The sequence below is a fragment of the Lepisma saccharinum genome, chromosome 14 (genome assembly GCF_977018435.1).
Source record: "Lepisma saccharinum chromosome 14, izLepSacc3.1, whole genome shotgun sequence".
Lineage (NCBI taxonomy): Eukaryota > Metazoa > Arthropoda > Insecta > Zygentoma > Lepismatidae > Lepisma > Lepisma saccharinum.
Genome location: NC_139242.1, coordinates 39055228 through 40208660, shown reverse-complemented (window position 1 = coordinate 40208660; position 1153433 = coordinate 39055228). Strand labels below are relative to the sequence as shown.

The window sequence follows — 1153433 nt, the reverse complement described above, 5'->3', positions numbered from 1 at the left end:
CGATTGAACTGGTAAATTTTTCAAAAAAGTGTGCGTTCATTGCTTGGAACTAAAGAAGCCTTTCGAAATTTTATGATTAAAGGCAATTGAACCGACAGTTCAGTATGTGAAGACAATCAGATGTCGATGTGGCATTTTCTATTTTAGTAAACTAAATATTCATCTCAACTGTAAACAAAAGTGCAAAAAAATTGTCTTGATTCTCTTACATGTTTATTTTAATTCGTCTGTTATTCAGTTGTTATAAAGCCTTTTTAGAAAATCTATGGCTTGGCGCTGACTACCAGAGAGCAATGAGCGTTATAGTATTTGGCCGGAGCGGCAAGTGCGTTCCTTTCATGTGTCTCACCACGGCATCTATTGATATTATTGAATGCTAGGCCCGCTCATTAACATTGAATACGTAAAATTTTGTTCTGTACGTGAAGTGCATAATATTATATTTGATTTGTAAGCATTGCTTACCATTGTATTGTAAAATGTATTTCACGGCCGCATAGTTTCCTTGACAAGGATGCTCATTTTATTTAAACTGTATAAGAGACCTAGAATGGTATATGGAGGTGAGTGATGGTCGACAAAGAAAAAGGATGCCAAGATCGTGACATCACTGATAAGGATAACGTGATTGGTCTGTTTGGGAAACTTCTGCATTGTAAGATTATCATGAGTGAACTCAGGGGAAAGGATGAAAGGAAAACCCGAAGCGCGATAGGATGGTGATTCTTATTCACTTGCGCCAAAGCTATGGTCGACATAGAGAGAGAGACAGAAAAGAGAACGAGACAAAGATAAGGCGAGAGAGACAGAAGAATAGAAAACGAAAAAGGACAGAGAGAAAATAAAAGAGAGAAAAAGAAAAACAGTAAAAAACTAGAAAAGGCAAAAAAGAGAAAGGGAGGGGAAGTAAAAAAGCGAAGAAACGTAGAGAGAGAGGGGAAGGGCGGGCGAAAGAAGAAAGGGAGTGAAAAATATAAACGGCGGAGAAGAGAGAGAGGGAGAAAATATAAAAAGTTAAAAAATAGAATGAGCGTAGGGGGGTTGTTAAGGCATAACTTGTACTACGTTTTGAAATATAATGCGGGTTTTGAAGGAAGGTAGAAGAACAAAGGGTCAAGCCATAATTTTATCACCACAGTAACTGCCGTAAATTTAGAGCCAATTAGAAAAAAATATTTTTGAAGTTAAATACCCTCAAGGACCCAAAATATATTGCTTGAGCGTAATCAAACCACAGGTTTCATAATGAAGGACGAAAACCAGATTTTCAATTTCTTGCAAGAGCTTAACATTGTTCTCACATTTGTCTACATTTGCATATATTTAGAAATAAGGATATCAGCTGTTGTATAATTTCACTCTAGCTATAATTTTTTTAAATAAAACCTTTGTAATATAAAAAAAGTATTTAGGACGGGTGTTGAAATGATGGTGGATTACCAATATTGTGACCACGAAAACTAGAAAATGTAGATGTCTTGAAACTGAAATTCATACAGCCACTAGATATCTTGGATGAATCATCTGGTGTTGCATTTTAGCGAAATCAGTAAAAGATAGCTGAGCGATATCGGCATATTTCATATTTCCATCCGACAGCATTTTCGGTGTTCAAGAAACGAAACTTCAGTAACTGTAGAGCATCGTTTTCGCAGTAAAACTTTGATATAGCGTGTGGTTGGAGATTGTCTGTGAAAAGGTGCAGGCGACCAAAGTTTAGTAGACCACACCGCCCGCACAAAATTAGTTTTATTGAAGTGAAATTTTCATAACTGCAAGATATTTTAGGGCACTAGACCTAATGTTGTACATCAACGAATACAGTTAAGGCGTTTCAATATTTCGGCCTTTAAACCTGTTATGACCGCTGGCGTCGTAGCGTGCCGTGCTAACAACTCCACGACGGAGGTTGGCTCAAGAAAGGTTCACGGAGGTAGAAGTCTCAATAATTTATACCACTGAGCACAATTAAACTGCAGAATATATTTTAGAAGGTATTTATAATGGAAATTGTCGAGGAATTTCTGGTGAATCCGGTAAAAAAATCAAACAATTTAAATAGTTCCTATAATTTCATTAAAATTTAAAATAATTGGGAATATGGTAATAAAGTGATCCTTCAACTATAATTTCCAGTAACTAATAATTTGTTAAGTTCTCTTATTTTTTGCCCGTAGCATTTATACCTCAACGCTGCATGACCCTATTCACCCTTATGAGTTTGGATCACATCTTAGGGTGAAACGGGTCAGTTACCTAACATTGAATTATACATTATCAGTCTTTAATTTCAAATACAGACCTTATGATTAGACAATAGGACCTTATCTTTTGCTCGCACATCTTCCACAAATAAACTTTATTCTCCCTTGTGAAGTCACACATTTCCCGTGATAACCATCTTTAGATTTTCTTGCCGCTGTACCCAATCAACCAATTTCACAGAAACAGGGGTCGTGGTATTAGTACTTCACATTTCAAAACCCGCAAACAGTATTGTTTCCTTCATCACTAACGTTTTACGACCCTGAACATGATGATGATGATGAAAGCGTTTGAGCGAATTGACGAATTCGAACGCAACCTTTCTCACATCGCTGGGGTCGAAGCAAAATCCACACGAACATAATTTTAGTAACTGCCATACCAGTTTATCCTTCTGCTCCACGGTCAAAGTAGCTTACCCCCTTTTTTCCTCCGTGATTTGTCCTGGCTACTCTGTATTGTTCTTTGGAGATACGAATAAGTAGGGACATTGAATTTTCGCGATGCGCGAAATCGCGAAATGTGAAAAAGATGCAATTTTGAACATTCTGCACGTAACTACACCCCCAATGATGAAATATGCATGAGTTTTATTCGCGAAGTAATGCGAAATGTGTGCTTTTCCACGAAATGGATGCTTTTTGGCGAAATAAATATCATCAAATTAAGTAGAAAACACGCAAAAACCGGCAATCGAGGTTGTGCGCGCAAACTGTCGATTTGTAACGAAACGTTTGCCTAAAGTTTCCTACCACTTTCAGCTGAAGAACGTTTTATCTTCGATCACATCAGGAAGACGCTGCAAATTGGGATTTTCCATGCACATAATCTCAGTTCGAAAACTTCGCTCCCTGTCAAGCTGCATTCCTTTCTTCCCCCGAATGTCTACTCAACTTCCAGTTTCATTGAACTTGCTAGCTGTAGCAGCGATAAGATTGGTCTGTTCCCGCACATCAAGGGAAACAATGGTGTCGTTTGTGTTCAGTCATGAATGAATTTTCTTTATCATCATGTGATTTTCAACATGTGTTTGTGTATGTACAGTAGTGATTATTTTATTTGTTAGACAGCAAGGATATCCTTTAAATACATACAATGAATAAATCACTTGAGATATGCAATTTAGAAATGAAGTGATTTTGTGTTGATGTTTTCTTCTTGGTTTTACAGCTAAGTACTTGTGTATGTGTACAGTATATAAAAATGAAGTAGTTTATCAATTTATAGCTCTTTTGTATGTTGTTTCCTCTCATAATGAAAAAGTGTGTGTCAATTTTTTTTCCACCGCTGGTATATACCGCTGATCTAACATTTTATTTACCGCTCTCCTCAGTTTTTATTTACCATAAATTTGTGTCCCTACGAATAAGGAACACCCGACAGTTCTGCGGCATGTCGTTGGTTCCTACCTTCCCTAAATGCATTGATCGCTTTCTGCATGCCCTCCTCATTCCACGAAGTTGACGATTTCTTTGTATATTCCCCATCTGTAAGAGACAAATTAATTTAGAAGCCTCTTTCAGGGCAAATCGGCATAACATGTGTTGACCCCATTCACCCGATTTTCGTGAACCGATTCCCCCAAAATTGCAACATGACTCTGTTCATCAGTTGGATACAGTGTAGCAACGACAAAGATGGCGGTAAATGTTATAATCTCTTCTACGACAACTAAATATCATGTTACGCACAAATATGGCATGTAGTACAGTAGAACACTAATAAATACACATTGTCAATTTCAAAACACAATTGTTTTCGCCTACTTACATGTAACACGAGTATTATTTGTAGTTTTCGGCAGCTCCAAATGCACTACTTCTTGGTAGCTTCTACGTTCAACAGATAACAAGTTCCAAACTTCACTTCCATATCGAAACATTTCCTTCAGTTCGTTTAGTTTTGTGTAGGAAGAGAGAATTTCAAAAGTGACCCTATTCACCCTGTGACCCGATTCACACTAAGTCATTCCATGAGATATGCTGCAAAATTCGGAAGGTTTTTGAAACCTAAGTACATTGAATGGACCAGTGGTATCTTACTATTATACCAAGAATACAACTTTTATAAGTCCTGTAATAATCATTTAACTACTTTCTTCATATTGATTAAAGTTCAATCCTTATACATTTTGGGATAATACAGTTATCGTTAATTTCTATGTTAGGATGCTACAATGAAACAGTCTATTACTTTTCTCATGGCGCACAAGCAGAACATAGGCAGAACATTTACAGTTTTATAGCCTGACAAAATTCCCAGGTTTTGTGTAAACATCCACTTTGTTCCATAAATGTTTGTTTCATGTCGAAGGAATCCGTGATGCATGTTTGTGGCTTTTTATTTACATTGTGTGTAGCAGATTTATTTATTTTCAATTTAGTTCTTTCGTAATTATATTAGCAGGCGTACATACGTGCTTATAAATAACAAAAGTTTTGGTAAGTCTGTTTTATGCTTTCTGAGACCGGTTGCATGGTGTAAAGTGGGATTGAAACTATTCTCCATCCATTGTGAGATCGAAGTTAATGTAAACGACACCACGTGACCTCTGAGAAGCCGTTCCTATCATATGTGTTGGATCTGTTGTGTTGCACTTGAATATTTTCGTCTAAGATCCCGCAATTTCAATATTAGAAGCTACGTTCAGTGGCATGGGCCTTATCATATGCCATATATTCCTACTTGTAAGATGGTTGATTAATTTGATTTATTTTACTTCACTTTTCTGCTACTTTTGGCTATTCACGAAGATTAGGATGAGTGATGAAGGGACACTCACAATGAACATTCATACCGGGATTCAAACCTGGAACCTTGGGCGTCGTAACGCGACGTGATACCCTCTCCGCCACGAAGATCGGTTTGTAAGATGGGCGTTATGTGTGTTTCGTGTAATCATAACTCATGAACAGGGAACGGATTTATATGTAAATATTAAATATTATGTATGAAGCAGAAATCAATTATATTTTATATTATCAATGCGTAACATGGCATATAGACTCGAAAAATTCAGTTTTTATTTTCCACATTTGTATCTACATATATTAGGTTTTGGCTCATATTTAACATATTCTAGTTATTTTTACATATTATTTCCAAATTTCAGAACATTTCTCAACATATACTCCATATTTCGCGCAATAACTACATGACCCCGTGTGACCGAAAGAGTTAGGTGAATTTCTTGCGAATACCTGACAAATTTGAAATACACTCCCATTACTTCTTGCGATACTGAACACAGTTTTAGCCAATATGAATCCATCTTAAGAGACAACAGAAGGACATTCACGTTCGAACACTTACAACAAAATTTTGTTATTCATTGTTTTGGGAACAGAAAATGAAAACACATTTTGTGTTGTTTTACAATTAATGTCAATGTAAGCGCACTGTATTTTATGTAGCTCGTGTAGTGTCTGATATTATTAAAAAGATAAATTTTAAGTCTATATTTTGGTGTAAATAACTAAATATGTATTTCCATATTCAGCACATTTTTACCACATTTAAATCCGTTTCCTGCTCATGACCTTCGTCGCGATTAGCCGAAAGTTGCAGAAATGAAAAAAAAAACTAACAAACATACTTCTATAATACCAACCACGGTAATATAATAACTTATGTGGGTTCTATTTCATATAAAATAACAATTTAATCCATAACTCAAAATGCTTGACAACCAATCAAGAAAATAATTGAATATCTACATACAAAAATATTATACATCGTAGATGTATCACAATCTATCTACTGCAAATAGAAATATGAAATGATTTTAAAGAGCACATTAGGAACAAAAAATTATTGCATGTTCTCAGCTCCCACTAGCGACATTTTATATATTATCCTGTAAACTTTGCAGTCATCCATTTATTTTAGCATTAGTTTTCCTCCTAGGGAAGTTGGTTTGTAATTAGTGGTTTTAAGTAGAAAATGTAAGATGTATGAATAAATTATGTTATTATATTATATTTACGTTACATCTTATGTTGTTTCACCATATCTCTCTCTCTCTCTCTCTCTCTCTCTCTGTATGTGTGTGTGTGTGTCATCTTGTACATAATTGTAATAATTAGGGAACGGGTGCAGCACCTTTCCTTTTTAAAAATTGGAGAGAAAAATAAATGATTATCACTTTCCTTGAGCAGCTACATGAAATCCTATAGACTCATTTTGTAGAGAAGAATGAGAGCTATAAATTGGTATAATATAATCATTGCAGCCCCAATGGTTCCCAAGAGAATGTAGCAAAACCCGCGAGAGAAAACACAAACTTCACAACAGCCTATTCGACAGAACCACAGTTCTCTATGCGGTCCGCGCGCATTATACAGTACAGAAGGAGCAGAAAAGATAGCATTTTATTAGCGCCTTTTTTGCACCTTCTTGAAAACATTTTCAGAACTTTTTTCCCTGTCCATACCTAAAATCCTTTCTCTAATAATAATAATAATAATAGGTGATTAATATCAGTTTCATCCTCTTTGCCTATCTAATGCTACCCTTCCAGCAAAAACACGTGTAAGTCCACACACACACACACAAACGAACATAACAGAAATGAGAACGGCTTGAGAACATTTACATTTGGCAACATCGCCTCATTTTTTTGTGTGCAATCCTGTACATTGTGACAGCTTGTTAACGGCTTATCAGATACCACTGATAAAACCGGAAAAGTGTGCGCAATCCGGCTGTAGCTGAAATTTTTGAAGGAACACGAACATAGAACATCCCTGTCCAGGCTGGGATTGGAACCCGGGACTTCCTGGCGTTGTAACGCTCTGTGCTAACCACTCTGCCATGGAGGTAGGCGAAAGACTTGAACAAGGTGTAGATAGGTAATAGATAAATTATTATATACCGAACATCTTAGAATATGTTACTGAATTAAGCATTACTTGTTTAAGCTATTTTACATATGAATTTTAAATCGACAACATAATTAATTTGTAGATTCACTTACTTCTGGACTTCTCCGATAGCATTGCGGTAATGCCGTCGCGTTGTAATCAAAGGGATCCCGATTTGATGTTCGGTGGTAGCACATAGTGCTCTCATCTCACTTTAACTAAAGGTCCAGTCGCGATTAGCCCATCTGTGCTTAAGGTTAACTTAATACTCTGACTTAATTGTATATACACGTATCAAACTATTACCTATGTGAGTGTGTTATGAAGCGATTCATTTTCGTCGCATTTAGACATGAACAACATTGTAAATTTAAACTGTTATTATTGTATATGTTACACACACACACACACACACATATCAAAAGAAGGTCTATAAGTACTCATCCTGCAACACATTTCTTAATACATGACTTAATTTGTGGTTTTGCTGTTCAGTTTTACTCGCATAACCAAGCCATATCAATATCATTTTCCGACATCTTACGGCTAATCCGCTCTTGAAGTATAACCCACACTGGAAGACTGGGTGAAGGCGTGAAGAAGTGCTATTTGAAATTAAACTGATGTGTATATTGCCTTGAAAGCTGCATGTGTCAAGAAGTCGAATGTTAGCTAATTCGCTACATATATGAGCCGCAACATGCCACATGTAATTCCAGCATTTCTCTACATGCAGCATTGAAAATGACGTGGCCAAATGGCGAATGGCGCGGAAGCAATTTGTACATTTTGAAATGTAAATCGCTTCCGAAGAACAACAATGGCAACATCAATTGTAATCTAATGCGCTTACTAACTATCCACAGGATTCCAAATACCTTGTTGAAGTACCGCATTATCTTAATAGCAGCTGTCACAGATAACATTAGTAATTCCCGTAATGTTCCTATAATGGCGAAAGAATTTAGTAACGAATTCGAGATGAAACTTGACACTCTTGTGAAAATGCAGACATTTGACTTTTGTCATTGGCCAGATGCTGTCATTTCACTATGATTGCATCGCGTGAAAGCTGTAACAATCCCATGTAATAGCTAGACGACAAAAATGTTGCATGTTCGTCCAAAAACATTGTTGTCATTACATGCCACACTGTGCAATTGACTTTACCTACTACAGCAGAACGAGAATTGGCGTTTTCCGATTGCTTCGACTCTTCCTTGGTTTCATCTGGGTAGCTAATGGAGGAGGAAATTCTGCAATAGCTTCAGTTCGTAGACAGACGGGTTAAAAGACGCAGTGGCTCCTTCTTCTTCTTGAGGTCTATACAGACGCTAGCTCAGACTTGAAATATGCAGATCAGCAATGGGTTTATGTTAAAATGCAGCAAACTTGTATTAATTAATTAAAATTGTTGGGTGCGTCGGCACATGTGGTCATCTTTCATCCCTCAATATATACGGCGAACTGTCCCCTTATCTAAGATTCTAACTTAAAATGTTAAAACAAGGAGTGAGAAAAATTAGAAGTGCAAGGTTGTAAAAGGACCTGCACAAGACAAACGCTACATATTACAAAGTAAGAATGAACTAAAAGCTTCCTCACAGACAGTGGAAGAGACCAGCTCTTCTCAAAAAGCTAAAACATTTGATAAATCGCTGTTGTGATCACCCAACATGGATAACAAACAGCTGGGAAGATTAAAAAGTATGCCGGAGGGAAGCAAAATCGGCACATTCAACAAGAATATGGCGAATACTTAAAACGACATTACAAACAAGAAGGTACAGCCCTTGCAGCAAGTGAGCATGGGTGATACGGATGTGTCAAACGCAGTCGGGTAAGAACTTCCTTTCAACGAGAGGGACGGGACGAGGAACGCCATGCACCTATAGTGGGCTTAATAGCGTGAAGCTTGTTGTGCAACTTTACATGCAGAAATCTAATAGAGAACAGAAAACTCCTACTCGTACAGTCGGCTTCCAATCGTATTTACAACTCTTCCAACATGCACTCATTTCAATGTTGATCTTCCTTTTCTTCCAGTCTGGTACAGCTTTTCTTTTGATATTCTTTTGTCAATCCGATTGTATGCGAAATGCATAATGTCCTAACTATTGCATTCTTTGTACCGCACTTTTATGTACGAAATATTCCACCTTTGAATGATTTTTACAAGTTCCATATTAGGCTATGCCTTATCCTTTCATAATCTCTAGGAAATGTGAAAAGTATGTACTAAAATTGGAAAACGTTTGGCAGCGTTTGAAAATTATCTTACACATGCTTACATAAACAGTCAAGTTTCGTCTACGCATACTAGTTCTTTTCACCATACGGCAAAATAAATGGAAGGCTAATTGTCCATAACCATTTTCATTCGGTCTGTTTTCAGTAATGTGATGGTAATGAGTTGGTAATGAGTTGAAACAAGAATGTCAATAAGTAGAAGACAACACTGGCTTCGTAGCAGCAGAATTCCGTTCCTTAAAACAGCACAGAATGTAAAATAAGAAAGAATTAAAATAGCGATGGACAATTTGCTTACTATTATCTTTGCCGTTTGCTGTACTTGTAGGAGAGTCTCTTTGTAAACTTCGGATGATTATGAGATTTGCGAATTTCTACGCTGTGATTAGTTCAGTTTATGCTGTATGTTCAATTAGTGTCAGATGAACTGGAGCAATGTTGCCCGAGTCCTCATAGCTACAAAAATAAGTACCTGGATATTAATAAAACATTAAAATGCTGACCAAGACAAACATTTATAGTATAAAAATATACATAAAAACGTAACGTTTCCACTCTCTAACAGGGTCTTCATCAGACGAATATTCACAATAAGAAAGCAAAATAGAAAGCATCAATTTATTGTGAATATTCGTCTGAAGAAGACCCTGTTAGAGGGTGGAAACGTTACGTTTTTATGTATATTTTTATACTATAAATGTTTGCCTTGGTTAGCATTTTATTGTTTTATTAACATGGAAAGAAGGCTTAACAGTGTTACCACAGGATATTAAAATTGCAATAATTCTATTTCTCTCTGGGTAAATCTTGAGAAAAAGATTACAAAAATTATAAAATTTACTTGCAGTTGTCTATGCACTTACAAGCACATATTATGAAATAAAAATGGATATGTAGGCTCTTGTTACCACAATCGGAATTTGTAAATTGGTTGCGAGCTCATATTTAAATTTAGAAAAAAGGCATTTTTTGCTAAAGACTTTGGACCCTAATCACTTTCTCTAACTGACCTATACAAACCTTAACTTTTTATTTACTTTTAGAGCATTCTTGTCCGATTCTGTCAAATATAATTTTCATATATTTCATTGCACACTAAAAATCAGTTTTATAATATTAGGTTAGTCAAAAAGTAAATGCAATGTTTCTCTTTTCTTACGTATGTTGGCTGTACAGCTTTCTGCGCTCGCAAGCCGATAGATAGTATCGTTGTCTTCGCCTGTGGCAGGTTACAGCGTTATCACTTCAGTTCGCCCTGCAGTGTTGCCAAGTAAACATGGCTGCGCCACTGCCCGTGTGCACCACAGAAGAACAGCGTCTGTTTTGTGGTCTGAAGGTGTACCAGGAGCTGAAATCCATAGAAGACTTTCAGCACAATACGGTGACAATGTTTTACCGCTGCGAAGTGTTTACCAGTGGATTGAAATGTTCAAAAGCGGTCGAACAAGTTCGGAAAAAAAGTCAAGCATCAACATTCTGCAGGAAAGGTAATGCGCACACTTTTTTGGGACTCAGAAGGGGTAATTATGGAACATTTTGTGAAAAGGGAGACAACAATAAACAGTGAACGATACAGTGATATGCTTTCGAACAAGTTGAAGCCTGCAATTCGAAGCAAACGACGAGGTCGATTGTTGGAAGGCATTCTTTTGTTGCATGACAACGAGCGTCCTCATACCGCCGCCAACACCGCTCAAACTCTTCGGAATCTGGGCTTCGAGGTGTTAGAGCATCCTGCATACAGTCCCGATCTAGCTCCGTCGGATTACCATATGTTCGGTCCACTTAAAGATGCTTTAAGAGGCCGGCGATTCAACAGGTGAAGGAAGCGGTGCATACGTGGCTTGCTGCTCAACCGAAAACCTTTTTTTCTCAGGGTATCGGAAAGCTTGTGGAACGTTTGACCAAGTGTATTGAAGTTCAGGGGGACTATGTTGGAAAATGATATCATTGTAAGTTTTCTATTGTTGCTGTGAAAAATTTTAAAAAATGATTGCATTTACTTTTTGACTGACCTAATAATAATAATCGTCTTTACTGATGCAGGCAAGTATCGTGCTGTTGGGCGTTCTCACCATCAACCTCTATCAACGAAAGAGAAAGAGAGAGAGAGAGAGAGTGAATGATTTTGAATGATGATTGTGAATGATTTGGTTGATTTTACTTCGCTTTTCTGGTTCTTTTTGGGTATTCGTGAAAATGAGAATGAGTGATGAAATTGTGAAATTGATGAAGTGACACTCACAAATTACACCCATTACCCAGGCTAGGATTCGAACACGGGACCCTTGGCATCGTAGAGTGCTGTGCAAACTACTCCACCACGGAGGTCGGCGAGAGAGAGAGAAGGAGAAAAGTGAGTACATGGTTAATGAACATTAACAAATAAATAGTGGACAATAAGTTACATAAAATACTATTGATGTTGCATTTTTATAATAGCCTAAAGAAAGAACAATATGAGTCAATAATGTATGCGATAACTAATGGCGACAATTAGGGGACGTGGGGGCAGTTATCCCATTCCCCAGATTTGCCACTTTCGCTCCCGTACTATGGTCTCTTAATTCCAAGCCTTGTCTACCACGAGAAAGTAAACTGTCCTTGCCCCCACTTTTGGCATCCAATCGCCGCTTAACGCATTAAATATACAACACATAGAAATCTGGATTCCGTGACAATACTTGGATTCCCTTTCTTGACACCACATAAAAATCGGAATTGCGTGACAATACTTGGGTTCCCTTTCTTGACACCACATAGAAATCGGAATTGCGCGTCAATACTTGGGTTCCCTTTCTTGACACCACATAGAAATCGGAATTGCGCGTCAATAATTGGGTTCCCTTTCTTGACACCACATAGAAATCGGAATTGCGTGACAATACTTGGTTTCCCTTTCTTGACACCACATAGAAATCGGAATTGCGTGACAATATTTGTATTCCGTTTCTTGACACCACATAGAAATCTGGATTCCGCGACAATACTTGGATTCCCATTCTTGACACCACATAGAAATCGGAATTGCGTGACAATACTTGGATTCCCTTTCTTTCCACCACATAGACATCGGAATTGCGCGACAATACTTGAATTCCCTTTCTTGACACCAAATAGAAATCGGAATTGCGTGACAATACTTGTATTCCGTTTCTTGACACCACATAGAAATCGAAATTGCGCGACAATACTTGGATTTCCTTTCTTGATACCACATAGAAATCGGAATTACGTGACAATACTTGGATTCCGTTTCTTGACACCACATAGAAATCGAAATTGCGCGACAATACTTGGATTCCCTTTCTTGACACCAAATAGAAATCGGAATTTCGCGACAGACAATACTTGGATTCCCTTTCTTGACGCCACATAGAAATCGGAATTGCGTGACAATACTTATATTCCGTTTCTAGACACCACATAGAAATCGGAATTGCGCGACAACACTTGGATTCCCTTTCTTGACACCACATAGAAATCGGAATTGCGTGACAATACTTGTATTCCGTTTCTTGACACCACATAGAAATCGAAATTGTGCGACAATACTTTTATTCCCTTTCTTGACACCACATAGAAATCGGAATTGCGTGACAATACTTGGATTTCCTTTCTTGACACCACATAGAAATCGAAATTGCGCGACAATACTTATATTCCCTTTCTTTACACCACATAGAAATCGGAATTGCGTGACAATACTTGGATTCAATTTCTTTACACCACATAGAAATCGGAATTGCGCGACAATACTTTTATTCCCTTTCTTTACACCACATAGAAATCGGAATTGCGTGACAATACTTGGATTCCCTTTCTTGACACCACATAGAAATCGGAATTGCCCAACAATCCTTGGATTCCCTCTTGTTACGCTCCGACGTCAGGGCATGGGTGTTCTTTTTGAGTATCCCTTCATCCATGCCATTACTCTTTCTAATCTTCGCGATTAGCAAATGAGTCAGAAAAGCAAAGTAAAATGAAGCATATAAATCAGCTCTATCTTGTTAATCTGCTTATGATTCATTTATAATATATATCGTGGTTGTGAGTTAAATTTTATCTAGAATAATGTTTTTTTTTTTGTTTGTTTGTTTAATATCCGTCCCACCCCCTTCCTTGATAACTACTCCTCGATGGAAACAAATCTCCCCCAATAACTAAGATGATTTGGCAAATTACATTGAAGTTAACACACTAACGCTGTACGAGGACTGTTAGAAACTCCCCCCCTCCCCTCTCTAACAATGGCAACATCAACCATTCTCGTTGGTTCTGCAGTTAAATGAGCGATGTACTCGTTGGTTGACAGCACCGGGCTGTCCGCACATAATTACAACAAAATATCTCCAGGAAAACAATTCCTGCGTCCCGGAAAAATCGTCTCGCGAGCCACGGTTAGGGAAACACAACCCGGGGACATCCAAATTGAGCCTAAGCGTGCGCCAGAGTGCCGAAACGTGCAGAAATGCTTTCGATCTGCAGCTAATAGTTTTGCTAGTGATAGACACATATTGGCTTATGCTTGACACGCCGTGTACAACGATTCTCTAAATGCCCGTCTTCAATCGGACAATAGGGTGCGCGTCTCTTTCCTGTCAACACTAAACAGGAATACACTCATTGGGCGCTCACTCCGCGTTGTTGACAATGTGAAACTAATACTTTCAATCGGATCTCATTGTCCGCATTGTGATTCGTTAATTTATGTACACATATTACAATCAGTGCATGCCGACTGTTACGCGCAATTGCTTCTGCATTTAACTTCAAACTCACCAAAGAATATTCACACCTCATCCCGGTCGGTATGCTGAGGAGCTTATCTGTTCATGTTTTTCATCAGAGGTAAATGAGATACAGTTTCTCTTCGGTTTTATATATATATATATATATATATATATATATATATATATATGTATAATAATAATAATTTTATGCTTTACTTTTACAATTAATTTCTGTTCGAAATTTTTTAGCAAATAAACTACACGCATCAATCATTAATTGTAATGAAATAAATATATTATTTATGTTTCTGATGCACAATATAAGCCGGCTCCCGTAGCGCTACAGCGCGCTACGACGTCAGGGGTCCTGGGTTGGAATCCCGGCCTGGGCATGTATGTTTGTGTGTCTATTCATCAATTTCATCATGTCATCACTCTTCCCTTTGTTCGCAAATTAGCCAAAAGTGGTACAAAAAGCTAAGTAAAATAAAGCAAATAAATAAATAAATACACAATATAAGTCTTCGTCCTCCAATCCATGCAATAGATATGTATAACATAAATCCCACCAGTCACTGACATAAATGTTCTCCATGAAGGGAGCCCCGGAGGAAAAAAAACAAATAAAAACACACCATTACGACCCCCTACATAATTGTCTCAATTCAGCGAGAAATTATAAAAAAATCACTCACCCCTTTTTTAAGGGTGAAAATGCCCTCTTTTGACGTCCCTGGCAACATTAGTTTCCAGGCTAAAAATCTGACATGTTCTCCTCATACATCATTATTATTAATTTGAAGTAGGGTTACACTTAAGCTTACAGAATTCTTACACAGATTATCTTACTAATCAAACAGCTATTTGCACTACATGAATTAATTTGTTAAGCTATACAATTCTGCTAAATGTTTATAAATGTATAAAATATAGAAAATTCCTATTTGTTTGTTTGAATTGGTGTTTTAAGTCCACTTTATGCACAGTAAGGCTAATTGGGACTGGACCTATAGTTTAAAGTGGGATCCGAACCACTATGTGCCTCCACTAGGTATCGAACCCGGGACCCCTTGATTACAAGGCGAAGTGTACCTACATAATTGAAACGTTATGCTCGAGATCATCTACAAATCAGATGATTCAATTCCTAGTTAGAAAACGGGCATCAAACAAGAGTGACATCTACATAAGGTGATTCATTCCAAAGATTACATAAACAGTTAAACACAACCTAGTACTCAAAACACGAAAATAGCTACATAATGGCTGTTGAATGAAAAGTTTAGTGATGTAACAATACTTTCGCGTTTGCAAAGTTTGTTGTTGACCATGGGAACGTACGTTGGTAGGGAAGATGTAGAAAGGTTATTTTCGTCCCGAAAACCACGGTGAATGTAAAACAATTATGTATATTTTATATGCATATTGTAATGGACAAAGAACGGCACAAAAGTTGTTAGTTCCAAAATAAAGGAATGAATGAATGAGACTACGGTGATTGAGAGTGATACTTGTATTTTCGCATGGGGGCTTTTGAATTCGTTTAGGCTACATAAAACATGTAACTAACTATTGTGAAACCAACATTACTTACTTAGTTGATTATTAAGATATAGACGTTAATATTTTGAGTATTTGTACAATATATGAGTACGTACACACAGAACATTCAGTTCTAAAAATTTCAAGAAAGCGAACGTACTCACTGCCCCTTCCTTCACTCCTACATGCCGACATTTACAAAGTCATTATGAGCATTGAGGAACCGCATTTCTAACATGCGAGCGCACAAGACGTGGCCGTCATGTCGAATGTGTGCGAGTATACTTATATTATTACAACAAACCAAAAAGCCCGACCCTGTGGCCGAGTGGTTAGCACATCGCGCTGCGACGCCAAGGGTCCCGGGTTCGAATCCCGGTCGGGCTTGGTTGTTTGTGAATGTCCATTCATCAATTTCATCACTCATCCCCATCTTCGCAAATTAGCCAAGAGGCACAAAACGCGAAGTAAAATAAACTAAATCAATCAATCAATCAAATCAACAAATCAAAAAGCCACAGAACATGGAGTCAACTTTTCTTGAAAGATTTTAATTTTAAAAAATCATCCATTCGCCAACCACGGTTCTTTGCATGCGGTCTCATCAATTCCACTTGCATCTGTATCTTTCTCTTCCATCCTCTTCTCAACAATATCCATTCTTCAACAATGAATTCTTTCTAGCACGAGTACAAATGAATGCAGCCTTCCACCAAAAATACATACGTTTTCGCATGGAGATAGAAATTACGACTTGCAATAGACCGTAGATTTATTTCAGACAAACAAAAATATTCGACTGTCCATGCAGAATTTCTAACAGAGCTTATACTATCTGTAAGTGTATTTAGAGAATTGCATATATATTGTAATAAATGGCTATGTGAGGAAAAACCTGGACAGTGAAGGACACCGGAGCGTGATTCTGATCACATCACCTCTCCATAATCGGCCAAGATTGTGAATGTCGGGGAGGATGGGCAACCTCCACATTCCCCATATCACTTTGCTTTAAACAAAAATTAAAATATAAAATCTATTAATAACAATAAATTTGTTCTTTACGATTTTCATGAAGGATAGGGTAAAATGCCCGAAATCCGTCCCCTGCCCTAAATTCGTCCCCCTCTTTAACTTCCATGGAAAGTGTTGCCATTTTGCGAGAGCAACAGGAAAATCTTCAGAACCATTCGGTTGCGTACTGGCAGTGACGTAGTTGTTTTTTTCTGTTCTTTCACGCTTTAATTTTTCAAAAATAGTTTGTGTGAAAGCTTGCTACAGTGTGAAATAAACTTGAAACAGTTATATTGACGCCTCGCGGTAAGTTTTTCATCATTTAGTGATTGATAATTATAGATTAGTACTTGAATATTGCGTTCCAGTTGTCACAGCCATGTAGCTGTAGTCGTTTGGTCAGGAGTAGTCGCTATTGTTGCTATATTGATACCCACATTATGTATCTATCTTGTGATATATATATATATATTTTTTTTTTCTGACCACTTAGACTAATTTCGATTGATGTGTGATCACTTGTCGACGTTTTTATAATATGTTTAACACTTCTATGCCTTATTTTTGAAAAGAAAATTAATGCTAGTTAATAAAAAGTATATATTAAACTTAAAGTTCTATGAAGAAGGTGGCGCCAGCGGAGGGTCCGAGGGGGCACGTGCCTTCCTCCTCACTCAACAGACAAGCTACAACCTTTGGATGTAGTATTCATGTTTCCTCTGAAAACTCTATACGCAAAGGCCATAGAGCAATGGTTGGCCTCTAACCCAAACAGAATTGTGAGGAAACTACAAGTATCCAGTTTGTTCTGTAAAGCGTACCTTCGTGCTGCTACTCTTGAAACTGCCGTCAATGGATTTAGGAAAACTGGAATTCATCCGTTTGATCCCGATGTCTATCAAGAGCATGACTTCATAGCCAGACAACTTGAAGAGCCAGAGGTGCCTGACAATAGAGGGAATGATGACAACCAGAATGCTCCACCTCACGTGGTCAGTCCAAAGACATCCAGGAAGTTCCAGTAATCCAGCCTTCCACTTTCTAGAGCCGGGACCTTATTCTTGGTAACAGGAAGTCCACATAAGATGTCTCTAAAAGCCTCTATGGAAAATAAACAAATGGCGGAAGAGCGTCAGAAGAAACAATCCCAATCGAAGGCCAAGAAACGTCTCATCATTGAAGATAAAGATCAGCTTGGAACATCATCGACAAAACCTCCCAAAAAGCAAACAAAGAAATATGACTCAAGTTCAAGCGACTCTGAGGATGAAACACAAGTTCCACTGGTGTCAACCGATGACGAGGATAGTTCAGGTGATGAAGATATGTTATGTCCTATTTGTGGAAAGCGTTTTTCCCAAGACAAGCGAGGAGAGAAATGGGCAAAGTTTTCGAAATACTTCCAGTGGTGCCACGAGATGTGTTCATCTTCAACAAAAGTCAAAACCTTTGTTTGCGATTTTTGCCTGGATGGGTAAAAAGTTGTAACTTAAGTATAAAAATATATAAACATGTTTCCATCTCAATAAATTTATTACAAGAGATTTTAACATTGTTTTAATCAAATTTCCCATAAAATAAATGAGTAGATAAGAACTGGAAAGGGGGGGACGGAATTAGGACACCTTTTTTGAAAAATCAAAATTTGCGTTCCTTTGATTATTTACTCTTTTTGGTTAAGAAAAAATGATTTATTAGAATCACACCAGCAGCACTAGTAGGTATGGAGTTGAGTTGCTTCAATCAGTTGTTGAATTATTTTTAACTTTAAACAAATTTTCAGACTTGAAGATTTGGCTTAGGGGGACGGTATTTGGGCACTTTACCTTATTTCGTTTTTGATATATTATCCTTCCAATATTTTCGACAAGGGATCCACTTGCAAATTGGTCTGTAGTTTCACACTAAATCAGCCTCCTCACGATTAGGTATTGTGGAGCTAATAACAGTCTTATATTAGTTACCAGGTATTTTGTTTATGTCTATTGAACCAAAAATTTTCAGTAACAATTCATGACGCTTCTTGTGAAAAAAACGAGATTACCATAACTTCTGAAAAGTTTTTCAATTGGTGGAATTCAGTAGTAAACATACTAGGATTGCACAAGAAACGTCAATGAAAAGTCAAGATAAGATTAAGAACAAGTCAGCATAACGCGTTACAAATCCAGAGAGGTTCCAGGTTTGAGCCCTGGTCCTATCACCTGTCACCAGTTCATCATTCATCCTCACCGTCACAATTAACCTAGGCCCGTAGAGAGAGGTAGCCTAGGGCGCCATGCACAGAGGGCGCCATTCAAAGCTATTTTTAAAAGAATAGAAAATACAACAAAGTGAAAATGTATGACGGAGAAATTTACACTTGTCAGTGGTATATTCGAGTAACATACTGCTTGTATTTTCTGTTTCCTAAAATAGTAGTAATAGTTCATTTTTAAAGATGTTCTTCAGGCACTTGAAATGTTCTTAAATATGCTAACCTTTTTTTAATGTGAGAAATGCAAACTTCTAATCTTTAAATATAACCTATATTATTTTAATGAGTTTTTCTTGTTTCCTCATTTCAAAATTTGTAGGCTGTAAATATCACAAACCATGGCATAAGAAGAAAATAAGTAATATAGATGAACACATATAAAATGTCGGTGCTTGGTAGTGCGCGGAGGGCACCAAACTACAATCCTGTCTAAGGCGCCAAAATATCTAGTTACGAGGCTGATCCTAGATATACCTAGGTAGAAAAATGGACGTAGTATAGTGACCAAAATAGAAGGTAAATTTGTACTTTAGCTTCGCTTTTCTGCCACTTTTGGCTAATCGGGTCGCCGAGAGTGAGTGATGGACCCTTGGCCTTCCTACAGTTCTCTTTCTTACCATCAGGTCTCCCAACAAGAATCCTGTAAACTCTTCTTTCCTCTTCCATTCGTGCCACATGGCCTTCCCATCCAAGTTTTCTTGATTTAATTATTTTAATAATATCTGGACATGAATACGAGTATAAGTGTAACACCATTAAGCCTTGTTTCCATGATATGAAAAACTCAATATGCTGACCAAGGCATAAATTTATTTTATTATAAAACATAAACTAAACGTAACGTTTCAACCTTCTAGCAAGGTCTTCTTCAGACTCTGCACCAAGTACAAATGTAACAAGGTACAAAACAGGACGATATATATACACAAAAATACTCCACAATACTAGTGAGAAAATGGAAGGAGGCCAAGGAAATAGAGAAGAAAGGTGAAGAAGACACAATGAACTGGAATGGGGGACTGAAGATAAACAAAGAATGGAAGAAGGTGTTAGAAAGAGTGGAGAGGGCAACAGAGAAAGAGGAGAGATGAAGGAAGAAGAATGAAGGAAAAAGAGCGTGAGATAAAGAGTCCAACCACATTCTATATGGAAGAAAATATGTTTAGCCTTTTAGGTGAAAGTACAGTTGACAAGGGATGCTAGAATGTTCCAGAACAACTTTCTAATAGTCTGGAGGGGAGTAATGTTTGTGTATATATATCGTCCTGTTTTGTACCTTGTTGCATTTGTACTTGGTGCAGAGTCTGAAGAAGACCTTGCTAGAAGGTTGAAACGTTACGTTTAGTTTATGTTTTATAATAAAATAAATTTCTGCCTTGGTCAGCATATTAAGTATAAGTGATGATTAGATGAAATTGATGAAAGGACACTCACAGTATAAACACCCATGCCCAGAGCGGGACTCGAACCGGAAATCTACGACCTAACGCGCTCGGACACCGAACAGGTCATGAGAGGTGAAGTAAAAAAAACAAAAAAATACAACTTTACGAGTTCGCAAAAGGGAGAAAGAAACAGAAATGCTCTTTCAGTGAATAACTAATCATACTACCTTTATGTATATTTCATGAACTGATTGGGTGGAAAAAATCTTCCCAATTTCACAATCATGAGCAGTCCCTGGTTCGAATATCGATCCCCGTTTATCGTATTAACGATCACGATTGGTAATTACATACAAATTCGAGCATGTTTGCGATTCCCGCAGTACGTTTAATGAGGAACCATTACATTTTAAATGCACTTCGATGATTACAAAATTAAAGTGAATTTACACTCGCGTTACGTCAAATATTTAAAAAGGACGGTCTGATTATTGCAAAAGTAACCTTCTAGATTGGCCATACGCTGGACACGACACGGTTTCGGTCTATGTTAAAAATCAAATTTCGTAAGTTCCGTATATTTAGAAATCATCGGTAGTAGGGAATGAAAAATATCCGTGTAAGGTGAAGAGTTGAGTATATGATGTTGAAAGTATCATTCGGTCGGCCTCCGTAGCGGAGTGGTTACAGTTCTGAAGTATGAAGCCAGAGGCCCAGGTTCGAACCCTGATTAATTCATGGCCACGTCTTTATCATCGCCATCACGATTAATCCAAGGGGTAAAAAGCGACGTGCAATAGTCGAAACAATAAAAACATAACGTTCAGTTTTCGATAGCAAATATAGAAGTTCTACCAAATGGCATAATCGGAATAAAATTCCTACGGGATATCGAATAATTGTTAATTTCAGAAATCTAGATGTGGGATATTTGATGGGTTCAAAGCACAAGTGGCGTAACTCCAATATTCGTGGAAATGGAGTTACATGTATAACTTAAAAACTTTGACGTGTCAGCATCTCAGTGCTAGAAGTAAAGTTCTCGTAAGTTTCAAATTCTTGCTAATAGAGGCAACACTATGTTTGTGCCAACGGCTAAACATACCACGAAGCTACCTAAATGTGCCTTTTTCTCAAAACTGTCTTGAATGGAGTTACGCCACTTGTGTCCTGAACCCTTCATTTACCCATTCGCTACTTGGCAAACACTTGCTTGGAATACGTATATCATTATTTTTTCAGAGGATTTGTCGTCCACCAAAATAAAATTTACAAGTCTGTCCTCCAAAAAGAGGAGATGGTAAAAATACGTAATGCGCTTTGAAAGTTTTTAAGCTGAAAATTTTATAATATTTGATAAGCATTACCATTAAGATGAGAATAGCGTGAAACCTTTACATGTTCATCTAATATTTATTTCAATGTTCCTCTCGGAACCCATCTAACGCAACTTATTTTTAAAGCTTTAAGCGCATCTCCGTGGCGGAGTGGTTAGCACAGCGCACTACGACGCCGGGGGTTCTGGTTTGGAATCCCGGCCTGAGCACGAGTGTTAATTGTGAGCGTCCCTTCATCAACTTCATTATATCTTCACTCATCCTCATCGTCGCGATTAGCCAAAAAATGGAAGAAATCTGACGGAAAGCAACAAGAATTTTTTTAAAATTTTATCTTTAAATAATATGTTTTGGAAAATTAACCCTTCCAGATATTTTTGCACCTCAAATTTAAATTATTGTAAATATTTTAACTTCCGCTGTCAAGCGGACTTCTTCCTAAGGGTCAAGAGTATTGAATTCCTGGTCCTACGTTTGGGCAATTGCGAGAATTTCGATGAACACTGATTAGGGAGACCCACAAACGCGCACCAACGGCAACGACAGGTCTTAAACCTGGAATCTTTGGTGGAAATATTGGGTATGCTTTCCATATTAGACCAGTTTTTGCATAATATTTATAGAAAAAAGACCTTGGAATATTAATTTACCAGCTGGTGTTCCAGACAAAATGAACGCAAGAGCCTTCCATGTGTCCGCATGCTGGTTAAGATTTATTCAATCTTGACCATTCACTCCAGCTTCCTTCAGATCAATATTCTATTAACCTTCCTAAGAGTTTCTTACATGTAGATTTCCCTACAATCCTGTACTTTTTCCTTTACCCTCATTTTTACTTTTTACTTCTGGCCCACAGTGGCTCTGTAAATTAATGGAATCCAGTATGTTAAAATGTTCATAAAACCACTGTCTCGGTTTGGAGTTGAATTTCACATGCAAGATGGGTGTATAAGAGTTACTACTGTGTACAGTGACGTGAGGAAGGATATTAATACTTCACATATTTCATGAGCTTTCCGACAATTTTATTGTGTTTCATCATCGAACCTTTATTTAACACTCCCCTGAAATGTACAGAAATAATTATATTTTTCAATATTTCTGAAACACAAAGTTCGAAAATGAGCCTTCGAACAAAGTAAGTTTGATAATTCTTTCAAGAAACAAAATAATTCTTAACGTTTGTTCACTTTTCTCAACGTGCTATATTTTACGAACTAAATGTAAGCAAAACAAATGCATCAAAACACACTCAACTGCTTCATAAATACTAACAATTTATTATAAATAAAATATAAAACCGTTTCAAATTACATGAATGTAATTGCTTAAATTATCAATACGTGGTTAGCAATAATTGGAAGTTCCAAAAAAAAGTAAAAAGTAAAGTGTTCTCCTGTGCATAGCACCACGCCATGAAGGCGTATAGGAGGTGTGGGGGTAACGCCCCACACTTTCTTGATCCGGTCGTGAGTGGGGGTGATGTGATTGGAAGTTCCAAAGTTTTTAATTTGATCATTTGCTTTCTTGATTCATTAAATCCATTCTTTTTATTTTTACAGTGCATAGAATCGCAATTAATATAATTAAGGCAATAATATGCTAGTAAAAACATATCTACGGTCATGAATAATTATTGTTTCAATTAATTAGCAAATAAAATCCAATATTTGAGCGCATCGAATTTTTAACATAATATTATCATCTGGTTAAAATGAAGTATGTTTTTCGTGTTTGTTACTGGAAAATGAAAATGTTAGCAAGTCATACATGGCAAATCTGTTGCAGGAATATGCCTCATGTATTTTTCATTGTGAATTGATCAGATCTGTACAGTAATTTGATGTGGTAGTCGTAGGCACCCATAGACAATTTTATAATTCGGGTTGAAAATGTAAACCTTGTGTTCTGCAGTGTAATATATATTTGAAAAACAAGTGCTATTATGTTTAAGGAACATCGCAATGTACAAATGGTTTATGAGAGGCAGAGACGAAAAAAGAGGGTAATAAAATAAGGACGGAGTGATAAAAAGAAACAAATAAAAGAGATTGAATGAGAGAGATATAATAGAGAGAAAAGAAGAAATTTGTGATCAATAAAGAAAATAGAAAATAGAGAAATGAAGCTCGAAAATAAAGAGAAAGGAAGAAAGAAAAGAAACTGTGGAGAAAGAGAAGGAGAGAGACAAGAGAAGACAAAATGAGACAAAAAACGGAAAAGAAAAGCTAGTAAAGGGGGTACTGTAGAGAAAACAAAGTTATTCAAAATGATGCTGCGATCCCGAACAATCGAGATATTCCAAAGGATCGTATTTAAAAGTGGTTAATTATTGATATATTTTGCACCATAAGTGTCTTCAATTTCTTGAAATCGGCAATTTTTATTCCGCATGTGCAGAAACAATCACTTGATGGGGAAGTTGTGTGTAGAATTCGAGATTTTCACTGTGTCTGGAAATTTCGAATATTCGATTTCTTTTTTCAGTCCCGAACGACAGGATTATTTTTAAAAAAATCCTTTCCCAATCCCGACCCAACCAAAATCTTTGTCCCGTACACCCCTAGTTCCGGCTATCACCATGATTCTAATATCTCAGGTAAAAATATTATTTCGGTATTTTGTTGGACACGGCAGCTTAATTGCTACTAACTAACAGCCTGAAAATCACAGAAAACAATATTTTTTGTAATAAAATACCATCATCATTTCACCACTCGAATTACATGACCATTTCCCAGATATCTCAGTGGGGCAAGGGCCTCCTCTGTCCTCCCTTTGCGGTGGCTCAAATTACAAATATAACGATTGTGTGCTAAATGTAGTCCTTCTGGATTTTTCCTAGGCCCTGAATAATGATCAGAGTATCTAAAAAGATGTTATCGTATACGAGTATTTCAGGACGGGTCCAAACCAAGTGTCTAAGGAATAATATAAATATTTACAATTATGTCTATTCGTAATAATAATTATTAAAACATGTAAAATAATTAATATTGTTATTGTTTTCATGAAATGAATAGGTAAAAAGAGGTATAAGGATCCAGATATAACAGTACGTATTCGTTATCTGCCTTACGCGTAGTTAACATCGGCATAATTTGTAGAAGCTGTCCTGACAAGAAAATTAATGTAAAAAAGTTTGTAAAAATTGAATATTTTTGAATAACAAAAAAATATATTATGTCCAGTCAGTGGCGGTGATTAGGGGCAGTTGCCCCCCCTCCACTTATTGCAACTTTTGCTTCTGGGCTATGTTAAACCTTATCTACCTAGGGAAAGTAAACTGTCTTTACCCCCAAGTTTAGGCACCTTGCCCCCATCGCTCTCGTTTTTGAACCCAATCGCCGCCACTGTGTCCAGTTGACGAAAAGTAAAGTTCCTGATTAATGTTTTATGCATATTATTATAAGTAGTAATATGCATAAATCTTATGTACTGTCAATTCAATGCCTTATGAACCCAAACTAATCCTTGCCTTCGTGTACGTATCTCGATAGAAGCAATGCCAGAAAAGTATATATTGATCATTTAAATTTAGTACTTGGTACATATTTCGGGCGGTTTGTACCTCTGGACCCCCCTCTGAATTCGATCTTGGGTCCAGGGTTCCACTCCCGTTGTAACAGGGCAGGACTGGTCCACTGGGACACCGGACAAAATACCGGTGTATCCTCTCAATGCCTTTCCGAAAATACACATTTTTACCCCCAACTACTCACAGTCGGCGACATGTTGAGGAAAATTGCCACCAGCCCTGCGGTAGAAGCAGGTTGGCCTATTCAAGCATAAGTGAATATCGAACAAGCTTTGTCTCGTGAAAATGATCAGAGATCTATTCCAGAAGTTCAATATTCACTTTTTAAAAATACAGTAACATAGCTATCATTGTCACTTTTTGTAAGTGTATTGAGATAGGCATAGAAGATATTCTGAAAGCTGTACGCGAGTATATGCATAGTGTGAACGCATACGCTGATTAATAAACATAAAAGTATAACTTTGTGTGTGGATGTGAATATTCTTTCACATCGTAGAGCAACCGTATGCCTCACAAATCATCTGGATGTAAAGAATAGCATACCATTCACATAACGCTAGCTAAAAGAATAAAAGTACTCCCTCTGTCCCATAAGTATTGTCCGGTACACCTTTGTTTGTTGTCTCATAATAATTGCCCGATATTCAAACTGTGACATTGGTGTATACAGAAGAAGAACATGAAACAAGGGAATGAGTCATACAACTTTACTACTCAAGGATCAGTACAAATTGTGCTTTCCATCTGCCTCTTCATCTGTCATTTCTGTACTACCATTTTGGCATACCGGACTATAATTATGGGACAGAGGGAGTACATGCCTTTCAAATACGATTAATATTTCACCTCAGATTGGGAAAATCACGCCATCCTAACTAATACCGCCGACGAATCCCCTATTATTCTTCCACAATGAGGGCCTCCCCCATGGCGCAGTGGTAGCGTCATTGCCTTGTAATCAAGGGGTCCCGTGTTCGATACCCGGTGGAGGCACAAATGGTTCGGATTCCACTTTAAACTGTAGGTCCAGTCCCAATTAGCCTTACTGTGCATATAGTGGACTTAAAACACCAAGTCAAACCAAACTCTTCCACAATGAATACAAAAACAATGTTATACAAATATACATAGACGCACGCACACACAACGTATTAGTGGGCCAAAGAGAAACATTTTTTAATCCCGCTTCAATAAGTGCACCAAAAGTATAAACCACTGAATCTATTTTCATACACGCAGCGTTGCTTTGCTACACGCTTCCTGTTGCTTGCCTGGCATCTTGTTGTTTCGTCCAAATTTTCCATGCTGCCCTGCGCTGCTGACAACTTGAATTACAATCCGTTTGACACTGTCTGGACATGTTGAAAAGCAATGTGAAATATCTTTAAAAATATAACACGGTGCGCCTCGTTGTTTTGGTTGGCGATAAAGGTAGTGTTCTTTCATCTGTGTTATGGCTGCAAAGGTCAAGAAACAGACACCTGTTCACGCGAGTTCAGAGGGTGATCTATTGGCCTAGATGATTCATGTTGTGTTGTGCTTGCTTGCTGTTCGAACATCCTTGTGTAGGGCTAAAGTCTTCATTTGTTTTTTCTGTGTAGTGAGGTAGTATGTGCTGGACTCATGTTTTCCTTCAACGTTTTCTTCAGGAAGTGTGGAATTTTAAACTAATTATCAGGTAATGTACTTCCATTGTATTTTATATTTGCATTCTTATATTTTGTGTTTGTGTATTTGTCACTTTACGTCTTTTTTGCTGGTTAACTCGTTCTTAACCGTGTTCGTCCAGCACTGATGGGGCTTCGAGGTATGCTAGTGTAACGTATTGGTTGATTTGCTTTATTTTACTTCGCCTCTTGTGCCACTTTTGGATAATTTACGAACATGGGGATGAGTGATGATGTGATGAAATTGATGAATGGACACGCACAAACATCCATGCCCAGGCCGGGATTCGAAACCGGGACCTCTGGTGTCGTAGCGGGATGTGCAAACTACAGAAAACATTAGCCTCATCTAGTTGGCTGCACTTTTTGACTCGCTTTGACTCTCTTTGCAGCGAAGCGTCTAGTTGGTTGCACGGTGCAACACCGAGTCGTCTAGTTCGTTGACTTAGTGTATTTGGTGTCTGCACTCTCTGAACCTTTCAGACCGGTGTATGTTTGGTGTATGGTCACGTGGTGCGTGCTAACCAATCAAATGACCGTTTAAAGTAGCAGACAAGCATTTGTTGAATCTTCTGAACTCGAACACCACTTTCCGTCTAGTTGGTTGAACGTAATTTCCTTGCACCACTCTGACACTGGATACATCTGCACTGCACCGAGTGTTAAAAAGTGCAGCCAACTAGACGGGGCTAAAATACATATTTTTAGGATAATGTTTATCCGGTAAGATACTTCCGGGTATTAATAGTCAATATTTCATTTCGTGCAGTGGTGAATCTACGAGTAACTTCATACAATGAAAAATTTATCGATCCAGCTGTTTGTACATGGCAGTCGAAAATCAACAAGCTTTTATTATTTCTTGGGAACCAAGGAATAAAGTTTAATAAAACTTCTGATATTTCGTACCGTTTTGTGTGTGATATAAGAAAACTACAATTGTCATGTCATGTTGAATTTACTCGAACTTTAATACGAAAAAAAAGCACGATTACCTAAAATCTATAACAGATACTAGGGTAATGATTCGGTACCTTAATCCTCTGTAATCGCCCCCCCCCCAAGAAAGTGAAACTTTTACATGGTATATTAATATTATGTTGTATAGAACATAAACATGTGATGATGAGGTGTGCCATTTTGTAGTAAAATACGTCTGTTCCGAAGCCATCGCGCAATCGAATATAACACCCGCCACGACAATCCACAACAGCAATAGGACGTTTCTTACTGTTTCATAAATGTATTATAAAGTAAAGTAAATCGAACACGAAGGAGTGAAAACTTACGAAATCAAAATGGCAGTGAAATTATCGAGATTCTTCCGTTACGAGTGTTAGTTTTATTGGTGTTTATAATTGTATGTAGTTAGGAGTTTTATGTTTGGAGTTGACAGCAATGTTCGACGTCTTTGTGAAGTTATAATTGCTAAGTTTGATGGTGTTATCTTTTGCAAAAAAAAGTAAAGTGTTCCCCTGTGCATAGCACCACGCCATGAAGGCGTATAGGGTGTGTGGGGGTAACGCCCCACACTTTCTTGATCCGGTCGTGAGTGGGGGTGATGTGATCAGCATCACGCCCCTGACCGCCTTTACCCCCCAGGGTTTCCCCCAGGTACCCATGTTATTCGACGCTGGGTGGGCGCCGGGGCCGCTTCCACCGTTAGAAAAGTTCCCGGATTTGAACCGGCCGGGGATCGAACCCGGGACCTTTAGCATGGTAGTCAGACGCGTTACCGACTGAGCCACCGCGGTTATCTTTTGCATTCTTTCGCTATTTGGGTGTGCATACAACCCGTTTTTACTAATAAAAAGCGGCGAAAGTACTCCGGTATGGCAGATTTTACTTACGCGGGCCATACTTCGGGATCAAATATTTTCATAATTTTAAACCAATTTTATATTACGTAAAACATCGAAATCTGTCGATTAAAAAATTCATCGTAATTCTCCAGAGAGTACAGTAGGTCAACGACTCCTATTCTGTTTGATATATATACTGTACGTGCATGCATGTCACAAGGATTTCCGCGTAAACTGCCAATGTCAGGAACTTCTGACTTAGAAATATGAGATTTCGTTGATTGGAAAACCTACTAAGTATACATACGATCGGTTTCGTCTTCAGTCAAAGAATTTGTCACGTGAATTATCGGCATTTCACATTTCTGCTTGCGCACTGCAAAGCCGTCTAATTGGATACATCTTCGCTTTAGACTCCAGGGGCGTTTAAAACGGGGGAGTTCTGAAGCAGCGTCAAGAAGGGTATGTCAGTGGTGGTGGTCAAACCCTGTGAGCTGCTCATTGTATTCAATTCAATTCAATTCAATTCAAATTTTCTTTATTAAAGGGCGAGGTTCAGCCTGTGGCTGTTCTCCCACCTAACCCCGTTTCACATTTACCTAGTGTACATAAACAAAATCATAAAAAAGAGAAGAAAATACAATAAAAAATGGTTACAAGGAAAGAACAAAGATGAGATTAAAAAAATCAAAAAAATCAAGACAACACGTAAAAAAGAAAGAGAGAAAAAAAACACATTCACGCACACACACACACATTAAAACACACATACTAAACATTTCTGAGCAGGACATTCACGCACGGATGTTGAGATTGATGTACATGATTATGGTAGTTTTGTGAGATACGATAGAACAACGCATACGTAAATATTACAATATAGTTGTAGATTTGTCAAGCATTGGATTGGATTGGCGAGGCTCGTATGTAATCTAAACTGTATTGTGTAGTGTTACTCGTGGGAGCTTGAACAGAGATATTGTTCATCTAACAGAAAATTCTTTAGGTTATTCTTAAATTTGTTAGGACTGGGGAGGGAGGTAATGGAGGGCGGAAGTTCATTCCATGTTTTTGCCGCTGAAAGTGTAAAAGACGATTTGAAAATTTCCAGTGAGTGTTTGAAGAGTTCAAGTTTTGCTGTTCCTCTTGTTTTGTAGTTGTGTATTTCCCTTCTGGTTTTTAGTTTCTCGAATAAATTTTCGGGAATTTTTTTATGCAAAAGATTCTGTATAAAGCAACAGAAATGAAGTCTGCGACGTCTGTTCATGTTTAGCATTTTGTTCTCGTTCAGGGTTGGAAGAATATGATCGAATTTTTTAATGCTATATACGAAGCGTAAACACGAATTTTGAACTTTTTGAATTTTGACCTTATTTCGAACAGACAAGTTTGCACCGTATACTATATCACAGTAGTCTAGAAGAGGGAGAATCAGTGTTTGCACAAGTTTCATTTTAGTATTTGTATTTAAGTATTCATTAAATTTATAGAGGGATCTTAGTGCTGCGTAGGCTTTCTTAGTTTGCTCTTGAACGTGAAGGTCCCAGTTCAAGTGTTCGTCTAACATAACTCCTAAATTCTTTATACTTTTTGAATGTGGAATTTCGGATGTCTCTATTTTGACGCGTGGATTATTCGGGTTCATCATTGCGAGGCTATTCTTGGAACCCATGACGGTGAAAACAGACTTTTGAGGATTTATTTTCAGACCATTTGCATTGCACCAGGTATTTATGGCTGCCAAATCTTTGTTAAGTAATGCTATTGCATAATCTGGTGATTTTGGTGGAAATGGAATTTGAATTTGGGTGTCATCTGCATAAAAGTGTACGGTACTATGCTCTATGTTGGTTTCTAAATCTGCTGTGAAGATTGTATATAGGAGAGGAGCTAGAATGTATGAAACTTCACAACAAGGAGGGGCACTTGATTTTCTTTTATTTATTCGATTCTTGTATATTTCTATTTTTCGACCTTATTCTCTGTTTTCTGTCACATTTTTCTTCAATCTCTCTCTCTCTCTCTCTCTCTCTCTCTCTCTGTGTGTGTGTGTGTGTCGCCCCCCTTTCCTTTCGCTTCTTTTTCTTTCTTGCTCTACTTCTATCTTTTCTTTTAATCTTTCCCGTCTTTTATTCACTACAACTCCTTTCACTCCTCATGATAAAGCGAAGAGTTAGAAATTACTAAGATTGCTTGTGGTACTTGTCTGATATTAAACACGGCGGATGAAATGCTGCGTGCACTCTACTGTGTTCGATATTTTGTAAAATTCAGTCTAGATTATATTTTATGGACTTAAGAAACTAAATTTGCACAAATTTTAGATAATCACTTGTTCTACAAAAAAGTTTGATATATAATAAGTGATTTATGCAAGAAGGCCGTCGTTAAGTAGCCAGTCGGCACAATTTTATCCATGCCAACTGTTGTACATAGCATATAGATACCTCGGAATACATCCAAGGTGCTTGTGTCGCGGGAGAGACATTTGATATTTTCAAAATTCTGTCCAAACCACAGTTTTCATGCTCTCGAGAATTGTAGTACAATTTGGCTACAATTTAGTAATAGAATCTTAAAATGTAGTGAGTGGTTTAGGAGGGGGTGGAAGATGTATGAAAGAAGATCGGTAATTAATTTTATGGGCATGCTAACTTCCGAAAATTTTATGTGAAATTTTTACAGCAACAATTGTACCTTAAACTTCTGGTCTGAGGCATTTGTATGAAATTTGTCTTTGTGTTTTCAAGATGGCGTATTTTCCCTACGTTGATCTCGTTCTAAACTTTGCAAATTGATATATATCGAGCGAAATCGGTTTGAGGCGTTCCAATAATTTAGATATATAAAGTTTCATGGATATGTGTACTGTGGTAACGCGCCCCGGAGATATGGTTCATTCGGTTTTCGGTGGAAATTGTGTGGCATAGACGGGGTTAATAATTTTTTGAACACTGGTCTAGAGTATCAGGGAAGATTCGCTATTGGCGTAGGGAGGCTTATCTATTCCCATCTGTTTGACACGTCTTCCCTAGAACCCCCTTGTGGTCGCGCCTACGATTGTGAGCAAATTTTCTTTCCCATTATGCGAACTTGTGAAATGTGTAAAAATGGAATAAGTTTGCCCTTATGTGGGGAATCTTCGTGTTTGTGCCGTGTTTTGGTGTCACTGTAAGTTTTATTTTGATCTACAGGGCCTATTATTTGCCTAATTTTGCCCTTGTACGTTCATGTACGTTTTGATTTTTCAAGTTGAATTTTATAATCGAACTAAAGAAATACGTTTCTGAATCTAAATTGAAATAAGTTCCGAGTTTTGTTTGACTGCAAATCTGAACAGTACATTCTCGCGCTCTGAGAGTTGTCATTTGAAGGGCTCTGGTGTAAAACATGGTAAGTGACATTTTGGTCATTTTTGAGTTACAAAGTAAAATGTGCCATCCTTAAATTTTCAAGTGAAATTGCCATGTCATACAATTTGCATTGGACTCAGTAAAGCCTTCTGAAATTGGTAAACACAACACGAAAACAATTTATGTATATACAGTATAGCTTCTAATATTTTTCTAAATGAACTCAGAAATGACCGAAATGTCACTTACCATGTTTCACACGCGAGCCCTCCATTTGTATGCCGATGTAGTCTTTCGTGCTATGTACTGATATTATGGCTACTATTGCACCTCTTCATATTTTATGTATCGTGTTTTTGCGTAAAAAAGTGGGACAATGTGGCGTTATGTGTCACTTTTTTCTAGAACTTATTTATATCATACGAATCGTATCACATTAAATGCATCTAAATAGCTTTGGAAAACTACAAGTTTGATTCATACACGACAGAATTCTGAATTTAATGTAGGACCCTGTTCACTGAGATATTTTTCCACCGCAAATATTGTCACGTACACAAACTGCGTTGCTTTTCTTTGAAATAAAGGACCATAGATGGCAGCATGCAAGAGGAACAACGGTTATAAAAGATGCTGCATAAATAAGTTTGGAAAGTGGGTAAGAGATGGCACCGCCCAGGAGAACTTATACGATTGTAAATAGAGACAACGGAAAGAGCAGATGTGATGAAATAACGATTGTATATATTAATACTAATTATAAGGAAATAAATAAATAAGTTTAAAATAATAACAGGATATAAATAAGGAGAAAAGGGGAATTATCATTCAGTAATGACATAAGCGATTAATATACAAAAGTAAAGAAGTCGAATTGCAATTTCGATTTTGTGTCTATTACAGTTCCCACGAACTGAGAGTTTCGTGCGGCTTTTGGGTTGTTTTCCCAAGGTGTAGCGCCATTTATCGGCAGCACCCAAGCACATTTGGAGGCGCATACATTGTAGCTCCAAGTTAAGGTTATCGCCGGCCAGGCGGCGATCTTTAACTAACCCCTTTCTCTTTGTTTGTTTGGGAGGTCGGTTTTATTAATATTTCCATCAATTTGAAGAGATCGATAAAGAAAAGAAAGAAGAAAAAGTACACAATATGTATTAATTACAAGAAGAAGCAGCCGTAGCAAATATATAGAAGAAGGAATATTAGTGATTATAAGAAGAAGAAGCCTTATTAATTGCAAGGAGAAGGCAATTTAATTATTAAATACAAGGAAAAGATTCATTAATCATAAGAAGAAGATGCCATATTAATTATAAGAAGAAGATGACATATTGATTATAAGAAGAAGAGGCTATAAGAAGAAGACGCCATATTAATTATAAGAAGAAGATGCCATACTGATTATAAGAAGAAGAGGCCATAAGAAGAAGATGCCATATTGATTATAAGAAGAAGCCCGAAGAAGATTGGTTAGAATTAATAAAAAATAAAAATAGAAGAAAATTACTGTATGAAAAGACTTCAAAAGTTATTTAATATTTGTACATAATTAATCAAGAATATAGTACGAATTGTACCCTCAGTAGTGGGTTAAATCTGTTGTTTCTTTCCATATATTTGTAGCGTTAGTAACCCTGATCTGTGCCCAGAGGTATCTCATTGTCTCTCCCCTGTGCTAAGCTGGTAGGTGTTTACGCGAGGGACGTGGCAATATTAATAATTTTGACGTTAGTAGAAAGGTTGTATTTCTTGTATGTCTGGCGTTCTTTGTTACATAAGTATTTGGCCGAAGGTTCTGGCAACTTCATAATTGTGGCTTGAATAGTTTGGAATATTTTGGAACATTAAAGAATTATTCGATTTTTCCCCAAGCATAGACGAGTAGGTCAGTGGAAATTGGTAATGTTTTACTAGTATTTGCTATCACTCCAATTTTATAATTTTTTATCATTACTTTTTCTATTTTCGTATATATCGGCAGCTGACTTCAGATATATTGTTGTCACGCACGGCCTAAAGGGAAGGGCAAATCGGGTTGATTCTATGGTGTTGAACGACGATTTGTTACGTCTGTGAGTGTACTGAAAGTTGTCTGTCGCGCTGGTACTTTCCGGTATACTAAGAACTGACACGTCGCACACGGATACATTTTCAGACTTGCTCATTAGCATCCTATCATGCATTTCCACGGATATTCGAGGTTATCTTACTGAATTTTAAGCATGATTTTAGTTCGTTCTGGTTGTACGTATGGAAATATTGCACCATAAAACTGATATTGTGTCTAAAATCTAGAGTCTCATATGCGGCATGCATGATCTGTCAATAATAATAGTTGTTAATGGGTTTGGCCGATTACATGGAAGTCAGTGATATAAATATCAATGTTAAAACTGTTTCCTCTCTTAGTTAAAGTATTTCGAAAATATTGCCGACAAAGAAAAAGCTTGTGAGAAACCTGTTACAATGCGACAGCAAGAAACTAAATCGGAATTAGTGGTCGCAAGCCAATAAATTATCTGTATTTTTTTTTATGTATGTAGTTCGAATTGAAAATCCTTTATAATAAAGAGCACACTTGAAAGTTTGGAAATGTGCTTGAACTAGGATTTTTGCGACTTAAAAATCCCCAAAATATGCAAAATAAAAAATGCACTCATGAGTTAAAACATATAAATATGCCATAAAATATAAAATTATAATTAATAAATTGTTTTCTCATATACCTTAGTTCGAATAGTGAACTATTTTATGTAAGAATAAGAACAGAAAAAAGAGTAAAAATACCGTGAGATATTTTACATGTGAATACTTCTTGCTAGTTCACTTTATGAGCCTTGAGTGGCAATGTGCACGCCTACTTTGTGCATATTTCAAAATGTAAATGACAGCCTTCGTCAGTCACAAAAGCCTCGAACCCAGAAAAGCTTCTTTCTTCTTCGACTTACAGAGGAGCCGAAAATATAATCCACTGTGTGTAAAAGGATATTTTTTTAAAAATTGAAAAAGCGAGAATAGGCTGAACATAAATTGTTAAAGTGTGCTCTCACGTAGAGATGGCCAAACATGCATACATGTGACCTAATGAAGCATCATAATTAAATTAGTTTCATCGTAAATAAATTTATGAATATTTCAGGAATTGAACGCAACAGGTATATTACCCAGTTATTGCGTTCATTATACAATAGTTGAGATAACATTTTTTGATTAATTGCACAGATCAATGAAATATAATATAATATATAGACAGAAAACACATTTAACAAACATGCAGGTCTTATCGTAATTTATGTAATTTTAATATTTTCCTTTTCAATATTGGGGTTGGGGAAAATAGGTCCACACTGTTTTCACTTTTAATGATATCGTTAAATGTTTTGCACATGTTCCAAATTGGGGATTGCCAGTGCGTTGGTTCTACTTCGTTGCTTTCTTGGTCGTAACTTGGTTGAGGGGACGTAGAAATCGAGCTGTGACAGGGTGAAGGGAGCTTCAATGTGATTATTTAGGATTTTGTGGAGGAAAATGAGCTGGTGTATGATGCGTCTGTTTCAAGAGTTGTTAGGTTAAAATATCTGAGAAGGCTCTCACGGGATTCCATTTGAGGGTAAATACCATCGAGTTTGTACTTTACGTTGTCTTAAGAATTTAATTTGAATTTGTTCTATTTTGTTTGCCTTGCTGGGTTTGAGGGTGCCATACTATGCTTGCGTATTCAATTTCCGCTCTAACATTATAGAGCATCATTAAGCTTCCGACACGTTTGAACTCCTTGCATGTACGCACTATAAATCCCAGAAGTCTGTAAGCCTCATTTGTTAAGAAGTTCACGTGCGCGTGAAATGTAAGTTTAGAATGAAAGAGAACTCCTAGATATTTGATTGTTTTTTATGCAATGTTCGTATTTTATTGGTATAGTGTTTCGAGTGTATGACATTTGATAACATTTTTGGCTATTTAAGATTAGTTTGTTGCTTTCGCACCATTCCACAAGACTATCACCCTTGCCAAGAAATAAAAAAAATAAAGCAATGTCATGAAAATGTTAACTCCTAGTTATGATTATTGTTATTGCAATTTGTTCTTCTAAATTATTAGTAACATATAGAATATACTTTGGATTAACCAATATTGACTTCCTGAAGCAATTTATCCCGTTATTTGTGACACTTGTTTATACTTTATGATCCCATAGTAGAACAATCTATCTATGAGGTTTATTTTGTAGTGTACTAACTATTTACCAACGTAACTGGTACGAGTGTCTGTTGCGAGGAAATGTTATTTTACCATCCACAGAGAGTAAGTTGTTACTTGCACCTTATCTACCACAGCACGTCGTATACTTTGAGTTTCCTTCCTCGTGCGCTGTTAGAAAATACCACAAAATTCAAAATATTCTACCGTTTAAATTTAACGATTTACCTGTTGATTTTTGGACACGCTTTATAATAAGTGCTACAACATACTTATGTGAGAATGTATAAATGTCATACCTTTAGTTATAGCTGTTATGGCAAATGGTTACAACTTCTAATATTTTTGTGACCGTTTTCAGAGCTGCTCATTCTAGTTGGAGGTCTGGAATGAAGCCCCCATCCATCCGTAAATCCAGTAAATAATATTTATTTTTCTTTGTTATTCAAAGATATGTTCTTCAGAGTTTTAAACTTAGACGCCCTGGTGCGATTCTTAAATATCAGTTCGGTTTATAAACGCTGTTCCAAATTATAAAATATATGAAATGGCTACAAACAATTGGAGGGAGGTCATAACTCAGAAAGTACAGTTTGGATGTAATCAACGAAAACTAGACTCCTATCTGTATCTATTGCTGCAATAGGGCAATACTCATGTACAGGGAACGGATTTATATGTAGTAAAAATGTGCTCCAAAATATGGAGTTAAATATGGACTTAAAATTGAAAAAAATTATATTTCCGATAATATAAGACACTACACGAGCTACATAAAATACAGTGCGCTTGCATTTACATTAATTGTAAAACAACACAAAATGTGTTTTCATTTTCTGTTCCCAAAACAATGAATAACAAAATTTTGTTGTAAGTGTTCGAGCATGAATTTCCTTCTGTTGTTTCTTAAGATGGATTTATATTGACTAAAACAGTGTTCAATATCGCAAGAAATAATGGGAGTGTATTTCAAATTTGTAAGTTATTCGCAAGAAATTCACTTAACTCTTTCGGTCACACGGGGACATGTAGTTATTGCGCCAAATATGGAGTATATGTTGAGAAATATTCTGAAATTTGGAAATAATATGTAAAGATAACAAAAATATGTAAAATATGAGCCAAAACCTAATAATGTACCAATATGGGAAATAAAAGCTGAATTTTTCGAGTCTACATGCCATGATGTGCAAAGATAATACAAAATGTAACTTACTTCAGCTTCATACATATGTACGTATTTAGATATAAATCCGTTCCCTGCTCATGTATATTTGCCTACAATATACACGAATATTATAATTCTCATCACTTTTAGTTGTCTCCAAACTATGTTGTCTAAGTTGAGCTCTTCTTCCAGCTAATCCTTCAATTATGGTTGGATGCCTTTGTATTTCGTAGGAAGGCAATTCGTAGGTTGGATTTTATTTATTTGCCGACACTTGCCGATACTTTTCATCGTTCGCCGAGTCGTCAAAAATCCCGCGCGACCTTTCAAGAAGTCTAATTGTCCTGGAAACAGTAGCGTACGCAGGATTTCATCAAGGGGGGGGGTTATATCTAAAACTTTTTCCAAATTCACATTACCATTGTTTTATTATACTTTAATTAATTAATAATATTCATAATTAATTAATAATACTGATAATTAATTAATTAGTTTAATTACTACTAATAATACTACTAATGCAGCTGCTGTTACTACTAATATCACTATTATTATTAAGTAGTAGAGATCTACATAAATATATTTATGAAAGCAATAGGACAAAATTATTTTCTAGTCATTCGATTGTTAACAAATTCTTGGAGTTTTTTTGTTTTCTTTGTTACGAAATAATTGTCTAGTCAATGGTTATTTATTTATGATAGTCCATAAAAACAATCAAATATATTAAATTAATTGAAATAATCAAAATATGAAACTCAGCCAAGGAGCCGCAGCATGGAGCCGCGCTAGTCTAGTCTGACAACCTCGCGGGAGATCCCAGGAATTGGTTGGAAAGCCTTGTCCCCGCACCCAGCATCATATCAATGGGTACCTGAGAGCAACCCTGGGGGGATAAATGCTGCCGGAGCATGGTGCTGATCACATCACCCGCAAGATGGCCGAGATTGAGAATGTGTGGAGCCCCACCACACCACTACACGTGCTTTCATGACACGGTGCTATATGCATGGGGGAATTTACATTACCTTTACCTATGGGAACTCACCCAGGATGATGATAAGGCAGGATAATACATGTTGCTAAATTCCACTCCACTGAGTGTATGTTTTTGTTCAAAAGTAAGTTTATAGACATTCCAACACATTTATCAGTTCTAGGTGATTCACAAAGCACTTCTTCAACATTATTGAACTTTGCGGCCGCTTATATTGTTTAGACATATCGACGGATCCCAAACTACACTGTAAAGATTTATGAGAAACACGCCAATACCGCTCTCAAAATCTACTATGCACGGGCACGATAATTCACACCTGGTTGTCCCGTTGTTCTTACCAACAATAGTTAAGCTTATTGTAGTTCGAATTCAGAAATTCAAATGTACCGCGCAAACAATGGGAAGGTGGACTGGTGATCGTGTGTTCTTGTAGGTTTTGCATTTGTCTACATTAGCAGCTTACAACGAACCAAGAACTTTATTTAGTTAAAGCTCATTGCTCACAGAAAAAAATGCATGTTCTTTGAACATTGTTGCAGCTGATGTACAAAACAACTTTTTTCTTTTAAATCATAGTTGCCCTCATATTTAATTTTCAAGAATTTGTGTTTATTTTCAAGGCATTCACTATTAAAGATGCGTTTGTTTGAAATGTTGTGCTTTTCTCCATGCTGCATGATAATAATTGAAATTATTATTATTAGTATTGTTATTATTATTATTATTATTATTACTATTTTTATTTTTATTACTGTTGCAGATCTTTGACTGTGATAAATTAGCCATTTTAATTTTTTTTCTACAGCATTTTCCATAATATTTCAAAAGCTCAAGGGGGGGTTAAACCCGGTAACCCCCCTTGCGTACGCCACTGCCTGGAAATTACACAAAATTCGAGACTTCATTAATTTTGCACCAATATTATGCGGAAAAATGTATTTTGTGATTACATAACAGGTATTTTAATATTCTGATGTAATTTTTGTATATTTGAAAACAAAACTATGATAAATGGATGATTATAATTGGAGTAGAATACTCACCCACTAAAATGTATCAATACTTTGACCAATTTAATTAATTGTTACAATTTTCAAGCATCGGTATCTGTGAAACCGGGAAGGCTTGATTCACATCTACGCTCAAGCAACACTCAGGTCACTGTCCCCTAACGCTCCGCTCACGGTCAGGGGGTATCCACACTAGCGGTCAAGCTTCTCTCCCGTCAAGGTAAATCTGGTGTTGGTTTCTTCACAGTACACCATTTTTTCTGTATAAAAAGCCTGCCGATTGTGCTAACTGCAATGTTTAAGCGATTTTCAACTACGGACTTGCCAATTCCAGCACTGGCATTAATTACAAGAAAATTAAGAAGAAAGAGAATTACGAAAACGGAGATTGATTGATATGGTTGATTTACTTCGCTTTTCTGCCAGTTTTGGCTAATTGCGAGGATGAGGATGCGTTGTGATATGACAAAATGGATGAAGGGACATCACAAGGAACATCCATGCCCAGGCCTGGGTTCGAACCCGGGACCACTCGGCCACGGAGGTCGGCTATTAAAATAAAATACTGTTTATTGATATACTTTTGGTTTGAAATCGGCAAACGTTTATTTGCAGCTACAATGTGCAAAACTGTAAATATTAACAGTGGTGAACACTACTTTGTCGGTCTAGGTTTGGCATGAACATTTTGGGGCTCATTGTTTCCTATCGACATTGTTGACCATTTCTTTTACCAAAATTTCCGACACAACACGCGACAGATAAACATCAGGTTCTAAGCCTAGTTTCAAGGACTGGATTGTTACGTACATCGTGGGAAAAGTCGTCTTCCTCGGCTAAAAAAATAAAAAAATAATTTTGTTTAATATTCCGTAAACGAAGAACAAGTTCGTCTATATATCAAGAATGATTTTTTGCCTTGGCAGAGGGTTGACCAACACCTCCTTTCCCTTTTCACACACACACAAATGACACTTTTGTTGTCCGGAAAAATATGGCCGTCAACAGGTTAACTTTTTGATTTATGGATTTTAATTCATGCAAAAAAGGTCATTACAACTAGAGCTTATGGATCATATTTGTGGTTATTGAATTTTTTTAATTGGTTATAATTGTAATTTGGTTGTTTCGGCCAGTTTTTTGTTAAATTTATTTTACTCGGGTTTTTGAAAACGCATATTTTGACTGATGTTTTACAAACAGAATTGTTTTATCTGTAATCGCCTTTCTCTGTGTTTCAATAGGTCTTTGACTTCAGCCCGCTCATCTTCAGCACACAAAACCGAGTTACGTATCCTCTGCAACGGGCTGAAGACTGCTACTGACCCTGGGTGAGCGATGCAGACATTCACATCAACGATCAAGCTCCGGCAAAGTCAAGCTCCACCCCCCTCACGCAGCAGTCAAATATTATTTTCACCTGATCGTGACCGAAATGCGAGCTAAGCGTGATCGAAGCGAACCTTGACCGGACCGCTAGATGTGAATGCTTCTATTTAAAAACCATTCAACAATATTTGACCACACCGTGAGGGGAGGGTGATCTGAGCGTTACTTGAGCGTAGATGTAAATCAAGCTTAAGGGTATCTATTCAACCATAGTATTTCAATTGCTCGACGTTGTTCACGTGTTTCGTTTAGCCGATTGTTTTCTGTAACTCTGCAAAATATACATATCCAACCAATATTCGTAGGAATGGATCCCACCTTAAACTGTAGGTCCAGTCACGATTAGCCTCACTGTGCATATAGTTAACTTCAAAACACCAACTCAATCAATCAATCAATATTCGTAGGAACGTTTCAAGTTCTGAATCCATTCCCTCCTGCTTAATTCTCACTGGTCGAATTCTTTCACGCAGATTCTCTCTAACGTCGTACAATTAGAGACTACGGGATTCTCTCTCTAATGCAGTTGAATTATAATATTGTAGCAAAATTGTTAAGCTTTTGGTTTTGGGTGGAAATACTGCGAGTTCTTCAAATATAATACTTCATTTTTTTTTCATCCAAAGTTTTGTTCATTTGCTAAGCAAATAAACGTTCTGCCTGTCTCAACAACATTATCCAAAAATTGTTCTCGTGCAAAATATTATAATCTAAAAAAATCTAGTTTTCTCTCGTTTTCCTTGTAGATTAACTTTGTGTGAAACGCATTCGCTGTTGCATAGATATTTCCAGGGTAGTAGTCGAGGATATTCGGCGATATACGTCGTATACCCTCTGGATAACCTTATTCATTAGCGTATACCTTCTGCCAGACCCGTACACAGGATTTTTTTGAGGAAGGAGCCAGATCCGAAATTGTGTTGGTATGTGTATATAATGATAATTCTGTGTTTAAAAAATATATAGGCCTATATACAGATTAGAGATAAATGTTAGCAGTGATTATTAAAATAAAGAACATGTCTAAATGTGAGTTTTAAAGAAACGAGACATATTCGTATCACAACTGCAGTTCGAAAAAAAAAAAGAAAAAAAAAAAAGGTCTGGACAGGACAGGGATCAACCCAACTCTCCCGACTAAATCGGGACGTTCTGTATCCTTATGTACATCAAAGGTAAAAAATCTAAAATCACCAAATATTGCACACTGCAGACTTCTGGATAAAAATGTAGAGTACAAATAGACATCTTAGTATCTATGTCCGACTTCTGAAGTCTTCCTCTTTTCAGTCATTTATTTTATTTATTTTATTGAAGCTATGTAAGAATTTATTCTATGCCTAACCAGCAGTAAATATGGGAAGATTTTTAAAATCTTCAAAATTGTCATTTCGAATCCTAATGTTAATTGGAGCAAAATGGTGCTACACCATACACACTAAAATCATACTACTGAATTGCCAGCAAATGCGGTGCAACTTAGTAGTCACCACAATTGGTGTAACGTAACACCTAATTGAGTGTTAAAGTCCTCTATATTTAGTGTTGTCAGCCACATTAACAACAAAATAAATGTTCCGTTGCACCAAGTCTGAATATGTGTATGCTTGGTGTTACTTTGCACCGGGTGTATCTTCCAGCTAAACCTTACATTTTGGATAAAAAAGAAAGAAGACCGTACCCAGGTTTTTTTTTTGGGGGGGGGGGGTGGATGCCATATCCGAAAATTTGGAGCAAAAGAAGATCGGAAATGGTTGAGAGTATTAGATGTAACCGCCGACGTTATGGTAGTATTGCAGCTAGACGTACAATTATAGAGTTGCAAGATTGTTGTCCAAAGTAACGTAGAAACTCAACTCGCCGATGGATCCCACGATCTGACATTCACTTACCTGATAAAGGCTGGCACAAGGAGTACAGTCACGGACACTTCTGGGTTGTATCGATTCTATTGAAAGTAAACGGAATCATTACAACACAGAACTGTCCATGACTGTACAACTTGGTGTTTATTGTTTACACTAAATTCTCAGAAGTATTCGAATAATGATAGGCCTCCCCGATGGCGCAGTGGTAGCGTCGTTGCCTTGCAATCAAGGGGTCCCGGGTTCGATACCCGGTGGAGAGACACAGTTGTTCGGATTCCACTCTAAACTATAGGTCCAGTTCCGATTAGCCTTACTGTGCATAAAGTGGACTTAAAACAGCAAATCAATTAAATCAATCGAATAATGCTCAATTTTACCAGTACCACTGAACAGCCTCGACAATTCTGTGTTCAGAAAATATATTTAAAAATTAAATAATACGTAATAGCAATGACTCTCATTATGAAGAACATATCTGAATGTGAGTTAACGCCCTTCCCTCCGAAAGGGAATTTTTCGTATCAGTTCGAAAATGGTGGAGACATGGATTAAAAAGAATGGGCTGTTCCGTCTAGATTGGGATGTCTGGTAGTCTTGCATCAGTGGTTATAAAATTAGAATTACTTGCAAACTGCAGACTTTTAGAGCATGCCTCTGTTCACACACAGATCATTAATTCATGCAAGGATAAAATCAAAATTTCTGTAAAGTATCGTCAATGTTACTTTCGCAGGTTTCTATAGGTTCACATTAAAGCAATAAATAGTTCAAGGGGGCGTCATCACCCTCTTTCCCCATACCCCTTGGGAAAGGGCCTGTTTGGAGGCCATGTGTAGAAAGAAAGTGAAAGCTGTGAAGATCATGAAAATAAGGTAATCTTGCAATAAAATTAGTTGCTGGCTTAAACTATAATTCAATTCTTAAGAAAGACATCCGGCCAATATTGGAAAATAAAGAACAGTTTCATGGAGATTATTTGTAATTCCAATGTGCAGATTGCTTCTCTGGTACTTCGAAGTTTAATACTACTATCATTTACTAGAAGTAAGCCATTGTAAGATCGTTCTTAGCAAAATTACGATCCTCATTATAACCTTGAGCATTGTAGTTCATTTCCATGCCATACATTGTCATGGCTGAATCCTACAACCGATTTGGGCACAGCATATTGTTCCGTTATTGTTGGAATATGTGCTACATTTAGCCACAGATCTGTATCAGGTGATTCTAACTGAATTTGTGTTTCGTCACAAGTCTTTTTATGACCTATTGTGATCCCGGTGTCCATCACAGAGGAGCCATATTGTGATTTCTGAACCAAGAACCGTGGCGATATTAAACACTTTGTTACGTGTTTGCGAATGATTTTACACGCCTCTCGTAAGATAATGGCGGGAACCGTTTTAAGTGTAGCAGCAAACAAAGGAGTAATGAAAAGAGCTGAGTGTATGTTCAGAAGTTATTGTTTCAAGCTTCGTTCGGTACGGTCATGCCCAATTGAGACGGCGCACGGCCATTTTGTGCGCTGCAAAAGACGACATGGCGGACGGAAAAGGGACAAGAAAACGGCTTCCTACTTTATTGTAATGAGGGACAAGCAAAGCTATACGCGCGTTTGATTAAAGACAAAGGATGATTATCCGTGTAACCCTTCCTATTTTTCCCTGTCCTTGATGCTGCTTAACAAGGCTAAGGTAAAAAAATCTGCACAGACTGAGCTATGGAAGTAACCTGAAGGATTCTCTTGCAGGTTGCATTAAATATTTTAAAGGTATTTAACCACGGCCGGATTTGGGAAACTCATGTGGACTAAACTGTGTTTTTGGGGTGTGTTTTGCATTAGTAGTTATCAGTGGCGGCGATTAGGGGGCAGTTGCCCCCACTTTTGTCCCTGCCTTATGCTAAATCTTATGTACAAAGGGAAATATACTATCTTTGCCCCCCGTTTTGACACCTTGTCCCCCCGGTTTTGGAACCCAATCGTCGGCACTGGTAGTTATGGTTACTACAATTCTTTATCCTCTGCCCCTTCCTCATTATCTTTGTTTTCTCTGCTTATTTCTTTCTCTGTTTGTCTCCCTTTCCTCTTTCTTCAAATGTTTTTCTCCCTTGTATTTTCCCCATCTATTTCTTACTGTTTCTCAAGGGAACGTCACCAAGGTAACATAGGCGTGCGCAGACCCTCTGATTTGGGGGGCAAAAGCCTTGATGATATTTCAGGCGGGAAAGAAAAATGTAATTTCATCTCACTTGTTTAAATTTTATTGCATTGATGGGTGTGTTTATATATACACCCTCCCCCCCATACACATATATATATATATATACATAGCAACAGTAAAAATCATATAAATTGTCTGTCAAATGTGCGCGTTCCTTTTTCCTTCAAACAATTGTTCATGGACTTAAGAGAAAACCTTTTAGCAGCAGTACTTCTCTCCTCGGTAATTTAAAACGCATTACAGAAAACAAATTGGGAGCGAAGGGAGCAATAAATTTTCAGATCCAAAATTTTGGCAAAATGAAAACAATATCGATTTAATATGGCGAAAAAAATTCCATGGAGCGCCATATTATTATCTTTTACAATTTTTTTCGTTTAAATCGTTCGGCGTCCAGGGTTAACTCCCGCCGACCCCTAGCTACGGATCTGAACTTGACAAGACTGAAAGAGAAGCAGACATTGCGAGCGAAGCGATCAAGAAAATTTTACAAAATGTATTTATATTTCTATAAAATTTGAAATCAAGGGGGCAATTGGAGCTCTGTCCCCCCGCAGGTGCTCTTGGCGGTCTGGAAGAAATAAGGCAAGAAGGACTTGTATCTTGAGTATCCTTTTGTCTTGCTACTCTTAGATTCTGTTAGTGTTGCTTTCCTTTAGTTCCATGTTTGCCCCCTAAAATTGATTTCCGTTCAAGGTTGGGGGGGCTGTGGTTGCGCCACTGCACCCCCTTCCCCCGTAGTTGCTTTGAACTTTCATCGGCTTGAAAATACTTCATTTTCTTTAAGAGTATAATGTCGTTTAATAACGGCGATAAGATTCATCTATCCTAAATCTCTAGGTGAAATATAATAATATAGGGGCATAGCTGTCTGGAAAGGGGCATGGATTGCCATACCTTCCCCTTAGAAAACGAATGTCAACCAAAAAGTACGTTTTTTCAAATGTATAATTTGATTTCAGTCATAATAATTTACATTAATTATTATAATGAGGATGCAGGAATGCGATAATTTCAAATTCAAGAGGTGTCTTTTAAGGGGGCAACACTATTATCGGGGTAATATGCCCCATGGAAAAATACCTTGCTTGTGTCTTAGAAGAAAAAATCTGCCCCCCACCCCCTTCCTGTGCGCACGGCTATGCAAGGTAATGTAGACAACTTTCGTGACAGAAGAAACGTGAACACAATTATATAATTGGGGGAAAATTTTCCATTCCGGGGACTAGTTTTGCACGACACTCAACCAACCCTAATATCATCACATTTTCAATAGAACATTTGAATTTGTAATTTTTAAAAAACTACAATACTTATAAGTCTTCTTCCTGCTTTTATAATACATCTTTGTTTGGATCATGTACGAGTAAGAGAAACATTAATAAAAATATATATTTTGTCTTTGAAGATTTGGTTTCGCCCAAATCTCAGAAAGTCATCCAGAATATTTCTACCTCTTTCTTGCTTTGATTCTTCCTCTTAATCTGCATTTTTTTTCTATATTTCTTTCTTCCTGTTTCTTTCGCTCTTTCTTCTTCATCTCTCTTTCTGTTTTTGCCTCTATCTTTTGGTTTCTCTCGACTTTCTCTGTTTCTCTGCCTCTTGTTATTATTATCTTCTATCAATTTTTGGGTTTCATTTTTTCTATCAACCTGCTCAGTGGCGAGCGAGTTAAGTGGTCGACTTTCGATCTAGCCACCGAAGTCCCCAGGGCATGGGTGTTCTTTGCGAGTTCATAAATTGCATCTAGTCATCACTCATCCCCATCGTCGCGATTAGTAAAAGTAGAAGAAAACATCGTAAAATAACAAAAATACAAATAGGCTAATTTTCTCTCTCTCTATCAATTTGTGGGTGTCTGTCATTCTTTCTACACTCCTCAAAGACTCTAAAGATTTCTCATGTGAGAAGAGTATTTCACTCTCAAGCACTTTAGCTTGGAGGCCACAGTCCACGGTCTCCATGGAAACAAAATGCTTTTAAAGGCACCACACAATAATATGCATATTTATTTTAATATGGCAAAAATGTAACAAACTATCTTACGTAACTTAGGCTAATAGTTATCCAACATATATATAGATAGACACTCACTGACATCCATGCTCTCCATGAAGGAAGCCCCGAAGGCAAAAAAAGAAAAAGCTCCATTGCAACCCCCTCCCACGAAATTGTCTCAACACAACGAGAAAATTAAATAATCATTCAATTATCCCCCATTTTAAAGGTGAAAATGTTATTTCTTGACGAACCTAGCAACGTCCGTTTTCAGGGGCTAAAAATCCGACATTTTTTCTCATACTTTATCATCGAGATCAACAATAACGCAGATGATTCAATTCCTAGTTAGAAAAGTGCTTCAAACAAGAGTGCGACATCTACATAAGAAGATTCAGTCGAGAGATTACCTAAACATTTATGTACAATTCAGCACTCATTACGAAAATAGCAATATCATGGCTGTTTTAATGATATGTTTAGAGATATAACAATACTTTCGTGTTTGCCGTGTTTGTTGTTGTCCATGGAAACGGACGTTACTAGGGAACTGAAAGAGAGGTTATCTTCACCCCGAAAATTACGGTAAGTAAACGATACTTGAATTTTAGTATTTCAAAATATGGACCGCATGGAATTCGTTTATAAGTTTGAAACAGACAGTAGGCCTACTTAAATAGTTAATTATTAAGAAATAGACCATAATATTTTGAGTATTTATACAATATTAGAGAACGTACACAACGTTGCGTTCTAAACTCTTCAAAGAAACGAACGTACTCACTCCTTTCAATTCTTTTATTATTATTACCTGCTGACATTTCCAAAGTCATTACGAGCGTTAGGGAGTCCCATCTCTAAGATGTGAGCGCACAACAGGTGGCCGAAGGTCATGTCTAAAATGCGCGAGTACACATGTATGAATCCAAGGCAAAGTACAGAACAATAAAATCAAGAATTGTGCTACACATTGTGTAAATGAAAGACTTAAATTTACTTGCTCGATCTGCTGAATCAGATTACAGTGGTAAGTGGCTACAAGCTAAAAGGATTGAATTAATTTAATATATGAAAAATGAATTTCAGATTTTGATTTCCAAAATTACTGTACGTGCTGTATTTCTATATTCGTCCATCATCACATTTTTTCATTTGGACATCTGAAATAATGCTGTGGAATCAAACTTCTTCAAGTGTTCCCAAAGACCATTGGTTATAAAATTGGTAAATTAATCTCGGGTATTACACAAAGGGATTGAGGTGCAAGCGGAGAGGTGACACCGCGGGTGCAAAAAGTTGAGGAGCAATTGCCCCCACGCCCCCCTAATCATCGCCCATGACTAACAGTAATGATCTTAATGAAGAACAACGAATGAACCTAATTGGCGCTGACGTGAAAAAGAGTGTCAGCTTACCTCATGAGAAATTGTCGTTAGTCCGCCACCGCAGTGACTTTTTTCAAAATATTTCTCCTGGGATTGTTTTTTACAAATTTATCTTTTATTTTGAAAAAAATATTTTTATGAATATGAATGTGTTGATTTTTTCAAAATTATGCAGGGACAATATCATATCCCCTTCAGAGGCATCTCCAAGGAAAATTAGCTCACATCTTTTCATGGTGCTTATACCAGAATCACATACGTCACCGTCTGCTTGGTTGGTAGAGCCTAGGTTTAACGGCTCTGAAGCGTTCTTGAAATTTTGTTGAACTCAAGAACTCAACGGGTAATGTCTGATGTATGCTAAATTTTATTTAAGAAACAGATGCGTGATACGTTTACTTGAATTCATTAATCAGTATTTGTTTGTGTTTGAAACTAACGAGTTTGTTTGAGTTTGTTTCTGAGTTCACTTTATACGAAGTTTTTGTTTGAGTTTGTTTCTGAGTTCACTTTATACGAAGTTTTTGTTTGAGTTTGTTTCTGAGTTCACTTTATACGAGGTTTTTGTTTGAGTTTGTTTCTGAGTTCACTTTATACGAAGTTTTTGTTTGAATTTGTTTCTGAGTTCACTTTATACGAAGTTTTTGTTTGAATTTAGGTATTCTTTAAAATGATTGACTGTCACTTTTTCAGGTAGTTAGTAACAAACTCTATCTAGTCTTCTTAAACCCGAAGGTTTATGGCTGCAGCAACACAAGCCTTCCATCTGTCCCTATCGTGGGCGAGATCAATCCAATCTTTTCCATCCTTACAGATTTTCTTTAGGTCCATCTCAATGTTACAATAACGTTATAACTCAAAGATAATAGTCACATTCGCATTTACTCGTTTTTGCTTCATCAGCAGTGAATTGTTTATTAAAAAATAGGAATCGAATGTTCATACATACATTTATTGCGAGAAAATGTTTTGCTTCTTGTAACTTTTGATATTTAATGATTTACTTTGAATGTATATTCCTCTATATTTTTATATTTAAAAAGATACGGTATGTTGTATAATTTAATGAAAATTAGTGTAAATTTTAGATGGTTCTCAGTGAGGAAAAAAGGAAAAACCTTGTTTCAGTTCATACATTTAACACGTAATTATAAACAATCCAGAATGAAGTAACTGCAATTATGCTACATTTCAAAAACAGTAACTGTAACAGAGTTACTTTCTTAATAACATAATTGTTACGCTTAACAAAAAAATTCCATGACAGACATTAGTATTTGTAATCAAAAGAATGAGTGAATTTCCGTGTAAGTGAAACTACTTACATAAAGAGTTTCACCCATCATGCTGAATAATTCCGAGAAACTACATACTTGTCTTACATGGCGAATGACATCGCCATATAAAAAGAGTGGAACTGTTTTCCGTTTTAAGTCCATTTTATGAACATGTAGGGTATTCGGAACTGGACCTACAGTTTGAAGTGGGATCCGAACCACTATATGTGCCTCCACATATCTAACCCGCAACCGCTTGATTACAAGACGACGAAGTCCTGCCATTGGGGAGACAAAAGTCGAATGGCAAGGGTTAGATTTATTTTCAGGGTGTCGTTCACATTACAATGAATATCTACGATTCCATTTCATTTAATTGCATATTTTTTCATGTTTATAAACGGGAGGATAGTTGACCAGGGTGCGGCCATCCTCTGCGGAATATTTACCGCTTACGTACGTTACCGCAGTCTTATTTATTTTTCCACTAATGGCTCTGCATATTTCCAGTATGTGCCAAATTAGCTCGTGCTATGCAACTAGCTCATAAAAATGATAAAGAATGTACTGCACATTTGCATGATGTCTTTGAATAGCCAAGATATATTTTACAATATTTAAAAATATCTGAACCCCCTCGTGGCTGTGAATTATATTGTACGCATTTGTTTGTATATATCAAGTAGAATTTGCAGGTAAAGTGTTGGATATACTGTATACGAGAGAAATGGTCCCACCACGTTTATATTAAGGTCTCATTTCAACTTATGTGTCTGGAATACTATACAAAATACCAGGTCCGATTTAACAAACCATTCATCGAAGTCCATTTTTTTTCCAAATGCACAAAATAATAGCCCTTCCTGATCTGTTTCGTTTACGTCCGTAACTTTTTTCCGATCCGTCCAGGTCCGTAATATTCCTACAATCCGTCGAAGTCCGATTTTTTTCCCCTGCAACCCGTCTAGGTCCATAATCCTTTTCCTCCGATCCATGTAGGTCCGAAATTTTCCGCTCCGGTCCGTTTAGGTCTGTAATTTTCTCCTCCAATCCGTCTAGGTTCTTAATGCTTTTCTTCCGATCCGTCTAAGTTCGTAATTTTCCTCCGATCCGTCTAAGCACAGATAACGATATATATATCTTTATCTGTGGTCTAAGTCCGTAATATTTTTCTTCCAATCCAATCTAGATTCATATTTTTCTACTCCGATTCGTCTAGGTTCGTAATCTTTTTCCTCTGATCAATCTAGATCCATAATTTTCTCATCCGATCCGTCTAGATCCGTAATGTTTTTCCTCCAATCAATATAGGTTCATAATTTTTCACCTTTGATCTGTCTAGGTACGTAATTTTCTCCCCTTCGATCAATCTAGGTCCGTAATTTTTTCCTTCGATCCATGTAGATCCGTATTTTTTTTTCTTCGATCAATCTAGGTCCGTATTTTTTTTTCCTTCGATCCATGTACGTAGCTCCGTAATTTTCCCTTTCCGATCCATGTAGCTCCGTAATTTTGTTTTCCTCTCCGATCAATCTACGTTCGTAATTTCTTTCCTCCGATCCGTCTAGGTCCGTAATTTTTTCCTTCGGTCCATGTAGGTACCGTAATTTTCCCCTCCGATCCGTTTAGGTCCGTAATTATCCACACCGATCCATCTATATCCTTAATATTTTTCCTCCGGTCCGTCTAAGACCGTAATCCTTCTACTCCGATCTTCTCAGGACGATATTTTCCCCTTCAATCTACACAGGTCCGTATTTTTCCCTTTCGATTCTTTCAAGTCTGTAACTTTTCCTCAGATTCTCTCAGGCTCGTAATTTTCCACCTCTAATTCAGTTGGATGAGTGTTGCAAATTCATTTCCATGGAAATGCAATGTTCTTTTACAGATGGAAAGAAACAAATGCTCAACTTAATTGAATTTACAACTAGTTCCATTACGAAACCTCCCATCTTCTAAATTAGGCCTAATTGTTGTTTTCATAGTCATTTGCATCGTATTTTGAGAAATTAATTGAAATCACATTATGTAAGAGTATAACAAACACAAATGTTTGTTTCCATTATTTCATTAAACATTTGGACCTCGACTAAAATATTTGAATAATAATCAACTTCCTCTTAAAAATGTCTAAATACACATTACAACAAATAACCCAAGAAGGCGCTTGTAATGACTTTCTGAACGTACTTCATAGCATGATCGTCACTGCCTTTTATTTCAGTCCAAAATTGGGTTTGTAACCTTTCTTCGCGTAATCGTCCCACCGACGTCTCAGATAACGAGATCAATGATAGCGGCGCAAAGTATTCGGACGCAGAAGAATAAATTTTGTTAGTGGGTACTTCCCAACACTGTAGTAAATTTTCCAAAGTGTAAAATTTCGACTAAATGCACAAAGCAGTATATTTTTTTTTTGACTGAAAAATATTCGCTAAATTATCAGGAAGAAATTCGTCGATTTGGACTATTAAATTTTAACGTATACTCACGAGTATCCTAATTTTGCACCAAAGAGAGTAATAAATTATTTTTAAGTAATATCGGCACAATTGTTTTTTTTTAAAAAAAAAGCTTCACATAATGGTCGCGTCCCACTTTTTAGCTAAAAAGAAAATGGCATAAAATCTGCTACGATTATGCGGTGAAATACTATAATTTCAAACAAGTAGACTGTTCTCTACATATGAACTATAAACAGTGTCGAATTTATAACTGCAGCTACCCTAGACAGTTGTCTAAAGGCACAAACATTCCCTGTGTTTCTGTCATTTGTTCATTCCTAGCTTTTCTTATTCTGAAGGGGCGAACTTTTTCATGTATCGAGTTGTTTTCGGGAGTAATTTTCTGGTTCCACGAACGGCATTCGTCGAAATTATGAGCAGCAATAAATATACTTATAAATGCAGAAAATTAATAAGTGTAGTATGGTCTAATGTACTTTGCCACTGGACGAACAGTGATGCCTCCAAGGTACTATGATATCTGCCCCTTTCAATTCGCCATCTGTTTTACTTTGTAATCTATGTTCTTCTGGGAGGATTCGAAATCCATTGTCAAGTTATTTTACAGTGTCTGATTATGATTTTGTGATGATGTTATACAAGAAAGTGATTTTTTAGCTGGTTCAAGTGACATTTTAAACAAATGTAAAAATTACAATGAACTGTTTAGTGTTGTAGGGGCAAGTCTGAAATCATCAGAATCTTTGTCTTGGAATCTAGCATTGCTGAAGCTCGATATCCTGTCAAGATAAGACTCCCGCCGAGATCAGTTAATACGAGCGGAATTAATTGTATATGGTGGATGTACACTAATATTTCAAATGCATATAATCATTTGTTTAATAGGGAATAAAAAAGAAATTCCTTGCAGGTGGAAATAATCTATTATTTTTAGTGTTTTTTTTTAACCGATAAAACTACAGTAACTATCCTTTCAGAAAGTACATACGAGATCAATGAGAAAAGTATCTGCACGCATTTCCTAAATGAAATTGTTTTCGAAATGCGTCGTCGGTGGAGGCAAATAATGGCAATGAAGAATAAGTCAAGCCTGCAGCTTGTGTCGCAAGTAGAAACGAACCATTGTACAAAGAAACTATCCATGAATTGCGCCAGCCTCCATGACGGAGTGGTTAGCACATCGCGCTACGACGGCAAGGAAACCGGGTTCGAATCCTGGCCTGAGCATGGGTGTTCTTTGAGAGAGTCCCTTCATTAATTTCATCACTCATCAACATCATATTCGAGATTAGCCAAAAAGTGGCAAAAAAGCGAAGTAAATTAAAACCAAATAAATAAATCAGTCAAACCATTCATTGCAACGGAGGGTCAGGGCATAACGTCACATCCCATAAACTTGTTGTATCATTCTTTTTGAGGTATAAGGGGTTACCCTTACGAAAGGCATATACATCACCTCTCTTCCACATGCAGAATACCCTGGACTGCATTCTTGCAGACTATCGACGCCCTGGCGATCGGACTAGTATTCAGTATAATCCTCTGTGAGACTGTTCGTTTCACGTGTAATTAACCTTTCATCAATTTCGTCTTACCACCATTCATCCTCATCTTCCCGATTAGTCAAAAGTAGCAGAAAAGCGAAGCAAAATAATTCAAATCATCCTTCTTTTAGCCATTTCGTAGCAGTGAGTTCTTTCTATGCGACATTGTTACTTTCTGCTTCTGACACGTGGCTGCAACCCTTACTACCTTTATCATCGCCATGACAAGCTTTTGCCCATAACAGTTTACCATGACAGTAGCCCCGAAAACTTCTTTTATTTCTTTTTCAAATGTGTAAAAGGAACTTTAGTTGTTCTTGTATCTGATATTCTCATTCTAAAAAAAACATCCACATAAATGTACTTTCATTTTAGGTATTAAGGAGGAAGGGGTTAATCACTTGCGTGTGTTGGTTTGCCTATACATTACGTAGATTCTCGGTTTCATCGCGTTTGAAGACAGTCTCTGTGATTAGTTTGTGGCTTCTTCAGAAATAGATTTTGAAACAGGAGCACTTGCATATTGATAACTGCAGTGTTAATAGTATTAAAAATAGATATCCATATGAATGTTAAAGCAGACCATTCTTTGTGGAGGAACATCATTCTTTAATTTTACATATAACCATTTTAACCTTTATTTCTTGCCCTGCCTATAGCCTTTTAAACTTTATTAGGTATCCTTTGGAAGGTTAATACAGGCCATGCCACTGTAGAAACGTCACATTCTAATATTCATCTTTTATATGTAGTACCAGGCCCGTACCCAAGCGGGGATCTAAGGGGGGCCATGAAAAATTTCAATTTGAACGTATAAAAACCTACAACAATTACGTTGATGGTTTTTCAAATTATGCATGAATTTCAATTTTTAGCCTTTCACAAATGAATAGGTTGTTTCTGGACAGAGGCAGGCTCTAGAAGTCTGCAGTCTGCAATATTGGGCTATTTTAGTTCTATAACCATTGATGCAAAGAGCTATCAGACGTTCCGATTTTGTTGGGACAGTCCATTCCTTTTAATCCATGTCCCGAACTATTCGCCTCGGCTCGGTCACAAATGTTTGCACATAATTAGAATAGAGGAGAATTTTCTAAGCTCTTTTCATTATGGAAGAAAGGTTCCTCAATGACTGCAATACAAAACCAACCATATAAGTGACATTAAGCTTTCCACCCGCACCGCAATGTCTGTGATCCCTTTTCGCCACCACTGAACAGAAGGGGAAAAAAAACTTTCTTTCTCCGACATCAGGGTTTTTCTGCAACTGATGTCCATTCTGCCACTCAATGGCTTAGGGTTATTTAATATTATGTAAATAGGAGAATCCACTTCACAGCAGAATCGTTGCTAAATTTTTGGGGCAAAAAATACCTGAAGTACTTTTAACATATATTGTTATTTGTCCAAAACACTCAAGAAATTAAGTACGTTATTATTTACGAAATTCTGTCAATCGGAATTTGTTTTACTGCAACTTTTCTTCTTTTCTGTACTTGTTATTGTGTTGAACATAAATACACCGTTCAACAGACAACTTTCACAGTCTGCAGAAGACATTAAGTACAAAAAATTCGATGCTATGAGCCGTTGATAAATGCATTTTCTATCCCACATGTATGCAACCCCATTTAATAGCTTCTTGGTTGCCACTGGCATTTATTTTTACTGTCGACTAAGATTCTAAAAACGAAAATACACCATAGAACAATATTACGCCAACAGACACACTGCCAGGTGAAGTCACTTATCCGTTCCCTTCAGATAATTTATTTACAGGGTTCGCACCGACTACAAAGTCCTGGACAACTATAGGAGTCAAGAAAACAAGGCTAGGACTGAAGTCATTGCAAACAAATGATTTTTTTTAAAAAAAACTTTGAAAACCTGGAAAAGTCAGGGAATTAGAATATTTTTGCTTGGCAGAATTTGTAACCAGAAACACGTTGCGTTTTATCTTCCCAACAATCTTCCTTTTTGGATAATATTTTTTATAAAAAGGTTCTTTCATTTATTTTCAAAAATGTTCAACAAACGTGATTCACTTGAATAGCTTACAAAGTTGAAGTGCAACTCTTATCTTTTAGCATGTTAAATTATTACACAGTTATGTAAAATACCTGGAAAATTCAGGGACTTTGCAAAGTGGGTGTGAACCCTCATCATCAACCCCACACACACATATGTTGCTTTTCGTAGGCTATTTGAATTGTTTGCATTATGCACACATGTAGTCTACCCCTATCATACAATTTTTTTCGCTCTCTGACAGAAACAAATGTCAGTGTCAACTGCAAATATTAGTCACGTGGTTGCTGTTCTTCAACATTTCGTAACAAAATAAGCAAATTTCTCTACCCACCCTCTCCTATACCCCTCCCCTCCACACACACATGTGTGTGTATGTTTTATACTGTATAATATGAGAGTAAATTTATTTAAAATTCGCCTGTGGGTCTGCCCCCCCCCCACCTCTCAAAAAATCCTGGGTACGGGCCTGTGTAGTACTACAATTATTTTAACCTTAAACAGGTGTCCGTGGGAAGGTTAAAACAGGCCACAAGTCTTCAGGAACAATACTTGTAACCTTCATTATTTTACATGTAGTACTGCAAGTATTTCAACATTCATCTTTTACACGTAGTACTACAATCACTTTTAATTTCCTGCGGACGTCTATTTTTAATAACTTTTAAAATGGAACTCCTGTTTTTATCGTGCGAACTCCTGTATGTTAGTGCTCCTGTTTCATATTCTATTCCTGACGAAGACCATCGAACTTGGTAAAATATAGGATTACAGCTTTACCACGTACCTAATCGACATTTTATTGTGCCTAAAGTTGCTTATTTCGACTATTAGTGTTTCAATTATTGGTGTCTGAAGGTGCATAAATTATTTTTAAGAAGAACAAAATTATCTTTTAAGTGTATTTTGACGTGTTGAGGTTTTTCCAGGTCACATTGACAGGATAAGGAATGGTAATCTGTGGACTCTTGAAGGCTAGATAACTTGCAATAAGCATTCAATTAACCTAAGAATAATGGGTGATTTACCTCCTTGATGTCATCTTCAATGAAACCCGCGCCTCGAGAGAAAGCTTGTCCGGTCCGTCTCTGTTACTGTTATTTCATTCGGTTAGGACTTTCAGGTTAAAATACAAAAATAGTTTGTTAACGGAATTGGTGTATTTATTATCTTTCGGAGAACACCCACTACTAGCCCATTGAAAGTCATGTATTTATTACAAGCCGGCAGCGTCCGTAACTGTACATTGAGTTCTAACGTGTGGGGTGGGAGGATATGTTTTTGTTCCCTGATTAGTCTCCCTGCATTTTAGACACAATGCAATAAACTTAGCACTTTCATAAATTGCTATATTGGAATATGCTTCAATAGGTTCTTGTGCATTTGAAAGCACTTTCCCAAGTAAAGCATAAGTAAACCTGCTGGACTCATTCTACGAAGATATATTGTTTGTTTCTTTGCGTTTTAAGCCCATTTTGAATCACATATAGGCTAATTGAGACTGGACCTACAGCTTAAAGTAGGATCCGAACCACTATGTACTTCCTGGGGAAATATTTGAATGAGCGAGTTGTTCGAAAAACAGTTCATGTAAATGTATTTACTATTTCAGAGTAAGGATAATAATTGTTATCGCAAATTAAACACAGTTATGTCCTGATCAGTTACAAGTAAATTTATGCGTTTTAATGTAATACAACATTTATTTACATGTTCCTAAAGAAGAGTGTATTCAACTAGTGAGGGGCCTCCCCGATGGCGCAGTGGTTGCGTCGTCGCCTTGTAATCAAGGGGTCTCGGGTTCGATACCCGATGGAGGCACATAGTGGTTCGGATCCCACTTTAAACTGTAGGTCCAGTCCAGATTAGCCTTACTGTACATAAAGTGGACTTAAAGCACCAAATCAACCAATCAACTAATGAGAAGCATGACATTTAAGAATTTGTGAATGGTAATATGAATTACAGGGATGCTGCACTTGTAATTACTAATTAGGTCCTTTATTTAACACGAAAAAGTGTTGAAAGTTATTTATATGTCCGTATTATTGCTCATACGCTGTCTAAAATTGTGTAGTTCAAAGTTCAGGTCTTAAACATCTTATTTACTTTCTAGCCCAGTAGAGGATATTCACTTACTTCTTCAAGCTATGTTCCGGTTTACAAGAATTATGACCTTAATGATAAACATCACGTGAAAGAAATATAATATACATCAATGGAATTTCACGACTTTGTTAAATTTTAAAAACCTATTTCACAAATACATTGTGAATATTTTTGTACCTTTGTACTCAGTAATGGATGTTCCCTTTTTCGATTATTTCTGTCACAAACAAAAAGATATTTATGATTATTGCGATGTAGTTAGCGAACTATGTAAAAAGGTGTACTTGTGTTACAAACATTTAAGGTAATTGGAAATGTAGATCGAAAATATGTAGACAAGTTGCTAAAGTGAAAATTTACTAGTATAGAAAATTTACTAGTGTGCTAAGTTAGTCATTGTGATTTCATGTAACCTATTTGCTTTATTTAAATTATTCTCTGTGTAAGAATAGGAAAGCGATATTTTATCTCAACCTGTTATGAATATCACAAGTACAAGGGGTAAATATAATTATCAACTTATATATCAGCGAATTTTGCATGGTACGATTTCAATACATGACCAGATACAGTTAACAAGTAAATTGTCGTTGTTAGGAATGGATGAAACACATGCTAATATTCCTAAAACTTATGCTGTATCCTGAAAATCAACTTGTCTCTTGATTTTTACCATATCTAGCTTGTCTACCGAAAAGGGATACAATAACGATTTTAGAATTCGAAATTATTCCAACAATATTCTTCTGATATAAGATGAGGTTTATTGTGTTTTCTTGCTTTTTGCTTTGGACTTCTTATTTAAAGTAAGTTGCTTGCATTAATATTCTTATTTCCCGTGTGATCGTAAATCCCTTTTCATAGGCTTGACTTATCGTTGAGTCGTTTAAGGTTAGAGTTCTTAGCATGTAGGTATTTCGAATCGAATAGGTTAGGGTAGTAAGTTTGTTGCATTAGTGTGTGTAAAATTTTTCTCTTTGCTTGATGTAAAATTTCTAATACGCAAAATAATTTTCAAAAATTGTAACCTACAACCAAACCAGTCAAACTTGTGCAGCCAAATATTTATCAGATTTCAAGAAAATTAAAAATTAATTCAAATTACACACGAAAATTGAGTTTCCAAAGATGAAAAGTTTATTCAATAAGAAATTCCATTCTTACAAGCTCTTTCCTCAATCTTCTGTATGTAAACTTTTACAAAATTATCTTGCATGCATAACTTGAATCGTAAATGTTTATTCCACAGCAATTCAATAGCAATTATATACTAACGATGATAATTCTGTACGAATTTAGAGTAAGTTTCAAATGTGGGATATCGTCTATTTTCCCTTGGTATTTTGAAAGATAATGGTACGTTAAGCAGAACGGTAAAGGTTGGATTTTGCTTATTTGCGTATTTTCTAATGCCGTATAACATTTGAAATATTGTTGAGGTGAAAGCAACGTTCTGAACGAATAAAAAAGGGCGATTCAGTCAGAGAAATAAATATTATACACTTTGTTAAACGTTGTAAATGGACTATACTTGACAAATCCTGTAACGTCACTGTAGCTGGTGTGGGCCCGTATATAAATGTATCTCGGAGGCCCCGATTTACATCCACATCCACATCAAATTCAATATTTTTTCTTCTGCTTTAACACTACATCCACGTCGACATAAATACACTCTGGCAAAGAAATATGATCTAAAAATCTTGCTGCATGCTTCGCTCCAAATGAAACCCTTGCTGTAGAAGTTATATTGATTGATTGATGACTTGCTTTATTTTACTTCGCTTTTTGTGCCACTTTTGGCTAATTTGCGAAGATAGGGATGAGTGATGATATGGTGAAATTGATGAATGGACACTCACAAACATACATGCTCAGGCCAGGATTCGAACCCGGGTATTGCTTAAATATTTATAGTATTGCTTAAATATAGTTATTTCATGCGATTTGTCCATGATGCGATATACAGGGTGACCTGTAATTAGATGTATTCCCTGAAAGGAGTTAAAGTAGAGGCAATTTGCAATAAATTTGACCATATGATACCCCCGTCCGAAAATTAGTAGTTTTCGAGATAATCGAATTTCTATTGTTTTTTTAAATGACAATTTCCCACATAAAAATGCGAATTGAGAAAAAACAGCTCATTGTATGGCACATATTTCAGCGTAACAAATAAGTGGTTGGTTGGAAAAAGGTTTCACCCAAATAACAATCGCATGTAAGTAACGGGTGCGTCTAAACTTACAAGTGATGATAAAAAAAATGCACTCTTAGTTTACTTGGCAACGTATTAATAACAAAAATGATATGACACGAAGCGTACAAATTACTTAAATTACTTCCTTGTGTCATCAGCTATCCAACAAGGTACAAATGTTGCTAATATTCACATTTGTGTACAAGAAATAATACGTCATTCATCTTCATGTGAATGGAATCAATGAACAATACAATTAAAGAACATTATACGTCTTGCTCAAAGTGGGCACCTCCGTTACGAATGCAGGCACGCAGGTTTTTACGGACATTTGTTCTCTTAACTCGTGATGTGATGGTGTCCTTGATGTGTTGACCAGCTGTTAAGATCCTCTCCCTGAGCTCTTCTTGCGAGTTTACCGGTGTCTTGTAAAATGGAGCAACATGAAAGACTTAGTTATTTGGGACAAACTTTTTTCAACGAACCACTTATTTGTTATCTATCAGAAAACGCTGAAATATGTGCCATACAATGAGCTGTTTTTTCTCAATTCGTATTTTTATGTGGAAAATTGTCATTAAAAAAACAATAGAAATTCGATTATCTCGAAAACTACTAATTTTCGTATGGGGTATCACATGGTTAAATTTATTGCAATTGCTCTACTTTAACCCCTTTCAGGTAATACATCTAATTACAGGTCACTCTGTATACAAAGTACTGTACCTAGAAACGACTAACGTGCAAGGGTCTTTTGAAAATCGGAGAGGGCAAAATAAATACTATATTACGTTTTGACGAAGTTATTGTGAAGCATATAGCTGTATTAGAAGGCATGAAGATATTATTAGTTTTGAATAATAAGAAAATAATATTTGATGTTATATATTAAAGCATATGCATCACTTTTATAATGTTCTATTAGAAATACCATTAACAATTCTCTGTATGCTATAATAAAACTAGATCTGTAAAGGGATAACTTATAAATTACCCATAAAATAATGCCAAATATTAATTTCGAACTTTTGGCGCAGGACAATTTTGTCTTAGTAGGTGAACTGTATGCTGATCTCACTTTGTATTGTCGCAATTTGTTTCTTCATACATTTTTGCTCAACGTTCAGTTCAATCGACATTATTCCATAATGTGTAAGTAAAATTTTGTATTACTTCGTGTAATTAGATTTTAATTATTCTTAGTGAATATTTTCTGATTAATTTTTACAAAAGATTAAGTGCGGTAAAATTGTGCTGTATAAATTACACAGTTCTACTAAATTCGTTGACTGTACTACAGATAGATGGACAATGAATTTTCTTGTAGAGGTTCTATTGCAGTTGATATAAAATTGATATTTTTGCTGCCGATTTCTTCCGAATTGGATCGATGTGGTTTGCGGACGGATGTTAAAAATGGGTGTATAAGAGGAGAATATTTGTCCAAACCAGGACAGTGGGAGCAGAATTTGGTGCGGTGGGTGCCCCGTGGATAAAAATCTCTAGCTAGTGCTTCTAACACAGAAGCTGATGTCACTTAGACATTAACTCTACTTAAATTTATTCATTCCATTCACAATTTTCGAATTTTTTTAATATTGGATTTAAAAGAAAACAATGTCTATTACTTTCCCAAAATAAGAATGTGAGATTTTCAATATTATTCTTTTCGATATACCTATATCAAACACTTTAGTTCGCGTTACGTGCTTCAAGGTTGCGTTAACAATTCACGTGAAGATGGTGTTTAAACCATTAACATGAAGTTTCAAAATTTTCTGTTAAACTATTAAGAGTCTAGATATTTTTAACAATTTAGAATTTCATATATTTATGTTTGCATTTACGTGAAATCATCTAGATTATTCCATCAACTTCGTGAAAGCGAAGAACATCCTATTCTTCATGATACATTGTCTTCAGCAATATTGCAATCAGTGGCGTAGCATGGACATTTCCGAAGGAAGGGTCGGCCCTTTCTTGCTTAATGATTTACTTATGGTATTAGTCGCCACAGGTATTGGTTATTTGACTGAAGTCAGCTGGGTTTTCAATAAAACATCATCCATGCATGTTTTAGCTAGAAAACTAGATGCCTCACTATGCCGCAAATGTTTTGAACTCTGGTGTTTTATACTTTTTTTTATATCTTTCTGCATGGCGCAAGTCATTAAAAACCTACCTGAATCATAAGCGCCTCTGCACAACAGTAGACGTCATTGTTGTGGATTATCCAACTACTGATTGATTTGGTTTATTTTATTTCGCTTTTCTACCACTTTTGGTTAATTGCGAATATGAATATGAGTGATGATATTGATGGAGGGACACTGACAAAGAACACCCGTGCTCACGCCGGGATTCGAACCAGGGACCTCTGTCGTCTTGGCGCACTGTGCAAAGCACTCTGACACGGAGGTGGGTGGATGATCTAAATATCGTACACTCTACTGACGTAACTGTGCCGATTAGTAATTCAGACCACTGTTTATTACATCTTGAGAATGCTGATAAACATTTTAAAATAATTTTGTCCAGAGACAATTCGATGTTAAGAGTTTTCAAATGAATGCTAAACATTTCCATTGACACAATATTAAGCAGTTAAAAAATCATAACACTAAAAAAGTAATAGTTTTGCGGGTTAAGTGGTAGAGCAGCCACAGGCTGAATTTCTACCACGAGGACTTCACCAACTTATTTCACAAAAACTGTGTTGATCTTTTAGTTTCAAATGCACATCGCTGTTCGTGCGATAAATTATACAATGCAGTGATCATTAAGAAGCGGTATATTTGAGATTGGTAAAGTTCCGTCAGTCAATATTGCGTATTGTAGCATCACATAACACGAGTTGCATGAGCGCGAAGAACCAGGTAAGAATTCTACCGCTGTCGTCTGCTTCAGAAGGCAGGAAGGGTCACATGAACCAATCACGGTAGACCTCTGCTGCAGCTCCGTACGCTGGCGTACGAAAGAGCATTTACGCGCGTGTTGTAGACATCGAAGCTTTCCCTTCAGAAAGGCAGCAAGGAATATAGAGTCTTTTACGCCGAACCTGCTCGGCGTCCGGCCGGGAAAGGCATTGAAAAAAGATGCTAGAACGAGTGTTGAGAGTGGAGCGTTGCAAGCGGATCGCGAAAAATAGCTATTATAATGCCGTAAAGGTCAAACATATATGGAATTTGTCAATTTTAACTTTATATTCACAGCATTTACGCATTTTTGAAATTTTAAATCTGGGAACGCCGGGCGTACGGGCGTACTATAACGCTACGCCACTGATTGCAATCACCACATATCATGTCAAGAATGATGTCTAACGTAACGACAATATAATTTAATATTCTACTTATAATAAGGTACTCATTGCAATTTTGAAATGGTTCTTGCTTGTGAAGAATGGGTTTATCTCGTTGGAAGTATATTAATTGTTAATTTTGTTAGAAACAAAATTGTAAAGCATAACTTATATTTATATTTTATGTTATTTTAATGTTCATCCTAATGAGATTTTCCATATGTTGAATCAGTTTCCCTAAAGAAAATTTAAATGGCCTTCTATTATCAATTTTATCTGTTAATTTCGTTTCATCCCCACGATTTAGCTAGGAAGATAGAAAAACGACTTAATATAAGCCAAATACATGCCAGGTTCGTTGTTCGGACGCAACAGCATCGGACTACTTTCTGCGATGTATCGAAAGCATGCATTGTTAAGCTCTTGCTGGACATTAACACTTATTTGACTTCCAGCTCCGGACATGTCCATTACTTCCAATAAGGTTCACACCAATTGTTGATGGCGTACAGTGAGCCATTGTCTTCCTTCTGTGAATATTTCCAACAATGGACAGATTTATATTTTGACAGGTGCCATTGTTGTACGAGGACAAAATTAGGATTGGATCTTGCACCGTGGTGTTCCTTGTTGTGGGTCCATGGAGTATTTGGTACAATCTTTCGTTATTCGTGACTCACTGAATGGCTATTCCGCGCTGGCTGTGAAGTTGGACAGATAAAAAAATAACTTCTTTGGTCATTGTTGTTAATAATGTTCTAATATAACTTTAAACATTCTCAAAATTTTGTTTGTTTATAATCGTGGAGCTTCCTCTTCCTCTCAGTGCATTGTGTAAACTAAGAAACATATTCATGCTAACGAAGCTCTGGAACGTGTTAAAGTGCTCACAAGAAACTTGTAGGTGGGTTAGAACATGGCAATAGAAATGTCAATTTTTCGATGTTACTATTTCGATAGCTCTTATACTATGAGTTTGGGTTTTCTTTAGGGTGTACGTGATCCCAAAAAAGCCGATACTGGTATCTGAAAAAAATTCTCGTCCCGATCTCGACTTCGAGAAATGATTTTCTGACTTTTCGGGATCCAGAACAGCCAGGAAATTCAAATTGGTCATATTTAAAAGTGGTAAATTGTCGATATTTTCTGCATTGTAAGTGTCTCACGCTTTTCGGAAATTGATACTTTATATTCCAGAGAAAAGAACAATCACTTAAGGGGAAATTACGTGTAGCATTCGAGATTCCCACAGTGTCGAGAATTTTTTAACAATTCCCGCCCCGAAAATTTCAGACTTATTCGGGAAATTGCTAATATTTCCCGTCCCGAACGTCGGGATTAAAAGAAATAATTCCCGTTACGATCCCGTCCCGACAAAAACATTTCTGTGTCGCACACCCTATAACTATAGTTTTCTTGGAATGTAAATATACAAAGTGTTTCTAAATTACGTGTAAATCCAAACCACCGAACATTTATTTCGATTTTTAAAACTCCTCAACACATACTATTACATTACTTGGTATATTTTGTATCATCTCACCATTAAAAATCATCATACAATAACAATTTTTTAAATCGTAAGTAGCTTATCAATAAACTTGATGTGACTTCATAAGTGTTGTGTTGTCAGTGAACCGAATAAAACGATGCAGCGTCGTTGCCTTGTAACCAAGGGGTCCCGGGTTCGATACCCGGTGGAGGCACATAGTGGTTCGGATCCCACTTTAAACTGTAGGTCCAGTCTCGATTAGCCTTTCTGTCCAATCCGAATAAGAAAAGATTTACTAAATATGTTTCTCTCCAAGACGACAATATTAATATAACAGGGGCCCGTGATGTTTATTTTTTTCCAACTTTCTCTCTTTTTTCTGGTTTGGTGCCCCCTTTGAATCAGCGCCAGGGGTGACATCCCTCCATAGCTACGGTTCTGCATGAAACTGAAAATAAGGGAGAGTGGTATTCATCATCGCTATACGATATAAATAAAAAAGGCTTCGAATGTGTATTTTCGAGAGGGCGCAGCGGGAATTTGCCCCTTGGGTAAGTCAGGCTCTCCCAAATTGCTGTGCATACTTATGAGAATACTAATACTTCATTTGAGAATACTAAATCCACATGCTGAAAAAGTATGTCCTGCATGCGCTTATTGCATTCTTCCGTCTGTTATAGCTTCGGTTTTTCAGAAACTACTTGAACACAAAGTGAACAAATCGATCTACAAAATAATAACACAGTGAAACGTAAAATATATTCACAGGTCTGTTGTGTTCTCGTGCCAATATACAATATCACGTGACCTCTTGCCCTTGCTAGCTTTACTAATGACAATTCATATTTAAAATTTGCGAAGTTTGAAACAAGTCATAAACGTTTTGATTGGTCAGCCCTTGTGCCTATAGGATTCAAGCAATAGAATACGTATGTTCGGGATTACTGACAGTGCTCCCAGAAACCTACAAACTACTAACTATAATGTAAGTATTTTCTATTAACTCGTTTATTTGTATGTTTCAGTAGAAAATTAATCCACTCGCGTTTCTCGGAAACTATTAAACATACGAGAACCATCAAATACTACTTAATATACAAGTCAGTATATGAGTTGGAAAGGCACTGAAGTCGACAGCCAAGTTCTGATTAGTATTCATGGAAAATGACGCTAATGCGCAGTAAAAACAGCTCCAACTTATTACAAATTACTCCTTAACCTTCACTTAAATTATTTAGTGGTTAGGCGATGCATTCTGTTATGTAAGGAACTGTTGCTTGCGTTGGGACAGATCGTAAGATATGATGCAATGGCTTGGGCATGGGTGTTCTGTGTGTCTCTTCATTAATTTCATCATATCATCCTCATCTTCGCGATTAGCCAAAAATGACAGAGGTAAAATAAACCAAATCAAGCAAGCACACAATCATCGCAATGCCTGCCTGTAGTTTTAAAGTAAATTTAACAAGGCTATTATTTAACTTCGATTTCTTTGTCCAAGAAGGTACACAAAAGTTTCTACCAAATGTTTCAACTATGCTTATGTCTCTTCTCTCTCTCTCTCTCTCTCTCTCTCTCTCTCTCTCTCTCTCTCTCTCTCTCTCTTGTGTGTGTGTGCATGTGTCATATCTACATACGCAGGGTAATACCATAAGACACAAACCACAAACAAACACAGTGCATATAGGACGATCATTTTACATAAACAATATTTTAACTCGTCGAAGCTTCGTTTCGACGCTGCAAGCCTTTAAAAATCGGTATTTTTCTTTCATGCATTTATGCGACCACGAGGTATAGAATCATGTGTATCATTTATATAAATTTTTATTTGTTGCAAAAGGAAACTTTTCTTCCTAGGATATTATGGGCAGATCGTTTCTAATCTAATCAAAGACCGTTCTCCTTACTAAATTTCCCGCGAGCGTACATTCTGCTTACACAGGGAAACAATCAGAATATAGTTCTCAGCGTATGATAGTAAATGCATTCTGCTTACACATGGAAACAATCAGAATATAGCTCTCAGCGTATGATAGTAGATGCATTCTGCTTACACATGGAAACAATCAGAATATAGCTCTCAGCGTATGATACTTGATGCATTCTGCTTACACATGGAAACAATCAGAATATAGCTCTCAGCGTATGATAGTAGATGCATTCTGCTTACACATGGAAACAATCAGAATATAGCTCTCAGCGTATGATAGTAGATGCATTCTGCTTACACATGGAAACAATCAGAATATAGCTCTCAGCGTATGATAGTTGATGCATTCTGCTTACACATGGAAACAATCAGAATATAGCTCTCAGCGTATGATAGTAGATGCATTCTGCTTACACATGGAAACAATCAGAATATAGCTCTCAGCGTATGATAGTAGATGCATTCTGCTTACACATGGAAATGATCAGAATATAGCTCTCAGCGTATGATAGTAGATGCATTCTGCTTACACATGGAAACAATCAGAATTTAGCTCTCAGCGTATGATAGTAGATGCATTCTGCTTACACATGGAAACAATCAGAATATATCTTTCAGCATATGATAGTAGATGCATTCTACTTACACATGGAAACAATCAGAATTTAGCTCTCAGCGTATGATAGTAGATGCATTCTGCTTACACATGGAAACAATCAGAATATAGCTCTCAGCGTATGATACTTGATGCATTCTGCTTACACGTGGAAACAATCAGAATATAGCTCTCAGCGTATGATAGTAGATGCATTCTGCTTACACATGGAAACAATCAGAATATAGCTCTCAGCGTATGATAGTAGATGCATTCTGCTTACACATGGAAACAATCAGAATATAGCTCTCAGCGTATGATAGTAGATGCATTCTGCTTACACATGGAAACAATCAGAATATATCTTTCAGCGTGTGATAGTAGATGCATTCTGCTTACACATGGAAACAATCAGAATATAGCTCTCAGTGTATGCCTGAAAGACGCACGTGTTAAAGGAACTATGTCGCCAGTTGTGGAAAATTTTGACAAGAATGTGTCTTCTAAACTTCGTGGCGCAACAGCCCTTGTATGGACTTACCAAGCGGCTGTTCAGTGGCGGGTCAGCATATTGAAGCCCATCGCCGCTGTTTCCTTGATTTCGAGACCAGAGTCTAATGCTCTTGTTTTCAAGTTGCTCCACATTTATCCTCACGAAACTTGGTCAACTCTTGCAAAATAAGGTCAACGGACTAATTGAGCAGTGCTGGAAAGCTATATGTATTTGCGACCGCATAATATGGGATGTTGTGTTAAAATGCGAGCTCTACTATGATCACGGTTGGGTTTTGAAGCTTAAAAAAAAGGTTTTTTACTTGACTTCTAAAATATGCGTAAAACAAGTGTAAAATACTTTAAAAAGCATACAAATTCACCAGGCATGTATCAGAAAATATATTTTGGGAAGGGTTCTCGAAAGCAAAAAAGCGAAATGATAATACTAAACGGTTTTAATTGAATTAGGTATATTATTACTACTTATAAATGTAATTAATAAGAATAAGGCTGTTAACAATTATTATTATGAATTCATGATTAGGTTAAATGAGGATGAGAGAATTGAAAATTAACAGTATCTTATTTGTAGTTAAGATTTTTCTACTACAGAAACTAATGTCAAAATAAGTTGAAAATGGAAATTTTATGGAATAACGAACATATTGTTAGTTTCAGCTGATGAATACTGAAGTTCTTGATTATAATTTTTTTGTTTGTATTCTTTACAAGGTAGGTGGTTCAAAATTATTTTAATAAACATTCATGCACCAACGGAAGATAAAGATGATAATACTAATGATGATTTTTATTCAGAGTTAGAACAGGTCTTTGATAAATTTTCCCAGTCTGATATGAAAATTCTATTAGGTTACTGTAATGCACAGATTGGCAAAGAAGAGGTATTTAAACTTACTATTGGTAAAGAAAGTCTTCATGAATTAAGAAATGATAATAATACTCTTGCAACCTCAAAGAAATGTGAAAAGTACCATTTTTAAACATAAAGATATATATATAAATATACATGATCATCTCCAGATAGTGAAACTCATAAACATATACATCATATTACATCATTGATAAAAGGAGGCATACTAATATAATTGACGTTCGTTCACATAGAGGTGCTGACTGTGCCAGTGACCATTATTTAGTAATTGCTAAATTAAGAGAAAGACTCTCGGTGATAAATGATAAGCGACAAAATCTAAAAACCTCAAAAATGTAATACAGGAAAATTTGCTGATGATAGAATTAAGAAAGATTACCATATTAAACTGTCAAATAGATTCGATATTTTGCAGTATTTGAATGATGAAAATATAACTGAAACAGACGTAAATAAGAATTGGGAGCACATACGTAATAGAATCAGCCGCTGAAGAAAGTATAGGATACCATAAACCAAGAAAAAGTAAACCGTGGTTTGATAAGGAATGTCATAACCTAATAGAAATAAGAACTCAGGCTAGACTTATGTGGTAAAATAACTCTGATGATAAAACTCTAAGCAATTATAATAGAATAAAGCGAGAAGTTAACTGCACGTTTAGAAGTAAAAAAGATTACTTGAAAAGTAAAATTAACGAAATTGAAACAAACAGCAAAACCAAAAATATCAATGATTTATATGAAGGTGTAAATGAATTTAGAAAAGGGTGGCAACCTAAAGTAAACTTCATAAAAGATAAAGACGGTGATTTTTTGGCTGACCCAAGCGATATTCTAAATAGATGGAAGAACTACTTTCATGACCTTTAAAATGTTCATGTAGGAGATAAATCAGAAGTGAATGAAGTACACACAGCAGAACCTTTAGTTCCAGAACCTAATTTGACTGAAGTTAAAGATGCTTTGAAAAGCTAAAAATAACAAAGCACCTGGCATTGATTTAATACCAGCTGAGTTAATTAAATATGGTGGGAATTCGTTAATATGTGAAATTCATAAATTAATTTGTTTAATAGGGAATAAAGAAGAAATCCCTCAACACTGGAAAAAATCCATAATTGTTCCTGTGTTTAAAAAAGGTGATAAAATGATCTGCAATAATTACCGTGGAATTTCTCTACTCTCAACAACCTATAAAATATTATCTAACATTCTTTTAACAAGACTAACCCCATATGCTAATGGAATTATATGTGATTATCAATGTGGATTTAAACGTAACAGATCAACTACAGATCAATTTTTTCACATTAGACAGACACTTGAAAAAAGTGGGAAAATAATCAAAATGTCCATCAGTTATTCATTGATTTCAAAAAAGCATATGATTCGGTCAAAAGAGATCAATTAAATAATATATTAGTCGAGTTTGCAATACCTAAGAAGCTTGTTAATATGATAAAAAATATGCACCAGTGATACAGAAAATAAAATTCGCGTGGATATTAATATGTCTGATAAATTTACAATTCATAATGGGTAAAAACAAGAAGATGCATTATCTCCATTGCTTTTTAATTTTGCCTTAGAATATGCTGTTAGGAAGGTAAAAGAAACTAACGAAGGACTAAAATTAAACGGCGTGACTCATCTGTTAGCATATGCAGATAATGTAGACTTACTGGGGTATGATATAAATACAATTAAGAATGCTAAAATATTTTTCAAAGCAGCTAAAGAGTTAAAAAAGAGAAAGCTAAATATATGCTTACAGGCCGAAACCAAGTGTTAGGTAATAATCAAAATCTAATTATTGATAACAACTCGTTTGAACCAGTTTCCAAATTCAAGTACTTAGGAGTAATACTAACAAATGAAAATTATATTAAAGAAAAAATAAAAAAAACAGGCTTAATTCTGGAAATGCATGTTACTTTTCTCTTCATAAACTTTTGTCTTCTCATTTAATATCTAAGAAACTAAAAGTTAAAATATACAAAACAGTAACATTGCCTGTACGACAGAGCATTCGCTACGAGACCCTGACATTCGCTGCGAGACTCGGCAGCAAGCTGCCCGGCATCAGGGCTTGCCTTTCCCGGTGATCGGGTCAGCGACAGTCGCTAGAGTCGGCTATTAAAATTACAGTTTTCATATTGTGTACTAACCTTGACTACAGAAGGTGTTGAAAATGATGTCCCTCCCTTCGGAGATGCCAGGAATGTGTTGCAGCAGTAAAGTAAAGTGTAAAGTGTTCCCCTATACGCCTTCATGGCGTGGTGCTATGCACAGGGGAACACTTTACACTTTACTTTACTGCTGCAACACATTCCTGGCATCTCCGAAGGAAATTGGCATTTACACGTGCAAGTTCGTCTACTGTAATTCTCCCAATTTTTTGTACAATACTCTATTTTAACTCACGGATGGTGTGCGGATTGTCTTTGTATACTTTATTTCCCCATTTTTCTTTCCACTTTTATTCACAACTGACCCTGTTACTCTAAACTTTTTTTTACGAGGTTTAACATTAAGCGACTGTCGCGGACCCGTTCACCGGGAAAGACAAGCTCTGATCGGGCCGCTTGCCGCCGGGTCTCGTAGCGAATGTCAGGGAATGCTCTGTATTATATGGATGCGAAACTTGGTCCCTTACATTGAAAGAGGAACATAAATTGAGAGTATTTGAAAATAAGATCCGTATTGAAATATTTGGACCTAAAAGGGATGAGGAGACAGGTGAGTGAGAATACATAATGTAGAACTGCATTATTTGTATTCATGTCCAGACATTATTAGAATGATTAAATCAAGAAGACTTAAGACTTAGGTGGGCAGGTCATGTGGCACGAATGGTAGAGGAAAGAAGTGTTTACAGGATTGATTCTTGTTGGGAAACCTGATGGTAAGAGACCAGTAGGAAGACGAAGATGGAGGGATAATGTTGAGATGGACCTAAAGGAAATCGGTAGGGATGGAAAAGAGCATATAGATCTTGCTCAGGATAGGGACAGATGGACGGCCTGTGTTACTGCAGCCATGAACCTTGGGGTTTAAGAAAGCTAGAGAGTTAGTTAGTTTTAGTATGTTTGAATGCTGCATTATTTTTTTCACACACTGTCAGTGTCAAAACAAAACTAATTCATCCTACCCGGATTTTTACTTTTAGTATTAAGTTAGGCGGAAAATATGTATGTATTTGCTTCTTTAATTTTAGCAATAGCAACTTTGTCAAACACCTTCGATCCCATGTAAACACGTCCTTGGAATTCACAAATTTTAGGTTGCTGCCTCCAAACACTGTAACATTCTTTACAATCTATTGTTCTATTTATGTACTCCTTAACTACCTGCCATTAAAGAAAGAAAGTTTGCAGATTATGTTCAAAATTCTCCTCTGCACGTTGTCGACACCTTTCGGTTTTTGTCACTTGTTTAGGTTAGAAGTTTTCCCTAAACTAATTAACATTGCAATCTATTTAAATTATCCTTGTTGTGTTCATTTGGTAAGTTTCCTGTATGCAAGGCAACAATTGTATTGTGGTGGCTTATGTATGATGATGTTATTTCGGGATAGGCTAACTATTTTTCGGCTGTGTTGAAGTGTGTTTGTTTGTCGTCCTTACCTTAGAAATGTTGATCTTAAATAACAAGAGCAGTGCATGCGGATGTAGGAATTGCCAAGTTCTAAAAATATTACATTCAACAAGTAATAACCCGTATTTTTGGGCGGAGTTTCGGTCTCCTGTACTTTACAGATTGGAATATTGGATTCGCAATAAGGTGTCTGATAATACCCTGAAAAATAAGAATTTGTTACACATTTCACAGTTTCCTCCTCTTTAAAGTACCTCCATCTCTCCAACAATCCTTGCTTACAACCCAGACCAGCTTTTTCTGGACAGATAATGAATATCCTTACCGAATTTGAAATCTCATTAGTTGAATTTCGTTTTTCTGTTTTAGTGTATATGGATTCACACTCCGCGCGCCCCTTATTCCATAGTCTAGCGCATCAGTTTAACAACATCTGAAACCAAATATATATATTTAGATCCTATTATCACGAACCTACAAAATATTGTACATAAATAAATATATTGTGAAAGTGAGCTTTGTTTAATCTTGGTACTGTTTTGTTTTTTGACACTATTATTTCTTTCCGATTTAAAATTACTCCTGCTGTGTTAGAAATTTAATTAAATAAACATAGACATGTCTAAATATAATATTTTGGGTGTCCAAAATATTCGTCACTTGATATAGGATTGAAATATTTAAGTATGCATTAGTCATGGTACTGAACCCGCGTTCACATTCAGCTGTAGATATTGGTACAATTTCAATTGAATTCACGCAATCTTTGAGGGAGGTGGAAATGTGCTTTGGGTTTTGTTTGTACCTAGGTAAATGTGAAAATCTTCAACTAGTGACGCACACACGCTTTCTCTTACATTAAAGTTCACCTGAAATGTCACCATAAAACTATACTGCTGGACAAAAAAAACCGGACACTTGCATTTTTTGTGATAACGCAATGGGTCGATAAAAGCTCTGGTACAAGGGCTAACTAAATGTTGCAGAAACTGAATTAAGTACGAATGCATAAACAAAGTCCGAGCCTATGAATGGTGCATATGGTACTACATGATCTGCCGAACATTCTGTAATATACCTGCGAGCTGTTATTGCAATTCAGATGTCAAATATTAAAGTGTCCGGTTTTCATTGTCCAGCAGTATATTAAATCACACGTCCTTAATCGTCTAAATGCCATGTGTGCGTACATTTAATAGGACTACATGCGAAAAGAAGAAAGCCTTCAAACTGGCTATTTATATTGCCAACCAAAGATTGAAAAGAATTGTTTTCGAACGTATGGATTTCCTCTAACTCCTGAACTACCGTCCTCTTCCATGGGGAATAATCAATCGTTTTCAATGTTTCAAGAGAAGCAATGTGAATTTTTGCTTTGCTCTAAGAACCTAAGAATTTCGGTTTTGCATCCACAATGACAGTACTTTCAATATTTGTAGAGAGTCTTAAAATACTTGTATAGCAAATTCCATCATAAATAACTACTTTGCCAAATGTTTTACCAATCCTTCAAACCTGAACCTCCCGCGAGTCCATCGGGGAACATCTCGACTTATTTTTTTAAGACGACAAAACACTGCAGATCTCAACAAGCGCTCGAACAGGATTAAACGACGAAGCGACCCAACGTACGTCACAGTTTTAGTATTCGATACAAAAGTACTTATGAAACACCTCGTATGAAGTCTGAAAAAATGCCGAAAATATGGCACCTAAATGAGAGACAGCCAGTGGCGCCAACTTTTCAAGAACATTGGGTGGGCTCAAACACTTGAATTTATTTATTTATTTATGCTTTGCACTTCTACAGAGGATTGAACTTATAAATACAGAAGGCGTAGACTGAGTTTAGTTATTACAGTACACATTACATGGAATATACAAACACATTGAGTAACTTAGGGTGAATCGGGTCACAGGGTAAATAGGGTCACTTTTGAAATTTTCTCTCCCTACACAAAACCAAACGAACTGAAGGAAATGTTTCGATCTGGCAGTGAAGTTGGGAACTTGTAGTATCTGTTGAACGTAGAAGCTATGAAGTAGAAGTGTATTTGGAGCCACCAAAAATTACAGATCATACTCATATTAAATGTAAGTAGACGAGGAAAACTGTATTTTAAAAAAGGCTATGTGTATTTATTAGTGTTGTTCTGTACAATATGTGATATATTTAAGATATTTTGTATGTAATATGGAATTTAGTTGACGTAGAAGACGTTACAAGATTTCCTGCCATTTTTGTCGTTGGTACAGTGTATCCAACTGATGAACAGAAAAAAGTTGCACTTTTGGGCGAATTGGGTCATGAAAATCGTGTGAATAGGGTCAACACATGATATGCTCATATGCTCATTTGCCCAGAAAGAGGCTTCTAAATTAATTTGTCCCCTACAGATGGGGAAATATACAAAGAAATCGTAAACTTCGTGGAATGAGGAGGACATGCTAAAAGCGATCAATGCATTTAGGGAAGGTAGGAACTAATACAACGGCCCTGTTTCTGTGAAATTGATTGATTGGGTACAGTGGCAAGAAAATCTAAAGATGGTTATTACAACAAAAGTGTGATTGCACAAGGGAGAATAAAGTTTATTTGTGGAAGATGTGCAAGCAAAAGATAAGATCCTATTGTCTAATCATAAGGTCTGTATTTGAAATTAATGACTGATAATGCATAATTCAATGTTAGGTAACTGACCCGTTTCACCCTAAGATGTAATCCAAACTCTTAGAGTGAATAGGGTCATGCAGCGTTGAGGTCTAAATGCTACGGGCAAAAAGTGAGAGAACTTAATAAATAATTAGTTACTGGAAATTATAGTTGAAGGATCACTTTATTACCACATGCCCGATAATTTAAATTTGAATAAAATTACAGGAAATATTTGCATTGTTTGATTTTTTGACCCAATTTACCCTAAGATACCCTATTCTTTCACGCACAACACATATTACAGCCTATACATAAACAACATACATACATATGTCTACATACATTTAGGCAAGAAGTAATTCATAAGTATTGCACACTATAAATGGTAACATTTATATTTAACAATCTATATTATTTCAGAATTTCATTTTCTATACTACTGAGTTTATTATTCTTTTATATCTGTCAAATGGAAGTGAAAATGCAACACCAAACATTTATTTCCGATTTTTAAAACTCCTCAACACGTACTATGCCATTACTTGGTATATGTTGTATCATATCACCATTAAAATCATCATACAATAACCATTTTCTAAATCATATGTAGCTTATCAGAAAACTTCATGTGACTTCATAAGTGTTGTGTTGTCAGTGAACCGAATAAAAAGGATATTGTAACTGTGACACATTCTATTTATTGGTAAGTTTTTATATTTCTGAGTTTTGAATTTTTAGAAGTCAGAATATTTCTATTGCGCAGATTATTTTTTATTACATTGAATTGTATTTGACCGAGAAAGTAACTGTTGTTTAAGATACCATTTTTTTTTATAGAACTACACTGTTCTGATATTTTTCTCCTATTACTCAGACTCTTAAACCGAAATATGACTTTGCAGATTATTATAATTCATGTTATTTTGTCGTGGAGACATATCATATATTTTTTGTAAAACAGATACCTTAGAAACCTGTTCTGAATTCTTTCTATGCTGTTTTCGTATGATCTATACATTGGAGACCAAATAATGGATGCGTATTCTTACTATTCTGTTATGTAGAATTATAATACATTGTATATTCTTAAAATCTCTAGAATTCCTTATAACAAAACGTAATGATCTGTAGGCCTTATTTATCATATATAATATGTGTTCTTTGAAGGTCAAAGTAGAATCAATGAAAACGCCGAGATCTTTGATTAGATTTACCTCTGGAAGTAATTTACCACAAATTGAATATGCACACCTCAAATTATTTCTTTTATTCGTTAATTGCATAAAGTAGCATTTATTTGTATTAAATGTGAGATCATTTAAGCAGCTCCATTCATATAGTTTATCTATATCTTCTTTGAGATCTATTGTATCGTCTACGCCATTAATTACTTTGTACAATTTGATATCATCAGCATACAAAAGGATTTGCGAGTTCTTAACTCAAGTTGGTAGATCATTTTTAAAAAAGTAAAATGCTTTGCACCACGTCATGAAGGCGTATAGGGGGTGTGGAGTTAGGGCCCCACACTTTCTCGATCTCGGCCGAAGCTGGGAATGATGTGATCACACCAGGCCCCTGGCCGCCTTTACCCCCCAGAGTTTCCTCCAGGTACCCACCCACCTTATACGACGCTGGGTGGGCGCTGGAGCCGCTTGAACAGGTGGAAAAAATCCCGGTTCTCCCACGCCGGGGATCATTTACAAAAACAAAACAAACAAAAAAGAGAAGTGCTAGATTAGATCCTTGTGGGAAACCGGAGTTTACAGTATATTGACATGATTTTGACTCTTTGTAAGATACATATTGTCTCCTACCTTGAAGATATGATTTCAGTAAATTCAACATATCATTTGTCAAACCAAAGCCTGATAGTTTATGCAGAAAAACATAATGGTTAATTTTATCAAAAGCTTTTGCACAGTCAATATAGATTATGTGTACAGCAGATCTACAATAGAATGCATTATATACATCTTGCACAAAATTATTATTAGTTCACAAAAAATGACATTAATTATTGGGTGAGCTCGGGCCCCACAGGTGCGTATAAACTGGCGCCACTGTACACAATCACCATACATTGCATAACGAAATTTTTGTATGTAGCTATGGTGTATTGAACCGGAACAAAATAAGTACGATATAGTTTACAAGTGGGTTGGAAATACAACCGGAACAAAATAAGTAAGATATAGTTTACAAGTGGGTTGGAAATAATTATCCCTGGTTGAGATGTGTCATTTAGAGATTTGCTGGTTCAAAACAGAGAATCCTTCCTATCGTCCCTTCAAATCGCGCCCTGCATTAAAATGAATAGATGCATGTTTGTTCGATAATTTCAAATGACAAACTTCTGATTTTCCGTTCCATCACATTTCAAATGAACCAAAAACGAGGTGTAAAGATTTATATCTTTCGGAGTTGTCTGTTTTTAAAATAACCCTAAATTCTAAAAAAATAAAGAAATGTATTTAATTTAAAGACAGGAAATCCGTGTTTCCTCTTCTAAAATGGAATTTTTCATGCCCTAACATTAATATTATCAAATAAATATGGACGAATTTTGTACCATCCAGATAAAAAATGTTCCTGCGCCACTAAAAGCAACATCAAAGTTCACTAGTTCACCCACTCCCTCCGAACCTCCGAAAAAAATCCTGCGTACGCCAGTGTTTATGAATATTCAACTAGCGATGATTTAATTTACATTTGTTCTCTAAAAACAGATTTCATTTTGTTGAACAAGAAAATTACTAATACACGTGTTATAAAATACAATAAAACGTGAAGGTGCCCCTGACCGTACACAAATGCCATGAAACCATATGGGGTGATATGGAGGTAATAGAGCTTAGGTGCGAAAAATAAAATTCATTAGAGACCAGGTCAAATAGTGGACGCAGGGGTTGAATGATTCGTTATGTACTTTGTACTGTTATAATATTTATTATAGGTATTGTTACTACTTCTACTAATTTATCTCGCGCCGAAAAAAAAAGAATAGAAAAAAAAAAAAAAAAAAAAGAATAGATTCACCATTTCATCACTCATCCCCATCTTCGCAAATTAGCCAAGAGGCACAAAACGCGAAGTAAAATAAACTAAATCAATAAACAACAATAAATAAAAAGAATAGATTGTGTTGTAAATATATGGATTCCCTATTTTAAATCTGAATCTAACTATAGATGGCATTTCCCCAAAAGCAAAAGGTTTAATTCCCACACTGCATACAAAAACTATTAACTGTATCTCCAGTTCTTGTATTTGTCAATATTTTGGCTAGGCCAGAATCGGGCCAGAGAAACGAAGAAGATTTTTTTTTAAATTTTGGAGTACACACACTGAAAATATCAAGCGCTTTGTTACAAACTCGAAGCAAATTTAGTGGAAAAAAAATTCGATACCATTTGTTAAGATTATTTCAATAATGTTGAAGATAATTTGGACAGGCCACTCCCCAATCAAGGCCCCATTTTTATTATCATCAAATGTGACAGGGAAGTTATACATCAATGGTGATGCATACATATGGGAGAGCAATGGCAATTTTCAAATGGAGGTGTTACGTATACTTCTTTTTAGTCGGCCATAATTTTGCCATGTTTACCTGCATTTGACTCGTTTTTTATTAACTCTGGGCCAAATGGGTTGGGTTATAACCCCCACCAACCCCCTTTGGGCACGACACTGTGGGGAAAGTTGCCTAAATCGCACCAGTTTAAGAGAATAAACATAAATGAAAATAAGTGACATAATGTGTTTTGTGTTCTAAATTGTATGAGAACATTTTATTCCAATTGGAATTCCAAACCCATGCAAGCGTGATTTCAGCAACGCACCACAGGTATCCCAAAATGCACCATTATTCAAATATTAGGAAATAATGTGTTACATCGACTAAGGAATGACAGTGTGCCAAGTTTTATAGAGAAATATATATTTATTTATAGCTATGTTCATCGATTGATTGATTGATTTAGTTTATTTTACTTCGCGTTTTGTGCCTCTTGGCTAATTTGCGAAGATGGGGATGAGTGATGAAATGATGAAATTGATGAATGGACATTCACAAACAACCAAGCCCGACCAGGATTCGAACCCGGGACCCTTGGCGTCGCAGCGGCCACAGGGTCGGGCTAGAGCTATGTTCATAGCACACATGATTAATATAAGAGAAACAAAGATACTTGTCTTTAATATGAAGAACAAAATATAATATCTTTTGCACTTTCAGTCTTGAGTCTTAACCTGTCACAAAATTAATTGTAGGCTTAATGGAGCATTAATTTATTTTGCTTAGTAGGCTTCAGATCTGGAAATAGACATAGATGCAGGATGCATTTTTTTTTCTAGTTCCGTAGTCTGGCCCTTCTTTTATTCATGAAGCAAATTCCATGTTTCAGAGCTCCATTGCACTTGAATCTTGAAGAAAATTGTTTTAAAAAGATAGAAAACTATCTAACACAGATCGCACAGGTACGTGGTTTTATTTAGGAGCATCCGATATTTTGAAAGAAATGTTTTACCCAACCTAACTGGGGGCCTGGTCCCTCAAATCAGTGGAGTAGGCTAGAAAAGGGGCCCATCATATTAAATGAAAATACTACATTTATTTTTCTGTTCCGAAGTTTTTAAGAACTACCACAATTTCATTTTGTCAAATTTATTTTATTCTTTGAATTTCATATCCTAAAAGATCACTGTCATTGATTTTTATTGATTTAGTTATTTTACGTTATTTTTTGCCACTTATGACTAATCGCAACGAAGAGGATGAGTGATGAAATTGATGAAGAGACACTAGCAAGTAACACCCATGCCCGAGATATACGTGTAGGCAGGTATATGTGCTACTATTTGTAGAATAATGATAGTATTAGGGTTTATGGTACACCCAACAGCAAAAGAAAAGCCCATCACCATCTTCAGTTGGTCAATAAATAAGAATGAAAATAGTGATGGACAATTTGCCTACTATTATCTTTGCCGTTGGCTGTACAGTGGGATCCATGAGTATTACCGTGCAAATTGTCCATCACCATGTTCGTGCACTTTATTTGACCCAATAAGATCAAGGTTTAAAAGAAACTCAAAATAAGCCGTTAACAACTTCTGCACTAGCATACATAAATATGCATCGCTTAAAAACACACAGGATGTAAGAGAAAAATTAATGAAAATATTCATGGACAATTTGCACGGTAATACTCATGGATCTCACTGTACTACTGCATATGTCTCCAGTTCATGATTTCTGCATGATCTTACAAACTCGCCCCATATTTCAGATAGATACACCGGCATCTATTTCTCTGAAATTTTCCCAGTTACAATGTAATTTATCTTTCATTTCTTTCTGTTCCTTCACCGCTTTCTCAATTTTTTCTCCAGGTAGGCCTCCCGATGAAGTAGTAGTAACACTTTTGCCTTGTATTCAAGGCGTCTCGGTCCCGGATGTGGTCCCACTGAGCCTAAAAGGCTCTTAAAATAAAATTTTCCAAGCAACTATCAATCTTCGTTCCTTTCAGTCCGTATCGTTTGCCACAGCCCGGTAGCTAGATATTTTGGCGGCCTAGGTAGGATTGTGATTTGAGCGTCGATATTTTCTTCTTATGGAATGGATTGTGATATTTTGAAATGAGGAAACAAAGTTTTATTAAACATTAGAATTGCGACGATAGAGGTCACTAGGATGGGCATATTTAAGGGGAGGGGGGTTCCCTTTGGTTCAGTAAAATTACCAGACTTGTTCGTAAACATTTCTTCAGACATATTTTGTTCTCATAAATTACAAGCGTATAGAACGGGATACGGATGGGAAAGAAATTAAATCCACTCACCAGATGGGACTGCAAAGCAAATGTCTGCACTAACGTCCTTCACTGTAGAAGTTTTCAGTTTTTCTATCACGCCACACTAAAAGCTTAGATTTTCAAGCAGGAACCCTAAATCGTTTTGTAAACATCCATATTTCAATAGATCTTGAAGCATCGCAATAGACGACGCGTTAGTTTTTCAAAGTGTTTCACAACACAGTCAAAAGCTTCAAATTTATTTGTTGTGGAGTCCCGAATAGGGTAGTAATTTACTAATTTACCGTGCGTTTCATCTATTTTATGCATTAACTTAAAAATATGCGTTTACACAAAGAATTCGGAAACTTAATTTTGTCTGGAATGTCTAAAATACGTAAATTTTATGTTCTTTCCCTAGAAATATGTGTTTTATGTGCTAAGGGTAAAAATATGCTTTTTTTTTAGACTTCGCAGATTACATTCCAACCATATGGTCGACACTCTACCGTTTGGCCGACTTCGGAAGCAACAGGAAAAAAATATGTTTTTACCTCTTCCTAGTAATGAGAGTAAGTAGCATTAATGCAATCGCTGACTTCATTGCTACATTTTAAGGATAAAATGGCACATATATATAAAATCTCTAACTTCGTATCAGACTCATAAATCGGAAAAAGATCTATGATAGAGATATTTTCGTGAAGTGCTCAAACAGGGAACGTCGTGGACCGAGTTAAATGGTGACATTTATTTTCATGTTGTGACCTCTTAAAGGAAGTATCTATGGCAGGGTTCTTAAAAGGTTCAGTAGCCCATACATTCTAATGGGTTCTATTGGTTTCCACAACAGGATCGAAAACTTTTTCGTCGCACAATTTAAATTCGATCCAAGTTGCGTATTGTTACATTTCAATAGGAACCGGATTTAAATTGATCCAGAGAAATGGGTTCCTGGTGGACCGCATTTAAATTCATCCGTAAAAAAAGTTCCTAGACCGTATTTACATCATCCGGAAATAACGTTTCTGAATCGAATTGAAATACTTTACAGATTAAAAAGTTATTTTCGGTCCAGAACCAATTTACGCTTAATAATTTTCTCTCCTGGACCGGAATTGAATTTATTTAAAATTACTAGACCTTTAACAACCCCGATCTAGGGGTCAGTTCATCACTTGAAAATGTTAAATGGGAACAAGGGTCGAGTAACACCTTGTATGCTTTAGTTCTTCCCTTACCTCTGACAAGTATAAATTTCTCAGTGGCATATTCTGACTTTGTTGCCATTTTTCTTTTAAGAAAAAGCTTTTTTGAATAGCGCTGCCTAGGCTTCATCCCCTCTAAGCTACCCTCGCCATGGACCCGGTTTGCTACATAGTATCCCCTCCACCAATTTTGTAGAGTTGGAGTTCTCAGACACATCTTTACCTATCCTTATCTTCCTATTGTTATTTCGATTCATAGCATTGCACATGGACAAGAATGTAAAGTGGACTCCTTTTAATTCGAACTTGAATAATTCACCTGCTAATTCGGGCAGAAGTTTATTCCCTTTGAAATCATCTTTAATGACACATGTTTTGGTCAATTCGAATTTTGTATAATTCGATTTTTTTTTGTTCGAATTAGAAAGAGTCCACTGTATAAGCCAAATCAACGTCATTTGACATTACTTCATTACACACTATTTGAAAGTAGCTTGTTCAGAATATTATTGAAGGAGTGTTATGATAAGGTGATCAGATTTTTAAAACAACAAAACGGGACATTTTTCATAATTTCCTGAAGGAGAAACTGGACAAAACAGGACGGCAAAATGTACAAATTTTAATATAAATATGGTTTTGTCGTAAATATTTCTCTTTGAAAACTAATTATATAAATGAATACTGCGTAAATAACTTACATAATGTGGTGATATGAAATGCACTCCAATAAGCAGTCCTTTAGAATTGAAAGTCATTCACTTAAAGTTCAGTTTCAAAGTTTGTACTGGAAGAGCGTTTATCACTTGTCCACAAACTTTTTCATGTACGAAAACACTCGTTCAGTGGGGGAATTAGTTCCAGATAAACAGAGAAGAAACTCCAATCTGCCATCTGTTTCTTCTTAACCAGCGCAACATGTTCCAAAATTCTGATGGAGATTTGCACCTTTGCAGAATAAAATGTTATTTTCCAACATTGAAAAAAGTCCCTACGTTTTCCCTCATTTGGGAAAATCTGTCCCTACGCGGGCAAAATATAGTGAATTGCAGCTTTTGAGGGGGGAGGGGGTAATTTTAGCCACCACTTTTAACATTGCAACCCTTCGGTGTTGTCAACGCAAATTTTTCTTACTCTGGTAGGGGTGTACTAGTATAAGTTTTCAATGCCCATAGACAATTATTTTGACTTTACTACGACGAAACTATTATTTATTATTGTGTTATTCTTGCATTGTTTACAAAGAAGGATAATATCGATAAAACAGTTTAACTGAAGCTGTATTGCCTAATTATTTGTCTCGTCTCCTCTGTCATCAGGTTCAAAACTGGTTCTGGTAACTGGAGAAAAAAATCATGTCTGCTGTGTATATTATTCTGGAATACGTAATCTGTCTTCTTTCTGCTTCTGGTTATTTTATTTCTCTTTTCTAACTCTTGGGTTAGTAACTACCAAGATTAGCCTGTATCCCAGCCTTTTTCATATTCTGCATTAATTCTGCTATCCGTCACCCACGAAAGGATGAGTACCTTTCTGACAGTTAATTATTGACTGTTACCGTGATGATTGTGTTCTTGGAAGTGAGTAACAATAACCTAAACTGCTGTAATATCGGGCTGGGGTAGACTATACCACATGTCCAAGGTTACGTCATTGTTTCTGTGTTTCGTTTTCTATGCACGGCCGGGCATTTCACTTGCTAATTCATAGGTATTTTATTTGACAACTCATCCACACCAGTAAAAAACATGACGTCACGAGTATTTGGTGAAATATGTAAAGTGTTTTAGATGTCATCGTGACAATGACAAGAAAACTAAACAGAGATGCGTTGTATGCATCCTGTATGTGATGATTGTAGAAATTACGTTTGCCACAACTGCTTAAATTCAATCTAAACATTTGGTACATTTCTAGTAACAATTATGTTAATACGTATATACATTATTGTTTACATTTCAGTGTTCCGATGTTAATTATTCATTATTTTCTGATTTGTTTTTCTTTTGTGTTTATTAACATAGTCAAAACAGTGTTCAGTAATTCCCTAAAGTAGAAATATGTTGGCAGTACAGCTTTCCTTTCCACAAAATTAAATAAATTATATTTTATGCTTACTATCACATGTGCTTCCAAAATTAATTTGATTCTTATGTTCCACATAGACTGGAAAACTGTATCTATATTTTAGAATAGGATAGAAAATACCCCACATCCAAGATAGCACGACAAAAAAGATAAAATATATGTCCTAAGTTACGGGTTAACTGGTGAAATGGATTATACAAACACAATGATATACATCTATACCTTACATGCAAGTCTGATTGTTTCTTTTAAAATAGGCATATGTACTATTGTACAATTTGTTTCGTTGTTTATTGCGAAATGTTGCTAAAATCCTTATGTAAATAAATATATATTTCAGAAGTGTTAGATTGAAAGAGAACTACGATTAGATAGAAGTAATATTGATGTTCAAACATAGCAACTATAGAATCAAGGTTTGAAAAGCACTAAAATCGATTAAAAACAAATGGTTTTAATTGTCCACTCTACGCTTCGTACGCGATAATTGAAGACCGGTGATCTATCATAAAGTGTGAACAAATGTTAGTTCACAATTCAATCTCTTCTGTATAATTTCTGTTTCCAAAAAATAACTTTGTAATTTTAGGAAAGCTGCTTCACATCATTGATTTTTCTTTCAGGTGTAACAATATAGTAGTATGTCTTAACCCTAACATCATCGTGCACATTTACAAATACGTAAATGTTTCCACGTGGATTATGCTTACCTTTTGGATGTTTCATTCTGCTGTGCGATCGTGATTCACGGTTGCCATTGAGAGTTATATTTTCTGTCGGAAAACTGTGGACAAAAACTTATGAATCCTGCTTGAATGCAAGGACATAAAAGAGCACATGCAACGTGTGTATAGATGCCGATACATACATGAGTGTCAGAACGAGAGGTTAAACCTATCAACTTTAGAATGGATGAGTCTCTGCTGGCATGATACTGTATTCGTAGGATATTGTCGCTTTTTAAGGAAAATAAATGGCAATGGAAACCTTGAAATTGCATCGCATGGCTGCATACATATAGGATAGATGATTTTTACTGATTCTCTTCGCGAGGAAACGGTGTTAACAAACGTTTGTCCGTGCTGTAGAGCAACACCCTGTATACATTTTAGTAAATTTTCAAAAGAAAACACACAATTGATGAGACCCTCATGGCAGAAACTGGGCCCAAGGGTCATATAGGTGTGGAACACAAATATGCATTCCATACTAAGTATTCTCATAGTGTCGCCACGTTTTTCACCCTTTTAATACATGGCCGCCATATTGTAAAATCGAAATTGAGATTTATTGCAGTTATTCTGGATAAGCTGAAGATTCGTTTAATTCGAATTACATTGCATACATAACATTCTGTTTTGTTACTTGGTAGAAAAGGTAGAACAACATTAATTTACACGCTTTAGGGTTCCCATTGCAATTACTGTTTCTAGGTGCTTTGTATTTCAAGTATCTCGGTATTAAATATGTATCAAATGTATTTGAAAAGTAAACATTAATGCAATGAACTTTGTTGCAGTTATTCTCTGTAATGCTATACCGGAAAGCACTCAAAGGTCAACCTCTCTTCCACGTGGTACACTCTGGACTGCATTTTGCAGGCTAGCGAGGTTCTGGTGTGTGTCTGGACTCACAGTCAGTATAATCCCTCTGTGGGGCTTGTGTTGTTTCATCCATGTGTGATTGTGATCGTCCCTTCATACATCTCATCACTATTCATCCGCAACGTTGCGGTTAGCCAAAAGTGGCAGAAAAGCGCCGTTGAATTAACTAATTCAGTCGATGCTCTCCCATTGTAGAATTTGACACTAAGCTAGTTGCCTTAGATTTGTATCTTCATAAGACATGCGTGTTTATTTGCATGTGTGTTTAACTCTCATTCATACTTTCGTCGTCAATGTTAGATGAAAGTAAAGAAATAGGACACGTAAGGTGACCAAAACAGAAAAGAAAGTGTTTTCTAACCAAATTCCTAAAAGCGAAATAATAATAATAAATCGATTTTTAAAATGGGAATTTTTCATTCTAATACTGCGAACACAGGGTATGAAATGCAAAACATACGCCATTAGCCAGAAGAGCCAGAATTTTCAGAGGAAGAGAGGGTGGGCAGGGAGGGTACATTAAAATTGTAAGAAATTATTCAGTAACATTTATTGATTTTTATTTACATGTCCGTGTATCCATTATTTAACTCTATTACAAAAGTGTAAAGGTGACTTGAGAAGACACTCAAAGTCAGCCTCCCTACCATGTAACTAAAATCTTGCAGGTTAACGAGGCTCTGTCGTCTGCACCCACAGGCAGTAAAATCTCCTGTTGGGCCGTGTGTTGACGTTACTTGTTCTGAATGTCCGTTTCCACCCTGTGTTTTAATTACAGTATGAAGATTTTTATCATCGGACACAAGGCCGGATTAAGACGAAATTGGGCCTGATGCTTGAAACACAACGACGTTATAGTTACGTCACAGCGCAAACAATAATAGTAACTGTATAATAAGTAACGCTGTGTCAAGGCGTCCGAAATTGGGGCTCCAAATTTCATTCTAAGATTTATTTTCAGGTTAATATAGCAAAAGAAAACTGTTCAGCTTTCGGAAAATTCTCGTCTGTTTTCATCTGGGCCTATTTCAGGAATGGGCCTAATGCTGCAGCATCAATAGCACCCACCTTAATCCGGTCCTGATCGAACACAGTATAGTTTTAGTTATTTAATAATAAAAAATCAATTACAGTATTAGCTTTAGAACTTGAGTCAGAGATTATTTAACTGACATATTTTATTTTCAGGATCCTACCCTCGATTTTGTTTTAGTTAAGAGGCTATAAATATTGGATTGCTAATATTATTTTTGTTGTTGCACACATGCACTGTACGCAACTGTACGCCGTAGCGGCACCTTTTTATAGGTAAGCGGAAAATTAATACTGTTTTATTTTGACGAAAGTAATGTGTGTGGATAACAACAAGCACTATCTTTATGAACATGCTACAACATTTTGAGTAGTTCTTATGATGAACATTATAACAAACCAACTTGAAAAGTATCGAATCCTTTCTTCCCAGGAAAAAAAACATTGCATACGTGTAATATGTATAACATGCCATAGCCTTCTATAATTGGGTAGCGTTTCTATGTTGAAGATAATAAATAAATATGCTCGTATTGTGAGACAGGCACAAATAGCCTATATGGTAACGTGCCCATAACTTAAAAATCAAACAATCCAGTGTCAAGTTTTGGAACTCAAATAACTAAACCTAACACCGTGATTCGTACGCTTTCGTCATGTGATTTTTTTCTGCATGTGCATTTTTTTTCAAGCAGCATATTAACCAACTACTTTTCTGCTGCCTTCATTTAATAATTTTAAAACTCAATGGCGTTTTGCACTACTTTCTTTTGCGCATGTATAATATGATTAATGTAACCAGTTCAACTTGAAAAACACAATGCAATAAACAAAGGATTATCAACTCCCATGCAACATGTAAACATGGCGTAGCGTCAGGAAAATCAATAACCTTTTATATTATCCTTCGGTGCGGTTTATATTGTGTTAAAACACAGGGCTACTGACGCTGCTAGTAATTGTGTAGGCGGATTCGGAAGTGCTCGAAATTACATGCTGCATCACCAATAGACATGTTTCATTATTTATCCACTGAGCTCTATTAGCATACTTTAGAACACATCCTTAACTTTGGGGAACTGATCTTATGTAAGATTGTTAAGTTCGCCACTTTTTGCACTGAACTGACACAACACAATTGAAACACGCTAACAGGAAAGTTATTATATCGTAGACGATTTTGCAATTCTTGCTAAGATAAATTTTACATGTATTTTCATGTATATTTGATTTTGTTTATTTTACTTCGCTTTTCTGCCAATTTTGGCTAATCGAAGAGAGTGATGATATGATAAAATTGATGAAGGGACACTCACAAATAATACCCATGTCCAGGCCGGGATTGGAACCGGGGACCCCTGGCGTCGTAGCGCTCTGTGATAACCACTTATTTTCTTATACAGATAGTGAAATCAGTATGATTCGTAATTGATTCAAATTGCCATTAATTTTTACAAATCTATATATCTTTCCAGCATTTGGTACATAAAATGAAAATGACAAATATTCCTTTGGCTTTCAAAGCAATATTCATTATTGATGGCGGTCGTGAAAAAGATTGGGTTCTTTACAAGCACTTACCAAGTTAATAAGTTATTTCAATCTTTTAAGATTGTTGTCTGTAAAAGTACTATGCATGCTGTAGTTGAATTGCATTGAAACGTTTTCCTAGGTGGTATATTTTTATTTTGTAAATGTGTGTGTGTGTGTGTGTATACATGATATAATAAAACACACATGGTCGATGATTTAGAACTTTGAGTGGAGGCTAATAAGGATGGAAAAGTTGAAATACAATAATCTAACGGATCAACATTCGTGGATTAATCATGCTTGTAACCATATAAAACACTGGAATAAAGGATGGTACATTCACAGTCGGACAACACCTTGCCGGCGCCTACGGTGCAGTGGTCAACATTTTTGGCTTAGAAGTAAAGTGTCTTGGATTCGAATTCTGACTAAGACATAGATTTTCTTTGGATGTGGTTCTCTCCTATATTACAATTTGTCATTGTTGTTATTATCCTACATAAGTAGATAAGCGACGTAAAATAACTAAAAATACAAAGGAAGTAATCCCTAGACACTGATGCAATATCTAAAAAGGAAGTTGCTTTTAAACAGAGTTTACCCTTTCAGCACGGTTTATAGAAGCTCACGCTCAGAAGCAATCTTGAATAATATGTGAAAATATATATTTAAATGTAATGGCCACTTAAAACAATTTTGTTACTGTTGACTTCTTTCTTCCTGTATCCTACAATCTTCTTGGACACTGCCTTTTCTTACATTTAAATGCATTTGTAGCGCTGTCCCCTGATAGTTATTAATATTATTTTATACTCGTATTTTCAGTGAAGCCGTAGTCATCTCACAGGAGGATTTGAGTTGTGGTTTAACTGCAGGATCTGGATGCAAGGTAAGTTACTCAAATTATTGTTTCTCTATGAATCTTTGTTTTGATTAGCGTACAGTTTGTTTCATGAATCTATTTTAATGGGCATATTTAAAACAATTCTGCAATATTTTTCTTTGTGTGTAGTTCTATTAATGAAAATGTACCTTTTCCAGAATTTAAATTTTATATTCGTGAAACAGAATTCCAATGTCATCCGTATTTAAACTATGTTCGGAGTTTATCGAAGCTGAACCTAATTCGGATTAATTTCAGTTATACAGCAAGGTAATTTTGAAATCTGGGATGCAATTGAAATAAGTTAAAATAAACGCGCAAAGACGTTAGAGAAAATTAAAGTACCTTCTTAAAACGACATCCTTTGCTTGTATATTTTTATATATATCTTAGTAGGCTATTTATTGTTATTATATTTAAATTAGTGCCTTTTAAACTTCAACTAACGTCAGAATCTGCCATGTTCAATATTATGACAATTACATTGGTAGAGATGTATGATAAATGTATTCTAATCTCATATTGCATTCAAAGTTCATGTACATTATTTTGTATCTGAGCATGGTGCATTGAACTCTGAATCGAAAAAGTTCGACAAAAATATTTTTTGCTCTTCGATCATAATTGCAGCACGAACATATTGTAGTGGAATGTTTTTGAATCTTGTTTATATAGTAAAAAATAAACACGGAACAAATTATGAACAAATATATAAAGAGCATGATTATCAACTTGATTAGCTTTTCTCCTGCAAAGTAATCTTAGATGCATTACGTTGTTATGAACTATTAGAATTTCAAAAGCCCCAGTACTAAAAATCTGGTTGAATAAAATAGTTATTTCGTTATCACTTATGTGCAGGGAACGAAGATATATGTTAATGCTGCTGTTCTTATTATGCTAAAACCAATATCATTTTGTATTATCTTTGCGAATTGTGGCATGCAAGCTCGAAAAATGTTATTTTCCATATTTTACGTATATCAGCTTTTAGTACATATTTTAATTATTTCTGTGTATATTTTCCAAAATTTCAAACATTCTCCGACATGTATTCCATATTTATGCTATTATTAATTTTCCCCTTCTTACGTTAAATGCCAAAGGTTTTGCTTTCATCTGTATATGTGCGGATAGTTTTGTTCCATTCCATTCCATTTCATTCCTTGTTTTGACCCTGTCAACAATGGACTGTCTATATCCTCTGTTTATTTTAAATCTAGACAGTAGACAATGCATCTGTTATTCTAACATTCTTGTCAACAGAGAATACAAGCTCAAGCTTTCGTGGTAAAATACATTGCACATTTTAAATATATTCCCATTACTTCATGCGATATTGAACGCAGTTTTCGTCAATATAAATCCGAGGGAGATTCATGTTTAGGAGATTCCCTTTTCAGAACTTAGAAGAATGTTTGAATCCATTGTTTTGGTAACAAAAAATAAAGCACAAATTTATGTTTGAATTTCGATTATAATTAATGTCATGTCATTAATGCATTTCATTCATCTAGGCGAGGCGCTTGCTTAATGAAAATTGCCATTTTTCACTATAGTAAGTCTGTATTTAATTCCATATTTTGATTTAAATAAAATATTTAAACAGTTTTCATTACATATAAATCCGTTCCTGCTTGAATAATATTTGTGTTCTTTCCATTGATCGTTTTCGAGCAATTAATACCCAAAATATATTGAATGACTTACGTTAGTTGTCAAGAACAGGAAAGTGTATGGAGATATTTGGTTTCAAAATGTTCTAGATAATTGTTACTAATACAAATTGTTTTTCTTGCCTTTCATGCCTGCGTGTCTGCACGTAAGTTCACACATTTTTTCTTTAGCTGAAACAATCGATTTTACGTTTGGTGTATGCGTATACGCGTAATAACATTTTATGTGCATATAATATGGATATCTGGACTTTATTGTCTTTACTGACATTTCAGCAATAATGTATGACGTTTTAGTACGCAATTTTACATCTCAGTAAACATGTTATTTTTGCCCACGGTAAAGATTCCATTTTGAAAACCTCAAATTTGTCGAACGATTATAGATTTAATGAAATAAAATTCTTCATAGAACTGATAAACAACTGTTGTCTTCTTTTTACCGGTTAGGTATTTATCATTTTTTACTTTTCTTCAGAACGATCTACTCATAATATTATAAAATATTAGAACATGTTAAAACAATATACCGGTAATTTGTTCAATTTAGCCATGAAGAAACTATTAGGTTTACTTAATTGTAGGAATTGGAGCATAATTATATTCTGAAATTATAAAATTGCTCTTGAAATCTTTTTCGAGCCAGTTGTTTTAAAAAAAATCCACGAGATAATTGCAGTGTGCAGAAATGTTTTCTTAAGTCTTTGAGATTTGAACGTTTCAATGTAAAAATTTAAGCAAAAAATGCAGGCTCGACCAGGGATCAAACCCGAGTACCTGGTATGCATGCCATTACCAGACCTAGGTTAGAGTCCTAGTCGTCCCTGCTTTTTTTGCTAAAATTATACATTGTACATGTCTTGTAGGTGTAAAAATAAAAGGTTATAATAATTAATATTATTAACTGCATATAACGTACATTCTTTTATATATTTGAAGAATAGCATGTGGAATTTTGTAAGCTTGATTATCCAAGGATAAAATTGTCGATTGTAGCATTCTAGGTGTGAATGATTCTGCTTTTTCATTTTGTCTGCCTTAATTCAACGTTTATCAGAATATTATTTTAATACTTTAAAAGTTTGTTTTACAAAAAACATACCGCCTTTCTCGGTATGATATTGCATCTTCATTTTTCATCAATATTATTTAACAGGATGAATGTTGTCCTGTTATAAGACAATAATTTTGAATATAAATATTAAATAGACTGTATTGTTTTAGCTTTTAACTGTTATACCATTACACATTTCTATACAAATTATGGTAAGTAAATAATAGGCACCTGAATGTAGAAGTATGTCGCATTCTACTGCCAGTTATTTTGTGAAACTGATATTAATATGGAAATATAAACGTGGATTGGAATTACTAACAACGCGAGTTCTAATCTGGTGATACTTAAATTATTGCATTAACATAAAATATGTGATATTGCATCTTGTTTTCCTGAAAATCAAACATGTATCAGACTCAATTCTGTTGTTTTCTTTTAAAATGTTTGTCCTAGCTCTAATTAAAGACTCCTGGTAAAATTAATTTAGACTTCAGTTTCAAAGCAGGGTGTTGTGATATTTTTTCAGTTCTTGCCAGATGAATAAATGACTAGTAGTAAAGTTCAATCGGCGTAAAAAAAAATAATACAGAATATATCGGATTCAATACGATGCAAGGTTATAATTTCCTATTGGTAGAACAACAATGAGAAAAGTAATTTTGATTTATATTTTCAATTATTAAATTCAAACAACTTTGTATATTGTATATTTATATAAATGTTCTGCTTTACAGAAAAAAACCTCATACTGCAGCAGAACAACGGGTATATCCCGAACACCATAATAAATAAAAGTATCGTATGGTTACATTCCTTCTGTTTATTGCTAAACATTTTTTTTAATGTTTTCAAGCTTAATATGTAACATATTCTGGTATTACTAAAGTTGCATCTTAAATACTAGATGTTAAAAGTAACAGAAAATGATGTTACTTGAGTAAGTGAATAAACAAAGGATTACGACAGTTTCGAATATTCACATAGATAAGAAAGACAAAAATAGAATAGCATCGTTATATTCTATTTTGTTTACTTTGCTTCGCCTTTGTACCGCCCTAAGGTATCTAGGACGATGAGGATGAATGGTGAAATGATGCAATAAATAACGGAGCGACCTTAATAATACGATGATGACTTACCCAAGGCCTATTTCTTCATAGCACCGTACGCTAATAACTCCGCCTTGGGTTAAGAAATATTGTAATTTTGTTTACACTACAAAAGATTAAAATTATTTCGTTTCGATGTAGTTTGCCTTAATATTCTTATATCTCGTAGGCTACATAAATATACGCAGGTTTTACTACGCCACAATAATATTCCACCCACAACCTTTCCCTTGAAAGTCCTTTTCTTATCTAAAAAAATCTTATATATCTCGTATTTTTCGTCATAATTTCTGCTTATACTCATTAATGATCTTCTCTAATGATCGTAGAAAAATAAATACATACATGATTATTAAAAGTAAAGCTTATCCGTAAAATAAATTTCTAGTAGAACGAATTTGAAATTTGGAAATTTGACATGTGAAGGCAGTGTATTATTTAATTTTGCATGTCATAGAAAATTGACTCTAGGAAACATGGACGATAATTAACAAAAATTAAATTTAATCTATCAAAGAACATTGTATGATCAGTAGAAAAACGACGTTGTTAGGAAATCATTAAAACACTGCCTAAAATATAATTTATACTCCTTTTTCCACACAAGCCAAATAATAGTAAAACTCAAGATGCAATACAAAATGTAAGGTTATTTCTCGAGATAAGATGTAAATTGTATGGATTTAGGTGTTCTAAAGAAGTCGCCAACAACTGTAATTTTCTCAAACAAACAGAAAGAAAGAAGTTGGATTCTATGGCACGCTGGTAAAAACTAAGTTTGAACTTAGTGAAGTCTGGATGTTTATTTCTTATAATATTTCCGTCATCGTTCATCCACAAAGTTGCAAGTTATCTAAAGAGACATAAGTATGATAAATAATCAAACATGCCCAACCAAATCGAAAAAAATATATGGTAGTTCCTACGAATATTTTGAAGCAAAGTTTTGTTTGTGGTAATTTATTTGATTTTACGTGCACTAATTGAACCATAGTCGTATTTTTTCAGGAAAAAAATAGCAAGTTGTCACTATTGTCAGAAATTATCTGTATTATTGCCCTCATATTGAATATTGATGACACATTTAAATTAGTAACGTTTATAGAAGTAGTAAAATAATTATTTCGTCCCTTGTCGTAAATCTGCCCCGGCCATTAGCGCTCTAATTTATAATAATCACTGTGCATTTTCATAGTCGCGTTTTATCTAAAAAGTTCGAAAAGAAATTGAAATACAAGTATTTAGGTAGTATCATTTGCACCAATAATTGTAAATAGAAACTGCCACCTCGGTGGGTGAAAGTGCCTAGTGCTCGACTTATCCATCTCACCTTTCAAGCATCTAGTAAAAACTACTAGGGTCGAGTACGGGCTTGTGTTCCTTGGTGCTTTCCCTTTATCATTTTCATATAATTGTAATTTATCCTCGTAACTTTATTAACTTAACAAGTTAAAACTATGTAAGAAACAAGGAACATAAAATCGAAATCACAACTTCCAAAGAAACTTATCCAATTTGTTTTATTCTTACGCAGTATTTAATGATTATGTAACTTTGTGCGTGTTTTACATTATTTTTTCAACACTTTGTATTGTGCGAGCTTCAACTATGCACTAATTCATGCGTTATAATGTTAGTATACGTCTTCTTAATGAAAAGTACACGTTTTGATATATATGTGTGTGTTTACGTATAAATAAGTAAATTAATTCAATTTTATAAAAAAAAGTTGTCAATGGTATATTCTTGCTTTTACCGGCATTCGCCCCTTTAATCCTTTTAAATAAATGCTCTTTTGCATGTAAGTTAATATAAATAAATGGATAAGTAATTTCTAACACACCCGCTTACAAACTCAATACCAATCAATGAAGTTCTTCACATGAAATAATTGTATGTTTGACAATCACTCCAATAATAAATGAAGTACATAATAAACAAGAAGTAACAAACACTACGATAATAGACCAAGTAATAAAGTGTTCGTCCAATACTGTATCCAGGATCTTAATTTCTCTAGTAATTAAATCAAGTGTCATAGCCGCTGACACATTCAATGTTTTGAATATAATACACGTTGAATTATTGCGTATGAGGAAGTGAGAAAACTAGCAACGGCAACTTTACACCTTCGGCAAAATTTTTAAACCACTTTAAAAACAGTAGCATCTAAATACAATATAATTTTAATTAGTATAAAATTGTTCGAGTCATAATTAGGAATGAACAAGTTACCTTTAGTGTAAGCAGATTTTTTTAAAGTTTATATATATATATATTTATCTTGATAAAAATATTAAATTTATCACTTTTTTGCGCATCAAATTTAAGAAAAATTCAGAAAGTAGTGTATCGCTTTACTAGAACATCAATCAACACTAAATTTAAAATTTATTATTCCCATAGTAGGTCTCCATTGGATGTACTATTTTTTGGCTGATGAAATAGCAAAATTTTCAATGTATATTTTTGCATAAATATAGTAACTCGCAATAAATCTTATTTTAATAATACTAATTATTGCATTAATGAAATAGGTTTAATTTTCTAATTGAATGTATAAAAAGGACCCCTCATAATATATTTTTTAAATATTCCTAGAAAATACAATATATAAAGAGGTGTGCTTAGCACCACGCCATGAAGGCGTATAGGGGTGTGGGGGTAACGCCCCACACTTTCTTGATCCGGTCATGAGTGGGGGTGATGTGATCAGCATCACGCCCCTGACCGCCTTTACCCCCCAGGTACCCATGTTATTCGACGCTGGGTGGGAGCCGGGGCCGCTTACAACATTAGAAAAGTTCCCGGATTTAAACCGGCCGGGGATCGAACCCGGGACCTTGAGCATGGTAGTCAGACGCGTTACCGACTGAGCCACCACGGCCAAAATATAATATATTCTTATGTTTTTAATGTATAAAATCAAACTATTATTCATTGTATATAAAATATAAATTATTAACTTTCATAATACACTAATTCCATTTACTTATTTCTATACAAGGGAACTTGTTTTGCTATTATCTCATATAGGCTGTTTCTGAAGATGGCGAGCCCCTACCAAACGTAAACGCGGTTGCAGAAGAATTTGCGAAACACTTTCAGTCTGTGTACACAGGCAACGGGTCCACGTATAATATTGAAATTATGACAGAGCATTCACAAAATAGAGTGCTAGACATACTGAATATTCAAGAAATCAGTATAAATGAAATCAAAAATGCTATCAAAAAGTTAAAACCAAAGAAGTCCTCTGGACCTGATAAAATCCCACCATACATTTTCAAAGGTTACGCTGATGTTTTAAAGGTTCCTCTGTCTATCATCTTCAACTCTGTCCTATCATCTATCCAGTTTCCTGATAGATGGAAAGTGACTGCTATATGTCCAATTCAAAAGTCGGGTGAAAACAATACGATACAAGACTACCGTCCTATTTCTATTTTATCCACTCCTGCAAAAATACTAGAACAAATACTATACATGCATATTTTTAACCATGTGAAAAATTCCATATCCGAATTTCAACATGGATTCCAACCTAACAGCTCAATTGAAACAAATCTTGCAGAGAAATTGCATTATACAAGTACAGTATTAGACGAAGGGGGCCAAGTAGATGTGATATATACTGATTTCTCAAAAGCTTTCGACACAGTAGACCATGACGTACTACTGAGTAAACTAGGTAGCTTTAATTTGTCACACTCCCTAAGAAAACTCATGGCGTCGTACCTAATGAACAGGCGACAGTATGTCACCTACAAAGGGTGATGAGTTTTTGGTGAGCTCGGGCGTCCCTCAGGGATCAAATATAGGGCCTCTTCTATTTTTGTTGTTAATTAATGATTTACCAGAAGATCTGATTGATTCTCGCAAACTCTTGTTTGCTGACGATTTAAAGTTCTACAAAGAATAACAAGTGCAGACGATTGTGCCTCCTTACAACGCGACATAAATAGGTTGAGTGCGTGGTGTTCATATAACAAACTTTCCCTAAATGTTAAAAAATGCTTCTGTTACATACACCAAGCAAAAGACGCCTATAGATTATCAGTATAAAATAAACAATGTTAACCTTAAGAAAGCGGAAAAGGCAAGAATACTTTTTGATTCTAAATTAACGTTCGCCTATCATCTGGACAAAGTAATAAGCGAAGCGTACAAGCTTGTTGGATTTATTATTCGCACGGGCAGGGGCTTCAGAAGTAAACAAACACTAAAAATATTTTATTATTCTCTAGTGCGTACAAAACTCGAATTTGGCTCTGTCATATGGAACACAGAAGTTCAAAAACATACCGCAAATTTAGAACGTGTACAGTCAAAATTATTGCGATACATGAAATTCAAATTGGAAGGCTAATACCCCAGGTTCGAATCATATACTAACTTAATAGAGCAATTTCATATGGACAGACTTGACCACAGAAGGACAACCCGAGACCTTATTCTACTTTGAAAATTTTCTAACGGCAAACTTCGATCTCCTCATGTGGCTTTCACAATTCAAAGTACGCATTCCGAACATAAAAACGCGACCCAAGCATGGAACCTTCTATTCGAGCAAAGAGCGAACAAATATCATGAAAAGGTCACCTATTTGGAGAATGAGTACGGTCTATAATGGTATGTAGAAAGAGAATAAAAGCGTCGATTTGTTCACAATGTCATATTCACAATTCAAGAAAACAGTTATGAATACATTGGCTAGAAAAATAGATGGAAAAATGTTATGAAACTCTACAGTATTGTTATTCTATGTATTGTATAAGAAATTGTATTATTACAATATGAACTCTGTAAATTGGTGTAAACCTGTTGAGTTCAATAATAATAAATAAATAAATAAATAATACGTTAGTGAAATATTTTAAACAAATTCACATCTCAAATTGAAATTATTTTAATTTAATTTATACGAATATCTATTTTAATACTGTTCAATCGGAATGTCATTTACTATGATTGCAAAAGTTCTCACTATATTTAAGACTCTTTAGCTTAAGTGAATTTAATAGTAGAAGCAAATCGCAATTGTTTAACATTCGTATATTTATGATTTCAAATCTGTTTTTTTACAAACAGCAGTTCTTAATTAATACACGTTGAATTATTCCGTTTTCTAAATTTATCAGAAAAATATGACAATTTTACCTTAAGACTTAATTTTATTGCAAACATGTAACGAGAGACATGTAATTTTTAAATTGAATGACTAGAATGGACGTTCATCCTAATGTTAGAAATCAAACTCATTTTAAAGTGAGGCATATATATATATATATATATATAAATATATATATATATAATATATATATACATATACTTGTAAATACATATATATAACTTTTATACTAATATAATGTTATTCTACCTAAGGTGTATTATCTACAGATAACTGTAAATAATAAACTCGAAAATTAGAAAACAGTGAGTAAGAGCTATGAATCGAGGCGTGCTATATTATTGCAATCCTAAAATAAGAAACAGAAACTTAATTATAATTCATTAAAATTCGTGGTTCTAAGAGTTGTGAACTTTTAATATTGATATCACAAAATATCACACATATGCCCACGCATCACCCACATCGAAAATTGAAACACACTGAAAATATTCCGTAAGTTGAAATTGTTATTCTAATTGTATTATGTATAAATTTGCACTCTTATTACAAACATTTTCACACAAAATAGATTTAACTTCGAAATTACGCGTATCACTTAAACTAAGTTATATAGAAATTAATTTGTTGATGTTTTTCCACACGATATTTCTCCACACATAGGCTATGCAAAACAATTTATTTTAGGAAATGGTTTTATTTAACATTGCTTAGTTTGAAGCAAAATTAATTGTTTGTTGAAAATGCCTTATCACAGAAATTAAAGATTATTTTTGTTATAGAGTATATAATTTTTTTTAAAAAAAACTGTACAAACTGTGTGGAACATTAAAATATAACAAATTTCAAAATCTTTATTTGTGGATAGGAATGAATGGTTTTACTACAATTTTCTATAGTAATTTGCATTTTATGTAATTTTCAAGAAATTATTTATTATATAATATTCTGGAAGTAAATTAATTAAAAAAAACACTTCTAGCTTGAGACAAAACAAATCTATAAGACTTCATATATGCTATAAATTATTTTATATTTATTAGCAATGTACGATAATATTAATATCATTCTAATTCCAACTGAAAACTAATTTGTACTTAGATTTTAACATACAACTATTAAACTCTGTTAAAGTAATTCAATGTCAGATATTGTTGCAAAATTAAAATTTGTTATGTTTTGATTAATCTAGTTTCCTAATCATATTAAATTTTTAAACGTTAATGGATAAGCAACAGCTGGTTAGTTTATAAGAACGTAGTTAAAAGCATGATTATGTCAAAATACACATATTTTATAGATAAAAGATCAGATATAATAAAATTGTATATTGTATTTGAATAACTTACCATGAGAGTTTTGTCTTGGTAGATTTCTTCCGTATGAAATATGAAGCTTGGTTGGTTTGTACGAGCAATTGTGGATGCCGCTCAAGGTGTATGTATTTGCTCCTCTGAATTCACACATCAAGAACCTGATTTCCGAAAGATAGGCGCTGTGCACACAGAACCAAACTAAACGGAACTTCTTTTCATCCCAACAGAACGATTGATAACTCCGTGAAAAAATCTTGAATTTTTCTTCATATGATGCACTCGAAACGGCATTGCAATTTCGAATCAATACCTGAATGTATTTTTTTCTTAGCTTCCCTCCCCTGTGCGGCGACTTGACGAACCAGTTGAAGCTCTTGCAGCCTTGGCTTGGAGTCTTGGCTTCGATTTCCGGTGGGGCCGGTTGCCATTAGCGTCGCTGGCTCCAGCGGCCAACAATACAATCGGCAAGAGCTCTGGAAGGAGGCGTTGAGGTACAGGAAGCGTTCTCTCCGTGGAGAAAAATGCTCGCAGCTTGAAGCCTGCTTGTTTGCTATTCTGGGACTGTAGCAGGACGAAGAAACAAACCTTGAAATCTTTCGCGAGGTTTTCTCATTGGTCTTGTACAGTCACTCGCAAAAATACGTGTTAAAAATACAAATAGAGATGGAGAAACATTCTTATATCTATATTGTAACGAATATTTCAAGTTCTAGCGTTCTATCAGTTGAATTGGTAACATTGAGCATGCTACTGTAACAGTTATATTTTCCAAAGTATGGTGATACGAGCACCGTCTTTAGAAAGTTACATTTTTAATCAACTGAGATACAGTTACGCTTTTTAAAAATGTAACTTTGTTACAGTTACAATTATTTTAAATGTAACTCGGTTGCAGCTACTTTTATTTTAAACGTAACTCTATTACAGTCAATCTTATTTTAAATGTAACATGGTTACGGTTACTCTTTTTTAAATATAACTCGTTTACAGTTGCTCTTATTTTAAATGTAACATGGTTACGGTTACACTTTTTAAAAGTAACTCGTTTACAGTTGCTCTTATTTTAAATGTAATATGTTTACAATTGCTCTTATTTTAAATGTAACATGGTTACGGTTACTTTTTTAAAATGTAACTCGTTCACAGTTGTTCTTATTTTAAATTTTACATGGTTATTGTAATTCTTTTTTCAGTGTAACTCGTTTACAGTTGCTCTTATTTTAAATGTAACATGGTTACGGTTACTCTATTTTAAATGTAACTCGTTTACAGTTGCTCTTATTTTAAATGTAACGTGGTTACGGTTACTCTTTTTTAAATGTAACTCGTTTACAGTTGCTCTTATTTTAAATGTAACATGGTTACGGTTACACTTTTTAAAAGTAACTCGTTTACAGTTGCTCTTATTTTAAATGTAACATGTTTACAATTGCTCTTATTTTAAATGTAACATGGTTACGGTTACTCTTTTTTAAATGTAACTCGTTTACAGTTGCTCTTATTTTAAATGTAACATGGTTACGGTTACTCTTTTTTAAATGTAACTCGTTTACAGTTGCTCTTATTTTAAATATAACTCAGTTACAGTTACTCTTGTTTTAAATGTAACGCGGTTACAGTTACTCTTGTTTTAAATGTAACTCGTTACAGTTGCTCTTATTTTTAAATGTAACCCGGTTAAAGTTGCTCTTTATTTCAAATGTAACCCGGTTACAGTTGCTCTTATTTTAAATGTAATGCGGTTAAAGTTACTCCTTTTTAAATGTAACTCGTTTACTTTTGCTCTTATTTTAAATGTAACATGGTTACAGTTACTCCTTTTTACATGTAACTCATTTACAGTTGCTCTCATTTTAAATGTAACATGGTTCCGTTACTTTTTTTAAAAATGTAACTAGTTTAAAGTTGTTCTTATTTTAAATGTAACATGGTTACGGTTACCCTTTTTAAAAGTAACTCGTTTACAGTTGCTCTTATTTTAAATGTAACATGGTTACGGTTACTCTTTTTTAAATGTAACTCGTTTACAGTTGCTCTCATTTTAAATGTAACATGGTTCCGTTACTTTTTTTTAAATGTAACTAGTTTAAAGTTGTTCTTATTTTAAATGTTACATGGTTACGGTTACTCTTTTTTAAGTGTAACTCGTTTACAGTTGCTCTCATTTTAAATGTAACATGGTTACGGTTACTCCTTTTTACATGTAACTCGTTTACAGTTGCTCTCATTTTAAATGTAACATGGTTCCGTTACTTTTTTTAAAATTTAACTAGTTTAAAGTTGCTCTTAATTTAAATGTTAGATGGTTACGGTTACTCTTTTTTAAGTGTAACTCGTTTACAGTTGCTCTTATTTTAAATGTAACATGGTTACGGTTACTCTTTTTTAAATGTAACTCGTTTACAGTTGCTCTTATTTTAAATATAACTCAGTTACAGTTACTCTTGTTTTAAATGTAACGCGGTTACAGTTACTCTTGTTTTAAATGTAACTCGGTTACAGTTGCTCTTATTTTTAAATGTAACCCGGTTAAAGTTGCTCTTTATTTTAAATGTAACCCGGTTAGAGTTGCTCTTATTTTAAATGTAATGCGGTTAAAGTTACTCCTTTTTAAATGTAACTCGTTTACTTTTGCTCTTATTTTAAATGTAACATGGTTACAGTTACTCCTTTTTACATGTAACTCATTTACAGTTGCTCTCATTTTAAATGTAACATGGTTCCGTTACTTTTTTTAAAAATGTAACTAGTTTAAAGTTGTTCTTATTTTAAATGTAACATGGTTACGGTTACCCTTTTTAAAAGTAACTCGTTTACAGTTGCTCTTATTTTAAATGTAACATGGTTACGGTTACTCTTTTTTAAATGTAACTCGTTTACAGTTGCTCTCATTTTAAATGTAACATGGTTCCGTTACTTTTTTTTAAATGTAACTAGTTTAAAGTTGTTCTTATTTTAAATGTTACATGGTTACGGTTACTCTTTTTTAAGTGTAACTCGTTTACAGTTGCTCTCATTTTAAATGTAACATGGTTACGGTTACTCCTTTTTACATGTAACTCGTTTACAGTTGCTCTCATTTTAAATGTAACATGGTTCCGTTACTTTTTTTAAAATTTAACTAGTTTAAAGTTGCTCTTAATTTAAATGTTACATGGTTACGGTTACTCTTTTTTAAGTGTAACTCGTTTACAGTTGCTCTTATTTTAAATGTAACATGGTTACGGTTACTCTTTTTTAAATGTAACTCGTTTACAGTTGCTCTTATTTTAAATATAACTCAGTTACAGTTACTCTTGTTTTAAATGTAACGCGGTTACAGTTACTCTTGTTTTAAATGTAACTCGGTTACAGTTGCTCTTATTTTTAAATGTAACCCGGTTAAAGTTGCTCTTTATTTTAAATGTAACCCGGTTAGAGTTGCTCTTATTTTAAATGTAATGCGGTTAAAGTTACTCCTTTTTAAATGTAACTCGTTTACTTTTGCTCTTATTTTAAATGTAACATGGTTACGGTTACTCCTTTTTACATGTAACTCGTTTACAGTTGCTCTCATGTAACATGGTTCCGTTACTTTTTTTAAAATGTAACTAGTTTAAAGTTGTTCTTATTTTAAATGTAACATGGTTACGGTTACCCTTTTTAAAAGTAACTCGTTTACAGTTGCTCTTATTTTAAATGTAACATGGTTACGGTTACTCTTTTTTAAATGAACTCGTTTACAGTTGCTTTTATTTTAAATGTAACGCGGTTACAGTTACAATTATTTTAAATGTAACATGGTTCCGTTACTTTTTTTAAATGTAACTAGTTTAAAGTTGTTCTTATTTTAAATGTTACATGGTTACGGTTACTCTTTTTTAAATGTAACTCGTTTACAGTTGTTCTTATTTTAAATGTAACAAGGTTCCGTTACTTTTTTTAAAATGTAACTAGTTTAGAGTTGTTCTTATTTTAAATGTTACATGGTTACGGTTACTCTTTTTCAAATGTAACTCGTTTACAGTTGCTCTTATTTTAAATGTAACATGGTTACGGTTACCCTTTTTAAAAGTAACTCGTTTACAGTTGCTCTTATTTTAAATGTAACATGGTTACGGTTACTCTTTTCTAAATGAACTCGTTTACAATTGCTTTTATTTTAAATGTAACGCGGTTACAGTTACAATTATTTTAAATGTAACGCGGTTAAAGTTACAATTATTTTAAATGTAACATGGTTCAGTTACTTTTTTTAAATGTAACTAGTTAAAAGTTGTTCTTATTTTAAATGTAACATGGTTACGGTTACCCTTTTTAAAAGTAACTCGTTTACAGTTGCTCTCATTTTAAATGTAACATGGTTACGGTTACCCTTTTTAAAAGTAACTCGTTTACAGTTGCTCTTATTTTAAATGTATCATGGTTACGGTTACTCTTTTTTTAAATAAACTGGTTTACAGTTGCTCTTATTTTAAATGTAACTCAGTTAGACTTACTCTTGTTTTAAATGTAACTCGTTTACAGTTGCTCTCATTTTAAATGTAACTCAGTTAGACTTACTCTTGTTTTAAATGTAACTCGTTTACAGTTGCTCTCATTTTAAATGTAACATGGTTTCGTTACTTTTTTTTAAAATGTAACTAGTTTAAAGTTGTTCTTATTTTAAATGTTACATGGTTATGGTTAGTCTTTTTAAATGTAACCCGTTTAAAGTTGCTCTAATTTTAAATGTAACATGGTTCCGTTACTTTTTTTAAAATGTAACTAGTTTAAAGTTGTTCTTATTTTAAATGTTACATGGTTACGGTTAGTCTTTTTTAAATGTAACTCGTTTACAGTTGCTCTTATTTTAAATGTAACTCAGTTATTAGAGTTACTCTTGTTTTAAATGTAACCCGCTTACAGTTGCTTTTATTTTAAATGTAACCCGGATTATTTTAAATGTAACATGGTTCCGTTACTTTTTTTAAAATGTAACTAGTTTAAATGTTACATGGTTACGGTTAGTCTTTTTTAAATGTAACTCGTTTACAGTTGCTCTTATTTTAAATGGAACATGGTTACGGTTACCCTTTTTAAAAGTAACTCGTTTAAAGTTGCTCTTATTTTAAATGTAACATGGTTACGGTTACTCTTTTTTAAATGTAACTCGTTTACAGTTGCTCTCATTTTAAATGTAACTCAGTTAGAGTTACTCTTGTTTTAAATGTAACCCGGTTACAGTTGCTTTTATTTTAAATGTAACCCGGATTATTTTAAATGTAACATGGTTCCGTTACTTTTTTTAAAATGTAACTAGTTTAAAGTTGTTCTTATTTTAAATGTAACATGGTTACGGTTACCCTTTTTAAAAGTAACTCTAAATGTAACATGGTTACGGTTACCCTTTTTAAAAGTAACTCGTTTAAAGTTGCTCTTATTTTAAATGTAACATGGTTACGGTTACTCTTTTTGAAATGTAACTCGTTTACAGTTGCTCTTATTTTAAAAGTAACTCAGTTATTAGAGTTACTCTTGTTTTAAATGTAACCCGGTTACAGTTGCTTTTATTTTAAATGTAACCCGGATTATTTTAAATGTAACATGGTTCCGTTACTTTTTTAAAATTTAACTAGTTTAAAGTTGTTCTTATTTTAAATGTAACATGGTTACGGTTACCCTTTTTAAAAGTAACTCGTTTAAAGTTGCTCTTATTTTAAATGTAACATGGTTACGGTTACTCTTTTTTAAATGTAACTCGTTTACAGTTGCTGTTATTTTAAATGTATCTCAGTTACAGTTACTCTTGTTTTAAATGTAACTCGTTTACTGTTACTCTTGTTTTAAATGTAACTCTGTTACAGTTACTCTTGTTTTAAATGTTACCCGGTTACAGTTGCTCTTATTTTAAATGTAACTCTGTTATTACTGCTAATCCTTTCCGGCTTCTGAAAGTTCTTAGTAATTTTTAGAACGAAAAGGACCACTGTGCTTAGTTTTTAATGTGCAGGCTAAATACGCAAACACTGTAAATACTTAAAATTTTATTTCTGTACAATGTATTGGTACAATGTTATATTTACGTAACTTCAGAAGTAACAATGATACAGATGTATAATTAGAACAGATTTGAATAAATATTATCAGTTTTCTAGCAACGTTAAATGACTTAGAACTGAAGTGACTTAAAGACTAAATATCTGATATATCTGTCCATAATGTCCATTACCGTAGCTCTCCGACCTCTGTGATGCAGTGATGTCCCTTCATCAATTTCATCATATCATCGCTAATCCTCATGTTCGCGATTAGCCAAAAGTGGCAGTAAAGCGAAGTAAAGTAAACCAAATCAATCAGTAGTGCCGTAGCTCCAAAACTTTCAATTTGTTTATGTACCAGTATTACTTAATCAACATTTTCCTTGTTCACTATGCTCTCAAGTAAATCCTGCACTTTCTCAGTTCTTAACATGAGAAACTTAATCGCTGTGGTCTGTTGTGATATTGAACAACACTAAAACAGATAGTGAGTCGGTTATTGTGTGCTTGTCTTGACCTGTTTCCACTCTTTTATCCTCAAACACTGAAAATGAATTTATTTTTAGATTCCCATAATTTTCGTTCTTTCAACTTAATTAATCAGGTTTCACAATCATGTACCAATACGGGATTTTTTGTTATTTACTTGCACTAGGACCGCTTTTCGTGGAATGTCCAAATGTAAAACACAAAAAATTAACTAAATATATTGTAATGCAAAATCTGCTTTAAAGAATTTCAACGCAGATATGAAATTCAAATTCATAACAACTGTTTTTGTTGTCCTTATCATCAAGCGAATCTCCTTTATAATGTACATTTTTCTCGTATAAGATTATATGTTTTGGCAGAATGAAATAAGTGGTTATTTTTAACTGTGTTTTGGATTAAATGGATAGATCTAAATATATTAGAACTGAATAATACTGTGACGATATGTTCCAAACAGTTTTTCAACTGTTATTTGACATGTAAGTAAGTGAAATTTATTCTTAATTGAAATGTGTTACTGAGCTCAATTTGATGTTTATTCGTGCCAAAATTTCATGACAAGATTGCACTCTAGTTAGAAAACTGAAGAATGGAAACGCATGGTTAATGCGATGTACATGTATGAACACTTAATATAAATGTTTACTGGTACGTAGCGAAACAACATGTATTGCAATATGGTGGGCAAAATGTCAAAAGTAGTGTGAATAGTGGTGGCAACAGACCATTTTTTAAAAAAGCATAAGTTATGAACCTGGTGTGATGAAACTAACAGAACTTGAAATTCAATTTGATGTTGTGCCTCTTAATTTTCTTCATGCATGCAGTGACGCAATGATAATTTCTGGTGAAGTGCTGATTACTTTATTCACATGTGCGTGGTAACCACTGTACTGAATGTGCTTACGAAGCAGACCACGGACCTCACCCCAATATACATCAAGTAATGTCAAGTTAAATCTCTCTTGCAAGTTTTCGCACTCCTAAACGAGTAATTTCGTTTTCTAGCACAAATTTAGTGAAAGTAATGATTAGGTCGGTTCCGGTGTATATTTCATTGTCGAAAGTTGTGTTAAAATGCTTCGCTCATGGCCGAAAGCCTACCGCATTGCGGGCAGATATGCTTAACTTCAGCCACGCGTTGCCACAGGTAATTTTGCGTGTGTTATTCAGATAGATACAACCACATTGTCTCCGACTCGATAGTGGGCTTCCGCGATTAACTAACTAACTAACTAACTCTCTAGCCTTCTTAAACCCGAAGGTTCATGGCTGCAGCAACACAGGCCTTCCATCTGTCCCTATCTTGAGCAAGATCTATATACTCTTTTCCATCCCTACCGATTTCCCTTAGGTCCATCTCGACGTTGTCCCTCCATCTTCGTCTTGGCCTTCCTACAGGTCTCTTACCATCAGGTTTCCCAACAAGAATCCTGTAAACTCCTCTTTCCTCTCCCATTCGTGCCACATGGCCTGCCCACCTAAGTCTTCTTGATTTAATTATTCTAATAATGTCTGGACATGAATACAAATTATGTAGTTCTAAATTATGTAACCTTCTCCACTCACCTGTCTCCTCATCCCTTTTAGGTCCAAATATTTTCCTAAGGATCCTATTTTCAAATACTCTCAATTTATGTTCCTCTTTCAATGTAAGGGACCAAGTTTCACACCCATATAATACTACAGGCAAAATTACGGTTTTGTATATTTTAACTTTTAGTTTCTTAGATATTAAACGAGAAGACAAAAGTTTATGAAGAGAGAAGTAACATGCATTTCTTGAATTAATCCTACTTTTTATTTCCTCATTAATATAATTTTCATTTGTTAATATTACTCCTAAGTATTTGAATTTGGAAACTGGTTCAAACGAGTTGTTATCAATAATTAAATTTTGATTATTACCTAACACTTGTTTTCGGCCTGTAAGCATATATTTAGTTTTCTCTTTGTTAACTTCCAAACCTATCTCTTTAGCAGTTTTGAAAAATATTTCAGCATTATTCTTAATTGTATTCACATCATCCCCCAGTAAGTCTACATCATCTGCATATGCTAACAACTGATTCACACCATTTAATTTTAGTCCTTCTTTAGTTTCGTTTACCTTCCTAACAGCATATTCTAAGGCAAAATTAAAGAGCAATGGAGATAATGCATCTCCTTGTTTTAACCCATCATGAATTGTAAATTTATCAGACACATTAATAGTTACCCACACGAATTTTACTTTCTGTTTCACTGGTGCATATTTTTATCATACTAACAAGCTTCTTAGGTATTCCAAACTCTACTAATATATTATATAATTTATCTCTTTTGACCGAATCATATGCTTTTTTGAAATCAATGAATAGCTGATGGACATTTTGATTATATTCCCACTTTTTTTCAAGTGTCTGTCTGATGTGAAAAATTTGATCTGTAGTTGATCTGTTGCGTTTAAATCCACATTGATAATCACCTATAATTTCATTAGCATATGGGGTTAGTCTTGTTAAAAGAATGTTAGATAATATTTTATATGTTGTTGAGAGTAGAGAAATTCCACGGTAATTATTGCAGTTCATTTTATCACCTTTTTTAAACACAGGAACAATTATGGATTCTTTCCACTGTTGAGGGATTTCTTCTTTATTCCATATTAAACAAATTAATTTATGAATTTGACATATTAATGAATTTCCACCATATTTAATTAACTCAGCTGGTATTAAATCAATGCCAGGTGCTTTGTTATTCTTTAGCCTTTTAATAGCATCTTTAACTTCAGTCAAGTTAGGTTCTGGAACTAAAGGTTCTGCTGTGTGCACTTCATTTACTTCTGATTTATCTCCTACATGAACATTTAAAAGGTAATTAAAGTAGTTCTTCCATCTATTTAGAATATCGCTTGGGTCAGCTAGAAAATCACCATCTTTATCTTTTATCAAGTTTACTTTAGGTTGCCACCCCTTTCTAAACTCATTTACACCTTTATATAAATCTCGGATATTTTTATTTTTGCTGTTTGTTTCAATTTCGTTAATTTTGCTTTTCAAGTAATCTCTTTTTTTACTTCTAAACGTGCGGTTAACTTCTCGCTTTATTCTATTATAATTGTTTAGATTTGTATAATCAGAGTTATTTAACCACCTAAGTCTAGCCTGATTTCTTATTTCTATTAGATTATGACATTCATTATCAAACCATGGCTTACTTTTTCTCGGTTTATGGTATCCTATACTTTCTTTAGCTGCTGATTCTATTGCATTACGTATGTGCTCCCAATTCTTATTTACGTCTGTTTCATTTATATTTTCATCATCATTTAAATCCTGCAAAATATCAAATCTATTTGACAGTTTAATTTGGTAATCTTTCTTAATTCTTTCATCAGTAAACTTTCCTGTATCAAATTTTAGAACTTTTAGATTTTGTTGCTTATGATTTATCACTGAGAGTCTTTCTCTTAATTTAGCAATTACTAAATAATGGTCACTGGCACAGTCAGCACCTCTATGTGTACGAATGTCAATTATACTAGTATGCCTTCTCTTATCAATGAGAATATGATCTATCTGATTATGAGTTTTACCATCTGGAGAAGACCAGGTATATTTATGGATATCTTTATGTTTAAAAGTGGTACTTTTCACAATTAAATTCTTTGAGGTTGCAAAAGTAATCAATCTTATACCATTATCATTACTTAATGCATGAAGACTTTCTTTACTAATGGTGGGTTTAAATGTCTCTTCTTTGCCAATCTGTGCATTACAATCACCTAACAGAATTTTCATATCATACTGAGAAAATTTATCAAAGACCTGTTCTAACTCTGTATAAAAATCATCTTTAGTATTATCATCTTTATCTTCCGTTGGTGCATGTATGTTTATTAAAATAATTTTACACCACCTACCCTGTAAAACTGCATATGATATCCTATCATTAATAAATTCTACTGTTTTAAGAGCCGAGATAATTCTATTATTTATGAAAAAGTCTGTTCCAAAATTATGATTTTCAGTACCACCATAGAAAAAAGTATAATTTTTAGTTTTACAATTCCCTTCTCCTGGCCACCTAACTTCCTGGACAACTACTACATCTAATTTATACTTGACTATCTCATTAACTGTACACTGAAATGCCCCAGGCCGGTAAAGGCTCAGAACATTCCAGGTGCCTAATTTAATATCCTTATTCCTAACGTAGATCTTATCCTTAGTCCAGGGACCTCCCAAAGTAGTCCCCACCCGGAGATCCGAACGGGGGACTATTTTACCTCCGGAATATTTTACCTTGGGAACATCCGTGGCCTTATATTGCTGTTTCTTGAGATTTTTTTTTACAGTGCAGAGTTGTCAGCTCTACGCCTAACCCCCAATATGAATGGAGGAACTACTACACAAGACAAACACAAACACATTAGACAGCACAACTACTACACAAGACACACACAAACACAACACAACTATAACACAATATAAACACAAACACACCACAACTACTACACAAGACAAACACAAACAAATTAGACAGCACAACTACTACCCAAAACAAACATACTAGACAGCACAACTACTACACAAACATACTAGACAGCACAACTACAACACAAGACACATACATACACACCACCGATACTACACAAGACAAATAGAAACACATTAGACAGCATAACTACTACACAAGATAAACACAACCACACTAGACAGCACAGCTATTACACAAGACAAACCCACATACAAGCACATCACAACTACTACATAAGATAAACACAAACACATTAGACACCACAACTACTACACAAGACAAACTCAAACACACTACACAGCACAACTACTGCACAATACACCCAAACATATAACAACCTCTACACAAGAAAAAACATAAACGCACATCTACTACTACATTTTAGTGCTAAGCAAATCGAATTGTCTGATCGATCATTTTTTGTTTACTCAGGAATAACCCCCACAGGTAAGTACGAATGTGAAAAATAACAAAATAAACGAATTTGAGATTTTTAAAGCATCACACATTTTCGTTAATGATGAATTCAGGTTATGTCACCACACTCAATTTTTTTAAAAAAATTGTTAGCAGACACCACAAAGTACTTCATTATCAAAGTGAGCCGAAACCAACAAAAATTGGTCGTTCGAGGAGTGCTGCCAATCAAATTATTGCTCGTTTCTTCGGTTATACCGGACATGTGGCAACAATATCTTTAGAAGATCGAAGGACTGTAAATGCTGAGTGGCATACAACAATTTGTTTGACACAGGTCATCAATGAATTGCGTAAAACAAACTCAAATCGGGCTTCCGCGATATTTATGCTTCCGCGATATTTATAAAAAATATTTATTTTTGCTGAGATATTACGCAAATGTGATAGAGCGATATATCCCTAATCTATTTCCTCCCAGTAATATTTACACATAATTTTTTTTAATCCTCTTATCTGGAACACCAATTGTACGTACATAATCTTCTAGAGTTTCCCCACGTTTGTGTATCACTAAATTTAATGATTTAGTTGTTCTGATCATTGAAGTTTATTCACTGTTAAGTTGTCCAGTTTTTATCACTGTGATAGTTCTTTTCGCGGATAATGAGACGTTACCAGCCTACTCCATGGGCATCTCAGACGTGGGATATCCCTTAAGACATTGGATGAAATATCGTAAGCATTCACACTACCTGTCAGTCATCACTAAATGCAACTTCAAAAGTGTTAGTTCCATGTAATTTTCACTTACAAAGAAAATGCGGAATCGGCAAGTAACACTCGATAACTATTCTTCAATTTTCAACTTTTCTTAACTTTTCCTTCAGAAACCATAAATTTGAGTTCATTCATTCATTCCTTTCTTTTGAACCTAACAGCTTTTATGCCCTTTTCTTGTCCTTTTACATTAAAATAATTATGTACATTTTATATAAATTTGAATCACCTTACATCGTCATCTCTACAAACAACTAACAGGAAAGAAACTTACAGGTTAGTCAATAATCAACCATTCGATAGAATTACATAATTACATCATAACAGAATTCACGTGATAATATGAAAAAAAAAGTATTGCTTTTAAATTGAACATTTTTAAACGTCGCATTACTGAATTAGAACGGGCGCAAAAACACCGTCTCCACATTGAGTTATTTTAACGTAATCAACCACACCAGCCAAAATTTGCTACTTTCATTACTTTTTTAAGCTTCATATCTCAGTTTTATGCAGTGGTATAAAATGAACATAAGAGTGCGTGTTGATACCCTGTAGTGGGATTTAAATCTATATAGTGTAAATATGTTTGGGAGAGAATATATAAATAACTTCTTGTCTAAATTATCGTAAATTACACTTTTGTTCAACATTTTTTAGGATAGAAGCAATATTTTTTTTTACTGGATCATATAAATAAGTCACTGCCATTTGTGAATCAGCGGCTTTAATTATCGAATCATCATCAGTTCATCACCTCTTAAACATCCTTTCTGTAGTAAAGAAATAAAATTATATATATATATATATATATATTTGAACCATCCCTGAAACGAGAGAAAAATATTTTTGGACGACTGAAGCAGGTACGGTACAAGGTCCTTTAACCGTAACTTGTCTGGAAGGTGTAAGTGGCAACTTTCTCTCGTTTTGAAGCTTTCAGCACGGTGTATACGGCCAGACAGCATGCGCCTGAAAAGATCTCAAGTCAGATAAGGAGGTGCCGCGCATATTCATTAAATATGTAATTAGAACTGAAGTTATTAATTAATTTGGATCACATTTATACGTCCTTTTTTCCGTTTTTTAGGTCCTTTTTTGATATTTTTAGGTCTTTTTATAGGTCTGTTTTTGGCAATTTATAGGTTTTCAACTTCCTAGCCCTAATTATGATCTTCGAAAATCTGTAAACAGTAGAAGTAGTAGGGCCTTGCCGATGGAGTAGTGGTAACGCCGTCAACTTTCAATGAAGAGGTCCCGGGTTCGATACTCTATGGAGTCACGTAGTGGTTCGGATCCCAGATTAAACTGTAGGTCCAGTCCCGATTAGCGTATCTGTTCATAAAGTAAACTTAAAATAAAAATCCAAACAAAATAGCATTTGCAAATACAGATTAATTTCAGTGTAGCGAATGCTCTTATGACAGGAAGCTCATAGTTTTATTTTGCAGTGATTACACTCAGTTGTTGCGTCAGTTAGGCAGTTTACTTTGAACATTTTACTTACTTGAAAATCGTAAGTTAAAAATTTTGAGTCAACAAAACTTTCAGATTTTTTTTTTCAATTAGGGGAGAACAGTTTATAAATTCTCTTCGTAATTTACTGGATTTGGTGCGTGGTTGTTACATGCACATATTTTCTCACTTGAACATGAATTATTATTTTGAAACCCTTTCATGTTGTTTTAAGTGTAAATTGATGCTTGTTCTGTCTTTATAAAGCAATAACAGGGTCTCCCCGATGACTTAGTGATAACTAGACCTTGGATTTTTGGTTTCTAACCTATTTTTTTTTCCTTTACAGGTATGCAAGAAATAATAAGTTATGTCAGCGTTTCGTTAAAATACGTAACAACTGATGAAGTTTTATAGTGCCTAAAAAAAACGATTTTTCCTTGTTAGAACCTATTTTAGGTTTATGCGCCTAAATCGAGCCTTTTTTAGGTTTTTATATATTTTTAAATGTTTTACAGCATTTTTATGTCACACAGAGGCATTTGATTTTTTTGGTCACGAAAAGATTCAATGACGAACGTGTTTGAAACATACTCTTTGTTGATTTCCCTTCCTCCAAGTCCATGGTGATTTTTCAAAGCTGTAAACAAAGGAAAATGTCTGGTGCCACTGTTACCTGTACAATCCAAAGTGGTCTCATCTGTGTGGTCTTGCTCACTTTTTGTGCATAGGCGGAGTTCAGGGGGGGGGGGCCTGGCTTCCCCAACTTAAAAAAGACTAAAAAATAACACATGATTAAGTTCAGTTACTACATTTTTGTTATGAAGCCATACCGCAAATCTTGACGTTTGGCATGATGACATGTGCGGTAATTGCGCCGCAATAGCGGGTAGTTCTATCATTAGGGAAAGTAATCCTTATGCAATGTACGTTCATTGCTTGGCTCATAAAGTCAATTTAGTGATTGTTGCAGCGTGCAAGAACAATAATTTAAGCTGCAACTTTTTTAATGTCATTCAGTGTTTTTACCAATACTTTAGCTATTCTGACACCCATGCTGAATTCAAAGAAGTACAAAAAGAGCTAAATATAATTAGCCCTGGACCTCATGAACTCCATAAGTTGAGCGACACTTTCTGGTCTCGTAGAGCTATTTAAGTTTTAAGTGTCAAGAGAAATTATCCTGCGCTTGCTGTTGTACTCACTGCGACAGCGTCTGATTTAAGACATTCTAAAAACCCTGAAGCCAAAGGCCTGCTTTCAGCTATAAAATCGTTGGATTTCGTTGGGTTTTTATCAGTATTTTCTGAATATCTCTCCCTCATAAATGTTTTAACCCAGTCCCTTCAGAAAGCTGATACCTCAATAGCTCAAAGTTCCAGAGTAGCCAACGGAGTGATTAAGGAGCTTGAGTCTCAGGGAAACGAAAACACTTGGGACAGAAAATGGATTGGAATAAAATAAAGGGTGTTGACATAGAATTAGGTCTAAACATTTTTGATGGTGGAGGTGAGATGAAAGAAGGTACAAATCCAAACGGCCTAGACTGATATAAAACAAATTAGATGCCTATCTGGTTTTTTCTTCAGTTGGCCCAAGAACCAGAGAAGGAAGAGACATCTGCCGAAACACTTTCTACATTTCAAAGTGAAGAAAACTAGAAGAAAAAATAAAAGTGTGATTTTCTTTATCCATTGCTGGATATTTTGATTGGCGAACTGAAAAAAAGATTTAGTGGTGAAACTTTGGAAGTTGCTGAAGCCAGTGAAAGATATTCGTCTGGATGAAGAAGGAGCTGCACGTTTCATTGAGATTTACTCCATTCCTGGTATTGACACAATAATGTTGAAGGCAGAAATGACCATTTTAAGAAATGTAATGGAAAGTTCAGGTTTTAGTTTGATAAGTGCGCCTTCGAAGAATGTTGTTCCAAAGATAGTGGTCACAGTGTTGAGCAAACATATAGAAACATACAAATTTTTTTAGCATTCTTCTGAAAATTGATCTTACCCTGCCATCAAATAGTGCCACTTGTGAGAGGACATTTTCTGCTATGAGGCGAATTCACAACTGGTTGCATTGCACAATGGGTTAACAGAGATTGAACAATTTAATGATCTTATACTCTGAAACAGATGTTGTTACAAAAATTAACTTAGGCGATTTGATTGATGTGTACAGTTTGATGAAAGAAAAACGTAAAATGACTTTGTGTTGAGTCAACAGTTACTGTTGAGGTATGAAAAGAACTTTTCAATTTAATTTTTCTATAATTTCTGAAGCTTACTATTGTACCGTAACTTTTTTAAAGTAATACGAGTATTGTATCAATAAAAAATAATGAAACGCAAAATGCAATAATCGTACTGTTTTGCTTCTTTTAAAACTGACAACCAATATACTAATTAATATTTAAAAACACTTAGTGTTTTTAATATGGATGCAAGGCTTAATTATATTATCATTAATATTTGTTTACTTAAGCGAGGAAATTTAACATTTTCAAATCTAAAATGCCTAAAACTCAGTGTTTTTAAGTTGCTGTTTTTTTAATTTCCAGGGGAAGGCCTCCGGACCCCTTATAAACTAGGGGATATTCAATAACCCTCAGATACATCATATGCTTCTCCCAAAGTCTGCCCCTAAAAGCACACTTTTTAGAATCTAAAGATCCGAGGTCTAGTAATAACGCTATCGCCTTGTAATGAAGGTATCCCGATTACGATTTCAAGGTGTTGTCGCATTGCACAATGTTTCGGATCACACTTTTAACTGTAGGTTCAGTCTCGATTAGCCTCTCTGAGCACAAAGTGAACTTAAACAAACTTTGTCTAATTTAAACTTTAACTTCAGCATCCAATAGCCTATCTGACCGTAAAAGTTGCCTTAAAGCAAAAAAGCACAAAATCTTTACTGTCCGTTTGTTATTCCACATATCCAGTATGGTCAAAATCTGCAAATATGGTTTGGTTCATTACACAGTCATAATTGACAGAGTGAATACTGCTTTAGAATAATAGCTATTGCAATGTGGATCATTGTTTTCTATTTTTTTTTCTAGATTAAATTATCGCACAGATCAGAATTTCAATGCTTGTTCTGAAAGTAGTACTAAGAACCCAGTTGGATAACCTTGCAAAAAATATTCAAAATGATTCAATCAAACAGGGGCTTTATGTTCAAAATAAGAACATGCATTCCATCAATTTATCATCCATGCTTGTAGATACTATTAATCTATCATCTGATCACAATTGTGAAGGAATTTAAACCCTTAAAGGAGCAACATATGTTCCAGTTCCAAAAAAAATATGACACTTTACAATCAGACTACTTAATACTCAAGTATGACAGAAAAGTATATAAAATTTGTAAATTCCTGTTGCAACGTTGCCAATTTTCTTGTATCCTGAGAGATATAAAGTTCCTTTGTGGAAAAGTTTGACAACATAGAACAATGTAGGCTATTTTTTAGGATACAAAAACAGAATGTATATATGTGTTTTTATTTATTCACAAAATGAAACTTAGGACATTGTTGTATTATTATATGCTATTGTAATGAATAATATTGCCACGGTAGCTCAATCTGTAGGGCGTCTGACTACCATGCAAGAGGTCCGGGTTCGATCCCAGCGGGGGGAAACCGGGATTTTTTCCACCTGTTCAATCGGCTCCGGCGCTCACCCAGCGTGCTTCTCCTTTGGGGCAGTTTATACATCTTTCCTTAGTGCCCCATTTTGTCCTTTGGGACACTATCTGAATCTATCCTTCGTGCCCATTTTTTCCCATGATCTAGATATCATCCTATCGGATATGACCCTGTGAGCCAGTGGCCTCACAACAAAGGTGGTCATGGTTCATATTCTAGTTTTGGGGGTGATGGAACATCTTCAGGAGATGGGTGGACACTTTTCTTCCTGTGATCAATTTAATCGAAACATCTTTAGCGGTTCATGGCAACCTACTTCCAAATATGAAACAAGGGGACAACTAATTATAGCACCACAGTAATTTGCAGTATCTTCACCTTCACTTGAAGAACTTCCCAAGTCAGAATGTCAGGTGGAATGATACTCATATTTTTTCCTGATTTCTAAGAGTCTCGTAAAACATGCAAAGTTGAATTTTCAAAAATAAAATATAATAAATAATCAGAATTTGAAAAGTATTTTTGTATGCCTGTATGGTAATATAAAATCTGCCATTTCTGTAAACATGTCCATTGAGGGGTCAACTCACTATCTTGCCATTAAAGGTTCTGGATTCGAATCCCAGTCAGACACACATGGTCCTTTGATCGTTCTTTTCATTAATTTCATCAAATCATGAATCACATTCAGCGCCATAATTAGCCAACATTGTTTTATATTCCTTACCTTTTCCAACAAGTAAAAAGAGATTGAAGTATGAAATAATATAATTTTCTAATGTTTTTAGTAATATAGAAAAGCTTATAAATGTTATAACATAATCGAAATTATGTATAGAAAATAGTCCCGGACCATAAAATAGAATTTTGAATTAACTATTATTGAAATATAGTGAAAATAAATATTATATGTGAACAGTATTACATATATGCATTACAATCTAGTCCCAAAATCTAATTATGCTAAAGTGGGCAATGTATCTTCTCGGATACGTTCAATATTCATTCCCTAAATTTAGCCAAATAGGTATAATTGATTCTGCCATATATCTTTCTTTAAGTTTTACAGCACATTTCTGTTAAATATTCAACAAAGAAAGTACATGAAAATAGCAAATGGAAATTACAAATGAAATAAACCTGCATGCATGCTGCAGCAAATAGTATTCCATACTTCCTTGTATGTTCTACAAAAACTCAAAAGATGGCACTAATCACCAGTATGAAACTTTACATATATTTTGTAAGACCCATTGCCTCTCCTGCGAAAAGTCTCAATATGCTAGTCGTATAGAGACTTCTATATTTTATGCATCTTGAGAGATACATTTTCCCTTATCTGGTCATCTGTAACTTTCTTTGAGAGCATGAAACTTACATATGATTTACAATACTTGGTTCTAATGAACGAACCCTTGTAGAAAATTATCAAAGAACTAGAATATTTTTGTTTACTTGATGGTCATTATTTTGCAGTTCATCGTTCAACAAAATCCACGTGTACTTACTGAAGAAAAACTCGATGAGATAGGACAAAGGTTAGAACAGTCTCCTCGGAAATCTATACGCCGCCTCTCACAAGAAACGGGTGTTTCAAAAACCACAGCATTTAGAGCCGCTAAAATTAGTAAATCTAAAAAATAAAGTATACAAAGACAATCCGCACACAATCCGTGAGTTAAAAGAGAGTATTGTACGAGAAATCGGGAGAATTATAGTAGACGAACTTGCACGTGTAAATTCCAATTTCCTTCGGAGGTGTCAGGAATGTGTTGCAGCAGAGGGACATCATTTTCAACACCTTCTGTAGTCAAGGTTAGTACTAACTAACTAACTAACTCTCTAGCCTTCTTAAACCCGAAGGTTCATGGCTGCAGCAACACAGGCCTTCCATCTGTCCCTATCTTGAGCAACATCTATATACTCTTTTCCATCCCTACCGATTTCCCTTAGGTCCATCTCGACGTTGTCCCTCCATCTTCGTCTTGGCCTTCCTACTGGTCTCTTACCATCAGGTTTCCCAACAAGAATCCTGTAAACTCCTCTTTCCTCTCCCATTCGTGCCACATGGCCTGCCCACCTAAGTCTTCTTGATTTAATTATTCTAATAATGTCTGGACATGAATACAAATTATGTAGTTCTAAATTATGTAACCTTCTCCACTCACCTGTCTCCTCATCCCTTTTAGGTCCAAAGATTTTCCTAAGGATCCTATTTTCAAATACTCTCAATTTATGTTCCTCATTCAATGTAAGGGACCAAGTTTCACACCCATATAATACTACAGGCAAAATTACGGTTTTGTATATTTTAACTTTTAGTTTCTTAGATATTAAACGAGAAGACAAAAGTTTATGAAGAGAGAAGTAACATGCATTTCCTGAATTAAGCCTACTTTTTATTTCCTCTTTAATATAATTTTCATTTGTTAATATTACTCCTAAGTATTTGAATTTGGAAACTGTTTCAAACGAGTTGTTATCAATAATTAGATTTTGATTATTACCTAACACTTGGTTTCGGCCTGTAAGCATATATTTAGTTTTCTCTTTGTTAACTTCCAAACCTATCTCTTTAGCAGTTTTGAAAAATATTTTAGCATTATTCTTAATTGTATTCACATCATCCCCCAGTAAGTCTACATCATCTGCATATGCTAACAACTGAGTCACACCATTTAATTTTAGTCCTCCTTTAGTTTCGTTTACCTTCCTAACAGCATATTCTAAGGCAAAATTAAAGAGCAATGGAGATAATGCATCTCCTTGTTTTAACCCATCATGAATTGTAAATTTGTCAGACACATTAATACCCACACGAATTTTACTTTCTGTTTCACTGGTGCATATTTTTATCATACTAACAAGCTTCTTAGGTATTCCAAACTCTACTAATATATTATATAATTTATCTCTTTTGACCGAATCATATGCTTTTTTGAAATCAATGAATAGCTGATGGACATTTTGATTATATTCCCACTTTTTTTCAAGTGTCTGTCTGATGTGAAAAATTTGATCTGTAGTTGATCTGTTGCGTTTAAATCCACATTGATAATCACCTATAATTTCATTAGCATATGGGGTTAGTCTTGTTAAAAGAATGTTAGATAATATTTTATATGTTGTTGAGAGTAGAGAAATTCCACGGTAATTATTGCAGTTCATTTTATCACCTTTTTTAAACACAGGAACAATTATGGATTCTTTCCACTGTTGAGGGATTTCTTCTTTATTCCATATTAAACAAATTATTTTATGAATTTGACATATTAATGAATTTCCACCATATTTAATTAACTCAGCTGGTATTAAATCAATGCCAGGTGCTTTGTTATTCTTTAGCCTTTTAATAGCATCTTTAACTTCAGTCAAGTTAGGTTCTGGAACTAAAGGTTCTGCTGTGTGTACTTCATTCACTTCTGATTTATCTCCTACATGGACATTTAAAAGGTCATTAAAGTAGTTCTTCCATCTATTTAGAATATCGCTTGGGTCAGCTAGAAAATCACCATCTTTATCTTTTATCAAGTTTACTTTAGGTTGCCACCCCTTTCTAAACTCATTTACACCTTTATATAAATCTCTGATATTTTTATTTTTGCTGTTTGTTTCAATTTCGTTAATTTTGCTTTTCAAGTAATCTCTTTTTTTACTTCTAAACGTGCGGTTAACTTCTCGCTTTATTCTATTATAATTGTTTAGATTTGTATAATCAGAGTTATTTAACCACCTAAGTCTAGCCTGATTTCTTATTTCTATTAGATTATGACATTCATTATCAAACCATGGCTTACTTTTTCTCGGTTTATGGTATCCTATACTTTCTTTAGCTGCTGATTCTATTGCATTACGTATGTGCTCCCATTTCTTATTTACGTCTGTTTCATTTATATTTTCATCATCATTTAAATCCTGCAAAACATCAAATCTATTTGACAGTTTAATTTGGTAATCTTTCTTAATTCTTTCATCAGTAAACTTTCCTGTATCAAATTTTAGAACTTTTAGATTTTGTTGCTTATGATTTATCACTGAGAGTCTTTCTCTTAATTTAGCAATTACTAAATAATGGTCACTGGCACAGTCAGCACCTCTATGTGTACGAATGTCAATTATACTAGTATGCCTTCTCTTATCAATGAGAATATGATCTATCTGATTATGAGTTTTACCATCTGGAGAAGACCAGGTATATTTATGGATATCTTTATGTTTAAAAGTGGTACTTTTCACAATTAAATTCTTTGAGGTTGCAAAAGTAATCAATCTTATACCATTATCATTACTTAATTCATGAAGACTTTCTTTACCAATTGTGGGTTTAAATGTCTCTTCTTTGCCAATCTGTGCATTACAGTCACCTAACAGAATTTTCATATCATACTGAGAAAATTTATCAAAGACCTGTTCTAACTCTGTATAAAAATCATCTTTAGTATTATCATCTTTATCTTCCGTTGGTGCATGTATGTTTATTAAAATAATTTTACACCACCTACCCTGTAAAACTGCATATGATATCCTATCATTAATAAATTCTACTGTTTTAAGAGCTGAGATAATTCTATTATTTATGAAAAAGCCTGTTCCAAAATTATGATTTTCAGTACCACCATAGAAAAAAGTATAATTTTTAGTTTTACAATTCCCTTCTCCTGGCCACCTAACTTCCTGGACAGCTACTACATCTAATTTATACTTGACTATCTCATTAACTGTACACTGAAATGCCCCAGGCCGGTAAAGGCTCAGAACATTCCAGGTGCCTAATTTAATATCCTTATTCCTAACGTAGATCTTATCCTTAGTCCAGGGACCTCCCAAAGTAGTCCCCACCCGGAGATCCGAACGGGGGACTATTTTACCTCCGGAATATTTTACCTTGGGAACATCCAATACACAATATGAAAACTGTAATTTTAATAGCCGACTCTACCGACTGTCGCGGACCCCGTTCACCGGGAAAGACAAGCTCTGATGCCGGGCAGCTTGCCGCCATCTCTCGTATAATAGTACCTGAACTAAGTAACTTTGGCTAGAAATCGCAAAAATACGCGGTGTGAGCCAACAAAATAAAGAAGAAGAAGAATTAAAACAATTCTTCCCACCTTCCTCAAATTTTGTTGTCAAACGTGGAAAGTTTTCCTCCTCCTAAGAATATACGAATATGTTCTATGATATTTATAATTCATCAAACATTAAAGCGAATTGTAATTTAGAAGACTTAGGTGGTAAGGTCGTGTGGCATAGGAAAGAAGAGTTTGCATGATTCTTGTTGGGAAACCTAATGGCAAGAGACCTGTAGGAAGCCAAGACGAAGATGGAGGGATAACGTTGAGATGGACTTTAAGATGGATGGAAAAGATTGGATTGATCTTGCCCAGGATATGGACAGATGGAAGGCTTAAGTTGCTGCAGCCATAAGCATTCTCCTTTAGAGAGTTAGTTGGTTAGTGCAGTTTTACATGTTAGATATTTGTAACGAAAGTAAAAAACCGAAAACAGTAACCTTAACAAGATAGTAATGCTTTTTTTTAAAAAGTTAAACAGGAGAAATTCCTTGTCAATATCCTTTACAGGAAGTCCTTTTGCCCACAAAGAAACGCACAACAACACGTTGCTCTTCTAACGTGCCCTCCTCCAGTCAGGTCGCCATTTTTTAAACTGAGCTGCCCATGATTTCGTCTGCTATCTTGCGACTACCAACTAAATATCATTAAGCTGGAATATGCTTCTCATTACTATTTTCAGCTATCCCAAATCAGTTTGCGATCTATTTACTGACTTCTTCCCGTGCTATGAAAAAATAATATAAAGTAGGGGGTCGGCGCCCCCTACCGTTCCCTCATTTCCAACACCTGTCGTAATCCGGGGCGCCAAAACACTTACGTACTTCTAAAAGTCAGTGAGCATTGTTTGAGATTTTTTTAAAATTCAATCAAATGCACTGGATGAATACAAACTATACTACCACCGAAGTAAAAACTATGAACACGAAAAGAGATATCGAAATCACGAAGTTATCAGTTCGATATTTTAAGCAACTTAACCTACATAATCAAAACTTGTTCCAAAATTTTTTATCATGCAAGAGTGTAAGCAGGGCCGGACTGAGAGAACTAATTTCATTGACAGAGGGTGCCTTGAGTAAAACACGTAACTCCTACAAAAAAACAACCGAATCAACAAGGCTTAGTATGGCAATGTAGATTCCATGGACATGGAAAGTGAAAATAAGTAGTTTTTTTACAATTTGTTATTAACCCTGACTCACTGTAGGAAATAAGCTTTTTGCTTTGGGGAAAATGGTCACTCTGTGACGTATTTGTGACTTCATTTTGGGAGGGGGGGTATGCAAAGTTTAAGTTTTCTTAAAGTCCATTAGGACTTTTTGGGGTATTCAAATTTGTATATGTGTTACCAGTCAGTAAATTAACTATTGCCTTGCGGTTCTAAGTATACAAACCTTAGAGCATTGTTTTTAACCTAGGTCGCTAAATCTTGTGATAACATTTACACGTAATTTGGAATTTACATTCTAAGAAAACCTAAACTCGTACCTAAACGGAGCTATCGAACTTATGACACCGAAAATTTTACCAAATTTATATTGCCAAGTTCAAACTTGAAGTGCATCTACAAGTTTCTTGTGAACATTTTAATGCACTTAAAAGATCAACACTTTGCCATGAAAACTTTCTAAAGGCAATTGGTAAGGATGTAAAAGAAAACCTTGATCTTGCCCAGGATAGGGACAGATGGAAGACTTGTGTTGCTGCAGTCATATACCTTCGGGTTCAAGAAGGCTAGAGAATGAATTAGTTATGCCATTAAAACTTAAGTCTCGGTGAGGTTGATCATTTGCAGAATGGTGTCCTCCTGTAATCCTCAAGGCCACAGTTTTAGGCAAGGAAAAGTCATCTTTGATGAACACGAATTATTTTTCAATTGTGTTTGTTATATAGGGTGGGGCAAAAAAAGGTAAACAAAACATGGAAATGAGATATAACTTCGGTTACCTCTTTTTTGCCCCACCCTGTACTATATTATTTCAGTTCAATTTTCTTTGAGGGAGATAAAAACATCCCTCGCAGGGATGAAAAGAATGTTATTTTGCCGGGGATAATATTTGTGGGGGGGATCCCCAGCATCCCCTCTTTAATTTACACACTGACTTAACTCCTCACATATTAGTACAGGGTCAACGAATTTAGTAATACGTTGTGTTTTGCGCAGTGTAGATACTTTTTAACTCTTTGCACAATCGGCTAGAATCTTTTTCATATTTGTGAATTAGAATAAATATTATGTTACAGGAGGGTGCAATCCAATTACGTAAGTTGATTTGTATCTTTTAAAAATACGCTACATAAAGAAACCAATGCCAGAGTACGAATAAGAATGTAAAATCGAAAAACAGCCTGATTACCAATTTTAAGCTTTTACAACTTTCCTTATGAATTTATGGGGATAATGTTCAGTCAGGAAAGTTGAATTTAAACTTGAAGTATCATTTTACCAAATTACAATCATGCAATGTATTTTCCAAATTATTGTAGGGTTTAATTTCAGTCAATAAAGCGATTTAAAATGGTATTGAACTTTCTAGTTGTACATGTTGTGTAAACTACAAAGATTAATGATTTTAAGCTGCCATCTATGAATAAAAATATAAACTTAATATTTTAGATTAATGGCTTCGAAAATTTTAGCTATATGTAAGTTGGAAATAAAGAAAATAAGTTTGGGTCCATGACAGTACACCATTTTCAGACTCCCGATGGCGTGGTTGTAACATCGTCGCCTTGCAATCAAGGAGTGCCCGGTTGGGGACATAGTGATTCTGATCCTACTTTGAACCGTAGGTTCAGTCCCGATTAGCCAATCTGTGCATAAAATGGACTTAAATTATACAGGAAACAACATGGCAACAATTTTACTCGTCTCGAATTCTCAAAGTACTGAATTTCTTAAAATTTCGTATGTAGGTTTTGCGATATTTGAAAGATATTTTCAGTTATTATAATCTACTACTACTATGTATAATGTTACTTTTTTTAGTAGAATGTTAATGAGCATTGTGCTGATTTTATTTATGTCAACATTTCAAGGTTACAAGGGGCGGCACTTTGATTGACGCAGAACGCGACCTTGTTGCAAAGTGCAACAATAGGAACCTAACGAGACGCTTTAACAACTGGATCACCGCCAGGATAATCGTCTCTCGTCTTTTATCCTTTCTAATTTCACCGTTCGCGAGATAACTGAGTGATACCACCGTACCAGAGTGCAGGCAAAATGTCCATTACTGGAAATGTAGGCCATTTTTGTGCTAAAATCCTTTTGCTCATTTTATATGATACTTGATTCAACTTTTGTCTTATTAAGTTTTCACACATACCCTACTTCAATGTTATGCACATTAGAAAATAAATCTATATATGCGCCCCTTTATTTTAGAATAGCGCTATTTGTCTGGGTATTCCTCGTCATAAGGTAAGCTGCTTAATTCTTAGGTTCCTTGCTAGTAGAAAATGCTAGAAGCTCCTTCTCTTTAATTTAAGTATTTTACGATGTCCTATTTACATAACCGGTATTTGGTTTTACTAACGGGCAACAATAAGAGCGTGGTTTTGCTAAACATTGAGCTAACTGAATGCTGACTAGTGTGACTCTATAAACTTCGTGCCTACAGTTTGTGCTTGATGTCTGATGGATTTACTACTAATAAAGAAATATGATTTCAATACATAAGATAATTCCCGACAATCTCGCTATCTGTACTCACATGATCATGAAACAAGTCGAAAATAAGAACTTGAGCTTCTAAAGGACACAGCAGTGATTTTCGAAACATATTTTATACCTATTTGGCTGCAAGAGCGTGGAATGAACCTCCTCGACCCATATCGTCCCTCACTAATCGCAACAACTTCAAAGGTAAATTCATACATGTATTGTTAAATGGCCAATATCTGCCTTTAAGCGTTCCCGAATAGTGGTTATCAATTTACCAAGATTTTTTTATTAAAATATTCAAAAATCAGCAAGCAAAATCGGGATCTGAACCGTAAAGAGCCTATTTATCTGTAAAGTATTTCAGTTCGGTCCCGGGAACATATTTCCTGGATCAATTTAAATACTGTCCAGTTTGGTATTGAAATGAAACATTATGCAACTTGGACCGAATTAAAATTGTTCTAGAGAAAAGGTCCTGTTACAGAATCCATTACAATTTATGGTTTCCTGAATCTTTAACAACCCTAAACCTTACTTTAGTACGAGACCAAGAATACCCAGAGCCATGGAAGTGTTCCAAAATACAATAAAAAGGGGAATATATATTTTTTTTTCAATACGTAGCTACAACAATGGAGCAGTGTATATGTGAAAGCTTAACAATAAAACAAATGTTTAGTAAATCGACTATTTTCGCTTCGGATTGACGTGTTTCTTTGCGTGTTACTTTAATTTGTAAACTGGAACTTCTGAAAGTGACATTTTTATTCAGCCGTTTGTGTCTGTCTCCTCACTGGCGGTTGTGAAGCTGAACTCACTCTCTATTCTCAGGTGACTACTGTAAACTTGTAGTTAATCGTAGAAATAGGCATTTATGATCAGTAGAGTACCAAGAAATTTTGTTAAAAGTGGGTGGTACATAATCGTCAAGAAGTAGTAATGGCAGTTTTCTTCATCTTCTCCACGTATAGGCTGTTTTTTCTCCTAATAGAAAAGCTTAACCCAAGGTGAGGGCTATAACCGTCACCAATACCCTATTGCTCATGGCATTTTGAAATACACATCTTTCTGGGCAGAAGGCTTTTTTGAACGAAGATCTCTGCAAGTTGCCACGGTAATCTTAGCAGCTTCATAATCATAAAATCGATTGTATTGAATTGTTGTTTTAAGTCCACTTTATGCACAGAAAGGCTAATCGGGACTGGATCTACAGTTTAAAGTGGGATCCCAACCACTGTGTCCTGTACCCCCACCGGGTATTGAACCTGGGATCCCTTGATTGCAACGTGACAACGTTACCATTACTCCATCGGGGAGGCCCGTAATCGTTGCAGACTACAGAAACCGCCAAATTTATTTCAAACCTTTTATATAATTATATCTTTACTGGTATTACGTTAAATCTGAGCCAGGTCGCCCATTATTAAAAGCTCTTCGGTGAATTGATTACAATTCTGCCACTGCCATATTGAAATTCGTCAGTAGCTTGTCTCCCCACTGATTTTTCGAATCTGTCTAGTCCCGAAGAACCCCTCACGATGATGTGATTGTCGATTGCATTCTTTGTTGTCTATATATTGTAATATAAATTTGACTTAAGCTATCATTGTTGCAGAATTTATATAATGGGTGAATGTAGTTCCCGTAATTTTTCAAAGACAATCCAACTCTAATCTAGGAAAATAGTGCATTTTCAATTAAATCTGATCCCTCTTTTGGGATAGATATGAGTCCACGTGTTATTAACAGTAATTAGAATTGTAACAAGTCTTTATATATATAACACATTGTGGTTAGAAAAAAAAGAGTCATTTGCTGCTAACAGTGCCGAGCGAGACTCCGCTAGATGGCCGAAGATAGGAAGTTAATCTAACTGATATAAGATTGTGTTAATTATTAGCTAAGTTGACATGTAAGATGAGCTAGTAATGTGTCCTTAAAAGAGAGATAAAACAAAAATGAAATATTAATATAAGGTTCGTAATGAATTTTGCATTTCCTCACAAGAAATAACTTTCCCGGGCATTCACTGTCACACTGCTGGCTGGACGGCTTATTATTTTAACGTTTGCAGCTGGATTTCTACTTCTACAACAAATTTAATGGAAAACTAATATTTAAAATATATTAATACTTGTTGGATATTCATATACAAGCTTCCAAAAAATCATTTAATGAGATTTAACGTTACAAGTCTTGCAACGTTGTGGACTATTTCGTGGTCCATTCTTATTCCATTAAACGTGCTAATGTTACCTTTAGGTATTTAGCACTGGGTACACATCGGTTTCACATTGGTCAGATGTATTGTCAACAATTGCACCAATGGCGTTTGAAAGCACGAAATGATACTTGCCTGAGAACAAGTTTATAGTTGACATTTAATGGAAATGTTTGTGTTGCAGATGCGACATATAAATTGGAATGGTAGGGATTAAAACCTCCAGGCAAGGATGAAATTTCCTCTTTGTTGTTAAGGATACTTGGACCTTGTTAGGATGAATCATAGAGATTCTTCTATTAATTTGAACCCTACCCTTAACAAAGAGTTTAACGTTCGAGCGAGGTGGCAGTCCAAAAACGTTCAGAAATTCTTTCACTTTGCCTTAGTCGCTCAAGAGTAGGAATTATTTACTGGAAAAAGATTATATGCAACTCTTATATTAGAATTGTTGACCTCCGAGGTGGAGGGGTTCGCATAGCTACAACGCCAGGGGGGCCGGGTTCAAATTCCTAATTGTCACTCATCCTCATCGTCACGATCAGTCAAAAGTAGCAGAAAGCGAGGTTAAATAACAAAAATCAAATATTTTATTAGATTTCCTCTTCTTGCACACCTCTGAACGTTTGACACTAGCAGCAAGAGTTCCTCTCTTTTCTAAACACCCCTATGACACCAAATTCTGAAAACTTAATCTGTTTAGAATTCCTTCTAAACGCAGAAAAGTAAATGCATAAGTTGAAACAAAAAATGCATCAGTTGAAACAAAAATGCATAAAGTCTGTAGCTCAGAACAAATGTTTTAAGTGTATTATCGAGAATGATGCAGGAAGGTGCACAAATGCATCAACTGATGCATTAAAGAGCATCTCGACATAGAAAACAATACTCACTTGTATCATACGATGCACCTTGGTGTTACCTTTACAAACGATATGCACAAATGCATCAAACTGTAAACCTGAGTCTTGGCAAAGGGCAAAAAAGCACTTTAATGGATCGAACTATGCGTTTCTATTGCATCAAATAGATTTGATGTATTTAGATTTCTGTGTACGAGTCTATTGAAGAAATACGTGTGTGTGTGTGTATGTGTCTTAGAGTAGTAACTGTTCTATTAGATTGCCTATTAAGACAGCTCTGGACCTTTGACAGTGTCAGCAAAAAGTTTTTCGTAAATTCCTCTCCTTTCGAAACACCGCTACGACACCAAATTCTGAAAAAAAATCTACGCTTAACACTTTAACTGCCAAGTCGAATTTTGCACGGCCTGTGTAACACATTTTCTTAAATTTCTTCTTCCCTTGGCTGCGTGTGTATCACAATTATGCACACCCTGTAATAACAAAGTAGTTTCATATACTCGCTTGTTTTGAAAGGGGCTGTGTATGAGAACTATACACACTGCCTGAACGTTGTGTATCAATATGATACGCATAGCAGCAGTAGCGGCGATTGGGTACTAAAACTGGGGGTCGGCAAGGACAGTTGACTTTATCTGGGTAGAAAAGGCTTAGCCAAGGCCATAGTGCGGGGGCAAAAAAGTGGCAAACTCAAACCCTCCGTAATTGCCGCCACTGCATAGCAGTCAAAGTGTTAAAATTCCTTTCAGACCATTCAAATGAATCTTTCTTTAACTATCACGATCAATGGCATACGCAAGGGGGAGCTGATGGGGCTACAGCCCTTCACGAATATTTAAGAAAAATCAAAATTTTCAAATAATCCCTCCAAAAACGAAAAGTGCAAATCCCCATTCACAGATTAACATTTCTGTATTTAATTACAATTTTAATAGAGTGGAAATTCCAAATATACGAAATATTTTGTGTATCGCACCACCTAGATCGAAGCTATGTATCCGCGTTTACAATTCCAGCCCCCCTACGTACGCCAGTGATCACGATAGAAAATAGGCTTGCGGATCCACAATACTATTATATGTTAAGAAAACAATGAAAGCAAACCATATGATGTATTTTAGACATATATAATTATTTTGGAGTTCGGAACATAACTTTTTTTTTCGGAAGAAAATGAATTTGCAATAACATCTTTAATGGCACAGGGCAAGCAAGCGTTAAGCAGGGACACCTTAAAGCTAATGTATGCAGTTCGCCTTGCAATTTGACCGACGATTACATTTAGAAAAGTTGCGTGCGAAGGTAGTGTTAAAAACGAACACATTGCGTGACGGAAGGAGTACGCCGTGCTACGCCTCCGCAATAGTACGTCAGGTTTGGTGATGTAGATGGTGAGTATCCAGTCCCTAAGATCGATCTTCGGCTAAAAACAGAACATTTGCAGAACCCAGAAAGGAACCTAACAGAACTGCTGGTCTTGAATATTCTCAGTATCTCAAAATATTATTTTTTTTCCATTTCAGTTCCCATCATCCATGTTCTTTGTCCCGTTTAACAATGCATTGTTTTTTATAGTTTTGATTTCCTTTATAAATTACTGTTTTTCAAAGTTAGAAAATAAATTAATAACAAGGATGGACCCTGATGTATCTACAGATTCTTATCGTTCCACTACCACACTCAATTGTTTCTCAACACGCCCTAAAATTTAGAGCTTTTTGAACCGATGCCCTTACCGATTCCCACCGATACCGAAGCTTGAAAATTGTAACAATTAAAAGTTGTTGAAAACATAGATCTATATTAGTGTATTCTACCCCAACTATATACAAGTACATCAATTTACCAAGATTTTAGCTTTAAAATATCAAAGAACTACATCAGAATATGAAAATTACAATTTATGTAATCCCAAAATCCAGTTCTTCACTCAAAATAAAAATGAAGTTCGAATTTTGGAAAGTGTGAAAATGCCGCGCAGTATTTTTGGGAACCCCATGAAAAAACAAAATGCCGCAAAAGTATCGGCTGGTATCGGTAAATAAATTACAACCGATACTTTCCGATACCACTTATATCGGCCGATACCGATACATCGGCTAAGTCGTATACTAAAATTTGTTAAAGGATGAATTTATTTGCGTCCCTGTAAAAACTCCCTTCCATACCATTTAGTTAGAAATTCTTGGAAAAATTACAGACAACGAAATACTATCACATTTCTCACAAATTTCACTGCGTCAGGTTCACTTTCATAGATGTCTTACAACCAAGGTCGTATTTGGGGAGGGGCCTATGGAATACGTATCCCCCAATCCACGAAACTCATTCCAAGTACTAAAACTACATAATTAAAATATACTTGTTTAGTATTTGTTGTTTAATCGAGGTTTATTTATTTTCGCCGAGATTAGATTGGGATATTGCGGCTATGAATGACTATGCACACTACTACTTATATGCATAAAATTTCAATCAATAACTTTTCCTTTCGTCAACTGGATCTTACATTCTTTCTTGTTATTCAATAAACATTCAATTCTTTATCTTTTTGACATTCATTACCTTGCCAGGACAGTTGTTTTTATACAAATTTTGGCTATCGTAACGACACGTGAAGTAGATAACGAATGAATGGTATTATATTTCTAACCTTTTACCTATTCATGTAATACTAATAATACAATATTAATTAATTAACGTTATAACCTATACATTTAAAATTTTATATTATTATTTATTATGAGACACTTGGTTAGAACCCCCCAATATTTTTTCTAGGTACGTGCCTGCTTGCAGCAATTTAAAGCTTTAATAGTGTTCTTTTACAGTAAAAAAATAATTATATTTGTAAGCAAACACAACGCTAACTTTGGCTGGCCGATATAATATTTCGCAAAACTCATTTTTCCATTTCGGAATAGAATACGTTGGAGTGAAACTTGCATGGAGGTGAAAGTTAGAACAAGACTACAGGCATCTGAGGTAGCAGGAAAGCTGAGACTCAGGCCCGTAGCTAGAGGGGGGGCAGGGGGGGCACCTGCCCCCCCTGAGATATTGATATTGGTTACTTAGCGTTGCTTTTCTGCCACTTCTAGCTAATCGCAACAATGAGTGACGACGTGAAATTGATGAAGAGAGACTCATTAACAGTGCCGCAACCACATGCGGACATGGGGCATTTATCTCCCCCCGACATTGGACAGAATTCCATTCTAGGGGAAGCAAGCATTGAAGTAAAAAGGCAAGACTAGGAGAATCTAAGAATAGAAGGACAATTGGATACTCATGATGGAATTAGTTTTTACGTGTTCCTTGCATTTTTCATCCAGACGGCGAAGGGCACTTGTAAAGGGCACAGAGGGGCATGCCCCCCTCGATTTCAAATTTTATACAAATAAATATATATTTCGTAAAATTTTCTTGTTCGCTTCGCTCGCAATTTCTGCTGTTCTTATAGTCCAAGTTCAGAGGCATAGCTATGGGGTGGCGGGAGTCAGCCCTGGGAGCAAAACGATATAGATATGAAAATAAAATGTCAAAGAGAATGACATGGTGCCCCGTAAAATTATTTGCGCCCTATTAAAACAATTTCTTTCTATAAAATTTAATAATAATTGAGGACTAAAAGTGGTAAACGTTGTAAGTGCCAAAAGCGAAAGTGTTGGGAAATCGCATCGTTCCGCACATCAGCCCGTAAAAACGTGCACACTAGTGACCTCTTTATACGCCCTTTGAACTACTTAGAAGGCTACCAGCCACTTTCCACGTTTACCACATTATTAAGCATGGCACATTTCACAGTTTAACGTGGAAAACGGTGTTTGAATTATTTTGGCACTTACAGCGTTTACCAATTTTTAGTCTTCAAATATTAATGATGACACTGCAATCCAAGAAGTCATTGATCAATCAAGGGATTCCTATTTGTTTGTCAGGTGTCCAAACATGTATTTGAACTATAATATAATACAATTCACACAATATTTGCAAAATTGTTAACTTAACCAGTAGGCAAGCATTGCCTGTAGTGATGCAAGAGTCTCCCCTTTGAAGGAAATAGAGTCCGTGGTGAACTAAGAGACCCTTGTTTTAATGTTTTAGCAAGTACAAGAAAATGCATTGCAAATTTTTTCACAATTCATCAAAGTGTAGATAATATGTAACCATTATTATTTAATTAATTCGATTTTTCTTGCATAAGAAAACACAATGGTGTTGTTGGATTCTCGTTAATATTCCTTTGTGCGTAAAAATCTTGCATACTGGAAACTAGTGGGAAACATTATGAAGCACGATTTATAAAGGACTTCCTTAATCAGTTCTGCAGAGAAGCCCAAAGCTGTTGGTACATATTAATCGTCTTTTAACATTATCGACCTGTAAATATCAAGTACATAGTTACGGTCCCTACGTATTAGCCTAGTTATGTTAAATTTTATATTCTTTAGCAATCTGGCAAGGTCATTATCGAAATATTTCTATTTGATGTTGCTCAAAGTGTTTTTTGTTCGTTCCAGTTTCAAGATATCATCCCTTTTCTGTTACTTATCTCTTTTGGGGGAGGGGGCAAGTGCCTCTGTTTACCCTGCTATATCTGCCAATGCGACACAATATATAAAAAAAATTGCCCCCTCTAGGATTGACTTCGCCCCCCCTACAAAGAATTCCTGGCTACGGGCCTGCTGAGACTGTAGATCACTGGCCATCTTGGTCCGGGCCCAGCGTAGAAGACACTTTTCTCTGATCCCTAGACCCTATTTTTAACCTTAATAATTTTTAACTAATTTATTATATTTCTCTTATATATGCATATCAATGTATGGTATTCGTATAAAATGTTTACATGCATTGTCAGTTATGAACAAATATTTACTTCGCCTTAATTGAGTGATATTCCATCTTTCATGTTTGCATTCTAAATCTAATCACACTAATCTGTCACGTGAGTTTGTCACGATACTAAATTGAACTGCTACACTATGTGGTGAATGAATAACCACAGTTTTTTTAAAAAAATTGTTGTGTATCCAAAACACATGGTTAATTTATTCGAGATATACCGTGCGTCTATTTCGATCTTCAGCCGAGAGATCGGGAGAAGCGTGGCGGGCGGCGCTGACGGAGATGCCGACATTTGCGGCCTGTAATGCCCGCTTATTTTTATGGACATATGCATACATTCATATAAATATTGCAAAACGAGCACTAACCTGTGTTATAAGAGTACGGTTTTAATTTTAGTAGCTTAGTGGCTGTGTGTGCTGATGATTTTGACACGTCCATATCACGGCGTAGAGGTTTGTTTGGAGAACGTTCTAACGCTGCACCAATATCATCGAGTTTTGCTTCTGTTAGAATCCGTCGTTTTTGCTTAGGTGTTTTAAAATTTAACGATCCAGTTTCTCGTAATTTAAGGACAAGATGTCTAACCGTATCTCTATGTGGAGGTGAAACGCCTAGGAATTTCTGTACAAATTGCCTACACACGTCTCGACAAGAGTCTGTTTTCACGTAAGTTTCATACATAAGAATTATTTGTTCTAACGTGAACCTTACGGCTGGCATTCCAATCGTCTCACTGACACAACACACACATACACACTGCAATAACACAAACAAGTAACGGCAAGTAACCAAGAATATCACTCTTGCGCACAGTACGAAATTAACACGTTCTTGGTTTACATCTGCTCGCCACTATATTCACAGCTCTGTCTTCATCTAGTCACGAAGGAAGAAAAACTCGAGCTCGGAGATTTCAGATTGCAAGGAAGCTCACGAAAACCATTGACTTTTAACGGTTTCGTCTGCAGCGTAATCTTGATACAGTGTTGCACATTCGAAACCTCCAAACGATCGACACAAAACTCTTTCGAGGATATAAACTTAAGCAGGACGATTTGTGGCTCTTAACATCGTTTCTAAAGCGTATTTTTTGTGTATATAAGGGCAGAACTTGGATGAATTACAGATGATGAATTATAACAGAGGTTAGCGCTCGTTTTGCAATATTTATATGAATGTATGCATATGTCCATAAAAATAAGCGGGCATTACAGGACGCAAATGTCGGCATCTCCGTCAGCGCCGCCCGCCACGCTTCTCCCGATCTCTCGGCTGAAGATCGAAAGGGACGCACGGTACATAGAGATTACTTCAAAGTGAAGACAAAACACTATCAGTTTACTACAAACAGCTATCCATCTTCTAAGTTATTACATAGTGTACATCGTAGCGCCACACACGGCAAGTATTAATCACTATGGTTTCTTTTGATTCTAGAGAAAGTGCAAACATTTTGATATTTCACATTCCAAATGTTCGATTTAGTATTGTTTGTTCAGTGTCAAAACGTTCCTTCATTACTTGCGTGAGAACATCCTGTGTCGGAATTAATTTGTAAAAGGCAGAATCAAATTTTAAAAAGGTGTCGGATATTTTAAAAATTGCATCAAAATGTTCATTCATAAATTAGAACCCGACACAATTTATTATGCAGGACAAAATAAAACACACTTAGGTTTCTTCCAATTTGGATCAGTTAAATTTGGAGTTGGTGTTTCCGTCTTTGAAGAAAAGATGCAATACAATAGAATGTTTTCTCCAATACAATTATAACTACTGCAAATATTTAAGAAACTTTGTTCTCAACGTCTTTAAGAAGAAATGTGTCTAAATGGAAAGAATTTCCTCGCTCTAATTTCCGTTGCAAAAATCACAAATTTGTTCACCTTGATTTTCTCCTGAGTGTTCACGTAAAGAATAAACGAACAGGTTCACACCACATTTTGGTCAGGGTTAACTTCAGTGGTGTTAAAATAACACAGATAAATTGTTGTAATCAACACCATTTTACCACAATTGAGGTTAAACATTGACTAAAATGTGGTATGGAGCTTCTCGGACCACTGTGTGACAAGGGCGCCCGTAAGGGGGCAGAGGGGGCACTTGCCCTCCCTGAGATATCTGGAAAATGTCCGTGTATTTCGAATGGTGAAATTGTAACGATATTTCATTACAAATAATATTTTTATGTGATTTACAGGCTGCAAGTTACAGCAAATAACTGTCATGTCCAACAAAATAAAGAGAGAATATTTTTACCAGACATTAGAATCATGTTGAATGCCATAACTAGGGGATGTGAACGAAGTGATTGAGAAGGGAAATTTCATAATCCCGACGTTCTGGACTAAAGAAAATCGTCATTTGCCGACACTGTGAAAATCTCGAATTCTACACATTATCCCCCCTTCCCCCTCAAGTGATTGTTTTTGTACTTCTGGATTTAAAAAAACTTAATTTCAAGAAATTTTAGATATTTATACTGCAGAAAATAGCAAGAATTAACCACTTATAAGCACAATCCTTTGGAATGTCTCGACTGGTCGGGATCTACCAGGACAAATCACGCTCCGTCGTTTTTTTTTATATATATATAGTATTCCTTCGGTGCGTTACAACATGGATCAGATACCATCAAAGAGACGAGATTAAATGGTCCTGATTTAGAACAAATAACTATTCATTATCAATTTGTAGACGCTTATGGAAAGTAAGAAAGACGAATCTAGTTTCTATTGAAAGTGACAAGTCTGAACTTGCCAACAATGCCAAAGCAGTTTTAATTCAATTTCAATTGCATGATATGTAATATAAAAATAATAATAACATATAATATTAAGTGAAATATAAGTTTGTATGACTTAAGGGAAAGGTGTGAACCCCTACTCTGCCCCCCACCCCCGAGAAAAATCCTGCGGGCGCCCTTGCTGTGTGTGTTCCTTTAACACCTTTAACACCAGTGTATCTTCAGTACATAGCTATATAAAAGAGCCAAATACAAGGATGACACTAATGTTCTCTTTGAATCAACTACTACATTTGGCCATTTTTTTTAAAAAAAAAAATGGTTTGTTCTTTTGGCGCACACTGTGCTCAGAGAAGCTGATCAAGATTGCATCTTTAATTTAGAGTGGAATGCGAAGAGCAATGTCTGCGGCAATCGAACCTGGGACCATTTTTTTTATTAAGCAACAACAATTCTTCAGTATGTGTATGATCAGTGATTTCAAAAATAAATAAATATCCTCGAAAATTCAAATTTGACTGTCGAGCATACTTACACTTTTTCTCCACCAATTTAAATTTGGGTACAATCACTTTCACTATGTTATTGAGGGCCTAACCAATGCCGTATAGTACTAACGTTGTATATATATATATATATATATATATATGTTAACAAGAAGTCCCGGATTCTATTTCTTGTTTTAGCACATTTCAATGTCCAGTAGAACCGTTTTCGCCATTAAACTGTTGTGCTCTGTTATTTCTGATATTTTTGGTTCGTTGGGCCATAACGATATTGTAGAAGACTGAATATTGATCATCGAGAATGTTGTTATGTCTGTAAGTCGATGTTGATGGATGATATTCAGAAAACAACATTACCCACAATTATTTGTGCGAATGCACGCTCCGCTGCCATATTTCGGGCAAATAGATGAGATCCTGCGTTCAAGAAACGGTGGATAAGTATTGTGCATATGATTTTTGACGAAGTGATTCAAGGTATGGTTAACATGATCATATGAGGAATCTGTTCATACAAAATATCGCAACTTTCTCGTTTTAAGAAGACTTCTCATACGCTTTCCTCAATCTGATATCGGATATATTTGCACCGCAACATCATGTAAACAAACGACAAGGCTGGAAAGCTATGGTGGAACGTAAACTCTTTTATACAGCGTTCTTGGAGCGCAGAATCGATAAGCGAAAATGAGTGTGTGTGTGTAGAGTGTTCCAAACCTGTTCCTCGACATGACATAGCCTCCAAAATACAGTGCAACGATTGTTTTACTTGGCATCACGTAAAATGTGTTCAATTAAAGGAAGCGGACGTGGAATTTATGAAATCTTCAAATCAACTCTGGCGATGTACAAGTTGCCAGAAAACGAGACGACACAGTTTACACACTGAAAAAGTTTCAGACACCTTGGAATCTGAATCTGTAGTCCCGACCCTCATGGGTGTTTACAAACTGTTGCTTGGGTTGAAGAAAGAAGTTGCCGAGATAAGGAAGAGTAACGAGGAAATCGAACGTGAGTTAGGAAAATCCTTAGACTTAGCCCATCAGAAATTAGATGAAAATGTAGAATTAATCAAAAAACAATCGGAAAGTATTGCCGCTTGTGTCGGGAAGGCTGAACAATTGAAGGAAGAAAATCTGCTGTTAAAAAAGCAACTAGCAGATACGCAGTTACAATTAGATGACTTAGAACAATATGTAAGGCGTAACACGTTGGAAATATATGGTGTACCCGAAACCCCCAATGAAAATACTCATGATGTTGTAAAAAATGTGGGAGTGGCCTTGAATGTGAATGTAGATAACAATATGATTGATGTTTGTCACAGATTGAAAAAACTCCCTCATCAAAAATCAGGTGGAATAATTGTAAAATTTGTTAGGCGTACTGATAAGGAAAACTTTTTGGCAAAACTCAAGGTAAAAAGAAACTTGAATTGTACTCATTTAGGATACACGAATAATGAAATTATCTATATTAATCAAAGCCTTACACCTTATCGAAAGATTGTGTATGGGAAAGCCAGAAAAATTAATCATGAAAGAAATTATGCCTATTTGTGGGTAGATAGTTCAGGGAATATAAGATTAAGGGAAAAAGAGGACGATAGGGATGTACATGTACTAAAGACGATTGAAGATGTAAATAACCTATAATATTATAAATGACTACTTCAGATGAGATGACAATTTACTATCAAAATGTAAGAGGCTTGTGTACAAAAACCCAAGAATTCTATATAAATGTTATCTCAAAAGGTACGACATTATACTTATTACAGAAACATGGTTACATCAGGGTATACATGACGGGGAACTGTTTAATGGGAAATATAAAGTTTATCGGCATGATAAACCGGTTAATAATAGGGGAGGAGGAGTTGCCATTGCAGTTAGGGAAGATATTATTTCTAAGCACATAAAGTTAAATGACAACCTTGATTTATGTTGTGTAAAAGTAACCATATGTAACATAATATATATTATTATAGTTGTATACCCCCACACCCCCTATACGCCTTCATGGCGTGGTGCTATGCACAGGGGAACACTTTACCTTTTTTACCTTTTCTAATGTAGACAAATATGCAGCTTTTTATAGGTCATTTGAAGACCATGAAGAAATCCAAAACAATAATCTTATTATTATTGGTGACTTCAACCTTCGATTAATTATTGATTCAAATTATAGGTTACAAAATAGAGGAAGTTGTTATAGAGTTTTCTTAACTTACAATCGATTAATAATATTAAAAATAGTAATAATAGAACACTGGACTTGATCTTAACTAACACTAAAAATAACATTTCAGTTTGTAGAGAAGAATCACCACTTGTTAAAGAGGACAAGCATCACCCTGCTTTAATAATTAATATGAGCATAAGGAAACTAAGAAATGCTTTAAAAAATGATAAAATTTTAGTGTACAATTTTCGAAAAGCAAATTTTCTGAAAATCTGTGAGTTATTTCGGATCACTGACTGAACCTTCTTGAGTAGTCTCAGAAACGTAGAGGAAGCAGTAAACCAATTTTATGATGTAATAAATACGGTATTCGAAGCATCAATTCCAAAAAAGAAAGCTTATGTAAATAATAAATACCCTTGCTGGTTTACGAAAGAAATTGTTGAAATATTGAAGTTAAAAGAGTATCACAGAAAACGTATGAAACATGCAGAGGACAGTAAATTATTGTATGGGAGAACCAGGAAAAAGTCAAAATCGTTGATAAATAAAGCTTATTTTAATTACACTAAGGAAATGGAGGAGAATATCAAACATGATACACGCTCTTTTTGGAAATTTGTTCAAAACAAAAAGATAAAAATAGACACAGTAATAATGCTATGGTTTTCAATGGGAAAGTTTTCGATACTAGTCAGGATATTGCAGATACCTTTGCACACTACCGGGTGTCCGAGAAGTCTTTGTATGAAAACAAAAATTAACTGTATCCGCTATATGCAACATAGACATGAAAAAATAGTACCAAAATGTTCGGAAACTATTCAAGTTTTTTTTGTTTCAGATTTCTGTACCGTTGCAGTAGTGTAGCAGTGCCAGTGTCCAGCAAACCGGAAATGTACACAAATCAGAAAAAGGCTGAGTGTGTCCTGTGGTTTCACGAGAGCAGGTCACAAAAAACAGTGCAGAGACAGTTTCAAACATCGTGCGTATCTGGGGTAAAGAGCCCCCTCATGAGGTGAGGAAGTCGACCATGGGCAACCCGAAGGTGAACGTTTGGTGCGCGCTGCTGCATGACAGAATAATCGAACCATTATTTTTCTGTGAGGACACCGTAACATCTGGAGTGTATCTCGACATGTTGCAATTGTTTGCTGTTCCTCAATTGCTAGAATACCACCCAGATGTTATCTTTCAACAAGACGGTGCACCGCCACATTGGAGTCTGGAGGTTCGTTCCTACCTTGAACAGACATTTCCTGGAAAATGGATTGGTCGAGATGGACCGACGGCGTGGCCTGAACGATCTCCAGACATAACCCCTTTAGATTTTTTCTATGGAGTTATGTGAAAGACAGTGTCTACAGAACTCCTGCATCCGATCTTGCAACTCTGCAACAACGGATAACCCAAGTCATCACATCAATCCCTCCTTTGATGTTTGCTAATGCATGGCGAAAAGTTGAATTTCGACTAGATGTACTCCGTGCTACCAAGGGTGCTCACGTGGAGATTTATTGATTTCTTTCCTATTGCCAATAAAACTTGAATAGTTCCAGAACATTTTGGTACCATTTTTTCATGTCTATGTTGCATATAGCGGATACAGTTAATTTTTGTTTTCATACAAAGACTTCTCGGACACCGGTACTTTAAATCTGTTTATGCGGATTCCCCTAGTTCATATAGAGTATCAGGAAATGATGAGTTACGAGTTCCACATTCATTATGTGTTGAAAAAATTACTGAATGCGAGTTTAATAATGTTATCAAGAAATTGAAACCTAAAAAAGCAGCTGGTCCATATTGCATACCGCCTTACGTATTAAAGGGATGTGCCGAGGTCTTGAAAAAACCTTTACTGTTGATATTTAATATTGGAATTACATACCTTTCCAAATATGTGGAAATTAACACGAGTGTGCCAAATTCTGAAATCTGGAGATAGTAGTAACATGGAAAATTATAGACCAGTTGCAATCCTCAGTGCTCCAGTCAAAGTACTAGAACAAATCCAATATACTAGAATTTTTAATCATGTAAAAAGTTACATAAATAGTAACCAACATGGATTCTTTCCTCATAGATCCACTGTAACAAATTTAGTAAATTTCATTCAAGATGTTTATAATGCAATTCATAATCGGTCAAGTGTTCACACTATTTACATGGATTTCTCCAAAGCTTTTGATAAATTAAATCACGATGTAATACTATGTAAACTTGCAAACTTTGGTTTTACGAGTGACATGTTATCTCTCATTATTTCGTATCTTCACAATAGGAAACAATATGTGACTTACAAACAATCAGATTCACATCAATACGTTGTAAATTCTGGAGTCCCTCAAGGTTCGAACCTTGGTCCACTTCTGTTTATTATATTTATAAACGATTTGCCACATAAACTTCAGAACTCCAAACTTCTCATGTACGCAGACGATGTTAAACTGTATATCGAAATTAATTGTCCTCAAGATATGTTAGATCTTCAGAATGATATAAATTTACTCTATGATTGGAGTATGGATAACGATCTAAGGTTTAATATTAAAAAATGTAGCTTTATGGTATTTTCGATGAATAAACACCCATATGAGTATTCATACAGAACTAGTAATGAAAAGCTGGAAAAAGTGTACTCTTTCAAAGATCTTGGTGTTGTTGTTGATTGTAATTTATCCTTTGAAGAACATATCTCGAATATTGTTAAGGATGCATATAGACGACTAGGATTTCTCATAAGAAGCTCAAAGAGCCTAAATAATTTAAATGTTGTTATGCTATTGTATAACAGTATGATAAGAAGTAAACTCGAATATGCGTCGGTTGTTTGGTCTCCTGGGTTTATATCTTATAAAAATAGAATAGAGAAAATTCAAAAAGATTTCTACGGTACTTATACTACAAGAAGAATCAAGTTACGAGATGAAATTATCTTATAAGTATTTATTGAAAGAGTTTTGTTATGTAAGTCTCAGTAGTAGGAGAGAATTAGCACATTTACAAAACAGTAAATGGAATTCTGGATAATATTAACTTTCTTCTTCAGTTTGAAAATCTAATCTTCGGATGCGAAACCTTTTCCTCTGTGATATCCCGAGAACAGAAAAATACAAATCATCACCTATAATCAGACTTTGTTCTGCATATAATAATATGATACACTTTCCTTGTATCTAAAAACACTAAAACCAATTTTTGAAAAAGACTAGATATACAGCTGTGAATCCATTCTACTGTGCATTTTTCCATTGTTCTGAAATTATTTTACCTTCTATGCTATTTTTATTATTATTATTATTATTATTATTATTATTATTGCCGTTCAATACTATGTAAAGGCTATGTTCTAAACAATGAATATTTATGTATATGGTTGGGTGTATATGTTTCTTTCCTGTAGTACTTCACTTATTATCTTGTGTGTATAAATGCGTTTGTGTGTGTGTTTATATGTAATCTACACTCTTATATGTTTATTATTTGAATTATGTAAGCTTTCCTGTAATTGGAGATTCTATCTGCAGGAAGCAAACGAATAAATAAATAAATAAATAAATAAATCTGTTTACCCGACTTCATGCTGTTTCTTCCCAAGGTTTCTTCCCATAGCCTCCATTGGTTTGTTGAATCGTTGTCAAGTATGGAGTAATGTAAAGATTGATGATTCAGAGTCATGGATTAAATTATTGTTTTATATTAAATCGAACATGCGTACTTTATTATAATACCGTGGTTGGTAATATAACAGTTGGTATAACTGTTTATATCACTCTTGGGAGTGGTAAGTTAGTTGTGTCCCCAGCAAAGTCCGCTAAATTCACCACTCTCACCACATGTTCCCCCGAATCCTGACAGTATCACAATAGAGGATATTTTTCGTTATACCTTAATGTTGATATAACATAGTGTTGTAATGTGACAACCATGAATGTTCAAGTTGTAAGTAATATTATGCCGAATTCCAAAAGATGATAATCTATTTATTTTTTCGTCCAAATATACAGAGCATTCCCTGACATTCGCTACGAGACTCGGAGGCAAGCGGTTCGGCGTCAGCGCTTGTCTTTCCCGGTGAACGGAGTCCGCGACAGTCGCACGCTACAGGCTGTTTTTTTCGCTCTCCCTGCCTTCGCTCTCTTTCCTTTTCTGTTGACGTTGCAGACTAACGCCAGTATAATCCTCCCTCGGATGTTGTGTTGTGTCGTGTCCGTATTGTTCGCCACAAAATTTAAAATACAACAAAGGATTTATCTTGTCGAGTATTACTTCGGAAAGAGCAATTGTGGAGAAGTGTAACGAAGTTTTGCAACGAAATTTCCTGGTGTTTCCGTTCCACATAGAACTACTATATTAAACCTCGTAAAAACGTTTAGAGTAACAGGGTCAGTTCTGAATAAAAGTGGAAAGAAAAACCCACGTGTACTTACTGAGGAAAAACTCGATGAGATAGGACAAAGGTTGGAACAGTCTCCACGGAAATCTATACGCCGCCTCTCACAAGAAACGGGTGTTTAAAAAACCACAGCATTTAGAGCCGATAAAATTCATAAATTTAAGCCCTACAGAGTGACAATAGTGCATGAATTACAGCCTAGAGATAATGCACACGATCCGTGAGTTAAAAGAGAGTATTGTACGAGAAATCGGGAGAATTACAGTAGACGAACTTGCACGTGTAAATTCCAATTTCCTTCGGAGGTGCCAGGAATGTGTTGCAGCAGAGGGACATCATTTTCAACACCTTCTGTAGTCAAGGTTAGTACACAATATGAAAACTGTAATTTTAATAGCAGACTCTAGCGACTGTCGCAGACCCCGTTCACCGGGAAAGACAAGCTCTGATGCCGGGCCGCTTGCCGCCGAGTTTCGTAGCGAATGTCAGGGAATGCTCTGTATATTTAACAGATATATTTTGACACAATTCCTATTTTTAGTTACTTCCGATTTTTATTTGTTTGGTGGTAACGGCACCCTCTTACTACAGTAATTTAATAAATGTTATTAAGTTAACTGTTATACATTATTCAAGCATGCGGCCATGCGTTCAAGCAGCCATAATTTCAATCGTATATTTGTTGTTGTCAAGATTACTTTCCTCTGATGATTTTATGTATGCTAAGAATTTTAAATATAAAAATGCATGAAGTCATGCATTTGCTTTACATTATAAAAACTTGTGTATACAACACAATCGAAAGAAAGCTACCACATTAACCACCCACCGTTGCTTTGAGCTGTACATACAAAAATTCACATTGTGTTCGCCTTAGCATGATATTTTAAATCTATGTTCTAAAAATTTGTAGCAAACACAAGAGAAACAAGAGAGAGTAAAACTTGCCTAAGCTTTTAGTATGTATTGTTTAGAAATCAGTGTGTATTGTAGCCAGCTTCTCTGATAGAGTGGTTATCATGACGGGATTCGAAGCCAAGAGTTCCAGGTGCGAATCCTGTATTGCCAAGGTTGTATTGATTGTTTGATCAGCTCCTTTTAACATTTCACCATTCATCCTCATCGCTGCGATTACCCAGAAGTTGTACACTGACTTAACCAAAAAATACCATATTGTTAACTGGCACAATTACTTTGTCGACCTCGTAGATAATTTAATCCGTCTGTGTTAACCAGCGGCATTAATGTGTAATGAAAATTGCCTAAAGGAAGTTATTTTACTAAAATACTAATATCAAGGTATATGATATAAATTGAAACTTAAACCACGGTTTATAAATGTTTTTATTGGGGCATTTTGATACATCAGATAAAAATACATTAATAATAAAATCGAAGCCATTGTAAGCACGGATTTCTTAATTTCATAATTATAAGCACATTTTTCCCATATAATTATACTTGATGCTGTGTTTCAAATTGTAATTGAGGAAACTGGGGAAAAACCAAGTGTTAAAATGTGAGCTATTACGTTTAATGACGTAATTAAGTTTTTAAAGTTAATTAACTTTTATCTAGCAGTACTTCGATCTGAAAAATTGATGCCATTACGTTTATCTCATTATGCTCCAAAAATGTAGTTTCTCATCGTGTACAAAACAGCAAAGCAAAAATCAGATTTCAAATTAGGATTCCCATTTACTGACGGTATGAACAACGTATTACAGTTGAACAGGGCTTGTAGCTATATTTTTGTAATTACATATTTTAAAGAATATTCGTGAAGCAAACTTGTAAAATGTATGTCAAGTTTACAAACCAATCTTTTATATTTTAAAAAATAAGTTTTTAAATATTTCGGTGCAATTCCGGTGATATTTGCTCATGGTTAGATCTACGGTAAGAGAGGAGTTGGGTCTACGGGAAAGATCAAATTTGTTACATGCTAAGAGAGATCAAGTTTACACTTTTCGTTTCTTCCAATATTACTGTGTTAGTTAACCAAATACTTGCTTTAAATTAACAACACTTATTGATTATTTTGTATTATATATTTTGATTAGATGCAGAATTTTTGTTGATAAGAATATTGTTTATTTTGACATTAATAAAAATCACTCTTCTGTGTACGAACAAAGGGACCCTTTTAGCCAGTTTTTTTCCTCCCTTTTTTAAACTTTCGGTCATCGATAACTGAATTTTGTAAGTAGATACAACTTAATTGGCTTACTCTAATATTTGTGTCCATTTTGAAAAGAAAATCCTTTAAAAATTATATTCCACAATTTCGTGGACTTCCTGCTTGGCCCTATGTAGGAAGTCTGCGCAAATTACTGTGATGAATAATTTGTAATTCTAAAGAACTGCTCTGTTGGTGTACAGTGCATATTTAGATGTTAGTTATTTACACAGTATCACATATTTATTTAGTTATCAAAGATAAGTATTTGTGACGAAACAGTTTTACATTAAAATGTGTATATTTTGCTGTCCCGTTTTTCCTTCAGGGAAATATGAAAAGTGTCCCGTTTTGTTGCTTTAAACATAGTTCATCTTACGATTAATTCATTTGAAAATGTTTTGGGCGGAAATATTGGGAATTCGGAATAAGTCAATTGAGGAATTTATAAAATCCCTATTCAATCTGTACTTCTTTATTTTATAACAAATTTTAATTATTGGAAACATATAAAATCCATAAAAGTACTATAAAACAATAAATTCACTTAAGTTAGCTATATATCAAAATAACTAGTTGCAATACAATGATTAAATTAAATCTTTGAAAGCAATAATATTCACTTGATGTAATTTCAAAGTGAAAATTATGTGTACGAACAGAAGCTGCTTTCAAAACTGGTTGTTCCGAAAATGATCAGTAGTTAGTTTCCTGTATTGAGTTTCTATTATTTCAGGAGCTTATTCCAACAACGTTAGGAATCTATATTTTTAGGCTGGTTCTGGAAAATTATTTTGAAATGAATATCCTCCGTTCTCTGGAACAAAGTTGCATAAATTTCAATTACATTTTTTTTAAAAAAAAATTATTGAATAATATTGTTGTAAAAGCCATACGTTTGTTGCATTTTTTCTATGTGGAAGAACCATCTTGAAGTGATGTGAAATGGCAGACTGCTACTACTATGCCTTCATTAGTAAGGAACACAGAGACGCTGTACGTTCATCTAGACCTGAAAATAGAAGAGAAACTATGAAAATAGTAATTTCTACCTTATTTCATTATCAAATGGTACATTTCTGTTAAACTTAAAATCAATTGAAGTTCAGAAAGTGCTTTCCAAACACAAGAAAATAATTTTATTCGTAAATTTATTTAGCAGAGTTAAAAAATGAAAATAATGTAGACAGAAATGTCTTCTTTTAACCATATTTCCAATATATTATCGACCTAAAAATCGTCAAATCCAATTTTTAAAACTAAAATCGAAAAATATTAAACCGTAAAACTTTTGGACAGAAATGGCCTCCTTCCCAAAGGATATTTTCTACAAGGTTAATACATTAAAACTATGGCTGCTTTAAATATTATGAAGATGCTTGTTATTTCAGGTGGGCCTCCCCGACGTCGCAGGGGTAGCGTCGTCGCCTTGTAATCAAGGGGTCACGGGTTCGATACCCGGTGGAGGCACAAGTGGTTCGGATCCCACTTTAAACTGTAGGTCCAGTCCCGATTAGCCTTACTGTACATAAAGTGGACTTAAAGCAACATATCAAACAATGAAACTATCAAATGTTATTTCAGGCCTATACAAAAGTTATTTTAGGTCTAATCAAAAGCAGATGGACTCAAAAATTGAATTACTGTTCTTTGTATTAATATAAATTTGTGCTAAGTACATTTGTCAAGAAAGATGAATAAAATAATGGGTGGGTACAAGTGCGCCAACAGGATTTTTCTCGGGAGGGGGTGGCAGAGTAAGATTTCATATCTTGCCCTGCAGTCAAGTAAACTTTTTTTATTATTATTACTTTGCAAATCATGAAATTCAATTGAATTGAAAATACTTTGGCGCTGTATACAAGTTCAGATTTCAGTCTGCTATTTGGATAGAAACTTGATTCGCCTTGCTTCCTTTCCATAAACATCTATCATTTTGTTCATGAATAGTTTTTTGTCTTACTTACTTACTTAATCTACTCTCCTTCCAAGAGTACCAAAGGGTACTGTAAAAGAATGTAATAATTGATAATGACGGGGTGTGAATTATCAAGGTCAGATCCCGTCTTCGTGAAATTATTTCCCGACTTTTAGTAAACCCGAACAGCCCAGAAATTCCAAAGGAACTTATTTAAAACAGGTCAATCCTTTATATTTTCTGTAATATCAGTATCTGAAATTTCTTACAGTTTTTATTCCAGATTTGAAAAAATAATGATTTGAAGGGAGAATAGTGTGTACAGTATTTATATGCATATATACAGTGTATGATAGCGCGTAGGGGAACACGTATTAGAATGACGTCAGCTCGGTCTGCCAAACACCTTCAACCCGTGATTTTAAAAGAATACAATGTGTGTGAACATAGTTACTAGATACTTATATGCAGGGGTAGAAAAATACAGGTCGCCATGGCGTTTGAAAATTTTCTCCTGGTGACTGAATTTTTAAATTCATTCATATATATTTCGAGCTCGCTTGCGGAAATTTCCATTATTTTTTAATGTAGTTTCTCATCGTGTACAAAACAGCAAAGCAAAAATCAGATTTCAAATTAGGATTCCCATTTACTGACGGTATGAACGAGTACGGTATGTGTTTTTAATGCGTATGTGTTTTCTGTATCACGTGTATCATTAAATCGGAACAATAAACATGCCATTATAAATTTTGCACTGTTTCCTAATTGAATTTTAAAATTTGCAGAGATATGGTAGAAACGGCCATGTAAATATATTATTCTAATATTAGAATTAGTTATTCATGCTGTTACTAATTGAGCCTTCTATAGGAAGGTCACTTCAGCGCAAGAATTAATCGCTAAGATAATAAAGTCAGAATATGATACGGAGAAATTTACACTTCGCAGAGCTAAGGGGGAGGACAGCATAGAATATGTTACTCTACATTTCTTTCTTCTTTTACTTGTAGACTTTTATTCTGGTAACACTCTGCTGAAATTTTCTGTTTCCCAAAGTAGTACTAATAGTTTATAAAGATGTTCTTCAGACACTAAGGCATAACTGAAATATTCTTAAACATGCTAAACATTTTTTTTTTTAAATCATAAATGAAAACTACGGATCTTTAAAATTAACTATATTATGTTCAATTTTAACGGAAGAATATTGTATATTCTATGTTAATTTCCAATGGTGTAGATAGCTCATAAATCCAGTGGGGTCTTCAGGAACTTTCCCCGTATCTAGAAATGGAGTAAATTGCCTCCGTGCTGACGTATCCAGACCAACCAACCTCCAAGGTGTCGAGTAACAACCTGACGTCATTCTAGTTTGTACAATTGCCTGTTGAACAGCAAGGAGTATGATGTGGCGAAAGTGTTCATAAAATATAGTCTGCCACATATAACCCACATATAATAAGCAGGGAAGAATGGATCAAATGCTGGGGCATATGAAACCAGGACGACGGAGCCGAGCAACTGGATGATGTTTGAACTGCATTTGGCAGCTTCACACCACAAATGTTACGAGAAATGAAAAATTGCATTTGGCGAAGCATCCGGTGATGTGAGTCAGTCAGTAAACAATGATATTTTACTACTACGTGTAGATTGTGTAATACACACAGTGCAATGTGTGTAGACAACATGACTGCAAGAGTGGCCTGACAATATTGTCCGTTGAGGAAATGAAATAGAGTTATCCTTGGTTTCAGTTGTTAAAGTGAGAGGAGGTTTTATACACACACACACTTCATTAAAATTACAAATCATTTTCTGTTAAGTATCATGCAAAATCTTGGAAATAATCTCGTGATTGATATGTTTGCCCCACACACCTGAAAATCATGGAAATGTCAGAAAATATGAAAAAATAGAAATTTCGTGGAAATGTCAGGGACATTCATCTAATTGATCCCAATGAGTCCCAATGAAGTGCATCTGAAGGGTTAGAATATGATGTACCAGTATCTATTTGACGTGTTATTTTGTGCTCTGTAATACAATTTCAAAAAAATGTTCATTTAAAATAGAAAAACCTGTACTTGTAGTCATGCAGAGATATTATTTTCTTTTTGAATTAGTTTTGTTATTGATATCAGAATGTGAACTGATATGAAATTTTTGCCGATAGTGATAAACGACTGATGCAAAATTTATGATATCGATAACCAGTATTCTACTGATTCAACATAAAATTACAAATATTTCTTCAAGAACATGTTAGTTCATTCGCCTGCTTAATACATAGCCTAAGTGATTGCAATGAGATTTGCCTTTGAAAAAACCCAACTGTACAAAACCATGCCATATGAATTATATGTTTTTATTCCTAAAATTAATAACAAACTGGCGGAATATTGCACTAAATTACAGGCTATTTATAAATATATTTAATTGGTAAATTTACCAATAATATTACTGATACACTGATATGCTACATCGGTCAAAACCCCTAGAGTAGCATACTAATTAACCTGCCCCATCTGCAATAATAATATAGAAGGTGAGGAAGGTATGGCTATGAGGGGAAATGGAGGAAGCCATTGTAAAGTAATTTAAAATAATAATGCAGTGTGTATGGAGTACTCTGGAAAAAAAATTGAGAATTCTGGAAAACTCATGGAAATCGCAAGAAAATACATGTAGAGTTCATGTGGGAACCCAGGATTAGCACTTTAAAAAATATATAATAATTCTTTGAATGTTAGAGACAAAGGTTGTGGACTAGCTGGATAGAACACCGAATAACAAGAAATCCTTTACCAAAAGACAGGAGAAGAGATTATGTCTGGAAACGTAGTGTAAGAACAGGTGTGTGTAGTAGAGGCATTAGACAATGTATAATCTTCAATACTGCGCACGTGTATTTTTGTACATTCTGCCTTTTCAAAAGCCTGGTGCTTGAGACAGATCGAGATACTTTTTTTTGTTCAAAATAAGATTGCTTACAGCTCGATACAAACCAATATGAGTTTAAAATGAACGTCGCCAGAAATATTTGTGTCGGAGATAGGGTCAGGCCATTGACAATTTGAATAATAGGACAATGATTATATAACCACTATGATTGTTATTATACAGTAAGTACTATTGTTATCTAATTAAAATTATTAATAAATTTTATGCTCAATTTATTACTATTATTATATCTCCTCGATACACCATATCTAGCACAACTCTTATTCATGATTTTTTTACATTTCATTCAGTTAGTGTAGATACTCAAATGTATATAGTTATTCTATTTTGTTATTAACTCTTACACCTTGTTCCAGAGAAGCATTAAAAGTTATGAGAAACTTTTAGCAGCAACGCTTGTTGTGTGGCCTCCCGCATAAAACCCTATTCTTTGTAATTTTTAAAATTGTGTAATCATTTATTTTATCTTGGATTAAATTGTAGAATATGATAACATAAATTGGTTCAATTTTTTCCATCTAACACTATTTTACTTTTGTTATTCTGTTTGAACACTAACTGAACTTTATTACTAACAATATAAATCACAAGATTTCTGCTTTCTTTTTTGTAATTTGAGATGAAGGATGCCAATTTCCAGAGAAGGGAATGGGGATTGATGCCCCTCACACTCATCGATTAATTTCATTGAGCAATCCATTTTGAAAGTGTTATATTGAAAGAAACAATTTCTTTACCATTGTCATTACTAGTTGCATTCAATTTAACTATTTCCAGCTTATTACCTAGTGGTAAATGGACTTTTGGGACAGACTGTACAGTGGTATGCATTAGTATTGCTAACCAAATTGTTCATGCAATTTGTCTTACAAAATGAGAGCTTCAAGAATTTAAACAAAACACCAAACAAGCTGTTGACAACTTCTGCAACAGCATAATTGTAACTGTATGGATGCAAAACAAAAAATATGAGAAAATAGTCAGGGATAATTTGCCGAGCAATACCTGTGCATCCCACTGTACATGATATTAGATACGATCTATGACTTTCCCTTAGCTACAACCTTGTTCGTGGTTTTATTTTTCTCCATACATGTCAGCATTATTCAATCAGCAGTTATGCAACACCAAAAATGCAGTTGGAAACAAAATGCCAAAGGGTTCTGCGATTTTCTAATTTTTGACTTGGCAACAAAGGCATCTTTTTTCAGGGGAAAAAATGGACTTGAAAAAATCCCTTTGTGATTTTATCGTTTCCTGTGTTTGACTTTTCCTAATATAAATCCATCGTCGGCATCGTAAAAGACATTGCAACGCTTCATTTCATTGCCACGAGGAAATTATTTATTTAGTCTTGAACTATCACACGCGTCAAATAAATATTTCCGTGGCACTGAGCGCAAGCACATAAACTTTTCAACTTATTCCAATTCGCGAAACGAAACCAGAAACATAAAACCGGAGATTACTTTTACACTGTTGCACTTTATTGCAGCAGATACTTGCACTTTCTCCAGGAACAAAGCTCCATTGTCACCCAGTGGTCGTCAGCAGTGATTCTTTTAGAAAAGATTTCTAGTTTTGAATTAAGGAAACTTTTATTTATCTTTTCTGCTAGACACTAACCTACCTGTAATAAAATCTTATCAATGACGCAATGTTTCGCGTTTAAAACCAAGAATCGAAAGCAGATATACACACATTGTGGAGATCCTATTGATCATGCGAAATAGAGGGAATCGTGAATTTATCCATTGAAGTACACAATTTTCTGTTCATTTAAGTGATTTTTTTTTTTCAACTTTTTTCCATGAACATTTCAGAAACAGTTCTTCGACGGATTTGAAATTTTGATCCTACGAATGTCTAAGATTTATTTTATTCATATGTCTTTAGTGCAAATTTGGTCAACACAGTGGCGGTGATTAGGGGGGTGAGGGGGGCAGTTGCCCCCAAGTTTTCGCCACTTTTGCTCCTGCACTATGGTAAATCTTATCTACGAAGGGAAATGTACTGTCTTTGCCCCCCAGTTTTGGCATCTTGCCTCCATACCCGATTTTTAGACCCAATCGCCGCCACTGAATACAAAACCACTTAACTGCGTGTGGGTGGGTTAGTAATGAGACAAAACATAATTTTTGAAGACAATAATCATATTCAAACAAAATAAATCGTTTTGCAAATAAGTTATCTAACAATGTCCGCATTGTTCACTCCTTCCTTGCAAAATAAATCGTCTGCCTTCTGTGGTATTCTAATGTATTGAACATCTTATAAATCTGGAAGTATAATCTCATTGAAATTATCTGCTAAACAAATATGTGTTTTACAAGTAGATATAGAAAAATTGCTAACTTTTTAGCTACATGCTTACATATACATATAAAATAATTTTTCAAAACTAAGACGGATATAGGGACACAAAAGGGAACTCTACCCCACTCGGGGTATATTTTTGTGGGAGGGCCCTACCCCCACAGTCGGCGCCAATGTATATCACTATTTTTACCCTTAATTCTAATTTAAGTTAGTCTATATCCAGTACAGAGAATTAAGCAAGTCATAAGACTTAGAAATAGCCTTATTCTACTAACAGTTAAAAACCTTATTTTGTCCCATTTGGGGACGTAGGTCTATGAAAGAATTTAACCCTCTGTACAGCCAACGGTAAACATAACAGTAGGCAAATTGTCCATTACTATTTTCATTCATTTTTATTCTACATCCTGTTTTGTTTTAAGGAATGGAATTCTGTTGATGATGTCCTCTGTTTACGGACCTTTTTATGACAATTCATGACCATCACATTGTGGAAAACAGACTGAATGAAAATACTCGTGGACAATTCGCCTACTATTGTTAGCATTTTAGTACAATCAAGACCAAAAGTGAATTTGAAAATAATCCAAAAATTGAGTATTGCTGTTGTTTTATTTTTTATTTTATTATTTGTTTATCATTTAGAATATTTTAAACAATCTATATAAATGCTGCCGTTATATAAATTTTTAACAGGGAAATCAAGAGAACTTTGAAAAAAGAGCCTTCTTGTGATTCAGTTTTGACTGTTTCAAAATCGCACTTAAAAGCTGCACTTTTTGTACGTCTTGCATTTCAGTTCTAAAATTATCCCCTGTAACATTCTGTTTACTATTTGTTCTTGCAATGTCTCTATTTGTTCATCTTTGATATTCTCAGGTTTATATCAAGTCTACGATCCTTTATCATCATAACTGTTGCTTTCATATTTGAATTTTGACTACCTTCCCTTTCATCGTTGAGATTCGTAAACAAATATATGAGTATTTTGTATTCGATATATTTTAATGTTAAAGTTTATTAAAATGTTACCATTTCGGTTACTTTTCCTATGAAGTAATAAAAAATTGATTTGATTGAATGAATAATCATGAGCCTGCATTCGAAAATCTGTTAGAGAATTTTAAAGTTGCCAAGCATCATTCAATATACGCGTTTGTTTTGAATTTCTTAATAATTCGTCTTCATCGTCACATGATTGAATTCAAAAAATACAAATGTGAAAGTCTTGCAAGTGAACATCAAATGAATGAATTAGATATTTAAGGTTTACACTCTTCGATTTGAATTTTTATGTGATAGAAACTTACAGACTATTAAATAAAAGCATAATGATTGCTGCGTTGTGTTGTAATCAAATATTGATGACCCATTTAACCTTGGTACCGTGTAGATAACAAAAAAAATATTGTTCCCTAAACTCGTACTTAGTTTGATGTAGTTACTTAAACTTTCGTTAGTGCTCATTGATTGCACAAGTCTGAAATCGAGGTTATTCGTTATACCCTTACTTTAATTAGTATTTATTGCGCAGTCTTACTTATAGTAATTAATTGCACTTTCTTTTAGTTACGAAAATTTAGCAAACATATTTGTTGTAAATCACTGTATTGTCTGTCGAATTGCACATTTTTATTGCCTGGTGTGTCGCATTTATATTTATCCTACAGAGATTTAAACGCAACGAACAACTTTCAATTTTCGAAAAGCATGTGAAAGTTCTACTGAGGAAAGGAGACTAAAAATTCAAAAATTGAAAAAACTATGAAGGAGAAAGTACTGGTAAAAGTAATATCATGAAAATCAAGAACAGATTGAATTATTGCGTAGTTTAAAAGCATGAAATCTATTGATAATATTTTTTATGTGGCTTTCTAAATCAAGTTCCTTGACACCTCAAATTTTCAAGCACGTTTGAAAACTTCTGCAATACTTATCATATCCAAACATGTCATACATAATTGAAATCTGTAAAACAGCATGTAAACATGTCTATATGTTAGTAACAAGTGTTCTATCAATTTCTTTGCAAATATTGCAAAGAGTTTTAAAATAATAATACACAAAACCTACTCTGTCTCCTTTCAACTAAACCATGATCAGCTTGTCGAAGTATGTGTAATTTTTGTGAGAACAATGATTGTTCCTTATCCCCTGTCCCATTTTTCATTATTTTAAACAGCACATGTTTTACTCAAAATAATATACCACAGGGTAACCAATAGTCGTAATACATAGGAAAATAATAATGTATACATCGCATCACTAAAGCTATTGCACACATATCTCCAGATGTGCTAATTCATGTTCATCAAGCACAGTGGTAGCGTCGCCGCCTTGTAATCAAGAGGTCCCGGGTTCGATACCCGGTGGAGACACAAATGGTTCGGATCCCACTTTAAACTGTAGGTCCAGTCCCGATTAACCTTACTGTGCATAAAGTGGACTTAAAACACCAAATCAACCAACCAACCAATCATGTTCATCAAGAGTGGAATAAACGTATTGAAACGTGTGTTCAACCAATGGTAACCACATAGAGCATATTATATGAATACATTGTTTCTTATCACACCATATTTATTTTTTCTGTGAATAGCGACTTATGGTCCACCGTGTGCATAATTTAAAATTAATGTTCACTGTCATCTTTGGGAAACTATGTTATCGGATAATTAAAAATTTTCAACAACTTTTGAAATAATCCTGTTAGAAATCTCTCGATAGATAGTTCACTATATACATCACATATAATAATTATACTAAACCATATATAACGAATATTATATATGGACGAGTTAAAGTTACAGTGGTATAAGTAACTTTAAAATAAAAAGTCTGACACAGCACTTTGCTGATGAACACAATAGCTGTTTCCTTTATCACTAGAACTTCATCTGTCATCTGTTGGCAGTTGAATGAATCTCTGATTTACTTCACGTTTTCTGTTAACAGATTGACTTATCTCGATCTGGTTTCTGTGTCTAAGTCTTTTTTTAAAAAAAGTGACTTACACCACTGTAACGTTAACCCGTCCATATATGTATAGTCAGTCAATGTATATGTAGCTAGAATTTCCCTTCTTTATAGCAAGCATAATTCAACCTTTATTACAATGTTGAGTTAAAATAGTAGAGCAGACCGGGGTTCGTTGTGACAAAAATAGGATGTATTTTTTGTTTTGCTTAACAAATTTTTTATTTTTACAATTTTTTCGTCTTAAGTGCAAGTGTATACATTTAGCTATTACCATGATTTTTTATATTTGTTCAAGTTGCAGCATAAGGACAGTATTTACGAAAAAAAGAAGGAGAATTGTTTTGTCACAACATGCCCCGGTGTGAGGCTGGTTGTGACAAGCCGGGGGCAAGTTGTGATAGTACATAGCACTTCTGAATTACATAGTACAGACAAATTGTGTATCATCACTGTGCAGTAAAAATAATTTAAAATGGTTAGATGCATCATTAATTAATTAATGCCCCGCCATATGATTTTCTCATTAATTATTAAACAAGTGATATCTCTAAAACCACGTGAGGAAAAATATGGTGTCTAATATAAAAATGTAATAATCGTTAACAACGTGATAATACAGAGTGTCCGAAAAGTCACGCAACCCGGTGTTTACGACCGTATAACGGAATAGTGAAACGGAATGAGAAGAAACGCTTTCTGCCAAGAGAATGCCCTGTATATTGGGAAAATTTAGAGAGACAAACATATGTAAGAACATGCATGTTTTAATAACAAATAAGCAAAGTGTTGCCAAAGGCGGAAAAAAAATATTTGCATATCGTGTATATTGATGCACAGAAGTCACTGAGGTAAATTATTGCAACATTTCACAATACCAACGAACAATTTGGATGGCCATCTATTGAATTTGACAGAAAAAGAACTTTGACGAAGTTTCAAAAACATTGCAGAAGGGAATAAATGGGCTGTTCCAAAAATCGATGTTTTCACAATATTACGAGGGACACTGGCAACACTGTTGCTGTCACCTGTCACTAACAGATGTGTTTCACCTCAGGCTATCACACTAAGGCACTTTTAACGACAAAGGAGAAAGTTGGTTATTCTCGAACATATGCAATAAATTACATACACCTTGCAACCCTGAAATGTGGGTACAGAAGAACGTGTATCAATTGTTATGTTTTCTGTGCCTTAGGTGGTTGCAGTTTGCCGCGAACGGCATTCCAGATTGTGTCTACTTATGCTGACGTCGTGTGTGTGTTTTTAAAATGCCATATTCTACACAGGAAAGAGTGTTTATTGTTGAAGAATATATCCGAACATCGTCATATTCGTGCGTAAGAGAAGCATTTAGGGATACCCACATTTCAGGGTTGCAAGGTGTATGTAATTTATTGCATATGTTCGAGAATAACCAACTTTCTCCTTTGTCGTTAAAAGTGCCTTAGTGTGATAGCCTGAGGTGAAACACATCTGTTAGTGACAGGTGACAGCAACAGTGTTGCCAGTGTCCCTCGTAATATTGTGAAAACATCGATTTTTGGAACAGCCCATTTATTCCCTTCTGCAATGTTTTTGAAACTTCGTCAAAGTTCTTTTTCTGTCAAATTCAATAGATGGCCATCCAAATTGTTCGTTGGTATTGTGAAATGTTGCAATAATTTACCTCAGTGACTTCTGTGCATCAATATACACGATATGCAAATATTTTTTTTCCGCCTTTGGCAACACTTTGCTTATTTGTTATTAAAACATGCATGTTCTTACATATGTTTGTCTCTCTAAATTTTCCCAATATACAGGGCATTCTCTTGGCAGAAAGCGTTTCTTCTCATTCCGTTTCGCTATTCCGTTATACGGTCGTAAACACCGGGTTGCGTGACTTTTCGGACACTCTGTACAATGATATAATGAATTGTGAAATTCAACATGTTTTATGTATCATAATTCGAGTCAAAATTTTTACGGATATAAACAGGTGTTCCGTCACAACAAGCATCATGTATCCACTGTTTACACTAAAGGCACTGGACCCACTTCTCTCGAGACTTAGAATTGGAAAATGGTTTCGTACAAACAAGTCAAAAACAATCATCATCATTATCTGAAGTTTGCTCATTTTCAGTACTTTTGTCACAACTAGCCGCATATGCACTTTTTCACTTCTAACCCTTCAATCTCAACTTGAAGTATAAATTTACTTGAATCAAAACCTCTGACATACTGACAATAAATAATAGAATTCTCAGGATATATTACTGCTGTTTGAGGATATATTGAAAAGTATAGAAAATAAATAATATTTACCACTGAAATTAGGTTAAAAAAAACCACAAAAAGAAAATACACAACTAACTCTTCTCTTGGGAGTATCACACAACTAGCAAAGAATGGATAAGAAAGGCGCGTACCAATGAGCCACCACTGTCAACAACAAACGAATATCACTAATAGTTTCCACGGAAGAGTGCTTGTCACAATCAGCCCCCGTCACAACCAACCTCGGTCTCCTCTAGTTAAAAATGTTTTGGGTATTGTCTTTATATTGTTTAGTTGTGATGATAAAATTACAATTTTTGTGAATTAACTACATAGTACCATCTAATTGGTTTACGTAACTAAATTGCCACTATACCTGATTAATTGCGTGAAGAAAAACTACTGTCGGATTAAAAATTATAGATACTTGAGTTTGGACTCAAATTTTTAAATAACCAGTAGACCTACATAAAAACGTGTTGCATCAAAATTTAGCATATTCAATTATGTGTTAATCTATGCTCACCATTTTTTTTTCAAGTATCGCTTCTATTTTTTTATCGTCATGAGAACAAAAAAGTGCCTGTATTTTTGTGTTTTGCAAACGATTGCTCTCTTTGAAATTTAAAAATCAAAAACGAGTGGTCCGATTGTGATGACATTTTAGTATGGTGCAGGCAGAAAGGTTTTAAACACAGTTCTCAATTTTCATATTTTTAAAATTTGTCAATAAACCGATATCATTAATTTTGCAAAAAAACTTTTTTTTAGTATTGGGTAGTCCTATATAGGCTATACAATACCTGTATTGGTCATGTTTAGAAGCTCTTTTCATCTGTTTTATTCAATGGAGTAAAGACATATGTGGAACGTGACAGCCAGCAGTTTCCACGGTTCAACGGACATCGCTGCGTGCGGTGTTGCCTTGTTCCACGTATGTATTTGCTTCGTTGAATAAAAATCTGTATAAAATCGGTTTCGCAATGTGGATTGACAATGATAATGAATTTTGAAAACAGATGAAAAGAGCTTCAAAACAAGACCAATAATGTATTTGTAGGACTACCCAATACCAAGAAAAAGTTGTTTCGCAAAATTAATGATAATGGTTTTTTGACAAATTGTAAAAATATGGAAATTGAGAAATGTGATTAAAACCTTTCTGCCTGCACCATAATAAAATTTCATCACAATCGGACAATTTATAGAATTTTTAAGAGAGCGATCGCTTGCAGAACTCGAAAAAATCTGCACTTCTTTTGTTCTCACTACGATCAAAAATAGAAGGCATACTCGAAAAAAAATGGTTAGCATATTAACGCAGAATTCAATAAGCTAAATTTTGATGTAACCCGTTTTTATGTCTAAGTCTATTGGTTAATTTATAATTCGAGTCCAAACTCGAGTATCTATAAATTTTAATCCGAGAGTAGATCGGATATTTATTATTAAGAAATTAATATTGCAATATTCACTTCATATTGATTGATTTGGATAAATTATATCACTTTATAAAAGATAGAAACCCACCAAATATTAATATTAGCGCAACGCACCATAAATTAAGTTGATTTGTCGTTCTGATTTACAGTGAGAAACAATCAAAGGGTTTTGTTATCATAAATGGTATAAAACTTTTCAAAAATTGAGTTCTAACAAATGTTTGTTTAATGCGGCGCGAATTATTTTGTTGACCCGTCGTTTATTTGTAGGGTCTTGAGACGCCCGAAACTCAAAAATCTGTGTGTTATTAACATTGCATTCATTGCCTCCATAACCGTACGAGCTATAAACATAAAATTTGGTAACCTAAGAGACATGTGAAATGATACTATATTTATATTCTCGTGTGGCCTTACCATTCCTATAATCTGTCAGCAACCGAAACCAAATGATGCATACCGAATTTCTTATAAAATACCAAACTGTAGCATAAAATGTACAATCTTAGATATATCACCAGTGAATAAAGCTTCTAGTATTTTGCAAGATACTTGAACATGGATCTCTTGTCGAATAGGTTGTTCAAGCCAAGAATCGAACCATTCCATTATCTGTTGATTGCTGGAAAAGTACTATACATATACAAAAATAAAATTCCATGGGAAGAAATATAGGTTTCTAATACATATAATGCGTTATTTAATATTTCAATCTGTCCCTGCCATGAAGTTGAAGTATTGAAGTAACAGTCAACATTAATGACCTATCATTAACAAGTAAATATAAAGATATGAAATTTTATGGAGCGAAATGCCGATAAAAAAATATTTTGATTTGGCTATTCAGAAAATTACAAGCAGTATAAATAGGTATAAAAAGTTGTGTAATGAAATGTTAATTCAGTTCCTGTTAATAGTGCGATTTGCTTGTTAAAACCACTAACATTTTTATTTGAATACAAATAAAACAATATTATGTAGCAACGTTATTAAAACAACGTATTTTTTTTATTCTCACGAATATATGTAAATATTTGAGTTTTTCGTTTGGAAAAATAGCACATACAAGTTGTTTAAATAAAAGCACATCAACCTGATGAGGGCAAATCGGTCTCGTAGCAATCGCATTGCCACTTTCCTGCGTACATAAGCCTAGTTCTTTGTTTATTCGGAAATTTCTTGTGATGTAGGTTAGACGTTATAACAAATTCTAACGAAGTCTTCTCTTTTCAATGAAGATTCTGTGTACAAGGATAATTCAACGTTAGATTTACTCATATTTGAGTATTTTTAATGAAATAATTAAGTCTTAATTGTAGCATATGGATATCCTAGGTTGTTCTTAGATTCCACGGATTCACATTACTTACATTGTTCTCTTCGTGCCGGACTTCGTGGTGGAGTGTCTAGCACAGCGCGCTATCACGCCGAGTGTCCCGATTTCGAATCCCGGCCTGGACATGGGTTTCTTTGTGAGTATCCCTTCATCAGTTTCACCACATCATCACTCATTCTTATCTTCACAATTACCCAAAAAGTGTCAGAAATGTGAGGTAAAATAAACCAAATCAATAAATTTTATTTTCGTCTTTTTGTTTATATTTTCTTCGACATAAAGTTCCTTCTCGTAGGGTAGTAGTTAATTTTGAAATATAGCCTCAGTAGCTGCATGCTGTTAATTTGCTGTTAACATCTATTTACATTTAAACTATAAATACGAAATATAAATATATTATGCATAAAAAAGTGTTTATATACCTGCTTAATTTAAGATGTATTAAGTTAGCACAGGAGATTCTATAACAGTGAAAAATTGTACAATTCATTGGCGAAGTTCTTTAGAACGTTGTCTCTTAAGGTCCAACCCGACATTTGGCAGCCGTAACGGCGAATTTCTTCAAATTCTCAATAGTTTCCCAATATCTAGATAACAGTGAAAGCAAACTACACGAAAATCCACGTGAATGCTCTAGAAGAAATTCTAAGCGTATGTAATTTTTCATATTTTGGAATATCATAGAGATTTTTCGAATGGAAAGGAAATTTTGAAAAAAAATCGCCCTTACGGCTGCCAAATGTCCAGTTGAGCCTTAATCAATAAGTTTGGTCCCACTGAAAACTATTAGCTTGTCTGAGCATAAAATGGACATGAAATAAATTTTGGTAAATGAGATTTTGTTAGGGTCGGTTTTATTTTACAATAATACGATAGTCTAATATCCAAACCTCCCATTTTGGACTATTTTAAAGCTAATTTTAAAAATACATTTATGCCTTCAATTCATTTCTCTGTTCATATGTATAGTTCGTGATTTTCCAACCATTTCGATAATATCTACTCCGTGGTACATTCGTTGCTATGTATATTGTAGTTTGTAAATTTGGAGCCAATCTTAATCATGTGGGCTTTTAGATGCAGGATTATATTGTGCAGCTTTATTTTTCTATTTCTTGAAACTTAGACCTATTCCATAAGGGCATTTTCATGCATGGGGAAGGAAGTTTGTTAATCTACCGTTGCTAAATTTTGGGATACATTTTTAACATAGAATAATTAGAATAACAGAATAATTAGTTTCAATAAGTTCTACGTATAATACGTGAATCTACAAACTACTAAAATATCTTAACCGGGTTTCTTAGCTACTTTTAATATATCTACAGTAAACAGGAGAAACACATTTTTCCAGAATTTCGTTCAATGTAGCCTTCTGGGTATCAAATTCTCTTTTTGCTAAATTTAGTAGTTTATGAACTGGAAGTTTTCCAGTGGCAGCCTCTGGTGACTATAGTCTATTAATCCAAAATGTGTCCTGAAGTGGCTCAGTTATTCAGATTGTAGGTCATGGTGATTCCGAAACTGTAGGTGCAGTCCCAGTTAGCCTATCTGTGGATAAAGTAGACTTCAAAACCAACTTCAACCAATCAATCAGACTGTTGGTACATGAAAATATTAGGTGCATTCCCGACTAGCCATTATGAATTAGATTAACTTGCCGCTTAAAGAACTAGAAGCCGCACCTTGAAACACGAACAAGTATTTTTTTGGCAAATGCCCCTTCCTATGAATCTGGGAGGGGCATATCCAAGAACCACAACAAATGCAACACCAAGAAACATACGTGTACAGCATAGTTCGTGCAGTAGTTACCCTTATGGACTTGCATTTTTCTGTTCGTTGCAGTTTAACTAACATAATTACAAGGTAGTGAAAATTTTTAAGACAACTTCTTGAAACATTTCTTGCAGTCAGTAAAGGAAGCCGACCTGGTAGACGGAAGCGGGTTTATTGTACATCGTCTTACAAATATGGCAAGTCTTAATAACATTGTTGCAATAAATTGTCACGACTTGGCCCGTGATAACTTGGATGGTAAGCTATATACGATGTGCAACAATGTTTTAAAAAAACTCATCTTCATCTCCTGCAAGAGCAAAAAAGTTGAAACTTGCAATGTGCAGCGTAGCAACGCACTTTTCTTTCTAGTTCAATTGATGTTCGTTTCGCTTGTGGCGAAGGTTGTAAAACTGAGACCTGTTGAGATGGATGTATTCCTAGGCAATTATTAGGTTCAAGTTGACGTCACTGCTAATTTTGACCCCTGTGCAAATAAATGCTTTGATGTCATGATTCAGAAAATGAAATCATGCCAAGGATTCAAGTGTTGGAACATGTGAAGAACGCAAAGGAATGTAAACACACTATTTAACATGAAGGAATGCAGAGAGGTTGTGTCAAATGGTTGTAATCACAGTGCATTTAAAAGCTATTATTTAAGATTTTTTTAAAGTCTGATGTCATTTTTTCTTTAAATAAATTCCTCCGTTCACATTTACGAGCAAAATGTTTCTCTTTCACAGTGAGACTTAGAAAACAACTATATTATTACATATAAGTCTAGGGTATTCGGGAAAAGGCACATAAGGGATAGTTACCTAAATCGCACCGCTTTCCAAATGACACCACTGGTCTAAAAACCAATGCACTGAACATTGGTAAAATCTATCGGCTGTATATGGAACCTCAGACATGCCCAAGAATACCGCCTGTCAGTTGTAGCTGTTGGCAAAGTGATAGGGGTTGTATGCGCATTGGAAGAATACACCTGCCTTCATGCTATTTTTTGCATCTTTTCATAAGGATATGGGAGACGAATGAGTTATATTTTTCCATTAGTTGTTACATTTGTCAATTCTGTTAGATTAATTTTAACCACTTTCTCATTATGATATGTTTACGCAGTGAAGCAGGGAATTTTTTTGTTTCAAAATAGCTGGAGCTTCTAAATGACACCACGTCGCGCCTGCCCAAATCGCACAACATTTCGCTAATAAATCTACGAAGATTCGCGTTTGTAGATAGACAGGGTCCTTCATCCTCATCGCAGGCAAGGAGCCACACAATGAAACAGTTGAAAGGACTCGCAAACAACAACCAACATCTCCATCTATAGATATTACAAGATCCCAACACCTCCAAGGGAGAGAACAATAGTTAACTATCAGAAGAGAAAAATCCTATGAGGCCTACAATTAGATCTAAGAAACTGAAATGTTGTGACCAAGGTTAAACCCAAGCTGAAAACGACACATAATAGTATTGCTTCCTATGCTGAGAAACTGTGGAAGAAAACATGGTGCAAGGCATCGAGTGCAAGAAATGGGTACACGATTCGTGTTCTGGCCTCTAAAACGAGGAACTGCATTTCTACATTTGTGATGTTTGTAAATAAAGTACAGTCCAATATTGTGTTTACTTTTTCCAGCTTCAAAATTAATGTCGAGAATACGTTTACTTGTTTATCATTTTCCATTTTTTATTTCTTACACTGAAGAACTGATTTATCACATATGTTTGACATGATTTTAGCTCTAAATGAACATAATGTCAATAGAAAACTTGTCACTGTATTGTGCAGTCTTTGAGTCTTTGAAACATATTATCTCTCAATCTTTTAAATATCGGTGCGATTTGGGCTTCCTGGGGTGCGATTTAGGAGACCAGTTGCCAAAATCACAACCATTTGCAAGGGTGTGGAATTTCATATTTTTCTGGTACTTCCAATTGGAATAAAATGTTCCAAAGACATATGAAGAGAGATAGAAGTTTCCTTTATGAGCTGGTATATCAAAAACTTACGTCATGTCACTTGTTCTGCAGCTACGACCATTTATTTGAAATCTGGTGTGATTTGAGCAACTTTTCCCTAAGTCATAAACTGCAATTTTCTGTTGCATTCATTAAGTCACACTGTATCAATTAAAGAAAATATTACATATTTTTATATTAGGCATGTGTAAAGATTCTGGACAGTGATGAGAATACATGTACTCGTACATACAACTCGTATATCATGTTTGTAATGTTAGCTATCAGCGGCGGCGCCAGGATCAACCTTCTAACGGTGCTGAGGGGGTGCGGAATGAAATTTACGGGGTGCGATGTTGAACATAAGGAAAATAATTAAATGCCCTACCCTGTGGCCGAGTGGTTAGCACATCGCGCTGCGACGCCAAGGGTCCCGGGTTCGAATCCCGGTCGGGCTTGGTTGTTTGTGAATGTCCATTCATCAATTTCATAATTTCATCACTCATCCCCATCTTCGCAAATTAGCCAAGAGGCACAAAACGCGAAGTAAAATAAAATAAATCAATCAATCAATCAAAATAATTAAACGTGCATGTGTGCTTTACCCATTGCATCAAATACCAAAGAACTTTTGGTAGGCTTCTGAAAATATGCCAGTGAACCTGAAAATTTCTAGTGACTTGATTAGTTTTTCTTGCTTGTTTTGACTACAACAAGAACTTGCACAGAGAAGTAAATACGGCTTCCCTTTCAAGTTAATAACAATGGCGTACTGTAGTATATAATGACACTATGAAGGTTATAAGTGCTTTCGGGTGAATTAACAAAACTCGTTTGGTTAAGTGTTTTGGTAAGCAAATATACACGATTACTAAAGAACATTTAGTACTGATGAATAACCATGTATTTTGTATATTGCCTGTTTAAACAAATGTTTAGTTCCTAGAAACTATTTCTTTGTTATTCTACGCTTTTTGTCTGTGAAGAGTAATAACAGTATTTTCGGGCGAAAATAGGTTTTGGATACGGGGTGCTGAAGGGGGTACGGAAGAAAATTAAGGGGTACGCAGGCACCCCTTCGCACCCCCAGTTGTGAATAACAAAAAAGGAACAAATTCAGACAAATAGTATTAGGAGAAAAGATAGATTTCTTGCGTAATTTGACACATCTGAAATATTTTAATACATTAGTTACAAAACGAAGCTACGTAATTAATAACTTATATTAACTCATTAAGTAGCAGCGTCTTATAAATATAATTTTTTTCTATTTTTTATTAACGTTATTTTTTTAAAAACTTCCTGTTAACTCTGTTTTCATATTAAAGCAATAATAAGATGCATTGTGCACTTTTTGAACGCTGCTGCTTTGAGTTAATAATACGAATCTATTTTAATATTGTCAATGTTCCAAATATTTCCCCTAGAACCTAATCTCACTCGTTTGAGCTTACAGTTCAATGAACAAGTGCATAACTAATATTGCTGTCAGCACCAGAATTAAATCCTACGTAATAAAATAGTTTCTGTTAAAGGTAATTTGTATGATGTCTTCAAGTCTCAAAATCGTGCTTGTCTTACTTCATAATTTCTGCAGCAACAGACATGAGCATTCAAAGTACAAAAAAATATTAAACGGATGGTTTTCCCAGTAACTTTTTCTTTAGAAGAGTAGTACCGAACTTAATTACCTTGTTCTATAAACATAATGCAATGCAGGAAAGTATGTACTAAATCATAGCACGAGCAATCAGCTGTCAGTATGCTCCCTCTTGGATGAGCGTGTGTTGCTGCATAATTTTAACTTTATTACCCCTAACCTTTATTCTTCATTGCGGGAAATGAGTATAAGCATTTAGTGCTTCGTCCGTTGTATTGAATATTTCTTGCCTTAGTATTCAATGGACGGTAAGAACTCTTTCAAACATTAAAGGTGGGCATAGAAAAATATTTTACGCTGACGAGTAGGAAGCAATTATACATTGTAGTAATATGTACTTGTTTCATGAAATAAATTATTTTACTATGGTTACAACATGTACATTGTAATGCAAATGACACATTTTTAATTTATGTAAAGAATGTTGGCGTTTCGTATTTTGTTCAGGTCATATTGAAATTCCAGTGTGTGCGAGAAAAGACACATACGTCAGAAACTGCGATTATCTGTTGTTTTCATTAACGTCACACTGACTAAAGATAATAATTTATAAGTATAATTTTATATTGGGCATGTGTAAAGGTTCTAAACAGTGATCATCCAACATATACATAATGCCTGTAATGTTTGCTCTTAAAAGAATAAAGATAAATAATGTCTGCTTAATTGCTTTTTCCCGAACAACCTAGGATTGCCAAATTATTAAGTAATGAAACAAAATTACTTGGTTCATTAGAATTATTTGCTTCCTCAAGAAAAAATTAATATTGCATGACATTGTGTAATATATTTTGTCTCTTTCAACTTTTCTGTGGAAATCGTAATGTTTTTATTTGAATTTCTTAATCCTTTTCAAAATGTCTAAAATCTATGATAGAGTATTTTCCGCTTTTCAGAAGCATTGGCTTTTTCCAAAATATACACAAATGGTATTCAAACGGATCTTTACGGAAAACATGACAAACAGTTCTGGAAATTAAAGTTCGCAAGTCTCGGAACGCAGTCATAACAAGAGTCTGGACATTTTCTTAAGTTTCAATTTCAAAATATGCACAAGAATATGTAGCAAGTGAGGTGAAATATGTAAAAATGGCTCAATATGCAACTTCCAAAACTAACTAACTAACTCTCTAGCCTTCTTAAACCCGAAGGTTCATGGCTGCAGCAACACAGGCCTTCCATCTGTCCCTATCTTGTGCAAGATCTATATACTCTTTTCCATCCCTACCGATTTCCCTTAGGTCCATCTCGACGTTGTCCCTCCATCTTCGTCTTGGCCTTCCTACTGGTCTCTTACCATCAGGTTTCCCAACAAGAATCCTGTAAACTCCTCTTTCCTCTCCCATTCGTGTCACATGGCCTGTCCACCTAAGTCTTCTTGATTTAATTATTCTAATAATGTCTGGACATGAATACAAATTATGTAGTTCTAAATTATGTAACCTTCTCCACTCACCTGTCTCCTCATCCCTTTTAGGTCCAAATATTTTCCTAAGGATCCTATTTTCAAATACTCTCAATTTATGTTCCTCTTTCAATGTAAGGGACCAAGTTTCACACCCATATAATACTACAGGCAAAATTACTGTTTTGTATATTTTAACTTTTAGTTTCTTAGATATTAAACGAGAAGACAAAAGTTTATGAAGAGAGAAGTAACATGCATTTCCTGAATTAAGCCTACTTTTTATTTCCAAATAAGCAACTTCCAAAATGGATAATATTTGTTGCAAGTTCCTACTCACGATCTATTTGCATTTTTTAACAACAAATGGTACTTACCAAACAATAAATGAATACCGTCAAGTAGCGATTAAAATATTTAGTATCTAACAAATATTATCAACTTTTGACGACGAAATGACTTTAAATTTCTCCTTTTCATGAACATTAATAAAGTTCAATATTATTATTTTTTTATATAAGTTGTAATCACTGACAAGTGGAAAATTGTTTGTCTTTAATACATACTTTTCTTCTTTAACCGGGTTATGATTTGGCAACTATTGCATTTGGAGCCAAAAGGCGTCTAAATGTCAGAGTTCAATATCGAACCCTGATATCAAATATTTTATAATCTTGTAATAAAGAGAAGTAGTTCTCGAATAGTTATTTTATAAAATAAATAAGTGTTTTAACAATTTGCTTCAATCTAGATTTACAAATTAGCAGAATCTAATTAGACTAAAGCTTGTTGCGAACATGGAAAATGCCAAAGAAAGTGGAGTGCATTGTACGCCAGCAATGCGTCTATTGATGAAATTTGCATCTTCATTTTAAGTGTTCCTTAAAAAGAAAATACGATGCATGACACATTGATATAATACTAACGAATAGTATAATGAACTCGTAGGGGATGTTGCCGATGTTCAGAAATATTCACAGAACACACCGAAATTCATGAATTAAAAAATACGCATACCTATTTTGTTGAAGTGAGATGTAAATTGAAAATAATCCAAATGTTGCTGTTAAGGCAACACTGAGTGACCTCATCGCACCTTAAATTAAAATATGCTCTTATCAGGTAAAAGTATAGATGAACAGAAGTAATATTTTATTTATTGAATAATCAATTGTGTGCTATGTATGCATAAAACACCTCGGAAAAGTATAGATGAAAATGTAAGTAACATTAAAACAATAGGATGAAATAGGAAATATAATAAAGTTCCTATCAGAGTATGAAGTTATTAGAGTATATTAGAATTAGACACACGCGTTGTTAGAAAAAGCAAATAACGCGTTGTCAGAAAAAGCAAATACAAATATACCGTACCACATTGAGATAAAAGTTTCAAATCATCTAACAATAATGGCTAATGTCTAAATTATGTTAGATCACAAATGAACATGTCTGCTAGATGTTCTTCGTGAGTGTCCCTTATCAATTTCATATAACTATTACTCATTGGCATTGTCGCGATTAGATGAAAAGCGGCTGAAAAGTGACATAAGCAAATAAAATACAAACACAATAAAATAAACATTTTAATTATTTTTTAGAAATTCCAGCACATTTTTCACGAGTAAAGATTTTCCATCAGATCATTAAGTCCATTATATTTTCTCCACATATGAAGTCGAGACAATAACTTTATATTTTTTTAAGATTATTTCATAAATTTGCGATTACTTTTCATTTATGCTTTGTCCTTTCGTTTTTTTGATGGGATATTGTTAGTTTCTGGCTATGAACATATTTTATTTACCTCCTTTCGGCTTTTCTGAGGGATCCGATCATAAAATATGAATTAATTCATACGGGAGAGATTTGGATGCGATTTGCAAACTGAGGCATTTGTGGAAGGATGTTTAGTGCTACGTACTTCAATATTGGAGACTGCTCTAGATAAAGGGTTACATTTTGCATTACAAATGTAATAATTAATATAACTAACTAAGTAACTCTCTAGCCTTCTTAAACCCGAAGGTTCATGGCTGCAGCAACACAGGCCTTCCATCTGTCCTATCCTGAGCAAGATCTGTATACTCTTTTCCATCCCTACCGATTTCCTTTACGTTCATCTCAACGTTACTCCTCCATCCTCGTCTTGGCCTTCCTACAGATCTGTTACCATCAGGTTTCCCAACAAGAATCCTGTAAACTCTTCTTTCCTCTCCCATTCGTGCCACATGACCTGCCCACCTAAGTTGTCTCGATTTAATCATTCTGATAATATCTGGAAATGAATACAAATTATGTAGTTCTAAATTATGTAACCTTCTCCACTGACCTGTCTCCTCATCCCTTTTAGGCCCAAATATTTTCCTAAGGATCTTATTTTCAAATACTCTCAATTTATCTTCCTCTTTCAATGTAAGGTACCAAGTTTCGCATCTATATAATAATACAGGCAAAATTACTGTTTTGTATATTTTAACTTTTAGTTTCTTAGATATTAAACGATAAGACAAAAGTTTATAAAGAGAGAAGTAACATGCATTTCCTGAATTAAGCCTGTTTTTTATTTCATCTTTAATATAATTTTCATTTGTTACTATTACTCCTAAGTACTTGAATTTGGAAACTGGTTCAAACAAGTTGTTATCAATAATTAGATTTTGATTATTACCTAACACTTGGTTTCGGCCTGTAAGCATATATTTAGTTTTCTCTTTGATAACTTCCAAACCTATCTCTTTAGCAGTTTTGAAAAATATTTTAGCATTATTCTTAATTGTATTTATATCATCCCCTAATAAGTCTACATCATCTGCATATGCTAACAACTGAGTCACACCGTTTAATTTTAGTCCTTCGTTAGTTTCTTTTACCTTCCTAACAGCATATTGTAAGGCAAAATTAAAGAGCAATAGAGATGATGCATCTCCTTGTTTTAACTCATCATGAATTGTAAATTTGTCAGACACATTAATAGTTACCCACACGAATTTTACTTTCTGTTTCACTGGTGCATACTTTTATCATTTTAACAAGCTTCTTAGGTATTGCAAACTCGACTAATACATTATATAATTTATCTCTTTTTGACTGAATCATATGCTTTTTTGAAATCAATGAATAGCTGATGGACACTTTGATTATATTCCCACTTTTTCTCAAGTGTCTGTCTGATGAGAAAAAATTGATCTGTAGTTGATCTGTTATGTTTAAATCCACATTGATAATCACTTATAATTTTATTAGCATATGGGGTTAGTCTTGTTAAAAGAATGTTAGATAATATTTTATATGTTGTTGAGAGTAGTGAAATTCCACGGTAATTATTGCAGTTCATTTTATCACCTTTTTTAAACACAGGAACAATTATGGATCCTCTCCACTGTTGAGGGATTTATTCTTTATTCCATATTAAACAAATTAATTTATGAATTTGTCATATTAACGAATTTCCACCATATTTAATTAACTCAGCTGGTATTAAATCAATGCCAGGTGCTTTGTTATTCTTTAGCCTTTTAATAGCATCTTTAACTTCAGTCAAGTTAGGTTCTGGAACTAAAAGTTCTGCTGTGTGTACTTCATTTACTTCTGATTTATCTCCTACATGAACATTTAACAGGTCATTAAAGTAGTTCTTCCATCTATTTAAAATATCGCTTGGATCGCCCAAAAAAATCACCGTTTTGATCTTTTATCAAGTTCATTTTTTTATGGTTGCCACCCCGTTCTAAATTCATTTACACCTTTATATAAATCTCTGATATTTATGTTTTTGCTGTTTGTTTCAATTTCGTTAATTTTACTTTTCAAGTAATCTTTTTTTTTTTTACTTATAAACGTGCGGTCAACTTCTCGCTTTATTCTATTATAATTGCTTACATTTGTATCATCAGAGTTATTTAACCACCTAAATCTAGCCTGATTTCTTATTTGTATTAGATTATGACATTCGTTATCAAACCATGGCTTACTTTTTCTTGGTTTATGGTATCCTATACTTTCTTTAGCTGCTGATTCTATTGCATTACGTATGTGCTCCCAATTCTTATTTACGTCGGTTTCATTTATATTTTCATCATTTAATTCCTGCAAAACATCGAATTTATTTGACTGTTTTAATTTGGTAATCTTACTTAATTCTTTCATCAGGAAATTTTCCTGTATTAAATTTTAGAACTTTTAGATTTTGTTGCTTATGATTTATCACTGCGAGTCATTTTCTTAATTTAGCAATTACTAAATAATGGTCACTGGCACAGTCAGCACCTCTATGTAAACGAACGTCAATTATACTAGTATGCCTTCTCTTATCAATGAGAATATGATCTATCTGATTATGAGTTTTACCATCTGGAGAAGACATGGGAAAAGTAAAATTAACGAAATTGAAACAAACAGCAAAAACAAAAATATCAGAGATTTATATAAAGGTGTATATGAATTTTGAAAGGGGTGGCAACCTAAAGTAAACTTGATAAAAGACAAAAACGGTGATTTTTTGGGCGATCCAAGCTATATTTTAAATAGATGGAAGAACTACTTTAATAATTAATATTGTGCAGTAATTGAGTTAGTTAATCAGGTTTTCCACTCACCTGCAAATTCATGAAATAACAGCAAAAGCATTCTACGAGTTTAAAAATCAAGAGAATGTCGAACAATTTTGTTGGCACAAATGTTGGAAAGTTGAGAAATTAGTGAGAGTCCTGTTAATGATAAAGCATAAAATTGTAATTGTCAAGAAGCTACTGTGCCAAGTGTTAAATATTTAGTAAATTATGTCAGCATTTGCAGTGTAATTAATATTTTTGACTATTTGAAATATAAAAATTTCCTTAAGTTAAGAAGTCAGTTCAGCTTCATGAAAAAGAAATACCCACTCGAATGACTTACTATATTATCTTGTTAATTGTGTATGAGAAGAATTTGAAATTGACTACATTTTGTCTTAAATACCGTTTGTAAAAGAAATTAACAAGAATTTCTGTTAAAAATGTTGAGGAGTGGTTCATGTATGTAAAAACTCGTAGATTTATTCTCGGCAAACGAATGTATGTGTGTAGTTGTTGATCAGTAACGAATAATGAAAACATTGATGATGATACTAGTAATATCCGCAAAGTTGGAAAATTTTCAGAATAAATATGAATACAGCTAGGTAAACTCGATCCGCATGAACAAAAATAAATTTGACTTCTGCAAGGTAATGCATTACTGAAAGATCACCCTAATGTCTAAGAAAATGTTGATAATAGATAACGATGATTTGATATGAAAATTGTTCGGAAATTTATTAGACACATGCTTAGCGTTTCTCAATATTTTCATCTTTCAATGACATTTTCACATTTTGAGAAAAATCGTAAGGTCTCGTATCTCTTTTTGAAAACATAACTTTTCGATATGTAAGTGAAAAAGAATATTATATCCGTAAAAATGGATGCTTCTATATATTCAAAATCGAAATTGTACTAAAGCCGCGAATGTGATTCAAGGAATTGGTTTGTTTTACTCACAATTTTCTTTTTAAAGAAGGTTCTATGTTTGTGGAATACCTTCAGAAATGATAAAATATTATTTCTGATGTTTTAATTTTATATTTACATATGTATCAATATCAAATCACCGTTGTTCTTATTTTAGAAAGAAAGACATGTGTGTTTGTGAGACACGCACCTACTTATATGACAAAGTTTCTCATCATATTTTCATATCTAGAGATGATTCATTCACTGCAATGCCAAGGATACTCAGCAGTTTTTTTTAAGTACACACACACACACACATACTATATAGCCTATGTACGTGTATAACTCTATAGGGGAATTAAAGCAAGTGTAAAGACTTATTTTTTGACGGTGAATTTTGAGGTTAAAATGTAGAATAAAGAGACTACAGTGGTACGACATGAAGAATACAAGTTTATAGTTTCAAAGTGATGGCACACTTCTAAAATTACGAAGCACAAATTTTTGTCAGTAGGAATATTTCCATCCTATGAAAAAATCACCTTTTCCCCGACGGATAAGATAGTGTAAACGGTGCACGGGCCAGAAAAGAATGCACAAAAAAACATTAGACATTCATTGAAATACAGTACAATGTAAAGCAAATGGAGGAATTAGTCCAAACATTGTATTTGGGGGCTTACATTTCAAAGGAAATTTAATACGTGATAATTTACTGTAAAAGAAGTAATTTGAATGTAACTTGTAGTGACTAAATTAAAAAAGTCTTCATAATCTACTTGAAATTGTAAACGCAAATGCTTGTAAAAATTAAACGCAAATAAACAATCGAACGCAGAAATATTACTTGCACCGCATACATAGAGGCTGTGAAGGATCAAAGTCTGAACAGTGCTCGTGAGGCCACTGACGGGAAATTGCACAACAAACTCACATTTCACCTTCTGGAGGTACAGTAAATAATTCACCACAGAACCTGTAAGATGTATTAATGTTTTTAGAGATTGTTTCATTCACTTGCAAAGAAGACGTTTCAATCGTTTGCATGACTCTTCTGGCTTCAATGATGACTTTCTATTGGTTCGCCTGACACATGTGTTTCTTGCTCTTTGCACAAGCATATTTTTATGTAGTAATGCAGTACGAACAGTTCATTTCCTCCCGTCGAGTATGGAACTGCTGTAAGAGAGGAAGTGGAGGAATAACTAAGATACTTTGTGCTGGAGTCGATAGAACTGGACCATTGACTTCATATTTTACCACCTTGTCATTTGGTCTTCTGTGATACCTTCTTCTCGAGAACTTGCCTTAGTCTAACCATCTTCCGCGACAGAACTGCCTGGAACATTGTGATGGAGTTGCATTTCGCGCTGTCACAGGCTGGAGGTCACGTAGTCTTTCTCTTGTAGTTTCGCACCATTTTTGCAAATTCCTGAAAGAAAGTGCAATAAATGAAAATTCGAACAATGAATTGTTCTCTAATAAACACAAATCAGTTTTCGACGGGCTTTCAAAAGTGCTTATTAAATAAGTTTATCGAGATTACATCTTCGGAGTGCACGTTCCTTATCCCGTGCTCTCTTGGCCCGGTATTACATTCTTAGAAATCCGTGACTGCCAACCCCACCTAGAAACTTGTTTTTCAATACCAAGGCAACATAACTCTTATGAATGGTGTCGTCCTAATTGCAAACACCCAAATTCCGAACAGTCCTAATTGCGAACACTTGCTGCATAAACAGGAATAACCTGGCAGGGTTGTGTCCTAATTGCGAACACACTTTTCGGCCTTGGGACCTACAACTTCTAACACTTCCTGTGTCCTTTTAACAATTTTTAAAAGTGACTCAGTTCCACACTTGAGACTGGTCACTGACTTATGAGTTACAGTTGGAACGTAGGAAATTCGACATGATTAAGTAGTCATTGAAGTGTACTTAATTTAATAATAAAAGTATGCATTTTTGTACGACTATATACTACACAATTATTAACTGAAAATAGCTTTGTCAATTAATAATTAATTTATTTATTCTGTTAATAATATATTTAGTAACTTTTACCTAAACTTCAAATTCAAATTTCAAAACTTATAACACTGTTCTCATAAATTTAGGAATATCACCATTCTTCCTCATCCTTTCGTCCAATAAAACATAATTCTTCTTCCGCTCTACGCCTTCCAGGTTCATTTTCATCCTAATAATCATGTCATTAGACTTTTCTGCTCAGCATTTAAGCTTTTTATAAGGTCTTCTACCCTTGCATGTGGTCTACAGCTCATTGTTGTTTTGTTGTTCCATCCCTCCACTGCATTATTTGTCCGGAGCCTTGTGTTGAAGCAGTTTCACATCTCTCTTGGTTTTCAAGATTATGATTATGCTGACAGACTGAAAAAGGGGGGGGGGGGTGAAATGACCTTGGAGAGATTTACAGAGTAGAAGACCATGATAAGTCAGCTGTCTCTCTGGCTCACTACCCTTATTTGTTTTTGAAAACAGGTTTATCATCTCCATGTGTTCGCAATTAGAACGATTTAGGCGTTGTTCGCATTCAGGACTGTTCGCAATTGGGACACAACCCATATGAATAAATCCTTTCAGTCAAAAATTTACAACCTTCAGTTTATGATATAAATTACGATACAAACTGTAACACATACCTGCAAAAACATTTCTCAGCTGCCAGTTTTCAACAATACACGCTTCTTGTATTTACAGTTCACGCTGAACGTCCTGTTGCTTTTAAAATTCGGCATTTTTTGATGGACTTTAAGGTTTTCAATATTCACTTATTTAATGGTGTCAACTTTACGAAAATTACATTCTTACTCTTGCCCTGATTTTTCATAGGATCCAGCAGATAAACACGACTGTGTGAAATTTAATTAAATTTAATTAAATTTCAAATGATACAGTTTTTAAAATGACGTACCATACGACACAGTATCTCAAATTTTCTAACGGATTACATACAGAAATCATTGTTGAATATTGTGTCTGTGAGCAGAGGTGCCAGCTTATGATAAATTTTGGGAAGGTAAGGTAAATTTTTGGTGGGCAAGGTTGGCATAAACAATATTTTAAGTGTAAATTTATATAAAATGTGTCCCCCTACGTGAATTGTTGGGGGGCCAAAAGTGCCTTGCCCTCCCAAAGTCTGTATCTGTGAGGCAATATCCATTTTCGAGACATTCATATAATCGTCCCTTAAAATTTCACACGACTCGCTAATATTTCGTGGTTGTAGGGATGGGGGTGCAACCACTTCATTCCCGACATTCTGCTGCATCATCCTTCGTCGTTTCCCATACACCTTTCTCTTCTCATAGGCATTGAGGTCGGGTGATCATGCAGTCTATAAAATCATCCCCTTTCAGGAAATGACTCGGTCTGGGAACATCCGATTGAGGACTTGCATTGAATTGATACATTCTCTCACCCTATATCTTTTTCTGTAATATGAGACGTTTTTTACGGTCAGAATTCTTGGGGCATCGACATGTAAATTTACGTGACAATGGACGAGGACACTTGACAGAAATGCAGAGCAGGCTTTCGACGTTTTCAGCAGTTTTCACACTCACGATTTTCTGGAGGCTTGCTCTTCAAGCAGTCGCGTATTACGGAAAGGAACACTGTCGTCATGCTTAATGCTAAAGTGCCGTCGAAATAGACGCAACGGATTCACTGTCATTCAGAAAAATGTGTCCGTCACAAAAGCTTGATGCTATGCATTGTTACTGAATGGCTTTCCGTTTAATTGCAAGCGACCAAAGCGAACGATTTCAGCCACAGGAAGTGAAACAGGATATCAGGAATGAAGTGGCAGCAATTGCCAAACGTTGGCGAGAGTTATGCGAAATTGTGAGGAACGACTGCAAGAACGAGTCTGCAACAATGGACCCGTGTCAGCAACAATGGACCCAAACACAATATTCAAAATATGTCTTGTGTATGTCGTCCTTTAAAATACTTTGAGATACAGTGCAGTGTATAAACAGTCATTTCGCAAAATTATGCTATTTGCATTTTAAAAAAATGAAACCCCGCAGGTTTATACGCCGCACCCTGTATAATCGGAAAATATATGACTGTTTGCACATAAATTATATTTTCCATTGGTAGACCTTGAAAATCCACTCTCTGATTTGGAGCCATAATGTTTTATATTGCGAATATATTTGTTCCTTAATTTTTCTCGTACATGCAATAAGCGAGAGAGTACACCTATGCCAAAAGTTGTATCTGCTCCTTTAATGTTGTATTTATATGTTGATATTCTTGGCCTCTGTAATCGAATCATTTATTGTCGCTACGTGAAATTATGGTCAACGTTGCCTACATCGCACCGTACCATTGCTGTTTTACTTACTTGTCATTTACGTCCCAAATAACTAGCTTAATATTTAACGAATTTAACGTCTCTCATTAAGCGTCCGCAATTTTGGTGATGATTCCTGCAGGGGTTTGTGTAATAAATGCATTAAAAAAAGTAATTCATGTTGAGGAGGGACAGATTTCTAACACCAGGCTATGGTCATATATGTTCTTTAATTGTTAAAAGTCAGTCTCAAAAAAAGGTGTAGAAACCTTGTCCGACAATCATAAAAATGTTTTAAAAGTATTTACATGTTTTTTTTTCATTAGGAGTTGTTAGTTTCAAGACTCATCAACTTTATTTCTTCCAGAAATACTTTTTCTTTTTTTTTCAGAATTTTGCACAGAGCATGTAGATTTTCCACTCCGTGGACTGTCCGCATTAAAATTTATGGATGTAGATTATTTTAATATCTTATCCTTTAGACAAGTTAAGTTTTAATGCATTATGACTAATGAAGTAATCGCCTTAGAACCACTCATGGACATCAAAGAAACATTTTTTAAAAATCTTAGTTGAATAAGATATCAGAATATAATGTACCAGGTGGAATTGTCTAGTCCGTGGACACTCGTAAAAAGTTCCTATAAAAATGCAGAGTACGACACTGTCCACTCCACATCAGGAAATTGGAGGGAATGGAAGCCATTGTGATTTCAAGGGACAGTTGGAGGTGCTTGTCTGGCTTTTGCATGAGATTTTGGGATTAAGTTCTGATATCCGAACTTTGTTGATATCATATGTCCACTCCGTGGACAAGCTTCTCAAGGTGAGATATTTTGGAAATCGTTAATTATTATGACTTGAGTGATACACATTATGTACAGAACTCATCTGAAAATTTATGATTGCCCAACTTGTATTTCCATGGAGTAATACAATAAAAGAAAACATTTTGTCCCCTCCGTGGACACAGATAGGGCTTCCACGATGGCGCAGTGGTAGCGTCGTCGCCTTGTAATTAAGGGGTCCTGGGTTCAATACCCGGTGGAGGCACATAGTGGTTCGGATCCCACTTTAAACAGTAGGTGCAGTCCCGATTAGCCTTATTGTGCATAAAGTGGACTTAAAACACCAAATCAACCAATCAACCAACCGTGGACACAGATGCTCACGAAGAGGAAAATGTCATGTTCTTATCAGTTGTTCAATCCGAATCAATAAAACTATTTGTAATTTTAGACACAGTTATCTTTTTAAAGTGAGTTCTTGTAGATTCGAAAACATTTATTTATTTTCTTGTTCACCAAATGAATAAGCTAAGTTATTGATAGAGAATTCATTTTTTTAATAAAACCTGCCAAATTTATGGTAGTTTAAAATATTTCAATAATATTTTTGAAACTGGCTACTCTCTTAAATTTTCTTAATTCTTAGTAAGAAACTAAAATTAATTCAATGGTAAAGGAAAAAGACAGGTAAGTCAAATTTCTGTCGTAAGCTAAGTAGTGGTGTAATTTCCTGCCCCCCTCCTCCTTATTATACAATTCACACTTCCATTCGTCAAAACATATGTTTTTGTACTTTTTCATTTACATGTCCAGTAACGTTTTGCAATTAAAATTTAATTTTTCTGGAGTTTGACGAGGGTTGACTTACCTGTTTTGTTTTTTTCCTCTGCGCCTTCAATTAACAAGCAACGTAACATGAAAAGTCATTGGACGATTTGTTTCTCTAGTCTTAAATGAAGTTCAAGTGTACTTTCCACCAAGGAAGAAGTTATGTACAGAAAACGTTTAGTTGCTTAATAAGTAAATAACACAGAAATTCATTCCACGGACTTCAAAATCCACTCTATGGAGATGAAAGTCCCCTCCGTGGACAAGCCAAATTTACAATTTTTAATTTTCTAATTAACTAGGAGCAAATTATCTTGGCCAAGGTTAGCATTTGATTAGGTTCTTTAAGAACAGAATATTCCATTATTTTTACAAATTTTCAACAATTTAATTTTTTTGTGAAAACATCTCTTCGTCTCTACCCCTTTTTTGATAATAACCCTTAAAATCATGAAAGTTCGTTTCAAAGTTTATAAAAATTGAAAACATACAGTCCTGTTTACAAGAACGGTACAATGTAGTGGGATGCCTGTAGCCTAAAATGCTGATCGCAACGGTTTCAATTTATGTTTAAAAAACATTATTTCACCTGCATCAAATGAATGAAGAAAATTAGAAGTTGACGAAACGTCAATTTTTTTTACAATGTTTGTATTCGCTGATTCATGAATCCTAGGTTCTTTAGCCATTTTCTGAAAAGTATTGCAATATAGGCAACTTTCCTCTAATTTATACCAAATCTCAGGAACAGGAGTTAATAAGGGTTGTGATAAATAAAAAAAACTCAGATGCGGTAGAGAAACTATTTGATTTAGCGCACAACTTATTGAACATCTAGAACTTCGTTTTCGGAAAGTATATTTTCTTTTACAAATAAATAAACGCCTGAATTGACTGCATAGTAAGTAAATCATGTTTACAATTTTATGCTCTCATATTTAAATACAAATATACAGCGTTTTTTTTTTTATTTTAAAAGCAGCTATTAAGAATTTTCAAAATTCTAAACTTCCATGCATAATTGAAAATGAACAATGTTGTCAGCACATTTGAGCGCAAGAAGAACTTGCTTACAATAATGAATCTAGCGACTTTAAAAAGTGTATTTCCGTTGTACCTGCAAGGATTACTACTGTCGTATACTTGTTACCCTCCGATGTGCCGTGTTTGTAATGTTTTAAGTATTCGGCATATTCTTGTTGAATGTGCCGACGTTGCTTCCCTCCGGCAGACTTTTAATTTGTCCAGGTGTTTGTCATCCCTGTTGGGCGATGACACCAGTGTTTTATCAAATCTTTTTAGCTTTTTGAGAAGAGCTGATCTCTTCCACTGTCTGTGAAAAAGCTCTCAGTTCATTCTTACTTTTTAATGTGTTGTGTTTGTCTTGTGCAGGTCCTTTTACAACCTTGCACTTTTAATTTTTCCCAAGGGGCATTTGTTTTCAATTTTTAAGTAAGAATTTTAGATAAATGGATATTTCCCCGTATACATCGATGGGTGCAAGATGGCGTGCCGACGCACCCAACAAATTTAATTCAATCAGTCAATCAATCATTATACACAAGACCTCGGATATGTAATCGTCAGGCTAACGTAAAACTTATTTGCCATGTGTTTTGTGTTTAATTCGTATGATGTATAATTTATGTGTTATTTACAAATCATGTTTTCACGTTCTTTCTTTTCTTTCTTGTGTAATAAGATGTAACAAGCCAATACTTTCCGTGTATGCCATATGTATATTGCAACTTGAATTATATCACATATTCAATGCAAAGTTCGGGAATGAAAATTTGAACGCATCGCCAACTGTATTTTAACATACCAAAAATGTAAAATGCAAATGTCCTAGTCTGGCGTCGCATTCATTAATGAAATAAGGTATTACTATAGACAAACCGTTACATTTACACAAGTTTAAATTGTGATTTGGACACACAAATCAGTGGCTTCCTTGAATTTTCAATTGCGTTTACTGTTCAAGTGGTACATACATTACAACACATGCGAGTCTTGCCTGAAATGGTGTAGTTACAAGTTATATGTTATTTTCTGTTATGACAAATATCAAATGAATTGTTTTAAATGTAAATATTTATGCACTGGAAAAGAAAATATATCTATCAGCATACGCACATCTTTCTCTATGATCATATGTAATGGAGGTGATTTGAAACAACAAGCTGTCGCTAATTGAAACATTTTAAATTATGTATAACTTTATGTTGTAAAAGTCTTTTCTATCTATGAAATTAATTGTTTAATGACAAATAATATGTTTTACATCATTTTGAGGTTTTGGTAATTTGTATTGTAGAATTATTAAAATAATTTGAAATTAAAACAAACTACTGTATAGCTAAGAATAAAAATTTTGTACAATTAAATTGATTTATTGTAATTGACATGTAATCTGTTAGGATGTATCGTATTAACATAGTCGCCGTGATTTTTTGTGGGTACTTTTTTTCAACAGAATATTAGTTTCTTCTCCTGTGTTTACACTTTTCATCAAAGTTGTATTAGAATTTTTGCCTGATTGTCTGATATTTCCAGACACTACTAATCCGTGCCCCAGTCTCAAGCATTGATTTCATCCCCTACGCTTTATAATTGCGCATGTGAGTCGCAGAATCATAGTCAATTGCATAACTGGTGATTTAAAATAATATGTGGAATACATTGGCGGTAACCGAATACAATGACGGTATCAACAAACTGGTATAACGCTGTAATAACTGCTTGAATGGGTATGGCGAATATGTGGAAAAGTAGAGTAAGGTATGTAGTTTCTGTACCATAAATTTTTGCACACATCATTAGTCGTTTGTGTTTTACACCAAAACGTTCCTTTTTTTCTGGATGACCCTCGTACAGTAGCTATATTCCCTTGAAGAAGATTTCTTAGTTCCCAGTGCGGCAGTCCCACTTTAGCTTGATTTCCATCATTTTCGGTTCTCCAGAATTTCCTGTGTAAAAAATACTAATTGATATGTGATTTGCAGAATGGGCAGATGTCATAATGCATTTGAATAAGTATCTGTAAAATAACAACCTATTCAAAACTCCTTTTTAAGAAACAAAATATGAAGAATAGAGGCTTTGCCGTAGTTCCAAAGTTTTTGCAAATAGCTGACAGTATTCGTAAACAAGCGACGAACAGTGCTCATCTTTATTTGACTTTTAACAACAATATGTTTATCCAAGTTTATAGGGTGGGCCAAAAATCACAATCGGATATTGATACAATATTATTATTGCGAAATAAATTGCGGTAATTGTACTGTATTGAACTGAACAATATGCATTAAAGAGTGAAATAGGACAAGTATACCTGTTAGTTCAGCTCTCAATGGCCGAACTTCTCGGTATGTTGACCACCATTTTTCGGTGCACAGCTGAATTCGCTGCTATGTCCGTTGGCTTGCCCACCTCAGCATTTCGGCAGTGATCATTTTGAAGACTTGAGTAATTTCTCCTATCAAATCTTCAACTGATAAATACTGTATAAACACAGTATTGGGACTGACTGACCTTTATCGTAAAACAGAGGAATTGTTACCAAACAACGTATGTGAAGAGGATAAACATTCCTCTCAACCTACGACAACTTTTACGTTAATTTCGCCTGCAAATAATACGCTCTTCCATTATTTATTATATGTGATGATGACATATGTACCACGGTATATATTGTTAACATTGTCGACAAAGCTTACCTTCATGATATTATATCAAGATTGTTGAAATTAATTTCTTACCTAACTAACTAACTTCCTAGCATTCTTAAAAGCGAAGGTTTATGGACGCAACAACACAAGCCATCCATCTGTCCCTCCGAGCATAATCAATCCAGTCTTTTCCATCTTACCAATTTGCTTTAGGTCCATCTCAACGTCATCCCTTCATCTTCGTCTTGGCCTTCCTAGTTATCATCAGGTTTCCCAGCAGGAATCCTGTATACTGTTCTCTCCTCTCCCATTCGTGCCACATGGCCTGCCCACCTAAGTCTTCTCTTGATTTAATCATTCTAATAATATCTGGACATGAATACAAATTATGCAGTTCTAAATTATGTAACATTCTTCACCCACTGTCTCCTCGTCCCTTTTAGGTCCAAATATTTTTCTAAGCATTTTATTTTCAAATACTCTTAATTTATGTTCCTTTTTTAATATAAGGGACCAAGTTTCACATCGATATAATACTACAGGCAAAATTACTGTTTTGTATATTTTAAGTTTTAGTTTCTTAGATATTACACTAATTTCTTACCTAGTATATATTTATTAAGCACCTGTCAGCAATGTTCTTCACTCCGATGAATATTGCCTTCGAAACATCATTCCTCGACAGAATAGCAGTGATCAGCAATGCTACTAACTATTCAAAAATACCACTGTCCTATCTTGGAAGCTGCGCGAACTTAGCTGCCTTTACCATCTTTGTTGAAGCCCATTTTAGTAAAGCGTAAATGCATATTTCTGGAATTTGGTCAGGCAAATGCAAAAGCTGAGAGATTTTTTGGTTGCCCAACCTAGACCTACCTAGCACCGTCCCTGGCAAAGTGTAATTTCAGTACTGAAAAACTGTTACAGTATCGGAAACTCTTAAACTGATCTTCGTCTGGTATCGAGTCCAAGGAAATATCAAACTGTTAAACTTACAGTGTGATCACAGGTCAGTCTACTTTTCAAGAGACTATCCATTGCGTTGTTAGTGTTGTCATTGGAAGCCCGTGTAGCACAATTGTCTCTCATATGACATTAGGAATATAACATTAATGTGTGTTGGAAAATTGTAAACTATGTCACCAGTAAGTATCACAGTTTATTATATTCTTGAATGGTTTGATAATGTGTATCCTAAATTATTCTCCTCCTTCATTGATGCAAAGATACCAACACCTACGCTCAAAAAAGTAATTGGACCAAACAATGAGTTTCTGAAATTAAGGACAAAGATATTTTTATGTAAAAGAAAAAGAAACTATTACTTCTCTTAATAAAGTGAATGTGGTTATGCCGCCTTGTCTACTCACGGCTTCTCTGTTGAATGGTCTGGGTTTGAAACACAAAAAAGTTTTTGGCCTCCCTGACCGAAATTGAATAGTGGTGACGTTGTCGCCTTGGGTCCCGGGTTCGATACCTGCTGGAGGCACAAGGTGGTTCGGTCACGCTTTAATCTGAAATGTCAGTCCCGATTGTCCTATCTGTGCATAAAGTTGACTTAGAACAAACTGTGAAACATAGCTTTGTCTTTTCATCTATTTTATATAATCGCCTTCCATTCTAAAACATTGAGGCACGCACATAACGTTAAGTATCCAATATATAGCCGAATCTCCACTAACGTGGTCTCTATTGTGTTAAAATTTGATTGCGTCTACAGTACTACATTGTTAGAACTACTAAGTCATAACCTTGTGATAATATTTCGCCTACCTATATCTCCAAAGTATTTTTGTGAATATTCCTGGTTGTTGAAAAACTTCCATCAACAAGTGCATGACTTTATTGTCTGATAAATTATATTAACATAAATTAATACAATTATGTCCTAGTCTTTCAGTAATTTTGAACAAGACTGAAGTTGAAAGTTGAAATCTAAAAGTACTTACATGTTACTTTCTTCATTTCCCTACCATTAAGAGGATTCCACAAGGAATGCAGAAGTAGTTGGTTTGTATAGTAAAGATTCTATCGAAAGTCAACGCGAAAAAGTGCCAGTAACTATGTTCAGGTAACATTTGTCGTTATAGAATCCTGAACGTAACGAATCAACTACAATGTTTACACTTAACTGGAAGACAGCATTACATGGAATATTACCTAATTGATTTCCACCAAGATTTGGGTTGTCTGCTGGTAATAGCTTTAAGTCATACAACTTTTATATTCAATGATTTCATAACACACATAAATACTAACATCCTGGAAACTACATTCTTGCAGCAAAACGAGGTTCTGGCGCCTCGACTCACGGTCAGTGCAATCTTCTGGGCGATTGTGTTTTGTCCTGTGTTCTATGCAGGCCTTACTGCACATATGACAGTATATTTTGTTAACACTGTTAAGCCTTGTTTCCATGTTAATAAAATATTAAAATGCTGATCAAGGCAAAATTTATTGTATATAAATATATATACACAGCATTTTAATGTTTTATATTTTGTTGGTCATGATATATTCGATTTTGGTATTAGTGTTAAAGAGTGGGTGAAGTTCAAAAGAACATACTACTCTGTGATACTACTTTCTTGTTAGAACCCATAATTTTAAAAATCAATCAATCAATCATATAAAACGTAAATTTCTCTGTCTGTGTAAGATTATATTCGTAAGATTCTCCCACACAATGTTAAGCAAACAGAATCCCTTTGGTGTATATATACTGCTGGACAAAAAAAAACCGGACACTTGCATTTTTTGTGATAACGCATAAATTCTGATTCGAAGGCTAACTAAATGTTGCAGAAATTATTGGAAATAAAAAAACCTGAATATATTCAACAGAAAGCAAATTAAAATTTATTGTTAATAAGTTAAATTAGAACATAAACGAAAGTTACAGAAAACTACCAAAAAAAATTAGAAAATTTTTTTTAGCAATATTTTGTTTTAATATTGTTAAGTGCTACTGGTGGGGTATATAAGCTGTCTAGTAGCGGGTGTTACCTCCCCTGCCATCAATTACAGCTTGTAACCGTCGTGGCATACTTCGAATAAGGTTGACAATCACTTATTAGTCCAATTGCTCCCATTCTTCTTGAATAGCAAGTCTTAGCTCTTCAATTGTTCCTGGAACTATTGCACGGTTTCTGATATGTCGTTTCAGTTGATCCCAGACATGCTCTATCAGATTTAGGTCCAGACTTTGTGGTGGCCATTCTCATCGCGTAATCCCAACTTTGTCCAGGTACTCCGTGACAATATTTGCAATGTGAGGACGCGCATTGTCATGCATAAAAACAAAATCTGGGCCTATGAATGGTGCATATGGTACTACATGATCTGCAAAACATTCTGTAATATACCTGCGAGCTGTCATTGCCCCATTCTCTACAAGAACCAACTCTGTACGTCCTTGTAAAAAAATACCTCCCCAGACCATTACACCACCGCCTCGAAAGGGTGTTATTTCAACGAAACAACATTGTGCATAACGCTCACTAGGTCTTCTGTACACTTGTTCACACCCGTCTGATGAACGTAGGTTGAATTTTGACTCATCGGAGAATAAAACCTTTTCTCACTGCTCCACATTCCAATGTAAGTGTTGTGTAGCAAATTCCAGTCTTCGCTTCCGGTGACGTGCTAACAACCTGGGACGTGTAGCCGGCCTCCGAGATGATAAACCACTTTCATTCAGTCTTCTACGAACTGTTCGTGAAGAAACCACAGCTCTATGAACATTTCTCAAACGCCGTGCCACAATATTTGAAGTCGTACGATGGTTCCGTTAAGACTATGATACACATGAAACGATCTTCCCGTGCTGTTGTGCATCGTTTCCGACCAGAACCCGGTCTTCTACAATAGGAACAAGTTACATCATACCGTCTGAGAGCTTCATTGATAGTACTTTGTGCTATATTTAGCACCCTAGCAATATACGACCATCATCACGAAGAGCTACTGCTTTTATTACCTCTTCACGCCTCATTTTCAAGCTAGCAAACTTACAATACACTTGCAAGATAAACACCAGAAATGACAATATCAATAATATCTGTTACTATGGTTACTATGAACCAAAATTCATGCCTCTCTAGACATTAAACAAAATAACATCAACAGGAATTGAAAATCAATAAATTAAAACAAAATTGCATGAAATTAATTTTGAGCCTACTAGGTGTCCCAAATAAGTAAATACGAGTAAATAAATAAATAAATAGTAAATGGAAAACTATGCAAAATGTTCAATAATGAATGTTCAATTGTTCAAAACTTAACTGAGAGCGTAATTCATAAGTAATTGCAATTCAGATGTCAAATATTAAGGTGTCCGGTTTTTTTTGTCCAGCAGTATATTATAATTTAAATTAATAAAATTCACCTTATGTAATAAATTGTACCTCTCTTTTTAATTTAAATATTGAGAAATATATTTGAAATTGGATTTGATTGTAATTTTGTTTTAGAAAAAATATTTTGATTTTTGGCTCTGGGGCATGCACACATACAACAAATGTAACGGTGGAAAATTCTGTAGATTTTTTCCTTTATCGGTTGAGAATTCGAACCATAAAAATATATGGGTAGGTTATAGTTTTCACTTATTCCAGTCAAAAATAATGGGACGAGTAGTATTTGATATTATGTCTCCTTATGTGAAAAACAATTCCAATACTAAAAATAAGTATTGTAAAATAAAATGTTTCAGAAAACGTGTGGGCCATGGTAAAAGCTAAGAAACGAGGGTCTGGAGAAAAAAATTATGTGTGACATATTAGTCACATATAAACCGGACTTGATAAAGTGTGTACATAAGAAAGAAGTGAGTTCACAGAATCATTAGATAACAATGATAAATTTACCGACGGTAGTAATGATGCAGAGATTTGTAAAAATCGTGAACTAAGTGAAACGTGTTTAGAAACCAACATGTAAAAAAACTTCATTGAGTGGAAATAATGTCTAGTTGTTATACAATTTGGAGCTGAGGGCGTGAAGTTAGTAATTCCCGGGGTGGGTGATCTCAGGTGGCAAATTCTTCTATCTTGTCCATGCATAACGTTGCACCAATGTTCACTCGGGGAGAGGAGTGTGGTGCTGATAACATCACCTCCACAGTGGCGGAGATAGTGAATGTTTTGAGTTCCTTCCTTCACATACCTCCCCCCCCCCCCAGTGCCTTCCCGACATGGTATAGGCTAACCTACCTTTACTTTTTTTTTTGCTTTATTACATAATTATTACAAGAAAATATTAATGTGCATTTTGTATTAATTCACACTTGGTATTCTGTGTGGAATTCTTACTAGTGAAATTTTCAAATCAGAATAACATAGTTCCGGTATGCCTGTTATATTTAATTTAAAGCTATAAATATTGTGCTCCAATTCATTTGTTTACTGCGTGCATAATAATAAATATGTCGTGTCGATGCACTACACAGCAAGCTAGAATACTAAGTAAGGTATAGGCCTACACACATGTTCGTACATACTCATACACTGTGTCTTTGCACAATTTCTTTACATATTCAAAATGGATTCAGGATACCCGGTCAAATTCCCATTACTACAGAGATAACGAGTGTCTCACAAAAGGGTTTACACTATTTGAATGTTAATAACAGAGAAAGTATTACAGATAACCTGATGGAACTTGTTGTATCTGGATCTGTCATGATTAGTGCGTGTTGCCATTCATTTGTTTTTCTTTAATTTCTGTTCAGTTGCCAGCAGTGACAAGTAATTGACAAGATGGCTAGGAACCTTTCCGTTGAGCAATGGAAGTGGATTTTAAAGTTGTTTTTTTTTTTTTTTTGGAAATGTGAGAACACGAAAGAAGTGCAGAGACGATGGCGGGTATAATTTGATGCATGGACTTCTTGGGGGATGTTGTGAAAGTTTGTACCACTGCTTCCATCCCTCTTTCGTCCGATACTGATTTCTTCCTGCCACACCGCCCCAGATCACACACACTTCCTTCCCTCTCAAACTTGTCGCGTAATTTCGTAATTGTTACATGTGACGGTGGCGCAGTATCAAATTCAGCCCGCCATCTTGTCAATTACTTGTCACTACTGGCAACTGAACTGAAATTAAAGAAAAACAAATGAATGGCAACAAGCACTAATCATGACAGATCCAGATACAACAAGTTCCATCAGGTTATCTGTAATACTTTCTGTTATTAACATTCAAATAGTGTAAATCCCTTTGTGGGACACTGTATAAACAATTCATTTTTCTTTGTTCTGCGTAAAGAAAATTATCATCCCATAACTCATAAAAATTAGTAATTTCATTCTCTGCTATCCACACTCCTACTTGAAAACCTAAATATGTTTACTACCACTTTTCTCTCAAACTTATATTTTCGTATTAACAAAAATGTATATATTTTAAACTTTAGTTAAACTTGTTAATCTTTAATCATTATAACAGCATTTCTTATACGTAATTCCATATTTATTAGAGACGAGCAATTTTGATTGCTCTTTTTATACGCAAAGTTGTGGATTATTTTACCTAACTTCTTTTCCATATACAAAAAAATAATTCTTGTGTTTTTTATCCTTATAAAAGGGGAAAAAATGTTTTTTTTTAACTTTTGTTCACATTTCAGAACAGAGGGGGTATCAGATCTTATTGAAATGCATACTAGTTGTTAAAAATTAACCGAGGAAAATTTGACAAGAACCTTGTTAATAATTTCAACAATTTTTGAATTTATAGTTTATTTGCCAAAGATAGATACAACAATATTTTACTGCTTCTTATGTTCGTTAAGTGAATGAATAGCTATATCTTTCAGATCCTTTAAACATGTTTGTTTAATATGGAATTCGTTTATTGTCAGCAACTCGTAGATCACGTTGTCACTGACGTTATCGATAAGAATTGTTTTAGAATCGTTCTTTTCAAACAGTCTCTGATGGCCTTTCTCATCTTTCCTTGTGTCTTTCGTCATGCGTTCTTCAAACACAGTAATTACTATTAGTTCTCATGAATTTAGTAGTCTATTGTTGGTACAAATTTTAATTAAGGGCTTGTCCAAGGGCGTAAATAACAGCCCCGCAACCCCCACCGCACGAGGTTCGAGGACGCAGTAACAATGATAAATTAAGAAAGATCGGTAGTTAACAAAAGTTTTCCTTTCGGCGTTAAAATATATTTTCAACCAAACATATTTTATTTTTAACATTGCAAACAGAAAATGTTAATCACTAGAAAGGTAGAAAGTGAAATACCAGATTAGAAGAGAACCTTCATTAGATGAATAATTCAAGTCATTGATTACGTCACCGAAAGATACTCGACAGGCAAGAAAATTGCGCTTTTCTACCCTGCTTTATATATTCTAGTGAATCACGTAAACAATAAATTTCAGAGTATGAAACAAATCAAAGAAAGCTTCACCTTTTCAAGCCCTAACGGGAAAATAAAATGACAAACAGTGGAATCCGCTACTAATTTCTGGGATAAACGTGAAGAAAATGTGTCTTGCACTGTAGTTACAGAAAGATTTTGTTTTCGGGATGTAGTGTCAACTGAAATCAAAAGATGAAACATTTCGTACATCAGCAAAGTTGCAGAATTCCTCTTGATAGAAAACAATATTCTGGCTGTAGCATTCCTGACGTATGCACTGCTTATATGCTGTATTTGGTCCTACCTGTGATGTCTTCATCAGCTGAGAGGTAGTTTTCTAAGCTAAAATTGATCAAAAATTACCCGAGAAGCGCAAGGACAAGAGTGAGAGGGGGCGAAAGCGATCGGGCTCGAAAACTGGACTTGACCAAACTAGAACAAGAATTTGCTTCCATCAAGAAAAGCAGAGGACTGGTAATGGACATTTAAAAATATCATAATTTTTGTAGTAACAGTGTATTTTCATTTATATAGTTATGAAAAAGTTAAATGTGAAAACTGGGCTAGGTGGAAGAACAGCCACGGGCTGAACCTTGCCCTTCAATGAAGAAAATGTGAATTTGAATATATACTTTTTTTACAGTTTCTCTGTTGTCTAAACCTTTCGCACCGGTTTTTACATTGATTCAAATTACATGAATGTATTTTCATATTTGTATATACCTAATATAAATGTAGGCGTGAATTAATACTTTATAAACGAGTAGGGGCGTACAGCTGAAAGTTGCGAGGGGAGAGATTGTCCCAGTAAAATTACTTTTATATTGAAGTCAATGTTATTTATATTACTTTGTATTCCTGAAAGGGACTTGCACCTCCCCTCTCTTTTGTATAAATATAGAGTAACCTACCTGTTAATAGTTTCTTATGATTGAGGAGTGTACATAAATAGATCTACTTATTTATGTAGTAAAGGCAGTGTTAGAATAAAGTAGAAATGTTTGTCCATATTTAGATTTTTTTAAAGTATTATGCCTTATGTAATAGAATTCAGCTCAACTTGTACCATTATCATAACAATAGCATCCAATTGTACTGTGTAAGATATGTTTATTAAATAGTGCAAAATATTTTTGATAAAAATTATTTTTGTAACTTGCAGTTCTACAAAGATCTATTGAGTTCATTGACTTTCTGCCACTTTCGGTTAATTGTTAAGATAAGGATGATGTGTTTTTTTATAAAGGGACATTCACAAAGAGCACCAATGCGCAGGCTGGGAATCGAATCCGAATCCCTGGATCCGCCACTGTTCCCCAAGCATAAAATATGCCAGTCTTAAAATGTTTAGTCCTTAATGTAGTTATAATGCTCAAAATTATCGATGAATTAAAAAAAAAGTACTATGATAGTGCATATAACCAAAGGGGGGCATCCAGTTGAGGGGTCCATGCCCCCCTCTTAAATTCGAAAGGCTAAAGGCTTCTGTCCTGCATATATTCTTTATTTCGACTTCTTAGTATACATAAAAATGTTAAAATAATATTAATGGAAACATAGAATGTATAAGTTTTTAGGGGGGCATTGTGTAGGTACGAACGGTAGAAAATACAGAACTGGGAGTCGGGTGCGTGCGTCGGTTAACAACTCGTGGGAGTCATGCAGCGGCCGCAAAGTGACGATAAATAAATAGCTGAATCGGCATCCTTTCTGCCGTGTGTGTGTATGTGTGTGTGTGTGTGTGAGGCTCATAATTATTGGCAGTATTGATTAATCGACACAGACGACAGTGTTCGGTCCTGGAAGACCTGGATGGAATGTGCACAGCCGATTTTCCTATGGGCAGAATCAACCACCGTACTCGCTATAAAATGCAGAGGTGGCGACACTTTTTTTTTTTTCATCTGGGAAAAATATACTTCTGCTCATACTGTCGTTTACACTGCGGTTATCTTGCACGAAATCATTCTCCAAGTTTCATCCTTCTTCGTAGTACAGTTTTTGGAGATATTTTGCTCTGAAGTATAGAATAACTTGAAAAGGGGTTTCTGGATGAGGAGGTAGCTATCATCAGTGCGCTAGACAAATTTGTAATCCTTTTCTTACGGGCCTTCCTGATGGCGTAGTGGTAACGTCATCGCCTTGTAATCAAGGGATCTCGGGTTCGATACCTGGTGGAGGCACTTGTTTGGATCCCACTTTAAACTGTAGGTCCAGTCCTGATTAGCCTTCTGAGCATAAAATGGACTTAAAACAAAAACTCGAAAACTACTTTTCTTACGAATTATATTGCTTTTAATCACGACTAAAAGTTTTACAAAGTTTTTAAGTCTGCATTATGTTCAGAGAGGATAATCGGGACTAGACCTACAGTTTATTGCTTGAGTTTGTTTTAAGTCTACTTTATGCACAGGAAGGCTCATCGGGACTGGACCTACAGTTTAAAGGGGATCCGAACCACTACGTGCCTCCACCGGGCATCGAACCAGGGACGCCTTGATCACAAAGCGATGATGTTAGACCACTACGATATCGAGGAGGTCCACTTACATTATAACTTGTCATCCATACCACAAATTGTACGCGGGGCGCATTTATTGCAAGGCTACAGCGTTAATCACTAGACTATCGGAGGTCTTGCCGACTTGTAATAAAGGGTTCCAGGGTCCCGATTAGCCTGTATGTGCATAAAGTGGACTTAAAACACAAGCTCGCTCACTCACTAGGCTATCGTGGAGACATGTAAACATGAGATTCAGTAGTTGACACTAGTGGCGTATCACATTGACGCTGCAACAATAGTTTTTAATTTTACTTTCGCCGGAAAATACCCACTTTTATCCGCACAGGTTAACCGGGATTGGATAATCAACTGAAGATGGCTTCCTTAGTGAGGCAGTCTGCGTGACGCGCCTACGAAGCCATTGGTCTCGGGTTTGCACCAAAAGTAAGGCGTTAGTGTATCATTGCCTTTGTCCCATCAGTTCATACTGTTCGTCGCGATTAATCCAAGATATACAAAAGCGACGTAAAAGTAACACAATTAGAATGTGCAGCCGAAACTGTAATGTGACGTGATATGATCTTTCTTTGCGGGGATTCGCTAACGCGACCTCATGATTTACAGGTGCTGTATAAACTACAGTACTATCTAGAAAAACCCAATGTTATTTATTTATTTATTTATTGCGTCTTGTTTATCATGGCGAAGTTAAGGCTTTGTAGCATTTTCTACCACTTAACCATGTTTACAACAACATTTAAACCATTACATAGAAAGGTAAATTTTAAAAAAATAAAAAGAGAAATATAAAATTACAAAGAAAAAAATTACAGAAAAAAATTATAAGAAAAAAAATACATACGGGAATAAAATCCTAACCTATACACACGAACATACAACAAAACACACACATACACACACACACACAATCAGATATTCATGACAGTAGTCAGGGATTTGAAATATTAAGGTGAATAAGGAATTTCAGTGTTGTTCTGCGCTTAACTGTATGCAATTTATCACTAAAATATAATGTGCTAACAATTTGTGCCCAATAAAAAATGTTTTAATTGTGTCTTAAAGACATATGCTGAAGATGAGTTCCGGATTTCGAGGGGTAGTGAGTTCCAAAGACGAGAAGTAGAAACGGTGAAAGATTTTGAATAAAAATTTGAGTTATGATGGGGGGATGAGTAGTTGAGTTCTCCCTCGGGATCTGGTGTCAAGGCTGTGTGATTCGGAAAGCATTGAGAATCTGCTCGAGAGATAAGCCGGTTCCTTTGAACTGATTGCCCTATAGAGAAGGGTGAGGTTGTGTACCTTTCGCCGATCAATTAATTTGAGCCAATTTAGCTTTGTAAAGAAAACGGATAAATGGTCCCTATATTTCAGATCGAAGATAAAGCGGACGCAGGTGTTTTGTACTCGTTGAAGACGTTGAGCGAGATCATCTGGTAATTCGGAATAGACAGAATCGCAGTAATCGAAGTGTGGAAAAACAAGTGCTTGCACCAGTTTGATTTTAATGCTAACTGGTAGAAAATGTTTAAGCCGAACAAGAGCGTGTAATGCAGCGAAGGCTCTCTTACTAGTTAAATTTACGTGATCTGACCATGATAGATGCTTATTAAACATTCCGCCCAGATTTTTTGCTGTTTTACTTAATTTAATAGCTTTCCCTAAGACTATTATGGGCGGGAGGGAAGAAATTTCAAATGCGGAAAGCATTTTTTGTGAACCTATAATAATAGTTTGGGTTTTCGAAGGATTAATTAGTAGCCCATGATTAGCTGACCAAGTACTGATTTTGTTCAGATCATAATTTATATCGCGAATTGAATTTTCAATATTCTTTGGAGGAAAGGAAAAATACAGCTGAACATCATCTGCATGATGAAGAAATGGTAAGAAAAGTATCTTCTGCGTACAAGTGGAGAAACAAGGTTTCAAATAAATTGCCGACCTCTGTGACGGAGTGTTTAGCATGCGCATAGCTGGTACTTTGGCATGTGGACTCATTGCGAAACGAAATGAAACTTTCACGTGGTACTGGTGGTAAGTTTTCGGTCGATTTGCTTCGTTGTCACTGACATCTCATTCTTGTGGGAATTGGCCATGTAGAGTTGGTGTTTTAAGTCCACTTTGTGCACAGTAAGGCTAGTCGGGACGGGATCTACAGTTTAAAGTGTAATCCGAACCACTAGTACCTCCACCAGGTATCGAACCCGGAACCCCTTGAGTGCAAGGCGAAGACGCTAGCACTGCGCCTTCAGGCCATGTAGAAAATTATTTGCGTGCGACGATTTGATGAAGAGACACTTGCGAAAATGTCCAAACGAGAACTCGAACCCGGAACCATCAGTGGTGAATTCCCGAGTTCAGCACTCGGCACGCTCGGCCAATAGAGGTGACTGTTGTGCGAAATATAATGCCTCACTCACTAAAACACTAATAACCATTTAAAGAGTCGTCTTTTGCATATCATCGAGCCGACATCCGGGTTCGAATCCAGACCTGTGCATGGGTGTTCTTTGTGAGTGTCCCTTCATCAATTTCGCCATCACTCATCCTCATCTTCGCGATTAGCCAAAAGTGGCAGAAAAGCGAAGTAAAATGCAGCCTACTAAGTTGATCCCTGCTGAAAAACACTTCAACTCAGAACCATAATTAATTATTCATTTTTTTTGTATGCGATCTTATTTGTTTGAAAATGCAAAGAGAAGCATGAATAATTGTTCTGATGCTGGTAGTTTGAGTTCTCTCTCGTCGCCAAAAAATCAAATATTTGCCTTATTTGTGACAATTTAATCGAATAATATGCAACTAACATTATACTGCATACATTGCCATGTTGTTGTTTTTTTAATTATGAACGTATGAGCGTCAACGCACATGAAGACGTCATGAGAATTTTGGAACTGAGACACATTTAGAACTTAATAATTTGGCGGTTTTTAAAGGCTTCAGCACATGCGATTTTTTTCTATTGCAAGATACCTCCTTTTACATAATACCTTTTTCCCTGTAGGGAAAGTGTAGTAAAATGACAAAAAATACTTGTTGAAATCACTATTTCCAGTTGTAGTTTGGAAGTCGTGTTCGTGTGTCTGTGTGTGTGTGTGTGTATGATGTATTGTTAGTTTCGTGATCAGTGAAATTATTTTAACTTTCCTCCTTGTCTTAACAAGTTCACTCATAAATTGAGAAGAGTGAGTTTCTCACAACTGTTGTGTGTGTGGCATGTATGAGGTTTTCAAATTACTTTTCTCAGGTCGTAGTGGATGTTGATTTGATATATTTTTTAAAATCCTTTTTTCTAAGTTGGGTCCCCCCCCCCCCCCCGAAGCGATCCAAATTCACAACATATGGCCTTTTGGAGAATATTTTGACATAGACTGTTGTGTGTGTTTGTAAGTGAATATTCGGAGGTACAGAAACGTAGACCTATTTGCGATTTTTACAACTGAAATCGTTTTAGTTATTAATAGCGTTGAGAATGAAATTTCTTAAATATAGCTAATCCACTACTCAAAAATATAAATAAGTTAGTCTGTTGCAAATTTACTCTACAATAAAGTATATTTGGATATCCGAATTTGAAGATGAAAAGGGGGGGCCTAATTTGATTCACTTTTTAACATTTTAACATCATTTCTGAAATTTCTTGCTAAATTCGTTTGTATTACTTTTGAGGCTATTCGGGACAAGACCCAAAGTGTGCCTCCTTCGGAGTATCGAACCAGGCACCCTTGATAACAAGGCGACGACTTAACCACTTTGCCATCAGGGAGTCTTTTGTCTTTTGTAACTGGCACAAGAGGTATTGCACAAGTTGTGAAAAAACATTACGGCACTAAAAAATTGATACCAACTTCAAAATTAAGAAAGTTATGGAGCATAAACGAATTACAGTTCAGACTTTGGTACACTTCCCCGTTGCACGTTTCCAGTGTTTTAGGTGTACTTTGCACCACAATGCGCAGATGAAATTGAACTGTGGGATGCGTATACCATAATATGTATAGCACTCCACATCCTCTCGATTGCAGTCAGTTCCACTCGAAGTGGTGCCCAAGAGGTGGGCATGTAAATGTTGACAATATATTTACGAATATACATTTGAAACCGCACGATAAATTCCCTGATCTCTATAGTCGATTACTCTGTTGTAAGCGTTTAGTAAAATGTTCCAAAGTGGTACTAGACGTCAGCATGTTGATGGCGCAGAAGTCGACAATAAGGTTTTAAACACTTCTTTATTGCATGCGTGGTGTGTAAATTGTATATTAGGAGCTCAAGTGTTGGTCGATATGATTTAAGCATGTAGTATGCCTATTGTGTACTGATATACGTTTCATACTGATGGTAAGTAAATGCTCTTTATACATTCTTCTAACCTACATGATTACATCAAATGTATATTGTACGGTTCAGTTATGAAGGCCAGGAACAATTACCCAATACACAATTAATAGGCGTGATCAGGCGATATTTGATATGCTGAATAAAATTCGTAAATAAAAACAAACGAAGTGGAATCCTGGATTTCATTCTTTTATGTTACTAGTGTCGAATGTGTTATTATTTGTATCGTTCGAGTCAAATAACTACATGGCACCTTCTTTCGTTCGTACACAAAATCAAATTTATTCTACTATTGGCAATAAGTTTGCGCGACTTGTGTCGTTATGGGTGCAATAAACGTGAGTGAAAAGAATTAAAATTTTCCTCAATGAGAAACCGCCCCTTCACCTTACGTGAAACATTATGGACGAGTACTCTCCAGCTTTTTTTTTCAATTTTTCAAACAAAATTGGACCTTTAAAAATAAGAAATACAAAAAATTTGTAACAGTGCTACTAAATTCTATGTTCCCTAATTGTTAAAGTTACCGTAAAATTCTACAGTAAAAATGTACTGGACGCAACCGTTTTTTTATTTGTTAGAATATTTTATCACGCATAAAAATACATAATGATTATAAATTGCAGTTTAGTTAAATATATATATATATATATATATATATATATATAATTTAATCTTTAAAATTATATTAATTAGGCTGACTTTGTGATGCTTGTTAATACTTTTAAAACGGTTATTGTCAATATTTTTACGATAGTTGGACGGCAGAGTAAATGACGGTTTTAGACCGTTATTTCTCCAACCCAATTTTTACAGTTCATCAAGCAGATAGAGGACACTTCCTCCACTCCTTGGGCCAATATTTCTATAACGTTTACTTTCGAAACTAAGCAGCAAACTATAGTACAAGGTGTAAAATGGATCAAATATGTAACTTCCAAAAAAGTATAACATTTGTTAGAAATCCCACTGACTTTCTATTTAGTTTTATACAACAAATTGTACTTGCCAAACAATGAATGAAAACGATTAATAGCGATTGAATTATTTTTTTTTAACAAATATCTATTTTTTACAATGAATTGGCTTGCACTGTTCAATTTTAGAAACATCAAAAGAGGGGAATGTGAGACTGGTTGCTAACTAGTAGGGGTTCTGTACAAATGCTATTTGTTTTATTTCTCATAATTTTAATTCATTTCTCTTTCATTTCTCTTTCATATATTGCTATTTTTCTTTCGTAATTGAGGAATAGTTTGTCGACTGAGTTTTATTCCTTTGGTTCCAAATGGATCCTAAGTGTTAAGATTCAATTCCGAACACTGGTCAGGGTCTCTCCGATGGCGCAGTGGTAGCTTCGTTGCCTTGTAATCAAGGGGTCCCAGGTTCGATACCCGGTGGAGGCACATAGTGGTTCGGATCCCACTTTAAACTGTAGGTCCAGTTCCGATTAGCCTTACTGTGCACAAAGTGGACTTAAAACACAAAAACAAACCAGGTTAGGTTAGGTCGTGGGAACCAAAATTCTACTAGATGTGCTGAAAAGTTGGAATTTTCCACGAGAAGAAATTGTTAAGTGGTGCGTAAAACCATGCATATCTCGTTGCTAGATGACATCGTTTATTTTCCCCTGTGTTTGTTATATGGTAGAAAAATTATGCACATAACAAAATCATCAAAGTAATTAAAAAAAAAACTTGTTCAACACGAAGTACCGCATAGCTTTCACAAAACTATGAAAGCTAATATAAAATTCCATATCATTGGGTGCAGAGAAAACTATCCTGGGTACTATTTCAAACCAGGAGCATTCATAGGTACATTGTATCATACCTCACTTCAGAAGTCGTAAGAGAATATAGCTGAACTCCATCCTGAACTACTGTGTGAGAAAGGTATCTTACACACCGAAGTACTAACTTCTGTAAGAGCTATTTACTCCTTGGAAAAGCAATTCGTTGTAGATTTCATTTTTAAAATACGCGCATACAAATGAAAGCACTCCACTCACGCAACGTGACCTCAGCATAGCTTCTATTTCAATACGTGAGCTCCCAAATCCTGATTTTATTGTGTTTTACACTACGCCACCACATTGGCTACAATGAGAGTGCTTATTTTGATGCAGGGACATTCGCATAAGGAATGCCAAAGGAAAGACTTGAGCCTGGAGACTCAACGCGCTCGCCTGCCGAGGTGGCGACTGGTGCTCTTGTTCACAAGGTGTGATTCCGAAAATTTGCGTATTCTTCAATGTTTCGATTGTACAAGCTCATGTTAAGACCACTTTATGCTCATATAGGCTGATCGGGACTGGACATTTAAAATTGGTGTCCGAAGCTCTGTGAAATGTTCCTCCAGCGGCGATCGAACATGGAACCTCTTGATTACAAGCCTCAGAGTTACCGTTACCACTGCACCGTCAAGGGATCTCTGGCTCCAGGTGGCAGATAGGCTAATCGGAACTCGATATACAGTTTGAATCGGATCCTAACCCTAGACCACTTGGTTACAAAGCGACAGCGGGGAGGTGCATGAAGATATTATCAACGAACGCTTCAGAACAGTTGAAATTTGTATCTGTGGCTAAGTGAATATATAATTTCATGAATTTACACAAGTTTAAGTTCACTTTATGCAGCCACAGGCTAATCAGAACTGAAATTGAAGTTTAAAGTGAAAACCGAACAACTAGGCACCTCCACCGGGTATCAAACACGGCACCCCTTGATTACTACTCAATCTCTGAGGTTTTATTTACAGAACAAGCGTGACAAGTGACAAAATTACTTTCAAAAATGTGGTAAAGGAACATTACTAAAATTAGACCTACCTGTTGTAAGGAATCCATAAAAGTGCCACCCTAACGTCTACGTCAGGTCAAGAAACTATCAGCGGTACATGTGCGAACCTCACTGGCCTACATTTCCACCCAAGGCAGAATCACGCTTGCTAAACCTACCCTTGACTCCAAAGGGGAGAGGGAAGGTGTATTAGAAAAAAAAAAGTACACAATCTCCATGAGCACGTGCTTGCAAACCAGCCACGGTCCTTTGTGTACAATGGCTCTTTCTGCACCCAGTTTCTTTCCAGGAAGCATTCCACCTCTGCAGGTCTGCTGGTGCAAGTTCTGCAGGAAGGCTCCTGCTACGAGGATGCGGAACTGGTCTGCAAAGGGAAGCCTGTTCGATGTGTACATTCATTCCTCTCCCCCTTCTCTTCTTCATTCTTCTTCCCTTTCGATTTCTTTTACACCTCGTTCAGGTCGGTGGAACTGTGAAAGAGTTTGCTGCATGTGTATTTTTTTGAAAAAGCACATTGACCTCTTTTTTTCGACGGTTGTCGATGCTGAAATCTGTTTCTTTTTTTAACGATTAGGTATAGTGTGTATCGAACTTAGAAAATGATACCACATTTTCGGCTAGAAAATTATCGTTACTTCCCTCCGTACGATTTTCAACTTGCACATTTACCATTGTGCAAAATGTTCGACATATTCTCCTCCAGGGACCTCAAGATGAAATTTTCCACCCGGGCGTGGTGGATTTTTGGCCCCCTACTTTTTACCATGCCAACCCCCCAACTTCCTGCCCTGGTTTCATTACTTTAGACCTTTTTCCAATAAAAAGGTAACCACATCATATATTTATGTTTAAATAACGAAAAGAAATAGCCTTAGTTTTAAATATTTTAAGTGTTACTTTTTTTAAGAAATACATTTATTACATATACATATTTATCTAATACCTACAGCCAACCTCCTTGGCTGTAAGTATTAGACGAGGGTGAGTGATGAAAGTTTCCTTTCATGACTCACCCTCATCTTTACGATTAGCCAAAATTGACACAAAAGCGAATTCAAATAATCAATATCAATCAATCAATTAAATTTAATACCTATATAATGAGATGACACGTTCTTTCAGTCAATAGAACATGATTATATAAGTACAATTTTAAAATCTGAAAATTAAGATTTATGTTTAGAACCTTTCTGCCTGCAACATACTTAAATTTCATCACGATCGGACAAACCGTTTTTGATTTATAGAATTTTAAAAAGAGCGGTTGTTTGCAAAACTAAAAAAAAAAAAGGCCCTGTTTGTTCTCACGACGATAAAAAAATAAGGCTTAATCAGAAAAAATGGTTAGCTTAGATTAACGCAGAATTGAATAAGATAAATTTTGATGTAACTCGTATTTTTGTAGGTCTATTGGTTAATTTTTAATTGTAGTCCAAAATCGAGTATCCAATAGTAGGTATATTCGGCTTCTGAGAGCTGAACATAGGGCAATAACAACATACATGACAAACAAGGAAGTAATGTAATCAAGAGGCCGAAGCTTAGATTTCCAGTGAAGGTAAATGGCACAGTGGATTGGACCCCACTTTAACTGTAGGCTCAGTTTCTTTACCTGGACGCAAAATGAACTTTGCGAAACATTTTTCACAAACAAATTACGATATAGCGTAACTTGCTTACATTTAATATGTAGAAAATGCTACAAACTGTATTCCAAATTACATCCTATCCTACAATATGCGTATTCTGGGTTACGCATCTTCTATCCCTCCCAAAGAAACTATTCTTCACCCTCCTGTACAGATTACTGTCCATAAATTCATCGACAAAAAATAACTTTTTTTCTTTTTTCTGGAGGAAAAGTTCTGATTCCTATTGCAAATTTGGCACTGCTTTCAAATCTGTATTTAGATTTTCTCTGTCAGGAATAGTTTACTAGTAATCGTGATTCTAATATTTTCTAATATTCTTGCAATTTTAAGGTGAATACTTAGTGAACTCGTGGAATAATTTAATCATGCTTTCTCTAAACCTAGTATATTATATTTAAAAGTTATATATGTGATATGTGACACAATATTTGCACACGGAATTGTTATATAATACCTATTTTCCAAAAAAAAAAATCCAATTTATATTGCATATAACATTATATCCATGATCTTTTTTCTTTCTCTGTTAGACAAGCCTCAAGCTCTGGATTTGCTGAAGTTCTCTAATTTGAGGTTCAACAAAATACCTTCCTTTCCCTTTCCTGGTGAAAGACTAGGCAATTTGTTTGAAATAGACTTAAATCCTCTTCCAGTTGTGTCTCTACAAATTGTTTCGTAAGGCCTAGCTTGGTGTGAAGAGGAGGAAAAGGAACATCACACACTGTACTTTTTTCTCCCACTTGTCAATTTCATTGAGGCCAATTTCTTTTTGTGGGGTGGTTCTTCTGCCACGGGTATATCGCTTGCAGAGGAAGCAGGTATACTTTGTTTAGCCATGCTGCATTCCCAATATCATTGCAACTATCTTGGAAGTCGCCAAATATCTTCCACCTATGATCATTATATTCCATGGATGTCTTCTAATATTTGTGGGCCTTAAGGAAATCGGTAAGGATGGAAAATATTGGATTGATCTTGCCTAGGATAGGGACAGATGGAAGATTTGTGTTGCTTCAGCCATAAACCTTTGGGCTTAAGAAGCTAGAGAGTTAGTTAGTTAGCTTCTAATATCTCGCAGGTTTCTTTGTGACGTTAGAAGAACGTATGAACGTTCATTAAACCACTCGTTGCGGTTAGTTTGAAAATAGGCAATTAAAACATTAAACGTTTCCCTAAATTTAGTAACGTTTGTGCTGGGGTGGAGATTATATTCATGTAACCTAAATCCCAGCAGTTCTGTCTTTTGTTTAATTAAGACTACGTCATGGGATAAATCATGTAGATTATCTTGAGTTAAAAAGTATTAGATTTGTGTACTTGTTGTCTGATACAAAGGGTTATTTTATGTGGAGATGACAGCTCCTCTTTGCTACTTTCTTCACTTTCATTGAAATCTCATTTGTTCGTATCTTACATACTGAAAGACTTTCAGATTGTGGTACCATTGGTCTTATTGCAGAAGGTAGATTAAACTATGCGCCTCTCAGATTTCCTGTTTGTAAATCCTTGTGTATTTGTGAAACAAAAATAACAATCGGTAACAAGGTGTTTTCGTTCTCTCCATTACAGCAAACAACATTGCATTTTTACCTTTCCATCAATTAATCAAAACACTCTGCTTACTCCTTATCCTGGTCTCCAATGTCCATTCCAAGGTAATGTTTGTAGTACATCTTCATGATAGATCAAATCCTCTTCTTCTGCCTTGCAAGGGCCAACTCTCCACTCCACAGATGTAGCAGAAGCTGGCTGGTTGATTTCTACAGGCAAAGTATATCAACTTAATCAAAAGATGCAAACACAATGCTTAGTATTTTGACAATAACTTGCAGGTACGTAATGTAGCTTAGTAACAGAACTGTCAACATCTGAAACAGAAGCTCAGAAGCAAATGTTGCCAACACCTCGTCTGACAATTCTCTGCATTTATCACGAACGGTGAATCAGACTAAAATGAGACTTTATTGCCTTATAACTAAAAAACACTGTCCCTGGCAGCGAAATTCTAATTACAGATTTGAATTTGCCATACCAAATTCCTTCAGAAAAACTTAATTTCACATAAGAGAAAAAACCTTTGTAGAACAGTGAATTGAAGTATTCATTAATACAGTGCGTCCATTTCGATCTGCAGCCGAGAGATCGGGAGAAGCGTGGCGGGCGGCACTGACGGAGATGCCGACATTTGCGGCCTGAAATGCCCGCTTATTTTTATGGACATATGCAGACATTTATATAAATATTGCAAAACGAGCACTAACCTGTGTTATAATTTATCATCTGTAATTCATCCAAGTTCTGCCCTTATATACACAAAAAAATACGCTTTAGAAACGATGTTAAGAGCAACAGAAATAAACATTTTAATCATAGTTTTGACCAGTAACGTCCTGCTTAAGTTTATATCCTTGAAAGAGTTTTGTGTTGATGGGGATCGTTTGGAGGTTTCGAATGTGCAACACTGTATCAAGATTACGCTGTAGACGAAACCGTTAAAAGTCAATGGTGTTCGTGAGCTTCCTTGCAATCCGTGCTCGAGTTTTTTGTTCCTTCGCGACAGAGCTGTGAATAACCAAGAGCGTGTTAATTTCGTACTGTGCGCAAGAGTGTTATTATTGGTTACTTGCCGTTACTTGTTTGTGTTATTGCAGTGTGTATGTGTGTTGTGTCAGTGATAGGATTGGAATGCCAGCCGCAAGGTTAACGTTACGAGGGGGGCGGATAAGTTCTCGGCCCGACCCAGAAGGACTTTAGCTACAGGCACAAAAATGTCAGGCTATTCAACGTATTCTCCCCGAATGTCTACACACTTGGCACTTGGTGGATATCAGTTTGAACAACTCTTATAACACAGGTTAGTGCTCGTTTTGCAATATTTATATAAATGTCTGCATATGTCCATAAAAATAAGCGGGCATTACAGGCCGCAAATGTCGGCATCTCCGTCAGCGCCGGCCGCCACGCTTCTCCCGATCTCTCGGCTGCAGATCGAAATGGACGCACGGTATTTCCTAGCGTCCGCAGTGCGAAGAAATCCTGCACTTATTGCAACATTATACGAAACAGAATTCGTGAGCAACATTCAACTGGTAACTGTCGTGTCGACATCCAAAATATATCTGCTGTAAGTTTATTTTTCTGACTATATTACTATTAAAAATTCATTATAGTTGACAAATTTGTTTCTTGTTGGTCGTGAATAAAATTGGAACATTTGTTTGCAGTTTTGTAATTCTATCAGACTATAGTACGAGGAATTCACCGATTGATTGAAGGTTGAATCAGCATTTTTCCAGCTTTTTAGTGATCACAAATTTACAACATGTGATTCTAATTGGTTGAACTGTTCAGATTCTCTCCAATTAGTAGTAATCTACCTATTCAGAAACGTTTGTACGGAATATTTTGAACTATGTTATCTGATTATGTCCTAGAGAAATTCCCTCTTTTGCGACCTGTCATTCCGTTTCATGTGTCATTGGATGAATATATTGCCGATATATTGGTAATCTGTTGGAAATAAACAAGATTAGAACATTTTTGGTAAGTTGGTAATTCTGGAACTGCATGTGATATTTTTCTTAAGAAATTTTCGATTCCTGGTTGCTGTTTACCGGTTTCGTTGATGATAAATTCCTGGTACTTCGAACATGACGACTTATATTCCAAGCAGGGACGGCGACAGTGGTGGGCACGGGTGGGCAAGTGCCCACCCAAAAATTATTTTGCCCACCGAATCAAATTAGATAAATATATACAATTAGGGAAATGTAAATGGTTCTGTAAGTATAGGCTGGTCCTCACTCCATGTATATTTTACTTGTGAATATTGTAGATACTAGAAAGTTCACAAGTTTCATCCCATAACGAGCTTTGCTGACATTTTGCAAATTGTCTAATAAGTAAGTTTAGAAAAATTAGAGCAAATATCTTGTTGAATGAAATTAATTTAAGCTTTTCTTTCCACTTCCTTAATTTTGTCATTGGAAAGCTAAAGGCACTATCAGAACTCTTTTTTAAAATGTAATCTAATGAACACTGCTATGATTAGAAGCAATCAACAGGCTTAGTAAGTTTTATTAGATATTGACAATTATGAGGTATGTGTATATGATCAAGAGTTCATCAGGATGTAGGAGGATTTGAAGGGTTGCAGCTCCCAGCCTTCAATGGAGAAAAATTACTTTCAAATCAGCCATATATTGAAATAAAAAAATATTAGGAATGTGGAAGTATAAAAAGTATAACTAACCATCTTGCATGACTTGGGCTAAAGGTTATAGACAAACTGAAACTGTGCATAGATGGAGCGAGTTCTTGATGTTGTCAGCATTCGTCTTCAACATAAATCTCGGCCTGGGTATGATCAAAGTAATAAATAATAAGTAATAAAAACATCTTCTTTACCTTAATCGCAATGATGAGTATGCATGATGGTGATGAAAGCGATGAAGGGACACTCACAAAAACACCCATGCTCAGACCGGGATCCGAACCGGACCCCTGGGTCATAACGCACTGCGATAAATATCCTATATTGTCTAAATTCAATTCACTCTGCGGGTAATTTGATGTGTCACTTTCTATATTCTATCAGGTTTTTTTTACATAACTGTAATCTTCAAATAATGCAATGTTCCTAAAATTACAATTTCTAATTTGTTCTAATAATTAATAACGAGTAATCACAATCGCTACCATACCGAGGTGACCAAATTTTAATGTAACAGTTTTGTAGGTTTGGAAGAAATCTATAGAGTTACTGAACTGATATTATTAGTGGCTAGCACTACTTGCAAGTTCTCTTCCAATATATATATTTTCACCATCAGTTATGCAGTTCTTATGATTAACTTGCATGCATTTCAAAGAAGATGAAGGAAGGAGTGGAGAGAAACCTCTTCGAGGGTGTCAGAGACCTGTAATGAGGCAGCCAAATTAAATAACAAAATAAATAATCAGGATAATAATCCAGGAGTGATTTTTTTTAAAGCTCCACATGCTGAAATAGGCTAATTGTCTCTAGATCTTCATTTTAAGCTGTAGTCCTAACGAGTGTGCATTGGGCTTCCACTGGGGATTGAACCCAGGACCCCTTAATTATAAAACGAGAGCGTTATTCGATAGGAGAAACGATATACAGAAATAACTCCGTCAACCGTATCATTTTATCATAACATAAGATGGGTCCATTTAAGAGGTGGATTACACTATTATTATGATTGTCCCATCGACGTCCGCAGAATTTTTTCCAGGGAGGGTCAAGCATGATAATTTGTTGAAGGGGAAATTTCAAAATAAAACCCACCGATTCAGATTTCAATTAAACTTGGTGTATTTTTTTAATACTACCAAGGTTTGAACACACGCATTTTTTTCTTCTGTGGACCTCATAGTTACTGAGAAGCAGGAGGCTCAAGTTTCCAGAATTTTGCACGGATGGGTCATTGCCGAGGTCATGGTGGTGCCTGCTGTGCTTAACAGGAAAAAGTTATATCTCTGAGTCAAATCAACATATCAGTTTGAATTTGTTTTCTAAAGTTCATAGATATATGTATATTCCATTCAAAAAGTTGTTACCAAGATTCCCTTGCACTGAGAGTCATAAAAAATTATTGTACTGTAAATAATGTTCATTTTTTTGGGTCAACGTTACGTTACTAAAATTGCATTATCACCAAAAGTCTCTGCAGTTATCATGCTAATTTTTTTTTTTAAAATTAAAGCTTAAAGTATGTTCCAAAAAGCTATAAAATAAAAATAGTGGCTTTTTCAACTGCTTCTATTAATAAATCTTCAATTTCAATATTTTCATATAAATAATTATATTTTTATGAAAACTATGCTCTCTTTGCTTCAAAACAAGCCCAAGGTGAAAGTTATATCATAATTGGAAGCAAAGTTATGAATTGTTTTATTTGACCTTGTAAGCATACAACTAGGTAAATTTTACATTTGTTATAATGTTGGCAACTCTGCTGTATGAATACCGTGTATCACTGAAGGATAAAATTTTACATATGTAAGTTACTTTATGTCTTCTACCATCCTACCAATTTTCATGAAAATCTGAATTGGTCGGGTTGAAAAAAAAATATTTTTTTTGTGATTATTTGGCATGGAATGACCCATATGCATGTACGTAAAATTTCTTTTAATGAAGATGTATTAATAGACGCAGTGAAAAAGCCACTAATATAATTTTATAACCTTTTAGAATATACTTTAAGCTTCAATTTTTTATAAAATGGCATGATAACTTTTCACTAAACAGCTTATACCCTGTGAAATTTTTGGGACTACAGCACTGCCTATCTCGGTCTTTATCTGCGACCAGGTTCCAAGAAAACTTACATTTGAACCAAATCAAGAGATTTATTTCCCGTTGTAGAATTTTGGGAGAAGCAAATACGACTAAAATGCACTCATGTCAGTGAAGGAGTACAATGCATAGGAAAACCTAGAAAGTGATAAAACTGTCATAAAAACCTGCCTGGTATCATAGTATATCTCGTTATTCGTAGAATATCAAATGATCTTTGTATTTAAGAAATTGCAAGCCTTCCAGACGAATTGTTTATTCAACTAGTTACATGAGTGAAAAGTATCCAGCGGTTGGAACAAATTAAATGCCTGTTCTTGCGAAGGGCACGCCCCTATGGAAATTTATAGCTGCCATAGTGTCCATTTATATCCATTCTTTCTCACTGGATTAGCGGTTCTTAATCTGTCCTTCTTAAACATCACGATATCAACCACTTTAATTTACGCCTTCCTTTAGCTGCACACATGAAAGTAAAAGCATGAATTATATCTAAGTGCAAATGCACTGTTGCTTCGTGTAACTGCATAAAGTGTTCAGAAACGTTTGTACGGAATATTTTGAAGTATGTTGTCTGATTATGTCCTAGAGATAGTCCCTCTTTTGCGACCTGTCATTCCGTTTCATGTCATTGGATGAATATAGTTGTCGTATGCTGATTGAACTCGAACGCCAGACCTGATTATTAAATGTTGTTGGTGTTTAGTCTGTGCGTTCTTCCTGTCAAACATGTCCAATATGATATAGCCGTCCTGTGCGACGCAACTTTGTATCTTCATATCACAATGTAAGTTATTGTGCTGATTATGTTACTGTGTTCCTGAATTATACGTTTTCGTTCGTGTTGCTAATACTGTTTTATTCCTGACTCCATTTCTTGTGTAATTGAAGAACTGAAAGAACCCAAAACTCAACAATGGCGACGAGGATCTTGGAACATACTTACTTCTCGTAATTCTACACATTTCTCGTTATTGTTCTTCAAGTTGTCTGTTGGAGGTAAGAATCTCTATATACAATGCAGAGGTTGTCTCAATTTTCCGAATTCTGCAGGGAGCAGGAAAGTATTAAGCAATATTTTGATAGATTTGAGCATTTCTGCAAAGGTTCAGACATTCCAGATGAAAAGGCTAAGCATATTCTATTAGCAGCAATAGGGCACAGAACGTATGCTGATTTATATAATCTCATACAACCAAAATCTATATCAGAACTCAGTCTTGCCCAAATTCAACAAATGTTGATCCGCCATTATGAGCCCAAGAAAAATCTCGTGCTTGAAAGGCATAAGTTCTTTCTTATTAAACAGAAAGAAAATCAGAACATTCCGGATTTCATTGTGCAAATCAAAGAACAAGCTTCAAAATGTGATTTTGGTGATCTCATCGACTCAATGTGTCGCGACGTATTTATTCTTGGTATGAGAAGTGTGCGCGTTAGAAACAGACTGTTATCAGATCCTGATTTGACCTTGAAAAAAGCAATAGATACGGCCATGTATCTCGATGAGCTAGAATTAAATGAGGGAATTATTAATCAAAGTCACTCAAAGAATGCTGTGGAATATTCTGAAACTCCAACTGAAGTCACTTCGCAAATACAAAACAGGTACAAGGACAAATTCCGAATGAACATCAGACAAAATAGAACTGATTCAAGGGATATTGGTAACAAATCAAACAATGATTCTGGTAAACCGTGTGGTAATTGTAATTCTTTTCATCCTAACGGGAAATGCCCAGCTTTTGGGGCTACTTGCAGATATTGTAAAAAAGAAAAATCATTTCTTGACTGCCTGCAAGAAGAGAGAATTTAACAATTCTAGTAAAAGCAAATTGGTTTCTGGCACTAACATTGTGCTTAACACGGGTATCAATGAAAGATCTATTGATATGCAAGATAATTCGAAACCTTCCATTGTACCTAACAATCACAGCAATTTCAAACATATGGTCCGAGAATCATCCATTGATTTTTCAGATTTTAATGTGCCGTGCATTCCCATACATCACAAATTTGCAGATGATCAAGAAGAAAAATCTAAGAGCGAATTTGTTGATTACAGCGCCGCTAGTGTCCAATGTAATGCTCCGTGTCCAAAAATTTTCACTACCTTCATCACTAAAGAGAGTGAATCTGTTTGGCAAACACAGGGATCGTTGTTTGTCGACTTACAAGTCAACAATTCTAAGATTCCATTCCTAGTGGATACAGGTTCTGTTTATACTTTAATTGATAGCAGACAATTTGAGTCTTCATTGCGAGGTTGCATTATATGCAATTTTCCTATCGTCTTGAAAGCAGCAAATGGCAACAATCTTGGTGTATTAGGAAAAGTTAATGTTGAAGTTATATTTCGAGGAATGAAACATAACTTAGATATGATTGTTGTTAAGACAAAATTGAATCGTTCGATTATGGGTTTGTCTTGGATTGATGTTTTCATGCCTGAATGGCGAAACATCTTTGTTTCACATACTCTTCAGACGGTTTCAAATACTCTTGAATCGTCATCAATAAAGGAACTGGTTGCGAATCTAAAGAAAGATTTCCCTATACCTTTTGATGGTGACATGTCCAAGTCGATCAAGCATTTTGAGATAGATTTGCCATTAAAGGACGATGCTACACCAGTATTCAAGAGATATTATGACGTCCCGTACTCGCTAAAGGAACCAGTCAAAGATGAATTACAGAAGTTGGTTAGCGATGGAGTCATTGAATCGATCAAATCATCATCGTGGGCTTCTCCTCTTGTTGTTGTTCGTAAGAAAAACGGTGAATTAAGATTATGTGTATCCTACAAGAACACTGTTAATCCGCAACTCAGGAAGATGGGACATCCGTTACCTAGAATAGAGGATCTTTTCAACAAGATGGTTGGTTGCTGTTGGTTCGTTTCATTTGACCTTCGAAAGGCTTACCTTCAGTTACGCCTATCTCTTCAGGCTCAGAAGGTTCTTGTCTTCAACACGGAATTCGGGTTATTCAGACAGTTGAAGCTTCCCTTCGGAGTAAACTCTGCCAGTGCAATTTTTCAAGCCACGATGGAGCAGATATTGATGGGTGTAGACAAGGTTTCCATTTTCCAAGACGACATTTTAGTGGGAGGAGTTACTCTTGAGGAGTGCTATGATAACGCACGAAAGGTGCTAAATCTTTTCTCCGATTATGGCGTCCGCATAAATGAACAAAAGTCTGTGTTCTTTGTACAAAATGTGAAGTATCTGGGACATTCTCTTTCACAGGAGGGAATTCGTCCTCTGAAAGAAAACATTGATAAAATAATTCAATGTAAGCCACCCACTAATGTCGGCGAATTGAAGTCATTTCTCGGTATGGTCACGTATTACGCTTCGTACCTGCCAAACCTAGCTGACTGTGTTGCCAGTTTATATGATTTGTTGAAGAATGGGGTGCGCTGGTCATGGACAGATGTTCATCAGAAGGAATTCCAGGATGTCAAGGATCTGCTATCTAAGGACTTAGTACGCACAGTATATGATCCTGATAAAGACTTATACCTCATGTCGGATGCATCTCCTACCGCTACGGGAGCAGCCATAATGCACAAGATAAACGGAGTCCTAAAGCCTATCATGTGTATGGCCGGTACTTTATCCGCTGCGGAAAGGAACTACACTCAATTGGAAAGGGAATCACTTGCATTAGTCCGTGGAGTCAAATACTTTCACAAGTATCTTATTGGACGACGTTTTGTCGCGTTCACCGACTCGAAACCTTTATCTCACCTGTTGGATCCTAGAAGTAACTTGCCTGCTTTAGCCATCAGCAGAATCAACAGATGGAAGTTAGTATTGGAAGAATATGACTTCAGAACTGTTTACAATCCGCATGTTGAGTTGGCTGATGCTCGATCTAGAATTTGTGTTGCAGATGATCCAGTTCATGATTATCATGATGATTTCGCATGTCAGTTGACAGCTGAGCCAGTTGTCCTTAATCTTATTGAATCTTCGGTGTTGACGCGCATTTCGCTGGAATCACAACGTGATCCTGAGCTTTCTAAAGTCTTCGAATATGTTCAAAGGAGATGGCCACAATCCATAGGGAGAACAAAAAGTCATCCTATCAGGAAAATATTCGACAGGCGATATGATGTCCACATACAGAAGGGATGTATTTTCGTGGGCGAAAGACTAGTTGTACCTGAATCTTGTATACAAAGTGTCCTGTCTCTGTTACACAAATTCCACCAGGGAACATGCAAAATGAAGGAAATAGCTCGTTCATCGTTCTTCTGGAACACGATGAATGAAGATATTGAAAGGGTTACATCTTCGTGTGACACATGTTTGCGATACAATAACAGGCCCAATGTACCAGGTACCGCATTCGAAACGTGGCCTATTGCATCGCAGCCTTTTGAGCGTGTTCATCTTGATTTCTTCCATTTCTCAGACATGGATTTTGTAATGATTGAAAATTTTTTGGCAAATCTTTTTTAATATTTAATAGCCCTCGTATAAATTCATTTGGAGTTTTAATCTTTTGAATGTACATTTTTATCTTTTATCTTTGTTAACATTGTAACGCAGTTTCGGCCCAACGAGAAAGAACGCAAAGCAAGTAGAAGCTTGCGTTGTTTTTCTTCCTTAACAACAATGAGTTCTTTTCGTTCGGCGCTGCGTGGGTTTGTAAATAAGTTTAGCTTGCATTGTGTTTCTGGATATGTCTTTTGGAAAGGGTAATTGTTAGATGCTAAAAAAGAAAAGGAAAATGGAAAATCAGGATTGGACGGAGAATGACCTGGAGGAAACTTATAAGAGTCTTTGCAGATACGAAATTTTGGGAAGAAGAAACGGAAGTACTTCAGACAATTAAGCAAGTACAACGAGATGTGGGAACTCTAGTAGAAAGATTGACTGTGTTTGCGCCTTCTAAGAGCGCAGAAAGGCCAGTTCCGAATTTTGCAAAACGTCACGGCTAAACTATTAAAAATAAGGCACGCCGAAGACGAACAAAGGAGGGAGTTAGTGTCGGTCGCAATACAAACTGATCCTGTGACGCCCCTCAAACAGGATGAATGTGTTCACGAACATAGTGCAGTGAGTCCCGGTGAAGAGTACAGTGAACGAGAAAACAGCGACAATGGATCGCCAATCAATGAAGACCTCAAACAGGATGAATGTGTCCACGAACATAGTGCAGTGAGTTCCGGTGAAGAGTACAGTGAACGAGAAAACAGCGACAATGGATCGCCAATCAATGAAGACCTCAAACAGGATGAATGTGTCCACGAACATAGTGCAGTGAGTTCCGGTGAAGAGTACAGTGAACGAGAAAACAGCGACAATGGATCGCCAATCAATGAAGACCTCAAACAGGATGAATGTGTCCACGAACATAGTGCAGTGAGTTCCGGTGAAGAGTACAGTGAACGAGAAAACAGCGACAATGGATCGCCAATCAATGAAGAAGCGGGAGATAATTTGGATGGTTGGAGTTTCTCGTCACGTGAAAGAGAGGATGAGGAAGTGATACAGGTGTACCGCGACCTACTTGAAGATGGAAAAATGTCAGTTGGAAAATTAATGAAAGAACTTGAGCGCCGAGGGATAACAAATACCACTTGTGCGAACTTTTTTTCGGTTAAAAAGAAAAGCCATCGTGGTAAAAAAGGGCATGGCTTTTCTTAAAGTCTGAGGTATTTGTTTGAGTGTATATATATATATATGTATGTAAATTAGTATTGTCATAGCGTGTAGGTTAGTAAGTAAGTTAAAGGCAATCGTTAGCTAATTGAATTTTCATTTGAGAATTTTTCTCCAAAAGGAAGGAATTTAATTTTTTTTTCTTTTGAGAAAAATTCTCCAAAAAAAAGAAAGGGGCATATTGTAACGATTGAAAAATTTTTGGCAAATCTTTTTTAATATTTAATAGCCCTCGTATAAATTCATTTGGAGTTTTAATCTTTTGAATGTACATTTTTATCTTTTATCTTTGTTAACATTGTAACGCAGTTTCGGCCCAACGAGAAAGAACGCAAAGCAAGTAAGCTGCTCGTCAAGTCAACCTTGCAGCAGGTTTTATGTATCAATCCGCGCGAGAACTGAGCTCAGAATCTTCCGTGCCAGTCTTTCCTCAACCGCCGAGCTGCTTACATCGCAGACACTGAGAAAATCCACAGTATTGCCAACCGCACAACACATCAAAACCCGCATGCATGTCAAGTGGAATGTATTTTTGCTTCTCTTTGTCTCCTGAAACATAAAATTTTAAAAGTACTTTCTGCGCATAGATTATTTAATAAATGTGTCATTACTTAATATAAATGCGAAATATCTTCGAAACATGAGAGCGTGTGTGTATATTTCGAGCACGCAAAAATAAAAATGAACAAAGATAAAAGTAAACAACGATAGGCCCTCTTGAATTTAACGACATTTTTTTTTTTTTTTTGGTTTAGAAAGAAATACATTTATGAAAAACGTGGTTGCTTCGTCCGCAATACATCCGTTCCTGTAAGACACACGCAATTCAAGTTATACCACCAAAAAAACATGATTTGTTATTGGTGATATATACAATCAGGTGCATTGTCTGTCGCTATTACTCTGGTTTCAATTTATGAATCACTTCACTAAACCAGGATTCAAATCTTGGTCTGTCCATTTCTTGGGGATAATCACCCTTCCCTTTCTTTGCGCGGAACAGTAAATATGCACCTTCAACAAAGCTTTCATTGCCGCCAGTGGGTGAAACAATAAGCCTCCCCCTTCCCCTCATCGTTGGTTTCTTCAGCCCTGGCGTGGTTTTGCATGCTGGTATCCTTCCATGTTTTATTCCCCCTTCCCCCACCCACCGAGTTGAAGGACGTCTCGTCCAAATAATAAACATGTTTCTTCTCACTGCGATATCTTTTAATACCGCGGAGATTCTTTTGTCGTCAAAAAACAAACAATCGTTTCCTCTTGCTAAACTCAAACAGCAAATCATTCAACACCCGTGATACAATTCGTGCGCACATTGACGGCAAATCACCTCACGCCCTGTTTTACTTTGATCTTGTTGCCGCAAGGAGGATTATGCATTCAAAACAACTTGCTTGTCTTTGAAGAAAATTTCCCTTCGGACGAAGTCCAAAATAACATTCGGGTAAAACCGCGCGCTGAACAGTAGATTCAGCCATTCTCGCCGCTCTACAATAAACATAGGGTTAAAAGAGTGGGATGTGCAACACTGGTATCGCCGATTCCACGCGTTCTGCAACGCATTCAGTCTCGCTCGACTCGCTCTAAAGTTTCAGTGTCTCTTCAACGCACTACACATTGCAGTTGGCGAATCTACGGTTCTAAGTTCGTCTGCACAGTGATTGCAACCAATTAAGTCCATGCCTGCTAATGGATGTACTATTTTGTCTGTATATTACAAATTAAATAACTGTTTTCTTGCAAGTATGCAGTTGTGTCGGAATAGAACCCGTCTCAGTGGAACTATGTTCTTGCGCGCACGTTTGGAACTACATATGCGAAAACCTGCTGCAAGGTTGACTTGACGAGCAGCTTAGAAGCTTGCGTTGTTTTTCTTCCTTAACAATGAGTTCTTTTCGTTCGGCGCTGCGTGGGTTTGTAAATAAGTTTAGCTTGCATTGTGTTTCTGGATATGTCTTTTGGAAAGGGTAATTGTTAGATGCTAAAAATAACTTTTCAGTTTGTCGAAATCTTTTGTTGAGAAATAGGATTGCGCAATCTCGCAAGTATAAATATCAGCGTTCTCGCTGGCAAATTAATTCAGTATAGCAGTAGATTCCGGAATCGTTAGGTGATTGAATCGCTTGTCGAGGTCCAGGGCTGGGAGAACACAGGCATTGTGAGGGGAGTGGCTGGTCAGCTCTCCCTTCTACAATGTCCTGAGTTTTCCGTAAGCCACCTTTCTGGATTTGTGCTGGTCAGCATGATCCTTAAAGGGGATTTTGGCAGGCTTGTAAATAATTTGATTTATACATAATTAATCTTAATAATTTAAAATTTTGTTTCATAAATTCTATCGAAGTTGGCACTGGTCAGTGTGACTCCGATATAAATTCAAGATATACTTCCTTCTCGTCGAGTTATTTGTTTTTAATTCTTAAATCATTTTGAATTCTCCTGGTCAGGAGGTTCATTTAAATAAATTTGTTTCTTTGATACTTAAATCCGAGAGCATACCTCTGGTCAGAGGATGTCTCTTAAATCTAATAACTTATATAGTTTTACGTCCGTTTCTAAAGTCTGAGTATCCGGAACGTTTAATGGGTTTTCTTATTTTGGTTTTATGTTAGATATAATTTTGAAACAGTTATAATAGGTGACCGGTCGAGTAAATGTTTTTATAGAAATTCGTTTTATGTAAAAGTCTATTGTTTTGCTTTTGCAATGTAAGTAGCCAAAGAGGGTAGACAGTGTCCCCTGTTATGTTATGGAATTCCTAGCGAACATTTGTAGTTTGTGGCCGAGAGATGGCTTTCGTAATTGGGTAGAGACAGGCTCCCCTTATCTTTAGTTATGAATGTTATTGGAGGTTGGCCCCGAAGAGGGTAGTATACCTCGAGAGTTCTAAAGAACATAATACTGAAGTGAAAATATGACAGAAGCACAAATAGATATTTACGGAAAGAAGTTTATGTAATTTTCTTTTGGTTTTGGTTAATGGAAATTGTCGATCATTAGTTAATTTGTCACCTGTTTATTGAAACCAAGTTAAGCTGGGATATGGACGATATATATATATATATATAAGAGGGAGCTCTCTGGATTGTATTTTATGAGAAAGCAAGTTTCAGTCTATGTTTTTCGGAAGTTATTTGAACAGAAATTAAATTTTCGCATTGTAAATTTTTCTCGATCTGAAGATTGTATACTTTCTTTTATCCTAGCATATATATGGATTAGTAAATAAATTTATAATCGTTATTTGGTATTTCTTTGAAGTAAGTTTGCCTAATAAGTATAAATTAACTGACTTCCTTTTGGTTGGAGAGGTGTCCCGCCGTTACTGGTCAGTGAGGCGGAGGCCTTATCAATCCAAAGGACGCCAGAATTGATTATGCTGATTTCAATCGCGAATCGTATGCGTATCCTCACTGGTCAGTGGGATGCGGGTGCGATTGCGGTGGAGTTCAAGCATGAGAAAGGGCTAATATAATTTGAAGTCTTGGTTATGTAAGTGTAAATTTAACTTTTGATTATATTATTATCTTGAAACAGACCCTTACCCGAACTTTGGGATGCGGGGTCCCATGCCCCGCAGGAACTGAGCGTAGTCGTGGCATATATATATTAATAACAGAAAGATATTTGGTAGGCAGTGACGCCCGGTCTTTGTCTGTCGAGGGGACCGAGCCGGTGTGTCGTGTGTCTTGGCAACGGGCTATCCGCCTACTTGTTGCAATTTCTTGTTGCTAGTTGACGCTTACTCTCATTGGATATCTGTGTGGAGAGTGAAGAATATGCGATTTGACACCATGATTGGTTACTTAGAGGAATTTTCCTCATGCTTTGGATATCCGAAAACATATGTTACAGACAATGGACAACCATTTGCATCTTCAGACTTTAATTCTTATTGCTCAAAGAAGAACATCAAGCTTCTTCACTCAGCTCCGTACACCCCTCAATCAAATGGTCTAGCTGAAAGGAATGTCGGGGTGGTGAAGAATTTACTACTAAAGAACTTTTCGAATCGTTCATACATCACGTTGAGAGAGATGGACAAGTTCGTTCTTGAGCTTTTAGGCAGATTAAGGAATACTCCAGTGCACGGATGTAGTCCAGCAGAACGTTTGCTCAAGTTTCGGCCAAGAACGGACATTTCCGCTTTGGACGCACCAAATGGTTTCAACAATCAGCCTGTTAGTCCCGTTCCGTTTATGCCGGGGGAAAAGGTGCTTGTTGAACGCAAGAAACAATTCAGCCATGGATCCAAATACAAAATCGGAGAAATTGTTAAATTGATGGGCCGGAAGATGGCGAAGGTGATTGTGGACAATGACACGATTGTTGTTCATCTCTCGAAGATCAAGAAGTATCCCGACAAGGTCGGAAAAGACATCCTTGTCCGAAAAAACCCAGTGCTTGTTGGAGAGGAAGATTATCTCCCAGTGCCTGCTTATCAGGATCCAGTGGTACCTCCGAATGCGGCCTGCGACAATCAACCGGTTAGGAGATCACAAAGACCAAGACGACCGCCTGACCGATATGGGCAAACTACATGAAACGGGAGTCTCTTCAACCTAAGGGGGGGGGGGGGGAGAGTGTCGTATGCTGATTGAACTCGAACGCCAGACCTGATTATTAAATGTTGTTGGTGTTTAGTCTGTGCGTTCTTCCTGTCAAACATGTCCAATATGATATAGCCGTCCTGTGCGACGCAACTTTGTATCTTCATATCACAATGTAAGTTATTGTGCTGATTATGTTACTGTGTTCCTGAATTATACATTTTCGTTCGTGTTGCTAATACTGTTTTATTCCTGACTCCATTTCTTGTGTAATTGAAGAACTGAAAGAACCCGAAACTCAACAATAGTGCCGATATATTCAAAATCTTTTGGAAATAAACAAGTACACTTAGTACTCTGGGAATCTGTTTCATTATACAGCATATTTGCAGTTGATACAATTAAACATACAAGTGTATCAATATACGCTGAAACATACCTTATTATTAACTTCGTTGTCCGTACCAATGTTATTCGTACTTAGTGAAACAAATGCATCGACCGCTTTAGGTTTTCTTCTAATTGAATTGCTTTTGCTGCTTACATGTATATTATCTATGCTAAAAGTATAAGATTCTCATGTGTTCGGTGTAGCATACAATGCTAAATAAGTGTAAATTGTTTATATCAGCTGATGTGGGGTGAAAGAGGTGACTATTTCCGAAGACACTCGAGTGCCAACCTTCTTCTGTGAAGGACACCATGGAAGCTGCATTCGTGCAGGCTGATAAGGATCTGGCGCCTTAACTTACAGCCATCACTGTTAATTGTCTTTAGTTGTTTTTTATTAGTGGCCCTCACCAGTCCCAAGTTTTGCTAAGATATGAACTTCGAAAGCACATACTTTATTTTAGTGTAAGTATCCTGTACACCATTTTGCTTTTGTTAACGGGCTGATGTTCTCGTATTCTACGACTTCCACGTAGTTTATACTGGACTGCATTTTACAGACTAAGGAAGATGGCGTCTGGACCCATGGCCAGTATAATCCTCTATATTGTCACTTCATCTATTTCATCTATCACCATTCATCCTCATCTTTGCAATTAGCAAAGTGGCCAAAACGTAAAGTGAAATAAATAAAATCATTCATTCGTTCGTTCGTATTGTATGATGTGTGCGCTTCCAAATTTAAACATCAATCAAGCATTGATTGGAGTATTTAAATGCATGAAATATACTTTTCTACAGACTATGTGTAGTATCACATCATTTCAAAATCTCCTACGTATTCTTTACTACAGCAAAACTACGAGTCTCACACTTCGAATTCCTGAGTAAATGATCGCTAGAGTCCTCTGAATTTTCGTAGAGGCGAAAGTTTTCCTAAAGACCTTCCAGTACAATTTGAAGAACATGCAGCACACTTATTTCCGAAACGTCAGATTCTCTGCTTCAGTCCCAAGTACTAGATATAAAATTACCGTATCATGTTGGTAACATTGATACACATATGGGTAGTTGTTTGTTAGCTAAATGTTGGAATTGTTGATACCATTCCTTTTAAAGTGCCTGGCAGTTGTTCCCTGTGAGTTGGGGCTTTCAGTTTATCATCCAGTACTCTTGGCACTTCTATAAAATAGGCTAATGTGAATTAGGTTAGTGCTTCAACAACTTGCAGGTGGTGAAAACCCTCTCCTTCTATGTATGATCCTGAGACATTAGCAGTATTAGTGTTCGGTGATTAGTTATATCGTCTTCTTGACTCCAGATATTTAGATTATAGTCCCGCCGCCTCTTGTCACATGTTCAGTCTCAGCGTTTAATGGACAGATAGACAGAACGGTTTTCAGGTTTTAATGAAATAACTAAATTTCTTCATGTAGACAACCATTTACAAGCTTGTAGTTTAGAAATTATGCAATTACGGTTATAATTTCTGTCGTTAAATATTTTTATTTTGCTTCTAGATTGAAAGTAACATGAAATTTTGTTGATAGTATATGAGCCATCAGTTAAGCTGGAAAATTTTGCAAATGATACTTTTTACCATATAAACTTACTATACACATATTTATTTGACACTATCAAATGGAAGTTTGTGATACGAGATGACACATATGTTAATGTTTGCCTAAGCAGGTTTCATGCTGGTACTCGATTTAGAGCATGCAGAGAAAAATGGGATGTTCACATTGGGTGCCGAATCCTATGCTACTTCAGCGTGAACCCTTCCATTTCATTCTGGGAATTGTTGTGCCTAATTGATTAATTGTTACGGCATCAAACTTCAATTTGAAATACCATTTTTTGATAATTTATATAATTTACCTTGCTACATCTATCTCCATTATCAGCATTTTGAAACTTAATTATTTTACCGGAGAAAAAAAAAATGCATCATTTGTCAGCTCATATACTTTGGGTTTTTTGTACTCTTGTATAAGCTTTCTCAACAACTGTAAAACATTAAATTTTAACACACTGATATTTTCTTACTGCCGCTGTTACCATAAGCAGATATAGTAGGTAAAAGTTGTCATTGTTAGGAAACGTTTAAAACGACTCTGATATTGCTTTAATTGGTTTTTGGCAGACCCTCGAGATAATGGTAAAAATCAAGATGCAATATACGATGCAAGGCTGTTGTTCATGATGTTGTAAGAATTAAACATGTTTGTCAATAAGTTACCATCCACAGCAACTTTCTCCTGACTGCCAGTATATGAATTCTTTAATATATTTACCCCACTGGATTACAAAACCTTGTCATCAAATACACGAATGGATAAAATGGGATAAAGAATTTACTTCAGGATATTTCTATTAAACTTTATTTATTCCATTAATAGTCCTACACACAGAACAGCTGGTTCACAAGATGAAATATGAAAGGTCCACATCTTACAACTTCAGTCCGTTCTTTCACACATTAATAAAACCACTGAATGCGCCACTTTTCTATATTTTTAAGTGGCATTTTTTGTATTACTATTCAGGAACAAGTTCACCGGCTTCAAAAACAACTAGTGCTCGAATTATGCAAAATTGTAAACATCATTTATTTTACATTTTCCTAGGAATAGAAGACACTGAAATCAGGCTGAAATTGTAAGATGATTTTCCTTTATTTTTTTCCTTTGAGGGGTTAATCAGAAGGGGGCTCCCAACAATGAACCCCCTTTTTCTACTAGGAGGCGAGATACATTTTTCATATACTTTTTTTTACCTTAAATAAAATGTAACACAACACGAATGCCGTCATATTTTTTTCTTCTGTCACTTGAACCCCTTTTTACATATCCAATTTGTTCCAAAACCTGTATCTTGTTAAATATACAATGCGTGTTTCATTTTTTTCTCTCCCTTAAATGATAACAGTTACTTTTAAACTACATCTATTGCATGCAAAGTATATGTGGTTTTTTACATGGATAGTGTTTATGTACTATATCTGGTACTTCGTTACGGAATTACTGCATATTACAAATAAACAAACAAAAAAAACTGAATCTTACAAAAATAACTGGGAATGTGCCAACAGCTGTACAAGGCAAAATAAAAGACATGACATGGTTCGTGAAAAAAAAAGATGAACTTGGTCATCTACGTGCGTTACGCATAATAAACCTGTGGAACAATGAGACAGTTTTTTCGCGGCGTGAGCGGGGACATATTGTATGCATATTCTTTTTCTGTCTGCCCCGATATTGAGTACTTTAAAAAAATAAGACGCGCAACGTCAAGTTCCCCCTTTTAAAACAGAAATTATAACGAACAAACTCAGTGGGTAAACATGGCAGTAATTGTACTTCATACACAATAAAGCTCTTTGTTTGTTTATATTTTTTGTGTAAAACCTCGCTGTTTATGTTGGCGACTGGTCTGGCGTTTCAGAGATACTAGCATTAAGGGACATATGGTGGCGCTAACTATGAAGAAATGCCAATCAAGATTCTGCCCCCTTGGGGGTATAGAAAAACAATTATTGCACGTTTTAGAGATGAAGTAGTTGAGCAAAGTTTCTTTTTTTAAAAAAAAATTCAACTGGCGGCAATCCACTCAATAACGCACCCTATATATAATATTGTACTCCTTCCATATTGCCAAGACGCACAAGCTCACTGAGTCGTATGGGACACCAAAACAAAAGAAGGTCGACACCAAGGCTCACGGACAGAACAGGAAAAACCGCGATTAACATTAAAAACTATACTGGTGGATGAAAATTACACAAACAAGAAGCCTACAACATTCAACAAGAAATCGGAAGGGTAGGTTAAACAGAGAAAGATTTTTGGGGGGAAAGGGTGGTGTGGCGGCCATTTTGTACATCAGTCGCTTCGAAAAAGTTTTCCCCGTCAAATTGCTTTTACTGTACAGGTTTCTCTCAGTGCCTGGGTCCTCGATGATGACACGCATAAAACACGCACGCACACATTTACAAACATTCGCATACATTCTGCCATATCTATTAACAGAAAAGAGCCGCTATGCCGATTTATTTTTTGCATAACCAACATACGTTAACGATGAACATGGACTATTGTGCTTGGGAAAACAACTGTGGATGCTCCTGTAATGTGAGCTGCTTTATGAACTTATTTTTCCTCAACTGCATTAATATTTCAATTATTCTGTGGAAATTTAGCCATTTTGTTCCTAACCGGAAGTTACTCCACCTGCAATCAGCTAAAATTGACACTGCATATAATTTGTAACCGGCCAAGTTTATACAATAACTTAGAAACGTAACAACAGAAATAATTTGAAAATCAAAAAAATTCAAAATTAGGATCATCTGAAATTAGAATAACATCTTACTACATAAAATAGACTTCTTGTTAGAATCATACGATTACGAATCTCTCTCTAAAAACAACATTATTAATACTTCGCAATAACATAATTTTTTAAAAATATATTTCCTTTACATTTATACTGAAATTAAGAGATCGAGGAATCTGCAAAACTAAGTACAAAATTCACTGACAGGAATTAAATCAGGAGACTATAAAAATTGAAATAATAATATAACAGTCTTTTACAATATAAGATAAAGAAGTATCATTTTTACATTTAAGAAACACACTATTTCAAACGAATCTAAACACAGAAGTAAATGTACATGAAAATGAAAAAAACTTAAAGCTATTTGTACGAAATCAGTCGCTACATCACGTAGGTGACAAAACTGCCCTTTTTTGTTTTAAAGGAAACTATATACTTCTTGCTTTTTAGTAGAAACATACTACAAAAATTTCCTTATCACAATTTCTTTCGCTACCCATGTCTCAAACAGCAGGTCAAATATATATATCAGGATCACAACATTGGAATTGTTCGATCTTGTTGCCTACAACGTTGTTTCGAACAAAATTACCCTTCTAGCCAACTTTGCTCTCAATGAAATATTGATGGCGTACATGAAGTACCAACAATTTTAATTAAGCACTAATGTTATCCTTACTCCATGCGCATAGTACTTGAAAAATAGTTATTTGTTTTACGTTGCTATGAGAATTTAAGATACGTACATGAAATAGGCAATCTCTCTCTCACTGGGAAAAAAATGGCATTGGGAAATTTTTGATCCCTTGACATAAAAACTCTACTAATTATTTTTTACACTTTACACATGTGTACATTATATAGATACATTTTTCTTTTCAACACATTCACATGTTCTTTGTAGACTGTGACCTTGCCGTTGTACTTATGCTTACAAAGATATTTGAGATAATATATATATATATTTGTATTTATATATATACGAAGCAATCACAAAATACACAAAAGTTCTTTTTTTCTACAGTCGAAAGTTACAAAACATCCAACTTTACACTCTACAGCTTATAATTAAGGCAATTATTTTTCTCTCTTCCTTGGTATTAGTACACTCCAGTACCTTCTTTATAATGACTCGACTAGAATATTTTTCAGAGAACAACAATGGATAAGTCAATCTTATCAAACACTTTCCACCGAAATGTACCTCACGTAGTCTGTCCCTTTTGCAAATAAAATTCCTGGGTCCTCTATAACGCGGTACAATCACTAAATGTTTCATGAAAAAGGGTAGTGTGTTTCTAACTTAAGTTACATCTGGTTTACGCCTTTATCTTTTTACGGGTGAAACAGAAATATGTGTGAATGAATATTTTGCATGTTTTGTATGTACTATTGGAAAGCCTTCTGTACGCCACTCTTTAAGTACCATGGAAATATCAAATGTCATGTGTTTCCAGTATATGCACGAATGAAAACAGTAGTAAGGGATTACAATTTATCATAAGCTAGAATATAAGCGCATTGCACATTCTCCCGAAACTAAAACAAATTGGAAGACTCGCATATGAACTTTCAAAAGCGTACAACAATGTAGCTTAATTAGAAATGTAATTAAAAACTCAACTAATCCATGTCAGGAATGGCTTAGGAAGAAGGAAAGAGATAATGAAATAATACAGGTACACCAATTGACTTCAAATTGGGGAACTTCGTAAACGTTTAAAGCATATGCATATATCTAAAACGATGAAATGTCCATATATTCTTCGCCATTGTATATTCACACGGAAAATCAGCTTGTAATAAACGTTGCTCCTTTCATTGAAGTTGTGCAAATAAATATAACATTCCCATAGATGATGTTTTTGTGTTGGGCATAACTATTGTATTTCTATGACATTCTGTTGTCCGTCCCCGTATTTTTATGTAAAGTTTTCACACACAATTTGGAAAAAAAAAGCTGATCACGGAAAATGCATTAACATGAGATCAGTTATGTTTTCCGTATCACAAGGCTACAAAAAGCGAGGTTTTAACAAAATAACATACATTCTCTCTCACACACACACATGCACACATATACATACAGCTGTAACCTTCAAGAGTTGTACTTGGTTCACAAAAGAAGTGTTTCTGTAGTAGAACATCAATCTCCCACTAGATCAGTGCAGAAACAGTCTTATTTTTTTTTTCCAAGCGTTGGTAGAAAATTTATTTTGAGTTGAAATATTCATGCACATTACTAGTCATGGGGAAACAACGCTAACATAGGATTTTGCAATGAAGTTGATTATAGTGTATCTATAATTGTAAAGAAGAAAGTTCAGTAAACCAAACATGGAAACTGCAATATTCTTGGCAATGTAATAAGGAAAAAAACTCAACACTACATCTTCGACAACGAACAAGCAATATGATGACAATATTAACGGCTTGTAATATACATAAACTGAGATGTGTTACACGGAGGACACTATTGCAATAGCAGCTTCCAGAGAATCATGGCGAAACAAATAATCTATTGATTGCATTTTAGCTCATTATCAGTATTTGACAAGTTTTCTATTGTGTACAGAGGTTATAGAATATACTCTACAGTATAGTTGTAATGTTCATACGCTACTTATGTCACTGAAAACTGATTAACAACTTGTAAGATACCTGCTATTGTACTACCCTGCATGTCAATTCATACTTAACCAGAACAATAATTCTTGCAATGCAAGTGGTGTAGGTATTTCTTAAACTATGCTTTAGATTTTTGTATTCAGAGTTTCCGGATGTGAACTCATGTCATGTTCTACCTTACAGTATCGTCTGCAGACATCGTAAAACACAAAAAATATGGTAACTATAAACGTACACACAAAACACAACGTATTGTAACAAAGAACAGTTGAAACATTAACTACAGAGTGATTCAGAATTGTTATTTATGCACAGTTACCAAGACCATGGAATAAAACTAAACAGGAAGTTGCTGTGGTGTTGGGTTCTCCTTACAACGTTGTGCTGAAATAAACCTCATGGCCATAGCGACATACTGTAAGGTGGGACATGACAGATTTGTTTTTTTTTCTTTTTAATCTATAACAAAAAAAAAAAAAATGTAGATCAATTTTCCGTTACCCTCAATGTTGTTATAACAGAACTCAAAGATGAGAAGTTACGTTTTGGCAGGTTATAAGGGAAGCTCTGAAATACTTTTAATCTATTGTATGTTTCAATGTACACTATTATATTAACAGTTTCAGTTGAGCAATGTCTCCCAGTAACAGCGTGGGAAAGGACCGTTAGCTCAGTCAAACAAATGTAAGAGAACCTACAGTCTTCTGGATTTCAACATACTATGTAACAATTCAAAATGGATAACTGGTTTGTATGTAATCCTGCAATGGCTATTGTTAATATACCTGTTAACGAAGTATGGGATCTGTTCGTAGAAAAACAAATCCACAGTTTGCTGTAAAACAGAAAAAGAAACGGTGCATACTACGTACACACACGTTTGTTACCTTTTTCGAACAGATATATTATTGTGAATGCAAACAGAAACATTATTTTTACATAAGTTTCATATATGAATGCACTAAGTATATGTGTGTAAAGGTACTGGCAAAACACTAATTCATCTATTCTAATCTGTTATCTACAATTATTATTAGAGTGTACTGTAACATGAAACAACGGAATGATTTCTGAACAATATTGGATTCATCTGTTAGTTACATATTATATATAGTAGTAGTAGTAGTAGTATGTCTATTGTATTGAATGTGGATTACAACAATTTACAAAACCATGAAACAAACATGGAAGTATGTGAGTGATTCGCGGTGCGCAGCGAAATCACAAAGACCTGTTCTATTACTGTTGCTGTTTTGTGTTACGTGCATTTGGAGAATGAAAAAATTCTGTTGTGAACTGTTGGGCTGCAGCATGATGATAACAAAACTAATGTATTTTCTTACGGATCCAACTTATTTGTACGTAGATGAGCATTGAAAATGACCAACCATGCCATCTGCAAGTTAGGAAGCCGTTTTTAGTTATAAACTACCATTAGAAAATTAATACTGCTCCATGCATTATTGTACATGCACAAACAGAATGTGGTTCTGAAAATTCCAAAATGAACACTGACAAGTATGATGTAGTATCAGGTTCAATGAGCTGCTTGAAATAAACCTGATAATACTTTAGCTGTAACAGTTAATATACTCTAGTAATTTTAGCATGAGCAGACAAGTGAGGTTGGTCATGGAAGTGACTGGAAATAAATTATCACGTTAAGCCGGATTTTTGTACTCACTCAAATTACTGACGGATATTAAATATGAAGTCCTGCCTATAACAACGTAAGAATTTGGTTTCACCAGTAGATGCGATGAGGAATCCTAACCTGTTCAACACTGTATCAGCTTCCTGTGCAAATTAAAAGGTACAAAATGAAAACAACTTAAAAAGATATATGTAGTACATGTGCTAACAAGGGGGCATTTACATGACGTTTGCATAAACACTGCAACAAGCTAGCCATTTTAAATCCTGATGTATGAACAGTTGAAACATTTCTTCTGGTCCCACGCGTCACCCACAAAACATGTGTTTCTGACTAAAACAATGAATAGCTCATGTAATATAACACGGTAAAAATAACAATGTATTTGATGAGTTATAAGATGGCTGAGTTTCATTTCACTGACCGAAGAACACATTTGTGAATTTGTATGTGTTTGTCTGCTGCAAGTATACAGCATGGAAAGTGCTCTTTGGCACCATCAAAACAGCCCGACATGAAACAAACAACCTGTTTCTATACATACTGTTTGTCTTAACTGTACCTGTTCACAAAAAGCATTGGCTCTGTTCTGCACTGTGAAATAAAGAATGTATATAGATATTTGAAATTGTCCGTGAAACCATTTTTTACCATTTTTCTTATAAGAAGCAACGCTCGAAAAAACACTGCCTGATTTTCAATGTAATTCATAAAATATAACACCAAGCGAATCTCGCTGCATATAAGGGACTAATTATGTATAAAAACGTACGAAAATTCAAATCATTTCCATTTGAGTACAATTTTTTTTTGTTCATAATGCGTTTCTCTTTTTCATCATCTCCTAAGAACTAAAAGCCTAATAGACAATAAATATCAAGCTATAAAGTAAACAAAAGGAACTAATTGTAGCAGATCAAATTATCAACATCCCAAATTATGGGAGTCTGTGTATCACAGCTAGTGCTTTCTCCAATCGACCTTACAAACCTGGGTTTCACTGCCTGGCGATAACTGTGTAAGGAAATGAGGAACATCTGTAATTACAAAAGTTATAACGGTCATAACCATACGGAACAACAACAATAATGATGATAACGAGTGTTTGTGATTACAATACATAAGGTAAAGCCACTGGACTACTAGTTTCAATTCTGATTTTCTTTACGAGTAGTCATTGTCCAAAACCATCCTAGGAAACTGTACAGGACAGCACACGTGATAGGATGAGATACGAAAACTCAGGCAATAAAACCCAAAATATTGTTCTCCCTTAACTATTCTAGCTCATTACCATACTTTCCGACCATCTCAGAGTTCTCATTCCGATTCTCCCATCTTTTTTTTTCAATCAAACACATTACAAAGTCTATCTTCATTAAGGGTTGTTTTGCTGGGACGTACTGGGAATTGAGAAACCCAGCGCCCTAGGATCACCGTGGAGCCGAAGTGCTTGCTCAAGTCGCTGCTCTTGAAGTCTCAATGCCTCACTGATGTCGGACTGTGTGGATCCACTTCCCATTCGTGATTCATTGGCCGCTTGGCTGACCGCTAACCGAATAGCTGCCTCAGCCTGCGTTCTTATTAGCTCTTGCATCCTCATGGCTTCCGAATGACTCATGGAGTCCTGACCTAGAGATCTCATAGCGGACTCCTGACTCAATGATCTCATATCTTGACTCAGGCTCCTCATGGATTCTTGGGTCAAAGACCTCATTGCAGCAGTCTCCTGACTCAGGGATCTCATTGCAGCAGTCTCCTGACTCAGGGATCTCATTGCAGATTCCTGACTGAGGGACCTCATTGCCGATTCTTGACTCAGGGATCTCATAGAGTTTTCTTGTCCTAAGGATCTCATAGCAGATTCTTGATTCAGAGATCGAATGGCCGATTCCTGGCTGTGGGACCTCATGGGGGACTCTTGGCTAAGTGACCTCATAGCAGATTCTTGGCCAAGGGATCTCATGGTGGATTCTTGACTAAGGGACCTCATGGATTCCTGACTAAGCGACCTCATGGATTCTTGACTAAGAGATCTCATGGATTCTTGGCTAAGAGATCTCATGGATTCTTGACTAAGGGATCGCATGGTATCTTGCGTCAGGGATCGCATGGATTCTTGCGTCAGGGATCTCATGGCGGATTCTTGACTAAGGGATCTCATGGCAGATTCTTGACTAAGTGAACGCATAGCAGATTCTTGACTAACTGATCTTATGGCAGACTCTTGACTTAAGGATCTCATAGCGGAGTCCTGGCCTAGAGATCTCATTGTGGCATCTTGTCCTAAAGACCTCATCACGCTTTCTTGACTGAGGGACCTCATAGTTGCTGCGACTGCTGACTCTGACTGATTGCTTCCGGTATTGCCTCCTCCTCCTCCACCTGACCCACCGATACCTCCCATCCTCATTGCAGCGACGGCGGCAGCAGGACTTAAGTCGGTCACCTGCGGTCCTCCCATTCTGCTCATGGCGACGGCTGCCGCGGCAGCAGCCGCGCTGGAAACTGGAATACAATTCTCTCCGTGACCCACGTTGGAACTGGAAGAAGTGGGTGGACTGTTCATCCGAATGTTGCTGTTCTCCATCTTTATTCCGTCCATCTTTAAGCTGTCCGATGGCGTGCTCATGCGTCCAGAGCTGTCCGAATGCGCGGACGGACTTGCAGACATTGAAGATCCGGTGCCTGCAGAAGGTCCTGCAGCTTGGGCTGCAGCTGCAGCGGCGGCTAAAAGGCTCTCTCTTTCGCGACGTTCCGCTGCTGCTCGGCTCAGCACGTACTGCGCTGCGAACTGATGTTTCGGGTCCATTCTCATGTGTTCCATGTGATTCAGAAGACCTGAAAAGATAAATATGAGGGACATGCATTTTGAGGAGTTCCATCAACTTACATATAAACACGGCAATCACTGTAATATACATAGGTATGGAGTACAATGTTGGACAGAATGTCTATGAGAAAATAGATCACCAGGACATTCTACAGAAATTAAATGTCACATTCAGTAAAATTCACCGAAATTTCAGCAGCATACACTTTAGCATTATGTGGGAGTTTTGTTGTCACGATTACATTGGTACCTAATTCATAACTGCTACCATGTGATTGTTTGAATAGTGAACAACGCATTCATATACAGGGGATGGACAAAAATATGGAAACACCACATTAAAAATGGTGAAATCGACGCAATTTTTCCACTTGAAATTGGATCCGGTGCGATATTCGTTTGTTTTGCACCGTGAGATAGGACCCTGTCGGACCGGCAGGAGTCGACAGTTGTAGACAGCATGCAGTGCAGTTGATACTGAATCATGTCCGAGCTGACAGTGTTTCAAAGAGGTCAAATTGTTGGTGCCCACCTTGCAGGCGCCTATGTTACCAAATTAGCCATGTTATTTGGCGTATCGAGAGGGACTGTATCCAAGGTCATGATGGCATATAAGTGTGTCCGAATAAAAAACATCATCAGGTAAACACCTGCGCGGTGAGTGACAGAGACAGAAGGACACTGAGGAGGATTGTGTCCAGGTTTTGCATGAAGAATGGTTTAAGTTCCCATTATCCACCATCCGGGACTTGTATTTGTCCATTTCTCGGAGACTGCAGGCCGTTTTAGATGCTAAAGTTGGTTCTACACCTTATTAGTTGTTTCCACATTTTTGTCCTTCCCCTGTATATGTCCCAGTGGAATAATTGCGAAGAATACAACGCTCTTTTGAGAGGACATTTTACAATTCTATCGAATCTCTTAAACCCACAGGAATAAATGTCATTGCAAGTACTTGTTGCGAATACAGCCTCCCCGATATAGTACTGGTAACTTTGTAATCAAGGAGTCAAGGCTTCGATCCCCGACGAAGGCACATTGGAGAGTGCTCGGGTTCAACTTTAAACTAAACGACACGTTCCGATTACCCTGTCGAAGCATAAAATTTACTTTTAAAACAAACGCTCACAGAGTTCTGAAATTGAACAATTTTACTTTGATTCTGTTGGTATCTCAAGATGTGTCACACCACGGCTAGGTTGTGCGAGATTTTTATTGTTTCTCAACTATTACTAAAATTAAAATTGTCAACGCTGTCAGGTATTAAGTGGAGTAGTTGAACGCCTCATGAAAATTTCACGTTTTTGAACACACTAGTATGAATTTGAGCATCACATTTTAAAACTAGCAAAATATATAAATCGTATCGTTAGTCTTACGTCATTATTATCTAGTTGTGGTTTAATCTAAATTTCGTTCCATTAGGGTAAAAACAGGTTGTATTTGTGCACCTAGTCATATAGACAAACATACATTAAGTGTAATGAGGTCGAAGTGAGTTAATTGTAACGTTTAGTACTTCGTCCAGTTTGGGATCCGTGATTTCCGAAAAATCACTGCATTAAAGCACAGAGAAGAAACATATCCTAGAGTGCAATCCGTACCATGAATGGAACACGCACAGCTTCAAGTTTAAATAATGTGATCACACTACACATGTTGGTTTCTCTTTTTAAAAGAGCACATTAAGGGTATGACGGGTGGACATTTATCCACTAGAAAATAATAACCCCGAATTATACAGCAAATCATGTAGTACGTGCATGGACCATTAACAGGACTTCAAAATTCCTCAGTGGTAGTGGCGTAATGTTTGCTTTTCGACGACGAGTTCGACGTAAATTCACACCATTTTAGTTCATTGTATTCTGTGACTAAATTCGACCTCAGTAAAGATATTTCGAGCCTTGCACTTGGTAGCTTTTATTTAAGTACATAATTAATAGAAAAAAAGTTCATTTCCTGAAGGAATTATTCATATTTCATACAATTATAACGTAATAACATTTATTACGGATATTATTCACATCATTATCTCGGGTAACCAATGAAAAATTTAATTTTAGCGAGGACTTCAGCTGGTCCAAAGATCAGAACCTCACCACATCTCTGTCCCTGTTGCTGGGTATCTAATCCCCATCTGGCAGATGAAGAATTCTGAATCTGACGAGGTATGTCATTGAATGCAGTGGAAGATATCGCACGGGACGGTTGCGTGCTTCGCGTGCTACGAGGCCAGAGGTCACATTGAGTTTGTCCCATCCTATCGTGGCGATTGACTCAAGTGACATAAAATTAACAAAATAAGCTGCAGGGTTGTCGCCTATTTGTCAGTCTTATATTCGCCGTACTTAAAAGGGCATTCGCATCATTTTATTTTTTGTTTGTTCACTCATGCACACCATCTGAAAGAAATGGTGTAGGAATGTGAGAGACTGCGAGAAAAATACACAGCCACGTGTATTAGGTACAACAGCGACAGAAACAAATATCCATGTTTATTTGGTTCAGTACAGGCTGCACAGAAACCTTAAACTAAAGGCAAATACTTGTTTTCAATTAGCGATAATACCCCCATACAGATGACTAAAATCACACAGTGCAACACATTTGCCTACCTTCATTGAACATGTTGAGAAGATATTTTCTAAACCTGCTAAACGCAGACCAAACAGACATATCTACTGTAGTATACTGTACATTGTATACCACTGACTTTCACGACTCTTTTTAAGATAATGGATGTACCTTGTGTTCCTGCTCGTTTGGCCAAATCATAAAATTAATTACATTCCCTACACTGCAAGCAGTTCAATTAAAATTTACAACATTGTACCATTAACATTTTACAGTCTGTCTGTTAAATTATGAAAACGAGACGCAACTGGGTTTTTTTTATTTTTAAATTCAAATGTTTTGCCTTGGAAAATGATAGAGAATGATTATAAATTAGTTTATTGCCCCATAAATATATTCAATATATATTCTAGAGAACCTGAATTCTTAAAATTACATTAATCGTAAGTATGCAATGGTAGTTTATACAGCAAAAACGGTCATGGTAGATTTTTACGTTAGTTGGATCGTCGTTTCTCCAGATCTTTTTTACAGTGAATAACCATGAATAAAAATTCAGGATAATAACAGAATAATCGCGTTGAGTGATCGACTTATTCGAAAGTAGTTCCGGGTTCGAGTCCTGTCCTGGCCTCACTGTGAATGTTTCTTTATCCATTCGCCAATTTCATCTCTAATCATCGTCGCGGATATCTACAAGGGCCAGAAAAGCGACTCTAAAACGTCTTCTTGTACTCTGTGGTACAATATAAAAAGTACGTAGTAGATGGTATCTTTATCGGTATATTCGAGCGAAATCATTTCTTTAATGTTGTGCTCCACCAGCACCCACACAACAATTGTGCAATATGTACCCTGGTTCCTGTAGGCATAAACCAGGCGTCAGGTCCGTACTATTTTGACGAAATGCTTTGCTTAAACTACCGAATCAACAGTACGAAGTATTTTCCTAGTTCTTGGCTTTGAATTACGCTAATGCACTCGGCTAATGTCTGCCTGTCCATCCCAAAACTAGGATCATATAATTCTGGACAATCTTAAATGTTGTTAATTCTTGTAAGGACACCTACGTGGACATGTGCACATCCACTACTATAATGGATCTCTGTCCATTGAGACGAATGCATGTGCATTCTTAGTGATAACCAACCAAGTAACCACAAGATTCAAACTACTGTCGGATTAAAAATTATAGATTACACCGTAAGCACCGATTCGCAGTGCCAGCCAGCAGTTTCCACGGTTCAACGGACATCGCTGTGTGGCGGGTTGCCACGTTCCACGCACATCGTTACTCCGTTGAAAGAAAAATTTGTATAAAATCGGTTTCGCAACGTGCATTGACAATAATAATGGATTTTAAAAACACATGCAAAGAGCTTCAAAACAAGACCAATATCGTATTTGTAAGAGTACCCAATACTAAGAAAATGTTGTTTCGCAAAATTGATGATAACAGTTTTTGGACAAATTTTGAAAATCTGAAAATTATGGTGTTTAAAACCTTTCTGCCTGCACTATACTAAAATGTCATCACGATCGGATAACCCGTTTTCAGTTTATAGAATTTCAAAGAGAGCGATCGTTTCAAAACCTCCAAAAAACCGGCTCCTTTTTTGTTCTCATAACGATGACATACTCGAAAGAAAATTTGGTGAACATAGATTAAGGCAGAATTGAATAAGCTAAATGTAACTCGTCTTTATGTAGGTCTACTGGTCAATTTTTAATTGCAATCTAAACTCTAGTATCTATAATTTTTAATTCGATAGTACCCACACGTTTCAACAGATACAAATACGTTGATTCCAGTAACACACTAAAGTGCATCAAAATCTACAAAGAAATGCATGAAAGGGCATTTTTCTCAGTTACTATTCCGTGTGATGCACTAAAATGCATTGAACTCTGCATCAAAAGTGCATCAACCATGATTTAATGCATTTCAAGTTCTGTGTGCAGAAATCTGAACATTCCGGTGGTGGCGACAGACATTGTGGTGTACGTAGGCCGCCGGATAGCTGTCAAATATTTAGGTGAGAAAATGTATATTCTTCATTATTTATACCCTGTAATGAAAATTTTATCGCGAAATTTGCCGAATATATTTGGTTTGGGGCCCACCCTTGGCACTTCCCCTGATTTCTGTTTCTGCTCCTACCGTTACTACTTCACCCTTGTGGCTTAATTTTTAACCAATTTTTCCACTGCTTAACCCGTAAAGCAAAAATAAAATGTGATTAAAAGCATTTTTGTTAATAAGTCTGCTTTTAGATGGAATTTTAAAGGTTTACTTGATTTTTTGTAAAATTATGTACTCGGTGCTAGTTAGTTTAATGCTCTGAGAACCCAGAAATTACGGGTTCAAATCCTATATATGTTCTTCCTTTCCTGATCCATCATTCCCACCGTCTCGGTTAAACTACACGTAACAAAATTGTCCTCAAACGCGAGAACTTAAACAACGATTTGCTGCTGTGTTCTCTTTACAATAAATGACGAAACATGAGCGTTCATAAATTTTTGCGATTTATTTATGATTTAATATTATGTCAATACCTTTATACATTGCAAAAATTAATTTAAACTGAGTGATGGAAAGATCATTCTAAATTTTATATTTTTAAATTGACATCTGTTCATTCTCTCTTTCAATAATGTGTTGTTAAAGCTTGGTTTGTCACGACAAATATCTCGAAGTGGAAGTTATAGGTTATTGGTGGTGTAGTCATCATCATAGGTTGTATTAAAATGTGGTTGTGCAAAGGGGAAGGTTATTTGTATTGCCTTTCGTTTGAGGTAATGTTCTTTTATAGAACAAGAAAATACTTTTTAAGCAGCAGTTACTTTCAAGTGAAATTTTAATTTATAAAATAGATATCCGGTAAAAGTTATTTAATATTATTTTAGCTTTCTTTACATGGAAGTTTCATGCATTATTCTGTCAATTTTTAGGCACAAGATTTGCACCAATTAAATGAATAGTTGAGTAAACAGTCTTTATCATTGATAGCCATTTTCCAATGGAACGTTAAAGTACTCTATGCAATGCATTTCTTGTGAATGTTGTATTTCTCTTGCTTTATGCTTACTCACGCCAGTTTTATGCCAATTAAGTGTAATTAACACGATGAACTACCATAAAAAAGTATATATACGTATATATATAATATAAAAGTATAATATGCACAAGCATAGAGGAGACTGCTAATATCTCTGGGAACGTCGCCGTTTTGTGGACAATGACAAACACGTTTTTAATGTGTTCATGTATTTTTTTATAACGTTTACCTTTTCATACGTGTCGAAATTAGATGTTGTGGAGCACTAAAAGCTTAGAGATCAGTCCTGAGTGGAAAGTCTTAGCCGATAATATCATGTTGCAACGTTTGAGACAGCTGATATTTTGACGCTTGCTTTTGTGTACTGTATATGTCATTCGCTGACCACGGTTTGTCCCGTAGCAGCCTTGCAGAAAAACTGCGAGGACTCTGACGCCAATGCTGTGTACGTCCTCGAGAATGTAAAAATACAGTGCTGGAATTTGCGTCACATTCGACATGGACTTCTCGTTTCCCTTTGCCTTGTTGGAACAGCAACATCAACCCTATTGTGAGCCTGGACAACCAGAATTAGGGTTGCCCCGCACAATAACCGGCTTTGGTACTAAACCTCAAGCAGCTACCGAGAGAAGAAAATAGCCTTTGAAGACTCGTAAGTCGACTGTTCCTCACTCTGGTCAAGTTATTGCCAGTCCTTCCTTGGCGCGTGGCTAGCTCCTCTCTCAATGTTATTGCCCCACACGATCCAAACTTCATAAAGACAATCTTGGAACGCGGTCATATCGAACTGCCTCGTAATAGCAGATCTGCCACACTGATGCCATGCAGGAAAAACGGCTCCATAACATTATTTATTTGCCTTCGTCCAGCACCATTCTCTCCTAAACTTCATGAACTGCTGATCTAAGTCACCAGAGAATATTATCCACTCACTTGTCGTGTTGTCCACGTGTGTAGTTATGTGTGCTACTCATCGCACATGGCCAGCGCTACCAGCCACATGTACAGTGGGATTCATGAGTATTACCGTGCAAATTGTCCATCTCCATGTTCGTGCACTTTATTTGACCCAACGAGAGCTTCAAGAATTAAAAGAAAACTCAAAACAAGCTGTTGACAACTTCTGCACAAGCATACATAAAAATCCAGCGCTTAAAAACACATAGGATGTAAGAGAAAATTTAATGAAAATAGTCATGGACAATTTGCACGGTAATACTCATGGATCCCACTGTACAGTCTACAACAAAAGTCACAACAGGCGAATTGTCCAGCGCTATTTTCCTTGTTTTTTTCATTCTATGCCATATGTTATTTTAAAGATTGGAATTGTTCTCATGCTGAAATAGATGTTGTCATTGTCATTTTGTATCAATACGGAAACCTCATGTTTCAGAAACAAAGAGAATCAAAACGATGATGGACAATTCGCCCACTATTGCATTTACCGTTGGCTGTACAGACAACAGCAAAGACAATTGTAGGGAAACTGCCCATCGCTATTTACATTCTTTTCTGTTCTACATCCTGTGTTGTTTTAAATAATGGAATTCTGTTGATGCGATCATTTGGGGGGGGGGGAGCAGAAATTACCAACTTAATTTCAGCCATCCCATATTTAGGAACTACTTAGGTACAATGAATCTGAGGGCAGATGTTGTCATTGGCTTATTGACGTTTTTATTTCAATTCATGTTCATCATATGATGAACAATTCGCATACCATTTTCTTTGCCGTTGAGTGTACCAATGCACAACCATGTTGATAGAAATCTTGAGAGAACTGATGACTATTCCTAAGTGCTAACTCGACAGTAACTCGTCCCTGTCACGGGTTCCACTAAGGTAAAAGCTATTTTAACTTAACGATACGAGGAGGAAAAGCAAATTATAGAATCTCGGAGAGTTTGCACCGAAATGGCAAGTAAAACGTCACACATCATATAGCTTAAGAATGAACTAATCAATCTAAGCGTTTCACACGTTCGATTGTTAAGTCTTAGAGCTACACATGTCCCTTGTTACTTCGGTGTAAAGTGATCCGAATTTAGCGAGATTTAATGTCACCCTCAACTTCAGGACAACAGGAGGTGAGATAAAAGCAAGCTGGCCGGCAACCATAAAGAGCTTTCATTATTAAACATATGAAAAGTTTGAATTGTGGAAATCAAGGAGTGTCAGGTGACAGAATCGGCGTATCCCAACACTAGATAGGAGATCACTGATTATTTCCAACTACTTCTCCTTGTATACTTACAATTCTTTCAGCACCGAAAATGTATATCACCAACGAGGTTGTATTCCAGACACGCTAACGCTAAATATAGGAATATTTACAACTAGTCTACAAGGAGAAATAACAACATTAATGACAGAATTTAGCATTGATTATAGTGGAACCACGAGCAAAACAACCTGCGCAGACCCGCAACTCCTGTGCACCGTACAGGAAGGGGGAGAGTTGACCATGCTTCCTTATGGCCCGAGGTGGAGGAAAGAAGGGAAAGCTGCGCGGGGACTTTTCGTCCCAAGGTTTTTTTTTTTCCTTGTGGTCGATCTATAACAATTGATTTACGGATAGCCTTCTCAAATATAATTTTCCTCAAAGTAAGACGAGCCGATGTTTACACGGAAAACAAATTTATCATAAATATGCCTATAGTATTTAGTTCATATTTAGAGTGATGTAAGGGTTAATTTAGAGCGAAATTTTTGGGGTGTTAGCGAGTGCTGGGGGCGTGCGGATAAATCCCTACCGAAGATTTTGTTGGATTAAAGCATCAACCTGTGCAATTGTATGTGGTGTTACGACATGACTTTGCCCAGGTCTCGGGCCATATGTGAAGATGACACGTCCTTCCTTGACACCATCGTTTCACAGTGGCCATCGAAATTCAATGCCATTATTTCATATTGTGAAACACATTCAGCAGTTAGAAATCAAACCACGCCATGGTGTTCCTCTAGTAGAACGTCCATTAGCAAGAACAAAACTAATTGGAGTCAGTTTACACTAGATATGAACTTCTTATCAAGAATGAAGGAAACCATGTAAGAACTAAAAACGCATCGCCTTTGGTAAAGGCCGATGCTACAAATGGGCATTCAGTACATATACACCTAGGTAGACAAGCCCCCACAGAGAATTATTCTGACTGTTCTGTTGGTTGAGGCACCAGAGTCTCTATAGCCGGCACATATGGAAAGAAGTTTGTAAATGAGTATCTTTCTACCTTTCGAAACATGTGTTCACTCTGTTGCAAGTCGGGAATTTTTTGTAGGGTAATATGGACGTAGAGATATGCCTTCTGTTTTAATACCAAGCGTTCCTTTTTACCATAAAGCTGGTGTTTTTTTTTTAAGGGCATCTGATCGAATGGGTGCAGATATAATCCATCACGTCAATTACACAACTTGTCATTTTTAATCGTTCTGCATTTTTAAAATAATGTAAACAATCTTTTTGGATATAATTTCATGAGAAAATATTAAACAATCTGCAAAACTCAAAGAGAATATATACAAGAATGTTGTTTGTTTTGGGAGTTTGAAGCCTACAGCGGACCTAAGCGTCAATCTACTGTGTTGAACCCTAACGTCCCAACTTTCAGGGAAAACAAACGTCACTGCTGCGTGCAAATCATTTTAATTGCTTCCGTCAGAGGTCTCCTGTGATTTACCTTCAAATGCAATTGCTGAAAAGCAAATCGCAAGAGCAAACAAGACGACTTTTTTTTATTTCACCTGCATGAACTCCTTGTGGGAATTGGCACACGTCTTTTTTCCTTGTCATTGGAAATTCTCTGCAACAGTGAAATCCAACAATGCCTTTCTTTTTCGGCGATAAGTATTATCGTCCTCCCTTCCCAAACAGATCGAAAAGTGGCGGTTGTGTCATGTCTGACCAATGAGGGTGCGCCATTCGATCCCGTATCGTGGGGACAGAAAGGTAGCAGCTGCATTATACGAGTTTCCCAAAGACACCAAGAGTGACGGGGAGGATGGGGGGCTGCATGGAGCAAAATGATTGACAGCTGCAGATCGGAGTGGGGGAGACTGGGCGTGGTCACTGTCCCCTTGGTTGTCTTCATCAATGCGACCGGGACCTCTCGTTGGCGGATCCCAAACGATGCCACGCCCATGTGGGACTCCTCATTAAAAGCCATGTGTATGTGCATCAGCTACACATGGAGTATCACGAGCAGACAACCATTACACTGGAAAATGATTATATATTCTGCCTGCTGACCAGCTTTTTCAGCTCAAATGGGGGGGGGGGGGGAGTATCATTTATGTTAATACGCCTGCATTGTTATTCCACAATACGACTGCAACGACAAAAAGAGTTCCCCGTATTATCAGGTATAATCGTGACCTGTAAATTGTCATTAATTGAAAAAACAAACAAAATATCAACGAAAATGGCAATTATGATATTAATGATGCAATCTACTCTGAAAAAAGTTAACTAAGTTAATATTATTTTACACAGATGAAAAATCTGCATCGTGACATTATAGTATAGCTATACAATACAAAAAAAAAGTGCATTGTAGAGAACATTTTATCATGTTCGTTTTACACAAAGATACGGATATGGATAAAAACATTAATAACAACAATGAAAGAGGTCGTGAGAAAAGAGGGGCAGCAAAGATATGTACGTATTGATGCAGATGCAAAATTTAAATGCATTCATATTCGCTTTTAATTGACTTTTAATTACTTAAGGGTGATTATCATATATTTTTTCTAAATTTGCAAGAATTCCGTGGCATTCTATTCTTGGTATTGTACTGCAACACACGGCAATTTAATGCTTTCCGTAAGAAGGGTATAATTACACTGATATCTCTACATGTGTTATTAATTTTTTATGTATATATATATATATATATATATATACATATATATTATAGGTATTTGCTATCATCATTCTTTGTGTTCTCTTTGTAGGAAGAATAATACGTTATATTGTGATTGATTTTCCTGCGTAACAAAAATTAATACAGAATTTCCAACCAGAATATTTTCTGTGCTAGGATACAAAATAATCAGCGGCAACGTTTGTTGAGTTAAACTTTTTCAACATGCAGAAAGGTGACTTAAGTAGCAAAATTGTTATTTTCGGTCATTTTACGTTGCTTTTCTTTCCTCGTGTTGTTATCGCGACGATGAAATGGATGATGGGACACAGATCAGATGATACAACAGCAATTTCCATAAGCGAGGTTCAGACCTTGAACCTCTGGCAGCGTAGCTCGTGACGCTGACCACTTTGCCATGGCAGCCGAATGGTGTTATCTTGTACAAATAACCAAGGCGAATGTGTAATAAGCAGTGACGTGCCTACAGAGGAGGAGGCTGGTGGATAACGTAACACTCACTTTTGGCCCAGCTTTGTTAAATAACGGAATGTCAAATACCAGGTTAAGATGGCAAAATACTGTAATGAGTAAAAAAAACAAAACTAGGCATAAACCCTGATTACAAATTCTTGGATCCGCCAATAATGACTAACTGGATTGGGAAAAAAATCGGCTATAAACATTTATGACTAATATGTATGAGTTCTGTCTGTCAAGTTTCTGAGGAATAAAGTTGATTTTTTTTTTTTTTTTTTTTTACTTCGCTTTCTTGCCGCTATTGGCTAATCGCAGAAATCAGGATGAATGTTGATAAGATGAAACTGATCAAAGGAAAATCACCAACAAACATACTGGCTGTGGGTCCACACGCCAGAGCCTCGTCAGTCTACAAAACGCAGTCCAGGGTGTCTAACGTAGACGACATTGGCATTTGGGTACCTCCAGAAAAAGGTTACCTCCCTTTCCATCCCATGAGGAATTCCTTTATAAAATATTTCATATCATAACTAGGCGTTGTTGGAAGTGAAATCCGTATTGTGGTTCTGCATAAAAGCACTTTTCAATGACTCTCTGCAGTCACGAAATTCTACACATGTTTTCATGAAAGAAAAAAAACTGCGTGATTCTAACAACCTTCCTCGAAATTCCACGTAATACCGCATGACAGCCAATGTCATTTTAATGATCCTCTATCAACACATTCTTGGCCACGGATTTAATTATAAATTTATAAATTCACTTGTTAAAATGGTTACTTTTCTCCATGACAAATAACTTCCTTTCGTACCTGTCGTCTTGTTGAACTTTTCAGTTGATATTTTTTGATTTTCAAAAATTTTCTTCCTCATGAATCTCTTTTTGAGAAATTTCAAAAATGCTTATATGAACAAGGCACGATACTTTGCTGACACCCTGTAGTTAATGGGTAAACAGTTATGCTGCTCCAGTTTGTTCGATTTTTTTAAAAAAAAACAAAACCGGAAAGGAGTTTAGTTTACTCTTCTAGCCAGTAGATCAACAAGGAAATCACATGAAAGCTGCAGTAGAAATTTACATATCCAAACAACATTTCTACATCCTATTCATCATTTAACCAATAGCCATGCCAAAAGTATAGAATGGGGGATGGCAGAATGGCAAATATAACATCCGCAAAAATTTTCAGAAGTTTGAAAAGTAATACAGCATATTCAACATGGGAAAATATGCCATATATGGGAGGAACGGGTAGCAGTGGCCCACTATAACCTTCTCCTCCTTCACCATGTTTCATGTTACAGTTTTTCCAAGCAGAAAATTCGAAGAGAGAGAGATTATGTTTTCGACAAAAAACAATATGTGGTTTCCTGGAATGACCTCAATGTCCATAACATTGCTGCTAAGAATGACATCAGAATGCATAGGTGCAATAAGAGGTGCTACCCACTTACGGTTCCCTTGTGGGGAAAAATCAAATTACGGTTAACATTAAAACTTCAGTATATTGTCCGATGGAGTTTAAATTGAAGAGCATTACTTCACATCAGACCGACTTTTCAACAGTTGCTATTTGTACAGTCATGGACACGTCTGGATTGTAATGATCCCGTTCAGAGTCCGTGGGTTTGTTACAACTCAGAAGTGTCCATGACTATTGAAAATGCTTTGGTGTAAGAGTTAGGCTATCAAAAAAACAATGACAGTCACCTTCATGTGAAGGACTGAACACCAGCTCAGGCTTCATCGTGAAGACATGTTGACATGATAGTCAAGACACTGGACACGTGAAACTCCAGTTTGCATCTGCAAGCCATTAAATCAAAGCTCGCAGGACAATCTCCAATCAAGTTAGTCGCTGGCCATTGAAGTCTTGAAGGCATTCACCCAGCAAATTATGAGCAGCCTCGCAATTCGGCAATCTGTCGCACGAACATCCCCTCAAAGCACTTACGAGAATCTACAATTCTACCACCTTGTTAGCTACTACAGCTAAAAGATACATAAAGTGGAATAACAAGCCATGGCACTATTGCGAGATGTTCGGGCTAAGTTGTTGTGGAAGACTTTCACAACAAAAGAATAGTACTAATGAAATTCATTAATGTGATTTTTTTCCTGTACGAAGGATTATAAGCACATAAACCGCCATGACCAACAAAGTCATATCAGTTTACCCTTCATGGGTATACCTGTGTGCTTTCTTGGAGTAAGAGTAAACACGTAGGCCGGGATTCGAACCCAGGACCCCTGGCGTCGTAGCGGGATGTGCTAACAACCCGACATCCGTGACCTGCGCTCTTTGTCTCTTCACCATATCATGAACTCATACGACTTCGCGATTAGCCAAAAGTGGCAGAAAAGCGAAGTAAAATAAAATCAGACGAATCCGTATGCTAACAATTAAAAACGTACCGTATTGATAATACTACATCATCGTCAATGTTCAGTTGCATTTTAGAACCGTTCTAGCGTATTGCATGATTTGCTCTGAAGCCTATACCATTCCAAATTTATTCGATAGTCAATTGGTTACTGATGTAAAGCTATATATGAAGAGACAGGAATATCTTCATCTATTGTAAAATATCATTGATCCAGCGTTTCCACTTTCTGGAGCAGCCAAATAACCGTAGCTCCCATGAACTACAAGCAATGAAAAATCATTCTTATAATTGTTAACTATGTCTCTCAGACAGCTTAAGTAAAACCTATACCTACTTCTCTCTGGTGCTATTTTCAAATTGTCTGCCCCAAGCGAGAGAAGGAGATGAGTGATGTAATCAGCTGCTTGCCATGTAATTCCGCCCCTGTGTTGAAAAAAAATGTGCGGCGTTCTTCGACACATCATCATCTTTATTCAGTGCCAGGTACTTGTGTGGTCAGGAAAACCAAAGCAGAGACATTAATATTTCTCGTTGCTTGGCAACGCAGCAAGGGAGGAAAGTTGGCTATAAATATGGCGATAGCAAGAAACTCGGGAGGAAGCGAAGTGCGATGATTGTGGGAGAAGTAAACAAATGACTGTTCACTTTAGTGGCCGCAGTCTTTCTTCTCATGATACGACACTTACATACGCAACTGCTAGTTTTAGACACACCATTTCAACTTTCAAATCCTCTCCACCCTACACTTGTAGAAACGAGATAACCAGAAATATGTTATCTCCTTTCTAGAGTTTGTATTCTGTAGTAAGGCCGGCCTGACCTCCAGCGCGGGCACATTTCAAAGATATGCTTGTCTGACTGGCTGTTTCATCCACCTGCTGTGACGTACAGGAAACGTGCACCGGCAAGGGCCAATCAAAATGCAATAGCGTAGCCGCTGGCGACCTAAACTGGATGGTAGAGCACGCGCTGGAAACTACGGTGGCAATAGTACACAATCTTTTGATAACCATTTCCAGATTTTCATCATTTTTTTATTATTTTCCTTCCTGGCAGGAAAATTCTGGGCTGTTATTAAAGAAATAGCAACTCAATGCACCGCTTCAGTCTTTGCAGTTAAAGAGTGTCGCTAGCTCTGGAAAGTTTGTCTCGCTGGTGGATTCAGGTTATTTTCCGAAGATCTTCAGATGGCCAGACGGGTTGAGCCAACGATTCTTCCAACAATTAGCGATAGGTGCTGAGTTCAGATGAAGTCAGCGGCTCCCTTGTTGGAGTTATGACTAGCTCCAAACTTGTACATGGAAAACAGCACAACAGCTACAACTTATAATTGAACTTGTACGGATAGTTGCTAAAAGAATGGCCGGGGAAAAGGCTCAACGCTAAATGATTTAACCGATGTGTGGACGGCCTTTCTCACTGTTGGATCATTGTAGAGACGCTTGAGTGCGATCAGGTGGGCTAGAATTTGGCGATTTTTGTACACAGAGCGGACTCTCGCGTAGCCAAGTGGTTAGTACTCTCGCCTTTAATGCAAGTAGGCCCGAGTTCGATTCCCAGTAGGAGCCCCCAAAATTTCGAGGTTCACCCAGCGTCGTGAGGACAGTTGGTAAGATACTTGAAAAGAAGAAGTAGCTGTTCCGGACACGAAAGCCAGAAAACGGTGGCGATGGGATCCGATGCGCCGCCCAGGCGTCACCCAATGAAAAACTGCTCTGGCAGGCACAGGCCCTTCGAGGGCTGTTACGCCACGGTAGTTAGTTTAGTTTGTACATAAAGACCATGAAATTTCCATCGCAGTAATTCTAGTCGCAACCAGGAAAGAAAGTGCACTCTAATCTTCCAATGAAGCAGGAGCGTATGTTTTAGGCTAGCTAAGCTACCTGCGAAGCTTGAAGTCTAGAGCATAAAATACAGGAGAACAATTTCTAAGAAATTGTAAATAAAATTATTCATATCAGTGAGATGATGGCGGTGATTCTGGAGTTGGCAACCTGATTTCTTGTGAGTTGGCAACCTGATTTGCTATGAGTTGGCAACCTGATTTGCTATGAGTTGGCAACCTGATTTCTTATGTGTTGGCAACCTGATTTCTTATGAGTTGGCAACCTGATTTCCTAGGAGTTGGCAACCTGATTTCTTAGGAGTTGGTAAATATATTTCTATTCATAGCCTAGGACCACGTGACATAGTGAGATAGCCCAGATATTGGACTCAGTATACGCAATCTACCATCTCTTCGTTCATAGATTTGTTTGTGACGATCCTAGAAATTGTTCATGGTTCGCGATAACCAAAATTTCAGTTGGTAATTTTTTACTAACAGAAAACACCAAAAATTAAACTAAAGATGGTAACAAACTATTCTTGCTGAATAGATTCAGAAAAGAAAACGAGTTATTCGAAAGATTCGTGTACTCTGCATGTGAGCCTTAAAGCCGGAAACGTAGAACTGGATGTGACCCTGGCGGGACTCTAATCCTAATTTCCTTATACTATGATACAACCAACTTCTGATCTTGGCACCGAAGATCCAGAGTTTGAGTCTCGGCCTGGGTTGGTTATGCTTTGCGAGTGCTCCTTCATGCATTTCTTCTAATCGTCACTGATCGTTGTGATTTCCAAAGAGACCAAATGCAAATAGATGGAGTTGATCCCTCCACACACAGAAAACTACATGCATCATATCGATTGATGCACCAGACTGCATCGATTGATGCACTAAAATGTGTTTTATGGCTTCTTCAAACAATCAGATTCACATTTGATGCACTTTGGTGCATTTTTGTATGTCGTGAAAGAAACACCAAAGTGCATCATTTGATTCAAGTGAGGATTTATTTCAGTCGAGATGTACTTAAATGCATGAGTTTTGATGCATTTTGATGCACCTTCCTGCATCTTTTTCGATGATGCACTTAAACGTTTCGTCTGAGCTACATAAACTCTGTAGCTCAGACCAAACGTTTAAGTGCATTATCCAAAGAGATGCAGGAAGGTACATGAAGGAACATCAACTGATGCACTTTGGTGTTGCTTTCACGACATACAAAAATGCACCCAAATGCATCAAATGTGAATCTGATTCTTTGAAGAAGCCATAAAACACACTTTAGTGCATCAATCGATGCATTCTGGTACATCAATCGATATGATGCATTTAGTTCTCTGAGTGCAAAGTCAGTACTCGACACTAAAAGTAGAAGCTAACAGAATGCGAATCAACTATGGATCTTTAACTAGAACAGGGTGATGTGTAACAACGATATCAACAGTGTCATTTCCATCAGCTACAAACTCGTTCCATATATCCAAAATGATACGCAATAGTATGAATCAATATATTCTCGTGATGCATTAATTTGACCATGGAGAGTACACATCATCAAGTAAGTTTGGCTGTTACTGAGTAAAGCGCTATTTTAGAAACATTTAGCTGCAAAAACGCCTAATTGAATAACTGCACGACCTGTAAATGACGTCTTTCTCGAGAACAAAGAAGGCAACAGCTTTTGCCCTTTTGTCAACTGCGCTAAACATTCACGATAGGTGTGTAAATGAATACCGTGGTAATTAGATAAGGACTCGCTAAGGTAATAAACACAATCAAAGACGTTTGTCGGTTCTTTGTTAATATCTGCATGTCAAAGGCAACGGTCAGATATGCCACGGTGATAAACATGCGAGCAAGGTGCCGTATCTGTCCTCTGCATTGCACCGGTGCTTTGAGTTTCCTCAAGTTAGGAAGTGTTGAGAGGCATGGAACATGAAACTCTTAGTAATTAGCACCGCAGACCGCTGTACCCTTGTATACTGGAAGGTAGAATCTTCCAAAAATCGTGTGTTCGAAACCTGTACTCGTAATCGACATGTGTACACAAACTGCCAGTATCATCAACAAGTATGTCGTAGTAGGAACATTGGAGAAGGCTCATTGTACAATGGTTCTTGTACATAAAGTCCCGACTAACCTATCTAGGTCTAATGTGGACTTCAATTTTAACAAACGTGTTGACCATCATCAAGGTTATTCCGTACCAAAAAGATTTGTGACGAACATGGGCTCAACTCTTCAATTTCGAACCATATGAATGTTCGTATATGGTTCACAAATTAACCTTTCAGTAAAATAAATATTTACGGTGGTAACAGATGAACGGCTTTCTTTCGTGAGTGTCGGATGACTGTCTAGCTGTCACCCACTAGGTCCACTGAATGTTTACTGTTATTATGAGACTTAGCCACCTGGGACGATTGTTTATTTTTAGTTGTCAAATAGAGGCGATCGTGAATGCCTTTTTTTAGATGTCATTCTTGCTAGCCAATATTAAATGTTGATTTTCTTCTTTGATTTATTTCTCTCCGTGGCGGAGTGGTTAGCAAAGCGCTCTACAACGCCAGAGCTTCCGGATTCGAATCCCGACTTGGACATGGCTGTTCTTTGTGAGTGTCTCTTCATCAATTTCATCATATCACTCATTCTCACCTTCGCGATTAGTCAAAAGTGGCCAAATAATTCAATCAAGATTTATTTTTCTAAGTGGATGACTTCTTAGTTTTGGATTCCAATGGATCAACGAATATCATTGTTCAGCTTTTGGGGAAGGGGCTCGTTTAAATTCTCGCCCAAGTTCTTAATCCGTCCAAGATGCAAGGACTCCAGAAATATTCTCATTTACCATTTTAATTTTGTCAAACTGGGAATCGCAGGTGTTTTGAGACCAACGTGTACTTTCAATTGACATTGTGTTTTCGTGGCTGCTCAGTTTTCATGCCATAGGAAATGGAGATGAAACTCTCATAAAGGGATACAATCTTCATCAAACCTAATATCTATGGGAGCTTGGTAAGTCCATACAGACCTGTCGCGTTGCTTTCGAAAAACGCATCACTTTCAACGTCTCGCATCCATCACCTACACACTTAGCAGGTTCAATTCCGATGTCACACACTATTCGCATTCGAGTTTCACGCAGTCCTACGGTTGTAATTGGATTACCGTCAAGATGGCACAATTTAAAAAAATATATTATTCAGCATAATATCCCAAATGAAAAAAAAATATCGAAAGCTTCAATTTCCTAAGAGTTGCGTCCGAACTGAGTGAGTGCAATTTACAGAAATCAAATATTTGACTATTTCCGAAGAAGTTAGAACAGAACATGTAAATGATCAAAAACCCTTTTCTTTTCTTTTAGAACAAGAATTCATTTTCGCTTAGCAGTCCTTCCTTATACGAGTCCTAGTTACGAACAATACTCCAAATTATGAAAAACACATGAACTATTCAGTGATATACCCGAAAAAAGTCACAACATTTGGTTTGTATTTACTGTGCCGTTCACAACACCGTATAACGTGCACCATCCAGGTGTTGTAGAATGAAAAACAATTACTTGTGTCCATGTAGATTTTTTTTCTACTCACGTTCCATGTTCTTCTGTACATTCAGGACTGCAGGAACCACCAAGCTACTGAAATGTTGCTTTTAGCATCTGCAAAATAGTGACGTTGTTGTACAAGCACCAACCTGTCGATTTACATTTGTTAAACTCTAAATTAGCTGTTTCAGTTGTCCGAGTCGCAAAATGTTAAGTTTACTATGGAAGCAGAGATAACGTATTAGCCATTTTTCCACATGCGATCTTAACGTCAAATAACATGTTTGTAGAGAATCATCGTTATTTGCATAGCTAATTGCATTTTGTGATAAACTGTATAATGCGTTCATTATCTCAGCTGTCATTGTGTTATTCAATTATGATGTTCTTGATAAAATGGTCATCTCTCTCGATGGTTTGTTGTAAAAATATGCTTTTCTGGTATCACTGTATTTTTTAAATGAGACGCTAAGTAAAATTCCTAACAGTTTTGCTTCCTTTACTAATTTTGCTAATTTAGTTTTCCGGTGTCGACAATGATTTCTGTTTAGAGTCAGCATAATGCGATTGACAAAGTCAGAAAAGGCAGTGATGTGAGCTCCTAACAGTCAATGATAGATCCGTCTGGTAACCCTTGAACCTCAAAAAGGTTGTTTCACCACCAATTTCGTCCGTTCATATTAAACATGGGAGATATGATCATTGCAAAAATATAAGAATTGGAAAAATAAATTGCAAAAAGGATTAAGCCTGGTTTATCAAATCCACCCAAATCTTAACACCCGTACAACTGTAGTCAATTTGGAACTAATGATCACAGATTATATATATATATATATATATATATATATATATATATATATATATATATATATATATAGAGAGAGAGAGAGAGAGAGAGAGAGAGAGAGAGAGAGAGAGAGAGAGAGAGAGAGAGAGAGAGAGAGTATCAGCAGTATGTTCTTCCTCATATATAATCTTCACCACATTGTCCAAACTCGAGCATGAACAAACCTCTACTTTATCTTTTAGTTTTATGTAAATATATTCCTTTTTTTAAAAAAAAAATCACAGCTGGAAGAAAACAATTTGAGCAAGCCAGATCCACTGAAAACTTAAAAATTGAAAAATGGGATTTTTTTCTTTTTGAAACAAAATAGTCAATGGTTTAAAGTGAGTAGGAAGGGAGAGGATACTTCACCCTGAGATACTTATCTCACAGATTGTGAGACCACTCCCGGGCAACGGGTATCTTTAGTGGATCGGTGAGATTAAACCCACAGATTCCCGTTGGAAACAATTATGAATCATAATATACGATCGTCAAAGCTCAGAGCATATGTTCATAAATAGATATATATATGTTCCTTTACATTTGATTTAAAGAAACAAAAAAGAATGTACCATATTTAACATCCAACATCTCTGTTGATCTTCGAGCTTGGACTGCCGTATACTCAACTACCCATGGGCAGAGAGAGAGAGAAAGAGAGAGAGCAACGGATGGTTAGCAACAAACCCGCTTGTGACCATATAGTGATTTTCTACATGTACAAGAAATGTATTTACCGAATACATAGATATAAGGAAACAAATATACTGCACGGGTTTGTGAAATTTATTTATTCCGACACTTTTGTCGAAAATATTTTTCCTGTGTTTGCATATGATCTATGAGCTGGTACCCTCAGGTTGGATTACTGGAGAGGTTTTGTACATTTTCTGGATTGCATGTGACTCTGGCGTAACCAAGATGGTTACAAGATTGAAGATAAAAAAAATGATGCTCATGTCTTAAGCACATTTCAATAGCTTTGTATACTGGTTTGTTTTTCAAGCACTGAAAGTCAAATGCGAACAACAGTTAACAGTTAGTTGTTCAACGTCTTGCTAAGTTCGCGTCAATGTCTTCAACAATATATATAGAAGTAGTGAGGGTCTAGATTTCAAGGTTTGATACGTTGAACTTCTGTTGTGTGCTGGCGAAAACAATTTGACTCGCGAAACTATATTCTCAATTGTTCTCACGGCACATGTTCTACTAGAACAAAACTAGTTTATGTTGGTAAAACAAGCTCTCTCTGCGCATGGTAGTTGAGAAATGATCTAAACTACTTGAGTGGACTCACTAACCTGATTCATGGGTGAAGACCGCTTGGCACACACTGCAAGGCCACATCCTTAGCGAAGAGCTGAGCTGTGATGTTTCCGGGTGGCAAGCCAGATGCTTCCGTAGGCTCCCTTCGTTCACGTAGTGCTTGCCACACACCGGACAGGGGTGGTTGGCGGTCCGTCGCTTGGCTAAATACGGATCGGAAGGGGATAAGCAAAGCCAGGTCAATGCCATCTGCCGCTATTACTGAATAAGGTCCTGCACCCAGCACACACACAATAATAATAATAAAAAAAGATATCCACTACATCGATACATTCTACAAAGCGTGTTCATAAAGCTAATCAATCAGTGATTGGTAACTTCACACATTGAAACTAAAGATCAATTGAGATTACATTTTCTGACGATTCAAATCATTTACTTTTTTAAAAAAAAGCTGCTGCATTTCCTGGTACTTTATGAACACGCCTTGTAATGTGATTCTAATCTAAAATAATGTTAGATCAATGGGAAGGATTGTGCATTCTAGAATACTACTCGTAATTCACGTTGTTAAACCCAATCCGTTAAACAGTTGTTAATGTAAGCATTTTTATATTTTATTGAGATATCAGATTAGCCATAATATGGAAAATTAAAACTGAAATGTGTTTTGACGATATTTCTTTGGAAAAAATTAAAATCGTGTGTTCTGTCAATTGGGATTTCTCATTACTTCACTTTAGCAATGTCAACAACATACACACACGTCATAAACAGAGATTTGTCTTCAATCTGATTATTTTAGTACTTTGAACAAAGGCGATTTCAATAATAAGATAATGGGTCATTAATTTTTAATTGTCTTTATAAAGGTTCAACGAAAAAATCATAATTTAATTTTCTAATGTCATTTCTGAAAACATAATCTGTGTTTCTAGCTTGATATTTGTAGTTATATACAGTTAAAGCAATTATTCCACTATCCTTCGCATTGCCCAACTTGTCTATTTACTTATTATCTTAAACTGGGTGCAGGGACATGTGGTATGTACATCAACAACAAAAAAGAGAACTACTAACATTATACGAGAGTATAAGTATACAAGATATTTTCTATTATTTTCTCTGAAGTTACCCACACGAAGAAGACAAATCATGCAATATGAAGTACAAAGCCTAATTATACAGCATAAACAATGATCGGCACAGGAAGCATATATTACATTTCGCAGCTTAAGATAAAGTAGAGGTTTGAGCATATTGCATTTTCAATTATTACAAAGTTTCTCTTATAAAAAAAACTGTTCAGAAAATGGTATACATTTGATAATGTAAGAAATTTCCATCGACTTCCCATGTCAAAAAAGGGGAGAAATAATGCAAAACGAACGAGTCAGTATATCTTGTTATTTTCCAAATTTTCAACACCTGAAGGCATGTAAGAAGTGTAATGGTTCTGATTTTTTCCTTTAAATGCATAAAATGTTTTTATAACTTTGACGCCGATATCTCTCATAATCTGCAAGGTTTTTCCCTTAAGTCAATGTTTGTGAAACGTTTTGGGTTACAAAGCTCTATTTTTCCACTGTTTAATGTACACTTCATAAAAGTTTTTAAATATGTTACGAGCTGAACCTTTTGTTGTCTTTCGACTTGCATTAACGATTTTAAAAACTCTTGTTTATCATACATTTCAAGCAAAACTTGTCATTGCCGTGATGAAAAGTCCTTTAGATGTTGAAATGTTAAGGAATAGTACAAATCGCGCCAAATAGTTTCAACATTATACCGAAGATAGGAAACACTTGTGTGTACTCTACAAAATATACAATTTATAACCTCTATATTTTTATTTTGAAGTCATTGTCTTTGACTCGTTGAAAATTATGTAATTGTGGTCTACGGACAATGATACGCCATACGGAGCTTCACGTATGAAGGTGACAAACTGAACCACGAGAGTAAAGTCAGCAACTTATTTGCTGCAAAGTCTACAGTTGCAGTGAAAGACTAGATGAATTTCAGAACCAATAATAAACGATGTTGTGTGGATATTGTTTCAAGTTGTTAATCATTAACAAGGTCTTTCGTATTGCTTTTCTTCCATGTTTTCGGAAGATGATCCGTGTTTGCGATCGACAATACGCTTCTGAATATTTGTCGTCTGTGGCACTCCTAGAAACTTACCACAGCATAAAATGCGTTCGTAAAACAAATTATCCAATATACTCTCAAAGTAGCTAATAATATCCTAAATTCGGCCATTATCAGCCAGCTCATAAAACATCTTAATATCCGGATACGATAACGCTCCCCTGCAGCTTCTAACACCAAGGTTCAATACAATCTTATGACGATCACTTCTTCGGCCGAAAACGCTGTTCCTATAAGTATAAAAACAGGTTGACGTTTTCCCTTCATAAAATCTCACCCTAAAGGACATTTCCATTAAGAAGCATTTGCACGTACGCATGCTTTATTTAGGCACGCGCCAAGTGCTTTTCACCATCAGAACACGCAACCTCGTGTCACTAAACATGTAATGTCATGGGGTCAAGCTTTGATAAAAAGTGGAATCCTCGCCACCAAGTGGAAACTAGATAGAAGGCAACTCCTGTTTGATGTTTTACCACTTTTTGCGCGACCTCGGAATAAAGGGGCGATCTTCCAAAGCTGTACGCACTATGTGGAGCACGCGTCTTCACGCACAAGGTTCTTTTCCCCAAACTTGATTCTTTATGTGTGTCGTTTGGACATTCAGGTCCCGTCCACCCTGCCTTGCGTTAGGGTCCCATTCTTCGCAGCGTGCGTGTACACATTGTCCAAAAAAAGAGGGGGGGAATGAAGAGCAAGTGCATTCTTGCTTTTGTGCAGGGGCATGCGTGCGTCTTATTTTCAGCAAGGAACCGGATTCGACGCACAGGTGACGGCATGCGTATGTGAAAATACACACGCATACAAAGTGCATCGCTGGTGACCCTTTCACGGGAATACTGTCAAGCTGGGGATGTTACCAGAACGTGTGGTAGACTCGGACCTGTTCGCATATTGTTTCGCCATAGTGTTGGAACCTTCTATCTAAAGATATTAAATATAAGTTTAGAATGTGAATTACTCTGCCTGTTCTTGCTAACTATACTAACCCATGTAGGAAACAATATTCGAAAGAATCTAGGGGGAAAGGGATAATTATGCGTAGATGCGTGATCTCATCATGTTACAGCAAATTCTACTTTTCAAGAAAACAATTATTTTGTTTTGATATATTTTCTTAAAAGAGCTCGTTGGTGGTTCAATCTATAGATACCAGCAGCGTGACGAGCAATATACTTGTATCTTGTCAGAATTGCGTAGAGTAACACGGTGTTGCGGGACAACACGTGGTGTGATGTTCCCCCTTGCAATGTGCGTCCAGAAATTTCCAAGAAGATGATGATCCTAAATAATGTTATGACCTCTTTCTCTAGTAGACATTGCTATATTTTACCACCTCTTCATCAACCTTCTCCTTCTCGAGTACTCCAGATGGAACAGTGGTGCGATTCACATATTCCTATGTAATTTAAATTTCGGAAATGTCCTACTTTATATCCACCTGAATTTTGTAATATTTGCTTCTTAATAGCTGCATTTGAAATGATAATAGATCATCTTTCTCTATACAGTTGTCTGGAGTCGGGTATGTCGTACACATCTCCTCTCCAGACTTATTCGTTCAGCTCTTTAACACATCCTAAAATTCAATTGTAGTTTTCACGTTTTTTTCTCTCTTTGGTTTGCTCTAATATTTGTTCGCGAATTTGTCCCTTATTTTATGGAGGGATCAGGCATATGTCAAGAACAAACTTGTACTTTTGTAGTATGTATTTGGAATCGTGGTTCTGCACGAAACACAAAATGATCATACTTTTAAGTTTCGAACGAACAAGTTCTTGGGCATGGTGGGACACACAATAGTGTACGATCCACCAGCCTCGCGATTAATGTAGGGTTTATTTTTCAATCAAAATTAGATGTTGGGGTTTTGAATGGTACTTAAAAACTCGATATCATTTATTTGGCTTTTTCTTCAAGGATAATGAGACTTCTAAAGAATTTTTTTTTGGATAGCAATCCAGGAAACTTTGAGAACCAAGTAGATCAGGATTTCTGGTTTTTAAAAATAATAAAGCTATTTATGATTTACGTTATCTCATAACTATGGTTATGGATAAACTCAGACTTTAATGATTCCATTTCTTTATTTCCTCATCATTCCATGACGAAGTATTGGTCAAGTTAGACACACGGTAAAATCAGGTCATGTGAAGTCAAAGCATTAACTTGCTCTACTCTGATTTATTTTTTGGACTATTAACAGAAATTTGTTGTATGTAATGTACTTAGACTTGCACAAAGCTTTCGACAAAAGTGGTTATAATGTACAGAACTGTATATCAAGTACGAATTAAACGTTTGCACCAAAACAGCTACCTACGAAAGGAAATTGCTGGAACTAACTAAGAAAATATATTTTAAGAACCTGATTAAGAAGATATATTGAATCTAATTCAAACGTAAGGATCGCATGGAAGACTTTTAACAACGAGATGAACCAGCGACATAATCGTACATAGAACACTTGAATCAGACTTCCAATAGTTGAGTCTTTTCTCAAGTTTCAAAACCAACATTAACCTCGTCACTTCCTCGAACAACGTAGGAAATTTTACTCCTAAAAACATCTTCAACCGTAATCTACCTTCTTGTTACCAGACTTGTGGGATATTCAATGCGGATACTATGTAGTGAGTTACGATTGTAATTCTGTTTTTCCTCGTTAAAGATACACTGAGAGTGTGCTGCAATTGGTTGTACTCGACTGTTCAAACCTGTCTATTTTTGTGTTTTCCACTTTGATAATGACGGATTCGTTTAACACAAAGTGAACATTTGAAAGATTATATTTCCATTCTGTGTTGGTCCTTACCTAGTTCCAATGTTCACATATTCTTAGCCACATGCGGTAGGTATTACCTCACACAATTTGTTAACTTTCGACGTCTACAAAGATGGCACACGATATGTGTTTCGTGCCTCCTAGTACATTTCATGGACTTACTGTATGCATAATAGCAAGTTCAAATCCGTGTGGTATAAGTGTGTGCGCTTTCTGCCATATTCAATATTAAATTTAGTATGGGCCAATTAGAGGACATCCAATCATTCCGCCGAACGTGCCTGCCAATAATATAGAGGGAAGCGCACACACTTATGCCTGTCGTGTAAACAACATGACCTGAAACAAAGACTACATCAACATAACTCTGAACATACTTAACATAAACATGCAGACAAACACGAGAATGCTAATGTACAGGTAGACGCAGACAACAAAAGGGACAGAACACAGAGAAGGTAGGAGTTGAAACTTACTTGCAACCCCCGAGGCGTTGGGGTCTTTGTGGGTATGCTTCATGTGTTCCATGAGAGCCTCACCCCCGAGGAACATCTTGTGACAGACGGGGCAACTAGTTGCATTGGGACCCCCAATGAGGGCCGCATGTTGCTGGAAGACAGGAAGACGGAGTTGTATCTCCTGTTGCAGGCACCGGGAGGAAGGAAGGAAAGATGAGAATCGTCAGTCTATCTGTTCAGGAGAAAAAAGTCACCACCAAACAACAATTGTTTTTTCGGGCAACGGAGACTTGGGGATGCTCTTCCTCGACGGTATCTGAAGATCGAATTTTGAAGATATATCCGTTCGTTAGTTCTTTTGCTGGATATCATGGTTGTTAACGTCGACGAATTTCGCATCGTGTCCCTAACGGTAAATTGTCAACCAGCTGTATTCTTATATTTTGCTCTGTAACCGTTTTTTCTATTTTGAACTTGAAAGACGTTCTAATGTCGTCGGTCAAACACAAGAAACCATACGGAAGGAAGAGTTCTTGTGTCTTAACCGACTGACACTTGACACCAAATAGACCATACAACATTATTACAACATTGTCATCATTTCTACCAGTTTGTCTCTCAGCAACCATACACAATTGAATATACTTAAATTAAGTACATGAATTATACAATATATTACGTTGCACATAGTAAAATACTCCTGTAATTTGGAATCAAATTACCCTTGTCTGATAAAGCATACCCGCCTCTAGTATTTGTAGACCACGCCATTTAAATATCTTATGAGGATTTGCATACAAATCTAAAGCAGTAATAGGAATGTACATTTGACACAATGTTTCCTTGATGTAGACTATACGAAGTCATTGAGACCTACACACACACACCATGATCTCAAGTCTGAACACTTTTATTTCCATTAACATTTTTACAAAAAGTGATTTGCAAACTAGCAAATAATGTTGCATCTTTATATAGTGCATCCAACTCATAAAGGTGTGCACACTGACTGGTATGTCCGAAAGTTAATATAATCAAAAACGTACAATGTCGTTATACGCACCGTGAATGAACATTGTTTATGCTAAATTCAATTTCTTTCTTTTTTTGGGCATAGTACGAGTATATTGAAATTATGACGTAATTGTATAGTGATTCTATCTCATTTGACTGATTGCCTGCTTGACTTCAGAGTATTTCTGAGTCTTGAACAATCTAAACATAGAACTCCTCAGATTGCAACATGCGTGTCCTGTTCAGTGCATTAGTTTATTTCATGGCTGTGAAATTGTCCAGTTTCCGTCAGTATGTGTGTTTCATAAAGCTCTGTGGGCGACTTTCATAATGACAAAAATAATATCAGCTGTATGTTGGTTTCTCTTACGCAATCAGAAATTCTTACTCTTAACGAGTTTGCAATACACACACACAATCAACAAAGCTTCAATGGTGTTAATAGCCCCGTCTAGTTGGCTGCACTTTGTGACACTTGGTGCAGTGCAGGTGTATCCAGTGTCAGGAGTGGTGCAAGGAAATTACGTTCAACCAAGTAGAAGGAAAGCGGTGTTCAAGTTCAGAAGATTCAACAAATGCCTGTATGCTGCTTGAAACGGTCATTTGATTAGTTAGCACGCACCAGGTGACCATACACCGGTCCCAAAGGTAGTGCAGACACCAAATACACTACTTGACTCGAAATCAACGAACTAGTCGACTCGGTGTTGCACCGTGCAACCAACTAAACGCTCTGTGCAAAGAGAGTCAAATCTAGTCCAAAAGTGAAGCCAACTAGACGAGACTAATTTCGACTACCTAGTGCCGCATTCTTGATCAGAAACAGTTTGAGTTACAACAGACTCAATACGACATTTTACTGCATTGAGGAGTCCTCTGAACAGGATTATAGCAATCGGATAACAGAAGCTGGAATTGTCCTGCAACGTTTGATCGATGTTTAATAGAATGATGAATGTATTCGAAATTATGCGGAGAAATAAAATTATTCTAGATTGTATTAAATGATTTGTTTCTATTCTATTATTATAGTCACTTTTCCTTTCTTTCACAGTTAGTTTTGTATTCTTGGATACAACCGATAGGTATATAGTTAGAGCTGCGTAATTCACTTTATTTGTAATCTATAATTTGGATTATCCATGTAGCCTGTAACGGCTCAAAGATTCAGATTGCATGCCTGTATATATTTGTGCGCAGAGTGTAGAAGACTGCTACCCAACTGATGTAATAAATATCTCCCGGGAGAATACTGTAACTACATGGTGTAGCGTCCTTGTGTAAGGGCATTCGCAACGCTTCAACATGCACGCATATGAATCAGGATAAATGTTTTGTGAATCGATCAAGTTTTCCACGTCGACGGATACCACCCCTTAATGAATGAAAAATTCAATTCATGCAAATTATTGATTTTTTATTACTCTTTGCCATAGACAGATTTGTTTAAACGAGTTGAAAGCATGATTTGTTAGTTCAGCCTCGTGTTTCTAAATAAATCTCTTTAATAATTGCGTGATTAAATACGTAACATTTTACAATCTGCAATGTTCCCCACTTCATTTCTCTTGGAAACCTTAATAACAGTTTAGTTTTCTTAAAATTATTTCGTTCTGCTGATTAAGGCGCAGATTTTATCTGTTCGTTCTTCCTTGTAATTTCGTTTTCTAGCTGTGCTTTTATTACGATAAAATTATGATTGCTGTAATGGAGGGTGTAAAGGATCCTTTATCAAGACACCCAAATATCAATCCCTCTTCCACGTAGTATATCCTGGACTGCATTTGCAGACTAACGAGGCTCTGGCGTTTGGACTCTCAGGCAGTATAATTTCCTCTGTGGGGCTTATGATGTGTGCTGTCCATATTTGTTTGCCATTGTCCTCTCATCTATTTCATCATATCACCATTAATCCTATCTTCGTCATTAGTCAAAAGTGACAGAAAAACGAAGTAAAATCAAACAACCAATCAATGATGTAATAATAATACGAAATGGTTTCGAATATACAAATTGTCTTATCGAGATCCAATCAACTACTTAGTTCCATCCCAAATGATTTCTTCTAGATCATGGTATTACGACATTAGTAGCTTGTTTTGAAGCATATTTGCACCGAACTTTCAAATCAAATCAGATGAAGTATAACATTTCTTCAATTTCCAAACCGCACTCTTGGAAATATTGTTTTCTTGCAAGTTAGTGTTGAATCACAGAATCTCAGATGCGACAAAAACGGTTAGGTTGTGTTTAGACAATTCACAATGACACATGTATAATTTATCAACAAATATTTCATTTATGGATTTAGTTATACACGATGATTGTTATGGTTCAGGAACGTTTGTTTTGACATAAGTACTTTATATAGTCTACCTAGTTGATAAACGGAAGAGGGTAATGTGATTGTGTGTAAAAATTTGGAATATGCTGTACCATGAAAAACAGTTTTGCTCCCTTGGGTACAATAATGTTGAAGTATTTTTCTTTTTTCAAATATTGGCTCGTCATTTGTCTTCTCAATGTTGAATTTCTTGACGTGTGGGTGCTAAACAGCTGAAGTCAAGACTGAGTGACCGCATCAAAGTGCCGCAAAGGACGATACAAGGGAAACCCAGCAGCCCAGAATTATAATACGAAAATATGTGTAGCAATAGGCTGCAAGAACCGACAGTTTAGTTTAGATCTATCTGTTAGTTTGAAATAATCAGTCTTGAACGTAAAAAATACGTGAGAATACGAGGTAGACATAATTTTATTGAATATGTTAAGACGAAGGTAATTCTAGCACACTCAAGGGTCTCAATAAATAAGCTATCGATTATCACCAAATTACTTAAATGAACATCCATAAACATTGTAGTTCTTTCCTAGAAACAGCAATTTCATTCTCGGAAGCTTGGCTATGGGCTGCTGTGAATTTGCCAGATCCTGTGTCTGTTAATGAACATGCCGTATTGGTTTCGAGAAAATTTGGAACATCACGCAGAGAATCAACCTAATTTGAATGGTAGGGTATTCACTACATATGAAGCCCCGGTCGTGAGGGATTAATTAATATTCTACTATTCGCTATTACCTACGGTTTCTTTCTTGCCACCAGAACTATGTTAAGTTATTTGTAAGTTACTCATTTTTTCTGAAATTTTATGTGTAAGATGGTTGAAATTCTCCTTACAAAACCAATTATTGATTCCCTCGAGGCTTTGAGGTGCTACATACTGTGACAATAAAAGAAACATTTTTGTTGCCAAATTGGATCCGAATCCAGTATTGTTTGGGTAGCCTTGAAGGTGTACGAGGAGTGACGGAATTGTGGGAAATGACGTATTTGCCATCATTCCAGAGTACTTTGCTCTCTGCTATGTCCACACTATACGTCTTCTAGGTGAAAAACGAAGAGTGGTAGAGCATAAATGTTCTGACAAAGATAATAATAGGGTATATTAAGATATTCCTTGATTATAATATTGCGGAAATTTTGTTAAGATCATCGTTTCAGCCACAATTAAGTAGTGAAACACAATTTCATCTAGCTCCCCAATAGCATGGGAAACATTGATCATGATCACTCGTTGTTTTCAAGATGTTTCCGGGGTAAAGTATTGGTGTTAGTTGAGAATTATCGCAAGGGTGCAGGTTCTTCAAACGTACTGGATGTCGATTTGAATACAGAGAGAAAAAGTTAGTGCTGGCCATGTGCATTAGCATAACAGATTGAGGTACGGTCCGTGTTCAACCGTCGAGCAGATACATCCAGTTTTATAATTTCCAGGATCAGTCGCGATATTTATAGGCCTCGATGATAATGGAACATGCAGTGTTAAAGCAAGAGTTGCCACTGATTCGTAATCGGTATGCTGCACGGAGAATGAAGCAAGTCAGATGGAGTCAGCTCATTTCGTATGGATCACCCGTACTCTTCATATTTATACCTTTAAGATGAACCTACTGGATGTTAAGAAAAATTCCGATCTCGTCAAAACAATATTTTGGCTGCCATACACCTGGTGCGTTTGGAGAAGTAATGGATAACGGCTATCTTTATCGCAATTTCCCGATATATACGATAAAATAACTTTGTCGAAGCCAATTAGTTAGTGCTGTTGCATTGGTGCGATTGGTCAAGATTTCGATTCCTGGTGGTAGCTCCAGAATTTCAGTGTTGATCATGCATCGTAAGGCATCAACCCATTCATTGATCGTTCAAAAATATCCATAAAACATCGGCGATGGGACTCGATGGCTGACAGCAGTTTGAAAAGCCGCTTGGTTAGGCTTAACCCACAGAAAGTAGTTGCTAATGGAATAGGAGTAAGCTAGCGACCAGTGGTGGTGACCAAGGGAGCGAGGAAAGCAGTTGCCCTCCCCTACTTTTTGCCAATTTTTCCTCCTCCACTACAGCATCTTAATGCTAAGCCTTGTCCATGAAGAGAAAGTAAACTGTCCTTGTCCCTTCCCCTCCCCCAGTTTTGGCACCCAATCGCAGCCACTGGTTTCGACTAATAATTTAATTACTGAAATTAATTTCAAAAGTAATAAAATTTAACCAAGAAATAACGCTCGACATAACTATGCCTTTCGTAAGAACACAGTTAACATATAAGAGAATATGTGTGTTCACTTTGTTAATATTGGTTTAACTATGGACGATTGTGTGGAATGTAGAAACTCATACCTATGAAAGTATAAATTAAACTCGTAATAAGAAGGAAGCTTCAAAACTTGTTCCTTCCTTTTCAATCTACAGTTGAATCTCAGTCAACTTGTTAGACTAGCTTCCCAATGGCATACATGGTGTAAACAAAACTCTACAGATTATGCCGCATTATTTCGATAGGATTCAAAACACCACACAATGAATCCAACTATCGCTTCTAAGATTGCGCAGTTACATTTCATATATTCGTCTATTGATTTTCTTTGGATTATATTCAGGAAGAATTGATCGCGGTGACATAAAAATGTCAATATCTTGACGGGTATCGAACCCAGCTCATCAACTTCCAAACGTGATACATTAACGGCTACACCGCATAGTACGATACGGTCTACACGGGCAAATCTATTCAAGTCTCAGCACGTAATGAACAAAGTGTCGGCCAGTTTAGTGCAGTACTTTAGTAGTTCTTAAATTAAAAGTACTGTGGCGTCAGTAAGACTCAAGATGTACAATGTTTCTGACGCCGGTGCATGAAAATAAATTAAGTGTTGCGTATTGAACAGAAAGGTGTTAAAGTTACAAAATAGGATGTTAATATTTCGCAGTCTACACACTAGGCAGGTGCTTGAGGTTTACCAGCTCGCATTGGAAAGGACTATGCAAATAACATTATCAAAAAAATTCAACTGATGTAAGAATTAAGAGTAGTAGGGCCTTTGTAGAAAATGTTTAGAAAATGCAGTTGGAACCATTGAGTATTGGAACCATCTTGACTATTGTGCTGGATTCGTGACCATTGTATGTACCTAGGTAAAAAGCTGACAATGCTATAGTCATCATTGTCCTCACTGTTTATGAATTCCTTTGTATTCAAGCATTCCTACCAGGAAAATATGTCTACTATTTGGTGCTACATATCCAAGGATTTTCCTAGTTCTCTGTCTAGAATCCATCCTCATCATTTGACGGTAAGGTCCGACACCGTTTAATTAAGTTGCCAATGCATCTTTTCTGTACAGTTGTAGCTGCACATATTCACGTTGTAATCTTCTCCAAATTAAGGGTACTATGGAAGTAAGTTAGGTGTTACTATTAAGTACTTGATTCCTAATGAATTACAGAATTTTAACGTTTTACTGTCAACATATAGTATTAAATTTTAAAATTAAGACACGTATTGCTGTTTTATACTTATCCACGCAGAGCTGTTGCCTGCACACAGAGTCCAAAATGCGTCAATTGACACGAATGTTTTTGACTCCAGTAACAAGTTGCAGTGTTTAAACTGCTGATGATGCCGCATTTCAGTTGTTCTGTGTGATGCACTAAAATGCATCAATGCAACAAATCATTCATTTGTAAGAAACCGAAACTACACGTTGAACCTCACCAAAATGCATCAACCGTGAAAGCAGTAAATTCCATATTAACGTCAAAATGTGTACGAACGATATTTCCACCGTATGCGTTTATTATATTAAAATTAATTTTGTATTGAAATTCAGAATATTTTTGCGAATAGAGATGGAGTCTAGCAAAGTCGGAATTCCATTCTCAACATCTAATGGAATGTAGTACTCGTATTAATAAGTCCGATTTTATGTACATTTTAGAGTTTCATATGCATTTGAAGTAGCGGGCCAGAAAATGTAAGTCAACTCGTGCTTTTAGATTATGTGTCAATTCACGCAAAATTTCCGTTTATATTAATATTACTGGGAAATTCAGTGGCACACCCAGAATGTGTGAAGCTATGTCGTAATCGAGCTTGAGGGGGGGGGGGCTCAAAACACTTCAAGGATCATACGAGAAAGTCACTCTCTCATCCTTTAGTCTAATGCTTAAACTATAGTTAACTAATATATTTGTCTATTTTTTGTATTATTGTGTGAAAAAACGTCATAGTTTCACTTTGAACTTTCTCCACCCATTCCAGTGTAATTCTGTGATGGCAACTTTAGTGAATATTATTATGGTCCTGATCTACCAGCTTTTTTAAAAGTTGTACATTTCTCATACGTGATGAGATGTGCATGTTAGTAAAGAACCGACAAAATAGCAGTGTCTATATTTACATGATTTTATACCCATGTGAATATTTTCAACAGAACGGAATATGGAAGTTTCAGACCAGAACTGAAAGTTAATGAATACTTTCCGCGCGTGAATTCTGGAACCACAAGCAAAAAAAAAAAAAAACTGTGGAAGTGACTTTATACCGAAACTGATGATTTTGTAAGATAAAGTTTTGGCAAATACTTGCGAGTGTAAATACTATGTACTATCTCCACTGCAGCGCGTTGATTACCAATATTCGAATGTTAACTATGAATACAATGGTGCAATATTCTGTTTATCGGATATAATTCAGAGCAGAATGGTGTAAAAATAAATTACACCTCTAACAGCACATGGGCACTCAAGAAAGTGTTCAAGGACTCGTGCAACTTCGATGGAAATAAGTCTGGTTTCTTAACTATATACCCAGTCTCAGTTATGTTCTTAGTAACCATGGGCGTCGCCAGAAATTGTTGCGGGGGGAGGGGGGATCAGGCCACAGACAAAATAACAACTATTATTATTACCACAGTTATAATTGCTATTATAAATAATAAATCTTACAAAGTAATAATAATTAACAAATTTTATTACAAATTTGTTATTATTATTAGTAGTAGTATTTACTGAACTCTACTCGATCCACCAGGCAAGTGAATATCCAGAACAACTGTTTTCATTTATTTTATTTCACATTTCATACAGTTTGTGTACTGAAATTCAGAGTTTTCTATCTTGTTAATACCTTTTACACGTCTCGTTCGAAAAAATAATTTAAAAGTTAGGGCATATTTTACTAATGAAGTTTATGTTATGTGATCTCTCACTTCATACTATAAATTTTCTGGAATTTTGAAAATAGTGGAACCATTTATTCTGTGGATTAAATAGTAGAATACGAAAATATAACTCGGTTCCTCTATTTTTCACCTAATAATTCTTTTTTTGTTCGAATACTAACTAATTTTATTTCTGTTATTAGTAATAAAAATAACCTTTTTTGTAACTTGAAATTAACTATGCCAACTTCCACGAGGGTGGACGGACCAGTAAGCCTGGTCCCTAATATTTTCAGGCTTAGGAGGAGGCTGATGATGGCAAAACGGGTCTACAAGTAGTTGGCGGAAAGACAAGACAAATTGGAGAAGGAATGACGTATTTAATCTCAATTTCTGAAAAACATCGAAAAAATTTGTAATAGCAGAACTCGAATATTTTCCAATGTAAGCTGTTTTCTTGTTAAGTTTTTTAAATATTTTTTTTTGTGGTAGGGGCGATCTAAGCGTCCTGGGTTCGATTTTCTGTTGAGGCACATTACACCTAGTTCGGATTACACTTAAATCCACAAAGTGGACATGTGTGTCTTAATGCGCCCATTCATCTGGCAGTACCACGTTAAGTGCATGCAACAGCCTAGTTCCGAGTGTGGACTTCACAACCTGAAAATAAATTTACTTTGTGCTACTTAGATAGTTCATTGCGGTTACACGGTTAGATCGTCGTATATGATTGTCGAAACTAGATATTTGAGTTTCATAAATGACTGACGTCATGCTAGTAACAGTGTTTTATTGGGGAGTGATGTACAGAGGCTAGTATGTGATGAGGGCACTGAGGTGGCACACGCTGATAATATGTTGTGCCATTCGTTTGATTACAATGACGACCACATTGCATCTTTTTATTTTCACTTAAATCAGCTTATGAAATTTGCTTTTCCACTGCTCAGTGCATATTGCTAATGATCAATACTAATTTACATTAGCAGGTGGACACGTTGCGTTCAAGTTTGGAATCCTAGACACCAGGGTTTGGGCATGATTCTGAGTAGATCCATATTGATTTAAGTCCCTTATATAGGATAACTCCGGAGCACAACCCTCGTTTGAAAGCCATGGCTTGACCCATCGCCGCCGTTTTCTGGTTTCGCGAAAAGAGTTGCCCTGTTGCCCAATTGGCTGCACGATGATTAGTCGTCAGTGAAATTTTGGAACTCCCACCGGGAATGGAATCCAGGACCGCTCCTACAAAGGCTAGAGCGCTAAGCATTAGCTCCTACGAGAGCGCACTATGCATAAACACATTACTTTATTTGAAAAAATAAACAAGTTACTACTTGCGCTGTATGTTGCAATGGCGGTTTTTGAATGACAGGTTGGAGTAATCATGTATATTTCGAATTCGGTTTCAGTATTGAAGTCTCTCTTTACTTGACATTAACTTCCTCGCCGAAATATCATCAAATACAACAATTCGGCAAAACCCACTAAAGGTAACAGGTTAGGTAAGGTATTTTACCGACAGAAGTGAGTGGATAACTCGGATGAAACAGGGAAGTAGTTTCTCATCGGCCAAATTAAACCGTGTAAGCTACCGTTTTTGGAAATTTTGACAATTAACAATACATCCTGGCCTTCCCGATGGCGCAGTGGTAGCGTCGTCGCCTTGTAATCAAGGGATCCAGGGTTCGATACCCGGTGGAGGGACATAGTGGTTCGGATCCCACCTTAAACTGTAGATCCAGTTCCAATTAGCCTTACTGTGTACAAAATGGACTTAAAACACCAAATCAATCAATTAAGAATACATCCAACTCTGTACCCGTCCATCAACTCCAATACGTAGTTAATGTTGCCATAATTAGTTACAGCTTTGCCTTTTTTTAATCAGTGAATACGTTTTCGCCAAGTTAGCAGGCTACCACATATCCCTAACTCGTGCTATATCCAAGTACTTTTCAGCGACATTGGAAGATCTAAAAATTTGCATTTATTGGACACTGTGGTTTCCTCCTCGAAAGGTTTCGAGCAGCGAGGGTTTTTCTCGCTTGAGAGGTTTTACCTTGGTAAGTAACTTGTGAAAATGTGACGAAATGTTCTACATCTCGATGCCGAAAACAAAAGGTTTCTAAAATTGAATGACCTCTCTGGATGAAAGCATTTCGGTAACCGACAGTGATGTGCAATTAAGCAAAAAAGTCAGTTCTACAAACCACGTGCCAAAGTAAATTCGATGTGCAGTGGAAAGAACTGTTGTTAATAAAGAATATTTAATATATAATTTATTATACATTTAATAATTATCAGTACCATAAGTTAGACTACGGTTTCTTTATCTTGTTTGAAATTGTTTTTGTGTCTATATTATTTTCCTCTTGGGATCCATGAACTGGAATGGGGGCGAAAACTGATTTTGAATCCCCTCATTTAATTAATAGTAGTTTAGACTTCTTTTATTTCTGCCAAAATACATTTGTTTATCTAATTTCATTGCCATAGTGTATGATACACAAGCTACCATTTAAGTCGTTGACAACTCATGTCTGCATTTGATTTGAGAAACAAATTTGCTTTGATGTCCGAGGAATTTCTTAAATTGAAGCACTTTTTATACACAGGGACTTAACGGCACGTCATGTAGTTTTAAATGAGATCTGAATCAAGGAAAGGTGATGCTGAATACAGAATCACTAATTACGATGTTCGGTTGAAGAATACTACATATGGAACCCCAATCGCTTGTTTTCCATTGTCCATGAATAGAAATTGTTTCTTGATTGATTTGGTTTATGTTACTTCGCTTTTCTTGCCACTTTTGACTAATCGCGAGGATGAGTGATGATAGGATGAAATTCACGAAGGGACATTCACCCAGGCCGGGATTCAAAAGTAGGCCCCCTGGCGTCGTAGAGCGTTGTGATAACCACTCCGCCACGGATGTCGAAAGAAAATTATTCTATGCAAGGTTTGATTTTGAAATTGAATATTCTGCCCTTATAGAAACCAAAATTTAGAAGCGACTCCACCTTCAACTAGAAGTTTCCTTCGGCGAGTACGCGAGAGAGTAAAATAGTTTAAATCATTGGTGGCTGATGGAAATTGACGCGTTACTTCGAAATGGTAGTGTTACAACTATACTGCACGTAATTGCTCTTGATTCAATGCTGAAGTTCAAGGATCTGTAATGTTCTATGCGCTAATTTGTTCCGCAGGATGTGCAGTAGCTTACAGCGCATGCATCTGAAGGACGCAAAGCTGCTGTGGGAGGATGTTCTGTGTTTAAAGCGTTATACATATATTTGTCTTGTATGTTCTTCTCCGTTTACTTCAAATGGAACATAATCTCGTTTCAACACACATGTGGATGAGGTTTAAGGGATATTTCAGACTGAACCGATAGGCAACAAGCGACTCGGGGCTTCACACTGAAGTAACAAGCAACAAAAGATCATCCCGATGGCAACGTCGTCGCTTAGCAATCAAGGGCTCCCGGGTTCGATACCCAGTGGAGGCACGTAGTGGTTCAGTTTCGATTAGCCTATCTGTGCATAAAGTGGACTTAGAACTGAAATTCAAACAACCAAGGCAGGCAACAAGGCCCATCCACTCTGTAATGACATTATTGCGCAAGTGTAACCACCAGACAGAGAGGAAATAATGCACGATGTTGAGAAAAAGCACAAGTCTGAGCGGCACGCTTTAGCGACAAGTACAGCTTGTCGCTCCTTAAGCTTGCATATATCAGGAGGATAGCCTCCAAGCGACATGTGTAGCATCTCGCTTTGGTCTAAAATTTCCCCAAGTGTTTCAACTAGTTTTCTGTGTATTTTAAATATTATCTTGTTCCCTTTCTCCATGCTTTTATTTTATGCGACTAGAAACTGACACAGAGCTCTTTATTTAGAACAAGTGTTTTTGTAAACTTCATTTTGAAAATAAAATTTACTTTTTATCATTTTCTGGGTAGCATGGCAATGTGTTTTAGGTACCAGAACACATAAAACTTCTTAGTATCCTATCCTTCTTTATTCCATTGTCATTAAAAACCTGAAGAACCATCTTCTGGGAGTTTATTACGCATCAAAACACTCTGAAAATATTTAAACTAGAAGGCCCATTGCCAAAATAATACAATTTTTCTATTTCTTCATGAGCTAGGCAAGTAGTTTTACGTTTAGATTATTTATATACAATCTAGAATCATTTTAATTTTGTAAAGAACGCCGTAGAATCAGAATTGTCTGTGAGTCACTTATCAAGTTTTCTATATTCTCCTACACACTTCTTTTTCGGCTTTTATTGTCTAGTCTTTAATGAAGTGCTCTGGAAATTTTAGATTCCTGTCCTGCCTGAGACATGAAGGGTTTTTGTTTTGGTTGGTTTTCGTTAGTGACCATTTACTACGCCATGCATGTTAACCGCATGGGGTGTAGGGAGTGACCCTTTCTGAGGATACCCAAATGTCAACCTCTCTTCCACGCTGGACTGCATTTTGCAGGCTAGAGAGGCTCTGGCGTTTGGACCTACGCTCGTGTTGTGTCGTCCTACATTGTCCCTTCATCCATCCATCTCATCAACGTTCATTCTCATATTCGCGATTAGCGAAAAAGTAGCAGGAAAGTGAAGTAAAATAAATCAAATCAATCAATCAATAATAACTTCACAATCATTGGCAAACTTCTTGGGTGGAGAGGGTTAGTAAAGTTTCGGCTTAATATTTGAAAGGATGTAAAAGACGCTTTTGCACCCATATCTATTTCCGATTTGATCATTGCCAAGTCAGGGTCTAAAGTCATCCAGCAACGTCCATTTCACACCCGAAATACATTACTGAAGGTCGCATTTATCAAAAAGGAACTATGAACATTTCTGCATTATCATATTCCAGCCTTTGCCTTGTTTTCAGAGGGTACACCTATAGGAATATTTATTAACTGGCAGTTTATTGTGAGAGTTATTATGCGAGAATTGTTGGAAATTGTTCACAATCGTTAAAAAGAACACTGACGGTACTAGGAATTCATTCAACGGCGTGAACCCAACATTCTAAAATAAGTATATTATAGTTTCATCATTTGTTTACGAAGTCAGTGGAACACAGTGTATACAAAGATTGACTTATGCTGAGGAACATATGTTGTTCGTCAGCGAACAAAGCTAGTTTCTCCGTTTGCTGTTTTACGGCAGTCAATTGGTACTGACGTGTAACAGCTCGTGTAACTGCTTGAGCTTTAGCATCTGTTATATGAACAGCGTAACGTATAGGATGTAAGATTTTTACAATATACAGTTATAATTTCAGTCCTTTGGAGCCATCTGCGGTGGGAGTTGTCAGCGTATCGGCTACAACAGCTATTTTAGGTTCCTATACTCAGTAAGGACGGACGTGTTCAATCATCTAATTCATAAGCCATTATTCATCCCCTTCCTCGCTTTAACCTTCAGAGGTGGACAAATTGACGTGAATTAACAAAATAGAATATTTCATACTGCTGTGATGTTCCATGGATTATTTTCAGTACTTTTGTGACCGGTTGATTTAGTTTAATTTGGTTCGCTTTTCTTCCACTTTTGGCTAACTGTGAAATAAAGATCAGTGGTAATATGAAATTGATGAAGGTACACTCACAAAGAACGCCCATGTCCAGGCCGTGCTTAACCACTCCGCCACGAAGGTCATCTACTGTGACAATCATTCTCCAACCAAGATGATAATTTGTGTAGAGTATAAAATTTACTAGCTTGAAATGCGGAAAAATTTAACCTGGAATTACATATGAATTTTATCTTTGCTATGAAGCAGAGCGTACAAAATCTCAATTTAACCTTTCTAGGCCAGCTAGTCTATTCCTTAGGCAAAAGCCATAAGGTCTATTTATTGCAATTTTACTTGGCGGTTGGAACCATTTTGTGGATATGCAGTGTTACCAACGGTCCAGGTAGACCTCTCCATGGCCTGGAATGTAATTTGAATCCCATTTGCCACTGTTAAGATCCATCACATTAAGCCAGTTGTAATAGAAATGCCGTGGATTGGTAACCAATCAATCAATCAATCGCCAAACGGCTGGAACGAATTTAATGCGCTATGTTAGGCAGCATCACTGTTTTACCTTCCTGTTATGGAATTATGCGCGGGGGAGGTTGACATTCTACAAATGTTAGACTTATTGGCAGAAAATGAATAACAAGTCTGCTTTCCCAGTTGCTTTTTTGCAGCATGCAGACAGCAAAGGTGTGTGATTTTGTTCCATCCATCGTGATACTGGTGATATCGTGCACAAACTTGACGTGAATTTAGAATCCCGAAGGTACTTTTGTAGAGCGATTGCTCACGCAAAACATTAATAATTTGGGTTTGTTGTAAACATATAGATTGTTCATGCATTAGTGTTATTATTTATATCATCAGGTTAACCGTAACGAAGATAGTGATTCGGTAATTCATGACATTGACAGGATTCGAATAGATCACTTCTATTCCATTTTCCTTAGACATGTAGCTAGAATATATGACTCCCACGCTTATGGAACGAATTATGAATGAAACGGATGTTTTTGTATAAAATAACTGGCTTTTAATTTTGTCCGTTATATGCATGGACCTATAGTTTAAAGTGGAACCCGAACCACTGTGCTTTCACCGGGAATCGAACCCGGGACACTATTACGAGGCAATAGCGTTACTACTACGCCATCGGGAGACCCATATGAAAATTAAGCCTTATGATTTGTAACAGGAAGGTTGCAGGAGTTCTCTATGTCGACACAACATGGTGTGATTAACAAGCAACGGTCACATTGACCTACCTTCGTCTTCACAAAGCTTAATGGGTCCATGAGCCACTCCAACGAGTTCGTCTAGCTAAACCTGTGCGCCAACTTCCCGTTATGCATCACGTCTCATCCGTTTACAAATCTAAGCTATAGTACAACAACAAAGATCTTGAACGTAATAAAAACATTCAGTGGTACTATGACGCCAATACAAAATAATTTGCGAATAATTTTATTGGAAGAATTAATTATATAAAATAAATATAATTATTTTTTTTCTTCGCAGTTCCTCTGAAAATTATTGAAAACTTCGATACTCTCAAACAAAAACGCTAAAACATATTTCGTCATTTTCCGCGCATCAAGGTTTTGCTCATAATTTAGGAGCGTATATACGTAGCTCTATTGCATTTCGTAGTAAAGTACACTTTACCATGTCATATAATTTATTGTTATAGGCTGTTTTAATACGAACAATGCACATTTCTTATTGCCTGCAACTGTTAGTGTACTTCACTTACTTGCTCTCTCTGCATTTTCATATGAGTTGTCGTAGTACTTCCCGTGAAAACCCCTTCATTTTGAATACGAATGCTTACTTAACTGTTGTTTTGAAGTAAAAACCCAATAAGGATGCTTTACCTGCCCAATTGTCATTGATATTGCCCGATGTGCTTCCTTTATTTTCACTTGATTAGACTTGCGCTTACCTGCTTTGTACATTTAATGTGTCGGTTGTGTTGGTAATGCATATTATCAACACATTCAAGTTTAATGTGACCACTTGCATATTAAAGCTGAGTTCATAGTAAATATCCCCAATCGAATTTTACTTGCCTTCCTATTTATATTTTTAATTATAAATAATATTTGCTTGACAATACTAATTTTGAATATGATTGTATCACCAAATATAACACATACCAGAATTTACCCAATTCCTCTGCACTTAAAATGTATAATTTCTTTATTTAAAGTTAAAATTTTAATCCCAATTTTCTATTCCAGAATTTATGATGCATATCTTTGAATATGACCCCTCCTTTCCAAAACTTAGTTATATATATATAACACATATATATTTTGTGGGGGTTGGAATGTACTTACCATGTGAGAAAAGTAATTGAATCTTCTGTTGATTAGTATATACATTGCTGGTTTATCGTGTGATACTGCTATGTTTTTTTAAGCATTTTATACGGTGTTTATTATTAATAGGATTGTCATTCAATTCAATCTGACTGACCAGGAAGGCATTTTTTGTTTAGTTCTCATTATTTATTTTCTATCCATAATTCCTCTCCTTTCACTTAATTCCAAACAGTTCTTCTACTAGATGCGTCAAGTCGTTCGTTAAGAATGTTTCCATTAAATTAGCACAAGAAGAAATGTACAATATCTTGTAAAATTGTAGATGTCCCTGAGTCCAGAGATAAATATTTTACTGAAACTGTGCTTTTGGCATTTGCACATTTTCACCATTCCGTTGCAAATGGAATTCCATTCTGCTAACTTCTTTGATTCATTTTATCTTCACTTTTCTTCCAAAAATCCTTGAATAAATCCTATATCTCGACTGCAATGTTTGATTTGGATTACCGAGTAATTGATATTATATTTCACAGAAGTCTTCGCATACTTCGTTTCTTCATTGCTGATCCACGTTGTACCCAAAAAATGTAAATTTCAGTGTTCCTTATTTCATTTACCATAATCTCAACATAAATCAAATACAGGTAGGAAAATGGGACTTTTTATTATTGCTTTATTTACAAAATATACTTCGAAACACACAAATAAATGTAATATGTTGATATTAATGTATTAAGGGAGATATTTGCAAATAAACTTACCTTGTATTTTCCCTCTCGTTTATGTAATTATTACACTATTACACATTAATCAGATACTCGTATTCAGATTTTAAAATGCATAATAAAATGGAGGTAGACTTTGTACATTTCTACCTCCAAATAAATGATACTGCTTTCTTTCATTAAAATGATAAACAGAACGTCTCTCAAACTTGTATCATCAAAATTATTTTCTTTCGGTTGTGTAGATACAGAGATAACATATATACACACACAGCTGGTTGACAATGAACGAAGAATTGTGATAACGGTAATTTTCCGTTTGTTTTTTTTCGTTAATGAAGAAAGCCTACGATGATTTGGTTCGTTTTGTGACGTTTTTTCTTGATAGATAGATCGACATTCTCGATTTCCTCCCTTCAGTCATATAATATATGCAATAAAACCAATAAATATAGAATGTTCATATTATATATAATAAAACAGTGCATGCATGCGCATTTTAATATATATATATACATACATGCACCGAAGAACATGCTGGACATATGTGCTGAGGAAAACTTTTTTCCACATTTTTGATAGGTTCTAAATGCATTCTATAGTGTCTTTGAAATTTTACCTATACGTACAGAAAACTACGCCAGTAAGAAAACTAAAACTGGATATAATGTAAACATTTACTTGACCAATGGCATGCTAATAATTCAAATATTTAGTTAAATTTAAGTAATTTTGTTTGAATATGCAGTGAAAATATGAATGGCTTAGTTAAATTGTAGGTTGAAATCATGATCTTTATTTTGCGAACAAGTTTCATGTAAAATGATTTGTTTAAGAGTTAGGAGTTGCATAATTCAGTTAATAGACATTTTTAGTGAAGTTAGCATACATTTATTTCAACTTTCTAAGGATATGTTAAAATTGTAGGGATTTAAACTGAGAAGAACAAAGCATATATTTTGTACATATAGAATACATTTAGATAAAATATTTTTATGTTATAGAACAAAGTCCAGCCATTAATTCCAGAATAACTTAGGGGTAAAGATTGTAAAATTTCAGTGGTTTCCAATGTTATCAGAAACAATTTTTTGGGTTATCTATATATCATTGCCTATAAAAGAAAAACAAACAATAAAACAAGAAATAAATAATATACACAAAATTATAAACAACTTCAAAAGTATCAAAATAAAAATATAACAATATAATACCATGTAACAAAATTATATCTAAACGGTAAATAAGAAAATATGAAATATAGGGTGATAAAAGAAACAGAACTAAAACGAGCAAAAGTTCAGGAAGAAAAGAAATAAAAAATCTTGGAATAGAATTGCTTCAACGAAGACAAGCCGTTTCTATAAAGTATTTTTATCTGCATGAAAATTATGTTTTTATATAGATTTGTTTGATAAGTGAAGTACAATAAATACGTTAATAGCATTTATTGTAATCGACATAGCAATCTTTTGCAAATCTTGAATGCGATGTTTCGAATGAAATGTGTTATTTACAATGAAAATAACATTTTTTAAATTTTTTCCATGTCTGCAAATGGAATACTATCGCGCAAGGGTTTTACCAAACGAGGACAATTTCATGCAGTTAATGCGAAAACAATTTTGTAGGCTAATTTAATTGATTTTGAATCTTAACTGACTGAAGGGATCTGATAAAATAGTTATTTTATTTCGAACTTTCAGTATATCGAAAACTGATTCCATGCTATAGAGCCACTAAGACATAAAAATCGTAACGTTCAAAATCTCTTTCTTTCAATAATTGCATCCCTCTTCTATATCACTATGTGTATTAGTGGATGAAATACGCCCCAAGTCTCAGTTTCCGAGCAAAATACCATGAGATAATAATATTACAATTGCAGTGTTAGCAATATAAAATGTACAAATAGTATAACATATATGAGAAAAACCTTATATCTAGTTTGATTCGATTATTCTTCAGTTGATCGTAAACAGCCTATAGCAGCACTACTAGTACTTATCTACTTGATGCCTTCAGATATATAGATGCAGTAAATATAGATGTAGATCCAGTATAATTCTCTTCCATCCTAACATATAATAGTATGTGTAAAACCAACACTCATGCATACATTTTCTTCACGTGGTATTTTGTAGGTTTGTTCCTTGGTTATCCAAGAAGTGCTTTTGATAGCTGTATTACACCTTGTTGAATTAATGTAACTACTACACCTAATGTATTCCTATTCTAAATATATTTCTATATTCTCTTCCTCTATGCATACGTCAGTCAATTCCATTTCTTCTTCAATTTAACATACATTTGGCTTTATGCAGCTGGCTTAGACATACAGTTCCGTGGCAGTTTGGATGAAAATTCATTATGTCATGTTACCCTAATGTTATGTTTAGGAAATACCATTTGAATATCCATTTACAGTATCTTCTGCTGCTGAAATGAGTAATTTATTGAGAAAAATATAAGATAGTTAACTTCTAAACTAGCGTTAGCCATAAGCTGTTAACTTACTAACTAAACTCGAATCGTAAAGTATTTTGTTAATTGTATCTTCCTCTCATATCAGAATGGTTCTAGAATATGCTGTCTTTTCATACTTGGTGTATTTATTTATTTGCGTACGTCGGGCGTTATGAAAGTGCTTAACATATCATTATTATACACTAAGTATATTATTAACAACCTTCACATTATAACTAAACATACATATAGAACTTTGCATATCTTCTATATTCATCATAATCCTTTGCAGACTTAACGGAATGTATACTTATATTTCTTAGCACTTGTCTATCTATATCCTACAAGCAGCATAATTTAGCTATTAGTACATGTAGAAATCTTGCTGTGATTCCATGTATTGTATACTTTTACTCTGCCTAAGGAAAGCCATTTCGTTCTTATACCTAAAATTCTTAAAACTATTGTGCGCTACATATAGACGGGTACATGTTTATATTCTGTACTTCAGAGCAATGCACATATCATTCTTATTCACGTACATACTAAAGTATTATAACGTTAGTTACTGGTATTTTACTCTTCTTCAGTTGCATAAATCTATAGGCTACATAACTTAAAATTATATATGCATACGTCTTAAAATGTGTAGCGAGTTTTCAACCATTATATGGTACAACTGTCACATTACTTATTTACTTGGAGATTTATGATATACTTCCACATACTTCCCACCTTATTGCATAAAATCATGTACATCGTTCATAACTTATACCTAGTACTATAATATAGAATTAGATATTGAAGATTTCATAATTTGTTACTTTGATCGATCGTAGATGCATAATGTGTATCATTTTCCTTATATTCTTCTGCTTATCCTAAAGTAATTACAATTACTAATAGGGTTGAGCTTGGTGAAAAATTTTTTAAAAAACTTAGAATTATTGCAATGACTGCCTGAAAAATACTGGTACATGTATATACACCGTACATTTTATGTAAATATATATGAATAACATTATTTTATGCTATAATATACCATAATAATTTAATGTGGCATTTTTTATTGTAGAATGGGGTACTTAGCTTCTGCGATAATTTATTCGGATAACCTTATCTCCTAGTTATTCAGTTTCAAGCTTATAAACATTTTTGCGACTTACGACTAATATGCTGACGAATAATATCAATAGCGTAAGAATGTGCATAAAGCACATTACTATTCCTTTCCATAAATCTAGTATATCTTAGGGTAAGTTTACCACTTATTTTACACGTAAAGTGTGATATTTCTCGTTACATATCTGCACCTAAATTCAAATCTATCTTAATAGCTAACACTATTAACTATTTCCCATATTTATATGACTACATATTTATACTATGCATATCTCGTATTGCTAAAACCCTGACAAGCTTGCAGACATGATAGATCCTTTTTATTCAGTGAATCCATTGTGAAATCCTATTGGAAAGACACGAATAATTTTCTCAATTTCTAAGGCACTCTCATCAAATGTTTGAATATGTATATAGATTATACCAAAAAATCTGAATTGGATATGAAAGTGATTCGAACAATATTTTTTTTCCTTGTTGATCTTTTGTTCCAGAGGGCTTTGTTTAAATATGATATAGATTGCTTGTTTTCTTTATTTTCAATACACAAATTACCAACAATATTTGTATTCAAATGCAAGTTCGTGTTTTTATAACTTTTTTTTCTATTTCGAAACTAAACTAACTTTGTTAATAAGTTTTCTTTTCAAAATTTTGTAGTGAAATCAAATGTGTTGCCAATCACACAAATGATTTCCAACTTATAAGCTACAAATTTTATAGAAACAGCTTGTGCCTCACTTGAAATGCAAAATTAAATTCTTCTAATAATTTACAACAGATTCAAGTCGTTGTGAAATTATGAAATTGTTAAAAACAAAAAAAGTCATGACTAAATTTTTTAGAATTTTCAGAAAATGAGCCCAAATTGGTGATTTCTAAATGTTTAAATTTAGTAAGTACAATAGGAGTAATGTAATGCTGATTTGCAGAAATAATAGAGAAAACTATACATATATTTAACATTAACATAACTTGGAGGAATATGATTTTGAAGACTTCAATTGTATATTTTCAATAAGAGCATACTGTTTTTTTCCGGAATTTACTGACTATGAAATATTGATTCAGAAAATTAAAGAATGTAATTGTCAATATTGTGGTGATACATGCAGATGATGTTATGGAAGTGTGAATGATACTTTCACTAATTTCAGTTTGAATTTAAGAAATACAAGAAAGTAAATTTGTTTTGTGGAAATCATAATAGCTTATTATTTGCAGGTATAGTCTACCAAAAATAGAGTTATATTAAATAAATAACTACCATGTAGTAAAAAAAGTAGAACTTTTATGCTGCACATAAATGTAATAGTAAATATTGAATTTTAGAGTATGTATCATGTATTCGTTACGTCTAATTCTGGAAGAAATGGAAGGAAACACAACTGAAGAAATATTTAATCCAATTTTTTCATATTACAATACACGGTAAGATTTAGGTATCGGTATAATATCAAGAATACATGAAGAATTTAAGCGGCTGAATTACTAATGGGAAAAAAATCTTCATCACCTATTTCTCTATTTTTTTTCTTTATTTATACAGGTGATGTGATATTACAATTAATTTTGACATACAAAATAAAAAATGCAATTACAGAAGTGTAACTATCTCGTAAGCTTAAAAGGAAAGACGATTAAAATTAAAAGAACGAATAAAATAAACTGCAATATTACAGTTAATAAGAAAGTAATCATCAAAACATGCAAAGGAATCATGTGTTGTTAGTTTTACTAGTAATGAACTTAGTTCATATATATGCTTTTTAACATGCTGCTAGTTAGATAAGAAATTATTAGTAATAACACTAACTTTTATGTAAGAAAAACGGATGTTTTGCAGAAGGAAAAATAAAAAGATAATGCTATAAAATAATTATGAATATATCATGCAAGAAATCTTAAAAGATAGGAACCTATTGTACAACTATTAACATATAATTTAATTAATGAGATACGGAACACAAAGGTATTGCAAAAAATATATTTCTAAAGCTGCTAGGAAATTAATGTATAAAATACAACACTTTTTCTATAATATATATTGTAATGTAAAAATTGCTGGAATATAATATGTTGGAAGCAAATATATAACAATTTATTTACATGTTTAAAAGTAATAGCCAAACAAGAATGTAAAAAACCTACAATAATTTAATATGAAATGTGTGGAGATTATCTCCCTTTATTTTATTTCATAATATACCATCCAACTTATCAAATAAGTAGTACTTACCTTCAAGTTAACGCAATAATTGATTTTTCAATGAAAATGTGAGAACATATCTTCCTAATTCAATTCCATAGTTCATTTTTCCTGTACTAAAGAGTGTACAATTTTTCGAATTTCTTGTTTATGTCACGGATATTTATTATATTAGGAACTTTATATATTAAAAATTATTATATAGAAAGTTATACTCATTATTTGTTTCGAAATCTAACAAATGTTTCGAAGTATAATATAGAATGTAGAGAAAATCGTTTGAATATAATTTCATACAAATCTGATTTTTCAAAGATAAATTTGATCCATGACAGTATGTCTGACTACTCAATGCAAGTTAAATACTGGAGAATTGTAGATTTTATGAATTATTATCTCACTTTTTCACTAAAATACCATGCTTAAATTTTATGGGGTTGAAATATCTTAAATTACTTATAAAAAGAAAACCCATGTAATCGCATCAAATCTACTATTTTTCTTACATTCTAATATTTAATGCTTTATTTACATTATAAATACGTGCATATAAATATATATACATTTTATATATACAAATATGAGAATAATATTACGATGGAAATTACACACACAAGGGGAAGGCATTTAAAATGTAAGTATTTATGTATTAAGATGAATGAATGAGTACGTAATCAAATATTATGAGGTTATTAAATTTATTTCACTAAAGTAAGTGGGAAATTAGGAACTGGGACAAAAAAATTCCATAATGCAATATAAATTGTCGGAAAAGTACGCGCCATTATGTTTTAATGACTTGAAACTTTTTTAAAGACTTTTCAGCTGAAAAAAAAACTTTCGAATAGTAATTGAATATTCTAGATATATAAAGAAAGTAAGACGGCCTATGGAACTATATGGAGGCATACAAAATTAGCGTATGTGTGTGGAAAACATGCACAGAAAGGTGAGACCAGTATGCATGTGTAATTATTTTCAATGCGTGTGTTAATGCTAGGGGGAAAAACATCATGGTAGTTAACAATCTGTAGAAGGAACAGAGCTGTAGAACCGGTAAACCGCCTTTAAATAGTTGTGGGTCTTAAACATAAACAGAATGTAAACCACCTCTTTCCTCTATTCGCTTCATATGAATTCAATAAAGATATACGTTAACCTTAAATGTTCTTTTAACGACTGTCATAAACTTGTCAAGCTACATATATGAAAAAGTAATCATTTATGAACGCGGGAAATACATATATGGCCTTCATAAAATGTTAACAGCAGAGGCATACGAAATGCTGCCTTATTCCATCTCACGGGTTGTACTTGGATTGCAGTACCTGGCCCATGAGCTAGATAAAATTGTCTTCACCATCACAGGTGCACAAATGGAAGCAATCCTATTTGTGGATGAACTTTCCCGACTCGAGGGGATTTGTAAATGTAATTCATAGAATTATACACTGTAAAAAATGCAGTGTCAAACAACACCTTTGACACACAAATTCTCTCTTATTACATTTCCCTTAATTGTCAACTCCATAGGGATTTATAGTCCTATCCTTGTATGGTATGCAACCTGTATGTTTGTTGGGAAATGCAGGTTGACTACCTATAAGGATGAAGATTGGCAGTGCTTCTTCTCTTTCGCTGACTGTACAGTCACGGACATTTCTGGATTGTAGCAAACTTTACTTTTGTTATTTAGCGTCGCTTTTCTGTCCCTTGTAGCTAATCGCGACGATATGTTGACTAGGAAGACCCACAAAGAACACCCGGGATTGGAACCGGGGCACCTGATGTCGTAGCGCACTATGCTAACCACTGCGCCACGCAGGTCGGCAATCCAGAAGTATCTTTGACCGTACACCACCGCCTTAGGTGTTTTGTAAGGCGACCTAATTTGTCGCTGGTTTCTGAATTGGTAGAGTTTAAATGTTATATATTATTACATAACCGATACCACTTTGAACCAATACCAACGCTTGAAAATTGTAACAACTAAAATATGTTACAAGTTGTCAAAATAATGATTAATATTAGTTGGTGGGTATTTCATTCTAATTATAAGCATAAATTTATCATAGTTTTGCTTTAAAATATTCCAAAATTATATCAGAATGTAGAAACACCTGCGGATCCTGTTAAGGATTAAAACGTCGGAAAAATATCGCCCGGTATCTTTAAATAAAATAACCGGTATCGGCTCAGCTCTAATATATCTTACGAATTCTGGTACAGTAGGCACAGAAATTAAAAAATGAAACGAGGGGTTGCCTTAGGAAAATTGATGTCTGTAATCTCTCGCATAATTGTAATTTTGTAAAACTCGTGGAATCGTTTATTCTTTGGATTAAGTGATAGAATATGAAAACGTGAAATTGTGCATTTAATATTTCGATTCAAAATATATACCTTGATTTTTCTGCTGTAGTATTAATAATATTAATATTAATAACAAGTAACTTTGTTTTTAGGCCTGTTACTTTTTCTAGATTGAAACGTTGGCTGGTAAGTAAGAGTTGCATCTGGCATTCTTGACCGCATACTGCAATACCATCACTCTATAATTTACGTAGTTTTGATTGGTCACGTTCACGTGAAATTGTACAAAACATGAATTTGCGACTATTAAGTCGAATCTCACTACTCCTAACTCGGCATTCGTTATATAATCTGGCTAACAATACTGATTATGAAAGCTTTGATACTTGCTATTTGCTTCCGTGACCCGCATATCACACGCGTTGCCAGCGATAACAATCGACCAAGCACGGCCCACTCCTTCGCATCGTCCTACCTCGAGAGAACGTAGTACGGAGCTTCTCTGGCAGATGTCGCGCGCGTCGCCACGTCCCGTTCTGAACTGAAGAACTTCGTAAAAGAGGGAGGGGGAGCCAGCGTCTCGACAGTAACGTAAACGAAACAAGTTAGCGAGCGGTTTTTCGGCGTTCAAAAATAAGAAACTCTACGCCCCGACTACGTCCTTCATTACTCTTGCCCCCACGTAAGAAACATCGCCACTTAAAATTCATTGAATGCTATTATCCGCTATGAAACAATACTCCTGGGTCCCGTAACACGGAAAAATATTAAATTAAAAATCCGCCTTCGTAAAAATGGCGCATTCGTTTTCAGCAAAGCGAATGCACGTTCAGGGCATTAAGAGGTAGCTCTGGTACTGCAGAGAAATGTGCCTTAATTCATAACAACTTCATTCATTTAATAAGCATTTAGCATTAATAATATAATAAATATACGGGAATCAAGAATTGAGACAGTGTTTGATACGTGCTAACTGAAACGAGAGAAACTGCATTCTTCATAAACATATATTTCTTAGAATGGAAGCTCTCTGCCTGCCGCAAAGGGCTATTTACCGGGTGGACGAGGGATCAGCGCGTCGATTCCCACCAGAGCTTTTCCTCTCGTTTTTCAAACCGGATTCAGTCACTTATTCAAAATGAAAAGTTGTTCTCAGGTACCGGGTCAACATCGGAAAGCTGGATACTGAGCCCAACTCAAAAGGAATAGTAACTACTGAATGGTTTCAGGACCGTACACTAGCTTCGTCCATTGTTTATTGGTTACTTTATTAACACATACCTTAAGTCCACTTTCTATAGTGCTTTACATAGTAGTACAACATTCAGTTCTAATTCTCTCTGTCCCTCTAGTGTTATGATAAATACCCCATCACATTAGAAAACTCTCATTCGAAAAAAATTGCACCGGAAAATAGTGCTAACTTTTATAAATACACATTCAGCACGTATAAATTCAAGAACATATTTTTTGGACCTATCCCTTTTATGGATTCACTTTGTTAACTAAAATTCATCGCAGTTTGAAAATGGCCGTGTTTCAGTAACTTTAAGAAAAATTACATTTTGTAACATTTCACTTTCAAACATAATTGAGCTAATATTTCTGACATGTCAAAATGCAAGAATGCTTCTGGGGAGGTTTACGATGAAGAACAGTGAAGAATGCAAACAGTGCCATCTTCCGTCAATTCTAGAAACTTCCGCGTTCAAAATTTCCAAGTCGTTGTACAGAACGTCGTGGAATCAGAACAAACCAGTACAAATTGCACCATTCTAAAGAGTTAACAATTGAATATTTGCCCAGCAATTGGAAAGAAGGGGGAAGAAATAAACAAAGCTGTAACGGGTGTAGCAAAACGAGTTCTCCTCCCCCTTCATTTGAACAAAGTGGGGGAAAACATTTACCCTTCATGCAAACTCACGACGGTAAACAAATTTGACTTCGCTTGAACACCACAAATACGGAAGCCATTGGAGTTATTTTCATCTGGCGTATAATAGGCACGCATGCAGAGTCCTCTTTTGGTCAGAAAAATAAACTTGGATCTTTTAACAAACATTTGCCGAGGAAAATTTCTCAGTACCAAATGGAATCCTTGCAAAAACATGCAAGGACCTAAATATCGACCCCCGACAAAGCGACCAAAAGGGGTGAAAATAAAACGTGACAAAAAGAACGAAGGAAAAATTGAAAAAGAAAATGACGAATGAGGGGGGGAAGAGACGGGAGGAAAATAGGGCGCACTTTTCTTGTAAGGGGACCAGCAGGGAGTAAGGAAATGAATTGTAACTAACATGGCTGCACAGCCCCGAACAGCCAATCCGGTGAGGGCATTTTTCGTCAAGTACCGGACTTGTACGCAATGATTGAATGTGGTGGGGTGAACAAAAAAGGGCAAAAAAGACTTTCGTTTGTTTTTTTGTCGCAGGGTTGCACTACCCTCCCCCATCGTTCATAAACGTCAAAGGGCGAACTAGCAAGGGAAAAAAAGAGAAAATGCTAAGAAATTCCCTTAAATATGTTTACTCGCCATCATTCACTTTCCACAGACATCCGAACGGACTGAAAGTGTTTGAGGAAATAGAAAAATGTGATATACACACGTTTTCTTCCCCTTCATACACATTGGCAGTAATCTGCGTTTCAAAAATGAATTATTTTTTAAAAAATTGTAAGTTACTATCCTTCTATTGAAACAAAAGTGTGGCCAGGCCCGTACCCAGGATTTCTTTTAGTAGGGGAGGGGGGGGGCAGATCCGAAAATGTGGAACAAAGAAGATAAGATCCGAAATACTATTGGAGTATTAGATGTGACCACCAACGCCATGGCAGTACTGCAGCTAGGCGTACAATATATTACAATTATAGAGTTGCGATATTATGGTCCAAAGTAACAGGAAAAATAACACAGATAGACCTCCCCTCCCTGACCGACAATCAGCCCACACAGTCGCTTGCAGACAAAGGCTGTCACACGGTTGCATCTTGGTGCTTATTGTCATTCAATTCTCAGAAGTATTCTAATAGTATTGTATTCCGCGAATTAACACTGTTTTCAAATTTGCTTTAATTTTCACATAATAATGGCGATAAAACCATGATAATTCTATGTTGAGAAAATAATATTAATAATTTGATACGTATTAGCAATGATTCTTATAATTATGAATATGCCTGAATGCGAGTTAACAAAAAAAAAATAAAGCCGAGACATATTCGCGTCACGACTGCAGTTTATAAATAGAATGGAATGTCCCGACTAAATCTGAACGGCTGGTAGTCTTGCATCAATGGTTATAAAACTAAAATTACTAAATGTTGCAAACTGATGGAGCCCTCTTCAGAAATAACCCATTCATTTGTGCAAGGACTCATTAAAATATTTCATTATTCAAATGGGGCCATGGGTCTATCCTTGGGGTACGGACGTAAGTTTGGTGCACAGTAACACTGTGAACACCGCTCTTGGTGTTGATGCGAAATTGGCGTAGCTCAACATCATCTTTATTATAATGTCTTGCTACATTGGTTGGCTGTCAAACACCATGTTAAGTGGTCTTTAACAATAGTTGCCGTGACTACTAAGTTGGTAGCGACTTAGTTGCAATTATTTTTGTGTGCGCGATTATCTTTTCTCAATTCGGGAGGTAACAGGCCTTTGATTCGTCAGAAGCGGGCATGGCAAACTTGTTGCAGAAATGCACTACAAACTTTCCGATGAACAAAAGACTACTGTGTTGCATTCTCTATGCATATTCGGACATCATAAACCACTGCAGATTTTCTTACCAGCCTAGCTTAGAGGCATTGTTGCATTATCCTTAAAAAACCAAGCCATGTTTTGTTGTCCGTTGCTGTCCGCGAGGCTTCTCTGACCTCGGTGAACTTTTTTTCTTGCAATGCGCTTTCTAGGTAAGCAATAAATTCTGCATCGTGAACCTAATATGGGATGCAGAGGCTGAGGAACATTATTAAACAAAACTTGCTCCTTGCTTTACTGCCGTTTCACAATTTAATTACTGTTAACGAGGCAACGGCGGGCAGCAGAAAAAGAACATGAACTCAGTGGGGGGACAATGACCGTTTCCAAGATGAAGGATGGTTGGATAAAAATCTTTCGACGATCATAACTTTCTCGCTGGTTCTTCAGGTATTACTGTACCAATTCTTGTAGCAATGTGAGGCTAGCTTATGCACCTAAATCAAAATATGAAGGAGACCTTAAGCAATGGGTTTTAGCATATATTAGCAAAGAAATTACTCTTGGAAGTATGTGGTAAGAATCCCATTTGGCAAAGTTGTTGATGATCTGCACTTTGTTGCTAGGCTCTCACAGAAAAAAAATGATGTAAACGTAGAGAATATAAAATGGTTTTGGTTCGCATTCCAGCTAATTTAATTGATACCAGAGAAGTAAACAGCTAACAAGATAAAAACTTAATCTTGTAACGCTGAAGCAAAATGTGTAATTGTGTGTGATAACATTGGTAAACACACATTTTATTGCCAACGAAATTATAGTCATTTTAGGGAATCATTGCCATTGTGATTTTGAATGTGATATCAGTTTTTATAACTCCATTAAGCCTTGTTTCCATGATTATGAAAAACTAAATATGCTGACCAAGGCAGTAATTTATTTTATTATAAAACATAAACTAACGTAACGTTTCAACCTTCTAGCAAGGTCTTCTTCAGACTCTGTATCAAGTACAAAGTAACCAGATACAACAAGAAGGGTAATATATATACACAAACATTACTCCCTCCAGACTATTTAGAAAGTTGTTAGGAACTTTCTAGCAGATGACTTTCACTTTCCAACTTTACTTTCACCTAAAAGGCTAAACACAATTACTTCCATATAGAATGTGGTTGGACTTTTTAAGATGAAGAAAGAGGGATATTATTGGAACTTGAAATAGAAGAAGAAGACAAGTTAAGCTATCTAGATATATTGATGAAAAGGAAAAGAGGACAAGAAATTGAAACCGCTTGGCATCAGAAGAAGTGTGCAGCAGGGGTATTCTGCCACAAAAGAAGTGATGTAAGTGAGGTGACAAAAAAAAAAATTTTATAAAGAATATGGAGGACAGAATCAAGAAAATATGCATGAAAGAATGTGAAAAAGAAGGCAAAATAAATAGCCTATGGAAACAGCTGGAAAAGAATGGCTATGAGAAGCAGGATAGACTAGACATAAACAGAAGAAGTAAGAAAACGGGCAGGGGAGAATTGGAAGAGAAAGAAAAAGACGAGAGAAGGTTTGGAATAAGGAGTATGGGGAAGACCACAGAAAAGATATGCAAAGTGCTTAGGAAAGCAGGAATTAAAACTTACAGGAAGGGAGGGAGAAGCATCTTAGGAATAGCGAGGAATGCTAACAAGAAAAAGGAAAACAGAGAAGAGGAAGAAGAAGGGATTATCTACGAAGTAAAATGTAAAGAATGTCAGAGTGTGTACATAGGAGAAACGAAAAAAAGGCTGAAAGACAGGTTGAAACAACATAGGGATGATGTACGACTTAAGAGAGAGAGAAATGCAATATTTAAACACACGAGAGAAACAGGACATGACATAGAGTGGGATGAGGCTAAGCAGATAGGAAGGGAGAAGAGAATGCTAGTGAGAAAATGGAAGGAAGCCAAGGAAATAGAGAAGAAAGGCGAAGAAGACACAATGAACTGGAATGGGGGACTGAAGTTAAACAAAGAATGGAAGATGATGTTGGAAAGAGTGGAAAGGACAAGAGAAAAAGAGGAGAGGAGAAGGAAGAAAAATGAAGGGAAAAGAGCGTGAGATTAAAAAGTCCAACCACATTCTATATGGAAGTAATTGTGTTTAGCCTTTTAGGTGAAAGTAAAGTTGGAAAGTGAAAGTCATCTGCTAGAAAGTTCCTAACAACTTTCTAAATAGTCTGGAGGGAGTAATGTTTGTGTATATATATTACCCTTCTTGTTGTATCTGGTTACTTTGTACTTGATACAGAGTCTGAAGAAGACCTTGCTAGAAGGTTGAAACGTTACGTTAGTTTATGTTTTATAATAAAATAAATTACTGCCTTGGTCAGCATATTAAGTTTTTCATAATCAGTTTTTAACAAAAAAAAGCATGAAATCTCATTGTTAATCATTCTTAATGATGATAAAAACGTAGTTTCTGAGATTTTCTTATGTGTAGGGTGTCGGAAAAATCACGTTGAAGATCCCAACAATAATCTGCCACACTAGCGACGATTGGTACCAAAACGGGGAGGGGGAGGGGGCAGGTACAAGGACAGTTTAGTCTTCCTTAGTAGACATGGACATGGCTTATCATTAAGAGACCATAGTGTGGAGGCAAAAAGTGCGTTGCGTTGCTCCAGATAGCCTACTCGTTGGACGAAGTATAGCTCCATGAGATTGGGCCGTGATTTGATGAGTCATTGATTGATTAATTTGGTGTTTTAAGTCCACTTTATGGACAGAAAGGCTAATCGGGACTGGACCTACAGTTTAAAGTGGAATCCGAATCACTTGTGCCTCACCGGGTATCGAATCCGGGACCCCTTGATTACAAGGCGACGACGCTACCACTGCGCCGTTTAGACGAACGGATGGCAACAGATCTCACTAAAGGGCAACATTTTCTTTTAGCACTTTAGAAATTAGAACGCTTGAAGAGATGAGACTAATACGGCCTTGAGTAAAGTTAATCATCAAACTTACTTGGTTTTGACACACGTCGCAGGTACTGAATAAACAGTCCCCCTGTGGGTGGGCCATTAAGCAAAATAAAAATATATGCAAAGAATTCGGTCAACCAACACCCTGAAAGGGTGTGAACAGGCCTGGACATTTGTGTGGCGCATTCCTCAATTAGTCCAATCTGCTCTTGTGCAAACGAAAGGGATTTTTGTTTTCAAGCGCTGTTCTATTGTTGCGTTGATAAGTGCGTAAACACGCAACAAAGGAAGAATAGCATAACGTCTTTTTCTTTTCCCGACACTTCTTTGCGGCATTCCGACGCGTTAACGATTTTGATAACACGATTTGTTAACATTTTAACGAGCGACAAGTGCGGACCGATTAATGACAAAGAAAAACAAAATACACCCTTGTCAAGGAAGCTATTTACGTGCGTCCACCTTACACTCTGCTTAATCGAAGACAAGTGTTTTCATTGTGTGAGATTTTGTGTTGCTTGATGTGTGTTCTGTTAATTTGTTCTTATATTGTAGTCGCCCTTGCTTTTGTTGAGATTTCAGTCCGTTTGAATGCACCGTGTCGTTCTCATTCTTTTCTTTATCGATTGAGGAGTGTCTGTGATTTGTCCTTTCTCGTGACGGTAATGAAGAACTTAGGTGTGTTGTTTTCTTAAGGGGAAAGACTCGGAAGCAATCCCATAAAACGGACTGAAAAGTACACAAATCGAAGTCTTGTACGTTGTATTGAATCTTTTCAAAATTCACTGCCACTATTTATGACAAGGTTGTTCCTTCACCGCAAAGAGGCCTTGTATAGCTTGCTTAAGCTCGTAGAAGCACTCGCTTTCGTTGCCAAACCAGTCAGAGCGCCAGGAAGTTGCGCAGTGGCCTATTGCGCATACAACTAACCAATGAAAGGAATCTGGAAAAGTTTCCACGTGCTGCGTCAGTTCAGGGACTCGCTCCGAGCATGCGCATTAAGATATGAACGCGGAATGTTGCCGAACCAAGGGATCTGTGTACGCGATTATACAGGAGCATGCTAGATAACATTTCTAAAGCGCCTTGACTGCCAAACAAGAAAGATGTTTCGTCTTGAATGTTTAATATGTTTGCCATTTACAGTGGAGCCGCCGTACTAGCCGGTGTGCAATCACAGCGCAGAAAGGTTATTTTAACAAAATCCTGTTTCCCTAATGGCTGCTTTGTGGAAAGGGAATTTTAACGTTGTCAGTTCTTGCCCAGGCGATGGGCGTAATTGGCCGCGAGTTCCTTGGAAGGTAAACGCGGCAACAGACGATACTGCCATAAAGGCGGTTGCCGCGCCGGTTCCTGGCCAGGCGCTACTGTAGTTGACATATCATACGTTGAAACTTTTAAATTATTCAAGTTAATTCCCAACTGGAAATACCCACAAATATTCATTGATATACGGTCTTCACGCTTGCCCACTATATTTAGCGAAAGGCAAAAAGGAAGCTATAATCCAAGAATTAGAAATAGTGTGTACTAGTTAGTGCACTGGTCGGAAATCAGGATCTAAGTTCATCCCTGATCGAAACTGAAGTTAATATTTTCCTAAATCTGCCAACTTTCTTTAGAATAACTTAGGTAATAAGACCAATAAGAGAGGGGAAAATAACCACGTCACTGTTTCTCGCTGACAATTGAAATCTTTCAAAGGATTTCGGTCAGCAATTTTAACCCAAAAATCATCATACTGTCAGTTATTTTTTGTATTCAATAATTTCAAAGTAGTCGTTTAGCAACACTGATATTTCACATCCCGGTCCTTAAATGTTTGGGACCAGGTGCGCGATTAACCGCAAGATATTTTCTTGATACCCCTTTCTTTTAGTCTGTGTGTGTCGACCGTCATTTGTTTGCATCGAGTTGCTGCTTGTCGTTAGAGGAAGAAAAATGAGGCCCACACAATGAGAACCAAATAAAGACCTGCTCTCCATGAAACAGAAAATTTGGGAGAAAGTCTTGTATAAAAAAGAATAGGTGTGGGGGAAAAAAACAGTGTGACCAACAGGCTTTTTTCTTCTCGCGGTTGATTTCAGCGTTCTCCACGCTTGTGAACTTCACTGGCCCTCGCCAGATGTCACCCTGTACGATGTTTTGTGCGTGATAGATTTCTTTTATTAATATAACGAAGGACCGCCACCAAAGCAGAGAAAAAAGTTGTATATAACGTTTTCGTATATCTCCTTTTCCTAGATCAGGCCTAAATTTCACGACTTCCTTAAAAAGTCTCTCTCATTCCTAGAAACCACGATTAGCCTACGTACTTATTTCAGTAAGTTTAGAATTGGCCTTTGTGCCAAGCGAGAGAGAGATATTTTGTTGTGGATAATATGTGTTGTTTGTTGTAGTATTTGTGTGTGTACCAGGACACTGTTGCATACATCTAGTACTATAGACAAGAGTGAATGGAATCCATGCGAATTTTCTCGTGAAAGGCTCGAGGGAGGGGTCCCGGGTTCGATTCCCGGTTAGAGCCCAAAATTTCAGTGTTGACCAAAGAACGCGAAGACAATTAGAATAACTACAGTGTCACCATCATTTTATTGAAACATCTGAATTTCGAATCGATTTTCTTAACTATTTTAGTCTCTGGGATTCAGGCTTCGTAGATAACCTGGCTATCATAGAATACTGTCCTGATGTCTAGCTGTTATTTCATTGCGTAGACTCCGGGTGAATTTTTTAGCGCGTGGCCCGCAAATCGGGGCAAAAGTTTATAAGAATGGTCCAGCCATGGGGAAATTACCAGAAACACCGTCTTATTAACATTTCTTACAGGAATCAGAGGTATTACACTGTAAAAAAAAATACACTTCTTGTACACTTTTGGTACACTTTCTTGCATATAATATGCACAAGATGTGTACTGAAGGTGTTGCAAAAGTGTACTTAAAGTGTTCTAGATGTGTGCGACCCGAAATGACGAAATTTTGTACACTTTTTGCACACTTTGGGGACACATTCAAAGTTGTGTGCACTTCTTCAACGCTTTCTGTACACTTTTGTTTAAAGTAAGTCTGTACACTTCTTATACACTTTTGTAGCACATGATTTCATTTTGTGTTGTTGGTCATATCGATTGTTATTTTATACTTTTTTGACAAATGAATATCTTATGAACATAAATCAATTTCATTATTAAAAGCAGTAACACACTTGAAAGCAAGCAACATTAAACAATAACAAAATATAACTATTTTTTTCCTGGAACACATGGAAGTCGCATTGCATCATGAAACTATCAATACTTTTTTGTTTAATGTACCAATTTCATAATTGGATAAATCTCATTAAAATTGAAGAAGGAGCAAGTTGAATGTTCCGAGGAAATTAATAGATTTTCTTAAATCGAACTATTCATCTTTAAAGCACACCAAAACAGATCGTTAACTTCGGGGGGCTGGTTGTTCCTACACCGGCCGCTAGATGGTTCTGTCAAAATGTGTACAAGAAACATACGTTTTTGTACAACAAATAATGATAATTTTGATTGTAATCATAGTGAAAAATTGTGCTTTAACACTCTTCGAAAAATATGTGAACATCTAAGATACAAATTAAAGAAGAAAATGTACTGCAGTGAATAAAAGTGAATCTCCCATGAGCAACCTTTTTGATTCTGGACTATATAAGTAGAAGGTACGTGTGTCAGAGAAACAAACACGCATCTCACAAAATTTAAGGTTGACAGTTGAAAGTTGTTGATTTTTCCTCCTTCAATTGTCAAGTTAAATGTGAGTCAACTGTATTTTTATTCTAGAAACTAAGTATGACTACTGAATTGCGATATATCTCATGTGTGCAACAAGTGTCGCTCAACTATTTTCACAAGTGTTCCAAATGTGTAAAGTGTACCAGAAGTGATCAAAAGTAGTTTCTGCAGCACACTTGTTACACACTTTTGGGATACCTTTATATTGGAAGTACTTCTTGCACACTTCCTGTACACTTCTTTTGCTGCACTTTTTGTACACTTCCTGTACACTTTTTAGCACTTCGTGTACACTATTGAAGCACTTCCTGTACACTTCTTGTGCACATTTAATGTGTACAAGAAGTGATCAAAAGTAGTTTCTAGGAAGTGTTCCAAAAGTGTGCAGAAAGTGTATTTTTTTTTACAGTGTACGAGAAGCGCATGACACTTCGCTTCTTTTGGATTTTTAACCATAATAGAATGTTGACTATTGTGCCGCGTATTAGGGTGATTTTTTCCAGTTAAAAATAATGCTGATTAAAAAGAAGGTTCGGTTTTTGTCTTTTGATAACACGCGAACACGTTTCAAGCAAGATGGGATAAAAGAATGGGAAATGTGAATCGAAATTATGCATGTCCGCCGCGCAAATATTGATCACAAAACCACCCGATGCTTGCGCAACAACGCGCTTCGACGAGGGTGACTCAACATTATAATAAGAAGGATTCGACTGAATAAAATGACAGTGTAGGGGTTTTTCGTTTTTAAGCAACGAAAACTTTCTGAATAATTCCAGATGCACGGGAGATTTTCATAAAAGGTCACGAAGCTCTTATCATCTCAGCGCGACCAATTAATTCTTGTAAGTTATTTTTCGTCGCCAGCCAGTGCAGGCACGTAATTGGTTCGCCTTTTGCTCTCATATTCAACGTTTTATTTATTACCTTTTAAATCGTTTCCTTGTTCTGTCTCCTTTCATCATTTTTCTTCATTATTTATGACCGCTGAAGAAGGAACGGAAAAAGCTTTTCCTTCATTTCTTTTGGACGCGTGTCCCTTTTTTTTTCCCCCTTTCGTGTCTTTCAACGTCGCGACGGTAGCAGCATTGGTGATTCCTCCGTCTAATTACAATACCTAATTGGAGCTCCTATTTTTACCTCTTTTTAGAAACAAAAGAAGATGCTACTTAATTGATACGTCACAGGAAGAGCTGACGGAATTTTGAGGCGAACTCTTTTCTGCTACGAAAGATTCCTCAGAAAAGAGGAATGGAGCTTCTATGTTACGAAATTGCAATTATAAATATTTTGATACGTTCCAAATCGCCACTTACGAGTAGAGTAACAAAAACAGTTTAATCAAAGTGAATAGCAGTCGTAACTTATACTCTGTCTCGGTAATCTTTGGAGCAAGAGAACGAAAACAAGTCCTCTGCGCAAGTGCAGTGAGGCCACTCTAAATCCCGGAGCGGGGAACGACTTTATGGCTGTTGCCGCGTTTACCTACGAAGGAACTCAACCTCCTTGTTGGGGCAACAAGCGGCAACCTTAGAATCCCTCCTCCCCGAAGCAGCCAGCAGGGGAACCGTTCTGCACTGTGAACGGAGGCCGGTTCTTATCCTGGCACTACTATAGTGACTCCAGAGAGCTCGACCAATGAACGTGTGGAAGGAAGAGCGATTGCATGGGAAGGGCACCGGACAATAGGGATCGACACATTGTCGATCTCGGAACTTGTCAGGTCTTCTTCAAAACTTGCGTGCTCATTAATTGATACGTCAAGAGGACCAACTGGCGCCCCTCACCTGCACAACAATGCTGCAATCATAAGATGATGTACTATAGGCTCCCTTGCTTACACCTGAAGTGGGATTATTATTTATTATTTTTTCGGGAAGCTGCCAACACTAGGTAAGAAGAGCCTGGATGTGCATTGGGCAAGAATGGGAAAAGAGAGTTCACTTAAATTTTCCACCGCCTTTTAAAATAAATAAATAATTCCCAATGCTTTTCAAGGGATTAGAAAAAATTTTGAATAAGTTTTCTGTGCAATTCGATATCATGCAGCTGACAAAGAGTCTTTGCAGAGACAAGTCTAAAGTCTTAAAGACGGGCGCGCGCGCGCGAGCACACACACGAACACACAGAGAGAGAGAGAGAGAGAGAGAAGAGACAGAGGTAGGGAGAGGAGAGAGGGAGAGAAAAAGAGACATGGAGAGAACGAGGCACAGAACACACACAGAGAGAAAGAGATAAATGACAGAGAGAAACATGATCTACACGCGTCCACACATACGTAAACAGAGAGGGGAGAGAGCCTTTCCCATGTCGCAGTCACCTTGTAATCAACAGTTCCTGGGTTTAATCCACGGTGGAGGCACATTGCACACTGTCTCGTATCCCACTTTAAACTGTGAGCCCAGTACTAATTAGCCTACTTTAGTATAAAATGGACATAATGCAAACTTTGATAAACCATGAGAAAGAGGTAGAGAGGATCTGTCTGCGTGTGTCCGTCCATGTGCACGTCTTTACTCTAACCCAAACACAGTAACCAAAAAACTCAATCTATGAACAAAAGACACCACGGGCAGCAGAGAAGAGACCGTCGCAGGTTGGCAACACTTTCCATACAAGGAGGGAGGGAGACACCCGTTGTCCCCCAGCTGGGCAGTTTTCAATTGTTACGAATTACAACCGCGTCCGATCAGCCTTCGCTTTTCTTTTCACCACCCCGACGCTCCAGACAGCAACGCCATCTCGCTGGCAAAAAATCGAACCTGTGAAAGAAGGGGAAGCCACGCGGAAAGAAAAAAAATCGCAGTGATAGGCTGGCGTGCGGCCGCCTGGACACCCTCTTAGCCATCCGCAAGGCTTTAGGGCGGGACGCCAGAGAGAAAAAAAATGTGTACTGCGCAGCGCCCTAGAATCGGTCGAGGGTTGAAAAAAAATCACCCTTCGCGAAAGTTCTAGAAATGGAGGACGCTAGATGGCACTGCAGATTCTGACAATTCTTGCGGTTTTCTTCAGATTTCTTTTGTGTTGTTTGTTACCGACAGATTAAGAGAAATACTGGTATAATGTTCTACTCATTTTGAGCTGAGAGTGATTGCTCTATTCTAATCTGTAATCTTGTAAAGTTCGATGTAGCTTTCACTTTCGGGATAATTTTACCAGCAAATTCCTTTTTTTAAAATTCTCCTCCTGTACGCTTTCGTAACACACTTTTTGTATGTTGCCAGTGAGTATGTTTGGATTCCGTTAGTTATTTTTCTAATGTTAGGAGTAGCAGGTAAAGGCTTAAGTATATAGTATTTTTCTTGTGTAGCGTCGCTTGCTGCGACTTTTGGCTAATAGCGACGATAAGGTCCAATGTTATTGGTGGTGATTACATAAAATCATACAAATACTCGCAAAGGAACGCCCATCATACGCTTGTACTCGAACAAGATGATTTCCCAAATGATGAGTCTGCTCGAATAAAGCATGAGTTTAAGTAACTCGTGCGTTCGCCTCCGCAAGCATCCTAATGATCTTGATTCGAATTACTGTCAAAGGATTCGAAGAATCTTGGTGAAGCTATCATGTGCTGTTCGTTGCATATTTCCAAGAGTTTTGTTGCATCATATATGTCTATTTGCATTTAGTTCAAGTTGCTTTTAGACCTCTCTAGATTAAAAGGGCTGGTGACCATGAATTTTATAAAAGTCTGACCTCCAGCACGCTGGGGGTCCTAAATTCGAATCCTGGATAATGTTTTTTTTTTTTCATATTCCCAACACATCGATTTTTTGTTGTTGCTGTTTGTATGAAGTTTGAGACAATGCCTGAACGCTCCATTATCACATGTTGGTAAATACCAATAACAAAATAAGATAGGTATAACGCAGGTACCGAATATTCACGAGGTCAAAATTTAAAACAGTAAAGGTCAGCATCATCCCTCAGTATGCCAAAAAAAATAATCGGTGATGTTGTTCAACCGGGTACCCGCCTAGCTCATGCGACAGGCATAGTACAGGCTATCTAGGAAGCCTGAAGCCAAGAGACTACACCTCGCTATCTCCCGGCCACATTCACAGTGCAGTCATTTTGACAAAATCCTGTTTCCCTGCACGCCGCTTCGGACAGGATGGATTTTAAGGTTCTCGCTTGTTGCCCAAACATGAGAGCAGCGGTAGGCCTAATTGGCTGTTTGGCCTCAAGTTTCTTCGTAGTAAACGCGGTAACGGTTGGTCACTGCCATAAAGACGGTCCTCGCGCCGATTCTTAGCTTCTCCACACTTCAGAATATACGCTCTTGTTTGTTGGGTATTGGAATCTGTAAGGAATTCAATCTATCTCTGTAAGTTCTACGAAGGCTACAGCCAGTAAGAGAAGCGATTAATTGCGTAATATGAATGTACGAGTGTGGTAAATTAATGGACGTTGGGATTAGCGAAGGGGTGCAATAATGGACGCTGTACTTTGGAACAAGGAATGAGCAAACCATTTTATTCTTAATAGTGATGTGAGGTTGGATAAGTGAGAGTTTTAATAGAGAGAAGATCTGGCAACACTTTTTTAATTCCTCCCGGTCCATAAGAGGCGCTGTACTGCGATTTCAACCCGTGGATTCAGCATATAAAGAGAAGATGGAATAAACACTATGAAAAAAAGGATAAAAAGGAAGAGAAAGAACGCGTAACGATTGCGGGAAGGGGAATATGCTCGAGTAGCAGACGGGCTACAGACGGTATGAAGATCGTGATGAAAAATGTAAAAAAGAGAAACAAAAATGAAAAAAACAAAAACGAACTGGAGTAGGGGCGGAGGGAACAGCCACGAAGAAAAATCTAATCAGATCACGCACCTGAAGTGGTGAGGGTACGCATTGTTCACAGCTGGAGAAAAAAAAAAGGAAAAAAGAAACAATGGATAGGGCAGAGCAACGATGATGAAGAGTAGTTCACAAAAGAAACAACAGATGTCATCTTGTACCGTGGGACGGCACGAAATTAGTTTTTTTTTTTCTCTCCGGCAAGCAACCGAGATAAATATCGGCCTAGTGGATTTGCTTGTGCATTGCAGTCCAGAATATTCTGAACGGTAAATGTCTGCATCCAAATGCATCGCTAAGTTCAGTTATTGCGAATAACGTATCCAGTTTGATTTTAAAATCAGAATTTACAAGTAGATTTTTCTTTTTCTTTTTGTGACGGTGTGTGTCTGTAAAAACATTTTCTCATGAGTGGGGATCACTTATCATACTATAATCCCGCAGTGTAAAACTATTTAGACACATAATGCGTGAGGCAACAGCCCTTGAGGGCCTCACTCCCACATGCCTCAGCAGAGATGGGCGATCGTCCAACCAGTTATGGGGTGACGTGTGGTCAGCACGACGAAACCCCCGTCGTTGATGTAGGCTTTCCATGACCGGGTTACGCTACTCATTCGTAGCTCTCCAATTTCCTCACGATGGTGGGTGGCCACACAGGCCAAAATCTCAGGAGAAAGGTTGTTAGCGTCCCCCACGAGACTCGAACAAGAGCGCATCCCATAGTTCAGAGCTCGTAGAGTTATATCATTGAAATACCGTTAACTTTCAGTCACTTGTTCAATCATGTAACGTGTAAACACGTGGGGATCGTCTCCATTGCAAACTCCTGGGCTTGTTTTTTTTAAATGAGAGGACTTTAGTTTAAAGGCATCTGCTATTTCTTATCAAGTACCAGGAGTATGTGGAGCAAGCGAACGAAAACAAGTCCTCAGCGCAATTAGTCTCTCGAGACGGCTCGGCCAATGAACGCGCGAGAGGGGAAGGGATTGCATGGAGGAGGCAACGCGAGTGCAGCTACTAGCCGTTTGCAGCAGCGCGCACGACTTTGCTCCGCCCATTCGATTTCTCACTTTCTCTACCGCTATGCGCGGCGTCTGCACAGATTCCCGGACAGAGAGAGAGTGTAGGAGAGCGATTTATGTTTGACCTTCCAAGCAGTTACCACCGCCATAATTGCTTTTCATTGTAGCCACAGCAGAAAATAGAAAGCAACATGTATGCGCATGCGCTGATGAGAAAAGCAGTTAGGTCCGTTTTTAAGAAAAATAAACAACCAGGCTGTAAATTTTACTTTTACTTAATTGTTTTTTTCGGTCAACAATATAGTTTTGTAATTCCCATTTTGGATCGAACCAGAGATCACTCGCAGAAGCCCTAACAAATGCTTTTTACTTTCGTGTTTGTCTTTTATTAAACAGTGTTGCAAGCTACTCTCCCAGTTGGTCTGGTATGAATTTTCCAATTTGACTTTAAAAGCAGTTAATTTCTCTGCGAAAAGTATAAAAATACGCTTCATTTTACCCCTTTCATTCATTGCTGCATGAACGGTTCGTTCAGGAAAAAAAATAAAGAGGAAATTAGGTCATTTTTGCCTTGGATGAAGGAAGACAAGGTCAGACACGCAGTCAAAACACCAGCAATATCTAAATTGGGTAAATTTAACCCCCTCTTTTATCGTTTTTTTAAAGCTTTTTTTTCCCTCTCTAGTGGGAGCTCGTTGGGTAAATGAATGAACTGACCAGACGCGATACCTCACACAGAGAAAGAGAGAGAGTATCCCTTGCTTTAACCACACTTCAGCCGCGAAACTGACCCCCCACCCTCTCTGGTTTTTCCCTCACTTTTAACACTTTTTTCCCTCTCCCATTCCGAAAAAAAAAAGGCACAGGCGGTTTGGAGTGAGCAAGAGAGCGAGAGAAAAAAAGAGAGAAGTATATGAGTATGTGTTTGTGTGTGTGTGTGTGTTGAAAAGTGTCCAGCATGGTTTGAAACACATGAGCAGCGTAATCCATTAAGCCAGAGGGCGATTAAATCGCATCTCTGGAAATATCGCGCACAAAAAAAGGGAAAAAAGGGGGAACTTAATAAGTTGGCCGTTTTTACGAAATTCCAGAGGGGATATCTTCCTAAATGCACGACGCGGGACAAATTGACGCAGTACGGTGGGGCAAATTGACGCAAAATGCCATTAACTTTCTGACTTTTAAGTGAGCAGTAACGGAGATTGGAGAGATCATCATAACGTGCTCATTTTAGAAGGATTTAGGTTCTAATTTAGCCTTCATTTTTGACACGATACTGTCTTGATTTTATATATACATATATATTTATTCTAGTTAATTTTGATTTATAATTTCAAACTCTTGAGAGCCAATGGTGAATGATTGTGATTGTCAATTTTCACTGCCACTGCCAACTTTAAGTCACAACTACCAGAAAACGATAATGACAGTTTCTAAAGTATTAACGGATACTTTGTAATTTACCGCAACTAATATAATTTCAATGATTACGTTTTTAAATAATATATTTGGAAGTCTTTCTCGTATATCTCAATTCCAGATTATAGGTCTGTATAACATGTATGAGTGCGCGTCTGTGTTTAAATTTCCAGTCGCCATCTATGCTTCTTATTCTAACCACAGAACGAAGAGGTGACGTCATGAACGCGCCTGCGCTTACGAAACAAACAGTTGTGTCACGTTTTTCTAAATTAACAGGCATATTGTTAAATTTTAACGATAGATTATTGTAAATTGTACCGTAACTTCTAACAGTATACCTTACGTTCTTAAAGTACTAACGGCTTTATACTTTAGTTAACCGTAACTAATGTTACGGCGATGAGTAAACTTGAGTGGTAAGTTTTCAATGCCAGGTTCTGCTATTGACGTGGAGTGATACAACACACAAACGCATTGCAGTTAAGCGTGCATTTCAGGATCTAAGTGTGACGTTTTATTGCCGGTGACTGTACAATCACGAGCAAAGATGGCCGTTCTTGCGGACGTATTTGTGAAAATGTGCTAAAATTCGTACAACTTTACACTTAGTCCAGAAATACAACATTACAACCTTTTGATATTTATCATTACCTAACTTATCTGCCCAAGAGGAATATAAATCGCAGAAATTAGCTATTGGGTGTGTTGAATGATTACATGACAATGGTTATTTTCTTTTGACTGTACAGTCTCGTCTCTAAACGGCCGTCTTGGTAGTAGTAGTGGTTGTTGCCTTGTAGTGGAGGGTCGTGGGTTCGATCCCGAGTGGAGGCACACTACAGAGCGATCTGAGCATAACGTAGGCTTTGAAACAAACTTGTAGCTTTTTCAGGCCCGAAACTGAGGTGGGATTTGAAGGGATACGGTACAAAATTATAAAAAGAATGGTGTTGGCCTCCCAGATAGTAGTAATGTTATCGTCTTCGACTTGTAACCAAGAGGTCCCTGGTTCGATACATGTGGAGACACATAGTGCTTCGCATGCTACTTTAAACTGTAGGTCCCGTCACGATTAGCCTTTCTGTGCATAAAATTATCTTAAAAACAGAATAGTGTGACATAAACGTGAAGTATATGATTTCAAAAACTCGTAAACGATTACTTTAAAACATCGTTCTAATGCCTTAACTCAAGAATTGACGGTATTAGCCTATGCATAAAGTGAACTTAAAAAAAATGAAACAAAACCGATACTGTAGTTACGTTTTTAAACAACTGTTGCACTGTTTCAAAAGCCTACATAAAACACAAAGTACACACGTGTACCTTGTCTATACAGAATGCCAGCCAGCTGTGTTACACAGTCTGGATAATTAAAGGGTTGCAAAGACGAAAATGCCTTCACGTAAGTTTTTCATCCTTTTTAATGAGGTTTCGTGAAGAAAGTTTCGACTTAGAAATATCTTCATGTAACGGCAAGGGCAGAGAGAGAGGAAAAAGAATAAGGAAAAATTTGGGAGATGGAAGGGAAATTAAGAAATACCAGGATAAGAAGAGAAGAAACTGGAAAAAAAATGTCATCATCTCTCTCTTGTCGCGTCGAAGAAGACCTGATTGTCTATTAGAGTTTTAATAAATGTTAATCAGAGCTGCTTGATGAACTATAAGTTTAAGTAGAATCTCAACTTTGAAAATCTCTCTCTCTCTCACTCACACTCTCTCCCTCTCTCTGTGAGAAGACGGTGGAGAGCTATCTTTGGAAAAGTAAAGTGTATTCTTCAAGAGGGTCATCAAGTGAACAGAATAAGAAAGCCTCATTAGAAATTTTCGGGAAATTTTCACCGTGAAGTTTTTATGTCAATATAGGTGGTAATAACCCTCGTCTGAGGAGACGAGCATACCAAAAGGACACTGCGTAAGAGGAAGGGGGGATGAGGGGGTAGGGTCCATCGTTGCTAAATACCCTGCCACTTTTTTTGGTCGTGTAATGAATGTAGCTTATAAGACAGGGGACGCAAACATTGGAAGGGGGTGGGTTGAAGCAAAGGAATTGATAAGTTGGGTGCTCTAAAGAGGGGGTGAGGGGGATAGCGAGTGCAAAGCTAATAACAGGCTTTGGTTTAAGAAGCTATGGTAACCAAAGAAAAGGACCCCCGATTGATACAGTAACGAACAAAAGTTACAGTTAAGTTAGTTAAGGTTCTAGAAAAATAGAACTCTTTTGTCACAAAGAGACACCACGGAGGCAACGGCATATATGCAACACGTTGGTTTGTACCGGCAGATACACACATGGGTTGTAACGTTCCCCATTAAAATTCAACAAGGCCGTTACAACTAAAGAATGCCCGTGACTGTACAGCCACCGGCAATAGAAATGAGACACGTAGATCCTAAAATATTCACTTCCCTGCAAGGCGGTATGTGTGTTGCCTAAGTCTAAGCCGGTGGTAGAAGTTGCTATCGAAAATTTGCTATTAAAATCAATTTATCGCCATAGAGTTAGGCAACACACATAACGCCTTGCAAGGAAGCGAGTATTTCAGGATATATGTGTCGCACTTTTATTGTCGGTGACTGTACATGCCATTACAGTTAGTACAAAACATTGTTAACTGTTAACTAATAACAGTATAGTCTTCATCGTAAACGTTTATGTGTATTTATACTTTCCAAAAAATTCAAATTCGAAACTCGAACTGGTATTTTCAACTTCTGAGAAAGTATACAACGAACAAGGAGCACAGAAACCATAAGAACGAGCACCAATTTCTTCCACCCTTCCCTTCCCCTCCCTGCAATCATCTTTCATATCCCCCTGGCACATGGAAGAATAGCCATCCTCCAGTTTTTCAAGCCCCCAAGCATTCTCAAAGCCTAACCTTGCATGGCCCAATCAAATTATCGGGATTAGCAGGAGAGATGAATTAATGCTAATTGTTCCGGGACTATACGGAGGGAAGAGGGGGGCAGGCGTTTTCCCATGCTTCGGGTCTGTTCGTTATGATTTATTGAACCATCTCGGAGCTTCGGCAGGTACCCAAGGAAGGCGCCGAGTCTGGGAAGAAACTCTCTGTGCGATGCATTAAACGCGGGGAGATATCTTCCAGCACCTGCTCCCTCGTGTAATTTCGGCGGTGGAAATGTTAAGTGGATATTTGCAAAGAATTAACGGGTTAGCGTTGTCTCATTGCCACTTTCAGAGAATGATGTTCTAGGGAGCGCCTTAGTAAGCTGGAGACTGTTACGATTACGAGACTGTGCCGAGAGCGAGAAGGCTGTGGCGGGACGGTGGCGACAGCGAGATGTCTGAGGCGAGACGCTGCCGAGAGCGAGAAGGCTGTGGCGGGACGGTGGCGACAGCGAGAAGTCTGAGGCGAGACGGTGCCGAGAGCGAGAAGGCTGTGGCGGGTCGGTGGCGAGAGCGAGAAGGCTGTGGCGGGACGGTACCGAGAGCGAGAAGGCTGTGGCGGGACGGTGCCGAGAGCGAGAAGTCTGAGGCGAGACGGTGCCGAGAGCGAGAAGGCTGTGGCGGGACGGTGCGACAGCGAGAAGTCTGAGGCGAGATGGTGGCGAGAGCGAGAAGGCTGTGGCGGGACGGTACCGAGAGCGAGAAGGCTGTGGCGAGAGCGAGTAGTCTGAGGCGAGACGGTGCCGAGAGCGAGAAGGCTGTGGCGGGACAGTGCCGAGAGCGAGAAGGCTTTGGCGAGAGGATGGCGAGAGCGAGAAGGCTTTGGCGAGAGGATGCCGAGAGCGGGAAGACTGTGACGAGACGGTACCGAGAGCGAGAAGGCTCTGGCGAGACAGTGATGAAACCGAGAAGTCGGAGGCGTGACGGTGCCGTGAGCGAGAATCCTAAAGCGAGACGTTGCAGTAACTGAGAACCCCAAACCGAGACGATGACGTGAGCGAGAAGCCCAAGACGAGACGGTGACGTGAGCAAGAAGCTCAAGGCGAGACGTATATGGATATGCCTTCATCCATTTCATCCAGTCAGTCATCGTTCCGATTAGCTAAAGTGCCAAAAAACGACGCTAAATAATAAAAATACGAGCAATTCCGTTGTCTAATTCCTATGAAATCAAACAGCGCAGCATCCACTACAGTGCCCAGCGCCGAAACGTGGAAAAGCGGGTTGATAATTTTCCATGCGTTAAGTCCGGAAGTTTTTTATTCCCCCCCGTTCGCGGCGCCTCCTAATACTCTTTCGTGCCATACGTTCGTGAATACTCTTTCGTACTCATTCATGTCTTTGTACGTTTGTGGTGTTCTTTGTAGATGTAAACAAGAGTCAAATGCTTCTAATTTTCCATAAAACAGTATTTTGGAACGATGTTCGGTATTCTCTCACTGGAATGTTGCACACGGCGGTTCGGAGTGCCTTGGAGGGCGACAAGCTATTGTTTCCTCACTACTTTAATACTATAAATGAACATTGAATTTCTTTAATTCCTAATTCGAGATTGGCAAGTTTAACTGAGCACAAGACAACCATCCTAAGCACGAGATTAAAATCGAGTTTGCCTTTAATCTAATTGTAACAACGTTCAGAACTGGGTTTCTGAAGATTCCGAGTTCAAATCCCGGCGTGGGTCACGATTAGACGAAACTGGCAGAACCAAAATAGCTATGAACAATACGAAATACCCAAAAACGATAGTCAATAGCCTTTAATATCCCAAGCAGATTATAGGGCCTCCCCGATGGCGTAATGGTAACGTCATTGCCTTGTAATCAAGAGGTTCCGGGTTCGGATCCCATTTTAAACTGTAGGTCCAGTTCCGGCTAGCCTTTCTGTGCATAAAGTATACTTAAAACAACAATTCAATCCAAGCAGATTAAGGTTTCTGATGGTAATATATACTCAATATAATATTCAGATTTTGCCTTAACTATAGCTTCCGACAGGATTGCAGTCAATTCAATACTAAGGTCAGTATGAAAGATCAGAGGTCTCAGAACCTGATGAGGGTCTTGGGAAAAAATCTCCCCTCCCCGTCCCCCCATGCGCCAGACAACTTTTTTTCCCTCGTTCGCCCTTGAGATGGAACTTCACCCACACACCCCCATTCCGCTCCCTCCCCTACAAATAATTACCCATAACCCTTTCGTGGCCTTCAAAGCATACGCATCTGGATTGCGGTAGTGCATAGATGGAAGCAGGGAGACCAAGACGAGGAAATTGGGAGGGGGAGGGGGGCATGATGAGAGAAGGAAAAAGAAGAAAGACCGGTGGAACCATTAAAAAAAAAGAGAGAGACTGCGATGGGTGGGTGACTTGGGAGTTGTTGGAAATGAGCTCTGGGCATGCATGCCTTTTGAAAATTTCATAGCGCTGCTCCTCCTGAGGGCGAGAAAAAGACGAACTAATGGATCAACAAGAAAGATGCTCTCCCCCGTCGGCTGGACCAAGAATCTCCACTAGGAAGGGGAGGATTTTCGCCCGTGACAGTGTTTCCATCCTCGTTCTTATAGGGGAGAACCATCTTCAAAGCTTTCCAGAGTGCCAGTAACTCTTTCGTTCGAGCATCTCCTGTTGCAATAGAGGTCGCACTTCTTTATGATAGAGGTGACGTACTTGTATTTTAGTTAAATTAGGTCGTTTTCTGCCACTTTTGACAATCGCGACGATGAGGATGAGCGATGATTACATGGATTTGATTAATGTGCACTTACATGCGCAGGCCGAGACTCGAACCCGAGAACTTCGGACCGTACGTCCACCGAAGCGAATAATAGAATTAATTATATGAATAGCATATGGTGTTGCGAAAGTCGTTCAAACTTAATTTTGACAGCTTACTTGAAAGGTAAGGGAAAGAACAAGGAATGTCACAAAACCAGTTTTTGGAAAAAACGACATTTTAATACTAATCTTTCCTATGTTCTTTCACAGTACCTCAAATATTCGATCGTCTCTTACACGCACATTTTCTCATTTCATTCCAGTGGTTTTTGTACAGTTGTTTAGTACAAGTTCCAACCAACAGAATGAGCTGTAAACCTGTTCATTAATTGCTAAAATTCGCGATATTTTTTTAAAGTGTATATTTCTGGATAAAGATATTTAAGAAATGTTGCAGGACCATAATTCCAAGTTTTCTGACTAGTGGCGTGTTAATCACTGGTTTGCTCCTCGGAAAATGTTGTATTTAATGTTGAAACACAGAACACCAACGGTCCGATCCAAAGTGGATTTTTTCTTAGGTGTGACACGTGGATAGTTGTCCAGACTTCGCCACGAAGTAGCTCCCCGACTGTCCTCACAATACTGGATAAAGAGAGAAAATTTGCTGTTGGCATGTCTGATTGGTTCTTTGACCTACTAACGCAGGCAACCCTTCGGTTACTACATGGGATGCGTATGCGTGAGTCGGTAACTTCCTAAAGGTAGTGCTTCCGCAATCGAAAACAAAACGAAAAACTTTCAAAGGCTACGTGAATTGCGTTGAGAAGAGCGTGCGATACTCCTCCACTTGGCAAGTGTTGCCAAATCAGCCTACCCACTATGGAAATTGGGAAGAAAAGGGAGTCACGAAAATTTCAAATGCAGAAAGAGTTCGAGCGATGTCTTATAATTTCAAAACCTACCTCTAGCTTTTCCCAACAGGCTAATATATATATTACAATTAGGTAATTCATTGTGTGGTAGGTATAAACACTGTTTCCTACAAAAGATGTTTACGATCACAAGACCTCAAAGGACGTGCCACAACAGCTCTTTCTCATTTAAAGTGTCAGGGCCTCCCCGATGGCGCAGTGGTAGCGTCGTCGCCTTGTAATCAAGGGGTCTCGGATTCGATACCCGATGGAAGCACATAGTGGTTCGGATCCCACTATAAAACTGTAGGTCCAGTCCCGATTAGCCCTACTGTGCATAAAGTGGACTTAAAACACCAACTCAAACTCATTTAAAGTGTCCAAGATAGGCTACCCTTGGGTACGAAATAAATTAGCGTACACAGAGACAAGTAAATGCATGAATTGAAAAAAAAAATCATGAAGTCTGTAGCTCAGGCATCATAGAGTAAGATGCATCAATAGATGCATTAAAAGTACAATTCGACATAGAAAGAAATACTCACATGCATCATATGATGCAATTTGGCGTTACCCTTACAAAAGACATACAAAATGCATTTAAACTCTAAACCTGATTCTTGGTAAATGCCAAAAAAATGCATTTCTGGGTCATCAAATAGATTTGATGCATTCAGTGTTCTGTGCGTACTCCCAAGATCCTGTGAGTTCTACGTCTCTTAAGACTGTGCAATGAAGTTTGACGATTTTTTACACCTGATTACATAAGGAAAACAAGGGAACAAAAAATTCTGGGCTGATTTGGCAACACTTGCGTGATTCGCCCTCTTACGAACAAGCGATAGAAAGCGAAAGTGATGGAGAGAGAGAATGGGGAAAGAGAGAGAGAGGTCACTCACTGACTCTCCAACGCAGATCCACGGCTGAGTATGCACGGGACTTGGCCCTCTGTTGAGAGGAGAGATCCACTTGAAATTGATTAAAATATCTTTCCGATGCTATCAGCAGCCTGGGGACAAGGGCATGGACGACATAATTGCGTTAGCAGGGGAAGGGAAGGGCGAGATCCTGGAATATACGTGTAGACCTCTGCGGACTTTTCCGAAATGAGATCTGGACTTCTCTCTGCGAAATAAACATGCACTCAAGTCTACCGCACACCGTTGCAAAAGAGCCCTGATATTCCTTTGTTTTCTACACGGCGGCTTCACTTTCGTCAGTAAGTAATTTGTAAGTAGTAACGCTTACTTTCCCATAGCAACCGAGTATCCTCAATCTATGCCTATGATGTTCGATTCCCGGTGGAGGCACATATTGGTTCGGATCCCACTTTAAACTGTAGGTCCAGTCCCGATTAGCCTTACTGTGCATAAAGTGGACTTAAAACAACAAATCAATCAATCAATCTATATCTCTGAATGATGGCGCAGTGGTAGATTTAAATTTAGATTTATTTTCTTTTTTGTGCGAGCCATAGGCTGTACGCACTACATAGTTTTGATTTTTCTACAATATTTTGTTACATTTAGTTTTCTTTTAAGCTGTCTCTTACTTTGACCCCTATATACACATTCTTCCCCTCCCTCGGCAGTTCTTCTTCCAGTCTTTCTTCCTTCTTTCTCGCCCCACTTCTCTTTTCCTGCACCAAAAAACGCATAGATTTTACTTTACACACACTTACACTATAAAGATGGCTCGTCTGGAGCATGATCACTCATTTCGCTGCCTTCTTAGCTTTCCCCCGCAGTTCTCTTACTTCTCCCAGGTATTTCCCCACTTGCTGCCCCGCTTCCTTTATCTTTATTCTGTCGTCTACCACTTCTATCACCTCCCTCCCTGTTAAGTTTTTCATCCATTTGTCGCTTAAGTCACGTGTAGAAGGGCAATTCAGTAGGATATGCTCTTTCGTCTCCTCCCCATCGCTCAAAGGACATATCGTTTCCCCTGCTTCGTTTCTCTTTCTTAGTTGTTTCCATCCCCTTAATCTGAACCATGCCAGCGCGCCTCTTTCATTTTTTCACACAACCTGGATATATTTCGCTTTCCCCCATTCTCTTACTCTTAGCTGTTCCCTGATTGAGGTCGGTAGCGTCGTCGCCTTGTAATCAAGAGATCCCGGGTTCGATACTCGGTGGAGGCACATTGTGGTTCGGATCCCACTTTAAACTGTAGGTCCAGTCCCAATTAGCCTTATTGTGAATAAAGTGGACTTAAAACACCAAATCAATCAATCAAATCAAGTCTCTGAAGTGACTGGAGGAATATCGAAATCAATTGAAAAACTAAAGGTTAGCATGTTAAGTAATATTATCAATTGCTTTTATTAGTTTTGAGTTTTGATGTCCGCTTTATGCACATAAAGGTTAATCGGGACTTGATGTATAGTTTACAGTGGAATACGAACCAATATGTGACCCTACCGGGTATCGAGACTAACAAGGCTCAGGCGTCTGGACGTACAGCCAGAACAATACTCTGTGGGGTTCGTGTTGTGTGCTTGTGATTGTCCCTTCATCAACTTCTTCTTATCACCACTTGTCATTTTCGCGATTAGCCAAAAGCGACAGAGAAGCGAAGTAAAATAAAACAAATCAGTTAATCTTTTAAGACTAGCTACATTTCGCGAGAGCACCTCTTCTCTCGTCTTCAAGTGAAGATTTTTCTTTTTGCAGGTGGCGGGGGTCAAACCTACGACACACCTGTGACTACAAATCCCGTGCTGACCACTATGTAGTGTTAGAAGAGGTATTTGTAGCATAGGAAATACTACACAATGGATAATGTCCAATTAACACTATATGCTAATCAAGAAACATTGTCACTAACATTCAGAGAAACAGCGGGGATATGCGCATAGGCGTAACTTGGCGAGGGCAAAGGGCCAAATGCCCCCCACCGTCATATTTTCAGGTTTATTGAAATGAACAAGTTAATGGTATTTTGTTAACCTCCTGGAACTGAGGAGAGAAGTAATGAATCATTTTTATGATTTTGTAAATGCTACAGTAATTTAGCAAAATAGTTCTGGACGCTATTTTATACTGGATAGGAAAAAATGATTCTGCTCCCCCTTCGCGCCCTCAAAGTTACGCCTCAAGTTCGATTCTGCCCCAAAAGTTATGCCTCAAGTTCGATTCTGTCTCCCAAAGTTATACCTCAAGTTCGAATCTGCCCTCCAAAGTTATGCCTCAAGTTCGATTCTGCCCCCCCCCCAAAGTTATGCCTCAAGTTCGATTCTGCCCTCCAAAGTTATGCCTCAAGTTCGATTCTGCCCCCCCCCCCAAAGTTATGCCTCAAGTTCGATTCTGATCCAAAAGTTATGCCTCAAGTTCGATTCTGCCCCAAAAGTTATGCCTCAAGTTCGATTCTGCCCCCAAAGTTATGCATGCCTCAAGTTCGATTCTGCCCCCAAAGTTATGCATGCCTCAAGTTCGATTCTGCCCCAAAAGTTATGTCTCAAGTTCGATTCTGCCCCCCAAAGTTACCCCTCAAGTTCGATTCTACCCCAAAAGTTATGCCCCAAGTTCGATTCTGCCCCCCAAAGTTATGCCTCAAGTTCGATTCTGCCCCAAAAGTTATGCCCCAAGTTCGATTCTGGCCCCACAAAGTTATGCCCCAAGTTCGATTCTGCTCCCCTCCCAAAAAAATTTACATCTTAAGTTACGCCTATGGGTATGCGTTCAAATGTAGCTTCTGAATCGTTCATCCTTATGATCTCGGTTAACTTTGCGGTATAAATACACGACGAAAGCTACCAGAAATAAATCCAATTGCGAAAATAAAGATCTCAGAATTCTTACAGGTTCTCTCTGATCTGACATCATTATAAACTGTAGAAGAGCATTTGTTCTTGAGATTGCTCTGTCGACGCTTTTACCGTTCCTATATTTTTCTGCGCGTTCTTTCGCTTTGAGAAGAGCGGGCGATAAAAAGCCAAGATGTAAACAAAACAAAATTAAAAACAGAAATACTGCTTATTGCGAGCTTCTCCGTGCTCTATGAAGATGTCTCCACCGGCGATTTACAGCGTGTCCACCGGTGATTGCAGTCCCCAGAAAAAGCACGTGACCGAGTTTATGAACAGTCGTTAACGAGTACAGAAATTGGCGCGGCTCTTTCTCTCTACTCCATTCCTATCCTCCCCTCCCAATTCTACCCTTGGCGGAGCCGAAAAAAGGAAGAGGGGGGTGATAAGCAAGAGAACACCCTTTTCAACCCTTCCGCGATTCGCAAAAACTAAACCGAAATATTTTGTTGGGGTTGTTCTTTTTCTCTGTCCCCCTGTTGCTATGGAGACACTTGTCTTCCTTTCACTCATAAATTCAGTGTTGCTATTTACATAAGGTTTTCTGCAACTTGTTTTTTTAGTTGTTCCAATCCTGTAGCACAAAGATCGATTCGCCGTCAGTTACAATGGCCTTAAGATCATGTAATTAAAGGGTTCCAGGTTCGATTCTCTTTCGGGATGTTTGCATAGGCAGTATAAATGATGCCGAACATCTTAAGAGAGGGTAGTGCACCATATAACGATCAAAGCTACCTATACCCATGGAAGAAAAGAATGCATTTACTGTGTTACGTCATACGTTAACCTTTCATTATAAAGTACACTATTCTCAAAAACGTCTTGCATAATTTCATGTAGATTTTTTTTTTTTTGTATTTTTGTTTTAGCGTCGCTTTTCTCTCACTTTTGCCCAATCGCGACCACGAGGATGAGTTATGATACAATGAAATTACGAAGGTACATCCATGTCGGGAGCCGAGCCCGAGAACTTCGGAGATGAAGCGGCATAATTTTGTTTAGATGTACTTTTCTTAAGGCCGAAGCCAGCGCCTTGAAATGGTAAAGTATTCATATACGAACTTAGAAACCAGATGACGTAATTGTAAATCTGTTGCCTTGTAATCAAGGGACCCTAGATTCGATTCCCGGTGAAGGCGCATAGCACAGTATTTCGGTTCATATTTTAAATATAGATCAAATTCCGATTCGTTTATCTGAGTGTAAACAGAACTTTAAAAACTTAATTAGAGAGATAGCAAACGCATACATAATTAAATTCAAATATTAAGAAAAAAGTCGGTAGAATAGTTAGTTTGAACCTAATTGTCTTTTATCCTCAAAACTAGCAACTAAGTTGCATTACGTAGTTATAAAATTTCAATGGATGATACAAACAAAGCATTTAGTTCAAAAATAGACGCTAATCTGTGAAATGTCTCACCGACAAAGGACGCCAATTACGACGCCAACGCAATCCGAGAATTGCTATGGAATTTGAATTTTTAAGTCCACTTTACGCACAGATAAGGTAATCTGTGCTGGATCTGCGGCTTAGTTTGATCCGAACCATATGTGTCTCCACCGGATATTGAACCCGGGATCCTTGATTACAAGGCAAGGACGTTACCACTACACTATCAGGAAGGCCCGACAATTACTATTGATTATACAAACATTGTAAGAAACCTTGTAAACTAACAGTATGTACAGATATAATTTTTGGAGAAGTCTTGAGGCTGCCGGATGGAAACACTGCAGCAAACCCTCAACCCCTTTGAATACAAGACAGTTCTTTTATCCCTTCTTTCCTCGAATGGATTGTGGGGGTAGTGGAAACGAAGAACCAGTGGTCTCAGTTAGAGGATTCGTCTGTCATTATGGCTTAGAAGGTTTCGAGTCTTTTGAGATGCCGAGATATCAAAAGCGACAGAATGGCCAACTGAGAAATCTTTAGTTGCCTTCTAGCAGTTGCTACGTCAACCAGTTTCCAAAGATTTCTCAAGTTACGTTTGTTTTTTTTAATAAAAAAAAAAGAAATATAGCACAGACGCACTGAGAAAGGACTTGTTTATAACCTCTCCTTTCAAGGGTGCGGGAAGATGCAAAAGCAGTAGGGTACATTTACGGGAAATTTTGTGCCGAAAGATGTGGTTTTTTACGGTTCATGTTTTAATATCCTGATAATGAATGTCGTTGAGGGTCATCCCAAGCAAGTGGGGAAAACGACGATAAGATTCTGTTCTTAAATTACCACTGTCACCTACTTTAGTGTCTAAAACGCTTATAACACCAGCTGGCACCACAAGCCAGCCTTCTTATGTGCCGGATGATACTACCCTCTGTAGCTAGTGATGTGCCGTATACTATAAGTTTACGTCTACATGCGTTGTCTACACGTAATCTACGCGTAGATTACATTGGGTTGTAGTTTACATAGACTACGTAGACAATCTAAAGTACATTAAAATTAATTTTCAAGGCTTTCATGAAAGGAAAGTGACATTTTCAACTACATTGGTTCATAATGAACTGACAAGAATTCTATATACAACAAAATTTTTCTTCTCTTCTATCATCAACTATGAAAGAAAATAAATTGTATGCAAAAAAAAAAGTAACAGATGGCAGTCGTGAGGCAAAAGTAGTATTTTTCTCATAAAACACTAGAATATTTCCTATGTTATGTTTTTTCCCTAGCTGAGATATTGTTCGAATTTGCAAGGAAGAGTATGAAAGGTTCTTCTCACACAATACCAACTGATACGCAGAGTAATTTTGTTTTACTTCCACAGCGCCCTTTGCTAAGTTATCACCTTTCGCCATGTTGTTTACATAGATTACGTCATCTACGTGTATAAAATAGTCTACGTGTAGAATGTAGATTATCGTTGTTTACGCGTAGATGCACATCACTGCCTGTAGCTCACCTCCGTGGTGTACTAATTAGCACAGCGTGCTACGACGCCAGAGCTCCTGCGTTCGAATTCCAGCCAGGGCAAGGGTGTTCTTTGCGAGCGTACCTTCATCAATTTCATCATAGCATCACTAATCCTCATCGTTGCGATAAGCCAACAGTAGCAAAATAGCGACGCCAAACAACAGATATCAAACAGTTAAGATATTACAGCCTGTCTCGCACAACCTTCACGAGTGCTGATGTTTTTTTAAAACAATTTTCATGTTTCTACCCGCTCCTATTCCTGAGAAAATTAAAGGGCCTCCCCGATGGCGCAGTGGTAGCGTCCTCGCCTTGTAATCAAGGTGTCCCGGGTTCGATACCCGGTGGAGGGATCAAATCATAGATTTATGCCAATTATTATTGAAACAATAACTCATAAATCCTTTATTGTGATCCTTTAAACTGTACGCCCAGTCCCAATTAGCGTTTCTGTGTATAAAGTGGACTTAAAACAACAAATCAATCAATACTGAGAAAATTAAAGACACCTTGGAACTTGAACGCACCTCCCTTTACACGTTTGGAGATTTTTCCAGTCCATTTTATGCCCAGATAGGTTAACCGGGACTGAACTTACCGTTTAAAGTGGGAACCGAACTACTATTATATCGAACCCGGGGCCTCTTCGTTACAAGACAATGCCGCTACCACTACTGCTTGATCGTTTTGTTAGTGCGAGAAATATTCATTGGCCACAAACACTTGTTCTGATTTCTGTTAGTGAACAATGTACATTTCTCACAAAATGCTGTCTTGGGAACTTCCCATTTTTATAATTTCACTCGGTATCAAACATGGTTCATAATTTATTTGGAAATTAATACATGGAAGCAATGGTTTATCCAACTCCCAACATCTAACAACAGCCCCCTTCAAATTTCGTCAACACCTTTATCATTTTTCACAAAGGTCCAATTATTCTCTTGGTGGAAAATTCTGGTGAAACTCCTGTATCAAACTGCTTTCAAGTTCTACAATAGTTCTGTCCATGCAGCAGCTGCTTATAAGAACAGCTGCCTTTCCGCTATGTTGTCTCCTTCCCCCAGGCTGAACCACGCCATTAGTTTCACGCATGCGCATGGTGACAGTTGCACTGCGCAAGTTCATTTCTTCTCTCACAGCGCCATCTATCGTTTCATTCAGCGAGTAGCGCACATAGGGACACGTCTTTCAGTCTGTGCTTCGGAGGATCTCGCTGTGCGCACAGGCAAAGGAGAAACAAAACCATTTTCAACGGAACGTGTCCCGTCTCCCCCTAGCTCGGAAGATACCGCGAAAAGTGCACCCAAGATATTTAACTTAGCTCCAACCAACGGTAATAAATCCCTCCTCAGAATTATCAGATAATGACCAATAAATTATGTGTTCCTCCTCTCCACAGCATGTATTAAGAGCAAATGAATACATATATTTAAGACCCTCCGTTCCTTTTTTTACTTCCCAGCCCCCTCCCCTATCCATTCCTTATCCCCCCCGCACCCGTCTTTTTAAATTCCTCTAGGTAAAGGGATTTGAGTATACGCCGTGAACTGCCAGGTTTTCATTTGAAACTTCTTAAAACTTAATTGTTCATTTTAACAAAATCCTGAAGACCTCTGTGCTAATTACTCCATCTCTCAAATATAACTTTTATAGAAGTTTCTCTCCTGACCTCACCCCCCCCCCCCCCATTTTCCTCCTCCCCGCACATCCAGGACGATCCTCTCGTTACGCGTGCAGAAGTGGGCTCCGACCCCCGACCCCCTCCCCCGAAACAGGATTTTTATGGCTGGTTTTGACATTGAAGAAGACAGGCAGAGGAACTGAGGGAAAGAAATGACATTTTTCCTTTCCAGCCGATGGCAACGCGAATCAAAAACCATCAAAAAGTTTCTCTGGGATAAAAATGGAAGATTATATTTCATCCTGAGTGTCTTGATGAAGAAGTTCTTTTTATTTTTTTAAAAAAAGAAAGAAAATCCTCCGATATTTAACCCCTTCCACAACGTCTCCCCCTCATTCCGGACCGAATTCTTTCCATTTTCTGAAAACGTCAGCAGTTCGGTTGCAGAACAGAAACGAGTTTTTCAACTTCTCCTCGGTTTTTATTATCGGGGCTTGTCAGGCCTTGTCCTTCCTTAACCCCTCTTTTGTATTTTCTGTTCGTTAAGGAAAAACCATTGATTCTCTTATGTTATCCATTTTCTTCTTTGTTTTTTTATTTTTTTATTTTGCTGTCCGAGAGAAGAATTTGCAATGTAGTGTTTGAATGCTATTATCATACTGTTATGATACATAAAAAAAACAAAGCAGCTATTCCCTTGCCTCCATTCAGAGCGCAGTACGGTTATTTTAACAAAATCTTGTTTTCCTGCTTCTGGGAGAAGGGATTTTAAGGTTGCCGCTTGCTTCCCAAACAGGGTGGCAGCGGTAGGCCTAATTGGCTCTTCGACCGCAAGTTTCTTCGTAGGTAAATTCGGCAACAGCGGGTCACTGCCACAAAGGCGGTCCCCGCGCCGGTTCTTAGTTTGGCCGGACTCTAACTCAACCAGAACTATAGACATGATAAAATTTCACACTAGTTGTAAGGGAGTCTGACTGCCAAGCGGGATACCCGGGTTCGATTCCCGGGTGGGAGATTTTAATTCAGGATTTATCGAGCCATGTTCCTTCATAGAGCTGCTCTGGGGTTCACTCAGCCTCCAATAAAACAGGTAACGTGAGGGTTAAAGGCGGCCGAAGCGTGGTACTGATCACATCAAATCCGCATATGGTCAAGATCATGAGTGTGCGTCGTCCTGCCCTCATACCCCACCCCCCTTTCCATATGTATCCATGACATGTTGCAATGCGCAGGATATATATTTACCTTGACACACACACACGTGTGGGTGGGTAGGGGGGGGGTGCGTGGTAGTATCAGTCCCGGGCCTTTTGGTGCATAGGCCCGACCTGAATTTGTATCGAACCCAAGAACAACTTTGATTGATTTGGCTTAGTTTTCTTCGCTTTTCTGCCACTTTGGACTAACCGCGAAGATAATAAGTGACGATACGAGGAAATTCATGACCGGATACTCACAAAGAACACCCATGCTCAGGCCGGGATTCGAACCCGGGACCATCGAGCGTCGCAGCACGGAGGTCGCCTCAGAACACGTATGAAACCAAATGTTTCAACATCCATTGCACGCACCCACAACCCCCTCAAGAAAGATATTAAATGTCCATCTCGTATTCATCAACCCTTTCTATAGAGCACAGAAAAGAGAGGGGTGGGGGTTACTGTTTTGTAGCAAAGAATTCGATGAGAGCTCATAAATTTCAGCTTTCCAAGGAACTTTTCTTATTAGTCTTGGCGGAGGAGGGGAAAAAATTCGTCGGCAGAACGTATAAAAAAAACTCAATTAATCTTAACTTCAACTTGTCTCTTAAAACATTTCTCTCCATTTTATTTGCAAAGCAGCGGTTTTAAAACTTGTACTTCCAGAGATTTTTCTTTTTTCAGGGGAAGGGAGACGAACCTGGGAAGAGGGGGGAGGGAGATCGAGCGGAGTGATCAGAATTCCTTTTTATTCCTCCGAATAATAAAGAGTTCCATTAATCAATGGTATGCCACGAACGAAGCATTATGAAACTTCACTTGGGAAACTAAAGGATTAGGCAAAAGTTTCCTTTTTTTTACCCCTCCGTTTTGTGTTTTCATCCATCCTTTTCTCCACAGATAAATCTTTGCTCCCCCCCCCCCTCTCTCTCTCGCTGTTTTTCATTCCTACCCACCTTTCTTTCTCTCCTTATCGAAATCTTCCCGGGACTTGTTTTTCGATTTGCGAACAATAACACAGAAATTATTTATTTAAGCGTGACGTCTGTCCGAGGATAAAGAATAGACGAAAATAGCGATAAGAAGTGGAAATAGAAACGTAACAACCATCCGACAAAAAGCTAATTCGCAACCGCAGTAGGTTACTTAAAACGAAGCTGGGCAACTCGTTTGCACGTGTGTAGGCAAGCAAGCGCTCCATATGGTACGATCTTTCTAAACCTATCAATGCGTTTACTTTGTTAGCGTTCTTTGCAGGACAATCTATCTGGAAGATTATTGCAAGATAAGATATCTTCAAGTTGATTAGCTAAATTTGAGTTTGAAGTTCTTATACAATTAATAATTTTTCGTAGATTAGTACATCCCGTAACATCTGCGACTTGTGTTTGTACGAGAAGATGTATTTCGAGTCTGAGTATGTGAAATGGCAAATGTAAACAATTAAATATTGTAAATACATATACCGTTGAATTGAATTAGAAGTTTGGATACATTGGAATCAAACAGACCCTTTACATTGTTCATGTGTGTGTTTGGTGAGAGGCGATAATACGTAAGGTGAAAACATCTCCTTGTACCATTGCATTTTTTGGAAAGATCGCCTTGAGGACCGGGAATTATACTTGAATTTTATCATGATCCTGAAGAAGTAAATCACACCCATGGTTTGCATAACCTTCAAATATCTGAACGTTTCGGCTTCAGCAGTTTTCCCCGAATTAAATACATGAGACACCCTGTAGTTGCTAACAAACAACAGCAATCCAGATCAAATTTCTGTTTCAGGTCAGTTTAGATATGTGTAACATTATAGAGTATTTGCACGTAGCACTTGGTGTGCTAGTTTGGTACAAAGTAAACAGCGTGCTACGAAAACTCAGCAGACTTCTTCAATAACAAGATCTACGTACAGAAGAATTAGTTTGTTCGGATCGTTATGTGCTAGGTGTGTCTGGTTCTTTTCCCGCGAAAATCTTCATGCAACCAATGAACTGGCGCTTCAGCAATGAAACCGATTGGTTCCTTGACTCACGCGATCATTACGTCATGCACACTTTTGGCGGGAATGTTAATATTCTGCCAACAAGTGCATTGGAACATTACTTGTGATGTGTTCCCTGATGTGTACTGTTAATCGACAACGGACAAAGGCACCAGCAGTATTATATGAACACTGTTGCGTCCAATATATATCATTTTTTTCTGTTCTTTCGGTCAAGACAGATTAACTGTCAGCAGATTCGACGGCATGCACGCTCTTCTTTTTCGCAAATGTACTTCCCAAGGGATGGCAGATGTTGAGTATGACCTCAATAACACCTCCAAAAGGACGGTCGACCAAGAAACACGCATGGCTCGGCAGAAGTTGCTTCGGAAACGTATGCGCACACATGCAGAGACTATCAGCAGCCAAAAGGCCAGGATGAATGATACACCGGGCAGCGAGCAGATGGTCATGTGTGCTCACACATGCTGTTCGGAGGCCGCAGGGCATTGCCTGAGATATGTACGATGGCCGTTGTTGGTGATCTCCGCTGAAGATTGTGGACAGCGGTTTCGGTGTTATGCAATGTTGCCACGCGCGAATTTGTTAATGAAAATAAACACAAAAGCATCGCACGTGGGACTGTTTACTTGCAAACCTTGTGCTACAAAAGGTCAACAATTGTATGCAGTGCCAGGTAATTTTCAAGACTGCATCGCCCAGATCTCTGCATCAGTGCAAATTAGATGAATTGGCAATACATCAAACGTAATAGCAACTGGAAACCCCATCTTTTGATGTTTTGCCTGCGTAATTTCACTGAACTTATCTTCTTGCATCTAAGTGCATTTTATGCATTTCTCCTGTGTGACTAGAGTCAACGATTGATTTGGTTCATTTTTCATCGCTTTTATGCCACTTTTGGCTGATCGCGAGGATGTGGATGAGTGATGACGTGAAGAAACTGATGAAGGGACACTCATAAAGAACATCCATTCTCAGGCCAGGATTCGAACCCAGGAGTGCTGTAATCGAATGTTGTTAGAATATCTCGATTATTTCGAATCGGGCACATGATTGGGCACAATATCCATACACGATATACATGAATGCCTCGACATTAATGCTGACCTTCATCTTGGGATATTGAAAGAGATGGAAGAATATTTACTAAGGAATGCCTTCACATTTTCAGAGTAATTGATTTATTTATTGATTTGCTTTATTCTACTTCGCTGCCACTTTTGGCTAAATTGCGAAGTTGGAGATGAGTGATGATATGATGAAATTGATGAATGGTTACTCATAAACACCCATGCCTAGGCCAGGATTCTAACCCGGGACCCCTGGCGTCGTAGCGCGATGTGCTAACCACTCCGCCACGGGGGCTGAGTCAGAGTACTTGAGTGAAACTGCTGGATAATCCGCTTGTGTTCAAAGATTGATCGGATTGGATTTTTGTTTTTCAAGTACACAACTGATAGGCAAATCGGGACTGATTCTACAGTTTAAAGTGTGATCCGAACCACAATGTTCGTTCACCGGGTATGAAACCTGGGACCCTTTGATTACAAGGCAATGACGTTATCACTACGTCACGTAGGAGGACCTTACGATCAAATAATTCCTATCATTATTATAATTTTAAGTGAAGGGGGAGCCATAACGTTTGCACTGCACCGTGCCATGTAAGCATCTGAGGATGTGGGTGTAGGGGTCTAAACATTCTATTCCTTATTTGAGGCGAGAAAGAGTACAAGCTTTGTCCATGCAAAATAAGAATGCTTTTGAAGAATAAACGAGCTACTAAATTTCCGTTGACAAACCATCAAACAATTTTCAACTGGAATTCTAGCCTTGGGGAGTGGATCGCAATAAAAACCAATTTAGGAAACTTAATAAAAACCGTCCGAGTTTGCTCTGAGGCGAAGTACCCGATGAAATTAAACGCGGAAGTGTCTTTTCAATTTTTTTTTTCTTTTTTAGAAATATATTTCCCTCCCATCTCTCTGTTCAATGAATTGATGCGCGGTCGATAAACAAATAAGAACTCGAGAGCTCGGACTTTTCCCCAGTTGCGCGTCGGTAAATTACATGTGCATTAAGTTACGTTTGCACTGGCCTGGAGTTTAGAACGGAGGAACAGATTCGTTCAATCATTTCTGCTGCATTCAGTCAGCGCGGATGCAGTGGTTTTTTTCCCTTCTGAAAACGCATCGTCGAGAGGGTGAAAAAAAGAGGGAAAGAGGGATAAAATGGCGACAAGCAATCTCTACGCTTTATGTTGTCCTGTAATTAGCAGGGTGATGAATACCCCACTCGCATTACCACCCTGTGCATTATCTCGGTAGAGAAAACGGTCCAGGGGACGTGTTTTCAATTTACGTGTTCCCTCCTCCCTCGTTTCCTCCGTCCCTTCACCCCCCTCTCCCAAAAACCTTTTACCGGCCTCGAAATCTCTTTCTTTTTCTCTTATTTTGCTTTCTTCTGGTTTCAGTTTTCTCAACTGACTCTTAGAACTCGCTTGCCCGTTGTAAAAGGCCCAAGCAAGAACCCTGTTTGGAAAACGGTAGTTTCTGATCAACATTTCTTTTGGACTTACGGCCGGTTTTTCAATGTCTGGTCAACTTTTTGGTCAGCCAACCACCAGTTGGAGTTCACCTCCACTCTTAACCAACAGGGGGTTTTTCAATGCGAAAACAACCAGAGGTTCGCTGACCTTAGGTTGGGCGCAGAACTGTATGTTGGTAGTGTTGATGCGAGGAATTCGATCCCACTGCCATCTAGATTTCTAAATTCATATCAAATTTCGCCTTGTGTGAAAGGGTAGAACTACAATACGGCACTTGCGGCATTTGCCGCCAACCTCTGCTTCCCGATCGGCATTTGCCGCCAAACCTCTGCTTCCGGATCGGCATTTGCCGCCAAACCTCTGCTTCCGGATCGGCATTTGCCGCCAACCTCTGCTTCCGGATCGGCATTTGCCGCCAAAACTCTGCTTCCGGATCGGCATTTGCCGCCAAACCTCTGCTTCCGGATCGGCATTTGCCGCCAACCTCTGCTTCCGGATCGGCATTTGCCGCCAAACCTCTGCTTCAGGATCGGCATTTGCCGCCAAACCTCTGCTTCCGGATCGGCATTTGCCGCCAAACCTCTGCTTCCGGATCGGCATTTGCCGCCAACCTCTGCTTCCGGATCGGCATTTGCCGCCAAAACTCTGCTTCCGGATCGGCATTTGCCGCCAACCTCAGCTTCCCGATCTGTATTTGCCGCCAACCTCTGCTTCCCGATCGGCATTTGCCGCCCGGCAGAACGGAATTTTGTCTCATCGCTCCTTCCGGACTAACAAGGCCGACTCGATGGCATAGTAATGACACTGTCGTCTTATATATAATCCTCGCTTGAAGTGGAAATTGCTAACTGGGGGTGGGGGGGGGGGTTGGCGGAGGCTTGCGTCTAGCTGGGGGGATGCTTATATGTTTTACATGGTAGCAATGTGACAGCCGCGGGGATGACTTGCGAAAATTTTGCTAGCTGGGGGAATACCATCCCCCACATCCCCCCTCACTTCGAGCACTGCTTATAATCGAGAAGCGCTGATTTCGATTACAAGTAAAAACACACTGTATCCTTTAAACTCTAGGGCTAGTCCTCATTAGCATAAAGTAAGCATACAATGAACATAAATGAAACTTTCAAAAACTTTTTTTTCAACTAACATTTATTTAAATTTTTTTCAACAATCTGGTTGCTATCTTATCTCAGGGCAGACAGTTATTTCCTTGACAATGGTTCATTTCAGCGATTTCGTATCCATGACAAATAATGTCGTACATGCAGATTAGCCTCCGTGCGAAAAGAATACATTAAAACTACCTTTTTTCTGTTCAGTTGCAGACAGTTTTGTGTCAAAAATGATTTTGCCTGCAGCAAATCTAAACTGCAATGCATCCGATTGGAAGAATTAAAATTTCGAATTAATGCCCGTATAACATTAACATTAACAAGGAGCCATGGCGTAGGCAGATGGATAGCGCTCTTGCCCTCAGTGCATGCGGTCCTGGGTTCGATTCCCGGTATGGGCCTCAAATATTCAGTATTGACCCAGCATCATGAGGACAACTTTCCAGTTCTTGAAAATTAGTACCTGGTTGGCTACGGTTTCGAAAGCCAGGACCACGCATCATCCAATGAAAAAATCGCTTAGCAAGAACTGTAGATTCTCTTGACGAGCCACATAATTCCGAAATTGAACGTCAATTTGCATACACGAGAGCATTTTCTTTAATTTTTTGCACCAAATTACTATGCGCTGGCAACACTGACCAAAAGAAATGAAATGGAAGATTATAAAAAGGGTCTCATCTCGCTGACTCCCTCCCTCACGCACACACACCCCACAGAGACGTATGATTCCTGACCGGACAGAGGCCTCCGGCAGATTGGGAACCTACTTCGCCAGTCGAGACACGTACGGAAAAAAGGCTCTCTCACCCTTCGGTCCAGACGTGCAACCGGCCACGAATACCAATGAACAAGGACCGCGAGGAACCCCAGAACAAAACGGCTCTCCGGAGAGAAGTGTACCGGACCCTGAGGACGCTCCATTGCGGGCCAGACCCACACACGTACACACCTGTTCCCCCTTCCCCTTTCTTCTTTCCGCTACTTGATTTCCGACACGCCGAGCCAACAAATCGCATCATGAGGTGGGTGCGTGGGTGTGCGAGCGGAAGAATCAACAAAGAGCGAAAAAAAAAAAAGAACCGGTTTGTCAACTTTTTTTGTGTGTGTACGTGCAGGAAAAAAGGTGCTATATTTTTATTTAGCCCTTGAAAACTAAATTTACAGGAATGCAAAACAGGGAAGAGTTTCTAAGATGTTACGAAGGAAACAACAGAGAGAAGCGAAAGTTACTAACACTTTTATTTAATACAATTAGAGGGATATGAAGGGTCTACAGCCCCCTCCAAAATTTTGAGAAATCATTTTTTTTTCGAGAAAAACAAAGTGATAAATACAAATTCTAAAGTTATCCGAAAAAAGAATCTGCACACGTCATTATCTTCTTTTTGTATCAATGCTACATATTTACTCAGGAAGCTTACATCGCACAAACTAATTATTGTACACAGCTTAACAATGTTCATATTGTTCCAATTTGTATTTTAACGAAGCTTTCTTTGGAATCACCGTTGTACTGATAAATTTAAATTTTAAAGAGTTGATTGTTTTAATTTTAAAGTTATCACTTTAACAATTATTCTAAAAAATACTTTGTTAAGGTAATTGTAACAGCATTGTTAACCTGTATAGGAAACACATTATAATATCATTTAGCTTGAAATAAAAGTGTTGGTTATAGAAATTCACGTCTCGAAAGGATTCTAGTAAAGACCTGATGTAAAAAAAATCATGTGGTATAAAAGGCTATAAAACAGGAACATGATGGTAATGAAAACTAAAATGAGAGGAGAATTGGGAAAGAAAAAACATAAATAGACTAATCATAACAGTTTACACTACAGAAAAGGAACATATTTCTGAAGAGAAAGTAAGCAAGTGCAAGAGGAAGAAAAACGGTGAAATTATATTCAATGAAAAGAATAATTAGCTAGAAGAAACCTTCAATGTATAGTAGGGCATGCATCAGACAGAGTTCTCAAAAGAAAAGAATCGAAGAGGAACTACTACAAGAAAATACTGCAAAAGTACGTTCTTAACAGTGCTGACATAAAGAACAAGTTAGCGGCAATGCGTACGAACATGAAAAAAGAAGTTGAAAGTAAAATGACACACATTAGAATAGTCAATATTATATCTAAAACTATTAAACGAAATGGAAGGAAATATGTAAAGGGAAAGTACATGCAAGAACAGTGTTAAATGCGCCATGTTGAAAGGAATATAAAAAAGCAACCAAAGAATAAAAAATATTATAATATGCTGCAGGAAATGCCTTAACGCGTACAAAAGAATGCAACGAAAATTAGTGATCTGTGTCAATAAGAAAGGCAGAACAAAGAGGGGACGACATGAAGCTTAAAAATCAAACGTTCAATGGGAAGGGAGGAACAAAGGGGGGAGAGTTCTTTGAAGAACTAGATTGAGTTGTGTTTCAAGTCCACTTTATGCACAGATAAGCTAATCGGGACGGACCTACAGTTTAGATTGATTGATTTTGTTTATTTTACTTCGTTTTTGTTCCACTTTTATCGAAGTGAGTGATGATATGATGAAGGGACACTCACAAAGAGCGCGCTGTGCTAACCACTCGGCCACCGAGGTCGGCTACAATTTACAGTGGCCTCCATAGGAGATCGAACTCGAGAACACTCAATTACAAGCTGACTAAGTTATCCTTTCACCATCGCGCAGGCGTCAAACAACGATTATTCCCAACCCTCTTCGCAATCGAAGTAAGTTCCGGTAGTTCTGAAGACATAAAAATATTCACAATAATTATTCAGCGATTTCTATCCGATACCTATAATTGCATCATTATCTTTAACAAATAAAATAAATGAACATACAAAGAAATGGTAACAGAAATGAACAATTTAGTTGCTAATGCATATATAAGGGTTGAAGCCATTCACAGTCATTTCAAAATGGCAATTTCCTCTTGAAAATTGACTTGTTTACGGTGGGAAACGAATTTAGATGCCCACCTATCATCGCCCGTCACCTAATCACACTGACCCACACCTTTGCCCAACCCGAAACCGCCATTACCATGAAATGGAATGAATATTGGTCAACTTAGAGGGTTCCTGACAAATTGACCACTCCCCATCTGCTTGCTAATTCATCCCAATCTTCAGAAGGACAATGAAGCGAACGTGACTGAACAGTTTTATGGCCTACTGTTACTTCTTCCACTCTGGGGAGTCCATTTTTAAAAACAGGTGCTTTAATTTGCCTCCATGCTGCTGTCCATTGGAGAAGGCTAATTTTCTTGCGAGTTGGTCTTCCTCCCGCGACTAGCGGAACAAGATAATGCAGTAGGCTTTGATATACAGCGTCGATGATTACAACGTCTTCCTTATTGCGCTGTGGAAGGGTAGACAGATGTTATTCGACTTCCACATCATTGCCTGCACTAAGTCAAGACGTCGCAGCCGTGGACTTAATTTGCATTTCCGAAACGGATATGGAGGAAGATGGATGAAATAGCCTCACATGTGAACATGAGGATGAGGTTGATGAAATATTGTGTTACGTACCCAATAGGGCCAAGTAATGTGAATAGTTTGCCAAAGACGAATAGAGATGGCAGCACCAGGCGTGCAAGGTTAAGAATTGGCATAATATATGTGAATAACTTTATAAATAAGAACAAAGCAAATTGGAAAGATGAAAAACAATAGAATATATTATAAGAAGACAAAAAATAAATATGAAAGAAGTAAATTAATATATATATCGTATAAATCAAATCAATGATCACATGTAAGTTAATATGAAAATGAAGGAAGTCAAAGCACTGATACAAGTTTGTGTCTTTGAACAGATATTGCATGTTTGGTTGATTTACCATTCCCGTAGCGGAAATTTTGTTTACATCAGTGGCGAGCGCGTTCTGATCGACGCCCCACAGCACTTTTTGGTTGCGCGGTTTAACCGTAGCACCTACTTGGATGCGCATGTCAATCGGCTGCACCAAGTATACACTCTGTTGTACATAGTTAGTGGTGGCGCGTTCCAATTGCAGCCCCAAGGGAGGATATTAGTATTATTCCCAAAGCTTAGAGGAAAAGGTTGGAAAAGGATAAAGGAATTCGTTAAATAGTCAAAACCGAAATAAATTGAAATCCAGAGGGAAGTCCAGATCCTCCATATCAAGAAGGAAGTCCAGATCCAGACCGTCCATTGAGAAGGAAGTTACGATCCAGACCGTCCACCAAGAAGAAAGTCCCGATCCAGATCTGCCCATTACGAAGGAAGAATATTGAGATGAAAATTGACTGTAAACGAGAAAATTATAGAAGAATGTAGCTTATCATGTAAAATTCTTACTCCATGTATCCTGTGTTTACATAATATATTCGTTTAAACGTCTCCATTGGAAGGCATCCTGTCTGGTTTCGTTGTCTGCAAAGAACCCTACCCTGTAGATAAGCTAGCTGAGTTTTAAGTTTAAGGTTTATGTACCTTTGCACCAAATGAAGGTAGCACCATCGTCTCTGCCTTACCGGAGATCTGTGTCGTTTTTTGTTCGGTCGGTCGCTATGAGGTTTTTTCTAAATGGTGGAGGGGAATCAAAAATCGAAAAGTCCTCAGTACAATAGTTATCAAGAAAAGCTTTGGTAGATGGTTCACGGCGAAACAATGTGTTACTGTGCTGGTTTCCGTGTAGAATTATACGAGAAATGCAAGTTTGTTTGTAGCCGTGTCCGAAAGGTGCGAGGCCGTTCTTGAAGCAAACATACTTCGGGAATGGTCGCGCAGTTCAGTCTCGAAGTATTGGACTGGAAGCTTCAAATTGCACTTCGACTGCAGCGCCTAATACGGGTCAGTAGAAAAAACTACCGTGTTATAAACACCATACAAATCGCATACCAGTTTAAAAAGTTATTATATTTACATTTCCACATAATAAAAGAACTACAACCAACAAGTAGCCGAGATTCGACTTCCACGATTTGAAACAAGTGAACAACGAGTGCAGAAATCTAGTAAAGAAAACTGCATTGCCGAGTCCTGCGTGCTGCCGACTTCAATGTTCGTTGAATTGGCGCTTTCGAACTGCACTAGGTGACGTCACTTCCGACAAGACCGTACTTCAAGCCTGTTTTATTGCCCTTTCGGACAAAGTCTATATTTTCGCTTTTCCTTGCGTTTCCTATGGTGGCGGTCATACCTGAACCACATTTAAACACACGTTTCATCGTGGATCATTTCGATATATATCATGGATAAAAGGTACGGTTTGTTTTTGTTCGAAACATGCGTGTCATGGGGGACAAAGCTACAGTTTGTTATTGTTCGAAACAGTAAGCATTGGTATTGTGTGAAATGAAAAAAAAGCTAGTTTGTTTTTGTTCGAAACAGTAAGCATTGGGATTATATGTCACGTGAAAAGAGCTACAGTTTGTTTTTGTTCGAAACAGTAAGCATTGGGATTATATGTCACATAAGAAGAGCTACAGTTTGTTTTTGTTCGAAACAGTGAGCATAGGGATTATATGTCACGTGAAAAGAGCTACAGTTTGTTTTTGTTCGAAACAGTAAGCATTCTGATTATATGTCACGTGAAAAGAGCTACGGTTTGTTTTTGTTCGAAACAGTAAGGATTGGGATTATATGTCACATAAAAAGAGCTACAGTTTGTTTTTGTTCGAAACAGTAAGCATTAGGATTATATGTCACGTAAAAAGAGCTACAGTTGGTTTTTGTTCGAAACAGTAAGCATTAGGATTATGTCACATAAAAAGAGCTACAGTTTTGTTTTTGTTCGAAACAGTAAGCAGTGGGATTTATGAGGCATTGGGTATGCAGTATCACGAATCTCAAATCAGCACAGTCCTAGATGAAAAAAGCCATTACGGGGTAGCGATATTAGATGAAGCCATGCACTCTAAAGAATGCAGTCTGGTTTCGCCGGTTTAGGCACCGTTCCGCCGAGACACGTCATCCAAGAAAAAAACCACAATGCGTTAAGCTCTATTCCTTTCCCAGAACTTTTGGAACCTCCCCTAGTCCCTGTGACGTCGTATTAGCATCTGTCAGCGCACAATAAAGACAGAAGCCGAGGAAGGAAGGGAGGGATGAATGGGAGATACATTCTTGACACAGATAAGGCAACGAATTTAACTCGTGCGATGTTGACTTAATTAATTAATTAAATTGACCAATCCACGGTCACCGCTACTTAGCTTAAGTGGCTACAATTACGGGTATTGCCCACCTTGTTCCTGGACTCACATATCTACATCAAGATATGTGCTTACCATTTCACGCTAATGGTACTGTCGGCGCTGCGAGGTTCGGGAAGGGGGAGGGGGGTAATTAAGGCAGGCTATAGAGAGCTGTCTCGGTTTTTTTGACGAAAAGAAAGAAAGGCAGGTGCCTTGCCGGAGGAACAATTATTCTTCCCTCTCAACAAGACCGCCTTCTTTTTACAGTTGCCAAGTTAGAGGCGATAAAACGCTGTAAATTAAAGAAAGGACATTAAGGAAACAGCGTGCTTGATAGAATGTATAAATTGTATCCCTCTTGCGGGCAACTTGTACATGTGTTTCTTTCTGGGATGTGAATTTCAAGTCCTCCCTAATGAACACCCTTGTTGGGTTCAGTAACGTTGATAAATGCCGTGACGTAAAGAGGCACTAAAAGATAGACGCGGTGGTGTGAGGGTTGATATTGAAACGGGGAAAGGCGAAATTTTGATCTGCCCTATTGAGATTATTGTTCTGGTTATCTGTATTGATTTATTCCAGGTTTCAGAGTGTAATGGCTTTTCTCTGAGAACAAATAACAACCTCTTTTCCGCGTAGTACACCATGGACTCACTTTGCAGACTAGCGAGGCTCTGGCGTATATGATTGATGCACCAGAATGCATAGATTGATGCACTGAAGTGTGTTTTGTGGCTTCTTCAACAAAGAATCAGATTCACAATTGATGCATTTGGGTTCATTTTTGTATGTCGTGAATGAAACACCAAAGTGCTTCATTTGATTTCAAGTGAGGATTTATTATAGTCGAGATGCATTTTAATGCATCAGTTGATGCGTTTTGATGCACCAGAATGCATTTTTTTCCATGATGCACTTAAACGTTTCGTCTGAGCTACATAAACTTTGTAGCTCAGACCAAACGTTTAAGTGCATCATCCAAAAAAGATGCAGGAAGATGCATCAAGGAACATCAACTGATGCACTGAAGTGCATCTTGACTGTAATAAATCCTCACTTGAATCAAATTATGCACTTCGGTGTTTCTTTCACGACATACAAAAATGCACCCAAATGCATCAATTGTGAATCTGATTCTTTGTTGAAGAAGCCACAAAACACACTTCAGTGCATCAATCTATGCATTCTTGTGCATCAATCGTAATGATGCATTTAGTTTTCTGTGTGTAAGCCTCTGCGGGCTTGTGTTGTGTTGGTGATAGTGTTGCCCACGGGACGAGACGGGACAGGCTTTTAAAAATTCGAGACGAGACGAGATTAACCATGTGTCATAAGACAAACGAATATTTTCGAGACGAGACAGCATTTCCACGAGGCTCCACGAGACGAGACAGGCCAAAAGTCTCGTCTCGTGGGCAACACTAGTTGGTGGTTGTCCTTAAACCCATTTCACCTTATCAAATAGTCAAAAGTGGCAGAAAAGCCAAGTGAATAAAACAAATCAAATTCTTCCAGGTTCATTAGATGCTTCCAATTTTGCTGGCCTGCACGTTCACGCTTCTCAAATAATTCTCTATTCACGTACGTTATCTATTCTAGAGATGCTGAATTAAGTGCGAGTTTGTTTTTAAGTCCACTTTATGCACAGAAAGGCTAACTGGGACTGTACGTACAGAACAATGCGGCATACGAACCACTGTGCAATATGCCTCAGCTGGGTATCGAACCAGGGACATCTTGATTATAAGACGACGACGTCACCACTACAGCATCGGGGAGGGTGCAGTCCACTAGCGCACAAAACTATGAAAGTGTGCGCTCGTGGTATATGAAAGGTGCCACGAGCGCACAACTTCCAATGCTGCGTTGCCACATCAATGATTGTGTAATGGCTAATTTAGGTTAGGTTAGTTCTCTGGGGTCTACTGGTGTCTCCCTCCTCCTGCAGCGATACATTGCCCGTCTTACGAGGCCAAATTCTTTATGAGATAGTGAGATTATTTAAATGGAATAGGGTGTTATGAATATAGCCATTCACATAATACAATGTCAACTTATAAGGACAAGGACCCAGCCGGGGTCTCTTGAAAGGCAAAAACAGTTGACACAACGTGGCAACATCGCCATGAATATTGTATGCTCGTGGCATACATTTTTAACCACAAGCGCGCGCAGCCTTTTGTTTGTGCGCTCCCGGCCGCGTATTTACAAACCCTATAGTACTGCAGAACCTCCAGCGATATTTGGCTACTGATTGGCTGCTATTCCGGAAGTTGATGCAGCGTTCCTTCAAGTTAACGCTAGATGGCAGGGTTCAAATTAACAGTTTAGATTCCAGATATCCATCCCAACTAGATAAGAAACCCATTTACACCAAGGTTCATTTTTTAGCAAAATTATTCAAATTAATGTTTTAGAAGACAGAAATCAGAACTCTTCTTGAAGTGAATGATTTTTCTATTTAAAGTCACATCAGTGCAAAAATTGTAACTACCAATGACTATTGAGAAAATTATGTATATCCTACGTATAACATTTTAAACATTATAATTTATTATATAAACGTATATTTCTTAACATAATTTCGACAATCTGATTACAAACTTTATTACTATGTAATCACAAGGCTTATTTTCCCATACTTTTGCTGTAAATGAAGAAGCAAGGAACAATGGACACGGAACATAAACACTTCCGGTGCACACAGCCAATAAGAAAGTGTTATATACCTCTGGTGCTGGAGCACTATAGGGTTTGTAAATTCGCCTCCCGGCCTACGGCCATCGGGGAGGCTGAATTAAGTTTCAGAGTTGCATCGAGAAGGAAAGAATCCGTTACAAGGGCTTTTACGCCGATGGCGTAGTGGTAACGTCGTCGCCTTGTAATCAACGGGTCCGGGCATCGATACCAGTTGGAGGCACATGGCATGGCACAGTGCTTCGGATCCCACTTTAAACTGTATGTCTAGTCCCGATTAGCCTTTCTGTGCACAAAGTGGACTTGAAAACAACAACAAAACAAATCTTAAGAGGAAAGCTTGATGTGGCCATGTCCAAAATGTTTGGCAGTGTTTTGTACATTTGACAAAGTAAAGGTGCCCACTCTGTATTGCACCATTTCACGCATTCGCTTGGAAGGTGTGGAATTAGGGTTCCGCGCATTCTCGATGGCGGGGTGTAATAGAGGAGTTGGTGCGAACAGCACCACGCTCTAGCTGTCTTTATCCATCAGACTAGGACAATGACGAAAACTTTCTTCCCGAGATCATCAGCGACTGAACCACACTACGCCACAGCCGAATATTGAGTTTCCTCGAGGTGCACTCCTGTTCAAATAAAGTGACAGTCTTCATATGGTTGAACTGTTGAAGTTTGTGCCACTTTATCTGAATAGAAGCGTAAAATAAAAATTCTTCACCGGTAATATTGAAAATCCATCAGTAACTTTAGAACAAACAATACCAAAATTGTGGCCTTTCTTAGAGAGAGTGCAAAATTTGAAGACACCAGCGATGTCCACATCTACTTTCATAATTAGTGTTGCAAACTATCAACGGAGTGGTTAGTAAAGCGCGCTACGACGCCCGAACCAGCCGAACCTGAGGATGGGGTGTTCTTCCAGTGTCCATCAATGTCATCATCGTCGCGATTAGCCAAAAGTAGCAGAAAAGCGACGCTAAAGAACAAAAATCAATTCAAACAGTTAACATAGGTCCCCGCTACCAAGCAGTTTCCAAGGTATACTTGTCAGGAAGCCTCACCTTACAAGAACATTCGTTGCACCTCCTGTAACCTTTGGTTCTTACGAATGCGTTGCAAATCCCTAGAAATTACGATTAATTGAGTTTGTTTGAGTTGGTGTTTTAACACTTTATGTACAGTAAGGCTAATCTGGACTGGACCTACAGTTTAAAGTGGGATCCCACCGGGGATCGAACCCGGGACATCCTGATTACAAGGCGACGACGCTACCACTTCGCTATCGGGGAGGCCTACTACGATTGATTGAAACTGTGTTATGCCATCACGGTAGTTACATCCATATTATGTCACCTTATCATTTACGTCTCAACAGAAAAAAACGGTTGACTAGTTTACTCCCAGTACACTGCCATTTGTCTCTGGAGTAAGATGTTATCACATCCTTGAAAACAAGCAGAGACATCTTTCTTTACGATGTACAAGCTTTCCGAGAACACTCCCAGCATGATACAAGGCGAGCTCTTGGACTTCCAGCAATCACTTTACCTTTTCCAAGAAGTATCACCTCCAAGCCTTGGAACCATCGTAAAATCTAACCTCAGACGAGAAGTCTCTCTCTCTCCATCGTCTGTCTCCTTGACTGAAGGAACCCCCCTCATTCCAAGCCCGAGGCCATTTCTGACCGCAGTGAATGGAGGTCTGTGGCGAATCCATAAACAAGGATGAGGAAAGGTCCTCCGCGGACAAGGGTACGACGGTCTTTTCAAAGAAACGTGAATGGGAGTTTGTCCATTCATCTTATCCCGAGAGTGGAGTCGATATAATGTCTGTCAGTCTTGAACAAATATAGAGGACACGCACCCTGCGCCTCTTTGATGACTGTGCCTGAAGATGTATCAACAAGGGATTTGCCTAATCATGCGTGGAATTGGGTTCAAGTCAAGGTGGAACTATCTGCGGTTGAATTCTGTGTAACCTTGCGGAAGAAGCAGTGCAGTGGACAGAAAAAGAATTATTTTCGAGAACAGTTAAAGTTATTTGGTACTATCACGATTAAGTTTGCAAAATAAGACACACGGTTTAACATATGTAGGTTTGGTTTTTGTTACATTACCTTGTATAACATTAAAACAACCAAGAGCGAATCAGCAACGTCGTTTCAGAATTTAATAGTAATAAACTCATAGTATTTTTCTTTATGTACAGCCTTGCATTTCGATATATTACTGGCTGGCCTAATAAGCGATGAGGCGCGGTAGCTCAGTCGTTATGGCGTCTGACTACCATGCGAGAGACCCGGGTTCGATCCCCGGCAGCGGAGAATTGGAATTTTTGCCACCAGTTTAAGCTACTCCGGCGCCCACCCAGCGTCATATGAAGCGGGCAACTGGAGGAAATTCTGGGGGTTAAAGACGGCCAGGGCGTGGTGCTTATCACATCACCCCCACCACCCACGGTGATCAAGAAAGTGTGGGGACCTAACTCCACACCCCCTATAGGCCTTCATAGCGTGGTGCAAAGTCCAGGGGAGCACTTTACTTATTCTTACTATTATTATTATAGTATAATAACTTCAGCAAACCAGCCTCGTTGAGCACTTTAAAATAGAACTAAAAGTGATTGGATTTGCCCACCACGATATAGGGATTAAAATTATACGCTATGAAACCAGGTATCCTCATTTCGATTTCAAAGTGAAACTGTCTATTCCTCAGTATTCAATCATTCTTTTCATTCATTCTCATCGCCGCGACTAATCTAAAGAGTGACAAAAGCAATGTGAAATACTTAACATAACAAGTGATGGGAAGCAAAAATTACCGAGATTTCGAAGTAAGTCATGATGTCACAGTAATTTAAAAATACAGACATACAAATGGTTCATTGATCCTGGCAGTAGTCATATGCTCGTCTCAAAGCCAAATCCATGCATGTCTCAGTACAGACTTGACCAAAGTTAAAACTTCAAATCGACTGGCAAGTCCCTTCTTCATACATCATTTGTAGGTCTAGGGTTTTCATGACTTTAGCATATTATTTTTGGTAAAGGTGATGTGTTCCCTAAACATATAGAAATTCATATTATGAAGAAACTAATTGAATTGGGGTGCACTTTAAGGGCATATTTGGCCATTTCTGCGTGATAGAGCATATTTTGATTGATTCTCGGTCATATTCAGCATATTTTCGTTTTTTCGAGAAATATAGTAATTTTAAAAGTGGATTCGTTCTTACTCCCATGCTCACTCGAGTTTTTTTTTATTTTTGGACCAGCAAAATATGTTTCAATTTTATTTGGAAATTTACACAAAGTATTCATTGTGCTTTGCAACTCAGCGCCCATAAAGTGAACAAAAAATAGTACGTATGATAGATATTGATGTTTGAAACAGTCCAGTTATAAGGGCATATTTTTCAAATTATAGTGCATATTTTGTACAATTTCAGGTCATAAGAGCATATTTTATTTTGCATATTTTGGTGATTTTTAGGTCATGAAAATCCTAGCCCTAGTCATCAGTCTCCCCCCCCCCCTCTCTCTCTCTCTCAATCGTTTACTTGTACATTCACCAGCAATAAAGAAGGAACACCTAGATCCTGAAATACTGGCTTTCCTGCAAGGCGTTATGTGTGTTGCCTAACTCTACGGCGTTGGTAGAAGTTGCCATTATTTTTTTAAATCTACTTATCGCCGTAGAGTTAGGCAACACACATAACGCCTTGCAGGGAAGTGTTTCAGGAACTAAGTGTCCCATTTATATTGCTGGTGTGCACATTATCCGGGAATACAAATCGTAAAGGTCCCCCCCCCCCCTTTGGCGTGTTTAGAGATGTGTTTTTTTGTTGTTGTTTTTTTGTTTTGTTTTTTTGTAAAAATATCCTTCAATTGATACTTTCCATTTTATTTCTAAAGTAGAGAAACGCGTCTTTCACCGTTTGCGTTCTTCCCTCTCTAGTTCTAATCAAAATCACAGCATAGTGTCGGGAGTCCCCCTTTAATTTCGGGATAGACCTTAAACTGGGGAATCCCCCGCAGAGGATCCACAATTTCGCTCTGGGTTGAACCACAAACTCTCGCTACGGGGACTCCCTACTCCGGCGCAACCTCTCCTCTAGCGCCCCCCCCTCAACTCCCCCCTCCCCTTCCCTTTCCACACGATAGGCGGCCCACGTTGCAACTGAGAATCACAGCAGAAGCGAGATCGGGCGACGAACGTTTAAATCCCCCCCCTCCCTCCCACTTTTAGGAGCTTACCAAGCTCCCGATCCACCCACCGCCGGCCCCCTCCCAGGCAACGCCGCGTCACCTACTTTAACGTCATTAAAACTGTGCCACCGCATTCCAAACACCGAGCTCCTATCGGCACACGACAAGCAACATCACGTTGCCATCAGATTTAAGGGAGAGATGTCACTGAGGATGTTTTTCCCATACAAGTTATGGCATTGTTGAGATTGAGGTGCTATGTTCACCCTATAGTTTTCCCCCCACTTTTCAAAGATATATTTTTAGTACGGTTCAGATGATAATTACACTGGCCCTTTGTGAGGTTACCCAAATGCCAACCTCTTTCACGTAGTACACTAGACTTCATTTTTGCAGACTAACGAGGCTCTGGCGTATGAACTCTCAGCCAGCATAATCCTCTGTTGTGCTGTTGTTGTCCTTTCATCTAATCACTATTCGTCGTGTGAGAACCAGAGGGACGTAACTTCAGTGTATCAAATTTACAGGAGAGAGGAATAAAGTATTCTTAGGAATATGTTTGATTCTTAGAAAGAGTCCATAAATTGGAGATTCGTGACTTCGCCTCACTGCCACCATTAGAAGTGGAGACTTGACTTTAATAGAGCTCTTCAGAGCCGCATTTGAAATTACGTTCCTCTGGTTCTCACACGCTGTATTGATCAGCATCTTCGCGATTAGCCAAAAGCGGCAGAAAAGCGATGTAAAGTAAAAAATAAATAAAATACATCACTGTAAAGTCACGAGTACTTCTGAGGATTGTAAGTAGACCGTCGACCTAACTGTTCAGTGAGAGAAATTATAAGTCAATTTTTTTGTATTTCTCTCCAGAAAATCGCAGCACTTCCCTCTGAATGAAGTGTGATCCGAACCACTGTGGGGTGTGCTTCCACGGAATCGAACCCTGGACCTCATGATTATACGTCTTTTTGTCAGTTTAGACGGATTTGGGTTTCATCTATAGGCCAAGTGAATAAATTTTACCAAGAACGAGCAAAATTGTCTTCTTAGAATGATGATTTTACTCCTAGACAGACACCGTCGTGGGGGCGAAGGCATATGGTAAAATATTCTTAATCCACCCATCCCCTGCCCACCTAAATACAGAGAATGCTGAGAAATTATCAGAACTAGTAGAGCAAGAAAAATGCATACATACATAGACAGATGGGGCGGGGGAGAAGAGGAATGAAATGAAAGAGAAATAGGATGATTTGGAAAGAATGGAATGGAAAGGAATAACGAGATACAAAGATGAGAACCAAAAATCATAGAAAGAGAAAAAGGAAGAGAGATAAAGAAAGAACGAGAGAGGAAAAGGGAACGATCACGAGGAAAAGAAAGAAAGAGAACCAGGAAGAAAAGCGATAAAGGGAAAAGGAAAGAAATGAACAGAAGAAAAGGGGGAATGGAGGGAAAAATAGAAAAAGTCGATTATGAGAAAAATAAAGGAAAGGAAAAGCGACAAGAGAATGGGAGAGGAACAAATAGGTATAGAAAGAAAGAGGGAAGAACAGAATAAGCTATAAAGAGAAAAGAACGAATACAGAAAGGGGAGAGGGAAGGTCAGAATAATCTATAAAGATAAGAGAAAAGAAAGAATGCAAAAAGCTGTAAGAGGGAAGCACAGAACAAGGTATGAAAAGGAAAGAAAGTATACAGAAAGTGGGAAGAACAGAATAAGCTACGATGAGAAAAGAGAGAACACAGGAGGGAAGGGCAGAATAAGTTATAAAGAGAAAAGGAAAGGGGCAAAAAAGAGAAAGGAAGATAAAATTAATTTTCACCCCATAACCACCAACCTTAAGACTCCACGGCACCCTTCTCAGAACGCATTTCACTTTATGCCAATTGAGACTGTGGTCGAGATACGACATCATACCGAGAAGAAAGTCGGTTTGTTGATTTGGTGTTTTAATTCCACTTTATGCACAATAAGGCTAATTGGGACTGCACCTACAGTTTAAAGTGGGAACCGAACCACTATGTGTCTCCAACGGGCCCCTTGATTACAAGGCGACGACGCTACCACTGCACCATCGGGGAGGCCGAGAAGAAAGTGTCAGGGAATTCGAAGCGAAACTGCAGACAAAAGTGTCCATAGGTCCGTCCTATTATAATGTATATAGTCGATATGTACAATCTTTCTACTATAGGAATGCGTTGTTGAGCTAATGTCGCAACAGATACCTGTTCCTCTCTTCAGTCTGGGAATTACCTTGTGGAGTCTATAACAAACGCTTATGCTTTCCTCCAAGTAGTCGCCAGTAGCGAAGCGTAGTCTTACGAAGGAGGCAAGCAATGTTTCAGTACAACAAAACATGTAGTACAATGGCACGCCAAGAGGGGGATTAAAGGTTTATAGCCTCATTGGCCCGGTCGCTGGATTTGTCAAAATATCATAATAAAGTGACGGTTCTAAAAATAAACCATATGATCCTCAAACGTCACATTTACTTTCGAAATTCCAGGTAACGTTATTCGTATGGTAGTAAACGTCTTACATATGCAAACTTTCCGCATACGACTAAAGGGGTACGTAATTTCTTATTTATTTATTAGTACTTTCATTTGTTCATTATTTTTTAATGTGGGCAAACGGTGACCAAACGGATTAAGGTAAAATAACTCATTTATTTAATTTACACTGCGTGATTGTAATTTTGGATTTGTGTGCACCCTAAAAATCGTATTCGGAGTCAAACATTAAAATAAAAAGTTAAAGACAAACTTTAAAAAATTCATTTCAAACCAAAGAAACACATGCATAGACGATGTACTCACCACAATAAATTCCAAACTCCTTTGCATATATGAGAAATTTCCCGCTATCGAACAATTCAACAAATCTTAGGGTCTCAAGGTTCTCAAAACGTGAAGACACTCCCATGATCTTTCCACAACTGGAAAGCATCCACGCAAGATCACTTTGGAAATCTCTGAAACGACCGAAAGTGATACCAACCTATTTCCTTAATTTTATCCCTCATGGGAAGGAAAGATATATGAGTTTGGAGATAGAAATTAAGCGGTGGAATCAGAATCATTACAGCAGAAAGAGTATATACATGATATTTAAGTAATAAAGTGTCATACAGAGGCGTGTCCGGGGCCGGGGGAGGGTTGGCCCCCCTTTGGCCCAGTATTCCTAAGAAAAGGAAAGTCAAAGGCAGGAAAATATGACAAAATGAGGAGACTACTACAAAAAATCCTGGGATCACCAATTGTGTCATAATAATAAAACTTAAAACATGTTCTTGTGTTCATAATGTGTACAATGTATACGATTTAATTGTGCTGTGTAAATATCAGTAGAGAGTTCTTTTTAGATAGCTTTATTTTCACCCCAAGTTTTATTCAAAAGCAGTCAATTTATTGAATGTGGTTGTAAAATTTGTGAAACAGCTCACTTGAATTACTGTGTAAATAATTTGGCAGTTGCAAACACTGGTGCGGTCAACACTTTTGACGTAATTTGAGCTGGACCGAGCTGGACACAGGGTGCAGACCAATGTCCGTCGAATCTTCCCTCCCTCCCTGGGGAAACTCTTCACGGGGGTGCAGACATTTCACTTCCTGGAAACACAAACCCCCGCCCTTTACCATCTGGCCCGAACTCCCAATATCCATTTTTTTTACGCGTTTTACAATTCGCGAAATCTAAAATAAATTGTAATATAAAATTATATATATATATGGAATTTAGAACAATGATAATAACTTATTTTAGTTATTTTATGACTAAGAATTATTTTTATATTCGCGATCTTGTTTACGTGTTCATGAAGACAAATATTCTTTACTTGTAGTTTTTGGTGGCAATATATCCTTCTGCTTTCGGTTGAGCTCGGCTATTTTCGGGAATAACGCAAGCTCAGCAAGCAGAGCTTTTGGCATAAGCGTTGTGGACGGGTTCCACTCGAAATCCACCCTTCGCCATGTGACTCCTTCGGTTGCGTTATTTTCCCGCAGAGCAGCCGCAAGCAATGAGGCTGGTGCTTGCTACAGAGCTGCTGAGGGAGTTTGCGGCCGTAATTTTTCGCGAAATCGAGTGCGATGGAAACGAAATAAGGCTAAAACATTAAGTACATTAAATGATATTCGAATAATGCAAGCAGTGCTTGCATTGCTTGTACTATATCTTCGCCTCTGGTAGTCGCGTAATTAATTTCACACGTATGACAAACTAGAAAATTTAGCAAGGTAACTCTAAATTGTCCTTTTGTAATAAAAATTGTTCAATAAACCTATTACCCAAAGAAGAAGCAGTGTATTAGCTTATTTAGTACATGGAAGTTAACAGCGTAAGAACTTAACGTGTAATGTTTACATATAAGGTACTATCTACACAGCTGTCCAGAAGAAATGTATGAAATGAAAATTAGTAAAACCACTCTAATATTTGCCGTAATTGAATTTTAAAAATAGCGAAATTCAGTCATAAAAATTAATTGATGTGCCTTTCTAATACTGAAGCTTTTTTAATGAATTCTGAATGCCCTTATTATGTTGATCATAAAGCACAATGCAAAATATTCACGGTACGATGATGATCTTGTCCTCAAATATTTTTGTTGTACCTGACACCGCACAGGCAATCTGAGGGGGGCAAGACGTAGAACCGAAAAACATCGGATATAAATTAACATCACCCAAACCTCTTGGAGCGTTTCTACTTTCTCGCGCAAGGTGGCTCTACAGTGGGATCTAATGACGTCATAGGGTTCCCACTCATCTTGTATTCCATTTTTGTTATTTACGTCGCTTTTCTGCCACTTTTTGGTCCATCACGAAGATGAGGATGAGTAGTTTAAATTGATGCAGGGGACACTCACAAAGAACACCCATGCACAGGTTGGGGAACTTCGACGGCGAGATAAAATGTTGATCACAACGCGCAGCCATTCATTTTGACAAAACAAATTTCTTTAAAGATATGGTGCTTTAATATGCTAATAACTAATTCAAATAGTTTGACAAAAAACATATAATCTACAAAAACATTTTTGTGTGTATATATATATATATATATACAGGGTGTTTCTAAAGGTCGTTTACAACGCTTGGGAGGTGTAAAAATACACGTTGTCGCAATCATCTGATATTGTGTTTTTCTTTCCCTCCTCCTGTCTCTCGTATGCCACATGACATGATTCGTTCATTCCTCGCGTGTAACTGGGGTATGCAACCGTGCTCAACTTTTCGGATTTTGTGTTCGGTGGTCATGTTTTGATGTTTGAGGTCGGGATGTGTTGTCTTGAACGCATTTCTCATTGTCACGGTCCTTCTTGCTGCGTTACATACCTTTTCCATGCATTGTTGTTGCTGGAAATCCCCAATTCCTTTGAGGACTCCATTGCGCATGCGTGCAGTGAACTTTTCATAGTGACTTCCGGACTGAGCACATACGATTCCTTTATGATTCCCTTGGAACCGCCTCTCTATCTGTGATAGTATTCGTCCCAGTTAGGTGTGACGTTCACTTTGTCACCTTTTGCGAGGCTCCTATCTCGGAAACGAAGCCTCAGTCGTAAAAATGGAACTTAGACTTTTTGCTTGTTTTCGTGTGAGGAATCACCTCCCAAGCGTTGTAAACGACCTTTAGAAACACCCTGTATATATATATTGCATTAAGAAGCTGGTTCAAGAACAAGTGTAGTTTATATTCTTGCCACAATTTCATAATTAATATAAAAGCCGCGGTTTCACTTAATTTCCCCATTTTTTGGACATACATTCAAAACTCCGGGACTTTTCCACTCGTCGGTTCATTTCCCTGGCTTTCCCAGAATTTCCAAGTGAGTGCGTCATAATGTGACAACTCTTCTTCAGCCAGTTAAGTAGTAATCCAATGTGAATAGAAACACGCTTTCTCAACAATGATTTAATTGTTGATCCATTACGTTCCGTGATATTTGCTCTTGTCAACTCGTTTCGTGTGATTTTCAACTTGTACTGCTAATGCATAAATGTTCTTGACATACCCTCAATAATTTTTTTTCCCTCCGATACTTTCAGATACTAACAAAGATATTTGAGAACAATAACTTGAGAATTTGTAGCAGTCTGGATTTAGAGGCGTGCTTAGAAGAGGGGCAACAGCCCTGCGCCCCCTCTGGGAAAAATTGCTGTTAAAGGACCATAAAAATTTTTGAAAATGAGATACTTGAATTGTAGTAAATATGTAAAATAACAACCCCTCTCACATGAAGTTATAATTGAAATTTTTAGGGGGACGGTGCTTACGATAACTCCGTACCTCCACATAGGCCTATATAATATATTAGTAATTGCAGCACGTAACTGGTATTATAAATACGTAATGAAATTTGATATCTGCTGTTGAAAACAAAAATGTGGACTTGTGTCAGTCTAGGAGGAGACTGCCAGAGAAAAAAATGTGTGCATGACTTAACAAAATGCCTTCGCCAACGAGACTGCGGAAGTAGGCAACTGATAATATGTCTTATCGCCAATGGTTGGTCCCTCCTCTTTTCATCGCCTTTATACTTCACCAATCAGTGATTGGCTTGTTTTCAACAGCGACAAATGCTATCTCCGTACCCGATAAACTCTGGTACAGACCAGCAAGTGTTGAAGGTTTGGGATGGACCTGCTGCGACCAAATCTCAAAGCAAGTGGAGTACGGTCGTTATCTAAGTGGACAATGCTTAGCGATATGGATACTTCAGCCCTCCCATCTCTTATAGATAGGGCAGATATTCAATGAACACTCAACATTTTTTTTTTTTAAATCATGGCAGGTGCGAAATTGAGGTACAAAGAGACATCGCAACAATGTCAACTTGGCTTTCACATGCAACATGCACTAACTATTTTAACAGAAATTTTTCCATGCAATTTGATTTTTTTACAAATATAGTTTGGTATCTGGTATCCATGCAACTAGGCGCGGACATTTAGATCAAGAAGGTGCCTCAAATAAAAAACCTTGGTACCACGAATAAACCAAAGTTGAGAAACAGTGCAAATAATGATATTATTTACTCCTGCAATAGACATTTCACTTGAATACCCCACTTGACACTATATAGGGCTGAACCGTTGAAGTGGGTCACTTTATTTGAATAGGAGTGTACATAAACTACCACCGAGCCGGGATATCTCGATGTGTATAGACTTTCGATGTCTCCACCGAGTTTCCCGGGTTCGAGTCCCAGCATGGGTGTTGTTTGAGAGTGTCCTTCATCAATTTCCTCTCAAGGGGTCACGGGTTCGATACCCGGTGGAGGCACATAGTGGTTCGGATCCCACTTTAAGCTGTAGGTCCAGTCCCGATAAGCCTTACTGTGCATAAAGTGGACTTAAAACATCAACTCAATCAATTTCATCTAATCATCAGTCATCCTCGGCGCTGCGATTATCCAAAAGTAGCAAGATAGCGACGTGAAATAATAAAGAAAAATATAAGCTGTCCACTTACAATATATTATCGGATGTAGTGAAAAGTTACAGGAGACAAAACATGAAAGGAAATGTAAAAATATCAGGAAAACAATAAATTCAAGGTAAGGTTGAATTTTAACGCGACAAGCATGCATAAAACTATGAGGTTTAGTAAAGATTGCAGAAAATTCACACTTTAGTACAATCGTGCAGGGTAAGATTTACAGGAATTCTGTAAGCAGTTGCCAATTTTGCAGCCTAGCTTTTATCAGACTCTGAATAGGAATTTCACTAACATTTCCAAAATATCAGAATTTGCAAAGCACACTATATAATAAATAACTCCCATTCGCACTAGTTTCATTCGAATATGTTACCAGAAAAAAATCGTTCTAAAGGCAATCTCTTCAGACAGCTGTGTTGACAGTACACTTTATAGTGTAATCCTAGATTAGTAAAGCTAGAAAAGAAAACCTAATCCTTAACCATACCCCTCGGCGTCTAGAAGCTAGTTATAATTAAGTTCCATTAACCTAACTTACTCTATAACCACTCACCTTGGACTTAACTTACAAAGGGGACAAAAGTGTCATGAAATCCCTACGGCTAAAATTTATCTCTATCACACCGAACCACTTAAGTATATAGAATTAAGTTCTTAGGACTACTTATACCACTGTTCAACTACTCGTCCTTGCGCCTGACAGAAGGCGGCGCTGGTTAATTGTAGTCGGAGATCATCTCCTTCCCTTACCCATACACTTACCTTTGAAGTGTGTGTTCGAAGACTGGATTCAGTGGCGAACCCCTTGCCGCAGATATTGCAGTGAAAGGGTCTGTTCTTTGCTCGTTCCACCTGGGCATCGTGGTTCCTCAGGTGCTGTTGGAGATTTGACAATTGGATGAAGGCTCTTCCGCAGTCCGGTAGGTGGCATTTGTACGGCCGCTCGCCTGAAAGAAAATAAATAAATTTTAAAATCACGCTTTTGCACATTTTTTTGGTAACAAAAAAAATTACATTCAAATATGTTACATTAAAAAATGTAGACAAATGGTAAGTGCGAGGTCTACAGGAATTGTTATACGCGCTGCAATGTTAGAACTCGCTCACGACACCTTCTTGCATTTATATATTAAGCGTACGGCCGGAACGAGTCTCATCATGACGTTGCAGAGAATGGTCCGCCTCCTTGCAGGTTTTCGTCCAACTGCGCACGTAACTGCGCAGCCTGCCATGCAAATATAGAGCACGGATCGCTAACTAGTTTCAAGACCAATCCTGTTACATAAACTTGATCGCATTCTTCAAATATGGTCATTCTCATAAGGGACATTTCTGCCCCCTCCAAAAAAAAACACGATACATTCACTTCTAAAGATGGCCAGGAAATCTCATTTCGGTTAAAATGAATAAATAATCGTCATCAGTAGGTAATAATTACATGGTCGATTAATTTGCCTTACGCTACAAGAACAGTGGTTAGTTTTCAGACTGGCCTGTGAGGGACATTATCTGGCATATGAGTGTCCTTATATTAAAATACCGACATGTTGAAAAACTTGTGATGGTTTTAGTTTTGTCTCACAGAACAGAATAGACAATATTACACAAGAAGTTGCAATTGGAAGATTAATGCGAAACCAAAAAGTAATTCACTCGTGAGAACAATTCGTGAAGTTGATAATACCCTTGTTGCTGTCATTGTTCTTTTACGTCGCTTGTGTGCCATTTTGGCTAATCGTGGCGATGTGGATGAGCAATTACTAGGTTAAACTGATGTAAGACACACTCGCAAAGAACACCCATGTGCAGAACGGGAATCGAACCAGGGAACTTGTGTGGCGAGATCGAAATTCGACCACTTATTGCGCTGGGTCATCGAGTTGGCTAGGATAGTTGTTACTACAGCGCAGTGTGTCAAAACTTGTCACTTTTACATTTTTTGTACACTACTTTATCAAGTATTATTATTTAATTCCCAACTTACTTTAAGCCGAACTGACAAATGACAGATGTCAGTCAGATACGGCCAAGTTGAAGCTTAAGAAACATCATAAATCGATATGTAATTCTACTAATTTATCATCACTGATGGTTAATCAAAATAGTGCTGTTTATAGTAGAAGTAATTTAACAACTCCTGAGCATATCGTAATCCTTGCATAAATATCACCCACTGCTAGCTCGTAAATAAACAAAGATTTATTCCTTATTTATTTGTATGGCTACCATCTTTGTTTTTGGAATTGATTGTTCGTGCAAGAATGGATCTTTTAGACTGTTCTTGTATCTTTCGCGCTGTAAAAGACATTGGTTTATCCTTGGATTGTCTTTTGTTTTTTAGGCGAAGACCAGAACATTCATTCCCGATACCCACTGCCCCTGTCCACCGAAATCGACCAAACACATATCGGCCAGCCTAATGACGTCATCGAGAGGGACGCGAAAGGGAAAAATCAACAGCTGCCCCTCTACTCTTTTTGCAGCGACTGTATAATTCTGAATTATATCCATCCTGCCCTTCCCATACCCCTCCTGCCAGTCTTTGTCCTCCCTCCCGCCCGGCGTGTTCTTGTTCTTCATTTGCGCCGCTCCCTGCGTATGCAGTGTGCGGGGGGACAGTGGCTTCTCGATTGTTCCGAAGGGTCAAGCTTTCTGGAGTGGGGCAGTTGAGCACGATTCTCATTACGCGCAACCCCTCGTCGCCAACCTTGCCGGTCGCTCTTTCCGTTCATGCTGGATCGAGGATAACAGCATTATCCCTTTATGTACACAGAGTACTTCTTCACGGAGAAGTTTTCGTCTTTCAATAATTGACTTTTTTTAAAACACAATATTCCCAGTTTAGATGATGGTGAAGATTCAGTCACCGCAATACACAGAAGTTCCCGATGCTGTGGTCACCCTGTGCCTTGCAATCAAGGGGTCCCAGGGTCATTCTTTCTTCCTATTTCTATTTTTGGTTACTTTACGTCGCTTTTGTACGTCTTAGGTTAATCGGGACGATGAGGGTGAACAGATGGAACAAACATGCCTTCAGCGTTGATAATGTTACAATGATTCCTCTCACACTCGCAGGAAAAGGACGATACAGACAATGCTAAACAGCTAAATGTTTCAGAATATATGCCTGAACAGAACCAGTTAGTCAGCTCCCAACGACTCCAAGGGTCCCGGGTTCGATCCTGGGAATGAGTGCTCTTGGTGAGTGTCACTTCATCAATTTCATATCATCACATCCTCATCTTCGCGAGTAGCCAAAAGTGACAGAAAAAGCGAAGTAAAAGAAACCAAATGAATCCAAATTTTCTGTGTAGGACTGGCACTTCTGGCATTTGTCAGAACTCCAAGATTATCGGTGCCACGCTGACCCCTAGAGTGTGTAGCAAGGGTACCGTGCGAGATCATGTCCCAATTCAGGAACGGCGACGAAAGTTTGCAATTGGGGAACTGATATTTTCACGTGGAATGTTTTCAACTCAGGAACCGCTGCCTCTAGAGGGAAAGGGGGAAGTACAGTGTTTACGGGGAGTTTCTTCTTTCCTCTAATATATTATTAGTGTATTGCAGATCTTTTGCTTTTAGGTTAGGTTAGCAGTTATACAGATGTACGTAATGTCAACTATTCAAATGCCATTTCATCCTTCCCCGAGGAAAATAGTAGGCCTTCCTGAGTTGGGAAGACATTTCAGTGAAATATCCAACTGGTATAGACCAGTTCCTGAGACGGCACTGTCTTCATTGGAATTTCAATAGTTCCTGAATTGGGAAATCCTGGATCGGGAATAAATCCCATGTGAACAGCACCCTGTTGAATCCCTTTGGTCTTGCCGCAACGAACAAGAAGAGTTGTCCATGAAATCGGGAAATGCCTAGGCAGCGCGGTTCCCATACAGTTCGCAGAGATACACAAACGCAGCCTAGTTCGGATTCACCCTCCCCAAATATCATGTTGCGGTGTAAATACGTAATTATCGACAATTATTGTTGCCGTGAATTGGGCATCGAACGGTAGAGAGAGGGGAAACTCGAAAGTGACGTCACGAGATTCTGGGTTCGCGACTACCTTTACGGTTAGTGCGGAGAATGTGTTTTATTGTGGTAATTTAGCAACACTTAATAACGGCTGTTACTCCCGATAATTGCAATTTCCAGGCATAGATCACGTGCTACAAATCATGGCAGATAATTTAGCTCGATTAATCACGTCGTTCTATGAAGTGTCCTTTTGAGCCTGTTCCAACCATTTCGTTTATTGGGGTCTCTGCGGAGATATATGGACCGTAGACACTCCGGTATTCAAATATAGGAAAGCCTATACGCTGCAGTTGGCTTCATTTGCTCTGCTTCCGGATCCAAAAGCGCGTTTTTATTAATTTTTTGTGCGTTGCGATAGAGTTCGCACGGTCCACTTTACGCACCGAGACTCGTCGGGACTGTAGCAGCGAGATGGTCGAGAACCACCGAAAAGGCCCTCATCGGAAGTAACTTCTCAGAATGAACCGTGGCGGTGGACATATTGGGCAAGCATTCAATTGGTTTATCTCGGAGGAAGTGTTGCACTTCGATGGCCGAGAGGATTGGGTTGTAGACTCTTGATATCGTCACCGATGGTTCCGGGTTCGAGTCCCTGTCTAACCATGCGTCAGTTACCTGTAAGCTAATCATCATCCATCGTCGCGATTGGCGTAAAGAGGCAGAAAGCAACGTAGATTAAGAAAAACACAAATACCTTACTCTTACCCGATTTTAACATCAGATTAGGTGTTAGGTTATACCCGTTCTGAGTCCTTGTTCTTGAACCTCTACTCTTCACTTCGTGACACCATGCTTTATACAGTGTATAAATACGTTAGTCAGTGCTTGAGGGTAAAATGGGTTTATATGCTAATCTAAAATGTCGGCTTGGTGGACTATCGCATGAAGTCGCCACCTAAGTTCCCGGGTTCGGGTCTCAGACGGGGCATGAGTAACCCTTCACCAATTTAATCAAATTGTCTCTCATTCTCTGGTTACCCCAATGGCGCCGTGTTAATGTCGCCGTCTTGTAATCAAGGTGTCCCGGGTTCGATACCCGGTGCAGGCACATATAATGGTTCGGGTCCCACTTTAAACTGTAGGTCCAGTCGCAATTAGCCTATCTGTGCATAAAGGTGGACTCAATCATTCCTATACCCTGTCCTAGCCAACTTTGGAGCAAGTACGCGCATAACGTCAGAGAAGCGAGGGAAATCTATTGGGCAGAGCGAAGCAGTACACGCTGCTGGTATAAGGCTGGTAACTACACTCTCTTCCCCCCACTCCATGCAATTCCGTTTTTCTCGCGTCTTCATTGGTGGAGCCATCTCGCGTCACTACTTGCGCAGAGACTTGTTCTCGTTTGCCTGGTCTACAGTTAGCTGGTACTGAGTATAACTTCTTGACTAGCCAAAAGTGGCAGAAAGGCGAGGTATAATACGCAAGATACTAGATACTAATTTGAAGTCCTCTGCACAATAGTCCGCCGAAGACTTTTTCATTGGGTGGCGCATGGTCAGCGCGTCGAGTCCCATCGCCGCTCTTTTCTGGCTTCCTAGACCGAAGTCGGCTGCTTCTTTTCAAGTAGCACAACCGACGTGGAGTTTTCACGGCAAAATCGAACCCTCGAGAGCGTTAACCACTCGGCTACGTGCGACCTCTTAAAACAGATCACACTCGTTCAATTTACTGACTTGTTCCGTCGATGGTGCGTATATTGTGTACACTTAGAGAACTAAATGCATCATGTCAATTGATGCACCAGAATGCATCGATTGATGCACTAAAGTGTGTTTTATGGCTTCTTCAAAGAATCAGATTCACATTTAATGCATTTGGGTGCATTTTTGTATGTCGTGAATGAAACACCAAAGTGCATAATTTGATTCAAGTGAGGATTTATTTCAGTCGATATGCACTTCAATGCATCAGTTAATGCGTTTTGATGCACCATCCTGAATCTTTTTCGATGATGCAGGAAGGTGCATCAAGGAACATCAACTGATGCATTGAATTGCATCTCGACTGTAATAGATCCTCACTTGAATCAAATGATGCACTTCGGTGTTTATGTAACGACATACAAAAATGCACCCAAATGCATCAAATGTGAATCTGATTCTTTGAAGAAGCCATAAAACACACTTTACTGCATCAATGGATATGATGCATTTAGTTCTCTGAGTGTAGGCTTTGCTGAGAGACCCGTTCTGGTTCTTGAGACGAAACCTCCTGGGACCCCCACATCCACAAATCAGCAGGTCGATAGCCTGAAAGAATTCCTACAAAGTACATCACCACAAAAAAAAGTCTCCACACTATGATTAAGAGAGACGGCATGTCCTTTCCCAGCCTCGACTATTCTTCGCCCTCTACCCTGGTCTTGTTTCAACGGCCACTATTCATTCAGGGCCGCGCACCAACGCATGCATAATATCCTCCCAGTTCCTGTTCGCCCCCCTGAACACCTTAAGTGGCTGCGTTCCTCTCGACAGCGGCGCGTAACGTCACACAGAACCCTGAAGACATTGTCACAGAACTTTCCGATCATTTCTCACCTTGAAATAATGAACGCTCATCTGAATTAAAAGAAAGGGATTCGAGTTTCATGCTCGAACCCTTTTTTTCTCGCAGGTGGTCCTGTTCTCTCAACCTTCCATTACTATGGACCACAACATCCATAAGGTATGCTCCGGAACGGTTAGTAAAATAGCAATGTCTAACACGAGAGGTAAGAACGGTCCTATACCATCGCAGAAACAAAAGTCTGCTTTTTTTTTTAAATTCCAACGATCATTTGCATCAAAATGAGTAGCTTCCACCTCTCATATTTCTACCTTGTCTTGCCTGGTGGTGGAGAATAGCAAAGAAGGATGTTGTGTTCTTCAGGTAGCCCAGCTAGCTTCTCTAACATTTCTGTATTATTATATAATTCTTATTATAATTCATAAGCCGATTCATTGACTGGATCTGAACGCATATGTGATATGAAGGAAAGTTCAGTACGATTGAGAATGTACCTCCAGGAGTGAGAACAACCAAAAGGTTATGTATTTAGTTCAAAATGGTGTTAAGAGCAAGTGCATTCAGATACGCAGTAATGAGTGTTGAAAACTGTAACAGTTTTCTCAATACCCGGCTGTTGTTTGCGCATGCGCGGTGAATGTTTCGCTTTAGACAGAAGGGGCCCGTGTCGTATGTCGCTTCAGTGTGAAATCACCGTGTCGCTTGTGGCCTGCCGCTTCGAGAACTAAAACCTCCCTTACATTTACCAACTGCGCGAATTAAGCTTTTTGATTGGGGAGGGGGGGGGAGTGACCAGTCAATGGCGTATTTCTGATTTGATTTCGGGTATGGAAATTTGTGTACGTTACCAATCAGCTATTGCCTTGCGGTTCTGAGTAACTTAGAACATTGGTTCTAACGTTGGTCATTAAATCTTATATTAACATTTACACATAATTTAGATACAGTGTGTTTACATTCTAAGAAAAGCCAAATTTCAAAATAATTTTATTGTGACGGGATAGATTTTTTTGTTGGGGGGGGAATTTCCTGTATCTCCCCCGCCTATATGCACACTGCATTTACTTTGAAAGCATACACAATAAGGGTTCTTTCCTTGAGAAAGATAGGCTGCGCAGCCAACAACCCGTAGACGGCCGCTTCAAAGACGAAAGCCCTCAAGAAGAAGCAACGAAAAGAATAAAATGCAAGCCGCGTACGAGCGTTCATCTATCAGGCTGTAAAAGTACACTTCATTAGTGAAAAACGCCACCTGACTCCCCCCACCTCCATCCTCTCAGGTACTTAAAACCCCACAAGGCCACCCCCTTCCTTAATTTACGAAACATTTCGTACAACTTTATGCGCTGTTTCACCCGACCCAGCTTATTCTTGTATTGCAACAGGCAATTCCCCCCTCCTCCCCCCTCCAACGTTGCAGGTTGAGATCGTCCAGCAAATAATAATGGTTATGAATAGCACTATATAAAATGCTATAACGTCTGTTGAAATATCTTGAAAAGCCGCTTCTTTTGCAGGTTTTTCGTTTGTCTTTCTTCCCCCTAAAATAGAAACGGCGTAAGGAGAGAAGCATCTGTTTATTTAATGCCCAATATGAGTCCGACGTGGGTATTACGAGCCTGTAATAATATTATACGGAGCATTACTTTGCCCGAGGCTCATAGATAACATTTACGATATGTTTCACGGTGCTTGTACCTATATGAGGAGAACGCATATATTCCTCCTTCATTTTGTAGTGTTTTGCGAAGGAACACGGCCACACTGTGAAAAAAGTGTGGTGAAATGTAACAACTTGGTATAAAATGACACTAGTTTTGGTGTTAATACGGAATTGGCGTTGTTCAGCACCATCTCTGGTGTCCTGTTACACCATTGTCCGTGAAACGACTCCAAGTACAGACCTCTTAAATACTCGTTGAGGTGCCATATTACGCCAACACCATCTTTGGTGTTTTGTTACACCTGCCCAAACGCAAAGTATAGAGAAATTTAACATTCATTAAGGTGTCGTGTTACACCAGTACCATCTATGATGCGTTGTTACACCATTGGCTGTCAAAGATCAAGTATTGAGGCCTTTAACACTTTAAACGCAAGTGGTCTGTTAATAACCCATAGCTCTACAGCCCGTGAGGGCCTTGGCTTACCTACCGACTGCTGGTCTCCCTCCCACACTGTTCCTCCGTCACCTGTTGTAGCGTGGAGATCTTAGACCAGTATTGGAGTGTCGGGGGATCAGCCCGACGAGCCCCCAGCCGTTGCAGGTCTTCTCGATCGGGTTACGCTCAGTCACTCGGAGCTTCCCAATTTCCTCACGATGGTGGGTTGCCACCGGCCCTATACGTAGGCCGAATAAATTCCGACCAGAGCCGGATTCGAACCTACGCCGTCCCGAAGCGAACGATCTCAAGACGAGTGGACGCCTTAACCCGCTCGACTACGGAGGAGGACAGTGGTCTGTTGCAGCCTATCAATTTTGTGGCTGTCACTAAGTGTTAAAATTGGATTCAAGTTAAAATAAAATTGCTGACAAGTGGGAGGTCTCCATAGAATACGAACTGTGTTACAGATACCAAGGTTGGTGTTACCTAACCTCGGTTCACCACCAAAAACGAATGGTTACACCATGTTTTGAAACTAAAGCATTGGCGAGCCTCGATTTTTGAAACGATTTACTGTGAAAGCATTTACTAACTTTAACAGATGTTTAGAAAAGTACACCAAGTATTCAACAGAATTCTTGTTCATGGGGTTAAATCATGCCTGGTCAACATTCCGTATTTGTGAAAGGGAGCTGCATGCTGCATGTGTGGACTGTAGAGCGAGCAGCGGTACTGTAGCATTTCAAGAGGAGCGGAAAGGATGCAAGATGCTTCGTCGGTCGCGTTCATGCAGTGGGAAATTTCTCATCATCTGGTTCGGGAGTAACGGTGCAGTGTAATCATGGCAGAACGAACACTCCTGCTCTGCTGCTTAATGGCCTTGAGATGCAGTGCGGAGGCGTGAAGTTAGCACTGCACGGAACGCTCTCTGGTTTCCACAAGCGCACATGGTTTAACTGAAAAAAATCGGCATTCTTGTGCCTGAAAGGAAGATTTATTCCCGTTTCAGGATTTCCCAACTCGGGAACTATGGAAATTCCAATTAAAATATTGTCATCTCAGGACCTGGTCTTCATCGGTTGGATAATTCCAACTCAGGAAGTCCTACTATCCTACTAATTGCCTCGGGATAAGATGAATTGACGTTTGAAATAGTTGACATTACGCACACCTGTTTAACTGCTAACCTAGCGTTGCAATGTAGATCTAGATCTGCAATGTACTCAAATTATATTATAGGAAAGAAGGAACTCTCCGTGAAGCTCATTACTTTTTTCTACAAATGGATATACATGTTCGTAGTATTTCAAGATAACTTGCAGTAGCGATAAGAACTTTTCAAAAACCAGTCCTTACCTCTCACCCTTTCATCCCGAAGCAGGGGTTCCTGAGTTGGAACATTCCACGTGAAAATGACAGCTCCTGAATTGGGAACTTTCCTCATAGTTCCTGAATTGGGAACTTTCGTTGTAGTTCCGGAATTGGCACTTCCTGAGTTGGGACATCACCGAAAAGGAAAAATTCTCTCAAGTAAATATGTCAATATGATGTAAAGCTTATCCTATATATCCTGAAATGCACTGAGGAAAAGAAGAAAAAAAAAACATTTTTGTTGTATTCGATGCGGAAAAAGGCCAAAATGAAAGCTGATGTTCGATATCAAGATATCCCACACACAACGGCAATCACAGCAGTGGTTTTAAGATTGGCTCAGAAATGGAAGCTGCTGATGTCATTTCTCATCCTTTTTTTCCTTCCCCTTCTCTCTTTCTCCCCCCCCCCAATTCTTTCGAGCAGTCCAACCCTCTACCCCCTCCCCTTTACGCATTTTCTTTCTTTCTGTTCTACCTCCCGCAAAACTTCCCCCTCCCCCTTTCCCCCCTCCGTGCATCAACTCAATCGATTTTCATTAAGAAAGAATGGACGGATATTATGAGAGAGCGAAAATGCAAATGAGAAAAGTACCCATCACTGGTGTGGGGGGACGTACTCTGAACCCACCCATTTGACCCCCCCCCTAAGTCCTCCTACTTCTCCCCCTTTTTTTCTCTCTCCGCTCTTTAACTGAGAAAGCAGCCACCGTGGATTTTTTTTCCTCGTCCATCTATATCTGCTCGCTATCTAGTCATCTCTCAAAATGGCGGAGATATTAGCAACACATTGCAGATTCTCACTCGCATTGGTGAGTTTTTTTCTTCACGTCTGAATGCTTGAATTTCTCCCCCTTTCTTGTCGGTGTATTCTTGTAGAAATAATGGGAAACCTGAAAAAATTCATCCTTACTCCTACACACAGAAAACTAAATGCATCATATCCATTGATGCACCAGAATGCATCGATTGATGCACTGAAGTATGTTTTATGGCTTCTTCAATGCATCAGATTCACATTTGATGCATTTGGGTGCATTTTTGTATGTCGTGAAAGAAACACCAAAGTGTATAATTTGATTCAAGTGAGGATTCCCTTCAGTCGAGATGCACTTTAATGCATCAGTTGATGTTCCTTGATGCACCTTCCTGTATCTTTTTGGATGATACACTTAAACGTTTGGTTTGAGCTACAGAGATTATGTAGCTCAGACGATACGTTTAAGTGCATCATCGAAAAAGATGCATTCTGGTGCATCAACTGATGCATTGAAGTGCATCTCGACTGTAATAAGTACTCACATGAATCAAATGATGCACTTTGGTGTTTAATTCACGACATACAAAAATGCACCCAAATGCATTAAATGTGAATCTGATTCTTTGAAGAAGCCATAAAACATACTTTAGTGCAACAATCGATGCATTCTGGTGCATCAATCGATATGATGCATTTAGTTCTCTGAGCGTAACCAGGCTCACACCCCCCACCTATTCACGTGCATGAACAAGGTCCATGATTATTTTCCTTATACAATCGTTGTTGACCATTCCGTGAAGCTGAATTATATATAACCCCACTTTATGCACAGATTGGCTAATCGGGACGGGACCTACAGTTTAACGTGCAATCCGAAACACTATGTGCCTCCACCGGGTATCAACCCCGGAACCCTTGATTACAAAGCGGCGACGTTACCGCTACGCCATCAGATATGCCGGAATTGTGTTTTAAGTCCACTTTATGCACAGATAGGCTAATCGGAACTAAACCTACAGTTCAAAGTGAGATTCGAAACAGTATGTGCCTCTACCGGGTATGGAACCCAGGATCCTTTGATTATCACTGCGTACCCATCGTGGATAGATCCCGCGAGCCATTGAGTACAAGGCGACAACGCTAGTAGAACCACAACATCTGTGAAGACCGAATAATTTTGAAAAACTTTGCTGAAGAGCATGGCTGCCGTTAGATCCTGAATACATGCAACCTCGCGCCTCAGGTTCACAATTGCCGCCAATGACTACAAACAAAATATATGATCTATCTATACCAGTGGCGTATGCTGAGTCTAAGACCTGGACTAGCTCACTATGACACCTGGTCCTAGGCTATGGACCAAGGGAGAAGACTAGGCTCATTGTTGACGTCTTCAAGGAAGTCACGTTGCCATCCCAACGGCAGTCAGGTTGCCAACTCTTAAGAATTCAGGTTGCCGACTCTTATGAATTCAGGTTGCCAACTTCATAATCGCCATTATCTTCTTTTTCAAATCAGCTTAATTCACTCAGTTTCTAAGAGATTTCTCTTCACTATTTCACTTTCTAGGCTTCGGGCTTCGCAGATAGCCTAGCTAGACTGGAATATACGCTCCTGCTATCTACTAATAATCAGTTAGATATCGGCTTGATATGTCTGAGGAAGTCCCATAGTATTTTGGATCAGGTACATATATAAGGATATCATATCAAAGTCTCGAAAGGGATCGATAGTCTGGCACTAAAGTCTCGGTATTAACCCGGTCTGGTGACCACCGGTAACACAGTCCAATTTTGACACGGTTGCAGCACCGTGAAGATGTATTTCCCGCGGTGATGTCCCAATTCAGGAACTACAGACGAAAGTTCCCAATTCAGGAACTACAGACGAAAGTTCCCCATTCAGGAACCGGTATTTTCACGTGGAATGCTCCCAAATCAGGAACCGCTGAGGGAGAGGTAGAGGCTGTTTTTTGAGAGGTTCTTATCGTTACTGCAAGTTACCTTTAAATACTACGTACATATATATCCATTTGCAGAAAAAGTACTGTCCTTTACGGGGAGTTTCTGCTTTCCTCTAATATATTTTGAGTATATTGCAGATCTTTTGTTCGTACTTGTAGGTTTGGTAAGGTTGTTAGTTACACAGGTGTGTGTAATGTCAACTATTTCAAACGTCAATTCATCCTCCGAGACAAGTAGTAGGACTTCCTGAGTTGGGAAGACATTTCACTGAAATAACCAACTGTTATAGACCAGTTCCTGAAACAGCATTGGTTTCATTGAAATGTCTGCAGTTCCTGAATTGGGAATAAATCATTTCCGGCAGTAGGTGCATTGCAAATCTTGATCATTACATGTAGACCATTCACGCCACCCATCTTTGCTTTCACACTTTATTCCTTGAGCGAAGAATCGTGGTTCTGGTCATATCATCTTCAAGAAGTCCTGTCTATTGAAATAGTTTTTTCGCTGCATTCCTCCCCTCTTTTCCCCTTCAATCTGCATAGCCACCCACCCCTTTCCTCTTCTCTCGCACCTAGCGTCGTGTTTGTCAATACCGCCGTAAGGAGAAGCGTCTGTCAGAGCGGCAACTGTCAGTTGCTGAAATGAAGAGACAAGGGGCGACAGCGATGCCGTTGCTGATACGGCAGAGACAAAGGGGGACGGAGAATGACAACCTCGACAGAGAAGCTGTCACGCCACGACGAGAGGAAGGAGGGATCTGAGAGGGGAGAGAGAATGAAAAATTAAACGTTTGCAGAGAACGAAACAGTTTTGTTACCTGCGAGGCTGGTCCGTGTTCAATACGAATTGTGCACGGCGACACTAGGAGCTACTCGTCCTCCTGATGGCATGTGCACCGTTTATGTAGAGTGGTACGGGATGTTTGGATATAAGTGCCGCTGGGGTGACCGTTCTGATCTAAGTGTTTCAGTGGGGCGAATTAACACGCAAAACTAGCTCTTGGGCCACAACTCTTACATGTCTTAAATTTAAATTATAGTATTAACTATTCTCGCTAGCAAAACATAGCTAGGAAGCATAGTGTTTATAATTTGTATTTGAGTTCATCGTTTCAAAGGCTGACACAAATATGAAAAATAAAATACATAATACTTAAAACCAACCAGACTGCGGCAAATTAAAGACACATTCCTGTCGGTTTCAGCGAGGTGAATTTTTTTAAAAAATGTTGAAAGCAACAAAAAATAACAAATAAAATTTTACAGGAAGCAATAGTGTTACTAGCATACATTTTTATACATTAGTCGCGATTAATCCTAAAAGTCATAAAAACGACAAATGACCAAAAATGTTAAAAATATATTGTGTATTATTATTATTATTATTATTTAATAATTATAATAATAATGAATGTTTGGTCATAAAAATAACAATTTTTGTTAACTCAAAGATATCCTTATCCAGTCATATATCCACACACACCATAGCCCCTTCCAAATTTTCTCAACACCCAGTAAATTTTTCGAAAAGGCAAAAATTATGTTGTTTTGGACTATACATTTACACTCACACCTCCCTAAATACGAACTCACGTCCTAGATGCAAAATTCTGGATAAACCTGTCAATATCCCTCCGCCAGAGAGGATAACTTATTCCCACTTGTGACCCCCCACCCTTCCATAATTTTACGCTAGAATTGACGTATGTCTTTCTATGTTATCACTTTCATCTAATTATCTATTCTCATCGTAGCAATTAGCGAAAAGTGTCAGAAAAGCGACACCTATGAAGATTACGTAGCATACCACAGGGGTACAGGAGTCATTTTGAAACCTGATAGTGTAAAAGGTAAAGAGGAAATTAGTTTTGTTTTTGTAGGAATTGTGGAGTTCCTAATGGTAAAGGGGAAAGTAGTATTCGTAAGTGTAAGTTACTTCATACTTTCCGATCAGCGTAATCGTTTTATCCAAATCAAATTACTCGTTCATTGGATCAGTCAATTTTCCACCTCCCTAGGTTAATCGCGGCGATGAAGGAGAGTGGCGAATTGACGAAACCGCAAACATAATGGACCATTTGGGCCCTAGAACATAGGACGCCTGACCACAGTAACTACTACGACACGGTAGTTGGCACTTTTTATCCAAAGAAAGGAAGAACCGCTGCGTACGATATTCGTGCAGGGGTTGCGACGAAATTAAAATAAAAGAAAATGAAAGCGAAAGGGGAACGAGACGAGAGGAAAAACCCTTTCTTTTCTTCGGGCAGTGCGATTACCTGAGCAACTCGAATGAAGGAAGGAAAGGGTTGATTGCAGGCGGGTCACGTGGACCTTGACCCTGGTTCCCGGTGACCAGCTGACGTTCCCTCAAAGTTTCCCACAATCCTTTGCAACAAGGTATCACTGATCATCTGGAATGAACACCATACGGAGCTAACATCTGGTCCATTTCCCTATGCCTCCCACACCTCGCATCTCGATGGCGCTTGCAGTCCTTGAGTGGATGGATCACCCTCAGCCAATGCCCAGCACTGGTTATTAAGCGAGGTTGAGTTGTGTTTACGGCACCCGATTTGACCCGCACAGTTCTATCTTTTCGATCCCTGTCCCGACTTTTTCTCCGCTGCAGTCGGGAGCCGAAAGTGGCCCGAATTTCTGTTTGCACACATGCAGACATGTTATTTTTGTTACTCAAAATAATTACTTTCATCAGTTCAAAGGTGTGAACTAAATTTGCAACGAGTTAAAATATTTTCACATTATTTATAATACTTCACAAATAGACGAAAATGTACCTCTTCCATTAAAAAATTAAAATGTTCTTATCATTTGAAAGTTTGTAGGGGGGAGGAGTAGTCTATCGTCCTAATTCAAAGTTTTATAGTTTCACAGTTCATCGATTCTTTAAAAATGCGGCTTCAACAATCAATGACAAAAATGGTTAATTTATTTTATTTCTCCGTCGAAGCTGCTGTTACGTAAATACAAAGAAATAAAACACAATAACCACTTTTGTCCTTGATTGTTGAGGCTGCTGTTACGTAAAAACAAAGAAATAAAACACAATAGCCATTTTTGTCCTTTGTTGTGGAAGCTGCTGTTGTCAAGAATCCACGAACTTTCTCTGCCTCTTTCGGATAATCGTGACGATGAGGATTAATGATGATTAAAAAAACTGATGATGGGGATAGAGAGAAATAACACCCATGCGAAGGCTGGAACTTGAACACAGAGAACCTTCGGTGGCAAGATCAAGAGTCCAGCACTCCACGCACTTGCTCACAGAGGAGGCTGAAGAAAGATTAAAATACGTACATTTCTACCGGAAAGTAGAGTATCGATCGGACCATATTGCTCCATTCCTTGTCCCTTATTCCAAACTCTTCATTCGTCGCGTTTACAAATTTCTTAATATTTGTTAGATTAGTTACGATTTCACACTCTGAAAGCCACCTCTAGAAAGATCGCAACCTTTGACTCAGCCAGACGGAAGGGTAGATTTGAAAATTTACCTGATCATAGAATATACCAGTGGTTCCTACTCTTCGAAAACATTAGCTAAATACTAAACAGACATATGGATGGAGGGGCGAAATCAAAGTTATTGTTCTACTGCAGAATGAAAGAATCAATAGAATCATTAATACAGCCATCCATTTCTTGGAAGAGCAAGGCTTTGTTACAATGGGCGACGCAGCCCCGTCGATTGCATATTCGGAAAAGGAAATCGAATTTATCGATTGACTCTCAAACAAAGCAAGTAAATGGCAACAATAACTTTGACTGAACGTATTGTTGAAATGAAAATTTCCGTATGTATATTTGAATATCTAGGTGGCAATAACGTTCAGTTAAAGAAATATATATAAAAAAAGTAGTTTAAAGAAGGAAATACATTTTCCTCGAGTCCAGCCGAGCTGACGAATAAACTTGCGGTCAAACAGCCAATTAGGCCTACCGCTGCCTACCCTATCGGGGCAACCTTAGAATTCCTCCTCGCCAGAAGTGACCAGCAGGGAAACACGATTTTATCAAAATTACCGTTCTGTGCATAATATGCACAGAAAGGGGGCTTCGTCGGTCGCGTTCGTGTAGTATGCAAGCGGGGCGCACCGAAGCGCACGCTGGGCCTCCACAAGTGCAAGGGTACTTTTAGTCCAGATTTTAAACCCACGTCCTCTGATGGATACATTGATTGTTCTCGCAGGAAATGAGCACGTTACGTTTTTTTAAAACTAGTATGTTCCCTAAGAGCGGCACAAAAAAATCCAGTAACGGGCAGCGTATATTTAAACGAAATTGCTTCTGAACTTTGTAATTTCTTCGATTTATTCCTGAAAGAGCTAACTACCATCTTGCGACAAAAGATATATATGTATGAGAACGTCATATTATCAACCATGTGTTAAAAAATGCTATTATCATCCATTCCCCCGGCATTAGTATTCTTGGAGCTCTCAATCCACACTCAACAATGTGTTCATTCTCTTGCAGTGCGTCTCCGACAACAGAGGTATAATAGCAGTGGTAAGAACATGATAATGTGGTGCGCGCCGTAGCTAATTACATCGTTGATAATTACACAGGAGAAGCTTAAATGAATGATATGAAGCCACAAGAGACATTAGCATGTTTATATTGAGCCATGTACGTACCATTTATCCCCATTGTAACAGTCGTAAAAGATTTTCTTCTTTCCCAAGATCCTTTTTCCCCACTCACTCAAAGACTTCCTTTCGGAATATACGTTTTTCCTTCGCCACGACAGAAAAGATTGAGCATGTGGGCAAGGAACACGCTATTTCGTAATCGACATGATTCCCATTGTTGCCTTTAACGACAGTGGGTGTGTACTGTTGGAGAAAGCAAGACAGCTCGCCAATAAAGGGTTATTTGAATCGGCAGTTCTTTTCTTGTGATCTCAGGGTGTGTCATTAGTTCTTGACGACTTCTGGCATTCTTGCGGGCAAAAATGTGTTTTTTTCCCCTTCATGTCCCTTTTTTACGTTCTAGTTTGACTTCCAAAACTTTTGTTGTGACCGCGAAACACCTGGATTTGTACTGTCATTCATATTTGTAATTTTTTGCTTTCGTGAAACATTCGTGTAATTCGAACTTGATGGCACAGGCCGTGCGCGAAGTTGGAAAAAAGACTGGGGACCAAAATTATATTACAAGTACTGGCGTACGCAAGGGGGGGCTGGTGGGGCCATTCCTTCCGAAATTTTGAAAAAGAGCTAAATTTTCCAATGAAAGTAATAACGAACTCGAGAAAACTCGTACTAAGTGCTAAAATGCTGCTTCAGAATGTCTACTTTATACACAGAAAGGGTAATCGGGACTGGGGCTACAATTAATTTAAAGCGGTATCTCAAGCACAGTGGTTTGCTCTCACTTTAAACTGCAGGTGCAGTCACGATTAGCCTATCTGAGCATAATGTGGAGAAAGTTTTGACCAACTTTTGATGAAGACGGTCCTTTACATAAAATGTTGCGTTCATACAAATGCAAGTGATTTTATTTATTTTACATCGCTTCTCCTTTGGCTAATCGCGACGATGAGGATGAATGATATGATGACATTGATGAAGGGACGCACGCAAAGAACACCCAGGATGGGTTTCGAACCCAGGACCCATACGTAAAAGTTGTAAACACATTCAAAAATGTTGCTTTGATGTAAGCAGTGGTAAGGATCGGTCTCAAGGCGCTTTTATGTGTACTTACCAGGTGCCTCCCAGATGGCGCAGTGGTAGCGTCCTCGCCTTTGTAATCAAGGGGTCCCGGATTCGATACCCGGTGGAGGCACAAGTGGTTCGGATCCCACTTTAAACTGCAGGTCCAGTCCCGATTAGCCTTACTGTGCATAAAGTGAACTTAAAACACCAAATCAATCAATCAATCAATGTGTACTTACCCAGGGGCGCCGACTTGTCAAAATTATTGGGGGGGGGCTCTGATCACTGAAATAAATTAATGAATAACTCACTCACTCCCTTTTTTAAGTTTTGGTCTCAGTGTTCGAAATCTCGTAAAGGCCCATGAATTCCTCAAAAATATTAAATTTTTTATTTACAGTTCGAATGCAAAATGTCAATTGTTCACGGATGGATATGTCACAAGTTTCGTCAACCATAATAGCAAAATATTCCCGACTTTTATTATCTGCTACCACGGAGCGCAAAGCAGATCTCTCAATATATCAATGATCTCGTTCTGAATGTCATGTGAGAGCCATTTGTAGCCCGAACGTCCCATCCACTCTCCTAGTTCATGCGCATCTTCTTTTGAAACTCTCTTTACTAAAAATGTTAACAATACTCATAATTATATACTTAGTATATAGTAATAAGTCGTGTGTTTTGCTGTCTCTGGTCATAGCCTCCCCAAAGTTGATGGTTTAGCGGTCTCAGCCCCCCAAAGTTGATGGTCTAGAACATTTCAAATGTGTATTTAAAGTTAAGTTCGTGTGGCACAATTCAGAATAAACTTTACAAGAGAAGCAAAATAATACATTAGATCCTCTTAAGCAAAATTATATTAGGGCTCTGCCCCCACATCGATAACATTGGGGGGGATCGAGCCCCCCGAAGCCCCATGGAGTCGGCGCCTATGCACTTACCTACATTTCTGTGTGTTTTCTTTTGTTTTACCAATGTTTTCCGACGCCCTGGGGTCGTAACCATTACGTTACGGAGGTCAGCGAATGTAATTATCTGTTATTGGAATTAACGCGTTAAACAAAGTAATAAGTCTACTAGCATGCTTCGGCTAGTCCACAGAGAGTTACCGAGACAAAAAGTTCAAGTTTTTTTTAAATTTGGCTTAGGACCTTGGCAACACCTTCCAACTCATTAACGTTCCATAACTGTATTTCAATTCGTGTTAAAATCAGCATGTACACGAAGACTGGGGCACCCCCTCCCCTTCCCCCCCCCCCCCCAACTCCCTCTTCACGTTCTCATTGCCTAAAACTGAAAAGGACGAGTGGTATTCTTGCACTGGAGAGATACTCGAGAAGCTGTTGGGCTGACATTGAGTCGGCACTTTCCCTCTCTGTCTCGAGGACTGTCGGCAACCAGGTACACAGCGCCGAGCACAATGAAAGAGAAGAGGTCCGGCCTCGGGCGCCTACAAACACATTCGTGCAGTGGGTATCATGACATTTGCTGCTGACATCTGGTTTCGTTTTTTTCCTCCCCCCGCTTCTTCGAGTCAGTGAATAAAAGAGAACTCAGGAAGTAGTACTTGAGTGTAGTTGGCTGTAGAGCGTACTCGAGACAACTGGAAAAGTCTAACCCACTAATAGACCACCTTCGTTCTCCTTCAAAGGTCATTGTCTCTATTCCAATGTGCATGAGTGTTTAAGAACTGTGAAATAATATGGTACGAGCATCGGCGTACCGTAGGCTGTTGGGCTCTGGAGGAAATTAATGTTCTAAGGTTCTTCATAGACACTAATGGATCCCACATTAAACTGTAGGCCCAGTCCCCATTCGCCTTTCTGTGTACAAAGTGGACCTAAAACCGAACTCAAAATACAAATTTCTATGCTAGTGTAAAACAACCCATTTCCCAGTTGACATATATTTTGAGTTTTATTCCTAATCTTTTTTTTTATTTGGGATTGCCACTTTATGCACAAATAGGTTAATCGGGACTGGACCTAGAGTTTAAAGTGGGATCCGAACCACTGGAAGCACCGAACTATTACACTTTGTCCAGGGAATCTGTGGAACAAGGCCACACATAACTGTAGAAAGGGGAAAGCGAGTAGGCGGAGCCAAGCAGTGTGCAGTGCTTTCCCCTCCATGCACTTACTCACTTCCAATATGACGTGTTCATTGACCGAGCACTCTCGAGTCCTACTTGCGCATAGGACTTGTTTAAGTTCGCTTCCTCCAGAGATTCCCTGGAATGTCTCAAACCCGGGACACATTTGATTGCAAAGCGACGACTTTACCACTACGCCATCTCGGGAAGTCCCTGGATGTAGATTACAAAGAGGATAGACAGAATATGTAGGCCTATGAATTAAAACGTTCAAATTCTTCTATGTACGCTTCTGGGATGCAAATTCATCAAATTGTCTTGCTGAAACCTAACCTTCAAGCTTTTATTATCGGCCTTCTGGGCTACGAAGATATGTTTTTTAGCACCTTCTGCTGTGAAAAGTGTCCCCCAGTCACTGAATCCGTCCAGTAAATGCCAAATGCCAGACACGCTTGTTGTTCCTGAGACAAGATGCAGCGGAAACTCTATCCCGGGATTCGAACCGCAAAACCTTGGCTTCCGAAGACCTCAACGCCACGCAGATCGGTACTAGTGTCACGAAGTAAGATACAGTACAGTACACCACGGAAATGAAGTTTTCCGTATGCAAACATGGAAGCTTCAGCGCGCAGTTACTCAAAACCGTTTAGGCACAACACAGACTCCAATCACCACAACATATTACCCCCACCTCTTCCACCCCATTCTCATGCTTTCCTTCCCCTAACCTTGATCAATATTACCTCCTGGTGGGGCTTCCCCTGGGTAGCTTTCCAATGCAACCCTCAATAGCCACGTCCGCCGTTAAAAAGGGAAAAATCTTACTCCCCTAAAGGGAAAGAAAACCACACACAGAAACTACCACCTTAATTATAAGAGGGCAGACAGCGCGGGAAACGATAACATATTTCGGGAATAAAAAAAAAATACCTTTCGGATTCTATCACGTTGCTAGAACATGCGAAAACCATTGCACCCCAACTCTTCGGTTAGTTAATATTTTTCACCATTTCTTTGCCTACGTTCAGGTTCGCGCTTTTCTTTTCTTCTTCTTTTCTCATATCCGAAAAGCAATTATGAAACGAGAAGGTCGTTATTTTTAATTTCAGCCTAAACGTGAAAGGCGCACTTGGGGAGTTCCTAGGCCGAAATAAAACATGTCACTTCCACACATTACATTTCTTTTCCTCCGCCCGGAAAGAGGAAATAAAAATGGAGTAGTCCTCATCTGCATTAACACGTTTCGCCAGCGCCGCCAGACGGCACTAAATGTAATTACAACTCATGAACATGGCGCTTTAAGTCTGTGCCTGCTCCCCTCCCCTTGCTTCTCTCTCGTCATGGACATATATCATATTCATCTAAACTGGGACAAACACAAGTGCCCGTTTAAATGTGTCACTATCAGAAGAAAAATGTGAAGAGGGTTGATTTTTTTTCAGTTTTAAAAAACTGAAAATTATGGAAGGAGCATAAATCAGAAGGGGGGGAGTTAAGTGAAGTCAATTTAGTGATTTTTCCAAATGGTTAAAGAAGCTTCAATGGCTGAAAGAATTAAGCGGAGGGTGTAAGGAACACAAAAGTCAATCTCAGTTCCCCATAGTACACCCCGGAAACTGGTTCATTCAGGCCAGCAAGGCTCTGGCGCCTGAATCCAAGGCCCGTAGAGTGAGTGAAGCTACCAGCAGTTTTGCAGCACCGCGCACTGCTATGCTCCGCCAATCTCCCCTTCTCTTCCGTTACGTGCGACCTTCATCCACAGATTCTACAGACTGAATATACACCATAATGCAACTCTCAATCTGTTATGGTTCCTAAGGTCAATCATTGGCTAGGGCGTAATCTGGCGGACAAATCAAGATATTTGTGTCACATTTCATAGTTCTAGCTCTACCAGTTCCCGAGATATCCATGATAGGGGCAGATGAATACCGGCACACGTTTCGTTGGGTCAACTGGCTGCCACTGATGGAGAAAACTGTGAGAATTAATACTCGTAACCGGTTCCATCGTCCAATGCTTTACAACTCTTAAAACGCATCGGTCGTTGGCTCCGCTGTAAAAGACGCTAACAGTCACAAGCACGTTAACTGAACTTCAGTAATTACTTAATTATATTAAAGACCTTCCTTTTTCCTTTACTGTTCCACTCGCGTATCATTCTCGTAGCACCAGTCAAAAGGTATTTTTTGTAAACACGCAAAGAGGTGTGTGTGTGTTGAGGAGGGAGGGATGAATGTCCTAGCAACAGCAGGAAAATTTGCAGCTTGAGGAAGATCCTTTTGGGTTTTTTTATTGATTGTGTTAAAATGAGAGTTCCCAATTTCTATTGCGGAAAAGTTCACTACAGTTACCTATTCAGAGCCACTCGCAACTCAGCCACTGGCAGCTCGTTGACATGTGCTTGTGCAAACTCTTATTTCCTGCGACAGTCTACTCAACGACTTCTTTGGTGAGGCGGATGAGGCCAGCAATCTGTTTTTCACTTCCCGCGCCGTTGATTCTGGCAGTTTTGGACGTCGTCCTCCATGCACACCCAACAATGTTGTCATTGTTTCTTCACCAAATATTGAATGGAATACTTTGTAGACGTTACAACAGCAGGTCCAAGGACTCAGACTGAAAGCACACGTCCGTACGATTGGCATTTAACGGCAGAATCGCCCACGCAAGGACGTCCGTAGCAAATTTCATTACATTATGACCAATAGTTTGATTTTTATAAGCGAAAATCAGGGGACGAGTGCGAGTGAAACACCCTGTAGCTTATGCCCTTATTGTGTGACGGGCAAAACATGTGGCCATAACATACACATCAATCAATCAATCAAACCCAACGCAATTAAAACAACGATCGTTGTAGCTACAAGAGGACCTCACCAGTAAAGACTTTTCTCAAACAACCGCCTCTGCAAAGGTGCACGCCAACTACAGCAGTAGCCGTTGCAAAAAAAAAATCTCAAGGCCAGAATTAGCCATTGTTTTTCGGAACCAAGCAACATGAGAAAGCAAAAGGGGGAATTCAAACCCTATGAATTAACCGTGAGACTTCCATACGTTACTCAACCCTCACGGACACGTCCGCACTTCTTCTGTTTTGTCTCTCTCTCCTTTGTTGGCTATTTTGCATATAGCACCCAGACGCTGCGGAAAAAGACGTGGGGGAACACATATATATATATAAAAAAAGGTGAAACAAGAGAGGCGAAGGTCCGTTCTGAATTGTACCTCTCTCCGTATTGCCTCTCCTTGCATACTAATAGATGCTCTAGAATTACTTGGCTAATTAAATGACCAGTTTTTTCAATTGAGGGGAGCAGCGGGCATTTCAAATGGGGAGGCAGCTGCCGAAGATGAAAAGAGTGCGCCCACTGTCCCTCTCTTCTGTTGTTTTTTTTTTCTCTCTGGATGGCCAACCGGTTTTTCGGGTGTGGTACGTGTGGAAAGTGTATATGAAGGTCCTAGGGGGGGGAGAATGGTCCTCAGTCGCTCTCAAAGTGTCATACCGTCAGTTCATGTCTTCACATGTCCCTCAGAGTCTGCAAAAAACAGCTCCTACCCTCTCTCCTTTTCATCTCTCACTCTCTCTCTCGCACTTCCACCCAATCTGACCCTCCTCTCCACACTACATGTACACACTGTATTCAGCTAAGCTTGAGACAGATGGATCTCAATAAGAGAGAGAGAGAGAAACACACACGCACACAACACCATCTTCTCTCTGCCCCAGAACTCCCTTCCTGAAACCGGTATGCAAATTCCTTTGATTTATTACACTCTTATGCAGATGTGGAGCCGGATGACCCCTCGTACCGGTAAACACAATGGGCCTGACAAGTTTACACAAATGGGTGGCTCTTTTTCTCATGGGTCGCTCTTTCTGCTTGGAATGGTCAGGAAGCGGAGAAAGAAAAGTGAGGATAAGAGAAGGGGGGATAATGTACTATACACATGTGCGTCTAGGTTTTGCATGCGTGTGCGTGTGTGACAGACAGAGAGAGGGCAAATGAAAGGGTCTGAAGTCGGCAGAGATGTTATTGAAGATGGCTCAAAAATAGTCCTCAGATCAGAAGTTTTGGTATGAAGCGATGCCTCTTAACTTCCGCTTTACCGATTCAAATCAACAGCCGTTGTAAAACTTGGAATTCTGAGTTCGTTTCCAGTGTAAATGCATTCTATTAGATCGCTGCTGTTGCTGCCCACAGTTCTAGGTTCGAATCCTGGCGTAGGCATGAGCGTTTGCTTGTGAGTGGCCACTAATGTAATATCATCATCATTAATGCTCATCGTCACGATTACCCTGAAAGAGGGAGAAAAGTTATTTTCTGTAAGAACAATGCAGTCTCAAATCCCAGTAGGCAACTTCATCACAATGCCCACCTGCAATTAAGCAGCGGAAATTATAGCCGTAACATTTGAGAAGGAGTGCATGATAGTGAGCTTCCCCGCACTTTCCAACGACTTGTGCCTAAATGCAACATGTAGTACACTGAAAAGAGAAACACTAGATTTGATTGATTTGTTATTTAGCGTCGCTTTTCTGACACTTTCGGCTAATCGCAGCGCTGGAGATTAGTGATGACATGATGCAATTGATGAAGGGACAAGGAATATCCATGTCCAGGCCGGGATTCGAACCCGGAAACCCTGGCGGCATAGCGCTTTGTGCTAACTTCTCCGCTACAGAAGTTGGCATTTAAAAAAACACAACATTTTGGTCGATGTTTAACCTCAGTAGCGTTACAACAATTTATCCGTGTTATTCTCGCACCACTGAGGATAACTGTTGACCGAATGGTTTATTTTACTTCGCTTTTCTTCCACTTTTGGCTAATTGCGAAGACGAGGATGGGTGATGAAATTGACGAAGGGAGACTCACAAAGTACACCCATGTCCAGGCCGGAATTCGAACCCGGAACCCTTAGCGTCGTAGCACGTTGTGCTAACCACTTCACCACGGAGGTCGGCTTGACCAAAATGTGGTGTGGGCCTCCTGGAACTACTGTCTTTGTCGCTTTAACACCATTTTATTTTGCAGTGCATTTTCTTGCAGAAATAACCGTCGACAACCGTTGGTCAAATCTCTTAGTCACGTGCTACTGTGACAATTACTCGTTAGTTTAACAAGTCCCTCTGACGAACCAAGAAAAATTTGATGTAAATACAAGGAAATAAATGAATGTTTAAGGAAATTGTATTTGTTGCCAGTGACATTGGCGAGAATCATCTACCGCATGACCAATTGGGGAAAAGATGTTTTCCAGCGGTCTTGTAAGTCCACCCAAATACCAGCAGTCTACCGGTTAAGACATCGTTCATCATTCTAAGTGTCTGGGCGAAGAAAGGAATAGAAATAATGGCGATACCAATCGCAGTTCTTGCAAGTTTCTCCCAGAAGCAGATCTTTCTTTGATGTAGTGTTTACCTCAACTTCATCTTGCAGTGATCTTCGTTCCAGCAACACTTAAAACTGCAGAAGATGCAGTTCTTCCCACTTTTATTTAAATGAAAGGGAAAATAAAACGTAATTACAACGCAAGTGGGTTGTTTCGTGTGCTATTGCTACGTTACGCGTGATAAGAAAGATTTCCTGCCTGCATCTTCACACTCAGGACGGTGGGAATGACAATGCAATGTGCTAATGATGGTCTCTAATGGGAAGGGGAAGGCTCAGATACAGAGACAATTGTTTTGAAGAAGGCATTGTGATGAAAACGACATGTATATGGGTTATGTTGACGCGATACCTTAAGATCTTTCTCTTATATGAGCCGTGGAGGTAACGCCGTCGCTTGGAAATCAAGGGGTCCCAGGTTCGATACCCGATGGAGCTACTTTAAACTGTAGATCCAGTGATTTTCTTCGCAACTAACTGAAAGAAATCTGTATGGGAAATTCTACACTCTCCCATCGCAAAGGAGTCTTTTTAGCAGTGGCGTATACTGATCTGGGCTATCTCACTATGTCACGTGGTCCTAGGCTATGAATAGAAATCAGGTTGCCAACTCATAAGAAATCAGGTCGCCAACTCATAGGAAATCAGGTTGCCAACTCAAGAAATCAGGTTGCCAACTCATAGGAAATCAGGTTGCTAACTCATAGGAAATCAGGTTGCCAGTTCCAGAATCAGCATCATCATCTCACTGATATGAATAATATTATTTACAATTTCTGATCGATTTCTCTCCAGTATTTTATTCTCTAGACTTCAGGCTTCGCAAATAGCCTAGCTAGCCCAGAATATACGCTCCTGCTTTTTTAGGTATGTGAACTGACCAACTGGGTGGTCAAAAAAACACTGGATGGTGGTACTTAACGTGAAGACGAGTTCTCCCAATGAACATTACCTCGAAAGCGGTTAGTGATGGTGTTATAAGCGCACGTTCGCTTCTGCTTTGCTAAAACTCTTACTCTATTGTTTTAAAGCTGTCTCTCTTAATGATTGATTTAATTCAGTTTATTATACTTCGCTTTCCTTCTACTTTTGGCTAATCGCGATCAGGATGAGTGATAAGAAGACCTTGGCCGAGATTCGAACCCGGAATCCTTTTTGTCGTATCGCGCTGTGATAACTCATCCGTCACAGAGCTCTTAAGAAAGGACGACAGTGGGAACCTTGATACGTGCCCCTGGAAGTTAGATCGGTGCAATCATTTGTTGTGTTGGGTTGTTTGCATACAGGATAGATTTGAAGCACTTTCAAGGTAATGTTTATTGGGGTATCAACCTGAAGCGTGGTGTACCCTTATCTGAGCCTTCATGACACGGTGCAACGTGCATGGGAGGGGCCTCCCCGGTGGCGTAGTGGTAACGTCGTCGGCTTGAAATCAAGGGGTCCCGGGTTCGATACCCTGTTCAGGGACAAGTGGTTCTGATTCCATTTTAAAACTGTAGGTCGAGTCTCGATTAGCCTCCCTGTGCATAAAGTGGACTTAAAAAAAACCAAATCAAACCAAAATCAGTGTCTTAAACATAGTGCCCAATAATTATCCCATAATTTCCTGCAACATCAAACTTAGAATTGAAAAAAAATTCCAGCGTGGTCGGATCAGAACAAATCAAATTTACAGTCAAGGCCAAAAGGGCGATTCCGAACTTGTTGAGAGGGCTCCCCCCATTCAGAGGACCACTTCCCCCCTTAAACCTGCTGCCTGCAACAAGATGACCACGTCGCGTGCCGCACATATTTGATTCCTCCTTACCGCCTTGTCCCTTGCAGGGGCGAGTGTCTACATCAAGCCTACCCTTCGTTCCCCTAGCTTCTTTTAAAACCCAAACTTTGGGTAGAGAACCAGTCTGCAGACAATACTTGACCCTGGCTCGTGCTTAAGTTTGATGGTCCCCCCTTTGATATCAAGTCCTTCCTGCTTTGCAAGATTAAGTTCAAGGCCGAATGTGAATGGTAAAAGCGACTAGCCAGTTAAATTGTGTAATAGTACCGTAAAGAAGAAAGTACTTTCTCCAGGGTACCCTGTGAGTTACCACATCTCAAATTACAGATAAATTGATGGATATATTTTTTCAGTGCATACAGAAGACGAACAACAAAGTTCAGTGTTCAACACTAATGCTAAAATCACGCATTGACTCAGAAGACTAACCGTACATATTGTCTGGCAAAGAGACACGTAGAAATTAATAATTGAAAGGATAAACACTTGGAATTTTGGCCAGGTTGTTTCTGGAAATCATATAACAAGAGTCATCTGCAGAGTGTTGTCCGCAAACCTTGTTTCTGGTAAAGGACTCTCACCAGACCAAACTTTTGTGGCTCGTACAAGATTGTCTAAACTTTTAAGAAGTTGTCAATTCCAAGGGTAGGGATTCTTTACCTATTCACTACCATATCCGATCAACCTGACGATGGCTGCTTATGTCGTGAACATATGGATAACAGCGACGACGTTTATTCATTTAACTTGATAAGAAAATATTCAGTTAGTACTTGAATTATTATATCATTACAGGATCCATACCCGGCTAAGAATTGATCCCAACACTAGTGCGGTCTTCTTCATTTGAGGCCTAAGCATTTTCACGAGGAATTATAGGTCCTGGTACAGTTCTCGCCACTGTGTTGTTTGTCGTCTGCTGACATACCTTATCACGTGAGTGCTCTCATCCACTGAGAGGAGCGGTGGAAACTGCACGTGGTTTGTTCTCGGCCAGCCAAAGCTCACAGTTTCCTACACGAGGGGAATTTGAAGGCTTGGTTGAAACATTTACAGCGTAAGGAAGGAAAAGGCAACGTACACGAAGGAAACAAGTATATTGCGTGCCGAGAGGTGAAGAATTTGCCCTGCAAGGGCTTGAATAACTCATTGTCTTTATTTGCTTGCCCTCTGGAAGGACTCTTGAGCCGGTTTTGTCCTAATAGCGAACAGCCCTAATTGCGAACAGTCCTAATTGCGAATAATGCCTAAATGTTCCTAACTGCGAACACATGTTACTGAAATACCGGTTTTCAAAAAAATTATATGTTTAGAGATTTGACTAAGGAAAGTTCAATTTTATATTATTAATGGACAATAACTGTATTAACTCTTTTCATTTACGAATTGTGCCATATGTACTCGTACAAAAAAACAACCAATCACACTTTTATTATTAAATTGTATGTACTTCGACGTCGATTTTAATGTCAGATTTTCTATATATTCTGACACGCTTCAATGTGAACTGCAACTTCTAAGCCAACAGTCACCCATATCGCACTGACAAATGTCATGTAAAGAAACTGAGTTATAAAGAGGAAGTGTGCGAGAAAGTTGTATTTCTCAAAGTAGAAAAATGTGCTCGCAATCAGGACACAACCCTTCCTGGTAAGAGAGCATTATTCGTGTTCAGGTAACAAGTGTTCGCAATTAGGACGATACCCTTGAGCACGATGCTTGAACCAAATATACTTTTGGCATCAAAGGCTCGCAGGCAACAGGCAACGTATTGGCGGGAACTGAACCAGAGGTAGGAATGAAAATAACGCAGTTACATAAAACTACATACCCACGTTTTATTTGCAGTTTATAGGAATGTGTCAACGGTCCACCAGCAACACGAACATACAATCCAAATCGCCAATGTGCATTGGGTTGATCACGTGCTAAGCGGGAAGTTATCGAGTGCAGCCATCAACTTCCGTTACTGGCACTAACCAGGTAAGTAGGCTGTAATATATGCGTTGAATACCGACGATTTGTTGCATAAGCTTAAACTACCCATTTCGCCGCTTGATTTTCAACCCGTAAAGTTGCAAAACGGACGAGCAGCGGTACAAGTAAGGCGAAAATGACAACAAACAAATGCCAATCGATTCTTGGTCCCAGGACAATCCAATCACCGGGTAGATTACGATCATATAAATAGCCTTTAGCACTTCATAAATCCCGCTGCGACTTGGCAGAAACTCGCGTCGGATTTGACGCCATCACCGAGGCCTGTCGCGAGGGTGGCGTGGCCACCTCCGGCCCGCAGCTGTGAAATGCGCCGATAAAAGTGGCCATTTTCCACCGCGGCGAGCGTCGTTAACTGGGCGAGAAGTGGCTTCGTCCATAACGTTCAATGTTCTGGTAATAGAATCGTGGAAGCCTGGTTCAATGATTTGTGAAGGGACTTTCCAAATTTGCCGGCTGTTTTTGATCTTCTTGGACTTTTTTTTTTTAACTTCCTTCCCAATTTTTCCCGCCAAAAACGTTACGCCTGTTTGTATTGAAAATGCGAAGGGTAAGGAGAGGGGAGGGAGCGCTGTGCTAACCACTCCGCAACGGATGTCGGCTTTGTTCTAGTCAAAGCATTTGCTCTCTTTCACGGACTCGATTTAGCTTTTTCCTAAGATGACCTCAGTGTTGGTGTACCCATTGCAAATTCTAATAAGAGATCTCTATGAATCTAATCGAATCCGGCTTTCCTTTCCATAAATTTGCTGTTTTTACATTTGTGCAGGTTTCTTCCAGGTAAGGTTTCTGTTCTTTTTTAACATCAGCACCATGAGAATGAAAGGTTCCCAAAGTACTCGTCCATACATGCGATGCTCTTTCTCAGTTATGCTGACGCGCGTTGTCATGCTGTGAAAACGTACCTTGAGCAGAAGAACGACAATGACGCGGGGAGTGGGAAGGATGTAATACAAGGAAATCTAGATAAACGAAACAGAAAAGGTGAAAATAACCTTGCAGAGAGAAAAGGTATCTATCTCCAGGTCGGAAGATCTTCGTCCTCTTTTCATTTGGGGATGAGGCGCGGGGAGGGGGCAGTAAAGAGGTGAAACAGCGAACGATTAAATCTAAAGACCAATTAAAGTCAAGGTGGGAAAAAAAACGTAGAGGGAGAGAACTGAGATGATTTTAAGAATCGAGACTTAAAATGAAAGAAGCGAAAATAAAAAAAAAGGGAGAGAGAGGAAGAAGTGAGCGAAATTGGAAATGAAAAGAGAGGTAAAAACTGAAATGGATTCCAGAAAGGGGGAAAAAATGAAGAAAAAAAAAGAGGAACGAAATGAAAGTCTTACCTAAGGAGCTGGGAGAAAATATTTCAGCCATTGTTGGTCTCAAGTCCTGAGAAGTATTTTCTCCTTCCCTGAAAGAGGAGGCGATATTAAAACTGGATGGGGCAGGGAGCGAGGCCAGTTAAGGCCTGAATCACAAGATCATGTCTACCTTGGAAAACTTTTCTTTCCTGCTCGTGTCCTTTCTTTTGTATAAATGCTTCTTCTCCTCTTATTCCTTGGCCTCTCTTTTTAAATTGACCCGTGAACATAACTCTGGCTGCGAATCAGATGAAGGTGATAATGGACACTATTTAGAGTGAAAAGAAGAGGTAGAGTGTTCCCAGTGTTTTTTGTTTTCCTTGTTTTTTTCGCACCGAATTTAGCATCTCGTTAACCCAGTTGAAGAACGAGATGTTTTAATGTCGCTGCGCTAGGCTTTGGGTAACTCGCTTGCACTTGTGAAGGCCACAGTGCGCTCCGTCCCGTTTCGCCTAATGGTTCATCACCACCTGCCAATCAGAATCGACAGCTGTCCACCATTTTAGGCGAAATGGGATACCCCTAAAATGGCGGCCAAGTCATAAATCACATTATGTTGTGCTGATAAATAGTCGAAACGAGACTGCACCCTCCGTGCAGTGCAAGCTTTACGCCTGAACACTGCGCCTCAAGGCCAGTTAGCAGCAGTGGAACGTGGAGAGGTTGTCAGTTTATATTTTGAACAGAAATAAACTGTTTGTTGAGCTTTGACTCCGTGTTGCACATTACTTGCTTTATGACACAGACAACTAAATGTATCAAATCTATTCATGGACGTCCGCAGGATCTTTTCCAGGGGGAGGCAAGGAAGGTATTTTTTTCCAGGGGGGGCCAATATGGCATATTTTTTCCATTAATAGTGTTCATTCATCAAAAAACATTGCTTAAATTTGAATTTATCATGTTCGTGCAATAATTAACACACATTATTGTGGCTGAAATTAAATTATATGTGTGAAATATGTAATTTTTGGTTGACTTTTGTTTTCCGGGGGGGGCTTCCGGACGCCCATGAATGCACTAAGGTGTGTTTTATGGTCTCTGAGAAGAATCAAGTTTATAGTTCGATGCATTTTTGTATATCGTAAAGGTAACACCAAAGTTCAACATATGATGCACTTAAATGCATCTTTTTGTTTCAGATGATGCATTTACTTTTCCGTCTGTCATTAAAATTGGGACACCTACATCCTGAAATACTGTCTTTTCTGGGTGGCGTTATGTGTGTTGCCTGACTCTACGGCTATAGCAGAACTTGCCGTTGAAAAGTTGCTACTGAAGTTTGCTCATCGTCGTGAGTTAGGCAACACACACAGGGAAGCCAATATTTCAGGATGACTGTACCTTTCTACGCGACTAACGTGATAACCGTTTCAAAACACCACCCACTTCGGCACGGCAATGCGTGTCCTCACACTCGTCCCTATTGACTTCCACCGATCTAGCTTCCTCGAGACGGGGAAGAGGTCGTTAAGAGAGGGAATCACTTACAAAGAGAGTGTCAAAAAGCATAATTTAGTAGCCTCTTTTTGTCGCTACGAATTCCTCCCGTTCCATCATTTGAATTTCTTTCATCGGGGAGAGAGTGGAGAAGAAAAAAAAGTTCGCTTTTCCTTTTGGATCTCCGGAGATTTTTCTTCTTCTGTGTGGAGGCATTTTCTTCCATTTCCCTTCCGCGATCAAACTTCCTTCGTTAAGTGCCCGGCGCTTTCGCAATTACCCCCTCATTGTTATTGACAAGCGAAATACATTACTTTCTGCTGTTAGACAACAAGGACAGCTCAGGAAGGGCGTTGTTTTCTTTCGAGGTGAGCGCTCTTCTCTTCTCTTCTCTCTCCCTCTCGCTGTGAAAGACAGGGGAGGGTCGCAAGATGCAGAAAAATAGAACAAGGCGGTGAAAATGCCTGCCCAAAACTCTCTCGATGAAATTGCCAATTCCTCTTAGTCACCGAGCAAAAGGTATAGCTTGAGCCATCTTTTTCTATAATTCCTTTCGGAGCATTTGGTAAAATGTCTGTGTACAATTGCTGTCTTGTGCCCCCACCGATGGCGTAGTGGTAACGTCGTCGCCTTGTAATCAAGGGGTCACTGGTTCGATACTCAGTGGAGGCATATAGCTGCACTTTGCACTGCAGATCCAGTCCCGAAGGCGGCCGGAGCGTGGTGCTGATCACCTTCATAAATCGCCCCCCCCCCATACGCCTTCACCTTTACGCACCTCTATGGGTTAATAGCAACAGTGAGGATAAGTGATGGATTGATGAATCAGATCTTGGGATCAACTCGATACCCAATATTCTTTGCGATTCATTCATCGACTAATATGAACTTGTGATATAGGTAAGGTTACCACAAAACAAAGCTCTACTCGGAACTCGAACCCCAGACCCAAGCACATTGCCCAAACCACTACACTACTCAAAAGAAGGACAATAAGAATTCGTCAGCTTGAAAATTGGGGAGATTGCTTTCTGAGCAATTTTGGAACTGCTCGAACAAGAACTATTAAGCTCTAGAGCAGTTTTTCTCAACCATCTGGAAAGATGATATTTCGTTCGAGTTTCCACTGTGATAACAGATAATGATTTCGCCACAGTTGCGGTAATGGATCAAACGATGTAACCGGGGCGCGAGTTGCTTCCCACCTCCAAATTTGGATGTTGACGGACGGGCACCATCCCCAATTTTGTTTGCGCAGCAATTTTATTAACAAATATATTGAAGTGGAAATATTCTGATTAACTTACATTTTTTGGTGTCCAAAATGGGACATGCCAAATAAATTGAATGATATTAGCCAGAGGGAACTAAAATATTACATTAAATTCAGCCGTTAGCGACTAACTTAAACTTAGACATAATGGACACAACGCCCCGAAAGACTTGTCAAGTGCATAAAACTAAATAATAAAAATTTATTTGTTTAGCATTTGTTGTGTTATGAAGAGTAATTTATTTCCGCGGAACTTAATGGAAGGCAATGATTTCATTGGGATCATACAGCTTTGAATGACAGTACCAAACATTTATTCACACTACTACTTATGATAATATGCATAAAATATTAATCAGGAACTCTACTTTTCGTCAACCTGTGGTTGTAGTTGACGTAAGATCTGCTAGAGGCGCTACTTGTTGTTGATAGCTAAAATGGCAACAACGAAGGCAGAGCAAGCATACCTGGCCTCCACGATCCCCAGATCTTACTCCATGCGACTTCTTTTTATGGGAGTTTGTGTACGTTCCTCCATTACCACAGGACCTGGACAATTTAAAGCAGCGCATCTCTCATGCAGTGGAGCTGATAACCGAGGATATGTTGGAACGCGTCTGGCAAGAAATGGATTATCGTTTTGACATCTGCCATGTTATCCAGGGTGCTCATATCCAACATTTGTAATTGCCCAGGTAAATTTACAACCTTCCTTTCTTCTTTCTCACCAGAATTGCTTTTGTATCTCTTTTCACTTAAAAAGAAATTAACCTTAATCTTTTTTCATACAGTCTTTTTACCTATTCATGTAATAATAACAATCCAATATTAATTATCTATTTTACTTAATATTATTTTAATTTAAACACTTATATTATAATTATTTGTTCCGCCCCCCCAAAAATATATTTCTAGATATATACCCCTCCAGCTAATTTCCAGTTTGAGCATTGTGCACCAACGTCCATCACCAGCATTTTATGCACTTCAATGTGTCACTGGAACCAACCTATTCATGCATTTTCCATCTGGTAGACCTATTTCTCTACGCCCCAGACTTTATTATACATAGCCAACAAGAGCGACACACCACGTCAAGACTGGACCAATATCCAGGCACTTAAAAACTGCTGGAATGCAGCGGTGGACGGTGCATGGTTGCATGCTGCATAATCACCACCTACGTTGAGAGACGTGAGTGTGGTTCGAGAATCGCCGGAGCTAAGAAGCGTGACAGACTCTGACGATTGCATGAGTCAAGTGGAAAACGTGGGAAAGAGCGAGATCAGAGGCAAAACGATGAGTCTTGTGTCTTCAGTTAACGGATGTTGGCGTACGAGACGGCGAAATAATGCCCCAAAGATGGTTGCCGTGCAGGTAGACCAAAAAAAGACAGCACGGATATTTTCTTTCTTGACAGTACAGGGTTCCAGTATTAGAGAACCAGAAAAAGTGGAGTGCGAGAAGAATTTGCGATATGTGACCCAGATCAAGATGGATTTGTGCAACTGTTGTGCAAAAAGTAACTTGTCTTAGTAATACGGCGAAAATACATTGCAAAATTCCAGGTGTATAATATGTTGGCTTGCAGAATGCAGGCTTAAGTTTATTTTCGCGCATGGGCAATTCGTAGGAATTTGCTACTTCCTCGTCGTTGATAAATTATATTCGTATAGCTGCCACCGATGGTGTCACCTGCAGTTAGTAGCTATTCTCCATCCACTAAAGGAATGAAGTTATTGCAAACAAAAGCACGTGATTTATAAGAAACAGTTCCTTTCCTATTTATTAGTTCTGGTGATAAACGCACGACCATAAAATTAGGCGGGTAGCAGAAGTTCGCGCTGTTGCCACGTCGGAGCACAACTCCGTGTGTTCGAAGGTTTACGAGAATGAAAGATCTCGTTGTAGAGTTGGTCTTTGTAATCCATGTGATAAAAAGTGACAAGTGTTTGCTCCAAAGGTCAGGGATGACGCTCGAACTACACAACGCAGCCCGGTTGACGTTGTCACACAGTGCGGGGGAAGCAGCGACTTTTGTCTCGCTCTCGCGTTGCTTTTCCCACATGTGGCAACAGCGCAATTCTGCACAGCCGCCTATTTTCATGGCCTTGCGTTTAGTTGGTTGTAGGTGCACTGCAAAAATTTTGACTGAAAAATGACGGACTTGACGCAAACAATCAATGCAGTTCCAAGGTTCGTTGATAGAAAATATGCTGACGGCGTCCAGAAACAATTACATACATTTATACAATAGAGAAATTAAACCACAAGAAGATCCATCGAATGCTGTAGAAGGATTTCTAAATTCATGTAACTTTTCAGAATCATACAGGTTTTCGAAAACGATTTTGCTGACGCGAACCAATGGATTAGTTCGGACTACACCGTTCACTTCTCATCTGCTCTTCTCAGTTGTTCTGTTGAGTTCTTGCATGTCTGTGTATTGGTGGGTGGCACTGAAAACACTCCTCTCGGAATGAGAGTTCGAGTATCACGGCCTGCAGAACCATTGTGGATGGCCTTCTGGACAATACCTACACGGGTCTACAGGCCGAATCACATGGAACTGGATTTCCAGTAGGAATGGCCTAGTTGGCGCTGGACTGGCTACCTAGCTGGAAATGATGGCTGCCAGGCTGGTTTTTGCAACTAGGCCTTGTTCTAATTTCAACTGGCTTCTCTGCTAGATGCTGTGGTAACAGCTAATCAGAGCGAAAGTTTGGTCATGTAAAGATAATCTGCGAGTTTGTCGAGGATAAGGGTTCTTGACTGTGCTTTCCTAGTGTTGTTTCTTTTTGTTCGCTGCTCGATGGAGAAAAAAAATAACAGAAATTAGGTGCATTCGTGTTCATTAATATTCAGGAATTTATCCATAGCTATGAGATTTCTACGACAGATTTCATTATCCGATTATAAAAATCTTTATTATTACCACTGTATTAAATGTCCAACTGGAAAATCCATCAGGATTCAGGCATAAGGTGCAAGGGTTCTGACACGGTTTCCACTTTATTGTCGGGATCTCTTAAGATAAACATCACGAGTACATCTTTATCCGAACTGAGTGAAAGATAATATATGGCACATCTCTGACCCTTATAGGCGAAGGTCCAGAACTAACTGTTTTAGGCTTGGCAACGTCGGAATTCCAGTGTGTCCTAACGACATGCAAAATGCAGTTGTGAAGGTCGGCTACTCCCACCAGATGCAGCTACAAGTGATGTAGCAGTCTCCAAACCCGTTCTTCCCCCTCTGGCGCTCCATTCCCTTCTCCTCTCAATCTCTCTCTTTCTGGCCGTGTCTCTATATTTCCTATCGTCACTAATATATTGAGTCGATACCGCAAGGCCAGTCTTATGTAATGCTCTGCATGGGACAAAGACATTCTCTCCCTCCCTCGCCCCCCTTCTCTCTCTCTCTCACACACATATCCTCAAATGAAACCAGTGCACGCATTGAAGATATCTGTCTTCACTAAGTGAAGTGTGAAAATTATAGGGATGGTACTGGCGACATCCAATGCAAAATTCAGGTGTTAGGACGAAATGTAGAAGAGTCTGACTTATCGCACACTCCTCAAACACCGTTCTTTGTCAAGCCCAAGGCGTAAGGGCACATTGCTTTCGTTTGTTAGGTTCAGGGCCCTTAACATAAATACGGTACCATTTTTGTGACGTCACGAGTTGAAGGACGGGGCCTGGCCAAAAAAGGTGTTTGAGGATTGTGCGATAAGTGAGGCTCTTCTACATTTCGTCCTAACACCTGAACACCAATGTAGACGTATAGGGCTTATTCCTGAGTAAACAGACTAACTAATGGATTGTTGACAGGGACCTGACTGATTTCCGGTTCATCCATGCCCTTTTGCTTTATTGATTTTTACATTATGAGCACGTCAGCACATACGCTATATCCCCACTGAGAACAAGGGCCAAACCATAACATAAAATATCATTTAAAAAAATGTTCCCAGACAATTCCAAAAACTTAGACTCCTTGCCAACAACTAAAATTATACTTCATCCGAGGATAACATCTCCCATACTTAAACGCTGAGGCTGTGTAGGGACACTCAGCACATAAGTAAAACCATGGACAATACGACCGAAAGGAAGATCATATGGTTGCGGGTCCAGGCACCAGAAGAGGGTTGACTTTTGGCTATCTTCTAGGACACCCTACACGCCCGGTTTTCGATGTGCAACAAAATCGTAGCGTTCCATCATGAACGCGGTGATCTTAATTAAGGGATGTAACTTGCCCCTCCCGAATTATTATGAGATGGTAGAGTCAACCCCGAACGGGGCCAGGTATGAACACAAAGTTACATTAAAGTAAAAGCATCTTTTGAGTTGACACTTTGACTAAGCAATTCGAATGGCAGATTAGGGTAAAGAATAGCTTACCCTGCTCGGTTTACAAATAGACCAGTAGACCCTGCTTCTCCGACGATTCCAAGCAAAAAAGATCTTCGTGTCGCTTTCATCACACCTTTTAATCTCTCGCTTGGCCTCCCGTCACCTCTAGCCAAAGGCCAGTGGTCTTGCCTGTAAAAGTCTTATGCTACATGTTTCTGAGCAGGATCTGGCAAGGTCTGCCAGGGTCAATATTTCTTAAACCGAACGGATATGCTACGAAATAAACAGATGTAGGATGATAAAAGCACTTGCCATTTCTTGACGTATTTAGTTAAAACCTAAACCGCATGGCGCAATAGTCCTCCGAGAACCAGCACCTGCCAATCGTTTTTTGTTGGATGACGCGCGGTCAGCCCATACAGTCCCATCGCCGCTGTTTTCTGGCTTTCGAGACCAGAACCCGCTACTTCGATGACGTCCAAATTCAGGAACTATGACGAAAGTTCCCAATTCAGGAACCGATATTTTCACGTGGAATGCTCCCAAATGACGAATGTTATCAATTCAGGAACAGATATTTTCACGTGGAATGTTCCCAACTAAGGAAATGTTCCCAATTCAGGAACAGATATTTTCACGTGGAATGTTTCCAACTAAGGAACTATGACAAAATGTTGCCAATTCAGGAACCGATATTTTCACGTGCAATGTTCCCAACTAAGGAACAAGGACAAAATGCTCCCAATTCAGGAACCGATATTTTCACGGCACTGTTTTCATTGGAATTTCCATAGTTCCTGAATCGCACCATCTTTTCAAGTAGCTCCCCAATTGCCCTCACGATTCTACGTCAAGACGGACGATAGCGATAGCTATTTGACTACGTACTTTAAAATTCTAAATTATTTTAGCTTGATTGTTAACAAGGAATATTCTTGAAAGAAAATAAATATGTTCTGATAGGTAAATTAGTTTTAATAACGATAAAGAATGTTCATTATACAGGGTGACCATCAAATCTTGAAAGAATGACTTAATCTTGTGCGTAAGAATACAGTGGATGCAATCGAGCCATACCACTCAACGTAACTGCTACATTGAAGTTGCAGAACCTTATGAGGTGTAGAGCTACGACCAATAGATTAACTAACGAGTCAATAAATAGGAAATTAACGATTGCTCAGAAGTTACGTGCTTTTGTATACATGAACTTCGTTCTTACAGTGGATGAAGAATGGTAGATTGTCCTTTTCATAATGCACAACCTTTACATTCTGTGAGCTGGGCTGTGAAGAAGAACAGCCAACGTACAAAGGAGCCCAACATCATTCGACGGCCTTTCTTGTGGCAATTCCCATCAGAATGGCTACAATTATTCAAAAACGGTAAAAACATAGACGCGGAGAAAAACACGCAGAGAAATGATGACAAACAGATCGTAAGGAAAAGAGACGGAAAAAGCGTTTCTGTCATGAATAAAATTGCGCATTCTTCAGTTTCATCCATAAATCATCCAGTGACACCCTCGCGTCAGAGATCCACATGATGGATGGTCACAAAGGACAAAGTAGATCATCCCATTGGCCAAATTTCGCCAGTTCTTTCTCGGCAAAGTTCCCCTGATTGGACAAAGGCCGTCTCCCTCCTTCTTTTTGGAAAATTAAGAAGAAGGCGGAAAAAAAGCAATTCTCTCATTCGCCGTTGGGGGGAGGGGAAAAACTGAGGAGAAAAGAACTGGAGGGTGGCGTAGAATCGGCAAAGAAACCGAGAGAGAGATGGAAAGGGAAAAAAGCTGACAACCGAAAATAGGCTTACACAAACGACCGCCTTCCGTCCATTGTCTTTGCTAAATGTTCCTTTGCCTCTCGAATTGAAGCCTCGACTCCTCTACTCATTTGCCAGCCCAACAGGCGCTCATTCGTTACAACAACAACCGCCATTGTCCCCAAAGCGTCATTCTTTTCGGTTTCTTCATGTGCGGCGCAACATCCTTCTTTGTAACACGCAATAAAGTTTTATTAAAGTCTCCGGCTTCGGATTTACGAGCGTCCGTCCTGGTTCACTCGGTTAAGTGATTGGACGCTCGGGTTTCGTGTCAGATGCAGATGCCCTGTATTGTCTCAGTATGCAGCTGTCGGTCGGATCAAAACTCGTAGATTGATGCACAACTTGACATTTTACAAGTTTGTGGAGATTCTGGGATTTGTAAAGAATTTCATAGGTACATTCAGACTTCCAGACCCAAAACAATTAATTACTCCTTCTTTCCTTTAGCATTTTTGTCCTCAACTCGGCAATAGTTCCGCAATATTGCCCGTAAGTCACTCAGAAATAAGCAGGATATGTCATAGATATTTTACTAAATTTATAATGGTAGATATGTTTTGTTTCCTTCAAAGGAATTAGAAGAAATTCAATACTATAGAAAGTGTGAAGGATCAAACCTTTATTTTAGTCGAAAACTCTTTCGTTTTCATGTATATACTTATTTTCTTACACTTCACTTCTTTTCAAGTAAATAAGTAATGTAAATAAGGTATATATAAAAAAGGTATTGACTTTCAAAATGGATAGCAACCGAGAATTCGACAGGAGACGTCGCTTCTACCGAGAATTCGACAGGGGAAGTAACTACGGCCGAGAATTCGACAGAGGACGTTACTCTGGACGAGAATTCGACAGGGGACGTCACTCTTGACGAGAATTCGACAGGAGACGTCACTCCGCACGAGAATTCTACAGGGGACGTCACTCCGCACGAGAATTCTACAGGGGACGTCACTCCGCACGAGAATTCTACAGGGGACGTCACTTCGCACGAGAATTCGACAGGAGACGTCACTCCGCACTAGAATTTGACAGGAGACGTAACTTCGGCTGAGAATTGAACAGGAGATGTCATTACGGCCGAGAATTCCACAGGGGACGAAACCACGGCCGAGAATTCCACAGGGGACGTAATCACGACCAAGAATTCCACGGAGGACGTCACTCGGACGAGAATTCGACAAGGACGTCACTCGGACGAGAATTCGACACGAGATCTCGCTCCGGCCGAGAATTCGACAGGGAATGTAACTGCGGCCGAGAATTCGACAGGGGACGTCATTGCGATCGAGAATTCGACAGGAGACGTCACTCTGACGGAAAGCGAGGCAGATCATGCCAACGCAATGCCAGTTGAGCCATTGGGTCTAATAACTTAATTCCGGACGGCACTTCTTGTCAGATGTTACACTCGTATAAACGTTGCTTGAAAAAAGGGATAACATTTTAAAGAAATGTACTCTTAGATTCAAAGAAAAATACTTTTGCAAATGATGTACACATTCTGTACATACCTCTCTGTCAATAAGTGCTTGGTAGGTTCGATTCCACGAAGTCTCGAAGAAAGGAGTGCCGTTCTCGTTTGGAAATCGAAACAAGACTTTACTTTTGATTAAAACGGCATTCGGGTTCCGAAAGAGTGACTCAAAATACCATAAAATTAATTCTGAAAGAAAGGCAAAGGAAGAATAGTAAAAAATAAAGCTATGAAAAGGAAGGGGTGGAAGAGATGCTTGGACACAGTTTCTGAAGCTTATCGTAAATTTCCTTCGCGAGACGACAGGTCTGCAGCTGACACAACGGAACAGTCAGCCTCTCTTTTTTTATTATTATTATTCTTATTACGTCACTTTGGATCTTTTCTCTATTTTTCTTCTCTTCCTCCCCCCCTTCCCTATTCTTCAAACCTCTTCTCTCTCTTTCAAAAACCAACACTCGAGCCGAGGGAAATCCTTTCTCCGCTTTCGAGCATAACGTGAAATGGTTTGGAAGACATCCATGAAACGAGCCTCTCAGTTCGCGGTTTCGAAATGGGATAATAATTTTTCCTCACGATTTTCTTTTTCCTCCGCTGCCGCACCTTTGCCCTCCTTCCCCATCCCAAACCATCCCCTTTTTTACAGCATTATTATTCCCAAGGTTTTTAATCGCATTTCGCATTTGACGCGAAAAATTCTGGGTATATCTTCTGTCGCCCTCCCCACCGCTACATAATAACACTGGGACCAGAAGACCACAAATATCCGATTCTGTAAGCTTTTTTGGGGCGAAATGAATCCAGGCTGTTATTTAGTATGCCCGTCGCAGGGACTGGGGTTTTTAATATTTCCTTGCGCCGACGTTAAATCATAGAAACTCTCTCTCTCTTTCTCTCCGACCTTCTCGTAGAAAGACACTACGCGACAGACACCCACAGGAAAGTCCTCCAAGACAATGGTTGAGAGGGGAGCTAAAAAAAGGAAAAAATATTTCGTTGTGGAACTCATAACACGTTCCTTTCCTTTGAAATATTCTCACTCCAGTACAATCTTCAAAGCGTGGATCTTCAGAATGTAAGTTATAGGCGATACCCTTCAACGTTTACATGAAAGTGAAAGAATGTATTTTGCAAAGTTTTTTCTTAGCTGGAAATAAAAAGGGAAGGAGCTAGTTTTTCAACGAATGCCTTCTACGAGACTAGTGGTACGTAGAGTGAAAATTTACCGCTATATTTTTTTTTCTGTGCGTACAGTCAGTTGCTACGAACATATTGACAAAACACACTGAAATTACTACAACTTAAACCCTACCGTGAAAAGAACCTTGCGCTCTGTATTACATTTTGATTTTAGCATTACCTGGCTTGCCTTCTAAAAAAAGCAATATATTTTATAGGAATTTTAACGTGTTTGTAATGACTCCCATAACAAAGGCTCTATGCACGTTAAAAATAAAACTCCGTGGCGCAAACGAGGATGCCAGTTATTCACGTTAATAATAAATAAAACTCCGAGGCGCAACAAAGATATCATTTAATTTAGTGTCTGCGACGTAACAAATATGCTAGTCAATAATAAAACTCCATGGCGCAACGAGGATATAATTTAGTCTCTGTGAGGTAACAAATATGTTAGTCAATAATAAAACTCCGTGGCGCAACGAGGATAGCATTTAGTCTCTGCGATGTAATAAATATGCTAGTCAATAATAAAACTCCGTGGCGCAACGAGGATATAATTTACTCTCTGTGACGTAACAAATATGCTAGTCAATAATAAAACTCCATGGCGCAACGAGGATATAATTTACTTTCTGTGACGTAACAAATATGATAGTCAATAATAAAACTCCGTGGCGCAACGAGGATAGCATTTAGTCTCTGAGGCGTAACAAATATGCTAGTCAATAATAAAACTCCGTGGCGCAACGAGGATAGCATTTAGACTCTGAGGCGTAACAAATATGCTAGTCAATAATAAAACTCCATGGCACAACGAGGATATAATTAGTCCCTGCGATGTAACAAATACGCTAGTCAATAATAAAACTCCGTGGCGCAACGAGGATAGCATTTAGTCCCTGCGATGTAATAAATATGCTAGTCAATAATAAAACTCCGTGGCGCAACGAGGATAGCATTTAGTCTCTGCGATGTAATAAATATGCTAGTCAATAATAAAACTCCCGTGTCGCAACAGGAATGGCATTTAATCTCCGCAGCGTAACAAATATGCTAAAACTTCGTGGCGAAAAACAACGGCAATTTTGAATGTAGAAGGACTAGTAAGGAGTGAACTGTATGGAAGGCAGAGAAGGCCATGGAAAAGAATTTGAAGGAAAAGTAAGGTGTTTATACACAGTAAAGGGAGGGACTGGAAGTATACCGAAAGTAACGTGGTTGAACGACTATTTGAAGACAACTGAGGAATCATGAGAACTGTAGCCTTCAGAGGAAGTAAGAGGACGATGACCTAAATTAATTTAGGTAAAAATGGTAGCTTTGTAAGGGATGATATGGGGGAGAGAAACATCCTGTGTCAGGTGTTAGAAAACAGTACACGTCAAACCACAGAGCCGTCAAAATATCACCATTCTACTGTCATTTGCTTGTCTTTACATTCCGGCCGTCGGTTACCAGTCCCTGCCAGATGGACAACTGTACGTGAAAGAAAAGTTTGCAAGCTGAGACAGGAAATTTTCTGCAGAAAAAAGGGGGAAGGAAAAGCTATTTAAAAAAAGCAAGAGGGAGCATACGCAGGTTAGTTGTGCGATGCTACACGCACATGTGCGTGACTCGCAATGCAGGTCTGTACGAACCAGTCGGTGCATGTTGCATGGTGGATACTGTTTCTTCTTCTTCCTTTTCGCTCGGCACACAAGTCACACGATGGAGCTCGGGCCACGATCTTAATATGAGAGACGATTCGGGATGATCACGACATGCGTACACGTGTAGAGCATTGAAGGGGATTAAATATATCCAATGGACCTTTTCGTCACCTTGTGAAAAATACCGCTGCATTACCGTGAGCGTAGTTATATCTAACCATCCTTCCCTCGCAGTCAATTTTTACATTGAAAAAGCCAATATTTCCAACACTAAGTCGAGCATATAAAAGTGACACTGTATGTGGCGCGAAACACATCACAACGCTGAAATATTATGGTTAAAACACAATGGTATTTAAAGTAATGTAATGTCAACGTGTTCAGTCTCCTTTACTTTCAACTGGAATAACCACTTCTATACGGTACTAGCCATTGTGTCCCTTGGTTCGTTGTTTACAAATTTCTAATTTAAGAGTTATTTACAAGACCCACGTCAATAATGAAACTCCGTGGCGCAACAAAGATTCTAGTTACTCACGTCAATAATAAAACTCCGTCCGGAACAAAGGTTCTAGTTACCCACGTCAATAATAAAACTTCGTGGCGAAACAAAGATTCTAGTTACCCACGTCAATAATGAAACTCCGTGGCGCAACAAAGATTCTAGTTACCCACGTCAATAATAAAACTCCGTGGCGCAACAAAGATTCTAGTTACTACGTCAATAATAAAACTCCGTTTGCAACAAAGATTCTAGTTACCCACGTCAATAATAAAACTCCGTGGCGCAACAAAAATTCTAGTTACTACGTCAATAATAAAACTCCGTCCGGAACAAAGGTTCTAGTTACCCACGTCAATAATAAAACTCCGTGGCGCAACAAAGATTCTAGTTACCCACGTCAATAATAAAACTCCGTGGCGAAACAAAGATTCCAGTTACCCACGTCAATAATAAAACTCCGTGGCGAAACAAAGATTGTAGTTACCACGTCAATAATAAAACTCCGTGGCGCAACGAAGATTCTAGTTACCCACGTCAATAATAAAACTCCGTGGCGAAACAAAGATTGTAGTTACCACGTCAATAATAAAACTCCGTGGCACAACAAAGATTCTAGTTACCCACGTCAATAATAAAACTCCGTGGCGAAACAAAGATTGTAGTTACCACGTCAATAATAAAACTCCGTGGCACAACAAAGATTCTAGTTACCCACGTCCATAATAAAACTCCGTGGCGCAACAAATATTCTAGTTACGCACGTCAACAATGAAACTCGGTAGCGCGACAACGATGCCAGTTTATTCGTGGAAAAAATTAAACTTCGTGGCCCAACATTTATCCACAATAACAAACCTCGCTGGTTCAACAAGTAAACCATGCGGTTTTATTTGGGTCCCGTTAGCGTAATTGCTTGTGATTGCTTTACAAGCAGATCTTTAGGTCTTCTCACATTAGCGGGCTCAACACCTGTGAAAGCCCGTCTCGTCGTCAGAACTTTTTGTAAGGAGAGCCGACAATTGATCAAAGTTGAATACTAAAGATAATAATTATTATTACCATGCTTGTGATTATTTTTATTATTATAAAATAATTATTATAAACTCAATAAAAAAGAATTATTATTTATTTATTTATTATTATTATATTCTTGGTGAGATTTTTACACTCTATCCTAAAAATTTTGCTACATTTTATGCAGTTAATGTACTGAAATGCATAGTTATTCTGTTTTGTTATTAGCTTCAACACACCTCGTTCAAGAAAAAGCTTTAAAACTTAGAATTAAAGTATAGCCATGTTTATATTGTGTGACCTCTCCTATAAACTTATAAATTTGTAATTTTAGAAACTGTGAAACAGTTTTTTCTTGGTTTTAATGGAATAATATGAAAACGTAAACTACCGTGCGTCCATTTCGATCTGCAGCCGAGAGATCGGGAGAAGCGTGGCGGGCGGCGCTGGCGGAGATGCCGACATTTGCGGCCTGAAATGCCCGCTTATTTTTAAGGACATATGCAGACATTTATATAAATATTGCACAACGAGCACTAACCTGTGTTATAAGAGTATGGTTTTAATTTTAGTAGCTTAGTGGCTGTATGTGCTGATGATTTTGACACTCCCATCTCCTGTGAAACACGGCGTAGAGGTTTGTTTGGATAACTTTCTAACGCTGCCCCAATTTCATCGAGTTCATCGAGGAAGCTCACGAAAGCCATTGACTTTTAATGGTTTCGTCGGCAGCGTAATCTTGATACAGTGTTGCACATTCGAAACCTCCAAACGATCCCCATCGACACAAAACTCTTTCAAGGATATAAACTTAAGCAGGACGTTGCTGGTCAAAACTATGATTAAAATGTTTTATTATCTGTGACTCTTATCGTCACTTCTAAAGCGTATTTTTTTGTGTATATAATTGCAGAACTTGGATGAATTACAGATGATGAATTATAACCCAGGTTAGTGCTCGTTTTGCAATATTTATATAAATGTCTGGATATGTCCGTAAAAATAAGCGAGCATTACAGGCCGCAAATGTCGGCATCTCCGCCAGCGCCGCCCGCCACGCTTCTCCCGATCTCTCGGCTGCAGATCGAAATGGACGCACGGTAGTTTGTGTATTTTACTTTTTTTTCTATGTAACGCATTTGTATTTAGTTATTCTATTTGAATTATAACTGAATTTCATTTCCGTTATTAACAAGCTTTATGATATTCTTTGCAACTTGAAATGAACGATGACAAATTTCGCTTTCGAAATTCACCCTGCTCGCCAATTTTATTATAGTTTATGTGTGTGTGTGTGTATATATACATATGTTCGAGGCAAGAGCAAAATCCGAGAATATGAAACATTAGTACGAGAACGAGACTGGTTATTGGAGTCCGCCAAATTCATTGATACCAGGTGAGAGACACAGAGAGAGAAGCTAATGACATTTCATTAACAGCAAATCCCCATAAAATGACGCAAAACTGACTCTAAACAAAAGCGTCTAGCTTCCACCGATCATAATTATGTACATGCTCTTCTTGACTGTGCAGTTGGCATTTTTCCTCCTAAGTGCGAACAACAAAACACGCAGGAAAAAAAAGTGCGAGAGAAAGCCCTGTTGATTAATTTCCTGGAAATATAGCCGCCATTAAAAGCATTCTATAGAAACAAATTAAACGCAATTGTTGCGATTGATAACTGATAGCATCCATGCTTGTCGAGGGAGGTCGGGGATCGTCCCGGTGGATGTGGGGGAGGAAGGGACGCCATGCGATGATCGGCACGTGGCCGGGGAAGAGTGGGCGTGGCTTGAGTCCGGCAATGATGGCGGGCGTCGAACCCAGGACTGTTGGATTTACGAGAGGCAGCTGCGGGGGAGTTGGCGGTGGGCCGTCCTTCCCAACCCACCTCGACCGCAGGGTTTTTTAATGAGATGGAAAGCGCGCGGTGCTGCCAATGGCGAACCCGTCACTACAGCCCCATTCAACTGTGTTTTCATTTACGTCAATTTGCCCTCATGTGACCCCTTTCTTTCCGTGCAGCGACAGTGTTTCAAACTTTCCCATACAGAGCACACGGGGCGCCCTCTTCGAGACAATGTATGAGTAACACATCTGCACGATTCTATCCAGCTGGGGCTATGGGATCAAGATCTGGACAGCACATGGGATGTTCTTTATTGTGTATATTTTTTTTCTTTTAATCATCGGTCATCCTTATCGGCGCGATTGGTCTTAAAGGTCTGAACTTTTAGGCGGCGAGGCAAAAGTGTGCACGACTTTCAGGCTGCGAGGCGAAAGAGTACAGGGATTTAAGACTGCAAGATGAAAGAGTACAGGGCTTTCAGGCTGAGATGTGAAAAAGTACACGACTTTCAGGCTGCGAGGCGAAAGAGTACAGGGATTTCAGACTGCAAGATGAAAGAGTACAGGGCTTTCAGGCTGAGATGTGAAAAATTACACGACTTTCAGGCTGCGAGGCGAAAGAGTACAGGGATTTCAGACTGCGAGATGAAAGAGTACAGGGCTTTCAGGCTGAGATGTGAAAAAGTACACGACTTTCAGGCTGCGAGGCGAAAGAGTACAGGGATTTCAGACTGCAAGATGAAAGAGTACAGGGCTTTCAGGCTGTGATGTGAAAAAGTACACGACTTTCAGGCTGCGAGGCGAAAGAGTACAGGGATTTCAGACTGCGAGATGAAAGAGTACAGGGCTTTCAGGCTAAGATGTGAAAAAGTACACAACTTTTAGGCTGCGAGGCGAAACAGTACAGGGATTTCAGACTGCGAGATGAAAGAGTACAGGGCTTTCAGGCTGAGATGTGAAAAAGTACACGACTTTCAGGCTGCGAGATGAAAGAGTACAGGGATTTCAGACTCCGAGGAGAAAGAGTGCAGGAATTTCAGGCTGAGATGTGAAAGAGTACATTACTTTCAGCCTCTGAGACGAAAAAATACAGGGATTTCAGGCTACGATGTGAAAGAGTACAGGGATTTCAGGCTGAGTGTCGAAAAAGTACAGAGATTTCAGCTTGCGAGGCGAAAGAGTTCAATTCAGAATACCAAGTCAATGTGGGTCCGGTAAAAAGATCGTGCCTAGACTTGTCTGGTTACCGCTCCTAACATGAGCACATGTGAACATCAGAAACAAATGCCTCTGTTTGCACAGAAAACCTGTTTCACTGCACATACTTCGAATCCTCTCTCTTCAAAAGAACGTATAAATTGTACAGCATATTTTGAAATCTTTCCTGTTACTGGAAACCCAATTAGACGTTCTTCATACCTGTAGCGGACAGGCAGCATTTTTGACCCTTTTCCGAAAGAAATGTACATATATGCCAGAATACGTCATTTATCCAACTACATGTACCGAAAGCAGTAAGTCGTGAACTCAGAATTGCATTATATATCTTAGAAATTTAAGCGAAAATTCATCCTGTGTATGCCAAATCATAGGAACTTACGGTGATTACAAACATGTAAACACTTATCTGCATAATCGTATGTATTCGTTTATTATTTTAACTGTAATCTTCATATACATTGGTTTACCAATAAAAGTTTGCCCTCCACAGCTTTTTATAGGTAATTATTCCGTGAAAAAAGGTTACATAAAGTGACGACCTTCCCAGATGGTGAAAAGTCAGATATCACTGATATCAGAGCATGTGCTTTAACGTTATTTACAACATTCAAAATTATTCGCGTGTTGCATAAAAAATACAACGACGCTGTAAAAGGTCAGACGTGAGAACAGTACAAGAAAAAACAGAAGTGTATGGGAAAAGAAGTCGCGTTTACCTTGGCATTTACTTACAAACTTAATTATTGTAAGATACTTCCTGTCCGCTCCGTATGCGTCAGAAAGCAAAAAAAACGGGCTGCAACCAAGATGCACTGGCATTAACGTGGCAGGGGGACTACAGTTCAACCATTCCGAAGTTGGAGCTCAATATACTGCACCAGGTGTACAATCAATGCATATTATGAAGATCTCTCGTGAAGATGAATTCAGCATGGTTTATTCATGTTGTTATTAATAACCTTTTAGTGTGACTGCAAAGGCCATGCCGATGGACTTCATACAGATTTGTACATCTATAACACATACTGCGAGAGTGCGTGAGTTTAAAATCTACACCAAAATTAATTCTCTAGGTCTTACAGTTCCTAAGATTCCTATTAAGTTCTAAATAATTGCATTTATAAACATATACATCACAAAATGTTTGGAATATTGTTATATTAGACAATAGGCACTGCCTTGGAATCCAACAACACATGGTATCTGTCTGACGGACGTTCTCGTCTTTTCAACGACATATGCCACCCTAACATAACAATATTCGAAACTTGTTGTGTCTAATAAAACAATAAAATACTTTTTGTGAGGAGTGTATAAGGGAAGGCTGTAATCAAGGGGACTTGAGTTCTATTCCAGGTCGGGGCACACTTCAGTGGTTCGTCAGGCCCAGCATAGATTTATCTCTCTATCTCTCTCTCTCTCTTTCAACAACGAATGTAGCATCTTTGCAATTATATGTGGAAAACTGAACCTATGTGTGTATATATTAGTGTAACTCGTTTCGAAACTAACATGCCAGGACTCAAACCGCCAGTTTTCTATTTTTATTTTTCTACACGAAGCGTCGCTGTTCTTCCAATTTAGGTTAATTCCGAGGATGAAATATAACGTATCTCACCGATGACGTAGTAGTAACGCAATGGCCTTGTAATCAAGGGGTCCTGGGTTTGATACCCGGTGGAGGCATACAGTGGTTCGAATCTAACTTTGAAACAGTAGGCACAGTCCCGATTAGCGAGTCTGAGCATGACCTGCACTTAAACAGCAAATAAACAAAGAAATGCTCATTCCTGAATTCGAATCCAGGACCTTCTATGGCGATGGCGAAATCCTAGGACGATCCATTTCATCAGACAGTTCATTGTGAATGTTCGTCCTCCATGAGGGTGAGAAGTTTCCGTAGAATAGCCCGGAAAAAAAATACCAATTTATGGATAAAATCGTCAATAGTTGGCAACACTACATCACACCCTGAAAAGTTTCCATGCATCGGTACACTGCATGATTGCAGTTTGGTGACGAGCTAAGCACTCGCATTGGACGCTACGGCTGGAAACAAAACACAAATAACAAAAAAAAGGGGGGGTCATTTTTATTGCGACAAACGCATAGTCGATATAACCCAAATCTACCTCTCCCCCCCTTTCCCCTCCTCCGCACCGGACAACTCCACTCTTCAGCGCTCTCCCCCGTTACGCAATGCACTGTTCACCCTCCAACGCACGCCACCGTTGCATCAGGTCGTTTAATAACGTCCAACTGAAACAGGACCTCGATGAAAAATTACTCGGTTAATTTCATACATGCAATGCCCCGCGCAGAGATGGTAGGGTGGGTTTATTTTCATCCGGTTGTGATTACAAGTTTTTTTTAAGGCCTTTTTTTTTTAACTCTCGCATGTTCCAACACGAGGCATCGTGCCGAGAACGAGACAATGAAAATCGAGACGAGACCCACGTTGGGATTCGAACTTACAGTACCCGGATATCTCGGAGATTAAACCAGGGTTATTAAAGGTCCAGCAATTGAAAATTAATTCAAATCCGGTTCAGGAGATAAAATCACCAAGCGTAGATGGGTTCTGGACTGTAAAGAACCTTTTTATCTGTAAAGAATTTCAATTCGGTCGAGGAACCTTTTTTCAGGGTAATTTTAAATACTGTCCAGGAACCTTTTGTCCAGATCAATTTAAATACGGTCCAAGTTCCGCATTGAAATAAAACTTGGACCTAATTTAAATTGTGCGAGGAACTCAATAGAACTTATGGGTTCCTGGAAATTTAATAACCCTGGATGAAACCTTTAACCCTCGTTTCGATTGAACCATTCTCGCAACCTGTAACCAAAACCCATTTCATAGTTTAGAAAATAAAAACATTCATATAATACGTAATTTTACCAAACTAGGTTATCATGTAAATAGTTAACCGGTCCTCTAATATTTAGCCATTTAAAATCTCATATTTGACCACCAAAACTCTAAAACAGGCGCTGAACTTGTTCTTATTTATGCATCAAAAATTGTGTAATTGTGGAAAATAGACCTACTTAGGTTGAGATTTGTTTAGCGATTAGTTTGTAATAATTTGATTTTGGAAAGCAAATAGATAAGAGCACGTGTTCATAAAATTAGTTCATTGAAACTTTTAAAAATGAGCTAAAATACTCAATCCAACCCATCCAATAGCTGTGATTTTACATTAAACCTCAAGGTATATTTATTATTTCACGTTTACTCAAACTGGCATTGTCTAGTGAATTTCATGCCGGTACGATGTCCCTGTATATATTACCATGATTTCATCACATTCTCTAAATGATGAGTGATCTTTTTCCACTACTTTGCCACATTATTTCCATTCTGTACACGTATAAAAGCAAAACTCTTGAAAGCTGTTCTAAACATATTTCTAAATATGCAAGGAACTAATGCTCAAACCCTGTCATCGTAAATAAAATATACATACAAAGAAAAACCTTACCCAAGATTCTATACAATATTTGTTCCGAAAGAGATATTAAGAGTCTGAACATTGTCAGATTTCAATCAGTGAAATCAGTGAATTATAATTTTAGTAATTTTGTTTATATATTTTAGTATTCGTACTGATACACTGACCATAAGGATCCTCCAAGTTCATTCATTTTAAGAATTAGTTTGTGTTTACAGCTTATGTAAGACATAGAAATTCTGTCTCCCTCCATTAAATAAATTAGTGACATTGTAAGAGAATTTGCCAAAAGCTTTCGATAGGTCATTCCCAAACGTTGTCATTGATACTTGAAAATTTTCTTCAATATCCCCATCAATATTATGAACATACGTTTAAAATCGAAGCTGACAAATTTCCGATGAAAATAATTACATGACTCCTTTATACATTATTTCTTTCTACATAATATTGATGGGGATATTGAAGAAAATTTTCAAGTATCAATGACAACGTTTGGAAATGACTTAACAAAAGCTTTTGGCAAATTCTCTTACCATAACACTAATTTATTTAATGGAGGGAGACAGAATTTCTATGTCTTACACAAGCTGTAAACAGAAACTAACTCTTAAAATTATTTTAACGACAGTGAATTGAGACTAAAGCTCACAATGCAGACATGTTCTTAACTACATAACTGTGCAATAAGAAGTCTTTATGCATTCTGAGATCTCTCTCTCTCAACCAATTACATTTCGTCTCTCAAGTTCTTTCATTCTTCTTTTTTTCAGTTCCATTTGCCACTCAGGTTTTTTTTCCATCAGCGGGAAAAAAAGACAGCCTTTTCCGTAAAATAAACTCCTATATCCGTGACCAACTTTTACATTCTCCCTTTCTCTACCTCTTCCCGTCTCTTGCAAGTTTTTCCCTTTTCTTTCTCGAACGGAAAGTTCCGAAAGAAGAGTAAAAGGGATGAATACTTAGAGAAAACTTCCCAATACCCTCTTATTCTTTTCTTATGTGTCTAGCCTACCTCAAATTAATAACTACAGTCGGCTCATTAAGACTTTATAGTACTTCTTTTGTAGTCTTGCTCCATTCTCCTCCGTCTTGTATTTTTCTTGGAGTTTAGAATACTTGTAACTGGATGTTCTTTCAATGAATATTCTTTCCCAACTCGTGCTACTTTTCCATTTGTTCAACCCTCTCTACTTTTTTTTCTCTCCTTTCAGCGAATATTTAGAATTGAAAAGTTTTTTCAAAGGCTGAGCCGAAAGAAGATTGGGCAGAAACAAAAGAAGATGCAGCCTGTCTGGTGTGTATATATAAGAGAGATTTTCGGTCTGCCTACGTTGAAATACGTTGCGAGAGAGTAATTCTTACGAAAGAGCCATTATGTTTGATCTTCGTCAACTTGAAAAACACATTTTGAAGTTTTCCTGTCGATGAAACAGGACACTCACTCATTTGGTGTTAATGGGGTATGATTAGCGTTGTTTAGCACCATCATTGGTGTCTTCCTACACCACACGCTGTCAAATCACACCAAGTATTGAAGCCTTAAACACTCGTATAGGTGTTCTGCTGCAGCAATTGTGGTGTTGTACCACTTTTGGTGCCAACTCGATCGCATATTTTTTTAGAGTGTATCGATCAGTTGAGTTTTGAGATACGGTTCAGAGCTTTCGAGAGCTAACGTCACTCTCATCTTGAAGTTACCTCTGGAAAGCTCGGAAGGTTATCCACAACTGAGTAACGGTGCCTGAAGGAAGTCCGTGTGCAAGGAGGAGGGATATTCTGGGAAGAAGTCGCATAGATTATACCACTAAATACTACCAAATAAATGCATATTTATTTTACATCGTCATTTTTACAAATGACAATAAAAATAGAACGTGCATGTGATATTTTTTACAGGCCGACTCGGCAACCGGATGGCTCAATTTGTTCCTGGCAACCGCAACATTTAGCTTCGGGCGAGGAGGAAGGTGTGTCGGGGGCCGATGCCGCCATGCCCTTCACCATCATTCCACCGCAATTACTGGTCACATCAAACACCTTTGTGTGGTTTCCCAATTATACGTTTGGAAGGTCAGGTCTCCGCCAGACGTTCAATCACTTATACTTTCTTGAGAAGGAAGTCGGCGAAAATCTTAAGATGCACAAATACGCGATTTTTTTTACCTCTGAGGGCTGCTGTGCCACAAGTTGATTCCTTGTGGCAAGGAACTCTACAACCGCCTTTGAAGGGTTATAACTCGTAATGAAACAAGTCTGAGTTGCGTTCATTTAGTGTAACAAACAAATACACAGTAGAAAAAAAAAGCAACAATTGTAACTTTTCGCGAAATTCGCTTGCCAAATTCAAAATGGTTAGAACTGCATAATTTGTATTCATCTCCAGATATTGTTAGAATAATTAAATTAAGAAGACTTAGCTAGGTAAGAAAGCCATGTGGCACGAATGGGAGGGGAAAGAATGGAATTTACAGGATTCTTGTTTGGAAACCTGATGGTAAGAGACGTGTAGGAAGGCCAAGACGAAGATGGAGGGATGACGTTGAGATGGACCAAAAGGAAATCGGTAAGGATGGACAAGATTGGATTGATCTTGTCCAGGATAGGGACAGATTGAAGGCTTGTGTTCCTACAGCCATAAACCTTCGGATTTAAGAAGGCTAGAGAGTTAATTAGAATTCAAAATGTCAATTGAATCATGTGAGCAGACAGATGAATTGACATAGCTTGTCGCCGGTGGCGTATGTTCAGTACCAGATAATGACTATCTCACATACGACACGTGGTTCTAGGGGGCTATGGATGAATAGATAAGCCTGGATGCGAGTAAACTCCGTGCATAAGTAGTTAGACACATCCATTTTGCTCGTTCTCTGCGTCTTCGAGGAAGCCACGTTACCATGCCAACGGCAGCCAGGTTGCAAACTCTTCTGAAACCTATTTGCAAACTCTGAAGCACCTTAATGAAACAAACAAGTTTATGTATACTTCATAACCTATTTTTCTTCTATAATATCTTCTTGGTTTGGGGCTTCGTACTGTAAAAAGTTGACTGAAGAAATAACGGTATAAGACCGTCAATTTTCGCTGCCATCCAACTTCAGTTAAAAAAAAATTCATGACCGTTTTTACAGTAGTAACTACCACAACATCATTGCCCTAATTAATGTAATTTGAATAATTCAGTTTTAAACAATATATTTGTGGTGTAAGCAACTGTAATTCATATAATAATTATTTATCTTCATGCGTGATATAATATTCTCATTGAAATAAAAAAGACGCGTGCATCCCGTTTTTTATAAATTAACGGACAGGTTAAATTTTTAACGTTAAAATATTGTAAAGTTTACTTCTAACAGTGTAGCAAGCTTAGGATATACGCTCCTTGTCGCGTTAGGTTGCAGTAACTGGAGTTCGCTGTGGTTACAGTAGACTCAAGCTAGGAACCGGTGTGCAATCACAGCGCAGAACGGCTATTTTGACAAAATCCTGTTTTCCTGTTGGCTGCTTCGGGGAGGAGGGATTTTAATGTTGCCGGTTCTTGCCCAAACGGTGGATCTAATTGGCTGTTTGACCGCCAGTGCCTTCGTAGGTAAACGGCAACAGAGGGTCACTGTCAGAAAGGCGGGTCCCGCGCCAGGAGATACCGCGATTTCTTTTAGTGATACTGACCTCCTCGTAAAATTACTGAGTATCGTTGAGTAGTCTACTGTGCGCCTCGGTGAAAACGCAAGAGGAATGGGAAAAAAAGTTAAAGGTAATCCGGATACGGCCTAAATGATTGCAAATCCACCTCGAAATAACAAGCCAGTTCGCCACGGATCCGCGGAAAAAAACAATGACAGTCTTCCGCATAAGCATCCCAAGCAGATTTGCATATTGTTAACAGAAATAATTAATACGTGGTGGTTTTCTTGCAAAACTTCTGTCTTCCTCTCCCTCCCTCCCTCTCTGACTCTCTCTCTCTCTCTGTCTGAGACGATTTCGTATGGCTGCCAAGACAGAACCATGAGTGCGTTTGACGGCTCCTTTTGACTTCAATTCTTCACTCTTCCGGCTCTTCTTTTCTACTTCTTCACCGTTCCCTCTTCGCCTCTTCAAAATCCAGCCCGGTGCATCCGCGGGGAAAAAAAAATCAAGACTTTTTTAATTAACGTTACGTGCATGCGAGCGGGACCCTTCCGTTCTTCCTTCCCAGAGATTCTCGCTTGGGTAGAAGTGACAATACGAAGATTGAACTTAAGGAGGGATCTAATTAATTTCTACAGTTTAAAATAAGATCAGCGTTCTCTTCCTCTCCCTTTTGCCAGGACCGAAAAGTTCATATAGGGTCCGCAATGTCAATAATCCTATTTGAAATCTTCCAGTGGCCTCGCTAAAGTGTGCAAAAGAAGGGGAAGAGAGTCCTAGAGAACTTTGAGGGGTGAAACAGAGGGATATATTCTAGAAAAGTTAAAGAATGGACAGCGAGATATTCTCTAACCCGGTAGATAGCAGCAGCGTGCCGGCATTCCCCGCGCGGCTAGCAAGAGAGCCTTCAATGGCCGTGAAAGATAGTCAGCTGCGTAGAAGGGTGCGCAGTAGCTTCCTGCGCATGAGCAGAACAACGAAAAGCAGCGGGCGGGCGGAGTCTCCTCTGCAACGTCAGAGTAGTAACTCGCTTCAGGCGTGGTGATAGATATGGTTAAGGTGTTGTGCAAATAAACAAGATTTGTCTTTCGTTGACTCGTACAGGACAACAAGCGACCAATAAGGTATACATTTAACGCAGTGAGCTAATATTAGTACACTGCCATACATAAAAGGAGATGGGTCACTGTTACTTCGAGTAACACCTACCAGGATAGCGTGATTCTTTCACACACGCCTGAGACTCTCTCCCGAAATAAATACAGTATATACCGTTCCTCGCTTGTTTGTCTACCCCAGGTCCTACAATTTGTGGTGTAAAGGACGCACTTTCCGGAAGGTTCTCAAATATCAACATATGAACTGTAATCACTGCATAGTTCGGTTCAGCACAGACGAGCATTGGCAAATTGAGTTAAGGGAAATCAAAGAAAGAGTAATCCGTGAGAATGCCTACTCGAGAATTAAAACCGGTCATCAGCGTTGGTCCTGAACCACCTATATACTCTGCCCCGGGGGTCTGTGGAGGAAGCGAATGAGAGTAAGTCCTCTGCGAAAGAAGTGACTTGAGGGCTCGACCAATGAACGCGTGATAGGGCTGCAACTGCCATCTTCTTGCACCAGCGCGCACTGCTTCGTTTTTTCTTCACACCTCTACCGTTATGAGCGGCGTTGCTATTTGGGGCAGATTTTGGACAACGCTGGTGCAGATTTTTTTGTTTACTGTACACTCTCTTGTGTTGATATGCGAGAAAATCACAAGAAATATTGAGACGGGATTTTGTATAAAAGTATCAATTTCTCTACGACGGCACCATACCATGTACCCATTGTCTGTCTTTCCGTCTGCGACGATTCTGGTCAGCTGACCTGCCGGACGTTCATCAGGCGAGTCATGTGACTTCCACCGCGCATCCTGCGGTCAGCCGCCTTCATTTGCACTCTTTGCTCTAATGCTCACGAGATGTCGCTAGTTGACACGTGTATGGGCAAGTCCACTGTATAAACTACACTTCTTCAATTTAGTGATTATTAATTTAAAGCATTACACAAAAATATCAATTGACAGTAGAGTGTTATAAATTCTGCAGTCAGACATGAATAAGAACTTCTACCCATTGACCGAGCCAGGCATCCAGCACCTAGCTTTTTGATGTCTACGCTATATTTACCACCATGCACATGTGGATAGATGCATGATGGCTTCTATAGCTCTTGCCATTTTTTTTCATAGCTCGCGAGCGGATGATGGCGGGATGGCGGGAGGTCGGGAGACAAAGTTTTGCACTTTGTTACTGCAATTGTACACCCTCCGCCCCATCCCCCACAGCACCCCGTCACTTTTCTATTGAATAACAAACACAGTGGGATCGGGACCTATTATGAGAGGACACAGGAGAAAACAAATGCGAGCCATCCAGGATGCGAAATGGGAACGCAGGTATAATCGGGCTAGCCCCCTCAACCCCCCCCCCCCAGCCAAATAGGCCGCGTGAGTTACGTTGACACATTTCTGCGTGTAGGAGTCCACGCGATTGGGAGTGATAGTTGGGATGACAACCAATCCATGAACCATCCAAGGTACCTCCCCCGCACCCTCCCAACCAGCCCCCAACCAAAAATCGTACGCGTTCAGAAGCGGTCGACTCAATCGTGCGAGGAACTGATTGACGATTCGCATTGGTTTGATGGATCTGCTGTATCGTCGATGGCGAACGGGTTACGGATCGGAAAAAAATATTTAAATAAAGACTACAAAAACACACGGGAAAAAAATGCGCAAAAAAATTTACATTGTGTCGGTGGTAGAACAGGATACTAAAGCGACAACAAATCGGTTCCCAAATCGAATACATCCCATATCTATGTCCGAAAGATAAAATAACTGGAGGGGGTGGGGTAGCCTTTGGGAAATAAATATATATACAACCTATTCTCTTGCAGATTGGAAAGTTCAACTGGACTTTTTTTTTTAGTTCGAGATTCCTGGATGTTATTTCTATTTGAGCAGTGGGTTAAAAAGTTGTTACAGAGTGGAATTGTAGTTTACAAATTATATATATAAAGGGTGCGCCACTGAATTGCTCTTCAACTGTTACACCTTTTCAAGTTAACAATTTAAGTGTTGTAACGTTACTGTATTTCCATTGTAAAATTGATTCATTTGGTTTATTTTACTTCGCACTTCTGCCACTTTGGCTAATCGCGAAGATGAGTGATGATACGATGAAATTGATGAAGGGACACACACGCATGCCCAGGCCAGTATTCGAATCAGGGACCCCTGGCGTCGTGGCGCGCTGTGGTAACCACTAGGCCACAGAGGCCAGATTTTCAATTGTAACTTATATTTAAAGCTACTTACTTTTATAGCACTCGTGACTCGAAACAGCTATTTCTAGTAAGAAATAAATGCCCAGTGTGTAGAAGAGCCCAGGCTATAAAACAAATGAGAAGAATTGGCTTCATTTGAAGTCAAGCCCACCCTTTCAGCTTTATATCGCAGGGTCTATTGGCAGACCCCTTTACACCGAACCATGATTCTGGCTCCTTCAGAACTAGATGCGGGAATGCATTTGTAAAATTGCACGCATGATAAAAAAAAAAGGAACAACATTTCTTCCTTAAAATTTCCATCCGTTTTTTCGCATCATGCACGCACGCAGAGAGCGAACACCACCCTTCTCTTCCTAATTGCAGGGCAAGGAACGAAATCTCAGGCCGTCCATTTTTTGTTTTTCTTTTTCTTTTTTCTCTACCCTCTCTCTCTCTCTCTCTCTCATTTTTAGCCTCCCTTGCATCTTTCTACGAGGGTTGAAGCAATGAGTCAATGAAAGACCACTTGTCAGATCGATAAATGGCGATGATACATACGCTAGTACGGTACTCCCCCACCCGCACCCCCTTTCATGCACACACACCCTTCCTCATTCACTGTGTAGAGAAGGCTCTTGCATCTTGCATAAGTGTTCTGGGAAAAACGAACTACTTTTGCAGTCGGTTCTTTTGATGGTTTCTGCCAGGTATTCGCAACCGAGCGAAAGCCATTAGCCAAAAATATTTTCCTTTTTGTGGAATCGAAAAACTTCCCGTCTTCATTTTAACCCTTCAACACTCATCTCTCGAGTATGTACATCGCTAAGAATTGCTGTAAAACGTGTGCCTATGTACCAGCTCAACCTCCCCATACACACATATTGGTATTTCGCTGTGGAGTAAAAATACTTCCTGCGTTGTGTACTGATCGTATATTTTATCAAGAGGCGGTTTAATGGGTACCAAAATATAACTTAACACACATAACCCGAAACGAATCAATTGACACACATGTTGACTCGAATAACATATTAATATGCATAAACTGGAAGATAACACACGATCGTCCCAAAGATAACAAAATTACATATTTAACTGTGTCAATTGATGCATTAAAAGTGCATCAAGCTTAATGTGATGCATTTCGAGTTCTGTGTGGAAAAAAAATATGTATCTGCAAAAAAAATACAGACAGTAATGGTAAAAAAATGCATATCTTGGGCCTGGTCTACATTACTGTGATTATACTTCCAGGGTTGTTAAAAGGTTGTGTGCTGTTGATTGATTTGGTTATATTACGTCTCTCTTCTGCCATTTTGGCTAATCGCGAAGGTGTTGAAACTGATACAGTGATATTCACAAAGAACATCCATGCCCTGGCCGGGACTCGAACCCGGGAAACTTCGGGTGACAAGATCGAAAGTCGACCACTTATTGCGCCCGGCCACGGAGCCGGTGTTTGCGTGCTGTTGTACTCAATTTAATATACGAGGGCTGGGGCATATGTCATGGCAACTCCCGTAGCAACGAAATAAAATCTCCCTGCTAGCGGAATTATTAGCTCTCTTGTTGTTGGTTCGACAGGTCCCGGGTTCGATTCGCAGTGAGATCTCTAAAATTTGTGTTGCCGCAACATAGTGAGGACAATTTGAAGCCATTTGAAAGCAATAGCAGCGGCGATGGGAGTCACTCGATGCACTCGTCGCCCAAAGCAAATCCCCATGGCAGGCCCTTACGCCACGGAGTTTTGTAATAAATGCAATATAATTATCACTATCCATCATCATCGTCGCAATCAGTCAAATTCGACAGAAAAGCGACGTAATATGAATCAGTCAAAGGATATGCAGGACGTGCTCAACATTTTTTTCATAAGTTGAACAACTCACTGCTAGTTCACATTCGATAAGGTAACTCCAATACGACAAGGAGGATTACCGTGTGACCTTACCGCCCCAGACACAACAGTGGTTACGTAAGACGAAGTGCAACAGCGCCATGGGCCGACAAGGTGTAACGGAAACTCAAGGTCGAGTATGGGAAACTGCATCCTTTCTCAGCCACGTGTCATCAAGAAGTTACTTCGAAAAAATTTGTTTGGCTTGGTTTGATTTATTTTACTTCGCTTTCTGTGCCACTTTTGGCTAATTTGCGAAGATGAGGATGAGTGATGACATGATGAAATTGATGAATTGACAATCACAAATATCCATGCCCACGCCAGGATTCGAACCTGGGACCCCTGGCGTCGTAGCGCGATGTGCTAACCACTCCGCCACGGTGGCCGGCACTTCGATAAAATGAAGCACTCTTCAGCAATAGATCTGTGGCCGAGTGGTTAGCACATCGCGCTGCGACGCCAAGGGTCCCGGGTTCGAATCCCGGTCGGGCTTGGTTGTTTGTGAATGTCCATTCATCAATTTCATCATTTCATCACTCATCCCCATCTTCGCAAATTAGCCAAGAGGCACAAAACGCGAAGTAAAATAAACTAAATCAAATCACAAAAAAATTCAGCAATAGATGCTAACGTGAGCATCCTAGGCCCCCGCGCAAGATAAAAATAACTGTTTGTGTACGGTTTATTACGAGTATATCCGATTTTGGTGCTTCCAGTTAAGAATATCCAAATTTCTCAAATCATATACTAAATAAGTGACTACATAAAAATCGTGTTCAAATATTTCAATCAAAATTGATTAATAATCACAATTCGTTTAATTGAACAATTAAATCAAGACGTGAAATAATATTTTATGTGAAACGGTGTAAAATCACTACAACGTCAAAATTGAATGAAAAGTAAACACAGTAAATGTAATGAAATATGATTAAAATTGTATCCTTTGATACGTATAATAATAGTTTGAACACACCCAGTTTTGTAAGAAAATATAATGAATATCGCCCCACTTTTGCATCGGAAATGGAAAGAAACGTCAATTTAGAAACTTCTATTAGCCTCCAGTAATTCTTGCCGGCCTCCGTGACAGAGTGGTTAGCACACGTCAGAGATCACAGGTTCGAATCCCGGCATGGCATGCGTGTTTTTTGTGTGTCCCTTCATCAATTTCATCATATAATCACTCATTCTCATCTTTTCGAAGGGTCTCCCCGATGTCGTAGTCGTAACGTCGTCGCCTTGTAATCAAGGGGTCCCGGGTTCGATACCCGGTGGAGGCACCTACTGGTTCGGAAGATCACTTTAAACTGTAGCTCCAGTCCCGATTAGCCTATCTGTGCATGAAGTGGACTTGATACAACAAATCATCATCTCGATTAGCCAAAAGTGCCAGAAATGCGAAGTAAGATAAACAAAATCAATCAATCCAATAGTTCTCGGTTTTAACTTTCAACGTGTTCTGCTTATTTCTAGGCACACCCCTGTGCATATGCACACATGCCATGAAGGCGTATGGGGCCGATGTGGAGGTAGAGGTCCACATATTCTTGATATCTCTGGCTATAGTTGCGATGATGTGATCAGCATCACGCCCGACCACCCTTACCCGCGAGGGTTGTTCCCAGGACCCCAGTGATACGAGGCTGGGTGGGCCTCAGAGCCACGCAGAAACAGGGAAATTACGGGAAAATGTCCTCGTCCAGATCACCTGCCCCGGGATTCGAACCCGAGTCTTCGGCTTGGTACACATGCACAGGGGTGCCTTTACCTTTTCTTTACTTGGCTAGAGCAACAAGAAGAACACGTTGAAAGTTAAAACCAAGAATTACTGGATTGATTAAATTGATTTATTTTACTTCAACCCCACTTAACGACAATAATAATAATAATAATAATAATAATTGCTGTAACTTACGGTCTGTAAGGCACAGAAAATAATGCTTTTTGTTATGAAATATCGCTACAATGTCATCATTGGATTTACATTAACTTTTTTCCAGAAAGCCCCCCCCCCTGCCCCTCCTTGCGGGCGCCCTTGGGTACGGCGGATATATATATATAAACTAAATTTCTGTTTTCTCATTTTCGACAAATACAAACGTCCATGTCCGTACCTGTGACCTCTGGCCAATCCGCCACAGAAGTCGAGTAACTCGACTAGCGCGGCTAAATAGAAAGTGCATGAACTAATTGTTTATCAATTGTAAAAATGTTTCTATTTTCATAATGTACGAAACCTGTACTTGAGACCAAGGTACAAAAATCTCTGAATTTTTTCAGACATCTGAAAGGTTTTCCTTATAGGGTCCACACCCACCATGGTGGACAACATGCTAAGGGAATCTTTAAATTTTTGTTTCTTCGGTCTGTTTTTTTTTCACCACGTCCCCCTCTCATTCTTTGCCATTCCTTCGGGCTTCTCCTTGATTGGCACGGCTTAAGAGAAAATTGCAATTCTTAGGGAGAAGCGTGTATAATTTGCATTAAATGACAATTAGGAATGCATAGGAACGCCTCGTCCTGCCGACTCATTATGTCTGCCACTGCATATGGTGATTCTCCTCCTGCACTCCTCGAAGGAAAGGGAAAGAAAAAAAAGTTTCCAAGCATGCCTCGCTATCGGATCTTGTCCTTTCTCTCTCTCTCTCTCTCTCTCTCTCTCTCTCTCGCCATTTCTCCTCCCACCATCCTTCAACTCCCCGTTTTTCCAAACGAACACGCCACTTGGTAATTCCTTTCGGAAAAGGGGGCCGAGGCCACACCTTTTTGGTTATGCAGGCGGCGAAGATGGTCCCTTGCTAAATCAGCCGGAACGGGTGGGAGGATGGTTCGGTAAGGGGGGGGGGATTGGGGGGCAGGGAGAGAAAAGGAAGCTGTGATCGTTCACAATGAAGTGCGAACTGCTGATGTAGATTATTCTTTCTTTCTTTCCTCTTTTTTTTTACCTCCCCTTTGCGTGTTCCTTCTGTGTTTATCGCGAAATCTCTCATTCCCATTCAAATAGGAGTAAGAGTGCGTTTGAAAAGTGCTGGTGGAAAAAAGTTGAAAGTTCCTCTGTGACCTCTTGGACTTAGTTGCTCTCCCAGATAGGCCTAACCATCATCCGTTATCTCTTCATTATTAACAAATTTCTATTTTCATTAACGATTTTTCATTTTTCACTATTTTTATCTTTTAATTTCTTATTGCGGAAATCACGCGCACGCACTTGCTCTTCGTGTTCTATTTCAGTTATTTTACGTCGCTTTTCTGCCTCTTGGGTCAATCACGACGATGCGGATTAGTGATGACAAACTCAATGACAATGATGCATCTATGCGTGACCAGAGTTCGAATCTAAATACCTCTGGTTTAGTAGCGTGTGACCATGTAGACCATTATGTGTATCCTATTTAAAGCAGAACGAGAGATTTACCATTTAGTGCATTGGAACGGGGTAAGAACGTGTAGGGAGCAAGAAAAGGGAAGAGAACACAGAGAAAGGGAAAGAGAGCGCAGAGGAATTGAGCAAGAAAAGGAAATATGGAGAGCAGACAAAGGCAGTAAGAAGAGGAGAGAGAAAGCAGAGGAATGAGACAAGGAAAGAGAACAAAGGAATGGAGAAAGAGAAGGAAAGAGAGAACAGGAATGGAGAAAGAGAAGGAAAGAGAGCAGAGGAATGGAGAAAGAAGGAAAGAGAGAGCAAAGGAATGGAGAAAGAGAAAGAAATAGAGAGCAGAGGATTGAAGAAAGAGAAGGAAAGAGAGAGCAGAGGAATGGAGCAACAAGAAGAAAGAGATGGCAGAGGAATGTAGCAAGGAAAGGAAATAGAGAGAGTGAAGACGAATATAGCAAAGAAAAGGAAAAGAGCTCAGAGGAAGGGAGCATATAGATAAAAATTGCAACCAACAGAAGAAAAATGAATGTATAGCAAAAAAGACTTCTGGAATGTATCAAGAATCATTCTTTGAAAAGTAATAAGCTGAATAATAGTAGTACTTCGAAAAACTAATGGAATTGAACTATTTTTCGAATGAAGAATCGAGCGAAACTTACAAGTCGACGTATGCAATTTTGGACTCTGTGCATCAGCCTCTTCTTAATATATTTCGAAATGCACGATTCTCTTAAGCTGTGATGAAGCACAGTTGTAGCAAGAAGTAATGCATTTAGGGTGCATATAGTAATTCATGCGACGTGCTGTCTTCTGCGACGGTGGCGTCTCCTTGCGTTCGCCAACGGAAGCGCTGCTGTAAGCTTGCGTGATGATAAGCTCGTACTCCAACACGAAAAACCTTGTGCAGACCTAGTTGAGCTCGAAGATAACACGTGTTCTCACTTTCCTTTATTTTTGCCAGCCTTGAAATAATTGGCTGTTAAAGGGGGGGAATTGCCGACTGGATTTCGTTCCATTTATCTGGTCATTCAAATAAAAAAGCAATAGGTCTTCCAAAATTCGGGAATTTCTCTGCGAGTGTGAGCATATTTATTCCCGATATTCTATTGGAATTATTTCATAGTGTTTCTACAACTTTCCTGCATATCATCTTATTAAAGCGAGAGGGTGAAATACCAGCAGAGAAAGAAATAATTGCGAAATGGTTTAAATGCAAACTAATCATCAAAGAAGAAAGAGGGAGGAATAAATCTGAAGTCAAGTGAGAATGCAAAGGAGAGTGAAGAAAAAAGAAAGAAGAGTTGAAGAGGAAAGTGCGAGAAATGAAAGAAGAGTGAATAGGAATGGTAGAAGGAGAAGGAAGTGAGCGCAGAGAAATGGAGCAAGAAAAGGAAACATGACAGAGGAATGGGGCAAGCAGATGAAATAGATGGCAGGGGAATGGAGCAGGAAAAGGAAAGAGATGGGAAAGGAATGGAGCAAACAAAGGGAAGCAGCAAGGTAAGGAAAGAGATGGCACAAGAATGGAAAAAGCAAAGGAAAAAGATGAGTGATGAATGGAGCAATAAAAGGAAAGAGATGGCTGAGGAATAGAGCAAGAGAAGGAAAGAGAGGGTACAGGAATGTAGCAAGAAAGGGAAAGAGATGTCAGAGGAATGTAGCAAGAAAAGGAAAGAGATGGCAGAGGAACAGAGAAAGAGAAGGAAAGAGATGACTGAGGAATGGAGCAAGAAAGGGAAAGAGATGGGTGATGAATGGAGCAAGAAAAGGAAAGAGATGGCTGAGGAATAGAGCAAGAGAAGGAAAGAGATGGTACAGGAATGTAGCAAGAAAAGGAAAGAGATGTCAGAGGAATGTAGCAAGAAAAGGAAAGAGATGTCAGAGGAATGTAGCAAGAAAAGGAAAGAGATGGCTGAGGAATAGAGCAAGAAAGGGAAAGAGATGTCAGAGGAATGGAGCAAGAAAGGGAAAGAGATGTCAGAGGAATGTAGCAAGGAAAGGAAAGAGATGGCTGAGGCATAGAGCAAGAGAAGGAAAGAGATGTCAGAGGAATGGAGCAAGAAAGGGAAAGAGATGGGTGATGAATGGAGCAAGAGAAGGAAAGAGATGGAAGAGAAATGGAGCAAGAAAAGGAAAGAGATGGCAGAGGAATGTAGCAAGAAAAGGAAAGAGATGGCAGAGGAATGTAGCAAGAAAAGGAAAGAGATGGCTGAGGAATGGAGGAAGAAAGGGAAAGAGATGGGTGATGAATGGAGCAAGAAAAGGAAAGAGATGGCTGAGGAATGAAGCAAGAAAGGGAAAGAGATGTCAGAGGAATGTAGCAAGAGAAGGAAAGAGATGTCAGAGGAATGTAGCAACAAAGGGAAAGAGATGTCAGAGAAATGTAGCATGAAAAGGAAAGAGATGGCAGAGGAATGGAGCAAAAAAGGGAAAGAGTGTTAAGTAAAATTAAGAAGATTTACGCGTTTATAACAATTCAGAAAATAGCTCGCATCTCTTCTCGACTATTTACAAATTAGTGGAGATGTATCTTACCCTTCAAATTAAAACATGGTTGTTGTTTAATGAGCACCTGGACAGTTTTTCAATAATCTTATTGCCGCTTACAAAGCCAGTAAGGGCGCTAAATCTGAATACGAAAATCTTTCTAGAAGAGTGTATAGAGGACATGAATCAGTTAAATACATTATCAGAATAACGAAAGCATTCAGACTTGCTTCGACAACCTGATGATCAATTCCAGTATATATAAAAAAGACAATATATTAAAACTGAATAATTTGGGTGAATTTTATTTACTTGGGAAGTAAATTGTGTTAATTGACCGCATTGTTATGACAGGTTAACAGTGATGATAAAGGTGCGAGACAAGAAAATTCCGTGACCTTCGCTGGGGAAAAAAATCAACCTGCTCGTGGCACAGAGCTCTTAGCAGATTGTTTTTAAACACCGCCAGCTCCACACTCTACCGAACTGTTGACCGCATGTAGGATACAATGGAAAGGGAACGTGGGGGAAAAAAGCGGAGAAAAGAAGGATGTGGCTGACCGCAGAATTGCTAATTATCTCCTGGACGCTGCCGGAACGCCGCAATACGAATTCTCCCGCAAAACAGGAGTGATTTGGCCAGAATCGTTGCCGCTAGCACATACTCAGCCTCTCTTTTTCTCTCCCGTTAGCCGGAGGAGATCTCATTTAAGCATTGTGAACATGGATCCACACGTTGTTCACAAGGTGTATGAATGGGTCGTAACCCGTCTCCCGGTGCCTCGGCAATGGAGTGGTGGTACCGCTTTTGCCTTGTAATCTGAAGGGGCCGGATTCAATCTCCGGCGGAGGCACATTATTACACAGTGGTTCCAGTCCAACATTAAACTGTTGGTCCAGTCTCGCTTAGCCTATCTGAGGATTTAGTGGACTTAAACTGTACTTTCTTAATTGTGTTTCTTCTATCTTTATTTCTCTGTCTCTCTCTTCTGTCTTTCTATCTCTGTCTCTCTTTCTTCATCTCACCATATCTCTATCTCCGTTTGGCCTCCCGATGGCGTAGAAGTAACAACATATTCGCCTTGTAATCAGGAGGTCACGAGTGACGCACATAGCTGTTCGGTTCACACTTTAAACTGTAGCCTATCTGTGCATAAAGTGGACTTATAATAAAAATTCAAATCAATTGAATTTTGCTATAATTAAAATTTACCGAGCATGCAAATCTTCAAAGTAATGGCAATGCTTTACATTTGGACGCAAAGTAACGGTGAGAGGGGCGTTAAGCTTGGACGCAAAGTAACGGTAAGGGAAGGGGTCGTTACATTTGGACGCAAAGTAACGGTGAGGGGGGCGTTAAGTTTGCACGGAAAGTAACTGTAAGGAAAGGGGTCGTTACATTTGGACGTAAATTAACGGTGAGGGGCGTTACGTTTGGACGCAAAGTAACGGTAAGGGAAGGGGTCGTTACATTTGGACGCAAAGTAACGGTGAGGATGGCGTTAAGTTTGGACGCAAAGTAACTGTGAAGGAGTGTTACGTTTGGTCGCAAATTAACGGTCAGGGGGCGTTACGTTTGGACGCAAAGTAACGGTAAGAGAAGGGGTCGTTACATTTGGACGCAAAGTAACGGAAAGCAAAGGGGTCGTTACATTTCGACGGAAAGTAACAGTAAGGGAAGGTGCGTTAAGTTTTGACGCAAAGTAACGCTGAAAGGGGGTTACGCTTTGGAAGCAAAGTAACGGTAAGGGAAGGGGTCGGTACATTTGAACGCAAATTAACGGTGAGGGGACGTTAAGGTTGGACGCAAAGTAACGGTAAGGGAATGAGTCGTTACACTTGGACGCAAAGTAACGGTGAAGCGGCGTTACGCTTGGACGCAAATTAACGTCGAGGGGGCGTTATGTTTGGACGCAGAGTAACGGCAAGGAAAGGGGTCGTTACATTTCGACACAAAGTAACGACAGAGAGCGTTACGTTTGGATTCAAAGTAACGGTAACGTATTACTTTTTTTGGAAACTTGCTCAACTGCGACAAAGCCAGAGGATCTGGGTTCGAATCCGTTAACACATTGATGTATCTGTGCAGTGTGTCCATTTCATCAGTTCATCATCATCAAGGTAGGAATTACACACAGCAATACAGAGATACAATATAAACAAGCATTTCATCCTGTTAAAAGTTTTCTCTTTCCAAGGTAAAAATTTCAACTCTAGTGAAGGACAGAAATATGAGTGGTTTGTTATTAATTTGTAATCAATTTGTCCCGTGTTCGAGTCTAGGTAGAGGCACATTTCAGTGATCCGGATTCCATTTTCAACGGGCACGTCCATCCTGATTAGCCCATCTGCGCATAAAGTGGATTTAACACAAAAGTCTGTCAAACGTTTTTTTGCGTAACAGAAATCGGACAACTTGCGCTCGAACCTGCAATCTAGCTGACGCGAAACTCCAACGAAGTTATCAACAATATTCATTAATATTGCAGATGGGGTCCGCTCCCTCCATCCCCCGCTTTTTTTTGTGTCTTTCATTACTTTTTTTCTAGAAAAAATCGTGGCGCTCGAAGTGGTAAAATGGTTTAGCAGAGGGTGGATTTCCTGATCGATGTGTGCAATTGGGGTTAACACGGTACATCATCCCCATATATGGACCTTAACGAGGTGCTACACAACTCACGGGTGCCTGTCAATACTGACACCAGGCAACAAGAACCGACAGCCCAATAACGACCGCGCAATGGAAACAACAACAACAAAACAAACAACAGTCTCGTTCCATTCTCCGGAACTGTAAAACCCGAAATAATAGAAGCTAAATCCAGAGTCTGGTATAGAGAGGGAGAGAGTTCTGTCAACCATATTCGAATGCTAATTTTCAACGGTATCCATTGGTCACCGGCACTGCTATAAAAAGCCAGAAGGTTCTAGCTGCGTAGAGGGTGGAAGCAGCAAGCGTTTCGAGTGAGGTAATTTTTACTTGTCAAGGGATTTCGGTTCGAATCCCGGAACCTGCGTGAGAGCTTGTTGCCATCTCCTTGTCGCTGATACTCAACGCTAATCCAGTAAACAAGGGCCATGTTCGTTCATTTTCTTTGGACGATAGCAAACGATATCACTGATTGAAGTCTTCCTCGAAAAGAATTGGCCGTTGTAGTCTCCAGACCTCAATCCTTTTTTCGGGAAACTTGAAGAAGCTTGTAGCAGCTTTTATACTTCTGGAGACATGGTCGATTCTTGTGATCGTTTAGATTAGGTTATTTTACGTCGCTTTTTTGACACTTTTGGCTAATCGCTACTATGAGAATGAGTGATGACATGATGAAAGGGCATTCACAAAGAACAGCCATGTCCAGGATTGGAACCAAGGACCTTTTTTCGTCGTACACACAGGAAGAGTGGCGACTAGAAAGAAATAATAATGGAAAGTGCAACGAAAATATCACTAGACCTCCAGGCAAGGGACATCCGGGAATGGGGACAAGCAAATTATATCAAGCAAGAGAGGGAGTAGTATGGCTGAGTTTGGGGGATGGAGGCACAGTGTGGTGAAAAGAGAGGGAGAGACATATGAATGTATAATAAAGAGGAACGACGGGCCGGATCACCTGTTTGCATGCCCTGGAACGCGCGCCCTGCAGGACAAATGGTTGGAGGGTTTGGAAAAGGAAGGAGCGCTCAAATTAGTTGTGGAACAGAGCGCTGTAAGTGTGGAAAAGTTGGAGATAGTGGGAGTGTTTTTGGTGAAAGTGAAGGAAAAGAGAAGTGAGGACTGGAAGAAGAACGAGTGGAGTGAATGATCTGTTGGGGGAGGGAAAGAATGTGTATGTAGGGGACAAACTAAGAGACAGCATAAAAGATAAACTAAATGTAACAAAATATTGTAGAAAAATTCAAAATTATGTAGTGCGTACATGTAGTGGTAATGAACTATTTCTCTCCTTTCCATCACAATGAGTTTGCTTTTATAGGTTTTACTAGCTCATTAACCGACATTGCCCGTGTATTTATTTATCCCAATCTTCTATTGGACAAAAAAAAATAATGAATGGAGTTGATTGGCATTGGGAGTGTCACTACTCATCTTAGCGACCCCGAAAACTATCGATTCCACACTAATATCGGTCGTTTTCGATTATTTTTACATGTCACCCCTTCCCACCTCCACCCCTAGGGGTGCCAGGGGTGTCTTACCCCCACAGTATTTCTTTCGAGATTGCAAGTGATACGCGTACCAAGTTTGGTTGAAATCGCTCCAGGCGTTCGAGAGTTATGCCGGAACAAACATACATACATTTTTAAATATATAGAAGATAGATAGATTATTTAATTCTTTGAATCAATTAATTCAAGAAGACATGTAAAATGATTCGAGACGAAATAACACCTACAGAGTCTGGACACAACAGATACTAGATGGCAGAGTAGACACTTCTTGTTTCTACCTATTCTTCTGTTTTAAATACTGCCTGTTTCTTGAACAAGTGAATTCAACATGGTTCGTACGTAAATAGCTCCGAGTCACTGAAAAGCACAAACACTGGATATCCAACTAGGAACCTTTGATAACAAGTCTACAAGACTGCACAGAAAAGTTAATGTGATAGCCGTGAAAAGATCATCCGGGATTCGAATCCAGTCTGTTTAGTTTCGCTACGCTAAAGAGAAATGTTGAGTAGGTGTTCCCAAGTAGCAGCTAAGACCATCTCCGGCTTCATGATCTAGTATGACGTTCTATAGAGGCGACAATACAACTTTCAAAATTTCCGGAAGTAATTCGCTTGAACTGTGGCACGAAGTTATACAACAGGTACACACACGTGCTATTCAATTTCCGCCAACGGAGAAGCCAATCGTAGCTCGGTGGTGGCAGCTCATTCGTTGCTTCTCCTGTCCACGCTATTACGTCATTTTGGCGGGAAAGGACCCAGTTATGCGTCACATGGCTATAGCCGTTCCATTTATGGTACATTAACTGGTGGCTGATACATCATTGTCATTGCTTTTGTTGTTGAAGAGTAAGTATGCCGAGCATGTTGCAATTGGTGTAGATATTTCAGCGAAAAATGCAGGCCCGCTTAAACTATGTACCAGCTAACTGTAGACCGGGCGAACAAGAACAAGTCTCTGCACAAGTAGTGACGCGAGACGGCTCCACCAATGAACAGTGAGAGAAACGAGATTGTGTAACGGGCGACGGGAGTTACCCGATTTCCTCCTCAGCGTTGCAAACTTTTGAAAAGGATAATACCGAACGCACATGGCAAACGGACCTTATTTTTGTCTCCAGGTCCGTACACTTGGTTTAAGAATTTCTTAGGGAAATATTAGGGATAAAACTGCAAGAGCAAATTTTGGCAAACCGTGTATTTTGCGTACGGACTAAGGTCTGGACCGTAGGGTTGGCAACGCTGCGCTTTCACCACTCGATTTTCCTCCTCCTCCTCTGCCGATATGCGCGGCGATGCTCTACAGTTAGCTGGGACAGGGTATAGGACTCTAACCCGGATCTCTGGAATACAGTTTCATTGCTCTATCAACTGAGCTACCGAGCCAGCACTGGTTTCGCCCGATTTTTGTTTCTTTTTGGAACGGTCAAACAGAATTTTTTATGTATTTCTCTGTATTTGAAATCTGTGGAGCAAGGTGGCGCATAACGGCAGAGAAGGGGAGAAATCGAGTTAGCGGAGCAAAGCCTGGCGCGCTGCTGCAAACACTGATAGCTGCAGCCTTGTTTTACTCTCCATGCACTCACTTTCCCCCTCACACGTTTATTCGTCGAGCTCTCTTCAGTCCTACTTGCGCAGAGGACTTGTTTCCATTCGCTTCCTCCGGAGATTCCCGGGACAGTGTGTACGGTCACCGGCAATAAAAAATGGGTAACCGAGATCCTGAAATAGTTGCTTCCCCGCCATACGTTGTGTGTTGGATAGCAGAACTTCCTATTGCTTCTCGCCGTAGAGTTAGGCAACACACACAACGCATTGCAGGGAAATGAGTATTTCAGGATTTTTATTGCCGGTGAGTGTACATTTTAAAATAGGATCGGAAAAATTGAATGTAATGTGGTCAACGCTATGGACTCTTCCAAGTTCACTAAACTCTAAACTGCACTAAATGAAACGGAAGCTTAGTAAGCAACAGTCTGAAAATTACAGTGTTTTAGATTTTTCGCCGCGTGTGATGGCTTCACTACCTTCTCGTTCCCCTTCCAACAGTTTTCCTCTTTTTTTTTTTTTAATGTTCTGGAGTGACGAATGGTAAACTGGCGTTTTAAACTAGAATGTGTTATGACGTTTATTATTATATATGGGACTATCCGGATATTGCCGATCTCCTGGTACATCCAGTCATAAACCATCGCCTACCACGGCTCCGTTTTATTGGAAAGCCACGGGACGCTTGCACAACCCAGGAATCGGGTACAAATCAGCCAGGCAACACCAATATGCACTTCCCAACACCCACCCACCGACCCGGCAAAAGTTGCGTGCATTTGCAGCGAGCTACGCACCCCAACAACGAAGGATGACGCACACTGGAGGGCGGAGGGGAGGTTGTCTACGGGGAAGGAGGGTGGCGGCACGATTCCCAATTAACCAGATAACAATCACAGGAGGGAAGGGGGGAAAGGGTTAGCAGTCAGATACTCATCGCGCAACAATATGAGTTACTGGTGTCCGTCAAAAACTGGGCTTCTTTTCGGGATTGCATAATGCTGGAGTTTATTCGGGATCTTTGCCGTGAAGATTTCGGGTCTGAATGTTAATACAAGATCCAATACTCCAACTTTCTCCCCGTCTATCGCGCGGTCTTACTTTTCATTTTGGAGTTTTATGTTTGTAGGCGAAGTTCCATGCTAGAAACACTTCTTAGTGCCATAGTAATAAAAACCCGCAGCGTAACAGGCCGTGAGGGCCAGTGCCGACATATCGACCAGGAGTGGGAGATCATCCATCAGTTACAGAGTGACGTGTGGTCAGCACGACGACCCCCCCCCCCCCGTTTACTATGACCGGGTTACGCTATTTATTCGAAGCTCTCCAATTTCCTCACGATGTGGCCACCGGTCCCATACGCAGACCGAAATCTCGGGAGAAATGTTGTTACGCTTCCCCCAGGAGACTCGAACCTGCAGGAGTCCCGTAGCCGGAGCCCCCTCCAATAGCGTAAGGGCACGGACAAGTTTCAAGGTTGTCCTCGTCTGAGTGGCTGTTACATCCACGTGTCATGACGTGAGGGGGACACACGCTCGTAAGAGCCAATCGCGTCACCTAAATGAATGGTGCACAGCCTAGCCGGTAGCGGCCAAAGCTGAAAGGAGACTCCACGACGGAAACTACGGCAACACATGCATTGGAGCTGTTTGTGGAAGCCAGCGACACTCCAGGAGTTTCTTGTTTGGGAGGCAGGCGTTGGTACTTCCAACGCTTGGAAAACGCATTATGCGATGTTGAGGATTGTAAGGAGCTTGACTATGTTGCGGTAACTGGGTTTGATACCAGAGTTTGCCGGGATATCACTTACTCTGAGGTCCAGTGGCGTTCCCAGTATTTTCGAAAAAGAGGTGGGTTACGTATACTTTTTTCTTAGTAGTCGGTCCTCATTTTGGCACCTTTTCCTGCCTTTGCGTTCTTCTTTTTTTTAGGAATACTGGGCCAAAAGGGGGAGTGTGACCACCACCAACTCCCCCTTGGACACGCCACTGCTGAAGTCTGCTCAGCCTTGTATCAGATGGGAAAAAATGAGTACAGTATAACCATGGTAGATAGAGATCGGTCTTAAGTCCAGTGTGGATGTTAATGTGTGTCGACCTTTACACGTCCTACGCGTCATATCATGGTCTCACGTGCAGAGGTTAAGCCACCTGGGTGGCAGAGCGAGTTAAGTCACATTATCGCCACCGAGGATTCCGGGTTCGAGTCTCGAGTGTTTCTTTGTGTGTCTTGGAACAATGTCGGGCCTCCCCGAAACGTACTTAAGCCGTAGTATTGTAATTAAGGGGTCGCGCAATCGATCCCCGGTAGATGGTTCTGATTTCACTTTAAACTGTAGGCCCAGTCCCGATTATACTACACGAGCATAAACTTAGTTCAAATTAAACTTTGAACAATCTCATCCTCATGATGGCGGTACCAAAAGTAGTTCAAACTAAGCAAATTAAGCAGAAAACGAATACTGTTCAGACCAGTAGTTCGACCGGAAACGGGCAAGACACAAGGAAGATCTTGACTTAGTACTCAATACGTGTGCCGGGGCATCTTAACTTTCAAGCAGATATTCCGAGCACGCCCCATCGAGCCATTCCACAAGCACCTCCCCACCCCCTGCAATCTGGCTCCCCCGACGTTCAATCATAACTCAAGGAAACCCTGGCAAAGCACCCTTTCAACCCTGGCAGCGAACTATCACCCTCGATCTCCGATCATTACATTTTCCATTCAGTAATCTCCTTAGCGATGGTTTCCCGACAGAAGTTCCTAACGGCAGAAAAAAGACCTTCCTTTCCTCTATTGGAGACGCGAGATGAGGTTTATTGCTTGAAAATTTTCCCTGATACATCATCGCGACCATATTCTTAGCGTTTTTCCGATACCCTCACGACCCCGCATAGAACTTGGCGAAAGCGACTCCGGCATCCACCAGGAATTTACTCTAGTGGACGGAGCCATTCTCAAATCTCCCCACATCAAGATGCCACTGAACGGAGCAGGTAAAAATTCCTCCAAGTGAACCAGGTTAATATATCTGGATTGAAGATAAAGCGGTTAAGGTTCTGCCTATAATTTAGTACTGTGTCGTGGAAGCACTCGTGGAATTATACACGTTGACAACCTAACGTGCACAAACTAGATGTTATTGTGAACAAAACTGGTTGGATCTGCGTTTACGGCAAGTAACTAAATAGCGACTAAAAATCTCTGATCTGTGATATCGCGAGTCCATGCCGTGATGCAAAACGCACGTGCAGATGTTTTGGGTTATTCTTTCAGTGAGCTGTTTTCAGAGGCCATTCACACATGCTAAATTACACGTGGTCCACAGTAGCTTCCCAACCGATGGAAATTCAATGTCATGGTTGATGCTGTGATTTCCAATACAGATGCGCAACTCCTGTCTTACACAGTCATCCATTGTGGACACGAACGGGCTACCAAAGATATCGAGAGCAGACACAAATAGACAGAGCGATATCGTAACTGACACGGGCGGACTATCAGAAATATCGTCAGCTAACACGGAAGAACTAGTAGAGATACTGACACTGACAGACTATGCAAGATATCGTCAGCTGACACGCACGGAATATCAGAGATATCGTCAGCTGATACAGACGGACTATCAAAGATACCGAAAACTGACACTAGGAGAGATGTAGACGTCTGACATGGACAGACTATCAGAGATATCGTCAGCTGACACGGACAGAATATGATAGATATCGTCAGCTGACACGGACGGACTATCAGAGATACCGAAAACTAACTGACACTACGAGAGATGTAGACGTCTGATATGGACAGACTATCAGAGATATCGTCACCTGACACGGAAGGAATATCAAAGATATCGTCAGCTGACATGGACGGAATATCAGAGATATCGCCAGCTGACACAAACGGACTATCAGAGATATCGTCAGCTGACACAGACGGACTATCAAAGATACCGAAAACTGACACTAGGAGAGATGTAGACGTCTGACAAGGACAGACTATCAGAGATATCGTCACCTGACACGGAAGGAATATCAGGGATATCGTCAGCTGACACGGACGGACTATCGACGGAATATCAGAGATATCGCTAGCTGACACACACGGACTATCAGAGATATCGTCAGCTGACATGGACGGAATATCAGAGATATCGCCAGCTGACACAAACGGACTATCAGAGATATAGAGAAAGTTAACAGGGCACGTTTCTCAGCTTTTCTAATAGTGAGGTAGCCGCGGCTCGGGAAACCTTATTCGATTCTTCAGTATTTTACGTCGCTTTTCGACCTCTAGGTTTCTTACGACAAAGAGAATGAATGACGAGTTGATGAAAGTGACGAATGAATGGCCATGAACAGGATTTCATGCTTTTCCCGGGAATCCAGCCAGGATCCTTGCCTCCGTAGAGAATTACGCTCGGTCTCAGAACCTGGCAACATCTTATCTTATATCCAGCTTCTCCCAAGTCTTCGACTAATGACATGCGAAGAAAAAAAACATACATTCGGAAATGTACACCAAGAGGCGAAGAAAGCAATTAATTATTCGCTGTTGCTTTTACGCTACAAGTTCCTACGACTGTAAACCACAGTGGCTGGCTTTGGCTCACACATCACTCTTACTGTACACAATTCGTATGCTTCGTTACGCTTTCGGCTTCGCTAATTGTTGCTAGCACAAAAGCACAGGAGGGAAAAATGTTGGCGTGCGTATGTCCTTAAGCTAACCGACCATTTTAAACGCAGCGCTTAATTTAGACGGATTGTCATTTCAACGACAGCAAACCTTCCTATAAATCTTCCACAAGAAGGCAACAAAACAAAAGAATATACCGTCCACATCACTGCTGGTTGTCATACAAAGCATTTGGATTAGACAATCATGGTAATTTAGTAAAATATATAATTAGTTTTCAAAGTACCGCTGCGCTGATCTGCTAACAATAACAAATATTTTACAACCTTTTCTTCCCACGGATCAGCTTGTGGGAAACCGACTCTGTGATACCTTTAAGAATATCAAAGTTCATGCCAGCACAGAGTGCAACTATAGCGTGGAGAGGAAACTTGGGGACAAACCCCTCTTTTATACAGTATTGGAAGTGCATCCCTTCCGAGTTACAAGTCCATTGCTTGCCTAATCTGTTAATTGCGGTCACAGTTAACCTAACCAGGTAGAGAAGTGACGTAAAACAACCTAAATAAAAGTTCTTATAGAGTTAGTTGGCGTGGCCATGCGAACAAGGACGAAGAAAGTGATATTCGTCACAGAAAGACATGCAGTAGCTGACTGCATAGTCCTTAACTGTCAGAAAAAATATAAAGCTGGATTTATTACATTGGAATCTATTATGTTCATATGAGTAGGTGTTTTGTACTTCATACGTTACACACAAAATATACAAATACCTTAAAATTACAGCGCTAAAGATGTATGTAGAGTGAGATTACTTTCGTAACGTCTCTAGCTGTTTTGCATTGGCAGCTTTGGAGCGAGTCATAAGTCCCGGAGCAGCCAATCAACAAGCGAGCCGCTGGCGTCATCTCTACCCAGCACCTATCGCTATCCCTATTGCTCACGCTCTGGACTGCTGGTAGGCTCACTAACTGAACTCGCGCGGTTAGCTGGAGTTATGAAAATAATCTGGCTCTTCCATGTAATGTGTGTGAGGGGGAGATACAGAGAGAATGTTACGGTATATGTTCAGTGTATATGTATATGCATGTTATAAGTACATAATATGATTATTTTATCTTTTGTAATAAAGATATACGTATCTCGGTTGAAGTGAAGGTCAATATATAAGTAAATAAGCTGTCCACGCTCGTCACAGAATATTTACCTACGTTTCGATACGATGCATGTATAGCCTCCCTTCACATTAGTGATATGTATTGTATATTCATCCATCCAAGCGTTTCAAATTCCCAACTGACAATACACAAATTTGCAACAAAGCTCAAAAAAATTCTTAGAATTAGATAAATGGCACATTACTTGCGCTGTTAAATGGTCTGTCCAGGGCTGAATTGGTGATCTTGTATCATTGGAAAAAGAGGGCTTGGACAAAATAAAGTTACTGATGACATCCAAAGATAACATTTATTTTATAACGGAACTATTGATTGTATAGTGCGTGAGTGTCAATCTTAAAATTTAAGCAACTTCCCAGGGAGGGTCAAAAGTTGTGGAGCAATAGCGGAAAAACGTTCATAAAGGCGATATTTTCAATCTTGCTTACGAAAGAATAACCAACCGTCTTTTATAATTCACCGCTGCATTATTCTTTCATTCCAAGCATTTCCCGAATCACCGAAAGCTTGTGTTGCAACGTGACAGGCAATTCGAAAAGATTGCTTTTTTCGAAATTTTCACAACGCAAGCCTAACCTACCAAATTGGTTGCCTGGAGACTTAAAACAAAACAAGACAGTGAAAGATAGATTAAGTTTGGTGCATTCCATGTCGAGAAAAGAAAAAGGGAAAAATGACCTTCTCCTTACGACATACCTTCCTGGTAAAAAAAAAAAAATGGAGGGGGAACTGGAAATGGCCACTTTGTTGACGAAATCTTTCCAAGTGAGTTAATGTATTAAAAATTCAAAGAGTTGATTGTGTTGGAAAAGAATTTCGCAACGAAAGAAGGAAGTTGTTTTGAAGAAATCCTAGATTCTCATATTTAAAAAACAATCGATATGTTTTCCCGTGTTTCATCAGGTTGACGTGCAGTAGCAAGACACAACGGGCATCTGGCTAATGTAAAGTCAGACATGCAGTGTTCGAATCCCATAGAACAGAAAAATCCATGTTAATCGTTAACCTAAACAGTTAGCAACAAGTGTTGGAGCTGAGGTTTCTGCGTAACAGTATGCTCCACGGGCACTAAAACCTGATGTCGATTGGCTATTGACCCATGAACGAACTAACCAATTTGAGTCATTTAGATCGTAACAACGTAATATTTGCCACATGTTTTCACTTGGAAATTTAGTAGTGCTTGAGTAATAAAAAAATATGAAATCTTTGATTGTTGAGTTGCACAAGTGAATAGGCAGGCCTATGGTGGATATAATTAATCGATTCGATTTGGTTAAATAAGAGCGATTTTCCAATCTACTAAATTTCACAACCTTAGTAGTTTCTATCAAATGCCATAGACATGCGGGTAACGAGAGGATGAACAGTGGAAGTGAATGCCATGTGAATCGACTCTTGACAGTAAGATCAATTCAACATCTACTCTGTCGTGAGCCTGGTGCATGGTGTTTTCTACTCTGTTCATTTATTCCAAACGAATTAACTATTAACTGCTACTATTAACTCCAGGTCAATATAAATCAAACAGAACAAAGTGGTAATATAATACATAGTCGTATTTCTTTTTATCCACGAACGATTCGTCCAACACAAAGTTCAGAAGAACTACGCAGGAGCACAACAATCAATTATAAAGCAGTTTTAAAAGTTTTTTTAAAAAACATGTTTACTTACAAACCAGCATGCCTGCCAACGGAGATGATTTAAAATTCCACTTACCTATAAAAGAAAAATAGAATTAGAACAAAATAAAGTATACATGACGTTGACATTTATTTAGGAGGGCAAACTAAACTCTAAAATGGGGAACACGGCCATATTTTGTGAACAGCGCTTTCAGCGCACTGACTTATCTCTAAAATAATACTGTTTTAGGCGGAGAATTTACTCTAAAATGGCTACATAAGAAGGAGCAAAATTTGATGCACATGCATAATTATCTGTGGCTGAACAGTAATTTTCAATAGAATAACTCCATCTATTGCAAAAACGCGAACAGTGGCTTATCAATCGCTCTCAGTGTCTATGTCTATTCCAGTATTTCTTTATGACTTATGCAAATAGCCTTTACGCTGACCAATAAACAAAGAAAAGGGCATGTTTAAGAAAGCAGGGAGTATGCTTTGCATTATGCTTACTTTACGCCACCTTCTTGTCCCTTTACGCTAATCGCGACGACGAAGATAGTCATTATTAGATGAAGGGGCATCACGCAAAGGAGAGCCCACCAGGCCGAGACTCGAATCCGAACGTTTGTCGGCAAGACGACTCAAGGTTCCAACTCTAACCACTTATCCGGCATTTAACGAAGCATACACAGAGGAGTCTTAATATTATAACAACACAGAAAAAAACGACCTACGATTACACCGGCTCGTCAAAATTTTAGATGGTGGAGAATTAACAAGCTGGAAACTTTGGTGTCGAGATTTCAGACCCCTCGATCTCTGCAAGACCCTGTCCCAGGGAGAGTAATTGAAAGAAAATTAAGTACACACTCGGAGCTGAGCGAAAACGCCATTTCCAAGATTGAAGGAAAAATGTCTTACTCCCCTTCCCCGCCGTACAATTCCTCGCTGGAAAGAATATATATCGTCAGTGCGCCATCAACATTTCGCTAAGCAACTGCGAACACCATCTTCACCAAGCAACGCTAAATATGGCGCGTTTGGATAAACGAATCAAAAAAGGGGGGAGCAAACTGTAACGTTCAGATACTTTCTTGATGGAGAAAAAAACTTCTTTTTTTTAAAGTCTCATTAAAGAAATCTTGCCTCAAGATGCTTTCCTCCAGATACACACCAGGAAAAAAAGATCAGAAAAAAAAGTGGCGCCCCCTTCTGTCCAACTTCTTTCTCCTAACTTAGTATCCTTCGAGTTAATAACTTCCATACCAGATCTTGGGGAGTGCTGGGGAAAAAAAAGTAATAAAAAGTATTAAAATGCCTGAAACATGGAGATTTTTAACCCACAGGGGTCTGGTTTAGGAAAAACTTTTTCGCCGGAGTACATTAATTTTACGGTGGGGGCCGGTCGGAATGGCTGTAGCAAAGCGAGACGAAAAGAAGGGGCAGAGCATTACGTAGAGGCTGAGTTATAACGAAGGCATATAAAAAGAAAGTAAAAGAGAGCCTAGAGGTCAAACAGGGTATGGTCCACCATCCCTGGTAAAATAATTTAGTAATTTCGAGGACGCGCGCAGTAGGGTAAATATTCTTGAAGCTGACAACTTTTCCAATGTGTGACGCGTCACTCACGTGAGTGGCATTTCCCAACCGGTACGCTACGACACGTACAAACTCCAGTATCGTACGTTTTCTAAAGACACCAAAATGCCAACAGCTCTTCAACGTAGTACACCCTGGACTATAGTCGTGCAGACTAATGAGGCTCTGGCGTCTGGAGTATCGGCCAGTATAATCCTCCGTAGGATTTGTGTTGAGTCTTGTCTGTGATTGTCCCTTCATCCATTTCATCTTCGCGACTAGCCAAAAGTGGCAGGAAAGAGAAGTATGATAAAATCAAGTATTTGTCAAGGAATGAGAAAGTTTCCAGGAAATTGCAAGAAACATCAAGTAGAGAAATGTTTAACTGTAAAATTTATATACATTAAAGAGGGTGAAGAAAAGAGAAAGAGAACGAAGCTGAGAAAAGGCAGAAGAAAAAGATTTGGAAAGGAGAAGAAACAGGAAGGAAAGGGAAAGAGAATAACAAAAATAATATGAAGAGGAAAAGAAAAAGAAGAGGAAGAAATCAGATGAAAGAGGGAAAAGAGTAACGGAAGAAGAAAAAGATGAAGACGGAGAAAGGGAAGGGAAGAAGATGAAAAACAAAGAAAAGAAAAAGAGGAGGAAGAAAAGAAATACAGGGAAAAGGCAATAAAGAGAAAGCTAGGAAAAAGAAATGACAGAGAAAGAAGATATTTGCTTGCTGCTTTATGCGGTGGTACGTTCAACAAGGGCGCCCGCAGGAGGGGGCCCGGGGGCTCACTTGCCCCACTCAGATTTCTGTAAAGATTTAATGTAATTCTATTTGTGGAATTGTAGCAATATTTTATAACAAAAAAATGTTGTTTTCTGTGACTTACAGGCCGTAAGTTACAGCAACTATTATTATTAGTTGAAGTAGGGTTACATTTAAGCTTACAGTCTATTTTACACTGATTATCTGTCTATAAAAAACAGCTTTTTGTCAGTATACAGTTATGCAAATTGTATATAGATACACAGAATATGGAAATTACAAATGTATGTAATTTTTAAAAAAGTAGTAGTAGTAAAAATAGCAATAATAATAGTAATAGCAACAATAATACTAATAGCAACAATAATAATACTACTACTACGACTCTGCCCCCCTGAGGAAAACCCTGCGGGCGGCCTTGACTTTCAAGGAACATACAGTAGCCTGCTCAATTATATCAGGTATCAGATTACAACGTATGCCAATAGATGTCACTTCCATCATTACACACACTCATCTGTCCGTTTGTTGTTCTATGTGGCTCTATTTTAAGGAGTACAGAGTAACATCACATGAAAAAGATTAAGACAACCACTGAACTGACTCACCTTTGTGATAAATGCCGCACTTACATGCTATTGATGATTATTACTCGCGAGAACACAACAAAAAAAATTAAACAACTGCTTCATGTAGATGCATGGGCACTAACGCATTGAAGTCAGTATCTCGTGTGATTCATCCTTCTTCCCCACTCCTGCTGTTTACTGGGTGAAAGAGAAGTTGACAGAATGGAAAACGACACGAACCTAATCTGATTCAGATATTGGCACACCGCAAGTGTCACTTGGGAGGGGGGGAGGGTTTAAAAAAGTGAAGGGGGCGGTTCCTCCCACCCACAGCTCGCAGCATCATTTAGGAATGAAATGGCCTCTCGACCTCGCAATCTCCTCTCCACCGTCTCTTGAATTCGAAAAACTTGATAATGAAGAAATACGTTCCGGCAGGAAGGAGGTAAAAATCCCATCTTGATGAACCCAGCGGAGGGGAGGGAGGGACCATCGGAGCTTACAGTGCATAAGGCTGCTTTTTTTTTCTTTTTGGAATTAATCTTATGATAAATGATCTCGGAGGCAGGTGATGAATGGCATTTGGGCCATCCAGAAATCAGCCCCAGCCACCCCTTTCGCAACCCCCTCCCCCCTCATTCTTGCAACTCCCTATTCTTTATTCCGCCAAAGCATTCGCACGAGATATGATTGATGTGTCTTTGTCCATCAACTGTGACTTGCTATGCATGCGAATAACCTTCCCTGTTTCAACACATCAGATTCTTCTTCTTTTCTTTCAAATAGTCCTCATTGGAGTGTTTGTGTAGTAGGTAAAGAGGTAGTACAAGTTTCATCCGTCAAAATGGAATAGTTGAATTCCTGTTTCATCTGATTGCCTCGTCTAATGCCCTATCAGTCAAGAAAGTCAGTCAGCTTCCCTACCATTTTAGGTATAACAGGAATTCCTATTTTGTCAAATTTCATCTAATATGCTATCAGTAAAGACACTCACATCAGGCAGTCACATCTAATTCGCTCTTGCCTAACGTCTGGTCGCTTCAGAAATTCACATCAATATATTTTCCCACCACTACAGGAAAACAGAAGTTCCTACTTTGCATACCTTCTCGTCTTATCGTTCTGTTTTTCTGATCTAGAAAGTCAGATAGCAGCAGCGATGGGATTTTTCACAAAAACCTGCTTAACGTGTTTTGGCCTTCAAAGGGATCTTGTACGCAGGCGCCGAGATTAAAGAACTACTGTTTTATATTAAGGGTATTGGTATTTTCTATATCTTACCAGTTTGAACACTCGCGTCAATCCATTTTCCATCATGTTTTACATGTAAACATTTTCACTAACGTCTTATCACTGCGAGAGGGTCATATAACTTAATTTCCAGTATTTGCAGAAAGAAGGTTATTGTTGTCTTGTCAACCCCCAAACTTACCTTGCAATCATGTGAAGTTCCCTAAAGTTTTAGATGGAAACTATATCTTTGTTACCTAATTTCCTTACCATCGTAGCTCTAAGGAGAAAGAGACTTCATATTTTGCGAAAGACCTTACAAGTCGAAATAGTCAGCCATTAAAATTCAGGTTTTGAAAAGTTGGATATCACAATTCTTTTTTGTCTGCTTGTCCCATCCTCCTTTACCACTCGCGTTTCGTTGCATGCTCCGAAAGTTCATCCTGGTAGACTTGTGTGACAAGCACACATGCCTCCACAGTAATTATCTTCGCTGAACCCTTTACTTTGCAGCGAGTTAAAACGGTTTCCATGCGTCCTACGTAATTTTCTCAGACGTCAGTAATTTGTTCCGGATGCGTCTGTTGTGGAAACCAGAAATACACCCGTTAAGGAGAAGGCGGAATATCGGATCGCACGCGTTCGAAATCTATCACCTACCGCACATTGGGTTTCCTTCGCTGGTGTATGATAGGGTACTCTGCCTTTAATCTATGTGGGCGAGTGGGTGCATCCATAGTGCTAAACTACTTCAAAATGCAGTTCTTTTGAGGGAAAACTAAAGACATGCGAGGATCAATCCATACCGAAACGGTCTGTTTTTACCCAACTTCCACCCCGTTGTAACTTTACTATCCATGGAATATCAATCTTGATTTCTTTTTTACAGGTACTTCTCACAGAGTACTTTTTATTATGTATATATCACATTTTTATTACGTCTCCCACCAGAGATATTGGGGTCCAAATGAAAAAATGCATTTTCAAAGAGCTATTACTAAAGCAGGAAACAAGTAACAGAGTTCAAACATTTTCCGTTTCCTCTAAGAAAGTATATAGTTCTCATATTAAATTACTTCCCTACTAAAAAAAAATCCTAAACTTTGATTTTTCTTCAAAATTAAATATCAGTTTTGGCCCTAAATTTCAGCAATTTGCAATAGAGTTGGCGAAAAAAGGTACATAGTATAAAATGTAGCTTGAAATGTAGTGAAAAAAATGTTAAGGCACAAGCCTTTTCTTGCACTTAACCATCTCTACTTCACATTTTACAAATTTAGTTGAAATAATCTAACAGTTTGCGAAATATAAAACACCAAAATACCAAAGAAAAAACGAAAGAAACACAAAAGGATAAACACAAAAAGAAAGAAAAAAAAACAAAAATACAAAACACAAAAATACACATGCTGTAAGAAACGTAAAAAATGCACGTACAGCATGAAAACACACACAACAAAAATACTTAAAACTTAAAATACAGAAAAATCGGTCGGTGTTTGTCCTACAAATTTAGATTCAAGAAAGGTTTCGTTTTATTGTCTTTCCTTGTTTTCAGTACTGGTAAGTTGCCTCCAGAAGATGCTTTCTTAATTTTGAATTGAAATTGCCGAAAGAAGAAGAGTTTCTTATGTCATTAGGGAGGTCGTTCCACGCTCTGGTGGTAGTGACAGTGAAGGAATTTGCGTAAAACGCTGTCTTGTGGGAGGGGATGCAGGGAGTTGTTTCGTGAACGGGTAGCAAAGGTGTGTGCTGCGCTTAGGGGTTGAAATCGTGAAAATAGGTAGGGGGGTTCTCTTGAATGCACTATGCCGAAACCGGGTACAATATGACCGTAAGATAAGACCAACAAACAATACCTCAAACGCCGTCTTTCACATTAGTGAGAAAAGGATGTTGGATACATACAAGGGAAAAGAACAAGTGTGAAGAAAAACAGTGGACACACCTTACCAGACCAGATGAAAAATCTTTAGTTCTCTAGAAGATCTACAAGAATAATAGTTTCCCTTGCAGTAGCTTCATTAGATTCGGACATACTTCAACAACAAGCGGATCTTAAGAGTGGACTCCTTTGGGTATTATGTTACCCTCTTCTTGAGAAGGGGAATAACATGTAACGTTCCAACTTAACCCAAGAGTGCTTCACATTTTCTGCTCTGCATATCGAATTCCTCTGAGACAGAACGAAACGCCACAAAAATAATAATTGTGCGACCTTTCTCCCTATGAGTAATTAAAGAGGAGAAGACAAAAATTAATTCCAGAAATTCGTCTCGTATTACCTTGCTAGCATGTTTCTTTCTTCCAAGGGGGGGAGGTGAGGGAGTGGAGAAAAAAATAAAGAGGCAGGGTGAGATGCAGGTCCATGCATCCAAGCCTCTTTTTTTTACCCCCCCCCCCCATTTCTCCTCGTACACCTTCAGAACAGTAAACACGAATCCATTCCACACTGATTCTTTTTCCATTAAATTTAATCTCCTTACTTTGAGTCCTCAGACAGTGAATTTCTCCCAAGCTTTGGTTTTTCGCGGGAGGAAACAGCAACATTTTCTGAGGGGGAAAAAAAAAAGAGCATGCGAAAAATGAAACGTGGCGTGTCGGTGGGCACCGGGCTCTTAAAAAACAGAATCTGGACCATTCACAAGGCCCTTTGGAGGAGCGAGGAGGGTGAGGGGGAGGAAGACGGTCATGCCTCTCCTCCCGCATTAACGATCCTTTGCATTCCGTGTGGTGACCTATCTTGAAAATTCTGCTGAATCTCTCTTCAATGAGGGAAGTTTCAAGTCTGCACCTCCCCCCCCCCACTCTCTCTCTCTCTCTCTCTCTGCCATCATTCTCTGTACTTTTTTCTCTACTCTTTCTTTCTGTTTTTTTCCTCTCCCCAAAATCTTGATGTGCTTCAAGAACCACTAATGCATTTTTAATTCCCCCGGAATTACTATTTATGCCCTCCCTCGTACATCGTTAACGAGGCGGCATCCCAAGTTTTCGCACTGGACGGACAAATTGCAAATTGACTGTCAAAGTAGCCGGTTTCACTGTTGGGCGAGATTTCCGGTGGCGAAAATAAAGAGTCGTGTAAGAGAGAGGTGGAGCAAACGCAACGTGGCCAGACTTTTGCAAGTGACTAAACGGTTTTCTCTTTCAAAGATAACTTCTTTGTCTTCTAGAATCATTCTAAGATTATTTACGGTTCCGTTCTTTTAGTCAGTGGTGTGCCCAGGATTTTTGAAAGGGAGGTGTTACGTATAATATTTTAGTCAGTCAGTCTTCATTTTGGCATATTTTCCTGCCTTTGACTTTTTTTTTTTTTTAAAAAAAAAAGGATTACTGGGCTATAGGGGGATGCCCCAAACAATCCCCACCTTTGGCACGCTATTGTTCAGAGCAGGTGTGTAATTTATCAACACACCGAGCCGGTTTTCGAAAGTAACCCCTCTCTCGCCGAGGCCTTTGCGCGCGATTTCTAAAATTTTACACTTATTTCAGAAAAAACGTTATATCTCTGAGTAGTGTTGCCCACGGGACGAGACGGGACAGGCTTTTAAAAATTCGAGACGAGACGAGATTGATCATGTGTCCCGAGACAAACGAATATTTTCGAGACGAGACAGCATTTCCACGAGACGAGACAGGCCAAAGTCTCCACTCGTGGGCAACACTATCTCTGAGACTATTTGAGCAATCTACTTCGGATAACTTTTGTTTGAAAGCAAAAACGTCGGAGCATGTACAATTCAGAAAGCCCAAGTGAGAAAAACGGGGTTGGGAGGGGCCGAGTCCCCAAATTTCAATGAAAAAAATCTGGCGTTCGCCCCCTCTTCTCCCGTTATTTTGGAAAAAGGGCGCAAACTTTTGCATTTCTTTCAAATAGTAGACCTTTTACAACAAAGTGAAACTTGTTTCAAGCCCCTAGTTCTCGTACAGGCTGAAATATGACGCAATATGTACAATCCTGCGTTTTGGCTAAAAATAACTAATTTGCATATTAGAGGGGGTGGGTTTTCTTCCACATGATATTTCAAAGTCTTATCTCAACATCTGTCAGCGTTTACAACCTCAGATACAAGTATGAAGGTCTTGAAAGTACGTGAATGTTGGAATCGGCACCATGGGTCATATATGACCCATTGGCTGTTTAAAGGTTAAATGTTGTACAAAAGCCAAAATTTTGGTCATCTTGACTAAATTTACCCTCGCACCTCGTAAATTCCAACTCCCCCCTTCCAGATGGAAAATTCTGGATAACCCTCTTGGGTACGGTACAAAAATTCACCCATTACAGTTGCTTTGCTTCCAAACGTAACGCCTTAACGTTACTCTGTCATACACAATAACGACATTAAACTGTTTACACAAGTATGACTCTGTTCTCTACAGGGCACGTTTTCTAAGTGTAACTCTACCTTCGTAAGTGGAATGCAAAGTAAAGAAGTATCGTTAAAATTAACTTGGAAATTTCGGGAACAAGTTTACTAACGCAAGTACCGAAAAATGTAACGCGTTACTGACGTAACTGGCGAGATTGTAACGCGCTACCGATGTAACTGCCGAAATATGTAACACAGTTACTTGCGGAAGTGCTGAATTATGTGTAACGTACTACTCAAGCAAGTGCCACAAATATGTAACACATAGTCACGCAAATGCCGAAAATATGTAACGTGTTACTCAAGCAAGTGCCGCAAATATGTAACACATTAGTCACGCAAATACCGAAAATATGTAACACGTTACTCGTGCAAGTGCCGAAAGTGTATCGCGTTACTCGCGCAAGTGCCGAATATATAACACGTTACTCACACAAGTGCCGAAATTGTAACGCGTCAGTCAACACGTTTCACAAAACGTAAAGATCTACATGAGATTAATCAAGACAAGATTGTAATCACTTTGGCCATTCTCCAGTGTACAAAGATACTTTATTACTGCACTTTCAAGACGACCACTTAATATTCAATCTGATGGCGAATTAGACGGGCGCGAGGCGTGCGAAATTCTCTGCTTGGGTTTGAATGCTCTATCCCCAAAGGTTTTGCCGCTTGAGTTGGTAGAAGATTCCCCAGGTGAGCGTCTTTTCACCGTTGCCATCCCTTCTACCAAAACGACTGCGGAAATTCCCAGCTCCAATTTCCTGACTTTAATCATCCTCCCCCGCCCCTAATAAGGAGCTGATGAACCGGCAACGACTCGCATCATTTCTCCTTTAGCAGTTTGTAGTTCCTGAAAGGCTTCGGCAAATTATGGATAATACTTGGAACTCTTTATTTGAAATCAAGAACTATCGTTCTTATCAGCATTTGTTATTGCAACAATGGTCTTCTTATCGTTAAAAGTTTGGTTCAACAATGAATGAAACAAGATACCTCGTTAAGTGACTACGTGCTGCTCCGTGAACAGTCTTCTTATCGATAAAGGCTAAAGTCAGCAATGAATGATACAAAAAGGCCTGATTAAGTGACTAAACGTTGTTGCAACAACAGCTCTCTTTTCAATGAAGGTTTAAGCCAGAAACAATGCCGGCCTCGGTGGCAGAGTGGTTATCACAGCGACATCAGGGGTCCCGGGTTCGAATTCCGGCGTGGACAAGGGTCTTCTTTGTGGGTGTCCCTTCATCAATTTCATCATATCATCATGCTCATCTTCGCGATTAGCCAAAAGTGGCAAAAAAGCAAAGCAAAATAAACCAACTCAATTAATCAAGTCAGCAATGAATGATACAAAAATGCCTGATTAAGTGACTAAGTGCTCTTGCAACAATAGTCTTCTTATCCTTATGCACATGAATGGAGTTGTAACAATGAAACTATGCTGGCAACAGCATCGTATTTTTACTAAGGACACGAATGCATCTTGTCAACACATCTTCACGAGTAGCGTGACTCATTTGAACTGTTTAAGCCACTGAAAAACATTTCTTTGCATTCAGTCTACAATCACATCTAAGGCAAGACACATGTCTTCTTGAAGGGTTCACAGACAACAAGAAAATTGAAATTTTGCCTGCCACGTGAACAATTTGAAACCACAGAACCGAGAGACGATGCACGGTTTGTTTGCCACATTTTTTTAAAACCGAAACTCCACAGAGCGCCCATCATGCAAGAACGGAAAAGAAGAAAAACAATCCTTTTCCCTCTCTTTCAGAAACCCCCATCCTCCCCAAAGCGGCGGTTCCTTAGGAGCGACCTCTCGCTGAGACACTCTAACGACTTTTTAATGGACACGCCGTCTCGCAACACCACTAATTATCCAGCCCCGTGCGATTAAATATCCCCGAGTAACTTGGCGCCCCCCACTGCAGGATAGGAGAGAGAGAGAGAGAGAGTTTTTTAAGGGCTTGTTTTGTAGAAGGTCAACTCTATGCAGTTGTGAGGAAGAGGGTAGGGTTTACTTTTGGGTATTGAGGTAAATTTGAGAATAATATTCTGGGTAATTTAAAGAAAACTTATATTTTTATCGCATTGCAGTGCACTGACCTACCTCTGTGACCTCTGTGTCAGCAAGTGCTAACATTTTGTAAGTTATGTTGTTTTTGAATGATCAACCGAAAATGTTCAGTATAGCTGATTACAGGCATGAGTTAGGAGTAGGAATGGGCACTCAAGCCTGAATCCGAATGAACTTAAACCAATATTATTCCAATGCAAAATGCAGTAACTTCTGAGTTCTGTACAGAGAACTCGAAATGCATCAAATAAATGTTCATGCTTCTTAAATTTCTAATTTTGAGTGCATTAAACGGAATATCAGCTGATTAATGTACTCTTCGATGCATTTTCCCTGTATTTTGCTGCACTAAAAGTGCATCATCAATGATTTATGCACTTTGTGTCACTGGAGTCAAAACAAAATTAGGTATATTTGCGCAAATTGACACATATAGGTTTCTGCGTGTAAGTCATATACGAATTCTAAATCCCATATCTGAATCCTGGGTCTGATATCCAAATTCTTGATCCCCTATCCGAATTCCACATTCTGGATAAAATTTCCGGAATCTCGATATCAGAATGCCGCACCCTGAGCCCATTGAGATCCATTCATCTATAGTCAAAATTACTTGTCTTAGTGCGACTTCAGTGACGTAATTAGCAAATGCACATTACACTGAAATTCTAATACACGTGACACGAATGATGAACTAGATGACTTTTATAAAATTTAAATTTGGAACTTGAGCGTTCAACTGTTATTTTGTTCCATATATGATACATTTCCGTTACAAGAATTAAACATAGTTTGTACTTCTTTCTATATTATTTATCTTGAACAATCCGTTAAACAAATCTTCCTACTAAACATAAACGAAGTGAAATCAACTTTTTAAACATTGTTATTTACACAGCGTTCTTCAACTCTGCGAGTGTCCCTGTTAATTTACAAGCACGTGTACAACAGAAATAAATAAATGCTATTTACTTATGAAGACAGTGACACAGTCAAAATAAAAAATAATACACCAGTGCTTCAGTTTCCCCCATATTATATCAGTAGTTGAAACTACTAAACATCTGCTTGTGTCGAATTAGTCAGGTACATTCACCAGTACCGTGAACATTTTTTGTCGTTTATGAAACATTGAAGTGTACATTTTAACGTATACAGTAACTTTATGTGTCAAATTCTATAATTTCAAGGTCATTTTTGGGAAATTGTTTATGTTATCAACTTCCGATTTCTTTCTCTCCCTCGTTACCGTGAAAGCTAAGAAGGGGTAAATTCCTATACGAAATCTCGCTGCCAGTCATCGAAGAAATGAGCCGAAAACAGCTCCCGAGCTGACCGTGGTTTGGATCTGAGAGGGGGAATCAACTCCACTTAATTCTCACTACAGTCTCGCTTCATTAATCATTTTCTTTCTTAAAACACGGCTAATCCTTAACTCGCAGCAGGGCTGAAGAGATTTCTTTGTGATTCTTTTGTTTCTTCTACGGTGGAAGCAAAATAGGCTTTGACAATAACGGGCTCCAGGGATTCTGGCGCCAACGAGACAGAAGAAAAGAAATGGAAGGACAGTAGGTTGATAAAACTTGAAGTGGATTCACTAGCTGTGCAGAGAACGGTTTTAAATAAGTTTAGCTTGGCTTACGTTACGTATGAAGATATCTGCGGAACTGTACGTGGGAATGTTTGAATTTGTATTGCCTGTTTGGTCTACATAGCAGGAAATTTGTTGAAGGCATAAGAAGGTTAGATAATTATGAAATAATTCTAACCTTGGAGTTAGATCTAGAACGAGTTATGAAGGTAGAAGGGAAGATGAGCACTGTCTTTAAATTTTCAGACAATAATTAGTGTAGTTAAGTAGAACAGTTGTGAGAAATGATAATTGAGATGTTACTAGTAACGCGATCTTTGCCACTTTCAACAAGAACTAGAATTAATGAATGAACTTCGAATGAAGATTCCATTGTAACTTTGGCTGAAGAACTAGTATGTAGTCAAGCATGTAAGTCATTAGCGAAACCTATTAGTGCATTACGCAATGTCGCCAGCTTCACTTACTACATAAGAAACTAGCAAAACGATTTCGGAGCGACACGGTTCAGAGTCCCATACTGGGCGACACGTTTTAGTCAAGATATAAAAATCTAGTAAAGTAAGTTATACAAAGATAGACAAAGCTCTCCCATGGGCTTTGATGTGATCAGCACCGCGCTCCTACCGCCTGTATCCATTGTTGAGAGGCCCCATCCCAACTGGATGACCGTGGAAAGACTGTGTATAGCCCCATCGTGATGATGAGAATGGAAGATGTAGTAGAAAAGAATCTGGTTAATTGCGAAGATGGTGAAAAGACGATATAGATTAAGGGAAACTCACAACTACGTACGGACAATACGTAAGTCCCATAAAGGATTATACTGGATATGGGTCCAGACGCCGCAGCCTCATTAGTTGGCAACAATACAGTCCAGGGTATACTATGTGAAAGTGAGGTTGACATTTGAGTGTCTTCTGAAAGGGACACCCCCTTACACTCCCCCCCCCCCAAGTAGAAAAGAATAACGCATACGTTACATAGAAACCCTCGTTTCAAGCGTGTTAATGTATCACTACACCTCACATGGCGGCAATTGTAAATTGCCTGTATGACACGGAAGAACATGGATCATGTATTCCAGACGGAACAAGTAATGAGTAATCAACTAAACAAACATAAATGTAAGTTTGGATCACATCGGAAAGAATTGCATATCATGTAAAACTTGTCGTTCTTTAGGTAGGTCTATAACACTTAACACGTTGGCACAGCAACCAGACGTTATGACGGCAGGCTGTTGACGTGAATGCCTGAAGCCAAGCCGCGGTCTCTCATGAACGACAGTCAGAACTCGGTTGCATGTCCCTCGTATCTGTTGAGTGTCAGGAGAGTGTATTCCCTGAAGGATATTTGCTTTTCCCTTCGCGGCAACAGGTCATTGACTGCATTACAAATTGGAGACGAATGCATCCCACAGATGCATCCGTGCAATTCGTGATATACACTTCACACTCGTCTGACGTTCGTGCATTCTGCAGCTGTGTGGCCCGTCCCTGGGATCAAGTTACCCTAGATATGTCACTATGATTATCCCGGACGAACATACTACATGCAGTTTAAAACTTGATCCGAGGCAACGAAATGCTTTCCTTTAGGGAATCGAACCAAGAATTCTCGTTGGGTGTCTATGCGCTGTTTGTTGCCAGAAGCGACAGTAGAGAAAACAGCTTCCATAGATAATTTCTGCTGCTGACGATATCGTTGTCGGAGAACTTTCTCGGTTTACCGTGCGTTTGGCAACATGTATTGTATCCAACGCTTATTTGTGTCGTCCCGCGAACAGCGTTCGGTCCTTGATGACACGAAAATGCACGATGTCAGTCGAAGAAAATTCAACTGATTGCTGATTGGCTGTTTCCCATCTGCCAGCTGGAATTGCGACCAGTATAGCGAAAGTTGGTTCCATGCAGGAGTCCAAATCGATCACATAATCTATTCAACACCAAAACAGGAGAATTGCCTGGCTCAGATTAGGGGTTGGATACCCAATTCAGGAAAGGAGGAAGGCAATGCGAAACCTGCAAGACCAACATCCTCCAGAGCATAGAAACGAAGGTCGAGGAGCGTTAATATAATAATTGCGCAGAAGAAGTTGTGAGTAAGAGGTTAGATAAATGTGGGAAAGAAAGGAACGCCACGAGATAAAAACCCGAGATAAGGATTCTGAGAACTTCCTTACACTAAATCTGAACAATTAATTTTTAAAAAAAAAAATAAACAAAGTAAAACGTGAACAATGAAACGTCTGCAGAAACACTAAAAAAGCGCACGAAACGAAAGAGAAGACACCTAAAAAAATACAAAGAAGGAACACTATGTGAACTAGGTGAGAACTAAGGCGACCACGTAATAGTTACTTACATACAGTCACGGACACTGCCATATATTTATTCGCATAATTTTAGAAACAAGCGATTGAAGACTGAATCGCACGAGGTTATTTCTTCTGCTGGCTTTGCTGCTTACATTTGGAATAGTGGCGTGGTACTTTCTCGTCTGCAAATTTTCGCCTCGTGCCGTACTTGCTTGTAGACTTTTTGTTCCCTAGGGCCTCCCAAAAGGCGCAGTGGTAGCGTCATTGCCTTGTAATCAAGGGGTCCCGGGTTCGATACCCGGTGGAGGCACAAGCGGTTCGGATCCCACTTTAAACTGTAGGTCCAGTCCCGATTAGCCTTACTGTGCATAAAGTGTACTTAAATCAGCAACTCAAACCAAACTAAAACGTTTTGTTCCCACGAGACATTGCTATGGACGAACGACTTGAGGAAGAACGTCGTAACACGTCATAGATTACTGCTGCCATTTTCCTTATAATTGCCAAAATTAAAGTTTTAAAAAGAAAAAGTATCAGCTAGAAACTCTAGATAGAAGAAATGGTAATCAATGTTTTTTTTTTTATGAACTCGGATATGTATTCATACGCAGATTCGCAGTACTAATAAAGATAATTATCGGGTATTCACACCTGTTCTGTAAAAATCTCATTGCTGTGCATGAATTCCTAAATTGTCTGTCCCCTACACCTATTTGGCATTGCCACATCCACGAAACAAACAAATTGAACAACACAAGCTCCAAAACCACAGACGAAAACAGCTTTCCCTTGCCAAACTCACAGATTATCTTCCCTGTTCGGTCCGATTGGTTGTTACCACAGCATCGAGCAGAGAAGCAAGTTTGCGATTAGAACACATTCTAGTCGCCAAAACCTTCTGGCAGCCAGACCAGCCCACAACATAGAACTTTACATATGTGAAATCTTGTTGCACAGACTATACCACAGCAAATGCTCATTTTTGTCGTCTTCTTGGAGAAAGAATATATTCTAGTCTACCTCTTTACTATTCCAGTCAGGTAAATTTGACTGTAAATTGATACTTGTCTGTAACCCCCAAGAAGAAGCAGGGGTTAATGGTGTACGTTGTTACTACCACGCAAAATCTTTTGGTCCCTTCAGAATCAAAATCCCTTCCTCAGACTTGCCTAACCTCCCACATCTGCTCCTGATTTTTTTTCGCCGTTCCGAAGAAGTAATAGTGGCGTTACGGATGATTGGACTAATGACCAATAGCCTGCAGAAAATAATTTGCCTCCGACTTAGTCACCCATCTCCCCCCTTTTTGAAAAAAAAATCGTTCCGAGCTAGTGCTCCCATCTCGTTTCAAACCCAATTACATCATCTTCTGCTTTGACCATGCTGTAGTCGATTTTTTTTCTCCCCCTGTCTTCGTTTTGCATTTATTTTCTACCCTTCCTCCCGCGCTGACTCGCACTATGTGGAGGAATTTCCATTATGTCCTTCCAGACTGGAAGGGCAAAAAAACAAGAAAGAACCTTAGCCCTGTTTTATTACATAGCTGAGGTCCTCTTAGCAAGATTTATACTCTCCCTAGCTACTGGGAAAACTCCTTTCTTTAACCTCTTCCCTCCCACAAGCACGGCCGCAAACCTCTTCAGCTATTGACCCCTTCTGTATCCCCCCTCCACACACACACACACAGCAAGAAGCCTTCTTCACTTGTGTTTTATTAAGGACCTTAATACATTTTTATATAATTTTCGGTTTTCCTAGGAGGAGGAAGGAAACAGCACGGATTCCAGAGGGTTGTAAGGGGGATGGAATTTATAGGCCAGAGGAGCTGCAGCGTGTGTGTGTGGAGTGGTTGAGGGTGGAGAGAGGAGGGTTGGGGGGGAGGCTACTTCCTTCCTTCCTCGGGTGCCCCCAAACCGAACTGTTGGGGGGAAATTTAATTTTCCAGCATGGGGCTTGCGGTTCTGCGTTAAAACTCTTGGGTCGGATGTCCAAGTCAGTCCTCCCTTTTTCCACGTCTCTGCTGAGATTGTGTTTCTGTTTGAGACCACGAGGGGGGGAAAAAGAGGAGATGCTCCTGCTAAGTGCTTCTCAAGAAAGTTCGGTGGAATTTTAATGAAAGAAACCCGAAATACGTCCAATAGTTTCTCAATTTTGAACCTCCTTCGATGACAGTGGTGGGAGGGTTTCAAGTTAGGCAACTACCTGTCTTGTCCGAAGGTCCGTGGTTCGACTTCCTTTTCGCCTCCAAGGATACCAACACCCAGGAATCTCTGGAGCAAGCAAACGAAAACAAGTCCTCTGCGCAAGTAGTGACTCGAGAGGGCTCGATCACTTAACGCGTGCAGTGCAGAAAATATAAACATTTCAGTATGATTATCCCTTATTATATTCCTTAGTATAGCCTTTAGTTTCTTACTTCAATCCTGGTGACTCTTAACTGCTGTTTCATGTATGTTGTAAAGATCACAAGTGTAATTACTACGAGGGTCATCCAGAAAAAAAGGAACGTTCTGGTGTAAAACACAAATGACAAATGATGTGTGCAAAAAAATTATAGTACAGAAAGTACTTACCTTACTCTACCATTCCACATATTGGCCATACCCATTCAAGTAGTTATCACAGAGTGATACCAGTTTGTTGATATCGTCATTGTATTCGGTTGCCGCCAATGTATTCAACCACGCCATTTGTTTTGTATGGCGGAACGGAACCTTTGAAGCGTTTGACAGTAGGCCTCAGCATTTACTGTTGCTCCCAATGGCAGAAAATCAATGAATAAGACGCCTTCTCCTGTCCCAAAAGACACTTGCCAGAACCTTTTCGCATGCTGAGTGTCTGTTTGGCCTTTTTTGGCTTCGAAGGCGATCGGGTGTGGTGCCACTCCATTGTCGAGAAATTTTCGGAAAGTACTTTGCCATGGCTGATGAACTCAAAGACGGTGTCACTACGTGGTTGAATACATTGGCGGCAATGAATACAATAACGGTATCAGCAAACTGGTATCACGATATGAGTATGCCGAATGCCGGGTGGCCAGAATTAAAGTTACCCAACTCAGAGCCCTCTGTAGCCTGTTTGAGGCATCGTAGTACCCTGAAATTTGGTGAATCCACTATGCAGACCATGTGGAAGAGGATGGCAATAAAAAATAGTTCAATTTTCCGCCACCAGGTTAAAATGTGGCGCTGTAATAATGAAATACATTTGTTAGTGGCTGGAAGTTTCGATAAAATAATCTCACCTTTATTGCAAGATTGCAAGGTAAAGGCAAATCCATAACCAATTGGAGCAGTTTACGTCATTATTACAACCCATCATGGAAGTAGAGCGCCACATTTCAACCTGGTGACGGAAAATTGAACTATTCCTTTTTATCGCCATCCTCTACCCCATGGTCTGCATAGTGGATTCACCATGTTTCAGAGTTCAACGATGCCTCACACAGGCTACAGAGGGCTCCGAGTTAGATAACTTTAATTCTGGCCACCCGGTATGTGGGAAAGTAGAATAAGGTATGTAGTTTCTGCATCATAAATTTTTTTGCACATATCATTTGTGTTTTACACCAAAATGTTCATTTTATTCTGGACGACCCTCGTATATTACATACGTTATTCTTAACTTTTTAACAATCAAGGAGTCCCTAGTTGGATTCCTGGTAGTTCGGATCGCACTTTAAACTGTACGTCTAATACCGATTCGTCTATCTTTGCATAAAGCAGACTTGAAACATTTTAAACTTGTAGCAGAACAGATTTCATTCCAAGCTACACACCAACGTGAACAACCCTTGTAAACAGCGATACGAACTTGGAGACTGGGCAAGGACGTATTTAGGGGGTCCAGGGAGTCCGCCCCCCCCCCAAAATATTTGCGAAATTCTAAAATCAAATAGTGAAAATACACTTATTTAACATTTCTTGTTTAGTCGATGGTTATTTCCGCCGAACTTGGTAGGCAAGAATTATTTTGGGATCATAACTTTGAATGACAGTACCAAAGAATATTTATGCTCACTAGTACTTATAATAAAATGCATAAAAAATTAATCATGAACTTTACTTTTCGTCAACAGGATCTATCATTATTTTTTTGTTATTGAATAAATATTCAATTCTTTATGTATTTTATATAAATTTCCTTAATTTTGGCAACCTAAACTATGGAAGCTACATAATGAACACGTGCTATTATATCTATTCTTATATCATCTTTATGCCTACTCATGTAATAAAAATACAATATCAATTAATATACATATTTAATTAATTAATACAATTATTTTAATTTAAACTATTGTTGTTGTTAATAATAATAATTATTATTAGCCACTTGGTTTGGATCCCCCGCGAAATATATTTCTAGATACGTGCCTGAGACTGGGTTGTTGTTGATTTGTTGTTTTAAGTCCACTTTGTGCACAGTAAGGCTAATCGGGACTGGACCTACAGTTTAAAGTGGGAACCACTTGTGCCTCCACCGGGTATCGAACTGAGACTGGGTTGTAACTCTCCCATTGAAACTCAAGTAAAAGTGTCCGTTACTTTAGAATAAGGCAAAAGGATAATCTGTTATATCTTGGACTTGCTGAATATATTATTCTCCAGTCCGAACTTTGACTAGTATGTTTGACTTGACAATAATATTGGCAACGCGGTTGATTGATTGATTGTTTTGGTTAATTTTACCTTTTTTCACTTTTGTCTAATCGCGACGATGAAGATGACACCGATGAAGGAACACTCACAAAGAACAAAACGCTCAAGCCCGGAACGGGATTCAAACCTGGAACCCCTGGATGTTGGCTATCGGTAACAAGCAAATGGCATAATGTTTGAAGTTTTATTTGTGAGTGTCAACATTCAAGGACTTACAATAAATTCGCATATTTTTGTTACGAAAATATTGTATTGAACTTGAAATACGCGAACAGAAGACACACTGGATCGACGATTTGTTTTTTGTAGGTTCGTCTGAGCGTCCCACCGGACCGTTGCGAGAGTTGGAACAAGGATCTTTCCCCAACCCCTTCTCTTCCTTTCCTCTCGGTGGCAGAGCTTCTATTCGGGGAAGACCCCGTTGCTCCTCAAATCCACTTTAGTCTCGGGTTAAGACGCCCCCCTCCCCTCCCCCTTCTCCTTCGCACCAAGATGCGGCTGGAGATATTGCTCCGAGGAAATCTGTGGTGTTTGTGGAGGAGTAGCGGAACACCTTGGCGGAATTCGATAGCGAATGGGAAATCTCGAGGAACGGGGTGTAAAGAGGTTTGGGGGAGGGGGAGAATCTCGCGCATCTGGCGCGAACTGGAGTCCCTCGAGAGAATTAGTTCAAAGGCAACCGATTGTAATGTATCATTTTTCTATTAAGGTCATTTGCTAGGTGGTGTTACGCCAGAGCATTGTTGACTGTTGAAACACCTTGTCTGAATGTACACCCACAATACCCTTCAAAAATGTTTCACAAAAACCAAATTCCGAGTTACTTTAGCCTTGTTTTTGTGCATGGATAGGCTAATCGGGACTGGACCTATAGTCCCGATCTTTCGCCTCCAGACTTTTTCCTGTGGGGTGTTCTGAAGAATCAGCTGTGTTCCAAGAAGGCACGTACGATTGATGAACTGAAACATAACATCGTGGATTTGTGTGTCAAAGTGTGCTTATCAGTCCCCTTACTTCTGGAACACCCTGTATATCACTTCAATCACAATCAACATAGACAGAAATACAGTCACAATGAAGTTGAACAGGTAACACGAACGTTAAGATGTAAGCGCGCGGACAAACGTAGCCAATAGAGGTTGAGGACCAGCACCCTTAGTTGCCAAACTTCACCCTCAGTTTCAGGGTCCTACCCTTTGCTGAGAAATTATGACAAAAGAAATAATAGAAAAAAATTGAGAGAACGTAGATTTAGAAACCAGCCAGTATACTCACAGAAATTTCTATGGCGAGTAATTTTGTAGCGACATCAAGAATGTGCAATCTGATATTTTACCAACATTGGATGTTCCAAACTTGTGACTTGATTACCTATTAATAGCAATAACAATTTTCGTTTACATTTATAAGCTAAGTATGAGAGTACCAACCACTTTTGGTATACCAACAGCACATAGCATAATACAGTGGTGATCGTCGCCTCGGTGGGGGAGTGCTGGGCTCACGACGGTCCGAAGTTCGTGTCCTGGCCCCCTTGATCCATTTCATGCAATCATTTATTCATGCTCACCGTCGCGATTATCCTAGAGGCAGGAAGGCGACATAACGAAAGAAAAATACAGTGTAGTGGTAATCGTACGTCGCTAGAATCAGCATCAGAACTGTTGAAACATTTGAATCAAGGAAATACCTTGAAAACTACAGCAAAGGAGCAATAATGCCGTTCCTCTGTCAGAAATCAAAGTTCATTTCCTTGGTGTTAATAATAATTTAACAACAGCGTCAATTCCGATAGGCAATACTGGTGTTAGGCAACAAAGTTTTACACGTTCTGGGCTTTGAATTGGCAAAAAGGGGTGCAACTCCCATCCAGACGCTCAATTAAAAAAGTTGATGTCGTACCATGTATAACAGAATATACATTTTTTTACCAAATTTATTTCAGTTTCAGACGACCCCTTTACATCCTGTTGTTCGACCTTTATTGAACATAAAGTGTGTATATAATTGCTCGAAAAGACGTCACAAGCCGGATTTTCCTACCAAAACGTCTCAATTCCCTTGTGACATATCACGAAATACATGCTAGTAGAGGCCTTGGTTTAACAATGTATATCTCGAAGGGGTTGAAACGGGTATTTTTTTCTTCTTTATTTTCCGCAAAAAAAAAAGTGAAACGAGATGTGGTATTCGCACGTAAATGTCAATTATAATTATCCGTTTCCACCTTCGAGCGAGAATTCTTAGCTAAGACGTCAACAACCGCGACTTTTTACTTATTGCAATTAACTCCCGAGCAGACGTGGAGTTCATTCCCCGTCTTCATGCATTTGCAATTTCTCCCCTCTCGTCTTTTGCGCTCAGTGTCTGCGAATTCTTGTTTCTCACCACCGTCCCACATTGGTATGTTTCGTTTCGTTCGCTCAACTTCTACCAATACCAACTTTGAGGCTGTAAAGACACCGAAATCGCCTTTTGGAAATCAAGAAGAGAACCAGACCAGACCTTTTCGAGAATTGAAGCTGAGAACCAGACATACGTACATAAAAACTGTGACATTCCTTTACTCGACTGAGAAGTTGCACCTTCTGCAGTAAGCATGAGTACTCAATCAGGCTGCACTGTGCCTTCCCAAGCAGTCGAAATAACTTACAGATGCAACTAAACCTTAACTACAGGTTTAGCCATTATACAGTTTACACACAATATACAGGTTCATATCATTTTCCTCAGTTTAGCCAGTTAATGCCTGAAAAGGTCAATGCAGGGTGTCCCAGAAGTAAAGAGGCGCTCTGGAATAAGGACGTTGTCGTATCTGAATTTTAGTGTTGAGCAATATAAGCACAACCGCACTACAGCATCCTAGCACGCAATTGGCTGAATGAATATTTCCCTAATCCTAATCGTTGGATATGGAAACGAGGGGAGACTGAACCCCCCTCACTCTCCTGATCTTACGCCTCCAGAATGAGGTGTGTTCCAAGAAGCCACGTACGATTGATGAACTGAAACGTAACATCGTGGATTTGTGTGTCAAAGTATATATCAGTCCTTACTTCTGGGACATCACTTCAATCACAATCAACATAGACACAAATACAGTCACAATGAAGTTGAACAGGTAACACGAAATCGCTCCCGTTCCGTGTACCGCCAAATGTAAGTTTCTTGGTTTGGTTTGATTTGGTTTGAGTTGGTGTTTTAAGTCCACTTTATGCACAGTAAGGCTAATCGGGACTGGGCCTACAGTTTAAAGTGGAATCCGAACCACTATGTGCCTTCACCGGGTATCGAACCCGGGAACCCTTGAATACAAGGCGACGACGCTACCACTGCGCCATCGGGGAGGCCCAAATGTAAGTTTCTTAATCACATGTAATTTTATATTATGTTATTATTTTTGTCGTTATTTTCTGTTGTTAATACGTTCCAATGTAAAATGACTAACGCTGTACTTGGAATCTTCTGTTAAATAAATAAAGAAAAAAAAAAAACGCTTCAGATCAAATCCGGCCTGTATCGAAGATGACAAAGTTTGTTGTCCGCAATGACGCACTGGCGGCCAGGTTAATGTATCACTTGTATATGAAACGACAGTGTTGCAGTATGCAGATATTAAACACTTGAACAAGAGCAATTTCTAGGTAAGGACATTTGTTTATCATAGCCTGTGGAAAAGCAAATGTGGAAGTCACTAGCGCCATCAACCGGTTGGCGGGCAACTTTAAATTACAAAACCATGGACAACAATTAGTCCGCGGCCGACATGAAACTCATAAAGTTTAATCACATTATAGAGTGTATGATTTCTATTCCATTGTGTCTTTATGTGGTAAAATATTGAAACAAAAAATAATCTTATTGCTCATTTTAAACACTGGACAATAGTCTTTATTTCAAGTCATATGTAATATAATTATCCATCAGTATATTCAATTTTTCTGAAGCCAGAAACTGTATATGGGTTTATTGCTTATAAAGAAGAAAGCATCTTACATCAGGAAATGCGCATTTGTGTACTCGATTTCGCGTATTCAGTTTTTGACACTTTCTTCCTATCTGCATAGTGCAACACTAGCGCATAGATTTCGTAATCGTTTCATGTATAAATTCACCTCTCACCGTTGTTACGTCAACACGAAGAAACAATCCATCTGCCCCACCTCTTCCTTCAGATCGTCATGTTGTTGACAATTCCCTTATTTGATAGTGAACATCGTTAGGCAGGTATATACAGGCTGGTCCATCCAGTCGGCCTATCGACTTATAAGTGTGACGTTATCGGTAGGAGGTTATGACGCATTTTGAAGAATAAAGTACAACTTATGTAAGTAACGAATTTTCTTTCTAAATTAAGTTGCCTGTGACATAACTAATATTTTTCCGAGTAATAAAAGTTGAAATAACTTAACAATTTACGAACATAAAACGTTAAACTGCAGTGTAATGCTCAAGGGCATTACAAAATGAGACGAGACAACTTCAGTAATCTAGAATGAAAAAATATGATGCTGAGTTGCCACCAAAAGCAACACACCTAATCTAGTGTTAAAGGTCTGTGTACCTGGTTTTGTTTTACAGTCAATGGTGTAACGAGATGGTTCTGAAGTCAATTCTGAATCAGTGTTGCCACAATCTGTAAGCACAATTTCCCTTTCCAAGGGGTAAAATTTCCCTTTTTCGCCCATTTTTTCCCTTCATCTAAAGAATTATTATTATTATTATTATTAATAATAATAATAATAATAATTAAATACTATCATTGACCCATGTTCGTATGTATGTATAAAATGTTAATCAATTTAACTTTTAAATGCTACGACGCCAGGGGTACCGGGTTCGAATCCCGGCCTGGGCATGGCTGTTTGTGAGTGCCCATTCATAAATTTAATCATATCATTACTCATCCCCATCTTTGCAATTAGTCAAAAGTGGCAGAAAAGCGAAGTAAAATAAACCAAATCCATAAACAATAAAATCAATAACTTTTAAATGTTTTTTTGGAAGATTTAGATTTTATTTCTAAACCAAGCTAATTTTTTTGTTTTGAGATGAAAGCTAAAACTATGTTATAGTTGGCAACTGAAGATTTCCATCAGTAAAAAGCAAAACACACAAACAGAGATTGGATTTAGGGAGGCCAATGCCCCTTGTCTTCATCACACCATCAGAAGAAAATTAAAAATATTCTACACAAAATGCTGTTATAGTAAGGCGCACATATGAAAAGTTTCTGTGGAAAATCACATTTTTGCCTCCCCATAAAAATGTTAAGTTCGGCGCATGGATATACGCGTTTTATTAAAAAAAAAGATATATATAGTACATACCTGAGCAAATGTTCTATTCTGGTAAATTTCACATATTAGGTGGAAACTTCTAAAACACAGCAAGTTTTTTATTAAAATTTAATCCATTGTTGGTTATTTTTGCCACTCTGCACGGAATTTTTTAACTTGTTTCTGCGGTGTTTTTTCGTCTTCCGATAATTCTCCACGACGTTTTCTAATATATTCTGGAGTTGCAGATAGTCTCCTTTGCTTCCCTTGTTCTCCCGTCGTCCAAGACGGGCACAGCCTTCCACCAAACACTCGCACACGACGAATAACCCACCCAGTGTCCAATGAAGGTTTGCGACAAAGATAACTTTATGGTTTGCAGGTGTAGTGTTTGAGGCAAAATTCAGAGAACCGGGGAAAGCTTAAATAAACAATACCCTCGGACTCCCACTACCATAAGGGTGAATGGCCAAAGACCTCCGGCCCCAAACGGTAGACAGATGTGGGTCAACCCAAATTCCACCCTTCCTCTCAGAACAAAGTATACGACAAAATAATAAAAAAAAAATCTCATTTTCAAAACTGGAATCTGTTATAATGTTTAATATAATTAATGTTTAGTCTGTCTTAAAATTTCCCTGAAAATTCGCTATTTTTCATCGAATTTCCGTTTTCCCTTTTCACTTAAAATTAGCTCCAAATTTCCCTTCAAAAAGGGAAATTTCCCTTCATGTGGCAACACTGTTCTGAATAACACCAAGAAATTCAGAATAAGAAAAGTGTTCTGTTACGCAAGAAATGTGTACTTGCGAGACCACGCTTGGTGATACTTGAGACTACACTTTTTTACAGAGTATATACGCGAGAAAATTGTAATTTCTAGGGGGTTAAGTAGAAAAATAAAGCTGAAGGTCCTACATCTTACACTCCATCTTGATAAAAATAAAAATAAAAACGCGTTTCGTCTTTGCTTGTTGACTTTTAACTTGATATGGCCTGCCTACCAAAAGGAAGGTTATTAAATGAATTTTAGAGCCGTTTTAATTTACATTTTTTCCTGCGCGATTTATTCACACATACGAATTAGATGGCTGCCTAATATGAGAGTGAGAGAGAGAGAGAGAGAGAGAGAGAGAGACAAAAATGGCAGAAAAGAGACGCTAAGTTAGAAAGTAAAATCTACAAGAACGAAACAAATTTCTCCTTCTCCTATACTGATTTCCTTAATTTTTGCATCAACTAAAATTGAGGTAAATTAATTTTCCTTCATACTGGTTCAAATTAATGAATATGTTTAGTTTTTATTGTATGTATTTACACACAGAATCCAAAAGTGTCAATTGACACATATATTTTGATTTCAACGTGCATAAACTGCAAATGATGCACCTTTTAGTGTGTCAAAATACACATATGAATGTATTAAAGGGTATTTTTATGAGATGAAGTCCCGTGTGATGCACCAAAATGCATGAATTTGGAAGATCAGACAAGATCATTTGGAAGATAACAAAATTACACACTTAGCTGTGTCAATTGATGCGTTAAAAGTGAAAGTTTGTTATCTTCGAAATGATCCTGTCAGATCTTCCAAATTGTTGCATTTTAGTGCATCACACCGGACTTCATGTCATAAAAATACCCTTTAATACATTCCTATGTGTATTTTGACACACTAAAAGGTGCATCATTTGCGGTTTATGCACGTTAACGTGTTATTGAAATCAAAATATATGTGTCAATTGATACATTTGGGTTCTGTGTGTATATGGACTGTTCAATGTGCAGAGACTTCGCACTTGTTTTAGTAAGGGTTTATTTTAAAATTCTCGCGATTTTGAGCGAGAATAAGACTGGGCCCAAGTCTCGTGTCATCTCTCGTACTTGCATTTCCCATTATTTTTAGTGGATTTAGAAATACATGAAATCGATGAAGGGACGCTCTACTAAGAAATGCCCAGGCAAGAATTGTAAACTGGAACCCTCGGGAGCAAAACCGCGAGTCAGCAGCTCGAAGAGCTCACTCACCGAGATGGCGCGAATATGTCAGTACGAAACTTGCTGCGAAGAACTGAGAATAAATTTAAAACAACAAGCACTTTGTTTTAATTCCTGCTTGATTTTTTGTTTGATTTGTTGTGTAAAGTCTACTTTATGCACAGAAAGGCTAATCGGGACTGGACCTACAGTTTAAAGTGGGATCTGAACCACTGTGCCATGTGCCTCCACCGGGTATCGAACTCGGGACGCCTTGATTACAAGGCGACGACGATACCACTGCGCCATCGGAGAGGCCTTAATTCCTACTTCAATCTTTCCTTCTCTTTACTGCTTTGCGCAATTTTCTTATCAAGTAAAAATTGAAATAAGCTATAGTTCAATTTTTATGATGTCATCATGCTTTGTTCAATTTTCACATCAAATAAAAATTGAAATAAACTATTTCCTTGCACACCATCATCAAATTGTGATGAGTATACTCAAGTAGGTGACTATTGTCTTCAGTAAGCGTAAAGTGAGCGCGAACTTGCACAAAAGGAAACAAGCGAGCGTCGAAGTGAACTTCTTTCGGTGAAAGCAGGAAGGAATGGGAATTAAAATGGCAAAAAATAATAACTATTTGTAAAGCAGAAGCGGAAGAGCTTTGAGAATTCATATTAACGCTAAAACCTAGGAAAATAATATCCAGTAAGTAGTGTTTCCATAGGATCTCCCTGATGGTCGTTCACGAAATCAAGACTTTCCAAATCGGATTTTCGAAAGGATACATTTATGTTCCCTTAAGTGCGCTTAAATCCATGCACAAGCGGAATAACTTACAATGGAATTACTATGGTGTTTTGTAATATATATATTCGAAGAATAAACGCAAGACACGATGACAATAGTAGAAAGGGGGTTTTGTAAAAAGAGATATTGTGTTCTGACAAGGAATGGGCTTTATGGTGTGTTTTGCGGTTGCAGTCACGAAGAGACAGAGGGAGAAAAGAACATGGTGCAGAGGGGAAAAGAAGATAAAAGGAGGAGGGGGAAGGACGTTCATCATAGCACAAGTGGGCGGGGAGTAGACAACCAGCGTACCAAAAAAAAGCAAACGGGATATGCTTAAAAAACGCATAAAGGTTTTCGCTTAATGTCAACCGTGAAGGTTTGCCACACCCAAAAATCGCATCGTAAAAGATCGAGCGAAAAATGGAATGAAGGTGAAGAGGGAGTGTAAGAGTTAACTGTACCAGTCCCTTTTTTTCCACCACCCCTTCTCTCTTCCTCAATAATTCCTTGGTATTTTCGCCACCCCCTCCGCAGAAACCCATTGACAATTAACATTAACTGGTGGAAACAGGCTCGTTTACGACGCTTGTTAAGGGAGCAGCTCCCTAAACTTTGGATTCAGCACCGGTTCTTTATAATTCTGCCAGCGCGGAGACCCTGACCAATACTCCCAATGCTTCCCAGGTTTTATCGCCGACGTAAAATCTGACAGTTATCGACTTCTTGATTTGAAAGGGTTTCTTCCCCCTCCCCACCCTCAGCGCTTTCCTCAAAACTAATATTCTTTCTCCCTTGCGTCGAGGATCAAATTCCAATCCATGGGGCTCAACAAGGAGGTGCACCAAGAACCAATTGCATGGCTTTGGTAACAGTGGTAGGGCACTGGTTCAATTTCTGTATGAGCATGCTCACGCTTTGTTCAATTTGCACGTAATAATTTGTTCAATTATTTTCTTGCACACTGGTTCAATTTTTATGAACATTCTAGTGTTTTGTTCAATTTTCACATCAAGTAAAAATTGAAATAAACTATTTTCTTGCACACTGATTAATTTTTTTATAAATATTCCCCTGCTTTGTTCAATTTTCACATCAAGAATTGAAATGAACTACTTTATTGCACACTGGTTCAATTTTTTTATGAATATTCTTGTGCCTTGTTCAATTTTCACATCAAGAATTGGAATGAACTATTTTATTGCACACTGTTCAATTCTTTTTATAAATATTCCGTGCTTTGTTCAATTTTCACATCAAGAATTGAAATGAACTATTTTATTGCACACTGGTTCAATTTTTTTATGAATATTCTTGTGCCTTGTTCAATTTTCACATCAAGAATTGGAATGAACTATTTTATTGCACACTGGTTCAATTTTTTTATGAATATTCTTGTGCCTTGCTCAATTTTCACATCAAGAATTGAAATGAACTATTTTATTGCACACTGGTTCAATTTTTTTATGAATATTCTTGTGCCTTGTTCAATTTTCACATCAAGAATTGGAATGAACTATTTTATTGCACACTGGTTCAATTTTTTTATGAATATTCTTGTGCCTTGCTCAATTTTCACATCAAGAATTGAAATGAACTATTTTATTGCACACTGGTTCAATTTTTTTATGAATATTCTTGTGCCTTGTTCAATTTTCACATCAAGAATTGAAATGAACTATTTTATTGCACACTGGTTCAATTTTTTTATGAATATTCTTGTGCCTTGTTCAATTTTCACATCAAGAATTGGAATGAACTATTTTATTGCACACTGGTTCAATTTTTTTATGAATATTCTTGTGCCTTGTTCAATTTTCACATCAAGAATTGAAATGAACTATTTTATTGCACACTGGTTCAATTTTTTTATGAATATTCTTGTGCCTTGTTCAATTTTCACATCAAGAATTGGAATGAACTATTTTATTGCACACTGGTTCAATTTTTTTATGAATATTCTTGTGCCTTGTTCAATTTTCACATCAAGAATTGAAATGAACTTTTTTATTGCACACTGGTTCAATTTTTTTTATAAATATTCTCGTGCTTTGTTCAATTTTCACATCAAGAATTGGAATGAACTATTTTATTGCACACTGGTTCAATATTTTTATGAATATTCTTGTGCCTTGTTCAATTTTCACATCAAGAATTGAAATGAACTATTTTATTGCACACTGGTTCAATTTTTTTATGAATATTCTTGTGCCTTGCTCAATTTTCACATCAAGAATTGAAATGAACTATTTTATTGCACTGGTTCAATATTTTTATGAATATTCTTGTGCCTTGTTTAATTTTCATGTAAGTAAAAATTGAAATAAACTGTTATCTTGCACACTGGTTCATTTTTTATGAATCCTCGTGCCCTGTTCAATTTTCATGTTAAGAAAAAAATTGAAAAAATATTTTCTTGCATACTGGTTCAAATCTTCATGAGTGTCACACACTACAGTCCAGAAAATCTAAGCTTTGATGTGGTGTAATGTAATGATAGATTGTAAGATGAAAGTCGCCTAGCAGATGAAGACGAAGTTGTATAGATGTATCAGATGACTTCTGAGTAATCACGCAAGAGAAGTTCTACATCGTAGTTTGAATGATTTGGTCATTTCACTTAGCTTTTCTGCTAATATTGGCTAACCGTGACGATGAGAATAAGTTATGATTGATTTTGATGTGGTTTATTTTACTTCGCTTTTCTGCTACTTTTGGCTAATAGCGAAGATGAGGATGAATTATAATTAGGGCCCGAACTTTATATCCTATAAAACTGTAAAATATGTATGTAATTATGTCATAAAAATTGAAAAATATGTTAGAAAAAGGTAGAAATATTCCCAGTAAATCCAAAAATATGCACAACAGTACTTTCGAATTTCTCATAATACGGGATTCAGTATCTTCCAGGAAGATCGACTAGGGTGGGGTGGAGTAGTAAATGAAGCCAGAATCCTGCACAACAATGAGATAACATTTTTCCTCAATAATGTTTGCATGGCTATTAATTGTCGGCGGGATTAAAAATGGGGTATTATTGTTCTATTTTTAGTTGGTAAGAAAATACTGCATCTGCTTTTAAATCCTTCGCTCGTAATTTCCTTATCCTAGCATCGATAAATATATGAAAAAATATTATAAAATAACGGAGTATTAGTGTTGCCCACGAGACGAGAGTTTGGCCTGTCTCGTCTCGTGGAGTCTCGTGGAAATGCTCGAAAATATTCGTTTGTCTCATGACACATGGTCAATCTCGTCTCGTCTCGAATTTTTAAAAGCCTGTCCCGTCTCGTCCCGTGGACAACACTACAGAGTATATGCAAGACAATTACAAAATTATACAGAAATATGTATGTCTTATTACGAGAAAATTGAAGAAATATGTTGTAAAGACGCGAAATTGGTAAAATATGTCAAAATATGCTTTATCTATTTAGTTGGTCTATTTCGGCTGATTTTCATCATATTTGTAAAGATCTCGCCCCAGTACACGATCCGATGCCAAATAAAAAATATGTTATAACAAAGTCCCGGGCCCTAGTTATAATATGATGAAATTGATTAAGGGACACTTACAAAGAACACTCATGTCCAGGCCGGGATTCGAAACCGGGACCCCTGGCGTCGTAGCGCGCTAACCACTCCGCCACGGAGGTCGGCAAATGCTGTAGCCATAAAGAAATCATTTTTTTCTCTCACAAGAGGACAGTAATCTATTTAGAATTCTTTCTCTGGACGCCAAACCTCGGTGCCAAAAGAACTAGAAAGGAGCGCGAGAAAGTGGACATGCAGATATCCGAGCCTGAAACCTCACACAAGACAGTTGGCAAGCACGCTTCGGGGACCATGCAATGAGATGTACAGGCGGAGCGCTCGATTAACTTCAGCAGCCGAAAAGAAAAGCAGTCGGGGAATGAAGAAGGGAAGACAGAGCCAGAAAAAGAAGAGAGAGACTTCGAAATAAAAAAGAAAGAAAGTAAAGAGGACACAGAAGGCAAAGGAACACGATGAAGACTTTGCATGAACGAACCGCTATAAAACGAGCAGAAAATGAAGTAAAATATTCAAACGAGACAAAGTTTTTAGATATTTCCTCCTTTTTTTACCCCCCTCTTCCCTCCTCTCCCTCTTTTTCCTCGAGCGGGATCGAAGTGATTAGTTGGATGGCTTCTCCGAGGAGCAATTTGGGCAATTTCTTTGTTTGACGCAAGTTTTCTGCGCAACTTCTGGGACGTCCCACAGCGTCTCTTCTTCCAAAGGTTTTTCTCTAATGAGCTCCCTCTTCAAATAACTATATTATAATACATCGAGCAGGTCTCTTGCCCTAACAGGAGCAGCGGAGAGGTGGGGGCGGTCTAACGAAGGTCAAATTATCCAGTCAAATGTCACACACTAACGACACCAATTTATTACATGGTGGCAATTAACCGGAAGCGTGTCGCCAACCAAGACGAGGTGCGTATAAATATTTTCTGTGTCTTCTCTACTTAGAGAGTACATTATTAACTATAGACAGATTGTACAAATGCTAACCGCATAGGTCTATGATCGCTCCTGTTATGTGAGAAGGTTAGTTTAAAAATATCACAGATTGTTGATGCACACTGAAATTGGTACATTGTTGATGGAGAGAATTAAACAATCCTAAAAGTTGACTAAAGAAATTGAGAACATTAATTTCCACTGCCCGTAAAATAAATTACCACGACCGTTTAACACAGAAAAAACAGTTTATTGTAACCAAATACGTGTTTAAATAAGCAACAAACAAATGATTGGTCACCAATAACAAGTTATTTCAGTAATTGTGCACTTTGCATAGTTACAAACAGATTTAGTCAAAATTAGTAAAACCTATTTTTTTTTTTCTTAGAATTGCCGAAAAGCTTAACCAAACGTGTTTCGTTAACTCAAACAAATCGGTTTTGTTTTGCGCAGTTAACCGTAACTAATATAATTTCAATGATTCAATTTTAAAAAAATATATTTATATTAGAAAGTTTTTTAGTTATAGGCATATTTATAATAGGCATGAGTGCATGTCTGTTTTTAAATTCCAAGCGGTTACCTGCGCCATCTATACTTCTCATTCTAAGTTCAGTACAGAGAAGTTACGTCATGAAAGCGCATGCGCTCACGAAAAACAGTTACTAAATTAACGACAAATTCGACATTTTTTAAATAAATTTTACTGTAACTTCCAAGATTTATTCCCGATTCACGAACTATGGAAATTCCAATGAAAGCAGTGCCTTCTCAGGAACTGATCTTTACCAGTTGGATATTTCAATAAAATGTCTTCCCAACTCAGGAAGAGGATGTATTGGTGTTTGCAAGAGTTGACATTACGCACACCTGCGTAACTGCTAACCAAACCTAACCTACAAGCAAGAGATCTGCATATACTCAAAATGCAGTGCGTTCATATTGGCTCTGGGCCGAGATAGAGCGTGACATGGCGTCCCGTAACGTCTTGCCTATTTACGCACATATCTTAAGCATGTAGACAATTATATTTATGTTGCATAACGAGTACTAACCTACGTTATAAGAGTTATTCAAAGTTGTTCACGAGCAGGCACGTATCTAGAAATATGTTCCGGGGGGAGGGGTCCGAACCCAGTGTCTCAAAATATTAATAATAATGTTTGAGCAAAAGTAATTATTACATTTTTATTACATTAATAGGTAAAAGGGTGGTATAAGAATAGTGATTAAACGCCACGTATTCATTATATAGCTTACGTGTAGTGAAGGTCAGCAAAAGTTGTACAAAACAAACTACTCTGGCAAGGAGATTAATGTCAGATAAAGAATTTAACATTTATTAAATATATAAAAAAATGGGTTGTTAGATCCGTAGTTCCTGGTGTTATTTTATGAATGCTATATTATAAGTAGTAATAAATCTTGCATAAATCTACTTTGCCACTATCATTCAAAGTAGTATGATTACAATATAATCCTTGCCTTTCAATAAGTTTGGGGCAAATACATAAACATCGATTAAAAACAAGTATATTTTCATTATGTAATTTTTGTCATTAGTAAGTCTTTCGGGGGGGGCGGACCCCCCTAAATACGTACTTGTAAACGATAAGAACCTCTCAAAAACCGGTCCCTACCCTTCCCTCCCGAGGCATCGGTTCCTGAGTTGGGAACATTCCACTTCTAGCATTCCAAGTGAAAAATATTGGTTCCTGAATTGGGATCTTTCGTCACAGTTCATGAATTGGGATGTCCTGAGTTGGGACACTATCGTTCGGGATTCTGCTTAAATATCAAACTTGAAAAAAATAGCTTTTATTAACGTCTCTTATAGCGGCCATAATTGCATTTGAAATATGTTTCTTCTTGTCACAGTGTATGTTCTGGACAGTGTATATCCATGAAGAGAAAGAAGAATGATTCTTTGGCAGAGTGAGCAGAGATAATTGAGAGAGATTTGTAAGAACTCGGATCGTCTTGCCCTTTCATGCCAGAAATATGATACAGCAGAGGTAAATGGGGGGAGAAGGAGCGATGACATGCAATTTCCTAATTTGGACTCATTTCTTTCCTTAACACTAAAAAAGGACCGGGCATTGAATTCATTATTATGCATTACACGACACGGGGGCGAAAAAGGGGTCACGCGAGAGAAGACAAGGAAAATTGTTCGGGAGCAAACTCATTTTTCCTTCTAAATTTTTCCACCCATACATCCTCATTACAAAAAAGCTCCGAATGTGTCAGGAAAAGATACCTGCACCCCCCCCCGCCCCCCTTCCCCTCCAGCGGCTTGCGGTTATGGTGGGCGAAACCCTTACAGGAGCGGAATTGGTTGGTTGGTTTCTGAAGCTTTTCCAGGCATTAATTAGCCCCCGCGAAGAGGGTAAGTAGAGAAGTGGGGGGGGGGGGGTAATCACAATGATTTAGCACGATAGGACCATTACGGAACATCTCTCACCATGCATTTTTATTAAATACCTATTAACATCACCTTTGAGGAATGCTTTTTCTGCAAAATGCCGACAAACTTCATTTCGGTCTTAAGAAACAGATGTGTGTTGCGGTAGGGAAGATGAACCGAATTTAAATTATATGAGGGATATTAGTTGTGGTTTCGTTATGGCAAAAAGAAAAGAAAAGTTTTAATAATGATTGTTTACGGGGATCCTTTTATGAATTGCACCTACTCATTATTCCCCCCCTTGCCGCCTCGAAGACCGAGAACATTCTAAGGTTCCGGGTTCCAGTCAAAGTCCTGGAAATCTGTATCGTTCATTTCAATTACTAAACATATAGCTAGCTATACATTATTTATCCCTCGAAAACAGACATGAAATTCAGTTACTTAGCATTCATACGGGATAACCATAGAAGTTAGTTCGAAAAAATAATCCAAGAGAAGAAATCCATTAGTTTTCAAGATTTCACAAACATATTTAACCCTTCGTCTGTACACATATACAGCAGTTTTGTTACATGGTTTGTGTACCACGGTCTGGCAGACCCCTGTCATCATATTTCGTCTTTGGATGGTCATAAATGAATATAAAATGTAGAAAATTTACTAGAATACTGTAATGTTAATGCCGAACATAATGTACAAATTTCAACAATTAAACAATAGAAATGTAGATTTGAGCGTACAGAATATTGTACTTACTCTGTACGACGACATAAAGTTAACTGAATCACACTGGCTCTATTTCAAGCTGCAGAATGCTTCACTCCCACCTGTTAACATATGCGACTCCAAACTGAATTTACACATAGACAACAATGACCTGCATCGTATATTGCGCATGCAGAAAGATACTAATTGTGCATGGTCTGGGAGACTGCTGTACAGACGCAAGGTTAAAAGTATATACTACTTTGTGACTAAAATTTCCCCTAACTTTTAATATTTTTCTTGCGTGAGGTGAATAAAACTTAATAACAAGAAATAATTCTATATTAGCATGCCATGTTAATCGGACATTATCCATTGTCTACTGCAATTTAACTATGCTTCTTCTAATACTTAAGTTATAGTGTTAAAATAAGTATAGTTAAAATCACTAGACAATAGATAATATCCAATTACCATTCCATGCTAAGTAACAAGAAAGACTGAACAGTTATTCGAATACCCATATAATTCGAATATCCGGACACCTGAAATGTGGCTAGAAAATTATCCGATATCCTGAATTTGCCGTGGCGGAGTGGTTATCACAGCGCCCTACCATGCCAGGGTCCCGGGGTCGAATCACGGCCTGGACATTTTTTGTTAGTGTCCCATCATCAACATCATCACATATCCTCATCGTTGCGATTAACCAAAAGTAGAAGCAAAGCGACGATAAATATCCGAATATCCGGATTTGGCAGTCTTTGGCATTCGGTATATAACGGAATGATATGTGAAGATATCAAGAAAAGCAGTTGCACTGTTATGTTATTCACTCATCTGCTGTGTTCAGTAGAAGTCTCTTCCCCAAGCAATGGCATATGCAAGGTGGAGCTAATGGGGCTACAGCACCTCCAGAAATTCTGAGAAAATCAAAATTTTCAAATGAAAATCCGTTAGGAAGTGGAAAAAACGGAGGTGTAAATGCAAATCCTTCCTAACAATAACTATTTCTGTCTTGTAGTACGATTCTAATGGAATGAAAAGCTCCAAACATACTAAATATTTTAGTGTGCGCCCCGGCCCCCCTTAGAACTAACCACATTTACAATTCCAGCCCCTCCCAAAAATAATCCTGCGTATCCCACTGTCCCGAAGGAGAAATAATATGAATAGATCGTCGATTAATTGATTTGTTGTTTAAAGTCCACTTTATGCACAGTAAGGCTAATCGGGATCGGACCTACAGTTTAAAGTGGGATCCGAACCACTATGTGCCTCCACCGGGAATAGAACCCGAATAGATCGTCGATAAATAATAGTTTCTAAATAAGGACGTATTTAGGAGTAGGCGTCAAAGGGGTCCGTACCCCACCCCCAAAAAACTTACCAAGTACTAAAGTTACAGAATGAAAATATACTTGTTTTATCACTTGTATAATCAATTGTTTATTTATTTTCCTCCGAACTCATTGCAAGGTAAGGATTTTATTCCGAACATAAGGCTTTTTAAAGGAATATATGCACACTACTAGTTAATATGCATAAAAAAATTAATACTTTTTTGTCAACTGTATCTCGCATCCTTTTTTGTTATTCAATAAATATTCAATTCTTTATCTATTTAACATTATTTTCCTTGCCAGGGCAGTTGAGTTATTTTTATACAAATTTTGGCAATGGGTACCTGGGGGGTAAAGGCGGACGGGTGTAATGCTAAGAACATCAACCCAATACGGCCAAGATCAAGAATATGTGGAGCTCTACCTCCGCATGACCCCATATACCTTAACTACACGTAGATAATGAATACGTGCTGTTATATCTCTATTCTTATAGCATCTTTTTACTTATTCATTTAATAATAATACGATATTAATTCATTTACAATTTTAATTGATATTATTTTAATTTAATTGTATATAACAGGGTGTCTACCAAAATAAATTCAAAATTCTTGACTTTTTCTTCACCTTTCCTTGCTTTTTCTTCACAGTTTCTTCCTTATTTCTAAACATTTATATAATCGCCCCCTGCTTAGGTATAGTTGGAAATTTAGAAAATATATATTTTTATTCAAGACGAAAACTGAATCTGTACTTTACCAAGAGATTTAGACTTTCTTTAATTATTAATGCATGTAAAAATTAATGCTTCATACTTAATGCCGGATGGGGAATGGCCACATTACTTTCTTTAATTTTTTCACAATTTTTCACGCATACAAGAACGTAATACTTAAAAGACTAAGTGGTCCAATCTTCAATCACAACTCAATACAATTTTAGTTTTCCAAATATTCAATTTTATCAAATTCCAGTACAAGTATGTAACAATGTAAATTCACTATACTGTATATATTTTTTTTAAAAAAAAAAGCGAAAATTCTTACTTTCTTGACTAGTAGACACCCTGTATAATCATGATATAATTATTTTAAACATTTGTTATTATTATTCTGAGACAATTTGTCCCCCCACCCTCCGGCTTCCCGGAAATATATTTCTAGATACATGCCTGTTTCTAATAATAATTATTTTATCATTATATCAAACGTCTAATTTCTGGCGAATCCACTGCCGTAGGTGGCTGAAGATGAAAACACGGCACCTTCCCCCCCAATTCAAATTCGTCTGATGAAGAACGGGACTTATCGCGAAGCAATTCGGTTGTTCTTTTTAAAGAAACTCGGTGTGACTTACCAGTGTGAAGCCTCGTGTGCTGCTGAACGTGGCTGAGTTGCTTGAAGCGCCGGTCGCAGTAGGAGCATTTGTAGGGCTTCTCGCCCGTGTGGACGCGAATGTGCTGCACCAGCTGGTGGTTGGACGAGAAGGACTTCAGACACTGCTGGCACTGGTGTGGCTTCACCTCGTTCCGATGGACCTCCCGGGCGTGCATTTGCATCGCCGACTTGTGCATGAATATCTGCAAACAAAGGGAAACGGATCCAAGATTAGATTAAAAAAGGCAATGCGACATGGAGGAAGAAGAACTTCTTGGCAGTTGTAAACAAAAAGCGGCTCCTTTCCTCACCACCTAGTTAACGGAACAAATAATAATCCAATAGGTCCTTTTGCATTGTTGTCAATGATGTTCCTGCATGCATACAACGCTAATAATATTTTTCCTATGTTGACAGTTTTCTTGTGCACAAAGCGCTGTATTGTTGATAACAACAATTGTTGCCCAAGACTTGTATGGATAACTTGTTAGCAGCAAGTTCTATATTTGACCATCTTTTCCAGGATTTGGCCTCTACAATCCCTATATGACACCATGCCTGTGAGCTTTACCTAAAATATATGCGCAGTATTTCAAAAACTGATTTATCACTGCGCCGTCAACTACAAAGAACGTATGTCCCTATGTACTACACAACATTTGTTTTCAGTACCTGAAAGTTATGGCTTTTATTACTTGATTGTACAGTAACAGACACTTCTGGGTTGTAGCGATTCTATTGAAAGTTAATGGGATTGCTACAAGACAGAAGTGTGCGTGACTGTACACACTTCCTTACGGATAACGTTCATGTAAGCTACGCAAAACATATGACGTCTCCATGAACTATAAAGCTGTGGTCTATTTTATGGACAGATGGACTTAAAGCTACTGAATTGATAAGCTGAGTGAAATCCGAAACATGGAAATATGACCAACAAGAATCGAACCCAAATCTGTTGTTTTCAAGGCAAAAGGTTAACCATCACACTACTGGAGAAATATTTTGTGCGATAAGTAGGGTTACGCTTTACTGAAGTGCTTCACGTTAAACTTCCACTTTAAAATTGCTACCGACGCCTGTGGCGGAATGGTTAGCACAGCGCGCTTACAACGCCAGAGGTCCAGGGTTCAAATCCCAGCCTGGGCATGGGTGTTCTTTCTAAATGTCCCTTCAACAATTTCATCCTTCACCACTCATCCTCATCTTCGCGATTAGCCACAAGTAGCAGAAAAACTAAATAAATCAATCACTTTAAAGTTCCACCTAAAATTTGCTCATTCATATCAGGAAAAAAATGAACGAATATCTCAGATGGAAACAATTTCATGATTCCTTATCATTCACGTATGCAATGTTAATCAATCAAGATAAATTATTCTGAATTGATATTTTGTTCCATCGGACAAGAATATCAGCAACAAAGTTCCCATATTTTCCTTTTGCTCATACGGTTAAAAAAAAAAAAAACTCATTTGAAGATGCCGATTCAGTCTCGGCAACAAACCGTCCTGTTAATAGTATAACCTTTACATTGTTCTCCTTTGAAAGGGCTTCCATACCGTGTAGGCATCTCATACCGTTCACTTGTTTTCTTCCTGCTTTAACGAGGACCAATCGGATTTACATGCGTTACGTAAACAGAAATGGTACCGATAATAAGATGACAATCATTCGGCAGATAATGGCGTTTAAGTGTAACAAGAAGATAAAGAGAAGGTGGAGGAGGTGGGGGAGGCCCTTTCGCGTCTTCTCTGCATCTTAATTCGTTTCTTGTTCTTGCACTTTTCTTTTCTGCTTTGAGCACGACTGATAAGCTTTTAATTGCTGGTTGCAACCACTGCATTGTCTCTGCCGAGATGTGGTCAGAACAAACGGTCAAGGAAGCACTCATTCTGCTGCAAGATTTCAGCTGAAGAATGTTATTATTTATCTTTTTTCTTGACGAAGAGCTACTGTCATATTCAGTAAGAGCCGACATCGGTGATGGAGTACTTAGCATAGCGTCCCGAGTTCGAATCCAGGCCTGGTTGTTCTTTGCAAGTGTCCCCTCTTCCATTTCATCATATCTTCTCATCTTCATCGTAGCGATTTGCCAAAGGTGACAGAAAAGCTACGTAAAATAACCTAATTCAACCAATATTCTGTGGTTATCAGCCAAATGGTTTGTGGAAGAACTCTACGTTTACTTGGGCTAAGTGATTTATGGGGCATGGGGAAAAATCCATCGGAAGCTAATGACATATGTGAGTGGCGTTAACCCTTAACAGCATAATCCTATTTCAAGAAACCATGTTTATGCGAATCCGCTAGAACGATATCCTCATAAGTACAGCAGAATATGCAAATGGTAGGTATTCTAGATAGTACTCGTATCTATCAGAAAGAGCGACAACCAATCTGTGCAGTTGCAGCATTAGAAAACTTTCGGCCCTAACTTCAACTCACTTAGATTACGAATTGCCCTAGGTCTCACACAGCACCAATGATCATCTCGAAGCCTTCTGTAACTTTGGACCTATCAGAATCACATCACATAAAATATTAAAAGCAAATTATGCCGAGAACTCAGTTATGAGTGGGAATTATTTACATACACGTCAATCATCAACGAAAAAGTAACGGACTAACAAAACTTCCTAAGTGGCCATTATCACTACAGTAATCGACGATATGTAAGAATCGACAAAGAAAATCTTTAACAATGTGTCCAGTAATGCATTCCAAAATCAACCAAAAATATTAAATGACGGACAAACGTTCTTAACTGTGTCCAATAATGCAACAACAATCAGCGCAAAAAGGTTGAAGAATTCCCAACGACGCACAATAATATCAATGAACAATGCCCTAATGTTCAGTGCTCTAATGCTCGAAAATATAATATCGACAGATAAAATTTTTAATATAGTACTCAATAATAATATATTCAACGAAGCAGTGCCAAATAAGACAGTTCAATGTAACAAAAGGAAAATAACTAACGAAAAAAATATTCTTAACAATGCCAAACAAAAACTACTACATTGACATTACAGTTTTAGAAGTCACTGTAAACTACACAATATTCTAGAGTTAAAATTTAACAGTTTCCTGTTAATTTAAAAAAAACGGGATGCAACAGTTTTTTTAATGTAAATATTTTATCATGCATAAAGATAGATAATCATTATAAATTGCAGTTTCCTGCACCAGAAATTGATGCATTAAAATTACATTAAACAGGACAACTATGTAATGGCCGTTAATATTTAAAAACTGTCAAGGACTTCTTTTTTTACGGTTGTTGATGGCAACGGAAGTTGACGGTCTTAGACTGTCATTCTCCAGTCACCTTTTTACAGTATAGGCTAGAACTTTCCGAAAAATGTGTTGCGAATTCTTCATTCTCAAATTCAACATTAGTTTTCGATTGCTTGACCATCTAATTATGCTCAACTACAGAGAGACGTTCTAAACTCATTAATAAAGAAGTGCGAATTATTCATTTACACTACTATGCTAAACCTTATCTACAAAGGGAAATATACTGTCTTAACATTAACAATGGCCAATAATACCTTTCAATATCAACCAAAACCATTGAAAAATGTTTTTAGCATTAGGAAACAAATGACAGTAACTTATGATGATGATAGGCAAGAAGCGTTGGCCATTCGGTTAAGCGCTACAGTCCTAAAAGTCCACGCGTACAGAGAGACGTTAAGAAAGGACGCGTTGTGGAGAGGTTGGAGGAGAGGTTATTATAGAGCTGCAACGTTCAGACCCCGGCTTCGAGACCCGGTAAGGGCTGTTTCCTTTATGCAGCTGCAGGACGCGTCTCTGAAAATTTTCTCACGGGTCTGGACTTCGGTTCCCAGCGGGGTCAATAGAAGGAACGAGGAAAAAAAGTAAATAAAAAAAGAAACTGCCTGAATACACAAACGACCTGCGAACTGCAAAGAGGAACCTTGCGTCTTTTTTCTACATTAATTTGATGGTCTTTTGAAACGTCAAGGGAATCGAACTAACGACCCTTCACATCGAGGGGGTTGCAGGAAGGTTGCTGCACGGCTGCAGAGCTTAATGTGCTGCAGGTGCGATATGCAAATGAAATGCAACTCTTTCAACATTGAATGACGTCCAGTTCAACGGAAGTCTTCCAAGAGGTTCTTGTTAAGTTGAAAGCCTCGCTTGTCAAAGGGACTACTGGACTGTACAGACGAAGGATTTTTAGTTCCATCGTCACTAAAAGTGATTTTAGTTTTTGTTGGTGTAAGTTTCATGCCAAATTATGCTTCTACCTCAGTTGATTAGTTGCCGACCTACGTGGCAGAGTGGTTAGCACAGCTAGCGCGTTACAACGCCAGGAGTCCCGGGTTTGAATCACGGCCTGGGTGTCCTTTCCGAGCGTCCCTTCATCAATTTCATCACTCATATTCATCTTCGCGAGTAGCCAAAAGTGGCAGAAAAGCGAAGTGCAATTAGCCAAATCAATCAATCGTTTACCAGACCTGCAGAAACTTTGAAAAGTTCTTCCTTGTGTTTAACGACCAATGAAAGTTAATGGAAACCAATTTACGATCAATTTATGTGATATTTCCCTCCTTAAAGCGCCTCCCCGATGACACAGTAGTAGCGTCGTCGCCTTGTAATCAAGGGGTCCCGGGCTCGATACCCGGTGGAGGCACAGAGTTGTTCGGTTCCCACTGTAGGTGCAGTCCCGATTAGCCTTACTGTGCATAAAGTCGACTTAAAATACTAAATCAATCAATCAATTTCCCTCCTTAACAATATGCTACTGAAATGTGTAGAAAATTTTCAATTTATTAAGCCATAATTAGAAAGGCCGGTCCCCGTGGCGGAGTGGTTAGCACATTGCGCTACGACGCCAGGGGTCCCGGGTTCGAATCCTGGCCTGGGCATGGATGTTTGTGAGTGTCCATTCATCATATCATCGCTCATCCCCATCTTCGCAAATTAGCCAAACGTGGCACAAAAAGCGAAGTAAAATAAAGCAAATCAACCAATCATCATTAGAAGGGGTTTTCCGGGCAAAAATTGATTTATTTATTTAATTTTACTTAGCTTTTCTGCCAGTTTCGGCTAATCGCGACGATGAAGATGAGTGATGAAGAGACACTCACAGCGAACAATCATTTTCAGGCCAAGAATCGAACCCGGGACCCCTGGAATCGTAAGGAGCTGTGCTAACAACTCCGTCACGGAGGTCAGCATCTTCCATATAGCAGAAAACGATAAGAAATTAGGAAATTAGATCTTGCAGAAGTTACCATTTCACCTGTAAATTATAAAGGACCAAAGGAAGTTCTTACAATGGTCGTGGTTACATCCCAAGGAATGGGGGTTCAGCAGTAACAGGTTGATTAGGACGGGCAAAAAAGACCTAAGAATCAAAGTACGGTATATTCACGTTTATCTTACTTCTCAGGAACACAATGGAAGAAATTCAACCAGTCACTATTCGTGTTCTCCTTGACTTCACTGAAGCATTCGACCACATACCTGACAACCATCCATGCATTAATTTCTTACACAACTCTCAGTCACTTATCAAGACGACGGCAGCCTAACTTTCAGTCAGTTTTTCTTGCTGCAATGCTTAGTGCATAGCGGATGATCCCCAAGGAGCACTTTTTCCCTTCCAATCACCGCATCCAAGATTCTCCACCTTCTCCACTGAAGAAGAAAGAATGCAAATAATATCCTCAACTTAAGTGCGGAGGGAGACGATGACACAGTTAAGAAAATTCCGTATCCATCTTCCCCAGGGACAAAAAAAAAAGATAGAGAAAAAAAGACGACTAGAATTTTCACTTAAATTCTTTCACTTCTCCGATCATAACTGCAATTAAAATTCAGCTATAGGGACCATCCCGCAATCCATATCCCCATTTCTTCTACCCTAGTGTCTTCTTTTCCCAGCCCCTTTCTATCACCCAATCCTCAGGCTCATCAGCCATTTTGTAGGAACCAACCAGTTTTCTTTTCGTTTGGAAATTTTCTGGCATCAGAAAGAAAAATGATGAACAATAAAAGAACGTTTAAGAAGAAGAGAGCGGTAGAAGAAAGAAATAAAAAAAAGAGGGAAGGAACCAATTATTTTTCTCAAAGCGTAGTCATTTGCAAATTCCCTGGTTTCCTTGGCATCTCGAGGTTATTGATTCTTCTCAAGTGCCGTGGCCTGATCAGATGAGACAGAAACGGAGCCACGTAAAATATTTCAGATTCAAAATTCGAGGATATAGGTTGTTTAGACATTGTAGTAAGAAATTGACATATGCATAATATCTGAAGCTATCTGCGCAACACAAGACAAAGGGCTAGCAATCATGAGCAGTGTGCTAACTGCTGACATTATTTTCCCCTATTTTTACATATTTTCCTTTGAGCCTATTCGGAGATATTGTGCATCTTTTGCCACATATTTTCCTTTTACCAACTTTCATAAGTCGATTTAGTAATGCTTCATGTGGAAATTGTATCCACATAATGCAAAAATAAGTGTCATGTTAATTAAATTTGCAAAATACCAAAATTGTTTCATTGATGGTTTGTTTTCTCGTTAAGCGAATATTTGCAGAAGCTTTCCGTATTGTAGTTCCATCTTTAGTAAGGTAGAACATCAAAAGAAGCCAAAAATGGGCCATAGCGAAATTGTAATAGCAAGCTTGGTTCCTAGGTTCGAATTCCAGTCCGGGCATATCTGAATGATTCCAATTATAGATCCACCAGAATTAGCAAATCTGTGCATTAAGCATAATTTTCCTCATTTTGCGTCGCTGCTCTGCCGCTTTTGGTTAACCGCGGCGATGAGGATGAAGTGGTGATTACATGAAAAAGATAAAGTGACACTCGAGAAGGAACACCCATGTCCATGGCCAACCTGTGATGTTGACCTCCTGGTGTAATTTTGGTGCCATTTTCACACCAAATGTTTTTGAAGTGTGTCTGAGCAGGGGTCTTAAGCCTACGTTTACGAACGTTACCACTTGGAAATCATAGTTGTATAGGGAGAAAAGAGCAACATATTACGTCTCACTCTATACAATCTTTCGACCGTCATTGATCCACACAACCCCAAGAGTCAAGAAAGCGCGGGAGACCTTTGAAAGGAACTCACTAAGTGTGAAACATAGCGTGAAGCTATCTTGACAATGTCTGGGCAAGCTATAGCTTCGCTACATCTTAAGAAACAAGTATTCTAAAATGTCCTTGCTCGACTACCACTCTCGAACTAGTCTGAATCTTCCCTCACACAATCGAATGCCTTCATAAAATCGCAGTCCGTCCCTCCCACACACCTCGCTTGATGTACTTTAGCAAGGAGATTCATCGACAAACGAGAATCTTTCTGCAGTTTTTTTCTTCTTTCCATCCTTCCTAATGATAAAAGAATACAGACACCGATGCGTGAAAGATCAAAAAGGGAGGAGGGGAGAGAAGACAAAGACCTAACAGAAGGGAGAAAAGACGGAAGACTCTGAACACACCCTGATCAATTGACCTCCCCCTTTTTCAAGACCAGAGGAAATCCTTTACTTTTATCAACGAACCAAAGAAAGAAATTCTCCCTCTCTGTACCAGTCAACATCAAAAGTATCGTCTCACCAATTACGGCGGCATTTGAAGGACCTCTCACAGTCATCTCTACAGTCAGCTGATGTCGGCAAATTCCTTTTGCCTTGTATTACCCGTTCCACTCTTTCTTAATTTTTCTTCCATCTTAGCCCCCCATTCCACCCTCATACATTAGACAAAAAAATGCTTCTCCCCTTTACAAAATGCAACCTAGCTTTTACTATACAATTCAGCTACCTCCTTGCCGACTCGTACCTTCTAAGGATTCCTTATTCAGAATCCATTAACGAGGAAGACGGTGGCATATTTCAGAATCCACCAAGAAAACAGGGAGAACTGGTTCAGGAAGAAACCTGGAGGAGGAGAGGGGAAAAAAAACTGGGAAAGGCAGATGTAAGGTGGATGCTGATTCGAGATCAGAGTACTCACTCCTTCATGTAGTATCCAATTACTAGCACAAAACAAGACCTCTGTTGCGCTCAAATGACTGCAATGAACTTGTTATGTCTTCGTTGTGATGTGGCAAAAATCTGGTTTGAGATATTGCATTCGGGCTGCTATGCGACAGGTGAAGTTGACCTTTGAAAGAAAGTTCATGGAGTACAGTTTTGTTCAGTGTGCACAAAGACTAAACCAGAAATTTGGAACAATTCCGTAACGTTCTTCGTGACTAGTGTAATGATTTCTGTCCTCTGGTCACTGACGTTTTTGTATATTCGAGGTGGTTACAGTTCGCACACTGAATGATGTGTTACATAGTGTAAAATTAAATTGCATATCCTTGAATAACTCAAACAACGTCATAAGATAATACATATATTATCTCAATTGATGCTTTTGAAATTTATTTTTAAAATAACAATTTCTTTCAAGCATACAACACGTATACCATTGCTTCACAAACCTCAACAACAACATAGTCACAGAATATAAGCCTCTTTGTTCAAATCTGGCCTCTCTCCCCAGACCATTTAGCCATATTTAATCCTGAAGCATATGATCACCAGAGGCGGCGCAAGAGGGGTGGAGGGCAGAGTGGGGATTGGCCCAAGTAAAATCAGACTGGCCCATTCTGTCAAAATGGAATGGGATAATATAGTTACAAAAATAAAATAAAAGTGTACAGATAATGATGAATATTAAGAAAACTTTGGAAGAATCGAACCCAGGATCTCTAATTTTGAACTACGCTGTACCAACTCCTGGTCTTAACCTAAAGTTTAACACGTTTTACCGCAAATTTTTAATCCAGTGTTTAAAGTTGCTATTATATGATGATAAATCCTCGTTTCGATCACTAATAACAGTACGAATATCAAAGTTCATTTTTCTTTGAAGTTGTAGTCCTCCCATAGGTATCTTTAAAAGCCATTCAGTGGCCTACCCACGTCTATGAACGACAATTCCTGCTGTGCCTTCCAGATGGCGCAGTGGTAGCGTAATCAACGGGTCCCGGGTTCGATACCCGATGGAGGCACATAGTGGTTTGAATTCCACTTTAAACTGTAGGTCCAGTCCCGATTAGCCATACTGTGCATAAATTGAACTTAAAACACCAAATAAATCAATCAATCCAATAGGCTACCTCACGAGATTGATTAACAGGCATTCACAGAACACTAGTCTACATCCTTCGGTAAGAGATCTCGACTCAACGTCTTTGTCCACCCGAGGTAGCTCTCCATGAACTGATCCTCCAATAGGCTATAAGAGCCTCCCCGATGGTGCAGTGGTAGCGTCGTCGCCTTGTAATCAAGGGTTCCGGTGTTCGATACCCGGTGTAGGCACATAGTGGTTCGGATCCCACTTTAAACTGTAGGACCAGTCCCAATTAGCCTTACTGTGCATAAAGTGGACTTAAAACACCAAATCAATCGATCAATCCAATAGACTTCCTAATGAGATTGGCACGTTGATATCAACAGACACATTGTTCCGTTTCCCGATGAAGAACAGAGGTTAAAAGATACGCCTATTTTGAGACCCCACAATATCATTCACTTTCGTGTTCTGATGGAGTTTAATAGGAATAAAATTGCTGACGATTTTACAAAATTAAAATTGCTTTCATGCAGTTGTAAAAAATCTCTTTTCTACCTTAGGAACCGACATAAAACACACTGCAATTTGGCTATTCCAATGTTACAGTGTCTTCCATATGCATCATCGCGCGTTTCTCTAGATACAATAATTCCTTACGTGCCTATAAATAACTTGTCAAATTATTGACTCTGGTACGTACAGAACCCAAAACGTGTGAAATGGATACAAATATGCATACTTTTTCATTCCAGTAACACACAAAATGCATAGAACGTTAATGATGCATTTTGGTGCATGAAAATGCATTTTGGTGCATGAAAATGCACAGAGAAATAACTTTTATCAGCGAATGTTCGGCGTGACGCACAAAAAAATCAGCAGAATATGTCAAAGTGCATCAATCTTGATTTCACGAATTCCGTGTCTTGTGTGCTCTAAGATAGTGTATGACGACTACGTCCAGTAAGTTTCGCTTTTCTAGATATGAATACAGCAGTCGTATAAAAAGGTTCATTCTAATTTTATTTGGATTTATCCTTTTACAAAAACGGATGTGTTTGCACATCAATTTCTGACCGATATTCCAACTTACTAGCATCCCTTGCTTTTGAAATGATCACTCCGAGTTCCATCATGCAGAGAACCGTTTCTGCCATCCATAGCAACACGGTGATGCTACTATTCAGGCTGTGATATGTGGTTATTAATAGATCACTAGTATGTTTGCAACGTCGGTTTCAAGACAATTATGGTTCCCGATCTGAAAGCACAAAAAATACCGGCAGATGGGTTCGGAGCAGTTTTGTGCAAACACCCTTGCGATACCATGAGCTGAGAGCGCGCTAATACACTCTCTGATGCAAATTAAATTACTTTCTCCTTTCAAAGATTGCAGGGTCTATGTTTCTAATATGCAGCGTGACACGGTAGCTTTTCCCTGAAAAGAGTTTGATTAACAAATCCCTTTTTCTTCGGGGAAATCGAGACACATATCTTTGAAGGAGATTAATGATTCTGTCTGCAAAGTCATACATAGACAACTCCAACCTGCATGGGCATACTTTTTGTGGCCCGTGTGTGTGTGTGAAAGGGAAGGTCGGTCCCGTCATATGTGATGTGGAATATGCTGAGTGTTTGCCAGGAGTTCGGAATTTGTTTGCGGATCCCGTACGATCAAGAGAATAGCCACTAACCCTTCTAACAACCCACACCTCTTCCTGCCACGTTATTTTTCACTACGTTTTGCACCGTCACTCAATACCGGGCTTCCGATTAAGGAAAAAAAAAAAACAGGTACATAGTGGGGCAAGGATTCGTGCACCTTTCCAGCCCTTACGCAGCGGTTGCTGCTCCCCCACGATGGAACTCTTGAAACGGCTGTACTTCCCAGAAAGGAGCCACGGCAGTAGGGGTGAAAGGGTTACTGCTGAGTTGTGATGAGATAGACTCACTGTCGGCACAGTGCGCTTTTTTGTACCCCTTTGATGATTCTTAACACACCTGACATTAGTATTTTTTTCCTCCATCTCTCAACAGACGCTTCGTAGTTCCTATAATACCAGGAGTCCCTGTAAGAAGTCGGGGGCTTCTGAAAAGAAACCAGGATACCCCCCTTCTCTTTTTAATAGGGGAGAGCTTAATTTATGCACGAAGAACCAAAGGCAAAAGCATAAGACTATTAGAAAAGAGAACTCTCAATGTCTGCCCCACAGGGAAGGGATAATGGTTATTGGGAAAGACTGGTAGCTACTCAGGCGCTCGGGCCGGAAGAGCCTGCCAAACAATCTAAGGTTATTAATGCCTATAAGAATGTGCCTACCTGCCTGGTGTATCAATGATGGCCTTGCCCAGATGTCCAAATAACACATTAGCTGTTGGAAGTCACAGAACCCCAAAGGAACGGTGGATGTTATTGGAGTTGCAGGCACGGATATCTGTCGGGAGGAATTTGATGGACCTAATCTTGACACCACTCGCATCCTCGTGCAAAGAACGTTTACAAATCGGGACTATGTCGAGGGTTATATCCATCGAGACCTCACGATGTTTCATACGCGACTAGAATACAATTGGTCCACTCGATTATTTATTGACGCCTGGCTTCTTAAAAATTAAGATATTTCACTATACGTGATATAGTTTTTGCTGACAACCTAACCCGTTGTTTCTTTTTAATGTTTTCATATTTTGTGTCGCTTTTTTTCCTTCTTCACGCTAATCACGACTATGAATGACAGAAATTGATTAAGGGACGCTAACAAACATCCATGCCCCGCGCGGAATCTATCCTAGAACCTTCGAAAGACGAGGATTTGGGGTGGAAGTGCTTGGAAGGCTTCAGTCAAGGACTTCCAACCACAATGAAGCCTCCGCTGCGAAGGGTAAAATCTTTAAAGAGTGATGCAAAATTAAGGGGAGGGGTGAAATAATGAAATATCGTTTGGGATAACTTCTCCCAATAGATAAAAATTAAAGACATGACAAATTTGCACATCTTTGTTGTAGAAAGTGTACACGCAGTGGCAATTCTTGTATTTTACTTTTTTCCAAGCTTAATGAGGATGAATGATGATTTGATTGAAAGGATCATCGTACCCATGTCAGGACTCAAACCCGGAACTTTTGGTGGAGAGGCAGCAAGACGACCGCTCAATGTCTTCAGCCACCCGAAAATGTTCCAATAGTGGCTATGCTTGCCTAGTGAAATATGTCCCCCAACAAGTAATGAATGTGTTATTGAATTTCATGACGGCGTAAAGCATTCTTTCTTCCTCGTTTATATAACGCATGGTCTTGATTTAATCATTGAAGTACGAATAGATTGAGTTTTCATCAGTCACTAGTTTTTCGTTTTCTTTATTTTTATTAGGTCCAACTATTCTCTAAAGAAGTATTTCTCAACCGCTGGGTCCGTGCATTGTTTATACCAGGCCGCGAGAGCTTCACTACACAGAGGTTGACATCTAATTTTATATTTGTCCTCAACCCTAGACATAATCGTACTATCAATCTTTATGATTACACCATGATTTATTAAATAATGTTTAATTTTCAAGAGTACATATTACCCTAATTAAATCAATGTATGAAGTTTTAAAAAAATAATAAAGCATTTATAATAAATAATAATAATAATAATCCCTCCCACCAGAGGTGTGGAGTTCTTCAACCGGTAATGGGGTGACGTGGGGTTAGCACGTCGAACCCTCAGCCGTTATAGGAGATTCCCGAGACCTAGCTTACTCGCAGCTCCCCAATTTCCTCACGATGGTGGGTTGCCACCGGTCTATCTACACAGGCTGAAAACCCAGACTGAACAAAGGCGGACTCGAACCCATGCCGTCCCGCAGTCGGAGCCCAACGCACAGAGCCTTAGACCGCACGGCCACGTAGAAGGACTAATAATAAGGCATTTGCGAGTAAAATTGTTGATATCGGACATGGACTTCAAAAAAAGACTTTAGCGGGTCGTAGTCTCACAAAGGTTGAGAGCAACCGTTGTAAGCTACTACTCTTTTTTCAAGTCAAATGTTCTGTTGTTTTAACAGAAGGAACGACGCCGACACATATGAAATGACACCCTTCATATCTTGATATTCAACCGGAAAATATAACTTTTCGAGAAGTTTACTAATGTTAATAACCTTATTTATCATTTAACGTTATTTGCTATCTTAGATATTTGATTTCGTTAAGTTTTCAAATAGATACGTACGTCTCTTATGTCAACGGCAAATATCTGCGAAACTATTGGATTAGATTACTGAAACATGAAATTATCTATTCAATCCTCGCGTCTCCTTGACCATGGGAGCAAATCACCTACACGAAACTGGGCATCGACGATATATCGCGATATTGAAAAAAATATCGACCAGATGATATCAACTAGACGATATATCGTCCCGATATTTTCACGATGTATCTATATCGTCACGATATTTTGGCGATATATATACCGTGACGGCGATATATATCGTGTCGGCGATATATCGTCACGATATTTTGGGATATATCGCCACGGTATTTTGGCGATATATATCGTGGAGACGATATATCGCCGTTATCACGAATGATACGTAAAACATATCGTATCGTCTGTGACGATATTTCGCGATATCAAATTTCCGACATCGTCCATCCGTAATTCGTACCCATGCATCGCCGCAAACGCAGCCCCAACATCGAAATATGTGCAATTCCCTTCAGACTCAACTCTGACCCATCACGAACTTTTGAAAGAAACTTCGGCGGGAAGGAGCGAGGGGTAATTAATAAGATCACGAATGAAAACGGAGAAAGGTGGGGGAGGGGAAGTAACACATGAGAGAAAAATAAAGAGAGAACACGCACGGAGAATCGCTGATGCGAATCGCACGCACGTTGAGACACTGTGCGTGCAACGCAGCATTTGAAGGAAGGTATAGCAGGACAGATGCGCTTTAAGTGACTGCAAAGCGGAATGTTATATTATAATATATATTTTTTTTAGAAAGATACAGTAATATTACTCCCTGTTGTCTCTATTTTTTAAATGTTTTTTCTTCTTCTTTTAGCCACGTTTATGTTTTGAATGAAGAAAACAATCATTATTTCAGCACGTTTAGTAAGTGGGCTTTAATTTCGAGTTCTGTCTAGGGTTAACGAGTTAGTCATTTCGTTTTTTGGTGCCAAAAGGTCCCGATTTTGTTCCTCGGATTCTTTGGTCTTGAGACAATTAAGGAGGTTAACTAAGGAGAGAAATAACTAGCTCGGTCTAGAACTTCACAGGATGGTGGAAGTTAAAGGGCCACAGCAGCAGCGAATTCAGTTACTAGTTTAGTATACAATTCTGATGCACCTTTTAGTGCGTCAAAATACACATAGAAATGTATTAAAGGGTATTTTTATGAGATGAAGTTCCGTGTGATGCACTAAAATGCATCAATTTGGAAGATCAGACAAGATCATTTCGAAGATAACAAATTTTCACTTTTAATGCATCAATTGACACAGCTAAATGTGTAATTTTGTTATCTTTGAAACGATCTTCCAAACTGATGCATTTTAGTGCATCGCACGGAACTTCATCTCATAAAAATGCCCTTTAATACATTCCTATGTGTATTTTGACACACTAAAAGGTGCATCATTTGCAGTTTATTCACGTTAACGTGTTATTGAAATCATAATATATGAGTCAATTTACACGTTTTGGGTTCTGTGTGTGTAAGTTAATAGCGACCATAAGGGTGAATCATACACCGTTGAAATAGAAACCAGTGGCGAGATCGAAACCTAAGTTTCCGGGTTCAGTGCATGTCTGGCTCTTTATGAATTTCATCTAATCATCATCACGCACGTATCTAGAAATACATCTGGGGGGAAGGAGGGGTTCCGACCAAGTGTCTCAATAATAATAATAATATAATTAGCATAATATGATTATAATTTTAATAAAATTACTATAATATTAATAAAAAGGGAAATTAATTAAATAGTTATTACATGAAAAGGTATAAGTACAGTATAAGAATAGATATTCAAAATCAACCTCACCCGTAGTTACCATCGCCAAATTTTGTATAAAAACTACTGTCCTGGAAAGGAAATTACTGTCAAATGTATAAAGAATTGAATATTTAATGAATAACAAAAAAAAAGTAGTTACATCCAATTGACGAAACGTAAAGTTCCTGATTAATATTTTATGCATATTAACAATAGTAGTAGGGTGCATAAATCTTTGGTAGTGTTCTTCAAAGCCGTATGATCCCAATTCCTTGCCTTGTAATAAGTTCGCGAAAATAAATAACCATCGATTATGTAACAAATTCTAAACAAGTATATTTTGATTATTTAATTTTAGTACTTAGTATAGTCTTTCGGGAGGGGAGATTACGGATCTCCCCCTGGATCTCCCTAAATGCGTCCCTGTCATTACCCACTTCGTCGTCGGGATTAGCCAAAAGTGACAGAAAAGCGACGCTAAATTATACAAAAAACAAAAAAAAAATACGAAATAGAAACACACAAACAAGGCTAATGTGTTGCGCTAAGATTCCACACTTTCCAGCCATAACAGGAGGACGGGTGGGAGAAAGGTTCCCGAAGTGCGGGAAACAAGTTTCGGCCACAGTTTTTCCTGTGCTCAAAGCTTAAGAAAAGTAGCAGACGACAGAATCCTGCAACTATAAGATTGAAGACAGCGTACTTGTTCCCCGATCTCAGCTTTCTCCCCCATTTCTGACGTCATGCGAGGATTGCTCCACAGATTCCCGAGACAGAGTAAGTAAGCAGTTTCTTTCCGAAAATCCATGGCAGCAGTGGTGGCGATTAGGGGCAGTTGTCCCCCCACTTCTCGCCATTCTTGCCTCCGCACTATGCTAAACCTTATCTCCAATCGGAAATATACTGTCTCTGTCCCCCCCCCCCAGATTTGGCACCTTGCCCCCCCCCCGGATTTGGAACCCGATCGCCGCCACTGCATGGCAGTCGTTTGAGTTTGTAAGTCCACTTTATGCACTGAAAGGCTAATCGAAACTGGACCTACAGTTTAAAATAGGATGCGAACCACTACAAGGCGACAACAGTTGTTTGGTTACGCAAACGCAAGTGATTAAAAGCGAAAATTATCAATTCATGTTCTCCATGGACTATTTTCAGTGTTATATCTAACTAACTTAACTCTCTAGCCTTCTAAAACCCGAAGGTTCATGGCTGCAGGCCTTCCATCTGTCCCTCTCCTGAGCAAGATCTATACACTCTTTTCCATCCCTACCCATTTTCTTTAGGACCATCTCAACGTTATCCCTCCATCTTCGTCTTACCATCAGGTTTCCCAACAATAATCCTGTAAACTCTTCTTTCCTTTCCCATTCGTGCCATATGCCCTGCCCATCTAAGTCTTTTTGATTTAATCATTCTAATAATATCTGGACATTAACACAAATTATGCAGTTCTAAATTATGTAACCTTCTACGCTCACTTGTCTCCTCATCCCTTAGGAATCAGTATCATTAAATATAACATTGCTCCATGTGTAATATCTTTGGTACTTTTGTCCGGTTAGGTATCTTGTGACATCTTCGTTTACGTCCATTCATTCTCTTATTCCCAAAAGAACACTCAATGGCACACTCGGTTAAAAGAACTCGATAAGGAAAGAGCATTGTCTTCTTTGGTGCACCATTGACAGCAACTGTTTGTTCTTTGGAAAAAGGGACTCAATTCCAGGAATCACAAACCGAGCCTTCCCTCTCTCTCTGACGTACTTCAAATAATTACGCACCGAAAGAGATTTAGAAGAGGATAAAGACGGGAGGGGGTGAGGAGGGGGTTAAAAATGCACATCGAAGAGGATAATTTATTAGTTCCCGCAATGGAAATCCTAAGGGAAGAGAGATTAGGGAAAAAGAAACGAGGAGAGGAATTTTTCGGGTAAAAAAAATAGAGAAAAAGAAGATTTGCGGATTGGGGGAGGAGAGGGCTGGGGGCACGAAGAGAAAATGTCAAGATGGGAATATCCGATTTTGGGAACCGAAGAATCGACAGTCGCTCACGCAATTGAAGATGGCTTTCTTCATTTTTTTTTCTTGAGAACAAATCAATCGTATGAAGCAAAAAAGAGAAGCTTCTATTCAATTTAATTAAACTAACCCTTTCGTGAAAATCCAAACTTTTTTTTTGTCCCTGTGCAAAGATGGGAGAAAAGTGCCTTCATTTCGACAGACGAAAAGAAGGGAAAAAAAGATGAAAGATCCACAAGCGACGGAGAAGGGGAAAAAAAGAGACTGAAAAATAAAAGAAACATCCTCCCAAAGAAGAAAGATATTATTTTTTTCTAATTCAAGGCGTCCATTAAGACGATTGCTCGGTGATTGTTGCAGTACTTTGAAAGATTGTTGTAATTTTGCACCTTTTTCGTTATCATTGTTTACTCTTTTGGACATTCTTGTCTTCTTTTCGAGGACGTTCTAATATGAATTCACCTGAAAACTCAACTCTGGGCGCATGGCAATAGCTACCTAAAGATTGAACGTTCATGGATTGACAGGTGAAATAAGGGGGGTATGGCAAAGGCGGTAGGGGGGGATTTTTTTCAAAGAAAAACAAAAAAGAAATTCCTCACTTCTCTTCCCCCTCTCCGGCTAGTGCCATCTCGTTACACTTGATCGAACTCGGAAAACCTTTCAGATGAAAATGGTTTCTCGATGGGAGAGAAGAAAATGAGGGAATGGACTTCTTCCAATCGAAGGAAGAGGTAACGACGAAAGAGAGGGGAGGGGTGGAGGATTGGAAATAATTCTCAAGTCAGACGAAACTCTTCTCTGATCAAAATTGGACTTCACTTTTTTTTCGTCAGGAAAATAACCTTTATACTTTGTTATTCTTGGAGTAAGTTTTCAAGATATTTCAACTCTAATTCTAAAATTGTGCAAGTTTCAAAAAAGTTTGAAATTTTTAAAAAATAAATATTTTCAGTAGTGCTTTCAAATATGTCTCGTCGGCGTATATTTATCTAAACAGAGAAATATACGCCGACTTTCTTTTTTAAGGTAATGCAATAAGGTAATAGTGTGCAATGATGGATGTGTTACCGGTAGCGCATACATTCCCTTCAACAATGGACTAAAAATAATAGACTGCGTAAGTAATCGAAATTAGACTGCCTCTGGAATGTGACAAAAGTTACGAATGATATATTGTTATGCACGAGCAGCAGATAAGTTAAGCAACACATGTATTGATGATCAAGATGTGACTTTCTCGTAAGCGCAAAAATGTCAACGTCTCTTCCACATACAAATGCATGTTAAATACACTAATCATCCATACTACCGGGTGGTCAGAATTAAAGTTACGCAACTCAGAGCCCTCTGTAGCCTGTGTGAGGGAGGCATCGTAGAACTGAAATTTGGTGAATCCACTATGCAGACCATGGGGAAGAGGATGGCGATAAAAAAAATTGTTCAATTTTCCGCCACCAGGTTGAAATGTGGCGCTGTACTTCCATGATGGGTCGTAATAATGATGTAAACTGCTCCAATTGGTTATGGATTTGCCTTTACCTTGCAATCTTGCAATAAACGAGAGATTATTTTCTCGCAACTTCCAGCCACTAACAAATGTCTTTGTAATTAATAACTCAGCTAAATCACTTAACGTGATTATTTGTATTAACCATCATGGAAGTACAGCGCCACATTTTAACCTGGTGGCGGAAAATTGATTTTTTTTATCGCCATCCTCTCCCCCATGTCTGCATAGTGGATTCCCCAAATTTCAGAGTTCTACGATGCCTCAAACAGGCAACAGAGGGCTCTGAGTTGGGTAACTTTAATTCTGCCCACCCGGTAGTATGGATGATTAAAAACTAAACTAAACTATGTGGATTAACAGTCCTTTGAGGGCCAAGGCGTGCTAAGTGGATTTTCAATGTGTGGTCAGCGATCAAGTCCCATCGCCGCTGTTTTCTGACTTTCGAGAATGGGGCCCGTTACTTCTTTTCAAGTACCTCCCCAATTGTCCTCACGATGCTGGGTCAGCACCGAATTTTTGTGGAGACTCATCGAGAATCGAACCCTGGACCGCTCGCACCAAATGGAGTGTGCTAACCATTCGGATACACGAGATATCGTAAGATTTGAAGGGGACAAGAAGGGTAAAGTTAGCGAGTTCTCCTTGACGTACTCTTTCCTGGCATAATACTGTAGTACAGAAATAAATGTTAGTGGCGTACACAAACCATGAATATGTACTGTTTCATTACATCCAGAACAAGCTACAAATTTCTCGAGGGATCGTAGGGTCGAAAAGAAGCATCAAAAAGAAATATATTATCAAGAAATATTTTTCACTTTGATGTCCTCCACGTTGACATTTAACTTTTGCATTCACCACGTCATATAAGCAACAACATCCCTGTCAGTAACAACCCTTTCACTTTCAGCACCAAAATACCCCTGCTAGCGTTTAACTTACGGGGAGGGGACCGGAACCAATAATGGTCACTGAAAAGGATATAAAGATGAATGAGGAACGAAGCTCTTTTTAGAAAAGGAACGGAAGAGGACCTCATACGGCTAAAGTCGGTTTTAATCCGATTCCGCATGGGGCGCATGTGGGGGCAGCGAAGGAGAGAGGGTAGGGAAGAAAAAACAGAGTATCTTCCTTTTGTTGAAGTGGTGGATCCGAGTAAGCAACGAGCCTATTCAAATGCAAAGCGGTTTCTAAGGCCTCCCGATACTAGCAACGGCATCTCTTCACGAGAAAGAGCCCTGGATAGTTTCCAACTGCGCGTAAGAAATTAAAATATTTTTCTATTTCGCGCACACAGGGGGAGGACCACTTGTAAAATATGCTGAAACGAAATATTCACCTTCCAGATTTTCAACTGAAAATGCCGAAGACTATAAAGCAGTAAACGCGTTGATGGATGAGCCGGATCAACAGACGAAAACAGGTAAAGCTGTTTCACGATTTCCGGATTAACCGGATCAAACAGACGAATAGAGGTTTAGTTGTTTCACACTTTTCGGATGAACCAGATCAAACAGACAAAAAGGTGTTTAACTCTTTCACGTTTTCCGGATGAATCGAATCAAACAGACGAAAAGAGGTTTTGCTGTTTCACGTTTGTCGGATGATCCGGATCAAATAGACGAAAAGAGGGTTTACTGTTTCGCGATTTTCGAATGAACCGGATGAAACAGACGAATAGAGGTTTACTTGTTTCACAATTTCCAGGATGAATCGAATCAAACAGACAAAAAGGTGTTTAACTCTTTCACGTTTTCCGGATGAATCGAATCAAACAGACGAAAAGAGGTTTTGCTGTTTCACGTTTGTCGGATGATCCGGATCAAATAGACGAAAAGAGGTTTTACTGTTTCGCGATTTTCGAATGAACCGGATGAAACAGACGAATAGAGGTTTACTTGTTTCACAATTTCCAGGATGAATCGAATCAAAAAGACGAAAAGAGGTTTTACTGTTTCGTGATTTTCGAATGAACCGGATGAAACAGACTTGTTTCACACTTTCCCGGATGAATCCAATTAAACAGACGAAAAGAGGTTTAGCTGTTTTACGATTTCCGGATGAACCGGATCAAACAGACGAATATAGGTTTAGTTGTTTCACACTTTCCGGATGAACCGGATCAAACTGACAATATAAAATATGTTTAACTCTTTCACGTTTTCCGGATGATCAGGATCAAACAGACGAATAGAGGTTTAGTTTTCACACTTCCCCGGATGAATCGAATCAAACAGACGAAAAGAGGTTTAGCTGTTTTACGATTTCCGGATGAACCGGATCAAACAGACGAATATAGGTTTAGTTGTTTCACACTTTCCGGATGAATCGGATCAAACTGACAATATAAAATATGTTTAACTCTTTCACGTTTTCCGGATGATCAGGAACAAACAGACGAATAGAGGTTTAGTTGTTTCACACTTTCCCGGATGAATCGTATCAAACAGGCGAAAAGAGGTTTAGCTGTTTTACGATTTCCGGATGAACTGGATCAAACAGACGAAAAGAGTAATTTTTTACTGAGGCTGCCCAGAATAATGTGGTTTAATAGTTTAGTGTCTACAGTTGATCTTAAGTTGGATTTCGTACCACTACACTAAGTAGAGTGTCACGGAACGCAGGAATTATTATTAAAAGACTACTCTTAAACCCTCTTTCCTTTCCGATAAGAGAGCTCTTGTTTTTCGGGTGCCATGGACCGAAACTAATACTTCAATTTGTCAAAACAAATTAACGGTGTTTTCAGACCCATTGTGAAAACAGTTTCCTTCATCAGCTTTTTGCACATTTGTTGAGTGTGCCACACTTAATTGCACCAGTCGAAAAATAGAGTTCCTAGAAGAAAAATAGAGTCTGGCTATGTAAAAGGTCAAAGCAATACTAAAATTTAGAGTATAAAAATTGTAGATGCAAGGTTAAATTCCATAGGAAGACACAAATAGCCATAACGAGGGCTTGCATTTCACACAATCCTTATGCAATCCTTATGTATTCTGGGACAGTAGCTTCAATGAAGTACTAGCTTCAAATTTCTCGGATTCGGGCAAGGACCAAAACCTAATCTCATGAAAGTCCGACAAGTTTATTTTTGCATAATTCATCATTGAAGCAAGCATATCGTCATTTGCGTAGGCATACAACGCAATGCAAGAATGCAGGAAATATTTACCGCATTGTAAATTATAATAAGCACTGACATGTTACGTCACAACTTGCATCTTATTACCGCGGATTATCGGGTACCCCTAGACGGTTGCTGCAGACACTTCCGGTGCATACACTGCACCAATGGTTACATAAAAGGAAAGTAAAGAAACAAATTTTGAAAGCAAACATGAGGATAAGATAATGTGTTTCAATATGCTTATCTTTTTACTCGGGAGGTACACGACAAGGAGTACTTTGTGTTCGTAACTCATTCATCCTTATCAAATATAGTTGCATTTATTGCTCGTGAGCCAGTGTCTTGTCGATACCAATTTTCCTTGCCATCCAGTACTTTCTCTGGATAATTTATTGACCTCTGGTCAAGTAAACAATCAGAAGAAGCCCTTAAAAAGTCCGATAAGAAAACTCTTGTTTCTGATACATAGTTCTACCATTATCATTAAGCTACGTTAGTGTCCTAAGTGCATAGATAAAACGCATAAGATGCTAGGACAATGATTATTTTAAGTTTATGACGCCATAATGGATAGAATAGTAAATGCGGAACTACTTGACGGGCCTCCCCGATGGCATAGTGGAAACATTGTCATCTTGTAATCAAGGGGTCCCTGGTAAGATCTCCGGTGGAGACACATAGTGCTTCGGATCTCACTTTAAGCTGTAGGTCCGATCTCGTTTAACCCACTTGAGTATAAAGTGGACTGAAAGCAAACTACGGCAGCCATTGTGGCAGACGCATGTTCTCGATATCAAAGGACCAGAGTTCGAGTCCCGGTATGGTCATGAATATTCCCCTGACTGTTTCGTCATCAGTTTCGTCTAATCGTGATTCATAATCAAGGAGCTTGAAAGTGACGTAAAGTAAGAAAAATCACAAAATCTATTAAAATTTCGCGATTTAGTTAAAAGTATAGGACGAATATATCACCAAAAATTAGAGAAATCAACAAATTATGCAAAAGGGGACATATTTAAACGAAAAAAAGGATCTTACAGTTTACAGGAAACTTGCTCGGAAAAAAGCAAAACACGCTATGAAAAATCTAGAAAAATAAAAACACTGCAACAAGTAAATTTCTAGTTTAAAAAAAGCGTGTTGTAAAAGATAATTTGGATGCAGATGTAGTCCAACACTTCGTCCTGCTGTTAGTGGCGACTTAATTTGTATTTTTGTTATTTTACGTCGCGTTTTTTCCGTGTTTTGATAATCGCGACTATGAGTGATTAAATGAAATTGCCCAGGCGGGAACAGAAACCCGGCAACTTTGGTCGCGAGATTGAAAACTTAACACGCTGAAGAACAGAATCGTTGCGAGGTGACCGCCCCAACCAACGTTCTAACTGGTCCCGGGTTTGATACCCAGTGGAGGCACGTAGTGGTTCGGATCCCACACTGTAGGTCCAGTCCCGATTAGCCTTACTGTGCATAAAGTGGACTTAAAACACTTAATCAACAACAACCTTCAACGTTCTAACTGGATTCAATGGTACCAAGTAGCCACCATTTTTCTTATCCTTGGTGATTTTTCGGTTCCTCTCTCGCTGTAATGAAATTGTCTTCATTTTTACACAGCATTGACTGCTACTTTTTACGGCGTTGAAAGTGGCAGTAACCATACCATATAATTACAGTCGAAATTTTGCAGTGCGTACTTTGCACTTTTATAATAGCGTGCTGCAAGGTGCAGATTGGTCACAACATCCTTCAGAGAACCAATAAAAAAATGAGAGACGGTATAGTTCTTGGAAAATGTTGCAAGGAAAATGACAATTCGGAAAAACAATGTATTCATGTGACCGCTCGTAAGGATCATTTTTCTAGTTTTCTCTCCCTCATTGCAACTTGTAACTTTTCAAAGGACAAGCAATCGAAAAGATGGCTGTTTTGTTTCGGTGGGTTGTGTAATTTTATTTCAAGCATTATATTTTTATTGGAGTATTAAATTCGACATGCCAATCAAGCTTATCTTCCAATAGCAACAGTGTATACGTTTCTGTCATACATGTCCCTTTGTTTCCAACACGGGTTCAATCGGGGAGAAGGCCATAACATAGCTACTGCGTGATTTTTACTGCAGGTTTTATGGCAGGCGAAGGATTTCTCCGTATGTAAAAGTATTCTTCTGTTCTTCCTGGTTGATAAAAGTCTTGGCGTGGCTTGTTTTTCCAAGCGGTTATATGGAAAATTTTGATGCACTTTGCGCTTGTTTTCATTCATGTAGAATTGTTGTGCACTGATATCATGGGGAGGATTTTGAAACCAATCTCGTCAGGTGAAAGTTTTGAGAGATTGTTTGCTAAAGTCTATGAAAAGCTTACGGGGTAGTTTTTGGTCATGTTTCCATGGTTTCAAATTTTCAATTATGCTTTCTCGGAAATGATTAATTTAATCTTAAAAACGTCCACATTGTGTTCATTTTTCTAGAGCAGAGCCGAGTTGATGAGCTGGAATGAGATGGCAGACAAAGGTTTCCAGGTGCTTTCACGAATATAAAATATATGCTTAAAAAAGTGACCTTACTATTTTGGAATGAATATGGTGGGAAATGATTATTATATAAAGTAAATTGTATGAATAGTATTTTTCAAAATTTCATAATAATACATTGTGGTGGTCAGATAAATATGAAAAATCAGCAAAGCAAGTGGAGAAAGTTGTGGCAGCACATGCAGGAGGAGACAAGGAATGTGGAGAAAATTAATAAGACTGTTGAAACAGAGAGAAAGAGAGAAAGATTATAGCAAAACTCCGTCCCAAGTAAAGAAGGCACAAAAGATGAAAATAATAATTTGCAAAATCCATTATCAAGATGGAACACAGAAGACTAAACAGGAATAAGCTGATCAGGACAACTAATTCATATTTAGAAAATTCCATAAAATTGAGATAGAAGAAGAAAATAAATCCAAGTCTAAGTAGAGCGGAAGGATTAAAGATAAAAAAGGAGGTGTATGCTGATGTTTAGAAAATATCGATAGAAAACTCGTAAACGATGATTGCAAAATCTCACAGTATGGTCCAGGATAGAAGTAACATCCGAAATTCCGAAGTGAAAGCCGAAAAGGACAGTGAGGTACAGGCAAACATTTTTTTTAGTCAAAATTGCCGCCATTTTACTAATGGTATCGCGAGAGTTCCGCTCACACTTCCAAGAACCATTAATGACCCTCCCCCACCCTAAAAAATCAAATATTCATATTATATTTAATATTTTATTCCCATCACACTTTTTCCAGGCTGTGGACTGGCTAAATAATTGAAATATCTTTCAACTATTTAGGCGTTTTTAAAATCTGTTTATAAAAACTTTGTCATTATTTTCTTACTAGATAGCTTCAACTATTTACGCGTGTTTAAAATCTGTTTATAAAATCTTCGTCATTATTTTATTTCTAGAAAGCTTTGTCATATCATCGGTTAATTGAGTTTACTGCAGCTTTTGTAAGAATGACATCGCTCTGAGACACGATCTATGTTGCCTGTTTCTTCGTACCTTTTTACTGTGTTCTCGATTCTTGCATCCAGCTTTTGATATGCAGTTTTCATTCTCTTTCCCTCAAAATTTAACTGTGATCTCATGTACACGAAGCTTCCTTCTTCAAGTAAAGAACCACATCCCGTGACACTTCTTCGATTGCTCCCGGAGACATCGCCAAGTGGTAAGGCCGTTTGCTGTACTCCTGTAGCCTTCATAGTTCGCGCGAGGCTTGCCCTTACTAGTTGTAAGGATCTCCATAGTGCACCACATAAAAGTCACAAGTGAAATGAAATTAAATAAATAGTTAGTGGCGAAGGGGTGCATTGCTCTCAGCGGTGAGTCATACGCAGGTGCGCATCTTTCCTCCAATAAGCTGAGAACAAATTTCGCAACATTCCATTTGAGCGAAATTTTCACTGAGCACATTTTTCATACAATCCTTACTAATATGTGGAACAGCACATTTTTCTAATTGGAATCTCAAAATCTGTCATGATGAAGATGAAATAATGTTTTGTTCCAACTTGAGATGCATATAGCCATGGTTGATGTAAGATTTCTATGGGTATTACAATTTTCTATACCGAATTGTACACTGTGATTCGACCCTAATTTTTGATTTTGTGAAATTTAATATGAATGTATCCCAGCTGCTGTCATGTACATTCATGCCCAGCGCACTTTTATATATGTATATATAAAACGACTCTGAGCGAGCGAGGCAAAATATCACGAACGATAAGATAAATTGTAAGCCGTACTTTATAATGGATATTTCTTCAAAATTCCGCATGAACTTCGTCCAAAATTAGGTCGTCTGCCTCAATTCTCCTTATAGCATTTCCCCATCTGGTCTGTAATTTGAGAACCTAATTTCCAAAGCTACCATTTCTCCTCCTCCCACAAATACATTCTCTTTTCCCCCTTGGAAGTTATTTTGAGGGAGTTCCCGAGGGATCCCAAGAACCAGATCCATGTCACAGAGCAATACGTCACATGAATTTTGACAACATAATCAAGAATGCTCACCCGGGTAAAAGAAGAAAAAGAAACGCACAGGAACCAGGGACAAGTTTCGGAACTACTGCCAAACTTCGGAACGGACGAAGAAATTGTGGAACTTTTTTTTTTACCCCCTCTTCTGGGACCGTTCAATTTTTCTTCTGGCCCTGAAGTCCACCGTGTCTTGGTATAACCCCATTCCGCGGTGCATTATGTTCGAGGGAAGGAAAAACTTCAGAAGTAGAAAGTTTTATATTGACTTTTCTAATAGCGCCAGCACACGTGATCTTGCCAGGTTTGTCCCAAGATATTTTTTTTCCCATGATCCTTTTTTTCTTCCTTGTCTCTTTCTTTTCTTTTTTTGAAAAACCAAAAAGGAAAGAGGCATCAACTTTTGATCTTTTCTTCCTAGATTGTTCTAGACTTAATTTTATCGGAGAAACTACCAAACTTTTAACAGAAGGGATAAAAAAGGGAAAAAATGTTACAGGAAAGGTAAGGAAGCAAATAGGAAAAACCACGAGGAAAAACTAAGGCAAATACAAGAGTGGAGAAATCCCTAACAAGGAAAGATAACTGAGTGGATGTGGCCGAAAATTTAGATGTAGTTTAATGAAAATAGTTTCATAGTTTAGTTTGTATAGTAAACAGATTACTTTATTAATATGATTAAGCCGAAAAAGCATTCTGTGACTATCTTGAAAATAACTGTTAGTAGGTAACAAAATTAAGCCGATGGAAGGTCCAACTACAGCAGATATATTGTTTTCTATCACAAAATTGCGTAAAGATGAAAATTTGTGGAAGTTAATTTAGACCTGAAACTCCGACAAAATCCTATGTCTGCGTCACCCAAAACGACCCCCAGCAAACTACAGTTGCCACTCTACGCATCAAGATAAAATTTTTACTATAAAATAGGGTAAGGACGGTGCAAACGGACACCCTAAGGATATATTGCAAAATAACTACAAAACCCTTTATTGAAAAAATACAATTATGTTCGATATAGAAAGTGTGAACATTGAGTTAACAAATAGTACAATATAGAAACTTGTGCCCGGTTGCAATAAATCGTACATTCTTGAGAGAATTTTGCAATTTATGTGAATAATTTATCATTCAAAGTTCGGAAATTATGTAATATACATTTAACATAAAATCATAATTCAGCCAATTACATACCAAATGAGAATAGTTGTCGAAATGTTGAAAATAGGCTAATGACAAGGATGTCTGTAGTCATCGAATGTACTTCCAGCCTGGCACCCTCAAAAGAAACCAAGAAACTACATAAATAAAAATGTCCTCGTTTTTTGCGAGTAACAGTAATTAAATTGGAAACAAACATAAAGAAAATAGAATTGAAATAAATTCCTAATTAAGGACCATATTCTTGCCAACAAACAAATATGAAAAGAAATTTCTAACCAAGGATAATGATCTTGCCAACAATCAAATATCAAAAGAAATTCGTAGTTAAGGACCATGTTCCTACCAAAAATTTAATATGAAAATAAATTCCTGGCCAATGATAATGATGTTGCCAACAATGAAATGTAGAAAGAAATTCTTAATCAAGCACCATGTTCCTGCCAACAATCAAATACCGAAAGAAATTCTTAACCAAGGATCATGGTCTTTGATTTGGATTGATTTGGTGTTTTAAGTCCACTTTATGCACAGTAAGGCTAATCGGGACTGGATCTACAGTTTAAAGTGGGATCCGAACCACTATGTGCCTCCACCGGGTATTGAACCCAGGACCCCTTGATTACAAGGCAACGACGGGGTCATGGTTTTGCCAACAATAATAATCAAATATTGAATTAAATTCTTGACGAACAATCAAGTTCCTGCCAACAATCAAATGACGAATGAAATTCTTAGCAAAAATTAAGATATTTCTTAATAGGTAATAAAGGAAAGGGAAAGGAACAGAGACTCCAATACCGTAAGTTCTCAGCTCACAGAAAACTGAAATATATGGTCATGGAGTATCCCCAGGGACATTCGATTCAACCCAACGCAAAGCAATTTGCACGCGAATAACCGGATTTTTTTTTACCTCCAGGTAGAGGAACAGCCCCGAGTCCATGCTTGTTCACACACACACACATGCGGAGGAAGGAGCAAGAGACGCACATATACGCAAGCAGCTGTACGCGAAAGACAATTATGGGCGATGATTTGCATACGCAGAATGGTTCCATGGGTTCGGGAAGAAGGTGGGGGAAAGGTTTTTCCAAGACAAAGAATGGTTTTGTTCTTATCTGCCCATACCCTGTAGTAATCAACGTATATATATTACTTGGAAGGAGGCTTAACCCAGAGCACATCCGTTCAGGAAAAACTAAGGGATCCACAGGAAAGCGTAGAGCGCCAATGTACGTTGCGCCCCTTGAAAGAAAAACGGTAGTCATAATAGGGCGAAGACTAAGGAAGAATACATTTGCATATTAAAAACGACGAGGTATAAAGGGCATGTACTTTAGACCCTTAAGGGAGGTAAAAAAAGGGGTAGGTGACTTGGCTTATTTCATACAGTTTGATCTGGCCATACGAGGTTTTCTAAATTGCTATATGTGGAGACAGGACAGGTAAAAAATCATAACGGGATTAAAAGAAAGGAGGGTTCAAAAGGGAACGAATTAATATATTCTTTTATTTTAGGTCCCCAAGTCTAATTCACCGAGGCAAGGGGGTCTTTTGCTTATGGAAACTTATACTCACCCTCAGAAGACGTTACGGAAAAGATCTCTCACCTTTCTTATTGTTTAATATTCAAACTTCGTTAGCAGAGTACACACACCCAGGTGGAAGGCGAGGAAAACGAAAGTAATTTTTCTTTGGGGTCCCGTTTTCGTTTTGACCCGTGGGAAAAGGAACTGCCGGGATGACTCAAGGAACCTGGTTATTAGGACATTGCCAACCGGCTCTAACCAATGTTTCTATGCTGCGGCCATGTCCAGCAGACAAAACAATGTTTCGTGAAATAAAATTCTAAAGTAGATGAACTTTCAGTAGCCAAGGCAGAGAAACAGAGGATGTATTTCATTCAATTCTCAATCCTCTGAGCCCTTGTGCTTAAAGAAGAGAGAAGAAAACATGATTTTCTAACATGTCCTATTCATGACAGGTAGACAACATAGGGTTAGTCGGTACGGCGCCTGACTTTCACACGGGAGACCCAGGTTTGATTCTTCGGGTGGGTGATCTCCCTCATACAATCTTCTCCAATGACCCATGGTTTCCGGGTCCAATTCTACGTGGGTGAATCACCATGCAACGTTTTTACATTTCTCTTTAAACTATAAGCCTAGTGCCGATTAGGATGCCAAGTGAACATAAAACAAGCTTTTGTTTCTTGTTGCTTTAGTCCGATCATTTTCTTAAATTCATACATTTTTCAAATATACTTAGAAATGTCAGCACTTCATTAAACTATGTTTTCGCAGTTTCCGATATTCCAAATATCCCTGCACAAGGCTCGACCAGGACTCAAACCCGGGTATCTGATTGCTCTACCAACTGAGCTACCGAGCCAGGCCTAGTTTCGTCTGATTTTTTTTCTTCCACTGCTTTACCTGTATGGAATTATGTCTGTCAGTGATACCGATACTGTTACTGATGACGTCAACGGTGTTTACTATTATAGTAGTCTCTCCGCGTGGGTAATGTTACCTTATGGCACACACAGAAGTAGTTCTATATGCAAATTTCAGCGAAAAATATTTTTCGGTCGAGGGCACACAATGAGCTTGATGTTCAACTCCCTCCTCCAACCCATTGTCTCAGATACCCTAAAAGAAGTAACGCTGGACACAGGAAAAGATGACAAAATATTAATTTTGAATGCTTAAAAAGTATGAAAATATAACTACCGCCTCACGGTCATATCCCAAGTTTGAATATACAGGAAACACCAGCGTTTGATTTTTACCGCAAGAAGCAGAAATTCAAAACGTAACAACTGAAAAACACAATTAACGGTAGATATTTTCATGTTAAAGGTTAAGATACATTTTTCCAAAATTAGTTCGCTTTGGATTCGCTATTTAATGCAGAGTGGGTATTGTTAAAATGTGTTTCATGGTAGCAAAACGTCATTTCAGCCACTATCCTTAAGATATGGAGAATGAGAAATCAGAAGATAAAACACGAAGACGTGAAGGGGGGAGCGAGAGATGTGATGGCGAAAGAAGAAAGGTTCCGCTAGTCGCGTGCGTCCCAGGGAGACGATTTATAAGCATGCGTACTGCGACACGCACCATCATTCGGAAAAAGAATTGGCTTGGCGAAGGGGAGGGAAGACCAAGAGGAAGGGGAAAAATTCTTCAAGAACGAAAAACGCAGGCGCCTTGTGTATTCTGAAGCCGGAGAGAAATTGTTCTCTCTCCAGTGGGATGCAAAAAATCTAAGTTGCGGAAACAAGTTTTATTTTGATTCCGCTATGTCGGACTATGACAAAAAATTACACTCCAATATTATTTTCAAAATTAATTTTTGTCCAAAGTCTCTCTCCAGGAATGGATAATTACAATAAGATAGAGTCGTTTCATAGCAAAGGCAACTGGAATTAATTACAGTGTGCTCTATAGTGGGGAATATCCTTAGCGCATATGCATCCCGCTGTACTTCAATGTAATTTGGGTTGTCTAACTTCTTACAGAAAAACGTCACAATCCACGAAGTCAGATCGCAAAGTTCGATTCCTTTCAAGGCAAGAATGTTTTATTGTCATTTCTCCCTTTATCTTCAACTCAGTCTCATCGTCGCGATTAAGTCTAGGGAAGTAGAAAAGCTACTGAACATAACTAAAATCAAAAATACTACAATCGCATTTTTTATTATTATTATTATTATTATTGTTATTATTATTATTATTATTAAAGAAAATAGAACCGGTGAAGCTATGAGAGAAATCCTACCGATGCCAAGTGCGTTCAGTGGTCGACTCACGATCTCGGCACTGAAAGTTCTAGGCCCCAGACTCCGACCTGGTATCGGCCCATTCACGATTTGCCAAAAGTGGTATTAGCGCATAGAACGTATTGTTATTTTATTTAATTGATTGATTTCGTTTGTTTTACTTCTCATTTCTGCCACTTTTGACTAATAGCGATTATGAGGATGAGTGATGACATGATGAAATTGATGAAGGGACACTCACAAAGAACACCCACGAATCACGGCCTGGGTATGGATCAGACAAGTAGGATCAGAACCACTACGTCCTTTCATAGGGTATCGAACTCAGGACCCCTTAATTACAAGGCGATGACGTTAGCCCTACGCTGTCGCAGAGGCCCTAAAACGTTATTTAATTGGTATAGATTCAGCATCGGATTAATATAAATGTATCCAGATTATCTGCGCTAGGGAACTGTGTGTATTCTTTTTGATTCCCTATCTAAGGCTCTAGAGAGTGGCATTTCTTCAGCACTCCACACTTTCATTCTTGTGACCGTACCGGAAGTGGCGTGCAAGTCGACAAGAACTTCCGTTCAGCCGTCTCCATACGATGCTCGCCCGACGCGAACTACTACTGGGCTGTCTCCGTCGCAGCGAACATTAGAGGTTCCCCGTTCGGCCTCCAGATGTCTCTTCCGCAGCGTCGCGACGCGTACGACGACGTCAGCAAGCGCGCGCTAGAGAGAGAGAGAGACGGAGCGTCCTAGCAACGATCCGCCCACCTCGACTTCTGCTTGCCAAATGAAAGGCTCCACCCGCATCTTCTCACGACTTTCCCGTGTCCTCCGCTAGGTGACTCCACCGTGCGCAGTGGGCCCACGAAAATCGGCACGTCAGACGACCGAAGCGTGTTTAAGGAAACAAACATTGAGCGGACCATGCGCTTGGAGGGGGAGGAGGTGACAGCGAGCGAATAAACAATAAGTAACAGAAAGAGGAAGGGGAAAAGATACATTCTGTAGACGAAAAAAGACAGGCATCACCTGCTAAGTGAATTAGAAATAGATCAGGGCTAATTTTGGCAAATGCAAATACTAAGGGCCTGTGTAAGGAATGTTACAACACTTCACTGTGCACAAATATCTATAACTATTCCATATGTCCCCATTCTGAGCATAAACCTTGCCACTTATTCATATTAACTTAAAAGAATCGGGGTGACCCTTTCCGAAGACAGACAAATATGAACCTCCTTACACGTAGTACACCCTGCATTTTGCAGACTAGCGAGGCTCTGGCGTCTGGATTCACAACCAGTATAATCCTCTGCGAGGCTTGTTATGTCGTCCCTATATGTTTGTGATTGTCCCTTCATTCATTTCATCTTATCGCCATTGAACCTTCGCGATTAGCCAAAAGTGGAAAAAAAAAACAAGGAAAATCAACCGACAAGAAGCGTATCAATTGATATTTTTCTCAAGTATATTGTAATGCAAGTATAAAACGCATCATAATTTCATAAAAGGCGAGTGAATTAAACTGGACACAACACAACATTTTTTTTAAAGTCCACGTCATGCACAGACAGACTAATCGAGACTGAGTCTGCAGTTTAAAGTGGGATCAAACCACGATATGCCACCGGGTATCGAACCCGGGACCCCTTGATTACAAGGCGACAGCGTTACCGCTACAGCATAGGGGAAGCCCAAATGATATAAAAAAGGCGTTGAAGTACGTATTACATCATATCAAAAATACCTATGTACGTATAAGAAAGCATATAAGTCACAAGATCCAAATACAGTGATGATGAGATGACATTCAGTCTTCCGCGATGCTTAAAAAAATACCCTAGCGAGTCTATGCTTTCTTATACGTTTTAGACTTTGCATCTAGCTATCTTATATCTTAGTCTCTTACCATCAGGTTACCCAACAGAGATACCGCAAACTCTCGTGTTTGTGTGCCCTGTCGTAGAATTCTTAAATTCATTATTCTAATAGAATTTGGGGTTGAATATTGTTATGCACTCCAGTATGATATAAGCTTCTAAACTCGCCTGTTCCTTAATTAATTTTAGGCCTAAATATGTCTATAGACTTAATTTCTTGTTCCTCTACTGGTTTCATGAGAATAATTCAATAATATTATTCGTGAGAAAGAAAATGATACAACTACAATGAGAATATCAGAATTGATCATTGTATGTGGATAATACTATTAAGGGGGAGGAACTTAGCAAAGTTTGGTCAAAATTAATTAATTAATTTTATTTTACTTGTTTTTTTCTGCCACTTTGGCTAATCGCGGAGATGAGTGATGAAACTGATGCAGGGGCACTCGCAAAGAACACTCATGTCCAGGGATTTGAACCCGGTACTCCTGGCGTCGTAGTGCACTGTGCTGCCCACTCCGCTACTGTGGTCAAAATTTGACTCGCTCAAGATGAAGACAGATGGAAGGCTTGTGTTGCTAAATAGTGTCTGTTATACCTTAATGGCAGTTCTGCGTCAAAACGTTTGTCTGAGAAGCAGTTTGTGTCTGAACCGTGCTTCATAGTTTGGTGGTGTCCGAGTTCGATACCCGAAAATTTGAAGAGATCAGTTTGCGCGAGAGTCAAATATGGCCAGCGTTGGACACTGCTGTTATCCCAGGATAGGAAACAGGCTTAAAAAAATCCAGCCAGTTTGGGATAAATGAGTCGCCATTTGACCACAAGAAAAGCAGGTCGGAAAAAAACTGATTTTTCATAAAAATTTTGCACACCAAGGTGACAAAACACGAACGCAAACCATAGCAACCATTCACCCTACTCGACCTGCTTCGACTCATCACGGAAGTGGGTGGAGGGGAGGGCGAATTTTTACAAGGGTCAGATGTGGACGAAAGGGAGGGGATAATAAAAATGACGCACAGCGGCCGGGGAAGTGGAGGAGAGGGGGTGGTGGAAGGGGGAAGTGGTGCTGCGAAAGGGGGTCTGGGGGGAAAAGGGTGGGGGGAGGGCGAACTTTGCGGAGGCAACAAAGCGAATGACAGGTTCGGATCGTTACAGATGTGTCCGGTAATTACGTAACAATAAAACTCGTAGCCTATTCGTCGTTACACAACGGAACCGAACCTTCCCATTGGTCAAAAAATACGCATCTCACGGCAGGAAGGATACGGATGCTTACTTATAACGTCATCGAATATTCTTTTGTCCTCCTCGGTGCTTGGAGACTTGTAAGGGGGCTATGGGGGGGGGGGTGTAAGAATGGAGTGTCGAACACACAACTGGAAAACTTTTTTTTTAAAATTAGGCCTACGTTCTATTCTAGTACGTATATTTCTAGGATGAGACGATTACACATTACAGACACCAATCGCCCCATTTATCTGTCGGTGGGTTACACATACCGAGACGAGACGAACTTCGTCTTCGTCTAATAAAGATGGAGATGAAGCTTTAGCCAAGTTTAGTCTATTTCAAGTTCAAACCGGCTTCTTGGAACTGAAACTATCGGGTATCCAATCCAGACGCACTTCATTACAAGTCGACAGCGTTTTTCTATACGTTACCGGTGACCTGCCGACTTTTGTGGCCGAATGGTTAGCACAGCATGCTACGACGCCAGGGGTCTCAGGTTCGAATCCCCAGCCTCGGTATGGGTGTTCTTTGAGAGCGTCCCTTCATCGTCACTCATTCTCATTTACCCGATTAGCCGAAAGTGGTAGAAAAGCGAAGTCAAATAAGCCAACATAAATCACACAATCCACTTGCTTCATCACTGTCAGAAAGGAGCAACAAATACGATTACCAGGGCAAGTCACAAAACAGTTTATTCATGTCTGAGGGTGAAATAGTTCGCCTAGTTTGAGTGTATTTGCCAAAAATTAAAAGGATCCACCCACACGAACCCAATTGAAATGGAACACGTCAAGTTTAGGAGTCAATCCGTTACGTAAGTATTCAAATATGCAGTGGTAACTTGGACGCTCAATTTGTTATTAAAGCACATTCCAATTGCCAATTTAATATCTATGGTAATAATTACTAGATTTAGTAATCATGTTCGTTGCGAGCACTCAACTTTCGCTGCAGTAAATTCCGATCAACCGGTCAACATTCCATGCAGCGAATTCCGATCAATCGGTCAACATTCGATACATCCTAATTCCGATCAACATTCGATGCAGCGAATTCCGATCAACCGGTCAACATTCAATGCAGCCGAATTCCGATCAACCGGTCAACATTCGATGCAGCCGAATTCCGATCAACCGGTCAACATTCGATACATCCTAATTCCGATCAACATTCGATGCAGCGAATTCCGATCAACCGGTCAACATTCGATGCAGCCGAATTCCGATCAACCGGTCAACATTCGATACATCCTAATTCCGATCAACATTCGATGCAGCGAATTCCGATCAGCCGGTCAACATTCGATGCATCCTAATTCCGATCAACCGGTCAACATTCGATGCAGCGAATTCCGATCAACCGGTCAACATTCGATGCATCCTAATTCCGATCAACCGGTCAACATTCGATGCAGCTAATTCCGATCAACCGGTCAACATTCGATGCAGCGAATTCCGATCAACCGGTCAACATTCGATGCATCCTAATTCCGATCAACCGGTCAACATTCGATACATCCTAATTCCGATCAACATTCGATGCAGCGAATTCCGATCAGCCGGTCAACATTCGATGCATCCTAATTCCGATCAACCGGTCAACATTCGATGCAGCGAATTCCGATCAACCGGTCAACATTCGATTCAGCCGAATTCCGATCAACCGGTCAACATTCGATGCAGCGAATTCCGATCAACCGGTCAACATTCGATGCAGCGAATTCCGATCAACCGGTCAACATTCGATGCATCCTAATTCCGATCAACCGGTCAACATTCGATGCAGCGAATTCCGATCAACCGGTCAACATTTGATGTAGCGAATTCCGATCAACATTCGATGCAGCGAATTCCGATCAACCGGTCAACATTCGATGCAGCCGAATTCCGATCAACCGGTCAACATTCGATGCAGCGAATTCCGATCAACCGGTCAACATTCGATGCATCCGAATTCCGATCAACCGGTCAACATTCGATGCATCCGAATTCCGATCAGGCGGTCCACATTCTGTGTAACCGAATTCCAATCGATAGTTAATTGACAATATTTAGTATCAATGACTTAGATCACAATGACAGTGATTCAGAAAGCAGACTGGTGCCTATATCTTCATGACGGAACCATATCCACAACCAAATAAAAATGAATGAGGTCAAACAGAAAGTAAAAACATGTTATCGTTATGCAGATAAGGGAAGCTATATGTTTAAATATTTCTTGTTATAAAGTAATAACGGACAGAGGGAATCATTTAGCTAAAACGGAAAACATCTGCTGGCTTTTATGCTGAACAACGCACGAGTACTCACGCAACGAAATAATGCGTAGGTTACGTAGAAGCAAAGGAATGTCTTCTTTTCGTTTTATTAATTTCCGCTCCGATGTTGGTCGTGTGCTTTGCAAATTTTAATTGATCAAAGGAAGCCGCCGCCAATTTCTTCATGCCGACATTAAGTGAATACATATATACAAATAGCGAATGCACTTCCTAATTTAATACATACCTCTGAAGGAATTCAAGGATCGTTGGGACACAAAGAAGAACAACCCTACACAAAACAATGCGTAGCCTAAGTATGGTAAAACGTTGGGACATGCACGTTTAATTGACTACAGCACTAGCACACGCCGTGGAAAGTGTCAATCTGCAGGCTAGCGAGGCTCTGGTAACTGGAAAGAGCCGTTATGAGCACGTCCGTATTGGCCTTCTTTCTGTTTATCATTTGTATTTCTTGATTGATTGGTTTTGCTTTGCATTTCTTCCACTTTTGACTAATCGCGAAGACGAGGATGAGTGATGATGTGATGAAATTGATGAAGGAACAGTCACAGAGAACACGCAAGTCCAAGCCTGGATTCGAACCCAGGGGCCCTGGCGTCGTAGTACAGTGTACTACCAAAAAAGTGGAGTCGCCGAACTTACTGGTGTGCAATCACAGCGCAGAAAGGTTATTTTGACAAAATCCTGTTTCCCTAATGGCTGCTTTCGGTAGGGGGGATTTTAACGTTGTCATTTCTTGCCCAAGCGGTGGCGCTAATTGGCTGTTTGACAGCGAGTTCCTTCGCAGGTAAACGCAGCAACAGAGGGTCACTGCCATGAAGACTGTCTCCGCGCGGTTCCTGGCCTGGCGGTACCTTAGCCACTCTGCCACTGAGGTAGGCAAATAGCACAACACATCAAAATACATGCAAAAATGCATCAAAGGATTTTGAATCAGTTTCTGTTCCGTGTGATGCAGTAAAAATGCATCAATTGTAAAGATCATAGCAGAGAGACCTAAATTACATGTTCAACCGTGTCACTTGACGCACCAAAAATACATCAGCCTTGATTTGATGCATTTTGAATTCTGTGTGTACAATCATAAGCATAAGTGAGTGAACAGTGCGACAAAGAAAAGGTACAGACGAAAAGTTAATATTGTCTCTCAAAATTTGAAATATCAAACAAGGCAACGAGACTGTGGCTGTGGACCCGGTACGATGAAGTTCAAGGCGGTTATGGAAGCTAAGTAATTTACGTAATGACTGTGCACCCACACACACTGCTTGATGTCTAGATAAATTCCGTGTGAAAAATGCAAGTTTCGTGCGCACGGAAGGGAAAAATGCAAGCTAAACCGCTTCATCCAAGTTGCATTCTCTCATCACATCCCCAAGCCACATTCTGTTCTCGTAAATTTTTTCGTGTCGGGAATCATTCTTCGTTTCGATTTCAGTTTCCTCTTAAAATTTAGTGAAAGATCGAAAATGCTGGTTCCTTGGAATTTCTGTCCAGCTTCAAATACACTATTAAGATTCGTTCATATAGAGACAAATATAAGGGATATACGTGTTAAAAGTCTTTATGTTGTATCTTGCCACGTCATATATATGATATTCTCGGTATAATACGCAGATTTACATTGGAAAAAGCAAGTCTTGGACTGTCTTTGCTTACATAACACCGAGCAGAGATATTTTGATAATATCATGGACACTTGTGTGATCGTCAAATTACAAAGTGAAAAAATTCACACCATATCCCCCCCCCCCCCACAAATGTTCGAAATAGGTTATGTAGTTTGAAGTAGAATTCCCCAAATATTTTAAGCTCAGAAAATGCAAGTCTACGTTCACCTATGCGTCTGCTTTCCTTACATTAGAAATATCTTCCTAACAAACCAACACTACTAGTGCAAAAAATTCTTCATCTTAATAGCTGAGTACAACTATTGAAGCCCATTACCTAATAGCTATTCAAATATCAAGAGCGTACAAGGAAAAAAAAAAGCTTGAGTCTAAATGCTAAGAGGAACAGACTATTACGAACTTCTACATAAAACTCTGCTGTGAATCACTGGACTCAACACTCGTAGCAACCAAAAAAATACTAATCCTTCTGCAGTACGTCAAGCATTGACAACGAAAAATCATACGTGGGCCATCGTAAAGATGAATCCTGGTGATGACGTCGAAACTTCCATGAGCTGGGGAAGAAACGTACACAAACACATACACAGGCACATCACATGTCTATGTCTAACACAACAACAACAAAGACACCAAAAAAAACACAAAACAACACAACATCTAATTGCCTACCGAGTAAAAGCATACAAAATAATTAAACAAATGGCCACTTTTCAAAGCAGAGTCATTACATCCAATTCACCACAACGGAATGCCAATAAGATTATGTAGTTTTTCCACACGCCTTGAGTAGTGGCAAAAAATAATTAAAGCAGACATAGAAAACAAGAGACACAAACAAGGAAAATGTTGAACTATGTAGCACAGCACAAGACACACGGACTAACACTAATGGAAACTATATATTCATTAATATGCGAAACGATTTGTCTTCTGTGATCTAGATTTTATAACTAACGTCCTTATAACGTTCAGAGTTGGTAGCAAAGTAGGAAAGTAACGAATTCATTGCTTCATAAACATCATATGTTTTTTAGTTATGATAGAAGTAAAAACGTTCAAAAGCATGCTCAAATGCGTGCTACTTGATATAAGTTTGACTTAATTTTGAACTTGCTGAGCTTAGAACGCAAATAAAACAATTACTTACACCAATAACACTTTTGGACAGTAGCGTGCTCTGAAACTTTGACCTGGTTTACCGCAACAATTCTTATTTATTGTATCTAGATTAATTATACGTAATAGAAAAATACCAATGCAGACATGTAAGTAAAATAAAAACAAAACAAAAACTTCAAATTCTCCGGTAATTTCTATATTTTCGTTCCCCGACGCACCCTTCTGTCGTCAGTGGTGTACGTAGAACATTCTTTAAGATATTTAACTAATTTACTTCTGGTTTAGAAGCTTGTTTTAATAGACTGCCTAATATGTAATGAGCAATTACCCATAGATTAAAGCTAAATGTTAAAAATAGATGAAAAAAGTAGGTTTACCATCGGCAAATGCGGTAACATGGAGAATACGCAACTGTAACCAATGCTACGTTCGGCAAAAGTGAAATTCAATAACAGAGGGAGAAAGAGAAAATATGAAAACTATGTGCAAAATCAGAAATAACTCGCTGAATTCCCATTGTACTAATATGAAATGTTCATAACGTTAAGTTTTCTACCTCAGCATATGAAGTGAAGAACACTTATGCATATTTGTTCAATTTTTAATCTGCAAAGCTTCACTTATCAAACGCAATTCTTTACTATAGATAATGTTCAATTCACACATGAATTCTGTCTAGGAATGCTCAAATTTTAGAAAAAAAAATCGTACCTGGATATTGGCGACTCTCCACTACAACTGTACACGATACATCACTTGCTGCACTGCAACTTACGTTAGCTTTAGAGCATACATGTGGAGTCGAATAATTTACAATGATTTTCATCACTATTTATGTTAATTAAATTATTGCATATACATTTAAGACTAGATCGCAACAAATAGTTTCGCTTTAGCTAAATGTAACATTATTATAACATGTACATTAATTATATTAACATCACTTAATGCAGTTATACGTATCCCAACTGTGAGAACATAAAAATTAATCCTTCTGATCCGAAAGTAAGGTAAATAAATAAAGACACACAAACATAAAGAAAGGCATCCTAAAAATCAAGCTGATTGGCTACTAAAAAAAAAAATGACGGCTCACAGACACAGTATGATGTAAATATATGGAAGATACTATACACAACGGAAGAGATGCCAACTCACACGTTGCAGGGTTGACCAGCATTCTTCAAGTGTTCGCTCGCTCAGCTGGGTATTGGTTCTAGACAGCTGGAAGAGAAGACCAGAAGGAAAGGACTCAACACAAGAGTGAAGAGAGATAAAAGCCTTTGAAAAGTTCACACTTATCACACTACAAAGCAAAGTGCCCAAGAAACCCTGGTTTTCTTATTCAGAGCGGCTAACTTTGAGATAGATTTTCACCGTCACACCGGCCACTAACTGAAAGAAATAGAATTGAAAAGGAAAAAAAGGCGAAGGAAATCGTAACAGCTTTGAAGTAGCGTCATCGGAACATGTGGATTAACCAGCTGATACTGAGAAGTACATGACAGCAGCCAATCGAAGAATGTTTAACTCTACTTATTTTCCAAATTACGTTAACACTTAATTTCAAATGCGGTCTGCTTCATGTTGACTACATACTAAAACATAATGATTCAAGATTACTTCTTACCTATTGTACGATAAAACGAAACCATTAATTTGACAAAAAATAGATATATACTACCATGGAAATTATTAAACAATAAATTTGCAGTAATCAACGCACGAATGTCGAATTATATATAAAATGTATATTTGGTTGTAGCTTTGCTGCTATGCACCAGTTACATTTGTTTTACATTTTATAATTTTACAATTTCCTAATTTTATATTATAATATTTTCTCTCACAATATAGTTGTTAAGTACATATATTATTTTCTTCGTTGGGTTCCTCAAAAGTGTTGACAAGGCGTATGGGACATTATATCCTGATTCTTTTAGGTCTCTAAAGAAATAATCACGCGTAGTTGCATTAAGATGACATTCAAATATAATATGATCAGGTGAAGTTGCATCACACTGACAGATTGGGGATTGCACAATCTTCCTAGTGTACAGATCTTTAGGGGCTAGGGTGTAATTTAGCCGACATCTAAGAAGACTTGTTAAAGAGTTTCTTGAAAGGTTAATATCTTGATACCAAGGTTCTTTAGGTATAAGTGGTTGAATTGACTAATATTTTTTCCCATTAGTCTTCCCTGTAATTGTCCATTGTTTCTGCCAACTTTTCAACAATTCTGTTTTAGCATGCGACTCTAGCGCATTTACAGAAAATTTAATCCGAAGCGATCGGTGACATAAAAAGCTATTTATAGTACTTTGAGGCAGTATGTTTACAAGGATTCAACATTATTGAAGAGTCGTGGCTACTCTAATATACTACTAAATATAATTATGAAGCAAATTTTGTGACGGTATTGTTAGTAAATACATTTAATCAATATCAATTTACTATTGTGATTCCACGAAAGTTGACAATGTGAGTTCGTTGGTAACCAACTCCCACTGTCAGCATTTTCAAAATTAAAAATCCAAATATTTATCTTCACGGCTTAGGTAAGGTTGAATATTATTTTAAATTCCAAGAAGTACTATAGCGTAGTAATTTTTCCGAAGTATGAAGTACTTCACACTTATGGATATAAGTGTAAAAATGGTAGAAGTGTTGACTGTTATTGATACAGATTTAAAATAAAGCGCTAAAAGTTGTGTAGTATTATAATTTTCCATATACACACACAAGTTTCAACATTACAAAATTAATTAATAATACGACCAATGTGTCTCTTAAATGCATACTTCCTTTACTGAAAATCAGTATGAAATCTGACACTGTCAGAATTGTCAGAAAAAGTATTCATGTTTGCCACTTCCTTTTCTTCTCATTTTACTTGAAATTTTAATTTTCGTATAGAACAAATTTGTTCCCGACTAAAAAATATTTTATGAATTGGAATAAAGAAATATGAAGTCACATACGGGGGTGTGCCTATTTTAAATTGAAACACATACCTAGTGCTTATTTGGTTACATTATGCATAAAATTGTTAGATATATTGGATTAAGGCCTTGACTTGATCCACTAATTTGCTTAAATAGAATCGATATAATTCTATTCATACCCGAGATGCAACAATTTCCATAAAAGATTTCTACATCCTGAATCCAAAAGGAAATTGTCTTCTGACGAGACACATAGTCGTGTCGGCGGTTTATATGTTACTATTAATTTATTACTATAATATTTACAATGTATGTTCTATTCCAATTTATACACACATGCCTGACTTGATGTTCAGTATCATAATATTAAAAAAATGTATTAACTGCCATCACTACACAAATATAATGTTAATCTCTATATATAAATTAACTTCTGTTCAACAAGTTCTTGGATCTCTCGATGAATGCACTGTTTAGGTCTACATTGGAATTTCTTGCTGAAATAATACAGAGCTACATATATATCACAATAAACTTATAGATGCCGCATTATAGATGGAAACTGAAACATAATTAATCGTTACCATCTATTGTATAGTAATACAAATAACTATGATCTGATAATTTATTCTAAATTGACCTTTATGTTAATGGAATATCAAACAATTATAATGATAATGCAACAAACACTCTAAAACTAGAAACTGCCCTGGAAAGGAAGGTGAAATATAACTATACAACATACAATGTACATGTAGTACACAGAAGGAGTACAAAGCAACAAAAAATACAAGTGCAACTAATGTAAAAAAATTGCTTTAATAAGATATTGCTCACACATACACACATTTCACGCAAATACACACAACATGTACAATACGCAACAAAAAGAAAGGTGCAGTGCCAGCGTAAAAAGAAAGTGGGGCAATTTCTGAATTTTACTCGTTTCTGTAAATGGTTAGTGCCGTATAATAGGATGGGATAAAATTGAAGCGCCCTCAACTAAGAATTTCGGTCACACAGACTAGAAAGGTACGTCTCAAAGTTTCATCTAAAGAAAAAAAAGTTAAATAATAAAATACACAAAAGGTTTATTAAAAATCTAATTTAAATTTTTGTATTCTGGGGAGGGGATTGTTTCCTGTTAAAGTGAGTCATTCGAAACATTACATTTTAAAATCTTTATTGCAAACCGTAATTTGTAGAAATAAGTTTATCCAATTGGTAAAAAAGAAATATAAAGAAGTACTTATTTCTCTCAAATCATAGATCCTAAACACTTCTTCGAAAACTATTTACGATACAAATGAAAGTGTTGAAACAAATAGGGGAGAGTTGCCGAAATTGGACAGTTGCCTAAGTTGGACCACCTTCGTTTTTGCCTATAGACGAGTATTTGAAACAGGTGAGTTGGCACTACTGGTTGGCGTCAGTGCCATGTACAAATGACTGAATGGTCAGTCAAGTAGAGACGTTCGACGAAGTAGGAGTGCTGTTATTGTGTTTCCATTGTTCGTGTTGCAATTATTGTGCTTCGGATCTTAAGCTCTTGTGTAGACTAGGGGTAAGTAATCAAATGTCCTGTAGTATATTATAAAAGTGCCATTCAATAACCACTAACTACATGTGGTAAAACTATGGTTTAGTTGCGTATGTTTGTGTACAGTCATATTTTTATTATTAACGGGGTATAATTGCCTAAGTTGAACCACCACGTGTTTCCAAAATTGGACCGGGGAAAGTATGGGCTGTGGACAGAGATAGAATTGCAAATGGCTATAGCAGCGTACAATAATGGGGACTATGTCTTGAACGAGTGTAGTAGAAGGAATTTAGGTAAAAATGGCAAAGGAAAAAATGGCAACGGAAAAAATGGCAAAGTAAAAATGGCAAGCGGAAAAAATGGCAAAGGGAAAAAATGGCAAAAAGAAAAAATGGCAACGGTAAAAATGGCAACGGTAGAAATGGCAAGAATAAAAATATACCTATTACGATTTTACGTGAAAATTGAGAAATTATGTGTCTTGCATTTCACAGTTTGAAATAAAATATAATATAATTTAATGTCTTTTAACATTAATTTGTTTTTGAATGGAAAGATTTTATTTGATGTTTTCAAAAATAATGCCGTTTATTTCTTTTGGCAGGAGTTACTGCAGCTATAGAATCACATACTAATAAAAGTTAACTTTTGTAAATAATTTGAAACATGTGTGATTGATGTAACTTAAGGGGAGTGCAGCATTGAATGGGTTTTCATCTTGACTGAAAACAAGTTTATGCTTTGCGCGCACCTGCTGACCAGTCACACATGTTTGTTACTAGTAGGACTTCAAGTCAGCCCTTATCTAACCCCCTCGCACTAAGAGGGACGAACTTGTTTACTTTTTTCAAATGAAAATTGTTAAATCTTGGAAAGCTGGAGATAAGCTCTTCTTTCTACAACAGTCTGATCTGAAGAATGTTATAAGGTGGAGGAACAATTTCAAGTGTCGAGGAATTCTAAAAACAAAATTATTGAAACAAAATCCTGTGTGTTCCTATGACCATAATCATTCGCCTGAATATGATGCTGTGAAGGTTTAAGAAATTCGAAATATTAACCCTCCCTTCATATGAAATGTCATTATATGCGAGAAAAAATATTGCGCTACGAAGTTCAATAGAATATACATATAACACCCGAAATAATGAGCTTCTAAGGCCATACTTCACAACACGTTGACTGCCATGAGACCAAAAATGGGTCTCAAGTATCGTCATTCATGAAGCCGTGAAACCCACTTGTGTGTCTCACCTCAGCAATTGCTTCAGGCCGCGATACGCCTATATAGGTTTCACTAGTCATTTGCTAACATGATCAAAGATATTGTTTTGGCTCCAGAATGTTACACTATACTCGTAGCCTGGCCCTAGATAGCAACAGGCGATTACAACAATGGAGTACAAATGGCCGTAACATTGTAGTAATAAACCTAGTGCTCTGTGATTATTTACGATGACTTTATTTTGTTGATTTTCAATACAACAGGCCATATTAAAAAATGCATCGTTATTTGACATTTGTTGTATTTCAGGCAAGAATTAAACAAGGAAGGAGAAAAATAAAGGAAGAAGAAGAAATTAAGACTATATTCAGTGTGATTGAACGTGTAGATTGCATTTCGTGCAATGTTTTATGGAAGAAGCACTTCTGTTGTATGTTCTGTTGACGATGTATGACCAAGAAACAGAAAATATGCGTGCAACTTGACGAGCTTGATAGTTCAAGTGATTGAAGTTCGTTATTTGAAGAAACGAAGTCATTTACAAAAAAAAGTGAGACACAGAAATGGGTCTGATGGCCTTCTGATCAAAATTCTCTTCTCCAGGCCACGATACCCAAAACTGGGTCTCAAATTTAAATTGAATTTTCAACGGTTTTTTGGATTGTTTTGAAATTTCTTGTGCTTCACAGATCTAATTACACCCACTTGATCCATTTTCACATTTTTTTTACTTGGCCCCACGATGTCATTCAGACAATCTGGCCTTGGCAGTCAACGTTTAACATTAGTTCAAGAGGAACCCGAACATATGGCAATTAAAATATTCAATAACCTACCAAATGATATTAAAGCAGGAAATATGACAAGTTTCAAAAACAAATTTTTTAAAAAAAACTATTAGTTAATAACGAATATTATAGAGTAAAATGTAAATTATAGAAATTTTGTAAGTATATTTTTTATCTGAACTGTACTGAACCCTCCAAATACCAATGTATATGGTTTATATGGATTAATGCAATTCAAATTCAAACATCCTACAGAGTAAAGACTGTAGGCTTTATTGTGGTAGCTAAGCAGGTGCATCCAGCAAGAAAATGAAGCAATGGTAGCGATCATTCTGCACGCTGAGAGAGGACAACTGCCAAAGAAGAAAACTTGCCATTTTCACTTTGGCCATTTCTTCCGTTTGCCATTTTTACTTTTGCCATTTTTTCCGTTTGCCATTTTTACCTTTGCCATTTTTTCCGTTTGCCATTTTTACTTGGCCATTTTTTCCGTTGCCATTTTTTCCTTTGCCATTTTTACCGGACACCAGTAGAAGGTATGGTTTGTTTGGTTTTACAGCTGACCGAATATTCAACGTGGATGAGCCAGGTTTCACCACAGTCCAGAAACGTCCACAAAAAATTGTAGCAAAGAAAGGAAAATCACAGGTAGGTGCTGTTACAAGCGGCGAACGTGGAGTAAATACCACAAAGGTGTGTGCAGTGAGTGCCTCAGGTGTCTAGATATGTTAGACATACATACGTGCATGCCTTTTGTGAGCGGTCCAACCTAAGCAACCTGTGGTCAAAGTTAAGAAACCAGTTGCCTATAATGGACCGATGTCACTACTTTCGTTTATGAACCCTATTATATTGGTTCCTGCATTTTTTTTGTTGAAGTACCTATATGAAATGTAAGCTAATAGTTTGTGCTTCTCATACCTACAATTTCGTTCTTTTTCTGTGTCTTGTTTTTGATGCAGAAGCAAAATAGTACCAACTGGTCCAATTTCGGCAACTCTCCCCTATACGTGGAGATCAGAAAAAACAACTATGTGAATATTATTCACAAGCGAAATAACCACAAGAGACTTAAATCAACAACGAAATTAATATCCGAATTATTTCCATCGTCGTTGGATATTTCTCCTGCATAACAAAACATCAGTGGTAATTATTTTCAATGGTGCCATTACTACGTACTTGCTTTCATTATTTTTAAAACATGTTTTGATTTTTAATATGGGATACTTGTATTTGGAAGTGTGAGTTTTCGTATAAAAACTTGTCACTTTTACATTTACTGTAGTAGGATAATTATCTGGTAGCAATTCACAATACCACTTCAAAGCTACCTGAAATACCTCGACTACAAATGGTTCGGCATAGATAGATATGTCACAACTTTAGTAGTGTAAAAATCTGTTCAATGTTGCCTTGTTGTTCAATGTATTTATCTTGTACAGGGTGAGTCATAACTCTCCATACAAATGGTGAAAACTGTGACTAATGTTTATTTTTCCTTTTCAGGCAGGTGAACCAATGGAAAAGAGATGCCACTAACGAAGGAAGAACGGATTGACATCATTCTGTTGGCTGGGAGTGGTACCACTCGTCATGTAACACGTACATTCAATGCAACCCACAGAACGCAGATAACCCATGACACCGTGGCCAAACTTATCAAAAAAATCTTCCAGGCCTGCTTTCGTCGGCGACGGAACCTTTCCTTCTGAATTTCTTCATAAGTTTGTCACCATTTGTATGGAGACTTATGACTCGCCCTGTAGGGTGTAAGAGGAAGAAATTATCCATGTCCTCCGGTTCACAGACTCCTCACATTTTTTCTTTTGCAAGTATTTTGTAGAATTTTATGTCGTAGATAGGAAGGTGTGTTATGAACTAGCAACTGGATGATAATGATGATTAAGATTTTCCAGTTTTGTTCAGTTCATAGCAGCACGTGCTAGTGGCGTCCCCAGAATTTTCGAAAGGGGATGTTGGTACACTTTTTTAGTAGCCAGCCCTCATTTTGCCACCTTTTCCTGCCTTTGATGTTATATTTCTTATAGAAATACTGGGCCCAAAGGGGTCAACCTCCTTTGGACAAGCCACAGCGTGGTGCAATCTTTTCTTTGTGACCGATATTTGAACCACTTCAGTAGCTTCGAGAAGTTGAAGCTCGCTATCACCTTCAAGTGTTAGGATCAGTTTAAGCATATCTAGAAGCATGAACCAAGGATTGAGGAAGACAATCCTAGCCTACTTGTGGAAGCATCACGGCGTTCTCCTCAATGGACCCTTCCCCTCTTCCTTTCCCAGTCCTTTGACCTTGCGTTCAGCCGCTCGCAAGACTTCGAGGGAGTTTGTAGTTTGTCCAAAGGCGGGAGATTAGTCTGTCTGGGAGTTCTCGAGAAGGGGGTAAAGTTCTTGGGTGAGAGAGAGGGCGGGAAGTTCCGAAGCGAGTCAAAGTCACATGGTCACGGAACGTAAATCTGAACTTGGGCATCAACAACCAAATACACACCCTCGGGAGAATAGAAGGTGTCAAAGCGAGAGGGAGAAGACTTGATAATAAATCCTACTCCTCCTCCTCTCCTCTTCAAGACCTTCACCTGATTCCACTTCCCCCCTTCCACTAAGCCACCACTAAACGCGCCGGCTTCCTCCACATTCACAAGAGAATACCAAGGAGTCCCTCTCCTCTCCAAGGCGGCTCCGGTTATGTAACCACAGGTTCGTGGGGAACTCCTTAAAGAGAAGGCGAGGCATTATCGTCTGCAGACTAAGGAAGGTCTGCTTCTCTCTCTCGCACACACACACACTACCCAGGCAGATAGCTGATGACGTAGGATGTAAACACAACAACTCACGTGGCACACGCTAGCTAGGAAGTGAGCGACTGTGCGGACAAAATGTGGAAACATTGTCTTTTATCACAACGCTACATGTTCAGCTCCTGCAAAGTACAACTATATAAATGGTGTGATCCCACCACAGTCATGACGCAATTCGGAAAGTGTTAATAGCTGTACTAAGGAGAGTCAATGAGTCAGAACCTAAAGACTACAGTTCAAGGATTTACCGACTGTTATACAGGGTGGCTCAATAAAAGGTAACCGAAACATAAGGTAACGAAAATTATTTGGTTACCTTTTTCTGGGCAACCCTGTATCAGTAATGTACAGTCACCGGCAATAAAAAAAGGGACACCTAGATCCTGAAATACTCTCTTTCCTGCAAGACGTTGTGTGTGTTGCATACCTCTACGGCGTTGGTAGAAGTTGACATTGAAATTTTGCTAAAATCCTCTTATCGCCGTACAGTTAGGCAACACACACAACGCCTCGCAGGGAAGCGAGCTACATAGATCAGACCAAACGTTTAAGTGTATCATCGAATAAATGCATCAACATGCATCAACTGATGCACCAAATGCATCAGATGTGAATCTGATTCTTCGCAGAACCTATATAAAACAAACTTTATTGCATCAATCGACGGGTTCTGGTGCATCAATGGGCATGATGCATTTCGGTATCTGTGCGTGGTAACTGGTCTTCAATGGGATACATTTGGACTGTTTTCATGGCTATATTTTTAGCGTGCCTGCGTGGATTGGAACAGATCCGGTGGATGTATGTCCCAGAGATTATCCACTGTTTGGATTAAACTTATTAAACTGCTGCTGATGTGCTAGGATGTTACATTTGTTAATTGGATTAAATTTGGTCTATTTTTACTTCGCTTTTCTTCCACTTTTGGCTAGTGATGAGGATGAGTGATGATATGATGACACAAAGAACATCCAGGCCGGGATTCGAACCCAGACCCCTGGCGTCGTAGCGCGCTATGCTAACCACTCCGCTAAGGAGGGTGGCCATTAGGATGCTACATAAAAGAAACCGTAGCAAACTCCAGTCTCAAAAGCCAGTTAACAGCGGCGAGGTGCTGTCCACACCATACCTAATGAAAATCTGCTTGGTGGGACTGTTGATGCCACACTGACGGACAAGGTAAGCACATAAATCAACGTGAGAACTTCATAGTACAACAACTCTGAAGGCTGTTGCAAACTGTCAACGTCCGAAGAAGGGTATTGCCGCTGTGCTATACCCTGAGGGCAGTTCGTTCCAGAATAGGTAGCCGCAACTCTTATAAGTTGGGACTAGTCCATGTGCGTGCGATGTTTAGTCCTCTGCACGCACCTGCAGCCTCTGCGGGCAATCCCGCCCAGCTGCCTTCAAGGGAAATATAAATAAAGCAATACCCAACAAACAATGACCATTTCCAGCGCGCTCAACACCGGTCACAGGCCACACATTAAAACTACTATTTTATATATAGTCCTTTTTTCCCTCTTCAGCGCTGTAAAGCGTCTCGATTAGTCACAGAGGTGTTATAAAATGTGTTAAGCAATAATAAATAATGTACGAATATAATATCTTTTTTATGATGCACTGCGGAAAAATATGTAATAATAATAACAGTAACAAAAAAGCATTTGGGGGCGCTTTATACCCTCAACGCTTTACCCAGCGAATACAATTGAAATTATGTTCGGGACAGTCATTTGCTGTACAATGTCTATATTGTTCTTTCCTAAAGCGGCGTACAAAAATTATTACCCTCTCCCCTCCTTCCCCTGTCATACTATTATATAATTTCACACTGGATCTCTGCAAATCTTATGCTGGCTCCATTTCTTTTAACTCATTAATAATCGCTGACGCATATTTGAGATAAAGAACATTTCTTTAAGATTCGCTTTAGAGATACGCCGTGCTGGAAGCAATCGCAGTGCAGGCATGCCAACTCATCACGTGACCGACCGATAAGACCAGGGGAAATCTTTTTAAGAGTCAATAAAATCCAGCAGATACACGTGAAACAAAGTATTTGTTTAATATGGCGAATTAAAAGTCTCGGTGTGCATACCCCATTGTTCCAAAAGTATTCGCATATTGCTTTATTACTTATATCCGCTTCAGATCATTATTATTAACGCTGTTATATTGTTTTTGATCGCCTATTTATGAAGAAGTTGAGGCAAGTAAATCATGCAACCTGAGTTTTAATGTTGAAACAGAATAGCGTCATTAAATTCACATGCCCACCCTTCCTTTTGATTTTAATTCTTTTGCACTACGCTTACCCAGCCGGCTGTAGAGAACACTATAAATATAATCTGTATTAATAGCGGTTTTACTTATGGTATTTTACTTAACATGTTTTTCACGGTATGAGCACCATGCGCACGAGGTTCGTGCAATGCGAGAATTTGTTACAGTGCTTTTTCCCCTTTGCTAAATAAGAACTAGAAAGTGCATATGAGTTGCCAGGAATAGTAGAAGGTGGGGCAAGTAGTTCTTAGCTATACGTATAAAAATTGATTAAGTGGCAATAATAATAATAATTATTATTATTATTAACTAAAAGGGCGCAATGACTAACGATGTCACCCTGTAATCAATGGGTTCTGGGTTGGATCCAGTGTGAATCCACATTGTACAGTGTTTCCGGTCCCGCTTCCAAACTGTAGGTCCAGTCCCGATTAACTTATCTGAGCACAAAGCAGATTTAAAACAAATTTTGCTGAAAAACGTTTTGACAAATTTTCGTTCCTTATACATTTTCGCTTCTCAGTAAATAATAGTATCCAAGTTCTAAACTTTGATTTCTCTGGGATTCTCTATAAGTAACAATTATCGTCTTCAAGTAAGATTATTGAAAACGACAATGAACAGTCATTTAAAATGTTATTGGTTTGTGTGCGTGCGTGATTTTATTTACTTGAATGTTTCTTATGTCTGGGGTCAATTCTCCTCAGGAGGTAATACAAGAAGAATTAAAAAAAATTCAGAAACGTCTTGTTCTTTAGAAGCTAAAACTAAGAGCCAAAACACGTACCATAGGCCATATTACTCATATAAATAACAGTGTAAAAAATATTGCACAAGGCACATATAAAAATTTATGAACTTCTAAATATATTTAAAGATACTATACAAGCAAAGTTACAGATAATAACAATAGTAACAAACATTACGCAAGAAACTATCAGCATTTAGTAGCCTGCCGTGTAGTAATGAATAAGATAATAAATAGACTTCTCAACATTTTAAAATGAATGGTGCAAGTGTAGCACCAAGTGTGGTGTAACAGAACATACCTTTTGGTGTTAATGTGGAATTGACTTTTCCAGCACCATCTGTGGTGTCTTAGTACCGTAACTTAAATCCATCGTGATGCTCCGTTATTAGTTTCTTACTTTCGTTTTATTTTTTAGTTTGCACAAATTATTCTGCTTTAACTACTTTTGAAAATATGGTTAAAAAAAACTTTAAACTTTATCCGAATCAACTTCACATGGTGTACCAGTACCACAAAAGAACATGCCAAGAAATAAATTATCTGCCAGAACATTTGCAATAAAGATACAGGAAGAAAAAGTACATAAATCCACAAGGAACATGAATCAGTCTGAATTCGAACTCATGATCAAAACCCTAAATTAAATAAAACGTCACGAAATCGAAAACTGGTTGAAACAATAACTCGCAAGGAAAAACCAAGAAAGAGGAAGTAAGAAATTCCCGTACACAACGGCAGAGGAAAGTTGAAAGGGCAATTTTTATCCTGTAAGTTTTTAATTTCTCCTCCTCTCAGTTACCAGAGTCCAATTTCAGGCAGACTGAAAAGTTATTAAAATCGATTCTAATTGAAAACACATAGTAAAAGTAATTTCCAAAGCAGACTCCAAGAACCAGTTGACAAAGAAGAGGAAAACAAGCAAAAGGACCAGACAAAATTAATGAGGGAAATCCATCGAAATGAAATCCTCTCGTGGAAGGAAAAATAAAAATCAGCTAGGAGGACAAAGAAAGCTCACGATATGAAAATCGAACAATGAAAGAAAGCATCATTTATTGGCATAAATGTTTTCCTACACTGTGCTCGCATTAGCAATGGGTAGAGAGAGTTTCATGTATGATAACTGTCCGATTTTTAGCTTGTTCACAGATATGTATTTACCAGATTGGAAAGCAAGATTGCAAAATTTTAGGGCCTTCCAGATGGCGCTGTCGCTTTGTAATAAAGGGATCCCGTGTGCCATTCTCGGTGGAGGCACAAAGTGGTTCGGATCCTACTTTAAACTGTAACTCCAGTCCCGATTAGTTATCTATGCATAAAGTGGACTTAAAATGTTAATTTTGAAGGTTCCAAGTTCAGAGCATACGACTACGCCGCGCTGGACCTTTGCGCTGTAGAGTGGTATGCGTAAGTATTACCAAGCAAATTGTCCATTAGCATGTTTATTCTCTTTGTTTTACGTCAAACACGCTGCTGACAACCTTTGCACCAGCATATGTAAAAATCTGGTTGCGAGAAAATTTAATGAAAATGGCAATGGACAATTTGCCGAGCAATACTTGTGCATCCCACTGCACCAGCAGAGATTTTTTTTCGATAATTCCTCTTTTCGAAAACCCGCTGTGGTTTTTCAAATTCTAAAATTACATTTGCTCGGAATTCCTTCTAAGAACATTCAAATGCATCTTCCTGTTTTGCTTTTGTCTAGATATTGTAATAGTTTCGTGGTACGATAAGCCTAATTTCTCTCAGATATCTAGACAAGAAAAAAATCAAACCACACGAAGATCATTTGAATGTTTCGAAAGTAATTCTAAGATGATATATTTTTTCAGAACTTAGAATATCATAGTTGTTTCTCTAAAGGAGAGGAAATTTCGAAAATGACTTTACTTTTGCGCGGCACCACAATCCAAACCATCTCAATCTGTAATACATAGCAACTGAAATGTCCCTCCTTAAAATTATGCTCTCTAGACTTCTGCACGGTTCAGATAATCTACGTAGTACAATCTCCAATCTAGCATTTTTATCATTATTTGTTTCTATTTTTTTCCAAATTCATTATTTACTGTCAGCTTTCTAACTCTATTCGTTACCGACGCTATATTCCATTTATATTTGTTTCACTTCAGCAAATCATCTTTTTTTTTCTAGATTTGTAACATAACAATGCTGATATTCTTTAATATCACCTATTTTAGCGTATTTTTAAAGGAACCTACACTATTGCGGAGGCTCTTGTTGTAGAATACAAATTCTTGCACATGAATATAATTTATATGCTGTTCAAAGTGTGCTCAGCAAAGATATAGCTCATAATTTAAAATCTGATAGTTTGCATTTTTGGAGTGCGAAAAACCAATGTTAGATGCGCTATAGTATGTGATGGGACCTCTGAAATATATTTCATGGTTCCGTAAGGTCAGGTAGAGTAACAGGAGAGTAGTTTAGCAACATTCTCGCTATGCAAAACTGTCAAAAAAATGAAGAATTTTCGAACTGAAATTTAAATATCAGTTTGACATGTCCGAGGATTAGTGCTGCAATGTATTGAAGCAAAATCGGTTAACCTGTTCACGATTGTGAAATTTAAACATACCGTAGCAAAACTTGGACTTGGACGAGTGGATGCGGGGAAGAAATATTCAGAAACAAAACACACCAGCATGACTTTAAACTATTTTAGTCTTAATGATGAAGAATGCATATTTCTGCTTTCTGTGTAGGCAAGGTAGCAATTGGGAACACGTACAGGATGGTCGTGTTGAATAGAGAGTACCATGGAAATGTGAGCCTCGAGTTACTCTTAGCATTTCAACAACTTTTGCGGTTTCTTCCAGCCAGAACTTAATCTGGGCAAAAATTATATGCATGGAGGGAACGAGCGCTGAAATAACCACAAGCGTAGAGATGATTATTTGATGAGTCTATGATTAACGTCATTTTAAATTGTGCCAACAGATCGAGGTTGACGTCTACAAAAGCTGATTCCAAGTAGCAGAAACCTGCTTAAGTTGCTATTACTTTTTTGCAATTTCTCCCTGGAAGCGACCTGCAAGCGTCACATCCTAGATTTCTCTCAGCTAAAGAAAGATGTCGAAAAAATACAAATTATATCAACTGGAGTAAAAATTAACGAGCCATTTTAGTGCAGAAGTTATCTTTTCCTGACACGCTAAGAAATTCGCAAATTTGTCGCTCGGAGCAGAAAGACTCCGGACCAGCAATTAAGCGGGTTTTCAATGATAGTACTTTGTATTTTAGAGATAAAAACTACAGTTTATTCACACGGAAGTTACAGCATGCTCCGTTCACGACGAAAACCGGACCAATTCGTTTAACTTGCTTATGACCAGCACCTTCCATGGACGAACAGATACAGTGTACAACACTGTTGATAGGCACCTGCAAAACAGAGAAACCGGTCCTGCACTTCAACTTTTTTCCCACCCCTCCGCTAACCAGAAAAGTGTTCAATTTTACGATGAAGCTGCCAGGCTGGTGTAGGAAGCACCGAAGTGCAGATCACTGCAGTAAAATTGCAACTATTAGCCTAGAGTAAATCTGTACCTGCATTTATGTGGACTAGATAAAAAGTAAGGAATGGGTTCCAAGACATATATACGATCCATAACGCTGGAAAACCAGGTAGTGACTCGAAGGTTGTTTTTCTTAGCAGCATTTCACTCTTGTACGTGAAAGCTGATCTTCTCCCAGTAACGTAATTAATAGGCCTTAAAAGTTTCTAGAATGGTCAGCAAAAGAAGGTGTTCCAAAAAGTAGAATAAAACAAAGCGGTCAAAAATTATTCTGCCTCTTCTCTCTCAGATTTATTATTTAATTGGCAGCCATGGCTTCCCTTCAAATTTGCAATTAGAAGACATGTATATTTCTATAAGTATGAGTCGCTGAAGTTATCCAGGTGCCTGGTATAATGTTGACGAATCTTTGAAAAAGTTGTTTCGACTTAGACTTCAATTTAAAACGCAAAAAGGTAGCTTGAGCCTGTCTCGGAAACGAATTTTATGAAAAGTCCTCTGGTTTGGGGGCGAAACCCATTCCAAGATTATAATTAATTAATTAATTGATTGATTGATTGAGTTGGTGTTTTAAGCACAGTAAGGCTAATCGGGATTGAACCTACAGTTTAAAGTGGAATCCGAACCACTATGTGCCTCCACCGGGTATAGAACCCGGGACCTCTTGATTACAAAGCGACGACGCTACCACTGCGCCATCGGGGAGGCCCGCCAAGATTATAAATTGTAATGTACAAAAAGAAATCAAACCAAATAGATATCTTCAGCTCGAATTAGTCCTTTATCAACAACCTGCAAAAAAAAATGTACATAAGTAAAGCTATTGTGAACCTGAACTTTCTTTATCTTGGAACTGTTTTGTTTTTTTAACGCTAGTCTACTGTTTTACTATTGTTTATTTCAAGTTTAATATGACTTGTGCTGTACTGGAAATTTCAATAAAATTAATAAATAAATACATAAAACATGTTACTGAGACGCTCAAGAGACCAGTTGAGACATCTTCAAAGAAGAAAGTTCTGATCTCAAGATAAAAATAGAGAAACTTCTAGTAAATGTAGCCGAAATTCAAGGAGACCTTGAGAAAATTATTATCCATATAGACAATGGACTGAGAAATATAAATATGAAACGAACAAACGTGATGGGTTGCTTATTCCTATGCGGATTGTGCTATATGTGTGCATATCACACTAGAATATTCCTTATACGATGAATCATACACATTCCTATCAAAAGGCAAGAACACTGACCAGTAATCTAATTATGTGTCCTTATTATAAGAATGAACAAGCTGAAATATTTATTCAACAGCAGGTTTGGGATGAGGCAACAAAAATACTGACTGAATTAAAATGGAATAGTTCGAAAGATGAAAATATATAATTGCATCGCCAAACACAAAGTCCAGGATTTTCTTTCAACACTACACTGTACTGGCGTAAGGAAGGTTATTTGTGAATTTTAATATTTCACTTGATAAAAGCAAACCATGTACTTAGAAACTACTTTGAACCCTCAAATAGATTCAACATCAATTTACTGTAATGTTGCGAAATTCAGTATCAACGTTATTCCTCCGATTAGACTACATTTATAAAAGTATAGTGACGATCGTTTCTGAAATATCACAAACGAAAAATAGAAAATATTAATTGAAATTACACATGTATAATGTTTGAATATGTTGTTTAGCGCTCCGACAATCGTAGGATCCCTTCCAGTAAAATTCATCTTTTCTGCTATTTCATACGGTGTTGTTCTACCATCAGGCTAACCGTGACAATACTTATGATGAAATGTAAGAACAAAAATGCTAGGAAGCATGATGTAACCAGGATGAAATAAACTGCATTATTCTTAACCGAGTCGCATTATAAACAAAATAATGTTTTAAGTTTGTGCATCGTAAATTGTACTAAGCTTGCATTTCACCGATTCTGAAAAATGTGCTTCTTATTTATCAATTCATTTATACGCTACCAAGGACAGGGAAAAGCGAAAATGCACAATATGTTACCTAAAATTATTATCTGGACATTCTGAGCCAACTGCTTCTCAGCTGCAACTTTTCCTTCATATTTTGCGCCAGAAATATAATAGCGCTCATACGAGATAGAGAGATAAGCGCACATCAAGTAATAGACCAATACCGTCGAAATTATTCAAAAGCACAGGAAAGTTAATATAATCTGTGCTTTTGTGTGTAAACAAGATAGTAACCGCCTACCGTCTTTCTATAACCTGTCTTATCTAATATCTAAAACTGAACAAACAAGTATATGTGAAATGCGTGTGTGAATCACGTTACATGTCAACCAAAAAACCCACACTGCATAACTGAATGCTACATGGAACATATTTGTCTTCTTTTGAAGGTTCTTTCGAGAAGAGTGTTTTTGTTTTTATAGTTTTGGGATATTTTGAATGTATCAATGGCATTGCTTTTGATCAAACTCTCGTTACATAAACAAATTGTTAAGATTACACAAACTTTGTAATTTTTACACTAAAACGTTTTTCCCCGTGTCTTTTTACTTCACTATTTACATGAAAGTCGACTCTGTATCCGATTCGATACCAGTAAGGTTGACTCCTGCCAAATATCTGGCCAATGACATGATCCTATCCTCCAATGAGCTCAGTGCGTCACGAACTAATGCGCCTCTGATTCGTTATTTGTCATGTGACTGACTGTGTAGAAGACAAACATATTGTGGTTCCAACTGTAGTACTTGAGATTTACTGCACCATGCAATAATAATGCACATTTTTTAACGCAACTTTTATATTCGAAACTAACATACAGGAAGTATAATTTTCAACTCGGCCTTCTCATATTAACAGCTTGAATATATATTTTTTTTAAATCTAGTGCCACGAAAAATAAAAATGTGTGTGTATATAAATGTAATATATAGTATATATGTACATAATTGTATAAAAAGTACACGGAATCCTAAAGAAGGAAAAAGGTGCCTGCAGGAAATTACACGGTAAAATACAACATAGTTGTAATTCTTTCTTTTTAATTAAGCAAGTGTAGAAAATTCCCACACAAAATTACGTAACACGCTTGGAATATTTTTAAAAAATCTTGACGCCCGCTAAGGTGGCAAGTAAAATACATTTCAACGGTCCTCTTCCTGCAACTCGTAAAAATATACGAGTGTTAAGACTGACGTCAGAAGATGTGTCATCAAATAATACAATCTGAATTATACCTCTATATAAACCGTCTTTCAGCCTCTCCAGAGTTAGTTGAGAATGTTCAGTTCCTACACCATAAGTAGGAGTTTCATTCAACCAATTTTTTTGTATTATATCAACTAGTAAAACTTTGGAATATAAGAAAGGCAGTCAATGTTTTCTATGCACACAAATTTCTCAACTATATCTACGGGTATGCATGACAATTTAGTTCTGTTCATTACTAGTATATACAGTGCTGTGTCTACATATTTTCACTGACAACTTACATATATATAGTTAGAGTTGGGAAGTAACTTTTTTTACATAGGTTTCTGGATATACTATGTTTTCCTATAAAACAAAGCAAAGTTTCTCATATACAAATATTATCTGGGTGATTTTTTAATTCATATATTCTCTCCTTAGTTGAAAATTGTTCTGCAACAATCATACCCTTCTTAGATTCTGGCTAATGGCTGCATCTTATATCCGACATTTTCCGTCAAACGAATGGCATATGTGTCAAAATATAAATGACAGAATTATATATTTATTTATATATTTCAATCTTAGCTGAAAAAAGTATCCATCCATGTGTAGGAGTGAGAGGGAAAAGTGAGAATCAACTCATGCATGATAGCCTGCGTACAGCTATTACAGACCGTGAACTACCATAAGATAATAAAATTGCAAGCAGTATTAGGGCATTAGATAACATTAACAAACTTTAACATCCGACTCGATATAACGGAATGAAGAAACTAGTGGTCATAATTGAAATGCATGCATACACATCTTTTTTCAGTGTCCACTATCTGGGAAAACACCACCCTTACTTAAAATATGAGCGCCTCTTCCAGGTTATTCCAAGCAAGACTTATATTTAGTTATAGGGTACTGAAACTTAAGTGTTGTCTCAATCTCTAAGCTCGAAACGTATCTATATTTATAAAAAATCTTCGTACAAAATTTCCAATCAAGCAGCAGAACGTACCAAGCGAATCAATAGCAAATATGGATGATATTGTAAAGTATTTGTATTTCCAACCCCGTATACTTGAAGTTTAATATGCGTCAAAGTAAAAATATTTTTATCCACATGACGTGAGCAATTTGCCATCAGAATTTACAAAATATGCAATGGCGCATTCCTTTGCAAGAAACCTCGTCGCATACATTTTCTTATTTTTAGCTTCATCTCCGTAGACTGAACTTGCGTTTATGATAATAATCATTCAAAACAAGAAATATTTAGCATTATTCAACGATATAATCACTGAAGAAATTCCTGCGATCCACGAAACAATGTACCGGGCCTTACAAAATATTATAAAGGAGATCACAGAGATTTGGGGGCACAATTTTCCGGTAAACTATATACATGTTTTGAAATACAGGAATAAGAATGTATGAACTGATAAGATTCATGATTTGAGGAAGTAAAGTGGTAACTTTGTGAATTCGATACCATGCTTATTACCCCTGCACCGAAAATATATATCTTACATCAGTTTCACAGAAATTCGGTGTTAAAACTGTGCTGATTAAAACCATTTAGCCTGTGTTATTGCAACACCACTCAAGTTAAAACACTCACCGCACGTATTGTGCGCATATCCTGTTATCACCGTATGTGTCGTTTGAACACATATTTTTCAATGTGTATGGAGGCGTCCTATATATCTAATGTGTCTGAAATTATTACTGTGCACAATTATTGTTACAATCTATTTTCCCAGCTACAATTCCAAAAGTGTGCAGCAAGTGTATTTTTTTTTTACAGTGTAAGGTTCGCCCCCGGAGTTTAATACACATTTTGTTATTTTTGGCAATTTGAAAAAGAAAAAAAACTCAAGCAAAAATGGCAAGGCTTATAGGGATCTATTGTAAATTGAGCTTGGAAATATATGGGGACGAAAAGGCGAAAACCGTTTCTGTACCATGCATCCGAGCATAATTAGACTATGTATTGTTGAACTTACAATCGCCTTACTTATTACAATTAAAAATGTTATTTCCTTGGAATTTTAGGCTACAAAATCAAGAGTAACGAATAACATTTTCATCACCATTCCATATTTAATACGTCCGACATGTAGCAGTCAACCCATTGCTGCGATAGGAAATTGAACTGAACGCGTGGACTGCATTCACTACAGAAGTACAGGTTCGGATCCACTTGCCGGTTAAAAAATACATTATCTTCATTTTTCTTTAGTTCTTGTTAGCTCTACTAAAACGTCAAATACTTAAGTTCATTATACGTATTTGCAAATAATTCCGTGCAAAAAGCTTTTACTTTGTACAAGAAATAAGGTGGTGAAAATGTTATCATTACCACGGTCCATGACAACTGGCATTGTGAAGAAATAAAATAAATACCACCAATAATCTTCATGCTACCTTATTTTCCCTTGTATCCTGACATTCAACTTATAATTCTCAAGCATTAGAGGTTTCTCACTCAGCAAAACAGGTGTAATTATTTACTTGGTAATGAAAAAAATACACACCAGCTTGAAAAAAGTAATATCTACGTCGCTAAATTTCAAATGGTAACCTCTTGTAACTGATTCGATCAATCGCAATGGAGATTCCCAATTTGCGATGACCTATCCGTTGCGGAAATTAGGCAACTCTTTACTAATAAGAGCGGATTTTGGAGCAGTGATACGGTGATAACAGGATATGCACACGGACTATGCTTCAATCAATGACTAGATGAGAGTTTATTTATTTTGTCTTATTTTTAATGGTGAAGTTAAGGCTGTGGGAGATATGGCCCGGTGTTTCCATTTAAGTATTTATGCAGTTATATCGTTGCAAATTAATGCGTCACGAAAATAAGCCTTTTTTAGCTCCAGTAACACATTACAGTGCATAATTGTGATAGTGCATTTCTGGTGCATTAAAATATGCAGAAAATGCATCAAAGGGTATTTTTATCAGCTGCTGTTCCGTGTGATGCACTAAAAATGCATCGACACAATCATTTGAATGAAACTAAAATTCACGTTTAACTGTGCCAATTGATGCACCGAAAATGCATCGACCTTGACTTGATGCATTTCGAGTTCTGCGTATGCATATAAAGTAAGTTTCTATTAATAATGCAATAACATTTTTGCATATTGCTCTGTATTTTACACGGAAAGAAAGGACAAACAGCATATGACTTTATTTTCAAGTTACAGAGTGCCTGATGTAACAAATTTCAACGAAATTTTCTATAATTACAAGTGTACTGAAAGCAACACTAGATCGCGTCATACAACAGCTATTTAAGGTGTGGTGGTATACAAATCGGTGTTACAAGGTAATGTTCTCTAGTCACAATTCCATTTTAACACAACAAAAAGTGTATGTTAGCTTACACAACACTTTTGAGCATTTGATACCCTACAATTGATTTTTTTTACACCATTCTGTTTTACTGTTTGTAGTTTTTGCCTTGATCTCCAAACGTATTGTTCGAAAATGCAAACATGTAAATAAATATGTTACGCGTCTATTCTCAACAAATGATTTCACACCTTGCTGCCTTGAATATATGAGTAGGTAGTTGCCCACCATTGCGTGTATGCGTTGCTGTTCTCCCGAGGTTTCCGTGTTCCTTCAAGCATCATTATTACATGTTCGAAAAAAATATCGGTGTTAACTTTGCTACGAACACCACGCGAAAAAGGAAGACTTAACAATTGGTCCTCGGGGCAAATTGTTCTCATAAATATCCAGACGTGTGAAGAGGTAGAATTAAGGAAAAATTAAAAAGATCAGGTACGTATATATTTATGGCGATGCAGAAAAATCCAATGCGTCACATGCATTTTATGTTTTTGCAATCCATGCATCAAATCGAAAGTTTGCTTAAACTGTTGGGAGAGATAAGAAATAAAATGGACCAAATTACTTCGATTCCAATTAAGTTTCACTTCATAAATAGTTCAAAATAACGGTTACCTCACTTTGTCATGTTATGTACGCTTTCTCTCCTCAATTTATCACAATTTATTTTTTAAAATTCTCCTAAATTGTAAATTAATTAATTAATTTCATGGCTGACGTGATAAAAAAAATATGCATTTTGATGCACATTCGAAACTTGAATCATTATTATGTTTGTTTAGACTATAGCTTTTGTGGTTAATGAGAATGATTTTCGTTTCTCCATTTTTTTAAAAAAATCGAAACAATTGACTGCCCGAAACTGGTTTGTTTGTTTTTCAATTATGAACCGTGTAATGTGGTGCTCTATTTCCTTAAATACAATTTTAATAATACCATTTTAATACAAGTGTTTGTGATGAACGAATAAACGTACTAGAACAAACATATCTCTAGTATTTATCGCGGTACAAATTACATTTGTTTTGTTGTATTTCTTGTATTATTATCGAGGGATTTTTTGTAAAAAAACAATTTAAGAATATACGCAATTCAATACAGATATTACAACTGCTGGGTGTTCCTTAAATTAAAAAATAATTCGCATTGACAAAATTTCATTTTCTTTTCAATAAAAATTCAAAAATATATATTGTTTTATTTTCAGTTTACTGCATGAATACTTGTTTCGACTTATTTTCAAGAATCTGGAGTTATACTCCCTTGCGGTTGGAACCAAAAGAGATTATGAACACAGGTCAACTATTCTTTTCATGTACGATATATTATTATTAGCGTTATTATTAATAATGAAGTATGGAAAGCAGTTTTGGAAATATAAATGATTGATTGATTTGGTTTATTTTACTTAGTTTCTCTGCCACTCCTGGTTAATGGCGAAGATGAGAATGAGGATGTGATGATATGAAATTAATGAAGAGAAAAATCACCCATGCCGTGATTTGAACCAAGGACCAATAGCGTCGTAGAGAGATATAAATGGATATGCTATGACCCATACTGTGTCAAAAACTAATATTCAAACCAAAATTAATTCTTGGCGTAACGAGCCTATGTTTTGATACACACTGGTCAATTTTTTATTCTTGGAGAATATTTTTCTAAAAATAAAGTTATGACACACATTACTTGCTAAGTAATTTACTTTTGTACGAAATACACTGTAAATCGTTGCACGTAGTTTTACATTTTTGAAAACATACAAGAAATTAAAAGCGTAGACATACAAAGACTACAACGAGTGCAGAAAAAAAACAAGATATGAACATTAATGATAATATACATTGAAAACTCTAAAGGAATAAGTACTAGCAATAGAGCAGATACGATAATTAAATAGTTTCGCAGGATTACTTGAAAAAATAGGATATAAAGCAGAAAAGGAATATTAAACAAGAAATTGGGAGTATGATACCGACATTAACAGATATGGTATAATTACAAATAGTAAGACTTACACAAGTATAATCACTACCAAGTTGTCTCCAATATAAAGATAACCATTTCGCTAATATACATAAGAGAGATATATTGAAAAAAATATTTTTGATATTATGTTCCATAAGAATCACTAATTTGTTTTTCAGTTAATATATTGAGAAATTTGTGAAATTAGTTTCTTGCATATAGCCTATTCATTTACGCGTGAATGTTGTGAAAGTTTTCAATTATATTATGTAAATTGTTCAAGCTTGCATTTTATAACTTAATTAACACTTACTCCCTGTTCTAATTAATAACGGCGCGTGTTGATAAATGAGAAGCGTAACACCGCGGTCATTATATGTAAACTGCATCTAAAATGGCGAATGGTCAATTTCCGAACATTTTTACCTGGCGACAAACTTAATGTAGTTGGACAAATTTTCGATTATACCGAAAGATTTTCTGCCATCATTAAAAAATAACTGGATGTTATTGAAGGAATAAGAAATAAATATTAATTATATAGCCAGCCTCTAGTGAACAATCATTGCTTATGGCGATTACGTTGACGTGCTTTTAGTTTCGCAACGAAATGGTCCTGAAGTTAATGGCAATATGTTATTAATTTTGTTCTCCCAACTTTTGTTCCGTTAATAAAGAATGGACACTGCAAGATGAAGAGTGAAGAAGGCATGATCAATAGAGTGGAGATGATATGAATTTCGCAATCTGTCATAATAATTTTAGCGATATTAATTCATAATTCTTTTTATATATTCGATCGCAAAAAGAACTAATTTTCGGTACATGAATAACTTTTGGTTAGTAATAAAATAGAATAAGTACGTTTTTTATACTGAATCAATTTGGTGTAATGAAACACGCACCAGACTTTACATAGAATCAAGCAAGAAGTGTTAAAAATATTTAATTCGGTAAGGATCAGTAATGTTAAAAGTATTCTGAAGGCCTGCGTTCTTTATTTTGAACTCCACATACATTTTTTAAATAATTAAGTAACGAATCTTTCGATAAATCGCGAGTAAAAAATTAGGACTGCATAAAATTGTTTGTGTGCAGATGCTGTTCAATTAGAATATGACTTTTATGACAACAAGTGGAGTTTCATTCTTGTAATATCACATCGGTTCCTGGATGGCACTCCATTTTTGCACAACGCGTACAAAAATGCGATTATAGTTATGTGAAGGAATGCAGTAAGTACACAGTGGTTCGCCCTATTGCAGTAAATCATTGACGAGAAATAAAACAATATATTCATGGAAACTATTTATGCCATGATAGCTGACAAGTTGTTGTAGCAACATTTTGAAATAAAAATATTTCTAAATTATTTCTTTGTTAACATGCGGATTTATGTAGTAAAAGTTAGAAAAACCTAATTTAGGTTCATTATCTAATCTTTATTAGATTTACAGTTATACTAAGCCCGAAATTAGTGTTCTCAACATGTAATGAGCACAGAACTTTTGATTACAGCACAATAACCTGCTTGCTTATGTTATCGACGAGGTTTACGTTTTAAATTACTACCATATTCTCGTAAATCAGAAAATCTGTTCAGGTATCCAACAAAAATGGAAATTTCATCTTACTTCAAGTAACATCATTACCACTAAACCTGAGTTAAAAACTCTTTCAAAACTATCTGCATTAACCTCATGGAAAATAATATTTAGAGGATTGGTTTTAGCAAGTGCATAAGAATCTGACCAAAATGTGTTCGAAGGTAAGACCGAACCTATGGAAACTGAACATTCTGCAATGATTAATTACATAACTCACCTGTGAATGATTTCAATTGATTGTTGCAGCAATTAACAAACGGAACTGTTTTAAATCACTGCTAAATAACAAGCTCTCTCTTTTTTACAAAAAATCCTTCAAATAACGATGCTGCGCCAGATATAATTGCATGTGATCATTAAATTTCGTTACAAAATATTAACAGCATGAAATTCAATTTTGCATTAATGAAAGAAATACATTTTTTCATGCTTTTTGTTTTCCGATTCCTGTAGAGAGGCAATTTTTTTTAGAATATACAATATTTTTACTACCTATTCCCAATTTAAAAAATAAATTTTTAATTTCTTAATTTCTCATAGTGTATTTGGCATGCATTGGTTTTCTAAAGTATGTTGCGACAGGAAGTTTTAGTTTTTAGTATATTCTACCTGTAAAGTACTAATTGAACTATATATCAAAATAATGGACAAGTTTGGAGGAAAATATAAACAAATAAAAATAAAAATACACAAATTCAAATCCAACCTTGTAAAATGTTTCTGATTTGTAATACAGTTTCAAATTTTGAGAACAAATCTATTGGTTTGCAATGATTCATACTGCAGATCTTTTTTAAAAAGAAAAAAAATGTGTGTGTGAGAGAGAGAAAAAGCGTATAATGCAAAATAACAATTCTAGAAAGTAACAAACACGGTGTAGTTATTTGTGTACAAATATAATTATGAATTAGCAAAAACAGCAATGCAACAATTCAGAAATTGAAGACCATATTTCAGAATAGCAAATTAATCATCGAGCTGATGTATTTCCTGCATGTCTGACAAAGTGGTATATAAGTGAAATACATGCATGAATTCTAACATTTCCAAATTTCGCAGTTTGGCAATGTAAAAAGAGGTGGAAATAAATTATGATTGTATTAGAGAATTACGCATGATCTAACTTGACAAGTTCATTGTTTTTCGCTACACATATACGTACTGTATGTTAGGTCTATCTACGAATATTAGGAAAACCATTTCCTTTGTTCTGGCTTGGGTTTATTATATCAATATACTTATATTTAATTGCATAATAATTAGGATGTAAGGCAAATTTGTCAATTAATAAACTCTTCTCCCAAATTTAATTGATAATTAGAAAAGTGACAGAAAATATCATTTGAGATATATGTAATTAACAATTACACTATGTTCTGTCATAGAGAGACTTGATTTCAAATAATTTTCATTCACTGTTCTTATGTTAATGTAGCACATATTATGCTGTGAAAAATGTAATAATTGCTCTCTGAGTATTTGGAGAAGAACTTTGGTATGTCGCGATGTTATTAGGCAAACCCGTAAGATTTTGTAAAATGAAAATAGCTTATATACACGTAATATATAGTAGTGTAATACAAATCGCCATAAGTATACGAACACTGTGCTGATTGGAAATTAAATATTTTGGAAAATTATTTCATATCCTTGTACGGATACCCTGATAAAATTTTCAAAAATACCCACCACACACTGACATTCCCAATCCGAAACAAAAATTTATATCTGCCTACCCTAATATAAAGAAATTATCGGTTAGTTACTTTGTTGTTAGTGAACATCTATCCATACTAAATGCAAATTTACTGTTTATGAGGCTTACTCTCGGTGTCATGTATTTTAAATAGTATATAAATTCACGAGAAAACTGACAGAGCCGAATAAAAAAGTACAAACAATAACATAGCTTCAGATATTGCTGTAAAAACTGTATGCAGATATCTTTAAACAAAATTATACAGACATAATGATACAGAAGTTTTTACAGTCTCATTACTTCCACTAAATTTTTATACTCATATCCAAACCAAAAAATAACTTTATTTCATTGTTAACAACAGTGTAACTCGCTTTAGTCATTTACCACGAATTTAACTCGCGATTTAGCCAAGCAAACTTACATAGTGCTTGTCCTCGCCATAACGCTCTGATTCATGACCAATAAATACTAAAACATATACTTGCATACAAGAAATAATGAATGTACAATAACGTCTATATGTCCATAGACGAACTAGGAATTACAGTCATTAATCATTTTTAATTTGACTTTTCCATTGTCACAGTTTCTGGGATCGTTTACTTTCGGGAACGTTATTGTCGTACAAAATTTTAGATCATTTTCTTCGGTATAGAATATATGAACATTTTTATTTGATTGACTCGAAAGACACAAGAGAGAAAATTCCCTCAAAATTATAATTTCATCTGTCAGTACTTTTCTCCACGTGAAATATGATCATATTCAATCCGCCCGCGTTTTCCTTGCTATTCTTTTCCCAGTATTTAGACAATATTGCACTTAAACTGTGCAACCTATTGCATGGACAATATGGCCTAAACTGTACAGTGGGTAAATATATGGTCAATACCTGATGTCCACTTACAAATAAAGTCTGCGCAAATATATTAACCATGAAAACACATAAAATTGGATTAGAACACTACGTTTGGTTAGGACAGAGTACGAATATCAATTGGTCTGAAGCGATACTAAAAATGATACTGGTCACGGGTAACACCGGAATTGGAAGATGATCTTTTTCTTGGCATTGAAATGAAAAATTGCTGAAGATTTCGGTTTGCAACAATACATACCGTGTACACACAATTAATCACCCACACTTGAATAAACATTCACTTATTTTCTTGAAAGTAGCACGTTGGTAACGATATATGCAAATGAGCAATGTTCGCCGGACACAGTTGATTTGGTTGAAATCTGTAGTGCAAATATATAGTGGACAGGAAATTTTGCTTCAATTTAATGTCTGTTAAGAAAAGCGAAATAGAAAACTCTAAATTATTATCGGATAAATATTATACTAGTATTTACTTTCGCGGTTTACTTCGAAGTGGTAAATAAGACGTTCCACCAGCACCACGGTTTGTCAAAATATTTACTTCCTAATAAAATCCAGGTTGTTACAGTGTTAAGAAACTTTCACAGAAAACATAAAATTATTAATTTTTACGAGACGCTGAATTTAAATTATTTGCTGAAAATGAAGTACGAAATTTTTACTATAAAAATGAAAAGTGTTCCATATTTGTATACTGCTAAACAATATCAAGTTTTTTCGTCGGTCCTTCGTTGTATATTGCTACCTTTAACTTAACCGCGATGATGATACATGGCGAACAATGAAGCACATGGGATAACGAGCACAATAGGTTCAAAGCACTAACTAGCAACTGCAGGCTTATTTACTCTCTTTTAGCTACAATATTACATATGTATCTTCATTAACTTCATGCCGTGTGCAAACTGGTTAATGTACATATGGAGTATATAAATATTATATTTTCATATTTTATATAAATCCACTCCACATTATATTTTTTAGTGGGGTACTCTTAAAAAGAAATACTCCTTTACTTTACAAGAGGAGTGCGTAAAGTGAGAAATAAGTTAACTCGTACACAAATGGCAATGTTAAAATAGTCTTAGATTTACGTCCGCTGTAATCGCATATTTACTAATTTGTAGCCAAAGAAATTTTTTAACTTTTGTGAGCAAAACGGCACTTTGTATATGCAAAAAATTGTGTATGCACTCGCTAAGTTGCTAAAATTCATCTAAGTTATCGGGACCAGAAGAATTAAGCACATCATATTAAGATGTCTTCTACAGTATTTCCTAGAGCCTAAATGTTACTGAGGTACATGAAAAAACCTTTGATGGAATTCTACATTCATGGCCTGTGTTTATATACCGAGTTTTTCGGTTTTCGTCGTCACATATTCTACTGCTAGTTTAACAGTGGCGAGAGAGATGCTGACAGATTTTTCTGTAGACATTGCAGTAAAATTTGCTTACCGACTTTCGTCTCAAATGGCTCAATATATCTCGCTCAAAAGTTGCGTTATCTCAGCAAAACAACTTCGAATTAAGATTTAGGATCACAAGTGAGTGATTTATTTTTAAGTATACGGTATCCTGCGGTGTTGTCAGCACTTTTTACTATGCCGGTACAGAAGTTCAGTACTATTCGGAGGTTATTTCTTGATTTCTGCACAAGTTAATACCTGCTACATATTCCGTGCACTAGTTCAAAAGCGAACACTGTATAGAGTGGATGGAAATGTGAAATCTTTATGTTGCGCCCAGCACTGTTCACAAACGCATGGACAGATAGTTCTACATGAGTAACTAGGAAATACGTACGGAATATCTTGAACAGTGAGTTTTAGAAATTTTTGCACGTAACACCGAGGAACGTACTGTCCAAATATTTTCCCATACAATAACCCGTGGCGACAGTTGAAAGTGCTTATTTGGAAGCATGCAAATATAGACAAATGCTTCAGTTCGTCTATATAGATATATCAGTTATATTGTATGGAAATTTACTTAATTGGTGTGGTTGTATTAGATATAACGGATGGAAAAGCAGACTTGATTTGTGGATTGTAATGAGCCTAATGTTTGGGACTAATGTGGCTCTGTTATTGAAATGACCGAGCAAGGGGCGGGACCCAACGCTGTTTGGCGGAAGACGCGCGGTCCATCGCCGGGAACTGTCAAGCATCACAGACGGCAAAGGGTCGACACAACACGCACGGCGAAAATTAAACTCAACTTACAGCAATGAATACAAGCAAAAAGTTATCGAACGACTTTTAAAAAACACGCCGTGCTATCCCCTTACCGGACACCGCGTCAAAACGACAGGTTTCCGAGAGGGGTAAGAGTGTGCGCACACGCGACTTTTTAAAAAAGCACGCCCAGTGCAGACTTTTTTTTTCCTCGATCGCGTCGCACTTTCACACGCACTTTTTCGCATGCAAATTTTGACTTTTACCCTTAATGGTTACTGACGCACGATAAACAAGCATGCATTAGTAAGGTGGTGGTAGTTATATATACGGGAGTAACGTGTTGGTTCTTCGGGAGGTAAAAGAATTTCAGAGTCCGTTCGCCGGTCACTGGGTTGGGGAAAAAAAGGCGCAGAGAGTCGACGCAGAAAAATTACGTTTTTTCGTCCGCTGCGTCTTTTTTTTCTTGTCTCGTCACACGCAAATTCACCTCTATCAAGTTTTTTCCCAACGAGAGAAGTGTGTGCATCAGCGTGTATGCAGTGATTCTTACGCCAAGGTTTTCAGAGATTTCCACACCCGATTCTTAATCCACTGCACTGGGTTAACGCGACGGGAAAGACCGGTTTCTGAAGCCTGCGGTGTTCTCTTGCACTAATACGAGATAGAGCGTTAACAAGCTTCGCCCATTTCAATTACCGCTGGAAGAAAATGCGAAAAAAGCATAATCGTCGCGACGCTTAAAAATAAGGAATCTGTCCATTTCTGGCACAAGGTCTCCTGTACTGTTCTGATAGGATTGTACCAAAGGTGAAGCGTCTATGGTGGTAACACAATAACCGGACAGGCAGCTTGTCCACTTTTTTCTTTCTTTACACGGTTGGAACCAGCAGATGGGAGTACATGCACACACAATTACACACATCTGCATCGATACACTTACCCCACACACACACACGTGCTCGCACACACACACATGTCCACAGGGTACCTCAGGGGTGGAGCCTAAGAACAACACACTGACCAACAAAAGAGGGGGCACTGCACACACAAAAACTTTTTTTTTGGAGGTGGTGAAAAAAAAAAGTTGTCCATCACTTACCTGTAATTCGTTGACTAGTTTCTCGGCCATCTTGGGATCGGCAGTTGGCCTCGGCTGCCAAAAGTCCGGGTTCATCTTGAATATCCTGGACGTTACCTCAGTCATGTGACCAAGTTGGTTTTGCTGGGGGGGCGGCAAGGAAACAGAAGCCACGTGGCTAGGCGGTGGTTGCTGATGTTGAAGAGAGTTGTTGGCAGGCGGTCGGACACCACCACCACCTCCTACCGGGCTGGGGATTCGGTGGTCCTCTTCTACCTGTAGCCTTCCTGGTAGGCACACGACATCGGTGCAACAGTCGTTGCTTTGACTTAGGGTCGTCAGCTTTTCCTCCACTTCCTCCCCTATTTTGGAAGTTTAAAATATTTGTACTCTTTGGTGTCGAACAGGTACTAAGGTTGTTGATGCGGTACTGTTGTTGTCGAGTGCTATCAGCCCCTGTGTGTGGTTTCGTTTGGCTGGAGAAGACTTGTAACGTTATGTTTATCTGTCAAAGTCGGGTTTGCCGCACCTACTGAGACAAGAAGAAAAAAAAAAGGATGTTCAGCATGAGAAAAAGCCTACAAAGAAGAAGGTTGGATGCATGAAAAAAAAACTATATTTCAAGAACAAAAACAATTTTTTTTTTACAAGTTACCGGGTATCTATGCGAGTGAAGAGAGAGAGAGATGTTTAGAAGCGCATGACAGTAACACACTTACACAACGTGTTTGCATTCGAAGTAACAACAACGGTACCGGTATGTATCACTAGCGTCGTTTTTGGCACTCGGTAGTTTTGGTCAAAGTTGCGACGAGAGGGTTGTATTGTTGCAGAAGGCGTGACAATGTCGGGGTGTAAAGAAAGCACGAAAATCTTAACACCCCCCTTTCCTCGAAGGAAAGACGCTCGTCGCACGTACAGAGTCGAGGGAATCCCCCCCGCGGTTCCAAACAGGAAAATCCTCCACACGCTGTAAAGGGGGCCCAAAACCAAACAGGAGCCGCTAAACAGGTACAGACTCCACCGCGTTCACGTCAGTCCGGAGAAAGACTGCTCAAAAGTTGTTCTACTCCTCCAGTGAGGGTTCTCCTCGATCTTTTCCGTGTCTGCCCTCTTCTGCGCGGCTCGCTTGCACACACCCTCGCGCCGTCGTCGCTCACTCCTTTCCTCCCCTCCCACGCCGCTCCTTTCCCTTACCGTCTACTCCTACCACTTCACTCGTTCCTCCGACTTTTTCAAGCAAGGAGCGCGCCGAGAAAACGGCTCCCGACGTCTCGGGCGATCACTTGAAATCCGCGCGTCGACTCGAGCGGGAAGGCTCGGCGTAGAAGCTGTCGACCGACCGCCAGAGTGAAGCAACTCCCCCTACGAGGACCATGTGCGTGTCTAGCGGCAAGAAAGCGTTCCGATTGGGGAAACAAAAGAATGCTGCGACGCGAAAACAGAAAAAAGGAGGAGGGGGAGGATACGTCACGTTACGATAGAATGCGAAACAAAACACGATCAAACTCGTACACCACGTGCCCTCCTCCCTTAAAAAAAAACTGGTCAATTATGGCCAAGACAAGTCCACTCACCAGACTATTGACGTATAAATACTTCCAAACATCCCTAGGATCTTCTCACGACTGTATAGCCCGAAAGATAGAACAAAAAAGGAACGAGCCGAAAAGAAAGAAAAAAAGTAGGGGAGGAGGGTTACTGAATAAATGGGCTGATGTGGGGAATGAGTAGGGAGTAGGGGATGGGAGGGAGGGTGTACAGAAACATTAGGGGTTGAGCAGGAAGGGTATTGTGTGCGTTTGTATGAGTGTTGTGTGTGTGCGAGAGAGAGAGAGAGAGAGCGAACGCGTTTTGTGCGTCTTGCAGCACCCAAGACGAAGACCCGTTGTGCGGTGTGCAAAAACAGAAGTAGGCCTTTGCGGCCGGGATCCTTGCAGGCAAAGAAACGTAAAATATGCGCAACCCCTACCGAAACTCGGTGTCTCAGGCGCCGGACGAAACGTGTTTCGGGCGTCCCGACGCTTCGTAGTACGCTCCTTCGGCGAACACTTGGCGAGAACCGCCTTAGACTTCACTGCCCTCTTGCGGGGAAACGTGGAAGGCTGTGCCCGAACACTCGTCTGATACAACCAGAAGGAATTGTTGTAGGGGGAGGATAACGACGTCCACGGGTCTCCTACCCACACGAACAACAGTGGCGATAGCTACGGGATCACTCGTAACATATACTCGTGTACAAAAACTCACTGCTTGAAAACACACCTGAAATAAGGGGGGGGGGAGGAGAACGTAGCGTTGCTTCTTCGTTAAAATGTTCCTGCCCCAACTCGCGGAAGTACGAAAACACTGGAAGAATAAATGCACTCCTATTTCACCTGCACGCACACACAGACACAAAAGCACAGTCTAAATCCTCGACAAAGCAGCGTTGCACTCAGTTGCACCTCAAACGTCATAGAGGGGCGGCAAGGCAGGAGAGGAGGGGGGACTGTAGAAGGCAAACGATAAAAAAAGACAGTCGCTGCGAGCAATCACATGATCCGAACCTCGAGACGGCAGAGAGGAAAAAAAAGAGGTACTTAAAACCTGAAGATCAAGGATGAAAGAAAAGCTGCTGAGGGTTTGGAAAAGAAAGGAGGGGGGGGGGAGAGAATGCAACGTCTAGCAGAAAGAACTCCATTCAGAACCATTTTAAGCGAGAGCAAACTGCAGGGGCATTCTGGGTAAATTGTTTTATGCCCGGTCACTTCATACAACCGTAAATTGCATTATCAAATCTGTACCATGGAACAGACGTACAGTCACGCTACCAATACTGGTTATGCAAGGTTCGGAATGCATAATGAATGGAAGGAAGATACACTTCCAACGAAAGAACACGTGCACTAGTCGTCAAGATACGAAAACGCAATGTAGTGGAGGGGAAAGGAGGGGGGAGCAGGACTGAATGTGTTGCAGTGTCCCGCGTGTTGAAGGCACCACTATAAAAAGAACATGGGGCTCGGGTTGACCTTGTGACTTCGTGACCTGAAGGGTGAATTTTAACTCATTAACCAGCAAGGTTGGAAAATGCATCTTTCATGCTCCTCACGATTTGGATATCTCTGGAACCACTAGGAAGAGTAAGTTGAAACTTGACGGACAGCAGGACTTGACATTTACCAGCTCATTGCAATATGATGTATAACGTGATCTAAGGGATGAAACGAATTCGAGACAAACTTTTCTCCCTCTCTCCCCAAAGATAGATCGCAACGTCGATGATAAGTTATTAATATTGGAAATAGACGCAGTCTTACTCAGGACTCTAACCCAGTAGATCTCAACTTCTCGTGAGACTGTGGTTCAGTTAATTTTTCTAAAAGTTGATTACACATAACTCATTCTATTTTAAAACTTCATTAATTAATATATATTCTTGAAATTAAATATTAATAAATAAATTATGACATAATCACAAAGAGTAATAGTCATCGCGATTAGCCAAAATAGAAAAAAATCGACTTTAAATAAAGTAAATCAACCAATAAATAGTAATAATTCGATTATGTCTACGTTTGTTGGGGCCTCCCCGATGATGTAGTGATAACGTCGTCTCCTTGTAATCAAGGGGTCCCGGGTTCGATATCCGGTGGAGGCACACAGTGGTCTCGATCCCACTTTAAACTGTAGATCCAGTCCCGATTAGCCTAACTGTGCATAAACTGGACTTAAAACAACCAATCAATCAATCAAGCATAGGCTTGTTGACAAATATTGACATGTTTAGTATAGTTGTCAACCACTGCATCTAATGAACCTCTCGCGACCCGGTATATTTGATGCCAGGGGCCCTGTGGTTGAGAAACACTAACCAAGGATTTCGTAGCACGTCGCAAGGGGTTCCGGGTTGGAATCTCGGCCTGGTCATGAGTGTTCTTTGTGAGCGTCCCTTCATCAATTTAATCATATCATCACTAATCCTCATCGTCGCGATTAGTCAAAAGTGACAGAAAAGCGGTGCTAAATAATTAAATCAAATCGCATGCCGTTGCAATAGCGTGTATCGTGTCGCCTCGATCTGTTGATCGCGCATGCGCAGTGCATGCTTTTCAAAAGACTGGAGGTACTCGTGTCGCTTCGGTCTGACAGTTGCTTTGGGTCTCCCTTATCGCACAAGCCTCAACGAACATTATCCCCGCCCTTCGCCTTATGACGTAAGCTCGGAATGACGTCGTTGTTATAGGTTAGGCATGTTGGGGTTCATGGCTCAGCATAAATACACTGCAATTTTTCGGGGCTTCTCCAAAAAGATAGATTTATGCTAAGAGCAGGCACGTAGCCAGGATGAGGGCTCGGGGGCCTGATGCCCCACCCGAAATCCTACAAATGTCATTAAATAGTGTGTATTGGTAATTAATTTTACTGCCTTACCAGGATTAAACATCTTGTATAATAAATTGTAATATACTGAGAAATTCATTTTCAGGCGACTTCTACCCCTCGCTTTTAGATTGCGGCTGAGTGATGAGCTCACCGAAATAAAATTCTGCCTACGGGCCTGGCGAAGAGAACTAAACCCAACAAACGAAGGCATTCGGCTGACGTCGAAAAGCGAGGGTCTGGGAGGTTGGTTGAGGCTTGTGCGATAAGTTAAACCCCTAAAAATTTGACAGAACAAGTCAGGTATCTCCGCGTCTCGTCACGGCAAATTACTCGTTTGTTGAAGTCTCGTTCTTGTCCTAGTTTCTCGAATTCAGACACACACGCTATACATGGCTGTGGAATCATGTGTGCGTGTTCGTGATGGAGAATCTGCACTAACTCTCTCTCCCTCTGTTAGGGGATGAACAAGCTTTAATTCACACAGCACCCCAGCCTGCTTCAATACAAGGTTTCGACATTTGCATACCTTTCAAACGAGGGAACGCATACGCGAATTCAGGGCCGGTTCGGGGTTCGAACCCATGCCATCCAATTTAACATCCCCAAGTCCTGCATCTGCGCTGTCCGCTTCGATAAATGGCTTCTTTATTTGCATAACGTTCGGAAGGGGAGTTAAATGAGGTAGGCATACGTCACCCCCCTCTGTCGAAGAGGGGGAGCCGGCCGGAGTTAATGCCTTTGGGGGATTCGAACCCTGGTCTCATACGCTTTTAAAAACGCACCATTGTGTTTTATGTAGCGTCTGTTCGGAGTTCAAAGTAAATGGGGTTTCATGGAATATTTATCGCACATGCATATTTAAATATATATGCACGTGTACTAAGGGTTGCTTGTGTCGAATAACGGACATTCATAGCAGACTTGACTTGAAGAGAGATAAAAACTTAAACTACATTTAAATCTTCATATCCTTCACATAACAATGCTTGTATGCTTCCAAATCTATCTATAGATAACAGCGTCAAAGCTGAGATTTGAAATTGTCTTCAGTTTGTTGCAATGATTAGTTGATATTAAAGAAATCGGCAAATTTCACTTAACGTAAGATTATATTCATAATATTAACAAAACCACCACACCAATAAGTAACAAAACAAAAGAACATCTATAATGTAATAAAATGTACAAGATAATTTTGTCCATTCTTTACGGGTAACACTTATACAAACGAGGCAATGAAGTACATAATTGGAAATGCAAATTGTTGGAACTAGATGCATATGTTTCTTTAATGGAAAATGACCCGAATGAATTGTTAAACACGATTTATGACTGGGAAAAACTAAATCAAAGTAACTTTCTTCTTAAAAAATCGATATTGTAATCAGATTATTTAAGAGGCAAACTAGTAAATATTTAGACTGGATATCGAAACTGTAAATCGCGAGCTACCGATAGCTCGCCTTCTATTCTATTTTATTTTCAGTGAATGTTTCTTTACACTACTCTGCAGCCGGTGGCAGCCATAATGAGGGCGGGGCCGGGGGGGGGGGGGTTCAGCAACGTCACTGTACCCCTGTCAATATTTCAAGAAGTAATAATACCAATTATCCAACACTGGAATTATTCTTAGTCTCAAGAGCAACTATACCTTCACACTTGCGTATCATGTCCGCCCTTTCGAGTCAACTACTGGTTACCAGAGCTATTACAAATAGACTTAGTTGATCTGATAAACCTACCACGTGGAGATCTAAAAACATTCTAAAGTTAACAATACGGGAAAAAAATCAACTTTAACGTGATATAAATTATGTTGTTTGATTAATTTTTTTATGAATCAAGAAATCATCGCAAAAAATTTTTGCTTCTACCCTAGTAGCTTATCACGTACTTGAAAATCTGCTAATTTAGCTCAACATCGAGAGTTTTGCTTTGCGACCAATTAGAATATGGATACGTTGTCCTGATGTTATGTAAGTGACGAACAGCAAATATTTGATGAGTTTATATATTGTAGGCATTTTCTTTTCCAACAGCATAACGGTCGGTATTATTATAATTAATCTCTATTTTCAATATATAAAGTGTCAGGATAGAAGATGGCTAAATGTTTTAAGAAGCGAAGCCAGATTTGAACAAATAGGCTGATATTCTGTGACTGAAATAATGGGGTACGTGTTGTATGTGTAAGTTTGCACGTTTGTTTTAAAAAGACTTGTCAGATAGGATGTTGAAGTAAATCACACACACACACACACACACACACACACACACACACACACACACACACACCCACACACACGTACGTTTTATAACTTTGTGATCACACTTCACTCAAATGCATGTAGCCTATTTAATTTCCCATAAAGGAAAGAGGATACTGAGTTTGTAAGAACTGTATGTTATGTTATCAAGATTTTGATTAGCTTCAGAAAAGTAAAATTCTTGCATTCTGTCAAAATTACATTCTTCTGGTCTGTATAAAATTAGCAAAGCAATTTCACTTCTTTTTATACAAGCTTTTGAGTGTTACTATCTGGTATTCATTCAGCGTGTGTTAAATGAACGCAATGTTTATCAAACATTTAGGATGGAAATTTGCAATAATTATTATTAGTCTTTTTAGAAGTAATATTTAGAACATTATACATATTTTGCAAAACCAGATTTTTCAGATATTTTTAAATAACTTTTCAGACCCCTCTGTAATAATTTATAATAAAATACACGGTATGTCTTCAAATTTGTACATAAATCAAACAAATCAAGTTTATTCAACATCGTTGAAAATAACTAACTAAGGTAAAATATAATAAGAATTTTATACGAAATATTTCTCAAAACAGAAATCCGTTTGCAGGAAAAGTAAATTATGTTTTGAGTTACCAAACCTCGCAATAAATAATGTCCCTGATTTTTTCTTTCTATTTCCAGGTCAAAGGGAATCACATTGCATTATATTTTGCTATGTATTTGTCCTGTTCAGACAGAGTGGTACATATTTCAACTGTCCAGTATTACAAAATGTTCTACTTTATGTTAACAGGAGCAGGGGCACCAACTTTGGGGAAAAAAATTGGTGAGTTACAACACTTGAATTAGTCTATAAGTTCACAAAAATCTCCCTTCCTATTAATGCACACCAAGAATGCATTCTTACTATTTTTTTAAAAAATTGTTATTTACTGATTTCAGTAAGCAATCCACCACTAATCACAATAACAAGCATATAATAATAATAATAACAACACGACAAATTATTGGGTTGGCTCTATGGCTCTACGGGCCTATATAAGTTGGAGCCACTGAATAACAGTGTATATATTTCACAAGTTAATATTTTAATGATAGTTGGATCGTGTCCCTTTACGGCATATCCGTGATTTGAACCTATGTCCCCCGAGTTCGTAGAACGACACGCTAACTACTATACCAGCGAGGACGGCAATGGTAGTAACATCAACCCGATTCAAAATGGAGAATAGGAGCGTTTGACGAGCACTTCAATATACATCTGCCATCATAGCAGCTGCCTACCTACCCACGAACGAAAAAAAAAAGGTTCGTCTGATTCGTTCCCTTGAAATTTCGGCAACAGACTCCCCCCGTGCCAGATCACGTGGTCCGTGGAGAGAGCACCCCTATTGGGGTAGGTCGCGATTCTTCATTGTTGGGAGGGGACGGAAAGGGCGAAAAAAACCGCGTCAGGGTGGGGTTGCTGCAAAAACCCCACCCTTGAAGCCACCCACCAAAACCAACCCTGCCCCCTGGGACAGAGTGCATATACACAGATTCTTCAAACTTGCCCTTTTGAATCAGGTTATGAAATCATTGAAGAAGGTGGAGGGGAGGGAGATCTTCATTTACACACAAGATGTACATATCTATTATTTAGTTACATATAAAAGTAAATTACTAAATATTTAAATGTGTGTATATCCCTCTCTTGGGATTGTTCATATTGCATGACACTCGAAACACGATGGAGACTTTTTGTAATGAGCGTTTTTGAATATCAGTCGCAACTTTTTGGAAACCTTTGCCTTGGTAAGTTTGTAAGTACTGTAAATACTTCTTACAACATAAAGTATCATTATTCATTCGTATTTTGCTCAGATAAGACTGACAAGTGACGCTAGTGGCAACCCTGCCGCGAGCCCCTGGAAGTTATGTCAGAGCGGTCGTTTGCTGTGTTGGTTTGCATACATACAGGCTAGATTTTAAGCGGTTATAGCGTCGAAACTAAGCGCTTTCGAGGTAAAATTTACTAGGAAAAGTGACTTGGTTTTTATATCTACCAGAACCCAAGCGTAGTTGAAGTTGATTTGCGACACCCTGTATAAAAAAAAAATCATTTGTTACTTTCATATGTATAAGATATTTAAAAAAGTACCAAACTGAATCTTTTACCAACTGGTAAGGTAACGTTTCTTGTGCATATAGTACCAGGCCATGAAGTCACATTTAGGGGATGTGGGGGTAAGAGCCCACACATTCTCCATAATTGACCCTAGGATTGCATATGCAAATATAAAATATCATTCTTGCTTGTTGAATAGGAAGGTGATTTTGAAGGTGATGTGATCAGCACCACGCTCCGACCGCCATGGTTGTTCTCAGGTACCCATTGATTTGAGGCTGAGGAGGTCCCAGAGCTTAGCCAACGAACTGATTAAAATATCAAAACTTTACAAAATTTGTTTATTTTTTTAATTTTATTAATATAAATAAATTAGATTTCATACTTATATTTGCCTTACATAGTTGTCTTACTTCTATTGTGCATATTTTATTATTGCTGCAACACTTACAAACACAGAGACAGACACCATCCGACGTTCTTTTTATGTGTTTATTATTATTTCTTATTGAGTTACAACTATAATTGCTTGACTTCGTTTTTATAACATAAACTCTCCTCCCGGAATTTTTTGGTGGAGGAGAGTTTTTAGGACAAGTTTGTTTGTGGGGGGAATCTCCCCCCAGCTCCCCCAGGATTTCGCACCCTGTTTTGGATTCTTGTCCATAGCGAGCTCATCCTCCAAAATGGACGGGGTCTGTGTTCGTCGTTCCCCACTAAATGCTGCTAATTTGCCACCACGCAGGCCCGGAAAGGTATGATGAATGAGGTGGGAATGAAAATTCCGGAAAGTGTGAAGGAATTAAGCTAGAGAAACAAATTAATTTCATTGCTTTCCTGGCCTGACTTATCGCTTACTACAAGACTATCCAGGTAAATACATACATGCATATTTGGCAACCATGGATGTTGCCTGAAACTTTGTGGGGGTTATTTTGTTTCAACAATAACCAAACAATGATTTATTATTACAAAACAAATGATCGAGTTTAGATCTCTCCACCGAAGTTCCGGGGTTCGAATCCCGGTCTCGTCATACAGATTAAACTGGAGTCCGAGCCACTATGCGCCTCCACAGGGTATCAAACACGGGACCCCTTGGTTTCAAGATGACGACGTTACCAACAGCGCCACCCCGAACAGCCAAAAGATACTACAGGGTGTTTAGAAAAAAAGGAATGTAAGATGCAAGAAACATAGATTGAGAGAAAAAAGGAAAGAAAAGTGAGAGAGAAAAGAAAACGGAAACAAGGAGAGAGAGAAAAGGACAGAGAAAAAAATTACAGCGAAAAAGATAGGGAAAAAGGGAAGACGAAAAGGAAAGAGGAAAATGAAAGAGAGAAAAGGAAATGGAAGAAAGGAAAGAGAAAAGGAAAGAGAAAGGGAAAGGGAAAGACAAAAATGAAAGAGAGAAAAGGGATGAAAGTAAAGAGGAAAAGGAAAGAGAAAAGAAAGAAAAATGAAAGAGAGAAAAGGGATGAAAGGAAAGAGGAAAAGGAAAGAGAAAGGAAAGACAAAAATGAAAGAGAGAAAAGGGATGAAAGTAAAGAGGAAAAGGAAAGAGAAAAATGAAAGAGAAAAAAGGGAAGAAAGGAAAGAGAAATGAAAATAAGTTAACTACACACAGAGACAGAGAGAGAGAGAGAATGAAGCAAATTTGGAAGAAAGAAAAAGAGGGGAGAAATGATAAAGAAGTGAGCGACACACACACAGAGAGAGATAGGGAGAGGGGATGAGAGAGAGAAAGAGAGAGAGAGTGAGAGAGTGAGAAAGAAAGAAAGAAGCAAGATAGAGGGGAAAGAAAAGAGGAATAATGAGGCAAGACAGAGAAAGAGACAGAGAACACAACACAGACGGAAAGGAAGGAAAAGGAAAAGAACATAGAACAGGGATACTAATATAAAAGAGAAGGTGATTTTTCCTATTCCGACAGGTGGGAGAAGGGGCCATCTATGGGTACTTACATTCTTGTTACATTTTTGTTTAAAGAAGTCTTAACAGAACGCGATGAGAGTTATTATTGTGGTGTTTCTATTATCTTCAAATTAATTGATTCACTTTCATTGATCATTTTTTTTTTTTGTAATGGTTATTGATGAATGGGATGTGTACAGAGAAAAAATGGATTGATTTGTAGAGTTTTGCTATAAAACCCACCCACTAAAATTAACGCTAGTGGCTTTAACCCCCCCCCCCCGAAAATAAGTGTAAAGTTGTTGTGCAACCATTGATATTTCTGATAAAGTTATGAGAATTTACGGCAAGTCTCTCTAATCACTAGGGAAAAAGGTGCAAGAAAGGTTCTGATAAAATGCATTTATACGATGCATAGAGAACTGTGGTTCTTCCGAATAGGTTTTGTTTTCCCTCGCGGGTTTTGCTACATTATCTTGAGAACTATTGAGGCTGCAATGATTATATTGTACCATTGTATAGGTCCCGTTCTGCTCTACAAAATGAGACTATTGGATTTTATGTAGCTGCTCAAGAAGAGTGAAAAATAATTTATTTCTATGTTTAATGCTGAAGCATCAAAAAGGGGGTAAAAGGGAATAAATGTGCTAATCTCACGATAAAGTACAACAAAGTGCGTTCATTTTACTTGATTTCATGTCCTAAAATACATATCTCAAACGATCGGTAAGAAAACAGCTATATTTTAGGAAAGGTGCTTTACCTTAAAATCCATTCCCTACTAATCACACTAAAAAGGTATTTTAAGGAATTTTACAGCAGTATACTAATAACAGATAAGTGTATCTAAGTCATTTTTGAAATCATAAAATTATTAATCCTATAAAGTAGGAGTAAGTCTGTTTACTGAAAACAAGACAATATTTAGTCAGTCATGCTTTATTTGACAATATTAATTTACACTAAGTTGAGTATAAATGTGGATTAGTTATTTATGCGCTCACTGCCTGATTCTTTTAGCACATGCAACTGAACACCCAGAGAAATACGAGTCAGTTGTGGCAGTTGAAGTTAACAGGACCCTCAGAAACAATTCTCGCAAAATCTGTTTAACTTTGTATCACTTGAAAGTTTCTACCTGTGTCTTTCAATCTGCCCTTTTCTTTCCACCCCTCTTTCTCTCTGTATACATGTGTGTTTTCTCTGTTTATACCCTCTCTCTACTTCTCTTCATTTTTCTCCCTTATCACTGTCTCTTTTCCTTCTGTTGCTGCTTCCGCCCTTCACACTCTCTCTCTCTCTCTTTCTCTCTGCGTGCGTTTGTGGTACTGAACTTGCTCGTATTTTTCTGTTCATACCTCTCTCTCTCTCTCTCTCCTCCTCCCTCTGTCCTCTTTCTTTTTGCCTTAAAAATACCGTTGGGAAAATATGGTAATAGTGACACAAAACGAATATAGGGTCCAAACACATGTGCATCAACTCTCTCATGTATTAAGAACTATTTACGCTTTCATATTCGTGATCTAGTTATAATCATTCATGAATGAATGTACATGTAGCATGTAAAAAGTAAGACACAACGTCATTGGTAAGTTTTAACAGAAGGTATGACACTAATTGATATCAGAGGTACAAAATGCTTCTATTCCAAAATTGATGCATTTAAATGCATTTAATGAACACGTATTAACGTAATTAGTAACTACCATAGACCTTATTAATAATAATATTCACAACTCATTGATCATTACAACCCAGAATGGTGAAAATCATTGTTATTGGTAATATCTTAATTGAAAAGATAAGAACGAATCACTACTTGTAAAATTGTTACATTGTTTCAAACTTACATACACGGGTGCAGCAATCCCGTCTGGTTGCCAAAAATCCTTCCGATGGAAATGACCTTAGAATGGCTGGAAGGCCTCGAGGTGATGGCAACAAAGCATGGATTTTAACAAGAGTTCATTCTGCAACAAAAGGGATGAAGAAATGGGTAAGCACCAATGTGTTACATCATCACGTATTTACATGAACAGCTACATAGAAATAATTTTAAAGTATTGTTACAGAGTAATTGACACAAGAAACGAACTTTGCTTGTAATTAGAATACTCCATAAGGTACAGTCACGGACAATTATGGGCTGTAACGATACATTACCTTTCAATGGGATTGTTACAACCCAGCAGTGTCCGTGACTGTACAAGGATGATTTTGGCCAACCTATACCTTGGAAACAGGATGAGTCCAGATGATGATGATGATATCAGAGTAGGAACGTGATTGGTGATTTAGCACTAACCAGGAGGGATAGTGGGGGTTATAACCCTCTTTATGATCAGAGTTACTTAAAAAATACTCTAAATACTCGGGCACTGATTATACATAACATGAAATAAAAACTCCTTGCATATGTTCAAAATGTTTTGTCATATTTTACAATATAAACACAAAATGTAATGCAAATAATATACTCTACAATGTAAATTGATGTAACTTAGTAAACCACTTTATAGAGTTTCATATTGTACATTGGCTATAATAAACATCCATACTTAGAGATGGTCCTTGTTAAGGTGCTTAATATCTGCATATTGCAACACTGTCATTTTAATGTTCCACATTCTAATGATGCATTAACTTCGCCCTTAGTCATAGAGCACAACAAACTAGTGTCACCTTGGGAGTAAGGAGATGAATGAATGTTGTGAAAACATGATACTTGTGTTGCGAAATGTGAGGTTTAGCAAGACGTTATGTACTCGTATTATACACATAAATATTGAGCGCGTTGAGAGAAATGCAGATATTAAAATTTCTTCAAGCTTGGAGTTTTTATTTAGGAATGGACGAAGACGGATTTCACATACCCTGCGTAGCATGTTGTGCATGCAATATAATCTCATGTTAGCTTTTTCTTGTTGTTGCAACAATAGTGTTGGGCCTTTCCGATGGCGTAGCAGTTACATCATCGCCTTTTAATCAAGAGTCCCGAGTTCGATATCCAGTGGAGGAACATAGTGTTTAGAATCCCACTTTAAACTGCAGGTCAAGTTCCTATTAGCCTTTCTGTGCATAAAGTGAACTTTAAAACAAAATCAATGAACAGTTAACGTATCGAAATGTGTAGTATCTAAGCATAATATTGTGATTTTGTTCTAATATTTTGGTCTAATTGTGATGACGTCAGAGAATATTGATGAGCCTGAATCTCTGCATCTTGGGACTCGGGTTCCTATTGTAATTTTGCTGGAGTTTTGTTTGGTCTAAGTTAAAATGTATACTCTCAGAGAAATGAATGTAACACTGTCTCTGGTACATAAATGATAAGAGGCAAATTGTCCATTACCAGGTTCATTCAGTTTATTTTACACAATACAAAGTTCAAGAACTGAACACTATCAGCCCCTGCACCAAAATCAGCTCAATTTCATTCCCTGAAGTCATGTGCAATGCAAGAGAAAAGTCGATTAAATTAGTGGTGGTCAATTTGCTTGGCAATACTACAGCGCCTTGAATAACGTAGTGTGGAAAACGACCCAAGAAACTGGTTCCCCGAGTTGATGACAAGTAGATAGCAGTGTGATCGACGCAGGTGCTAATTTTGTTATGAAAGTAATGCGGCTTAGTTAGTTTTTGGAATATATTGTGTAGATTTGTTTCTCTAGAAAGGCGGTAAGTGAATTGATGGAAACAGTTATATTTGTGGAGTGATTTGCAGTCACGAAATGGCATTAATTTGGAAAGAAAAGTAAAATAAAATTAATAAATAAATAGCATGCGTAACACAAGAAGAAACATCGTAATGTGATTCCGGACGTCAGGTCTTGGACTGTGTATTACAGTTTATTTTTCTATGTTATTAGAATATAAATAGTATCCTGAGAGATATTTCATACCGAGGCGACAAACCACAAATGTCGCTTGAAAGCGAGCAGTCGGAAATCAATGCAGCCTTTCGAACCGTAGGCACAAAAGCTCTGACTGCACCGTTTCCTCAAGGAGATTTTACACCAAAGCGACACGCGACAAACGATACGAGGATTTCACACCAAAGCGACACGGGTCATTCGGTCCAAGGCAACTTTCATACCGAAGTGACACATGTTGCTTGGAAAGGAGACAATCAAGAGCAACATTTCACATCGTAGCGGCATGACGGGAAGCACAGGCCAGCGTTCGGTTGGTGAAATCCTCAAGCGATAAGTGTCGCGTGCCGCTTGTCGCTTTGGTGCGCAATCTCACTAAAGCAAGACACTCATTGCATCGCGTATGCGCGAACAACAAACCACGGCAACATGTTGCAAGCTATTGAGGAAATGGCCCAGTTTGAGCGACGCAGAAGCGACAAAGCGACACGTGTGGCTTATCGTGTCGCCTATCTGTTGTTCGCAAGCAACGCTTGCTAATAGACTGAAGGCACCATGTCGCTTGTCACTTAGTTGGGAACCCCCCCTGTAGCGCGTCGCTTCGGTCTGAGCATCCTTCCTTTAAGGAGCTTTCCGACCGAAGTAACAAGTAGTACGCGAATACGCCATATGAACGTGTCGTTTGCTGTTTGGACCCGCATGTGCAATGCTAGTTTACAGTCTGGAAGTGTGTGTCACTAGCGTGACAGTGTGAACATCCCGTGTCGCTTGTCCCATTGGTTTGAAAGTTGCCTTACACTCATGTCGATGGCACTAAGAAAGTTTTGTGGGGTTCACCTTGTCGTTTCATGCAATCATCATTATCATCATCGCCGCGATTAGTTTAAAGCGGAAGAAAAGAGACAGTAAATATCCAAAATACAAATGCTTCAGTGTGTATATCTTTAAAAGAAATGATGATGATGATAATAATAATGAACCTAATTCATACACAAAAATTTAGTTGCCAAGAACATTCCACGCGTATTTTTTCTCCCGTATTATTGACGAAAGTATGACGATAACAGGACGTGGTCGACTGTCTAGAATGTTCCTTAATATCTTCGCGACCACTGTACCAAATATCATAGCAATTATCACATTCATAGAAATGCTTCATGTAAAAGAATCAGACGTTGCAGCGAAAACTCCATTTACTTCCATTATAAGCAGTCGAACACCAAGCACCGGGGTCAACACCAGCGCCTCTAGCGGATCATTTTCGAGTGGAACCAGCCTGAGAGCGCAGAAGCATGCCGTTTTCCACACTATGTTATTCTAGGCGCTGTAGCAATACTTATGCATCCCACTCTATCATCTCAATATTTGCCTGAAGTCAATGAGGGAAAAACAAGACATAATACTTTAACCATCAACAAACAAGCTTTGAGAACCTTCAAAGACATGGATCTACCATTTCCCACTCAACAACTAACCGGGAATCGAATGTAAAAAGAGGTTTACGCGTTTAACACCGTTTACAATGACATGATCAATAATCGTAATCGTGTATTGAAGCTCGCTTCTAAATCGAAACCTATCGTGCAATAAACTGTCATTCGAAGTTTACATCCAACGTTTATGATGCATGATTTATTACAATGACGAATGATTTCATGAGCGACAATAGCTCTGTGCTTTCCCCAGCAGAGTGGAACCAAACGCTACAGTTCTTGAGGGAGCAAAAACTGATCAATTGAAGAACCAGTCATCTGATTAATGATAAGATAATTGTGTTCCGGACAAACAAGGCAGGACTATACGTCTGCTCTAATGTCGATTTTTATTGGATGGTTGTGTGGAGTGGGAGGTTTAGGTATCTGACTTTTGATTTGTACTTTAGAATTATTGATTTGGTTTATTTAACTTCGCTTTTCTATGCTCTATCCCGGGAATACATGGAACAAGCGTACGAGAACAAGTCACTGCCCAAATAGTGAATCCAGAGAACTCGACCAATGAACCCGTGAGAGGGGAAGACGAAAATGCGGCTGCAGCTACTAGCCGTATCAACAGCCCCACTCGCTTTCTCCCCCTTCTCTACTGTTATGTTCTTGCTCCACAGGTTCCCGGGACAGAGACTTTTGACTAATCGCAAAGATAAGGGTAAGTGATGATATGATGAAACTGATAAAGGGACACTTTCAAAAGCCGGGATTCGAACCCGGCTCCTCTGCCGTCGTACCGCGGCGTGATAACCACTCCTTCACAGAGGTTGGCGTACTGTACTATGAAAAATGCTGTTTTAGGGGGAAATGTGTGGTATCCCAGATAAGTAAGAGCCTTAATAACAATAATGGACTGCGCTAGAAATATTACTACGACGTCACTCGTTACAAAAAACCACTACAAACTTACAATTATGAAAAAATAAATGTGTCTATACTTTCTTTTCGAGCATTCAAGTGAATTTTTGATAGAATAGGTTATAACGATGCCACGCCAATCTATATTCTTTTCTAGTAGCCTGTAGAGCAAGGCCGCGTATAACGTTAAAAAAAGGGGAGGAAGTGAGTGGGAGTGTCTAAAAGACTGGTAGCTACAGTCACGTTGTCCCCTCCATACACGCACTTCTCCTCTCACGTGTTCATTAGTCGAGCCTTCTCGATTTACTACTTGCGCAGAGGACTTAGCTTCGTTCGTTTGCTCCACAGGGTCCTGCGACAGAGTATAACCAAACCACACGAAGCATCATTTGACTTCTCTAAAAGGAATTCCAAACATATGCAACTTTTTAGAATTTGGACGTCCGTGACGGAGTGGTTAGAACAGCGCACTACGACGTATGGGTGTTCTTTGTTAGAGTCCCTTCATCAATTTCATCATATCATCACTCGACCTCATCGTCGCGATTAGCCAAAGTGTAAAAGAAGTGATGATAAATAACAAAAATCAAATTTTCCATGTTACTGAGAAGTCTGACTGATCTTGCCCGGCATGTTCTCTCCATGACATCCCCACAGGGGAAGGGAGGAAGGGGCTCCAATCCTCAGTGAGATGTTAGCCAGCCCTAAGAGAAGATGATTTAGTCCTTAGTTCATTCATTGTGGTAGATTTATCTGGAAGCTCCCGTGTCCCTGTAAAGACAGAAAGGCAGGCAGAAAGAGAAAGAGAAAGAGAGAGAGAGAAAGAGAGAGTGAGAGAGAGAGTGAGAGAGAGTTAAAAAATTATAACCAAGACATACTGTAGCTCTTCTGTAAATATCTGCCCACCTTTCAGTCTATCCAAACCAAATTCTATCCAGTGACGTCACTACTTTAGACACCGATATCTCGGGAACTGTTACAGCTATATACTTGGATGGTACATACATAAAGTCTCTGGGAGAATAAGTTGACATAACGTCATTCGCCTGTCACTTCAACGTCTTTCCGGCACTCCGTGAGTAAGGACCTACATTTGTAGCAACTTTCTTCACATTCGCATGCATAATCCGCCATTCTACCAACATTTACAGCACACCCTGTACACACCATGACCGAAAAACAGAATCCTTGCTTTACGCGCTCTCACACACACACAAATCCACGCACAATTTCTCTCCCTTGCGTAACCCCCAATCTGTGGGGCACTGGAACAGTGGTCAGTCAGTCACACGTACACACACACGCACACATGTACGCAAGCATTCAGAGGAGAGCCCTAATTGTGTTTTGGCTTTCTCTGCTGGGACGATGCGATGCCTCATGTCCATTGTTCAGTTCTGAAGCCGACTCCCCTCTCCATAACCCCCACCCTCACCCAGATCCCGCCATAAACCGATTCCCTTCATCCAAGGCTACAGATGAGAGTCCAGGCGGCAGGGGACGAGAAGTGACCGGCTACTCAATGTGGGAAGGGGAGGGGGAAGGAGGGGGGGGGGGCAGAAGCAGGCCAGACGATACGTGAGAAGGTCGGCGGCAGTCCACGTTGGGGCCAGTCATGGTTGGAAAACTGGCAACACTGACACGTTATGGCAACACTGGAGAAGGATGCGTGTGGCGTTTCTTTTGCAGACCGTAGAACGAGAGGATCATCCGACTTTTGTTGGAGCGAACGGTTTAATTTTTCGGGAAGTTTTATCTGGCGACATGGAAATGTTAGTGTCACAAAAAGCCTCTATATCACTTTTGTGCATCTCTTCAAGTTTTGGTTTTGAAGTCCGCTTTACCCATAGATAGGCTAATCGGGACTGGAACTACAGTTTAAAGTTGGATCAAAACCACTATATGCCTCCACCGGGTATCGAATCCGGGACTCCTTGATTACAAGGCGTGGACCAGTGGCGTATACTGGGTTCAAGATCTGGGGTATCTCACTATGTCACGTGATCCTAGGCTATGAATAGAAATACATTTACCAACTCCTAAGAAATCAGGTTGCCAACCCATAAGAAATCAGGTTGCCAACTCATAGGAAATCAGGTTGCCAACCCATAGGAAACCAGGTTGCCAACCTATAAGAAATCAGGTTGCCAACCCATAGGAAATCAGGTTGCCCACTCCAGAATCAGCATCATCATCTCACTGATATGAATAATAATATTTACAATTTCTGATCGATTTCTCTCCTGAATTTTATTCTCTAGACTTCAGGCTTCGCAGATAGCCTAGAATATACGCTCCTGGCGTGGACGTTATAGCTACGCAAACGTGGAGGCCCTGTAGCCCTTCCAGTCTCCTACTATGTCTATCGAGACACTGGCTTCGTATCTGAGACAGGGGCGTCGTCACAGAGCGGGAGAGGGTGGGCATTAGCCCCCTTAAAATAGTATTGGCCTACACACCAAATTTTCAAACAGCAAGGAAAGAAAAACAGGGAAAGGACATGACAGTAAGAGAAGAAGAAAATTTGTTTGGATAGAATTTGAAAGGCAAGTAGGGCTAAGTGAGTGTGTGTTTGAGTGAGAGCAAAATAACAATAGGAAAGGAGTAAGAGGGAGAGGAAAAGAGGCGAAGGAAGAGAGATAGAAAGCAAGAAACAAGAAATTCCAATAAAGAAAGAATGAGTGAAAAGAGGATAATGTAGAGAAAAAGGGAGAATTTTCACAAAAGTACAATCTCTGACATATCAAATTATTGTTGTTTTGAAGGCCTCCCCGATAGCGCAGTGGCAGTAGCGTCGTCGCCTTGTAATCAAGGGGTCCGGGTTCGATACCCGGTGGAGGCACATAGTGGTTCGGATCCCACTTTAAACTGTAGGTCCAGTCCCGATTAGCCTTACTGTGCGTAAAGTGGACTGAAAACACCGAATCAATCAATCAAATTATTGTTAAACTGGATTATCAAAAATTACTTGCCGATATTTTGTGTCGTTATTGGTTAAAATGCAGCAAAAGATATCAGTTTAATGGAATGCAGTGGAATTCTTTCAGAAGGTCAGATCGAGATAGCTCACTTCCATGTTTAACGATATTACGAAACTTACGAGTGTATCGAAATGCATTAATGATATAGGGATTTCTTTCTTGTTATTTAGCGTCGCTTTTCTGCCACTTTGTGCCAAATGGGAAGAAACAATGGGGCTGAGTGATGATATGATTAAATTGATGAAGGGACACTCACAAAGATCACCCAAAACAAATTCAGTAGAAGAAACAGCAGAGGCCAATCTTATGCCTGCCCACCATGTAGAACACGTGAAATTTTTAGAATTACAGTGTAGTGGAAATCACACACAAAGGAATAAGAGAGAGAAAGAGAATAAGAAACAGAATTTGATAGGACAGGAACGAGAGGATGATGGAAAGGAAGAGATAGAGGATAGAGGAAGGATAGAACAATATAAACAAGCAGAGAAAGAAAGATGAAAGGAGAGAGAGAAAGGAGGAAGTAAACAGGAGAATAAAGAGAGAATGTAAGCGAACGAGAATAAGAGAGATAGAAAGAGGGGGTGAGGGTGAGAAAAAGAATCAGCGCAACCTCCAGCGGCGCAGGAACTTTTTTGATTTTGTGGGTACAAAGTTCAGCCTTCATAGACAGCCCCACACACCCCATACACACATATGGAGATTGAATTCATATGAATTTATATGAAGTAGAGTTTCCATAACCATGAAATGCCAAACAAAAAGCTATATCTCCAAAATAATTGATTTTGTTTTCCTTTCTAAATGTTATGGCTACTTTCAAGATAGATTTTAACAGGTTTTATCATAATTCCGTAACAGACCAAGCTAATAAAAACGATATGATTTGAACGGCAGCAGTGGGAGGGGAGGAGGCACAAGGAATATAATTTGCATCAAAACATTTAGGGTGGTTATGGCAACCATTCATGCAGAGTCTACATAAGAAATCAACCTACATGGAATTGTTTGCGAAGTAATGAAAAAGTGCTTTTGCCTGCTCCAAAAAAAGGGAGCATTTCTCAGCATACCCCCTTCCCAAGCAAAAGGTTCAAATTCGCACAATACTGAAGACCCTCTGATTCGAAAGGGTTGCCATATGGTGCGTACACTTAATGCATCAGGAGACACACACATCTTCTCCCGGTGACCACAATGTCACAGATAGGATAACGTAATCAGCAGCACTGTCAGTGTGGGCATTAAGCCACTAAAATATTGCACACACACACGTGTCACCTGATACCCCAGAGACCCACGCACCCTTCCTTTGTTATGCGGTTGTTTATGAGCTTCCACACCCCCCTTTGCCCCCTCCCCTTTTCTTTAAAAACATCAAATGGATTGCACGGAAATTAAAACTGCCGGCTTATCAACGACAGGAATCAATGAGTCATTAAATATTTAATTGGTCACTACCGTATTAACCTAATTACGAAGAAAAAGATACACGCCACAGAATACAAATACTTGTTTCAGTCGCGAGACAAACAAGGGCGGGGTTCCCAACAGCTGATAATGCACCCCCCGTCCCCCAATTGTTGCGAATGATACGTTTCAACAGTTGTGCAAGAATGGGATTCAGTGTGTTCTCGCATCAGGATGATAATTGTTGAGTAAGTTTCATTCAATAGCATAGGGACTTTCGGTAAAGATTGAGACCTTTTTCGATGCTCTGCACACAGACTCACGCATGGCGTAACAGAATCTGCACAGAGTTGCCAACTGCAAAGATTGAAGAAGACCTAAACTGGACTCAAAAATATATTTTTTAAAAATCTTACTAGATTCATAAGAAACAGTCTAGTCAAGAATACAAGGCAAAAAGAAAAAAAAAAAAGCGATACCTAAACGGGACACTGCATGGACTCGTGGACGTCCGCAGGATTTTTTAAAGGGAGGGGCAAGGAAGGTATATTTTTCCAGGGGGGCAAACAAGGCACATTTTTCCCAAAAATGGTGTTGTTCCCTAAAAAAAAAATGCTTAATTTTGAATTTATGGTGTTCATGGAATAATTAACACATATTATTGTGGCTAGAATGCAATTATATGTGTGAGATACAAAATTTTTGGTTGACTTTCATTTTCCAGGGGGGGGGGCACGGCCCACCCTTGCCCCCTCTTCTGGACGCCCATGCATGATCTGATTCTTGGAAGAAGCCATAAAACACACTTTAGTGCATCAATCGATGCATTTAGTTTTCTGTGTGTACGAGTATATATAAAAATGGATGTATGTGTGTATACAGGGTGATTCAAAAGTCGCGCGACATAGGACAACTCCGTTATTTGTGCAGATACCGAAAAAACGATAGAGGGCAAAATTGTTGGACATATGTTTGAAATCATGACCGTGATGTTGCATTTGTATTATTTTCATTGTGTGCAGGAGACAAGAACAAAATTGTTGGAAAATACATCTTAAATCACGACCGTAATGTTGATTTTTTTCCCAGTAATCAACAACAATGTCCCAGTACACAATTCAGGAAAGGGTGGAAATGGTTCTTATCCATGTTGCAGGGATGAGTCTACGGGAAGCTGCGGAGGAATATCACAGACGGCATCCAGATCAACCACCGCCACATCATGCAACCATTGGTCGTTGACTGGAGCGGTTCAACGCAACAGGCAGTATCCATGACAAACGACGGTCTGGGCGGCCACGTACAGCAACAGATCATGCAACCTCAGCTAGCGTACTAGCTAAGCTGACAGTCAGTCCAACACGGTCAACACGAAAAGTGGCTCAAGAATGTGGCATCAGTCAAGCATCCGTGTCCAGGATAATATCCAGAAATCATTTCCATCCATATCGTGTGCATTTTGTCCAGGAACTGCATGGAGATGACACAGATAGACAGGTGCAGTTCTGTGAGTGGTTTGCTGAAAGACGAACGCAGCAGCCACACCTTGAAGCTGATATTCTTTTCAGCGATGAGGCCTGTTTCCATCTGAACGGAACAGTGAATAGACATAACGCTGTGTACTGAGCAACCGAGAACACATACATTGCTGTAGATGCTCATCATCAGACTGACCCAAGGTTAAATGTGTGGTGTGGCATACACGGGGATGTTCTCATCGGTCCCGTATTTCTTAACAACAAGCTCACTGCTGAACTGAGCATCTCGAGATGACACTCGTGCCCTATTTGGGTAATCTACTCCTAGCAAAACGACGGGGGTTTTCTTTCAGCAAGATGGAGCACCGCGGCATTTCTGACTAATAACTCGCGAATTGCTGAATGAAGTTTTACCTGGGCGTTGCATAGGTCGCAGGGGTCCCGTGGAATGGCCGCCTAGGTCGCCAGATTTGACACCACTTGACTTTTTCCTCTGGGGCCATCTCAAATCTGTCGTGTACAGAAACAGGCCCCGAACACTGCAGGAACTTCAGGAAAACATCAGAGGAGCCTGTGCAGCAATAACACCTATGGTGTTACGTAATATGCGCAAGAGTTCTGTGAACCGTATTCGGATGTGCCGTCAACAGGATGGCAATCAATTTGAACAATTCCTCCGATAGTGTCCCAGCGATGCAGCTGCTGGACATGTCAGTTCAGGTCTTTCCTTTGTATCAGTTTGCCACTCCGTGCGGTTGGTATTGCTATTGCGATTGTCAATTTTGTTGTTCGGTCGTAAGTGGAGTACGGCTATGGCATTGATTTGTTTGTGTTTCTTTCCGTTTGCCATTTTGGCAGTCATTTTGTTTTGTTTTGTTTGTGATTTCAGACTAGTAAATGGTCCATCTGCTGTCGCAACAATTACGCTCATGATTTCGAACAATGTATTTCCTACACTTATGCCCTCTATCGTTTTTTCGGTATCTGCACAAATAACGGAGTTGTCCTATGTCGCGCGACTTTTGAATCACCCTGTATATACTGTATATGTATGTACCGTTTGTTCCGGCATAACTCTCGAACGCCTGGAGCAATTTCAACCAAACTTGGTACACACATGACTTACAATCTGGAAATAAATACTGTGGGGGTAAACATGGACTGTTCTCATCTATAAAAGTTAAGAGTGAGTGAAGGGAGAGTATTACTCATTGGAAATGTTGATACTCCTGAAAAGCAACTCACAGCAAAGGAAATAGCTTGGCAGCAAAAAGAGATTAAAGAAGTGATAAATGAAATAAGAGTAACACCAATTCAAATGACTTCTATGCTAGACGCTAAATTGTCCTTGTGTAACCTCACCATTATTTAGCTTATCAATAGATTCCAGTATATCATTAAAGAGAGGAGTGATTTCTTGATCACGTGATTTAGTAGCGATATCTGAAATAGCAGATGGATAATCAAGCTTTACGCCAATGCATAGGATATCATTTCACCCCTGGCACCCCTAAAAATAATAGAAAACGACCGATATTAGTGTCGAATCCATAGTTTTCGGAGTCGCTAAGCTAATTGGTGACATTCACGATTGCGATTTTCATATGTGTACCAATTTTGGTTGAAATTGCGTTCGAGGCGTTTGATTACTTTATAATTTGTATACTGTACTTATACTTTTCAATACCTGTACATAAAATTAGTACATTTTACACTAAAGTTAGAATTCATTATTTTCCTGTCTAATAGAAGATTGGGATAAATAAACACCCGGGCAACGCCGGCTAATCAGCTAGTATTTCAATAAAAAAAGAATCATAAACACGTAACTATTTTTTTTTTTTTTTTCGTTTTTTTAGTTTGGTTTCAAGTCTGAGGAAGACTCTAATAGAGGGTTGAAACGTCACGTTGTTAAGTTTTTTCTTTACTGAAATATACACTGCATTGGTCAGCATATATGGTGTTTCTTCTGTCATGGAAATAAGAGTTAATCGTGTTGCAATCGGTAAGAATATCGGTTCGAAGTGGTATCGGCTCAGGCCTAAATATAAACTCTTGTGTCTTGTCAGGGATCTCTAATTTCGCTACGCCGTTTAGTTCCTTAACCTGTATACAATCAGGCAAGCTGGATAATTTGCTGACGTCATTGAGATTGCAAGGACGTTTCCGTGGTACAGAGGTTTGCATGACACTACAGGAGATGAAGGATACTGGGTTCATTTCCAAGATAAGACACACTCGTCCTTCCTCTAAACATGCCAGCAATTCAAGGCCTAGTATATGATTTGATTTTTTTGTTAGCGTCGCTTTTCTGCCAATTTAGGAAAAAGTGCGACGATGAGGATGATTATTTTGTCTAATTATTGCAGTCTATTTTGTCAGGTTTTGTAGTAATACCGAGGCTTTTAGCATAGTCTCTCCCCCACCTTGGTTGAATGACATACACCGCGAAACCATTGCTTAGTAAAGTATAGGCACATAATTGTTCGTATCCACCAGTTCGCTCAAGACCAACTTTGGTTACATTATGCAAACGTAAAAAGTCCAGTATTTCATCAATGGATTGTACATTGTTTTCAAATATTTTATAATACTCAAGTGGGTGAATGTGGATATCTAATTTACTTTTGCTAACATCAATGCCAGCAATAATGTTTAGATGAATCCATAATTCCTCCATAATAATGATGACATATACTGTATTTTCCAGCCTTATATACGAGCCTAAAAGCTTCGTCAGTTGTTCGGAACTTTCCATTTGCTGCCACGTTTGGCTACTCGCAAAAGGTGAGGATGAATGATATGATGAAATTGATGAAAGGACACCCACAAAAACACCCATGCCCTGGCCGGGATTCGAAATCCGGACCCCTGTGCATGTTGACCACTAAGCCACGGAGGTCGGTGCAAGGTCTCGAGCATGCCTCTAGTATTATCCAATATCGTTCTCTTATGTACAAGATCAATACGAATCGAACGAAATTTTACTAGCAAAAACTAGTTGTGGCCTAGTTGAAAACCCTAATTCAAAGGAATTACATATACCCGTCCGCGCGTGCGTGCTTGTCCAGAATGACGAGAAAAATGCAATATTCAGTATTGTTCAAGTTGTGCATCGATGGAGGGTACTAGGGGCGGGGGCGGGGGTTGATGCCTATAAAATCTATGAACACAGCGGAGCGAAAAACCCGCTTACGTGTCCACAGTTAAAATGAATGATGACGATATTTTAAGCTGCGCAGTTGACTTCCGCCACATATGCTTTATTGTGCGTTTACGAGGATAAAAATCACCAAAAACAGCGGATGATCGGACGCGACCTTTTATATTTTTGCAGCTATTTTTTCCCCCAGGCCAGAGGGGAAAATATCCATCGTACAGTAATATGAGAAGGAAACGAGCGAATATAATATGTCTTCATTACGGTAATTTCACGGTGAGGGTGCGGAAGGGGATTACGGATTAATATTGTATTAGAGACAAAGAGTTGGAAAATATTTCTGGGGCAAAAAATGTGGGATAAAATGTTAATATATTTCGGTCACTAGTTCTTTTCATGCATAATCGAAACGCGAATAGCAATTGTTTGGTATCAGTTGCGGAAAATCTTATGAGTTGTAATTGGAGAGGTGCTATGTTCAGGTGATACCATTAAAAGCCAGTGCCCCTTCTTTCAAACCACTTTTACCAAAATGTTTGCATTATTGTTGTTGAATGATCTGTGGTTACACCTAAATAACGTAGGATACATAATTTTAATTTCTATATATGAGTACATGCCCAAAATATTAAACTAATGAAAACAAGCAGCAGAAACGTGTTAATTCCACATATCAACGTTTTGTTATCCATTAAGCATGTTAGTGTTTTTTATCTTACATACTCTGCTTCGAATTTTGAAATGTTATTAAAAGCGACAAGTGTAACCCGCCGTAACAAGTATATCAGATGCCCAGTGGAATTTTGATAATAGTCCAATCAATGTATTTGATGTGGTAAGGGACTTTACCTGTATGTATGAACCTGGTCACGGTTAGTGTTCGAGAGGTTCATAAAAAATATGGATGAATCAAGTTTCATTTCTAATTTGATGTTATTATAAAGGTGTAATGTATGTGGGAAATTACCAACGTAATAGTGGATGCTAGATCTGGAGAGTAAGGAGGAGCACAATCGTGAAGCAGAAACCCTGTCTCGTGGCCTAACCGTCTCTTCTCCAACATTACTCTGCAAAATTTGTTGTTATTAGTGATACTCGCTACCATCATGGAATAAGAGGCACTGCATTCCTTAATGATTTCTGAGAAGAAAGTTTATGGAAGCTAAAGTATTAGTGTTGTATCTGACCATTTCAACAGTCTGCTTTGCATCTTCCTTGGAGTCGGGAGGAGGAGAGGGTAAAGATGAAAAAGATGTAACTTTGCACTAACAAGAAACTAATGACTTTTAAGAGTGGTCGCCAGATGGAAGCAATGTTAATTCAGGAAATGTTCAAACCACGCTTGAAAACATTTCTTCATAAAGGAAGAGTAATGTCGGAACGCGAAAGACATGTCTGACTCGAGTGAACCAATCAAAACGCAGAAAGAAAACGTGCGGGAAACTACGCTGAGTGTACGATATGAGTATTTCGTTTATACACGTTAAGTTGTTTGACGTTGCTACGTTTGAAACAAGGATTTCAAGAAATGCACTGACTTCCCATTCGCGTCCCACTTGCAGATCTTAACCCTATTGTTATAGTGAACTCGTCCAGTTGAGGCATACGAGACGCTCTCTATAATATTAAACAATACACACACTCCGTTAGCATAACCCATAAGTAGCCAGAAACGCACAACTATTTTTTTTACAATACGCACCAGTAAGTTAGCGTATTTTGAAGACAAATATTATTTATACTGATATTTATAAAGCATGTAACATAGGAATTTGCTAGGCATAATAACTTTTCTGGAATGCAACACAGTAAAAAAAAAGTATATCAAACAATAGACGGTAGGCCATAAAAACCTCGCGTTAAACTACAATCATTCTTCTATTTGCTGCAAATATGCCAGTTAACATAGTACACGGAAGGATCAAGTCATATGCTATATTTAGTTTTCACTGTCGCTGCACTTAGGCTAATAAAATCGACTGTATATGAAATAAAAGTGTTCATTGCCGCATGCAACTTATGTGAATACAATTTTATCTAGGCACAACAATCGTTACTGATGAATTTAACAAGGGTAGCACAAGTGTGAAAATAAATGTAGCGATGGAAAATGGAATAGCGGATTTTTTTTGTTTAATGAGACGAAAATTAAGGCTTCGTATGGATCTTATCGTATATTTATGCTGAAATGGTAAGATTATTGTCATATTATACCCATTTCGGAACGAGTTTATAATACCGGACCACTCTCCAATTTCTATGAAATTTCGCCTACTCAGTAATTGTAAACTCCTAATCACGAATCTGCATGTAATAATTGGCGGTCGAGTATGGAAATCGAGAAAAAAAAACGAAATAAATTATGTTTTCTTAACGTAACGTAACCCTACCATAAGAACAGTAGCTCCACGGAACATGCTATTTTCCCCGAATGGGTGTTACTTATCGCACAACACTTTAGCAACAGTGTGTTCTGACGTCACGGGAGAGAGATTTTTCATGTTAGGGAAGACAAGGTATAGTTCTCTTAGCGAAAATATTAATTTTTCTTTGTATTTATGCTAATGGAACCTAACCTAACAGGCCTAACCTAACCTCGTAGGCATTCCTCGTCTGACGTCAATATTCAAGGTAGCCAGATTGTTGTGCGTAAAGGATGACCATTAATGAATTGCAAAAGAAAGATGGTTCTGAATTGCTGTGTATGGACAATCACCGTGGTAAATCGCAAGGTTATTTTACAAGTTCTACACATAAATGTACAATGTTAACAAGTGACCGCCAAATATGAACTACAGATACGTCATCAGGACACCAAAATTAGTTAATAGGCAAATTTTATAGAAATTTTGAGTGGTCCGGTATTGTAAACTCATGCCCCCATTTCGTGTATGCTGGATTGATAAGGCAAAAATATTTTATTAGAATTCCAGTGTGGCGGAATTCGTTTGCAGATCTCGGCGTGTGCTTACGTTCTAAATATCACTGTTACTTATTATCGCAGAATTCAATCGCTGAGCTCCTGATGGAACGTGGAACTATGACAATGCGTCCCAGAAACCAAAACCATGTGACTTGTTAGAAGTAATTGCTTTGTATTTGTTCATTAACTCAAGGCAGTTTACACATAATCTGAACCCGTAAGATGGTGCGAACTGAGGAAGTATGACGAACTTTCTCATTTCATGAACTAACCTTTTCCGATGGAATACTTTAATGTATTCCCAACTCAGAAAATGGACACCTGGACTTTCTTGAAATAGAAGGGAATCATTTAGCATATACTACTTTGGCAAAATATGCTGCAAATCAAACAATCCAACGGTCGTTTTCAATAAAGTTTCCCATCAGTAATTTTGGAATTACAAATTTAAAAACATATTACTTACATGGGAGAGAAAGGGGAGTGAGTGGTATCGCTCGATTTGTGAGAGGGTTTCATGTTTAATGCATATGACTATACATGCACTAGCCACAGCTTTCGATATGTATGATATATATTTATATGTATGTGTGATATTTGTATCTATACATATTTCCGGGTCTTGGATATTTTGATGCGGGCATTGCGGTGCCAGGAATGTTTGGCAATAGGTCATTTTGGTGCAAGACATTTTGGTGCTTAATATTCGATGCCTTTCTTCTCTCTCTTTTGCACAACTCTTCACCTATGACATCTAGCCCACGATCTAAATTGTAAAGTTGTGAAATTTGTGGACGAACATACTCGTGCATTAGACATTTGTGGATTAACCTCTGGATTACTGAACAGGGAAAGCAAAACGAAGTAAAGCAGTCGACAAGTTTTTTCTTGGAGTCTGCTGAAGCTTAGGTGACATCTTATGTGTATCTAGAGTACTGCATTTGACCACTTTTGCTCGCTCAAACTCGTCCGAATCTCCCACGCTCGAGCGTGATTCGCTCGAATATATAGAATATCAAATATCATTTCAATGAGACAATAATCGTACAAATATATATGTAAAATTCGTTCTGGTAGTTTCAGCCCATAATCATCTATTCATTTTCATATATTGCTATGTATTGGTAAGATTGCTATATATTGGTATTGTAGTCTTCCGGGAGATTCGTTGCACACATGTTATTATTTACTGTTTGTAATACTAATAAACGTAGAGGTCTCCTAATATATTAACACATTGTGCTACGTATGAGGGCTTAGCATATATACATGGATCGAAATGAAAACTTTCACATAATGGAACCTTCGCTAACATGATGTTGTCTTTTTCCTTTTTCTTTTCTTTCTGACTACTACAACGACAAGATTAATGACTAGTGAAACGACGCACTATATTACAAATAATAATAGGTAAAGGTAAAGGTAAAGTGTTCCCCTGTGCATAGCACCACACCATGAAGGCGTATAGGGGGTGCGGGGGTAACGCCCCACACTTTCTTGATCCGGTCGTGAGTGGGGGTGATGTGATCAGCATCACGCCCCTGACCGCCTTTACCCCCCAAGGTTTCCCCCAGGTACCCATGTTATTCGACGCTGGGTAGGCGCCGGGGCCGCTTCCACCGTTAGAAAAGTTCCCGGATTAATATTTAATAGTTAATATTAAAATAGGTACACACACATAAAATTATATAAAATACATTGAACACGAGTCTTCTGGAATTTGCTTCCATTTTTAAAATTTAAGCAGACGGAAATGATGGTCAGCTCGATCAACCGGGATTAAATAAAAATTAAATGTACGTATCAATACTTCGTCTTAATGCTTATTAAAAGAACCAACCTGTACAAATGAAAGATATTTCCACTGTTATTTTGCGTGTGTTCAAATATTGAATCTTTTGAACGTCAATAATATATCGGCTCAGCTTACTATTAGAAATATAAAATGTATGCTATACATGATATATAAATGCATTAATAATGAAATATAAATGCGATAATAAGTACTATTACAGAGTATTAACAATTTAGATCACACTGAAAAGCAAACTGTAGTGAAATATGTGAAAAAAATTAATATCTCACAACGTTCAGATCCGCCCCTGTCCATTTCGATTTGTTGATTTGTTGTTGATTTAGTGTTTTAAGTCCACTTTATGCACAGTAAGGCTAATCAGGACTGGACCTACAGTTTAAAGTGGAATCCGAACCACTTGTGCCTCCACCGGGGGTCCATTTCGAGGCCTGACTTAAGTATTGCAATAGTTTCCAAAGATATGAGAGTGCAATGCAGCTAAATGGACCAAGGTTAAGTGCATGTCTGGTGCACAAGTTCCTTGAAGGTTTCATAACTTCATTTACAGTGTGGACGAGGCCTTGCGTTGCTTCATGGAGCACAACCAGACACTTTTATCATGTTTAGTTTTTTTAAGTACAGAAGTCCATAATAAATTAGTTTCTTCCCACCGTGAGATGTATTCACTAACAAAGTCATTTTCTATGTTATGAGGTCAGAAAGACGTTCAGCATATACAGTCACTGAAAGTGAATCAGGGGTCAGAGATGAAAGGCTGTGCAAAATGCTGGGAAAATGTCTCTAGCAATAAATTCTCAGGCACCGAGCTGTCCTGGCACCAAAATATCCGGCACCAAGATGTCCGACTTCCCACATTTACATTTGCAGAAAAAGTAGATACCGTACTGTGTTTTACGGGAAGATTCGTTGAAGACAACTTCTCACTACATGAGTCGTAAATGGACAGAAAAACCTATACTGAGAACTTACATGAGCAATACATGATATCTGGTGGCCACAGAACACAAATGTACGTAACTTAAGACATAGTCAATAGTTCGGAAATTTAAAATACATGCTCCGAGATATCCCTAAACAGGAACATATTGCTATAATACTGAAAATACCACAGGTGTGTGTAATGACAACTATTTCAAACGCCAGCTCGTCCTCCCGTGTGGCAATTAGAAGCACTTCTTGAGTTGGGAAGGCATTTTACTGATATATACAACTGGATAAAGATCAGATCCTGAGATGACACTGCTTTCATTGGAATTTCCGTAATTCCTGAATATTTTAAAGCAAAATCGTGGCAAATTGATGCATATAATTAGAGTGCAATATGTACACACCAATACATAAACAACTTTTAATTATTACAATTTTCAAACATCGGTATCGGTGGGAATCGTTATAGCCGCTGTATCGGTAACGGTATATTTTCAAAGTGGTATCGACTTAGCCGTATAATACACGCATACATAAGCATGTATAGTTCTTGGAAAAGAAATTGAAAGTAAGCAAAGTTTCCCTAGAGTAAATATTTTGTAGTGAGCTATATTTACTATGAGCTACATTTAACCTAGTACCTAACTTAATCGGCTGAGTGTGTCTGTAACAATAGAGTACATGTGCTTGCTTATACGAGTAGCCAGCCCTACGCTGTCATAGTAAATGAACATTGTTAACCAGAGGAGTCCGAACTGTGTCATTCACTTTGAACAACATGTGGCATACTTATTACGATTTTCAAGTCACAGGTAACTGAATCCAAGATAAGTGATTAAGTGCACACAAATAGAAGGAAAAACACTTTCAACTGCACCAAATTACGTACAAGGTAAAATTTCATCTTCTTCCTTTCTTATTGCAATTGACTTTTGAAGACTCTGTCAACCTTTATTGTTGGTTCTAAGGAGTGTTATGTACAAAAGTTTATGGTATGCTCAAAGATGACGTAGTTTTACACAAGTGGCTTGTTCATAAGGTTGACACGAACGCTAGCGTTAAGAATGGAAGAAACCAATATTTTCAAAAGTAACGGGTGCCTTTTGGGATGAAAGTATTTCTTGTTACTATGATAACCTACATAGCATTAACACAAAATACGAGAAGTTTGTGAGTACCAATATGAATCTTTGAGTGAAACATGGACAAACGAAGATAGTGAATATTTTGACAATTTTAGAAAACATTATATAAAAAGATTAGAAGAGAGAGTAATGATAGGAAACTTCAAAGGAGAAGTTTTTTGGTTATGCCTAAAAATGACACCAATTATTAACAACTGTTAACTTGAAAGTTGAATTTTTTTTAGAATAATTGCAGCTTTTACTTGCAACCTGGTTTATTAATACTTCGTTTCAAGAGTACATTAATTTGTTAATGGTTTACCTAATGGACAAAAAATAATTCTTAGTTGATGTTCTTAATACAGGGGGAGGAAATTTTATGTAGTAAATTAGTGTAGAAAAATAAAGGATATTTTCCACTCTAAATTTACATCTTAACAGTTCCTTTGATCCACATTTGCCTTTTAATGTGTTGGGTCATTTACTTATTAATGTTCTTGACTGTAAGTTAGACATGAACAAAATTATATATTTTACACCCCTCGTTCGAATTTAAATGCAATCTTGTAAAATATAATAATAACGCAAATAATAATACAATTGTTAACCGTAAGGAATTTATTTTTAGCAAAGGTAATTTTGAAGGTATGATTTTAGAGCTATCTAATATGCACTGCAGATGTACAAGCTGGTGTAAAGAACCTACAGTGTGAAATATATAAATACAAATAAATGTGCATGCTTATTGTCAAACAAAGAATCGTATTCCATGGGTAACAAAATTGGAAAACACGTTGAATAAGAAGAAAACGATTTTTTGACAAATATAACCAAATGAGGGAAGTAAAATACTATGATAAATATTCTGAAGGTGAAAAATGCAAGAACAGAATATGCAGAAGTAACGTAACATTCTCTGAAAGATGCGATATAATGTAAAATATAACATTAGTGCTTTTGGTATTAGCTTACCAAGTAAAAATAACAATAATGACTATTAACATTAGTACTAAATGATAGCATTTTATCTGATCAAGAGAGTAGTTTAATGATTTTTAAATAACTATCAAAATGCCATAAATGCAAGAAAGTATATTACTGTAAATAGATTCATTGATTTGATTTCTTAGAATGATTTGATAAGTTCTGTAAACAAACTGAAGGAATGGACAGCTGCTGGTTTCCAAGCTATGCAATAATGGATAATCAATAAATATTAGCACAAAAATCAATTTTGTCACTACAAATAATATCCAGATAGCCTATTTGTAAGAAATGCTTCATCGTGTCTTTAGTTAAAAATAAGCTCATGGATCCTCAAATAGAAAACTTCAGAACAATCACCATTGCAACTCCATACCAAATCAAAGTTATTTGAGCATATTATTATGGATCAAATATTAACACATTATACTCATCTTAGTCAAGATGGTTTTTATCTAAAGTATCAATCAATAACTTCTAACCTCGAATGAGATGATTACATGGAAGATAAATTATGATATGAAATTGTCAAGTTCAAGGATTTTTATTTATTTAAATAAGGCATCTGATTCTGTGAATCCCGAAATGTTACATTACCAACTTACCATGAAATAAGTTTTAAGTTACCGTTTTAATTGAGAGAGCAAGGACAAGTTTTAAAAAAATGTTCCTTCCGATCAAGTAAAATTTGCAAGCAGTTCATCACAAGGATCAACATTAGGAACTGTTTTCTGTTTTGTGAATGATAGTACAAGGGTAGTAGTCTTGAATACTCTCATATGGAGATGATATGAAGGTATTTCGAAAAAGTACGTCCGCTTAGGATGTCCAACTGCTTGAAGATAATTGTAGAATTTGTGCTTATTGTCATAACAATGGTATAGAGATTAACATATATGAAATTCAAACACACACAAAGAAAACAGATATGTTCTTTCTCGATTCTATATACCCGGTGGAGGCACAAGTGGTTCGGATCCCACTTTAAACTGTAGGTCCAGTCCCGATTAGTCTTACTGTGCATAAAGTGGACCTAAAACACCAACTCAACTCAACTCAACTCGATTCTATATAAACAATTTAACAGTGCAATAGAGGTCTGAAACGAAAATACAGCATCTAGGGGTAATTTTGAGCGAACAACTCCGTTCAAACTCATGCATGTAACACAGCGCTCAAGGTTAATTAATTAGTTTTCATCTGTTATACAAATTATTTATTTATATTGCTTACAAATAATTATCCCAAAACTTACCTACCTAGCAGTTATTTTGGCGGGTTCAGTTTTAACTTCCCGGAACAGGCTGGAAGTTATTGTTAATTTACTTTTAAGACTTTATGCAAGGAATTTGGACTAGCTAGAATATTTCTTAAGATCAAATGGCAGATTAATTTTTAATAAATTTCAACTGTCCAACAAAACACTGATCAATGAACGATATTATAGTTTGAATTAAATGCCTTTGAAATATAGTAGATAGTTTACATTAAAATTATGAAGATACCCTATTCTGAAGTATATGAATATTAACGGGTGGTAAATTGTAATGTCTGGTGTAGTGCTATTATTACTGTACATCATTTATTATTATTTTTACACTGGTTCTGTAATGTATTTGGAACAAAGCCTTATATATATGTACAGAATATTATATAAAGACAAATGAGCCAGATAAAATAGTTTACCTAGCAGACCTTCGCTTCCAAGGCCTCGCAACTAGTTCAGTACAAATTTAATTTTTTACTAACGCATAGTAAAAATGAAAAAAACTGACTACACTCTTCAGATATGTACAACAATTTCTACGAATTTGTGTAGTTCTACTCCATAATATTTTAGCGACTTCCAAAATTTCTGACGTGAGTTATATATTCCTAAACACAATTTCTACATGTGTTTGCAATCTCATATCCCAAAAAAGGTACTGTTAGCAATTTGCTTACTTAGGAATCAAATTATTTTTCAAAATAAAATAATTTTATTAATTCTGAACAAATTGAGCATTTAAATTCTAAAGTAATAGAGTCAAAATCTCTCTGTGCAGAGTGTAAATATTGTACAAAAGATCAGCACTTAAGAATCTGTCGAAAATGTCAATATTAAAATAGATTACAGTCAGTAAAGATCACAACATAATAACACGAATTTGTGAGCTTGAAAATTGGATTGAATTAAAATGAATCCAATAAAAAGAAGCAGATTAACATTATAAACATTACATTATTATTAAGTAGTTAACATAGAAGACGGAATAGAACAGAAAGTAAAAAAGTGAATTGTTTCAGCTACAATTCGATATAATTTAATAATTTCATGCTAACTCTAATCCAAATTTCTTTCACAGTTTTGCAAGTAATTAGTTGAAGAGACACCCATGTACGTATCAACAATTAGCCAAGTTTTACATTATACACGAATACGTGTTAATTTACTTTACATTTGTGGGTAAAACGTGTAAGTGCACGAGTTCAAAACGTATAACAAAATTGTGATAAAATACATATTTCTTTACGTACATTGAGTACTCCAATATCATTTCCGCGCTTTCTTTATGAAAATTTGAGAAACTCGATATACAAAGTTAAAATTGTAGAATATAATTTTCTGGTAAGATGAAAATTAAAGCTTATTTGATATCAAAGTATTTTCTATATGCATGAATGTATAGTTAGCGGCAATAAAAATGGGACACCTAAATTCTGAAATACTACTTTCCCTGAAAGGTGTTATGTGTGTGTTGCTTAACTGTACGGCGATAAGTGGATTTTAATAGCAAATTTTCAATTCCCGTAGAGTTAGACAACACACATAACGCCCTACAGGAAAGCGAGGATTTCAGGATCTAGGTGTCTTATTTCTATTGCCGGTGACTGTACAGTAAATATGTTACAGGAAGTAGCAGTGGATGTAAATATATTACATAAAGTAGATGTAGAAATAAAATTATACTTTGATTCCAGACTTGAAAACTGATTTTATCTAGTAGTTTTTTTTTCCAGTTTGACAGAATTCTAAAGTAATAACACATATTGTTTACAAACATCAGCTATTTATCAACAAAAATTAGAAATTTTTAGAACCGACAAAAGTGAATGTATAGCTATAAACAATATTCTACAGATCTCATAAAAACGATCACGGTGGGCAACCTAACAGCTTCAATTTTAGAATAGGAATTAGTATATTTGAAAAAGGGTTTATTGTAAATGAGGAACTTCCCCCAAATTAATTGTTGTCATATTGTTCGCGAAAGCAAACGAATGCTTTGAAGTTATGATTTTTTTAATCAGGATAATTTGTACATTATACTTAAGAGTAAAAAATTCGTTTCAAAAGTGAAAGATACTAACATATCATTATAATAGAAATATTATAAAGTGAAGCAGTGAGGTAATAATGAGTCTTATTATTATCATTATAATGTAATTACAATAACAGTGATGAATGTTTAACGGTAAGAAAATTTGTATTAGAAATGCAAAGTTAAATTGGAATGAACAATCAGGCAAGTTTAGAGATTTTTATACATTATTTTAATTACCCCTTAAGAATCCTTACTTATCATGTGAATATATTATTTAGTAGTATTATTATACGTACAATTTTATATTTATAAATCCATGACAAGGGTGTGGCTGTAAAACAGGCCTTCAGTCATACAAACATTACAACTAATCATAATTCCTTAAATTACTTCCATACACACCAACTAGCCAATTACAAGATATTAGAGAAATATCAAATGGAATAAGCCCGTATTATTTGCAGTTTATATAATCTTCGGTTTAAAAGTAAAGTGGAAAAATACTGCTTGAATATAAATAATTATAGTTGAAAAATTTCATGAATTTAATAATTTTACCAAATAAATGTCGATTGTATGTATTATATAATACTGTGTTTTTACCATACTTGTGCACTATAGGAAAATAAACTTAAGATAAAATAGGTTTTGTATGCTTTCACATTAAACATAGTGCCTATTTTATGTTTATGTGCGATGACAACATATTGTAATCTGCATGTAAGATGCACCAATGCTCCTCATATCAGGGGTATTTTCGATGTCAAAAGTTCTCCATAAAATCTCAATATATCATGTTCTCTTTTGTTGTAACAATTATAATAAGAATAACAGCAATGGTAGTTGTTACAAACTTATAACACTAGGTCCTTAGAAGAAAACGTGGTTGTTTAATTTTAGGGATTTTTATCGTTCAAGGTTCTGATACGTTTGCCAGCATAACTGTCGGAACATAAGAACAGTTATATTCACGTATACTGGAAAACTATAATCAAATTCCGAAATTATTTCACTTACCGCTTCACATTTGCACTTATAAACCTACACTACTCTTAAAATAGTAATAATTATAATAACAAAAGAAGAATGAAAATTGGAAAGGGCAACTTTGAATGCACACCCCAACGACAACAACAATTAACAGGCAAAGACCACACCACCAAGGAAACGAAATAGCCACCTACTTTTTGCACAGCGCGACCCTGCAGGCAACTCGCACAACTACACACTACAGCACACCCAGAGCGTACTGTCACGTGTTTCGGTGCAATAAACAAAAATAAAATCCATGATTTATTGACATGACACTCGACAAAGATCGGAACAACCATTTCGACGAATCGACTGACTCTCATTTTTTTTTCACCCCCACTTTTTTTCAACCCTCTCTCTCTCTTTATGATGCCCGTAGGGTGCGGACTAATCGAAACGCATGGGGGGAAATTATTTTGCCCGGGAATCGAACCGAGAGACCCCACCCATCGCAACACTGGGAGTGGCCTGTTTCACTATGGCATTCTGATTTCGTCGGACGTGATTGGTGGGCCCGGCATCGCAGCCATCCCTTCGCACTGCTATTCATTTTCACAATGCAATGTGCATTATACCTGTTCGTGTGCACTGCACAAGATACAAGGAGGGAGGTGTGAGCGGGGGGGGGGGGGTTAAATTGAAATCTGTTGGGGGAGAGGGAGGAGGAGTGGGTGGGTGGGTGGGTGGTAGGGAGTATGCTTCAGTGACTACACCATGCGCTCCCTCACGCTCTTTATAACCAAATGTTAATTACAAAATTGATTTGAATTTGGAATCCATGCTTAGTTATTAAGTTAGGTTCCAAAGTTTAGTTGGATCTCATTATATGCAACTGTAGGCCCAATATATTTTTCGAGGTTCAATCAATTTTATTTTTTTTGAATTTCGATCTTAAATCATTTAAAATAAAACCAATTTATAACTATCTTAATATTTTCTTCATAAATGTATATTCTGGAAATTTCAAGTATATTATTATTATTTGGCTCCTGCATTTATATTATATAATATAATATTTAAAAATAAGCATCATTTGTTCTTTAATGTATCATCCTTCATAAACTGAAATGTGATCAGTGTAATGAGGTAACAAGAGAAGGTACTTTCAACATTAGGTCAAACATAGCAGAAAAGTGAAGTAAAATACAGCAATCAATTAATTTAAACTGTAGGTTTAATTTACGTTATTTCAGGGGGAAAAAAGTACACTACTTTTTGTACTGTGGATAACCACACATACAACTTCTTCCTCCCCGAATTTAATGAGCCAAATAAATTTGGTAAAAAAGGAAATAGTAAAGTACCTTTGACATGACCAAAAATATAACTTTGAGCCTGTAGCTTAATTTTTAAATTAAAAAAAAGACAATCGCAGGTTTTAAAAATAGATCTTCCCACGAATATTGGTATTTTTGGTAATAGTTGTTGAGAATGTTGTACTGACCATAATTTAGGAATTGAGTTTTTTCTCGTATTTTACTCCTGTATTTAAAAATAAATATTTTATATATCAGAGATGAAGAAACATATATAAAGAAACATTGCGATGGGTTGGAGAACAATACGTGTAACCTGAGTAGCTCTGTAGTTAAGTATGAATGAATTTATTTATTTATCCTATAACAGAGCTACATGTCCAATTACAATGGGTGTATATGAAGTAATGTAAATACATAGATAGCAATTGCAACATTGCACTCACAGAAGATGAACGAAAGAACATAATTAGCCAATAGATCAGATTTTAATCAAGATATAAATAACATAATATTGGATTAAGAATGATTTAATTTTACGAACTCACAAATGCACCAATAGAGAATTATATACTAAATAAAAATAAGACGCTAGTGTCAAAAAAATACATGTGCATGTATTAAAATTTACAATAACAATGAAACATTGATTGAATTGATTTATTTTATTCCGCGTTTCTCCCAGTTTTGGCTAATTGCGAAGATGAGGATGAAATATGATATGATGAGATGAAGTAAATGAAGGGACAATGATAAACACATACCGGCGGCACACAACAAAAGTCCCACAGAGTATTCTACTGGCCATGGTCCGGACGCCAGAATCTGGTTAATTTGCAACAATGCATTCCAGGGTGTACAACGTAGAAGTGAGGTTGACATTTGGGTGTATGTGGAAGAGTCACCCCTTACACCGAAATAGATTAAAACTAATACTTATGATCACCTCAAGTATTATGTAATTTATTAACTTAAAACCACAGTGCAAAAAGTTGCATGATTTCTAATATTGTATAAAGGTTCTGTCAGTAATACTCTAATATCCAATAGACCATAATATGTTAAGATATTCATAACACGACGGTCTCATTCTGAAGTTGAATTACAAATATAAGAGACGTATGAGCATATTTTGAATTTGACCTATCTTTCCGTGCCAATGATCTGAAAGCAACATTCCATATTGTTCGAAAACCGATATATTTATTATAATGTTGATATCATTATCACCGTCGCGATTAAGCTACTGGAGTAAAAAGCAACGTAAAACAAGAAAATTACAAATACGATTTTCTCAAGACTCACCTAATACAATTCCTTGTTCATATGATTATTTATACGAGCTTCGAGACTTTTTAAGGATATATGTTCCATTGTAACATGGGTTAGAACAGACATAGGACTACATACACACAGTACCACAGTACTTTATATACTACGCGTTTATTTTAAACTGATACTTTTCCCGCGTTAGTGATAGTTCGACAGCTTCTCTGCCAATCGGAAACGAGGTAAATATCTACTGGACAACGAGGAGCGAATGGAAAGAAGATACATATTTGTCACATTGTAATTTAATACTCACTTTTCTTTTCACTATAGAAGTTTCGTTTCTACATTATTTCACTGGGAGTGGTTAGTGTACTGTACATGTATTTGTGCCTTCTTGTGTAGCTTAACCGTTAACGTAGGTGTCCCCAAACTTGAGGCTGACGTAGATAGCGACAACGCTGTGTGGTTTCGACAAGCGAAGGAAAAGCATCAGCTTAGGCCTAACGTGGTTTAGTTGTTTCGTTCTAGACATTTATTATTGCCTGTCTGTTCAAAATGACTTTGCTGTTTACATTTTGGAAAGGGCAACAAAATCAACTTGATTTCTACGTATCAAATCAAATACTCTGGTAGCATGGGTCTCCGTTTTACACGTTTTTAACAATAGGTATATCATTGTCACGCAAATAATGTGCACTGTAAGTTACTATTCCTCTCCAGTGTATCTGAGTGGTTAGCGTCCTTGGTGCAAAGGGCCCGAAGATCGATCCCAGAGGGAGCTACAACATTTTGTTGTTTACCCATCATTATCAGGGCCGGATTAAGACGAAACTGGGCCTGATGCTTGAAATCTTCGGTGAACAATAAACACAACGACGTTATAGTTACGACACAGTGCAAAGAATAATAGTAATTGTATAATAAGTAACGCTGTGTCTAGGCGTCCGAAATTGGGGCTCGAAATTTCATCCTAAGATTTATTTTCAGGTTAATATAGCAAAAGAAAACTGTTCAGCTTTGGGACAATTCTCGTCTGTTTTCACGTGCGCCTATTTCAGGAATGAGCCTAATGCTGCAGCATCAATAGCACCCACCTTAATCCGGCCCTGATCATTGTGACAATTGGGAGATCTTACAGAATAATTCTCCTTCCTCAAGTACAAATTTTCCTCTTTTCAATAAATTTTACCTTCATATTAGAAAAATGGAGACCTGATGCCATAAAACTTCATAATTATTGTTAAATTTAATCGCATGTCCTTGAATAAATCATACAACACCAAAAGATCGTATTATCGTATCTCAATTGATCCTTTTGACACTTCATTTTTTAAAAATAACCATTTGGTACTATATACAACATATACACCGTTGCTTCACAAATCATATCAACAAAGTCACAGAATATAAACTGTTCAAATCTGGCCTCGCTTCCTAGAACATTTAGCCATCCTACAATTATTATTAGGTCTTGTTAACCATAGAAAGCATCAACCTACAGAAATACTAAAATTGACTGAATGAACGAAAAAAACAACACAAAAATGAAGATTATATTAATTTGTACGCTTTGCAAAAATATATAAACTATTGATTCTTTACGAGAAAGGCTATCTTGTTAGCCCTGTACTTGTGTTATTACACAATAATTTTGAAAATTAAATAATGCGAATGTATTGTTATTTTGGTGGGAATAATTTACACGAAGAGACTTAATGTAATATCTGAGCACGATACCTTCAAATTTTTATATTTTTTGATAAAGTTTCTCTTTTTACCTAAAATTTTACCCAAATTTCCCTGAAATGAGAGAAAATATCCTTCATGTAGAAACACTGTTGGGAGTTCCTTGAAAACAATTCAGGTAACAGCAGGGATGAGGCGTCACTCAAACGGGGGGAAGGGGCCTTAGCCTCAAAGGGCAATGGGGCCACGACTGTAAGTTTGTTTAGTTTGTTTACTACAAAGTTACTGCATAACAACAAACGCTCGACTGTGTGTATAATTAGAGACTTTACCAAAAATATCACCTTGAAAAATGCCATTATTCGCCTTTGAAACTCAGTTCACGTCGTGAGGTATTAAAAGCCAAAACGCATAGACATGAGGAAAATATGTGGATTTTCAGAATATATGAGGCATAAACATTAAACGCGTTCAGCAGCGAAAAAAACGACCTAACCGCAATCAGGCCGTGCAGAAATTCGGTTTTCAAATTTCGGTCAGCTTAATTTGGACAAAAATATTGAATCAATTCATTCTTGTCCAGAGGAAATGAAATTCAAATGGTTTGGGGAGCTGCCCGTATAAAAAATTATTACAGAAAACGTGTTTTGTAAATAAAATTACTGCCCCTGCGTACCTTACAGAATGGGAAGTTCATATGGAGGGAGGGGGAATTGCGGGACGGGGGTTAAAATGGAACGACGGCGTGCATTCATTTTCGTTCTTTTCAAATTAAAGTCCGATCGAGTACCGGGCAAAAAAAAACAAACATGTATCCATCCTCCGCAACGGGGAAAATAACGAAACGATGCCGCATTTATTTAATTGAACTTAGCTTTTTCCGATATTACGTAGCCATTAGAAGAGGATGGCACACTGCAGGTATTAGTAATTGTCTTCTGCTGCGTTATATATGTATATATTTTTAATTCGTCGGAATATAAATGTCCCGTGGCTTTTATAACGAATCGAAACAAAAACATGGATCACGGAGAGAAACGTCAACAGTTGATTTGGTTCTGGAGGGGAAAAAATGGTGTTGGAGCATTATAGCATGAAAACGTATGAAAAATGATTACGTCTATTCCGTAATGCTTTTCTATATAGATCTGAACGGGTCGAGGGGTGAGTGTGCATTTGTGTGTGCCCGCATATGGGAGTTGTTAGCTTTTTCGAGATGTTGCCTAAGTGATACGGTGGTTTGAGTAGCCCGTCTGCGCACAGTATGATAATTTTTGCGGGTGCTTCATCACGTAGGCTATTAGCACCAATCGCCTTATTAGTGAGAGCGACAATTTTCACCCGAAGCGGTCCGTTCCATCATCGTCAATTCTGACAAAATATGTATTGTTTGTTGCTTCACGTTTTAATTTAGCCAAACGGAACGATGAGGATGATTAGATGAAATTGTTGAAGGGATACAAAGAAGCACACATCCATAAGGGCAGACAAACTTAATTACCAACATGAAAAAATTGATGTAGGAAAAAAGGAACACAACAACGGCGCTACTCTGCCTCGGGGAATCTGTGAAGAAGGCCGCACATAACGGTAGAGAAAGGGTGAGCTGAAGAAAGAGGTGCGCGCTGCTGCAAACGGCTGGTAGCTGTAGCCGCGTTTCCCTTCTCGCTCGTGCATTGGACGACCCGTCTCGAGTCACTACTTGCGCAGGGGATTTGTTTTCGTTCACTTGCTCCAGAGATTCCCGTGTCACGCGGAACATGTGCTTCTACATATTACAGGCTCACTTGCTGTTCGCCACAGTTTCGTCAGCCTGCAACAGTCGCCAAGCTAACAAGCCGGTTAGGAACGAGCGGAGTACACCCTCTATTCGGCTCACGGTCCATTTCAAGACTAAAATACTATTTCCAACACCTACACTCAGAGAACTAAATGCATCATATCGATTGATGCACAAAACTGTGTCTTATGGCTTCTTCAAAGAATCAGATTCACATTTGATGCATTTGGGTGTATTTTTGTATGTCGTGAAAGAAACACAAAAGTGATTCATTTGACTCAAGTGAGGATTTCTTTCAGTCGAGATGCACTTCAATGCATCAGTTGATGTTCCTTCATGCACAAGAATGCATCTTTTTTGATGATGCACTTAAACGTTTTGACTGAGCTGCATAAACTCTCTAGCTCAGACCAAACGTTTAAGTGCATCATCCAAAAAGATGCAGCAAGGTGCAGCAAGAAACATCAACTGATGCATTAAAGTACATCTCGACTGAAAGAAATCCTCACTTGAGTCAAATGATGATGCACTTTGGTGTTTCTTTCACGACATACAAAAATACACCCAAATGCATCAAATGTGAATCTGATTCTTTGAAGAAGCCATAAAACACACTTTAGTGCATCAATCGATGCATTCTGGTGCATCAATCGATATGATGCATTTAGTTTCTGTGTGTAGAGAAGGCCACAATATTCTTTTAATTTCACATTTTACAGATAGGTTAAGTGGAACTGGACCTAACGTTTACAGCAAAATCCGAATCACATATTTCCTCACCAAGAATCGACTCCTGGGTCCATCGCTTCAAGGAATATATTATTCTACTGTCATTTATATTAGATCTTGTAACGAACCTGAGAGTTTAAGATTTTATATTTGTAAGACGTTAAGATTTTTAAAATGTTTGTTACTTCAAATAATGTGCAAGTTGTCACAGACAATTATAGTTAGATTGATACAGTTGTGTTTGGAACTTGTATAGATGGTTATAAATACGTCATAATCTGTTCGTGTTGACGTCACTTTCTCATCTCAGCAGAGGAAGTGAACACACCTGAATGTTTCTCACCTGACGACAGACTGAGTTTGAAACACAGGTGAAGGTGAAGAATCAACAAGAACATGATAACAGTTAATGGAATGCCGGAATAATGTAATTGGTAACTATTTTCGTTTCATTCTGGCTATACTCGAAATAATAATTAAGTACAGAAACTTTGGTAAATTTCTCGTATCGGACAAACGGATTTCGTCAAATTTACAGGAGAAATTACTTACCGAATGCAGTTTCTTTATAGTTGTGGAAGTTCGGGGAAGTGTTTTCTCGCATCGTTCACTCAATTTTGCCGGTTAATTTTCGGTGAAATTAGCGAAATGTCACCTTCAGCAATGTTTGTCAATGCAGAATACGTAAGTACGAATATTGAAATGAAAAGAAGTAGGAAATTTCAGCTGTTTGTCCGATACGAGAAATGTACCGAAACTTTCGTGTATCTGTTTGTCTTGTCTAACGTTAATTCTATATGCAAGTGTCTTTAGTGATTGTGATGTGATTTAATATGATATAGAATTGTTCCTCTTCAGGCAGATACGTCAGAAAATCTGTGCCTTGCTTGTAAGTACACATACGATAGGAAATATAAGTGCTTATAAAACTACGTTTAACTTTGAATACTGTGTTGTGTTTCTTTTCTGTCCAGCAAGCCCTGATGAGTGATAAAAGCGTCTCATGTTCCCGACAAAAGTAGCAGCGGACTAACTTTGTGGCGACTGGTGTACAACCGGGGGGACGTTGCAATCTTTAGTATTACTAAATGCTAAGAAAAGAACAATTATCTTTCTCCGTCTCAAGAAGTGACTAAGTTGTGGAATGATGATCCAAGGATCTGCAAATGCTTCAAAATTATCATGTAGTTCTCATGCGTGCAAATTTCCCGGGTTGGAATCCCGGAGTGGGCATGGGTGTCCTTGGTGAGTGTCCCTTCATTAATTTTATCACTCATTCTCATCTTCGCGATTATCCAAAAGCAGCAGAAATTCTTACAGAAAGAACACGATCCTCGAACTAACTCTGGTCTTTTTATTTAATGAATTGCAACTGCTTAGTGCCTTGTGCTGCTTCTGAAAAATTAAGGGGGTTGTCATTCCTTGATTTTCAAATCAAAACTTATCCTTGGATGGCGACACATTACTGCCGTTGCCAGGAACTTATTGACTAACGTTCTGAAATCTCTACAACTTACAACTTGCATTAGCCTACTTGTAATCGTAGTTCATACAAATGGTACACCTTGTGGTAGACTCCGCGCCCCCCAAATTTCTTCTCATGAATAATAACAAAGTTTTTATATATTTTGAAAAAAACAAACTATTATTTGCATTTTGGTGTGAATGATCAAGTTCAAACTCTGGACCTTCTACCTTGCGGTGAAGAGGATATCCAGAAGACCTCACAGCTATCCCTGCCCAGTGCTAGGCAATTGACTCCTTATCAAGCTCCCTCTCTTATACGGGTATCCACAGTTCTCTTCACATCTTCTTTTCATGCTCTTCAAGGTCTTTTTCCCTCCATTTTCACACCATATACTAGTTCGGCTGATCTTGTTCCGGTTTATCTATCCGAACCATATTAGTTGGTTCTTTTGCAACAATACATTCTCAAACTTGTTCGTATACTTGTAGTTTGATTTCTGACTCGCTTAATAGAAAAGTAAGGTTGGAATAGGATTCATATCTGTTCATTATTTCTATGAAGGACGTTGTTGGAACCTGCTCCGTCTAGAAAGAATAAATATACTATTGCTAGTGGTCTTAAAGTAAATGGTAGTAAGAAGTGTAAGGCAAATAGGTGAGTTACGGTGGCATTATCAACTGCAAACCTTCCCTAAGTTCATTGTAATAGAACGTTTCCTAAATGAGTAATTATTGTTGCTCCTCAAAAGAATATTTGTCCTCAAGGTAGGCATATCCTACAAAGACTGTTGCTATAATAATTATAATAATAGTATAATACTAGTATCTCATAATAATATATTAGTAGTTCGTTATAATAATTACTGCAATAGATCAAGAAAAGAAAAATAGCTATATTCCATCTGAAGAACCGCTTAAAGATTTGTGTGATAAACAATATTTTGTATGTGAAAAATAACACTGATAAGTACACCCCGGATTTTTATGTAATATCAAAGTACAAAATATGTACATAAATATGTAACAATAATTGATAAAAAATGTACCTAATTAAATATGTATTATCAAAAGGATATGTAGCTAAATATGTAGTGTCAAAGAATATGTAAATATTAATAATAATCAAGTATCCAAGCAATTTAAAGAATTCTGCTAGATATTTATTTATTTGAACATATTCAACATAATTTTAAGGACATCAGTTGTTCAAATTAAAATTTGTACAAAATTTATAAACTCAAAAAAGCACAGCAACGTGTACGTATTTAAGAAACCAATTTTGTCAACTATTAATTAGTTTTCACATCGCAAATTATTGTAGAATATGTAAATGTATGGTCAGATTCAAAAAGAAATAATGCGTTGTTACAAAGTGAACCAACCACCTTTGTACTTTTTGTATAAGGAAACGTACTGTGTAAGTCCCTGCGTACAGGAAAGTAGCTTTCTTGTCCACCGTTGCCAAGTTTCTAGTTTCAAAGTGCTTTGCTAAAATCTAAAAGCGAAACGAAAATATGTAACCAGAAAGGGGGGGGGATAACTCCAGCATCTTTCGATAAATAACAGTTCCCGTGACTTTTTTTTTCTAAATCTTTAGTCTGTCTTTCGACTTGACAGTCAATTTTAGGTGCACTATGCATCACATTGATTAGAAAATATGACATCCTTAAGCTTCAACATGTTTCAGAGATCAAAAATAAAGAAAATGAAGCAAGATAGGAAAAAATAAATTAGCAAATATGTAAAATATGTAATATTCTGGCAAATATGTAAAATATGTAATATTCTGGCAAATATGTAACAATATGTAAAATAAATCTTATGTAAAATCATGTCAGTTATGTAATTCGTTGACACTTTCCTGTTCAAGGTATGTATCTAGAAAGGAATAATAGAATATGTAATTACATACAAATCCGGCCTCTACTAATGACATGATAAACTGAAGAAATTGAGAGAGATGGGATTATAGTTAACCACATCGAAAATTTAGAGGAAGAAGTTACAGATAAGTTAAAAGTGTAAGTAGGGAAACATTTAGCAAAGAGACAACAACTTTGATGTACAATTAAACATTGGTAAAGTGTTTCTCAAGTGAAAAATAGAGAACAGAAAAGCAACGTTAATCTAGTAACATTTAGGAAGAAAGAGTCAGAAGAAAATTAGAAACAGAATCATGGACAAATTAATAGGCATCAGATGTAAAGCAAATTTGGTGTCTCACCTATATAGTGAAAACATGACCACTTCCAAATACGTTCAACACTTCCTTACACGACTGGGATCAAATTCAAAATACAGTATTACACGGACTTATTAATGTGACTATACTAAAAATTTAAAATATTAACCTAAATAACCCAGGATAAACGTTCAAGATACGAAAAGAAGGGTAAAATTATGAAGCATCTCACCGAATAGAATGAAACTTGAGATAGAGGAAGAAATCTATCTAATCCAACTTAAAATTTGGGAGAAACGCGAAAAGCATAATAGCTTTCTTTTTCTCTATGTGAATTAATAGATGCAATGACTTCTAGGGCCGTTGGTTCGGGCTGTGAGTTACAGTCAGCGAGAAAGTCAAACTCTTCTACATGTTAAGATTAAGTGATCTAAAGATACAAGGAAACTTGCACGATACAGCAATGCACTCGAGGGTATACGGTAGTATATACCGTATAGGCCTGTCATTAACCGTTTGTATAACTTCGGCTACAATTCATATACTTTCTAGTTTTGCTTCTTTCGCGTTTATTTACATAATTTGAACATAACTGCAGTGAGCTTATTGAGAACTGCCTTTTGTAATCAAAAACCAATGTAGAAGTTTGGATTTACATGATATTTCCAAATATCGAATTATTCCCAGAAGAAAATCACAACAATGTCCTATTTATCTTTTCCACAACAATTGGTGGCAGACTATAAAGGCTCAAATCAACGCTACAATTTATGGGTCCTTTGCATTACAGTTTTAAACATTAAGAAAAGAGTTGTTGCTTTTCTTGTTAATTTTTGTTTTTATTTAATTTTTTTCGAAAGTTTTCATATTTAGTGTAATTAGCAGTATTATTACAGTTATTAAAAGTATAGAAACTGATAATTCATAAAACCAATATTAACAAAGAAATAAAAATGAAGAACATGCTACGCGATTTGTTTCTTTTTTTATTTTAAAAATGCCTCCTTTATGAGCATAGCTTTATGGCATCATCATGATCCTCACTAGTATTTTACCATGAATGACATTTTTTGTAGAAGTTAAATACTATCATCTGTGTGTTTAACGAAAACATAACAAAAAGTTAATGTAAACAAGGCCCCCATTTAACTTTTCAGGCAAGTCTCGATCATTCATCACTACAAGAGTCAAGACCAAAAAAACGTGGGAATGTAAGGAAAAGAAATGTAAATAAATTCAACTTGGGTATTAACCAATAAAGAAGACCGTCCAGTAAATAAAAACGCACCACAAGAGGCTATTGAGGCGACACCCGAATAGAACCGTCAAATCGGGAAGAAGGACCAATTTGTCGACCTTCCCCAACCGTAAATTTCACGGTTCATTTTTTCTCCTCTCCTCCGTGAGGCAAAAAGGATTTGATTTTTACGATCCGAGAGTCTTGCGTCTTGTGGCATTTTCCTTTCTCCTGCGGTTATCCAAATGGACATTTCTTTAACAATGGGGCACACGCCGACCCGTCGCCCCTTCCCTGCAGCCGAACTCTGACCTCCGCGATTCTTGCTGGTCAAAGAGGAACGAGGGGGAGCAGGTAAGAAGGTCCTTGGACCACCGACTGCGACGGAAGGTCTGGTTTCGTCAATACAGGTTCCTTCCTCCCCAAAGGGTTGCATCACCAGTTTTTGGAACATTGGGGAATTCTTTCCCGTTAACCTTTCTTTCAGGGTGAGGTCCCCCTTCTGGCAGGAAGGTGAAATCCTTATCTTCTGCTGCACGGTCAGGTTGAATGAGCCAGCCTTGGGGACGGATCCCCATTCAGGAACTTCGATAAACCCTTTACTGGTGGGTTTGATGTACCTCGTGCTCTTTGTGTCCGACAATGGTCCCTGTGAACCTGAAGAATTTTCTTTCAGGTTGGAATTACGGGTCGGAACCTTGAAGGTACGGTAATTTGATACTTCCAATGTTGATCCCAATGAAGACGAACCCCATTTTCCTTCATTGTTGATTGATTTGGCCATGCACTTGTTATGCCACCCTAGCTTCAAGATCGAATGTGAGTAATTGCATAAATCTCGGCGAATATCCTAAATTTCGGATGATTTTTAGGTAAAAACACTTTTTTGTTGCTTCGGAAAATGCCCATAGGTAGGAGTGACGGCAATATGGCTGCGATGTAATCTGCCAAGTCTTATTTCACATAAAAATGCATAACTTTACCTTTAGAACATAAAACACATAGTTCTGGGGAAAGAACATAAAATATACATATTTTAGACACTCCATACAAAAACAATTTCAAAATTCTTTGTGTAAATTCATAGTTTGAAGTTAATGCATAAAATAGACAAGTTATGAGGTACATAGTCAATTACTATTCTATTCGGGACTCCACAACACACCAGCCACTGTTGTTTTGTCAACAATGTGGCAAGGCAATTCATATAGAACAGTGTTCTCAAGTCACCCAGCCATTGTCAGGAAACAAACATTGTGATGCTGTTTACATGCGTGATCATAACAATTGCTAAAGAGCAGCAATATCTTCAAGTGGACGATTTTCTAAATGTTCGCAATATTATTTAGATTTAAGTAGAACATTTATTGCAGCGGACATCCAACTGAAGAATATTATCCGGTTCTGAAAGTACATACAATTTGTGCCACGCGAAGAATCCACGTAAACACTACCTCCCACATAGTTACGAAGAAATCGTGCAAAAAATTACTATAACTCCATTAAGCCTTGTTTCCATGATTATGAAAAACTAAATATGCTGACCAAGGCAGTAATTTATTTTATTAAAAATATAAACTAACGTTTAACGTAAAAAATTACTGTGTGGGAACAGTCAGTCATTTTCAATGAAAATATTTTCAAATTTTAGCTACATTTCCGCTACTTTTAGAACATAAAAAAAATATTTTTCAGTATTTTAACACCTAAAAATCCGCTCCGTAATAATCACTTGTGTGATTTATCCACGCAAGCACGACACTCGTCAAATTTTCCGACCCCACCCCCAAATTTTTCACAAAACCCATTCTCCGGTTATTTCGGCTATACATTTAGTCTTTTTAACGCCATAAAAAAAACTTACAACCCCCAGATGAAAAGAAATTATGATATATTGCATGTATTCATGTTACAATAGCGAGTAACTGGTTACTTTTGAATGAATGACTGCAGCTCCGTTACTTTTGCCCAGTAACTGGTAATGAAATTGAATCACTTCGCTGATTGGTTGATGTGGCTTATTTTACTTCGCTTTTCTGCCACTTTTGGCTAATCGCGAAGAAGAGGACGAGTAACCATATGACGAAATGGATATAGGGTACGTTTCAATGAGCATAGAAATAAATTGTTAATCTTCACATACATTTTGTTCATTACGATCAACTGCTTTCATTGAAGTAAATTTTATTAAGTACAGAGGGAATTACTTTTGTGATTTCTCAATCTTCATGTTTACACCATGAGATTTATTACAATTTAATAATAAAAACATTGTAAATTGTAGTTGGACATTGGTAAAAGAAAGAAAGCATCCCGCGTAGAGTTCATGCATGCAGCATGTTCTATGGGTTATCTATAATTAAGTAACTGTAGAAGTAACTTACAGTAACTTTCTTAAGGTAATGATAACTTCAACGGAGTTACATTTAAGAAAGACTAACTGTAAATGCTCAGATACTTTCTCAGCAAATTAACTGTAACTGAGTAACTTTCTAAGAAATTTAACTCTAACTAAAATACTTTTTGAGCAAATTAACTGTGACTTTCTGAGCAAATTAACTGTTGGGTTACTTTCTGAGCAAATTAACTGTAATTGAATTTCTTCCTGAGCAAATTAACTGTAACTAAAATACTTTTTGAGCAAATTAATTGCAACTGAATTATTTAACTCTAAGTTAACTGTAACCAAGTCACTCTCTGAGCAAATTAACTGTAACTGAGTAATTTTTTAAGCAAATTAACTGTAACTGGGTAACTTTTTGATCATACCAACTGTAACAGAGTTACTTTTAAAAAGTAATATTTCCAAAGACTGGATTTTATCATGGTTAAGTTACATGTTTTTAACTCTTTTGTAACCATAATTATTTGCATATAGTTCATCATAGTTTAAAACAAAATTGGAAAGCTGTTTAACATAATGTCATTCCATTGTTTCCTGATATTCTCCACAATGCCAATTATACTGTGAACAAGTCTCGTAACATGAGGTTGAGAACTTGTTTACAAGCAGAAAACCTCAAGAAATCAATGCCTTTGTAAAAAAAGCTTCAAGATCTATATTGACAACACTTCCTACTGTTTACGAATGACTGCACGGGACAGTAAACACTTGTAAAGACGGAACAAAGGAATGTTATTATTTGTGATAGTGAACGGCACAAACATGGGTTTCTACTCTGTTTATTGTTCGTCTGTGTCCCAATGATAGGGATTAGATTAGATGCTTATGTGAAATCCCACACACGGTAAATGCTTTATTTTACGCTTTAAAAAGTGCATAAAACCTTCAAGCAAATATCTCAATGCATTAGGTATTGAATATGCACTAACATGCGTCAGGTTTATTATTATTGTGGAAGTGGTGAAATAATAAAAACACTACTATTTTGCTAGAGGTATAGTAGAGGATTATATCGGACACTATAACTTGAAATGTAAATATCTTACTCTCGCAATATTGTGCTGCGTCTTGCATTTCTTATCCCTGTACTTTTGTGAGTTTTATGTGACAGTGCTGTATTAGGTTGTATGCTGTGCTCAGCAATGAAAATAAACTATTATTATTTTATATACATGATTCGACTAGCTCAAATGCATAAAATAAATTATGAATTCTTCCAAACAAACTTAGGTCATTTTAAATTCATTAAATATAATTAGTTCATATGATGCTTAGAATAATGTTTGCCTTTTTGGAATGCTGATAATAGCGTTAGCATAAATGTTTTTTGTATTATCAACTTACTTTTTCCAGATCTTTGGCAACAAATGAACAGGAATAACACAGTAATGCATAGAAAGTAAACGAGTCATATAAATTAAAGATGGAATGAAACGCAATAAATGCAATAAAATTAGGACAGACGATACCATATTGAACCGATACTGATTACGATACTCTTACCGCTACCGATAACTGATATAAAATAGAAGATGTTCAAAATATTGATTAATGTAGCGGTTGAGTTTTCCACTCTAGATATATGCAATTTAGGAGAGTTTTGCTTCAAAATATCCAAGAATTCCATCAGAATGTGAAAATACCTGATATTTAGTCACAAAACACAGTTTCTTTTTAACCTAATGTTGGTAATAAATAAATCAATGGAAAGTTCGAATTTTGCATCACTGCCAGGATAATTAGATTCCGCGTACTTGTGTCAAACTACATTCTTTTTGCAGACGATACAAATACCGGGAAAGTATCGGCTGATATCGGTAAATAAAATCCAACCGATACTTTCCGATCGGCCACTGGTATCGTTTCAGCCTTAAATAAAATGCATTACAATTGGATTCAAGTGTGTGTCTCCATTCAACTTAACACTTCAATTTCTGTTGATGTATTAAAAATGCATCGGATCAGAAATTTCGATGAACGACTAATCAAGAAACCAAACGATTACACGTACGGGTGTATCAATTGATGGATTTGAGCTGAATACGTGTGAATGGCTGGTTCACGACTCGGATGCCGAAACTTTCGGCTCCATATTATTTGTGAGCCAAGAACTCAACGAGACCAATCACCGAAGGGAACACATACTTGAACTTGGGTGTAACCTTGCTACAAGCAATATTTTAATGCATTTTCATTATGTAACACCGCCTGGAACGTCATTCCAGGACGCAAATCAGGTACTGAATATGCACCAACATGCTTCAGGTTTTTGTATTACGAGACTAGCTAAAATTCATAAAATAATTCATAATTCTTGGAAACAAATTTAGGTCATTTTAAGTTCATTAAACATTAGTTCATGTGATGTTTAGAGTGACGTTAACTTTAATTTTTGGAATGTAGAAAATAATGTTACATACTGCATACTAAATATTTTTCGTATTCTCAACTTGCTCTTTTCAGTTATTTAGCAACAAATTAACAAGAATAACAGAAAAGTGCATGGAAAGTAAACGATCATACGTTGATCATACATTCCATTACATCATATAAACTAATGGTGTAATGAAATACATAAATGCAATAAAATACATTAAATTTTGTTTCAAGTGTGTCTCTTGATTGATTTTAACACTTCAATTTCTGCTGAAGTATTTAAACCGCATCGGATCAACGACGGACCAACAATTGCACGCAGGTTTTACCAATTGATACATTTGATGTGAACACGTTAAATCTGATGAATTTTCTTCGCTGTGTGCACACACAAAAAAGTACACCCATCAGCTGAAACAAGAAATGCATACAGCCTGTAGCTCAGACCAAATGCTTAAATGCATAATCGAGAAACATGCACCAATAAACGCATCAATTGATGCATTAAAATACAGGTCGACATAGAAATATTCATTTGCATCACATGATGCACTTTGGCGTCACCTTTACAAACGATATCCAAAAATCCATCAAACTGTAAACCTGCGTTATTGGCAAAGGCCAGAAACACAAACACACTTTAGTGAATAAATCGAAGGTTTTCTAATGCATCAAATAGATTTGATGCATTTAGTTTTCTGTGAAGGCCAGTTTGCGACATGTCAAACCCTTCGGCATGATATTTGTGAGTCAACGGACTCAATCACCGAAGCGATGAACATACATTTGAACTTTGGCGTAACCTTACTTCCAGCAATACTATAAAAATATATTAATGCATATTCATTTTGTAACATGTGTCGTCTGTTATGTGATTGCAGAACGAAACACAAAAGCTCGAAGTAACAACAGAAGGATAACATTGGTAGGGAGAAGAAACGGGACTCCGGTCGAAAATGCCGGGGGGAAGCCATGAAGCTATGACGGGGTTCGATGCACTGACCACGCGTCACCCGACAAACAGCCGGCCGGCTTCAGGCGTCCAAGGATTGTCCTACTACACACAAAAAGTATGATAGGTTTGGTTTATTTTACTTCGCATTCCTTCCACTTTTAGCTAATCGCGAAGATGATATGCTGAATTTGACGAAGGGGTACTCACGAACAACACCCATGCCAAGGCCGGAATTCGAACCCTGGACGCAGAAAAGTAAAATGCATTAATAAAAACGCATAACAGCGTACAAAATCTGTATCCGGAAGCGAAAGTGTAGGTACATCCATTAGATATTGAATATACACCAAAGCGTATTTCATGTTTACAAAATTTATATATCATATTACTGGACTCGTTAACACGAATGAAAGATTTTTAATAACTTAGTTCCAAACAAAAATAAATACTTTTGAATTCTTAAAATATAACTAATCCATCCGCACATCTGGAATGTTTTATCTTTTGTAATATAGCGAATAAAGTAGTGTAACTTATTAAAAGTTAAGACATTTTCAACTTGCTGTTTGAGATAACTTTTTCAGATCTCTTAGCTACAAATTAGCAGAAATAACATTAATAAGTACTATCAAGATCAACAAAAAATGCATGGAAAATGCAATGTAACGCATACAATCAACAAAATGCATTAAATTTTGATCTAATTGTCTCTCTTGATTCACTTTAACACTTCGGTTTCCCTTGATGCATTAAAAATTTATCAGATCAGAATTTTAGACCAACGACGGACCAAGGAACCAACAATTACTCACACGGATGTATATGTGCATTTGAAGTGCGTAAAATAAGTTTATGCATTTTCTTTTCCGTGGATATCAAGTCCTGAGTATTTAGTTTAATTTTGTACTACGTACGTCTGAAAGTGAGATTGTAAAATTTAAGTTATTAGTGAATTATTTCTTTAGATGTCGAAGTCTATTTCTGCCTTTGCTTGGCTACAATGTTAATTTTAATAAAGGATGCAGTTGAAAATATCAAACTTAGAAAAGCACCATCTATTCCTTGGCTTCAAGTGAAGACAATTCATTCATGGGACGATTCTCTTTTTATTTAAGCATTTCGTTTCTGGTTTAAGATAGCAGAGACCATCAAGAAGATTCTATTAAAAGAATAGGAGGAACCCAAATTACTTCTCAACTTTCAAGCAGTCAACGCCTGCAATTGCACTGCCATCATTCGTCCATTCTTATTGGTACTTTTAATCTCGTGAAAAATCTTACAATATGATTGTGTCTAATTGGATATTAGTCAAGGGCGTATTTAAAGTTAAGTCTATAGTTCTCTACGCGCGAAACAATTGCTAAGTTCTTAGATTAAATTAGGCAAAATGCACATGTAGAAGTTGACATTTATTTACGTCTGTGGTTAAGAGCATGAAGTAAAGGCTGCTGGAGCGTAGTTCTGTCCACATCTACACAAATTGTCAATGTGTAGGATCCCACCTCCACATCACCCCATACGTCTTCACAGGAAATAATGTACATCTAAAATTATATTGTTATATTTATATTCTTACAATTAATTTTTATAATCCTATCTTATTGCTTCTGTATAATTGAAATAATAATATACATTACGATAGAAGTGTATTTTGTTACCTAAACAAGATAACATACAAGCACCCTTCTCAAAACATGAATTCGTCTTTTCACCCATAGAATATATATTTCATATTTCACTGGATCTTCAAAGCTGTGCATAATCGTCACACGTAAGAACCTCTTGTATTGTTACATCAAATACTCTATTTTAAACAATGCTCTGATAACATTTTATATTTAACAGTTACCTTTTCTCACTCACTCCTACTCGTTCTGGATAAGATTAATTGACTAACAGATGCCATTCAGTTTAGAAAACGGACCTACCGGAGGGCATTATCAATCACATTTCCCTAAATTGTTTTGTTAGATTATGAATATGTATTTAAAAACCACCGATTAAATTCTCGATCAAGTTGTTTGGTCGATAGCAACCAAAAGAAATACTAAAATCCATGATTCACGCCAACAGTCCACATACAGTCTTTCATTCCTCTGATTCTGACTTATCTTAGAGAAGACAGTCTCTTTTAATCTGCCTCTGCCTCTCTCTCTCTCTCTCTCTCTCTCTCTCTCTCTCTCTCTCTCTCTCTCTCTCGTGGCATTCCAAATTATGAAACTTCCAATGCTGAGGAGAATTATCTTGTGCATTGTATCTACTGTTGGCTATATATTTGTAAGAGTTTCGTGGAGCCTATTTGTCTTACAATGTATCTAGAAATCAGTCTGAAAGCTCTGGGGGAAATTATATATATAATATATATAATTATATATTATATATGTACATAATATTATATTAGCACATAGTTTCAGAATGTAGAGTTAAACAGAAAAATACGCTGACTTAGCCAATGGTTAACTTTAGCCATAATAATTCCAAAAATATTTTTAGAAGATAACTATGTACATTTACACAGTGTATAATATTTGCACTTCAACTTTTAAATAATCATTAAAAGAAAGATGTCACCGAATTCTATGAAAGCAGAGATTTACCGTTTTTTAATAAGTTATTGATTTAGCCTACTTGTCTTAAAAACATGTTTCACATAAGTTTTTTTTTACAAATAAAAATAGTTACAAATTATTCGTGTACACAGAAAGATATGTTTCTTACGTATAACCAATAATTACATGCTGATGACGAAATATTAGTTCATTAAGAAAGGCAAGGAGCAAATTAATATTCACCAGATTGTATTGTTTTAGTAACTCGAACGAGTAACTCTAATTTGTTTAGAATTACCACATAATCTGATAAAAATTAAGAAATTTGATAAAAGTTGCATATGGTTAAAAGAAAACTCAACCAAAACCATTCTGGTTAATCCAGACCAAATTAGATTTTCTGTGCAGCCACATTTAGGTATAGTGGTTCTAAATTTACATTTAGCTTGGTTTTTAGAAGACCATAAAACATATACGTATTTATAAATGCGAATTAAGGACTAGATAATATTATAAAAAATGCCTACAAATAGAGATTGAGGAAATAGAAAAATAGCTAAGTGCATTAAAAAAAGTAGTAATAATGTCATGCTGTTTCTGGTATTATTGGGTCTCTCAACATCGATTTTTTCAAAAAATTGCGCTCGAATTCTAAAGTCGTGACAAATTAGATTTGTTTGTTTGATCAAATCAATTTTCTTTCACAAAGATGTGTGTGTGTGTGTGTATCTGCAACAGCAAATCAAATAACACGAATATTTCTTTGATGCAATACAGGAGAAATTCTGAAGAGACCACATGTTTTTCTCAGCATTTAGGATATTCTATCATCATAATTGGACCTAGTCGGTACTCAATATTGAAATGAATGGTAAATCCCTGAAGAAAATAGTTGTCACATGTCTCTATTGACCGGCCGGCTAGAAGATGACCCTGATACCTTTCGAAGGCGACAAGAAAATCAAGCATCGTCACGTACCCTTTTTTTTTTTTTTTTTTTTTTGCAGCTACTGTACACCACCCTTTCCCCCAATTGCAGTGAATGCATTATTCATAATGTATTTTGAACTTTTTTTTTTACCTTCGCGGACGGTAGTAGCCCCATTGAAACAGCCTTTTGTGTTTCCCTCTCAACAACCCCCGTCAAGCAACTTTGACGGCAAAGTCTTCCCGCTGGTCAGCTTTCAGGTTCTGATGGCGTTCATGTGCTGAGGCTTGGGTTCGACTCCGGGGATGCGTCGGCTAAAATGGCCGTCAGCTTATTCACACGCACACACACATGCACGGACATGCTATTTCCATGATGGCCGTGCATGCAACGATCAAGCATTGTCTGCATTACGCCCCGCCCACCTATGATTCATCCCCCCATAGCCCCTCCCACCTCTCCCCCTTTTCAACCTCTATTTGGATGATCATGAATCTATCAATCTGTCCAGTCCTCAATGTTCATATTTCCATGGGATGAACGTCATTACAAAACTACAGATGGAAAAGGGGGGAGAAAAAAAATTGCACGTGTTTGTTACTATCTCGATCGATATTGGGCACACAAATTTCACCATTAAAAAAAATCCCCTGAATAAACACTGGAGAATGCCACAGTTACAGTATGTAATACTCTTTGATAAAGGCCGTTACAACAACCACAAATGCTTTTACACTAAGCCCAACGGTGTCTTACAAAATTATACCCAGCATGCATCGTAGGTTTTTCTGGAGAAAGGACTGAAGTCAAAATATGCAATTTTACAGCAAACAGTTTTTTTATGTTTATTCTTTAAATAGCAAACATTACAAACATGGTATACATGTTGGAACATTGCTGGTTAGAAACTTTACACATGCCTAACCTAAAATTACACTGATAATATTTTCTTCGATTCAGTGCGACTTAAATGAGGCAACAGAAAATCTCAGTTTGTAACTTGGGTCTTTACCGAACACCCTTGAATTGTTCAATATAAAATACGAAATCAGTTTTAATTACATGGCAAGTATACATAATAGATGTGTAACACTTTTTCTACATTATATGAGGGATTGAGAACACAAGTGCCGTAACCAATTTAGATGGAAATGGTGTTACATGTATAACTTAGAATTGTGAAGTGTCAACATTTCAGTGCTACAAGTAAGTATCTCCTAAGTTCCAAATTCTTGCTCATAGAGACACCACTATGTTTCTGCTCCAACAGCTAAACATAGTACCAAGTCGTATTTTCCTCAAAACAGTCTTGAATGGAGTTACGCCAGTTGTGCTCTGAACCTCCCATATATTCTAAAAAGTTTTTCACTAAAGACAAAATATAAAATAATCATTAAAATTATTATGAATAGGAACAGTGTATACTAGAATGATGAGTAATCAGTGTATACAAATAACTAATTGTTCAGGGTTCTTCCTTATGGATATAGGCTACATGAGTTTCCTCGTAACCAATGGGGAAGGTTCTTTCGTAATTTTCTCGTAGAATAGAAAATATCTAGGGTGTTCGGAGAAAGGCAATTAAATCAAAACATGCAATTTTACATCAGACAGTTATTTATGTTTATTCTTTTAAGAGCAAACATTACAGGCATTATGTACATGCTCGATCATCACTGTTTAGAATATTTACACATGTCCTACATAAAATTATTCTTAGCCTATAATAGTTTCGTAAACTGAGTCTGTGTGACTTAAATGAAAGAAACACAAAATTGCAGCATGTGACTTATGTGCCCTTTCCCGAATAAAGTAAATGCATAAAACAGGTAATGTTTAAACGACTAATCAAGACTGCTAAAACTATCAGATTTTACAATTTCCTTACATTTCGTTCAAAAATGTAATATTTATCTTGAATTAAAAGAACCAACAAATTTATTTTGAAATTCATAGCCCATAAGTATTACTAGACATTTTGTATTGTTATTAATATTATAATAATCATTATACTTCTTTTTATGCAAAGGGCGCACACAGTCACGTGCAACAGGGTCCACGGGGCAAATGCCCTTTCACAGTACACCCTTGCATGCACCAACAACTATATATGCAGTGTAGAGATGTGCTGTGTATGAAGGCTACAAGAAACGTGTTCCTCAAATTTTTATGGATGTCAAGAAAGAGGTCAACAATTAATTTTTCTGTGTTGGTATCGTTTTTATACTTTTCTAAGTTAATTGTGACAATGGGGATCAAGGATGATTGGATGAAATAGATGATAGGACAAGTGCAATGACTCAATCATGCCTTGCATATTATTCGAAACTAAGGACTTTGGCTACGATATACTAACTACTCCGCCACAAAGATAATTCAATATATCATTCAAAAGTCAATATAGAAACCTATTCTGTCTTGACAAAAATGAACGAGAAATATAAAAATTAAACACCCATCGCTGGAAATCATTATATACAGAAGTAAGCGTATGGAACAGAACTGTACGCAACCTGTCACATAAATAGAAGCAGGAAAATGAAGGCCAAAAAAAATATAAACCTGACACTGGAAATAGGCCAATATTTTAAAACTAAATACATATAAAGGGGAAGTAGAAATAAAGTTATGTTCAAACTAAGAAATGTGTGTGCTCCCAAAATAAAATTCATGTTCCTGCACCCTACTATGCATTTTTTAAAGATTTGTAAATTACAAATTCAAACATTTTCAGCGATTTTAGTATAAGACAAAAAATGTTAGTTACATTGCTCATCAATATTAATTTATTTTATTAAGGCAAAGATTATTCACGATTATAGACTGAAGTTTTTCCAATAAGACTGAGGATGTGAAACGAAGAAAATTAAAAAGTCCTTTCCGAAATTATTTTTACACCACTTTCTTGGTTTATTATATATACACCTACATATATATTTTTTAAATCTGTACATTTATTCTGACACTGAAATTGATAGAATTTTCGACTGGTCCCATCGAAACTAAGTTTGTTCCTGAAAATCGCTTACGAAGAGTTAGCAAGGATAGCTACTACTGTTGTATAGTTTTTAGAATATTGAAAGAAATGTTATCTTAATCAGGAAACAGTACATTGTATTGTATTGTATTTGTATTTCACAGCACATTGTTGTAATAGTTGCCATCTTTAACTTTGCGAATGAAAACAACAATTAACGCAAGGAAAAACACGTGGAATGGACCGGCAACATAAATCATACCCATAAAGTTGCATATAATCTCGCACACAGATTTCGATTTCAATTTTCTATAGGGTTTTACTTCAAACTGCGTTCTCAACATTTATTCAAATTGAAAGTATAAATATTTGCATTGATTTGGCATGGTCCGTTGGCAAGAAATGAGCATACTTTACTTTTCACATCTATTACGAATCGATGGACTTAAAGCTTCCAATTTCATTGATGGTTTTTTGATACCAACATTTATATACTCTTTGATCTAACTAACAACACGTTCGCTAATATGCTTAAGTATCTATATTACATTCTGCTTTCTAGTGCCACAGTTTTCACTGTGTTTTGCCTTGTTTTAACTTTATATACGGGAAGGAGTGAACTCTATAATCAAACTTAGAATACTGTAATGTACAGAATAGTAAACGATTTTGCTAACTTACTAAAGCAAGTTGTAAAGAAAGCAGAAGTAGCTAAGCAGAGCTAACGATATTAAAATATTAACATTTGGAGTTGTGCGGTCTGTTTATTGTTCCGATGTTTATTGGTAGTTCATTTCGAACTGGAGAAAAAGGTATACTTCGGTTTAGACATTTGAATACCGAATGCATTCAAATATTTCTACTCTGAAAATCGCTTTTGATCGTAAGCAGATATAATTATTTTCTTATTGGCTCTTTGTGATCACATCGAAACAAAATGAAGAACAATGCAAATAGAAGGAGAACAAAGGGTTTATGATAAGTTTGCAGGAAACCTATTCACTATTTTCAAATTTAATTATAGCAGAATATGATTTCGATCTTTTTAGTAAAAATATGCTAATTTTCTTTGAAGAGGAAAATAATTGTTGCACGTGAGTTCCCATTGCATTACCAGCATTTCACACTGACAACTTGCCCTTGGAAAGAAATATATGAGGTCTGAAGAAGAGGTTTCTTTAATCATCCATTATAATTGTTTACTTTCATTGAAATTGAGATAATGTATTTTATATTCTGATCAGATAACATGAACATCTAACAATCCTCGTAGTTTTTACTGTTTTCAGTACGATATGCGCGTAGAAAAAATTAAACTGTGAAATGTAAGACACAACTGCCGTTCTAAATATTTGTAACATTGCTTCAGAGTTACCTTTCCTAAGATTTAAGGTAACATAGAGTCTAGATAGTTATGCATATTTTAAACGTTTAGAATAATAAATAAATTACATACGGAAATGTATATATGAATCACATATGTAAGCTTCTCGCATATTTTAGAGCCAATAACCACTACTAAGATTGTAAAATTTGAACGATTGTATTTTGTGAAGCGAGTTCTTTCTGAATATAAAAATATTCTCGCCACAAACAGGAGTTTCAAGGTTGGAAATTTAAAATATAATGTAATCAAATGTAATCATGTTCTATAAGGAATGTAATTTTTATATCATCCATAAAACAGCAGGGTAAAGTAAACAAGAATTGAGAACTGCAACTTTTACATTTATTACATACTAAATCGTGTAAGCTTAAAGAAGAACAAATGTCTCTTTACATAGGTTTTTGCAGTAACTGAAAGAAAACATTTAAAAAAGGTGAGATGTTTTTCTAAAGTGCATATTTAGTTGCATATTTTGCACCTTTTTAGTGCATATTTGCATGCATATTTTAGGTATTTTAAGTGCATAATTCTCCAGGTCCTTGATAATAGAGAGAGAGAGAGAGAGAGAGAGAGAGAGAGAGAGAGAGAGAGAGAGAGAGAGAAATTAATGTTTAAAATGAGAAGAGCTGAAAATCTTTCGATCTAATCGATAACTAAACCAATACTGAGGCATGAATATATTAAGAAAGCAAACATCAGAGGGTTGAAAGAGGTAAATTTTGTCGCTCTGAAACATCATCTTGTCCCCGTTGCAAATTAACTAAATAAGTTAAATTTCTTACAGAACTCACGGGCAAATTCTCAAATAGATTTTAACGATCATATGGAAACTTCTACATAACATTGAACACAGGACTCCCCACATAAGGAATCCGTGTGTGTCATCTCGCAGGAAGAAGCAGTTCGTTGGTTCTTTTCCCCTTAATCGATGCACACCAGAAACCTCATTAATTTGGGAAGAGGGAGCCCGCCTTGAGAGACTATACATCACACCTTTATTGGGCCATAATTGGTTTTTCTTTTATCTTAGAGCCACACTCCTCAGGGGCTATTCTCAGTTCCTTCCTTGGCGGTTGATGGAATCAGAGTATCTGCAAGTCCAATCAATAAGGTGCTTGTTTGCCCAAGAATCTTTGGTTGGTTACTCATCGCTTATCACCTCCTAAGCTGTTATCATAAGGTTAAGGGAACATATCGTTGAAATGTGCACTTGCATTCATTCTGAGATATGTTCAGCCTTATTCAACTAGACGCAAAGTACAATATATTCCTTTCTGTCATAGTGACGGACCGAAGTCAAAGTTAAAACTTTATATTAAACCTCGTGGAGTAATAGTAATCTGTTTTCATAAGGATCCCCCCACTCCCAGAAAGCAAAAATTGACGTTATTTCGTTGCTTTATTTGATATATAAACAATTATTATATTACATAGTGCCGATTGCAGAGATGTATAATTTGCGGGGCCTCCCCTACAGTTTATTTTCTCTTGGTTGACAAGGCTTAGCATTAAGAGGTCGTAGTGAAGGGGCAAAGAGTAGCAAAATGGAGGGGGGGAACTATTTCCCCCTAATCGCCGCTACTGCTTAAGAGTTTTATTGTGTTACACTATATCCCACAATACTACATTTTATAACAGTGACAATGACATATCCTTCTTCATTTCAAAGATGTTTATCATGACAATAAAATTGTGAATGTTACATAAAGAATGACAGTCACATGTTACAACAATTGTAATGGCCACTAAGTTGCCATAACTTTTGATGGTAACTCTGTAGAATAATTTCACCAATATTCGAGAAACTTTCCATCTTCTTCGCATTAGATTTTATGAAAATTCCTCTAAGCCAAATTTCCCTTCAGTTAACATCAAGGAACGTGCTTACTTGGTCGAGACCTTACCAAACACTTACATAAACTCACCGCTATACATGCATTGTTAGGACGATAACATTTTTAAAAAATATTAATATTCTCACATCTTTGACGGAAAAAAAAAAAAACGTAAATTCGCCGAAGTGGAAGACTTGCCGTGTAGGACCAGGTAGCGTGAGCATGACGATGCTGATAATTATCACTACTACACTATAATAAGCATTTTTATTAGCATCATTATATTGCATCAAGTTCGTTGCATTCACATGCAATAAGAAATGCATCTATGCAATTATTGACGCTGCAGTAAGAAACTAAATTGGCCATGTTACTGGTGGAACTGTGTTTCGTTGATGGTGTTGGACAGTACTAGATTACATGAATAATTTTCTTGCGATATAAAGAAAAACCCGGAAAGATACCTTAATATTAGAAATACATGTACAAGGTTGAGCAAAATTTACTGACTTTTAAAATAGCAGAAATAAAACGAATACGTTTCAGTAGAGCATATTATGTAAATTGAATAAATTTTACACTTCTTGGATATTAATTTAAAAACCAGAAACAATGAATCTGCATACTTATCGAGCGAGCGATTGGGAGTATTGGGAAGGATGTCTTGAAGCATGTGATGTTAAATTTCAGAAAAGAACTCAATACTGTTCAGCATCACAAGGTGACCACTTGGAAGACATTATGTTTGGTTTGTATGTGTGTGTGTGTGTTTGTGTTGTTGAATAAATCTCGAAGTGTAGAATTTATTCCGTTTACGTGATATGCTCTAGTGAAACGTGTAGTATTTTTTTTATTTCTGCTATTCTAAAACCATCATCTAATTATGCTAGTCCCTGTAGTTCTAATTATGGGTGTATATTGAATACATAGTTGCACAATTTTAATTGTAGCTGTGGTTAAGTATGATATTTGTTTTAAATTGCTTTTAAACTTAATCAATCATTTTTCTTCTTCTCATTATTTCTCATCGTCTCAAATAAATAAGAAACAATCCATACATTCAAATATGATTTTTTTCCGACGTACCTAGTTCCAAAAAAATTTCTTTGAAAGAAAATGGTAGATTGATTCATTTGGTTTATTTTACTTCGCTCTTCTACCACTTTTAGCTAATCGCAAAGATGAGGATGAGTGATGATATGATGAAATTGATGAAGGGACACGCACACAGAGCACCCATGAAGGGACCGGAATTCGAACCAGGGATCCCTGGCTTCGTAGGGTTGTAACAAAATGGGAATTACTTATAACGTCTTTTTAAAAGCACTCTTCCTTAATACCAATAAAACATTATCTATATAAAGCAGACATAACGCACAACCATTGAAATAATACAGTCAATTTTGCATTCCATATTGAAAAACTGTATTAAAAATAAAAACCTTCTAATTTCAAATTTGACTCACCTATATGCAGACCAAGTCCACGCCACATTTATGGTACACAAAAACGTAGAAAAAACTATCAACGTACCTAGCACATTTTGCAGGCACGTGTAACTTACAATTAAGAATTGCTTGTGTGCAAATACATCTTTTACACGTCACTACCGCACAATATCAAAACAGATTTCAAGAAATCAACCAACGTCTGTATCAAACGAACCATACTCTCTGAAGTAAAAAAAAACAGGGGAAAAAGAGAATCGAGCAATTAACGAATGGTGGAAAAGATTAAAGAAAAAAAATGCCTCCGTCGAGAGAATTTACCTTGAGAATTTGCTCACGAACACGGAAAGTACGACTGGGAAATCAATTCCTGCAACTGCATGCGATTCGAAATAATTGTAATTACGTGGTGCATCCTCTCGTCCGTTATTCTGCGTGATATTTAAAATCCAAACACGACAAAAAAGAAGAAGCGAAGAATATCATTTGAAAACTTCAATTTTTTAAAATTATTGACAGCAACTAGTGCACCACCAGCTGTGCATGACCTTCTAGGAACACATAAATTCACATGCTTATGCAAGACTTCCAATTTTATGCGTCTTCTTGTTCCCACTGTTGTTCCTTCTTGTTTTCCTGAATGCTGTAACACACGTGTGAGTGCGTACACACAGCTTGAAATGCATCAAATCGAAGTTGATGCATTTCTGCTGCATCAATTGACACATATAAACATGCGATTTTTGGTTTCTTTGAAATGCTCGTGACCTACCTTCTCGAGTGATGCATTTCTAGTGCAACACGCGGAAGAGCAGGTGAAAAAAGTACAATTTTATGCACTTTAGTGTGTTAGTGCAGTCAATATATATTTGTGTCAATTGGCACAAATACGAACCATAGGTTACATAGATGATTGAGTGTCTATAGACCTGTATTTCGGGGGAAAAAATCCCCTTTTTAGACATCAGACTTTATATCAAAGAACATTCACTTCTCTGCCAAAATTTAAGCTACCACATACGATACATTTGTAACAAGTTGCTTGTACATTTCTCAAGCTGCAAAGTGGCAGAGTGGTTAGCACAGCACTCTACGACGCCAGAGTTCTCGGGTTCGAATTCCGGCATGGGCACGAATGTTCCTTGTGAGTGTTCCTTCATCAATTTCAGCATACATCACTCATCCTCATCTTCGTGATTAGCCAAAAGTGGCAGAAAAGGATGGTAAAACAAATCAATCAAGCTGCAAATTTTATAAGTTTTGGATTTCTTAAAACTTCTGAAACGCAAAAAAGTGAAACTTAAGCTTCTCAATCTTATTAAGAGTTCAGTAATTTTCTTTTCAAAATCAGAACTGTATTAGAGTATTATCTGTTTAAGCTCGAATAGGAAAATCGTATGAAGATGTGTGAGAATATTCACCCGGTTCTGGGAATAGTGAAACCTAAGCGTAATTTCTGTGTGAGAAATGAGCATTAAATTTCACTGAAAACTATTCACTGTGCGTTAATCTGTTTTTATGAAAAGAAACTTGCAACAACAGTACGTGTAAAACAGCACAACAGTAAATTGTTACAAAGCTACCGAGACTGCACTTTCACAAATACGGCGGGCTTGGACTACAAACCCGGTGTAAACTAAACGACAGATTTCGAAAGAACTAACGCAACGAAGGAAAAGTAAAACCAAGTGGATTGAATTCGATATTCAGAAGGCATAGTTAATACTTATCTTTCTACATTAGTTATAGGTGATAGCTTAGCTTAGCTTAGTCGCGTCCTCTTCTACCTGCCGGTGTCGAGGGGTTACAGAGAGTTCTCCAGACGTTTCTGTCCATCGCCTTTTCCTGTGCCTCTTTCCATCTTATGCTTCGTTTCTCCAAAATCTCTTTGACACTCATATTCCATGTCTTTCTTGGTCTTCCTTTTGGTCTTGTTCCTTGTGGACGTGCTTCCCATATCTGCTTTGGCAGTCTCGTCTCACTCATTCTGCTCAAATGGCCGAACCATCTAAGTTGATTACGTTCAACTGTTTCTTGTAGTGGCTGAGCATTTAAAGATTGCCGAATGGTTTGATTCCTTATCCGATCTTTCCTGGTTTTCCCACTTATTCTTCGAAGGTACCTCATTTCCATTGTTTGTACACTTTGCAGGTGTTTTCCAGTCAATGTCCAATTTTCACTGCTATATGTAAGTGTTGGTATATAAATTGTTTTGTATACAGTGAATTTTGTTTGGGTAGATATTTCTTTTTTTGCCTATAAATCCTCGGTTTATCATTTGATATAGCTTTCCTGTCTTCATGATTCTATCTCTTATTTCTTCCTCTTCTTTTCCTTGACTGTTTATAATTACTCCAAGATACTTGAAATTTGTCACTTGTTCTAAAGGTTCGTTATTCAGTTTTATCTTATGGTTTGTCTTTTCTCTGCTGATTATCATTGTTTTAGTTTTCTCCGTATTTATTTCCATATTCTTCTTCTTTAATTCTTCATTAAGAATATTTAGATTATATTGTAAACTAGCCTGTGTATTAGCTATTAGTATAATATCATCAGCGTATATGAGCTCTGTTAGTTTAATTGATTTCATATTCCAGTATCCTACCTGAAATTGTTTCATTTTTATATGGCATTCCTTTATTACTTCATCTAATAGTATTATAAATAGATATAGGTGATAAATAAATAAATAGGCAAGTATCTAGAAATAGCTATACTTCATCGACCTCTGTTGCGAATTACTAATCCTGGGGTCTTAGGTTGGGATCCTGAAGGCATAGATGCTTAATTTTTTGTCCTATAATCTGTTCATCATTGGTTCTTATTGTTGCGAATAAACCAAAAAAAAAAAAAAATAATATTACGTAAAATAAAGAAGAGAAGGAAAATGAAAATACACTTACTTCTTTAGGGATTAATTTCAACTAGCATTTTCATTTGGAGTATATAGCAATCATTATTATTAAGGAGTAAGACAACATGACATAAAAGTAGAAATACACCTATGTATAGTCGAACACCACTTTGGTTTCCAGTTAAGAACATGAAATAGTTATTTCAAGAAAAGAAACATAGCTATCACCCAGAGGAAACTAATGTCAAGACAGTAAATTGCTCATGTGCCGTAGAAGAAAAAGGTTTTTAGTGCCACCTGACGAAAGTAAGTCCCGAAGTCTGTAATTTTTTTTCTTCTTAATGTAAAATAATGGTGAACCCATATAACTACAGTTTCAAACTTGAGAGACGTCAACGAATTTGATTGGTGCTCTGTTTGGCTATCATTTCCAGACGCCCTGTTTTTTTGTATCCCCAATGAACCATTACCGAAAATGCCAAGACAATTTACTACAACCCAATCTATTCTAGGTACGTATGTCATCTACTTACAAAAACAACTGCCATGCTGTAAAACAAATTCCTATGAATATTTGCATTTTTAATTTAAATCCTTTAACCTATTACAGGTAGAAGGTGCGAATTAAAAGAAAACGAGCCGGTCTTATGATAAGATGCGCCACCTTTGTGTTGGGTTTATTACCACTGATATTTCACAATTTTTTCTTCTATATCTCTCACAGAAGCAAACTTGCTAAAGTTTGCAACAAACGTCGACAAAGCTAAAAAAAAAAAGCACCCTGTTGCTTGATTTATATAATTATTCATGACGAATTGCTATCTCCAATTACACATTTAATCCCATATGAAACAGCGTTCGTAATATTTCCATATCAGATTTTTTGGTTCGCATCGACCTGTCAAACTGAAAAAACGAATTGGTAATCCACTTGAGAACGTGATGCAAATAATGATAGAAGTGCAATGTGAATTTTTAGTGAGCATATGCGGAAATCTTTCGCCTTGGACTTCATCACGGCATTTTCAACATGTTGTAATGATAAAAATAGATATAACCGTTACGAGAAACTACTTTTATGGTGCAAGGAAAATAGTTTAAAGATATTTAATAGCGAGGAACTTTGAAAATAAGTAGTAAATGATTATATTTATTTGCATTTCAGAAATAGATAGGAATGCGTGTAAGTTTTATTAAATAAAAATTAATTAGTTAATAAATATGCGATCAATTTTACTTTGAAAATTAATGCGCGTCTTGGAGTGATGTAACCTAAGTTTTTTTTCTTTATTTAATTGTGATGTTCAAATAGTAATATTCCTACCAACAATTGTTAAGATGGCAGAGTTGATCTTTTGGAAATATTACTGAACAGTTAGGTACGAAAATCTTACACTGGGAGCGATTTTCAAGTTCATTTCAAGTTACAATAAACAGAAAGCTCGTTATTTTTTACAGTTGGTATTCTAGCAGAATAACCAAGTTTAAAAATGCACTTCATAGAAAAGATTTAGCGTAAAATTCAAGATACAGGTTATATTTTCATATCCTATCATTTAATCCAAAGAATAAACGAAATGGTTCCAAAAATGAGATTTTTATGTGATAGGTCGCACAACATAAACTTATGAATAAAATTTACTCTTAACTTTCAAAGATTTTCCTTGAACAAGGTGCGTAAGCCGAATGGCAAGGATGGGAACAGCTTATGACGGGCTGTTAACCTACCTCACCATACCCTTATTTCTTAAGCGATTTATTAAGCACGAACAAAATAGCTGACACACTGCGCACTCCTATGCATACTGTTTTGAATCGTTAAGCAATAGAATCAATCCAAGTTACGAGATAACATATTAAATTTATGTGCATGCAAAAATAATTATGATACACATACTGTAGCGGAGTGAAGATATACCGGTAAGGTAATTTGGAACTGTACTATCATTCAATTTCTCAAGAAACCCCTGACTGTACACCAATATCGTTCGTAGTCTCATTACAAAACATTATATTTGCAAGTAAACGTTTTGTTGTGGATACCAATGTAATGTAGAGAACTGAATAAACATATCTGATAGTTAAGTTTGTTCTGCACTTAGGATTTACAGCAATAACTATTATAGCCATACAAAAACACTAATTCTGATATAAATACTCGCAATTTTTAGCTTCAACATTTTCCCCTTGTGAAGAATTTTGAAACTGTTATTTATTTCTGGGAGGTTATAAATATGTCTTCGTAGCATGTAAATGCATTATATAAAGCAGAAAATATTTTTAACTCCTTCAATATAGCAATTGTTAAAGAACGGAAGATTGAAATTCGTTATAATTTCATCATTATCAACCTTACTATCGGCAGGGTAATTCACTGCGAATTACGTAAATTGTTGTTATTGTTAATGTTTAAGTGAGTAATATAAATGTGTTAGACCTAGAATTACACATGTAATGCTTTTCTGAACGAGGTGAGACAAATCAATTATAGGCCTACTTTTGAAACAAGAGCATGATATTTAATTAATTGGAGTGCTCTGAGCTAACCACTCCACCAAGGAGGCCAACGTATGCATTGTTGTTTCTTCCTCATCTGTTGTCGGTATATATTCCAATATTTACATTCAAGGTTTGGGTACAAAAACGTGGTGCAGCTACAACGTAATCTCATCAGAAATTATTAATATGATTAGTAACGATTATCTTACACTACTAATTTCATAAATTACAATTGCTCACAAAGAACTGCGACTAAAATTTAATATTTACGGTATCATATAGCAAAGTACATGTGGTGAAAATGTTGCAAGCAGTAATGTCTCAGTATATTCTGCTAGTATTTGAGTTTCAAGAGGGTAAAAAAATATTTTTCAGGCAATTGTAATCGTGTAATTATTTTTACAATGCAAATATTTTCCCTCTTTGAAGTAATATTGAATCATTGGTTGCCTAGGTATTTTTTACATGTTAAAACTTACTAAGTTTTATGTTTTTACATTTCCATTTCGGTAAAAAAGAATAACGGAAACGGTATAGAAAACAAAGTGCATGTAGACCAACTCATTACACAAATATGCAGTAATGTATCATTCGCCGACGGGTTTACACAAGGCAAATAAGCTCCAGAAAAGATTTAATTGTGAAGAAAGAAAGAAAAAAAAAACGTAATAAATACACTTCGAAATGCACTCCCATAATAACTAGTAAACATACCTCAATATTAACTTGTCGTGTGTCACTTGAGGAAATATGCTGACTTTCATGTCGCCACTATGACAAGAAGCGTTTCTGACGTCCTTTCGAGACTTGTAAGTGTCTCATCAGCCACGCTTCGATAATAACCTGCTAGGGAGGTATGAAGGGTAATGCCAGTTGCTTGGTCCAGGTCTTTCGTGAGCAACAAGCCTATAATTATCATTAAAAAAACAACAAAAAAAACCGTATAACTACCGGCCGAAAGAAGAAAGAAAACCAGCATGAAATCATGCACGTCGTACGAGACATGACACTCATCTGTGGATTTTTCTGTAAACTCTTAACCGACAAGAGGAGATAATTGCATTTGTTTTTTCTCTTCCTAAGTGACCGTATCTGTCACACCACAATGAATGCTTCCTCAGTGTCCAGAATGGTCAAAACAATTAGAACCCTGTACCTTTCTTGTAGTGTTGCCCACGAGACGAGACTTTGGCCTGTCTTGTCTCGTGGAGTCTCGTGGAAATGCTGTCTCGTCTCGAGAATATTAGTTTGTCTTATGACACATGGTCAATCTCGTCTCGTCTCGAATTTTTAAAAGCCTGTCCCGTCTCGTCCCGTGGGCAACACTACTTTCTTGCAATTCATTCCGGCTACTGCAATGTAAGACATTATTGAAAATGTTATATATCCAAGCGGCAAAATGTGCAATATACCTGATGAGCATCTTCGCGAATAATGACAGAGCTTTTATTTTTGTGAGTTCCCATATGTTCCCGGTGAAAATTATATTGCTTCTAAACCAACGAAGTGCAACGTTCAAGGTAATGTTTGAATTTGATTTTAAATTTGGGTGCGTCAGCACTTAGGCTATTTTGCACGTTATACGGGGTCTAGCCCCTTACCACAACAAAAATAACATAACTGTAATGTCGCTTAACTAACATAATAAAATATTCTGGCTTAGGTTAAAAGCTGAGGCTGCAAAGGGACACTCAGCACAAACAAGGACGAATCACAGGACAACGAAGATTATACTGGCAGTAGCTGCAGACGCCAGAACCTCGATAGTTTGCAAAATGCAGTCCAGGGTGTTCTACGTGCAAAGTAAGGAATGTTTCCGAAAATGTTATATTTTCCTGAAGTTTCATCACAGCGCTGTTAAACCCGCATGTCTCAACACAGTAGATTTGTCGAATAAAAAAAAAACTGGCAATGGCTTGAGATCATCGAATTTTCTGACTACAAATGAACATAATGTCTTGAAAATTAGGAATTCTGTATTGCGCACGTTGAGACTATAACAATTGCACGAGATGCAACTAGAAACATTCCTGCATCTTCCAAGATAACAAAAATCATTCCCGTACATTGGACCTGATGCTTGCAATTCCTGATAACATATCGGTGAATTTTTATCCTTAGATAAACTGCACATCAACCAAGTAGCAAGCAACACGATCAAACTGAACATGAGATTTTGCACAATGTCAGTACTACCATATATATATATAAATATAAAGAGGGTAAATGATTGGGCATTTTTGGCAGAACAGTATGCAAAACTAATCATACTGACTTTGACATCAGTGTTGGAAACAGACTTCATTTTCACTCACAGCTAAGCCAAACCTACCTGAAGAACTTGCAGTAAGTTTATCCTTCGATTTCAGTATACTATCGGTGTTATTGATTTCAAAATATTTCAAATCTTACACCAAATATTTACAGTATGTAAAAAAGAGCATGTATTACTTACCGGTTTAGGAAAAACCACAGGAAATGCAACAGATGTGTGTGCCTCACAGGAATTGCCCCCGTCAATAGCTGAGGTGTTACTGTCTAACTGAAAAAAAAAAGATAAGTTATCGTTTGAGTATACCAATAGAAGCAAGAGAACATGCAGTAATCGCACATGGCAGAAACGATTACAGTTGCAAATAGCTCCTTTTGGCGTACGTACGTGGGGGGGGGGATGACTTAGCAGTAAATATGGATACAGTAAACCTGTTTGTGCCTTACACTTGAAATATTTTCCGCAATAAATTCAAATACTTTCTAAATTTAACAACAAAAACATTTCAACATTTTTATGGGTAACTGAATATAAAAATGCGAGGCCAAACATTATGTCCTTTCCCTTTTGAAATTTGAAACTTTTTCTCTTTGGTGGTTTTGAAGACTGAAAGGAATGATCATGTTCTAAACAGTCAAGATACTTTGTTACACTTCACTAGCACATATAATAACGAAAACAAATGCAATATAAGGTAATGCAGGATTTTACAAAATCAACTCAAAATATAAAAATAAAATATTTGTTTATTGTTGTGTAATATGAAGTTGACATATTTCCGCAGAATTTATATAAACGTAATAGATTGTGATTATCAACTATGCGTTGACAGTATAGTGAGATCCATGAGTATTACCGTGCAAATTGTCCATGACTATTTTCATTAATTTTTCTCTTACATCCTATGCGTTTTTAAGCGATGGATTTTTATGTATGCTGGTGCAGAAGTTGTCAACAGCTTGTTTTCAGTTTTCTTATAATTCTTGAAGCACTTATTGGGTCAAATAAAGTGCACGAACATGGTGATGGACAATTTGCAAGGTAATACTCATGGATCCAACTGTATCTGCGAAAATTCATGCGTACCACTACTAATAATAATGCGCATAAAAATAATGATCAGTGACTTTCATCAGCTGGACCTAACAACTTTTTTGGTATTCATTAAAAAATTCATTTCAAATTGTTTTTGACATTTGTTCTGCAGGACAGCTGTCAAGCTAGATAATGGGTATGCGATGTTTTATCTCTTTTGTATCATATTTTTGCCTGTTCATGAAATAATAAAATAACAATGTAATAATTACTATCAATTAGCCTATTTTGAAAATCCCATTGTTATTATTAATCTATTAATTGTAAACTTTAGTATTATTATTACATGAGGAGATATTGCAATAGTGCTTCACTTTTAGAATAAATAAAGAACTTGGTTTGTCCATTTTTTGTGTTAGTCATTGGCCATAATAAGATTCACATATGAGCACATATTGTAAATTAGGGTCTAATAGTAAATACATGAGTAAATTTTAATAGACATGTAGGCCTAAAGGAACACAGGAGTTCATAGGATTTGCCATTTCGCAACTGTTATGGGTATGAAAGACGTCAAAAATAATAATGAGATCTCTGTGGTATCTATCCAGAACCGGAATATTTGCAGAGTAAAATATGAAGCTTGATTTTCATATAAGACTCGTCAAGCTGAACCCTTACTTAGAAGAAACTGCAAATGAAGACACATCTTTGCTCAGAAAATATTAAGTTACTGACTTGTGTGATAAAAGTTGAATACTATTCATGGTTACTAGTTCAAAAATTGTTCCAGTGCACAAAAAATCTTACAAACGATACTTTCAGTAATTTTTATGGTTAAATAATGGTATGAAAGATGTGGGGAAATACATCCAACATTAAATTTACATACGCAGACTACTTGCACGTTTTTCATAATTGTAAACACCAACAGGGAATAAGAAAGAAGTAGAAATTTTTAAAAAGCCATAGAATATCAGTTAAAAATCGGAGATTAGCCGGGAGTGAGAGAGGTTTCGGATGCGAAGATGTCAAATAATATATAACTAAGCTACTGAAAATTATTTCAAGAAATATAAAGAGCTCCTTTGCATTCCCGAAGGGCAGAGACAAAGTATATAAAATTATTTTGACAAAAGGTACAGACTGTACCTGTAGGCAGAAATAATATAACCTTCGGAATTCAAAAATCAGCATTTGCATTCATGATCTGAAGCTCTTTAAAATTTCGACATAACACCACGGTTATTATTCTAGTTTTGTTGAGGAATCATGTGGATAAATCTAAAATAGGAAGAAGATAGTACCACAGAAAATATAGTGTTAATATATCCACGACCATTGTCGTACGCAGGGGAGGGTAGCCCCTCTCGAAATTATGACACAATCAAAATTTTCAAATGGAAGCAGTAGAGAACTCAGGAAAGCAGAGTGGTAAATCACCCACCTTAAAATGGCCTCCGATTACCATCTTTTTCTGAGTAACTTTTAAATCGAAGGTTTAGCATGTATTCCCCCTAGAACACAGCTATCTAATACCAGCCCCCTCCGAAAAAAACAACATACGCACGCTAGAGTCCGGTACTGAAACAAAAACTTCTTGTAGATACGTTTTATCTGTACAATATTTACATGCGGGACAAGAAGTACTGCTACAATCTAACGCATATTGTCGATATGCTTTAGAAGAAATGGATGATGATCTTGGTCAAACTGCATTTTGTGAAAATGCTCTGAACAAAAGACAAACGCAACAGATGAACGTTGATGCCCCGAAGAACAAGTTTCAAGTCCAAGTGTGAGGTTTAAAAAGGCAATGTTATCAAAACAAGCTGCCTTATGAAAATTTACATAGGTAGTTGTAACTAGTGTCTGCTTGTCGCTTCGAAGCGTAAGACGACAGAAATAACCCCGGAGTGACGTCTGTCTCTTGTCACCTTTGGTGACGACGGTTGGAATCATCAGTTACAAGCAGTTCCAAGATCAACAATGCTTCTGGCTCGGATATTTCCAAACACATTGTTAGGCAGTTGTCCACTGCAAGTGATGAATATGAGGGGAAGATGAATGTAACAATAATGCATCTTGGCGAATCCCGGTGGTCCCTATAGAATTGTTATTAATTAAAACACTAACAATCAGTCAAGTCTATCTGGTGTTGGATACAGTAATATGATTGATTGATTGATTGATTGATTTAGTTTATTTTACTTCGCGTTGTGGGCCTCTTGGCTAATTTGCGAAGATGCGGATGAGTGATGAAATGATGAATGGAGATTCACAAACAACCAAGCCCGTGCGGGATTCGAACCCGGGACCCTTAGCGTACAGTAATATGAGAACTAAATATGTGTGTGTGTGTGTGTGTATATATATATATATATATATATATATATATATATATATATATATATATATATATACACAAAAGGACACCGTAGTCTGTTATGGTAGTAGAGAACAGATTGATTGAAATTGTCTTTAATTATTATTATCATTGGAACTGATACGTTGTAAAATGCACTGAGCTGTTGAATGTGTCAAGTCGTAGTGATGATTAAATTCAGAGTACACAAATAAATTATTAAGGAAAAAATATGTTCCACTTATCTATGTGGAAAAAGAAGATTGTAGTCAAAATTTGTTTTATTTATTCACGGATGGTCAACAAGGACGACGCCACCGGTCTAATGAAATATGAGCTCACATGGTGAAGCAAAGAATAAAGGTGTATAGAGCTGCATTTGTCATTGAAAGCAATCCCTCCCGATACTTGTCAAATTAACAATATTATACTATACTAATTTAAAACTTATCAAGAAGAAAATGATAATTGAAGCACGTTTCTAAATGCTACGTTCAATGTAAAAATAAAACTTTTATAATTATTTGGGGCAATGATGTGATTCTATTAAATTATGAAAGCAAGTTGGCTCGGAGGAGCTTGTTCAAATGAATTAGATTATAGATTATACATTTTTTCCTACAACGGCAAATACAACCAAACATGCAATAGGTAAACACGTAAGTTAATTTCTTCTGTTTCTGTCGTTAAAATTCCAACTGTCAACGTACAGTACTGTATATCCAGAAAACTTTACACCCATTATTATTACTATTATTATTATTTCACAAATAAATATTATAAGCTCCTCTATTAGAAGATAGAATTGATAAAAATGCTTGTGTTATGGGATGCACTTTACACAGTTTCATTCTTTTTTGTGTGTTCACATTTACCATTTCCTTAGCTTCTGCTAGATTTGCTTTTATAGAACTTATGAAATAAACTAATCTAAAAACTCCGTGGGGCAAAGCCCTTTAAAGGCCAGGGTGTGTCTGGCACGTGGTCAGTGCATCGAGTCCCATCGCCGCTGTTTTCCGACTTTTTAAGACCGGAAATTAACACACTTGTCAAGAGACTTAGTTTTTTGAACCGACTCTAGGGTTGGAAATGTTTCCAAATAAGGATTCCCAAAAACATTAATTTAGAGTTTCCAAAGGAAATGAAACATGGACGAAAAAATAAAAATCGAGTTCTGAGTGTATACATATGTTAGTACATGATGTTTGTGTGTTTCACGATCTGTGCCTAATTATGTGTGGCGGTTTTCTCTGACTTTCGCTCAGAAGACCACAGGATAGAAGCTGCAAAACAGTTGGATAACTCCAAGAAATTATAATCGACCAGAGGCGTCGCCAGTGAGTTGGCGTCAAAGGGGCTCCGGCCCCCTACATAAGAAATTTTCAGGATCGTAGAATTAGAGCAATACACAGAGAGAGAGAGAGAGAAATATAGAAAGAAACTCGAAGAATAGGTCAGAAATAGATAGAAAGAGTAAAAGGAAGAGGGGGAAATATGATAATATATAGAAAGAGAGAAACGAAGGGTAAAGATGAAGAGAGAGAGAGAGAGAAACAGAGAAAGATGAAAGATATAAGGAAAGAAAGAAATGAAGAAATATGGAAAGGAAAAAATGAAAGAGAGAGAAAGAAAGATAGAAAGTGGGAAAGAAAATCAGAAAAAGAGAGAAACAGGAAAGAAGGAAAGAAAGATAACATATAGAAAATATATAGAAACAGAGGGAAACAGGAAGAAGGAAATAAAAAGACCATAAGAGAAAGAGAAAGGAGAAAGAATACACAAACATATATAAAATGAAGATACTATAGGTGAATTAGAGTAGGAGAGAAAAAGAAAAAAGTAGACAGTAATAGAGAGAAAGGGGTAAAAAGTTATAGGAAGAAAAATAATTTTACAGGAGCCATGACCACCAAGAGGCGCAGAGTCCTTCTCCCAGCATTGAAACCGATCGAAATATACAATCGACACCATCGGAAGCGACAATAATTTATTAATATTCTCAAAGCAGAAAAGAACGTTATTGTTCTAACCAAATACATGAGAACTAATAACTCAACACCATCCTCCACCGACACTTCCCAGTTGCAACAATAAGAAAAACCTGGAAAAAAATTAAATAAAATTTACCTTGATGGCAGTGCCATATGTTACCAGCACCTACAGTTGATTACATTCAACTCCACACCATCAAGATTAACGTGCACCGTTTCTTTACCAATGCCTCTCCCTCATGCAAGACATTGACACTCTTGTCAGAAGAAAGAAATTGTGCAAGGTACCATTGGGATCAGCACATCATCCTTGTGCGTCCATTAGATATCATTGAAACGTTGGCGTTTGCGCCATTAGTTCCATGCGATGACAAAGACCCCCAAGGCTTCTGGTTTGCAACGTGTCATATTTACCGACGGATCCGGTTTGACTGGTTGAGGCATATGTGCAGGCATCGCTGGAAGGAGGACTCGAGTTCGAATCCCCTCGATGCTCTCTGTGCAACGCTGGACTTGGCGTTTTCTACAGAGTGGAAGGTAGTCGAACAGGATTTGTTCTGAATCGGATTTCACAGCTCCAACAGAAATTCAAGCTTAGGAGAGAAACTAGATTTGAATGAGGCTTTTGTGAAATGGCAATGCTAGCAAGGAAGTAACACAGGCGAAAAAGAAAAAAGTTTCTGGTGGTTTGGATGTTTAGCGCAATCGTTCTGGACTGAAGAAGTCCCTGGTTTGTTTCTCGGTTTCGACTCAGTCGTGATATGTTAAAAAGTAGCCTCAATGGTATATGTACAGAGATGACGACTTGTTTTCTTCTCCCCCTTGGGAAGGGCGAGTTCCTAGGTGCTGAAGTATGAACATTTAATACACGAGAAACTCATTCCTTCCATAACAGAATGCAGGATTAAGCTATTAATGAACGATTCAGTTCTTCATATGGATACGGTTGGATGATACATTCTCACTCCCAAACAGTACTCATATTTCGGTTGAACTCGGAGATGAGAGGGATTTGAATTTGTGTTTTCTAAGTAACGTTTTGGAATTTGATGTTGGAAAGATATAATGATGCTCAGTGTCATCGAATTTCATATATCATTTACAAAATGAAATTATAGTTTTCTCTCTCTCTCTCTCTTAGAGGTGGTGAATTACATTCTTCCCCCAAATATTTGTATCTTGTATTTGTCTCTTTTTTACGTCACCTTTCTGTCGCTCTGCGACGATGAGGATCAGATGAAGATGTTGTTGAAGGGATACACAAATTTACACGAAAACACTCATACAAGCCTAGCTCTCACACATGAAACCTTCTGTGACGATATAGTGAGCTGATCGCTCACATCCTACACTGTTAAAAAATTGGTGTTAAAACGACACAGGTACCAGGAGATCCACACCACATTAATATAACGCATGTAATCAACACCATTGAATAATCAATTGATTGAATTACAACTTTTCGGGTACATCGGCACATATCGCCGTTTTGCACTCTTCAATGTACACGGGGAAATATACCCTTATCTAAAATCGTTGCCCGAGAGTTAAAAGGGGTTGAGAAGGGTTGAGGGTGCTGGTTGTTACTGGACCTGCATATATACATATTATAAAGGTAAGAACATACTAAAAACAAATCCTCACACGGAGTGGAAAAAGGCCTACTCTTCTCACCAAAATGTGATGTGGATTTTCTGAAACCACTGAATACTGGTGCCTCATAACCATTTACCTTAAATATTGGAAACGACACTTTATCGGTTATGATCATGTATAAAATGAACAGTGTGTTCCCGTGCGTCGTGAAGGCTACGAGCAAAAACGCATTTATTTCCGTGCGTGTAGTGGTCACCACCACGCCTGTCGCGGAAGTCAAAGAATTCCTTGCAAATTCAGGACAACGCTGTTTATTAATTGCTGGTGGCCAGGAATTCTCATTCGGTCGTGGCAAAGGGAGAAGGTCTGACATGACTGATGGAAGCCGAGAGCCACCGCAGAAAGACTAAAGAAGAAGAAAACTATTGCAGTCACGTGGCATTTTGCCGAACTTTATTTTTTCCCTCCTGGAAGAGTTCTCGGCGACCAGTGGCTCCTGGCACGGTGTGCATTAAATAATGACCCACCAAAGACTTAATTCAAGACTGATTTGCCAACCCCACTTGCTCCCGAGGAGGTACACATGACACACGCACGTACGAACACATGCAACGGGTTTGCACATGGCCGTATTTAGAGGGGGGGTTTCTAGGGTTCAAACCCCCCCCGAAACTTCTGACATGTTGGATTAATGGAAGTTCAGAAACCAAAATCTGTAACAAATTTTCAATTTTTTATTTCGAGGCATCACAAAAATACATTGAGACAATGTTGAAACGATCGAGCTAGAATTTTCATACATTTGGAATTCTGAAACTTGAGTGAAACAGGATTTATTCTTGGAATCACAGCCAACCGGTGACCCCTCCTCTTTCACTTCTGCTGTCCTCTTTCCAGTGTTGCTCCTGCGTCACAAGGAATATAGACTGCAGATTCCCTTATGATTGTGCAAAAATTCCCTTTCCAGCTTTTAAATTCCCTGTCCGATAAAGTCGAAAATCCCCCTTGATAGGAGTTCAAACCTAGGATCTCCAGTTTTGTAGCGCATTACGTTCGCGATTGAGGTTACAATCCATGCACCAGGCTAAGTTTTTAAAAAGAATAACTGGTTCCACACTTTTCAAAATTCCAAAAATTTAATTTTAAAGTCAAACAACAAAAACTTTATGACTAAAATTTCCATCTAACTTTTAAAGCTTTTCTCTTGAAGGTATCTAAAGTTTAATGACGAAGTATAATAATTGTGCATTTCAGTACACACTGTATGAAACGTAAAAAAAAAAAAAAGAAACTTGTGCTGGATATTCACTCATCTGCTGGATTGAGTAAGCCCCCTCAAGGATATAACAATAATATAATAATAATTATTATTAGTATTATTATTATGGAATAAAATTGTTTTATTACTATGAAATTTTAATTATTATTGTACAATTATTGTTATTATCTCTATTATTCAAATTTCTGGCGACGCCCATGCGAACAATTATGAATGAACCCCCCCCCGAAATTTTTTCCTGCCTACGGCCATGGGTTTGCAGAAATAATTTTAGCCTGGCAAGAGCTTGCAGTGAAAGAATAAAACACAAGAAGCCTCTGCTGCATCATTCCTTAGAATACTTTTTATCTAAACAAACCCTTTAAGGTTCTGCCAAGTTTGCAGTAACGGAAGACGAAGATTTAAATATATAAAGGAGATTGTAAGATCGTAATTATGCAGTTTCATAAAAAAAATCAGAAATGTAATTATGAACATTAAAGACTAACATTCGTGTGGGAACGTAACTAGAACTATATTTTTAAAAGGGTCCTAACCAACTGTTTTACATATACAGGGTGGCGCGCGGGAGTGGGATATTTTGATAATGCCGTAATGCACAGTAATAATATATATATTGTTACATAATTCAGGACATTAAAAAGGTACATGTATGCCATTTGCAAAAAACAAAACGTAACTCAAGGTTTGAAAATAACGTCCTCTTAATGGCGTCCCTCCCCGAGACAACATTCTTGCATTCGGGAATGGACGTTTCTCATAACTTTCTGCAGTACGTCCGCAGTAATAGACCGAATCTCTTCACATAACGCAGCCTTTAGTTCCTCCAGTGTATGAGGACGAGTAGTAAACACACGTTCCCTTAAATATCCCCATAAAAAGAAACCACACACTCGCAAATCTGGCGATCTTGCAGGCCAGTTCAGATCGCCGTTCCTAGACATGATACGCCATTTAGAAGTAGTTCTTTTCAAACCGTGAGTTACGTTGTGTTTTTTGCAAATTGCATACATGTACCTTTTTATGTCCTGAATTATGTAACAATATATATAGTCTATTATTACAGTGCATTACGGCATTATCAAAAGCTCCCACTCCCGCGCGCCACCCTGTATTAATAATAATACTGAAATTTATAATTAACAGATTGAAAAAGTTAATATGTCTATTAATACGTAATAAGATTAATATTATTAAAATATGTCAATTAATATTGATGATTGTTATTGTTATTATTACATGAGCAGGTAAAAAGATAACACAAGAATAGAGATATAACAGCACGTATTCAACATCTTGGTTATCAAGACCACTAAAGATTTTTAAAACGGCTATTAATGTAAAAAAATATATATTATTTATTGAATACCAAAAAAAAGGAGTTTGGTCCAGCTGATGAAACGGAAAGTCCCTAATCATTATTTTGTAGCAATTATTATTAGTACTTTATTGGCTTATTGTTTATTGATTTGGTTAATTTTACTTCGCTTTTCTGCAACTTTTGGCTAATCATTATTAATAAACTCTGACAGGCAGTGTCAACACAAAGCTGTATAATCACATTCTAATCCTTTCCTTTGTGTAAGTTCTGCGAAAATAAATCAACTTCGTATTATAAAACAGTAAACAAGTATTTTCCTTGCATAATTTTGGACTTGGTAAACCTTTCTGAGGTTTCGGATCCTCTCTATATACGTCATTGCATTCAGGGTCATCTTCTTATACAATCAGAATAATTAAGTGTAGAGGTAACATAGGGAAGTTCCTTGAAAATGTCTAGATGAAGTGAAACGTAATAGAATTTTGAGCTGCTAATCTCTTGTTAGGGTTAAAAGTAAGAAAAATGCTTTGGTTTCTGGTATCATGAGCCGTAAGATGTTATTGTGTTATACGTTGAACACAAGCAACAATCTTTGGACTTTTCTATCATCTGAACTGTTCCGGTTTCACCAGCGTTGGTTCTTGTATTTGTGTTCCTTCCCTGAGAATTCTGCAATTAATGAACTTCACACTTGATGAAGGAGAAGCTAATCACGGAATTACACTGCCCTACCATGTCACTAATCTCTGAAACAATTTTCTTGCTTCCTAGTCCAGTGGAGATAAAATAGGCTGTCATTTTTCCTGTTGGTCTTAATACTTTGTTCATTTGCTGATACCATCACACTATGGTATCCGATAAAAGCTCATGGCTGGGGAATTACATATGAAAAAATATTTCCGAACTTCACTCTGAAGTTATTTTACTTTACATTTTCATGAATTTGCACAGGATGTAAAAACGTAAGCAAAGAAAATTTTCACTATGCACGGTTTTTGTGTTTTTCCACTTAACTTTCATTTGAAAATTAAATATATTATTGCATTTTCAAATACTGTGTTGATTCACTGTTATTCTAATAATTAGAATTAACTTCTTACATTTGATTACATTAGATTTCAATATAATTGGTTGTGTAAAAATCAATAGGTAAACATGTACATAAGGATTCTCGAGTCCTATATGCAACACATTTGATGTTTACGAAACTAAAAGCAGTTTCAGGGAAAACATTTCAGCATTAATTTGCTCGAGTCCTTGGATGAAAAGAAACGAATTGAAAACTGAAAGCACCCTCAGGATAATTCATGCAAGCACTAGTGAATGTTTGTGTTTCACATTAATTACTCTACTTGAAAATGAGAATCGTACTTTACATTTTCTTTTATCCGTAATTTCATTTATTGCTTGTATTGTGTTTGAAGACACTTGACAGATTCAGTTTTAATCAACATGGAGTGCACCCTTATTTAAACAGGTGTTTTCACGTGCATTGTCGGTACAATTAACATTTGTTCTGAATCGCTTATTGTGGCGGAGCAAATTAGCATTGCGTGTAAACAAGTAGGAAAAATATAAAACTGATTTTACCATGAATTGGCAATAACCACAATCGTTTAATTCACGGCGTTGTCATTAAAAACTTAATATCATTAAAGAGTTTCTGGGGTAATTACGTTTAAACAATATAAAAGTTCAAACATGTTATTTCCTTATTAGGTTCTTCCACCGGAAATCGTCACCAATAAATTTCAATTCCACTCTTGTCGATATTCTTAAGTGTCAACTATATCTTGATCTTGTACTGTAAACGATATTTTGCTTTCAGAAAATAAATCTGACTTATTGAATTCTGTGTCTTATAAAAGTACTCTAAAGATCATTAAGTATGTGTTTGGATTGATTGAGTTGGTGTTTTAAGTCCACTTATGTACAGTAAGGCTAATTGGGACTGGACCTACAGTTTAAAGTGGGATCCGAACCACTATGTGCCTCCAGTGTTTTGTTTGAGAATTGTCACGTAGTCACTTCTATCATCCAACAGAATTATTACTAACAAAAGAAGGAACGTTACTTAAAGAAGAAATTTAGAAGATTATAATATTGTTAATGGAAAATGTTATGCATTTTTATATAAATTTACAGAAAATATAAAGGCATGCACAACTGTCAACACGAACAAAGTAAATATTAAATCTACAAGATGCATGCTAGAAAGATACTTTGATTCATTTATTGATTTGGGTTGCTTTTCTGTCACCTCTGGCTAATGACAATGAGAATGGAGTGATGGTATGATGAAACTGATTAGTGGATATTTACAAAGAACACCAAGGCCCAGGTCGGGATTCGAACCCGGCACCCCTGGCGCAGTTCTAACCACGTTAGAAAATAACTATCAATATACACGTTTAGTTTCCCTATATTTTTGTCTAGGAAATATACAATTTAACTTCTACTCTTCTGTGAATAATATACAGATAGTCTTTAGAAAAATAATATACATTTACACAATTACTAGAACTCTGAATGTCATTAGAATTTGAAGACAAAATTAGTAACAAATGATACGCTTACATGCAATGTTGCACAGATTCTATTTACGATAGAACTTCTATATTTTTGTGTTCGTAGTAATATTTTAGTTCATCTTGTGTTTCGTTCCCAAGTCCCCGTTTACTCACTCACGATACGAGTGAATATACCGTGAAACATTGGCGCTATATTTTCGCTCTCTAATATGACAAACAGTGAGAATTATTGCGGAAAAACGTAAGTGTATATGTTACTAGACACAACAAGATATATTACATTATGTTTGTGTGTATGTGTGTGTGTGTGTAATCTCCCGGTAATTGCATTAACAGCGTGCGAGTAACAGCAAAAGGAAGTGGTGGTGTTTCTTAATCTTACAGCAAGATTATGCGCGTTCTCATAACTACAAGACTCCATTAATCGCCCCATACCGTGAAACAATGAGGACGCGGCACAGCTTGGCGTGGTCGCCTGTGGGTTCGACACCGTGTTCCGGTCCCTGCTGACGAGTCTGGCGGCCTGTTGACGGCATCTATGTGCCGACACGCTACCGGTTTGATAGCCAACGGGAAAGGGTGGAAAACACGCTGGCCTGCAACGGGTAGCAGCGTACGCAATCAACCTGACCAATTTTAAAATTCGCGCATAAAATTTTTTTTCAACCTTGTAGATCAATACATGTGCAAATCGTTCTTCCCCATTTCTCGCTTTAATCATCAATTAAAAAAAATATTCAATATTCAACTATTGCAAACGTGGCTGCGTTATAATATTCGGATAAATTTAAAATTTGCAAGCGTTGTTGTGATTGAATTGTTTTGAAATGCCGCGTTGTTCTCTTAGCGGTTTTTTTTACTTTGCTACATAATATTCTTCTGTATTTTTTTTTATTATTATTGAATTTAAGCTAACATCAAATTTCTGTTACGCCTATAACTTGAAAGATCGTAGAGCAATGACACTCCATTTGAATCAAAAATATAAACAACATTTCAAAACTTGATTGTTAGCTTTGCTATTATATCCTAAAATAGTTTTTGTTATTCCTTTTCTTATTTACGTGTATTTGTATTATTATTTTTCTACCACGTGTGGATAATCGCGACGATGAGGATGAATAAATTGAACTAATAAAGGGGCAACAAGAAATATATATGTACAGAACACAAACCCCAAGGAGGATTATGCTGGCTGTGAGTACAGGCGCCAGAACCTTGTTTGCCTGGCATAATGCAGTTTCCAATATGTACAGCGTGGTGGGCATATATGTGATTTCCAAAAAGTTTACTCCCTACACATCTATTAGTTTTATTATTACTATTACTATTCAAACCATGAATAGAATTCAAAGTCCACTCAGGTCTGATTGGTGCGTCAGCACTGTTGCTATTTGCCCTCCAGAAAATGTAGAAATTGTATGACCTTCCTCAGTCTTACTTCGCGTTCGCGTGTTTGTACCTGTTGATTAACCGAAACGTTAAGGCAGAATGAAAATAGTAATTTTTAATAGACTGTATCATGTAAATTGGCTTACGTCGTTTACGGTGATCGTAAGGCCTTATGGTATTAATCAGACTCTATCCGAGCTATGAGAACGACGCTAGTGAGCGCTTGAACGTTGATACAATGTACTACAGGTTGTAATAGCTCATTAGCATGGAAACTACGTTCTAGGACAAACATACTAGCATAAGAATATGAAGCAGCAATCAGGGGCAGGTGAGACTTTGGCATCTACGGTTTTATCGAAAGTTTCTCTCCTTACGAAAATCCGTTATGATGTTTCTGGAAAATTACATCAGTGTAGAAGTCCGTTTAGAACACTCATGTGAATTTTCATGTCGTTTATTTTTAGTGTTGCCAACATTTCTGCGATAGAGAATAGGTACACAACCATGAGACATATCTCGACAACATCGAAAGCGAGAGATGTGAAAACTCATTCGAATACTTGACAAGGAATTCTGAGCACGTGTAATATTCCCAGAATTTTGTACATAGTCTTCAAAAGGAGACCAATTTCGAAAAACGCTTTGCCACAAGGTACAGCCTTAATGACAAGATCGACATATTCTTTTAAGCTCGTGTCGTCTACCCATGTGTGTGTGTGGTAAGAAGGATTTCTTAAAAGGCCTCGAAATCGCAAATTTGAAATCGACAGCAACACGTGGGATGGAGGATGATGTCGAGTTCACCCCGCGAACACCCTCTCGCGTGGGCAGGGTCCCCCCCGCATCTGAAGGGGCCAAGCACCCAGCACGACTCTCGCCAGGCGCGAACCTGCGCAAGTTCCGGAATCTCCAGATTTCTCATCGAATGACCTCCTCCTCAGGCGACACCGAATGGGAGACTGCTCGGAACCGGTGCGAACTCTGGCGGCGGGCGGCGAAAGCAGCAAGGAGCACGTGGTCTTCTCCTCAATGAATACGTGGTTACGCCTTACGGTTTACTACGGTCTTAAGCCGAGAGTTTTGCTCCTTGAGTTATGCATCCAAGCACTACACTTTACAAAAAAGTAAGACTGCAAAATGCGAGAGAGAAAAATATAGGCGATGTCTTAACATTTTTCTTCCGAATCTGCACACTTATAATTTTTTTGAAAGTTTGTTCATAACAATTTCTACCAACGATCGTTAAACCGGTGGCATTTGGTTCGAATCCTCATCTATTTTATCCTCAACGTCGCTATTAACATAGAGAAGCGGAAAAGCATCCTAAAATGCATAGCACTAGCCAATACCAACACGAGTAGTATTTTTTAACACCGTATTCGCAAACAAACTAACACTTTTCACACAAAACACATCCACCACAAATCTTTACACATTTTTAAAATTCTATTTTCGATTTCAGCAGGCTCTTCGATCGTTCCCTTTAGTATAAATTATATCAAATATTGAAAATATTGACTGTCACACGCGAAATAACACAGGGAAATTACTGTCAATTCCAAAATTCTATACGGTCTAAAAATTTCCTCCAGTTTCGTAACCAGCGTTCCATTCCGTCTAACTGCATCACACTGTCAAACGCTTTTATAATGTCGTTTCCCAATGGAGTTAGATAGAAGCTACAGCGATGCACAACTATTTGGACATTTTCAAATTGTGTAACAACTCACATGGGGAATACGAACTTCGTGTAATGTTGGTAAAAACGATGTAGTCGATATTGAATATTTTTTTTCAGCGAGAGATGCGATCTTAAAGCGGAGATGATATTATTGACCCCTACATGTGACATGGTACAAGGACGCAAGGTGGCAGAACTTTTTGGCGGGAGAAGCGAGCGCGAACACGCACATTCTCCCGCGTGAAACGCGGATAAAACCCAAGCGGCGCCACGTGCTTCACCGCGCGGGAAAACTTTGTCCCGGAGAACTTTCTCTATTTTTTTCCCGGCCTTTTTCCGGGTCGCAATGACATTTTCTAAGGAGAGGACAATCTTACCTGTACGATTTGTCCAGGTGGTACGGAAGATCGGACCAAAGTTGCGTGTATGCTTCCCAAAACAGAATTTTCCCAGATGAGATGTTGAGCGGGAAAATAATAGAAAAAAAGGAGTATTGTTTAACGTGCGTCCTAGAAGGTGAAAATCACACTCGTGCCGGAATGGCCAGGTTTCGTTGCAAGCGTAGGATTGTCACCGGTACGTTCTGACTGCATCCATGCACTGACCACTGAACGAGCGCTACTCATCACAAAATGATTGTCAGCATCAGTCGGTGCAGTAAATCCCCACCCGAACGAATTCCCCCCTTTTCCCCTCCTCTCCCTACAACATGCACACTCAACACCCAACACAGAAACCCCCTTTTTCCCTCTCACCCGTCCAACCAAGCCCTACACACACACAAACACTCTCACATATACACATGCATACGTCACACACATATACCCACCCCCGTAACCGCCCCCCTTTCCCCTCCTTCTCCTCACCTCCCAACAACACACGAACTAAATTGATATCCACCGAGTTCACATTTATAACGTCGAATGTGTGTGTGTGTGAGGCGAAAGGGGAGAGGGGGGAGGTGGGGGGCCTACACCAGTAGTCACATGCACATACGCATCTCGCCGCCCCCTCTCAGCATTTGCCCCTCTACCCTCCTCGGAACGCACAAATAAGTACATACGTGAATGCATACTGCAATCGTATATTGCAAATTTCAATCTCCTCCCGGGGAAAAAAATATTCGTCGCCTACTGAAAAGAAATTTCGAAAAAATTGAAAAGGGTCATTTTTTTCCGAAAAAAAAAGGAAAAAATTACAAACGACAATGCAAGATACACCCTATCTCCCAGTTCCCAAATCGACACCTCTATTAGGTGCGTCCCCGGACGAAAATTCGTCACCAATCGTTTGGATAAAATGCCATTTTTTTGCGGAAAAAAGGGCTCTAAAAAAACAGGCAAAAAAATGATACACGAAACTGCAATCAGTTTCCAAATAGCCCTTATCAATAAAAGCTCTGGTTCTGCAATTTCTCCCCTGCTTTACATAAAATCGCGCTTTTCAAAACGCCGAGGATTGACAGAGCGGGAAAGCTCGCTGGGTAGAAAAAAATTGATACAAACACATGCAGTGACGGAAAATAAAAAGTCAGCCCGACAGCTAAAAGATTGCTTTTGAAAAAAAAAAATCACCCATTTATTGCCAGCAATAAGAAGGATGGGTACACAAAAATTGGGCATTCAGAGAGTAACGTTCCATTACAGGGGGGAAAAAAGGCTGAAATGTCATAAAGCAGGCCCATTAGGGGAAAATTCGAACCGCAATTTTCATACCTGCAGAGTCGAGTTAGCGCACAATGACGGTAAGGTTGACGTCATGAATGTAAATACTACCAAAACTAATTTATATCTGACATCTGTCGAATTTTGAACTTTTTCTTTTTTAAGTTTACATTAAGATCTTTAGGCTAATCGGGACTGGACCTACAGTATAAAACAACTGTATACCGTGATTCCACCTGGTATCGAACCCGTGATAAGAGGTTATCGGACTTGTCAAGGTTTTTTTTTGTAGGACCAAGCCCCTGCGTGGTCTGTTGCGTAGGATTTGTTTTTCTTAGAATTACTTGGAATAGAAAGTTATTAGTTAATCTTCTTTTACAGATTCACGCTTCCGACGGTATACATGAACTTTAAATATACTTTTCACCCAATATAGCTTGCAGGCTGATACCTACTAGCTAGCCTATATCGAAATTTCAATCCCTAGCCTTTTGGGGATGCAGAGAACCACACCTTTCGGATTCCGATTTTGAAGCATCTGCCTTGGTTTGTACCAAAATCTACTAGTTCCCAGAGATCCCCAGCCTTAAGGCAACCAGGAAAATGTTCCCCGATATAACAGACAGAATCTTCCTCCTTTATTCAACAAATGTGTCAACATTTTTTTTAAAGATTGGTTGTTTGTACATTCATATAGTTACAAGACTTTTGCGCAAATGTACAATTTCTTGCATTCTGCATAAAGCCAAAATCCTTTACATTATTTTTAATAAGTTATCAATTGGAAAAACTCTTACATATATGAAAAAGAAAATAGTTTTTAACATCTCAAGAAATGTAGTTGACCACAGATCATTCTTACATATGATTCAATTGGCGATTACAAAGCGCGTAGTGGACTATTGTCGAATTATAAATTATTGGTACTCGAGTTTGAGCTACAATTAAAAATTGGATTTTACAGAGTTCGGGAACAGACTTAGGTGATCTGGATCCATGAAATTATTATCCTAACAATTTCATGCAAATAAATTACAATGTTTGCTATTATGTTAGTTTGTGCTACTCTTGGAAAGCCTTTATTTGAAATTAAGGAACCTTGAGAACAGTCAGTTTATGCAAGATTGTGAGAGGCCTCCAACTTACACGAAATTCACGAAAAATTATTCGACAGGCCCACCTATATGTATTTCACCTTCTCATATCCTAAGCAGCGTCTAACATTATGAAGTGCGCTGTGACATTACCTGTGACATTACCGATATTTTAATATATCTTCAGTTCCAAATAACTGCACAAGTATTAAAATATTGATCACGCTCCTGCGTTATTATAATATTGTATTGTAATTACAGAGCCATTTTGAATTCCGAAAATGTCCAGAAACCAAAAAACATTTCGGCCAGAGGATTGTAGATACGGGATTGTAGGCCAGCGAACTCCCGCGTAGCCAAATGATTAGCGTTCGCGCTTTGGGTGCGAGTGGTCCCTGCTTCTATGGTGGGAGCTGCAAAGTTGCTATGCTGACCCAGCAACGCAAGGACAATTAAGGGGCTACTTGAAACAATAATAAAAGAAGTCGATCGACAGAGCCTGACTTAAAATGTTGGTTAGCTTAATATTGTAGCCCTATACAGTTTTCGACCCCCCCCCCCCCCGGGAAAATATTTCCTGCATTGAAAAATCATCCATTGGAACAAGCTCATTAGTTCATGACGTTGTCAATGTTCACCGGTAATATCCTGCGTTTGTATTTCTTTCATTTACGTCTCTTTTTACCATTATTGGTTAGTCAAGACGCCGAGGATGAAGTGAGATTAGATGATATCGATGCAGGAACACTCAGAAGGAAGCACCCTTACCCAGACCAGGACTCGAGCATTGTACATTCGGTGGCGAGAACGTGAGTCTACCGCAGAACGCTCTCTGTCACCTAGGTGGCCAGGAAAATTCTGGTTCGATGACTAGTTACCTCGCTACAAAAGTAAATCCGAAGGTGTGGAATGAATCTAAATTTTATTCTAATTCATGTTAATCAAAATTTAATTTAATCTAAATTTATAAATATGAACTCGCCTGGCTTCAAATTCCGGCCTAGGTATGAATATTCCCTTGCGTAGCGAAAGTACCGACAAAAATCTCTCGTCTCGAAGTTCGAACACGACAGACCTCAACAAAATCAAGACGAGATCTAGGCTTAATATCAGAGACTCAAGTCTTTTGTATGGTAATTGGAAATTTTACCTAAACCTAAATTCTTCAGACTTACCAGGCGGATATGTAAGTTACCTCATAATATACAGACGAGTCATATATATCTTGTTTATAGGAATTAGAGAGTAAATTCATGTGTAGCAATCGTGGGCCTGTGCTGCGTGATCGAACACAGATTCAGGACATAATTTAGTTTTTGAGAGGTTCTTGGCGTCGAAACGAGGTGCCAAACAATAAAAAAAAGCTGTAGAAAAAGTTATTTGTCTTAATATATGCTATGACAGTTTATGTGCTGACACGCTCTATATGTCGTTTATGTAACATATATAGTTCGAGAGTTGAGATGAGGCTGAGACTTGCCTTTCGAGATGAGTACGAGACCAGACCAATAACGACACAGCTATTTTGAACTCGAGACGAAAACGAAACACTGCCAAGTCTTGTCTTGTGCCTTCATTTAATTAATCCGAATCGTCAGGATTGTCCAAATTTACTAAATAAGATAAGAAATTTTATTTTTCACCTACGATGACAATGATAATGGGGATCAAACCTGCAAATCTATCACATTGTATTTTGGAGCTACAAGAACTAAAAAAGTACTTTACCCATAAATAATACATAACCTTAAAGAATGTAAGACCATATTAAAAAAAAACAGCCCATATTAGTTTGTTTTCGATGTAGCAGAAATCTACGCAGGTGTTCAAAGGAAGTGAGGCAGGAGGAGCCGTAGCCTCCATGAAAACGAAAGTCAACCAAATATTATAAGGTTCACACATATAATTTCATTTCAGTCACAGCAATATCTGTTAATTATTGAAAGGGAGTTGTAGGAACATTAATTCTAAACTGAAGTGACGGGTGTGCCTCGTTTCCCCGTGGAAAAAAATACCTTGCTTACCGCTTCCTGCAAAAATCCTGCGAACGTCTATGGGAAGTGACATATCTTTCACATAAAGTTGTTTTTCGTTAAGTATATTTTGTAGACATATGATGAAACAACTAAGGAAAGACTGTTGAAGCGTTTTGTGTGGAGTGTAGCGTTGTATGACGCAGAAACCTGGACGCTACGAAGGTATCATGATAAGGGACTATAAGTTCGAGAAATGTGGATGTGGCGAAGAATGGAGCGTATGAAATAAACAGACCAATAAGAAATAAAAGTATGTTGGAAAGAGTTGGGCGAAAGAAGAACAATGCTGGAAGTGATCAAGAAAAAAAAAAAGAATTTGGACGCGACACTGGCTAAGAAGGAACTCCCTGATGCAATGGAAGGAATGGTTATCGGGAAAAGATCCGGAGAAGATGATACTAGATGATAGATGATGTTAAATTAAGTGGATCCTACGCTGACCCGAAGGGCAAGGCGCAAGATTGGAAAGCCTGGAGTTTGCAAGGAAAAACCTGCGTATTAACATGAATAAATGAAAGAACTTAATTCAATAAGCTGTGCCCACAAACACACTTTAATAGTTATATCATGTAATTAGAATAGTGTTTTGGTACAGCTGCATAATCAATATTTCTTGATACTCACTGATCGCTCCGTTCAATTGAGTCTTGGCTCTTGCCATTTCAAGATAATACGAGGATGAAACAACCTTTGTTCAACTACAAATATTTTTTTTCAATGAACAGTTTGTACAGTGATTTGAGAAAAGAATCTGAATCAGGCATTGTTGAACATATCAGCTAGAAAGAGTTGACGTAGTTCCCATGGTTGTAACGTCAGAGTGGCCTACCCAGGGAAGTATGTATTGGTTATAACCCCTTCCACTTAAGACTCATGCCGAACGCCGTGGCGAAGTGGTTATCTCACTGGCCATGGGTTCCAGGTTCGAATCTCTGCATGGGTGTTCTTTGTGAGTGTCCCTTCATCAATTTCATCATATCACCACTCATCCTCATCTTCGTCATTAGCCAAAAGTGGGAGGAAAGCGAAGTAAAATAAACCAAATCAATCTTAGGTTCACCTTTCTTCCTAAAAAATACAAAAATATAACTTTTCTTAGTAAATTATTGCGCACGTCATTACTGGATCATACAGAGCTACCTTTACTGGTGGTGACATAAATCAACTGAAATTCAAACTGTATTCTTTGCGAGAGAATTTTGTAAACAATTGAAGCAAGACGTTAAGAAGAATCAAGCCAAGATAATTAACAGAGAATTCGAACGAATGAGAAATTAACGAAAGCACAAAATACAGAATTATTAACTTCAGAATTGAAACTTAAAACACATATCACTATGGCAACTCTTACACTCGAGAACACTTTTCTATCTATGATATCTTGAGTCAGAAAATGCAACTGATCGGAAGTTTTAATTAACGATTAACGAATAAATACAATTTAAACATATATTAGTTGTTTGTTTCATACACACAGAACTCAAAAGGCATTAAATCTCTATGCACTTTTGATGCATCAATTGACACTGTTAAGTGTGTTATTTCGATTTCTTAGAAATGATCGTGTCTGATCTCAATTGATGAATTTTTATTGCATCGAACGGAGCAGCAGCTGATATGAGTACTTTGATGAATTTCCGTATGCATTTTAATTAATCGTAAATTCATCATTAGCAGTTTATGCATCTTGCTGGGTTACTGGAGTCAACATATTTGTGTCAACTGACACATTTTGTGTTCTGTGTGTGTATTAGAGAAACGCACGTGGAAAACTTTATGTATTTTCAGAAATTGAAATCAAAACTAGGCCTCTCTCAAAATCAATGGAAAAATAAGAACCTACAGAAAGAAACGTCAAGAAAACGTAGACAAAGACAGTAAATTATGAATATTTGAAATAAACATCTGAGAAAACTACGTGCTAGACGAACGACTTCCAAGCATTCAAACACAAAGTAAATAATAAAAATCCCAAAAATAATCCGTTTAGGTAGCTATAAACAGAAAGAAGGCGAAATCTCGACAAAAAAATAAACAGTTTACAATACTACATTGCAAAATCAACACAAGTAGTGTTCTTATGTATTGCAGCTTATTCGGAATCCAAATCCTTAAATCTTTCCACAATTATAGTACAATAGAAATATGTATATGCTGCTTACAGCATTTATTTTGCAAATTCTAAATTATTTCAAAAACTTATGTTCATAATCTATAGCCTAAGATAGGACGGAACTCCAGCAGCTATGTCTAACACTATTCCCTGTACAAAAAAATATTTGTGACAAATCTTTGATTGTTAATGAAAATCGCAGTGTATAAAACCACATCACTGAATAAAATTACTTGCCTGATTCATTTTATTACAACCACAGAAAAGAAGATCCGTCATCGATGAAAGATAAATAGATTTTAGCAACAAAATAAGAATATTCACCATTTTATTTTTACTACTTCTTCACGAGTGTCTCCGTTGAGTGCTGGATTCACGATCATTCTAGCGACGGTCCCAGGTTCGAGTCCTAACGTGGGCATGGATGCTACTTTGAGAGTGCTCTTTCATCAAGTATATCTAATCACCCTTCATTATCATTGTAGCGATTAAAAACGTGGAACAAAAGCGACGCTAAATAAGAAAAATACAAAATACAATCACATGCATGTGAATCTATTTCCATGCAGTCAAACTAATCTTCATATGCCTGGCTTAATCTGTTGTCTAGATATCTATGATAGAAAATAGGCTTACGGTTGCCACGAAACTATTACAGATTTCTAGCCAAGAGCGAACGCAAAACACACCAAGTTTCACCCGAATACTCTAAAGGAAATTCTGAAACGATGTAATTTTTCAGAATTTGGAATGTCAGTTAGATTTTTAGAAACGAAATAAATTCTCTAATCCAGGAGCACATTTTTGGTCAACGTTCACACTTTATGCATAGATAAGTTAATCTGGACTGGACCTACAGTTTAAAGTAAAATGCGAACCACTGTGCAATGTGCCTCATCAGGGAATCGAACCCGGGCGACAGTGTTACCCTACAACAACGAGGTGTTACAGTATTTCGGCTCGTTGTGTGACTTATTGTGTTGTTGAAAATTTCTTTCCTGAGAAAGAATTGTATTTTTAAAACAAAAGTACGCAAGTCTTTTCGTGCTTGTACTAATGTTGATTCATCAATTATCTGCATTGCAAATTTTATTAGATAATTTTTGATTGCACTAAGATCCATTAAAAGCGGATTTCAAGAAAGGGAAGGAAATTATTATGTAAAGGCATTCGAATATATGGATTCAAATGATTTATTTCCAAATATGTGGCACAAAGTAGTAAAATACTGATTTGCTATAGGTGCGCTTCTTACAACCACGAACATTTCAAAGGGAGAGCGTCAAATGAACAAGAAAGGGGTGTTAACGCGCTCCAGTTCGGTATTAATTTTCCCAAGAAATATAAACAAATACGTGTTTGAAACTCAACAAGCGGAAGGATTCTTTACTTAAATGTACTATGCAACACACAGAAGACCTTATTCACCAAATAACAGTTAGCTAAATCGAGAAACAGGATATGAATAAGATCAACATGTTTTATCAAAGGTAGAAGATAACTCATACAGATACAACGATATTTGTCACGACCTCTTGTATTATTTTATGAACCTGATGTTATTCATTAATTTTATAAGTACTTTATTTTAAATATAGCAGTTGCAGTGAGGTTCATCTTTATTTATTTTGCTTTGTTGCATTACTACGTAGAAAGCTATTTCATAAAAACCTAATCTTTCTTGTAAGATAGAAGCTAGTTGTTTGTGGACTAAAGCTGCGCTATATAAGCGAATAAGGAGCAGGAAATCCGTGGTAAGGTCGAGATCCACAACATTTTATAAATATATTTTATACATTATATACTTTGAATATCTTAGCAATGAAAACAACAAAAGTTGCGTTCCTTCTTTACCATATCATTTCCCAACTCTCTTCATAGAAAATATTGTGCAACTACTTCGAGGAATATCTTAACGACGAACGCTGTTGATTTACAACAAGCTAGTTCGTACAGGAAGATGACAAATGAATGGAATTGAATTTGCATGTCAACCGTTTCTTACGGAGATGAAGCCCGGCGAAATGATCGGGAGAATAGCGGCAGTGAGAGAGCTCGACGCGCGGACCATGAGTCGGCCAACAAAACACAGCCTGGTAGGTATTATGGAGTTCCAAAAGGTATCTTTCGTACCGTAAATTTTCTGTAAATAATTAATGCGGCTGAGAAATAAAATCTACTAAACTAATGCATTTAAAACACATGGTTTAAAAGTTTATGTAAGTAACCTGGACTGGAACGCAGAAATTCTAAACAAATGGTTATTCGATAAAATCATATTCTTATACATTATCTATTGTGGAATTAGTAAATTACCGATATCTGTTATTTTCTTTCGATTTCGGTTATTTTACGATGCTTTTCTGTACCTTGGATTTATCGCGACGATAAAGATAAATTGTGAAATATATTTTAGGCAGACACATCCGTCCTTTGGCCAGGGTTCAAATCTGGAATCTTTGTGCTCATAATGCTGGCCACTAAGCTGCACATTGAATAGTAAATACATCAGCTGCTACAAGAAATGCATAAAGTCTGTAGCTCAAGTGCATCATTGAGAAAGATGCAGAAGGTGCATCAAAAATGCACCAATTGATGCATTACAGTACAGCTCGACATAGAAAGAAATACTCATTTGCATCATGTAATGACACCTCCACAAACGATATACAAAGAAGCTCCAAACTGTAAACCTGATTATTGTCAAGGGCGAAAAACTCACTTTAGTGCATCAATCGATGCGTTCCTGATGCATCAAATAGATTTTTATTGCATTGTTTTTTCTTGTGTACAGATATTAGTTCCGAAAGGAAGCTTTCGTATGAGTTCTAGCATCTATTCTACACTAACAGTTTATTCCATAAAAAAAAAGTATATTCTTACATTATCTATGAAATGAGTAAAACACAAAACGTTAGCCAGTATCTATTATTTTCTATTTCACTTATTTTACGCCGCCTTTCTACCCCTTGGGTTTATCACGACGATGGAGATAAATGATGAAATAAATTATGGGCATCCATGCATTGCCCAGGGTTCAAACCTTGAACCTCTGGGTCCGTAGGGCGTTACGATGGGCTACTACGCTACCTGTTATTACAAGGTATACATAAACAGAAATATTATTTCCGAAAAATTTCCATGCAGCATAATGGAATATTACTAAAGACAATACTAATCAGAAATATTAATAAAGTATATTTCCGATCGACTCTGCGGTTAAGCAATAAGAAATATATCTTTGCATATTTTGCAAACATGAATTGAATTATCTGAAATTATCATACTCAAATCTTACCGTGTTAAATATACTACAAAAGCCTAACAAATGTTACTACTACATGCGTAATATTCGAAGCAAAAACTTTGAGCTTTTCGGAAAATTTTTCACCACACACTGCAGTCTCGATATTTCTCACATGTTCTTGTTTTATTTATAACTCATGTACTTACAAGATTTACCCCGAAATCTGTATATTCCATCATTTCTTGAAAATAAATATTTCCCACAAATTTTTATAGCCTACCATAAATGAAATTGGTACATAGATGTAACTCGGTGCAATTTCCACTACATAGCCTAACTTAATGCTGGTTATTTCATTGCTTTCGAAAATGAATATTTACTTATTATTCATGAAAGTAATCTTGATGTCGTACATAATCTAATATGCAGTACAGAAATATGAATCATGTTTTTGCACAAATATGTATTCCTTACTATTGCGAATATTTGGGATCTAATATATGAACAATGTGGAAGATTTTCACGAAACACGAATACAAAATGCACATTAATGCAATATACTACATTCTCATCACAGCTGGAGCCTATATATCTTTGGTAAATTTCTTACGTGTTTGTTATATGTTAATATGCTCGTTATTACAAAAAATCTGCAATTAGAAATAAATATATATGTAATATCTTTCTCGCGCATCAGCCACTTGAAGTGTACGTATATTCCGGAGTTTTGTTTCCGTCAACCTAAAATGCTTCGGCCGATTTCGATCAACTGCATAAAAAAAACAGTTCTCTGGTGTACCTAAATGCTATGAAAATTTCAGCTCCAAAGTTTCTACTTTACGGCAATTAGCGTTATCAAAACGCGACTCGGTATTCACCTCTCCTTCACCTCTTCAAACAATATATCTCATTGTTGTTTTTACTAGGCTTACTAGAAGTGTCGCTGGAATTTCTACATATTATTAGTGATGCCCTAAAATTGATACGAGTATCGTTTCTTGATCTCCGAAAATGTATTCTAGAAAAAAAGATTTGAAAAAACTATAATTGTCCATCTGCACTAAATTTACGTCAGTTTTCGTGGTCACAAAATCAGCAGTCTACCCTTGAGTTCTGGGTCATTCTAAATCAGGCATTATATTGCAAAGGTTTAATTGCCAAACTGTAGCACAAGTGACGTCTTGACACACTTACGAGTTGTGTTTCGTAAATTTCAATGAGATTTTGAAAATGTCACAAGTGAGCAAAGTCAAAACGCGCGGCAAACCTTTTCTCTCAAATCGTACACACATCACCACTATCAATACCTATGTTGCTTATGTTTGCTGGCAACAGAACTTGTTAACTTACGTATATTGGCACTTGTGAACGTTTGTCGGACTTAACAGCTAGATATGAGATTCACAGATACCTACATTTAATGTCATCCTCAATAATAGACGTTGTTCCTTTTTAATCATTGGTAGGTGACGGGTTCATTTCCCGGTGGAGAACATTTCAGTGAACTATAGGTGCACTTTCGGTTAGTTTTAAGCATACTATAACCGCAGACAAGCTATATCTTTTTCTTACATTTAAGGTTCTGCTAGACACTTGGTCTAGGCCAGCGAAGCCGTTGTCGAAATTTCTATTCCTTTCGAAAAACTTCTATGATATTCTAAAATCTAAAAAATTACATCTGCTTAGAATTCCTTCTAGAACTTTCATGTGAATCTTCATGTGGTTTGCCTCCATTGTTGTCCAGATATTCGCAATAGTTTCGTGGGTATGTAAGCCTATTTTCCATCACAGATATCTAGACGACAGAAAAAGCAAGTCGCACGAAAATTCGCGAGAATGCTCTAGAAGGAATTCTTAGGAGATGTAATTTTTTAGATTTTGGAATATCATAGCTGTTTTTCGAAAGGGAAGGAAATTCCGAAAACGACTTGGCTGGTCTAAGCTAAAGGTTCAGCGGAACCTTAACGTCTTGCAAATTATTTCCAAATGCAAGATTTAAAGTATTTATTTTAGGGCTGAGCCGATACCACATTGAACCAATACCCATACCGATTCCCACCGATACCGATACTAGAAAATCGTAATGATTAAAATTTGTTCAGAATATTGATTAATATTAGTATTGCATTCCAATTATAAGCAGCAATTTATCAGAGTTTTGCTTCAAGACTTACACGAGAAAATTAAATTAAATTAGAAATTGTAGCTTTCCTGGCAACATGATTCGAACAATTGTTCTCGGATTACCAGCCAGGTTAAATCAGTGTAAGCGGGAAGCTAACACCGACTTAATCTGGCTGGTAACCCGAGAACACTTGAGCGAATTGAATAAAATGTTATGTAATAAAAAAATCATGTTTTTTCACACAAAAATGGTACCAAAAAAAACAATAAACTTCAATTTTGCCTAATTTTCAGGATAATTATAGTCCGACCCTGAAAACCCTTGCGCAGAGACTTGTTTTCGTTCGCTTCCTCCAGAGACTCCCGGGACAGAGTATACACTCCGCCAAAGTGTGGCGAACCCCATGGAAAACCAAAATTCAGCAAAAGTATCGGCTGATATCGGTAAATAAATTCCAACCAATACTTTCCGATACCTCGGCATCGGTCAACCATCATTTATGTATTTATTATGATAAAACGGCATTCTGGATTCTATTTCCTGGGGAGGCGTAAATTGTACAGCAGTTCTAATCCTTTTTTAAATTATAAATCCAGTACAGATTTTCCCATCTGAGCATAACTGGACCTAAGAAAAAATACAGAAAATTGTCGCCGTCTCGGAATTTATTTCGTGCACGAAAATTTCCGTTGGAGATTGTGTAATCATGTATAATCATATGGAAATATTTTCTTCGGTGATATTCTGTTTAATCGAAAGCATAAATCAATACAGGTGTTATGGTTCATTGTAAAACTTGGAATGTGTGGTTTCGTACTTTTTTTCCTTCTTGTGCAAAGGCAGTGATGATAATGTGCGATAATATAATGAGCGATTGAGGACAAATGCTAATTGTATCAACAATACACGCGATAAAACCTGTTAAATAAAGGTAATTTCATGTTGATTAAAACAGACTGCATGAAGGGTCTTCTTCAAACATAATAGAAGCAATAAACGGAAATACAGATAAAAGTGAATGTGTACTCTTCAGTTTCGGGTTGGTTAGTTGTTATGGAGCACAAAACAATTGCCAGCGCTTCATTACATAGCAGTGTTTTCACCTACTCAAAGATCCGATGCAAATTATCACCGTATTCTGGTCACGTCTACAAATGATCTTCGAGTAAACAGTTTCGCCAAAGATTTGTTTAATTATAAACACAAACTTTTAAACCGACTCTATTTCCAAGAAATGTTTCCTCCTCTCCCCGAAATACCTTCAAAGAAATAAAAATATATCTTCCCCGTGCCAACAGCCAAGTGCACGGTGTACGTTAGGTTCAAAGCCCGCCATCCTAAAATGCATTTACCCATTTCGCTCAAATGTAATAGAAAACCAATCGTGTGAGGTATCTAGCTGTGGCATTTGCACCTCTAATTTTTGCATGGTCTAAACATTTGTAACCTCCAATGTATCTAGCCGATATTAAATAACTAAAAATATCTAAATCTAGTGCGTCATCTTGATGGCTTGTTCATATTTTGCTGCTTTCCCTCCTAAATCAAACGCAACATTACGAACTTTTTTCCTTTCAAAAAGTATAGTGTAACTTCTGAATCTTCGCAAATGAAATATAGACACATTATCAAAATTTGAGGGGTTCCAACGTAGGAATAATCATTGCTCATCCGCCTTGTTGAAAGGTATTGATCAATTTTAATCAAATGCAATAACAAAATAATTGTACAAGGTGCTTAGCTTCTATAAAAAATTTAGTTAAAAGCTCAACATTTGTGGTAGAGATCGTAGTCACAAGGATTCCGACTTGCCCCATCCCTTTTCTGACCGAAACTTAGCACCATATTTCAAACGTTTTATTGCATAATTATATCGCGGGTATTGCCCTAAAATTATTGTAAGTAAAGAGTTTCTTTAGCTCCTATAATGTAGTCTCCACACATTTTGTTTTAATTTCATAGCATAGCGCGTAACATTGAGAAAATCCTTTTTCCGTCTAACTTGGAATCCATTAACCAATTTCTTTCAAACGCAATAGCCTACCAACCATTGAAAGGACCTACTTGCTTTCAAAATGTCAGCTAAAATGTTCTGAATTTAAGATAGTTATCGCAGTCACAAAAATGGTGATAGTTAAACTATGAGTGGGTTATGCAGGTCTGTTCAATACTGCATATTCCTTTGGCTATTACACGAACAATTACCAGTGCTTCATTATACAGAAACAATGACTAAAAATAGGCATCCAAAATTCCAAGACATTTGAAACAAACAAATAAGAAATTAGAATTTATATGCTAAGTATACATATATCACGTCAGAATGACGTGATTTATAGAGTAGACGTTATCCTAGGTCACTTATTAATGACGTATTAATTAAAATGCAGCACATTTCATGCAAGCTTTTTCGCGTGAGAAACCATTTTGTAAAATGCATTTGATTTAAGCAAGCGTAAAGATTCCTGTTCGTAACCTCGCGTTCATGTATAAAACAAGTGCTAAGTGAGCGTTGAAAAGCTTTATAAGACCAGAAGTATATGATCGAGTTTTATTACCTTCTTCTTTCTACTCTACCGTTCCTCCATGTAAATTATTTTAGGAACGCTTTGCTAAGCAACCTTCATAAATCGAGCAATGGCAGTAAAGGAATTAATATCTTTGAAAAGCATATAGAATTAGAACACTTGGCAGGCTGTAATTTTCATTTTTGAATGAAAACAATATACAGTATAACAAAGATTCTGTACAGAAAGGATTTAAAAATAGCGAACTCCTATTTGCAATACTCTATTATGTGTGGTAACACTTACATAAACACAGTAACATACACTAATGTTCCAAAATGACATTAAAAGTACTCTTTCCTTTATATTAGACGCACATACTATTTCACTTGTAGCATATGTTGCAAAATTTGTCGAAGAGAACAATTTTCACAGTATTTAGCCACTTATATTGTTATTTTCTTACATTCAACTCAATACGTGGTGATGCAGCACACGTTCAGATTTAAAAGATGGTATTTTAAATAAAAAATATTAGAGCTGCCACGATAACAAAACCACACAGGGCATGTGATCTAAATTTTCACAGACCAAAGCCTCGTGCTATTTCAGTTTGTTGATTTTCCTGGAGTCCTAGAGAGTCCTGCCATTTGGGATTTATTTTCAGGAAATACTAAACAACAAAAATCCATGTAAAAGCTAAAATTTGTGAACTTATGTCTGGTTTTAGCATTTGTCTTCACATTCGTAGTGACCAGATAATTGGAACGCTACGTTTAACTTTTCGTGAAATTTGCATGCGGAATTTTGCCATGTCCTGTTTCGAAAAAGAAACATGAATGATATGGTCTCTGATGAGAATACGTTTGTGCCAGATTTGAAAAATTGTTTGAAAATCTGTATGAGCTATATATATATATACTCAGATTTAAAAGATGGTATTTTAAATAAAAATATTAGAACTGCCACGATAACAAAACCACCCAGGGCATGTGATCTAAATTTCCACAGACCAAAGCCTCGTGTTATTTCAGTTTGTTGTTTATCCTGGAGTCCTAAAGAGTCCTGCAATTTGGGATTTATTTTCAGGAAGTACTAAACAACAAAAATCCATGTAAAAGCTAAAATGTGTGAACTTATGTCTGGTTTTAGCATTTGTCTTCACATTCGTAGTAACCAAGTAGTAGTATTGGTGGTACTATAAACCCGAGAAAGTACGAGCCCCCCTCAAGCAGATTTGCTACACTTAAAACTTGCTCAACATGCCCATATGAGCTTTTTGAGCAAGTGTGGAATCTTGTCTAATTCAAGATTTTTGTAAAAATGCCCTCGGGAATTTTTCAGAAAGTACGAGCTCTTCAGATTGATTTGTGCATACTTACAAAAGTTGCATCAGCCAGATTTTTGTTCATAAACTTGTCAATTTTTGGCCATACCAGAAATTAAGCTTATAGTATGTTTTTCTGTCAAAATCCCAGGAATTTTGAATTGATATCTATTGGGTTCTGAGACCGAGTGGAGTGTGGTGCATTGCCTTGTAATCAAAAGGTTCGGGTTTGAGTCCTCATAAAATCTGATGGCAAAATGTTAATATTGTAGTTTTGTAAACAAGGGGCTTTGGGTTCGAGATCAAACCCCCCTCAAGCAGATTTACAAAAATTGCATCAGTTTGTCTATAAACTTGTATCTATACCCACCTATACATATTTACTTCAGGTTTAAGTTTAATTGGATACTATTCAATTTGCTTATCCAATATTAAAACAATGCAATATGCAGAGCCTACCTCTAGAATTGCTTCGTGTTTGCATGTTTCTCCTCTGTGTCAGTGTGTGGAATTCCCGAGACGGTAGTATTGATTTTTGCCTTGCCCTCAGCGCCAGTATTTACAGAAATTCCCGAGTATTGCATCATTTAGTATTGTGAGACTGACTGAGGAGAACAGATGTGTTGATACAGTGCTTCTCATACTTACTGGTTTAAATTCATATTGAACAATATAAAATCTGATATTTGTTGTAATCCACTCATATTTAGAGTCAAGCTTATATTTGTCCCAGCCTGTTATACATAACAAGGTTATTGCCATTCAAGATATGCATGTTCGTGCAGGCATTTGCGGAATGGCAGTGTGAATGATTTTCCACTTGTGGGCTATTGGCTTTACAACCTGTCATAAGATTAATATTATTAATATTAATCCATAGAGATTAGATTTGAATCCCAGGAAATTTTATATAAATACCAAAACCAAAAATATTAAGTGTATACACACCTACACACATATACACATACAAATCACACAGCTGAACCCAACTGATATTTTTATCCAGCATAAAGTTTTGAATTGAATCCCAAGAAATTGTATATAATAAACAACAACAAAAATGCCGAATCAAAAATATTGCAATCAGTGCAATAAAAATATATCCAGCTCCAATTGGGCCAAGCACCAAAAGATTTGTAACCCAGATAAATACAGAACTCCCACAATAACTTGCCACAAATGCCATAGAGAATATAACATGGAATATTTCATATATAAACATAAAGATACTATAACCGATGTGCCAATTACCATTTCCATGTGCCAATTACATATCCCCATCGGTCTTTCTACGCTTTCCCCCAAGATCTTATTTTCTGCTCTCTGAGAAGAAACCCAGCTGCCTCGCCGAGCGTTAGTTCCCATGAAGCCTAAATTTATATCACCACCCCTACTTCAATGTGAAGGAAACAGTGTGTCCGGCAATAAACTCCCATATCTGTTCCGTACAAATTCACCTAAACTCTGGCTCACGTCAAGATAATTTCAGCCCAGATGGAGCCTATCGAGATAATTTCGGCAGAGAAGGAGCTAATCACCTGGAACTTCAGGCATTTAAAATTTAAAACCCCAAGAAGACTTTCTCCCTTGTTTTGAACAAAGATCCTCTGTCCTCGTGAGATTTTGCAGGTGGCCAGGCTCGGAATCTAGACAATCGCCCTACACATGGTGCTCTCCACGAGACGCATAAATTCCAAGACCACCGCCCGCTAGTCTGGCTCATAGACAGCTCAGTGACAAGAAGGATAAGTACAGAATTTTGAACTCCAACCCTGCCAGAACATTTCTTTTCGTATATCCTCGCTTCGATGCAATTTCGACAGCAAAGGAAGGAATAACTTTACTGAAGTGTCCGAGTTGTGTGCGATAAAATTTGAGCTGAGAGCCATTAAAATTAATTAGAACAGATGCTTTTCATTCCTCGAGATCAGCTCTCAAACAAGGTGCTATTGTGTTTTCATGCTATGCGATTATCGCCTCTCAGTAAGCAATTCTCACCCTTAACTCCCCCGTGTGTTACGATTATCGCCCCTACATACAGAAGTGACCACGTGTGGGCGGAGCAAAAAGTTCAACGACCAATAGAGTGAAGGACAATTCTTCGGAGAACGGAAAGAAAAGACGAAGTAAGGACTTAGCAGAGGCAGTGCAAAGTGAGAGTGGAAATACACAGTTCGACATTCATTTTTTAGAGAGACAGTTTTAGAACATTCACAGTTAAACTTTCAGCACCTTTATAGGCCAGAGAGAAATTGTTTTCTCTTCTCTGGACCATGCATCGAGTCCTAGCTTTGTGATTTCAAACTTCTTTAACGTAACTGGATAGGCCATGGTGCTAGAAACATAGCTTATGTACGTATAACGCCGACCATCAGCGGTCCGCGTTGCTCACTTGTTTAGATCCGGCGCATTGTGGGTCGGTATCCGTGTGTTTTTCTTATGGTGCCTCAGTAGGAGAGCGGAATTGTAAGTATTTCTACAGAAATGTATTAAATAATATGTCGTAACTTACTTCAGTGTCCAGTATTCTGATTTCTGATTTCCGATTCCTGATTTTTAAATTCAAGATAAATTCATGGTAAATTTGGCTTGTAAACGAAGACCGATGAAAAGGGAACTTCATCGTCTCTTTCCATCGGCCGTATCTTGGACCGTGACAAATTTTAATGGTACATTTTAATTTCTCCTTACATTAGAACATCCATGCCTAAAAATTAGCAGTAACCTTGGTTCGAACCCTAAACGCCTCTGTTTTTATTATTTTATTATTTTATATTAATTACTAATATAAATGGCGCCCGAACAGGGACTTGTTTATAAGCCAAGTTCAATGTACCGTTTCTAAAATTCTAAATTTCCTCTAAATTTTATAAATTTCATAAAGAAATCAGGACACTAAATATTTTCCTTTTGCATGCCACGCGAGTGCACTAACCTCCGCTAAAACTAACAACAAACACATGTTTGATATTTTTTCCTCTCTTTTGTAAACTTGAATGCCTATAACTAGAAAAATGGCAACCTCAATGGAAGAGCTCAGGGATTCCATGAATGAAGTGTTAAAAGCAATAGGGCAATTAAATCTAAGAATAGAATCCACTAATGAAAAGATAGATGCAAGTAACGCAGGTTTGAGTCGAAGAATAGACTCATTAAATGAGGAATTAGGAAACAGGATAGAGCAATACAGGGAGGACACTAATGCTAGGATAGAGGCACAAATAAAGAAATGTGAAGCAACAAGAGGGAAAGTAGACCAGTTAGAGAAAAGAGTAGAGAAGTCAGAGGGAGAAAATAGAGAGCTAATTGTTAGGGAAGTGCAGCAGGCAGAAGGTAGGCTTAACAGGGAGGCTGTTAGCTACATGAATTCATTAAGGGATGCCAGGGAACATGAGTTCAATGCTTACAAGATTAGCTTTGAAGCGAAAAGTAAAAAAGAGCTCGAAGTGATCAAGCGCAGGGTAGCTGGTATTGAAGACCTTAATAAGGAAGGGAATGATCAAGTGAATGCTAGGTTGAGTGAGTTAGAAAAGGGAAATAGCAAAATACTGAATAAGTTACAGAGCAGATTAGATAGAGTAGAGAACCTGTCTAAAAATGTAAAAGGGAAGAAAGATAATAGTGGGGAAATTGCCAAATTAGAACGGGCTATTGAAGACCTAGAGAAAAAATATGAGAGCAACCAGGGGGAGATTAGCCAGCTAAAGATAAAAAGGGAAAAACAGGCGGTTAAGCCTAAGGTTCAATCCCAAAGCACCCCTTATGCTTCCTCGGACTCGGACAGTGATTCCGGGGTAGAGCATAAGCCAAAGCCAAGGAAACGGACTGCCATCAGGTTTGGGGACCTAGAAAAACTCCCCAAATTCAGTGCTGCAAGACCTGAGTACCTAGCCTCTCAGTTCTTGGCAGACATTGAAGAGTCGTTTTGCTTGCTGGGTGTGCAGGAGGAGGATATTTTATCCTACCTGCCAAAGTTACTGACAGGGGTGGCCAAAAACTGGTACCTCCAAGTAAAGGGGAACTTCGATACATATTCGGGGTTCAAGGCATTGTTTCTGTCCACATATCAATCAGATACATGGAAATCAACGTACCTAGCTAAGGTAATGAACAGTAAGTACACCGACCATAGCAAGGGCTCCATGCTTTCCTATTTTTGGCAACAGGTCAACTTACTCAATAACATACAAACTGGCATGACGGACCAGCAAAAGACGGTCATCATAGCCAACCAGCTCCCCAACAAGGTTAAGGAGGCACTATTAATCCACCCCTACATTAGCCTAGAAATGGCAGCAGAGATTGTGGCTAGGTTAGACATAGTGTCCCAATCCAGCCAAAGGGAGGACCAAAGGAGGTTCCAACCCCGGTACCCCCAAAATAGACAAGAAAACTTTCAGGCTAGGCAGGTCAGGGTACGAAGACCTAGGTTCGAACCCAGTCCCCCACGAAGAACTGAAAATAACTTCCGTCGGGGTAGCACTTGGGATAACAACCCGCGACGCAACAACTCATACCGGGGCAGATCGAACACATACTCCGATAATCGTAACGGGGGAAGAAGTAGTTTCAGCTATCGTAACGGGAGAAGAAACTCCCCGGTACGTAGGAACAACAACCAGGCTAGCCAGGGTAGGGGTCCCACTTATGCACAAGTGGTGGCTGCAGATCGAACCCGAGCACCAGAACAAGGCCCCACCTTAAATCCTAACAGCCCTCCATTTAGAACTGGTAACCAGCCTACCAGATCTTTAAATGCTTAGGCTCCCCTCTTACAGAAGGTAGGCAAGGGGGAAGCTCCATTGATACTGATGACAGGGAAACACAAGTAAAGCAACTGGTGAATGATGAAAATAAATATGAAATTTGTAGGGTTGATTTGAATTTTTATGAGGATTTTGAAGATAATGAGGAATATTATAGTGCTAAAAACCTTTCATTGCCAGTAAATATCAGGAACAAAGTAAAATGTAGTTCATTTGTTAATGTAAGTTTCAATAATAAAGAATATAAGGCACTTGTAGACTCTGGAGCAGAAATTTCTGTAATGGCTGAGAGTGTTTGGAGAGAAATAACAAGTGAAATTTCAAGGCCTACCTTGCTTAATACTGATAATATAATGCTGATAGATTACAGTGGGAAAAAGAGACAAAAGTCACTAGGGAAATTCATTACAGATGTGAATATTGGAGGTAAAATAGTAACCGTGCAATTTTTAATAGTCAAAGAACTACCAGCTAGAATTTTGATTGGGTTGGATTTACTTTTTGCACTAGAGGCTAAGCTAGACCTGAAAGAAAGAGAATTGTTATTAAACACAGAACAAGGAGGTAAAGTAGTACCATTGTTACCCCTACCACTTGCTGAAGGCACTCAGGATTTAGATAATCCTTGTAACCAGGTACACAAGCAAACTAGGTATACAGTACCAGTTGGGAATACTAATTGTAATACACAGGCCACATCCCAGGAACTTTTTCAAAAAGCACAAGATGCAGAAATCCTAAATCCTACTGAAAAGGATATACTTTTAGATACTTTATTAGAATTTAATGATCTTTTTGATGACAAGCCTGGGTGTTGCAATAAGTATGTGCATAAAATAGAGGTAGATACCGCAGAACCTTTGGTAGCGAAGACTTATCCTATACCGTATAACTATAAATCTCAAGTCAGGGAACACTTACAGAAACTTTTAGAGTGGGATATAATAGAATTTAGTGAATCTTGTCACCTCAACCCCCTGGTGGTAATACCGAAATCTGATGGGTCACTACGCATTTGCACCGACATGCGTAATGTCAACTTGCACCAGAAATTAATTCAAACAAAGCCTATTAGGATAGATGAGGCTTTGCAAGGTTTTCAAGGCAAGAAATACATAACCACCATAGATATGTTTTCAGGTTTTTACCAGATTTTGATTACCGAAGAGTCTAAACCACTTACAGCATTCAGTTTCGATGGTAAACTATACCAGTATAAAAGGTTAGTTTTTGGTTCTTCGAACGGAGTGCAAGCTTTTACTGAAGCTATGAATAGAACACTGGGGGATACACTTTCAGATAAGGTTATGATCTATGTAGATGATTTGTGTATTAGGACAGAGACTTTCGAAGAACACATAGAGCTCTTAAAAGAAGTATTTTCAAAGATTAGGGCTGCTAACATGACCATCAAACTGAAGAAAAGTTTCTTTTGCAAAGAGAAAATAAACTATTTAGGCCATACAATAGATCAGAAAGGGATTCACATAAATCAGGATAGGATACAGTCAATAGTTGAACTTCCTAGACCTAGAACTAGGAAACAACTACAGAAAATTTTAGGTGCTTTTGGTTGGTTGAGAAAATTCATTCCCAGTTATTCAGAAATCTGTAAACCACTAACAGACTTGCTTAAGAAAGACAAAAAGTGGGAGTGGGGTAGAAAAGAAGAAAATAGTTTCTTATCTATGAAAGATGCCATAGCCAGGGATGCTACATTACACCACCCTGACATGCAAAAGGAATTTTTCATACAGACAGATGCGAGTGGAATTGGCATAGGGGGATATCTATTTCAAATTGATAACGGGGAGCCTCGTGTCATCTATTATGTAAGTAGAACATTGAGACCATATGAAGAGAAGTACACCATTACTGAACTAGAGTGTTTGAGTATAATCTTTTGCATTTCCAAATTTAGGCAATATGTAGCTGGTACTAAATTTACAGTCATTTGTGACCACCATGCTTTGCAGTGGCTAAACAGCTCAAAAAACTGGAATGCTAGGCTGACCAGGTGGTCTTTACAGTTGCAAGCCTACCAGTTTCAAGTACATTACTGCAAGGGCAAAGAAAATGGTCTGGCAGACCTGTTAAGCAGGACTTTTGAAAGTAAAGAAACCGAAAACTTACATATAAATGCCACAAGTGAACCGTTCCGTAACGAGATACTTGACTTTTCCGTTGACTTCGTAGCTGCGGAGCAACGAAAAGACCCCATACTTCTCCCTATCATACAGTTTTTGGATGGTACGCACACAGAAAATTCAACCAGGTCTAGAAATTGGTTTAAATTTTACAAAATTTTGCCAAATAACTTGCTAGTTACCAGGGATTATCATTTTTTGAATGAATGGAAGCTCTGCATACCAGAATCATTTGTACCAGTAGTTCTTAGAGCTTACCATGACAATTTAGGACATTTTGGGGTAGATAAAATGATGAGAAGGATTTTAAAACTGTATAATTGGAGAAATATGAGGAAAGATGTCAGATCTTATGTTGCAGACTGCATTACATGTCAAAGTACTAAAGATAACACACACCCACCTAGACAAACACTGTTATTGCACAGTATGGAAGGTAAAGATATTGTTTTGTTCATAGATATTCAGGGCCCATTACCAAGGGGTAAGAGAGGTGAAAGATTCTTACTAACTATTCAAAATGCAAAAACTAGGTTTCTAACCGCTTACACATTACGTAACAGTACTACCGACAGCATACTACGGAAGCTAATTGATGTCTATTTTTTACATTTCGGGATCCCAAATTTAATAGTAAGTGACAATGGAGTCCAGTTCAAGGCAAATAAATATGTACAGTCATTAGCCTCTCTAGGCATAAAGGTTGCTTACACCCCGGTATACAAACCGAGCAGTAACCTAGTAGAGAGGATACACAAAGATTTGAACCGGCTTATGCGAGTGGTCTGTGAAGGCGCGCATAATGCTTGGCCAGAGCATGTCACCAAAGTTGTTAACTTGTTGAATGGAAGTGTCAACCATTCCACTGGTTTTGCACCCATAGAGCTTCAATTAAATTATCCCATTGACAATGCAGTAAAAACACACTTTGATTTGCCAGCTGGCGAAGAAATGAACTGGGAACACAAGCTGTACATGGCTAATATTAATACAACGGGTGAAAGGAACAAAAGAAATACCAGGATAAATGCACAATTGTCCCAAAGGCAAAATGTCTCTGTAGGTAACTTAATCTTTTTGAAAACACACTTTCTTAGTAGTTTATTGGATGCCATAACCAGGAAGTACTGCAATACCTTCTCCGGACCTTATTACTGCTATCAAGAAGAGCGAGTTGACGTGTTCACACTGTTGGACTGCTGTACCGGCCAGATGGTAACCAATCAGCATGTGGAAAACATGAAGCTGTGGCACTGTACAGAAGGTAAAAGGACATTGTACCTCAGGATGTTGAAGGGTAAGAGACCAGATCTTTTTCCACAAGATGTTAATGATACACATGTTACATAACACACATACTTTGATAAGGGAAGTCCTCTTAAAGGACTGGAGGCTGGGAGACTCTTTTACACTTGATTCTCAGGATGGCGTAAATAGAATCTTGTTCTTTATTTCTCCTTCAACGTAAAAATTGGTTCTTAAAACAATATTTGGCTTATCTTTCATTTTCCAAACTAAAAGCATTACGCTGTTAAATAAGGCACTTAAAATGAATTTTCAGCATAAAAGCTACAATTTTTGTAACAAAATCTTACATTTAGAACTTAATAATAACAATTAAACTATAAATTACTTAAATATAAAGAGTTAAGCTTGTATTGCTTCATAAAATTGAACTACTATGACATAAAAATCCACATTTTGTCTGAACTAGTACTTTTGCGGAGAACTCTAATTTTAAATCAGCCATAACATGCTAAATTACAGTTGGATCTTTATGAAAACTAATTAATGAAGTCATAAATAGACTACCCTTGAAGGAAATTACAAAATATCAACCAGGACTTGAATAATTTTATTTTTAATTATCCAGTTTTTATACGAAGGTGTCGTATCGGAGGCTCGTAAACCGAGAAACTTCGAATTTATGTAAAAATTTTACTTTTATTTCAGGATATTTACTTCGAACTTGTTTAATTATTTAATATAAGTGTTATAGAAGTTTTGCAACCAACTACCATTTAAAGTTAGTGAAAATCAGTGTTGCCAACTAATTTTTTAGAAAATTTTTGACGTTCCGAGGAATTATTTTCCGAAATCACCTTTCTTCGATGTACTGATTAAACCAGCATACCTGTGACTTGTGTAATCATACAGTATAATAGTTACTAAGTAACAATTCATTAGAAATGGTTTTGCAACCATCAACTTTAATATTTTTCTCAGCATGCGTGCTTACCTATACATGCTGAATGCGACGGATGACCTGATGATAGATAAGAATTTAAAATGAAAAGGGAGACCAACTTCTTCGTTTTATATATCTCCCTAGGGTTAATTTCTTGCTATAGAGAACCTCAAAGATCAAAATTTCTATTCTCAAAGGAGACTAGAACCCAAAATTTATTTTGCCACCATTTTGGAATACTTTTGGTATACCCCGGGTAACTTGAAAAGATTTTTTTTTGGTGTGGAAGTTAAGGAGTTAGGAAGAGGAAGATTGGAGCACACCGCGTGTCACCTGTCCTCCCAACAGCTCATAAGACGCTATGGCAGCGTGAGCTAAACATGATTTAAATATGGATTTGACTTAATCATTGCGGAATTCGACAGTTTTCATGCGCGGAGCATATTTTATTTTACACTTTGCCTTCTTTAGGCTTTAAGGGATTTTTTTTTTATCAACATATTATCTTGCTGTCGGATTCAAAGGGGGGGACTCTTTTATATATACATGCGGGTTGGGTTTGGACGTGTTCGGTTCCTGGATTCTATCAGCCACGTGAAAGGTCGACATTTGGCTGCTAGAAGTTAGGGCCTAACTACGTAGTCCTCATAAAATTACCCTTTGCGGCTAAAACATTGCAACAATTGCTTAAGAATAAGTAAGACAACAATTACACTCGACCAAAAAGGAAAAATTTCATACACATGCATACACTTGTAATATAGTTGTATTTTAATCTTTTGATTTTATGATGTAACTAACAGAAGGTGGTGTTAAGTCATCTGTTTGTAATAATCTCATACATTTGCTCATATTAACTTCTTCATTATATCTAAACAATAATATTATCTTAATATTTTTGATGTGTTTAAATTTTATGTTTTATCATTTTGTAATCCTAATTTTTGTAAACTTGTGTAATCAGGTGCAACTCTATAAATGCACACACGTGACTCAGTAAGTCACCTTATCATTTTATTAATGTCTAGTTAGTGGTGAAACTTATAATTTTGTTTATTTAGCACAGTCATAGTGCCATGTAATCCTTTATTTACTTAGAAGAAGAAGTAGTTTTCTTTGTTTTCTTTTTCATTTGTTTGTCAATATTTACAGAAAATATTAATATCAATTGATTATTGATTAATCTATCTCTATGTTTTATCTAAACATGTATTCTGATCTATTATAGTTAATATTTGATAGGCTAGACACGCCAGACCAACCAAGGCATTGAACGGCCAGTGATGTATGATGAAGAAAATAAGTTGGGTCTGTATAGTAAAATAAGGATTAAGTTTGTATAACAACTAGATTCATGCACCATTTAGCTTTGATCAGGAGAAAATGGAGGCTAGATCTCCATAATGATTATTCACTGTTGGTTTTTATGTTGATAAGGAGAGTATTTAAATTTTGGCATTTTAACTGGCTCAAGTTGCATAATTTTACTTAATGTAAGGTATAAGACACAGAATAAATACATCTACCACATACACTTGCCGACAACACACAACAAGGATTTTGGTGTTATAAGAGGGTTGCGTTAATTTTAATTTGCCCAAGGAGGCCTATGCTTTACATAGCATAAAGAATGTGCCTATGATGCACACATAATTCCTGCCATAGAGCAGAAGATTTGCCCATAGTGGCCATTATAGTTTTAAGTATGCACATGTAAGGGGCTGAATGCCCGTGCAGTAAATACTGCCTAACCTATGAAGTGTGTTAGTGAAATAGACTTGTGTTGGTAAAACCTTGAGCCAAGTAATGAAATATGAAATAAACTAAAACACGATGAGATAAGTTGAAGAGAAGGGTGCACGAAGGATATAAAGTAAAGGGAATTTTCTTATTTTAATATGTGTATTGGTAATTTTTCGATTTTTAATTTCAAAACTAGCCAACAAATCTTTATGTAATTTTTTATTAAATCCTGTATTGATTTTCATACTAGCTTTGTAGAAGCTACAAATTTTTGTGTAATTTTCATTATTCCTAAAATGTAATCAAGAGACATAGTGGTCAAGTGCACAAAGACAAGGAACTTAAAGTGGTAAAGAGACTTGAAGTTGTGACATGTGAAGAAAGTGCATGAAGATAAATTAAGACTTTCAACTAAGCATATTCTAATGCCTTTAAAACTTTCACAGAATAAGATACTACAGCCAAAGAGATGGCAGGAGAAGAGGTACCAAGGAGACTCCGGACACATTTCTCCAGCTGATACGGGAACTCCAGTCAGACAGACCAGATGACAGAAGGAGAAGCCAGGACAGGCTACCATTCCAAGACGACTAGGCAATGAGGGCAGCACACCATTATTACCAACCATGCTCCTGAGCCACTCAACACCGGAGTTAGCAGTCAGAAGAGAGAAGAAGATGCCATGGACACCAAATGAAGCAGTGAGGGCACAACTCACTTGCCCAGAGCCAATCTAGGCAGGAGGAGAAGCAGCAGAAGAGGACTACAGCTATGGGAGAAAGAGAGAGGCAGGCAAACTTGCCAATACAAGGCAGATGTGACCCGAACACTTAAGTCTACGGGTGCTAGGGTTACAGTCTGACCTAAGTTCACATCGGTAGGCAAGACCCATCAGAAGTCCTGCAGGAGGCAACGCAACAGCGAACTGAAAAAATTTGCTTCCCTACATTTCAGCAAATTTTATTCGGGAGCAGGGGGATGTATAACCGATGTGCCAATTACCATTTCCATGTGCCAATTACATATCCCCATCGGTCTTTCTACGCTTTCCCCCAAGATCTTATTTTCTGCTCTCTGAGAAGAAACCCAGCTGCCTCGCCGAGCGTTAGTTCCCATGAAGCCTAAATTTATATCACCACCCCTACTTCAATGTGAAGGAAACAGTGTGTCCGGCAATAAACTCCCATATCTGTTCCGTACAAATTCACCTAAACTCTGGCTCACGTCAAGATAATTTCAGCCCAGATGGAGCCTATCGAGATAATTTCGGCAGAGAAGGAGCTAATCACCTGGAACTTCAGGCATTTAAAATTTAAAACCCCAAGAAGACTTTCTCCCTTGTTTTGAACAAAGATCCTCTGTCCTCGTGAGATTTTGCAGGTGGCCAGGCTCGGAATCTAGACAATCGCCCTACACATGGTGCTCTCCACGAGACGCATAAATTCCAAGACCACCGCCCGCTAGTCTGGCTCATAGACAGCTCAGTGACAAGAAGGATAAGTACAGAATTTTGAACTCCAACCCTGCCAGAACATTTCTTTTCGTATATCCTCGCTTCGATGCAATTTCGACAGCAAAGGAAGGAATAACTTTACTGGAGTGTCCGAGTTGTGTGCGATAAAATTTGAGCTGAGAGCCATTAAAATTAATTAGAACAGATGCTTTTCATTCCTCGAGATCAGCTCTCAAACAAGGTGCTATTGTGTTTTCATGCTATGCGATTATCGCCTCTCAGTAAGCAATTCTCACCCTTAACTCCCCCGTGTGTTACGATTATCGCCCCTACATACAGAAGTGACCACGTGTGGGCGGAGCAAAAAGTTCAACGACCAATAGAGTGAAGGACAATTCTTCGGAGAACGGAAAGAAAAGACGAAGTAAGGACTTAGCAGAGGCAGTGCAAAGTGAGAGTGGAAATACACAGTTCGACATTCATTTTTTAGAGAGACAGTTTTAGAACATTCACAGTTAAACTTTCAGCACCTTTATAGGCCAGAGAGAAATTGTTTTCTCTTCTCTGGACCATGCATCGAGTCCTAGCTTTGTGATTTCAAACTTCTTTAACGTAACTGGATAGGCCATGGTGCTAGAAACATAGCTTATGTACGTATAACGCCGACCATCAGCGGTCCGCGTTGCTCACTTGTTTAGATCCGGCGCATTGTGGGTCGGTATCCGTGTGTTTTTCTTATGGTGCCTCAGTAGGAGAGCGGAATTGTAAGTATTTCTACAGAAATGTATTAAATAATATGTCGTAACTTACTTCAGTGTCCAGTATTCTGATTTCTGATTTCCGATTCCTGATTTTTAAATTCAAGATAAATTCATGGTAAATTTGGCTTGTAAACGAAGACCGATGAAAAGGGAACTTCATCGTCTCTTTCCATCGGCCGTATCTTGGACCGTGACAAATTTTAATGGTACATTTTAATTTCTCCTTACATTAGAACATCCATGCCTAAAAATTAGCAGTAACCTTGGTTCGAACCCTAAACGCCTCTGTTTTTATTATTTTATTATTTTATATTAATTACTAATATAATACTTGCTCTGCTCAACCATCAACATCTGGTCTGAAAAGAAGGCACGAAGCACCTCTTAATGCCAGAGCAGCAAAGCAGCCACGCTATGAACCCATCCGTAGCAGTTTTAACGGCCAATTAAGGGATCACCGGTTTGTATCAGAGCCAAGATGTGGAATTAATAATTTTTTGAACAGTGTAAATCCTGATATACAGGCAATTCTAAATGCACAAAATGGCTCTTATAAGCTGTCCCTCAAATTGTATACTCAATATAAGAAACCAAATGGCACAAAATTTACACATCCCCACATCACAGAAACTGTACCGGTATATTCAAATGCAAATTCGGACAAAATAATAAGCAGGTTGATAGATCAATTGAATATGAGACACTCTGAATTTGCGGCAAAAGAGTCAGGATGGAGCCTATGCGGTTCATCACACAAGTTATATGTTAATATTTCTGAATTCAACCCATTACAAGGTTCTACATATCTGCCATTACCTGCCAATATCAAAAACAAAAGAGCCGTGGTCAATATTGAAAATACCGACCAGAAATGCTTTTTGTGGTGTATTTTAGCTGCTCTGTATCCAGTTTCAAGGCATCCTGAGAGAATAACTTATTACAAACAGCATGAGCACGATTTTGACGATGCAATGGAGGGTTTAGAATATCCAATGTCTGTTCAGAATATTGATAAATTTGAAAAAAGGGCCAGGCACATCAATGGCAAACAATTATCTATTAATGTATTTATTTGTTCCACTGGCAATTGCCCGATAGCACCTCTCAGAATCAGTACACTTGATGATGAATCTGCTATTCCGATTGATCTGCTCTTAATTGAAGGAGATAGCACATACCATTATACTCTGATACACAGTCTTGAAGCTTTAGTCAGAACACAACTAGACAAAACTCATACAATATTCAAGTTGTGCAGAAGATGCTTAACTGAATTTGATGGCAGGAAAATGGTGAAAGGGGTTCGGGAAGAGAGTGCAGAAATTGCAAAAAACAAGTTAATTGAGCATCTGAAATACTGTGGGAACCATAAACCTGTTCATATGGTGATGCCAATGCCAAGTGAAAATTGCAAATTCAAAAAGTATGAAGCCTCGTTGGAACACCCAGTATATATTGTCTGGGATTCTGAATCAAACCTCAAATCTCTTGCATTCTGCAATCCAGATCCCGAAGAATCTTCAATTACACCATACCAGCAACATGAACCTTCCAGCTTTTGTTTTATGGTTATACGGGATGGTGTTGTTATTAAAGAATATTCATACATGGGACCAAATGCCATCAAAATATTTGCACATAGAATAGAAAATGTGTGCCGTGACATAGCATCTAACATCTTATTAAAATCAAAACCTATGTTGCCTTTAACAGAGAAACAGATTGAGGATTTCAACAATACAGAAAAATGCCCGGTATGTGATTGTGAATTTTCAGATACAAATATCAAGGTACATCACCATTCTCATACAGATGGTAAATTCTTAATGGCCCTGTGTAATAGCTGTAATATTAAGATCAAGAGACCAAGATTTATCCCCATATTTTGCCATGGAGCATCCAATTATGATTTCCATCATCTGATCAGGTACGAGGGGTTTGACAAGCAGAATTTAAATATTTTAGCTGAAAATGATGAGAAATATATATCTATTAGCAAGATAATTAAAGTTGATGGTGTTCCTATTCACATAAGATTTCTTGATTCTTACAGATTTTTATCTGCTAGCCTGGCTACACTGGCCACTCAATTACCTGATGATGAATTCAAAATCACACGTGCCTCGTTTCCAAATCAAGACCTGGAATTATTTAGGCGGAAGGGTGTATATCCATATGACTATGTCACAGATTTTTCTAAATTTGATGAGTGTTCCCTGCCACCACAAGAAGAGTTTTACAGCAAAATCAGAGGATCTGGAATCACTGATGAAGATTATCACCATGCTCAGTTGATGTGGAACAATTTAAAATGCAAGACATTTGGTGATTATCACATGGCATATTTGAAACTTGATGTCACTCTCTTAGCTGATATATTGCAGGCATTCAGAAAATCTTCCATGCAAAATTATAAACTGGACCCAGTGTATTTTTACAGTGCCCCGAGCCTAGCATGGGCCGCAACGTTTTTCAACACCAAAATGCAATTGGATCTGATCCACGATCAAGATATGTATCTGTTTATGGAGAAATGTATAAGAGGGGGGATGGTGCAATGTTCCCAGAGATATGCCAGAGCAAATAACAAGCATATGCCTGATTATGATCCAGCACGGCCATCAAATTATATAACGTATGTAGATGCAAACAGCCTCTATGGTTATGCCATGATGAAAAAACTGCCATATGCAGGGCTTGAATGGGTTGAAGATTTTAATATTGAAGATCTTCAGGACTTTGATGACAGTAACTACGGCCTGTTCTTAGAGGTTGATCTGACAATTCCAGATAATTTGCACAATAAATTTTCTGATCTGCCCCCAATTTCCGAGGTTCAGTGCTCACCTGGCTCTAAACAGAAGAAGCTCATGATGACTCTGGAACCAAAAGAAGGCTATGTCACATATTACAAAAACCTCCAGTTCCTGATGAAACATGGTGTCCACGTGACCAAAGTTGGCAAATTTTTGAGGTTCAGGCACTCAGAATGGTTGAAACCATACATTGATACAAACACGGAGCTTCGAACATCTGCAAAGAGCCAATTTGATAAGGGCTTGTTTAAATTGATGGTGAATTCTGTCTATGGCAAAACTATAGAAAATGTCAGGAAACATACCGATGTTAAAATAATTACTGACCCCAGCCGGAGCAAAAAATTGGTTGCAAAGCCTAATTTCAATTACAGAAAAATTTATGATGAGCACATGGCACTTTTCAACATGAAGAAAACAAAGATCAAGTTTGATAAACCTATTTATGTAGGGGCTGCGATATTGGAATTGTCCAAATTACATATGTTAACATTGTATTATGATGTGTTGAAACCTTTTTATGGTGATCGTGTAAAACTGATGTACATGGACACGGATAGTTTTATTCTTGATATTCAAACAGAAGATGTTTATCAAGATATTGCACAGTCTGAATTGTTTCAATACTTTGATACCAGTGAACATACAAAGATTCAACCCCACAACAAAAAGGTGCCTGGCAAGTTAAAAGATGAGACATGTGGTGATGTTATTGTGAAATTTGCTGGGTTAAGTGCCAAGATGTACACTTTTGAGACATGTAGTGGCACTGTTGCCAAAAAGGCCAAGGGTATTGGCAAAGTAACTGTTGAAAAAGATCTTCAATTTGAAGATTATGAAAATTGCATCAAATCACAGAGTTCAATCAGAACATCAGAATCCAGAATTCAGAGTGTGAATCACTTATTGACTACAAATATTGTAAGAAAAGTGGCTCTGGACCCACATGATGATAAGAGATGCATTTTATCATGTGGCATACATACTTTACCTTGGGGGCATTGTGATTTGAGAAGTGGGAATCAATGCCCAATTACAGAGCATGATTTGAAATAAATAAACATGCCTATGAACTTATTTGGGTTCAAAAAACAGGCTAATATGGAGCTGCCCACACCACAACCCTCTCCTGATATGCTGTCTAAACTGAGTGGCTTGTTAATTATTCATCTGAACAGCATACTTACAGATGTTGATGAAGAAACAGGTAAAACATTGTACATATTTAACAATAATTTAAATCATTACCAATTACCTGTAGGTGGTCAATTGCAATTTATTACAACCCCTGAGGGTGATGTCAAGATTTCAGTAGGGAGAAATATTTATAGAATTAAGCACTCAAACATGATTTCTGGCACTGTATATACTGTTTCTGCTGGTGACTGCTTATATATTGAGGTCCCTGGATCATATGACAAGCTTATACCCTTTTTTATAGAATTAAGAATCAGATACTCTATAATAAATAACCATTAAAAGAAAATGCCTAATGATATATTTGGCCATACAAGACATGAAGATCACAGTGATGAGATTCTGATGCTTGATGTCAGAGTCAAGAAATTAAGAAGTGATTTACAAGCTTTACAAACCACACTCAATGCCAGTCTTCAATTAGAAATTACAAATTTACAATCACAATGCATGGACCCTCTTCTTAAAATTGATTCCGAACTCAAAGTGCTGCTTCAGAAATATACTGATCTGGCCACATTAGATAATTTTCAAAGTTTGGAAGAAGCTGTTGCAGCTCTTCAAGCCAAATTTAAGACCCAGGCCACCAATTCCGAGCAATTGAAACAACAATTGGAAGAGCAGATAAATAATGTCCAGACACAGCTCCAAACAATTGTCAAAAGCATAAAATCACAAGAAGATTTTGATCTAGTCATTTCCACTCTAAAAGAACAGATTCAATCACTCCAGATACCTAATCTGGATCCTCTGAACAATGCCATAGCCGAGGTTAAAGAAAAAATTGAGACACTTGAAAATTTTATGAACAATTTGCCATCTTCTGATGCTTTGAGTGCAATAACTCGGAGTGTTGCCAACATTAAGCTGCAACTTGAAACATATGAAGATTTTGGAAAAATTCAAAGTACCATAACCCATCTTGAGGGTACAATAGCAGCAGTGCAAAGCGATTTGGCAAATGTACAAGAAACTCGCCTGCCTGGGATTGTAGATACACTTGTCAGTGTCCAGCAACAAATCACAAAGCTTGAAAACCTCAACACTGAATCTGAACTATCTCATTTTCATCACTTGATCGATGATATCCAAACAAAGCTTGAAATTTTACAACAATCCACACCCACTCAGGCAGATATAGCCCTGCTCCAAAATGCTATGCAAAATGTGGCTGATGCATCTGAATTAAACAATGTAAAATTGGCACTTCAATTTTTGCAAAATACAGTATCAAATCTTCCTACATCACAGGAACTTAAAAATATTAAGAGAGCTGTGAATAGGATATTGAAATCAGAAGATATCAAGAATATCCAGACAGAGATCAAACAACTTACTCAGACAGTGGCCACTCTACCAACCAATCAACATATTAATGAACTGCATGCCCTGTTTGAGGATATCAGAAGACAAGTCCATGATCTTACTGCTCAAAATTCAAAATTGGCAGTTGTTGAAAATTTACAGCAAATTGTAGCTAATATCAAGCAACAGCTAGGGACCATGGAATCCAATCAAGCAAATGCTCTGTCTGTTTTTGCCACCCAGCTTCAAGAGATTGTGCAACAATACAAGAAACTTGTTGTGGACATAAAGATCAAGCCAGGCCACGATGATGTTGTTAGGACCATCAATGAGCACCTTGAATCTGTAACAAGCAGATTGCTTACAGCAGAAAAGGAAATAACAGGCATAATCGAGAATCCAAAACATTCAGTAATTCTTGAATTGTACAGCATCCCCAACAAAGAATATGATTCACCATTTACACCAGGTGGCAAAATATATATGCTGTCCCCTGCACAATTTTATTACCAGTTTTTTGTTGGGGGCACATTGAGACCAATCAAGATCAAATATTGGCATCAGCCACAGGCACACCACTACCCTACCTTATCAATAACAAATGCTGAGAACAAAGCAAAGGTCACCAGTGTAGAGTTAGAGGATTTTACAGACCCCAATACATTAGAAACATCTTATGCTGAAGATGATGGCTCTCTGGAATTTAAAATACAAATAGGGGACAAATTATATTTAGAAAATCCTGCAGTCTCAGCTGCTGAATACCCCATAGTTGCAATATTCTTGTTTACATATTATGTCTAGTTGTTGATGAATTACACAGACAGGCCAGGCATAATTTTAAGAGACTCCCAGTAGTCACAAAAGGCATAGATGATTTATGGCAGAGCGACTTGATTGAAATGGCAAGTGGACAGTTGAAAAACTTAGACAAAATCAACAAGGGCTACAAGTATCTACTCACTGTAATAGACACATTTTCAAAATTTGCCTGGGCTGTGCCACTCAAATCCAAGACTGGAAAATGTGTTACAGAAGCCATCAGGACAATCATCAATCATTCAGGAAGATCACCGCGCTATTTGCAAACAGATAATGGCAAAGAATTTTATAATTCAGTGTTTCAACAATTTATTAAAAGCCAGGCAATAAAACATTACTCGAGTTACAGTGATCTCAAAGCCTCAATTGTAGAGAGATTCAACAGAACCTTAAAAAATCTTATGTATAAACAATTCACACTTCAAGGTAATTATAAATGGCTTAATATTCTTCCAGAACTTCTACATAAATATAACAACTCGGTCCATTCCACAATCAACATGAAACCTTCCGAAGTAACTTCATCTGATGAGCAAAATTTGATCAGGACTGTTTATTATCCTAGATACCAGCCAACAACAAGAAGGGCCAAATACAGGGTGGGTGATCAAGTAAGAATCAGCAAATATAAGCACTTATTCAAAAGAGGCTTTACAAGAAACTGGAGCACCGAATTATTTACAGTGGTTCAAGTTAAACCCGGGACCCTTAACACATATATAATAAAAGATCATCGAGGAGAAATTCTCAAAGGCAGATTCTATGAACAAGAGCTCAGCAAAACTAAGCAGCCTGACACATATCTCATAGAAAAAATCATCCGCAGAAAAGGCAACAAGTTACTTGTCAAATGGCTGGGTCATCTGGAAAACAGCTGGATCGATGCAGACAAAGTGATAATATGAGCACCTGGGATGTTATAAAAAGGCTGCCAGAACCTGAACAACAGAATAAGAGAAATGGCAACTTGCTGCCTGATAATATTAGATGTCTTATTGTTGGGCCATCAGCTTGTGGTAAAACTACACTAATGGTTGATAATTTTTTATTGGCACCCAACTGGTTAGACTGGAAAAACAGGCACTTGTATGTTTTCTCTAAGAGCTTGGAACAATTAAAATATCAGCAGCTGATGAAGCTATATGATGGATTAGATATAGCCACTTTTGAATCAGATGTTAAGCCACTTCATGAATGTCTCGATAATTCTGTTGTTGTGTTTGATGACATTATACTGGATAATCAAAACAAGGTTAGAAATTTCTTTACACAGGGGCGGCACAAAAACATTGATTGTTTCTACCTGGCACAGACTTTTTCTAAAATACCGAAGCAGCTGATCCGAGACAACAGCAATTTTTTATGTGTGTTTCATCAAGATCATACCAACCTCAAACACATACATGATGAATATGTAGGTGGGGACTTGAGCTACAATGATTTTTCCAAGTTTTGCAGCAGGTGCTGGAATCAGGACAGTTATGGGTTTGTCACAATTGATATGACAAGAAAACCCAATACTGGAAAATATAGAAGTAAAATCAACGATTTTCTAGACGTAGAGACGTATATAAACAACCATGAAACGACCAATCATTGATGATCTTAAGTTAAGAGATTATCTTGTAAAAAGATTCAAGGGATGGAAATCACAGAACCGAGGAATTTATGAAAAACACAAACAAACAGAACAGCCTGTAATTGATGCTATTAATAATTTAGGTAAGAATATCAAAACTGTTACAGAGCAAAATCAAGATTTGATCACGGAACTTGTACCTGTAGCTGCAAGGAACATATTAGATTATCCATTCACCCCACTTTCCAGTATTCATACACCTAGTCCTGTTGCTCCTAGAAGAATTGAAGCTACACAGGATCCTATTGAATTGGGTCTTCTTGCTCAAAAATATTTAAGCACACCTAAAGACAATAAAGATGAGGTTTTTGGCTTATATGCCGATACAGAGCTTGACGGCAGCATCATTCATAGAATTGGCAATTTTAGAGTAACATTTATGGGAGATGATATAATTGTATATTCAGAATCTCGTCTCGGAGAAAAAGGTGGTTTTGTTAAGTACCCCGGAACACCTGGATTGTGGGAACTGATGACTAGGAAAAGGCCTGGCAGCTATACAGATCAAGATTATGAACATTACAAAGAAATATTAATAAAATCAGATGCTCTATACCAGAACAATGATCCCACACAAAAAAGAGTCAAGTCGAGCAGTGGAGCAAAATACAATAATTTAATCAAGCCCATATGGTCACAAATCAAGACAGGTAGTGGAATCAAACAATACAACACCCTGCCTAAAGAATTTGTGTGGGTTGATGATGTCAGGAAACTTGTGGATAGGTTATTGGTGATAGCTGGGGAGGAAAATGCTGGCAACCACAATTTTTACAATGAAAAAGTTGGAATTATGGACATGATAAGCACAAAATTGTCTAATTTTATAGTGAATGACCCTAAAGGGATTGGATATCTCATAAAAATTATTAATACTCTACCACCTAAATTTTGGAATATTTCTGAGGGTCGGGGGCTGGTGAATGACATTATAAACAAGCTGCCATTTGAACTACACATTCCAGGCTATCAGTATTGTGGTCCCGGTACAAAATTGGATCATAGATTAAACAGAGGTGATCCTGGTGTAAATCCTTTAGATGCTGCTTGTAGAGACCATGACATAGCATACAACACACATTCTGATCTTGACAAGAGACATGTTGCAGACAAGAAATTAGAAGAGGCTGCATTTGGTAGATTTGTAAGCAAAGATGCTTCTTTGAGTGAAAAAATAGCAGCATTGGGAACCACCATAGCTATGAGCACCAAACAAAAACTGGGGTGGGGGCTGTGAATATGTATATAATAAACCTACAATGAAGGCCAAGGGTGTTATGTATCAAATACCTTATGCAGGTCTCAAATCTCTTAAAACTATTGACAGTCTTTTAACCAAAAAGCAGCGGAAGAAAAAAAGCTCTTGTCTTGCCAAGGGACATGGTATGAAATTGTTGCTTAGTACCCCCCAATTAAAAAAATTACAGCAATCCAGGAAAAAATCACATGTGGGGGGTTTCATATTTACTATCCCTGCCATCTTAGCAGCTCTCGGGGCTGTTGGGAGCTTGGCTGGGGGATCAGCTGCCATAGCAAAAACAGTAATAGATGCCAAGAAAAATAGGGCAGAATTAGATGAGCAGAAGCGCCATAACCTGGCCATGGAGAAAAAAGGCAAAGGTGTTAAGAGAGCCATGAGTAAGTTTAAAAAAAACAAGAGCCGCTTACAAACCAAGATATTGAAGCTTTAATCAAGCCACTGCGCATCAAACATTTTAGGGGTGTGTACATGTCCGATTCTTTACCGGAACAACCACTCAACAAAGAGTGTGGCATTGTTAATTTGGATGAGTACAAAAATCAGGGCACTCACTGGATCTGTTATCTTAAATATTTAAACAATGAGGCATTTGTGTTTGATTCATTTGGAGGTGTTCCTCCTGAAAATTTAATAAAATATCTAGAATCAGGTAATCTTTATTACAATAATGCCCGTGTTCAAAACTTCAAAGATGTTAATTGCGGACATTTGTGTTTATCTGTTCTCAGATATATGTCTCAAATAAATAAACCGTCAATTGAAAATTTTCAAAAAGCCTTGTGGTATCTGAAACATCATGGGGGTATTCCATCTCACCAGCCAAAATTCAATATTGAAACTCAAATTGCATGATGACATAGTGTATCCCAAAACAATAGCTCTCAGAGCATTTTATGGCATGTACTTGATACCTAATATTACACACCACAACAACACAATTGCAGTAGGGGATCAAAAAATTGTCATCACTCCAGGGCAATATAATCTATCCACTCTAAATGCTCAATTACCCAGAGGTATAGTGTTAAGTCAAAATTCTGTCACTCATAGAGTAGAGATTGTATCTGCCACAGAAACAGTGCATCTGGGTACTATAGGAGAGCTGTTAGGCTTTGAGAACAACACAAAACTTGAAGCGGCCATCAAACACACTGCTATGAATATACCCAAATTCTTAGCCATAGAGACTCTGAATATTCACTGTAATGTGGCGGAGGGTATGATCACCAAATCAAATGGCATAGGCACTCACAAACAAACTGGCATCATTGCAACATTCAAACCTAATTCCGAATTTATGGAGCCCATCATCTACAATCCATCCCCAACATTATATTTTCCTGTGTGCCACAACAGAATAGATTACATTGAATTGATGGTCACTAATGAAAAAGAAGAATTAGTTGATTTTGCTGGAGCCACAACAACTGCTATCATAGAGATTAACATTTAAATAAAAATACATACAATGGAAAATATTGAGAGTTATGAGCTACAATCATTCCCTCCAAACAGGAGGACATTTGCAAATTTAAATCAACCCAACACAGAGATTGAGGTTGATCTTGATGTAGGGGACGGCTTTATACACCCCCACAGAGCAGATCTATACATCAAATTTAATGTTGTAAAGCTCGATGGAACAGATTATCCGGCAAATTCAAACATAAGATTGGTAGACAATTTTGTGCCGCATCTGTTCTCTGAAATTGAGATCAGAAAACATGGCGTTGTTATAAACAGAGTGGATTATCCCGGCATTACCTCCACAGCTTTGGCCACACTAAAATTATCCAAGACCGAAGCTTCTTACTACAAAATCGGTGGATTTGAGGCTGGTGATAAAATATTAACCAAGAGCCACACAGTGCTCTTCCCCATGCGCCTGTTGCCAGGATTCTTCTCGGATTACAAAGAAATTATGTGGAAGGGCGGTTTAAGAATTACATTTAGAAGAGCTGCCAATGATAACAATGCTTTGATGAGGTACAGCACATTAAACTCTACAGGGGAAGCTTTGCCCAATACCCTACCTGATGAAGGCAAGTGTATTATTCAGACTATGGAGCTAAGAATCCCTGTTGTTGAATATGAGGCCAGTTACGCTCTTAAACACAAAGCAGATATAGTAAAAAATCCACAGATTCCTCTGCAATTTTACACATATCAATGCGTACAGAAGCCCGCATCTGGCACATATTATGAATTTGATGCCACAAATTCATTCTCCAGCATACAATACGACATGCCCGATTTTGTAGTGGTACTGTTTCAGACTGGGAGACACAATAATCAGGAAAAAAATTCAAGTAGATTTGATAACTGCAACATCAAGAATATATATCTTAAAAATGGCAGAAATGAGGTATTTCCTAGAGAAAATTACAATTTAGACATGTCCAAGGATGATTTTCTCAAATTATATGAAGCTTTTTCGGCTTTCAAAAGAGTCACTACTGGCAATACTGACATGTATTACACACCAGATGAATTCAAAACACAGAGACCCATGTTTGTAATTAACACCTCAAAAAGGAAACAAGTTGTGGTTAATGACAGGACAAACATTAAAATTATCTGTGAATTCCACGAGGCATTACCAGATGACACCATTTGTAGCGTTATTCTCATAGGAGAAAAATCATATGTTTATGATGTAAGAAATGAGCGGGTCACAGAGCAGTTCTAGAAGCACAATTCAAACACAGAAGCCCTTTGGATATAAAACAATACTTTACCGTCAGTTACCTACCCATTTTATACCACCTCTGCTCGTAGCAGATACCTACCCAAAATACAATACATTTGCCAAAAGTTGAAATACAGAAATATTACAATGATTATTCTGTAAGTTACAGACTTGTGTACAACAAGACGAAGCCTTTGCATGACAATATCCATGAAGAAATTTCCTCAATATGATGAATGGTCCCTGAAAGGGGGCACAGTATAGATAAGAATTTCTCTTTGAGTTCCATGACAAATGACATGTAATTTCCCTCGGAAAAAGGCACAGTGTAGGTAATATCAACAGATATAATCACTCAGGCATTTACTAATGTCTCTTTGATGATGAATAACTCTCTGAAAGAACACAATAAAGATTTTATCTGTTGGCATACAACTCCCAGGCTAGCATGATTAATTGTTGGCGGAAACATGGGACTGATCAAAAGATTGGAAAGAACATGGAATGTTTACTTGACCTCCATTCTATTGTATTGATCAGGCAGTTTTGCCCTTATTGTTGAGCTAATATTTTACCCAGATAACAAAACTCTGGTGATTCTTAATAGAGAATAATTTTGCTCTGTTGTATAACATTTTTTTACCAAATTTAAGATCTGGGAGCTATCAACTAGCTCAAAATCTCGCATATAGAATGCCACATCTATCAGGACTCGAACCCAAAGCCCCTTGTTTACAAAACTACAATATTAACATTTTGCCATCAGATTTTATGAGGACTCAAACCCGAACCTTTTGATTACAAGGCAATAAAAACCATGCACCACACTCCACTCGGTCTCAGAACCCAATAGATATCAATTCAAAATTCCTGGGATTTTGACAGAAAAACATACTATAAGCTTAATTTCTGGTATGGCCAAAAATTGACAAGTTTATGAACAAAAATCTGGCTGATGCAACTTTTGTAAGTATGCACAAATCAATCTGAAGAGCTCGTACTTTCTGAAAAATTCCCGAGGGCATTTTTACAAAAATCTTGAATTAGACAAGATTCCACACTTGCTCAAAAAGCTCATATGGGCATGTTGAGCAAGTTTTAAGTGTAGCAAATCTGCTTGAGGGGGGCTCGTACTTTCTCGGGTTTATAGTACCACCAATACTACTACTTAACCAAATAATTAGAACGCTACGTTTAACTTTTCGTGAAATTTGCATGCGGAATTTGCCATGTCCTGTTTCGAAAAAGAAACATGAATAATATGATCTCTGATGAGAAGACGTTTGTGCCAGATTTGAAAAATTGTTTGAAAATCTGTAGGAGCTCTATATATACTTTTCGATATTCATTTTATTTATTTATTTACTTAAAGTTTCAGACACAGTACTGGATAACCATTTCATACTAAAACTGCAACAGCAGGGAAACAACAAAACAAAACAATACAAGATGGCACAGAAAAAATGGAAGTTACACACCCACTCTTGACGATTGTCGGAAACGGTATTCTTGCAAGAAAATGTCAGGCAGGTTATTATATGAGCAGGAAAGTCTATCTACCAAGATCTTTTTGATGTGATTGTTTGCAAGAGAAGTGGCTATGAAATAGAATTAGTAAGAAATTTTGAGGTTTGAGAATACAAATTTGGGCTGTGAAGTCCAAATCAAACTAGCAACGAATGAAAGGTGTGCCTGAGCCTCGGAAGTGCTGGGTGGAAGTATCTGAAAGCACACTTGACTACCACCTGACTAGAAAGTTGAAAGCGGGGGATAGGATTTGCATCCGTGGTTTATGAATTAGAGGTATTCGGTGGCATCGGTAGCAGGGTATTCACAAAGAGTATTGCTGGGTTTCTTTGAGTGAAGACCATTATCAAGAAGTAGAGATCAATCGAAAACTTGGTTGGTATCCAGTGTCGCCAACTTTTGAAAATCATTGAGCGAGTTGAACTCGGAGATTTATAATTTTCTTGCAGCAAATTCTTTTTATTCTTTTCTTTTACCAGAAAATGTTGCGTTTTACATCTAAAAACAGTTTACGGCCATTTCTGAGAGAAATACATGAATTTTATAATGGCAATTGTTGCCTATTTCACTCAAGTGCTTATTTCGAAGATAACTGCTTTTCGAGTGCCTAATCTGGGAAAATTATAAATCTGTCGATGTTCATCAATTTCAGTGTTTATTATATATTTATCAGTGATTTTTTACCTGCCTATTTTGAGAGCTTTTAGTGCCTATTGTCCTGGTTATAAACTCTTTCCTAATAATAATAATAATAATAATGTGAGCACGGATAGTGCAAATAATAAATAGCACTGAAAGTATTATATTGGATGTGTAACAAATTATTGTGAAATGTTTTGGTAACAGTCAGTAATTAAGTTGTGCGAGTTCTTTAAGTTTATAACGATGAAATATTTTGTTTTCTTAAGCACGAGGACTTTGTTTCTAAAATAAAATATAATAACAGGTAAAATAATAGGCCCCACAGGCCCAGATAAGTTTGCGACACTGTTGGTATGGTGTACAGATTAGACGTTATCTGTTGACTTGCCAAGACTAGTGATAAGAGAAGTTGTGATGTATTCCGTTGGTGCAGAATCGGTTGGGACTGAAAAAGCAGTGCTGTAAACAGTGAATTTCCACATAAACTTCCGACCTGAGGGTTTCAATAACGTCCAAATATTACAAATATAGAGCTGTGAAAAACTAATGGGCTTTTGATTTGTGTATAATATGATTGCACGTAAAGGCTATCAAATCTACTTCAAGATGAAGAGCATTATTCAATTGTTGACGAGGTAAAGGGCTTGAGGATCAAAATGTTGAAGAACAAAGCAATGGATGCTAGAGTTGGAAGACATTCAGGGGAATAATATCTACGAATCCTGAAGTGGTGGTGCTATTGTCGATTCCGTTGCTGAATCAGATTATAAGAGCTAAACCGGAAACCCAGAACGACCTCAAGCCTTTGAGAAAAGGTGCGAGAGTGTAGATCCTTCTAGATCAGGGACTGAAGACTCTCAACTTACAAATAGACGCACTTGCCATTAAAGGAATGGGGTTCAAGAGCCACTACAGTCAGCACCGAGTCCGTCATTTGGCCTCTGCGTATTGTGTGGGCAACCTGTTCATCCCTGTACAAGCAAAATACTAATTTATAGAACTCCCACATCTGTTTTACACAGTCAACGTAAGGGAAAGCTAAAGGATTCATAAAGATGTCTCCACCACTACGACACAACACAATATAAGAAAGATTTAGAATATTTGACTCAAGATAGTTGACATGAAAACTGGAATCGATGTTCGGTTAACGTGTAACTCCTCTTTTAATAAATCCTAGCAAATTATTTACTCGAGAATGAACGTCATAAATGTGCAAGTACGAGGCGCATCCAGAAAGTAAGTTTCCCTATTTTTTAAAAAATACAACAACACAGTTTCAGGAAACCATTTATTGGCAACAGGTACAGCAAAGGTTCAGCTATTTTTCAACATATCAACCACCAGAATTGAGACACTTGTCGTATCGTGGTATCAACTTTTGGATCCCACTGTCGTAGAACTCTGCCGCCTGTGAATGGAACCAACGTGTGACAGACGTCTTCAGCTCTTCGTCGTTGCCAAAACGCTCACCGGAGGACAGGAATTTCTTGAGGTGCAAGAAAACGTGAAAATCGTTGGGAGCCAGATCAGGACAGTAAAGTGGATAATCAAACAACTCCCAGCCAAATTCCGTCAAAACAGCTGCTGTGCGCCGAGCCGTATGTGGACGAACATTGTCATGGAGGAGCACAACACCTGCAGTAAGCATGCCGCGCCTCTTGTTTTGAATGGCACGTCGCAATTTTCTTAGTGTTTCACAGTAATGGTCAGCGTTCAACGTTTCACCTCTGGGGTGGAAGTCAATAAGCTAAATGCCCTTCCTGTCCCAAAACACGGTGCACATCACTTTCTGTACCGACAGCGTCTGTTTGAATTTCTTCTTGACCGGAGATCCACTATGCCGCCAATGCATTGACTGTTACTTGGTTTCCGGGGTGAAGTGCGAAATCCACGTCTCATCGCCCGTGACGATCCTGTCGAGGAAATCATCGCCGTCATCATGGTACCGTTGCAGGAACGTCAGTGCTGCTCCTGAACGTTTCATTTTGTGTTCGGGTAACAGGTTTTTCGGCACCCACCTGGCACACAATTTTTTGAACAGCAGGCGCTGCGTGACAATCTCATGCAACACGGATCTGGATATCTGCGGAAAAAGGCTACTCAACTCCGTAATCGTGAAGCGACGGTTCTCTACGATGCGCTGCCGCACCAGCTCAACCAGATCATCAATGATGAGGGACGGACGCCCACTGCGCTCTTCATCATGGACACTTTGACGACCTTCCGAAAACTGCCGACACCAGCGACGCACCATATGCTTACTCATAATGTTCGGCCCATAGACCTCACAGAGCTGACGATGAATGCCAATTGGCAAAATGCTATGTGCATTCAGGAACTTTATCACCGACCGAACCTCGCATGCGGCGGGAGAAGGAATACGAGCTTCCATTTCGGACCACTGCTGCCTCGCTACTGGCATGCGGCGGGAGAAGGAATACGAGCTTCCACTTCGGACCACTGCTGCCTCGCTACTGGCGCCGGGCGGGATCTGTCCGCCTGGCATATGATTGATACGTCTTAGCTCTGCTGCGCATGCACAATTTACACGGCTCATTATGTTTACTTTCACGGGAAAAAAGTAGGGAAACTTACTTTCTGGATGCGCCTCGTATATCACACAATGGTGAAAGCTTCTTCGTTGTATTTATAGAATTAAACTATAATATTTTCGTAAACAAATCACTATCATAAATAATGCCCTTGTAATGGAATAATATTTTTTCATATGTTGTTTCTGTTCGTTACCTTGTTTTCATAGATTTTCACAAAACACAAATAAGTGCGACTGTGTGTTTGTGTGTGAAGCTGATTATAGGTACAATATTTATAAACCTTAATTTTTTGAAAGGAAATAACCCGTCTTACAGTTATTGTGTACAAATTTTTAAACGTGCACTCATTTCTTTCAGTTTATAAAATACTAAGTATTAACTTTTCAGTTTCATGTATTATGATGCATGGGGAATGAACTAGAATATATGAACTATTTGCATCATTAAAAAATGTAAGTAATTCGTTTTTTAAGTTTAAACCAGTGCAAGATATTTCAAATAAAGCAAATGGTTTTGGAAATAGATCATTAAGACGTTGCGAAACATAGAATTACAATAGTGATACTATTACACTGTCGTTTCTTTAGATCCGCTATATATCGTGTATATAGTAAAATTCAGTTTTTCGAAACCACCAAAATTTGCATTCATAGTTCGAATTATTTCGGAGTTAGATGCATTAAGAATATGTCGATTATTGACTTTCAATTGTTCGACGGCAAAGACACGGATGTGACAATCAAAATAATTTATGCCGCACTAAACTAGCATTTAATAGGACTTTATTTGCAGAAAATTTTACATCTTCACATTTGCTACTTTTAGAGATAGCGACAAGTAACTTTTGATCGTTACTTCTCACGGCCAGACGGATCGAGATTATTTTTGTCCACTATTCTTTTTTTCGCTCTTACAGTTTTTTAAGTATCGGTAGTTGATACGGACGGGCGGAGGGACACGACTGTCAGATAAGGGCACTTTCTTTCAGATTTGGCTCATTAGCACCCTAAAAATTGATCACAACATTATCACACTTTAATATATTTGGTGAGAATGTCCAAATTGAAACAAAACTTAATTAAACTAACAAAAAATTGCGTAAAACATGCAATAGTTACATAAAACTGTAAAAAAATGTACTAGTATATATAAGGAGAAGGCGATTATTTTGTAAAAGTTATTGCCGAGAGAAATCTCGCTAGTGAGAAGACAAAAAGTATTCACATTGTCTCGGAAAAATAATTTGTTCTTTGCTTCTGCTAATGATTTACGGTAAACTTAAAAATCACTTGAAATATCGTGAAATAATTATTGCATTTCATACTCTCTCGGTTGTATATCACGAAATTGATGATCATTAGAGAAATTGTCTACACATCTCGAAATATTCACATGTGAAACGGTCACGCCGACAACAATGATTTTCCACTGTGAAAACCAGAGTACTTGCATGCTATCAATGTTACCCTTTTAACTGACACAAAGATTAAGTATTGTTATAGTAATCATCGCTCTTAGCTAAACGTTGCGAAGTTGCAGAAAAGCGACACAAAATAATATAAAATAGCAATACAACGAAATTTTAAAATACTTACTTTTGTCCAGGAAAATGTACGTTCGAAACTCACAAAGTAGAAGTCGCGATATGTCTTTGAACAGGTAAATTTTTCTCTGTTATCTTGGGAAATTTGTGATATGGAAATCCAGTCTATACTCGTAATACACAACGAGGGGACGTCCGTTAACTGAATACGTCCTTAACTTTACAAAACGGCTATATGCTTGTTGTTCTATGCACTTGTCCTATCATTTCAATGTTATTCAACAAGATATTGAGAGACTCCCAAGCGTAATCCGACTGTAGCTCTCAGAAATGCGACAACTTCGAGAAACGTAAACTCTCGACCAAGGATCGAACCACTGACCGTTTCGAGTCAGTCCCCCCTGCTTCGGTGAAGGTCCCCGTAAACAATCGCCTGTATTATTTGCGTGTATTTATGTATTTTAGTGTTGTCCAAAGTTGCTCTTATATCGTGTATTAGTCACAACAATTTGGTAAAAGGCTATCTACTGAAATATAAAAAGAAACTAACAAACACGATTATCCAAGCCTAGTCAGAATCGGAACACAGCATCTTCTACTTATAACGACATTAGTGTAAACCACTGAGCCACAAAGAAACGTTTATGATCCCAAATTTCGTCTTTTTTCTTATGCTCAGTATAAAATTCGCTTATATCAGTGAGATATAATTATTATAGTTTACCGACTTCTGAAGTGGGAGACTGCTCATGTAAATTATAATTCATTACGTAAAATACATTTAATTTTTTACCTTTAACAATTCATTCCTTTTCTGTATAAAACAGAAAACATTTCGTGAATGACACACCAATGAATACTAATATGTTATAAATGTGGCTGACACATACACACACAATAGTGTCGAAATATTGTTAAGAACGTTAGCAGAGTTTTTGAACAGGGAATTTCTTGGAACATTTTTGACTTGTCACTTTCTAGCATAACCAGTACAGGTGCATTAAGAATAAGTAACGATTCGACGTAATTATGGAAAGCAAACAATATTTTATTTTCTTCTTAATATGACACATCAAAAATGCTCAAAAGATTGAATAAACACTATTTTAGAAAATACTGACAGCAAACTGTATTAAGGGAGATTGTCATATATTTTTAATGTCATATCAACCTTAATGTTTACATTAACAATGCTCAAACTTCCAGTTCCTCACTCTGTGTCATCTTTTCTTGCACGAGTAAAGATTGTGAGATTATATACACAATAATTAATTAATTTCAGTAATCTGCCATGAAATAAGACTAAAAAAATGTAAACAATTTAATATGTTACACTCAAAAGCATGTATTTAATTACTTTTAATGTCGCTTTTCAATATTGTCAAGGTTATCTCAACGATGAGGGTGAATGTTTATTACAGATGGAAGAAAAAACCTAACAAAACAAATATTCACGACTTAGTAGGGACTCGAACCCAGTGCTCTATGTACAGAGATAGTGGATCGAACAAGAACACTCAACAAGAAAAATAGATACAAAAAAACAAGGAAATCAGTATTTTTAATAGCATGATAAAGACTGAATAGTTTTGAAATCTTGAGAACAAGAGGTCTCAGTTTCGAATCCTCGTGAGGGTTAAGTGACCCAAATTCAATAGAAAACGTATCATGTGCGCCAAGTGTATTTTTAAAAGTTCTGTTAAGGTATGTTATAAATCCGGCATTTGTAATCACCTTGACTGAACTGCAATACCAGAGCAGTAGGAATTTCAACTTTAGGCATCTAATATTTTCTACAGTTATCACGGTCACAAAATTAGTGACTTGCTCTCCCTCGTCCTAAATCAGTTACTATAATTCATTTCTTTAAAATTATCATGTTGGACAAAGTGATAAAGTAACAATTCTCCGAGTTTCGTACCTTAAGGTAAAAAAAATGTAGATTAAACAGTTATGAAGCTGTAAAAAAATGGATATCGATATATTGAACGACACTCACAGACACACACCAAAGGTTAATTGATTTAATGATTTTGTTTATTTTACTTCACTTTTCTGCCACTTTTCGCTAATCGTAAAGATGAGTGATGATAAGATGAAACTGATGAAGGGACACTCACAAATAACACCAATGCCCAGTCCGGGGGGTCTCCAAGGAAAATGCACTAAAACTATGTGTGCAGCTCATGTATAATACGACATTTAACGTTCATTTTTGTGCAAAATTTTCGAATAATTAAAAAAAAATGTGTATCTGAAGCGACACGCCGGCCAAGAACCACATGTGCCGAACTCCGGGGTGGAGTGGTTAGCACAGCACGCTACGCCAGAGGTCCAGAGTTCGAATTCCGGCCTGGGCGTGGGTGTTGTGTCAGTGCCACTTCATCAATTTCATCATATCATCACTCATCCTCATCTTTGCCATTAGCCAAAAGTGGCAGAAAAGCAAAGTAAAATAAACCATATCACAATCAATCAAGAACCACATGTGTACACAGAACATCTTAAATGTAAAACATGTGTATGTTTTGCTATATTGAAAAACATATTGAAAATTTTGGCAACAGGACTTGGGTGCTAAAGATACAAATAACAATGCAAGACATGTTAAATACTTAAATGTTAATGTTCTAACTGCAGTGCACTAAAGATTTACTGAATATGTGTGAAACTGTGTGCTGAATTAGTATATTGTTACACGTAAACTTCTATTACTACACCAAAAAACTCTTCACTTGGATAGAATGAGCCAGACACTCATGAAAGTACTTTCTTTGCTTTCTGTCCTCCTTTAATGAGTGAACAATCCTCAACCGACCATTGATGAATGGCCTCGTGATGATTAATGCATGAGAAGAGTTTGGAAATATAATTTAAGCATCCTGAAACTTTTTGGTGTGTTTTTCTTCTAGTGAGCAAACATCAAAGCTATTAAAACACGAGCATTACTTTCTAACGACGTTGATCATTACCAAGTCCACAGTAGATAGTTGTCTGGATGTTGTAATATTCGGAGATTTAATTTTCAATGTAGTCCATATTATCTCTCTCTCTCTCTCTCTCTCTCTCTCTCTCTCTCTCTCTCTCTCTCTCTCTCTCTCTCTCTCTCTCTCTCTCTCACACACACACACACACACACACACACACACACAAGCAAAACTAACGCATGCATACATACTCGTACAGTGAGATCCATGAGTATTACCGTGCAAATTGTCCATCACCATGTTCGAGCACTTTATTTGGCCCAATAAGAGCTTCAAGAATTAAAAGGAAACTCAAAACAAACTGTTGACAACTTCTGCACCGGCATACATAAAAATCAATCGCATAAAAACACATAGGATGTAAGAGGAAAATTAATGAAAATAGTCATGGACAATTTGCACGGTATTACTCATGGATACCACTGTACATACACAACGGTGGCTGCAAGTGTAAAAGTTTTTCGCCTCAGTTCAAAGTACTACGCGCGGGTAATGCTTGGAATCGGTATATTAACAATAACAAAACTTCGTTATTTTTACTGCTACGCGAGTACTACCATATCCTATATACGTATATTGTAACACTATTCTCTATTTTCAATTTATTAGACAATAGTGATGAAAGCCTGGTTATAAATGTTATAAATCAATGTTTAATTCAATTGTCAATACTTCAGACTCACAATAACGAATATAAAACTAAATAGCCTACATGTGAATACCTCGCCATACTTTTTTGGCTAAAAGGTTTTTTGAGAAATATTAATTATTGTTGGAGTAATGATACGTGTGTTAATATATACATAATGCACATAAAAATATTATTATAATCTCCAGCTTTACGATTTGTGAAAGTCGTATAACGAAAGAGAAGCCTCTCCCTCTGGCGGATTCAATTTATTTATACAGTTAATTTAAAAGCGGAAAATGGAAAATGTGTTCCTATATCGTACGATCGTAGCGTCATGGTAAATTACGCCTGGTTCCTAAACCAAAACGTATTCGTTCGTCGGGAACAAAATTAATATTTGCAACAAATTTCCTTTATAGAAATGTTTAATTTCAAGTAAGATTCTGAACAGTGAAACACTACTATTACTTAATTTTGAAAAATATCCTCATTCTACAAAATCCTGTAAATTTGTATGATTTTATAGTATGTGGATGATTTAAAAAAGTAAGTAATAGCAATGTTTCACTGTTCAGAATCTTACTTGCATCTTCGTAAAAACGAAAAGTTTTATACATGTCTTTGTATACTCTGTATTGATATTCTACAGTACTATTTTTGAGCACCTCTACTTCATTTATTTCTTCACTAACACATTTTGTTATGTGTATTTCTATTTTTGATTTCTATATCATTTCCCTACCTCGATAGGTTAATCGCTAATACGAGAATGAATGAATGAGAGATGAAATTGATAAGGGAGCGTAGAAAATGACAAATTCATAGAGGAATCCTGATTGAGGGTCATATGGAGGATTCCTTCTCTAATGTTTACTCACCAAATGCACTCTAGTAACACCTAAATTTGAACAAACTAATGAAATCACTTTAGCAACAAACTAGCGAAAGAGAACAATACGAAGTTTCGTCTGTGCCCACAAAAACACATTTATCTGACGGTGCCTTTGATAATGATCTGAGCATTCAATTTCGCGATAGTCAGAATTTTGTAGATACCTACAGAATAATTTTAAGAGACATCCCAAACATGTCCCGCGCTGTGGCCGTGCGGTCTAAGCCGCAAGCTTTGGTCTCCGGCTAAGGGATGCGAGCCTATTTTGAGAATGTTTAGTGCCTGTCGATCCTCATCCTGGTTATAAGCCCTTTTCCTCCCTTACTTTTCTAATAACGGATAGTGCAAGTAATATAGGACACTGTCACATTGGAGAGGTAACAAATTATTATGAAACATTTTGATAATAGTCATTAATTAAGTTGTGAGAAATCTTTAAGTTTATAATTATGAAACTATGTTTTCTTAACCGCTGAGTTTTTATTTCTAAAATAAAATATAATAACAAGCAACTTGTTGGGTGGGCTTGAGCTCCACAGGCTCATATAAGTTGGCGCCACTGACTATGTACCTATCGAGTGTTAAAAGTCCTTCATACTTGTGTTGTGTGTCAGTCATTGGTGTAACAAAACACTAAAGATGGTGCTGAATAACGAGAATTCCGTATTAACACCAAAATGAATGTTCTGTTACACCAAGTATTTGTAAGGCTTGGTGTTAATTTGCACCACATGCTCTACAGTGTAAAGTTAATTCTTATGGTATAAAAAATATACTTTACTTAACTATCAAATGATGATTATACAATCAAATATTTGAAATTTTAAAAATTGTTCATTCAATATAGAATTAGAAGATACTGTTCTTGTATGAGTTGTTCATTGCAACTGAAAAGCGAGATATACCTTCCAGAATTTAGGCAAATTTCGTGTACATTGCAGAATAAAATTCGTCATATTAGGATTTTGTTGGGCAAAAACTGCTATTTGGATTTTGATTAAACTTGAACTTTTCGTTATATCTGCAAACTCTTTCACGGAAATTTCTCCTCCCAAGAACTTGGTAAAGACTCTTTTAAGATGTGTATAAGGTGAGGAAGAATTAGAAAGACAAAACATTTAACTGTACGAGTGCTATTCTTTAGCGCGGTTAACAGCTTCAAAATTCACTCGGCAAGATCACGTTCCCATGTTATGACATTCATAAAATTTGAATTTTTTTCTTCTCACTCTGAATCATGTGTGCAAATTTTTGTTCCTTAACATGTAAGAAGGTGAATAAATGCTCAGGAAAATTCCTCAAGAAGTGAATTTTCATTGCATTTTTGCGTAGTGTAAAGCTGAGTTGAAATTTGTGGCGTGTTCATTATAAAAATTGCAACGATAGAACAACGAGCAAAAAAAAGAAAATCGCATCGTTAAAAGCACATATGTCACGCTTCTGAATTATTATTTCGGAAACAATTAGTGTCTCCCACAACTGTCTTGTGATGCCTGTATGGTTTGCAGGAACAGTTTCTTCATGGTGCTATTATTATGCTTGAATCACGAAGCAATCATTTGCATACCGTTTGGTGCACAATTAGCGAGTCTTTTTCCACAACTTGGAGTAACTGAATGTGTTCTTTACACTTTACCAGCTCTCGGTGGAAGAACTGTTCATCTTGTTACGTCTCAGGGAAGCAGTTCTGTGCTCACTTTACAGTGTAATAAAGCAATAAAATGTATGTTGTAAAATTTGCGTGTGATTGCATTGGTCGACTATACTAGATATCACAGTACACTATTATAGATGATATTACTATTTCCGAACACATAAAATTGCCTAAATGAGCGACTGAAAAGTGCATTCGCTGTTGTTCACTTAAGCTTACATTCAATGAAACTATTGCAATTTCTACAAAACAGAAAATGCCATCCATGTAGAGGAGAAGGTCTAAATATGGGCGAATGTTTAAATATGGGTTTTGGAGTTATCAGCGTTCCCGGGTGCTGCAGACTGGCAGAAGCTATGGAACTGGTTACCAGTCAAGGGCAAAGGTTGCGGCGCAAGAGAACGTGGTGGTTAGTTCCGGCCTTGGACGCTGTTATACAATTGCGACCTCCGAAAACTTTTTGCAGGTATGTTTTAACTCAGCGTTTTCTGAATTGTCATCTGCTTTGTATAGGTTATGATATTAGCGGTACATAAAACAAATGTGGGCTTTTATAATGTCATGATTTGTTTGTGAAATATGTACCACAGGAAGCGAATAAATTGAGGAAGAAAAATAGCGTGATGGTCTAAATATAGACTATGACATGAGGTCTAATGCTGAGATCACATTTCCAACAAATATTTGGATGTTTTTCTTAAGTTCGATTTTTCCCATTCTGCCTGATTTTCAAAACAACAGATTATTCATAAATATGAATTTTATAATGTTTTAGCGATAAATGACTGTTCTTTTAAATTTTAATTGCTTTTTGTGATATTGCCATTAGTAGCCCATATTTAGACCACAATTTTGAAATACATCATTTTACCATTTTTTGTAAATTGCTTTTTTTAAAAAAAAAAATGGAGACCTTCTATACTTTAGCATGCTATTACATTTAAGTATATATTTCATAGATATGCATTTTAAAGGCAGGTGCATGATAATTTAATTTTTTTCCTCCGAAAATTACAACATAAAAAGGGGGCCCATATTTAGACCTTTTCCTCTAACTTCTAGAAAACAGAAAATTCCATCCACGTAATTTCTAGAAAATAGAAAATGCCGTCCACGAAATTTCCAGAAAACAGGAAATGCCGTCCACGAAATTTCCAGAAAACAGCAAATGTGATTCTGTGAAACAAGAGATTTGTGCAAAAAGAGACTTACTGTTTGGACTAGACTTTAGTTTCGAAATTCTCCTGATAACTTTATTAAAGCAATTTTTTTATTCAGTCAAGGACGTATCCAGAAACGGGACCAGAAGGGTCGGAACACCCCATCCACCAAAATAATTTCAACATATTAAGAGTAAGGTAAGTCTCCCTAAGTTCTCCACCTTAAGCAAATTTGTTTTAAAATCACGAAGAAATATATTTTTTCAAAATATAAAATATAATTTTGCAATGCTAATGTTCAATAGAACAATATATAAATTTGTGAGAAGAAAAACGGTCCCCTTTCTCCAACAATAACCAAGAGAGGGGAAGAGGGGTGCAACTGTGCAACTGGCGAAGTTAGGAAGCACGTGTTCCCTAACTTCGCCACTTGTGTACAAGCGGTAAACTCTATTAATATTTTATTAGCAGTAGAGAGTGGATGCAATTTATTTTCATACTAAAGAAAGGCAATATTAATTATACAATATTCATGCATAAAATTAGTACAGATTGAAACAAGCACAATTTTAGTCCAAGACAATTTCACTTCACACTGAGAATGAAGTATCAATTTAAGCACTCTGGACAAACGAAAACACATTTATCATTTTTCGTTAATCCCACACAATCTTCGTGAACGTAACGATGACATAAACTGCAGCATCTCATATCTAGGACACGATCTTCTTTGCAAAGGAAACAATACCAGCCGTCTGTAGTTTTGGATGAGGACGGGTTGGGTTTTTAGGTCTTACAGTTTTCGGGGTTGTTGTGGCTGTTGGGTAACCAAGTGCGTTGGTACAGGAAGGACCGGGATCTGATGGCCTGGAGAACAAACTTTTCTGAATTTGGACAGCGCGGCTGTTAATTGGTGGACGGTTCCTCTTCGGAAGTCTATTTTTGGGAGTCGATCTTACGTGTTGTACACCCTTTAAGTTTTGGTGGCCCTCAACTTTGAAAATCTGTATGCAAAACTAATGAACTCTATTTTAAAAAAACAAGTTTCATTGTTATGACATTAGTTCTTAAGTTCGCCATGACGCACGATACAGTGGCGAACTTAAGAACACGTGCGGCTTTTATTAAACACGTCAGAAACTACGACATAACAATTATACATTTAATTTTAATAATACCCCTAGAAAGTACACAACGTAGGCTTTGAAATGATATATTACACTATCTAAATGCAATAGTTACTCTGTTGTATTAAATGGATACTTACGGAGCAAATGTTATATCAGCACTAGCCAGCAACCATTACCAACAGAATGTGGAGACTATCTCCAAGCAAGCACGCGCTAAGTGAAATCGACCTTCAGTGTTCAACGTAGTTTCCAAGGCACCATGTACCTGACATGAAGTAGCTTCTGATATCTTTCGGCTAAACATAGAATCTGTGGGGTGGCGAACTTTGGGACAGTGGCGAACTTATGATTACCTTCCTTATTTGAATTTAACGCATTATATAGCATAAGTTGTTACTAAGTTAGTTTCTAAACGCAATGCAAAGAGCTATGGGAGTGCATGAAATAGAGTGAGTGAGATTCTTCAATCTTAGTACAGTAAGTGAAGTTTTTTGACCTACTCGGAGATAATGCATATGACTCCGAAATACTAGAACTGAACCACCCAAACTACAGTCAACAGCAAATATAGTAGAAACCTTTCTGTGCACTGGACTTCAAAACGAGGTCAATTCACAGTGCTCCTCAGTAAAAGTATAAAGTCACATGTGTAACAGAAATGTTTCCATCGTATTTTCAAATGTGTAGACTTGTTCGCAAATCAAATATTGTGTAATGATTTCAAATTCATCAGCCGAATAGTTGACGACACATCTGAGTATTGTGAAACTGGCAGCAAGTTTGAAGATTGCTACTAAAAAAAAATAGTTAACAATATTTTAAGAAGTTATTGTTCGTCACAAAGAGTAATGCATCGATAAATTAAAGCTAACAAGTTCAGAAGGCAGAATCGATTCTCATTTCGTCATTCTTACCCTCGATCCTTGGAGAAGAAACAGCTGGTGAAATGTTTCTGATGATTTCTTACAAAAATAATATATTAATTTAATTTAAACATTCGTTGTAAAAAAAACATTAAATTAATTGTGTAATGAGAAACTGACAAATCAGAACGTATCTCTGGAAGATATTACTTTATCCTTTCTTGTAGTTACTGATAATAATAATAATAAATAGATAGATTAGATTAGATAGATAGGTACAAAGAACTCAAACGTACTTGCTGAACCGCTTTTCATTTTTTCTTTCTAGGTACACGATCTTGTATGCAGTTTAGACCAGGTATTGCTTACAGACAACCAGGCTATAAAGCATTGGATTCAACTTGAGAGTACATGGTTTCCTTGAAGAAACAGAGTGTTTCTATTTCTTGATATACAGTATTTCACAAGAGAAAGTCAAGAAAAAATTCCAAGAGACTAAAATCCAATTTTGACACTTCGGATTGGTGGAAAAGAGCTTTATCATATCGAGAATTGAGCTAAAAATCAGTTGTAGGGAGCTAAATTAAGAAATATGATGTTAATTCCATGTTCACGTTTTACTGATTTTGAGTTTTAAGTCAATTTTATGAACAGAAGATTCATCGGGACTGGACTTCCTGTTTAAAGTTGAATTCAAACAACTACGTGCCTCCACCGGATATCAAACCCCAGGATCCCTTGATTTCAAAGTGACTACGTTAGCACTACGCCATCGAGGAGGCCCCGTACTCACGTTTGAATATGTCCAAAGTTGCCTGCACCGAATCCTTCTTGCGAAGAGACAGAATACGTGGTAGTGTACCACGGAGCTTAAATTCTTCTTCGAGTTTTTAGTGGTGTCAGGAGCTAGCTGCTAATGCAAAATGGTCAGATGTGGTATCTAAAGAGCTAGGTTTTGAACAGACAATTTCTCAGAGTATTTTCACTGTTAAATTTATGTAGTAGAATTTTCAGTAATTGTCAATTTCTAAAAATACACAATTTTATTTCTTTATTTTTTACTTTTAGATATGCAATATATGTTTTCACTGTGTTGGCTTGTCACTTTTATATATTACGCGTATTCGACATTAAATAATTGTGAATTAAATCTTTTAAACATTTCTCAGATGTTTAAATAAGCCGAAAATGAAATATAAATATTTTACTTTGTGTAATTGCAGATTTGGATCTACAACACCAATGGATGCAACACTGTGAAGACCCGGTAGTAAATTAAAATTACAAAGCGTTATATAACTATGGATGCACAATATGAATATGTATTACTATGTCTGGTTATTTACGACACTAATCTATCATTCTAGGTTACTTACTCACAACGAAGAGGAATGGTAAATTGATGAACTAGATAAAAAAAAATACAATCAAAAGTCAATGTCCTAACCAGGATTCATAACGCGCTGGGTTTATCTTACAATGCTAATATGCTACGAGAGTGTACAGTATAGCACAAGCCTCGTCCCCTTAAATATACCTGGCAACAATGGTAAATTTTCACACCTGCCAAACATGAGCCACCCCTCAAATAAATAATAGTCAAATCTGTAACTGATATCTTGCTGCTGTAATTCAAATATTTCATGAAATAATAATACCATTAAGCCTTGTTTCCACGATATGATAAACTCAATATGCTGACCAAGGCAGACATTTATTTTATTATAAAACATAAACTAAACGTAACGTTTCAACCTTCTAGCAAGGTCTTCATCATACTCTGTACCAAGTACAACTGAAACAAGGTACAAATAAATAGATACTTCCGTTTTTAAGCGTCGTCATTGCAATCTTTAATCGACACATGTGGCAAATTTGAAACTGTCAGCATGTACTCAGCTTACTTGCTTATTACGAAGAAATACTAAAAATATTGTATTTGTCGTTGTTGGCTAACATGGCAATACATTCAATGAAGGACGTTCGCAAGACTGGATAATCAACCTTTCCAAACCACAAGCACATAAACACCATGGTATGTGAGATTTTAATATGTGGGGCCCTCTTATTTTGCGATCCACGTACGTAGTTTTCTGGCTATCTACAGGTCCAAATGCATACGTTAGAATTTCATAATGAGCTAGCAAATCTTTAACACATTTGCAGTTGTGCTGCCACCTGGAATGCTTGATGGGAACTAATTCACACACTGCTTATGAAAATTTTCCTACTATGTGGGGAACTTTCCAGATTTAACTCAAAATTATACCAGAGCATTATGTCATATTTTTCTGCTGGGTTTTGGATTATTTTTCCGGGGGCTCAAGGAACGTTCCCCAGATCTGATTTGGTTCACCTGTGTAAAGGTGTGTGTTCTAAAGCAGTTCCCCGAAATTACTAATTTGTCAACATGCATATATACACTAGAAGTGAGAGAGAACATCACAGCAAATTTTCATAGAAATATATATTTTTACTGAGTAACGAAATGACCTATAGATAAGAAGAGAACTATTGGTATTAGTTTCTATGGAGCTTAAAAGGTGAGCTTGCATTAAATCTATCACCAAACGTATTACATGCTTGTTTTATGTAGCGTGAAAATTACGACGTGCGTTTAGAATGAACAGGCTGCGGACAGCAGTGAACTTCGCCACTCATCAGAACCTAATATTTTTGTTTCGTGCAAACCATTGTAATGAGGAGGAATCCTACTTTCCCATTGGCGGATTATGCAAAAGCGATGATTTTGCAGACGTCGTAAATGTTGGCCGAGTAGTGATAAATAACAATGCTTGGCGTATGAGAAACGACATGCTTCGCTTATGTGTTCCTTCTCCGATAACATCTACACACAACGCAATTTTGTTGTCGTTCTCGTACAAAATGTCTGTTTTGGCACGTCAAAGGATATTGATAATTATGCGAATGGCGTTTGCGTAAATGGATCAGAAATATTCAGGCAGTCCCTACTTTATTTGGTAAGGTATTGCTCTTTCATTTCAAACTTAAGGATCTAAAGTTATTCGATGAAATAAATAACTGTCATTCCAGTTATTTGCAAATAGAACTGGAGGATATAAATAATTAGAAAATGTTTTCTTTGTGTTCATGGAGAGACCAAAGTCACACTCTGCATGTCACTACACACAAATTTGAAATGCTTCAAACAAGGGTTACTTGTATGTGCAATCTATAATGTATTTTTGGTGCACCAACTGACATAGTTTAACGTATTCTCAAACAAAGCATTCTTAGGGCATCCCAAGGAACAGCAGCTGATAAATTTGCCCTTCGATGCATTTATTTATGTATTTTGATTTACCAAAAGTGCACCATTAGCATTAGCCCCGTCTAGTCGGTTGCACTTTATTACACAAGGTGTATCCTGGTGTCAGACTGGTGCAAGGAAATGACGTTCAACCAAGTAGAGGAATAACGGTGTTCAAGTTCAGAATATTCAACAAATGCCTGCGTTCATTTGATTAGTTAGCACGCACCACGTGATCATGCCCCACAAATTACACCGCTCCAGAAGGTAGTGCAAACGGTGCAGACACCAAATACACTGCTTGACACCAAATCAACGAAGTAGACGCGTCGGTGCTGAGAGAGTAAAAAAGTGAAGCGAACTAGATGCGGCTACTATGTGTATAAAAAGCTACATGGCTGTTGGATAAACTTTTATCGAAATGGGTGTCAAGTTGATGACAGAGCTGGAATTGGAATGGAAGAGAAAGAAACAGGTTTAAGTGAAATTGATACCACCACATGAAAAGTAACGTGCCCTTAATTACGAACGAATTTTTCAATGAAAATCATTCAAGTAAAGCTGGCTTCTTGTTCCATTAATTTTATTTGTTGTAATAATACAGGGTGAGGCAGTCAAACGGGAAGATTTTAAAAATTCACAAAAATAGAGAGAGCAAATATTAGTTAATTTTTTAACATGAATGTACTGTACATGAGTGGAAATTACTAGTGTTCATTTTTTGAATATGGTGTCAGTAAGATGGCGTCCTTGGTTTTGCACACATTGTCGGAGTCTCAGAGTAAATGTTGTGGATCTCTTGCCAAATTCGCTCCTTCAAATCATCCCTGGTTCTTGGAGGGTTGTCCTTTAATACTTTGTATTTGAGTAACCCCAAAGAAAAAATCAGGAGAGTCGGGTGAACGGGCAGGTCACGGAATATCGCCGAATCTGCTGATGAGACGACCAGGAAATGCAAGTCTAAGCACATCCATAGACACTCTGGCAGTATGGCTAGTTGCACCATCTTGCTGGAAGAGTGTTTCTTCATTTGGGTCATAGCCATCGAGGGCAGGCAGGAAAAAGGTTACCAACATGTCAGCATAACGTCCAGCGCTTACCGTCACCGTGTTACAGTGTTCATTTTCGAAATAGTAGCGGCCGATGATTCCACGAGATGATAATGCACACCACACTGTTACGTGTTCTGAATGGAGAGGCGTTTCATGGAGAGTGTGTGGATTAATTTCGGATGGGCGGATTTACTCTGAGACTCCGACAATGTGTGCAAAACAAAGGACGCCATCTTACTGACACCATATTCAAAAATAAACATTTTTCAGGTACACTAGTAATTTTCACTCGTGTATAGTACATTCATGTTAAAAAATTAACTATTTGCTCTCTCTATTTTTGTGAATTTTTAAAATCTTCCCGTTTGGCTGCCTCACCCTATATAAATGTGTGTTTATGTTGTGTAAACATGTTAATCCCCACACATTTATCCTATTACAATTAATGTGTGTGTTATTTGTTTGCAAGAAACTTTCCAGTAAAATGTACCTGTAAAAGCAACTTTCAGTTCCTCTTCAAGTACCAGTAACAGTAACTACTTTTTAAAATGAGTTACTGCAACTGTAACCCAGCTACGTTTAAAAAAGTAACTTACCGAACACTGACATTCACGTACACACACACAAAATCGATTGCATTTCCGAAATTCTCTTCAGAATTTAAAATATTACCTGTGGATATAAAGTCGTTACCACGACAGACCGAAAGTAAATACTTCGATGGCCGAGCTTGCTATTAAAGGGTCCGTGTTCCAGTCTCGGCCCGGACTGTGATTTTTTGTTCATCAATTTCATCTAATCATCACTCATCCTCACCAACGTCAAAGGTCGAAAATAGCAGAAAAGCAATGTAAAAACAAAGGGGTAGCAAAGGGAGAGCGAAGTGGGCGACCGCCCGGGGCGTCGCGTCCCATGGGGCTTATGCAAGAAATGTACTAAATCGAAAAACTAAAAACAAACTACAAAACACTGGCTTAATCTGTTTTTAAACTCCAGTTAAACATTTCAATTTGAATGAATACGTCAAAAATTTAGTATTTTAAGGAAGGTAGTGCTACAACAGTTTCAAGCCTTCCCATTGGCTGGTAGCTTTTTGGGGTAGTAAATATTCTGTGGTGGTTAGGTTAGGCTTGTTGGGTTTGGTACTCTTAGAAGAAGACGACGAAAATGGTTGTAGCAGCAATACCGACCTTCAAGGAAACGGGACCATAACAGTCTGATTTTATAAGCCACACAACTACAAATAAGCTATGAATAAAAGAATATCTCGTTGTATCGAATCTGTGATTGTTGTTCGTGTTACACATTTTAATGAAATCGAAAGTAAGCGTTTACGTTTGCACTAGGCAATAATGCAGACTGAAGATTTTAATCAGTAATTTTTATTATTTAAATTTGATAATACTTTTACTGACGTAAGTCTGAAGATTTTGCAGTGATTCACAATGAGATTCAAATTCAAAGAATTGATCTGGAGCCTCAAATTTTGATTTCGACCAGAGCCTCGCGATATATTCTACGTCAAAGTGTAAAAATAACAAAATACACAAAATATAGACCCGCAATACCAAGAAACCTTATGTAGATACCACCGCGAGAAAAAAATCTCAGAATTACGTTTCATTATAAACAAAAAAAAGAATCGTAACAACAATCCCCACACGTACAATATTAAGAGTGAAGTCTTCAGTTTCATCGTAGCGTGTAAGCCGCAACAGATTTGATGATAATGCACACACATTATCCAGTTTTTTTTCAGCGTGGCGTGTTAATTTTTTTCTTCAAGAAAAGCAAGAACCAGAGTCCCATACAGAATGCCGCAGAGATGTAATACGAGTTTACAGCCCTTTACGTCAATCAAAGGAACACGCAAACCAAAAAATACACAACAAATTATGCAGGAACATGTTATTACCATAAAACTACTGAACAAGGTCGAACACATATATCTGAAATTTCTTACCGACGTTCACAGAGCTGGATGAAGCTTCTGTACAATTATGGTGACAGTGTGTGAAAATGTCTTTACATATACTTACTTTTTTACGATCGCACATTTAATTAATATAATCTAGCTTGATATTTGCTACTATTTATGCTTGAATCTGTAATAAATATGAGAGAAGTCGCAATAATTCGGAGTAATTTGATAAACCACTACACAAATATATAGGCCTCAGAAATGAACACAATGTAAAAAATTGCAGTTGAGGAATACTAAGTTGCTGTGTGTGAGGGAGTATACCAAGCTACAGTCAAGGCCACATTATTCTATGGTGTCGAACTGTGGGTCTGGGGGACAACAGAAATGGTAAACTGCGGACAAGCAAACTTTCTAAAACAAGTTCTGGGCGTAGGAAGGGGTACGGCAACGTGCGGGGTTCTTAGGGAAATGGGAAAGTATACGGAGGAAGTAGATGCAAAAATGAGAGGCTTCAAATATTGGGCAAGACTGCTAAATATGCGGGATGGAAATCTAAAAAAACTCGCGATACAAGCACAGAACATTGACCTAAAGGAACGCCACTGGGTAACAATGATAAAGAAGGAACTGTACGCCATAGGGCTGGGGTGGATTTGGGAAGAAGAAGTCGAGGGGAGGGCGGGCATGCAGGAAATGGGGATCAAAAAAGACAGATTGGAGGACATCAGCAAACAAAACATTTTGGCAGAATGTGCGGGGATAGTATCTTTAATTACGGCACAAATCGTGGATGGGGATAGGCAATGGGGAAGGCGAAAATACATAGACGTGTGTGGAGCGAGTGACAGGACGGGTTTGGCATGGTTCAGGCTAGGGGGGTGGGCACAATTCAAGCGCGTGTGAGAGGACGGGAGTGAAGAATGTCCAATGTGTGGGGAAGACGAGACGAAATTCCACATTCTCCTCCAGTGCAAAGAAACAGCAGAGGCTAGACGGAAATACATAAGGGATATGAACGAATCAAAAATGGAGGGGCTAATGAAGGCCATTACGGGGAGGGAAATGGCTGGAAGATACGAAATTCAAATAAGGGACCTGAGAACCTTCCTACATTACGTCTGGTCAAAGAGAGCGAATAAGTTGAGGGACGGGAGTGAGGGTGCCTGAGAGCAGTGTGCAGAAAGCTTCTTTTTGATAATATAATAACTAGTGCTATAAGTGTAACATTATGAGAAAAATGAAACAGGTTGATAGATTGTAGTAAGAGAAGAACCCACAATTAGTGTGAAAGGTAAAGTTGAACATGTGAGGACATAATCAGAGGGGATATGAAAAGAAGAAAGAAAGAAAAGAAAAAAACCTTCATTAATGTACGGAAATGTGTGTACAGCCGCAACGTCTCATACTGAAATAAGCCTATATTCTATTCTACAAACAATCAGACGAAATTAACCCAATTACCAAGATAAAAATAACAATAAGCATAGCGTAAACTACCATACAATTAAGCAGAGAAACAAAACAAAAAAGAAACATAAGTAAGTTTTGAGGAAAATGAAATCCAATCAGAGATTCGGGAGAGGCGAAAAGATAAATATTTACAGAAGAAATAATTAAGGAGCTACTCGCATGTAAGAAACGTAGAGAAAGCTGACACGTAAGCATTCTAAGATGCAAGACAAAAAAAAAACAGATAAAACAATGTAGTTTTTCAAGCATCTTAACCGTGTGCTCATATTAGTAGTGCTAGATTATTCTAACATGGACATCTACTGTATTAAATAACACCTTATATCAGTGCAACTTTTAACATGTATTGAATCGAATTCAACGTTGCGTTAATTTAAAACTTCTTAAAATGCTTCTTTGCTTGAATCAAAACTTTTAAAATATATTTCTGGTTAAATTCAAAACGTTTTAAAACATGTGTTTCTGCAAAATTAAAAAAGTTACTTCCTTGTTTAAATTATAAACTTCTAAACATGTTTTACTTACATTAAAAACTGTTTAAACATACTTTTTTAGTTTAACAGGCAAATCCAATAGATAAGAAAAAAATATGTTTCATTTATCAATTCTAAACGTAAATTTTAAGCGTTAACTGCTACACAATGAAGTTCTGTACTATGCGACATTTGCAAATATTTTAAAACTGTAAATTTGGAATATTTTTTACATTTCTTTGTATATTTGATAATTTCCATAGATTTCTCTGAAATTTTTGGCTAATTGCGACGATAAGGATAAGTTATGAAATTGATGAAACTACACTCACAAACAACACCCATGATTTTTTGGTAACTTACCTTGTAGTCGTGAGAAGATCAACTACTTTGTAAGGAACTGTGTTTGTTTGGAAAGTAATATGTCTATACAGTTTTGATCATATGACAAGAGATTGACATGGAAAGGAGTCTATTGCAAGTTTCAAATGTGGGAAGTAGTTCCGTAGTTTAGCAATTTCTGGTCTACAAAGATTCACAAAAATTGAATTCCTTCCCCCCTTCTCTCTCTCTCTCTCTCTCTCTCTCTCTCGAACAGATACCGATACTTGACAATCATAACAAAAGTTTTCACAATGTTGACTAACATTAGTGTGTGAGAATTTCACTTCAATTATAAGCATCAATTTACTAGGGTTTTGCTTTAAAATATTAAAAAGTTACAACAGAAAAAAAAATGTTGTACGTAATCACAAAATACAGTTTTTTCACATAATATTGGAACAAAATCCTAGCAAACTTCGAATTTTGGATAACTTCGAGGATAATAATTATCCTCATTATTAAATTATTAGACTTAGCAAAAGTGTCGTGCGACATTTTGCGGAACCGACGAACGACCAAAACGCTGGGAAAGTATCGGCCGATATCGCTAAATAAAATCCTACCGATACTTTCCGATACCGATTCCACTGGCATCGATACATCATCGTCGGTATAGGCTCACCCTAGAAGATCTCCTAAATGGGGTTTCTCTAACTTAAAAATGAACATGTTAATGTAGAAATGAAAATATGGTATGTTACACGTAGTGGGTCAGAATAGTAAACCAACACATCAGCGTTTCAAAAAAAAAATATACAAAAATATAGATTTACCTATTGCCACGCCTTCAAAATGAGGTCAAGCTCAAGCCCCAAATAAAAAATTGCAATGCTTCCAGTAATTTTCTTCAGTTTCTCACAGATCTGAAGCTAAAACCAAAGTAAGTTTGAAAGAATGTCACCCTGATTGGATGACGCTTGGTCATTGCATCGAATCCCGCCGCCACCCTTCCACAGACCGAACGCCGCTGCAGGAACTTTTATGCAAGCAGCTTCCCAGCTGTCACCACGACGCTGAGTTAAAAATCAAAAAATGCTGATCCCCAATCGTATTGTAATGTTGAAAAAAGGCACTACCGTCGGATGCTTTTGTCCCTTCTATCTGGGGCGAAGTAAGGTTGATATTACTCCAGCAAGTTTCTCGTTATTTTCAATCATCTGTAGAAACAGCAATATTTTCTAATCGCACCAACATAAAATATTTCAATTCACAAGCATTGTCGGAATGATTTGATCAAAATAAGATTTATTTCATTAAGTTTATAGTTATCGTTTCGGTTTTTAGAATGACTACATTACTGAAGATGACCTGAAAAGCAATATGCATCTACACACAAAAAACTAAATGCATCATATCTACTGATGCACCAGAAACGCACTAAAATGTGTTATATGGCCTCTGAGAAGAATCAGGTTTACAATTTGACGCAATTTTTGTGCATTTTTAATATATCGTAAAGGTAACACCAAAGTGCATCTTAATATGATGATGCAAGCAAGTCTTTCTGTCGAGATGCACTTTAATACATTTGTTGATGCGTTTTTTGCACCTACCTGCATCTTCTTGATGATGCATTTAAACATTTGGTCTGAGCTACAGACAGCATGCATTCTTTTCAGATGATGCATTTAATTTCCTATGTGTACTTTGCAATTTAAAATAGTAAAGAAATTGAAAATGTTGGCACGGATTTTCAGTCCTCTCATTTCGATAGAGGCTTTATGCGAATGTATCTTGGAGGAATATATTTCATTGCGTTGAGTTTACATTCCTTACACGGTAGTGTAATCGGGACTAGCCTACAATTTCAAGTGGGATCCGAACCACTATGTGCACTACCACAACACCACCGGGAGGCCCTCAAACGAACCAGCCACAACTACTGTTACATTGTCACTGGATACTCAGCACTTAAATACATACTGTTGCCGAAAAGTTAAAATATCTATGATCTTACGGAAAATCGTATAGATGTTTTCGAAACAAAGACAAAACATGTGCACTGCTCTTCAAATAAAGGACATAGTCTTTAACACTATCGATTGTCCCATTTTATCTGAACAGGGGTGTACACATAATTTTGTTCATGTTTTCACGCTCCCTATCCGATGTTCCTAGAAGTGCACATTGGTTCAGGTTACATAATATACCGGTAACGCTAAACGTCAACTGTTTTCAATTTTAATGAACTCCGAGATAATGCAATTTAATTAGCACTTATTGCTAATTTTGCATGTATTATTATTGTCATAAATGCATATATAATGTATAATAATTGTTAACTTCTATTGTTCGTGGTCAAAGTCCATTAAAATAAAATAAAAGTAATGTTTTACGTTTAGAATTGTTTTACGAAAAGTGAACCAAAACTTTAATTAGCCTAAAGCACAGAACTTTGGATATGTATACAAAATCACAATGAAACTAAAAAACTGCAATGTTCTACAACACAGAATAAACCAAACGTGAAAATTAATTATATTATGAATATTACCAACTGTTACATAAGAAATATTTATATACTACAATCATTCAGAACGATGTACATTGTACAATTTACAAACATGCAGAACAATGAATGCATTGCCTTCTTATATGTAGTTAATTTTATTTTCGGTCCCTTCTCTGTCTCCTTGCATTAATTGCGAAGGTGAGAATGACTGATGAAGAAACGAAAGAATAAACATAGTGAAACACTGATGCGTGTTCTCGGCAGAGAAATCATCAGTTCATCTAACGACCACAAATGCAGCCTATTGTACAAAGAGCAATGATTGTTGTTGCCCTCAAACATCAACTTGAGTCAGAAATTCTACCGTTCCTGTGAAGAACCTGTAACAATCCTGTTTGTACGAGTCCTTTGTAATAATTAACGCAATGGATTGTCACGGACGTAAAATTACATTAATGAAATCTGTAATTTACACCTGAAATTCACTTCTCAGTAGGGGGTGTGGCCCTTCCCTAGTTTCCACTTCCGAACATCCATAACTGTACACATTAGAAAGTTGAGATAACGAACAATTTACATAGCTGTAATCTAAGGTGATCTTTAAAACAACAAAACGGGACATTTATCATATTTTCTTGACGAAAAATGGGACAAAATTCACACACTTAATATGTTTGGAAACTAAATATATAAATAAATGAATACTGTGTACATGTCATACATAATATGGGTAATGCACTGCACTCCAACCAAACAGTCCTTTAGAGTAAGAAGTCATTCATTGACATTTTGCCGATAAATGGATCTTTTTTAGTATAAATCCTTCTTTTCCAATAACATCTTGTAAAAGTTTACACACTAGTGATTAAGTTCACCTTATAAATCACCATAGCTTTCAAAGTTTGTACTGAAAGAGCGTTTGTCACTTGTCCACAAACCATTCATGTACGAAAACACTCGTTCAGTGTGTGCATTAGTTGCAAGTAAACAGAGAAGAAACTCCAATAATTTGGAATATGTCACATTCATGACATTATAATTTCTACCCACCACGATTCATAGTAATAGTAGAGAAGGTTTATTGTTGTAGTAATTCAATACCGATAAATCAGCGTTACAAAAAGGGACATATTGGAGTTCCGTTTTAAGTTTAAAAAAATCGGGATACACATTCAAAAACAGGGACTATCTGGTCACCTTACTGTAGTAATTTAAACTCTGAGTGGTTCATAAATTTGTGATACTTTAATGGAAATCCTAAATATAATACAAAGTAGCAACCAATATTGGAAAATATACAAGTCGCTATCGATAAAAAAATCTGATAAACGTTGTCTCCAAGTGCCGACCCTCTCAAATTGGTATACATTGTGACACACAATGCGATACCTTGTGAATGTTTGATAAGATAATGCAAGTGACATCAAAATTATATCAAGCAGCGTTATCTCGTTATAATACAGAAGAACCACATCTGATAGTTACAATTGCATTTTCCTTGCACATGCTAAGCATCATTCAAACGCTTCCTCAACTGATAACCTACATTTGTTAGACTTTCATCCCTTTATTTCGGATGTACAGTCACGGACACTGCCGGCTTGTAACGATTCCATTGAAAGTCAATGTATTCATTACAAGCCGGCAGTGTCCGTGACTGTACATATGTTGTCGGTCTACATTGCGGAGTGGTCATTATAACGCGCTGCGAATCCAGGGCTCCCGGGTTCAAACACTGGTCAGGTACTGCATTTCTCCCACCAGCAAGTTCATTCATTCTCGTCGACACGATTAACAGAAGATGTAGTAAAATAACTAAAAGAAACAACAAATATATGCGTTTATATGAAAACCAATAAACAGTAACTGTAGAACTTGCACAAAGCCAGGGCCGGCCCTAGGTGGGTACGGGGCCTAGGGCCAGGCGCGGATCCACGGAGAGGGCGAAAGGGGCGATATCCCCTCCCAAATGCCATGTTTTTGGATATATTATTATGCCTAATAATATTCAAGACTCATTCGTTCTGTATTTTTATCACCACGTTTAACAGGGTCGAGAAGTCCACTGTATGCTCACGATAGGCTAATCGGAACTGGACCTACAGTTTAAATTTGGATCAGAACGAGTCTAGAAGGTGCTTAAAAAGGGAATCGGACCTGAGGCCACTGCAGAGAATGAGTTATTTCTTTGTTTATTCTTTTTACTCCTCATATCTGACCTTCAGATTACCGTGACAATGGGAAGAATTATGAATTGAAGACATGACCAATTACCACTTCAGACGTACACAATAAAATGACATTCACTATAATAATCCACGTTCTGAAATTCAAAATGAACTGAGACAGGTAAAGAGCAACGATGTCAAAATGGCTATATATAATATATATATATATATATATATATATATATATATATATATATATATATATATATATATATATATATATATTAGCCAAGTCCAGAGATTTACTAACTTCACGTTCAGTTTCAATATTTACTTTCTTTAAATTCGAAACTTCTTGTTTTACATTCTAGATTATTTTGTAAGTGAACGTGACCTAACACAAAACAGCACAACAATGTTTAACATGCAACAGTTATTGTTTATTGTTGAAGCTAGTTCGAGTAGCTATGAAACTACATCCAAAAACTGACGACCAGACACGCATAAGAATTATATTGTACTAAATCTTCAACATCGGATTTCCATTCAAAAGAGGAGAGATTCTGGCAGCTGTAGGATAGTACGTAAGTTATTGAATTTTATTATTTTCAGTCGCTTTTCTGTAATTTCTGGCTAATAGTGACGATGTGATTAAATTATAGAAAGGGCCCTTACAAGGACACCTATGCCCAGATCGAGATTCGAACACGGGAACTCCTGTGCCAAGATGGAAAGTCGGCCACTTAACACTCTCGGTCACGGAACCGCCATGTTTATGTTATGAATGCTACATTATTTGGCATATTTTACTTCACTTTTCTGCCACTTTTCGATGCTCGCGAAGATGAAAATGATGGGACAGTCACAAAGGACACCCATTCCCAGATCAGCATTCGAACGAGAGATCCTCATTAATGCTATATATGTTCAAAGGTGTTTGTCTGTAAAATAGATAAACCCTGTGGCCAACAGGTCTTAGAGTGCCTGCCAGCCAGATTTCAGTTAGTGAACTCATAGAATCCCATCGCCGCTGCTGTATACAGCTTGATATAATAGATTACAGAAAGAATGCTAATTTTTCAATTTATCTGCTATTTTATCTATTAGTTATATCCTGTGTGTTATATTTTGTGCTAACAAAATATAACACACAGGATTTTCCTGAAGTAACTTGGATTCTTGCTGTAACACGATGCCTTGTTTCCATATTAAACACTCTATAGTTCCTGAGCAAGGCAGTTTTTTTTATATTTTTTTAAAAAAATAATTAAAAGTACTTTATATGTTACTTTTCCACCCTATATCTCATGGACTCTTGTTATTCGGATGACAAGAAAAACTGTAGGATCTCTCCCGAAAAGGTTTTTCCATATCGTTTGGTAGGAGACCTCGTGGAAATTCCACCAAGGACAATGGGCCTGCCTCTGCGTTGGTGGCCCTATACTAGGTGTGATAGATAGTACATGAGGTTTTCGGAGCTAGTACGAGTTCGTCTGCTCTGGAATTTTGCTGGGTCGGGAAGGTGCTACGTTTGCTCAGCATCCACTGTTGTTATGCTGGGGTGAACTTGGCCAGCTTGCCACAATAAAATTACAGGAATAACAGTAATCCCTGAGACGTTCCATGACACTTCAGGTAAATGTAGGTGTGTAATGAAGTTAGTCTTGATAGCCAGTGTATGTAGGTATGCATATAGTAGGTATATAATGTAAGAAAACTAACGGTTCTTCCTTTTGGGTCTGCGAAGTAATTCCCTAAGCTCATAGGTTAGGTTGAGTGATAGGTATTTCGAGTGCTTTATGCAATTTTTAGTGCCTTAGATTTATGTATGTCAGTATTTGCAGACTCAAAAGGAAGAATGGTGTATTATAAGAGATCGCTGTGTACATAAAAGCGAGATCCTGTTATACACAGATGTAATCGACATTTATATCGAGTGTATTTGCAAGCGATATATCAAGTCGATTGCAATTGGTTCTCCGGCGCAAGGCTGTAAGGTACAAATGGCCTTGCGACCCTCTTCCAACCGAAAGAAAGAGGCCCTCACAGATGGTAGAGACGTTGACTGCGTTGTGAGGCTTTGAACTGACATCTACCTGTACCGACAGTAGTTGGTCCCATCTTTTCAGGACCTTGAGAGACACGTATATTGCCCACGTACCATATCAGATGGAAAGCACATCAGAGACGTCTAACTTCACGGCCTCAAAATCAACAACGCAAGGATCTATTCTAGGTCCCGAATTGTGGAATCTAAACTTGGAACCATCTCTCCAAAAATTAGGAAATATTTCGGATATCAAAAGCACAAAAGACTTTGCAGATCACGTAATAATTGTTATGGAAGGTAATTCAAGAACAGAGTTGGAGAGATAGACCAGTATTGCGATAAACTCTCTCGAGGACTTGCGTGATACGGCGAAATTGACGATTGCCACCCAGAAGACCCACTTTATATTCCTAAAGGGTAAGCTGAATGCTAATAAACACCCACAGATAAAACTCAAGAGAAAAATCTTAGAAGACTAAAGGAATCTATATAGTTAGGTGTGAAATTACGAGAAATGCAGCGATGACATGGATTACGTAATTTCAAAAGCTGAGCCTGTAATAAATAAATTGGTAGCAATAGGTTCGCACACATTCAGACTCCCCACGTCACTTATAAACCCATACACATTCATAATCTACAACGCGATAGTTTCTTTCGACGGACCAATCTGAGAAGACTACCTATAATATACAACATATGTAACAAAAATTACATCATCACAAATGAAGACCAAATAATGAAACACAGAACCGCTATATAAGTACTGGTGCAAGGAAGGCCAAAAGAGAGAATTTACAAAGTAATTGGCAGATACGCCCATTTCATTGCAGAATTAACTCCCAGATCATCCAGGAGTGGAAGGAAGCCTCCACGGGAGAAGACTGTACCACTTCTTCCCATCTCATGTATAAGAGAGGCTGATGACGACAGATTGCTGACATTGACGTCTCCAACGACGAACGGACACTTCGCTTATGGTAAGTGGTCGACCAGATTCACAGCTTCCAAATACCTCAGCACACAAAATAACTTTATGTTTAAGTGCTGCATCATATGAGTGATGCTTCTGTCTCCCCATTTTTAATCTCCATTTGATGTGCACTTTGCAAAAGCTGGCTTACAGGAACACCAGCATAAGAACAAATCACAGAGCTCACTACTAAAAATAGACTGACTCTTTGTTGTGATATGTTGATTGTTCTAACAACAACAAATTTAAAGGAAACAAAATTTCGTTAAGGGTGACATTTTTTTACCAATACTTGTATACCGGTAAAACATCGAGGAGAAAACTTGATTACTGAAATTTGCAATTACTTCATTATGTATTACACTAATACCGTGGTATATTTACTCCCGGGGTTAGAATTCAGGCGCCAGCCCCTTTTCCTCAGGGAGCGAGCTCTTTTTCTTCATTTGCAAATATGGTCTAAGAAAGCCATGAATTCAACTAAGATAAAGCTACACATTTTGAAATATGATGTTAAAACATTTAATGTATTAATTGTATTGGATTAAAAGTAATTAATTCTTGCGCGAGAGTGGCCTTCCTCAAGAAGGCTCAACTGGTAACGGCATGAAAAACTATGCAATAATTCTAATATATGGCCGACGGTACTATATCGCCACAGATTTAAAAATTCGGCTAGCAACAGTGAAAAAAATAATAATAGCATGTTCATTATTATGAAGTAATGTTACACGTGATACAGAAAACACACAAACATTAAAAAGCACACACTGTGCTCCTTATTTTCATTAAAAAATGGTAAGGAAATTCCCATAAGCGAACTAGAAATATTTTTTAAAAAACATTTTTTTAGCACTGAATTTGAAAATTCAGGCAGGAGGCGAAAATTTTCAGGCATCCTGTATTTTTCTATTCCTGTTTATGCATACATACTCTGATCAATACGTCATCGAATCCAAGGTTCACCTAAATTTTCAAGATCAAAGAGCCGAGAAAAAGGTGCGCCTGGAATTCGAAGAAATACCGTATTTAAATTTCATAATATCTTTGCTGACGTATGCCTGAAGATTTTATATCTATGAACTTTGAGATGTAAATTTTAAAGAACGGATCGATGCTTTACATTGTGATCTCGCCCAGGCTCCGCAATATGTTGCTACGCCGATGGATAACAATGTACAACAGTGGTTCCCAAAGTGTGCCCCACGGGGCCCTGGAGAGCCGTGGCTAACTTATAGGGGCGTTCCGAATTGTTCCAATGTTTTAACTGAAATGAAATGTAATTGTTAGTCTACACATGGTTTTAAAATCGAACCATCGCATCAATTCAAATATGTTCTTATTTAGTACATTTTACACATAAAATGTTTCTGAATTTCAAATATGTTCTTATTTAGTACTTTTTACACATAAAATGTTTCTGAATTTCAAATATGTTCTTATTTAGTACTTTTTACACATAAAATGTTTCTGAATTTCAAATATGTGTTTATTTTTTAACTTAATGCAAGCAACCTAACCACACTAACTGACCGTTGCAAGTGTTAGATAGTCCTACATTCTGACTTAGGCGCCGCGGAAAGATCTTGAAACACTAAGAGAGCAGTGAAACGATGTACAATAATAACCATGTATTCCCCTGTACCTCTTAGAAGAGCTAATCCGTAGAGCATAGTCGTCTCCTGCTAAAAGAACCATATAGCTATTGTTCATATAAATTAGTGCAATCTTAGGTTCGGTAATGTACTAGACTCTGAAATTCGCCCCTCCCCACCTGGATCCGCCCGCCATTGCCTAGGGTGCAATGCATGCGCGAGACCAATAAAGAAGATTGTTCAGATGAATTTAAAAATCCGAGATCTCAGTGATTTATGTATACTTCCCCATCCTAAACTTTTTTCACAGGGAATAATCTATTAACATTTTGGTGCAAATTTTATCAATTTACCTTCCCTCCTCCCTAAAATCGTACATACACTCGTCAAAATTGAAAATTCTGGATAAACTCTTGCTCATTCTGAAAGTCGATTTCCTTAATAATAAACACTTATGTATTACATATTTTATGTAATGTGAAACTAGTATCATATATGACTTACATTTTCACTTTCAACTGCCTTTATTGCCATTATCTACTCTACCAGAATTCAACTTTTCTTGTCTCCTTTAACGCAAAGTTTGCAATGAGCTCCCCGTAATCTAGAGACGAGGAAATTCTCTTCTCAGTGCGACGTAGTTGATCTCAAGTAATTGTTTTATTTAATTTAAAATTTTGATAAGCTGCTTAAGCTTCGAAAAACTTATCTTAGCACTAGCTACAGCGACAGGCATTGTCAGCAAAATTCTCAATGCAATGTTCGTGTTTGGAAAGGAGCGTGAAAGATGCCAAATGTATTGTAAAGGCTGGTTTAATTTCCTGAAGCAAGAGATCACGGAGCACTTTCAGTTCTGAACATAAATCACTGCCATCAATATAGCGACATTCGTCATGGCTAAATGTTGCATCCTAATCCTTACAATACTTGCCTAATTCTTCTCGAGTCATACCCCATAGTCATGTAGTAATGCACCTTAACGCATTGTAAATGTAAAACAAAAATGTGTAAATGTAGACTATCACCTTACAAATATTTTTAATATTGTATTAGCCGATGAGGATAAATACCTTATTTTTATTCTGTATGGTAATGGCCTAAGGGGGGTCTGAGGGGCCTCGGCCGAGTGCAAGAGTTGCCACCCCCTAAGGCCGGCTCGTTACAAAGCGTATTTTAACCCAATTTGTTTCGTGGCAATTTTAAGCTCAGAAAGACACATCGGGGCTGGATCTACCCACACTTTAAAGTGGGCACTATGTAATGTGCCTACACCAAGAATCGAACCAAGAACTACAAGGCAAAAGCTATCGGGAGACCCTCTACAAATTAACGGTGATTTCTGATTCAGTGAAAATTCGATTCAAAATATTGCTGCATCTAAGGCTATTAAAAATACACACCAACACTATTTAAAAATGTGTATATGTGTATAATGTATGCGATTACATTCATAACTGTGGGCAAACATTAAGAGTGATTACTTATCGTTAAACGACAATGAATTTTTAAAACACTGTAAAAGATTATGCACAAGTAGTTGCAAAAATTTCTAGTTACTTTCTAGATCTGAAATAGTCTTTGCTACGGCATTAAGATTAGGTTTGGATCTGGAGTTTTGAAACAGGTGCGTGTGTAGGTTGTATAATATGCCATTAATATAAATATTTTGATGATTTTGCTATGTATTTAGGAATTTTAATTTTGAAGCTAATATGAATGCGATAAGAACATTATATAATATATAGCCTGGATCCCCTTATAATTAATCTATTAAATACGTATGGATAAATGTTAGGTGCATCTTCCATGGATCATTTACAGTTACTAAATACTAAATAATAAAATTATGGACTCATTTTCCTGAAATGTTTATATCATAGCAGATACTGTGGGATTGGTATGTACAAAATCTAATGATATTTCAAAGGCTCTTCTAAATTACAAGATAATATAATAATCGGCATATATCCAGAAACCTGTTGTGGATTTTTATAGAACTTTTCGAGATCATGTTCCAATGTTCGGCGCAAATTACAGAGGTCTGCCATTATCAATAGTGATCACAGATTTATTCAGAGAAATTAGATAACTCTGTTATGTGTCAACGGAAGAATTAAATCTAATAATAGCTAATACCAACGGTAACACTATAGTTCATTATCATCTATTACATTTTCAGAGTATTCAGCATATTTCAAACATATTTACATTTGAATGGCTTATTGCAGAAAGGGACCTGAGTCACATTTTTGAGGTATCGGAGTTAATGGTAGTTTTTATTTTCCTAGTTACAGACACATCTTTTAGTGCAGAAAGGACGTCAGTCACACGAGGCTATAGCCAAGAAAATGCACAGTGAAAAGTGTACTTTAATGCAGAAAGGTGCCTGAGTCACTGACTCGGGTCCTTTTCTGCAATAAACTTAGCTACTCTGTAGCGACGGACACTGGTCCATTTCCACAGAGAAAGAGAAATAACTGTGTGGAAAATAAAATTGGCAACTCTGAAACAAGTGACGAGCGATTTCCGTAAGAATGGTGCGTCTGTAGCCGTGGTCTGTAGAGGGTGATATGCGTTAGTGCAGAGCGGTGGCAACTGTTGTGAGATGTTACGTTGCTTGTATTACAGATATGCAGGACGAGAGTAGTGTTAGCGACGTGAGCGTTGACAGTCCAAGAAAACGTAGGAAAGGAATTCGACATCTGGAAAAAAAAAGTGCCCAAAAAAATGTTATGAGCAATTCAACGAAGACTAACAACGTGCAATTTTTGACATATTGTATAGAATGCAAAGTAAAGATGAACAGGATATACATTTGCAGAGAATGATCCATGTTGAAAATGTTAAGACACATCGTCCACGCAAAGAAGATGCTGCGTTACACGAAAAGTCGTTAAAGTACCACGTACTACTGGCAAGTAGCAAAATACAAGTTTGTCGTGAGGCGTTTTGCAGACTTTATGATGTGTCAAGAGAAAAGAATAAGGCGTTTGCGGAAGTTACTGTTAGAGGGCAAAATACCTCATATGCGCGGACAGAGCAAAAGTGGGAATATGAGTAAGGCTGAGGATATACAGGCAGTGCATGGACATATCGCGTCTTTTCCAACTAAACGTGGAGATTATGCAGACATCAAATACCTACATGAAAACCTGTCAATTCAAGAGATGTATGAACTGTATAAAGAAAAATACCCTACGTCCAGAATAAAATACAGTTTCTACTACAAGTATTTTAAGGAAAATTTTGAGTTTCGTTTCGTGAGGTCACAGGTAGACACGTGTGGTGTCTGAAGAACAGACTAACAAAATGAAGAGGATATTTCTCGTCTTATTTCTCACAGTTTCCACTTTTATTGCAGAAAGGTACCGGAGTCACAACTTTTTCATCTCCACTCTCTCTAGCAGCATACTACAGGCGGGTGCATTGAGAGTTGCAAAATTAACTATTCATTATGCTGAATATTTGAGCCAACAACGGTACATTTCTTTCTTACACTATCAATATTATACGATTTTTCTTGTTTTTCTCGGAATTGTGCAAAAGTGACTCAGGTCCCTTTCTGCAATAAGCCATTCATTTATAATATATTCATAGTTAACTCTATAACAATTTGAGAAGCTCCTAAAATTGGATTATTCTTGTGATATATTTAAGTTAATAATAGAAGTTTTTTTGTTTGCAACTTTCCTTATTAATTATAATAATTAAATGTCAAGTACGGTTCTGTAATTTTTGTGGAACTTGTATATTTCAGTGCATTTGGACTGTTTAAAAATTTGGGTGATTTCTTGCACGAGAAAATAAAAATATTTCAATAGTACTACAGTTTCGTATTTACGAATAACTATAACAAATAATACATAAAAAAGATGTACGAATGCAATAGTCACGCGTAATATGTACGAGATATGTATATATAATAAGCAAAAAAATTAAATGAGTCAGTATTGTAATATTTTTTCTTGCGAATTAAATTCTTTGTATTCACGTTCCCTTGTAAAATTAAGAGAAAAGAATACGGTTCCGACTGAATATCTTAAAAATTAATACTATCATGTGTAATACAAATCAGTCAAATTTTGATGTAAAAGGAAAATACAGAAGAAAATGTCACACTAAACACATTGAAAGAATATTTGCAATCAGAATTGAACTTTATTATTCCAAGTGCACCACAACAGCACAAATAAGCACATTATGTTCCAGTACATGTTTTTTTTAAAAATAAAGAATGCTAAATATTTACTACATATTTTAAATTGTATAATGCGAATTCACACACCAATATGTTCCAATTTTGGAGTGAAAACTTTTCATACTGGCAGAAAAAAAAATCAACTGTAACCAATTTATAATATAGTGTTACAATTTAACGAGGAAAATATTACTAAGCGAGTTATTTAAAATTAATCAGTTACTGTGCTAATGTGTTGATTTAACTTGGTAGAACGTTTTTCGTTAAAAATCTAAAAATTGCGAGTATAATATTTTTTGGGGATTACCTTTAGAAAAAAATACACTAATTTTCTTCTCTCTTGCATGATATGTACAGTTGTAAAGGCTTATTCTCGATACTCGGAAATAAATTCTATCCTAGGTCTATGGCATGATTGTAATCAATGGTAAAAAGGAAAGCACTCTTTAAACATCTAAAACTAGTATCTCTCACATACGCGAACCTTAGTTAATTTTTTATTATAGAGCAACTTAGAAACAGTGAAATGAAGCTATCAGTTCCAAAACATCATCTTTCATAACATTCAAATTGATAAATAGTTTAGTCTAACCGTCCTTTTAAATCCGTTGGAGTGGCATCACATTGTCTACCATTATTACTAAACGTGTATCTATTGGCGTGTTTCATCAAAGACTTTGATATCGTCAGAAGAGATTTGAACGTTATGAACTGATAAGAGTTTTGAGTCACTATGCACTCTGCGTTATGTAACTATGTATGTAGCAATACTGTTGACCTCGACGGAATAATATTTTTCAATCAGTACATTGCTCAAGTATTTAAAATAAAATATTACTCTTTCACACCTTCTAATTCGTAAATAGAGACAAAATTCTGTAGCTGATATGAAACTATGTCCCATGTAACAGTTCTTTTATGATTATTATTATTTATTTTAAGTGGTGCTGTAGTACATTACTCAACTATTCCTGAACAAAGATTGAATGATTTTTAAAAGATGCATATATCCTAATTTGTCAGAGAATGTTCGAGTACAACGCATCAACGAAATCATAAATTAGGAAATGCAATATCACTAATTGAATTACAATAAGTATTTTACTTTAGTTTCTAGAATATTGAAGACGTATAAGTGTTAATCCAAAACATGCTTCTTAACGGAATTTAGTTGTTAATTTGTCTACTATTTTTGCATAAAAAATGTTTTAGACTTGTGATCGTTAAGCCAAAACAATATAAATGCATCTTAACATAATTTATTTCTAATTCAATTTATCCATTTCAGGACAAGCAGCAACCATACATATCGCTTAGTCATGCGTATCTTTGTGATGGGTGTAGACTATATATCATTTTCCTAACAACTCAATTTGTATTCATCACGTACCACATAATGAGTAAATCTTGCTACTGTAGTTATTATAAGCAGTTCTTTGTGCAATAAACTTCATCCACAATAAATTTATAACGTTCAATAACAAATCTCATTAAGAAAAGTATGATTAAAGGAGTATTTTATGCATTAACCTTCGACAAATTTAGAAGCATTAGAGGCATTCAGGTCCCCTGCTGCTATTTTGATGGTAAGTCGGTCTCTTTATAGTAATAAACGCGTAATAGCTGGACAGAACAACCTGTCACTATCTTTCAATGGGAGCCTGATAAAAAACTTATCCTTGCCACTACCTGCCAGCAAATTTGACAACTCAAGCTACTTGTCCAGGGACCCCTTTTTATGTTTTGTTAAGCCCTTCATGCACCGATCCAACAGGTTTTCAGCTTTATTTCAAAGGTCATAGGAGTCAAACGGACATTTCCAGCTTATAAATATGATATAATTATAGCAATGCTAATCCGGTAAGGTTTTTTTTTTATGAAAGTAAAATACGTTTCTTTGATGGCTGGCTGGACTTTAAAAGGAAGAGGTGTGATGTCAAATTGGTAAACCTCTTAGCTAACATCCAAACTACTTTTTTTTTTCAAGTTCTTCCACGTAATGTTGGTTTAATTGAAAAGTTTAGGATAGAGGTGCCTCCTCTCTCAACTATAACCTGACCTTTCAAGTTCTTCGCGGAATCAAAATAATGATGATAATGTTCAAATAAGCAATTTGTAATCGGGGTAGAGCGTGTTGTTGATGATTACAGGGTATGCTACCCAGGGTGCGAATTAACGGGGGGATGCCTGGGATTTTGCCCCACAAAGAATTCTATCCCCGGCAAAAGAAAATTATTTTTATCCCTGCCAGGGATATTTTTATCTCCCTCAAACAAAATGTAATTGAAATCATGCAGTATACCATTTCTTTACTATATAACAAACGTAATTGAAAGATCATTCGCATCCATTATTGGTTCAGTCATCAAAGATTTTCCTAGCCAAAAGTGTGTAGCCATGTGGATTAAAGAAAGACGCCATTCTGAAACTAACCAAACTTATCGAGCCGAGAAAACAGCAGGTTGTTTACCACTGAAGTTTTCATAGCTTAGTGCTGATATTTTACATGCATTTAATTGTTCACAAAAAGTTATAGGTAGATTAGGGACTTTAAGTTTGAACTTGGCAATAGAAATTTGGTCAAGTTTTCGGTGTTACGAGTTCGAGGGCTTTTTTATGTGTATGACTTTGAGGTTTAGTTAGAATGTAAATAAACTAAATGTTTCTAAATTACGTGTAAATGTTATCATAAGATGTAGTGAGGTTAGAGCCAATGTTCTTAGTTTACTGACTGGGAACATATACAAATTTGCATACCAAAAAAGGCCAGCTCTCGAAATGATATCAGAAATACGCAACTGAGTGTCCCCCCCCCCAGAAAAAAAGCAAAAAGCTTAATTCGCTCAGTGATGCTACCATAACGTTTGGCTACCGTTAGAGAACTATCGACAACATGTGGGTTCACGATAAGGCTATTCTCACCTAATTTTATCAAAATTTAACATTATGTATTATTATGACAATACACTTACTTATAGTCGCCCAATTCTCTGAAGATATGTATCCAACAAAATTTACACATTTTTAGAAAGAATTACATCTCGTAACATGTATTGAAAATTTCCTAGCCTTTCCGTAATCCCTTTCCCCCTATATTTATAAATATGCAATCAAACATTTAATGGGGTCTGTCAAGATATCGTAATGGCTAACAAGTCTTCTTCTTGGAATCAAAGGGTCACGGGGTCAATTTCCGGTAAAGGTTTATTTTTTGGACAATGTTCAGAAATTTGTGGATCAAATCATAGATTTATACCAATTATTATTGAAACCACAACTCATAAATCCTTTATTAGTTGATTAATAAAAATTACCCGACGGTTCGGATCCCAGTTTCTAAGTGCGGTTTGCATCATGTTAATGATTTTTATAAAAAGCATTAACTGCAGTTTAGTATGCGATTTAGATTGAGGCTAATCTTTTTATGCACTTTTTTGCGTTAATTAGTGTGTTTACTTTTCTGCATATATGATTGTGTAACCTGCTTTATATAAGTATAGTTACTGAAGAAAATGCTTGTATGACAAAAATTAAGTCTCTAAACATGTTAAGAACGCCGATTATTATCCTAAATTTTAGTTTTTCATTATGGTGAACAAGGAAAACATGACAGGAACTAGGGAAAGGGTTTGACGGAACTTGACGTCGTTGTATCGGGCAACGCTAGACCTCACTTCCGTTTGTACCGAGGAATAGTTTACGGGTAAAAGTGCGAGGATTATGTGGCGTAGCAGATATTAGTGTAAATTCGTAGGGTCATCTCTTTTTTAAATTTACCGTCACTCGTAGTATTTGTTTGCAAGGTGAGTAGTTTTATTGATATTGTTCTACATTTATCTTATCTATCAAATCAAATACCTGAAGAAAGATTGGTTGTACCTTCGGAGTAATGTGTAATCAGGTCAACTGCTGTCACGCGACTATGGAACAATACCGGTCTTGCAGTGCCAGGCAAAAAAAGCAAGCATTTAATTATTGGTTTTATTTTCATGAAAAAAATGCTGTTGACTTAAAAGACACAAAGGAAATGTTGAGGAACAACTAAGGAAGTCATTAGTCAAATAATACCAGAAGAATGCAGTGTAAGAATTAAGCATCGGAGGAAACTTGATTGATTGATTGATTTAGTTTATTTTACTTCGCGTTTTGTGCCTCTTGGCTAATTTGCGAAGATGGGGATGAGTGATGAAATGGATGAAAATGGACATTCACAAACAACCATACCCGACCGGGATTCGAACCCGGGACCCATGGCGTCGCAGCGCGATGTGCTAACCACTCGGCCACAGGGTCGGGCTCGGAGGAAACTATAAAGTGCTATATGCGGGCGTAACCAAGAATTTAAAGAAATTTCCTCTCTTTCTGAGAGGAGATAAATAGACTATTATTATTCCTATTATTATTATTTTTATTAATTCTAACCATAACAAAACATTAATATATTGAAAAAATGCGAAGTGATTTATTCATTTCTTCACATCAGCGTTCACAGTTAGACTATTGATCTCACCTGATTCTTTTTCACAAACCATTATTTCATTATCGAACAAGTGTATTAGTTCTGGTTTCAAAACGAGCCAATATTCAAATTAAATTAACATTTATTGGAATTGTTTTCATATACAAATAACCGAGAAGAGTTCATTAACTCTGTCTAATTGTGGAAGTATTTTATGAGAGAATGATCAAATGAGAAGTCTTGTAATTGTGTCGATTTTCCTGTTTTTAACATCCTTACACTAAGTTTATTAATGTATTTAGGCAACGGTTACAAATACTTAAATATTGTTTGGAATTACATGGCCGTGTTATAGACAAACAATTTCGAAGTACTAAGGTATGAACTCTTGTACAAAGCGACTTCTGTTCCATGAACAAGTTAACATTTGGTTGGTTGATTTGGTGTTTTAAGTCAACTTTATTCACAGTAAGGATAATCGGGACTGGACCTACAGTTTAAAGTGGGATCCGAACCACTGTATACCTCCACTGGGTATAAATTTACTTTTGGAAAATATTTATAACCAAATGTGACTATTATTAATGGAGAATAAAAATTATCATTACAGGGATGAAAATTTACTTCTATTGCCAGAAATATTTGGTTCTATTGAAGGGAGGAAACCCTGGGTTTACACTCCTCATTTAATTTGCACACTAATCTATAAGGTTTTCTTGTTTTCTTATAAAGCAGTGAAACATGCCAAAATGGTGTGGTCATGAATCTAACCTTGGACATGGTCAGACTTATGATGAGAAGGCAGAGAAACAACCATTTATGAATGTCAAATAAGTGAACAATTAGTTTTTAGGCTTAAGCATTTAAAAATAACAAGGTAACAGCGAGGTAATTTCACTGTGATTTCATTATCACCACCCAGCACTGATCATGAGATCTGTGGTATCGATAGAAATCAAATTTACTTTTTTTTTCACAACCAACAGGTTCTTGTATTCAAATAGTTTGTTTGATTTGTTGTTCTAAGTGGACTTCATGCACAGAAAGGCTAATCGGGACTGGAAATACTCACTTGCATCACATGATGCATTTTGGAGTTACCTTTTCAAACGATATACAAAAATGCATCAAACTGTAAACCTGATCTTAGCAAAGGCAAAGGCAAGAAAACACTTTAGTGCATCAATCGAAGGGCAAGACATGACATCTTATTCCGCCCCCCTCCCCGAGAAAAAAATTCTGCGGGCTCCCTTGATGGGAATCACATAATTATGTTACTTTAAATTCGCTGCCACTAAATTAGAAGTCAAGTACAAAACTGAAAGTTATTTTTTTTCATGAAATTATATCAGTATGAAGTGTGTATACATGACTAACAATGCTTGACAAACAACTGTTTTTTCATGGTATTGAATTTATTCGTTGCTTAATTTACTACAATTCTCACAAATAGTGCGCCATCAAGTAATTGTTTGATTGATTTTATTTTTTTACTTCGTTTTTGTGCCACTTCTGGTTAATCGCGAAGATGAAGATGTGTGGTGATAAAATTAAATTGATAAAAGGACAATCACAAACACACACACACGGAGAGAACACAATTCCCGCAGAGGGTTACTGGCTGTGGGTACAGACACCAGAGCCTCGTTAGTCTGCAAAATGCAATGCAAGGGAAGAGGCGTCTTCACCCCACCCCGCCTTTTGTTAATGATGTGATACACACAAGTAACTTTATAATATTCAGATTTACATTTGTAATTTTCACACAAACGAGATATATGTATATTTACTATAATTTTGCCTAGAAACATAGAACTATGTCGATAATCTGGTCATACCCACATAAATTTATTACTTTTAATTTTCACTGCTTTCTTTGCGTGTATGTATGTAAATAGGATGTACGTGTGTGTGAAGGGGTGCATACCAATGATCAAAATCGTTCTGGTCTGCCAAACCCGATGTCTTGGTTGAACTGCCATCATTTGCTACATGTCAAAAGTGTGCGCTGAAATCTGTGCCAATCACACATCACTAAACCAATGAATTGGATCATACAGATGATTCCTATTAATGTGGATTTATGTTGATCATATCCATAACAATGACGACAGACACCAGTTTTGCTCGAATCGATACTGGGTCGTAAATTTTGTACTCGGGACTGGCCTCGAATTAAGATTTTATAGGTGCATTTCGATTTTTGAGTCAATTGCTTCAATTGCCAAAACAAGGCAAGGTGAGAGGAAAATTATACAGGTGTAAAATTTTGAAATCTGATAATAGATAGCACTAAAGGTGTGCATTACTTTGTCGTTTGTTTCGTGAGGATGTTTCTTCATCCTTCTCACTTTGGGTTTTGGTAAGATTTCTGTACCAATACGAACTAGTTACATTAGTTGCAAAATATATCTTTAAAGTGCTTGGCAGTAAAGATTTGCCTTAGGGGCTGGAAAAAACTGAGGTGGCAACAGTGATGGTCCCAGGAGAGTTGTAGCCAGAAAATACGGGAAAGGTAGGAGGGAAATTACAGGAAAAAAACATCTAAATATATACAAGGGATTGGGAAACCTAGTTATCCATTAATGCACTATACCATTGCTTATTCCTATGCTTATTTGCAATTTCTATTTCACATGTGTATTGTAATATGCACACATAAAACAATGATATTTTCTGTCCTTCGTTACTACATAAATTGGAAAGCAACATGGTAGCATCATATCGTAGCAGTATTTTCAAACTTATGATAACATAATGGTGTTTTTTATGTAAAAACTTAGTAAAAAGCTTCAAGACGATAAAAGAGAATTCGTTTCTTGCTTTTAGAATCATTAAGACGACCGGGAGTATGCGAAATGGGTTAAACTATAGAATTAGGTACGGCTACTTCACTCAAATACTCGCCCAAAACGTATGGTGTGGTTAACTGTTTTTCTCAGGGGCGAAATGTTACGTGTTCTGCTCCTTGTCTCTCAATAACTTAACTTCACGGACGAGAGGTTGGTTAACTCACGTTTCGTTTTGTTGTTGTTAGCCGTACCTAATAGGTAGCCTACTATACGTAGTTTTACCAAGAAATATTCAATTCTTGCAGCAATATTTTATTGATTTCAAAAGAAGAAGCCAGGAGAGATGCAAAGACAAAACAATACTAAAACTGACGTAACTAATGTTATCCAAAATTCTAGTGTCAATATCTCTAGTTTCGAAACTCGAATCGTAATTTTTTCCACTATGATACTGTTCGGGAAAAGTGTACGTAAATGATTCGCTAGAAGTAGGCCGTTTTTCAATTATTTCAATAACTCACCTGATTTCGAACGTTTCAGAAAACTATTCATGAAAGTAGATTGACGCAAGGTAGCCTATTTCCCGTTTACTATTTTCTGCCCATGACATTTTATTCTTTGCTGTACTCATTTTCATTGGATGCGAAAACGGAAAACCAGAAAGAAAAATTCAGAAATATGCAAACTGTTAAGACCGTACTCTTCTAATGCATGCTATTCACTTACTACCAGACCACAACTACATATCCGAAGGGAAGCAATACTACGAACTACGCTTATTGTTGCGGATTACTAAATGTTCAAAAATGACCAGTAGTCCTTCCGAACAGCCGCCTGCCACGTTCCGAAGCAGTGAATGGAAAAAGAAACACGGACAATTTAATTCGTAAAAGCGAGAATGGATCTTATAAGGGATTGTTAACGTTAGAGAACAGGTTCCATGCGATTGTTGACAGTTGATTGAAGCAGGAAGCAAAATAAAAACGAAACAAAAGGAACAATGTTTTGGCATTTTTTACTCTTACATATCTCCAAAGTGTTTCAGTCGGAACTTTGCAACGTGGAAGTTGCATAGCAACAAATATGCGCAAGTACAAGAAGAGGTTTACCCCAACGGATGCACTCAGTAAATAAATTCCGGCTACGTTCTGCCTCCATATCGCCCCGGCGTCCGTGAAACACACTGGGGTAGTATGGCCGTACCATCGTACCCCCCCACCCTGGAGCCGCGGGTGACTGCACTGCTGTTTCTAAATAAATGCTAAACAAGGTAATGAAAGCAACAAATTGTTCGCTTCGATTGTAACTTCAAAAGTCATAGAGAGAATGTTAGCCACCCCCAAATTATAGTCTACAGTTCTAATATTACTTCTTTCCGGGTTTAAAATACATTCTGATGTTCTGGAGAAATTATGAGTTAATTAGGAATTGGTCTACAGTTTCGAACAATTAAAACGTCCTGCACACAGAAATATAAACGATTAAATAATTCAAAAAAGTTCATAAAAGCTGAGGCCTAGAGCGAATATCTAAATGCATCAGTTAATGATTGCATCCGGTTTATGTAAATATGATTCGCTGAAACACTTCAAATATTATATAGCCTAAGTTATTTTGAAGTTTTGAAATATAATTAGTCTACTCTGGTGGTTAGAGCAATATATCCTTTGTTGCATTGCCGCAAATAACTTTATATATTATTGCATAACATGCTATAAATTAGTTATTGTCAACTTCCTGTCTGTTTTTAGGTAATTATTAACCAATTAGCAAGAATAACAGAATAAGAAAGGAATGTAAAGCAGTAATTTGAACGAATGATACAGTGCAACGGCATAGATTCAAGAAAATGCATTAAATTTAGGTATGTACACACAGAAAACTAAATGCACCAAATTTATTTGATGCACCAGAGTGTGTTTTTTGGCCTTTGCCAATAATCAGGTTTACAGTTTGATGTATTTTTGTATATCGCCAAAGTGCATCATATGATGCAAATGAGTATTTATTTCTATGTCGAGCTGTACTTTAATGCATCAGTTGATGTTTCTTATGCATCTTTCGCTTTAATGTGTTACAGACTTTATGCATTTTCCTTTCGGCTGATGCATTTACCTTTCTGTATATAGGCTAAGCTTGACAGATTATTTTCGCTTGATGTATTTCAAATGCATCGAATCAAAAACTCTGATCAAGGACGAACCAGGAAATCAACAATTACATGCACGGTTGAGTCAAGTGATGCATTTGATGTGCCTAAAAATATACCTGATGCATTTTCTTGTGCGTGTGTTATCAATCTGGTTGCAAAAAAAAATTGTACTGTGGGAAAGTACTGCTGAGAAATGCAGGGGAAAGAATCAAATGCAATGTGTGTTAATGCCTTATATCATCCCCCCCCCCCCAAAAAAAAAAATGTTATCTGTACGTGCCGCGTGTCCGAGGATATCATGCTACGCTATCCTGGACCTGCCATGGGTAAAAAGAGATATCCGAACACGCACACGGCAAAGAGTGAAAACTCTGTGTGTGTGTGTGTGAGAGAGAGAGAGAGAAATGAATCTGGTCAATACTCGGGCATGCAAACGTAAGGCGAAAGAAGCGCCGTATGCTTCAAGTTCCCCCCCCGAAACGGCCTTCTTCGTTTCCCGCTACATAATTGCGAGTCCGCCCACCGGAGCTATAAAAGGTTGACATTAAACCCAGTTCTGCTTCTTATCGTGAACCAACGTGTCTTTCAAGTGAAGACAAAAGCGGGGTACGGAGCGCATAAAAATAAACGCCTGTTCGTGTTTCGTTCTCGAACAGCGAGCGTATACGACAAGCACCAATTACGACGGCTAAAAAAAGAACCCCCTATTTCGACGGTAAACGGAAAAAGCTTCCGGAAGGTAAATTTATCTGCAGTTCTGTCTTGCATTTCTTCTGCCCATCTGCGCGTTTTTCGCTTGTTTATCATTGCCAGCGACCTCTTCTCTTGGCGCGGGGTTCTAGGTTCGAATCCTGGATAGAGCAGGGACATTTTGTTGTGCTTCTACGAATAGAATGGCGACATCAAATAATAAAAATAATTGAATGTGTGTTTCAATAAAGAGACATTCCAGCGTTACGTGTGTGACATTTTACACACAAAATTTAAGGTACTAGACATGAGCTTGGATTAAAATATTCATAATGAACTCATTTCATAGAATTATGAAGGACTTGGAGGTATCTGATAACATATTAAAAACCAATTGATTGGATTTATTTGGTGTTTTTAAGTCCACTTTATGCACAGTTAAGGCTAATCGGGACTGGACCTACAGTTTAAAGTGGAATCCGAACCAGTATGTACCTCCACCGGGTATCGAACCCGGGCCCCCTTGATTACAAGGCGAGGACGCTACCACTGCGCCATCGGGGAGGCTAAAAACCAATTGAGTACGATGGCATAGGTTGCATGCATGAAAAGCATTAGGAAAAAGTTCATTACGTGTGTGACGCTTTAAAAATGTAAAAATGTTGACTTGATTTGTCTGTCAAGCATATAGGCCAGATGCAAGTAACTTTTATTGGTGAAATGTGCAAATTATATGCATTCACAAACATCTAAACATTTATGCAGTTAAAAACTATCAGTGGCGGCGATTTGGGGGGCCGAGAGGGGCAGTTGCCACCCACTTTTTGCCTCTTTTGTCCATGCACTATGTTAAACCTTATCTACCTAATGAAAATAGACTGTTCTTGCAACCCCCCCCCCATAGTTTTAGAACCCAATCCCCGACTCTGAAAACTATAATAATGTCCATATTAATTCATCTCGTTATTTACATGGAGTAGGACCACATTTCGTGGAATGCCCCGAAAACAAAAAATACTCAAGCCATACAGGTAACAAATATGCCATGTAAGAATTATCAATTCAACTGAAAAAAAAAAGGTGCGCATGACGCATGTTCAAAAATTAATTATTCTCTTCTGTTGACTTGTAACAATGCTACAGTCACAGAAAGCAACAGGGTATTTGGTAAGGAAGGTGAAATGCCATATTTAAAGAACTATAAATCAAAAGCAAAAAATTAGACTGGTGTTTTAAGTATTATTTGAAATCTTGTTCGATTAGTTCCAAAACTTTATTTAGAAACGCGCTTTTAGGATCTCAAGTCCCAAGTTGAGAATATTTTTTTTTTAATTTCCTTCGAAATTTAACTTTTTTAAACTGCGAAGAGTCACAATACATGTAGCTTGTTAGAATAGCACAATACGAAAACTGCCCTAACTATTAGCAACGTCATTTCTCTCCTAATATCTATAGAGATTTGTTTGTAAAAAAGTACTAAATCGAATTTTGCTTCTCACATTTGTGTTCCTGTGTGTGTGGTTTTGTGATATAAACTATCAAAAATGGAAGAAAATTTGATAAATGTTAATATCTGAATTACTGTTTAAGAAATGGTTGTTTACTGCAAAATGATAATCCGATCGTGCAATGCTTGTCAGCAGAGGAGACATGTATTTGGAGTGGTAACATCTCGAGATTACTGTGAGCATATTAGACCATGATAGCAGCTGATCTGGTATCTAAAGTGTAAATCACCAACCCTGAGACCTTCTGTAAACAAACCGTCTCACCGATTCGATGTATCACTGAACACGGAGACCTTCCCGCCCGCACGCATAGAACTCGCCATGTTGAAAGTGGCACTACTTCCTTGTTGTTCACATGATTATTTTTAGAAAATAACCAATGTTACAATTCATATGCCTACAAAATGTTCACACTTATCTTGCCTTGTCATGTCACCAAGTTATTTTACGAAGTGCACTATATTTGGCGGAACAAAAATCGTTATTACGATGCTTGTCAAAGTTTCCAACCGCAATAAATTTACGAACTTTCTTTGTCTTGTCTTGATCATCATCATCAATATATTAATTGGACTTACAGCATTGCATATGGCTGTTTATGCCCATTATATATTGCATTTACATAAGATACAATTTGCATAAAATCTACAAACAAATTTCAAATACACTCCTATCTATATCAAACCTTAGAAATGTACATTACCATGTTATATCATTTTGTCTAAAAAAAATGCAAGTAAAATATATTCAATTCGCATGCAAGAAAGAAGCCAAATTTATGGGAAATGATTACTGGTGCAAAGAGTTAACCTTAAAGATGAAGCAATAAGTACAAAAGAAAGAGCATTGGTTTAAAGTGAGACGTCATTTGCGGCAGCGTATCCCATACTACAAACTGGCCGTTGTTTTACCTTACGTAATGAATCCTGTAACAACGCTGGATTTTCGTGTGGATTATTTTACTTCTATGAGTTTGCAATGCTTTCTGCATGCACGTGGTTTTCTTTACAGAAGGTCTCAGGGTTGGTGATTTGAACTTTAGTCACCATCTAATCATCATTCATACACATCGTCACAGTTAGTTTAAAGAGGCAGAAAAGAAAGTAAGAAGGCTCATAATAAAAAGTATATATTCCGGGTATAAACCACGCCAAGTGTATTTTCCAAGGTTTTGTTACGGTAGTTTACAAGCTGACCGTATGGAATCGCCTTACTGATTTCCAGGACAGGCTTTCATTGTATTCGGTTGCTACAGGGCAGTTGATGCAGTCAAAACCTTGATGAGTGTGACCTTACGACCCTCACCAACATCGCACTATAAGCTCCGAAAATAAAGACTCGACAGATATTTGAAAATAGAAGAATTTGCAATGCCCCAAGTTTTCGCCCATCTTGAAATGCTTTGACCGGTTTTACTCGAATTCAATACAGGGTGTCTAGTTCATATGTGCATTTCAGCTTAATATTGGGGACTTGCCCCTCACCCTTCCTATGTGACGCACTATATTACAGACATTTTCATTTAGAACATATAGACCGAGCAACAGGTGAGAGTCTCGTTACAGAAATGTAGTCAATACAAATATGAATCAAATTTGAAGCTTTCGCGTGCGGAATGGTTAGCAGGGGATCCGGGTTCGAATCCCAGGGTGTTCTTCGTAAGTGTCTCTTCATCAACTTCATCGTATCATCAGTCATCCCTCATCGTCGCGATTAGTCAAAAGAGGCAGAAAAGCGACGTGAACTAACCTAAATCAATCAACTGAAGCTTTTGCAAAAGAGAAAAAAATCACATTTTAGTCCACCATCTGTAAATGTTGTCCATGTACAAAACTAGACGAATATTCCGAGGTACAGAAAACTAAATGCATTAGTTATATTTGTTTGCACTTAAACATTTGGTCTCAGCTACAGACTTTATGCATTTTTTGTTTCAACTAATGCATTTACTTCTCTCTGTTTACAAAACTAGACAAATACTCCAAGATAGCTAGCAGCTGTAAAATATTTCAGATCAAAAAGCTTTAAATTTACAACAGTTATCGTTGTCACCATGGACAACATTTTCAAGTGTATGAACTTGTGCAGTGCGGTGTTGCTTTTTGGCAGCATGTAACAATTGTAAACAGCTTTTTTCCAATGCGAACTACTATACGGCAAATAGCCAGAATTAAACACATACGCTTGCCTGTTTCGAATTTATTTATTTCACAACAGAGCCAATAAATATATTGCCAAGTTGGTGAAAAGCAAGCGAAATTCAACTCGTTCTTCACGTTTAGAATTCTCTATGGCAGTGGCTCCAAAAATGTGCGCCGCGACGCCCTGGGTAGCTTATTTAGTACATTTTACATGTAAAATGTTTCTGTATTTGAAATATGAGTTTATTTTCTAAATTAATAAAAGCAACCTAACCACACTAACTGAGCGTTGTAAGTGTTAGATAGGCCTACATTCTGATTGGGGCGCCGCCGAAAAATCTTGAAACACTAAGGGCACCATGAAACGAAAAAGTTTTTAACCCCTGCTCTATGGTATAGCAAATGCATCAGCTGTAACAAAAAAATGGATAAGGTATGTAGCTCAGACCAAATGTTTAAGTGCATTACCGAGAAAGATGAAGATGCTACAGCCCCTCCCGAAATTGAGAAAAATCACAATTTTCAAATGAAAGCAGTAAAGAACAAATGAAGTGGTAAATGCAACCCCCATTTTAAATGGTCTCCGATTACCAGATTTGTTAGAACAACTTTTAAAACGAAGGTTAACAATGGTAATTACGCTGTATTTTAAGTGTGCCCCCCCTTTTCAGAACGCAGATACATAATATCCACAATCACAATTCCAGGTCCCTCCAAAAAAAAAGGTGCATCACGAAAATGCATCCATTTTTTTTGGCGTTACCTTTACAAACGATATACAAAAATGCATCAACCTGGTTCTTGACAAAAGCCAAAAAACATACTTTTATGCATTTGGTTTTTGTGTGTAGTTTTCTTTTTTAAGTTGGAATTATTGCCATATTCCAGTTATTAATTTGTTATCTACCATATTGATTCTTAAAAGTGGATTATCATAATGATTTTCTCATGTGTTGATGAATATGTACCCAATGCGCTTGCTAACCAATTTATTTTTGAAGAATTTCACCTTTTTGTTACAAAGTTTGTTGTTTCAGTCTGCTTTATGCTTAGAAAGGCTAAAAGATAGACTCGAGCTACAGTTTAAAATGGGATTCGAACCACTGTTAAATGTTCCTTCTTAGGGAATTGAACCCGGTCTCTTTTGACCTTCATTACATAGACGCCGAGGAGCACAGTTGTGGAATATCCAAGATTGATTGAATTGCTTTATTTTACTTCGCTTTTTGTGACACTTTTGTGCGAAGATGGGGATGAGTGATGATATGATGAGTAGTACAGGTGCCCCGGCTCAACGCCCGAAAATGAGGCTCGGTGAGGCTCGCAGTGTTGCCAACCCCTTACTCGAAAAAATCACCAAGGTTTTTATCTCGGTCTAACCTAATTTAAAGCAAAAAGCTGGCAATACTGCGAATCTCACCGAGCCTCATTTTCTTGCAGTGTTGCCAGCTCGAGCGAGGCGTAGCCTTTTACGGTGTATGTTAACGGTTTGCTCTCGTAAGGCATGAGCCTCATTTTCTTGCAGTGTTGCCAGCTCACCCCAAGAATATTTCACCATGTGATATTTTACAGGCGAAGCTAACCTACAAATGGGAGTTGGCAACACTGGCAACATCAATTGTGGTTCAGTGTTGCCAACTCACCTCAAGAATATTTCACCATGTGATATTTTACAGGCGAAGCTAACTTACAGAGTAGTGGGGGAAAGAGAATTCAACGCCCGAAAATGGGGCTCGGTGGGGCTCGCAGTGTTGCCAGCTCCTCACTCGAAAAAATCACCAAGGTTTTTGTTTTTGGGTATAACCTAACCTCAAGCAAGGAGCTGGCAACGCTTGAGGCTTTCTCGCAGTGTTGCCAACTCACCCCAAGAATATTTCACCATGTGATATTTCACAAGCGAAGCTAACCTACCAATGGGAGTTGGCAACACTGATTAGTGGAGGTAGCCGGGTTCACCAACATCAATTGGCGATCAGTGTTGCCAACTCACCCCAAGAATATTTCACCATGTGATATTTTACAAGCGAAGCTAACCTACGAATGGGAGTTAGCAACACTGATTAGTGTAATCAGCTCAGTTGAGCGCCATCAATTGGCGATTAGTGTTGCCAACTCACCCTAAGAATATTTCACCATATGATATTTTACAAGCAAAGATAACCTACGAATGGGAGTTGGCAACACTGACTAGTGGAGGTGCACGGGTTGAGTGCCATCAATTGCGGTTCAGTGTTGCCAACTCACCCCAAGAATATTTCACCACATGTTATTTTTACAGGCGAAGCTAACCTACAAATGGGAGTTGGCAACACTGACTAGTGGAGGTGCACGGGTTGAGTGCCATCAATTGATGTTGCCAGTGTTGCCAACTCACCTCAAGAATATTTCACCATGTGATATTTTACAGGCGAAGCTAACCTACAAATAGAAGTTGACAACACTGGTAACATCAATTGCGATTCAATGTTGCCAACTCACCTGAAGAATATTTCACCATGTGATATTTTACAGGCGAAGCTAACCTACAAATAGAAGTTGACAACACTGGTAACATCAATTGCGGTTCAATGTTGCCAACTTACCTGAAGAATATTTCATCATGTGATATTTTACAGGCGAAGCTAACCTACAAATGGGAGTTGGCAACACTGACTAATAGAAGTGGCCAGGGTTGCGTCCGAATCAGCAGCAGATGTCACCTAGAGCGCTGTTCCATCCGGGACTCAGCCAATCTCTGTTGTCCGAATTTGCGGTAGACGTGGAGTCGGAGGGAAGAGCAGAGAGGCGCGACAGATGCACGCTTGAACTTGCTGTGACGCTGCGCTTGGCAGCCATATTCTAACTTTCACTTTGTACAGACAATATTTACTGATTAGAGGATGTAAAACTCAGTTATATTTTAATATTTTATCGATAATACTGAATGCAGAAAACATAAATGATGAAATAGCGTGTTATATTTTTAATGTGAGTAGTTAGGTGGAAATTATTGTCATGTTTGTTTGCGCCCCACGCAGTGGGTGAAGTTCGGGCTGACACCTGGCGGGAAAAGTGACAGCCGTACTACAAGGAGACATGCAGATTCGGACGACTTGGACGTGACTTCGAGTGCACGCGAGAGCAACGGGGAGAGAACGGGATGGAGCGCTTGCCAATCCGGACACGGTTTTTGTAAACCTCTCTCGGGAACGATGTGCCACACACGCGCGCGCGCGCCTATCGGTAGATTACGTTTCGCGTATTTATTCGTTGCGCTGACACAGCGTGATGAGTAAATAATGCATTTTCTCATTTTTGAAGTACGAATGCACTTTATCGTAATCTTCCAAGTCCCGGGGACACTAATGTTTGTATATCGTGACTTTTGTAAACCTCTCTCGGGAACGATGTGCCACACGCACGCGCGTGCACGCGCTGGCGCCTCTTATTATTTCTGTATTATGGCGCAAACACATCTAGAAAAACTACAATTTTGCTCCCTCTCCTCTCTGCGTGTGCTATCAACAATACGTAGGTCTTGGGACGACGAAAGTTACACAACGGTGAGCCTCGTCAGTACACCTACCCCGCAACATCTGGAGCGTGCAAGTACATAAATAGCGGGTCGCTTGGGTGTATACAATTTGTTTTGTTTATATTTTGTTTCAGAGCAAGCGAGATAACCGGAGCATGCAGGCACACAACAGCGAGCTGGGATGGAAGATCGTCAGCATATCCGGAGCGTGCAGGTACATAATAGCGAGCTGCTTGGGCGTTAGCGTGGCTTCGCCGGATGCAATACACACGATGCTTAGGTTACAACAGGTTGTTAACATTAGCTTTGGGGAAGAATATTCTAGAGAAGATTGTCTCAGAATATTTTCATAGTTTCACACTTCTATTAGATTGGTAGAAAAATATATTAGTGGGCAATAAAATCTGAAGAAGATTTGTGTCTAGCAAAAATAAGCTAAATAGAATTACACATGCATACAATATTTATTTTTTTTCTATCTACAATCATATTTTTTTTATATATTTTTTCAATTTTTTTATAGGGTTGATTAAAACACATATTTGAGGAAGACAACACTCTACCACCAACCGATCACATATAAATAAACATACCCAAAAAAAATGCGCTCCATGAAAAGTTGCCCTGTGTGCAAAACAGCCATATCAAGCAAAAATTTTGCAAGACATTGTCGCACCTGCGTGCCAAGCAAGCATTTGGCCGCCACCGAACTGTGTTCCGGATGCAATAAATACATTACAATTGCGTATGTCAAGAAGCATAAGCTTACTTGTCTAAGCAAAAATACATCTGGGGCCCAGCCTTCGACCTCCACCAAGAGGAAGGCAGAAGCAGCCTCCATCAATGCACCACCTGCTAAACGCGTCAAGCCTGCGATAAAAGCAGACCGGTCTGCTTTCGGTGGAATATTAGGAGATTACGTTCAATTGTCGGATGGCTCTTGCGATGTTCGTAGCTTTTTAGAGGAGAAGCGAGCAGAAATAGTTTCTATTTTTAGTAATGCACTGGCTACGCACTCCTCCACTAAATTCTACGCATCGCTTCGTTGCTGGTACAAAAAACCGTCTGATGAAATTTACAGCTTCTGCCACAACACCAAGGCGAAGATGCTGCATCTGGCGGATGTCGACAACCTCGAGGTCATCTACAACAAGTTTGTCGAGGAGCTGCTGGCAAAGCAAGAAGAACATGAAGCTAAGGGCTCGGGAGGTTCGCTGTGTGGGGAGCCTCACGAACTGCGCGTCAAACTTTCCAAGTTTGTGCCTCTCTCCGCCTCCAGCTACGTCCCCTTACCACCTGCTATTGCGGCAAAGAAGGCTGTCCTGAACATTCAGAACAGTGACGCCAAGTGCTTCGTTTGGTCTGTGCTTGCGGCGTTACACCCTGTTCACTGGAAAAACCATCCACACCGAGTTAACCACTACCTACCCTACGAGCCAGAACTGGAAGATGCCATTGCTGGGATTGGCTACCCGGTGGAGGTCTCGGACATTCGCAAGTTCGAGGCCCGTACACACAACCCTCGGTTGGCCATCAATGTTTATGGCCTCATCGACAAAAAAGTGGTGTACCCTATCCGGGTGAGCGACGTAGAGGACAATGATGCTCGAGAAATCCATCTCCTACTCATCAAGAACAAGGCCCACCACCATTACACCCTCATCCGCTCCCTCTCTCGGCTTGTTTCGAGCCAGCTGAGCAAAGACGAACACCACATAGAAGTTTGTCCCAGGTGCTTGTCTAAATTTCGTAATCAAAAACAGCAGGATTACCAGCGCATCAGAGGTCCCAACATCGCTGCCGAGAAGCTCGCTAACCACAAGCTCTACTGCAAAGCCAACGAACCTGGGCTGGCAGACTTGCCCAAACCTGGCGACGTGGAGCGTTTCCGCAAGCACGGTGCCATGGTAGAGCACCCTGCTATCATCATCGCGGATTTCGAGGCCTTCCTCAAACCCCTGTCCACTTGCGATCCCGATCCTGAAGTTTCTTCCACTACCCCTTACCAACTCCACGAGGCATCCAGTTTCGCATACGTTGTGGTGCGACGAGATCAACACATCGCCCCCGAGCCCTACGTGTACCGTGGTCTCGATGCAGCCAAACACTTCCTCGAGAGGATGGTTGTCGAGGCTATCGAGATAGGGAAGGTGCTGTTGACCCCCAAGTCTATGCTCCCACTGTCCCCCGACGATCAACATAGACACGACGAGGCCATCGCTTGCCCTGTCTGCGTCGAGGAGTACACCGCCAACAACTGTAAAGTCCGACACCACGATCACTTTAACGGTAGGTATGTTGGTCCTTGGTGCAACGACTGCAACCGCTTGGCTCGGGACCCGCGCTTCATCCCTGTGTTTTTTCACAATGGCTCGGGGTACGACTTTCACCACCTGATCAAGCATCTTGGGTACGACAACGAGCGAATCAACGTCCTGGCGCAGAACGAGGAGCGTTACATCAGTGTGAGCAAATGGGTTCGAATCCCAGAATCCGACTCTACCGTCGAACTTCGCTTCCTCGACTCCCTGAGGTTCCTCCCGGCCAGCCTCGATGCTCTCGCGGGGAAGCTTAGCGACGAGAAAATGCTCATCACCTCTGCGAATTTTCCGAACTTGGACGCCAGTCTCTTCAGGCGTAAGGGGGTCTACCCCTACGAATACGTCACCGACTCTACCAAGTTTGCGGAGACGTCGCTTCCTCCTCGAGCAAACTTCTATAGCAAACTGCGAGGCTCGGGCATCTCTGAGGATGACTATAACCATGCTCAGTCCATGTGGCGCGAGCTGGATTGCCAAAATCTCGGAGACTACCACGACGCCTACCTCAGACTTGATGTGACGCTCCTCGCCGACGTGATCCAGGTGTTTCGTGCAACTGCGAAGACCATCTACCACCTGGATCCCGCCTACTTCTATAGTCTCCCCGGACTGGCATGGTCAGCCATGTTTCTGGTGACGAAAATTGAGCTGGAGCTTCTTTCGGACGTAGACATGATGCTGTTTGTGGAACGTGCCGTGCGGGGTGGAATGGTCCAGGTGTCGCAGCGACACTCGCATGCCAACAACCATCACATGGCCACCGGTTACGACCCCTCACAACCGTCCAGCTACATCATGTACACGGACGTTAATAACCTCTACGGACACTCCATGATGCAGCCACTCCCTTTTAGAGGTTTCGAGTGGGCTGATCCCTCCAACTTCGACGTTGAAGGTTTCAACGATGAGGAATGCGGATTTTTTGCCGAGGTGGACCTCGAGTTCTCCGAGAAGCTGCAGGATTTGTTCTGCGATCTTCCCCCTGCACCCGAGTTCAAGTGTCCACCCGATTCCAACCAGAAGAAGCTCGTCATGGACTTCGAGCCCAAAGAGCGTTATGTCCTGCACTACCAAAACCTCCGGTGGTTGATGAAGCAAGGGGTTACCGTCCGCACAGTACATCAAGTTTTGATGTTCGAGCATTCTCAATGGTTGAGCTCGATGTATGACCTCAACCATTGAGAATGCTCGAACATCAAAACTTGATGTACTGTGCGGACGGTAACCCCTTGCTTCATCAACCACCGGAGGTTTTGGTAGTGCAGGACATAACGCTCTTTGGGCTCGAAGTCCATGACGAGCTTCTTCTGGTTGGAATCGGGTGGACACTTGAACTCGGGTGCAGGGGGAAGATCGCAGAACAAATCCTGCAGCTTCTCGGAGAACTCGAGGTCCACCTCGGCAAAAAATCCGCATTCCTCATCGTTGAAACCTTCAACGTCGAAGTTGGAGGGATCAGCCCACTCGAAACCTCTAAAAGGGAGTGGCTGCATCATGGAGTGTCCGTAGAGGTTATTAACGTCCGTGTACATGATGTAGCTGGACGGTTGTGAGGGGTCGTAACCGGTGGCCATGTGATGGTTGTTGGCATGCGAGTGTCGCTGCGACACCTGGACCATTCCACCCCGCACGGCACGTTCCACAAACAGCATCATGTCTACGTCCGAAAGAAGCTCCAGCTCAATTTTCGTCACCAGAAACATGGCTGACCATGCCAGTCCGGGGAGACTATAGAAGTAGGCGGGATCCAGGTGGTAGATGGTCTTCGCAGTTGCACGAAACACCTGGATCACGTCGGCGAGGAGCGTCACATCAAGTCTGAGGTAGGCGTCGTGGTAGTCTCCGAGATTTTGGCAATCCAGCTCGCGCCACATGGACTGAGCATGGTTATAGTCATCCTCAGAGATGCCCGAGCCTCGCAGTTTGCTATAGAAGTTTGCTCGAGGAGGAAGCGACGTCTCCGCAAACTTGGTAGAGTCGGTGACGTATTCGTAGGGGTAGACCCCCTTACGCCTGAAGAGACTGGCGTCCAAGTTCGGAAAATTCGCAGAGGTGATGAGCATTTTCTCGTCGCTAAGCTTCCCCGCGAGAGCATCGAGGCTGGCCGGGAGGAACCTCAGGGAGTCGAGGAAGCGAAGTTCGACGGTAGAGTCGGATTCTGGGATTCGAACCCATTTGCTCACACTGATGTAACGCTCCTCGTTCTGCGCCAGGACGTTGATTCGCTCGTTGTCGTACCCAAGATGCTTGATCAGGTGGTGAAAGTCGTACCCCGAGCCATTGTGAAAAAACACAGGGATGAAGCGCGGGTCCCGAGCCAAGCGGTTGCAGTCGTTGCACCAAGGACCAACATACCTACCGTTAAAGTGATCGTGGTGTCGGACTTTACAGTTGTTGGCGGTGTACTCCTCGACGCAGACAGGGCAAGCGATGGCCTCGTCGTGTCTATGTTGATCGTCGGGGGACAGTGGGAGCATAGACTTGGGGGTCAACAGCACCTTCCCTATCTCGATAGCCTCGACAACCATCCTCTCGAGGAAGTGTTTGGCTGCATCGAGACCACGGTACACGTAGGGCTCGGGGGCGATGTGTTGATCTCGTCGCACCACAACGTATGCGAAACTGGATGCCTCGTGGAGTTGGTAAGGGGTAGTGGAAGAAACTTCAGGATCGGGATCGCAAGTGGACAGGGGTTTGAGGAAGGCCTCGAAATCCGCGATGATGATAGCAGGGTGCTCTACCATGGCACCGTGCTTGCGGAAACGCTCCACGTCGCCAGGTTTGGGCAAGTCTGCCAGCCCAGGTTCGTTGGCTTTGCAGTAGAGCTTGTGGTTAGCGAGCTTCTCGGCAGCGATGTTGGGACCTCTGATGCGCTGGTAATCCTGCTGTTTTTGATTACGAAATTTAGACAAGCACCTGGGACAAACTTCTATGTGGTGTTCGTCTTTGCTCAGCTGGCTCGAAACAAGCCGAGAGAGGGAGCGGATGAGGGTGTAATGGTGGTGGGCCTTGTTCTTGATGAGTAGGAGATGGATTTCTCGAGCATCATTGTCCTCTACGTCGCTCACCCGGATAGGGTACACCACTTTTTTGTCGATGAGGCCATAAACATTGATGGCCAACCGAGGGTTGTGTGTACGGGCCTCGAACTTGCGAATGTCCGAGACCTCCACCGGGTAGCCAATCCCAGCAATGGCATCTTCCAGTTCTGGCTCGTAGGGTAGGTAGTGGTTAACTCGGTGTGGATGGTTTTTCCAGTGAACAGGGTGTAACGCCGCAAGCACAGACCAAACGAAGCACTTGGCGTCACTGTTCTGAATGTTCAGGACAGCCTTCTTTGCCGCAATAGCAGGTGGTAAGGGGACGTAGCTGGAGGCGGAGAGAGGCACAAACTTGGAAAGTTTGACGCGCAGTTCGTGAGGCTCCCCACACAGCGAACCTCCCGAGCCCTTAGCTTCATGTTCTTCTTGCTTTGCCAGCAGCTCCTCGACAAACTTGTTGTAGATGACCTCGAGGTTGTCGACATCCGCCAGATGCAGCATCTTCGCCTTGGTGTTGTGGCAGAAGCTGTAAATTTCATCAGACGGTTTTTTGTACCAGCAACGAAGCGATGCGTAGAATTTAGTGGAGGAGTGCGTAGCCAGTGCATTACTAAAAATAGAAACTATTTCTGCTCGCTTCTCCTCTAAAAAGCTACGAACATCGCAAGAGCCATCCGACAATTGAACGTAATCTCCTAATATTCCACCGAAAGCAGACCGGTCTGCTTTTATCGCAGGCTTGACGCGTTTAGCAGGTGGTGCATTGATGGAGGCTGCTTCTGCCTTCCTCTTGGTGGAGGTCGAAGGCTGGGCCCCAGATGTATTTTTGCTTAGACAAGTAAGCTTATGCTTCTTGACATACGCAATTGTAATGTATTTATTGCATCCGGAACACAGTTCGGTGGCGGCCAAATGCTTGCTTGGCACGCAGGTGCGACAATGTCTTGCAAAATTTTTGCTTGATATGGCTGTTTTGCACACAGGGCAACTTTTCATGGAGCGCATTTTTTTTGGGTATGTTTATTTATATGTGATCGGTTGGTGGTAGAGTGTTGTCTTCCTCAAATATGTGTTTTAATCAACCCTATAAAAAAATTGAAAAAATATATAAAAAAAATATGATTGTAGATAGAAAAAAAATAAATATTGTATGCATGTGTAATTCTATTTAGCTTATTTTTGCTAGACACAAATCTTCTTCAGATTTTATTGCCCACTAATATATTTTTCTACCAATCTAATAGAAGTGTGAAACTATGAAAATATTCTGAGACAATCTTCTCTAGAATATTCTTCCCCAAAGCTAATGTTAACAACCTGTTGTAACCTAAGCATCGTGTGTATTGCATCCGGCGAAGCCACGCTAACGCCCAAGCAGCTCGCTATTATGTACCTGCACGCTCCGGATATGCTGACGATCTTCCATCCCAGCTCGCTGTTGTGTGCCTGCATGCTCCGGTTATCTCGCTTGCTCTGAAACAAAATATAAACAAAACAAATTGTATACACCCAAGCGACCCGCTATTTATGTACTTGCACGCTCCAGATGTTGCGGGGTAGGTGTACTGACGAGGCTCACCGTTGTGTAACTTTCGTCGTCCCAAGACCTACGTATTGTTGATAGCACACGCAGAGAGGAGAGGGAGCAAAATTGTAGTTTTTCTAGATGTGTTTGCGCCATAATACAGAAATAATAAGAGGCGCCAGCGCGTGCACGCGCGTGCGTGTGGCACATCGTTCCCGAGAGAGGTTTACAAAAGTCACGATATACAAACATTAGTGTCCCCGGGACTTGGAAGATTACGATAAAGTGCATTCGTACTTCAAAAATGAGAAAATGCATTATTTACTCATCACGCTGTGTCAGCGCAACGAATAAATACGCGAAACGTAATCTACCGATAGGCGCGCGCGCGCGTGTGTGGCACATCGTTCCCGAGAGAGGTTTACAAAAACCGTGTCCGGATTGGCAAGCGCTCCATCCCGTTCTCTCCCCGTTGCTCTCGCGTGCACTCGAAGTCACGTCCAAGTCGTCCGAATCTGCATGTCTCCTTGTAGTACGGCTGTCACTTTTCCCGCCAGGTGTCAGCCCGAACTTCACCCACTGCGTGGGGCGCAAACAAACATGACAATAATTTCCACCTAACTACTCACATTAAAAATATAACACGCTATTTCATCATTTATGTTTTCTGCATTCAGTATTATCGATAAAATATTAAAATATAACTGAGTTTTACATCCTCTAATCAGTAAATATTGTCTGTACAAAGTGAAAGTTAGAATATGGCTGCCAAGCGCAGCGTCACAGCAAGTTCAAGCGTGCATCTGTCGCGCCTCTCTGCTCTTCCCTCCGACTCCACGTCTACCGCAAATTCGGACAACAGAGATTGGCTGAGTCCCGGATGGAACAGCGCTCTAGGTGACATCTGCTGCTGATTCGGACGCAACCCTGGCCACTTCTATTAGTCAGTGTTGCCAACTCCCATTTGTAGGTTAGCTTCGCCTGTAAAATATCACATGATGAAATATTCTTCAGGTAAGTTGGCAACATTGAACCGCAATTGATGTTACCAGTGTTGTCAACTTCTATTTGTAGGTTAGCTTCGCCTGTAAAATATCACATGGTGAAATATTCTTCAGGTGAGTTGGCAACATTGAATCGCAATTGATGTTACCAGTGTTGTCAACTTCTATTTGTAGGTTAGCTTCGCCTGTAAAATATCACATGGTGAAATATTCTTGAGGTGAGTTGGCAACACTGGCAACATCAATTGATGGCACTCAACCCGTGCACCTCCACTAGTCAGTGTTGCCAACTCCCATTTGTAGGTTAGCTTCGCCTGTAAAAATAACATGTGGTGAAATATTCTTGGGGTGAGTTGGCAACACTGAACCGCAATTGATGGCACTCAACCCGTGCACCTCCACTAGTCAGTGTTGCCAACTCCCATTCGTAGGTTATCTTTGCTTGTAAAATATCATATGGTGAAATATTCTTAGGGTGAGTTGGCAACACTAATCGCCAATTGATGGCGCTCAACTGAGCTGATTACACTAATCAGTGTTGCTAACTCCCATTCGTAGGTTAGCTTCGCTTGTAAAATATCACATGGTGAAATATTCTTGGGGTGAGTTGGCAACACTGATCGCCAATTGATGTTGGTGAACCCGGCTACCTCCACTAATCAGTGTTGCCAACTCCCATTGGTAGGTTAGCTTCGCTTGTGAAATATCACATGGTGAAATATTCTTGGGGTGAGTTGGCAACACTGCGAGAAAGCCTCAAGCGTTGCCAGCTCCTTGCTTGAGGTTAGGTTATACCCAAAAACAAAAACCTTGGTGATTTTTTCGAGTGAGGAGCTGGCAACACTGCGAGCCCCACCGAGCCCCATTTTCGGGCGTTGAATTCTCTTTCCCCCACTACTCTGTAAGTTAGCTTCGCCTGTAAAATATCACATGGTGAAATATTCTTGAGGTGAGTTGGCAACACTGAACCACAATTGATGTTGCCAGTGTTGCCAACTCCCATTTGTAGGTTAGCTTCGCCTGTAAAATATCACATGGTGAAATATTCTTGGGGTGAGCTGGCAACACTGCAAGAAAATGAGGCTCATGCCTTACGAGAGCAAACCGTTAACATACACCGTAAAAGGCTACGCCTCGCTCGAGCTGGCAACACTGCAAGAAAATGAGGCTCGGTGAGATTCGCAGTATTGCCAGCTTTTTGCTTTAAATTAGGTTAGACCGAGATAAAAACCTTGGTGATTTTTTCGAGTAAGGGGTTGGCAACACTGCGAGCCTCACCGTGCCTCATTTTCGGGCGTTGAGCCGGGGCACCTGTACTACTATGATGAAATTGATGAATGGACACTCACAAACATCCATGCCCAGGCCGGGATTCGAACGCGGTGGCCGGCGTAATTTCCAAAAGTTTAAGGTTGATAGATACCTAATGCAGGGCTAATGACAATTCGAAAGTTCGGTTTTTACCTAACAGGAAGTTACTTCCTCCCTTCAGTAGTTCTTTGCCCAGCTACAAACCCACTTAAACACGTGCATGAAAGGTCAAGAAACACATTATCCTATACCGAATCAGACCAGTCGTTATACAAAGTTGCTTTGTTTGTCTTGCAAACGACGTTAAGTTAAGGAAACATCAAGGCACGGTTAATGAACCTGCAGACAAACTGTAGAAGTCAAATTCGATTCAAACACGCGGCAAGTAGAACGTATGTGTGAAGATACAAATGCAGAATTTGGCACATATTGGCTAGTCGAGCCAGGACGTCCAGTCAAAGTAGATCTGAATCACTGAAATACGCCTCTACCGGGAATCTGGCATAGGTTTCCTCGTTTACAAGCTCTAAGGGAGGGGGGGGGGGGGTGTGTATTAAAAGCTACAGTTTTAAATTTTCATAATACAAAGGCTAGAATTTCAAAAAATTAAAGTGCACGAGAAATTTCTCATTGAGAAATTAACCCTGTTCTTTTACGCACCGTATCATACACAACAATTCCTGATAACAGATTTCACATCATTCTTAATGTGGACAATAAAAGCATGGGATATAGGTACTGTTACTAGGACCAAGAAGGACAATTAGCAATCTCCGACTAACATATCGTCAAATAATGCAATTAGTTTCACAGGGAACAAAGTTTTTCAAACAGAACAAAAGTGCACAAATACAAGGTCCGCCCATAAAGAAACCGAACTGTCAAAAAAAAAGAACCAAACCGTATTCTGGCAACACTGCGAACAGTTATATCTAAACTTCCCGTCAGTGCGTGTTTCAACCTGTTACAAGCAGTCGGTATCGGGGCAAGCGTGTGTCAGATGCAGGTCCTGTGCAGGCGACGTACAAAATACGTGCACCAAGATGGAACAACGTTACAGCATTAAAGTTATGTTACAAATTAGGTAAATCGTATACCGAAACGTTACAGATGATACGGGCAGTGTATGGTGATGCAGCATTATCAAGAACCCAAGTGTATGACTGGTACAATCGTTTCAAAGGTGGACGTGAAAGTGTCGAGGATGAACCAAGATCAGGACGCCCTTCAACGTCAAGGAATGACGACAATGTGGAGAAAGTTCGTGCACTGGTGAGAGGTGATTTGTCCCTGAAAACCAAACAATCAATCAGTGGTATTACAAGAAAATGCTTGGTCGACTCAGAAACAGGATGGAGCTGAAGCGGGTTTGGAAGGACCTCTGTGACCAATGGTTTTTGTTACACGATAATGCTCGGCCTCATACCGCATTGTCTGTACAACAACACCTTGCTAAGCATTCAGTGACAGTGATCAATCACCCTCCATATTCTCCGGACTTATCGCCTGCTGATTTTTTCCTTTTCCCAAGCTTAAGATGGCTATGAAAGGGCGAAGATTTGACGACGTCGCGGACATTAAATTAAATGTTACTCGTATTTTGTGAACACTTACTGTCAATGACTATCAACTGTGTTTCCAAGACCTGTACAAACGCTGGTCAAAGTGTATTGCCTCCTCTGGTGATTATTTTGACGGTGATAAAGTAATTTGAAGGTAATTACTTGTTTTCTTTCCTAAAAAAAAAGTTCGGTTGTTTCTATGGGCGAATCTTGTAGTTCAGTTTGGTAAATACATAAATAATATTGAATATTCTATAGTGTTAATGTTATCGTTGCTGGAGCTACGATGAGCATGTACATGTTTCAACTTTATACATTGTCTAGTGCAATTACTGCTAAGGTATAATGTAACAGTTGAGTTTTTCGAGAGGCTATCAAAGACCTGTGACACTACAACAGTACAAACGTTGTCAGGGTGGCTACAAACAAACAGAAATTAAATTCCCTGACTTTTCCAGGTTTTCCAGGACAAAATTTACATTTCTCCCTGACATTTACAAACTAAACTAAATTGATGTTTTTGCAAATAGAAATAATAAACTCACACAGATCCACGTTATGGTTTTGTTAAGTACCAATATTATCTTCTATGAAATTGACTTAATTTCTCTATTCTCTATGATTTGAATTCAAAGTGCAAATATTGAATTTGGAAAATTATTACAATTCACAAGCTAGGGAAGGATTACGGAATTTTGTCATACGCAGTAAGTTTAAAATAAAATACTTGATTATTTTTAAAGTTACGACTAAATGAGGTAAAAGTGACGAGTGAATGATTAAGAAATACAATTTGTAATTTATCAGTCTCATATGTTGATATTTTCACTGAGGTTTGGAACCCTCTGCTTGCAAGAACCATGAGTGCGGACTCATTTTTCAATGCATAAAGCTACTTCTCTCTTCTCTGTGAAGCAAACAACTTAACTCTTGCATATAAGTGAAACAACTGAATCGAACAAAATAAAGTGTCATATTTCCTTACATTATCAATGGGATTTCTGCTTCAGTACAGTATATCCAAGTGAAGTACTGTGAAACTGACAACATGCAGTTATACCATTATTGCTGACGAAAAGGGTATGTAGGTATTAGAAATTTAACGCAAGGAATTTATAGAATTGCATTGCATAAGTACCTGATTTAGCTAACCACACATTAAAACAGGAACACTCTAATAATAAAAGCTTCTGAAAGTTCATATACGAGGGGAATCCTGAAAAAAGCTCCAATGGTGCCTATACACAACACTAGTGGTCGGAGAGCGACACACACACATGCAGGCAGGAAGAAGTGGCATGTAACTGTAATCTGGTACAGTTGCAATGCAGCCGTTTTAGGACAGTTCTAGGTTAAAGATTGCAGCTCTCATACAGTCTCCCACCGACTGCGATGTAGCCTACATTGCACGCTCAGAATTTGGCACAGAGCCACCAGCAATTGTGTGAGGTGTGCAGACCGGACGTCGTGAGTGATAGTATGGTCAGACGATGGTGCAGACAATTCACGCCAATCGAATGTGCAAAACCCCATACAGATGAGTACACACGGGCCCTTTGCATCACTTCAGGTGAGAGATCTTGGACCACTCCTGTACAGCCCTGGCCTTGAATGTACAGACTTTCATCTCTTTGCTTAACTGAAGAGGTTTCTGGCAGGCAAGGATTTTTCAGCTACACTGCGGTAGAGATAGTTCCACTCTTTGCTGTCAGACACATATACCATGGGCATACAAAATTTAGTGCAATGCTACGACAAATGCCAGAACAATAGTGGTGATTATGCCGAAAATTAGGTTACGGACTCACTGTTACTAATGCAATAAATTACAACTGATATTCTTGTTTTATTTACGCCTAATCGGTAGGGACCTTGATATTTTGTTATTTTTTTTTTAAATTGGTTTATTTTCTTGTTTTTTTTTATTTTGTACTATACGGTGTTATTTCCCCCAAAATTAACATTTTCATTTTAGCGTTTTCTGGCAAATTTCTGAAATTATACCTTCATGGTGTTTTTAAACTACTGTTTCAAATTGTAAGTCACATGGCTTGCGCCTCTTCGTGAGTGTTTGATATCTTGAAAGATATTTTGGGAAAGTTATTTTCCATACCCCTTTTTTAATTTTAAGGTAAGGATTTTAGATAATGGAATTTTCCCCATATATACTGAAGGGTGCATAATGACCATAAGTGGTGATGCACCCAAAAAATTTAAATCAATCAATCTCACGTGACATATACCTATATATATTAGGGCACCAAAAATTGGCATTATCTTTTTTTGACTTGTTAGTGTTACATTTCCCAAAATTCGCGTTTTTGTTTTAGAACATTTATCTGCCAAATATACCGAAACGTAATACTCCATTCTGCTTTTAAACCATTATTTTCAATTGTAGGTCACATGGTCTACGTATTTTAGTGACAGTTTGATATGTTGGGACAGATTTTTGAAGAAGTAAAAGTAAAGTGCTCCCCTGCACTTTTCCATGAAGGTATATAGTAGGGGTGTGGAGTTAGGGCCCCACACTTTCTTGATCATGGCTGAAGGTAGGGGTGATGTGATCAGCACCATGTTTCTGGCTACCTTTATCCCTCAAAGTTTTCTCAAGGTACCAGCTTCATATGATGCTGGGTGGGTGCCGGAGCAGTTTGAATAGTTGGAAAACATCTCAGTTCTCCCCCGCAGGGGATCGAAAAAATCGTGGGAAATACATGATTTAATGTGGCTGTCGGAATTATTCGATGTACGTATAACTAACTCTATAGTTTACTCTTGAGTAAAATGTTGGAAAACTTGCATGTTCCATGTACACAAACATGGCCTAGAAAAAACAAGAATGTTGGATTTCATGGAATTTTTCGTTGTTTTAGGACATTTCTTTAAAAAAAATCGCTAAAAACGCAAACAATTCGCATTTTATGCCAAATTTGCATTATTTCGATATTCGAAAGGGCGAAAAATGTGTGCAGACATCACTGCACCAGACATCCTAAACATAACTTCGCAGCAATTACCAATTTTCACGGTTTTGCCGTTTGCGAAAAATCAATGTCCCTACTACTTGGAAATTACTTTCTGGCCACCCCTCGTATAAATCAGTAGATGGGAAGTGAAAATTTAGCAGGGCTAGCAGACAAAAGTCAATTCTTGAAGAAAGTGATTTGCTTTTATGACCGAATGATTTGAGTAAATATGATATTAAAATATTTACTTATTTATTATTAGTAACCTTCGTAAGCACTGCTACATTAAATAAGGTGAAGTGAGCCAGAAGAGTAACAAAATTCGAGCAGCATATTTGCAGTCTAAAGCTCATCTTGTTTATGAATGCGATTTTTGTTGGATGTTGCAGTCCATGCAATTTCTTTCGCATATTAATAATCGTATATATCAATGGAACCTATTTGTTTCCATACTCCTTTAGTTTGCCCAACAAATGCCTTACTACGACGTCTGACAACTATCGGACGGCACCACCCGCTCTTATCCCCTCCATCTGTTGACAAGTCCCCTTACTACTCCCATACGGACAAGAAAAAAAAATGATAATTCAATTTATTTTCCACGTAATATTTAGAGGCTTAACCTTTACTCTCCCGATGATACCATATGGTATCATCAGAGTAAGGTCGTACTCGCCCGATGATACCATATGGTATCATGGTGCTGATTACGAAGTGAATGTGCTTTTTGGACCTTCATACTCTTATGTTTGGGTGGAAACTCTGACACAGGTCTGGAGCAAGCCTGGGAAATTCATATTGATGACCAACCTCCCCCCTCTCCGCAACATATCCATGCCACATTTCCGAACAGTTTTTCACATTTTGGCTCATTATTCAACTCGTATGACACCCAAGAACATGAAACGTGTTACGTTCTCTTGAGAAATGTCCATTCTTTCAAAAGAATACTAAAGTTTGCACCTTCTTCCCAAATAGCGGGAGAAGAGGGGGCAAACTCCAGATTTTTATGTTTTTCCATTGAAATTCGGGATTTGTGCCCCCAAAACCCCCTTCTTCGGTCCGGCGTTCTGAATTGTACATGGTTGCATGCTATGATGTTTAGCTGCAAAACAAAACTTATCCTAAGTAGATTGCTCCCATAGTGCCCGAGTTATAAAAATTTTCCTCCAAAAATGCAAATTACCTATTTTTCGTAAAAAAAATCACATTTTGGCTTATTATTCACCTTGTATGGCACCCAAGAACATGAAACATGTTTCATTCTCTTGAGAAATATCCATTCTTTGAAATGAATACTAAAGGTTGCGGCTTCTCTCCAAAATAGGGGGAGAAGAAGGGGCAAACTACAGATTATTATGTTTATTTCCATTGAAATTCGGGTGTCGCGCCCCTCAAACCCCCTTCCTCGGTTCGGCGTTCTGAATTGTAAACGGTTGCATGCGCTGATGTTTTAGCTGAAAAACAAAAGTTATCCGAAGTAGATTGCTCCCATAGTGCCCAAGTTATAACAATTTTCCTCCAAAGAGTGTTCGAATTTAAAATTCCCGCCGAGAAGCCAGGGCGAGAGAAATTTCTCTTTCTCTCTCTCTCTCTCTCTCTCTCTCTCCTCCTGCCATCACTGGTTTCTGGCGCCGTGGTTGTGTTGCGTATAAAAGGGGCCTAAAAGTTGAGGCCGAAACTTACGAACGAGATTTCCTGTTCCCGTGCAGAGTTCCATAGCGATATATTTAAATAAATAAATAAATAATAAAAAAAAAGTCAATGAAGACGAAATTCCCTGACATTTCCCTGACTTTTTTTGACACCTCAAATTCCCTGACTTTTCCCGGTTTTCCAGGTCTGTCGCCACCCTGGTTGTGGAATAAGTGATTAGCTATCGCACCGGATTGTTCACCGAAAATCGAGAGGAGGGGTGCACAGAGAAATCTAAGTAAAGCGTTCTCCTGTGCTTTACACGACGCCATGAAGGCGTGTAGGGGGTGTGGAGTTAGGGCCCCACAGGTTCTTGATCACGGCGGAAGGTGGGGGTGATGTGATCAGCATCTATCTATACTAAATGTATCAAATCTATTTGTTACACCAGAAAAGCATCCATTGATGTTTTCTGGCCTTTGCCAAGAATCGGATTTACACTTTGATGCATTTTTGTACATCATTTGTGAAGCCAAAATGCATAATTTGATGCACTTGAGTTGTACTTTAATGCATCAATTGGTGTGTTTTGGCTGCATCTTTCACGATACGCACTTAAACATTTGATCTGAGCTACAGACAGTATGCATTTTTGTTTCAGCTGATGCATTTACTTTGACATTTTGTTATATATCAAACTAAATAAATCAAATTTGTTTTATTTAGTTTGATATACTGATATGATCCATATGTAAGATTTCTCTTTGATGTAATTGTAATGATGCTTTTTACTATGAATTAAGCGTTCTAAGATTTCAAATATTCCTCACGTGAGTGAGGTGATAATAGAATTAATATTAATAACAAAACGGTAATGTAGCAAAATACATTTAAATTTAGAAGTCACAATATAAGAAATATTGCACTGCATCAAATATTTATCTACATTATTTTCTCTCCTAATGCCATAATGCAAAAGTTTGATTGACCAACGAAGACATATCTAATTCTGGATATAGCTGTAGCAGCAGATCGATTTTTGAGCGTAAAAAGTGAAGTAGATGTACATATTTCCAGCGTGTACTCCCCTGAGAAGAATGTGAAATCACAAGCTGGGTATTCGTGTCATATATGACTCGGCTTGGCAACATAGCATCACGAGATCTTCCCAGATTTCACACACACACACATGCACACGCACGCACAACACACATCTTCGGAGACCTCTAGTCTCATGCAAATCTTATCTCGCCACATGCAAATGTTCCGGTGTTCCTTTCCACAGTTTCACATACGCGGGGAGAGATATTTCGGCCTTGGTTGTGCGTATCGCCCTTAAAAAAGGGGGAGCCTCGCGTGTCACTAATTATTTGTCCCCGCTTCCTTCTTTCCCTTTTGTTCATCCCCGCTTTCTTTGAAGTTTCGGGGGGGCATGTATGGGGCCTTTCGTCAATCGCTCAACTATCTGGAGCAATGAATGTTTTTGCAATTACGTAAGGTATGCGGCGGTACTCCAACGGTTGAGCTATCAAGGGAAGAAATGCAGATAAATGATGCATTTGGTATCGGCATTGGGGCCTGAGAATTTGAAGTGAATTCTCCACTAGAAACAGAGTAACTTAAGCTGTAATTGACCTGATAGGAAACATTCCTCATAGTAGTAGGCCTAATAGCGTTTCTAAATCTTTAAAACTGGGCTACGTGCGACAGAAGCAAATAAAAATAATCATTTTTAATCTTGCTGTACGTCATTGCATACACACAAAAATGCATCGATTGATACACTAAAGTATGTTTTTTGGCCTTTCCCAAGAATCAGGCTGACACTTTGATGTATTTTTTTAGTATCATTTGTAAAGGTAACACCAATCATATGATGCATGTGAATATTTATCTGTCGAACTGTACTTTAATGCATCAATTGATGCTTTTTTATGCATCTTCCTGCATCTTTCGTGCACTTCATTTGTTTAGGTTTACAGACTTCATGCATTTTTTGTTTCAACAAATGCATTTACTTTTCTGTGTGAACTTTCCATCGTGGAAGAGGAAATATTGCTGAATATATGGTTTAAAAGCAAATATGTTAAAAGTTCATGGAAATCTGAGTTAAACCAAGGAACTTCTATTATTTGTGTGTGTGTGTGTATGTGTGTGCGTGTGTGTGTGCGCGCGCACCTGTCAAATTTCCTGTTGTAGTTACAAAAATTCAAAATAATGCAGGGTATAAAAATTGAGGTGAGATAATAATATAATAATAATAATACATTTCTTTACTAAGCAGGTGAGATCGAGAACAATACAGACCTCTGTAAAAATCGAGACGAGACAGAGGTTTAGTGTTCGAGTCTTATGTAGGATATTGAAAAATTTACCAAATCCAAATTTACTATGGAACTACTTTAGACATACCAAGCGGGTATCTACATGATTATTTACAGATAAAGTTATATTTAGCTTATGGTGATAAAAAAGCTCAACGTAAAGAAACGTTTGTACCATCCCGGAACTCTTGTCTGAGAATATGCAGTCCAAGTTTTTTTTTTTTGTGCATTTAATTAATAAAACCAATCATTCCAGTCTATGTCCCAACTGAAGTCGACTGTAATAATGCCTAAAAATATATCAGTTATCACACAACTATTATCATATTTGTGTGTGCACCAAAGTAGGGATTATTCTTGTGCGCGTTTCTCTTACACATTTTCAGTACACACGCTGAAAAGACATGCGTTTACCAGACCTCGCACCTACACCCTTTCAAGTCGGGTTGAGAGTTATACTTGCAATATGAAAATTACATATTGACCTTCTATGTCAAAATAAGCGTACGAATAAGCTACGGCGCCAGAGTTCCCGGGTTCAAATCCCGCCATGGGTGTTCTTTGTTAGTGTCCCTTCATGAATTTCATCATATCATTACTCATCTTCGCGATTTAGGAAAGCGATGTAATATAAAGCAAATTAATTACTAACAAACATCCGTTAAATAATATCCTACCGTTAAAATTTAACATTATGTTTGCTAATTTACAAAAACGGTACACAAGCATTTTGTATTTAGACTTTTACATTTTCCATGCATAAAGTTAGAAAAATGATTACGAATTATAGTTGCCTGCCCCATAAATAGACTAAAGTTTTAAAAACTAAATCAATAAAATAAAGTAGGGTAACTATGTTAATATTTTAAAAACGAGAATGGTCATTTTTACAGTGGCAGCGGGAATTGGTCTTAAACCGTATTTTACAGTGTAGGTTATTCCTTGCAGATCGTAACAGTGCATATTACTAGAATTACGTTTCAAAATTCGGGTTAATGTTCATTACATTAAAGGTAGGTTAGCTTCACATTGTAATATTTTTTAAGCAACACAATACACAAACAGGTATTTATTTTCATATTTATAAAACATTTATCTCCCATCATACTCATTCGCTTATATATGTATTTACTTTGGTCACAAAAATGTAATGTTGAGCATTTATGTTTTCACACGTAGAGTAAATAAAACAAGCAAACAGTATAAATACTGTGCACATCATATCGTGTTGATGCTTTGGTATCTGAAACTCATGCGTATACTGCGGATAGTCCAACAGCATAAGAAAAGCTGTCCATCACAGTTATTAAAGCAAGAGATATGATATTTGACAGGGTATCTCAGCCGTCGTGATGGTAACGCTGTCACCTTATAATAATGGAGTCCTGGGTTCGATCACTGGTGGAAGCACACTGCATAGTAGTTCGGATAGCACTTCAAAATGTATGGGTTTACTCCCGGTTAGTATTTTTGGGTATAAACTGGACACAAACAAAACACTTCTGAAAAGGAATGGTTCGAATTCGTAATTTTTATTATAAATGCCTTAAGAGCATTATACCAATCGCAAATACATGATTACGTGTAATTAAAGTTTTTTTTTAAACATTCCGAAAATATCAGTCGAGAATTAGCAATAACATTTTTATAAAAAAGTCCACTGAGGTTTCCAATGATTTTGCGTGACATCATCGCTTATCCTGAAGGTTATCGTTGCGTGTCGCTTCGATTCTCATCACGGCTTATATCAGTCTCTTGTTATAGATTTCGTATTAACATTTTCGAAAATCCATCCTGAATGAAACCTAAAGCAAGCTACGATAACTATTGTTTCAATATTAGCTCGTCTGTGTAAATCTTTTGTGACGTACTGTTTCTCTCGTACAACAAAATGTGTCCCCTAACTATAATGTCAGAAGTTAACCTAAAATTTATAATATTATACCGTTAAAATTTAACGGTCTGCCTGTTAATTTACAAAAACGGGACATGGCCGTTTATTATTTACATTTTAATATCTTATGTATCATATAATATCTTTATCTATCATAAAGATAGAAAATGATTATAAATTAAAATTTGCGTTCAACACAAATATATATTTATACATTGAACCAATCAAATTACAGTAATTACTATGTGATATTTTAAAAAAACAGTCATGGTTATTTATATTGTAATTGTATGGCAGCGAAAATAGACGGTCCGAGACCGTTAGTTCGACTTTTAGTGATGTACAGAACAATAGGGAAAAACAGTACATCGAAACGTCATCTCACTACTTTGTTCAAAGATGTCGTCACGAGTTCCTTATGTAACGTGCAGTGATTTTGTCGCAAAAAATAAGAAGCATATAAATCCAACATGTACTTAATGACAAAAGACTTGAACCGAAATTTAAACAAGTTAAAATCAAAGCTGCTTATTAACCGTCTCAGAATTATAAAGACACTTATAAAATAATCACAGAAAAATCTTTTCGACTTACCTTTACTTAATATTCTTCCGCGAAAGAAGGCCAACTGCGAATCCTGAAAAAAAGACGTGAAATGATATATTAGAACAAAAAAACTGAGGGAAAGCACGGCAATATTAAAATTTACTTGAATAACATTACATATACATAAAGCATGCACTAGTAATTTTGACTTTTTCCAGACCCAGATTATTTGGGTGTTATTTTACCTCAAAATAGATATTATTTTTCCTTTTCAACTTTAATTTAATCACACCTCAAAATACACCAAAAATTACACCTTCAATGTGTCACCAAACTCCCGTTAAAATCACAATTTTAGTTACACGGTTCATTCTTTTGTTGTAAATATATCGAAACTATTAACAGAGATCCATGTCCATTAACCCTCAATGAGTAATCCATCATTTATATTTCATTCATCTAAAAACTCATTAGGTGGTAACGATATATATACACCCAGATCAAGGTTACCTTGTATGTTACTGTTATCAACAACGAGCAACTTTGCAATCTGGCATTTTGACAAATCTCAACTATTTTTCATTTTAAAAATATATAAGGTACATTTATCAGACTGGAATTTACCAAAGGAAAAAAAGAATCAGTAATACTATTTTGGCAATTAATGTTTAAGAAGTTACTGGGGTGGTGGTAATTGATAACATGTTTTTGCAATTTATTCCTAAAGTACCATGTATGTGAATGCAACAAGAAACATGAAACCACAATTTGTAGAAGAAAAAAAATACTATTAAAAAATCATGTAACTTAGTGCAACTTTGAACACTTGTGTTGACAATCTCATTACAAATTCTGACATTTAATAAAAATACATTTATATTGAGTCGTGCTAATACACAAAACAGGAATATATTTAATAACAAAGGGATATAAACCTAAATTCGAATCTTCTACTTCATATAGTGGAATATTTCCCTTCCTACATATTACCAAAGATATAAATGCCAACGAACCTACTGCCATCTATCGACCTTTCACGACCAAAAACAAGGTGTTCGTGAGAATTTTTGAATTACTAATAGAAAAAAAATGCCACTTTTCACGAAATCAAAATCTTCATCATGTGCATTTCTAATCATCCCTTCGTACCTCCGCATTGATAAAATACATAGAAAAATGAGGTTTATACTAAAGGGAAGATATTTTCATTTTGACATTTTGTTATTACCCTTGCTAAGGTGCCTCTCAACGTGGCGTCCCTTATAAGAATCTTTCAATTTTCTCTTGTAATGTTAAAGCATTACTCCTGCAACTATGTTTGATTCTCGCGGTATATTTTGCTTTTGAAGTTTAAGATGTGCTTAAATTCGCGATTTAGTAGACAAAAAAACGTAATTGCACGTAGCCCCTATGTAAAGACTTCCTTTTAACAAGTAACCTTTTTCTGTATTATCGCGTCTGCAAACAATCCACGTTCATACTGAATGAATTTATTCAGAACAAAACATAACATTTGCAAAAAACGACAACTAATACCACACATTGTAAAACAGCCTTTTGTGTAGAAATCTAAAATTAATATTTACTATTTCCTGGTTTAAAAGTGAACCACAGATATAATATCTGAATATTTCTGTACATTATTTGCAAGAAAAAGTATTTTGTACATGTGAATTTGGATTTTTTTAACTCCACTTTATGCACGGATAGGCTAATCGGGACTGGATCTACAGTTTAAAGTGGGATCTGAACCACTGCGCAATGTGCCTCCACCAGGTATCCAACCTTGGACCCCTTGATTACAAGGCGATGACGTTAAATTTAATTAATTAATTGATTACGTATGAATTCTACACACTAGCCATGTTCTACAATATAACAGTGAATATATAGGCTTATCCCTTTTATGGCACCGAAATACATTATTGATTAAATTTATTTCTATATGCACTTAAACAGGTCATATGAAGCCCAAGTTAAGAAGTTAGGAGAATAATTTTATCTCAAAGATGGCGCTACATTGCAATATAGTATTTTCAGTGACAATAATAATCCATTCCTTGTATTTTATGATGCAATCTACTTATATTAAGAATAAAATGATTTTCTGGCTATTGTCATGATATTTTAATATTGTTGACAATATGTACTTGGCGTTTAGTTGGACAAAAAAGAAGTTCTTGAGAATGAAATTGTTGAGAAAATAAATGAAAACTATGAGTTGCCTTGTAGTAGCAATATGCACAGTACATAGACATCCAGTTATACAATATGTTACCAAAACGTTACGAACATTTTGAAAGAACCACGATCTTTAAAAGTAAAGTAAAAAAATTGCTATTGGAATGTACATTAAATTCAGTTAAAGAATTTCAGGAATTAAATAACTTTATAAAATAAATTTAGATTGTATATACTATATAGCCTACTATGGTACTTTTACAGCACTAGTTCACTTAAAGAAATAATTTGTCATTGTATGATTTTACTATTATATTATGTTATATTATTATTAAAAAATCTGCCAAATTGATGTATAGATATATATATTATGTACGATGTCAACATGTTGTATTTTGTACACTCAGAGAACTAAATGCGTCATATCGATTGATGCACCAGAATGTATCGATTGATGGATGCACTTCTTCAAAGAATCATATTCACATTTGATGCATTTGGGTGCATTTTTGTATGTCGTGAAAGAAACACCAAAGTGCTTCATTTCATTCAAGTGAGGATTTCTTCACTTCAATGCATCAGTTGATGCGTTTTGATACACCTTGATGTATTTTGATGCACCAGAATGCATCTTTTTTGATGATGCACTTAAACGTTTCGTTTGAGCTACATAAACTTTGTACAATCAAAATTTGAATCAAATGATGCACTTCGGTGTTTCTTTCATGACACAAAAATGCACCAAAATGCATAAAATGTGAATCTGATTCTTTGAAGAAACCATAAAACAAACTTTAGTGCATCAATCGATGCATTCTGGTGCATCAATCGATATGATGCATTTAGTTTTCTGTGTGTACTGTACATGCACCAATGCCCCTCAGGGGTACTTTTGGTGTGAAAATTGGTCAATAAACTCAATAAAACTTGCTCAATTAGTGACTCTGTGTAGCAGTGAGATGATATTTTTAACTAATTATCAGAATCTTAATGAAGATACTACTTACTAGTCTTGACTAGTTACAAAAAATCTAAACGTAAGCGCCAAAATATCTTATCGGACATTTTCTTTGCAATGGACACTCAAAGTGACAATTCAGAGTAAGGTCACATTAGCATTCGCAGTCTAATATTTCCGAAAATATTCTATATCTACGAAATGAACTAATAATATATTCGATATAGGTAATTCTAGACCCTTGATGGTTTGGCGAAATCTCTTGCCTTGTAATCGGGGGGGGGGGGGGGGCGTCGGGTTCGATCCCAGGTGTGAGCACATTTGAAGTGGTTCGGATTCTAATTTAAACTGTAGGCCCAGTCCCGGTTAGCCTATGAGCACAAGTGGACTTAAGCTTTAATATCGACGATTCTCTTTTGAGTTTCTGAGCACTGAAAGCTAATCGGGACTGAATCTACAGTGTAAAGTGGAATCCGAACCACCGTGTGCGTCCACTGGGGATCGAACCCGGGACACCTTGATTACAAGGTAACGACGTTAACGCTACGCCATCCGGGAGGCCTGATATTAATTTTAAATTAATCCTAAACCATACTGAAATTTAACCTGAATCGCGTTAAACAAAAAGGTGTCCCTCACAAGCAGTGATGTACGTCTACGCGTAAACAACGATAGTCTACATTTTACACGTAGACAATTTTATATATGTAAATGACGTAATCTATGTAAACAACATGGCGAAAGGTGATAACTTAGCAAAGGGCGCCGTGGAAGTAAAACAAAATTATACTGTGTATCAGTTGCTGATGTGTGAAGAGAACTTTTCATACTCTTTCTTCCAAATTCGAACAATTTCTCACCTAGGAGAAAACCTAACATAGGAAATATTCTAGTATTTTATGGGAAAAATACCACTCTTGCCTCACGACTGCCATCTGTTGTCTTTCTTGCATACTATTTATCTTCTTCCACAGTTGATAATAGAAGAGAAGAGAAATTTTGTTGTAAATAGGATGCTTTTCAGTTCGTTAGGAACCAATATAGTTGAAAATGTCACTTTCCTTTCATGAAACCCTTTAAAATTAATTTTAATGCACTTTAGATTGTCTACGTAGTCTATGTAAAATACAACCCAATGTAATCTACACGTAGATTACGTGTAGACAATGCATATAGACGTAAAATTATAGTATACAGCACATCACTGCTCACAAGTAGCTTTCCCATAAATATTTTTTTAAAGAAGACCCTGTAAGTATTCAGCATACTGGATATATCTCACATTCGCTACTCGATCCAACAGAACAAGCTAAACATGTTACTTTCAATGGATTCTGAAAGGTATGGACGGTACAAAAAATAGCCACAAAGAGTACCAGTAGGACCTTGAACAAATATAGGTTAAAAAAGCACAGAAATAATAATAAAAAAGAACTTAAAGCAAACAAAGAACCTTGCAAGAGTCTTGCCGCTACGCGGAAGTGTATAAGCGATGGGCAGCTGCTTCTACTAAATTGGTTAAGAAATTTGCACATACTGTGGACAGGTTACCTGAAAAATCATTTAGGGGAGCACCTGGTCATTGTAGAAAACCGGGCATAGTAGTCAAAACAATCAGGTCAGAAGCAAAATAAAAAAAAAAGTACGCAACCAGTTTTAGCAATTTTTATGTATAAAAAAGCTCGTGTCTATTACATAGCTTCTTAACACTTACAAATCGAGAAACACATGTGATGCAAAGGTTCCCTTATAAGAGCATTCTAATCATAACAGGTATAATATTTCGTATAATATTTTTGTTAAAATATATCCAAATTACTCTCAAACATTTCGATTCAACTACAAGTTTAGAAATATCGATCTAAGCGCTATATCTTGTTGAAAATATAAGTTTCTATTTTAAACACTGTCCCTTATTGTCCATTTGATCTTGTGGCACACGCAACCCAAAATGTGTCGAATTATACAAATATGTCGATTTAATTAACACATTACAGTGCATAAACTGTTACTGGTGCATTTTAGTGCATCAGAACAGACACAGAAATGCATCAAATTGTATTTTCTTCGGCTGCTGTTTCCTGCGATGCACTGAAAATGCATGAATGGAACAGAGCAGACACTAAGAGCACAAAATTACACGTTTAAGCGTGTCATTTTGATGCATCAACCTTGATTTGATGCATTTGGATGTCTTGTCTTGATAAGTTCGCTTTGCATGGACTGTACAAAAATAATTTAATTATGAAATAGTGTTTCTAGTACGCACAAATTGCAAGGCATTCAGAGTGGAGTTTCTCTGAAGAATGTATTTAAAAAAAAACCTGCATATCGAATCTTGTGGTGATCCCCCCCTTTCTCTATTTACACACACGATAAATATATAAAACATCAAAACTCACGGAAGTAACACTTGAAATACTACGCGCAATTAAAAAAAATATGAGTATATATTCCACGATAATAGTTGCATGCGGAGAAACTAGATGTCAGTAATAATGTGCCTCAAATAAAAACCGAGGTTACAATGTTAAATGTTCATATAAATATAATTAATATAAGTCAGAATTTTCAATATCGTGTCCTTAATTTCGTCTTCTGTGTGTCTTATATTGTACATATGCTAGAGTCTGATTATTTTCGTAACGTCTCCAGCCAACCGCAAGAGGTGTTCTAGCGAGCCTACTTAGATTGTAGAGCGTGAACAAGTGTGTTAGCGATAGGTATTGCGCTGAGATGACGTCAGCAGCTCGCTTGTTGACTGGCCGCTTCGGGAGTTGACTCTCTTCCAAGCTGCTAACGCATAACACCCAGAGATGTTACTGAATAAAGCCTACTCTACTAAATATTGCTGGAGTCAAATGTGCATTGGTTGTGCATTACAAGTGGCCATAGTTTCAAGGCATTTGTCTTTACTTCCCTGCAAGAAGAAGAATGAAATTATTATTCAAACTGTTGGAAGAAAACAGATTAGAGATGACGAGAAAAAAAATCCCGGTGTGTATAATAAAGTGTCAACCGCATGAGACGAAGAAATGAACCAGAAAAGAGACGCGGGAAGAGAAAAAGCAGGAAGAAGGGGAAGAAAAAAAACCTGAATAAACGTCGTTGCTTACTCTGCCACTATCTATCTGGTGCATGCGTGTCTCTTGTAACTGGTGTTATAAACAGGATATCTTAAAATGGAGATCTTAAAAATAGAAGAACGGTTTGGTTTTTGCACTGAGGAAATATGCGAAGGCAGAAATGATAGAGTGCATGATGGCAGGATACGTTTAGCCTAGATTCTGCTAAATGGTTGAAGCAGGGAAAGCGAACAATGGCAACTGATATCCTTCAGTTGTTCGCGTTTGGGCACTGCTGAACTTTTTTTTTGTTTTAGCGTACGCTTGAAGAAATGCAGATACAGTATTGGTCAAATTATTATTGGACTCGTAAAAAAGAAGTACATATCTGAAAGTTCTAACTAAATGTATTTGACGAATGTTATAACTTTTTATGGGATTAAACTGTTTGTCTGCTTCGATATAATCTTGTTTCCCACAATCCTTTATTTTACTGTGTCTCAAGATAGGTGGTAGCACGATACTTTGCATATTTGCAAAAATGCCTGGAACAATACGTACATTGTTTACAGTGTTGTTTATGCTATTTTTTGGTTAAAACAAAGGAAGTAATATTAATTCTGGTTGTTGTAAGGGTGTTCTTTATTTATATCTTCGGAGCAACGCGTAATTTCATAAACCACGTAGTTTGAAGTTTAGAAAAAAGAGTGAAAAGGAATTGTACACAGACAATGATTAAAATGGGCTCAAAAAGAAAAGATCCAAAGGTGAAGGCGAAGTACTCACAGTACTTACAGTATATGTATAACAATGCAATGTGTATCACAAAACATCAAATCTGTCAAATTTCTCTACATAAAGTGAGTTTATCTGTAGCCAATACTGTATTTTCATTGTTGTTCATCTACACAGAGGAAAGTAAATGCACTATTTAACGAAAAGAAGTGCATGAAAGTTTTAGCCTCAAGGAAACGCCTAAATGCATCAGATACTACTGAATACACATTCAAATGCATCTGATTTTTATAGGACTGAGCGGATACCGATACTCATACTAATTTCCACCGATAAAGATCCCGATGTTTGTAAATTGTAACAATTAAAAGTTGAAGTTGCTCGAAATATTGATTAATATTTGAGTTGATAGTCCACTCCAATTACAAGCATAATTTACCAGCGTTTTGCTTTAAACTATTCAAAAATTACATAACAGTATTCAAATACCTGCTATGTAATTCGCAAAATACAGTTTTTCACATAATATTCCTGTAAAATCAATGGACAACTTCGAACTTCCAGGATATTAGACCGCGAAAATGTGTGGCATTTTTTTGGACCCTGCGAACGATCAAAACTCCAGTACAGGCCGGAGTTAGCATTATTTCAAAAACACAATATCTGAATTTTGCTTTAAGTCCGCTTTATGCACAGATAGGCTGGACCTACACAATTTAAAGTCACAAAACAATAATGCATCCACAGAGAATCGAACTCGGGACCCCTTGATTACAAGGCGATGAGGGTCCTCTATGCCATCGGAGAGGCAAATATCAGACTATCACAAGAACTTGGAGAAGATCTACCAAGAACTACAATACCAGCCAAAATAAAAACTTTCGCGTTTCCAAATTGCTATTAATTGCATATGTAGCTCCTTAAAAACCATTCTTGACATATCTACAACCTTTAATAATAAAATGAGATTACTTCTGGAGAGCACCATATAGCTACACCAACTTCTGTGGCGGAGTGGTAACTTTAACGCGTAACGAAACCAGAGGTCCCAGGTTCGAACTCTGCTTTAGGCAATGATGCATCATTGCTTTTGCACCTTCACCCATTCATCAGTTCGACATTCCTCCTCATCGTTGCGATTAACCCCAGAGGTAGGAAAGTGATGTAAAATAACTGTAATAAAGAAAGTTTCGATTAAAGAATTTTACGGAATACATAATTGTACATAGCAAAATTACGTCGTATGCTTTACATAGCCTTCTATTATATACTGACCTATACGAGAAGTACTATAAATTAAGAACCTAGCTGTAAAAATATGCATTAGTAGAAATATTATATATTGGTTTCATATTATGTATTACTGCATATGTATTGTGTGCAGTCAAAATATTTTAATTTGCAATGTACATATAATATACTATTCGGATATCTATCTGGCGTCGCCTATTCGATAAATTAAAACCATTCATTTCCTACATATGTTTTCCTTGCATTTTCCTATTTTCACGTACCAGTCACCTATTCTTGACTTTGCATTGATTTATTTTCACACTTCAATCAATTTTTTTTTACATATTTTACACTTCACTCATCTATGTTTTGACTTTGCTTTGCTTTGCAGTAACTTTTTTTTTCACACTTATCACTTAACTTGTTTCTCACACTTCAGTCATCTATGTTTTGACTTTGCTTTACAGTAACTTATTTTTCACACTTATCACTTAACTTGTTTCTCACACTTCAGTCATCTATGTTTTGACTTTGCTTTACAGTAACTTATTTTTTCACACTTATCACTTAACTTGTTTCTCACACTTCAGTCATCTATGTTTTGACTTTGCTTTGCAGTAACTTATTTTTTCACACTTATCACTTAACTTGTTTCTCACACTTCAGTCATCTATGTTTTGACTTTGCTTTACAGTAACTTATTTTTTCACACTTATCACTTAACTTGTTTCTCACACTTCAGTCATCTATGTTTTGACTTTGGTTTACAGTAACTTATTTTTTCACACTTATCACTTAACTTGTTTCTCACACTTCAGTCATCTATGTTTTGACTTTGCTTTGCAGTAACTTATTTTTTCACACTTATCACTTAACTTGTTTCTCACACTTCAGTCATCTATGTTTTGACTTTGCTTTGCAGTAACTTATTTTTCACATTTCAGTCATCTACTTTTATGACTTATTTTCAAATTTCAGTCATCTATTTTTGAATTTGCACTGACCGATTCTCACACACCAGTTCACATACTTTTGACTTTGCTTTGCACTGACTTATTTACACTCATCAGTCAGTTATTTTTGACTGCTTTACAACGACTTATGCCGTCAGTTACATAAACATTAAACACAACTTTAAAAACAATACATTCTAATTTTTCTTCTTTCTGCGCACTTCGCACATCAACTGTCTTTGTATTTTTCTTCTCTTCCATTCTAACTTCACACTACGTCCTATTTCCACACAGTTTTTCAGCAAAATTCACACATTATAGTCAAATTTAACGTGTAAAACAGTAAAGAGTTATAAAATAATGCAGGAAATAACATATGGTATTTATTAGAGCGAAATATTTTCCCTCCACATAATAAGATCTGTGGTTCTCAAACATAAGTCCCCGTTATAATTGCGTTTTCATAACACTGTTACTAGTCGTGAAACTTGTTTTAATCTTCGCTTCACATTTTAATGTTTTCATTTACACTCTGATTTACATTTCCTCCTCCTAGAATTCAATCCCTTCGTTACATGACATTTTAAGAAATTTAAACAGACAAAAATATAAAAATTAGAAATTCTGATGTGCAAAGATTGGCTTTCATTATAGATTTTATTATCTGTAGGTATGTGGTTATTTTCTCAAATAGTCATAATTTGTCTTTTGATAATATTACGTGTTTCGTTTTCAAGCATGTCATTGAAACACAATTCTAGTATTATGTCTGGTTTACTTCGGTTTAAACAAGCACAATTATGGATTTTATAAGATGTGTAGTTCTTCGAAAACGCAACCGCTATATTTAGTTACTATTTTATGAAAGTTTACAGAGCATTATGTTCAAGATAATTGGGAGATGTATCCTGTTCTGAACAAATAATAATCTGTGGCCGAGCGCGATCTTGCTCCGAGCACGGTTTCAGGTTCGACTCCTGGAGTGCACATGGTTGTTCCTTTGCAAACCCTTAACCAACTTCATTTAGTCATATTTCGTCCTCATCGCCACGATTAGCTCAACGAAGCGGAAAAGAACTAAAAATAAGAAAATTACAATGATCTTTTCGATCCTTTTCCATACAAAACAATCAGTAGACTATTGTATTAATATACTTTTAAACTTCCGTTTCAAAATTGTTATGATTGTTGAATTGTTGCACAATGTACAAGGGAATATAAAGTACTCCTTCCAAAACATTGATGTAATTCTTCTTCCATTGTGTAACTTATAATATGGTATTTTACTTTATAAAACGTATTTATATGTTTCTTTCTAACTTTCTAACTAACTACCACCTCCAGAAACAAAGATTTCCCAGGAAATCCTGTCAATATATGATGATATAGGCAATACCAGTAGTAACAGTTAATAATGTAACAACAAATGTACGTGCCAAAGCTGTATTTTAAAAAAAAAATATATAAAATATTGAGTCTAATTTGTATTTTTTCACGCTATATTTTTGTAGTTACAATTCTCAGTTAAGGGTACTTCTTGCACAATCTGCAGTTACTTCTCTGTGTGTATTGTGCTAACTGAATTGTTTAAAATTGTACAGTGAACGACAAAGGTAATAGCAGGCAAATTGTCCTTCACAATTTTCACTACTTTTTATTACACATCCTGAGTTGCTTTAAGGAGTGGAATTCTGTTGATACAAACCAGTTGTTGTGGAAAACAGACTGAATAAAAATGTTTGTGGACAAGTCACCTACTATTTCTTTTGCTATTAGATATACAGTTAATATTTAACTCATCAATTGTAAATAAACTAGTTCTCTAAAGATAGATGGCAGCACGTAAAAAAATTCTCATAAAATTTCAATAAAAATCTTGCTTTAAAATGGTTTATAGTACATTTAGCACAAGTATGTAAACCTTTCTTTATAACTGAAAGTTCCCCTGCTCTGGTTAAAGAAAACAAAAAAATACGACAATTATTCAGTAAATGACTTGCGTCCTGCAGGAGAAAAGCATTAATTGATTTTTATATTACAATCATTAGTAGCTTGTATTTAGGAATGATAATTTGCTGTATTTACGTGGGTTTCCCTTATCGTACAACACTTGAGCAACCTTTCGTTCTGACGTCAGACGAGTAATGCCTTTAGGTTAGGTCTGTTAAGTTTGGTTCTATTAGCATAAATACACTGAAAATTGTTTATTTATGCTAAGAGAAATAAACCTAGCTAGCCTAACGCTACAACTTAGGCATTTAGCCTAAAATTGTAATCATTCTCGCGTGACGTCGGAACGAAAATTTTCTCAAGTGTTGAGCGATAAGGGAGATCCGTATTTGCATTCAAATATTTAACTTGAAGCGCTGCCGTTCTAAAAAAAACATTTAAACGTCATAACTTTCTTCAACAAGACGTGAACACTGCGTAAAACAAAGATGATTATTTACACTACAATATTCTTTCACTTCATCACGATGAAAATAACAACGACCGCCAAAACACACAAAACGTAAAGATGCAGTCCCATATAATTGAGAATTTAAAGAAAGAAACGTTGTGTTCATTATTATTACGCCTTCTATACTTATAAATGTGCCGTTACGATGAAAATGCAGTCCGGATATTAACCCTTTATGTGCCAATCGTTATGGCTAGGGAACGAATTTATTTGTAAATACGTATCGTCATATGATGCTAAAACCAACTTTGCGGATTGTGGCATATAAGCTCGCAAAATGCTATTTTTATCTTTCATATATTAACTTTTAGCACATATTGTACATATTTTAGTTATTTTTATAAAAAGTCCATATTTTCAAACATTTTAGACATATATTCCATATTCATGCTAATACTACAATTTTTCCTTCTTGTATTAAGTACCAAAGGTTTCCCATTCATCTATATTATGTTTGTTTTGTAGTCTATATTTACTTCAAATCTTGACAGTAGACAATGCATCTGATATTGTAACATTCTTGTCAACAATAGAGAATGCAAGCTCAAGTTTTCGCGGTGAAAACCATTTCATATTTTAAACATACTCACATTACTTCATGTGATATTGAACCCACGCAGTTTCAGTCAATAGGGGGAGATTCAATTTCTTCACTTAAAAAAACAGTTTCCTAATCACAAGCGCTAGGATTTTCACGACTTAGCATATTTTTTTTTGGTAAAGTGATGTGTTCCCTAGATATATAGACATTCATAGGATTGTGAAGAAACTCATTGAATCAAGGTCAAGGGCATGTTTTGACATATTTGGCCATTTCTACGTGGTAGAGCATATTTTGATGGATTTTCGGTCATATTCAGCATATTTTCGCTTTTACAAGAGATATAGTCATTTTCGAAGTGGATTCGTTCTTGCTCCCATGTTCACTCGATGTTTTTTTTTCGACTGCAGTCCTATTTTATTTTTTTTTCATTTTTATGGAAAAATTTACAGAAAGTGTTCATTGTGCATTTCAACTCATGGCCCATATAGTGAACTAAAAATAGTACGTATGTTAGATATTGATGTTTGAAACAGTCCAATTATAAGGGCATATTTTTCAAATTATAGCGCATATTTTGTAAAATTTTAGGTCATAAAAGCATATTATATTTTGCATATTTTGGTGATTTCTAAGTCATAAACTAGTAAACTTATAGGTTGCTAATCAATTGTTTTGTTAACAGGAAAAAAATGTATTTCAATTTTACATTTAAATTAACGTCATATAAGCAAAAAATAATACATTTTACATTTCAGTTTTACAGACAATTTAATGTCGTTAGCCTGATGCATTTTATTTAGCTGGGTGAGATACTTCCGTAATGGAAGTTGTCATTTTTTCAGAATTCCTAGTCCATGTATCATTCCATTTTTTATTAAAATAACAAAATATATATTTACGTATAGCTATAACACTTTTTGGTACGTTACATCCGTCTCCTGATTATGACAAATTGAATTTCTCAAAAAGTTTGCAAATTGGTACAACTTTTAGAATTTCAACAGTCAATAACGAAACTATTGACTGAAAATTTTGCTGTTTTGGTTAACTTCGTGCGACTTCCAGAAAAAAATCTGAGATCAAGCAATGCAAGGAGAATTCAAATTCTGTTGATTTGACAAGAGTTCGAACCTTGAACGGTGGCCTTGATGCGTGACGTCATTCCCGCTCCCCCTCAAGCAAGCATAAATTTTGCTACTTTTCCGCTGCACGCTATCTCCCCAAGGCATAATCTAATTATATTAATATTCCAAACATAAAAAATAAAAGGTGGCGTTTTACGTCAAAAACGCCACGATGGACCAGAGATAATGAAATCGCAAATTGAAATTTTACAGAGCAACTCTTTTATTTCAAGTTACTACAAACGCTTTAAATATTTATTTTTAAAGCCTGAAAACAAAGCAAATATATAAGAAAAACACAGTACCTATATGAATTCTCCGCAATGAGCATTCATAGCAAACACAAGAGAGTTTTGCCAGTTCAGATTCGAAATAAAACACTTCATTTTTATCTATATCGACGCAATCTTGTTACTAATTTTCCGGCCGCTAGATGTCAGCACCAGGCAGGCACGGTGTGACTAATATCTTCCCCCTTTCCTCTTTGCCAATCCCCCTCGACCAATGACGCGCAGGTCCGCAGGCAGAGCTCGCCGATTACGACGCGGAAAAAGCAACCTCTACGAAACTGCACGTAAAGGAATCCTCGCGCACACATACACACTCGGGTTTTTTATTCGCCCCTTTTCCTTTTTCCTTTCTAACGGAACAGAAGGAAAAAGGGGGGGGGGCGAGAAACAAGAAAGAAACAATTTTCTTTCATGGTTTATTTATGTCCCGCGAGAGGGCACTCACTACCGCGACCGCCGTAAGCCCAAGCGTGTAGGAAGACCGAAAGGCGTTTTACCACCAGATCAGGTGATGGCTATTTTTAAATTACCTCTATTCTAAACCGCAATGCTGTGTATGACAATAGATGGCGCAGTTGTACACGCGATAATTTTGCGTGTTAATCAGTGTTTACTTTTAAGTTAGTTAGTCCTGTTTATCAACATCTATTGCTATTTTATTCTTCCATTTTTCATGTGTTTCTCAAAATGAAAGATATCAAATTTTCTTTTCTTCGCTTCTAAAAATCTTTGAAGAGTCGATGCCAGACGTTTGGCATAGTTACATATAGTCCTTATACTGTAGTAATTGTACAATTACGCCCGACCCTGTGGCCGAGTGGTTAGCACATCGCGCTGCGACGCCAAGGGTCCCGGGTTCGAATCTCGGTCGGGCTTGGTTGTTTGTGAATGTCCATTCATCAATTTCATCACTCATCCCCATCTTCGCAAATTAGCCAAGAGGCACAAAACGCGAAGTAAAATAAACTAAATCAATCAATCAATTGTACAATTACTGGGTTGTACTTATCCCATTGAAAGTTAATGAGATCGTTACAGTCTAGAAATGTCCGTGACTGTACACTCTTGTCCAGGTAAAGTGACACATTCTTCAACTGTTCAACTCTATAAATTGTGCCACTCTATGTGAACAGGAGTGCAGGAAAAGTGACTTTTCAACTTTTTCATGTGGCTCAAGAATTAAAAGAACCATGAGGAATCGAATATTATAGTAGAACGAGGACAAAAAATATTGCTCGTCCACTTTTAGTTATAATGTCTGTACTTAACACTGTGATTCGAAGCAGTGTGCGATGTGACTCCACCGGAAATCGATTGATCTATTTGGTTTATATTACTTAGCTTTGAGACAACAGGGTCAGACACTACGCTTCCGAGAAGACCCTAAGCACACAAAGTGGAGGTTCGAAGCCAGAACGCATATTCCCTATCCGCTGTAAGAACACAGTCAATGTAAAAAAAAATTTAAAAAACAACAAAAAACCGTGGCTTTGATAAATTCTATTGGCTCTTAAAATGACAGCTATGCATTAATCTTGCGCGTAGGAATATAGTGCGCGCGATAAAGCCATACAACTCAACATAGCTGCTATACTGAAACTTAAGTTTCCTATGTTAGCAATATATTCATGCGCAAAATAACATTAGAACTAACACACAGGAAAGGAACTATATCTGCAAAGTCACGTGGTTTTGTTTACTGTAACTTCATTCTTGCAGAGGGCGGAGAATAGTTGAAGAGCACGTTAAGTTAAATGTTGGAGCAGGAAAATCCAAAAGTAACAATACAACAGATCGCTAATTACAGGAATATTTCCTTGACAAATTCCTTGCAACAGTATGTTGCGATTCATTTATTTAAAAAGGAATTTACCTTTCGTAGACATGTATTCACAACCTATGTTTCATGTTACCAGCATGTACTTGGAAAGCTTGTTTTAGTTTACGATTGTGTATAGGGAAAAAATTGAGCATTTAATTAAAGAATAGGTTAAGCTTGTGTTTTGTTACCACGATATAGCCTAATGTTTTCTGACAAATTTTACTGCGAAGAGGAAGTGATAGCGAACTACTATCGGAAGCACGACCTTGATCTTTGAATTATCAGACATAGTTCTGCAATTACGACCAAAATAATTTCGTCTGGAACTGCAGCAACATTAAATAATTGATTAATTATACAATTTGCAGAAAGTGGATGCAAAGATGCGTCCTCTTTCTGCATCCTTGCAGTATTCGCGACGAGGAGGATGAATGATGATTGGACTCCGAGACTTGAACCTGGGATCGTAGGTGACGAGGTTAACTCGAGAACGAGACACAGTTTCGGAAATGCCGAGAAATCATCTCATCTCACACCAGACTTAAATTTTAGATAAAAATATTGATTTCTTCATACCAAAATCAAAATCATTACATTTACTTATTTCTATTAGTACGAATCAATAAAAATCCTTTTCGTTTGTATGACATTATATTTAAATTTTTATAAGGAGGCTCGAGACATTAACAAGCCTGAACTTACTTTCTCTTCTACCTATCACCTCCTCTGCCAGCCTACATGGTGTAGTAGCTGTTATACAGAACTCGAAATGCATTTGATGCATTTTAGTGCATCACACTAAACAGCGGCCGAGAAAAGTACCCTTTTATATGGATTTCTCTGTGTTTTGATACAGCAAAATGCACATTAGTAGTTTATGTATTTTAATATGTTACGGGAGTCAACATATTTGTGTCAACAAGTTTTGGGTTCTGGATGCATTGTACATAGCTAAAATCATTTTCAGCGGCTGTTCTTTTTCAATATTTCTGCTACATGCAGTGTGAATGAATTTCGTCATGAAAATATTTCTTGTAACTTCCTCTGACCTTTCATTCCCATCACACAAAGTTTCATGTCAATCCAACAACAAGTTCTCGAATAATTACTTTCTTGCTCTACACTAAGTAGAAAACAAAATGCATAAGATCTATTGGATGCAAGGACTGATGCACTAAAGTGTATTTACTGGTCCTTGACAAAAATCAAGTTTACAGTTTGATGCATTTTTCATTGTTTGTAAAGTTAACACCAAAGCGCGTCATACATGCACAAAAATAAATGCATCATCTGAAACAAAAAATACATAAAGTCTTAACTTCAGACCAAATGTTTAAGTGCGTCATCGAGAAAGATGCAGGAAGGTGCTTAAAAACATATCAACTGATGCACTTTGCTGCTACCTTCACGATACAGACAAATGCATCAAACTGGAAACCAGATTCCTCGCACAGGTCATAAAACACACTTTAATGCATCAATCGATGCGTTTCTAGTGCATCAATGGATATGATGCATTTGGTTTTGTGTGTGTATAATGCAAGTGAGTCTATGTCGAGCTGAAATTTAATCAATTGATGCATTTTTTGATGCTCCTTCCTGCATCTTTCTTGATGGTACACTTAAATATTTGGTTTAAACTAAAGATTTTATGCATATTTATGTTTCAGATATGCATAGGCTATCTGTTTATATGATGCTTGTACTTTTATGTGTATATAAGATCATTTTCTTAGGCTGTGCTTTTTCAATGTTTTCTGCTACATGTAGCCTAAATAAATTTCGTCATAAAAATACTTATAATTTCCTCTGCCCATCCATTCCCAGTCGATCATCGAACAAAGTTTCATATAAACCCAACAATACGTTCGCGAATTATTGCACATTCATGCTCCATTTCCCAATCGTTGCAACTCCTCTAAACTTTAACCGAAAATATATTGACTTGCTTTTTTCCTCATGGTTGATCTTTTTTTTTCTTCGAAAGTATCTTGCTGTTACGTTTTATATCAGTTCTGTAGATAAGCAAGCACAGATTCTACCTGTCTATGCTATTTCAACTACAGTCCACAGATGGCGGGCTAAAGAATTGTTCCAAATAGTTTAATGCATATGGTTAACAAGAATTATCCCATGAAAATAGGAGAGAAAGAGAAAGCAAATTTTCACCACCGTTAAAATTCGCGATAGCGGTGATTCCCACGTATCGCTGACGGAACTGCATCTCCCCACATGTGCCTGCTTCCCCGACAATGTGTGTGTGTGTGTATGTTCTGAAGTGACTCGCGTCGAACTGCACTCGGCGGGGATTGAGTGCAGAAGTTCCCGACAGGAGGCGTTGCGGACGCTTGCGCTGAGGAAAACTCATTCTGCGCAGAGAACAACCAAACCATTTGGATTTGACCCAGGTGACATACTTCTCGCTTCACCACATGTGTGGGGGGGGGGGGAGGGGAGTCGAAATCGGAAGACCACGCTCGTGCGTAGGTGTGCGTGTGAATCAGCTGCTGGTACGGACCTACCAGACTTGTTTTTTCGATACCGCGGACAAGACGCACGCACACGATTTGCATGCGTAGGTTGGGGCGTATTCCTTGTGCAGTTCCGGACGCGGTGGCTGAGAGCATTGAGCGTTGGACTCGCGGTCTTCACTCCGAAGGTTCGACTCGGGGCGAGCGCCAAGGTTCTTCCTTTATCTAATGTAATTTAATTACAGCATATTCGTTTCGTCTCAGAACCTACAAGCGAAAAAACTATGTAAGAAATGCAAAATAAAGAGGTAAAGCAACAAGGCCACCAGCAGGATTTTTTCTGTGGAGGCTCAAAGTGGGGAAAACGTGGAGTGAAGCTTTCCCCCAGTTACGATAATTCTCATAAAGCATCACCAGCACTATAATTTGCATAGGCACTTAATCTGCTGTCTTTCATGATCATATTTTCACGCTACAATTTCACAATTCTTTCCAGATATCTCAGGGGGCCAGGTGCCCCCCTGACCCCTCATTACTGTATATACCCCCTTTCTTATACAACACAAAAAAGACACTTAAATAATTCCTTGTAAAGCAATAACCGACCATCGATTTCCAAGCGAAAAGTTGCGTCCTTTACACGTCATACGTGCTTTCATAAGAAATGAGAGAAAATAACAGAATTAGAAGCCAGAACAAGATAGAGAAACAATGGCCGAAAATTCAACATAGCACCAAGAGAGGGAAACAGTGTAGAATCTATCCACCTTCCTAGGGGGAGGGGGTATCTAGCTTCACAGGGGGAATGTCAAAGGCATCTAATAATAAAAAAATACTAATATTTTAAAGGGGCCTCATACTTCTGTGATATGTAGTTACATTTAATGAAATTAAGTGTAAATTTCGATAAGATTGCACAAGCACCTTACCACAATTCCTCACTAAATTGTTGACTTACTAATCATTAAAATAGCCGGCCCCCGTGGCAGAGTGGTTAGCACATCGCGCTACGACGCCAGGGGTCCCCGGTTCGAATCGTGGTCTGGGCATGGATGTTTGTGAGTGTCCAATCATCCCCATCTTCGAAAATTAGCCAAAAGTGGCACAAGAGGCGAAGTAAAATAAATCAAATAAAATTTCAAAATCAAAATAATCATTAAAATAGATGCAAGAAGTTGAACCCCTTGGGTAATGGCACGGGAAAACCTTTAAGAGTATCATAGATTGACTGACTGATTCAGTTGATTTGGTTTGTTAAGCCATGGTATGACAATACTTCTCCGATCCACGTAACAACGCTTTTCTGCCACTCTTGGCTAATCGCGAAGATGAGGATGATAATGTGATGAAGGTACAGGATTCCAACACGGGATCCCTGACGCCGTCGGTCAGTTACACGAAAAATAGGTATTTGGAGGGGATTAAGGGGGAATTCCCCTCTTGCTGCTAATATACAAGGTTAGCCTAAAAGAAATAGACAGTTTAAATCCTTTATAAATTGAAATTTGTTTGTTTTATCAGGAAGCATTTAGTGCTGTTTTACAGAAAGTCTTCAAGTTTACAACCTGCACTAATCGTTTGTTTCTGTGACGCCAGCCAGGTAGAAAAGGTTTTGTGTGTGCTTGAATTTGCAAAAACGATTTCTGTTACTGTCGTGCAGCGTCGTTTTAGAACACGGTATGGTAAACAATCACCCACAAGGCAGTCCGTCTACGGTTGGGGCAAGTAATTTAAGGAAGCTGGTTGTCTGTGCAAGGGAAAAAGTCGTGTTTGAGGAGAACTGGACTATCGCATTGATATAGCTATGTTGTTACAAAAGGGTCACACATAAAACACTTGGAACTTACCAATGCAAACTTCAAGACGTACTCTTCAAACCATGTAAGTATTTCACCCCTATTACTAAAACTCTTCTTTCTGTAAAACTTTGAAAGTGTCTATTTCTTTAGGCTAACTCTGTATAATATTCCGGTGCTTGCAGTGGCGTATGCTGAGTCTAAGACCCAGGTCCTATAGATCGACCACAAGGAAAAAAACCTTGGAACGAAAAGTCCCCGCACAACTTTCCCTTCTTCCCTCCACCTCGGGCCATAAGGAAGCACAGTCCAATCTCCCCCTCCCCTACTCGCGGGGGTACGGTGCACAGGACTTGCGGGTCTGCGCAGGTTGTTTTGCTCGTGGTTCTACTATAGGATATGGAGGAAGGGAAAAGACTAGACTCATCAAGGAAACCACGTTGCCATACCAACGGTAGTCGGGTTGCAAACTTATAAAAATTCAGGTTGCCAACCCCCTAAGAATTCAGGTTGCCAACCCCCTAAGAATTCAGGTTGCCAACCCCCTAAGAATTCAGGTTGCCAACCCCTAAGAATTCAGGTTGCCAACACCTAAGAATTCAGGTTGCCAACCCCTAAGAATTCAGGTTGCCGACCCCTAAGAATTCAGGTTGCCGACCCCTAAGAATTCAGGTTGCCAACCCCTAAGAATTCAGGTTGCCAACTCCTAAGAATTCAGGTTGCCAACTCCTAAGAATTCAGGTTGCCAACCCCTAAGAATTCAGGTTGCCAACTCCTAAGAATTCAGGTTGCCAACTTCAGAATCGCCATAATCTTCTTTTTCACACAGTTTCTAAGAGATTTATCTTCAGTATTTTGCTTTCTAGGCTTCAGGCTTCGCAGAGAGCCTAGCTAGCCTGTAATATATGTTCCTGGGTGCTTGAAATACTCCACTGACTTTATGGAAATATATTCAGGATATATTGGCTTATGATGCGAGTACATCAAACAAATCGTTAATTCTTTACTATCAACGATACCCCCAAAAAAGTTATGAGCAATTCAAAGTTTGTCGGGGGGAGGGGGGGCTATTTGCCCGATGAATGGGTAAACCACTCGCGGATAATGTTGTCAAACAGAGCACATAAACTGGCGCTCATGTTTTTGTTTGCCTTTTCTCTGCTCGAAAAAACTTTTTTTTTCACAACAAAAAAAAAAGTAAAAATAAAGACAGACGTGGAAATCAGGTTTTGAATTACGTCACCTGCCAATAATGGGTGAAACTTCATACGTACCAATTTAACGCCGCGTGCACAGGTTCCAGTTAATTGTTGGGGGGTGATGAAGTGCTGCAGCCAGCGCTGTCATGAAGATGCGACAATTTCAAAACGAACGCTCTCCCTGTTGTAGTAATTCATCATCCCAGAACTGCTGTCTGTCAGGAACAATCCAAAACGAAATAACGCAGTTCGGTATTAGCAAAACGCCACCGAATTGACTAGCATAATCTTTCAGAATCAGTGCAACTCATTATTGTTTTTTTTATTTTCCTGTCTGCTGTTTCAATGTTGTTTTTTTTTATTTTGAGTTTTATATTCATTTTATGCACAGAAAGGCTAATCGGGACTGGACCTACAGTTTAAAGTAGAACCCGAACCACTAAGCCATGTGCCTCCACCAGGTATCGAACCCGGGACCTCTTGGTTACAAGGCGACGACGTTACCACTACGCCATCGAGGAGGCCCAATGTAGTTGAAAATGTCACTTTCCTTACATGAAAGTCTTGAAAATTAATTTTAATGTACTTTAGATTGTCTACGTAGTCTATGTAAACTACAACCCAATGTAATCTACACGTAGATTACGTGTAGACAACGCATGTAGACGTAAACTTATAGTATACGGCACATCACTGCCTATAACCATATCCAGACAGTTAATAAGCAGGTAGGATATATTCTATTTTATTTTAGAGTTTGTTCAAGAGTCAGAAAAACGTCTATCATGTTCTCTGTACCTCCTACAAAACTAACCATGTTTTAATTCCTAAGAAGTGAACGAACAGGTTGCTTGGCGGATTAAAAATTAACTTGGGAACTGTGCAAAAAAATAATTAAATGCATGTTGCAAAAGTTGTAGCTACTTAAACAGCATAATGACGAGAGCATCATTACTGTCTTGTTTTACTGGTCTAGCATCTGCCTTTCTTTTTTATATATAAACCTTCAAATATCCTCCTTCGAAAATACACTTAATATTCTGTTAACTGCCTTACAAGTCGTTATGCATTACGCTGCAGCACAGGTAGATGTCAGCAAATGCATCTTTTTGCTGGATCAGGAAGTTTGTGGCGAGGCGCACCTGTGCTCATCCTTCCATCTTTCCGTAAGTGCTTTTCTGGTCTGTGTACAAATTCTTTAAATGTCCAACTCAGCTGTAGCCTTTATTGGCTCAATTTCCTGCCCAAAAGTGGATATAAACACTCACGTTCAACATGCAAGTATATGTTCCTTGTTACCGTGCACTTTTTTCTCCCAGAGAAGAATTTGTCCTATACGATTGTTTAGTATACATGTGGCTTCCCAGATGGCGTAACGGTAACGTCTTCACCTTGTAATCAAGGAGTTCTGAGTTAGATACCCAGTGGAGGCATATAATGGTTCGAATCTGACTCTAAACTGTAGTTCCAGTCCCGATTAGGCTATCTCTGCGTAAAGTGGACTTAGAAACAAAAACTCAATGCTTCGTGCAGACACATCTTGTCAGAAATTAAAATATCTGTGGATATAAAATATATTTACTTTCTTCGGTGATTAAGCTCTGGTTGCTTTATCAAGGGAACAATGCAACAATTTCTTTTAAGGGATATTGAATGATACGTAATCTCTTGCGCGATGTAAAAGTCCTCCTACCCCACCCACACCCCATCTCGATACCATAGTCTACGCTGTCTCCTGCTACTGAAGGAGTTTTATTTTAGTTCACTTTATGTACAGCAAGGCTAAACGGTACTGTACCTACAGTTTTAAGTGGGATCCAAACCAAGGGTATCGAGCCCGGAACCCCTTGATTACAAGGCAAAGATATTATCAATATGCCATTTGGGAGGTGTTCCTATTCGATCCCTGGTAGAGGCACACTGTGTCATGGTTCGGATCCAATTAAGGTAGAATTTTAATTAACCTATCAGAGCATAATGAGGACGAATTAGATAAATTAAGAATAGCACCAATTGTTTGACTATATTGTGACATATTGTGCGGTGTAGTTCGGACTGCACTTTAAGTCCGGTCGCTATAAGCCAACAATATTTACGCAGATCTATAGCGCAGTAGTGAAAGAACTTTATAATAATCATTTCGAGGAAATTATTACAAAATAAAATAATTATAATCGAAACAAACCCTTTTTAAAATGTAGTATTCATCTGGTCTACTTCGAAAAAAAAATTGCTAAGGGACAAAATTGTATTTCAAGATTAAATAAACCGACCTCCGTGATCAGCACAGCGCGCTACGACTCAAGGGGTCTCGGGATCAATTACCGGCCTAAGCATCGGCGTTATTTTGTCTGTTCCACCAATTTCATCATACGTGTATCACTCATCCTCATCTTCGCGATTAGCCAAAAGTGACAGAAAAGCGCAGTAAAATAAACTAAATCAATCAATCAATATTAAACAAATCGTTTTCTGTAAATCTTGAAAAGTTGTTTGCATTTCATGTGCATTTGAAAATAATTTCCCGGAAAGAAATTTTTAAAATATCAGTAATTTGTCAAAATTGCCTTGGAACTGTTAGATGTAGGGAAAGTGTATCTATTCAAATTCTTATCTATGCAATATCCTGGAAAACTTAAAACTATAATAATATAAAATATTGTTGGCAAATTTATTTGACCATTAAAGCCCATAGTGCGCCCCTCCTGATCGCCGCCACGGAATCAACATTACTACACAACATAATAACACAGCCGCGGTAGCTCAGTCGATTGTCGGTCTCCGTGGCGGTGTGGTTAGCTCAGGGCGCTACGACGCCATGGGTCCCGGGTTCGAATCCCGGTTAGAACATGGATATTTGTGCTTGTCGGGGGATACTACCGCATAAGGGTATTCTTAAATAAAATAAAAAAGGGCGTCTGACTACCATGCGAGAGACACGGGTTCAATCTCCCACAGATGAGAACCGGGATTTTTTCCACCTGTTCAAGCGGCTCCGGCGCCCACGCAGCATCCTAAGTTTGTACCTGGAGGAAACTCTAGGGATTAAAGGCGGCCAGGGGCGTGCTGCTGATCACATCAGCCCACCTTCGGCCGTCATTAAGAAAGTGTGGGGGTCCTAACTCTACATCCCCTATACGCCTTCATGGCGTGGTGCAAAGCACAGGGGAGCACTTTACTACACAACATAATGGGAAAATATATCATCAGCAAGGCACGAATTTAATTTAAAAAAGGGATAATAAACCTCTTCATTATAAAAAGGGATAATAAACCTCTTCATTATTATCCCTTTATGAAATTTGTGCCTTGCTGATGTTTTTATTGAATTATTTTGAAATTTTGTTAGTGATAAATGAAGCCCAACATTCCCTGCGCAGTTACCAAGTCTTTACAATCCTGTATCTATTACTGAAATAAAATTTCCCGGATAACTTGACAACAACGACGTAACTTTTGTCTATTTCTTGCTCCACACTTAGGCTCATAATGGCCCCTGCACTAACTATGCCTCACTAGTGACATCTATAGGTAGATAATGTCTCTACTGCACAGAGAAACTCCACCTGAGTAGGTAATAGTGATGGACACTGACAACAGATGTCGGTATCTGCTTAGGTGTTCCAAGTGGTTCGAAGTCGACCCAACCGAACCATCCGTTCACAATTGAACCAGCTGAGTTAAAGAAGAAGAAAAAAAAGAGAATGTGAATATGCCTTTTTTTTCATGCGAGCCTAGGGCGTTGTGGGTAGGTTAGATTCAGTGTTGCCCGTCGTGACCATTCTGATCACAACAAAACAACTGTGAAGATCAAGGTAACTGATAAGAAACTGGTAAAAAAGAAGGGAGGGGGTAGAGTTCTTGTTCAGCATGCCTTTTTCTTTCTCTTTTTAATACAGCGCTTTAGGCTGGGCTACAAAGGACCATGAAAATGAACATGCATGAAATTGTGTACGAACTAAACAGAACTGACTGTAACATGGTAGGCACAGTGGCGGGTCTAGAAACTCCGCAGGGCTCCTAAGGGGTGGACAATTATGAGCGATCTCGTAAAACAATAAGAAAACGATAAATAACAATAAAGTATCCTACATGTAAATATATTAGGAAAATAACCGTGCAGAAATTTCTGAGGTCGTTGATTTAAATCCCGGTTATTAAGTCTGTTATTATTTTATGTTTTTCTACCTCTGTAGGTTAATAACGAGAATGAATGATGAATTGGTGCAGCAGGTTGAATTTTACCTTGTTTTACCAAATGACAAGAATTCTTTTAAACATTTAGGGAAGAAGCTATGTCAGGCATATATGGTGGATGTTCGGTACTGTGAACCAAATTTGGAATATGATCATATCTTTGTAGAGGTTGCTACTATAGGTATGCAGAGATGATTTTTTTAGTAATGTGCTAGATATTGATTTTCCATACTGATTTGATCACAATAGGGCCATAAGAGAGCTAAAACAGTGGGGAAATTATCTCAAGTTTTAAAAACCTGTCTACTTCCACTTGCAAACTGTCTACACATATCAGCAACGGAAAGTGGGCCCATAAAAAGTAACCACTCCCATCACCGTGTGATCTACCGAAAGAGTATACTTATACCTACACGTTACAAAACCCATATCAATTTATTGAGTGCTTTACGTCAGCCTGGATACATTTGTGAGTTGAATCAGACACTTTGGGAAGCGAGTGTACAAATAATGGCAACGATAAACGGTTCACTGACGCGTTACGTATACGCTGAACTCAATAATAACTCAAAGCGAAATTTCCAGCATTCTTTCCCAGCTATGAAACCGAAGCATTCTTTCCCTTCCACAAAACTTTTTTTTTCGGTAATCTGTAAATCTTCCCCTTTGATGACACAGCATTTATAAAAAAAGAAAATGAAGAAAACTGGATTTAATTTTCGTTAAATCTCCCATTTTTAGTTCAAGCAGACTATTACCACCGTCTCTAATGATCTCATTCCATCCCGATAAAGAAAGAGAGGAAAAAACAGAAGAGGAGGGGGAGGAGATATTATTACACTCTTTCCACCTGTTCTTCTTTCGACCGCATTCTAACCCCCTCCCCCTTTTTTACCCGTACTTTTCCATCAGTCCATTCCCTCTGACAGCCAGTAATTACTGGACAGCTTCAACTTGCGGGCAAAGAAAAATGAAAGGCAAGCAGAAATTTTAATTAGTGACGTAATAGCCTGTTTTGTTGACAATGAAAACACGACCTTTCATTATGGTATTTTGTGTTCCAAGTTGTGAGATGTGAGGTTGGAAGTTTTTTTCCCTCTGGTGTGTGCTGGGAGGGTTTTCCAAAGCATTTACTTCTAGCGGAATAGAACGAGCTTGGATTAACGTGTTTTGAAAAATTGATTGAATTCTTGTAGCTATATACTTGTCATTCCAACAACATTTTTCTTGCTTTTTTTTTTTTCTTTTATGAACTCGATACGCTCCCTTAAGTTTTCCCACAACTAGAATCTCTATGGAGTCTCGACATATCAACAGTTTGTTGTAATCCTCGTTAAGGGAACCAGTTCAAGAATCCTTTCTGTTAAGCTAGTAGTGAACAACATCAAGCAATAAAGAAGAAAAAACTACGTGAAAGCTAGGAAACGTAATTGGATTAAACATGCAAAAGAGGGAATGAAGACGGGAAAAGGACAAACATTAGAGAAGAAGCAAGAAAAATGATAACATTGTAGGAAAATTGTAAATAGGGGAAAGCAAAATGACACGCTGTGAGAAAACAGAATAATAAAGGTAAAGAAAATAAGACATACGGGACAAAAGTAAGGAAAAGTCAAATATCTCAACAAAAGCACGGGGAAGAAGCATACGAACCGAAATACACAAGAAAATTACACAAAAGATGAACATGAAAAGAGGAAACGTGTGAAAGTATACTACAGATATCATGATAAAACTGCAGAAAACGAACAGTCCTAAGATATAGGAAGTACAGAACATCAGGTAAGAGAGTACATGAGCTTTAGACAAAAGATGGAGCTGAGGAGAATAACGCCTAAAAACAGACTATGCAACGGAACATTGTAAGAAATGAGCCTCGGTGAAGGTAAGAAAATGAATAAAGACAAAGGCAGCAAGGAGAAGCAGGGAGGATGTACAGAATGCCAGACAAAAGATGCCCAAGAGGAGAATGAACGGGAGAAAAAGGTTAAATTTAGAGTTTAGCCGAAGGGGATTCTGCATTCGGCCACAGACGAGACGCGAAGTGTGAGGGGAGAAGTGAGGCTGGCATTGCACCAGCATGCAAAAGTGTGTTACGTAATTGCATCTGCAGACCTTGAGAGAGAGAGAGAAACCAGTGAAGGGGGTATGTCTGAAGTCAGAGTTGCGACATCACTCTTAGTCAAATTTGTCAGAGAGGGAAAAGAAAGGGAAGAGAGGAAGGAGCCCATAGAAAAATGAGGAAAGGAAAACAATGAGAGGAAAGGAAGGGGTGAAAATCAAATCAAAGGAAAGCAAGGAAATCAAAAATAAAAGGAAGAAAAGGAAAGATAAAAATGGAATGAAAGGAAGGCAAAAGGAGAGATGGAAACTGAAAAGGAAAAGAAAGGAATGGAAAAAAGGATCGATAGGAAAAAGAGGAAAGGAAAGAAAACGAGGAGAAGAGAACGATGAGAGGAAAAATAAAAGGAAAAGAAAGGAAAACAAAGGATGGACAGAAAAGGAAAGAACGGATAGTAAACGAAGGAACGTAAATAGAGGAAAGGAAGGAGTGAAAAGAAAATGGGATAAAAGAAGTGAGAGAAAGGAGAGGAAAATAAAAGGCAGGAGGGAAGAGAGGTGAAAAGAAAATAAAGGAAAGAGAAAGGACACAAAAAACTGTAAGAAAAGGAAGAAAGGAAGGAGTGCTAAAAAAAGAAAATGATAGCAAAAAGGGTAAATGAAAAGAAGGAATGAAAAGCAAACAGAGAAAAGGAAAAGTTACAGACAGGAACGAAACGAACATTGACAGGCGATTGGTTATCTTAGCTGTCCTGTACTCTCGATTAGTTAATTGGGTCGCCTTGAGTTATCAAGTGCGAAGGTCTTGCAAGTAATTTTGCTCTCTTGTTAGTGGGCACAGGTCGGTTTACTGTGTGCAACTCGTTGGTCATGCTCTGTGGTAGTCCAGGGCCTATCTCGAGCCATAAACCATCATGTGCGAAAGGTCTGCAACAATTGTTTGCTAACAGATGAGCTACGATAAAAAGCAGTACGAAACAGGTGCTTTAAGCCATGAACGATTCTTCGCGTATCTCTAAGGAGATTTTAGACAAGCGGAAGCAAAGTTGGAAACCAAACTTCAGAAATAAATGCAACTTCTCGACTTGAAACGACACAACAAGCTGCACGTTGGCTCGTTCCCAAGCGAGACTTATCTTGCGTCGCCTGTCAATTCAGTCTGAAAAATCCCTCAGACCGAATCGACAAGCGACAGGCGAGAAGCGTGTCTTGGAAGCGAACCCTTAGTAATCAACGCAGCCTATCGAACGGATGCGACACGGCAAGCTGCACGAGCCGCTCGTATTAGGCTGTCTTCTCAATATCTAGTATTGTGTCGCCACGGTCTGTTCTTCACGCATACATGGTGAATATGCTGCTTTATATTGTAGGGGCCCGTGTCGCTTGTCGCTTGGATTTGAAAGATCCCTCAAATTCCCTTGCCGTCACCTACCGATTGTCGCTTCGGTCTGAAAGTTCCCTCAAATTGCCGTGTCATCCCTTGCCGCGTGTCGCTTCGGTCTGCAAACTCTATCAAATTTCAGTTCCGTCACCTACAGCTTGTCGCTTTGGTCTCAAAACCCTTCAAAATCTCGTGTCGTCACCTGCCGCGTGTCACTTCGGTCTGCAAGCTCTATCAAATTCCAATACAGTCATCTACCGTTTGTCGCTTCGGTCTGCGAGATCTCTCAAATATTCAATGTCAGCTGCCGCGTGTCGCTTATGTCTGCAAGCTCTCAAATTCCAGTGCCGTCACCTACCGTTAGTCGTTTCGATCTCAAAACCTCCTCAAATTCTCGTGTCGTCACCTGCCGCGTGTCGCATCGGTGTGCAAGCTCTCTGAAATTCTAGTGCCGTCACCTACCGCTTGTCGCTCCGGTCTCAAAACCCCTCTCAAATTCTCGTGTCGTCACTTGCCGATTGTCGCTTCGGTCTGCAAGCTCTCTCAAATTTCCGTGTTGTCACCTGCCGCTTCGGTCTGAAAGCTCCATAAAGGTACAAATACAAAGGTTAATCGAAATCAGCTAACATATAAATGAAGTCGGGAGTTTGGTCTACGTCATCGTCGTTCCGATCACCGAAGGAGGAGAAATGTGCGACGTCGAAGACGACAAACACGACAGCCCTCACTCGTAGACGCCCCAAGGGGCTTCGTTTTAAATACCCATAATACCCTGGGCAGATGGAAGCTCAGTTTAATTGGGTTCCCACCAGGAGGCACTGCAGTGGACATGATTTCGGGGACCGAGTAAGAATTAAGTCCCGGCCTGTGTTCAAATATTGGTTCGTCTTCTTTCAACATCCTGCAAGGCTTTTTCCTAAATTGCATCTTTCGTTTCCTGAGGGAAATTAGTTTCCCCAGAATCACCACGTCTTGCGGGGACGTAAGGTCAGGAAAGACCAGGGAATTGTCACCTGTGAAATTTTTAAAGGGAACGAAAGAAAATTGCTTGTCGTAACAAATGTCTGAAGGCCTTTAAATCGAGTGTTTTCAGCTTCTGTCGCCAGATGCCAGTGTATATACAATCTTCAAAAAAAGGCAAGTAAACACATATTAATGCAATAAATATACATCAATTATTATAGGAAGAGGCGGAGAAAAAGATGCTCTAAATTTTCCAAAACAGATAGGAAAATAAAATACTAGGAACTAGATATAGACAGTGAAATGTAAACGCGTACAGGAACGCTGGGTAGGGAATCAAATATAGGAGTTCTCTCATTGTCCAATCCTTACTTCATTGTATAACAACGATGTTTCTTGAAATTACGAAAAAATACAAAACCCATAGATCACAATGATATATGAAATTTACGAATTCAAAATTGTGCTATTAAAGCTTGACAGACCTATTAAAACTTCCATGCGAGTCAAATCAACGAGTGAGAGCCGACTAAAAGTCTGCAATTAACGAAACAACGAGTACTAAAAGGTTTGTTCCCGAAACTCTTCTATCCACTAGATGTACAGTCACCTGCAATAAAAATGGGACACCAAGATCCTGAAATTCTCGCTACCCTGTAATAGCAAATATTCAATGGCAACTTGTACCACCGCCGTAGAGTTAGGCAATACACATAACGCCTTGCAAGGAAGCGACAATTTCAGGATCTAGGTATCGCACTTTTATTGCCGGTGACTATACATAGGAACGTGCTGTCTAATTTTGTCCAAAGTATTTATGGAACACCCTGTATATGATACCTAACCTTTCAGCTATGCCATTAACAGGAAAGGAGTTCCGTGTGGTAAAATGGAAACTATACTCGGGTACAATCTATCTTGACAGTGACGTCAGCTGAGACCGTACTACAACTTGATGTATCACTCCGCGCCAAGCATGAAAAATTCTCTCCGTCACATTTGCGTCTCAGAGTCTGCAGAGAGAGCACATAGAAGGAGCGGAACGTTCTTGCGTGCAGCTGATCTTCATGCGGAGTAATGTCAATGCTTGGCGCTAACGAAATACGAACACAAACAGATAAACAAATTACAAAGTTAAACAATATATTTGGACTGAGAAACTAGCGGACTTTTAATGTTTTGAATACGTGTAATAAACGAAGCACTGATATAAAGTAAACTTCGTTTTTACCAGTCTTCCACGAAAGCCACTCTTGTAATTTATTCTCGAAGCATTGTTGGGTACATTATCATTGCGAACAGAATGATACTGGCTTATCCATTATCCATGACAATTACGCTATTTGGTTGCAGTTCGGGTAGAATGTCGACGAACCACGTCTTGAAACGCTGTCTCAACGCCTCTTGTCGAACGAAACAACAAACACTTTCCACAAAACAATCTTCGCATTTTGCCCGGTTTTTTTTCGAAAACTGGTTTTTTCGGGTTTTTCTTTCAGATAAAACCCGGGCAAAACTGGGTTTTATTGTTTTTTTTTTTCAGGTTATGTTTATAAATATATATACGTATTTTAAAAATGAAATACATTCTTCCCTGATAGTAATATATTGGAACATTCAATTTGTATTGTTTCAGTTCACAGAGTCAAAAACTATTTAATATTTTCTGTTAACATAGTTAAGAATTGACAATCAAGGTCTCACACCTTGAAATGATCAAACTAAAAACATACATAACCCGTGCCGCAGCAGACCATTGAGGGCCCTACCGACTGTTGGCCGCACTCCCACCTGATCCTACTCTGAGGTTGGAGATCATCCAAGTAGTTACGGGGTGACGTGTGGTCAGCACGACGAACCTCCAGGTTTTCATGATGGGGTTACGCTACTCATTCGTAGCTCCCCAATTTAATCATGATGTGAGTATTCACCAGTCTCATACACAGGCCGAAATCTCAGGGGACTCAAACCTGCACACGTCCCATAGCCAGAGCCCAAAGCATGACCGCACAGCCACAGTGTGGGACAAATGATTAAATTATCTAAAATACTATGTCCTGAAATATTTGACCAAGAGTTTGATTCTACTCTTCCTGGATGGTGTAACAGTTAGTAGATCTGTGATCAGTTCCCAGGGTTGCGCATTGCAATTCTATACTAATTACTAATACTTGATGGCTGTGGTGGTTTAGTCGACCTCCGTGACGCAGTGCTTAGCACAGCACGCTGCAATGCCAGGCGCCCCAGGTTCGAATCCTGGTTCGGACGTGGATGTTTGTTCCAATGAAAATACAGAGAAAATGGAGTAAATTGATGTGTGTGAAAATTGAGAAAATAGATAGAAAAAGATAGATACTACTGCTTAGGGGTATTACTTCTATTACAAATGTAAAATAAAGTAGACACGCTGGCTGACTGCCATGCAGAAGACCCAAGTACGAATCTTTGCGTGGGTGATCGAAGGTCGGAATTTTTCCGGCCTTGTCCCTGCAAAAAGCAGCTCTGGAACTCACCCAACCTCAAATCAATGGGTCCTGGGGGGCAAAGGCAGCCGGAGTTTGGTTATGATCACATCATCTCCAAAATGGCCGAGATCAAGAATATGTCGGGCCCTACCCCCATATCCCCTGAATCATGGCGAGGTGCTATATGCACGGGGAACTTTACCTTTACCTACTATACAACATATGGTAGCTGTACACACACTTTTAAATCTGCTTCAATGCAGTGTGTTCACAATTTTGTTTTCCCATTGTTTTTGTGAATGTTTCAAGTTTAAATATCTCCTCCGTGTATTAACCATGCCAAATTTAATTGTCTTGACTGATTTTAACGAAATAGAACACCGCATCCATCCTCCAAAATATCTGGTTGCTATGAAACTAACAGTTCTCATGGACAAAACATTAATGGCCCCCATTTGGATACATATGCACTATATTGTTAAAAAAAATTATTTGTCACACCATAGCTTAAGAAATGCCCTAAAATATTTAAGTCTCTTTTCTTAATGTCCAAAAATGTAGTTTAGGCAGATATTTGAAAGTGGCATCAGAATTTGGAGCTCCCTCAGAATATGAAAAATCAATTTTTCATCCACCATCTTGAAATTCTTTCGACAAATGGAAATACAAAATAAAATCATTCCCTGGGTGTACCTATTTGCGACATGAATTTCAGCTTAAAAACTAAATTTGCTACAGATATCGTGGTGTCAAAATTGGTGACTTTCCCCCATTCTTCCTAAACCACACACTATATTAAAGAGTTCTTACTAAAAACGTCAAGCTCAAGTAATGTCCTAACTTAGCTGAGACTTGGTTTTCTTAATCTATGAAAATCTAACCCAAATATTTGCATAATTTAAAGCTATCTCAAGGCATGTTAAATCGTCCACCATCTTTAAACATGGTGACAAATTATTCTCAAATACAATATGACAACAATCCTCTAAGTTATCTTGTAACTCTAAAAATTGCAACTCAAAAGCTTTACATTTATGGCAAAATGTATGTTTGCGATTTTACCACCACTACTCTCCTAAACTATGAAATATAATTTTAAAAGTTTTACTGAAAAATTGCGGACCGACGGATTATCTACAATGACTGAGTTTAGAGTTTTGGGGAAAAAGAGAGCATGGTATAGAGAGTCCGTGCAACATGAGGAAAATCAGTTTTTCATTGTTTCACACATTGTTCAATTTCACTCACACGCAATACCATTGCAGTCTGTGAGGTTTTCTAGCTGCAGAAACATGTTATCATGGTCACTAAATGGATGACTTGTCTTTCTTTGCCCATCCACCCCATCCATGCTCCTCCTAAATCGTGCATTATGTTTCGGTCACAATGCTCCTGAAAGTTTTATGCACAAAGCTCGAAATTGTAGTCTCTAAAAAGGTTTGAAAATGTCAAAAATTGTAGAAATGTGAAAGTATATGTATGCATTGTATTTACTTGAGTACCCCACACCCCCTATTTTTAAGAAAAAGGAAGAAATTGTGGTAGACTATGAGTGTGCTCGACTTCTTGGGTATAGAGCTCCTAACCACAAATAACATTTATCTTACATGGGCAAGCAACCCATTATGTTCAATCAATGCACTGAACTGGAGGAGTCACGGTCTCAGTGCAAGGCATTGGAAAGAAAACAGAACACTTGCACACATACTAAATTTTGAGAAATCAAATGAATATTTTGAAAAGTGTTTGATTTAATTATACCACAGTTAACTTTATACTACTTTCACGACATTTCAATAAAATGTATTCAATTCTCATTTGTAATGTTTTATACATGGAAAAATTTATTGTAAAATTTGATCGTCACAGGTGAAACTATGTGGCTTGCCCACATACGGAAGTGACTGATATCTAAAGTGCTACCACATTTCAATATTATAAGCTTTGTTCGTTCAATGTTTTATCTAAATATTTCAGACCCTTTTCATTTTTTTGTTTCATGTCTAATACATGGATTGAAAATTTTTTTCACAGCAGAGTGATCCGATATTGCATTATTGGCGCAGATATTGACGGCGCCAAGCAACAATGTCGTCTATGAACGCTTTCATATCTTAAATACAAACCCCAGGTCGTACAAAATACGCCTCATTGTTGATGTGCTTATGGTAAGGCAAGTTAGGATCATAATCAATTGCGGCAGCCACTTCTTCCATTGTTGGAATTTAGTTTTTCCCATAACCCCTAAACGTTTTTGTGACGATTGAACTCTCAGTTCCATCACAAGTACGTCGCAAATACGAATACGTTTACACATAATTGATCTGCAATCACCTCCGAGATTCGGGTAAACGAACCTACGCATAATTTTTTTAGCTTTGACTTGCAGCAAAGCAATCGTACCGGGTACTCTTCATTTCAACGGGTTTTTCAGAATATAACATCTGCAATACATTTCTATGTAGCCTACTGTATACGATGCAACGTGCTGCAAGAAAGGAACTATATTTTTGTGCCCAAGTCTCGCGAACTTGCTGTTCGAAGGCGCGTTGCCATCCCGTATTCATTATCTGAATCCAAATCAGTTTCGTACAGTTTATTACGTTTCGATATTGTGCTCATTTTAATGGTTATACGTTGTTATATTCTGCAAGAATCCTTTCATTGTGATATTTTGAAATTCCTTCCCTTGTATCTTAATCTATTGAATTTCATTCCCTTGTTTTTCTTTTTTCCGAGTGCAGACAGTGAAAGCAGAGCGTATAGAAGAGAAAGTGTGTGCACTTCGTTTTCTTCCCGTAAGCCAAGTGAATAGAGCGGTGCCCCACCGAAACACTGGCAGCACCTTCGCTTGCGAGCGACTTTTGCTTGCAGTGCGGCCGCGCTTTACGTAGATCGTTGTGTTTTGTTGTGCTAGAATAACATTGTGTACTTTTATTAATGACAACATTGTTACGTTATTGAGTTTAGTGTCGTTAGATTTGTGATTGATCCGTTGTGACTAGTTTGTGTTGTGTTCAACGCATTATTATTGTGTTTGAAACAGCAGCGATCGAAAACTACAAGATGCCTACGTATTTCGTACCCGGCTGTAGATCTGGATATGACCGCTGTTCTTCAGGCAGTAGAAATTTTTTAGGCCACCTAAAGACAGTAATGGTCTCTCAAAATGGGAGAGTGACATCCCTAGAAAATATTAAAAACTAAGTCATAATTGCTATGTGTGTGATATTCATTTTTCCATTGACCTTTTAGTGAAAGTGGATTCGTTCATAGTGGATGGCGGGCGAGACAGTAGAAATTCCACGACAAAGATGGAAATTAAAACCAGAAGCAGTTCCTCATATATTTCCTAATCTGCCCAAATACCTCTCTAAGACAGTTAAGAAGCGAAAATCTCCCATGAAAAGGCAATCCTTGCGGACAGATGATAATGAAGTAAGTACTCGTCGCAATGTATCATTAAGCTTATCAGTAGAGGATGATTTGCTTCACACTGCGGATGCTAGCAATACAATAGCATTGCTAAAGAAAAAAGGATCAGAAGCACATACAACTTCAATAAAATGGAATGCTGTCCTTAGAGATAATCGAAATTCCTTCGCTTCAGAAAAAACTCTAGTCCTTAAGAGTGACTTTAGAAAGTACTTTAGAAGTGTCCGAATATTTGTGGAAGAACAATTACAAGTACGTTTTGACAGGAAAATTTAATCAAGATCCCCTAGAACACCATTTTGGTATATTGCGGTCGTTCCCTTGTGATGATCATCCCTCCACTGTGGATTTTCTGCACTTACATATGCTGCAATCAATTTACGTACCAGCAAAACTTGCTTTATTTTCGGGCGGAAACTGTGAATACAGGACTGAATCTCCTCTGACGTCTTTTGTTAATCAAATGCGAACTCTGACAAGAGCAACAGAAAATAAAAATCTTTCGGTGAAGAAGCAAGTTGAAAATAAAATAAGGGAAAAAATTTCCATTGTTGAAGATGAAATTCAAATACCGGACTGGGAAAACAACATACCGAACTTAAATGAACAAAGTGTTGGTAAAGAATACTTGGCATGTCATTTGGCAGGATACATAGTGTGGTATATTTCCAAAGTGACGGATTGTAAACTGTGTACAACTTTTCTGCACGAGGAACCAACTAATGTACCTGCCTCACTTACGTTAATCCAAGACTATGGTTCGGGCGATGGCTGTAAATACCTTACCTATGCATCGAAAAGTGTTTATGATTTGCTGTTACGAGTGGAAGAATTTGTTGCAGAAAAAATATCATGTGCTAATAGTTTATGGGGTGATATATTTTTTGAGTGTTTGGACAATTTAAATATAATTGCTGTAAAAACTTCGCAATTAGGATGCTGTGAAGATCATGTGCTGCGTACGCTACATAAACAGGTATTTCACTATCTGAAATGTCGATTTTTCTTCCGCACCAAGGAGATAAGAAAGGAATTAAGTGCCTCGAAGACAGCAAAATCATCTCGGAAATTCTCCAAACTATCCAGCTGCTGAGCTTTTCTCCAAACGTAAGTAACATGCATTTTTATTTCTTATGTAGTTAGTTATGTAAGCAACGCGAGGATCTTCCGCGCCCTCTCAAACGTCACCACCGCCATCTAGGCGGTGGACCACGGCAACTCAGGGAGTGCGCACACTATTTCTTCTATACGCTCTGGTGAAAGTATGAACGCTGTAAGTTTGCAATGCAGTTACGATGTCACTGTCAAGATATGTTGCACCCGGGTATAAAAATAATGACAGTGGCCATTTCTAATTCACCTTTCAAGATGCCTGGCGCCTGGGCAAATGTATTTTAGCCCCCCCCCCCCCAAAAAGGGATAATCTACTGCCTCGCAAATGCGTAAAGCCATACACCTTTCTGCTGCGATACGCACATTGCCTTTGCGTGCGAGATAACCCGTCGACGCACAGCGGGGGTTCCTCGACAGCAACGCCACCATGTCGACCGTTCTTCAGATGTTTCGGAAACCCGGTCACGGATGATCCTAAGACGCAAATTGGACCGCAGGAAGAAAAAGTACCACAGAATCGTAGCAAACTCTGTTCACAGGTGGTTGCTGACAGTTATAGTGCATTGAGTATGATCTGTTTTGACATAACCGCGGAGTCTCTTCTGCACCTCAAGAACTTTTCGGCTCTTCTTGGGCGAAATTTACAACCGACAGCCAACGATCCATCTCCAAATTGGTCCATATATGTCAACGGAAGGCTACCGAAGCGTCCAACGTGGCCGCTTTATTTTTTCTCCTAATTATTTTACAACTGGTTCGCGGTAGGCTGAACATTCATTCCTGGGCGCTGCCACGACTAGAATGGGTTGTTCTTGTTTATGTCTCCGTCTCTGCGGGCATATATCTAACGGTGGGAACACGGTCTCTGGTTGACAGTCCCTCCACGAACAGGTTCTTGGGAGACCACGCTGAAAAAGGATCATTTAGATGCAGAGTTGCGAATGCGAACACGTGTAAAAGCGACAATTTGATAATCGTCAATGGGTTCGCTTGCTGGCTCTTCAAAGATGATGAAGCGGTTACTGGAAGAGAAATCTGGAAACTTCTACCTTTTTTTGGATCCAATTTGCACCGCTCTGAGTCCTTTCTCATCTTTATTTCTTCCATCTTGCCTCTTAAAAGATCTCTGTTGTGGGTAAAATTTGCGTGTTGATCGTACGCCTACTTTGTGGTGTGTTAATGGACAATTTTACGGTTTCCTGACTGCTGAAATGATGTTTTTGTTGCTTCTAAAGTGGACTCACCGTAGAGTTCTTCATCGAGAGAAAAAAAAATTATATCATGAAAATTTGTTTGGTTGTGATTACCCTGTTTTGAATTAATATGTTAAAGCTTTTTATTTTGTGTTATTTTACTTTGCTCTTCTGCCACATTTGACTAAGCGCAAGTCTAAAGCTTAATGATTATTGTGTCCAGAGTTAAGTTTGCTTATAGAGATGTAGAAAGGGCGTCCTTTATTATTCTTAAATACGAAAGTTGATTACAGGAAACTTGGCTATATACCTTTCTCGGTTCCCAAGAGATGTCGCCGGAGTGCTGTGTTTTCATAATAGGCTGATAATATAATTATAGATTGTGAACGGTTATGGTAAATGATTTTCATGTACGTAATAATTTCTGTTAATTTGCCTTTACATGTTTTATGGCTGTATAAATGTATTGTTATTCGTTCTGAGTCCATCAGGATAATATTTCACTTACAGTATGGTTATATCATGTGTGAAATAGGCAGCCAGCTATTGCCGTTCTAGAGGGTCCTGCTCTCTCTCCTCTCTCTCTCTCCCTCTTCTTTGTCCAATTCCGTCACAGAGTAAGACAGAGAAGAGGCTTCTCCATCTTCCACAGTGTTGCCAGTACGTGGGCTTGCTCTGATGAGATGGTATCCCGGAGAATGAGTTCTGCTCAGAAAGTTTGGCTTGAATATTATGAGCTTGATGATTTCTCTCACATGCCGAAGGATGTGCTTGAAGAACGCAAAGTTCTTGTAAACTTCGAAATTGTGACAAGTGTGACGGTTGAGTTAAAAACTGCACAAAGGCAGCAAAATGCTATCCAGGTCATCTTTCACCTGCTTCGTGATGCGTAGAAACGAAAAACAGTGGCAAGAAACTTTAGGAAAACCACAACCGTTTCAGTGCTAATTAATTTCCTCACAAGACTCTTCAAGACAGGAAGTCGCATATGGTGGCTTCCAACTCTCAAAATCCAAATGGACAATCTATTGAGTCATTACTTACATGAACGTCCCTCATTACTGCCTTTATTTTTACAAAAAAAAAAAATATATATTGGTGAAACTAATTACGTCGAAAGAAGTTTGTTTTCCTCAAAAGTGTGTTTCGCTGCAACGTGTCTCTTTTGCAAACTAAATTGGGTTTTGAAAGCACGAGGATGAAGACGGGAGCAGTGGAAATTGCACACCAGTGCAACAGCCCGTTACCTGGAGGAAGGTTTGCAACACGCCCGTTTTAGCAGGTGGTAACGTATGAAGATCAACAGCTGTGTGCATTCTTGACTTGTCTAACATGTTGGCATTTCTTGCAACTGTTGTTGACATATCAAATATTTGCTTGTTTCCAAGTGTAAAAAAAAAAAGTGTACTTTTCCCAGCTTCAAGACTTGCGACGTGGGTCTGAAAATATATGTATATTGCTCATACTTTGGATTCGAGATCTTAGTGACTTAATGAATAACTGTTGCAAAAGCAAACTGATTTCAAGAATAAATAACTATTTGCCACACTGAGTACTCTATAACCTATCCGATTCAACACTATTGTTGATTTTGCTACTATGCACTTTATGGTATTAGCCAAGCACAATTGAAAAATGCTATACCAGCATTTGGTCGGAAGTACTGAGAAAAATAGTCGAGCAGAAAAGAGAACTTTCGATCGTAACTACAGAAGTTGATGTTTGTCAGGCAAGTGATCTTGACCGAACGCCAAGACAAGTAGGTTATGTTTGGGTCTCCTCGATAACACCCTACTGGCCTAGTTAGCCGAGGTTGTGTTTCGGGACTTGTAAGGAAAGGGGGAGGTTGTGGAGTAAGGGGGAGGGGCAGAAGACGGTTCAGAAGCAAAGGGGAGGAGAAGGAGTGGGGTGGGTGGTGAGAAAACAGTCCCCCAGGGAAGGGTGGTTTACCGCGACGCCCGAATTTGCGGTTCCCTGCGAGACACTCAAGAACTCCGGAACCGACATAGTGGATGCTGGAAAGTGCCGGAGAGATGGGGAGGGGGAGAGGGGGAAGCTGCAAGAAGACGGTCTACTCGCCGGGGAGACTTGTGAAGGTAAGTCTACACTTTCGCAAGGGACCCAGAGGTATGTTGAACTTCCAGCGCTAAGCTGGAACGATTCCTGTGGTCGAGCAAGCGTCAACTTAACGCCTGCTATATAAGGTCAGGGTTAAACTGTTGCAACACGTGAAACTTGTGGAAGAGAATGACCTTATCTTATACCAACACAGCCGCTGTGGCAAATTCCCAATCCTTCAGCTTTTTCAAATACTTTTTACAGTTCATATGGGTACGTGAAGACTTTGTGTACTTGCATCCCGTACGAGACTCACACAAACATGAACCAAGAATGCAATCATTCATTAATGCATATGCAGCCAGGGTTGATCTGCAATTTTCCATCTGGGGTAAGTAAATATGTAGAGCGCCAAAATAACCATAAATTGGGTATTTGTGAATTTTTTTTTAGGGGAGTGTTGAGTGATATTTTTGGCGGTGTTAGGTGGGTATTGGAGGTGCATGGATAAATTACTGAGTCATCCGCTGTTATCTGCCTTCCTAGACCGAGAAACGGTTCTCTAATTGCCCTAACGATATTGTATCAACAGAGTTTCGATCCCAAATTTGCGGAACTCGTGAACGCGGAATCTTGAGTCGAACACTGAATATGATCGGCCATATACCTAAACGCACATACATACACTTTTCTGTCACTTTTGGCTAACCGCGACGACGATGATAATTTGATGAGGATACGGCCATAAATAGTGTCCTGATCGGGACTTAAACCCGGGAACTTTTTCCGAAAGTCGAACACTTAAGAGCCCGTGGCGGAATGGTTAGCACATCGGGTTCGAATCCTGGCCTGAGCATGGATGTTTGTAAGTGTCCATTCATCAATTTCATCCTTCATCCCCATCTTCGCAAATTAGCCAAAAGTGGCACAAAAAGCAAAGTAAAATAAAGCAAATCATAAATAGGAACGCTTAACGCAATTGCCCATCGATTTGGTTCTATATCAGGGCTTTGGAAGCAGGGCCCCATGCGGCCATTTTTCGCAGGTGATGTGATCAGCACCACGTTCCGGACGCCTCTACCGCCCAGGCTTCCCCATTTATTAGAAGCTTGGTGAAGCAGAGCCGCTGAATGGAAGGACATTTCTGACAAAATTCCCACCTAAAATCACCCATCCACGGAAAATCAAACTGGGTCTTGCGCATGACAGTCAGACGCTCTACCGGCTAGACCACAGCGGATCTCTCTACACACACTACTCATATTTACGATTGTCAACCTTCGTAGTGTAGTAGTAATCGTAGAGAGCTACGAAGCCAGGGAGTGTAGACGCGAATGCTGTATAGCGTATGGGTGTTTTGCTTTGTTCGCCCAATCATCCTTCATCGCCGCCATTAACCTATACCCTGTCCCAGCTAATTGTAGAACAGGGCCGTGCATAGCGGCAGAGGAGGAGGGAAATTAAGTGGTGAAAGCGCAACGTTGCCAACCGTACGGTCCTGATCATAAGTGCACGGAATTTCATGGCATGAACGGACGTACGGTACGCTAAATGCACGGTTTGTCAAAATTTGCCCTTGTTGTTTTATCCCTAATATTTCCCTAAGAAATTCTTAAACCAAGCGTACGGACCTGGAGACAAAAATACGGCCCGTTTGCCATGTGCGTACGGTATTATCGTTTTTAAAAGTTTGCAAGGCTTACAGAGGGAAGCAGGGACAGCGGGTAACTCCAGTCGTCCCGCAATCCCGTTTCTCTCACTGTTCATTGGTGGAGCCATCTCTCGTCACTACTTGCGCAGAGACTTGTTCTTGTTCGCCTGGTCTACAGTTAGCTGGTACAGGGTATAGAGAGGTAGAAAAAGCGATATACCCTAAAAAAATAACCAAAATACAAACACGTCACATGGTTAGAGAACCAGTAGGAAGAATAGAGAAGCGTGACAGTCTAGCAAATCCTCAACTTATGCGCGAAAATGCGTACTCTAGGTACAGTTGTTCTCACGCTAACTCTGCTAGGGAATTTTAAATGTTAAGAATCTCACAAAATATATTCAGACGCGAGTAACTATTCCCTCTGCTTGTGTATACGCAACTTCCTTATTTAGGTTCCACGACAAGAAACTTAGAAAAAATAAATAGCGGAATGTAATGTTGTGAAACTCGTAAGTGGGAAAATCCACCCAGCCAGCTTTTTTCTCGTGGGATGTTAAAAGCATTCAACGATTAAATTGAATTAATTACTATTCATGATGCGCATGTGTATGTTAATCACTACGCACCTTGACGTGGCTACCTGGCTACGCACACGGAGAAAGAGGTTGGAGTCAAGCTTACGGCACCAGCAATTGTAATGGAGAAGCCAGTTTTGCTCAAGTTCTTTGCTTTTATGTTTAACTATCGTTGAAGAATTCGTAACGTAACTACTAGATATAGCTACATCATATTACACTACACTGTAAAAAAGTTTGCTGTAAAAATTACGGTCTAAGACCAGGGTTGTCGAAGGTCCAGTCCAGGAATCCATAAATTCTATTGGGTTCCGCTGCAGGACTGGAACCTTTTTCCTCGCAACAATTTAAATTCGGTCCAAATTGCTAGGTTTCATTGAAAGAAATATTCTTGGACCGTATTTACATTGATCCGGAAAAAAAGGTTCCTGGACCTTATTAAATTGTGCTGGAAAAAGGGTTACTGGACCGAATTTATATTCAGCTGGAAAAAAGTTCCTGGACCATATTAAAATTCAGCCTGAAAAAAGGTTCCTGGACCGTATTTAAATTCAGCCTGAAAAAAGGTTCCTGTACGGTATTTAAATTCAGCTGGAAGAAAGTTCCTGGACCGTATTTAAATTCAGCTGGAAGAAAGTTCCTGGACCGTATTTAAATTCAGCTGGAAAAAAGTTCCTGGACCGTATTTAAATTCAGCTGGAAAAAAGTTCCTGGACCGTATTTAAATTCAGCTGGAAAAAGTTCCTGGACCGTATTTAAATTCAGCTGGAAAAAAGGTTCCTGGACCGTATTTAAATTTATCTGGAAAAAGGTTCCTGGACAGACTTGAAATACTTTGCTGATAAAAAGGTTCTTTACGGTCCAGAACCCATTTACGGTTGCTGATTTTCTCTCCTGGACCGGAATTTAATTTATTTAAAATTCCTGCACCTTTAACAACCCTGCCTAAGACAGTCAATTTTTGCTGCCTTCCAAAATACCGTTTCTTATTTTATCTTTTCTCAACAGATGAATGCGGAAATTAAATTGTTGGAAATAGGATTGTTTTCCGTCGGACAGGAGCTTACGTGATTGTAACATTGAACTAAAAAATAACGTAAATTAATTCTTAGTACAGAAGATTTAAACTGTAAATGTACCGTGCGTTCATTTCGATCTGCAGCCGAGAGATCGGGAGAAGCATGGCGGGCGGCGCTGACGGAGATGCCGACATTTGCGACCTGTAATGCCCGCTTAATTTTATGGACATATGCAGACATTTATATAAATATTGCAAAACGAGCACTAACCTGTGTTATAAGAGTACGGTTTTAATTTTAGTAGCTTAGTGGCTGTATGTGCTGATGATTTTGACACGCCCATCTCCTGTGAAACACGGAGTAGAGGTTTGTTTGGAGAACGTTCTAACGCTGCACCAATTTCATCAAGTTTTGCTTCGGTTAGAATCCGTCGTTTTTGCTTAGGTGTTTTAAAATTAACGATCCAGTTTCTCGTAATTCAAGGACAAGAGGTCTAACCGTATCTCTATGTGGAGGTGAAACGCCTGGGAATTTCTGTAAAAATTGCCTACACACGTCTCGACACGAATCTGTTTTCACGTAAGTGTCATACATAAGAATTCTTTGTTCTAACGTGAACCTTGAGGCTGGCATTTCAATCGTCTCACTGACACAACACACATACACACTGCAATAACACAAACAAGTAACGGCAAGTAACCAAGAATATCACTCTTGCGCACAGTACGAATCTAACACGCTCTTGGTTTTTTACATCTGCTCGCCACTATATTCACAGCTCTGTCTTCATCTAGTCGCGAAGGAACTAAAAACTCGAGCTCAGAGATTTGGGATTGCAAGGAAGCTCACGAAAACCATTGACTTTTAACGGTTTCGTCTGCAGCGTAATCTTGATACAGTGTTGCACATTCGAAACCTCCAAACGATCCCCACCGACACAAAACTCTTTCAAGGAAATAAACTTAAGCAGGACGTTACTGGTCAAAACATGATTAAAATGTTCTATTATCTGTGGCTCTTAACATCGTTTCTAAAGCGTATTTATTTGTGTATATAAGAGCAGAACTTGGATGAATTACAGAATAACTTTTGCGTGTTATAACACAGGTTAGTGCTCGTTTTTTGCAATATTTATATAAATGTCTGCGTATGTCCATAAAAATAAGCGGGCATTACAGGCTGCAAATGTCGGCATCTCCGTCAGCACCGCCCGCCACGCTTCTCCCGATCTCTCGGCTGAAGATCGAAATGAGCGCACGGTAATATGCGCGTCGACTACCAGATGGAGTAGCGGTGACAGTCTGCCCCTACACGCCAACAAGAAACAAGAAAAACAACATAAAAATTCTCTTTTAGCACAAACATGCAGTTTCATATGGTATTAAGGGTGCATGAAATGTGACTGCATGTTCGCGTTTAAGAATTCATTGCGATATAAACTTTTATGATTTGATTTGTTTGTTTATTTAATTTTACGTAATATGTTTTTCTAAAATTTTCTGAAAGTTAGTAACCGGGTTACTTCTGAAAGGGAGTAACTGTAACCGAATTACTTTTGAAAGCAAGTAACTGTAACAGAGTTACTTCTGAAACCGAGTAGCTGTAACAGAGTTACTTCTGAAAACGGGTAACCGTAACCCAGTTACTTTTGAACACGGGTAACCGTAACAGAGTTACTTTTGAAAGTGAGTAACTGAAACTGAGTTACTTTTACAGCAAAGTAACTAACTTTAACTTTGTTACCTTTTCTCTGGAAAAAGGAAGTTTCCAAACACTGCTCTCCCTAACGAGATCGTGAGTCAATCTCTTAATACACTCGTTCACACACACACACACACACACACACACAAAGAAGAGACATAGATGAACCAGCACAGCAAAGCACTTAACAAGCCTCACTAGTACTTGCAACACTGAAGAACATTGTGCAAAATTATCATCATTTATAGCGCTCTAACCCTTTCTTCAACTTCGGCAAACACTGAGCACCAAATTGGCGGTTCATAGCACAAACGCATGGGTGCGTGCTCTTCGCGTGCTCCCCGACGCACGTGGTGGAGTCTCCCAGACCGAGAAATCGGTATAAGCCGGAAGACACTTGCGAAGTTAGACACAAGTATCGTGCGATTCGCGAAAAGAAAATTGCAGACACCCAGACAAAATAACAGTTTGCGGATCCTGTCATCCTTTCCCGCTTATTTCTTTCGTGCAAAGTGCCCAGTGCGAGAACACCAGTCTAGAACACCATTTTCTTGCAAGAGTGGCTGTGTCTCTTATTTTCGCTTCCTTATTTCGCCGATTCTCTAGCCAGAAACCATGAACCGTGAATTAGCAAAGAAAGAAACGGAAAAAGGTAACTGGGGAATAGTATTGCGTGCATAACGAAAGAGGACGTTCCGCAGCAATAATGAAACAAAGGAGTTTACGAATGCGAAAATTGGTGTAATTGTGGTGATTGTGCTGGTGGATTTCGGGCAATGCAATGATCTACCGTGAACGCTCGCGACTATAAAGGAAGCAGGTTCGAATCCCGGAGGCACAGAAGGCAAGGAAACTAGAAAGCACTGCGAACTCTAGAGATTTAATTGTTATACACCGTACAAAAATGAACGAGAAATTAGTGGTTGTTTAAACTACCATTCAAATACCATTAAAAAATGAAAGTCTGTTGAACTGCCATCCACCTATCATTAAAAGAATTGATCTACTGAACCGCCATCCAACTACCGTTGACGACGGTCTATTGAACTGCCATCCAACTACCGTAAAAAAAATGACGGTCTATTGAACTGCCATCCAACTACCGTAAAAAAATGACGATCTATTGAACTGCCATCCAACTACCGTAAAAAAATGACGGTCTATTGAACTGCCATCCAACTACCGTAAAAAAAATGACAGTCTATTGAACTGCCATCCAACTACCGTTGACGACGGTCTATTGAACTGTCATCCAACTACCGTAAAAAAATGACAGTCTATTGAACTGCCATCCAACTACCGTAAAAAAATAACCATGACCGTTCTTTTAAAGTATTAACAACCAGCACATAGTTCATCTAATTTATGTAATTCTAATGTGTCAGTTTTTCCTTTAATATTCATGGTGCAATGATCTGCAATTTATAATCATTATCTATTTTAATGCGTGATAAAATTTAAATTTAAATGTAAAAAAACGATTGCGTATCGTTTTTGTGTCCATATAGTGGCTAAGCCGTAACAAACTCAGTGTAAATATATATTTTTTCTTACCACACTTAATGATTCATTAAAATGATTACACACACACACACACATACATACACATTGATTTTCTTCACGGATGCTTCACAATATATTGGAAATATTCCAGAAAAACGGGGGAGGTGGAAACAATATCGTACATGTACAGTCAACGGAAAAGAAAAATTGACAAATAGAATCTGAAATACAGGCTTTCCTGTAATGCGCTTTGCGTGTTGCCTAACTCTACTGCGATGAGCACATTTCAAAAGTAATTGTTCCTGTATCCGTAGAGTTATGCTACACAAATAACGCATTGCATTGCAGGGAAGCCAGTATTTCAGGATATAGGTGCCTAATTTTTATTGGAGGTGACTGTACATGATACATTTTTCTCAATTACTTACAGGGCGCTTGAAAATTACTACTTTATAAAAACTAATCAGTGCATAATTTTTCTTACATGCCATTTTTAATTTCTAAGTATTTTCCAGACCCCGCATATTTGTCAATGCAAGGGTGAAATTCGAACCTTTCTAAATTTGAAGATTTTAATTCAATTGTCGACTTTTTTTTGGCATGCACCTTTCCGAATAATTACTACTCATTGGCAAAGTAAGAGATTTCTGAGCATCGGCTGCCAACTGCAAGAGTATTTTAATAATTAACGGATAGAGGTCTCTGGCAGTCAGCTTTTTTTCACCCCTCCCTCTTTCTGGCAAATCGCTTCATTTGCCTCTCTCTTTGGGATGATCTCCAAAATCTTCTTTTTGTTCATTCTCTCATTTCGCCTTTTGTGCTTTCTTAAATCCAGTTTTCACCGGGGAAGAAAAAAAATATGCTTTCATCTGAAACTCACAAGGACATAACTTTGTGAAGTGAGGAACTTTTCACAAGGAACCACCCCACCCGACGCTTTTCAAAATTTCCTTGGAATCGTTCGCCAATAAGTGACAGACTGATCAACCGAAGTGAATATTCACCCCCTGCAGCTCACCCCGCTCGTTACACTCACACTCCAATCCCTCTTCAGAATCTGCGCCATCTCTCGGACATTTTTTCCTCCTATTAACAGGGTTGCCAGGGCTTGAAAAGTACTTGGTTTTTAGCGAGCTAGTAATGATACCACCGAAAGTTCATGATTCGAGTCCTGAACGTCGCGATTTTATCAGTATACAATCAGGAAAGCGTGGTTTGAGACACTTTTGACTTGACACGAAGTTCACTGCTGAAGATATTAATCCAATAATAACTAATAGCAATTATATTATCAAGTTTCATGAGCAAACAGTCATAATGTGTTTAGTAAGAAAATTGAATTACATACTGCAAAGATGGCGCAGATCCGTTACTAACCAGTTCAAATCGAAAGCGCATACTCGGAGCGAGACGCACAATGACGTTGCTAGGGAGACCCCCCCCCCCCACGCGCTGTCGTTCATTGGTCCGGGTAGAATGAAGAAGCCACTGCGCACGTTTCTGCGCATATGCTTCTTGGCGGGCTTCTCTTTTAGGCTCGCTCACTAGATATATGACAAATCTGTTATGTTGCGGTACAGTCTCATGGTTATTGGAAATACGCTCAGAAAATGCTCAGGAATTTGTTTTATTTTACTTGGCTTTTCTGCCTCTTTTGGGTAATCGCGAAGATGAGGATGAGCAATGATAATATGAAGGGACACTCATAAGTAATACTCATGCCCAGTCGCTTTTCACATTCACGCCGAAGTGACAAGCAACATGTTTGTTTTCAAGTCTATTTTATAGACAGATAGATAATCAGAACTTAGCTTACAGTTTAAAATGGAATCCGAGCCACTACGTGCCCCACGGGTATCGAAACCGGGATCCCTTGATTACAAGTCGACTACATTATCACTATCCCATCAGGGAGGTCTGTCACGTGTCACTTGCTTGATTGATTTTTTCTATTTCGCTTTTCTGCCACTTTCGGCTAATCGCGACGGTGAGGATGAGTGATGATATGATGAAATTGATGGAGGGACACTCTCAAAGAACACCCATGCTCAGGTCGGGATTGAACCCGGGACCCCTGGCTTCGAAGCGTGTTGGGATACCAACTCCGCCACGGAGGTGCACACGTGCCCCTTTGGAAACTAACCTACAGAAATAAATGCAACTTTTCATATTGTAGTGACACAACAGGCTGCACATTTCGCTCACGTGTCACTCGGTCCGTGGTTCGCGCATGCGCAGCGAATACTTTTACGCCGAATTCAGGGGTTCGTGTCGCTTCATTGTGAAACCCACGTGTTGCGTGTCACTTGTTTGCAGCTTGTCACTTCGGTCTGGAAGCTCCCTTATTTTTACCAACAGTAATTTTCCCACAGTCGCAGCCCAGTAAAGAACAGTTTGCATATTAACTGAAGAGAGATTCACAAAATGGCGGGCTAAAGTCGCTATCAGTCCTCTCACGGAAAAAAGTGAGTTGCTGGCAACCATGAAAACTATTCTATTCCATTTGGCACGCAAACTTCTGCTCCTCAGAAGACGATTTTTTCCTAGCCCCCCTTTCCTTTTTCCATTTTCCGATGCAGTCTGAAAGGGTATTTTTCCCCCCTTCGCTTTTCTTTACCTTCTTTTTCCGGAGACCTTCTGTCAAGAGGAGTTTTAAAAGTTACGAAAGAGAAAATCAGAGGAAATTTCGTGTCCAATGCGAAGAAGATGCGAACGAAGAAAAAGAATCGATCAATCAGGAACGAATTCTCCCCCCCCCCCCTTTCCTCTCTCCTCTCGAAATCTTGAAAGTTTGGTTTTATAACAGATGGATAAAGGTTTTTAGAGTTGACGAGATAGGAATCTTAACAAATGTCATTAGCGATTCGTGGAACGAATGTGAAAAGGGGAAAGATGTAACGATGGAAAGAAAAATGCCCGAAAAGAGAACACGTAGGTAATGAAATTTGAGTAATTTAGAGCGATTTTTCCTTTTAACTGCCGTAATCAGGAAGACGAGCCCACACTTAGTCAAATCTCTAATTTTATCTTATTATTAACGCTCACCTTCGTTTTCGCATGCGTTTCCGCTTTCTCTGAAATTATCTCCAATGTTATCCTGATTCAGGGGCGTGCTCAGAAAGAAATTTCTGGGGGTTGTCAGAGTGAGAGAGGCATATTATTGTTATTATATCAGGACAGACAATTTCTAACATATAGGCTGATGTATATGCATATCAAAATTTCGAATTCTACAAGTTACATTTTCTGCATATTTCTCGAATCAAAATTACTATTTCCGTTAATTTTATAATGAAGAAAACTTCACATTTCGTTTAATTGATTTGGTTTATTTTACTTCGATTTTCTGTCTATTTTGACTAATCGCGAAGATAAGGATGAGTGATGAAATTGGTCAAGAATACCTATGCTCAAACCTGGATTCAAATCCGGGAACTCTGGTGTCGTAATGCCCTGTGCTACACTCCGCCACGGGGTCGGCTCTTCGCCATTTAAAATTTCCCGACTGTTTATAACACCGAAAAATCGGGAATCGATTTCCCGAAATCGTAATGCAGGCAGGAAATTTTATCCCCCGGTACCGGAACTTTGGGATTGGTTTATTCTTCGTGATGTTCACAAGAAGTGAAACGTGTGATAACAGTAATTTCTTCACTTGCAAATCACATTAGTTTCTATTTACTTTGAATGATGGCTGGCATACTTTGCGAGTTATGTTCTATTTAATTGAGTGGGTTATAATTATATGGAAGCCTTCGTTAAAACACAAGGCTGTTAGATGCTCGCAAGGTAACACTGCGCCATCTCTTAGGCAATATTGGAAAATTGGAAACATTACAATTTATGTATTATGCTTTACTTTTAGTATGGCTAATTCGAAGATTTTAGAGTGTGAAAAGGGTTGGACCTCAACCCCCCCCCCCCCCTCGCTAGGCCTTGATCCTGTTCAATAACAATAACGCAGTACCATGCTGTTGAGATGCACAAAGTTCGCTCAGGACAGGCAAGCAATGAAGCTACAATTATCGGACAATGAGGTTTTTTTTTTCTCGCCCAATCAGATCTGGCGCAAAAAAGCTATATTCATTTGTTTCTCCTAGCGGTTCCAATTTGCAACGTTACGTAAATGTTAATGAGTTTCCAAACAGTTGATGTTCATTACTGTTTGTTGTAAACCCAATTATTTTTCAAAAAAGCCCATGATATCATATCGAGTTCGAATTGTTTGATTTGTGTGGAGGTGTTACAAATTTCAAGCGTACCTAAATGGCTACAAATCTGTCTTTATTTCTGAACGGTCAGTCCTGCGATCGAATTCTTGCCGATAGCGGGAAGAGTATCGTCATTAAATACTTAGGGAAGGGGGTTGAGGATGTGGCTAGTTAATTTGGTAGATTGAGAATGAGAAAAAATGCTGAAAAAATTGAGTTTAACATATACACAATAACATTTCGGAAGTTACACAAAAATGAAGATTGTAAAGAAGACTACTGTGGCGCCACGATATCTATACCCTCGGAGAAAAAGCGAACTACATAGGCTACTTTCATGCGACACTAGCGACACTCCTCTCAGGCCAGAAAGTACAGTAGGGTGCACAACTATTGCTCAGCAAATTGTCCATGACTATTTTTATTAATTTTTTCTTGCATCCTCCGTGTTTTCAAGTACTGGATTTTTTTGAATGCTGGTGCAGAGGTTGTAGAGAGTTTGTTTGGTGTTGTTCAATTCTTGAAGCTCCCATTGCGTAAAACGAAGAGAATATACATAGTGATGGACAATTTCCTTGGTAATATTTATGCATTCCACTCTACAAATATGGCGGTGAATCAGTTTAGGGAAGTTATACTAATCGGGATTGGACTTACAGTTTAAAGAGGGAGCCGAACCAGTGTGCAATGTACCTCCATGAGGTATCGACCCCGAGACCCCTTGGTGTTTAGGAAGTCAGAGTGGATGAAGGAAACAAGGTAAGGGAAGAAGAAGAAACATATAGCTAAGGAAGAAGTAAGCCCGTTATATACTTTCTTTACCTTTGTCGCTTCGGTTTCCTCTCTCTCTCTCTCTCTCTCTCTCTCTCTCTCTCTCTCTCTCTCTCTCTCTCTCTCTCTCTCTCTCTCTCTCTCTCTTTTGTTCCCTTCCATTTTCTTGTACCCTTCCTTTCTCTCTCCCCCACTCTCCTTTCCCTCTGTATGTGTATTCAAGAAAGTAACAACTGACCGAAGACGCACGACAGATTACGAAAATAAGCGAATAGACTCAAAAACACTTACACTGCGCATGTTGAAACTCAGCATCATCACCAGTTGACCAGAAAACTTCGTCAATAGTTGCACACTTCAGGTCCTGACCAAAATAGAGTTGAGCAAATATGGCACGCTGACTGAACAAAACAGTAATAAAAATTGTATTCATTCTCTCTCTTTTACTCATTCGTGGGAGGGGACCAATTCTCACACAGCTATCGTTTCCACTGTTTTCCATCCATTCTTAACTTCGCAAACACATCTTTCAACTTCCGTTTCTTTTCAAACCAGCGATAAGAAACTGCAAGTTTTGTCACGCTCCTTATATTCTTATCGCATTTGTTTGCATATAAGTTCAGACCTGTAAAATGTTCGTAATGTCAACCGACCCACATTCATCTCACGTAGGCCCAGTTTAGTGCACGGACGGACCAGTCGATCCAATGAGGGGGAGTAAGAGGTGGGGGGAGAAAGTTGAATGAATGTTTGACGTTTGAGAACATTTCTTTTACCTTTGTTTTTCTTGACTGCCTGCGTCACTTCTCAAGCATCGGGACAGTAACAAGAAAGCCCCGTCTAATTCCCGCACTTTTCGACACTAGGTGTAGTGCAGGTATGTCCCGGTGTCAGGCTGTTGCAAGGAAATGAAGTTCAACTACATAGACGAATAGCGGTATTCAAGTTCAGAAGATTCAACAAATACCTGTATGCAGCTTTTAACGTTTATTTGATTAGATAACATGCACCACATGACCATACATCACACTACACTACACCGCTCCATAACGTGGCGCAAACACCAAATACACTACTTGACACCAAATCAACGAAGTAGACGAGTCAAGTGTTGTACCGTGTAATCAACGGTATAGGTGTAGTATGTCTCCACATTTTTTCTCGATACATCATTCTGAATCACGTTCGGTTAGGTTAGGTTAAGGTTAGGTTAGGTTAGTTAAAGAAAACACACACACCTTGTATTTTGGTCTATTTTCTAACCTAACCTAACGTGGTTAACAAGAAAGAAAAGTGAAGAAAATATACACAAATAAAGAACTTGAAACATATCACACTTATATTCTTCCAATGTGGAGACATACTACACCAATGTGGAGACATTCTTCCAATGTGGAGACATACTACATCAATGTGGAGACATACTACACCAATGTGGAGACATACTACACCAATGTGGAGACATACTACATCAATGTGGAGACATACTACATCAATGTGGAGACATACTACATCAATGTGGAGACATTATTCCAATGTGGAGACTTACTACACCAATGTGGAGACATTATTCCAATGTGGAGACATACTACACCAATGTGGAGACATTATTCTAATGTGGAGACATACTACACCAATGTGGACATTCTTCCAATGTGGAGATATCCTACACCAATGTGGAGACATTCTTCCAATGTGGAGACATATCACACCAATATGGAGACATTCTTCCAATGTGGAGACAGACTATACCAATGTGGAGACATTCATCCAATGTGGAGACATACTACACCAATGTGGAGACATACTACATCAATGTGGAGACATTCCTCCAATGTGGAGACATACTACACCAATGTGGACATTCTTTCAATGTGGAGATATACTACACCTATACCGTAATCAACCAGACGCGTGAGTACAGAGATTGCTAGTTCCCGAATAGGGTGGTGTGTAGAAATGAGAAATGTACACTCACCGGCAATAGAAATAGGACACCTAGATCCTTAAATACTGGCTTCCCTGCAGTGTGTTGCCTGAATACGGCGATAGCAGAACTTCCTAATAAAAAGTTACTATTGGGAGTCGGCCGATCGCCGTACAATTGGGCAACACACATGACGCATTGCAGGGAGGCGTGTATATCAGGATAAAGGTGTCCCGTTTTTATTGCCGGTGAGTGTACAGTCGGTGCCAAGTCCGTCGCTCTTTTCTCCATATCTAAGATATATATATCCTTACAGACAGCAGGTCCACTCCTGTTTAGCCTGTATGAGAAGGAAGTGGATGTAGATGTGTCCAAACTTGACGTCCATCTTTGAGAATTAATTCTTTTATTGCGTTTTATTACTCCTGAGATTTACATTATGGTAAGGTGACACGACTTCCAAAACAACAAAACTGGACATTTTTCATAATTTGCTGAAGGAAAAACGGTACGGCAAAATGTACATATTTTAATATAAAACTGTTTTCTCATAAATACTTATATGTGAAAACTAATTAATTTTGATATCTAAAACGATTGCAGATTCATTCCAGAAGGTTCGAATTTCGTGCATGGCACAGATTAATGCATGCGCAGATGCTGCAGTGCGATGTGAGCACGACCAGATTCGACTGGGGCGACACAAACGTTGCTCGGAATTACCAAATTTAGTAAAGGTTAACCAAATGGCTAAAACACTACATTTCTTCAGTTACCTTAAATGTGGGTTAAAATTGCCAAATTTAGTAAAGTCTACCAAATTTGGCTAAAAAGGTTAAATTTGTTTAATAGTTGCCAAAAATTTTGGTCAAACCCAATTTTTGATTTGCGGTTACCAAAAAATGTAACCAAACATGTTTTATCAATTCAAACACATATTTATTTTTTCTGTGTATGATTAAAGTTTACCTTATAAATCAACATAGCTTTCAAAGTTTGTACTGAAAGAGCGTTATGTCACTTGTCCACAAACCATTCATATATGAAAACACTCGTTCAGTGGGGACATTAGTTCCAGGTAAACAAACATGAAACTCCAATAATTTGGAAATTTGGAATATGACACATTGTTGACATTACAATTTCTACCCAACATGGTTCATAGTAATAGTAGAAAGGTATTGTTGTAGTAATTCTATACCGATAAATCATCGTTACAAAAAGGGACATTTTGGCGCCCCGTTTTACGTCTAAAAAGATCGGGACACTAAAAAAAGGGACTGTCCCGGGACATCTGGTTACCTTATATTAGGGGTGCAAAGGCAATAAAAGTCAACCTCACTTCCACATAGTACACCACGGTAACGAGGCTGTGGCGTCTGGGCACACGGCTAGTATAATCCTCGGTGGGAGTTGTGTTGGGGGCGTCCATATGTATTGGAGAATGTCCTTTCATCCACTGGCATTCAGTGAGGGGGCTGATGGGGCTACAGCCCCCTCCGAAATTTTGAGAAAATCAAGATTTTGAAATAAAAGCAGTGTAGAACTCGTGAAAAACCAGAGTGGTAAATGCAAACCCTCCTTAAAATTACCCCGAACGCCATTTTTGAAGGCGTAAAAATCTAAAAATACGACATATCATATTATGTATGCCGCCACCTATAAAACAGCGATGTACCGGGTGGCCAGAATTAAAGTTAGACAACTTAGAGCCCTCTGTAGCCTGTTTGAGGCATCGTAGAACTCTGAAATTTGGTGAATCCACTATGCAGACCATGGGAAAGAGGATGGCGATAAAAAAAATAGTTCAATTTTCCGCCACCAGGTTGAAATGTGGCGCAGTACTTCCATGATGGGTTGTAATAATGACGTAAACTGCTCCAATTGGTTATGGATTTGCCTTTACCTTGCAATCTTGCAATAAACGAGAGATTATTTTCTCGCAACTTCCAGCCACTAACAAATGTCTTTGTAATTAATAACTCAGCTAAATCACTTAACGCGATTTATGTTTTTCAATATTCATTATTACAGCGCCACATTTCAACCTGGTGGCTGAAAATTGAACTATTTTTTTATCGCCATCCTCTTCCCCATGGTCTGCATAGTGGATTCACCAAATTTCAGAGTTCTACGATGCCTCAAACAGGCAACAGAGGGCTCTGAGTTGGGTAACTTTAATTCTGACCAGCCGGTAATATTCACCTGTACAACTCCAGCCCCTTCCGAAAGAAACATCCTGCGTACAACCCCAGCGTCGCGATTAGCCTAAAATGACATAACTGCGACGTTAAATCAATTAATCAATCAATTAAAATTTACATTTTAAAAATATTAATCATAATAGTGTCAAGTGACGTGTAAAATTCTATTTATCCTTTTTGGGATGCCCTAATAAATTATTACCCTTGGATGCAATGACCAATATTTCGGTCCGCTATAGCAGAGTGGACTTGAAGCCTATCGCCGACACACGAGCCAAGAGGTCACGGGACATGGAGCGATATCGGAACAGACAAAACAAAGAACCGCACTTTGTCATCGCGAACGTGTGTAAATAGTGGAGTTTGGCGAGCAGGCTTTCAAAGTAAACATGCAAGGGCAATTTCACAAATAACGTCGTTTCCGCTGCTAATTCGTTGCGACTACTTCGCAGGTTTACAAATTATTTCAGACGAGATGTTGGTGTGTTGTTGTTATTATTACTACTACTACAACTACACAGAAAACAGTCATTTGTTTGAATGAACAAAACTTTTTTTTTAATCATTTCGGTAACGATAAACAAAAACGTTCGTAATCTTTACTAAATTTGGTAATTTAAAACATTTTTCGCCTTTTGAGCCAAATTTGATAACTTTTACGAAAATAATTGGCAACTATTAGCAAATGTAGCTATTTCAGCCAGCTTTGGTAGCCTTTACTAAATTTGGTGATTCCAAGCAACGTTTGTGTCGCCCCAGTCGAATCTGGTCGTGCTCACATTTGTAAAACAGCACTGCAGCATCTGCGCTTGGATTAATCTGTGCCATGCACGAAATCTGAACATTCTGTAATGAAAATAGGAATTGTAGCTTTCATGGCTACAGGTTAAATTGGAGTTGGCTGGTAACCCGATAATCTGCAATCCTTTTGAATATCAAAATCAATTGTTTTGTAACCTCTCTTGGGATATGAAAAATATTTTTAAAAGTTATGTAATTTCCAACTTTAATTATTTTATGTAGATTTTGTGGAAGCCTAAACTACATGATGTAATTATGCAAAACCATAGAAACATGTACATATCGGCCAAGTTACCTTGGTATTTTGACAACTTTTCTGCATAGAAAGGGACCAAATTATGTAATTTTCGGCCTTCTTTAGCCATGGGCTAGTTCCTCATGCTTTCGAACGAGGTTCCTCCGATGCCAACAAACCGTTGATTAATCTTGGAAGGGTTGCCCGTTACAGATTTTCAAGCAGATCTGCGCCAGTCAACTCCATTCAGGATTGCCAGTGATTAAGCTTTATTCTAATTGTTCAAAAGAAAAGTAAATATGACTTTATTGGAAGACATTTCCATAACCTTTCATATCAAAATAAAGAAAGGTATTTATTCGACACCAGTGACCAGTCAGGACCTGGTCATCTGTTACCCTGTTAGCCAAACTGACCAGTGGCAGGCCCTAGATGACCAGTGGAGGTGCGTGTCACGTTTCTTGGTAGCTAAACAACAAAGGCAACTTTTCTAGTAAATTTTGGTGGTGTCCCGACAGAACGTACCAGCGAAGAAACGTACCACTCAGATAAACACCTACCTTCAAGATATTAACTCCGCGACAAAACGTACCACTTCAATGTAAACGCTTGAACTTAAAATCAAAAGAGAATGAGGTGGTTAATGGCCCGTCGAGTGATCACGTTTGTGGAGTCCCTAGTGATGCTCAGTTAGATGTGAAGAAGCGTATGCAAGAGGCGAAGAAAAGGGTTCGAGAGGAAGACACGCCAATTACCAAGATTTACAACGATACTCTAGGCAACCTACACGACAAAGGTTAGGTTAGGTTAGAACTGATTTAACCAAAACGAAAATCGAAAAAAAACGAAAGGATAAAACAACAGAAAAAGTGTGGACAGCTTAACCACAGCTGATTTTAAACATGCCATTATATGCATTATATAGTAATTTTGCCAGTCCAAAGCGTGGATAAAGTGTGATGGACATCAGCAAAACAATCAAGTGGTAAGTTTTGTCGGTGGTACGTTCGGTCGCGTATTCAAATTTGGTAGCCTTTACTAAATTTGGTAATTTTAACCAACATTCCTGGTAACTAAATAAATGTGCACGAATACTAAATGAACAATCATTTGTTAGTGGTTTATGTAAACGAAGACTTGTTTACCAAAAAAAAACAGTTTTTTTGTTTATTCCATCACAAACAGAGAACAACACACGGAGGCTGTGGGTTTCAGACACCAGAACCGCGTCAATCTACTAACAAGCTACTAAGGGTCCCGTCAAAAATATCAGTTATCGAACCGTGGAATTCTCACTCGGAAGTGAAAATTCACTGAGCTACCTGGGTCCTTGCCGAGAACAAGACAACTTGTTACGCACAGACGACAATCAGATTGTGCTAACGTGGTATCGCTCGATACCAATAGCGCGTCACGCAGCTTAGTTTAAGAGTAATATTCTTCTAAATAGTTAATTAATTACATGCATTAATCGCTACGATCCACATAGTGTTAATGGCATTTTGAGGCAGGAATTTTTACACAATCACTCTACCGGTAAACTGACAATCGCATGGCATGTCATTTACGTAACTAATTCTCGCTAATAAATTAACGGAACCCGTAATTATGGCGATAGCAACAACCTGAAGCAAGACTATAATGCGAGAAAGTATCTCCGTGTGTGACCGGTGCGAAATATTATATTTCCGACCAGTTTCCTTTCTAAAATCTACTTCCCGTTGCTTAGCAATGTGTCAATTAAAATAATTTCCTCCGTTACGATTAATTTTCGTTAATCGTAGTGTAAATATTGGTTATCGAGTTACGTCATTTAGAGTTCAGAAAGATGATAGGCAAGCTTTGCAATGGAAAAACCATTATTCCTACACATGGACACCCCCTTCCCTGAAAAATGAATGTCCACCTAAAAAGTATACATACATTTCACACATACTTTCATTTAAGTCACAGTAATTTACGTTAATTTGTGTTGAAGGAACATGATAATTTCAGACTGAAACAGTGTCTTTCTGAGGGGGCATCACTGTTATGAAGGAAAATATTACTGCTTTGACCCCTCTGGAAAAGAAAAATACCTTGCTTGCCCCTCCCTGGAAAAAATCCTGCGGACATCCATGTATCCTACGCACAGGATGCAAAATGCACTCAGGCGTCCTCGATGGCGCAGTGGTAGCGTCGTCGCCTTGTAATCAAGGGGTCCCGGGTTCGATACCCGGTGGAGCCACATAGTGGTTCGGATCCCAATTTAAACTGTACGTCCAGTCCCGATTAGCCTTACTGTGCATAAAGTGGGCTCAAAACACCAAATCAATTAATCAATCAATCAAAATGCATCAGTTGCAACATGTTAAACGTGTTACTTTATGCATTTTACAGAGCATTCCCTGACATTCGCTACGAGACTCGGCGGCAAGCTGCAAGGCATCAGCGCTTGTCTTTCCCGGTGAAAGGGTCAGCGACAGTCGCTAGAGTCGGCTATTAAACAGTTTTCATATTGTGTACTAACCTTGACTACAGAAGGTGTTGAAAATGATGTCCCTCTGCTGCAACACATTCCTGGCATCTTCGAAGGAAATTGGCATTTACACGTGCAAGTTCGTCTACTATAATTCTCCCGATTTTTCGTACAATACTCTCTTTTAACTCACGGATGGTGTGCGGATTGTCTTTGTATACTTTATTTCCCCATTTATCTTTCCACTTTTATTCAAAACTGATCCTGTTACTCTAAACTTTTTTACGAGGTTTAATATAAGCGACTGTCGCGGACCCGTTCACCGGGAAAGACAAGCGCTGATGCCGGGCCGCTTGCCGCCGAGTCTCGTAGCGAATGTCAGGGAATGCTCTGTACTTCGCGTTTGTACCACTTTTGGCTAATTGCGAAGCTGAGAATGAATGGTGATAAAATGAAGTAGGTGAAGAGACAATCACGAACACACACAGACAGAACACGAGTCGCTTAGAGAATTATATTGGCCACGAGCCAAGACGCCAGAGCCTCGTTAGTCTGCAAAATGCAGTCCAGTGTGTACTATGTGGAAGTGAGGTTGGCATTTGGGTGTCTTGAGTTGAGAAAGTGTCACCCCTTACACGCAAAACTGCTTCCATGTCGCAGTTTAGGGGAAAGGTTACCCTTCTCTTATAGGAGTACGTTGGTCAAAATTGATCTTTCTTCCATTTACAAAAATTCACATACTGAAGGGTGTTGTTGACGTCGTATCGTCTTGTTTTGACTTCTCAGTGCGTTTTCACTCAAGTGTACTCAAACTCATTTTCCGCAATCTCTGTTACACTAATTTGGCTCCAGTCTGCGTATGTGAAATCCATTTTTCAAGCTGTGCGGAAAAAACCGAACAATCTCACCTGACTGAGAACCAACAAGAAATAAAAGAAAAGGCATGAATTTACAATTTTCCGTCTGGAACTATCCCGGTGCTACAATACTTTGAACGAGATGCCTGGAAATTACTATGAACGATATGGACAAAACTGACGGCCCTGGTACACATACACACAGCAATATAACGTGGAAGCAAATTATGGTTTTTCGCACATGTACACGTGCGAAAAAAAACCTGCGAACTTCGATTAACGTGGATATAATACACAACACAGCACGGTTGTGTGTGACAACTGTCCATAAGTAAATTGATTTGGTGGTCCACTTTATGCACAGTAAGGATAATCGGTACTGGACCTACTGCTTAAAGTGGGATTGGAACCACTATGTGCCTCCACCGGGTATCGAACCTGGGACCCCTTGATTACAAGGCGACGACGCTACCACTGCGCCATCGAGTTCATAAGTAAAGTCATACAGGAGCTACAGTCCGGCAGAATTAACTTGAGAGAAATGGCCGCTCTGCGAGTGGTGCAACTGCGCTCGAATTGGCCAGAGCGTGGGACTTCCCGCTGTAACGGGCCAATGGAAATGTTACCAACTGTTGAAAGGACTCCCGTGCAGTGACTGGTGAAGCAAGCGAAGTGGCAGTGTTTCCAAATTACGGATTAAAGATAAAGAATAAACTGTTTATCCATTTATTGTGTAAGAGAATACTTATAATGCTTATAATTTTCTCAGCATGTCCTCTTAATACAGTGATATTTCCGTTACACAATGTAATTATTTTTCAAATCTCCCGTTGTCAGCTGATTGCCCGTGATTCGCGTGAGAGTCAAGCGTTCGCTGTAGGTTGGTGCAGCGGCGCCGGCAGCCATTTGTCTCAAGTTAATTCTGCTGGACTGTAGAAAGGTGGATATTCTCTGGATCGGAAGTATGTAATGGGGTGACATTATCGGAGGCACTCACATGCAAACATCTCTTCCACCCTGAACTGGATATTTACGGGCTAACGAGGCCGTGGCGTCAGTATAATTCTCTGTAGGATTCGTGTCCTATCCATGTGTGTGTGTTTGCCTTTTCATCAATTTCATTCGCGCTACGACGCCAAGCATACCGAGTTCAAACCCAGGCCATGGATGTTGTTGGTGTCCCTTCGTTAATTTCATAATTTCACCACCAGGGTATGAAGCTGAAATCAGTTATATTTTGTAGTATATTTGCGCATCATGGCATGTAGACTCGAAAAATTAACTTTTTATTTTCCATATTTTACATATATTAGGTTTTGGCTCATATTTTACATATTTTCGTTATTTTTACATATTATATCCATATTTCAGAACATTTCTCAACATATACTCCATATTTCGCGCAATAACTACATGACCCCGTGCGACCGAAAGAGTTGGGTGGATTTCTTGCGAATAACTGGCAAATTTGAAATACACTCCCGTTACTTTTTGCGATATTGAAAGCAGTTTTAGTCAATATAAATCCATCTTAAGAGACGACAGAAGAAAATTCACGTTCGAACACTTAGAACAAAATTTTGATATTCATTCTTTTGGAAACAGAAAATGTAAACACATTTTGTGTTGTTTTACAATTAATGTCAATATAAGCGTACTGTATTTTATGGAGCTTGTGTAGTGCCTTATATTATTAAAAATATATTTTTATTTTACAATTTTCAGTGCATATTTAACTCCATACTTTGGTGAAAATAACTAAATATATATTTAGCACATTTTTACTACATATAAATCCGATCCCTGATTATCAGTCATCCTCGTCTTCGCGATTAGCCAAAAGTAGCAGAAAAGCGAATTAAAATAAACCAAATCATTGTATCACAATCCCCCCCCCCATCTTCGCGATTAGACAAAATATTGATTTGATTGATTGATTTGTTGTTTTAAGTCCATTTTATGCACAGTAAGGCTAATCGGGACTGGACCTACAGTTTAAAGTGGGATCCGAACCACTTATGCCTCCACCGGGTATCGAACCCGGGACCCCTTGAATACAAGGCGACGATGCTACCACTACGCCATCGGGGAGGCCCCGATTAGACAAAAGAAAAGAGCCAAGTAAAATAAAAGACATAAAAAAAATGTGTACAGGAAAACGCAGGCTTAATGACACAAACTCTTTCCAGCGGTCTGGATACTGGTCCATCGAGTAATATTCAGATCAATCTCCTTAACAGCTAGTGACAGGGGCGTTTGGAAAGTGGGGGTCGGACTTCCCATGGAAATTGGCTACGCTCATTTCAATGTACAATTTTTATTATTAATAACAGATTAAAAAGTTCAAACAGAATAACCAAAATAAAACTTGCATTAAGTGAAAGAACTTGAGTGTAAAATACCACCAGAATCAGGTTATAGTTCCAATCTCTACGATTTCAACCCCCCTCCCTCCCAAATGGGTCCACTTTCGCTCGAAAATAGTGGATCGAATTTCCCACGCTCGAATATACTGGGTGTCTCAAAAGTAATAGCGGAAACTGACACAGGTGAAAGTACACGATAATAGAAGCAAAAAAGCCTCAATAAACATGGGTCTGCAAACGTGCAGTTTTCGAGATAATCGCGAATGTGTGATTACAAGCCGCCACGGACTTCATTGTTTGTAAACGTCGTCCTAGTTGGAAAGATGCTAATAATGTGTGCGAATGTGTGGGTACAAGCCGTACCGCCTCTCGGAAATGTTCTGTTTGATTGCAACGCCACCTCTCGGAAATGTTCTGTTTCGTAAACAAAGAGCGGACCGCGCAAGTAGTAAAGCACGCGGCGTTTACAAAATGCAATCAATGACGGCTTGTAACCACACATTCGCACACATTATTAGCATTTTACCAACTAGGACGACGTTTACAAACAATGAAGTCAGCGGCGGCTTGTAATCACATATTCGCGATTATCTCGAAAACGGCTCGTTTGCAGACCCATGTTTACTGACAGACTTTTTTGCTTCTATTATCGTGTACTTTCACCTGTGTCAGTTTGCGCTATTACTTATGAGACACCCTGTATAGAATATCATATATCATTTCAATGTGACAATAATCGTACAAACATATGTGTCAAATTCGTGCTGGTAGTTTCAGCCCATAACCATCTATTCATTTTCATATATTGCTACTTACTGGTAATATAGACTAAATTACATTTTAACATTTCACTGCATCTTTCACTTCACGATCCATATTTTAAGGCCCACTACTACAGAAAAATTACGGTTACACGTGAACTACTGGGCTTCGAGCGTATACCGGTCGTTTGAATGTTCGATCGTTATTCGCTCGAGCAAAGAAACTGTCCATTCCGTAAGCCATCTAGCGTCATCCGTGCGAACTATTAGACGATCGAGCAAAAAGGGCTCGGTGCAGCAGACTAGTCCACAGCATTTAATATTCCTAAAAGTAGTGTCTTTTCTTATGAGAGGTTACGCAAGATGAATTTCGTAACAAAAATGTTACCCTAACTTTTAAATCGCTTTCCTGAATGAAGTGTATAGAAATTAACAACATAACAGAATAACTATAAATTTCAGTACACTAACTACATGAAATGTAAAAATAAAAAGAACAGTTGTGGCAGATTAGCACCCATCTGGTGGACTGAGTAGGATATAATTATTTTTTTATTATTAGTTTATAACACTTATTATTGCATAACAACAATCATAACGATGGTAATTATTATTTCGACTATTCAAGTTTTATCGATGTCTTGACCCCCACACCAAACAAAATTTTACGGCGACGCTCATAGTGATATGGACATAGGAGAGGGCCGGATCCACTATGAGGGTTATGGGGGCAACTGACCAGATTAGGTTTTACATACCTTTTTTTAACACTCTCTCTATTCTATACGTTCTAATTTGTACTTCATTTATTGGCACCACTTCTTTCATTGTGTTTGCATGGGTGTTTTATGAGTGACAGAAGTGGCAGAAAAGCGACGCTAAATAATATAAACCAATCAATCAACCAATCGAACCCAGAACAGGGATCCTCGCATCGAAGCGCTAACCACTCCGCCACAGAGACGAGAGAGAGAGAGAGAGAGAGAGAGAAACATACCCATTCCTGAGTTAGCCCGCCACGACCCTGCAAAAATATTCCATAAAACCCAACAATGGGTAACTCTGGACGGTAAAATCAGCGAAAAGCATGCAAAAATGCCCTCTCCCACCACGTATATCATAAAGTTAAAATACTGACTGTAAAGGTTTTTAGCACGCTATCATCCCTCAGAGCATTTGCACTAATGCGCCTCGCACAATAGTCTGTTTCGGACAGTTATATTGGGCCGATCTTTGGCGATGCAAACCGGCGAACAAAAGGCAATGTATGCAACCTTACGCTTCACATATGCATCACGGGACGGATGACGCATGCACTGTTTGTGACGTACTATGTGTACCTGTAATTTACATGGCTGCGTTAACTGCACAACCCCATACACCGCCCTCTCCGAAACGCATGTAATGAGGGCAGTTATTGCAATTGGACATAATCGCTGGAAGATTATTTATCCTCCAGCATTCCAGTATTATTTTTCCAGCCAAGACTGGAAAACAAAAAAGCATGATACGCAGTAAAGTGTATCGCAACATGTGGAACACTGCATTCACACACCACAACGTCAAGAAGTCGTAACGATAAAGTTATCCATATAATCGGACTGGTCATAAAACTAAATTTTACTGCCGGAATGTTGAATGTATTGCAAACCTTCCGTGATAATTCGCTGGCAATTGCATTATCATTGTTTGCATACGTTTTGCGCTTTTCGCGTCCAGTGTGAGAGAGTTTCTGATTCTCGCCAAAAGAGACCGCTGGAGTTTCAAACTTTCAAATATTAAAATTTTTAGCTCCAGAAGGAATCAAATCTTAGAAGTGTTGAACAAAAAGCTGTAGTCCCTTGCTTGCACCTACACTTGCTGTAAAAACACGACAATTCGTTGCTTTGTACAGCATCTTTGTCCTATGTCGATAGAACTTACAACTGCATCTTAGACGATAATGTTTTATAAAGAAGCGATTTAATATACTACTATCAGTCAAAATCAAATTTGGGTTTTTGGAATATTGATGGTGTTCGGCGTCAAAAGCAGCGAGTAAACCTATCCCACATAATTTCATTTCAGTCACAGTAATATAATATGTTAATTATTACAAGGGCATATCAGGAACATGATAACTTCAAACTGAAGTTGTTTTTTTTTTGAGGGAACAGTACTATTATGGGGGAAAATGTACCTCGTTTGCCCCCCTGAAAAAAAATACCTTGCTTGCCCCTCCCTGGGAAAAATCCTGCGGACGTCCATGTATACGTAATAGTTCTTTAAATCACAGTTTAAAAACTGAAACTCCATAATCACTTGAACGAATTAACAACAATGATGTTCGAACACAAATATATTATACTTTACCGAACTTATTAGATTGATTGATTGATTTTGTTTATTCTACTTCACTTTTCTGTCAATTTTGGCTAATCGCGATGATAAGAATGAGTGATGATATGATTAAATTGATGCACGCACTCAAATGACACCCATGATAATGTCGAACCCAGGACGATCATAGCGCGCTGTGCTAACCACTTTGCCACGGAGGTCGGCCGGAACTTTCTAGGGAATGACAGGATTGGAAAAGAGGCAGTAAGGGCGCCAGAGTTGGAGCAAGAGGGCTGGGCCAGGCACGTATTCAAGAATTCCTTTCGGGGGGGGCTCAACACCATTTTTTTAAGGGGTATAGTAAGAACCTCAAAATCGTATGTTCAAGACCAGTGGTGGCAATTGGGTTCCAAAAAGGGGGGGGGGGGTGCGGAGGGCGATGCAAGGGAAGTTTACTTTCTCTTGGCAGACAAGGCTTAACATTAAGAGGCCATAATGTTGAGGCAAGAAAATAAAAAATGAGGAGCAACTATCCCTTAAATCGTCGCCACTGTAAGGCTGTCATTTTAATCAGAACGTGAAATCGGAACATTTTTTACCACTCGACTCCTCTGTTTCCATGCATTAACATTGTGTGCCGGAACCATCTCGGTATGTGTGTTTGTCCATTTCTTCTCATCTGGCATAAAAACATCTATGGTGTCTTTGAGTGTTTTTACGAAGCTGTTACACATGCACGGGATGGACAATCCACTCGACAACGCGAGATTCAAACTGTGGGTTGCGAACTGGACGCAGACAGTTCTCGAGTATTTCTCTCTGATTCGAGCCTGAACACCACTAACTTGTCTTGTCCTCCCATGTTTGCAGCTCGTATAACAGCCGAAACCCACCAAATTGTTCAGAGTCAGGCCTTAGCACTCACAAGTGTTCAAAAATGCCTGTCACAGCTTCCGCTGCCTTGTCATATATCGGCACGAAACAAAGGAAGTCTACTCGAATACAGGTGGATCACGAAACAATGAATGCACAGTGAAAACCCTTCCGTTCCCAACACATCTAATGTTTCGTTTCCCAGTATGATCAAATGCTTACTCATTTATCTCCAGTGACGTGCCCAAAGGAGGGTTGGTGAGGTCATAACCCCATTTGACCCAGTTTTCCTTTTTTTCTTTAAAAAAAAAGAGGAACGTCAAAGACAGGAAAAAAATGGCAAAATCAGGAATGACCACCAAAAATAGTATGCGTAACCCCTCTCCCTTCCGAAAATCCTGGGCACGCCTCTCTTTATCTCGGACACATTTTTTTTAAAATCAACTCACCAGAAGTTTTTATCATTCCGTATTGGAGATTGAAGTAAGATGCGTTCTTCTTGCAGGTTTGGATATGATCCTTTAGGGTGCTGTCGTCTGCCTGCCTTCACCCCTAACCTTAACAAGGCCCTAATTTTCCATCCTTGTGACTTGGATTTTCAAGACTTAGGAAGGTTTCAGACCGAAGGGACACGGGAATGGGCCAGTCAACAGCAACGTTTCACACCGTAGCGACACAAAAGGCTGCACAAACCTAATTTCGACTTGTGAAATCCTCAGGCGACACGGTGTGAAATCTCCCATATTAGGCCACTGTCATTGTCACCTCGAAGTAGTAGCTCTTGTTGATCACAGAAGGAAAATTTCCTCAACCGGTGGGAATGCTACTCAGTTTTCTTCTCTCTCCTATATTTTCTGTGCTTGATCACTATACAGGCAACACCTTACGATTTGATATACACAGGACATGTACTATGTAGACATTTTAACGAAAAATCGGTTGAAGTCAAGGCTGGCTAGGTGGCTCAGTTGGTAGAGCCCTGATTTGGGTCCTGGTAGAGCCTGCAATTTCCGCCTAAAATGTCTACATATACAACATCTTCCTTTCTCTTCTCGACATTCATAAAATTTTCGGCTGTCTCTTTATGGTAGTTAAGTGTTTGAATGCTTTTCGAACCCAGTAGGCTTAAACAAAAGTTGTTTTTTACCATGAAATTCTCGGACTGCCTATACGAAATTTGGTTCTGGCAAAACTAAATCATCACTCAAAACTTTGATTTTCAGTTGATCTATGCAGCTTATTTCTGTTTTAATAAACCACTCCAATATCCGGTACTGCTGAAATATTCACTTTAGAGCGAGAGAGGCCTTGATCTCTTCGGCCCTCGAACCGAACTAGCACTACTCTGAGGCCCCGAAAGTTCTGCTGTCGTCAATGTCTTCATTTTCGAATCACTATATCTTATAAAGCAACCAGAGGACGCTGACTGATCTGATCACCAATCGACTGTATGAATTGTCTTACCTCTGAAATCTCATTAATCGATTCTTTGTACAGATCAATCGAAAAATTGAATCCGCGTATTTATATCCTCATTATATTCTAGAACGTTCCGCAGATAAAACGATTCGTTAATATTTCCAGCAGTTGACTCCTTCTCTCATTCAAGAACGCACCCTCTCCCGCCTTCCAGAAATTAGAAATTACAACGAATCGCCCTACGTGTGGCGCTACCTTTGTTGTGCAGCTTCCAAATGCTGTCAAGTCTCTACATAGTGCTCAAGTGCGCTGCGACAACACCGAAAGCGTAAGAAAAGTTTACGTGCAATATTATCAACAACAGGGTTATAGAACATTCTCCGTCTTGCCTCGATAATTTTCTATCTCCTTAAATCATCGTCATATTATTCAAAAAGCCAAAAACCTAATTTATCTAGTGTAAAATAGGAAATTTCCTGGGGGGGGGGGGGCTCGAGCATACTCAACCCCACCTTGGATACGTGCTATTAACAATAACAGGGTTATAGAACATTCTCCGTCTTGCCTCGATAATTATTTCTTTCCTTAAATTATTGTCACATTATTTTATTTCACACCACAAGAAACCAAAAACCTCATTTTATCTAGTGTAAACCTAAAACTTTCGGGGGGGCTTGAGCCCCTTAAGCCCCCCCTCTGGATACGTGCCTGGGCTGGGCCCACCCCTTGACGACTAGCCTGCCCCATCTAAGCCGCTCCCCCAACCAAACAAGGGAAATTGAATATGTAAATACTCTTTTAGCCCTAATGTGCATCTTTTTTATCGTATGTAAGGGTATCTCAAATATGACTACTGCCTAGAAAATATTCCGGCTCATTTTTTCTGTGATCTGGGAAATTAGGATTGTGGGTTACTTTCTAGGGTGACGATAGGTGTCACCTTTCTTAACATCGTTTATTTTATCAATAGTTATACATTCTCGTCTTCCTAATTAAAGTACAAAAGTAGAAAAAGTCGAGGTAAATAAAGTGTATAAACTTTTGTTTGTTAAATAAGTACAAAAAGAGTAGAGATGAAGCGTGAAAGCAACGTTCTAATTCCTCACACATATCGAATGCAGAGTTTGTGCTTGAATTTTAAGAATCGTGCTATTGGTCTAAAACATCATTTATTGAACGCATAAACAAGCTTTTCAATTGACTGGCACTGAAATGGCACCTCTTCGAGTAACTTCACGTGCCAAGAAATATAGCTGTACAATAACTATAATAATACTCCAAGAAGGTGCCAAATCTGTCAAGTAAGAAGGGTGTCGCCGTGGGAAGGAGCGTGGTCGTGCAGCACTAGCCTGTTCAGGCTTTGCCCGTCCCAACACAACCAATTCTCCGCAGCAGTTTTCAAGGTACAATTATACGACTCCATGACAACCGACAAATGTCATCAATATGATCTTTCCGTAGTCGCAGTGTAAAATGTTCACCAGCACTTGGGTTTCATCACTGCTCCTGCTACAGTTGCATACAAGACACTAGTTTCTCGACAGTAAATATGCACCATTGAGCACTCACGCATTTCCTATACAGCAGAAATTTTCAGCACGATATTTCAAAGTAACTAGTTCCAAAAGTGGCTGATAGAATGCGCTGGTAGTACACCTTCGGCAACAAACGTTCTGAGACTTTATAGACGACCATTACTTCAACAATTCATTCAAGGATATTTTCAGACTGCAATATTCTGCTTTCTTAAGAAAGTTTTTAAAAGTTCTTTTCAAACTGCTCTTGAAATTATTCTTTCACGTTAAAAAAAACCCTGAAGACTACTTTTTCACACCCTCCATCCTTGTGTCTGTCTCGTCACAGAGGCAATTTTCATGACAAGTTTTCATCCTTTTATTTTTTATTTTTAAAAAGGGGGTGTAATGTTGAAAATTGTGTTCGTCACTTTCCCCCTCCCCCTACATCACATTTCTTCCCTCTATCTTCTCCATGCTCTCTTGCCTCGACGAGGTTTTATCTTGAAATTGGACTGTCAAGACAGGGCGACGTACTTCTAACAGGTCAGGGGCCACCTCATCCTTCACCTTAGCAACGGGCAAGTCACAGAGTCCCCTCCCTCGCTATCCTCCCAGTAGCAAACACCACTTCAGAGTTGCCAACTCATATCAATTTCAACAACATAAAGTAGACTGCTGTGTGGATTTATTAGGCTGAATGGTTTGGATCAGAATTTTCTTCCTTTGTGTTTTCTTTACTGTGATAAATCTAGTCGGCCAAACTTTAACTTCGTAGTTTTATTGTGAGTTTCTTTTTATAAATACAAAAACGAGCGATTTGAATATCGCGTAGACTCGGTATGCATAAAATTGATTTGCAGCTCCTCCTCTCTCCTTCTTTATCTTCTCTCGTTTATTTTGCTTTATCTTCTCTCTCTCTCTCTGTCATCTCTCTTTCTTTTCTTATTTATTTATTTTCTCTATCTCTCCTTCCTTATCTTCTCTCGATTATTTTGCTTTATCCTCTCTGTCTTATCTTTCTCTTTTTATTTATTTTCTCTCTCCCTCTTTCCATCTGTTCTCTCTCCCTTTTTCTCTTCTTTATCTTCTCTCTCTTCATTTTTATTTATTTTCTCTTTATATTTTTCTTTATATTCTATATGTCCCTTCTTTTATCTTTTCTCTTCTTTCCCTTACTTCTCTCCTATCTTCTTTCATTTCTAATTTTTCTGTATCTTCTATCTTTCTCTCTTTCCGTCTCTTCCTTCTCGACTCTCTCTCTCTCTCCTTCCCCGTCTTTCTTTCTCTTGTTATTTTGTTAGTTTCCAAAGCGCGGTATATAATACTGCATAAACTACGAAACAACGTTTAAAGAAGGTATCCTTCTTTCCGTACGATCTCCCATATATATATATTTTTTTTCTGGTGCAGCAGTTCTCTTTACTTCTCCCTTCCACTAATTTCGTACATTTTCCAAACAACCCTTTGAATGCACATAGATACATGAACATTTATTCTCAGCCACGCGTATAGGAAACTTTATTTCCTAAGTCTTATCAAATGCAGCAAAACAATTAGAATACACGCAGAAAAAATATTGTAAAGACTATACAATGGTGAGAGCCAATTCGACCAGAATTAATTTGGTAAGGGCTACCATACATCTTCGTTTATGGTTACCAAAATACTCAACCAAATGTCTGTGGTAAATTTTCAAAAAAACTGTTCTAAACATTTCCAGGATGTCAAATTTACATTTGTGTATAGATTTTTAAAAATTTTGCGTCGCTTTTATACATCTAACTTTATCGCGACGATAGGGATGTATAATGAGGTGGCAGAAGAATTACCGTTGTTTTGCTATTTGTGGGCAATCTCTTCTCATCCTTGCACTAGAGGTAATCCTCACCCAAAACAGCCATTTCCTTTACATGCATGAATATCTACTCACTTGCGTGTTGTGCTACATCCTTTGCACCACACGCTACAAATGTGCCCAAAAATGGTGACAATTTCAGTTACTTATTATGGCAACACTGCCGCAACTTCGTTCGGAGTTTAATTATCAGACATGCAGGTTTGTTGTCATGGTGAGGAATTGTCCTTCAGAGAGTTTTCTCATTTACTTTTTTCCCCGCACTTTTCATTTCGCCTTTTGTTTTATTCTTGCATTTCTTCCTCCCTCCCTACTTACTTCTCTCACTCTTGTCACACTCTCGCGCTCCAAATAAGAAAAACAAGATAATGAAGAGATGCAAATTCCAGAGCTTGCATACATCTCGTGTCGTGCCCGATTTTTTGGGAGGCTGGATATTTTGATTCGTAGCATCTTCTCTATTTTCTATCATTCCTTTCCTATTTTCTATCCTAAGGTAAGAAAACGTGCCAATCTGCGTAAACGTTTGCATCATGTCCAGGCTCTGTGATTAGCGAAACACGTTGGTTCCTGGTTCGAATCCGAGATTATTTTTTTTAATTTGCTGTGTTATGCATTCTCATCGCCGATACCGACAAGGGAAGATAAAAAACAAGGAATAAACAAATACACAAAGTCTAGGGAGGTAGTAATAACATTTTTCACTAAGCTGGAATAATCGCATTACTTTTTTTCCCCCATATTAAGATTCAATTTTATATTTGGCATGATATATGTTAATAATTTTCTATCCTTGCTGCTGAATTATACTTATCAAAATATAAGATGGAACCGACAAAGATACATCCAGGATTCAAATTTGCGACCTTAGACTATTTAACACAATAAAACCGGTTTATAATATAATTATTTGCTTTTAATACATATGGATTTTAAAAATTCTATTGTTATTTCGTCATTCAGCAAAATACTCTTTTTTTACAAGTCCTGATATATCTTTAGTATCAATATAACAATGTAGTACGATAACTCTTTAATATCCTGTACGAATAAAATGTCCACGCAATGAAATGTTCACACACAACTAAAAAAAACAATCTTCAATAGTTTCTTTCAAGTTCCACAACGACTTATAAAAATATATATGCTTTTCTGTTTGAAATCCTTTTCTGTAACACATTATCAATACTAAAGTTTCAATATAAAATTTCTCATTCAATGAATAAAAGTGAAATCAGATAATATTTTAAAATACAGTATTAATATTTGTAAATAGATGATATCGTCTAAGCGACTTTTCTCCTTTTTAGTATGACGTTAGTTTTACTGTCGCCTCATCCCTAAAATTTATATTGAAAAAAAAAATCATGACAATGAAATCTACAGGCATAACATTGTCTGTCACGGCTTCTCTGGCAGACTGGTTCGCGTATTGATTTGCGAAGCCAGAGGCCCCTAGTTCGAATCCTGGCTAAGGCATCATTGTGTTCGTCTCATAGTCCATTTCATCATTCATCCTCATCGTCGCGATTAATCTAGTACGATAAAAACGATGTAAAATATATGAAATGCAAGATATTAGCTGTATCGTTAAAAGTTACGTTACGAGACGTTTTACCTCTATAAACGAGATCTTAGGAAGGAGCAATCCTCAGTGATTTCGTCGCGGAACCAAGTATTGATTGATTGATTTGGTTAATCAATACTTGGATCCGCTACGAAATCACCGAGGATTGCTCCTTCCTACGATCTCGTTTCTGTCACTTTTGGCTAATCGCAATGATGAGGGTGATGAAATTGATGACGCGACGCTCACACCCATCCCCCAGAGAGAGATTCGAACCCGGGACTCCTAGCGTCGTAGCGATGTGCTAACCACTCCGCCACGGCGCCCGGCACTAATGAGGCTGTGTCTTTGAAGCCGCGTATTATTGTAACCAGACATGTACGCTGATGGGAGAGAGAGGAAACACCAAAGTGGTCCGGCATCAGACGCACACACGGGCAAAAAAATGGGACGAATCCCGGGTACTTGGTCACCCAGATGTCCTTCTGTAACCATCGGAAGAAGGGGGGAAGGGGGATGAAACCCCCGCGGCAGAAAGAGAAGAAAAGATAGGCAACATACAAAAGAGGGGGACAGTAAGAAACTACTCGCGAGCTGCTTAAAACAATCATAGATGTCGGACGGCCGGTTTTTGTCTTCCGCAAGGAAAGAGGGGCAAGATAATGAAAAGGGTGTACAAGGGCGGAGTGGCCAACTCCTCACCCCTCTCTCTCTCAAAAAACTCCTTTTCAATGTACGGAAGGGCCAGACGTTGTAGAACATGTTTTTGCTCCGTACATCCAAATGCCCCCTTCCACGTGACTACTTGAAAAGCCGTTACCCTCTGGCTAAACGTGCGGACTGGACAGGACGGCTGGTTCGTCTTCAGCGCCCGGGCAGTCGGCAGTGTTTCTAACTGCGGTTATGCAATACCTCCTCAGGTGGGCTCGGCAGCCGGTGCTTGGTTTCGACTCGCCTCGATTTTGCAGGTTAGTTCTGTTCTCTTTCTCTGGTTATTCCACCCATCCTGTTCCGAGTGCACTGAGGTTTATTGGGTTAATGGAACCTTAGCAGCAATAAGTAAGTACACCTGTGTTCGTTTCTTATTTCTCATTGCTCTTTCCACCCCTTCTGGATAGTCGTGACGATGAGGATGAATGGCGATTTGATTGATCTAAGTACACTCACCTCACTTAGCAGTTTGTTTCTTTATACAGTATATTTGCAGAAGATACAATTCAACTTACAAGTATATCAATACACGCTGTATAAAACATAACTTATTGCTAACTTCGTTGACCCTGTACACTGGCAATGTCCATGTTAGGTCTCGATGCAGGCGCGGATCGACGGGGAGGACGATAGGGGCGATTGCCCCTCCCAACTGCCCCGTTTTTGGATATACTATTATCAAATGATCTTGTCTTTTGTTTAACAGACTACAGAATATTTTTAAAGTTCGATTTAATTCCACTTTATGCTCATACAACATACAATGATAACCATCTGTGTCGGTCTTGAAGCCTTATTTTTTGCTAAACAATAGTCTAATCTTTAGAACAAGGAAGTTAGCTTGCTTTCTGTTTAAAGTACCATATATTGTGGAAACCGAAAGCTTCACAAACTTTAGTGCTGCCACTGTTTACTATTCTCTACGGAAAGAACTACGTGGTGTCAGAGTAAATCGGGACTGGACCTACAGTTTAAAATGGAATCCGAAGCATTACGTGTCTCTACCGGGTATCGAGCCCGGGATTCTTTGATTACAAGGCGGGACGTTACCACTACGCTATCCAGACAAAATGACGCACGAGAAATTGAACAACTGCGCCAGGACATTCATCTTTCTCCTTCAAATACTCGGCGATTTAAAAAAAAAGTATTAAAATACTAGAGACGTTAAGGAAACAGTATCAGATAGAGTGCACATTATTTCAGTGTCACGTACCATGTACCGCAATAAGCAATGCATTCTTGGTTTTCGAGATCTGCTTACCCAACGGAAATTGTCACTGCACGCCACTGATTGTTTACGTACAACACTGAAAGTACAGGTTAGAGTTTATTCAGTTGAGGTACTCGACTGAAAATCGCCCCTCCCAACTGTAACTTCTGGATCCGCCTCTGTCTCGAACACGTAACTTTCGTTTAAGACGACCACTTAGCTATCAATATTGGCAGCACATTAAAATTAGCATTTCAATGTTTGGATAATTATTTCTGCTTTGTCATATTGTTTATTTCTTTGCCGATCTCGGCATGTTTTTACTTTGGTATTCTAATTAATGTATTTATATTATTGAAAGGGCTTCGCAGATGGCGTCGTGGTAACGTCTTCACCTTGTAATCAAAGAATCCCGGGCTCGATACCCGGTAGAGACACGTAATGCTTCGGATTCCATTTTAAACTGTAGGTCCAGTCCCGATTAGCCTTTCCGTGCTAATAAAAAAAAACTTCTCAATAAAAAAAAAACTGTTTGTCGAATTTCGGATATCTGAGGTTTCTATACGCGTATGTGTATATTGATTACCTACTAAATTGCATTGATTTTGTTCATTTTAATTCGCTTTTCTGCCACTTTTAGCTAATCCCAAGGGTCGGGTTTGAACCAGGGACCCCTGGCGTCATGATGAGCACTCCGCCACGGACGTCGGATTGGATCCTATTCGATACCCACGTCCCGATTAGCCTATCTGAGCATAAAGTGGACATAAAAACAAATTTTGTATGTGCGTTTCAGCTTTTTTTTTTTTTCTAAAACGCACTAGTGTATGTAGTTTTTGATTATTCGGTGTTGTAATATTTCCTGTTTTTCTCAGTTTGAGTACTTTAGTTAATTGTAATGTCTATATACTTAGCATTTTCCTATATGTTCTTATTTCTTGTAACACATGACTCTTTGTTATATGCTGGTGTTACGGATATGTTTCTAATAACAATTAGTAAATACAGAAACCGTCTCCCCAAACAGCCAGTTCTACGTAAAATACACGTTGATCTAGAATTCTAAAAAGGAAACTGAGTCTGTATTGAGTCCAAAGAAACATAAAAACTCCCACAACATCGGTATCTCGCTCGTTTAAGTAACACGTTTTAAATATTACAAGATTTTTTTCTGCATGGCCTTGCTGCGTATCTCAAGATTTTTACGAAATTCAATACATCAGTATGTTTTATTGTCTTCACTAATAATAATATAACAGTAGCCCTGAAACCTTGTATGTCATGTGGATTATCAATACAATTAAGTTAGAGCAACGCTATCTTTTATATTTTCAAATATATTTCCTTTTTTGAAAATATTGCACATCAGCGTGATTTCTGAATTTAATATTGTTTTTGTTTTTCTACTTTCCTTGCCAAATTCTTCCGTTACCGCCATCTGCAGTGTTTATATTAATTTAATTGCATTGTATCATACTGGACAATAAAAAAGATAATTTCCTTTGTGTTATATATTAGAAAGTTCAAGTATGCAGCAATGGGCTAAATCAGCCATAATTCCAATCTTATGTGAAGCTAAATTTAAGTATTAAAATATACAAATCCACGTATCTGATTTGAATTTATACAAATTGTGTGTACGGTATGTTAGCATAGAACAACAATAAGGTACTGATCCTGAAAAAGGAAATATGTATCTCTGTGTTTATTTATCATTTACTAATAAGTCCTTTCATATTATCTCAATTGATACTCATCAGGTAGTGAATATGCACTAAAATGCATCCATTTTTTAAAAAAAAATATATTAATCAAGTTACTCAAACCGCTAAAAGATGCATGGAATATTTCATAAACTTGGTTCCGACGAAAATTTGCTATTGTGTTGTGACAGTTTAGATTAATGATCTTTTTTTTAATGCAGCGAATAGTTATATATTGCATAACGTCTTCAATGTTTTAGGGATGTCAAACTCGCTATATGTTTCATTTCTTTAGCAAAACATTAACAAGAATATCTTTAATAACAGAAGAATGTAATGAAAGTTAATCAGTTACTTGAACTAATGATGCAATGAAATGCATTAAATTTTGATTCAAGTACGAAGATGTATTCCAGAGCATCTTGATGCAATAAAATGCATCTGAAGTTTCGATCAACGACAATCCATGAAACGAAACTAACAATTACATGGACGTTTGTATCAACTGATGCTTTTCAAGTGCATAAAGTAAAACTAATTGCATATTCGTTCTTCTGTTTGTAATAACATGGATCTTTGAAACGTGAAGCAAAATGTTGCGAAGGCAAGATGGGAATTATCACAATGAAGTATGATATTACACCGAAACTACACTCTAAACATTTTGGTCGCAAATATTTTTCGAACTACCGGCGATTTTGTTCCAAGCGGGGGAGGTGCTCGAACAGCCATTTCCCACTTTCTCCGACCATGCGTAGATGTCGCCTCCCTACGCTTCTTGCCGAGTGCGCAACTCAACCCAACTCCGTCGCACTCCCACTCAAGTCCCTATGGCCGGTCGTTTCATTTAGGCACATATAATTCCGAATCTTTAGAGAACTTCTTTGTAATTATTTTTTTTAAAAGCTTTACATCATTCATGGCTATTAAACTGGAATTAATATATTACTTTTTCCAGCTTGAAGCGGAACAAAAGTGTAGTTTCAAGACTGTCCAAGGAATTTATGTGAATACATTACGTCTGAATTAAATGTCGTAATGCAACGTAAGCATATGACAGGAGAACAAGCGCGAAATAAAGGACTGAAGTGTCGCGCTAAAGAGAAACTGAATAAGCACAAAATTAATGTTCAAAAAAATAATAGGCGCACAAGAAATTTATCTTTTTGGCTTTACCATATATTTATTAAAACAAAATAATAGTAGAAAAATCGAATAGTCACGACATTTTAGTACACAATTAACTGCATTATTTTAATTTTGTACTAAAATTAAATAAATTATCCATTATGCATTTTAGCTGCATTAATTAGTTTTGGTAATATAAATCAATGTTACAATTTAGTATAATAATAGCCCATTAGGGACATTCCAAAAAAAGTAGTCCTACTTCAACAAGAAAATGAATTAATATGCATTAAGATTTAGATGTTTATAAATGCATATAATTTGCAACATTTCACCAATAATTGTTACTAGCATCTGCAGCCTACATGCTTCACAGACAAATGAAGTCAAATTTTGCTACATTTTTAAAGCGTCACACACGCAACACACTTTTGTTAATGCTTTTCATGCATTCCGCCCATGCCTTCATACTCAAGTTTTTTCAATTGTTAGCAGACACCATAAAGTCCATCATAATTCCATGAAATCAGTTCATTATGAATATTTTAATCCAATATCATATCTAGAACGTTACATTTTGCATATAAAATGTCACACACTTAACTTAATTTTATTAATAAATTAATTAGCTAAATAAATATGAAACTTCAGTACATTAATAGCTAGAATAATTTAATTTTGTAATAAAAAATTGATTGATTGATTTGGTTTGTTTTACTTCGTTTTTCTGCCACTTTTGGCTAATTGCCAAGATGAGGATGATATGACGAAATGTGGAAAGAACATCCATGCTCAGGCCGAGATTCGAACCCGGGATCCCTGGCGTCGTAGCGCGATGTGCTAACTACTCGGCCACAGGGTCCGGCAGAAGATATTTGGGATGGACGGATTTTAGTCTGGCATCTCAGCGAACCGCGAATCTATTTCAAATCTAAATTTGCCTTGTTTTTTTTTTTAAAATAAACAATAGGTATATTATGTACTATAAACATGGCCTCCGTGGTGTAGAGACTGGAGTTTTACACAGCGAGATTCTAGATCTGGATGTTAATCATTATTTTTCATTGTAATTGATTCCATCGGAGCGATTACCTAACGGTATAAATATCCGACGTAAATCGAAAAAAGAAACAAAATTCTCAAGAACTACAGTATGTAACATTCTTATTCGTACACACGGATTTTCAAAGAAAATGCTTTAATATCTTAAAGGAAATACACTCTTTTGAAATTGTTTCTTTACAATTTAATAACTAATATCATTAGGAACATAAAATCTTACCCAAATTCTGTATAACCAATGACAATAATAAATTAAATTAAACTGAAAGAGAAACATGCCATTTTTTGTACAGCTTTTCTATTCGTACACTTAATAATATAAAAGAAAAAAGTATATTCAGAGCAAATTGACTGGCAGTTCTAATACTTTGATGCGTATCCTTTGGCTTTAATTACTGCTTGACACCTGTTCTTCATAGAATTAACCAGTTTCCGGCATGTTTCAGAGCTTATTTTATTCCACTTGGCTTGCACAACAGTTTTCAACTCATGTTTGGACTTGACGCCTGCTTTGGACTCGCCTCTTCAAAATTGCCCATAAATGCTCAATGGGATTTAAGTCTGGACTTTGAGCTGGTGTTTGTAGTAGTTTGGGCACATTCCATATTAGCCAATTCATGTTAACTCGCGGCTTATGCTTACTGTCATTGTCTTGTTGGAATCTGTAGATAGGCGCTTGTCCATTTTTTGGGCACTCTGCTTTACATTGTTCTTCAATATGTCCAAATAGACATATGAATCCATGATACCATCAATAAACTGGATGGTACCAACACCTTTGTACGTCATACAGCCCCAAATCATTAATGACCCACCACCGTGTTTAACTGTTGGAACTGTATTCATGTGATCATTGTCTTTATTTGATTTTCTCCAGACTCTATTTATCCCATCTGACCCGTATATATTAATCTTGGACTCGTCTGACCATATGACACTATCCCAAAATTCCTGGTCCTTGTGGATGTGCTCTTTCGCAATGAAAGTCTATTCCTGCGATTCACCTTATTTACATACGGCCTCTTTCGTGGTATTCTGCCATGATATCCATGCTTCCATAAGGCACGTCGGACAGTTTGATCGGACATCATCTTGCCAGCAACCTTTTCTACTAACGGTCGTAACTGAGGAACACTTAGTCGGGGGTTTTCTCGCACTCTTTTTAAAATAAAGCGTTCATCACGTTTATTCAACCGTCTCTCTTTTGGTTTTCTCGGCACATTCTGTGTTGAACCTTCCTCTGTAAATTTGTTTACTATGTATTGAACTGTGGAGTGTGATCTATTGACTGTTTGTCTAATGTTTCTTAACGAATAACCTCTAAGGGCCAAATTTATAATACATTTCGAACACGCTGATAGATAGACGATAGACCTACAATAATACCTACGACAGCATTCCGCCTGACGGGGAGCGCGCCTGCATGTTCAAACTTGTTACGAAGTTGCAAAGTGCACGAAATCGCCCGAATAGCGGTGGCGCTGTACGTGAGGAAGAATGAAACTCTTGCCTGTACGAATAACAATGTTGCATGAAACAGCGTGTTTTTCTCTTTTCACACAAATTATATGCTCTGTTTATACACTTTGAACATACATTTTTATTGACATTTGTTGGTGAAACCTTCATTAACATTAATTTCCAGGTACATATGAAAATGATTACATTTACTAGTAGATATGACATTTTTTCCTCGGAAATTCTATGTGTACGAATAACAATGTTACATACTGTACATCGTGCCTGTTAAGCGCAAGAAATAGTAAACACAGAACACTTAATTTATTATTTAATTTTTAATATTGGGCATATTATAAGCCATCGTCTTAGATACACGCCTCTCTCTCTGGGAAACCATCAAGCTCAGGCACCTAGTGACCACTGGGTAAGAATGAATCGAGGCATGTTCGACCTTGAACCTTTTGGCAGTCCAGGACAGTCTTTTTCAAGCAAAATCCTGAATCCTGGTATTTCAAATTCTGGGGGAGGGGTGGATATTATATTTGTTTAGTTTCCCCTCTACAGCGTCCAAGTATCCACTCCACCATAAGCCTATTATCTGTCGTATATATCTAGACAATAACGAAAAGAAACTACACGAAGATTCGCTTGAATACTCTCTGTCAGTTTCACCAGTTTTGAAAGAAATTCCCGAAAAGGGCATTTCCGTTTTCGGCAAAGGTCTAACGGCATCTCAAATATTCATGTTATCCCCAACCAAGCGAACTTGGTAAAGAGGGTAAAGTTGGAAACACTTCACTATATATTACTAGCAAAGTTAGCAACACTACATATTACTAGCAAAGTTAGCAACACTACATATTACTTGCAAAGTTAGCAACACTACACATTACTAGTAAAGTTAGCAACACAACATATTACAAGTAAAGTTAGAAACACTACATATTACTAGCAAAGTTAGCAACACTACTTTATTACTAGCAAAGTTAGCAACACTACTTTATTACTAGCAAAGTTAGCAACACTTCACTAATATCACCATCAAAGTTAGCAACATTGCAGCCAAAGGTTTGTCCACGTGGGTATACAAGATGTAGCCATCCTTTCGGGGAGCCCCTCCCCCTTCCGACTCGCTGGCCTTTGACCCCTATTTCCCCAGCTGTGAGCCTGGGGCAACAAGGGAGAGAGGGACTGCCCAACCCTTTTCCTTCAGGAACTCCTCGTCAGACGTAGAAAAACACGGAGCCAGAGGGCGTTTTTGTAGCCCGTCTACGGTGGTCACATGCGCGTATGTGTTGTGCAAGTACAATGTGCTACGTACGGGCAATGTGGAAGGACTTTTATGTCCTCAAAAGGAAGGGTCTCTCTTTGAGTGTAGACAAAAGAGGCTTCTAAGTTTCAAAAACGTAACGCTGATATGCAAAAACTGAAGTGACCGACCCCACGACATCTGCAATGATCTTCCCGGTATTGTTTCGGACAACGGTTACCTTTTGGGCGGACAAAAGGGGGGAGGGGACAGGAAGTGGCGTTTGTCTGGTGGACGCCCGAATACAATCCGCGCCGAAAATTTTACAGGGCGAGACCAACTGCCTCAGGGATGCCACGTCGCAGAAAGAGGTGACACGATCTAGGACCATGGAATAATAATTCTCGGTTTTCAAGGCGAACTTTCCAAAAATTCAAGGCTGCAAGCAGATGTTTTTTTTTCTATTTCAAACTTACGTATTACCACCCACACATAGACACACGCAAATATATTAACAATATAAAGGGTCTGTGTGATTCCAATGTATCCAAAAATTCTAATTGAATTCAATTAAACAGTACATATACTTAAAATATTTAATTCAAACTGCGGAGTATCCTATATTTGCCACTTCATATACTGTTTACGAAAAATTGTTGTGTCGCCAGCAATAAAGTTGGCAATATTTCACTATATATTACTAGCAAAGTTAGCAACACTAGATATTACTAAGCAAAGTTAGCAACACTAGATATTACTAGCAAAGTTAGCAACACTAGATATTGCTAGCAAAGTTAGCAACACTGCATATTACTAGCAAAGTTAGCAACACTGCATATTACTAGCAAAGTTAGCAACAGTAGATATTGCTAGCAAAGTTAGCAACGCTACATATTGCTAGCAAAGTTAGCAACACTACATATTACTAGCAAAGTTAGCAACACTAATATTACTAGCAAAGTTAGCAACACTAGATATTGCTAGCAAAGTTAGCAACACTAGATATTGCTAGCAAAGTTAGCAACACTACATATTACTAGCAAAGTTAGCAACACTAGATATTACTAGCAAAGTTAGCAACACTAGATATTACTAGCAAAGTTAGCAACACTAGATATTACTAGCAAAGTTAGCAACACTAATATTACTAGCAAAGTTAGCAACACTACATAGTACTGTCTAGCACACACATCTTTCATTTAAAAAAAATGTTATTTGTTATATTCTCACCTATAAAAGGTAGTGGGCATAGACAAAAAAAATCACTGCGAATGTAATCGGGATGAAGGTGGCGAAATATGATATTGATAGCCAAGAAAAATACGATAATGAAATTACTCATAGTCTAATAAACCTGAAACTACGAATCAAATAGTTCGTGATCCCGTACCGTGCTTACATATCGGCTGACCGTCAGGTGTCGTAAACGCAGCTCTAATTTGTGTATTTTCGAATATTCGAACAGGATTTTTTTTATCGTTGCCATCCTCCACATGAAAACAGTGGCACAAGATTTACTCTGGGAAAAGACGTAATTACGTTGGGCCATTATGCGTCCTTTTTACCCCTCCCGTCCCCCTTTACCATTCCTTCCTTAGAACAAAAGTTCTCGACTGCGATTTTAAAGGAAGATAAAATCACCAGGAGACGTCTTCTCAACGAACCGAGAAAAAGGCATTAGCCGAGGCCATTCTTTACTTGGATGAAAATCAACGAAAGAGGTCGTCTTTTGGCACCTTTCCTTCCTCCCCCTCCGAAGCGGCCATCTTTGCCCCTCCCCCATCCTTTTTCCCACCCAAAGCAGGAAATGTAATAGGAGGCTTAATCGACTGGCTCTCACAATCAGTAATTGCTGAGTTGACCTTTTGCTTTTCAGAAATAACGCCCCTCCCCAATAAACGAACAATGAGTTAAAGAAAAAGAGGGGGGGTAGTAGCATTTCGACGTGGCTGCCTCTAAACCAAAACGCTATTGTGGACTTCGAAAATAAGGAAATAGGCTGTAAAAATATATAATTACTCGATTCGTATTTTATTACAGGAAAGTATATATTACAGTACTGCATGGGACCAATTTCGCTCGCTCGTACTCACCCTCGAACATATACAATGGAATATCGTTTTCATGTGACAATAATCGTAGACACATGTGTGTAATATATCCGTCCTGGCAGTTTCAGCCCAAAATCATCTATTTCCTTTTCATACAGCACTGTATTGGTAAGATAGACAAAACTACATTTTAACATGGAGTGATGAATATATTTCACTGCATCAGTCACTTCACGTTTCATATTTGAGGGTCCACTACCACAGACAAATTACGGTTATACGTTACTACTGGGCATCGAGAGTATACCGCTAGATTTGCCTGTTCGAGCGTTATTCGCTCGAGCGAAGAAGCTCTCAATTCCGTGCGCTATCTAGCGCCGTCCGTACGAACTATTTGGCGCTAGCGCGAAATGTTCTCACTGCAGTACTCTGGTATATACACATGAGTCTGAGCATGGTGCACATGTTTCGGTGTATTTTGACATTTTCATTTATTATTTTAAAAGCACTATTTTTATAAAAACAAAAACAAATGCGAATAAGAGACTCGATAGCATTCACTAGATGTCGCAACAGTTCTCATTCGTTCAATCCTATATGAAATCAAAGTTTTGAAGATTTTAAATAAGCATATTTCACTTCTTAACGTGCACTATAACTACTGGTAAAATACTGAATTTCTGAGATAAAACGTCACTTTTCACAATTCAACTTCTCACGGTTTTGCAACATATCCATACTTTATACTTTCAACAGACAGAAATCGCTATAGAAAACTGAGTCCCAAGATGCATAGACTCAGGCAAGTTCACATTTTCTGACGTCATCAGAAGTAGGATAAAATATCATCCATGTGCTAAGTTACAAAGTCACAAGAACATCTGCATATTTGTCCAATGGAGAAAGACATATCAATCTACCTGTCGGACTTTATTCGCGAATATAAAAATATTTTCCACACATTAAATAGGCTAGACTTGTGAATGTTCGCAAATGGGACCCCGAACCGAAGAACATGGACACCCACAGGGGAAAAAACAAGGGTGGGTCCACTCTCTAAAATAAAGAAAAATTGATTACTCTTGTGTTCTCTTTTTCTAACTTTCGATTTTGAGTTCTCATAGCATTTATTCGTTCGTGCTTATTTTATTTCTACTTGGTCATTTGTTTTGACATTTTTCCATTCAGTTTTATGCCTAATTTTCATCCTTGCTCTCCCCCCTCTCTATCTCGTATCATTCTCTCCAATTTCTCTCTCTCTCTCTGTCTAGCTTATTTCTTTCTTTCTCCTTGTGTTGCTTCTTTATTTCACTTTCTTTCTTTCTTTCTTTAACGTATCTTCCTTCTCTCTTTCTTCCTGTCAATCCTTTTCTATTTATTTATCTTTCTTTATCTTCCTTTCGCGTTTTTCTATCTCGTTTCTATCTTCTTTCTTTGTGTCTTCACTTTCTTTCTGTATCTCTCATTCTCTCTGTGTGTGAGTCTGGCTTCTTTAATTTTCCTTTATTTAATTTATTATTATTTTAACACATTTCTTTATTAAATTAACACGTAAGTATGACAATAGATCCTGGTTCTGCTCGCTGCTACAGACTCGGACTAATGCTCGGCAGTGTAAATAAAGCTTAATAGTCCACTCAAGATCTCTCATCGAACATCTCCAGTTCGAATTCCGGCTCTAAAATTGTTATTTCAGTGTCAGAACGAGTGTACAGCGACACTAATGCCAATCTCATTCCCTCTAGCGCAAACACCGGTCTTTAAGCAAAACTTTGGACGCGGGAACATGATAAAAAAAACAAAATTTGGAAAGCATATTTCTTTCTCGTTATTCCATCCCATTTCCCGCAGCCTTCCCGGAGCGCAAATTGAACAAACGAATTCCCAAGATTGGAGAAAAACAATTTCTTTCTGGCTCCAAATTTCCATTCTTTCGCATCCAATTTGCTTCTCCCCCTCCCCCATCTTTACAGATCCTCTTCCCGCCCATCTTTTATTACTGCCCTGCATTTAAGTGCAGATTAATCGCCACCAAAGGCATAAACAGCAAGAATCGATGATGAAGCGCCAGGGATGGGTTCGAAATTTATGGAGAGCAGAAATGGAGAACCGAAAGAATCATTACAGAAGGGTATTTGTGGAGGAGGAGCTTTCTTGTTCTTAGAAAGTTAAACTATATGTCCTTGAATAAATCAAACAACGCCACAAGATCGATATTTAAAATATCCATTAGAAGCATACAATATGTACAGTCACCGGCAATAAAAATGGGACACCAAGATCCTGAAATACTCGCTTCCCTGCAAAGCGTTGTGTGTGTTGCCTAACTCTACGGAGATCAGTGAATTTAAATAGCAAATTTTCAATTGGAATTTCCACCAACATTTCTGCTGTTTATGCCTTTGGCGGCGATTAATCTGCACTTAAATGCAGGGCAGGTGTCTCATTTCTATTGCCGGTGACTATACATCATTCCTTCACAAGTTCATGTCAACAAAGTCACAGAATATAACCTCGCATCGCTTCCTAAACCATTTAGCCAACTTTAGTCCTGACAGTTTCTAGACAACAGACAAAGCCAACTAACTAAAGGCCGCATCACACGGACCTGGATTTCCAGTTGGACTGCCCTAATTGGCGCTGAACTGGCTACCTGGGTGGAAATCATGGCCACCGGGCTGGCTGCTTGACTGGTTTTGACGATGAGGCTAATTGCAACTGGCTTTCTCGGCTGGATTCTGTGCAACAGGCAATCAGAGCGAAGGTTGCCAATGTGAAGATAATCTGAGTTTGCCAAAGGAAAGTATTTATCTGTGGTTTCCGACTGTTGGATGTTTTTGATCGCTTCTCGATAAAAGATAAGTAGATTATGTGCATTCGTGTTCAGGTATTAGGAATTTATGCAAAGCGATGCGATTTGTACGTGACAAATATGATTAGCTGATAATGAAAATCCTTATTTTTACAAGTGTATTAAATGTTTGACACATTTAGTTGAATAAAATATTCTCTTATGAATGAATCCTGCGAATCACGTACGAATATGCATACCAAGGTTCATTAAAAAGCTTGTTCAGTAAGCATTGATTTCCTTCGAGCCAATTTCTGGTCCATAATTTTCTTGTTTAATTCTTAGATTGTCTGCTCTGCGCAATGTCTTATACGTAATAATGACGTAAACTGCTCCAATTGGTTATGGATTTGACTTTACCTTGCAATCTTGCAATAAACGAGAGATTATTTTCTCGCAACTTCCAGCTACTAACAAATGTCTTTCTAATTAATAACTAAGCTAAATCACTTAACGTCATTATTACAACCCATCATGGAAGTACAGCGCCACATTTCAACCTGGTGGCTGAAAATTGAACTTCTTCTTTTTTTATCGCCATCCTCTTCCTTATGGTCTGCATAGTGGATTCACCAAATTTCAGAGTTCTACGATCCCTCAAACAGGCTACAGAGGGCTCTGAATTGGGTAACTTTAATTCTGGCCACCCGGTAGGTACAAAAGTATACCGGCAAGTATGGCAACAAGTATCGTGTGAGGCGAAAACGAGCAGATGGGTAGCCAGTCCAGCGCCAACTAGAACATTCCTACTGGAAATTCAGTTCCGTGTGATGATTCTAAATAATGCAATATTTTTCTTAAAAATTTAGAGTTAGAGTTAGAATTTTCGAAAGGGGAGAGGAATTTTCTAGAACACTTTGCTGGCGAAAGGTCACCAGTGTAAACCAAGTTCACATCACAGAGGCACGAAGAACAAGACGCAGGGGTAAAGCTACTGAGACAGCCCCCCCCCCCCCATCGCAGACGCCGAGACGGAAAACATCCAATTGGGGGTGGGGAGGTCTGAAGATGCCGTGCCCAAGACACATCTCCTTACGTCGGATCTTTACGAGTCGCATCTCGCGGAAAACGTGATTTAATAAGAGGAAACGAATAACCGCCATTAAGGTTAGTTAACCGAACCCCCGTCGCCATCGGGGCAGCGCTGCATTCGTGCGTAAGTAGGTTCGGTCACCTCGGCCTCGTCCTCAATGCTGAGATATTAGTAATATAGTCGCTTTAAGGAGAGATTGCGGCGGATGGGGAGGGGGGCGGGGGCGAAATGCTAGAAATATATAACCGAGGGAAAATTTTAGGAGCCGGTGTGGGGCGAGGGGCTTAAAGGCGGGATAGATAATTACGACACGGCAGTAAAAGGGAGTTTCGTTTTAATTTGCCAAAACGTTTCTTGTAATTGAGTATTAAAAAATGAGACCCTGGCGGTGGCTGCGTGGGTTGTATGTGCGATGCGAAAGAATTCTTGGCTCGGAAAATCTCTAGTTTTGAGGGGCGGGGAGGTTTGTGGTTCGGGGAGCATTATGGTAATATACCGGTTCCGTGTATTTCCAGGCACGTGGTTCGAACAGGCCTGGATTCACCTAACCCCCCTCCCCTCCCCACGCCAACAATGGGTTTGTGACAACGAGTTTGAAGTTTATATGAAGTTTCAATGGGATCAATTGAGAATATATACACGATTTTATGGCGTTGTTTGATTTACTCTAGGGCATATAGTTTAATTTTACAGAAACTCTAGACAAGAGAGGAGCGAACAACGTGAAGATAACTTGAATGTACGTGCAATTTTTGTCGCCCTTCGTGGATACTGTAACGTGATACGAAGGCAGAGGTCCTAGGTTTGAACCCTGGCTAATGCAGGGGAGTACCGTTCTTTGTCCCATCATCATTTAATCTGTCCATCTGACTACACCAAGAGTGCACCCCTCTTTGTCCCACCATAATTTAATCTGTCCATCTGACTAAGGCGTGGGTGTAGCGCTGTTTGTCCCGTCATCATTTATTCTGTCAATCTGACTAAAACATGAGTGTATCACTGTTTGTCCCGTCATCATTTATTCTGTCAATCTGACTAAAACATGAGTCTATCGCTGTTTGTCCCGCCATCATTTATTCTGTCAATCTGACTAAAACATGAGTGTATCGTTGTTTCACCCATCATCATTTAATCTATCCACCTGACTAAGACACGACTGTAGTGCTGGTTGTCCCGTCATCATTTATTCTGTCAATCTGACTAAATCATGAGTGTATCGCTGTTTCTCCCATCATCATTTAATTTATCCACCTGACTAAAACACGAGTGTAGTGCTGGTTGTCCCGTCATCATTTATTCTGTCAATCTGACTAAAACATGAGTGTATCGTTGTTTCACCCATCATCATTTAATCTATCCACCTGACTAAAACACGAGTGTAGTGCTGGTTGTCCCGTCATCATTTATTCTGTCAATCTGACTAAATCATGAGTGTATCGCTGTTTCTCCCATCATCATTTAATTTATCCACCTGACTAAAACACGAGTGTAGTGCTGGTTGTCCCGTCATCATTTATTCTGTCAATCTGACTAAAACATGAGTGTATCGCTGTTTCTCCCATCATCATTTAATCTATCCACCTGACTAAAACACGAGTGTAGTGCTGGTTGTCCCGTCATCATTTATTCTGTCAATCTGACTAAAACATGAGTGTATCGCTGTTTCTCCCATCATCATTTAATTTATGCACCTGACTAAAACACGAGTGTAGTGCTGGTTGTCCCGTCATCATTTATTCTGTCAATCTGACTAAAACATGAGTGTATCGCTGTTTCTCCCATCATCATTTAATTTATCCACCTGACTAAAACACGAGTGTAGTGATGGTTGTCCCGTCATCATTTATTGTCAATCTGACTAAAACATGAGTGTATCGCTGTTTCTCCCATCATCATTTAATTTATCCACCTGACTAAAACACGAGTGTAGTGCTGATTGTCCCGTCATCATTTATTCTGTCAATCTGACTAAAACATGAGTGTATCGCTGTTTCTCCCATCATCATTTAATCTATCCACCTGACTAAGACACGAGTGTAGTGCTGGTTGTCCCGTCATCATTTATTCTGTCAATCTGACTAAGACACGAGTGTATCGCTGTTTCTCCCATCATCATTTAATCTATCCACCTGACTAAAACACGAGTGTAGTGCTGGTTGTCCCGTCATCATTTATTCTGTCAATCTGACTAAAACATGAGTGTATCGCTGTTTGTCCCGTCATCATTTCATCTGTCCATGTGACTAAGGCAAGAGTGTAGCATTGTTTGTCCCACCATAATTTAACGTGAGGTAATGACTGAAGGAACATGAAGTTGACAAACGGAAACAGCCACTCTTGATGCAAGGCCCGAACCTAGACCTTTACTTCACATAATACGTAGAATAACCAGTGGCGTATCCTGAGCCCAATATCTTGACTATGTCATGATGACACGTGGTCCTAGGCCATGGAAGACAGGAGCATACTAAGCTCTTGTAAATGCCGTGTATGAGTGGTCGGACACGTTCACTTTACTCGCTCTCTGCATCTTCAAGGAAGACGCGTCGCCATGCCAACGGCAGACAGGTTGCAATCTCCTGAGAAATCAGGTTTCCAACTCCTGAACTACCATCATCTTATCGTAATGAACAATTTTATGTAATTTTCAATTTCTCTTCTCTATTTTAGTCTCGGCTTCGGTCTTGAAGGTAGCCAGCCTAGCCTGAGAACAACAGACAAACACAAGGCGGTGCCCTGGTGGTGACTCTAATCTAGTACCTTCGGAGGCGGATGTGATCACGATTATTATCACATTATTGCACTGGAAAACCAGACGCCGTTTCAACTACGCCTGAACAAATCCATCCGTGGAGATGGTCGTCTGAAACCTGCACATCTGCCAGCATCTCCCTTTCGTCTTTCGCAGTGCAGCTGCCAACGGGAGTAACCCCGAAGGGCAAGTATCCTTTTACAAATGCAATGACCTCATTACACACAAGCCAGTTGCACGATACGAAGGCCGGGATGACGTCACTGCCATCATGTGATGCACATGCATAGATGCAATGTGCCAGACATGTCTCTTGTAGTCACTCCTCCCACTCTGTCTTGTGTCTGTTGTCTCCTTCTAGAATTATATCCTGTGCAGGGAAAAATACAGACTGATGTGTTTTGGGGGTGAGGGATAAATTTAAATATATAGATCACTCTCTCTCTCTCTCTCTCTCTCTCTCTCTCTCTCTCTCTCTCTCTCTCTCTCTCTCTCTCATTCATATTAATATGAGATGCTGTGTATCCCTGCAAATATAATTCCTAAAAAGATGAAGCCGATTGATTAAAGTTTTCTAAAAAAAGAGAAAAAAAAGAGGATTTTTATAATGTTAAAGTAAATTTTGATCTAACCCACGAAAAATTTTGGGAGACCACGTGGAAATTCTCGATGGGCTAGTTACCCCTTTAACGACGTCCCTACTTTAATGCAACGTACTCTTTCTTAGGCAAATCCGCCGAGCTCTGTGGTGGATTGATTAGCACAGCGCGCTACAACGCCGGTGTCCCGGGTTCGAATCCCTGCCTGGACATTGGTGTTCTTCGTGAGAACATCATCACTCATCCTCATCGTCGCGATTAGTCAAAAGCGGTAGAAAATCGAAATAAAAAACCCAAATCAAAAACAGTGCACGATGCATGGTTTCTTTTCAGGCGGCGTAAGTTGGTGGAATGTCAACGTGTCTGTCGAAAGTTCCCTAAAAACTGCTTTTTTTCTCCTGACAGCACTCTCTCCAATTGCTCTTTTGTAATACCCATTACCTGACTTCGACGAATTTCGTAAGCGCCCATGATACTTTACTAACGTTTAATTTAAACCGAAGTGTCCATATGATTGATACAGAGAATTTCGACGTGTGACGTTCCAGCTTTGTTGCTTCTTTGCTAATGTTTTCAACACTTTAATGAAAGTAAGCCACTGATTGGTCCTCTTCGGGCTGTGTTTCTTATACGCCAGAGAAGGTGGAAAGCACAGCAAATCAGATGAGAATATCTCTGAAATGTGCCTGCCTCTAGTGTCATTGGTGGACGAATATTACGGCGGCTCCACTGTAGAAATATACTCAATAACATGATTATACAATAAGCGTATTGACAATGCCAGTTCTTCGCAAGAAATTTGGAAGATATCCTTAAACGCTGAGATATCGCCAAGCTATTAATAATGGCATGTTCTGTTGGCGTGTAAAACTCGATAACCTCGTCACGGACCATGACTCGTGTTATCTCGATACAGCCTTGGTTCTTCGAGAAAAGTCGACTAGTCTCGTATCTCGACGAACGCATTTCCTCATTTCCTCGTCTGCTTGGCTTAAAACGGCGGGTAAGGTCAGTTTCATCTAACGAAAGCCTTCAAAACGAATGATTGTATTTCGCAAAGTTAAACACTCGTAGACCGAAGTGTTGGAGCAACGTTTCCGGCTTCGAGAGTACTTACCAGTTGCGCACGGCGGAAACATCGTGACCAGAAAGAGAGACGTTTGCAATATCGTATCGTTCGATACATGGAAATGCCGCTAGATTATTTACTATGTGACTTATTCAGCCTTAATAAATAAAAAGTCTAATTATTTATAGACAAACCATATTTTCTTACGTGCAAAAAATTATGTTTTTAGTTTAATTATTTGAATTATAAAATTATATGACTCCGGTGACAACTGACAAAAGTGCATACATTGGTATTGACAAACTTTTGGTTCGTTCATTGATTAAATTACGTTATTTTATGTCGCTTTTATGCAACTTTAGGCTAATCGAGAAGGTGAGAATGAGCGATGACGTGATGAAATTGATGAAGAGACACTCACAAAGAACAAGATGAAGCCTAAAACGTGTCTTCTAATTGATATGTATGTACGCAATTGTATAATAATTATTGAGTATGCTTTACGTTTCTTAACTGCTTATCCGGACTATGATCGATTTCACGCTGTATAATTCCAGTCCCGGATTCAAAACCTGGAACGTCTGCCGTCCTTGCACGCTGCGCTAACCACTCCACCAAGGAAGTCGGCTAATGCACTTTTGGTGCATCAAAATACACACAGAAATGCATCAAAGGGTACTTTTATTATAGCTGCTGTTCCTTGTGATGTTCCAATAGAGAAGATAAGACACGATAACCTGAAACAAAACCAAAATTGCATGTTTGTGTCAATTGATGCACGTAGAATGCATCAACCCTGATTTGATGCATTTCGATTTGGAGACGAGACCAAGACGATAAGAGTGTCGCGTCACGAGTGGCCAACAGAAATTTTTCTTCGGGTGGGCTCAAGGGTGGATAAAATATCTTTAGGTGGGCTCTAGTTCGATGATCATGACCAGGGCCGGCCCTGGGAATTTTTCAAGATGGAGCGACGTTCATGAACGTTGTGCTGCACTGTAGCATTCTTGTTCATGGCTCAAATTCATACTTATAATGCAATTATTACAAATATTTTGTATGCAATTTCTATTATTGTTAAAAATTCGGCACATAAATTTCCTGTATTTTGTAAAATAAATTAATATTATAAAAATAAAGCGAAATAAGCTTTCATCGGTTAAAGAAAAGCTTATCTATGCTTTTACAAGACAAACTAAGCTTCTAAACGTAATAATGGAAAAAATTATTTTCAACTGATAACATAAAAAATATATATATTTTATAAAAACTCACTTAGTCACAGTTACCGGAATACTAAAAAGAATCCTGGAATAACCAATTTGAACAAAATTATTCAATAATTTTTTCCTATTTTTGTTGGTTCACTCATTGTTTTTACAGGTGTTAAAAGTTTAATTTGATAATTTTAGCGCACTTAATCACTTTTCACACGTTAATGAAAGGAAACCAACCTAATGGAGAATCTAGAAACGTTTTTCACTTTTGAACTGAAACTGAGTTATGTTAGTCTATTGTTAAGGCCGCTTTGTGTGCTTTATACTACAATTATTTACTAGCTTGTTACTTTGCGTTATCTAAATATCATGTATTTATTCTATTTTGGGTGGGCAGGCGGGTGGGCTAACTATTTTAAGGCATGGGTTAGAGCCCACCCTCGCCCACCCAGTGGCGACGCCCCTGGTGGCCAAGCCAAAACTGGCAAAAAAGCGACGCTGTACATACTCTCTATACCCAATATATCATGAGCAAAGTGTTTCATGTACGCATGCATAAATGCGAGCGTCATTTCCCCGTAGAATATTGCACTGGCAAAATTACCATTTATGGACAATCGAGCTTCAACAGGAAACGATTGTTACGACACATATTGCTAACAATTAGATCTTACCCCAATAATGAATGTCCTTGTTTCCTCCAATACGCAAGACAAACAAACGCAGCATTTTTAGTAAGAGATAGGCGGGTGCTAAAACGCACGCGGTAAATAAGGGACGAAAACACCTGTGCAATTACAACAGGAAAGCAAAAATCAAAACAGTTGAACATTAATTTGCACAAGAAATAAGAACTGGTACGGAGAGTGCCTAATGGACGATGGGAGGAATAAGTTATGCAATATATAATTAGCAACAATTGAACTTCCTCTCCAAGCAAACGTCCATAAAATAGACAGACTGTAGTGACTATTATTCGGTTGGTTTAATTGCGTGCATTTATGTTGTGCGAAACTTCTGACAAATTACTTTCTTCCTCTTGCAATTTCGCTTGCCCAGTGCAAAAAAAAAAAAAAATGAAATGGAACGTATAATTAACCGTAAATATATATGAGTAATGCGATGAATACAGTAAATCATTGTGAGAGTTTTATTGCAGCTGCGACTTAGCTTTATTGTGCTGACATCTTTTGACAGTTTTGCTATTTCGAGTGATTCGCTTTTGTTGTAAAATCTTAACTTCTGCAGGTTTAGATTCAGTTCTTAAGTTCCTGAAAACTGCAATTATACAGCGCGAAATCGATTATGGTCCGGATAAGCAGTTAGGAAACTTAAAACATACTCAATAATTATTATACAATTGCGTACATACATATCAATTAAGAATATTATTTTATGCTTCTTTTTGTTTTTTAGCGTCGCTCTTCTGCCACTTTGCCTAATCGCGACGATGAGGATGAGTGACGAAATTGCTGAAGGGACACGCACAAAGAGCACCCATGCTTAGGCAGAGATTCGAACCCGGGACCCCTGCCGTCGTTTTATACGTTTAGTCATAATGTTATCATATATCTTCCCAACTCTTGTGCAGTGAATTAATCGTAGGAATATTGGACGTGGTGCTATATATGGTCATTGCTGTCCTCATAACTAAATAACAATAAATTATTATTATTACTATTTTTATATTAAAGCAATTGTATGTGTAAAAATGAGGAATCGTATACGTGCTATTGTTTTTTTTTTTCCTACAAATGTTCTGCCATCTTCACCCAATCATGAGAAAAAGCTCTTTGTTGCACAAAAAATACGAAACTCTGCAATGATGTAGTTATAACGCTGTTTCTAATCAAGAAAATGCGTGTTCGATCCTGGCAAAGGCACATTCGGTAGGTCGAGTCCAAATTAGCATCTGTGCACAAAGTGGACCTAAGGCAAAGTTTGGCATCAGTTGTAAAAATTCTCTGGAACGTTTGATTTTTTTTTCCATCTGAACGAAACGTTCAATTGCAAATGAGAAAGGCTCCCCCCCCTTTATGTCTTAAAAATATTGACACTATTATGTAAAAATTAATAAACCCGATAAAATGGTGAGTGTCAGAATATTCCCTACTACAAGATGTTTAAAAAAAAACGTAACTGAACATGGATTCAGTGCCGAGTATATTAGCTACCTAAATAACAACTACCTACATACTAAACATCTTATAAAAAACACTACACCCTTCAATTAGGGGGAATTGTATATCTAGTTTCAAAATACCGACTGCAAAGTGATATTGCTTTATTTAACTGCAAAATGATATGAAAAACATTGATTCATTTGTAAATATTTTCAGTTGGTTTGAAATATTTCCTAGCTCGTTGGAAAGTAGTGTGATTATGGTGTTATTGGTAAAGGCGCTCTCTATAATTCGCTGCTTAAACGAAAAAAAATGTATAAGTAAACAGTAACGTTCTTTGTTTGATGTGGCTAGGATGCACTGCCACAACAGAAGGGACGCTGTTTATAAGGTAGACTTGCAAAATGCAAGTTCCAGTGTTGTAAAAAAAAATGGAAGAGAAAGAAGAGATTCATATGCAGGAGTAAAAAAGAAGAAACACTGCTAATTCCTTTTGAAAAATGTACCTTTTGCGGGTTTAGAGGAGAGTGCCGTCCATATATTCTTGGATAATTACAGAAATTTCCTAATGCTCTGGCTTAATTGGCTATATAGGGGGGTTGGACTTTCATCTTCCTGGTCATAAATACAGGAGAAAACTTTCATTTGGCTGTATGTAGGGGGGTTAGGCTGGGAAAGGCGATTCGTCTACCAACACCAGTGCCCTCTATTCCGAAAGTAAGAAACTAACGAAATGAGACAGGAGGGAGGGGGAGGCTGCTTTACATGAGCGGAAGAAACGCTATGAAAATCGCCAGAGAAAGATCGTGTAGGATTACTTTTAAAAGTGGTTCTTTTGCGCCGAAAGTGGAAGCGCCATTTGTTTTCTTTCCCTCTTCTTTCCTCCGAAGAAAATGGTGGAAGGGACGTCGATAGTTGGAAACTTATTTCTTCTCTGCCTAGAAGGGGGGGGGGGAGGGGGAAGGAGTTTCAGAATGTGTCGAGAAGAGGTAGAATATAAAAAGCTATGGCGAAAGAAAGAGAGGGAGGACGAGATGTACACGCTTGAGAAGGGCAATAAAATGGGGAAAAGAACAGTGCTACCATCTTTCGGCGGAAATAGTAAACTCATTTTAGACTGTTTCCCCTTAAAAATACAACTCGGAGCGGTGTAGGAATTACTTTTGCCATGCTGGCGTGGACCTTGTATACACAACAACGCGCGCGTACGTCAGGCATCGTGGTAATTATGCATGAGCTGAACAGTAAGGGAAGGGAAAAGAGTTGACACGCCATGGATGAAGGAAGAAAAATGGGGAGGGGGAACGAAAGAAAAAAAAGTGGAAAAGATCTGACAGGAGAGTATATAGGAGGGACGCAGTAAGAAGATGAAGGCGAAACACAGGAAGAAAGGTCGGACAGAGTAATTTAAAAAGAGAGAGGGTGGATCAGAATGGGAGGAGAATATAAGGATGATAAAAGTGCAAAGACGCTCAACTGCCAAAAGATTCCCGGGTTGGAGGCTTCGAAAAAAATTGCTTGCAGATGAGACGCGATTACGGGAGGGAAGGGGAAAAACCGGGGGCTTTAAAAGGGTTAAGATGAGGGGTGGGAACTCTATCAGAAGAAACAAATTAGGGAAGATGGAGGAAAAGATGAGAAACATTGGAGCTTGTGTCAATGAAATATTTGCTTAATGGCTGCATAGGGAATGACTGACAAAGAAAGACTGGCGAAAAGAAGGGTGGATATTGCAAGGGGATAAGATCAGAGCTATGGGGGCAAGGATAGGGTAAAAAAAAGGGAAAATGAGACACACTGTAGTATGGGAAGAAATTGCTAAAGTTCAGTGTTGCCATCAATTGATGATTTATCGTTACTGATTCGACTTTTACGTCTGTTATGGCTTCCTGTAACAGCTTGAAGAAAACAGGGCAAGCGTATCAATATGTTATTGATATGTCCCAGAAGGAATTGAAGGCCGAATCCTTTAATGGATACAAGAGGTGCATACGCAAACGAAATAAAATATACTGCATCTATCTCTAGGTTGGAATCTGGGACCTCTGTCACGTTATGATCACGAAATAGAAATAAATAAATTACCAGCGTCAAAAGTGGTTAGCGTGACGCAATATGAATCCACGTGCCCTGGGTTTTATCGCGTGTGTTCGATCATCTATTTTCATCAATTGACGCAGACCATGGATAGACGAACCTGGCAGAAATTGCTACTCAGATGTTTATCAATAAAGACTAGTCTATTTTCAGAATACAAGTGATGGTCCATTGAGAGATAATCTTCTGTAATGAAGACAGTTATTGAGTGCTGCATAAGAGTAAGTAATAGACTTTGGTAAAGCTTTTGATGTAGCTATTGAAGCTACAACACCAATGTGTTTCTTCAATTAAATAATTAACTTACTTCGTCGGGTACGACATAAAAGAGCCTGGAAATGTCTTGTGTGAGAATTGAGTGTGTGTTTTGTAGAGTACAAGAACAGAACATGGGAACTTTACCCTGCAAAGGTCATCATGTCATTCCGAATTGATCACTTAATGCAGGAGACGAAGTCCAAGGTCATGAAATGCACACAGTCAGTACGGAACTACGTGTTTCATTTCTCCTAATACGTATTATGTACTCTAATTGACAGGCTCGTACTTATATAGGTTATATATGTACACAGCGTTAAAACCAAGAAACATACAGCCTTATTATCAAGGGGTCTCGGGTTCGATACCTGGTTGAGGCATATTACACAGTGGTTTGGATCCCACTTTAAACTGTAGGTCCAGTCCTGATTAGCCCATCTGTGCATAAAGTGGACTTACATCATCAATTCAAGGTTTCAAGTCAAGAAACATACACTGTATACGCAATTGCCGTATAGAAATTAGAAAATATATTGTATAATTCTACCAGTACTTGAAATTCCTTTTTAACTGAAACCAAATTCCTGCTACCTGTGATTCGATCTGTTGAAGTTCACCGATTAGTTTTATTTTAAATAAAATCGTGATAACAGAAATCTGCCAAAAATCTTTTCATCAGAAATCTTACAATAGCATGATGTATTAGTACAGATTTGTAAAATTAGTTGTACTAATCTTTTTCTTCTCTCTCTCTCTCTCTCTCTCCCCACCTCTCAGAAGGAAAAAGAGGGAGGGGGAGAAAAATCTCCCTTCCTTCTTTGTTCCCGCCGTTTCTCACTATCTTTCTTTCTTCTCTCTCTCTCTCTCATCTTTCTCTCTCCCTCCCGCTCTCTTCAGTCTTTCTCACTCTCTTTTTTCTTCCTTCTCTCTCTCCCATTCTCTTTATTTTCTTCTTTTTTTATTTCCTCTTCCTTTCATCTTTCTCTCTCTCTCCCCCTCTCATAGAAAAAAATAATATACGTATAAGAAAGATGACATGCTTGTCTCTTGAAGCATTTGATTCAAAGAAGCCTGTCAAGCGGCTTTTGAATTGGTGATACGATCAGTCCTATGCTACTTATTTCCACGTAGTTCCTCAATTGTCCTCGTGATACCAAACCAACACCTAGATTTTGTGGAATCAAGCCAGGGATCGAACCAGGTGACGGCCGCATCAAATGCGAGAGCGTTAACCATTCGATTACACCGAGGCCTTTCTGTGCGATCGGTAAATATTAACGAAACAATGCCCAGGCCCAATCCACTGAGGAACAAAGTGATTGTTCTCTTGGGAACCACATCTGGTCAAAAACAGCAAACAGTGGCAACCCTGCAATGTCCGGACTGGAAGTTAAAAAAAAAAAAAGACTTGGAAGAATTAAGAAGAAGGCTCTGTGGAGATTTTTATCAATCGAAAACAGCAGGCAAACTCCACTCCCCCCCCCCTTCCCCGCCGTTCTTTTCCTCTTTCATCCTACTTTAGCATTCAGCCCCCTGATTGGCTGAAGGAAGGAAAATTGCTTTCTTCGTGCGGAATTAATTAGTTCTGGATCCGCTGCATAGGAAGTGTATGGAGATACAACGATGCAAATCAAGCAAGTTTTATCTACGGGGGAGTGACGTTTACTGAAATACTGCATGCGGGACGGGTTTAGGCTTTCCCGAACGGATGTGCCGCGATTAAAGAACGCGTGACCAATGGAATCTTCCGTTTTCAAGTTTCGAGCACAGAAATAACGTGTGTTAAGAGAGCTGCAGGAAGAGCATTTCGTTCGAGCGCCAAATAGTTCGCATGGACGACGCTAGATGGCGTACGGAATCGAGAGCTTCTTCGCGCGAGGAAAAAACGCTCGAACAGGCAAAACGAGCGGTATGCGCTTGAAGACAAGTAGAATAAGTATAACCGTAATTTGTCTGTGTGGTACTGGCCCTCAAATATGGATCGTGAAAATCAAACTTAAGTAAACAAAGCCATCATCTCCATGTTAAAATGTAGTTTTGTCTATCTTACCAATACAGTGATAGGAATATGAAATAGATGATTGTAGGCTGAAACTGCCACGACGGATATTTTACATGTCTACGATTATTGTCAGATTAAAATGATATTCCATTGCGAACGCTCGAGGGTGAGAGGCTACACTCAGATAACTAAATGCATCATATCGATTGATGCACCAGAATGCATCGATTGATGCACTAAAGTGTGTTTTATGGCTTCTTTAAAGAATCAGATTAACATTTTGATGCATTTGGGTGCATTTTTGTATGTCGTGAAAGAAACACCAAAATGCATCATTTGATTCAAGTGAAGATTTATTTCAGTAGAGATGCACTTCAATGCATCAGTTCATGTTCCTTGATGCAAATTACTGCATTTTTTTTGGATGATGCACCTAAACGTTTGGTCTGAGCTACAGAGTTTATGTAGCTCAGACGAAACGTTTAAGTGCATCATCGAAAAAGATGCATTCTGGTGCATCAAAATGCATCAAGGTGCATCAAAGCACATCAACTGATGAATTGAAGTGCATCTCGACTATAATAAGTCCTCACTTGAATCAAATGATGCACTTTGGTGTTTGTTTCACGACATACAAAAATGCACCCAAATGCATCAAAATGTTAATCTGATTCTTTGAAGAAGCCATATAACACACTTTAGTGCATCAATCTATGCATTCTGGTTCATCAATCGATATGGTGCATTTAGTTCTCTGAGTCCATGCATCACTCTAGTGTGTGTGTGTGTGCCTTGATAGATTTAGTTCTTCCGAGGATCTGCGTTAGAACACACACTTTTACAGGGGGGAACGGAATCGGCTCTGGTGAACTTCCTTGCGTTCAGGGAAAAAAATAAAATCATCCAAAATTCAGCAAAAAATTATGAAATATCGTCTGAGTACAGGGTACGGGTGGCAACAGTCTCGTGATACTGTGCATCAATTTTCATTTGCAGCAGACTGTGCTTCAGTTATTATTTGTTGTTACACTGTGCAGCGGGATTGGGCGGGACAGACTTTTTCATAGTGATTTTCCGTTATGGTGGCCTGCTCAGTTCCCGAATTTGCCCTCTTCGGACTACTACTTATATTGTTTTTTTTGTTGTTTTTTTTAAAAGCAAGAAATATGCCATACACATCCTACCACAATCTTGGAACTGAAGAATTACATCAGAGATGTCGCTGCCAGTATTCCGATAAACATATTAGAACGAGTGATGGTCAGCGACCGAAGAATGTGTGGCGTGCGCGACACTCATTTGCCAGGGGTCATACTCAAACATTAACTGCTAAATAGCATTCCTTTATGTACAATTAAGTACTAAGGCCATTTAAGCAAAATACCTTTTTTTCATATACGTATAATTGCGACTTTAAATTACAATACGAATGCTGTCGCAACCTGTATAATTGTGAGTTACTTGTGGAAAGTTTCCAAAATAGTAAAATATTTTCATTAACACTGTATAAAAAGTGCCTGAATTATACTAGGGCCATGCTAAGAACCGGCCCCTATTCCCCTATTTGTTTTAAGTCCACTTTTATGCACACATAGGCTAATTGGGACTGGACCTACGGTTTGAAGTGGGATCCAAAATCACTATGTGCCTCCACCGGGTATCGAACCCGGGACCACTTGATTACAAGGCGACATCGTTATCACTACGCCATCGGGGTGGCCACAGGGTGCTGTTGCTCTAGCCTGCATTAGGCAAACCTTAAGGAGAAAATTGTTTAAAATAGATAAATTTCACCGATTCAAGTATGAAAAATATAAGAAATACCATTGCACATGAGACAACAGCTAAGATTTTACAGCTAATGTAACTGTGTTTTTTTCTTAGTATTTCCGTAGTATTTCTTATGTTACTTCAGAGTACCTTGGTATAATGTTTAGTAATATAACATCTGAATATTATTCATTTATGCATAACATTTATTTCTACTACCAGTCTAGACACACGCGGCACACGAAACTTAGATTTGAAGTCGTGATCGCAGGCTTCGAGGCACCACAATACCACTGCATGCTAGACAACCTATTCTGCAATGTAGAAGTCGGCCATAGAGTTCATTATCTTCATAATTCACTTCTCAAATACAAGGTAAGTGCGAAACATATCACATCACCACTTTCTACCAGCAGAACGTTCTTCGAATGATTGTTCCTACATCGCTTTGGTGTGAATTCTCGTTTTAAACACACAGAACCCAAAACGTGTCAATTGACACATATATTTTGATTTCAATAACACGTTAACGTGCATAAACTGCAAATGATGCACCTTTCAGTGTGTCAAAATACACATAGGAATGTATTAAAGGGTATTTTTATGAGATGAAGTCCTGAGTGATGCATTAAAATGCATCAATTTGGAAGATCAGACAAGATTATTTCGAAGATAACAGAATGACACATTTAGCTGTCAATTGATGCATTAAAAGTGAAAGTTTGTTATCTTCGAAATAATCTTGTCTGATCTTCCAAATTGATGCATTTTAGTGCATCACACGGGACTTCATCTCATAAAAATACCCTTTAATACATTCCAATGTGTATTTTGACACACTAAAAGGTGCATCATTTGCAGTTTATGCACGTTAACGTGTTATTGAAATCAAAATATATGTGCCAATTGACACGTTTTGGGTTGTGTGAAGGAATATTTATATACAGCTTATATGCGTTGTTTAATGTTCCTAAACTTGTGATCTCAATATAATCTGTATTTCTGTATTTTTACACTTTTTTAATAATTTCGACATTAGACTGAGGTTTTTGCCTTCAGTGTTCAAAAGTATGTAGGGATATTTTATATCACTACTTATTAAATACAACGCAAACCTCAAATATAAAGAAAGCGCCCTCTAGAATCAATTTTCACCGAAGCGTTCTGACAACATTCTGTGTATGTCATTTTTTATTTTAAAAAATTGTCGCTAGAGGGCAGCAAGAGGAGACTTCCAAACAAGAGTAAAAAGAAAGGGAAAATTGGAAGATGCAAATACGTTTGACTCCTGTCAGAGTTCCTTTATCTTAGCTGCTTCGTCGAGCAGAAGAAATGGCGCAGACGTAGGAAACAACTGGGACAGGTTCGCGTCACGAACAGCGCAAAGCATGGTCGGAAATGTCGTTCACTTTTTCTTTACCCTTTTTTCGCCTCTGGCCTTTCCATTGGCTTTCTTTTTTCTTTCTCTTGCATTTTAATTTAACGTTCTTATCGACCATTTTGTTCACCTCTCATGAAATGTCACCTCCTTCGTTCCGCCTCCAATTTCGAATCAGTTTTTTTCCTCTTTCTTATTTTCTCCAGCAGAAAAGGACCACATTCAATTAACTCACATTGTTGAGCATTTCGAAAAGGGCCCCCGAGGAAGGATAAAATATGACAGACCGAAAGAACTGATTGAGAATACGATGGAAACGAATGGGCAATGTTAAGTTGTGGAGGAGTTGCTGGCCGGTGGAGGTGTACGCGATGAAAGGACACACTTTCTGCCTCCAAAGGTAAATAATACAGAGTTGTCGCTTAGTTTTGTTACCTCTGCAGAGGTCATATGGTCATAAACCACCCTTCGGCCAATCATCTGGTGTCCGCAGTTGAACCAAGCAGGTCGTGAAAATCAGAAGCATTCCACAACATTACAACTCGAGACGAGTCCGAAACAAGCATTTACAACTCGAAACGAGACAGAAACAAGCATTTACAACTCGAAACGAGACATAAACAAGCATTTACAACTCGATACGAGACATAAACAAGCGTTTGCAACTCGATACGAGACATAAACAAGCGTTTGCAAATCGATACGAGACATAAACAAGCATTTACAACTCGATACGAGACATAAACAAGCGTTTGCAACTCGATACGAGACATAAACAAGCATTTACAACTCGATACGAGACATAAACAAGCGTTTGCAACTCGATACGAGACATAAACAAGCATTTACAACTCGATACGAGACATAAAGAAGAGTTTACAACTCGAGACGAGACAGAAACAAGCGTTTACAACTAGAGACGAGACAGAAATAAGCATTTACAACTCGAGACGAGACAGAGACAAACGTTTACAACTCGAAACGAGACAGAAACAAGCGTTTACAACTCGAAACGAGACAGAAACAAGCATTTACAACTCGATACGAGACATAAACAAGCGTTTGCAACTCGAAACGAGACAGAAACAAGCATTTACAACTCGATACGAGACATAAACAAGCGTTTGCAACTCGATACGAGACATAAAGAAGAGTTTACAACTCGAAACGTGACAGAAACAAGCGTTTACAACCCGAGACGAGACAGAAACGAGCGTTTACAACTCGAGACGAAACAGAAACGAGCGTTTACAACTCGAGACGAGACATAAACAAGCTTTTACAGCTCGAGGCGAGACAGAGGCAAGCGTTTACATCTCGAAAGGCGACAGACAAAAGCGTTCGTTATGATTTTTAACCGTGATCTCTGTCACGTTACCATTCCTATACTCGGAAGGTTGCATTGGTAGTTATCAACCTAGATCAGTGATTCGATGTTCTTTGGATAGAATCGCGATTAGGGCAAACAGAAGGGGTAAAAGAGAACAAGCAAGAGTCGCTAGCACTGAGCCAACACAATTCAATCAGTTCTCAGTATTTCATAATTAGACAAGAATCGTTAATGCGCGAAGAATAAGACCCCGCAAAATTTATTTAACAACAAGAGCTGAATGGATCTGTGATAGATCCACGCGTCAGACGCACGGAATGATTTTCTATGCGTCTGAAGCATTCTGGGAAAGAGACAAATGAAAGACTTAGAATGAAATATTTAATCAAAGTAATGATGGTCGAGATACCTCCTCCCCCTCCCCCCCCAAACGAAATTTTCTCCCCGCCCTGAAGATTAAAAAGAGAATAAGAGAGGGGAGGAAGGGAAAAAGAAAATGATGTAATTTCCAAGAGTTTTATTAAGGAATTTTAATTAATAGCAAACTGCAAGATAAGGATCGCGTTACGTTTTAATTATTAAACGTTAGCAAAGACATCGATTTTTCACTGAGAACGAAGGAAAATTGCCGAAAAAAATTGTGTGTCTAGCTGGGAACGGCTGCATTAAAGAAGGGTGGATTGGAGGGGGAGTCGTTAAAGACTGTGAATACTTGGTGTGCAGGGTGTTACTGAAGTGTCGGTTACTACTAAGGAAACTGCAATGGTAAAAAGTTTTGGTTCAAAGTGAACTTTATGCTCGGATAGGCTAATCGGGACTGGACCTACAGTGTAGTCATATTGGAAACACTGTGCAATGTGCCAAGATTTGAATACGAAAGTGTGTTGGTATGAGATTTACACTCGCATCAATTTCCATAGGATTATGCTATGAACTATTCAAACCGGCAAGACAGTTATTTTTGACAGTAAAACTCATCCTCAGCCACCACAATATAGTTTACATCATTTCCAAAGTCATGAAAACCATCGCCGACCTTCGTGGTGGAGAGGTTAGCACAGCGCGCTACAACACCTGAGGTCCGCACAGAAAACTAATTGCATCATATCTATTGATGCACCGGAAATGCATCGATTGATGCACTAAAGTGTGTTGTTTTATGACCTCAACGATAAATCAGGTTTACAGTTTGATGCATATTTTTATATCGTAAAGGTAGCGTCGAAGTACATCATATGATGCAAGTGAGTATTTTTTTCTATCGAGATGCACTTTAATGCATCAGTTTTATGCGCCTTCTTGCATCTTTCTCGATGATGCACTTGCTGTCGAATTTAAATTTTTACGTACCAAACTGTATGTTCTGGCCCAGAACTGACCTCTTTCAAATCCCCTTCGGAAGAACCAAAATGGCCGAAGCTGAATCCATGAGGAGAATGTGCAAGTTATATAATTCAGTTTCTAAGAATAACCCAAGCATAGACTTATTTAAATGTAATTGAAACTTTAGATCATAGAATTTCAGTTTTCAATTAGCTTGTAAGGTTATATCCAGTGATGTGCGTCTACGCGTAAACAACGATAGTCTACATTCTACACGTAGACTATTTTATACACGCAGATTACGTAATCTATGTAAACAACATGGCGAAAGGTGATAACTTAGCAAAGGGCGCTGTGGAATTAGAAGAAAATTATACTGCGTATTAGTTGCTGATGTGTGAGGAGAACTTTTCATACCCTTTCTTCCAAATTCGAACAATTTCTCACCTAGGAAGAAACCTAATGTAGGAAATATTCTAGTGTTTTGTGGGCAAAAGAGCACTCTTGCCTCACGACTACCATCTGTTGTTGTTTTTTGCATACTATTTATCTTCTTCCATAGTTGATGATAGAAGAGAAGAGAAATTTTGTTGTAAATCAGATTATTTTAATTTCGTTAGGAACCAATATATTTGAAAATGTCACTTTCCTTTCATGAAAACCTTGAAAATTAATTTTAATGCATTTCAGATTGTGTACGTAGTCTATGTAAACTACAACCCAATGTAATGTACGCGTAGATTACGTGTAGATAACGCATATATACGTAAACTTATAGTCTACGGCACATCACTGGTTATATCCCACAATTTAGTTTCATTATTATTGTATTTACCTCTGTCTTTTTGTCTGTATAATCTAATAATTAAAGTCTTTGTATATATCGTCATTCATATTTCGTGTGAGCTATCTTTATTACGATCTTGGTAATGTAATGGTGACATCCAATATTGAACACTGTAATTTGGCAAGCGCCTGTTGTGTTTCAATTAATTAAATAAATAAATAAACATTTGGTCTGAGCTGCAGATTTTATGCATTCTCTTCTTGTTTGAATTGTTTCAGATGATGCATTCACTTTTCTGTGCGTAACCCTGGCCTGGGTATGAGTGTTCTTTTTGAGTGTCCCTTAATTAATTTCATCACATCATCATCAATCCTCATCGTCGCGATTAACCAAAAGTGACAAAAAAGCAAATCAATGAATCACCCACCACGACGTGGCCCCGCTGTTTTCTTGTTAGTGGTGTATTATTTTTTTTATTGTTTGTTCTATATCTTTTTGCCCTGTTCATATCCTGACATAGAAGTGAATCAACTCTGTATTCAGGATTTTCTAGTAAATAAATCGAACACTGCAAATACGTAATAGGTTAGATCGTTCGAACGTTAGATACAGACAAAGGATTTCCACAGCAACTTTACAAAAAGGATTGCACGAAACATTCGCGTGTATCAAGCTTTAGATGCATGAGAAACACACATGTAAATGCATTTAGTTTTCTCTACACACATAAGTACATTCCTTCGAAGGCAGGGACCAATGCACAAACATTAACATTCCACTTAAATGTGTGCGTTTCAATTCTCAACGTTATACATATCATAGTATTCAATTTGACTCGATTTGGAAATGCATCAATGCACGCACAGAAACGCAAATGCATCGGCTGAAACAAAAAAATGCATAAAGCCTGCAGCTCAGACCAAATGTTTAAGTGCATCATCGAGAAAGTTAGAGGAAGGTGCATCAAAAAACGGATCAATTCCTGGATTAAAATACAGCTCGAAATACTCATTTCTGGTGCATCCAATAGATTTGATGCATTTAATGAATTTTTTAAATCGATTCCAGCATGTCCGCGAACTTTTTGCACCTGAAATTGATTTATAAGCCACGGATAAAAAGACGAAAAATAACAACGAGCGAAATAAAACAGTTTTTTCTTTCGATTTTCGCTTTCATTCAGTTATGGTACCTCTAGTGCCATCTACCTAGTTCCGTATAAATCAATACGCTAGCTCGATGCATACACATATTATGGCCTTTCCATTCTCGACGTTTATATGGCGGCTACAACGTAAATGTCATATGCTATAGTAAATAATAACGAACTTTGAATTTTAAACGCCCTGTATTGTGTCACCGTTACTTCGCACGGATAATTATATCTTTTCATTTTTTGTCAGATAGAAATACACAACCTCGCGATGAATGACGAATAAGTTATTTTACAAATATTTGCCACGAGTAAATAACCTTGGGCAAATACAATAATGAAGCTTACTATGGCATAGTATTAAAGGGGTGTTTTTTTTATTTATCTTGTGTCAAACGGGACATGCTTCGGACAGAGAACTGGAATAAACTAGGACTATCTAGACCAGTGGTTCTGAACTTTAAATTCGGTCCGGGGGAGGGGATGCAGGCCCACTCTTCTTTTCATCACTAATTTTTTTTTAAAAAATGTGATTGAATTACTTGTTTGTTTATGTAAGTTTAGTTATTTATTAATTATAACAATTACAAAAATTACCTTAATTAAAAAATGTTAATATGTGATTGTCACACACACATTTTATCATTAACTAAAACTCCCAAAAAACTTATTAATTTTTCATCAATTATTTTTTGTTTATACAGGTGCAGTTATGTAATAATTATAATAATTAACAACGAATTGTACACAGTCACTGGCTTGAGTGTCTCGAATAACACGCATCCAAAAGGGGGTACCTGATACGAGGGCCGCACTGACAGTTTCAGGAATCAGGTACTGGCAACTATGCAATCTGTTAGATTTTGTTATATTTATAAACTGTGATATTTGTCGACTGTAATTACAAGGACTGATGTAACACGGATTCGTTTTCGTTTGAGGATAGAAGTTTGAAGTGAGGTGTTTGTAATAAAAATGGAATTAACAAGAGAGAACAAGTTGCCATGATTTATTATGATTTTCGGCAAGGTTTAACACAGCAACAGTGTGTTACTCGAATGATCGAAACTTTTCACGAAGATGCCCCATCAAAGACGACAATTTATCGCTGGTTTCAAGAATTCCGATGTGGCTGGGTTAGCCTTAGTGATGAAATTCGTGAAGGCCGCCCATCGACAGCCATTGTGACAGAAAACATTGATGCAGTTCGTGAACTAATCAACAGTGATCGACACGTGACTTATCGTGAAATTCAGGGTTCCTTAGGTATTGGCATGAGTCAAATACAAACAATTTTGCACAATCATTTAGGTGTGAAAAACCTTTGTGCCCGTTGGATCCCACACAATTTAACAAAAGGACAAAAAGACGACCGTGTGAAGTGGTGCAAGGCTATGATCAAACGGTTCAAGTCGGGATCATCAAATCTTGTATTTAACATCGTCACGGGCTATGAATCATGGATTTACTCTTATGAACCTGAAACAAAGCGACAATCTGCTGTGTGGGTGTTCCAGGATGAGCCAAAACCAACGAAAATTGTTCGTGCACGCAGTGTGTCGAAAAAAATGGTTGCCTCTTTTTTCGGTAAATCAGGTCACATTGCGACTGTTGCACTAGAGAATCGTAGAACAGTCAATGCAGAATGGTATACCACAATTTGCCTGCCACAAGTACTCCACGTGCTCAGAACTTCAAACCCCAATCGTCGAATCATTGTGAATCACGACAATGCCAGCTCGCACACAGCCTCTGACACAAGGAACTTTCTGGACCATGAACAAGTTTAACTCGTGACTCATCCAGCTTATTCACCTGACTTAGCCCCATAGGTTTTTTTTTGGTCCCAACAATCAAGAACAAGTTGCGTGGTCAGCGATTTTTCACTCCCGAAGAGGCTATCGAAGCATAGGAAATGCATGTCTCGCAGGTACCAACTTCAGACTGGCATAACTGTTTCAATAATTGGTTCCATCGCATGAAACAATGCATTGCTGTAAAGGGTGAATATTTTGAAAAGCGATAAAAAATTGATGTACTTTCATTCTTCTTCTTTATGTTATTTTCCCGAAACTTTCAGTGCGGCCCTCGTAACCCATCCAAGTGCGTTTTGCCCCTATGTACGTTACATTTATGTTTTTATGAAGAAAAGTAATACAGAAATATTGGGACACCCTAGGGAATAATGTAGTAATTTATTTTCAATTTTTTAAAAACATTTTCAGTCAAAAAATTTAAAAGGACAGGTGGTGGACCTGACATCTTGACCCCTACTGGAAAATGTTCTGGTCGCACACATGTTCCTGGGAATCGAACAAGGAACTCGCCTTATGTACAAGTTAACACGCAACGTCTGTTTGTGGGCTAAAAAACAACACAAATCACATTTCAAGAGGCCCCAAAAACTCTTCCGACACATCACAAGAAATTTCCGCCTACAAAACTAAATAAATCTGCCAGAATATGGCAAGAAAGACACATAAAACAGGACCCCAGCCATAGAGACACGAAAAACCAAGCCATTTTTCAAGCAAGATAGCTTCAGAGTCTTTCTTCTTGAGAGAGAGAGAAACTGCAATTAATGTTACTCCTTTTTCGTCTTTTATTTATCATGTTTTCCTTTTTCTCATACTTTCCCTTTTGTTTCGCCTTCGTCTTCCCTGCGCATGTGCTTGAATTAAAAGTGTAAAGAATGGCGTTCTCATTGTTATTCTCTGTCTTTTTATCTTCCTTTTATGAGGCTCGCCTATCGCACAAGACTCTAGCAACCAGGCGTTCTGACGTCATCGCGGAACGCTTTCGTTGTTAGGCTAAATGCCTTTGTTGTTATACAGAGTGTCCACCAAGTCCTGTCCCTTGAACTTTGAATAGCTGTAAGTTGGTAACGAAAAGTCGGAGATGAATACGACTTTTAACACAAGAGAGCATGGTCCATTGGCATGTGTTTGCGGTTGAAAGAAATACACCACGTACCTAAAGAAACGTAGGAGGGGAGGGGATATCGTGCAGGGTGGAGGAAAAATGAACAAAATCATATTTTTGCCCCAAAACTTCTCTCAATTCCTGGTTTACGACAACTTTCTCTGAACTTTTAGTCTCTATTTTCTTTTGGTTGTAATGTGTAGGGTGACAGAAATGAAAATTTATGACGTCTGCAGGGAAAACCTACTTCTTGCACATTTTCACGGCAGTTTGCAACACTGTATTAGGCTTATTAGGTTTAGTTCTCTTAGCATAAGTAATACATTTAACTGTATTTATGCTAAGAGAACCAAACCTAACATAACAACGAAGGCTAGTGTTAGGAAGTTGATCTAAAAAATGTAAGAAATGATCTGTAGAATGACCTTAAAATTATTTTAAAATGTAAAAATGGTAAAAATTGACTTAAAAATAACTTTCACTCAGAAAATGAAAGCTTAATTTTTCATAAATTACAACAGACTAGTTGAATAATTCGATAAAACCAGTTGTTTGTTGGCTTAAACTAGTGGAGCAAAGGTTTTTGATTGATTGATTGATTGATTTGCTTTATTTTTACTTCGCTTTTCATGCCACTTTTGGCTAATTTGCGAAGATGGGGATGAGTGATGATGATATGATGAAATTGATGGACACTCACAAACATACATGCCCAGGCCGGGATTCGAACCCGGGACCTCTGTCGTAGCGCGATGTGCTAACCACTCCACCACGGGGGCCGGCTCGATTGATAGCGAACTTGCTAAAAAGATCATGTCAGGAAATGTAAATATGCAAGTTATGCCAGCATATATATTTAAAAATTCAGGAAACAACAGGGGAGGATAAATATAAACCTCAAAAATAAAGAAAGATACAACAAAAACAGCAAGAAAAATACTGGAAAATGATCTAAGAAGAACGAAAAATGCGCCCCAAATAATCAAAATAATGTTTTCAGGGTCTAACTGAAGAGAAACAGCCTGATATCAGGTTTAACATTGTTTCTTAAGGCTCATAGAAAAAAGATGATATTTCATCAACTTCGGAGCCATAAGGAAAGCATTCCGTGCTGACGTCAAGAGCGGAGGTTGCTAGAGGCTTGTGCGATAAATGAGACCCTCCTTTATAGCCACCCGAAGAAGAGGAAGGGGGACGCATGCGCTAGGGACGGGAGGGGGTAAAAAAGCGACTGTCTCTCCCTCCTCTCTTCTCTTCTTTTCCTTATTTTTCAAAGACAAGTGAAAAGAGAATCTGGAAAAGAGGTTAAATTGGCTTCTTTTCATGAGGTGCTCGTAGAGAGGAACGCACGGACCAAAAAAAAAAAATAGCACGTAAGGCGCCTTAAAAACAATGAACTGACGTTCAGAAAAAAATATAGTGCGTTAGGAAACGTGTAGAGGGGGTTGGTTTCGCGGAGTCGTGCATAGGCGAACCGGGAGGGGAGGTTTTCAAGAAACGGTGGAGCAAACGTGCCGGACGGGTGGCTACAACCGCAAATAAAAGTTACTAAAGCGAGACGCAATCTTTTTCCATCCGAATAAAAAGCTACCAGATGTTAATCTGTAGTTCTCAACTGGTGGTACGTGTACCCCTAGGACTGGGGGCGTGAAGACTAGCAACAACATTCGGAAATAACACCCCATAGGTTAGAGTGCTGATGTGAACGCGGTGGCTCAGTCGGTAACGCGTCTGACTACCATGCTCAAGGTCCCGGGTTCGATCCCTGGCCGGTTCAAATCCGGGAACTTTTCTAACGTTGGAAGTGGCCCCGCCGCCCACCCACCGTCGAATAACATGGGTACCTGGGGGAAACCCTGGGGGGTAAAGGCGGTCAGGGGAGTCATGCTGATCACATCACCCCCACTCATGACCGGATGAAGAAAGTGTGGAGCGTTACCCCCACAGTTATTACAGTCGACATGCACTTCAATGTGTTAGTTGATGCACCTTGATGCATTTTGATGCACCAGAATGCATTTTTTTTTCGATGATGCACTTAAACGTTTTGTCTGAGCGGTATACACTCGAAGCCCAGTAGTACACGTATAACCGTAATTTGTCTGTGATAGTGTGTTTACTGAACAACCAAGTGAAACTAAAACTTAAGTGAACATAAAATAAAATATGAACCAAAACATAATATATGTACAAATATGGAAAATAAAAACGGAATGTTTCGAGTATACATGCCATGATGCGCAAAGGTAACAGATTTCAGCTTCATACATAAATATGTATTTGCATATAAATCCATTCCCTGATAAGTAAAAATACTCTTACACACGAAGAACTAAATGCATCATACCGATTGATGCGCCAGAACGCGTCGATTGATGCGCTAAAGTGTATTCTATGGCATCTGCGAAGAATCAGATTCACATTTGATGCATTTTAGTGCATTTTTGTATGTCGTAAAAGAAACACGAAAGTGCATCATCACCTGATTCAAGCGAGGATTTATTTCAGTCGAGATGCATTATAATTAGGGACATTGAATTTTCGCGATGCGCGAAATCGCGAAATGTGAAAAAAAGATGCAATTTTGAACATTCTGCACGTAACTACACCCCCAATGATGAAATATGCATGAGTTTTATTCGCGAAGTAATGCGAAATGTGTGCTTTTCCACGAAATGAACGCTTTTTCGCGAAATAACAGTGAAATATCATCAAATTAAGTAGAAAACACGCAAAAACCGGCAATCGAGGTTGCGCGCGCAAACTGTCGATTTGTAACGAAACGTTTGCCTAAAGTTTCCTACCACTTGCAGATGAAGAACGTTTTATCTTCGATCACATCAGGAAGACGCTGCAAATTGGGATTTCCCATGCACATAATCTCAGTTCGAAAACTTCGCTTCCTGTCAAGTTGCATTCCTTTCTTCCCCCGAATGTCTACTCAACTTCCAGCTTCATTGAACTTGCTAGCTGTAGCAGCGATTAGATTAGTCTGTTCCCGCACATCAAGGGAAACAATGGTGTCATTTGTGTTCAGTCATGAATGAATTTTGTTTATCATCATGTGATTTTCAACATGTGTTTGTGTAGTAGTGATTATTTTATTTGTTGGACAGCAAGGATATCCTTTAAATACATACAATGATTAAATCACTTGGGATATGCAATTTACAAATGAAGTGATTTTGTGTTGATGTTTTCTATTTGGTTGGACAGCTAAGTACTTGTGTATGTGTACAGTATATAAAAATGAAGTAGTTTTTCAATTTATAGCTCTTTTGTATGTTGTCTCATGATGAAAAAGTGTGTGCCCATTTATTCTTTTCACCGCTGGTATATACCGCTGATCTAACATTTTATTTACCGCTCTCCTCAGTTTTTATTTACCATAAATTTGTCTCCCTAATTATAATGTATCATTTGATGAGTTTTGATGCACCTTCCGCATCTTTAGCTCAGACGAAACGTCTAAGTGGATCATCGAGAAAGATGCAGGAAGGTGCACCAAAACGCATGAAGGTGCATCAAAATGCATCAAATGATGCATGATATTGCATCTTGACTGAAAGAAATCCTCACTTGCATCACATGATGCACTTTGGTGTTTCTTTTACGACACTAGAATGCATCAAATGTGAATCTGATTCTTCGCAGATGCCATAAAACACACTTTAGTGCGGCCTCCCCGATGGCGCAGTGGTAGCGTCGTCGCCTTGTAATCAAAGGGTCCCGGGTTCGATTCCCGGTGGAGGCACATAATGGTTCGGATCCCACTTTAAACTGTAGGTCCAGTCCCGATTAGCCTTACTGTGCATAAAGTGGACTTAAAACAACAAATCAATCAATCAATCAACACTTTAGTGCATCAATCGACGCGTTTTGGTGTTTCAATCGGTATGATGCATTTAGTTTTCTGTGTGTACATGTGGCAACTGGAATGTCCGACTTGCGGTACAAGCGATCTGCAGGGAAGCTACACAAGTCTTCTGCAAACAACATGAAAACACTTTCGATATACTGTACCGTTGAGGATCTTTAGAAAAGCAAAAATCGCGTAAAACTTTCGAGATTGCAAAATATTTCTGGTATACAGAATTAGAGCGATTTTTTACGGTTCATACTGTACCATACTCCACTCCTACTCTCCCCGTGCAGATCTTATTTCTGCATTTTTTTTCTTCATGTCCTGGCTATATCGTCTGCGGGAGTCAGGAATCGTATTAACAGGCGTCCTATCTCGTCACAGATACTTAGCGACTTTACATTAACCTTAATACAGCGAAGGGCTCGGTTGATTGGACAGGTAATGGGCGAGCATGCATGAAAGGGTGGTGCACACATGGACAAGTATCATGTTATCTTCACCCATGTGTGCAATGCGTTGGAATCGATTCGAGATGCTCACATGCCTACTTCTTCACGTTCGCAAACACGTTTGAAGGAAACAATAGTTTTTTCTCCCTTTGTTTTCTAGTTCTATCGAGAAGGTAAGCGCACAATGCCATTTCTAATTCGTAGGAATTTGACTGTTATGGGGAAGTCTCTGATTTGATTCCCGGAACCCGGAAAGGGGTAGGGTGGGGGGTGGGGGCTGAACTCACAGGTTTGATATAAAAATAAACGTGATATAAAAATCAATACAATACGCAAATTGGAAATTTAGGATACGCACAAAAAAGTAAATGCATTAGCTAAAACAAAAAAATTCATTCAATAGGAAATTTAAGGTACGCATAGAAAAGTAAATGCATCAGCTGAAACGAAAAATGCATAAAGTCTGTTGCTCAGACCAAATGTTTAAGTGCATCATCAAGTAAGATGCATGAAGGTGCATCAAAAACGCATCAATTGATGCATTAATGTACAGAGAAATACTCAATTGCATCATATGGTGGCAATTATTTCGACAATGTCCCTTTCTCTTACACAGCCTCCAACCCAGTAGTTCTCATTCTTCGTGAGAGCGTAAATTCTTTTTTTTAAAAGTCGACGTACCTCGATCTCAAGAATTTTCCTAGTAAACATGTTTCCAGTTTTTCTTTTTGAAATTTCATGTGTGAATTAACATGCACCCTTGACATTAAATATTGATAAATAAATTCTAGCAAATCATAAAGAGTAATGGTTCAATTACCTCTAGGCTTGTTAAAAAATGTATAAATATGGATAGCGCAGCGGTAACGTCGTCGTTTTTTAAACAAATGATCCTGGGTTCGATACCCGGGAAGTTCCATAGTGGTTCGGATCCCACTTTTAACCTGTAGGTCCCGTCCAGTCCCGATTAGCCTATCTGTGCATAAAGAGGACTTAAAACAACAACTCAAAACTCAATTTTTGCCGGAGAGGGGTAAAGGCGTCCGGAGCGAGTTACTCACCATTATAACACCCACTCCAGTATGGCCTAGATCGAGAATGCCTTCATTGTACGGTGCAATGCATAGCGGACAGGTTTACCATTATGTAATTATTTATACACAAATACACACTTCTTGGTTGTAACGGTACCATTGAAAAGTGAATGAGACTACTACAACTCAGAAGTGTCCATGACTGTACATACGTTGCCTCTTGAAGACCTCTGTGGCGGAGTGGTTAGCACGCACAACGACGCCAGCGATCCTGCATTCAAATCCCCTCCCTGGCCATGGGTGTTCATCAATTTCACCATATCATCATTCATCCTCAACGTCGCGATTATCAAAAAAGTGGAAGAAAAGCGACGCTAATTAACAAAAATAAAATAAAATTTCGCGTTTCAATTTTACTGAACTTGCCTTTCCGCTGGCTGCTTACCGTGGTCGAATCATGATCTCGACCTTTGTCCCTTCCTGTACGCGCGCTTACACGAAGCTGTGAAACAAAGTACCAACGTCTTCCCACCCAAACTTGGGCACAAAACAATGCGCGCAGTTGGCAACACTGTCCCGTTGTTGCACGCTGTGTCGAGAGAGGCCGGACTGCAAGAGAAAAGGAAGAAACCCAAACAATGGCGAGAAGCTCTGATTTAACGGAGGCCAACAAAGAAGCGAGAGGCCTGAACGAGAATAAATTAGCAGCTCTTTCTAAATTATTGTCGGAAGTTGAAGAACGCTTGTTGTGTTCTCTTCTTACGATGAAACCTTCTTTTTTTTTCTTTTAAAAGCGCGTACAGGAAGACGTTGGAGATGGAAACAAAACGGAGAAAGGTTTGCAGGAGAAAATAAGTATACAGAGCAGAGCGAAGTTGGAAAAGTCTGCATTGCCGCCAGGATACTTAATCGCACAATTTAGTCCTAAGTGATATGAAAATCAATACAATACGAAAATAGGAAATTTAAGGTACGCATAGACAAGTAAATGCATTAGCCTAAACGAAAAATGCATAAAGTCTGTAGCTCAGACCAAATGTTTAAGTGCATCATCAAGTAAGACGCATGAAGGTGCATCAAAAACGCATCAATTGATTCATTATAGTACAGATCTACATAGAAATACTCAATTTCATCATATGATGAACTTTGGCGTTGCCTTTACAAAATACAAAAATGCATCAAATTGTGAACCAGATGCTTGGCAAAGGTAAAAAAAAAAAAAAAACACAATTTAGTGCCTCGATCAATGCATTTCGTACTGGATCAGTTTTATTGATTTGGTTTAGTTTACTTCGCCCTTTTTGCCATATTTGGCTACACACGAAGATGAGGATGAGTGATGATATGATGAAATTTATGAAGGGACGCTCACACAAAGAACAGCTATGCCCAGGCCGGGATTCGAACCCGACACCCCTGGTCCGTTGTACCGCACTGTGTTACGAATTGTAATGTGTAAATGTGTACCACTTCTCCACGAAGATCGGCTCTTCAAATAGATTTGATGCATTTAGTTTTCTGTGTACACAAAAAAAGGAAACAAAGCGAAACATTTTTTTTTTACTAATTCTGCCCAAGTACACAGAAAAAACTGCTTTAATAATTCTCTGATTATGATTCTTAACCTCCTCCGAAAATAGCAATAGGTGCAGTGTACAATTCCGGATTGGGGAACAGGGGTGCAATGTAGTAGTTGGTTAGCGCAACTCTGAACAAATGCTATTTTTTAACAAAGCGGTACTCCATATTCTTTGATCCAGTTGCAAGAGAATATAACAGCAGCTTCAAATATTGTATTGAAATTTATTCTTCCAAGATATACATATAAAAACGTCAAATGATTCACTAATGTACATACACCCTTCATCTATCTTCAAGGCAAATAATTGCTACAAAAAAGTATACAACATTTCTAAACTTGGTATGGTGTAAGAAATAACTAGTTGTACGTAATGTAAATTTAATAAAGTGATTGCTTTCGCGACATCTATTGTCAATTTTGAAATGCAACGCTACGAATTTTATAATTTTCTCAGTAATATTATATTAGTCTGTTCTCCTTCCTCTTTTCAATTTCGCAACATATACAACAAAAGTGTGTGAATACGAAAATAATTCAAGATGCTAAGCAGTAGTAGGTTTTTTTTTATGATTTCATGAATCATGACCATATGTAAAATGCAATTTTCAAGTTTATTTTTTCAATTTCGCTACGCAGTATTGAAATATCTTCCAAGAATCCACTGCTATTTTTGTTTGCTCACACCTAATTCTTCACTTGATTTTCCAGTTTGTTTTGATCTCTTTCGCCCTTTTCAACATTTCGCCGCCTAAAAACCAAACGTCGTCGTTTCTTTTTAAAATGCCCCAGTAACAGAAAGCATTTGTCAAACATTTCCTTGTAAAAAAGTTATTATTACTGCTACAATAAGCAAACACACACACACACACAGACAGAATTCTGGGAAAGGGACAGTAGCAAACATTTTAGCATTACGTACTTCTCAGTGACATGAAGGAAGGGAGGGGTTAGTGGTACGAGTAAGGGAAAGGGGGGAAGCGCAGACATTTTGCGACTGTTCTTTGTTTATACGATCTTCTTTTGTTGATGGAATTCCCGCTTAGATGGAACCACACTTGTCGGGCAAGAATCTGTGGTCAGAATAGCCCACAGATTACGCTCTACTTCAGCACACCTTTTTCACCGCTATAAACAATATAATTACCGTGTGCATTTGTATTATGTTCTAAACGCACTATATATACACACAACGGCGTTCTGTTAACGATTCTGGTCCAATCTGGCTCTCTACACTTGAGTGACCATACTGTTATTTTCCAAACACAAACAAAGCATTGTTCGAATTGTCCGTCGTTCCTTTTTCCTTAATCTTTTTCCATTCGGATTCTTCCAGCATTCGAATGATCGTTCAAATAAAGCGCTATCTGTTGTTGATTTGACTTCGATTTTCTGCCACTTTTGACTATTCTTGAAGATAAATGTGAGCGTGGGGATTAAATTGATGAAGGGATACTAACAAAGAAGACCCATGCCGGGATTTGAATCCGAGGCCTCTGATCCCGTAGCGCGCTGTGCTAACCACTACACCACGGAGGTCTGCGCCATCTGTAGAATTACATGCATGTAGAATTACAACCCCTTCTTGCCTCAACTTCTTTTGCAACTTCAGCTTACGGAAAGGTGGTTATTCAAATTTGTTTCACAGGTTTGCCAAATGTATCACGTTCAACACTGTAAAAAGTTGAATGAGGAAATTACGGTATAAGACCATCCAACTACCGTAAAAAATGTTCTTGACCGTTCTTACAGTTTTATCAGCAATGATACAATTGCCTTAATTTGTGTATCGTTATTCAGTTTTTTTTATGTATAATTATGTGCACACAATCATAATTTATAATCGTTATCTATCCGCATGGATAAAATTTTCAAATTCAAATATTAAAAAAGCCGTTGTGTACCGTATTTTGTAAATTAGCGGGCAAGCTGTTAGATTTTAACGGTGGGATGCTGTAAATTTTACAACTACTAACAGTGATGCGTGCACTGAAAACGTGGTCGGTGTTAGAACCACATCACAAAGGAAATTCAACACCTCATTGATTGAGCGCATTGAGTTGTTAACCCACAATCTCGCCATTGAAAGCTACGGGTTTGAATCGAGGCCTGGGCGCGTGTCCCTTCACGAATTTAATAATATTCATTCCCATTGTGATTTCCTTAGACAGAAACGCCGCTTGAGAACAATTAACTAAACTATAATGACCTGAAGTATATTTCTAATCCTGTTCGTAACTTTATTGCTACAAAACGTACAAATCTTAACCAGATGAAACGCAGTGATACGTTTACAAAGCTCCCAATTAGCATAACAATCAGCAATTGTTCACCTGCAAAGTGTTAAAAGAAAACATCCAAATGACTACTCAAAAGCAATCTGCACACCTCCACTATTTACACGATGTTTTTTTTTTTAAAAAAACCTTTGATGTGGGATTAAATTCAAACGAAACGTGTATTCTCCCCATCTCTCGGGTATACATCATTCATAAAGAGAGAAAGGGAATTTACATTCAAAAATAGCATTTGTCGGATTTTTATCTCTTATTACAGTTGCTAAGCGAGTTTTATCTCCTCCCTCTCCCCTTTCTAACTTCACGATCCCATTCTCACCTTTTTTTTACGCTACTGAAGTTTACAGGAGGTGTTAACATCTTAATTCAAAAAAAGACTATAATGAGTTGGTTGCATTGGGGCGATGGTCAACTTTTTCCCCCTCCTTTGTGGTGAGGTAAAAAAACGCAAGCTTGTGGATAACCGCAGCTTTTTTCGGGGTAAAAACATTACTTTCATCCCCTCCTACGCAACATCCAGTCTCGCATTTTTCTTCTTGGATGTCTGCATTTGCCTCCCCCACCCCCTACGTCCAGAAAAATCTCTCTCACTTGTTCGGCGGTTACACGTTTCCCCCCACCCTTACTCCGAAACCTTTCGCATGACCACCACGCTTTTTTTTCTCTCTCTCTCTTTCCAGGTTTTTCCCGCGAAATCTACCCCACCCCTTCATCGTACCCCCAGGGTTTCTGTCCACTCGTTAAAGCTCTGTATTACCAAACCTCACAGTTTAGGAACTGTGAAAACACAATATTGAGACTAGCGCCAAAGCAGTTCATCATATAAAAGTTAACCGTATGGATCACGTTGACATTCATTTCTCTTACCCACTCCATCTGGCGTCTTTTTTCCGTACTAAAAAATTCATTTTTGCGGAAAATTTTCGTGGCGAGAACCAGGAGAGTAGGGGGGAGACAGGCAATGTAAATTTTACAAAAAAAAATGAAGAGAGAGGAAAACAAGTGTAGGCGTGTCATGTATGCAAAGATAAATGACAGTCCTTTTTCCCCATTTCCCCCAGATGTGAGGGGAAAAAACGAGGGGGAGAGCTGTAACATGCTCACGGTAAAACGTGTCACTGAATTTAGGTCTTTGGTTCACTTTATTACCGAGCTAGTGTAACACACACTTACGTATGCGATTTTTTTTTAGCTTGACCTCTCTCTCTCTCGAGTTCGTTTAAAGGGGATTTAAAAAGCATACCCTGTGACAAGTGAGACAGAAAATTCTGCTTGGCGTTTTATTGAAAAGTTAGAAACCAGAGATTAAAATTTGTTCATCTTTCTTAACTCCCTTTTTTATAATTTAAAAAAGGAACAGGGACACTTTTTTTCCAGTTTGTTATTAAAAGTGATTGTATGATTGCATTTTTGCTTTTTAGTTCTATAAAAAACAACTAGCTGTTATGCATCGACAGCTTTGGAGCGAGTTACATATAACTCCTAGAGCAGCCAATCAACAAATGACCTGATGATGTCATCTGAACCCAGCGCCTATTGCTACTCTGAGTCTGCATTGTCTGTATAGGTTCGCTAACTGGATTCGCGCGGTCAGCAATACAACTCTACCATTCCTTACTTCTTTCTTAGTTACATTTTGATTAATAAGAAAAAACATATTTGTGATATTTTCTCTTGGGTTCTGTTTCACGTCCTTCTTACCTCTGTATTTTCAACACTAATTGAAAAATGTAACCAGTATAAATTCAATTAGAAACATTATCAAATTGTTTCCAAACAGAGGGATTGCCGAACAGTTTCTGTTGAATTTTGTTATTTAGCGTCGCTTTTCTTCCGATTTTGGCTAACCCCGACGATGAGTGATGACATAAAATTGATCTAGGGACACACACACAGAACACCTATGCCCAGACCACGATTCGATCCCAGGACCCTCGGCGGTAGAAGGTAGGCTAGAAACCAGTTTTAAACGAGAAAGACGTCACTAAGAAGTGATGTCCACACGGTATGAAAGTTTAAGAATACATGAAACCATTTATTAAGTAAACGTAATGTAATATTTTCACAATAATTGCAAATTAGCAATTAATTATGAAAGTACATAAACTACTAATGATGTACTTTTGCTGCATCAAAATACACAAAGAAATGCATGAAAGGGTACAATTGCGGTAATGTCAACAAATATTAAGTGTTGCCCGAAACTGATTACAAGAGGGTAAAATTGCATGCTAAACACATTTCGCATGCACAGTAAGTAATTCGGGAAATAATGCAAATTTAGTGTTTTAAGTGATTTTTTTTTGCGAATTTCACCACATTTTGCACATATGCTGTGAAGAACTCTGCAATAATCATAAATTTTCGGTTGTATGAATTTAATGTCTTCGATAACATTCTGGCAATAGTAGCATTTTAAGAATAGTCAGAATTGTTATACACGTATATGAAGTATCTTGCAAGTTCGTATTTCAGCACTATTTCCCACTAAAAAAATCTAACACAGATTTTTGTCTACCGAAGGTTGCCCCCCAAGAATTCCCAAAAATTCTGGTTACGCCGCTGATCGAAGTAGTGTGATCAGCATACACTTCCGGGGACTTATATTTTACAAGTACAGACATGCTCGATCTTTAAACCGCTTATCTGCTGTCTAATGAAAAAAAAAGCACTAACATCTGTCCGGTATTTATAGTAGATAACGTTGAATTAACGGAACGTTACGCTAAACCCTACACCACGGAGGAAAGTGAGAGTATTCGAGTGGTACCCCTAATGAAAGCATACGCTGTTCCACTACCTGCCTCTCCCCCCTTCCCATCAGAGACATTTGAAACAAAATGGGAGAGGATTCCCTTGCTTCCCCGAAGTCTGCGCCAATGTAAGCTTAATCAGTTTAAAAACCACGACAGTTACTGTATTTCACCTTTAAAAATACAAAAAAAAAAAAAAAATCACGTAATGCAGGATTCCGCCATTTTGATAATAAAAAACAGCGCGTAAAATGAATGCAAGGTAAGAGCTATAAAGCCTGTCCTTATGAGACGCCAAAGGTACAGTCATAACATGTTCAATTTCTAGTCAAATGAATGTTTTTTCTTTCTATCTTCAGTCCAAACCTCGTTTCCTTCCAATTGATAATGAAAAGAAGAAAGACGAACTAGCTCTTAGCTTGTCAGTACTGTCCTCTATGATTATTTTTGCAACACAACTAAATGTTGAAAATTAAGATGATTATGCATTAATACGTCGTCAAATTATATCTGACATTCACTAACAATACAAACACTACACTTCCAATACAGAACACAAGTTTTGCATACACTTTAACATTAGAAAAACGAGGAAAATGTCACTATTGCATTTAAGACGTTAACATGGTAAGACCTTGCCAGGAACTACGTACGCATAACAAGGATTCTGATTGGTTGCTCTGTGTACCTCTTACAGAAGTGTGCAAGGGCAAAATAGTCTGTTCTTGAAGAGACGGAACATATCACATCGGGGCATATTTGAGCTTTTCAGCTAACTTAAACAATTTCACTTGAGCAAAAAAGGTGTAAGCTGAATTAAACTGCATGTAACTGATATGAAATGCTAATTTTAAGCTCAGAGCTGGCTATGTAGTGTACGCTTAAGTATGCTTATCGTTGTCATTGAAATAAATTAACGTCATTAAAGATCAGAATCCCTTGTTTCTCTTTACTGTCCAATTCGTGAAGAAAGGTAACTTTTTCTAACCCGCATCTTTTTGTTCCACTTGGCAGAGATAAGGGGTGGAGGAAAACATAGCTACAAGAAGTAACTAGAATTTTTCTATCTTCCTTTTCTTGTAGGGATATATTCTGGTAACGCACTGCTGGAATTTTGTTTCCCAAAGTGGTACTAATTGTGATTTTTAAAAATGTTCTTCAGAACCACATAACTTAAATATGATTGACTTTTTTTTAAATAATAAATGCAAACTACGAATCTTTAAACATAACCTGTATTATTTTTTAAATGAGTCTTTTTTTGTTTCCTCATTTCAAAATTTGTAGAATTTAAATATCACAAAATATGGCATAAGAAGATATAATCGAAGGACGTACATAAAATGTCGGCGCTTGGTAGTGTGGGAGTAGGGGGGCCAAACCCAATCTTGTCTAGTTCACTAAAATATCTAGCTACGGGGCTGCATTAATCTATCAATACACATACACCATTTATTTTTGTTTCCTGTCTGTTCCCTACAGGTAAATATTTCGTACTTCTTTTGGTTTGATTTGCTTTATTTTACTTCGCCCTTTTGTGCCACTTTTGGCTAATTTGCGAAGATGGGTCAGAAACATTCACACCCAGGCCACTCACAAACATCAACGCCCAGGCCAGGATTCGAACACGGGACCCCTGGCGTCGTAGCACGATGTGCTAACCACTCCGCCGCGGAGGCCGGCGTGTACCTCTTTTGGCACCGTGACGATAAAACAGCGAATAATTAAATAAAAAAAGATTGCAAACGCAGTCAGGCCACTCGACAACACTTATTTCGGCGGAAGATGAAAAAAAATGCAAATGCTCACAGAAGCAGAAAACGGTCCTGGGATTATAACGAGCAACACACACGGTGCGTGGTCACAGTGCGGAAAGGAAGAGGATCTCCGAATAACGCGACGTCACGAACATCCACGATCGGCGTCACTTCGTGTTACGACGGATGGAAGTGATACCGCCACGTTAAAGTCACTCCAGTAGGTAAAACGGAGCAATTTCTTTTACAGCCGTTCATTAAAGGGAATAAAAGTGAAGCTGTCTTTTTTTAACGAAGGGTTAATAAACGTTCTGCTAATACGGTGCCTACATGTATTTATTTACATGTATGTAAACGGGTAATTATGAAATAAAAGTCTGTTCTGTTCCAACACACACATGCGGAGTAGCCTAATTGCTTCCGTATGAAATGCAAGGCGTGATTTGCTCATTACTTCCACCCTGTTACAGTAGACGACATAAAGCTGATTCTTTGTCGGACTGGTCCTCAAAACCTACAACCACTATACCCTGTCCGAGCTAACTATGGAGCAAGGCCGCGTATTGCATCAAGAGAACCGGGGGAAATAGATTGGCCAGAGCAAAGCACTACACGCTGCTCGATGGCTGTTACTGCAGTCGCTTCCCCCCCTCCACGCAATTCTGTCCCTCTCACGTGTTCATTGGTGGAGCCGTCTGGCGTCACTACTTGCGCAGAGACTTGTTTTCGTTTGCCTGATCCACAGCTGGGACAGAATATAGCGTACGTACAATTCTTTTCAAAGGACACTGGAATGGTAAGGCTATGACTGATGGCACCAATCTCAAGCACCTTCTTGGTCACGCGCCGTTTGTGATAGTGTTTTAAGTCCACTTTATGCACAGATAGGCTAATCGGGACTGGGCCTACAGTTTTCAAGCGGGATCGAACCACTATGTGCCTCGATTAGGTTTCGAACTTGATTACAAGGCAAGTCGGGCGCCCTATTTCATCTTCTGACGTACGCCCAGAATTCTTTCGTGGTTAGGTTATAGGTTTATTGGACTGACATCGGGCATTTTCGTGTCATGAGAAGCCGGACGTTGTCGGGGAGAAACAAATGAGCGTCGGATACACAGCATGTTGCCAAACGTACCGTAAAACGGGAGAGAGAGAGAGAGAGAGTTGATCAGCATCGTTACTGGATAAAAGTTGTACAACAGTACACAAAGCACGGGAAATTAGTACATAAAACACCCAAACATTGTACAAACAAGTGACAAAAACAGACGTACGCTTGGGAACATGGTAACTGAAGAGCGATGTTACCCCTACAACTTTGACTTCGCAACTGATATTGTTGACACTTAACTATATCAATTGATGCACCAAAAATACCTCAAACGTGATGTGATGCATTTCAAGTTGTGTATGCAGGCGCATTCATGTGATGTGGCTAGAATGAAAATAGATGGCGCTTGGAATAAACACATTACACACACACTTACAAATATGTTATACATACAGCATTGAGTCATATAAGAAAATATTTTAATTTGAATGTTTTATCTTGCATAAAGATAGATAACGATTATAATTTTCAGTTATGTGCAACACAAATATAATTTTAAAAATTGAATCATCACAATTACAGTTAGTCAGTGCTGTAGTTCAAAGTTTCCACAGGGTATATGCCCAGTTTCGTGAGGCGAAAACTATGTTTCCATTATAATGAATGCGCCACGGGTCTCGGATTCGAATCCTGGCCTGGGCATGGATGTTTATGAGTGTCCATCAATTCCATCATATCACCACTCATCCTCATTTTCGCAAATTAGCCAAAAGTGGCACGAAAGGCGAAGTAAAATAAAGCAAATCAATCAATCATTAAAAATCACTAGTTCGTCTCCAATTGTTGCGGGAAAGAGAAACAATAACATTGTTGACATGGGCGTAACTTGGAACCTAACTTTGGGGGGCAAAATCGAACGTGGGACTTAACTTTGGGGGGGGGGGGGGGCAGAATCAAACTTGGGTCTTAACTTGCGGCAAGGGCAGAATTAATAATTTTTGCATCCCTTAAAAATAGCGCCCATAACTATTTTGCTCAATAGCTTATATTTGCACAATCATAAAAAAAAAAATACGTTTCAATACTTTGTTACTCAGCTACCAAGAGGTTAACAAAACTACAGAGCATTCCCTGACATTCGCTACGAGACTCGGCGGCAAGCTGCCCGGCATCTCAGCTTGTCTTTCCCGGTGAACGGGTCAGCGACAGTCGCTAGAATCAGCTTTTAAAATTACAGTTTTCATATTGTGTACTAACCTTGACTACAGAAGGTGTTGAAAAAGGCGTCCCTCTGCTGCAACCCATTCCTGGCATCTCCGAAGGAAATTGGCATTTACACGTGCAAGTTCGTCTACTGTAATTCTCCCGATTTTTCGTACAATACTCTTTTAACTCACGGATGGTGTGCGGATTGTCTTTGTATAATTTATTTCCCCATTTTTCTTTCCACTTTTATTCAGAACTGACCCTGTTACTCTAAACTTTTTTACGAAGTTTAATATAAGCGACTGTCGTGGACCCGTTCACCGGGAAAGTCAAGCGCTGATGCCGGGCCGCTTGCCGCCGAGTCTCGTAGCGAATGTCAGGGAATGCTCTGTATAATTAACTTTTACATTTAGTAGCCTGAATTTTTGGGGGGGGAGCAAGTGACCACCCCCCTTGCCCTGTACAAGTTACGCCAATGATTGTTGAGATATTTGAATACGGTTCACTCGCTACTTCGAAATCTCAAGCTATGTTAAGTCAAACTTCTACATTGGTTCTGAAACAAAAGGCAGATCTCACATTACTCAGGACCTGCACAAAGGGATCAACTATTTTAATGTAGAAAAAGGTCCGATAAATTAACTGTACACAGTGGCTGCGATTAGGATAGAGTGTAGTTCATCCTCCCCCCCATTCTCGCCACTTTTTGCCTTCTCACTATAGCAGCTTAATGCTAAGCCTTGTTTAAAGAAAACAAACTCCCCCCCCCCCCAGTTTTGGCACCCAATTGCACCTACACATTGTGGCATTTATACAAAATTATTATTATAGTCAAAATGTTGGCGATAAAATGCTGTCTCACATCATGTATTCATACTCTTTCCTATTCTCAACATTATGTTCCCGATCACGTGAAGCCAGAAATATTTGCCAACCTCTGTGGTGGAGTGGTTAGCGTAGCGCTATACAACGCCAGGGGTATCGGGTTCGGCCTGGGCATGGGTATTCCTTGTGATTGTCTCTTCAATTTCATCATCATCCTCATCGCCGCGATTAGCCAAAACTGGAAGAAAAGCGAAGTAAAATAATACAAATCAATCAATCAATTTTTTAAAAAAACTTTTTTGTACCTAAACATCAAAATTGACAAAAATAGTTAAAATGGTACATTTCTGGCACAATAGAATTTATGTACAGTGATCGATGTACCCTGAAACGAACTCCTGTACCGAAAGCCCCTACGGAACCGTTTACAGGAACAAGTCAAGCATTTACGCTAAATCCGATCTTCGGTTATTATAGGTTAGGTTTTGTCGTGAGCTTAGTGTTAAAATGTGTGAGAGATAGCCCAGCTTATTAAGATTTTCCGAGGCATAAAAAAAACTCATATACTGGGAACACAAATTTATTACGGGTTAGTTAAATCGCACTTTTGCTCCTGACTGTACATCCTTCCAGAATAAATAAGACGGGATATATGCTTTGCATCTACATAACGACACATCTTCAAATGTATCCCCTGAAAGTTAAGAATTTGAGTTTAAAATATCCACAGCCGAGACGTAGTTTTTTTATAAAGCTTGCTCAATATACAGGTCCGCTGAAATTAAAACTAGTATAAATGTAGGACACAACGTATGCAGAAGTTCCCGTGTTCGAGTCACGGCCTGGCGTGTCCTTTCATCAATTGCATTGCATCATATCACTCATCCTCATCGCTGTATTCCTTGCATAAGTTTGATTTTATTTAATTTTTGTTATTTAGCGTTGCTTTTCTGCTACATTTTGCTAATCACGACGATGAGGATGAGTGTAAGTCCGGGATTCGAACCCGGGACCCGTGGCGTTTGTAACGCTCTGTGCTAACCATCACGCTTTGAAGATGGGCTATAAAATACTTATGACTGCTATACAACACGCCGCCTCGCTTCCCTGTGTCAATCGTGACGATAGGGAATGGAAAACTAATGAATGAAATTTGGGGGGGGGGGGCGGGGTATTACGACTAAATACATCTCTCTCTCACCCGGGATTCGAAACCAGAACACGTGACATCGTACGTCCTCTGAGATGGCAAAAAAAACTTAAAAAACATTGTCCTTACATTGAAAAGCAATGATGGTGTAATGAAAAAATAAAGCATCTTTGAACGCTGTTAAGAAACTGCATTCCATTCCGTGAAAGTCTGAATCTAATCTGCCGAAAAAACTAGCTTCCAATACTTCTCATTATCAACGCCTTCCTGCACCGAACTCACTTCTAAAGACCACACCTCCCTCCCAACAGAGCTTCTTAAAATAGTGCCAACTGCCAAGAAGAGTCCAGCTGCTTGCATAGGGTGGGGTTAAAACTGGTCCGAGGCACGGGGGAGGGGCGGCGGGGACATGTGAGCAACAATTATATGCAAATGCGCCTAAAGAATCAAATGGCAGTAATGATAAAAGTCAACATACCGTTTTCCGTGTCCTGCGCACACCGTTCAAGCATCCCTACGACGAATCAAGGTTGTACGGTCCGCCGAAATGTTCTTTTACAAGCCTTGCAGCACGCTTTCGGCCATCTTGTGATGCACTTTTCTTTTTCCAAACTAACTCTTCCCCCCAACACACTCTGCACACGGTTTCGTACGTCAAAGGTTGCACCAACACTTTTTTTTTTTTTGAGAACGTTACAGATTCTCTCCCACTGAAGAACTGGTAAAAAAAAGTTACCAGAGCAGTTGACAATTGAAGTTAGCGTCTTGCATTCAAATCTTCCCTCCTCTTTTTTTGGCTCTCACACTTGCACCAAGACGGTTTCAATGCAGCGTACGGATACAGGAGGGGGAAAAAAAATACACAAGCCTGTCTTGAACGCACACACACGCACACTCGAACACACTGCACTGTTACCAACGCGACTTCAAACTAGAGACTAAAGCGTGTCTGGTTCGCGGCAAAGCATGCATTAAGGAAAAAAAAAAAGAAGACTCTCGGCCTTGATTCGCATACTTGTGGTGTATGCAAGTGAGACAAGCACAGTCTTTTTTTCCCCTCTCACTTAAGCTTGTTCCTCTACTGCACCGAATTGTTACGGCTTATTCTTGTACACTTTTTCTTTCCCCATGTGGGTTAGGCTGCATGGGGAAGGAGCGTGACGTGTTTAGCCCTAAAAAAAAGTAGGGGAGGCAGTGGGAGTTATGAAAAGCCACCCTCCCCACACTCTTTGCAGCACCATGCCTACATTTGTCTGCGTTTTGTGTCAGTCAAAGTGCATTCAACTGAGAGAAGTGAGGGGTTAATGGGGAATACTCCCATCTCGGTTATGTTAGCCAATGAAAGACACTGCTTAGGGTTCAAAGGACACCTAAAGACAATAGCCTTGTACTAGTTCATTGTGACGTATTCCTGTGCTAGTTTTGTCGTGTTCCCGAGCTTACCGGAGGGAGTTGCGAGTGACCACGCACACAGAAGCACGGGAGGGGAAGGGGTTATTGTGGAACTGATTAAATCAGTGTTTTCCCTACAAATGGCGAAGGACTGTAAAGCGCCTGTTCTTACACACACCACTGGATTCGATTCCCGATGCCGGACCAGTACCAGCCAAATCCTAATGTTTACGTCTTTTCTAACACCTTTGGCCAATCGCGACGATGAAGATGTATGATGCTTTGGTTTATTTTACCTTGCTGTTCTGCTACTTTTAGCTAATCGATACAGAACGTTTTGTAACAACAGGACTTGATGTAATCTTAGCCTATTTGTAGGGACACTCACAAAGAACCAGAGGCTTGGACTCGAACCTGAGGCCCCTGGAGTCGTAGGGCGCCGTGATAACCACTCCACCTCAGAGTCGGCAGGAATGATGATGAGATTAAGGTTCACATGTTTCCCCCTTGGCCAACCTCCTTGGCTTATCACAGATCGCTACGACGCCAGGGGTCCCGGGTTCGATTCCCAGCCTGGGGTTGGGCGTTCTCCGTTAGTACCACTTCATCGTATGATGAAGATACGATGAAATTGATCAAGGAACACTTACAAAGAACGCCCAGGCGAGGATTCGAACCTGGTACCTCTGGTGTCATAGCACACCGTGCTATCAACTCCGCCACATATAAACGTGGATCAATTTATGTACCGGTTACCAATGGACAAGAAAAAAGTGCAGTTCTCCAAAAGAATATTAGTACATTCTTGTTACTGTATCAGTCATGCATATTTCTTCTTTCTCTGCTCATTTATATTCTCTTTCTCTCGACATCTCTCCATTTTCTTCGGTTTCCCTACCTCTTCCGATCTAGTTCTGTCAGTTTCTTTCATGTAACGTCGTCGCCTTGTAATCAAGGGTCCCGGGTTCGATATCCGGTGGAGGCTCATGGCACAGTGGTTTGGATCCCACTTTAAACTGTAGGTCCACTACCGATTAGCCTTCCTGCGCATAAAGTGGATTTTAAAAAATCAATCAATCAATCAATCTGTTCATTTATTCTCTCTGTTCTCTCGATTTATTTCCATTATCGTCGGTTCCTTTACCTCTTCCAATCTATCCTCCGTCAGTTTCTCTCTTGTTTGTTTGTTTGTTTGTTTGTTGGGGCCTCCCCGATGGCGTAGTGGTAACGTCGTCGCCTTGTAATCAAGGAGACCCCGGTTCGATACCCGTTTGAGGCAGATGGTGTTTCGGATCTCACTTTAAACTGTAGGTCCAGTCCCTATCTGTGCATAAAGTGGACTTAAAACAACAATTATAATCTCTTGTTTGTTATTATCTCGTTCTATCTGTTGTTTTTCTTGTCCGGCGTGTAACTCCTTCCTCTACGACTGTATAAATGATTGAAAATATCTCATATAGCTTATTAGGGTCTAAGGGTGGTGATAGCCCCCTTAGCTCCCCCCTTAATCCCCCCTACAGTCCCTTTGCCGATATTTTTTCGTAATGAATGTAGTGAAAGAGGATTAATATAACTGAAACCCAAGCACGAGACCATGACGAGATCCCCCCCCCCCCTTTTCGTCTAGTTTGGTCTCAATGTCTTGAGCTCTTGACTCAGCACAACAGGAGGTTTGTTTTGTCAAATGCAGTTGTCTCGTCTTTCTTCCGCATGCAGCTGCACGCCAATTGCATCCGAGGAGACCAGACAAGCATCCATTCGACCTTGTCGCTATGCAAGCTCTCCGCGAGGCTCGAAGGACGATTGGGATGCGAAACGACTTGCAATCAGTGTTCCTTAGATGCTACGAAATTTCCCACGGTGAGGGAAAATGGGATTTTTTACCTCAAGTAGGGAAATTTTGGTGTTTTTTTAAAAAAAATAACAATAAGCTATTAATTTTAAATGGCTATTTAGGAAACTATTAGTGTTAAAAACATGAAATTCGTTAAAACTCTATAACCTATGAATCGGGGGATGTGCGAATGTACTCATCAGTACCCATAGAGTATATAGCGCTTACCTAGTAAATGTAGCATGAACTTGTTGTTCATGAAGATGAAATAAACTCGTCACATATATAAACCTTAAAAATACAATTAAAGCCCATTGTCAGTGATGAGCGTCTAGGCGTAAACAACGATAGAATACATTCTACACGTAGAATATGTTATATACGTAAATAACGTAATCTATGTAAACAACATGGCGAAAGGTTATAACTTAGCAAAGGCCGCCGTGGAATTAAAAGAAAATTATACTGCGTGTCAGTTGCTGATGTGTGAGGAGAACTTTTCATATTCTTTCTTCCAAATTCGAACAATTTCTCACCTAAGAAAAAACCTAATATAGGAAATATTCTAGTGTTTTATGGGAAAAAGACCACTTTTGCCTCGCGACTGCCATCTGTTGTTGTTCTTTTCATATGATATATATCTTTTTTCATAGTTGATAGAAGAGAAGAGAAATTTTGTTGTAAATAGGATTCTTTTCAGTTCGTTAGGAACCAATGTATTTGAAAATGTCACTTTCCTTTCATGAAAGCCTTGAAAATTAATTTTAATGTACTTTAGATTGTCTACGTAGTCTATGTAAACTACAAGCCAATGTAATCTACCGTAGATTACGTGTAAACAACGCATGTAGACGTAAACTTATAGTCTACGGCACATCACTGGCAACAGCCCTCTAAAATTGATAGATTGTTTTGGTTTTATTTTTACTTCGCTTTTCTGCCACTTTTGGCTAATCGCGAAGATGGACCCTCACAAAGAACATTCACGCCCAGACCGGGATTTAAACCCTGGTATTGTAGCGCGCACTCTGCTAACCACTTCGCCACAACCGTTTAAGATCTGCGGGCGGCCATTTCATTGGGTTACGCGTTGTCTGCGCATGGAGTCCCATCGCCGCTGGCTTTCGAGAACGAGGCCTTTACTAATTTTCATGTAGCTCTACAATTGTCTTCACAGCGCTTGGTCAATCCCGAAATTTTTGGGACTCCTACCGGGAATCGAACTCGGGACCACCAGAACCAAAGGCAAGTGCGGTACCATTTGTCTACGTTGGCTCACCTTGCATAGGTAATGTTGCAGCTATTGATTCTGTGCTTATCTGTCTCATATCAACACACACACAAGACCTCTGATTTTCAAACTTCTCGAAATTGCATATCTAAGCGGCAATATGTCGGAAATAATAACTGAAGAAGTACAGTAATGTACTGTTAATATATGTTAAAATATATTAAATAATCAACAGTAGCAATAATAATGAGAAATGAAAGTGAGCAATTAATAACAATGTTTTAATAAATAAATATAAATTCTACAACAATGTTAAAACAGTTTATTGTGGGACCATAACAATCGGCGCGGGGAGCGCCCTCTATTATCACGTTTACCTGCAAAGGAACTTGCGGTCAAACAGCCAATTAGACCTACCGCTGTTTCCCTGTTTGGGCAAGAAGCGGCAACGTTAGAATCCCTCCTCCCGAAGCGCCCAGCAGAGAAACAAGAATTTTGTCAAAATAGCCGTTCTGCGCTGTGAATGGGGGCCGGGAGATAGGGTGGCTGAGTGTGTCATTATCTATTCCAAAATGGAAAATAATTTACCAAAGTGGGAAATTCCCAGAAAAAAATGAAAAATTCTATTGCAGTAAGCCATCATTTTTCACGGCAACTTTTACAGGTACGTAAATCTTTCAACACGATTGCAAGTGTCAATAACAACATTTATATCTTTGCTAAGAGTTCATACAAACGTAAAGAAAGCATTACTGAAACATCGCAGTAAAGGTATTATAATTATATTACACAATTAACTGGCTCTGTAAATAAGTAAGTATTTTATAAATATGTGACAAGTATTACAGTTGTGTAACACAATTTTACAGTGGAAAATTTTACGACACCGTGGGTAATTTTACAGCAATTTGGAAAATTGTAATGCCGGAAGGGGAAATTTTAATTTTTCATACATACTGCAACACTGCTTGCAATGCAATCACACATATGTTCTCGTATGATCGCAAGAGGATGCAGCCTGCTACAGACAGCGGATTGTCTGGTTTTGCAGTATGATAAGATAAGGCGCTCTCTCCGTATGTAAACAGAAGAGACAAGTAAGTCTCTCTATGGTGTCGCTTCAGTTCTACCCAGACGTTTAGTCTTCGTGTCAGAGAGGGCAGCAGGAAATCTTGCCAGATAGATAAGGAAGCCAGATTTACAAGAACAACACAAGGCGATAAAATTCCAAATCATCTCTCCAAAGGCTGCCTGTTGTCTAGCGGTTATTACGATGCGATGCGCTGCTCAGTGAAGATCTTAGGTTCGAATCCCGTTAAAGTTATTGTCAAAACAGTGGGATGTACTGACGTCATGTTTACATGTTATACGAAAGGATTGTTTTAGAGGAGAAAGAAGAGATGTGAAGGAACACGCAGAAAGGAGAGAATTAGAAGGTGGCTAGAGAGGGAAGGAAAGATAAATAGAAGCAAGAGAAACAGGAAAAGGAAAAAAATATTAAAGAAACGTAACAAATACAAATATAGACAAAGAAAGAGAGAAAGAGAACTAAAGAAAAGGATAGATAAAATGCACGAGAGAGAGAAAAATAAAGAATCGAGAAAACAGTGAAAAAGAGAAATATAGGAACGAGAGAGTTTGACTTTGTTTTTAAGCCCACTTTATGCACAGAAAGGCTAATCTGGGATAGACCTACAGTAAACTGGGATTCAAACAGTCTCCACCGGGTATCGAATCCGGGACCCCTTCATTGAAAGGCGACGACGTTACGAATATAGGAACGAGAGAGACAACCACCCACCTAGAGAGAGAGAGAGAGAACGAAATAAAAGAAAAGGAAGATAAATAAGAGAGAGAACAAAATAAAATAAAAAGAAGGTAAATAAGAGAGAGAACGAAATAAAAGAAAAGAGAAGATAAATAAGAGAGAGAACGAAATAAATGAAAAGAGAAGATAAATAAGAGAGATATATCGAAATAAAGAAAAAGAAGATAAATAAGAGTGAACGAAATAAAAGAAGACAATAAATAAGAGAGGGAAGGAAATAAAAGGAAACAGAAGATATATATATAAAAGAGAAGAAATAAACAGGCAGAGAATTAAAAAAAGCAAAGAGCGAGAGAGAGAAAGAGACAAAAAATAGAAAGATAGAAGCGAAATACACTTTTCGTCATTTTGAAAGAAAGTGAAATGAACGCCTACATTTTGCAAAATCCTCAGCGAATGGGATTTAAACCCATACATCAAGCTTTCCGTACACAATTTTTAGATTGCCATAAGGCACTGTGTGTCCTGAAGGTATATGATATCTAACATATTTACATTCGTATATAATGCTTATTTTCACTTACATTTGAAATATAACATTTATATGTATCAAATAGGTTAGAGGCTACAAACGTGTAATTATGTTGTAGAGACTCAAGAGAGAGAATATGTGTGTGTGTGTGTGAGAGAGAGAGAGAAAGAGAAAGAGAATAGAGAATAAAGAATGTTAGAAAGAGAAATCAAGGCATATTTTTACCACAGTACACTGTTGTAATGCACTTGTTTTCATAAATAACGTATTTTGCATTCCATTACTAAAAACAGTACTTAGAATTTTCATAATAATCGAAAAGTATCTTGCGTCAAAGGCAGACAGATTTCTATTTGCCTTTTTAAACCATAAGACGTTTATTTCCAACATTTTAGAAATCAAACTGTATCGATACCTAAGAAAAATTTACTTTGAATATTCTTCCGCTTACTAGAAAGTATGATTTCCAACATCTCCTTGTAGCAGCTTCACTCCGGAGCATATAATGAAAAAGTAACCAAGTTTGTCTCAGCCCCGCCGAGCCGTAATCGAATGGTGTTCTCAAGCTGCTGACACTCCTGCCACCTGTGGTCGCTTTCGCAAACTACCAGCTTAGGCAGACCGCGAAATGAACGGGCTTGCGCATGACTGCCCGCTATCATTACGATCCCTCCCGCCACGGGAAGATACCTTGATGCACCTTTATTTCAAATACGATCCTCCGAGACTATCGCGGTCGGTAACTATTCATTTTTTCGATATGGAACACGTTTACCCAGTGGTTAATGCACTTTCAGTCGGAACGCCAACCACAAATGAATACACATGAGTACTACCACCACCAATGGCCCCGGTATTTTGACCGTGCGAAGGTAGCTTGATCATTGGAACAAATAGGAACTAATGATCCTTCAAAACAACTACTACTAATAATAATAGGGGCTTCCCCGATGGCCTAGTGGTAACGTCGTTTCATTATAATCAAAGGATCCCTAAAAACGAAAACTCAAAGCCAACATTATTGTTATTTCTGGGGAAAAAAATGTTGATACTCTTCAAGTTGGTTTGTTGTTGTTATTATTTGTTATCGTGCTCATGTGTGCTATGTTCATAATGCATGTTCATTAATAAACGTGCGTTCATGTAGACGCATGCACGCGCGCACCCCCTCCCCCCAATTCTTTCGTTAAAATAAAATGTTTTTAGTTTAATTCTCACCTATAAAAATATCGGTATGATGTACCGCCAGAAGAAAAAGTACTGATTATTATTATTATTATTATTGCATCCAAAGTAAATATATATAAACACAAGATTTATCACGTCTGTTATTTCAGGAAATTAGGTTCTCGTTTACATCTTAAACGAATAGCACTGGCCGATTTTTTTTTTCTAAATTTCTCTTCCTCTTCATTTATTGTTTACAAATTATAAACTTTTGTAGATAAATAAAATGGATGACCAGTGTCGAAGCAGGAACAGACTTCCGGCACCAAACCGATTTCACGGAACGAAGTTCGCTGCGCTCCGTTTATGTAAACGATCAGTCTTTTTCTCTGTGAATTTTCTTTTTCCAAGAAATTTAACACATAATATCTCACGCCTCACTTGAATATCTGTACGAGATGAGAGAATCGCGTAATTTGATGGAATGAAATCATCGCATCACATTGGGAAATTATTCGTTTGACAACTGCTTAAACAAATTTATATCTATATATTCACATTTCTCATATCAACAAGTCAAAGAATATACCCTCATTTGTTCAAAAATGGCCTTGCTTCTTAAAACATTTAGTTACGTTTAATCCTGATATCAGAATGCTATTTTGCAACATTTTTACTCTGAATTCGAGAAAACACTATGTACTGATTTGACTACTTAACCACCATCATACTATCAGCGACATCTTTCCCTAGATTTGTCATTGGAAAAAATTTAAAGGTTGTTTCTCTTCAAAATTTTACATACAAGCTTACAGATAAATAAACCTTCAAAAGCTAAGATTTCTCGTCATTTAAGGGGGAGAGGGACAATTTCCCCTAGGTCCTTCTCTCTTCGGCAGCTGCCGATCACTGTTGCCAGCTTCGCTCTTTTGGAGCCAGATCTGGCTCTTTTGTGCACTGGTTTGGCTGTGAACTATGACACCCGCCCCCCTGCCCCACTATGATGACATAACTGGCTCCGGCTTATGACAACTTCTGTCATAAGTATACATTTTGCATGTGACGTGATATTGTTATATTGGCTGCGTCGCCCCACCCCCTCTTACATCCCCAGCTACTTTTTCTTTATAGCGCCTTGGCTGACGTGAAGAAGACGTAATATTGTTATCCGGGAATACTTTATTTTCGATTTCATACGACCATCGCTGGATTATTAAGATGGGTGATGCCGCCGGATCTAGACTGTGAAAACTAAGAATAAATTGCCACCACTTTAAAGCTAACGGTAATAATAGCGCCCCCTCATCCACACCCATTTCATACCTAAAATTACCCCAGGAGGCACTTTATCCAGTTTCGGTGAAATTTAGCTCTTTTAAGTGCATCAGGTTTGGCAACACTGCCAGGATGGCCGCAGGAGGCAAGGAGAAATACATTGCTCTTATGGAAGTATTACTTTAATTGTTCTCTTGGGAGTATCAAACTTCCGATGGCATAGAAAAATATATCAACTGAAAAAGGACAGACTGAAGTAGTAATTCACAGACAGAAATGTCGAAACTTCCATTTTATTAGCCGTAACTTTCAGTTGAAGTTGATTCCCCATAAGGAATACATGGGTTTCTGAAAATTCTTATTCATCATATTTTTCACACACCGTATCTAGCTTAACAATCAACTTTAAAAAAACACTTTCACTTGCAACATGTGGAGAATTTCATACTCTATTGAACACCAGCTTTTTCCCTGAGTAGCATTGCCCATTCGGATGATATTGAAGTAAATGCACAACTGCTGCGACATTGTCCCTCATCCCCTTAATGCATTTTATGTAATGTTAGCTTATTTTTACTTGAAATGAACTTCTCGTATCAGTATCTGAGCGTATGGAGTACACAGGAAAAAGTTGGCTGGCGAAATAACGGTTTAAGACCATCAATTTCTGCTTCCATCCAACACCTGTAAAAATATGACCACGACAATTTTAAAGTATTAACGACATTTATAGTTAACCCAATTAATGTATTTTAATCATTCTACTGTTAAAAATATATTTATGGTTCACGCAACTACGGTTTATAATCATTATATGTCTTTATATATTATAAAATATAAAAATGTGGAATAAAAAAACGATTGTGTACCATTTTTGTAATTTAACAGGCATTTTACGGTAAATTAATCGCCATTCATCCACAACGTAGCGACAAATCCAAAGAGACAGAAGAAGCACGTAAGAGAAGGAACGTAGAAAAGCATACGCTTAACTAAAGTTCAAGTATACGGAAGTTTCCAGTTTAGGGAAACTTTGAAATGACATAATGACGCATTTGGAGAGGTGTTATTCAAATCTACGAGTGAAGTGACTTTGTACACAACTCCCTCGATTCAAGGAATACATGTATTTCTATGTGAGTGTCCAAATTGCTCGCACACTTAACGTAAAAATTACAAAATTTAACAGTATGCCTGTGAATTTACAGAAAACTGAACAAAATCGTATTTTATTTAAATTTGAATATTTAAGCGTGTATAATATGAAGTTGTGTTCAGCATAAATATATTTTTAAAAACAGAATCATTAAAATTGCATTTAGGTAAAGCAGGCTATGTAACGATGTTGAATAACTTTTACAGTATTTGGATGACAGCGGAAATTGACGATGTATAGACCGTCATATCTCAACTTTTTCAATCAATAGCGCTGAATTTGAATAAGTTCTTGGGTGGGACACGATTTGACGTCACTACCCTTTTAGAGGAATTTGGGGAGGATAGCAGAGTGTGCCTTATCAAGTGTTGTTAAAAGTCCAGGAATTGTAAATGCATTTTATTCCGGTCCAGAAGAGAAAATCAGCAAGCGTCAATGGATTCTGGACCGTAAAGAACCTTTTTTGTCATTAAAGTATTTCAATTCGGTCCAGGGACCTTTCTTCCGGACCAATTCAAATACGTTTCAAGTTTCGTTATTCAAATGAAACAATACGCAACTTGGACCGGAATTTAAATTGCCCGAGAAAAAAAGGTTCCGGTCCTTTTAGGGAACCCAATAGAACCCATTAGAATTTATGGGTTCTTATACCTTCAACAACCCTGGTCTTATCCCCTAAAGCTGGTGTCCATTATTACAATAACAATTAAAACAGGGTGTACCAAAAGTCCAATTTCCCCCCTCCCCCATTTGAATTGTACACAAACCTGCAAAATGTTATTTTAACAGCATGCGTATGATGAGAGGATGGTACACCATTAAATCAGACCAATGACCACCATATACTCCAAAGGATCTGTGTGCATACCGCCATTTTCATGGCACAGTATTATTCGCCTCCAGGTGCGATGTGAAATCCTCCGTAACATGGTGAGGGAAGCAAACGCACTGCGAACAGCTTCTTGAAGTGCCTCAGTTGTCTGATAACGATTATGGGATTATGGGCGACTTTCTGTTTGATGTGTCCCCGTAGCGCATTATCACAAGATGTCAGATTTGGACTTTGGGGTGGCCATTTTAGAGGTGCCGGGAAATTTGGCGATCCTCGTCCAATCCATTTGTCTCTGAATACAACATTGAGGTATTCTCTTAAAATGGCCACCTGAAATCCAGATCTGACATCTTATGTTACAGAGGATTTCACATCGCACTTGGAGGCGAATAATACTGTGCCATGAAAATGGCGGTTTGCACACAGATCCTCTGGAGTAAATGGTGGTCATTGGTCTGATTTAATGGTATAGCATCCTCTCATCATACGCATGCCGTTAAAATAACATTTTGCAGGTTTGTATACAATTCAAAGGGGGGGGGGATGGGACTTTTGGTACACCCTGTATTAATATGGCATCAAAGGCGGCGATTAAGGGGGCTAGAGGGACTGTTGCCCTCCACTTTTTGCCACTTTTGCTCCCGCACCATGCTAAACCTTATGTACCAAGGGAAAGTCCTTGACCCCCCCACTCTTCCCCCCCTAGTTTTGGAACCCAATCGCCGCCACTGCTTATTTTCACTCATACCATTATTATTATTATTGTTTATACAATCCACTTACTTAAGTATTAACAGTAAATTATTGTACTTGTATCACTTGAAAGATTATAAATTTGAACTCATACTAAACGGAGACGAGAAGGCAAGGTATGTACAGATTCATACTTGAAATACATTCTACAGTAGTCAACGACATATAAACATTCGTCACAGTAGGCTGTAGGCCTAGGCAGAAAAGCAACGCATAAAATACAAAAATAGGACACGGTAAAGTGATGAATTTTGACTTATTTACAGGTTCAAAGTGAATCATTTTTAATTCCTATTAAATCCAACCGCAAGTATGCACCTTCGTTAGTAAAAATTAGAAGCGATTGAACAAAAATCCTTTAAAAAAGAGAGAAAAATAGGTGTTCGACTACCGCTGAAAGACTATTTCAGTTACGGTTTAAACTTTAATGCATCAGCTGAAACAAAAATGCATTAAGTCTGTAGCTCAGAGCAAATGTTCAAGTGCATCACCGAGAAAGATGCAGCAAGGTGCATAAATAACGCATCAACTGAGCCATTAAAGTGCATCTCGACAGAAAGAAATATTCTCGTGCATCATATGATGCATCAAACTGTACACCTGATTCTTCGCAGAGGCCATTCAACTAACACACTTCAGTACATCAATAGATACGATGCATTTTCTGTGCGTAGGTTCTGCTCCGATCAGCATGAAGTGGCTTCAAAACGAATGTTGCAAACCTTTTTTACGTGCCGGAAAAGAAATTCGGTAAATAAACAGTTTGCAACACTGTTTCTTTTCTTTTCCAGCCAAACCGCACCTGGCATTGCAGTTCAGGTGCATGCCATTATCCCTCACAGCAATGAAAAGACCGCCTCCGCTGGAAGCGTTAACAGTAGGTATACCCTGGGCAAGAAATTCGGCAGGTTGAAAAGTAATGCTGGATAATAGTAGGCCATTCTCCAGCAAATAAACACGCGCTGACCCAGAAATTCAAGTTTTACAAAGTACCTGAAAGACTAGCTACACACACACACACTTCCAAAACTGGTCCGCAGCTTTACGTGTAACAGGTACTTACAGAGTCCATTATGTAATTGTATGCTTGTCCAGAACGTTGTTGGCGTCAAAGAAAACAAACACTTAAGAAGGTGCAAATAACCTAAAGTTTAGTGCTCTTGTCAGCAGCAGTTGTGTGGTATTGCACTTTAGCTATTTTATGTGCTAATACGCGTAAACTTAGAATACTGCTCAATATGTCGAATTCTTACTGACGTATTCTGCATTCTTCAACAAGAAACAGTTGTACGTAATACACATCATATGACATTTATTTGAATTTTAAATTATTTTTAGCCTCTACAAAATTGAAAAATGATGTAAATATATCTTCATATATTTGTGGTTTTATTAATTAAGGCATAATTTGATGACTACAAGCAAATCGGAATGCATCAAATGAAAGCTGATGCATTTTGATGCTTCTATTAACGCAGTCAAACGTGTAAGCTTGTTTTCTTTAAAATTGCCTTCTTTTTCTTCTTCCCATTAACTGATGCATTTTTAAGGCATCGTAGGCAACAGTAGCCGATTGAAACGTAATGCCGAAGTGCATCATATGCTGGGAGTAACCATTTCTACGTATATCGAGCTGTATACTTTGATGCATCAATTGATATGCGTTTTTTATGCTCCCTACTGCATCTTTCTCGATGATGCACTTAAACTTTATGCATTTTTATTTGTTTCTTGATACATTTACTTCTCCGTGTGTACGTTTACAGTTTGTTTTTCAGTCCATTTTATGCACAGAAAGGCTAATTGGACTGGACCTACACGTTTAAAGTGGGATACGAACCACTGTGTGTCTCCACCGGGTATCGAGCCCTGGACATCTTGATTATAAACCGACGACGTTACCACTACGCCATCGGCGAGGCGCCGAATTTACTCAGTTTGGTGATTGTGTTTTCACGTTGAAGTTTGAGGGAAATGGCGCCTAAGTCCCTGTTTCGAACATTAGACTATGCAAAAGAGGCCAATAAACAATTGAAACAATGACGTATCAATATTCTTTAATATGCTCAGAGATGGCAGCACTTTGCCATATATTATATTCTTCCTAGTAATGTATTGGTTGCAGGAATCTGTTTGTGTCTTTTTGTTCGTTAACACTGATTTTCTAATTAAACTAAACTAACTAGCTCTGTTATTCCTAAACGCAAAGGTTTGTTGCTGAATCAGCAGCACAGTAAGAAAATCGAAAGAGAAAAACTGGATTCATACCTGTCATCGGAGAAATAAAGAGGCGTGTATTCACAAATTCTAACACATACTTGATCTTGAGACTTTAGAATTTGGCATGTTTCGCAGCACCTATGCCAACTCGTAACCTGAGATAGGTTCATCGTAGTCACAGGATCTGATCCAGATATATCCATTGCGATTGGCATAAGTTTCACAACCACTTCCAGCTTCTTGTGTTGTAACAATATCCTGCTGCACATCACGTGTCGCCTTTTATAGGAAGTGTATGGCACTGTCTTTCAAACTGTTATCGTCTCAGATTGGCGCAAAATGGAACGTTGTCGTTCGGCAGACAACAATGCGAGTATTGTTGACGAGGAAGCACTTGTTTGTCTCGCTATGTCTGAGTGTCGTTTGTTGGTGACCGGAAATTGTCATCTAAGTTAGCTTAAAATAACAACAGTGCACAGCTTTTCATCCGAAACTAAAAACAGCAAAATGGTACTGGTATACAGGTTGAGAAATCCACGTGCATGCGCCAAAAACCCATAAGTTACACACTTATATCAGCACCAGTGGCGTACTCAAGAGAGCAACCCCAATTTATCTTTCACCATCTATTAAGCTATGAAGTAGAGATGGTAACGAATAAGTTATATATTTTACTTATAGCAATTACTAGGAGGGTGATTTTAATGTACAATATCAGAAAATGCTCTATCAAAATGCAATAATGCCCTAAAAACCACAGAAATGCTTTTACAACAAACCGATACAAGAGGAACTGAACATACTTCAAGTTAAGTTATGTCAGCAGCTTGCAAATCCGCTGCTACGTCTACTTCTCCAATATAAACTTTTCTCAAGACAAAACATCATCAAGCATATACTAAATCCTTCACTTTTGTTCAAAACCAGAATCATTTTCTTGACTATACTTTCTTTCCCCTGAACTTTTTCCAAGTCACTTTTTCTCTCTGGGTCTCTTTGTTCCAGAAGCAAGAATTTACCAGATTTCCTGGAACCAGAGTTTTTCTCTAGGTCTCTTTGTTCCAGAAGCAAGAATTTACCAGATTTCCTGGAACCAGAGTTATTCTCTAGGTATCTTTGTTCCAGAAGCAAGAATTTACCAGATTTCCTGGAACCAGAGTTACTCTCTAGGTCTCTTTGTTCCAGAAGCAAGAATTTACCAGATTTTCTGGAAGCAGAGTTATTCTCTAGGTCTCTTTGTTCCAGAAGCAAGAATTTACCAGATTTTCTGGAAGCAGAGTTATTCTCTAGGTCTCTTTGTTCCAGAAGCAAGAATTTACCAGATTTCCTGAAACCAGAGTTATTCTCTGGGTCTCTTTGTTCCAGAAGCAAGAATTTACCAGATTTCCTAGAACCAGAGTTACTCTCTAGGTCTCTTTGTTCCAGAAGCAAGAATTGACCAGATTTTCTGGAAGCAGAGTTATTCTCTAGGTCTCTTTGTTCCAGAAGCAAGAATTTACCAGATTTCCTAGAACCAGAGTTACTCTCTAGGTCTCTTTGTTCCAGAAGCAAGAATTGACCAGATTTTCTGGAAGCAGAGTTATTCTCTAGGTCTCTTTGTTCCAGAAGCAAGAATTTACCAGATTTCCTGGAACCAGAGTTACTCTCTAGGTCTCTTTGTTCCAGAAGCAAGAATTTACCAGATTTTCTGGAAGCAGAGTTATTCTCTAGGTCTCTTTGTTCCAGAAGCAAGAATTTACCAAACTTCCTGGAACCAGAGTTATTCTAAAACTTTCGTACTGGCAAGAAACAATTGGGATTGCTTTTTAAGAAAACAGACAAACAAATTTCTTAATATCCCATCTCTCGTAAAAACACAGGAAAAGCAAGATAATGTATTTAAAAAATGTTAAAAATTCACTAAAATGTCATGAAACCTCCTAAAAATGCAATATCCTGCAAAATTGACAAGAAATGACCCATGAAACATGCTTTGTTTGTTTCCTTTTGTGATGAAACCCATTAACATGTAACTGAACAGTGTATTTTGATTTCCAAAATAAAGATGAAAATGCATCAAAACCCCAGCCTCAGTAATTACAAAGTCTATTATACCTTGTTTCAGTTATCTCTGGAGCAGGGCCGCGCATAACGGCAAAGAAGAGGAGGGGGAATCGAGTGGGCAGAGCGAAGCAGTACACGCTGCTGGGAAGGCTGGTAACTGCAGTCGCTTTCCCCCTCCACGCAATCCCGTTCCCTCTCATGTGTTCATTGGTGGAGCTGTCTCGCGTCGCTACTTGCGCAGACTTCTTTTCGTTCGCCCGCTCCAGTGATAGTTGGGACAGATTGTTGCTCTGGTGAGCTTGTGTTGCATGTATTCAGGATAAAAAAAAATTATCCCGCTTTTCGAGGACTCGTAGCGTCGAAACGAAGCGCCAAACAAAAGCGTTATCAAAGGATAGTTGTTTCCCTTAATGATTTCGACGTGTACGAGATTGATGGTTATAAATCGGTACGAGACCGAGAATTCTCGTCTCGTCTCGATACCACCGCGTCATTAACGCACATTGTCAATTTGAACGACTTCATTTTTGTGTTCATGCTTCGATATTACAGCGTATAGGCTACTTCTAGCTACAGAATCAGCAAAATTAACCACACCTAATCAAGAAAGAACAGCGCATTTGCACGCTTCATTCAATCAATGGAGAGAATTATTAAAGCAAGTTGCTAGTACCACTGGGAAGCGACCACAATAAGATGCATAAAGTACTGCCTGTGACAGTAATTGAATGTAATTTCCCCTAGATTAGGGTTTTTATTTTTTTTGGGGAAAAAAAATCACTCGGCGCAATCCCATCATGAATCGAATGAAAGTGCATTAATTAGATCGAAATTACTAATTCGATAAAGAAAAATATGCTGTGGGGGCAAAAAAGTATCCCATAGGTAATTATTTACTCTATTTGTTTCACTGATTGGTTTCGCACATGGAAATCATTGTCCTTCCTCCATGCTCTTTCCTCTATAGAGCTTGTTATGCGAGTGCTAATTGGACGCAAAGCTGGCCAGCGGATTATATGTTTCAGGTCCCAGCAAAGGGGCACGTGATTGGATTGACATGTCTGCCCGTCTGTCTGTCTCTGCAGTTATCCTGTACGGATGGACAAAAATTTTCGAACCCGGAACAGAAAATCGGGAACACGAATCCTGAACAGAATATCGGGTACATAGTGTTGCCCACGGGACGAGACGGGACAGGCTTTTAAAAATTCGAGACGAGACGAGATTGACCGTGTGTCATAAGACAAACGAATATTTTCGAGACGAGACAGCATTTCCACGAGACGAGCACGAGACGAGACAGGCCAAAGTCTCGTCTCGTGAGCAACACTACGGGTACACGATTCCGGACGAGAATATCGGGTACCCGTAACCATAACAGAATATAGGTACTCGTATACGGAACAGAAAATGGGTACCCGTATCCGTAACAAATCATACGTATCCGAATTCGGAAGAAAAATTAGTACCCACATTCGGAAGAGAAAATGGGTACCCGTATCTGGAGCAGAACATCGGGTACTCGTGTCCGTAGCAGAACATCGGGTACTCGTGTCCGTAGCAGAACATCGGGTACTCGTGTCCGGATAAGAACATCGGGTACTCGTGTCCGGATAAGAACATCGGAAACTCGTGTCCGGAGCAGAACATCGGGTAGGCCTACTCGTGTCCGGAGCAGAACATCGGGTACTCGTGTCCGGATAAGAACATCGGGTACTCGTGTCCGGAGCAGAACATCAGGTACTCGTGTCCGGAGCAGAAGATTTGGAACATGAATCTGGACCAGAACATCTAGTATCCGTATCCTGAACTGAACCCAGGGTACCCAAAATGGGAACATCAAATGGGATACCCGGAGTCCCGACTCAAGCAACCTGCACTCTAAATTAATACTACGCAAGTGTCGCCACACATAGTAACCACGACAACTCGTGTATCGCAACGTCTATTCGAATGTTAAAAGCCTCCATACTTGGCGTAGACAGCCAAAGGTGTGAAAAGGCACCAGAGATGGTGCTAAAAAACGCCAGTAGTGTTCAGTTACACCATGTCTGATTAATTGTAAGAACGTGCTTGTTCACTATGCACATGTTTTTCACAATATGGAGGTTTCTTTATTTTCTAGACGAAGGTATTGTTTGAATTGCACAAGGTAAAATATAATGATTTTTTTTAAAAGTTTACTTGGATATTAGAGATAATAACATTAAGTAGTTGCTAGAGCGTTAATGAAAAGCTAATTGATATTCAATTTTTTTAAACAGAATCATTGAGAATCGAATCTTCCACTACTAAATTGCAAGATCACGACTAATAGCTAATTCCTTTTGTATGGTTTAATAGCACATACACATTTTAAAATTGGAACAATTTCGTAAAACAAAATAGAGCAAAAAAGCCGAATGATGCAAGAAAATAAATGCACCTTCTTGATTAGAAATCAAACGAAGAAATGTAAAAAAGGTTTGTAGATCGATGTGTGATACCCAGAGGGACGTAACTCCGATTTATCAAATTTACAGGAGATAGGAAATTATGAATATTATCATATTCATGTCTGACTTAAAGAGAGCAAGTAAATTGGTGTTACGTGATTTCCACCTTACTGCCAAGGATTAGACGTGGAAATATGTCGAACTGACTCCACACACAGAAAACTAAATGCATCATATCGATTGATGCACCAGAATGCATCGGTTGATGCACTAAAGTGTGTTTTATGGCTTCATCAAAGAATCAGGTTCACATTTGATGCATTTGGGTGCATTTTTGTATGTCGTGAAAGAAACACCAAAGTGTTTGATTTGATTCAAGTGAGGATTTCTTTCAGTCGAGATGCACTTCAATGCATCAGTTGATGTGTTTTGATGCACCTTGATGCGTTTTGATGCACCAGAATGCATCCTTTTTGATGATGCACTTAAACGTTTCGTCTGAGCTACATAAACTCTGTAGCAGGAAGGTGCATCAAGGAACATCAACTGATGCTTTGAAGTGCATCTCGACTGAAAGGAATCCTCACTTGAATCAAAAGATGCACTTCGGTGTTTCTTTCACGACATACAAAAAATGCACCCAAATGCATCAAATGTGAATCTGATTCTTTAAAGAAGCCTTAAAACACACTTTAGTGCATCAATCGATGCATTCTGGCGCGTCAATCGATATGATGCATTTAGTTTTCTGTGTGGACGATATGTAAAATATTAAAAGGGGAGAACGAAATAACGAATATGATGGTGGATAATTCGCTTTATTAGATATACACAGTCTGCATACAATCAAAACGTTGAGAGTTACTAGTGCAACGTTACGAGATGACAGAAGTTGAAGAAGATGGAAGAAAATTACTACAGGCACGTTGGATCAGTACATTTGAAATATCCTTACCCGATCATGGATTGATCTAAAACATTTTATTGTGCTTATTCAACATGGCTGCAGGATCAACGTTTCTTTCTGCAGCCTAGTTTGTTTTGCCGAAGCACTTTTATTGCACCTGGACATTTCCCGCTGTCATCGCATGTTCTACATGCTCTGATTTTTTAAAATGTATTTCTCTCTGTGTTTGTGCTTGTTAAAGAAATGGAAAAACAATTAGTCTTTGTTTCCATGTCAGAAAAAAATTCAACCACCTAAATAATATAATGAAAAAATACTGTGTGAATATGTATAATATTCCTGTTTGATCTGTAGCCTATAACATTTTAGTTCGGTTCTTAATCTGAAGAAAACCCTGGTTCAAACGTTAAGTATAAAGTGTTTTATTGTATAATGCCCTTAGTGTTTTTTTAAAGAAATTGGGTAATTCTTTTTCATATTATTTAGATGGTTGAAAAAATGACATTATTGTTCTACCGACTACTTTCCTTATTGTAAAATTGTAGTTCTGACATAATGCCATGTAACATGGTTATAATTTTAAATATTTCAAATGGTTCTCTCTCTTTGCAGCATCCTGATTTGGAACAAAAAATATTAGAAGACATGTGACGCTCGAGATGACTAGTCCAGTATAGACGACTTCCATTAAAATAGTACGGCATGTTGTTTTAAATGAACTCACAAGGAAAGTATTTAAATCCTTTACATTAACATACTACAGCCAAAAACTTCAAGTGGTTTAAAATGCTGAGGATACTAGTGAAAAACTTCCAAGGACACTTGCATTAAATATTAAATAATAACATGTTTAAGATTCATATTGTTGGTATTATCTTGAGAATATAATATATTTTACTTGTCTTGTGTTTCTTTCTACTAATCTCCTTTCCTTCTGAATAGAAAATTATTCTCCAAATTTAGGCAACCTGTCTTTTAATTAATATAAATATAATTACAATTTGATATTGAAATGAACCCACCTAGATAGTTTTATGAAAATCCTGTAAGTACTACAACTTCAGATATTTTTTGAAAATTAACTTCAGTTTTGTGTTTGTAATTTAGCACGGTTTTTGCCGATTTTATTATAAGGACCAATCCGAATTGACTTCTGTTAAGGTCTAAGTACATAGAAATAGAGAACAAAGGATGTTTTCCCCCCTTTAGTTTATCAAAAACACTAACCACATGCCTACATGTGCGTCTGTACATGTTAAAAATATCAAGTATTCTTGTTTTCCCTGACCTTTATGTATGTGCGTTTAAAACTTTAAAAAAAAAAACTGATTTAGCCCATGTAAATAAACCAAAATGTTAGCTTGACCTGTTTTTGTTAACCACAAACAAAAACACATGGAAGCATTTACTAAATTTCGTTATTATTATTAAATTGATTCGTAATTCTAATAATTCTAAACAAATGGGCACAATTTCGTGACAATTACTGAACAAAATTGATGCTGAACAGTTATTTGTTTGACGCAAATATAAACAAATGTTTGATTACCAGAAACTTTTATTTGGTTATTTTAAAGAAACATTTCAGTTTGTTTAAAGGCGTAATAAATAGATTACGTCAAGTATCACTAAAAATATTTCTTGAATAAGATAATGTTTTTTTTTTTTATATTCGCACGCAATGATCTACAACCCTAATCCTTCAAAGACTAATCACAAATCCTTTCGCATCACTATTATTAACGTATTACGGTTGTTTTAACATTCATTTATCTACAGATGTTTTGGATTTTAATAAAATGTTCCTATCTTAACTGGTTTAACAAGTTTAACATTTGACATATTATCTTAATTAGACTAATGCAAAGCATAAAATCATAATGGTTGATCATTCAAGTTTCCTTTACTCGATCGTTATCCTACCTAAGCTAAGTACATTCTATTATCTGTTGTGTTGCAATATACGGGCGGCTCTAAACAAAACAAATAATCTAATCAAGTTTTTCGTTTTTTAAATTATTATTTGTTTAAACACTTCGATATTATTTTGAGAACATGGTTTCTGGTAACGGCAAAGTTAATGGAAAGGAAAACTTGCGTCATAATCTTCTACAAGATAGATAGACCAGTGGTTAAGTTAATCAAGGACGTTTGGGTTCCATACGCTGTGAGGTCCATCTCAACAGTTTGGCTACCAATTGAGAAAGTAATCCAGTCGCGACTAGCTTCCGTGCATAAAGTTGATTTACCAACGATCTTGTGTTCATAGTTTATACTTGAAAATGCATTCACAAAATTATATTGTTATTACATAAAATTTTGGCGACTAAGTTTTCAGATTTGGCTCCAAAATGTAATACATTAATCGCCAAATGGCGCCTAAAAGTTAAATTTACACATTAGGAGCATTGTGTAATTGCCAACTATCAGCTTGTTTTGTACAAAGTAAGTGCTTGAAGTATGAGAAATAATTTCTATGTAAATATAATTAAATATAAAGTAACTTCCATTTAAGTTTTCTCTTTGCAATTTAAAGGTGCTAAATATTTATTACCTGATCGAATAAAAAAGGAACGGAAGCAGATACACAGTTGGAAAACTGTTCATCATTCATATTAAACAAAGCAAAGAGAACAAATAAAAAAAGGTAAAAAAAGTAAAGTGCTCCCCTGTGCATAGCACCACCCCATTTAGGCGTATAGGGGTGTGGGGCTAACGCCCCACACTTTCTTGATCCGGTCGTGAGTGGGGGTGATGTGATCAGCATCACGCCCCTGACCGCCTTTACCCCCCAGGGTTTCCCCCAGGTACCCATGTTATTCGACGCTGGGTGGGCGCCGGGGCCGCTTCCAACGTTAGAAAAGTTCCCGGATTTGAACCGGCCGAGGATCGAACCCGGGACCTTTAGCATGGTAGTCAGTCGCGTTACCGACTGAGTCACCGCGGCCACAAAAAGAGAACAAATATTAAAATATAAAAACAAATTTGAATTTTAGTAATTTTCCCCCCCAAATTACGCACTCTTTCTCTCATAGGTTTCAACATGACGGTGCACCTTCTCACAACATATTTACACTCTAAAAAAATATTTAACCGAGTTGCCAATAAAAGTTGTAGAAAAATGGTGTAGAAAGAGGTGTTATGTTATGGTGTTAATGCCTAATCGGCACTGTTGAGCGCTATCTTCGATGTATTCTTGCACCACTTGCTCTTAAACCATACCAAGTATGGAGGCTTCTAACATTTGATTATGTCCTGTGTTCCACCAACTACGGTGTTACACAACATTTGGTTGCAGCTCAGTTAAATATTTCTTAGAGTGTATCGTATATTTGAACATGAAGAGCGTTCTCAACGTTGACATGAATTTTTGTGACAGTAAAACTTAACTCTTCAGACGATTTATACATATCCGAAATCCTTTCTCAATAATAAGAAACAAGACATGATATTCACATAACTGCAGTTTGTTCTCATACCATTGAGGAAATCACTGCATATAGCTACTAGAAGAGTTTCTAGCGCGTTAAATATTTTGATAAAGAAGAAATCTAAAATTACTTCTGATCTAAGGATAATAGCCATCTCGTCTTAGGTCTTATTGGTAATTAGTGCCGAGAACAGAAAATATGTTTACGCTGTTACCATGGAAACTAAAGCAGGGCAAGTAGCTGTAATCACAGTTCAATTTGGTAAATGTTACTTAATATCTTATAAATTATCGCTGTACAGGTTTTTATAATTGAAAGTACTTTGCACGTATGCTGATGGAATAAACTATTTTCTTTTTCTGGAGAGGATGGACGCCTGTTTTCATTGGAAGGATTGGCAATCCATAAATCCTCGATAAATCAACCAGTGTCACTGTGAATCCTTTGATTCGAAGTCTCAAAAACTATCCACGTCATTTTAAACATGTGAACATTAGTGATACTTTCCTTCTAGCACAACTTTATATGTTAAGGCTTGGGTCTAATAGAGCTAGTGCCTATTTTGGTGAGAACAATCGTGATACTTTCCTTGTAGCACAACTTCTGGTGTTAAGGCTTGAGTCTAATAGAGCTAGTGCCTATTTTGGCGAGAAAAATAGTGATACTTTCCTTCTAGCACAACTTCTGGTGTTAAAGCTTGGGTCTAATAGAGCTAGTGCCTATTTTGGTGAGAACAATAGTGATACTTTCCTTGTAGCACAACTTCTGGTGTTAAGGCTTGGGTCTAATAGAGCTAGTGCCTATTTTGGTGAGAACAATAGTGATACTTTCCTTCTAGCACAACTTCTGGTGTTAAGGCTTGGGTCTAATAGAGCTAGTGCCTATTTTGGTGAGAACAATAGTGATACTTTCCTTCTAGCACAACTTCTGGTGTTGAGGCTTGGGTCTAATAGAGCTAGTGCCTATTTTGGCGAGAACAATAGTGATACTTTCCTTCTAGCACAACTTCTGGTGTTAAGGCTTGAGTCTAATAGAGCTAGTACCTATTTTGGCGAGAACAATAGTGATACTTTCCTTCTAGCACAACTTCTGGTGTTAAGGCTTGGGTCTAATAGAGCTAGTGCCTATTTTGGTGAGAACAATAGTGATACTTTCCTTGTAGCACAACTTCTGGTGTTAAGGCTTGGGTCTAATAGAGCTAGTGCCTATTTTGGTGAGAACAATAGTGATACTTTCCTTGTAGCACAACTTCTGGTGTTAAGGCTTGGGTCTAATAGAGCTAGTGCCTATTTTGGTGAAAGTAAGACATTGTGGAGTTTATCTCAACGTGGGTGCGTCTTTTCTTGTCAAAAAGGGGAGGTGGAATGTGGGACCCTTGAAAAAGACATCCAAATGTCAATTTCACTTCCACTTAGCATAATCTGGACTGCATTTTGCAGACTAGCAAGGCTCTGGCGCCAGGACCTGCAGCTAGGAATTATGTTGCTTCCTCCTTATATGTGTATAATTGTCCCTTCATCTATCTCACCATATCAACATTCATCCCCAAACACAGAAAACTAAATGCATCACATCTACAGATGCATCAGAAACGCATCTAACTAAAATGTGTTTTATGGCCTCTGCGAATAATCAGGTTCACAGTTTGATGTATTTTGTATATCGTAAAAGTTACCCACATTCTGTCGAGATGCACTTTAATACATCCGTTGATGCGTTTTCTATGCATCTTTCTCCATGATGCACTTAAACATTTTGTCTGAGCTACAGACTTTATGCATTTTTTTGTTTCAGATGATGCATTTACCTTTCTGTGTGCATCATCGCGATTAGCCAAAAGCGATGCAAAGTATAATAAACCAAACCAAGGACAATAGGGTCCAAGTGGGCTTGACAATAGTTTCTACCCTTAACAGTTGCCTAATTAATGTAGACCTTTTGGCACAAGCCAACCTCCGTGGCGAACTGGTTAGCACGGCGCGCTACGACGACAGGAGTCGCCCGATTCGAATCCCGGCTTGGAAGTTCCTTGTGAATGTCATCAGTTTCATCAATCATCCTGCATCTTTTTGGATGATGCACTTAAACGTTTGGTCTGAGCTACAGGGTTTGTGCAGCTCAGACGAAACGTTTAAGTGCATCATCAACAAAGATGCATTCTGGTGAATCAAAATGCATCAAGGTACATCAAAACGCATCAACTGATGCTTTAAAGTGCATCTCGACTGAAATAAATCCCACTTGAATCAAATGATGATGCACTTTGGTGTTTTTTTCACGACATACAAAAATGCACCAAAATGCATCAAATGTGAATCTGATTCTTTGAAGAAGCCATAAAACACACTTTCGTGCATCAATCGATGCATTCTGGTGCATCAATCGATATGATGCATTTAGTTCTCTGAGTGTAGCGCAAGGCTAGACAGAGAACGAGAATCTGCCAAGTCTCGTCTTGTGGACTCACCACCAAAGTTCCTGGGTGCAAATCCTGGCCGGGGGAAAGATGCATTTGGGAATGTCCCTTCATCAATTTAATCTAATCACCACTCATTTTCGTTGTCGCGATTAGCGAAAATTATAAAAAAAGCGACGTTAAATAACAGAAATACTGTTTCAAAAGTACTGAAGTACAGGAAAACATTCTGTAGATGTTGTAAAGCTTGTTAAGAGTGCAAATTTGCACAAAAATGGTTCATAAGTGTACAAGAACGATACCAAAAAAATTCTGTGACCGGGACAATGTTTGGATATGGCACCAGTCTCGATGTAACTCTAACTAACATTACGATGTGTAATTTTCAATAAACATAATCTTGGCTAAAACTACGCAGGAGTAAAGATAACACTAAAATGTATTACCACGAAGAAAGTTTCTTAATTTTCACACACCACAACTTTACAGCACAGGTTTTTAAGATATTAGACCTACATTTCCGCCAATCAGATCACATCCTTCTAAATATTTTAATTTTCATCGCCATGTATTTTGACTGGTCATGGCGAACAGTCCATTTTTTTTGTAAGTTTTCCACTTTTCAGCAAAACAGGCTAATTGACACTGGACTTGCAGTTTAAAGTTTGATACGAATCAGTTAAATGTGGCCGGAACTCGAATCCGAGACCTTTCGCTTACAAGACAAGTGTGGTTTTCCAAATGCTGTACTGTTTCAAAAGGACTGAAGTACATGAAAACATTCTGTAGATGTTGTAAAGCTTGTTAAGAGTGCAAATTTGCACAAAAATGGTTCATAAGTGTACAAGAACGATACCAAAAAAATCTGTGACCGGGTCAGTCATCTGATGATTTCCGTGCAGGATTTACGCAAAGCCTTCAAGTCTAGAAAAAGTATAAAGTCAGAAGGTAAGTGGCTCCAGGATGAACAATGGAATGGAATAGCCTGTGACTTGACAAAACCAGTGGGCTGCATTCGACTTCTACTCTCACACAAAACTCGAAATGCATCATATAAAGGTTGATGTATTTTTGGTACATCAATTTACACAGTTAAATGTATAATTTTGGTATACTCCTTGATGCATTTCTTCAGTAGCCTATGTATTTTGATACACCATATACACTTAATGTGTTACTGGGGTTAATATATTTGTGTCCATGCATTTTGGGATATGTGTGCTGTTACAAAGTCTATGTAGGGAGTTTTGGAATGAAATTATAGGTATGGTGAAATGGAAGAAGAGGCGACAACAGGTAAGTATTACATAAATAAATAACCCCTGTTGCAACGAGTTGGAAGCTGTTAAAGAACCATTTCATCGACCAGTGTTCTCCGGAAAACAGCTCTATACTCTAGATTCAAGATCATCAATGTTACTCGCACCATATTGTATGTATGCATGTGAGTGTGCGAATCTATGTGAATGTATAAGATAATTAGACGTATTTATGTCCTGGTTTGTGTCATATGTTCAAAAGCAAGTATGAAATAAATGTGTTTTTCCACACTGGCTCACGTTTGGCTTAGTGATTATAATTATATTTACAGTAATGATTATTTATCTTCTTTAATTATCGTCACCATTTTTGTTATGTCTTAAGCTTCATGACATAAACAGAAACGCACATTTCAAGAGTGGAACTTCTAAATAAATATATTTTAACTTATCAAGGCCGGTTTATTAAACACATTTAAGACATAAATAAAGTCCATATTAGTTGTTATGCACAGACTATTACACTTGGCCATAGCTGCCAGTTCACCATGCATAAGAATACAATATATTGGAAATGTCATCTTACGACATATACAAGATGCATATAAGGTTTTGGAAATAAACATTTTTATATTGTCCCAGTCACTGGCGTACGCAAGATTTATTTTCAGAGAGGGGTCGATATTGCATAGCTGAAGCTGTATTCTAGGTTGAGGGGGGACCACAAGAAAGTATTTTATAACTAACACTTTTTGTTTTCGATTTAAAGGTTATTCAAAGACTAAAATGGTAATTGGAGCTTTTTTAAAGGGGGGTTTCCATTGATCACTTTGGTTATACAGAGTTCTTGACTTCTTTCAGTTCAAATTCTGATTTTCTCAAAATTTCAGGAGGTGCTGTAGCACCATCAGCTGTCTCCAAGTTACGCCATTACTTTCAAGTAACCTGTCCAAGTTGACTTGTTCTTCATCTAGACCAGTCTCGATTTTGGAATTGAAAAAAAATTCTCTGATCTGAAGAATCAGAACTCACTGCTATGCTTGGAAGAAAAGGGGCGACTTGTACAATATCATTTACATCCTTAACGGTTGGAAGAATGCCCATGGAGGCTATTGGAATAATCAAAAATCGAATTGGACAGGATGCTAAGGGGAAAGGGTGTGGGGGAGGGAGAAGAAGGCGGAACACGGTGAGCGAATTTTTAACAAAGAGTGCCTAGGGATGGCCAATGAGAGTTTTCATTCGGTTCTGAGTCATTGTGTGATTAATTGAACGTCCCCTCTTTTTTTCGCATCTGTTATTGTCCCCCCCCTCACTTCTCCCAACTTCCTATCGGTGTCTCTTTTGTCCACTGCTTTTTTTCTTCCCCCCCTTTTTTTGGTAATGGAATCATTGGATCATTGTTACCGAGCTCCAAAAGGGGTGGGGGTGGGGAGTCCAGGAATGACTAAGAAGTACATCAGTTTGAATCCTCTTTTTTTCTAATCTCCTGAGATGCATTCGAGACTTACTTCTCTCATTTTGAAGCGACAATGATTTATGTGAACTTTAAGTTGTCTCGTGCATGCATTTTCGAACAATTTAACAGTTGGGCTGAAAAGTTCGTAGGCTAACATAGTAAAAAAAAATTTCTTGACAAAATTCAATTTTATTATTCAATATAGTTGCCTTCGAGGGCGATACAACGATTATAGCGGTCATACAATTTTTCGATGCCATTTTTATAGTACGATTTCTCTTTAGCCTCAAAATAGGCCTCAGTTTCGGCGATTACCTCTTCATCAGTGCTAAATTTCTTTCCAGCGAGCATTCTTTTAAGGTCTGCAAACAGGAAAAAGTCACTGGGGGCCAGATCTGGAGAATATGGTGGATGGGGAAGCAATTTTATTACGGTTGAATATCGCTAAACATGGCTCCGAATCATCAAAACGTTGTTGCTTTTGATCGATTGTGAGCACGCGCGGCACCCATTTTGCACACAGCTTTCGCATGTTCAAATATTCATGCACAATATGTCCAACACGTTCCTTTGATATTTTTAAAGTCTCAGCTATCTCGATCAACTTCACTTTACGATCATTTAAAATTATTTTGTGGACTTTTTTGATGTTTTTGTCGGTAACAGCCTCTTTGGGGCGTCCACTGCGTGCATCGTCTTCGATGCTCATTTCGCCTCGTTTAAATTTAGCAAACCACTTCTCAACGGTTGATTTTCCTGGTACAGAGTCCGAATAATGTTTATCAAGCCAAGCCTTGGCTTCAACAGTATTTTTTTTTCGCCAAAAAGCAATGCTTTATTAACACACGAAATTCTTTTTTATCCATTTTTTTACAATAACAAAAGCTGCTTCACTCACAATGCTATATCTCACGAACTAATTATCCGGCATCTGTGAAATTTATACACGTATCTTTTGAAGGTTAGTACTAAGTAAAAATCACATGGATTTAATTCTAGTAACGCCATCTATGAGTCAGCCTACGAACTTTTCAGCCCAACTGTTATATGCATTATTAGATTAATTTATGAGCGTCTCACAATTTTCGTCGTATATTTGTACCTCGAAGCTAATAATATCGACGGTGGAAGTGAAACGAACACGTGCACTTACAAGATATGAATTCATATGTGAACCACCTTGGTACCCCAACAAGTTCAGTGGTCGATTCATGACCTTGCAACCAAAGGTGCTGGGTTCGATTGCTGGCCTGGCCAGTGTGTTCTTGTGAGCATCTTTATCAGTTTCATGTCATCATCATTCATCGTCGCGATTAGCCAAAGTTGATAAATAGGCGGCGCAAATTGAAGAAATACAGGCCAATAAGAGTCCAGTTTCTATGCTTAATATTATTATTTATAGCAATTCTTATAAAAATGTATGAGGCAAAAATAGCATGATAGTCAAACAATAGTAGCCTATTTCATGGAGGCTGTTAGGATATTCTTCCTTCCAATTATAGTTATCATCGTATTTCGACTTAAAAATTCTCACTCTGTATCATATATCTTTATATGAAGAGTGTCCTGAGGCACACTTGTAAGGTAATATGGAATTAGAAGACTGGAGGTGTTTAAAAATTAAAGAAATAAACCTAGTCACAATGAAACTAATATTTAATTCGTAATTTGTCAAAATAAAATACAGTTAAAGCCCGCTTTATGCTCAGAGATGCTAATCGGGACTGGATCTATGAACTCCAAACCCCTGTACCATATGCTCCTCCGGAGATCGAACCGGGATTCCTTGATCACAAGACAACAGCGTTACCCCACACTATCAGGGTAGCTTCCTCGCCGAAATAAAAAAAAAAATTCAAACGCACAAAAATCAAACATCAATACACACGACAAACCCAGGTTTGAATTCATATCATGCTACGTTCTTACAAAGATTTCAGCAGAGTTTTAATTTCGCGAGAAAAAAGAACGCAAATATAATTTCTCGCAAATCGCTCCAGTGTTCCTTATCAAACTTCTACCGTTCCCAAAATATCCTTACTGATAGACCACAAACATTTGTCCATTAGATTAAAAAGGTTGAAAAATTACTATAAGTTTATAGAGCTATTGTGTGCTTTTTCCTGATTCATTTTATCGTTATAATGGCCTTTATGATGACCATAATTTCATACAAGTTGACATTACTCCGAAGTAATTTGGTTAGCACTTAAAATATGTTGTACAAGTACGAAAACACAAGTAAAATAATTTTAGATGAAGCAAACAATTGTTCTGGAACAATGAATAACTTATTTCACACCAATTGCAAATGTCGTTCGAAAATGCTTAAAGATAACCTTTAGACTGAGTTGGAAATGTATTGAAAAACTTTCGCGATTATCCAAAACTGGCTGGGAAGCCAAGTAAAATAAAACAAATTAATCAATTGTACATAAATAATAAATCAATAAATCTCAAGGTTTCTCAATAATTAATGTATTCGAATGTCCAATGACACGCAATCATTACAAATAAAATGTTTTAATTACAAAAGGTAAATTCAGGTGTCGTTTTGTGTCAAAGTAATAATGACGATTGTACATAATTTCCCTCCACTGAAGATATTATTGTTTTTGTTATTACAGATAAGACAAAAAATTAATGTAGCTATGAGGTAAAATTTAAAGCGATAAAATATGCTGCGCAAGCTTAACAAAGAAACTATTTCTCATGAACAACTACAAACCAGTTGAAGTGAAGAGTAGTTAATATCTTCAAACAAAGCTTTGTATTCATTGTTCTATAGGTATATCCATTTCATTCAGCACATTTAAAAGCACATCAAATCAATAAATGATTATATAATTATATTATAAATAAAACTTGGTTTATTTACTGATGTTCTAAATTTTACTTTCTACTTATCTACGAATAGAAAACGATATGTGTTTAGTGTTTTATCCACAATCTTCTAATCCTCTGAAACAGTAATTCGAGAATCAGAATTATTATATTCTCTACTCATGCATGAGTAAAAAAATTAAAGGAATGCGTTCATTCACAGTTTACAGATAAACCTTGCCACTCATTTATAAGTTAAAAAGTTGAAATTTAAAACTGTTCTGACCTGCAATTAAATCAAGCAGGTAAATGCGCATTTTGCATTAACAATGCAACTGAATCTAATGAAGGCCTTTGTTCTGAAACAAACAGATAAGGACAATACTAATACATAGTTCAGAAGCCAGACAAAAAATAAATAGAAGGGCTATCTTATCTAAGATCTTAAGACTTCCGTATTCATAGAGAGTCTGTTGTACAGTTTCCTGAAATACACAGGTGTCATATCTAATCAAGGGAATTTTCTTTCTGTACCTTGTTAACAGCAGTAATATGTGCTATGTTAGATCTTATATTTCCATTCGTGTTTTGAGATCACGTGATTGGAGAGCCCTAGAACATCAATATTTGCGGAATCTACTCATGTCAATCGCTTGTTTTAAGATAATAAAAATGTACGTTACATCGTGTTTCATTTAAACCTTCTAATGTAAGATCAACATAGTATAAAAAAGAACACTGGCTAAATCTTCTTCAGCTCTCTTATTTTCAATACTCCGAATTCGTACCACTAGGTCTTCACCTATAATGTTTGAATGTTTAAAATACACCAATAGACATATGATTACTTTTCTGAGAAAATCAGCCGGTTTAGCAGATGTAATTTAATTTTAATCGATTTAGATTCATGTAATTTCCGACGTATTTAAATTTGTAGTTCACATTTCAACCGTTTTCTATGTTGTACAATCTGATTTTATTGTACCGTTAGCTATATATTATTTCATACCGTTAAATAATATTTATGTAATATTATCCTTAAAGGTAAACTAGTGGTAGCTACATAATTGGAAGCCAACTTGAAGTCGTACAGACTGCAGTATTCCAAAAAAAGAAACAAGATTTTTTTTATATAAATGATTATGACGGATACAGGATGTGAAAAATATGCACGCTGAAGCATACGGAGTGCTTGGATCTAGAAATAGTGTTAAAGACTTTTTTCGGTTTCTCGACAAAAAAAAAATAATGTAAAAACAATGACAACCTTCTCTTATATCGTGCGGAGTGCAGCAAATTTGCCAGTAAAATTACAAAAACGTAATTTATTTTTTATGCACCAACAAATGAATTTTGTTTAAAAAAAATATATAGATGTTTAAAATGTTGCCGAGTTTGTTCAGCTTCAAAACAAATGAAAACTTATTGAGCATTATTTTTTTTTTAAATTCTTAAATAAATTATGTGAACAACATCGTTCAGTGTTTATGTACTACAAACTGTATCGATTTGGATAACAGTTACAAGCGGATATAATTGACACTATTCAGAAGTTGTGTAAATAAGTTTTATTTTATATTATTATTATTATTATTTTGCTGCTTGTAAACTATAAAAGAAAATTCTAAGCTTTGTCAGTCCAAAACCTGTTATTGTTCGTAACAAATATGTACTTAATAAGGGACAATATCTAAAGTAGATTTGTAGCAGGTCACAACACATTAAATATTGCTAGTTTAATACAATTTGTAATCCACTTACTACATTGAATTAGATATGTACACAACTCTTTGAACACTCATGCTTTATACAAGTATGTATTGATTGTGTGAAAATGTACAGTTATTTATTGTAAATAAGTGTCGACTTGTAGCAGTTCACATTGAAAAGATAGGAATAAATTTTCGAGGGGGAGGGGGTTGATTTCGTGCCTCAACACGCTAACCGGTGGATCACGAACACTGGTCTTTTTTCGGTTCAGAATCTATGTACGTTGTCACGAACGAATAAAGCTGTTCGCGACATATTTTGTAATAATATACTGATTACAGATTTTCTTCCTACACATCTTGATAAATGAGAACTTATTATCGGTCAATATTTAATTTAAGGAAGAAAACGGCACAGTACTTTCCGGGAAAACATTTTCAAGCAAATTGCACCTTGTTTAAGAAATTCGTAAATCATGTTTTTTGAAGCATAACAAGCAGAGGAGTCAAACGTTAATTTGTAATCTGTTTTTCAGCTGAAAACTTACATCAAGTGTTTATTGTTATTGTTCGCACCTCCAGAATTTAAAGGAGGCAGTAAGTTTGTATCTGCAAACATTAATTAAACAACATTTCTGGTTCTAATCTACACTGTTCATATTAACTAAATATTAGTATCTATGTACCTCTGTAATGTATTTGTTATGCATAACGTCCGTGGTCGATTGGTTCGTGTAACACAGGTTCGAATGCTAGGAAGAAAATCGATGTTCAATTGGGTTTCTTCCTTATCCATTCACCATTAGTCGCAATTGACGAGGAAAGGTAGAAAAGTGATGAAAAAGCACCAAATATAGAATATTATGACACCCGTAAGTTTTATTTCAACATATTAGGGTTACAGAAATTGTCTCATAGTTTTACCCGGCGTTTGTTATTTGTGCGTTAGCAACAGCAAGAGTATTTGTGGACTAACGGTTAGACTAATGTGGTGTCAAGACAAGAGGTAGTGTGTTCGAATTCAGGGTATTTCATTCATTTCCATCGTCGCACCACGAAACGATGATCAGAGATAGTAAAAACTCACAACAGAGATTTTAAGATAAGCCGTATAACTCGCTAGTAACATTCAAACCATTGTACCTGATAATGGTAGTGCACAGGTTCAAGTCCTCGATGATGTGTGTTGTATGGAGCGCTCATGTTTTATTTTTTAACTCACTCTGAGTAAAGCACTGTTCTAAAGAAATTTCCACATGCTAGGTTAGTGTGGTGAAGAATCCATTTATGGTCAACCGTCGTGTGTAGCTTACTCTTATAAATACACGACGCAGAAGTGACAAAATTAATTGGTGAAAATCGACACTACAATTGCGGGTTCTTGATTCGAGTCACGGGTTTCAATAAGCAACATTAGGTAACGTTAAACTTGAGGAAAACAACTCAAAGTTTACCAATTACGTTTACATGAAGTCTTTTGTTACTTTTATCATAATTTAAGGACATACATGACAACATAAGAAGAGGGGGATAAGGCAACTCAAGAGGGATTCGGGTTACATAAGGCACAACCAGATAAACAAGAATTGGCAGAAGGAAGGAAGAGAAAAAAGCAAAACAAAAACCTGTTGTTGCAACTCGGCTTGCAGACTGCAGGTGGCGTGGCAGTAGCGACTCTCCCTCCTCGCTTTGGAAGCTGGTTCAGGTCCTCTTCCGAAAGGAAAAAAAAAGGCACAAGAGTTGCTGCTATTCAGTCAGATGATGAGCAACGGTTAGGTCTGGTGTTGCAGGAAAAATCTCCGTTGTTTTTTCCTGTTTACCCAGAAAGTAACAGTACAAGCGGTAGCCGGACAGCTGCGTCGTCTTGAACGTAAGGAAACTTTTTTAAGCGTGCAGAAATTTTCGTCTCAGAAGGCCGTCCGTTGAGAGGAGGGGGGAAGGTTTCAAACGCCCCCTCTCTCCCCCGCTGCCTTCGACATTTCTTTTCTTGTTTTCCAGACACCGGAACACGTTGACTTACCGGCATGCACCGCTGTTTATAAGCGGCGGGGAGGGGAAGTGTAACGTTACGATTTTTACCAAATCTTCTCGAGTTTTAAGAAGGCTGTTCTGAATTCGGGCGGTAGGCAGCGCCTGTATTGCGAAACCGAGCGGAGCGACTAAAGACAACACACCAATGTCTCTCACGACACTCGAGCTAAGACTGGGGGAAGAGCTTGCAAGCTGATCAAGACGCCGGCAGCTGGGAGAGATTCGATAAAGGCAACCTCAGCCAACGGGTACGGTAAAAGATGTTGGCGTAAAATTCGTGGTTCGGGAAACAGGAAGAGTGCGTCTTGAACAGGTGGAGGGAGGAGGCAACGCGTACGAATGCCTCAAAGAAGGGTTTAGTAGGGTAAGCGCTTTTATTTCGTCGGGGCTGTGCTGATGGGGTCCTTTGGGGTCCTCCTGATTCAAGGTGCCTGGACACTCACGGGGTCTTTTCAGTGCTACATGTGGTCATATCTCAGTCTCTCAAGGCGCCGGTATGAATTGTGAACAAAAATTAAGGGGACAAGATTCTGTTTTTTTGAACTTCCGCTTTCAAGCAATTTTTCCCTTTCTTTATTGTCCCAGCCGTCTCCTAAGGACATACAACCCGATTCCCAATCGACAAGCGGGCAAAAGGCGCTTCCGCAGTATTTCTGAAAGATTGCGGATAAAATTCTCATTGGTTCCCGAAAACCCCGCCTTCTAGAATGAAAAAGGGGGTGGATTCGTCCCCACCGTGGCAGCATCTTATGCGCTGGTCTTTTCCTCCCCCCTTCTTCCCTCCCTCCCCCCAGCCACTTTTACTGACGGTGCTTCTTTTCCCTAACCATCCTTATCGTCCCTCTCTCTTCATTTCTTTCTCTCCCTCGTTTTCTCATTTCATTTCATCTCCCCTGGTCGCTCCCCCCTTCCCCCCGACAATTTCGTAACCCCCTCGGCAACCGATCAATATCCCAGCTAGACCCCTGATTGGTTGACTTCGGGTTCTGCAATGACGCACATCTAATAAGATGCAAAAGTACCGCCCAGCGCTTCCCCCCTCGCCCCTCTCTGAGTTTCCTGTAGAGAGAAGGGGGGAGGGGGGAAGTAATTTGAAAAACTCCTTCAGAACCTCTTTCCGCGTAGCCCTCGAAATTGAGGGAGGGAGAAAGAAATTAGGTACCTCCAAGCAGGAAGAAGGGGGAGGGGTTGGGAATAAAAGCGCGTGTTTTCGGCGCACGCGCACTGTCCACGTAAAACGCCGTACACACATGTGGGGAAACCTTGCGCTGTGGCCATGTGTGTTCGTTTTCGCGTGGAAGGTCGAAACCTCTAGATGTGTCTCTCCCACCCATCCACCCCCGAAAAACCTCCCCCAAAAGAACATGCAGGGGGTTAAGAGGGAGGGTGGGAACCTTAGAAACAAACAAGGCAGATACCGCTAAGCAATGCTGGGTCTCGGTTGCGGGCGGAACCTATGTTCGTTTCTAGTTGGTAGCCGTGTTTTTGGTGCAAGTGTGAGGTTTACCCTACTTCGAACGCCTGCGGTCCCTAACTGGGATGCAACACAGGGGTACAAAAAAATTAGGAGCACAACAAGGGAAGGAGATAAGTTGGGGTAGGGGCGGGGGTGGCTTGGATACCCCGGAAAACATTTGTACACTGCGTCCCAAAGGAGTTTACTATGCAACGTTTTAAAACCGTGCAACCGAACGATATACGAAACTTATCCAAGAGTTATATTTATACACTAAAAATATTATACACTTGTGTAAAGCACGGCTACGTAGCCACAGTTTGATATGAAATCTCACTAATTTTCTCACAATAGACAAACGCAGGAAGGTGGGTGAATGAAGGAAAGTTAATAGACTTAAACATCACTTGAGGAGATATGACGTCACTTGTCTGCAAACCCGTATTTAAAAAGGAGACTACAACCACCGGCACATATTTCGCATTCGTAACATTTAAGAATATTATTGATAACAAGAAGACGTTCATGTATATGTTCACTGGAAGAGTAAAACCTCATATGAATTATTACTTTATGAAAGTGTTCTGAAAAGTGTTTATGAAAAAAGAGAAACAGTGAAGGTGATTAGGAAGAGACAATAAATTGGTCGTGACATCGGTTAAAGAACTGTTTGTTTTAAAAAATGCTGTGAAGAAATGGTTAATGGCCGAAAAGTCTGGAAAAGAAGATTATATCAACTGATAAATGATATTAGACTAGGTTATGATACATAATTTAGGCTCGAGAAAACTGGAGGTTCCTTGATGTTTTTAGAATTATTAATTAAGTGGTGATTTATAAGACCACTGTCTTGTTTTAAACCTGCTCATTAGGCACTAAATAATAAATTAAGAGAGAAAAGAGAAAATATAAAGGTATCTATAGACAAGAAAAATAAAGTAATGTTTATATCGTACATAACAAAATAGTGGAATTTATTAACACAACTTTGCAATGAAAAACTAAATATGCTGACCAAGGCAGTAATTTATTTTATTAAAAAACATAAACTAACGTAACGTTTCAACCTTCTAGCAAGGTCTTCTTCAGACTCTGTATCAAGTACAAAAGTAACCAGATACAACAAGAAGGGTAATATATATACACAAACATTACTCCCTCCAGGCTATTTAGAAAGTTGTTTAGAAAGTTCTAAACAACTTTCTAAATAGCCTGGAGGGAGTAATGTTTGTGTATATATATTACCCTTCTTGTTGTATCTGGTTACTTTTGTACTTGATACAGAGTCTGAAGAAGACCTTGCTAGAAGGTTGAAACGTTACGTTAGTTTATGTTTTTTAATAAAATAAATTACTGCCTTGGTCAGCATATTTAGTTTTTCATAATCATGGAAACAAGGCTTAATGGAGTTATAACTTTGCAATTATACTCCTTACTTGTGTAGTATCGTCTATGGTTATTTCTTCTTATTCGTAATGAAATTAATATACTTTTAGTGTTAGGCTCACTTAAAAGTTCTTTAACAATTCCTTGAAATCATTGAATAGAATGTGCTACAAAATCTCCAGTCTATATTGCAAATGGATTCAATTGAAATATTACGAAAAGAATAAAATATCTGCATTTTATACTTCGTTTTGAGACTTGATGTTCGTTTTCCTTGTTAAGAATTTATTTCATTTGGAGGTGAGAAAGTGTGCGAGTCTACAACTGAACAAAATTGCTATAATTAAGATTGACTTGAAGCAAGGTGTAATAAATACATACAGGTTCGATGCTTATGTCTTCGGAAATTTTCAGCCTATTCGTTGTGACGTAAATCGGAGGACAGCAGCGCCAACTTGAAACAACATTTGTGGGGCATGATCAATTGAGATGATCCTTCCGAAACATTTCAATGTCTTTCAAATTTCGCAATTCGGATCACACGTTACCCTGCAAGTGCATGAAGTAGACATTGAAGAAACTCTTTGCCTTCAAGCCTTTTAACAACTAACAGCATTTGAGCAAAAACAACAAGACAAAAACAAAACACTAACACTCTTAAGAAAGAGAGCAGAAATGAAGACACTTGACAAAGAAAATAAAAATAAACAATGACATCGTTATAGTTTGAAGCACTCGAAAACTAGCAAATATGTTCTCACACTGTCCATATTTCACGTGGGAATCTCGTACACAGTAGAAAAAAAGGCTTGTCAAAGCAGAGAGGGAGGGGAAAACTGACCTCGTGGACGAATGGGTGCGTAAAATTAACATAAGTTGTAGAAATTTCTGTACAGTTTTTTCTTGTACTTGTTAATTTATGCATTAAATGCGGTATATAGAATACAAGTTTCTTGTGAGGGGAAGGGGGACGTTCCCATCCTTGAATGCCGAGGTGACACTGTTGCGACGCTTACATAAAAATAAAATAAGCATCTGGAAATTGTTCTCACGATATGTAGTAAGGGACCATTAAGATTTCTGTCGCAGGTAGGTACAGTCAGCTGCATTAAAAATGGCGCATCTATACCCTTAAATACTTGCTGGGTATATTCTTCATTCCCCTTCCAAGAAACAAACAGGAATAATTGGTAAAAAGGTTGTTTGTTGGTCGTTATAATGGAGGCGCCGTACTAACCGCTGTGCAATCACAGCTCAGAACGGTTATTTTGACAAAATCCTGTTTCCCTAATGGCTGCTTTGGAAGGGGTATTTTTGCCCACGTAGTAAGCCTAATTGGTTGTTTGACCGTGAGTTCTTCGCAGGTAAACGCGGCAACAGAGGGTCACTGCCATAAAGGCGATCCCCGCGCCGCGCTGGCTGAACGGGCGGTGGGACTTGTAACTACTATTGGTTCTTCTTCCCGCGCGTTTCCAGCCCAGCCTGAACCCAACTGTAGTCGCCCATGAAAACATTCTGGAACCAGAAAAAAAGGGGATAATCTCTTCCTCTTTCTGACGCTGCCGAAATTTGCTCCAATTGAAATCCTTGTAAATGCTATTGACTTCCCTTTGCAACTGAAAGGGAAATTACCAATAACACGGGCAAGAACCAGTTCCAGGCTCAGAAAGAACGTGTCACGTATTGGGAACGGGTTTCTTTCAACGAATGGCCTTGTGGAATGTGTAGCAAGGTCGTACGCTCGTTTGGCAACGACCGAAACCACTTTCACACCCTCTGGTCGCCATCCCCAAACTTTTCTGGAACTGGAGCAGGAGAATAAACACTGGGGTTTAGAAATCTGGAAGTGGAACTTGCGTTCGAGGGGTTACTGGTTAAACACGACCGGTCTGACACGTGTTAATCTTTTTTAAAAGCAAAATAATATTCATAGAACTTCCAAGTGAATTAATTCTGTTTATCTTTAAAGAAAGCCCAATTCAGGAACTATAACGAAAGTTCCCAATTGAGGAACCGATATTTTCAGGTGGAATGTTTGAAGTTGAATGTCCCCAGCTCAGGAACCGCTGCCTCGGGAGGGAAGGGGGAGAGGTAAGGACCGTTTTTTTTTTTAGAGGTTCTTATCGTTAATGCACGTTACCCTGAATATCTGACCGCAAGTTCCTTCGTATGTAAACGTACCAACAGAGGGTCACTGCTGTAAAGACGGTCCCCGCATCGGCTGAAACACTGACTCCACTTTCCATTTGCAGGAAAAGTACTGTGCTTTACGGGGAGTTTTTTTTCCTTTAATATATTTTGAGTATATTGCAGATCCTTTGCTTGTAGGTTAGGTTAGTAGTTACACAGCTGTGCGTAATGTCAACTGTTTCAAACGTCAATTACAAGTAGGACATTCTGAGTTGGGAAGACATTTCACTGAAATAACCAACTGGTACAGACCAGTTCCTGAGATGGCGCTGTTTTCGTGGGAATTTCCATAGAGTTTCTGAGGTGGGAAGTTCTCTTATTATTTTAATTATTATTCTACAATCAAACTAGAAAATCATTTATGTACGGAAATAAAAGTATGTTGCACTGTAAAAAGCTTGGTGCAAAGTAACATCAAGCGTTGCATTAAACTCAGACTTGGTGCAACAGAACAGTGGTTTGGGGGGTGTTACCACGTAATTGGCATTGTTCGGCTGAATCTTTGATGTTTTGTTACCAGTGGCGGCGATTGGATTCCAAAATTGGGGGTGGGCAAGGTGCCAAAACTTGGGGGGGGGGCAAAGGCAATTTACTTTCACTTGGTAGATAAGGTTTAGCATAGTGCGGGAGTAAAAGTGGCATAAAATGCGGGGGGGGGGATAACCGCCGCTGTTAGCACTATTAGCTGTCCAACACCAACTTATGTAGAGGTTAGGTGTGTTGTTGCACCAACTGGTATGGCTATTACACAGGAGCGTATATTCTAGGCTAGCTAGGCTCTCTGCGAAGCCTGAAGTCTATAGCATAAAATACAGGAGGAAAATCGATCAGAAAATGTAAATATTATTATTCATATCAGTGAGATGATGATGCTGATTCTGGAGTTGGCAACCTGATTTCCTATGAGTTGGCAACCTGATTTCCTATGGGTTGGCAACCTGATTTCCTATGAGTTGGCAACCTGATTTCCTATGAGTGGGCAACCTGATTTCCTATGAGTTGGCAACCTGATTTCCTATGAGTTGGCAACCTGATTTCCTATGGGTTGGCAACCTGATTTCCTATGAGTTGCCAACCTGATTTCCTATGAGTTGGCAACCTGATTTCCTATGGGTTGGCAACCTGATTTCTTATGAGTTGGCAACCTGATTTATTAGGATAGCCTAGGACCACGTGACATAGTGAGATAGCCCAGATATTGGACTCAGAATACGCCACTGCTATTGCACCAGTTTCAATGGTAACTCGATTGTGTCCGTAAATTTTGTGCATTTGAGGAGAGACTCTCTCACTGTACTGGTATCTTATTGCATTTGAACAAAATCGGACAACGAGGTGGCAGACTTTAAACCTTCAAAACTTTGATAAAAAAATTACTTCATACGGTAAATAAGCGAATATTTGCTACTTAGATTGCTGTAGGTTAAGTTACCCAGTTTGTGAGACATTTGAAAATACCAGCAGACTTTGCTACTCAAGATTATACATTAATGGTCCAAATTAAATATATTTCAGGAATAATAATAATTATAATAATGTTTACATTAAAATAATTATATTAAAATAAATTAACACTAATTACAATACAAAAATTAATATTATATTAATATTACACGATTAGATAAAAAGACTGTAGCTATAAAAATAGAGATATAACAGTGCATATTCATTACGTAGCTTACCTTTAGTTAAGATCGGAATAATTTATATAAAGACAAGTGCTCTGGCAATGAAATTAAAGTCAAAGAGATGAATAATTGAATATTTATTGAATAACAAAAATGATGTCACATGTAGTTGGAGAATTTGATTTGATTTGATTTAGTTCATTTTACTTCACTTCCGTGTCATTTTTGCCTAATTTGCGAAGATGGGAATGAGTGATGACATGATGAAATTGATGAATGGACACTCACAAATGCCTAAGCCAGGATTCGAACCCAGAACCCCAAGCGTCGTAGCGCGTGGTGATAACCACTCCGCTACAGGGGGCGGTGTAATTGGAGAAAAGCAAGTTTCTGATTAAAAACAGCTCAGAGGAAATTAGCAACAAATGCTAATATTTTCATTACTTAATTTTAGTACTTGGTAAGTCTCTGAGGGGTCCGACCAGGCCCCTCCTAAATACGTCCTTCCTGTCCTTCAAAGCCGTTTGATCCCAATATAATCCTTGTCTTCCAATAAGTTCATAGGAAATTATACAACAACGGCTAAACGAATATATTTTTCATTATTTAATTTTAGTAAATCTCTCGGGCGGGTACGGACCCCCTAGACCCCCTAAATATATCCTTGACCTTTAATACTAAAATAATCATCATCACAACTTTACATCTCAATTGATAAAGAGTTTTCCAATTACAAAAAATTAAAACCTTCGATTGTTACTGTGTGACTTTCTTAATAACGTTACAAACTCAATATATTTTATCTCAATGCAAGGCTTACTTTTGATACATTAGGAGCATTAGCTTCGCAAATGTTGACCTAATGAAACTTTTTCTCTTGTACTGGCAGAGTTGGAAAGTACTTTCCGAAGTTGGGTGAATGTTTGAACAAATTTCACGAAATTTATCTTGCGGGTAAAACTTCACATAACGTTGATAAAGTTCCTTTTTGCCCTCCTTCCCCCCCTTGGACTTAGAAAAAACAGGAAGAGCGAAAAATACTACCTGCCTGTTTGTGTTGTAATATAGAGTCGATCTTTAATGGTCTCGGCTAATATCATTTCCCTGAGCTAACAGAATTCTCTCGTATCAAAGTTTCGAAATTAACCTGGTGTTTTTCTTCCCAACTAATTCCTTGGGATTGACTGTGGTAGAAGGTATGTCGTCCTGCATTGCGCATGCTTTGTTGCAAGAGACTGCAAAGGCGCTCTCGGCGACTCTCTACGAACGGATGTTTTGTAAGTTTGTCGCCGTCACTGTCGTACGCAGAGCGGGGCTGATAGGGGGGGGGGGGGCTACAGCCCCGTCGAAATTTTGAAAAAAACCCTCAACATTTTCAAAGAAAAGCAGTGAAGATTTCCAGAAAAAAACAGAGTGGTCAATCAAACCCCTTTAAAATGATCCCCTATTGCAATTTTTGAGAGTGGAAAGATCTAAATATACGAAATATCTTACTGTGTATACCGCCCCCCCTCCACCTATGTACTATTCACCTTTACAATTACAGCCACTCTCGAAACAAAATTCCGCTTATGCCAATGGTCCACGTGAATCCCTTTGGAATTTCTCGACTTTTCAGGATTCCGAAAATTCGGGAAATTATTTCCCGAGGTTGGGATCTGACCATCACAATTCACGCACCGTCATTTTGAACTACTTTTTTTAAATTATTAATTTACAATACCTCTCGGCACGTATGGAGAGCAGATCATTAAGTGGTCTCTGTGTATCGTGAGAAAGCACAAAAAGGCAAAAAACTAGTCATAGACAATTAATAGATGCTTGTGGAAAGAATGCAAGGCGAAATCTGTTTCTATTTAAATAGTGGACTGAAATTTGAACAACACCACAGCATTTTCAATTCAATTTCAATTTTATGATTTGTAAAATAACAACAATAACAACCGGTAAAATGTATGTAGGACAAGATGTGAAATCTTACTCTACCCAATCCCTATGAGAAAAAAATCCTGCAGTATGCTCCAAACGATAGAAAAAAAAAACTGTATCAAAACAGCATTATTTGTAACAAATGAATATCCAGACAAAAATTGCCAATCCCCATTTAAAACAAAACGAAAGCCCAATTCTTTGTGAACAAATATACAACATTCATGACGACACAAATAGCAATTCAAGTTAAAAGAAAGAAATATGTTACTTACCAAAGACAGGTTTTGCATTCGGCCAAGTCCAGACACCAATTTGAAGCTAGCAGAAGGAAAGTAATCTTGGTTCGATAAGTTCGTGCATCGGCCCAAAGATGGCAGCAGGACCCTTCACTTAAGAAGTATGGTGGATATCGAACTGCAATAAAAGAAGCTGAAAGGAAAACACTTAAAGCGCCAGTTCCAGTCAATGAAACCAGCGCAGAAAGTCTGAAAGTTCAAACATGAAAATTACTTAGTTTTATTTTTGTGTCTGCGAGCAGTATATAAAAATATGACCTCAAAACAATAAGGGAAAACAAAGAATAAGAGAAAATACAAACTAATCTGTTCTCAGTTGGGATACGTAACATGAAGATCAAGCAGCAGAAAATCACCAAAGGAATCTGAAACTTATATCAATTCTTGAGTTAGTTATGCAAGTAACTTCAGCAAATTTGGAAGAAATATAGGTAGGTCGTTCTATAGCTTTTAAAAAAATAAGATTAACAAATACATTTATGAGATAAATATACAGAAAGTCACAAGAATATACAATACTTGACAGTTGCTCCATCTGTAGAGCTATAATGCTAACAATTCCAAGCCATCGTAGCCTATAGATTTTTCAGTTAACCTTAACTGTAAGGCCGAATTATGTTAGTTATAGTGTTTAAAAATAGTATTACCTATAGTCCATTGTATTTAGTTTGTGGCTCTTTTCAAAGGGACTCCCCCCCCCACTTTTGAAGATGGGAGCACAAGGCTGCGGATAGTACCGAGATGTGACGAGACTTATCAGTATCTCGTTCTCGTCTCTGTCTCCCAAGGACAAACCTCAGAAGATCCCATCTTATCCAGGAATTGCTACGCGTTACGCTACTAGATACACCACGGAGGATCAGTTACAAGGAGACTGAAATCATCATGTATAAAAGGGGCAAAGGAAACAAGCCAATTGCATCAGTATTTACAAGAAAACGCGGAGTTCATTTTCTGCTGTTTGACCTCATTCTGTTACAATTCGCTAACAATTACAAACTACCATATAAGAAAAGTAAATATATGAATAGCGTGGTCATTGCTTGCAGTTCATACGTTCATAAATTGTCTGCCTGAAATATATATATTCCGTGCTTCGTAACTTTTTTTGGAATATAAACTAAACAAAATAAAGATCTAACAATTTGCTAAATAAACGTTAACAAATTCACCGTGACAACTAGACACTAGACAACTACGACAAAAAAGAAAACATGAATTTGCATAAACATGCATTCTACCTTATTGATCTGCATGTACACTGAACAGTTTACAAAGGGATTGTAATTCTGTTTATGATTAGTAGATGGCACTGTCATACTGTTCCAAATGATTAACTACCAAACATAGCCTGAAGGTATTTTGACTTCAGAAGCTGTGCATCCACGATATTACACTTTTCTTTTCGTTCACTACGCTCCTATTTGTGTATGTATGTCGGCCTTTATATGTAAGCGAACATACAGAAAACTCTCTCTCTCTCGCAGTTTAAATGCAAGGTATTATTTATTTATATTTGCGATGCTGAAGGAATGCTCTTGTTTAACATGTTCAAATGCGTAAAAATGTCTTTCATTGTCAATACAGCTGTCATTCACCTATGCAATAGGTGAATACATGGTGCCTCTCATGCCAAACACACATGTGCAAAATTGATGGAGAAAATTAAGATCAAAATTTAAGCTAGTTATAACTCGAAAAATAGTTCCTGCTTCTGATTGACTTACAACTCGAAAAATATATTCAGGCACGTAAGTGCCTCTGACTTAAGTTCTCTCCGAAAATGTTCTTCGCTACTAAAAACTTTGAGAACAGCTGTTTTACACAAACGAGTTTTCTTAAACGCTTGAGTTAATCATTTGGTAAGGTTCTGACCATGCACAAAAATCGATTATATTGATAATTCTCTTGGAATTTATGTAAGTTGTCCTTGTGAGAAACATTCTGTGATTTTTTTTTTCTGTGGAGTATACGGTCAAACTCGTATGAAATGAAGCTGGACAACACATACTCAACTCTGTCAATTTTATTTGAGGAGGAAGAATTGCAAATAAATGTCTGTTCAGTGAGTCTTGCACAAGCAGTATGTTGCCAACACCTTACGTATAGCATGTATTGCAGTACGAACGCTTCGAAAGATGAAATGTAATAGGACTTGGTACGGCAATAAGTCAAAGTTGCACCAAGAGTCTAAAGAACTGTATTTCTTAAAAGAAAAATATATGAGACTGGCAACTAGTATATTTAGTGGACATTTCTAGTAAAATTCTGATTTATCATTACAAAACGGTTAAGTTTCAATTATGAACAATACGTTATTTTTTCAAAAACGTTTCAAGTAAAAGTGTCGACATCTTTTGCCTATTGTAGCGACAAGTTTCGCCCGTGTACAACTAACTTAATGTACAACGCTTTATTGGAAGGGAATCATGGGATTTTAAATATTCCAGGCAAATAAATTTACTTATCTTATTCTTGCCGAATCATTAACAACATATTTGAGCACTTGAACTGCAAACTATGATAAACTACTCGAATAGTTATTAGTTATATATTTAAGAAACAAAACAAGTATTTACCTTTGAGCAACCCATAATCCTGAGATCCTGAAGACAGTATTACATGCTAGGCTTACCTGAAACAGAAAGAAAATTTGCTACTAAATGTTAATAACAACTGTAGTCTTTATCTTAAGGCTAAAGCAGAAAATATTGTTACTTGGATTATTTTCTCGTTACGTATTTACAGCGCACTCTCGACGTGTTTTTATAAGCTTTTTGAATAACTGTTGCTACCTTGGTGTAATGGAATGGTAAGGGCTTAGGACAGAAAACAGCAAGGAGGCAGGGATGGAAGTAAGCAGGTGCATATTTATTATTAATAGGGGTAGCAGCGGGAAGAGCTTGTAAGAAACGAGACGACAACGAGACCGAGACATCCAAAACGATATTGAAAAATTTACCTACTTTCTGTCCCAGGAGTATGTTGGGCAAGCGCTCGACGAATGAAAGCGTGAGAGGGGAAAACACAGCTACAGCTATCAGCCGCTTTCTCCCCTTCTCCACCGTTGTGTTCGGCCTTGCTCCACAGATTCCCGAGACGGGGTGTAGATCGAAAAATATATTAAGCGTAAAATACAGGAACCAGGTTATGTTTTCATACAATTTAATACAGAGAATAAGTAGGTGTAAAGTTTTCAAAAAATCCAAAAATTACAGTTTTATAAGTGACGTCACAGACATCACAAATGACTAAAGCTTCCACGTAACTTTTAAACATTTTTCTTGAACGAGGAGTGTAAGACTTAAGAACGAAATAGAATAACTAATCAATTCAGTACACTATAGGTCTTTTATACTCTTACGGCGGGCGCTCTATATGCAGACAAGGGAAGTGGGGAGCGGGGAATACGCAGCAGACCAACCAGACAACAGCGGTGGCGCCGAGAGTTACAACGTCGCGGGAGGAAGTATTTCGCGCAGCTCGTTCTACAAGCTGCTGCGTTTCTTATCGCGCTGGATTGGTCGCTTCCCCGCTCCCCACTTCCCTTGCCAGCATATAGAGCGCCCGCCGTAAGACCGGAAAAGAGCTATAACTACATGAAATGTAAGCAGTAATGCAAAACAGTTTGGGCTGAATATTCACTCATCTTGCTAATCAAGTAGGAAAGTCTCTTCAAGAATATAATAATAATAATAAAATATACTAATAAACTTGGAATAAAATTAGTTCATTTCTATTCGTTTCTAATATTTCGTCTGCTATTGTGGAAAAATAATTATAAACATGATAATTTATTGCTATTTCTAAATGTTTTGTGAATATCTTGAATGCCACCCTCCCCCTACAAAAGATTCTGATGACGCCTATGGATACGAACTACGAACACCAGAACGAGTATTATGTTACACCATATTTGGCGTTTTATACAACAGGGTCATTTGGGGGCCTAACTTGGGAAAGGGGGGCAGAACACGAATCTCAGATCGAAGGAGGTTAACAAAAATACCCTTAAGTTATAAACTGTAATAAACCTGAAAATTTGTAGGGGCGAATATCCCTATGTCTAGTGATTTTTTTTAAAATAACTTTGGTTGGTCTCCAACGCAAAAAATCTCATAAATGCACACCAGCAATACATCCTTATTTATTTTTTAAAAAAATCTCGTTTAATGATTTCAATAAGCAATCCACCGCAAATCACGATAACAAATATTATAATAACAACAATACCAGGACAAATGTTTGGGTGGGCTCGGGCCCCACGTGTCCATATAAGTTGGCGCCACGGGTTGTAACTATCATCAATAGTCATGTTCGTTTTGATTGATTTGGTTTATTTTACTTCGCTTTTCAGCCACTTTTGGCTAATCGCGAATTTTTTGAACGAGGATGATGATGATGATTTTCATGAAGGGACACTCACAAGGAACATCCATGTCCAGGTATGGATTCGAACCCAGACCACTGGCGTCGTAGGGCGCTGTGATAATGTTACGTACCCAATAGGACCAAGTAATGTAAATAGTTTCCCAAAGAGGAATAGAGATGGCAGCACCAGGCACGCAAGATTAAGAATTAACATAATATATGTGAATAACTTTATAAATAAGAACAAAGCAAATTGGAAAGATGAAGAACAATAAAATCTACTATAAGAAGATAAAGAATATATATAAAAGAAATAAATTAATGTATATACTCGATAAATCAAACTAGTGATGATATGTAAATTGATCAGAAAACTAAGGAAGTCAAAGCACTGATACAAACTTGTGTTTGAACAGATATTGCATCTGTCTGATTGATTTATCATTCCCATAGCGGAAATTTTGTTTACATCAGTGGTGGCGCGTTCCAGTCGACGCTCCACAACACTTTTGGTTGCGCGTGTCAGTCGTTTGCACCAAGCATACACTCTGTTGTACCCAGTTAATGTTGGCGCGTTCCAATCACAGCCGCAAGGGAGGATATTAGTATTATTCCCAAAGCTTAAAGAAAAAAGCTGGATAAAGGAATGCATTAAATCGTCAAAACATAAATAAATGGAAATCCAGAGGGAAGTTCACAAAGAAGACAAGAAGGAAGTCCAGATCCAGACCGTCCATTAAGAAGGCAGTCCAGATGGAAGAATATACAAATCAAGAAAAGAAATAATAAAAGACATACAAATATAAAACTTGATTGTAAACAAGAATTACAGAAGAACGTAGCTTATCATGTAAATATTCATATTCCAAGTATCCTGTGTTTAAATAATATATTCGTTAAAACGTCTCCATTGGAAGGCATCCTGTCTGGTTTCGTTGTCTACAAAGAAACCTACTACGTATATAAGCTAGCTGAGGTTTAAGATTAAGATATATGATCCTTGCACCAAATGGACGTAGCAATAACCACTCCGCAACGGAGGCCGGCTCATGTCCAAGTTTTATCTAATTATAATGCAAGGTTTCTCTTTCCTGGAAAGTTATATGTGTTCTGGAAAGAATTTTTGCTCCTGAACTCGAATATGCAATTCGCTTTCCTGTTATAAGGCTACAATTTTGAGAAAAACTGGAGATTTAAACCTTTCTATCCCTTCCCTAAAAGAGAAACCTATACTAATTGTATTCTGAGTGCATGTGACCTATTTCCGAAATTAACTGTATGTTCTGAATCAGAAAATGTGAATATGCAAATTATATGCAATTCTAATTGGTTCTATTTGGTTTCGCTGCAGGACCGGAACCTTTTTTCTCGCACAATTTAAATTCGGTCCAAGTTACGTTTTGTTTCATTGTTAAACAGGTTCCTGGACCGTATATAAATTGAGCCGGAAAAAATGTTTCTGGACCGTATTTGAATTGATCTGGTAAAAAGGTTCCTGGACCGAAATGAAATACTTTACAGATAAAAAGGTTCTTTACGGTCCAGAACCCATTGACGCTTACTGATTTTCTCTCCTGGACCGGAATTGAACTTATTTAAAATTCCTGGACCTTTAACAACCCTTATTGTTACCACTAAAGAAGCCCCTCTCTCACAAAATACGTCAAATTGGAACTTTGTGGGGAAAGATGGAAATTTCAGATGGATTGTAAAATTCGCGAACATGTGGTTGGCAACACTGTACAACATGCAGTAATTATTAATAACAACATATTTACTAGACCAACGATTGCTTAAAATGTATGATAAAATATAATACTTGGTGGTGCAGTGGCGTGTCATTCAGAAAAGCGAATGTATTTTACAACAGATACTAACTACAAACGGTCCGGAATGTACACGAGATCGTTTCGGCATCAGACTTGCTGGTTCCAGAGTATGCGTGATATTGGTCTCTTTGCCAGCAAGTATTACGTGCTCGGGAGATATTAGGGAAGCAAAATTACGTGTCTTACCCCTCTTTCTCTTTCTACCTCCTTCGGTTTTCTTTCCTGCTCTTTTGAAATTCGCAACAATACATTACAGCCACTCTTGCCCTTCAAGAGAAATTTTTCATTTTCAAACAAGGTTTCGCCCATGTGGGTATTTCTGTACAGGCTCGCTTCAGTACTATTTCGTTCGTAAAATATTATTTTTAAAAAGGCAAAGTGCACTGCACCATGCCATGAAGACAATGGTGCAACGTGTGTTCTGGTTCCTGTGGTACTTTGTCTATATCATTCTCATGGGAATTGCCTATGTAACACTGATGACTATTTTTATATACATAGAGAGGTAGGGATCTCCACACATTCTCGATCTCGAGCATAGTGGTGGGATCACCATCATACTCCGGATCCCTTTACCCCCATCCCCTCCCCAGGATTACTACTGTTGACGCGATTTCAAGAGCGTCTTCTGCAGGGATAGCTTGGGAATCGAACCTGAGTCTCCCGCATGATAATCAGACGTCCTACCAACTCGACAACCATGTCTCACTTTTGTGGCTATTTTGAACCCCCCCCCCCCCAAATCATACACACAGAACCCAAATCGTGTCAATTGACACATATATTTTGATTTCAATAACACGTTAACGTGCATAAACTGCAAATGATGCACCTTTTAGTTTGTCAAAAAGCACCTAGGAATGTATTAAACGGTATTTTTATGAGATGAAGTCCCGTGTGATGCACTAAAATGCATCAATTTGGAAGATCAGACAAGATCATTTCGAAGATAACAAAATTACACATTTAGCTGTATCAATTGATGCATTAAAAGTGAAAATTTGTTATCTTCGAAATGATCTTGTCTGATCTTCCAAATTGATGCATTTTAGTGCATCACACGGGACTATATCTCATAAAAATACCCTTTAATACATTCCTATGTGTTTTTTGACACAGTAAAAGGTGCATCATTTGCAGTTTATGCACGTTAACGTGTTATTGAAATCAAAATATATATGTGTCAATTGACACGTTTTGGGTTCTGTGTGTACAGGGAGTCGTCGAACAATACAGAAAAAAAAATCACAGCGCGTAGAGGGAAGTTGACTCGAGTGTCTGGAGAGATGAAGAGGGGGGGGGGGGGAGTTCGCTCAGATGACACGTCTTGGAGGGTGATTTGTCTGGGTTACTTATCTCATAATATTTAACGCCGTCATCTCGCGGGGTGAAGGATATATTTTTTCAATTATTTATAAGGAAATGTGTCTTCGTGATTATTTAGAACCTAACTTTAGAACCCACTTCAACCAAGGGTTAAAATCTTTTCTAGGACAAACCAATAGGTAAAATTGCATGTATGAGTGTGTGCGCAACCAACACACTATATTTATATATATATGAATGAATTTGAATTTTATTTTCCCATATAAACCATATAGCGTACATTGGTATTTGAAGGTTTCACTTTATTAACAGTTCTTTTCAATTTGTTTTTGAACCTTGTCATATTTTCTGGTAGGTTATTGAATATTTTAGTTTGAGTGTTTTACGGTTCACAAATTAGAACACCTTCAGGATCCATGAAATGTAAAATATTTTCCCAAAACTCATTTGTGGCACACGTTCGAAGCTCAATTATTGCGTAAGCAGGGAATTTATAAAATTTGGGCCCCTAGGCTATCCTGCAGACATTATTATTGCTATTATTATTATTAACAGTTTTGTCATCATGGTACTTCACTTTCACTAATTCCATGCTCTGCGTTAATAACACCTGTAAACTTTAAAATATAGACAAATCCGATTAAAAATTATTCATTAAATTTCGTTTTCGTTTATATGCACTATGCATTTCGCCACCCAACGCTTAATACCGCACAGACACACTCGCCAAATGAAAAGAAACAGATTACTTGCGGCTTTTCCTGGATTTTGACGGTCCTGATTGCAATATGCAATAAAATTAAATCTACAATTTCTACAAATTCTACAATAGTTTTTTTAAAAATATATTTGTTTACTTGGTTAATGTTTCGTCTGTCTAGAGTTTCTGAGAGTAAAATTTTCAAGCACAGGTGTTCGAAAAACCTATGTTTATGCGCTGCAGGTCAGACGCCCCCCACCCTCCCTCCCTCGTGCATACCTGGCAAAGACACAGAGAACACGTGCATCCCCTCCCCCGGCCTTCTTCCTTGGCCTATATAAGGCAACCGAGATTTTTGCTCGTAAACAGTATGCACTCCGTTGAATTAGTGTAGTTTGCATTGTGTGAAGATTCCGAAGGAAAAATCATCGAAGATTGTTTTACTGAAACAGTGAAACAAGGTGAATCAACAGAACTATTATAAGATCTCACGCCAGAGAACATAGCTGCATTGAAATATTGTCCATTGACAAGTTGTAGTGTGGAGCGCACCGTTCCTTCATACAAGGATATACTAACTGATAAACTGAAAAATTTCACTCTAACCAATTTAGAGAGATATGTTGTAGTGCACTTCAATTTACATAAATGCAAAACTACTTAACGATTTTCGTTATATTGTGTTTGACAACTGGAAATAGTAAATTCAATTTAATACAAGATTTTGCAACCTTACTTCACATGGAAGTCTTTACCTTCAATGGTCACTATGTGTGTGTAGTACTTTAAAAAATAAATGTATTTCGAGGAATTTTTTTGTGCCTATATTTTTCTTTTAGTGCATAATTTGCATATTTGAGTGCATATTTTACTTGTTTTTAGTGCATAGATGCATGCATATTTTCCACGTTTTTAGTGCATATTGATCCGCACTTTACTGATGAGCCTATCTGTGGAAACTCAATCATATTTTCTGTATCTTGTTACCAAACGTGAACTTAACAAGAATTATCTGAAAACACTCGGAATAGGACAATTCAAAATTAATTACGTTCCTTCTGCAGTAAAATTCTCCTTTCCTTTTTGCACCATTAAAGCTAACTAACTAACTAACTCCCTAGCATTCTTAAACCCGAAGGTTTATGGTTGCAGCAACACAAACCTTCTATCTGCCCCTATCCTGGGCAAGACCAATCCAATAATTAGATAATTCTCAATGTTATCCCGCCTTCTTCATCTTAGCCTTCATTCAAACCTGATTACAGCACCTTTAAAGCTCTGATATGAAATGTGGAAATTTTTTAATAGGTACTTCAGTAGGATCCACAATAACACTCGGTGAAGCAAACTGCATGTTATCATGCACGAATGTTTCAAGTGTTAGACACGTTCATGGTTTATATCATGCATATTGGATTTTGTATCACCTATTTCGTGCATTCTGTACGACCCATTGTGTATTTGGTGTTCTAGGAAATGTATCATAGACAATATTTGAAGTGGTATTCTGAGGCAGTTGCAAACTATGATATTTGTACATGTCTCGTTAGTTAATGTGTATGGTTCATAGTACTGCAAGCTCTCTGCAGGAGAGAGTTCAACAATCATTGAAGAGGAACAAGACTACTTGGTAAGTATATTTGCTCATATTTTTTCTATTTAAAATTATAAGGCGTGCAAGGTTGGATGATAGGCAACTCCTTCAAAAATATCGATTTATCAACACAGCCCCTACAAAAAGACTAACTTAAAGCTACGTTATTACACATTATGGATCATTTTTAATTAACTACTTCCAAAACTTTGGAGTTTATAACAACCTTTTTATACATAACTGAGATAACTGAAAAAATGGTTCACTTCATTTTATCTACCGTATATTTTCCAAACTTCTGCTTACAATTCTATCTCTTTTACATGTATATATAATAGTTTTCGAATTTAAAAATCGAAAACCATAATAGTTTTGCCATCTGTTGAAGGAATAAAGTATTGTTTTTATGTGAGGTGTATGAGAAATGGATCGAATCAACGTGCGTAAATAATAAGTGAGCAAGTACATGATTCGTTATTTAATGGCTCATTGTATTGCAAGCTAGCATGAGGGAGATCAACAACAGGGTGTCGACTAAAGAAACCAAAATTCTTGGCCTTTCTCTTTTTCTTCACTTCCTCCCCCTCTCTTATTTAATCGTCCCCTACTTAGGTATAGTCGAAAATTAAGAAATTAAATATTTTTCTTCAATGAGAAACTCCTACCACCAGTGGCGTCTCGTGGCGTCAAATTTGGCCGGAGCTTATTTTTTAAAGAATTTAAAATATAATGACAATTCACATGATTACATAAGAAACAAGTATTGTTGTGAAACATACCTTTCTATGAACGTTGACTCCTGTTCTTCTGCTCAGCAAATTTTGTTATTACTTTTTCGTTGAAGCCCTCTATGTTTGAAATGTATTCTATCTCTATTGTAAGCAAGTGCCAAGGCATTTGGTCTGTCTTGCCCCATTGCATTTCTTAAGCAGGTTTTAATACGCTTCAATGTGCTGAAACATCGTTCAGACTCAGCTGTTGCCACTGGAGTTATTAAAACTATGTTTGTCATTTTTACTGTTTCTGAAAAGGTACCCTCTAAATAATATTAAATGAAAAATGAAGGCAATCTACTGATAGAGTTTATGTTTTTCAATTCTGAACTACAATAAAGAACACGAAGTTCTCTCTTTAGTTTTCCCTCTTCTATGAAGGGATAATAAATCTGGGAAGATGCCTCTGTTTAAAGATTGTTCTCTTTCATTATGTCCTCGTAGAGCAAGTTCATGTCGACCACAGAATTTTAATCAATCGATAATTCTATTTAATATATGCCTATTTTTCCGGACAAATTCATTGTGTCTTGTAATTGACAGCCTATGTCCTTCATCAATTTGTGTTCGAACATCAACCCTGCCAAACTCACTCAAACATAGCGAATGAAAGCCATTAAAACACTACAGAACAACACGCGAAATCGAACGCGACACAACTGAGCTAGCCCGGAATCAGCACTCAAATCCATTGCACTCCTCCCTCCTCTCTCTGCTAGCATGTGACCTTCACTGTAGCGTAGGTGGGTGTAGGCCACGCCTTCCTTTGCGACGTGCCCCGGAAAGCGATAATTGACATCAATGCCGCTAGGAGCGCTGTCGTATTCATTGCAACAGACGATGAATTTACTTGGGTAAAAATCGCCTTTGAGAAGACTGTGTGATAGTTATGCGTTATGGTGATTGATAATTACGTGAATACGTCCGTTTTTCTTTAGGAGCTAAGCCCCGGAAGCCCCAATGGACGAGACGCCACTGCCTACCACATGTCAGTTACTATTGAAACTGAAGGTGTACTTCAATAGGAATTTACTTGAATGCATGTAAAAATTAATGCTTCAGTCTTCATCCTGAATGGGGCTACATTACTTGATTTCTTGACATTCTTCATTGTTAGACACCCTGAACAATCATTGAATACAACTTCTTTCGTCTATTTTGCGGTTTAAAATCTTTAAAGTTATAAGGCGTGCCCTGCTTTCGACACAACCTCTACAAAAAGACTGCTTTGATCAAGCCATTCAAGAAGCATATATATTAAATATTATTACTTTTTTAAAAAAGCAAAATAAATGACTACTTCCGAAACTTTAGAGTTTATAACAACCTTTTCTACATTACTCGAAAAATATACTTCACGTGATTTTATCTACAGTATATATTTCTAATTTCTTCTCACCATTTATATTTTCTCCCTTTTATGTACATATATAAGAGCTTTAAAATTTAAAAATCTAAAATGATAACCGTGTCGCCATCTGTTGGAAGAATAAAGAATTGTTTATTTCATTTATATGTGAGGTGTAAGAGAGATGCGTCAAACAATGTGAGCTAATTAAGGGTAATAAATAGTTGCCATATCGAGTATTTCAACTCAATTTTTCTGAAATTATATAGAGAAAGCTTACGATATTCTTTTCGTTAAAACTTTAGTTCTAAGGTAATAAGGAAAAGTGAAAATGAAATATAGCTATATGAATCACATAAAGTATGTAAAACTGACGTAACGCAAAATACACTTTTTAATTCTAAGGCGAAATTTGTTTTAAGTACACTTTATACTCAGATGGGTGAAGTGGCACTGGACTTTCAGACTAAAGTGCGCTCCAAACTACTGTTAAATGGGTCTCCACTGGGGGATCGAACCTGGGATCCCTTGATTAAAGACCACGGTGTTACCACTGGACAGTAGAGAAGGCCCTATTTCTAAGAAAATGTATAATCCTGATAAAGCAATACGTTTTTGCAATATGTGTAGCTGAGTTTAAACTGATAAAAATGCAAATATTATTATTAAAATTTTAAACAATTTTGAACCTGCAGAGTAATATGTTAGGTTAGGCTTAGGTTCTTGGTAATCGCAGGTTCAAAATCAAGAATCTACCATGACCAGTATTTACCATATTTTCTTAGAGACGGATGCAATCGACATAGTTGCCAGGTCCGATGCATGGTGGCGCCAATTTGCCGCTGCGGCGTTCCTGGCAGTTGGTTCTCTTCATTTTCATGTAGAAATCTTCATGGTTCCTTGTATTGGGAGTATTATCGGGACTGAACCTACAGTTTAAAGTGAGATCCGAACCACTATGTGCCTCCACCTTGTAACCAACCCGGGACCCCTTGATTACAAGGCGACATTGGGGAGGCCCCAGACACAGCGCATAGAGGACATCAAGTAGAGCAAATTTTCTTACTATAATCTGTCTCAGTTATCTCTGGAGAAAGTGAACGAAAACAAGTCTCTGTGAAAGTAGAGGCGCGAGACGGCTCCACCAATGAACACGCGAGAGGGAATGGGATTGCGTGGAGGGGAAAAGCAACTGCCGTTACCAGCCTTCGAAAGAGTGTACTGCTTCGCTATACCCACTCGATTTCCCTCCTTCTCTACCGCTATGCGTGGCCTTGCTACAGAGATAGCCGGAACAGGGTATAATGTTACTTGTTGAGGTCCTGGTTTCCATGCTACAAGCCCTCAAAACACTTTTTTTCCAGTATCCAATCGTATGGCAGAGATTCAAGTGATCGTTAACATAGTTACCCCACTGTAAAAAGTTGACTGAAGAAATAAGGGTATAAGACCGTCAATTTACGCTGCCATTGAACAACCGTCATCAAATGATGGTGACCGTTTTTAAAGTAGTAACGGGCATGACAAACACGCAGAAAAGTAAATGCATCATTTGCAACATATAATGTATAAAGTCTGTAGCTCAAAATGTGTAAGTACATCATCGAGAACGATGCAGGAAGGTGCATAAAAATGCATCAACTGATGCATTAAAGTGCACAACTGGCATCATATGATGCACTTTGGTGTTACCTTTACAATATACAAAAAATGCATCAAACTGTTTCCTGTTTCTTCGCGGAGGCTATAAAACACACTTTAATGCATCAATAGATATGATGCATTTAGTTTTCTGTGTGCTACTATATACTTTAGCTCTAATGAAGATTCAGTTTTAAATAACAGACCTATATTTGTGGTTTGAAGAACTGTAATTTATAATCATTATTTCTCTATATTCATAATAAAATATTAAAATTGAACATTTTATATACCGTTTTTATAAGTTATTAACGGTAGAATATTGTAGAATGCACGGCAACTTCTAACAATACAGTAAGTGAACTAGTAAATTAAAGCAAATTAACACGTGGACCCTCTGTATATTCTGATTAATTTACAAAAAAAATATCTTTATCCTGTTAAAAATTTAAAGTAGTTTAATTCAGAAAGCATCCAATTAACCATATTTCCTACGGTAGAATTTTCTTCTCTTGTCATGAAGTGATAAACGAATGAAAATAATGTATGGGAAAGTAGTTAAATTGCAGTGAGCATTTAAATATTTCTCGAGAGAGATGATGCGTTATTTTCGCAGCTCTAACACAGGGATTACCCTGATCTACGTAAATTAAATTTTATTCATAATTTTCTTAGCTGCTTCTTGAATGGCAAAAGACAAATGACACATACACTGAATAAATTTTGCGACGGATAGATGGCAGCAGGTTCGTTAAAACCAAAACAAGTAGGCCTATATGTGCATGTGTAAGTTAAGTTGTGATTTTTTCAAAGCAGCAAGTCCATTTCTTTAACAAGTCTAACTCTTGCGTGTTCTGAAAGAAGTTTAGTGAATCACCAGATTACATCCTCGGAGAAGTTCTTATGAACTCTAAATAAATTTGCAACATTATAGTTTTTACTTGCCAATCAGTGGTAATGTAGAAATTTTTGAAAGATTCCAATTGTTCTCAGTTGGGAACAAATTCGTAAGACCTGAATTTTGGTAAGTTTTTAGAGCACTATTAGGAGTGCAAAATCCCAACCCCCTCCGCCAAATCCTTAGATTCGTAGACTCTCGGTTCCTGACCTATATCTCCGCAACTAATGCCATAAGCAGATACTTTTTCAGTCTTCATCCTCATTAGATTGGCTACAAAAAAAAGTTTGATTTTTCGATAGTCAGCTGTTTATTCAATGTACTGTATGTCTCATTTGCCTTTCAGGATCAATAAAACAGAAGCTGCTAAGGAACTTATTGATAACATTTGATTTAGTCCAGCTCTTAAAGTTACGAAAGTAATGACTGGACAGATGGGATGTAACACATGGCTCTGGCTTTAAGTTTAAGCAGTTTCGAGTGTGGTCATTGGCAGAAATTTAGATGAAGCACTGGCACCTCTTAGGAAGTAAAGTATGAGACAAATACTTAATCTGTAAACAGCAAAAGAAAAACCCTTCCAGGAAGGCTTTTCCAGGAAATGTTATTTCCAAGTCATACTTCCACTAACCGAACAGAGTTTTACAAGGATGCAATGGTCAGTTGGTGTTAAACAATAGATGAAGACTAAGGGCCATCGACGAATATTAATGAACTATGGCGGGAAAAAAAGCAAGATCATCTGCATATAGGAGACCTTCGCAAGACACCACAAGTGGCTGAAAAGGCTTCTGATTGAATGAAAAGCGCGTGAACGGTTTCGAAGAAAAGTTCTTATCGAGGTTGAAGTGTGTAAGACTGCAGCAGGAGATAAATTGGTTCTAATAGGACATTTATGGAGGATAGGGTTTAAAAAACGGCGATAAGATCGGAACTAATTGCTTCGGTTCCTGGAATCATTTATCCGTTTTTATCTCGGAATAACATCAAATGACAAGACAATTTCAGGGAAGGAGGGCATTAAGAGTGAGGGGGTTGTTTAAGGGTGCCACTCAGGAAGGTGAAGCGGGTCGGCTACCACTTCATCACCTGGTCGGTCAGCAGTTTAACAAAAGAGACCTGTTGCCCCACTGTTCGGAGCCAGGTTCTAATAGGTTTCAGTAGAGGACGATGCGAGTGTTGTTCAGGGTGAGTGTGATAGAAGTGCCAACAGTATTCTTCTGTGCTTTCCAGACGTTACAGCACAGATTGCTGAAAATTCAATCTTCAATTGTTCCATTGGAGCATAACATTTTGATGAAAATTTAAAACTGAAGTGTTGTAAAAGAAATTGATGAAAACTCAGTCTTGAATTGCAGCAACACACACCATAAAATGAATTTTGCTGAGAATTTAATTTTGAACTTTCCAATAGTTTTATCTTAATGTAATCAATTTTGAACGGTTCCAATACAAATTGGAGCATAACATTTTGCTGAGAATTTAATTTTGAACTGTTCCAATGCAGATTGGAGCATAACGTTTTGTTGAGTATTTATTAGAATGAGTGGTGGTATGATAAAATTGACGAAGGGACACTCACAAAGAACATCCAGGAGACCTGGCGTCGTAGCGCGCTAACCACTCCGCCACGGAGGTCGATGGTACACTGGATAGCCTATGTCCTCCATTCTCCAAAAGTAGAAAACAGAATATTATTGAGTCCTGATCGAAACTTCTAAACAGCGAGTATGTTACATGCTCGAATGTCAACCTCGCTTTTAGTGGTTTAGGTTCGAGTCCTGGACATAGTATGATTGCTCCATTAAGCTTAAGGCGAAGAGGGACAATTTCCCCTAGGTCTTTCTGGCTGGGGCAGCTGCCGATCACTGTTGCCTACTTCGCTCTTTTGGAGCCAGATCTGGCTCTTTCGTGCACTCGTTTGACTGTGAACTGTGGCACCCGCCCTCTGCCCCACCATGATGCCACCACTGGCTCCGGCCCATAAAGACCAACCTTTGCCATGAGTGTACATTTTGCACGTGACGTGATATTCGTATAGCTATAGGCTGCGTCACCCACCCCTTCTTTCCTCCCCATGTATCTTTATATATACCGCTGTGGCTAAGGTGAAGATGACAATATTTTTAGCCGGGAACCCTTTATTTTCGATTTCATATTAACATCATTGGGTTATTGAGATGGGTGATGCCGCTAAATTTAGGCAGTGAAAACTAAGAATAAATTGCGATCACTTTAAAGCTAACGGTAATAGCAGCACCCCCACCCCTCTGACAACTAAAATTACCCTAGTAGGCACTTTATGCAGCCTTCGTTAATCTAGCTCTTTGACAGTCCTCTTTAGCTCTATTAATGGTCAAATTTAGCTCTTTTATGCACATCAGGTTTGGCAACACTGCCAGGATTGCCGTATGAGGCAAGGAGAAATGCATTAGGCTTATGGGACCATTATTTTATTCGTTCTCTCGGGAACATCAAACATTCGATGACGTAGAAAAGTACATGGACGGAAAAAGGACACGTTGAACTATGTCATAGTAGAAGGAAAAGTCGAAACTCCCATTTGATTAGCCGTAACTTGAAGTTGATTTCCCATAAGGAATACATGGGATTCGGTAACTACTTAATAATCATATTTTCAAACATCGTGTCAAGCTTACTAATCAACTTGAAAAATAGTTTCCACTTGCAACATGAAGACAAATTCATACTCTCTTGCATACTAAACCCTTTTTTAAATAGCAGTGCCCAATCCGACGATATTGAAATAAATGCACAACTGGTGCGAAATTGTCCCAACAAATCATAATTCATCTTCATCACCGTCAACTTTCAGAACTGCGATAGGAGAAATTATTCAAAAATACAAATTCATAATGTTGAAACAAAGGAAAAGATTTGGTGTGGCAATCTGTTGGAGACAGTGCTATAGCATGATGAAGAAAGAGAAGCATACATCAAGTGACAGTAAACTTACATCCGCTATTTATCTACACGCAGAAAACAGGGAACGGAAGTGGAAGACAATATACGAGTCCAAAATGCAGGCGAAAACGGAAATATAATATCCAAGCATACCGCACTGCGGCCTTCCTTTCGCACTGCACAGTGCAACATTTTATACCTCAGGCGAGGAGGACCTTTGTTACATACATCCTCCTCTGTTTTGCATCTGAGGAAGTAGATGCTGCCATCTACGCTCAGGCGACAATCTTTCTGCAATATTTCACCTTTCTGTTTGCTTCTGGGTGGCCCCACTGGGCTCCGAAAACGCGAAAGAAGAAAGATTAGTGCGGCGGCGCATTATCATGGCGAAGGCAAGACGAAAGTGCCTCATCGCTTTTCTTGCTCTGCTTGTAAATATCAGCGATAAAGCATTAGATATATTTCTTTACTAGTACACACATGCTTCTTAGCTAGTGAAGACCCTCACATACGTGGAGGTGACGCAGAATGTCAAAGTATGTATGTATCATTGTGTTTGTCCCATCATTTAATCAGTTCATGATTCATCCTCAACGTTGCGGATAACCCGAAAGGATGTAGGGCTGTACATAAAATACGGAGGTTCAAGCGGTGAGTCGCACAGAGGCTCCAAGCTCTGTGGGGCCCATATCTATACTCTGCCCCGGCTAACTGTGGAGCAGGCGAACGAGAACAAGTCTCTGCGCAAGTAGTGACGCGAGACGGCTCCACCAATGAACACGTAAGAGGAATGGAATTGCGTGGAGTGGGGGAAAGCGACCGCCTTCCCAGCAGCGTGTACTGCTTCTCTCTGGCCACTCCATTTCCTTTGCTTCTCTGACGCTATACGCAACCTTGCTCCACAGTTATCTGGGACAGGGTATAGAGCCATTTAAAAAAACAACCTTAAGAACACTAGTTTCTATTGTTATATAAATAAATTAACTTGGAAGATTGAATACTTTTTTCAATATACATCAACCATACAATGTGAATTTTCCTACTTTTCGTCTACTTTCTGAAACTAAAAAAAAATTCTAAGCGCCATCTTGTAATACCGTCCTCATACTGCAAATATAACTATGGTTTATGTAATGGTATGGGGAAAGTTGGGGGGGGTATAGTCATGCCACACACGTGGGCCATTGACTTTTTAATTACAGTACTCTCAAAATCACTTACACTGCACTTGGCAGACTAACGTGGATATGGCGTCTGAACTCACAGCCAGTATAATCATCTGTCGGGCCTGTGTTGTGTCCTATCTACGAGTGTGTGTGATTATTCCATCAGCACTCATTCGCATCTTCGCAATTTGCTAAAAGTAGCAGAAAAGCAAAGTAAAATGAACAAAATAGAAAGAAACATATCTTTAAGATAATATTTTAAAGTATTTAATTAATTGGTAATTTCTCTTTCTATTCCGGGGTCCTCTTGTAGTGTAATACCATCCTCTTGTAATCAAGAGCCCTGGGTTTAATTCCAAGTAGAGACTGAACAAAACATTATGAAGTTTTTGGATCAAATTTTAAACTATAGGTTGCAACGTCCCTTTAGTGCACTTCTTAAAATAAACTTATACCACGGCTACAGATATATCTTAATCTCAGGGGATAGGTTCTTTATTCGAGAATTCCAAATAAGAAAGCGTTTTATAGCCAAGAGGATATAGTTAAATGCGAATCTATATTCTGATAACTGTACACAATACAGAGAAAGTATATAGCGAAGCTTGTATATACACATTGAATTTTATATATATATATATATATATATATATATATATATATATGCTGATTCCAAATTTAGGTCGGTTATATTCTTCTTATAAATATATGTATAATTGAAAGGAAATCTTCTTCTTTTCTTATCACAATTTTGGGAAAAAGACTTCTTCTTCTTTTCTTCCTTCTATTTTGGGAAAAGGCTTCTTCTTCTTCTCTTCCCTCTATTTTGGTAAAAGGCTTCTTCCTCTTTTTTATCTTTGATTAGGGGAAAAGGCTTCCACTTCTTTTCTTCCTTCTATTTTTGGAAAAGGCTTATTTTTCTTTTCTTTCTTCTAATTTATTGTCTTTCCTTTTAAAGCGTAATCTTATTTATTACATATGTGCGCTCGCTTTCCCCTCTTCTTTGGCATTATACAAACGACACAAGCTATACTTATAGAAAGGTTAGGGGCGTCTAAACTGAGAGTAGCGCCACCTCCTATGTAACGACCAAAAGGGGAATAGCCCAGGATCGCTAACAGCAAGCGCTGCCTATGGCCCAGTGCGTCTAATAAGGAGCGCAACCGTAAGTGCTTCGGGGCGTCTAATTTGACACAGCGCCACCGAGGGACGGACAAGCACAAAAGCTGACGATGTTCTCCTCGTCAGAGGTATTAAATCAAATTTTGATCACTAGGATCAAAAAGGAGATACATTTCTGAATTCATTTGCTCACTTATTAACTTTCATAATTGTTTCATATACGAGCATATTCTTAATTATCTTAATTGGCTATTTACAACATTTTATTTACTCCTCCTATAATTTTTATACTCTTCCTTTATGTATTTTGCATTTACTATAATATATATAATCACTCTTCTCCGCTCCTAGTTTCTACAATGAACTCTGCTCTTCTTTATATGACGCGTTGCCATCTATCGTTGCTCTCGGCAAACAGTTCTTCCTTGCATTTTTTTCATTGTGTCGTCGGAACTGGCACGTGACAAGGTCTAGTCCAGATTAGCCTAATTGTGCGTAAATTGATTGATTGAGTTGGTGTTTTAAGTTCAATTTATGCAAGGTAAGGCTAATCGGGACTGGACCTACAGTTTAAAGTTGGATCCGAACCACTATGTGCCTCCACCTGGTATCGAACCCGGGACCCCTTGAGTACAAGACGAAGACGTTACCACTACACCATCGGGCAGGACCTGGGATGAGTGATGATATGATTAAATGGATTAAAGTACACTCACAAAAGAACATCCCACGCCTGGATTCGAACCCAAGACTCTTGACGTCGTGTGCTAACCACTCCGCAACTGAGGCCAGCTATCTGTGCATAAAATTGATCTAAAGTGAACTGTTTTAAAACATTACACACTTTCCTGCCAGAATTAGCTAAAGAATTTTCTACACCATTTCAAACTTAACATAATAAAAACAGTATCAAAGCAAAGACAACACTGCCTATTTCACCAGATCCCTTCAGCAGACAATCCATTCCTCTTTCCTTTTTTCAAAGTGGTGTTTTCCCACAACTCGTGCGGACAGATCGCGGCTTGGAAAGTGATTCCGGCGACCCCCAATGTTTGAGGGCGTAGACAAACGTTTTTCATATGCTTTGGTTCTGCCTGGCTTAAAGCCAGACGCTACACCCTGGAACAATCACACATAGAAATGCTGTTACTCTCTCACACTCTCCCTGCAACTTTAATTCCTCCCTCCCCCAAAACCTGCAGACTGGCAAGAAAGTGACCACTGGGCAGAGTTGCCAGTACTCGGAGAAAAAATAGTCATTTTTCCCGGTTAGTACTAATAGTGAATTCCATGAGCGCCCGTAGAAAGTTCTCTGGAGGGGGCCGAAATCAAAGAGTCGTGTACTGAAGTTGAGCATACTGAAATCAGTATGACGTCAAGTTTAGTCATTGTAAAATAGAAATGTTTCAACATGATTGGACAGAGGGAGAGAGAGGGGGGGGTATAAAACGATGATATATGATAAAAAGTAAAACCGGAAGACACATAAATGAGTGGAAAAGAGAGACGCAAAGAAAAACTTCAGAAAGGGAAATAAATAGATGATAGATTGATTGATTTGCTTTATTTTATTCGCTTTTTGTGCCTCTTTCGGCTAATTTGCGAAGATGGGGATGAGCGATAATATGATGAAATTGATGAATGGACACTCACAAACATCCATGCCCAGGCCGGGATTCGAGCCCGGGACCCCTGGCGTCGTAGCGCGATGAAATAGATGAAGACGAGAGAGAGAGAGAAATAAAATAAGTTTGAGAGAGGAAGAAATTGTAGAAACGAGACAATGAGGGAAGATAAAGCTAGAAATAGAGAGAGATAGAGAAACAACGATAAGACTACAAACAGAGGAAATAAACTAGAGAGAGAGAGAGAGAGAACTACAAACAGAGGAAATAAACTAGAGAGAGAGAACTACAAACAGAGGGAATAAACTATAGAGAGAGAACTACAAACAGAGGAAATAAACTAGAGAGAGAGAACTACAAACAGAGGAAATAAACAAGAGAGAGAGAGAACTACAAACAGGGGAAATAAACTAGAGAGAGAGAACTACAAACAGAGGAAATAAACTAGAGAGAGAGAACTACAAAAGAGGAAATAAACTAGAGAGAGTGAACTACAAGCAGAGGAAATAAACTAGAGAGAGAGAGAACTACAAACAGAGGAAATAAACTAGAGAGAGAGAAAACTACAAGCAGAGGAAGTAAACTAGAGAGAGATAACTACAAACAGAGGAAGGAAACTGGACAGAGAGAGAGGGAGGGAAAGATAAAATTACAAACGGAGAGACAACTGGAGGAGAGAGAGAGACAGAGACAGAGAAAGAGAGAGAAAAGAAGAAAAATAAAAATTACAGGGGAAGAAATCTGAAGAGAGAGAGAGAGAGAGAGAGAGAGAGAGAGAGAGAGAGAGAGAGAGAGAGAAGACAAACGGGAGAACGAAATAAAGAGAGAAATAAAAATCCAGATGGGAAGGAGATGAATAGAATAAGAAAGAAAACAAAAAAGAAAATGGATAGGGTAAGATAGTGAAGGAAACAATAAAAAAGAGTGACTGAAAGCGAGAGAGAGAGAGAAATAGAAACAGAGGCAGAGGGAAAGGCACAGATATAGAGAGAGTAAGCTAGAAGAAATAGGCTGCAAGATACAAAAAAGGAAGGCGAAAATCTAGAGGAATAGAAAAAAATACAACGAAGAGAAAGAAATGCAGGCATAAGAAATATTTCAATTCCAGGAAAAGGGTCAAATGACAGGAGTGCCTAATGATCACGATGAATTTGTGAACGTTCCGTTAGCACAGCGCGCTACAACTATAGATTCCTGGTTTGAATCCCGTCCTGAACATGGGTATTCCTTGTGAGTGTCGCTTCATCTTTCCTTCATATAATCACTCATCCCGAAAGTCGCCTTTAGCCAAAAGTGGAAGAAAAGCAGCGCAAGAGACCATCGATAATTATCTCCTGACCGTACTAGTGATTTACAACAGCCTCTCTCTAACAAGGGTTTGCTTTGTATGCCTTTTTATTGTTTATTGATTTGCTTTATGTTGTGCCACTTTTGGCTAATCGCAAAAATGAGGATGAATGACAATCACAAACATGAACGACACAACACGAGACCCGAAGATGTTTATACTGGCTGTGAGACCAGGCGCCACAGCCTCGCTAGTCTGCAAAATACATTCCAAAGAGGTTGTCATTTGGTGCCATTTGCGACTGCAACTGCACGGATACAAACTGTGTCATAGTAAAAACCAGGCACCTAGTGGTTCGGATCTCACTTTAAAACTGTAGGTCCAGTCCCGATTAGCCTATCTGGGCATACAGTCGACTTAAAACAAAACTTTTATATTGTAGAAGGTGTCTTATTACGTACTAAACCTCGGAAGTTGAGGAAAAATCCTTTCTTTTCCCCAGTGTCCGGGTCATTGTAGGCCAGAAAAAGGTGGGTTTTATTTGTCCTTTTTTGCCTTTTTTTTTTGGCTTATCTATGATGATGATGATGATTTGTCTGCCTCAAGGCAGGTCTTTTGACCGGAAGGTCGCTGGGCAAGGTGAACCCATGGTGGTTTGCCATTGCCTTCCATGGGATGAGGATGAAATGGACATTTACAAACAACCATGCACGAGCTGGATTCGAACCCGGGACCCCTAGCGTTGCAGCGCGATGTGCTAACCACTCGGCCATGGGGTCCGGCTTTTTAGGTCTTAACGGCTTTTTTTTTGCAACTTCAACTTCTTTCGACTACGTTTTTACTGCCCATTCTCAATTCGAATCATCATCAGTTCATCACCTCTTAAACATCCTTTCTGTAGTAAAGAAGAAATAATATATATATATATATATATATATATATATATATATATATATATGAAATAAAACGGAAATTAGTGACAAACCACGTGGTACACAAACTGTATTGCACATGTAAACGGCACTACAGACATTCGGATTTAGGTTATGACATGTTCGATATGTCTGCCATCTCTGGCGATGATGTGGGGCAGACGAACAGCAAAATTCTGCATGACCCGCTGAAGTGTCGATGCTCTCGATGACCTCCTGAATGGCAGTTTTCAGCTCCTCAATGGTTTTGGGGTTATTTCCATACACCCTGTCCTTACATAGCCCCCATCCAGTGGCCTCTGGGTACCCCAGAGCCAGAATGCGGTCCCCAAAATACTCCTCCAGGACATTTTCACTTGCAAATGGCCGACATCAACACGTTGCGTGCGCATACGCATACGAATTCCCATCATGCCCTGTGGCCAGCCACGCAGTTTGGACGTCATCACGCGAACCGTTCAGAAATTATGACGGTTTTATTTCATATAGTTCATTAATTGTCACCCTGTATATATATATATTTATTTTTGGACGACTGAAGCAGGTACGGTACAAGGTCCTTTAACCGTAATTTGTCTGCAAGGTCGCGCTGTAAGTGGCAACTTTCTCTTGTTTTGAAGCTTTCAGTTTTTCGCACTGTGTTCCATACCACAAGAATTTTTTTAATTTTTTTATTAATTAAATATGTAATTAAAACTGAAGTTATTAATTAATTTGCATCACTTTTATACGTCTTTTTTTCCCATTTTAGGTCCTTTTTATGTCTTTTTTTTGCCTATTTTAAGGTCTTCAACTTCCGACCCCCTACTTATCACATTGTGATGGTAGCAAAACACACAATTTTGCCTGGTTCGGCAATATTTAGGTGAAACGTCAATGTCTATCATCGTAGACCTGATCCAAGAACATTTCCCCACTTAGCAGCCTTTCTGTAGCGTGCTCACCAACATTCTCCATGCGCCTGGCAACCCTGTGGAGCTGACCAAAGCCAGTGTCCACTGATTGCTCTCTGACAACAGAAAGTGGGAAAAGAGTGGAGTGGGAGGATGATGAGTGGGGTGAAAAAAGGGAGAGAGACAGGGAAAAACCGAGCTGGCGGTGTACCACTGGCCCAGTCGGTGAAATAGATTTTCCTTCCCTCCCCCCTACTTTTTTTACTTTCTTTTCCCTCATGGTTGTATCCAGATGATTTCCTGTGCGCGCACTTCTTCGAGACGAATATGCTGCAATTGTTGTCAACGAATTTAAAGGGAAAAAAATTAGATGTGGTGCATGAGCACTGTGGTTATTCACACATGTTCAAGTATTAGAGACGAATATCGATGAAAATTTTACGATAAGTAGAAGATAATGTGATTAACCCTGTCGCCTTGTAATCAAGAGGTTCTGGGTTCGATTTCCTGCGAGGGCACATTTCAGATGTCAATTTAAATTGTAGGTCCAATTTAGAATTGTCTCTGTGTATAAAATAACTTGAATCCATAGATAGGTTTGGATTTTGTAAGACTACCACGGCGAGATGACCAAACGACTATATAGGTTAGAAAACCCATGTATACGTTTTATTTACAACATTAAATTTTCATTATATTTTCCCTTTGATTGATTGATTCGTTTGGTTGTCTACCAAAATAACAAATCAAAAATTCTTGACTTTATCATGACTTTCTCTTGACCTTTCTTCCCCTTTTCATTACCTTGCTCTCCTTTTCTTTGACCCTTCTTTCCATTTTCTTGACCTTTCTTTCGCTTTCCTTGACTTTTCTTTCCCTTTTTTACCTTTCTTTCCTTTTCCTTGACCTTTCTTTCCCTTTTCTTGACCTTTCTTTCCCTTTTCTTGACCTTTCTTTCCCTTTTTTACCTTTCTTTCCTTTTCCTTGACCTTTCTTTCCCTTTTCTTGACCTTTCTTTCCCTTTTCTTGACCTTTCTTTCCTTTTCCTTGACCTTTTTTTACCTTTTCCTTGACCTTTATTTCCCTTTTCTTGACTTTTCTTTCCCTTTCCTTGATCTTTCTTTCCTCTTCCTTGACCTTTCTTTCCCTTTCCTTGACCTTTCTTACCTTTTCCTTGACATTTCTTTCCCTTTTCTTGACCTTTCTTTCCTTTTCCTCGACCTTTCTTCCCTTTTCCTTGACCTTTCTTTCCCTTTCCTTGACCTTTCTTTCCTTTTCCTTGACCTTTCTTTCCTTTTCCTTGACCTTTCTTTCCCTTTCCTTGACCTTTCTTACCTTTTCCTTGACCTTTCTTACTTTTTCCTTGACCTTTCTTTCCTTTTCCTTGACCTTTCCTTCCTTTTCCTTGACCTTTCTTTCCCTTTCCTTGACCTTTCTTTCATTTTCCTTGACCTTTCTTTCATTTTCCTTGACCTTTCTTTCATCTTCCTTGATCTTTCTTTCCTTTTCCTTGACCTTTCTTTCCTTTTCTTGACCTTTTTATCCCTTTTCTTCTCTTGACCATTCTATCCCTTGACCGTTCTTTCCTTTTCCTTGACATTGCTTTGCTTTTCCTTGACCTTTCTCCCCACCCTAACATTTATTTAATCGCTCCCTACTTAGGTATAGTTGGAAATCAAGAAAATAATATCTTCATTCAATAAAAGAAAACTCTTACCACAAGGCCGGTTAAGATGAAAATTGAAGCTGTACTTTAACAAGAGATTTAGACTTGCTTTAATTATAATTAAATAATTATTATCAATAATTATTATTAATGCACGTAAACATTAATGCTTCAGACTTCATCTTGGATGGGGAATGTCCACGAAATTCTTAAGAATCAAAGTGAACAAATCTTAACCACAACTCTATACAATTTTAGATTTCCAAATATTCAATTTTATCAAATCCCAGTACAGGTATATAACAATGTAAATTCACCATACTGTAAAAAAATAGCAAGAATTCTTGTCCACAAACATAATTTATTGACCTAGTTGTTGATTTCTTGACTGGACACCCTATTTATTTTACTTCTCTTTTCTGCACTTTTGATTAATCGCAACGATGAGTGTGTCATGGGTTGAAAGGACAAAGAACACTCATGCCCGAGCCGAGGTTCGGACCCGGGAACTTCGGTGGCGAGAACGAAAGTCGACCACTTTAACGCATTCGGCTATCTTTTGAAGAAGAAGGTTCAGCAGTGTTGGTTCCTAGTAAATTAAGGGAAATAATGATAAGTCCTGTTTGAAAAGAGAAACATTTAGCTCAAATTGATATTTTATCAATGCAATTTCCCACTTATAAAATTAGCAAAGTTCATCGGCCTGCAAAACTTCGTATGTGCACATTTCAAACTATTGTACTTGTAAAATCCATCGTTAAAAAAACTTGAACATGTCTAAGAAAACAATTCATGGTTAATGACTATGGGTGTGCTAGATTATTGAAATGAAAAAGTTTCAAAGTGTACTGAAAGATAGCAATTGTAGTACCTGATTTAGAGATAAAGAAGATAACCTTTCATGGAAAGTTTTCAAGGAACTGTGATTAAAAGGTGGACAATATTCTTGTCTTTTAAACATAGTTAAGGAAGGGCGACATCTCTTGAAAATTTTTTGCAACTACTTTTTTCCCTTGACTCCTACATTTTTCATAGTTTCTGCAATAAATTTGTTGTACATTGGATTGTGCATTTACAGAGAAGTATACTTCCGTCACTGTATTACGAACATATGACGTAATTATCGAAACAAATAACCACAGAATTGAAGTACAGTCGCTTCTTCCGCAAAACTTGGCTAATTCTCGAGTTGCGGCGTTGTTTAATTAAGGAACTATATGGACCATGTTTCCATAATTAAAAGTAATGTTGGCACTGGAGAAGAAGGGAGTCTTTTTGTTAATGGATCTTTGCATCCTGGCTTTAATTTCTCGAGGACACAGAACAGAACATAAGAAGAACATAACGAGGCAGAAAATGTGCCGGCATTTTCACAATTCCATTACGAAGATGGTCTCAGAAGAACGAGGAAGCACGACTGACGGGGGAAAAAAACACACAGTTTTCCATAACTCAATTAACAAGTTAATTTCTTGTGTGGTTGAGGAATTTTAGACCAAAAACTGGCCAAAAAAATGGGAAGGAAGTTATTTTCGACACAAATATTATTATTATTGTTCCTTACTATAATGAAGTAAGAAAAATTGCTAAAAGTAAAATTACGAGTCTAAAGAAAATTATGCCAGGAATTTAGTGAAGAATTTTAAAACCAATAAAGGCTGGTTTTGGAAGGAAATAAATAAGGTAAAGATTGACAATTCATTAAAAGGACTTAAAAAAGATTGTCAATTTATTCAAGGTCCTCAGCAGATCGGAGATTTATTTTGTATATTTTTAGAACGTTTTAGTAATACAACCAATGGAATTTCTGTGACTTTTGCTGATCTAAATGCTTCATTTATTATCCCCAAAATTCTCGAGGATGTTATTTCTGCCATCTAGCGTCTGAAACCTAGATCAGCAATAGGCACGGGTATTTTACCAAATGATATTATGAAAGGTTGTGGTGATTTATTAGCACCGATTCTTGCCAGTGTGTTCAGATGTTTGATGTGCAAACTTGCTAGATATGGTGTTAATCACCAATTCTGTAAATAGTTTGAGGATTACTTAACTGATCGAACCTTTAGAGTTTAGATTGATGCGAGACTTTCTAAGGTCCTTTATTATTCCTTATTTATATAAATGTTATAGGAACACAATTAAGTATAGTCACTAGGCCTATTTGATGCTTGCAGATGACTTAAAGTAATACAAATAAATTATAACTAATGAAGACCTTAGGAATCTTCAAGCAGATATTATCTCAGTCAATAACTGGTTGTCACTTTGGATTTGCCTATGTTCAAATTTAACCCAACATTTAACGTTTGTTAGAAAATCTAACCAGATTTTTTCCAAATATTTCATATAGAATTTCGAAATCGAAAAAGAAAAGGTTGTCTGTACAAGAGACTTAGGACAATATATAATATAATATTTGAAATATCTGAATTGCATGTTTTACAAGCTGTTAAAAAAAGCTAGAGTTATTCATAGCAACACAATACGTTCATGGTCACATTTAAAGTGCATATCTCAAATTGTAATGTTATAGTTATACCAATATTAAAGTTTGCAACTGTTATTTGGAACTGGAATTACTAAGGGTAATACTAAACTCTTACAGTGTACAGAATACACTAGCTATTTATTTTCAATTTAAATTATTTCGTCTCTATTATAACTATGAAAATATATTGCACAGATTGAACATCAGATCATTAGTAGATAGGAGAAGTAATCTTGAATTAGACTTTATAGATTATATTTTTAATAGAAAAATATCATGCCCCAATATGCTTATGAAATTGGACCTAAAAATCCCCATATATGGTGTTCGAAACTATACAGCAGTAACAGTAATGCATAAAAATAATGGGAAGAATTAAACTTCTACGTGATCTAATAACTCAATGTAATATTTCCAAGAATTACTGAATGTAGTATACATGTTTTGTTAGGATTCTCTGTTTGACATATGTCTTTGAGTTATATTATACAGGGTTTATATAAATTAGTTATACAAAAGTAACCGATAATTGTGAAGAAAGTGTATTTGTAACAAATATTTTATACATCAATGAATACAGCATATCTTCAAGTTTCTCTACAAGTGTTCAATATGTGATCCTTTCATCACACGGCAAATGTCCCAGCGGTATTCGATTTCCCGCCAATTCATGACATGAATACCCCTTCATGTCATGGCTCATCCTCATATTCGCTATTAGCCAAAAGAAAACTGGTAGACAAGTGAAGTAAAATAAACCAAATCAATCAATTAAAAATGTCCGGTCGCTAGAAGAAAAGTCTAAAGTTTAATAGGAGTTATAGGATTCTTTAACAGGCTTTATATAAATTCCAACTACATTTCAAACTCTTAAGAACATAAACCTAGGTACACTTGTATTTAGGGTAACCAATAGATTTACAAGATCAATAGTAAGGTCAGAACAACAATTACTGATCAAGCATTGGGTGAAACACATGTAAAGAAAAGGTATTTATGATAATTGATTGTAAAAATGCATACAATAGAACCTATGTATAATTACATCTTGTATGTTAGTATAGAATGCTCATATATTACCATCAAGTCATGTAAAACGCATATATTTGGGAAATGTTTACTCAATATTTTGTTGTTCTTCCTTTATTACAATTCTGTTTCTTATTAATATTACTGAACGCGCCATCTACAATTCGTAATTTAGTCTCGTTACTGTCGATATGTGTGGGGACTGAATCGCTTTCAATTGGTAAAGCCTCTTCGAATAAATACATCGAAAACAATGATACAAATACAGCACAAGGGAAAAAACAACTTGCATGAAAGCAATTGAAAAACTAGTTTCCCCAACATTTAATAATAACCATGTGCAGCATTACAAATAATAGCCAATGGAGGTTTTTGAAACGAACGCCAATTAGGATTTGCCTGTCCGGACAGCTTATATGACACTTTGATCATTTGCAATGGATACGCACGGCATAAAAACAGATCGATACATGCTTTGTTAAAGCCGCAATAATTATTTTGTTGTGTAAAGATTTACTTACCGCGACGGCAAATGACGATAGGGAGAAAAAAAGTGACATTTATTGCCATGTGGACGCCCTGCCATCTCTCGGCGAAGTTAATAATGGAGGCAACGAAATCAATTAGTTTGCTCGCTTCAACTAATGACATGCAGGAAAAGGGTTGAACAAAAGCTACTAAAGAAGACAGAAACAAACTTCTTCCGGTAAGCAACACTGACAAAAAAACTGGTTATTGCCGTCTTTGAAAATCAAACATAATAGCCTGCTCATACTACACACGTACGTTTTTTTCCCCGAAGCTGTTGCTTGTGGTGGAAAAAAGTGGGCGTACAAAAGATAAAGTATAAGCTACGCTTTTCTTTGCATACCTGTCATTCAAATAAATTACAAATTGAATATCATATGATCATTTCCATAATTACTGCCTGGGTAAGAAACAAACATGGCACTACACAATGACTGTTCACTAAAATTCAAAGGAAGTCGTACTCGAAGACAAAAAGCAAACACACAAATTTCGGACAGACAGACAGACAGAGAGAGAGAGAGAGAGAGAGAGAGAGAGAGAGAGAGAGAGAGAGAGAGAGAGAGAGAGAGAGGGGGAGGGGGGACTTGTTCTTGAAGCCAAGACAGTCCATAAGCAATTCAGGGTTCGATCCCCATTTTATCCTTTTAGTTTCCATTAGGTAATAGCATCTCCTTAAAATTTTGACGAGGTACTTCCTTCGTACATTTGTAAACATCAAACAGTACTGGGCATTATTAAATCCTTTTGTATATTTTACATAACCCAGTTGTTCTAAAAGTGAGCGCCGCGGCTGACTTACAGGGACAATATTGCAATATTTTCACAGAAATGATACTTACTTGTTAGTCTTCACATGGTTTTTAGGCTCACCTGTCCCACTAATTGGCTGAATTGTTGCTTTAAGTCCACTTTATGCATAGAAAGGCTAATCGGGACAGGACCTACAGTTTAAAGTGGGATCCGAACCACCTGGCATAGAACCTACTGTGCCATCGAGGTAGCCCATTCAATCAAATGTTCCAAATATGTGCTTATTTAGGACTTTTTACTTTTCACGTTTCTGAATTTGAAATATGCGTTTACTAACCACACTAACTGATCGTTGCAAGTGTTAGGCATACACACAGAAAACTAAATGCATCATATCCATTCATGCACTAAAGTGTGTTTTATGGCTTCTTCAAAGAATCCGATTCACATTTGATGTATTTGGGTGCATTTTTGTATGTCATGAAAGAAACACCAAAGTGCATCATTTGATTCAAGTGAGGATTTCTTTCAGTCGAGATGCACTTCAATGCATTAGTTGATGTTCCTTGATGCACCTTCCTGTGTATTTTTGGATGATGCACTCAAACGTTTGGTCTGAGCTACAGAGTTTATGTAGCTCAGACCAAACGTTTAAGTGCATCATCATCAAAGATGCATTCTGGTGCATCAAAACGCATCAAGGTGCATCAAAATACATCAATTGATGCATTGAAGTGTATGTCGACTGAAAGAAATCCTCACTTGAATCAAATTATGCACTTTGGTGCCTCTTTCACGACATACAAAAATGCACCCAAATGCATCAAATGTGAATCTGATTCTTTGAAGAAGCCATAAAACACACTCTAGTGCATCAATCGATACATTCTTGTGCATTAATCGATATGATGCATTTAGTTCTCTGAGTGTATATTCTGACTTATGCACCGCGGAAAAATCTTGAAACACTAAGGGTGCCGTGAAGAGATAAAGTTTGGGAATTTCTGACATAACATATTGAATTCAAATACACACACACACACAGAGAACTAAAAACTACAGTAATGCTACGTATTATAACGGTTCTGGTGTAGGCCACACCCAGCTTGCAACAAACGCCAAACTAAATTCTAAGAGGTCTAAGACCCGCCCTCCTAACTTAATCACATATGCATTATTAGGTTGGGAATTGTAGGTTAGGAATTGTTAAGTTAGGAAGGCCAGGTTTAAGGCTCTTAGATTTTAGTACCCTGCACCAGACCCGCTATATAACGAAGTCAGTATGACAATTAAATGAATTTCTCAACTTAAACATCTACATATTCGGGTGTTCGCAGGGGGATGGAGTGTCCTTGCTCGCTTGGAAAATTCATGTCAGACTAAAGTCGTATATATTCCACACATATAATTTCTTTTCTGTCATAGCCGGCTCCCGTTGCGGAGTGGTTAGCACATCGCGCTATGACGCCAGGGGTTCCGGGTTCGAATCCCGGCCTTGGCATGGATGTTTGTGAGTGTCCACTCATCAATTTCATCCCCACTCATTCCCATTTTCGCAATTGGCCAAAAGTGGCACAAAACCGAAGTATAATAAAGCAGAGTAATCTGTCAAGAGTAATTTACACTTAGCTATCGATAAACAAGCTATAAGTGCATCCAACTCGACTACTCTCGCTGTGCTTAGTCTGCTTAAAATTTATTAAACACAAGAAACTGACATAGGAATGACCAATTCACAGGCTGGAACACACCCTCAGACACAATTACTAATATTAAAAGTTAATTGATTCTCTACGGGTTTTATGAAATTGATTTAAACTACAGTAATATATAATTTGAAATTAAACAAATTTAAAATATATAAATGAATTTATGGAAAGTTTTCAGTGGCACTATCTATAATTAGCAATCATAGATACGCCGTAAGCAGAATGTTAAACTATGGAAAATTTCTCGTACAAGCTTACTAAATGAGACCTAATGCTGGACGTTGCATAATTTGAATGGGAAGGATGAGAAAAGTCTTCAAACTTTGACCCTGTTTAAGGGTGCCTGTAACGAGGCGGTAGGTTAGGCGACTGGAAAACCAAAGTTCCAGCATTCTTTCTCACAACCGTGTCCACGAGAACGAGGAAACGCAGGGACTCGATGAAAATTCAAGTCACGAAACAGGACAAGGAAGAAAGGATCGGCTGGAAGCAAGGAAGGAGGGGGTTAAAATAAAAAGTCCCTGGGTCTTCCAGCTCACTACTGCATTTACTCCTTTTACAACCCAGGGTGGAGCCATTTTGGAAGCGAGACAATCTGGGGGAATCCCCTAAAATGTGCGGAAGAAAGACTCTTAAGGAGCTTCTGCTATCTCTTGCAGGATCGTGGCCATCTTAACTAACTCCCTTCTGCCAGTAAGATCGTCTCCTCCATAGCGGTAAGTGGTGCCAACTGATGGCGTTTATCTCCAAAATGGTTGCACCTACACAGGAAGAAATGTTCGTTTTGTTACAAGCAAGCAATGCTTGTTGGTGACCAAACAATTGTGCAAAACAAGAAGCACTAAAGCACTAATCATTTAGTAAAAATTTACCAAATGCTGCAATTGCAACCTTACATTTATTTGATTATGGTCGTTACTAAGACTAGGGTTTTTATGACTGCATATCTTCTTAAATATAGAAGCATTCATGCTATAAAAGCATGACATATATTCCTACCTGATTGAGCATATTATAATATTTGTTCGGTCATATTCAGCATGTTACCTTTCAGTAAACTAAACAATTGGCTTGCGATTCTAAGTATCTTAGAACAGTAGTTCTAATCTAGGTCATTAAATCTTACGCTAACACTTAAACGGAATTTAGAAACAGTATTCTTACATTTTAAGAAAACCCAAACCTACACCAAAAAAGAGCTATCAAATTAGTAACTCCGAAAACTTGACCAAATTTATATTGCCAAGTTCAAACTTAACGTCCATCTTTTTCTTTGGCCGGGGATAACAATTTTTTGTTGGGGGGAAATCCCCGGCACCCCCCTTTGAATCGCACAGTACTCTTGTGTTAATTGAAGTGGCAAGAAGCATTTCCGGCTTCAAGGCTTCATTGTCTGACAATAGATGTCACTTACATTTGAAAATTTGCAAGATGACAGTCGCTGAATATTGCAACTTACGAACTCCTCGAGTGAACTGACAAAAATATGTGAAAATATCACAGCATTTATTTATGATATTTGAAAGAAAATAAATTGGTCACCATGCTTCTAGATTTGTGACTTTCAGATCTTTCTCTTCGGTTGTTTCATGGAATTTGTGTTGTTCTTATTTAGCATCAGTTTGAAATTTGCAATTTGAGCATATCTCGAAGCAACGCTGTTTCAATCTTATGGGAGATTGGTTGACCGTAGTTAGTATTCTGTGTTTCTACTGTTCCTCGCGAACCGGCTGAAGTCAAATTCGTGTCCATATTCACGAACCTTTTCTTCTACTAAATTTTATTGCGAGAATGTGAGTAGAATACGTGTAATATTTACAAATAGTACCAGCAATGTACGTATTCTACAACTCTTTCATTTACACAATATTTAGTTTCTAATTTGGATAAGTAGCTTCATCCGGCCGACCAGCCTGCTTAGATTTTGAAATTGTGTCGTCTGATTCTTGTCATTAGAATATTATTTTGGGGATGCGGTAAGTGTTGCCTAATGTAGTTAATGAAATCATAATTTAACATTGTATGAAATCACTACGTAATACGTATCAAACCTTTATTTCAAAAAGTGATAAAGAAGTATCGCCAAACGCAAACCAAATTCCGTTCATTTCATACATCAGTACAGGCTTGCATTCAGTATCGAAATCAAACTTTCTGATTGTAATTGTGTATCATTTGTTGTTTAAAATAAAAACTCAGGAATTTTAATGAAATGGTAATAATATTATATACTGTTCTGTAAGGGCCAAGTTCCATGTGTATAACTTAATCTGTGATGTTATGCTATTTGCTTGCTTGAGTGGTTTAGGTGGACCAGGTTTGGTTCTCTTACTTTTATAATTATATAATCAGATAATTAAACATAATGATCCTAACCTACTTATGTTATGTTATGATTCCGGTAATTATTTTGCTAGTGAAAATAGCCCTACATGCTATTCTCACCACCTGGTGAAAATAGTCGCAGTCTTTTTTTATTTGTGTGTAGCTAATGCTTAAAGATCATTGAGGTAAATGCAACTTTGTATTGAAAGCAGCATATTTTCAGTTACTATTTTCACCAAGTGGTCAACCTCGTTTTTGTGCTATTTTCACCTAAACTCATGATTCCTCACAATGTGGGAATTATTTTATAAAACATTCACGTTCTCTTGTAAGATGTTGTTTTGCATTGCTTGTTAGGTTCTATGTCTCAAAAAATAATCATCTATACCATGTGATGTCATTGCTCTCTATAAAAAGTGGTAAAAATAATCATTATTTTTAATTTGTGTTAAGCTCTATGGTTAGTTGAGTGATTTAACTGCAAAAATTGACAATGTGTGAAATATAATAGCATTTGTACTTAATAATAAAGGTACCAGTTTCATAGATCGGAGACACATTAAAATCAGATATTTTGTGTTTTGCATGATTCGTACTTACCAATTGTGTGTTGCGGAACATAGTTCAAGGTGCCATTATGCTTTTTTACAAGAAAACAAACACTTTTTCTACTGAAAAAACGCATTTATCTAAGTGCTACTGAACGCACGTAACGGTGCGATATCGCTTACTTTGTGAATGATATCGCTTCTTTTGTTTTCGAATATCAGTGTGCAAATTGTACATTATGCACGGGTAACTGACGGACAGCCCCACGAACCATTCCGATAAGGTTAGGTTTGGTTAGGTTAGGCAAGCATAGTTAAAAAACGGGGGGTTGGAAACACTGATTTCCCGGTCAAATAGATACCACGATGAAAGAAAATACATCGACTAACGTTGGAAACCTTACAGAAACTCATTTCCGTAAGTAGTTTCTTCTGTAAAAATGAAGAAATGTGTCTCCGATGTATGAAACTGTTGCCATAATAAAAAAAAAGAACTGGTGAAAATAACTTGTTCTGCTAGTCTCAACACCTCATGAATGTAGTTGCACATTTTTTTTTTTTTTGAGAATAATTACTGAAAATCATGGTTCCCATTGTGTGTTTTTTTTTTAGAAGCTATACAAGAGAATGAAAAGGTGCTTTCAGTACTGCAAACAACTGTGGGAATAACTTTGCAGTTCGGAGAAACCTTTCTGTGGAAAAAAAAACCAACGCTTCAGAGTGTGATCATTTCCACAATTTATCTACTTCAAGATGAACATTTTTGTGTTCAGTAACATGCATGTATCATGATACACACAGTACAGTAGTTACTGATATAACAGATTAATCAAGTCCAGTGAGATGTATAAAAGTAAATAGTCTCTGCTGCACACTGTTTATGCTGTACTTCATTAAATACTAGTTGCAGAAAGGAGGTATGGAGTAGCAAGGTCCAATATGAATTTTTCATTTTTGTAATGGTGCTCGTATGTTCTTAGGATAAAGCAGCCAAAGTTGATAATGAAGACATGCATTTCTTAAAGTGAGTACATTAAGTACATCATTTTTGTTTACCATAGCTTCGGTCGACTTTATTTTTGTAAAATGTACTCTCATTTATGTGGTGAGCACTCTAGCATGTTGGCTACTGAAATGTTAGTGTCACCAGGGAAACTATGTTACCCATTGGGAAGTTCCCAGTACATATTTTTTTAATAGTATTTGAACATGAAAATGCAAGAAAATTAATCCCACTGTACAGCACTGTAGAGCATTTATTTAATTTCGAGGAATTATCCACCTGTGTGCGTGTTTTATGCACACATCAAGATAGAACAGATACAAATGCAAAGTCCGGTATGGGACTTGGACGTGGGAAGTGTAATAAATATGGCACTTCTCTGTTTAAGTCTCGTATCAGCTGGCACAAAGTTCATCGTGGAGGGAAATAAATCAACATTTCTTCATTCATGTTCAGCTATTTAGTAAATGATGAGTATTTGGTTTTTAAATAAGCTGTTTTATGTAAGAGATATTGTAGATATTATTTATTTATATATATATATATATATATATATATATATATATATATATATATATATGTAGATATTATGTTTGTAATATTTTCTGTTTTTTTTTTTAAGTAGAAATATTAATTTTCAATATTAGGGGTTTTCATTCTTTCAATTGCTTTAAATGTTGAAAGAAGTCTTCAAGGAACAACTATTAATTTTCCAAAATATGTTTTCATACTTATCTTTCAGTGTAAGAAGCATATATGTATAGTAGGTGCTGCTGCACCTGCTACAATAAGGTATGAAATTTCACTTCAACTTAATGGTCAGTGTCATGACAGTAAATTTGTGTTAAAGGCTGAACCTTTTCGTAGCATTCAACCTAGTACTTTTTATTTATTTGATTTTTGAGATAACTTCCGAGCATTCTCTTGGTAATTATTATATTCTTTCTGTGCAGACTAACCTATTTCTAATCAGTGCCATAAGCATGGGCGTCCGCAGGATTTTTTCCAGGGAGGGGCAAGTAAGGCAATTTTTTTTCCAGGGGGGCAAAGGAGGCATATTTTCGCCATAATGGTGATGTCCCTTCAAAAAACACGGCTTCAGTCTGAAATTATCATGTTCCTTCAACGCCCTTATAATAATTAACATAAATTACTGACTGAAATGACATTATGTCCGAAATATATACCTTTTGTCGGACATTCATTTCCAGGGGGGAGCGTGCCCCCCCACTTCCGGACGTTCATGGCCATAAGGTATGTGAACTGATCCCTGACAGTATTGAAATTTATATTATCGAATGGAGCTTAGTTGCTGTACGCAGTCATTTTTTCCGTTTTAATATGTGACAAACAAAATATTTTTTATTGATCGGTGTAAAATCTTGCAATACAATCCTGTATAGCTGAAGGATCAGCCAGGATTTTTTTTATTTCTCTTTGCAAATATGGATTAGCATGACATAAATCGTTCTGAATTCTTGTATACTTATTTCATTCCATTTCTCCACCCCCCCACCAAAGTCACCTATTTTAAGACGGTCATTTTCGTATGATGAAGTATGTTTTTAAAAATGCCTTTAGAGGAAATTATGCAATTTCAGGAAGTTTTGTTAATAGAACGTTTTCCATATAATTTTCGTATATTTTTATTTTTGTGATAGAAATCAATTTTAATGCGAAAAGTTTGTAATTAAACGAAAGCATTGCATATAATTAATTTCCGTCACTTCTAACTACGTTTAGTCAATTTGCACGTATAATTTATTATACGCGCAAATCGCCTGAACGCAGTTAGAAACCATTCGGAAAGCGAATGGTATGGCACACGATAGTGTTTTGTCGTTTCGAGCAATCTGCGAGTTCTTGCGAATAGCGTTCGTCATCTGTTTTTCCCCCGACGGTGCTGCCGTCGGTGGTCGCGAGGAAACGACCTTCCAGTGCCGCCATACTGTCAACCATTTTTAACCCGCATCTGAAACATCTTGTAGTAGTATGTCTATGTCTCGAACGAAGTACATAAATTCCGTCCTAGAAAGTACTTCGTTTCAAACAACCTAGCAGAACAATTAGAAACATTTCTTGTGGATGAGGCCGCAAGCATATTTTAGGGGGTAGGATGCACATTTTTAAACTTTTTTTTTTGTATCTTGCGTCGCCTCTTCGGCCCTATCTAAATGGAAATTCAAAGGAAACTCGCAAAGGAATACACATCAACATCAACGGGGCTCGAACCAGGCTCGTATCCCGGGGGGGGGGGGGGGGGCTAAATTTGTTTCATCCTCCTTAAGTTAATTTGAAATCTAGGATAAATAGAGAATTACATTTAGATAATTATGTAAAGATAGGAGTTAATTGGTGTTTTTATTTTACAACCACATCGTCACAATTTTACCTTCATTACTATCCTTAAACTTCGTGAAGAATCGGGCTTCACTCAAGGAAGTGAACAACTGTGAAACGCTTACAGATATCTATCTATTAATATCTATATACTAAATGCTTACACATATCTACATAGATTAAAAATGGCAATTGACAGCAGGTATTTTTAATCAATATAATATATTTGAAACATTACAGAGAAGCAAACCCTTGTGCAAAAGGGAAGTAGAGGTTTTTGAGTTAAATTCGTTATTATTAAGTATTATTTCATCAGGCTATATTTGGGTGTAACTGGAATTATTTTACTAAAATGACCATGTTCATTGTTCTGTAGAATAGTTTATGGACATTTTTGCAAGGAGAAAAATGATTTATCATCATTATAATGAGCTTTCCTGACTTATTTTTTTTATTTTCCAACCTGATATGCAACCATATAAACCAAATTACTTCCTTGAAATACACAGAAAATTGACACTTTCACCTCTTTTATGCTAAAACCTTGCCCCCTTGCATGCTCAAGTTCTCTACAGACGTGGTTCGAATCCGGAAACATAGTTTTCGAGATGCTTTCACTGTATTACCAGTGAAGCGGCTTGTTACGCATAAAGACAGCAATTCACATAAAGACACTCTTGATTGTTCTAGAAGGTAGTAAAACAGGTCCGACTTGTCTTAATTTGGAATAACAGAGTGATTTCTTGAAAGTGGAGAGATTTTGAAGAACACATTTGCCAAGAGGGCCTTCCAGATAGTCTAGTGGTAACGTCGTCGTTAAGTAATCAAGGGGTTCCGGGTTCGATACCCTGCGAAGGCACATAGTTGTTCGGATAGCACTACCTCCATTCCCGATTAGCCTATAGGGTGCATAAAGTGGACTTAAACCTAACTTCATACATTTGATAAGGCAGGTCCAATAAAGTTGAACTTTGTAATTGATGTTGATTAAACACGAATGGTCTTGCAAAATCCAGAACTATATTACGTTACCCAGGTTCAACGTACTTGAAACCCTGTCTGTCACAGTCCTATATACTACAAATTTCACAAGTTAACTTGTATTCAATTAGTATCGTCTTGTATCTGTCATTCACTACTTCCCACTCCAGTGTGTGTCCTATTGGCCAAAACTAGCATAGACACCCAATGGAATGCGGATATGAATTGATTTACTTGATACTGAACAAACTACACGTCATACAACAAAAATCTTGTGCCTAACTATCAGGTTATAGTTACCACTCACTGACTTGTACCGAATTGTACTTCAACTTATATGAATGAAACCTAGATGGAGCCTTGGGAAAACAAGATCAAAATATTGAATTTCTATGAAGCGCTGTACCCGGAGTCTACTCATACAGTTATACTATTATATTCAGAGTAGAATTATTAAAATTTGTATTATATTTCGGTAGAATGATAATGCACATTGGTGATAAAGTCGCGGGAGTATAGATTCTAGAAGAAAATTTTTGGTGAAAAGTGTATCTTGGAATTTGAATAAGCGTCAGAAGTCCTTGTGAATAGGCAACCCAAAATACATATGTAATCCAATAAGGTGCGTGATATTGATTGCCACAAGATGGCAGACGTTTCTTTTTTATTAGTAATTATTGTGGACTGCTTATTGTAACAGTGGAGGGATGAATGATGATGAGAGGAAATGCAGTATAATGTATTGAGATATAATGTGTTGAAATACAAACGGCTGAAATGTGTAATCGGAGCTGAGCTCATGTGCGTGCGGGCCCTGCCTGGTATATATCATTGAGATTTCAAGTAAGACTAGAGTAAAACGCAGCCAATTGTTCGTTTCGGTACTCTTATGTGGATTCCCACGAGCATACATGAAATCAAGACATGTTATAATGAAACGAGAAATATATATGAAACGCGTATTTTAATAACTACATTTAAGCATAATGGCTTAACATTAAGACACCATAGTTCGGGGCAAAAAGGAGGAAGGGGGCAACTGTCCCCCCTAATCGTCACCACTGGGTTTTGATAACAAAAGGAAGATCTCATATTAGTAACGACATGCACAAGCTAGTGAAGGTTCTGTTAAAAATGACTATTCACTGTACACATTTTAACATTATTACAGTAGTCAAATGATGGTAATAGAATGCTGAGGTGCATCGTGTAATCATACCCTCTATCCTACTCAACACTGTGTTCTCCGATCACGCGAAACCAGAAGTATTTGACCATAGTTAGTAGGGAAAGGATTTTAAGGTGCAAAATTATGGTCGGGAAAGGGAAAAACAGGTTCTGAAAATGTTTTCAAAAAGGTGCAAAAAAGGTGGTGATAAAATGCCTTTATTCAATGCTCTCTTTTTCTGCGCCTTCTGTATATAATGCGCGCGGACCGCATAGAGAACTGTGGTTCTGTCGAATAGGCTGTTGTGAAGTTTGTGTTTTCTCTCGCGGGTTTTGCTACATTATCTTGGGAACTATTGTGGCTGCAATGATTATATTATACCATTTTACAGCTCTCGTTCTGTTCTACAAAATGAGACTATAGGATTTTATGTAACTGCTCAAGAAAAGTGATAATCATTTATTTTTCTCTCCAATTTTTTAACAAAACATGAAAGAAAAAGAAGAGAAAAGGTGCTGAAGCATCAGAGAGGGGTTAAAAAGGGAATAAACGTGCTAATCTCACAAAAAGATGCAACAAAGTGTGTTCATTTTACTTGATTTCATGTCATAAAATACATATCTCAAACGATCGGCATGAAAACCAATATCTTTGGAAAGATGCTGCACCTTAAAATCCGTTCCCTAGTAATAACCTCACTGGAGTAATGGCCAGATTACATAAATTAATATAAACGGAACGAATGTAGAAGGTAGGCCTATATGCTAATGAGTAGGGCAACCAACTTTATGCTTTATGCAGCTGCAAATTATGCTTCTCATTTTCTTAAATTATGCTTCATTATGCTTTTTCCTAAATTTTGCATCACTATGCTGTTTATTAAATTATACTTTATTATGCCTTTTATTTCACTCACTTCTATTACCATACACTTTTTATTTCACTCAATTGCTATTAATACATAGGCATTGAAAAATGTGAGCATGAAACTATCAATAAAACATAATCGTTTTCCATTAGCATTTAAGACAAAGTAATTTTAAAAAACAACGTTTTACGCTAACTTTAAACAATTCCTTTTCTTGTTTTCAATTGTCTTCTTCCTTGTCGTCATCGCTGACGGTATCAGTGTTGTTGTTAGCTCCCCGATTGAAAGCAAGTCAAAAGTGAGCTTCGAGATTTTCTTCTTTAAACGAAGACCTGCGTGGATTTAGAATCCAAATGAAAGTGGAAAAGCTTATCTCAACTGAAGCACTAGATGGAGCCACAGTTAATGCTTTCATGGCCAAGGTGCTCAAATTTGGCATCTTATTCAACTGTTTCCTCCAAAAGGAAATGACAGAAACATTAGCAATTTCGTCGTCTTGAAGAATTACACGATACATGTACAATTCTTCCAAAGGTATATCCACCTGAGAGAAACGTTTCACTGTCGGTAACCCTTCTGCTAGCATATTTGGATTTGTGTCCAAAACTCTCCATTATTACGCGTAAATAGGTTTTGTAACGTTGTTAAAACCTTTTCCTTTTGTAGAATATATTTCAAAAGATTTTCTTTGTGTGTTATACACATAGATACAGTTCAGCATTGCAAATTACGATTTATCCTTTATTTATTATGCTTATAAAATTAGCAAATTTCGAGATGTATAGCGGTCACAATCAAAGATATGGTATTCTATTATGTTTTTAATGCTTTTTATGCTTTGTGGTAGCCCTACTAATGAGTAAGGTTAACCAGAGAGGGTACACGGCGTATAACCCCATACACCCTCGACAACAGCCCTGAGCATCACTTAAATTCCCACAGAATTCTATTGTAATTGTAGGTAACTGTTGGACTCCTTCCTGAGAGCACCTAAGTACATTCACAAGTGTAGGAAGAGATCTTCAGGTGTCACAAATAAGCAGAACATTCCTCAGTCTAGAGGTGCAGATTCTGTAGGTCTTTTCTACTGTTACGGCGGTCGATCCCCATGCTGGCAAGGGAAGTGGGGATCGGGGAATACGCCGCAGACCAACCAGACAACAGCAGTGGCGCCGAGAGTTACGACGCGGCGGGAGGAAGTATTACGTGAACCTCGTTCTACAGGCTGCTGCATTTCTTATCGTGGTGGATTGGTCGCTTCCCCGCTCCCCACTTCCCTTGCCAGCATGAGGATCGGCCGCCCTAAGAGTAGAAAGGAACTATAACAGCGTTTAGAAGACAAGGAAAAAAAACAGTACTCTTATCAAGAGGGACCACCGAGTAAGGTTAAGAATTGAAGTGTGTGTGTTTCTTAAGCAGACAACAAATTGGAGTTACAGTGGATAATAGGAATATGTTTGTAAGTAAGTTTGTAGCTCAAAAAGTTCCAGAGATATCTCTAATTGGCAAGGACGGAGGAGTGGCAGTACAGTCACGGACAGTTCTGAGTTGTAACCACCAGATTGACATTCAATGGGATAATTACAATCCAGAAGTGTCCGTGACTGTACAAGAGAGTTTCAGGCATTTTTTATCTGGATACCAAGATACCACGGAGCATAACACGTGTCTCTCTCTCTCTATCTCTCTCTCTCTCTCTCTCTCTCTCTCTCTCTCTCTCTCTCTCTCTCTCTCTCTCTCTCTCTCTCTCTCTATATATATATATATATATATATATATATATATATATATATATATATATATATATATATATAAAATCTGTGACGTAACACGTCGAGTCGCGTCACCTGACTTTCGGGCGAGGAATCTCGGGAGCAAACAAGTCCTCTGCGCAAGTAAGACTCTACCAATGAACGCGCGAGAGGGAAAGTGTGTGCATGAAGGGGAAAACGCGGCTGAAGCTATCGGGCATTTAGCCGCACTGCTTTGCTCCGCCAACTCGCTTTCTCCCCTTCACTACCTTGCTCCACAGAACCATACTAATTCTTTCAAGTAACTTTCCCATTGTCCTCCGCCGGAAATCAAACTGGGATCCACTTGCACCCAACGCGCGAGAGAGAACGAATTGGCTACGAGAGCGTTCCATCATGACGTCACCTTCGAGTAATGGACGAATTTATATCAGTTGAATATTGAAAATGGTGCATGAGAACAATGTTTGTTTCACGTCCACGTATGCTCAGATAGGTCATTCAGAAATGGACCAACAGTTTCAAGCGGGATCCTAGGTAGAGTGTAAAATGTCCTACCGAAACTCCTACCAAAATATAAAGGAGCAGCATATATCCTGATGATCAGGCAACCCATTTATACCACAAGTACAATGAGTTGTATAGCATACAAGGGGACTAAGTGGCTTTGTCAGGTGCTAAACGACACTCACTTTTAGGACCGAATGTACATTGTGGTCAATAAATTATATGAGGTCTTACTCAGCTGCTACAGTTCGCTTGTTAACGTCACCATTCATGTTGTAGCCCATATGTACAGTCGTGGAAAGGAATACTTCCCCCATAAGACTACTGCTCTTAAGTCTCTATTGGCGAAGTATTTTTTCCACGTCTGTACATTCCTGTTCAGAAAAGTGATACATACTTCAACTATCCAACCTTATAAAATGTGCCACTTTATGTGAACAGGGGTGTACAGATAAAGAAATAGAGGGAAGGCCACTTCCTGGTAGGTAAATATGTTTCTTCTTTTATTTTTGTACGGTAGGAATCATTGGGATATATAGAGGTATACATGTACAGTCACGGACACTTCTGGGTTGTAGCAATTCCACTGAAAGTATATGGAGTTGTTACAACCCAGAAGTGTCCGTGACTGTACGTCACACGTGCCTAGTTCTCCAATTACACGTTGCCACTCAACCAAGTATTTACATTCGCGATCATCAGTGATAACACCGGTTTGTCCACTGGGAGACACCAAGCCAGCAACTTTTTGCCCCCGTCTTTCGGCAACACTGATGACGCTTTGCACTTTAAGTGTTCAGAGCAGCGCTGAGATAACAGAAGAAACGACCTAAAGGGGGGAAGAGGGGGAGGGGGTCTTCGAAAGAGCCAGATCTGCAGCTCCAAGACACTTTACGTCCAGGGAGAACCCCCTCCCCCCATCAAAAGGCATTGCCGTTCTTTTTCTTCAGCCAAAAGACACGGCTGACGACAACTTACGCAGGCCATCAAACTAAGGCCTCCTGGTTCTTGATCCTTTGGCTGACGTCTCAAGGAGAAGAAGCGTATGCAAAACACGACAATGGGAGAGGTTCCTGCAGGAGGAAGGGAGAGGGGGGATCAAGAGAGGGAACCTCCGGATTGGATGTTTGTTCTTACACGCACGCGGACGATCAGGAAAATGCCGCAAAGTCGTCGGGACTTTTATCTCGTTAAGAATCCCGAACGCGGGTCCTGATAAGGAGCATCTACATCTTCCCGAAAGACATAAAACTTAAGAGGTGAATGTGGAAGGGCATCGTTCTTGTCTTCCTCGGGCTTCATGCCTCCTCGGCCGTCAGGGAGAGATAAGAATGGCCGCCTTGCAAGTTCAATAACGGCCCTAGGGCACTTGGTCCTTACAAGGACCGTTACCAACTTTAATCTACAACGGGCGGATGGAACGGTCCGGAAATACAACAGAAATGGTTTACAGTCAAACAAATGACACTCAACCGAGAGAGAAATAAGCAGAAAATGATAGAGAGAAAAAGAGGAAGATATACAGAAAGAAACAAATCAGAAAAGTGGATAGAAAGAAGGATATTTAGGAAGAAAAAAAGAGAGAGGGAGAAATTGAGGATGGTAGAAATACTGGAAGAAGACGATACTGAGAAGAGATAGAAAATAAAGAAACGGGTGAAGAGAGACACAGAGAGTGTGAGAGGAAACTGGAAGAAAGAAGTAACGATAGAGAATAAACAGAATGCTAGGAACGCAAAAAATCATGATGTATTTTAAGAAATAGATTAAGGAACAGGGGAAGGGAAGTAGAGATAGACACATTGGGTAAGAAATAAGACTGATAAAAAAGATGCAGAAAAGAGAAAGAAAAATTGAGAAACTGGTGAAGAAAGACGCAGGGAGAGAGACAAGAGAAATTGGGAAGAAAGAAATATAAGTAATGAGAAAACAGGGAGTAAAATAAATCATAAAGTGTTTTAAGAAGGAGACCAAGGAACAGAAGATGGGAGATAGAAAGAGCTAGAGAAATTGAGAAAGGAAGAAAAACTGGAAGAAAGCGATAAAAAAGGTAGAAAATATATAAACAGATGAGGAGAGAGACAGAGAGGGCGAAGAAATAAAGAAACAAAAGGAAAAGAAAGAGTGAAATAAATTATAACATATTTTAAGAAATAGATTAAGAAAGAGATGCAGGCAAAAGTATGTAGAAAGAGAGAAGCACAAGAAAATATAAAGAAAGAGAGAGGAGGATGAAACAGTAGAATATGTGTGAGAGAAAGAAGGAGAACAAGAATCTTAGCAGCCCTTATCTCCAAACCACTTACAGTGGTGTCTTTTGACACCTTGACGTTTACGAAACATGTAACTGTATTATAGTGGAACCACGAGCAAAACAACCTGCGCAGACCCGCGAGTCCTGTGCACCGTACCCCCGCGAGTAGGGGAGGGGGAGAGTTGACCATGCTTCCTTATGGCCCGAGGTGGAGGGAAGAAGGGAAAGTTGCGCGGGGACTTCTCGTCCCAAGGTTTTTTTCCTTGTGGTCGATCTATAGTGAGTAGCCTGACTGATGATAAGCTTGAACGTGAAGTGTGTTTCTAGTCCATTTCTGCGCAAATGGGCTAATTGCAACTGGACATACAGTTTAAATTGAGACCTGAACCACCACTGCATCTACAGAGAATCGAGCCTGTGGCCTCTTGATTACAAAGCGACAGCGATAAAAGGTCTACGAATATTGTCTCTCATTGGTTAATCATAGACCCTGCGTATGTTGTAATATTTTACTGTAAAGTGTAAATAAGTTGTTAAAATGCTTATTTTGGTTATCTACCATATAGGATAACTGAGTGAATTGAGTGTTTTCTGTAGGGCCGTCTCGTCAGAGGCTACGCTTGCTGTGCCTGCGTGGCGGAGTAATTAGCACAGCGCGCTATGACGCCAGGGGTCTCGAGTTCGAATCCGACGTGAGCATGGGTGTTCTTTGTGAGTGTCCATTCATTATTTCGTCACTTCATCACTTATCCTCATCTTCGCGATTAGCCAAAAGTGGCAGAAAAGCTAAGTGAAATTAACACAATCAATCAAGCTACGCTTGATAAATGATGTACATAAGTAAGAATGAGTTAGGAAAATATAACCAATGAAGCAACAGATATCCGAGGACGAATAAATGTAGATATTTCTCATCTAACAGACACAATATTACATAGAAATGTTCAGTAGAGTCACTCGGGAGAATATGCCCATCGGGGTTAAATACCCACCCCCTTGTATCTCGCGTAACGTTAATGTTATGACAATTGTGTGACTCTTGCTTGAAAGCGCCCTCCGTGGTGAGACGAGGCAACAGGTTTGGAGCTTGTGAGAAGAATCTGAACCCATTCAGGGTTAATTTCATGAGGTAAGAAGGCAATTTTTGCGGTAATAATTTTTTGGATGTTGCTGTATTAACAGTGTGCAATAATATTTCCAAGAGAGAAGAAACTGAATTATATTTGGTGTAAAGATCAAGAGTCAGGGAAACATATCTGCAGAGTGAAACTGCCGCATGATGTTCAGAGTTGCCAACCCAGTGATTCAATTTTCTGCTTGTAGCTGTGGGGTGATATGCCCACAGAAATTAAGTACAATATGCCCATGGGCATTATTATGAGATGAAAGAACCATAATGTGACTGGATCCAGTGTATTCGTTGTAGTATGTGGATGAATGAAATATGCACCAAATCCACGTCCATGTGTCCAGAGGGCAATGCAATTTCTCACAAATGTAAACAGTAAAAGAGGCTATGGTAAATTCCAAATAAATGTTGTTAGAAACGCTATGTTTGTCTGTACAAATGATGTTCGGTTTACGAAACAAACGTTAATAATCTTCCAGTTAATGCTGTGTATTATTTTCCTTTAAATATGTCATGTCATCCTTTTCATTGAGACACTCCATCATTTAGCGAAGCTATAAACAGCCAAAAAAGAAGTTGGGCGTATTCCCTCGTGTGACTCTATATGCTATTTGACTATCTGCAAAGCATTTACAAACTTCGAGTTTTTGATGCTACGTCTGACCTCCAATTTGTATTTTATTATGCATACTTAAGGCGATTGCAACGACATAAGTAGTTTGCTTTTCTCACAGTAGATGGTGCGCTCAACGGTTCACATAAGCGAGCTGCTCTAGGCTCGCTGGAGTCAAACTTTGTGTGCAACTTCAGGACAAACTTTGCAAATTAACACTCCCATGAAAATTTTGATCATGATTCATTCTTGAGGTAACCATCAGCACTGGACAAACAAAAAACATAAAGTTAAAAACAGTTACTGCAGGGAAAACCTCCAAGAAATTAATTGTGTGCAAACTGAAAATGAAATTGATAATATAAAGGGTAACGATCAGAGAAAGAAAGAAAACGAAGAACGAAACTTTTTGTCTATACAAAGAGGCTATTTGCAGGCTTGTGTGATACGAAGCATCGGGTAAATTTGCTGCAGTCAGTTGAAAAGAGCACAGTTACGTATAGTGCCATCTATTGAGGATCTACCTTATGAATTGTGTTTCACAGGGATAGTCATATAAAGAGTTTCCTTCCCTTTACATAAGCAACGGACAATGAGGCTATCTTTGAAGACTGGAAGTTTATTGTCAAAGGAGACTGTTTTGTCCTAATTGGACATCTTCTAAGGAGTATTGAAGGGTAGTTAGGGAGAGACAACTTCAGGTGTTACATTTCAGAGTTCCAAAGGAAAAAGGAGGGCTCTTCCGAGGAGACCCCGCCCACAGTCGCTTTCTGTTGTCTTTGATCAACGGCGTCATCAAAATATAGACCTTCCCCCGAGGCAGTTTCGAGCAACAATTATAATCATTATTAGCGTTATTATTGTCGTCGTAATCGGAACGCTAGTTTCGTTTCCTCGCAGAATTTCTCCTCCCCCTCCATCCCTATCTCAGCCAGTCGCCTGGAGGAGAGAGGTCTTTTCCTGGAGAACCCATCACGAGAAATCCAGCCACTTCTTCATCGTTATTGGTGTGTGTGTGTTTGCAGCACTCGACATGCGTACCAATTTCTTATTGGAGCTGGAGAACGTTCCTTTGATGTCGCCGGAAGGAGTGTCTTTTGTTCCGTGGCTGGAACATCCAGGATGGAAAAGACGAGCCGAAGAAAATTCATCTGCCAGATTGCTCTTGCAAGATCCATAGTTTCTTTTGCGCCTCTTCAGCGCCCACTAAATACAAAACCATCCAGCGCGTCTTTTCCAGAAATTTCTTCATCCCGTTGTCTTCTCTCCTCTTAAAATTTCCCTCGTTTGAGAAATAAACTGAAGAACCATTAGGAACCCTGCGCCGGGATGAGAGTGAGGTGGATCTGGAAGCTGGAAGGAGGGAGAGAGGAGGGAGGGAGGTTCTGGAAGGAAAAGAACTTCCATGGAGAATGGTGAGAGGTGCTCCTAATGAGGCAGAAATAACAAAATTACTGGAGTCTCTCTTACGAACTGAGGTATTTTCCAGACAAGCTCCGGGAACTGCTATGGAGGTTCTTATATCAATAGTACCGCATTTTGCCTCCAGGGGTCTCCCGGAGGGAGGTTTCACTGGGCGGGAAGATAGGTCTATTATGATATTGCTACGAGAACGGAACTGGAAAGATGAGGTAGGGGCCTTCTTTCATCGTCAGTTTTATCTCCACTCGCCTGAACCTTCATCCACAGTATCTGCAGAACCTATTCGTCTTGATGACGCTTTTTCGATAGTCCTTCTTTTTCTCCCTTTAGCCTCCGAGAAATCTTCCTCTTATCCTTGGAGATATCCGAACGTTACATCTCTCCCCCCCTTTTCGCTTCAGACACCCAGAGCCACCTACCCGAAAGGGATGATGGTGAAAAATCGCGCTTTTCCCTGGATTTCATCTCCATTTCACGATCTCATTGGAGACAGAGGAGATATCCCGGAGTCATATTTCACTGTCGCATCGTCTTTTCTTTTTCCCTCCTCTTAGCTCTCCTGGAAACTCGTTCGTCTTCCCGGGCAAGGAAGAGAGTGGGACGGGAGGGAGGGGGAAAAGGGTTAAAAAGAAGATTCAGGCTAAGGTGAGACGGAGAGAGAGAGAGAGAGAGAGAGAGGAAAAAAGAGCAAATCCTGAAAGAGAGAGAAGGGGAAGAAAAATCTATATCTTAGTCACGTGGGGTCTTACAGTCGCCATGATGGATGCATTCTACGAGACGTGAACGCACAGATTTTGAGTTTTCCCTCGAAGAAGGCCACTTTGGAAGCAATATCTGACAACGCCGGGGGTTAATGAAACGGAGGAGACGATAGTAATTTCCATTCCTTCTTTGCGGAATGTGACTCTCTTTTTTCTGGCTCTGACGTCGTGATTCTGTAACATTTTGCAGGCAGAGCATTAGCCTGTTGTAAGGCCAAAATGGAACTCGAAATTTTCATCAATACGGCGTTCTCTTAAGTGTTATATGCTGAGGGCAGCGTGATGGGAGGGTTGGTTCGTTTTATACCCTGGGACAGTCCGAGCCCTGGCAAAACTATAGCAGGTTTGTCGAAAGGATCCACAATGTAGACAGGTATAATTCTATAGAAATTCCATCGAAGAATGCAGACTCGGCCAGGACTCGAACCCGGGTCTTCTAGCATACCGTGCGATTGCTCTACAAACTAGTTTCGCCCGATTCTCCTGTATGGACCAAATCACAAGGTAATCCATAACCACGCTCTGTCTCGGGACACTATGGAGCAAGCGAACGAAAGCAAGGCCTCCGCGCCAGTACGACTCGACCAACGAACGCGTGAGAGGGGAAAAAACAGCTTCAGCTACCAGCCGTTTGCAGCATCGCGCACTGCTTTGCTCATCCCACTCGCTTTCTCCTCTTCTCTACTGTTAGGCCCGGCCTTGCTTCACAGATTCCAGAGATAGTATGTGTGTCCCTGCTTGTGATATCAGGGGTCCCTCGTGACGTTTAACATAGGAGTAAGTAGCGATGTCGCATCCCTTTGGTCGCGACGGTTAGGGTGAGCGATGATTTGATGAAATAAAGGAAAATACACGTCCACGGTTGATGGCGAGATCGAATGCTGACCGTCCTGCTTGTAGATGCACAATTTAGCGATTACCCCTCTTTCAATACGCCTAAAGTTGACAATAAGCACCTTTTAACATAGAAATACATGCTATAGCCTTCTCAGTGTCTAAAATTTAGCAGTTATTCTTCAGAAATACCTAAAAATGATAAACTGTCGATTGACATAACAGAAAATTATGAACTTTACCATCGGCGTACGCAAGGAGGGTAAAAAGGGTCACTTGGCCCCTTCCCCTGAAATAAAGAACTGTAGGAAAAGCTAGTTATTCTTGCTTCCCCCTTACATTTAAATTATTTTTCTTCTTTCTACCTTTCCGTATTCTTTTCTCAACTAACTCTTTCCACATATTTACACCCTCTTTCTTGACAATTTCTTCTTCAATGTTTTCTCTACCGTTTTCTGCCGGACCCTGTGGTGCGATGCCAAGGGTCCCGGGTTCCAATCCCGCTCGGACTTGGTTGTTTGTGAATGTCCATTCATCAATTTCATCACTCATCCCCATCTTCGAAAATTAGCCAAGAGGCACAAAACGCGAAGTAAAATAAACTAAATCAATCAATGTACCGTTTTCTATCGTTTACAATATCTCTCTCTAAGTTTCAAGGTTACACTGTCCTATTTGGTTTCTCTATCTCTTGATTCTTTATTTCCCATTCTCTCTCTCTCTCTCTCTTTTATACCCCTCCGTGACTGAGTGCATTAAGTGGTCAACTTTTGATTTCTCCACAGAAATTCCCGCGTTTAGTACTGGCCTGTGCAAGGGTCTTCTTTGCGAGTGTAATTTCATCTAATCATCACTCATCCTCGCGATTGGCCTAAAATGGAAGAAAAGCGACCTAAAATAGCCATAAACAAAAAAATACAAATCAATTTCATTTCTTCTCTTCTTGCCTTTCATGCCTCTTGCTTCTTCATTTTCCTTTCTCGCTACTTTTCTTTCTCGCAAACTTTCGCTTTCTGCCTCTCTCTATGGCTTCTTTATTTGCCTCCAGCGGGTATCAAACCAGGAACCCCCTCATTACAAGGCGAAGGGGCCACCACTACGTCATAGGGGAGAAAACTATGGAGAGGAATCTGAGTACAGAAGGAGAGTAGTCTCGTGTCTCTTCAGTGTAAACCCCCGTGTGGCTTGTCGCCTGTCGCGTGTTCCTTCTGTCTGAAAGCTCCCTGCGTGTACGATGGATAGAGTGGATGGGAGCTAGAAAAGCAAGGCAGATTCTATACATTATCTAGCTATTGATAATCAACAAACTTTATTTGATATACTCATGTTCTTATGATTGATGAATCGTATTTATTCTCACTATAGCTACAGTGAGCAAAGTGATTACAGGTTTATCCAATTTTCGAGAATAATATTTGTGATGTCTCCCAGTTATAACTTTTGTTGGCATAATATCCTGGATTATTTTCACGAGACGAGACAAAACGAGACGAGACGAGACAGAACCCTTCGAGACGAGACACGAGACGGGATAAACGAATATTTTCGAGACGAGACACGAGACGAGACAGCATTTTCACGAGAGGAGACGAGATAGACTAAAGTCTCGTCTCGTCTCGTCTCGTCTCGTCTCGTGGGCAACACTAGAGAGAAGGAAAACAGAAGAAGAAACGAAAAGAATATGGGAAAACAAGCAAGTGAATGGAAGAAGAAAAATACAGGTGACGTAAACGGACCTAAATTATGTAATACACAAGTCAAAACCGAACAATTTGTCCTTGGTCTCCTATTTCTGAAATAACCTCTTCACAGGAGACCACACAGGCCGAGTACAGGCTTATTCCCGTATCGGTTACGGATCAGGTTTAGCATGGATAGAGGACCTCATTCTTACGAGGTCTGAATGCGGGCAGGGCGACCTGCTAATACATGCAGTCTCCCTCAAAGCGGCTCTGCGTTTTCGGTCACGTGCCGCCAGTCATGATTTCCTTTACACCATTCTTGAAGTTTTTGAGAGCGATCTTCTCTTAGCCTGGAAAAAAAGGACTCCCCCCCACCACCACCCCGCGCCCATTCTTTGGAAGGTGCTCGGGTGTTCTTCCTCAACAATGGCGAAAAGAGATCTTTTGGATCGTAACAGAAAACGTATGCTGTTTTGACAACCTTTCAGAAAAGATCCCGTTCTTACCTTTATCCTTCAATAGGGAACCAATTTGACACCCACTGTTGTGGAAAAAGGTATCCATTGTTGGAAATTCGGCACCGGAGCAAATTCCATAAGCTCCTGGAGTCTATTGATACCTTACAACTGACTTATTAATCGCCAATGCTGCAATGTAACAGGTAAGAGCACTAGGGATTGAGTATTGAAAGACCTTCCAAAGCAAAAGAATCGTGTATTGTGTTTCTGTATTTCAGACACAGTCTCTAACAAGATAGGTAGTTCTCCTCTTCATCCCTATACCTACCCGAAGGGTGCGTCTACCTGATCGTCAACCCCCAGCCCTAAAAGGTAGAAGTTCGTGCTATTCAGGAAGCTCTACAAGGGTTTAACAACCCTGAATGTATAGTTATTGATACCACGAGCACGCGTTATTGAAAAAGTGTTTCCAATAAGGTTTTACAAGCTGTGAGGTCCCTGTATAGTATTCATCAGCTAGAACTTGTGTCAAGGGATTCTAAGGTTGCCGCTTGTTGCAGAGTTAGGACTAAATCAGCTGTTTAACCGCAAGTTTCTTCGTAGGTGAACGCGGCAACAGCGGGTCCCGCGGGTGTGCAATCACAGCTCAGAACGGCTATTTTGACAAAATCCTGTTTCCCTTACTGGTTGCTTTTGGGAGGGCGATTTTTAACATTGTCGGATCTTGCCCAAGCAGTAGGCCTAATTGGTTGCTTGACCGCGAGTTCCTTCGTAGGTAAATATGGCAACAGAGGGTCACTGCCATAAAGGCGGTTCCCTCGCCGGATATAAGAGCGGCGGGACTGTAGCTTGGCTCGACTCTAGGTTAGCAAAATGGTGAATCAAGCCCTATGGTTAGAGCTCTTGCCTCTGGTGTGAGTGGTCCCGGTTTCCTTGTCGTTGTTGACCCAGCATCGTAGCTACGTGAAAGCAATAGAAGTGGTCTTCGGTCTTTCATTGATTGAATTAGGTCATTTTATATCGCTGCCACTCGCGACGATGAGTATGAGTGATGATATGATGAAATTGATTAAGGGGCATTCGCAAAGAACACCCACAGAGCGCTACGACGCCAGTGGTCGCGGTGTCGAATCCCGTCCTGCGCGTGGATGTTCTTTGCGTCCCTCCTTCAATTTCACCATATCAGTCATCACTCATTCTCATCCTCGCGATTAACCAAAAATGGTAGCGAAGTAAAATAAAGCAAATAAATCAACGAAGAACACCAATGCCCAGGCCTGGATTCGAACCCTGGACCCCCTTGCTTCGTAGCTATGCTACCACTCCGTCACGATCAACCTGGAAGTTACTAACAACACCAAATACTATGCTTTACTACAGATGGTAAAAGGATAGACAAACGAATGATTCAGTCAAGATAGAGAGATAGAGAGGGGAGGTAAGGGAAGAGAGAAGGGGAAGGAAGAACCTTTTCCTTCCTTCTTTCGTTTCTTATTTCCTTTTTTCATTCTTTCTTTCCTCCTTTAGCGTTCATTCTTTCTTTCTTTCCTACTTTAATTTTCCCCTTCTTCCTTGGTTCTTTCTTTCTTTTTTCTTTAAATAAATAAATGTTGTTGTTGAATTTGTGTTTTAAGTATGCACAGACTCATAGGCGCCTACTCCATGGGGCTTGGGGAGGCTCGAGCCCCCCTAATGTTAACGATGTGAGGGCAGAGCCCCCCAAATAATTTGCTTAAGAGGATTTAGTGTATTACTTTGCTTCTCTTGTAAAGTTTACTCTGAATTGTGCCACATGAACTTAACTTTAAATACACATTTGAAATGTTCTAGACCAGGGGTTTCCAACTGGCGGCCCGCGATGTCATTTTTTGCGGCCCGCGAAGCCAGTTTCCAAAATACATTAATTTTATGTATTTTTATTAAAATACGTTCTATTTATGAATTTCCTTAAACAACTGGCGTTTCTAACAGATCATCTGAACGAACTGAACTTGAAACTGCAGGGAAGAAACCAGCTGATTAAATGGGAAACATAAATGGGTTTTGTATATAAACTGAAGATTTTCAACGTTACTTTGGAGAGGAATAACCTGGTCCATTTTCCAAGCTGTCGGCGGCTAGCAGGAGATGAAGAAACACTGGACTTTTCTGAATTCAGTGTAAATATTAAAGAAATAATGGATGAGTGTGAGTCCAGATTTAAAGATTTTGAAGAACTTAAAAGCAGCATCCAGCTATTTAGCAATCCTCTTGGCGTTAACATCGAAGAACAAGAAGCTTTTCTCTCCAACTTGAATTGTGTGATTTGCAAGGCGATGTGTTCCTTCAAACTAGGCAAGAAAAGGGGTCAGAGTTTTTCAAATACCTTTCAAAGGAACGCTTTCCAAACGTACGTAGTTTTGGGCAAAGAATGACGTCGATGTTCGGCAGCACATACACGTGTGAAAGTGTTTTCTCTTCAATGAAGTTCATTAGGAAGCGCTACAGAAGCCGACTGGCAGATTCTTCACTGCTTCACCTTCTGAGACTTTCAAAAACAGAAATTGAAGTGGACATTCCAACTTTAATAAAAGAAGCAGATCGGACTCAATTTTCACATTGAACACTTACTATGAAGGATTCTTATTTGTATGGTGTGTTTTTCATTTCTTTCAATTCATCCATAAGTATTGGGTTTTTGTGAAATAAATTTTATTATACAATTTTGATTTGTGAATTTTTGTTTTTATTGCCTCATTTTAGAAATTTAGATTATGCGAAAGTACTACTTTTTCGGTTCAGTACTTACAATTTTTGTAATTTTTAATCCCCCCCCCCCAAAAAAAAAGAAAATGCGGCCCGCCAATCAACTGCTGGATATAATTTTGGCCCTCGGACCTTTTGAAGTTGGAAACCACTGTTCTAGACCATCAACGCCGGGTGGCTGAGACCGCTAAACCATCAACTTGGGGGGGGGGGGGGGGTATGACCATACACATGACTTATTACTATATACTAACGTAAGTATATAATTATGAGTATTGTTAATATTTTTACTAAAGAGTTTCAAAAGACGATGTGCATGAAGTAGGGGAGTGGATGGGACGTTCGGGCTACAAATGGCTCTCGCATGACATTCAGAACAAGATCGTTGATATATTAGGGAGATCTGTTTTGCGCTCCGTGGTAGCAGATATTAAAAGTCGGAAATGTGAACAATTGACATTCTGCATTCGAACTGTGAATGAAAATTTTGATATTTTTGAGGAATTCATGAGCTTTTACGAGATTCCGAACACTGAGGCCAAACCTTAAAAAAGGGAGGGAGTGAGTCATTCATTAATTTATTTCGGTGATCAGAGCCCACCCCCCCCCAAATAATTTTCAGAAGTCGGCGCCCCTGTCCACAGTAAGTCTGAAACTATAGTTTTAAGTGGGGTCCAAACCACTATGTGCCTCCACCAGGTATCGAACCCGGGATCCCTTGATTACAAGGTGACGACGCTACTACCACTGCGCCATCTGGGAGGCCTTTTAATGAAATACAGAAAGGAGAGAAGAAAGAAAAAACAAAGAAGGGAATGAAAGAAAGAAGGGAGAGAGAGAGAAAGAGATAAGCGACGAAAGGGAGGGAGGAAAGAGAGGGAAGGAAAGGAAAGACGCAGAGGAAGAAAGAAAGATGAACAATTGGCATTAACAAGCGTCCCAGCAATAGGTGTAACGTACAGTCACGGTCAATTCCTGGATTGTAATAAACCCATATACTTTCAATAGATTTGTTACGACCCAGTAGTGTCCGTGACTGTACACACGCGTAACACAGGGGGCACCGGAACGAGTCCTGCTGATGAAGTACTTTCATGCCCCACCTTCATTTTCACGACTGTCATCATCGCCATTTCACGGAGACGCTACGCGCAAGTGACGACAAGACTTTGGCAGAAGACAAAACATAACGAGACAAGAAAGCACTTACGATCCACGCTGCTTGGCTTCGCAAGGGGGGGAGGAACGCACAAGTCCACCAAAAACAATTTGCGTTTTAATATTTCTGTTTACCATCCCAGCACCGGCCAATCAAGAGCTTTTTTCGCGACATGCGTGATGTGTGACGGTGTCCACGCTAACTTTTACAGAAGGTTGTTTCACGTTGATGGTAACGATTTCGATCACCAAGGAGCAGCACGTAGGCATAGCAGAGAGCAGCCAGAGCCAGTAGGACGAAAGTACTGTGTGTTGACTTGCAAAAACGATAGTTGGTGTATGAGTGAGTGTTTATATGGCACCAAAAATTCCAGTATTTTGGAGGGGTACATCTGTGCCCTTTCCGACGTTTGTTATAGTTATAGCCAGATAATTAAACAGTGTCACATGAAAGCATTCCATGTGTCAAAGAAGGGCATCAATGTAGTATTGAATCGCCATAAAGCTTGCACTGTACCTGTTGCTGGAACCAGTCAAAGTGGGCCTCGGACATATCATAAGCCCAAGCGTTCCTCCGATGTTGTGCGGAAAGTGAGATCCTTGGTGCGATGTGAAAACCCTGCAACGCAAAGAGTGATTGCACAGGCAGTGCAATGTTTCCCTGCAACTGTAAATCGCATCATAGCCCAAGATTTACAACTTGTGCTTAAGCACAAGGCTCAAGTTCATAAGTTGCGTGCCTCACATGTCCAGGAGAGGAAGACCAACAGTCGGAAGCACAACGAACGACATCTGGCAGGGGACCGCTGGAAGTATGTGGTGTCCCTGGATGAAGCATGGGTGTATCTGTCGGGATGTGGTAAAAAAGGGCCATCTACTATCGTCCACATGATGCAAGAGGTCGATCTGAGTGGGTACGTGAATGTGCTGAAAGTTTTCCATGCGGGTTCATGCTTGTTGGTGGTTACTGCCATAACGGCAAACTTCCACCGCGCAGAGTGGTAAAAAAGGCTAAAATAAATGCAGCCTATTACCAGACGAATATTTTGGAGCCACTTTACAGACATGAACTTACTTCTCTCTATGGCAGCGACACATATCGTGTTGTCATCCACCAGGACAAGGCTTCCAGTCATACGGCAAAGTCCACGCAGGCATATATGGATCGGATGGCACGTGAAACGGGCATTCATGCAATCCCCTTTACAGACATCCCTGTGAAATCCCCCGATGCCTCTTCCATGGATTTTTGTGGGTTTCCGTTGTTAAAACGAGCCTTGGGAAGCAGACGGCCCCGCACAATTGAGGGTCTTTGGAAAGCTTGTCAGGAGGAATATGATCTTTTGGACCAATGTGTTCTTCGACGCAGTCTCCTCCAATGGAAACTCCGCTGCAGGGCCATTGCTGCAAGACAGGGGTATCACGTGGAGCACCACCTGTCGTGGCGTCATGGTTTTTCTTAAGGTCAGGTGGGTTCTAACTTGGTTACCATGGACATGAAACGACCTTCTGTATTTCATCCACTTAAAAAAAAGAAGAAGTCTTTTATTTCCCATGCTGTGAAGCATCAATCTATCCGCATGCATACAAAGTGCGGGGGGAAGTCAACGCAAAAAAAGCAGTAGCACAAGTCCCACTAGGAAATGACCTGAACCAGACCGTGGATTATGTAAAAACGCACAATGCGTGTGAAGCACTGTTGAAGAGATCTGGAGAAAACGGCAATTAACAATTTCGATTACAACAATGTAAAATGCACGCACACAACGTAAACTGAAGGACAAAAAGGTTGAGGTGGACAAAACACGCATTATTCTTTTATTGTGTTTTCATGTTTCCATTATTGTGGTACTAAGTGGCCATATCGGGTAGAGACTGTTCCTGAGAGGAGTTACCATCGAGTGTCGACGACCCGATAAGCATTCCACGCCTGACGTAGAAGTTATGCGGGATCTTCAAGAAGTCGACGTTTCGTTCTAAGTCTCCTGTTACTTGATCCATTAACGTGTCCGCTGATATGAATCCTAACTGATGTCCTGTGTCCTGTTACAGCGACCGCTCCTGTACGTCGACGTGGAAATGTAAATCAAAGACAAAGGAAGAAATGTAACTATTGAAACGCGCTAATTAGGTGCGTGAAGCGCGGAACGCACTGGACAACTTTTTTCCAGCATCGATTGACTGATTGGTTGAGTTGGTGTTTTAAGTCCACATCATGCACAGTAACGGTAATCGGGACTGGACCTACGGTTTAAAATGGGATCCGAATCACCATGTGCCTCCACCGGGTATCGAACCCGGGACCCCTTGATTACAAGGCGACGACGCTACCACAACGCCATTGGGAGGCTTTCCAGCTTCTAGGAACCTTTGACGCAACCCGATCGTGGCCAAGAGCGTTAAGTAGTAGACTTTCGATCTCGCTGCCGAAGTTTCCGGGTTCGAGTCGCGGCCTGGAGGATGGGGTGTAGTCCTAATTGCGAACACAATTTCTGCCTTTGGGCCGGACCCTGTGGCCGAGTGTATAGCATATCGCGCTGCGACGCCAAGGGTCCCGGGTTCGAATCCCGCTCGGGCTTGGTTGTTTGTGAATGTCCTTTCATCAATTTCATCATTTCACCACTCATCCCCATCTTCGCAAATTAGCCAAAAGGCACAAACCCGAAGTAAAATAAACTAAATCAATCAATCAATCAATCTGCCTTTCGATCTACAACTTTCTCTTCCACTTCCTGTGTAATTTTAACGATTTTTTTAAGGGACTTTGAGACTGGTCAGTGCCTTGTTGAAATATAGAAAATTCAACTTGATTAAAGTCGTTGCCCAAGTATAAATAATTTAATATTAAAAGTGTGGCCTTTTTTCTGTATACGACTACATACGCACACTTTCTAACTGAAAAGAGCTTCGTCATATTAATTTCAAATTCAAATTTCAAAACATTATGATGTACTTAAAAAATTATGTATACCATCAATCCCCTCAGACCTGTTAGTGCTCTTCGCCCCTTTTTCGTAAAAAGAAAAGTAAAAATTCGATAGACTGAAAGGGTGAATTGACTATGAAGGGCTTTACAAAGTAGAAGTCAATCACGTTGGCTATTGTTGTAAGTCAAACCATCTGTCTCTCTGCGACTACACTTATTAGTTTTTGAAAACAGTTTTTTTTTACATGCGTTCGCAATTACGACATGGAAGTATTTCCGCATTTTTATGTGTTCGCAATTAGGACGATTTAGGCAGTGTTCGCAATTAGGACTGTTCGCAATTAGGACACAACCGTAAGGGATGATCCTTTCAGAAGACACTCGCATGTCGACTTTCACGTGCAATGGAGTCGCCGTTACAACCGGTGTCCATTCACAGCGGAGAACGGTTATTTTGACAAAATCCTGCTGGCTGCTTCGGGGAGGACTTTAAGGTTGCCGATTCTTGCTCAAGCAGAGGATCACTGCCATATAGGCGGTCCCCGCGCAGGCTGAAACGCAGACTCCACTTTAGTATAGGCTATCTTGTGAGGCATTTTGCAGACAAGCGAGGGTCCAGCGTCTGGACTCACAGTCTGTATAATCCTCTGTGCGACACGTGTTGTGTCGTCCCTATGTTTGTGATTGTACGTTCGTCTTCGCGATTAGCCAAAAGTGGCAGAACAGCGAAGTAAAATAGAGTCTAGCCAAGATAACTCCCGGTGCGGGACATTTATGGCAGTGACCGCGTTTAAGGTCCGGGCGTAGTAAAAACCGGTGTGCAATGACTGCTCAGAACGGTTATTTTGACAAACTCCTGTTTCCCTACTGGCTGCTTTGGGGGGGGGGGGGGGTATTTTAACGTTGTCGGCTCTTGCTTAACCACTAAGCCCAATTGATTGTTTGACCCAGAGTTCCTTCGTAGGGAAACGCGGCAACAGAGGGTCACTGCCATAAAGGCGGTTCCCGTGCCGGATATAAGAGCGGCGGGACTGTAACTACGAAGAAACGTGCGGTCCAACCGCTTCTCACTGTTTAGGCAACAAGCGGCAATCTTAAAATCCCTTCTCCCCGAAGCAGCCACAACGAAAACCAGACTTTTGTCAAAATAACCATTCTCCTCTGTGATGGGGACCGGGAGATAGCGTGGCCCAGGTATATATAAATCAACCAATCAATAGCGACCTGGACATCGGTGTTCTTTACGAGTGTCCAGCCATCAGTTTCTCTCATTCGTCACTCATCCTCATCGTCGGAAGTAGCGAAAAGTGGCAAAAATAGCGACGCTAAATAACAAGAATGCAAATACTAATCAATCTTACAAGCGATATTGTATCTTTTCATGAAAACTGAAAAAAAAAAAAAATTGGAACCACGTTCACATAAATATGTCATAATATAAGGGTGTGGGTGTACAAAGTGACTTTCTCGGAAGGCACACAAATGTCACCCTCCCTTCCATGCAGTACACTTGTGTGACTGTAATTTTCATTTTAATCAACCATGCCATGTAACATATTGAAGAAAGGATTTCAGGAAAAATAATATTATGGATTAAAAAATATTCTATATGACAACAGTAAAACAATTACAGCTGTTTAAAAACAAGTCTCCCCCCCCCCCCAGTAGGAAAGTAGGATTGTGTCAAATTAACCACTCTGCGCTGTGAATGGGTGTCTAGAGAAAAGTCGTGGCCGAGGTATAAGGTTGCCGCTTGTTGGCCAAACTTGGGTAGCGGTAGGCCTAATTGGCTGTTCGACAGCAAGTCTTTTCGTAGGTAAACGCGGCAGCAGAGGGTCACTGCCATAACGGTGGCCCCGCGGCGGTTCATAGCTTGGCCGGACTTTTAATACTATGTTGCAAAGTGCATTGTGTAGAAACATTACAGACGGTATATTACAGTGAAATTGTATTCCTGAAGAGATTGGATATTTCAATGTTACACTTGTACAGAACGTCCGCTGCTACTTAGACAAATTTCAAATGTTACGTTACACTGTTGGTTTATATGTTCGCAGTGATTGTACACATGAATACATATTTTGGAAGTTTCCCTAATTAAAATTATGTATTGTTATGTGTTTTGTAATAGACATAGCTGTAATATTGTAAAAAAATCTGTGTGAAATGTAGATGTTTGTAAATGCTCTTGCTCCATAGTCGGGTATTATGTGGATACTCAAATTAACAGACGCTCTGATTTATGTTTCAGAGACAATATTCAAGAAAATGGAAGGTATACACAAGGCAAACGTGATGATGAAGGAACAGATTTATATGTAAATGCGTACTTTTATATGATGCTGAAATCATCTTTGCGAATTGTGGAATGTAAATTCGAAAAATGTTATTTTTATTTTCCATATTTTACATATTTCAGTTATTTTTACATGTAATTTCCATATTTTAAAATATTTTCCGATATTCCATATTCCGGATATTAGAGTCCAGCGCAGATAATTCTGCCGTGCAATGCGCGACAGAACTAAAGAAGCAGTGTTGCTAATGGAGCAGATAGAAAAATCGCTGCGGTGCGCCGATGCACAGCTGTTACGTACAACAATAAAATTAGAGAATTCAGGTCTATCTAACGTTGAGTTTTAAACGTCATGCATTATACCAGGACTAGGATTAATATGTACTAACAAGTGGCTTTGTATGTAGCTACATACATATGGACTAAAAATTCGCAAAATATGAACTAACACATAAGTACAATTACCAAAAATTCTGCAAAGAAGACTTCTTCATACGATTCCTTATTTGAGTGATTTCAAACAAAATAAAAAAAATATATACGTATATATTATTTTTCATTGCATTAATGCACTGGTGGCGTTCTAACTTTTCACTCCCAAAACCCGTATACACTGGTATGGAACTGCAACGGCAGATAATAACATGCCAACGTGTTAAACCGCTACAATTGCACCATAACACTCCTCCTCAAACAGTATTATTATTTCCTCTCTGAGATCTGCGACAGTCGGTTGCCTTTGTTGTACATTTACAAAGGATGCCGGCTTCGACAACAATAACAAGTACATATACTGCCACTAGATGATAAGCTGCGCGGCTTTTTCTTTTGTTATGAACCAGGGCCGGCGCTAGTCATTTTGCCTCCCTGGGAGGTGGCAGCAGATGCCGCTCTATTTCGACCCCCCCCCCCCCCGGTCATTACGCAGCAACGGAAAATTGAAAATCAATATATTCCTAACTAAAACATCAAATATAAAATAAATAATGAGACTTCTTATGCTATTTCAATACTATTCAGCGCAAAAGAATATCTCGCTCGATCACAGTTTTCAATAGGCTTATTTTTTCTTCTCTTCAAATTTTGCCGCTCGGTTCGCCCTCCCCTTCCGCCGGCCCTGCTATGAACTTGGTCACCCATCAAAGCATGGCAATTTTAACACAGAAAACAATATGTATCGCATTAAGCAGCAAAAATGACAGCCTCCTCTATGCAATTTCTAGAAGAACACCTGCCGGAGCCAGAGTTGAATTGCTTAGAATTTCCCGAGCTTGGCTATGCAAGGTTTTTGATTTCAACTTCGACAGAACTGGAGGCATTATGGAATTTAACGTTCATTAGCAAACACACACTTTTACATACACACACACAATACACGCACACAACGTCAAACCGGTCAAATACTTAGTATAAAATAAAAATATGGTGCTTCCAATCCAACAAAACTCACCGCCACTTTACCTGCTTTCCCCTTCCGTGACAGAAATAGTGCTTCATTATTACAGTTGGCAACACTAGTTACTAGCTAGCCAATGAACATGCACTGCATAGAAGAAGCAACGACTACGCCGTGCTATATTGCCACATTGCCGTCCCTGCTGACCGGTGGGAACCGCGAGCTGGAGCGCTGTTCAATTGTTTTCAATGAAGTTTGCGCGAGTGTGTCCAGGAATGGAATGACAATATGGCAACAATAGCGAAGGTTTTCGAGCAGGGTAGAACACGTGATGCTAAGAGAGAGGGAGACGAAACGAAAATTCGTTTCTACGCAACGGCAAATTTACGTGTGTGGCACTCTACTACACTTTCCCTTCAACGGTTTTCAGTTCATCTGTTTTGTGCTCTGATTATTTTAAATCTTAACAATAGACAATGCATCTGTTATTTTAACATTCTTGACAACAATGGAGAATACAAGCTAAAGCTCTCGCCATGAAGTCCATTGCATATTTTAAATATATGCGATTCTGAATGCAGTTTCAGTATAGAAAAAATCTGTCTTTAAGGCCAACAGGAGGAGAATGGCGTTTCAGCACTTGAAAAAACGTTTTTAATCTGTTATTTTCAAAAGAAAAGTAAAACATGTTTTGTATTTGTATTTGAATTTTGTATTGCAATCAACGTCAAGCAAGCCTAGTGTATTTTATTCAGCGAAGACGTCCGTTGGCGTAATGAAAATTGCCATTTTTCACATTTCGTCGTGTGAGAACCAGATAGACGAAACTCCCAATTCATCAAATTCGCAGGAGAGAGGAAATAATGTATGCATTCTTAGGAATATGTCTGACTCTCAAAAAGAGTCAGTTAATTGCAGTTACGTGACTCAACCTTCACTGGCGTACACAGGATAGTTTTCTTTCGGGAGGGGCTGACATTGTAAAGGTGTATATAGCTGCTTTCTAGAGGGTCGGAATTCAAAATAAAATATTTCGTATGTTTAGAAATTTTCACTCTAAAATATGGCACTTAGAGGTCATTTCAAGGAGGGTTTTCATTTACAACTCTGCTTTTTTACGAGTTTATCTCTGTTTTTGTTTGAAAATGTTGATTTTCAGAAAATTTCGGAGTGGATTGTAGCCCCATCAGCCTCCCTCTGCGTACGCCAGTGTCAGGCACGTATCTAGACTGAAATTTCGAGGGGGTCCAAAACAAGTGTCTGACATATAATAATAATGATAATTATAGTAACATAATAAAGTAACAATAATAACTTTTATAAATATAGATTAATAAGATTAATTAATAATAATTATACTTAAATAGGTAACTTAATAATTATTATTATTGTTATTTTTGCATGAAGAGATGAAGAAAGGCATGTGCTTATTATTTATCTGGCTTCTACTTAAGATAACTAACATTTGCGTAAAAACAGCTGTCATACCAAAGGAAATAAATATTTTTGTTATTTAATTTTGGACTTGATTAGTCTTTCAGGAGGGTGTCTTTACCCCTGGACCTCCCTAAATACGTCCTTGGCCAGTGTCCACCTTACTGCTAACGATTGGAAGTGAATTGATCCCATTCCAAATAGAGCTCTCAGAGGAAATAGGTGAAACAAAACCGAATTTTTGGAGCCAAGTTCTTCTGGTTCTCATAAAAAGAATAGTAAGTTAAGATAACTAAATACACTTCTTGGTACACACATATTCGTTCCCTTATGGCATTTCTTTCGCAACACTGCATTTGGTCAGCCGCTTCAAGGAGGGCGGGAACTGTAACGTATCTTCATTTCTTTCCTTGGCTGAAACATAAACGGTTACACGGAGGACTTTCCAGAGAAGCATCCGACAACAATTCTATCCGGTTCCGCAGTCGCTCTAACGAACATACTTTTTCCATCTTGTTCTTCAGTCGTTTTTCCCTCCACGACCCAGGGACCGTGGACCCAAAGAAGTCGCTGCTGTTATTACAGTCGGGAGATCCCCAGCGAGAGGAAAAGAGTTCGTTTCAGAGAAAGGAGTAAAGTGGGGGGAGGGGGGAAGTGGGGGGTTGCGAGAGAGAGAGAAGGGCTTAATGCATTTTATGGAACAGGAATGGAAATTCAATCCCGTCCCCCAAATGTCCTGAAGAGGGCAGAGTCATCGCAGGAAAAGGGAAAAGACGGCAGGGTTGCAGGAGAGAAAAAGAACTTTGCAATGTTGAGGGGGTTGGAACAAAATGGCTCCGGGATACACGCCGACGCGACACGAGATTTCTGTCGCTGTCTTTCTTTTTCCTTTTGTTTTTTTACCAATTCTATCCCCTTCCTCCACCTTCATGTCTTGTGCCGCTCCGTCGATATCAGAAGCGAGGGTTCTCCACCCCCCGCGACGAGTATCCCACAAGCAATAAAGAAGGAGAAAGGGTTAGAAAATGCCCTCCATATTTGGATCTTACTGGAAAATGGCTCGAAATAATAAGATTGATCTGAGCGATGGGATCTAGGGAGGGTTCCGTGTGGTTATTATGGTGATAGAGGGGGGAAGGGTGTCTGGAATCGGATAAAGTAAAGTGGGAGTAGTCGAATGTGTGATGCGTTAGCTGCTAAACCAAGAACTTTAATAATTCTAAATTTTGGCTTCCGTTATTTCATGGTTCCATCGATATATTACACAGAAAAAAAACATTTGTTTCAATTAACAAAACACAAAAAAATTGGTAGCCGTTACTAAATTTGGTAATTTTGGCCAAATTGTCTGGTAACTCTAAACTAATGGTCGATATTACTAAAAGAATTTGGTTGTAGTGTACAATAATTTGTTTGTCTCATATTTCAACAAACGTTTGGTTCTCAGAAATGTTATTACAAACCAACTCTTTTCTCTGTTGACACGTCCTTTCCCATTGCACTGATATTTATTGTTATTAATTATCTTTTCTCTTGTACAAATGTTATTGTTCTTTAATCTTAATTTCTGTAATTTACCTATCACTGATAATGTCAGGATAGTGACTAACCTGTATATACTTATCTTGTTAAGAGATGTTGCCATGGCAATTACGAGTGTGTTTTGTCTGGACTTTGAAGTTCTGGCTCGGTTTTTGAATAGAATGATCAAGTTGAATTATAAGAAGTTTAATTTATTTGAGTGACATGGATTATATGTTAGGTATATAAGTATTTAGTTTGCAAAGAAGTAAAATAGACTTCCCTTTTCTTAGTGCAAACTTAACTTCGATTTTTATTTGACGAACTAACAGAGAGATATTGCGCCATACCCTGAGAGGCATCACGCGAATGCTTTCGAGTCTTTCATGTGAACTTATTATGGCTCTTTTAGTTAAATCATGTTATTTTGGATAAAGAACGTGTCACTGTGTACGCACATAACTACAAATAATTAATTTTTCTGAACCTGTAACTTGACATTATTTAATTTAACAGATTCTAAGTGTATTTGATACTTCATTTGAAGTATGCAGCACATGCATGTGAATATCAAGATACTTGTTACAAATTCTCATGTGTTTCTATTCCAAATTAATTCAGAATATCTCTTATTCCCTTACTTACACTTTGAGATCGATACACAGAAAAAAAAACAGGCTTGGAATAACCACGAAAATGTATGCGTAGCCAAACATTTGTTTAAATACACATCAAACCCATCTACATAGTACATCTGCTGTGTGTGCCTCATTCAAAGAAACAAATGATTGTTCATTAACAATTCTTCTTAGGATATGTGGCTGAACCATTCCTATCTGTTTAGGATTACCAAATAATTTAGTGAAAAATACCAAAAATAGAAAACGCTACCATACGTTCTTTATTTCCGCTTGCCAAGAAGCTGAACAAATTAGTTTCTTTTCCTGATCAATTGGACAGTTTCAGCTAATGAGTTCGGTCAATAGGCACGCGTATTCTACATACCTTAACTTGAAAGATTAAGAAACAACCACAATTTGGTCATTAATGTCAAGTATTAAAATTTGAAGTTTCCATCATGGATCATCCATCTTTATCAACAAAAACACAAACAAAAGAATAACAATTTTCCAGCTTACTACACACACGAGACGAGTTTAAACCCATGCTGCTACAAAATAGCGTTATTATATGCATAAATATGTACAAACGAGAAAGTGAAATGAATTTTAGTTGCTAGGGTGAAATTGTGTTCGAATCTTATTCGAGATTTGTTAAATTCTGGTGCGGAATGACAATTCTGGCTTGTGAAATGCAATGCGTAGTCTAGCTCCCGTCTGCATGTATCTTGTGTTACATAAAAAAAAGTCAACATTCTGTGCAAGGTAAGTGTTACAAAAGTAATCAAATGTATATAGTGGGTGTATATGTCAATTGTCAACCTTCCTTTAGACAGATGGCAGCACTTTTGCGGGTTTGCAGATCACTATATCCTACATACACATTATTACTTTTAAAACTTGGCACATTTACATCAGAAGTGATATAAAGTATTCAAGAACCACTTTTAGCTACTATGTTGGAGTACGAAATAAACTTAATTGATAAACGAATTCTTTTAAAAAACATACAAAATAAACAAAATAATACACACAATAATATTTACTCAGTAATATTCGAAATGCAAATCTCAATCATATTACGTGTCAGGAGAGTAAAAATTAATTTAATACATATTTTCTAAAAATATTCCCTGCTGTACCCTCAAAACACGGTTCAGGATTGTTAATACCAAACAATTGATTTGTATATCTCCAGTTGGCACATAACTGAAGTTTCAGGCTCAATTTATTAATATAACTTTGAATTAACACTACATCTGAATGACAAATTTTATCAACCCACAGAGAAAAAATAAGTCTAGGGAAATAATAAAACATCATTTCTTAAAACACGTCAAATGCGTTTATTGCATACAAGCATCATTATAAAAACAAATTGAAAGTTACCAATTTTTATTCAAGAATGACGCAGTGCCGGTATACAAAACATAAATACATGGATCTGAAAACTAAATTTAGCACAATAGCAAGATACTACAGGTAGAACAGGAAGAAACAATGTTTCCTTCTACAAATATTTGAGATCTGTGGCGTGGTATGTTACTTGAGAATACAAAATGCAACTTTGGCACGGAGTTGGTAGCGTACTTTGGCGGGTTTTCACACAATTTGAGATTCACATTCTTTACTTCCAAAACATACTAATAGGCATATTTACGTAGGAAGTGATACAAAATATTCAATAACTTTTCTGAGATACAACGCTAGCGGAAGAAACAAACAAAAATTTAAAAAAAACATAATACACAAAAATACACACAGTAATATTCACTCTCTAATATTAAATGCATAGGTACGTATCACTAGAGTAGAATTTCATGTAAATAATTTACTTTCTAAAAGAATATACGGTAGGGTGCGCTTTAAATGAATAAAAAAACATACCAAGCAACTGTTGTGAAAAACTACATCATAATGTCATGAAGAAACCAAACATCGTTTCTACACACATTGCTACAAGAGTCACAACTTAGAAATCACAGCACTTTGTCAGGTCTGTTGTGTCTCATCTACTAGAGCCATCTGGTGTCACATTTCTCTCAGAAATAGCTCTCTCGTTATTCAAGTTCCGAACACATTAGGTATCTTGAGTCTTGCTTCCGACATGTCAAACTTCGAAGTGGATGGAAAGTTGAAGACATGGACCATGTGTTCAGGGTTCCAGGTATATATAACCACATTAAATATTCTTCAAGATGGAATGAGTATGCGAAAACAAATCGTTCAAGAATGAATGCTACAAATATGATTTCAGACAAGATTCGATTCTTCAATTGCCGGCCTCTGTGGCGGAATGGTTATCACAGCGCGCTAGGACGCCAGGGGTCCCGGGTTCGAATGGGTACTTGTGAGAGTCCCTTGATCAATTCATTGAAGTAAAATAAACCAAATCAATCAACATGCTCTCCTGTACAATAGTGATTTCAATTACAGGTCAATTCCTCCTTTGCTTAAACAATTAGTTTACCCTTACCCTCACTCGGGTAACTCACAACTCTCCATTCGTCGTCAACTCCATAAATGATATTGAAAATTTAATTTAACCAGGGCTCCTGTTGAGCTCCAGTAAATGGTTCTATGATTTTAGCATGGATAATATTAAAACCTTTGGGAGTATCGTATTATGCGTTGTATTCCTTGTATTTAAATGATTGCTATTGATTACATTTACCATGCGATCGTACACAATGAGTCGATTTATATATAAATAGTTGAAGCGATCACATAAACAATGTTGCAAATAATAAACATCGAATTTCACAAAAGCAGGTTAATAATAGGCCATATTTCTTTCTTGCACACATTGTTCTTCATAAAGGGAATTCCACGGTGTAGAAAATGCTTCCATCTGTCCACGATAGATTCAACTAATATCACTACCATATTCTCGAAGCAATAAGAACAATTTGTGTGGCCGCTTTAAAGTGAAGCCAATTTCTTAATATTTCGCAGAAAATCTGTTTATGCGCATAAAGATCCAATTTATGCGTGTAGGATTATTGAATCAATATTGTGCATATACAGTGGCGGCGATTAGGGGTCAGTTGCCCCCTCAAATACGGTTTCTTCGAAATGTCTGACACAATCAATTGATGTTCGTCACACGAAACAGAAGTTGGTAAAAGTACCTTTCTATGTACTTCTCTCGATAGTTTGATCTACGAAAAGTATATTATTGGCGGTTTATACATTGTAATGTGCTACTGGAGTTCAAAAAAATTAAGCATATTTGTGTCCACTGGAGTACGGAGAGGGGGGCTGATGGGGCTACAGCCCACTCCGAAAGTTTGAGAAAATATATTTTTTAAATAAAATCAATGAAGAACTCTGAAGAAACCAGAGTGGTAAATGCAAACCCCCCTTAAAATGACTTCCGTTTGCCATTTTTGAGAGTGGAAAGTTCCAAATACATGAAAACTTCAGCCCATCATGAAAAAGCCGTGCGTACGCTAGTATTTGTGTCATTTGTGTTGTGTTCTGTGTGCGTGTGGAGGCTATCTTTTTGTACTACCAGCGATTCATCAATTTCCTACCAAGTCGACTAGTCTATTAGTGAAACAAAGTTACTGTTTGTTTAGCTCCAGCTGGGTGCAAATAATTTAACATTTATGTGTTTATTGTCACTTCTAAATTACAGGACAAATTAAAAAAACAAACACAAGAGGGTGCTTTAATGAAATTCCAAACCAGAACCACTAACTTTTGGTAATCACGGAAATTGCTTTGTAAAACTGCAGGAAATTATATGACAATCACGTGTTGAGCTTTAGTAATATTATATATGCAAACCAACGGAGGTTTTTTAGCAGTCCTCGTGAGTACACATTGAGATTCTCGTATTCAAAGTGCCCCTTCCCGAATTCAGATTGAACTGAATATTCAACATTCTCGATAACCGACACTTATTATATGTCAAATAAAATTTTATCATCGTTCAAAAGTAAGTTTGATGAAAAGTTTTAATGTAATATACCTTATAAACAATTCTTCCTATTTATCGCGTTTTCTTTTTAACCTCTGTAGGTTAATCGCGCTGATGAATGATGAAAGAGCTGATGTGACCAACACACAATCCATTTCTTACTCAGGTTCTGAGATATACCATTACTTTGGGAGTAAGATAATACACACATCTATACTTACGCACTTACCAAATTAAATTTAACCCCTCTCTTAACCACATCATAATTCAATTCCCCGATTCATATAGTAACACCTACATGCGACGTATTCTCGTAGTGATTTTTTAAAAAAATTAACAGAGCCATTACCTAACTAGTGTTGCCCACGGGACGAGATGGGACAGGCTTTTAAAAATTCGAGACGAGACGAGATTGATCATGTGTCCCGAGACAAACGAATATTTTCGAGACGAGACAGCATTTCACAGCATTTCCAGGAGACGAGACAGGCCAAAGTCTCGTCTCGTGGGCAACACTATACCTAACCCGCTGTTATAACTCAGAATTTTCCACCACAATTATAAAACATCACCTGATATAATATTCCAGACTTCCATATGGTGGTGCTTGAGAATCAGTGGTATAAGACACCACGAGATGGCGCTGAAAATGCCAATTCAGCATTAACACAAAATGGAGTGTTTGGTTACATCAAATAAGAATGCTTGTGCGACGACACTTTATGTTACTTTATACCACACTTTTTACAGTAACCAAGGGGTATCAAACCCGATATCCGCTGGAGGCACATTGCACAGTGTTTCGAATCCCACTTTAAACAGTAGGGCAAGTCCCGATTAAGCTATCTATGCATAAAATGAATTTCGAACAACTTTGAATTTCGAATTTCGAACAATTTCGAACAACTTTCTTCAGTTTATCTTGGCATGAGGTATGTGACCCTTTATCGATTTCATAATATCATTGCTCATCATTATCTTCGCGATTAGCGAAAAATGACAGAAAAGCGACGCTAAATAACAAAAGATCTAATCAGAATAAGATTTATATGTCGTTTAACTTCCGGTGTTAATTTATTCATAATAATAATAATGCACTCCCTTAAACAAATATAAACAATTATAATATTAACCCTGTTTAATTACTTTGAATATTACATTGACGACATGTTCAATTAAATAACAAATAATATCACCATTGTTGAAGCTGACATGTTTTGTGTTACATTATCTTTGTAATCACCACCCGCAACAATTAAGCAAAATCGTATCTGTCTTTATAATTTTTGGTAGTTCTCTGATTTCGCAACGGCTTTTTCTAACACTTTTGGCTAATCGCGACGATGAAAGGAACATCCGTGTCGGGACTAGAGTCCGGAATCACAATCTCGAGATTGTGAGTCTAACACTCAACGTACTCGGCCATAGAGGTGTCTTGAGTAGTAAAGTTGTGTGTGTGCGTGTACATATAAGTGAGATCACACAATAAACTCCCAAATAAAGTTTTTTTTTTGCACTGATGAAAGTCTTTGAAACACTAGTAAAAATTATACAATTAGGCCTATTATTTTTTCAGGTTAACAATGTTAACATTCTATTTTTTATTTGGATACAGTTTCTATGAGGGCTGGACCGATAACAATACCGATAATGTCATTAATTCCCATCGATACCGATGCTTTAACATTGTAATTATTAAAAGTTGTTTACAATATAGGTTAATATTAGCACGTAAGTATTTCTCTTTAATTAGTATATGCATGAATTTACTAAATATGGTCTTTAAAATATTTGAGAATTATACCAGAATAATAGTTATCACAAAATTCAGTTCTGTCACACAAAACTGAAAAAAAAAAAAATTTGAATAATTTCCAGAAAAATTAGACTCGGCATTTTTGGGAAGCCTGTGAAAGACCAAAACGTCCGAAAAATAATACTCTAGCATCTATTTTTTTCGAAATCAAATTTTCAGCCTGTGTTATCTTCCAAGCATCATTTCCCATTACAGGGATTCTTGGGAAGCACGAACGACGTTTCCATGACAACCGAGGAACAACATCGGTGATTCTAGTCATAACGGAAGCTCGTAAGAAATCAATGGGAGTAAAAGCATCGGGGGTCATTTTTCAGTGAAATTGCACTCTAACGCCTACACGGTGGCGTTCGGGTCGGTAGTGATGGAGGGGGGGGGGGCACGTCGTTAGAGATTGGGAAAGTATCGAAGGAAAACGCATTTTGTTTGACAAATTTAATAGTTCACCTCCTGCAACAGCTTTGATTAATGAAGGTTGGCATAGGTAAAAATTCTATTATATCAGCAGCTGGCTGGCAGAGGGTGGGGTGGGGGGAGATGTTTCGCGAATAAGGTACAAGGCGCCCCCTCGTCGTGGCTGTAGACAACTCGTCAAGAAACTTTCCCCGCGTTGAAAACACTCGTTCGCGACACTCAATTTTTCACACGAGTTTGTTCTACGATGGGAACAAGACACGAAAAAAGGCTCGAAGAAAAGCAAGAAGTTCGTAATAAATCGCACTTGTCAAACCGCGCGTGCGCGGATTGAGGGGGGGAGTCCACCAGGGCATCTTTTCCCCCATTTTTTCCTCCCCCCTCTCTACAAGCCTCCTTCAGCAGTTTTTGACGAATCGTCGCTTGCCTCCACGCCATCTTCGAAAAAGAAGGAACGGAGGGGGGGTGTTTCCAAGGGAGCAAATAGACTGCCGTGCTGGGGAGGGCGAGAAGACGGTTAGGGGATGACGAAGAGGGGGTGGGGTGGTGGGGGAGGGTAGCGAGATACGGAAGCTGCATGCATCTTCACCGGGATCTCTTTTAAGAACAGGTCCGCCGAGACTCGCAACCCCCACGCTTAAAATATCCAGCGTTCTTTATCCATCTTTCCACCCCTGTACCATCTTATCTGTACTCGGATGAGATGTCCTGTACTGAACACACACACACATATACAGAGAGGAGCTTTATTGTTCCGGCGGAAGGGATTGGGAAGGAGGATGCTGCCTACATCTTTCTACCTCTTCACTTCCCTTACGTCTCACGGGAGACATTTAAAAGCTGCAGTGATATCTTAAGGTCTGCTCTCCCCGCAAGCTAATTCTTTTCCCTGGTTTTCGCTGCAGTTACCTTCCCTATCGTTCCCGTAACATTCGTCACCCCAAAGCATTAAATTCATGTCACCAGGGAGCCGTGATTTAATTCTGGACTTCCACGTGCGCGGGAGTTGCCATGATAATTTATTTGTTGCATTGCCTTCTTATCGTGCTATTGTCATTTGTCTCTTTACTGTATCGAACATTCTCTACTGGAAGGGGATTCGATGTTAAGAATACTATTACGGGGTTCAGTTCGAGTTTTAGCCTTGGCATAGGTGCCTACAATCATCATTCATGTACTTGGAAATGCGTTGATAAATAATTTCGCTTCGACAATAACGTTGTTAACTCGTAAATAATGATACAGTTCGTAACTATCTTAACGATTATGATATGCTTGGAGGAAAAAAAACTACGCCAACCCACAGCGATTCTGATGTATTGTGAGAAAAATAACTTATCCGAACCACAACGATTCTATTGTGTTGTGAGAAAAATAACTTATCTGATGCACAACGATTCTGATGTGTTGTGAGAAAAATAACTTATCTGATGCACAACGATTCTGACGTGTTGTGAAAATAATAACTTATCCGACCCACAACGATTCTGATGTGTTGTGAGAAAAATAACTTATCCTATCCACAACCATTCTGATGTGTTGTGGAAAAAAATTAACTTATCCGATCTACAACGATTCTGATGTGTTGTGAGAAAAATAACTTATCTGATGCACAACGATTTTGACGTGTTGTGAAAAAAATAACTTACCAGATTCACAACGATTCTGATGTGTTGTGAGAAAAATAACTTATCCGAACCACAACGATTCTAATATGTTGTGAGAAAAATAACTTATCCGAACCACAACGATTCTGATGTGTTGTGAAAAAATAACTTATCCGATTCACAACAATTCTGATGTGTTCTGAGAAAAATAACTTATCTTATGCACAACGATTCTGCCGTGTTGCGAAAAAAATAACTTATCCGATGCACAACGATTCTGACGTGTTGTGAGAAAAATGACTTATCCGATCTACAACGATTCTGATGCGTTGTAAGAAGCGAACTTAGCCGATCGAAAGAACACCAATGTCCAGGCCTTTTTTTAAACCCGGCATATAAATTTAACTATAGGCTATCTCAATCACCATATTATGGTGGTGATTATAGAGTCAAAGTGCATGGTCTACGGTACAACAGTTTCAGGACCCATTCAAAGCTGATCCGTACGAATATTATTATGCATCATTTCATTAAATGACTTAAGAAACATTTAGAAATAATATTGGCTACGATACGAAGCGTATTCTACCGGAGACCACACGCTATTCGAGAGTTTCATAGAAAATACGACAGGCATACAGAGGTGCATTTAGTAGTGCATATTCAGACGAGGATGCTATATCTGGATATCGTATTAACTAAAAAAGGGGAATGTAATTTATTACGGAATGTGTGGATTTTATTCTGGCACATTCCTAACTAGCTTTGAAACACTTTTGATTGCCTAAATTTTGCCAATTGTTTGGCAAAAGATCTAAAAAAATATAGCTATATACAATTAGAATGTTAAGTTATTTTTACATAATTTAATAAATGTTTTCCCTTTTAAGTACACGTATTTAAAAAAATAAACATAGCAAATTGCATTCGTAATATTCAGTAGCCTCCAATTAGAAATATTAGATTGTTATTTAGTGTCGCTTTTATTCCACTTTTGTCTAATGGTGAAGATTAGTGTTGATATGATGAAATTGATGAAGGGACTCCAGACCAGGATTCGAACTCGGGGGACCTCTGGCGTCGTAGCGCGCTGTGATAAACACTCCGCAGAAATATTAGAGTTTATAGTTCTTTCAGAGTTCGTTTATGTCTAAGCACAGATAAACTTTTGGGGATTGGACTAACATTTTTAAAGTGGGATCCGAAACACTACGTGCCTCCACCGGTTATCGAACCCGGGCCTTCTTCATTACAAGGCGACGACGACGTTAAGACTATGCTATCGGGGAGTTTTTCGTACAGAACATCGTCTGCAATTTTACAGAGGAACTAAAAAAATACAAAAGAGCATGTAAGAGTGTAATACATTAGTTAACGTGTTAAGACCCGGGTTTGAAACCCTGATATTGTGCCTCCCAAAGAAAAAATATCCAGGTAAATATTGATTATTTTTAGGCTATCAAAATAATCCAAACATCACTTCGAACATATGAACAATTCATTGAAATGTTTAAGGCTGAGCCGATACCACTTTGAACCGATACCCATGCCGATAATCTTACCGATTCCCACCGATACTTGAAAATTGCAATAATCAATTTTTTTTTGAAAATATTGATCAAAAATTGGTGTGTAAATATTCTTCTCAAATTATGTGCATCAACATACCAAGAAATTTGCTTTAGAATATTCAAGAATTGCATCAGAATATTGAAATAGATATTATGTAATCACAAAATATAGTTTTTCGTAAAAAAATCCGTGCAATATAAAAATAAAGTTTGAATGTTGCATAATTTCCAGGATAATTAAACTCCGCGACAGTGTTGCGAAGAATTTTTGCGGACCCCGTGAAAGATCAAAATTTCGGATAAATATCAGCTGGTATCGGTAGATGAATTCCAACCGATACTTTCCGATACCGATACCGAAAATTATACTCATTAAATTTAAAACAATAAAAATTTACGTTTGGATGACAAACCACATGATAAGTACGCTGAACATTATTTCTTCTGCAACTAAATTTTATAAAAATAAAGACACTTGCTGCATATCAATTGATAAACGAACATTTCAAACACTGGTTTGTTTCTGTTATCCATTACATAATAGTTGCTTGTAAAAAATATGGCAGACCCAAAACAAATAGAAAAGTTACAGGAGCGACGAGTAGAAGTGACTGGAATTATAGGTGTCTATAATAGCTCCCCCCTCCCCCTTGCCGTCCCATAGTGATTACAGTGGACAGAAAATAGCACACTTAAATAATTGTACTTGTCATAAAGTGATAGTCAACGTTACAATTCGTCGCTTTGTTTTGAACTGAATAATGCTACATAATATAGCTACTTTCTGACACATGGGCACAATATAGTTTGTTTGGTAAAGGCAGCTAATGTTTATGTTACAGAAACAAGAAAACAAAGCATTTTTCTTAGTGTCTAAAAACACGCCTTCTTGCCTGGAATTGCGGCCTTTCAAGCTGATTATATATAATGTTATAAACTATGAAAAATGCACAAATCAGGACGTGAGATGAAGACTAAAATTGGTAAACTCTGTAAGTGCCACAATAATTCAAACACCGTTTTCCACGTTAAACTGTGAAATGTGCCATGCTTTATAATGTGGTAAACGTGAAAAGTGGCTGGTACCCGTCTAAGTAGTTCAAAGGACGTGTAAAGAGGTCACTAGTGTGCACGTTCTTACGGGCTGATGTGGGGAACGGTGCGATTTCCTAACACTTTCGCTTTTGGCACTTTTAGTAATCAAATATTGATTGAACAGAGGGACTTATACCACAGCGTTACGGAATCAAAAACTGTCTTTCTGTGCAAGTTTACAAAAATATCGACCGTAAAAACGCTTAAAAAGTTAGCGTTTCGTGCGGTTTCCAATGTAAGGAAGAAAACTCCAATAGGCTAGTTATATTAACTACATTATTTTCAATATTAGTTTTCTTTTTATCTGGAAAATAAATTAATATTGCAAATCATGTTTAAAAACTTTGAGTAAAGGCAAACAGCTCCCACTAGCGAACTTTTTTCGCAACACACTTCTAAATATATTTATTGCTATGGGTCTACTTGTTTGATAATACTAATTCTGACAAATGGAATTTTCTTCAAACTTCATCAGTAATTAATTAATCGTACGTGAACAGTAAAGGGTAACGGCTCCGACTGTCTTATGATTTTTCTTTTCTAATTCTCTTAGCAGAAAGACTAATTATCGTAGAATTTTGGAAATAATTGTCACATGAAATTTGAACCTTCCATAAAGTAAAGAGCACTGATTGCATTCGAAAAGAAAGTTATTTATGTTGAAAAAAGAAAAAAACTAGCGACAGTAAGTATCCTAGCTAGTGGGAATGAACGTAGAAGTAAATCGGAACCTTAGTAGAATGCATTTAGGGACTTCATTTTAATGCTGAGAACGAAACTTGACCTGCCTAGCCTAACCACACGAAAGCATATATTGAACAAAATCTCAAGTAATCGCTAAAACTCCGCAGTATGTGTTAACAGACGTAAAACGAAACGTGTAAAAATTGCATTCATAGCATGTTGAAATCTCAATAAAACAAAAGGAAGTTGAGTCCAGTTAAGCGCTCGGTCAAGGCATTTTGTTTTTCTGTTAATCAAACCCTGAGTATGTACAGATGAACATATTGTGTTTGTTACTTCACAGATTAATCCAGAAAGGTAGCTACAAATATGAATGAAAATTGGCACTTTCATCATTTGAAATGGTTATATAAACTGACACGGCAAATTTATAACATAGAGAGAACTACTCTTAAATCAACTGAACATCAAATTAAATACAGAATTTAATTTCTTTGTATACAAGTGAAGACCAACACTAGTTTATGAAATTCAGGCAATTCAAAGTACTCATTATTTTTAAAATAGAGCTATTTGAAATACATTGATACTTTTGCTGTTTCTCGTGACATCTATATTACATTTTATGAAGCCACTAAAACAAATCCACCTTTATGATAAGTCTTTCTTAGTTTGGATTCTTCCTCGAAATCAATTGCAAAAAAATATACTCTTCGCATGACAGGTCTTCAGACTAATCTAATTTGTAAGCCTTATTACATTTTATATGTGCTTTGTTCTACGAACAATATTGACTGATATTAAGCAGGTTGTTCTAAATAAAAACATTATATCTTGTAAAATAACCTGAACTTATTTTAAGATCTTGTAACACAGCACACATATTAGATATGTATTTATCATTCTGAGGAGAAAAACTAAGTCTGAGTAGGTTGACGACGGGATTTTCAATTCTTCAAAAAAACCTGCACGTGAATTTTGATATCTTGAGAGGAAAATGCTCGTGCGGGGAAACAAATCATTCTTGTTAGATTTGAGGAAGGCACAACAGCAAATTAATATCCAACAGATATTGTGCTATGATTTTTGATTTTGATTTGTTTTACGTTACTGCCGCATTTTGTGCCACTTTCGGCTAGTTGCGAAGATGGGGATGAGTGATGATATGATGATCTGGCGTCCTAACGTGATGAACTACCCACTCCGCCACGGCGGGACTTTCATCGCATATATAAAAAAAAAAAAAAGGTAAAGTGTTCCCCTGTGCATAGCACCACGCCATGAAGGCATATAGGGGGTGTGGGGGTAACGCCCCACACTTTCTTGCATGAAAACTCTATTTCCTGAGAGTGAGTTTTGGACAATGAACAGACTCTCGAAGGGAAATAAAAACTGTTCCACACTGATTGAAAACACATTTAAGAATGGATAAGTTGCACCATAGTGCTTCGAGCAAGGAAATTATGTCACATTTGTAAATTTCTTACCTATTGTCACATTCGCGATTCAACATAGCGGAAGAAACAGCTTAAAATCGACCAAAAATTACGATCTTATCGATATTCTCGGATGCTTTGCTACGAGATGCGATGCACAGAAATGAAACTTGATCTGTTTCAAACTAAGATCAAAATTTGAATTAATATATAAATAAAGTACTTAATGAACATTAATAGCCATATGAAAAAAATACGAAATATATTGACACTCCCTTATTGACGTATACAAATATCGTTAAAAGACGTTTCATAAGGTCCAATGATAATGATAACATTAGTCACAACCCAAAGTCATTACTTTACTTGTTGTGAACATATGGTACTTGACAGCCTCTGTGGCATAATGGTTAGCGTAACGCACAAGGGAGCTAAGGGTCGTAGGTTGGATTGCCTGTCATGGATGTGTTAGTCTCATCGTCTATTTATTTTATTATTATCCATTCTCACCGTCGCGACAAACCTAGAGGTACAAAATAAATGGAAGTAATCAAAGAAGAGGTTACAGTTCTACTACTTGTATACGGTGCTCGGTAAGGAAAATATATTTACCTTAGAAGGCATATAGAAATTGTGACTACTAGTTGCTACTTATATAATACTTTATATACAGTTATTGGTATGTGTGTGTTTGTGCGCGCTTGAATTTTGTAAATAATTCTTAAGGTATATTTGCCTCATTTATTTCCAGACCACTTTTTTTAAAAAAAAAATTGTAATAATCAATTCCCATAAGCTCACAATACTGTACAACTTGAAACAATTACATAGAGTCTATATAAATTACTCCTAATAAAAATAATTTATTTTGGTTGTTCTGTACTTAAAATATAGTTGGTCATCAGGTCCACTTATTCTAATTTGTGTTAATATGAAACGTTGATTAATAATAATCCTTTCATTTAAGTTTTAAAAAGAAACCAACTTTAAAACACACTAAGAGAAACACTCTAGAATAACAAAAACAAAAATTTTAATTAATTTAAAACAACACTAGTAAGTTCCGGAATGAACTGACATAGCTATTAAAGTATTTAATTCTTTTGTTATTTAATGATGCTGTTCTGCTACTTTTGGCTAATCGCGACGATGAGGATGATTGATTAATGGAAGAATTGATGAAGGGGCTCACATATAACAATCATGCCCAGGGTTGGGCTCGAACCTGGGAATTTTAGCGACAAATTAAAACAATTTTGAAAAATACATTCAGTTATTGAAAAAGTTTGTAAATAATTAAAAATATGGAAAGGACAAAATAGGAAAACGAACACTCACTAAATTATAGGTATACACGTACGCGTACAACGAATTAGAAAGCATCTACTAAGAATTGAAATGCTATAGTAACACGCAGAAGAACGTAAGAGGTCTACAATTAGTGCCTGGCTATTTTAAGTCACGTTAATCTCGATAAAATTATGATATAGATGCCTTACCCAGATTCGAACCTCCTGCCTCCATAGTAGATCGATTTAGTGTTTTAAGTCCACTTTATGCACAGTAAGGCTAATCGGGTTGGACCTACAGTTGAAAGTGGGATCCGAACCACTATGAGCCTCCATTGGGTATCGAACCTGGAACCCCTCGATTACAAGGCAATGACGCTACCACTGCGTCATCGGGGAGGCCTCTGTATCGTAGTGCTAGCCAGTCTGCCACAGAGATAATTAAAACTAAATTTTAACATAATGAAAACAAGATTAGAAACAATACGAAAAAAATGAAAAACATAATAACAGGGTGCAGCACAAGCAAAGGATAAGCTAAAGTGTTTGAAACGTGAGTTACTTTTGGCAAGAAAGAAATAGTGCATTTAGAATTAAGTACTAAAAATGGATAATTACTGAACAAATTAAATATTTATGATGTAATTGTGTACTGAAGATAATGAGTATTACAAATTGATATTTATTAAAGAAATTATAGATTAATGATTTAATTTGGTGCTGAAAGGATAGTGAGTACTAAATATGAACAATTATTGAACAAATTATTGATTAATGATTTACTATACTTTAATGAAAGGATAGTGAGTACTAAGTATGGATAATTATTGAACAAATTATTGATTAATGATTTAATTTGGTGCTGAAAGGATAGTGAGTACTAAATATGGACAATTATTGAATAAATTATTGATTAACGATTTAGTTTTGTACTGAAAGGATAGTGAGTACTAAATATGGATAATTATTGAATAAATTATTGATTTATGATTTAATTTAGTACTGAAAGGAAGGAAGATTGGGTTCCTTAACCGGCGGAGCAGGAAGAAACCACAACAGCTACTCGTCCTCATTGACTACCGTCAACCGCACAACTTCACATGACAGCAGGCAAGAAGCTGGCTGGCACAGTACAGTCAACGGCAAAGATAATTGTAGGCAATTGTCATTCGTTATTTTCATTATATTTTATTCCACATCCTGTGTTGTCGTGAGTAATGGAATTCTGGTGGTGCAAAGTAGATGATGTTCTCCGCATCATCACGTTGTGGAAAAAAGACAAACGAAAATGGTTGTGAACAATTCGCCTAGTTTTACCGTTGGGTGTACCACAGACAAGAAGTGAAGATACGAGAGATACATGATGGATAGACTGTCGAGACTATAATTGTATATTGATTGCACAGTAAGGCTAATCGGGACTGGACCTACAGCTTAAAGTGGGATCCGAACTATAATTGTAGAATTAGAATACTACTAGAATAGGTGTAGAACAGACAACTTTTATAGATTTTAAGCATGCTTATAGATAAGATTAATGAGAAACCAAGCAAATATTGCTTTCGGAGTAATAATTTAGGAAATGTGCTGAGAACAGTCATTCAAAAAACAAGTACACACACGCACACACACAGACCGACGGTAACTCTCCTAGAAACCAAAGATGAAAACACTCCACATGCTAGAAGCTGGACACACACAACTCCACAACGCTGGAAAACTATCCTGTACGACGGTCCGTGGACACTCCAAGAAATAAACTGACATCTCTGTCCGAACAGACCAAAAAAGGAACAGATCTCTCTTCCTTACTCTTATATTACGCACACACAAACACACACACATACGCATCAGCCTCTCATATGTGATCCTTTCATGTACACACATGCAAATTCAGAGAACTGGCCAGACAAGATCGAGAAAAGAAGAGCCCGGGCACCGTGGGACTGTATACTAGTTTTGGACTTTTCGATGGCGTTTGGCTTTTTTTTCCCCCACGTCATCCTCGTATGGTCAACCCTTTCGCGATTGTTAGGGGAGTCCATACTTGCCCTCACCCCTTCCGTTACGAAACCGGACAGGGCACATATCCCGGAGCAAGCACTCACAACAGATCTTACCGTACGCTCCCCATCCTCCCCTTTTGAGGACCAATGGCCTCAAAACCTGTACAGCAAGTCTTCTGGGGTCATACGTAGCAGTGACCCCTTCGCGTACAACAAACAACTGCCCCCATCTACGTTCGTGGGACTCTTTTTTTTAACCCCAGTCTCCCCAGATGGACAGAGGGGAGCTAAAGAACGACCAGTTTCATGGTGTGAAGCGAGGTGACGAAATGGGTACGAAGGACTGCAACAGCTGAAGACTTTGCTGATTCTTCAGGGCAAGTTCTTTAAGTGCCATGACCGGCCGGTCGAACGCATTTCCCACACTTCCAGTACCATTGTCACCTGCTCTCCCTCTCTTGATGCAAGACCTTGTCCCCTTAATGAACAGCGTCTTTTCCACACTCGTTTTTCGGTACTGGGATAAAAGCCTAGGTTCACTTACCTACCAGTCACTTTCCATCAATATTGCTGGAAAGTTAAGTCGTTCCCAATCTTAATTCCAATCGCAACTGGTCCACGGACCGGTTGCAAAGTACAAGCGATACGTCGACAGATAAAACATCAATATGTCAGACGATACATCTTGAGTGAGCGAAATCTTGTACCGGACCACACACAAATTGACTACAATGTAAATTCTGAGTTCATGTTCATAATCCGAGTGCCTGACTCCGATAGTAATTCAAATAACAGCAACTGTCATAAATGCGTTAATGGGTGGACTGTAAAGTGTTATGTTACTTTTAGTATTACTTTTACAGTCAATTGCAGAACTATACTTTGTCCAGAAGTCTGTGGAGTATGGCTGGTACCTGCAGCCGCGTTTCCCCCTCCATGCACTCACTTTCCCTCTCGCGCAGCTCATTGGTCGAGCCTCCTCGAGTCCTACTTGCGCTGAAGACTTGCTTTCATTTCCTTCTCTCCAGAGATTCCCTGGATGCAGTGTAGGTCCATCCAATATAAAGAATCCGGATCCGAGTGTCTGTCTGTCTACAGCAGTCCAACACTCGAAAATCAACAATCAATATGTGAAAAACTTTAGATTTAGTTTCTTCCGAGATATAGAAACTATTGTCAACAGTAAATCACAAGATCGAAAATGCATCACACATTAAAGTGCATCAAAATACACACACAATGCATCAAAGGGCACCTATATCAGCTGTTCTTCAGTGTGATGCACCAACAACGCATCAGTTGAGTAGATCAGACGCAATAATTAACAAACCAAAATTACACGTTTAGTGTATTTGTTCTATTTGGTGGATTTTCACGATCTGTCGATTCCCTCATTGTTTTTTGAGTTTTCAAAGACCACTTTATGCACAGGTAGGCTAATCGGGACTGGATCTATAGTTTTAAGTGGAATCCAAACTAGTGGGTATCGAACCCGGTACCTCTAGATTACAGCGCGACATCTTCTTGCCTTTTTAGTATTATTTATTTCAGTCTTTTAGTGTCTACTTACATTCCTATGGTTACATAGTATGTAAATGACATTTGCTGAATTATGTCCTAAAAATATATGTAGCTAGTATATATAATGAGCTACTTACTATCAACTGGACAGTCCTTACTTTGGTAAGGGGGTAGTACACAATGTATATGGGCACAATAAATGGTCTACAGCAGTGGTTCTTAAAATGTACGCCGCGGCACCCTGTGGCTATGTTCTAGGGGTGCCTCGAAATGTTCCAATATTTTAACTAAAATAACACTTACATGGTTTTAGAATCGGACCATCGCTGCAATCTGTTTATTCCATGATTAGAAGGACACCTAACGGACACTATAGAAATCAGTGTTTAGCTTTTCGATATTCAATTCAATCAATGATATGATTGTTCCAAATATGTCCTTATTTAGTACTTTTTACGGATCAAATGTTTCTGAATTTGAAATATGTGTTTATTATTTAACTTAAGGAAAGAACCTTACCACACTAACTGAGCGTTGCAAGCGCTAGATAGGCCTACATTCTGACTTGGGCGTTGCGGAAGGATCTTGAAACAATAAGGGTGCCGTGAAACGAAAAAGTCTATGTTACTAGTCGAAAAAATTCTACTTTATGTACAGATAGGCTAATCGGGACTGGACCTACAGTTTTCAGTGGGATCCGATGCACTGTGTAATGCACCTCCACCGGGTATCAAACCCGGGACCCTCATCGGCGAGGTCCTTCCTCACGGTTGTAACCATGCACATAAGCGCATCGTCACCACCAATTGAATCCAATTACGTTACGTCCCCGCGAAGAAAAAGAAAATTGTGGCCGATTAATTACGCACACCCTGTACTCCACGGCCCAACAGCGACCTCAAAATGGGCCACCGTCTTAGATAGCTGCTGCTTCGGTGAGCTGAGAGGAATTTGCACAGGAGGAGTGAACCTGTGGCGGGTTCCTTGGTTTTCGTGGTTTCAACATGAAGCTATAGAAGACCGAAAGACAGAGCAAGAAAGAGAGAGGGAGGGAGAGAGAGAGGAGAGGGAAGTCTGAGCACTTTAAGCAGGCGGAGCGACAAGCCGCGAATCCACAAGAACATCACCTCAGCACGGTTTGAGCCGAAGCGACCCGCAAAGTCTGAGAAACTGGGAACGATAGCTTTGAGGGCTGCGGCTAGCCTAAAACATGCCTTCAACGACCCCCCACCCCCTTTTCTCTTATCTCAAGTTCTCATGTTCGAACCCATATACTGCACCGCCTCTAACATGCAGAACACTGGCCTTCCGGATGGCGTAGTGGTAACGTCGTCGCCTTGATATCAAAAGGTCCCGGGTTCAATACCGAGAGACACATTACACAGTGGTTCGGATCCCACTTTAAACTGTAGGCCCAGTCCCGATCAGCCTTTCAGTGCATAAAGTGGACTCAAACCAAACTCGACATATAGAACCCATAATGTGTCAACTGATTCGAACATGCTGATTTCAGTGACACACTATGCTCCGCGACGTGGTATGATTAGCACAGCAAGGTACGATGTCAGGGATCGTAACCTGGCCTTTGTTCAGTGTCCCTTCGTCAATTTCATCATAGCGTTACTCATCCTCATCGTGGTGATTTGCCAGAAGTGGCAGAAAAGCGATGCTAAACTAGGAAAATCAAATCCAGTTAGAGTCGAATTACTTTCGGAACATCTTTAGCTGACCGAGCGAGTCTGTCTAGCGAGCCTACTGGGCGTGTAGAGCCTGAGCAAGGGGCTTAGCGATATGCTCTGGGTTGAGATGACGTCAGCGGCTCGCTTAGTTGATTGGCTGCTTCGAGAGTTGTGACTCGTTTCGAAGCTTCAAATGCATAACAGCCAAAGATGTTATGGAAATAATCTCCCTCTACACAATAACGTGCACAAACAGCTGATGATGGACTTTTGGTGCATAAAAATACACAGATGTGCCGAAAGGTGCTTTTTTATCAGCTTCTTTTCCGTTTGATACACTAAAACTGCATAAATTGAGAAAATCAGACACGAAACTAAATTTACACCTTTACATATTTAGCTGAATACATTGTTTGGATACATGTCGAGTTCTTAATTGATTGACTTATATTTATTTTACTTGGCTATTCTGACACTTCTGGCTAATCGCGAAGATGAGAAAGAAAGATGATAAAATGAAATTTGTGACAATCACAAACACACATGTATAGAACACAGGTCCTACAGAGGATTATAGTGGCTGTGAGTTTAGACGCCAGAGACTCGTTAGTCTGCAAAATGCAGTCTAGGGCGTACTACGGGGAACGGAGGCTGACTTGTTTCTTTGGTTTATTTAAGTTCGTTTTTTTCTGCCACTTTTTGGCTAATCGCGAAGATGAGGGAAAGCAATGATATAATGAAATTGACGAAGGGACACTCACGAAGAACACTCATGTCGGGATTCGAACACGGGACCCCTAGCGTCGTAGCGCGCTGTACTAACCACTCCGCCATGGAGGTCGGCGGAAGGAAGGTTGACATTTTGTGCTTTTGGAAAGAGTCACCCCTTATTTCTCAGTCTCAAGTTCTCTGTGTATAGTACAGGATACGAGGGTCACTATTTATATTTTGAGCCTTGGCAACACTGATTGAAGTTAGGCGCGATTTGACGTTTGCACGGAATCGTCTGGCATTATTGACCATAACGTACTTCAAATGTTTTGTCAATAGCTTCATGTGTGTTGTTTATGTTGCCTTGGAGATTGCGCGACAACAATAAAATGGAATTAACTCGTGAACATTTTCGTGCGATGATTTTTTACGATTTTCGACGTAGATTATCAAGACAAGATCAACTTAATTCCACATTTGGCGATGAAGCCCCATCCTTTGCCACTGTGAAACGCTGGTATAACGAATTTAATCGTGGACGCCTTTCGCTCACCGACGAGATTCGCGAAGGTCGTCCAAATTCAGTTGTTGTTCAAGAAAACATTGATGCTGTGCAAAACCTAATACTGCAAGATCGTCATGTGACATACTGTGAGATTGAGGCAACCATAGGCATTAGTCCCACCAGCATATATAAAATATTACATGATCATTTAGCTGTGAGAAAGGTATGTTCTCGTTGGATCCCACACAATTTGATAAATACTCAAAAAGACGCTCACGTCAATTGGTGCAAACAAATGCTCAATAAATACAATCGTGGTGCTTCAAAAGACGTATATAAGATTGTAACAGGTGACGAATCATGGATATATGCATATGAGCCGGAACGTAAACAGCAGTCGACTGTGTGGGTGTTTCAAGATGAACCCAATCCAACAAAAGTTGTTCGCGCTCGAAGCACATCGAAACAGGAACTCTGAATGGTACACAACAATTTGTTTGCGAGAGGTCTTCGGTCAAATACGGAAAACAAACAAACGCCGTCGGATCATTCTTCATCAAGACAATGCCAGCTGTCACACATCTCGTCTAACAACCGACTTTATGAACAGTCAAAAAATCGAATTGATGGGTCATCCGCCGTACAGTCTTGATTTGGCACCCAATGACTTCTACTTGTTCCCGAATGTCAAGAATAAATTGCGTGGACAACGATTTTCGTCGGTGGAAGACGCCGTTGATGCGTTCAAAAACCATATTATGGAGGTGTCTCAAGAAAATTGGAAAAACTGCTTTGACAAATGGTTCGAACGAATGCAAAAGTGTATTGACCATAAAGGAGAATACTTCGAAAAACAATAAAGCAGTTTTCAATGCCAAATTCCTGTTTTTTCATTGTTAGGCTCAAAATATAAATAGTGACCCTCGTATAATGATTATTCCGTTTTAACTATACGTCACCACTTTCAATGCAATAGCAAGTTGTGCACGTTAATCGAGGCAGGTCGTGTATAAACTTTATTTATTAAACAAATGGTTAAAATGTAGCCGTTTTAGATTGGAATGTACTAACTAGACAAAACAACAACAAAGGCAAAATCACATGCGGTACAATTTTATACACAACAGCTTTCATAAAATGTCTATTTTTGTATTAGCTGCATAGTCTGTGGAACAGGGAATGCTGGATGAAAAGTTGAGTGCCTCGTCACTCGAAAGTGAAATTTCTGAAGTAGGAAATAGGTACCCAAGCGAGATTCGAACAAAAAAAAAAATCATCTTTCACAGTACATTAAGGTCGATAGATGGGCCAGAGGATAAGACTATCAATCTTACGTTTCCGAGAACGAAACATCTTTATCTACACATAACCAATAAGATAATTCATTGAGCAGAACGAGAATTAGAAAATATAAAGGTTAAGAAGCAATCTACGGAAGTGCGATATGCTTTGAATGCGTTTTAAAGCATGTATCATTCTAATGTAGTATTGACGATGGGGAAAAAGATAATAAAATAAAATAGAGGAACAAAACATAGAAAATTTATGAATAATCTTTGGCGATGAGACAAGCGAGTTTAACGTTTAATGCTCTAAGCTACTAATGCTGCCATCTAAGAGTGATATTATCAATCAATGTATTATTGCGACTATTGTACTATGATGAAGACCAGTTATTGATAATTAGGGTTGCTACGAAACATGACCTGCCTAACTTTCTCACGTATGCATCAAATAGCAGAAATAAATGAAACATAACCTGCCACACTTACCATATTATTTCTGCCATGAAATTCATGCTTTAGTAGGTTAGGCAGGTAAGCTTTGGTGCTTCTAGCGCGTATCTTCAAGCTGCAGTCTGTTAATGCTTCTGTGTAGTGTGCTTTCTTATTTTGGGCCACTCTCTTGCTTCTTTAGGTTAATCGCGACAATGAGTATGAGTGATGATTAGAAGAAAATGCCGAGAGAGAGCGTGAGTAACAATCGATCAGTTACTGAACGTCCGTATGAATTAGAAGACACAGTTGAACCTGAGTTATGTCAAGGTGAAGAGATAATAATACGTATAACTGACAGGTACTTACAAATCAGATTTAGATAGCATGTCATATCATTACTAAAATACTGTAATTGTATCTATTTTGAGGAACAAGATATACGTAATACAGGTTATTTCTGTCATAAAATGGTGAATTAACGAATCTAATAGTTTGATATTTAAATACATTACATTTGTAACTTTATTAGTGCCCATTTTCGTACTGAAATACTACAGTAGACACCACAGTTTTATAGCTTTACATCCCAACTTTTTTTAAAAACATTGTCTAAAATAGCATTTATTTTACTATACCTCTTTTCAGTTCTTACGGCGGGCGCTCTAGAAGCTGGCAAGGGAAGTGGGGATTACGCCGCAGACCAACCAGACAACAGCAGTGGCGCCGAGAGACACGACGCGGCCGGAAAGAGTACTACGTGAAACTCGTTCTACTGGCCGCTACGTTTCTTATCGTGCTGGATTGGTCGCTTCCCCGCACCCCACTTCCCCTGCCAGCTTCCAGAGCGCCCGCCGTAAGAACTGAAAAGAGCTATAATGACTGGGCATAGTTAAAAGAGATGCAAAAATCTGCAGCTATTTAAGTTTTCGTTTTTATGTGGATTAGCGCCCACTTCCCGTATAAATTTTACTTTCTGGCAAGCGTGTAACTTTTCCTCTTCCTGTTCTCAATAGCCGACTGAAAACTATCACTTCTGTGGTATTGTTGTAGCTTGCTTACGTACAAATCAAATGTATTGTATGAAAGTTAGTACAACGAATTACGCATAAATGCATTACGTACAAATAAGATTTAATCAACACGTTTATAAATTACATTTTGCCGGGACCTACAGCAATTTACGTATAAAACAGAATTACGCAGAACTGAGTTACATAGAAAGTAGTCACAACTGTATTATGTTTCTCAAGACTCATCATAGAAACACATACGCCGCAACAACACACAGTGGGTACATAAGATGTAGAATACAGCTTCATCCGACCGTAATGCAACCAGAAGGAATGTCTTGGAAACCAGGGGACACCAGGAAGTGATGCGGTGGTTGCGGGTTAGGTGATATCTAAGAGAGGATAGGACAGAATCTGATGGGAAGGAGTTGAAGGGGGGAGGGGGGAGACCTCTTGGCTTCCGGTGTCTTGAGTGTGAGTGTGCATGTGTTAACTAAGTTAGCGGTCGTTCGGGTCGTGCTCCTTTTCTCGCTTCCCACCCTAGGTTTGCAAGGGAACCTCAAGACCCGCGAAGCTCGTTAATTGATTCACTAAAGACACACCAACTCGCTTTTGCAGAAGGAGGTTGGGAAAGGGAGGATCCTTGTAAGTGATAGGAAGGAAGGAAGGAAGGAATGCGGAGCCAGACAACAAGAAGTCACACTTTTCGAGCTGTCTGGGCGGTTACGTAAATAGCTCGGGAGCTACGGCAGCTAGGTCGATGAAACTCGATAAGCCTGAAAAGTTCTGGGTCCGACGCCTTTCGCAAAATACATGTACTTTTGTTGTTGTCGCTGTAAAGAGCGTTATTTCATAGCATACTGTGCCAATTTGCAGAATCATAACACTATTTCTTGATTTGGTTCAAGTCATTCAAGGAACCATTACGGGGAAGAATATGGAAAGTATTCCGCTTCTGCACGACAATGCTCCCCCACACAAGGATTTCAGGTTTCAGTGCATCCACCCTACTCACCGGATCTTGTTCCTTCCGACCATTTCTTAATTACAACCTTAAGAGACACTAAAAGGACAGGAATTTTGCAAAGGTTCGGGGTGATAGCAGCAACAGGCCAGTTATTTGCAAACCGAACAAAATAATTATTTATTAGAAGGGTTAAAGAAACTTCAGTCATGAGTTAAGTGTGCTGAACGTAGGGATGAATACGTGGAATGGCAGAAACGTTTCGTTTTTCTTTTGGTCAGACCGAGAGCTTTTCAGCCGACCCTCGTATAATCAGAATATTTTTGTTTGTTTGTTATAAGTACATGCTCAGTTGGGCTAATATGGACTGGACATACAGTTTAAAGTGTAATCCGAACAACTATGTGCCTCCATCCGGTACCTCTTGATTATAAGGCGACAGTGTTGCCACCATGTCAAAGGGAAAGTCTCAATAATATCGGTACCGCCAGTTAATTTAAAATAAAACCGGCCTATGATGCGATGTGGTTGGCGCTATTCTAGGTGAAAGATTCCATAGTCTCTTTCTTCTTCATTTTGTAATTTGGTTATTTTACGTCTCTTTTCTAACGCTTTGGGTTAACCGCGGCGACAAAGATGAATGGAGAACTGATAAAAGCGACATGCCTTACCTAGGATTCCACCCTGGCTACGAAGAGTGCTGCTACACTAACCACCCCGCTGGGGAAGTTTGCATCGTTCATCCCTCATTTATAGTTGCGATTAACCTAGAGAGGAGGAAACGTGACCCAAAATAACCAATACAGGAGTATAAATCGGAAATAACAGAAATTAGCTTACTGGAATTAGTAGCTCAGAGGTTTGGTAAATGGCTGTTACGCCTGTATAGACACAAGTTGGTTGTTTCACTTGAATGAGACTGAGATTATGTGAAAAAGACGAGAATGATCTTGTCCATCATGCCAAAGTAACAGAGAGGTTAGTTGGTAGGAAATCTATTGCGATAGACTGCTCCTCCAATCACAGCCAATAATAGAACACGGCTTGGAAAGCAAAGCTACGTCAGAGGTTAGCATTTCTAAAACTGGAAGAATATAATAGTTCCATACTGCATCAAGTCGCCTTGTGATCAAGAGGTCCGGGTTCGATACCCGGTGGAGGCACATATTGGTTCGAATATCACTTTAAACTGTAGGTCCAGTCCCGATCAGCCTTACTGTGCATAAAGTGGACTTAAAACACCAACTCAACAACAACATACTGCATCAACCTTTGTTACTGTGTAGCATGCTCCTCGATCTTATTACGAATTCAAGAAAGAAAACCAGTTATCGAAAAGTGACGTGTACTAAAATTGAATTCCAAAGATATTAAACGTTACGAATTTGAGTAGTAATATTACCCAAGTGCATATAATTGTATAATTGTATTTTACAAGATTCTGAAATTATTGTTTAAAGGTCTCAAGCGTTGCCTTCATTGTTTATAAGTCATTATTAATGCCGTGAAACGTTTAAAGCATTTCAACAGACACTGAACTGCACATTTCCACTGTAAATTCTCTGTTATGCAGAAAATTATGTTATGTTGTACGTATGCCTTAAAATATAAAGCAGTTAAGAAGATGATTAAGTTGATTTGGTGTTTTAAGTCCATTTTATGCACAGTAAGGCTAATCGGGACTGGACCTACAGTAGTTTAAAGTGGAATACGACCCATTATGTGCCTCCACAGGGTATCGAACCAGGGACCCCTTGATTACAAGGCAACAACGCTAAAGAAGATGACAAGTTCACGAATATTTCTATAGATTTTGAATTGTCTACATGGTCTAATTCGGTAGTGATAGAGAAAAGCAGATACTTGAAGTTAGGAATATTTTCATGTGTGCTGAATATTCTACACCATAAAGCAAAAATGATTGTTTCACGTTAAAATCTTTTATATGGTTAATCAACTTCCCACACTACAAGAAAGAAAAGAATTGACACTAGTTATGTCGTGAGATCGCTATTATTTGCATAGATGCTGAAGTTTTCAAACCATAACAGAAAACCTTGGGACAGACTATGCCATAACGTAGCGTGTATTTTTATATAATGCTTGGTCACTGTGTGCTAGAAAGTTAATTACGGAAAAAAATAACTTAGTTGCATAACTAAAAAGCAGCACCATCTATTGGCAGTAACATCAAGGGAAAACATCTCCAGGAAATCTTCAACGGTGAGACTAATAATTCACCTTCCTACCCAGTCTGAGTGTCTGATATGTTTCCTTAAAGATCCTTGCTTTTTTCGCCATCTCTTCCTCTTCGTATCCTCCCCTCCCCCCTCCCTGCCCTTATTTGTGTACCTGAGTGTACCAAGTTGCCTCGGGGTGGAGTTTAATTAAAATATGGCGCCGCGAGGAATGAAAGTGATGGATTCCTATCTGTATTGTTCCCGAGATTTTAATTAATCGTAAGCTGACAAGTCCTTGGTTACCAGGACAACCGGAGTCTTTCCTCTTATTTAATTTACGTGCGCTATACCCAGGTATAATACTTCTTGTTTACTTAAATTGGAAGGTTCCTCCCCAAAAGATCGCGTGTTTTGCGAGATGAACGCCAGGTGGCTCTGTCTCTTAGTTGTGTTTTTATCTCGTGTCCTCTGAAACAGGACTTGTCGTTGTGATGTATTAGGAAGCAAGTTTTGATTCTTTTCTTCTCGCTATCATAAATCAGTTCGAATGTTTTACTGCAAATATTTATGTGTTAATACAACCTACTTATTAAATCTATTATCACATTAGTTTATTTTTGTTTTTAACTCTGAATTCTCTATGCTTCATGATGTAGTTAATTCGGTTATACAAGATGGGCCATAAGTCAGTTGTCACTATAGCTCTTTTCAGTTCCTACGGCGGGCGCTCTAGAAGCTGGCAGGGGAAGTGGGGAGCGGGGAAGTGACCAATCCAGCACGATAAGAAACGTAGCGGCCAGTAGAACGAGTTTCACGTAGCACTTTTTCCGGCCGCGTCGTGTCTCTCGGCGCCACTGCTGTTGTCTGGTTGGTCTGTTGCGTAATCCCCGCTCACCACTTCCCCTGCCAGCTTCTAGAGCGCACGCCGTAAGAACTGAAAAGAGCTATAGCAATTGTTAGACTTTGTTTTACCTAGCGAAGTGGAAGTCAGTTGTGAACTTGACTAGTGCGTATTACCCAGAATTCTTATATTGGGTAATACGCACTAGTCAAGTTCACGACTGACTTCCACTAGGCTAGGCAAAACAAAGTCTAACGATTGCTAGTGACAATTGACTTATGGCCCACCCGGTATATATCCAGCAGTAATCATCTGTTTCAAGTCATCCTCATGCTCAGATAGTCTAATAATGGGAACTGGACCTACAGTTTCAAGTGGGATTAATACCACTTCAATGTGCTTCAACTTGTGGTCGAACCAGGGACCCATTGATTACAAGGAAACATATCACTACACCATTAGGCATGTTAGATTTAGGCCTTTTAACATAACTACACGCAAAATACACTGCAATTTTTCGGGGCTTGACCAAAAAGGTATTATTTATGCTAAGCGTCCTAAACCTAACATGCCTAATCCAACACCGAAAACATTTATCGTGACGTCAGTAGAGGAACGTGCTCAATACGGGGTGTCGTGAGACCCGTCAGAAAATAACCTGTTGCGCAGAAGCATGCGCCGTGGCGTGCGCTGTAACCTTCTGCGCAGCGAAAAGTGTCCAATGGGAGGAGCTCTCCGGCTAAACACTCGCACTCAAGCTGCACGCAGAATCTCTAACTTTGTTTCACTAAAACTCGACTTGCTTTAAACGATTTCATTTTAAAAAAATCGCACGCACGTACGTTGGTGTCCACTTAAAAGTCAGCGTGAAGCGAGGCATTATCTTGGCCTCTTTCTAAGTTCATTTGCGGGACAATTATTACGAAAGCCAGACTTGCTTTGGTTCTGTAGGTGAAAAAAGAGAAAAGAATCTTCAACTGGCCAGCAATCTCAATTAGGTCCATTTGGAATTCTGCGTACGACACTGATGCAAGTGTGCGAAAATTGAAGGAAGAGCCAAATTCGGACTCCCAACCCCCATCCACCCCCTTCAGCTCTGTCTCGCCCTTTGTGCACGGCGAGATTCTGCCTCCTCTAGTTTCATTGAAGTGTGACAGGGTGTGGATACGAAATTGACTTAAGCCGAGGGGAAGGAATAGGCGTTTGGAAGGTTTCTTAAATGAATGTGGCGAAAAGAGCTTTTCCAAGAGAGGACGGGCGACCAAGAGGGGCTGAAGGAAGAAGGGGGTTGCTCTCCATCTACATACGCCCGCTCTAGCTAGGGTGAAGGTGAGAAAAAAGTTCAAAAGAGGTTCTTTCCGTGAAACACACGTCATCCACAGTTGAGGGATTTTGAGTGGGAAAATGTCATCGCAGTCTCTTGTCATTGGCTTTCAAAAACTCCACCCTATCCTTACCAAACCCTCCGATTCGCCTGTCTTTTATTTCATTACTTTTTCCCTATTCTTCCTTCCTTTTCTCCCCCCTTCTACGTCCCCAGAACAGGAGGGGGAAAAAATCACCCTCGCTTCCTTCAACGTTTCTCTTCAATTCTCCCCGCTTGTAGTCCTTTGCCTGTCAGCCGCTGTTCCGGACACTTCAACATATTTACGCCGATGCATACATAATAATGCCTTAGTACGCGCAAAACGAAATTTTCCATCACGACAGCGGACACCTGTCCACTTGAAAAATTGATGTAATTACGAGAAAATGCTTTTCATTTGTCTCGTACGGAGGTAAAAGAAAAAGATTGAATTGTGTACACATGTGTGTGTGTGTGTGTGTGTGGATGTGTTGCCTGCGTTTGTCATGCTGAAGAATTTCAGGAGAACCCTTTTCCTTACATGCACCAGCGAGTCTTTTCTGTCCCTTGTTTTTTTACGTTTTCGTTCCGCTTTTGAAGAGTTGTCACCCACGCTCCTCGGGCGAGAACCAATAGACACGAAGGTGAAGTTCTCGTTCCTTGGAAAGACGACGCCCACCACCAACATTAATAGAGCCCTTTTTTTTTTCATCTGGAAATAATCATGCTGTACGTGTATAATTGAATTGATATTGGCTTGTAAGCACATTAATTTTTCGAGTATTGAACGATGTAATAACTTTGACAAGAAGGGTTCAACGAATCCAGTTTTTGTGTCACCTTTAAGCAGGCTCGTAGCCAGGGGGAGGGCTAAGGGGGCTGTAGGCCTCCCCCCCGAAATCCTACAAATATCTAATTTAAATAGTGTATAGTGGTAATTAATTTTACTCCCTTAGCAGGATTAAACATTTTATACATACAACAATTTGTAATATACTGAGAAATATATCTTCAGGGCTTTTACCCCCTCACTTTCTTGCCTTTAGATGGCGGCTGGTGATAAGAGATGAGCCCCTCCCGAAATAAAATCCTGGCTACGGTGCCTGTTCTAAGGGAAACAATAGCGGAAAAGTCTATGCTGTGGAATTGTCTGTGCTGTACCCTGTAGAGCACAGACATGTTCATGGATACTTAAATATATTATACAGTAAAATCATTCCCACCAAGCACTTTATCAATGCAAAAATGCAGAAATCGGGTTACCACCAGTGATGTGCCGTAGACTATAAGTTTACGTCTACATGCGTTGTCTACACGTAATCTACGCGTAGATTACATTGGGTTGTAGTTTACATAGACTATGTAGACAATCTAAAATGCATTAAAATTAATTTTCAAGGGTTTCATGAAAAGAAAGTGACATTTTCAACTATATTGGTTCCTAACGAAATAAAAAAGAATCCTATTTACAAAAAAATTATCTTCTCTTCTATTATCAACTATGGAAGAAGATAAATAGTATGCAAAAAACAACAACAGGTGGCAGTCGTGAGGCAAAAGTGGTCTTTTCCCCATAAAACACTAGAATATTTCCTATATTAGGTCTCTTCCTAGATGAGAAATTGTTCGAATTTCGAAGAAAGAGTATGAAAATTTCTTCTCACACACCAGCAACTGATACGCAGTATAATTTTCTTCTAATTCCTCGGCGCCCTTTGCTAAGTTATCACCTTCCGCCATGTTGTTTACATATCACTGGTTACCACTACAAACTAAATATGCTATGAATATATTATGGATACTAATAGGTGTTTACACCCTCCCTCCCCACACACACACACGAACAAATTGGGAAGATGGACCGTTTAGAGGTAGAATGCTAAATATTATCATCACAAACCTGCATAGCCCGTGAACAATGAACAAACTATGAGATAAACTTTATACCCTGTCCCAGATAACTGTGGAGCAAGGCCGCGCATTGCGTCAGAGAAGCAAGGGAAATCTATTGGCCAGAGCGAAGCAGTACACGCTGCTATGAAGGCAGTCGCTTTCCCCCACTCCACGCAATTCCGTTCCTCTCACGTGTTCATTGGTTGAGCCGTCTCGCGTCACTAATTGCGCAGAGACTTGATTTCGTTTGCCTGCTCTACAGTTAGCTGGGACAGAGTATAGAGTACTATGGAGTAAAATGCCCTGTTTCTATAAAGCAATGAATAAACTTTTTATATCGTACTCGATACGGCCGACTATAGCCTGTCATAAAGGACTGGATATGGGGGTAAGTACCGGTATGTTGAACTTTATATGTTGTAAACAATTGAACATAGCTATCTAACATACGTATCTAAGTATGTTGGAAGTTTCTATGGCGTAAACGATTGAATATAAGAATGTCGAACTTTCGTAAATGATTAAATATAACTAATCATGAGTAACTTTTATGTCGTAAATGATTTAATATGGTCGAATATGATAAATTTTCTACGTAGAAAGTGACTGAATACGATTTGATTTGATATATTTTACTTCGTTTTTCTGACATGTTTGGCTAATCGCGAAGATGAGAATGAGTGATGATAAGATAGAAAGTGGGACACTCACAAAGAACATTCACGTCCTGGCCGGGATTCGAACCCGGGACCTCTGGCGTCGTAGCTACTCCTCCACTGAGGTCGGCGTGACTGAATATGGCTATTCACTTGCCTCGTCTCGGCACCCTCCCTTGTAGCGATTTGCCAGAGGCGGAAGAAAAGCGAAGCACAATAAGAAACTATTTTAAGGGAACAGCAAATTTGTTGATGTCCATAGAGGGTATCCCGATTACGTCCATCGTGGAGTCATTGTAGTTTCATCTTGTTTCGTAGACGTTGCGTTGCGTTGAACGGTAGGAAGGGAAGAATGATTCACGTGGGTGAATAGATATTCCAGTCTTCCTCTACGTCGTGAGAAATCGTCAATGTACGGGCTGGAAAATGGCAGCATTTCTCCCAATGACACATTGGTAGTTCTTATGGGAACATGTGCACACTGTATTTCGCTTGCGGAGTGATCTATTGGCTCGTTCCATTGCTGACGTTGGGATGCAACAACGCTTGAGAAAGTAGAGCCATTGCGACAGAGATCTTGATGCAATATCGTACATCCTCGCGAAAGCATCCTTCATGATCCGTAAGAGTGCAGGAGGTACATCCACACGTATATCAGGGCAGCGAACATAGACGCATTGTCGTCATTAAACAAGCGTACAAGGACGAAACTTCGCAACCATACACCAGAGAGACAGAACAGAAAACTTCAAATATCCTTACATAGGATTGTATACCGCATGGGTCCGTATCGTTACGCCATCTTCCAGCAGGGAGTGGGAGGGTGGGTATTTAAAGTATACGTTAGAGCCTGCATGAACAACAGACCTAAATCAGCCCCCTTTTCACAAGGGGGGAGGAGGGGAAAATATATTATAGGTTCGTGTACAAGTGACAGCTACAGAATGGTAAATGGAGAAGAAAATAAGTGGAGGGGGAAGATTCTTCGCAGTTCCTCCAGGTTTTCACTTCATTTCTCTGTGCTCAGCATTTATTTTCCCCCGTTCCTGTCATTTCGGGAGCAACAAGGGAAAACGGCTAACGGTAGCGAGTTTTGTTGAGAAGGGTTCGGTGGGAAGGGGAAAAAAGGAACGCCTAGTCCTTATTTAATTAAATCCCTTCGCTTCTACAGAGCTGAATGTTTGGAGTCTTGGCAGTCCCTGGCAACATTCAGGGGACCTCTCGTAAATAACGACAGGCCAGAAATCTCCAAACTCCATGTAATGTAACCGTTGGGGGAGGGGGGTATGTTTGCTTTCTGTTTCCATTTCCTGGGTCTTTTTTCACTCGCCTTAACTATAGACGACCAATACATGCTTTGCATTTAACAGAATGTTCTTTACATTTTCTCAGCAAACTTGGATATGCCCCTTCGGTACCAGCAACAGATCATCTAAAATGCTCAGTTCTAATGTTGTCAGATTTGCGCTTTGTTGTCGCTCTTTTATCATGCAAATTAAAATTATAATCATATTGACACTGGCTGAACCAAGGTTTCTTTTCTTGCAAACTTCTATACTCTGTCTCGGGTATCTCTGGAACAAGCGAACTAAAACAAGTCTCTGCACAAGTAGTGACGCGAGGCGGATCCACCAATGAACACGTGAGAGGGAACGGGATTACGTGGAGGGGGAAGCGATTTCAGTTACCAGCCTTCGCAGCCTTGCTACACAGATTGTACCTAGAGTACAAGCCTGGAAGATTGGAAATAGAAATACTTTGAACTTTCTGAATTTAGTTGACATCTGTATCAGTGGCGTATACTGAATCCAATATCTGGGCTATCTCACTATGTCACGTGGTCCTAGGCTATGAATAGAAGTAAGTTTACCAACTCCTAAGAAATCAGGTTGCCAACTCCTAAGAAATCAAGTTGCCAACTCATAAGAATTCAAGTTGCCAACTCATAGGAAATCAGGTAGCCACCTCATAGGAAATCAGGTTGCCAACCCATAAGAAATCAGGTTGCCAACTCATAGGAAATCAGGTTGCCAACTCATAACAAATCACGTTGCCAACTCCAGAATCAGCATCATCATCGCACTGATATGAATAATATTATTTACAATTTCTGATCGATTTTTCTCCTGTATTTTATTCTCTAGACTTAAGGCTTCGCAGACAGAATAGCTAGCCTAGAATATACGCTCCTGATCTGTATAATAACATGGAAAACTTGAGGAGTTTTCAATACCACCCGTGGCAATAACCAATCATTTAAGCATAAGCGCACTCGTTTACCACATACTAGAAACTGCATTACAATCATTCATATTCGATTTACATCATGATTCATCATATTGAATCACATAGAAAGTTTATCATGCTCGACCGTAGTCAGTTCGAGATCTTGTTAAGATATTGAAAAATTTAACCTCATTCAAATTTGTTTCGCTATACACTAGAGTGCTGCAGTGAGGGCTTGTCTCTCGAGCGTGTAGTTCGCAAGGACGACGCTAGATAGCGTCGGGTATTGAGAGCTTCTCCGCTCGAGCGAATAACGCTCGAACGGGTAAAACGAGCGGTATACGCTCGAAGCCCTGTAGTACACGTATAACCGTAATTTGTCTGTGGTAGTGGACTCTCAAATATGGATGGTGAAGTGGAATTGAAACTTAAGTAAGCATAGTCATTATCTCAATGTTAAAATTTAGTTTAGTCTAAATTACCAATACACGGTGACATATGAAAATGAAATAGATGATTGTGGGCTGAAACGTCGGATTTTTACGCATATATTTGTACGATTATTATCACATTGAAATGATATTTGACTCTATACACTTGATGCTCGAGCATAGGAGGCTCGAACGAGTTTGAGCGAGCGAATGCGGTCCAATGCAGTACTCTACTATAATTGATTGATTGATTTGCTTTATTTTACTTCGCTTTTTGTGGCACTTTTGGCTAATTTGCGAAGTGATGATATGATGAAATTGATGGATGGACACTCACAAACATCCATGCCCAGGCCAGGATTCGTACCCGATGTGCTAACCACTCCGCCACGGGAGTCGGCAGTACTCTACTATACGTCTTCTTCAAGTATGCCAGGCGGATGGATATCTTACCTGATTGTTTATAGCTAAGTCATGTACTTCGTTAAAAAGTTAAATCTCTCGTGGCAATGGTGAAGCTGAGCATACATACTGCATATATATTCAGGATACAACGCCGTTTCCGACGGTTCGTCGAAATGTGGTGTCAAACATAGGTACAAGGGGCGCTCAAATGAAAGTAAGACTTGTATTAGCAACGAGCGAAAGTGGTACCATGTTTGTATCATATTAGTACCACTCCACCGCTATGCGCAGTCTTGCTCCACGGATACCTGAAACAGAGAGTAGTAAACTCCATGCAACAGCCATGAAAACCACACAGCATGGACGGGATAGTACAATAGAATAATTCCATGCAGGAACGTCTGCAATGGGCCCAGGGACAAACGTAGCTCAATGAAAATTCAACACGCCCACCCTGCTTCAAGATTAATTCCATCACAATCATTAACTGATTTGTATTCAAAATGGTTTTCCTAATTAGACGCACAAAATACACTGCGAAACAGGTTGAGCTAGATTCTGTAAGGAATAAATTTTCCATCCAGTTTAGTACGTTTCAGGCTACTAACCAGTAAAGGTTTTTTAAAAACATACTTTATGTACCCAGTCATGTTCTTCAGTGTCAAGTCATGAACTACTGGAACTAATTTAGTAAGCAGAAGAACGTATACATAAATAATAACTTATCTCAATAGATGAGCCTGTCAACGAGTTAGCAATCGATAAGGGACCTATCGATATATATATCACGAACTGTTAACAGGTAGAGATGCATCGTGGTGTTAAAAAAAATGCCTGTTGGTATTGCGTTTCTACTGTATTTTATGTCACTTTTCGACTTTAGCGATGATGAGGTTGAATAAAGAATTGATTATTTGGATTACGGATCCAACCTTGGGTCTCCAGGAAATACGAGGGAGTTTTGACAGGTTTATACTTTCTATGTACGGTCTGGAAAGGGGAAGGACGGGAGAGAGAGAGAGAGAGAGAGAGAGAGAGAGAGAGAGAATTGAAAAATAAGTACATTTTATACTTTGTGAACAAATACTACAATTGCAAAATCATGGGTGTATACAACCGTAAAGAGGACATTCAAACGATTACAACAAGATATGGTTATCACGTGCGCGTTCAAGTGATTTTGATTGGATTTAATTTTTCTTATTTAGCGCCGCCTGTCTGCCACTTTTTACTAATCGCGGCGAACAGGATGAGTGATGTTATGATGAAGGTACCCTCACCCAGGAAACGAATTCGAACCCGGGACCCCTGGTGTCGTCATGCGCTGTGCTAACCGCTTCGCCACGGAAGTCGGTCACGTGAACAGCGAAACTCAATCATTACTAAATGGACACTAGATGACACTACTACTGCACGTCTAACCCATTCTACAAGACAAGACACTTTTTGGACGTGACGAATATCAAGAGTAGAATTTAAATTGGGTTCCTTAGTGCATCACTTATCTACAACATTGCTATGAACCTAACTGCAACAGCCGAAGGACGTAACGCACCTTTGTCTGTTTTTACATGGCTATCTTCTACAGATTTACCACTTTTATAGTCATGAGTCAGCGGGACAACCACCCAACCTATTCCTAATCAACTGTCAAAAACACCTAGCCTCTTACCCAAAACAAAACGTACCTATTCCAATTCCTTTCAGGGTATCATCACCTTCATTACGTCAATTTTTCCCTCTATAACTTCAATCCATCTAAGTAATACCTTACCTAGACCATACGACAAGTTAAAATCCCATTCACAAGTCAATCCTTACACTTGCGACAGTTGCAAGTGACATTATCCGACTCACGACTAACCAGCCATGACAAAAGACTAATACGACTAACGAATATACGAGGACAAAGTCTCAAGACTGGAACTTCACAGCATAGCAACCGCCAAGACGCAGGATGCAAGGATAGACAACACAAGCACTTCAGTTATGTCAAAAACGGCATCATTTATTACAAGCAACATGGTTGTCTTCAAGGAATCTACACCCTGTTTCGGAAATATCTGGAGCAAGGCCGCGCATAACGGTAGAGAAAGGGGAGAAAGCGAGTTTGCGGAGCACAGTAGTCCGCGCTGCTGCAAAATGCTAGTAGCTGCAGCTGCGTTTTCCCCTCCATGCACTCACTCCCACTCTCACGCGTTTTGGCAGAGTCCTCTGGAATGACTACTTGACTTGTTTTCGTTCGCTTTCTCCTAAGATTCCAGGGGTACGATTGTTATTGCTTTGAAGCTGCAGTACAGACTCTTGATTCAAGTATTTTGTGTCAATGATTGATTGACTTTTATAGTATAGGCGATTTTGTCCGCTACGCAAGGTGGGAATAAGCACCTCAAAACAAAACTGAGGACACGCCTCTAACAAGAAAATATGTCTTAAAAACGTCCTTATCCAATCTTTATAACTAATTCATTCCCTCACTACTTAACAAGAACTAAAATTATAATATCACTGAGAACTAAAATCTCCATACTTACGTTAAAAGCTGAGGCTGTAGAAGGGCGCTCAGCACACAGGACAACACGACCTCACAAAGGATTACCCTGGCTGTGGGTACAGGCGCCAACGCCTCGTTGGCCTGCAAAGAAGCAGTGAACGGGTTCTACTACCTGGAAGTGAGGTTGATTATGGTTCAGTTCGAACGATCCATAAACCTCACATGTCTTTTCGGTTCGACACAATGACCTCTTGACAATATCCCTACAATACACTTTGTCACTTTTAGTGTATACGTTGCCATTTCGTTCGGGGAATGGTTATTAATGTTTATTACTAATCATTCACTAATTACTTCCTCCGGACTTTGCATTATGCATCTAACTTCCAACAGCTTCCATCTCGAAACCAGCTAGTTCCACTTCCCCCCTTGCGTTTTCTTCAGGCGAGCTTCAATTTCTCTCCACCCCCTTCCTCTCCAGCCCCTCCCGTTTCTCAAAAAGCTTCTTCTCTTTCATTTCCTTCCTCGGGTTCATTTTGCGTTCTCTTATTTTCCTTCGGATCAGATTCGGTCCTTCAGGCGCCCGGCGAGGGAATATTTTCGCAAAATCTCTTTTTCGTTCTTCGATCTGGTACAAGGCTTCGCCTGGTTGGTTATAAAGTAGGAGAAACGGTTTTACGAAAAGTTGAAGGGGGTGAAATATCGAAGTTCCACAAAGGAGTGGCGCTTATTTTTCGGCAGAAGATTGCGCTAAAAGTTTCGCACAGAGTTTTTCTTTCCATACTTGAAAGAAAAAAGGGGACTAATTTAGTGACGTCAATGGAGGATTGACTTACCTAGGCCGTAATCTAAGCTGAAAACGTCGAACGTCACAGCATCAGCTATGAAAGATATTTTCTAAGCATAACAATAGCAATAGACAAGTTCTGCAAGAAGAGTGTGAAAATCTAGTTCTATATGTGACCACCAATAGCTCTAGACAGAACTAGAACTCCACATTCCCACGATTTTGACTGGAATAGGCATGTATTAAAAATTTGGGGTGTATGTAATCCTGAAATGTTTTTTTTGGCGAAAACATACATATTAGTTTCGTATAAACCTATGCAATATCATGAGTATCCAGATAATATTAATGTTTCCCTAAATATTTAATAACTAAATTGCTTCTTCTTAAAGTACTTCTTTGGTACCAATTACTTAAGGTTTCCTTTTCCCCATATTCTTGAAATTGCACCAAATAATTTATATTATTTCTCTCCATCTCTGTATCGCCATCTATTTGTACGTTCCGGTTTTTGCACCTATTTATTTGTGTTCCTTTTTCGCTTCTTAGATTTCAACCAATTTGTTAATATTTCTTTCTGTTTTATCATTTGCACGAAGCTGTCCATAATTTTCTCACTCCTGCTAGTAATCGATTAGTTCACGTTTCTTCTCTCTCTGCTTGTACAAATTTGTACAAGTTTCTTTTCTTTTCTCGTGCACTTGTTTCCTCCCTTACCTTTATGTTTTTCAGTAATTTGATATCCTTTGCTTACTTCGTATTTTCACTGCAGGCGGTGTAACATGTCTCTTGCTTGAAGCAATACAATATTAAATTTGAAATTTGAAATTTGAAATTAATTTCCTTCCTTTCCTGAATCGTCCACCGCTCTTCTCAATTCGTCTTCTACAACTATCACCGCTGCTTTCACTAAGATCACAGTATCCTCCATTTGCCCACTCTAAATCATTCCATTTTTCTACCTCTTCGGTTATCAAGTATCACTGATGTCTTTTCCACGTTGTACGTATTTCTGAATCAGAATAGATCTTCTTTTGATGGCTCTGCAAGCCAGATCTACCCTGTTCTTCTTAATTTTTCTCTTCCTGTAGTCCTTCTTGTAGTATGCCTCAAGTTTCTTTATCATCAACTGCGTTCCTTCTTCATGTATATTTCCATCACTTACACATTATTTCGCCAGATTTTTTCCAATGAAAAGATTATTAACATGTTCGGTATTCCCCGACTTGTTCATTCTGACTGCATGCCCTTAAAGTATGACCACGCTAAATCCCGGCGTGGGACAGGGGACAGGCCTTTATGGCAGTCACCCGCTATTGCCGCGTTTATCTTCGAAGGAACTTGCGGTCAAACAGCCAATTAGGCCTACCGCTGTCCCCTGTTTTGTCAAGAAGCGGCAACCTTTGAAACACTTCTCCCCGAAGCAGCAGCAGGGAAACAGGATTTTGTCAAAAAAAACAAAAACATTCTGCGCTGTGAATGGGGCCGGTTCTTATCGTGGCCCTAGTATAGTTGCACAAGATTTTCATTTCCTTGCACACTTTTTTCAGTTCTACACTTTATCAGAATCTCCACTGTCCATACTGCCGACCTCCGCGGGGGCAACGGTTAGCACAGCGCGCTACGGCGCCAGGAGTCCCTAGTTTGAATCGCGACCTTGGTATGGGTAATCTTTGTGAGTGTACCTTCATCAATTTCATCATATCATCACTCATTCCCTTTCTACAATATATTCATTACTAAAGCATATATCGTAAGTAGATTTGGGTACAAAGCGTCTTAGGATACGAGAACTGGTTGACAAAGGGTGTTAGTTGATTGGTAATGAGAGAGAGATGGAGAGAGAAGGATGCAGTGTGTCTCAACTCGCGATTCATCTTCTGGGTCTTTGTTGAAGATTCAACCGGGAACTTTTTTTTAGCAAATTAAGGCGAACGTCAGTGACAGTTCAGGCAGAAAATCAAGCAGGAAAAGTTTGGAAAAGTTTCCCTGTTTCTCGCCATTCCACTCACGATTTTTCCCCCTCCTAGCTCTCCGTCCCTGAAAAATCTCTCCTCTCCGTCCTCCCCGCCTTGTTTCCTCAACAAAACTCAACAAATTCCCTCTTACAACGCTTCTCTTGTCCTTACCCTGATCCCTTTTCTTCCCGGCTAAGCCCTCCTTCTTTCTTAATGTGTGTTTTTGTCCCCCTCCAACCCCCATGTTCAAATAAGCATCGACCCCTTCCACTCTTGTTTTTGTCTTAAGGAGAGGGAAATTTCTGACGTCTAATTCCGAAAAGACTTTCGATTGAAGAAATCAGGTGACTTGGGGGAACTGATTCGGTTTGCACGAGATGGCGGACTCCGCAGAACTTTCTAGCGGACGACCATTTTCACACGGTACAAAAAATTCTTAAGTAAAAAAAAATACTTAACTACCTAATTTGAATACTGCTGCTTTTGACGCTTCAAAAGACCAGCCATAAATTGACGCTGCAAAGTTTCACGTTTTCTTACAATACCTTCTTTTAGTTACATGTAAAAAGGTTCATCTTTTAGTTGAAAACTCGGCAGAGAAGATTGATAGCGATACCGAAAGGAAAACTATTTGTCAGAGACATCTGTTGGCAGTTTTCTTAAGGTTAGACGCAAAGAATTCGCCTTAAACAGCAGTAGAGGTATTCGAATGAATGGGAATTCATCTGAATGGTGCTGTTGGAGGAAACCGACTGCAAACCTTCTGACAACAGCTTTTAGGTTCGGCTTTGAGGGAGAGAAAGAAAGACATTGAAGCCAGTAGAAGTAACTCCAAATAAATTTGGATGGAAGCAAGATGAAGATCAATTATATTTTTATACATACATATCTTCAGGTATTTCGAAGGGAAGGCATCCTCTGTGGTTGTAGCGTAATTGTTTCATGCATCGGAGTCGCCAGACAATTTTCCTCGTCTGGGTTAAGGGTTTTGAGAATCATTTAGAGAAGACCAAGAATCACAAGCAGAGCGATAAGAAGAGAGAGGAAGAGACAAAAGAGGCAAAAATGAAAAGAGAGAAAGTAACAATAAGAAATAGAGAAACAGAGGGAACAAGCAAGGAAGAGATAGAGGAACAATGAAGGCAGAAGAAAATAAGGAACAGAGTAAGAAAGAGAGAGAGAAATAAAGGAAGCAGTGGAGAAATTGAAGGTGAATGAAAGATATAGCGAGAAAGAGAGACAGAGAGAAAGAGAAAGGAAAGGAGTAAGAGAAGAGAAGCAAGGAATCAAAGGAAGAAGGAGAAAAGATACAGAGAGGCAAAAATAACAAATGGAAAGTAATAGAAAGAGACAAAGAAGCAGAGGAAAAGAAACAAGAGAGGAAAAACAAGGAAAAGATAGAGCAACAGATAAAGAAAGAAAGAAGAAGAACATAATCAACAGAGTAAGTAAGAGGAATAAGGAAAGAAAGGAAAAGGTAGAGAGATAGGTGGAGAAAAAAGGCCAAGATTTAAAGAGGTAGAGATAGAGACAGAGGAATGGATATATATATATATATATATATATATATATATATATATATATATATATATATATAGAGAGAGAGAGAGAGAGAGAGCAACGGAAAGAAAGAGGAGTGAGAAGGATAGAGAAAACACAGAGAAAGTGAAATGAGGCAAATAGAAGAGAGTGAATGAAACAGGAAGAAAGATGGCATTTTAGTAGCTACGATCACCAAAACAGAGCCACCGCCCGCCCGAACAAATTGTCTGGTGACGACGTCACTAGTTAGGTTAGCATTAAATTTCGAGGACCTTGCCGATGGCGCAGTGGTAACGTCGTCGCCTTAATCAAGGTGTCCCGAGTTCTATAGCCGGTGAAGGCACATAATGATTTGGATCGCACCGTGAATCCAGTCCCGTATCCGTACACAAAACAAAACTCGAGGAATTAATATTCGAGTCCATGTGCTTGATTTGATTGCAAGTACTACATTAAAACCTCAACGAACTCCATGATCAAACGCTGACATATTACTCGTTGACCATCTTTTCCACCGGGACGTAATAAGTTCTCAGCATATATATATATATATAGGCATTTCCTTGAAATAGAAAGGCAACCGACGGAAATTAATCAAAGCCCGAACAATCGAGGAAAAAGAATCGCTACGTTCGGCCGACCACGTGTAATTACAAGTTAAAAGATTATCAGGTAGTTTTCCATTAAGACACCTTGGCGTAGCTCCACTTCTTAATCAGGCATCGGCCCCTCCTTCCCACTCCCCCGCCTTAATTCTCAAACTTGGCTCCGCTTTCTTTACGGCGTTTCAATCAGCATTCGTGGAAAATGCGGATTGGTGGGGAGGCCATCGGAAAATCTTGTCCTCAAACTTGGAAAGAAGCACGCATACGATTTGAGGAGTGACGTCATCAAGTCCCGCAATGCAGGGATTGGTAGGCCGGTGGAAGCAAGGAATTTCATTGATCTAGCTTATTAATGCTTTTCGGTCAGTTCCGCTGAGGATAAAAGAGGGCGCCCTAATCTACAGGTAAACGTAAGAATACTTATGACCAGTGGCATGCCGAAAAGGGTTTGGGATGATTGCATCAAGGGCTTGTAATTGTAATTGAAGCTTGTAAACAGAAATGGTCTGGACTGCAATTTTTCCCTTTTAGACCGTACAGTTCTTTAAAAAAAAAAAAAAAAAAAAAAAAGTTTTTCCACGTTATAATATTATTAAGACAATGTTTAGGTTTGCAAGGCGTCAGCTATATGGTCTACCCGCATGCCTTATTTTCGTAAAGCCACTCGTGTGTTTAAAATTACAGACACAACCAATTGACAAAGCAGAGGTCTACCATTCCCTCCTTATAAAAGACTTATAAAACCTTTCCTGCTCCCCCAAAATTAGGCAATAGTTAGGCTGGAGAGTTCGATGAACTAACCGATCTCTAACTAACTTAAAAATCCTACTATTTCCTCCTCATAAAACCTTTTCACAACAAGGCTAAATACAGTAGATGCGAATGATGCAATACAACCAGTGATGTGCGTCTATAACGCGTAAACAACGATAGTCTACATTCTACACGTAGACTATTTTATACACGTAGATTACGTAATCTATGTAAACAACATGGCGAAAGGTGGAATTAAAAAAAGATTATACTGCGTTTCAGTTGCTGATGTGTGAGGAGAACTTTTCATACTATTTCTTCCAAATTCGAACAATTTCTCACCTAGGAAGAGACCTAATATAGGAAATATTCTAGTATTTTATGGAAAAAAAACACTCTTGCCTCACGACTGCCATCTGTTGTTGTTTCTGCATACTATTTATCTTCTTCCATAGTTGGTAATAGAAGAGAAGAGAAATTTTGTTGTAAATAGGGTTCTTTTCATTTCGTTAGAAACCAGTATAGTTGAAAATGTCACTTTCCTTTCATGAAAGCCTTGAAAATTAATTTTAATGCACTTTAGATTGTCTACGTAGTCTATGTAAACTACAACGCTATGTAATCTACGTGTAGACAACGCATGTAGACGTAAACTTATAGTCTACGGCACATCACTGCATACAACCGACAACACGAATACTTAGAACAAGAACATGAAGCAAACCTACCAAACACCACCAATCAAGCACCGACCGCGGAGCCAGAAACCGATTTCCAGCAAGAATAGATGGAAGAATAGTGCAAGCTGTCTTATCAGCATGACAGGAAGACGAAAGGACAAAATCCTAACTGAACACACTAATAATGAAAATAACTAGTAATGAGGGCCTCACTAATGGCGCAGTGGTAGCGTCACCACCTTGTCCCGGGTTCGATACCCGGTGGAGGCACATAGTGGTTCGGATCCCACTTTAAACTGTAGATCCAGTCCCGATTAGCCTTACGGTGCATAAAGTGGACTTAAACACAAAATCAACCAACCATTAACTAGTAATGACAGAAGACGAGACGTAGAAGACAACAGACTACACATAGAAAATACATAAAAAGGTCTCCCGATGCTGAATCATCCCGGAAGACATTCATATCCATGGAACCAGGATGGCCGGTTCGCGAACAAAGAGACTTAAAAACCAAAAGGATAAACAAAAATTATAAAATTGTAGTTTTCTTTCTTTCTTTTATGTACCGGTATATTTGTAATGTACTCATTTAATTGTGTAATATTGATGTAGTTCAAAATTGCACTCCTTCAGACTACGAGAACAGCTTCTATTTAGAGCTACACAGCAAAGCCAGCAACCCTTAAGACTGCTGGAATTATTGTTATGTACTAGCCTACTCATGTAATCGTTTGTGATGTACTTATGTAGTTCAAGTTCAAACTTGCAGTCCTTCGGACCGCAAGAGCAGCTCTTATTTGAAGCTGCACCGCAGAGGTTGCTGGAATGCTAATATGTTCTTTGTTTATTCTCTTATATTTCATGTATGTAATTTTATGTTCTATTATTTATTATCAGTGGCGGCGATTGGGTTCCAAAACCGGGGTGGGGGGGAAGGTGCCAAAACTGGGGAGCAAAGATAGTATATTTCCCTTTGTAGGTAAGGTTTAGCATAGTGCGGGGACAAAAGTGGCGAAAAGTGGGGGCAACTGCCCCTCGCCCCCCTAATCGCCGCCAATGTTTATTATTATTATTTTAAATTTGTACACTACAGAAATAAAACAAAAAAGCAAGAGATAACAAAAGAAACAAAATGCAAACTGACGTCCTAGCATATCATATTAGAAGCTAGGGCAATAAGTGCATACCACTGAATGTATGCGGGTGAAGGAGGGCATCATCTTAGTAGAAAAGTGGTATCGCGTTCGACCTCCGCTGGAAGCGGAGTGGTTCGGATCTAATTTTAAACTATAGGCCCAGTCTCGCTTATCCTATCAGCGCAAAGTAGACTTACAAGAAACCTTGAAAATAAAGCATGAAAATATCAAGCTTTGTTGAAAATTTTAAGATTTGGAGCTCAATACTTTTTTCTTTTGTGGACACGCCAAACTAAGTCAGTTTTTTCAAGAAACAAAGAAACAAAAAAACTATCTATCACAGAGCATCAACTGTTGCGTAGTTCCACGGAGATATATCATCGAGCTTGAAAATGATTTATTTGAAACATATAAAGAAGTACTTTTAATGGAGTGCCTCTTCGCTTGAATTGTTAAACGATCTGTCTGTGGCGCAGTACAAAAAAAAAATGCTTTAAGACAGGAAAAATGACTGTCAGTGGCAACCATGAATCTGTCCTGCACGGATCCATACATACAGGCTAGGAAAATATTTGACAAGGGCTCATAAAGCAGAATCGAGGTCATAACAAGGAAAACGTTATCAAGACAAGATGTACGTCTCGATATCCTCCACACACTATTAAAGTCTGTGGGCTTTGTACACTTCAAAATTTAACTGGAAAAATAACAGTATAAAACCGTCAATTTCCACTGTCATACAACTACCGTTATAAAAATAACCATGACCATTTTAGAATTATTACAGCTAACGCATAGTTAAGAATAATTAATATAATTTTAATGATTCAGTTTTTAAAAATCTGCTATTTATAATCATTATCTATATTTCTGCGTGATAAGACATTCAAATGTATCTAAATAAGAAACGATTGCGTTCAGTTTTTGTAAATTAACAGTCAAGACTTAAATTTTAACGGCAGAAAAATGTAAATTTTACGTTATAGAAAAGTATAAAGTAAATTTTCTTCTTGAGAATATAATAGAAAAACCCTTAAATTGTTAAATCAGCAAAATTTTGAGAGACAGTTGTGGACAGTTAACGCATTTAATAGTGATATTAACACACGACAGAAATTTTGATCCTGCAGGTAAGGGTACTTGAAAACGCAACAATTAACTTTTTTTATAAAATAAGCAAAAAAAACTACATCAACCTGAGCTCAAAATACTTGAAACTGCTTCTGCATTGTTCTTCAGCTGCTTCTTTCGCCTTTACATCAATGACTTTACCAGGAGGGGTAAAAAAAAGGGACAGCAATTACCCAAAATGTTGGACATTTTTGCAAAACACCGAAGATTTATAATCACTCCGGAACCACAAAAGTGCTAATGTTCTTCCCGAATTCTTGCCTTTATTCTTCCTTGGTCCCCCCGCTGCCGTCTGGAGCAAAAGGACCAAATCGAGAGTGCACAAAAGATGCCGACTTTGGTCTCCACGGACCAACTGTTGCCGTCATAGGATTGGATTAATGGGCGGCGTAAGAGAAAGGGGGGTGGGGGCTAGACATGGAAACAGGGGGAAGAGAAAAATATTATGTATAAATGTCGTTAACTGAGTGCCCGTATCATTGCATTAGAGGAGTCCGAATCGCAAATGGATACAAACGAGACCGTGCCTCATAATTCACACTTGCAGATCGTAATTAGGAAACGAGATCTATGTTCGGAGAAGGGAGAGGAGAGTGATTCACTATGAGTTTGCCCATCTTTCAAGACGTACTCTGAAAAGGGTCGGTTTCTTCATGCAGGGGCGCACCGAACGGGATATTATGGTGGCGGTAACAATCTCGCCCCCCTTCAAATTTAAGTTTACTGAAGAAAAAAATACGTATTTCAAATGTTTTGTCACAAACTTGTTCGATCAGCGCTTCGATCCCGGGTTCGAGTTTCGGCATGAGCATTACTCTAAGGTCACAACAAGGAACGGTTTCAGTGCCCACAGGAGGTTCTGGTTCTGCACATGGCATTATCAGTCCTCCGGGCAAGAAGTAAACAATCCCCTCTGGGAATTTCGAGCGAGTTGAATCGCCTGGTTATGCTCTCTCTGATTGAGTAGAAATTTGATTGAAAACGGCAGAAACTGTACAGAACCCGTTGGAGGTGGTGGGTTCATAAAACCGGTTGTAACTGAAGAATCTTCCAAGGCAGTACTTTCAGAATGTTTCAAGAAAACAATATACATTGTCCAAGAAGAAGAAGGTTCGCTAACAGCTTACACTTTTATACTGACAGGGAGAGATTAGGTATGAAACAACCAATGCCCTCTATAAGTATGGATGGCGAACGTGACAACTCTGGAAACGTAAATCGCTGCTGGAATTCTGGAAGAATCCACATCAAAGAATGCAGGACCGAATTCGGACATTTCTTTGATAAAAATAAATATATAATCATTCGATTATGGCGGAAGATTGAGCACAAAGGGTTACTGAACACTGTTGTACATCATGAAAGGCGTTTAGAATGTAATATAATGCAAGTGGACATGAAAACTATACTATAATTAGATCCAGTGGCGGGGCCAAACTTTCTGTTGTTGGTTGGGGTGTGCGGTCAAATCTTCAAGTAAATATATATTTTGACATTCACATTGTGGTAAAAATAAATTGCACAAATACAAACATATCATGGAAATTATTCAATTTTAGACTCAATTACAACACACATGATAGAGCAACAATTAAAAATTATTATACTGTCATATAATATATTAATTAGTATAATAATAATCAGAAAAATACTACAGAAGTTTTCAATAGAGGGCACTCCGATACTAGAGATAGTACACTCAACCTTTAAACGTTTTGCACCATATTCATTCATTATTATCTACTTAATTTTATTACATTTTTATCATAAAATTTACAGATTGCATTTTGACATTGTAGGTAGGTCTAATTGGATAAACTATGGCGCACAGTTGCGACCATCCATATTATATTGTTGTTTGTAGCACTAAAAGTAATTTAATACCTGTAGAAACAACAGGGGGAAAGTAGTAAGAATAGCGTTTACGGAGTAGTTGTTGATTTGGTGTTTTAATTCCACTTTATGTACAGTAAGGCTAATCGGGACTGGACCTATAGTTTAAAGTGCGAACCGAATACTTGTGCCTCCACTGGGTATCGAACCCGGGGTTCATGAAGTTAGATACAGCAATGTGATTACCATATTATTTTTGTCCACCTGTAGTATGTTTTATTCCAAATGCATTATTTTACATGCAGCAATGTCGGTAAGAATTTGTGTTCAATCATCCTTGCACCAGCCTGACACCGGAATACACCTGCACTAAATGCATTATATCGATTGATGCACCATAATGCATCGATTGATGCACTAAAGTGTGTTTTGTAGCTTCTTCAAAGAATCAGATTCACATTTGATGCATTTTGGTGCATTTTTGTATGTCGTGAAAGAAACACCAAAGTGCCTCATTTGATTCAAGTGAGTATTTCTTTCAGTCGAGATGCACTTCAATGCATCAGCTGATGCTTTTTGATGTACCAGCATGCATGTTTTTTGACGATGCACTTAAACGTTTCGTCTGAGCTACATAAAGTCTGTAGCTCAGACCAAACGTTTAAGTGCATCATCCAAAAAGATGCAAGAAGGTGCATGAACTCATGCATTAAAGTGCATCTCGACTTTTTTGGTGTTTCTTTCACGACATACAAAAAATGCACCAAAATGCATCAGATGTGAATCTGATTCTTTGAAGAAGCTACAAAACACACTTTAGTGCTTCAATTGATGCATTATGGTGCATCAATCGATTTAGTTATCTGTGTGTAGTGTCAAAAGGTGCAACGAACTAGAATGTTCCTTTCCCGGACACCATGTACATAACAAGCAGAGGCAATACCACCGGACATTAGAGAAACTTTGAGGACGGTTGAATGCAAGCTAAGCTACTACATATAAATATTCAGCGCCATTTCTGTTCAACCGCCTACTAGGATTCAATTCACGTCTTTCGCACCAAAATGAAACTGGATTGGGATGTGTGTGTCGACGTGTGAGGAAATGATAAGTGAAAAAGACCAGACTGGATGCAGGAGTCTAGCAAGTATTTTCATATTCAGAACAGCGGGTTTACAGTCTTGGCAATATTGCTGAAGATGGTTCCATCTTCCAGCACCTCCGCCTCGTTCTAGCAAAACATCACTTCTCCAGTCGCCGAAAGGAGGACATAATACTTAATTTTCTGGAAAAGGTTATACGCAACCTCCTCCACCCCGCTTCTTTGTCAAGAGCTCAGTAAATAGAAATATATGAGACTCCTGGCAATGATGACCTGACGGTTGTATTCTTTTCGCTATTCTCCATTCTCATCCTTTCCCGACATCCTCTTGGAAGGCACGTAGGCAATGCAATTCCATGAATTGAAATAAGAGAAGAGAGAGTGCGATGTATACGTGCAATGAGAGGACAAGAATTTCCGAATGCAGTGACTGTGTCATGAGTTTTGACTCCCTGACGAGGAAACCAGATGGCAGTGTTACCAACCTGTTGCTGGGAGATGGCGATGTTGTACTTTCGTTGACAGGAAGGCTCTACAGTAGGTATTCCTTACTTAAACCTTGTCGAGTAATATTCATTCCTAGGGGAGCCATCGCATGCGAGCAAGCCCAGGTACTGGCAACACTGTGGGTGTTTTGCACCTCCCTAAAAATGCAATATAGATGGGATGGATGATCCAGTGTATACTCTGCTTTAGCCAGGTTAAACAAGCGATAGGACGGCACCGGAAAAATCAGTGGGAGAAAGTCTATTTAGAATACACCTAAAATTTGAACTAGAAAAGCTTTATTCGTTTTACAAAGGAGGGCAGAAGGACGAGGGCGCTAGAGGACCGCACAGCTAGACTGAGGGAGAGGCGTCCCTCTGATTCCGGAACGTGGATCTGATCAACTTATAATAGATTGTAATGCATTTTCTTGAGAGAAGATTACCAATAATTTACCAACACACTTTGATTTTATAATAAATACTTGAAAGGTAAGCCAGATAGAAAACACAAAGTAATGCTAGAAACTCATTACCCTACAATGCTTATTTCTTGCAAATCTACGTCATTTGAACGAATAGATATTTATCTAACTTGGGGTGACATCTATAACTGTATTCTAGAACCTTGAACAGGTCTACAAAAATCATGACCAAAGTAGCCGATTAATCTAACGTAAGAGGCTCAGATTTTCAACATTACCGGTAGCTCAATTGGGAAATCACTCAAATTAGGATATTTAGTGGACTCCGATGCAAGATGAAGTGGTCACGGAAAACAATGTATCGAAAAGGAACAGCACGAATATCCAGTATCGAAATAAACGCGAAAGTAATATTCGCGTCAAGTAATTAGCCCGAAAAAAAACATTTTCGCGAATTGTTCCACCAAATAATCGTACCGTCACGGACACTTCTGGGTTGCAACGATGACATTAAAAGTCAATGAGATGGTTACAACCCAGAAATGTCTATGACTGTACGAGAGTTTACGTGCGAAAGAAAACGAATCGGCATCGTCCACACACGCATTCTTCGACTTCGCCTAAGTCCCCTTGAAGGCGATGAAGGTTGGGTACACTGATGGCGAATCCATCCTGTTGCTGATCTCCCCCCCCCCCTCCTTCCCTCCCGGCACTTTCCTTTTGTCACCCGCCGACTCCCATACCATCTTCAGAAGCTTTTATGTTCCCTTCCTAGAATTTGCGGGTCGGACGTCTCAGCAAATCGGAAACCAAAATATATAAAGGTGGGAGTGCGGAGGGTGTTTTGTTGGTGGTTGTAATGGCGACGACCGACATGGTTGGTGGAGGAAGGGGATTACGCATGTAGGGGGGAGGCTGATGAAAGATTCTCCTCTACTTCCACATTTTGTAGCTTCATCCAAGATTAATCATTCGTAACTAACAATATCTGGCTTTTCAAAGAGTAAATTCCCTTAATAGTACCCTATGGACAAGAATGATCCAAAGGGGACGGGGCAAAGAGCTACTATGACTTTCTTAGTTTTGTAAATGACATATTTGTTTCCTTAAAAGAGCCCAGCGTAGCACGATGTCTGACACTATCGCCTTTGGAATGATCACTAGTTCGAACCCCAGCAGGAGTCTTAGAAATGCCCGACGTCAGGGGTTGCGGGTTCGAATCCCGGCCTTCGCATGGATATTATTTTGAGTGTCCATTCATCAATTTCATCGTATCATCACTCATCCTCACATCCGCGATTAACTTGATTGATCGATTTGGTTTATTTTACTTCGCATTTGTTCTACTTTTGGCTAATCGCGAAGCAACAAGCAATTGTTTGAAAGTGTACCTTGCGACCTTAAGGCGAATGAAATCCATACATAAGACCAATCGCATGTTCAGATCTCTGTGGTGGAGTGGTTAGCACAACACCCTACGACACAAGGTGTGTCAGATTTCGAATCCTGTCCTGGGAATCAGTGTTGCCACAATTTCAGGGCACAATTTCCCTTCCAAAGAGGCAAAATTTCCCTTTTGGACCAATTTTTCCCTTCACCTAAACAAATATAATAATAATAATGATTATTATTATTAGCAGTGCCCTAGTAGTAGTAGCAGCAGCAGTAGTAATAAAATAATTTCGTTGGTCCATGCTCGTATGAATAAAAAATGAAACAAAATGTTCTCATACATGTCAGTTTCATCGCTTCCTGGTCAGATGCCCCAGGATTGAATCCTGATCAGGAATCCAATAAATCGTTAATTCTCATCGTTACAATTATCCGAAGATACAGAAAAGCGACGTACAATAAACTTAAAACAAATAGAAGTAGATACAGACTTGTATTCAAGGGAGCAGAAATAAGAAGGAACAGAAAAAAATGAAAATGTGGATATGAAACTCGAACTTATAATGTAGAGTCAGATGTCATAAAATTTCCCTGAAATTGTGGTATTTTTCAGCGAAATTCCCTTTTCTCTTTTGGATAAAATTTCCGTCCAAATTTCCCTCCAAAAGGGAAATTTTCCTTCATGTGGCAACACTGCTGGGAATGGGTGTCCTTTGTGAGTACCTTCGTCACTATCCTCATCGTCGCGATTAGCGAAAAGTGGGAGAAAAGCGACGCTAATTAACAAAACTCCAATCAAATTCTGTAGAAAAAGAGTGTTTGCTTTACCAACAGCTGACGAAATGTTCTGCCACAAGAAAGCTACAAGCAAAGAGTTCTCAATGAAACACGGACAGCACCACTAGCTTCTCTCTTCAACGGCGAAAGCAGAATTACCCACATTTGATCCCTCACCGAGAGACACCCGAAGAACTAGATTAGACAATGCAATCTGTTCTGACATTCCAACATGACACTCTCTGCCAAGACGCCTCCCATAATTCACCACAGGGCACGCAGAGAGAAAGACATTTCTTCCACTTCTTCTGGTAACCTCTCTTGTCCACAGCAACAGCAGCAGCCTCATTCTCCTCCCCCTCTCATCCTCATCTTCCAAGGTCTGTTTCAGCATCGTTTCCCACCTGTTGCAGTCTCCTTTTTTTGTATCCATTCTTTTTTTCTTCTTCTTGTATCCCTTCATCCCGAGGTGCCTGAATGCAGCCTTCATTGTCGACGTTCGAAAAGATCCTAAACGGGGCAGTCTTGCTCCGAAAGGGCCTCGCTACAAAGGCACTTAAACTGAATGGGCGTATCAGGTGTCCACGAACGCTCACGCTGAATACATTAGTTAATAAAACACACGGATAAATTATTCACCTGGCAGTAAATTTCTCCACCGAGCCTGATACCCTGTAAAGAATGTCTGGCCACCAGTGGCGAGAATATGTGATGTAACAAGGGGAAGATTTTTACCAATCTCATCTTTCCATACATGGCTTAGAACCATTGTAGGACCTGTATTAAGTCGTTCTAGCGCCTGTTTTAAGCCATTTAATGCTTGTACTAAGTCATTGTAGGGCCTGTACTAAACTGTACTACTACCTTCTGAGGGTGTCAGCCTCAAAAGAACACAACCCAAACTCATAAAAATATCAAATAAAACCCCTCTCTAGATACACGTACTGGTACGCCAGTAAGAACATAGCACCGGAAGTCCGGAGTTTCCGTAAACTCTTGTTTTCATTATTAATACTCATAATAATATATTATCTTATTTTCTTATTATCATTGTTATTTTCATTAATATTTTAGTATAAGTTATTTTACTTTACAATTACTAGTTATCTTATTGTAATCATACACGTCGCCATGAATTAGCTGAAGTGTACACATTTCGGCCTACACATACACAAACATGTCGACGATCTTTTATTTCATTTTTTTCTACAACTACTCTTTTTCCTCACTACAAATTGCAATACTCCACTGTAGTGATAGAACTCGAGAGCTTCCTCCTAAAGGAAACGGGACGGGACACCGAGGGCGGAACACCTAGCCTCTGGGGTGGAGCAAACGACGAAACAATACAAACTAAAATGGTCTTCAACCATCAACTCACCCTCTCTCGGTGGCTGGTCCAGGAGCCTAATCATACCTTAAAAACCCAATATATCAAATAGAGCACTCGAGCCATACAAATCCTCAATTTCTTAGATTCTGGTACCACAGAATCCGGTACTTACAGCCATACCAAACTACAATATAAACTGCAAACACTTTCATACAGAATCTCCATCTCACGAAGAAACAATTGTGTACTGTAATACTGTGTCCATACACTATTTTATGTAATCATTTCATGTATGTAGTAATATTATCTTCTTGTATACTTTCAAATATTGTAATGGAAAAATTTAATAAAGTGGTAGAGCAAAACAATAACGGGGGAACCGTAATTCGAGCAAAAGACGTCCCAGTTTATTCACAGAGGCACTGACAAAGCGTATGCCCTCGAATGCATACGGGTGGAGGTTTGGTAACATTCGGGGGTTCCCCCCTTATTGTACTAAACCGTTTTAGCGCCTGTTGTAAGCAGGGGCGTATCAAGGTTTGTGGAGGCCCCTGGGCAAAATGTTTTGTGGGGGCCCCCATTTTTTTATTTTTTTTTACTAGGAGCTTTATTAGCTCAATGTGTTAACAACCAATTTTCAGCAGTTGAAATGGTAGACCTGATTTTAGAATCAATAGTCATTCACAATCGAACATATCGCAGATAGGTTTGCAGGGAGAATAGCGCAGTAAAATACAGTTACAGGACGCAAACTGTAGCGCTATAGCAGAAGCAAAATTCTGCGTCTAAATGTCTACAGTAGAACACCGTAACAACAATATATAGTAAATACTAAGGGGGTTCAGACGAAAACAGAGAACTGAGCAGTAGACTGTACTTACGTACATAATTTATTATAAATGATATTATTTACAATTAAGAGTAAATATGTCACTACATATGCACGGTCCATCTACTGGACAATTACCGACAGGTTCATTGTGGAAATTGTAGTAACTACACTTTCTTCAAGAAAATTCCCTAGGGCTTAACACTTATAGTAGACACACTTTTCTTGACTTTTTCGCCGAAAATTCATCTACTATATCATCGAAGTTCATGTTCAATGCTTAATAAACAAAGATTGGATAAGCGATCCTGTTCCATGGCAGCACGAAGCCTGTTTTTCACTAATTTAATTTTTGAGAAAGATCCTTCTCCGGTGCAGTTTGTTACCATTATGACCATATACATTCTAAAGAGAATCTCGACATTGGGAAATGTACTGCAGAACGTGTCCTTACATACAATATTATACATAGACAGTTCCATTGGGATGTCTTCCTGATGTTTGACATTGCTACTGCTTACTAGGTGCGTAAACTCTATGAGCTCATTCTCTTGCGAGGGTTCCAGATGTAATTTGTGATGGAGTTGCTACAAACAGATCGACTGAGAGCTGTGCTACAATTGGATCCAGAAGAGTGTAGTCGTACGGCAATATTGAAGTTTTTTTTATTTTTGAAATACGACTTCTTCGTAATTTTTCACAAGCATAGCCAGCTGGTTAAAAGTTTTTCTTGGTGGAGGCCCTTCACAGCTTCCTTTTGGTGGGGGCCCCGAGGCAATTACCCCAGTTGCCCATAGGTTAATCCGGCCCTGGTTGTAAGCCATTTAATGGTTGTTGTAAACAGTTTTAGAGCTTGTTCTAAGCCGGTTTAGCGCCTGTTCAAAGGCATATTAGCTCCTGTTCTAAGCAATTTGATGCCATAGTAAGTCATTTTAGCGATTTGTAAGACGTTTTATCGCTTATTTTAAGCCATTTAGCGCCTGTCCTGTACCAAGCCATTTTGCGCCTGTTCCAAGCCGATTTAGCTCTTGTTCTAAGCCATTTATGGGGAGCGGGGAATACGCAGCAGACCAACCAGACAACAGCGGTGGCGCCGAGAGTTACGACGTCGAGAGGAGGAACTACTACGTGCACCTCGTTCTACAGGTTGCTGCGTTTCTTATCGTGCTGGATTGGTCGCTTCCCCGATCTCCACTTCCATTGCCAGCATATAGAGCGCCCGCCGTAAGAGCTATAGTACTTTACTAAGACATTTTAGAAACTATTGTAAGCCAATTAGCGGCTGTTCTAAGCCGTTTCAGCACCTGTTCTAAATCATTTTAGTGCCTGTTTAGACATAAAAAAAACCTCTAAATCGCTTGAAGGCCACATCCTGCATTGTGCAATCACTGCATCGAGCCTTATCGCTGCCGTTACATGCTTCCAAGATCGGAGCGTGTTATTTTTTCATCTCAAGAAAGAGTCCCGTGACAGAGCACACTTCGCTTACCTACCACGTTCGGTTAATCGTGATGATGAGGATAAATTGGAGATGTTGAGAGACAAACACAAACCATCAATGCGCAGGATTTGAACCTGGAACCCTCGGTAGCGAGTCCACAGGTCAATGTGCTCGGTCACCGAAGCGATAGAAAGATGTTTGTGGAAAGAAAGAAAGAACTCGTGACAGAAAGACATTGCTGTTCATTCCAAACGTTCTGTGGAAATCGTTAAAAGCAAAAACCGCCAAAGCAACAGACACACGCCTACTCTGCTGAATGCCAATCGAACCGTCCTCCTATTGAGACAGTCTCCGGAACAGAAGTCGACGTTAATTTATGACACAAAATACCTGTTAATTACCCAGTCAATGTCCTCTGAAGTGGAGAGTGAACAGAGAGACGGTTCGCTCACCTGCAGACTGCAGGAACTATCTGCAGGAAAGCTGTAGCTTCAATTCCGGTTCAGAGCACTGGAGTCGCATCTCTTCCAGCTCGAATGGGTTGTTTATGGCCACGCGATGCCAGTTTTTCTATTCCATCGGAGTTCTTTTTCTGATGAACTATTGACTCCTGTAAATGGGGCTTTGTGTCAAAAGAGTAGTCGCGTCACATACTAAAACTTCGCTTAGTGGACGCTGTTCATCCATTTTTTTGTTGTCCTTCTCGCTTCTCGACACTTAAACACATTTTGTTTTCGCTGCACGTTAAGTGTCGACATTTGTAAACTCTAAAAAAGATCAATAAGGATTCAGCCATGGACGCCCGGAAAGGGGGGGGGGGGGGCAAGGGGGGCTGCGTCTCTCTGGAAAATGAATGTGAACCTTAAAATTTCACATACATTATTTCATTGCGGTTACAGCAATTCAAGGCATTGCAGGGACATGATAACTTCAAACTGAAGTTTCTTGAGGGGAGAAAAGTATCATGACGGTCCCGGCTTCGATACCCGGTAGAGGCACAGTGCTTCGGACCACCCCACTTTAAGATGTAGATCCAGTCCCGATTAGCCTATCTGTGCAAAAAGTGAACTTGAAACCTCAATTCAAGCAAACAAACATTATCGTGGTAGAAAATGTGTCTCGTGTGTACCCCGCTCCCCCTGGAAAAATTACCCTGCTTGCACCTCCATGGAAACTCTTCATTGATGAAACGCGCCCTAATTCCAGAGGTTCAAGGTTAGAATCCTTGGTAAGGTATAGTTGTAACTTGTTGGGGGGGGGGGGGGGGGAAGGAGGTACTTTTACCCCAAAATTTGCAGTTTTTTTAATAAAAAAATACAAGTCAATGGTACTTTTGTTACCTCTTGGAACCTGAGAAGTAAACTAGTGAATAATTCTTTATCATTTCGGAAATTTAACAGTTATTCAGCAATTCTTGTGACACAGAAAACATTTTGATTCTCAGTCACTGACAGCGGCTTGACAGATCCGTTTAAACGAATGGGTTTTAATAGCTACACAGGACACGACACCAGAATTCTTTACGTGTGAGAAGTTATACCCGTGAGGTAGCATGTTGATAGCCAGTCGGCTACCGGATACATGCTGATAGTCACAAAGTCTGCGCATGCTCAGTTTTGATAAATTGCTCCGGATTCGTCCATATAAATTTGATCTTAATCGCAGCATGGGCTTAAGTAATTTCTTATCTGATAATGAAGGTAACTGCGTAAGAGATAATTAGGGCATGATATAATAATGTCTGTTCGGGAGTCCAAGGAACGGAAAAAAAGTGCGTTTTTTTAAAAAAAAAAAAAAAGTCGTTGCGTTTCCAGTGTCTTGAAGTACTGACACTTCCTGTCCTTTGATCCTCTACCGTTTGTTTCATCAAGATAAAAAATGGTTATTTCTTATGGTTAGTCACGAAATGCAACGTGCAACACTGTCCCGCTGGTCTACATGGTAACAGTATAAAGAGGAGTAACACTAGGCAAGGATTTATATGTGGAGACCCGGAGTTAACATCATCGTGACTGTTAACGTTTATTTTTATCACATTTAATTTTCCCCATATGTGTTATTTTTTTCATTTTCAAACTCCACCTCCTAGCGGAGGCTCCTGATGGGAGGGTAGGGGCTACAACCAATGATGTGTGTTTACGCGTAAACAACGATAGTCTACACGTAGACTATTTTATACACGTACATGACGTAATCTATGTAAACAACATGCCGAAAGGTGATAACTTAGCAAAGCGCGCCGTGGAAGTAATACAAAATTGTACTGCGTATCAGTTGTTGATGGTAAGGAGAACTTTTCATACGCTTCCTTCCAAATTCGAACAATTTCTCACCTAGGAAAAACCTAACATAGGATATATTCTAGTATTTTATGGGAAAAAGACTAATGTTGCCTCACGACTGCCATCTGTTGGTTTTTTTGTATACTATTTATTTTCTTCCATAGTTGATGATAGAAGAGAAGATACATTTTGTTGTAAATTGGATTATTTTAAGTTCATTAGGAACCAATATAGTTGAAAATGTCACTTTCCTTTCATGAAAGCCTTGAAAATTAATTTTAATACACTTTAGATTGTCAAACTAAATATGCTGACCAAGGCAGTAATTTATTTTATTAAAAAACATAAACTAACGTAACGTTTCAACCTTCTAGCAAGGTCTTCTTCAGACTCTGTATCAAGTACAAAAGACTTTTGTACTTGATACAGAGTCTGAAGAAGACCTTGCTAGAAGGTTGAAACGTTACGTTAGTTTATGTTTTTTAATAAAATAAATTACTGCCTTGGTCAGCATATTTAGTTTTTCATAATCATGGAAACAAGGCTTAATGGAGTTATAATTTAGATTGTCTACGTAGTCTATGTAAACTACAATCCAATGTAATCTACGCGTAGATTACGTGTAGACAACGCATGTAGACGTAAACTTATAGTGTACGGCACATCGCTGGCTACAACCCTCCAAGCCCCTTAATCAACGTAACTCTTGACTTGAATCCAACTAATTCTGTAGCCTTCTTAAACCCGAAGGTTCATGGCTGCAGCAGCAACACAAGCCTATCCTGGGTATCAATCCAATCTTTTCCATCCTTACCGATTTCCTTTAGGTCCATCTCAACGTTATTTCTTCATCGTCGTCTTGGCCTTCCTACAGGTCTCTTACCATCAGGTTTCCCAACATGAATCCTGTAAACTGTTCTTTCCTCTCCCATTCGTGCCACATGGCCTGCCCATCTAAGTATTTGACTTGAAACCCTATTGAAGTTATTGGGTCAGAGAATGACCTTACCAACATCTTACTTTTCATATGGAAGACTAGTGGTTCAGATCTCATTAAAGCACAGGTCTATTCTACGAGAGAGACAAGAGTGTTAGTAGCCCAGCCTATTTCGCTGCACTGTTTGGCACTAGTATAGTACAAGTGCATCATCGCGAGGCTGGTGCAAGGAAATTGTGTTCAACCAAGAGGTTTTCAACGATCATTTGAATAGAATAGAATTTATTTCCAGTATGAGCCTTACAGCTATACATACCATACAAGTTAAAAATTTTCGTGCACTTTCCCTACAGCCTTCCTCCTTTTAGACTGCTTCCACCTTCACACTGCTTGGGAGTTCACAAACACTATTTCACTTCAAATCTTTCCCTATACTTGCACTGTTGCACTGTTACCTGAGTGGTTCCTAAATTTTCTCAAATATATTTGGTTGGTTAGCATACACCACGTTACCATATACCACACTTTACACCGCTCCAGAACGTAATGCAGACTGTGCAGAAAGCAAATACGCTACGTGATACCAATTCAACGAAGTACACACAGAAAACTAAATCGATTGATGCACCAGAATTCATCGACTGATGCACTAAAGTGTGCTTTATGGCTTCTTCAAAGAATCAGATTCACATTTGATGCATTTGGGTGCATTTTTGTATGTCGTGAAATAAACACCGAAGTACATCATTTGATTCAAGTGAGGATTTATTACAGTCGAGATGCACTTCAATGCATCAGTTGATGTTCCTTGATGCACCTTCCTGCATCTTTTTGGATGATGCACTTAAACGTTTGGTCTGACCTACAGAGTTCATGTAGCTCAGACGTAACGTTTAAGTGTATCATCGAAAGAATGCATTCTGGTGCATCAAAATGCATCAAAACGCATCAACTGATGCATTGAAGTGCATCTCGATTGAAATTAATCCTCACTTGAATCAAATGATGCACTTTGGTGTTTCATTCACGACATACAAAAATGCACCCAAATGTACCAAATGTTAATCTGATTCTTTGAAGAAGCCACAAAACACACTTTAGTGCATCAATCGATATGATGCATTTAGTTCTCTGAGTGTAGACGACTCAGTGTTGCACTTTGTAACCAACTAGGCGCGAGAGTGCAGGCAGAGTCAAAAAGTGCAGCGAACTAGACGGAACTAATGAACCAATCAAGGAGGGTCTGTTACCATGGAGACAATTTGCTTTTGTTTTGCACTGCGTTGCCAAACGTAACAACCTCAACGGCTTAGCAACAGGGAGTGGGTAACTTCATGGAATGTCCTGATCTCCCCGATGTTCTTGGTTCAACTGCGAGGGAGAGGAGAGGAGATGTCTGACCGAAGGGTGCTTTATGACTGAGAACAGCGGAACAAAGTGAAAACACTGTTTCTAGCCTTGGACTCCTCCATTTCGAGCCGGAAAGAGTCTACACGCTGTCTTGGGAATCTGTGGTGCAAGGCCGCGCAAAACGGTAGATAAGAGAGAAAATGAATGGATGGAGCAAAGCAGTGCGCGCTGCTGTAAACGGCTGGTAGCTACAGCCGCGTTATCCCTTCATGCCCTACTTCCCCTCTCACGCGTTCATTGTTTTCGTTCTTCTGCTCCAGAGATTCCTGGGACAAGGTGTAGCACTGTTCTTTTCGCGTGTACTGTACTTGGCTTAGCTTACATTAGAATACAATGGACTGTAACGTTTTGTAAAACTGAGTATAGATGGCACTGATTCATTCTTTACGAGTGATGGGGGAAATATATCATCAGAAAACAACAGCAGTAAAAGAAGGAATGCAACTAAATGTAGTAAAAGGAACAACTAAAGGATAATTAGTGAAAACAGACAGTGGCAATAAAAGACGTGTGTGTAAGAAATTCTACAACAAGCTCACTGAAACGTCTCAAAAAAAGATATGTCAATATTTGCTGCAGTGATTTCTGGTAAACCAAACCTGACCACGAATGATTAGGGCAAGGTAATTACCCATAATGCCCCAGCACGGAGGATTTGCACAGTCCTGTTATTATAATGACAATGATTTCGGCCGCAGTTCAGATGATAATTATGATAATATCCCTGTGCAACGCCACCGAAGATGCATCATTGCGAGAGGGAGATGCACTGCAATCCTAATTATTTGTGGATTCGGGTGACCATGAATTTACGTCGCAAAACGGTGGCAAAACGAACGACCAGGCAGATAAATTATAATTCGAGCGTAAAACGAGGGGTTGGGGGGGCTGCGCCTGTCCAAGCACGCTGCAGTTTGCTGTAAATCAATCAAAACCTGGATGCACTCACCACCGTTTGCAATTGCGGGTTTCTGCCATGGAGCTCTGGCGTATGCGCTTGTGGTCACATTTGCGTTTGCGTTCCTTGGACGATCAGATTACAAGCTCGTTGATAGCGGGCTTCGAACCCCGGATATGGAATTCTAGCTCTCTAATTTACCGATGCAGTCATACCTCTCTTACTCCCCTCGTGATTAGTGGCGGGTTAGATCCAACGTGTTCCATCTATGAATAAGGGTCGTGTTTCGGCCCATTACTATCGTGTATCATACATGACAAAAGACAGTCGGTTCTTCTTTTAGGTCCGTATGCACCATGCGACTGCACTCCGGTACAGCAAGAGCAGCAGTGGTGGCACACAGTGTAACGGTTACAAATTACTTCTTTTGGTTTTTCATTATTTCCTCCGTGTTGTCTCAACAGAATCAACCTGCAAGCCTGACACGCACCTACACTGGTCTTCTAGGACCTAGGTCTGGTTACTAAGTTACCCTAGATCGGACTTCTCAGTTAGCTTATTAGGGTAACTAAATTACAGGCCCTGACTTGGTCCCTGGTGTCGGATTTTATACCTTCCTTAAGGTAGAAATGAAAGGGTATGGAACTTTCTTGCAATAAAGTCTGGTTTATTTCCGTTTATGCACAGTATACAATAACACCAGGAGCGTATATTCAGGGCTAGCTAGGCTCTCTGCGAAGCCTGAAGTCTAGAGAATAAAATACGGGAGAAAAATTGACCAGAAACTGTTAATATTATTCATATCAGTGAGATGATGATGCTGATTCTGGACTTGGCAACCTCATTTCATATGAGTTGGCAACCTGATATCCTATGAGTTGGCAACCTGATATCCTATGAGTTGGCAACCTGATTACTTATGAGTTGGCAACCTGATTACTTATGAGTTGGCAACCTGATTTTTTTGGAGTTGGCAAATTTATTTCAATTCATATCCTAGGACCACGTGACATAGTGAGATAGCCCAGATATTGGACCCAGTATACGCCACTGAATAACACTTATCCACTGGCAATCTTGGATTTAAGTTAACCGATACAGATTTGATGGTAAATCTGAAACGGGTAACCCTTCCAAGATTACGATTGCTTTTGGTATCGCAAGACACTAGAGCCGAAGCAGCAGGTTTATGACAAACTAACCCAAGCAAATTGCAGCGTCCACAAAGGACAGGGCAGTTCTTGCTACGCGGTAGACTTATGATACCAGCAATCGGGTAAGATAGCCCAAATATACAGAAATGTGGTTCCTTTTTATACTAAATGATTGTTTACAAAATACCAAGGAAACGTGGTCGATATTTACACGTATCTATGGATTTATATAATTACATCATGCAATTTAGATTTTTACAATATTTACATAAAATAGTTATAGTTGTAAATAACATACCTTTCTAATATATTTTTTCAATGCCAAAAACGTTTACATAATTATTAATTTTGTTGTCTTTAAGAAAGGCAGATTCATTCTCGAACATTCTAATCTTGTGCAAGTCACAGATAATTTATGCACTCGCAGATGTTGAACCCCCTATTTGCAAATGAAAACATGTCTAGATTCGACTGGGGCGACACAAGCCTCCAAGGTTCGTCCTTTTACGATATGGGGTCATCGACACCCTCTCGCGGCGTGTTGACAAAACATCTGCGTAACATCACCCTGACCAGCCTGTTGCCTTCGATGCCACCAATAGCTCGAAAAATCAACGAGCGACCTTGGAGGATCCAATGGGAGGGTACGTTGTGTGGAGGACGGAAAGAAAGCCAGAGTGCCATCGCTTCAGTCTGTTGATGTCCTCAGTGTTGCGAATTGCACGATTGAGTGTCCAAGTGTACTGTATACCGTCAGCGATGTAGCATATCCACCAAGCTAGTTTAACATTTATATTCATTAATAAACTATAAAGTTTCAAAACACAGGAGAAACACATAAATATGATTACTGACATACGGATCATATATTCTATGGGAAGATAAACGTTTCAGGGTGATCGGTCTATTAAGACAGCCAACATGTCCATGGACAGATTCGCCAAATCGAGTTGGTAAAACTCGCTGGCCGCGGCCACGCTTTCTCAAGCGCTTTGCGAGGTGAAAAGTTATGGCTTTTTAGCCGGGTGAATTTCTATTTGTTTGCTTCAAAAACTTTAGTGTTGGCATTGTTTACTATTTACTACGGAAAGAACTACGTGGAGTCAAAGTGGATTTGTGAATATTGCAATGTGTGAAAATCTTGAAAATTGTTTCAATCATCCGCGATCGTCTGTTGCATTAAATACGTTTGACAACAGACCAACTGAAATTCGAAAAATGAACAATTGCGCCAGGACATTCATCTTTCCTCTTAGAGACGTTAAGGAAACAGTATCAAGTAAAGTGCAAAGCATGTAAAAGTAATGAACTCTTGGTTTTCTTAATTTTTCGGAATCTGCTTCCCAACGGAAAATGTCACCGCACGCCACTGGACACAGGTATACACTCGTACGCGGGAGACTCGGGCGGTCCATCTAAAACAGCTCCGGGGTTCACCCAGCCTAATATAAATGGGAACCTTAACCCTGACGGGTAAAGGCGGCTGGAGGGTGATGTTGATCACATCACATCCAAAATGGTCCTACCACCACATCCCCTAAATGTGCATTTACCTTTTACTTTACCTTATGCACATACAGGCTAATGGGGACTGGACCTACAGTTTAAAATGGGATCCGAAACACTATGTGACTGCATTGGGTATGGAACTCATGACCCCTTGATAACAAGGTGACGACATGATAAAAGACAGGTCTTAAGATATGTAACTATTGACATACGCGCAGCAAAGTCAGTGTGTACGTCTCTTTCTTTTGCCTCTTTGTGCTAATCGCGACGATGATGAAATTTCACTCACATCCGTGTCCAGGACGGAATTCGAACCAGGAACCTTATGTGGCGTGGCCTCGAGGCAATAAAAGTCAGTTGAATAAATACTTTTCCTTCTATTGCGGTTATTTTACCTTTATTTTTCTACCAGCTGGGCAAATCATTACGATGATTGATTCAATTGATTAATGTTACTCCTCTTTTCTGCCACTTTGTCTAATCGCGAAGACAACGATGAAAGATAACGTCACTCTCATCTTCACTTCTACAAACTGATGACGGAACGAACACAATACATGCTCTGACCAGTGTTCGAACTTGTGACCTCTGACTTCGCAGCGCGTTACGCTAATCACTCCACCACGGAGGCTGGTAGGAACAAATACTAAAGAGTATACAGATACAGATCACACATTCCAGTGAGGTGAAATAGGCAGTACGCACAAGAAGAGTCAAAATAATATACTAAAACTAAATTGTGCAATTTAGAATGCATTGAATGCGGACTTAATGATTATTTCTATTTGTTTGTATTTTGTATGTTTGTTACTTAGTGCCGTTTTACTTCCACTTTCTGGCTAATCGCGACGGTGAGGATGAGTGATGACGCACCAGGCCACAAAGTCGGCAGCGATTACTAAGATGAACTCCACCTGTGGCCGATTTGTTGACTCACGACAACCCAACAAAAATGTTGGATTCGAGTCCCGTCTTAGGTAAATGTGCCACTTTCTTACTTCATTAATGTTATTCAAACATTGTCGCGACTAACCAAAAGTAGCAGAAGAGCGACATTACGATAAGGCAAGCTTAGCAGAAGGTCTCTTGTTCATTTTGATCTTGGAAAACATGATTGATTGATTTGGTGTTTTAAGTCCACTTTGTACACAGTAAGGCTAATCGGGACTGGACCTACAGTTTAAAGTGGGATCCAAACCACTCGTATCGAAACCGGGACCCCTTGATTACAAGGCCACGACGCCACCACTGCGCCATTTCAGTATGAAATAAATATAATTTTTCACGTAGGCGGGGGCCTCCCCAAAGGTGAGTCGTCGTCCTGTAATGAAGGGTTTCCGGGTTCGATACCCGGTGGAGGCACATAGTGGTTAAGATCCCACTCTAAACAGTAGGTTCAGTTCGGATTAGCCTTTCGGTGTATAAAGTTGACTTTAAAACAAACGAAGTACAGAAAGAAAAAAACAGCGTAAAGAAAACTTTGAAAAACCGAAAACGTACCATAAAATACAAAAATGTCCAGATCAGTTTCAAGCAAATTTCTTACATATGGAAGCAATTGACCAACTTTTCCTCCCTATTTTAGGCAAAACTTCAATTTTCCTGCCCGATTTCACCATAGAAACACAGCTGAATGCGCTTTACAAGATGGCTAGGGGAGAAAATTCCTACAACTATATACAAGATTCTGAGAAAGTTAGTACCGAGTTTGTCCGCAACGGCGCCTCGGTCGTCCGTCTTGCTCTCCACTATATAAATCTCCATCACGGTTATTAGGCTCCGGAATCCTGTGATTAATCTCCCGGAAATCTCCTCCGGAACAGGTTCCCGGAGCCAAAAAGGCTGCGGGAAAGAGGGATATAAAGGACACACGCGGGGAGCAAGGGGGTGGGGTGGGGAAAAGGGGAGGGTTAGCAAAGAAAGCCACACCTATCTTTCTTTGGGAGCATTTCTTGTAGGCAGGTGACGTAACTAAGACTACCGAAATCCTTGACAACGAAGTGAATTATGCTACTTTAGTCTGAAGGTGAAAAAGGTAGTGTTACTGATAATCTGCTTCCTATTACCTTCCTTGACCAATCAGAAAATCTGATATTTCGTGAAAGTATGTTTCGAAAATGAATGTATCATAAGAACAATAACACTAGTCGATATTTTTTAAAAATATATAGGATGTTTTCATATCAATAAGTGTATATCTGGAAGTACACTGTAACACTGATCACGGAAATGACATCCATTTTTTTCCCATCACGTCAGGGTTCTTTCACAATTTCACAATCAAAATTCTTATATACCTACGCCATTATGTTACATTTATTACATGACGCAACAATGAAATTTGTACAATGGAAATTTAAGTGTTTTCTTTTTATAATTTAAGTAATCGCGAAGATGAGGATGAGTGATGGATGAAATTGATGAAGAGACACTCACAAATAGCATCCATGCTCAGGCCTGGATTCGAACCCGGGACCCCTGGTTGATTGATTGATTTCATTTATTTAACTTTGCTTTTTGTGCCACGTTTGGCTAATTTGCGAAGATGAGAATGAGTGATGATATGATGAAATTGATGAACGGACACTCACAAACATCCATGCCCAGGCCAAGATTCGAACTCGGGACCCCTGGCGTCGTAGCACGATGTGCTAACCACTCCGTCACGGAGGCTGGCAAATGGAAAAAGGAATTGAGCTAACACAGCACACTAATTTGTGTACCTTGGTCTAATGGAGATGCTTTACTGGCTTAGAAGTAAATTGAGGAAGGATTGTTAATCCCACAGCTAAAAAGAGTTCAGCTTGCACCGTTTCTTCCACGTTTTTACAGCGAACCCCTTGGGCGATCTTAACCAATTACCAGTAGCTTCCCCGGCTTCCCAATCCGCTCACACGCCATTGAAAGGGTCCGTTCTGGCTATCGAGGTCAGTGGGAACATTTCCCATATTCATACGATTACCTCTTCTCTCCCTCCCCACTCATACAGCAAATGGGTTATGCGGTACACACACACACACACACACATGGTTATTGCCTCCCGTGTGGAAAGGTACGGCAGGGGAGAAAAGGGGGAAGACCGCACGGTTGGAAGGGATGAACTCGTAAAGCTTTTCAGTCAGTCTCCCTACGTATCGCAGAATGGGGATGTGTGTTTCTCAAATTGATACGAACGAGGGTGCATTACCGTCGGTCATGCTTTCAGGTTTCACCACCTACCTTGATTGTTTCAATGTCGTTTTCATATCGCGATGAATACGTCTATACGAAGAAACATCAAATCTTATGATTCAAAGTCCCTTGACTTACCAACGCGATAGCATAGCCGATGTATTGGTATCGGCCGATACCAGTGGTATAGATATCGGTTAAATTTAATTTACCGATACTTTTTCCAGCATTTCAGTATTTCACGGGGCTCGCATAAATACCGCGCAACACTTTCGCAGAGTATAATTATCCTAGAAATAAGGCAAGAACGGAGGTTTCTTGTTATTTTGGACAGGATTTGTGTGAAAAACTGGATATTCTGATTCCATGAAACATATTTTAATATTCGCGTATAATTCTTGAATATTTTAATGGAAAATTCTTGGTAAATTGGTGCATTTGATTAAAGTAGAACACTTGCACTGAAATGTTGATCAATATTTTGAACAACTTTTTACAATTTTTAAGCATCGGTAGGAATCAGTAAGAGTATTATCGGTAACGGCTCAACATGGTATCTGCTCAGCCTTATTTTCACGTCTTGTAGATGAAAATATGATTCTCTCTCGAGCTCGATTTGTTGTGTAGTATAAACAATATTCACAGCTGTTTTTCGAGATTTTCACTTTTTTATTACAACCAGGGTTGCTCAAGGTACAGGAAACCAGAAACTCTAATGGGTTCACCTCCATTACCGGAACTTTTTTTCTCGCACAATTTAAATTCGATCCAAGTTGCGTTTTGTTTAATTGAAAAAAGGTTCCTGGACCGTAATTAAATTAAGCCGGTAAAAAAGGTTCCTGGACCGTATTTAAATTGATCGGGGAAAAAGGTTCCTGGACCGAATTGAAATCCTTTTAAGATAAAAAGGTTCTTTACAGTCCAGAAACCATTTACGCTTGCTGATTTTCTCTCCTGGACCGGAATTGAATTTATTTAAAATTCCTGGACCTTTAGCAACCCTGGTTACAACTCGCATAATCACATATTTCCAATGTTTGCTAGAACCCCTCCCCCAAAACACATTCGTTATACCTCCCCTTATCCCTGTATCCATTCCCCTATTTCCTGTGGCTTCTCGATCTGTAGCCAGTATAATTGTCTGTTGGTCTCGTATTGTGTTGTCCATACATAAGTGTCATTGCCCCTTCATCAATTTAATATTATCACCAATCAAACCCCATCGTCGCGATTAGCCAAAAGTGGAAGAAAGGCGACGGTAAATACAGGGTGCCCAGAACGGGACTGACGATTTTTAAAAGTGTGTGGATTTAATATGAGCATAGATAGGGAAGAAAGAAAACATACATTTTGAAGGAAAACTCAAAAAGTTTTGTTCAGCAAATTTTCATAGTTGTACGACTACCGCTGACGGCGCTAGTATCGCTAGTATCTCCGAAAACCAAATCCGTCAATCAATCAAGTTCATCTATATTACCGTATCACCATTCATACTCATGCCGATTGGCCAAAAATGGCAGAAAAGCGAAATAAAATAAATTATATCAATCAATAAATTCTTCCTCTTTCACAAATACAAAGAACTGTAAACGCTTTCTCACACACAGTAAGGCTTTAGTTAAAACAGTGCGGACATAACATAGTAATTCATAATTCATGGTAAAAACAAAACGTAAATGTTGTAGACGAAAACTATGGAATGAGGGAAATTAGTATCTTCGAAAGGCATGAAGATTGTAACAGGGTATTTTACAAGGAGTGTGTATTCTTGATCCAAGCACAATTGCAAATTCCCTGTTTTTATCGTATATGTCGACGCGAGACCGACGCGATTAACCCAAGAAAAACGTCAAAGTAACCAGAATGGAAACTTATAATTGTGTGTGACCAATATAAATACAAGCAAGTGCTTTCGTTGTCTCTGTTGGGTATCATGCTTCTAACACATACTTGATATCCTGCCATCTCGGCAACCCTTTACGCACTTCTGTACATCCAGGCTGAGAACAGTGCAAGGGGCACGATACTTGCGTCATCCTCATCTGCAAAACCACAGCAAAACACGCGTCGTCGTCGGGTGTACAGAGCATCTCAGAAAACTTGCAAATTCACGATTCATTTACTTTCCAACGATTGAATTGATTCAGGGAAATGGCAGAAAACGAAAAACTGCATTCATTAACTGAGCAAACAGTTAAAATCCATCAAGATTACAGGTCGAAATGCGGTTCAAATAATACTGTGTACACCAGCGAAGACCGACCACTAAATGGCCTGCTATCCCTGAAAAGCAATTTGTCTTAAAGATGCAGCTAACCAATAGCATTTTGATTGATTCGTTAAAATGTTTGGGCGAACCATTTGCTTACTTTGCAGGAAACAGGATATTTAATATCTGATTGGTTAATAGGTGACGTCAACAGTGACCAATTGGATAAGAGAAAATCAGGAGTTCAATGATGTGTATAGAAGATTGTAAGATTCCTGCAGCGGAGACTTGAAATTGAGTTGAGAACAATAAATTGCATGGAAAATACATAAAGACACATATTTTATTGAGTATCACTTGTCCATTGGCTCTGGACCTACAGTTTACAGTTAGATTCGAACCACTATGCTATTGTAATTCTGAAAGTTCTGTCTCTGTTACCTTCATGTAGATAGACATAGACACACACACAGTACAGCATTGAGAAAAAGTTTCCAAGTTAATTTTGAATATTTTGTGAGGCATATAAGTAATAACCCGTGGCGAAACAGCGCTTAAAGGCCGGGGCCTATCAACAGACTGTCGTCCTCACTCCCACATGCCCCAGCTGAGGTGGGCGATCATGCAACCACTTACGGGGTGACGTGTGGTCAGCACGATGAACCCCAAGTGATTGTAGGATTTCATAACAGAGTTATGCTATTCATTCGTAGCTACCCAATTTCCTTAGTTGTGTCAGTTGATGCATTAAAAGTGAAATTTTGTTATCTTTTTGAAATGATCTTGTCCGATCTTTCCAATTGATGCATTTTTAGTGCATCACACAAAACACCAGCTGATAAAAGTGCATTTCTGTGTGTATTTTGACACACCAAATAGTGTATCATTATGCACGTTAATGTGTTTGTTATTGGAGTCAAAATATATGTGCCAACTGATATGTTGTTTTGGGTTCTGTGTGTACACGGACGAAATCTGGTATGACATTTTTGGTAACAATGTGACTCGTTTTCCCTCGTCGTGTCGAGTTTCGTCTTAACGTGTCTGATCCGGTGTGCGGCTGGTCTAAATGCTCGCACTGAAACTATATTGAACACCCTGTAGGTTTTGCATGAAAAGGCCCTATATATTCTTTAACCTGCTGGTAAAGGAATACAGCGACAAATAGTAAACAAGAATGGATACATAACTGCTCTTATACCAGAGGGTTCAGAAACTACCCTTCGAGATCGTTCACCCTTCCTTACTTCCTCCCCCGCCTATACTCTCCCAGCTGAGCACATTTTTCAGAAGGGGAGGTATGGGGGGGGGGTCAGCTCCAGACTTGGCAGAAATTATCTACAAGGCAGAGATGAAGGAAAATGAGTACAAAAGATACGGGCGAACTTCTGTTTGGGGGGTGGGGAAGAGGAGGGCGAGTGAGGAGAAGGAAATAAAAGGGAGCGAAAGAGGGAGGGAAAGGCTCTGGAAGTGTTTTGAAATTTTATTATCAAGGCTAGGATTGGACGAGGAGCGTTAGGGTTCCCCTCCCACGGGGAACACGTCAGCTTCATTTAACCCGCAACGATCTCCCGTCGGCCATTTTGATGTTCTTAATTTTCCGTCGGGAGGAAAGGGGGGGCTGGCGATGAAGAAAGCCCAAATGGCGTTCAAGGAAAAGAGAGATGGACGGAAAGTATGGTAAAAGACTAGCCCGAATGTCCCCGCTCACCTTCCCCCCCGCTTCCGAAAGCGTCACCGCTAAATTATACTTGGAGCAATACCAGGGCACACACACCAGCAGGGAAAAAGGCACATATGCAGAAATTGGAATGGTTTTTCTGCGTGGTGGGGGTTGCAGAACCTGAAATCCACTGAAGAAAATTTAGATGATTCTAACTCCGACGGGGTGGAGGGAAGGTAATGAAAATGTGGACCCTAAAAAGCTTTTTGTACGAGGTTTTTATTGTTTTAATCTCGACTTCCCTTAGCTTCGCAATTAAAACCTTTTCCCGTTCTTCAACTTAGGCCCCTCCACCCCATACTTACCCGCCATACATTCGGACATTTATTGGGCGGGAATATCTCTGGCAATTTATTAAGTTGTTTCTTTTAGCCCTTTTTTAATGGTTCTCCGTTTTGGGGAGACTCGAGTGGGTAAGAAATGCTTTAAAAAAGGAGATCCGGTTATTATTGTTGGCGGGGGCCAATGCCCCCCTCACCCCTCATTTTTACAGGTTCTCCAGCCACAGAGAAGAGCCCCCCATTAACAGAAGCCATCGGAGTTCCTTCGTCGAGGCAGGTGGAATGAATATTGCATAGTATCGCTAACGGTGGGCTGGGGAAGATACTGCTGCGAGGGTTGGAGGGGAAGGGGGAAGCAAGGGTGCCCGCGGTCTGAAAAACCACTTAAAAGAGAGGATTTTATGCAGACCACAAGGTGATATTGTTCATGGTCTCTCATTCCACTCCCCCCATCCCTGCAGCGACGTCAGTAAAACCTGGTAGTCTCCAATGAAGACTGGAGAAAGAACGCTTGGTGCTTCACTTCCATATTCATACGCACACACGCGCACGCACACTTTTAAAAACGCCTCATTGAATACGGTTCACGGCACGGCAAAGGAACCTCTCCGGGGAGAATGACAAAACTTTGATGAAAACAGTCGTCTGTTGCGAGTGATAAAATCCTCAAAGTCGTTCCAGGCTAAGTGTTACAGTTCATCCCCCCCCCCTCCCTCCTCCTCACCTTTCCATCTCTTATAAAACTGTTTTTAAGGGTCGCCGAGATAACCGCGGACATAAAATCCAAAAACGGGTCGTTTTTCCCGTTTTTACGGGACGCCGTTTCGAAGCTCAGGCAGTAGTTTGCATGAAGAGACGATTAATTTTAAATGAAATGGAAAGGACGTGCATATTAGGTTCCTCGTTGATTGTCTCAACGCCAATGCTTGCAAGGGCTGTCTCCTGGGCTTGCCGCGTCCAATAGAGATGGTTTCGTGACCATAGAGATCAAAACAACTTGAAGTTACAATGGTGCTGTGTATTATAAACTGTTTTAGAATGACGGATAAAAATCAAGAATTCGTAAGAAATATGACACATTATCTGTTTTGGATGAACAGTCTGAAATCAAGCTATTCTAAGAATTCAAAAGATAACAGACACAGTGCCTGATTTGGATGAACAGTCTGAAATCAAGCAATTCTGAGAATTCGTTAGAACTCTGGCACGCTACCTGTTTTGGACGAACAGTCTGAAATGAAGCCATTCTAAGAATTCGTAAGAAATCTGACACATTACTTGCTGTGGATGATTAGCCTGAAATGAAGCCATTATGAGAATTTGTTAGAACTCTGACACACTACCTGTTTTGGACGAACAGTCCTAAATGAAGCTATTCTAAGAATTCGTAAGAAAACACACAGTGCCTGCTTTGAATGAACAGTCTGAAATCAAGCCATTCTGAGAATTCGTAAGAAATATGGCACATTGCCTGTTTTGGATGACCAATGAGCGAAGGAATATAGTGTGTTGATCACGCGATAGTAATCACGAATAATGATGTGGGACCATCTTTTATGAATTGTATAGCTACAGTCAGTATTTCTGTGGACGAGTTAAGAATTAAACAATGAATCACAAGTCATGTTTTTGTTTACATTCACTACGTTCCCACAGTGGATACTGAATAGTCCAGCGTTAATAGTGTTTGTTTCTTTCCAAATCCAGCTGAAGATATTGCTCAGGACAAGACTTTCCTTGAAATTGGACTGGAGATACATAACACTTGGTTGATATGCAACCCAAACGTATAACAACGTGAAGCTGGCAGCCTATATAATTTGTTTTCATAACAAAGAATGTGCACTTCCGTTGAAAACGGGATGGTGGGTGGTGAGAGGTGGCTGGAAGAGCGCCTGAGTTTAGAGAAGAAAACGAGGAGACGGTCTGGCCAATGAGGTGGTGGAACCAGATGAGATGACCTTTAAAAATTCATGAAGAGGAGCAAGTCGCTAATCGTGAGCGAAATAAGAGAGAGAGGGAAGGAGGGAGAGTAAAACAGAAAAGCAGGGGACTGCAAGTAGATGAAGAAGTTTTCTCTAGACGAAAATATATTCGTCCTCTTCCGCTTAGCGTGCCTAATCTCTGTGGAGACATTTCTTTCCGGAGTACTTTGCAACTTTGAAAAGTATTTGCTAGTCTAATTACTAAGTTGGCTCTCCTTTTCTTTCCCATTTTCTCATCCTCCCCCCTCTCCTTCTACTTACTTCATCCAGGGAAAGCACGAGAGAGGGCTTGTCGCCCCAGAAAGTATTTTTATCCCACCCCGTTCCACGAGAGTTTTATTCCGCTTGCCACTTTAAAACTTAAACTGCAGTACGGGAATCTTAATTTCTGCTAACTCCCACGAAAAAGTATGAAAACGTCAGCTAGATAAAATAAACTGCGCAAGTTCTCAAACTTTCTGCGACTTCTAATTCTAATTATCTTATAATGCGTCGTTTACATCCTTGTTCTTGAAATACCCAATGACGAAGATTGGTAAGGTGGAGGGAAAAGATTACAGGGTGGAAGAAATTCAACTTTCAACTTAAGAGTATCAAAAATGCAAAATGCCTAAGAGAATGTTACCTAAAAAAGGTATATGGTTACATGTGGCATGGTGGAAAATTTTAAGTTACATGGGATCTACTAATTTGTGTTTGGCAACACCGTCTATAAAATCATTATCATTGCCGCTATATACCCACACAGGTAGACGAAAAATAACCTGAAACTCCAGTCCTTCTTTTCTGTAGATCATAGATACTTTTAAATTCTTAAACTAAAATTTTACCAATGCTCACTATTTTGTCGCCAAATTGCTAGAAATGTTCTACCATCAAGATAATGTGACCTTCCAGTAAGATCTAATTCTGTAAGAAACGGTATCATCTTTGAGGTGTTGAAACAACTGATCTTACTGCCTGAACTGCGGAATTAGGAATGTTATTGTTATATTAGGAAGTGGGCTGAATTGTCCATAGGTATACAACATTCCACATACCTAACACATACGTTCCTGGGTAGAATTGTTATTTTGTTAACCACGGGAAATATTGTTACATATTAAAAAGTTTCAAGAATGTAGCCATGAGCTGAATCAGCTATGGGTCATTGTGATGATAACTTGTTTTAATGTGAACAGGATTACCTGAACTAGGCAACTTTGGCTAGTAATCTAAAAAAATAGAGGGTGTGAGTCAATAAAATAACGTCAACGAAGAAGTTTAAGTGTGTATGAATCAAGGTATTTGATTAAATAGATTATACCGATTGTGTTGCAAAACAATAGCTAAAGAGATACGACAAATAATTGTTCTTTGGTTTGGTTCAATGGGCTCTCTCTCCGCTTCTACTTCGCCTGAATTGTGCCAGCAGTGTTTCTCGGTGACAGATTATTAGGGATCCCTACTGTTAGGGATCCGTAAAAAAACTGTTTCCGTGCTATATTACATGAAGAACATACATTATGCGACGGCGTTACACCACGTCATCGAGGATGCCCCATTTTCAAACGTAAGCACGTATTATGTAGGCGTGTATTAATCAATCTATGTACTTACATTACACATTATTGCACTGCATGAATTTGAAGCTGAATATCGGGCTGTTTATGCTGTTGACTCCATGAAAAACTTAAAAACTGTGTAATTTGAAGTGCCCTAATGAAAAGTCCCTGGCTATATACATGACACTTGGTGAACTAAACCACTACTACCAGATTAGATCCAGATCACTTATTTACCAAATATTCCTGGGCATTATTATTCGGTAACTGTCCCTTTTCTTGACAAATTTCCATCTTCTATTCAAAGTAGCTCCCCCCCCCCAGCTTTTCTTTAGATTCGAACATTTCATATGCATTTACTTACATTTAATAATCTACTATTCCCTCTCAGGATATTATTCATATCCAAAATTTAAGCATTCAAAGTAACTGCCATCTGTACTCCATGCTTTTTACTTGTGAAGTTTTACAACCTCGTGGCAGTAATTTTCTATACATATTTCAAAGGATATTCTTCAATTATTTCTATTGTCCAATTACGAATAGTCACCATGTAACGTAGCAAGTCAACATCTGCTGATGTATTAACCTTCTCGCTGAGGACGGAGAAATACAAACTAACAAAAATTGTTAGGGCTACCCCTTTACTAGTTTCTCTTCCATTGAATGTTCTTCCTTTGTAATCTCTTTTAACTTATTTGTTCCATTTTTTCTATCACAATTATCGCACATAGAGGTCGTGAACTGCAGATTAGCAGCAGTTGAGTGTGGAAGATGTTCATAGAATTATAACTGCACAATCTATGCCAACATTTATTAAGAGAAATGTCGGATACATGAAGAAATGCGAATATAGCATTAATTTGTGAACAAATGTAAAAAGTACTCCTATTATGGTAATATCTTCTTTCAGAAATTATCTGACCAGGTCGTAAATATCCGTTTCCATCTTGAGTACCAGAAATAGTTGATTGATAAGGTAAATAGCAACAAAAGAGGCTCACGAAATATATTTTTATTTATTGTAACATATGGTTTGTTCAAAACCACGGGTGCTGTCTGAATCATCCTTACAATTTTATCACAGACTTTTTGTACGTAAGAAGAGGGTCTATTGGTAAAATCAATGGACCAGTGGTCCTAAAACGTTAATATTCCCATGTGCCTCTAATAAAGTACCCAGCGTACAGTTACACCCCATTTCGTTTCCACCCCTTTCTATCCAGGCCAAATTCCATGGCGCTCCGAACATTTGTTCTGCAACGGTATTGAATGGACGCTGCAGACCTACAACCTGTGGGTCAGATCTATGAGGGGACTGGATGCTGGGTTTAATAGTTCTTCTCCAACTTGGGGTGAATATACAATCAATGATACGTACTAGATTAATACTAATCGAAGTTGTCTTTCTAGAGCGGAACGTATTCTCTATAAGCATATCTAGATGGACTCTAGAGCCAAAAGTTCCTGGCAGACAGTCTTGGCTGAGAAAAGTACCTTTAATCTACTATTGCCTTTCAGAGCGAACGATAGATTGGGAGCCAAGCACCCAATGGAATTAGTCTTCAGTTAGAAGGTATACGACGCATCTTTTGCACTATTCACAATCAGTTACTACTCTTCAAGATAATGCAGAGCACTGATAACTCTCTGAATCCTTTCAAGAACCACTTTTGAAGGCGAGAAAAGCAAATATATAATAAGGGTTCTACAAACACTATACTATATCATATTCGAGTACTGCATGGGATCACTTTCGTTCGCTCGTACTCATTGAATCTCCTACCCTTGAGCGTTTGCAATGCAATATCATTTTAATGTAACAATAATCGTACACATATTTACATGATAAAGTATCCGTTCTGGCAGTTTCAGCCCACAATCATCTATTTCATTTTCATGTATCACTGTATTGGTATGACTCAACTACATTTTAACATGCAGATAATGACTATGTTTACTTAAGTTTGAATTTCACTGCATCCTTCACTTCACGATCCATATTTCAGGGCCCACTATCACAGATAAATTATGGTTATACTTTGTACTACTGGACTTCGAGTGCATACCGCTCTTTTTTCGTGTTGGAGCGTTATTCGCTCGAACGAAAAAGCCCTCAATTCCGTACGCTATCTAGCGTCGTCCATGTGAACTATTTAGCGCTGGAGCGAAATCCTCTCACCGCAGCACTCTAATAATATCAATGTTTACAGCAATAAAATTGTATTTATCGTGACAATTCAAGATTGATCTCGCTCCAACTTGCATTGTCTTAACATCATCATGCACTTTCTCTCCTGGGCTCAAACCCGGGTCTCTGTCATACCGTGCCATGCAGTGTAACCGCCAACGGTATATTTTCGCTAAACACTGATGACGTCACCAGTGTTGCATCTTACCTTACGATTTTGTGAATCATAAGGTAATATACGAGTACATCTCCTGTGTGTACCAAATAAAAATGCCATAAAGTTTTCTATGCCTCCTTTATCCGAAAATCGATCCTCAAAACCGAAGTCGTTCTCCCGGGCTCATGCATCCAGGTAGGTTCTTAACCCACCACGTCACGCGAGATATTTTTGACGTAACTCTCGTTATATTCATGCCGACTTGACTTTTCCAGAATTCAGAGTTTAGCAGTGTCAGGATTAAATATGGATAAAATGTTCTAGGAAGCGAGGCCAGATTTGAACAAATAGGTTTATATTCTGTGATTTTGTTGATATGATTTGTGAAACAACGGTGTACATGTTGCATACTTGTAAATAATGGTTATTCTAAAAACGGAACGTCAAAAGGATCAGTTGAGATAATACAATATCCGATCTTTTAACGTTGTTTTATTTAGTTCTAAATCCTCATAGACAATTGTAAAATCAAATCTCATGTCTCTGAATGAATTAAACAACTCCATAAGATCGGATATATATCTCAGTTGATCATTTGGATGCTTCGTTTTTAAAATAACCTTCTTTTGTTACAAGTATACAACAGATACACCATTGCTTCACAAATCACATAAACAAAGTCACAGAATATAAATCTCTTAGTCAAATCTGGCTTCGCTTCATAGACCATTTAGCCATCTTTAATCCTGACAAATAGGTTGCACACAACAGCAAATTCTTCACGTCTTGAGTACCCTGGCCGAAGCAGAAAAGAAAAGCAGAGACTCTGTTGTAGGCCAATCTTAACAAGAAAAATCTAACTTTTGTCAAAGGACAAAATTGTACCCTGTGCACGGAACACAAGAGTAATGAATTATCTTACTTCCTTTTTAGCCTGTGACAGTCGCACGGCGCAACACTTTCCAAGTCAGAAGAAGAGGATATTTTGCTTCCTCAGAGCAGAGAAGAAGGAGCTCATAAATATGGCAACAAAACAGCGCACTCTCATTTCCACTGCGTATGAGGAGGTCTTCTTTATGCCGAGTTTGCAGGAGGTACAGCAGAGTCGCAGGAAGACGAAGGGCGTAAATAATTCAGTTGGACATCCACTCCTCTGCGCCCGCCAACAAACAAAGGAGCAAGACAACAGCGCACACACTCTTCGCCTCGTCTTCCAAGTAACTCTCTCCCGCGGAAACTGCTCGACTCTTCGTCCCCTTGAATCTTTCTCTTTTCACCGCTTGTTCCTTCCTATCTCCTTGTCTTCCAGCGGCCGGAATTCTTTAGCTGAACTGTGTACCTGAACTTCACGAACAGAATGCGTTTTTGCGTGTGCAATCATGCCACGTAAGTCGCATTACCACTAGCCTGTTAAACCAAAGCGTTCTTCAACTAACCGATGGTGGTCTTGTATTATTACGAGTAAATTGACGTTGTCCAACACAGGCGTGACTTGGCACGGGCTTGAGGGGCACTTGTAAACCACAGTGGTCTTGTAAACCACCAAATAATTAATAATTCTAAAAACATCAAGTAGATAATAATATCACCCTTAATTCCCAAAAATAATATTATCTTTATGACATTAAAATTATATTAACAAGTTTTACTATTATATTAATACTATGATTAATAATATTACAAATTAAACATCCACTATCAATAGGAATTATATTAATTGTACAAACCATTATACGAGTCCTTCGAAAGTTTCCCGTCCAGAAAATGAAGAATTTTTTCAGTCCAGAAAGTCAGAATTATTATTTCCTTCCAATACCGTCTCGACAAAAATTTTCCGCCCCACACACCCCTACTTACGGTAGTCAATATGATTTACTGCATCTTGTGAAAACATGTTTGTTGGACATGGCAGTTAATTGCTGTAACTGACAGCCTGTAAATGGCAGAATTAAATATTATTTGTAATAAAATATCGCTACAATTTCACTATTCGAATTACATGAACTTTTTCTAGATATCTTAGAAGGTACAAGTACCCCTTGGCCCCTCCTGTTCCAGTTGGAAGTACTGTCTTACTTCCTTGGAAATAATTAAAAATGAAAAAAATACACGCCAAGGGCAAAAACCGGAGGAAAAACAGCCAGAAGCCTCATTTGGTAGCAAGACTCGCCCAAGGGGTCATTCAGCCATGGATGGATAATGACATTGGCGCCCCATCGACAGACCGAATTCCAGGTTAGATTGCATACATGCCAGGCCATCGTGATGGGTGCGAGGGACGGTGGGGAAAAGTCGCTTACGATGGAGGCAAGAAAAGAGGAGGAAGAGAAAGAGAGAGAGAGAGAGTGAGGGAGAGAGAGAGAAAACGAGTTTGAGAAAGTGGAGGAGTTGAGAATGAAATGGTGCGACGGTGGACCAGACTGAATGCACCATTGCGTCTCTCCCGCCACCATCCGCTGGTGCCGAAGTGCAAACGGGCGTGAAAACTTAGATGAAGAAAGTTTTGTCGAGTTAGGAAAACTCTTGGGGGACCATTTTCAAGCAATTTTCCGCATCTTCTTCTCTCTCTTCTTCTTCTTCGCTTGACAAACGTTTCGTCATTTTCGTTCCGAAAATCTGCTCCACTGGCTCCTCTCTCTCTCTCTTTCACTCACACTTTTCTTAGACTGAATTTCCCATCAAAGCCCTTCTCCCCCTTCCCCTTTCCAAACCCGGCTTCTTCCTTAATCACCGAAAGGCTTCTCCTTCATCAATCACATGGATTTTTGTTGCGGGAATTCGCTATGTTAACGTACGCATCATTTAAATCTAAACGCATCATTTCCTCCCGACGCATCTTTATGTGCGTGGTATCGTCGGACGGGGAGGACCTGTGAGGGAGGCTACTTCTTACGGAGAGCGAGACTAGATTCAATCACAACTCGATATTCAGAGGAGAATGAGACACCATTGGGGGTATACCGGAAACTGGACTTATTCCAGTCTCAACGCAATCGAGGAAACGTCCATACTTCTAGCATGAATTTATACTTTTTCATGCACGAAATACGCCTGTTGTAGTCTAAATGTTCGTGATAATAGTTCCTTTTTTAAATGCAGATGTAATTTTCCATACATATTTTATAGTTTACCCTTTACTTCTTTCTAAAACTACGTTTAGATAAACCTGTGCAGTAACACTGGTCCAAAGTGCTTATCACTATTATACGGCGCCCTCTCTTGACGACCAGCTAAAGACAGAAACTTGGGAGATACACTGTGAGGAATGATTTGTGACGTCACTTGTCTGTAGTGCAAGCTACGCTAACAGCGCTAAACCTAGTAACTGTCTAACCTATTCACATGCTTATTTCTGCTATTACATGCCTACGGGAGTAGGTCAAGCAGGTCAGGTTTGTTGATATTGGTACATATCTTCAAGTTACTATAACTGTCGCTAGTCGCTGTAGTGCTTGATAAGGCAAGGCGCCTAAATCGAATGGATGAACCGAAACGTGTAAGGAAAAGTAACAAGAAACATACACGAAAGAACACTGTAGGTTTCAAATATCTCGCATTAGTGTGACCAATTCTTTGTTATCGCTTGCTTTTTTAGTGTATTGCAGACGTTTGTAACTTGCTATATTTGTGGAAGATCGCTCTCGTATGCACGCGTGGAACTCAGAGCGAGCAAGATTACTCTAGCGTTATAAGAGGGGCGGAAAGGGCGACAGAGCTTAAGCAAGAGGGGGCAATGTGTGCACAGAGAGCTCACGAACTTTCACAAGTGCACACACATTCTGTACTGACTTGCGTCGTTCCTATTTTGCCACTGGACTCGTCCAGTTAGCGCATGCGCAATGACCAATTAAGGCAACAGCCCAATATACTTGTTGCAAATTTATTATATTCCATATATTTTGAGGAACACAGACACTTGTGATACGGAGGTAGAGACCTGGTCAGGAGCGTATATTCTAGGCGACTAGGCTATCTGCGAAGCCTGAAGCCAAGAGATTAAAAACAGAAGAAAGTTTGATTAGAAATATGCATTAAATTGTGCATTTCTATAAGAAGATGGTGGTGCTTCAGGAGTTGGAAACCTGATTTCCTAGGAGGCAACCTGTTCGGGCTTCATCAAGAAGTTGCAAAGTGTAAGTCCCACCTATCACTATTCTGACTATGCTGAGGGATAGTCTTCGTCATTCTCTGAAAGCAGTATTGTTGCCAGGAACGGGGAATCTTGAAGCCAAAAAAATACAGGAAGGGTGGTAAAAGATCTAAAAATTTGTGCATCTTCCTTCCAACAGTGCGTCCAGTTACCATAGGTTTTTGCCAAATAAAATACTAAGAGACCGGCTTTTGCAAAAGTTGAGTAAATGCATGGAAAACAAGGGAATTTCAAGGTTGAAAATTGAATTGTTTCAAAATATCAAAAAACTTGAAAAGTTCACTTCGAACACTGCGGTATTGTGACATAACGCAAGTTTTGAGCTGCGCATACGCCACTGAGACTGGGATTGAGTAGGAGGGGAAGGAACCAAACAAGACAAGACTAAGCCTGAAATTTCAGTAAAGTTTGTTTTAGTAGGAGTGTCTTGGTTTCTCATATCGATTTAAGAGACCAAGACAAGAAAAACAGGGGCCTCCCCGATGGCGCAGTGGTAGCGTTGTCGCCTTGTAATCAAGGGGTCCCGGGTTTGATACCCGGTGGAGGCACATATTGGTTCGGATCCCACTTTAAACTGTAGGTCCAGTCCCGATTAGCCTTACTGTGCATAAAGTGGACTTAAAACACCAACTCAACAACAAGAAAAACAATACAATTTCTCTAATCACTAGACAATTGTCTTTCAATATTTTAAAAACTTATCTTGAATTGTTCCAAGACTTGACAGAGACGCAACTGTTACAGCTGGACATAAGGAATGTATTCCAAATGTTTGTGGAGTACACTTTCACGTGTTAAACCCTTCAAGAAAGAGTACGCTAGCGTCAAGACTGACGGTCTACTTCACTCAACAGAGAACACCACAAGTGGGCACTTAGTCCGTGGCGAAATAATGCAGTTCTGGGAAACAAATTTCAATTTCAAACGTCTCCAAACTTCTTTCGGTCTCCTGTTTTCCAGAAGGCCTTGTTGGTCATCTGCGTTGCGAAGAAGAGGGTAGGGGGATGATATGTAACTACAAAACCGAACAGTTGAAGACGTCTAAGGAACAGAACTGCGGGTAGAGAGGAAAGGGAAGACGGATTTCTATGAACTGGTCATCAGGGAGGTATTGTTGGTCCCGGCTTAGACAAAGGTCGCTTGCAGAGAGGAGTAAGAGTTTCTTGTCAACTCATTTTCCAGATAGCATTCAATTAGGGTCTACACGTCCTCAGGAACCTACTTCCGAGGCCGGCCCCCACGCACCGCCTGAAGTGGACAAGTGTTGCCTCGTCTTCTGAGGTCCCCCTTAACGGCTATCACTGCGTAAGTGCTCACTCGAGACAACAATGCCTTACGCAAGTCACTCTTCCAGGAATCCGATGCGTACACGCACGCCAGCGGAGGGGCCAGTGTCGCCTGTCTGGACGAATCAATGCGTGGCTGTTTTTTTAAATTAATTTAGGGTAATATGCAGACACGGCGGTGAGAGTTTTTGTTTTTCTTTTGATGCCCGAAAGCGCCTCCTGCAATTCCAACTGGAGTCCAGACACCAAGAGAAGATGGAGATGACGTCAAGGCCTAAAGAAGAGAGCAGAAACAAGGGGTTTATGGTTCGAATCCCGGGATAAGAACGCGCAGGACAGTCCGAGACCACTGTTCATGGGCTTCACTTATTGCACACCGTATTGAACACATTGTCTACTGAAGTAGGCGCGGAATGTCTTCGTTGTTAGGTGAGGTCTGCAGTTTTTCTGGGCTTTTCCAAAAAGGCATTGTTTATGCTAAGAGTTCTAAACATAACAAAGAACAATTAGTGTTGAATACATTGTCTGACCAGTGAGACCCACTGTTCATACTTTCTTCAGACTGTCCCAAGTACTCTTCCCCTACAGTACCAATAGTTATGGGTCTCCTTGATGGCGCAGTGGTAAGTCTGTTGCCGTGCAATCAAGGGGTCCCGGGTTCGATCTCCGGTAGAGGCACAAAGTGGTTCGGACCCCACTTTAAACTGTAGGACCAGTCCCGATAAAGTAAATTTAAACACACAAAAAGACCCATTACAAACCGACAGAAAAAAAAGCAATTCGGTTCTTGTAATGCCGAATCTAAACGCCCATCTTGATATCTAAACAAAGATAACTTCGCTTTTCTGCCTCTTTTTGATAATCGCGAAAATGAGGATGAGTTATGATATGTTGAAATGATGAAAGGACACTCAAAATAACACCCGTACTAAGGTCGGGATTCGAACCCGGGATACCCCTACCTCGTGGCACGATGTGCTAACCTCTCTGGCACAGAGGTCGTCACACCTTAGAGGCACAGGGAACTACAAAACATGCATACCGTCACAGTTCAAGTATGTTGACCAAAATGTTCATCAGCTAACCACCCATGTCCTAGATAGGTGTAACAAGAGCTACCCTGGGCATGTGTAGTGTTCGCTTCAAGTTTTGATGTGAAGCTAATAACAACACACCACTATTTCTAAATTCACAACCAATATGCAGTGTTCCACACAAGAAAATTAGCAATATACCCAGAACGAAAAAAAAAGGAGGGAGGAATGGTAACGTAAATACAGAAAGTTGAGAAAGCTAAGCGAGATGAGGTTGGTTTTGTTCCTGAAATACAGCACGTCTTGGAAATCGCCCTGAGCGGTATCTTCCCTCTACAGCCTCCACGCTCCCTCATCCCCAACCCCCCCCCCTTTTCTCCACTGTAATCCCAACCTTGTTTTATTTCACGTGCGCTCCTTTTTGCCTGAAAATGATGCTAATTTCTTCAGGGAATACGTTTTGGACCGTGCTCCCGAGTGCCTGGAAGCCTGGACAGTTATGTTACTGCTTCCAGTGCTGGAGAAGGGAAAGTGCCGGAGTGAAACTGAGATTTCCAGGACAAGAAAAGTATATTTTGGGCTGCGTGATGGCTACGCTGCATTTTAAGACTGCTGAAATACATGCTTAAGAGGAAAATGTCTAAGCAAATGGAGGCTGGTACTTAACTTGGTTGTCGATTTCCTTCTGGAAGCAGTTTCGATGTTTTTCCGCCGCCAGAAAAAATGAACGACAAAGGGAAGAGAACGTAATGTTTATTTCCTCAAAGAAATGAGGAAGGTTTAATGATTACCTCGGAGCGACAAAGTTCTGAGTGTCCTCGTAAACGATTCTGTGATTGTCAATTTTCTGTCGCACATAAAAACCAGTAGAGGGAGAGAAGAGAAGATGGGAAAAAAAGAACAACGAAGAGCGTTCCTCCGAGAAAATGCCTTTTGAGAATTTAAAGGCAGCAATTAAATGTTTCAGTTTTTCAAATCAGCAGACTGGAAGGAAGGAAAATGATATTGATCCTCAAAATTCTGAAAGATTTAAAATTCAAGAAAGGAGAAATGGTGGAAAAGAGAACATCAGGAAGGCGTGGCTCGGAATTAAACATGGAAGAATGAAGAGGGAGGAAAAAGAAGAAATACTAATGGCTGATAAGACTGGGCGTTCCTCGAATCAATGGTGCAAGAGAGAGAGAGAGAAATGGATGGCATTTTCTGTTGGGAAGGAGAAATTCAGACAGGGCGAAAAGGGAAGAGGGGGGGGCAGGGGGGCGGGGGGCTGCGTAGAAGTGACTTGAGAGATGTTCAGCCAGTCCAGAAAATGCCAAGAAACTCCAGCATGTAGACTTTTCAGCATAATTCCAATATTGTTCGGAATTAAATGGGAAATATGAGCGCTTAATCATCTGCAGTGTTTATTAAATTCTAAAGCGAGGGAAAACTGGCGCAATAGAGAGGAAGACTTTTTGGAATCTGGCCTTCGTAGTGTTATTATGTGAAAGAGAAAAGATGGAGTGGGGAGGTAAAAAAAAGGAGGGAGGGAGGGGGGGCTCAGCATCTCCTTGGGATGGCGATGAAATATTTTATGAAACACAATTCCGTCGTCCCATCTCGGCGAGGAAGAAGACGAAATCTTTTGGCAGGGTTTTCCGTTTTCTTTGCTCCGGGGGAACGGTTTTGCATAGAACCGAGGCTTTCTGCAAAAATAAGGATAGTCCTGCAGGGGGGGGGGGGGGCAAGAGGAGGGGGTAGCGCTGATGACGGGAAATTTAATAAAGAATCCGCACAAAGAGAAACCGTGCATGGTAGGGAGTTTCGTCGAAAGTATTTGCTAAATAATATTGCGTATCCTTTCTTAGTAAGTGGGGGCTTCCTTTCAGCAACTTTTTGAGGCTCTCCCCTTTTCGTTAACGTAGTCTCTTTGTAATCAAAGGGTCAGGGGTTCGAGACCCCATGGAAGCATATAGTAGTTCGGATTCAACTGTTAACTGTATGTCCAGTCCCGATTAGCCTAGCTGTGAATACACAAAGAAAAAACTTCGTTAGTAATAACAAAAAAATAAATCTCGTAACATTTTTTTTAAATAGGCGACAAACAAATGATTGTTCGCCAGACCCAAATTATTTTAGTAATTGTACATATTTGTTTAGTTACCAAAAATGTTGCTCAAAATTACTAAATTCTTTTAGTAATTGTATATATTTGTTCAGAGTTACCGAAAATGTTGGTCAAAATCATCAAATTATTTTAGTAATTGTACATATTTGTTTAGAGTTATCAAAAATGTTGGTCAAAATCACCAAATTACATGTATTTTAGCTATCTTGTACATTTGAATTGCCACAAATTTTGGTCAAAGTTACAAAATTATTTTAGTAATTATACATATTTGTTTAGAGTTATCAAAAATATGGGTCGAAATCACCAAATTATTTTAGCTGTCTTTTACATTTGAGTTGCCACAAATTTTGGTCAAAGTTACCAAATTATTTTAGTAATTGTACATATTTGTTTCGAGCTACCAAAAATGTTGGTCAAAATCACCAAATTATTTTAGCTATCTTGTACATTTGAGTTGCCACAAATTTTGGTCAAAGTTACCAAATTATTTTAGTAATTGTACATATTCGTTTAGAGTTATAAAAAGAGTTGGTCGAAGTTACCAAATTATTTTAGTAATTGTATATATTTGTTTAGAGTTACCAAAAAAGTTGGCCAAAGTTACCAAATTATTTTAGTAATTGTACATATTTGTTGAGAGTTAAGAAAAAAGTTGGTCAAATTCACCAAATTGTTTTAGTTATCCTCAACATTAGTTTAGAGTTACCAATAATTTTGGTAAAAATTGCCAAATTTAGTAAAGTCTACAAAATTCTTTGTTTATAGTTACCGAAAAGTCATGACTATTCAAATAAATGTTTTTCTTTTCTGAGGGAGTTGACTTTGAACACAAACTGACTCAAATTACTAGTGGAATTTTTGGCTACAATGTTCGAAAATTCTAAGGATCAATAGGGGTGGTCATTTGTAATAAAATTACAAAGAAAAGTTATTAGTTATTAATTCAGTTTATACGGAAAATGCAATGCAAACAGAAGACGTCCATTAAAGTTTCGAAAATGATCAGAGACTGTAAGTCTGTACGAAAAATAATATCAAAATCATCACAGAGCAGAGACCTCAAGAAACCTCTGGTACTTCAATCCAAGTACATGTGCATGTGTGTGTGTGTGTGTGTGTGTGAAGGTCCAAACTGGTTTTCCAATCTCTTCCTCTCCCTCCTGGCTTCACTTGCCGTCCATTTCACAGTGCAAGCGCATGCAGCTGGCCGGCCGGGGAGAGAATTTGTCCAGGGTTAACAAAACAAGGGAAGACGACGTGGCAAAAAGAAGATTAAAGTAAGGGACGTTGGAGGTCAAAGGGTTCTGGAGGAGCCTGCAAGTTGCTTCTCCCTTTCTTCTTACTTTTTTTTAAAGGGGGGACAGAAAGAGGGGGCTACATGGACACACCTCATGTTGTGTTTCTTACATATGCTTGACTGTGTGAACTCTGAAGTGTTGGGATGATCTCTTCTGCAGTTGAAAGCATGCTATCTGTTCCGTACTGAATTCAAAGCTTCCATACATTCTGAGCCTCACGCTTTTAGTCAAATTAATAAGTTTCAACAAGTACCTTACTCACCGCATAATCGTCGCATCCTGTTTCTTTCAGTCCAAAAACTGTCATCGCGTAATAAAGGTAAGCAATGATAGCGGCGCAGAATCTTCGGACACAGAATATTAAATTTTGTCCTTCCCTACTTTGCACTGAAGTGTAATCCTTCCACTATAACGTACAAATCAATAACTAATGTGTTAATTTTTTCAGACCGGAAAAAATTTCCTCAAACTGTCACGAAGAAATGATGTGTGTCGATTTTGATTATTCAATGTTTGTTTACGAGTATTACGTGACAGTTTATATAAAAATAAATGATTTTTAAAGTGCGGCAATACCGGCACAATTAAAAGCAACTTCACATAATGGTCGCAATCCCCCTTTTTGTTTTTCAAAAATAAAATCTGCGATCATTTTGCGATGAAATACGGTAAATTGTAATATCGTGTGATTCCTTGTGTAAAGAGGTGGTATTGCTAAGAACGAGCCTTTTAATCTTGGTAGATTCAATTCCAACTGTACAATGAGCTTCTAGTACACACTATACGTGAACCATGAGCAGACTTTTACACAATTTGAAAGGTCTTTAGCACTCAACTGGGTTTTCATGATTAATTATTAAAAACATAGTTTATACTTCTTAATCTATTATTTCACTTGAAATAATCCGTCACAAACTCGGTTTCCATTTTTAACACAGAACATTACTTGGAAACAAACTTCCAACTAAACAAAAACGAATCAAAAGCCAGTAACTTTAAAACATTGACATTGATACACCGTTCTTGAACTTGTGGAGTCTCATGCTGACAAACAGACGTACAATGGAAAACAAGCAAATACTTCTTACTTGTAACTGTAGAAGATAGTAACATATGCATCTAATCATAATCCAGACCCTTTCAGAGGTACTTGACTTTACTTAAAAGAGTGAACACAATAAAAGAACTCCTGCTTGTAAAGCATGGTTCTTCATGTAGTTCATTCAATTTTCTTGCGACCAAACACTCCTCACAATATTATTGCCAGACTCTGTGCCTTTCCTGCCAGTTGTAAGACTCTCAAAAGATGAGGAAAAAGTGGGCGGAATGGATGCAAAGTCCCTGTTAAATTTGAAAAATTGTGCATCGATAATACAATTGGAGGAAGAAAAACAAACAATCTATTAACAGGATATATCCAGAAGCCAAGAAGAGTCTTGATAGGTTTTCTCCTTTCAAGCTGGAATGAAGTTTCATAAAAGATAAACTCCGACATACTACAAGTTGTAAGTGACGACGGACTGTTATTGGGGACCGAGTTTTTCTCTAGTTCATACCCCTACACCCCTTATAATGACAGTGGAGAGGTATAAGTGTATAGAAAATTAAAATGATTTCCTTGCCGATAAACGATTAAGGTTACAATTCATCGACATAGAAAAGTACAAAGCACTTCAGCACAACTCATTCAGTCCTTTTGCATGGATAAACCGGTGGCAGAACTAGTGAGAAAATTGTATAACTTACCGGTACTTGTCACAATATTTTAATGTTTAAATGAAAAATTATATTGACCCGCTATAGACGCAACCTAAACGTTCGCCTATTTGGGGGATTATCTTGCATCTTGTAAGAGAACCCCACTCATAAACAGTCAAAAGTTTGCACCTAAAGGTTCGGTCCTTCATTATCACGTAGAAAAAGAGAAGACAAAGAAAAGAAAGTTCTGGTCAACACAGGCGATGTCCAGAAGCACGTGAGCTTATAGTGTGGATCATGATGAGACTCAGGGGCATTGATGCTCAGACTCCACACATTCTCGGCCACAAGACCACAGCTCAGTGATGGCGTAGTGGATAACGCTGTCGCCTGGGTTTGATTCCCTGTGGAGGAACATGACACGGTGGTTCAGAACCCACTCTAAACTGTAGATCCAGTCCCAATTAGCCTACCTAAGCACAAATGGCCATCTCAACAGATCTCGGAACCACCAGTAACATCAAAATCGAACTCAGCTTTACCGGTATAATGAGAAGCAATGAATGCTCCATTGTTCTAGAAACTATGAGAGAACAAAGTTTGACAGTCGACATGCGAAATTTTGAAAAATGTCTGCCTCTTCGGAAACCCTAGACAACGGTCTTCGTAGACTCAATCGATAAGATTAAAAGACATCATTCTCCCTACCTCAGACCCTGCTTTCGGAAAGGACCAGAAATGATGCGCAATTTTCACCAGATGAAGTAAAAAGGAAGCAGCAGCTCAAAATTTGCAAGCGAAGTTTCGGGTGCATTGACTAGGGCGTGTGTAAAACCAGTGCCAGAACCCAACCACCCTTGTAAACCTTGATCGTGCAACTTTGAAACATCTTTCGGGAGCGGAGTGTGATCGTCAAACGAAACATAAGCCAGGTGGAAAAGAGGATTTTGTCTGTTCTTCGGCGTTTTCCTGTCGAGCAGAAAGAGGTGGACGAAAAGAACGTCCAATAGCACGCTGATGGGGGTCCGTTTCAAATTAATACCTCGGAAGTAAGCGGCGCTGTATTGGCAGTCAAGTTCTGTTGTATAAAATGGCACCTGCGAATCTTTAAAAAGAGTTGTTACGCCCTTGTACATTTAAGTGTTCCAAGAAATAAATATTGAAATGTTATTCGGGAATTTTCATATTTCTGATGATGTCATAATCAAACTAATGTATTCACCTTCATGTAATTCACTAATGGGACTTTTGTTACCAATAATTTTCTCGTTATACAGAAATTTGTTAAGTGAAACGAATGTTAATGTGACTCTAATAATTTGTCAAGTCTATGTAATGTATATCAGAATATTTTTAATGTATTACTTTTAATAATTATGTCATGATGAAATCGTGGAAGTAAGATTCAAACTACAAGTATTAAACAGAGATATTTCAGTCTCGGAATTCAATCTAATGGATGATATTTAAAGAGCAACTTTCCCCACAATTCATTGCGCGAAATGACGCTTCGCCGCCATATTTCGGACAAACAGAACCGATCCTGCGTTGAAAACATACCGGGTAAGTATTGTGCGTGTGATCTTTGTCGAAGTGATTCAAGGTGTGATTATCATGATCATAAGAGGAATGTGTACGTTTAAAATATAGCAAATTTCTTGCTGTAGGATAGCTTCGTTTGTCTAACACGTGTGAATCTGTTCGCCCGAATTCATGCTGTTTCTTCCCAAAGTGCACTCCGTGATGACGTCAAGTTCAATATCATCCGTGCATCTTCTACAAGACCGCGTTTCGTTTTCGATCTCAGTTTTAGCTATTTCCGAGAGGAGTCAAGTCCATGTAGAAGAAAGTGCTCCCTCCATCGGGTTGAGCTTCGTATACTGAACGTTCCAACGGGCTCAATCAGTGAATATTTAGCTTTCCGCATATCTCGTACTACAGTTATGTTGTTTGAAACGAACTTCAATGTTCTAGTTTTCTTCAGCCCTACCCTAAGAAGACCTCTGTGCAGGCCATCCTGTGTCGTCATTCTTCCGACAGCAGGGGCATCCGATAATAACTAGTTTCGCAGCAAGGAACGTAACAGTGTACATTTCGCAATCTCGCGTATTCTTTTAAATATACTGAAAGCTGATTCAAGAACGACGAATCAAACTTTGACGTAAGCAGAAATCTCTACAGAAGGATTTTAATTGCTTAAACTTGCAGTGCCACTAGAAAGTATGCGCACGCGCAAGTTGACAGTGAAGTGTTCGAATTAGTTCTCCAAAGAAACATATATTCTTATTACATGCAAGCTATAGATGTCAAGCCTACTGCCTTTGGTGCGAAAGGTCTCGAGTTTGATCCCCGGTGGGAGCTCCAAAATTTCAGCGTTGGACAATTTGACAGCTACTTGACAAATAGAAGTCCGAAATCCAGAAAACAGCGGCGATGGGATTCGATGAGCAGACCACGTGTCGCCCTACGAACAGCTTAGTACAGCTTGCTTCTCAAGGGTTGCTGCCCCGAAATGAAGTTTGTGGATATTTAAAGTTCTTTCCGAACGTTTTAAATCCTTCACCGACACCTCTTATCTGTCTTGTTTAAAACTTCAAAGTTTTTTTGCCCTCAAATCAAATTCGTCGGAAGATTTTCATCTGGATACAACAATCATCCGTGCACCTCCAGTGTGACCCCAACTTTAGAAACGTAACGCCCTGATCGTCCAGTTACACTATCTCCAGGCTACCAAGGGACGGGCGAGATAAAATTACTTGGTTAAGCGAATACGGCTCTCCCTACTATTAACTCAGTAACCGCAAAGCCCACAACCATATCCGATGACGTCACGAAAGATGGCCGTGCTTTTTTGGTCTTGTTTTTGAGCAAGACCGGTGAGGGGAAAAATGGTACTTTGTCAACCTCCTTCCTTTCTCCTTCTTCTCTACTTAACGCTCCGGAAATTTATCCTCGTTCTTAATTCGTCCCTCTTTGTACCTTTGTCCCGAAGCAAGGAAAAATAGAGAAATATGAGCCACGTGGGATACCTGGGTGTCGGATTTCATCTCCTGCGGTGGAACAATGCGGGGATCTCTTAATTGACAACTTTCCGTCCTTCCTCGGAAAGTGTGTCGTCCCTTTGAGGACCAAGGATTCTTATTACAAAGGAAATATGGCTCTTAAAAATATACCGCCTCTGCTGTGGACATTTTGCACCCAAGTTACATTTTATAACATGGTGGAAAAGTGTAACCGTGTCTCGAAGAAGCTCCAGACGTTTCTACCGTTAAAATAACAGTGGAAATGATAAAACAGCAAAAAGGAACATCTGCTTCACAAAAAGTAAGGTTTGGGAAGTTCAACATCAGTTTTAAAAACTGAAAGTGTACCTAGAAGATTCTTGTGTGTGCCCATACAGATTACTGAATGAAATATTAAGACACTAAATAAGGCAATTAAGCCATAGATGAAGAAATTCAAATATTTATAAAAATATTTGATAAAATATGTGACTGTCCCGTGGATCCTCACAATATTATTATATGTTTATTAAAATTATTAATTTATGTTGTACAATTTATTTTCTATTGAAAGTTAAGAATTTGTATAATCATTTATTTTGTACAACGTTGATTATGTTTTGTGGAATTCATTTTCGCTAAACGATGTAACATTAGGGATTTTGAAGTTGTTATAGCAACAGTCATGTAATACCTATAGAACAGAAAGGTCAACAAAATTAAATAAGTGACAATGAATAATATAATTTCCTGAGAAAAGTGGATAAGCATACAGATTACTGTGTTTGGAACAAGAACAAAGATAATTAAATCAGTAGTTGACACCTTTGGCTAGAAATCTCTTAAGGGCGGTGTGAGCCAAGAAAATAAGAAGAAAAGAAGGAAATCGAATAGAGTCAAAAATAAATCGCATCTTCTGCAAAAGTTCTAATCCCAAACAAAATAAAATAAAATCGCATCTTGCAATGTTTCATTTCAAGCAAGTAAACCTACAGAAGTAATATCTTCACCTTCATGTATTCAATCAAGGTATTGATGAACCAATGAACTAAATTAAATTGAACAAAATTATTGAGAAGTTGCAATACTAATACTTTTTGTCCGCAATAATAATTATACGAAATAATAAAATTGTGTATTCATAAGCGACTGACTATTTACAACATTATCTGCGATTTTAACAATATATCAACACAACAAGCTAGCATGTGCTGTTATCAATTAATCGGTTCCACCTCTATGAAGCAAAACAAATTCGTGTATAAAGTGTCCATACTTGTAACCGGTGATTTAAAAATTAAAAGTGCTCTTAATAAAATATTCAACGTTAAAAATTAACAATAGAAATGGTAGTAGTGTTCTTAAAGTGTTCGTTGTTGCATTATCAGTTTCATAAATTAATACTTCTTTTCACAAGTGTTCAAACCTCAAATAATGAGAATTAGTGGAACGCAATGGAGTATTCCACGTAAAGTGGTTATACTCCATGTCAATAACAAAATGAATTAATATGGAAATTATCATTGTTTTTAATTGCAGTAAGGTTTAGATGTTTGTGAATGCACAAAATGTGCCCATTTCACTAATAAAAATTACAAGCATCTGCAGCCCGTATGCTTCATAGACAAATAAAGTCAAAATTTGCTACATTTTTAAAGCGTCACACACGTAACGTACTTTTGTCAATGTTTTTCATGCATTCAGCCCATGCCATCATGCTCAAGATTTTTCTTCATTTGGTAGCAGACGCCAAAAAGTTATTTCATAATTTTATGGTATCAGTTCATTATGAATATTTTAATCCAATCTCATGTCTAGAACCTTAAATTTTTGTGTGTAAAATGTCACACACGTAATGCTGGAATGCCCCAATAAGATTACATACAGGTAAATAAGAAAGGAGGATAATGGAGCGTACAGACATTAATTTATAAGTCAGGAATGCGGGTTTTGAATTCCAGGTAAAGCACGAATGTATTTCTCGTTAAATCATGTATTTCATTAATATGTTAGTCGTCTAACGCAGTTACAATACAAATCATCTTACATAAATGGCATCTGTACTTTCTATTTTTTTTTGGTAACTGTAATTATTCGAACGAAACAATCTTTCGAAGATGCTGAGTGGAAATGACTTCATGCGGAGTGTGTTCGTTTCTCCACTCCTAAAACAAATGAACCACGAGTTTTGTTCCACCTCAGCAAAACAGATGGTTGTGACATCTTCAATTCTTTATCCCCCCCCCCTTTCTCCTCCTTTGTTTTTTTCTACCTTACTAGGAAACGCATGTTTCCGAGAGAACTGTCCGTTGATGACGTCAACAGCTCCAGACAGTGTCTGTCAAGGTAAGGAGAGGCGAGAATGAAGCTGGGGGCATTTCGAAGTGACATCGGTCACTCGGAAACTTGCGAGGCGTGTAGACTGTTGTCGCTCAACATTTGAACACTGTAAAAAAAAAAACCAAAAAAAAAACTTCCCGAATGGTAAACTTCCAGTCTTGAAGCATCCTGAGAGTTTATTTCACTCTTACAGCAGATACTTGTAAATTTGATCATCTTACGATGCACTACAACTGTTAAAAAATATGTAAAGTAAAGTTTGTGTTGTATTCAAAAACTGCTTTCGGGCTCACGAAAAGAACTCTTATTCCGTTTCATAAGAGTTAAGAGTTTAAACGTGTAATTTTGGTTTCTTCAAAATGATCGCGTCTGATCTACTCAACTGATAAATGTTTAGTGTATCGCATTTCCCACTCAGGGAATCGAAATCTATTTAAATCTTTCTGTCTCTCACTCCCTCTGCACACACACTCACACACACATTTTCTTGAATTATATGTAAATTAGTTAATGGATCGGTAGTGGAAAAAGATTACACCTTTTTCATAAGGCAGCTAATTTTAAATCGGAATAGTTGATCAAGTGCCGTGATAAATATAATATAGTAAGACAGAGACACGGCCACATTTTTATTAAAGGTCTTTTCTACTGTTACGGCGGCCGATCCTAATGCTGGCAAGGGAAGTGGAGAGCGGAGAAGCGACCAATCCAGCGCGATAAGAAACGCAGCAGCCAGTAGAACGAGGTTCACGTAGTACTTCTTCCCGCCGCGTCGTGTCTCTCGGCGCCACTGCTGTTGTCTGGTTGGTCTGCGGTGTAATCCCCGCTCCTCAGAACTAGGACCGGCCGCAGTAAGATTAGAAGAAACCTATAGGACCAGCCGCCGTAAGAGTGGAAAAGACCTATAACAACTGAACATAAAATGCATCCTCAAGTAAACAAATAATACATGTGGTAGTAGATACCATACTTACATTTCTGTTTTATACTGGGTACGCAAAGCCCAATTCACATATTACTTGTCCATTTATATTAATTTTGAGATAAATAAAAACATGAAGTTCAAAGTAAGTCAAGCATTCAATTCTCGTTTAAGCAGTGATCGCTTTCATTTTCATTCCTATCTCACTCACTCTCTGTTTTTCCTTCCTTCCTTCCCTTCTTTATCTCCTTTCTGTCTCTCTCAAACTTCATATATCTCTAACATCACTCGATTATATTCTTGTCCCTTTATTTCACATTCTTCATCTCTAACTACTAAGCTTCATTTCTCTCTCTCTAATTTGCTTTTGTTTTAGTTCTTTACTCTCTATCTCTCATTCACCTTCCTTCTCTCTCTCATTTGTCTCTCTTTCTTTCGGTTTCATCAACGCTTCATCTCTCTCTCTTTCCTTCTCTCTCACTCTCCCTTTCGTTTTCTTCCTTCCTTTTCTTCTTTTATACAGAAGCTTCCTCTCTCTATTACCCACTATCGTCTCTTTCGGTTTCTTTCGTTTTCTTCCTATCTTTCTTTCAAGTTTCTTCCCTCCCTCTCTCTCTTTTTATTTTTGTTCCTTTGCTCGCTAACATGACCCCGCAGCGTTTCACTACATACAAAATATCAATCTCAGAAACATAGCTTTCTAATTTTGACTCTCTTTAGAAAATTTTCTGCGGGTACCTATGCTGTTTGTAGATAAGAAACAGAAATGGACTCCCTCAGTTATCAATGATGCAAAGCTAGGGGGGTGTAGGGGGTGGCATCTTCCCTCTAAACCCGCAGTTGATCTACCATTCACACACATCGGCCCACAACCATCAACGCTACAGTCGGGCAATCTAGTATCACTCTCTGCGCACTTCTTAGCGAGTGTGTACACACTCGGGCTCCTTAAAAAAAGCGACAGCCAAGGAGTCGAGAGAGGACGTTATGGTCTCCCGAAAGAATCGAGCGGTTTGGGCGTGGCCAGCGTGGAAAGAGGAGGAAAAGAGCGCCTTAAGCAGAAACTTCTTAAAAGCGTTCAATACGCATCGGGCGTCACTGGAAGGGGGAGGAGGGGACTCGAGGAGTGATGGAGTCGTCTCTGGAGTCTCCAGCTGGAAGAGGGCTGTTTTCGCTCCGATGTTCTCCAAGTATTCTTCAGGGCACTCAATCGCTATGGGTAACATACGTAAGCGGCGCAAGGAGGGTGCAAGGACGTGCTTGACCGTAGGGGTGTTAAAGGTCCAGGGATTTTAAATGAATTCAATTCCGGTCCAGGAGAGAAAATCAGCAAGCGTAAATGGGTTCTGGACCGTAAATAACCTTTTAATCTGTAAAATATTTCAATTCGGTCCAGGAATCTTTTTCAGGATCAATTTAAATACGATCTAAGTTTCTTCATTGATATAAAACAATACGCAATTCGGACTGTGGCCTCCCCGATGGTGCCGTGATAGCGTCGTCGCCTTGTAATCAAGGGGTCCCGGGTTCGATACCCGGTGGAGGCACATAGTGGTTCGGATACCACTTTAAACTGTAGGTCCAGTCCCGATTAGCCTTACTGTGTATAAAGTGAACTTAAAACACCAAATCAATCAATCAATCAAATGAATTTGGATCGAATTTAAATTATTTCATGTATGTACGGACAAATGCGAGAACAAATATACACACTTAAAGGTATCTACGCAAATCATAATAATTAACTAACGATTTTATAGTTATAAAATGCTCTACATATATTGATCATCCCACTGTGTGCTATTGGTTTCTGACAAAATGAATACACGCACACGTGTGTATGTTGTGTGTGCATCACTTTCTTCAGTTTTATTAAAATATTTTATACGATACAAATAAATATAACGGGAGATAATATTCGTTTAACTTAATTCCTATACCAATTTTATATTTTAATCTCCTTTTTATTTCAAGAGATTAAGTGGATTACTTAATTATCCTCTCATTGCAATTTGCAAGTATAAAACATTACTTCAGTTGTTTTTACAATATTCAATCGTTGATATTTTATTTCAATAGTTTGCGTTGGTTTCATATATTTATTTATCCTATTCAAATGTATAATTTTGTCTCATAATATAAAACACAATAATTATTGTTTCATATCGTAATATCGGATACGCTAAATGCACACGCACACACACAATGCATATATCTATTTTAAGATAATAAATTTCAGAATAAAAATTTAAAATATAGTTTACATGATTTCTATAAATCGCTACACATAAAAATACTTGAGAAACCATATAAATAGTTTTAAAATATGAAAATTTGCAATCTACATTTTTTAATTACGGGAAATTAGCCCAAATTAATATGGTCCTGCCATTTGCAGATAAACATGTCTGAAAACATTGAAACGACAAAGTGTTGCACAATTCTTTTTTACAGATTAGAACATAGACAATTATTTTCAAATATAAGTTTTGTACCATTCTACCCTTGTGCAGTTGTATATTTACACACACACACGATATCCTCTGTTACGAAATGAAAGCCAACAAGTTGATGTGTGGAAAACTGCTCGGGATCAATACAAATCTGTGTCATGTAAATCTGGTTTATATGTCAGTGGTCACTTGAAGACCCTCCGGTTGGGATTCATTCCAGAGTCGATTTCCCCCTCTTGGTCGGCGAGCAGGCTGGTAACTCGTTTACTTGCTTTTTATACAAAGTCTGGACGGGTGTTGAAATGGGGGAGGGGATTGGCTCCAACATCAATCCAGAAATGTTTTGTTAATGCACATGTCTAAGAAGACATTCTAATGCAACTATGCTTATGAAGAAAGGAATTTGGAAGACTTAATATTATGAAGTTGTGTACATTATATTGCCTTGAACTGCTTTTTCGTTGTATTTTCATAAATGTAATCATGCAAAGAAACATTCGTGGTATAAGAGCTCATGAATGAATTATGAATTCAACAATGAAAGACAATTGCATTCTATGAAAAAAGTAACGGGTTAATAACGACTTACTACATCCAAATTTAAATCATTTATCGATTTTCATAATATTTTATTCTGTCAGTTGATCTGAAGCTCGTATGTTTTAATTATCCATTAAAGTTTAATAAGACTTCCTCATTCTTATTTTCAAACATTTACAACATACTGAGAATTACACAGTATGTAATTCAACAGGTGTAAATTAATGAGTTCATTTATTTCGGAACAGTGCACAATTTACCAACTTGGATTTTTCAGTATTTTGTTATTATCTCTCATTAATTACCAAGAATTGATTTCTTGCAATAAATACATGATTTTAATACAAATAATAAATTCTACTAATGTCAATTGAGTGATGCCAAGAACTCGGAACAAAAGGTTTTATTTTATTTATTTTAAAGAAAATTGCTATTTTACTTTTTAAAAAATACTGCGGTAAATAGCTACTTATGTGCCAAAGAAGATTCATGTTTTATTTATCTTTGCCCCCGAACTCGTATTACCCAAAACATCAATTCGAGCTAAACCTTATCTTATAAGAACGAACAGTGTTTCAATAACAATCTGTAAATAATTTAATAATTATTATTTTCGAAACATTATCGTCAACCATGATTTTAGCCTTTCCTAAGGATCGCACTTTATTTTGATGTATTTATAGTGTATACTTTAATTTAGTACATTTTTAAGTATTGTTAATTGCCCTTGCACACTCTTGATCATCACTCAACTGTTAAAACTATTGAAGTAAAACTCGCTAATATTGTGCGGTTTAGTGTAGTGCATACGAAACCAATATTGTTTACAAAATGCTTGTTTGCAATATCCGAAAAAACAGTTCTCGGTGATGGAAATATTCATTTTAAGTAAGCCTGTCACCAGCGCCAATTTTTAGAAAACAATCTCACAAATCTGCTACGTTTTTAAAGAATTTCCAAGCAATTTAATAAAACTCGACATAGAAAGAAAGAAATACTCACTTGCATCATGTGATGCACTTTGTACAAACGATATGCAAAAATGCATCGAACTGCATTACTAGCAAAGGATTCGTTTCTGCTGCATCAAATGTATTTGATGTATTTAGTTTTCTGTGTGTAGAATATGGCCAGAAAATATTCTTCAACTTAGCTCGTAAGGTTCCGCTAGTAAACTTAATTGTCTACAACAGCATTTGTGTAATTGCCGTGGCAAGTTAACGACATATTTCTCGGTCCTTGTTATTGGGAAGATTTGCCCCCCAAGGGGGGTTGTAGTTATCATTGAACACACCTTCAATTCCCCTTTCGCACTTCCGGATGAGTTGGATTGACGCACCTAAGCAAAGCAACACCACAAATTCGCCCCCCTTTCTCGAAGTGCGATAGCAAAATTTGATATCCCTGTAGTAGGACTGGCGAGGAAATACGGGAAGGAGGGTAAGATAAGACGAGATCGGCTGCAGGAGAGAAGGAACAATTAGTGTCAAATTAGGATTTCAGGGTTTGTTTTATTGCTTTATATTTAGCGGGCGGAAGTACCGAAAATATTCTCGAGTTTAATGTAATATGGTAGCCGTAATTTATATACATTTATGATACGCATGCAACTAGTACGCACAAATCTAGAGGTATATCCAAACGAATTGGAGGGCTCAGGTGTAAAACATGGTAAGTGCATTGCATTGGACTCAGTGAAGCCTTCTGAAATTCGTAAACACAACACGAAAACAATTTATCTACAGTATAGCTTCTAGTAACCTTTCTTCTTAATGAAATCAGAAACGACCAAAACGTCACTTACCATATTTTAATTTTACACCCAAGCTCTTCAATTACAGTCGGAAGTCAATTATGTTAGAATGAGCGAGTGAGACAGAGAATTTGGAACAGGAAGAATGTACCGAGAGTCGACAATGAAAGAAATAAACTGGTAAAAATGTGAAATAAAAAAATGGTTTGTTGGGGGCTTCAGAGTGCCTTGCTAACAGTGGCGTATTCTGAAAATTTGTCCTCGTTTACCGCAACAATTATTATCTATTGTGTACATTTATTATATACCCCAAAGTAAACAAAACGTAAGTTCGACAACTTGAAATTTTCTGACAATATTCCACATTTTTCATAAAATTTCCCTTTTTAACTAAAAAGTGGATCTAGATTTTCCTGCATCTAGGGAAATTTCCCTTCATGTAGCAACACTGCCTCTGCTAAACGCGGCATAGAAAGCAGGAAGGAACAAGCAGTTTTCTCCTGTCAACGCTGTTTGCAGCTGTGGAACTGATTCCTCAGGTCGCGTACATTCGAGGGAGGAAACCCGGTTATCAGAAGGGTGCGATGGAGAGCGATCAGTGGCGTACATAAACCAATCTTTAAGTTCTTTATATAATTTACTTAAATTCTGATTTAGAAGCTTGTTTTAATAGTTTGCATAATATATAAGATCAATTACCCATATATTAAAGCTAAATGTATACAGCTATCTGAAAAAAACGAAGTATATGGAGAATACAGCACTGCTTGCCAGTATTTTCTTAGGTACTTCCTGCATGTAATACTGTGATGCAGTTGGTATCTGATCTGAAAATATTTCGCTTTTCGCATACAACCGTAACTCGGTAAGAATGTATATGATGGAAAGACAGCATCAAAAATCTCTAATTCATATCAAGCGAGGTACTCAACTAACATTATTTTCCTTTGGTTCACTATGCCAGCAAAAAAACAGAGTATCAAAACAAGTGAAATTCTACAAAAACTACTTACATTATTCCTTGAGTTTACTTTGTCACTTACCTGAAATAGAAAGAAAAACATGTAAGTCAAACATGATGAGTAGGATATCCATTCAGAAATGCAAATGTAACATAAGACATTGCCATTTTTTAATATTTTTTCAACTACATAATTATGTCTAAAAATATTAGTTACAAATACAAAACATGTCCTTGGAAAAATTTCTGGCTTAAATGCAGATGAAATAATAAACATTAGTAGTTTTTCAATAAAATTGAAAGTTTGGGAAATGAAGAAAGAAAGAAAAAACATTTTATTAATTTACACACAACAGCTGCTTCATTGTTTACGATTTCTCAACAGTTATTTGTTTCAACTTTTTACCCCGAGGCATGATTACCATAATCTGTTACTTGAACAACACAAGAGTTGAAATACTTGTACTGGTTTCTTATTGAATTCGTTGTGATTACATTACATTATTTGCTTCTTAGAGGAAGAATCGTCATAACTGCTTTGTGAACTAAATTCTTCGATCATGTTACTAAAGTCAAATTGTAAGTACATTAAATGCACTAAGTCATACATGATATTCTGTTTTTTTTTTGTTTTTTTTTTGCAGTTCTATATATAAGGCAATGGAACATTTGAAGATATGTTATTTCAAAACAGTTTCCGTGCTTTTCTTAAGATACACAAGTAAAATGTTTGTAGTGTTTTCACAGGTAATTCGCAAACAATGTTAAGGTTCTTACATAATTTCTACACGGTCATAGTGCTTCTGTCGAAGAGGTCTGAATTTAATTTCGTTAAACTCATTTGGTTTAATATGCTTCATTCTACGCTTATTAATTATCCTTAAAATTAAACGTGCTGATTCTTAAAATATAAGACCAGAAAAATATGGTTATTTATTTTTTCGAATTTTTGCTACATTTTACCTGCATTCGCATGAATTCTCTGAAAATGCAAGTAAGAACTTTTATTGTACAACCAGTCCTCTGAAATACTGTTTCAGTGGCATAAGTATAGATGTCAATGTGAATGCATAAAATAATTCGAGTAGATATGTAGCTGTAAATCTCTCGTTTATCAATAACTTAGATTGTGCAATATATTTGAGTCACGAGAAAAAATTAAGATTGATACTGTTAATATATTCTTCTTAATATAAAGCGAATGACAAGAAGAAAAACGCGATATATAGTATTTAACATTCATTTCTTTGATTTCGGATAAAAAATTCTTTCTAATAATGCGATTGTAAATTTCAGCACATACGACGTACTATTGGCATATTTCTGATTCTCATGAGACTAATTTGATTGATTTTACATAGAAATGTACTAAACATGTTCACTGTACACAAATAGAATTCGAATTGTCTCCGAGGCTAGAATTCCAACGTATTACTATATTTTAAGCGCACACTTGAACATGTTTGATATGTGGAAAGTGTTAAAAATTATTTTTTTTGCGGTTTGAAATGTGCACGTTCACCATGGAAGGAAACACATGCACACACATGTGTATATTTACATGAGTGCTTGTAAATACATGTATATACACCGTATGTTATTAATAAGTTGATATATGCATTGAAATACGCAAATGTTTACACATTATTATTAAAATACGATAAACGTTAAGAAATTAATTATGATATTAAATATTGATTGCACATAACCACTGGCTTTTCTTAAGACATTCATAGATAGCTGTCGTTCAGAAAGAAGTTTTTTTGGACAGAAAATGATCTCTCTTCTTCTACAGAAGTAATTGGAGCTAACATGAAACACGCTACAGTATCAGGATTTATATCGTAAGAAAAGAATATCACAAATTGTTTTCAATTTTTCCAAGTCCATATTTGCACTCATTACACGTTTGCACTTTTCTAAACACCCCTTCCCCCCGGCACTTCAATCCGCAGCTGCACATATTCCTCGAAGACGTTTATGGATGCTACAAGAGTTTCACTTCTTTCTTCCAGCTCTTTAATTGTCCCTGGGAACAACATAACGTGCTAGCAAATAAGATTTTTGAAATAAAAATAAGCTATAGGCTATATAATTTTTTAAATAAAATCTAAAATTTCAATGAAAATGGCAAAAGAGGCATTAACATTAAAAATAGGCAGTATGGTACAAAATAGGCAAAAAGCTTGTGAAACACTGGCAACAATATAGAAAATGTATATCAAGAAAAAAATCTTATCAATAAATGCAGCAGGGTCAATTGTTTTCGAATAACAAAGAGCAATCAGAATAAGACGCGCCAATTTATTTTCATAAGTGTTTCAAAGGTGTGGGCTTATACGATGAACGTCTGGTCCTCTGTACCCGCATCCGAGGGTGATTTTACTAAACGAACTAAGCCCCCCTTCCCTTCCACAGAAGCACATATACGTGTACTCAGACACGCCGGTTGCAAACGGCATGTGTAGGAAGCACTCTTGACCTGGCATAAATATTCCGGATATGTTTTGCAACGCTACAAGCAGATCAGATCTCAGTCGAGAGGAAGAGAAGAATCAAAGGGGCTACGGGAACGGACGGAGGGGGAAAAAATCGTCTTGGTGTTGTATGTGATGCAAATGAGATCGAATGGATTCCAGTTTTGCCCACTCCGCCTGCCACAATGCTGTACAGAGGAAAGTATATACTGTTTTATATTAGGGTGGTCCGTCGGTGAAAAAGTGGACCTCTACTTGTATCTAACGGTTGCTGGGTGTCAAGTCGGTGCCAGAAGGGTTGGTTACGTGAAAGACTATGCCCGTCGGGTGATTTACCAAGAGTATAGGGGCACAAAAAGATGACGCTCACGAAGAGGTCAAGCGAGTTTCCTGCGCTGACCACCTTTGTCCACTCCCTATTTTTTTCCAACCCTTTTCCCCCCTTTATTCTTCCGTAAGGGGGCAGCTTCTGGTTGCTTTCAGCTACATCCCCCTGAAGATCCAAGAACCGGACTTTACCCCTTTCTCGTCTGCAAGGGCTGTTGGACGTAACCACCTCCCCCCTCTTCCGTCTGGTCAATACCCTACGTAAAAGTTTCAAATGTATGCCATTTCGCATGTCCGCTGCCCTGTCCCTTTTTCCCAGGATGTCCTGGGCATTTACGATCTGAATCAAAGGGCCAGCAACGGTTGATTCGAAGGGCGACGCTGGGACGTACAGAGGTTGTTATCTGCCGGGTGAAACGTGTGAGGAAAATGTACGTTGCTGTCGAAAAAAACGTGGACATCCTTAGCCAAAAAAGCCCAACGTCTTAACCGAGCAGGGTTGTTAACCAGGGAAGAAACAGTGCCTGATAGATAAGTTTTCCATCTATAATTTCTTAAGAATGTCAACCAAGTCGAGGAAAAAAACAGTGAGGTTCCTTGACAAAAATTTTACATTCTTCATTCTTGAGGACTGTTACCCAAGTACAGAAGAAATAGTGTACTGAAGATCCTTGACAAAAATTTTACATTCTTTATTCCTTAAGACTGCAAACCAAGCACGTATCGAAGTTCTCTGACAAAAGTTATCCATTCTTCGCTTCTTAGGACTAACCAAGCAAACAAAAATAGTGCATTGGCGTGTTCTTCGTTGCTTGATAAACTCCTTACGTTCCTCAACATGTAGGACTGTTAATCAACAAAACACGAAAATATGTGTGAACGTTCCTTAGCAGAAGTTTTATACTTTTTGTTCCTTGGTGCTGTGTAAGGTGAGGGTAAAGTAAGGACTATGAACCAAGCAAAAAACAAATAGTGTATTGATATTCCTTGACATAAGTTATACAATCATCATTTCCAAAGGACTGTTAACCAAAAACAAAGAAGCAACAGTGTATTGAACTTCTATGACAAAAGTTTTACATTCTTCATTTCATAAGACTGTTTACCAAGGAAAGAAGAAGCAGTGTATTGAAGTGGTTTGATAAAAGATTTACATTCTTCGTTTAAAAGGACTGTTAACCAAAGAGAAGAAACAGTGTACCGAAGATCATTGACAAAAGTTTTGCATTCTTCATTTCACGGTACTGCTAAGCAAGAAGAGAGGAAAGAGTGTGTATCTATGTGCCCTGACAAAAGTTCTACATTCTTCATTTCAAAGAACTGATAACCGAGAAAAGAGTATAAGTTTTTTCTAGGTCCACTTGGTGCAGATATAGGCTAATCGGGACTTCGAACCACTATGGCCTTCACCATGTTTCGTACTAGGGACTCCGTGATTACAAAGCAACGACGTTATCACTACGCCATCGGGAAGGCCAACCAAGGAAAGAAGAAACCGTGTATTGATGGAGAAAAAATTGTGTCAGGAAGAGATTAAGCACTCCTTCTTTTCTTCTGTAACGTGCAAACGCCAAGTAATACGATATGTTCGATATTTTCACATTAGTTTTAAGTTCTGTGAACCTTACGAATATTAAAAAACATTGTCACATATTTGTTTCGAACGTTCCTAAGATAGTACATTAAATTCTATCTTGAAAGGCTACGTATGCCATGGCGAGAAAAAAACAGTGAGGTTCCTTGACAAAAATTCTAAATTCTTCATTCTTGAGGACTGTTAACCAAGTAAAGAAGAAGTAGTGTACTGAGGTCCCTTGACAAAAATTTTACAAAATGTTTTGCGAAAGAAGAGATTAGGAATTTTTATATGCGTATTTATACATTTATCAATCTTATGTTTGGTAACCTAATAGAGAACAAATAGTGTTTTAATTTTGCTTTATTTTAAACACATTTTAAAAAAACACATTGTGCTGACGTGTTTTACATTTGAAATTCAAATTGATAATATGTTTTCCACGGTCAGAGAACAGTTTAATTTTTTTTGACGAATTAGCAAAAATCCGAAAAAAGGACTAGGACTTTAATTTTGAATTTTTTTTTTCTCGTTATCACCAGTAGCTGGAATTACAATTGGAAAAAAAAAATTTCGGAGAAACCGATATCAAAGCACCAATTGCAATTTCCGACAACCTAAAGGAAAAGTTTGTTGAATTCATGTCATTAACCACAATCTCAAATTTTAAATCTGATTAAATATTTATGTCTTAAATAGAGAAAATATGTTTGCGAATGCTAACTTAACTAAGATAAAGTAACATTTTTGTATATGTAAGCAAATATATATTACGTTGAATTTTCTACATAATTGAAAAACAAAAAGTTTCGTCCAGTTTATGGAAAATTTCTTCATTAAATTTTATGAAAGTGATATTCTGAAACAGACAAGAGAAAATTTGTAAACAATTTGATAGATGTAATTTCTTGTCGTAAAATTTCATAAATTCTTGTCATTTGCGTAAGATTGGAAACAGCTTAGGAATATATACACAAATATACAAAAAGAGAAGTATTTAGATAACCGTTGCATAACAAAGTCTAAAAAATATTTGTCAAAATTATCTTTCAAGTTTTAAAGTGGGGTACGAACCACAATGTGCATCCAACAGGGATCGACCCTGGGACCGACGAGTTACATTTTAAACGCTGTTCATTGGATTAATTTATTGCTAAATGTAAGCATGTAATTAACGCAGTGTACAAAGCGCGTCCATATCTTTTCCTTAAAAAAAATATGGATGTGTAAGCAAACATTGGAAAACAATATTTATGCAGCTTCATAAAATGAGTCATATTTCAAACATTTAAAAAATATTTTTATTGCAGTTTTGGAATCAGATTTTAAAAACATACTATTGTACGAAACATACCGAAATTATGCGATTATTTTTATCTAAATATAATGAGATATACACATTTTATGAGGGCACACCTTCCTAGGTTGAAATGAGAAGTACCAAATTTATTAAAAAAATACGGAAATATCTATAGTTTAAATTTAAGGTACACCTTAGCACCGCGTCATTTTAATAATACGTATTATTCAATTGAAAACAGTACATTTCTATTTAGACACAATATCATTAATGTTGGCAAACTGCGTAATATATTTATGTCGTAAATTTAAGATTATAAATGTACTGATATTTTTGTGTATTGTAGAGAAATTTAATCATAGTAAATTGAAAGTCCTAGGAATTCAAATCACAACAAGTGGAAAGGATAGTATTTCTTTTCGGCGCTGCCTGAAGCGGTAATCTAACTTTCAGGATAAAATTCTGAAAACAAAAGTGCAATTGCTTAACGCTGAAGCGAAGAAATCCGTGCTTGCGTGGTAGCTTTAGGTAAGGTCATGGACATCTACCTTTCTGTCACTTGTCATGCGAGCCTTTATCGTACCGACACCAACATGTGTTGAGGTTTACGTTAGTAGAGGGAGGAGGGAGGGGTCAATAATAAATACTGATATGTGCATGGATTTGCAACGAAAAGAACGAGCAAGATTTTGAAGGACGATCATCCTTAAACACAAGGTTTCGAACTGACGTGCGTGCGTGTGTTTCCGCGCGTGTCTTTGTACGCGCACGCGTATCTACGCTTGTACAAAGGTTCCTCCGATACCAAGTCCACACAAAGTACCTCGCAGGGGCAACGAACCGCCGTACTTTTCATCGAATGACCATTTTCTCTGGGATGAACATTTTTCCGGGGCATCTCCCGAAACTTCAAAATGGCGGAACAGTCTTTTCTCCCCTCCCCCTTCCGCTCTTCTTTCTCATCTCCCCTTACGACGTTCCAGGTACGGACTCCGCCCTCCCACAATTCTTTGCGCTGGAGAATTCGATCCATCCGTCGGCTTTGCGTCTTGACGAGAAAGACTTGGGCCGTCGTGGCGGACCCCTACGCTTCACGGCGTGGACGAAACGGGAGGTTTTTGATGCCTTTTATCTCCGTCGAAAATGACCCTAAGCTGGTCAAATGTTGGCCTCAACTAATGCAAATTCCTTACGAAACATTGTAAGCACCCAAAAGGCGAAATTACCGAATCAGAATCGCCAGACAAACGAAAAGAAAACTTGGAAACGCACAGAAATCGCGAAAAAGAAGGAACGCAGAATTTCGCCAACAGAAGGCGCTCGGATTGATGAGTAGCAAGATGGACGACGACGCGTCCTGTCCTTTCCAAACGTGAAATTAGTGTCACGAATATTTATGCGAAAATGTCACACAACTGACTCTAAACAATTCATACCTAAAATACAATTTCGTGTCTTTTGCTACTACAATAACAAACAGACATGCACCTTGAATTAGCAATCCATCTTGGTCTTATATAATGGCAGTCTGGAGTAAAGAAAACCTTTATAGGACTTAAATCTTTTATTGTATCTTTGTACATGGATTCATATAACCACAAGTATGATCATTGCTTTTATTAATTTATTGTTAATGGAAATTGTAGGCTATTACATTTTTATTACATCGAAAAAAAAGGAACGTTCAAAATGTTTCGAATGAAACACTTCAATTTTAAATTTATTTAACAGTATATTTACCTTAATTAAAGTTTAATATATGACACATAGCTACACTATAAATTATTACTTCGTAAATATAAAGTACATAAATCTTGTACGAATTATTAAACCGGGCAAATTTTGTTCGGCTATTATTTGCTCACGACTACGAGGAAGAAAATGAAACTATTTGACCTATTATTAAAATTATTTTACTTACAAAAACATGACACGGTTTTAATGTTGCCAGGTTCGAATTCTTAAACTTCTTCTCGGTATCAAAATTTATCCCTCCAATAATAATGACACATTTAATAAGTATATTGACAGAATTGTAAATACTGATGCATTTGGCTGCATATTAAATATGCAAGATGACATGTATTAGCTTTAAGAAGCAACTTCTATGCATGTATATGTTTTTGTGAAAATTATTTCGTTAGCTTATCAGAGGCGATATAAACAAACAATTCTAGTAAAAAATCCCTGCAGTCTTATCCAAGAAATATAAATCAATCATCTCAAATTATAATGTAACTACCGTTATTTTACTTAGCAATACAGAAGTGTGACTACACATCGAATTGTTAATATCATTTTTCGGGATGGATAAACAATGTTGATGTACGTAAATATTTATAGAAACGAATTTCTTACCTCAACGCGAGTAAAAAATAATTCTAACAACTTGTACTTTTCAACAGAATATGCGAAACATAGCAGATTAAAATTAAAGTAAAGGACAAGTGTCTTGAACATATAATTTTGATGTGGTACTTAGAAGACTACCAGAAAATGCATCAAAACAAAAATATATCAGTTGCGCTTAAATCCAACGACTGCTCTACAGATATTATAATATTTTATGCCCACTATATGTTTCTTAAACTAAATTTTTGGAAAGGAGTGTGACCGAGATTATGAAGAGAGGAAACTACTAATCCAAATATCTCTCTAAATATAAATCTACGCAAATACGTTTTAGAAATTTTTGAAAGTAGATACATGCAATTTCTCTCCTGCGTCGTTAATAATTAGGTATTGTATATCGTTAGCCAGTTTTACATATGCCACATTCTTATGAAATTTTATTAAACAATTGCAATTAAATATTAATTCTATGATATCCAAGAGTAGCTACATTTTGTAACTACGTAATCCAACTGTATGGTGAATTATTGTAATGTAACACTGAACTTTACATATGTGTGAAAATCAAAGCTTGTTTTAAACACTCTTTATGCTCAGAGAAGGTTAATCAGAACTGGGTATACAGTTTAATGTGCCTCTGTCGGGGATCGAACCCGGGACCTCACGAAAAGCATCGGGAAAGCCCTGTCAAACTATCATTATAATTAGGTTGCAGTTTATCCTAGTTTCAGGAGAATACTGGAAGAGTACAATTAATGAAGGCTGCGGTGCTTGTTTCCATTCTCTGTTGCGATAACCCAGTGGTACAAATAAGCGACAACCAACAACAATAATTAAGGCATAATCCTTACGATATAAGAGTGTCACTACGAAGCCTGTGAAAATTGATCAGCAGTCAACGCATATGGAAAGAGCACACTGCCACAATTATAAACACGGAATACTTTTCTTGAGAATAAATTTTGTGACAAAATGTTATCGAATAACTAAGAAATTTATAATGGGAGAGGGGTCGCAAGAACTATTACTTCAGTAACAACAGTACTTCTTGTATTTATATAATTTGAGCTCCGGACACCTGGCGTCGTAGCGCGCTGTGCTAATCACTCTGCTACAGAGGCTGGCTAAATGTGTCTTCATGGCACAATGCCATGAAACACAAGGAACTTTCCCTCGTAACGTTTAGGCACCGTTAGTAATAATAATAATAATAATAATAATAATAACAACAACAACAACAACACTACTAATAAAAATAGCACCTCAGAAACCATGTTTCTGCTCATATGTTCATAGTAAGAATGCAGAAAGATACAAACTCTTAAACGACTTGGATGTTTGTCAGATTCACGAAGTGTACACACAAGATATTAACAATTTACCGCCTGTTTTCCAATCTTCCTACCCTTCCCTTAACACTTGCGTAATCAAGGAATCCAGTCGCACCGTCGTGCAATTCCCAAAAGTTACGGAAATGAGAGGGGACGTGTTTCATAATCGTTGACGAAAACTGGAACACGTTTTCGAAATTATTGCAACTGCACGACGACTGTCACACTTCTACGTTCTGTCACTCTCCCGAGCATATGCTCAGACATCATCCCCTTCCTCTGCTATCCTTGCTTTTCTCTGCACTTTCTTCTCGCCTCTGTGTTCTCTTGGCTTCTGAGCGTAAACTTTCTCCCGAACTCTCTGTCTCTCTCACTTGTACTATAAGTGACAGCTTCCTGAAAGACAGCCGCTCGCGTCTTCTACCCTTATACACCCTGGAATGTCAAGTTTCTCCAGTCCTTGGAAGTCTTTCCTTTAACATGCTTCGTTCTTGTAAACAACGAAAAGTTCTCGAAACGACTTCCGTTCTTGACGTGATCACCCCCCCCCCCCTCCCCAACCTCCCTTCTAATCTCCAAGCAGAGGCCTGGAGAATGTATCGAATAAGATGACATGATCTTGCTCGAGACGACGTCCAAGCTGACTTGGTTCGTTCGAATCTTGGATTCATCCGCCTTGTTCATTACTAGGGCTCGAAAGTTGGAAAAATCCTTTTTTTTCCTAGTGTCCGAAGACGAGGCTCAACATAATATATGTTAATTTTGGGTCCTATTTTGCCTTTTTCGGCGTTTTTTGGCTTATTGGCCCTTTTTTAGCCTTTTTTTCAGGTCTTACAGGCTTTTTTTTTTTTGCAACTTCACCTTCTTTCGACTACGTTTATACTGCCCATTCTCAATACGAATCATCATCAGATCTTCACCATCACCTCTTAAACATCCTTTCTGTAGTAAAGAAATTAATATATATATATATATATATATATATATATATATATATATATATATTTGGACGATTGAAGCAGGTAGGATACAAGGTCCTTTAACCGTAACTTGTCTGGAAGGTCGCAAATATGATTCCTCAAATACGATTTTTCAAATTATGTTAATCTAAAAAATATATAATGTCTGAAAGAAGATGCATTTCATTCATATATAGTTTTTTCGCACTGTGTGTTCCATACCACCAGAATTTTGAATTTTTTTATTCATTAAATATGTAATTAAAACTGAAGTTATTAATTAATTTGGATCACATTTATACGTCCTTTTTTACCCTTTTTAGGTCCTTTTTTTATATTTTTAGGTCTTTTTTATAGGTATTTTTTTGGCTATTTTAAGGTCTACAACTTCTGACCCCTATTTATTACCTTGTAGTCATGGGGTCACGGGTTAACCTTCACTATCTTTCTCCCTCAAACATTCTCTACTTCTCTCGCTTTTCTTTATATTACTTCCGCTAATTCACACGCACACTACTTTGGCTCTCTTGTGTGCATTTGTAAGTGTACAGTCAACGTCAAAAAATAGAACACCTTTATCTTGAAGTAGTCGATTGCCTGCAAGGCGTTGTGTGTGTTGCATAACTCTACGGCCATAAGTGGATGTTAACAGCAAATTAGGTTAGGGTTAGGCAACACACATAAACACCTTGCAGCGAAACGGGTATTTCAGAATAGAGGTGCGTCCAATTATTATTGTCGTTGACTGTACATTCATAGGATACATATATTTTTCATCTCTCTTCTCTGACTATATAAACGTAGACTTAAACAAACAGTCACGATGCAGCATTGGTCTTTCTGGCGTGCCCAAAGGAGAGGCGAAGCTGTGCGGGGAAATATAACCACTCCTTTGATTGTCCCCCCCCCACTTTTCAAGAAAGAAAAAGGATGCACGAAGCGATGGTAAATGAAAAGGGAAACAGTAGCAGCAAATCTCTACTCATTTTGTTACCATATAAGATATTTGCCAATTGTGAAACTTTTCCTTTACGAATTAGAAGCCAGCGTTCCAAAGAGGATTAGGAAGATTATTCATGTTTAAGAACTAAAGTGGAGATGGTAGACCATTTCGTATAAATATGTGTGTGTGTAACGTATATGTATTATATATATATATTTAATTATTGGCAAAATGTTGGGATGATGGGAGAAAAAAACATGGATATGAGCGTCAGAGAAATTTTTCTAAGGTTGGTAAGTGAATTTTTAAATAGAGAAAAAGAGGAAGTACAATTTTGTTACTATGCGTATGCCCACTTTATAGGTACAGTATGTGAATCGAACCACTATGCCATTGGGGAGGTCCATTAAATAAAGAGAGAAAGAAAATAAATTAAATAATATTTTATATTCCACGTGAAGAAGATAAATGTTAGAAAAAAAGGAAGATGCGAATAAATTCTTATTTTTATCTTCCAGGCAATATCTGGAGTGTTCATATACCCAGAACTCGAAATGAATCCAAGCAAAGTTATGCAATTTTGCATTATCGGCATTTGAATGCATTTTAATACGATACCAGACAATATACTACAATTGGTATAACCCTATAAATACATAAATCTGCCTATTTATCTTTTTTATTTCTTCTTATTGAAACGTAGACTTTAATGTTTTAAGTTCGCTTCATGCTGTTTCAAGCCTGACAACGCTTTTTTATAGTGTATATAAATACTTATTTTAAATTTTACTTCCTATTTTGCATATAAATGTCCCTTTGGGGTATTTCCTTTTATTATTATTTTCTTTTACTACTGTGGCTCTATCTACAGTAGACGGTAGAAAATAATGACTTATTTTCCAAGCGTCCCTTCATCAATTTCATTTAACCATCATTCATTGCCAAATTAGCCATCGCTAAAAGAAGAGCGACGTAAGAATTAAGAAAAAATATAATAAAATGCATAAACTTCAAGTCAATAAATGTGTAAAGAAAATCCATAACTTTCTGCATCTATTAACTTTCATATGTGCCTATTTTCATAATATTTGAAAGTATATGCCTATCTATTTTACAAGTTTGTACTACATAAAAACCGTACCCTACTTATACTTACCGTAATTTCTCAATCATTAATGATCACAGAGCAATACACATTTTATGTAATCGTCAAAAATCGTTTGCGGATTTCAATGACAAAATTGTTGATAAGTGGAAGTAAACGTGAATGTTCATTTAGATTGTGTTTTGATATTGGACTTGGTTTTGACGTTGTAGTAAGGAGTTGTAAGTAGAAGACAATGTAATTAGTGTATGCTTTTGTGGCACTTTTGAAGGTGAAACTAAATCACTGAGAATATCGTACAGCCCTACCATTCCACCAGCTACGGAATTTAATGTGTATTATCTTCTCTGGAGGAATATTATTTGCCAAGCAAAACTAGTCAAATCTGTAAATATAAGTTTGGAATTTTCCATATAAAACTGTTAAAAATAATAACTGCACATGACTAATAACCTCCGTAATTCCTAGTCAAATCCACATTATTCTTGTCACTAACTGAAAATATGTCAACTTCAACATAATTTATTCTGGCAATTTAACAATAACTGAAAATCACAAAAGCTTACATTAATTTAATATCTTGCCTTCTGTGTTACATCAAAATCAACGAGTTCTATGACAAAACACAGTCTATCTTCACATTTACTACTTCTTCTTCTCAACACTTTTGTCACAGAATACAAAATTTATGTTTCAAGTAGCGTGTTTTACCAAACGTGTGCATATAATTCTGTAGGCGCAAACAAACATGAAATACACCAACAAGATACTTTGCAAGTAAAAAAAAACAAAAACAAATAGCTGAAGCCAACGATCTGAATATTTAAAAAGGAAAGAAGCGGAGTTGGGAGTGATTTACATGCTCCAACTAAGTTTCTCAGTTAAACTCTGCCTCGTTTTATCTCGCTGCAGTATTTTCTAAGGCAAGTTCCTCTTTAGAGGAAATATTCTTCACCAAATATTTATGTACCTATCATCTACGAATCTAATTTACATGGAAAACTGTTTCCGTACAGTGGAAGTTGTAAATTTCCCCGCGTTATCGTAAGTAAGAAAATCTTGAATTTGAAAAAAAATGAGGAAGGAGGGTGAGGGATGAAGGGAGTTTAGTTTTTGCACAGGGGCGGAGGAAGGAGGGGTGTTCAAGAGGTAAAAAAACAACTATGAAAGGTATTGTATCCAGCATGGTGATTATCATCTCATAGAATAGCACCTAAATTTTTCATCAAAATGTATTATTGACATACAATTTCGGTTCCGAACTAGCTGGAATATTTGTCTTCTCTTGTACCACCCCGCGAGGCACTCTGGGTAATGCATTATCCAGAGGTGAAATCGAGAGAAGAGAGAGGGAGAGAGGCAAGATAAAGATGGAGAAGAAGAACGGAAGCTAGGTGTGTACTTTACATCTTCTGAATACACGGCTCATAACTTGAGAAAGCCAGACAACGAACTCCCCACCTACCAACCCGGGCAAAACCCACCCCATCCGACTCGAGCATCCCCCTCCCCCCCTAGGAAACTTTCCCAGCTACCATAGTTTGATTAGTATCAAGTTATTTGTGGTTTAGGTTGTCTAATTACCGCTGGAGGATTCGTCTTACTAAATACTAGCATCTCTGGACATATAGCTCAGAATTAATGACCGGGAATTCTGGAGGGTTGGTGGGCGGGGCGAAGAACGGGCGGGGAGGGATGAAAAAGAAGACGAGCAAGACACTGAGATAAAGAGAAGCACACAGAAAGGCTAAAAACAAAGGAATAACGGGGAGAGCGAAATGCTTACGGGGGGAGAGAGAGCTGCATAGTGCCTCGTTATTGCGAGAAAATTTGCATAAATTTGATTACACCATGGAAGAAGACAGAACTTTCTATAACTCTCTACCAAAGCAAGAAAGGCATCTTCCTTGCCTTAAAGCATGTCATAACGGGGCCGAAAGAATATTAGTGTCTCCCTGCAGGTCCATATACTACAAATATACAGGGTACTTTCTGCAATCTCTCTTTCTACCAGGATCGTTCTGTCTCACAGTTTGCATCTAATGTCCCAGTTTTTGCCCCGGCTAATGTTTTACGGAACCCAACCGCCACCACCTCAGCGGCAGCAGTGTCGCTTCGACCAAAAAGAAGCGAGTGCGGCAGACGTTGGGAGTTCGTCTTCTTGCCCGCACCCGTGTCGTCATTGCTGACCAAGAAGCGTGTCCCCACACCCAGAAAAAATCATTGTTGGAATCTGTTATAATCACCATACCCTTTTGATAGAATCTACTATACTTTTTACACTATATTGAAAGAGAGCCATAGGCCATCTGGTGTACAGAGCGTAGCATCTCTGATTCTTGGTCAGAAAAGAGAAGTAAAATTAAACAAATCCAATCAAATCAATCAATCTTCTTCTTGGTCGTTTTACTTTCAAATTTAATCCTGTTGGGGATGAATGAGGAATTGAAAGAGATGTTAACAATCACGAATTATATGGATTCAGAGTAGAAATAGGGAGAGAGAGAGAGAAAAAGATAAAGGGAAATAGGAAGAAAGGGAGAGATATAGAAAAGGGGAAATAGGAACAAAAAGATAGAAAATAAAGTAAAATGGAAATAGGAAGAGATAAAGAAAGAAAAGGGTGAAATAGGAATAAGGAGCTAGGAAGAAAGAGGGAAATAGAAATAGAGAGACAGAAAGAGAAAGGGAATAGGAAGGAAAAGAGAGAAATGAAAGTAAAATGCCAATAGGAAAAGAGAGAGAGAGAGAGAGAAAGAAAATGAGGAAATAGAAAGAAAGAAAGAGGAAAATAGAATAGAGAGAGAAATGAAAAGGGAAATAGGAAGAAGGAGGGAGATACATAAATAGAGAGAGAGAATGAAAGGGAAAAGAGGAAGAAAGAGAATTAAGGAGGAAGAGAGAGAGAGAGAGAGAAAAAGAGGCAGTAATGCGTTATACAACTCCGGTGCTCACACGATAAACGCAGAACATATAGACGAAAGTGTAATAGGAAAGGAAAATAAGAACAGAATCAGAAATAGAGACAGGAAAACGGAGAAGTAGAAATATATATAGTAAGAAGGATACTAAAAAGTCAAAGAACACCTCAGATATAAAGAAAAAAAAGAAAATGGACAAAAAATTTGAAAACTTTTGTAAATTGATATTAAAAAATACACAATTCATTTTATGTACTGAAACCTGAGTGAAAAGACATCGAAAATTTTCAACACAAATCCGGGAGAGGGGTGGGCATTGTAGAACAATTACAGAAGAGAGAAAGAGAAGGGGGATATAAACAGGAAGAAAACTAAATTTAAAAGGGAACAAAGACACAAAAAGAAAAATTACAAGAGAAACAGCGTAGAGGAGGCTAAAAGAAAGGACTAGGAAAATAATTTACGAGAACTGGAAATTTATACGCGCACACAAAATACGTAAAGTAACATCAATATTTAAAAATCGACGATTGCTTTCGAAGAACTAGGGAAAGATAAGTGTCAATAAGAAATAGTGAATGTGTAAAAATAAATCTGATGGCGCAAATCAAATGCAAATGTTGAAAAAGTCAGAATTGTGAAATGAAAATTAACAATGGAAATATGGAAGAGGTGGGGAAAATATAGATTTATTAATTAATTAATTTGGTTATTTTACGTCACTTTTCTTCCACTTTTGATTTGTGAGACTCAAAAAGAACACCCACCCGGGACCCCTGACGTCATGGAGCGCTGTGCTAACCACTGCGCCAAAACACACACATACATAGATACAACAAAACTCTCAAAAATAATATTAATAAATAAACGTGAAAAGACAGACAATAAAAACGAAAAATTAAGAGCAAGGGAATATATTTTACGAATACAGTTTCTCTTCGCCATTGCCTAAAATGAGCCGACCTCCGTGACGTAGTGATTAGCACACCGCGCTACGACGCCAGGGGTCCAGAGTTCGAATCCACACCTTGTCATGGGTGTTCCTTGTGTGTGTTTCGTCATATCATCATGGCGATTAGCCAAATGTGGCAGAAATGCGACGCTGAACAACAAAAATCAAATCAAATCGGTTAATATGAGAAATAGAATGACAGAAAGTGAAAGAAAAGTGGAAATAGGAAGAAAGAGAGAGAGAGAGAGAGAGAGATAGAAAGAGAGAGAGAAAGAAAGAAAAAGGGAAATAGGAAGAAAGAGAGAGAGAGATAGAAGAGAGAGAGAGAGAGAGAAAGAAAAAGGGAAATAGGAAGAAGGAATGAGATAGAAAGACAGAAGACGAAAGAAAAAGAGAATTAAGAGTAAAGAGATAGAAAAACAAAAATCCAATCAAATCGTCTAAAATGAGAAACAATATGACATTCTTATTGTAATAAAGAACAATGCAACAAAAATAAAGCCAATTTTAAGCTGTGGACAATATGAATGCCGGAAGATTCAACACTCTTTCCTCACTTACCGTAGACCTGTTCGATCATCTTGAGCGTAATCTCGCTGTACCAGAAAGAAAAAATCTGTGAATTTTCGTGGCGCACAACTCATCTTGTAGAATTTGTGCAAGAAAACACATGCCCAGGACACGAACCCACGTAACACCACGACCAAATACAACACCGAAAGACGTCAGAAAGCTGATTCAGCTACCACCAGGAGGGGTTAGGGGAGAGGGGGGAAGGACTCTGGATAAACATCTATGCAATGTTTCAAGCAACTTCCTGAATAACCTGTAATGAGTGTCCGTTGCACTTACATCATGTGACGTCCTGTCAGGGGTATGTGTGCGTGTTTCGAAGGCGACAAATGCATTTTCGCCTGTCCGGAATCTTTTGTTTGCAATGTCCATGCTTTGTCGGGTGTAATGACAAGCAAAATGTGTCACGAGCGAAGGTGAAGCGTGTGCAGTAGTTACTTGTCCTGTACTAAATCTTTAGCTGCTATCGTAGTTGAACAGTGACGTAACGTAGCGCGTTACTTTAGGTTACTTGCGTTAGTAACGCCGTTACCAAAAGTACAAGAGCAATTGTTACGGTACTTTGTTACTTTTGCGTTATCTTCAGAACTGAGGGATTTATTTATTTAGTTAACTCTTGTTTTACATGGCGGATATAAGGTTCGTGTCTCGTCTTAAACAACCATAAATCGTCCATCTATACTCTGTCCCAGCTAACTGTGGAGCAGACAAACGAAAACAAGTCTCTGCGCAAGTAGTGACGCGAAACGGCTTCGCCAATGAACACGTGAGAGGAACGGGATTGCGTGGAGGGGGAAAAGCGACTGCAGCTACCAGCCTTCCCAGCAGCGTGTACTGCTTCGCTCTGGGCACTCGATTTCCCGAATTTCTCTGACGCTATGCGCGGACTTGCTCCACAGTTAGCTGGGACAGGGTATATTTATAAATCACACTCGGTTAAAGTCTCTGGAGCAAGCGAACGAGGGAGCTCGATCAATGAACGCGGAGAAGAGGAGAAGTGAGTGCGTGGAAGGGAAAACTCGACTGCAGCAGTTGACACGTCCTTTCCCATTGCACTAATATTTATTGTTATTAATTACCTTTTCTCTTGTACAAATGTTTATTGTTCTTTAATCTTAATTTCTGTAATTTACCTATCACTGATAATGTCAGGATAGTGACTAACCTGTATATACTTATCTTGTAAGGGCTGTTACCATGGCAATTACGAGTGTCTTTTGTCTTGACTTGGAAATTCGGGCTCGGTTTTTGAATAGAGTGATCAATTTGAATTGTAAGAAGTTTAATTTCTTTGAGTGACATGGATTATATGTTAGGCATATAAGTATTTAGTTTGCAAAGAAGTAAAATAGACTTCCTTTTTCTTAGTGCAAACTTAACTTTGATTAACTAACAGAGAGATATTACTAAAGAACGTGTCAAGATATTTTTTTTGTAATAATAATAAAGTATTTATTTCCGTAGACCCGTATCCATGGGTGTGGAAAACGTCATACAATACTAAATATAACAAATAGAGTAGGATTACAATGAAAAGAACAAAATGCAAACACAAAAATACAAATAAATCATATGGAAGGGAAAACTCGACTGCAGCTACCAGCAGTTTACAGCAGCGGACACTGTTCTGCACCGTCCACTCACTTCCTCCTCTTCTCTGCCGTTATGCTCAACCTTGCTCCACAGATTTCCAAGACAGAGTGTAGGTGTAACTTGGGGCGGCAAGGAAGGGTACTGGCCCCTCCAAAATTTTCTGGTTTATTAACATTTACAGTCCCGCGTCGTGGCCGTGAGATCTAAGGCTATGGGACGCGCATTGGCTAGAGTATCCTGAAAGAAGCGTATCAGCTTTTCTCCTGAGATTTCGGCCCGTCTATGTGACCGGTGCCCACCAAGCATACTGAGGAAATTGGGCAGCTACGAATGAGTAGCGTATCCCGGTCACGGAAACCTACAGCAACGACTGGGGATTCGTCGTGCTGACCACACGTCACCCAGGTTGGATGATCGCTCACCTTTGCTGAGGAATGTTGGAGTGAGACCAGCAGTCACTAGGTAGGGCTGGCCCTCACCACGGATTACGTTATTAAAATTTACAAGGGAAGGTTATTTTTGTTAACCTCCTTCGGCCTGTGGTTCATGTTCTGTTATCCCCCACCTTCAAAGTTACCGTAGGTCCCAAGTACAGCGCCTAGAATAACGTAGTGTGGAAAACGGCACAGTTCTGCGCGCTCTGGCTGGTTCCACTCGAAAATGATCCGCTAGAGGCGCTGGTGTTGAACCCGGTGCTTGGTATTCGTCTGCTTATAATGGAAGTAAATGGAGTTTTCGCTGAAACGTCTGATTCTTTTACATGAAGCATTTCTATGAATGTGATAATTGCTATGATATTTGGTACAGTGGTCGCGAAGATATTAACGAACATTCTAGACAGTAGACCACGTCCTGTTATCGTCATACTTTCGTTAATAATACGGGAGAAAAAATACGCGTGGAATGTTCTTGGCAACTAAATTTTTGTGTATGAATTAGGTTCATTATTATTATCATCATAATCATTTTTTTTAAGATATACACACTGAAGCATTTGTATTTTGGATGTTTACTGTCTCTTTTCTTCCGCTTTAAACTAATCGCGGCGATGATGATAATGATGATTGCATGAAACGACAAGGGGAACCCCACAAAACTTTCTTAGCGCCATCGACATGAGTGTAAGGAAACTTTCAAACCAATGGGACAAGCAACACGGGATGTTCACACTGTCACACTAGTGACACACACTTCCAGGCTGTAAAATAGCATTCATTGCACATGAGGGTCCAAACAGCAAACGAAACGTTCATATGGCGTATTCGCGTGCTACTTGTTACTTCGGTCGGAAAGCTCCTTAAAGGGAGGGTGCTCAGACCGAAGCGACGCGCTACAGGGGGAGTTCCCAACTAAGTGACAAGCGACATGGTGGCTTCTGTCTATTGGCAAGCGTTCGCTGCTAATTGTGCGAACAACAGATAGGCGACACGACAAACCGCACATTACAACAGATCTAGGATACACGATAAGTCACACGTGTCGCTTTGTCGCTTGTGCGTCGCTCAAACTGGGCCATTTCCTCAATAGCTTGCAACATGTTACCGTTGTTTGTTGTTCGCGCACGCGCGATGCAATGAGTGTCTTGCTTTAGTGAGATTGCGCACCAAAGCGACAAGGGGCACGCGACACTTGTCGCTTGAGGATTTCACCAACCGAACGCTGGCCTGTGCTTCCCGTCATGCCGCTACGATGTGAAATGTTGCTCTTGATTGGCTCGTTTCCAAGCAACATGTGTCGCTTCGGTGTGAAAGTTGCCTTGGACCCGTGTCGCTTTGGTGTGAAATCCTCGTATCGTTTGTCGCGTTTCGCTTTGGTGTAAAATCTCCTTGAGGAAACGGTGCAGTCAGAGCTTGTGTCCCTACGGTTCGAAAGGCTGCATTGATTACGGACTGCTCGCTTCCAAGCGACACTTGTGGTTTGTCGCCTCGGTATGAAATATCTCTCAGGATACTATTTATATTATAATAACATAGAAAAATAAAATTCTAGTACACAATCCAACACCTGACGTCCGGAATCACTTTGCGATGTTTCTTCTTGTGTTACGCATGCTATTTATTTATTAATTTTATTTTACATTTCTTTCCAAATTAATGTCATTTCGTGACTGCAAATCACTCCACAAATATAACTGTTTCCATCAATTCACGTACCGCCTTTCAAGACAAACAAATCTACATAATATATTCCAAAAACTAACAAAGCCGCATTACTTTCATAAGAAAATTAGCACCGACATTGATCGCACCGCCATCTATGTTTCTCATCCGTCTGGGGAACCAGTTTCTTGGGTCGTTTTCCACACTACGTTATTCAAGGCGCTGTAGTCCCAAGTTAACACTGATGCTGGTACCAGAAGTATTTGAAAGTGCTTGTTAAAACTGTACGAAGATGTGATCAAACTTATTTTTAGAAAATGTTTCGAAGGTGTTCATGAAGTATATGCACGAGTATTACCATCAGCAGGAGAACATCTGTCGTCATCAAATTCAATTAAACGTACTTCGTGCCCCTTCCACCTTGATAGTTGGTCCTGTACCTATACTCTGTCCCAAGTATCTCTGGAGCAAGGCCGCGCACAGCGGTAACGAAAGGGGGGGGATCGAGTGAGCAGGGTGAAGCAGTACAAGCTACTGCGATGGCTGATAACAGCAGTCGCTTTCCCCTCTCCACGCAATCCCATTCCCTCTCACGTGTTCATCGCTTGCTCCAGATATTACCGAGACATAGTATATACCACGGATTTTAAACAAGGAACAAGAGTTCTTTGGTCTCTAAATGCGCCAGCAAGATGTAAACAAGAAACGGACGGACGGTGAACAAAAAGAATATCTTTCGAAAATAATTTAAGCTCGAATCAAGTTTCCGAAATCACGACCGTGGGAACATCGAAACAGGGGGGAACGACTTATTCAAGCCCCCTCCCCCCCTTTCCACCCAGAACGATATACCTAATGAACTGGGAACAAGATGCACTGTCATGCGAAATTACTAAATCATGTTACGTGATTTCACTAACAAGCCTCAGACGGTGGCTGTAGAATGCGTTACGCATAAATATCATGGCCGCCGATAGAGCTACTGCGAGGGAGAAGCTTTAAATACCGCAATAAAATGTATCTCACTCATCCAAAGACGGACATTTTGCAAAACAAGACAACGTGACGAACCTAAGAAGCAGGGGGACACTAATGCATAAGCAGCACTACGCTTTGGAAAAAAAAAAAAAACACCATTTTGAGAGTAGTTCCGAGTTACTTGCATCGGGTGTTGAATATTTATGATTTTCCCAGCCAGACTAGAACTTAACTCGGGTTTTGTGTTTTAAGTTCACATTATGCACAAAAGGCTAGCCGAGACGGTAGCCGACAGGGGGTCGGACCTGTGAACACTTGAAGGTAAGGTATCAATAAGTACTTGGGTGTCAAAGTTCTTTCAAATCCTTAGTCCTAACGTTACTCAAGATTGAAACTGCAGTTTAAAATATAATCGGAAGCACTGAAAACTGTTCTCAGTAGGAATCGAACACTGGATGACAATGTTCATGGTGACCTCCATGAACTTCATAACATTGTTCAGGTAACATTGTGCGTATGTGTGTAACTGTACTTGAATTAACAGCACATAGAAAATATTTCGAACAAGTGAATGCGCAATTCGTCCTCAAAGTCATCCCCCACCACCAGCAGAGCTTTGAGTTCTTGTTTTAAGGCGATCTCCTACCCCGGCGAAGGTCTGAGCATTTTCTATGTAAGCTTATGGGATGTTTTCGGTATTTTGGTCACGATTATCTCGAGAACCAGTCGACAAAAAATTTCCAAATTTTGATTGAACACTGAGAAAGGATGTTTCTAGAGACCCACTGATTAATATTTTCATTTTTTGCATCAACGTCCCGAAAATTAATTAATTCATTTTACTCTATTTTCACTTTTCTTGACACAGCAACCCTGCAGAGCCCAGTCGCCTGGCTCTTCACGGACCCTCGTTCACGACTAATGAGCCGGGAGGAGAAGGGAGGGAGGCCCGAGGATAACTCACCAGATGTTTTCGAGCTGTAGAAATCTCCTTCAGGTATAAATATCCGGGGTGGAAAGCTCTCGGAAGATTTAACTGAGTATTTTTGAAATTATAGGGCTAACTTGAAAATGGACAAAAGAAAGTGTTCAGGAATGCGAATAGAATCAGCACAGATATATATTCACTTAGTCTGGAGTATGAAATTTCTCGAAGTACCGGGATGGCGAAAGTATGCAGTAAAGCATTGCTGTTCTCAAGGAGGGGTTGAGGGCAGCATATTCCCCAGTATCTCAGATGTCAAGAAGAGAAATAAATTACACAATGTCCATTTCAAGAATATTTCGGCAAAAATAAAGCGCAGGTTAAGTAGTTCATGAATATCTGGATAATGAACTTCTAACAATTGTATAGATCAGTCTCCCACCCCCTCCATGACCAATAGCGCGTCCCCCCCTTAGATCATGCCATAATTCCCATAAAGTATTTTATTGCGACACTCTCCTATTACTGAAAGTCATTTTTTAAGATTTACTGAATAATTTACTTGATCTGCCCCTTCTCCAAATTATTCCTTTTCTTCATCTTGGAACCAATTATAGTGAGTTGAATTAATTACTAATCAAGTATGTTCCTCTCCGCCTCAACGCACACATTGCACAACGATGTCCTTTTTATACATATATTTTAGAAAAATATATTGAATTTTATGATAGTGAAAGGAAAAATATTCCTCACCAAGAATTTAGATGGGGCGGTCTGCGTCATTATCCCCTCATGCGCGAAGCGCCTAATAATCCGGGAGGAGGGGGAGACCCAAGAGAATAAAACCCAGATGCACTCGACCTGCATGCAACCGGTTTCGGGTATATGTAACAGGGGAAAGACCCCTCAAGATCAATCTTGGTATTTCTTTTTCTAAATTGTGGACGGGAAGTTTCGGAGCAAACGTTAGATGAATAGAAACAGAATAATCGCAGATAGTGTATATTCGTTTAGTGTGGAATATGAAATTACTGTGCTGCAAACAGTGCTTCCGGCAAGGAGGGGCTGCGGGCGGCGGCATATTCCCCAAAATCTCAGATGGCAAGAATACAGATCAATTGCGCTAAATCAATTTCAAAAATATTTCAACAACGACCAATATATTGTTTTGTTCCGTGGTGGAGGGTTCTCCCCGATGGCACATTGTTAGCTTCATCGCCTTGTAATCAAGGTGTCCCTGGTTTAATAACCGGTGGAGACACATAGTAGTTCGGATCCCACTTTAGGCTGTAGGCCCAGTCCCGATTAGCTTTACTATGCATAAAATGCAATTAAATCAATGTTTCATGGTCGCAAGAGTGTAAAACATCTGAGTCACATAAAATATAACGTTTAGCTTGAATTAACAGTGTTACCTTCTCAAAGCATTTAAATAGAAATGGCATATGCATGGTTTCGTTACACATTCCAACTTTAGGTCAAAACCTAAATAGTTTTACTAAATTAAAAAAAAAATACTCTCAAAAGAGGAACACTGAAAAATTTGTTTAAAAGCAGATTTTCATGCCCCAAATATCGTACTAACAATAATATTACATACGCGTGTATGCATAATCACACAATAGCAGTAAAGTGGAAAATAAAAGACGAAAATTGTATTTATTTTAACTCCACATACATACATGCACCTCCATAAGTGTGTTATGTATTATGTATCTGCATGTCTGTGTTAACTTATATTTCTGTTATTGGCCTGCAACCGTGGCGGAGTGGTTGGCACAGCGCTCTACGACGCCATGGGTCCTGGATTCGAATCCCGGCCTGAGCATGGATGTTCTTTGTGATTGTGCCTTCATCAATTTCACAATATCATCACTCATCCTCATTTTCGCGATTAGCCAAAACTGGATTAAAAGCGACGCGAAATAACAAGAAATCAAAATGATCCGTAAATATGTTTCATGCTTCAGGACGTACTGGTAACCTTCATTTTTCACCCCCTGGAAGTTTTTTTGCCCTAGTCCATGTCTATGCAAGAATACGTTTATCTACGAATACGACAATTTTATTTATTACGTAAGGCATTATACAATATACCCCGAGGAAATATCATTATTTACGAGATTTTCTTCTCTCAGAAGATGTAAAATTGGGTTTTCATGTTGTTGTTTTTCCGTGAAGCAATGTTCTTCCGTCGAGTAGCTAATCTGGAGTACGTACATTTAAATCTTCTTACACATCTCACTATGTCCGAACAAACTGTCGTACAACATGAATTTAATCGCCAAAAGTCGTACCATTTGTTGTTATTGCGCTTTCTGTCCTGCCAAGACAAGCAGAATGTCCTATTGCGCATGAAATACATATATAACAGCGATGTACGTAACGTATCTAACCGTTATGGCCAGGGTTATGTCTGTCCGGTTGTCCCTATGCTAAAACATAGCACCAGCTATCGTAAGGCACAACCAACACCCCCCAGCTATCAATTTTCTCTTGGAACCTTGAATATATGTGTACGACAGAAACACACTATTAGATTGTAGTAGAAAAGGTCATATGGTTCAAGAATAGTAGAATTTGATTACAAGTAGCAAGAATGATTTCGAAGGATTTAAATTTGAAACAGATTTTCGTAGTGATTAATTCTGCATAGGTATAATAGTTCTGCAGTTGTGATGAAAAGATCTAGTATTGAAATGCAAATTGGAAGCCCTTTTAATACTAATCTTTTCATCACGATTTCCCTCTATTGATCGGTCTTCGGTCTGATTTTCCGTGTGACTATGATATGTACCGAGATTCCATGTAACACTTTCCTAGTCTTCCACGTTCATGACAAACATGCCGCTCTCAATATAGCAACTGCTACCGATATTTTCATTTGATACTACAAAATTTATGAGGATAATCCGAGCTTTTTCTCTTGGAAAGATCGACATCTACCATTTATTCCCGGCCGGTCATTCTCGCCAAAAATAGTTTAGGCCTAGAGGCCATACCAGATGCGCTGTCCTGTTGAGCGATCATATTTCACGGCATGGTCCACTGCGTTCTTTCACCTCGTGTCAGTTCAAATGTGTGTGATCTTCCTTTCAGACAAGTGTTTCGGAAAGCAGTGTCTGTCGAAGATTTGTAAAATGAAAAGTGGCGACGTTATCAGCAGAAAGAGTACACTAACTGTATGAAATGTGGTTCGAGTAGAAGTCTCTCCCCAAGGATATGATAGCAATACATTTCAATTTTTTTTTTTTTATTTCTTTAGTTGGTATTAGTTATTTTATAATAAGAATCATACCCATGATAATAATAATATAACGATGAAAATGATTTATTATTACTATTATTTCTACTAAGTTTTATCAACTCCCTGATCCCCTCTTCTTTTCAAATTTTTTTTGAGACGTCCATGTTGGTACCACTGATTAAAAATCTGTGATCCTAACTGCATTTCAAGGAACTGCTAAGAATTTATCGAAGTTTCAGAAATCGTAACTTGAAATGCTTGTTTACAAAATTTTAAATTAGTATGATAAAAAGAATAAGTTCCATTTTCTGAAGGTAGTCACCCCTCAGAAAAATATCTATCTACTGCTTTGCCTTCCAAAGGTAAAAATGTCCAAATGTCAAGATAGGAAGCTGTGACATCACCATCCCCTTGTACATTTTCTTCAATTCAAACACTGCCTGGTAGCATATTTTCTCTCGTTTCCACTTTTCCTGTTTAGTCGATAGATGATCTACCTGAAAATAACGCTCGTCAGTAACATAGTACAGTAGAAATTATATGTGTGTGTGTGTGTGAGAGAGAGAATTTCTGTGCCTGGTTGATGGTGCTTCATTTGAGATGTCCTGTGACCAGTGGCGTACGCAAGGGGGGTTACGGGGTTTAAACCCCCCCCCCCTTGAGCTTGTGAATTTTTTTTGAAATATGCTGTGGAAAAATGTAAATGATCCCAGTCAAAGATCTGGGACAATAATATTACTACTACTACTACTACTAATAATAATAATAATAATAATAATAATTGTAATTATTATTTCCATGCAGCACGGAGAAAAGCACAGCATTCAAAACACATGCGTATTTCAGAGTGAATGCTTTGAAAATTAACACAAATTCTTGAAAATAAAATATGAGGGCAACTATGATTTAAAAGAGAGAAACGTTGTTTTGTATCTCAGTTGCAACAATGTTTAATGCACTGGCTTACGCAGGATTTTTTTCCGGATGGGCTGGAATAGTAAATGTGGATAGCACATGACTTCATTTTGAAGGACAAGATGCATAATAAAATATTTCGTATTTTCGGAGCTTTTGCGTCTATTAAAATTGTATTCAAAGACAAAAATGGTAATCGGGACTCTCTTTAAAAGAGGTTTCGCATTTACACATTTTGCTTTTTTAAAGTTCTTAACGGATTTTTATTTGAAAATTGATTTTCTCAAAATTTCGGTAAGGGCTGTAACCTCATCAGCCAACCCTCTACGTACGCCAGTGTTCAATAGACATGTATCTTTTTGTGTGAACAATAACAATTAACTAAAGAAAGTCCTTGGTTCGTTGTAAGCGGCTAATGTATAGACAAAGGCTAGGTGGACAAGAAAGAAAACAGTCACCAGTCAGCCTTCCCATTGTTTACCGGGGCACGTTTGAATGTCTCACCTTGTTGACTAAACAAGAACAGAGAGACAATTCAGATTTGAATTATTGGGGACATTTATGCGGGGAAGAAGCCGGAAAAATTCCAACCAATTCCGGTAATATTAGTAGTGGTATCAGTAGTATTATTAGTAGTAATTAAGCTAAGTAATTAATGAAAGGTATTATTAATTAATTATGAGCATTATTATTTAATTAAGGTATAATAAAACAATGATAATATGAATTTGGATAAAGTCTTAGAAATAACCCCCCCCTTGATAAAATCCTGCGTACGCTACTGCCTGTGACTAACGTCATAGGCGTAACTTGTCGGGGACAAGGACTAATCAGGTTTGTTAAAATTTACAAGTCAAGGATACTTTTGCTAAAGTATGAGGAGCTATGACATAAATAATAATATTTATGGTTTCGCAAATGTAACAGTTATTCAGCAAATAATCCTGGACACTATTTTCATGGGATGAAAAACTTTTCGACCCTGCAACATCAAGTTCATACCTGCCACCCCTTCCCCTCAAAGTTAAGTCCCAAGTTACGCCCATGTCTAATGTCATCCGTCAAGGTTTACGAATGGTGACGAATTTCTCCGAAGCCTAGACTGCAACTCCCTGCGACAAACCAGCTAAAATCTTCCAAACCTTTGGAAAGCACTCGGCGGGAGAAACATGATATTTCGGTGGTGATTCTCGGAATTTGACCCCAGCTGGCAGGCCTTTCCAGTTTCTCCACCGCTGGAAACCGGCGATCTGGTGGTAGGAGGGAAAATGCCAGAAGTAAACAATAATAGCTGCAGAAAACAGATCGAGGTTGAGAAAAAGGATTTCTGATGTTTTACCGTCTTGCAAGAGCCGAAGTGGTCTATTTTGTCTACCCCCGTCGCGAACCTGTGAATGCAGCGCTCTGTGACGCCAGAGTCCCGGGTTCAAATCCCAGTTCGGACATGGATGTTTGTGATTGTTTGTCCCGGGTTTGATTTCCGGGTAGGTGATCTAAGGTTGGAGTTTTTCCGGCCTTGTACCCGTATAAAGCGGCTCTGGGGCTGCCCCAGCCTCAAATCAATGGGTACCTGGGGGGGGGGGGGGGCTAAAAGCTGCAGTAGTATGGGGCTGATCACCACCTCCAAAATGGTCCAGTTCGAGAATGTGTGGGGCCCTATCCCCACATCCTCTAAATGTGCCTTCATGTCACAGTGGTACGCACAGGTAACTTTATCTTTTTATAGTGTTTGCAATGGAATTGAAATATTAAAATATTATATTGGCATAAATAGGCTACTTGTATTTTGTGCATGAAATGTTTCATTGCATTAGTGATAAGAGCTTTCGAAATGATTGATTTAATAGTTAATTGGTTCTAATGTAGCCATTATGTAAAATTCATACATCCACAACCCGAAATCCGGACAGTCGGGCCGACCTGCGTGCGAAGTGATTAGCATAGCGTGCTAAAACGCCGGGTGTCCTGGGTTCGAATCCCGGCCACGGCGTAGAAGTTTTTTTTGTGAGTTGCCGTTCAACAATTTCATCTAATACGCATTCTTCATTATTGTTGCAATTATCCAAGTATCAGAAAGCGACGAATAATAACAAAATTAATCAGTCAATCAACGGACACTCGGTTCTAGGATCAGATCCAGGTTCCCCGTTCCGGTTAATCCGAACTTTATATTGTTTTCCATCTCTAGTATATACGTATGTAATCATGTATTATTTATACGCGGATCTTCCCGATGCCGTAGTGGTTACGTCGTCGTCTTCTAATCAAGGAATCCCGAGGTCGATACCCGCTGCAGGCACATTGTGGTTCGGACTCCACTTTAAACTGTAGGTCCAGCCCTGGCTAGCCTTTCTGTGCATAAAACAAATTTAAAAACAAACTCTACATTTATTTATGCATATATAGTATGGTCCGTTATCTACATTTATAATGGAAGAATAGTGTGTTTTACAATAATAAAAATAATGTAGTAACCAGCCCTGTTACGGAAACGCCACTGCTTTAGAAACATATTTGTCTCTCAGACTCAAACTCTCGGACCAAATTCCAACTTCATATTTTTCTTGGTCCGGAACACACTTCACCAATTTCATGCCACCACTTCCAGTCCATAATTTAAAAGCTACCCAGTTAAAAGCCAAAAGACATGTTGCTTTCTTTTCATCTTCTAAACCTGTTGTGTGTTGGGGCGAAACCACCCGCCGTGTTCCAAACCCTCTTTCTACAAGGTCATTAGGCGACCACGAGCAGCTGCAGTGAACCTGCCGGCCGGCAACAGGGTTGCCCTGTCAAGAAAAGTGAAAAAAAGTCTGATATTTCACAAATAAAATGAATTAATTAATTATGGGGACGTTGATGCAGAAAATGAAAATATCGATCAGTGGTTCTCCAGAAACATCCTTTCTCAGTGTTCAGTTAAAATTTGAAAATTATCTGTCTACTGGTTCTCGAGATAATCGTGACTAAAGTTACGCCCATAAGCTTACATGGAAAATTGCTCAAACCTTCGCCGGGGTAGGAGATCGCCTTAAGTCCACCTTATGAAAAGCTATTCTAATTGGGACTGGACCTACAGTTATAAGTGGGATCTGGACCACCACTATGCGCCTCCACCGGATATCCAATCCACGAGTGGTCAATTGTTTACTTTGCTGCGAAAAGAGGGAAACCGAGTATCTAACATCCACTCAGAAAGGTCTGTGAATGAAAAACATAATTCACTAAAATGGGTTGAAATCAGTTCTCAGTGCCCTTTCAATCTCACCACCGTAGTTCCCGGGTTCGATACGCGGCCTTGGAATGGGTGTTCCTTGTGATCGTCCTGTTTCATCTCGAACTATCATAAATTGATCTCCAAAAAGAGTCCGTGTCGCTTGCGCCGAGTCATTTGCGCGGAGGCTTCTTATCGGTTCATTTCCGCCGCGACATATGTCAAGACCTTCCTTGGTGAATTTTCCCCACAATCCGGAGTGTCATTACCGCCGCGCGCAATGTGTGTTTATGACGTTGCCCAGCTCCAGCTGTGTTTATCTTCTATTGAAAAGGAGGGTGATTGGTAAATGAATGTAAGATGAAAGTATATATGAGGGATATACATTGGGAAATTAGTATTTATGTAAAACTGAGACTTGAGACAGACAAGATGGCTGAGAATTTGGACATGATAGAAACAACGCGTGGAATGCCTTCGAGCATTTGCATACCTACAATAATTCAAATAACGTTTGCATTGTTGTTGTGCAAGTGTATCGAAATATTGTGTTTATATATACGTAGCTATTATGTATATATTGTTTGCAAAAAAATACACTGTATTTATAATGTTTTTGATGTAGTGTATATTAATTAAGTGTAATAAACTGGCACATTTATGTTGCTTCCAAAGTGTACATTTACGTAGTACTTGTAGAATGCTTTCAATATTTTAACAATCCTGTATTTACAATGTTTTTTTGACGATTAACAATAAATGATTAATAGTTAATAGGCTGATACTGATTTATGTATTTTCTGTTGTAGAATAAAATTGATACAAGTAATCCTGTGTAACGTCTTTTGAAATAAGTAAAGAAAAGTCATATTTGACTCTCTGGATAGGTTTAACACTTCAGTGTAAACACAGCTGTGCATGGTCATAAACATACGTTTGATTTTATGTTTTAAATCCACTTTATGCACTATGCACAATGTGCCCATAAACACACGTGCGCGCGGCGGCGATGACACTCTGGATTGTGGGAAAACCAGCCGAGGAAAGTCTTGACGTCACGGCGAAAATGAACCGATAAGAAGCCTCGGCGCAAACGACACGCAAAAATAACTAATGGCTGAACAGCTCATGCACCGTTCTTTCCATATTGTCTTCAAAATTTGCACGATACCGATATTCAAAGCATATGACTGAGATCTCAGTGGGAGCTTTCCGGCAATGTCTCTGCTCTAGGGTTCACCCAGCTTCTAACAAATGGCTACTTGTAAGCAACACTTAAGGGTAAAGGCGCCCGGAGCGCGGTACTGACCACATCTTCTTCAGTATGGTCGAGATCGAGAATATGTGGAACCTCACATCCACAACCCCATATGGCACAACAGTGTGCAGTGGATAGATTTAGTTTGTAAATTATTTACCGTGGTGATCAATGCGCAACTTGAATATTCCTACAAAATTTTATGATTAATCTATTTCTAGTCTTTCTTAGTAAGCTGTGATCAACCTATTTCACACTCCCTATCGAGCGAATCTTATTTCTCCACTTAGGAACGTTTTCTACTTTTCCTTGCTTGAAACACCTGCGGAGAATTTCAACACAGGCTATTTATCTGCTATCGTTACTAAAGTCGACAGTTCTCTGTATGTCAGACAATATAACCAAATAAGTAGAATATTTGTTATTCCTGAGTGCAATATCAATTATATTAACTACCTACTCCTATTAGAGTCACAAGGACGTTTTCGCGTGCATTTAAAAAATCAAATCAACTTTTTTCCTTGCTAAATGCAAACTGTACGCTTCTTCTTCTGCATCGACATGCAGAACTGGTTTCTCCATTGCAAGTAATTGCCTTTCTGGCAGCAATTTTCAGTTACGAAAACTGGTTTATTCTATTTTTCCCCTCTTTGCTCCGAATGCGTTCTTAGTTGTTACTTGTCAGCGCACTAAGGACGCAGAATTATTCGTCTCCGTACAGCAATAAATCAACAATTACCAGGAGACTACAACACTGCCCTCTGGCGAGAGCCCGCTCGACCTGATTGATCTTTTCAGTGCAGAATCCGGTTTGGTCCACGCTTAATTCCTTCCCTTAAAGTTTCGGTGCAACCAGAAGCATTTCGTTACGTGTCCTCTCCCCCTTCTCTTTTATACACGAAATTGAAATCGCACGTGGCAAGGGTTGAGATCAGGTCGCATGGATGACCGCTTCGGAGCAACAAGTGTGTTGCTTTGGAAACAGGTACTGTGAATTCAACAGTATGAAATTCTAAGTGCTTCTCTCTATCCAAATACATAAGGAACAATTTTCGACTATGAAAAAGCAATCTACCTGTACAATCAATGACGGTTAAGGAAGTTGATGTTCTTATGGATGCAGGAGTGAACATTTACAGAGTTAAAGCCGCGGGAGAAGCAGTTTATAATACCTGCGCGTTTAGCAAAAAAGATTCGAGTATTGAACATGTTACCAAAATTCCTTATCGTGAATTTGGCCGAATTGGAGGTCAAAAATTTTAGATTCGTTAACTTAGGATCCAAAAAGCCGAATGAGTTATTATTTATTATTTGCAATAGGGTTCACTTAAGACTACATTCCTCAATGTGCATCTTTCTTTAACTAGTGGAGAGACTAAAGGGTATCCAGTGTCCCTCTAGCCACTCCCAGAGAAAAGTGGCTGGCCCCCAGATTTTAAGAAAAAAAATATTTGTTTGAATTGAATTTTGTCTTTAAGTCCACTTTATGCCACAAATAGGCTATTAAAGTAAGACCCTTCCTACTATGTGTCACCATCTGGTATCGAACCCGGAACCCCTTGATTACATGGCGACGACGTAACCGTTACGCCATCGGGGAGGCCAAAGTAACATTTTTTACTATCAATTTATAATTATTATCACATTTGTTATTGGCTCATTCCATGCCAAATCAACCGATAATAATTATTTTTCAACCTCAAGGGTTCAGATTTTTTAGATTTGTTGATTATACATTGCACCTATCCAGAGGACAAAAATTGCCAAATTTCAGATTTTTTCCGTTCTTAGTTTTTGAGTTATTGACTTTCAAAAACAACGAAGCGGCTATGCTGTACAAGCTACTGCGCAGGCGCATACTGTTTGATCGTCACGACAACTTTATGGCGTGTTGCTAAGGAACCTTTTTGAGTGCCGAAACACAAATTTTTGTTGTGCATAACTCTCCATGAAGTTTAGAATAATATTCCTGTTATTTAATGACTTGCCCTCGTACATTTTTCAATTTACTTATCTGATTTTAAAAGTGATAAAATTAGCCATTTTAATGTTATTTGTAGTCCAAAAATTATAAAATAGAGTAATATGAAGACTTCAACATCAACGAATCTGCATATAGTTGTGGTTATAACAAGGAAGTCAACACATTTAGCAAATTTCGATACAAAAATTTGATTTCCATAGGAACCCACTTCCATCCAATTATGAAATTTTGCACACAAATAGTCAATTGATGTCTTGAAATCATATTTTTTTTCAAAAACATTAAAAATGGTGTTTTTGAGATTTTCAAAAAAACTTATTTTCAAGTTTTTTTTATAAATTACAAAATTCAAATCCACACTGATTTTGCATTTCAAATTCAAGCCCATAAAAAGCAGAAGAGAATAACACCAATTTGAGCTGTCTAGGTCAAATAGTTTTTGATCTACAGCTGTTTAAAGATTTCAAAATTTCATCAAATTTTGGAGATTTTTGCGTTTTTGAAAGTCAATAACTCAAAAACTGAGTGTGGAAAAAATCTGAAATTTGGCAGTTTTCGTCAACTTTACTGGTACTACCACTGTACCAAAAATTATCAATTTCTGAGATGACAAGGTTCAGACCCCAGTTGATTTGGCATGGAATGATCCTGTTATCATATTACAACCATATATGCACCATTTTCTGTCAACTTCTAAATTTCCATATACAGTTTGGATTCGTTATGCTCTGCGTATGTAGATTTTGATTGATTGATTGAGTTGGTGTTTCAAGTCCACTTTTATGTACAGTAAGGCTAATCGGGACTGGACCTATAGTTTAAAGTGGGATCCGAACAACTATGTGCCTCCACCGGGGATCAAACTCGGGACTCCCTTGATTACAAGGCGACGACGCTACCACTGCGCCATAGGTGAGACCCAACGTACTTATGTAGAGTACTACGTATGTAATGCACATGCTTCTCCCTATCGGAAGAAGAACGCATCACTGTTGCCATAGCAAATTGCATTTAGTACGCACCAAGAAGAAAAAACGGCGTGAAACCGGGTAACTAACCTCCCCCCCTCTCCCTCACACCCTGATAACAGTTATCAAGAAGACTCGGAGGGCATTACTTGTGAGGCCCAACGGAGCAGATGTGCTATGTCCACCCACAAGGTGGTCCAATTTTTCTCTGGCCTTTTGGTACCGCACACCCTCCTTTGCAGGACCGCAACATGTGACAAGAACAACGGTGGACACCGGAAATCAGAACGTGGCCACGGACCAATTTGCCGGCGCGAGCATAACTCAAGAGCTAAAGGAGGTCTGCAAGAAGTTGCTGATGCTTCTTGCGCCCCCCAAGAGGAAATTGCTTCACGCTGTCCGAGCGTTTTTTGGCCTCCATTGTCCACGCTCGCCCCTCGCTTTTGGTCATCCGATGAACAAGGGTGAAATGGTTTTTGGCGGAGGGTAAAATTACCGTGACGACCTCCACAATTTGACCACAAAGGACGACGCCAGCGCCGCCACATGTCCTCTTCCATTATACTTTCCGGAATATTGAAAAAAAGTGCCATTGTCTTTGAAAAAAGACAACGAATTAAGTTAAAGTATGAGTTGATTATTTTTCGACAACAGGCGCCATGTGTTTTCTGTACACACCTTGAGTCTTTTTTTTAACATTATCTTAAAAAATCACTTTCTAGAGAAGGAGGCAAATCCACTATAAAGTGTAACAGCCAAGGAAAAGTAAAGAAATAAACAAGCAGGTCAAGAAGTCAATAAAAAGTCAAGAAATTCCTACTTGTGGTCAATAATTTTTGCTCTCACAATGACCGATTGATTCAGTTTATTTTACTTCACCTCTATGCCCCTTTGACCAGTCGCGAAGATGAGGATGAATGCTGGTAAGATAAGATGAAGGGACAATCACAAGTATAGAGGGATAACACGAACCCCACGTAAGATTATACTGGCTACGAGTCCAGACGCCAGGGACTCGCTAGTCTGCCAAAGGCAGTCCACGATGCATTAATAGGTCAAGATTGTCTAATCCTCTTGTTAGATACAGCTTCAGTTTTCATCTTAACTGACCTTTTGTTAAGGGTTTTTCATTAAATAAGTATTTATTTTCTCAATTGCTAATTTCCAACTTTACCTAAGTAGGTGCAAATAAAGAGAAAAAAGGAAAAAATGGCCAAGAAAAAGTAATGAAAAAGTCAAGAATTTTGGATCATGTTAGTTAGCTACACGTTGCCAAGGTCACAACGTCTTGCCTTTGTTATTTTCAAATCTTACTGAATTCTATTTTCTGCGAGCGGTTTGGCAGACGTACATTGTAGTTACATGAGTGTTTTGTTACGTTGTGTTTCAATTGGTTCATAACTCATTTCCCATTTCAGCAAAATATTACATTTACTTTGAATTACCTCTCTTCTGACAACAAAAATGCAGAGATTATAAACATTTGGGATTCCAAAAAAAGTAAAGGAGCCATGGTTGAAATTTTTGACCGCTTCTCCTCCCCTTTGCATCAATTACGTTACATTTCTTTAACTAAACACTAATATCTGAAAACTGCTTTACAATATTCTTCTGTAACCACGTCAAGTCACATGAAACGCGTCAGAAATTTTAAATAGCAAAACAGTTAGTTTACAGTGCATAAACAAAACAGCGGTCTGACAAGACACCTCCATAGTAGTTGTGTGATCAACGTCCATAGTACCGATGCGTTAATTTATTTACGTACACAATACACACATGCATTTGTGTATATATATCTATACCGGTATATGTGACTGTGGCGGCGATTAGGGGGGGCGAGGGGGTGCAGTTGCCCCCCAATTTTCGCCACTTTTGCCCCCGCACTATGCTAAATCTTATCTACAAAGGGAAATATACTGTCTTTGCCCCCCTAGTTTTGGCACCTGGCACCCCCAGTTTTGGGACCTAATCGCCGCCACTGCACGGTGACTTAGTTTAGAACTGCATAATTTGTATTCATATCCAGATATTATCAGAATGATTAAATCGAGACAACTTAGGTGGGCAGGCACGAATGGGAGAGGAAAGAAGAGTTTACAGGATTCTTGTTGGGAAACCTGATGGTAAGACACGTAGGAACCAAGACGAAGATGCAGGGATAACGCCGAGATAGAAATCGGTAAGGATGGAAAATATTGGATTGATCTTGCCCAGGATAGGGACTGATGGAAGGCTTGTGTCGCTGCAGCCATAAACCTTCGGGTTTAAGAAGGCTAGAGATTTAGTTAGGAGATACATATACGACTTAGGTTATTGACTAATTATGACCACAGCTAATGTAACCTACCTGATACTGTATAATTAGGATGACCACACGTCCCGTTTTGACAGGGACAGTCCCGTTCCAGAGGCGTGTCCCGGTCGTCCCGTCAATATAATTAAATAAACACTATCTGTCACGTTTTATAAGGGTCTAGGAATTAACTTGAAAACCAAGTGTAAATTTGAGAGACATCTCATGCAAGAAGAAAATATTGTAATTTTTAAACTAGCGTAATGACAACACTGGCAAAACAGCTGGACTACGTTTCAAGCCCTTCATAACAATCAAAATGTTCCATTGTTGTCGAGAACGTTCGAGCAGAGACCAGTTTACTGTCCACGTTAACTCGCGTCGTAGGTTGTATTGTTTTGTGTGAATTCCGTTATTTGCAGAACAATGAATAACTATGGACAAGAAGCGTTCAATACGGAAATGTAACAAGAATCAAGGACGTATTTAGGGGGGGGGGGCGGACCCCCCCGAAAGATTTACTAAGCACAAAAATTAAATAATGAAAATAATGGATTAATGAAATAACTAAAATTTAATAATGAAACTAAACTTTTTCTTTAATCGAGGATTATTTTTTCCTCCAAACTTATTGAAAGGAAAGGATTATATTGTGATCATACGACTTTCAATGACAGAAGATGATGATTTATTTAAGATTTATTACTACTTGGAACGTAACATTCACAAAATATCACCAGGAACTTTACATTTCGTCAACTGTATCTAACATCCTTTTTATATTCAATAAATATTCATATTCTTTATCTATTTGACATTAATTCCCTTGTCAGCGCAGTTCTTTATTTACAAATTTTGCCGTCCTTAACTACACGTAAGCTAAATAATGAATACGTGTTTGTTATATCACTATTCTTATACCGTCCATTAACCTATTCATGTAATAAAAATATATTAATTAATTTGAATATTTAATTATTGCTATTTTAATTAATTAAATATAACAATTATTTTTATTTAAACATTATTATTATTATTTTGAGACACTTAGTTTGGATTCTTCCCCCGGAAACATATTTCTAGATACGTGCCTGACAAGAATATACGAGTAAATTCCTGCATTTTAACACAAACTCAAAATACAGGGCTAGCATAAATGATTCATTCGTTTTGAAAAGGCTAAATTTTCAAAAGTATTACACGTACACACATGAAAGATATATGAAAAGAACCACAAACTCACCAAGTTTGTATTGCGTATTCGCCCGTCGACTAGAATTTTGCGTCAACATGCAGGAAGCATTGGAGGACGAGGATTTCGCCGCCAAGTTGATATTCAGCGATAAGGCAACGTTCCACTTATCCGGGAACGTGAATCGTCATAATGTGCGATTCTGGGGCACGGAAAATCCACGTGCAGTCGTGATAGTTGAAAGAGATTCGCCAAAGGTGAATGTTTTCTGTGCAGTGTCGCAAACAAAGATGTATGGGCCGTTTTTCTTCGCTGAGCAAACTGTGCTACAAAATGTATGGAATGAGCTCGAGTATCGTCTGGACGTGTGTCGTGTAACCAAAGGGGCACATATCGAACATTTGTAGAGGGTGTATAAACGTGGTGAGTCTGTGATTCTTTTCATATATCTTTCATGTGTGTACGTGTAATACTTTTGAAAATATAGCCTTTTCAAAACGAATGAATCATTTATGCTAGTCATACCGAGATTATAATAATTGATACTTTTTCACAAAGGAAGATCATATTTCTTTATTGTTTATGATTTATGTGAATAAATAAAAATAATACATTAATAGCAATGATTTTATAAGGAAACATACCTGATTTTTTCATGGGGGGGGGGGACGTAAATTGACCTCCTTGGGATATCCCGTTTTTGGGTCAACATATTATGATCACCCTACATAATAGAAGCTTCCCGTTTCGCCAAAAGAGGAGATTTTTTTCATAAATCATATCGTGTACTGATAAGCCATTAGGCGAAACGGAAATACATGTTTAAAATCAAACGGTATCAGCTCTTCCATGAAATATATTTATACTTCCAATTGACCATGTTCTGGAGAATACTGAAAGCATGTTCTGACTGGATAATTGAATTATTAACCCAGTAGGAAAACGCGTGGGCGGGGAAGTGAAGCCTTTTTGCATAACAACGCATGGATACGAGGTAAGAGGCGGTAAACATAATGAGGGAAGCTATTATCTTGTACATGGCGCTCATACAGCACCGTTCCTTTTAAACTTCTTAAGCTACCGAATGTATCTTCCAGGAACAATTTGCAAAGAGTTGTTACGCTGCGGTGATCAAAGGGATGCCGACATTGATTACGACGCATGGACAACTAATGAGAGATGGTCGAGGAAAATGCTTTGTCGGTTAGGGTAAAAAGAAACTAATGGAACATGTTTCAATATCAGTTACATTTGTAGCTTCTATTTTTTAATTATTATTATTATTAAGATATGTACGTTTGCTGAATATTCAAAAAATACTTAAAAGCGTATGTTTTATTCATTCACGAAAACGAACAACAATGCACAAACGAATTTAGGTCGTAACATTGTTATCATGGCGATTATGCACCGTGATTTCCTGAAGAGATGTTATGTTAATGCTTGTTGAGGAATTGTAACATGAATGGGAGTGCTGCATAAGGTATAAGGCGATTAGAAGTCTCAATTTAGAGACTACCGTTAAAATCACAAAAGTAAATAAATAACCAAAAACAATTAGAGATTTTGGGTCCTTAGTCTAAAGCACAGGTGTCCTACAGGATCAAAATTTAAACATTATTACAATTTATAAACAATTATTCATTCAATTATTTCAAATTATTATGTAACAGCAAGAAGCAGAACATGTTAAAGGTTAAAACTGAGAATTATGGAAGACTAATGCTAGTTTTCATTTCCGATGTATACCTGATGCCTTTACAAACAAATTCAAAATTCTTGACTTCTTCATTACATTTCTCTCCTTTTCCTTGACTTCTTTCCCTCTTTCTTAAAATTTATTTACACCTCTTTAGGTATAGTTGAAAAATTAAGAAAATATATAATTTTATTCAATGAAAAACAACAAGGCCGCTTAGGATGAAAACTGACGCTGCACTTTAACAAGAGATTTAGACTTGCTTTAATTATTAATGCATGTAAAAATTAATGCTTCCAGACTTAATCCTGTATGGGGAATGGCCACATTACTTTATTTAGGCTAATATTTTTACAAAACTTCACGCACGCAAGAATGTAATTCTTAAGAAGCAAAGTGAATAAACCTTAACCACAATTTTAGATTTCCAAATAATCAATTTTATCAAATCCCAGTACAGGTATATAACAATACTCGCGTACTATCGACGTGGCCTTTGGCCATGTCTCGTACGCTCGCCGGCGTGCTTCGCTTATTTGGAAAGTTTTGAACGTAACTTTACATGTGTACGGGCTCTAATATGGAATAAATATTCAAAATATTATTGCCAATTCTTTTAATAATAAAGTGAGTAAGCAATAACCGTTTCAAGATAGTTAGATTTCTTGTATAAACGAATTCAATAGCGAGACTAAATTGAAAAAGCAATATTTACGTCTTTTGTCATTTTCACATTTGTAAACGTAATTGAAAAATAATTGTTTTCCGTCATTCCCCATCAAATTTTTACCTCTCCTCTGTAATAAATTCTGATGCTCATGTTTTGAAATTCGAAAAGTCTAGCATAATTCCCTTACAGTAGTTTTCCGGTTGAAAATAAACTTTCTTTAAGTTCCCTAGCAACGTCCGTTTCCATGGACAACAACAAGCACGGCAAGCTCTAAAGAATTGTTTGTTATTATACCTCTAAACATTTAGTTAAAACAAGCACGATGTAGATATTTTCGCACTGAGTATAATAATATATGCGTAATTGTATCTGGACTGAATCTTCCTCTTATGTAGATGTCACCCTTGTTTGAGGCACCTTTTCAAAAGCAGGAGTTCATTCATCTGTGTGTGATCTGTGAGAAATATAATGTAGCTTGACAATTAAGAATTGAAGGTAACAATATGAGCAAAAAAGAAAAGTCCAGGAACCTTTTCTCCCCGATGAATTTAAATACGGTCCAGGAACCTTTTTTCCGGATCCAAATTCGATCCAGGAACTTTTTCAATGAAACAATACGCAACTTGGACCGAACTTAAATTGTGCGAGAAAAAGGTCCGGTCCTGCAGCGGAACCCAATAGAACCTATTAGAATATTTTTGTTCTTGGACCTTTAATAACCCTGATCAACACCATTGATGTTAAACGTTGACACAAATGTTGTCTGGACATCCTGGGACCAGTGTCTATGCATGAAGCAGTGACAAATTTGAATATTCTTGGCTAGGTTATTTTATATCGTAATTCCACATGCACAATTGAGGGAATGTTCCATTAATTCTTGTAGGAGGAGGAACATGTAAATTTCTGGAAGAAAACAACATACCTTCGTTGCGCCATCTTTGAGGAAAGTATGTTAATAACAACGTACACCTGATATCTCTTCTCATTATGTCAGTAGGAAAATAAATTCCAGTGCATTTACAAGTATGCACTCAGCACCAGGTCCTATAAACTGTCCTCATTGTTAACAACTTATTCGCAGGTGCATTTGAAATTGAATTCGTAGTTTGCTTGTTTGCATGTGTGCAACGGATGTAGCGTTGATGAAGTTATTTTTTTTTAACCCTTGCCTTCCTTCACGAATTGCATACTCATTACATGCATGCCTCGGGTGTCTACGTCTTCCAATGCAGCTTGCAGTCCTCGGTTATGCACAAATGCCATTTGCGTGTCTTCTATGCTGGGTTTATTAACTTAAAATTCAGGTGGAGGTTCAAGAAAGACGGAGCTAGCGTACTGGTCGTTTAATCTGAAGGAATAAAAATGTCGTGATGCACTTTTCGTGCTTTTGGGGAAGGTGCTCAACACGAGGGCACGTGAGCGTGTGTGGTCCTTGGATGGTGGTGGTGAAGGTACGTCAGTGGCCACGTCCAGAAACCCCCCCCCCCTTCATTTCAAGTCGCTCTTCAATTGTTCTCTCCAGATATGCCAATATCGAGTATAGTGCCCACCATGTGGGGATGGTACCGAGAGGTGACGAACCCGATCTGATTTGACTATACTTGTTATTAAGCGTCGCTTTTTGGCCCTTCTTTTGGATAATCGCGACTATGAGCATAAGTGATGATATGAGGCGTTGCGGATATAAGCAAGAACTCATGCAACGTCTGACAGGAGTCTGTCTCGCCTCTAATACAGTAAAACCTCGTTAATCCGGACTAATGGGGGGGGGATAGGTTGACCGGTTTAACGAAAGTTCGGATTAACTGAAATAACCTAAAAGAACAGTAGAAAGTGCATTAAAACTCCGTTTAAAGCAGCAAAACACGATTATTATGTTGTATTTAAAAGACATAGGCCTAAATACAATATACAGTAGTACAGTACGAAGTCTGCGGGAAACAGAATTTCATCAGTGGTTGAGTGCCTTTTCTTTGGAAAATTCTCTTGTTGACTTCTAGCCACATTTAAAACCTTGCATTCTGCTTTTTTTGGCCTCTTACCTGTCCGAATTAAGCGAAGTCCGGCTTATCGGGATCCGGATTAACGAGGTTTTACTGTACTCTTAAATTAGACGTTTGGAAACCTGCCGATTCCAGCAACTTGTAGTCTATTTTGCGAGTGCACCCCAAAATATCCGTAATGTCTCATATGCTGAAACCCGGTGGAGGCACATAGTGGTTCGGATCTCACAATAAACTGTAAGTCCAGTCCCGATTAGCCTTACAGTGCACAAAGTGGACTTAAAACACAAAATCAAACCAAACCAATCATATGCTGAAATTGATGAAGGGACAACGGACCTCCGTGACAGGTGGTTAACACTGCACCTGGGGTCCCGAATTTGAATCCCGGTCTGGGCATGGATGTTCTTTATGAGTATCTTCACCAAGTTCATAATATCACCATTCATCACCTTCGCGATTAGCCAAAAGTGGCAGAAAAGCTAAGTAAAATAGACCAAATAAATTAACTCTATAGAGTATCGCCTCTTTTATACGCCTTAGACTCTTTCTTCTCTCTATCTTCAGCTTCTTTACTTCCTTCCTCTATTTTTTCAGCTTCTTTTCTTTCTTCTCTGTCTCTATCTTCAGCTTCTTTACTTCCTGTCTCTATTTTTCAGCTTCTTTTCTTTCTTCTCTGTCTCTACCTTGAGCTTCTTTACTTCCTTTCTCTATTTTTCAGCTTCTTTTCTTTCTTCTCTGTCTCTATCTTGAGCTTCTTTACTTCCTTCCTCTATTTTTCAGCTTCTTTTCTTTCTTCTCTGTCTCTATCTTGAGCTTCTTTACTTCCTTTCGCTATTTTTCAGCTTCTTTTCTTTCTTCTCTGTCTCTATCTTGAGCTTCTTTACTTCCTTTCGCTATTTTTCAGCTTCTTTTCTTTCTTCTCTGTCTCTACCTTGAGCTTCTTTACTTCCTTTCTCTATTTTTCAGCTTCTTTTCTTTCTTCTCTGTCTCTATCTTCAGCTTCTTTACTTCCTTCCTCTATTTTTCAGCTTCTTTTCTTTCTTCTCTGTCTCTATCTTGAGCTTCTTTACTTCCTTCCTCTATTTTTCAGCTTCTTTTCTTTCTTCTCTGTCTCTATCTTGAGCTTCTTTACTTCCTTTCGCTATTTTTTCAGCTTCTTTTCTTTCTTCTCTGTCTCTATCTTGAGCTTCTTTACTTCCTTTCGCTATTTTTTCAGCTTCTTTTCTTTCTTCTCTGTCTCTATCTTGAGCTTCTTTACTTCCTTTTTCTATCTTTTCAGCTTCTTTTCATTCTTCTCTGTCTCTATCTTGAGCTTCTTTACTTCCTTTCTCTATTTTTCAGCTTCTTTTCTTTCTTCTCTGTCTCTATCTTCAGCTTCTTTACTTCCTTTCTCTATCTTTTCAGCTTCTTTTCTTTCTTCTCTGTCTCTATCTTCAGCTTCTTTACTTCCTTTCTCTATCTTTTCAGCTTCTTTTCTTTCTTCTCTGTCTCTATCTTGAGCTTCTTTACTTCCTTTCTCTATCTTTTCAGCTTCTTTTCATTGTTCTCTGTCTCTATCTTGAGCTTCTTTACTTCCTTTCTCTATTTTTCAGCTTCTTTTCTTTCTTCTCTGTCTCTATCTTCAGCTTCTTTACTTCCTTTCTCTATGTTTTCAGCTTCCTTTCTTTCTTCTTTGTCTCTATCTTGAGCTTCTTTACTTCCTTTCTCTATTTTTTCAGCTTCTTTGTCTCTATCTTGAGCTTCTTTACTTCCTTTCGCTATCTTCTCCATTTCTTTTGTATCTTCTCTGTCTCTCTCGAGTCTCTCCTCTTTTTTCCTATCTCTGCTTTGAGATTTTATCTCTCTTCCCTCCTATCTATCTATCTCTATAGTTTATCTTTCTGTTCATCTATTTATTTTTCTCTCTTTAACATCTCTTACACTTTTTAGCTTTCTCTCTATCTTTCTCTGTCTTCAGCTTCCTTGAAAGCATTTCTATTTACCATGGCTCTTAAATATCATATCACAAAATTTTCTCTATTTTCAGAACACACATTTTCTTAGTTTGACCCTAATCCCTAAAAATATCTGCGGACATCAATGAAAGAGGAGAGATAAATAACAACTACATTATATAGTTCAACATACAAAATAATCGGAAAATCTCTCGCTTAATATTTTCAAACGTGAAACAAGAAATGCACACGTTATTCAGCGTTCTTTCCTGAACCATTTTTAAACATGTTAGCAATTGCTTAAATTCTCAAGAGTGACAAAAGATTTTAGAAACCGACACGAGAACGTGAAGACACGAAGAATATGAAAGGTATGCGCGATACGAGAAAAACGAGATTGTCCCGAAGCCTCGTCTCGTCCTGTGAAACTGTGACAGAGGGAGCAACGGTCGCACCGAGCCGTAACTTATCTCGCCTTGGTTCAGCGCTTTCCCGAAGTTGCTAGTGTCAGCACAGCGTTGACAATTTTAAAGAACAGGAGCGCAGGGATCGAAGAGACACAGAAAAGGGGGAGGAGGGGGGAGGCATCTAACGACTGAAGAGAATTAACAGGGATAACCTCTTCTTCGCAGCACAAGCAAAGAGGAGAAAGAATTGACGAAATACAATAAAAAATCAGCAACTCGAAACCTTGTCTTCTGATGATGCAGACGTTGCCAAATGATACCCCCTTCTTTCTTTAGCCCCCCCGCCCACAACCCCCCTTCCATTTCTATCTTTTGACTCCTAGCGAACCCTCCTAAGACACGCCTTTCTTTCTCGTCAACAGAGGGCGTACACAAGACAAAATCGACTTTGTCTATAAAAGACTCTCGTTCAACGCTCATTAGCCCCTCTCCTGCCCCCTCTTTCTCCCCCTCATCCTTAGCGAATAGAGCGTCAAATTTGTCTTTTGCCAGGATAAAAGAAGACAAGAGGACAGAAGACAAATTAGTCGAGTGTCTCTACAAGAATTAGATGCTGCGAATTCAAGTTGGAAGATTAAAAAGAAAAATCGTTATTTGCTGTGTAAAAGGGGCCGCTTCAATATGTCTTTCACTCCCAAGTTGCTCATTGATTTCTTATTTTATTTAGCTACAGAAAAACATAAAAGAAAATTACATTTGTTAACGTCTCTGCAATGCGGGCTTTTGCGCGGAGAGGCAAGATAATGACGAATCGAAGCTCACTTGGTCGTTTGTTGCAATTATGTTCTTCATCATCTTTCATTGGACGTCTGTGGGACGTTCGTGTCTCACTTTACGCTGACATATCTAACCCTTTTGCTAGCTAGGTAGGGAGAAAATGGTATATTGCAGGATACAGTACATTTTGCAATCTCTTAAAATGTAAACTTTCGTTTCTATTTCCTGTGTATACTGAACAATAGCCTTTTATCATGTTCTACAAGCACATGCTTTCCGACCAATCCCATAACAACGCGCCAAGGTTGTAAAGATAGCCTTGCCTGAGTAGTGACCAATCACGTAATCTACTTCCTCCACAAACTGTCACTACAGGCAGTGCAACTCTAACGACCCCTCAAGCTCTGTGGTGGGAGTTGATTTTCATTCTCTCCATGTTTCACTCTTTTTCTTGCTCTTTGCTACTTTTTGTGTTACTTTCTCTCCCCCCCTGTTTGACCCTTTCTTTTCACACTTTTCTTGTCTCTCTATCACTATCTTTTTTTACCTTTCTCTCCTCTTCCCTTTCTGCTTGACGCTTTCCCTCTGTTTCACTCTCTCTATCTCTCCCTCTGATTGACCGATTCTCTCTCTCTCTCTCTGTTTTACAATCTTTCTCTCTCTGTTTGTTATACATCCACACTCTCTCTCTGATTGACAATTTCCATTTTACTTTCTCTGATTGACACTCTTTCTCTCTCCCTGATTTACAACCTACCTCTCTCTCTCTGTCTGTGCGTGCGTTCGACAATCGTTCTCTCTCTATTTCACTCTCTTTTCATATCTCTCTTTCTTCATAATTTTGTTCTTACTTGCATATCTCGTTCTTCTTATTTTCTTCACGAGTAAGTAATTGGATTTGATTTAGTTTATTTAACGTAGCATTTCTGCCACCTTGTCTTAAGCCCGCATCACACGGAACTGGATTTCCAGTAAATATACCCTAGTTGGCGCTGGACTGGCTACCAATTTGCTAGTTTTCGCCTCACACGATACTTGTCAGCGTACTTGTCGAAAGACTTTTGTTCCCATACGAGGGAAGTTATAATGGCGGCCGCGTGAGATGTAAACAATGTATCACTTCACATTTTTAAAAGCCGATAACTATTCAACCGAGAGGAATAACGTTTCGTATAAAACGTTATTAGGTACAAAACAATGGCGCAGCTTAAATACATACTTTACAACGTTTACTGTACACGTATGGAAGAATATTTTAGTTGTTTCAAATGTAAACACCGTGCAACTCAACGCGCCTTTCATGCTGTATACGTTATACATTCCTGGAGTAACACTCGGAAACCACAGACAAAAGCGCTCCTTTGCACACTCACAGATTATCTTCACATGGCGAAACTTTGCTCTGATTGGCTGTTCCACAGAATCCAGTCGAGGAAAGCAAGTAGCAATTAGAACATGTCCTATTCCTCCAAACCAGTCAAGCAGTCAGTCAGGCGGCCATGATTGCTACCTAGAAAGTTAGTTCAGCGCCAACTAGGACATTCATACTAGAAATCCATTTCCATGTGATAGGGGCTTAACAGTGACGAGAGAATTTAAGGAATACAAGTTTTCCTGGCGAGATGATTTTCTCGGTACACTAGCCAGGTTAAGTCTGAGTTCATTCCCGTTTGCGTATTTACAAACCCTATAGTACTGCAGAACCTCCAGCGATATTTGGCTACTGATTGGCTGCCATTCCGGAAGTTGATGCAGCGTTGCTTCAAGTTAACGCTAGATGGCAGGTTTCAAATTAACAGTGTAGATTTCAGATATCCATCCCAACAAGATAAGAAACCCATTTACAATAAGGTTAATTTTTTAGCAAAATTATTTAAATTAATGTTTTAGAAGACAGAAATCAGAACTCTTCTTGAAGTGAATGATTTTTCTATTTAAAGTCACATCAGTGCAAAAATTGTAACTAGCAATGACTATTGAGAAAATTATGTATATCCAACGTATAGCATTTTAAACATTATATTTTATTATATAAACGTATATTTCTTAACATAATTTCGACAATCTGTTTACAAGCTTTATTACTATATAATCACAAGTCTATTTTTTTCCATACTTTTGCTGTAAATGAAGAAACAAGGAACAATGGACACGGAACATAATCACTTCCGGTTCACACAGCCAATAAGAAAGTGTTATATACCTCTGTTTCTGCAGCACTATAGGGTTTGTAAATACGCTTCCCGTTTATAGCGCATGCATTCCCCTAAGAATCAGGGAACACATTGTCCTCATTCCCTGACGATGTGAGCAACGTATGCTCTCGACTTAACGTAGCTGAACATATGTGAAACATTTTATTTGTAAACAATTGTACACATTATTATAATCATATCTAGACACTTGGGGATCCCACATTAAACTTAAGGTCCAGTCCTGATCAGTCTATTTGTACATAAATTGAAACAATAATTCAAACTAACTATTTTGACACTCAGAATGGGCAATTCCCGACTAGTTTGACAAGTATTTCACCTACCAAAGTCACGCACAAGGTAGCACCTCACAGACGAGAATCACGAAGAGAAGAATTCTGGCGTTAACAAACTTCTCAATTGATTTTAAAACTCATCCGTCGGAGTTCCTTCTTTCTCTCTCTCTCTCTCTCTCTCTCTCTCTCTCTCTCTCCCGATTCGTCCGCTCAGATACTAATTCCACTTTCCGCGTGACTTAGGTCCCAGGATCCTTTCTTCAGATTACCGAAATTAAGCTTATACTCGCGCGTCCCATCTCCGCTCGGGTAATAGATGTGCTCGCGGGGAAATTTATTGCGAGAGAAAAGATCAGTCGAAATCCCTCCACATGCTTCTCCCTTCTGTATTTCCTAATCCGTAAATCACTTTTCGCCACGATTCGAAAACAGGAACAGATCTGGAGGAATTTCAGCTCAGGAGGAGCATTTTGCAGTCCAGGTTGATGAATGCGTCCGGCCTATTAACGGACCGTTTGCATTTCCAGGGAGGAAACAAAAGAAAGGTTCCTACGGGAACAAGGACTGAGATCAGGAGGAGGCATGGGTTCAATTACCAACGTGGTAGCCTTCGAAATGTTTCGAATTGCATTGTCTTTTGATGTGTTCGTTTACCTTCAGTGTATAGCTTTCTACCTTCTATCGGATAACGTGGGATATACTACAATCTTCAGGGTGGCCACTCTAGGACCATGATAAAATTCAAGAATAATTCCCGGTTTTCAAGGAGACATTTCCAAGAATTCAAGGGTACAAGCAGATGTTTTCTGTATTTCAACCTTACATATTACCGCCTCTCACCTCCCCCACACAAATATATGTTCCGTATAGGACGCCGAATTACTAACTAACTAACTCTCTAGCCTTCTTAAACCCGAAGGTTCATGGCTGCAGCAACACAGGCCTTCCATCTTTCCCTATCTTGAGCAAGTTCTATATACTCTTTTCCATCCCTACCGATTTCCCTTAGGTCCATCTCAACGTTGTCCCTCCATCTTCGTCTTGGCCTTCCTACAGGTCTCTTACCATCAGGTTTCCCAACAAGAATCCTGTAAACTCCTCTTTCCTCTCCCATTCGTGCCACATGGCCTGCCCACCTAAGTCTTCTTGATTTAATTATTCTAATAATATCTGGACATGAATACAAATTATGTAGTTCTAAATTATGTAATCTTCTCCACTCACCTGTCTCCTCATCCCTTTTAGGTCCAAAGATTTTCCTAAGGATCTTATTTTCAAATACTCTCAATTTATGTTCCTCTTTCAATGTAAGGGACCAAGTTTCACATCCATATAATACTACAGGCAAAATTACTGTTTTGTATATTTTAACTTTTAGTTTCTTAGATATTAAACGAGAAGACAAAAGTTTATGAAGAGAGAAGTAACATGCATTTCCTGAATTAAGCCTACTTTTTATTTCCTCTTTAATATAATTTTCATTTGTTAATATTACTCCTAAGTATTTGAATTTGGAAACTGGTTCAAACGAGTTGTTATCAATAATTAGATTTTGATTATTACCTAACACTTGGTTTCGGCCTGTAAGCATATATTTAGTTTTCTCTTTGTTAACTTCCAAACCTATTTCTTTAGCAGTTTTGAAAAATATTTTAGCATTATTCTTAATCGAATTACGAAATTAAATAAAAATAGGGAAAGTATCATGAAAATAGATATATTTCACATATATGTAAGCAGTAACATCTCTCATTTACGTATGAAAGACAATGTCAGGCATATGTCCACCCATGCTGAGTCTGCATGCATTTATACGCTCCACAAAATTATTGATAACCCTCTCGCAGATGTCGGTCCCGTTGCCTCCAACCACCCGTATGATTTCCTCCTCCCAGTTCCAAGAGGTTCGTGGTTTGTTGGCGTACACCTGTGATTTCACAAACCCCCACAAGAAGAAATCACAGGGTGTAAGATCACATGACCTTGCTGTCAATTCCTGGTCACCGTGCAAAGAGATCACTCGTTGCGGGAATTTTTCATGGAGCTCCATATCGTAACCCCAACGAACGAGTCAAAACAATTGAGGCTACATTAATCGCCATGACAACAGATGCCAACATTGGTAAGACCAGGTCTGCCAACCGCGAAACAAAACAATAACACTCGATTCAAATTTGACGTCCTATACGGAACACCCTTTATGTTAACAATATAAGGAATCTGTGCTATTCCAATGTATCCAAATATTCAAAATTCAATTAAACGGTATATATATATATATATCGGATATACATTATATTATATATATCAGAGGCGTATATTCGGGGCTATCTAAGCTATCTGCGAAGCCCAGACTCAGATATTTTTTGTGTATTTTATTCACTATCAGAAAATGTGCATAAAATTGTTAATTTCAATAAGAAGACGAACCTTATTTCTTAGAGGAGTTGGAAACATTGCCCGCTTTCTTTGAATTCGCGAGACGTCTGGCCCAGCGCCGGCGGGCAACTCCACGGGGGTCACCGTGGTCAAGCTTAACAGGACCCCGATCAATGTTGCAAACCAATTTTTCCCAGCATGCAATTTCCCCAGGATCGGGAAATTGTGGAGCCAAACTGTTACAGGAGAGAGAACAGGGTTGCATATGGCGGGGGGAAAACCCTCTGAACTTTCTCAACAGTCTGAGGTGAATGTTGCCAACCAATTTTTCCCAGCATGAAATTTTCCCAGGAATGGGGAATTTTGAGGCCAAATTATCGCAGCAAGGGAAAAGTGTGTCACATGCAGGGACAAGAACATTATTGAACGCCTGCAGAGGAGTTAAAAAGAGGTCGTTGACCTTCAAACAACTAGAGATACAGTGGTGAGTAGAAAATTGTTGGCTGAGCGGGAATGGTTTATGAGTGCATCTAAAAATTACCGAAATGAAGGACCAGTTCTAGTCTAGATCGCGTCGAGTGGTCTTGGTGCGTGGAATTTATTTAGAGGCAGCGTGTGAATACAGTAGTGAGTGGATTGTATTGTTTGTGAATGATATGTGCTGTGTTGTGTAGTGAACTGAAATGAGGGACATAATTAACAAGTTGTCTATTCGGCTTACGAATGACGATAAGCTCAAAATCGTTGTGGATTTTTCTTGTATGTCCACTTTATGAACAGATAAGCTAATGGGGATCGGACCTACAGTTAAAGTGGTATCTAAACCACCATGTATCGAACCCGGGACCCCTTAGTTTCAAGGCAACGACGTTACCACTGTGCTAACAAGGAGTACCCGAAAATAAAATCGTGAAAATAGGTATGTTGAAATTTTATTTTTATTCTCGTATATAGGCCTATATAATATTTCACAATATGGGCCTCTCATTTATGCAAATAAGAATGAAATTCTTGAAATCCTTTCCTTACTGACGGTGTATATTTCCTTGTTTTATTTATGAGGTATATATTTTTAATCACAGAGTCACATCACTTCAACCCGCCACCCCAAATGAGTTAAAAAAAACAAAAACACCCCCACCAGCAAATTTCCATTCGAACACTATGATATGATGCGATGCCCAGGTTCTTAATCCAGTATACGCCACTGATATATATACCATTATATATTTAAAATAAGTGCGGAGTTTACGTTTGGCACTTCACATACTCAGACTCCAGTCGCAAATGTTACGGGATATAAATCTATGAAAAAATGATAATTGTGTAAGAATTTCGAACTCAAATATAACTAATCAACTTCATGTTATCTTATGTTGCAATAATCTTCCGTATGTCACATAGATTGTTCTGCAAAGAACGCTAACGAAGTAAACGGATTTTACATTCCACGCAGCTTTCTTGCCTTTCCTCCATAAAATTAAAAGCTAAGCTGTGAAAAACTTGGCTCAGGATATTTATAAATATGTATAAATTTAATGGGATTCTGATTAATGAAAGTTGCAATTTTTCACGCATAATTCGTGAATATATAAAAATTCACGTATAATTTCCGGAGCCAATAATTTACACAGAATTTCCAGTGAGTAGCCACCCTGTTCTTGCTTTCTTTATCTGATGGATAACCATGGCAACATGCTTCAGACTTCTTGGATGAAGGAGAGTGTAGAATTTCATTCACCTGTCTCGATGTTGCTTCTAGCATATTTTCTTCCCATTTCCAGATGATGGAAAATGCAACATCTTCTCAGCTATTTTTAAGCCTTTACATCTCTCTCAGCTTTCTTATCTTTTTGTTGAAAGAACATGCAGAATCTTCCTCATCTGCATATCTTTGAGATGAAACAAAATGCTGCATCTTCCTCATTCTTTAGTATCTTTCTGCTTGTTTCTAATCTTTTGAAATAAGGAAGGTACAACTTACATTCTGGATACAGGAAATTTTCTGGTCTTCCTTGCTTAATTCTCATTTTTGTGTAGAAGGAAAATTTATGGTCTTATAGACTTTTTCTCGCCGGATTCGAACCCGTGGATCCTAGCGTCGTAGCGCAGTGTGATAGGTCGGCTGCCACTGAAAAAGTTTGGTAGTGAACAGCCCCATACTTGAAGGCCAAACACAAGTTTCATTCTGTTCATTGTGAAAGAGTAAGTGGCAAAATGGTTGATACTTTCTGTATCATATACCTATTTCTCTATGCCTTCCTTTTGCCAGTTGTTGAGCCTTCAGAACATCACATGAGGATAAAAATATTTTGTCTGGAGACACTTTAGCCTATTTCCGAATTAATCCCCTTGTCGCCGAGGGCCAATTTAACCTAGTACCTGTGCAGAAGCCGCCTCGCCCAAAGGTTCCAGAATGAACCGGGTACATGCACTTGGAAAACGGAATTACGAACGAGAAGTCCACATGTTAAAATGCTCCACACTTTAAATACCCATTAGCAAGGAAGAGACTTACCATCTTTCCACAACATTTCCTGGGGAACAGAATTAGGCAAATAAGACTTTGCTTATGGAGGAAGGGGGGGTGAAGATGGGGAGGCTGCAGCATGTCTCGACCGCCGAAGGAAAAGACGAAACTAAGAGAATTTTCTTGCAGCGCCAAGAAGGGCGAGGAAGAAGGAAACCACCAGAAATTTCCACCCCCGCGGAAGAAAGACACCCCCCGAAAAAAAAAATCCGCCCCTGGAAGAGACGTGTTGACCAACCGAACGGAAAACGCCATCAAGAAGGAAAATGGTTTTTGCCAGGCTGTATTTAAATGAAAATCCCATTTCGGAAAACAAAACTGGAAGATGCTAATTTTTCGGCTCAAGGGAGAACAATGGTGGCAAGTCATCTTTCGGCCGGGGTGGCAGGCCCAGGCAACAATATCCACCCTTGTTCAAAGCCAACCTTTACTCTCCCTTAGACCATAATGTTGCGGCCGATATGCACTACGCAGCAGTGTAAACCAAAGAACGAAACCAAGATTCTTGGAGAAGCAGGTTGAATTGAAACTGCTATCTTAATGCTCTTGTTCTAAGATTATCTAATGTAGGCTATATGGGCGTGTGTCTACACGTCCGTACCCAGGATATTCTTGAGGGATGTGCCAGATCCGAAAAAAATGTGTGTGTGTGTATTACAAAATAGTCGGCCGAGTGACTATCACATCGCGCTACGACGCCAGGGGTCCCGGGTTCGAATCCCAGCCTAGGCATGTATGTTTGTGAGTGTACATTCATCAATTTCATCATATCATCACTCATCCCCATCTTCGCAAATTAGGTAAAAGTGACACAAAAAGCGAAGTAAAATAAAGCAAATTAGAAAATAGTTTAAATGTTTTTAATAAGTGTTAGATTTTATTTAATTCTTGCTTTCTAGTATTAATAATGACCAATAAGATTTCACACGTATATTAGTCTTGCATTCGTGTTTTAATCTTGTAATGTTGCAATAAGCCCTGTACCCAGGTTTTTTTAAAAAGGGAAGGGAGTTGATCCGAAAATATGGAACAAATAGAAGATCAGAAATGCTGTGAGTTTCATTGAATTAATTTATTTCTGCCAAGTTTGTATGATCGCGACGATGAGGATGAGCGATGATATGATGAAATTGATGAAAGAACACGCTCACAGAGAACACCCTATGTCCAGGCTGGTATTCGGACCAAAAGTCCTGGCTTGGTAGCGCGCTGAGCTAACCACTACGCTACGAAGGTCGGAAAGAGAAAGCAGAAAGAGAAGGAGAACATATGTTCACGAATATGTTGTGTTCATAGTGTTGCCCACGAGACGAGATTTTGGCCTGTCTCGTCTCGTGGAAATGCTGTGAAATGCTGTCTCGTCTCGAAAATATTCGTTTGTCAAAGGGACACATGATCAATCTCGTCTCGTCTCGAATTTTTATAAGCCTGTCCCGTCTCGTCCCGTGGGCAACACTATCACAATTGAGGCGTTGCGTATACGAACTCGCAAAATACAAGATGCGGAAATCGGCAGTTTTCCAAACGTCTGTCCTATTCTAAAGCAAATTTCAGAGTATTAGAGGAGAGGCAGACTCCTGTCAGACAATGTATGCGTTCCTGCAGTCTTCAACATATGTGATACCACAATAATATAAAAAAATCTACCTTTGTCGATCTCGTCCATAATATCCGCAACGCCCCAACTTTTATTAATATATAGTTCCTGTTCACTCATTCAAAATTTCTGACGCCGTCCGTACTTCCTTGTACAGTTTCATTATTAAATTCTTACCTTGTTCAAGAAATACAAACGTTAAGTAGTTTAAAACCTGCAATAAATAAATTAAAGATTTTCTAGTGTTCACAAGGAATGCAAAAATTGACGGTAGATGGCATTTGAGAAGTTAGAAGAGACTCCAGAGAAATCAAAATGGTGGCCTCAGTCCAAGGAGGCGGTTTTTCCAGAAAAGATGGCTGCTCCTTCATCCAGATTTCCTGCAAAAATACAGGAGCGAGGAAGAGAATCGGCGCTGAAGAAGCAGCTATCAAAAGAAGGTAACAGGGTAAGTTTTGCAAGAGCTGAAAAGAAAAGGAAAAACCAAAAGCAGCAAGAAGAAATCCCATTTCATTTCCTCCGCTTTCTATACCCTTGGCGGATGGGAGGAAAATGAATTCTGGGACTGAGAAAGTAGAAAGAAAAGGGGTTGGGAGGGAGGGCTTATGTCCCTTCCATCCTATTACCACATTAATCCCCCTTCCCTCCCTCTTACCCCCTCCTCATTTATCCTTCCACCCACCTTTCATCTCTTTTCTCCATCTTAGAAATTGGGCTCCTCGTGCCAAGGAAAAGGCTTTATGTTCGGACTCGCTAATGAATCTACTAAGAGTAAATGAATGCAAATTTCAGAAGAAAGGGATGGAATGGGAAAAGAGAAACGTAAGAGGAAAGGGTGGGTAAAAAAAAGATAAAGGAGGGACTGCAAGAGAAACTCGCAAAAGTATGCACCTCCCCCTTTGTTGACTGGCAAAAATCTCTTACAAACCTTTTCCCTCTGGTTCGACTGGTTTTATACGCCTTGCTTACTTATGCACCTTCCTTGATATTATCAGTGGCTATATTCTTATTCCATATTAGCTACATAACCGAAAATGGGAAAGGATAAGAATAGTTGGACCAATCGTTGAGGTTGTGATCAACTTGCACGAAAATAAATTTTCGGGACAAACAAAACAACAACAAAGAGTTTTAAATATGCAACACTGACACTGAAACACATTCGACTCAGCAATTTCTGCTTAGATGAGTTACGAATAAGTTCTTGCCTCCTAATAGATTAGTGTTGGTGGGGGAAGAAAGCGATTACATAATAAGTTAATATACTATGATGTGTAGGAAAGGAAAATGCTACTCTTGTGTCATGCCTATAGAATTGGTGTCATTTAAATCTTGATGCCAATCGCCCTCCATGCAGTTGTCGTAGAGAGTGATGGTCACCCATAAAAGTGGCGCCTCAGAGGAACACCTCTTGGTCGAATTTTTTCCTGAAGGCAAACACGTTTAACAAAATATTGTCATTAGTATGTACAAATTAGTTTCTTCCGTATATTATGTAATACAAACAGAACATTAAGCTACTCTGCCACCTAACGGTTGCAAGCTAGACTGTGCTTGCAACCAGGGAGTCGTAACGTAAAGAAATGGAACGGTATTTTCAATTACGGTTTCCGTTACGTTACAACCAGAAACAGAATAACTTTTTTCGTGAACAGAAACGTTACCTCAGGTATATGAACATTACGTTACAGGTGTGCATAACGGTACCGAACCATAACTGATCTCTAAAGGAGTAGGTCTTCACGTGACACTTTAACGTTACATCCATTGCCGGCACCCAGTAACGTTACAGGGTAAGAAAGAGGTTCGTCACGTATTGACTAGTAACTTTAGTGTGTGTGGAAAGTGATAGTAACGTTACAATTAACCAGTAACTTAATTGAGGTCACGGTTGTAAAAACGTTACACTCCTTTTCTCAAAGCAACAACGTTATTTATAGCTGGTATGATACAGACGTTCCGATGTGCAATACCGTGTCCGATGCCGTGTTCCGGAGAGAATAACATAGGTCTCTCGTATAATTGTGCTCGTTACTTTTGTAACGTTACAGTTCTTTTCCTCCACAAAAGTCTGTTTCGAAAAAGTGATACACATATCCGTTACGAATAGCAAATACCGTTATCGAAGGCGTTTTCGAAGAAGCCTCATAATTATGATCGGCAGCATACTAACATTACAGTACTTTGACCCCTTGAAAGTCACTAAGTTATAATACGTATTTTCGTTTTGGATGTCAGTGAAAAAATTAAATTGTAAAACAAAACGTTTGAAAACATCCGTAAACAAGATTCGGCGTGACAAAAGTTCTGGTTATTGGAATTTACTTATTAACTATGTATTTATCACAAATATATTTCTTTTCTGCATACTTAATCGCTTTATGTGAATTTGTTCTAATTTGATTATTTATGCAAGATGAATTTTAACATGTACGTTCACTTTATACGATAGCAAAGCAAACGTTTGTTGAGGGAAAACGTTTATATCTATCTATCTCATCTCTCTCTCTCTCTCTCTCTCTCTCTCTCTCTCTCTCTCTCTCTCTCTCTCTCTCTCTCTCTCTCTCTCTCTCTCTCTCTCTGTTTACATGTGTTACATCATTTTTTTTAAAAAAAAAATACAGTTGTTTGGCGATGAGAATGATTCGTGCTTAGATTAAGTTGCTGAAGGACGAAACATAAAGGACCAACCATGGTCGAGCCAAAAAATCATCCGTGCCAATCGTTCGTCCACCTAAGCGAGAGGCAAGCTTTCTCCTATCGGAAGACCAAAAATAATTGCTTGTTGCGCGACCTTGAGAAGGCGAACCGAACTGATAGCAGCAGCACCACGCAAAATCGGAAAATCTGAATCCTGAAACTTTGTACACGTGACTTTCGATCACGAAGCATCCGAGTAGACAACGCCTTGGGGCGATATGAAAGGCACTTTTGGCAAGTAGAAAATGCGTAGAAACGAAATGTTAGATGGAATTGTTGTACGAAACAAACGAAACCGCGTTTGTGCAACTGGTCTGTAGCTAGACAGGGCCATTGGACTCTCAAGAAGGCAAGAATTGTATGGAAAGTGATTCTTAAAACTAAGCGAATAAAATGACAGTATATTTTATCATTTACAAGGGCCCTCATCCGCTTACAATTTTGAAAATTACTTTCAGTAATTCTTGTCTTCTTGGACAGGAGGTGCATTAAACTTTTTGGTGTAGAAACAGACAGAATGCCCGCCTACCTACCACGTTCGAAAGAAGGTCATAGACAGACAAGAAAGTAATTTTCAAGAACGCAAGAACGGCAGTCGACATGGATATTGAGCAACGTGTGACTGAGAAATACAATCGGAACAAAGGACAAGATTATTCAAGAAACAGTAATTTTATAAAACTTCCTATAATTAACTCAAACTCAGTTCATCCTTTTATCCTCTTTTGTTTGTTATACTTTTGTATTATTCATGTTTTATATCGCTTTTCTGCCACTTGTAGATAATCGCGACTATGAAGATGAATGATGATCATATTAAATCTATGAAGGGATGTTATAAAAAAAAACAGCCATGCCCAGATGTCTACTCGAACTTGAAATGTTTGGTACGTACCGAGTGTATGAATGGATTACTAAACGACTTCGGCCTTCGAGGCTACGGTTTCAGTTGCAACATGCAGTATAATTACGTTTCTACTACTCTGAATTGACCAAAGCATGTGGTATGTATCCTTCATTTTACTTAAAAAGCCCCCTTTATACATGAGATACTACAAATAGTTTCAGGCATACCCTTGAATTCTGATTGCCTGGCACTTTTTTTTTTAACTAAGTAATGAAGTGACGTTTATATTCATATTAGGCCTACGACTAGCTCGAACTAAAAACTCTTGTGAAATACTGTGTATATGTTATCCTTGTGAAGTGAGGAACTTCATATTTTGCTAAGAAAATATGTATGAAAAATTATATTTGTAGCTACTACTTGAAGAATTCAAATTATTATTATGATGGAATTTCAACTTACGTACAATCTGCATATAATGTGTTATCGGAGAGGAGTTTTTGTCTCGCAGTCAATTTATTTTTAGTTGAGGAACTCGAGAGTAAGCTGGAAATATATAATGACCCACGTTGTGGTGTGCTGTTCGATTAATCAGAATTGGAGTGAGAGAAATCTGTAGTTAAGTTCATTCAACACGTCAATTTGTAACTGTGAATGCAAGTTTTCTTTGATTTAGCAGGAAATCAGTCTGCTATTGTTGTAAGTAATAAATGGAAATATATATATTTTCTGCTCGAGTAGGAATCCGCAGCCGTTATCCAATCAATCAGTTTCTCTGTGTGAAACTTCTGTCTAGGAAAGCTACATACAATTTGCTTTTAATAACAGCAGCTTCAAAATAACCTATCCATTCTTGTCATGCCAAGTAATGTTTGATTTTGATTTGTTATATTTAAATTTGGTTTTATGCCAGTTTTGGCTAATCGCGAAGACGAGGATGGGTGATGAAATGGCAAAATTGATGAAAGGACATCACAAAGAAAATAATGCACAGGCTGTGATCCGAACTCGGAACCTGTGGCGTCGTATTGCACTGTGCTAACCACTCCGCCACGGAGCTCTGCAAAATAATGTTTGACCATACATTGTTCATGAAATAAAAACATAACATATACAGTGGCTCACATTAGTAATCAAATACGTAGCATCTTGCTGCATTCCTTCACAATATTTGAAAATTAACAACATGTACATAAATATAAACGATGGTGAAATATTTATACGCATTTCTTAAAGTTATATGTAACTTTTTTTAAAAAAATTTGGGTGCGTCAGCACTTAGGCTATTTTGCACCCGCCACGTTATACGGGGTGCAGCCCCTTACCATAACAAATAACATAACTGTAATGTCGCATAACTGAAATATTAAAATATTCTGACTTAGGTTAAAAGCTGAGGCTGTAAAGAGGCACTCAGCGCATATGACAGAAAGCAGGAGAACACACAGAATTATACTGGCCATAGGGCCAGTCGCCAGAGTCTCGTTAGTCTGGAAAGAGCAGTCCAGGGCGTACTACGTGGAATGAAGTTGAGGATTGGATGTAATACGTGGAAGGTCACCCCTTACACCCCTGTTACGTTTAAATATTTGAAAATAGTTATTTATGTTTGGGTGTGAAAAAAGAGATCACTTTAATATTCAGACAAATCGTGAAAGCCTTCTGTTTCTGTTAAGCTACGTTTCCATTCTGACAAGTTCCAGACCCATGACGCGCAACATGTGCAGGCGCATGTTGCGCGTCATTCAGTGCACTGTTTCCAATTCAAAACTACTTCTGCAAAATACGCCTACAACAGCACCGGAGTGCAGGACTTGAGTGTAGCGTTGTTCCATTGTGCTTTAGAGTAGTCAGTGTTTCTTCTCTTGTATTGTAATAATTTGGTAGTGATTTAACTTGTGTAAAGATGAACAATACAACTATGGCGGGTTTTGTGGTTATGGCAGGCGCGTACCATGAACTTGTAAAAATAAGAGGCGAAAACGACCTAGATGGTGGATTAGAAGTTTTCTAGCGAAAAGAAATTCGGAAGGAGCATATAACTCGTTGATGAGAGACTTACGTCTTCAAAGTGGATACGAAAACTTTGTAAGAATGACTGTAAGTGATTTTGCATTGTTATTAAATCTTGTTGGACCACAGATTGTAGTCGCGTCGTCTGTTTCTACTCTAGTGCGCATGCCCCAGGAACTTGCTGCAGGCTGTTTCCATTGTCCGCGGCGCATGTTGGGCGTCTTAATTGTTGGGGCAATTTTGTCCCCGGCACTTGCGGCGCGGCATGTTGCAGACAATTTCCATTTCAACAAATGCTTGGCACATGCAGCGTCGCATGCCGCGCGTCATGTTGCGCGGCAAATTTGTGGTAATAGAAACGAGGCTTTACATCGTTTTTTTTACTGGTCAACTACAGTGCGGGGAAGGAACAATTGATGCTACTTCCTGACTACATTTGTTACCAGTAGATGCATTGCTCCCTGACTGAAGTACGAGAAAAATGGGTAACAAAAACAAAAATACAACATTTGACGAATGGCAGCTATTTATTTTTACCGTACCTAACCAAAGGGTACAGGGAAATTGAAAATGTTAAGTAGTATATGTAAGCGTACCGTGGGTGATGCAATAAAACGTAATGACAAGCAAAATGAGGTAGATTCCGTATCTCAGAAAATTCAACCAAGAGAAATAGGAGACTGAAATGAAGGAGCTTCAGTATAAAAAATCAAGACCCTTTCCTCATCCCGACCCCCTTTCCAAACCAAGAGCTCCGAAAGCAGCTGTGCAACTTGGAGTAGGCATTGGGACTGCTGTACGGTTCAGTAGCGTTTCGTCCGAAAGCGAAATTTCTAGAAAAATGCTACAGTTCGTCTGCGACGGTTTAATGAGTTGCGTTTTGTTCGATCCTGGCTGATGATGAGTCACACCTTGACTAACCACTGGCAGCGATGGAATTGGTGACTAGTATACCTCGGTTTACAACTTTTAAAACTACATTGCATAGACAGCGGAGTGCAGACTCAAGACAAATTGTCGAGAGAGAGGTCCCGGGTTCGATACCCGGTGGACGCACAAGTGGTTCGGATCCCACTTTAAACTGTAGGTCCAATCCCTATTAGCCTTAATGTGCATAAAGTGGACTTAAAACAACAAATCAAATCAAAACAAATCGTCGAGAGGAAGTGAACTTGGATCTAGAAATTTTAGTCATGGCAGATGGCAACACTTTCTTACTATCTGTCAACTACGAAGGTGAGATTTGCAATTTCCAGAGGGAAAGAAATATTAAAACAAAAAAATATATATTTTCTTCGATGGAGCATTTAAGAGTGTTAGCAAGAGTTTGCTTCATTAAACACTATTAGGATGGTAGCCCTCGGACGAAACGCTACTTGGTCAGGTAACCGTAAGTTGCCTGTTCCTGGAATTCGGACGCGAAACGCTGCGCCAGGTGCTGTACACCTGGCGGTTCAGAAAGCGAAGATGAGCATGAGCGACGAATGCTGAAACTGACGAAGGGACACTCACAGAGAACACTCATGTGCAGATCGGGATTCGAAACCGGGACCCCTGGCGTCGTAGTGCGCTGTGCTAACCACTCTGCCACGTAATATTTTTTATTTACTCATTTATAGCTACTTCCTTTTAAACTAACTAACTAACTCTCTAGCTTTCTTAAACCCGAAGGTTCATGGCTGCAGCAACACAGGCCTTCCATCTGTCCCTATATTGAGCAAGATCTATATACTCTTTTCCATCCCTACCGATTTCCTTTAGGTCCATGTCAACGTTGTCCCTCCATCTTCGTCTTGGCCTTCCTACAGGTCTCCTACCATCAGGTTTCCCAACAAGAATCCTGTAAACTCCTCTTTCCTCTCCCATTCGTGCCACATGGCCTGCCCACCTAAGTCTTCTTGATTTAATTATTCTAATAACATCTGGACATGAATACAAATTATGTAGTTCTAAATTATGTAACCTTCTCCACTCACCTGTCTCCTCATCCCTTTTAGGTCCAAATATTTTCCTAAGAACCTTATTTTCAAATACTCTCAATTTATGTTCCTCTTTCAATGTAAGGGACCAAGTTTCACACCCATTTAATACGAGCACTACATACAAAATTACTGTTTTGTATATTTTAACTTTTAGTTTCTTAGTTATTAAACTAGAAGACAAAAGTTTATGAAGAGAGAAGTAACTTGCATTTCCTGAATTAAGCCTACTCTTTATTTCCTCTTTAATATAATTTTCATTGGTTAATATTACTCCTAAGTATTTGAATTTGGAAACTGGTTCAAACGAGTTGTTATCAATAATTATATTTTGATTATTACCTAACACTTGGTTTCGGCCTGTAAGCATATATTTAGTTTTCTCTTTGTTAACTTCCAAACCTATGTCTTTAGCAGTTTTGAAAAGTATTTTAGCATTATTCTTAATTGTATTTATATCATCCCCTAATAAGTCTACATCATCTGCATATGCTAACAACTGAGTCACACCATTTAATTTTAGTCCTTCGTTAGTTTCTGTTACCTTCCTGACAGCATATTCTAAGGCAAAATTAAAGAGCAATGGATATAATGCATCTCCTTGTTTTAACCCATCATGAATTGTAAATTTGTCAGACACATAAATACCCACACGAATTTTACTTTCTGTTTCACTGGTGCATACTTGTATCATATTAACAAGCTTCTTAGGTATTCCAAATTCGACTAATATATTATATAATTTATCTCTTTTGACCGAATCATATGCTTTTTTGAAATCAATGAATACCTGATGGACATTTTGATTATATTCCCACTTTATTCAAGTGACTTCCTTTTACCTACGCTAAAAAAGAAATTTAAAAAAATGAATATTAGTCTTTTTTTCAACATGTCCATTGCGAATGTAAATGATCTGTCCGTTTTTCATTTTGTCAGGAAACCTTTAAAGTTTGACATTATAGTTCTTGGACTTTTGTCGCCATTGCACTGAAAGTTTACATCATTGCAAAGGTTGATATATCTATCTACCAGATAGAACACTGGAATTGAATTAGATTAGGTAGTTGTTCTGTAATGGAGATAACACAATTCCATTATAACTTTGTCATTCGGTAAAATAATCGATTACTTTGATTTCACTATTATTCAAAATGTATCTATCTGTTAAAAGCAAAAGTAAGAACCGAAGTCCACCATACCAGCAACACTACTACTTCTAAGCAGCTCCCACAATTGACTGAGGTTAGAATGAAAGTTTGTCTTGTTTTAACCTTTTGACGCCCAAGACCTTTTTCACAAGTAAGCCTCTGGGTACCGAGCCGATTTTGAGCAAAATGCAGAGTTTCAATTAAATAAGTGTAGATCGGAAGCTAATTGTCCTAGAGAGATGAGTGATATACCGTTGTACGCGGAATGAACCAGAGATTCAGACTATATGAAATTTTTGCAAATATGTGGCGAGGGGGAGGGGGCTAACTCTCAAAATTCCAAAATTTCGGGATAAAAATTGTGTTCCCCCACGCTCCCCTCAAGCATGTTCATGCAATAATTAACATATATTATTATAGCTAAAATGCAATTGCGCGATATATATAATTTTTGGTTGACTTTCCTTTTCCAGGTGGTTCGTGCCCTTGCCTTTTTTTCGGACATTCATGCAAAGGTTCTATTTTTATTTCGCGTCTACCACTTTCGGTTAATCGCGATGATAAAGGATGTGATAGGTGATGGAAGTGGTATAAAGACAAATGACCCATCCATATTTTCTAATCCGACATTAGACTTCGCAGTGTATTACGCTAACTAATTTGCCACGGGATCGGCTTCTTCGTGTTTGTCTACTCATCAAATGATTGATTAGTTATTCAAACTATATAGGTAGGAAAGCTATATAACATAACGAAACAGAAAAAAAATCCACTTGACGTCTTCTAGTACTATCATCAGCCTACAATTTCATGCTCTCAAATCCACACAGAAAACTTCTTGTGGCATTAGTTTTACGGAATGGCCTTGGGGAATAAAGATCGCCCATTTCCTGGTTCAGCTCGAAACAATCAGGTGCCTTATCGAAGCTGCTGTTGAGCACGCAGGGTTTCTAACCTACTTCGCCGTAATTCAGTTGTTGTATGTATTGTAGAGCCAACCGCAGATTAAATAGGAGAAAAAATACTTTTTCCGACGGAAAATAAGTTGGCAATGCTACGAACACTGAGGCATTCTTGATAAGACGCCTGAGGAGGGTCGAGAAAACTTTCCTGAAAAAGCGCAACCCCAGTATCGAAGGTCATGCTACACGTGGATTGGCAACTTTCGGGAGCATGCTGTCTGTCTACACAATTCTACCCAAATACCTGTTTGAAAATGAATCTTCTGCTCGCATTTTATTTTTCAAATGTAGTTCTGACATTGTAGTCATTTTGCAATTATTTTTATTTGTTCTTATTTTGCTTTGCTTTTGTCACTTTTATAATTAATCGAAACTATGAAGATGGATGATAAATAGATGAAATTGATGAAGAGACACCTAAAAAAGATATTTACAGACCAGGACTCGAACCCGGGACCTAAAGTGGATAGGTTGGGGGGGGGGGAGACCGTCAATAACTCCCGGTCACGAACTGGCTTATAATGTTTGTAATTTCTCAGGAGTATTTTTTGTTCTGTTCATGCATAATGCCTGCTTTCGGAAACTTAATTTATAAGTGACACACTTCGTTCGGTGGGACAAGCCACGAATTGTTTGAGAGGAGGGACAAATCTCATTCATATACTAGATACAATCATGGACTATACTTGAAATGGCCTCCCCGATGGCGCAGTGGTTGCGTCGTCGCCTAGTAATCAAGGGGTCCCGGGTTCGATACCCGGTGGAGGCACAAGTGGTTCGGATTCCACTTCAAACTGAAGGTTCAGTCCCGATTGGCCTTACTGTGCATAAAGTGGACTCAAAACACCAAATCAATCAATCATATACTTGAAAAATGACGTGCTAAACACTACTTTCGGAGATCAGATGGACATGGCAATTTTGATATACAAGATGCACTTTTTCTACTTAGATTGTTTATGTCCAAATTGTATCCTAATAGATAATCTCGCAACAACGCAAAATGTTTAAATTGACTCGAATTCACAATGACTCATATACAGTGTGTTTATAAATGAACGGTGCGGCTTCAAAAATTAATAATAAATCTATTTATTACCTTACACGGACAAAACTTACACCGTAATCAGCAGCAACTGTCCAAGTTTATATAACTTTTTTTAAAATTGGTATAAAGATAGAAATCGAGAGGGGGCAATTGCCCCTCTGTGCCCCCTTGCAGGTGCTCTTGCCGTCTGGAAGAAATAGTGCACGAAAGACGTGAAAACTAAATCCATCTTGAGTATCCTTTTGTCTTGCTACTCTTAGATTCTGCAACCTTTCTTTCTATAGTCCAATGTTTGCCTTCCTTACCTCCTAGAATTGATTTCTGTACAAGTTTGAGGGCTAATCTACCCTGCCCCCTGTGGTTGTGCCACAACACCTTCTTCCGCCGTTGTTCCTTTGTGAACTTTCATCGGCTTCAAAATACTTCATTTTCTTCAAGAGCATAATATCGTTTAATAACCGGCGATATGATTCCTCTACCCTAAATTTCTGGAATAAAGTATAATAATATAAGGGCATGGAAATCTGGAAGGGGGGCGAGGATGGCCACCTCTCCCCTTTAGAAAACGAATGTCAGCTAAAAGTATATATTTCACACGTATAATTTGATTTGTCATACTAATTTACATTAATTATTATAATGGGGATGCAGGAATGCGATAATTTCGAATTCAAGTGGTGTTTCTTGAGGGGGCAACACTATTATCGGGTTAATATGCAATTGCATATGGCATATTTCTCTGATGTCCATGACGAGGGGGGCATTTTACCCCTCCCCTTGCACCCCGTGCGCACGCCTATTGCTACTCCTTTCTACACTAGTTGGAAGCTTTATTCAGTTTCGAGCCAAAAATGTAATTTAATATCAAATCAGGGTTGTTAAACGTCCACGAACCCATAAATTCTAATGGGTTCTATTGGGTTCCGCAACAAGACTGGAAACTTTTTTATCGCACAGTTTAAATTCGGTCCAAGTTGCGTATTCTTTCATTTCAATATGGAACTTAGACCGTCTTTTAAATTGATCCGGAAAGAAGGTCCCTTTGCCGTATTTCAATTGATCAGGAGAAAAGGTCCCTGGAACGATCTGAAATACATAAAAAGGCTCTTTACGGTCCAGATCCATTTATGCTTGCTAATATTCCCTGCTGAACCGGAATTGAATTGATTTAAAATTCCTGACCCTTTAACAACCCTGGTTGAAATTCATTTGTTTACAAACAACCATATTTTTCACGGCTATTTCACATTAATCCCATACGATATACTGAGTTATTTTTCGCAATGTTCCAATGAAAGGTAAGAGATTTTGGCTATTCCTTTTTCTTCCGTGATGTTAAATAGATTATATTCGTCACGCGCCTATAACGTTACTAGCTAACATTTGTGAATTGTTCTTTCCTTGTAACGTTAACATCTACCATACTGAATTTATTTACGTTCCTTATGTAGATGGTATGTACCCAACTGCATTTTGTTCCGTTCCGCTACAGTGGTTTACATTTTGTTACATTCCTATGTAACGTTAATTAACCATATTGCCTTTCACTTCATTCCGTTACGGAGGATTGCATTCATTACGTTCCTATGTATACCGTTATTTACTACCATGTTGCATTTCGTTACGTTTTTTTGTAACGCTAGTATATACCATATTGCATTTCGTTACTACGTTCCTTGTAACTTGTAACGGTAGTATATACCATATTGCATATTACGTTATGTTCCAATGTGCTCATTTCGTTCCGTTCCTTTATAACGTTAATATCTACCACAATACATTTTGTTACGTTCCTTGTAACGTCAGTCTATAACATATTGCATTTCGTTACGTTACATGGGTACCAGCAGTGGAACCATACTTTTCCTCCTACAAAATGGAACGTACCGTGTAACGCAAATTGGGTACGTTACGACTCCCTGCTTGCAACTGTCCATTCGGAAAGCAGATCGTTTAAAAAATCATGCTGATATTCTAATTATGGAGCTCCAAGGATACATATTTAGCCAATAAGCTATTGTCGTGTGCATGAATATGCGAATAATTTTAAGTCTTTGCGTGTCCACAGTGCACTAGGTGATCAGATAGGACCTAGAAATGATCCCTGTACTTCCTTCCTCAATCTAATTGAGGTAGGAGGTAAGAGTAGCTGAGAACAGTGGCGTACCCAGGGATATGACCATTACTGGCAGCTACGATTTAATTTTTAGTGGTCAGTGTTATATTCAGTGGCGTGCCAAAGGGGGATGGTGAGGGTCATAACCCCTCCTTTGGTCCAGCATGCCTAAAGAAAAGAACGACAAAGGCAGGAAAGGTTGGCAAAATTTGGAGAGACTCTTAAAAAAGTATATGTAACCCCCCCTTTTGAAATTCCTAGGCACGCCACTGGTTATATTTGAGCACGACTCTCATATTTTTGAGAAGTTCTTCCGCTTTTAAGGTAAACTTGACCAAGGGACATCCTCATGGTAAAATAAAAGTCTCAAGTAGGAGTTGATCTCGATATCTGGAAAATGATTATGCTGATACCAATTTTGAGACCTTCATAACTGCCGTCAAGTTAGATAAGTGGTCTTATGGAGTTAGGCCAGGCCACACATAGTAAATTTATGGGAATCCTTCGCTCCGATTACAAATTAATTTGCCGGTTTTTAAGTCCACTTTTAAGCACCTACAGCGTATTGAACTCGGGATCCCTTGATTACAAGGCAACGACGTTGCCAGTACGCTATCAGAGAAGCCCTGGTTTACAAATTGATCAAACCTTCAAACATAATGTATGCTTCAGGAGGGTACACAAGCCCCTAATTTTCGACCACCCTAACTGATTCGAATTTGAATTTATGAGCCGAAATTTTCGTGTGAGTTCAAAGATCTGGTTGTAATATATCTTACTGAATATTTGAACTAGTTTCATTGGTTCATATTTTTGGTTCTTTGCCCTTGTACTTCATTCATGTCCTTTGAAGTACTGTCAACCATTGTTAACCACCCAGCTTTTGACGCGGACTTCACACACCTCGTTGGAAAGAGTGCAATTGGGCGAAAGCTGCCACCACTCTAAACCTATCAGAATAAAACTTCGCTAAATGCACTTACCGCGGTTGATATGAGGAATTATTAAAGAAACTATAAATGTTTACATGCAATTGTTACTCTATCTTATTGTGAAAAAGCCGCGATGCTAATGCCATGCTCCCTGTGGAAACGTAAATACCGTGTAATCGCCCAGTGGTGGTGTATCCGTCGCTTCCCCTGCCAGAAAGAACGCCAACAGGTTTGTTTGTGTTCATTAAACGGGATCAATACTAACCCTGTTATCTAAACCCGGTTTATATGTCATCGGTCAACCGGAGATACGACCGCCCGGAGCGCTCATCTGCCGATTCCACTTCTCCGCAAGCTCGATGAAAAAGTAACGCTGGATGTCAACGAGTGGACACCTTGTTCAATTGAGATTAAACTAATTGCCTAGTTGGGAAAATGATTCTGGATGCACCTCAGAGCTTACTAGCTAGTATGTCACCGTGTCCTTACATGGGAATTTTGGAAATAGGTTACATTTACTAACGAATATTAGCTCAACAGATGGCATTAATGTTCTAATTGACTAAATGCTGGAAGAACCAGGATGAAAGATCTTGCTTAATAAGCCAAGAGTAGCATGAAAGCGGAGTAAAATAAACTAAAAAAAAAAAAAAAGGTAAAGTGCTCCCCTGTGCATAGCACCACGCCATGAAGGCGTATAGGGGGTGTGGGGGTAAACTAAACTAAATCAAATTTTATTAAGAAAGGAACGATGGACAATTGTAACAATACTTTCTAACAAACATAGGTCCTTAGTCACTCGAGTGTTAGGAAAGATAGTATGTCCGATAATACTGTGCGTTTATAAAAATTCTGGAAAATGAACGGTCAAATACAGTACATTTCCGCTGACGTCCAGCTATCCTAAAATGTGATCTTTTAACTATTGTTCATTTAGTTTAACGATTCAGTTTCTAAAAATAGATTTACGATGTACAGTCACTGACACTGCCGGGTTGTAACGATTGTCCGTGACTGTACATAACGGTCATTTATAATTATTATCTTTCTTTAAGCAAACGTAAATTTAAAATTTGCGTTGTCTCAATGCTGTAGTAAAGAATTGTATGTATATAAAAAAACAAGTAAAGTGGTCGACTTTTGGACTCACCACCGAAGTTCACGTGTTCGAATCCCGGCCTGGGCATGGTTATTATTTGGGAATGTCCCTTCGTTAATTTGATCTATTACAGTAGAACCTTGATAACTCGAACCTCAACATCTCGAATTCCTTGATAAGTCGATTTTTTTGTAATCCCCTTGAATCGTCCATAACACTCAATACTAATTTTACCTCAACAACTTGAATAAAACCTTGATAAGACGAATTTTTGTACAGTTTATGGGATGCCGTTCGAGCTCAATAACTTGAAGGTAGAGTATGAAAAACCTCTATGAGCCGAAGTTAAATTCTAACCACCCCTATAACTCGAAGTTTTAGTCGCACGGACCTCAATAAGTCGAAGTGTAGTGTGCGTACGTACAATGTCAGGTGATCAACAATCGTGTGGGGACATAACGTAGTGCCGACGTTCAGAAGGGTCAATAAACTTTAGAGATCTATAACTCCAAGTCGGCGATTTTGGCCCTCAATAACTGGAACCTTGGTAAGACGAAATCCTTGATACCTCGAATTTTTTCTTTTCCCCCTCAAGTTCGAGTAATCAAGGTTCCACTGTATAATTCATTCTCGACGTCAAGATTAGCCAAAAGTGGACGGAAAATAACAAAAATACATTAATATTCCAACCGGTTGCGGACAGTTTTGAGAGGAGACAACGCAATGCGCCTGCATTCAAGAAGATCCAGTTCTTGCAAATTGACAGGCAGAGTTAAATTTTAAAGGTAGAATAGTAAACTCTGCTCTAATTTCTTACAACGTAGGTGTAATTAAGTCATTAAAAAAAAATCGAGTAACTGAGTTGCCATTTAAGAAAGTTACCAATCAAGTTTCGACACGCTTCTCATTTCGATCCGAAAACCGCTTCTTCCATCTCGACAGAATGGCAAAATCTGAATAATTTTTTTTTCGGGTCGAACAATATAAATGATATTGTCGAAATAATACACATGTCAAGTTAAAACGGATAGACTGATAATGTGGATCCGAATATTCAGACACGAATATCCAAATAGAAATATCCAAAACATTCAGAGGCTGTAAGGGGTGACCATTTGTTAATAGTAACGAGGCTCTGGCGCCTGTACTCGCAGTCAGTATAATCTTCTGAGAAACTTGTGTTGTGTGCTGTCTATGTGTGTGTTGTTGATTGTCCTTTCATTAGTGTTGTCTTATCACCATTCGTCCTCATCGTCGCGATTAGTCAAAAGTGGCAGAAAAGCAGTCAAACAAATCAATCAAAATCAAAACATTCAGATGGTCCTCCTCCTCATCTTTGTTTGCTTTAAAAAGGAACACTGAAATCCAATATATGTTAATATGGTATCATGTTCGTTCCAAAGGTTTCTATTGGTAGAGTAGTGGTTATTTGACCAGCACATAAGGGAAAGTTTATGCTTAATTCTCACCCAACGGGTCGTCAGCTGTCTGGGCTTGCTTTGATGGGTTTCCTAAGAAAAACCTCTGCTCGAAGATTAAGTAACATGGACACCTTGATGTTGGTGAACGACATGAAGCGCGCGAACAAACAGGGGGCGCCACCACACCCGAGTACATTGTCTTTAAGGTCTTCCGAACGCAAACTGTTAACCTCTCACTTCACGCCCACTTCCAGGCAAAGACCTAAGAAAAAATATGAACCGGAAAAGTACACATTTCTGAAGCAAAAAAGAACAGGAGAACACAAAAGAAAAATCGCAGACCACGACAACAGGGTGGACAGACTCTCGCATCCAGGAGGAACTTCCCGCTTCGACGGATCTTGGAGGAAAGGTGCGTGGGGAGGAGGTTGAAAGAAGGTGGGGATAAAAAAGAGGAAACAACTATAAGAGTCGAACGCCGCTTCCAGCGCCCGCCCATTCCTATCTCCAGCATTGGTCGACATGGCTTTCACAATGACAGGAAATTGTGTCGTAATGACTTCCGCTCGGAATCGGCCCCTCCCCCCAACCTCTCCAGCGGCCAAACAGAGAGCTTTTTGGATGAACGCTCAAGAAATCTCCTTGGAAGACTCGGCGTTGTAATTTGCAGATGTCCCATAAAAGAGTCAAATTGGCTGACGCTCAAAACCAAGAAGAAAAGAACGTGAAGTGTGGCTTTGGCGTGACTTAGGCGTCAATTCCGCTCAACTCGAGCGACAGGGGAAGGGCAATGCTAATTTCTACGGCGCTATGGTACAGTGGACGTTCCAAACACTGCTAATCTCCATGATGTAGCGGAACCAGGAGTCCTGGGTTCCCATACCGTACAAATCACATCTGTTTCTTGGTACAGTTGTGCACATTGAGAGCCACTACGTCTTCTCAATGCTCATTGATTTATTGATTTGGTTATTTCGCGTGTCTTTTCTGCACTTTTGACTAATTGCGACCAGCGGCAGCTCGTAACATTTCAAAGATACGTGCTACAGGTTCTATCTTGCAATTACAATGGACCCCCTCCCCCCAAAGACACACTTTCAACCGCTAGGATTTTTTTCGAGGGGGACTGGAATTGTAAGCGATATTTTGAAATTACTGATTTTGCCTTAGTTTCAAAAGATGTTCAAACACGAATATGGTAATCGGAGGTAATTTTCCACTTTGTCTTTTCAGAGTTCTTTACACATCCATATAAAGTAAAGTGCTCCCCTGTGCTTTGCACCACGCAATGAAGTTATATACGGGGTGTGGAGTTAGGGCCCCACACTTTCTTGATTACGACCGAAGGTGGGTATGATGTGATCAGCACCACGCCCATGGCCGTCATTATCCCCCAGCGTTTCTCTCAGGTACTCACTTTATACGAGAAATCCCGATTCTCCGGGGATCGAACCCGGGTCTCTCGCATGGTAGTCAGACGCCCTAACGACTGGGCTACCGCGGCAACATTCATCTAGGTAGGTAGATAGAGATACATAAATCAAATCGGCTTAAGTCACTCCCATTTACTTGATTAATTGTATAATTATATAATCTTTAAATTAACATGAGTATATCTTTGCATATTGATTATGGCTAGGGACATTTAATTTTCACGATGCGCGAAATCGCGAAATGCGAAAAAAAGATGCAATTTTGAACATTCTGCACGTAACTACACCCCCAATGATGAAATATGCATGAGTTTTATTCGCGAAGTAATGCGAAATGTGCGCTTTTTCCACGAAATGAACGCTTTTTCGCGAAATAACCGTGAAATATCATCAAATTAAGTAGAAAACACGCAAAAACCGGCAATCGAGGTTGTGCGCGCAAACTGTCGATTTGTAACGAAACGTTTGCCTAACGTTTCCTACCACTTGCAGCTGAAGAACGTTTTATCTTCGATCACATCAGGAAGACGCTGCAAATTGGGATTTCCCATGCACATAATCTCAGTTCGAAAACTTCGCTCTCTGTCAAGCTGCATTCCTTTCTTCCCCCGAATATGCATTTTAGAAATGAAGTGATTTTGTGTTGATGTTTTCTTTTTGGTAGGACAGCTAAGTACTTGTGTATGTGTACAGTATATAAAAATGAAGTAGTTTATGAATTTATAGATCTTTTGTATGTTGTTTCCTCTCATGATGAAAAAGTGTGTGCCAATTTTTTTTTTCCACCGCTGGTATATGCCGCTGATTTAACATTTTACTTACCGCTCTCCTCAGTTTTTATTTACCATAAATTTGTCTCCTTAATTATGGTAATGTAACAAACGTACTAAACAGTTTTCATTGTAATACACTAATTATATGCTATTTATAATATATAAACAACCTGTTCTGGAAACCAGAGTGGACCAAACCCCCAATTGCGGAAGCAATCTAATGAATCCTAATTCACATTATCCAATTAATAAGCATTAACCTATCGTTGGACCCAAAAACATTTCTCCTCACAACATTTACATTTCAAATGTTCTGGATACTGGGAGAGTTTTGGTTCTGATTGGCGACCCACAACACAACCCCAAGAATAAAATAAAATATATACGAGGGTTGGGGATTAAGTCATGGCAACCCAGTAATAATTCGACAATCAAAGGATGTATTAACAATTTGTTATATACAACTGAAAGAGTATCCATTATGGATATTTTGTTGGTAGAAATCATGAAAGAAAACCCAAGCAACCCTGTGACAAGTTACAAAAACCTGTCTGACCCTGTGACATACACATGTGCACATGTTACAAAAACTTGTCTGATTATGACAAACCTTTGAAATAATCTCCGGCATTGTCCACAGCACGTTGCCATCTATGTGGAAGACGTCGAATACCATCGGCAGCACCATCCTCTTCACCATGCCTTACGCACAGTAAGGCTAATCGGGACTGGATCCTACAGTTTAAAAGTGGGATCCAACCACCATGTCCCTCTAACGGGAATCGAAACCGGGACCCCTTGATTACAAGACGACGACGCTACTACTGCGCCATCGGGGAGGCCAGATACCAGAATGAGTCGTGACATTAAATCACAATTAATTATTACAACATAAAATATATTATAACCAAATTGCATGTGTAACCCTGTTTTTCTCTTCATTTCTTGTAATATACAGTGTCCCAAAATAAGGTTTACGCTCTTTGAATGTTAATAACATTAAAGGTAACTTAACTGGACTTTTTGTATTTGAAGCTGCATTGAGTGTGAGCGTATGTTGTTTTTAGTTCCACCACAGTCCACCAGGCGGTAGGAATTTGTGTAAAATCCTGGTCCTCTTTGGATGACCACTTTACATCAAAGAAAGTTCCGAAAGATCAGTTTTCCCCCTAACAACCACATGTCAGGTCCACGTGGAGTCCAATAAATCGTCCCGTGAAACCTTTCCCACCAACAGCGTTCGTCCAAGAAATGACAGCTCTTGTCAACTCCACGTGGAGAAAATGAGATGTTGCTAATTCAGATTCTTTAGAGATTTCTAAACGCGAGGTTGCAGTGAGTGAATGAATGTCACTGCAGGCAAAAGCGACAGCATCGCTTTACAGAAAAACAGGTGGTGGCTCGAAACCAGATAAGTGTCCGATTGGCTTCCTCTGGGGTTGTGTCAAAGATGCCGAACTGGTGATACGTTCAAGACTTCAGCTATACCCAAAGTAGTAGAGGTGAGAAAATTTTCCTTTGAGCAATGTAAGAATTGTCAAACAACCACCCAGATCTCTCATTTTAACACATGAAACATTTGACATGATACAAGTGACTGACACTACCTGTGCTTCCCTTCCTGTGGAAACCACATCTGCTGTTTGTTGATTGGTCGATCTGTTCTATAGCATTGCAGACAAAGTATTGCTGCCAATGACATCTATAACTTTAAGGTACGTGACACGCAAAAAAGTTCACACTTTCTTTATTAGTGTCCCCGTTCAAAGAATGCAAACATTATTTTCGGACACACTGTAGCCTATACACATTAGTGTATATTACAAATAAAGAAAATGTGGCCGCGGTGGCTCAGTCGGTAACGCGTCTGACTACCATGCTCAAGGTCCCGGGTTCGATCCCCGGCCGGTTCAAATCCGGGAACTTTTCTAACGTTGGAAGCGGCTCCGGCTCCGCCCACCCAGCGTCGAATAACATGGCTACCTGGGGGAAACCCTGGGGGGTAAAGGCGGTCAGGGGCGTGATGCTGATCACATCACCCCCACTCACGACCGGATCAAGAGAGTGTGGGGCGTTACCCCCACACCCCCTATACGCCTTCGTGGCGTGGTGCTAAGCACAGGGGAGAACTTTTATAAATAAAGAAAATAAAAACTCGGGCGAACCGATAAAATTCGGAGCAAAAGAAAGCCCCTTCTTTCAATAAAAAAAAGTTTGTACATAATTAGAAACAAAGTTCTTAAACCATGTCCTAGTGACCGCTATAATGTTAAAAATAATAACATAACATGGCTACCAGAAAGAAATAACTCCAAACATTCTCCTTACTAGTTCTTCGGATTTGCCTGCCGAAAACCTCGCAGAGAAGATCAAAGAAAGGCGGTCCAGTAGAGTAAAGGGGTATAAGACAGGTGCCGTGATAGATGCTCGTGGAGTGTGGCATTTTTATCGATTTCTTCCAAAACCCTTCGCGTGGAGGTAGGTAATTTTCGTCAATAAATTTCGTTAATTCTGGTACGCAGGTTGGTATTAACAGCTCCATTTTCGTTTTCCGAGAAGGAGGGGGAACAAGATATAAGAAGTGGTTATTCACCCCGTCTAAAGGCTAAGATATTTATATATATGCATTGCTGTTGCAAGGTCTAGAGGCAAATTGGGCAACTAAACGAACTGGATCGTATTTTGCTGTGCACTCACTTACGCACGAAATCTCTTTCCATTTCTCTCTGTGTAACAAACAAGATAATGGTATCGAGAGTAATGTACTCAAATCGATATGGGAACGAGACTTTTTTCGAGGGTATAAATACCCGAAGAAAGAGAGACGATCCTTAGTGTCCGGACAAGACCGGCAAAGAAGCATTGTCCCGTATCCACACCTCTACTTGGTCCCGGGAATATGTGACGCAAGCGTAGGAAAATAAGTCTCTGCGCAAGTAGCACTCGTGGGGGCTAAAACCAATGAACGCGTGAGAGGGGAAACGTGGCTGCATCTACCAGCAGCTCGCACTGCCTTCTTCCGCCCACTCGCTTTCTCCCCTTCTCTGCCATTATGCGCGACCTTGCCCCTACAGATTGCAGACACAAGAGTGTAGTAGCTGAATCATGCCATACTGTTGAATTGTTAGTAAAAATTAAAATATAAGAAAGACATATCACAGAGACAAGATGCTATCGTCGATTTGGAATGCAGACCTCACGAATTCTACCATTTGCCTCATCCTGACAACCGGATCTGAATTGATAGGTGCTGGAATTTGTGTATCTAAGTAGCCGAACCGATCTGAGAAGGTCAGAATAAAAATCGAGGATCAGTGCTTAATTTGAAGTTCATGGGAACACATCTTGTCAACATCAAGGGAACAGGTGTCTCTCAGTTGCCTCATGTCTGAACGGATTATGCAAAAACCTCTCCTTCTTTAACACCTAGATTCCGATATGCATTATGTTCGAATTTTCAAAACTCCTGTGGAACAGGTGCCATTGCAGTTGACTATTGCAAGTGTATTTGTTACACTGAATTCGTTGCTTCCGTGGATGAATAATAGTCTAAAAACAATTGATTGATGTGGTTATTTTACGTCGCTGCCACTTTTGGCTAATCGTGACAACGAGGATGAGTTGTGACAAGATGAAATTGAAAGAACAATCACAAAGACACATGTACACTCCTGTTCACATAAAGTGGCACACTTATAGAGTTGAGCAGTTGAAAAATGTGAAACTTTATCTGGACAGGAGTGTACAGAACAGATTACAAGTCCAACAGAAGATTATACTGGCGCCATAGCCTCGTCAGTCTGCAAAACTTAAATCCAGTGTGTACTTCGTGGAAGAGAGGCTGACATTTTGATGTTTTCGGAAAGGTCACCTAACATCGTACACCACAGGTTAAAATCTGAAGCATATATCTCGACATGCAGTACACTATGTCTCGGGAATCTCTGGAGCAAACGGCCCATTCACTTTCTCCCCTTCTCTACCGTTATGCGCGGCCTTGCTTCATAGATTCTCGAGGCAAGGTGTAGAAAAGACCACTGATATGTCTGCACCAAAGCCACGGGTACAAAGGTATAGGCAAGTACAATTAGGCGTCTCCCACGTGTAACGGAACTTTAAAGAAAAACAAAAAAGTAATCTACACCTCCTGTCCTGAAGATATCACTTGCCCGCATCGTTTGAACATGATGCGTAACTCCTGAAAATGGCAGTCATTACACCGAACGTAGAATGCCATTAAATCTGCCACCCTAAAGCCGATTAGGAACACTACATGTAATGAGAACATGCATGCCAGTGAGGTTAAACGCCAATTGAATTATAAAAAAGCTATAGTTGATCGTGACGTCAGAAGCAGAGTAAGATCAAGAAGGTCCGTCGAATCGTAGTCTTCCTCCCTCATCAAGGACCTTGGACTAAGATTACATAGTATTTCAGAATTTTATACTAAACTCCTTATATACACTGTTGTAACGCGTACATGACAAAGTTTGAAAAAAGGAGAATATTCCCTTAATAATCCTTCATGAAGACCCTCTGAAATGGTGTACGTGGGAGGGCAAAGCCTTCCTCAATTAGAAATTAATCGTCAGGCATATTACCGATTATGTACATGAGTAGTGTAAAATACAATATTATAAACCCAAGAAAGGAAGAGCTCCCCTCAAGCAGATTTACCTACACTTAAACCTAGCTCAACATGCCCATATGAGCTTTTTGCTCAAGTGTGGAACCCCCTCTAATCCAAGAATTTTTGTAAAAAAGCCCTCATGGATTCCATGAGAAAGGAAGAGCCCCTCAGATTGATTTGCCTATACTTACAAAAAGGCACTTCCGTGAGATTGTTGTCCATAAACTTGTCAAAAATATGCCCCTCTTGATATTTTTTTTGGCCACACTTAAAACTACGCCAAACGTATTAATATGCACATACACACCCACACCCCCGCACATACTGATCTTGATCTTGACATGACCTTGACCTTGACCTTGATTTTGACAATTTTTTCGATTATTTTTTTTCGATTATTTTTTCGATTATTTTTTCGATTATTTTTTCGATTATTTTTTCGATTATTTTTTCGGTTATTTTTTCGATTGTTTTGACCTTGACCTTGATCTTGATCTTGACCTTGAGATGACCTTGACCTTGATCTTGATCACACCCACCCACATACACACCCACACCTACCCACACACCCACCCACATACACACATACACACACACATACACACATACACACACACACACACACACACACACACACACACACACATGCACTAGGTATACACACTAGGTATACACAGCACAGTGTTGAACCCAACTGATCCAGTATAGAGTTTTGATTTGAATCCCAAGAAATTGTATATAATAAACAACAACAAAAATTCCATAGCCAAACACACACACACATGCACTAGGTATACACACTAGGTATACACAGCACAGTGTTGAACCCAACTGATCCAGTATAGAGTTTTGATTTGAATCCCAAGAAATTGTATATAATAAACAACAACAAAAATTCCATAGCCAAACACACACACACATGCACTAGGTATACACACTAGGTATACACAGCACAGTGTTGAACCCAACTGATCCAGTATAGAGTTTTGATTTGAATCCCAGGAAATTGTATATAATAAACAACAACAAAAATTCCATAGCCAAACACACACACACATGCACTAGGTATACACACTAGGTATACACAGCACAGTGTTGAACCCAACTGATCCAGTATAGAGTTTTGATTTGAATCCCAGGAAATTGTATATAATAAACAACAACAAAAATGCCAAATCAAAAATATTGTAATCAATGCAATAAAAATATATTTAGCTCTAATTGGGCTAGACACCAAAAGATTTGTAACCCAGACAAATGCAGAGCTCCCACAAAAATTTGCCCCAAATGCCATAGAAAATATAACATGCAATACTTCACATATACACATAAAGATACTTGTTCTGTACAGTCATCAACATTGCCCCCACAAGCATCTACATCTGGTCTCAAAAGGAAGCATGAAGCACCTGTTAATGCTGGACCTGCAAAGCAGCCACGCTATGAACCCATCCATAGCAGTTTTAATGCCCAACTTAGGGATTATCGGTTTGTATCAGAGCCAAGATGTGGTATTGAGAATTTCTTGAACAATATAAATCCTGATCTGCATGCAATTCTAAATGCACAAAATGGCTCTTATAAGCTATCCCTCAAATTGTTTGCACAATATAAGAAACCAAATGGCACAAAATTTACACAGCCCCACATAACAGAAACTGTACCTGTATATTCAAATGCAAATTCAGACAAAATAATAAACAGTTTGATGGATCAATTGAATATTAAACACTCTGAATTTGCGGCAAAAGAATCTGGATGGAGCCTATGCGGATCTCCACACAAGTTATATGTTAATATTTCTGAATTCAGCCCATTACAAGGATCTACATATCTGCCATTACCTGCCAATATTAAAAACAAAAGAGCCGTGGTTAATATAGAAAATACCGACCAGAAATGCTTTTTGTGGTGTATATTAGCTGCTTTGTTTCTAGTTTCAAGGCATCCTGAGAGAATAAGTTGTTATAAACAACATGAACACTTTTTTGACGATGCAATGGAGGGTTTGGAATATCCAATGTTAGTTCAGAATATTGATAAATTTGAAAAAAGGGCCAGGGACATGAATGGCAAACAATTATCTATTAATGTATTTATTTGCTCCACTGGCCGTGGCAATTACTCGATAGAACCTCTCAGAATCAGTACATTTGATGATGAATCTGCTGTTCCGATTGATTTGCTCTTAATTGAAGAGGATGGCACATATCATTATACTCTGATACATAATCTTGAAGCTTTAGTGAGAACACAACTAGACAAATCCAATACAATATTCAAGTTGTGCAGAAGATGTTTATGTGTATTTGATGGTCAAAAAATAGTGAAGGGGGTTCGGGAAGTAAATGCAGAAATTGCAAAAAACAAGTTAATTGAGCATCTGAAATACTGTGGGAACCATAAACCTGTTCATATGGTGATGCCCAATCCAAGTGAAAAATGCAAATTCAAAAAGTTTGAAGCCTTGTTGGAACACCCAGCATATATTGTCTGTGATTTTGAATCAATTCTCAAATCTCTTGCATCCTGCAATCCAGATCCTGAAGAATCTTCAATTACACCATACCAGCTACATGAACCTTCCAGTTTTTGTTATGTGATTGTACAGGATGGTGTTGTTACCAAAAAAGATTCATACTTGGGGCCAGATGCCATCAAAATATTTGCACATAGAATAGAAAATGAGTGCCGTGACATAGCATCTAACATCTTATTAAAATCAAAACCCATGTTGCCTTTAACAGAGAAACAGATTGAAGATTTCAACAATGCAGAAAAATGCCCGGTATGTGATTCTGGATTTTCAGATACAAATATCAAGGTGAAACACCATTCTCATACAGATGGTAAATTCTTAATGGCCCTGTGTAATAGCTGTAATATTAAGATCAAGAGACCTAAATTTATCCCCATATTTTGCCATGGAGCATCCAATTATGATTTACATCATCTGATCAGATACGAGGGGTTTGAGAAGCAGAATTTAAATATTTTAGCTGAAAATGATGAGAAATATATATCTATTAGCAAAACAATTAAAGTTAATGGTGTTCCTATTCACATGAGATTTCTTGATTCTTACAGATTTTTATCTGCTAGCCTGGCTACACTGGCCACTCAATTATCTGATGATCGATTCAAAATCACACGTGCCTTGTTTCCAAATCAGGATCTGAAATTAATTAGGCGGAAGGGTGTATATCCATATGATTATGTTACAGATTTTTCTAAATTTGATGAGTGTTCCCTGCCTCCACAAGAAGAGTTTTACAGCAAAAT

The 1153433-nt window shown here is 38.2% G+C and overlaps 1 protein-coding gene across 11 annotated transcripts; it reads right to left on the bottom strand.

Moving 5' to 3' along the window:
• Positions 1–220416: 220416 nt before the first annotated feature.
• dati (zinc finger protein datilografo) lies at positions 220417–908728 on the bottom strand. 11 transcript variants are annotated; one of them, XM_083135415.1, is made up of 11 exons: positions 906070–906102; positions 735079–735121; positions 604135–604221; positions 542355–542474; positions 529881–530391; positions 499168–499233; positions 458611–458833; positions 341691–341875; positions 255757–255889; positions 250377–250556; positions 220417–229499 (listed from the first exon to the last, which is right to left on the bottom strand). In XM_083135415.1, the coding sequence occupies exons 5-11, from the start codon at positions 529983–529985 to the stop codon at positions 228037–228039; spliced, it is 2355 nt and encodes a 784-aa protein (XP_082991541.1). In that variant the 5' UTR covers positions 529986–530391; positions 542355–542474; positions 604135–604221; positions 735079–735121; positions 906070–906102; the 3' UTR covers positions 220417–228036. The 11 variants fall into 11 exon arrangements, with proteins under 11 accessions (XP_082991541.1, XP_082991539.1, XP_082991538.1 ...); XM_083135413.1 differs by lacking the exon at positions 906070–906102 and adding an exon at positions 896800–896850; XM_083135412.1 differs by lacking the exon at positions 906070–906102 and adding an exon at positions 863011–863457.
• Between the last annotated feature and the right edge of the window lie 244705 nt (positions 908729–1153433).

What these genes read in the sequence shown, in the direction of transcription:
- dati (XM_083135415.1), bottom strand. Translation starts at nt 529,985, where the DNA reads ATGACTGAGGTAACGTCCAGGATATTCAAGATGAACCCGGACTTTTGG. An exon ending in AACTAGTCAACGAATTACAG is followed by an intron (nt 499,234 to 529,880) that starts GTAAGTGATGGA and finishes CTTCTCTTCCAG; the next exon opens with CTGTCTAGAACCAATACCCA. An exon ending in GCTGGTCAACCCTGCAACGT is followed by an intron (nt 458,834 to 499,167) that starts GTGAGTTGGCAT and finishes CTTTGTTTGCAG; the next exon opens with ATATTCATGCACAAGTCGGC.